Below are 1,153,433 nucleotides of genomic sequence, written 5' to 3' on the forward strand. Positions count from 1 at the left end.
GGCCAAAATGATTGCTCTCGCTCTAACGTTTGCAGCGATACCTCACATGTGTGGTTTGAACACCGTTTTCATATGTGGGCGGGACTTACGTATGCGTTCGCTTCTGCATGCGAGCACATGGGGACAGGGGCACTTTAAAAAAAAATCTTTTTTTATTGTTCAGTTTACTTTATTTATTTTAGTTTGACTTTTTTTCCCCCCAGAAATTTTTTTTTGATCACTTTTATTCCTATTACAAGGAATGTAAACATCCCTTGTAATAGGAATATGGCATGACAGGTCCTCTTTACAGTGAGATATAGGGTCAATAAGACCCCACATCTCAGCTCTAGGCTGGGAAACCTGAAATAAAAAAATAAAAATAAAAAAAATAAAAAAAATGGCAGGGTATTGGCAGGGTATTGGCAGGGTATGGCAGAGTATTGCAGAGTATTGGCAGGGTATTGGGTATGGCAGAGTATTGGCAGGGTATGGCAGAGTATTGGCAGGGTATGGCAGAGTATTGGCAGGGTATTGCAGAGCATTGGCAGGGTATGGCAGAGTATTGGCAGAGTATTGGCTGGGTATTGGGATTGGGTATTGCAGAGTATTGGCAGGGTATTGGGTATTGCAGAGTATTGGCAATGTATTGCAGAGTATTGGCAGGGTATTGGGTATTGCAGAGTATTGGCAGGGTATTGGCAGAGTATTGGCAGGGAATTGAGGGGTTAAATTTCGGTGAGCAGCGATGTGGGCACTGCAGATGCAGCCCACAGCGCTGCTGACACCGATCTCTTCCCCCTCTGCTGTACCGATCGGTACAGAGAGGGGAGGGAGGAACCGGTGTCATAACATGACTCCGGTTTGTTTACAAGTGATCGCTCCGTCGTTTACCGTGATCCATGATGCCCCGGGTCCTGTGGACCCAGCGGTCAAGGATGCTCTCGAGTGCGCGTCCCAGGGGGTGGGCGAGAGCGGAATTCTGGGAGTTCGTTAATTAACGGCCTCTCAGAGTTAAACAACCGCCCTGTAGCCGTTAATCGGCTATGGGCCAGTTGTTAAGTGGTTAAACATCTCCATCAAGCCAGTTTGATTTGCTACTTTAGTTTATGTCTTCCATGTGCAAGCCATTCTCTACATTCCTTCACTGCACAGTAGTGGGCCATAATCGTGCAGAAAAGTTTGCCATACTTGTAAATTAAAAGTCCCTTCAGATTTTAAAGGTTTAGCTGTTCCTTTGTCCATTCTCCTATTTATCTAGGGGCTCAGTATAGGCAGAACCATACCTTTGGTTTGTATATTCTTTAGCGCTCATCTTGCGCTGGGCATTTTCTGAGGGTCTCTCACCCTTCACTCCCTGATTTAATTTATTGCCCATAATGATGGGCCAGTCTTTTCTCTTCTCTACTTGTGCCTATGCCCTCTTGCCTCTAAATCAAATAGTACATCAAATCTGCATATTTACAAGAATAATCTCCACTTATTTACGTGGATAGAAGGGGTTTATGACAATAGAAAAAACACTAAGAGACCCTCCTCGTCTCTTCTCTGTGGGTTTTAACTGACCCTACCATGTGCCACAAGGAGTCAACGCAGGTAAATGCAGAGGATTCTCCCTATCCATACACAGTCCAACCCATGTAGGGACATATATACGTATGTTACCCAACCATAAAGGTTCGAGAGTGAGCTTAAGGACAGCTTACCTATCCGGCATTCCTTCTTGAGACTCTGCCAAACACCTGGGCTGGCTCTCCAACTATTATGGGAATATTAGCTGAAAGGATGCACTGATGGGTACTTATGGGGGGCTCTGATAGGCGGCACTGCTGGATACTGATAGGCGGCACTGCTGGATACTGATAGGTGGCACTGCTGGGCACTGATAGGCATCACTGGTGGTACTGGCACTGGCAAGCATTTTTAATGGGCACTGATTGGCAGCTGCCTGGGCACTGATTGGCATATCCCTGGTGGTCTAGGGTGGCATACCTGGATTTCCTGTGTGGTGGCCATCACTGGTGTTCCTGGTGGCACCTGCGGGGGGGGGGGCTGCTCTGATAAACAATCAGCACAGACTCCCCTGTCAGGAGAGCCACCGATTGGCTCTCCTCTACTCACGTCTGTCAGACACGAGGGAGGAAAAGACGTCTCTTCCTGTTTACATCGTGATCAGCTGTGATTGACCAACTGACACACAGCACCACCGATCACTGCACTGCTTTCCCCCCACAGGGCGCGCCATCGCGACTTATCCTGCTGGACATCATATGACGCCCAGTCAGGATAACTGAACCACCGCCCGGCCTTCATTTTGCTGTAGGCCGGGCGGGAAGTGGTTAAAGTGTATATTGCCCATAGCAGCCAGATTCTATCAGCTCTTATAGTTATGAGAGAATAATGAAAATGATGCATTGAACTGAACCCCTTTATTCACTTCGCCGGGCAAGCATTCAAATAGTCTTGTGATATTATTGAACTGGTAAAAGTGGTTGCAGCATCAACATTGATCGATAAACTTAACAATAAATACACAACTAATTTGTTGACCTAGTGGTCTAGAGTAGTTTTTACATTTTTTTTAAGGACATGTTTTATTGTGTACACGGTTTTAATAAATGTCTTACTGATGTTTTTATGGATAGACTGAAAAATAGACATGGAAATTTTTTTTTAAAAATATCCACTGTCTGTTTTACACATAACACATTTTATTCAAACTTTTTAACCTTAATTTTAAAATCACTATATCTCTGCAACCAGCAGATGGCACTGTGCCTCTCTCTCCCTTTAATAGCTGTAAAAGCAGCAAATAAACAATCGTGGTAAGAAAAAAAAAATAAGCATTTGTGAGATTACATGGGTAACAACTTGCCAACACATGAGCAGCAATCATGAAATCATGACAATAGATGGCCAAGAAGAAGGTATTGAGGACTACATGGCCAACAAACAGGCTACAAATGGGCTATCCTAGCAAAACGCATGCACTAAAGTGGAGATGCTACTATTTATATAGGTAATAAACAAGCAATCTTGACAATACATGGCCAATAATTGGGTTAAAAATGTGAGATACAGGCAATTGTAATGATACATGGGCAACAATTTAATGTTATGTCTAATAAGCAGATATGACTATCTTCTAATACAATGATCCAGAAGAACCGAAGAGGGGCACAAGACCCCCGAAGTCGGAAGAAGACCCCCGGGCGGCGACGAAGAAGAAAGCCGGGCTCCTCCGCTAGTAAAAGAGCTAGCAGAAGATAGCGGAGGAGTCCAGCGAGAAGACCCCCCCAAGACGGAAGAAGACCCCTGGAGCTGTGCAATAAATTATTTTTAAACCCTTGTGTTGTGTTTGTTTTTTACATTTTTTTCACAGGTGAATGGGTAGGGGTACATTGTACCCCATACTCATTCACATAGGGTGGGGGGCCGGTATCTGGGGGCCCCCTTATTAAACTAACTAACTAATGTCACTAGTTACAATGCCACCTAGTGACAGAAGAGAAAAGTGCAGCAATTCCAGAATTAGGGGGAAATTAGGGGGAAATCAGTGGATCTCCAAACAATTAGACAGGACAATTACTACCTGGCAAACTAAATTGGTTAGCAACCCTACCAGGGTGCTACATCTTCATATATTAATAAAAAAAATTTGAGAAACGCCAGCGTCGCAGTAAGCCAAACTGTGGCTGACAATTAAAAAAAAAGGGGGGGGCAGAAGAGCAACAATAATAATTAAAAAAAAAAAGATGCGGCAACCAACATAAAAAAGTAATAATAATTAAACGTGGTGCCTGGTACACTATAAACTGTATAAACTGTGCATAATTGGACTGTCACTGACTCAAATTCAAAATAAAAAACTAAAAATGTGTGTGTGCAAGACAATTTAAAAAAAGGAGGCAGGGGAACATAAAACAAAAAAGATCGCAGCAAATAAAAATAAAAGTGTGTATACAGCACTAAATATGCTGTTAAAATGGTTGTAAACCCTTACAAACCACTTTGACCTACAGGTAAGCCTAGATTAAGGCTAAGGCCGCGTACACACGCGCGGACTGTTCGCCCAACTTTGTCCGTCCAACAGTTTCGGCAAACAGTCCGCTCAAACTTAGCATGGACGGACATGGCCACACACGACGGACGAACAGTTTGCTGAAACCGTGCGCGATGACGTGAACGGCACGTACGACGGGACGAAAAATACGACGTCCTATACACTGCATTATAGCTTTCGGCGTGAAAATCCTTTCTGAGCATGCGCGCAACTTTGTTTGACGAACAAGCCTACACACGAGCGGACTGTTCGCTGAAACAAGGTTTCAGCGGACAGTTTTACGGAATTTCCGAAAAACCTTGTCCGTCCAACTGTCCGCTGAAACTGTCCGCTGAAAGCCCACACACGAGCGGACTGTCCGCCCAAACACTGTTCAGCGGACAAAGTTGGACGAACAGTCCGCCCGTGTGTACGCGGCCTTACCTGTAGGTCCAAGAAATATCTCCTAAACCTATACGGTTTAGGATATATTTACCTGAAGACAGCCGCCGCACTGGGCAAGCCGCAGATTGTGGCGATATGCCGCGAGTGTCGCTCCCGTGCGCATGCACGGGAGTGATGCCATCGCTGCTCCGGCGAATCACAGCGCCGGAACAGCGAGACCCACCAAGAAGATGGACGCTCAGAACTACAGGGGACAGCGGTGACTTCACTGGCTCCTGTGTCAGGTAAGTGACACATAATGGACTACTATGCGATGCATAGTAGTCCATTATGCTTTACCTGTACAGGGAGACAAAGAGGAAGTAAACCCATCAGGGTTTACTTCCTCTTTAAACACTGCACTACATTCACTACTAGGTATGAGCTTCGAGTTCGAGTCGAACTCATGTTCGACACGAACATTGCCTGTTCGCCTGTTCAGCGAACAGCGAACAATTTGGGCTGTTCGCAGCAAATTTGAAAAGCCGGAACACCCTATACAAGTCTATGGGAGGAATCTAAAATGCTAATTTTAAAGGCTAATATGCAAGTTACTGTCCTAAAAAGTTTTTGGGGACCCGGGTCCTGCCCCAGGGGACATGGATCAATGCAAAAAAAAGTTTAAAAAATTGCCGTTTTTTCAGGAGCAGTGATTTTAATAATGATTAAAGTGAAACAATAAAAGTGTAATATTCCTTTAAATTTCGTACCTGGGGGGTGTCTATAGTATGCCTGTGAAGGGGCGCATGTTTCCCGTCCTTAGAACTGTCCCTGCACAAAGTGTCATTTTGCAAGGAAAAGAAGTCTTTTAAAATCACTTTCCATTGTCGGTTCCTGTAATACAGAGAACACTCAATGAGTGTTCTCTGTATTAGCCGACAATTCATTCATTGATAAAAAAAAAAGCGTGGGGGTTCCCCTAAATTCAATTACCAGGCCCTTCAGGTCTGGTATGAATATTAAGGGGAACCCTGCATCAAATTAAAAAAAAAATATTGATGTGGGGGTCCCCCTAAAAATCCATACCAGACCCTTTATCTGAGCATGCAACCTGGCAGGCCGCAGGAAAAGAGGGGGGGGGACGAGAGAGTGCCCCCCTCCTGAACCGTACCAGGCCACATGCCCTCAACATTGGGAGGATGCTTTGGGGGTCTGTGACCCCCTCAAAGCACCATGTCCCCATGTTGATGTGGGCCTCATCCCCACAACCCTGGCTGGTGGTTGTGGGGGTCTGTGGGCGGGGGGCTTATCAGAATCTGGAAGCCCCCTTTAACAAGGGGATCCCCAGATCCTGGCCCCTCCTGTTTGAAATGGTAAGGGGGTACAAAAGTACCCCTACCATTTCACAAAGAAAGTGTAAAAATGATTAAATAAGACAAACACACTTTTGAAAAATTCCTTTAAATCATTATTAAAATCAGTGCTCCTGAAAAAACTGGCGTTTTTAAAACTTTTTTTTGCATTGATCCATGTCCCCTGGGGCAGGACCCAGGTCCTCAAACACTTTTTAGGACAGTAACTTGCATATTAACTTTTAAAATTAGCACTTTAGATTGTGAACGTTCGAGTCCCATAGACTTTAATAGGGTTCTAAAGTTCACACGAAGTTTAGGTCTGTTCGCAGGTTCTGGTGCGAACCGAACAGGGGGGTGTTCAACTCATCCTTATTCACTACACTGACAGCACACCATACTCACACTACACTGACACTCCACACTCACACTAACTGGCTATTACTAGACATGGGCACCGCTAAAAAATTTGTTTTGTTTCGTTACGTACGAAACAAAAAATCGTAATTCGTGTACAAAATTCAATTTGGAGTCGTATGAAATTCAAATTTGTTAGATTCGTAAACTTTTCATTAAAATAAAGAAATTTTGTTATGATGAATTTATCATTATGAGGGGTTCCCACCATCCCTGTGCTGAGTTCCCAGGTCTCAGTGTACACACGCTGTGCCCATTATGAGGGGTTCCCACCATTCTTGTGCTGTGCTGACTTCCTCTGATTGGTGAACAAAACACCAGTCATGTTTCTGTTAATTTGGATCCAAAATTCTATAATTCGTTAACGAAATTTCGTATTTCGTATGAAATTCTTAAGCATAGAAATTCCCTTAGGGTTCCCACCATCCCTGTGCTGAGTTCCCAGGTCTGTAAATCTGCTATCCCCATTACGAGACTTTCCCACCATCCCTGTTCTGAGTTCCCAGGTTTGTACACCTGTTGCGTTCATTATGAGGGGTTCCCACCATTCCTGTGCTGTGCTGACTTCCTCTGATTGGTGAACAAAACACCAGTCACAATTCTGTTAATTTGGATCTGAAATTCGTTAATGAAATTTCGTATAAAATTCATAAGCATAGATATTCCCCATAGGGTTCCCACCATCCCTGTGCTGACTTCCTGGGGTTTTAACTTTTAGGTTCGTTAACTTTTCGTAACAATTACGAATTTTCGTTATGAATTTGGATCCAAAATGTTTTATTTATTTTTTCAAATCTAAGTTTTATTGAATTTTTCAAGAAAAGAAATACAGAAAAGGTAGATAAAACAGTGGCCACAATAGGCAATCAAACATACATATTAGTCTTCAAGAGAAGGCTCCAATCTTATCTACAACATGGGTGGCATGAAATATGATAGAAGAAGAAGAAGAAAAAACAACTGTGCTGAATAATCTTATCCATCACCCACTGCGTCTACAGCCATTCCTTATCTCATAAGCAACTAGTTATGTTCACTGGGCCACACACAGTCTGATTACCTGTGTCCCGACCACAATGGTGAAACCAGAGAGAAAGGCTGGCATCAAACCAACTAAAGATAGAACCCTCCATTGAGTGAAAAGAGGATAGAGAAAGTAAGAAGAAAGATAGGAAGAAAAAAGAGAGGGGGGAAGGGGAGGGGGAAATTGTTTAACGCGGATGTGATATATGAGGTTGTGGTGATAGCCCTTGTACACACGGTCGGACATTCTGACAACCAAATCCGTTGGATTTTGTCCGAAACTGTTGCATACACACGGTCGGACAAAGTTGTTGGAAAATCCAACTGTACATAACCTGATGACGTTATTTCGTTACGACGGGACTACGTTCAGGCTAGTAGCCAATAGCTTTGGTCTAGGAATTTGATCTGAGCATGCGTGGAACTTTGTCCATCAGAGTAGGCTACACATGATCAGAGTATGTCCGATCGGAGCATTTTGTCGGAAAATTTTACGGACAAGTTGGAAACAGTCCGATGCAGACCACACACAGTCGGATTATCCGACAAAACGGTCCGATAGGACACATTCCGTCGGAATCTCCGACCGTGTGTACAAGGGCTCACCATTCAGTCTGTAAGTTTCGTTGTGACCTTTAAGAGTTTAATAAGGTCTTCATCAGAGAATGACATTTCGTATGGAATTCATATATCACTGGAGCCCTGCTCTATCTCCAACAACACACTGAAAAAGGTTCCTGTGGGGAGGGACCTTTTATAATGTGGGGTGAGCTCTGAGCCATGATTAGACCATCATGACTTTTTCCAATCAGGGCTCTGACGGTGCTCCAGCAGTCAGGTGCATTGCTTTAGCCAATCAGGGCCCTAGAATGCATTGTACAGCCTACAGTACATTGTGGAGCACTCAGTTGGATTTTTGGCGGACATCCGAAAGGGCGCCCTTTGGGGCTAAACCAATGCTCAGTCCAAACAGATCGCCCATCTCTACTGAAATATATCAATCAAATATCATATCAATTATAAGCGAATATTGGCAGTGCAATCAGGAATACCATGTGATATGTGAAAACATCAAAGCTTAACCAGTTCTCGAGCACTCGCCAGCGCTTTAGGGATATAGGGGCACTTGCCACGTCACTGAGGAGCCGATGCGCGTGCCCGGAGGCCGCGATTTTCACCGGGCACACGCGATCGCTCCCGACAGAGCCAGAATGGGGATCTGTGTGTGTAAACAGACAGAGAGGAGACCGATCGTGTGTTTCTAGTATATAGGAACAACAATTGTCAGTTAAAGTGACGCAGTGCCGTATTGCAAAAAATGGCCTGGTCAGGAATGGGGCAAATTCTTCTGGGGCTGATGTGGTTAAAGTGGTTTTAACCATTTAACAAATTGCCCTATAGCAAATTTACTGCTACAGGGCAGCCGTTCTGAGCAGAATCAGCAATATATACATGATTCTGCACTTCCCGGTAGGGGGAGCGCGGGCACTGCTTCTGCTGTGATTTGTGACAGCAGAAGCTGATTAGCCGGTGCCGGCAGACATCCATTGGCCGAGGAAAGAGGCTGGACTAAGCTCTGCATATGTAAACTATGCAGAGCTCCATCCTGACAGGAGGGATGTGAGGGATTTTCTTTCCCTGGAAAGCAGGAAATTAAATCCATAGACATGTGCAGTCGATCCAAATAAAAATTCGGATGAATTTTCGTTATTTCGGAAATTCTAATGTATCCGAATTTCCGAATTAGAATAGTACCAAATTTAAACGAAACCAAAATAATATAGTAATATTCGAATAGTTTCCAAATTCAAATCGTTTTTGACTACTTTTCCAATTTCCAAAGAGAGTAAAAAGAATAGAAAATAAAGGAATAGAATAGAAAACAATATTTTGTTCTTTATTTTCTATTCAATTGTATTCTTTTTGGAAATTGAAAAACAATTTGAATTTGAAAACATTTTCAATTCGAAAACTTTTCAAATTAGAAAACTATTCAAAATTGATTCAAAGACGAATAAACTAAACAAATCCCAAAAAGGAATGAAACAAATTTAACTAAACAAATTTATGTAAATAACAAATCAAAACGAAAACAATTTTTTTTCGTTCTGCGCATGTCTAAAAATCCATTACTTCCCTTAATAAAAGCAGCACACAATGTGCACAAAAACACTGGTTAGGCACACATTTAGCCCTTTGATTGCACTAGATGTTTAACTCCTTCCCAGCCAGTGTCATTAGTACAATGACAGTGCATATGTTTAGCCTTGATCACTGTATTACATAGTTACATAGTTAGTCAGGTTGAAAAAGACACGTCCATCCATTAGTGTCACTGGTTCCCACAAAGTGTCAAAAGTGTCAGTGTCAGAATGTCCACCGCAATATTGCAGTCTCACTATAAGTCAATACTAGTATAACAAATAAATAAAAGTTCCAGTATATATCCCAAAGTTTGTAGACACTATAACTTTTGCGCAAACTAATCAATATATATGCTTATGGGGTATTTTTTTTTTTTTACCACGAATATGTAGCACAATACATATTGGCCTAAATTTACATTGAAATTCGATTTTTTAAATCTACTTATCGGATATGTTTAGCAGAAAGTTAAAAATATTCAAAATTGTCGGTCTTTTTTGTTTATAGTGCAAAAAAAAATATGCAGTGGTGATCAAATACCACCAGAGGAAAGCTCTATTTGTGGGAAAAAAATTATTTACATTTTATATCGATACAACGTTGCATGACCACACAATTGTCAGTTAAAGTAACGTAGTGCTATATTGCAAAAAATGTCCTGGTCATGAAGGGGGGTAAATTTTTCAGAGGTCAAGTGGTTAAAGTGCAATTTTTGCATTCTCTGCATTAAGGTAAAACATGCTCCACTGCTTCTCCTACCCACCCCATCCCTAAACACTTACTTGACTCTTGTCACTGCTCCAGTGTTGTCCTGGCTGCAGAACTGCTACCTTCACTTCCTGGTCTCACAGGACACACTGAGAGCAGCGGGAGCCATAGACCTACCTGATCGCTATACTGACAATTACACTGACCTACCTGATTCCTACACTGACACCTACACTGACCTACCCGACCACTACACAGACCTACCTGACCACTACACAGACCTACCTGATTCCTACACAGACCTACCTGATTACTATACTGACACCTACACTGACCTACCTAACCACTACACTGACCTACCTGATCACTACACTGACCTACCTGGTTCCTACCTGACCACCACACTGACCTCACTGACACCTACACTGACCTACCTGACACCTATACTGACCTACCTGATTCCTACACTGACCTACCTGACCATGTACACTGACACCTACATTGACCACTACACTGACCTCCCCTATTCCTACACTGACCTACCTGACTGTGACAGACCTGGCCTGGACAGAGGCTTTTGGAGAAGACTGGGAGCAAGCCTCTTACACACTGACTATGGGCCCTGGCATTCAAGAGAACACTGCTCTTTGGAAGGTGTATGCCTGGGGGATCCGTGGAGTGGACTTGTTACTTTGGATTCAAGTCCATGTCTCCCCAAGACACAAACTAAGCCCAGGGTCCATGTTAAGGGTCTAGATACCACATTTCCAGCAAGGACTGCTCCACAATATGGGATTCATAGCAGATATTAAAGTCATCAGCAAGCCACCTGTCTGGGGTTGCCTGCTATAATGTGTTTATTGTAAGTAGGTCTAGTGTGCCTCCTAAGGGTCTTTCACTCATTGTTAATTGTGCTAATTAACTCACCTTTTGTCTCTTTGAGAAGCAAACCATGGTGGATTGTGTTTCTACTTGTAATAATTTGTATTGTCCAGTACACTGTATTCAGTATTGTAGAAGTTGGCACATCTGATCTGGAATGAAATCTGAGTCATCCAGGTGGCTAATTAATGTAATGTTTATAGTATATGTCTGTTCTAATTATATTCCTGTGTGCAGTTTGTATTGTCAGGGTAATATGATCAGGAGGGAGATGTCCTCCTATGGTGTATATATTCTGTGTTTCAGTTTTGCAGCCAAATGAGTCCTGCCTTGTTCATGGTTGCAATATGTGTCTATAATATCTGATATCCGTCTTCCGACTGGAGGAAATTGTATATGACTGAAGCACTCAGTTGGACATTCCATTACACTGACCCACCTGGTTCCTACACTGACCTGCCTGTTTCCGACACGGACCTACCTGACACCTACACTGACCACTACACTGACCAATACACTGACCCCTACATTGACCACTATGCTGACCTACACTGACCACTGCACTGACCACTAAACTGACACCTACATTGACCACTACACTGACCTATCTGACACCTACACTGACACCTACACTAACCACTACACTGACACCAGCACTGACCTACCTCTCCCCCCCCTCCCCCATGTCCACTGCCCTGGTGGGCCAGCAACACGTTACTCACCTCTTTGTCTCCCGAGCCCCATCTGGAGCAGAGGAGAGACACAGCATACCAGCGTAGATGTGGCCAGACAGCAAGGCGGGACTCTGGAAGTGGTGCTGCACATAATGCAATCATGCACTGACTGTGATCTTCACCCACCTGCTAGCCATCCCCGCCCCGTGGCCGCACATGACAACTTAATCACAGGCCATGGGCACCCATGTCCGCAGCTCGTCCATCACAGAGTGGCAGGCACAGAGTACAGTCCAAGTGGGGGAAAACAGGCGGGCCACTGGATGGGACAGTAATTTAAAACTGATCATGGCTGCAATGAATTGTCGGGTCTCGGCAATATAGATAAAACTCATTGAAAAAAAGAGCATGGGATCCCCCCCCCCCACTCCATTACCAGGCCCTTTGGGTCTGGTATGAATATTAAGGGGAACCCCAAAGCAATTTTTTTTTAAAATGCGTGGGGGTCCCCCTAAAATCCATACCAGGTCCTTCAGGGCTGATATGGAAATTAAGGGGAACCCTGCACCAAATAAAAAAATAAATGGCGTAGGGGTCCCCCCAAAATCCATACCAGACACTTCAGGTCTAATATGAATTTTAAGGGGAACCCTGCGCCAAAATTAAAAAAAAATGGCATAGGGGCCCCCCTCAAAATCCATACCAAACCCTTATTTGAGCACGCAACCTGGCAGGCCACAAGAAAAGAGGGGGGATGAGAGAGCACTCCCCCTCCTGAAGGGTCTAGTATGGATTTTGGGGGGACCCCATGCCATTTTTCTATTCAATTTGGTGCAGGGTTCCCCTTAATATTCATACCAGACTCAAAGGGCCTGGTAATGGACTGGGGTGACCCCATGCTCTTTTTTTCAATGAGTTTTATCTATATTGCTGAGACCTGACAATTCATTGCAGCCGTGATCAGTTTTAAATGACAATTTTTACTTCAGAAATGTCATTTTGCTGTGGTACTGTTCCAAACATGGGGAAAATGTGCCAATTTACAGGGATACTATAGACACCCCCCAGGCACAATATTTAAAGGAATATTTCATTTTTATTGTTTCACTTTAAGCTTTAAAAAAAATTACTGCTCCTGAAAAAAACGACCATTTAAAAAAATAAAAAAAAATCATTGATACATGTCCCCTTGGGCAGGACCCGGGTATCCAAACACTTTTTATGACAATAACTTGCATATAAGCCTTTAAAATGAACACTTTCGATTTTTCATGTTAATGTCCCATAGACTTTAATGGTGTTCTGGCGGCTTTTGAATTTGCCCCGAACACTGCATATTGTTCGGTGTTCGCAGAACATCCGAACCACCAAAGTTCGGCCCAAACTTATGCTCGGGCCGAACCGTTCGCCCGTCCCTAGTAGTGAGTGTACAGCTTCTATAACAGTGTAAATTTGCTGTCCCCTCAAAAAAACTCAACACACAGCTATTAGCGTCTAAACTGCTGGCAACAAAAGTGAGTACACCCCTAAGTGAAAATGTTCAAATTGGGCCCAATTAGCCATTTTCCCTCCTCTGTGTCATGTGGCTCATTAGTGTTAAAAGGTCTTAGCCCCCGTACACACGGTCGGACATTCCGGCAACCAAATCCGTCGGATTAATTCCGACTGATTTAGTCCGGAAGAGGTCCGGAAGTGATGTTGCATACACACGGTCGGACCAAGTTGTTGGAATTTCCAGTTGCCAAGAACGCGGTGACTAGAAAAGGGAAGTTCAGCACCATGTCCGGCACCCTTTGGGCTCCTTCTGCTGATCTCGTGTTTATCGCGTGTTAGTAGAAGTTTGGTGAGAGACGATTCGCGCTTTTCAGATTTGTGCTTCAGTTCGGTACTGCTCTTCAGTTTCTGCTTGTCTTTGCATATCTGATTATCAGTGCGTGTAGTCAGTAAGCATTTGTTTCTCATTGTGGACTATATATTGGTATAGTACGCTTTGATTTGCATTGCTTATTGTCTGCTTGCTTCTGCTTTTTAGGTCGTTCTTTCAGGCATTGCTGTTTATGGGTGCTTTCTGTTGTCCGCTCTGACCAGTCGACCGTTTTCAAAACATGTTTCATGTACGTACTCGTCGTAGAGTTTGTGCTGTGCAGGGGCTTGGTGTTGGGCTTTTAGCTTTCACACAAGCCCGGTCCATGAACAGGGAAGGGAGGCGTTTGTGGACCAAGAATTGGTTGCGCCAGTGTGACCAGTTCTCGCACATGCCTTTGCTCCGTGAGATCCATGAGAATAATCCTGATGATTTCAGGAATTATCTCCGGATGACGGACCCCGTTTTTCACCATCTTCTGGCTTTGCTGTCCCCTTATATCACCAGGCAGGATACCTGCATGCGGCAAGCCATCACTCTGGAGCAGAGGCTCATCGCCATGTTGCGCTACTTGGTGACAGGGAGAAGCCTTCAGGACCTCAACTTCTCCACAGGCATCTCCCCCCAGGCTCCGGGGATCATTATTCCAAAGACCTGTTCTGCCATCATTCAGGTCCTGCAGAAGGACTATATGAAGGTAAGTTTTCTCCTTTAACATCACATTCTATGTATTTAATGATTGCTAATGTCTTGGATTTCTTTCCTCATTCCCTAATTACCATGATTGCAATATGCTCTAATTCATATGCTCTGCCCCTCTGTCCTCATGCATGCTGGAAGCTTTTCATGTTCCTTTTTTGTCCTTCATGCATATTTTCCTTCACTAACTTCCCCACCATGCTCTTCTGGGCCCATACAACTATAGTCTAGTCACTTAGCAATGTCTTTTGTCAGCTCCATAGTATTGCTTTCCCCTAAAATGTCTACAAATGTTATGTGTGTGCTTCAATTCATGCAGAGTGACATTTTTTGTTTTGGGTTGGGCCAATGTTATACTGATCTTGGCCAAAAATGTTGGTGTTTAATCTGCTTGCAATGTTGATGTGCAAAATTACTAATTTTTTTTCTTTTTTCACTCCACAGTTTCCTTCAACGCCACAGGAATGGCAGACTGTGGCCTCCCACTTTGCTAGCCGTTGGGACTTTCCCAATTGTGGAGGTGCAATTGATGGGAAACATGTCTGCATCGTCCCACCCCCCAACTTGGGGTCGTACTATTATAATTACAAGGGGTTTAATAGTATTGTGATGTTGGCGGTGGTGTCAGCGACCTATGCCTTCCTTTATGTGGACGTGAGGCAAAATGGCCGGATGTCAGATGGTGGAGTGTTCTCACGGATGGAATTCTACTGGCGTCTCCAGAGTGGTAGTCTGGGCTTGCCACCCCCAGAGGAGAATCAGGAAGGACTCCCGTTTGTATTCATCACGGATGAGGCATTTGCCCTGGCAAACCATCGGATGCGGCCATTCCCGATGAAGACCCTCATCCCGGATCAGAGGATCTTTAATTTCCGGCTGGCCAGAGCCAGAAGAGTCGTGGAGAATACTTTTGGAATACTGGCCAGCCGGTTCCGCCTTTTTTTAGCGCCAATCCACATGGCGAAATATAAACTCAATCACATAGTGCTTGCCTGCTGTGTTCTGCACAATTTCTTGAAAAGACATTCAGCCAACTATGCAGTCTCATTTGGCCCAGATGCAGACTTGCCAGAAAATGAGAATCTCACGGCCATTGAAGCTGCTCGTCCTGGCTTGCCCCCCCAAAGCACCTGCGAGGTCCGAACCCAATACATGGAGTACTTTGTGGGTAGGGGGGCCATTGATATGCCAGACAATGTCTGAGAGGCATTTTTGTAATAAATTTTTCTTTGAAACTACAATAATCTTTGTTTTCATTTACTGCTTGGCTTTGTTTTAGGTGTCTCATAGGTATTTTTTTTTTTTTTGGGCCTTTTTCTACAACAGTGCAAACCCAAGTTCTGAGCGAGATGAGGGGACAGTTTCTTCTTCAGATAATCTTATTATGTTGTGGGTCTGCTACACACACACCTTGTTTTTTTTACTAATGTATGTAGTGCATTACTCACAAAAATCTTGCTCATTTTCTGCACCATGGCAGAAATATGTGGGGTCAGGAAAATGGCGTGATTGTGAAAATTTACACATCACTGTGGGTGTTATTTACTAAAGGCACATCCACTATGCACTACAAGTGCACTGCAAAAGTGCACCTGAAACTGCACTTGGAGTGCAAAGTGGAGTTGCCTTTAGTAAATAACACCCATTGTCACCAAAAACAACAATTTTACTCCAAATACTGCTTTTGCGCATTGAAAAAGGAAGCCACACATTGTTGATAATTTAACTTTTTAATCAAAGCACATTCACATGTGCGTTTAGAAAAGGGTTTTACAACAAACCAACATATTGGGTGTATCAAAAACATTCTTTTAGGTAACTTTATTGTAACTTGGCATTTTTGTGTCAACAGGCATGTATCAAAGCGTAACATACAGAACACAGGAACTTACAAAGTTTAACTTTGAAAAGTGAAGACAATATCAGACATGAGTATGTACAAACTGGGCTGATATTGCCTTCATCAGATGGGGTGTCACCCCTGGAAAAGCCCAAATTGGAAGATGCACACAGTGTGTCAACATGTGCTATCTCCCATCATGGGGGATCAAGGTACATGTTTTGGGGGTGCAACCCCTTCATCTCTGCCACTTTCCACAAAACACGTACATTGATCCCCCATGATGGGAGATAGGGCATGTTGACACACTGTGTGCATCTTCCAATTTTGGCTTTTTGAAAAATACAAAAGTTGTTTAGTAAAAACACAAAACTAACACCCTAGCTAGTTTGGGCTGATTCAGACTCTCCCCAAAACATCAATGATGTTCTTCATTTTATTTTGAACATCATTGATGTTTTTCTGTATATTTTCTAAATCGCGATCGCACCCCATTATCTCCCCAATCAGGATCTGGGCACTTTCACTGGTAAAATGTGATTCTTCTTCCACATCACCTAAAAAAAAGCACAAAAAAAACACCATGTATTATAAATATGACGACATACATTGATTAGCTTACTGGAAGCTGTGGTCTCCGACACTCACCTGTTGTACTGACAATTTGTCCAAGTTCAACGATCTCTCCTTCCTCCTCCTCCTCCTCTGTTTCTGGTGTTGGAATTTCGCCTTCTTTGGGAGGTGTCGGGTCCCTGGTGTCCTCAGACTTCCCGAGTCTTCTCTCTCCTATGAGAATGTAAAAAAGGAAGGAATACTTAGCACACAGAGGGCAAAAATAGGAATATGAAACATCGCTTGGAAGTGTGGTGCAATTGTGTTTTTTGGCCTGAGTTCAAAGGTGAGAACATTATTTTGGAAACTTTCTAAAGCTGGAATACTTACCTGCAGTGTGAAGAAATGTAGTGAAGTGTAATTTGGGAAAACATTGTGTTGGGAGTGGGCTAACGAACAATGTTTCTTACGAATGATTGAAACCATGAACTTGAAAGTGGCCATTTTAAACTGTACAACATTAAATCAAAGCACATGGAGCAGTATGCAAGCAAGAGTAATAATATGAACACATGACAACTACTTACTTTTTTGAAGAACACGCGTGATCCTTCTGTACTGATCGTGCTCCCTCAGTTTCAGGTCTGACCAGCGTTTTCTCAGTTGATCTTTGGATCATCGTACCCCAAAATTCTTCTGAAGACTCTTCACAACTTTAGTCATGATCTTGGGCTTTCTGATATTTGGGTTTGGGTAAGGTCCATACTTCCCATCATAGTCGGTCCTCTTCAATATGTCCACCATCTCCAAAAGACATATTTGGGGCCTTAAATCTTCTCCTCCAGGATTGTGACGTTTCAGGCTCCGGGCTTTCCTTGCCCTCCTCCTCGTTAGTGGAACTCTGATTGCGCACCTGTGTTCTCTCCGCCATGTGCTTTCCCCACTGCGCCGAAAGAGAAGGGGCGGGGAATAGTCTAGAAAGAACATCAGGGGCGTGCAGAGTTTTACGCATGCACACTGTATATAAAACGCAACACGCGTGTGTTGTACGTACGATCTGGGAACAGAGTGAGGAGCTGACGTGCCGATCATGCAAACGAAGGTACAATTTTTAACTTGGTACATCACTAGCCTAGACTGCTTCTATATAGGCCTATGTTGGGACAAGATTAGGAGGGTTTAGCATGGCATTATTAGTATTTTAGGGTTTGTCTTATGTTGTGTCTTGCAGACAAGATGGATCCCTTCCAAAACGCCAATTTTATGGGGCTATTCCTTGAACTGTTCAGGGAGGTGCCCTGCCTCTGGCAGATCAACAACTCATTTTATAATGGCCGAAGAAAGAGGAAGGCAGCGCTGGAGAAGCTTCTTGCTTTTGTGCGGATCATGGTCCCCACGGCAGACATGACCTATGTGAAGGGCAAAATTGGGGCCATGAAGAGTGCATATCTCAGGGAGAGAAAGAAGCACCTGGAGTCCTTGTGATCAGGAGTAGTGATGGACGAACTTCCGATGGGACGTTTCGCGAACGCGGACCGCGAACGCGGCCGATAGTTTGCGAATCGGAACGTTCGCGGCGGGCCCCATTGACTTCAATGGGAGGCAAACTTCGCAAACCTACAGGTCAAATTTGCAGCCAAAAAATAATTAATAGTTGTGCAAACATAGACCCACCACATGGCCAATGACATAACACATGTATGAGGTGAATCTGGGATCGACAACTACAAGCATTCTTTTTTTATATGGGAAATTGTTGTGACAATTCAGGACTGTGGAGCGCATGAAGGCAATGGAGGAGAGGGAAGGTCATGGACCAGGGTAGGCAAAGAAGAGGTCACAATCCCCCCCTGCTGCGCTGAACGTCCTTTCGGACAGGACACTGGATGAGGGGCAAGCCAACAGTTCAATTGCAAATTGGGCAAGCTCTGGCCAGAGGTCAAGCCTGCCCACCCAGTAGTCCAGGGGTTCATCACTCCTCAGAGCGTCCACATCGGCCGTTAACCCGATGTAGTCGGACACCTGACGGTCTAGGCGTTCCCTGATGCTGGATCCGGATGACACCTGTCGATGGGCCGGCTGAAAGAATGACCTCATATCCGAAGTCACCAACATATCTTCAAACCGGCCTCTTCTTGCAGGCGCTGTTGGATTGGTACCCGCAACTCCTTCTCTGGGAGTGGGAATTGCTCCTCTGCCAGCGCACGCAAAGGCAGAATGCAGCATTTCTCGAAGCAAGGCCTGGAAGTGCTCCATTCTGCCCGCCCTCTGTGACGGCGGTAACATTTCTGCCATTTTGTGTTTGTACCGGGGGTCTAAGTACGTTGCCACCCAGTACTGGTCCTTGACCCTTATGCTTCTTATACGGGGGTCCCTATTAAAACACTGGAGCATGAAGGCCCCCATTTTCACTAAAGTGGAAGCGGTGTGGTGGTCTGGCTCCTGCTCATCATCCAGGATAATGTCGTCCTCTTCATTCTCCTCTCCCCATCCACGCACAACAGGGATCCCAGAAAGGTTTAAAGCATGCTCTTCTTGCTCCTCCTCATCCGCCCCGGCACCATCCTCCTCTGACTCCTCTTCAGACTCCTGTTGTTTACTTGTCACTTCCTCATCTTCCCGCTCCTGCTCCTCCACAGCTTGATCAATGACAGGATGCAATGCACGCTCCATAAAGAAGGCATAAGGTACCATGTCACTGATGGCGCCATGGCTGCGACTGACCAGTTTGGTGATCTCAAATGGCAGCAGAAGTCTGCATGCGTCGTGCATGAGCAGCCACTGGCGCGGTGAAAAAAAACCCAGCTCCCTAGAACCTGTTCTGCCACAGAGTTCATACAGGTAGACGTTAACTGCACGTGTCGCCGCTGAATGTCAGCAAGGCAAGCCATGGCCGTATAAGATCTTCTGAAATGGGCCGAGATTTTCCTTGCCTGCCGCAAGATGTCCTGGACCCCAGGGTATTTGACAAGGAATCACTGCACGACCAAGTTTAAGACGTGTGCCATGCATGGTACGTGCGTGATTTTGCCCTGTTTCAATGCGCTAAGCAGATTGGCACCGTTGCCTGTGAACGCAAAGCTGAAAGGAGTGCCGGGCCAGTGTGGCTCTTGGCTTCCAGGCACAACAGACGCAGCACGGCATGGCAACGTCTCACCTGGCATGTCGAATAGGTTCTGGGGAACTTGGGCGGCGCAACGGAAGAGACGCTAGCAGCGGAAAAGGAGGTGTCAGCCGAGGAGGAGAGGGAGGAGGATGGAGTAGGAAGAGGAGGAGAAGAAGAGTCAGGCCTGCATGCAATCCGTGGCGGTAAAACCAAATCTACACGGGTGCCACGGGTTACATGCTTGACGGCCGTCAGAAGGTTCACCCAGTGGGCAGTAAAAGTGATATACCTTCCCTGCCCGTGTTTGCTAGACCACGTGTCTGTGGTCAGATGTATCTTGGCACCGACACTGTGTGCCAGAGATACATTCACTTGCCGCTGAACATGGCCATATAGCTCTGGGATGCCCTTCTCTGAGAAATACTTCCTTCCTGGGACCTTCCATTGTGGTGTTCCAATGGCCACAAATTTGCGAAAGGCCTCCGAGTCCACCAGTTTATATGGCAGTAGTTGGCGGGCTATCAGTTCTGACAAGCCAGCCATCAACCGTTGGGCAAGAGGGTTATCCGGCGTCATCATTTTTTACGCTCGAACATTAGGCCCACGGAACCTGCCCTTTTTGCAGAAAAACGTGAGCTTGGCGTGATGGAAGGTGGAGTGGAGGACAATTGTGAGGAGAGAGGAGAAGGAGAAGTAGAAGACGAGGCTGGACAGTGAGAGCCTGGAGTGTGGCTTTGTGTGTTCCGTTGCTCCCACTGGGCTCGGTGATGGCTGCTCATGTGCCTTCTTAAAGCGGTCGTCCCTAGGTGAGTGTTGGGCTTACCGCGACTAATGCGTTGACTGCAAAGATTGCAGATGGCAACGCTATTGTCAGCAGCGGACACGTTAAAAAAAGCCCACACTGCGGAGCCATGTGCCGGTGTCCTGGGAGCGCAAGATGTGACTGTACATGGTCGATGACTCGCTCCTGATACATTTGCAGTCTGCTTTGTCCCTCCTGTGCAATGTAAGTTATTCCTGCTTCTCCTCCCTATCTGCTGGTCCATATCTCCCTCTGAACTCCCCTCCTCTTCCTCTCTTGTGGGCACCCACGTGACATCACTAGACACGTCATCATCGACGTCACCTTCCCCACCGCTATAAGTAGAGATCTCGGAGTAGGCAGCAACACCGGGGACCAACCTCCTCCTTGGGCTGATCTGGATACTGTCGTCAGACTGCTGAGTAGCGGTTGTTGCTACCTCCTCTTCCTGATCCAATACCAAGAGTGGCTGCGCATCAGAAATGTCTTGATATGGATCGGAAAATAATTCCTGTAACGGAAGGTATGTGGTGGTGGTGTTGTTGGTGGTAGTGTCTTTGGGGTGCACATAGCAGAGAGTGAAGAAGAGGGTGCAGATCGAGAGGATGAGGAGGGTGCAGAGGAGTAAGGCTGAGTGAGCCACTCAACCAAGTCTGGTGCGTCCTTTAAAGTAATTGAACGCACCTTCTGCAACTTCCCACTTTGGCTCAAGCCTGTTGCTCCTGCCCTACCCCTACCACCCCTGCGGAAGGGCCTGCCTCTTCCTCTGCCTGTCATTTTTTAAATGACCCTGTGACAAAACTCTCAGTCCCTATACCGATGAAGAACTGCTGCAGTATAGGGCAGCAGTCAGCAGTAGTGCACCTTAACCCTATGTATTGTGGACCTATACCAGTCCTTATAGAATGGCAGACTGTACCTCATTCAACCCTATGTACTGTAGTACCCTATACCTTACCAGTCCTTATAAGGACCTTTGTGGAACAAGTAGGTTGTGAATGATTAGCAGACTTTACCTCAGTCCCTATACTGATAAAGGACTACTGCAGCAGTAGGGCAGCAGTCAGCAGTAGTGCACCTCAACCCTATGTATTGTGGACCTATACCAGTCCTTAAGGAATAGCAGACTGTACCTCACTCAACCCTATGTACTGTAGTACCCTAGACCTTACCAGTCCTTATAAGGACCTTTGTGGAACAAGTAGGTTGTGAATGATTAGCAGACTGTACCTCAGTCCCTATACTGATAAAGGAATGCTGTAGTATAGGGCAGCGGTCAGCAGTAGTGCACCTCAACCCTATGTATTGTGGACCTATACCAGTCCTTATAGAATAGCAGACTGTACCTCACTCAACCCTATGTACTGTAGTACCCTATACCTTACCAGTCCTTATAAGGACCTTTGTGGAACAAGTAGGTTGTGTGTGACTGATTAGCAGACTGTACGTCAGTCCCTATACCGATGAAGGACTGCTGCAGTATAGGGCAGCGGTCAGCAGTAGTGCACCTCAACCCTATGTATTGTGGACCTATACCAGTCCTTATAGAATGGCAGACTGTACCTCACTCAACCCTATGTACTATAGCACCCTACAACAGGTTATTACCAGTCCTTATAATGACCTTTGTGGAACAAGTAGGTTGTGAATGATTAGCAGACTGCAGCAGAAGGGCAGCAGTCAAGTATAATATTCTTTCTATATTTGGAAGAAAGAATATTATACGTGTACAAGCCTATTACCATACCACTGATACCAGTCCTGAAAAGAACCTGCCTCACACACTGCTTCCTGCCTGTCCCTATATAAACTGACAAAACAGAGGCTACTGGAACAATAACTGGAATAGCACTTTTGTGGACCTGATAGTAACAGCTAATGACTAAACTGACTGTCCCTACAGCAGGCACACCGTCCTGTCCCTTTCTCTAAACTGACAAAAGACACTCAGGCTGCTGCAACAATCAGTAGCACAGCAAACCTATATACACCTAACACCTATACCAGTCCTGAAAAGAACTTTTGTGTACCAAATAGCTAGCGATTTGGGTCACTACAATCTCTCCCTGCTCCACACAGCAACCTCTCCCTATAGTGACAGAAGAAAGAATGTAAAATGGCCACCGGATCGGGTGTATTTATAAGTTAGGGGGAATGTCCAAGTGTCCATGTGCTGTAATGTCTCAATTGGCTGTCCTGTACCCCATGATGGATGTGTCATCATAGGTCAAAGTTCTTTTACACAGAAAACACGGAAGTCCACCGGGCGAACGGCGCCAATAGTCCGCCGAACGGGCGGACCGCGAACAGCCGAAATTCGCTGCGAAACGACCGCCGGGTGAACCGTTGGGCCATCACTAATCATGAGATCCAGATGCCATTCATTACCCCAGGATGTTGTACTTCGAGAGGCTGCATTTTCTGTTAGACCAGGGGGAACCCAGGCCACCACTCTACAGTCTTCCTTCAGGGCTTCCTTCACCCCCAGCTGAGGCTTCCAACGTCCAACCTGGGCCTTCCAGGCAACAACATGTGGAGGGGCCCACCTTGAGACAGGTATAGCATTGTTGAACATATTTCTTGTCGTACATTTAATGATGTTAACTAAATGTTATTATTGATCAGTGAGTTGTGATTTAACAAAGTGGTTTACATCTCAATAGACAGTAGTGGCCAAAAATGATTGGGACAAGAATGAAAAATGCTGGGCTCAGAATGATAGTCTGTTCTATTTGGTAACATTCAATTTGCAACAGTCATGCACACAAAATGGTCTGATTGATGAGCAAAAAACTAAAACTATGTCCCATTTTCACACACAGGAAGACCTCAGCCGGGGGGAGGCTGTGGCAAGTGGCAGCCACGAGGTCGACCATCGCCATCCTTCTCCTCCTCCTGCCACAACTACAGGAGCCGAGCCACAGCCTGGAAGGAAGCCTGGAGGGAAGTGCCCAAGGAAGACGAGAGAGTGATGGCCTGGGTTCAGTCTGGTCTGACAGAAGATGCAGCCTCTTGAAGAACCACATCCTGGGGACATAGATGGCATCTGCTCTTCATGATCTCTAGGACTTCTGGACCAGACTTCTCTCCCTGAGATGTGTACTCCTCAGGCCACCAATTTGGAATTTGCGAATTAGTTCATATCTGCCCTGGGGGCCAAAGGCTGCGCCAAATTGACAAGTTTCTCCAGCGCTGCCTCCTTCTTCAGTTGTTTGACACCTAAATAAAGTTTTTTTTTGTTTGAAGAAATACTTGCGTATGTGTTTGACTTCAAAAAGGACAGTTTATTTGTGAGTAGGCAGGTACATTTAAAAAAAAACTAAGTGAAATGAATAACAAGGGGCACCAACACCAAACAACCTCCTGTAGATTAAAAAAGAAAAAGAAAAACAAAATACAAAAAAGATAATAATGGTGTTGTGGTAAGTTGACACACAAAACACACCCAAAAAAATGCAAAGATGAGCAAACTGTCAAAAAAGGAGATGTTGATTAAAAAACAAACAACCACAAAATTATAAAAAAAATAAAAAATAAAAAAAAAGATTGTGTAGATTTAAAATATTGTATTGCTGAAATGAGTAAAAAGACTAAAGAAATACGTTCAGGAGAAGTGTGTGTGACTATGAGCATCAAAACAAGTTCATTCTTGCAGCATTGTAAAGAACAAGAGAATGCGCTGCATGAAAGATTTTTTGCAGCGTGACGAATGTGCTATATCGATTACGAGCAGTAGTTTTACCTGAGCGAGCGCTTCCGTGTCCAAATTTGATTGTGAGCATGCGTGGCACCTTGTCCGTCGGAGTTGGCTACACATGATCGGACTATGTCCGATCGGAGCATGTTGTCCGAAAATTTATAGACAAGTTGGAAAACTTGGTCCGTCGGATACTCCAACGGAAACAGTCCGATGGAGACCACACACAGTCGGATTATCCGACAACACGGTCCGATCGGACATTGTCCATCGGAATGTCCGACCGTGTGTACAAGGGCTTAGGTGTGAATGGGGAGCAGGTGTATTCAATTTGGTGTTATCGCTACATAAAGGTGGCCTAGGCTATAAGAAGATTGTCAAGACCTTGAAACTGAGCTGCAGCACTGTGGCCAAGACCATACAGCAGTTTAAACAGGACAGGTTCCACTCAGAACAGGCCTCACCATGGTCAACCAAAGAAGTTGAGTGCACGTGCTCAGCATCATATCCAGAGATTGTCTTTGGGAAATAGACGTATGAGTGCTGCCAGCATTGCTGCAGAGGTTGAAGGGGTGGGGGTCAGCCTTTCAGTGATCAGACAATATGCCGCACGCGGGATCAAATTTGTCTGCATGGCTGTTGTCCCATAAGGAAGCCTCTTCTAAAGATGATGCACAAGAAAGCCCACAAACAGTTTGCTGAAGACAAGCAGACCAAGATAAACTCATTTGGTCCAGATGGTGTCAAGCATGTGTGGCGGCAACCAGGTGAGGAGTACAAAGACGTGTGTCTTGCCTACAGTCAAGCATGGTGGTGGAAGTGTCCTGGTCTAGGGCTGCATAAGTGCTGCTGGCACTGGGGAGCTACAGATCATTGAGGAAACCATGAAGGCCAACATGTACTGTGACATACTGAAGCAGAGCATGATCCCCTCCCCTCGGAGACTGGATGGCAGGGCAGTATTCCAACATGATAACGACCCCAAACACACCTCCAATATGACCACTGCCTTGCTAAAGAAGCCAAGGATAAAGGTGATGGACTGACCAAGCATGTCTCCAGATCTAAACCCTATTGAGCATCTGTGGGGCTTCCTCAAAATGGAAGGTGGAGGAGCGCAAGGTCTCTAACATCCACCAGCTTCGTGATGTCATCACATCATGGAGGAGTGGAAGAGGACTTCAGTGGAAATGTGTGAAGCTCTGGTGAACTTCATGCCCAAGAGGGTTAAGGCAGTGCTGGAAAATAATAGTGGCAACACAAAATATTGACACGGTGGGCCCAATTTGGGCATTTTCACTTAGGGTTGAGTTATTTTGAGGGGAAAGCAAATTTACACTGTTATACAAGCTGTACACTCACTACTTTATATTGTAGCAAAGTGTCATTTCTTTAGTGTTGTCACAAGAAAAGATATACTAAAATATTTACAAAAATGTGAGGGGTGTACTCACTTTTGTGAGATACTGTATATACTGTAATGTTTGGGGGTTCTGAGTAATTTTCTAGCAAATAAATTATGATTTTTACATATAGGAGAGGAGTGTCAGAATAGGCCCGGTATGGAAGTGGTTAAGGTGGGGTGGGTAAAATGTAGATAACATCTTTCTCACTTCTGAACATGTCTGAACATTTGTTGCTAAATTAAACTGCAAAGGGGGGTGAATGTTTAGAGAATTCAGAAGCACACTCACTATTTACATTGTAGCAAAGTGTAGTTTCTTCAGTGTTGTCACACATTTTATATATATCTATATATATATATATATATATATTTTTTTTTTTTTTTTTGTCATACTATATTACATTAGTGGAAGGCCAGGCAATAACCTTACCCAGAGAGCTATTTGAGCATGCCATAACAGAATATAGATTGATCCCACTGGGAAAAAGCAGCGCTAAACAAAATTATTGTCATTTAAAAATCATTTTATAACCTCTCAAAAGTTATTGCAGAAAAACAGACTGCAGTAGAAGCTCTTTTATTCTATTAAATTCAAAGCCATCTATCAAACAAAGAATTATTAGTCAGCTTTCTCAGTGAATTGTCCCTTACTGGAAATCCATGCAACCACTTCCGCAATAGGTATAAAACAAGTGCAAGTTGTATGTACAATGAAACAATATAAAAAAGACCCCACCATTTATACTAAATAACAGCACCAAAAAAAAAAAAAAAAAAATGGTTCGCCTTCCCATTAAAAGGTATTGCAGAGCAAAACAAAAAAACATATACAGTATACTGCAGTATATTGTATCTCTGCAGTACATGCACATCTCTCTACGTTTTATCCCTTTAACCACTTCCCGACCAGCGCACGCCGATGTACATCGGCAGAATGGCACGGGCAGGCATATTGGTGTACAGGTACGTCCAATCTTAAATGCCGCCCTGGTCGGGACCCCCGTGAGTCCGGTCGCGGGTCCCGCGGACTCGATCGCCGCGGGCATACCCGCGATCCTCTCACGGGGCGGCTGAACTGGGAGATGCCATGTAAACAGCATCTCCCCGTTCTGCCTAGCAACAAGTGACGCTGATCTCTGCTCCATGTGATTGGAGCAGAGATCAGTGTTCACTAAAAGAAAGCCCAGCCCCCTTCAGTTAGTAACACACCCCTAGGAACACTTAACCCCTACACTGCCACCCACTGGTTAACCCCTTTACTGCCAGTGTCATTTACACAGGAATCACTGCATTTGTGTAGAAGTGATTGCTGTATAAATGACAATTGTCCCAAAAATGTGTAAAAATGTCTGATGTGTCCACCATAATGTCACAGTCATAATAAAAATCGCTGATTGCCGCCATTATTAGTAAAAAAAAATTATTAATAAAAATGCCATAAAACTATCCCCTATTTTGTAAATGCTATAACTTTTGCGCAAACCAATCAATAATCTCTTATTGCGATTTTTTTTACCAAAAATATGTAGAAGAATACATATCGGCCTAAACTGAGGGGAAAATTTTTTTTATATATATATTTTTGGGGGATATTATAACAAAAAGTAAAAAATAATGCGTTTTTTTCAAAATTGTCGCTCTATTTTTGTTTATAGCGCAAAATATAAAAACAGCAGGGGTGATCAAATACCACCAAAAAAAAAGCTCTATTTGTGGGAAAAAAAGGACGTCAATTTTGTTTGGGAGCCACGTCGCATGACCGCGAAATTGTCAGTTAAAGCGACGCAGTGCCGAATCGCAAAAAGTGGTCTGGTCTTTGGCCAGCAAAATGGTCTGGGGCTGAAGTGGTTAAAGATGAACTCTGGCAAAAAACTCACATTTGGACATATGGCAAGATTGGCACACCTCTGAAAAGTGATGCAGACTTGGATTGCTTTTCAGAGGTTTTTGACAGATGGTGAGGAGGCAATGCATCACCTCTTTACTGCCCGTTTTAGCCCTATAAATGAGACACCACTGCACCATCTGTCAAACACTTCCATGTAAGTGAATGGAACCACACCACACCGTGAGCCAATGCAAAATTGCTGTTTGGCAAAAAAAAAGGCACCAGGAGTTGGCAGCATCACATCTTTAAAGTAGCACTATAGGCAAAATTTTTCCTGGTGCCTCCATGGCAGCATATGTATGATAGTAACCCCACCTACTTCTGCCCACAGGACCAGTGCATAGCTATAAAAAGTTAACACCCACACATCAGCCCATTCCCTTTTTTGTCCTCATAGTACTCACAGCCAGTATAAAGAGAAGAAACCCTTACCTGTCACCTTTGGTATTTTTTTACGCACAGGTTCAGACTCTCCTGTAAGCGCAGTACCTGACCTTGGGAGGGTAAATGCTCTAATAAGGCAGGGAGCCCCTTCTGTTGATCTTTTGGGGTGATAAATCGGGTGCCAACTAGCCCCACATATAGCAGTGCAGACAGGGCTTTGTTCCACAAAAGAGCTGTCCGTGTCTGGAGCCTGCCTCCCAGAAGTGAGTGGGTCCATTACACTGTGACATCGCATTTTCATGATAAGTATGTTTTCTAATTTTTTGGAATTTATCTGTGAATGGCCTCATAAGTTGTGCATTTATGGCAATATGTGGCTCCTGCCCTATTAAGGAAAGTTCGATAAATCACGTCTCAAATGTGCTGCATACACCGCATGAGTCAAACAAATCTCATCGATAAATGGACAGAGTAAATAAAGTGGTGTTGCGCTCTCAGCGTGAGAAATACTCAAATAAAAAATAAATAAAAATTCATGTGATAAAAATCCAAAACATAAAAGGGAAAATTGATGAACAGGTGATAGCTACAATAAATATCACAGTGAAAAAATAAATAAAAATATATATGTGAAAAAGTAATCACAAGGTGATTAGACAAATTATGAAATTAAGATGATAAAACAAACTTCAAAGTATATAAATATGTGTGTATCCCAATACACAGTGAATAGTGTCACTCAAGTGAGATTTCATACACAAAGTGGATTAAAAAACCTTCAGACAATATTAAAATAATATTAAGATTGCAAAAATCAATATCAGCACGTACAAGTGTCAATAAAGTGTCCAGTGCATTCATCCACAATAGAGAAATTCCAAAGTCCTCCAAATAAATAAAAACCATCAACACACATAGGTGTCAGCAAAGTGTCCAGTGCATATCCCGGTGTCCGCTGACCAGTGAGTGTACTATACAATTACCTTACAGCTGTAAGGTTAACAGCATAAAACATAGACTCCTGGAAGGAAGGCAGGGGAGGAGGGGGAGATCCAACACCGCGCTATCCCTCTTATCCTGGCACTTGGTGTAGGAGGCAACTTTGGAGGAGTATTCAGAAAACAAAAGCGGAGCCAACCATGGTGTAGTATATTGTGTAAACAAAGTAATTTTATTAAAAATACCAAACTACTCACATGGTTTCAACAAGATAATTGCATATACAAAACAATCACGAGCGGTCCACTGGTATGCGTACGTCACTTCCGGTGTCCGTCTGCTATCCTACGCGTTACGTCACTGTCACATGACTTTGTGTGTTACATCTCCTCTTGGATGGGCTGCAGTTGCACTGTGTTCCAGTATGCATTCTAGTGGCAGTTGTGGAAGAGAAAGCCAAGTGTCTATATTCAGGATAAAAATGCATTATGCTGAACAGGTGAAGCGGACAGAGCTCACATGAGGGGCCCATCTTTGGTTTGTGCAAAAACTCCTCCAGTGGCCTCTAGGTAAGGAACTTGCTACAGTATTTCCTCAGTCGGAAGAAGTAGTCTGCATGGCCTTCCAGGGACAGGTTCTCTTTGTGACAGTCCAGGTCAACAGCATTAGAGATGTGGCTGAAGTTGAACACTTGTCATTACTAGCGGAAGAAGGCTAGCGTACAGATTGCAAGGCCCTTTTCTCCTTCTAATTGTTAATAAGAGTCTTTTCTCCATTTGTGGTCTCTGTATATCCTCTGATGGTTTTTCAAGGTGTTTCTGCCCCAATTGTAGTTGGAAACAGTTTACTATCCAAAAGCCCATGATGGGGCGGCACAGTGGTGTAGTGGGTAGCACTCTTGCCTAGCGGTAATAAGGGTTGCTGATTCGCATCCCAACCATGACCCTACCTGCCTGGAGTTTGCACGTTATCCCTGTGCCTGTGTGGGTTTCCTCTGGGTACTCCAGCTTCCTCCCACACCCCAAAGACATGCTGGTAGGTTTATTGGCTTCTGTTCAAAATTGGCCCTTGTATATGAATGTGAGTTGGGGACCTTGGATTGTGGGCTCCTTGAGAGTAGGGAGAAATGTATGTTTGGAGTACTGTGTAAATTGACAGCGCTGTATGGGTACCTTAAATAATGATATAATAGATGAGCATCTTAATGAGACACAATGTATGGGGATAGGGACAAGTGTAGACACTCACTCAGGTTGAACTGGATGGACTGGTGTCTTTATTCCACCTTACCAACTATGTTTGGCAATATCTGGTATGCATCTTAAAGCTTTATGCTCTATTTCCACTAGTGCGACTTGCCGTACGACTTTGGACACAAGTCCCAGCCCATTCATTTAAATGGCAACCGTTCCAATCTATGCGATTTAGGGTTGCAGCGACCTTGAAAAGGTTCCTGCGCTGCTTTGATGCTAACTTGGATCCAGAGACTGTAAAGTTGGATCGGGCCGCACTCAAGGTCACCCTCTGAATCGCGCGACAATGGGGTCGCAATAGTGGAAACGTAGCCTAAAGGGGTTGGGTTCAGATGCAAGTTTTCCATAGAAAAATACATACTTTGCATTGCTTCCCTTTGCGTAGGACACTTTCTGGCTTGGCAGGCATCAAAAATAATTAATGTTCCAATCCCTTAAGCAATTTCTATGCCTTGCTTTTGGACATATGCATAACCATTCTGGGATCCTACTCCTTGTCTATTGGTCAGCATCTCATGTATTAGAATGCTGGACCTAGTACTAGCCTCAATGCCTTCTTGAAATACTTCCATAGAGTGATCCTTAGAGCCTGTAGCAATAATTCTCCATCTATCAAGCAACCTGACATGGTCCTCCCAGATATTCCTGTAATTTGGATACGTTCAGAGATCATCGCTGGTACCGACTCACCTTGGAAATGTCTGAATGGCCCTACTCACAGTTCAGGACAGAGTGCTTTTTCTCATTGATAACTTTCCACACTCTAGTCTCAGATTCAAACTGTCTGTACCAAGAGTGATCTTGACCACTTTTGTAGGAAAAGCCTAGAACTGAGAGTAGCCTCATGTGAGGCAATTCCTTTGGCCTGGTCTCACCCCAGGATTTTACAGGCCTCTGTTCTTCAAGGGACAAGTTGACTCAGTCTTTGGTCAGGTCATTTCCCTATTGCTGAGACTCAGGGGTCTGGCTCTAGAGCAAGAAAGTCTTCTCTTCCTGTTTTAAGGCATTACAATGGAAAGACACCTTAGACAGTTGACCATTCTGGGGAAGAGACCTAGACACCCTTGATATCAAAGGGGTTGGTTGTCTTTGGCATCTTGTTTTCCAAGGTAATATCCATAAGTTCTGGGCTGTTTTATATAATCTGGATCCAAGAAGGTAATGCTATAAAGGTGGCATACAATTTTCAGGTGGATTCAGAGTTTTGCAGTAGCAAGGCTAGATTGGTATGCTTGGCAAAAAGTCAGGCACCAGCCTTATCAGGCATGGGTATACATCTTGGCAGGCAGACTGCATCTGACAGCAGTGCCTAAACCTGTGAGATGGATTTCTACCCCTGGAGTTATTCCTGGACCTGTGTCCCAGGTAGGCAACTTCAGAGGTGGACTACGGGACCCCTGAGGTCAAACTATAGGCTAGTCAGTTTTGGCTCAGGTGCAGTGGTCCTCTGGTAGGATGCTCCTGTGACTTTCAGTACTTCCTTCCCTTGTCTCAGATGATGTTCAGAATGGAAAGTGTTCCAGGCAGATGTGGTACTCCAACCAAAAAGGTGTGCTGGATAGTTGCTCTGAGGGCTCTACTGGATCAGGATCATCTGTTCCCAATGAATGTGTTTTTCCTTACAGCTTCAAACTGCCTTTGACAGCTTGACAATTGAAGCTCAAATTCTGAGATTCTAGGAATTCCTTAATGCTAAGCGGGGGGGGGGGGGGGGGGGGGATGTGTCTACTACGTCATGTTAAATATATTGCTAGACGTGGTGATTGCTTATCTTGGTGTAAGCCTCAGGACTTTCTCCCAAAAAGTTTATTTTCTGGACAAGTCCTCTCCTGCAGCTGTACCTAGGTTAACATTTGGTTCTTAATATTGCTGCCCATGTGACTTTGTGGGATCTTAAGTAGTTTATTTATAGCCTTCACTTGGGGAGGTGACTGTTTAAGGCTGGTGACCTTGTCTGGCATGGAACCTTTCACAGGTTTAACATAAGACAAGGTTATTAGAAACCAGTTCTCCATTTTGCTCCATTTAGTTTCTATCTGTCTCCTCAAGTAGGACATCCTTATTCAGTTCCTTGATCTGCATCCAGTTCACCGAAAACAAGTTTACGTTTCTTGGTTGTATGTGGTCAGGATGGAAAGTTTATCTCTCAACCTTTACTTTCCTCTTTTGTATTTCAAGATGGATACGGTACTGATGATTTGATTTCTAGCTCCATCATGACCAACTCCGACTGAGGAAATACTGTAGCAAGTTTCTTACCTAGAGGCCACTGGGGGAGTTTTTGCACAACCAACCCAAAGATGGGCCCCCATGTGCGCTCTATGCGCTTCACCTGTTCAGCATAATGCATTTTTCTCTTGAATGTAGACACTTGGCTTTCTCTTCCACAACTGCCACTAGAATGCATACTAGGGTTCAGGTTCCATCCTGTACTGACAAGATACACTCTAATCTAGCTACGGTTTAACAGACTGGCAAGGCTGCCACCTAGGCTTCTATCCTCTCTTTCCCTGTGTTCTGCCAGGGGCTTGGGGTGATTGTAGCCGGGTAATGCACTTGTTACCGGAGCATTTGGGTGCTGTCTGTTGTCCTATTTCGGTCTGCGTCGTAATTTTTGGGGCAGGCTTTGGGGGCATGTCCCCTTGAGAAGGGGATGCGCTTGGGGGACTGTCCTGGGGACTTGAATATTGGTGCAGATGGTGCTCTATTTGTTTTCTACCAGGCAGACCTTCACCCTTATCTGTAACAAGCTTCTCATATAAGAATTAATGAAGAAGCTCTTCAAGCTGCAGGAAGTTCATAGCCTTGCTGTTGTCATGGCATCAAGAGCCTGTGGGCATTTGTTTTCCTATTCCTTAGTGAGATAGCAGGCAGGGGAGCCAATTCGATTCTATTATGGTGCATTCTTTCAGCACTACTGATGGGCTTAGTAGTCCTCGCTACACCTGTCTTTGGCAGGAAGCCAGTAGCTTACTCACTTTCTTATGTTCTAATTTGCTGAAGCTTCCCACCCTGATAGCTAGTTATTGATCTATCATACATATGCTGCCATGGGGCTCTAGGAAAACAGAAAATTGTATCCTACTTACTGTAATTTTCTTTTCCTGGTGCCTATTCATGGCAGCATACTGAACTCACCTAGTTCATTTCTAGCAATGGGCTGTTGTGTGGGTGTTAACATTTTATAGCTATGCACTGGTCCTGTGGGCAGATATGGGGGGGGGGGGGGCTACTATTACACGTATGCTGCCATGGATAGGCACCAGATAAAGAAAATTACAATAAGTAGGATACAATTTTCTGTTTTTTATTTCACTTTGGATAGAGTAAGGGGGCGTTGTAACCCCTGTTGGTTCATTTTTTGTCATCTGTGTCCCATTGGGGAGTTCTCTTTTTACTTCTTGTCTCATACTCAAAACAGGAAGTGAGAGGAAATCCCTGCTAATTAAGGTAATCCCTTGGGGACCCTCAGGCCACCAGACCTAGTGTCACCATTGGAATACTCCCATCTATTACTTTTTTTGGGGACAACCTAAAATTTGGGATTTTCTATTACTTTCAATTATAATGGTAGACAGGACAAATAGAGAGGGTGATTCTCCCTAATGGGGGCACAGACAGCAATAAAAACTGGCAGGTGTTCATCCATCTCCAAAAGTAAAGAAAAAAGTTTTGCCACTTTAAAATCTTTATACTATCTGTGCTGTCTCCTAATCCTCTCCCCGTCTGACAGATGCAGCTGGTGGGGCTGAGATTCCCCTGCTGACATCAGTTGGGAGGGGAGGGGGAGGAGGAGGAGAGGAGGAGAGAGCCGGCTGGTCACGGCCATTGCCTCAAAATTAGATATATACTGAATTTTTTTTAAATAAATCACACACACACACACACACACACACACACACACAGGAGGACTCAGGATTAGGAGACAGAGTGGGGAGTATAAAGATGTAGATGTTGTTCGAGCAGCGGGGGGGGGGGGGGCGGTGACAGAGGAGGACAGGATAGCTGCAGATGATGGAGGCACGTAAACTGACCATGATGTCAGGCTCAGCAGCCATGATATACCGTGGTCAGTTTACAGATGGGAAGGCATAGCCGGGCAGGATCAACCATGTATCTCAGGTGATAGGAAGGGGCAAATTACACAGCACGAGCATAGTGCTGAATAACATACTTTCAAGGGAGAGGATCGTTTTTCTTTTTAGGTTAACAAATGCTTTAACTCCTTCAAACCTCCTTTCAGTCCTCTGAAATCCAATCCACTGTGGATTGCTTGTAAGGGGAGGTGGTAAGCACTGCACTAGTGTGAAAGAAGCTTTATTAGTTAGGCTGCATTCACATGTAGGCCTCAAGTTTTTTTGGGTGACACACAAAGGGCAGCCTATTCATTTGAATAGGTTGCCCTACGTGCACTAAATAAAGCTCCTGCAGCATTTTAGAGTGTAGAGCTTCAATACGCTTTTGTTACCATGCCTTTTTTTTCCATATGCTAAACCATGCATTTTCTGCTCATGTTTGGGCTGCCACTGATAATGGATAACACTGCAAGCCCAATGCACATTCACAGAACATACAGATGTGAACCGAGCCTAACTGTATCACTGGGCAAATCATGGCAATAGCTAAGTTGTTAATAGGGATGAGCCAAACACTCCCCAGTTCGGTTCGCACCAGAACTTTCGAACGGACCCCAAATTCGTACGGACTTTAGAACCCCATTGAAGTCTATGGGACTTGAACGTTCGAAATTAAAAGTGATAATTTTAACGGCTAATATGCAAGATACTGTCCTAAAAAGGGTTTGGGGACCTGGCTCCTGCCCCAGGGGACATGGGTCAATGGCTAAAATTTTTTTTTAAATGGCCGTTTTGGCGGGAGCACTGATTTTAATGACGATTAAAGTGGAAAAAAAAAGTGAAATATTCCTTTAAATATGGTGCCTGGGGGGTGTCTGTAGTATGCCTGTGAAGTGCCACATGTTTCCCATGTTTAGAACAGTCCCTGCACAAAATGACATTTAACGGAAATAACGTCATTTAAAGCTGGTTGCGGTTTTAATGTTATATCTGGTTCCTGCAATATGGTTGAAAATCATTGAGAAAATGGCATGGGTAGCCCTCCCTGCCCATTTCCAGCCCCTTTGGGTCTTGTACGCATATTAAGGGGAACCCCGTACCCATATTAAAAAAAGGAAATGCGTGTGGCCCCCAGGCCCTATATACTCAGAACAGCAGTATACAGGCGGTGCAAACAAGACAGGGACTGTGTAGGTTTGTTGTGTTAAGTTGAATCTGTTTGTAATTTTCAACTGGTACATTTTTAAAGTGTAGCTCCAGTCAAAAAAAATATTTTTAAGCTTTTTGGAGAACATAGGGAAGGGTTATCACCCCTGTATAATTTGTTTTGTCGTCCATCTCTTTTCATCTCACTTGCTGTTGTCTCCTTCTGTTTGCAAGTCGGAGACGTTTGTAAGTTGGATGTTTGAAAGTAGGGGCCTGCCCTATATGCTCTTCAGAAATAGCGGAACAAGGTGTTGGTTTTGCCACAACATTGTAAGCCCTCAAAGTGACTCTTGCTGGGCGTTGGAGCGCCCTGCTGTGAACGATTATATCAAGAATTGTAATTACATGCCATTGTTGAACAGTGGTAGAAAAATTGACCTTTGGTGGTTGTGGTGCTGGTGCCACAACACTATAAGTCCTCACAGTTACTCTGGGTGGGCACAGGAAGGGGCCCTCCTGTGAAATATTATATCAAGAATTGTAATTACATGTCCCTGTTAAACAGGGGCAGAAAAATTGGGCCTTAGGCACTGGTGCTGCTGCCACCACACTGCAACCTCTCCCGTATACTCTTGTTTTATTGCAGGAATTAGCCCTGCTGCAAAGCATTGCATCAAAAATTGTACTTAAATGCCCCTGTTAAACAGGGGCAGAAAAATTGGGCCTTAGGCACTGGTGCTGGTGCCACGACACTGCAACCTCTCCCATATACTCTTGTTTTATTGCAGGAATTAGCCCTGCTGCAAAGCATTGCATCAAAAATTGTACTTAAACGCCCCTGTTAAACAGGGGCAGAAAAATTGGGCCTTAGGCACTGGTGCTGGTGCCACCACACTGCAACCTCTCCCATATACTCTTGTTTTATTGCAGGAATTAGCCCTGCTGTAAAGCATTGCATCAAAAATTGTAATTAAACGCCCCTGTTAAACAGGGGCAGAAAAATTGGGCCTTAGGCACTGGTGCTGGTGCCACGACACTGCAACCTCTCCCATATACTCTAGTTTTATTGCAGGAATTAGACCTGCTGCAAAGCATTGCATCAAAAATTGTACTTAAACGCCCCTGTTGAACAGGGGCAGAAAAATTGGGCTGATGGCACTGGTGCTGGTGCCACGACACTGCAACCTCTCCCATATACTCTTGTTTTATTGCAGGAATTAGCCCTGCTGCAAAGCATTGCATTTAAAAATTGTACTTAAACGCCCCTGTTAAACAGGGGCATAAAAATTGGGCCTTAGGCACTGGTGCCACCACACTGCAACCTCTCCCATATACTCTTGTTTTATTGCAGGAATTAGCCCTGCTGCAAAGCATTGCATCAAAAATTGTAATTAAACGCCCCTGTTAAACAGGGGCAGAAAAATTGGGCTGATGGCATCACCCAGAACCAGAAATGTTCTTCCAACATATCAGCGGAGGAGGAAGAGGATAGACAATCAACATAACAGGACAGTCACTCAGCATCAGCATAGGCAGTCTTGAAGGGATGTGATATTTCCCCAAAAATTATTCGGTTGCATCAGCTTCAGGTGTTTGGTAGCTGTGGGTGATCCAAGACTGATTCATCTTGATGAAGGTCAGTCGATCAACTGATTCGGTGGACAGGCGCACTCTGTGATCGGTAACAAAGCCACCAGCAGCACTGAAGGTGCGTTCCGAAAGAACGCTGGATGCAGGACAGGCCAGTAGCTCAATTGCATACTGTGCAAGCTCTGGCCAGTGATCCATCCTCAAGACCCAGTAAGCCAGAGGTTTTTCGGTGGGAAAGGTGTCCAAGTCTGACCTTGCCCCTAGGTATTCCTGCACCATGTAAATCAGACGCTGGCGATGGTTGCTGGAACCGATCATACCTTGGGGCTGCGGACTAAAAAATTGTCTTAAAGCATCAGTCAGACGGCCACCTTCTCCACCGCTCCTTCTGACCGATGCCTCAGCAACACGTTGTCCAGGAGCAGGAGTTTGTAACCTCCCAGTCTCTGGGAACTCGTTGCACAGACCTTTCTGCAAGGCCTCCCGGAGATGTCTCATCCTCTGCTCCCTCTGCGATGGCAAGATAAGGTCGGCATCCTTACCCTTGTACCGTGGATCAAGGAGAGTGGCCAGCTAGTAATGGTCCCTCTCCTTGATCCAAAGAATACGAGGATCCTTCCGCAGGCTTTGCAGGATCAGGGAGGCCATGCAGCGTAGGATAGCTGAGGCATTCGGTCCGGAGTCCTCTGGGTCACTAAGGACAACGTGATCCGCAGCTACCTCCTCCCAGCCACGTACAAGTCCACGTGTTTCTTGGGACTGTAAATCATCCCTACAAGACTGCTGCTGCTGCTGATGCTGAGTGCCAGCCTCCACCTCCATGCTGACACAATGATCCTCCTCCTCCTCTTCCTCCTCCTCTTCCTGTGTGATGGGTGGCACAGCAGGAACACTGTCTGGATAAAGGGGGCCTTGAGAGGCAAGGAAGTCCTCCTCTTCCTGCCTCTGTTCTGCCTCAAGTGCCCTGTCCATTATTCCACGCAGCGTATGCTCCAAGAGGTGGACAAGAGGTACAGTGTCACTGATGCATGCACTGTCACTGCTCACCATCCTTGTGGCCTCCTCAAACAGTGACAGGACAGTGCATGCATCCCTGATCATGCCCCACTGGCGTGGTGAGAAAAAACCGAGCTCCCCTGACCCTGTCCTGGTGCCGTAGTCGCACAGGTACTCATTGATGGCCCTCTGCTGCATGTGCAGCCGCTGCAGCATGGCCAACGTTGAGTTCCACCTGGTGGGCATGTCACATATAAGGCGGTTCTTGGGCAGGTTCAACTCCTTTTGGAGCTCAGCCAGCCGAGCACAGGCATTAAATGATCGGCGGAAATGCACACAGACTTTCCTGGCCTGCTTCAGGACATCCTGTAAGCCCGGGTACCTGCCCAAGAACCGCTGCACCATCAGGTTAAGGACGTGAGCTACACAGGGCACATGGGTCAGTTGTCCCTGTCGGAGGGCGGAGAGGAGGTTGGTGCCATTGTCGCAAACCACCATTCCAGGCTTAAGCTGGCGTGGCGTCAACCACCTCTCGGCCTGCCCCTGCAGAGCTGACAAAACATCCGTCCCAGTGTGGCTCCTGTCCCCCAAACAAACCAGCGCAAGCACGGCATGGCATCGTTTTGCCTGCGTACTTGCGTAGCCCCTGGAACGCCTACGGAGCACCGCTGGTTCTGAGGACAGAGCACTGGAAGAGGCCATGGAGGAAGAAGAAGAGGAGGGGGTGGAGGAGAGAGGTGTGTCACAACCAATAGTAGCATTTTGGAGGCGTGGTGGCGGAACAACCTCCAACACTACTGCACCTTGTCCTGCATCCTTCCCAGCTGCCAGAAGAGCACTGTCCAGCGAGGCAAGGACATTGCCTTCCACATGCCGGTAGAGAGCCGGAATCGCCTTCCGTGAGAAAAAGTGGCGTTTGGGGACCTGCCACTGAGGAACCGCACATTGTACAAACTCACGGAAGGGGGCCGAGTCTACCAACTGAAAAAGCAGCCGTTGAAGTGCTAGCAATTTAGCCAAGCTAGCATTCAACCGCTGGACATGTGGATGGCTGGGAGTGAACTTCTTTTGCCGGTCCAGCAGCTGCGGCAGGGACATTTGCCTGCTATAATCGGACGTGGGTGTACTGCTAGCAGAGTGCCCGGAAGCACTTGGCTGTGACACTCAGCTGGCCCCCGGAGGGCATCCTGCCTCGTTGGACATGTGCCTCCTCCTCCTCCTCCTCCTCCTCTCTCCTACCAGGCACCCACGTGGAGTCAGTGCCCTCATCATCCCCTCCCTCTTCATCGCTGTAGCAAACCTGGCAGAATGCTGCAGCTTGTGGAACATGACTGCCAGATTGCTGTCCTTCTTGAGCATCCCCTCTCTCTGCATTCACGCTACTGCCTTCCTCTAGCTGAGTGTCATCATCGGAGCCTACAAAACACTGGGCATCCTCCTGGAGCATGTACCCAACACTGTGCTCAAAGAGTTCAGGAGACTCCTCAGGAGGACCTGGTGGGTCTAGGGAAGGAGTCACTGATGATGACATTGAGAGGAGGGAAGACGATGCGTTGGCAGCTGCTTTGCTAGTACCCTGAGACTGGGTGAGAGAGGATGAGGAGGATGAAGAGGGCTTGGTCATCCACTCTACCAAGTCGTTGGCATGTTGCGGCTCAACATGTCCAGCTGCCGAAAAGAAGGACAAGTGTGTTCCATGGCCACGTGCTAATGACAATGCACCGCGTCCACGACCAGCACTGTTGTCTCTAGACACAGAGCCTGCTTGACCTCTTTTATCGGCTCGCGCCTGTCTGCCTCTCCTTGCTGGCCTTCCAGACATGGTAATGGCCTGAAGGGAGTTGGGTAAAACAGCAGTTGGGTAGTGTATATTGTGCTGGAGGCACACAACACCCACTAACTCCTGCAGATGCCTTTATTATAGAACACCAGAGATAAAGGGGTATATACTGATGTATACTGTGCTGTGCTGGAGGCACACACAACTCCCAATAACTCCTGCAGATGGCTCAAATAGAGAAGAGCTATGTAGGTGGATATAGCGATGTGTACTGGGTACAGAGCACGCAGACAGCACGCACAAGCTCCTAACACTACTGACTGACTGCAAGCTCTATTATAAAAGATAGATCATTAGCTATATAGGTGAGGTGAATATAGCGGTGTATACTGCGGTCAGGGCACGCAGACAACAACCACTACAGAAGAGCAAGATCGAAAATCGGCCGATAACGATCGGTGTATACTGTGTTGAAGGTACACAGAACACCCACTAACTGCTTCAGACGCCAACACACTACACAAGGCCGCCGCGCTGGCGGCCTTATATAGTGTGGGGCGTGCACTACACAGCCTGAGCTATGATTGGCCACAGGCATCCTGCCTGTGGCCAATCATGGCTCTCCTCGCTGCTGGCGCTGTGATTGGCCAAGCATGCGGGGTCACAGTGCATGCTTGGCCAATCATGAGCCAGCAATGCACTGCGCCATCGCAGTGCATTGTGGGCCGTGAGCGCCACACGAATGCCTGCGCTCATCCCTAGTTGTTAACTGTTTTATCCCCCCTCCTCTCCTAAGCTACCAATCTCCAATAGTTTCTCTTTATTTGACCAATAAATTAGCCTTCACCACCCTTATCCTGTACATTAACCCCTTCATCTACATCCTATACATTAACTCCTTTACTGTGTCCTCATTCTGTGCATGACTTGTATGTGCTGTAGCTAGTACACCATCACACACATGTTTTAAACCCCCTCAATACCAGCATGTTTCTTTATCTCCAAAAAAGTAAAAAAAAGAAAAAAAAATCAAAACAAATGAGATCACCTTGGAGTGTCTGTTTTTAAAAAAAGGAGTAATTTCAGGGGTGTTTGCACTGTCCTGGTCTTTTTTATTTTTACAGAGGAGGGAACAGTTTTCTATAAAAAAAAACACATCCCCCTGAACCCCCCACCCCCCCCCCCCCCCAGGCATTAATGCCCACTTAAAGGACCCTGAGAGGTGGTGTTAAAGGGCAATAGGCTGCCAACACACTCCAGCATTGTGAAAAATGCACTTAACTCTTTTTCACTTCAGATCTCGATATTCACAGATTTTTTTCATTTTTGGTGATGGGTTCTGCTGTTTTATCCTTTACCATTCTGTGCTATAAAAGATGTACTATAACAAAAATTAAACAAGCTAATTTTTTTTTGAAAGCACACAACATAAAAGTGTAATTAAACACTGCAATGTGCTCAGAGCACTTCTTATTGAGCTCTGCAGTGTGTCACATCAGCTCATCCCCTTTTTTGTGACAGCACAGACAAGCTTTATAAATTCTTGACTTTGAATGGATGTAAAGAGAAGACTGCACATAAACAGATACAACTTATGTCTGGATGTTGGTCATTCGGGCACTGCTAGAGGGATAGTGAGTGTTTTAGGGCAGCTGTAGGCGAGATAACCAAAAGCAAAGCTGGGAGGGCCCAAAAAAAATCAGTGAATCCTTAAGGGCCGTCGCTACATGTGGGGGCTCATCCAGAATTCTCCCAGTCACACAACATTTAGTGTTTTTTGAGATGTGAACTGTGCTTTAACCACTTCAGCCCCGGACCAATAAACACCCTAAGGACCAGAGGTCTTTTTCCAATTTCGCACTGCGCTGCTTTAACTGGTAATTGCGCGGTCAGGCAATATTGCACCCAAACGAAATTTGCGTCCTTTTCTTCCCACAAATAGAGCTTTCTTTTGATGGTATTTGATTGCCTCTGCGATTTATTTTTTTTGCGATATAAATGGAAAAAGAGCGAAAATTTTGAAAAAAAAAGATATTTTCTTCTTTTTGTTATAAGAAAAATCGAATAAACTAAATTTTAGTCATACATTGAGGGCAAAATTTATTCAGCCACATGTCTTTAGTAAAAAAAATGTCAATAAGCGTATATTTTTTGGTTTGCGCAAAAGTTATAGCGTCTACAAACTAGAGTACATTTTCTGGAATTTACACAGCTTTTAATTTATGACTGCCTATTTAATTTCTTGAGGTGCTAAAATGGCAGGGCAGTACAAACCCTCCCCAAATGACCCCATTTTGGAAAGTAGACACCCCAAGGAAATTGCTGATGGGTATGTTGAGCCCATTGAATATTTATTTTTTTTGTCCTAGGGGATTGAATAATGACAAAAAAAAAAATGTTTACAAAAAGTTGTCACTAAATGATATATTGCTCACACATGCCATGGTTATATGTGGAATTGCACCCCAAAATATATTCCGCTACTTCTCCCGAGTATGGGGATACCACATGTGTGGGACTTTTTGGGAGTCTAGTCGCGCACGGCACCCCGAAAACCAATCACCACCTTCAGGATTTCTAAGGGTGCAAATTTTTGATTTAACTCCTCACTACCTATCACAGTTTCGAAGGCCATAAAATGCCAAAATAGCACAAAACCCCCCAAAATGACCCCATTTTGGAAAGAAGACACCCCAAGCTAATTACTGAGAGGCATGTTGAGTCCATGGAATATTTTATATTTTGCCACAAGTTGCGGGAATATTACAAACTTTATTTTTTTTGCACAAAGTTGTCACTAAATGATATATTGCTCACACATGCTATGGGCAGAAGTGAAATGACACCCCAAAATACATTCTGCTGCTTCTCCTGAGTACGGGGATACCACATGTGTGGGACTTTTTGGGAGTCTAGCCACGTACGGGACCCCGAAATCCAAGCACCGCCTTCAGGATTTCTAAGGGCATACATTTTTTATTTTACTCCTCACTACCTATCACTACCTATCACAGTTTTGAAGGCCATAAAATGCCAAGATGGCACAAAACCCCCCTCAAATGACCCCATTTTGGAAAGTAGACACCCCAAGCTATTTGCTGAGGGCCATGTTGAGACCATTGAATATTATTTTTTTTGTCCCAAGGGATTGAATAATGACAAAAAATTAAAAAAAATTTTTTTTTTACAAAAAGTTGTCACTAAATGATATATTGCTCACACATGCCATGGTTATATGTGGAATTGCACCCCAAAATATATTCCACTACTTCTCCCGAGTATGGGGATACCACATGTGTGGGACTTTTTGGGAGTCTAGTCGCGCACGGCACCCCGAAAACCAATCACCACCTTCAGGATTTCTAAGGGTGCAAATTTTTGATTTAACTCCTCACTACCTATCACAGTTTCGAAGGCCATAAAATGCCAAAATAGCACAAAACCCCCCAAAATGACCCCATTTTGGAAAGTAGACACCCCAAGCTATTTACTGAGAGGCATGTTGAGTCCATGGAATATTTTATATTTTGCCAAAAGTTGCGGGAATATTACAAACTTTTTTTTTTTTGCACAAAGTTGTCACTAAATGATATATTGCTCACACATGCTATGGGCAGAAGTCAAATTACACCCCAAAATAAATTCTGCTGCTTCTCCCGAGTATGGGGATACCACATGTGGGGGACTTTTTGGGAGCCTAGCCACGTACGGGACCCCGAAAACCAAGCACTGCCTTCCGGATTTAAATATAAAAGGCTACCAAAAAAACTGTTAGCGATCGCAGGGATCAGGCCTGACTCTGCGATCGCTGCAGTTATTAGTTTAGTGTTTTGTAAGTGACAGTGATCGATCGATACTGCACTTGGGTGGGCTGGGCAGAGGGGCAAAACGCAGGTGCTAGCAGGTATCTGGGCTGATCCCGCTAACAATGCGTTTTTTTGGAACCCTGAACTGCTGGGGACGCTAGTATAGATCTGATCAGATCAGATATTGATCTGTTCAGATTCTATACCACTACGGGAGGTGTATGCTTTGCGCGTGTGTGTTAGCGGTACTGGCACTAACCTAGCGCTGCCTGGGGCGATGCAGACCCTGACCCTAAAACCTAATTGATATCACCCGCCGGGTGATCAGGGGGTTAAACCTTTATTGGGTAATAAATGGTGGGTGCCCTGATGCTATAAAAAGCAAACTAACCAGAGTCACCCGTAACACTTATACGGTGATCAGTGGTGAAAGGGTTAACTAGGGGCAATCAGGGAGTTCAAATTTTTATTAGGTAGTATATGGGGGTCCCTGGCGCTATATAAAAACCTGACGGGGAACCTAAATAACTAACTGGCTAACCAGCGTCACCAGTGACACTTATACTGTGATCGCTGGTGAAAGGGTTAACTAGGGGCAATCAGGGGGTTAAAACCATTATTGGGTAGTATATCGGGGTACCTAGCACTATAAAAACCTGGCGGTGAACCTAAAAAAATAACTAGCTACCTAGCGACAGTAGCGACACTGATGCAGCGATCAGAAAAATGATCGCTTAGTGACACTGGCAAAAGGGGGTGAAAGGGTTAACTAGGGGCAATCAGGATGTTAAAACCATTATTGGGTAGTATATCGGGGTACCTAGCGCTATAAAAACCTGGCGGTGAACCTAAAAAAATAACTAGCTATCTAGCGACAGTAGCGACACTGATGCAGCGATCAGAAAAATGATCGCTTAGTGACACTGGCAAAAAGGGGTGAAAGGGTTAACTAGGGGCAATCAGGATGTTAAAACCATTATTGGGTAGTATATCGGGGTACCTAGCGCTATAAAAACCTGGCGGTGAACCTAAAAAAATAACTAGCTACCTAGCGACAGTAGCGACACTAATGCAGCGATCAGAAAAATGATCGCTTAGTGACACTGGCAAAAGGGGGTGAAAGGGTTAACTAGGGGCAATCAGGATGTTAAAACCATTATTGGGTAGTATATCGGGGTACCTAGCGATATAAAAACCTGGCGGTGAACCTAAAAAAATAACTAGCTACCTAGCGACAGTAGCGACACTAATGCAGCGATCAGAAAAATGATCGCTTAGTGACAGTGGCAAAAGGGGGTGAAAGGGTTAACTAGGGGCAATCAGGATGTTAAAACCATTATTGGTAGTATATCGGGGTACCTAGCGCTATAAAAACCTGGCGGTGAACCTAAAAAAATTAACTAGCTACCTAGCGACAGTAGCGACACTGATGCAGCGATCAGAAAAATGATCGCTTAGTGACAGTGGCAAAAGGGGGTGAAAGGGTTAACTAGGGGCAATCAGGATGTTAAAACCATTATTGGGTAGTATATCGGGGTACCTAGCGATATAAAAACCTGGCGGTGAACCTAAAAAAATAACTAGCTACCTAGCGACACTAGCGACACTGATGCAGCGATCAGAAAAATTATCGCTTAGTGACACTGGCAAAAGGGGGTGAAAGGGTTAACTCTAGGGGCAATCAGGGGGTTAAATCTTTATTGGGGGGTGATAGGGGGCTACCCTGGACCTAACACTAACTGCCCTGACAGTTTTTACTTTTACAACTGACACTGAATGCATTGATCAGTAAAGAAATGATCAATGCAATCAGTGACACTGTGACTGGGGGGGGGGGGGGCGGTGGGGATCGGGGGGGGGGGGGTTTGTGTGCCTGTGTGTGCCTACATGTCAGTGTAGTGTTGGTGCACACTTACTTTTAGTCTTCTCCTCGTAGTCCGGTCAAAAAGACCGCCCCGAGGAGAATGACATCACTTCCTCCTTCCTGTGTAAACAATACACAGTGGGAGGAAGTTCGTCATTGGCCAGGAGCGATCGAGAGGGGGTGGCCAGAAACCAACGGCCTTGCCCTCATCACGGATCGCTCCCGGAGGGAAACGGACCGCCGTATCCAGCGGGAGGGGGTCCGATCGGACCCCCCACCCGCTGGAAGGCAGGCACGTACATGTACGTGCTTGTGCCTGCCTGTGCCATTGTGATGACGTACAATGGCAATACGGCGGTCCTTAAGTGGTTAAAGCGGTAGTAAACCCGCAAATTTTTTTTTTCTTTTTTTAACACCTGCAAAGCAAAAGGCATAATGAGTTAGTATGCACCGCATACTAGCTCATTATGAAATACTTACCTTAGAACGAGGCCCCGACATCTGGCCCGATCCAGGGAGCTGACATGCTTCCCTCTGCGTTTCTTCCGGGTATGCGCACGGGAGGCCGAGAATCCCCTTGTGCGCATGCGCCGCTGCAGTCAGCGGCGCATACCGAGGGGAATATCTCCTAAACCGTACAGGTTTAGGAGATATTTTTTTTACCTACAGGTAAGCCTTATTATAGGCTTTCCTGTTGGTAAAAGTTAAAAAATTGAGTATACAACCACTTTAACTGTTGCTCAAAGCCAAGGGAATGTCAAGAGTGCTTGTCAGGGAAGAAACAGGAACCAGCTTCACCAGTATTGTCGTGTTCCTGCGTGCATGCGCACATGCACTGATGCCTTCTGATTACCCGTTGTGACCCAGATTGACCCTGACTTGCTCTGATCATCTCCTGTGCTTGACCCTCAGCTTGGCTTACGGACTTTCTACCAGTCTCCTGTGTTTGACCCTTGGCCTGCTCACGGACTTTGCTACCAGTCTCCTGTGCTTGACCCTCGGCCTGCTTACGGACTTTGCTACCAGTCTCCTGTGCGAGACTCCTCAGCCTCTTTAAAGACTTGCTACCTGTCACCTGTGTTTGACCCTCGGCCTGCTGTTGGACTCTGCTATTCATCTACCCCATTGGGTTCCAGTGTCTTCCGGTCCCTGCACAACTGCCAGCTTCCCGGTGACCTTCAGGCAAGATCCGCCCAGGCTGCTGGTGACTCGTGTCTCTTTGTGCCCTTCACCCTCTTTACCACCATCAGGGGTGGAGTGCGTTTAGTCACAAGAACGAACCGTTCTCAGCATCTCGGCCTCGGAGAGTACCTTTTCTGACAGTATAAACCAGCCATGTCAGAGGCCGACAGAGCAGGTTCTCCTCTTGAGGTCCTGTGCCAGCAGGTTGCGGCTCTCACGCAGGCAGTTCAGAAGTTACAGGAGGGTTACGTCCAAATTGACGGTTGTCTCCAGCATCTGTCTGGGTCGCCTGCTCCAGCTGCCGGAGCTCCAGCATCCTCCTCTGGGGCCACCTCTTTCCAGGTGCAGACCAGCTCTATTGTGGTAATGGCCCTTCCTGAACCTAGGGTCCCCACACCAGAACGATTTTCTGGCGACCAAAAGAAATTTACAACATTCAAGACACCTGTTCTCTGTACCTGGCCCTCCAACCCAGAACTTTCTCCTCAGAAATTGTGAAGGTTGGATTCATAATTTTTTTTATTGTCCGAAGAACCGCAACCTGGGCCCATAGTCTTATGGATCAGAGGAGCCCTATATTAAATTCAGTGGATACCTTCTTTGAATCTATGGCCCAACTATACGATGACCCTGGTGGCACTGCCACAGCCGAAGCCATCTTACATGTCCTTTCCTAAGGGAAAAGACCGGTGGAAGACACGGTCGAGTTCTGTAAATGTTTGGCTGATACAGGATGGAATGAAGACGCCCTCAAGTACCAGTACCGTCAGTGTCTTTCTGAGGCTCTTAAGGATGAGCTGGCTGGGGTCAAGGCTCCAACCACTTTGGAAGACTTAATCCAACTGGCCATTAAGCTGGACAGGTACATGCGCAAATGGCACTCTGAGCGCTTTCAGTCCTCCCGACCCACCTGGGTGCTACCTAAGCCTTCCCCAGTTCACCCTCCATTCCCGGCTCCTTCTGTTGTCTCTGCTCCAGAGAGTGAACCTATGCAATTAGGACCCTTTGGGCGTTTATTCCGTTATCTAAGACCGAGTTGGAAGCCCTCCGGGTATACATTGACAAGAATTTGGAGAAGGGCTTCATCCGTCCATCATTTTCACCAGCTGGAGCCAGTATCTTCTTTGTCGAAAAGTAGGACAGTTCCCTTATGCCACGTACACACGATCGGAAATTTCGGCCAGCAAAAGACCGATGAGAGCTTTTAATCAGAAAATGTGACCGTGTGTATGCTCCATCGGAATTTAGCTGGCAGAATTCCCACCAGCAAAAATTTGAGAGCATGTTCTCAATTTTCCCGATGGAAAAACTTTCTATCAGAAATTCCGATTGCGTGTATGCAATTCCGACACGCAAAAACTCACGCATGCTCAGATTCAACTACGAGATGGAAGCTATTGGCTACTGGATATTGAACTTCCTTTTTCTAGTCCCGTCGTACGTGTTGTACGTCATTGTGTTCTTGATGGTTGGAATTTGGTGTGACCATGTGTATGCAAGACAGCTTGAGCAAAATCCCGTCGGAAAAACCATCAGAGCTTTTTCCGACCAAAATTCATATCACAGAGAGCTCAATAAAATAACCATTAAAAACCGGTACCCGATCCTGCTTATTCCAGAACTATTCCAGTGTTTCTGAACCACCCAAATCTTTTCCAAATTGGAACTACAAGGCGCTTACAACCTCATCCGGATTTGTGCTGGTGACAAGTGGAACACCGCCTTCAGGTCCAGCTTCGGACACATCGAATACTTGGTAATCCTGTTTGGGCTGTGCAACGCCCAGCCACTTTTCAACATCTGGTAAATTACACTTTCCAAAAATACCTTGATAACTTTGTAATCACCTACCTGGACAATATCCTCATCTTTTCCGCTACCATTGAACTGCACTGAGCTCATGTAAAGAAAGTTCTCAGAGTCCTCAGAAAACATGGACTTTACCTTAAGGCAGAAAAATGTGAGTTTGAATAGACTGTTGTCCAGTTTCTAGGGTCCATCCTTTCTACTGAAGGGGTCGCAATGGACCCACAAAAAGTCAGAGCAATTCAGGAAAGGAGTTTGGCGGTTCATAGGCTTCGCCAACTTCTATCGAAGATATATTAAAGGATTCTTGTCTATTATCTCACCCATCATCCAGCTGACCCGCCAACAGAGCCGTTTTCAGTGGTCCCAGGAAGCCCAAAAAGCCTTTAACGAATTAAAGGCTCTGTTTATCTCTGCACCAATTCTGCAGCATACGGACCCGGCTCTGCCTTTCGTATTAGAAGTTGATGCCTCAGAGACAGCTACAGGAGCTATTCTGTCCCAAAGACGGGTCCCAAAGCCCTCCTTCATCCAGTAGCCTTTGCATCTCGGAAACCAAGTCCCCCTGAAAAAAACTATAATGTAGGTGACCGTGAGTTGTTAGCCATCAAATTTGCCTTGGAGGAATGGAGATATCTGCTGGAGGATGTGTCCCATTCTATCATGATTTTCACGGATCACAAGAACCTGGAGTACCTCAGGACGGCCAAATGCCTAAATCCTCGACAAGCCCGGTGGGCAAATTTTTTCTCCAGGTTCAACTTTCACATCTCATATAGACCTGGTTCCAAAAATGGGAAAGCAGACACCCTCTCCTGAATGTTCCCGGGAGTCTCCTCAGATAACGGAACCTAGCACCATCCCACAAAATTTTTGTCTCCTTACCCAGTCTGCTTCCAGCTATTGTACTGAGCCAGAGGTATATTTTTTGAAGAAGCGGGACGACTTGCTTTGGACCAGAATAAAGTTTTTGTCCCGCTGGAAGTAAGACCTTTAATCTTAGAAACTTTCCATAACCATAAACTGGCAGGTCACTTCGGAGTACAAAAAACCTTTGAATTAATATCTCGTTATTTTTGGTGGCCTGGTTGGAGACGGGACTGTAAAGACTATGTTTCTTCTTGTATCTCCTGCCAGCACAACAAGGGGTCGAATGCTAAATCTTGGGGTCTGTTGAGACCTCTGCCCTTCTCGGGAAAAACCATGGAAAGAAGTCTCTATGGACTTTATCGTTGACTTGCCGCCCTCTGAAGCGTTCACCATCATTTTAATCATTGTCAATCGCCTCTCAAAATTTTTTTACCCATGGTGGGCACTCCATCTGCCCTGGATACAGCCAATACATTTATTAAAGAAGTAATGAGGCTTCATGGGGTAGCCGATTGTATTGTCTCCGATAGAGGCATTCAATTCACCTCCAAGTTTTGGAAGGAGCTCTGCAAATCACTGGAAATCAAAGTTTGTCTTTTTTCGGCATACCATCCCCAAAGTAACAGCCAAATTGATAGGACAAATCAAACTTTAGAACAATATTTTCTCTGTTTCTGTTCCTGCTCCCAGGATGATTGGTCTTCTCTTCTGCCCTATGCGGAATTTGCCTATAACAATTACATACACACAGCTACCAAACAAACACCTTTCTGGTCTAATTTTGGGTTTCACCCCTTTTCTCCTTAATTCCATGCCTGAAATCTTAGTCCCTGCTGTACAAGACCGGATAACCTGCATCCAGTCAAACTTTCAAAGTATCCAGGAAACCATGCAGAAGGCTCAGAACAGCTATAAAAAGCATTATGACAGGGGACGAAAGGGAAACCCGTCCTTCAAGGTAGGAGGTGAGGTTTGGCTATCCGCCACCAATCTCAGACTACCGTGCCCCTCATGGAAATTGGGCCTGAGATTCATGGGCCATTTCAAGATTAAAAGAATTGCGATTCCAGTGGCTTTGGAATTAGCCTTACCCAGTTCCTACAGGATACATCCTGCGTTTCATGCATCCCTACTGAAACCAGTGGTGCCCAGGCCTTTTTCAGGAAGATAAGAGCCACCTGCTCCTCCAGTCTAAATTGATGGCAAAAACGAGTTTGAGGTGGAGGCTATAATATACTGTAGGAAGAATGGTAGACAGCTCCAGTACCTGATAAAATGGAAAGGCTACCCCCTGAAGATAATTCTTGGGAACCTTCCAGCAACCTGCACACCCCACGATTGATTCAAGCCTTTCACAAGAAACACCCAGAATTACTGTCCAGATTGGACATCCAGGGGCCACCCTAGGGGGGGGCACTGTCAGGGAAGAAACAGGAACCAGCTTTGCCAGTATCACTGCCTTCATGCGCGCATCTGAGGCAGAGCGGTGCACTGGCACGTGCATAACGCGAGTTCCTTTGCCGGCCTATAAAAGGCTGCTCAGTTCCATGTTTAGATTGTTGGTTTATATCTCAGCTTCCGGTGTTCCCTGCCTTTGTATTCTGCCTTCTGATTACCTGTTGTGACCCGTATTGACCCTGACCTGCTATGATTGTCTCCTGTGCTTGACCCTTGGCTTGGCTTACGGACTTGCTACCAGTCTCCTATGTTTGACCCCCGGCCTGCTTACGGACTTTGCTACCAGTCTCCTGTGTGAGACTCCTCAGCCTGTTTAAAGACTTGCTACCTGTCACCTGTGTTTGACCATCAGCCTGCTGTTGGACTCTGCTATTCATCTATCTCATTGGGTTCCAGTATCTACCAGTCCCTGCATGGCTGCCAGCTTCCTGGTGACCTTCATGCAAGATCCGCCCAGCCTGCTGATGACTAGCGCCTCTTTGTGCAATTCACCCTCTGTACCACCACCAGGGGTGGAGTGCGCATAGTCGCAAGAGAGAACCGCTCTCAGCATCTTGGCCTCGGTGAATACCTTTTCTGACAGTGCTATTCATTGATAGAGATTTTGGGGACTTCCTGAAAAGAAATGCCATTCTCTGTATCTTTAACTAGTGATTTTTTTTTCTGGGTCTGGGAGACTGCCATGTGACCCTTGTGGTCAGAGTGTGGCACAAGGAAGCTACATGCACTCTACAATTGGAACAGTATTGTGCACTGCTTGTGTGGAGAGCTGTGCGAAAAGCTGCTGGTTACCAATATTGATATCGAGATGGTGAGCTTTAAGACACCTGATGCTGCAATCTCACTGTAAAATAGAAAAAAGAATTGCTCAGGCCTTTCCTTTTCAGTCAGTAAACATGTAGATAGCTGTAACTTCATTACCATTACTGTGATGCTAAATGCATACTTGCCAAGTATCCCAGATTCTTTGCTATAGTCCTAAGATTTTGGACACAGTCCTACAGATTGTCCTGCAGGATCTAGGGCAATGTGCAGAGTAGTAGTGGGGTGAACTGGAACAGGGTTGCCAACGTCATGCAGCATTTTTTACTGACAAAAAATTGAAAATTTACTGGCGTAGCAAATTTTTTACTGACAACCTGAGAAATTACAGAACTTCTAGTGAAAAATAAAACATTGAATAATTGAACAGTATAAACATGATATTGAAACACTGACAATACCTATAACAAAGTAATTTGCGTGATTTACACTTAAAAAGTCAACACAGCATGAAATGATCAGCCCTTGATCTTTACTGGCAGTTGTAAAAAGAATCACAGATTTTTACAAACTGACAGTAAATTTACTGGCGGTTGGCAGCCCTGAACTGGAGGATCACCCTGCTGGCACTGGAGGATCCCAAACCAGATTTTACCAACTTAGGGGGAAAATGAAAAGTCAGTTTCCTCTAAAAGACACAAGTTCACTGGAACCCCTCACCTTGGATGAGAATCCTGGGCCATTTACTATTTTTACAATGTGGCAAGGCACAGCTCTGCCACACTTCAGATTGTTGTCAGTTCCTTATAGTAGTAAAAGATGCATCACATGCATGTAAAGGATTGACACAAAACACAGCAACCCTTCCATTAATTAAATGCTATCTATCTGAACAGATGCTTGTGATGTACACAGGTGGACAGAACATCCTTACATTAAATAGTATTATTTAAAGACACACATCCCAGGAAGAAACACTGGGAAAAAAAAGTCCTACCTACTAGTCCTAGCTTCTGATAAGAAAAAATATCTCCATTCTCACCAGGCTATCTGCAACAATTCAGCTTGTTTGCATTGCTATAAAAACGTAATATATGCTGTTTGAAAGGCATGTTACCCCTGAGTAAATATGTTCTTATGAAGGTACATAATTGGGATCCTGTTATTCTTTACTTCACTTATAATATCCATAATGTAATAGTTTATTGGGTTTATGAATATTTGGTTGTCAAGCTCTATCAAGCAGTTATCTTTTTCCACTAATGCACTTTAGAATCAACTAACTTCCAGTCAGCACCCCTGATACTGATAGCGTGCCCATGGTTATAGTTTTCATTGTTACAGAATGAATAAGGCCCCTTTCAGACTGGGGCGGGAGCGGCGTCGGCGGTAAAGTGCCGCTATTTTTAGCGGTGCTTTAACGTCGTTCTAGCGGCGGTCTGCGGCCGCTAGCGGGGTGGTTTTAACCCCTGCTAGCGGACGAAAAAGGGTTAAAACCCCCCGCAAAGCGCCGCTGCAGAGGTGCTTTGCCGGCGGTACAGCCACGCTGTCCCATTGAATACACCACTCCAAAGATGCGGCTAGCAGGACTTTTTTCACCGTCCTGCTAGAGCACCGCTCCAGTGTGAAAGCCCCTCTGGCTTTCACACTGGAGTGAAAGGGGGCGTTTTTTTTAGGCGCTACACAGGCGCTAGTTGCGCTGTAGGGCCTGAAAACCACCCCAGTGTGAAAGGGGCCTTACTGTTAATAACTGAATTAGGAACATTCTGTGTTTACTTGCTTTAAATGATTTATTGCCACCTGGAATTATCATTCCGATGAATACAAATGACAAAAGCAATAGAAAAGCAGTAGAAGTAGTCCTGTAATGTTACATAGTTATATAGTAGGTGAGGTTGAAAAAAGACACAAGTCCAACCTATGTGTGTGATTATATGTCAGTATTACAGTGCATATCCCTGTATGTTGCGGTCGTTCAGATGCTTATCTATAGGCATGAGCCGAACACCCCCGCGGTTCGGTTCGCAGCAGAACATGTGAACAGGCAAAAATTACTTGCTAATTTCCTTACATGCAAGTTAATGCCATAAAAAGTGTTTGGGGACCTGGGTCCTGCCCCAGGGGACATGTATCAATGAAAAAAAAAAGTTTAAAAATGACCGGTTTTTCGGGAGCAGTGATTTTAATAATGCTTAAAGTGAAACAATAAAAATGAAATATTCCTTTAAATATTGTGCCTGGGGGTGTCTATAGTATGCCTGCAAAGTGGCGCAGTTTTCCCATGTTTAGAACAATACCACAGCAAAACAATATTTCTAAAGGAAAAAAAGTCATTTAAAACTGCTTACGACTGTAATGTATTGTCGGGTCCTGGTAATATAGATGAAACTCATAAAAAAAAACGATTCAAGGGGAAAACAATCCCTTGAAGACTGCTGCTGAGTGTTATCCTCCATGTTCATGCTAACACAATCCTCCTCCTTCTCCTCTTCCTCTGCTTCCTGTATGTTTGACAGGCCCGCAGGAATGCTATCTAGATAAAGGGGGCTTTGGGAGGTAAGGAAGTCCTCCTCTTCCTCCCGCTGTTCTGCCTCAAGTGCCATGTCCATGATTCCACAAAGCGTGTGTGCCAACAGGAAGACTAGAGGGACAGTGTCACTGATGCATGCATTGTTGCTTCTCCCCATCCTTGTGGCATCCTCAAATGGTGACAGGACAGTGCATGCATCCTTGATCAGTAGCCACTGGCGTGGCGAAAAGAAGCCAATCTCCCCTGACCCTGTCCTGGTGCCATACTCGCACAGGTACTTAGTGATGGCCCTCTGCTGCATGTGCAGCTGCTGCAGCATTGCCAACGTTGAGTTCCACCTGGTGGGCATGTCACAAATGAGGAGGGCAGGTTGTATTCCCTTTGAATGTCAGCCAGTCGAGCACTGGCATTGTATGACCGGCGGAAATGACCACAGACTTTTCTGGCCTGCTTCAGAAGATCCTGTAAGCCTGGGCACCTGCTCAAGAACCACTCCACTGCCAAATTCAAGACGTGTGGCAAACATGGAACATGGGTCAAGTGTCCCTGTCGGAGGGCGGATAGAAGGTTGGTGCCATTGTCACATACAACCATTCCTGGCTGAAGATGGCATAGCATCAAACACCTCTGAGCCTGCCCCTGCAGAGCTGACAGAATCTCTGCCCCAGTGTGGCTCCTGTCCTCTAAGCAGACCAACTCAAGCACCGCTAGGCATCTTTTTGCCCGAGTGGTTGCGTAGCCTCTTGAACGCTTTCGGAGCCTCGTTGGTTCAGAAGACAAATGTGCAGAAGAGGCCATAAAGGAAGAAGAGGAGGAGGGGGTAGAGGAGAGATCTGTGTCAGAATCACCACTAGAATTTTGGAGGCGTGGTGGCAGAACAAGCTCCAACAATACTGAACCCTGGTCCTGCATCCTTCTCAGCTGCCAGCAGAGCTAACCAGTGTGCTGTGAAGGAAAGGTAACCTCCCTGCCCATGCCTGTTGGACCATGAGTCAGTGGTCATATACACCTTACTGCTGACTGCCCTGTCCAATGAGGCCAAAACATTACTTTCCACATGCCGGTAGAGAGCCAGAATGGCCTTCCGTGAAAAGAAATGGTGTTTTGGAACCTGCCACTGAGGTACAGCACATTCCACAAATTCACGAAAGGGGGCAGAGTCTACCAGCTGAAAAGGCAGAAGTTGCAGTGCTAGCAATTTGGCCAAGCTAGCATTTGGACGCTGAGCATGTGGATGGCTGGGACCAAATTTATTTTTATGGTTCAGCAACTGGCATAAGGAAATTTTCCTTCCAAAAAACTCGATGGTGTACTGCTAGCAGATTGGCTGCAAGTACTTGGGACACCTATTGTTATACCTTCATTCCTCTCAGTGCAGGTTTTTGAGAGGACTGGAGGTATAGTAGGGTTGGAGATCCCAGATGAGGAGCAAGGAGAGGTTTCTTTGATGTGGGTCTTTCAAGTGATGTTGCCAATGGACTGCATGGCAGGTCTTCATATGTCTGGTCAAGCATGTGGTGCCCAAGCGGATGCTGTTCTTGCCACGCTTGAACATGACTGCCAGTTTCTTGTCCTTCTTGGGTACCCCCTCTCTCTAGGCTCACATTACACCCTCCCTCAACCTGGGAACCAACATCAGAGCCTTCAAATCTCTGCACATACTCCAGCAGCATGTACCCGACACTGGTCGAATATTTCTGGGGACTCCTCCGTGCGTGATGGTGGGGCTACGGAAGGAGTGACTGGACAAAGAGCTGGTGGAATAGGCTGCTTTGGCAGCTGCATTGGAGGGCAAACTACTCTGAGCCTGGGTGAGACAGAATGAGGAGGATGAGGACAGCTTTGTTATCCACTCCTCCAACTCTTCTGCATGTTCTGCCTCAATGACACGGCCAGGAGAAGAAAAAAAGGACACGCGTGCTCCACAGCCACCTGCAGAGGATGCATTATGTCCACGATCAGCACTGTTGACTGTAGACACAGAGGCTGCTTGCCCTGTTTTAGTGGCCTGTGAGCGTCTGCCTCTCCTTGGTGGCCTTCTGGACATGATGTATATTTTGTTTTACAACACCACACTACACTGTATTAGATACTGTGTACACCACCAGAAGTGTGTAAACCGCCTGCACTGTATTAGAAACTGTACTACGGCTGCACTGTATTTTATACTGTGTACACCACCAGAAGTGTAGTAGAAACTGTACAAATTGTATTAGATACTGTGTACACCATCAGAAAAGTAGTAGAAACTGTACTACAGCTGCAATGTACCATGGCCTGGGGAAGCCGCTGCCTAAGTCCACAGAGCATCTGACAGTTATTTAAACTTGCCACTGATGTCACTATGCTCCGCAGCGAGCATTGCGCTGGGACCGACGCTGCTTCGGCAGTGCTCGCGCACATATGCGACCGCCGCCATCAAGCCAGGACTGCGCATGTGCAAACCAAGCCTCGATCGCGGCTTGCAGTTGCGCGGACAGCCCTAGCCAGAAACTGGAGCCAGAGCAGTAAGGAGACAAACAATACAAATACATACACTGCTGCCATGTGTAATCATATATATATATATATATATATATATATATACACACGTTACCACCACAGCACAACCTTGATCCGGCCTGGGACTTGGAGCTGTGTTGCGCTCACTGCACGACCGGGGCATTCAAGAAGGGCCTCCTGCTAATAGCTGGGACGTTTGGCGTCTGCCAATGGCCAAGCTAGTAAGCTCTTCATGGCATCGCATTTATCACCCGTGTCCACCCTGCTAATAGCTGGGATTGCTGGACTCCAGAAAAACATTGCCTGATCCATCATTTGACGTGCAAACTGCCAGGACTGCATCGCAGAAATCTTCACAAGGTAAGACTTCACCTTGGTCCTAGGAGGAGGACAAAAAAGGAACATGGCCTCTGGCTAGAAGCAAAAGATAAGATTTATGGGAGAAGGGTCCTATGAGGTATGACAGGTGGGATTAACCCATACGTAGGATGCCATGGAGTCAGGAAAACTAAAACTAAAAAAAACATATACTACCTAAACAGGGTCAGTAGAGGACAGAATTTGATTGTACTTTTTACCATCTCGTGCAGAAGCTATCATAGGTAAACTGGGGCTAATAGCAGGAGCAATAAAATAGGTTAAATAGATTTGGTAATTGACTTTGGTTCAATTGATAAATAACGCTGAATAAGAAATTTCAGACTGTTTACATGTAACTGCAAAATATCAGTTGCAGATAGGCTATAATTAAAGCGGTATTAAACCCTAAAGCAAACATTTAATATATTGCCAATTCTTAGATGTTGTCGCTTCATTATTTTTCTTTTTAGGCTTTCTTTTTTCACCTGGCAATCCAGCCAGTAAGTCTGTTTTTCAACAGAACAAGCTGCCCTGCAGATGTAGCAGTTAGAGTTTGGAGACAAACCATTTATCATGACAGGGGTGCTTTTAATAATCAGCTTTTATTTAAAAACCTTAATCCCAAAAGAAAAATAAAAACTTGCTGTAACTGCTTGCAGTGTGAACTGGAGTTTTACTACAATTTGTTAGTGTATCTAAATCTTCTAGTCCATCTAACACGCCTCTCCCCCCAGATTAACAATACTGCTGTCAGCTGTGCCCTTATGTTCCTTCATCCAGATTAGAGGCAATCAAATACAGGAGGCGTGTTATTTTCTGAATCATCAGGTGAAAACAGAAAGAAAAAGACTAAAAAAAAAAAAAAAAAAAAGGAAAACGAATGCAGCCACCACATCGTAGTATAATTGGTAAGCTGCAATATATTCAACTTTTAGTTCTGGGGTTAATACCACTGTAAGTATTGATTCTTTTTTATTTTTATAGGTAGGCATTTTTTTTTTAAGTTTTTATCCTCGCAATAGAGTAAATATGTAGTACAAGGACAGATACAGATTATATATATATATATATATATATATATATATATATATATATATATATATATATATATATATATACACACACATACATACACACACATACAACCAGGCCCGGACTGGGACAAAAAATAGGCCGGGGCATTTTAGACTGTTCGGTAGACATTAGCGGGGGTGGCTGGTGTTGGTCCTCCACACTGTAATGTGCAGGGACGCTGTGATATAAAGGGAACTGCAATTATTACAGTACTCTTTTACAGGGCAGTCCCCTTTATATTATAGTGGCTCTCTGGTGGTGCGGGTACAGCGTGGCTCTCTCTGGTGGTGCGGTGCAGCGTGGCTCTCTCTGGTTATGCGGGTACAGCGTGGCTCTCTCTGGGTGGTGCGGGTACAGCGTGGCTCTCTCTGGGTGGTGCGGGTACAGCGTGGCTCTCTCTGGGTGGTGCGGGTACAGCGTGGCTCTCTCTGGGGGTGCGGGTACAGCGTGGCTCTCTCTGGGGGTGCGGGTACAGCGTGGCTCTCTCTGGGGGTGCGGGTACAGCGTGGCTCTCTCTGGGGGTGCTGTGCAGCGTGGCTCTCTCTGGGGGTGCGGTGCAGCGTGGCTCTCTCTGGAGGTGCGGTGCAGCGTGGCTCTCTCTGGGGGTGCGGTGCAGCGTGGTTCTCTCTGGTGGTGCGGTGCAGCGTGGCTCTCTCTGGTGGTGCGGTGCAGTGTCGCTCTCTCTGGGGGTGCGGTGCAGCGTGGCTCTCTGGTGGTGCAGGTACAGCGTAGCTCTCTCTCTCTGGTGGTGCTGGGGCTATTAGTTCCCCAGCACAGTCCTCTCTTTCGTTTTCCATGTCTCCTGTAGTAGCTGCTATAAGCACTCCTCAGCTTGTTTCTGGGTTTTCTCTTTCACCCCAGCAGAGTGCATGCTGGGGACTGTAGTCTGCTCCCTGCTGAGACCAATGGTGCCATGTATCTCTGGGACTACATTTCCCATGATGCCCCTCTAGTTTCTTCTGATTAGCCCTCTGTTTTGGCCAATGGGGAGGGAAAACGACCATACAGGAATGCCTTCTCTTCCCCTGCTGCCGACGTGAGAAGGGGAGGGGAAGCGAGGGGGGAATAGTGACAGCAGCAGCTTTCCCCACTGTGCAGACACCCATGGCTGGAGGAGGAGAGCGGAACTGTCAGCGCGGCTCTGAGGCTGAGCTGTGTGTGAGAGAGACACACAGCTCAGCCCATGCAGCCGCCAGTTCTGACACAGGCACGGCCGCATGGAGGTAGGCGAGCGGGGGCTGTGGACTGTGTTACCCATGATCAGGCCGCGGCCGCCGCTTACCTCCTGCTGTGCGGCCTGATCATCAACAGGCCACGGGCGGCCCCGCCCACCAGGCAAATGCCCGGTCTGCCCTATGGCCAGTCCGGGCCTGCATACAACCTAGTTACAGATGGCTGACATGGTGACAGGAATCTTTTTTTCCTGGTGCCTCCATGGCAGCATACCTGTGACAAGCTTGGCTCCTCCCTCAGGGCGAGCGAATATTATAAAAGAAAAGGATTAGTGCACTCCCAGCATTCTCCTTTTTTCCTCATAGTCAGTGAATGGTGGTGGAACGTCCCTTACCTCTGCAGTCGGCAGCTTCCAGCTGGGTTTAAGCCCAGGTGCAGTCCCTATTCTTGGGTAGCTAAATGCACTGATAAGATAGGGAGTCCCTTCTGTGGGTCTTTTGGGACAGCAGTTGTCTCTTAACTAAAAGCTCCTATCTGCATTTATATACTGGCATTTGCTCAAGCCTAGAGCAGAGAAAGCAGCTATATCTATTTTTCACTTAGCTTTATCCTTCCATTCCTCCCTCCTCTCTCAGTTTCCTTTCTTTGCATTCCTCTCTCTCTCTATCTCTTTCTTCCTCCCCCACTACCTTCCCTTCCTTTGCACCTCGCACCCTCTTTTCTGAGTCCCTTAGCGTCTCCCTGCCCGCTCTGCACACGTGCGGACGTCAGGAGCTGGCTCAGTGGGCTGGGCTGAGTTGGGCGGGCTGCATAGGTCCTAGTGTCACCGGCCACGAATGTGTGGTCTGGCCTGAGGTCGTGGTGGCCATCTTGAATAGGGGACATTTTACATTTTTTGCTCTTGTTTGTTAAAATTATTTTTTAGAGGGTTGTATTTTACATAGATGTTCCTCCCCTCTCCATTGGTTTACTGGAGGCTTTCAGCATGGCAACCTGTTATCTGAGGAGGTTGCCTATGCGGGGAGACCCTGGAGAGGACCCTGTTTTTTGCCAATGGTAAATGTGATTTCTTTTTTTCCTTACTCAGGAATACCACTTCCTTGCTCCAGCTGAAATATCATTCGCTAACTCCTTTATCTTTCTCTAGCTGTTTTTTTCTGTCTGTTGCTAAAATAATCAGTACACTACTTAAACAAGACCCTCTCCAACATTTAAGGTATGAACCATTGTCCACCAGGTGAGTATAAAAAAAAAAAAAAAAAAAAAAAGAGCGCTTATGCTGGTACATTTATGTATTTCAGCCTTGTAGGCCAGAAGAAGTCCTAGCGGACATCAAGGCGACATAAACAAACATATGAATGCCCCAATCAGATGAGGATACCATGCAAGCGGCCATTGTTCATCTGTGAAAAGACATAGTTCTTCACATTCACCATCTCTCAAATCCCTAAATGCTGAGCATGCAGGGTCATCCCATTACCATCCAATTGGTCTGCAAAAGCCGTTTTAGAGTCTATGCAGCAGACAGAATCAGAGGGTTAACAGGTAAGCTGTCCTACTCACAAGATGGGCAGGGGATACATAGCGTAACGAGCAACAGCAGTTCCCTTGCCATCCTTGAGAGAATTCTCTCACCACGCAGCAAGTATCCCTCCTAGACATATGGATGATGGGGGGCCATCTGAGGATACCTCAGAAGAGCTCAGCCCTCTGACTTCAACTTTTTCCTAGTTCAGCCCTATGTCCAGGCTGTAAAGTCAGCTATTGGCTGTGAGGAAGCCAACACTACATCTGAGTAGTCAAAAGATGTATTGCCCATTTCTAATGAAGCTTCTTCTTTCGACTTGGTTTCCACTAGTGTGACTTGTCATGCAACTTGGGACTGCAAAGTCCCATGACAAGTCGTACCCCATGATTTCCAATGAGTACCATTTATCTGTGCGATTTTCAAGTTGCAGTGACTTCAGAGTAGTCCCTGCACTACTTCAGTCCAAATTTGATGCAACTTGAGATCCATAGACCTCAATAATACACAGGCATTGTTTCAAGTCGCATCAAAATCGTGGCAAAATTGTTGCGACTTTCAGGCCGCAATAGTGGAAATATAGGCTTACTCTAATGGATGATATTAGAGACATTGTTGAAGAGGAAAAAAATAAGAATGTTTTTTCCCTCTCAATTGCCTAGGAAAACTTTATCCACAGTCGGAACAAGATTCTGCAATGCCAGGCGGTCCTCCGGAGGTATCAAAGCAGAAACCAAAGAGAGACTGTCAGGAACTTACCAGCAATAGACAGGTACAGCTGCGTGCACACAGGCGTCGGCGTGTGTCTTCTGCGCGTTCGCGTACGCGTTCGTTTGCGCGTTAGTGTGCACGTTCGCGAGTGGCGATTCGTACGCGCGCTCGTTCACGTGGTCGTGCGTGGCGTGCGTGCGCTCCTTCCCGCCACTGAGCGTTTAAAGGACCCTCAAGTGCGCCGGTGCGGCGCTGTTTCGTCTCAGCTTCCGTGTGTCTGAATATCTGATCCTGAACCCGGTTACCTTTGAATACCTGATCCTGAACCTGATTACCTGCTACCGTTATCGACCCGGCTTGCTTGACTTCTCTGCCTTCTCCAATCCCGACCCGGCCTGCCTGACCTCGAAACCTCTTCTGCTTGTGATTCCGTTGCCGACCTCTGCCTGCTTACCGACACCTCTTCTGCCTTCCGTTACCACCAGTCTGCTTACCTTCTGACCCGGACCGTCTGACTCTTCTCCAGCCTGCTGCCAGTTCCAATCTTCGGCTTCTGAAGCTACTGCCTGCTTCCAGCAACCCGCAGTCCACTCAGCCTTCAGAGGGATCTCCGCTCTTCTACCAGCTCCAGCGGCCCTATCCAGCAGGCCCTCCTACCCACTGTGCCCTCGAGACCGCTGTTCCCATTCCAGCGGCTCCTGAACCAGCGCTGTAAGAGAGGTCTCCTCCTACAAGTCGGGCTCCACATCTGGACTCTAACAGTACGAAACAGCCATGACTGAGCCCGCAGGAGAGACCTCTCCCATGAAGGAGATCTGCACGCACCTGTCGGCCCTTACCCAAGCGGTAAAATCGCTTCAAGATAGCTACGCCAGGCTTGAAGGACAGGTCCAGGACCTTACAGATACTGGTCACGTGGCCCCTGCTCCGTCCTCCCTATCAGCACAGCCCGTCGCCTCACCATCCGTTGTCATGCTTCCACCTGAACCAAGGGTACCCATTCCGGAAAGGTTTTCTGGGGATCGAACCAAATTTCGGGCTTTTCGGAACGCTTGTCAACTCTATTTTGCCCTACAACCACGGACTTTCTCCCTGGAAGCCACGAAGGTAGGATTTGTAATCTCCCTCCTACAAGGAGAACCGCAGACCTGGGCCCACCGCTTACTTGAAGGAGATTCAGTCGCAACCTTCTCTCTGCAATCCTTCTTTGAGGCCATGGCTCAGTTATACGAGGACCCCCAAAAGACTGCCACGGCTGAATCTGCTCTGTTTGCGCTCCAGCAGGGCCGCAGACCGGCTGAGGATTATGTCTCGGACTTTCGACGCTGGAGCGCAGACACGGAATGGAATGATGCGGCTTTAAGGCATCAATTTCGCATGGGGTTATCCGAAGGACTTAAGGACGAACTGGCTCGAGTCGGTATACCAGAAACCCTGGAGGCCCTGATCTCCTTGACAATCCAGATTGATCGCCGTCTCAGGGAGCGAAGATCAGAGCGCTCCGCTCAGCAAGCCCGTCCAGTCTGGATGACAGCGAGAGCCCCAATGCCTGCTTCTCGCTATGTACCTTCGTCCAGCCCTACTCCGCCCTGTACGGCTCCTGACACCTCCGAGCCCATGCAATTAGGACTACTGCGCCCCGCTTTGCTTCCAGAAGAGCGTGCACGTCGCCGGCAGCAGAATCTCTGCCTCTACTGCGGTGGTTCGGGTCACTATGTCTTTAATTGCCCTGTCAAGACAAGTAAGTGTCTACCTTCTGCTTCTACCAGTCTCTCTGCATTGACTGCCAATTCAACCCACCTTGCTGTTCCTCTCTCACTACAGCTCCAAGGAAGGACGGTGACAGTCAACGCTATCATTGACTCCGGGGCATGCCGCTGCTTCATAGACTCCACCTTTGCGGGCCGACAGGGCATCCCGTTACGAGGCAAGGCTCATGAACTCTCAGTTTTTCTGGCCGATGGGTCTAGCATCAGTTCTGGAAAGGTAATTCAAGAGACTCTCCCTCTACCTGTCACTATCTCCTCTCAACACAAGGAATTTCTGACGTTGGATGTCATCTCCTCTCCAATGTTCCCGATCATTCTGGGCATACCCTGGCTCCAAGCCCACAACCCCTACATCAATTGGGTTACCAGAGAAGTCACATTTCCATCGTCCTATTGCTTGAAACACTGCCTAACAGATTCCACCAAGCCTTCCGCCACCCTTTTATGTGTAGACTCTGATCAAGACCTACTGCAGACTGTGCCCAAGCACTACCATGACTTTATTGATGTGTTCAGTAAAAAGGGAGCAGACACTCTGCCTCCCCATCGTCCCTATGATTGTCCGATCGAATTACTCCCTGGGGCCGAGATTCCTTTCGGACGCATATTCCCTTTATCAGAAAAGGAGCAGGGGGCACTGAAGACCTACTTGGACGAAAACCTAGAGAAGGGGTTCATCCATCCTTCAACTTCCCCAGCAGGAGCTGGAATCTTTTTTGTCACTAAAAAAGATCAGTCCCTCCGTCCATGTGTGGACTATAGAGACTTAAACAAGATAACGGTTAAGAACCGCTACCCCTTACCCTTGATACCCGAACTCTTCCAGAGACTGAGATCCGCTAAAATATTCACCAAGTTGGATCTAAGGGGAGCGTATAACCTAGTTCGCATCCAGGCCGGGCATGAATGGAAAACAGCCTTCCGGACCCGATTCGGTCATTATGAATATTTAGTGATGCCCTTTGGGCTCTGCAACGCCCCGGCCACATTTCAACACCTAATCAATGACGTGTTTAAGGATTTCCTCGACGTGTTCGTGATTGTCTACCTGGACGACATTTTAATATTTTCCAACTCTCTTGATCAGCATCGAGAACACGTCCGTAAAGTCCTAGACCGCCTTCGCCAGCACCGACTCTACGCAAAGGCTGAAAAATGCGAATTTGAGTTACAGAGCATCCGATTCCTGGGACTAGTGATCTCCCCAACGGGCATCAGGATGGATCCCCAAAAGGTGTCTGCTGTACTAGATTGGCCAGCGCCTTTGGATAAGAAGGGTGTACAACGCTTCATCGGTTTTGCGAACTTTTATAGAAAGTTCATAAGAGACTTTTCAGCTATAATTGCGCCCATCACGCAACTGACCAGACAAAACTTCCGCTTCTGCTGGACTCAGGAGGCCCAGAGTGCTTTCGAAAGACTTAAAAAACTCTTCACGTCCGCCCCAATTCTCAGCCATCCGGACCCGTCTCTACCCTTCATCCTCGAGGTAGACGCCTCTGAAGTGGCCGTAGGAGCGGTCATCTCCCAACGTCAAGGCAACAAGGACCTAATGCATCCCGTGGGGTTCTTCTCCAGGAAACTCTCTTCCGCGGAGAAGAATTACGACGTAGGCGACCGAGAGTTGCTCGCCATTAAGGCCGCCTTGGAGGAGTGGAGATACCTATTGGAGGGCGCTGCTCACCCGGTACTAATATACACAGACCACAAGAACTTAGAATATCTACGATCTGCCAAGCGACTGAGACCCCGACAAGCCCGCTGGGCCCTGTTCTTTTCACGTTTCTCCTTTCACATCACGTACCGGCTCGGATCGAAGAACGTGAAACCGGATGCGCTGTCACGGATGTATGACAATCCCAAGGACTCATTTGTTCCTGACACCATCTTACCTGCCGGGAATTTTCTACTTTTACAGCCTGACCTCCTCTCTCTGATCAGAGAAGCATCCTCTGACTCCTCTAGACCCCCCGGAATCACCTTAATGTCCAGAGATGGCTTGTTCTGGAGGGGAAGTCAAATTTTTGTCCCCAAGAATGTCCGAGTTAAGGTACTGTCCCTTCTTCATGACCACCCACTGGCAGGCCACTTTGGGGTCCGCAAGACCCTTGATCTGGTACAACGCACGTTCTGGTGGCCCAATTTGAAGGACTTTTGTGAAAAGTACATCAGCTCTTGCCCCGTCTGTATCCAGAACAAGACATCCAGGAACCGGGCTTGGGGACTGCTGAAACCCCTACCTGTACCCGACAGACCCTGGAGAATGATTAGTATGGACTTTATTGTCGAGCTTCCATGTTCTGAGGGATGTTCAACTATTTTTGTGGTTGTAGACCGGCTATCCAAGATGGCCCACTTCTCACCCTTAAAAGGCACCCCATCTGCTGTGGAGACTGCCCACGTGTTCATTAAGGAGATTGTGAGGCTACACGGGATTCCAGCGAATATAGTCTCCGACAGAGGAGTGCAGTTCACCTCACGCTTCTGGAGGGCCCTGTGCGAGATCCTGAAAATTGAGCTGGCACTGTCCTCGGCCTATCATCCCCAAACTAATGGGCAGACAGAAAGGACCAACCAGACTCTTGAGCAGTACATTAGGTGCTTCACATCATTCGTACAGAATGATTGGGTGTCCCTGCTGCCTTTGGCAGAATTTGCCTACAATAATGCTTGTCATTCGGCCACCGGTCAGTCCCCTTTTTTCGCCAATTATGGCTTTCATTTAACCTTTTTGCCTGATTTTCTTCCAGAAACCTCAGTTCCAGCGGTCCAGAAGACAGTGGATTTCCTCAGCCACAATAACCGGGTGTTGCAGGAAGCAGTGGCCAAGGCCCAGGCAGACAGTAAGAGAGCCTTTGACCGGAGAAGAAGAGGGGAACTGATCCTACAACCTGGCGACCAGGTATGGCTTTCTACCAATAACATTAAAATGGCTTGTCCCTCCAGGAAACTTGCACCTAAATTTATGGGACCATTTCCGGTTAAGAGGGAAATTAATGAAGTTTCCTACGAGCTAACCCTGCCTGAGTCGCTTAGGATTCATCCTGTGTTCCATGTGTCACTGCTGAGACCTGCCACCCCTGATCCCTTTCCTGATAGAGGAACTAGACCTCCAGAACCCATCTTAGTGGATGGAAATGAGGAGTACGAGGTGGAGGCCATCCTCGATTGCAGAAAAAGACAGGGACGCATCCAATTTCTGATCAAATGGAAGGGATTTGGGCCAGAGAACAATTCCTGGGAACCGAACAGCAATATCCATGCCAGGCGGTTAATTCACGCATACTTGTCTGCCCATCCAGAAAAGAGGAACCTGTTGGGCATCCGGAGGCTGCCCCTTGGGAGGGGGCAATGTCAGGAACTTACCAGCAATAGACAGGTACAGCTGCGTGCACACAGGCGTCGGCGTGTGTCTTCTGCGCGTTCGCGTACGCGTTCGCGTACGCGTTCGTTTACGCGTTAGTGTGCACGTTCGCGAGTGGCGATTCGTACGCGCGCTCGTTCACGTGGTCGTGCGTGGCGTGCGTGCGCTCCTTCCCGCCACTGAGCGTTTAAAGGACCCTCAAGTGCGCCGGTGCGGCGCTGTTTCGTCTCAGCTTCCGTGTGTCTGAATATCTGATCCTGAACCCGGTTACCTTTGAATACCTGATCCTGAACCTGATTACCTGCTACCGTTATCGACCCGGCTTGCTTGACTTCTCTGCCTTCTCCAATCCCGACCCGGCCTGCCTGACCTCGAAACCTCTTCTGCTTGTGATTCCGTTGCCGACCTCTGCCTGCTTACCGACACCTCTTCTGCCTTCCGTTACCACCAGTCTGCTTACCTTCTGACCCGGACCGTCTGACTCTTCTCCAGCCTGCTGCCAGTTCCAATCTTCGGCTTCTGAAGCTACTGCCTGCTTCCAGCAACCCGCAGTCCACTCAGCCTTCAGAGGGATCTCCGCTCTTCTACCAGCTCCAGCGGCCCTATCCAGCAGGCCCTCCTACCCACTGTGCTCTCGAGACCGCTGTTCCCATTCCAGCGGCTCCTGAACCAGCGCTGTAAGAGAGGTCTCCTCCTACAAGTCGGGCTCCACATCTGGACTCTAACAGACACACCGCTCCAGGCAATATTCAGTTGCAAAATGGATATCCGGTGCAAACCTTGGCTCACCACCATTCAACATTAATAAGACAAAAAATGGTCGCACTCTGAGATTCCAAGGTTTGCTTGATGTTACCTTTATTGTCAGAAGTGTATCAGACAAACAGAGGACAAGTAGTTGATGCGTTTCACAAGTGATAACTTGCTTGTTCATGCGTTGTGAAACATGCCAACTGCTTGTCCTGTGTTTGTCTGATACACTTGTGACAATAAAGGGAACATCAAGCAAGTCTTGGAATCTCAGACTGCGACCATTTTTTTTTTTTTTATGTCTAGTCTGCCGGAAGTAGATGTGACAGTGGTTTGTTATACAAATAATTTAATCCCACCAATCAATAATTTAGCCTCAAATGAGGATTCTTTAGACAGATGAATAGACCCCAACTTAAAGGAGCCTACAAAATGGCAGGTAAACGCCTGGAAGTCAGCAATTGCCTTGTTTGTATCCAAAGCCCTGTGGGCATGGACCAAAAACATGGAAACAGTGATTCAGCAAAATGTTCCTAGGGAAAATATAGTCAATATAGTGATGCATACAATTCGTTATTTTGCAAGATCAATGTCACTACGTGTGATAGCCATATGGGTATTGTGGTCAGAGCTACGGGCAGCTGACGCTGCGTCAAAATAAAATCAGTATAAATACCCTTTTTTTGATGGTAAATCACTCCTTGCAGAAAGGTTACAGAAAGCCATTTCCCGCCTCACAGGAGGAAAGTCAGACTTGATTCCCCGGAACTGCAGAATTAGATGCACTCGGGGATTCAGGGATGCTTACTTGCACGCACCCATACTACAACTGTTACAGAAGTATCTGAGATTTTCAGTCAACCAGGCCCATCTACAATTCCAGTCTCCCCTCCGGACCCTGCACTTCCCTCAGAGCCCGCACGAGGTCTCGGATCACTATCCAAGCTTCTTTTTGAGAACTGGGTTTCAGTTCTTATCACTAACCAGACGATATCATTCTTTTATCAAAAGATCCAGCCCAGCTAGTGGAACACAGGTGGATGCTGTGGCCTACACTATCAAGATACAGTTGGATGGTAAATCATCAAACGAGTCATCTTTTCTCCAGTTTAGGCACCTTAATCAACCCCGCAAAAGGGACGGTGTTCCTGACATATCAGAAAGTGTGGGCAATCATTCAGAAAGTAAGGAGAGTGAGGATATGGTCCTACATAACAGCCTCAAGCTAACTCCACTTAATAGGGATTTTTGTCTTTTTGTATCCAGATGGTCCCATGGACACCTGAATACCTTAGGCATATTTTAGCTAGAATTCCTGAAGCAATGGAGCAAACCGTCTATACCAGTCCATATATCAAACAAGTTTGATGCACAGGAGTCTGCATCAGTGGATAAAGAGGGAGATGCCTGTAAAACCACGTTGATTAAGGCATGTCTTCTGGACCACAGTTACCACAGACATCAATGCAATGGGCTAGGAGGCACATTGCAACCAGATGCTGGTTCAAGAGAGATGGGTGTGACATCATGACAAATATCCTAGAAATTCAGATGGCTTATCTTCCAGCGACAGCATTTGCTCTCTCAGATCAAGGGCAAATCTGTTCTGATTTGGATAGACAATAGAGCTGCAATGTCATACATATATTACCAAGGCGGAAGCAACAACAGGTTCTTACTAAGGGAAATGGAACCTATCCTCATTTGGGCAGAGGGGAATTTGAAGGACCTAAGGGTAGTCTATCTTCCAGCCCACTTAAACACAGACACCGATAACCTATCCAAAGGATTCCTGGATCCCAACAAATGGCCCCTACAACCAAAGTTATTCAGTTGGATTGTGGACCTTTCCTGAACTGCATCCTTTTGCTACAGCAAGCAATATCAAGCTGCAGAGGTTTATTTCACATCTACCTCACCCTTGGGCAGAAGCAATAGATGCCCTATCAAGTCATTGGGCATGCAATATAATTTACGGCTTCTACCTCAAATTCTCCCGAGGCTTGCAATATCAACAATAAACAGTGATAACAGTCCTGCCATTTTTGCAGGGAGACCCATGATTTCCTAGGGCAATATTTCTTAGTGTCCAGCCTCTGGTAAATATTCTTCTGATACCCTTTCTTCTGGCTCAAGGCATCACACCCATCAGAATCTTCACAGATTGAACCTCCATTAGAATGTTAAAACAGAGGCTTTAATCATTAGCATATTCCTCCAGATTTGTTTCAACTCTGCTCAAAGCACAGGAGCCCTCAATGAACAATACGTTTGACAAGGTTTGGAATAAGTTTAGATCTTTCGCAAATGGCAAAATTTCAATCCTGATGTACCCTCTTCCTCCCAACTCCTTGATTTAGTAGACCTTGATTTAGGATTAAGCAACTTAAAAGGTACAGTTGGTGGCAATCTCTTCTGTGACAACAAGAAGATCCTTTTAACATTAAAAATGTTCAAGACAGTCAAGAAGATAAGCCTACCCATAAAAACAAATCTTTCCCACTTGTGATCTATCACTCTGGAGCCCTTATCCAAACAGCCTTTTGCCCCATCTGATTCAGCATCCTTGTGGAATCTCACTTGGAAACTATTTTTCTTTGTGGCGATTGCATCGGGCTGGAGAGTATCAGAACTTCAGACTCTGGGTTCAGAAGACAATAATATTTTTTTTACTCGGATAGAGTGGAACTTGGAATGGTACATGGATTCATTACTAAGTTCTCCTCTTCCTCTACTATCTCTGAGCCTTGAGCCCTGCCAAACTTTTCAGATCTAATTTTGACCTTCTTCATGAAGACGATATTACTTCCGCACTAAGACACTATCTTCAAGCCACAACTCCCTTCAGACTTTCATCTAACCTATCTGTAATACTCCAAAAAAATATATATATAATAATAATAATAATAAGCATCATCTTATGATGATATGCCCTTCATCTTCTTATGATGATATGCTCTTATGACATCTTATGATGATATGCCCTTCGGCCATTCCAGAACTGCAGTATCCATCATGCCTAGTCATATCTGTGAATATCGGAGCTTTACAATACCTTATGAGACATGTGGTTCTGCGGAAGCCATGGTTTGCAGATCCCTGCTCTAGTACAATAGTTTCATGGATAATCAAGTTGGTTAAGAAGGTGTACAGGGATAGGGGACTGGAACCCCCTCTTCAGTTTGGCTGTATGCCACCCAGTTGTTTCTTGCTTCTTGGATGGCCAGAGCAGATGTATCCATCAAAACGATCTAAAGGGTAGAATCATGGTCATCCCAACATGTGTTTACGTGATGTTACAGAGTAGACCCAGCAGCTTTCTCATCTGTAGAAACTGCCAGACAGGCAATCAGGCCAACATTTGTCTATTTTAATTTTTTTTTCAAATAAATCTTTTACTATGCATCATCCCACCCATTTCAGCTAGTTATTTGTCATAGGTATTCTGCCATGGAGGCACCAGGAAAACAGAAAATTATTTTATACTTACCGTAATTTTCTTTTCCTGGTGCCTATCCATACAATCCCACCCTCTGTATGCTATATTACGTAGAATGCTGGGCATGCACTAATCCTTTTCTTTTATAATAATCACTGGTCCTGAGGGAGGAGCCAAGGTGGAACTTGTCACAAGTATGCTGCCATGGATAGGCACCAGGAAAAGAAAATATCAAACAAAAGTATGAAACAATTTTCATTTTTTTTTACAATCCAGTTACAGATGGCTGACATTTTATAAAATCATACAAAGCAACTTTTTTTATCCCTTTAGAATTAATTAACCACTTGACGTCCGCGCTATAGCCGAAAATCTGCTACAGCGCAGACCTCAAATCCCGGGAGGGAGTCCATGTACGTCCTCCCTTTCTTGCTCCGCCCGTATGCCCACTTCAGACGGCTGATCACAGAGCAGAGTAAAGGGCCAATCACAGCGGGCCCTTTACCACATGATCAGCTGTCAGCCAATGGCAGCTGATCACGAAAGTAAACAGAAGGCGGTCATCTGCTTTTTTTTTTCTTCACACTGTCAGCGTGAAGAAAAGAATAAAGCCGGTAACCAGATTTTGTTAGAGGTGCATCGGTCCCCTAAGTAACAACCAGTGCTGCTAATCCGTACCCTCCAGTGCTGAAAATCCGTGCCCATCAGTGCCTACAAGTACTGCTACTCAGTGCTAGGGGTGGCCTTGTGGTTTGCGGCGAATTTTGCGTGTTCGCGATTCGCCAAACCGGCGGACTTCTGACGCTGTTCGTGCGGCAGACATATGCATTTACAACGTGAAAGAACTTTGACCCATGATGACACATCCATCATGGGGTACAGGACAGCCAATTGAGACATTTCAGCACATGGAAAATTGGACATACCCCCTACCTTATAAATAGACCTGATCTGGTGGCCATTTTACATTCTGTCTTTCGTCAGTGTAGGGAGAGGTTGCTGTGTGGAGCAGGGACAGACTGTAGAGACACAAATTACTAGCTATTAGGTCCACAAAAGTCCTTTTAAGGACTGGTATAGGTGTACAGTATATAGGGTTCTGGTGCACTGCTGCTGACTGCTGTGCTGCTGATTGATGAGTGCACAGCTGACCGATTCTGCAGCTGTCTTTTGTCAGTGTAGGGACAGGACACTGTGTGGAGCAAAGACAGTCAGTTTAATCACTGGCTATTACTATTAGGTCCTCAAAAGTCCTTTTAAGGAATGGTATAGGTGTACAGTATATAGGGTTCTAGTGCACTGCTGCTGACTGCTGTGCTGCTGATTGCTGAGTGCACTGCTGACCGATTCTGCAGCTGTTTTTTGTCAGTGTAGGGACAGGACACTGTGTGGAGCAGGGACAGTCAGTTTAATCACTAGCTATTACTCTTGGGTCCACAAAGGTCCTTTTAAGGACTGGTATAGGTGTACAGTATATAGGTTTGTACACGTATAATATACTTTCTTTCAAATATAGAAAGACTATTATACTTGACTGCTGACCGATTCTGCAGCTGTCTTTTATCAGTGTAGGGACTGAGGGTGTCAGTGCTCTCTATCACGGTGCTGGTGTCAGTGCTCTCTATCATGGTGCTGGTGTCAGTGCTCTCTATCACGGTGCTGGTGTCAGTGCTCTCTATCACGGTGCTGGTGTCAGTGCTCTCTATCACGGTGCTGGTGTGGTGTCAGTGCTCTCTATCTCAATGCTGGTGTCAGTGCTCTCCTTCACAGTGCTGGTGTCAGTGCTCAGTCTCTATCGCGGTGCTGGTTTCAGACAGTGAGGGAGATAGCAGCGGAGAAGCCAATCAGCAGGCAGTGCCAGCACCATGGCTGAGGATCAGCACTGGACTGGCACCTCCGGACCACTGCAATGGAGCCCTGCATAGGTGGGGGTAAGGGCTGGGCAGAGGGAGGGGCTCAAGCACAGGTTGGCACACTGGGACACTGCCACAGGACGGCGCTGCCCTGACTGTGGCACTGACCATCTCCTGCATCCCCTTCATAGCCTGCCCTGACCTTGCCTCTCCTCCATGGCCTTCATGCGCTCCTAAATTGTCAAAATTTCACAGATAAAAAAAGAATGCTTGTCGCTGTCGATCCCAGATTCACTTCATACTTTTGTTTTGTCAGTGTCCATGTGGTGGGACTATGTGTGCACAGCTAGTAAGTATTTTGTGGCTGAAAATATGACCTGTAGGTTTTTAAGGTTCGCTTGCCATTAAAGTCAATGGGGTCCGCCGCAAACTTTGCGGTTCGCAAACTTTTGGCCGCGTCCCGTCAGAAGTTCGTCCATCACTACTCAGTGCCACATATCAGTGCCCATCAGTGCTGCCAACCAGTGCCTCCTGATCAGTGCTGCCTATCAGTGCCACATGTTTGTGTCACTGATCAGTGCAGCCTTATCAGTGCCTCCTGATCAGTGCCCATCAGTGAAGGAGGAAAAATGTCCTGTTTGCAAAATTTTTATAACAGAATATGAAAAAATGTTTTTTTTGTTTTTGTTTCAAAATTTTCAATGTTTTTTCAATTTATTAGCAAACAATAAAAAACCCAGTGGGGAATAAATACATCTAAAAGAAAACTGTGAATTTCTTTTATAAAAATGTAATTTGGGTACCGTGTTGCATGACTGCGCAATTGTCCTTTTAAAGTGTGAGAGCACTTGAAAATTGACCTGGGCAGGAAGGGGGTGAAAGTGCTCTGTAAGCAAGTGGTTAAAAAAAAAACCACAACAAAAATTCCCCCGACTATATTTGAATGAATTAAGTTAAATGTTCCATTTCTTTAGACCATAAATATTTTATATACTTTAAACATGTTTCTGATTCAACCTTTACATACCTACAGAAACAATAATGAAGTATAAAAATATACAGTATATGTTGACAACAGTTACCCAGGACCTTGAAACCACTTTTCAGCAAATCAGCTTTTTGTTTGAGGTAGGTTTGTTTTAGATTGAGAATAAGGGTGAGCTAAGGGTTATGATATGGGGTTGGTGGCTTAGTGATGGTTTAGGGTGAGTGTCCTGGCAGAAGGTAGGGGTGGGCTTAGTTTTATGGTTATGGCAGATATATAGTGGCAGAATTAGTGTTAGGATTATGCAAGGCTGGTGCAAGCAATTTTGTCTACTTAGGCTAAGATGCATTTTGCTGATATAAACATTCACCCGCTTCCCCCTCCCCTCCACAACGGCAGTGTGTAATGAGGGAGGGGGGCTATGCATTCCCCGCTTCCCCCTCACTGTCTACAGCCAGCTGGCAGATGAGGCAAACTAAAACTTCCACATTGCACCTGGTAGGAGAGAGTGAGCAGGGAATGCAAGACAGGCTTTTTAACCACTTGAGTCCTGCCACCATTTGTGGAAATGATCGCCATTCACTCCCACACTGAAAGACAACAGTCGGCTTTACAAAAGTACACACACTAGCAGGTGCTAAAGCGGCTGGGAGTGTGTTAGCTCCAGAAGATTTATCCTCCTTCCTGACCAGGCCATTTTTTGTGATGCGGCACTGCGCTACTTTAACTGACAATTGCTCATCTCTTCAGGGAAGCGTCATGTCTCCAACTAATCTCCTACCACTTCCATCAACTCATTCCCCACAGTTTAAATCTTTTGTACCACCTGCCCCACCCTATTAGATTGTAAGCTCTTCTGAGCAGGGCCCTCTTAATCCTCTTGTATTTTATTGTATTGTAACTGTATTGTCTCCCTTTTATATTGTAAAGCACTGATATAAATCCTGAATAATAATAATAATTGCGCGCTCGTGCAAACATTTACCCAAATAAAATTGATGTCCTTTTTTTTTACCCACAAATAGAGCTTTTGGTGGTATTTGATCATCTCTGTGGTTTTAAATTTTTTGTGCTATAAACAAAAAAAAAAGGAACAGTTTGGAGAAAACAAAAAACAAACAAAAATGTTTATTTATATATATATATATATATATATATATATATATATATATATATATATATATATATATATATATAAATATTTTTTTTAATTTTTTTTTACTTTCCGCTATAAAACATATCCAATTTTTATTTTTATTTTTTAAATCAACTTTCTTCATCAATTTAGGCCAATCTTTATTCTACTACATATTTTTTATTTTATTTTATTTCTACTAGTAATGGCGGCAATCAGCGACTTATAGCGGGACTGTAATATTGTGGCCAGACAAATTGGACACTAACTGACACTTTTGACACTTCTTTGGGGACCAGTGACACTAATACAGTGATCAGTGCTAAAAATATGCACTGTCACTATACTAATGGCCCTGACTGGGAAGGGGTTAACATCACGGGCAATTAAAGGGTTAACTGTGTACCTAGCCAGTGTTTTACGACTGTGGGGGGGGGGGGGTGCTTTGAGTAGAGAAAGGCATAGATTTGTGTCCCTGGAGGAACACAGGATCAATGCCTTCCTTACTGACAGAATGGCAATCTGCCTTGTTTACATAGGCAGATCACCATTCTGCCTGTGTACAGACTGATTAACGCGTGCCAGCTGTCTTTGGGTCTGCTGGATCCGCTGATCAGCTCCCGCTGTGTAGAATCGCAGTGGGAGCGAGCCATCAGCTGCAGGCACTGGCGCCCCGGTACCCTGAAGTGCAGGTTCACATATATAGAGGTGATCCTGCACCGTACCCCTCAGCACACCTCCATACTCCACAGAACACCTCCATACCCCTCAGCACACCTCTGTGCCTTCATAATATTTCCATACTCCACAGAACACCTCTGTACCCCTCAGCATACCTTCATACTCCACAGAACACCTCTTTACCCCTCAGCACACCTCCATACCTCCCAGCACACCTCCATACCCCTCAGCACACCTCCATACCTCCCAGCACACCTCCATACCCCTCAGCACACCTCCATACCTCCCAGCACACCTCCATACCTCCCAGCACACCTCCATACCCCTCAGCACACCTCCATACCTCCCAGCACACCCCCATACCCCTCAGCACACCTCCATACCCCTCAGCACACCTCTGTACCTTCAGAACATTTCCATACTCCACAAAACACCTCCGTACCCCTCAGCACACCTCCATACCTCACAGAACACCTCCATACTCCACAGAACACCTCTGCACCTTCAGAACATTTGCATATTCTACAGTACAATTCTGTACCCCCACAATACCTCCATACTCTGCAGAACACCACTATACCCCTTAGCATTCCTCTGTACCCCAGGAAAACCTCTATACCCCCAGAACATCTCTGTACCCAAAGAACACCCCCATAACCCTCAGCACACCTCTATACCCCAAGAACACCTCCGCCCCATACACACTGATTTTCTGCACATATTTTCCTCCAGATTCACCAAAATCATGTAGTGCAAGGGCCTGCCTGACTGCATGCAACGTGAAACTCCTAAGGTTTGACCTCATATTATATGGTTTTGGTAAATCTGAAGAAAAATAGTGGGAATGGGGCAGTACCCCCACAACATCTACATACTCCACAGCACATCTCTGTACCCCCAGAACAACTTCATACTCCACTAAACACCAGCACACATCTATACCTATCTCACACCTCTATATCCCTCGGCATACTCTGTACCCCCAGAACAACGCTGCACCCCCACACTTCTGTATTTCCCAGCACTTAGCCATACCCCCAGCACCTGCCAGTCCATACCTCCAGCAAGCCTTTGTACCCCCCAAGACATCTCTCCACACTGCCCCCCACCCCCACATCTGAACTTCCAGGCTACCCACCAGTGCATGGTTCCACTCGTGTCTCATGCTTTCAGTGGTTCTCTGATGCCAGCAGCCTGATGGGAGTGAACACTGTAGGTGGAGCGCTAACAGAACTTCATGTAGCTGCCTGTACAGCCACCCAGCTTGTGTATTGCCTGCACAGGACAGATGTCCCTCCCCACTCCATAACTTTAGCTGATGCCTCTGCCAAGGTGCAGGTGCAGATCGCTGATGAGCTCAGGCGTGTTTGGATGGTGTGTACAGATCCTCCTCACTGCAGATCGGATGTGACCAGCAACACTAGTGAGCAGTGACATAACTAGAACCTTTAGGGCCCTGATGCAAGAAACCATGAAGGGCCCCCCTGAACCCCAGCCAGGGCCCTTCCCTCAGAGTCTGGCCGTGGAACTCCAGGGCGTGGTCACAGGTATGACCTTTGTGAGCCCTGTAGTTCCACCACTGGTATCAGTAGTTTATTTTTTTTTTTTTTAGGTGCCCCATTGGGAGACTGTCCCTATGCAGGATGAGGACCTGTCCCCAGAAGAGATGAGGTCCTTTTCTCCAGGGCAGATGAAGTTACTGCCCCCAGGTGAGAAGGGTTCCCTGTCCCCAGGGGAGGTGGGGGTCCCTGTCCCCATGTGAGAAGGGGTCCCTGTCCCCAGGGGGAGATGGAGGGGGTATGTAATGGTGTGTGGGGGATGGGGTCCTCTCACTCACCATGACCAAGCTGTAGGCCGTGCCCTCATCCATGTTGGCCTGGGCTCCATCCAGTGTGCTGGACAGGCGATCAGCATATCTCCCAGACAGACTTTTCATCATCTGTGTATGACGGGGGAGGAGGGGGGCTGGCAGACAAGCCTGCAGTGTCCTCCGGGGAGCCGGCTCTCATAGGGCTGCACTGCATCTGTGTGCTTAAACTTTGTTTACTCGGGAGAAGTATGCAGTGCAGTGTGGGTCGGACTCGGGGGGGGGGGGGGGGGGCGGGACTCTGGCTGGGTTGAACAGACATTGGACTGAGCGGCAATGCATGGAGCAGGAGAGGGGTACTCTGAGGAGCCGGCCGAGGACACAGGTCATGGGAGGAATGCACAACTAAAGAGCAGCCAGTGCGATAATCGAGCATGGAGCTCTGCTAGTCACCCTCCACCTCCAGCCACCCGTGTGCATGGTGCACTGGTACCCCTAGCTGCCTATGCTGCTGCCAGCCATATGTAGAGGGGGCTGCATGGGCCCCCTGCATCACAGGGCCCAGTTGCGGTCGCGACTGCTGCACCCCCTATAGTTACGCCCCTGCTAGTGAGGCACAAACTCCAATCTGGGGACAAAGCACAGGAAGCAGCCACCACGACAATTGATTCAACAATCTGGCAAGTATGCAAAGTTGAAGTGTTACTGCCCTTTCTATCCCGGCACCCTAAGGCAGCTGCCTAAACTGCCTTATGCTGGTGCTGGCCCTGGGATTATGGCATAGAGTTAAGCCTCATACACACGGTACGATTGTTGGCCAACCGAGCATTAGATTTTAGTCTTAAGGGCGCGTGCCAGGCTCTTGTCTTGCATACTAACAGTACACAATTGTCATGCAACAAACACGAATGTAGTGGCGTACTACAAGGAATTTCAGCTCTTGAGTGCCACCCTTTGGGCCCCTTCTGCTAATTTCGTGTTTGGTGAGCATTGATTCTGAGCATGCGTGTTTGTACTTTTGACTTTTGTGTGACAAATTTGTGTACTGACCATACGAAAATCTGACGTCAAACCATTGTCCGCCAAAAATGTACTAGTAATGTAAATTGTTGGCCAACAATTGTGTGGCCATGTGTATGCAAGAGAAGTTTGGGTCAACACCCTTCGGAGAAAATTCCATGGTTTTGTTGGCCAACAATCCAATCGAGTGTACGAGGCTTTAGGCTCCTGAAGACAAGCCCCACACAGCTTTCAGCTTGTATATCTCTGTATGGGCTGTCAGTTCAAATGCTGCAGAGATTTTGAATGAATTCATGAGTGCCCTCACAGTTCATTGAGAGCTACAAGTAATCTGCTGCGGTGGAAGGTGGGACTTGTAGTTTTCTCATGCACAGATTTTTGTGAATGAATGATAAAGGCTGTGTAGGCAGACCCTTACACAGCAGCACTGTTTTCAAAATATGATAGCAGGTACAGGGAGAGGAACCCCATATCTGTTGCAAGGGGAGGTGAGAAGGACATGTGCTGAAGCATGTTACACGCATAGCCAGGAGCTGGCTAATATTGCCTGCCTTTCCAGGAGACCCTTTGCAGCACTTACTGTAGTGAGACTGTTCCTCTATCGTGCTCAGCTTAGACTCTATGTTATCACATCCTGCCCTCAAGGTGAATAATAGCAGAGAGTGAAACAAAGCATCTTGGGACCTGTAGTCCAAGGAACCAGGGTTTGCACTCAAAGGGTCACTAAAGGAATTATTATTATTTTTTTAAATAACAAACATGCTATACTTACCTCCACTGTGCAGCTCGTTTTGCACAGAGTGGCCCCAAACCTGCTCTTCTGGGGTCCCTCGGTGGCTGTCTCAGCTCCCTCCCGCAAGGACTCCACAACTTCATGCAAGCTCCCTCGCATGATGTGGAGTGCTTGCGGGCGTGCTCCCGTGATACAGCTGGCAGCCGTAGCCGCTCACTGTATCACTCGGCCCCGCCCCCAGGCACGCCACGTCATTGGATATGATTGATAGCAGCGTAAGCCAGTGGCTGCGCTGCTTTCAATCCATCCACTCTAGCCAATCAATGGTCAGGGGGAGCAATGAAGAGGACGTCGGGGGCGGGACTTTCGAGGGGTCAGGTGAGTAAAACGAGAGGGATGGGGGGGCCGGCACTGTCGGATGTTTTTTCACCTTAATTAAGGTGAAAAAACTTTTACCTTTACAACCCCTTCAAGTCAGACTTTAATCGACTACAAGTACCAGCCGGCTGAGGAGGGAGAGGAGAATGCTGGGAGAGGAAATAAAAAGCATGGGCAAGGCCAGGATCACTCTCTTGGGACCACAGCCTGGATCTGCAAGCAAGTGACTCAATGTTAGACTGTGCTGGGGCTGAGTCACAGTGGGGAGAGAGTCATCACACGTGTGTACAGGAGCATCCACTGCCAGCCTTATCTGGTCGTCCAGCAGCAGCCTGGAAGCTGCTCCCATCACATCTACACCAGATATCTGCTGGGCAGCAACGCAGCACGACGCACCAATTGCTCTATCCTGTCAACAAACTGATTATGAGTGCAGGGATATGTTGTTCATAGCACAGCCGAAGCTCCTAGTGGAGGCGCATAGGCATGCACAGACACTCTCCTGCAGGTGCCCATCTTGCTGGGCATAGGCTAATGCATATGTGCATGCATGAAAATAAAGTCACGAACATGCGCATGTGTGAAAATACGATTACACACAGGCGAACGCATACGTGCATGAGCACGCATGTTAGCCTTTGATGCTGGTGCCAAATGGCCTATATAAGAGCAGCAACTGCACTAGTGTATTGCTGTCTGCAGCTTTACCTGTATACCCGTTCCTGTGATCTCTGCTTAATTCCTGTGTTTGACCTGGCTTACCTTTATCCTGACCACGTTTACTCTCCACCTATCCTGACCTTGGCTTGCCTTTAAGACTTTGTTATATCTTTCATCTGCCTGATATCCTGTTGCCAACCTCTGTCTGCACTTGAACCATTCTCTGCCTGCTGTATCTGATCATCCATTGCTGACCAGGCTTGTCTGACCCTGCACCCAGTGACCCATCTGTCCTGCTCTGCACGGTACCTGGTGACACCAGTCCACCATCCATGGTGTGTCTGCATCTAAGGTTCCTGCTGCCATCCGCTGCTTCAGCCAACCAGCCCAGCTCTGGTGAGGCACCTGCCACACACTTCTGCGACCAACGGAAGATCTTCCAGGCACTCTTACCCCCTTGGAAGGTAGTGGTCTGACACGAGTGGGTCATTCCCCTGCCCTCCACCTGCCTGGACCCACAGAGCTCAATTCAAGCAGATTCTGTTGATCTTGTGAAAGTACTCATTACACATATATTGTAATCGGTTAGGCTGCTTTCACACTGGGGCGGTATTCAGGCGTTACAGCGCTAAAAATAGCGCCTGTGTAACGCCTGAAAAAAACCGGCCCCTTTAACTCCAGTGTGAAAGCCGGATGGCTTTCACACTGGAGCGATGTGCTGGCAGGACGGTGAAAAAAGTCCTGCTAGCCGCATCTTTGCAGCGGTGAAGGAGCGGTGTATTCACCGCTCCTAAACCGCTCCTACCCATTGAAATCAATGGGACACCGCAGCAATACCGCCGGCAAAGCGCCGCTGCAGCGGCGCTTTGCGGGCGGGTTTAACCCCTTTTCGGCCGCTAGCGGGGGTTAAAACCACCCCGCTAGCGCCCGCACACCGCCGCTAAAACGACGGTAAAGCGCCGCTAAAAATAGCGCCACTTTACCGCCGACGCCGCTCCCGCTGCAGTGTGAAAGCAGCCTTATTGTTTCTTTTGATTTTTCTTGACTAGGGGATGTGCTTATTTGTGAGGCTCTTCTATAACCACTTATACTCTGAATTACTTCTCTAACAAATGACCAGACACAACATTATAAACCAAATACAGTTAGGGCCATAAATATTTGGACAGTGACACAATTTTCGCAAGTTGGGCTCTGCATGCCACCGCATTGGATTTGAAATGAAACCTCTACAACAGAATTCAAGTGCAGATTGTAACGTTTAATTTGAAGGGTTGAACAAAAATACCTGATAGAAAATGTAGGAATTGTACACATTTCTTTACAAACACTCCACATTTTAGGAGCTCAAAAGTAATTGGACAAATAAACATAACCCAAACAAAATATTTATTTATTCAATATTTTGTTGCAAATCCTTTGGAGGCAATCACTGCCTTAAGTCTGGAACCCATGGACATCACCAAACGCTGGGTTTCCTCCTTCTTAATGCTTTGCCAGGCCTTTCCAGCCGCAGCCTTCAGGTCTTGCTTGTTTGTGGGTCTTTCCGTCTTAAGTCTGGATTTGAGCAAGTAAAATGCATGGTCAATTGGGTTAAGATCTGGTGATTGACTTGGCCATTGCAGAATGTTCCACTTTTTTGCACTCATGAACTCCTGGGTAGCTTTGGCTGTATGCTTGGGGTCATTGTCCATCTGTACTATGAAGCGCCGTCCGATCAACTTTGCACCATTTGGCTGAATCTGGGCTGAAAGTATATCCCGGTACACTTCAGAATTCATCCGGCTACTCTTGTCTGCTGTTATGTCATCAATAAACACAAGTGACCCAGTGGCATTGAAAGCCATGCATGCCCATGCCATCACGTTGCCTCCACCATGTTTTATAGAGGATGTGGTGTGCCTTGGATCATGTGCCGTTCCCTTTCTTCTCCAAACTTTTTTCTTCCCATCATTCTGGTACAGGTTGATCTTTGTCTCATCTGTCCATAGAATACTTTTCCAGAACTGAGCTGGCTTCTTGAGGTGTTTTTGGGCAAATTTAACTCTGGCCTGTCTATTTTTGGAATTGATGAATGGTTTGCATCTACATGTGAACCCTTTGTATTTACTTTCATGGAGTCTTCTCTTTACTGTTGACTTAGAGACAGATACACCTACTTCCCTGAGAGTGTTCTGGACTTCAGTTGATGTTGTGAACGGGTTCTTCTTCACCAAAGAAAGTATGCGGCGATCATCCACCACTGTTGTCTTCCGTGGACGCCCAGCCCTTTTTGAGTTCCCAAGCTCACCAGTCAATTCCTTTTTTCTCAGAATGTACCCGACTGTTGATTTTGCTACTCCAAGCATGTCTGCTATCTCTCTGATGGATTTTTTCTTTTTTTTCAGCCTCAGGATGTTCTGCTTCACCTCAATTGAGAGTTCCTTTGACCGCATGTTGTCTGGTCACAGCAACAGCTTCCAAATGCAAAACCACACACCTGGAATCAACCCCAGACCTTTTAACTACTTCATTGATTACAGGTTAACGAGGGAGACGCCTTCAGAGTTAATTGCAGCCCTTAGAGTCCATTGTCCAATTACTTTTGGTCCCTTGAAAAAGAGGAGGCTATGCATTACAGAGCTATGATTCCTAAACCCTTTCTCCGATTTGGATGTGGAAACTCTCATATTGCAGCTGGGAGTGTGCACTTTCAGCCCATATTATATATATAATTGTATTTCTGAACATGTTTTTGTAAACAGCTAAAATAACAAAACTTGTGTCACTGTCCAAATATTTATGGCCCTAACTGTATATATACATCCAGCATTAACCCATTTTTTGATCTAGAGGTCTTTGAAGGTAAATTAGAATTTTAACCCACCAGTTGTATCGGTAAACCATAAACAGGCCCCCCGCCGTGTAATTACGCAAGCCCAGGAACAAACCAGCAACTTCCTTCCAGATACAACCTCCTCCATTCCATTATTAACCTTTTAAGGGAGAAAAAAGGACACCCATACCTCCATCTGTGCCCAACCCCCTTAAACCTCCATTACTTTTTCCAGCACCACCTTCAAAGACCCCATAGACCACAGCAAGCGCATGTGACACCTTACATGCGTGACGCCCACCACATCCTAACTGCCCGTTGCACACCGTCCTGCACCCCCAGCTGCCAAAGGTCAAGTCCGATGGCATTCAAATGCACGCCATCAGAGCGCAAAAAACGCCAAGTTTCTTCCTCTAAATCCCGATGACGCACCGCCAGCCCTCCATTCCGGACAAAAAACTTGGCCACCGCCTTGTTTACCTTCACCCTGGCCCTATTCAAGCCCGCAACAGAGCGCGCCAAACGCCAAGCCGTCCTGGCCACAATATCGGACCAAATAAAAATTGTATCAGGGAAGGAGGCTTGTAACCATAGCAGATCAAATTTTATATCCCTGATTAATTCCCGGGCACACCGCAAACCCAGATCATTACCACCCACATGTAACAAAACTACATTAGGGGGACGATCCAAGCGAGCGTACCTGTGTATTTCTGGCAACACCCTAGACCACAGCATCCCCGGGATACCCAACCAGCGAACCATGCCTTCCTCCCTAGACAAACCCAACAACCTCCCATCCCGCTGGACCTCAGCCCTCCTGGCACCCCAATAAACATATGAGTGTCTGAGGATCCACACCAGACAGGCCTCCGATTCTGAAAGAAAAGAAAAAAAACACAAAGGAATAGAGTGGCAAGGTGGGATGAGAGGAGAGCAAGGTTGCACAACGCTTTCTTGAAGAAAAGAACGTACCATCCCGGCCCGCCCCTGAAAGAAAACTTCACCCCCCAATCCGACCTAGCCCTATCATCACCCCGTACCTACAATAAATGAGGGCGGACGTACAACCTAAATCGCGCCGATTCCCAACGCCCAATGCTCTGAACCGCTTTGTCATTCAATCCCCACCAGACCGCCTCAGTGGCAGCCCCAATGCGGAAAGAGTGAGATGAATAGTTTTTAACCGACAACCCCGCGGCCACCAAACACTTTTTAAATACCGCCTGAAATTGAAATCTAGACAAGGCCGTGCCATCCTCATGTCGGAAGAAAACACCCTCCCCCTGGGGCCTGATACAGTAAAATTCCCCCACAGGAATTTTAGTGGTCACTGCAGCCTCACCAACCGCTGCCGGCGCAGCAACCACCGCTGTCGAAGCCGCAGGAACAACCCCCGAAACAGCCGGCCCAGGAGCAGCTGCCAGCGGGCCGATCGCCGGCCCATTCACAGCGGCCACCACTACCGGGGGAACCCCCGATGGCAAACCCCAGTCTGCGCACCCAATGCCCACGCAGCAACTGGAGATGCCTCAGCCGCTGGCCGCGACCTCCCGCAAACCCGCCAACAAGGTGTGAACTACCCCCACATCTTGAGAACCCGCCACCCCCAAGGACAGGGAACCCGGCCCCAGATTCACCCCCCCAGGGCTGATCCCTAAGACACCAGACGCCCCAGCGCCCCCCACCCCTCCCGAAGGATCCCCCTCAGGAAGGACAGAAGAAGATGAAGAAGACAGAGTAGAAGGTCTTTTACCTGGCTTCCACTGCCCAAGGGGACATCCAGCCGTAGGTCCCGTGCCCCGTGCCGTCCTCGGTACCTCATCCTCCTCCGGCTCGACCAGCTCCCCCTCCGACAAGCTGTCTTGGGAACTCCCAGCCTCCGATCGCTCCGCCACACCAGGCCGTGGGTCAGGATTCCTCGCTGGCGTAGAGCGCCCTGCAGCGCCGTCCGCACTGCTCGCCGTGGAGATCCGCACCCCCCGCTCAGAGTTTTCACCACGACGAGCCCTGGGCCGGGGCGGGGAAGCCCGCCTAGCCACAGATCCAGATTGCAATTCGGACCGGTCCCCCCGATGGAGCCGAGCCACCCTCGCCGCAGGCAAGAGGCCCGCCAAGGCAGCCGCCATCTGACCCCCCTCCCGCGCTTGAGCTAGAGCAACTCGGCCCCCTGGATCGCCACCCCCCCGCGCATGCCGCGAACTGGCACTCCCCCCAACCGCCACGGCCTACGCTTAGCCGGCGGGGTAGCGGTGTCCCTATCTGGGTTCCCCCCAGCCCTGTCAGTGGCCAGCTCAGGGCTGTACCGCTCTGGAGGCCAGGATCTGCGGGCCCTGAGGCGGCTGGGAGGATGAGGGGGGGAGAGAGGGGGAGGGGGGCCGCCGAGTACCACGCACGAGGCCTGGCCGAGGCCCTGCAGCAAGCCTGCCACAGAGGCCTCCAATCAGCCAGCACCCTGGGCCACCGCCTCCTCCCGCAGCCGCAACAGTACCAAACGCAGGGGAGAGCTGAAAAAAACTCTCCTCCTGCTTCCCATTTCTCGACGTGCACTGAACTCTGCATGTCGACTCCGCCCCCTTTCCTCCTCATCCCCCCCGCTCAAGGGCCCGCCTCCTATACACTTTCATTTCAGCCCAGCCGAGCCTCACAGCCCCCACCCTCGTCATGTCGGCCCTCCCCCTAATGTTAGTGTCCGGGCCATTTCTTTCTGCCCTCAGGGTTATTTGTCACAGTAAACCTTCTGCATGTGACAAGTTTGTTACTGAATTCTAAATGCGTTTGAAACCTCAGTAAACAAGACTCAACTGTTTCATTTAAGTGTGTGTGTTCTCTTTAAGTGTATTTTTGTTGGCCACAACAAGATGTTTGAAACCAGGGTGTCAGAGGTATAGGAGGACTTGCAAGGTCAGGGCAACCAGTGGGGTGCAAATCCTTTAAGTGACCCTCCTGGGGGGAGCACTACATTTGTCACATTCTAAATATGGGTGTAATATGTAACATGCTCCAAAGCCAGGTTGAAACAAAGATACGTGTCTATTGAGTTCAATCAAAAGACAAAAAGGAAAAGAGAATAAATCAGGTCATGAGTAGCCAAAGGGAAGCCTCTGATGTCCTCTTTATTTTAAGGTGACCAGATTTTTTAATTTTTTATTGGCAAATGGCACAGAACTGCATAATACACAGAGCGCTGGGCACAGGACTGCATAATACACCGAGCGCTGGGCACAGGACTGCATAATACACTGAGCGCTGGGGACAGGACTGCATAATACACAGAGCGCTGGGCACAGGACTGCATAATACAAAGAGCGCTGGGCACAGGACTATATGATACACAGAGCTCTGGGTACAGGACTGCATAATACACAGAGCGCTGGGCACAGGCCTACATAATACACAGAGCCCTGGGCACAGGCCTACATAATACACAGAGTGCTGGGCACAGGACTGCATAATACACAGAGCTCTGGGCACAGGACTACACAGTACACAGAGCTCTGGGTACAGGACTGCATAATACACAGAGCTCTGGGTACAGGACTACACAATACACAGTGTGCTGGGCACAGGACTAAACAATACACAGTGTGCTGGGCACAGGACTACATAATACACAGAGCACTGGGCACAGGACTACATAATACACAGAGCTAGGGTTGCCATCTGTCCAGGATTCACCCGGACAGTTCGGGTTTGGAATCATGCGTCCGGGTTGCAGACTGAAACCCGGACACATTATTTAGGCTGGACTATGGCTTCCCAGCAGGGTGGCTGGCTGCAGTCTAAGCTGAGGGTGTCTTTTACACTTTCACACTGCCCAAAGCCAGCACTAACAATCCCCTCCCCTCCCAAACACACACACAGACAGGAAAGGAGAGAGGGCGCGATATGCGCCTCTTCCCCCCCTCCCTTAACCCTCTGTGTCTGCCCACACTCCAATCCCTGGTGCTGTGCCTCAGAATAGGAAAGTAAGCTGGGGCCAGAAATTTTGAAGTCCAGCAGCCTCAGATACATCTGGATGAGAGGTGATGACTGCCAAGGGGTGAGTGAGCTCACCATCCATCCCTGTCTGTAACTGAAGTCCCCCCCCCCCCCCCTCTCTCTCCTACCTCTGAGAGAGTACACTAAGGCAAATCAGGGTGCTCAGAGCACCCCTTACATCACAATTTCCCTTTACACCAGAGGCCACAGTGTTCCCCCTTACATTAGAGTCTTCTCCGTACATCAGAGGTCTCAGTGTTCCCCCTTAGATCAGGGTTCCCAAAGCATCCCTTATGATAGAGTCCCCAGAGTTCTCCCTTACATCAGAGTCTGCAGAGTCCCCCCTTACCGTGAAGGGGAACCCTGTGAGTTCAGCTGTAAAAGAGGAGCTATGTAGATTCAGATATAAAAGGGGAACTCTGTTGACTCTGATGTAAACGGGACTCTTGTTCTTAACTTCATATGATTAGAAATGTTATTTAATAGCAAAATATATGTATAGTTTATACTATAAAAAAAAATGTGCCGTGTGCTGCTAAAGTGTCCGGGTTTGACTTGAAGAAAAGGTGGCAATCCTACACAGAGCACTGGGCACAGGACTACATAATACACAGAGCACTGGGCACAGGACTACATAATACGCAGAGCGCTTGGCACAGGACTACATAATACGCACAGTGCTGGGCACAGGACTACACAATACACAGAGTGCTGGGCACAGGACTACATAATACACAGAGCGCTGGGCACAGGACTACATAATACACAGAGCGCTGGGCACAGGACTACATAATACACAGAGCACTGGGCACAGGACTACATAATACACAGGAGGGTGTTAGGCATAGAGTGCAGGGTTCAGAGGTTTGCTATGCACAAAGGACACTTCTGCACCCACATTCATAGCTCACCTCTGCACCCTTCTCTCATAGATGATCTCTGCAGCCAACTCCTAGCCCTTTGCCCACAACAGCTAAACTCTCCATCTCTCCATGCAGCTGCATCAGCTCTGACCCGTGTACAAATAAACCCCCCCATCTGTTCACCTCCTGGTCTCAGCCCTCCGCAAAATACATTTTTGCCTCTGCCTCTCCTCCACTGAGCAGCAGCAGGAATGGCAGTGAGATTGTCCAGAAGGGGGCATCGGCAATCCGAAAAACCAGGCTGTTTCTCAGCCAGCATGGGATGCCCTGTCTACGTACGTTAAAGAGGAAGTAAACCCTGATTAGTTTACTTCCTCTTTCATTCCCTGCAAAGGCAAAGCATAATGGACTACTATGCATCGCATAGTAGCCCATTACGTGTCACTTACCTGACACAGGAGCCAGCGAAGTCACCGCTGTCCCCAGTAGTCCGGCGCATCCATCTTCTCGGTGGGGTCTCGCAGCTCCGCCGCTGTCATTCGGCGAAGCCGCGATGACGTCACTCCCGCGCATGCGCACGGGAGCAGAGATGTGCGGCATCTTCGTCATCGACGATGCCACGCTCAGTGCGCCTGCGCGCCGCTGTCTACGGCGCATGCGCCGTAGACAGTGGTGCCCCTCTTCGGACAAATATCTCCTAAACCGTATAGGTTTGGGAGATATTTCTTGGACCTACAGGTAAGCCTTAATCTAGGCTTACCTGTAGGTCAAAGTGGTTTGTAAGGGTTTACAACCACTTTAATCCGGACCTGAAACAGGGGACAAAACCGAGGATAGACTTGGTCCGGGGACAGTGTCCTCAGTCCAGGGACATCTGATCACCCTACCTTAATTCCTTATCTGGGGGAAGATGTATTTATGTCAACAGGTATATATATATATATATATATATATATATATATATATATATATATATGATCCTTCTGATTTGTTTGACTTTCTGGATATGGTTTCCTTCCCCCAGCTTATACAAGTCAGGAGAGAGATGCTTAAGATGTTCCTGGCTCATTAACCAAACTTGCTTAGGCTTTGAAATGTCTACCTGTTAATAAGGCCCCAGGGGTTGATGGATTACCAGCTGAATTATAGAAAAAATATGAACTTCCATTGTTGGAAGCATTTAACATGACTTCTGCTTTAGGTCAGCTTTTGGCTTCTATGTATTAGGCTAATATCACTTTTATTCGTTGTCAGAGCCACTTTTGCATTTTTTGCACACGTTTAAAAAATTATTTTAGGCCTGAAGATTATAGTAAAACCCCTTAACATTATATATTTTCTAAAAAACAGACACCCTAGAGAATAAAATGATGATAGTTCCAATTTTTTTATGCCACTTGATATTACTGCAAAGGTCTAGGAAATGCAAAATTTCAGTAAAAAACCCACTAAAGTGAATTCTAGGGCAAACAAATGCAATAAACTACCCACATTTTTTGGTAATGTAGCGGCCATAACCTGTTGCAGGGCGGTCTTGACTTAATGGGTTTACCGGTTACCTTCTCTCGGCCTGTTCTTCCACTTCTAGGGGTTCCCAGGATTGATACTCAATGACTTGTACACTGACACAGATGAAGTCCTTTCCAAAAGGTTTTATTCTGCAGTAAAACTTTCAAATAACACAGTCTCTTGAGGAACAGAGGGCATGGGTGAAGAATTTAGGCACCTTGAACTGTAGGTCTAGCAAAGTCTCTATTTCCACCCAGAGAGTAGCCACTCACAGCTGGGTACTTCCAAGCTGAACAGATCTCTAGCAAGAGATCATGGCAGTCAGCACTTTGACTCAAACTTGAACAAATAACTAAGGGTGAACAGGAACCTTTTTCCTCCGTACCTGAAACGTTTCCTGTCTCCTTTATGGTACTGGAAAATTGTGAATTTGTCAATGTCCTTCTCAACTCAGTAACCAGGCACTTCCCAGGATGCCACTTGCCGGTCCTCCCCCGGTCACTTCCACGAGCTGCGGTGTCCCTCCAAGCCGAGAGCACACCCGGACACCTTGAATCCTCCCTGAGTTACTGCTCCTCGGACCAGCAAGTTCCGAGACTCGGGAACGGATGGATCCCTAACCCAGACCAAGCAGGTCTATCAGGGGCCACTGACAGGAACATGTTGCGGGGTGTCGAACACCCCGTGACCGGGACCCCTTGCGGGGCTACCCCGGTCCTGGAACCAGACCAGACCACACGGGTCTCTCGAACGACTCCGGAACTTCGAACACGTGACCCACACTCCTTTAAGTACCCCTTCCCAGACTCCTCAGCAGGCCCCGGCACTCCCACTGATTGGCTCCGAGAAGGCTGATACTCAAACATCCAACCAGACTTGGTTCTGGCCTGTCATGTGCACCTCACCGTCCACATGACCACGCAAAACTTCCAAACACGGCCTGGCCAGACTGATGTTGAGGCCTACCTACACAATTAACCCTCAGAACCTTTACTGTTTTGAGGCCAAAAACTAAATTTACAGGCGTGTGACATTTGATCTCAAATGTCATCCGCTACAGTAAGATATAATTATATTTTCAATAGGCAATGCTTCAAAAGCCCCCTATGGGTCATCAGTTTAGTGATATGTAGGAAGTCTCCTGCTGAATTATTGCTCTCTCCGGCATGCGCAGTGATATGTGACGTGTATCACAGTCAATGTTTTCAGGCGATGCTGCAGACCCTGATTTAAGTCAGAACTCTGATGTAAAGGGGAATGCCGTGGACTCCAATTTAACCACTTCCCAACCGGCGCATGTTGATGTACGTAGGCAGAATGGCACAGACAGGCAAATGTACCTATACGTCCCTTTAAATTTGCCACCATGTCATCGTGTGCACTCCGGACGGGACCTCCGTGAGTTGGGTTGCAGGTTCCGCGGACTCGATCGCCGTGAGGATACCCATGATCACCTCACAGAGAGAAAGAACAGGAAGATGCTAATGTAAACAATCCCCGTTCTGCCTAGTGACAGTGTCACTGATCTCTGCTCCCGGTGTGTCACATGTAGTCATGCCCCCCCACAGTTAGAAACACTCCCCAGGGCAACTCTTATACTGCCCCCTAGAGGTTAACCCCTTGAATGCCAGTGTCCTTTACACAGGAATCAGTGCATTTGTATAGCACTGATTGCTATATAAATGACAATGGTCCCAAAAATGTGTCAAAAAGGTCCGATGTTTCCGCCATAATGTCACTAATAGCCACCATTACTAGTAAAAAAAAAAATGAATAAAAATGCCATAAAACTATTCCCTATTTTATAAATGCTATAACTTTTGCGCAAACCAATCAATAATCACTTATTGCGATTTTTTTTTTTCCAAAAACATGTCGAATAATATGTATCAGCCTAAACTGAGGAACATTTTTTTTTTATATATATATATATTTTTGGGGGATATTTATTATAGCAAAATGTAAAAAATAATGCTTTTTTTTTCAAAATTGTCACTTTTTTTTGTTTATAGCGCAAAAAATAACTGCAGGGGTGATCAAATACCACCAAAAGAAAACTCTATTTGTGGGAAAAAAAGGATGTCAATTTTGTTTGGGAGCCACGTCGCACGCAATTGTCAGTTAAAAAGACTCAGTGCCTAATCGCAAAAAGTGCTCTGGCCTTTGGGCAGCAAAATGGTCTGGGACTTAAGTGGTTGGGGGGGGGGGGGGGGGGGGGGCTCTGCTCACCTAACATCAAAGTTCCCCTTTACATCAGTCAGCAGCATTCCCCTTTAAATCAGAGTTCCCCTTTAAAGAGGAAGTAAACCCTGATGGGTTTACTTCCTCTTTTTTTCCCTGCAAAGGTAAAGCATAATGGACTACTATGCATCGCATAGTAGCTCATTATGTGTCACTTACCTGACACAGGAGCCAGCGAAGTCGCCGCTGTCCCCTGTAGTCCGCCGCATCCATCTTGATGGTGGCGTCTTGCAGCTCCGACGAATCACAGCGGCGCAGCCGCGATGACGTCACTCCCGCGCATGCGCACGGGAGTCGCGTCTCGCAGCTCCGCCGCTTCCATTCGGCGAAGCCGCGATGACGTCACTCCCGCGCATGCGCACGGGAGTCGACAAATTAGGCAAATCCATTCTTGGACTTGCCGCATTTAGTGCGCCTGCGCGCCGCTGTCTACGGCGCATGCGCCGTAGACAGCGGTGCCCATTTTCGGGCAAATATCTCCTAAACCATATAGGTTTAGGAGATATTACTTGGACCTACAGGTAAGCCTTAATCTAGGCTTACCTGTAGGTCCAAGTTGTTTGGAAGGGTTTACTTCCTCTTTAAATCAGGGTCTGCAGTATTCACCCTTGCACTGTAAGGGGGAATCCTGCAGATTCTGATAAAAGAGGGAAAGATTCTTGTGTAGTGGGGAAGGGGGGGGAGGGTGACCAGAGACCCCCTTACATGAGAGTTCCCCTTTACATCACAGTCTGTGGGGTTCCTGTCAGGACTGGGCATAGCCCTTCCTTTTCAGAGCTCTGTGCTCAGCTATTGGTTAATTGCCAGCAGAGGCAGCTCCAGGCTTTGTGAGGCCTTAGGCATAACTTAGACATGAGGCCCCACTCACGTTCATAAGGGAAAAAATAATTCAAGCAATAAAATTGAATTGCATATTAAGAGTACTGGCGTCTGTGTCCTCTATTTCAAAGCTGGTGTCAGTGCTGACACGCTCTCAATACTGGTGTCAGGGCACTCCACCTCAGTGCAGTGTGCTCTCTCTCAGTGCTGGTGTCAGTGCTCCGTCTCTCTCAGTGCTGGTGTCAGTGCTCTGTCTCTCTCAGTGCTGGTGTCAGTGCTCCGTCTCTCTCAGTGCTGGTGTCAGTGCTCCGTCTCTCTCAGTGCTGGTGTCAGTGCTCCGGCTCTGTCTCTCTCAGTGCTCCGTCTCTCTCAGTGCTGGTGTCAGTGCTCTATCTCTCTCAGTGCTGGTGTCAGTGCTCTGTCTCTTTCATCATCCCTGTTGGGCAGCAGTAGGTCCCCTCGGACTCCTCATAGTGGAAAAACTCCTGGTGGGAGATAGCCACAGAGAAGCCGATCATGAGCAGTGCCAGCGCAGAATGAAGAGCGCCTTGCCCACCTTGGCTGAGGATCACACTGGACTGAGCTGGGACCTCCCGACCTGGATGGCTGGGGATGAGGGTGGGGTGGACTCAGGTCAGGAGGACACGGGTTGTCAATCACAGGCAGGCACATTGGGACACTGGCAGAGGACTAAGCAGACCTGACTGTAAACCCCAGTCACATGTATCCCCCCAAGTCACATTCGCACCTCCCGTTGCATGCTCCCCCCCCTTCGCATATACCCCCCCAGTCACATTCACACACCCCCAATCACATGTTCTTCTCCCTCTAGTGATATGCACACACCTCCCCCCCCCGTCACATGCACACACCTCCCCCCCGTCACATGCGCACACCTCCCCCCCGTCACATGCGCACACCTCCCCCCCGTCACATGCGCACACCTCCCCCGTCACATGCACACCTCCCCCGTCACATGCACACACCCCCAATCACATGTTCTCCCCCCTCTAGTGATATGCACACACCTCCCCCCGTCACATGCACACACCTCCCCCCCGTCACATGCACACACCTCCCCCCGTTACATGCACACACCCCCAGTCACATGTTCACCCCCTAGTGACATGCACACACCTCCCCCAGTCACATACACACACCCCCATCACATGTGCCCCCAGTCACATGTTCACCCCCCCTAGTGACATGCACACACCCCCCCAGTCACATGTTAACACCCCCCCCAGTCACCTGCATGTACCCTCCAATCACATGTTCACCCCCCTAGTGACATTCACACACACCCCCAGTCACATGTTCACCCCCCTAGTGACATGCACACACCCCCCATTCACATGCACACACCTCCCCCAGTCACATGCATGTACCCTCCAATCACATGTTCACCCCCCCCTAGTGACATGCACACACCCCCCATTCACATGCACACACCTCCCCCAGTCACACGCATGTACCCTACAATCACATGTTCACCCCCCCTAGTGACATGCACACACCCCCCATTCACATGCACACACCTCCCCCAGTCACATGCATGTACCCTCCAATCACATGTTCACCCCCCCAGTGACATGCACACACCCCCCATTAACATGCACACACCTCCCCCAGTCACATGCATGTACCCTCCAATCACATATTCACCCCACTAGTGACATGCACACCCCCCCCATTCACATGCACACACCTCCCCCAGTCACATGCATGTACCCTACAATCACATGTTCACCCCCCCTAGTGACATGCACACACCCCCCATTCACATGCACACACCTCCCCCAGTCACATGCTCACACCCCCCCAGTCACATTCATGTACCCTCCAATCACATGTTCACCCCCCCCTAGTGACATGCACACACCCCCCATTCACATGCACACACCTCCCCAGTCACATGCATGTACCCTCCTATCACATATTCACCCCACTAGTGACATGCACACACCCCCCATTCACATGCACACACCTCCCCCAGTCACATGCATGCACCCTCCAATCACATATTCACCCCCCCTAGTGACATGCACACACCCCCCATTCACATGTACCTCACACATAAAGGCTCTGTCCCCTCACAGCTCGGTCAGCACATCCTCAGCTCACTGAGCTCAGTAGTCAGTCGGCTGCACACAGACAGGCTACAGCGAGAGAACTGGAATTGGCTCCGCCTCCACCACAGAAGCCCCGCCCTGGAAGGAGGGTGGACTCGCAATCCTGCTGAGGTGCTAGCTGTACCCAGCCTTTGCACAAGATATCGGCTCAAGGGACGGACATCATTTGCTGGCGGGGCTGTGAGGGGCGGGGCAGTTGCTAGTCTCTGTCGGCTGTTCCAATGGAGACTGGGCAGTCATCTCATGGGGCGTGGTGTAACAGAGCAGAAAGGAGGAGGAGGACTGTTTGTAAACTGAAGGAGGCGGGCACAAAGCTCCCCTGCGCTGACTGTACTAGAATTGATGCAGGAGGATAGTAGAGGCAGCTCTTTAGGCAAACTAGGCAGTGACGAGGCTCCTGAGAGGGCAAGGCCCTTGAGAGGGCGAGGCCTTAGGCCATCGCCTAATTTGCCTAATTAGAGAGCCGCCTCTGATTTCCAGTGCTCTTCACTGACACATTTGGTCTTTATTTCCTGCTCGTCAGCTAGGCCTGCTGGCTATTCAAACTGCCTGGATCAGATCACCTTTCAGCCTTCGCCTGTTCAGCATATCCGGACATTGTCGGCTGTGTTTTCTTGTTAAAGACTTTTGCCTGGCTGACTTCCCTTCTGGTTCCTGATCCTATTTACTACCTCTACTACGCTGATCTCTGGATTCCTGTTTTACTGGCTTGTTCCGACTACCTGCTCTGGTTACCAAACCCTGGCTATGTTTTGACGACGTTTGCTCTGTTTGTACCGTGTGATTTTACTGCACTTCAGAAAAGCCCGTAGCTGAGCAGGAACGTAGTCAGCGGAGGGGGGGACATGACAGGGTGTTAAGGCAAGGCAGCAATTAAAGGGTTAATGGAGTGGCATAAAATAAATATTCATGGTGTAGTATTATTGGTCAAAAGTAGGTGCATGGGGGGAACTTGAGAGGTGATAAAAGCAGATAAGAGGGTGGGGCTGTGAATAGTGTTAGGAGAACTGTGAAGGACATCCCTCCCTCCCGCCTTTACTGTTATTATGACTTGGTTTGGGTTATAAAAGTGTGTGGTACATTTTGGGGTCCTTGGCAGTGGTAGAATTTGGTGCATTTGGTAAGCGGTGTGTAACCATCTCAGATATGGTATCCTCGAGTGGGAACGGTTCACTGGATAGTGACTGGGTAGCTTAAGGACCCTGGGTGGCTGAGGTCAGCTGGGTTTAGGCCCCCGAGCCTATATAAGTAGAAGCTGGGGTGGCAGCTCAGCTAGATGGTGCCTCTGACACAATAAAAGGGGGTATTGGATGGATTGGTACCGCCAGGGCTGGTGCTACCACTAGGCGGATTAGGCTGCTACCTAGTGGTCGCTGCTGACCCTTGCCTCCCCCCTTGCCTCCCCTCTTCCTCCCCCATGTCGTTCCCCAGGCTCCCGGCAGGGCCGTTGATAGAGGGGCCCCGGACAGCAAGGTGCTCAGTGTGGCAGGTGGGTGTAAATAATTGCAGAGCGGTGTGCAGCTTCCCCCTCTCCCTCCACGGCTTTCACATGCTGGAGGGAGAGGGACAGACCAGTGTGTCAGGCAACCAATAGCGCTGCTCTTCAGAGTGGGAGGGAATGACTGCTAAGTTGCTCCGCCTCCCACCACCCCCTTAGCCAATCAGATTGCCCAGCCTGCAACATTTGTTCAGAAGATGCTAGTGACCAGAGCAGGACGGGATGCAGAGGATCCGACATACCTGAGAATGACAGGAAAAGGGAGAGGGCAGTTTCTTGCCCCCCCTTTTCCTCATGGATCAGCAGTTTCAAGTTCCCCCGCAGAGCCTGTGGCCAGCGGGGAAACAGCTGTTAGTCACATGTTTTGAGAAGGGGTACAGGTGACCTCTCTTCATGACATGTGAAAAGCCCGGGAAGAACTGGTTTAAACCAGTTTTCTTGGGGTTATAAAAAGGGGGTTCCACTGAGGGGGCTCATTCGCCTCAGAAGAAAAGCTGTGGTGTTCTCTCTGGGAATATTCCCTGAACAAACAGCCTCTTCTGTGGCCAGAAGATGAGCCTTCTTCGGCGACTGATAGAGCGGGCGGGAGAGGACGGCGGAGAAGCCTGGATTCGCCAGTGCTTAGAATTACCCCGCGCAACGTGTCAAGAGGCTCCGGTGGGAGCTACACCGCCTGTCAGCTATCCGGGTCCGGAGGAGAGAGGAAGAGAGCGGCCAGTGGTGGAAGCCAGGGAGATGTCGCTGCGGGGTGAAGAGGATGCCGAAGGTGTGGAGGAGGAGACGTCGCGTCAACAAGGAAGCGCCGCCCCAGGTCGGTCGAATGGGGCGGCAAAACGAAAGCGCAACCCCCGCCGGAGCTATTCTCCTACCCCGACGCGCCCTGCTGTACATAAAAGAGCTGGTCCTTCTCAGGACCATAGCAGAGGGCAGGCGGGCGGGGGAAGGCTTGGAGCGGGTAGGCGGAGCGGCCAGCTGAGTGGAAGAGCTCCATTGACTGAAGTGGTGGGCAGGGTCGAAGGGGGTACGGGAGGCGGAGCAATCTCTCTGAGGGAGTGGTCTCCCTCTCCTCAGCGTCAAGCATCTCCTAGGCGAGGGGGCGTGTCCGGATGTGAAACAGGGAGGACGTGCCGCTGCAGAGCTCCGATCATCCTCATACAGAATCCTCTGCCATCCTCCCTGTTCCGCGACCCGAGGAGCCTGGAGAGTTCCTCTGCCTTTCTCAGGGCATCAGTGGTACCGGAGGAGCCGGTTATTGCTGGGCTGAGCGCCTCCGTGCGGAACCTTCGGTTGCGGCCTACTCAGCCTGGTGCGGCCGGCCGCCATCTTGAGGCCTGTGCGGACCTGTGAAGCCTCCGGAAGACCGCTCTAAAGTGCGGCGATCGCGGCGCGGAGGGGCGCGGAGTGCGGGCGTGATCGAGGCAGCCTCTGTGGGGGAGCGGTTGTGAGGAGGAACGGTCGGTTAGCTGGATGCCGGCAGCATACCGCCGCAAATCGGTGCCATATTGAGGCCTGTGGAACCATCCTACCTTGCCAGGAGGGGAGGTGAGTGCTAACTCTGGGGCCAGGATCCAGCTCTGCCGGGCAGTGCCTTTGCATAGGGGACAAGGTGCCCTGTTGTGAAACAGTCCCTGTGTATCTCCTTCTGAGCTGTGCTTCTCTGCTGTGAACTCTTAAAGGGGAACACCCTGTTGTTTTAAATTTCACCCTGCACATTGTTGGTCTGCTTGCTCATGCCATCAAGAAGTAAATCTGCAACTAAGAAGGCCTCAACTCAGCATGCGCCTTGCCCCAGTGACATTCTGAATCAATTTAAAGCACTGTTAGTGGACATGGAGCAGGCGGCGCCGGCATCGGCTGAGCCTCCAGTCCCGGCGACTCCACCAGCGAATGATACCACTGTTATTTTGGCGGCAATTGAACAGAGCAGAACCTCGTTGTTGGTCCGCATTGATCATCTAGCGGAGGAATGCAATCTCATCAGAGCAGACCTAGACAAATTTAGGGGTAGACTTTCTGAAACTGAGTCGCGAATATCTGTCACGGAGGACATTACTGCCCGCCATGATGACGCCATTCATTCCCTGCAGCGCACTGTGCAAACGCTAGTGGCCAAATCTGATGATGCAGAGAATCGCATGCGAAGGAATAATGTCAGGGTCCTGGGTCTCCCGGAGGGGGCGGAAGGGGATCACCCAGCCGAATTTGCGGAGGCCTTCTTTAAAAATCTTCTCAAGTTGACTGAGGTATCTCCTACATACGTGGTGGAAAGGGCACATAGGGTACCAACGGGTCGGGGTACCCCAGGGGCCCCACCGAGGCCCTTCCTTGTGCGATTCCTCAATTACAGGGACCGGGACCGCATCCTCCGGGAGGCTCGGAAGCATCCAACTCTGCCCTTTGAGAACGCGGTGGTACATCTTTATCCTGACTTCTCGGCGGATCTCCAGAGACGACGCAAAACCTTCACAGATATCAGAAGACGGCTGAGGGAACGGGATCTGAAATACTCCATGCTCTATCCTAGTCGCCTACGGGTCCAGCATGAAGGCTCAGTGAAGTTTTTTGATTCTCCTGCGGAGGCAGATTCCTGGTTGCTGTCCCTGAGATAATTGATTGGGCCCACCTGTCCAGTTGCAGCCTCGGCGGCTGCTGGTTTTTTTTTCTGGTTTCCCTTCATCAGGTTTGTTCCTCATGTTCCAGTTTGAGTACCCCCGAGACCTCACCTAGGTATTTCAAGTTGAGAATCTTTTGGCTTATCCTGTCCGGGGTGGGGGGGGGGGGGAGAAGTGGGACATGGTTATGCTTCTCCTTCATACTCAGGTTTCGGGGTGCCTTCGGTCCGCACCTCAGGGGGACTCCTGTTGTGTCATATGCTTCTCCATCACACTGGGACACCTACAAAGCCTAGGACTGAGGAGGGACGCACCTTTGTGCTGCCCATTTGGGTGAGTTACGGGTCGCCGACAGGCATCGGGGAGCTCTATGGACGCGGACACTGTGTTTATGCAAGTTAGATTTTTTGCACTTTTTGTTTCTGTGTTTTTCTCTTTTTGGGAACGCTGGTTCATCTGACCTGTAGTATGGTCATGCCCTTCAGGAACTTTTTTGGACAAGTTTTGGGAAAAAGCTGCGTGTACCTGTTTTGGTTTGCTACACAGCGGCAGGGAGTTTACAGGAGTAAGGGGTTAGGTTACTTAGTATGTGCAGCCTTCCATGTCAATTTTTTTGTTATTTCACAGATCTGTTATATGACTGAAAATCATAACCAACTGTATTTCATTCTATCCTTACAGGGGTGCCGTTTAATGTTTATTGAGTTAACAGGTAACAATGGCAGGGTCCATGGTTAATGTGGTATCTTGGAATATCCGAGGCCTGAACGACAAGTTTCGTAGAGCCTTAATGTTCCAATATTTGAAAACGATCGAAGCATGTGGTGTTTCTGCAGGAGACACATCTGGATGGGAGCAGAGTGCTGGCTTTACGCAGGGCTTGGGTACAGAGGGCGCTACATGCGACATACTCCACTTATTCTAGGGGTGTCTCGATTCTTATTAGTAGAGCGGTACCCTGCACCATTCATCATGTCATCTCAGACCCGGGAGGCAGGTTCTTGATTGTTGTTGCTGATCTCAGTAATTGTAAGATGGTTTTGGTTAACGTTTACATACCTCCCCCTTTTCAAGTACAGATATTGTATGATCTATTAGGTAAATTGGCACCATACATACATCTTCCACTTCTTATAGCAGGGGATTTTAATGCCATACTCTCTGCTACGTTGGATTCCTCTAATACATCTAGGGTGGCATCAGTTGACCTTTCTGCGTGGGCGGCTACGGCCTCCCTCACAGAATTATGGCGGTGGAAGAACCCCTCCACTAGATGCTATTCTCATTTGTCCAAAACGCATAGATCCTCCTCTAGAATCGATTTGGCTTTTGCTAATGCATCCATGTTGCAGTTGGTGGGTGGAGCCAAATATTTGGCAGGGGGCATCTCAGATCACACGCCACTTTCAGTACACATTCTTCCTCCTTCGGTTTTTAGAGGAGGGGCATGGAGATTGAATCCGGGCTGGTTGGAGGTGGAGGAGGTATCATCCCAGGTGGCCCCACATTATGATAACTATTGGAATGATAATATAGGGTCTGCTGCTCCCACAGTGGTATGGGATGCATTTAAGGCATGTATGCGAGGCCATTATATTTCGGCCATTAAGCAGGCACGCAGGTCCCATAATCAGAAAGAGCAGGAGCTGCAGGATAGGGAAAGGGTTTGTGCACGGGCTCACGCCAACGACCAGTCTGATGTCACGTATGAGGCCTTGTTGGAGGCCAGGCGCACACTTGCACTTCATTTCGCTGACTTGACACATACCTCTAGAACAAAATCTGCAGAATCCCTTTTTGAGCAAGGGGATAAAAATGGTAAACTACTGGCAATGTTGGTGGCAGAACAGAGAATACAAACCAATATACCCTGTATTGGGAACGCTAGGGGGGATGTACTCACTAACCCTACTGATATTATGGACACGTTTGTGGAATATTACAAGACACTGTATGCTCCTATTCCGGTCTATGATTCCCAAGAATTGGATGCACTATTGACGTCCCTTGAAATCCCTGTGCTGTCTGCGGGGGATAGGGAGGCGTTGGAGGCTGACATAAACGAAAAAGAAATTGAGGCAGCTATAAGGGCTTTCCCCCCTCACAAATCTCCTGGGCCTGATGGTTTCAGTATTGAATGGTATAGGCTGCATATGGAGGACCTAGTTCCTAGGCTTAAACCCCTGTTCTCTTACTGTCTCAAGCACCGATGCCTCCCTGGCTCCTTAGCTGAAGCGCAGGTGATTCTTCTTCCGAAGCCGGGCAAGGATGTTTTGTCCTGTTCATCCTATAGACCCATAGCGCTGTTGAACCAGGACCTTAAAATCTTGACAAAGGTTCTGGCTACCAGACTCTCCCAGGTCATTACCACCTTGGTTGACATAGATCAGACGGGTTTCATACCGCAAAAATCTACTGACACAAATCTTCGCAGACTGTTTGCTCATTTGCAGATGGAACACGATAGGATGGGTACTAGGGTGGTGGTGTCTCTGGACATGGCCAAGGCCTTTGATTCTGTGGACTGGCAATATATGTTTGCAGTTCTACGACACATGGGCTTTGGGGACGTCTTCGTGACCTGGATCTCCTTACTATACAGTAAACCTCTAGCGGCCATAAAGATAGGCACCTCAGTTTCCTCTCAGTTTCCTGTGGGTAGGGGCACGCGCCAAGGGTGCCCGCTGTCCCCATTTTTATTTACACTCGCGATAGAGCCCTTGGCCATAGCATTGAGGAGGTCATCCAAAGTGGGGGCGTTGGAGGTAGGGGGCATCCGGGAATGTATTGCACTTTACGCGGACGACATTCTTCTTTTTTTGCGTGATGCAGGGGCGTCATTGGAGGCGGTGTTCGGGGTGCTTGACAAATTTGCCACGTTCTCCGGACTCCGAGTTAACTGGGAGAAGTCCACGGTGATGGCTATAGACTTGGGTGCCAGGGCTCTGGCATCCAGCAGGGTCCCCATAGCTTGGGTGGAGGAGTTTAAGTATTTGGGGATACATATATCACCCCGAGTGGGGGACTTTATGTCTCTTAATCTTCTACCATTATTGACCAGGGTCAAAGTGCAACTGGAGGCATGGAAACATCTGCCGCTGTCTCTGATTGGTAGGGTTAACCTACTTAAAATGAAAATCCTGCCGGTTTTTCTCTACCTTTTGCGGAACACTCCGATTTGGATTCCCTGTTCTTTTTTCGACGGGTTAATAGTCTTTTTAACTCCTTTTTATGGGCCGCTGGGCATCCCAGGATAAGTTTGCGTACTTTACAGGAACCCTGGGGTCAGGGCGGATTGGCGCTACCTGATCTTTTCAAATATTTCATAGCGGGACAGATGGTGATTGTTAGGCGCTGGTTGACGAAGGACGCTGGGGACTCAGCGACGGTATTGGAGGCAGCCCGTCTAGGTTCTTATGAGAGTTTATCTTATTTAGTCTATAGGGGCCCACAGACTGCCTCACCCTTGACCGCCTCAATGCGAACGACAGTACGCGCGTGGGATAAGGCACAGGCTTTGATGAAAACAGAGGCAGGGAGCTGGTCACAGGACACCCCTCTCTGGTTTAATCCCAGACTGTCTCATTTTGGTGCAATTCCGGATCCAGTAATTTGGGCCAGAGTCGGCATCAAACAATTGAAGCATATAGTGGGGGGGACAAGGCTATACACGTTTGATCAACTGAGAGAAAAATATACCCTCCCTAATTGGTATTTCTTTCGTTACCTCCAGTTGAGGCACGCCTTCCTTACTCAGTTTGGCTCTGATGCTTTGGAGCTGGGTGTGTCTCCCCTGGAGAGCATGTTGAGGAAAGAGGACCTGATAAAACCCCTCTCTGCAGTTTATAAAGAGCTATTTGTGGAAAGGCCAAAAATGCTTAAAAAGTGTAGAGACACATGGAGTGCATTGGTAACAGATTTCGGGGGGGAGGATTGGGATGATATGTGGGATTACCCATTTAAGACGCTAGTATCGGCCAGAGATAGGCTCATTCAATTTAAGCTTTTACACAGGGTGTACTATACCCCAGGAAGGATAGCTGGGATATATGGCACAGATACGGCAGTGTGCTGGCGCTGCCCGGACAATCATGCTGACTTCGACCATGTGTTCTGGCAGTGCCGGCAGATACAGGTATTCTGGAAGGGGGTGACACACACTATACAGACGGTGCTTTCTGTGCCGATTCCTGTTACGGTAGTGACATGTTTACTCGGGCTGGTGGAGGAGTTGGCGCCCAGAAGGGCACAAAGAATTATGATTTCTCTTTCTTTGTTCTATGCCCGTAAGGCTATTCTGTTGTGTTGGAAGAGTCCAGAGCCACCCACGGTGTCATTCTGGAAAAGTATAATTAACAAATCACTACCAATGTATAAAGCTACTTACTTGAGCAGGGGATGCCCCAAAAAATTTGAGAAAGTGTGGCAATGTTGGCTAGATGCTAATGGTACTGTGAATTAATCCATTGTGTTGGGGCTGGGTTTTTGATTTCAGTCTTGCTATACTGGGTGGGGGAGTGATATGAGTATGGTATTTTTCTGTATGCGGGTCAGACGGTACTGTCATGGATGTCTTAGACATGTAATATTTGTTATAGTTGGAAATATGGAATGAGATTTAGTATTGGTCGGAAGGCTGCACAGGGGATTAAGGGGGGGGGGGGGGGGGTTGGTATATGTGTGTTGTACTGTATGTGTTGATAAAACTGTTAATAAATAAAAAATTTAAAAAAAAAAGCATCTCCTAGGCAACCGTCAGTGCTGAATATCAGTGAAGCAGGGCCTGATAGTGAGCCTGCTTTACAACAAGGTAATACAGGTATGACTGATCCTTCTGTTAATGTTTTATTGAATAGTGTTGTGGATTTATTAACAAAGGTGTCTAAGGAATTATCCAGTCAAAAGTCGATTTGTCAGCCAGCTATTAATAATGCTTTAGCTTCTGATGTTTCAGCTATGGGAGTTTGGTCGCCACCTAGTGGCGTTAATGCTAATGGCGCCCAGGATTTACCAAATTATTTAGAACAATTTAGTAATATTTCTTATAGCAATGCTAGGTCACAGAACTTGCCAGAAATTTGTTTAAAGGAATCCATGCCCTGTGACATTTCTCCGTTAGGTTATCATTTATCTCCAGTTGTTAAGGAAAAAATTTGGCGAGGGGAATTTTTGGATATATTGTCTCTTCTCCCTTCCGCTAAAGATTTCATTAATAAGTCAGAGAAGAAAGAGGATGATGATAGACGCAGACCTATAGCAAAAAACCTCAATAATTGGTTGCAAGCATTTTGTATTTTTTGCAAGTGTGCTTTGTGAAAAATCACCTGAGAAAAGTACGGGTTTATTTCAGCATTTAGATATTATAATTGAGGCATACAAAAATTTTGGTGGAGTGGCGTGGTTTAATTATGATGAAGCATTTCGTCAGAAATTATCAGTTCATCCCAGATTGCACTGGGGAGCTAAGGATGTGGGCCTTTGGCTGAATCTTTTTCTGCCACAGAGGCCAACAGTGGCTAGGCCGGTTTCAGCACCAACAGTTCAACACATTTGTTTCAACTTCAATGATAGTCAGTGTAAATGGCCCAATTCATGTAAATACAAGCATGAATGCACCTTTTGTGCTGGAGCGCACTCAGTTTCAAAATGTTTCAAAAAAATGTCAGCAGCAAATTTGCAAGCTGGAAATTTTTCAAAAAGCACACACACCAGTGAGTATAGCAAAAATGCTCCTGTGGCTTCAGGTGTATCCAGACAAGTTGAAGGCACATCTTCTCATTGAAGGTTTTAGGGATGGTTTTTTATTGCCTTCCTTTCAGGGTCAAGGTTGTACTTTAGTTAAGAATTTGAAATCGGTATCTAAATTTCCCCAGGTAGTATTAGATAAGGTTATTTTTGAAATCTCAGAAGGAAGGGTGGCGGGCCCCTTTTCTTTCCCTCCGTTTAAAAATTTCAGGATTTCCCCTTTGGGTGTAGTGCCCAAAAAGGAAAAGAATTCTTTTAGACTAATTCATCACTTATCTTTTCCTAAAGGAGATTCCCTTAATGACCAAATTGATGAGAGCATGTCATCTGTTTCATATGCTTCTTTTGAAGATGCTTTAGTTAAATTGAGAATATTGGGGAAGGGAGCTATTTTAGCCAAGGCGGATGTCAAGTCAGCTTTTCGCTTACTTCCCATTAATCCTTCATCTTTTAATTCCCTTGGTTTTTTCTTTAATGGTAACTTTTATTTTGATAAATGTTTACCTATGGGTTGTTCCTTGTCTTGTTTTTATTTTGAGTCTTTCTCTTCATTTTTAGAGTGGGTAGTTTCTGCCGTTTCCGGGTCTCAATTTTTAATTCATTATCTAGACGATTTTTTATTTTTAGGCCCTCAGGATTCTTTTATTTGTGCTAACTTATTACAGACATTTTTTGAGGTTTGCAACCATTTTGGTATCCCATTGGCTCATGAGAAGACTATATGGCCTTCCACTTGTCTGGAATTTCTAGGTATTATTATTGATACTGAATTAATGGAGTTTAGGTTATCTGAAGAAAAAATTGAAAAAATTTGCTCTTTATTGTTAAAACTGGTAAGGAAGAAAAAAGCCTGCTTGAAAGAGATACAGTCTCTTTTGGGCCTTCTGGCGTTTGCTTCAAGGGTCATGCCAGTGGGTAGGGTATTTTCCAGGAGATTTTACATCGCTATTTCTGGTTTAAAGTCTCCCTTTTCTCATGTGCGTTTATCCAGTGATATGAAAGAGGACTTGCTAGTTTGGTGGCAGTTTCTTTCTCATTTCAATGGCAGGGCTTTGTGGCAGAAGGATTTCATTCTTGATTCTGATTTCCTTCTCTTTACTGATGCCGCAGGGTCACATGGCTTTGCCGCAATTTGGCAGAAGCATTGGTGCGCTGAACGCTGGCATGTCTCTTGGGTAATGAAGGGTTACACTAGAAATATAGTCGTTTTGGAACTATTTCCTATCATTGTTGCACTTGAAATTTGGGGTGCTTTCTTCCAAAATAAAAGAATTTTGATACGAACAGATAATAAAGGAGTGATGTACGCTATTAATTGTTTAACATCTAAGTCTCCGCCAGTCATTGTCTTTTTGAGATACCTGATATTTAAATGCTTAAGTTTGAATATATGGTTGAAGGCTGTACATGTACCAGGTAAGGACAATGATTTGGCGGATGCGTTGTCTCGTTCACAGATGGAGCGTCTTTTCAAGCTATTTCCGGAGGCGGATCAAGTGGGACACTCCTGTCCAATCAATTTATGGGACCTGATCTAAGGCCCATTTCTGTCTCTATTATCAATTTTTTGGCACCTTCTACTTGGGCAGGATATCAATCTGCTTGGTTTATGTATCAAGAATTTTTAAACAAGTTAGGTGAACCGTTGGGTCCGGTGTCTGAAATACTGTTATTAAAGTTTCTTGGTTCTTGGGTATCTGAGCTGGTTCACATACACATGTCTGAAGTTGTTATTTTTGAAAGTTCATTAAAAATTTTAATTAGCAGATCCAAAACGGATCAGGTAGGTAAAGGTAATTGGTTAACTTTAGATATGTGTATGAGTACTAGCATTTGCCCGGTGGCTCTAATACGTCAATATTATTCAATTAGGCCTTTGGGGTTTTCCAAGTTTTTTATTCATGAATCAGGGTTACCCCTTACTAAATATCAGTTCTTATGCGTTTTTAGGAGCTGTTTACAGGCCTTAAATTTAGATCAAGAACATTTGATGTCGCATTCTTTTCGGATTGGAGCAGCAACAGAGGCCACTAGACTGGGTTTTGATGTTAGATCTATTAAGCGAATTGGTAGATGGAAGTCAGATAGGTACTTGCTTTATATTCGTCCTAACGCAATGCTATGATTTATTTCAGGTAACACTCGCATTGTGTGGATGATTGGACACTCCTTCATTTATTGGGCGAATTTGAGAGCTTAGCAGCGAGTTTATACTTGCAATTTAGGATTGAATGCTTCTAAATTTAAGATTTTTTTGGTGTGGAAAGAAGGGAATGTTATGGTCAGACCTAAATTCTTTTATTTCTCAGCTTCTTCTTCATTTTCCCTCTCCGGATATCTTAATTATTCATCTAGGTGGTAATGATATTGGTTACTTTAAAACTTTAGACCTTATTTTTCAGATTAGGGATGATTTACAGAGGATACAGTTGTCATTTCCCAATTCAGTAGTGTTTTTTTTTCAGAAATTGTGCAGAGGATAAGTTGGCTTTCTCATCCTTCTGTACGTCCTTTTGAAAAAATCAGGAAGAGAGTGAATAGGGCAGTATCCAAGTTGCTATCAAGATTGGGAATGCTATCATTTAGGCACACTGAGCTGGAAGGGGGTATCTCTGGCCTTTTCAGGCAGGATGGCATCCATCTGTCTGATATTGGCTTGGATATTTTCAATGTAAATTTAAGTTACTGTGTTGAGATGGCCGCGGGTTGGGGTTCTGTGGGCAGTTGGCCTTAGGTCCTCCTGCCCTTTTGGGGATTTTGTGTTGCTGCCTGAGCCGTAGTGACTGGGCTAGCTTTAAGTTTATTGGATGAGTTTTGATGAGTTATGTACAACATTTTGAAACCAATAATAAACAACCGCAGCCATTATTATCCAAACACTTGTCTTCTTGTCTTATTTCAAAAGTTATTGAAAAAAAATTCCGGCCTGCTGTCCCATGACAGGAAAAGGGAGAGGGCAGTTTCTTGCCCCCCCTTTTCCTCATGGGAGAGCGGCTGGATCAGCAGTTTCAAGTTCCCCCGCAGAGCCTGTGGCCAGCGGGGAAACAGCTGTTAGTCACATGTTTTGAGAAGGGGTACAGGTGACCTCTCATCATGACATGTGAAAAGCCCGGGAAGAACTGGTTTAAACCAGTTTTCTTGGGGTTATAAAAAGGGGGTTCCGCTGAGGGGGCTCATTCGCCTCAGAAGAAAAGCTGTGGTGTTCTCTCCCCTCCCTCCCTCCCTATAAAATAAATTTGTATTTAATTGTATTTTAATTCTGTATGGTTATGTTCATTTATTCTGTCGCGGTTGTTGTTATGTGGTAAGTCACCTTTGCAAAAAATAAAAATAAAAAAATAATAATAATAAAATAAAAAATATTTAATAATAATAATACTGAATTATAACAGCAAAGGGGGACAAGTTATTAAGACTTTTAATTATAGTGTTCAAATATGTGCTACCTGAGCCGTAGTGACTAGGTTAGCTTTAAGTTTATTGGATGAGTTTTGTTGTGATATGTACTACATGCCCCTTTTGGGGATTTTGTGTTTTGATGAGTTATGTACAACATTTTGAAACCAATAATAAACAACCGCGGCCATTATTATCCAAACACTTGTCTTCTTGTCTTATTTCAAAAGTTATTGAAAAAAAATTCCGGCCTGCTGTCCCATGAAGAAGGTGTGATCATGTCACATACTCACTGGTCATGCAGGAGTCTAATAATCGGTGTGTTCTCCTGTCCTGTGTGTAGATTAGACAATGATCAAGGGATGACTTCACAGTGACTGATGATGAGACTTCTGCAAGACGCTTCAAACTTCAGCTGTTTCTATAGCTATTTATGCCCCAGTTGGTGTCCGCCATCCCTGATTTATCGACCTTTCCTTGCTATTTTTGAAGGAATTAGCTGGTCAGGCCAGGAGCTTCACAGACCTGTTAACCAATCACTGCCCCCCTTTACTTGAGAAATGACTGTTAGAATATAATTTTTTTTTTGGCACTTATAGTTATATCTGGTAAACTCCTGTTTGCAGTGATCAATGTTTTTCTACACTGGTCATTGCTTGGACACACTTGTACTATGTCTGCAGTCTCTGACCCTCTCCTGTACCATATCTGCAGTCTCTGACCCTCTCCTGTACCATGTCTGCAGTCTCTGACCCTCTTCTGTACCATGTCTGCAGTCTCTGACCCTCTCCTGTACCATGTCTGCAGTCTCTGACCCTCTCCTGTACCATGTCTGCAGGCTCTGACCTTCTTCTATACTATGTCTGCCGTCTGTGACCCTCTCCTGTACTATGTCTGCAGTCTGTGACCATCTCCTGTAGTATTTCTGCAATAAAGGGGGCTACAGGCACAGTAGGTGGTGAGGGAAGGTCTACCTAGGCATAGTGGATAGTGAGGGATGGGGGGGCTAGGCATGTTGGGTGGAGAGGGAAGAGGGTTGTAGGTGCAGTGGGTGGTAAGGCAAGGGAGGCTACAGGCATAGTAGATGATGAGGAAACTGGTCCCAAGTGCAGTTGGTGGTGATGGAAAGAATGCCTAGGCACAAGTGGTGGTTAACAAAGGTGCAGCTGTAGAGAAAATTGTAATGTAGCATACAGGGCAAGGGGCTTCATAATCCAGGGCCCACCAAAATCCTCAGCACCAGGCCTATGATGCTTCTAATCCAGGCCGAATGACCAGGCCGCAAAGGTCGCACTTGCAATCGGGCCCTGGTGTTCCGCCACTAATATATTTTTTTATAATGGCACACAGTGAATTACCATATTTTTCACTCCATAAGAACCATAACAACTTTGGACGCTGACAGCCTCGTATGGGAACAGAGGGCAAGGGTGAAAGAACTCCAGCACCTTGAACTGCAAATATCTCAAAGTCTCTAGTACCACCCAGAGAGTAGCCACTCATAGCTGGGCGCTTCAAGGCTGAACAAATCTCTAGCCAGAGATTATGGCAGTCAGCACTTTGATTCAGAACTTGTAAAATCTCTGACCTTGAACAGGTTGTAACTGAAAGTAACGGGAACCTTTTTCCTCAGTACCGGGAACGTTCTCTGTCTCCTTGACAGCACTGGAAAAAGCGTGAATTTGTCAGTGTCCTTCACAACTCAGTAACCAGGCACTTCTCCCAGCTTGTTGGTCCTCCTCTGAAGAGTCCTCCCCCAGTCACTTGCAGGAGCTGCGGCACACCTTTTGAATGCCTTGAATCCTCCCTCAGTTACTGCACCTCGGACCAGTCGGTTTCCGAGACTCAGGAACAGATGGATCCTTACCCCAGACCAGGCGGGTCTATCAGGGTTAACCAACTGAAACATGTTGCGGAGCGACGAAAGCTCCCGTGACTGGGAACCCCTCGCGGGGTTACCCCGGTCAAGAATCAGGAACAGACCGCTAGGGCCTCACAAACGAACAACCCGAAACACGTGACCTCAACATCTTAAGTACCCTTCCCCAGACTCCTCAGCGGGGCCCGGCACACCCACTGATTGGCTCCGGGGAAGCTGATACCCAAAACGTCCAACCAGGCCTGGTTCTGGCCTGTCATGTGCACCTCACTGTACACATGACCAGACAGAACTCTAACATAGCCCAGCCAAACTGATGTAAAAGTTAACCTACACAATTAACCCTCAGAGCCCCTCTATTGCTCTGAGGCAAAAACTAAATTTGTACATGAATGACACTTTGTTCAAAGTGTCACCGCTACATTTGCTTTCTGAGAGAGCATTGGCCTGGGCAAATCCTCTATGGGAGACACAAAACCCTATTGTCTTGAGTTACCCAAAGTTTGTGGCTTCCTTTAAAAGGGTATTGGATGTTCCCGCACGCTCCACTTCTGCTGCCAAGAGCCTCATGTCCATCAAACAGAGTACATGAACTGTTGCTGATTACACCATTGAATTCCGTACTCTGGCAGCAGAGGTTGCTTGGAACAATGAGGCCCTCTTGGCTGCTTTTTCTCATGGTCTCTCAAATACCAGGAAAGATGAGATACTGGCCCGAGACATACACACTGAGCTGGAGAAGTTGATCAAGTTTTTTCTCATTGACTCCAGGCTCCAAAAGAGACCTTCCTTTTAAGGAGCTCTTGCGGAAGCCTCCTGTACATTTGGCTCAGAGCTTTGCAGTCCCACGCTTACCTCCCTCACCTCCCATGACTCCTGGTACCAAATCTGCCAGTAAAGTAGAACCATGCAGTTGGGCCTCACACATCTCTCTACGGATGAGAGAGCCTTTAGGAGGAGGGAGAGATTTTGCCTTTATTGTGGCCAGGCAGGTCACTTTCTGAAGTCTTGTCCTACTTGTCCGGGAAAATGCTTGCACCTGAGGTCCTGCAGGGGACAGGCCTTAGGTGGCGTTATTATGTCCCCAGTTATCCACAAGGATAAGCACTTGGTTCTGGTTACCCTTTCTTGGTCTGAATCGTTCATCGAGACACAGGCTCTAATCGACTCTGGGGCTGCAGGCCTGTTCATAGATGGTGCCTTTGTGTCTAAGCACTCGATTCTGCTGCAACGTCGTGTCACTCTTCTCAGTAGTGTAACTAGAACCTTCAGGGCCACGATGCAAGAAACCATGAAGGGACCCCCAAACCCCCGGACAGGCCTTTTCCTCCGAGCCTGGTGGTAGAACAACAGGGCCCGGTCGAAAGTGGGTGGCTGCATATGGAACCAATTTCTCAATTTCCCTCTGCTTCTCCTGCTCCCTCCCGCGGGCATTCAGCAGCTGCAGGAGGAAAATGGAGAGATCGGTTCCTCTATGTCGATGTTTCTTAATCTTTTTGCAGTCAGGGCACCCTTGAAGTATACCCCTAGGTGAATGGGGCTGCACTGCAGCCACTCTGCAACTGTGTGCATTTCATGCAGTTACAGCATAGTGATGATGCATTTAAGGGGTTAAACAGGCTTTCAAGAGACAACATATTGCAGATTTACCGTTCTGTCAAATGCCTCTGAAAAGCAAACATGGATCGCTTTTCAGAAGAACAGCATTTTTGTTGGTACTATGAACAAGCAAGAAAAAAAAATCAGTTCTGATTGTACACATATAGGGGGTCAGGATTAAAGTCGCATACATAAAATGTGCATACATACATGTAAACAAACACACACACACACAAACTATATATACACACACACACATATATTTATATGCACACACATGCACATGCACGCGCACACACACACACATACACAGAGATAGCCTTTTAAAAATCAGGAGTGCTTTACCGTACCTCTTCCTGTCGTGTACTGCACTGTAGGGGGAGATAAAGAGCACAGCACACACTGCTTTCACTTTAGGTCAAATCAATGTTATGAGCTCCCTGCACAGTGCCGATTACAGTTCGGCTGAGGATCGGGGAGCTCAGTCTCAGCTGTCCTTGCTGAAGAGTGGCAAACTGAGACCTTGTATTGATTATAGTGGTCTCAATCACTTCACAATTAAGAATGCTTATCTGATTCCGTTGATTACGGAGTTATTTTTCCGCCTCAAGGGAGCAATGGGTTTCACAAAGCTTAATTTGAGAGGGGCATGCAATCTCATCAAGGAGGGCAAGGAGTGCCACAATTGGAAAACTGTGTTTAATACCAAAACAGGCCATTAAGAATACCTTGTAATGCCACTTGGTCTTTGCAACGCCCTGGCAGTTTCACAGGAATTTATCAACAATGTCCTCCAAGATTTGTTGCAGCTTTGTGTGGTGCTTCAGAGGCCGATAGATAATAACCTCTATTGTAAATTGGAGAAGTGCAAGTTCCATTGTGAACAGGTTAAATTTCTGGGTTATGTCATTTCCACTGCTGGTTTTTCGATGGACCCAGAGAAACTATCGGCAGTACTACAATGGCCCCAGCCCGTGGGTTTACGTCCATTGCAACATTTTTTTGGCTTTGCCAATAATTATCGGAAGTTTATTTGTAACTTCTCGTCTCTGGTCAAACCCCTGACTGATATTTGTTTCTGCTCCTGTGTTGGTACATCCTGACCCTATGGTACCTTTCATACTTGAGGTTGATGCATCTAAGCCCTTGTACACACGGTCAGAGAATCCGTCGGAATGTGTCCTATCGGACCGTGTCGTCGGATAATCCGACTGTGTGTGGTATGCATCGGACTGATTCGGTCTGACCCAATTTTCCAACGTGTTGGAAATATTTCCCGACCAACTGGGCCGGCCGAACATACTCCGATCATGTGTAGTGAATTTTGATTGGACCAAGGGCCACGCATGCTCAGATCAAATTCCTACATTAAAGCTATTGGCTACTAGCCTGAATGTAGTCCCATCGTAACGAAATTACGTCATCACGTTCTGAAAGATCGGATTTTTCGACAACTTAGTCTGACCGTGTGTATGCAACAGTTTCGAACAAGATCCGACGGACAAAATCAGACTGAGAAAATCCGACGGATTTGGTTGTCGAAATCTCCAACCGTGTGTACAGGGGCTAAGACTGGAGTTGGTGTCCCATCCCTGAAAGCGCTATGCATGCTTTTGGCTACTTTTCCAAGAAATTGTCTCCTGTGGAATGCAATTATGAGATTGGGGACAGAGAGTTGTTAGCGATCATTTTAGCACTTAAAGAATGGAGGCATCTCCTTTGACTGACCATAAGAATATAACATTCTTGTCTGAGGCTAAACACTTCTGTCCCAGAAGAGAACGATGGGCTTTTTCTTGTCAAGCTTCAATTGCATAGTCTCATTCTTATCCGGTGCTAAAAAATGTAAGGGCTGATGCTTTGTCGCAACAGTTTTCCTCTACTTCCAAGATGGAGTCAGTTCTTATTCCTGTGATATCTCCCAATCATATTCTGGCTATGGTTCGTACCAGTCTCACCTCACCTTTGGGTGACAGAATTCTTACCACTCAGATCCATTCTCCTCCTGAGAAACCATGTGACGGCTGCTTTGTTCCTGAGAGTCTCTGCATTGCCGTGCTGCAGACTGATCATTCTCCCAAGCCTGCTGGCCACCCAGTGTAGCAAACTCATTTGGGCTATTTCCCAACAATTCTGGTGGCCTAGTTTACGTGTAGATGTAGCTGCCTGTTCTGTGTAAACTGTATGTGTCACATTAATTAAAAATTGTCACTGTCAGTAAATTTCACTTTGGGAGGTTGGCAACCCTGCTTTATCCCATATAAAACTCTTTGAGCCTGGTGACTTTTTTCAGATTTAGAGAAGCACGGATTAAGAATGCTATGATATAAGGAGTGCTGGACATGACAGTGTGGATGAGGGACACAGAGGGTTAAGCTTTATGGGTGGAGCTGAGGAAAAAGGTTTGCAGGAAACAAGTTCAGTGTAGGGGAGGGGTCATATAAAAGGGAGGGGTGTGGCTTTAGGGGATCATTCGGATCCCAGCGTGACACAGAGGAGGCAGTTTTTCGTTGCTCCTCTGTCATGGCCGACCTGGACGGAATCTTCGCGCGACTGCGACGGGCGGTGGAGGTGCACGGCGCGGACTGGCTGCGGGACCGTGTGGGGGACCTGGCGGGCGGCGCGGAGGACGTCGGAGGGACAGGTGAGGTGCAGCTGCGCGCGCGGAGGTCTCGGCCTCCGGCGCGTTTTTCTCCTGGGCCTACACCTCGGCCGCCTCGTGATTCCCGGAGCCCGGGGGAGGACCGTTCGGTCCCCCCGGCGAAACGACCGGTACTCGGCTCTCCCCGGTCCGGGCGGTCGTTACGCCGCCGACCGGAGGGGGGCGGGGCTTCGCGGCAGCATGGCGTTGGCTCCGGGCCTGGACGGGGCCCGGTGGAAGGGGGAGGGCGTGCGGGGGGCTCGGGGTCTTGCCTTCAGGGGGGGTGAGCACCTGGCGGGTGATCCGCAGCCTGGGGTCTCAGGGGCTGGAGTCCGCGCGGTGGGGGGACGGGGGGGTGACTCAGGGGGGCCGCATCCGTGAGGGGGGGTCAGGCGGGTCGCAGGGGGCCGCCAGGGTGCCTGGCAGGGCCGGTTTCAGACGCCGGCATGCTGGGGGCGGTGGGGGACGACTGGCATTGCCGGCTGTTCCGGATCGCATGGACCAGGAGGACCGCTCGGAGCACAGGGGGATGACGGCGTCCCCGGTGCGCGCTGGGGAGGTCGGGTCCGAGAGTGAGCTGTCCCAGGAGGATGACGTGTCCTTTGCTGCGCCTGGACCGGTGCAGGTCGGCAGGGCCCCAGAGGGGCCAGGTAAGTTGCATGATTCTTCTTTGCTGACAGAAGCCCTGCGTGGTTTGATGGGGGTGGCACAGGGGGGTTCTGGGGCCCCGGGGTCCCGGGACGGCTTGGGGGGGTTTCGGTTAGTCCGTCGGGGGGGGCGGGGCAGGTTGCCTCGGGCGGACCCTCGGGTCCGCTGCAGGAGCTGTTGGAGGGGTTGCAGGCCCTGGTGGGCAGGTTTGCAGGGGGCTCGGGGACGCCACAAGTGGGCCCCTGGCTGAGTCAAGGGGTGGGGGCCGGGGGGTATGGGGCTGCGCCGGTGGTGGACGCCCCGACCGCGGTGGCGTCGGGGGATGTGGACGCGGAGGCTGGGGGCTCGGGGGTTCCCCCGGTGGTCGCGGACCCAGGGGCGCGGTCCGATGTGGTTAGGCTCGCGGATGCAGCCCGGTGTGAAGTCTATGTGTGCTTTGAGGGCCCGTTGGGGGCACATTTGAAGCAGGAGGTTCGGGACACGATCGGCAAGGGTGAGTATGTGGAGATTTTCTCTTTGCTCCCCCTCGAGAAGTTTAACTTGGATAGGATCAAGCCGGACAGTTCCAAGAAGGACGACGAGGAGAAGCGTAGGTATCGGCTGATCCTGCGCACATTTGCGAATTGGCTTCAGGCGTTCGCTATCTTGGCTAGCGTGATAGGGGAAAAGAACCCCGAGCATTGCTCGGCGTTGTTTTGTTATATGGACGCGATTGGTGAGGCTTATCGGGTGTATGGGGGGTTGGGCGTGGCTGCGCTATGACGAGCAGTTCCGGCAGCGTAAGGCGGTGCGGGGGGAACTGCGCTGGGACCACAAGGACATAAGCCTCTGGATGAGGCTTATGTCTGCGGCGCGGACGCCTACTCCGTTTCTTCAGGGGGGGCCGGGAGTGCGTCGTCCTCGGGGCTGCCGGCCGGAAAGAAGTGGGAGGTGTGCTGGCCCTTTAATGAAGGGGCTTGTAAATTCGGGGGCGCTTGCCGATTCAAACATGAGTGCTCCGGCTGCGGGGGCAACCACGCCCTGTCCCGCTGTTTCAAAAAGGGTAAGCGCGCCGGCAACGCCGGTCACAAAAGGGATGACGCCGGTGAACCTCACTTCTGAATTGAATAGAGTGTCTGTTGAACGTGAACTACTGACACTAGAGGGCGCCATTAACCACTTTGCCATTGGGCACTTAAACCTCCTTCCTAACCAGACCAATTTTCAGCTTTCGGTGCTCTCACATTTTGAATGACAATTACTCAGTCATGCAACACTGTACCTATATGACATTTTTGTCCTTTTTTCACACAAATAGAGCTTTCTTTTGGTGGTATTTAATCACCGCTGTTTTTTTTTTTTTTTTGCGCTATAAAAGAAAAAAAGACAGAAAATTCTGTAAAAAAAATGAATTTTTCTTTGTTTCTGTCATAAAATTTAGCAAATTTGTAATTTTTCTGCATAAATTGTGGCCAAAATTTATACTACTACATATCTTTGGTAAAAATAAGTACAAATCAGTGTATATTATTTGGTCTTTGTGAAAGTTATAGAGTCCACAAGCTATGGTGCCAATATCTGAAAATTGATCACACCTGAAGTACTGATGGCCCATCTCATTTCTTGAGACCCTAACATGGCAGAAAAATTACAAAAAACCCCCAAATGACCCTTTATTGGAGAAACCCATACCAGAAGCCGCAGTTGCAGCACCAATGCAAAATGAGTGAGTTGAGAAATCGCATGAAGGGAGGCCCATGATCTCAAGGCAATGACGGAAACTCATAAAAATTGGAACCTGCTCTGGGAGGAAGAGTCAGCATGAACGAAAAAAGTGGGAGACGGGGGGCACGCAGAAAGGAAAAGATAGGCTAGCGCCACGGGGCAAAAGGGGCCACCACAAGGGTACAGAAAAACCCTTCTGCCCTTGCCAAACCCATCGGTCTTTGAGGTCTGCAACAACATAAACAAGCAGCGCTCAGAGAAGCAAACATCCTTCATCAGAATGTGGATTTTGAAACCAATTCGCTGATGCGAAAAGCACAGAAAAAAGCCCAAGAGAAGGCCACTCGAAAAAGAAGGGAAGGGAAACCAGACGCGGCGAATCGGGGGAATGGGTAGCACGTTTCCAACCCTGCAGTACCCAACGGATAGGAAATGCTTTTGTGATGTCTTCCCACCCCAGGAGCTGAAACCAAAAAGACAATGCAGACAAGGTAGAGGAAACAGTGGAACCCGAAACACCTCTCTGCAGCAAATAAACGAAATAAGCAAACAAAGCCATACGTCTGTCATTTGAAGAAGAGAGTGAAAACTCACCGCCCGACACTTGGACCCATTCGTCCTGCACACGACAGTATGACGCCCACCACAGGGAAAGAGATGCCCGAAGAAGGTCTAGTAGGCATTGGAAACGAGGTTCCACAAGTGGGCCGGACAGGGGAGGCCCTCCGGGTAAGCCGACGGGACCAGGGAGTGGAAGAAATCGAGCTGTAGAAGGGAGAGAACATCAGCTATATATCGTTAGCAGTCCCGAGAACGTGCCTGGCCCTAATACATATGAACCAAAAAACGCAGTAATGATACAACCGGAGGGGAACTGGCTGATTGTTTCTTAACCACCTGCATCACGCTCATGTTGTCAGACCAGAAGTCTACTTGATGGTTTTGCAACCGTTCGCCCCAAAGCTCAATGGCGACAATGATTGGGAAGAGCTCTAGCAGGGTGAGGTTGCGCAACAAATCCATGCAGGCCCATGAGGCTAGCCAACACTCGGCAAACCACTCCCTCTGGAAGAAAGCACCAAAACCACAGGAGCCTGCCGCATCAGTGTATAGTCATCACGCGTTGGCCTGGTGATCCGGACATAGTGGTGAGGGGCAACCACCCCTTTCATGGCCCACGCCAGGCATCTACAGAAGACCCTCCCCATGTGGATGACTCTGCAGGCAAAGACCAAGTGACCCACCAAAAACTGAAGTTGCTTTAATTGTAGTTTTTGGCCCTCCTTGCCAAGCAGACCAGGGAAAGGAGCCTGTCCAGCTTGTCGCTGGGCAGCCGAAAAAGCATCGCCACCATGTCTATTTCTATGCCCAGAAGGGCTAAAACCATCACTGGACCCTCGGTCATGTCAGCAGACAGTGGAACAGTGAACCGTCGGCATGTGTCCTGAAAAACAAAGAGGAGATGCTGGCACCGACCACTGTCCGCTGGGCCTATGAAGAGGAAGTCGTCCAAGTAATGCAGTATGGACTGACAACCAACCTCCTGGGCGACTACCCATTCAAGGAAGGTACTGAAGAGCTCAAAGAAATAACACGAGATGGCACAGCCCATGGGGAGGCACATGTCACAAAAGTAGCTTCCCTGAAAGTAGCAGCCCAGGAGGTGGAAGCACTCCGGGTGGACCGGGAGGAGGCAGAAGGCAGACTCAATGTCCGCCTTAGCCAGCAAAACCGACTGACTGGCAGCCCTAACCAAATTAAGAGCCTTGTCAAAAGAGGCGTAGTGGACCCTGGATTCCTCCTTATTGATGCCATCATTGACTGAGGAGCCAGAAGGGTAGCATAAGTGGTGAATGAGGCAAAATTTTCCTTCAGCCTTTTTTGGGACCACATCGAGGGGGGACACCCTCAGGTTGTGGAAAGGGGGGGGGGGGGAATCAAATGGGCCAGCCATATGCCCCAAATCCAGCTCCTTCCGAAGGTTCTCGGCCAAGACGGACACAAATTCAACTGCAGATTTTAAATTAGGCACCATGGTAGGCACATCTGAAGGAGAGAAGGGAATCCAGAAACCAAGGTCCAGGCCGTCAATCAAGATCAAGGCCTTTTTATGAAGGGGGTACTGGTCTAGCCAAGGAAGCATCTCTAAGCCCCTGTACACACTGTCGGAGATTTTGCCAACCAAATCCGTCGGATTTTGCCCGTCGGATTTAGTCCGACGGATTGTGTCCGAAACTGTTGCATACACAGGGTTGGGCCAAGTTGGCGAAAAATCCGATCTTTCAGAACGCGATGACGTAATTTCGTTACGATGGGACTACATTCAGGCTAGTAGCCAATAGCTTTGATGTAGGAATTTGATCTGAGCATGCGTGGCACTTGGTCCGATCAAAATGCTCTACACATGATCGGATTAGGTCCGTCCGGCCCAGTTGGTCGGGAAATATTTCCAACATGTTGGAAAATTGGGTCGGACGGAGATTCGGACGGAATCAGTCCGATGCATACCACACACAGTCGGATTATCTGACGACACGGTCCGATAAGACTCATTCCGACAGATTCTCCGACCGTGTGTACAAGGGCTAAGACGTTCACTGGCGTCCTCTGGTTTAGAAAGCTCAGGCTTGGCTCCCGGCCTGGGAAGCCACTGTTTCCCCTTTCTGGAAGCATCGGCTGGCGGGGTGAGCACCCCCACAACTCGAGCACTCATGCTTAAAGCGGCACGCGGTGTACCATTTGCAGTGGCTCTCACTAAACAGCCAGCAAATTCCCTTTTTTGGGGTGGCCGACGCTCCATAGGGAGAGCTGGCTGGGGGCTGAAAGGACAAAGGCCTGTGGGCGCACATAAGCAATAACCACAGGCTACCATCTTGGCAATCAAAACGAAACTCCTTACATGCTGTCATTTTTTGGTGAAACTGTGTGTCGTAGTGAAACCAACACTGACCCCCATAAACCTTATAGGCACCACAAATAAGATCCAAGTAGCAAGAGAGAGATGCAGCCAACTCTGGGAACCACTCACAAAGCACTCCCACGTAAGCGCAGATCCCTTGCAGCCAGTTCCCGAACGGAAGCTGTTTTGATTTGTCGCCCTGCGCCGCTACATCCACACGACGAGATTTGTCAATTGTCTCCCTGTCAGGTGGGACAAGAGCGAGGAGGTCGATAAATTCTCAATGCCATATCTTGCCCTTCACCTCCTCTGTCAAGTGTGAAAGCGGGAAGGGGGCTAGCCGCCGAACCTGATACCCCCATACTGGACATAACTGATTTGATGACCGCGGCTATGCGTTCATCTGGCGGGCCCGATACGGAGGCGGCAGCAGACCTACCCCAAATTAAATTACAGTCATACTCACTTATGCGTGGAGGTGGAGCTGACGAAGGGATACCAGCAACAGGTCCAGGTGGAATATTCGGTGCAGGATCGAACACAGTAGACAGGGGCCCGAGATGACCATCTCCTGGGGGAACGGTGGCACCTAGTGAGACAGGAGGGTGATGATGGATGGAGAGGTTCAGAGGCGGGGGTCCGACCACCACCGCTGAGCAGTCCGGATAACCAGGGACAGCATCAGAGCAGTGACAAGAGCTCCCGTTGACTCCAGGCGGATGACCTGGGGCGGGTCCAGTCGACATCCCGGGACTGGAGAAAGAGTCTCCTGCCGGGCGCAGGGAGACATGACTGGGTTACGGTAGCGGGCAGCCCGTGGGGACCTCCCGCCCAGCCGGGCGCAGGGAGGTGCGGGTATACCGGAGTCTGATTTGAGGGGAGAGATGTCGGAGCACAATGATCATTTCCCGCCCTGCCGGGAGCAGGGAGGTGCGGGTATACCGGAGTCTGATTTGAGGGGAGAGATGTCGGAGCACAATGATCATTTCCCGCCCTGCCGGGAGCAGGGAGTTGCTGCTGGGCACTAGTTAATTGCAGCGGGTGGGAGGCAGGCGTAGAGCGTCTGTCTCCCGCCCAGATGGGTGCAGGGAGAACCTTGGCCATCAATCGATAAATGCACAGGGTGGGTAACTTGAGGAACAAACTGATCCCCCGCCTAGCCGGGTGCAGGGGGATTCCGGACTGACATTCCTGGCGGAACGGAGGACATTTGCTCATTTAAATCTCCCACCCTGCTGGGCGCAGGGAGATTTTGAACTGCCACTTGATGTTGATCAGAGTCCACTGACCTGTTCAAGTTTCCTGCCCACCCGGGCGCAGTGATAGAATGAGCCACCAGGGGCAGCAGCGCTGAGGCAGATGAAGCTGCGGAACCGCCAGCAGGGAGATGAGAGCAGCCAGCCGGAGAGGACACCGCAGAGACTCCCTGGCGGTGTTCAGACCGATGTCTGGATTTAGCGGAGGACACATGGGTAGAGCAGCGTGGATCCCCGCCGCTCCGCCGGCCGCCGCCCTCCACATGCCGGGAGAGCGGGGGCGGGATCAGGTATGGCACATGCAGTCACCCGCACTTGCGGGACGGGGAGGGGAAGCCCTGTAGCTCCCACCCGGCCGGGCGCAAGGAAGCAGGCAGAGGAAGAGGATTCAGGAGTATCTGGGGTGGCACGGATCGCGGATCTAGGAGTATGGGAAGAGTATGGGAAGACCGCCGAGCGGTACTCTGGCACTAATGGGCGGAGGTCCTGGGCTTCTTAGTATGCGCTATGCTTGCATCAGAGACCGAAGTGTCTTCAGGGGAGCAGGGTGGTCCTGAAGGCCTGTAAGAGGCACTGGAAGGACTGGGGCTTAAACGGGAAGGAGGGCGGGCCCGCCTCTGGGCCCTAGGAGCCTGGGGCCCCGCAGCAGCATCTGCAGGTGGAGGGGGTGCAGAGGGAGCTGTCTCAGGGGAGAGGAGAGCGAAGAGCCAGTCAGCCTGACCTTGCAGAGCCAGTTTGCGGACCATGGCCAGAAGGAGCTTGGTGTCAATGGCTGGGGAACAGGGTCGACTCCAGCTCTTCCAACTACATTTCCGAAAGACCCAGAATCTCCTGGGGCACAACTTTTTACAGAGCTCAGGCCCAGCCCATCCCCCCTGACAACCAATCCTTGGTGACCCCTCAGCCACTTTATCCCGCCCTGGCCATGCCCCCATCAGTCAAGGCTCTCTTTCCTTAAGGTGCTCAAGAGGCCTTCATTCTAAAAGGTCTTCTAGAAGTCATAGTTCAAAATACACAATACTCTGTGAGCGACTTATTAATGCCTGTGCTGAAGTGGAAGACAGCAAGGTGCAGGTCGCATTTGCAGAAAAAAAGAGTTGGAAGCTCACACAGCACATCAAAAGGCAACAATAGAAATCTTAAACGAGCAGTGTAAACATGATGCAGCTATGGCAAAGTTAAGGGTCCTAGAGCAAGCTATCAGTGCAGACGAAGGTGCAAGTGAGAGACAGCATCAACCTAAACATAGCAGATATGGAAGATCCCCTCAAACGCACTAAAGACTATGTCCTACACCACTGCAGTGTACACTCCATTGTCTCCAATGCTCCTGACAACATAGAGACTCCAAGTTAAAGAGATTCCAGCAACTTCCTGCACGCAAAATCACTCCAATGCATTTTCTGCCTACCTTCCTAACCTTCCTTCTTACATCACAGACCATCAGAGCAAGCTGCAAGCAAGTCATCCCTTTTCTGTGATCGGTACAGCATGGAATCAACGTACCATTGGAACAACTGACTTCAAGCAAGCTACTCACCTGAACTCATCTGCTGCACCATATTCCCCTGTGTCATTTTACAATGATATCAATCAGCACCATTCAGCCAACAATATCTTACATAAAGGCAGAGACAACTGAGACAGCAGAGTTTGTGAGGTACATACTTTGCAGAGAGCTCATGAAGACTGGTCTTACAAGTTTCGTTGACCAACCTGAGAACTACAGAAGCTGGAAACGTGCTTTCAGAACTGCAATCAGCGATCTTGGCATTACAGCTGCTGACGAATTGGATCTGCTGATCAGATGGCTTGGTCCTCTATCTGCTGCATCTGTTAAGCCATTAAGATCAGTTTTCATGGACAATAATACAGCAGGCCTCACAGGCAGGGGCGGGTTGGGCCGGGGGGCAGAGTCGTAGTCCCCCCCCCCCCTCTGATTTCCTGTGAAAGGGACGCTGTGGGGCCAACTCAGAACTGGGCATGTGCATTTTCCGGACCTGCCAAGTGCTACGTGCTTGGGCAGCTCTGGCGGGGGGGGGGGGGGGGGGGTTTAACAGTGCTAGATCCTGAATTAGTGGCCAAATTGCAGTGAAAGAACACAATACAGTGATTCCTCCATCCCGTACTGCAGTTGCGATGTGTCCTGTGGCAGGGATGTTAGCTACACCTGTCACAGCCTGGGCTGAGAGTGTGTGTTCCGTGTTGCAGAGTACATAGTACAACCCTCCTCTAGTCTACACTAATGGGAGAACGATCAGCTTTGCCTCTTCCTGCCCCACCCTCCCTGTGCCCGCCCATACTCGATGCAGCCCATGTGCTGAGTGAAGGGGATATGTGGGCGGGAAACTTTAAAGTCAGCAGCCACAACGTCCCATCCTAAACATGACAACACTGACTGAGGGGTATTCATACCCCTTGAAATGTTCCACATTCTGTCATGTTACAATCAAAAACGTAAATGTATTTTATTGATGATTTTATGTGAAAGACCAACACAAAGTGGCACATAATTGTGCTGTGGAAAGAAAATAACAAATGATTTAAAAAAAATTTTTTTTTTTAAATAAATATGTGAAAAGTTGTGGCGTTTATTTGTAACCACTTAAGCCCTGGACCATTTTGCTGGCCAAAGACCAGAGCACATTTTGAGATTCGGCACAGCGTTGTGCAGCGTGGCTCCCAAACAAAATTAACGTCCTTTTTTTCTCACAAATAGAGCTTTCTTTTGGTGGTATTTGATCACCTCTGCGTTTTTTATTTTTTGCGCTATAAATAGAAATAATAGGGGGTTTACAGTGCAGGGTAATACAACAGAAAATATGTAAACATAGCGCACATGGCACAGCAAATAATTGTCCTTCTAATGGTTCCCACATATTAGGAGCTCAACAATTTGTATATATATAAAAAGAAATGTATAGGGAGGGGGCTTCATTATATAGTCTCCGGGGCTTGTAACCACTTATCCCAAATGTTACCATATTTGGAAGGACAACCTCTATGTAGATAAATTCGTTTTTTGTATTTTAAACCATTGTTTACTTCCATTAGCCACATTTTAAACTCAGGAGGGGTAGGCCTCATCCACTGTTTTGCTATGTTTTTTCTAGCAGAGAATAACGTTTCATTCAGGAATATCTTGATGAATTTATTGATGTCTGGTTCTGGGTATATGCCTAGTAGGCATGATTTGGGGTTTAATGTGATGGGGGATCCCATAGCGTCATGCAGGAATTGGACTACTTGTGCCCAAAAGCACTGCATCATAGGACAATCCCAGATCAGGTGGTAGAAAGAAAAGCCTGTAGCTGGAGGAGTGCAACAAGGTAGGTGCAGGGCTGGCATGACATTGGAGATAGGGGAACTGGGATTGGTATTTGGGAAGGGTGGCAGGATTGGACTAGAGCGGAGGGGGAGGGGTCAGTATGTATATAGGGGGTGGACCCCTCCTCCCGCTCAACAGAAAGTATTGGAAGTTTCCCGCCTGCCCTCCCTAGCTTTTAGTAAGGTGGTAGGAAGGAAATGTTGGTGTGTGTGTTTTTTCTTTTGTTGCAGGTTTCGGATGGTGGGATGTCGTGGCAGTGGCTGGTGTTGGTCTTTGCGGGTGAAGGAAGAGATTTGTGGAAGGAGGGGTTCAGGACCTGTTGGTGGGATGGGTCTTGAGGATGGTATCCCAGGTAACGGAGGTTATCCGAAGATTGGTTATGGGGCACTGCGGCAAGTGGGTGTCTCTGAGTCAGCTTGTCGGCTTGAGGCCATATAACTCACCTGAGAGGTTCCGCAGTGTCATATTGTAATACATATGGTGGATGATGGACCTGCTAAGACCAACGCTAGGGGGGATTAATGGTTTCAATAACAGATGTCTTTTGGTTAATTGTTCATGTTAATGGTTATATATATATATATATATATATATATATATATATATATATATATATATATATATATATTTGTTTAATAAATTAAGGCTGCTACGGGCTGTTTACTCCAGAAGTTGTTTGGCTCTCATTTATAAGATGGTGGGCGGAGGTTGGAGTATTAGGGTTGGTAGCATCTAACATCTGTTATACAATAGTCATGTGCCCGAAGCCTGGGTGCGCATAGGAGAGTTGGCTGTTTGGTCCTGTCTGTACCTCGACACTCTAGTTGGGGTAAGTTAGATGGGTGATGTATATCTGTGTGAGGCGATCTGACGTAAACGGCCCCTTTTACTCTAAAACCCCTAACTAAAATCTAGTGGAACCAATTTTCTTCAGAAGTCACCTAATTAGTGTAGCACTGACCCCCGCAGGAGTGACTGGTTTTCTTGGGCTTACCGTTTACCTTCTCCACCTCGTAGCTCGTTGTTCTTGTCTAGGGGTTCCCAAGGTTGATAGCCCAATAACTGCAGAGACCAACACTTAAAGCGGTAGTAAACCCGCTATTTTTTTTTTTTTTTAACACCTGCAAAGCAAAAGGCATAATGAGCTAGTATGCACCGCATACTAGCTCATTATGAAATACTTACCTTAGAACGAGGCCCCGACATCTGGCACGATCCACGCCGAGGGAGCTGACATGCTCCCTCGGCGTTTCTTCCGGGTATCGCGGCTCCGGCGCTGTGAGTGGCCGGAGCCGCGATATCGTCACTCCCGCGCATGCGCGCGGGAGATTTCTTTCCCGGCCGCCGGCCACTGCCGGATTTTCAGGCCGAGAATCCCCTCGTGCGCATGCGCCGCTGCAGTCAGCGGCGCATACCGAGGGGAATATCTCCTAAACCGTACAGGTTTAGGAGATATTTTTTTTACCTACAGGTAAGCCTTATTATAGGCTTTCCTGTAGGTAAAAGTTACAAAAAAGGGTATACAACCACTTTAAAGTCCTTTAGGAATTTTTATTTGCATAGAACGTTGAACAGAAACACAGTCTCTCAGCTGGGAAAAGAGGGTATTAGGTATGGAAGCTCAAGCACTTTGGAAACTGCTGACACTTAATAAATGTCTCTTCTTAGGTAATCCAGGGAATAGCCACTCACAACTGGATATTTCAACTGTCGGATAAATCCTGGTTTATGGATTTAGCAGCTGACAAATGATTCAAACATAGCAAAGTCTCTGCAGACTTGGTTGTAAAACACAGAATGTCTCTCACAGGAACTTAGTTGTAACCGAAGGATGAAATTAGGAACTTTCTTACAGTACCAGTATCTTGCAGCCGGTCCGGCGATACCGTAAGAAATGCGGATTCAATTAGTGTCCATACAGCTCAGCTTCCAGGCTCTTACCGAGCAGCCAGCCTCGTGCGTGGCCCTCTTCTGAAGAATCCTCCCCTAGTTGCATGTTGAGTTGCTGGGCCTCTCCAAAACCCGAGACGGCACCAGACAACTTTAGAATCCTCCTTCCAGTTAGTGTGCCTCGGACTAGCCAGTTCAGAGACTCGGAAATGGATGGATCTGCACCCCAGGCCATGAGGGCCTCTGGGGGCTGGCCAGGAGGACCAGGACCACGGAGTCAGAACATACTTCTGGACCGGAACCCAGAACCACGTGTCTTCAGCACCTTAAGTACCCTCTCCCAGAATACACAGCGAGACAACGCACCCACTGATTGGCTCCGTGAGAGAGAGATTGGTACCCAATGCGTCCAACCAGACTGCGTTCCAATGTCTGTCAAAGGTGCTACCTACACCTATGACCAGGCAGAACATAGTACAGCCCAGCCAAACTGATGCCAAAACCACAATGTAGTGCATTTAACCCCAAGACTCAACTATAGTCTTAGGAAAAAAACGAAATTTACAAACATAGCGCGTACTCTTCAGGAGTACCGGCGCTACATTCGTAAAAAGAGTCCCCCTGTGTGTAATGTAATCTCAGTATAAATACAGCTGTTCTGTGAAGCCCTCAGAGGTTTGTTAGAGAACCTAAGTGAACAAACAGCAACATGAAGGCAACACAGCAGACAGGTCAGGGATAACGTTGTGGAGAAGTTTAAAGCAGGGTTAGGTTATAAAAAAAATTATCCCAAGCTTTGAACATCTCACGGAGCACTGTTCAATCCATTATCTGAAAATGGAAGGAGTATGGCACAACTGAAAACCTACCAAGACATGACCATCCACCTAAACTGACAGGCCGGGCAAGGAGAGCATTAATCAGAGAAGCAGCCAAGAGGTCCATGGTAACGCTGGAGGAGCTGCAGAGATCCACAGCTCTTTACCAAGATCGGGGTCATGCTGTCATTGCTGTGTCATATTTGGCTTCATAACATCAATACATGTTAAAAAAAAACCTGGTGGGCATGGATGGTGGGCTGATTCAGTGGTACAATGGGTCATTCGACTGGACTTGCCCCACAGGCTTAAGGCTGCCAGCCCTCCCCTGCAGTAGAACCACATTTTCCTGAAAGCCTTCCTCTGTTTGATTGGTTGAGGCCATCAGTTCCTCCTGGAGTTTATTTTCTGAAATCTTGGCAAACCACACTTTCACTGCCATGACCTCCAGTACAGGAGGGGGTGGGGGTTAACACTTTCACTTGCATGATCACCAGTGCGAAGGGGGGGGTTAACTATTACAGTGATTATCACCAATACGTGTGTGTGTGTGTGTGTGTGTGTGTGTGTGTTAACAATTTCACTGCCATGACCACCAATATAGGGGTTAACTTTCACTGCCATAACAACCTATGCAGGGTAGCTTGACATGACCCCCAATGTGGGGTAGGAGAAGAATAGCAAGGTTAAAGAGGAAGTAAATCCCGATGGGTGTTACTTGCTCTTTGTTTCCCTGCAAAGGAAAAGCATAATGGTCTACTATGCATTGCATAGTAGCCCATTATGTGACACTTATGTGCAGGAGAAGCCCGCGATGTCCCCGTCTTCCTCACTAGTAGCGAGCGTCCATTTTTCATCCCTCTTCCTTCCGGGGCCGCAAACTCTGGCTCTTTGACTGGCTAGAGTCATGTGACGTCACTCCTGCGTACACCCGCGGGAGCCGCCTTTAACGGCATGACCCGAGCTAGAAAGGGCACAGCGTGCCCTAACTTCCGGTGCATGCGCAGAAGAAATCACCGTACGGCGATTTGTAAATATCTCCTAGACCGTGCAGGTCTGGGAGATATTTCTTGGACCTACAGGTAAACCGTAATCTAGGCTTACCTGTAGGTTAAAGTCGTTGTAAAGGGTTTACAACCACTTTAACTTTCACTGACATGACCACTAATGTCGGGGCGGGGTTAATGTTAATAGTACTGACACTAATGTTGGGAGTTATTATTGCGTCGACTGACCGGATCATTATTGCATCTATTGACACCAATATTGGGGGTTATTATCGTGTTCACTGACACCAATGTTGTGGGTTATTATTGTGTACAATGACACCAATATTGGGGGCTATTATTGTGTACAATGACACCAATGTTGAGGGCTATTATAGTGTACAATGACACCAATGTTGGGGGCTATTATTGTGTACAATGACACCAATGTTGGGGGCTATTATTGTGTACAATGACACCAATGTTGGGGGCTATTATTGTGTACAATGACACCAATGTTGGGGGCTATTATTGTGTACAATGACACCACTGTTGGGGGTTATTATTGTGTACAATGACACCACTGTTGGGGGTTATTATTGTGTACAATGACACCACTGTTGGGGGTTATTTTGTACAATTACACCACTGTTGGGTATTATTATTGTGTACAATGACACCACTGTTGGGGGTTAATATCGTGTTCACTGACACCAATGTTGGGGGTTAATATCGTGTTCACTGACACCAATGTTGGGGGTTATTATTGTGTACAATGACACCAATGTTGGGGGTTATTATTGTGTACAATGACACCAATGTTGGGGGTTATTATTGTGTTCACTGACACCAATGTTGGGGGATATTATTGTGTACAATGACACCAATGTTGGGGGTTATTATTGTGTACAATGACACCAATGTTGGGGGTTATTATTGTGTTCACTGACACCAATGTTGGGGGATATTATTGTGTACAATGACACCAATGTTGGGCGTTATTATTGTATTCACTGACTCCAATGTTGGGGGTTATTGTGTACAATGACACCAATGTTGGGGGGGTATTATTGTGTACAATGACACCAATGTTGGGGGTTATTATTGTATTCACTGACACCAATGTTGGGGGGTATTATTGTGTACAATGACACCAATGTTGGGGGTTATTATTGTATTCACTGACACCAATGTTGGGGGGTATTATTGTGTACAATGACACCAATGTTGGGGGGTATTATTGTGTACAATGACACCAATGTTGGGGGATATTATTGCAGCCCCTAACACCAATGCTGGGGGCCAGTGTACTCCAACTTCTTCAGCGTGTATTGCGATCTGTTACAAACAACAATTCAGGTGCAAAAAAGAGCTGCCATTGTGCAGCCTTTTGGAAGTGTCAGGGGCCACACTTGAGTCTCAATATAATTTTTCGAGTTGACCACCACTGTCCTAGACTGTCCCTTCTCTGGAGAAACCTGTCCTCAAGCTCTGTCCATCTCTCCCTCACAGACAAGTGTCTGTCCCTACAAACATTCCCCACATGACCACCCAAATCTCGAGACCACATGGTGTCTAGCCAGACACAGGCTCCACCCCAAGACGGCATCCAGAGCCCATGGCAAATGGCACAATGGTGCCATGCTTAATTTCCCCCTATTATACAGAACAAAAAGAAAGTATTTTGCTTAAAGCGCTATTAAACCACAAACCAAAAATGTGCTATAGTGCAGCTTACCAATCAGATGTGGTGGCTGCATTTGTTTTCTTTTTTTAGTTTCTCTCACTGTTTTCACCTGGTTATCTGGTCAGTAACAAACCTCCTGTATTAAAGTGCCCTACTCTGGATGAAGAAGGACAGGGAAACCTTTGGACACTAGCATTGACAGTCTAGGGGTAGGGGAGTGTTAGATGTTCTAGAAGATTTAGATATACTAACAAATTAAAGCCAAACTCCAACTCACACTGAATAATCAGTTACATTTTGTTGGTTTTGGGATAAAGGTAATACATAAATAAAAGGTGATTATTGTAAGCTGCCCTGCCAGTGTTAAATGGTTTGCTTCATCCATGTAAACTGATATATCTGAAAAAGAGCTTGTTCTTTTGATAACAACAGACTAACTGGCTGGATGACCAGGTGAAAATAGAAGAAAGCCTAAAAAAGAAGAGTGCAGTCATCACATTTAAGAATTGGCAAGCTGCAATAATATAATAAAATATTTGCTTTTAGGTTTAATACCACTTTAACCAGGATTTAATTTAAGGAACTAAGGATACTTGAGGACATCTAGTGGTAGAATATGAAAAATACACCAGAAGGCTCACTAGGAGGAAACATTGAGAGCCTATCACCCCATTAGGTGACATTCTTTTCTTAGTCACCCATCAGATGGGCGGGTAGCATAGCCAAGATATCAAGCAGGGAAGGGGGTGTTAAACAGGGCTCATGATACCATATAAATGATATCCTAGAATGCTTTTATTGCCTGGAGTTCTGCTTTAAATTAAAACATTTTTTAACTGAAAAACATTCTTTTTTTTTTCTAATTAGAAGTCTTCAGAGAAAAAAATCTGTGTTTGTGTGTTATCTTTTTCCAGCTGAAACCAAATATCTACATAAGCCCAGGTGACTTCCAGTGGGGATTTATTTATCATAGTTGGTATCATAGAAATAATGTCAGATGTAATAAACTCTGAGGATATTTCCTAGAAGCTCTGCAGCATGGGGAAGGCAATATGAGTGAAGGGAAAGGTGGATTTAGTCTTTAACCTTTAATGTCTTCAGTTCAACATTAACAGAAAGTAGCTGTTCAGAGCTGTACACCTAGCTTGTACTGAACACATGTAATATTCTTCTCCGCTGCACAACCACGTTTGGCCAGAATACCCAGAATACCCGCTGGCGTGTATAATATGTGACATAAGCTGGTGAGCAGGCCAGGATGTCATTTATTTAGCGGTGGTAATGATTTACTTTCAGGTGTGGAAGTGGCCAGAGGTTTGGGTAGATAAACAGGCCTATAAGTGTCCCCTAACTCACATTAATGGCAGTACTATGTACAGCAGAAGGCAATTCCTTACACATTTACTATCAGGAGCCGTATGTGATGTATGCCGTGTGTATGCTGTGCCCAGACACAAGTATGTGCAGGGCACTGCCTAGGAGAAAGAGAGCGCCTAGCAATGGAGACCTCCCAGCAAAGAGACCGCCAGAACAGAGACCGTCCAGTAAAGAGACTGCCCAACAAAGAAACTGCCCAGCCCAGCAAATAGACTGCCAGCAGAGACCGCCCAGCACAGCAAAGAGACTACCAGGAAAGAGACCGTCCAGTAAAGAGACTGCCCAACAAAGAAAGAGACCGCTCCCAGCCCAGCAAAGAAACCGCCCAGCCCAGCAAGGAGACTGCCCACCAAAGAGACCACCCACCAAAGAGACCGCTCAGCAAAGAGACCGCCCAGTCAGTGGCGCAACTAGAACCTTCAGGGCCCCGATGCAGGAAACCTTGGAGGCCCCCCCCCCCCCCCCGACCTCTGGACAGGGCTCTTTTCTCCAAGCCCGATGGTGGAACACCAGGTCCCAGTCCCAAGTGGGTGGCCGCATATAAAGGAACCGATTTAAAAAACATCAATTACAGCCACTGTGCCCATCAAACGCCACCACTGTACCATCAAACGCCAACACTGTACCATCAAATGTCACCACTGTGCCCATCAAATGCCACCACTGTACCATCAAATGTCACCACTGTGCCCATCAAACGCCACCACTGTACCATCAAATGTCACCGCTGTGCCCATCAAACTCTGCCGCTGTGCTCATCAAACTCTGCTGCCACTGTGCACATCAAATGCTGTTGGTGTGCCCATCAAATGCTGCCACTGTAAATCCCCACCACACGCTCGCCGTCTGCCCGCCACTTACCCTGTCTTCATGGGGCAGCGGGTAACAGCCATGAGCGGGGTCCTCCATGCATCTCCTGCCATCCTCATCTCCCGTCCTCTCCTCCTGATAGGCGTCCAATAGCTGCGCCTATCGTTTCAACCAATCAGGTGATGGGTAACAGACCCGCACACCTGATTGGTGGAGAGGCGGTTCAGTGTTAGGAAAGTGAATATTAATTCACTTTTCTAACACACCTGGGTAGACTGTGAGCGTCAAGCATGGTGCTCGCAATTCACCTATTTTGAAGCCTGTTAGAGCCCATGGCTCTAATCAGGTGCTGCAAAAACACCCCCACCACTGTAATTCAGGTGCCCGGCACCCCAAAAGGGACCAGACACCTAAATATGGGGGTGGCAGCTGTGACCATGGATAGATTCATTCTATGCTATGTTCACACACATACATACAAGCATGCTCACACACACACATACATGCTCATATACACACACGCACATACAAGCATGCTCACACATGCACACATACAAGCGTGCTCACACACATACATACAAGCATGCTCACACACACACACACACATACATACATACAAGCATGCTCACACACACACACACACACACACACACACACACACACACACACACACATACAAGCATGCTCACACACACACACACACATACATACATACAAGCATGCTCACACACACACACACACATACATACATACAAGCATGCTCACACACACACACACACACATACATACAAGCATGCTCACACACACACACACACACATACATACAAGCATGCTCACACACACACACACACACACACACACACACACACACACACACACACACACACACACACACACACACATACAAACATGCTCACACATACATACAAGCAAGAGACCACCCAACAAAAAGACTGCCCAACAATAAAGACGGCTCAGCCTAGCAAATAGATTGCCAGCAAAGAGAAAACCCAGCCCAGCAAGGAGACCGCCCAGCACAGCAAAGAGACCGACAGCAAAGAGACCGCCCCGTCCAGCAAGGAGACACCCAGCAAAGAGACCGCCAGCAAAGAGAACCCCAGCAAATAGATTGCCAGCAAAGAGACAACCCAGCCCAGCAAGGAGACCGGCCAGCAAAGAGACCGCTCAGGAAAGCGACCGCTCAGCAAAGAAACCACCCAGCACAGCAAAGAGACCGCCCAGCAAAGAGACCGCCCAGCCCAGCAAAGAGACCACCAGGAAAGAGACCGTCCAGGAAAGAGACCGTCCAGCAAAGAGACTGCTTAAACAAAGAAACCGCCGAGCACAGCAAAGAGACCGCCCAACAAAAAGACCGCCCAACAAAGAGACCGCCCAGCCCAGCAAGGAGACGGCCCAGCAAGGAGACAGCCCAGCAAAGAGACCGCCCAATAAAGAGACCGCCCAGCCCAGCAAAGAGACCACCCAACAAAGAGACCGCCCAGCACAGCAAATAGATCGCCAGCAAAGAAAGAGACCACCAGCAAAGAGACCGCTCAGCAAAGAGACCGCCCAGCAAAGAGACCGCCCAGCAAAGAGACCGCCCAGCAAAGAGACCGCCCAGCAAAGAGACCACCCAACACAGCAAAGAGATCGCCAGCAAAGAGACCGCCCAGCCCAGCAAAGAGACCACCAGGAAAGAGACCATCTAGCAAAGAGACTGCCCAACAAACTGAGCGCCCAACAAAAAGACCGCTCAGCCCAGCAAATAGATTGCCAGCAAAGAGACAACCCAGCCCAGCTCAGCAAGGAGACCCCCCAGCACAGCAAAGAGACCACCCAGCCCAGCAAGGAGATGCCCAGCAAAGAGACCGCCAGCAAAGAGACCCCCAGCAAATAGATTGCCAGCAAAGAGACAACCCAGCCCAGCAAAGAGACCGCCCAGCACAGCAAAGATTCCGCCAGGAAAGAGACTGGCCAGCAAAGAGACCACCCAGCACAGCAAAGAGACCGGCCAGCAAAGAGACCGCCCAGCCCAGCAAAGAGACCACCAGGAAAGAGACCGCCAGCAAAGAGACCCCCAGCAAAGAGACCGCTCAGCACAGAGACTGCCCAACAAAAAGACCGCATAGCCCAGCAAATAGATTGCCAGCAAAGAGACCACCCAGCCCAGCAAGGAGACCGCTCAGCAAAGAGACCGCCTAGCACAGCAAAGAGACCACCTAGCACAGCAAAGAGACTGCCAGCCCAGCAAAGAGACCGCCAGCCCAGCAAAGAGACCACCAGGAAAGAGTCCGCCAGCAAAGAGACCCCCAGCAAAGAGACTGCTCAGCAAAGAGACTGCCCAGTAAACAGACCACCCAGCAAAGAGACCACCAGGAAAGAGACCACCAGGAAAGAGACCACCAGGAAAGAGACCGCTCAGCAAAGAGACCGCTCAGCAAAGAGACCGCTCAGCAAAGAGACTGCCCAGCACAGCAAAGAGACTGCCAGGAAAGAGACCGGCCAGCAAAGAGAACGCCTAGCCCAGCAAAGAGACCACCAGGAAAGAGACCACCCAGCCCAGCAAAGAGACCACCAGCAAAGAGACCCCCAGCAAAGAGACCCCCAGCAAAGAGACCCCCAGCAAAGAGACCGCTCAGCATAGAGACCGCCCAGCATAGAGACCGCCTAGCACAGCAAAGAGACCGCAAGCCCAGCAAAGACACCACCGCCCGGCAAAGAGACCCCCAACAAAGAGACCGCTCAGCAAAGAGACCGCCCAAAAAAAAGGCCGCATAGCCCAGCAAATAGATTGCCAACAAAAAGACCACCCAGCCCAGCAAGGAGACCACCCAGCAAAGAGACCGGTCAGCAAAAAGACCGCCTAGCACAGCAAAGAGACCACCAGCCCAGCAAAGAGACCACCAGGAAAGAGTCCGCCAGCAAAGAGACCGCTCAGCAAAGAGACCGCCCAGCAAAGAGACCGCCCAGCAAAGAGACCGCCCAGCCCAGCAAAGAGACTGCCCAGCCCAGTAAAGAGACCACCAGGAAAGAGACCGTCCAGCAAAGAGACTGCCCAACAAACTGACCGGCCAACAAAGAAACTGCCCAGAACAGCAAAGAGACTGCAAGCAAAGAGACCGCCCAGCCCAGCAAGGAGACTGCCCAGCAAAGAGACCGCCAGCAAAGAGACCGCCAGCAAAGAGACCGCCAGCAAAGAGACCGCTCAGCAAAGAGATTGCCCAGCACAGCAAAGAGACTGCCAGCAAAGAGACCACCAGGAAAGAGACCGTCCAGCAAAGAGCCCACCCAACAAAAAGACCGCATAGCCCAGCAAATAGATTGCCAGCAAAGAGACCACCCAGCCCAGCAAGGAGACTGCCCAGCAAAGAGACCGCCAGCAAAGACACCGCTCAGCAAAGAGATTGTCCAGCACAGCAAAGAGACTGCCAGCAAAGAGACCACAAGGAAAGAGACCATCCAGCAAAGAGACTGCCCAACAATCTGACCGCCCAACAAAGAAATCGCCCAGCACAGCAAAGAGACCACCAGGAAAGAGGCTGTCCAGCAAAGAGACCGCCCAACAAAAAGACTGCTCAGCCCAGCAAATAGATTGCCAGCAAAGAGACCACCCAGCCCAGCAAGGAGACCGCCAGCAAAGAGACCGGCCAACAAAGAAACCACCAGCACAGCAAAGAGACCGTTCAGCAAAGAGACCGCCCAGCAAAGAGACCGCCCAGCAAAGAGACCACCAGCAAAGAGACCGCCCAACAAAGAGACCGCCCAACAAAGAGACCGCCCAACAAAGAGACCGCCCAGCACAGCAAATAGATCGCCAGCAAAGAAAGAGACTGCTCAGCAAAGAGACTGCTCAGCAAAGAGATCACCCAGCAAAGAGACCGCCTAGCACAGCAAAGAGATCGCCAGCAAAGAAACCACCCAGCCCAGGAAGGAGACAGCCCCGCAAAGAGAACGCTCAGCAAAGAGACCGTCCAACAAAGAGACCACCCAACAAAGACTGCCCAGCCCAGCAAATAGATTGCCAGCAAAGAAACCGCCCAGCCCAGCAAGGAGACCGCCCACCAAAGAGACCACCAGCAAAGAGACCGCTCAGCAAAGAGACCGCCCAACAAAGAGACCGCCCAGAAAAGAGATCGCCCAGAAAAGAGATCGCCCAGCACAGCAAAGAGACCACCAGCAAAGAGACCCCCAGCAAAGAGACCGCTCAGCAAAGAGACCGCTCAGCAAAGAGACCGCCCAGCACAACATCGAGACCACCAGGAAAGAGACTGTTCAGCAAAGAGACTGCCCAACAAACTGACCGCCCAACAAAGAAACCGCCCAGCACAGCAAAGAGACCGCCAGCAAAGAGACTGCTCAGCCCAGCAAAGAGACTGCCCAGCACAGCAAAGAGACCACCAGGAAAGAGACCGTCAAGCAAAGAGACTGCCCAACAAACTGACCGCCCAACAAGGAAACCGCCCAGCCCAGCAAATAGATCACCAGCAAAGAAAGAAACCAAACCGCCCAGCCCAGCAAATAGATCGCACCAGCAAAGAGACCGCTCAGCAAGGAGACCGCCCAGCAAAGAGACCGCCCAGCACAGCAAAGAGAACGCCAGCAAAGAAACCACCCAGCCCAGGAAGCAGACAGCCCCACAAAGAGACCGCCAGCAAAGAGATCGCTCAGCAAAGAGACCCCCAGCAAAGAAACCCCCAGCAAAGAAACCCCCAGCAAAGAGACCCCCAGCAAAGAGACCCCCAGCAAAGAGACCCCCAGCAAAGAGACCCCCATCAAAGAGACCCCCATCAAAGAAACCACCCAACAAAGAGACCGCCCAGTCCAGCAAATAGATTGCCAGCAAAGAAACTGCCCAGCAAGGAGACCGCCCACCAAAGAGACCACCAGCAAAGAGACCGCTCAGCAAAGAGACCGCCCAACAAAGAGACCGCCCAACAAAGAGACCGCCCAGCAGAGCAAAGAGACCACCAGGAAAGAGACCCCCAGCAAAGAGACCGTCAGCAAAGAGACCCCCAGCAAAGAGATTGCTCAGCAAAGAGACTGCCCAGCACAGCAAAGAGACCGCCAGCAAAGAGACCACCCAGCCCAGCAACGAGACCACCAGAAAAGAGACCGTTCAGCAAAGAGACTGCCCAACAAACTGACCGCCCAACAAAGAAACCGCCCAGCACAGCAAAGGGACTGCCAGCAAAGAGACCGCCCAGCCCACCAAAGAGACCGTCAAGCAAAGAGACTGCCCAACAAACTGACCGCCCAACAAAGAAACCACCCATCCCAGCAAAGAGACCACCAGGAAAGAGACCGTCCAGCAAAGAGACTGCCCAACAAACTAGCCCCCCAACAAAGAGACTGCCCAGCCCAGCAAGGAGACCGCCAGCAAAGAGACCACCAGCAAAGAGACCACTCAGCACAGCAAAGAGACCACCAGGAAAGAGACCGGCCAGCAAAGAGACCACCCAGCCCAGCAAAGAGACCACCAGGAAAGAGACCGCCCATAGCTCAGCAAATAGATTGCCAGTAAAGAGACCACTCAGCCCAGCAAGGAGACCGCTCAGCAAAGAGACCGCCTAGCACAGCAAAGAGACCGCCTAGCACAGCAAAGAGACCAATCAGCAAAGAGACCGCCAGCAAGGAGACTGCCCAGCACAGCAAAGAGACCGCCCAACCAGGCAAAGAGACTGCACAGCAAAGAGACCACCAGGAAAGAGATCGTCCAGCAAAGAGACCGCCCAACAAAGAGACCGCCCAGCAAATAGGTCACCAGCAAAAAGACCGCCCAGCCCAGCAAGGAGACTGCCAGCAAAGAGACCGATCAGCAAAGAGACCACCAGCAAAGAGACTGCCAGCAAAGAGACTGCCCAGCACAGCAAAGAGACCACCAGCAAAGAGACTGCCCAGCGCAGCAAAGAGACCGCCAGCAAAGAGACTGCCCAACACAGCAAAGATACCACCAGGAAAGAGACCACCCAGCAAAGAGACCGCCCAGCCCAGCAAACAGACCCCCCCAGCATAGAGACCGCCCAGCCCAGCAAATAGATGGCCAGCAAGGAGACCGCCAGCAAAGAGACTGCTCAGTAAAGAGACCGCACGGCAAATAGACCGCCTAGGCCAGCACAGAGACCACCCAGCACTGTTTGCAGACCACCCAGCCCAGTCAGGAGACCACCCCAGACCACCCAGCCCAGTCTGGAGCAAAACCCCATTCAGCAGCATTTTGCTCACAGCAGTAACAGACTAGTTCAGTTTACATGAGGCTAGTGAAGAGTAGAAGGAACGCCTGGCTACCTACCATTATCCACGCTCGCTCAATCAGATACCATGACACATGGCACCAAACCAATCTCCCGGACAGCACTGAGAGGCAGGGCAGAGCCGCCGAGTATAGATCACTCTGCCCTCCACTCTCACAAGCTGCAGCCATTGGATCCCTCAGGGCTGTGGCAGCAGGCTACATTGGAAGAGGTGGAGCTGGGATAGGGGGAGTGCTCATCCGAAGATGCCCCTGTGTTTGATCCCTGCACGGGCAGGGCACAGGCTATATTATTAGGAGGAGAGGAAGGAATGCTCTGGCAAAGGTGGCGGAACGGGGTTCCGGTGCGTTCCGCCAGAAAAAAAGCCCTGATTATAGCATACCATATATTGACGGCCTATTCCTATTAAACCTATGTGGTTTTAAGTTGAAGCACTTTTATATTCCTTTTTCTTTCAGTGTCTCTGCTTTATAAAAGCCACCTCACTGCCCTGAATCTTGTAAGGCAGTGCAAAGGCAGCGTGGAAGTCTCCGCTGAAACTTTTTTCCTTTCCGTGGGGTGAAGAAGAACTAAAAGAACAGTCTAGTCTGCATCGTGCTGCTTTCTCACAGCTGGCACACAAGAAGCCAGCAGCATTGCACTTAGCATTATTTGAGCTGCTAGGAGTAAAGGACATTTGGTAGACACTCAGCCTTCTCAGTGCTTAATGAAGCTCCCAGGGAGGCAAGTTGGCTTTTACAAAGCAGACGGAATAAAACAAAGTAAAAAAAGATGTGAGGGAGCAGGAGCTCCTGAGTCCCTGGCATCAAAGTTCTTCAAGTAATAGCTGATATCTGGAAATATGGACTTGCCATATTCTGGCTTGGCCCCCTGCCTCGTAGGTCCTGGAGACTACAATTGTGACATGATGGAGGAGTCAAATAAAAAAAAAATTGGTAGATACCTAGGTACGAGCGATGGTGTATTATATATTTTCCCAAAGATGGGTTTTAACAATGGGATTGCTGGAACTAAGAATAGTCTGCAAAATTAGGTTATTATTACTAGAGGGGAAGGGAATACCACAGGGTGCCATAAATCAAGGCCAGCATTCATCAAACTCACATAGAAATCGATTTGAAACACAAAAATGACATTTGTGATGCATCTGTTTAAAAAAAGAAAAGAGAAACAGTTTATACTAATTTCAGTACTCCTATTTACCGTATTTAAGTTGTGAGCACGCAGTATATTAAAGCCAGGTTCTAGTCAGTCATTTATTAATACAGTAAGTTTGATCAGCCACGGACATACTGTACAGGTGTCAGGTGCGTGTATGGTGATTGAGATGATAAGAGGACTCCCTTTGCGGCTAGGTGCAGCGCGCTCCTGAAGTTGGGGACAGGAAGCGCGGTGCCTGAAGAAGCATGGGTGGCCGGGTGCTTGCTTGTAGTTCAATGAGCTCGGCCGCTGCGGGATGGATGGAGCAGGCGGAGCTGTACTTGCTGTGTTCAGATGAAAAGAGAAACCAGGAGCCAGGCCAGAAGTCATGCACAGATAGATCAGTCCAAAGAATACACAGGGGCGAGCCAAGGTCAAACACAGGCAGGGTCCAGATACAAGCCGAAGGTCAAGACGGGAGATCAGGAAGCAGAAGCAGAGTCCAGGAACAGGCCAAGGGACAGACTAGGAGATCAGGAAGCAGAAGCAGAGTCCAGGAACAGGCCAAGGGTCAGACTAGGCGATCAGGAAGCAGAAACAGAGTCCAGGAACAGGCCAAGGGTCAGACTAGGAGATCAGGAAGCAAGGTTGAAGGCAAGCCAGGTCACAACGGGTATCTCAGATCAGGAAGCAAGGTCAAGGTACACAAGGCAGCTGAGGAGATAATCCAGCAAGGTCTGTAGGTGCAGGCTGGCTTAAATAGGGCCACTGGCACCAGCGTTAGTCACGCCAGATGCGCGCCGTCATGCACGTGCATGACAACGCCAATGCGCACCAGTATGTGCGCATGCTCGTGCAAGTCTTGGGACTCTCTGTGGCCGTCCATGAGTGTTCAGGGCGGTATTGCCAGTACCGTGACCGCCATGTCCCTGACAACAAGGAATGGACTGACCATATGGGAGACACCCTCCCCTTACAAAAGGTTATCTTTTAACAAAGAGGCTGAGTGGGAAAGTTGGAAAAGCTTTGGGAGGACTGGTTGGCTATTCCGAGCTTATTACCTATAGACCTTGTCATTGACAGAATTTTGGGATAGCTTGTATAGCTTTTATGTTCCCTGTTTCTATGCCCGGTGTATGGTGTTGCTGGTGACATTTGTATTAGCTTGAAATAGTTCTGTATCTAATCTGATGATCTTCTATGTGTACTACATTGTGGATAATATTTATATGTCACCATCACATGTGTAACCTTTGCATGGCATGTTACTATTCTGGAACACTGCTGTTCTTGTTGACAATGTCTGTTTGCGTTGTTTTCTTCTTTGTTCAATAAACTTTTTTCCTGATTTAAAAAAAAGGTATTTTTTGGGGGGGAATATAGGGAAGGGTTAGAACCTCTACTAAGTTTTCAAACTTGAAGGAATCGTTGTCCTCGATTCCTTTCTGTGTCTCAAAAGGGAGATAACAGGGGTCCGTTTAGACCACTGATATTTCACCAAAGCTCCTCCCACCAACAAATTTGAAAAAAATATATAAACATATATGAACACGGCCTCAGGTCCTAATTTGACAGGTGTGCAGGAATGGGTCAGAGGCCCTGAATACACACGGTCTAGAGAGCCCGGAGCACAATAAAGAGAAGCAATAAGCGCAGGGCGGCATGACAGAGGGAATAGGGGGTTAATTAAATAAGGCTCTGGTCATGCGGGGAGGGGGCGGAGGAGCAGGCATCCAGAGGGGGGAGTGGCTTCACACACAGGATCAGTCTGGCCACGAGGAGAGAACTTGCAGCATGGCTGGAGTGGAGGCTCTGTTCGCCCGGCTGAAAGCGGAGGCGGCATCCAGGGGACCTGGATGGCTGGAGGAGCTTTGTCGGCGGTGCTGGGAGGAGGTACTCCGGCGGCTGAATCGGTGGGTGCTAGAGCGGTGCGAGCGCGGCGTTCCAGGCCGCCGGCTCGCTTCTCCCCTGACCCCCCCTCTTCCCCTATTGACTGTGCTGATGTTCGGCGGGGTAGGGCCTGCTCCGGGCCGCCAGCGAAGCGCGCGGCGGTGCCCGCGGGCGGGGGGGGCGCACACCCACGGAGGACTGTTGGGAGGCTTGGGAGGGACGGCGCTGGCCTGTCTGCGGCAGTGGCTGGGCCCAGCAGGGGGACTGGAAGGAGGAGAGAGGCCCTGGCTTTTGGCCTGGAGCCGGCGGGGGCGGGGCCTGGACGTGGTGGCCGGGGAGGAATGGATACTGCGGCTGCTGGGACTGGGGCTGGAGGGTGGGGGCCCAGGGATGACTGGATGGGGTCGGATGGACGGCGCCCTGGCTTGGAGAGACGGCAGGCGGCGGACGGAGCGCTCCAGGACTTTGATGGGGGGCGGGCTGCGGATGTGATGGACAGGGGTGCACTGCAGGCGGCGGCTGGCGGTGGCCGTGGGCGGCGCAACGAGCAGGCATGGGCTGGGCCAAAGAAGGCTTTGCGGAAGTCCAAAAGCGGATCTGGCGCGCTGCAGAGGAAGGTGGCGAACCGCGGATCCCCGGCAGCCAGTGACGTATCTGCTGGTGGGCCTTCGGCTGGTGAAGACGAGATGGTTGCCGAACGCTCGGAAGGGGAGCTGTCGCAGTCGGACGAGGAAGTGCTGCAGGGACGGACGGCGGCTGTCGGGCCGGGACCTTCGGCTGGTGGGACCCCCTCCAGGCATCACGGTAAGACTGCTTTGCTTTTTTCGCGGGATTGTTTGTCGGGGTGGGGGACGGGGGGGGTGGAGGGTGTGGGACATGGGGCAGCGGGGAGGTCGGCGGCGACCGTGCCTTCTCCTCCTGTGTCGCTTACGAGCGACGCAGCCGGGGCGGATTCCAGGTTCCAGGGGTTTCTCGCCAGTTTGAAAGAATTGGTGGGCAGATTTGAGCCCGGTGGGGGGGGGGGCGTTGCGGCTCCGGCAGCTGCATGGGTGGCCCCAGGGGGGGCAGGGGGGAGGGGGCAGGGGCACCGGAGGCTGTGCGTGCGATGGAGCCAGTGGCGGCGCCCGTGGCGGGGCCGGCGGTACCCGTCAAGGAGGTGGTGGGGGGGTCAGACAAGGCGGAGGCGACTAAGTCTTCGGGGGAGACCGCTGCGGAAGTGGCGAAGAAGCAGGATTTGGTTAGGTTGGCGGATGCGGCGAAGTGCGAGGTATACGTGTGCTTCGAGGGGCCCCTCGGAGCTCATTTAAAGCCTGAGGTGCGCGAGAAGATCTGGAAAGGGGACTACGTGGAGATCTTCGCGCTCCTGCCGTTGGAAAAGTTTAACTTGGACAGGGTTAGGCCGGAGGACAGCAAGAAGGAGGATGAGGAGAAGAGGCGTTATAGGCTCATTCCCAGGACGTTTGCGAACTGGTTGCAGGCTTTCGCGATCATGGCAAGTGTGATTGGGGAGAAGAACCCGGAACACTGCTCGGCAATATTTCGCTACCTGGACGCCGTGGGAGAGGCATATCGAGTCTACGGGGGAACGGCATGGCTGCGGTATGATGAACAATTCCGACAGCGTAGGGCGATCCGCCCGTCCTTGCGGTGGGACCACAAGGACATCAGTCTTTGGATGCGGCTGATGACTTCGGCGAGACCGGCGAGTCAGTTTTTTCCAGGGGGGCCGGTGGGTCCGCCAGCCCCGGACTATCGGCCGCGAGAAAAAAGGGGTTGTGTTGGCAGTTTAACGAGGGAGCCTGCAAGTTTGGGGGGTCGTGCAAGTACAAGCACGAATGTTCTGGCTGCGGCGGCGGACACCCCCTGTCCCGCTGTTTTAAGCAAGGAAAAGGTCGGCCGGGAGATGCGGTTGGAAAGGGGGAGAACGCCGGTGAGAGTGGAAAAGATGCGGCCTTTCCTAGATAGGTATCCCGATAGGGAGGCGGCCCAGTTGCTGGCCCGGGGGTTTTCAGAGGGTTTTCGTATTCCATCCAGACTGGTCACCGCCCCCCCAGTCGCTCGCAATTTGCGATCGGCTCTGCACCATGCGGACGTGGTTACGGAAAAACTGCGCAAGGAGGTGGCGTTGGGTCGCATGGGAGGTCCCTTCTCGGCGGCGCCAATTCCGGACTTGGTAATATCGCCCTTGGGTGTGGTGCCAAAGAAGGAACCCAACAAGTTTCGGTTAATACATCATTTGTCGTTTCCCAAGGGGGGTTCGGTGAATGATGCGATTGACCCGGAAGTTTGTGCAGTCTCCTACACGTCTTTTGATGCTGCTGTGTTTTGGGTACGCAAGTACGGACAGGGAGCACGGATGGCTAAGGCGGATGTGGAGTCGGCGTTCCGTTTGCTCCCGGTTCATCCGGACAGCTTTCGCCTGTTAGGTTGTCTCTGGCAGGAGGAGTACTACGTGGATCGATGCTTGCCCATGGGTTGCTCTGTGTCCTGCACGCTGTTCGAGCAGTTTAGTTTGTTTCTTGAATGGGTGGTGCGCGACGTCGCGGGAGTGAATTCGATCATACACTACTTGGACGACTTTCTCTGCGTGGGCCCGCCTGCATCGAAGGTGTGTGCGGTCCTTTTGGCCACGTTAGAGCACGTGGCAGAGAAGTTTGGCGTCCCGTTGGCACCGGAAAAGACCGAGGGGCCGGCGACAGTGTTGAGTTTTTTGGACATAGTGCTAGATTCGGACAGGATGGAGTGTCGACTGCCGGAGGACAAGTTGATGGCACTGAAGGCGGAAGTTTGCGGGATCATTGGTTTGCGGAAAGTTCAACTCAGGCCTTTACAATCGCTGCTGGGCAAGTTGAATTTTGCGTGTCGCATTTTGCCGATGGGAAGGGTGTTTTGCCGACGGCTGTCGGCTAGTACCGCGGGGGTGAAGTCGCCTAAGCACTACGTGCGCTTGGGGAAGGTTCACAGGGAGGACTTGGAGTGCTGGCACGCATTCCTGGCTAATTTCAACGGCAGGGCGCTGTGGATGTCGGGTCCGGTAAGCAATTTTGATCTTGAATTGTACACGGACGCGGCGGGGGCGGCAGGTTTTGGGGCCTTCTTTCAGGGTAAGTGGAGCGCTGGACCGTGGCCGGACTCTTGGAAGGAGGCAGGGTTTGTGAAGAACCTGGTATTGCTGGAACTGTTTCAGGTGGTGCTGGCGGTGGAGTTGTGGGGGGATGCGTTTCGAAACCTGAAGGTTCGTTTTCATGGTGACAATTTGGGGGTGGTCCAGGTGATTAACAAGGTGACGGCGACGTCGCCCCCTGTGGTCCGGTTACTCAGGCACCTCATCTTGCGGTGCCTGCAGTTGAACGTGTTCATTTATGCTGTTCATCTCCCGGGAGTAGAGAATGTCATTGCTGATGCGTTGTCTCGCTTTCAGTGGGACCGATTCCGGGAGTTGGCACCGGGGGCGGAGCTGTGCGGGGTCCCTTGTCCCGAGTGGCTATGGAAGATTGCCTTGGACGACTCTCCGGTTGGATCAGAAGGTCGGTGAGCGAAGCTACGTGGTCAGCATACCTTAGGGTGTGGGGAGAATGGTTGGCTGTGGTTCGGGAGGTGGAAGAGGGGCAGGAGGCGCGAGATCAGCGGCTGCTGGTTTTGTATTTTGTTTCGAGGCAGATGGAAGGGGGGGTGTCAGTGTCAGGGCTGGACAAGAAGTTGGCTGGTCTGGCGTTTTGGTTTAAGTTTCAGGGCTGGCCGGATCTGACCAAGGATTTCTGGGTTAGGCAGGCGGTGAGGGGTTACAGGCGCACTAAGCCGAGCAGGGACACGAGACAGCCGGTGTCTTTTGCGCTGCTGGGCAGGTTGTTGACGCAGGTGGGGGCCACCTGTTCATCGGTCTATGAGGTGGTTTTGTTCCGCGCAGCATTCGCCTTAGCATTTTTTGGGGCGTTCAGGATTAGTGAGTTGGTGAGCCCTTCTAAGCGACAACATGGGGGGTTGGGGGTGGTAGATTTGGTTTGCGGGGCGGACAGGCTGTCAATATGGTTGTGGCGGTCGAAAACCGATCAGCGGGGCAGGGGCAGAAAGGAGCTGGTGAGGGGGTTTTTGGCGTTGCGGCCAGAGGTGGGGGGGTCGTTGCTGGTGCATCAGGATGGGTCATCACTCTCTAGGTTTCAGTTCGGGGCGGTGTTTAAGAAGTGTTTGGCGGCATTGGGGCTGGGTGATCAGCAATTTTCTTCCCATTCGTTTCGTATAGGGGCTGCGGCGGAAGCGGTTAGGTGGGGGTTGGATGAGGCGGCTGTCAAACGGATTGGGAGGTGGAAGTCGAGGAGGTTCCGATCGTATGTTTGCCCCCAATTGCTGGGTGTTTAACTGATGTTGGTTGGGGGGGGGGCATTAGGGTTCGGTGAGTGTCATGGTTATGGGTGGTACAGACTGTTATGGGGTTGTTTTGTTCTTTTCTTACAGGTGGAGCTCAGGGCCTGGTCTGGATTGTAGGCCATTCCTATGTGTACTGGGGGGCTAGGAGAGGAGATGTTCGACCCGAGGGGAGGCAGCTCAGCTTTTCCAGACAAGATGCCTGTATCAGGTGGTTTGGGGTGCCGGGTATGCTGTGGGGGAGGACGGTTGCGGAAGTGCATAAGTTTGCACGTCTGAGTAGGCCTCCTGACGTGTTGGTCTTACACGTTGGGGGCAATGACTTAGGCCTTAAGTCTATGTTGGACCTGGTGCGGGATATCAAATTTGATTTTTGGCAGCTTCGGTTGGCCTACCCGCATATGGTCATCGTGTGGTCAGACATGGTGGCTAGGACCTCATGGAGGTTTGCCAGGTCTGTCGACAAGCTCAATAGGGCAAGAAAAAAGGTGAACAAGGAGGTCAGTGGCTTCGTGGTTAGGAATGGGGGGTTGGCTGTTCGCCACTTGGAACTGGAAGTGGACACGTGGCGGTACCTGAGGTGGGATGGTGTGCACCTGAATGATGTTGGGATTGACTTGTGGGCCCTGGGGTTGCAGGATGGGATTCAGAGAGCCTTGAGGGTTTGGCGGGGCACACAAGGGTAAGGTTTTCCCCTGGTGTGCTGTGGCGTGGTGTTGGTCTTTGCGGGTGGAGGTTAAACCCCAGTTATGGAAGAGGGCGGGACTCATTGGTGATATGGGGCCCGTGGGTGGTGGTCCAGCTAACGGTGGTTTTAGCTGGAAGGTGGTTACCGGGTGCACTGCGGTCAGTGGTTTGTGTCTCCGAGCCAGCAGGTCAGCTGGAGGCCTATTTTAGTTTTAAGGTGCCGCAGTGCCGGATTGGAGATGGTGTTTAGAGTGGTGGGTTTTTCCTGCAAAGACCAACGGGTGGAGTTAACGGATACTACAGTTTTATTACAGTTTTTATACAGTTATGTTTATTGATGTTAATTTATTTGAATATTTAATAAACAAAGTTAATTGGCTGCTACGGCCAATTATTTACTCCAGTTTGGTGTGGTCTACTTTTCTGGGGGGAGTATGGGGACGTAGCAGTGGTTAAGATATATGTTTACAATATGGGGGATAGTAGCCCATCTATTATACGAGGGTCAAGAGAGCCCGGAGCACAATAAAGAGAAGCAATAAGCGCAGGGCGGCATGACAGAGGGAATAGGGGGTTAATTAAATAAGGCTCTGGTCATGCGGGGAGGGGGCGGAGGAGCAGGCATCCAGAGGGGGGAGTGGCTTCACACACATGATCAGTCTGGCCACGAGGAGAGAACTTCCCACCCTCCCTCCCTAATCTTTGGGGGGGTTTGTTGTGGTTATTAATGTTTATACTTTGCATTTCAGATATCAGGATGTCGTGGCAGCGGCGTGGTGTTGGTCTTTGCGGGTGGAGGTTAAACCCCAGTTATGGAAGAGGGCGGGACTCATTGGTGATATGGGGCCCGTGGGTGGTGGTCCAGCTAATGGTGGTTTTAGCTGGAAGGTGGTTACCGGGTGCACTGCGGTCAGTGGTTTGTGTCTCCGAGCCAGCAGGTCAGCTGGAGGCCTATTTTAGTTTTAAGGTGCCGCAGTGCCGGATTGGAGATGGTGTTTAGAGTGGTGGGTTTTTCCTGCAAAGACCAACGGGTGGAGTTAACGGATACTACAGTTTTATTACAGTTTTTATACAGTTATGTTTACTGATGTTAATTTATTTGAATATTTAATAAACAAAGTTAATTGGCTGCTACGGCCAATTATTTACTCCAGTTTGGTGTGGTCTACTTTTCTGGGGGGAGTATGGGGACGTAGCAGTGGTTAAGATATATGTTTACAATATGGGGGATAGTAGCCCATCTATTATACGAGGGTCAAGAGAGCCCGGAGCACAATAAAGAGAAGCAATAAGCGCAGGGCGGCATGACAGAGGGAATAGGGGGTTAATTAAATAAGGCTCTGGTCATGCGGGGAGGGGGCGGAGGAGCAGGCATCCAGAGGGGGGAGTGGCTTCACACACATGATCAGTCTGGCCACGAGGAGAGAACTTCCCACCCTCCCTCCCTAATCTTTGGGGGGTTTTGTTGTGGTTATTAATGTTTATACTTTGCATTTCAGATATCAGGATGTCGTGGCAGCGGCGTGGTGTTGGTCTTTGCGGGTGGAGGTTAAACCCCAGTTATGGAAGAGGGCGGGACTCATTGGTGATATGGGGCCCGTGGGTGGTGGTCCAGCTAACGGTGGTTTTAGCTGGAAGGTGGTTACCGGGTGCACTGCGGTCAGTGGTTTGTGTCTCCGAGCCAGCAGGTCAGCTGGAGGCCTATTTTAGTTTTAAGGTGCCGCAGTGCCGGATTGGAGATGTTGTTTAGAGTGGTGGGTTTTTCCTGCAAAGACCAACGGGTGGAGTTAACGGATACTACAGTTTTATTACAGTTTTTATACAGTTATGTTTATTGATGTTAATTTATTTGAATATTTAATATTTAATAAAAGTTAATTGGCTGCTACGGCCAATTATTTACTCCAGTTTGGTGTGGTCTCCTTTTCTGGGGGGAGTATGGGGACGTAGCAGTGGTTATGATATATGTTTACAATATGGGGGATAGTAGCCCATCTATTATACGAGGGTCAAGGTTTGGGAACATACATCCGCACCTACACACCTGTAAAATTAGGACCTGCAGCTATATTCATACAGTTGCTGCATCTCCATAGCATACCATAGGTTGCCTGCTCACAGCTCTAACCACATAAAAAAAAAGCAGCTGGTTTGCACTGTACAGGCTACAGTACCCATGTAAATGAGCCCGAGATTTCATTTACACACACAGCTTTATTCATCAATTCAATAAAGTTTCATCTTTTAGATTTAGCAGGAATTTTGGTATGTTGTGTTTGTGTCCACTAATGATGATGATTTAATGATGATTTTAGTGTATTTTTTAGCAAAAATATTGTTTTTATATTTTTTTGTGTGGGTAGGGGAGGGGCCTGTCAGGTAGGCTGTATGATTTCTAATAGCAATAAAAGGCAGCAATAAAAAAAAAGGCAGAGGTTCTCACCCTTCCTCATCTAATGACAAAAGTGCTTTGATTGCTTGCTTTCTCCATTAGACCACACATGGCGCAATCTCTCCAATGTGAACACAGACAGTCATAAAAATCTGACTGAGATTCAATGGACACACAGCGTGGCTCGGGAGCCAGCCTGCATGAGTGCCCCCCTAGCAAGCTGCTTGCTAGGGGTGCACTCAACAGGGGGGAGGTGCCAGGAGTGCCATCGGGGGACCCAAGAAGAGGAGGATCTGGGCTGCTCTGTGCAAAACCATTACACAGAGCAGGTAAGTATAACATGTATATAAATACATATATATATATATATATATATATATATATATATATACACATACATGTGTATATATTTATATTACGTTTTACCTTTTACAGTCACTTTAATCTAACTCCAGCTAACACTAAGCAGTTATGTTAGAGGCTAGTTTGCACTTTCTTCAAAACATGGCTTCGGACAGACTTTGTTAAAACTCTCTGAATGCCAGTCAAAGCTCCTGTCACTAAATAAAATGGTTAGCTTATAGTTGTGTAAGCTAAGAGACCTTACTTTTGCTTGGTGCTTCGATGAGGCTTTGATGAGGCTTCGGTGGGGCTTCGATGAAGCTTTGGTGGAGCTTCGATGAGGCTTTGATTAAGCTTTGGTGGAACTTCAATGGGGCTTTGGTGAGGCTTCGTGGGGCTTCGGTGAGGCTTTTGTAGGGTTTTGATGAGGCTTCAGTTGGGCTTCAGTGGGGTGAGCTTTGCCATAGATTTCTATGAAGGCTTCAAAGACACTTTGAAGCACAACTAAAGCGACATGGGATATCATTTTTGAAGCAAAGCCAAAGTAAAGCAAAAGCAAGGTGTAAACAGGACTGTAAGTCAACCATTTTATTTGGTGACAGGACCTCTGACTGGCATTCAGAGAGCTTTAACAAAGCCTGTCTGAAGCCTTGTTTTGAAGCAAGTGTAAACTAGCCGTTAACCGGTTCCCGACCAGCGCACGCCGATGTACGTCGGCAGAATGGCATGGGCAGGCAAATGGGCGTACCTGTACATCCCTTTAAATTTGCCACCCTACCCACGATCGTCTCACGGGGCGGCTGAACGAGGAAATGCTGTTGTAAACAGCATTTCCCCGTTCTGCCTAGCAACTAGTGACGCTGATCTCTGCTCCATGTGATTGGAGCAGAGGTCAGTGTTCACTAAATTAAAGCCCAGCCCCCAACAGTTAGTAACACACCCCAGGAACACTTAACCCCTACACTGCCACCCACTGGTTAACCCCTTCACTGCCAGTGTCATTTACACAGGAATCACTGCATTTATATAGCAGTGATTGCTGTATAAATGACAATGGTCCCAAAAATGTGTAAAAAATGTCCGATGTGTCCGCCGCAATGTCGCAGTCACAATAAAAATCGCTGATCGCCGCCATTAATAGTAAAATAAAATTATTAATAAAAATGCCATAAAACTATCCCTATTTTGTAAACGCTATAACTTTTACTCAAACCAATCAATAATCGCTTATTGCGATTTTTTTTTTACCAAAAATATGTAGAAGAATACGTATCGGCGTAAACTGAGGGAAAAAAACGTTTTTTTATATATTTTGGGGGATATTTATTATAACAAAAAGTAAAAAATAATGCGTTTTTTCAAAATTGTCGCTCTATTTTTGTTTATAGTGCAAAAAATAAAAACTGCAGGGGTGATCAAATACCACCAAAAGAAAGCTCTATTTGTGGGTAAAAAAGGACATCAATTTTGTTTGGGAGCCACGTCGCATGACCGCGCAATTGTCAGTTAAAGAGACGCAGTGCCGAATCGCAAAAAGTGGTCTGGTCTTTGACCAGCAAAATGGTCCGGGGCTGAAGTGGTTAATGTGTGTTGAAGCCGAAGCAAGTGTAAATGAGCCCAAAAAGGTTTTTTCTTGGAATAAAGATTTTAACCAAATGAATAAAAGTTGACCATTTTCAACTGTTAAATTCTTTTTTCTGAACCATCTGTCACTTTAGCTGGACAGTTTGATCTGTTAAATTTATGTGATAGTGATATCATCACAGCCGGGCCAACCAAGTTGGAACCCAGAAGGAAGACTGGGAGAAGATGGCAGCACCAGTGGCCAATGGAAGTGCTAACTGCGGAGCGCTGGAGTGATCTACTAGCCAGGTCAGTCTGCCATAATGTGCTAACATACTGTGCATACTAGCAACATGGCTAAAAGCTCCAGGGACCGAGTTTTTTTTTTTTTTTTTTTATTGATGAAGGTTTTAGGCCCCTTTCACACTAACGTCCCGTTCAGGCCCGCCTGTCAGTTTTTCAGGCGGACCTGAACGGGTGCTCCATAGAGCTCTATGGAGCGTCGGATGTCAGCGGTGACATGTCCGCTGACATCCGACCCGCTCCGATCCGAAAAAGTGTGACGGAGGAAAAAGCTATTTTTCCATCCGTCTGCGGATCGGATCGGGTGACGACGGGCACTGCGGTCCGTCGTCATCCGATCTCCCATAGGGGAGAGCGGCGCTGTGACAGGTCCGTCCCTGCACAGTGTGCGGAGACAGACCTGTCATCTCCCTGCTCAGCGGGGATCGGCGGAGTGATCCCCGCTGAGCAAACGGACATCCACGGGGCGGATCAGAACTGATCCGCCCCGTGTGAAAGGACCCAACTCTGATTTAAAGGAAGTTGTACCCGGCACTGCAAGAGTTAATTACACATTTACACATTGTGATTCAGTTGGAGCTGAATACATAGATGAGAGGCTGATCTGTGAGAGTGAGCATCCACCATCCATCCATCAAGGTCTGGGATTTCTCCCATAAGAGCTGTTAGACCTCTGAGCTTTTGAGGTCCGGCTCTCTGGTAACAGCAGCAATGTTGCGTTGATTTGGCGGTTGGTGCACAGTGGTCGTGTACTGAAGATATTTTTGCTACATGCTTTTCAGTTTCCATCTTTTTCCCTTTACATCTGGTGGACTGTATGAAATAACACTAGTCACTGGACTTTCTTTTTGATTATTGTTTGTAAAAGATTCTATGTGGAGCAAGGATTTTTATGACATTTTTTGTCACTCTTATGTATATATGTATACTCTAATGTGTATATATGCACTTCCAGTTATTGGGATCATTTATCAATTTTGGATTTATGAATTTGAATTAAATATTATTCATACCTATTGATTGCCATTTATTTATTCACATACTTTGTGTAAGACAGTGCTTCACTTTTTAGTTGTTAACAATAAAAGAGGATTTTACTTTCCCGATCTCCTGCTCCTCCCTGCAGCTAGACTCGTCTCTACAGCTTCCTCTTCCAGGTGTCTAGGGCAGGGGTCTCCAAACTGCAGCCCGGGGGGGCCAATATTCCACCCAGGGCCAGTGCTACCACTAGGCAAACAAGGAAGCTGCCTAGGGTGCCCTGCTGCCTAGGGGCGCCTGGCTACTTCTCTCTACAAAAAGCAACTAAGTCTCAGATTCAGCAGGCAGCCGCCACTCCGTTCGCACATAGTGTCAGAGGCAGCACAGTGGTGGAGGACTGTGTCTGTGTCCCGACTCCTGAATGAATGGAAGCAAGCAAACATTTATTGATGGGCACTAGTAGGCTACATTGTTGGGCGCTGATGAGGGTGCATTTGATGGTCATTTAATTAAAAAGGTGGGGTATCCATGGGCAGGACAAAGGGGGTGGGGTCAGGGGTGGAGCCAAGGGGGTGCGGCAAAATTAGGTTTCGCCTAGGGTGTCAAAAATCCTTGCACCAGCCCCGATTCCACCCACTGACACCAACAATAGGTGGGGCATATTTCCAGCCTCTGACAACAATAGGGTTCTATTTTTCCCACTGACACCAATAATTGGGCACTATTACTCACCCAAAGATGGGGCACTGTTTACTCCCACCAATGGCAGAAATGATTATATTCCCGCTGGGCACAGTACACCCCTCCCCCACTAAAGACTGAAGTTCAATAAACTGGTCCTTTTTTTAAAGAAAGTTTGGGGACCCCTGGTCTACGGTCTTGTTGTGATCAAAACCAAAGCAGGGTCCATAACCCTGCATTGAATGTGATAATGCCAAGGGGCATGGGGGAGTGCCATCTGCAGGGGCAGGCGAGGATCAGGTAATTAAATCGCGCCTAGACAAGCGAGCAATTAACCTCTGCAGCGTGAGCACAGCCCCACCGCAAGGGTTCAGTTTATGTTTTCCCGGAGATGGGCTTTAATTAAATAAGCTATTTGTTTTATATTTGGAAACACCATATATATGTAGGTGGCATTTAAATATTTTGAGTGGCATTTCATTGTATTTTTCTTAAATGTTGAGAGAAATTTGAACGGCGCGCATGCTTTGGGATTGTGTATTCTGTTCCTTAAACCAGCTTTATTGTACCAGTAGGACCAATTCTTTTTTTGAACGTTTCTTTTTGAGTCTTATTGCATTGTAAACAATATGTTGTATAAAGAGATCATACAATACTATTATCCAAGCATGCAGGAACCAGTTTGATTACGGTTATTCACATCAAACTTGGGCTATTATTGATTTACATAAAGAGACAGCTTGAAATAAAAAAAGCCATGTAAAAAGCTGAATAGACGCGCAGAGAGAGTGGGCTCCAGAGACAGAGGTGTGCTGCTGAACGGGAGGAGGGAGGCAATGGCAAGTGGCGGAGAGTCAGGGGACCATGTGAGTTAGAAGGCAGGTATATGATGGGGACAGCTCAATATGGGAGGGGGAAGGAGAGCGACCGAGAGAATACAGATGGGAGGAGAGAGGGATAGAAAGAGACACATACAGGAGGAGAGCGAGAGAACAAGGCAGCAGGCACATTCAAAGAAAAACAATGACTATCGTTATCTCTGTGATTGCTGGCGAAATGAATTAGCGAGACTGTCTAGAAGCAGAAGAAGAAGGACGTAATGCCTTGGAAGCATCCTTTGCTTTGAATGGGGTGTTAGAGACAGAGGACGAGGGAGTCTTGGCTACTTTGTGACATCCTCTCAATGCTGATGCAGCAACTCGGAAGGATTCTGGACGAGGAGAGAGTATCAAGGTGGTGGCAACATGCCTGTGATGAAAGGTCTGCTCGCTCCGCAGAATACTTTCCTGGATACCATTGCTACGAGATTTGATGGGACCCGTACGTACCTACCATTTATTTCTGCTTATAAAACACTACCCATAGCCTTACTGCCTATAGAACGAGTTACCTTCTCTCCCGTATCTGCACCTAGAGCAAACGACTGGTGATGTTGTGCCAGTTTATCCTACACTAGACAGTGCCGCAATGTACACAAGGCTCTTGTGCAGTAGAATTATTAATAATTGAGCTGTCATATATTCTTGTGGGTTGTAGTGCATTGAAACTTCTAAGAGGTCGAAGTGTGTCGCTCAGGGTCTTTGGCTAGGACTTCCTTTTGGATGGTGTTTATGGCTCAAGTGTTGTAACTATGGAACTATTATGTTTTTTTGGGTAGATTTTTTTTTATTTATTTTTTATTGTTTTGTAAAATAATTAGAAAATTAAATACATAGAGTAGATTGTTTTTATTCAGGTTGAAACAGCAGCAATGATGTATAAGGTACACCATTCCTCATACAGTAATCCATATCTTTCACATTTCATTGGATTAGAGCAGTGGTCTCCAAACTTTCTAAACATAGGGCCAGTTTAAGATCCTTCAGACTTTAGAGGGGTCAGACTGTGGCCAGAGGGAATAGAAAATGTCCTGGTGGGAGTCAACAGTGTCCCCTCTTTGGTATTAGGGGGAGAAACAGTGTTCCATCATTGGTATTAAGGGGAGGAATAGTGCCTCAGCATTGGTGTCAGTGGGGGGGGGGGGGGGGGGGTAGCGCCCCATCGTTGGTGTCACTAGGAGGAATAGTGCCCCATTGTTGTGTCAGTGGAAGGAATAGTGCCTCATTATTGGTAGGAAGCAGGAGGAATAGTGCCCCATTGTTCTGTCATTGGAAGGAATAGTGTCTCATCATTGGTAGGAAGCAGGAGGAATAGTGCCCCATTGTTGTGTCATTGGAAGGAATAGGGTCTCATCATTGGTAGGAAGCAGGAGGAATAGTGCCCCATTGTTGTGTCAGTGGGAGCAATAGTGCCCCATCATTGGTATCAGTGGGAGGAATATTGCCCTGTTGTAGGTGTCAGTGGCAGGAACTCTGCCCCACTGTTGCTGACAGTGGAGGGAATAATACCCCAAGGGATGGATAAAAGCAAGCAAAGGACTGATTCTGGCCCTCGGGCCACAGTTTGGAGACCACTAGATTAGAGCAATGAACATCAATTCATCGTGGCTATGAGTTATTTCACTTTTTACGTAGCTGTTTGCTATCTAAAATATAAACTAGTGTGTCTCTGTGCCTAAGGAAAAAGTTATAAAATAATACACTTGTGACATTTGGAACATTTGGGACTTTGTATCTAATATATTTATCCGCAATGCCCTAAGTTTAGTTTGCAAAGGGCAAAAATTAAAAATTCAACACACCAGACTAGGTGCCAACTTAAGTGCCCCTCACACTTTTATTCACACCATTCAGTTATACTGGGAAAAACCCACTTTCACCTGCTTGTCCCAAGCCATTGGACGCCCAGGTGACTTCTTTTTGGAAAGTGTTGACTTGACGCAGATAACAACGCATTTGCAGAAAAAGAGTATGCAATTATTGCCTAGCACCACAGCTGCATACTCCCACAGTATCAGTGCTAATGAGACATAAATGGGTCACATATAAGCCATGTGGTATTTATAATACCCAACCCATGTCTTTAGATGAGTAATGGAAATATCTTCTCTATTAGCAGAGTGCCGAGCACACCGCTATTCAGGTACTCAGCTTCAACGAGATCTGATATTTTGGGATGGAAACGGGTCTGGCTGAAAGATGTAAATGAGGTCAATAGCCCAAGGTCAGTCTTTGCTGGCATTGTCCATTTGGCTATGGTAAGCCAGCATGAAAGACAATGCCTTAACCTCCGCAGTGCCTGAAGCATTCCACTACCTTGTTTGTATACCCACTGCTGTAGCTACCATCATGTCTTTAGGAAAGACATGATGGTAGGAAAGAGAGGTGGGTTGGTTATTGAGGTTAGGGGAGTGTTGGCCCCACTGGAAGTATAGGAATTAATAGTAAGGATTGATGATAGGTGTAAGCTGAAAAGATGAATCTTTTGTTTAGTGCAGCGGGAGGCTGTGTAGCAGATGGTACGCTCATTGCTTATAACACACACTGCTTGCAGTCTACAGATCTGCATTACAGCAGCTGATACCCAGTGGCAGAGTTGTACAACGATCCCATTTAAACCTGCAGTGACTAATTGTTTCTAATAGAGGGGATCTTGTGAAAGTCCTCAGGTGCAAAGTATTTCCTAGAGGGTGGTCCTGTGAACATACAGAGAATGACATATAGACATTTTCACTATAGAAGGGTATCGCTCCAATGGGACAATTTTCTAGCACCAGGGGATCAATTAAGCTAAAGCAGAGCACCGATGCACAGTAATCTAACAACCAATCACTTTGCACCTTGCATCAGGTCTAGACATTCAGAAAAATGATTGCTGACAGGTTACTATGTGTTACTGCATTTTGTCTTACAAAAGCGCCCAATTTATCGTCATAACTAATTTATCAGTAACTGGCACATTTTTATTGTATAATATTATAAGCATATTAAAAGCTTTTTTTTCAACTAAGTGGGCAATTTTTTAAATATTGTATGATAGAAAATTGACAGTGTTGTCTAATGCCACGTACACACGATCGGAATTCTCATTGGAAAAAGCTCTGATGGTTTTCCCGACGGAATTCGGCTCAAGCTGTCTTGCCTACACACGGTCACACCAAATTCTGATCATTTATAACGCGGTGACGAACAACACGTACGACGGGACTAGAAAAAGGAAGTTCAATAGCCAGTAGCCAATAGCTTCTGTCTCGTAGTTGAATCTGAGTATGCATGATTTTTGGCATGTCGGAATTGCATACACACGATCGGAATTTCCGATAGAAAGTTTTTCTGTCGGGAAAATTAAGAACACGCTATCAATTTTTGTCTGGCGGAAATTCGGAACAGCTAAATTCCAATGGAGCATACACATGGTCTCATTTTCCGATGAAAAGCTCTCATCGGTCTTTTTCTGGCCGAAATTCCGATCGTGTGTACGTGGCATAAGGCTTGGTTCACACCTATGCAGGTTTGACCAGTGCGCCTGCGACCATTTTGTGTATTTAGGGCAGCCCATTTATTTCCATAGTCTTCTTATTTAATATAATTGCGCAAAAGCAGGGGCGCCTTCTTTTTTGTTTAAATAAATCACATTACACTACAATGTATGGCAATAAGTTACTACGCATCGTGGTGTAATTTAGTACATGTGTGTTAGCTGCTGCATTTGGGGTGCTATTAGGAATAAATGGCACTGCAGCATGCCTGCCAGAACATTTTGCGCATGCAGGAACATGCAAAACGTTACACATGTTCCAGTCCCGCATGAGTGTGAACAGGGTCTTTAATTATAAAAATGAAAAACATTGGTGAATTTGCTTATTAGATAGGTTGCTACTTACTATGGGCAGCAGAAACATGTGACATGCACAGATGGTTAATGCACGCTAGTATGTTGGTGTATATTAAAGATCAACTATCCTGAATGTAGGAATGGTGTGGAAAATCTAATGCACAGGCTGGAGCATCTGGAAGCGCATAATGATTGCTCTGTGAACCAGAAGGACTGGGGTTTGGGGAGGTTAAAGTTGGTGGACCTGTGCCTAGTTAAAGCGGAACTCCAGCCCAAAATAAAAATAAAAATGAATAGTCCATTAAAAGGAAGCAGCACAACCTAATTTTGTTTCAACCTCTTTCTTCTCCAGTACTTATTTGTTTCTGCCACTAAATATCACCAGGTCTGATGGCCAGCATAATTCAACCCACTCCCTCTGACCCCCAGCCTGTGACTGGACAGTAAAAGGAGAAGCAGCACAATGATGAGCTCATCTCTCTGCTTTCTCCTCCTATCAGCATGCTTTTTTATCAGCACATCGATTGGCTACTTTTGCTGCTTCTTGCTCTAAAGCCTTGTACACACTATCAGATTTTCGGACAACCGTTCATTCATTTTTTGTTTCACGCTAGGCTCATGTCGAAATCGAAGAGGCTACTCACTATCCGAAAATTTTCGTACGATAGAATAGAACTTCAGAAGTGATGTAATGTGTTGAATAGTTTTGTATGTATTATTTCATTTTGGAGCATGCGTAGTCTTGCTCTTACGATTTTTTTCTTACGAAGACCGTACTAATTAAAAGAGTTCACATCCAACACAAATTTTATAGTCTGCACATTCAGCTTTTGTCTGATGAAAAATCGGAATTGTCTGTCAAAAGCACCATACTAACGATCCGAAAATTGGCAGACTTGGGGCCTGCATCAGATGCCCTCTGAGGAAAATGTGATTATGAAACGCGTTAGGGCGTGTTTACGCAGCTCCCCTGTCTGCCAGTCTCAGTCTGTGTCATCCCGGGTCTCATCGCACTCAGCAACACCAGGAAGTGGCAAGAATGATGTGTGCTGTGCAGTACAGACTCAACATTGGCTGTTTTTATCTGATGTTCTTGTAAGCATAATTTTATTGGTTGTGGTTATGTCCCCAAATAAAACAGTGTTAAGCTATGTGAATTATCTTTCTTTGCATGCAACATTTGGTGAGCTACCTTAAGAAATAACTGTGATATATACAAGAGCAGGATCCTTTTCCACACCATAAGGAGAGACCAGGTTTAATCTATATCATCATTGCTGTCTTTATGAAGGACTTGATCCCAGAATAGCAGTTTCCTCAGTTGTTCCTGGAGATAACAAGGCTGATTTTTAGCCTGTTTGTGGTAAGTGCATTACCAACGGGGGCCACTTTGAGCACAAGCTTTCTTTACAGTTATGGTATATAGTCTTTGAGGCTTCCCTACGATTCTGAGGGGTCACAGAGGACTACATCTACCCTACGGACTTCTGTAGGGACTCACATATGAATTATTGTTTGTGTGTGCTTTTCATCCAATTGCACCTAATACTCGTAGTTATTTTATCTAGCGCTGTTAATGCCGGGATCATTTTGTTCATATTTTATCTTTGCATCTTTATCAATGGTTTTATTTTAATAATAGCTGCTATAGTGCGTCAATTTTTTTTATCTGCTTGAGTGCTGAGACCATCAATACGCAGTGTTTCTGATATTTTTGTACATTTTGTACATTTAATAGTGTATTTGTGATTACAGAGCATTCATTTTTGTCTTTTATATCTAACTAGAATTTCAGGCTTAACTATGTTGGTTACTAGGTCTTGCTAGAAAGTGTTTTTTTTTTCTTTCATATAATCAGATTAGGTATAAGACCCAATTCACTAAGGTATAAATAAAAGAAGAATTGCTACAGCAAATGCCGCATTACAATGAACTGACCCTACATTAACAAATTATATTATGATGGCGTACCATGGTCAGACCACGTTGATAGTGCTGGGTCTATGGCATTGAATTCTGTGCATTAGCACTTTGTGGTGTCATTCATTATAAATGGCACACCAACACACTAAGGCACTGCAGCTCAAACGCATGTATGTTGCAGTTCCCCACATTACATGGTAAAACACCACCATGCGTTGTAGTGTGCTGTGTCAGAGTAGTCTGTTTTTGTAGATTTTGAATACACTGGTAAATGCATAGCACAACAAGTATTTTAATGTGTGACCTAATGTGCGTGCGTTAACACACAGGACCAAAGAAATCTGCCAGGGCATTAAAGGTTAACTTCAGTTTTGTTGAAAAAAATCCCCTCTAGATGAACTATATACATTGCAAGGATTTTAGGAAATTTTGCAGACTGATACCTTTCTCGGTTATAATGAACCTGCTGTTTGTTTGCCGTGTCTTCCCAGACTGATTTCTTAATGGGAGAGTCATGCTTTATTATAACCAACTGAGCCAATCCAATGTTGCCAAGAGAAAAGGAGCAATGTTTGTATTCCTTTAGAAGAGGACTGGCGGTAGGGAGTGTCTCACTACCAATGAAGCTCTATATGACACGTACATCAGTGTAGAGAAAATGAGTCCGTCATTCTAGGAGGAAGCTGGATACTGTATCTGAATGGCAAAAAATTGGTATATACATTTTTCATCAAAAGCCAAGATTTCCTTTTGGAGGTGACATCTCGTGGTAGTAACACCAAAACTGCCATTGCATCCATCATCTTCTGAAAATGCTTATAGCCTGGCTGCCATACTGGAAGTTTTTTCTCCAATACATTGGATAACTGATCCAAAGCAAGTATGCACACTAGGGCATCTACCTTTCCTAATCTGCATACATAATAGGCAGGCAACCAGCATTTTTGGGAAGGTGGTCATCAGTAGCAATCTCGTATTTGTTTCATGACAGGTTTACAAAGGTATTTTTTGTTAATTTTACATTTTTAAATATAGGTATATCTGTTAAAAATACTTAAATACTAACATCTCCTGCTGCCTGCACTACAAAATGCTGTCCTGATCAAGAACAATAACAAAAAGTATTTTCCAGAACTGGCACTTCCCAAAGTATTGTTCTTTCATGTCCCCTGCAGCACTCATTGGCTCCACCCATTGACCACCAAGTCACTACATGTCATAGCAGTGACACATGGGTTGGTGGGGGAAGTCTGTTGCAGAACTGGCATTTGCTGAAGTGTCATTCCTTTGTTTCCACTGTAGAGCTCAGTGGTTCTTCCCTTCAACCAGCAAGTCACTACAGAGAAAAGTAGTGGCCCAGGAGTTGGCAGGGGGAACCACTGAGTGCTGTAGATATAACACAGAACAAAGTACGGCCCAAAGCAAAAAAAATGTAAAAAATAATCGTAGGGCTGGGGGCAAAGGGCAGAGAGAGACAGAGTTAAATTTTGTAGTTAAGTGTTTACGTCATAATTAATTGGCACTGCTAGCAGGTGGGTGAGGCTACAGGGGTAGTCTTTTGAGGAAGTTAGGTAGTGCCTGGCCTCAGGTGAAGACACATGGGGGACGAACGTTCCCCCCGCCCTGCATTGGATTGGTTGGTCTTATGTGTGTTTCATGCCCTTGCAGTTGGAGTCTTTTGAGTCATTTTCAAACAACCCGCTGTGCTTATCATATTAGGGACCCATCTAACATATGGAGTCGCCAGTGGAATGCCAGTTATGGTGGGTTAACTGGTAATTAAAATTGTGGTATCTGCAAAATGTGGTTTGTCCCTGAGCCGGTGTGGTGCGGTTGGGGACCGTGTAAGTAGTTGCACAGATAGGAAGTGGATATTTGATACTTGGTGCCTCCAAGGATCGGAAACCTTATTTTCTGGTTATTGTAGTGTTATTTTGGTTTCCAGTTTTAAGGAATGTTTGTTATATTTTTGTTATTGTTTTAATAAAGGGCTGAGATGGCCAATTTTACTCCAAAAATTGTGTCTTTTTTTATTAGAATTTTAATTGGGGTAAAAGGTTGGTAGATGTTTAGCAGTTAGTGGTGCAAGGTCTTATGATTACATCTGAGGTACCTTAGTCATGACACATCAGGAAGTGTCAGTTTTGGAACAGACTTCAGTTGGCAGATCCTTTGGTCAGAGTGGCGTTCAGCAGCAAAAAAGTAAGCATTCACACTCTCTTTTTATAGGTACACCTTTATTTTAAATTCTCTGATTATTGGCACTTTGTTTAATAATGTACAGTGCTTTCTTCACAGACTATGAATAGTAAGCTATTATTATAATTATTTTTATCTCAGGCTCCTACTAGATGTGTACTCATGGAAATTAGCATTAAAAGCTATTGAAAATCGCAAGCATAAGCTGCTTCAAGAACTGAAGATCCTTTCAATTACCCTTTTCCGGCTATCCCTAACAGGCTATTTCATAATATCTTAACTTCTCCATAGTAACTACAGCTCTGCCTTGGTGATCAAGTTTACTATGCTGTCTGGTTTCGACATTATTATTATTATTATACAGGATTTATATAGTGCCAAAGTTTAAGAAGCACTTTACAACATGAGGGCAAATCAATACAGGAGGAACCAGAAGGCCTGGTCATTAGAGCTTACAATCTAAAGGGGAGGATCAAGTGATACAGTATTACAGTATTACTATGGGGATGAGATGATGGAGAAAAAAATATTTTTTTTTAGGTGGAGGCAGGATAGGCTTCTCTGAAGAGATGGGATCATCTGAAAGAAGGCAGAGTAGGAGATAGTCGGACATATTGGGGTAGGAAGTTCCAGAGGATGGGAGAGGCTTGGGAAAAGTCCTGGAAGAGTGTGGGAGTAGGTGACAAGGGAGCTAAAGAGCAGGAGGTCTTAGGAGGAACAAAGAATTATTTGGTTGGTATTTTGAGACAAGGTTAGTGATGTAGTTGGGGGCAGAGTTGTATATGGCTTTTTTTAAGTTGGTATTATTTTGAAATTTATTTGCTGGGCAATCAGAAGCCAGTAGAGGGCTTGGCAGAGAGGGGTAGCAAACACTGAACATTTGGTAAGGTGGACTTAATGTACCACTATTCAAGGGCACAGGCAGACAAATGTAAAAAAACACTGCGTAAAGATCTGTAAATTGTAAAAATAGTTTGTTTCTGAATGCAGCTATTTTGTATTGTGTGGGTCCAGGCATTTAGCTGCACTAATGTTAAAATGACTCTGTGTAAAATCAAATCAGAAAAATCTGTGTCCATTGCTATTAATTTAAGTGCATATGCATCTACACGTGTGTAACTTTGTGTACATGTGTATTTACGCTAGTGAATGGAAGGCGAGTTTTATAGATCTGTACGTTTATGCATCTAAACACGTGGTTAAACAGAAGCACTTATCAACCGTTAGATTTGACAGGTTCTTAAGTCTCACACACACGGGCCAAATATCGTCCGACATTAGCCAGGACAGTAGAACCCGGCCAAATTTCGGCCCATGTGTACAGCTGTATATCCGACAGAAGCCGATTTCACGGCCGGTTTCTGTTGTACAGGCATGCTGGAAAATCAGTATCCGATTGGCATTCGATCAGCTGAGCGATGTGTTCTGGCGGGGGAGAGCACTGGACTAACATTACATATAATATAATATAATAATTTAATATAGCAACCGCTTAAATTTTTTTTTGGTTTGTTCAGCCCGCTGTATTGAACGAATAAGAACACTTAACATGTATACCAGGCATTACTGCCAGATCATGCATAGATATTAATAAAATACGCCAATGTGCATTAGCCCTTTTGTAAGGATGAGCTTGGGCATGTTCGGATCCTAGTCTGAACCTACCTGCGCAAACCCTCCAAGAAGCAGTCACTGTATTGGGCCACTCATAATGGGACAAGGCATTCCCCGCCCGAACCTGAACGTATACATGTAGATGGGGGGTGATGTTAAGAATAGGACCCAAACACGCCCAATCTCACCCTACCCTTACACCACTTAGTGAGTTTATTTTGCTATATTTTTATGTTGTATTATCTAATTCATGAGCACAACTTACTGCAATAATCTGTTGCCCTTGCCACTCTTTTTTCATTCTACAAAGATACTGGTAAAATGGCGTGAGCGAGGAAGAAACCATGTGATAGGCTGAGGCAGCGGTGGCAGGTGCACAAAGTAAATGGAATAGCGAAGATGTAGTCAAAATGCTCCTTGCTTGTGTTCCAAAGCTGATTTTCTTTTCTATCACCCTATCACTTCTCCGTGATTTCTTATCATCTGCTTGTTACCTCCTGCTATTTGTGAATACTGAATCCAAGGTATTCCTCCAAAGATCGCATCATATGCTTATGGCAGAAGGTGGCAAGAAGAGATACAGTTCTACCTTCCGCATTATAGACGTCACATTATGTGTCATTGTGAATGAATCAGAGATAGTAAGAACATATGTAGTTATGTAAATAAAGATAAGCTGACATCTATGGGTACATTCAAACCAATGTATTGTGTTGGTTCCTGCTGTAGATAAAAATAAAAGAACAATGTATAGCAGTGCAATGCACGTCAACGTAAATCAAATCAAATGTATTTAACATGGATGAATGTACGATAAACGTAAGTGGTGTGAGCCCAGCCTGACTAAACCGCACACTGTTGAATGTCTTAAGGAGAATCAACAACCCTGTGGGTGGGCATTGGCACGAGTCTCATTTGGGTATTCCATGTGCACTTTATTGTGCATTGAGGTGTACCCCATAAACACAACCCATTTTAAATTGGCACAAAAGCAGCAACACACATCATGGATTGTGATGCAGTCAATAAACGCATTGTGGTGCCATTACAGTGTGCTTGGTGTATTAGCATGCGTTTCGTTAATCAAGGTGTGATGGTGTGAGCAGGCTTTTTACCAGCTTTGATCACCAGGGTTTAATTGTCCATTGTATGAAAAATTGGAGATGACTAGCATCAGCAGATCAATAAATCAGATAATTGGCTATAGGCACATGCTAACTATTTGGCCACTTTTTGCTTTTTATACTTTTCCTTCTGCCATTTAACACCAATGAGGCTCGGTTCACACTGGTGCGATGAGGCCTAGCCTGCGATTCAGTGCCGGTTCCCGCATCGCACCTGAATCACACAGTGGTTCACACTGAGATCTGCACACCGCTGCGGGTGTCAATAGAAAGTTAATGACACCCCCAGATCGGTTCGCAGATCTCAGTGTGAACTGTGAAATGGTGCAGGAACCGGATCGCATAGGTGTGAACACCCATTCCGATTCCAGTGTGGAAGGGTCCTGCACTATTTTACAGTGCGAATGCGATGCAATTGCAACCATACAATTTGTATGGCTAAAATTGCATCGCACAGACATCGCATGTGATCTGCACAGCAATGCAGTGCGAATAACATGCGATGTCTGGCATCGCACTAGTGTGAACCAGCACTGAAAGAGGACCTGAATTGTGGAAGATGTGTCCAAAACAAAGTCACGGAGATGGGAAAAGAGTACTGTGATTCAGGGGTGGGGTGCCTAAGGCATCTTTTGTGCTTTTTGCATTTTTCAGATTTGCACTACAGAACGTGTTCCATAGGAAACCATGATAAATGGACTGTAGTGCAAATCTGCAAAAAGCACTAAAAATGCATAGGTGTGAATCCAGCCTAAATGAGTCTAGTATTGCACTCACATAGGCATCATATAGAACTCATATAGAACTAACCCTTGGTTCACACCTATGCATCTTTTTGTGCGTTTTGCAGAAACACTACAGTCCATTTAACATGGTTTCCTATGGATCTAGTTCACATCTGTGCATTTTGAGCGAGTAAATCTTTTGGAAATGGTCAGGGATTTTCTTTCGCCGCAACAGATTTCATTTTGCGTGTTATAAGGCTGGATTCACACCTATGCATTTTTAGTGCGTTTTGCATTTTGCAAATTTGCACTACAGTTCATTTAACATGATTTCCTATGGGACACGTTCTGTAGTGCAAATCTGCAAAATGCAAAAAGCACAAAAAATGCCTAGGTGTGAATCCAGCCTTAGACTTCAATATACCCGCACCAAAAATGCCGGTGTTGTATTTTTGGTGCATTTTGATTTTTTTTTTTGGCTAATAGGAAAGTACATCATTTTTGCCTGCACATGATTGGATGATAGAAATCAGCAGATCTACAGCGACTGCACTTCCAAGAGGATTTGCCTTTAGTAAATCAACCCCTTCGTCTCAACACAGAGCAGTGCTGTAAATGTACACTGAGCTGCGCATGCATGGCTCAATGTACGCAAACACTGACAGGCAGAGAGAAGCAGCTATGACAGAAGAGACCAATAGGGTCTCTTGTATCATACAAATCCTACCTGTCTAAATATCTTGATCTATAACTATTTGTTGTGAATTTCTGTGTAATTTTACAAATGCTACAAAAGATAAATAAAGGTTGTGAATAAAATCCTACCTGTCAGTATTTTTTTTTTTTATGTTTAATTTCAGGGCAGAATAAAGCAGTCTCCCGCCTTCAAACACATCATTTGTTTACTGGTCTCCGTGGAGCCTGCTGCTGGCAGTGCCTTGTTGTTGTGTTAGCGCGATGTCCTGGGGGAACAAGAACACTCCCAATAAGGAAGGATCTGGGGAATTTTACATTGCTTACCATCTACTTTACAGCAGAAAGTGGATGAGGTGTAGTTTATTGTCTTTATCTATTACAGGCTGGACAGTCAGCTGTGAGATTTGTCCAAAGAAAACAAGCAGCACACATCTGTAGTAGCTCTTTCGCTGTCCTAGGGCCTCAATTTGCATTGTGCACTGTATAAGACCACCAGTGATCATACAGAATTCAAAAATTGCATTACAAATATGTGTAAATGCTACGTTCACCTTTACAAAAAATATAATATAGGCACATATTTTTGCAGCAACAAAATGTGTATTTAATACTTTTGCAAATTGGCCTTCGAAGCACTGGAAGTGCAAACAGTAGATGGTGGGTCCAAATCCACATTCATTTGACGTGCGCACTCACAATTTGACTTAACACAGTTTTACCACTCAAGTGCTATGAGCTATGCCAGTGAACATCTGGCAAGATCTCCATTGTTGCCAACGGGGCTTTTTTTCAGCAGGAACGTGGGGGAACGCAGTTCCGTCACCTTCACCACTGACAGCAAGTGGTGTTGGGGTGTTCTGCAGAGTCTATTGATATTCACTGCTAGGGGATCTATTCTAGCTGGAGGGTATCTATATTTGCATGGGGGTCTATTGTTTCTGAGGAAGTCTATTGTTGCTGGTAGAAGACCTACTGTTGATGGGGGTGGGTCTTATATAACTGGGGAGTCAGTTGTTGCTGGGAGAGATCTACTGTTGCGGGAGGGGTCTATTGATGCTGGCTGTGAAGAGATCTGCTGCTGCTGCTGGGAGCCTATTGTTGCTGGGGGGGATTTTTTGTGATGGGGTGGTCTATTGTTGCTGACGGGGGCTCTATTGTTACTGACTGCAGGGGTTCTATTTTACTGCTTTTCTTGTTATAATTACCAAATTCCTTTACGGATTACTTAGCACCACAAATTGATACTTGGTTCTGTATTGTCTAAAAGGGCAGTACTTGGAGGTGGGTAGGGGATGGAACCAAGAAGCGGTGCTCAGAGGTGGGTAGGGGATGGAACCAAGGAGAAGTGCTCGGAGGTGGGTAGGGGTGGAGAAAAGGGGTGGTTCAGAAAGGGGGAGTTCCTGCACCTATTCTCTGAGAAAAAAAGCACTGGTTGCCAATAAGATGGAGGTGTACGCAAGAGATGAGGAATTGTTACACACACAGAAATAAATGATGGTAGCTAGAACTAGCTACATAGATAAACTAAAGATTTGGCCTAAAGACAGAGGTCATAATATTGGTTTATATTTTCTTTTACTATATCGCTTATTTAAGTGCTACCATACTCATTGCACACGACTAGGGATGAGCCGAACACCTCCCCGGTTCGGTTTGCAGCATGGCAGAGGGGGTAGGGTCACTCAGTTACCCTCATACCCTCTGAAGCTACGGGGAAGCCATATGGATGTCTCGCCCTCACTTATAAAAGAACTGTCACCTGAGAGGCCAGTCATTACGGCGGGTGCCTCCCAAGGAGGCAGATCAGTGGTGGTATGCAGCTTTTTTTTTTCTTCGGTCCGTCGGAACGAGAGAAGAAGAAGATGAATGGACTTTGTGGGATATTTTTATTTTTTTTATTTTTAATAAAGGACTTGTCCAAAGCTTTGTCTTGTGTTTTTTAACCATTTTCACACTTTTCTTGTGAAATGGTAGGGGTACATTTGTACCCTGTTACCATTTCACACGGGGGGAAGCCAGGATGTGGGGGTCCCCTTGTTAAAGGGGGCTTCCAGATTCCGATAAGCCACCCATTCGCAGACTCCCACAACCTCCGGGCAAAGGTTGTGGGGATGAGGCCCTTGTCCCCATCAACATGCGGACAAGGTGCTTTGGGGGGCCGCTACCCCAATGCCACCCCCCCATGTTGAGGGCATGTGGTCTGGTATGGTTCAGGAGGGGGGGCGCTCTCTCACCCCCCTCTTGTCCTGCGGCCTGCCAGGTTGCCTGCTCATATAAGGGTCTGGTATGGAGTTTTGGAGGGACCGCCATTTTATTTTTATTTTTTTTGGTGCAGTGTTCCCTTTAAAATCCATACCAGACCTGAAGGGTCTGGTATGGATTTTGAGGGGGACCCCACGCAATTTTTTTTTTTTTTTTGGTTAGAGGTTCCCCTTAATATTCATACCAGACCCAAAGGGCCTGGTAATGGACTGTGGGGGGATCCTATGCTGTTTTGTTCAATGACTTTTATGTGTATTGCCGGGACCGACAATTCATTATAGCCACAAGTACTTTTAAATGATTTTTTTTCCTTTAGAATTGTCATTTTGCTCTCGGACTGTTCTAAACACGGGAAACATGCGCCACTTTACAGGCATACTATAGACACCCCCAGGTACGAAATTTAAAGGAATATTTCACTTTTATTGGTTCACTTTAAGCATTATTAAAATCGCTGCTCCCGAAAAATTTGCCATTTTTGAAACCTTTTTTTGCATTGATACATGTCCACTGGGGCAGGGCCTGGGTCCCCAAACACTTTTTATGACAATAACTTGCATATAAGATTTTAAAATTAGCACTTTTGATTTCTCCCATAGACTTTTAAAGGGTGTTCCGCAGCTTTCGCTGCGAACACCCCAAATTGTTTGCTATTCCGCGAACAGGCGAACACCCGATGTTCGAGTCCAACTTACAATCGCCTCAAACATCGGGCTCATCCCTACATAAGACAAGAGACCATGTCTTATATAGGGCCGGAACCTTCACCAATGTAACCAATTGGCCATCATCTGTCATTGTTCTAACCTTGCCAATCTGGCTGCTACGAGTTACTGCTCTTTGCACATTCACATTCTTCATGCTGCCTTATTAAATAACCATGACAACATATTTGGCCTTATTGAGTTAATGGTGTAAAAAGCAGAGAGCAAAGTGAAGTACACTGTACAGTCAGAATTCATGTCACTAAAGTTAGATCAGTATTAGATAGACTTGCATACATTTAAAACTGCCTGCCAGTAGATCAGACTGTGTAGTATTGCACATCAGGAAGCAGACCTTGAAAATAATCAGAACAATGGCTGCCCCATGCAGATTATATACTTTCAAACTATACACAGAAACAAAGTTCTTACATAGTTAGTCAGGTTGAAAAAAGTCCATCTAGTTCAACCATAAATAAATAAAATAAAAACTATCAATCCTATATACCCAATCCTATACCCACAGTTGATCCAGAGGAAGGTGAAAAAAAACCCCAGAAAAGCATGATCCAATTTGCTACAGCAGGGGAAAGAAATTCCTTCCTGATCCCAGAGAGGCAACTTTACCTATAAATGTTAGTACCCAGTTATATTGGCACTGACAGGTGGCTTTGATGGACAAAAATAGATGGTACTGATGTTGATAGGTGGTTAGGAGTAGGGATGGCCGAACTGTTCGCCCGGCGGTCGGTTCGCGGCAAATTTTGCGTGTTCCCGATTCGCCAAAGCGGCGGACTATTGCCGCTGTTCGCCCGGCAGACATATGTGTTCAACTAACTTAGGAGGCATTATGTTGCTCCCCTAAAAACCTTCACCACAAATCATGTGCATTGCAAGCAGTTGCAGCGTGGCCCCATTTTGTTCAATGGTTCACATACAGCTGGTGGGGATTGTTTTCTGCCGTTATTCCTTGGGCATCCTAAAACTTCTGGTCTTCTCTTATTTTTGGTTTAAATGAATAGGGACGTTAGTTTTGTTTTGATTTGTTATTTACATAAATTTGTTTATTCCATTTACTTCGTTTTCGGAATTCGTTTTGTTTATTCATATTCGAATTGTTTTGAATTTTCATCATTTCAAATTCGAATCGATTCAAATAGTTTTCTAATCAATTTTGAAAACTATTCAAATTCAAAATCGGCTTTAAATTAAAAAAAACTTTTCAACTTCAAAATCACAATAGTTTTCAAATTCAGAGTTTTCCAATTTCCAAAGAGAATAAAATAGAATAAAAAATAAAGGTATTGAATAGAAAACAATAGAATAGAACAGAAAAGCATATAACAGAAAATAAAATAATAGAGTAAAACAGAACAATATAAAATAGAAAATAAAAGAACAGAATAGAATGGAATAGAATAGAATGGAATAGAATATAGCCATCTTCTGAAATTCGAATAGAAAATAATATAATTCAAAAACCAATAGGATAGAATAGAAATAATATTACCATTTCCCAAATTCAAATTGTATAGAATAAAACAATAGAATTGAGTAAAAATAGAATCGAAAAGAAAGAATTTAATAATCTTCCTATTTTTTTTCTATTCTATTCAAATTCAAATTGATTCTATTTGAATTTGGGGAAATGGTTATATTCTTTCTACTCTATTGTTTTTTTAGTTACATTTTTATTTTTGTATGTGTATATTCTATTATATTCTTTTCTATATTATTTTATTTTCTATTCTATTCTGTCCTAGTCTAGTCTATTCTTTTCGATTCAAATTTATTCTATTTGAAATTAGAATTTTGGAAGATGGATATATTCTTTCTATTCTATTCTGTTGTTTTCTATACTATTCTGTTATTTTCTATTCTGTTTTTTCCTATTCTATTCAAATTCAAATTGATTCTATTTGAATTTTGGGAATATGTTATATTCTGTCTATTCTTTTTTGAATTCTATTCTTTTCTATTTTATTATAGTCTATTCATTTCAATTTTTTTTTATTCTATTCTTTTCTTTTGTATTCAAATTTGAATTTATTCTTTTTGAAATTCGAATTTCAGATGTTCTTTTTATTTTATTATATACTTTTTTTTATTCTATTCTATTTGTTTCTGTTCTATTCTGTTCTTTTATTTTCTATTTTGTTCTGTTTTACTCTATTATATATATTTTTTTATTTTTCTGTTATATTAATTTTTTATTCTATTCCTTTACTTTCTATTCTATTTTATTTAATTCTAATTCTATTTTAATTTGAATTTTTTTTAAATTTGAATACTTTTCGAATTCGATTCGAAATTGATTTACAAACTATTCGAATTTCATCTGAATTTTTTTCCCGTTATTTCAGATTTGTTTAAATTGGGTACTATTGTAATTCGGAAATTCGAATACACACAGATTTCTGAAGAAGGAAAATTGCTCTGAATTTCAATTAAGAATGAAACAAACTGCAGATGTCTACAAATCCCCAGCCCCAACAACAAGTGCAACCGAAGCCTAGGGCTAAGTTTAGACTTGCGTCCAAAAACTGCAGTGTCTCTGAAAGTCGATCTATGTTCAGATTGCTTTTCAGAGGCATTTGACAGGCAGTGAGGAGGCAATGTGATGCCAGTTTTAGCCTGTAATTGCTGCACCAATGGGGCACATTGTGGCACATCCCCATTTTTTGAATAGGTCATTGCTGCCTGTTGAACGTGATTTTTGTCATAGGTGTAAGGCAACAGGACTGCAGGATGGAAAGAAGTTTTTTTTATTTTGGATTGATGGGGGGGGGGGGGGGGGGGGGGAGTTGGAAACCTCTGACATGGAAAATGAACAAAGCGTATCCTTCCATAGCATGTACTTGTCTGTATCCAAGCACTGAGTGTCAGATCTCTCTGCTGTCTCTTACATCTACTATCTGCCTGAGACTAGGGATGAGCCGAACACCCCCCGGTTCGGTTCGCACCAGAACTTTCGAACGGACCCCAAATTCGTACGAACTTTAGAACCCCATTGAAGTCTATAGGACTCGAACGTTCGAAATTAAAAGTGCTAATTTTAACGGCTAATATGCAAGATGCTGTCCTAAAAAGGGTTTGGGGACCTGGCTCCTGCCCCGGGGGACATGGGTCAATGCCTAAAATGTTTTTAAAAATGACCGTTTTGGCGGGAGCACTGATTTTAATGACGATTAAAGTGAAAAAAAAAGTGAAATATTCCTTTAAATATCGTGGCCTGGGGGGGTACTGTAATTTTCAACTGGTACATTTTTAAAGTGTAGCTCCAGTCAAAAAAACGATTTTTAAGCTTTTTGGAAAACATAGGGAAGGGTTATCACCCCTGTATAATTTGTTTTGTCGTCCGTCTTTTTTCATCTCACTTGCTGTTGTCTCCTTCCGTTTGCAAGTAGGAGATGTTTGTAAGTTGGATGTTTGAAAGTAGGGGCCTGCCCTATATGCTCTGCAGAAATGGCGGAACAAGGTGTTGGTTTTGCCACAACATTGTAAGCCCTCAAAGTGACTCTTGGTGGGCGCTGGAGCGCCCTGCTGTGAACGATTATATCAAGAATTGTAATTACATGCCATTGTTGAACAGTGGTAGAAAAATTGACCTTTGGTGGTTGTGGTGCTGGTGCCACAACACTATAAGTCCTCACAGTTACTCTGGGTGGGCACAGGAAGGGGCCCTCCTGTGAAATATTATATCAAGAATTGTAATTACATGTCCCTGTTAAACAGGGGCAGAAAAATGGACCTTAGGCACTGGTGCAGGTGCCACGACACTGCAACCTCTCCCATATACTCTATTTTTATTGCAGGAATTAGCCCTGCTGCAAAGCATTGCATCAAAAATTGTAATTAAACGCCCCTGTTAAACAGGGGCAGAAAAATTGGGCTGATGGCATCACCCAGAACCAGAAATGTTCATCCAACATATCAGAGGAGGAGGAAGAGGATAGACAATCAACATAACAGGACAGTCACTCAGCATCAGCATAGGCAGTCTTGAAGGGATGTGATATTTTTAAAAAAATTATTCGGTTACATCAGCTTCAGGTGCTTGGTAGCTGTGGGTGATCCAAGACTGATTCATCTTGATGAAGGTCAGTCGATCAACTGATTCGGTGGACAGGCGCACCCTGTGATCGGTAACAAAGCCACCAGCAGCACTGAAGGTGCGTTCCGAAAGAATGCTGGATGCAGGACAGGCCAGTAGCTCAATTGCATACTATGCAAGCTCTGGCCAGTGATCCATCCTCAAGACCCAGTAAGCCAGAGGATTTTCGGTGGGAAAAGTGTCCAAGTCTGACCTTGCCCCTAGGTATTCCTGCACCATGTAAATCAGACGCTGGCGATGGTTGCTGGAACCGATCATACCTTGGGGCTGCGGACTAAAAAATTGTCAGAAAGCATCAGTCAGACGGCCACCTTCTCCACCGCTCCTTCTGACCAATGCCTCAGCAACACGTTGTCCAGGACCAGGAGTTTGTAACCTCCCAGTCTCTGGGAACGCGTTGCACAGACCTTTCTGCAAGGCCTCCCAGAGATGTCTCATCCTCTGCTCCCTCTGCGATGGCAAGATAAGGTCGGCAACCTTACCCTTGTACCGTGGATCAAGGAGAGTGGCCAGCCAGTAATGGTCCCTCTCCTTGATCCGAAGAATACGGGGATCCTTCCGCAGGCTTTGCAGGATCAGGGAGGCCATGCAGCGTAGGTTAGCTGAGGCATTCGGTCCGGAGTCCACGGGTTTCTTGGGACTGTAAATCATCCCTACAAGACTGCTGCTGCTGCTGATGCTGAGTGCCAGCCTCCACCTCCATGCTGACACAATCATCCTCCTCCTCCTCCTCATCCTCTTCCTGTGTGATGGGTGGCACAGCAGGAACACTGTCTGGATAAAGGGGGCCTTGAGAGGCAAGGAAGTCCTCCTCTTCCTGCCTCTGTTCTGCCTCAAGTGCCCTGTCCATTATTCCACGCAGCGTATGCTCCAAGAGGTGGACAAGAGGTACAGTGTCACTGATGCATGCACTGTCACTGCTCACCATCCTTGTGGCCTCCGCAAACGGTGACAGGACAGTGCATGCATCCCTGATCATGCCCCACTGGCGTGGTGAGAAAAAACCGAGCTCCCCTGACCCTGTCCTGGTGCCGTAGTCGCACAGGTACTCATTGATGGCCCTCTGCTGCGTGTGCAGCCGCTGCAGCATGGCCAACGTTGAGTTCCACCTGGTGGGCATGTCACATATAAGGCGGTTCTTGGGCAGGTTCAACTCCTTTTGGAGCTCAGCCAGCCGAGCACAGGCATTAAATGATCGGCGGAAATGCACACAGACTTTCCTGGCCTGCTTCAGGACATCCTGTAAGCCCGGTTACCTGCCCAAGAACCGCTGCACCACCAGGTTAAGGACGTGAGCTACACAGGGTACATGGGTCAGTTGTCCCTGTCGGAGGGCGGAGAGGAGGTTGGTGCCATTGTCGCAAACCACCATTCCTGGCTTAAGCTGGCGTGGCCTGGCGTGGCGTCCGCCCCAGTGTGGCTCCTGTCCCCCAAACAAACCAGCGCAAGCACGGCATGGCATCGTTTTGCCTGCTTACTTGCGTAGCCCCTGGAACGCCTACGGAGCACCGCTGGTTCTGAGGACAGAGCACTGGAAGAGGCCATGGAGGAAGAAGAAGAGGAGGGGGTGGAGGAGAGAGGTGTGTCACAACCAATAGTAGCATTTTGGAGGCGTGGTGGCGGAACAACCTCCAACACTACTGCACCTTGTCCTGCATCCTTCCCAGCTGCCAGAAGAGTGACCCAATGGGCCGTGAAAGACAGGTAACGTCCCTGTCCATGCCTGCTGGACCATGAGTCAGCGGTAATATGCACCTTACCGCTGACCGCCCTGTCAAGCGAGGCAAGGACATTGCCTTCCACATGCCAGTAGAGAGCCGGAATCGCCTTCCGTGAGAAAAAGTGGCGTTTGGGGACCTGCCACTGAGGAACCGCACATTGTACAAACTCACGGAAGGGGGCCCGAGTCTACCTACTGAAAAGGCAGCAGTTGAAGTGCTAGCAATTTAGCCAAGCTAGCATTCAACCGCTGGGCATGTGGATGGCTGGGAGTGAACTTCTTTCGCCGGTCCAGCAGCTGGGGCAGGGACATTTGCCTGCTATAATCGGACGTGGGTGTACTGCTAGCAGAAAACACTGGGCATCCTCCTGGAGCATGTACCCAACACTGTGCTCAAAGAATTCAGGAGACTCCTCAGGAGGACATGGTGGGTCTAGGGAAGGAGTCACTGATGATGACATTGAGAGGAGGGAAGATGATGCGTTGGCAGCTGCTTTGCTAGTACCCTGAGACTGGGTGAGAGAGGATGAGGAGGATGAAGAGGGCTTGGTCATCCACTCTACCAAGTCGTTGGCATGTTGCGGCTCAACATGTCCAGCTGCCGAAAAGAAGGACAAGCGTGTCCCATGGCCACGAGCTGATGATGACAATGCACCGCGTCCACGACCAGCACTGTTGTCTCTAGACACAGAGCCTGCTTGCCCTCTTTTATCGGCTCGCGCCTGTCTGCCTCTCCTTGCTGGCTTTCCAGACATGGTAATGGCCTGAAGGGAGTCGGGTAAAACAGCAATTGGGTAGTGTATATTGTGCTGGAGGCACACAACACTCACTAACTCCTGCAGATGCCTTTATTATAGAACACCAGCAATAAAGGGTAGATAAAGGGGTATACTGTACTGGAGGCACACAACACCCACTAAGCCCTGCAGATGGCTCTATTAGAGAACAGCAATAAAGGGTAGATACAGGTGTATATTGTGCTGGAGGCACACAACACCCACTAACTCCTGCAGATGCCATTATTATAGAACACCAGCAATAAAGGGTAGATAAAGGGGTATACTGTACTGGAGGCACACAACACCCACTAAGCCCTGCAGATGGCTCTATTAGAGAACAGCAATAAAGGGTAGATACAGGTGTATATTGTGCTGGAGGCACACAACACCCACTAACTCCTGCAGATGCCTTTATTATAGAACACCAGCAATAAAGGGTAAATACAGATGTATACTGTGCTGTGCTGGAGGCACACACAACTTTCAATAACTCCTGCAGATGGCAGATGGCTCAAATAGAGAAGAGCTATGTAGGTGGATATATCGGCGTATACTGGGTTCAGAGCACGCAGACAGCACGCACAAGCTCCTAACACTGACTGCAAGCTCTATTATAAAAGATAGATATATCGCTAGCTATATAGGTGAATATAGCGGTGTATACTGCGGTCAAGGCATGCAGACAACAACCACTACAGAAGAGCAAGATCGAAAAATCGTCCAATAACGATCGGTGTATACTGTGTTGAAGGTACACAGAACACCCACTAACTGCTTCAGACGCCAACACACTACACAAGGCCGCCGCGCTGGCGGCCTTATATAGTGTGGGGCGTGTACTACACAGCCTGAGCTATGATTGGCCACAGGCATCCTGCCTGTGGCCAATCACGGCTCTCCTCGCTACCGGCGCTGTGATTGGCCAAGTATGCGGGGTCACAGTGCATGCCTGGCCAATCATGAGCCAGCAATGCACTGCACCATCGCAGTGCATTGTGGGCCGTGAGCGCCACACGAATTTGGCACGAACGGCCCATAACGTTCGGAATTCGCCGAACGGGCGAACAGCCGATGTTCGAGTCGAACGTATGTTCGACTCGAACACGAAGCTCATCCCTACCTGAGACAAATCAAATAAGTTAAATAGAATCCTGGGTAATACTTTCTTTAGCTCTGTGTATACAAAGGAGCATGGGGGAGCTCATGTCCATAATGGGGGTGGTAGGGACGCAGCCCCAAATCCACAATGGCTCAAAAGTGATATGGTCCAGAAATAGTTGGACAGAATAAAGGTGGATAAAGCACCTGGACCTGATGGCATCCACCCACGGATCCTAAAAGAATTGAGCTCTGTAATTTCAAAACCGTTGTATCTAATTTTTAGGGACTCGTTAACCACTTGCCGGCCGCTGTCGGCATATATATGTCGCAAAATGGCACGGCTGGGCAAAGTAACGTACCCACACATTACTTTGAATTTCCGGCCATGCACGCACGCGTGCCTGCCGCGAGTTCCGTGACTGTGCCTGCGGAACCCGATCGCCGCGGGGATACCCGCAATCGTGTCACGGAGCTGTAGAACGGGGAGATGCCGATGTAAACAGCATCTCCCCTTTCTGCCTAATGACAGGACACTGATCGTCTGCTCCCTGTCATCAGGAGCAGCATTCAGTGTCGTGCCACTGCTAGCCCATCCCCCAGACAGTTAGAATCTCTCCCCAAGACACACTTAACCCCTCCCTACCCCTAGTGGTTAACCCCTTCACTGCCAGTGACATTTTTACAGTAATCAATGCAATTTTATAGCATTGATCGCTGTATTAATGCCAATGGTCCCAAAAATGTGTCAAAAATGTCCGATGTGTCCGCCATAATGTCGCAGTCATGATAAAAATCACTGATCACCGCCATTACTAGCAAAAAAAAAAAATTCTAAAAATGCCATAAAACTATCCCCTATTTTGTAGACGCTATAACTTTTGCGCAAACCAATTAATAATCACTAATTGCGTTTTTTTTTAACAAAAATATGTAGAAGAATACGTATTGGCCTAAACTGAGGAAAAAAAATTTTTTTTTATATTTTTGGGGGATATTTATTATAGCAAAAAGTAAAAAAGAATGCGTTTTTTTTCAAAATTGTTGCTATTTTTTTGTTTATAGCGCAAAAAATAAAAACCGCAGGGGTGATCAAATACCACCAAAAGAAAGCTCTATTTGTGGGAAAAAAAGGATGTCAATTTTGTTTGGGAGCCACGTCGCATGACCGCGCAATTGTCAGTTAAAGTGACGCAGTGCCGAATCGCAAAAAGTGCTCTGGTCAGGAAGGGGGTAAATCCTTCCACGGCTGAAGTGGTTAATGACTGGAATGGTACCACTGGATTGGTGTATGGCCAATGTGGTTTAAAAAGTCTTTACTAGTAACTATAGACCTGTTAGTTTACCTTCTATAGTTGGGAAGATACTGGAGAGATTAATAAAAGACCAGATAGACGGGTTCTTGTTGGAAAAAAAATAATATTTTAAGCAACAGACCAGTGGTTGCCGGTGCTCAAATTTTTTGGAGGGGGTGCAAAAAAAAAAAAAAAAAAAACAACATCAATTGCAGCCTCACTTTGCCCATCAAACGCAGCCATTTTGCCTATGTGCTGTCACTGTGCCCCAAGTGAGGTTCAAAGCCCTTTCACACTGTGCCACCTAGGGCGTCAGAAGTAAAGTGGCGCTATATTTAGCGCCACTTTGCTGTCGTTTTAGCGGCGCTATTAACCCCCGCTAGCGGCCGGAAAGGGGTTATATCCACCCACAAAAAGCTTCCGGAGCGGCGTTTTGCCGGCGGTATCGCAGCGTGATTTCAATGGGGAGGAGCGGTGGAGGATCGGTGAGTTCACCACTCCTTCACCTCTCTAAAGAAGCTGCTGGCAGGACTTTTTGTGACGCCCTGCCAGCGCACCGCTCCAGTGTGGGAGCCCTCGGACTTTCAAATGGAAGTGAATGGAGCAGCTTTTTTCAGGTGCTATGCGGGCACAATTTTAGCGCTGTAGTGCCTGAAAAACGCTTCAAGTGTGAGAGGGGTCTTAATGTTGATAAATGTAAAGTTATGCACTTGGGGGCTAAGAATATGCATGCATCATACATGCTAGGGGGGAGTACAACTGGGGGAATCCATAGTGGAGAAGGATCTGGGGGTTTTGGTAGATCATAAGTTCAATAATAGCATGCAATACCAAGATGCAGTTTCCACTAGCAAAGTCCTTCTTTATATTAACCCCCCTGGCGGTATTCCCGAGTCTGGCTCGGGGTGAAAATTCAGTACCATTAGTGGTAACCCCTGGATCCAGCGATGTCCCCCCGCTGTACGAGCGAGCCGTCCTCCGCTCGATCTATCACAGTGCTGAGCTCCGTTCCTTGCAAACGTTGCGACGCATGGGGACGGAGAACGGAGCCAAATTCAAAAAGTAAAACACACACATTACATACAGTATAATGTAATCGTACAGATTACATTGCTGTATGTAATTATTTCACATCCCCTTTGTCCCTAGTGGTCTGCCCAGTGTCCTGCATGCAGTTTTATATTATAAAAACTGTTCTTTCTGCCTGGAAACTGGAGATTGTCCATAGCAACCAAAACTGTCGCTTTACATCAAAAATGATTTTAGACCAGCTAGAAAACAGCGATAATAAATTGGAATCACTCGCAGAATTGAGCGATAGCGATTTGTGGGGAGATCCGTCATCAAATATTGAAAAGTAATGACAGTGACAATTCTGCAACTGAGCAAATTTCAGTGTTTTTGATTTGATTACATTATGGAATATTTTTTATTATTATTATATTATTATTTGATATAATTATTTATAGTTATTTATTATATTATAATTTATGATTTCATTTTTCAAACTTTATCATACCCGGGATGTCTGCTAGACTCTGGTTTGGACAGATTTAAGTGAATTATTTCTAAGAATTGCAGGCCTACAATATAAAACACCAAATTTTCATGCAAAATAATTGTACCGCTTTCAGCACCTAAAATCCGAAATAATTATACCGCCAGGGAGGTTAAGAGAGGTATGGACTCCAGAGAGATATATAATTTTGCCCCTGTTCAAATCATTAGTAAGACCTCTTCTGCAGTGGTGGCTGGTGCTCAAAATTTTGCCACTGTGCCCCTTCTGTGCTGCCACTGTGCCCCATGTTTGTTGCCACTGTGCCCCTTGTGTGCTGCCACTGTGCCTGGCACTTACCTTGTCTCTACTGTGCAGCGGATGATGGCAGCAGACGGGGAGCAGTGTCCGGTGTCCTCCAAATCCGACCCGATGTCTTCTCCCGTGCTCCTCCTCTCGTCTTCTGCAATGATTGGATGCCTGGTAGGCGTCCAATCACAGCGCCTGTGATTTCAGCCAATTAGGTGACAGGTAACACAGATCCGGCAACCTGATTGGCTGAGAGGCGGGTCAGTGTAAACAGCAGTGCGCCCGCTGTCTACCCTTTTGGAAGCCTATTAGAGCCCACGGCTCTAATCAGGATGCCTATCAGAGCTGACACCTCTAATCAGGCACTTTCAAAGAAACCCTGCCACTGTAATTCAGATGCCTGACGCCCGACAAGGGGCCGGACACCTGAATATGGGGCGGCAGCGGCGACAATAAATAGATTCATGCAATGCATGAATCTATCTATTGGTGATAGAGCGGTGCAGGAGAGGGGGGGGGGGCGGCACTCCTGCGCCCTCTATGTACGCACTGCCACTGCTCATCTAGAATATGCAGTTCAGTTTTGGGCACCAGTTCACAAAAAGGATATCAGGGAACTGGAGAAAGTGCAGAGAAGGGGAACCAAACTGATAAGAGGCATGGAGGAGCTCAGCTATGAGAAAAGATTAGAGAAACTGAATTTAATCTCTCTTGATAAAAGGAGAATAAGGGGGGATATGATCAACATGTACAATTATATAAGGGGTTCATATAGTGACCTTGGTGTTGAGTTATTCATTTTAAGGTCATCACAGAGGACAAGGGGGGCACACTTTACATCTAAAGGAAAAGAGATTTCATCTCCAAATACGGAAAGGTTTCTTCACAGTAAGAGCTGTGAAAATGTGGAATAGACTCCCTGCAGAGGTGGTTCTGGCCAGCTCAGTAGATTGTGTTAAGAAAGGCCTGGATACTTTCCTAAATGTACAGAATATAACTGGGTACTAACATTTATAGGTAAAGGAATATCCGATTGCCTCTTGGGGGATCAGGAAGACATTTTTGTCCCTGCTGGAGTAAATGACTTTTACTTTACTCTGATTTGACTCTGGCTATAGGGTTGTGTATAAAATATTGTATGATTTTTTCCCCCTTTTATTGGTTTAACTAATGCCGTGTACACACGTAGCGGGCTATCTGACGGACTTAGTCTGGTGGACTTCCCGCCAGACTGTCCATCCAACTTTCCAAACAGGCTACTTGCCCACACACGGCACTTTTTCAGCGGACTAATACGGCGTATTAAGTCCGCCGTACTATCCGCCCTACTTTTGAAATGAACGGACTTGCCCACACACGCGGAGGAAAGTCCGCTCATTTCGAGCGGGTCTCCAGGTAGGCGGGGTCCGCAAAGGAGACCCATTCACCTGTGAAAAAAAGTACAAAAAAAAACACAACACAGGGTAAAAATAGTTTATTGCACAGCTCCGGGGGTCTTCCGTCTTCGGGGGTCTTCTCACCGGACTCCTCCGCTATCTTCTGCTAGCTCTTTTTCTAGTGGAGGAGCCCGGCTTTCTTCCGCGCCGCCGGCCTCTTCTTCCGACTTTGGGGGTCTTGTCCCCCTCTTCGGGGGTCTTGTCCCCCTCTTCGGTTCTTCTGCCGGGCCACCCGGTCTTCTTTCGTCGCTGTCGTTGTCGCCGCCGCCTTCTGTTCTTCTCTTCTTCTCTTCAGATGTTGACTCGTCGCTCCCTCCGCTCACAATGACGGGGACCGGGCGTGCGGTGACTTATATAGGGACATCACCGGATGATGTCCCCGCCTATTATGATGTCACAGTCCCAGCATCCTCTGGGACTGTGACACCATAATGGGTGGGGACATCACCCGGTGATGTCCCTATATAAGTCGCCACGCATCGCGTCGGAGCCATTGTGAGCGGAGGATGCGACAAGTCAACATCTGAAGAGAAGAACAGAAGGCGGCGGCGATGACGGCAGCGGCGACAGAAGACCGGGTGGCCCGGCAGAAGAACCGAAGAGGGGGACAAGACCCCCGAAGTCAGAAGAAGAGGCCGACAGCGAGGAAGAAAGCCAGGCTCCTCCGCTAGCAAAAGAGCTAGCAGAAGATGGCGGAGGAGTCCGGCGAGAAGACCCCCGAAGACGGAAGACCCCCGGAGCTGTGCAATAAACTATTTTTACCCTGTGTTGTGTTTTTTTTGTACTTTTTTTCACAGGTGAATGGGTAGGGGTACATTGTACCCCATACTCATTCACATAGGGTGGGGGGCCAGTATCCGGGGGCCCCCTTATTAAAGGGGGCTCCCGGATTCCGATAAGCCCCCCGCCCGCAGACCCCGACAACCAACGGCCAGGGTTGTCGGGAAGAGGCCCTTGTCCTCATCAACATGGGGACAAGGTGCTTTGGGGTGGGGGGGCTGCGTGACCCCCCTCTTCCCCCAGGCACAGGAGGGGGGGGCGCTCGCTCGTCCCCTCCTTTCCTGGCCGGCCGGGTAGCGTGCTCGGTCAAGGGTCTGATGTGGACCTGGGGGGAACCCCCACGCCGATTTTTTTCAGCGTTGGGGTTCCCCTTTAAGTCCATACCAGGTGGCGGGGCCAGCAACGTCTCCTTCGCGGGCCCCGCCTATCTGGAGACCCGCTCGAAATTAGCAAACTTTTCTCCGGGCGGGAAAAGTCAGTTCATTTCAAAAGTACGGGGACTGGCATACGCACGGCCGGATTGTCCATCGAAATGCGAGTCCGGAGGGAAGATTGGAGTGCAAAACTACTTTCTAAGTCCGCCGTACTTTCGGGTCAAAAAAGTCTGCCGGAGGCTACACACGGGGGGATTGTCCGGCGGACTTGAGTTTGCCGGACTTTTCCACCCGATTGTTTGATCGTGTGTACGCGGCATTAGTGTCTTTTTTCAACCAGACTAACTGTGTAAAAGTATGTAAAGCTTCAGCTGTGTATGCTTTTCCATGAACCTGTATACAAATGGGAGGGGGTGGGGGTGTCTCTCCTTCCACGCGGCTCTCAGAAGCTCTGTGCTCTAACTGTGCAATGTGTGGTATTAGATCCTTGCCTCCTGATTTTTACTGCTGAGAAAAATCCTGTGACCTGTGTACTTTGAACTGATGTAATGGAGAGATGGCTGCAGATAAACAGGTACAACTTACCTAGGAGGATTTTTATCACCTGAGACCAGTTACTTCACTGCATGTTTGTATGTGCTACACAAACATATTTCATCAGGGCATGAAGCCATAGACAGGAATACAATCTTTGTTTGTTTTTTTTTTCTTTTGTCTGTGTCCCCATGGGAAAGGTTTCTCATTATGTCTTGACAGGAAGCGAGGTAAAATCTTCCCAATAGGGACATCGTCAGGAATACAGACTGACGGGTGCTCGAAACCTTCTCTACTCAAGCCAAAACACATTTTGTATTGGATAAAGTTGGGTTTTAGAGGAGAATCTCTGGTGTCCCTTGGTGTTCCCAATATCTGATTTCATGTTCCCTCTGTCTTCTTGCTCTTTTTAACTCCTAATTTTGACCTTCTGCTTTTTCTTTCTTGTTCCCCTGTCACTCGCTTTACCCTTTTTACCTCTATCTACCCCTTATTCTCTTTCCTCTATTACTCCATTCTCTGAACTTAGAGGGTTCTCTTCCTGAGGACACAGTGCATGATATGGTACATACCCTTCCAGCTGTTCCGTGCATCCTTGCACAAGGACAGCATAGAGGCAGTAAAAACAGGCAGTTGATCTTTTTTTACTACACCCCTGACCAAAGCTACATGCCAAGTTTGTAGGCAGCACCACCTGTAAGTGAATGAAGCTATACTGCAACTGTTTGATTTATTGCTGTTCGGTAATCTAAAAAAATCAGGTATCAGGAGTTGGAAACATCACCTGTAATTCTCTTTTTACCATCCTCTGAAAAACAATCCACTGCAGATCACTTTTCAGGGGGCAGTAGACACTGCTGCAGGAATGAAAGAAGCCTTGGTCATTTCATAGCCTGTTGCTTGCACTTGCCGACCGCCTAACGTACATGTACTGTGGAAGGTTGGCTCTATTGTGTGAAATCACATACCTGTATGTCATTTCATGAAATAGCCACGAGGGGGCGCGTGTGCATCACCGGAGGCACGATTGCATGCTGATTAAACAGAGGGGGAGCTAATCAAGGGTTCTGCAGACCCAGTGTCCACCGGCCACCCATGATCATTGCCAAGAGAGGCAGAACAGCAGTCTGTCTATGTAAACAAGGCAGATCCCTGTTCTGACAGGGTATAATATAGACATTTTGTGTTCCTGCTAGCAGGAACACTTGTTTCTGTCTTCCCCCAGTCAGAGCAACAACCACACAGTTAGCAAGCACCCCCTAGGGGCACATTTAACCCTTTGATCGCCCCTGATGTTAACCCCTTCCCTGCCAGTGTCATTAGTACAATAACAGTGCATATTTTTAGCACTGATCACTGTAATAATGTCACTGGTCCCCAAAAAAAGTGTCAAAAGTGTCAGTTAAGTGTCCAATTTGTCTGCTGAAATGTCACCCTATTACTAGTAAAAGAAAAAAAAATGCTATAACTACTACTGACTGGAGTGGTACCAGCTGATTGGAGAAAAGTCAATGTAGCATCAATATTTTAAAAAGGGCCCAAAATACATCCCTGGGAATTACAGACCAGTTAGCCTAACATCAGTAGTATGTAAACTCTTGGAGGGGATGATAAGGGACTATATACATATAGATTTTAGTAATGAGAACGGTATCATTAGCAGTAATCAGCATGGATTCATGAAGAATTGTTCTTGCCAAACCAATCTATTGATCTTCTATGAGGAGGCGAGCTGCCAGCTAGATAAAGGAAGGCCCATAGATGTGGTGTATCTGGATTTTGCAAAAGCATTTGACAGAGTTCCCCATGAACAATTACTGTACAAAATAAGGTCCATTGACATGGACCATAGGGTGAGGTCATGGATTGAAAACTGGCTACAAGGGCGATTTCAGAGGGTGGGGATAAATGGGGAGTATTCGGAATGGCCAGGGGTCGGTAGTGGGGTCCCCCAGGCTTCTGTGCTGGGACCAATCCTGTTTAATTTGTTCATAAACGACCTGGGGTAAACAGTTCAATCTCTGTATTTGCAGGCTGTACTAAGATAAGCAGGGCAATAACTTCTCTGCAGGATGTGGAAACCTTGCAAAAATATCTGAACTAATTAATGAGGTGTGGGGTGGTCAACTACATGGCAAATGAGGTTGTAGAAAAATTAAAAATATGCATTTGGTTGGCAAAATTCTGAATGCAATCTATACACTGGGGGGAGAACCTCTGGGGGAATCTAGGATGGAAAAGGACCTGGGGGTCCTAGTAGATGATAGGCTCAGCAATGACATGCAATGTCAAGCTGCTGCTAACAAAGCAAACAGAATATTGGCACGCATAAAAAAGGGGATCAACTCAAGAGATAAAACGATAATTCTCCTGCTCTATAAGAATCTGGTCCGGCCACACCTGGAGTATGCTGTTCAGTTCTGGGCACCGGTCCTCAGGAAGGATGTACTGGAAATGGAGCGAGTGCAAAGAAGGGCAACAAAGCTGATAAAGGGTTTGGAGGATATTAGTTATGAGGAAAGGTTGTGCACACTGAACTTATTCTCTCTGGAGAAGAGACGCTTGAGAGGGGATATCATTTCAATATACAAATACCATACTGGTGACCCCACAATAGGGATAAAGCTTTTTTGTGGAAGGTTTAACAAGACTCGTGGCCACTCATTAAAATGAAAAGAAAAGAGGTTTAACCTTAAACTATGTAGAGGGTTCTTTACTGTAAGAGTGGCAAGGATGTGGAATTCCCTTCCACAGGCGGTGGTCTCAGCGGGGGACATTGATCGTTTCAAGAAACTATTAGATAAGCACCTGAACAACCGCAATATACAGGGATATACAATGTAATACTGACATCTAATCACACACACAGGTTGGACTTGATGGATTTGTGTCTTTTTTTCAACCTCACCTACTATGTAACTACGTAACATAAAAATATCCCATAGTTTGTAGGCGCAATAGGTTTTGTGCAAACCAATCAATATATGCTTATTGGGATTTTTTGCCAAAAATATGTAGCAGAATACATATTGGCCTAAACTTAAGAAATTCGATTTTTTTATTTTTTCTGTTGGATATGTTTTATAGCAGAAAGTAAAAACAATTGTTCTTTTTTTTCAAAATGTATGCTCTTTTTTTTGTTTATAGTTCAAAAGTGAAAAAACGCAGAGGTGATCAAATGCCACCAAAAGAAAGCTCTATTTGTAGGAAAAAAATACATACATTTTATTTGGGTACAGAGTCGCACGACCGTGCAATTGTCAGTCAAAATAATGTAGTGCTGTATGGCAAAAAATGGCCTGGTCATTAAGGGGGTAAATCCTTCAGGGCCTGAAGTGTTAAAATACCTTTTAGCGTTGGTAGGGTTCGTCACCCACTACAGTTGAACTACATTTGGCCTCTTTAAATCTCAGCTAAATCTCCTAGCACATTTTCCATAAACTTGGAAAGCCGCCATAACAATGTCTTTCCTGAAATCACATCTAAATCCAGAATAAGCTGATCTGTGTGACCCGTTCAAGCTTGATTCCTGGGTCAAATGACGGTAAATATATCTTTCAGCGAGGACAGATAAAAGACATGGAAATGGGAAACCAGGCTTTCAACCTTTCATGAACAACACTTTTCAAATCTAGATTTTCCTAAAGAGCATTTATCTTTGATGTACACATGTTCTATTTTGTCGTGTATGGTGTGCTTTTCTAAAATGATTTGCTTTGTATATCATAGGAGATTAAAGCCCATTATTAGAATAATTTAGCAAATATTCCTTAAAGAGGAACTAATAGTTAACATGAACTATTTTTAATCCTTATGCCGTTAGCATCAGTAAATAGATAGGAAGGTATATTATATTTACTTGTTTTAAACTTCTTTTTACATTTCTTCATTGACTTCTTGTTTTTTGGCCTAGGCCAAAATGATGTCATAGGTCACAAGAGTCTTCAGGAGGGGAGGAGGGGTTTTCTCAGCTAAGCACACCCTCCTTGCATGCCTGAGCTAAGGACAAATAGATTCCATGAAGTAAATGCTACACAAGTCATCTGCAGTTAGTCACGACGACCACAGCCAGAAATGCTAGACGTGTGTTTTTTTAAAGAGGCTTATCAGCAAAATAAAGTAGGGAGACATGGATAGATGGATGGATGAGTTTACTTTGAATATTAACAACCTGCTGCTAAATCATGCACATGTACGTGATTGACCTTAAGTGGTTATAGCAGGGTTATGGCTGCAGCTGTCAACTATAACCCCAGTATTGTTTTCTTCAGGCAGCGATGCTCTACAAAGTAAAAGCAATCCTAGCAACAAATTAGCCACTGGATTGCATCAGAAGGGCCCCCTCCCGACGCCACCATTGCCTCTCCGGGCTCTCCCATCCTGGGCCCTGATCTGGCGGTTGCTTACAATAGAGGTGTTCGGAGACCAAATCATCTCTGATCATCTCTATGGTCTAGGAATTTGGAAGGTTATCCATTTCAGCTACTGCTATTTAGAATCAACCTTGTGGGCTATGGTATGGATATATATTTTCTGTTGCCCACCATCTTTTTTTTTTTGTTTTTGTTTGAATTGTTCTTTGAACGCTCAGTTCAAGGGTTTCTTTTTCTTTTCGATACTTGTTTAGTTATTGTGATTGTATATAGTCATCTTTAAATATTTGTTTTTTGGGTGGTTTTTGCATCATACGTTGCAATTTTGTATTCTCCTGCAATTTCTTAAAATGTCTCAATAAAATATTATGGGAATTTTTTAATGAAATGATGTTTTCAGTTTGTGGTGCTTAGCTACAGTTGAGTTGCTCTTTAAATTGATAGATTTCTTCCACAGATTTAGTTCCCTGATGTTCATATCTCCCTAAGTGTATATTAGACACCTGTGTATTTGTGAACGTCTGGCAATATACTGTATAGGCTGAAATCAAGCAGTTTCAGATATTTGGGACATTGGCCTTTCATGCTTCATGCTCAGCAAAAGCCACTAATTGTTTGGGTGACTCACACTGCTACCAGACTGCAGGTACAGGGATAGCGGAATGCCCTGTACACACAATAGGATTTTCCGACAACAAATGTTGGATGTGAGCTTGTTGTCGGGAAGTCTGACCGTGTGTATGCTCCATAGAACATTTATTGTCAGAATTTCCGCCAACAAATGTTTGAGAGCAGGTTCGCAAATTTTCCGACAACAAAACTTGTTGTCGGAAATTCTGAGCGTGTGTACACAATTGCAACACACAAAAGTCCACGCATGCTCGAAATCAAGTAGAAGAGCCGCACTGGCTATTGAACTTAATTTTTTTCAGCTCGCCGTACGTGTTGCAGGTCATCCCATTCTTGACGTTCGGAATTTCTGACAACATTTGTGTGACTGTGTGTATGCAAGACAAGAGCCAACATCCTTTAGAAAAAAAAATCCACAGTTTTGTTGTCGGAAAATACGATTGTGTGTACAGGGAAGAAGAGTATTAGACATTCTTTATCTTTTAATTAGAAGCCCCAGCTTGCAGGCAATGCATGAGAAGATATTTCAGAGCATGTGTAAACTCACAGTGACTATTAACATTTTTTTTATTTTTTGGCTTGAGTTTGCACATGACTGGTGGGACACCTTACTCAACCAAAGGCAGGATGTAATCTGCCTACTTATAGATTGCAGTTTTTAGATCACAATTGCTTGAGATCACTGGGCCCGCATTTCTTATACCTTTCCCCTCTCTCTACCAGTTCAGTCCCTAAACTATCTTTTTATCAGGGCCAGATTAAGAACATCATGGGCCTGGTGCTGAGGATTTTGGTGGGGCCTTTTATAAACAATAAATAAATAAAAATGCAAAATATTTTTTGTTATAACAAATTAAATTAAAGAGAGAGAGGGAGGATGAGAGAGAGAGAGAAAGAGAAAGAGAGAGAGAGAAAGAAAGGGGAAGAAATAAAGGGGGGATGGGAGAGAGAGGATGCACATGAGCATGTGTGGGAATGACATCAACGCAGCCTGGCCAAGGCAAGTAATCAAAGGCACAGAACCCAGAAGGAAGACCGGGTGAAGATGGAAGTGCCCGGGGCCACGCTGGATTGATCACAGCACAGCACTGGAGGGCTCAGTCTGACAATTTAAGTGTGCCCTAATGTGCTAATATGCTGGGCATACTTGTACATTATGGCATAACCTACCCCAGGGCCTCTAAAATGTATTAAAGTTAGAAAAGTTTACTACCGCTTTAATATCACAGGAGCCTCTCATGGGGCCCCCTACTGACCCTGTGGCCCTTGGGCAGTGCCTAAGTGCATAGTTGTCAACATTTCAAAAATATTTTCAGGGACGCTTTTTTTACAAGTGCTATATTTAGAGTAGCTGACACCCCCCGTGTTCCTCTATACATCACAATGGTGATTACAAAATTAAATAAGTACTAATAATGGGGCAGAACAAATATGAGGACTGTGAGATTTCCTTTAGTTGAACTGACAAAAGTGCCCATTCTAGAGCTGGTAACATTGAGGATATTCAGTATAATTTTAAAGAACAGTTTTTGTGGGTAAGAGGCATATGGGAGGAGTATGGATGGTATAAAAGTGGGAATTATGTGCAAGTGAGGGAGAGGAATGTGGAGGGTCTAACAGTGGGCACTATGTACATGAGAGGAGTGCAGAGGGCATGGCAGAAGGCACTATGTACAGGAGAGGAGTGTGAAGGGTATGACAGTGGGCAGTATGCACAGCAGAGAAGTGTAGAGGGTATGACATTGGGCACTATGTATAAGAGAAGAGTGTGGAGGGTATGACAGTGAGCAATATGTACAGGAGTGTGGAGGGTATGACAGTGGGCACTATGTACAGGAGAGAAGTGTGGAGAGTAGCACAGTAAGCAGTAATTACAGGAGAGGAGTGTGGAGGGAGGGTATGACGGTGAGCACTATGTATAGGAGAGGAGTATTGAGGGTATGACAGTGAGTAGTATGTACAGGAGAGGAGTGTGGAGGGTATTACAGCGGGCACTATGTATAGGAGAGAAGTGTGGAGGGTATGACAGTGGGCACTATGTATAGGAGAGGAGTATGGAGGGTATGACAGTGAGTAGTATGTACAGGAGAGGAGTGTGGAGGGTATGAAAGTGGGCACTATGCATAGGAGAGAAGTGTTGGAGGTATGACAGTGGGCACTATGTATAGGAGAGAAGTGTGGAGAGTATGACAGTGGGCACTATGTATAGGAGAGGAGGATGAAGTAATCTGGGAAGGAAAAATGTAAAGGTTTGTGGAAGGATGTTTAGGGACTGCGTAGTGGTTAAGCGGGCCATACATGGATTGAAATTACACCAATTAAGCAGAGACCAGCTATAGTCGATCTATGTATGGGCTAGCTGGTTTTATACAAGTCAACCTATTAACTGACTTGAGTACAACCAGCCTGTCAGGTTTTCTCCAAAACAATCAGTGCTGCCAGCTATAGTTGGCAACACTAATCATTGTATTCACTGGCAGAACACAATAACACTGCGGGAGTGATCGCTAGTGATGGACGAACTTCCGACGGGACGTTTCGCGAACGCGAAACGCGAACGGACACAAACGTTCGCGAAAACGACCGTTCGCCGCGGGCTCCATTGACTTCAATGGGAGGCGAATTTCGCAAACCTTTAGGTCGAATTTGCGGCCACGGGGTAATTATTAGGGGGTAGCACGTAGTCCCACCACCTGGACAATAGCATAATACATGTATGAGGTGAATTTGGGATCGATAACTACAAGCATTTTTTTTTTATTTGGGAAATTGTTCTGACAATTCAGGACTATGGAGCTAATGAAGGCAATGGAGGAGAGGGAAGGTCAGGGACCAGGGTAGGCAAACAAGAGGGTGCAGGAGATACAGAGCACTGACAGCAGCACCGTAATACAGAGCACTGACATCAGCACCGTGACATACAGCGCTGACAGCAGCTCCGTGACATACAGCGCTGACAGCAGCTCCGTGACATACAGCGCTGACAGCAGCTCCGTGACATACAGCGCTGACAGCAGCTCCGTGACATACAGCGCTGACAGCAGCTCCGTGACATACAGCGCTGACAGCAGCACCGTGACATACAGCGCTGACAGCAGCTCCGTGACATACAGCGCTGACAGCAGCTCCGTGACATACAGCGCTGACAGCAGCTCCGTGACATACAGCGCTGACAGCAGCTCCGTGACATACAGCGCTGACAGCAGCTCCGTGACATACAGCGCTGACAGCAGCACCGTGACATACAGCGCTGACAGCAGCTCCGTGACATACAGCGCTGACAGCAGCTCCGTGACATACAGCGCTGACAGCAGCTCCGTGACATACAGCGCTGACAGCAGCTCCGTGACATACAGCGCTGACAGCAGCTCCGTGACATACAGCGCTGACAGCAGCTCCGTGACATACAGCGCTGACAGCAGCTCCGTGACATACAGCGCTGACAGCAGCTCCGTGACATACAGCGCTGACAGCAGCTCCGTGACATACAGCGCTGACAGCAGCTCCGTGACATACAGCGCTGACAGCAGCTCCGTGACATACAGCGCTGACAGCAGCTCCGTGACATACAGCGCTGACAGCAGCTCCGTGACATACAGCGCTGACAGCAGCTCCGTGACATACAGCGCTGACAGCAGCACCGTAAGCAGCCCCAGGAGGAAGTCAGCACAGCACAGGGATGGTGTGATCCCCTCATAATAAGAACCCCCAGGAGGAAGTCAGCACAGCACAGGGATGGTGGGAGCCCCTCATAATAAGAACACCCAGGAGGAAGTCAGCACAGCACAGGGATGGTGGGAACCCCTCATAATAAGCAGCCCCAGTAGAAATATGACACCGCTCAACCTCTTCAAAGAGGAGGGTAGGGGCATATAGTACGGTGTGCTTTTTTGGGTCAGGGAAGTGAGCCAAATGAATTAAGAAGGTCTGTGTGCTTGATTCCAAAAATTGTTTATAGACATATACATGGTCTACTGATCACATGTGTTGAATTCCTCCGAGATCCATGCCTCATTCATTTTTAGAAATGTGAGGTAGTTAACACTGTGGTGAGCTAGGCGAGTACGCTTATCGGTCACAATCCCCCCTGCTGCGCTGAACGTCCTTTCGGACAGGACACTGGATGAGGGGCAAGCCAACAGTTCGATTGCAAATTGGGCAAGCTCTGGCCAGAGGTCAAGCCTGCCCACCCAGTAGTCTAGGGGTTCATCACTCCTCAGAGCGTCCACATCGGCCGTTAACCCAATGTAGTCGGACACCTGACGGTCTAGGCGTTCCCTGATGCTGGATCCGGATGACACCTGTCGATGGGTCGGCTGAAAGAATGACCTCATATCCGAAGTCACCAACACATCTTCAAACCGGCCTCTTCTTGCAGGCGCTGTTGGATTGGTACCCGCAAATCCTTCTCTGGGAGTGGGAATTGCTCCTCTGCCAGCGCACGCAAAAGCAGAATGCAGCATTTCTCGAAGCAAGGCCTGGAAGTGCTGCATTCTGACAGCCCTCTGCGACGGCGGTAACATTTCCGCCATTTTGTGTTTGTACCGGGGGTCTAAGTACGTTGCCACCCAGTACTGGTCCTTGACCCTCATGCTTTTTATACGGGGGTCCCTATTAAAACACTGGAGCATGAAGGCCCCCATTTGCACTAAAGTGGAAGCGGTGTGGTGGCCTGGCTCCTGCTCATCATCCAGGATAATGTCGTCCTCTTCATTCTCCTCTCCCCATCCTCGCACAACAGGGATCCCAGAAAGGTTTAAAGCATGCTCTTCTTGCTCCTGCTCATCCGCCCCGGCACCATCCTCCTCTGACTCCTCATCAGACTCCTGTTGTTGACTTGTCTCAGATAGAGTAGCCCCCCCTGGGAATTCATCCAGCATTGCGACTTCCTCATCTTCCCGCTCCTGCTCCTCCACAGCCTGATCAATGACACGACGCAATGCACGCTCCAGAAAGAAGGCATAAGGTACCATGTCACTGATGGCGCCATGGCTGCGACTGACCAGTTTGGTGATCTCCTCAAATGGCCGCAGAAGTCTGCATGTGTCGCGCATGAGCAGCCACTGGCGCGGTGAAAAAAAACCCAGCTCCCCAGAACCGTTTCTTTCGCAGAGTTCATACAGGTAGACGTTAACTGCACGTTTCTGCTGGAGCAGCCTATCAAGCATATAGAAGGTTGAGTTCCATCGCGTCGGGCAATCGCAAATAAGACGTCTGACCGGCAGATGGTGTCGCCGCTGAATGTCAGCAAGGCGAGCCATGGCCGTGTAAGATCTTCTGAAATGGGCCGAGATTTTCCTTGCCTGCCGCAAGATGTCCTGGACCCCAGGGTATTTGACAAGGAATCGCTGCACGACCAAGTTTAAGACGTGTGCCATGCACGGCACGTGCGTGATTTTGCCCTGTTTCAATGCGCTAAGCAGATTGGCACCGTTGTCACACACCACTTTACCAACTGTCAAATTGAGCGGTGTTAGCCACTCATCTGCCTGTGAACGCAAAGCTGAAAGGAGTGCCGGGCCAGTGTGGCTCTTTGCTTCCAGGCACAACAGACGCAGCACGGCATGGCAACGTCTCACCTGGCATGTGGAATAGGTTCTGGGGAGCTTGGGCGGTGCAGTGGAAGAGACGCTAGCAGCGGAAAAGGAGGAGGCAGCTGAGGAGGAGAGGGAGGAGGATGGAGTAGGAGGAGGAGAAGAAGAGTCAGGCCTGCATGCAATCCGTGGCGGTAAAACCAAATCTACACGGGTGCCACGGGTTACATGCTTGACGGCCGTCAGAAGGTTCACCCAGTGGGCAGTAAAACTGATATACCTTCCCTGCCCGTGTTTGCTAGACCACGTGTCTGTGGTCAGATGTATCTTGGCACCGACACTGTGTGCCAGAGATACATTCACTTGCCGCTGAACATGGCCATATAGCTCTGGGATGCCCTTCTCTGAGAAATACTTCCTTCCTGGGACCTTCCATTGTGGTGTTCCAATGGCCACAAATTTGCGAAAGGCCTCCGAGTCCACCAGTTTATATGGCAGTAGTTGGCGGGCTATGAGTTCTGACAAGCCAGCCGCCAACCGTTGGGCAAGAGGGTTATCCGGCGTCATCATTTTTTTACGCTCAAACATTAGGCCCACGGAAGCCTGCCTTTTTGCAGAAAAATGTGAGCTTGGCGTGATGGAAGGTGGAGTGGAGGACAATTGTGAGGAGAGAGGAGAAGGAGAAGTAGAAGACGAGGCTGGACGGTGAGAGCCTGCAGTGTGGCTTTGTGTGTTCCGTTGCTCCCACTGGGCTCGGTGATGGCTGCTCATGTGCCTTCTTAAGGCGGTCGTCCCTAGGTGAGTATTGGGCTTACCGCGACTAACGCGTTGACTGCAAAGATTGCAGATGGCAACGCTATTGTCAGCAGCGGACACGTTAAAAAAAGCCCACACTGCGGAGCCATGTGCCGGTGTCCTGGGAGCGCCAGATGTGACCGTACATGGTCGATGACTCGCTCCTGATACATTTGCAGTCTGCTTTGTCCCTGCTGTGCAATGTAAGTCATTGCTGCTTCTCCTCCCTATCTGCTGGTCCATATCTCCCTCTGAACTCCCCTCCTCTTCCTCTCTTGTGGGCACCCACGTGACATCACTAGACACGTCATCATCAACGTCACCTTCCCCACCGCTATAAGTAGAGTAGGCAGCAACACCGGGGACCAACCTCCTCCTTGGGCTGATCTGGGTACTGGCGTCAGACTGCTGAGTAGCGCTTGTTGCTACCTCCTCTTCCTGATCCAATACCAAGAGTGGCTGCGCATCAGAAATGTCCTCTTGATATGGATCGGAAAATAATTCCAGTGACTCAAGCGGAAGGTATGTGGTGGTGGTGGTGGTGGTCGTGTTGTTGGTGGTAGTGTCTTTGGGGGTGCACATAGCAGAGAGTGAAGAAGAGGGTGCAGATCGAGAGGATGAGGAGGGTGCAGAAGAGTAAGGCTGAGCGAGCCACTCAACCAAGTCTGGTGCATCCTTTAAAGTAATTGAACGCACCTTCTGCAACTTCCCACTTTGGCTCAAGCCTGTTGCTCCTGCCCTACCCCTACCACCCCTGCGGAAGGGCCTGCCTCTTCCTCTGCATGTCATTTTTTAAATGACCCTGTGACAAAACTCTTAGTCCCTATACCGCTGAAGGACTGCTGCAGTATAGGTGAGCGGTCAGCAGTGGTGCACGTCAACCCTATCTATTGTGGACCTATAGCGGTCCTTACAGAACAGCAGACTGTACCGCACTCAAGCCTATGTACCGTAGCACCCTATACCAAGTTACCAGTCCTTATAAGAACTTTTGTGGACCAAGCAGGTTGTGTATTAGTGTTTAGCAGACTGTACGTCAGTCCCTATACCGCTGAAGGACTGCTGCAGTATAGGGCAGCGGTCAGCAGTGGTGCACGTCAACCCTATCTATTGTGGACCGATAGCGGTCCTTACAGAACAGCAGACTGTACCGCACTCAAGCCTATGTACCGTAGCACCCTATACCAAGTTACCAGTCCTTATAAGAACTTTTGTGGACCAAGCAGGTTGTGTATTAGTGTTTAGCAGACTGTACGTCAGTCCCTATACCGCTGAAGGACTGCTGCAGTATAGGGCAGCGGTCAGCAGTGGTGCACGTCAACCCTATCTATTGTGGACCGATAGCGGTCCTTACAGAACAGCAGACTGTACCGCACTCAAGCCTATGTACCGTAGCACCCTATACCAAGTTACCAGTCCTTATAAGAACTTTTGTGGACCAAGCAGGTTGTGTATTAGTGTTTAGCAGACTGTACGTCAGTCCCTATACCGCTGAAGGACTGCTGCAGTATAGGGCAGCGGTCAGCAGTGGTGCACGTCAACCCTATCTATTGTGGACCGATAGCGGTCCTTACAGAACAGCAGACTGTACCGCACTCAAGCCTATGTACCGTAGCACCCTATACCAAGTTACCAGTCCTTATAAGAACTTTTGTGGAACAAGCAGGTTGTGTGTTAGTGATTAGCAGACTGTACGTCAGTCCCTATACCGCTGAAGGACTGCTGCAGTATAGGGCAGCGGTCAGCAGTAGTGCACGTCAACCCTATGTATTGTGGACCGATAGCGGTCCTTACAGAACAGCAGACTGTAACGCACTCAGGCCTATGTACCGTAGCACCCTATACCAAGTTACCAGTCCTTATAAGAACTTTTGTGGACCAAGCAGGTTGTGTATTAGTGTTTAGCAGACTGTACGTCAGTCCCTATACCGCTGAAGGACTGCTGCAGTATAGGGCAGCGGTCAGCAGTGGTGCACGTCAACCCTATCTATTGTGGACCGATAGCGGTCCTTACAGAACAGCAGACTGTACCGCACTCAAGCCTATGTACCGTAGCACCCTATACCAAGTTACCAGTCCTTATAAGAACTTTTGTGGACCAAGCAGGTTGTGTATTAGTGTTTAGCAGACTGTACGTCAGTCCCTATACCGCTGAAGGACTGCTGCAGTATAGGGCAGCGGTCAGCAGTGGTGCACGTCAACCCTATCTATTGTGGACCGATAGCGGTCCTTACAGAACAGCAGACTGTACCGCACTCAAGCCTATGTACCGTAGCACCCTATACCAAGTTACCAGTCCTTATAAGAACTTTTGTGGACCAAGCAGGTTGTGTATTAGTGTTTAGCAGACTGTACGTCAGTCCCTATACCGCTGAAGGACTGCTGCAGTATAGGGCAGCGGTCAGCAGTGGTGCACGTCAACCCTATCTATTGTGGACCGATAGCGGTCCTTACAGAACAGCAGACTGTACCGCACTCAAGCCTATGTACCGTAGCACCCTATACCAAGTTACCAGTCCTTATAAGAACTTTTGTGGAACAAGCAGGTTGTGTGTTAGTGATTAGCAGACTGTACGTCAGTCCCTATACCGCTGAAGGACTGCTGCAGTATAGGGCAGCGGTCAGCAGTAGTGCACGTCAACCCTATGTATTGTGGACCGATAGCGGTCCTTACAGAACAGCAGACTGTAACGCACTCAGGCCTATGTACCGTAGCACCCTATACCAAGTTACCAGTCCTTATAAGAACTTTTGTGGACCAAGCAGGTTGTGTATTAGTGTTTAGCAGACTGTACGTCAGTCCCTATACCGCTGAAGGACTGCTGCAGTATAGGGCAGCGGTCAGCAGTGGTGCACGTCAACCCTATCTATTGTGGACCGATAGCGGTCCTTACAGAACAGCAGACTGTACCGCACTCAAGCCTATGTACCGTAGCACCCTATACCAAGTTACCAGTCCTTATAAGAACTTTTGTGGAACAAGCAGGTTGTGTGTTAGTGATTAGCAGACTGTACGTCAGTCCCTATACCGCTGAAGGACTGCTGCAGTATAGGGCAGCGGTCAGCAGTAGTGCACGTCAACCCTATGTATTGTGGACCGATAGCGGTCCTTACAGAACAGCAGACTGTAACGCACTCAGGCCTATGTACCGTAGCACCCTATACCAAGTTACCAGTCCTTATAAGAACTTTTGTGGACCAAGCAGGTTGTGTATTAGTGTTTAGCAGACTGTGCGTCAGTCCCTATACCGCTGAAGGACTGCTGCAGTATAGGGCAGCGGTCAGCAGTAGTGCACGTCAACCCTATGTATTGTGGACCGATAGCGGTCCTTACAGAACAGCAGACTGTAACGCACTCAGGCCTATGTACCGTAGCACCCTATACCAAGTTACCAGTCCTTATAAAAACTTTTGTGGACCAAGCAGGTTGTGTGTTAGTGTTTAGCAGACTGTGCGTCAGTCCCTATACCGCTGAAGGACTGCTGCAGTATAGGGCAGCGGTCAGCAGTAGTGCACGTCAACCCTATGTATTGTGGACCGATAGCGGTCCTTACAGAACAGCAGACTGTAACGCACTCAGGCCTATGTACCGTAGCACCCTATACCAAGTTACCAGTCCTTATAAGAACTTTTGTGGACCAAGCAGGTTGTGTATTAGTGTTTAGCAGACTGTGTGTCAGTCCCTATACCGCTGAAGGACTGCTGCAGTATAGGGCAGCGGTCAGCAGTAGTGCACGTCAACCCTATGTATTGTGGACCGATAGCGGTCCTTACAGAACAGCAGACTGTAACGCACTCAGGCCTATGTACCGTAGCACCCTATACCAAGTTACCAGTCCTTATAAGAACTTTTGTGGACCAAGCAGGTTGTGTATTAGTGTTTAGCAGACTGTGCGTCAGTCCCTATACCGCTGAAGGACTGCTGCAGTATAGGGCAGCGGTCAGCAGTAGTGCACGTCAACCCTATGTATTGTGGACCGATAGCGGTCCTTACAGAACAGCAGACTGTAACGCACTCAGGCCTATGTACCGTAGCACCCTATACCAAGTTACCAGTCCTTATAAGAACTTTTGTGGACCAAGCAGGTTGTGTATTAGTGTTTAGCAGACTGTGCGTCAGTCCCTATACCGCTGAAGGACTGCTGCAGTATAGGGCAGCGGTCAGCAGTAGTGCACGTCAACCCTATGTATTGTGGACCGATAGCGGTCCTTACAGAACAGCAGACTGTACCGCACCCAAGCCTATGTACCGTAGCACCCTAGACAGACCAAGTTACCAGTCCTGATAAAGAGCTTTGTGGAACAAGTGAGTTGTGAATGATTAGCAGACTGCAGCAGAAGGGCAGCAGTCAAGTATAATATTCTTTCTATATTTGGAAGAAAGAATATTATACGTGTACAAGCCTATTACCGTACCACTGATACCAGTCCTGAAAAGAACCTTTGTGGAACTAATAGTAACAGCAAGTCTTTAAAATTATCCTCACTGCCTGACACACTGCTTCCTGCCTGTCCCTATACAAATTGGCAAAAAAGAGTAGGCTGGAACGATTAGCTGGAATAGCTCTTTTGTGGACCTGATAGTAACAGCTAATGATGATGATGATGATGATGATGAAGAAAGACTAATCTGGCTGAGCTGTCCCTAAAATAGCAGCATACAGCGCTCTGTCCCTTTATCTAAACTGACAAAAGAAACTCAGGCTGCTGACCTAACACCTATACCAGTCCTGAAAAGAACTTTTGTGTACCAAATAGCTAGCGTTTTCTCTGTCCCTACTCCACACAGGATCCTTTCCCTACAGTGACAGAAGAAAGAATGTAAAATGGCCACCGGATCGGGTGTATTTATAGGTTAGGGGGAATGTCCAAGTGTCCATGAGCTGTCATGTCTCAATTGGTTGTCCTGTAACACATGATAAACGTGTCACGAAAGGTTAAAGTTCTTGTATACATTAAACACGTAAGTCCGCCGGGGCGAACGACGGAAAAAGGCGTTCGAACCCGCGGACGGCGAAAGTCGGAAATTCGCCGCGAAACGACCGCCGGGCGAACCGTTCGGCCATCACTAGTGATCGCCCCATTCACAGGTCAGCAGGTGAGAGGGTGTGTGGGGACAGGCTGGGGAGAGATACTAGTTAGTCCCTGGGTAGGCACTGGTTAGTATCAGAGCCAGATACACACAGGTTACATACGCCACGATTGTTAGAGCGAGAGCAATAATTCTAGCACCAGACCTCCTCTGTAACTCTAAACATGTAACCTGTAAAAAAAATGTAAAGCATCGCTTAGTACACAACAAAAATTCGTGCTAACTTTAGTGTTTTTTTTTAATGAATGAAACAGTTTCTTTCCAAAAAAAGAAACGTTTTAAAAATTACTGCGCAAATATCATGTAACATAAAAAGTTGCAAAGACCACCATTTTATTCCATAGGGTGTCTGCTAAAACAATATATAATGCTTGGGGGTTCTGAGCAATTTTCTAGCATAAAAAAAAAAGATTTTTACATGTAGGAGAGAAGTCTCAGAATGGGCCTGGGTGGCAAGGGGTTAATTATCATAAGTAATATACAAATAATTATTATAAGCTCTGTGAGTTCATCCTCTCAGTCTGCTGCAGAGTGTTCCAGCTTGTATTTAAACTGGCCGCTCTGTATGTAGCTTCTGACAGGCTGCGCAAGGAGCCCCGTATCTCCGGAACCATAGATGATAGCAGCCCCATATTATAACCAGTGCTGGAGTGGGTCTTTAGCTACATACCCCCCAAATACGGGGTCTCTGTGACTCCTGATCACCGAGCTACAATCCTCGAAGTCGATCTTTTTTTTTTTTTTTTTTGGGCAAATGGGCCTATCTTGAGAAAGGGGCCTGGAGCTGCAGCTCCAATAGCCCCTATGTTAATCCGGCCCTGCTTTTTATGACCAGAGAAAGTTGATGCACACACACACACACACACACACACACACACTGAATCTATCAGGGCACAAATTTGATTTATTAATGTTCCATCAATCATCAACTGCAGGATCAACTGTCTGTACTAGCTGTCAACTCAATGAGTTTGTCTGCACTTTTCATGGAAACCAGATCATACAAACATGGCTAAGGACAGAGATCTAGATCTCTCATGGTGCTCACCAGGCTCCAACTGAGGCCAAATTAATACTTTTCTAGGAGAGAGGTCTTGAGCAGCATCTGAAAACAGTTCACAACTCCTCTCCTAGCCCTTTGCATAACCAAGAAAGTATACCTTATTGGGGTTATCTTTAAAATGTCCCTTTTTTGACAAATCATTTCAAGGTGTAAGGCAGCACTATTATTGGATGGCATTGATTGGCAATTAATAGTCAATTAAAGATAATATAGCACAAGCTTTTGTGTCAGTATTTACCTTCAATTCATACTTCTGCCACTGAACGCCCTCAGTTCTGATGGCCAGAATCATGTAATCTACATTCTGTTCCTTGACCTGCCACTGCCTATGGCTGGACAGTGAAAAGAGAAGCAGCAGAGCGATGAGCTAATCTTCTGCTTTCTCTTCCTATCGGCATGCTTGTCAGCGCATGAACTGATTGGTTCTTTTTGCTGCTTCTTCCCCTCACTCCAGCTTTGCTGTACATGGACTGTGGGAAGCTGATACCAGGTCAAATCCCGGTACTCCCGCTGCTTGCATTAAAAAAATGAAATGCAATTATTTATTAATGATTATAGAGATGCATTCATTTGTCTATTTTATACCTGTCAAGAGTTTTGTGTTAAAGGAGAACTCCTGGAAGTGTTTCTAGAAAGGACTGTGTGGATTAAGTGAAATACATTTAGTGTACCTTCATGTTGTTCCTTCAGCCCTCTGGAGCAAAGCAATACAGTTAGCTCACTACTTCCAGTCCCTGTGAATTCTGTTTCTGGTCCATATTACTATTTGAAAGAAATTAGTTACCGCAAGTCTATGTGACCTCCATTGTTGTTACAATTCCATTGAGTTAGTGGTGGGACCAACAGGAGAAAGATAATGGTACAGTTGCTTTCAAATTAGAGCAGTGGTCTTCAAACTGTGGCCCGGGCCAGATTCAGTCCTTTGCTTTCCTTTATCTAACCACTTTTCCTCCAGCTGATCACAAATGATGGTGCATTAATCCCCCCCACTCATACCAACAATGAGACATTATTCTTTCCACTAAAACCAATGATGGAGCATTGTTTACGCCCATTGACACAGGGGCATTTTCTACACCCGCCGGTCACAGTCTGGCTCCGCAGAAGCCTGAAGGACAGTAAACTGGATCTTTGTTTGGAAAGTTTGGAGACCCCTGCATTAGCGTTAGAGTTTTTGGAGAGCTGTATCCTGGAATGGGCAGCACAGAGGTAGGTTTAATATACAAAATACACTAACCTTCCACAAGTTCTGTGAACACAGTGTACATTGGTAGGTACATTACATCAGCCACAATTTTCTGGAGAATTCATAATTTCAGCTATTTTAACAGGCTTCCTTTAAGATCCATAGCACAGAATTCTGTAGTGACCACAATGGTGGTTTTCCACACTGCACATGATTCAGCGATCTATCAAACAGACAAATAATATTTTACTGGATGGTCTTAAAAACTGGTTTGCACTTGCTGAGAGCAGATGTCCCCGTAATAGCTCATTTACTTGCATTTACCCACAGTGCCTATCTGCAAAGCTCCTGCATAATATTAAAATGGAGGGAGCATCCCTAAGTGAGAATGTTATATGCAGATTAAGACGCTTTTCAATCATTGACCACTGGCATTTTTAACTGCTTTATTAAATCTAAGTCTATAAGCTGGCTGACGTATTAAGACAAATTGATAAAATACCTTATTGCTCAGAGAATTATTATTTATGCCAGTGAGCAGAATAATAAACGAGTGTGTTGTGCCTGCTATATCGGAGTACTAGCCTTATCCAGCTCCCTGCTATTTAAATGTGAGCAGATCTATAGGTTAATAAATATCAGGCATGAGGCCTACAAATCCTTCACCCCTCCAGAAGCTTCTGCAATTTTACATCCTAGTTCCAAAGAAAACCATTGTTATTGTCCCTATTGAGCAGTCTGTAGCAAGATCTAAAGCCTGGTCATCTGAGCTCCTGGGTTTAGTACGGGACCTGATGGGTCAGTCACTAACCGTTGTTAATGCTGCTAAGGACAAAAAGCCACTGTCCCAGGTTCATTTTAAAAGCACCTAGGAATTAAGTGATTAACTGTGCCCACAGACTAAAGATCTCTAATATATTATGTCTAAAAGAGGAGGAAATGGGTGTCCCTTCTCTCATTTTACTGATGCATTTGGCAGTATGTGTGTATGGAACCGGAGACCTGAGATCCTACTATTAGATTGCGTTCACAGCACAGCAGTAAACCAACTATCCGTGAGCCCAGACTATCAGACTTGCAATCTTTAGCTGCTAACTTTAAAAGAGTAACTACAAAATGGTTAAATGCAATATTTAATATTATCCAAGTAACTATTATCCAACTAAACTATTATATATTTTTTTGCTCTGGAACATAATAGAAATAAAGAGAACTTATAGGAAAACAGACAATGCTACTCACTGTCAAGTTCTAAATAAAAATATACAGCTTCTGTTATTGCTCTCTGATCTCATCTTTACATATTGATATAGAGAGAGGAGGTTGGAAAAACCCCAGAAACTGAGTGTAGGCGCATGAGAACCTTTTCCAAAGCCAAGAAGAAAAAAATGTATATAATGCTCAGGAATCTAGAACATATATTCTAGGAATTGCTAAGACAACAAAAGGGCATCTGAGGATTATGATAAAGCAAAATTATAAAGAAACATTATACATGAGGGGATGTTACATATGCTCCCCAGGAATTATTCATTGATCATAACTACAGCTATTCTCAGCCGAAAAAAAATATTTATTTATTTATTGTATACAAAATGATAAAATGCCACAAAACACATAAAAGTAAAAAAGATCTCTGTCCTGACTCCAAAAAAATATGCATTGGAAAGCCACACATAGCCTAATACATCTGTCTCAGACTATGTGTTTCGTGGTGGTCCTGCTTCTTCGGGACTGAGATTGCAATTTCATGTAAGTTCTGATAATAAATCAAGATCTACAACTTGGCACCACTTACAGATAGACAGTCGTCCAATAGTTGTTCCCAGGGCTGGTCATACCCTGACATGTGGGGGAGCTCAGGGAACCAAAGAGGAGTACTAGTGAACCTAGTTTAGAAACTAAGGTCCCAGAAATATGCAAATCAAACCATAACAATAGGATACAGGTTCAGTAAGTGAACCACAACACAGGGGCGTTTCCACATCGAACAAGACAAGACTCCTATACATGCCAAAAGCATCCTATTTATATAACCAGCTACCATATACAGTATATTACTATGCAGCCATGCATGAAAGAAAAAAATGTAGGAAAGCAAAACTGTATCTGCATGGTGTGTACAGAGTGCTTGCCATAATGTGCAAGTATGCACACTCGCACATTATGGCAGACATGTTTGCTAGTGTACCATCCTCCAACGATGCAAGGTCCCCAATTTCCCGCATTGCTCTCACTGCAACCTGCTTCCAGTGTTCTTTATGGTTCAGAGTCTTCTGTCTTCAGCCTTTGGCTGGCTTTTAATGATGTAACTCAAGGTTCGCACTGGGAACCTGGGGCCCACCAGAGAAGTATAGGCATGACTTACTATATGGGACATGGTAAATAGGCACAGTTTATTAGCTGCAGTTCATTCTAAGTCTGTATAGAAAGGCAAGACCAGTCTAAACAATCTTTAATCATAAAAGTTTTAATTCAGATATTAAGTTGCAGGATAGCCAACACTACCTACAGTCCACTACTACAGTAGTCTGTTTCACATGTGCATATGTTACAAAAGAAACAATACTATTACTAATTATTTTCTGTACACAGTATAGACAGCTAACATTTTTGAGCCTATCTTATAGAAGTTTATTACACCATTTGGGGAATACTTGGCAACCAGAATCTGCTGAGACAAGAAGCACTTTGATCAGAGCTAGGTAACATACAACACAGAACAGAGACACGCAGTGATGTCAGCGGCAGGTGAGGCACTAGCTAGTATCAGAGCCAGATACACACAGGTTACATACGCCGCAAATGTTTTGCCTTGTACACGCGGTCGGACCTTCCGACCACAAAATCCGTTGGATTTTTTCCAACGGATTTTGTCCGAAACTGGTGTTGCATACACACGGTTGGACAAAGTTGTCCGTAAATCCGAACGTTCGGAACATGGTGACGTTCATTACGTACAACGGAGCTACATAGAGGCTAGTATCCAATAGCTTTGGTCTTGTAATTTGATCTGAGCATGCGTGGCACTTTGTCCGTCGGAATTCTCTACAAATGATCTGAAAAAGTCAGATGGGTTTTTTTGTCGGAAAAAGTCCGATAGAGCCCACACACGATTGGATTTTAAAATCCGATCGGACCTTTTCCATCGGAAATTTCTGACCATGTGTACAGGGCATTTGAGCAAGAGCAATCATTCTAGCTCTAGACCTTCTTGGTTTCTTTCCAAAAAAATGCATTTGAAAAATTGCACAAATACCGTGTGACATAAAAAGTTGCAATGACCACCATTTTATTCCCTAGGGTGTCTGCTAAAACAATATATATCATGTTTTGGGGTTCTGGGTAATTTTCTAGCAAAAAAACTGATGATTTTTACATGTAGGAGAAAAGTGTCAAAATTGGCCTGGGTGACAAGGGGTTAATTACCATAAGTAACATACAAATAATTATTGTATATTGTTTTTAAGGTAATTTACTATATTTTCTAAATCTGTACTCAAGTAGATGGCTTAACGGACAAATTACTGAAGTTTAAACTTATAACTTTCAACCAGTAATTTCACAGTAAATAGATAAACAATAAATTATTATGTTATAACAAATAGCATAATAATATATGATTTAACCACTTGCCAACCATCCGCCGCAGTTGTACTGCAGCAGAATGGCACGGCTGGGCAAAACAACGTTATGTAAAGTCACTTCGCCCTGTAGGCCACTAGGGGGCGTGTGTGCACCAATGGAAGCACGTGCCCCTTGCCCGCCTACGGAGCTGATGCCAGTGCCCAGAGGTCGCGATCACCGCCGGGCTCTTGCGATCACTCGGGGCACACGGAGAACCAGGATCTGTGTGTGTAAACACACAGTTTCCAGTTCTCTGACGGGAGAAGTGACAGATTGATCGTCTGTTCATACAGAGTATGAACAGTGATCTCTTTCCCTACACAGTCCCCACCCCCCTTCAGTTAGAACAAACACTAGGGAATCCAATTAACCCCTTGATCGCCAACTAGTGGTTAACCTAAACTGAGGAAAAAAAAAAGTATTTATCGCCCCCGTTACTAGTAAAAAAAAAAAATTATTAATAAAAATGCCATAAAACTATCCCTATTTTGTAAACGCTATAACTTTTGTGCAAACCAATCAATAATCGCTTATTGCGATTTTTTTTCCTGGTGGACAAATCCTAGGACTTCATGGCTTGGTTTGTGCTCTGACATGCACTGTTAACTTTGGGACCTTATATAGACAGGTGTGTGCCTTTCCAAATCATGTCCAATCAACTGAATTTACCACAGGTGGACTCCATTTAATTTCTAGAACCATCTGAAGGTTGATCAGTGGAAACTGAATGCACCTGAGCTCAATTTTGAGTGTCATGAAAAAGGCTGTAAATATTTACTGTATGTACATTTTTTTATTTTTTACATTTAAAAAAAAAAAGATAATATTTCAAAGAAACTTCTTTGACGTTGCCATTATGGTGCATTGTTTGCAGAATTTTAGGGAAAAGAATGCATTTAATCCATTTTGGAATAAGGCTGTAACAGAACAAAATGTGGAAAAAGTGAAGCGCTGTGAATACTTTCCGGATCCACTGTATACAATACAATGGCTGTCAGAGAGGGTTTTACTAATTGGTGCTCACAAATTGGTAAATAAATCAGTAAAAAGTCATTATTTTTTTGGTGTAAACTGGGATGTGATAATCAGCCCTAATTGCTAATTGACTTTTATTTGTACATGTTTGTGTTGTTAGTAAATAGCATCCTTTGCTAGCTTTCTTTGTAAGAGAATATTGATTTATATTGACATTTTATATTCTTTTTCTTATATTGTTATCTATGATTTCATTATTTGCTTGAAAATGTCATTTGAAATAGGAATCACACCAACTGATTTAACAGGTATTATAAGGCAATGGGGGAGATTTACTAAAACTGGTGCATACAGAATCTGGTGCAACTTGCATAATTCAAAAAGCTTTAACAGTAAAATCTAGAAGCTGATTTGGTACGGTACTATAAGTAAGTAAACATATTGTACTAGTAAGTGCTACTAGTAGGAAATCAAAGGTGGGCTCTGGTATAGAGTACATTCACTCTGTGCTTTTGATAATGAGTATTAAAACGTGTTTTGAAATGCTTTAAATCCCATTTTTGGGATTACATAGACATATGTATTACATACATAGTACATAGTTACATAGTAGGTGAGGTTTAAAAAAGACACAAGTCCATCTAGTCCAACCTATGTGTGTGATTATATGTCAGTATTACATTGTATATCCCTGTATGTTGCGGTCGTTCAGGTGCTTATCTAATAGTTTCTTGAAACTATCAATGCCCCCCTCCTGTGGAAGGGAATTCCACATCCTTGCCGCTCTTACCGTAAAGAACTCTCTATGTAGTTTAAGGTTAAACCTCTTTTCTTCTAATTTTAATGAGTGTCCACGTGTCTTGTGGAGTCACCAGTATGGTATGTGTATGGTAAAATCATAACCCTCAAGCGTCTCTTCTCCAGAGAGGATAAGGTCAATGCTCGCAACCTTTTCTCATAACTAATATCCTCCTAATATTAGTTAACATCACTTTGTTAGCTTTGTTGCCCTTCTTTGTACTCGCTCCATTTCCAGTACATCCTTCCTGAGGACTGGTGCCCAGAACTGGACAGCATACTCTAGGTGTGGCCGGACCAGAGTCTTGTAGAGCGGGAGATTTATCGTTTTATCTCTGGAGTTGATACTATTTTTAATGCATGCCAATATTCTGTTTGCTTTGCTAGCAGCAGCTTGGCATTGCATGCCATTGCTGAGCCTATCATCTACTAGGACCCCCAGGTCCTTTTCCATCCTAAATTCCCCCAGAGGTTCTCCCCCAGTGTATAGATTGCATTCAGATTTTTGCCACTCAAATGCATTATTTTACATTGAACTTCATTTGCCATGTAGTTGCTCACCCCATTCATTTGTTCAGATCTTTTTGCAAGGTTTCCACATCCTACGGTGAAGTTATTGCCCTGCTTAGCTTGATATCATCCACAAATACAGAGATTGAACTGTTTGCCCCATCCTCCAGGTCATTTATGAACAAATTAAATAGGATTGGTCCCAGCACAGAACCCTGGGGGATCCCACTACCCACCCCTGACTATTTCGAGTATTCCCCATTTATCACCACCCTTTGAACTCGCCCTTGTAGCCAGTTTTCAATCCATGTACTTAACCTATGGTCCATGCCAACTGACCTTAGTTTGTACAGTAAACATTTATGGGGAACTGTGTCAAATGCTTTTGTAAAATCCAGATAATCCACGTCTACGGTTTCCATGGACATAGTGACAGCATAGTAAATTTGCAGGAATTTGGGATACCTTAAAAGTATGAATACACAAAGTATTTCAAAAGTAGGAACAGCATCTTGGGGAGCACAGCTGACATACCATCCAATAATGCTGCTAAAGCAGATTGCAGTCAACTTCCCATCAACCTCATACAAAAACTCGAAATAACTTTTAACCCAACAAGAAACTTTACTTTACTATGCGTAAATCCAAAAACAATTATATACATGTAGCGATGACACTTAGGACAAAGTGTCTGTCATGTCCAAATTTCGTTTTTGCCTCAGAACAGTAAAGAGGTTCTGAGGGTTAATTGTGTATGTTTAACTTTGACATCAGTTTGGCTGGGCTGTGTTAGAGTTCTGCCTGGTCAGGTGTACAGTGAGGTGCACATGACAGGCTCAGAACCAGGCCTGGTTGGACGTTTTGGGTATCAGCTTCCCTGGAGCCAATCAGTGGGTGTGCCAGGCCCCGCTGAGGAGTCTGGGGAAGGGTACTTAAGATGTTGAAGTCAGGTGTTCTAGGTTCGTTCGTGAGGCCTTAGCGGTCTGTTCCTGATTCTGGAGTCTCGGAACCGGCTGGTCCGAGGCGCAGTAACTGAGGTGTCAAGGTGTCCGGGTGCGCTTTAGGCTTGGAGGGGCACTGCAGCTCGTGTAAGCGACCGGGGGAGGACTCTTCGGAAGAGGGCCAACAAGCTGGCATCCTGAGAAGTGCCTGGTTGCTGAATTGTGAAGCACACTGACAAATTCACGCTTTTTCCAGTACTGTCAAGGAGCAGAGAACGTTCCAATTATTGAGGAAAACGGTTCCCATTCACTTCTGTTACCAACTACTCAAGGTCAAAGATTTCACAAGTTCTGGATCAAAGTGCTGACTGCCATAATCTCTGGCTAGAGATTTGTTTAGCCTTGAAGCGCCCAGCTGCGAGTGGCTACTCTCTGGGTGGTATTAGAGACTTTCTGATAGTAGAAGTTCAAGGCGCCTGAGTTTCTTCACCCTTGCCCTCTGTTCCCATATGAGACTGTGTTGTTGGAGGTTACCCCTGCAAATAAAAACCTTTTCTAAAGGACTTTTTTTGGTGTCAGTGTTAGTTGGGTACTAACTCTGGGAACCCCTAGACGTGAAAGAACCAGCCAAGCGGAGGTAACCGGTAAGCCCAAAAGTTAAGGCCGCCCTGCCAAGGGTTATGGCCACTACATACAGTATATTCATTTTTTTTAGTTTTGGATACAGACTGATGCAAATACTTGTGTTTCAATATACGGTACTTTATAATGGCTTCTTATAAAAAAAAGTTATCCTGTGTTAGCACCATGGACAGCTTACTGTCACTGCTGCTTCTGAAATATAGACCTATTTCTGTCAATGTCATTCACTGGTACTGCCAATTGCACAGGTTTTTAGGAATTTTCTAATCATGTGCAGGACATATGTCATTGAAATGGCATTTATCACAGCTGTTCCTGCCAAGCGAAATCCTCAAAATATAAGCACCTGAGCTGAAGCCTAGGGTGATTTCTTCCACCAAAAACAGCTGTCACCCTGGATGGGTCTGCATGATAATGGCTGTCTTTAGAAAGTGACTAAACCACAATAATAATGTGGATGTGAATCTTTTTTAGTTTTCTAGCTCATGCAAACAAATTTAGCCATAAAGCTGCACAGGAATACCATGCAAATGTAAACAATCTTCATTTGCAAAATATAAGGATAAACAATAGTACGGTGTGCAACCTTACATGGCACACAGATCAGCTTGTCACATCCTCCGATGAAGAGCTTCAGGCAGCACCCTTGCTCTTCTATCTCCTGAGCACCAGGACTTACCAAATTGCTTTTCCTGACTTCTGTTGTCAAATTATTTTTGTAGCGTGGGTTGTCAGCACCCAAGGCAAGACAAGTAGTTTGCACCCCTAACCCTCGAACATTTAGCACTCCCTTCCACTCCTACGGTATTAAAACCCCTTATGGTACATTTTAGGATGTACCATTCTTTCTCTTTGTTCTCCTTTCTTTCCCTTTTATCTCTCACTGTCCTAATTTCTTGTTTTTTTGCCCCATCCCTCTCTCTAGTTGTCTTCTTTCTCATATTCTCTCTCTCCAATTTTCTTTGTTCCTCCCCCTGCTTTCCTCTCCCTTCCATGTATTCTCTATTTTTATTATTTCTCTTACTCCTTGGTGGGGGGTGAATGGGATGAGTGGCTGTGCTGGTGGGGAGTTGGGATGAGTGGCAGCGCTGGGGGGGGGGGGGGGGGGAAATCAGTGGCAGTGCTGGGGGAACTGTAGTGGGAATGGCAATTAGACTCACAGGTAGTGTTACTCACTGTGTCTCCGACTTCACTGTGTCTCAGACTTTGTGGTGTCTCATAGCAGTGACACCTATGCCAAAATCAGGAGATAGTGTCTCCTCCAGCTCCTCCCACTTCACACTCCTCAGCAGTCAGCTGACTTCTAGTCTCTGCCCCCCCCCCAGCCATTCCGTGAACTGAATAAGTGGCTGTGAAGAGGCTGAGTGGGTGGACGTGGGGTCCAGGGACAGCCCTGCTGGGTTGCTGTAAAAAGGCTGGGAGAGCGATGAGGGCTTCAGGAACAGCCCAGGATTCGGTGACCCCTGGCAGGCAAATCATCATTCAATCCCCAGGTTGAGAACCACTGATCTAGAGGATGTCTTTTTGCAGATCTATTGCACAAACTTGAACATCAGTGGGATAGGGTTGCAACATACTCTGCAACATTAGAAGAAATAACAGTCTTTGCTGGGAGGTAAGAGGAAATGGCAAGCTAATCAGGGACTCTATGTGAGCAGTCCAAGTCCTTACAGCAACATCTGGCACTTGCTTCACCAAACACATGCACACAGAGACTTTAGCAGGGGGGGTGGACATTCTACTCACAATGTCCAAGGACAGCTGGCACCTATTCAATGCTACATACCTCCGTGATGCCAGGATCCCTCCCTAGGTCAGCCCCCTTAGGCAATGCCCTCCAGCACACATAATTGAATCCAGATTTCCTCAGGCCCTCAGCCAAGCACTGGCCGAGGCTCAATACCAGATACACAGGCTGCATCACAAGGGCAGCAGCCACAGGACAAGAACACTCTGAGCAGGACTCCTGAAAAATGTAGCTTCTCCCTCAGCCATCTTATGGGAGCCCTATCCAGGGATTGGCTGAGAATAGATAAATATTCATAACTTTAGTGGTTGACCCTCCTACTCTATTCTCTAGAAGCTTCTTCCAAAGACAGGCATAAATAATCAACCAACAAGCTTAGGTAGTCTGACCAGTCCTAGAAACAGATCAATATTCCCCTGAGCGCAGCAGAGCTCAAAAACAAACAAAAACATTTAGCTTAACTAAGACAGGGAGCTACACAGAGAGCACAGCATCTTGTAAAGTCTCTAGTTGTCATGGTTATGCAATAGAGTTTGTCTGCTTACCTGTTTCCATGTGTTCATCTCTAGAGACCAGCCGACCCTCACCTGACTGCTTTTGTAATCCATCCTCTGGCATGGCTCCACCCTAGCTCCTATCAAAGAACTCAATATTAACCTGTGCACTGCAGGCCAACCCTGCAGATCAACCTTTGTTTGTTTGGCTTCCTGTTACCTGCCGTGTGCTCTTCTGTTGTTCTGTTACAGACTTTGGCGTGTCCTTGACTATCCCTGTTTGCCTGTGATCCTGACCTTTTGGCGTGTCCCCGACTATTCCTGTCTGCTTGTGGCCCCGACCTTGGCTTTATCCCTATCCTCCTGTTGCCTACTGTGGGTGCAAGCTGGGGGACCCTGGGGGTCGTGACCTGGAGCCAGTTGCAGCCCAGTCCATCCTCACCACTAGAGGCTCTGGTGAACACCTGCTGGCTCCGAGCCCCAGGGAAGCTTACTCTCTAACCCCGGTGGGATCCGTCTTGGTGTTCTGGCAGCCCTGCCTTCCTTATCACCTTGACTCCTGTTGGAAGCAGTCAACCGTAGGGTCCACAACCTTGCGGTGCACTCCTGATCCATACGGTGTGCATCTGTCACCTGGCCTCAAGGTAACCTGACACTAGTATAATGAATACTGGCCATACACTAGACAATTTTTTGTCAGTTTTGGAACTTTTAGTCAACTTTCAACTGCAATCATGTCCTAGTTGTCAGTGACATAATGATCAGAAATCAGGTGGAACTCATTAGAAACCATCTCAATGTCATCTAAAAAAGACAGACAAGTCTCAACGCAGTTTCGTTTTTTTGGTTTCATTGCACCGGGACCAAGTTGTACCAAGTTGATTGGAAGCAACAGAATTGCAAAAGTGTGTGGCCAGCATAATGCCTGCAAAAATTCTCAATATAATCATATATTTAACTTCAACAAAACTCAACCCTTGCCTGAGCATGGAAGGCCATACAAATGTCTGTCAATTTGAAACTACTGGGCTATATATGACAGCCAAAGACTCCCATGAGATCCAGCCATTCTCCAGAGCAAACAGTGAATGACACGCAGCTGAGATGGAGTAAAACAATTGATAAGTTGTCTGAAATTATATGGGTTCCATGGGTATAACAGTGGTGGAAATGCATAAAATAACAAACATTCGATCAATTCGCATCACAAATTGGACATACGTTAATAATCTTGGCTTGATTTGTGTTGCATGTTATGGCGGATGACATATGCAGTAGCCTGAATATATTCAGTGATTGTTATGTATTGGCCTCAGGTTCTTAGGTTTTACAAAAGTTGCTTGATCATCTTTAGACAACTATTGAGAGCTTTTCCATGGGAGCCAAGAGCTGAAAAGATCAGGAATTGGCCTGTGCTGGAACGTTAGTGACTTGTGTTCTCTTCATGAATATAACATTCAATGTCCTTTGCAAAGACATATGTGAGAGGCAGGGAGCTATGAGTAAGCACTGATTGCGGTTTGAAACACGTCAGTTTTCCTGTACCCTGTTATTCTTTTGCTGTGGATTTTTTGATTGTATTTAGATGTGACCCACGTTGTTTCAATTAAAGCTGGGATTTCAAGTCTTTCTCCGGTGTGCGGCTATCCAGAGTTTTGTCCTGCTTGTTTGCTCATGAGAGGCAGGGAGGGCAGATATTTATAATGGGGAAAACAATAAAATGGAGATGAAAAATATGTTTTATCAGAGCATATGATTACCATATCTGCAGGAGCACAAAACTACCTTGCCGTTCTTGCTGTGGAATATGAAACAAGAACATAGCCTTGACGCTACAATTGCATTGCACTGTTGTATACATGTATGTGTTCCAGAACATAAATGGAAAATATCATATACTTTCAGTGACCATAGCTTTTCAGCTGTTTTTGTAACATGTATTTAAATAGAAATACAACCACATAAGCACACACATTTTTCACATTGCTTTCTTTCAGTGCCTCATAATCTTATATAGTACAGCATGCATAGATGTAATCATATTTGCCCCCACCCTCTGCTGGGTCCTCTTGTAGATAAAATGGAAGGAATGGCTTCTTTGAGATTGAGTAGTGATATTTAAGGAGTGTTATTTGGGATTAGTAAGCAAAGTAAGATCCTTGATGCTACCATATGATGATGCCACTTAAGACTAGATTTTCCTCTACCTCTAAGGAACGGCAACTATTTTCTCATATACCTTCCACTTGTATAGTCTTATAAAAGTTGAAGGATAAACTGGTTGAATTGGTTGGTCCAGATTTGTATTTGCATAGAAACTGCTTAGAACTCAGCCTTCAAGGGGATTTTCATTCCTAATATTATTAGATGCTATAATTCTATTGGTTTCCCAAAAAAGCCACCTACTAATAGGTTGCACCTGGTACAGCGGCTGATGGATCCACCCAGGGGACATCCATATAAGTCTTAATTGACACCACACAGGAGATATACAGTATATATCTGTGAAACTCAATTTGCAGAATCAGACAAATGCAAAATGATCAGATATGTACTGATAAAAGCACAAAAAACATATTGCTTAGGCAGACAAATCAACTTGGGGTTGTGCACAGCAATAAGGCCTTGCTCCAGTCAGCACTAGGAGTAGCCAATAAGATGCCCATTTTAATTTAGCTGCAAAGGACACATGGGATTGTAGGGGGTTGTTCCTTACTCCTTGTAAGATAACAGCTTTACTGTGGAAGCTTTATACTTCCTTATTTAGAAATATCCATTGTGGGGAGCAGACCTGCTTAGAACTGTGGGAATCTAATGGAATGAGTAAGAGGTCTGATAAGAAAAACACCTTTGCTAGCGAATTTGTAGGCTGGGTGTATTATGAATATGTTAACAGTGAAAAAAATGTTGGTGTCTGCCGTTTTGAATTATCACCAGAGTGACATTTAGGTTTTACATTTACCTATACAGGTTTCAATTCAAGGAGGTTGCAACTCTATTGTATGATGTTCCAAAACGGACATAATGCTCATACTGTAAACACAAGACCAAACAGTACACTGGATTACGATTTTCTAAGGGTCACTTAAATGGTCGTTGGACACATTGGTCTCATTTGGCATCACTCCAAAAAATGGGAACCACCCCCAGGAACACGGAAAGGACCCAGAGTTGAGAATCCACATACATATAATCCAATGAGCGTCAAACATCCAAGAGTCCAAAGTAATTTAATGGTAAAACTGATTCATAGTAGAATAAATCCAATGCTTTTCGGGATGCCAAACATACTCCCCCTTGATCAGGGCTACAAAACAAGTACACATTTTTATATTTATGACATTTTACTTTTAGATTCATGAACTTTGCAATAAAATGTATTGCCTTTATTCTGCTATCAATTTTATTGTTAAAATACCTTGGACTTTTTTTTATTTTTTGAGCTCTCATTAAATGTAATATTCTCATACTCTCCTGGAAAACAAGGCCAGAAAATTTTGAGAGGAGATCTCAATTCTGCCCCATGTCTTTGTGACCGGTATGGTAGGATATATCTAAACTATGCATGTATAATACAGTATATAAATGTATACTGTACATTACATTATACATGTATATATAATCTATGTCCTTTTTCATGTACAAAGTTCACTTTCAAGAAAGTATTTATGCAAACTGGGGGCAAGTAAATTAGATGAGTAAATATTAGGTTACAGGCTTATGGCATTTAAATGGACTGTAGATGACACGTGTTTTCAGAACCTGTGTAGATTTACACCCAGCTGCATGTTTGAATGTAAAGTAAATCAAATGCTCATGTCTTGGGCCCCAGTGGTACTGGTGACAGTGCATTGGGGTTTATTTACTGGAGGCAAGACTGTTCACTTTGCAAAGAAATTTAACCCAGAGCTTACTGAATGAGGTGAAGCTGCACTGACACCCGTCATCCAATCGTGCATGCAAATGCATATTTTTATTGCATGTGATCGAGTATTCTTTGCAAATTTCCCTACATTCACTAAGCTCTTGAGCAAATTATCCTTCCAAAGTAAACAGCCTATCAACCTTTAATAAATCAACCGTATTATGTCTCACTAATCCCTGCAAAATTGAATGTACATAAATTGTATATTCCAAAATATGAAGCGCATATGGGTTAATACTGTATGTATCCATCTAGCATATGTGGTCCTGAATGTTGTGTTAAGAGTTCTTCTATAAAGATGAGAAGTAACGGAAACATTCTTTCGTTTGGTTTTAGACATTGAATTGCGAATACATTATTTAGAAGCTCAGTTTGATTTGTGACGCTTGCGATGGTAGGAGACTTATGCTGTTGCCTGAATATTTTCTGTGATTATAATGTATTGGCCTCAGATATTTATGTGAGGCTATTTGAGGCTTGTTTGATATATGGCCTAACGATCTAGACAACTAATTCATTTAAAAATGAGAGCCAAGAACGATCAGGAATGGGTCTGTGCTGGAAAGTCAATGACTTGTGTTCAATTCTTGAAAATAACATTCACTGTCCTTTATAAATGGGAACGTGAAAGAAGATAGAGAGAGTTCAGGGAAGATGGGGAAACAATGACCTGGAAATAGAAAATGTGTTTTACGGGAAACCGCATATGTGTTATGGAACACAGACCTACACAACAACGTTTAAACCCTCACCAATGTTATTATAGAGCAAAAAGGATACTAACAGGAAAACAACACGTTTCTGTCAAGACTAACTAGTCCCTGGCAACCAATTGTGCATAGAATACATTTCTTCCTTTAAAGAGACCCCTTCTCCAGACCATTCTTTTCTGAAACAATCCTCCCATAAGATTATATGCACATATAACCAGGGATTTTTTTTCTCAGAGAATAGGTGCATTGTTAAATACCAGTAGCACATTAGTTCAGAAGTGTGCTACTTACAGAATGCAAAGATCATTATTATGCTACGTACAGAGAGCAAGGTTCAGAAGTACACAGCATAAAGAGTGCAGGGTTCAGGAGTACGCTGCATACAGAGTGCTGGGTTCAGGAGTATGCTGCATACAGAGTGCAGGGTTCAGGAGTGTGCTATGGAGAGGGAGCAGAGTTCAGGTGTGAATTACTTACAGTGCAGAGTTCAGGAGTGCACTATGTACAGAGTGCAGGGCTCAGGAATGCATATATCGCAGGCCAGTTTACACTCCCCTCCATTCCAGTATAGAGTCCACCAACCCCCAAATCCTCTCTCTTAGCACTAAATTTGCTGCCAAAATGAACACTAGGTGGGAGACATTGGTCCCATCCAAAGTGACAGCCAACTGAACACAAATCCACATTTCATGCATTTAACCCCCCTAGCGGTAATCCCGAGTCTGGCTCAGGTTAGGATTTTACTGATAGGAGCGGTAACCCCGAGCCAGACTCTGGATCGCATCGCTGAATGCAGGGGAGGACACAGTGAGAGTTACTTACCTTGTCCCCTGGATCCAGCGATGTCCTCCGCGCTGTGTGATCGAGCTGTCCTCCGATTCACAGTGCCGAATGCCGCAGAGCTCCGTTCCCTGCGACGTTATGGCGCACGGGAGCGGAGATCGGCGCCAAATTCAAAAAAGTAAAAACACACACAGTACTATAATCTTACAGGTTACAGTACTGTATAAAAAAAATTACACCCCCCCCCCCCCCTTTGTCCCTAGTGGTCTGTGCAGTGCCCTGTATGCACTTTTATATTATAAATACAGTTTTTTCTGCCTGGAATTTGGAGATTGTCCATAGCAACCAAAAACTGTCCCTTTATATCCAAAGTGATTTTAGACCAACTAGAAAACAGTGATAATAAATTATAATCACTTGCAGAATTGAGTAATAGCGATTTGTTGGGAAATTCATCGTCAAACACTAAATCTAATGACAGCGACAATTCTGCAAATGAGCAAATTTCAGTGTTTTTGGATTTGATTACATTATTGAATAATTTTTATTATTATTTATTATATTATAAACTTTATCATACCTGGGATGTCTGCTAGACTCTGGTTTGAACAGATTTAAGAGAGTTATTCCTAAGAATTACAGGACTACAATATAAAACGCCAAATTTGCATGCAAAATAATTGTACCGCTTTCAGCACCTAAAACCAGAACTAATCATACTGCCAACGAGGTTAAGAGAGATAGTTGGCACCTGTTTGAGGAGCTGTCTTGCTGTATTGCTGTCCAGGGCCGGATTGGGAATAAAATCCAGCCCTGGAAAAAATTTCATACCAGCCCCACAGCATTATTATACCAGCACAACAGCATAACGTCTTTATTTTATGTTCATAAAAGGGAAAACCACACATTTTAAAGCACATTTGAAGAGTGTATTATATATAGATAAGACAAATTCCAGTTAAAAGTGGTCAATCATCAAGGGGGACCCCAGGAACTCAGAACATGGGGGGGGAGACCACCTTCTGCAGAAAGAATACACTAAGGTAAGGGGGGGTGGGTTACTGATATAAGGGGGAAACCCTTTATATCAGTGGCATTATCGTATTCACTCCCCCCTTACATCAGTGACCCCCCTTCAGACTGGCCTGGTGGTGCTGTCACTAACAACCTCTCAGGTGCACCATGCAGGGCTCAGTCAGTCAGCTCCAGCTTGGTTGGCTCTGGTTTTATCCTATAGTCTCCTCTTCACAGTCCACACAAGTCTGACTTCTCCCATGATCCCCATTCTGACTCCTCTCCAGACTCCCTCAGAGACTACAGACATGATACAGGAGATGGTCAGAGACTGCAGACATAATACCGGAGATGGTCAGACTGCAGACATGATACAAGAGCTCAATGCAGCCTCACCAGTGGCCATCAAATTCAGTCTCACTGTGCTCATCAAATGCAGCCTCACTGTGCCCACCATTGCAGCCTCACTGTGCCCACCATTGCAACCTCACTGTGCCCATCAAAAGCAGCCTCACTGTGCCCAAATGCAGCTTCACTGTGCCCAAATGCAGCCTCACTGTGCCCATCAATGCAACCTCACTGTGCTCATCAAATTCAGTCTCACTGTGCCCATGAATGCGGCCTCACTGTACCCATCAAATACAGCCTCACTGTGCCCATCAAATTCAGCCTCACTGTGCCCATCAAATTCAGCCTCACTGTGCCCATCAAATTCAGCCTCACTGTGCCCACCATTGCAGCCTCACTGTGCCCACCATTGCAGCCTCACTGTGCCCACCATTGCAGCCTCACTGTGCCATGAACGCAGTCTCGCTATGCCCATCATGTCAGCCTCTCCTGTGCCGCATGTCCCAGTCTGCAGTCCCTGTCTGTGGGAAGGTGTGCTGTTGATGCTCGGTACAGTACCTTGCATGTCAGCAGGATATCCATGACAGCCAGCAGCAGGCAGAACCCGTTCTCGTTTTGGATGGGGACGGTGCTCCTTCCAGAGGATCTGTTTGCTGTGAGATCTAGTGGTCCTTGGCCACCTGCACCTTCAGCCATCCTTATTTTTTGGCCCCAGTCAGCCTGTCCTCTGGTCCTGGGGAAGTGGAGAGCACTGGGTGGGAGCTGGAGAGAAGGGGGATCACTGTGGGGGGGGGAGGTGGAGAGCACTGTGGGGGGGGGGAGGTGGAGAGCACTGTGGGGGGGGGGGGGTAGGTGGAGAGCACTGTGGGGGGGGGGGGTAGGTGGAGAGCACTGTGGGGGGGGGTAGGTGGAGAGCACTGTGGGGGGGGGGGGTAGGTGGAGAGCACTGTGGAGGGGGGGTAGGTGGAGAGCACTGTGGGGGGGGGGTGGAGAGCACTGTGGGGGGGCTGGAGAGCACTGTGGGGGGGCTGGAGAGCACTGTGGGGGCGGGCTGGAGAGCACTGTGGGGGCGGGCTGGAGAGCACTGTGGGGGCGGGCTGGAGAGCACTGTGGGGGCGGGCTGGAGAGCACTGTGGGGGCGGGCTGGAGAGCACTGTGGGGGCGGGCTGGAGAGCACTGTGGGAGGGGTGGACAGCACTGTGGGGGGGTGGACAGCACTGTGGGGGGGTGGACAGCACTGTGGGGGGGTGGAAAGCACTGTGGGGGGGTGGACAGCACTGTGGGGGGTGGAGAGTACTGTGGGGGGGGTGGAGAGCACTGTGGGGGGGGGCTGGAGAGCACTGTGGGGGGTGGAGAGCACTGTGGGGGGTGGAGAGCACTGTGGGGGGGGGGGTGGCTGGAGAGTGTGGTGAGGGAGGAGAGCGGGGGGGTCAGGGAGCACAAGGATAACTGGAGGGGGCAGTAAAAGAAGTTGGATTGGATAGGAGGAGAAGCAGTGGCTGCATGGAGGAATATAGAGAGCTCATCTCCTCTATATGTCCTGCTTCTCCTCCGATCCAGGCACACAGGGCGGCATCTCTTACTGTGTATCATAGAGCTGGCTGGCTGGCTGGCTGTGTTCGGCGGCCGTGCTATAACACGGCCCCGCCCCCCTAGACCTGCTTGTGTGATAGTAGATAGAATCAATATTCCGCCTATCACACAAGCAGGTCTAGGGGAGCGGGGCCGTGTTATAGCACGGCCACCGAACACAGCCAGCCAGCTCTGTAATACACAGGAGAAGGAGAGAGGAGCAGTGCAGCCGAAAGCGGCCCCAGAGCAGGCGGCCTACCGGAAAATATCCCGGTATCCCGGTAGGCCAGTCCGGCCCTGTTGCTGTCTTGCTGGAGGCTGCAAAATATCTCTGTAAGGACTCTGAAAACTTTGGGGTGAAGACCCGACTACAGAACTGTAGGTGCTTTCTTTTCTTATTACCGTATATACTCGAGTATAAGCCGAGATTTTCAGCCTCTTTTTTGAGGCTGAAAGTGCCCCCTCGGCTTATACTCGAGTCACCGCTGTCTGACTGCTCGATCAGCGTATCGAGCAGACAGACGGCGGACATTAAAATTCAAAAGCCGCGCCTCCTTCTCCGCCTCCGCCTGTGATAGGCGGAACACTGAATTTCCCAGCAGTCAGTGTTCCGCCTATCACGGACATCCGTTCATTCTCATACTACGGACGAGTATGAGAGGATGTCCGTGATAGGCGGAACACAGGCTGCTGGGAAATTGAGTGTTCCGCCTATCACAGGCGGAGGCGGAGGCGCGGCTTTTGAATTGTAGAATGGCCGCCGAGAAGAGCGGCGATCCTGGAGCGGCGATCCATCGGCACGACACGGGACGGAGGAGGCACGGGACGGAGGAGGCTCGGGACGACGGCGGCTCGGGACGGAGGCTTGGGACACAGGTAGGCTGGACACACACACAAGGCTGCACGGACACACACACACACACACACACACACACACACAGGGATGGATGGATGGATGGATGGATACACACACACACACACACACACAGGGATGGATGGATGGATGAATACACACACACACACACACACACAGGGATGGATGGATGGATGGATACACACACAGGGATGGATGGACGGACACACACACAGGGATGGATGGATGGATGGATGGATGGACACACACACAGGGATGGATGGACGGACACACACACAGGGATGGACGGACACACAGGGATGGACAGCCATGTCTCACCCTCGGCTTATACACGAGTCAATAAGTTTTCCAGTTTTTTGGGGGTAAATTGGGGGCCTCGGCTTATATTCGGGCCGGCCTATACTCGAGTATATACGGTATTTGTGCTGAAGATAAGCGGACTTTCATTTACGTTTTGTATGCTGAAGAAAGGCCTTATTTTTGATTTAATTATAAATAAAAGTATTTTGGTTTCACCTTTTACCGGTTTATGCACTTGGTCCCACGGAGCTAGTATCCCCAAACTTTACAATATATATAAATCTTCATAGCCTGGGATAATTTGTGCTTAAATCACCAAAGATATTCTGAAAAAGACTATAAAAAAAAAAAAAAAAAGAAGACTATGCCTGATTTAAGGTGTTACTAAACCCAAGACCCTCTATTCACTATATCTGGTCTCCCACAGTACACAGACCATAGAAATGTAATTATTTTAGTAAATATAAACGGCTAAATACCGTTTCTCATCAGCAGTATATAGCAGTGAAAAGCAAACAAGCCTGTGGGCTGCATGAAAAAAAGAGATTGATCGGCGGGTACGCCCACCATTAGAATATTGATAGCAAACGCTGTTGCTGTCAAGATAAATAAATCAGTTCTGCAGCTGAATGGCGTACCTGAAAAGCAAACAATTGTAATGATAAAACATTAACTCAATAAAATAACTCTATTTTTTAACGCAATCTGTGCCTAAAAAAAAAAAAAAAATGCCGAAGCATGGGATCAGCCCGCCTCTAATGTTAGAAGCAAATTGGTCCTCCTCCCCTGCCCCCATGCTTCAGCCTATATGCCCTTTTTTTTTAACTGTGGTGGTTAAATTACCTCCTACAGCGCTGGATTCATGGCTTTACGTATCCTGTGAGATAACGCTGTTGCTGTCAGGATAAATTAACCCGTGCTGCAGCTGAATGGCATACCTGCTAAGCAAATGATGGTTAACAATAAAACAAAGTAACATTACAATATAACAGTAAGCCCTTGTACACATGGTCGGACATTCTTACGGAAAATGTCCGATCGGACCGTGTTGTCGGATAATCCGACCGTGTGTGGGCTTCATCTGACTTTTTCCGTCAGAATGTCCAACCAACAAAGTTTGAGAGCTGGATATAAAAATTTTCCGACAACATGATTCAATCAGACTTTGCCCGATCGTTTGTAGAGAATTCCGATCGGACAAAGCGTCACGCATGCTCAGATCAAATTGCTAGACCAAAGCTATTGGCTACTAGCCTGAACGTAGTCCTGTCGTAATGAAATAAAGTCATCACGTTACGAACGATCGGATTTTCCAACAACTTTGTCCGACCGTGTGTATGCAACACCAGTTTCGGACAAAATCCATCAGACAAAATCAGACGGATTTTGTTGTCGGAATGTCCGACCGTGTGTACAAGGGCTTAGACATACCATACCTGCAAAGCAAATACAATAAAACATAGTAAAAAATAAACAATTACCATTGTAAAATACAATAACAATAGAGAGGGAACAATAGAGCGAATATAAAAGAGAGAGAACAATAGAGAGAGCAGGAAAATAAAACAACTATTTCTGGCTTTTTTACTTTTTATTTTATTTTTATTTTTTGTGTTTTTATATAAACTGTAAACTTTAACTGTAAATGTTCCAGATTAGGGTCTCTCAAAATGTGTCATCTCATCTTTTGAGACCCTGTGTAAGTGTGCCCTAGGGCCATACAATTCTGTACCCTATGCTAATACTCCACTAGTGTGTGGTAGCGTTTGAAACAGTCACCGATGCAGAGACAGGTTGGTCAGGACAGGAAGGACAATAAAAGTGGGTGTCATGCCTAAATCTGCGTTTTCTGCAGACACGACATCTTCCTTGGGCATTTCTTTGGGTAGGGGCACTAGGAAGGACATGCTGAAAATGTCTCTCGTGCAGCCGACTTGCTGCATTTGCATTGGGAAGGTGGGTCACAGTACCGTCTGGAAACAGAAGGGCTGTGATGATCTCTTCCTGGAATTTGAGGAAGGATCCAGTTCGTCCTGAAGTTTTGCATTGCACATAAGCATTCAGGGGAGCCAATTGGAATACATATACAGACACTTTTATGTACCAGCATCTGACCATACGGGCAATTACGGCGCCAACAACTGGTCGTTGAGGTCCACCCCTCCCATGTTAAGGTTGTATTCGTGGACAGAGGGGTTTCTCCACAACACTAGTTGCCATAGGAATTTGGACTGTCATACCTGCGTGAAGGGAGGACAGAATGAAAACATTTTGTGTATCCCTCTACTTCACTGCTAACAAATTATTCAATTTGAAGCAGGCTCTCTCCCCTGTCTAAGTCGGGATTCTAAAAGCTGTTGGAGGAAGCCACGACGATTTGTTTGCAAGGTGCCACATGCGCCAATTCTACAATCAAAACGGTCACTAAAAAGTGGCACGCTTGTGTAATAATTGTCCATGTACAAGTGGTACCCGTTTCCGAATAAGGGTGACACCAAGTCCCACACAATCTTACCAGCGCTCCCTATGTAGTCTGGGCAGTTCTCAGGCTCCGCGTGACTATCTCTTTCCTCGTAAACCATGAAACTATATGTATAGCCTGTTGCCCTGACACAGAGCTTATACAACTTGACCCCATATCTGGCTGCTGGGAAGATACGGTTTGATATAAAAGCATCCAGAAAACGTAATCAGGGACTCATCAATACAGACAACTTGACTGGGAGTAAACAAGGCTGCAAACTGTTGGTTGAAGTGGTTTACAAGGGGCCAAATTTTGTGGAGCTGGTCGCATCCAGGGTCACCCCGAGGACGTCCGAGTTCATTGTCATTGAAATGCATGAACCGTAAGATCTGCTTGTATCGTTCCCTGGTCATGGAGGCAGAGAACATGGGCATATGGTGAATTGGGTCAGTGGACCAATATGACCGCAACTCACTTTTTTTTTTAACTATGCCAATGAGAAGTGATAGGCACAGGTAAGTCTTCAATTTTGAGACCGTAATATGTCTCCAATCTCTGGCAAGTGCCAACTGGCGATAAGCGGTGATAAATTGACCAGCATACACAGACACACAGGAGGTACACCTCCAGCTCTCATTGTCCCATTTATGACTCATCCACCCTCTCTCGTTGGCAAACTGTCAGAGAGTGAGAGAGAGAGCTGTGTATGATGTCATAAGCCTAGGCCAATGACCAGACAAGAAACAGGAAGTGGGCTGTATAAGGTATTTACTGGTAGAAAAAAAAAAATGTTTTACTATCCAAAGTCAAAACAACAAGGGCTGAAGATTTAATAGATGGAAAGTTGAAAAAATTACTGAAGGTCTGCTTTCAGTTCAGTGGTAAAGATCAGCTACAGTTAACAAGATCAGTGCTGCTTTCTAGCTTGTAATCTCAGAAGGTGTTACCTGCATTGAACTAGACCAGGGATCTCCAAACTATGGCTCTCCAGCTGTTGTGGAACTACACGTCCCATGAGGCATTGAAAAACTCTGACATTCACAGACATGACTAGGCATAATGGGAATTGTAGTTCCTGAACAACTGGAGGGCCATAGTTTGGAGACCCCCGAACTAGACAATGATGAATGCATTGGGATAAAAGATCAATGTTCCTGTCCATTTTCATGACCTTGTTACATTAACATTTTTAAGGCTTTTAAGACTTTAACTAGAGCAGTAGCTCTGGGCTACAATGGCTTAATCTTTACTCCAATTCCCATCTGATTTTAGTGTTATTTGTACTGAATTGTAAATCGTATCCATACATAATATTATTGTGTAAACTAACATTATTTAGGTAAGGTAAATATTTTCTATCTTTTTCTACACCCTTGTATACAAAATATGTATATAAAATGACTCCACAGCTGGTACCAACAAGGTATATTTTTTTCAGGGATATACTTAGAAGATATCTCATAAGCAGTGACAAATGACAAGCTGGTCTATGCTGTAATGTACAAATATTCTGCTTTGCTTATCCAAAGAAATGCTAATGCATTTTGTGCAGAAAGTTCCTTCTTTAACCTTCTATTCCTGCTTGTCAGCTCCTCCCCTGCTAGAAGCCCAAGTTGTGGGTATTTCTATTGTTGAGCTCATGCAGAGCTCAGATTCCACACCCTCTGTACCTGATGAGCTTGTGCCCCCATCTGCTGTGAGCAGTTGTAGAGCTCAGGCAAAGCTTGTATGTTCCTGCCACTATCCGTTTTGTCTCCACCTGTGGATGTTTTACAGGCTCTGACACACACCTCTTGTCAGAGAACTCACAGTGCTAATGCCCGTCTCCGTGCAGCAGTGGCTAATTCCCGTTCCGCTAATGCCAATGGACATTGTCAGAGAACTCACAGTGCTAATGCCCGACTCCGTGCACCAGTGGCTAATTCCCATTCCGCTAATGCCAATGGCCATGCGCAGTGTCCCCGATAGAGGCGAATGAGTTCCGGGAACGAACGAGTGCACGCGCGCACCAATACGAACATGTGTGCGCACTCGCACATCAAAGCAAACGTGTGTGCACTCGCACACCTGCGGCCCCCCCACCCCAAAGCACCTTGTCCCCATGTTGATGAGGACAAGGGCCTCTTCCCAACAACCCTGGCCGTTGGTTGTCAGGGTCTGTGGGCGGGGGGCTTATCGGAAACTGGAAGCCCCCTTTAATAAGGGGGCCCCCAGATCCTGGCCCACCACCCTATGTGAATGAGTATGAGGTATATGGTACCCCCACCCATTCACCGAAGGGAAAAAATGTTAATAAAAAAAAACACAACACAGGTTTTTAAAGTCGTTTATTAGACAGCTCTGGGGGTCTTCTTCCAACTTCGGGGGTCTTCTGGCCAGGCTCCTCCACTATCTTCTGCTCTTTTACCGCTCTTTTACTAGCGGAGGAGCCCAGCTTTCTCCATCGGCGTCGCCGCCGCCCGAGGGTCTTCTTCCGACTTTGGGGGCCTTCTTCTGACTTTGGGGGTCTTCTTCTGCTCTTCGGTTCTTCTGCCGGGCCTCCGCTATCTTCTTCCAGCTCTTTTACTAGCGTTGGCCCGGTCTTCTGTTGCCGCCTTCTTCTTCTTCCCTTCTTCCGATGTTGACACAACGCTCCCTCCGGCCGCAATGCCAGAGATCGTCGTGTCAACATCGGAAGAAGGGTCAATGAGAGCTGGAGGTGTACCTCTGTGTATCTGTGTAAATCCAGGAAGTGAACAGGCAGCAGCTTTAGCTGCCCACAGTTAAAATGTCTGCAGCCAGACTTAGATGTAGGAGATTTCTGCAGCATATTTGGCAAGTATAGAATCACAGTATATATAAAATAATATTCAAAGTGGTTGGAGTTAAGCTTCAGAATGGCAAAGATGTTATGTGAGCAGACTGCAGTTCCTCTTGAAGTCCTCAGAATCAGCACCATGGACAGTGTTTGCCCTGCAGTGTCAGCTGGCATCATTGTAATGCTAATTTTCCACATGTAATGAACATATTTTAGAATATCTTTTGATACCTCTTGCTAATTACTATGATGAGGATGTGTCATAATTGCTGGTCTTCGTGACCTTGCCTTTCCCTATCCCACCTGCCAAGACTCCATGGTTCTGAAATGTGATGGGTAGCCTAATTGGCCAACCATGAGATTCCATATGTAAGTGAAGCAGGGCCAAGCTTGACATTTTACAGTGAAGAATTTGCACATCATTTCAATTGCCCATGGGAAGCTGTAGATGTGCATTAGTGAACATGGTGTTTTGGCAGGGTTGTGAGAATCATGGTGCAACTTAAGAGTTGCAAATATCTTGGCAACTTTATGTAGTTCAGTTGTGCATGGCTACAGTTCAATTCTTTTTTTTTTTGCTGTGTATCGTGCCTTAACCTGCACTGAACAGAAAAAATAGTTTCATAATGAACACCTACCGTATTTGCCGGCTTATAAGACGACTGGGCGTATAAGACGACCCCCTATTTTTCAAGTGAAAACATAGGTTTTGGGCAATACTCGTGGTATAAGACTACCCCCCTTCTGAGGCAACACCATTTTAAAAAAACATTAGAACGATTAAAAAATACAAAGCAAGAATGCCAACTACTCATCCGCCATGCTGTGATATGTCATAAAGTAAATCAAACAATAATAACACAAACAGAGATCTATTGAATGCCACAACTCTGGAAAGTAGAATTTTTCACTAACCAAACCTATACTACTTTTGGGTTACATTCTATGGGAATTGTCCACCAAAATGCATTTAATAACCCCCCTGTCATATGTCCCAGATTTACCTGTCCCTCTTGGGTGCCTGAGACCTCAAAGGCAAATAGCAGGATGTATAGTAGTAGGAGATAAGTGAATGGATTTACCCAGGGAAGTATGGTGAGTGGTGTATTATTTTAATGAATACCACGCCTGCTTGGGTTGGCAGAGGCTGTAGCATCATCAGCCCTTGCCTCTCTCTCTCTCTCAAAGCCAATCCGAGTAGGCTACTCTATGTAGCCTGCTCGGATTGGCAGAGGTTGTTACTCCAATCCAAGCAGGCTCTGTATTCATGAATAGAATACATTGCTCGCCAGGATTGGCTCAACGGCGTATACTGTTTGTTGCTGAAGCCACATACAGTATTAGCAGACATTTGGGGGCTGACATCCATCGGGCAGCATTGTATACCTGTATACCCGGTGTATAAGACGACCCCCAATTTTTGGGCATTTTTTTTAAGTGTAAAAGGTAGTCTTATACGCCAGCAAATACAGTATGTGATCTTATGCAGAAAGACTCAGTTGACTCAAACCCGATAGAGAAGCAAGACTGCTTAGATAGTATATCAAATTTCAGCTGTCAATTTGTTTAATTTGAGATTAAGATTTGATTTAAAATTGCTATACAAAAGAAACAACTTTTCACTTTTCAGTAAGTAGGGGTACTAGATATCTGACAAAATAAATGTAGTGCCCTCTCCTAGTTGGGCTGCTAGGTAAATTTAGCTTTTAGCTCCATTGTAGTAAATTGAGCAGTGGTTGGTTGTTTTGTTTTGGTCTGCTTAGGGTTTCCTGGGCTGAGAGTTTGATTACCCCCCACTAAAGACGTTTTGAAAGCATGGAGCTGAGAGATTCAAATAATCAGCTGAATATTTATCATGCCCTGGATTGGAAGAAGGCATTCAGAAGGCAGTTGTAGAGATAATTGTGCAGGAGGCTTCAGCAGATTTTTTTTCCCCCTGTTCTCCTGGGAGGACTGTTACCCTTTGGAAATAGCCAGAGAGACAAAAAGCTGCAGTCTAGGCCTCAGCAGGGCCGGAGGAAGCTTGCTTGATGATTACATTTGATGGGGGACACTGTACTGAAGTTCTGGTTCTGGAGAAGGATCTGGTTATCTTCTTCACTGAGGATCTACCTGTGGATGCTGGGTGGCAGGCAGCTCCTGGGACACTGTGAATAAAGCCCTTGTTGGGGAATGGTGCTACAAGGGAATTAAGTGCCAGAAGTCGTTTTGTGGACTGCCACTCTAGGATCCTATATATACTAACCATTCCCTGCTACCTCCAGAAAAGTTGCTTTTGAATTGTTCAGAGAGTCATGTTGGAGTATTATGTGTCCCTATACCCCTCTCCTGGTAAAGTTCTTCAGCGATAAATACAAAAAAGACATCACCTACACTGAGCCTGAATTTTTGGTGTGCGTGGGACAGCTTTTGTGACTAGCAGCCTCTGTACTGTTTGAAAGAAGCCAAACATATTCTTAGTGGCTCCTTTTGGGGGTAAGCGCTACTAAAAGGTATCACCATTCCACACAATAGTTAGTAACAGACACTTGAACCTACTGTCATACTATTTAAATCATATGAATAAATATTTTTTACATTTAAAAATTATAGAGTGGGGCTGATTTACTAAGGGTAAACAGACTGTTCACATTGCAAAGGAAGTTGCACTTTGCGCAGGAATTTTTACCAGAGTGTTATGAATGGTGTGAAGCTCTGCCAATGTCCCTCATCCAATCAGGAGCCTTTAATTTTACCTACTTGTGGTTCAGTTTTATTTGAAAAGTCAAATTTCACCATATTCACTAAGCACTTGGGAAAATGCCCTTACTATGCTTCAGTTTGTGAATGAACACAGTGAGAGATCAGTACCAATCACTCTGTGTTCCAAAAGAAAGGGGCTAATAAATTACATATTTACCGGCCCCTTCCCCCGCTCTCCTTCCTTAACCCCCCCATGGGCCCTCAGCAGCTGCTGAGCGAGGGAATCTGGCAGCGCTGCAGGGAAAAGGGGGGGGGGGGAAGCACACAGCAGAGGGAATCAGATATGGGCAGGACGTGGAGGTGGTCAGTACAATGGGTAGGGGAAGGGGGCAATTGCCCTGTGTGTCTCTCCCTGCTGCAGCTTAAACATGATAGGTGGGAGAGGGGGAGGCATTCAGCTGCTGCAGGGTGAGACACACAGGGCCTTGTTCCTGTAATTGCCCCCCCCCCCCGGGAAGGATTCCCCTCCCTGTTCTGCCCACATGTGATTCTCCCTTTTGCCTGGGCCCCCCTGTGAGCTATGGCCTGTAATGGAGGTGGTATCCCCTTATCAGCGGCCCTGGGGAAAAGTCTAAAACAAAGCTGCAGCACAGCGAGAATGAGAAGAGGAATTTTTACAGGCTGCTCATGTTCCCAGTGTAACAAAGTAGGTGGAGAAGGGGAAGAAAGAAGAATCGTCAGCTACATGCAACACACGGCAGACAGCTACACCAGTATACAGGAAGAGAGAGAGTGAAGGGGGAGGACAGGGATAAGAGTTGGAGGGTAAGTGGGAGGGAAGAAGGGGCATAGTTGAGGTGGAAGTGTAAGTGAGTCACATTGGAACAGCACACAGCAACATTGGAAAGTATAGTCCAAGCTAGTTATTCCCATATTAAAGTAGATTTAAAAGACCATAGCGATAATCCAATATAAATACTGCATATATAATAAAAGGCCATTGATACATGCAAGGTATAATCAAACATTCAATATTTTGCTGTGCCCATGGTGGCCTAGGTTGCCTATTTTCGGTATATCAATGTGTAAAGACAAATGTCAAACAGCGATAACCTAATTTATGTTTGAAGGCTTACTCGGCATAAGCTCTAGAACTTTTAAACTCCAAGCATCCTGTCTACTCCTTCAGTATTTTAAATGTTGTTTTTTGTGCAGTTTATGATGTAAGTAATCAAAGTCCAATTTACATGTATTTAACACAGGAGGAGTTCCATGTGTTCAGCATTTTGCAGAACAACATCCACTTCCTAAAGCCCCGTACACACGATCCGAAAATCGTACAGGAAATACCGCTTTCGAAGCGATCGTACGATAATCGGATCGTTAGTACAGAGCTTTCGAGAGCCAATTAGGACAGATCATCCGATATTATTCTATCGGACATGCACGGAAATTTTTTTCGTACGATGCCAGATCGTACGATTTTCGTTCGAAAATGCAATACAAATGCATTACAACACATGACATCACTTCCGATTTTTTCTTCTGTCGTGCGGGAATTTTCGTGACTTTAGTAAACTCATCAGATTCTATCTGAGATTAGCATGCAATAAAAAACGGACGATCATTCGTCTGATAATCTCATCGTGTGTATGGGGCATTAGAAACAGTGACCCAAGCACATCAATTACCCTACGCTGTTTCTAAAGATCATCACATTTAACCACTTGCCGCCCGCCCTATAAAAGAAACACGGCGGCAAAGTGGTTTCAAAATCCTGACCGGATGTCATATGATGTGATCAGGATTTTGAGCCGCTGCGCACCCCCGGGGGCGTGCATCGCGGCGATCGTTGTTGCGGGGTGTCAGTCTGACACTCGGCAACTACGATCTCAGTAAAGAGTCTCCGACGGAGAATCTTTACCACATCATCAGCCGTGTCCAATCATGACTGATCACAGTGTAAATAGGAAGAGCCGGTGATCAGCTTTTCCTCACTCGCGTCTGTCAGACGCGAGTAGAGGAGAGCCGATCGGATGCTCCTCTGACGGGGGGGGGGGGGTCTGTGCTGATCGATTGTCAGCGCAGCCCCCCCGAGGATGCCCACACTGGACCACCAGGGACGCCACCAGACCACCAGGGATGCCCAGCACAAGGTATGCCACCCTAGACCACCAGGGATTCCAGTCAGTGCCCACAATGGATGCCAATCAGTGCCCACAATGGGCATCACTGATTGGCATGCATTATTGTTTGGCACTGATTGGCATCCATCAGTACAGTATAATACAATGCCGCCTATCAATGCCCATCCGTGCCACCTATCCGTGCCCATCTGTGCCGCCTATCCATGCCCATCCATGCTGCCTATACATTCCAATCTGCGCCAGATACCAGTGCCAATTTGTGCCACCTATCAGTGCCCATCCGTGTTGCCTATCAGTGCCGCCTATCAGTGCCGCCTATCAGTGCCACCTATCAGTGCCACCTATCAGTGTCCAAAGCCACCTCATCAGTGCCACTTCATTGGTGCCACCTCATCAGTGCCCATCAGTGCCACCTTATCAGTGCCCATCAGTGAAGGAGAACTTACTTATTTACAAAGTTTTGAAACTGAAAGTTTAGCAAAAAATAAACACCATAGAGGTGATTAAATACCACCAAAAGAAAGCTCTATTTGTGGAAAAAAAATGATAAAAATTTCTTTTGGGTACAGTGTAGCATGACCGCGCAATTGCCATTCAAAGTGCGACAGCGCTGAAAGCTCAAAATTGGTCTGGGCAGGAAGGTGTTTAAGTGCCGGTATTGAAGTGGTTAAAGCGGAGTTTCACCCATTCCACTTATTTGAGTCCTCTCCCCCTCCAATGCCACAATTAGCACTTTTCGGGGTGGGGGGGGGGGGGGGGGGACATGATACCTGTCTTTGGCAGGTATCCTGTTCCCACTTCCGGGAGTCCAGGCCAGGGCCCATGACATCACCGCCTGGCTCATTCCTCCTCTCCCTGTCACCGGGCTAGTAGGAGAGAGGAGAGGCGCCTCGCACATGTGCAGTTGGGTTCCCGGTGTGAAGTCGTAAGGCTACACTGCCGGGTACCTTTACCCGCAATGGCGACGGCATGCACCCGACAGCTGATGGAAACATCAGCTGCGGTGCCGACATTGCTGGACTCCAGGAGAGGAAAGTGTCCTGTTGTTAAAAACCAGCAACGGCAGTATGTGTAGCTGCTGGCTTTTCATTTATTTTTTTGGGCGGAACACCGCTTTAATAACATTTTCCAATTATACACACATTGCTCTTAAATCCATGTATGAATACCCAGATACATATGTGTTTATAATTACATATACATATGCTTACATTTTATGTTAAGGTGACCAGATTTTTAAAATGAAATGACATTTTTTTTTATTGGCAAAAGATAAACTATTTTAGAAGTATTTTCCTCCAAATTATATATGCCAGGGACATGCAGTCAGGGGAGGCAGAAACATAACACCCCCCACCCCCCCCAATTTTTTTTTAATTATAGACCTTCAAGGGTCACAGAGATTTGGGGGAATGGGTAGCTGGAGTCCCATCCCACCACTGGCCAACATTTGGGGCTCCTGTCACCTATGGTTCCAGAGATACTGGGCTTCTTGTGCAGCCTGTCAGAAGCTACATACAGAGCAGTCAGTTTAAATACAAGAAGCAGATGAAGAGTATGAACTCACAGTGCCTCTCCTCACTTCTTGTCAGAGGCACTGAGCTCAATGGGTAGCTTGGAGCCTTGGACCAATGGTAAAGCACCATGATAAATGGTAAAGTTCCAATAAAAATGTTGCAGTGGAGGCATGCATCTCACTGCAGTGTCATAGAAGGGGACATGTGTCTAAAAGACACATTCTCCCTTCCAGCCTAGCCCTTTTAACTAGAAGGAAGAAGCATGTGTTTTTCCCATGTCCTTCTCACACTGTTAAGAGGGAAAATGAGAATCTGCTGCCTGCTGAAAAGGTACTGTTTTAATTAGGCTAAATGTATTATTTATCTATTTATTGTGAAATTACTGGTTTGAAGTTATAACTTCAAACTTCAGTAATTTGTCCGTTAAGACATGTGATTGAGTACAATTTTTGAAAATATAGTAAATTACCTTAACCACTTACAGACCACCTGCTGCAGTTTTTTACGTAGGCTGTTTGAAGGGGGATATTGTTGTTATGGCAGCAGCTAGTTGCCAAAACCCTGGTATCCCCTTCTTCAGCGGGCGGTCCGCTACAAGATAAAAGTGTTCTCTGCGGCAGATTCGCCACAAGATCACTTTTATCGGCAGCAGGTCCCCCCCGCCATCGCGATCTGGTGCCCTCTACCACTTACCGGAGTCGTCAGCAGCGGTGGAGGCGATCGTATCCTGTCGCTAGTTGAGTATGGAGACGAGTGAGGGGAAGATGGCCCCCACCTGTCTTCATACAATTGCTGGGTGGAGGTGACGTCAAAACATCACTTCCACCCACAGCTCTTAATTATTTTTTTTATAATTTTTTTAAATGACAATTTTTTTTTTATTGCATTGTAGTCTAAATATGAGATCAGAGTTCTTTTTGACCTCAGATCTCACATTTAAGAAGTCCTGCCATGCTTTTTCCTATTGCAATTGATGTTTACATTCCTTGTAATAGGAATAAAAGTGACCTTTAACCACTTCGGTACCGCGCTATTGCCAAATGACGGCATTAGCGCGGACCTACATTTCCGGGACTACGTCTATTGACGTCGTCCCGGTTACGAGCGGCCGCGCGCGCCCCCTGAGGGGCGCGCGCGGCGCGCTCTGTGATCGGCGAGTCCATGAGACTCGCCTGATCACCGATACGTGCAAGGGGTCGATCCCGACCCCTTATCACGTGATCAGCTGTCAGCCAATGACAGCTGATCATGTGATAGAACGGAGCCGGTAATCGGCTATTATTCCTCCTCGCGCTGACAGCGCGAGGAGAAAAAAAAAAAGCCGATCACCGGCGGCCGTGATCGGGACATCAGTCCCGATCACGGCCATCAATACAAGGGACCACCTGCCACCTGCCAGTGCCCACCTGCCTCCCGCAGTGCCATCCTGAAGTAAAATAAAAAGCAAAAGTAAGTGCCCCCCGTCAGTGCCCCCCGTCAGTGCCCATAGTGCCCACAGTGCCACCCACAGTGCCACCCCACAGTGCCACCCACAGTGCCACCCCACAGTGCCACCCACAGTGCCACCCCACAGTGCCACCCAATCTGCCTCAAAGGTGCTGCACCCCAGTGCCGCCCATCAGTGCCCAGCAGTGCCGCCCATCAGTGCCCAGCAGTGCCGCCCATCAGTGCCCAGCAGTGCCACCTATCAGAGCCACCTATCAGTGCCACCTATCAGTGCCCATCAGTCCCATATGTGGTACCTATCAGTGCCCATCCGTGCCACCCATCCGTGCCACTTATCCGTGCCACCCATCCGTGCCATCTTATCTGTGCCCATCTTTGCCCATCAGTGCCGCCTTACCTGTGCCTATTAGTGCCGCCTTAACTATGCCTATCAGTGCCCACCAGTGCAGCCTATCAGTGCCCACCAATGCAGCCTATCAGTGCCCACCAATGCAGCCCATCAGTGCCCACCAATGCAGCCCATCAGTGCCCACCAATGCAGCCCATCAGTGCCCACCAATGCAGCCTATCAGTGCCGCCTAATCAGCGCACTTCAATGAAGGAGAAAAATGACCCGTTTGCAAAATTTTATAACAAACTATTAAAACATGATTTTATTTTTATAGGTACAATATATAAAAAAAATACAAATTTAAATGCGCCCTGTCCCGACGAGCTCACGTGCAGAAGCGAACGCATACATGAGTAGCGCCCGCATATGAAAACAGTGTTCAAACCACACATGTGAGGTATTGCCAAAATCAGTAGAGCGAGAACAATAATTCTAGCCCTAGACCTACTCTGTAACTTAAAGCATGCAACCTGTAGGATTTCTTAAATGTAGCCTATGGAGATTTTTAAGGGTAAAAGTTTGTCGTCATTTCAACTTTGAAGCATGACATGTTGGGTATCAATTTACTTGGCATAACATTATCTTTCACAATATAAAAAAATTGGGCTAACTTTACGATGTGACAGAAAGTATTCTAACGACCGCCATTTTATTCACTAGGGTGTTAGAAATTTTTTTTTTATAATGTATAATGTTTGGGGGGTTCCAAGTAATTTTCTAGTGAAAGAAACTCTGTTTCCTTAAGTGGTTAAAAACAATATATAATAGTTATTTGTATGTTACTTACTTATGGTAATTAACCTCTTGCCACCCAGGCCAATTCTGACACTTCTCTCCTACATGTTAAAAAAATATTTTTTGCTAGAAAATTACTCAGAACCCCCAAATATTATATATATATTTTTAGTAGACACAATGGTGGTTGTTGCAACTTTTTATGTTACACAGTATTTGCGCAGCAATTTTTCAAACACTTTTCTTTTTGGGAAAAAACATTTTCATGAATATAAAAAAACCCCCACTAAAGTTAGCCTTTTTTTTGGATATTGTGAAAGAGGATGTTACACCAAGTAAATAGATACTTAATATGTCATGCTTTAAAATTGCGCTCACTCGTGGAATAGTACCAAACTTTGGTACTTAAAAATATAAAATATATCATAGGCATCGCTTTAACATTTTTTTACAGGTTACATGTTTAGAGTTACAGAGGAGGTCTAGTGCTAGAATTATTGCTCTCACTCTAATAATCACGGTGTATGTAAGCTGTGTGTATCTGGCTCTGATACTAGCCAGTGCCTCACCAGCCGCTAACCTCACGGCAGGTTCCTGATATATGCAGTGTATGTGGTATGTGTTTATTGAATGATTGGGCGATATATACATTATTTCTCCCATTTTGTCCATAAATAAAGATTTTTTTAAAAAAGATACTTCTTAGAATTTTTTGAAATATGACTTCCAAATGTTATGAAGATAAGATAAGAAAAAGCAGAGTGCAAAGTTCAGGAGTACACTACATAAAAAATTCAGGGCTAAGGAGCGTGCGACAAAGAATGCAGGGCTCAGGAGTGCGCTACATAAAGAATGCTGGGCTCAGGAGTGCGCTACATAAAGAATGCTGGGCTCAGGAGTGCGCTACATAAAGAATGCAAGGCTCAGGAGTGCAACCCCACTTGTGCCCAGCAAAGCAGCCTCACCAGTGCTCAGGAATGCAGCCTCACCAGTGCCCAATGATAAAAGATAAAAACTGGTTGGTATGGATTATAGAACTGGATACATAGGGGTTGATTTACTAAAACTGGAGCGTGCACAATCTGGTGCAGCTGTGCATGGTAGCCAATCAGCTTCCATGTTTTTTTTTCTTTTGGTCAAAGCTTAATTGAACAAGCTGATTAGCTACCATGCACAGCTGCACCAGATTTTTGTTGCACTCTCCAGTTATATTAAATCAACCCCATAATCTTTGTAATTCACCTGAATGTTCACTCAAAGCTAATAGTCAAGTTTTTGTCAGCAAGTTGAATTACCCACCAGGTATGTCTGTTTCTTCCCACTAATGCGCTTGCACTCTTGCACCAAGTGGAGACATCATGCAGGTATTACACACTTCAGACTTTGTTCTCATCATGGGGAACGCAGCACTGTTGGGTTGACATACCTATTTTGTTTGGCCATGATTGTGAAGGCTAGAGCACACAACTACACGTAATCCTATTGCTTGAGACTTAGAGAAGTTATAGGACTCAATTCACTGATTGCACCTAAAATATTTTTTTATTTATCACAGGCACTTATATAGCACTGCCAATATATACAGCTCTTTACATATATATTGTACATTCACATTAGTTCCTGTCCTCAAATAGCTTACAATCTAAGGTAACGCCAGTTTAGACAAAAGCCAATTAACCTAGCAGCATGTCTTTGTAGTGTGAGATGAAACTGGAATACACCCACACAGGCACAGGGAGAACATGCAAACTCCAGGCAGATAGTGCCATGGTTGGGATTTGAACCAATGACCCTAATGTTGCTAGGTGGAAATGCTAACCACTTGTGTGTGAGGAAACCCAAGCTTTAAAGGAAATATATACTAAGACAAATACAAATACAAAATGGAAGTTACCATTGCTAACATCCTTCTGAAAATGCTAGCTTGCACAGAAAAATTGGAATGTTGGTGCCTGGCCTTTGTTGCCTTCCTAAGCCCGGGGAAGCCCCAAAACACAAAACACTGAAGGAAAAATAAGGTACCTTCTTTTTTGCTGTGTCCTTGTTTGATGCCTGAGAAACCATTGGAGCCACTGGATCAGCGTGACTGCCTGCCAATGAGTATATTCAGAAGGGGAAGTAAGCAATGGCGGCCACCATATTCTATCCCAAAATATTTACTTTAAGGGCAATGGGTCCTGAACCGCTAAAGGAAGCAGCTGTTCTGGGACCCCTGAGCCACATACTAGTTCCAAGATAGAGACATATTTCAGTGAAACTTAAAAGGTTTATCTTCCCTGCCTAGAATTAAATAAGCAGTAAGGTAGTAATGTCTGCTTCCATTGAAGGCTTCTGAGTTAGGTATTTTTCTTTGTGCAAAGTTCCCCAAAGGGTTAATGCAGGTTTATCAAATTAATTTTATAATCAAATATTCTAATGATCACTTGTATACGGCCGACTGCATACTGAGATGTGCGCTCCCTCTAGCAAATTACATTATCATGAGGGAACAGGATGACACGAATTGTGGAATAGCGGGGTCACAAAAGAGTCAGACCCTCACCCTGCCATCGCAGTTCTAATTGGAAGTAGGTCAAAAATGCAGTCTTGGTGGTGCAGGAGACAGTTCCTGAAAATCTAGTAATGAGTGCTTATAAGACCAGGATTATTAAGGGAGATGGGGCAGCAGAGGTGGGCGATGAGTGAGAAACCTGTTACCGTATGTAGAGGAATCAGAATAAATGAGAACTCCTAATGAGATGCTGTAGATGATAGGTGGTGGGGAACAGAGCAACACACAGCTGTAGGGTGAACGGGAGAGTCATATAGTCATTTGTCACTTGATAGGAGACATAAAAGAAAATGAATGAGGGTATAAAAGAGGACTGCTGGAGATGAAGAGGGTGAGTTGTAGTGGCTTAGCAACAATGGATTATACAAGGAAACTGGAAGAGAAAGAGACTTGTTAGATCCCCCACTCACAGTAATTTAAGGGCTTTGAGAACAGTTATCGGATGTTTTACAAAATTACAGCTATACCAGACAATTTAAGAGTCAGATAAGGACAGTGACAGTATAATAGAGATCTTGGTGCAGCTTACCCTATGTCTGCAATTTTCCTTAGAACCCAAGAACAAAAACTGTACTAAATTGTAACTCCCTGCTTCTTGATGCGTTGTCTACATTCGTTTCCGTTTTTCTTTTGGTTTTAGTTGATGATCCTGACAGTAACAGTTCCTGTCCTAAGGTGACAATGTTCACTTCACTTACTTTATTGCATTTATGGAGAAGCAGCCTTGTCAACCTGGGACAGAAAATGTAAGTCTACAAAGCACCTCCACCCTTTCATCATCTATAAGTTGAAGGCGTGATGTAGTCCACAGGGTTGATGATGTTTTGGTGCAGCATTGTCAGTTCCCTACAGGAAATTATTAACTCTCTCGAATTCTGGCTCTTCAACAGGTATGAGTTTGTACTTATTGAACAGATATAACAAAACATGCCCAATTGGTGATTTTTATGGTTTACATTAGTGGCGTACCTAGCACATCTGCCACCCAAGGCTGGGAAATGTTTTTGCAACCCCAACCCCCCCCCCCACGAAAAAAAATAGGATGGGGTAATATAGTAGCACACACTGCATGAAGGCCTCTTGAGCCCTTTAGAGAGAGAGAGCCCTGACTGTTGGGGGCATGACCAGGTCAAGGTGGCTAGGGGTCATTACTGGATTGGTCGAGAAGCGGGACGGGCTGGGCCTGAGCTCGATAAAAGAGGTGCTCCAAGAGGATTCTGGGTCCTTTTTTGGAAGCACGGTTGGAAGAGCTGCCCACCCTCCCGCCCTAACTTTAATGGTATGTCACAGCTTGCTGCGGTTTTTTGACCTTGCCAGCATAAAATGGCTGTTATAGTGATACGCTCTGGACGGTAATGGGAAGCAGACGGCCTGTCTAGCACTTATGGTAAGGACAGGCCCCTTCTTATCTCCTTCCCCATTTGGATTAAGTGCTCACAGTATAACTGTGACAGGCACTGTTTGGAACATATCAGTTGTTATGTTGTGGTTTTAAATAAAGCTGTGGCCTTGCCCTTTCCAACTTAATAGTTGTAAGCGTATTATTTAATGGTGAAAGGAGCAAGGGTTTTAAAAGTTGGTTTACAGGTACGTTACAACTGATATTACCTGGGCTCATTGCCCCTCAGCAGTCATCCTATGCCAAATTGTGGATTTGGGCAAGTTGCATAACAAGATGCATCCCCTGTGAAGCATTCTAGGTTTTGAGTCACAATATATTTAGTATCTATTTAAGCAATGCAATATCCATGCAATATCCTCTTTCACATTTCACCAGAAAATTGGGTATTATATTATGTACACTAAAATTTTATTTAATTTTTTTCTGAAAATTTGCATTTGATAAACAGCTGCACAGATATTGTGTAACATAAAAAATTGCAATTTATCCCCCAGAGCCTCTGCCTTCAGAAAATATATATTGTTAGGGATTCTAAGTATTTTTCAGGAAAAAATGCTGATTTTAACATGTGTGAAAAATGTAAAAATTGCCTCAGACAGCACATGGTTAAAGCAATGTGACCTTGTTCTGAAAATGCTGATCCCCAGGACTGTATAGACCACAGCTACTCGGTCGGACATTATGCAGTGTTACTATATACTACATATTTTCCTATATTCTGTGAGTGTTTGACCTCCTATTAAACTTGGTACTATTTTTATACTACACATAGATCGATGCTGTTCTTCTTTCCCCTAGGTTTGCCTACAGAGCTGTCTTCTACTCTGACAGCTGGCCACCAACTACTGAAAGTGTCTTTAGGATCCAATAACCCCAGGATCATCCCTGTACCATTGGACGCTTTACATATAGTGCTATACATTTTATGACTACTAACTTACTCACCACTAACCTGTTGTAAGATATCTATTTGTTGTACGATATCTATACAATTAATACTATATTGGTTACCATTTAGTTACAAGTTTTTGTTATTCCCCCTCGTTATCCAGCTCCCAGACAGTTTTCCTGCAACACTCTTTAGTGAAAAGGGTTTCCTCCCCAGCTAGGGTTGCCACCTTTTCTTCAAGCCAAACCCGAACATTTTTGCGGTGCACAGCAATTTTTTTGTAGTACACACTATAGCAGTGGTCCCCAACCTTTTTGGCACTGGGGACCGGCTGCGTGGAAGAATATTGTGCCAAGGCCCAGCGAGGGACTGGGGGTGATGTACGCACACGCGTGGGGGGGGGTAAGCGAATTTTGCTGGCAATTTATCGGACAATAGCTGGTGTTCGGCTGTTGGTACTTCCATCATCATGGCACCATGGTTGGTATGGTGTCAGAATGACTGAAGCGCATTATTTCTTATATTACATTGTAATATGAATGAAATAGTTCAACTCACCATAATGCAGAATCAGTGGGAGCCCTGAGTGTGTCACTTTCCATGTCGCCTGCTACCGGATGAGAAATGCCACTTGTCAGGCTGCCTGTCACCAGTTGAGGAATGCCACTTGCCACATCACCCGCCAGTGCCACCAGATGAGGATTGTCACTGCATTGGTGACACTGGTTCAGTGGTCTTTCTTAAATGAGGGCAGGAGAGCAGAGATGCGGGGTGGACAGTGAGAGATGATGTCATCTCTCTGCTCCCCGCCGCACCTCTGACATTCTGTATGCTGTGAGGGCGGAAGAGCAGGGATGCTAGGTGGGCGGAGAGAGATGTCATCTCTGCTCACCAGCCCGCTTCTCTTATTCGCCCGCCCGCTTTCCTCTCTGATCCACCGGTGCCTTACAGCCTGCCGCAGTCCGGCTACATAGACGCTACGGCCCGGTAGTGGGCCGCGAACCAGGGGTTGATGACCCCTGCACTATAGGATTGTAAAATATCTTGCGTTACCCAAAAGGAGTAGTAAGAAGGTATGCTATGGTGAACAGTGGCTGTAGCCAAATTGCATTAACAGTGGGGGAGAAGACTTAAAGGGGCATGGTAAAAAACAAAAGCATTAGCGTATACATAAAATATGATTTGATTAATAAAAGAACTGTCAGTGAAAATAGCCTACCTTAAAAGTGGACACTGTCGGCTAGTAGAGCAGTGGACGGTGTCAGTAGGGCAGTGGACGGTGTCAGTAGGGCAGTGGACGGTGTCAGTAGGGCAGTGGACGGTGTCAGTAGGGCAGTGGACGGTGTCAGCAGGGCAGTGGACGGTGTCAGCAGGGCAGATGATGGTGTCAGCAGGGCAGATGATGGTGTCAGCAGGGCAGATGATGGTGTCAGCAGGGCAGATGACGGTGTCAGTAGGGCAGCGGACGGTGTCAGTAGAGAAGAAGTGGACGGTGTCAGTAGAGCAGCAAACGTTAGTAGGGCAGTGGATGGTGTCAGTAGGGCAGTAAATTGAGTCAGTGGAGCAGTGAACAGAGTCAATAGAGCAGTGGATGGTGTCAGTAGGGCAGTATATGGTGTCAGTAGAGAAGTGGACGGTGTCAGTAGGGCAGGGGACAGTGTCAGTAGGGCAGGGGACAGTGTCAGTAGGGCAAGGGAGAGTGTCAGTAGGGCAGGGGACAGTGTCAGCAGGGCAGTGGACGGTGTCAGCAGGGCAGTGGACGGTGTCAGCAGGGCAGTGGATGGTGTCAGCAGGGCAGTGGACGGTGTCAGCAGGGCAGATGATGGTGTCAGCAGGGCAGATGATGGTGTCAGCAGGGCAGATGATGGTGTCAGCAGGGCAGATGACGGTGTCAGTAGGGCAGCGGACGGTGTCAGTAGAGAAGAAGTGGACGGTGTCAGTAGAGCAGCAAACTTTAGTAGGGCAGTGGATGGTGTCAGTAGGGCAGTAAATGGAGTCAGTGGAGCAGTGAACAGAGTCAATAGAGCAGTGGATGGTGTCAGTAGGGCAGTATATGGTGTCAGTAGAGAAGTGGATGGTGTCAGTAGGGCAGGGGACAGTGTCAGTAGGGCAGGGGACAGTGTCGGTAGGGCAGGGGACGGTGTCGGTAGGGCAGGGGACGGTGTCGGTAGGGCAGTGGACGGTGTCGGTAGGGCAGTGGACGGTGTCGGTAAGGCAGTGGACGGTGTCAGTAGGGCAGTGGACGGTGTCGGTAGAGCAGTGGATGGTGTCAGTGGAGCAGTAAACGGTTCAGTAGAGAAGTGGACGGTGTCGGTAGAGAAGTGGACGGTGTCGGTAGAGAAGTGGACGGTGTCGGTAGAGAAGTGGACGGTGTCGGTAGAGAAGTGGACGGTGTCGGTAGAGAAGTGGACGGTGTCGGTAGAGCAGTGGACGGTGTCGGTAGAGCAGTGGACGGTGTCGGTAGAGCAGTGGACGGTGTCGGTAGAGCAGTGGACGGTGTCGGTAGGGCAGTGGACGGTGTCGGTAGGGCAGTGGACGGTGTCGGTAGGGCAGTGGACGGTGTCGGTAGGGCAGTGGACGGTGTCGGTAGGGCAGTGGACGGTGTCGGTAGGGCAGTGGACGGTGTCAGTGGAGCAGTAAACGGTTCAGTAGAGCAGTGGACGGTGTCAGTAGAGAAGTGGACGGTGTCAGTAGAGAAGTGGACGGTGTCAGTAGAGAAGTGGACGGTGTCAGTAGAGAAGTGGACGGTGTCAGTAGAGAAGTGGACGGTGTCAGTAGAGCAGAGGACGGTGTCGGTAGGGCAGTGGATGGTGTCGGTAGGGCAGTGGACAGTGTCACCCGGTGAGAACTGTACATATGGATGGTGTATGGGGAAGGGGGGTGTATAGTGTATGGTGGGGGGAGGGGGGATGTATAGTGTATGGTGGGGGGAGGGGGTGTATATATAGTGTATGGGGGTGTATGGTGGGGGAGGGGGGTGTATAGTGTATGGTGGGGGGAGGGTGGAGTATGGTGGGGGGGGGGGTGTTAGGTGTATGGTGGGGGAGGGGGGTGTATGGTGGGTGTATGGTGGGGGAGGGGGGTGTATATATAGTGTATGAGGGTGTATGTATAGTGTATGGTGGGGGGAGGGGTGTATATATAGTGTATGGGGGTGTATGTATAGTTTATGGTGGGGGGAGGGGGTGTATATATAGTGTATGGGGGTGTATGGTGGGGAGGGGGGTGTATAGTGTATGGTGGGGGGTGTATATATAGTGTATGGGGGTGTATGTATAGTGTATGGTGGTGGAGGGGGTGTATATATAGTGTATGGGGGTGTATGGTGGTGGAGGGGGTGTATATATAGTGTATGGAGGGTGTATAGTGTATGGTGGGGGAGGGGGGTGTATAGTGGGGGGAGGGGGGTGTATATATAGTGTATGGGGGTGTATGGTGGGGGGATGGGGGGTGTATAGTGTATGGTGGGGGGGGGAGGTGTATGGTGGGGGAGGGGGGGTGTACAGTGTATGGTGGGGGAGGGGGTGTATGGTGGGGGAGGGGGGGTGTATAGTGGGGGGAGGGGGGTGTATGGTGGGGGAGGGGGGTGTATGGTGTAAGGAGGGGGGTGTATATATAGTGTATGGAGGGTGTATAGTGTATGGTGGGGGGAGGGGGTGTATATATAGTGTATGGTGGGAGGAGGGGGTGTATATATAGTGTATGGGGGTGTATGGTGGGGGAGGGGGTGTATAGTGTATGGTGGGGGGGAGGGGGTGTATGGTGGGGGGATGGGGGGTGTATAGTGGGGGGAGGGGGTGTATATATAGTGTATGGGGGTGTATGGTGGGGGGTGTATAGTGTATGGTGGGGGGGAGGAAGGTGTATGGTGGGGGAGGGGGGTGTATGGTGGGGGGAGGGGGGTGTATATATAGTGTATGGGGGTTTATGGTGGGGGGATGGGGGTGTATAGTGTATGGTGGGGGGAGGAAGGTGTATGGTGGGGGAGGGGGGGTGTACAGTGTATGGTGGGGGAGGGGGGTGTATGGTGGGGGAGGGGGGTGTATAGTGGGGGGAGGGGGGTGTATAGTGTATGGTGGGGGGGAGGAAGGTGTATGGTGGGGGAGGGGGGTGTACAGTGTATGGTGGGGGAGGGGGGTGTATGGTGGAAGGAGGGGGGTGTATGGTGGGGGGATGGGGGTGTATAGTGTATGGTGGGGGGAGGGGGGTGTATATATAGTGTATGGTGGGAGGAGGGGGTGTATATATAGTGTATGGGGGTGTATGGTGGGGGAGGGGGTGTATAGTGTATGGTGGGAGGATGGGGGGTGTATAGTGTATGGTGGGGGGGGAGGGGGTGTATGGTGGGGGAGGGGGGTGTATAGTGGGGGGAGGGGGGTGTATATATAGTGTATGGGGGTGTATGGTGGGGGGATGGGGGGTGTATAGTGTATGGTGGGGGAGGGGGGGTGTATAGTGGGGGGAGGGGGGTGTATATATAGTGTATGGGGGTTTATGGTGGGGGGATGGGGGGTGTATAGTGTATGGTGGGGGGGAGGAAGGTGTATGGTGGGGGAGGGGGGGTGTACAGTGTATGGTGGGGGAGGGGGGTGTCTGGTGGGGGAGGGGGGGTGTATAGTGGGGGGAGGGGGGGTGTATAGTGTATGGTGGGGGGGAGGAAGGTGTATGGTGGGGGAGGGGGGGTGTACCGAGAGTGTATGGTGGGGGAGGGGGGTGTATGGTGGAAGGAGGGGGGTGTATAGTGTATGGTTGGGGGAGGGGGGTGTATATATAGTGTATGGTGGGAGGAGGGGGTGTATATATAGTGTATGGGGGTGTATGGTGGGGGAGGGGGTGTATAGTGTATGGTGGGAGGATGGGGGGTGTATAGTGTATGGTGGGGGGGGGAGGGGGTGTATGGTGGGGGAGGGGGGTGTATAGTGGGGGGAGGGGGGTGTATATATAGTGTATGGGGGGTGTATAGTGTATGGTGGGGGGGGGAAGGTGTATGGTGGGGGAGGGAGGGTGTACAGTGTATGGTGGGGGAGGGGGGTGTATAGTGGGGGAGGGGGGGTGTATAGTGGGGGGAGGGGGGTGTATATATAGTGTATGGGGGTGTATGGTGGGGGGATGGGGGGTGTATAGTGTATGGTGGGGGGGAGGAAGGTGTATGGTGGGGGAGGGGGGTGTACAGTGTATGGTGGGGGAGGGGGGTGTATATATAGTGTATGGGGGTGTATGGTGGGGGGATGGGGGGTGTATAGTGTATGGTGGGGGGGAGGAAGGTGTATGGTGGGGGAGGGGGGGTGTACAGTGTATGGTGGGGGAGGGGGGTGTATATATAGTGTATGGGGGTGTATGGTGGGGGGATGGGGGGTGTATAGTGTATGGTGGGGGGGAGGAAGGTGTATGGTGGGGGAGGGGGGGTGTACAGTGTATGGTGGAAGGAGGGGGGGGTTAGATTACTTTGTAATTCTGACATGGAAAAAACTTACCTTACAAGCTTGTCTGCAGTCCCAGCGTGATCTCTTCACACATTTCAGAGCAGCAGGGAATAGGGAGGCTCCGCCCACCTCCTTGTCCCTTCTGCAGCCAGCCAGGGGATTGGAGGAGAGCACCATGGAGGCTCCGCCTCTGCATCCCCGACTCCTGTCCCGCACTCAGACAGCTGAGCACTAGCAGAAGTCAAGCAGTGCTGCACCCGAGCGGACCCGAAATCGAGGAGACACGGCCGCCACTGCACTAATGACACTGGCGGGTCTGAAGTGAATAATGTGCCCGGGTCTCAGGTGGTCAGAGACCCGGGCACAAGTTTCAAAAACCGTACTGTCCGGGTGAATCCCGGACAGGTGGCAACCCTATCTCCAGCCCAGCTTCTACAGGTATTGTCCACCAGCCAGTTCCCTTGCATCCAGCTTAATTTAGGCCCTCAGCCATAGCACATGCTGAGGTCTAGAAGCAGTAACTCTTCTACATCACACACATGCTGCCTCCCAAGGGAGGATACCCCAGGAAAGAGACCTCTGACCAGGCCCTTCCAAGCATTTATATTTTCCCCAGCCACACCTTCTGGGTCAGCCTCCCTCCCAGGGATTGGCTAAGGTCTGATAAATATTAATAATCCAGTGACCTTCCTACACTATTTCTGGAACATTCTTTCAGAGGCAAGCAGAAGCAGTTGGCCACCAGCTTAACGGTTGAACTTGATCAGACCTACAGCAAAGCTTAACACTAAATTCTGCCAGCCCAGGGCAAAGCACTACATAAAGTAATTCTTAGCATGGGTTCCTTGACACCAAAAAGTTATGTCCAGTGGAGGTTGTTGAAAATACATTTCGGTGGGGGGGGGGGGGGGGCGGCAAACAGTATGAGCCCAATAGACCGGCCTGGCGGTGTACCACAAAGTGCATGTGGGTATGCCTAATGATCTATTACACTTGCTGCAGTGGCATTATTACACTCTCATTGACTGCAGTGCTGCCTGTCGCTGGTTCCGTATGCGGCTGCAGAGCAGGGACACCATGCATTTAATTTTGGCCCGGGGCGGCGGGGGGGGTTGACTCTCCTGAAGTTGTTATATTTTCTAGCAAGGCACATTGTAAGTAAATAAAAAATAATTTATGGAAAGGAAATTAGCAAAAGCAGCTCATGTATTTTCATTTTATTTAAGAAAATAGAAGTATGGTTCATTTTTCAAACAATAATATAATTTTGAGCCCTCCACAGCCTCAACCACACAGAAAATAGAAGAAAGCTTGCACAGCGTGAAATCATTTAACAAGAGGTAGTCGGTTTGCTTAAACGCTTTCCGATCGTCACACGCCAATGTACGTCGGCAGAAAGGCACGGGTGCACAAAAGGACGTACCTATACGTCCCTTTGTAAATCTGTGCTAGTGTCAAAAGTGTCCCTTCTGTCCGCCGCAATGTCACAGTCCCGATAAAAAGATTGCAGATCACTGCCTTAACTAATTTAAAAAAAAAAAAAAGTATAATAAAAATGCCATAAATCTATCTCCTATTTTGTAAACGCTATAACTTTTGCACAAACCAATCAATATATACTTATTGCAATTTTTTTTACCAAAAATATGTTGAAGAATATGTATCAGCCTAAAATGAGAAAGAAATTCCTTTTTTTTTATATATTTTTGGGGGATATTTTTTATAGAAAAAAGTAAAAAATATAAAACTTAAAAAAATTGTCAGTCGTTTTTTGTTTATAGCGCAAAAAATAAAATCAGCAGAGGTGACCAAATACTACCAAAAGAAAATGGAAAATTCCTATCAAAATACTTACCGTAATTTTCCTTTCCTGATGGACTCCATGGCAGCAACGTGTGGGTTAAGTCCCGCCTCCACTACCCATAGGACACTACTCCCATAAATCTTTGCTCCCTGCCCCTGGCCGTGTTCGGTAACTAGCCTACTCCAGCCATTTTGGGAGGGAACTCCTGCTGCCATGGAGTCCATCAGGAAAGGAAAATTACGGTAAGTATTTTGATAGGAATTTTCCATTTTCCTGACAGACTCCATGGCAGCAACGTGTGGGAAATAACTCGCCAAACACACCCGGGTGGGCAAAAAATGCTGAACAAAAGATTTATTTGACACTGTCGGCCGACAGGACTTTCAAACCAAAATCAACAGAGGATAAAGAAGCTGGCTCAACACAATAGTGAGACATGAAAGTATGAATAGAAGACCAGGAGGCCGCTCTGCAGATTACATCAGGTGCAACGTGGCGTGAAGCCGCCCATGAGGTTGAGAGACTTCTGGTAGAGTGAGCTGTAACCGCCTCAGGAGGAGCCAAGCCCTTCTCTCTATAAGCCCATTGAATTGCTTGAACCACCCAAGCAGCGATGGATCTAACGGAGGCCTTGGCGCCTCTACTTTTCCCGTTAAATAGCACGAAGAGGAAGTCAGATTGACGAAAAGAAGCTGTAATATCCAGATATTGTTTTAGAGTAACTCCCAAATCGAGTGGATGTGGATCTTGACTTCCAGCAGAATTGAAGGTAGGAAGAGTGATTTCCTGGTTTTCATGGAAAACAGAGGTCACCTTGGGATTTGTCCCCAACATCGGAATTAGGACCACCCTATCTGGAAAGAAGGTGAGAAAAGGTTCCTTTGCACCTAGAGACTGAATTTCGGAGATTCTCTTCGCCGAGGTTATGGCTACCAGAAAAGAGGTTTTAAGGGTTAATTCTCTGATTGAGAGCGTTCTGTCAAGTTGAGAGAAGAAATCTAGAACCAATGGAAGATCCCATTTGGGGAATCTAGGCTTCCTTTGTGGCCTAAGCCTGACTGCTCCTTTGAAGAATTGTTGGACCAAGGGATGATTGGCCCATGCGACTCCGGAAAAGGCTGAAATTGCTGAAACCTGGACCCGGAGAGAACTAACCGAAAGGGAGATATCCAATCCCGATTGCAAGAAGCTTAAGACGTCCCGGACTGTCAGGGTATTACAGGAACTGGATCTTGAAGACAAGTGATCTGCAAACTTCGCCCAAATTCTCTCATATACCCGGTTAGTACTGCTTCTTCGAGCACTAAGAAGAGTGGGAATGACTTCTTCAGGACAGCCTAAAGCCTTCAACCGTCCCCTTTCAAAAACCAAGCCTTTAGGCGCAGGTGATCCGGGCAAGGATGTAATCTCGACCCTTGAGACAGAAGGTCTGGCCTGGATGGTAAAGGAATTGGATCCCTGACACTGAGGAGCATCAGAAGCGGAAACCAGGGTCTGTTGGGCCAATAAGGGATTATGGCTATCACTTCTGCTGTCTCTGACCTGAGTCTCCTCAGGAACTGATGAATAATAGGAGTTGGGGGAAAGGCATAGGCCTTGTGGAACCACCGTTTCTCCGTCAAGGCATCCACCCCGTAGGCTTGAGGATCCCTGTACCTTGAATAATACTTCTCTAGTTTTTTGTTGCAAGGGGAGGCAAACAGGTCGACTTCTGGGGAGAACCCCATTGTCAGGATCCAGCTGAACACTTCCTCGTGGAGAGACCACTCGTTGTTGTCCAGAAGTATCCGGGAAAGAAAGTCTGCCTGAACGTTCTGAATCCCTGGGACATAAGATGCTGTCAGATCCTTCAAGTTCCTCTGAGCCCAGGTCATGATCGGTTCCACCTCTTGGAGAAGGGATAGACTTCGGGTACCCCCTTGCCTTCTTATGTACGCCACTGCTGTGGTATTGTCTAGCCTGAGAGAGACCGAGGCTCCTGAAATCAGATGCCGAAAGGCTAGCAGAGCTTGAAAGGCTGCCCTTAACTCCAGGATGTTCGACACCGTCCCTCTGGAGGGGAGAACCCAGGTGCCCTGAGCCATTTCCGCCAGACAGTGGGCGCCCCAACCCCTGTTGCTGGCATCTGTTGTTATGGTGACCCATGAGATGGGGAGAATGGAATGGCAGTTGCAGAGATTTTCCCGTTGGAGCCACCACAGAAGGGAATTCCTCATGGATAAGGTGATCCGAATCAGCTGGGTTTTGCTGCCTGACCATTGAAGAAGGAAACCCCTCTGAAAGGGCCTCATCCTCCACTGTGACCACCTCACCATCGGAATTGTCGCTACCATAGTGCCTATAATTTTCAGGCACTGGAGAGCCTGGAGATGAGAGGCAGAGAGGGCTGGACGGATTCTGTCCCTGACCACTGACAACTTCTCTTCTGGCAATGAGATGGTGCCTCTGACAGTGTTGAATAGGGCCCCTAAGAACACCAGCCGCTGAGATGGGACCAGCTGGCTCTTCTCCAAGTTCAAGATCCACCCGAATTCCTGTAGGGTGGAGATGACCTGCTTCCTGTGTACCAGAAGTTGATCCTTGTCTTGAGCCAACAACAGAAGGTCGTCTAGGTAGTGATGTAGACGAATCCCTTTGGTTCTCAGGAGAGCTACCACTGCCAACAATACTTTTGAAAATACACGAGGAGAAGTTGATAGCCCGAAGGGAAGGCAAGTAAACTGAAAATGGCTTTCGCCCACGGAGAAGCGGAGATACTGCTGGTAATTTTCTGCAACTGGGACATGAAAATAGGCGTCCTTGAGGTCTATGGAGACCATCCAGTCCCCTGCTTGGACCGATTGTTGAATTGTGGATAAAGACTCCATCTTGAATTTTTCTTTTTTGATAAAACTGTTCAAGTGGGTTAGATCTATGACCGGCCTCCAGGCCCCGCTCTTTTTCCGGACCATAAACAAAGGAGAGTAGATTCCCATGCCTCGCTGAATGACTGGAACATGGATAATGGCGCCTTGAGCCAACAAAGATTCCACGTAGGCTAGAAGAATTAGCCTTTTTTCGTCTGAGGCTGGGAGAGAGGTGGGGACCCATCTGAGTCTGGGAGATTCCTTGAAGGTCCAAACATGACCTGAGGAGACTGTCTTGATGGTCCAGAAGTCTTGGATCGAGGCCGCCCAGACATGGCGAAAGTGGAAAAGACGAGCCCCCACCTGCCCTGTCTGAGCGGGCCCAACCTCAAAAGGATTTAGTTGGTTCCCTCTCTCCCTTCAAATCACTTTTTGTAGATTTTTTTAAAAGAGGATTGTCTTGATTTCCAGGACCTGGAAAATTCACGGCCTGGTCTGTAACTGCGAGCTTCCCTGGCTCGTTCCTGGTACTGTCTCTTTGGAAAAGACCTTCTTTGGGCTTGCAAACGCCGGTCCTGGGGGAGGAACCCCGACTTTCCACCAGTGGCTCGGGTAATAGCCTCATCCAACTTATTGCCGAAAAGGGAGGACCCTTCAAAGGGGATGCGGCACCATACTTGTTTTGAGGCTGGGTCTGCCAGCCAGGGGCGGAGCCAAAGAGCCCGTTTAGCCGTAACAGAAGAAAGCATCACCCGAGCCACCAGGCGTATAATGTCGATAGAGGCCTCCCCAAGAAAGGCGGAGGCCAGCCTAAGCTCTTGGATAGGCGAGCTCTTAGCTGTATCTTCAGAGATATTTCTAAGTGTCTCATCTACACTATCTGTCCATATCTCCATTGCTTTGGACATAGCGGCCAGAGCCAACGCTGGCTTACAGGCCATTCCTGCTGTGAGATACACTCTCTTCAAATCAGCATCAATTCGTCTGTCCAGAATGTCCTTAAAAGACACGGTATCCTCTAAGGGAAGTGTGACATGTTTCACCAGCCGCATGACTGCTGCGTCTACCAACGGTGCTGACTCCAAATGCTTCACCTCTTCTTCATTGAAAGGATAGAGTTTCGAAACCTTTGATAGCATGGAATTTTTCTTCTCCACCTTGCCCCATTCATCTGTGATAATCTCACCTAGCTCAGAAATAAAAGGAAAATTAATCCGTTCCTTCTTTAATTGCTTAAAGAATTTTCTTTGTTTGGAAGGAGCAGCCACAGAATCTTCCCAGTTCAGTGTCTCTTTAACAGCTCTGACCAGAGGAGGCAGTAGAGCGAAATCAAAGCCCACACAGGGATCACTTTTATCAGAGTCACTGTCAGATATGGCAGCTGAGGGGTGGCTATGCGCAGAGGATTCCCAAGTATCCTGCAGCTGAGTCTCCCTTCCTGGAGAAAGTGGCAGCTCTGCCGGGGGAACATAGGACTGGCCCTCAATATTTCTGAGGGACTCCTTAACAACTTTCTCCACCAGGGTTTTAAGTTGTTGATCCGCGTCACCCCTTTCATTAAAAGCCTTGGCATAGCAAGGATCGCATAAAGATTTTCCTGCCGGTACAAGAGCTCTGCACCCCCAACAAGCACTAGCTGAGTGACTAGATTGAGTCCTCGAGGAGTGCGATCTTTCTTCACTACGGTGTCCTGATTTTGAGGAGGAACCATAATGTTTAGATTTGGAAGAGGAGTGCCGGTGATGCGACTTGGAGGAGTCGCTCCCTCTATGAGAGTTGCGATGCTGTTCTGACCTGGAAGGGCTGAAAAAGACACAAGACAAGAAACCACAAGAGACAAGACATCAGGACAGAGCTAACAGATACATACCCCTCCCCCACCAGACCTTCAGGTGATCATTAGAAATACCTTTTATGAGAGGGCTGGCCACAAGCAGGCGGTAAGGAATCCATGTCCTCAGCGATATCCATACGCGCTGAAAAGATGACAAGGGATCAGTGCAAGGGACAGGGAAGGGATAGCCTCCCTATCCCAGAATGCCACTTACCAGTGGATGCAACACAGAGGCAGGGGGAAGTCACCGCAACAGCCCGCAAGCATTCCCAAAGCTTGCAGACAAATTCCACATTTAAATAGCCCGCCCCTGTGATGTCACCGCCGTGCCTGTGCGCATGCGCGAAACAGCGGCATTTTGCCGCTATCGCGCATGCGCGAAACCAAGCCTCGATCTCAACCGCGTTCGCGCATGCGCAGTACGGCCGAAAACGCAAACCCGGAAGTAGAACGGCGGCTGGAACGCGGAAGAACCAGCCGCCATGCCTGCACATACAAACAAACAGAAACAAACGAAGACAAATAATAAGATACAAAAACTGCTGCCATAAAGAACTTTTAGAACCTCTCACCACTCCCACCACGATCGATCACTCGGCCGAAGATAAGGTAAGATGACACCGGACTTTCCAGGGGGCAAAACAGGTCACCTGCTAATAGCTGGCTATCCGACCAATGCGCAGCCTGCCTGCCAGTGGCCAGGACATGTGGCTTCTTCACAGCGCCTCTTCCACTGCCCACTCCATACCCTGCTAATAGCTAGGGCTTAGCGGAGTAATGCGACTTTCCAGACCCAGAGTCGCAGACCGGCCGACCTCGATCGTGGGGATGATAAATCTTCAGGTAGGAAGACCACTTCTGGGTCCTTCGGAGGAGGACAAAAAAAGAACACGGCCAGGGGCAGGGAGCAAAGATTTATGGGAGTAGTGTCCTATGGGTAGTGGAGGCGGGACTTAACCCACACGTTGCTGCCATGGAGTCTGTCAGGAAAGCTCTATTTGTGGGAAAAAAAAGGACATCAATTTTGTTTGAGTACAACGCCGCACAAAGGCACAATTGTCAGTGACGCAGTGCAGAATAGCAAAAAACGCTCTGGTCATTAGGGGGTGAAATGTTCCGGGGCTGAAAGAGGAAGTAAAGTCTTACTAAAAATAAAAATAGACCTTGCAAGGCAAAGGCATAATGAGCTAGCTAGCATACTAGCTCATTGTGAATAACTTATCTGAGATGGAAGCCCCCGAAGTGACGCTCGGCGTCCTCCTCCGACGCCGCCATGATACCCGGAGTGACTTCTGGGTATCACGGCTCTGGCGCTGTGACTGGCCGCATGCGCGTGGGAGCCGCCTCTAACGGCATTATTGCCGTTAGCAGTGGCATGCTTACTGCGCCTGCGTGCCGCTGTCTACGGCGTATGCGCTGTAGACAGCGGTGCCTGTCATTTGCAAATATCTCCTAAACCGTGTAGGTTTGGGAGATATTTCTTGGACCTACAGGTAAGCCTTAATCTAGGCTTACGTGTAGGTCAAAGTGGTCTGTAAGGATTTACAACCACTTGAAGTGGTTAAAGTGAAACTTTAGGCAGAAAATTAAGTCCTGCTAAATCACTTCAGACTGGCCCCTTTTGCAGATATAGCTATGTAGAACATTAAAAATAAGTATGTATACTGCTTAATATCCAGTAATACAATGTCGCATCCTGCTCTGCACATGCTCAGTTGCTCTCTATTTTTAGGCACTGACGAGTTTGTAGAGGCTGATTTTCTGACAGCCTTAAACCGGGAATTAAACCTTCATATGCATTACAGACAAGGAAGCTGCTTCTGTTTGTTCTGCAACTACTTTTGGTAGACAGCTCTGAACTTCTTACAAGATAAACATTTTTTAAAAACTTTCCATCCATAGGACACACTGATGTAGCACCCTGAGGTTTAGGCAGGGTTGCTCCTAAATTTACCTACCAGGTATAGTTGCCTTGGCCAATTGTTAGGGATCAATACATTTTACCCTAAGTCTGGAATTGCTGCACTTCTCTCTTCTGTCGCTGGGTGGCCGGGTACCTGGCTATGCAAGGACATATTAGGAGTATGTGGGGTGTCTTAGCAGAACATCCATGGGCAGAAGCTGTATGCCGCAGGACATAGCCTGAAATGTTGGCAGCATGACCTCAATGTTCATGCGGATGTGCTTATTTGTTGTGCAACACATCGATTACACATCAATGTCCCGGGCTGGCCTTTAGTCCACACATATACCTCAGGCAGGCTATGCTCTCGGTGTCATAACATGGTCCACTGCACACAGCGTCATCACAATTTCTTACATGCCACAGACAGACTGCCACCTGCACATTGATCCCTACAGCCTAAGTAGGAAAGGGTGGTATTATCAGGGCACTGCAAATAAAGCAAATTTCCCATCTGAAAGGTTTGGCTGTCTGCACAAAATGAACATGTCCATTAAAGCTTTTGTCATAGGTGGCCATTATATTTTTTTTTTTTTTTTTTTTTATCTGTTTATTAAATTTAATAACAGTCAACAGAAAAAACAACATACATACATACATACACAGGTCATGACAGAGTAGACTTGCCAGGGTACCTACAGAGGTGCATTATAAGGCAGACACTTATACGAATTAAATCAGGGATCACAAAACTTCACAATGGTCGCAGCCGGTTTACCTTCATGGGTAGTAGGACACCGTGGGGCTAAAGCATGTGTTCCAGGAGCAAATAGTGCTTGCACATTTGCATATTCCTATTTATTAACCGGGAATACAGGTTAAGAAGGAGTTGAGTCTGAGGCTGTGGAGGAATCTGCCAGCCATTTGGACCAAACCTTATCATATTTCTGAAGGCAACCCCTATTGGCATAACAATCCTTATATAGAGGCAGACTATGGTTGACCAGGTGTTTCCAGAGAGAGATAGGAGGAGGAGTGGGCTTACGCCAACTAAGGGCTATGGCTTTTCGGGCGTAAAAAAGAAGTAGCCCAACCAGACTGTGGCTTGCCACAGTGGGGATTATCTGCTCTGTCAGGCCCAGCATACATATTGCCATGGAGGGTTGGATTGAAATGGTGGTGACCTGCTTGATGACCTGTAATATCTCTTTCCAGTATTCAGCAATGGCCGGGCAGGTCCAGAAAATATGAGTGAAATCCCCAGTACTGTTCCACAGCGCCAGCAGCCAGGGGGGGAGGCGGGGTTCATCTTGTGCAGTCTGTGTGGAGTAAAATATGCACGATGGACCATCTTGAATTGTATTAGTCAGTCTCTCAAGGGGACCAGAGATCTGAAGGAGAAGTCCCACAAGTTGTCCCAATCGTCATTGTCAAAGTCGGGGATGTCAAGCAGCCATTTATTTCTAAGCTTGTCTAGAGAGGGAAGGGAGGTCATTAGCAAATGACCGTAGAGTTGCGAGGTGGGCTTATTTGCACACTTGGATCTAAGGAGGTCCTCTAGTGTGGATTGGGTGATCTGGAGGGGAGAACTGGAAAATTGGTGGCCGAAGGCATGGGAAAGTTGCAGATATCTAAAAAGATAGGTTTGCGGGACATTGAAATCAGAAACCAATTTGGGGAACGAAACCAGAGATTGATTGGAGACTATTTGGACCACTGTTTTAATGTTGAATTTAGTCCATGCATGGGGTTCAGGCAATTTGTAAATATGTTCAAGGGTGGGGTTCAACCATGGGGGGGTAGCAGGTGAGAGTGCACTTTTAGGGTATTTTTCAAGTTTAAGGCCCGCCCCCCAAGCCCAAAGTGTGGTGCGCATGGAGGGGGTCAGCGGGTACGGGGCCTCGGGGCCCCGAAAAAGTAAGAATTTCAGCGCCTCCAACGAGTTCACCACTGCCGCCTCAACCATGATAGCGGAGTTTGAGACATCTGGGGAGAGCCACCAGGCCGCTGTGACTAGCTGGGCGGCTAGGAAATACTTGTACAGGTCAGGGCACGCCAGTCCCCTCTGGGAGGTCGGACGTACCAGTGTCGACCATCCATATCTAGGGGACTGAGTCCCCCAGATAAAGGAAGCAAATAGACTATGTAGCCGGGTAAAAAAGGATTTGGGAATCCACTGCGGAGAGTGACGCAGAAGGTAGGTAAATTTGGGCAGGATTTTAATTTTTATCAGATTTATCTGGCCTAGTATCGATAAGGGCAGTGACTCCCATGCCTTCAGTCTCCGCCTTGTCTCCTGCACCACTGGAGATAAATTCAGGGGTAAGAAGTCCGACGCCTGTCTCGACACCACCACCCCACGGTATCTAAAACTATCAACCCATTGTAAAGGTATATCGGGGAGGGGGCGGAGGTACGCGCTGCAGGATCTATAGGAAACAAAAGGGATGTTTCCCAGTTAACTCTAAGGCCAGTGAAAGCGGAGAATGAGTTCATAATCTGCAGTGCACCCGTGAGCGAGGAGTCTGCATCATTAAGGAAAAGAAGGAGGTCATCCGCGTACAAGTCGACCCTCTCCTCCAGCCAACCAACGCGTAGGCCCCTGATATGTGGGGAGGTGTGTAGGGCCTCCGCCAGTGGTTCCATGGCGATGGAAAAAGGGCTGGAGAGAGAGGGCAACCCTGCCGCGTGCCTCTGGACAGAGGGAAGGGCCACGACAGGCCCTCCCCCCAGCTTAATAGCCGATGTGGGACTACTGTATAGTGTCTGCAACCACCCAATAAACATCAAAGGTAACCCCATTCTGCGGAGGACCTCCCACAGAAAAGGCCACTCCACCATGTCGAAGGCCTTCTCTATGTCCAGGGAGGCCACCACCCGGGAACCCTCATTGAGGTGTTGTGCATGTATGTTGGTAAACAAGCGTCGTAGATTGACATCTGTGGCTCTGTTAGCCATAAAACCTGTTTGGTCCATCTCTATAACAGATGGCAGTAGGGGCTGTAGTCTCATGGCGAGCAATTTGGTAAGAATTTTGAAGTCGGTGTTAAGTAGGGCAATAGGCCTATAAGAGGCACAGGATGCAGGGTCCTTAGAGGCTTTGTGGATTAGTATTATGTGTGCATGACTCATGGAGTCGGGAAGGGCACCCTCAGTCAGACAATGGAAATAAAGTTGGGCCAGCTTGGGGGCAAGGAGAGCTCCGTGAGTTCTGTAGAACTCTACAGGGAGACCGTCCGGGCCAGGGGATTTTCCAGCAGGAAAGGACCCGATGACCCCCAAAACCTCCTCCGAGGTAACGGGTCTCACCAAGGCCTCCCTTTCAGCATCCGAGAGCCAGCCGAGTGCCAGGGGGTCCAGCCAAGGTGCCAAGTCCTGTGGTCTGAAGTCAGAGGGCAATATGGAGGTGTAGAGGGAGCTATAATAATGTTGAAATACGTCTAGTATGTCCTGGAGAGAAGAGACTGACTCGCCCGAGAGAGAAATTATGTTGGGTATTACCTTCAGGGGAAGGTCATGTTGCGCTAACATTGTGAGGAGGCGACCGTTATGATCCCCCTGTTCAAAGTATCTTTGCTTGTTACGATAGAGATCTAGTCTGGTAAGTTCCGCGAGATGTAGGTGCAGTTCCTGTTTTGCGACATTAACGACGTCAAAGCTAGAGTCTGTGAGGTCAGCCGTGTAGGCTTCCGTCTGGGTATCTACCTTGTTCTGTAACTCAGTCGTGGTGGTAGCTGTCTGTTCTTTACGGATCCCGGCTATTGAGGAAATATACTGCCCCCTCGTAAAAGCCTTAAAGGCATCCTAGGTGATCTCTGGGGAGGAGGATCCCATATTAAGCTCCCAGTATTCAAGTAAGCGAGGTGGAATAGTCTCAGAAAGGTCGGCGCGAGAGAGCCAGTGGGTCCCCAAGCGCCAGAGAGCGGACGTGCGGGAAGCGAGGGAGCGGATGACGAGAAGGAGGGGCAGTGGTCTGACAGCCCACTAGGTAGGTATGTAGCGTCCCGCACGTCTGACATCATGACTGGATTGGCAAATGCTAAGTCAATACGTGAGGATGTTTTGTAGGTGGCAGAGAAGCAGGAGTAGGCCCTGGTCGAGGGGTGCTTCCACCTCCAGACCTCGTCCACCCCCATCGCCTGTGCCCAAGTGGATAAGTCTGAGGAGAAATGTTTGGGGGGGGGCTGGCCGGTCCAAGTCCGGAGCTAGAGTGGCATTAAAATCACCCATAAGTAACAACCTGGCTGGGCAATATGGGGTAACCCGCTGTAGAATAGTGCATAATGTGGATGTCGAGAAGGGAGGAGGAATGTATATATTTACCACAATATATCTCGTGCCCCAAACTGTAAAAACCACAATCACATATTTGCCCTGAGGGTCGGTGTGAATCTGTTCCACTACACATGGAAAAGATTTACTGATCAGCACCGAGACCCCCCTGGCATAGGTGGAGTATGGGGCATGAAAGGCTCTCTGGATTCACGGCTTCTTCAGAGCTAGTAACTTGCTGCCCATAAGGTGCGTCTCCTGGAGCAAAATCACGTGGGGGGAGTGTAATTTAAGATACTTGAAGAGTACTGATCTTTTAAATTTGGAGTTAAGTCTCCGGACATTCCAGGATAGGATATTAAAAGTGGACATGTCACGAGTAGCCATCAGATGCTTCCATTATGATAACAAGGAGACGTGTAGTGACATTAAACGCGTGCCACAAGAGCCGTGTGGATCCAGATAATCTCAGATAGGAAGAGTCATGACCAAGCATTAACCATACAAACAAAAAAACACATTTATAAACAAAAAACAAACATACCCTTGGTGACAGCCAAGTGTCAACCCTGCCCAGATCTGATGGCATCCCTAAAAACTGAGGAGCAAACAGATTTTGCCTATACCCAGAAAACAACAATTTAACCCTTTAAACTTGTCTGTATAACAGTTCAACGCTGCGTGTGGGAATTTGTAGAAGTTCTCCGGTAGGGGCAAGCTGGCACAAGGTAGTAACAACACTCCAAGCTATGCCTAGTTCATTGGAATTGCTCCCAGCTCGCGTTGTCCTAAACAGTAGGGAGAGAAAAAAAAAGGGAAAGAACAGGGGGGGCCTGTATCCCCACCCAGCAAAAAGGGGCCAGGTGCTTACTCTTCGCTATGTATGGAGAGCACCAAGTCCCTCGTTCCACGTGAACCAGCTGGACCGTGAGGGTTCAAAGTGGATCACTCTACAAGGTACTATTGAGGTAGCTTCGGTACTCACAGGAAGGGTTCAGTAGGATACAAGAGGCAAGGATGAGGGAGATTCGTGCATCTAATATAAAGTAATGAAATGGATCTTCATCGCAGGGTGGTCAGCCATTCATCGGCATCAGTTGGGTTGTCAAAAAATCGGGTTGTTCCATCATGTTGGACTCGCAGGCAGCTAGGTTGGGGCATGCCATATTTTATATTCTTATCCCGGGGTTTTTTACGGACTTCGTTGAAGGTCTTCCTCTTTCATTGCAAATCGGCCGAAAAGTCGGGAAAAAGGAGAACGGAGGTGTTACCATAATGAAGAGTGGAGTGTTTGCGGGCTTCGGAGAGAATCCTGTCCCTGTCACGATAATTGAGGAAGCGGACCAGGAAAGGCCTGGGGGGTCTTCCCGGGACAGCGCTGCCAATGGGCACCCGATGAGCCCGTTCAACCACATAAGTAGGAGGGACATTTGTAAGACCCAGGAGATTTTTAAAGAACTCCTCCACGAATTCCGCCAGGTGATCCCCTTCCTCTCCCTCGGGCAGACCCAGGACTCTGACATTGTTACACTGGAGGCGGTTCTCTGCATCATCTGACTTTGCGACAAGGGACTGTACCGTGCGTTGTAGCTCAGCAATGGAGGAGGCATGGGAGGTAGTAAGATCTTCAGTAGCGGATATTCTGCTCTCAGTTTCAGTCATTCTCCCTCTTATCTTGTCAAGGTCATTCCTGATAAGATTACACTCCTCGGCAAGGTGATCGATGCGCACGAGTAGCGAGGTCTTGCTCTGCTCGATTGCCGCGAGGATCATGGCTGTGCTGTCCTGTGACTGCCCCCTCCACCACCGAAGCCTCTCCAGGACCCATCTCCATCTCTGCGAGTAGGGCTGGAGTCGACCAATCAGTGCAGGGTCTGGCTGCATCGGGGAGAGCTGTGGCTGCAGGGGCGATAAGTCTCTCCCGGTGGATTTGGTGTCCTTCTTCCCTTTTCTGGATGAGGGGGACATTTGGTGGGGGTCTAATGGGGGGCCCCAGACGAGGAGCAGCACGTTCCCAGAGCCGCTGCTAGGAGACCGCAGGGTGGCCTAAATGCTCATTGTGCTATGGGCCCAGGTAAGAGCAGTCTATGCAGGCTGGAGGGCTGCAAGGGTTGTCAGACTGACAGGGAGTGTGGTCTGGAAGCTCCAAAAGAAGGGGGACCCTGGCAGGGAGGAGGGGGACCCAGGCAGCTTCTAAACAACCCACCCCCTGGGAAGCAGCTGCCTGATAAAGCAGGTGGGGGCAGAAGGATGAGCGGCCACAGTTGTAGGCCCGGCCAAGTCTCAACTCCGCAGGGCAATGTCTTAGGAAAGACCGGTGTCCGGCAGGCTCTACTAGGCCGCACCAGGCCGCAGCCGTCCCGAGCGCCCCCGGCGGCCCCTCAGTCCGCCGGATCAAACCGGGAAGGCGGAGAGGCTGTCCGGAAGGCGGGGGACTGTCTTTTGGCCGGATGGGGCATCTTCCACAGGGCGGCTGCCAAGGAAACAGCGGCGTCCGGCAGGCCCCACTAGGCCGCGACCGCCGCAAGCTCTCCCAGAGGCCCAGCAGGACCCCCGGTTAAGGCAGGTAAGCGGAGGGGCAGGAGGGAGAGTCTGGACAGTTCCTGGAAGAGAGGATGGGCTCTTACCGCACGGTCAGGCGGGAGGTCAGCACGGCCCGGTTCGGCAGGGAGTAGCAAGATGGCGGCGGCTGGGAGTACAGCGATAACTGTGGTACTGATCCACCGCTGCGAGATGCCGAACTGGGACCTGCTCAGAGCTCAGCAGGGGACAGAAGAGAGGTAGTAGGCAAGGTGGCTAGACTGTGTGGGCACTTAGATGCACGGATGGCACAGGATAGAGTCCAGGATACCCGGAGCTCCTCTCAAACACGTCCGCTTCTTCTCACATCCGGACACGCCCCCATAGGTGGCCATTATTAGTAAAAGTCTCTTGCGGCAGTGTGGGGAATGAGCATTCCATGCACCCAGATAATAAGAAAACAGCTAGCTAGAAGATTGGGTTGAAGGTTACAATGAAGACCCACCAACTCGTTTTGGTGCCACTGGTAGGCCTTCCTTGGCTGGTGGTTTAGCAAAAATGCCTCTTTTCCCCTATGGTTAAAGTAGCCCTGGGTGCTGGAAACTGAATACCTCTATACAGTTTTATTCTAATGAGTATGTAGGGAACATGTGCGGGAATTAATTACTGTATTTGTGTGAAAATTTTACATTAAGCTCCATTTTGCTTACTGTGAAACATTCACAATGCACTTTCTAGGAAATTTCTAAATTACTTACACAATAATTTAATTTTGAAGTCATCTGTGTTTGACAGACCCAGCTAGTATTACTGCACATCCTGAAAAGCTGTGTATTATTTTTAGTATTTGCATTGCATGTGATTTGTATTGGTTTGACACTTCATTACAGCTGTAGGGGTGTTTTCATGGGAGCCCAGCTGTATAGCCGCTGGCCAAGGAAGCCCCATTGCAGAACAAGATCTGGGCACTGAGCCTATTATTGTTCAGTCCTCCATGGTGGTTTGGTCTCTTGTGCTGAATGCGGAAAACTAGGGCGAGGTCTCCTGGAGAGAGACATATTGAGCAGTGTTGAGGATGAGATTGAGTGCAAAAAAGAAATTCTGTTCACAAGATATATAACTGTTCTCTAAAGTATAATTGCATTTTTTCTCCAGCAGCAAGGCGAATCACCCTATGTGCAATCAAGTGGGGTATATAACGCGCTAATGGGGAAAAGAAAATATTTGAAATAGTAGTGAAAAAAAGAAGCAGCGACACAAAAACATGCGATAAAAAGTGAAAACACAATATATATATATATATATATATATATATATATATAGAGAAATAGTCGCGCTACTGAATGAATAAGTGCTTGAAAACCTTTAAATAATCATAATAATGTTGATTCACAAACACACATAAATTAAATATAAAAATTATTGAAATTATCTAATATAATATATGTAGCAAAAATGAGAAATATGTGCATAAAAAGTCCTCGTGATATGATTCAAATAAGGATCACAGAAATATATGTGCAGAGTCCACATACCGTAGAAATAATCAGTCCAATCCGAACGTGAAGTAAGAATTTGCATGAAAAAATTGAAGAATGTTCAAAGATTTTCCACCACCACCGAGAAGAATTTGGGAGGTCACACTATGTACCCAGACTACATAGATAATAATATAAAGGGTGGCCGTGTCACAGGAATTAAATAAAAAAATTTGAAAAAAAAAAAAACAGGGGTGTAACTGCGCTGGTAAAGGGAAAAAAGTGGAGAGAAACCACAAGAAAGCAGCAGCAATATAGTGCGACAACACAAAAATACAAATAAAATCAAAATTTGCTGCGCTATAAAATTATTAGAAAATAGTCCATAAACCCACAAATGTGCCAAGAAATTGTAGCCAAGGAATTGGTCACGGGTAATATGAAGAATGGCACTTCAACTCTCCAGCCACCTCCAACACTGTCCAAAAATCCGTGCACTGTCATGAATGGTACTTCAACTCTCCAGCCGCCTCCATCACTGTGATGGAGGCGGCTGGAGAGTTGAAGTGCCATTCATGACAGTGCACGGATTTTTGGACGGACACAGTATATAGGTGTATCTGGCCCCGATCTGTGTTGTGGACATCCGCAAGCTTAGAGGCCCTAGGCTGGGTTTAGCCAATCGCCTTTAAATGCTTGCTATCTGGTAAGCATAATCTGCATCTACGGTGATCGGACACTTGTTGAAGTTTATGCATGTGCACTGTGGTGTTCATTAACCAGAGACTTCTATATATTCTTCATATTACCCGTGACCAATTTCTTGGCTACAATTTCTTGGCAAATTAAAATTTTTGCTTTTACATAGGTCCATGGATTACTGGTGTCGTCTTTCTCCATTTTTAATAGTCGCAGAGCTACTACATGGATTGACTACTGGGTGCTGAAAATTCTGTATGAGAGATTGCACTGGCCCTTTCCCCAAAACATACTGTACATGTGTGCCTCCCAGGAAGTGTTTCATCTGGAATATGCATGCATTCCAGTCCCAAAGACTTTTTTGGCCATCAAAGGGGCTGAGCTTGGCAGTAAAATCAGATGCTAACAACACCTGAACAGGTAATCACACTGGAATACCATACAATGTCCAATAACATCCAATCCATATAGTGAGGCAAGATGGAAAAGTTTCTTACCTAGAAATCCTGCCAGTAACAGCACTTCCTGTTTCAGACTGATAATGCTAAGCCACTGACTTACAACTAGTAGCCGCATTGTCAGCTTACTGCGCAAGCTCCTTCAGTTGACTGTTGGGCTGCCCATCCAATGAGCAAGAGACATCCACAGATCATAACTGGCTTGTGGTAATTGTAAATGAGGAAAGTGGAAAGATAGTGCTGGACCTGTAAGTAGGGTTATCTTACTGGTATTGTTAACTTAGGGTATTGATGTTAGTGTAAATGATCTGGTACCTGGGCAGGTGGCTTCTACACCCTAGAGAATCTCAACAGTCTCCTTGGCTTTTAGTATAATGTAATGAGAATTGAAATTGAAGCACCACACCACTGCTAAGAGGTCCAAATACAACTTTATTCCATTAAACATCAGGGGTACAATCCAAAAAAGTAGACAGACAATGCATTTTGGGGTCCAAATGCCTCCTGCATCGGGGGTTGACTAACAACAAGGTAAAACTGGACTTAGGCCGCGTACACACGGGCGGATTGTCTGGCTAACTTAGTCCGCTGAAACGTGTTTCAGCGGACAATTCGCTCGTCTGTGGGCTTCAGCGGACTTTTTCAGCAGACAGTCTGGCGGACTAAGTCTTTCGGAATTTCCGTAATACAGTCCGTCCAAACTTGGTTTCAGCGGACAGTCCGCTCGTGAGTAGGCAAGTTGGACGGACTAAGTATGGCGCATGTTCAGAAAGGATTTACACGGCCGAATGTTGCATTGCAGTGTATTGGACGTCGAATTTCTAGTCCCGTCGTACGTGCCGTACACGTCATCGCGCAAGCTTTCAGCGGACTGTCTGTTCGTCGTGTGTGGTCAAGTCCGTTCATTCAAAAGTAGGACGGACTGTCTGTCGGATTGTCTGACGAACTTAGTTGGCCAGACAATCCGCCCGTGTGTACGCGGCCTTACAATTATATTTTGTGAATTACACGCAGAGGCCTTAGCAGATCATTTGGGAAAAATACAATTGTGGGTCCAGTTCACTACTGGTTTGCTCACATTGTTGCCAGTCAAGCCCTGATAAAGGTGGCAGTTGGACTCCCAAAACACATTGGCTATTTTTTTGGATTGTACCCTGATGTTTCATGGGATAAAGTTGTATCTGAACGTTTTAGCTGTGGTGTGTTAATTGCAAGGCAGCAGTTTAGTGGGTTCACACCTGCAATTGCTAGAACTGTTATGGGCTGATTTCATACTGTGTTTTCTGCCTCCTTGTAGCATCCTCTGAACTCCTGAACCTCTCCTCCATCCCCCTGTTATTTCCGTGTGTTTGGAAAGAGCAATGCACTTTATTTGTGGTCATGCACACTGCTCTATGCACATCCCCCATGAGGCTAAGTTCACTTTTTTTTTCTAAAATCCAGCTCCCCTATGTACTAATATACCATTAATGTTCTTATTGTAAATATAGCATTAATGTACCTCCATTGCAGAAAAATACAATCTTTCTTTGATTTTGAGAACAAGGCCTTACCTTAGCCCTTGCTGTATTTCTTAGAAAGCTTCATCACATCCTGACATTAGATGTAGGATGGAGAAACCAGTAAGACACAGGAAGGAATTTACCAGCTGACCTCATTAGCACACCTTCACCCATCAACTACGTTTTCACGGCATCTCTCCACACGTGTATTTGCCTGGCTTCCTCAGCATTCCTTCAGATGGGCTCAGGCTGCATGTTAAACAACTTGGGGCCACATGCAGCCTATGAGATACCCCTGATGTAGTGCAAAGGCCTGCCTGATTGGATACAGAGTGATTGGATAGATAGTGTGTCCTCCTAATATATAGTATTAGATTGCTAAATCTAAAGGAAATACAGAGATTGTACAATCTGATTGTATAGTATATGGCCACATGTACATAACCCCCCCCCCCCCCCCAACTTTTTGAGATGGGAATGAGGGACACCTATCAGCAAAATTATACAGGCATAGGACACACCCCTTGCCACGCCCCCTTAAATGAGAATTAAAAAAAAAAAAGAGATTGGTTCAATCCACAAATGCTTTTTTTACTACTACTATTCCTTTACATTGGCATTTGCAATTTACAGATGCAGCCATTTAGAAATTGGATGAAGTGTTTCCCAGGGCTAAACCTTTTTTGATAGATAAAAAGTGCATTTTATATATAACTATATAGATCAGACCAAAATGAGGGACAAATTAGGAGGAATGAGGGACATTGCTCCAAATCAGAGACAGTACCTCGAAATCAGGGACAGTTGGCAGCTATGCATGTATACATCTAAAATGAGGCTGCGCTTTCAGTGTCGTTAATTGTTACCAGCATTCCAAGCACAGAAGCAAACACATTTTGCCACATGAAAAGATGGGTGACAAATGCAGCAGTAAAAAACATGCAGCACCACCACGCCAAAATGTCCCACCAGCTACTTTCCCACATGGAGCACAGTCCATTTAAATCTACAGGCTTAACTGTGTGTGTCACTTGAAAAATGGGTCAAAAAACATGCGCTCACATTACACATTCATACATTAGGTGTGAATAGGGCCTAAAAGTGAAATTGGTGCATTTACACAAGAACAACGAGGCTCCATTGTGTCCATCCAACTGTGTGTTTCTAAACGCATGGCAAACCACACCGAAAATGCGTGCTTTGCCATGCATTTCAGAAACACGCTGCAAATGTGCATCATGCTTGTGTTGTCACTATTACATGATTACATGTCATTAAAAAAAATGGTAATGCACCATGCTTTGCTCCCCAAAAAAACAAAAATTCTGGAGCTTCTCTGGGGTGATTGTCACATGTAGGACATCCCATTTAATGCAGAGTTCCACCCTATTCCACCGTATTTTACCACATTTGCTCAGATTACAGCAAATGTATTCACTTAAAAACTGAACTTTTTTTTTCTACTGTACCTGTGTTTTTCCTGGTGTTCCTCTCTGTTTCCTGTCTGTGTATTCTGAGGATATGGGGGGGGTATTTTGTGGCTATTCCGTCATTTCCTTTCAGCCGCACTGGCTCATGGGAGTTTGTGTCATTGTTCCCAGGAGTCATTGCAGAGGCCTGCTGCGAGTTATCGTGGGATTTTGAAATCTAAAGTGACGCGATTACGACAGTGCCTTTCTTGTGTACACTTGTTTTTGCCATGACAAGGGGGCGGGAACTTCCTGTGACGCCTCCTGTTGTGATGGCAACCATGAACTTTATGGCGCTCCACGTAGTTACTATTGAGCATGCGTGGGAACAAGAAATGCTGGTAGCTCAGCATCGATGGAAGAGGAAAATAAATGCTTGTGGGCTTCAAATACCCACAAGCAAGATGAAAACGGGCGTCCTGATTTTATATAAATTCACCTTTACAATGAAACTGGCAAGCTAATTCTCCAAAACAGTGAGCTTGCAAGTGTCAATGTGTGATTGTGTTACTGTTTGCAAAAAAAAAAAAACAGACAGTGAACCTCTGCTTTAAGTGAATATGCTGCCCTATGTGTGATAAGTGAAAATGCTCCAAACCAGGGGTATTGCTAGGTCTACAAAAGATGTGGGGCTAGAGCCCATAGAAGCGTAGTAAAGAAAGTCATATGCTTGGGCAGGCATACACATGTATATACAATAATATACAGTGCCTTGCGAAAGTATTCGCCCCCCTTGAACTTTTCAACCTTTTGCCACATTTCAGGCTTTAAACATAAAGATATAACATTTTAATTTTTTGTGAAGAATCACCAACAAGTGGGACACAATTGTGAAGTGGAACGAAATCTATTGGATAATTTAAACTTTTTTAGCAAATAAAAAACTGAAAAGTGGTGCGTGCAAAATTATTTGGCCCCTTTACTTTCAGTGCAGCAAACTCACTCCAGAAGTTCAGCGAGGATCTCTGAATGATCCAATGTTGTCCTAAATGACTGATGGTGATAAATAGAATCCACCTGTGTGTAATCAAGTCTCTGTATAAATGCACCTGCTCTGTGATAGTCTCAGGGTTCTGTTGAAAGCGCAGAGAGCATCATGAAGACCAAGGAACACACCAGGCAGGTCCGTAATACTGTTGTGGAAAAGTTTAAAGCTGGATTTGGATACAAAAAGATTTCCCAAGCTTTAAACATCCCAAGGAGCACTGTGCAAGCAATCATTTTGAAATGGAAGGAGTATCAGACCACTGCAAATCTACCAAGACCTGGCCGTTCCTCTAAACTTTCAGCTCAAACAAGGAGAAGACTGATCAGAAATCAGTCGTACACTGCACAAATCTGGCTTTTATGGAAGAGTGGCAAGAAGAAAGCCATTTCTCAAAGATATCCATAAAAAGTCTTGTCTAAAGTTTGCCACAAGCCACCTGGGAGACACACCAAACATGTGGAAGAAGGTGCTCTGGTCAGATGAAACCAAAATCCAACTTTTTACCCACAATGCAAAACGATATGTTTGGCGTAAAAGCAACACAGCTCATCACCCTCAACACACCATCCCCACTGTCAAACATGGTGGTGGCAGCATCATGGTTTGGGCCTGCTTTTCTTCAGCAGGGACAGGGAAGATGGTTAAAATTGAGGGGAAGATGGATGCAGCCAAATACACGACCATTCTGGATGAAAACCTGTTGGAGTCTGCAAAAGACCTGAAACTGGGACGGAGATTTATCTTCCAACAAGACAATGATCCCAAACATACAGCAAAATCTACAAAGGAATGGTTCACAAATAAACGTATCCAGGTGTTAGAATGGCCAAGTCAAAGTCCAGACCTGAATCCAATCGAGAATCTGTGGAAAGAGCTGAAAACTGCTGTCCACAAACGCTCTCCATCCAACCCCACTGAGCTCGAGCTGTTTTGCAAAGAAGAATGGGCAAGAATTTCAGTCTCTCGATGTGCAAAACTGATAGAGACATACCCCAAGCAACTTGCAGCTGTAATCGCAGCAAAAGGTGGCTCTACAAAGTATTAATGCAAGGGGGCCGAATAATTTTGCACGCCCCACTTTTCATTTTTTTGTTAGTTAAAAAAGTTTCAAGAATCCATTAGATTTCGTTCCACTTCACAATTGTGTCCCACTTGTTGGTGATTCTTCACAAAAAATAAAATTTTTATATCTTTATGTTTGAAGCCTGAAATGTGGCAAAAGGTTGAAAAGTTCAAGGGGGCCGAATACTTTCGCAAGGCACTGTACGTGTGTGTGTGTGTGTGTATATATCCCCAGAGAGCCCCCCACTTACATGAGAGTCCCCAGAGAGCCCCCCTTAAATCAGGGTGCCCAGAGAGCCCCCCCTTATATCAAAGTCCCCAGAGAGCCCCCCCTTGCATCAGGGTCCCCAGAGAGCCCCCCTTACATTAGGGTCCCCAGAGAGCCTCCCCCTTGCCCCCCCCACTTACATCAGGGTTCCTAGAGAGCATTCCCTGCCCTTGGGGACCCAAGCATAGACTTGGTTCTATGGGCGCCAGATTCGGGGCTATAGCTCCAAAAGCCACCCCCTAGCAATGCCACTGCTCCAAACCACCCAAAACCAATGCAGGAATGTGAGATTTTGTGAGATGTGAACGAGGCCTGACAACTGAGTGTCTCTGCCCACTCCCTCCTATGTATGTGTATAAAGATGGCCAATAACTCTGCAATCTGATTGTACAATCCCTTTCCTACAGTCCGTTGCATGGACTCGATCGCCACAGGGCTACCCACGATCGCCTCATGGGGAGGAAGAATGGGGAGATGCTAATGTAAACAAGCTTCTTCCCGTTCTGCCTAGTGACAGTGTCACTGGTCTCTGCTCCCTGTGGTCAGGAGCAGAGATCAGTGACATGTCACATGTAGCCACACACAGTTAGAATCACTCCCCAGGGCACACTTAACCCCTACACTGCCCCCTAGTGGTTAACCCCTTCACTGCCAGTGTCATTTACACAGGAATCAGTGCATTTGCATAGCACTGATTGCTGTATAAATGACAATGGTCCCAAAAATGTCCGATGTGTCCACCATAATGTCGCAGTCATGATAAAAATCGGTGATCGCCGCCATTACTAATAAAAAAAATTAAATTAATAAAAATGCCATAAAACGATCCCCTATTTTGTAGATGCTATAATTTTTGCGCAAACCAATCAATAAACGCTTATTGTGTTTTTTTTACCAAAAATATGTAGAAGGATACGTATCGGCCTAAACTGAGGTATAAAAAAATGTTTTTTATATATATTTTTGGGGGATATTTATTATAGCAAAAAGTAAAAAATATTGAGTTTTTTTTCAAAATTCTCTTTTTGTTTATAGCGCAAAAAATAAAAACCGCAGAGGTGATCAAATACCACCAAAAGAAAGCTCTATTTGTGGGGAAAAAGGGACATCAATTTTGTTTGGGAACCACGTCGCACAACCGCGCAATTGTCAGTTAAGGTGACGCAGTGCCGAATCACAAAAAGTGCTCTGGTCAGGGAGGGGGTGAATTCTTCCGGGGCTGAAGTGGTTAAATGAAAAAATACTATTATGTTTATGTTGCTATATTGCACCCATAACATTAACCTTTCAATGTGGACTTCAAGGTAAAAAGACCCTGCAAGTTGCTTATGTCTACTTATGGAGTAGAATGGGAACTGACACAGGACGGACTTTTGTCTGGTTATGCCTCAGAAAACCAGCCCAAGTTGATTGCTCTGTTTATAGTACGATAGGGAAACGGTTCTGCTACAAGAACCGCTGGGCACAGAATTTGTGTTTGCTGGATTTGCGTTCTAGATAGCTCTGGATTACAGTGATTGAGATGTCCCAGTTCTGTATGTGAATATGGGACATGTTCTCCAGGGAGGTGGTGATAAATGTTCTTGTGGCATCTCTTCCTCTAGCACTATTTATTTAGGTCTATAACTTGTCAGATCACAGAAACAGAAACCATCCTGGCTCATGTCAGTTTAATGGGACTTCTGTGTTGGATGTCGCCATCTCGCATTATTCTTCAGTGCTAAAAATCAAACAAAAACACAATCCATTTCAATCCTATTGGAATTTTCACATCACTGCACTGCGGTGCATTTAAAAGTCTTACATGCTGCATCTTTGCTCCGATTTTCAAAACCTAATTTGCCACATAGTTGCCCAAACAGAGCATTGAGGTCGGCTTGTAAATTGGAGACATCCTGTAAGGACGTTATTCCACGTTATTCCACTGCATAGCTATTTTTTATATTGTAATGTTTTTATTGAATTTTTTTTTTAGAAATAACAAAGTTAGCAGATACATTTAGATCAGTCTCCAGATTTTTGCTATGATAGAATTAGAAGTATCTAAGATATAATTAATGAAAGTATTGCATAGTCTATTAGTATGAAAGAACAAACAGTAGTCATGGGAGGATATTTTCTGATAAATCTGCTAGGCAAAAAAATCCTGGTCTGTAACATCAAACAGTTTTAGGTAACTAACTAACTAACTCCCCCCCCCCTATAATTTTAACCAGCGTTCAGTCAGTATCATAACCGTATAAAGTGACGTCCCAAACTTAAGCATGGTATAATTAGGCAAATGAAGGGGAAGGAAAGGTCGGGGGGGGGGGGGGGGGTAATAGATAAAACATAGTATGGGACTTTGGTATCATTTCTTTATAATATCAATATCAGAAACTTGGTGGAGTTCTAATGCCGCGTCCACACGATCAAATTGTCCGCAGTACGCCGGACTACAGTACGCCGGACAATTCGATCGCGTGTGGGCTCCAGCTGACTTTTTCATCGTAAAGTCCGGCGGACTTAGAAAGTCGTTTTGACTCAAAATTTGTCCACCAGACTTGGCTTTCAGTGGACAATCCGTTCGTCAGTGTGCTAGTCCGGCAGACTAAGAACGACGCATACTCTGAAGCAAGTACGAGAAGGAAGCTTTTGGCTACTGGCTATTGAACTTCCTTTTTCTAGTCCCATCGTACGTGCTGTACGTCACCGCCGGATTGTTTGCTGGACCAATTCCTCTAGACAATTCCATCGCGTGTACGCGGCAAAAGACAACCCAATAAGTATTGGGTTTAAACTACAAATGGACAAAAGTGGAGAGAAGAAGGAAAGCATAGATAGGGAAAAAAAGGAGGCATTCAGGTGGGTCAATCCAGAGCTCGTTAGGGAACCGAAATGTAGCGGATCCACGTGTCCCAAATTTTATCACATTTTTTGGAGTTATTATGGAGTCAGGGGCGTAACTATAGGGGGTGCAGCAGTCGCGACCGCAACTGGGCCCTGTGATGCAGGGGGCCCATGCAGCCCCCTCTACATATGGCCGGCAGCAGCATAGGCAGCTAGCACACACTATTACATACCCCCTCCATATCCCCCTGGGGACAGAGACCCCTTCTCACGTGAGGACAGGGACCCCCACCTCCCCTGGGGACAGGGACCCCTTCTCACCTGGGGGCAGTAACTTCATCTGCTCTGGAGAAAAGGACCTCATCTCTTCTGGGGACGGGGGACCAATTCTGCCTAGGGACAGTCCCCCAATGGGGAACCTAAAAATGTAAAAAATAAATAAATAAAAACTACTGATACCAGTGGTGGAACTACAGGGCTCACAAAGGTCATACCTGTGGCCACGCCCTGGAGTTCCACCACCGGACTCGGAGAGAAGGGCCCTGGCTGGGGTTCAGGGGGGCCCTTCATGGTTTCTTGCATCGGGGCCCTGAAGGTTCTAGTTACGCCACTGTATGGAGTGTGTGAGTACGTTTGTCATTCACTGTTTACTATTACTGGCTCACCACCACCTCTGCTAGAAGTTTATTCCAAGCATCAGCTACCCTTTCAGTAAAATAATACTTTCTGAGATTAGCTCTGAAATTTCCTCCAGCTAGTTTGAGGTCATGTCCCCGTGTTCTTGTTTTTAGTTTCATATTGAAAAAACTGTCCTCCCGAACCTGATTCACCCTGATTCACCCCCTTAATGTATTTAAAAATTTCAATCATGTCTCCCATTTCCCTTTTTTCCTCCAGGCTGTACATTTTGAAATAGAAGTTCACTCAAAACCCAACCAACTCCAAATCCACTTGCAGACCCCAAAATCCTGATTTATAAATAGGTAAAAAAGTAATTGTAAGTGTATTGAATTAAGTCAGGGAGGTCCAGTATGTAGACTTTTCTTTCAGCAGATGTTCCAATCTCATTATTCTGCAACTCAGATCCTTCACACCACAGTCCCACCCCCTTCACATCACAGTTCCCCTTTACATCAGTGGCATTAGTTCTCCCCTTTACATCACAGCACCCCTTTACACCAGACTCTACCCTTTTATATTACAACCCCCCCCCCATTTAGTGCCCTCTTTTACATTATGCCCCCCCTTTACACTACAGTGCACCCTTTTACATTGCAGTCTCCTTTATACCACAGTGCGCCATTTTACATCATGGCCCCCCTTTACACCAAAGTGCCCCCTTTTACATTGCATCCCCCCCCCCCTTTTACACCAAAGCACCATTTTTTACATAGCAGTAACCCTCTTTATACCAAAGCATCCCTTTTACATTGCAGTTCCCCCCGTACACCACAGCACAGCCTTTTACAAAACTGTACACCCCTTTATACTACAGTGCCCCCTTTTACATTGTAGTCTCCTCCTTTACACCACAGTACCCTCTTTTACATTGCAGTCCTCCCCTTTACACAACACCCCCTTCTTTTACATCACAGTCCCTCCCTTTACACCAAAGCACCCACTTTTACACCACAGTGCCCCCTTTTACATCACAGCCCCCTTTTCCACCAAAGCATCCCCTTTTACATCACAGCACCCCTTTTAGATTGCAGAATTCCCCTCTTTGCTTCACAGCCCCCCTTATGTGTCTTCAGCCCCTCCCTTCACATTTCAGCTCCCATTTTACACGAAAGACAACTCTTTACAGCAGTGTCTTTGGTCCCTCCTTCACATCACTGTTCCCTTCTTTACACCCCAGTTCCCTTCACGTGAAAGCCCTCACTTTGCATCACAGCCCCCCCCCTTCTTCCTTTTTATCCTAGTCCACTTTACATGAAGGCCCTCTTCCTAACATTTTCCTCTTCCTATCACAGCCCTGCCCCAACCTTAAGAATACTATTCACAGCAAGCAGAAGACAGGAGGTACAGCATGATTAGATGGGGCTAGGGCGAGAGCTGCATAACTTTTCATGTTAACGGGTAGGTGATTTGTTGCTAGGACTGCCCTGTGTTAACTTGAAAAGTAGAAACTAAAAATTAGAAACAATAGCTTTGAAATAACAGAGCTCAGCTCTTTGAGGACACATGGATGTAAGACATCTGGTCCAGAAGTTTTATTCACCTTTAATTTGAAATGTTTCTCTTTAAAGTTTTTAGAATTGGAGCATTTTCAATATTATCCCCAATATGGTCTTAAGCCCTCCCATTTTCTTTGTATACACAAAGCTGAAGAAGGTTTACACTTGCCTTCTCTTTGTCCCCAGTCACCAACTCCAAATTGTCTTGTGAAGAGTCTACTTGCTCATGATGAGTTCCTTTTGACATATTTTGTTATATTTTTTGTAACTTTCCTTCATCTTTACATTTTGTCAATGTCCTTTTCTTATTTTTTTTATACCTTTTTGTAACTTTAAATGTGAGCCACATAGATTTTGGTAATATTTATTTTAGCCTTTTACATTTATTGCCCATTGGGAATTTATTTTGCAGTGTGTCTGCATACAGTTAATGTAAAACTTTCCAATTTCTGTTCTGTGTTCTCCGATAACAATATTTTCTCCCAGTCTAAAACTAAAGCTGGATACACTACAAATTTTGTTGTTCGATTTGCTTTAGATTTACATTCAACTATTTAGTGCAAGGGCCAGTTTTATTGCATACAAATTGAAAGTATTTAGGTTTGACCTCCTATTATATGGTCTTGGTAAATCTAAAGGAAAAAAATCTAAAGAAAATTGTATAGTGTGTATTCAGCCTTAGAGAACATCCCACACCCATGGGAAACTTTTTACATTTCCAGTACATACTTGTTGTTTACAACCTACTTTAAATTGTATCATATTTTGATCACTGCTACTCAGATGTCCCTTTATATAGTAATAAGTTATGCATGGTTTGAGCTTATTAGGTTCAGAGAAGCATTGTTTCTAGTTGGGGTTTCTATTGTCTTGTAATAGATTTATAAATATCTGCCCTTAAGTGTTGTTACCCAAATAAATTTCAGGGTGATTAAAATATTCCATTATTACCATTGTTCGCCTCTCATTAACACTAGGGGGCTGTAACAAACTCCAGTAATTAACATTGAAATATGCACACCCATATTCAGCTAAACCCATAACGTTTCAGCACCATTACACTTTCCATTCATCAACATAAACAAGGTCCTCTTTCACACTCGCTTTGAGATCACTTCTCACATACAGTAGAGACAGACACCGCCTTTTTGTTTTACCCTTTCTCTTCAAAACATAACATAGCCAGGAATATTAATAGGCCAATCATGTGAAGAATGAAGACAAGATTCAGCAACACCAATTAAACCATAGTTCTCGTCATGCACCAACGCTTCCAACTCTTCTATTTTGCTTGGCAAACTTTTGGCATTGGTCCGGTATTCTGGCCACCCCCCAATCCATGCAGGGCACCGTACACATGGGTTTCAATGTTTTTTAATTGGTTTAAAAAAAGGGTGAGCTCGGGGCGCAGAGCACTACGCCCGGATCCCACTCAGCTGTGTGACATTAGCAAATTACTACAGAAAAGACAGACAGAAAACCATTGGGTTGAGGCGACCCAGGTGTCAAATTATTCTATCAGTTCTTCTGATTATAGAATCCCCAATTACCAGCAAACTGTCTAGGTCTTCCTGAATTACCCTCACTACCCCATAGTAAATAGGCTGCTCTCCCAGCTGTTGGGGGTAGCAGTGACATCCAGGGCTGGCATCTGAGTTTGCCACCTGCACATCCCAAGCTGGCAAATTTCTTTGGGTGCTCAAACACAATACTCATCTTCCTTTTCTGTTAACTCCTACCACTCCCTCCTACCAGGGGTGGATCCAGGGGGGGGGCAACGGGTCAATTGCCCCCTCCGAGAATACCGGCAAAGCCGGTTCCGCGGGTCCAATCGCGGCCGGTTCCGCGGGTACCCGCGGGCCGGTTCCGCGGGTCCAATCGCGGCCGGTTCCGCGGGTACCAGCGGGCCGGTTCCGCGGGTCCAATCGCGGCCGGTTCCGCGGGTACCAGCGGGCCGGTTCCGCGGGTCCAATCGCGGCCGGTTCCGCGGGTACCCGCGCTGAGTGGATGGGTGAGGGGGGGGCAGCTGGGCAGCTTAGGAGGGCTGCTGGCCAATCAGGCAGCCAGCAGGCAGGGGAGCAGGGAGATGACATCATCTCTCACTGCCCTGCATCCCTCCAGTCCTGCCCTCACTGTGTAGGAAGCTGTGTGCAGCAGAGAGATTGCATCATTTCTCTACTGCCTATCTTCACTCTGGGACCCAACAAAAGACCACCTTAGCAGAAAAGTGACACAGTAGGTGACAATCCGCAATGTGTGGCAGGCTACGTGGCAAGTGGCAATCCGCAATGTGTGGCAGGCTTCGTGGCAAGTGGCAATCCGCAATGTGTGGCAGACTACGTGGCAAGTGGCAATCCACAATGTGTGGCAGACTACGTGGCAAGTGGCAATCCACAATGTGTGGCAGACTACGTGGCAAGTGGCAATCCACAATGTGTGGCAGACTACGTGGCAAGTGGCAATTCGCAATGTGTGGCAGGTGACGTGGCAAGTGGCAATCCGCAATGTGTGGCAGGCAACGTGGCAAGTGACAATCCGCAATGTGTGGCAGGTGACGTGGCAAGTGGCAATCCGCAATGTGTGGCAGGCAACGTGGCAAGTGACAATCCGCAATGTGTGGCAGGTGACGTGGCAAGTGACAATCCCCAATGTGTGGCAGGTGACGTGGCAAGTGGCAATCCACAATGTGTGTCAGGCAACGTGGCAAGTGACAATCCGCAATGTGTGGCAGGTGACGTGGCAATCCGCAATGTGTGGCAGGCTACGTGGCAATCCGCATCTGGTGGCAGGTGACAATCCGCAATGTGTGGCAGGTGACGTGGCAAGTGACAATCCGCAATGTGTGGCAGGCTACGTTGCAAGTGGCAATCCGCAATGTGTGGCAGGCTACGTGGCAAGTGACAATCCGCAATGTGTGGCAGGTGACGTGGCAAGTGACAATCCACATTTGGTGGCAGGCGACATGGCAAGTGAGATCCTCAGGGCTCCCACTGATTCTGCATTATGGTGAGATGAACCATTTAATTTTATATTACAATGTATTAATAGAAATAATGCGCTTCAATCATCCTGACACCATAACAACCATGGTGCCGTAATGATTGAAGCGCAAATACCAGCCATTTCCCATATAAATTGCCCCCAAAAAAACATATTTTATAGCAGTGCCCCTCCCGAGACTAGACTCTGGATCCGCCCCTGCCTCCTACTACAGTACCCATCATCCTACCTGATCATCCTCACTTACTTCTCCACTCTCCACATCAACCCCACTACCCACCTGCTCAGTGATTTTATCGGTGCAAAATAAATGATCAAATATAATATATAAAAAATGATTTTATTTTGAGAAGCAAATAATAATTAATTCATTAAAAAACAGGGGGAAAGGGGAGGAGACACAATGGCTAGTACAATAGATTACAATTTCAGCAACGCAGCAGTATATGATGACAGGGGATGCTGTCTGTTTGCAATGTACAATGCCTTCTATATCTCCTAGAAAGGGACCAAAAACTGCCGGGATGGCTAGATGTTTAACTGCATCAGAAAAACCCAGTACAGAAGGTGGCCATAGATGGCAGACAAAGACCAAACTGATTGGGTTCTGCAGCTGGCTTATTACCAAGGGCCATGCGCCTCCATATACTATGGTTTGCTCTAAGGATGAATCAAGTATGATGGGGTGCTTGTTTCCCTTGGTTCAGGCAGCTGCGCTGCCCCTGAGGAAGTCTGACATATGGGCGAATTTCATCATATACTGCTGCGTTGCTGAAATTGTAATCTATTGTACTAGCCATTGTGTATCTCCTCTCCTTTTCCCCTGTTTTTTATTGAATTAATTTTTATTTTGCTTCTGAAAATAATTTTTTTATATATTATATTTGATAATTTGATTATTTTATTTTGCACCAAAAAAAAAATCCTAATTTTCTTGCTTTTCCATTATTAAATTCTGGGATGTGGTGTTAAGAATTAATGGATGTGCTCGTGTTCATAAAAACCATGTCTTTTCAAGGTTGTCTGTTCTACCCAGTGTTGCAGTTTTCTCCTCTAGATCTCTGACGTGAGCTTCCAGATGGGCAACATACTTAGCCCTTGTACACACGGTCAGGCATTCCGACAACAAAATCCGTCGGATTTTGTCCGACAGATTTTGTCCAAAACTGGTGTAGCATACACACGGTCGGACCAAGTTGTCGGAAAATCCGATCGTTCGTAACGTGATGACGTTATTTTGTTACGACGGCACTACGTTCAGGCTGGTAGCCAATAGCTTTGGTCTAGGAATAGGATCTGAGCATGCGTGGCACTTTGTCCGATCGGAATTCTCTACAAACGATCGGACAAAGTCCGATCGGATCATGTTGTTGGAAAATTTTATAGCCCAGTTCTCAAACTTTGTTGGCCGGAAATTCTGACGGAAACCGTCCGATGCAGCCCACACACGGTCGGATTATCAGAATGTCCGACCGTGTGTACAAGGGCTTACATCTGTCAAAGCAGTATTCGTCCTCGAGCTGTTGCTGAATTATTATATACATGTGGCACGTTGTGCACTGAGAAAAGCCTTCAACCTTGTTAGCGCTCATTATCCCAGTTACAATATTAGTATTACTTAGAGGAAGTTTAAAATGATTCTTACAGGTTAGAAGACTACTTTTGTCTTAACTAATTTTAACTCTCCACTTGGTCAAATCCCTCTTCTCAAATGTGAACCATATCAGTCATATAGCAGTTGTAAAATGGTTATAAAGAGGTTAGTATTGCAACTTTGAAGTGCATGTTTAATCTTTTCCTTGAATGGGTAAATGGCTTCCCATTAAAATGTATAGAATGCTCACTTTAAGTGAACTGCTACTTCATATTTTGTATTATAGATGCTCTGTCCCTGCAGAGAAAATTCTATTTTCTCTCTGCTGTCTATCTTCAATCTATAACAAAGAAAAATTATTATTTGTCTCAGATGTTTATTTTGGTGGATGGTAGTGTGAAAATTCAAGGTGTGTTCATTTTTCACCCAGCAAGATTTAATTAACCCGTGTTATGAGTCAAGTTTGTTTGAGCACAGAATGGAGCAATGACAGTTTATTGGCTAGAAAATAAAGCTTTGTTTTCCCTAAATTAGCTGTAAGGGGATATGAAAAGCTTTAGCAGCACTTACCATATGTACTGTTAAACAACACATAAAATATTTGATGTACCTAATATTAAAAATGAAGTGTGGGGTTTGGGATTTTTGTAGATTTATACTTACCTAGGCCGGCTCTAACACTGAGAATGGAGGAATTAAAAACACAGCAGATCGTTCAGTTCTCACAGCTCACCGGGGAGAGAACTGATGACTGTCAGTCACAGCTCTCTGCTCTGCCCCCTCCTTGCTCATTGGAGTGCTGGGATGTGGAGGGGGTGGGAGAGACCGGCTCAGGCTCTCAGCGGTAAAAAAATCCCAATAAGCATATAATGATTGGTTTATGCAAACGTTATGGCGTCTACAAACTATGGGATATATTTATGGATTTTTTTTTATACTAGTAATGGCAGTGATCAACGACTTATAGAGGGACTGCGATATTGCGATGGACAATTGGACAATTGGACGCTAACTGACACTTTGCAGGAACCAGTGACACTAATACAGTGATCAGTGCTAAAAATATGCACTGTCTCTGTACTAATGACACTGGCTTTTGTACCCCCTTACCATTTCACATGGGGGGGCTTCCAGATTCCGATAAGCCCCCCGCTACCCCCAAAGCACCCTCCCAATGTTGAGGGCATGTGGCCTGGTACGGTTCAGGGGGGGGCTCTGTCGTCGTCCCCCTTTTCTGCCTGCCAGGTTGCATGCTCGGATAAGGGTCTGGTATGGATTTTGAGGGGGGCTGAAAGACATTATGTGCTCTACAAACTATTACTACCTTGTCTCTTCTCATAGTTATCTAATTTATTAAACCCTACTAAGCACACTGATATAAAGTTACTTATGAAAACACACACATTGCTGCTAGTAAAACACTATCTTATTTATTTCCCATTAATTTAGGAAAGCTAACATAAAGTAATAAAAGGACATTACAATATCACGCAGCTTACATTCAGAACATACAATACAATAATATGAAAGATACTTATCACACGGTCCTCTGCGAGGCTTTGCTGCATCAGCTAGGCTCAGACCAGGACAGGGCCTTCACCATGAGGTTTAGGCCGGAGCCATCTCCCAAAGTAGGCCGAGATCACCACATGGCAGGGTCTCACAGCAAACAGGAAACATTGTCTGTGTGTGAGCCTTTTTCATACAAACGTACACACCCACTCGTAGCCACCCCCATTTGCCTTCCATCCAATAGATTTCGCCAAGAGGCATTCCTTCACATGTATGTCCCTTCCTCAGGAAGCATGCTGTATTGTCTCTTACTCCCTTTTAAGCCTGCAACCACACACACATCACAGCAGGGGGGGGTCCGAGTCCAGCTATTGTTCTTCTGATTACAAAGCTTTCATGTGGTTCATTCATTTGAGGCTAAGTGGTTACCTCAACAATAAACAGATAACATAAGTATCATGTGAATTTAATCCAACATATGCCGCTTTGCGCCTGAAAGGCGCATACAACCCCTCTTCAGACACGGTTCCTATTAAACAGTCCATAACTGTCCTAACGTGTGAACCAGTACCTATAGAACAGTCCTTAGCTGTGTAATGTGTTGTGGTTTTCAACATGTGCTTCAGAAACCGCTCCCGTGGAACAGTCCATAATGGTCTTACCATATTGTGTTTTTCAACATGTGCAGAAACAGGTTCTATGGAGCAGTCCATAATTGTGTTACCGTGTGGTGCTTCCCAACACGTGCCGCTTTGCCACTGAGTGATACACCATCATCATTCTTCAGCGACAGCTTCCATGCCACCATTCTGGATCTTCGGTATTTTCAGGACGGCAATACGGGCAGGGGGTGTCCATTCACTCACCAGCACACATTCAGAGTAACAGATCAACCAGCTTTCAAATACCGAGTCTTGAGGAGGGCCTTTCTTGCCCATATTACTAGCCTACAATACCCATAGGTCACACTCTACCACAAACATAAATCAACTTATTACCATAATATATATACCTATATATGTATTACGCACCCTGCTCCCAACCTCCTATAACCTTTTACTGTAAATACGGGTCGGGATTAGGCAGGCTTGCTCGCAGCGGCATTGCAGGGCTCTGACTTGGCAGCAACGTCTCCAATTTGTACACAGAGAGCTCACCGTCAAATCGTCCCTCAACTTGCATAGACAACTGGGAGACCCTTCTAGATAAATATCGCTTAACTACACATATAAGTTTACAACAATTACCAAACCCACACAATTCCACCCCTGTGCCTGGATTTCAGAGATCATGCCCATTGTACCATGCACCTCTACCTACGGTTAGGTTCAAGGAACCCTCTAGTCCCTTGACTAACACTACACCGGTATTCTTTAGGACAAAGAAACAAAAACTCGCCTATGTCCTAAATAATACCTGGGTGCCTTCCCAGCAATGACCTCTCCATCCAGAATACAGAGAGAAATAACTTCCCAACATTATTCGTTCCTCCCCATGTATTGACCTGGCCTACAAAGGACATCATGGTCATGCTTCCGACAAAGGGAAATATCAACCTGCCTCCAGCGTTCATCTTCTCCGATCACATGTGTGATATAGCCTCAAATGCAACAAGATAGAGTCCCCAGTCAGTAAGCCCATTGATGCCACCAAATATACAGACCAAGTCTGCACTTCCGTATATGAGAACATACAGCATAACACCTTTCACAATCCAACCTAGTACCACCCATACAGGCATTCGACCACTATTTTGGATTAGTGTAAGCAACGTGTTTTGGCAAAATCTTACTGAGCGGTGACGCTAACTCATCAGGCCACTGCCCCTCATACAGAGACAGTACAATCAGCTTGATGTTGGCTGATATTTCCACCTGCCACAGAGTGCGCGCCAGAGCCAATGACAGGTTTCTGTCCTCCCTACCAACCTCTCAACATGGTTGACAAAATCCGGAGCCACTCTGACCTGAGTGTTTCTGTGACTTCATTGAATGTTATCGAGGATGCCACCAATCTCCCAGGGTAACAAAGTCACGCTCCTTCTCTGAAGCTATGGCTGTGAGTTTGTTCCTCAGGAGGCCGATGTCCCCTCCATTAATAACACCCATCCCAGCTATTGTTCCCCCCCAATATAGTGCTGAATACATCCCTCCTCTTTCGGGTTACTCCTCAGAAATAAGCATCCTGCATGGACTTCATTCTCATCTCTGGGAGTAAGTCACTGGTACAATAACCGCACCTGATTCAGTGTATACTCAGCACATATAGGGTGATAGGTTTTTGTCAACCACCATGAGATGTTGCAGCACCATGTGGTGAAGTCCTACTGTACCCTGGTAGCCAGCGTTTGTTCCCTTTATTTTAACGGAGCATGCTCCTGTGTGTATTTACTGGCATTATCTGTGCAGGGTTTCAACCTCTCAGGTGAGACACCAACCTGGCGTATCTTCCTCATGTCTAGTTCTGGTGTCCCGCATGTCCTGTAACCGAAAGCTTCTCTCTAGGACCGCTAGGATTGAGACACCACCCCTACGAGGAAGTTTTCCCCCATTGATGTGTCACCTGGCACCCTTTAGTCTGACCAACAGCCACCTTATTATGCATAAGCGCCAGTATGCCTCCTGGGTACCTGCACCATATTAACCCCGTTACATCAATGCATGTCATACATTAAAACCTTTCTTCTTTCAATTCCTCCTTCCAACAAAAAACCACATATTTTACATTTTCATGTTTTGACGGATTGGATGTGTCATAACTCTTCCCCAACCTCCAACCCATTGCACATGTATAAATAACATGTTTGCATTCATCAGGAGAGACTTCAGCAAAAATATTTCACAAGTTCTCTTGCTAGGCACAGTCTTTCAGATTCAGCATTAGCACCCAATTGTCCATACGAAAAAAAACAGGTATTAATCTGAATCTTTCAGTTTTCCTTCTCTCCTGATGTTTATCGGAACTAATTTGTGGTATGGTGTGGCACAGACACACTGCCAACCAGATGATCATCTGTCATCCATGTTCCAGAAGCCTCTCCAATTCTCGCTCCACTTGGATTCTGGAAATGAAAAACAAGAGCAGTATCAAATTCTTATCCACAATATCTGATCGCTTACCATGTTTACTTATAGTTCCCTCCTTGGAGCTCAGGACCTCAGTATTCCTGGCTTCTGCAACTCTGACCAAACTATCCAAACAACCATGACCTCTTTAGGCTACACCCACTGTAAAATGGATCCCCATGGTATGATCAAAAAATGTTTAAAACTGAACGTCAGTGTTGCTTCTCAAAAACTTCAAATTTTACAAACTAAAAAAAACAATGCATCTATCTGTATCTTTACGATGTATGCACTACCCCTTTTCAGGTGACTGGTTCTACCTGAGGGCATTGTCAATTCCCCCCCTTTCAGGTGGATTAGACCTACTACTTTTCCACCTGAATAAAAATATAACTAACCTAGAGGACTAAACCAATATCAACAAAAAAATTTTTTAGAAGAAAAAAAAATAAAAATAAAAATAAATAAAAAAAAATGTAAAAAACTTAAAAAATCTGGCCATGATCACACAAACAACATGACAAGACAACCATCATACGACAAGACAACCATCATACAACAATGACAAACACTCAATTTTTAGTTGACAACATCCATGGACTTTTCTCCTGCAAAGAGTGCTTATTCCAATCTGAAATACAATTAGTTAATGGGGAAAACGAAAACCAAAACAAAGCATATGTATCATCACAACATTTTAGCTTCATTTGTAACTCTTTTTAGTACTATTTATTTTTCATTGTTTGCAAACAATTACTAACTAATGAGCTCATGGTACCATGTGATAATCGATTATGCATTTACAATAACCTAACCCATGTTCATATATTTTACCACTGTTGTTCTCACTTTGACAGACCTGCAAACAAATGCAAATGTTAGTATCTAAAGCCATTTAACTTCTTTCATGGTCTGTGGAAAAAAACACAAAGACAGTGATTACACACAATTATCATGACAATTGACTTTTTAAGTCCCCAAAGCCTTTCCCATTAATGCAATATAGTTGCCATACCTTTCTATACTACGCAGTGGTATTGGGAATCTTTGCCATATTACCCAAGAAAAATGTCAATGCCATTTGTGTCCAATTACATACAAGCCAAAATGGTAGATTAGCCCAGGGCGCAAATATTGGAATGTTCATCCAGTCTTGTTGCTGGCTGTGCTTAGGGTGTGAACTGTCATTCCTTATCTTTCCTTCAGAACTGTGTAATCTGTCCTGGCTGCTATCTTTCATATCAGGCCTTTGAGTTACCCTGTCCCTGCCCTGGGTGGGGGTTTTCATTGTAGGTACTTGTATTTCTGGGGTTTCCTGTTCAATGCTAGCAATTTTAAGGACTTTATGAAATCTATGTCTATTCCATTTACTATGTCTGAACTTTCTCTGCCTTCCTGTACCTCTGCTTATTACGGACACATCTGCCTTTGACCCATACTCCCTTTCCCTGGACTCCTGACAGAAGTCTCTGAGAATATTGACAAAATTTTGGTAGGATCTAGCATTCCTCAGAGCCATTCTAGTGGGATAGCTTACATAACACTTATTGGCCATTGAGTATATGAAACTTGCATCGTCCTCCAATAAGTCAGGACAGTTGAACACTTTCATATACAATGCAAGATACTCACTGCAGAACAAAATTGGGTCATCTCCTCTCCTAAATTTCATTCGTTGCAAATCACTCATACCATTATCACGACTGTCCACAATACGCTGCAACTCTTTCCTCCGCACCTCTGCAACTGCTACGTTATCATTGACTTGTGCCGATAACTGACCTACCAAAGGTCCTGGTAGCCATGCTTTCAGAAGAGAGCATGCATCCTCATTACTCAAATGGAATTTAACCACTAGAGCTTCAAATTTATTGGACAGACTCATTGGTGATTCCAGGGCATTAAATTCACCCAACATCTGGCACAAAGTAAGTCTCTCTTGGATTGTAATCAAACTCTCATTCTGCCTTGAAGCTATAGGTGCCATAGCAGACTGTGTTTCATCACGGCCCTTCTCCTCATTGATCGTGCAGATATCGGCCAATTGGCATGTTCCTTTGTGCTCATTGAGCGATACCATAACTTTCTCTGTAGTAAGAAGCTGGGAGCGTACATTTGCTAATTCTCTTTCTAAAGACATAACCAACTCTTCCATCTCTGACAGCTTCATTCGCAATGACTCTACAACTTTGCTCTTCATATTACAGTCCATCCTGTAACTGTGGATCTGTTCTTGTAGTTCACCGTTTCTCTCTGACAAATCTCTTGCTTTTGCCTGCAATTCATCCATCTCATCACTGGAGGCTGTTGCAATCTTTAGAAGGTTTTCCCTGACTTCCGCTATGTCCTCACTCAGATGCCTCCTCTCTACTTCCCACTTCCCCCCCATTTGCTCAGATATAACTTTAATTCTGAGCAAAACTGCAATTTCATTAGCCAACTTTTCTTTCTTAACTTTTTTTAGCTGTTTGCCCGATACTTTGCTATTATGTTGCTGACACTGAGATAATAGAGTCTTATACTGGCTTTCAAGAGTTTCATCTGCACATGAATGGTAACTGGCAGAGGCATACTTTTTAACATATGTATACACAAGTTCCATTTCACAACCATACAATCCACACAATACACACTTCTATTTGTACTAACGTACCAACACTGCATTGAGTACTAAATCAAACTCAATTATCGTTAGCTCTTACAACTCACACAAAACAAAAACAAACCGCTCTTCTAGCATTCACTATTCTTAATTCGTTACCACTTTTACCTGATATCATTCAAAACAATTCAATTTTGCCTATCCATAGTACAGATTTACCACACTTAATGTGGCATTATCAGTTGCCTTGTATCCGAGCACTTCTGTCCTGTAAGTTCTATGCAGATTTTAGGATTGCCACATGTTATCTGGGGAGCCAAATGAAAGACATTATGTGCTCTACAAACTATTACTACCTTGTCTCTTCCCATAGTTATCTAATTTATTAAACCCTACTAAGCACACTGATATAAAGTTACTTATGAAAACACACACATTGCTGCTAGTAAAACACTATCTTATTTATTTCCCATTAATTTAGGAAAGCTAACATAAAGTAATAAAAGGACATTACAATATCACGCAGCTTACATTCAGAACATACAATACAATAATATGAAAGATACTTATCACACGGTCCTCTGCGAGGCTTTGCTGCATCAGCTAGGCTCAGACCAGGACAGGGCCTTCACCATGAGGTTTAGGCCGGAGCCATCTCCCAAAGTAGGCCGAGATCACCACATGGCAGGGTCTCACAGCAAACAGGAAACATTGTCTGTGTGTGAGCCTTTTTCATACAAACGTACACACCCACTCGTAGCCACCCCCATTTGCCTTCCATCCAATAGATTTCGCCAAGAGGCATTCCTTCACATGTATGTCCATTCCTCAGGAAGCATGCTGTATTGTCTCTTACTCCCTTTTAAGCCTGCAACCACACACACATCACAGCAGGGGGGGTCCGAGTCCAGCTATTGTTCTTCTGATTACAAAGCTTTCATGTGGTTCATTCATTTGAGGCTAAGTGGTTACCTCAACAATAAACAGATAACATAAGTATCATGTGAATTTAATCCAACAGGGGCCCCCCACGCCATTTTTTTTTTAATTTTGGTGCGGGGTTTCCCTTAAAATCCATACCAGACCAGAAGAGCCTGGTATGGATTTTGAGTGGGACCCCCACGCCATTTTTTTTTTCAATTTTGGCACGGGGTTCCCCTTAATATCCATACCAGACCTAAGGGCCTGGTATGCTCTTGGAGGAGAACCCATGCCGGTTTTTTTATTTAAAATTAAAGTCGCCTGTCCTGGGGGTGACTTAAAGTCGCATTGAAGTTGCCCCAAGTCGTGCTGCGATTCATACTCTAGTCGTGTCCAAGTTGCCTCCCAAAGTCGCTGGAAGTCGTGTTGCCCCTGTGTGAATGGACTTTTAATGATACGGCGTGCGCTATTATCAATGGCATATTATTATTGCTGTCGGGCATATGAGTACCCCGGTTCACACGCTCAATTAATGATTTATCTGGGCGCACCAATTAAGGTATGAACCGGCGCAGCGCATTTATCTTAGTAAATTACCCCCTATGTGTGCCGTTTTTACTAGGCATATCTCAGCTCTCTGTGTATTGCCGCCAATCGATGGGTGCTGGAGGACATCAAGTAACCGGAACCCACATCTCGGCTTTTGCTGTCAATTATCACCGCAGAAAAAGACTGCCGGCGGCACACGCCCCCTGCAGGTAGATGTGCAGAATCATGTATGTATGTATGTATATACACACATGATTGTGCACAGGAGAGCCTCCCTGTTGCAGTAAAACTGCTATGGTGCGGACGATAAGTGGTTAACCAGCATTAAAATACAAAAAGACGTGCACTGCCTGCTTCTTGAGTTGTGAGACTATGGAGCTGCTGTGTGCCTGGCTGCCATATACCTAATAAGGAACAGAAGCTGAGACAAAACTGCCAGCCCATTCTGCGGTCTGTGCTACACTTGCAATCATTTATGCATCTCTGTGTGCTGGAATCGGAAACAAACTGTTTCTGAATGGATGTCCTGCCATTAATTGCAGTTTTGTAAAGCTCAGAACATTTAGTCTGAGTTGAGTTACAGAAGTGCTGATTTAGCTCGGCTGTAATTTTGGAGGCTGAACTTTTGTGTCAACAAGCCTGTTAAGTGGCACTCTATTGCTGCCGAGGAGTATGATTTGTGAGCACTTGTCCTCTTAGCTCATGTAGTTTGCCATTGTTGAATACCCTACTATTATTTTTCAGTCTAGTCTTCATTGATATTAAATGGATTTGCAATTTGTTTGGACTAATACAGCTGTAATTCAAACACAATTAGCTTCTTTGCCATGCTATTAATTGCTTTGTTTTGCATTTAAAATATTTTATAGATGATGTGCTGCGGACTAGCATAATATGGTTTACCTTGGTGGCTTTGTTTGCGATGAAGAAAAAGCAACTTTAGGCTAGGTTCACACTATTGCGATGCGGGAACGCCGCGAATCCGCAGCGTTTTCCCGCATCGCTCACCTCCCGCCGGCAGTTCACACTGCCCTATGCGGACGGCTGGGAGTGTCAATGATATGTTAATGACACCCCCAGATCCGTCGGCATATCGCAGTGCGATCTGCCGACTCGCACAGGAATCGGATCGCATGGTGTGAACCCCCATGCGATCCGATTCCGTTGCGGACCCAAAAAAGGGTCCTGTGCGAGTTTGCTGCGGGACAGCTGCGAGTTCAGCCATACTATCTGTATGGCTGAACTCGCATCGCTACGGAGATCGGATGTGATTTGCGGTGCGAATCACATCCGGATCTCCCCCCGCAGCAGTGTGAACCCAGCCTTAATGTCTATATTCCATTTTATGTGGGTGTTTTCATTATTGCCACTACACCTTGGATATGATAGACCCTTCTCGTGTTTCAGAGGAAATGTGCTGGCTAATGTCTATTTCCACTTTTGCAACCAAATTAGGAAAACGCGTATTTTATATTTGTTACAAGTCTCCATTCATATAACATAACTTAAAAAGATAACAAAAATATTTTAAAGGCTAAGTTTACCTTTTTTTTTCTAATGTACTGCTTTTGCAGAAATAAAAAAGCTTTCTATTTATCTTACACAGCCCTTACCTAAGTGTCCAGCTGGCTGTATAAAACAACTTCTCCATTACTTCCTGGTTAGACCTCAGGATGTGACACAGGAAGGAGTTTACCAGCTGACCTCATTAGCACACACCTTGCATTTGCCCTCCCACCTCCCAGCAGATCACTACCATCCCTAATCAGGTGCACATTTTTCCTACGCACCGTTTCACTAAATACACTGCCATGGATCACTTATTTGGTAGAGTGTGCAGGAGCTGAGTGATCAGATAACAGCCTGTGGATAGAGCTGTAATATTGAAAGCAGGAGAAATATGTCCTGGGTTCTGAGAAGCTCACCATACACTATACAATCTGATTGTACAATTTCCTTTAGATCTACCATCAACTATGTAGTGCAAGGGCCTACAGAGATTCTACAATCAAATTATAGTGTATGACATTTATACACCTAAAATTAAGTAGTTGCGCTTTTAGTGTCAATAATTGTTAACTGCACACCAAACACAGAAGCAAACATTTTGAAAAAAAAAAAACGTGTAACCCGCAACACACCAAAATGTTCCATGGGCTACGCTAGCTGCCCATACACTATACAATCTGATTGTACAATCTCTGCATAATTTCCTTTAAATTTACCAGAACTATGGAATAAGGGGACCCACCTATCACTTTACTCTATATGCAATCAGGCAGGCCCTTGTATTACATAGTGGATGTTAGAGCTAAAGAAAATTGTATAGTGTATAGCCATCTTTATACAACTGCATAGGAGGGAGTGGATAGAGACACTCAGTTGTCAAGCCCCGTTCACATCTCTGCATAGCGGGAACTCACATTCCCACATATGTTTTTTCTTGGACATTTGCATTTCGATTGTCACACATAGGGCAGCCAATTCACTTGATTGGGATGCCCTTCATGCATCAATCGTTCCAAATAAGCTCCAGAACCTTTTTTTAAGTTTGGATTGTGGTGCGTTTTTTTACTGTGCTTTTTAGTGCATTTTTAGCGCTTGTACACTGTAAGCAGTAACGAGATGTTACCGCAATCTCCTCCTCACACACGATCGGTGTGTGAGGAGGAGAACCCGGTAACATCTCGTTACCGCAGTTTGTTTACATTTAGTGATTGGCTGTGAAAAGATCACAGCCAATCACGTGGGTAAACAGCCAGCCAATGGCTGTTTACAAGCGTCGGTGACGAGCAGTGTTCCCGGGAACACGCCGCCACTGTCGTGCACGCGCACCGTGATCGCGCTCATGCACCGTGCACAGTGGTGGTGTGACCATCTGTGATCGGCTGTGACTTCATCACGGCCGATCACGTGGTAAACAGCCATGCGCAATGGCTGTTCACCCCCCTCGATGGCGAGTGGTGTCTCTGTGACACGCCGCCACCGAAGGAACAGGGATGCGCGCGCACGATCACGCGCATTCCCTGTTTAAACGGGAGGATGTCATATGACGCCCTCCTGCCACAATAGGTGCGCCGCCTGGCCGTCATTTGACGGCCGGCGGTCAGCATCTAGTTAAAATTGCTGTTAACCTTTCTATTAGCTTAAACATTTTACCTAGTATTACCCTTAGGTAATGTAATGTTGAATAGGGTTCTGTGGAGTTACGTTTACTATAATTAATTCTATCTTTACTGTGATGGCAGATCTCACTATCAGTTATAAACTAGTTGTACATACTGTCTGTCCTGACAAATGGTTAAAGATCTGAAGACTTGGGTGGTACATTGTATGTTAATGAAATTTTACAAAACTGTCCCTCGTAGCTCGTACACACGATCCGAAAATCGGACGACTAGTTACATATCGAAAAGGGAGTGGTTACTAAAGTTATGAAAATTCTCGTACGACGGAATAAAAAATCTGTATTTTTCTTCCGCTTTTCGGATCATGTGTACGGGCCATCAGTCTGTTTGCTTTAGACCCCTTTCACACTGGGGGTCTAAAGAAGCTGCTTGCAGGACTTTCTTTGACGCCCTGCCAGTGCAACGCCTCCGTGTGAAAGCACTTGTGCTTTCACTTTGGGATTGCAGATGAGGCTTCTTTCAGGCACTTTACATGTGCTTTTTTTTACTTTAAAGCGTCTGAAAAATGCCCCAGTGTGAAAGAGGTCTTAATTACACAGTGCAAACTGTTCTGAAAAAGTTGCTTATGGAGTCAGGAGCATTTTCTGAATGCAGTGGGCATGTGTGCAAGATCATAGGTTGCGCCCCAATTGCCAAGAAAAAAAAATGTGGCCTGCAGAGGACACCGATGCAAAAAGTAAGCGTGGGATGCATTGCACTTAATATTGGGCGTGGCTTAAAGCAGACATCCCAATCTGCAAAAACGAATTTCAGGGAGGTGGTGCTCCATGCCCCCCCCCCCCCCACACACACACACACACCAATTTAAAAGGGTTGTAAACTCTTGTTTTTGTTTTCTTTTTTAAATAACAAACATGTCATACTTACCTCCACTGTGCAATTTGTTTTGAACAGAGTGGCCCCGGTCCTCCTCTTCTGGGGTCCCTCAGTGGCGCTGGTAGCTCCTTCCCACATCGAGTGCCCACATTGGAGAAGGCTCTCCTAAGGTGGACACCCATGCGGGCATGCTCCTGAGTCCTGCTTTTGTGTCCATTCACACAGAATGCAGGACTCGGCCCCCGCCCCCTGGCTCCCACGTCATTTGATTTAATTGACAGCAGTGAGAGCCAGTGGCTGCGTTGCTATCAATCTATCCAATCAAGAGCCGAGACAAGGGGAAGAGAGGTAGAGCACGTCTCCGCCATTGGGAACGAACGGGCTCAGGTGAGTAAAACGGGGGGCTGGGGGGCTGGTCAGTGTCAGAAGTTTTTCACCTTAATGTATAGGATGCCGGTAAAAAAAATGAGGATTTACAACACCTTTAAAACAACTAGAGGATGATCAAATCCTCTAGTGGAATCAGTATACAGAGATTTATTTCTTCTGAGTGATATTAAAGGAACACTCTAACCACCCTGATCACTTCAGTGATTTTGAAGTGGTCATGGTGGTAGGAGTCAGTATGTGAAATGCAACCTGATCAGTGCCCATGAAATGCAGCCTTACCAGTGCCAGTCACTTTAACTGAGAATTGCACGGTCGGGCGACGTGGCTCCCAAACAAAATTGCCGTCCTTTTTTTCCCACAAATATATCTTTCTTTTGGTGGTATTTGATCACCTCTGCAGTTTTTATTTTTTGCGCTATAAACAAACATAGAGCGACAATTTTAGAGAAAAATTCAATATTTTTTACTTTTTGCTATAATAAATATCCCCCAAAAATATATATAAAAAAAGTTTTTTCCTCAGTTTAGGTCGATACGTATTCTTCTACGTATTTTTGGTAAAAAAAAATCGCAATAAGCATTTATTTATTGGTTTGCACAAAAATTATAGCGTCTACAAAATAGGGGATAGTTTTATGGCATTTTTATTAATAATTTTTTTTTTTACTAGTAATGGCGGTGATCAGCGATTTTTATTGTAACTGCGACATTATGGCGGACACGTTGGATAATTTTGACACATTTTTGGGACCATTGGCATTAATACAGCGATCAGTGAGATTAAAAATGCACTGATTACTGCAAAAATGTCACTGGCAGTGAAGGGGTTAACACTAGGGGGCAGTGTAGGGGTTAAGTGTGACCTAATATGTGTTTTTTTAACTGTAGGGGGCATGGCTTGGCGTGGGAGGTCACTGATCGTCTTTCCTTATGACAGGGAACAGATGATCAGTGACAGGCTCACTAAGAAGCACGGGGAGGGGTTTATTTGCACTTACCTCTCTCTGTTCTTCAGCTCTGTGACCCGATTGCAGGACACCGGCGGTGATCGGGTCTGTGGGTCCCACGGTCATGGAGCTCAGGACCGGTTCGCGAGTGCGCTGCTGGTGGGCTGGGCTCTTAAAGGGCAACGTACCTGTACGTGCTTGTGCCCAGCCATGAGGCGGTCCTTAAGTGGTTAAGATGGTAAATAGAATCTAATGCCCTGTACACATGGTCGGATTTTCTGACGGTATAGGTCTGATAGGATTATGTTGTCGGAAAATCCGATTGTGTGTGGGCTCTATCAGACTTTTTCCGTCGGAAATCCCGACAAAAAAGGTTTGAGAGCTGGATCTTAAATTTTCCGACAACAAAACCCGATCTGACTTTTTCCAATTGTTTGTAGAGAATTCCGACGGACAAAGTGCCAGGCATGCTCAGATAAAATTACGAGACCAAAGCTATTGGCTACTAGCCTCTGTGTCCCATCGTACGCAACGAACGTCACCTTGTTCCGAACTATCGGATTTTCTGACAACTTTGTCCGACCATGCGTATGCAAAACAAGTTTGGCACAAAATCCGTCGGAAAAAATCTGATGGATTTTTCTGTCGGAATGTCCGACCATGTGTACAAGGCATCAGATGACTTGCGTAGTATAGAATGAGACAATGTGAAATAGGGAATATACACCACAGTGTACACAATTAGAGGCTGTGAAATCAGGAATATAGAATGTACAACACAGTGTACAGAATTATGTGGATTGGAAAAGGGAATGTACAGCACAGTCTTCAGAATGAGGAGGTGTGGAATAGTGAAGAATAAGGTATGTTAGGCACAGTGTACAGAATGACATGGTTTGGAATAGGGAATGTGCAGCATAGTGTATACAATTAGGGGGTGTAGAATACAGTATGTTAGGCACAGTGTACAGAATGAGAAGGTGTGGAACAGGGAATGTATAGTATAGTGTATTGAATCAGGAGGTGTGGAATAGCAAATGTGCAGAATAGTGTACACAATTAGGGGTGTAGAATAGGATATGTTTGGCACAGTGTATAAAATGAGGCATTGTGGAATACAGAATGTACATCACAGTGTTCAGAATGAGGCGGTGAGGAACCAAGAGTGTATAGCACAGTGTATTGAATGAGTAGGTGTGGAATATAAAACGCACAGTGCAGAGTGGTATGAAAAATAATGTTAAAAAAGAAGTATGGATTTGGGGGTTATTGTAGGTTTATTCTTACCTAGGTGCCCCAACATCTCTGCACTGAGAACCGAGCCATCGAAACACCACTGATGGCTCGGTTTTCACAGCTCCTCAAGTAGAGGGCTGCTGTCTATCAATCAGCAGCTTTCTTCTCTGCTCCTCCACACTCACTAGAGCACTGAGCTGTGAGGGGGTGAGGAGCGGCCGTCTCAGCCTCTCAGCGACTCGCTTAGCTGCAAAAGCCCAACCAAACGAGCTCAGGATGGACTTTTCCTTGAAAGTACTTTTTTTGCACCACATGGATTCTTCATGAATATAGGCATGTTTATATATCACAATAACCTCATTGCAGATAATACTGCATTTGCATAACGGCAGCACTGCCTTTAAAACAATGTTAACTTTTGGAACAAGCCAGATCTGCATCCATCCCTAGCCAACAACATCAATAAAATTCCATCAACCCCTAACACAGACCAGCACAGCTGCACCCATTGTCTCTGGTGGCCTCTATGTGCTCCACACTTAATAACTTACATTCCCGACCACTGTACTTGCAGTAGTGGCAGCAAGGTGAGTTGCATTTAGCTGCTCCTTAACTCCTCATTAACTAGATGTGCCTTTGTCAGGGTATGGTCAACACCTGTCCTCTGCAGAACCATCTTTAAGTGAACCTATGCTTTGTCCAAGAAGGGCAAAACAAAAGGGCGACTTAAACTTGGCCCACTCCATCATTATATACTTAAAGAGGAACTTTAGTCCCCCAAAACGTTTTGACACCACCATTTTTGATAATCTGGTGTGTACACAGATGTGCTGAAGGTCTCTGCCTGTCCTTCGGGTCCCACCAGAGCCCTACAACACAACTGCACATGTGCAGACACACTGAGATCTGGAACTTCCATAACTTTTCCTTCTTCGTGCATGCCAGTGCATGTCATAAACTTCTGCGCATCAGTGAAGTTGTCTCCAGGGATGTGGACATCCCAGGAGGCAGTATTGGGCAAACATTATTCTTGCCTAGGCAAGAAAGAAGGAAATACTGCAATGTGGTACAAAAAGGTTAGAAATCTTTAACAAAAATTCTAATTGTTGTAGAAGAAGAGGGGAAGAGGCAGGAGAAAATAAATTGTTTTATATCATGAAGGTCTGCTTTAACCTTCTTTTACTCTTCTGCTAATTTGTTAATCCACTGACAGAAAATTAGGTCCTCTGTAAACTATAATCCACTAGAATTGCAGCCTACAACGGGCTATAGACTCCATGTGTCACAGTGCTATCACATGGATGGATCATAATATCCTATTTATCTGTAAAATATGACTGATTCTTTTGGTTCCCGATGCCAGATAAAGAAGTGCTAAATAGAGTTAGTATAATATGGAAATGGGGGGGGGGATAAAAGCAAACCTGAATAGGTAAATGGCAGGTTTTATTTAATGTCTTAGCATTGTGGAGGATATTAAAGCGGGAGTCCGCCGTTTTTTTTTTTTTTTAAAGCCAGCAGTTACAAATACAGTAGCTGCTGACTTTTAAAATGATGACACTTACCCGCCCAGCGCGCCTGCGATGTCGGCACCCGAAGCCGATCTCTCGATCATCTCCCGGGTGCTGCCGCCGCCATCTTGGGTATGGGAATCAGGTAGTGGAGCCTTTCGGCTTCATTTCCCGGTTCCCTACTGCGCATGCGCGAATCGCGCTGCGCAATAAGGATGGACCCGCTGCCTCTGGGATCTGTGTGTTTCCCAGCAGGCAGCGGGGGACTTTCGGAAAGGGGCGTAGATCTACGCCCCTTTCCGCAGAGAGCTATCCCGGAAGTGGGTGCAGTTACCTGGATTATCCAGGTAACTGCACCCCCCTCCCCCCTGAAAGGTGCCAATTGTGGCGCCGGAGGGGGGGAGGGTTCCAATGAGCGGAAGGTCCACTTTAGGGTGGACCTCCGCTTTAAAGGCCCAAAAGTGACAGCAGTCTATATGACTGTGCAACACCTAAACTGGTTCTAATGGCTTTTTAACTTCATGCATTCTATATATAAACCTTCTCTGTGCATCAGCCCCCCAACTGCCTTCTAATACTTACCTGAGCCTGGTCTTTCCCCAGGGCTGTGCATGGGAGCCTCGGCTCTGCTGGGTCTTTCCCTTCTCATTGGCTGAGAATGGCTCCCGCTGCTTTCAATCACAGCCAGTGAGTCAATAAGGAGGAAGAGGGGCAGGAAGAGTCTTGGCTCTGTGTGTGAATGGATAAGAAGAGCAGTGGCTCGGGACCATGCCTCCTTGGGTGCCCCTATTGCAAGCTTCTTGCTCTAGGGGCACTTGACAGGAAGGAGGAGCCAGGAATGCTGGCGGGGGACCTGAGAAGAGGATGGGGGCTTCTCTGTGCAAAACTGCACAGAACAGGTAAGTATAACATGTTTTTTTTTTATTATTGCCTTTAATATCACTATAACTTACAACAGCAGTGGCTTACAATGACCAGGAGTGCTTTCTTCTTTTAGCTGTGGTTTAAAGTGGAACTAAACCCATCAATTTAACTGTTACCTAAAACAGTAACATTCAAAGCATGCTGCAAATAACTGGCATAGGTACTTGTGCTCTCAACCCAACTGTCAAGCCATCAAATGCTGGGGCTGATAATTGATCACATCTCCACCACCAAGGCCACTGCAGGTCAAATAGAGACTAAGATGGCAACTTTCTTGGATGTAAGGTGTGAAATGTAAAAGACAATAAATGACAATAAACACAAATAGAATATACTACAGCTTGGTGCTGCCCCAGGCACAGGCTAAATGTGGCCCTGTCAATGGTGATATTACACAAACTCTTGTGCTGCCCCCAACATTATTAAAAATGGTGCACAGAAGTTGTAAGAAATATAGCTGATAATGTATGACAATGTAATCCACTGGGGTATTACCAGTGGAGTTGGCTGGCAGGTTATTAATAGTTGGAAAATATACTTCATACAATATCTTTGTACAGTGTTACAGAAATGCTATTATCTGCATTGCAATAGACGGCTCCTCAGCCCTGTCTCATAAGCTGGAAACATTCACATTCAAATAATGTTTCAGAACTATGGAGCGTTTGATAAAATGCTGTGACTGTCATTCTTGGAATTCAAAGTGCCTGTCTGATTTTATACTAACAATGCATGTTTTCCAGCTCTCTTCATAGAATTACTAAAATAAAAATGTAGCTTTTTTGCAGTCTGGAAAAACAACCATGTCCTTAAGTAACAGCAGCTAATTTCTCAATGTGTAGACAAAAAATGTCAATAACACTCCACAGTATTCAGATTAAAGTGTACCTGCGCTAAAGTCCAATATTGTAAATCATTAGTAGAATGTTCATGCTGAAACTCAGATGTGTGATGGAATGGGTAGCTTTACAGGCCAGGAGTCCATATTGATATACTGTAGATATGTGTGGACACCTTTGGGTGCCTGTAGTACCATCCTGTTGACACTTAAAAATGTTAGACTTCACTACAGGTACCCTTTCACATCAAATTTTTATAGCTGGTATCTCCACTGCAAGTCTGAATCTGATTGACTGCCATTGAGATATTTCAAATGTGAGTCACAATGAAAAATAACACCCAGGGGAAACACTCAAATAGAGGTCAGAGATGTCTCAATTAAATCTTTACCCTTTAAAAGCAATTTTTGCTCTCTGGAAGATCATTTTTAAAAAAATCAATGAGTAAGAAAAAAAACCCTCTTCTGTAATATTTCCTATTTTATTGCACATGTACATGTTATAATTTTTCAGCATTTCTTAACCTTTTTACCCCTAAGGAACCCTTAAAAACATTTTCTAGCCTCAGGAACTCCTGCTAAATATCATTATATCTGTAGATCATAGTATAGTAACATAATTATTAGGTTGTAGATATAATAACAAATAAAAAAAATCAATGTGGTAAACCTAGAGTATCTGACACCCCAGGCAGATCAATTTTCAACACCCCTTGTTCTATATAATAAAATAATTTCCAGTAGTAATCATGATTTGAAACAAATATTATTAATGGCTACATGTCCCATCACATATTGGTGGTCATTGAGAGGAAAAATGTCCCTTACATTGGTGGTCGGTGTTATGCACTGTTGCACTGGTGATCATTGGTACTACACATGTCACTTTCACTGTTGGACAGTGTAGTGCACTGTTACGCTGGTGATTAGTGGTACGAAATGTGTCCCTTACATTGATGGTCAATGTTGTGCCCTGTTACGCTGGTGGACAGTGTAATGCCTTGTTACAATGGTGGTTAGTGCAGTTGTTCAGGGATGCTATCTCTTTTGCTGTGTACAACATTTGAAAATCGAAGGAAAGCCTTGAAGGGACTAAAAAGAAAAATGAGTCACTCATAGCACCGCCACATGGGAGCGTGGCCAATAAAATGGGTGTTGCTTCATTTGGTGTATGGTGTGATATCTTTCCCACTGTGCTATGTTTTAGACAAAATAAGGCCTAGGGGTACACTGAAAATAAAGTGGGGGCAAAATAAGCTACATCATTGGTGTCAGTAGCAGTACTAGTAAATCCCCCAGCTCTGGTGGTCACTGGTAGGCTATAATATTAAACTCCCAACATTGGTGTTCCATTACAGGTTATCCTTCAAAAATGAGAATATTCTAAGAATGGATTAGAAAAATAATAGTGTATACACTTCAGGTTTCTGTGATGTAAAAAAATGAAACAAAGATATATCATTTCAGAACTTTTCCACCTTTAATTTGACCTAACTGTACTCATTTGAACAACAGACTGAAATCTTTTAGGTGGAGGGAAGTAAAATTAAAAAAATGTAATAATAGGGTTGCATAAGTGTGCACACCCTTAAACTAATACTTTGTTGAAGCACCTTTTGATTTTATTAGAGCACTCAGTCTTTTTTGGGTTTGAGTCTTTCAGCATGGCACATCTTGACTTGGCAATATTTGCCCACTCTTCTTTGCAAAAACACTCCAAATCTGTTATATTGTGAGGGCATCTCTTGTGCACAGCCCTCTTAAGAACACCCCACAGATTTTCATTCGGATTCAGGTCTGGGCTCTGGCTGGGCCATTCCAAAACTTTATTCTTCTTCTGGTGAAGCCATTCCTTTGTTTGTTTGGATGTATGCTTTGGGTTGTTATCATGCTGAAAGATTAAGTTCCTCTTCATGTTCAGCTTTCTAGCAGAAACCTGAAGGTTTTGTGCCAATATTGACTGGTATTTGGAACTGTTCATAATTCCTTGAACCTTGAATAAGGCCCCTGTTTCAGGTGATGAAAAACAGTCCCAAAGCATGATGCTGCCACCCCCATGCTTCACAGTGGGTATGGTGTTCTTTTGGTGATGTGCAGTGTTGTTTTTGTGCCAAACATATCTTTTGGAATTTTGGCTAAAAAGTTCAACCTTATGCCGCGTACACACGAGCGGATTGTATGGCGTACTTAGTCCGTCGAAACACATTTCAGCGGGCAATCCGCTCGTGTGTGGGCTTCAGCGGACTTTTTCAGCGTGCAGTCCGGAGTACTAAGAATTTAGGTTTTTCCGAAATTCTGTCCGTCGTACTTTGGTTTCAGCGGACAATACGGTCATCAGTATACTAGTCGGACGGACTAAGAATGACGCATGCCCAGAAAGGATTTACAGGGCTTTGCTGTGTCTTGGACTTCCTATTTCTAGTCCCGTCGTACGTGCTGTACGTCATCGCGCAAGCTTTCGTCGGACTGTTTGGGTATCCGTGTGTGGTCAAGTCCGTTCAGTGGAAAGTATGACGGACTGTCCGTCGGATTGTATGATGGACTAAGTACGCCATACAATCCGCTCTTGTGTACGCGGCATTAGTTTCATCAGACTATAACACATTTCCCCAAATGCATTTGGGAGACCTCAGATGTGTTTTTGCAAAATTTAGCTGGGCTTGAATGTTTTTATTTGTAAGAAAAGGCTTCCGTCTTGCCACTATACCCCATAGCCAATTCATGTGAAGAATACGGGAGATTGCTGTCAGATGTACCACACAGCCAGTACTTGCCAGATATTCCTGCAGCTTCTTTAATGTTGCTGTAGGCATCTTGGCAGCTTCCCTGACCAGTTTACTTCTCGTTTTTTCATCAATTTTGTAGGGAAGTCAAGTTCATGGTAATGGAAAAGGGAGGGATGGGAGCGTGAGGACAGTTGCTGAGACTGACCAAACATACACTCTGACCCACAAGGTTTTAGGGTGGACTATCTCTGTACTGATACACAGAAATACATTTTGGGTAAAAAATTAAATCATTTATTAGACATGCATAGATCTCAATAAAAGGTAAAAAAAAACTCAAAGGTTTCCCCAAGTGGTGTCTGATGATAGGGTTTTCTCATAGATTAACCAATCCTCTACTAGTTTCACGGTACATAGACCGTTTCGTCGGGAGGAATAGTCTATAAAACAAATGATCAAATAACACATAATCAAAAAATTGCAAAGGCATATTATATACATAAGGCTCAGCGGTAACATTGAGAAGTTGCTTATCCAACAGGTCAATCGCCAGGTACAAAGCCCAGCTACTCAATAGTCCACCCCCCCCCCCCCCGGACAAGGGGATTATGCAGAAAATAAATCTAGATGGGGGTAAGAATAGATATATACAGAATGGTTGGTAAAGTAATTCATATAGGGGAATTGTATAGTGCACTGGGAGGGGAAAGGGAAGAGAGTTAAAGAAGAGAGGGGTTGTTGTAGAAAAGGGGAGAGGGAGAAGAAAAAGGGGGAAGGAAGGGAAAGGAAGAGGGGGAGAAGGAATAAAAACATGTAGTTAATGTGGAAAGGGAGTAAAAATGACCAGAACCAAGAAAAGAGTAATTTTTTGGAATGTTGGGGGGGAGAAAGAGAGGAGGGGGGGGAGAGGAGGAAAAAGGGTAAATAAGGAAAGAGAGGAGGGGGGGGTGGGTGGTAAGGAGGGGGTTGTACAAGTATACATAATGGTTAGAAGGATTATAACATACCTAATTAGATAGCTTTAAAAATAAATTCAAAGAATGTGTACATAACTCCAGGGGGGAGAGAGAAGCACTACAGGCAAAAGGAGGGGAGGCAAGCAAAGAGACCATAGATAAAGTATCTGAAGTGGTGGTGGTTGGAATGTGTCGTAATTCTACAACACCAATGAATAGTTGCAAGCTGAGAGTTCAGTTCACATGGAGTAATAGCCTGGTAAGAGAGTTCCTCTATATGTAGCCAAGCGCAAGCCTTTTGAATTCAGTCAGTCTGTAAGGATAGAACAAATAGAGTGTTCATGCGGGAAGAGGCAGGAAGTCAACCCACCAAGATTTAGTTGTTAAAGTCTTAATCTTACCTTACTCTTAGTTGCCAGTCATGACCCCCCTGAAGATAGAACCACGGTGCTCATTAGTGGGCCGAGGCCCATTAAATTAGCTCCCCAACCCTGAGACCGTATGAACGCTGCCTCATGGAGGCGCGTGGCCTCATCGAGTCTGGCTCCCCGCACTGTGCAGGTGCGTGGTACCACGCTACTGCTCAAGTGCGCTCTGTCTATGTCGAACCATAATCATAACCATACTGTATACCTGAACTCCCCCCTTCTAACCCCCAAACCCCCCTCCTCTCTTTCCTTATACCCCCTTTTTCCTTCCCTTTCTCCCTCCTCGTTTCCCCTTTCCCCTCTTCCCCCCTCCTCTCTTTCTCTTCCCCCTCCCCCTCAACCTTCCAAAACCTCCCTTCTCCCCCTTCTTCCCCACCTCCCCTCCCTTTCCTCTCTCCCTTCCCTCCTCTATTCCCCCCTCCCCCAACCTTCCAAAATCTCCCTTCTCCCCCTCCTCCCCCCCTCTTCTTTTCCTGGTTCTGGTCATTTTTACTCCCTTTCCACATCAATTACCTGTTTTTATTCCTTCTTCCCCTCTTCCTTTCCCTTTCTTCCCCCTTTTTCTTCTCCCTCTCCCCTTTTCTACAACAACCCCTCTCCTGTTTTCCCCTTTTCCCTTCCCCCTCCCGGTGCATTATACAAGCCCCCTATGGGTATTACTTTACCAACCATTCTGTATATATCTATTCTTACCCCAATCTAGATTTATTTTCCGCATAATACCCCTTGTCCGCCGAAGGGGGGGGGACCTATTAAGCAGCTGGGTTGTACCTGGTGACTGACCTGTTGGGTAAGCAACTTCTCAATGTTACCGCTGAGCCTTATGGCCTTATGTATATAATATGTCTTTGTAAATTTTTGATTATGTGTTCTTGTGTCTTATTTGATCATTTGTGTTGTAGATTATTCCTCCTGACGAAGCAGTCTATGTACCGTGAAACTAGTAGAGCACTGGTTAATCTAAGAGAAAACCCTATAATCAGATAGCTCTTGGAGAAACCTTTGAGTATTTTGTATTTGTATGAGTATTTGTCCTCATGCTCCAATCCCTCCCCTTTTCCCTTATAAATTTTTTAGATGATGGTACTTTCTTATGCCTAGTTTTAGGCCTTGATATTTGAAGCTATGCTCATAAATTTTCTCAGTTCTTGGTAATGTCACTGTTGTGCCATATTTTCTCCATTTGATGAGGACTGTCTTCACTGTGTTCCATGGTATATCCAATGCCTTGGAAATACTTATGTACCCTTCTCCTGACTGATACCTTTTCAGTTTGTTTCTCAATTGAGTTGTAGCATTTATAGGTCACATTAAAGGCGGAAAAAGTTCTGAATTGATTCATCTTTGTCTCATTTTTTTTACATCACAGAAACTTGACATTTTAACAGGGGCATGTAGACTTTTTATATCCACTGTATGTTAAACCAAAGGCTTCAGTATTTTCCGAGCCATGTTCATGCGGGCTATTTATATGAAACTCTGGACAAGAACAGCAAAGTACGTGGCTTCCAAAACATTGGAATTATCAGCATCATTGCTGTAGAGAGGTAAGGATAAATGACTAGGTTCTAGAATAAATTGCATGTGTTGCTTCCTGTGTTATAGGCTTGGAGAAAAATAGCAGTGTCTATTAATAGAGCTGTGTTCTTAATATGTTATTTTAATGAATGGAATTCATCTTAGTTGGGTAGCTTTATAAGTAAGAGCATCGGTTTCTGATGATAGAAATCCCCAACTCCGAAGAAAATATCAGTCTTTCCCATGCTCCTAGATAATGCTTTCAAAGTTGCATTAGAATTTAAACAAAAATCACCTGTCAGTATAACAGCCCAGCCCTGATTTTTCATTCGTAAACAAGTGTTATGTGTAAAAAATTTAAAAAAAATCTTTGTTTTCAAAGGTTTACCCTCCTATTATCCATTAACTCCCAATTAAAATCCTCTTCTTTTGCTTGCTTCTTTTTTTTTTTTTTTTTTTTTTTTTTTTTTAATTCCCAAACTTTTAAAATGGTATCATTACTTTTTTTTTTAAATGCAATGCAGTGCCTTTATAAAAAAGGGAAAAAAATCACAGAATAAAATTTTCACTTTGATTGAGTTTCAAGTTACCTTCTCATCTGGATGAACAATTTGTGGTTCCCATAAATTTAACAGAATTCTGGCAAAATGAACCAATTTGCAACAGCCTCCTTTTCATCCAGTTTTACATGGACCAAAGATTTGTAAACCTTAGGCCAGCTATTATTTATGCACCATGTGTTGGCCTACCCACTGTTTGTGAAGATGTGAATTGTGAAAGCACCTATGCCATCTTCACCTTGGGCTCCAAAGGACCTTGCTCCAGTTCTGCTTGTACTGTATATAATGCACAACCATCTTGCAGAGCTCCTAAAATGTCAGCAAAAGATTGACTTATTAGTAAAGGTCCTCAAAACTTTACAGAATAGGTGGCAGTGATAATTTTGGTGGTGGGCACAGCAAGCTTAGGTTCTAGTCTTGCTTTGAATGACTGCCTGCATAATGGAGAATAATTACCTAGTAGTTTGTTTGACCGTTTCACTTTTTTTACTGCTCTCTTTTAGATAAGGTGTAATTTATTCTTCATTTTCAATCCTTTTCTAGAGTTTTCAAATGCTGTTAAAGTGTATCTAAGACCATTTTTTTACAATTATAGATAAAAATAAAACAGAATGGTTTAAACCCCATCAGTTGCCCTTGCAGGGGGCACAAAAAAAACACTGCTACAGATTTCAACATCGTCCATACTGCCTAGAGCAAATAGATGCCACTTTGTGCTGTTCACTGATGTGGAGAAAACATCTGATAGGGTGATGATTCCTATATATAGAAAGGAAAAACACAATAAGGGAGCCCCCAAAGCTGCATAACCCAAAAGTATACAAAAAACAGGAAGTTTCCCCAGGGGTTTTTTAGGAGCAGAGAATTTGTATAAAAATGGTTCATGTGAAAAAAATAATTTATTTAACATACAATATTATTTTCAAATGAACAATGATGAATCATCCATATAGGTAGTGCGACACAAAAACAAACATGGAACATCACTCATAGCAAAAAACACTCTATGTACAAGCATGGTTTGCCAATTGTATTTGTAACATATGTATCCACATGAAAAACCCTGATGCATTTCGACCCTTGCAATTTCCGGTCTCTTCAGGGGGATTTATATTCTAGGAAAATGTCAAAATATCTAATTAAAGACTTTGGACAAAATAAAAACTGTATAGGTAAAGCATTTTAAATTGAGCAAAATGATATCTCCATACACATAGAGGTACCAATGGGTGGATAAAGACATGAGGATGATTCCTATACCTCATCCTTCAACATTTTGGCCTGGGGACAATAGGATGCCATGGATCTCTACCTTGTACTCCCATCTGGTGACAGCAGTTAGTTAGTGTAACCAGATCTGACTACTTTGCCATTACCAATGAAACTTGACAAATTTATTGTCAACTCTTACATTTTATTCTTGAAACCATTTCTCTGTTCAGTTAGATCTAACTCTAATACTAATAGTAATACTAAGAAATCCCGACATTACAAAGTTGTGGCATATGTCGATGACATGATTTTATTCTTCTTCTCTCCTCTCTCACCTTACCTCTCCCCCATGACTCCGATTCTGGGGGACGCCAACTTCCCTCTTGGAGCTGACACTGTGAACTTTGACTATCATACCAAAAAGTTCTTTGCCTTCCTTTAGAATTCAGGGTGTTTCTCCCAGGATGAGATCCGGCAATTAGCCAAAGCTAAGCTCCATCACTTTTTGCCTTCTGTCCCACCCCTACTTGACCTGACTATTAAAAAACCTTTTAGGAACAGTAATATAACATTCTCTCTCAGTGGTAAAGAATCTCTATTGTACACAAATTTACACCACTGGACCACACTCCAGTGGTCTGTTGCTACAGAAAAGCCCTGAAACAATGCTTCACATTTTTTGGAATTCTGAACTACTGTTTAATCCCTCAAAGCTTCAGCTATATCATTTCTCCACCTTAATGACCTCCCAGACTTCTTCCATTGCAATCCATTTGCAACAAGAGCCTATATATCATCTCTGTAGTAACATACCTCTCCACCTCCTTTTTCTATGGCTGGAGGTGCAAAAGAATATTACAATAGAAGACTACACCTTCTCTTAAAAACCCCAAGGAGTAACTTGGATCCACATGTTCCATCTGGTTACTTTGAACTAACTCAGCCTATAACTAAGATCTTATAACTCCTCCTTCACGTACTACTGTATCAGAAGTGTCCATTATTCTTTGTGTGGCTGTGAACCACCTTTTTAAGGCATGCTTGGCTGTCCTTCTTATCCTAACCTGGGCGTGGCCCCACTTTCCCCTATTTTCCTAGCTTTCCTACTTTCCCTACTACTGCCTCTTTATTTTTTCTTCTTCCCAACACCTCCTCCCTTGTTTCCCTCAATAGTCATGTTTGGTTCCACAAAGACTTTCTTGAAATGAGAAAGTTACAAAGGAAAAGACCCAGAGGGCCATAGCCAACATCGCAGCAAGTGAGAAGAAAAGAGAAGTGAAGGGAAGTTTTCCCAAAAATACAATAAATTACTTTTTGTCATTAATAGAAACAATGCTTACTAGTTGCATATTTAGAATGTCCCAGGCCTTCTTCAGTCCAAAGAGAACGTCCAGGGCCAGAAATAGCTGACATCCTTCTGTATGTGGTGGGTTGCAAGGCATAGTGGGTGTAATGCAAGGCAATTCATTGGGTGCCAGACACTTCTTGAATGCAGAGATTTCTATTGTCTCTTAAACAGAACTTTGGGAGAGAAGGTTAGGGCCAGGACACCCTTAGGTAGTTGAAATGTTAATTGGCAGGCTCTGAGACTTCAACAGGAGGACAGCCATGTAGGGAAAGGCATCCAGCAAGATGCCACATCTGCATGAGTAGGAATGCTGTCTTCTATGGCAACAGTTTTTAACAGTTTCTAACATGAGTTGTAACAGTTAACAATCACTTCTTGTAGTTCTTCAACCCACTGAGCTCCCAGTCTCTCTCACTAGACTAGATGATTCACTGCCACTGAATCCCTTGAGCTCCTCCAATCTTCACTGTAGTATCTTCCTTAAGCGTCACCTCCGCTTCTCTGCTAGGTCCCTAGATTGGCAATCTAGATACTTCTCAAGCTTCACCCCACTGGCCTGCTCAGTCCCTGGCTTAACACACAAGGCTGCTCAAGTGTAACCTCCGCTGGCTGGGTCCCTGGCTTGATACCTGCTAAAATTTTCAGATTCTTCGCAGTCCCCAGTTGGTGAGAATACTGCTCCGTTACTAGCTTCAGCTATACACTGTGGTCCCTGGTAATAAGGTGGATGGTCCCTTAGTGGCGACAGCTTTCCCTTCTAACTCCGACCACGACAGGTTCTCTGGCCGGCAGAACCGTCACTTCTGGTTGAACTGCAAGCCCCAATTCCAACCCTTCGCTGCTCTCTTGCTTCTGGATAGGCCCTCAGACAGCATAGCAGACAGATGTGCCAGGGATAGGCCCAAACTTCGGCCTAGCAGCTTGGGCAATATAACACACGTCCATTCAGACAGCCGTCCAGGTGGCACAGAACACTGATCACCTGACTCCACACAAATATATATGTTCTCCCAGCAGGCCAGGGGATTTAGCAAAGCTACAATCTGACCTTGCATTGCCCTTCTCATATCTAATGCCACCAAGTTCCCGGTCACCTAGTGGCAACAGGGAGAAGTGCATACTTAGAGTGAAATCAATTGATCCTCAGCAATTAGCCAAGGTAGGTAAATTTAGGAGCAACCCTACCTAAACACCAGGGTGCTACACATACATAAGGTGAATTGGTATACACCAGTTAAGAACCATGAGTATGTAATCAGGGCCCTCATATATAGTAAAGATTTTCCACATATGGGATATTATGCAATGGGCCAGGGTCCAGATGCAGTGGGGGCCGGAAAATCTAAAGGTCAAAGTAAATCCTCTGGTGGATGGCTGAATCCTCTGTTGGTGCTTTATAAATACATTTAGCAAACATAGTAGCGAAAGGGATCGGGGACTTTTTATGAAAAACACTGCTTTCAAAGTGATCGTATATCTGTTCATTTTTACACAGCTTTCGAGAGTTGATTACGACAATTCATGCAAAATTATCCGATGGGACAAGTGCGAAAATGTTTCTCCTACAATAACAGATTGTACAATCTTTGTTTAATCAGTACAGTTGCCATTTGAAAATACAATGCAAATAAAATACGACACATTTCATCACGTCCAAATTTTTATTCTGTTGTACGAGAATTTTCGTAACTTTAATAACCTTTTCATCTTTGATATAAACAAAAACGGACGATTATTCATCTGATGATCTCATCATATGCACCAGGCATTAGAGGGGAGTGGAGGGAAGCTGTAGGTGAGAGTTGTGAAGTGTTTTTCTAACCTGGTGGTGCCCTGCCACCCCCTTCCACCCCAAGCCCTCACATTTTGAGGAAGATGTAGTTACTACCTGAATACACACAGTGGTGGCAAATGAGCAAGGGACTTTTCATGTTTAATGTAAAATACAAGATGCTGTATGCTACCTTCATTCCTGTTATGCTTTGAATTTGCCATTGTCCGGCATATTTATAGCTCCCTTTTTGGACTTCTAAATTAAGAAAAATTCTATAAGTTAAAAAATGTATTAATTAATTGAATAACAAAAATGTACAGTGCCTTGCAAAAGTATTCACCCCCTTGGCATTTTTTCGTGTTTTGTTGCCTCATAACCTGGAATTAACATGAATTGTTTGAGGATTTGCATCATTTGTAAGAACATGCCCACAACTTTGAAGATGTTTTTTTTTTTTATTGTGAAGCAAACAACAAATAGGACAAAATAACAGAAAAAGTCAATGTGCCTTAGGCCCCTTTCACACATGCGGACATTATGTCCGTATTTCATCGCTCTGTTTGCAGATGAAATACGGACATACATACATTCCTATGGGATAGCGGGTGTCTGCGGATAAACATCCGCAGACATCCGCTATCGTCCGCCTCCGCTATTGTCCGATTCTGCAGCTGGAGGAAAATCCTATTTTTCTATCCGTCTGCAGAGCATATCGGATGAACACGGACAGACAGTCCGTGTTCATCCGATCCCCCATAGAGGAGAGCGGAGAGCTGACAGGGCGGTGCCTGCACAGTGTGCCGGGACCGCCCTGTTATCTGCCGGCTCAGCGGGGACAACGGAGCGATCCTCGCTGAGCAAGCCGATCACCACGGGGCGGATCATTACTGATCTGTCCCGTGTAAAAGGACCCTAATTACTCACCCCCCTAAAGTCAATACTTTGTAGAGCCACCTTTTGCAGTTATCACAGCTCCAAGTCCCTTTGGATAAGTCTCTATGAGCTTTCCACATCTTACCACTGGGATTTTTGCCCATTCCTCCTTGCAAAACTGCTCCAGGCCATACCAACACATTTACATGTTTCCCCTTAAACCACCACTGTGTTTCACTGTGGGGATGGTGTTATTTGGGTGATGTGATGTGCTGGGTTTGCCCCAGACATAGCTTTTTCTTTGATGGCCAAAAAGTTTAATTTTAGTCTCATCAGACCAGAGCACCATCCTCCATACATTTTGGAAGTCTCCCACATGCCTTTTTCCGCAAACTCAGAATGTGCCATTTTGTTTTTGCTGAATGTAATGGCTTTCTTCTGGCCAGTCTGCCATAAAGCCCAACTCTATGGAGGGTATGGCTTATTGTCATCCTATGTACAGATACTCCAGTCTCTGCTGTGGGGTTACCTTCAGGGTTACCTTAGGTCTCTGCTCTGCCTCTCTATTTAATGCTGTCTTTGTCCGCTCCGTGAGTTTTGGTGGGTGGTAGGTAGGCTGTTGTGCCATGTTCTTTCCATTTGGTTATGATAGGTATGATGGTGCTCCTAGGGATCATCAAAGATTTGGATATTTTTTCTATAACCTAACCCTGACTTGTACTTCTCAACAACATTGTCCCTTACTTGTTTGGAGAGTTCCTTGGTCTTCATGGCAGTGTTTGGTTAGTGGTGCCTCTTGCTTAGGCGTTGCAGCCTCTGAGGCCTTTCAAAAAGGTGTGTATATGTAATGACAGATCATGTGACACTTAGATTGCACACAGGTGGACATCATTTCACTAATTATGTGACTTCTGAAGGTAACAGAGCTTGTTATGGGCTTCATAACATAGGGAGTGAATACATACGCACGTGCCAATTATCTGTTTTTTTTCTGAAATTTTTTTTATATAAATATTTTACTTCAACTTAGATTATTGTGTTCTGATCCACAACATATAATTCAGATTAAAAAAAACATTGAACTAAAGGCTGTAATGTAACAAAATAGGTAAAAAACGGAGCCATGTTGGAAATATTTCCCGACCAACTGGGCCAATCGGACATTTTGATCGGACCAAGTGCCACGCATGCTCAGATCAAATTCCTACATCAAAGCTATTGGCTACTAGCCTGAATGTAGTCCCATCGTAACGAAATTACGTCATTACGTTCTGAAAGATCGGATTTTTTCCCCAACTTTGTCCGACCATGTGTATGCAACAGTTTCGGACAAGATCCGACGGACAAAATCCGACGGGCAAAATCCGACGGATTTGGTTGTGGAAATCTCCGACCGTGTGTACAGGGGCTTAGACAGCTGTCATCAAAACAGATGTCCCCATTAGAAGACTTCCACTCAACTCTAGTTCCAGTGACAATGATAATTTTTTCCTAGGGACAATGGTCTCCAGGATAAGTGGGTGGATCACCCCAGTTGGGACAGAGAAATATAACTCGGACAGGGGTTTTCATTTTAGATGCGTTGAAAATGGTATTTTAAAAGCATATTCCAAAAAGTCATGGGAAATACTACCTCTTCTTACTAAGAGACACTGGGGGAATCAACATACAGCGCTGCAAAATATGCTGGCACTTTATAAATAAAAGATAATAAAAAAAAAAATCCATCATCACTGTCCTGCTGTGGCTTCTGCTGCATCAAGGGAGATAAACACATTATCAGCAAAAGACAGCAGTGCCTTTCTTTTTTCATACTCTCATCTGTGGGTACTGCTTGTGACAATAATGAGGTCTGAGGGTCTCAAACTTAGTGGAACATAAGGTGTTGTACTCAAAAATTCATAATTCTGCAACCAAATCATAAATTAAATAACTGAATTCAAAGCTAAAATATTTTTTGTACATTTGTACAGTAAAAACATTACTTTTAAGGAAGTGTGATTTAGCTGCTGCGGCATTTGTAAAAACTTTTTCTTTTAGCCTGCAGCCTCCTGTTGGCACAGAACATTCCATGTGGTTAGCATTAACAATAGTTTTTGTTTTTCTGAGCCCCTCATGTAATTCTATTACATGTTGAACCTGCCAACAGAACTATTGTTTTTTCCACTTTCCACCAGTGATAATGCTGTTTGTTCTGCAGTAAAATTGTACAGCAGCAATGTCACTGCGGGGTGGATTTACTAAAGGCAAGTAGACTTTGTATTTTGCAATTAAAATTGTAAAGCTCTACTGATTTCCATCATCCAATCATGTGCAAGCAAGGGATGCTTTTTTTTAAAATTTCCCTTGCACCTGAGGGTATTTTTTACAAAGTGAAGCTTTAACACATTTACTAAGCTCTGGGGGCAAATGAGTGTATTTGCAAAGTGCACAGTCTATTGTGTGCAGTATGTGACCCCTAACTGCCCTATGGGTAACAGCACCACCTAAAACAATATTTCATAAACAAACATATACTGTATATGACTTATAATGCCATGTTAGTACAGTAAACAGGGCCATCTTTAAGGCAGGGAAAAAGGGGCAGCTGCCCTGGGCCCTGTCATTGTTGTGGGGCCCAAAGCAGCTGCCTCATACTTGCCAACTATCACAGTTTAAATTTCCTTGTCCCTTGAAGTTTTAGTCCTGTGCTGTGTCCCAATATCTCAGTGTGAAGTGCTGGTACTAATGCTTCCCAGCTCTGCCCTATTGTTGTGTATGGATAACTCGCCTGCAGACCCTGTGTTTACATTTAATAACCGGCATTACTAAGCAAATAGCTGTGGCCAGCGCCTTTGATATGTAAATAAAGGCGACATTCACATGTATATCATGCTTCCCTGCAGTGAGAAGATGATGTGCTGTAACCTCTAGCAATCAGTGAGCAGTATTACTGTACAGTAATCTCTAGCAACTAATAACAAGCAGAAATCATTTGCTGTAACCTCTAGCAACTAATCAGTGAGCCGTAATGTGTGCTGTAACTTCTAGCAACCAATCAGTAAGCAGTAATGATATGCTGTAACCGCTGGCAACCAATCACAATTGCTGCCTGATCTGATACAGTAAACTGATTTTAAGTCCAGCGTCTATTTTATGTCTCAGAGCAGGTGGAGAGTGAGATTGCATGGGGGGGGGGGGGGGGCAAGAAAATTTTTGCCCGGGGTCCAATCAATATTAAAGACGGCCCTGACAGTAAATAATGCACTAGTGGGTGGTAGTGGGTGGTAAAAGGTGCAAAACTCAAATCAGTGTCTATAGTAAAATGACTGTCCCACTCATCCAACACAGTGCTTCGAAAAGACAAAGGAAGTGTTCCACAGTGTATCTTCTCCAAAGGACCCAGATCACATAGATTTCACACCAAACTCACCAGAAAAATGTTGATTTAGTTTTGTAAGAAAGTAAAAAAACAGCATATGTCTTTACATTCAGGATGTCACATCCTCTGTGTTTTCAACGCCTCTTCCTGCTGTCCCCCTGGTTCTAATTCTGTCTCCCAGGTTTAACCTAGGAATGGTGTTCCATATCCAGGCAATAGGGAAGAAGGAGAAGGATCTCACATTGTGAAAAGTACTATTTTTATTAAAACGTAAAAAGACAAAGCTTTAGGCTGTCTATTCTGGAACCTCAGGATTATGTTTTTGTAGCTCTCAGGTTACTTTAAACATATTTTTGGGACTGTGAGCAACCTTCTGTGGTGTGTGGAAAAATGTTTGATATAGCCTCAGCAATATCGGTCACTCCTTTATACCTAACAATGCCGCTGTACCTTATCGGTGCTCCAATACCAGGCATTTTACATAAAGAGGAAAGGTTAATTCACATTATTTGTGTGTTGACCGTATGGGCCATTGCCCTATATTTAAATTCCCCAATGATTCCCTTAGCTACAATTCTTCATTGCGTTGATGGTACCATGTTATTGGAAAGGATTCTGTAGTATATACTTTACAGTATAAGATGCTACTGTTTTCTCATAAATGGGATGCGTGGACGACCCACCATCACTTGCATTGACAGGCTTTATGCCAAGTGGCACAGGAAGCTCTTTTTAATTCCTATTTGGCTATAAGTGTAGTTCTTGTGATCCAGGTGTTCTGGTGTTCTAAATTGTTGTTTTCTTTGTGGTACAAATCTGTACTTGTGACATGCCTTATCTTATGTATATTGTCATGATACTATGTACTACATATACCTCAATAAATAGTTTGTAAACAAAACAAAAGTTAGAAAGAAATAAACTTAATGGATAAAACAGTGTTTGCCTTAGAAAACCAGTAAATACCCATCATCAAAGATAGCCGCCATGTATTTCTGGTGCCGGAAGTGATGCCAAACTAGAAGTCATCGTCAAACGCGTTTTGCCATTGGAAATGGCTCCTAATGACGTAATGTTCTATGCTGAATGTATATAAATAAATAGAGTTTTAAAAAAAACATTTTGCTTGTTTTGATTTGAGTTTTTCTTAACCCCCCCTTTTGGTATTCCCGAGTCTGGCTCGGGGTGGAAGTTTTATACCAAAAGCGGTAACCCCGAGCCAGACTCGGGACCGCATCGTTGGATCCAGGAGGACGTTTACTTACCTTCTCCCTTGGATCCAGCAATGTCCCCCCGCTGTACGAGCGGCTCGTCCTCCGCTCGATTCATCACGGAGCCAATCTCCGTTCCCTGCGAGCGTTGCGACGCACGGGGACGGAGATCGGCGCCAAATTCAAAAAGTAAAACACACATATTACATACAGATTACATTGCTGTATGTAATTATTTCACATCCCCTTTGTCCCTAGTGGTCTACCCAGTGTCCTGCATGCAGTTTTATATTATAAAAACTGTTCTTTATGAACTGGAGATTGTCCATAGCAACCAAAACTGTCCCTTTACATCAAAAATTATTTTAGACCAGCTAGAAAACAGCGATAATAAATTAGAATCACTCGCAGAATTGAGCGATAGCGATTTGTGGGGAGATCCGTCATCAAATACTGAAAAGTAATGACAGTGACAATTCTGCAACTGAGCAAATTTCTGTGTTTTTGATTTGATTACATTATTAAATCATTTTTATTATTGTTATATTATTATTTGGTATAATTATTTATAGTTATTTATTATATTATAATTTATGATTTCATTTTTCAAACTTTATCATACCCGGGATGTCTGCTAGACTCTGGCTTGGACAAATTTAAGTGAGTTATTGCTAAGAATTACAGGACTACAATATAAAACGCCAAATTTTCATGCAAAATAAATGTACCGCTTTTAGCACCTAAAATCCGAAATAATCGTACCACCAGGGAGGTTAAGCCTCCCGTCCTTCCCCATGACTTAAAGTCATAGTTCTGACCATAAATTATGCCGACTCCGGCCAGCTTGGTGTGCGGTCAGACCATTTCATACCATTGATGGTATGGGAATGTCACTATAATGTGGACACCAACCAGTGGATTATTTACTGTAGTAACATGGCATTAAAATTCATATTTATGTTTGTTAATGCAATATTGTTTTAGGTAGCACTATTACCCATAGGGCAGTTGGGGGTCACAAATTGATTTTTTACAGATGTATATCACACAGCAAAACAGCTGCAACCTGGTTTATTCACTTTATGTTATACTTATACTTATGTTTTTATTATTGGTTCCTTCATGGGTAAATTTCATCCATAGCACGGGTATTCCTTTCGATGTTCGTATTAAAATTGTGAGAAACAGTGACAAACTTTGGTACCCTAAATTTTCTGCAGGTGACACGTTAAAAGTCCCTACAGGTCACCAGTTTAGGTTTTCCCATAAATAATGGCCTAGAATTATTGCTCTCACTCCAGTGTGCGCGGTGATATGTAGCATGTGCAACACAATTTACATTTTCATATGTAGGTGCCCCAGACACATGTTTTTAAATTTGTATGTGGTGGTGGTGGCTCAATTTTTATTTATTTTTTTTTGGGGGGGGGGGGGGGGGGGAGGGGATAAGTGCTTAGGTGTAACTTGATTTTTAACATTTTATTCACTATTTATCACCAGCCTACAGCCAGCGTATCTAATTTACACACAGCCAAGATTGCGTTTAAAATCTTCTGCTGCTGCCATATATGCTATATGTCAGTGGCAGTGAAAAAGTTCAACCACGTAAATAAAAACTGACCATTACCTATCCCTGCTGTATTGTTTTCTCAACCTTGTAACTGCCACTTTTGCTTTAGGTCTACATGTAAAGGTGGAGAAATATATAAATAAAGGCATGTAAAATAAAAAAAATTCATAAACTGAACCGCTATTATTACAGGTTAACCACGTACCAGAATACCAGTTTTCACTATGGTCCCTTCATAACAGAGTATGTATTGCACAATGGTGATTTTGACATTTTTTGCTTTGTTTTAAATGCAACATGGTATAAAGTGGAGTTCCACTTTAAAGGAAACTCTTGGTCATGCAGAAGGGTGTATTTGCTTTCAGTGGCTTCTCAATTTTAAAAGCAATATATTTCTGATTTATGTTAAAATTTGCTTTGTGATTAAAAGATTTCAGGGAGAAAGAATTCTTGCTGGGGGCCACGTAGGGACATGGCCGTTTATGCAGAAGCAAGATACCAATGACACAGTAGAGGACAAGACATGCATAATGTCCTACATCATTTTCAAGCAATGCGGCAGTAATATTGACTCCTTCCTCACCATTAACCCCTTAAATTAATTCAGCTGCCATGCCCTGGTTAAGAGTCATAACATCATTTCTGGACATTAGTTAGGCTCTAAACATTTACAGGGATGTTCTGTGACCAGCTGCACTCCATGATGTACTCCCCCTTTCTTTGCTCTTTATGTAGGTCACTACCTGGATTTTCTTCTTGGGAAACCCTTAGCTGAAGATTCCTCTGGGCTTTCTCATTCTGGTTCCAGTCACATTCCCAGTTGGACCTTTTTTATTTTTAGCTCATTCACATTTAGAAGGAGGGAGGAGGGTGTTTTAGCGGAAGAATCGACACCTAGGCTCCCTCCTGCTTGTTCAGTTCCTCTGCTTGAAGAGGAAATAAGCTATGCAAAGAATACGACAGCTGAATCTACAGATTTGAAAAGCATAGCATGAATAACTCAAATATTACAGTGACTAGTGAATTTTGACAGTAGAGGGAGAAACACACACGATTTGTGAATGGGTAGACACACATCTGATGAATAAAAAGCAGTTATATAAGGAATTGTTTTTAGGATAATTCAGTCCTTCCTTGCTAGGGTTATACTGCCACAAAATACACATGGACCAGTGTCTAGGGCAACACCAAGGCTCAATATATACCATTTTCCAAGCACATTACCAGTCCTCGGCATGGCTCTAGCTGCTCACAGCTATCCAGGACACCTCCACTGGCAGAGATTGTTTCCGCTGGCACTCCAACTTCAGGTGCCCCACCTGGAATGGAGCTTCCTCCATTCCAGGTGGGGCACCTCCAGACCTTAACCCAGGTCTGATGTTTAATCACATGTAGGCAACAGGCCCTGGAGGTTAGCAGTACAGACACCATTTCTCCTCAGGCCTAAGCCTAGGAGGAAAGGCGCTCTCTTTAAGGTTTACCCTTCTCCAGCATGCATCAAGGCAACAAAAGTCCTAGTGTTTCGTAGGCAGGTGCAGTCTATTTTCTCCACTGCTGGTGGCACTCAACTGCAGTGGCATTGCAGGGGGAGAGGAAGTCAAAAGGAACATGGTTCCTCTATGGTTTCCTGGGTCATTGGGGAAGCTATCCAATTGGATGCTGCTGCCCCATGTGACTCAAGCAGCCATCTTGAGTCAGGCAGAGTTTAGTTAAAGCCCTGGTCCCCAGGCTTGGCACACATTTCATTTGTGGGTAGTGTATTGACAGGTCACCCATCTGACAGGGACAGTGATTAGTGGCAGGGAGAGATTACAGCAAAATAGGGAAAGGATAGGGACACGCCATCCTTCTAGAAAACTTCCCTATTTGTGCTCAGACTGGCAAGGCCGCATTCCGTCCCTCAATATAGATGCTTTCGGCACATTCAAGACCTGCTCTGCTACACACTAGTGTTATATGCCATATGTGTTCCTGGCCAGGTGCCTTCCTGCCGGGTTTGCTGTGAATTACTGGATTCTACATTAATACAAGTTCTGTTCTCTGCAATCGGACTCTGTGTGTTTACTGCCTCCTTGCTGCATCTTCCCACAGGTTTGCCAGAAAATTAAATAAATATTCATAATCCAGCCCTTTTGCCTCTCTCTTCTTTATTACCAGAGACGGTCTATGGTAGCAGGAAAGAGTAAGCAATCAGGCTGGAATAAGGGAAACTAAAGGAATGTAGCACTATTTATTAATTTCGCACTGGCTGCATACATCCAGGCAGTAAAACATTTTTATTAGAATCTCCTGCTTAATCACTTCATGCCCAAGGCTGTCATATGACGTCCTGGACTTTAAGTGGGGGTAGCTGAATGATGCCTGCAGCTGTAGGCGTCATTTAGATATCATCTTTTTCAGCTGGCGATTCCATGAGAACAACCATAGCTGCAGTTCACCCGCTTGATTATTCTTACAGGCAGCGGGAGGGGGTTCTTCACCAGCTTACCCGTGCAATCAGTGAGCCGGAGAAGAAATCAGTCAGTGCTGGAAGTTAAGCATAAGGAATACCGGTGGCCAGATGGTCACCGACAGTCTATATGATCTTCGGAGGCCGGGCGCAACGTTATGATGTCACGCTTGGCCTGGCAGTTGTAAATACTGCCGTGTACTCGGCTGGAAAGGCAGAGATCTTTTTTTTTTTTAACTCCGCCTTTCCAGCCTGTAGGAGAGATGTGGAGACTTATAGATCTCTCCATACAGAGGACCTGTCATGCCCTATTCCTATTACTTGTAGTAGGAATAAAAGTGATCAAAAGCATTTTTTTTTTAAAGGGAAACTATAAAAATAAATAAATAGAATAAACAACAACATTTTTTGAGTGAGAGCAATAATTCTAGCCCAAGAACTCCTCTCTATGGACATTTTTAAGTACCAAAGTTTGACGCCATTCCACCAGTGTGCGCAATTTTAAAGCATGACATGATAGGTACATCATCTTTCACATTATACAAAAAAATTGGGCTAACTTTACTGTTTTGTTTTATTTTTTATTCATGAAACTATGTTTTCCAAAAAAACACATTTGAAAAATTGCTGTGCAAATACCATGTGACATAAAAAGTTACAATGACTGCCATTTGATTTCCTAGGTTCTTTGCTAAAAAAACATACAGTATCTCAGGAAAGTGAGTAGTACACCCCTTCACATTTTTGTAAATATTTCATTATATCTTTTCATGTGACAACACTGAATAAATGACACTTTGCCACAATGTAAAGTAGTGAGGGTACAGCTTGTATAACATGGTAAATTTGTTGTCCCCTCAAAATACACACAGCCATTAATGTCTAAACCTCTGGCAACAAGAGTGAGTGCACCCCATATGAAAATGTCCAAATTGGGCCCAATTAGAGATTTTCCCTTCTTGGTGTCATGTGATTCGTTACAAGGTCTCAGGTGTGAATGGGGAGCAGGTGTGTTAAATTTGGATTTAATCACTCTCACTCTGGTCACTGGAAGTTCAATGTGGCACCTCATGGCAAAGAAATCTCTGAGGATCTGAAAAAAAGAATTGTTGCTCTACATAAAGATGGCCTAGGCTATAGGAAGATTGCCAAGACCCTGAAACTGTGCTGCAGCACGGTGGCCAAGACCATACAGCGGTTTAACTGGACAGGTTCCACTCAAAACAGGCCTCGCCATGGTCACCAAAGAAGTTGAGTGCATGTGCTCAGCATCATATCCAGAGGTTGTCTTTGGGAAATAGACATATGAGTACTGCCACCATTGCTGCAGAGGTTGAAGTGGTGGGGGGTCAACCTATTAGTGCTCAGACCATACGCCGCACACTGGTCTGCATGGCTGTCGTCCCAGAAGGAAGTCTCTTCTAAAGATGATGCACAAAAAAGCCCACAAACAGTTTGCTGAAGACAAGCAGACTAAGGACATGGATTACTGGAACCATGTTCTGTGGTCTGATGAGACCAGATGGTGTCAAGCATGTGTGGTGGCAACAAGGTGAGGAGCACACAAAGACAAGTGTGTCTTGTCTACAGTCAAGCATGGTGGTGGGAGTTTCATGGTCTGGGGCTGCATAAATGCTGCCGGCACTAGGGAGCTACATTTCATTGAGGGAGCCATGAATTCCAACATGTACTGTGACATACAGATGCAGAGCATGATCCCCTCTCTTTGGAGAATAGGCTGCAGGACAGTATTCCAACATAACGACCCCAAACACACCTCCAGGACAACCACTGTCTTGCTAAAGAAGCTGAGGGTAAAGGTCATGGACTCACCAAGCATGTCTCCAGCCCAAAATCCTATTGAGCATCTGTGGGGCATCCTCAAATGTTAGGTGGAGGAGCGCAAGGTCTCTAACATCCACCAGCTCTGTGATGTCATCATGGAGGAGTGGAAGAGGACTCTAGTAGTAACCTGTAAAGCTCTGGTGAACTCCATACCCAAGAGGGTTAAGGCAGTGCTGCAAAATAATGGTGGCCACACAAAATATTGACACTTTGGTCCCAATTTGTAAATTTTCACTTAGGGGTGTACTCACTTTTGTTGCCAGCGGTTTAGACATTAATGGCTGTATGTTGAGTTATTTTGAGGGGACAGCAGATTTACACTGCTATACAAGCTGTACACTCACTACTTTTATATTGTAACAAAGTGTCATTTCTTCAGTGTTGCCACATGACAAGATATTATAAAATATTTACAAAAATGTGAGGGGTGTTCCCGCTTTTGTCAGATACTGTATATAATGTTTGTGGGTTCTGAGTCATTTTCTAGCAAATAAATTATGACTTTTACATATAGGAGAGGAGTGCCAGAATAGGCCTGGTATGGGAGTGGTTAAGGTGGGGTAGTTACATTTCAGCCCCATAAACACTATCAGATTTTCTTCTGATTCTTGTCTTCAGATTTACCAAAAACATATAATATGAGGTCAAACCTTAGGAGTTTCAATGTGTATACAATCAGGCCGGCCCTTGCACTACATGGTTTTGGTAAATCTGAAGACAAAAATCAGCAGAAAATCAGATAGTGTGTATGGGGCTTTTGATAACATCTTTCTCACTTCTGACCATGTCTGGACATTTGTTGCTAAAATAACTGCAAGGGGGAAGTGAATGTTTAGAGGATTCAGAAGGTTTTTTATCATATTTTTTTTTTGTTTAGAGGTAATAATTATATTTCAGAATAAAAAGAAGACTACAATATGGTTTAAAAAACATTCTAGCATGCTTGGTACTATAACAATCCCACAACAGGAATGGAGTGTATAAAAAAGAATGTTATCATTCAGATCTGCAGAGGGCAGTAGGGTGTCTAACTGCAGCCCTCATTTAAAAGAAAAGTATGGGATTTCAAAAAAATAAAGCTTCATACTCAGCTCGGTGGATGCAGCATTGGTCTGATGCGGCATCTTTCACCCACCGGTTTGAGGCTGAGAACCAAGTGATCACATAACCACTGATGGCTCAGTTCTTGTTCTTCAGTTAGCAGAGAGCGATGACTATTAGTCACTGGCTCTCTGCTCTGCCCCTCCAGTGCTCATTGGAGCCCTGGGCTATGGAGGGTGTGGGATTGGCTGGCCTAGTCTCCCAGTGGCATGAGCCTGAGTCAGCTGCCAGTCAGGTATCTAGGTAGATCTGGACATTAACGGTTCCACGGTTCCTGAACTGGCTTTGTGACTTTTGTTGACATGGCCCACAGGAGAAGTAGGGCCAGAAGAGGACCTACTTCTTAAAGTTTTGAATTACAGAGAAAGGTGACCAGGTGAACACCCCTATGTAAGCTTTATTTTGGAAGCCTCAGGCACCAACCAACAGATTAACATCCCCATCACAGGACTTTTAATAACCTAGCTCAATGTCTCGGCATCTCCTTTTGCTGTGATAGTGTGCTACTAGTGTTAGTATAGGTAAATTTATTTTGATATGACTCATGGTAATTGTGTGAGTCTGTAATTAGGTCAGGCTGGATGACTCTACAGTGCAGGTCTCTGCTACCTCCCCATGGATCTAGCAGTTTGAAGAAGCTTCTAAAAGTTATTGGGTGGAGGCCAGGAGGTCCTGATCTGAAGGAATCTGGACAATCCTCAGGCAGAGGGCCTGGCGGGGTGGCTGGGTCAGCCATTAAATATGGTAGAGCCTGGCCAACAGGGGAGTTTGGTGGAAGATGGAGTGCTGAGAAGGCTGTTGTTGCCTAGGAGGGGACCCCCAGGTCTAGGGGTGACTCTTTCTCCAGGCTGGGACTCAGGATGGCTTGGAAGAATTTGTTCAATGTCCGGGTTGAAAAGCAATCTTGCTTAAGGGCAGCAGGGGGCAGGGAGGACAGAGTGAATACATCAGCACACCCAGGGATTTGCGAAGGGAGAGACTGCCACGTGTCGCAAGCTTCAAAGGACAGCGCTGTGTTTAAGCCTTTTTTCCCTTGTTCTGGGGGATCTTCGAAGTAGGGTGGGCTGGTGGACAAGCAGCTAGGAGGGCTGGTAGTACCTGCAGGCAGTGGAGCTAGGAGAAGTTCTACGAGAGGAGAGCAGATACTTCTGCATGCAGTTTTGCAACATTTTGTGCTATATTTCAAAGGAGGCCAAGAGCTCTTGGTCCGTAAGGGACTTTGCCACTGGTCCAAGAGACTGGGTGTTTCTAGCAAGATGAGCAGTCCAGGATCTTTTCTCTGTACATAGGAAGGAAGTTGTCTTCATCTGTTGTTTCTTCAGGCCCGGTTGCGGATCCCATAATCCCTATACCTTATTCAAGTTGTTTTCCACAATAAAACAACAAAAACAAGCCCAAAGACTGATTTCTTGTGTCTGGATGCAAGTAGGAAATACATGTTGCCTGGCTGTGTAGGAACAAGGGGAACCAGTAAGCAGCAGCTCCTGCGGGGGTAGCACTACACTTAGAGACATCAGTAGCAGGAATGGATGACAGCTGCAGATAAATGGGGTATATCTATGGGCTATTTGAAAAGTATGTAAGTTAAACTAAAACAAAGTGGATCATGGGAAATAACTATTTATTTTCTATGACTGTCATTTCCATCCGGTGGCCATAATGTGGCATTTTCCTGACTCACGCTATTCGTCTAAGTGAAAAAAACATGCGACCTGGAGAGAAAATTGCCTAGCAACAATCAATTTTCCAGGCATTTGCACAGAACAAACATACAGTTCCTTGCAAAAGTATTTACCGCCCTTGGCTTTTTACCTATTTTGTTACATTACAGCCTTTAGTTCAAATTTGTTTTAATCTGAATTGGATCAGAACACAATAGTCTAAGTTGGTGAAGTAAAATTAGAAAGATATTATATAAAACAATTTTTCTGGAAAAAAAAAATTATAATTGGCATGTGCGTATGTATTCACCCCCTATGTTATGAAGCCCTAACAAGCTTTGGTGCAACCAATTACCTTCAGAAGTCACATAATTAGTGAAATGATGTCCACCTGTGTGCAATCTAAGTGTCACAAGAGCTGTCATTAGATATACACACCTTTTTGAAAGGCCCCAGAGGCTGCAACGCCTAAGCAAGAGGCACCACTAACCAAGCACTGCCATGAAGACCAAGGAACTCTCACAACAAGTAAGGGACAATGTTGAGAAGTACAAGTCACACCCCTTTCACACCACACTGCCCATAGCGTGAGTGGTAAAACGCCGCTATTTTTAGCGGCGTTTTACCGCCATATTTGCGCCGCATTTCGGCCGGTAGCTGGGCGCTTTTATCCCTTTTATATAGTGGCCGAGAAAGGGTTAAAGCCGCCGGCAATACGCCGCAATAGCGGCGTTTTGCCGGCGGTATTACAGCGCCGCCCCATTGATTTCAATGGGGAGCAGCGGTGGAGGAGCGGTAAACACACCGCTCCTTCGCCACTGCAAAGAAGCTGCTGGCAGGACTTTTCCCCGACATCCTGCCAGCGCACCGCTGTAGTGTGAAAGCCCTCGGGGCTTTCACACTACAGACAATGGTCTGTAGTGCTGCAATGATACAGCTTTTTTAGGGTGGATTGCAGGCTCTATTTCTAACGCTATAGCACCTGCAAAACGCCCTGGTGTGAAAGGGGTCTCAGGGTTAGGTTATAAAAGAAATCCAAATCTTTGATGATCCCTAGGAGCATCATCAAATCTATCATAACCAAATGGAAAGAGCATGGCACAACAGCAAACCTGCCAAGAGACGGCTGCACACCAAAACTCATGGGCAAGGAGGGCATTAATAAGAGAGGCAGTACAGAGACCTAAGGTAACCCTGGAGGAGCTGCAGAGTTCCACAGCAGAGACTGGAGTATCGGTACATAGGACAGCAAAAAGCCGTACGCTCCATAGAGTTATGGCCGAGTGGCCAGAAGAAAGCCATTACTTTCAGCAAAAATTAAAATGGCACGTTTTGAGTTTGCTAAAAGGCATGTGGGAGACTCCCAAAATGTATAAAGGAAGGTGCTCTGGTCTGATGAGACTAAAATTTAACTTTTTGGCTATCAAAGAAAATACTCTGTCTGAGGCAAATCCGACACATCACATCACCCAAAGAACACCATCCCCACAGTGAAACATGGTGGTGGCAGGATCATGCTGTGGGGATGCTTTTCAGCAGTGGGGACTGGGAAACTGGTCAGAGTTCAGGGAAAGATGGATGGTGCTAAATAAAGGGATATTCTTGAGCAAAACCTGTACCACTCTTTTGGTATTTTGAGGCTAGAACGGAGGTTCACCTTCCAGCAGGACAATGACCCCAAACACACTGCTAAAGCAACACTTGAGAGGTTTAAGGGGAAACATGTAAATGTGTTGGAATGGCCTAGTCAAAGCCCAGAATTCAATCCAATAGAAAATCTGTGGTCAGACTTAAAGATTGCTGTTCACAAGTGCAAACCATCCAACTTGAAGGAGCTGGAGCAGTTTTGCAATGAGGAATGGGCAAAAATCCCAGTGGTAAGATGTGGCAAGCTCATAGAGACTTATCCAAAGTGACTTGGAGCTGTGATAGCTTCAAAAGGTGGCTCTACGAAGTATTGACTTTAGAGGGGTGAATAGTTATGCACATTGACTTTTTCTGTTATTTTGTCCTATTTGTTGTTTGCTTCACAATTAAAAAAATAAAACATCTTCAAAGTTGTGGGCATGTTCTGTAAATTAAATGATGCAAATCCTCAAACAATTCATGTTAATTCCAGGTTGTGAGGCAACAAAACCCGAAAAAAGCCAAGGGGGGGGGGGGGGGGGGGAGGGGGTATGGATACTTTTGCAAGGCACTGTACATACAGTTTTGCATTCATGAAAAACTTTTAAAAATACACCCCTTATTTTCTAAGAACATGAAACAAGGAATCAGATTTGTGACAATGGGCCCAATGTTTCTTTCCATTTTTATTTTTTGGAAATAACATATATATTGTCCTTTTGAGGTGGTGAAGTCACTATGCCCAGCCACTTTTAAGACCTCGTGCACACATGACGTTTAAAAAATTGCCAACGCTGCTGCCAGGAAAAAGCAGCGCTAAAAACGCGCTGTTAGCCACGGTTTTTAATAACATTTATGACGTTAGCGCTTTTTTTGTCTTTTTTTCAATAAAAACAGTCCCTATAATGTAAAAACGCCTGAAAACACCAAATGCAGCTTTTTACAGTATTTATCAGCATTTAGAGGCGTTTTTGGGTGTTTTTAATTTTTACTGCTCCTAGAAGCACAGGCTGTCATGTTTTACTACTGCCCCTCAACACTTATGCCTCCAAACGCCTCTGACAGTTTATGTGTGCATAGACACATAGGCTAACATGGAGGGGCATTTAGAGGCAGTTAAAAAAAACATAAAATGCCCCTAACAGCAGTTATAAAAACATCCTGTGTGCATGAGCCCTAAGACCCCTTTCACACTGGGACCGCGGTTGCGGTTGCGGTTGCGGTAAAGCACCGCTCATTTTAGAGAGAGGCACGGAGCAGCAGCCGTAGGCTGCTAAGCGGAGGGACAGCATGACATTTCGTTTGCATGCACTGTCGCCGCTTTTAACATATTACAAGGGGCCGCTTTAAGAAGTCGGGAGGCGGGGCAGCAGGGGGCGGAGCCTAGGCGTACAGCCGAGCGGAAGCTAGGCCACTCGTGGAGCGGAGGAGGAAGCGATTGGACGTACCCTCGCCGCTCCTCAGCTAATCCAAGATGGCGTCCGCGGAGTTGATGGCCCAGCTCAGGGCTGCTATAGCGCAGGAGGGCGCCGCATGGCTACAGGGGCAAGTGGCGGCCTTGGCGGCAGAGCGGGAGTCGGCGACGGACGGGGGGACGCCAGTGACACCCCGGGCGCGGCGTTCCAGGCCGCCCGAGCGGTACAGTCCCGGAGCGGGCCGCGTGGGGCCCCCGCGGGGGGTGCCCACGTCTGCAGCGAACGAGGATGGCGGCGAGCGGGATCCACAGCGGAGGACTGGGCCGGCGACCTCCACCCCATCGGGGGAAGGGAGCAGCAGGTACTCGGCCAGGAGCAGGGCCAGGAGGAGGGGTCTGGGGAGCGTGGCTGGGAGGCAAGGGGGATCGCCCCTGGATTCAGCGCCCCCTGCTCGACGTAGATGCATGGGCCAGGCCGGGGGGGAGAGAGAGGTCGGTCCCCAGCGTTCGGCTGGACAGCGGGTGGGGGTACGGCCCGGCGTGGCGGCCCCCAGTCCCAGGGGAGAAGGAGGGCTTTCCGGTGGCAGCCTGGAAGATGGACGCAGCCTGGCCGTGGGGCAGGGGACGAGGAGCCGGCGAGCTGTGCGTTGCAGGAGCCCTTCAGCTAGCGCCGTGGGTGGAGCGGGCGGTCGGGCGGGCCGGGCCCCTAGAGAAGTGCATCGCAGAACCCCGGATGGCGGAGCGGGCCCATCGGGGTATCCTTCTTACAGACCGGAGACGGCAGTGGCCAGCGACCGATCGGAAGGGGAACTGTCGGAGTCCGATGGCGGTGAGGTCCGTGACGCGGAGTCGGCGATGGGTCCCGGAGCGGCGGCTGCAGGGCCCAGTCCTGGGCAGCCCGGTGAGTGTGACTCTTCTTTTTCCATATCTACACTGTTGCTTGACTTGTTGGGGCAGGGGGGTGGACGGGGTGCGCCGGCGGCCGGTAGTGGGTCTGCGAGAGTGGCAGGTGCGTCAAAACCCGGGGAGCCGGCAGCGGGACGGCAGCAGGAGGGCCTAGGGGGGTTGTTGGCGGGCCTGAAGGCACTGGTTCAGAAATTTGAGGGGGGATTGGAGGGAGGGCCGGCCCAGGCGTGGGCACCGGCGGCCGCCTCGGCGACCGCCGGGGCGGTCTCTTCTGACGCGGAGTCCGCGCCGGCGGTGGCTCTGGGGGTCCCAGCAGCGGGGGGGGCAGCACAGGCGGCCCCCGCCGCTGAAGGGGTTTCGCCGAAGGCTGGGGATCAGAGCGCGGACCGGGTCAGGTTGGCGGACGCGGCTAAGAGCGAGGTGTACGTCTGCTTCGAGGGACCCTTGGGGGCGCACTTGAAGCAGGAGGTGAAGGAGAAGATCTGGAAGGGTGAGTACATCGAGATCTTTACCCTGCTTCCTCTGGAAAAGTTCAACCTTGACCGGTTGAAGCCGGAGGAGCGGAAGAAGGAGGACGAGGAGAAGCGGAGGTATCGGTTGATTCCGCGGACATTTTCTAATTGGCTACAGGCGTTTGCCATTCTGGCGAGCGTCGTGGGAGAGAAGGCACCGGAGCATTGCTCTGCGTTGTTCGTGTATCTGGAGGCTATCAGTGAGGTGCATAGGACGTACGGTGGGGTAGCATGGCTCAGGTATGACGAACAGTTCCGACAACGGATGGCGGTCAGACCCTCGCTTCGCTGGGACCACAAGGACATCAGCCTGTGGATGAAGTTGATGACGGCGGCGAGGGCTCCCAACCCGTTTTTTCAACACGGGGTCGGAGGTTCAGCTACCCCCGGACAGCCGACCGAGAAGCGCTGGGGTTACTGCTGGCAGTTCAACGAGGGCACCTGCAAATTTGGACCCACCTGCCGCTTCAAGCATTCGTGCTCGGGTTGCGGTGGGTCCCACCCCCTCACCAGATGTTTTAAAAAAGGGAAGGGACGCGCGGGAGATGCTGTCCCGAAGAGGGACGACCCCGGTGCGGGTGGAAAAGATGCGGCCTTTCCTCAATAGATATCCAGATCGGGGGGGGGCACGGGTGCTAGAGGAGGGTTTTACGGTCGGTTTTAGGATCCCCAGTTCGTTGGCTGCCCCTCCTCCAGTGGCCAATAATTTGAAGTCCGCGCTGGAGCACCCGGAGGTGGTGACGGACAAGTTGAACAAAGAGGTGGCATTGGGCCGCATGGCCGGCCCGTTTACGGATTTGCCCCTCCCCCGGTTGGTGGTATCACCGCTGGGGGTAGTCCCCAAGAAAGAGCCCAACAAGTTCCGGTTGATTCATCACCTGTCCTTTCCGAAAGGAGGCTCAGTTAACGACGCCATCTCGCCGGAGGACTGTGCAGTGACGTACACGTCCTTCGACGCGGCGGTGTCCTGGGTGCGGAGGTACGGACGGGGGGCCTTAATGGCTAAGGCGGATGTCGAATCGGCCTTCCGGCTCTTGCCAGTGCATCCGGATAGCTTTTGGCTTCTCGGGTGCTGTTGGAAGGGGGGGTTCTACGTCGACCGTTGCCTGCCCATGGGTTGCTCCATTTCCTGCGCATTGTTTGAACAGTTCAGTTCTTTCTTGGAGTGGTCCGTGCGGGACGTGTCGGGGATCAACTCAGTCATTCATTATTTGGATGATTTCTTGTGTATAGGCCCGGCCGGATCAAACGTTTGCGCCGTCCTCTTGGGGACGCTACAACACTTGGCGGGCCGCTTTGGGGTCCCTCTAGCGCCGGGGAAGACGGAAGGGCCCACGGCCTGCATTACGTTTTTAGGGATCGTGATCGACTCTGACAGGATGGAATGCAGGTTGCCGCGGGACAAACTGGAGGCTTTGCAGGAGGAAGTGCGGGCGACAATTGGGGTTCGCAAGCTGCAATTACGGCAGTTGCAATCTTTATTGGGCAAGCTCAACTTCGCGTGTCGGATTGTTCCGATGGGGCGGGTTTTCAGCCGCCGGTTGGCCTCGGCCACGGCGGGGGTCCGGTCACCGACTCATTTCGTGACTCTAAAACAGGAGCACAAGGACGATCTTGGGGTGTGGCAGGCCTTCTTGGCCTCCTTCAACGGGCGTGCAATGTGGATGTCGGGTCCCATCAGCAATTGGGATCTGGAGTTGTTCACTGACGCGGCGGGGTCGTCGGGTTTCGGCGCTTACTTTAAGGGCCAGTGGTGTGCAGCACCGTGGCCTGCGGAGTGGGCGGATGCCGGGCTCCTGAAGAACCTGGTGTTGCTTGAACTGTTTCCCATTGTGGTGGCCTTGGAGATTTGGGGGGAGTCTTTTCGGAATTTGAAGGTACGCTTCAATTGCGACAACTTGGGGGTGGTGCATGTGGTTAATCGGCTGACGGCGGCCTCTGGGCCGGTGGTCAGGCTAGTACGCCACTTGGTTTTGCGTTGTTTGCAGGTTAATGCGTTCATCTATGCTGTGCATCTGCCGGGAGTGGAGAACAATTTGGCTGACGCTCTGTCTCGTTTTCAGTGGGACAGGTTTCGGGGGCTGGCACCGGAGGCAGAGCGTCACGGGGTCGCATGCCCGGCTTGGATGTGGAACATAGCAGTGGAATTGCAGCGCGGTTGATTGAGAGGTCGGTGTGTAAGGCAACATGGAGGGCATATTCAAAGGTTTGGCAGGAGTGGTTGGAATGTCTTGCGGCGATCGGCATGGCCCCGGGTGAGGCGGGCATGGCTCAAGCTGTATTTTACTTTCTTTGCAGGGATATGGACAGGGGGGTTTCGGCGGCATCCATAGACAGGAAGCTGGCTGGGTTGGCCTTCTTGTTTAAATGGGAAGGGAGTCCGGATTTTACTAAGGAGTTTTGGCTGCGACAGGCGGTAAAGGGGTATCGAAGGGAGCATAGACGGAGGGACGGGCGGTGCCCGGTTTCCTTTCAGATGCTTCGGGGTCTGTGCAAGGTGGTGGAGGCGGTGTGCGGGTCCTATTACGAACAGTGCCTCTTTAGGGTGGCTTTTTCTTTGATGTTTTTTGGGGCTTTCAGGATAGGGGAGCTGTTCTGCCCGGCCAAGTATCGGGTCGGGGGGTTGGAGGCGTGCGATGTGGAATGGGGTCAGGAGGGGGTCAGAATTTGGTTGCGCAAGTCAAAGACGGATCAGGAGGGGAGTGGGGTACTGGTGGAAGTGGCCCCCATTGCGGAGAGGGACATATGTCCGGTGGGGACGGTGGCGGCTTTCCTGGGCGTCCGGCCACGGGTGGCGGGCCCCTTTTTTATACATGCGGATGGTACCTTTTTGTCCAAGTTTCAGTTTAATGCCATATTGCAGAAGTGCGTCACGGCAGCGGGGTTTGACCGGGGCCGTTTTTCGTCGCACTCTTTTCGAATAGGGGCGGCTACGGAGGCGGCCAGGGCCGGGCTCAGTGCGGAGGCGGTGAAGAGAATAGGACGGTGGGAATCTGGGAGGTTTAGGCTGTATGTTCGGCCACAGCTGTTGGTTTAGGCCGGATCAGGCGGGGGGGGGGGGGGTGGAACAGGGGGGGACATACTCGACATAGCACATCTGTTGTTGGTTGTCATGTATTTACTGGGTTTTATTTACAGGATCGGAGGTGGCTTTGGTCTGGATTCTGGGACATTCATATGTGTTCTGGGGAGCGAAGAGAGCTGATGTTCGTCCTAACGGGAGACAGCTTGGGATTCCCAGACAAGAAGCCCAGGTTCGATGGATTGGGGTCCCTGGTATGCGATGGAACAGGGTGCTGGGGGAAGTCCACAGGTTTGCCCGCTTGGACCGGCCGCCTGACGTGTTGATCCTCCATGTGGGGGGCAATGACATGGGGGTCAGGTCCATGAGGGACCTCATACGGGATATCAAGTGCGACAGCCTTCGGTTGAAGGCTGCCTACCCAGGCATGGTCTTGATATGGTCGGACATGGTGGGCAGGATGTCATGGAGGTGGGCGCAGTCAGACAAGAAGGTGGATAGGGCCCGGGTCAAGGTCAACAAAGAGGTCAGCAGGTTTTTCGGCAGGACCGGGGGGTTGGCCATCAGGCATCGGGAGTTGGAGTGTGAGACCTGGCGATACTTGAGAAGTGACGGGGTTCATTTAAATGAGGTGGGGACGGACTTGTGGGCGTTGGGCCTGCAGGAGGGGATTCAGAGGGGACTGTGTGTGTGGCGGTGCTCGAAAGGGTAAGGCTTTACCACCTTTCGAGCTGTGGCTGGTTGTTTGGGGGGTCAGTTTAGTGGTAATTAGGTTGTACCCATCCAGGGGGATGGGGATGGTGGTTGATGTACTTCCTGGTTACAAGGGGGTAACCGGAGGAGAAAAGGGGTGGGTCACTGCTTGGTTTGGGTTTAGCCTCCGAGACAGGGGATACCGTCTGGAGGTCAAGAGGTAAAATAGATGGTGCAGTGACCAGTAGGGTCCTTGATATGCTAAGGACCCATGTTCCAGTGTTAAAGGGAAAGTTTACAAGGTGTTATTATTAAAAGTTATTTATAAAAGTTTATATATTTGTTATTTATACATTTTGGTTAATAAATCAAGGCCGTTGGCCATTTACTCCAAACTCAGTCTGGTCTGGTTAATGGGGGGGAAGGGTTTGGAGATATGGAAGGGTAGAAGTGTCAGACAATACAAATGTCAAGAGAGGCACGGAGCAGCAGCCGTAGGCTGCTAAGCGGAGGGACAGCATGACATTTCGTTTGCATGCACTGTCGCCGCTTTTAACATATTACAAGGGGCCGCTTTAAGAAGTCGGGAGGCGGGGCAGCAGGGGGCGGAGCCTAGGCGTACAGCGGGAAGCCGAGCGGAAGCTAGGCCACTCGTGGAGCGGAGGAGGAAGCGATTCCCACCCACCCTCCCCTGGGGTTTGGTAGGAGGTTGGTGTAGGGGTGTGCTGGTTGTTTGGGGGGTCAGTTTAGTGGTAATTAGGTTGTACCCATCCAGGGGGATGGGGATGGTGGTTGATGTACTTCCTGGTTACAAGGGGGTAACCGGAGGAGAAAAGGGGTGGGTCACTGCTTGGTTTGGGTTTAGCCTCCGAGACAGGGGATACCGTCTGGAGGTCAAGAGGTAAAATAGATGGTGCAGTGACCAGTAGGGTCCTTGATATGCTAAGGACCCATGTTCCAGTGTTAAAGGGAAAGTTTACAAGGTGTTATTATTAAAAGTTATTTATAAAAGTTTATATATTTGTTATTTATACATTTTGGTTAATAAATCAAGGCCGTTGGCCATTTACTCCAAACTCAGTCTGGTCTGGTTAATGGGGGGGAAGGGTTTGGAGATATGGAAGGGTAGAAGTGTCAGACAATACAAATGTCATGATGCTTTACCACTGTTTAAGCTGTGCTTTTCGCCTGCTAGCTGGGCGCTTTTAACTCCAAAGAAGGGGTAAAACCCACCCCAAAGATACTGCTTGCAGGACTTTTCAGGAAGGTCCCACAAAGCGCACTGTCCCAATGTGAAAAGTTATACTTCAATGTATGGGAAATGGTTTTCAGATGCTTAGCAGAGGCTATGTCTAGCGCTAAAGCACCTGAAAACCGCCCCAAAGTGAAAGGGGTCTAAGGCTTTTGCAATCCCTAATGCCTCAGTGACAACAAAGTCAAGCCTTTCATCTTGCCTCCTGATCGCTCAGTTTACTAATCCTTTACTAAGTATGTGATCTTTTTAGTTGCGGGTTAAAGACTGCATGTACAATCCAGTACGGCAAAGGGCTCATGGCAAACTGAGATCTGTCATGCACTCTTGTTACACTGAATTGCTTTGTTCTTACCGCACAGCAAGAACACACTTCAGCTGTCAGATAGTGTTGCTTTGAACAAGTGAGGACTGCAAGGAGGTCATGTATCCACTGGTATATATCCAGCAAAATGCTCAAGCGGCGACCCTCTGAGCCCCTTTAGGGTAGGGAAAGTAGAGGCGTCTGGGATGCTAAGTATGGTCTGTCATTTCCTGCCCAAGGTTGTCAGAAGCAATGAAAAATGTTGTGATAGTGGTGGCAGAGCGAGAAGCCCTGCATAACCTTAAAGAGAAACCCAGATGATAACAATTAGTTTACTTTAGTTTATTTTCGAACAGCAATCTGAAAATTCCAGATGGCACAAACTTCACAATGACATAAACTGTTTATGACGATCATATTTTGAAGTGATTGTATAGTCCTTTTTTTAAATTAAAATGACAAACAGGTTTATACTTATGATATTGCACAGAATGGTCCAGAAGTTCCTCTTCCAAGGTTCCCCACCAGTGCTCTTGGCTCCTCCTCTTCCCAGTGTGCCACCATAGGAAGCCGCATCCTATGGTGGCACACCTGCGGGCTTGCTCCTAAGTTGGGCTGGGTGCATCTATAGACACACACAGCTCCACTCGGCTCTGTCCCCTGCTGCCTCTTCACAGGATTTGCCAATGGCTCCCTCTACTGGCTCTGTCTAGTGAATGCAGGGAGAGAGGAGAGACGATAGGGACGGGCACGTGAGGACTCAGGTAGTATTTGAAGGGGGGGGGGGGGGGGGCATAACATTTTGAGGGACTAACAAATGCTAGCCATTTTTTACCTAAATGCAAGGAATGCATTTAGGTAAAAAAAAAAGTGTAGCCTTTACAACCATTTTAATGTTTGACCAATCTTCCAGAAGTGCATTTGTGAGGTCAGGCACTGATGTGGACGAGAAGACCTGGCTCGCAGTCTTCACTCTAATTCATACCAAAGGTGTTCTATCGGGTTGAGGCCAGGACTCTGTGAAGACCAGTCAAGTTCCTCTACCCCAAACTTGCTCATCCATGTCTTTATGGTCCTTGCTTTGTGCACTGGTGCACAGTCATGTTGGAACAGTAAGGAGCCATCCCCAAACTGTTTCTAAAACGTTGGAATCATGAAATTGTCCAAAATGTCATGGTATGCTGACACTTTTACACACAGACAGACTTTTCGACAGCAAAGGTCTGACGGAACGAATCCATTGGATAATTTGATCGTGTATGGGCTTCATCTGACCTTTGCTGTCGTAAAATCAGATGGACTTTAGATTTAGAACATGACTCGAGTCTCGAGTCTAACGGACTCGAGTCTGTTAGAAAAATCAGTTTATCTGTATACTAGTCAAACGGACGAAAACCGACGCTAGGGCAGCTATTGGCTACTGGCTATAAACTTCCTTATTCTAGTGTGGTCGTACGTCATCACGGTCAAATCCATCGGACTTTGGTGTGATTATGTGGTCAAGTCCGTTTGTTCGAAAATGATTTGGTGGGGTGGCCCAATACTTTTGGTAATACAATGTGGATAAGCAAGTTTGACCTCAACTCAATAGAACACATTTGGGATGAATTAGAGTGGAGACTGTGAGCCAGGCCTTTTCATCCAACATCAGTACCTGTCCTCACAAATGTCCTTTTGGAAGAATGATCAAACATTCCCATAGACACACTCCTGACCCTTGTGGACGGCCTTCCCAGAAGAGTTGAAGCAGTTATAGCTGCAAAGGGTGGGCCAACTCAATATTAAACCCTACGGACTAAGACTGGGATGCCATTAAAGTTCATGTGTGTGTAAAGGCAGGTGTCCCAATACTTATGGTAATATATATATATATATATATATATCCATTACATAACATAACATAACATATGTCTGACACACTTTAGTCAGCCCTTGGTTTAGCTGGCGCACCTTATACCTCCCTACAGTGTTTCTTTTCACTTTTGTGCTTTGTACATTCTTTCCAGGAATTTTCTTTGCTATCATGCTGTGACTACTAGGTGTACCCCACTATGGTGGAGTATGGTGAAATAACTGCTGGGTATTCTCTGTTTCCAGTGCCAAAGACTGCTTCTATTCTAACTGTGTTTTCTTAAAGTGTAACTGCATTTTTGTTGAGAAAAAAATCCCCTCTGGGTGATAATATACTGTACATTGCACGGACTTTAACAAATTTTGCTGCAGATTCCTACCTGTTTCTGCTCTGATGAAATGGCTGTTTGTTTGACCATTTCCTTTGCATGCTGATTCTGAATTACAGGGACTCTGATAAGATCTGATAAGAAAAGTTGCAGCGTCTGCATCCCTTTAGGATTAATTAATTTTTGAGGATTTTCTCACCAAAAATGAAATTTCTTTCGCAGAGGATACTTAAATCTGACTTGAATCTTAGTGCAGACTTCTGGGAAAATGATTGAGCCAATCACACAAGCAGGAATTTACATTTTCAGAGACGTTCTGTGTAGCCATATTGCTTTGCATTTTAGAAAAAATTACAGCACAGCAGATTGAAAATGTAATTTCTCATAACAGGATCACAAAAAAAGAAAAATGGGGCAAATTTAAAATAGAGCTTGGTCTTGCTTTGCTGTCACCCTTCTGTATATGTTTCTATGTATTAAATTACAATATGGCTTGTGCAGCGATTGTATATGCTATTTCATATTCTTTTATTTGCAATATATATTTTTTTCTGAAAGTGGAGTTACTCTTTAACTCCTCATGAAATCTTTAGGAGCTACGTTAGTGTCTGCACTTACACTATATATACTTACCTGATCAGATGTTCCCCTGAGCGCAACACCGGTCCCTGCTGCTCCTACCCCACCTCCCCCCCACACGCTAGCGGGCTTGTGGCCTTGTGCATGGACGGCTCCTATTATCACGCCCGTAGACCGGCTCTAGACATAAGGACGGCAGGAACAGTCCATGGCTGGATGTGGGGGAGCATTGTTTTCTGAAGGACTGAAGGATCTGGTGAGTATTGCCTTTCTGTGTGCCCCTGAACAAAACGATCAGTTAACCCATGCAGTGCGGGCACAGCCCCACTGCATGTGAAGAAAAAATTCCTGGAATTCTTGGTTAAACAAAAAGTATTAACAGAATTTGAAAATGCCAGTGCCAGTTAGATCCCCAAGAGGAGCCAGTACACAAAGCACTTGGTCCCGTTCAAATCTGTGCAAAGCTTGCGGAGCACCCTAAGTCATATCTGACCTACCTGTTCTTTCATAGCCCATGCTAAGTTTCAGGATTGTGCAAATGACATTGGCAGCTGTCAGCCATCAGTACGCAGCGTTATCAAGGCATCAAGGCGGTGGGAAACACTACACTGCAGGTGGTTGAATTAAAATTTAAATTGATATTTGTAGCCACAGAAATCCCATAACGCTGATGATAACCCAGTTTCAGTGGAACTAATGTCCTCTTAAAGAAATGAAATGGCTTTTCTAACCCTCTGTTTTCTGGTCCTGGAAGGATGGTCATGTGAGCTCTTCTGCAGCTTCCTATAAATCACTATGTCCCTCAACACCTTAGCGTTTCAGCTGACTCATCATTTTTCACATGGCGTACCTGCCCTAGATATTTAGAATAAGCTGGCTGCCAACCTCCCCCTTCCTCTTCCTCTTCTCCACTGCAGTGTAAAGACCTCTGATTATAATCTCAGATAACCAGCAGCTTTGTAGCAAATATAGGATATGTTTTGTCCTAAAAGAGTAGCAATACTTCCGTAATACATTATTATATAGAAAGAATACAAAAAAGCCTTAGTAACACAGCAGAGAATCTGCAGAGATATACTGAGCACTGGGTACCTGTGAAGTGTATTTTCTGTGTACCCGCATTTTAGTGTCAGTGCTATTTGTGTGTTTTAACTTCTTTATCCTGAAGTATAAGACTGCAATTTCTGAACATGCAATACTTCTCCATGCATCAGAGTCCTGTTTCTTGACCTATGTCCAAATTATGTAGGGGTGATTTACTAAAGGCAAATGTTCAATTTGCAAGAAAATTGTCCCCAGAACTTAGTGGAGGTGGTGAAAATTCACTTGTGAAAGAATACCCAATCACATGCAAGGTTAAAGGTAAACAGAAAAATGGATAGTGAATTACTGCGCTAATATAAATAAAGGTAGCTGCTGACACTACAATGTGACAAGATTGTGTAAAAGATAAAGGTGAAAAGCGCAGCGCTAGTGTGCATATATAACCAAAAACGTTGTATATTAAACTCAATAAAAGCGTATGTGACTGGTATTGAATAAGTATATACCAATATTAAAGTGCATACATGCTAAAAACATGCATACTAAACTTATCATACGTGCAACAAACAATTGCTGGTGATTCCACTGGGTAAGGCAGTGAGCAGAAACAGTAATTAACAAGGCTCTACTGTGAATAAAAAGTTCACCGACATCCACATGTGAAAGTTTCCAAAAAGAAATATAAAAAAATGAAGATCTGGGAAAAAGTCTGTTTAATGAAGAAAGTGATGGATAGTTATCTGTTACAGGATCACTGGGGATTGTGCGTCCACCACCCAGGGGTAGGGGTAGGTACTCTTACCAGAAATTGTGTACTGACATGCCAGTGGCAGTGAGTCAGCCAAGCATAAGGATAGAGACAGGAACTCTGACGAACCGTCACCTGGAAATCTAGGTGCAATGTGCCAATGTCTCCTCCAGCAGATGATCATGGATTAGATCATAAAAAAGGGCCTCTGCATAGACTAAAAAAAGGATGTGTTTATTAAAGAACATAAGTACAAACATAACCGATGCGTTTCATCCTACAGGACTTCAACTGGGGTATGAGCCGGTTTCCCCACATTGCGCAAATATATAGAACATGTAACAATCAATATTCCAATTAGCGTTAAACACAGCGCCAATCCGGTGTTCCACGCCTCATACTCAGTGCCAGTGAGCAGAAAGACAATGATCACATGATGTCCCACGTGATGCTCAAGCCTCGCTTTGACCAAGCATGTAAGCATCATCAACGTCACAATGCGTGTGCTCGCCAGGCCTCAATATGGATGAATTTAGACAGCCATGATCTCGCGATAACACTGCTGGAAGCAAAAAACATTATATTACTAACCAGGCCCCTTAAGAGGAAGTAAACCCTGATGAGTTTACTTCCTCTTTCATTCCCTGCAAAGGCAAAGCATAATGGACTACTATGCATCGCATAGTAGTCCATTATGTGTCACTTACCTGACACAGGAGCCAGCGAAGTCGCCGCTGTCCCCTGTAGTCCGCCGCATCCATCTTCTTGGTGGGGTCTCGCAGCTCCGCCGCTGTCATTCGGCGAAGCCGCGATGATGTCACTCCCGCGCATGCACACGGGAGCCGACACGCGCGGCAGCTCTGTCGTTGAGAATGTCGCGCCCAGTGCGCCTGCGTGCCGCTGTCTACGGCGCATGCGCCGTAGACAGCAGTGCCTGTTTTCGGGCAAATATCTCCTAAACCATATAGGTTTAGGAGATATTTCTTGGACCTACAGGTAAGCCTTAATCTAGGCTTACCTGTAGGTCAAAGTGGTTTGTAAGGGTTTACAACCACTTTACGACCACTTTGAATAAAACACTAATAATCCATAACATGTATGTTTAGGACAACACCCATTAATGTAATTTTGGGACATTAAAATGGATAAAACAGAAAAATGAACAGCAACCATAACATACTCAAAGAAAAAAAGATGAAAAGGAATAAAAAGAAATGAAAAGAAATAAAAGAAAAGGGGGCACTATGTTCAATTAATAAAGGCATTAATGTCCCAATTGACATTCATGCCAAAAGATGAATAAGACTTCAGTTCATAGATCCAGAATGTTTCTAGAAGAGAAACTCCTCTAAGACTAGAATCACCTCTCCAGTGAGGAATACATTTATCAATGATCTGGAACTGGGTACCTGACGGGTCTTTATTGTGGTAACGAAGGTAGTGTCTGGGGACACTATGATTGGTATAAACTTTATACTTGTTTATACTTGTTCATTAACCCTCACTGAAAATAATCTCATAGTGCATCCCATATATTGTTTCTGGCACAGGTAAGTCAACAGATAAACGATATATCGAGTAGCAGAAGTAGTTAAAATGTTTCATCTGATACCTGCGTTGAATGATGGTAGACTCAAAAAACTCAGATTTCCTCCTGCCACAGGTGTTGTGTGAACACACATGAAAAAATTAGAGGGTCAATAACATTAGGGGCAATTTGTCGTCCTAAAGATGGTGCACCCCTATAGATGACTCCCACATGATTTGGAAGAACAGGGCCCAAAAACCTGTAATTGTTAAGAACTTTCCAATATCTGTTAAAAATATCTCTAATGTGTTTGTATTGAGTGGAAAATTACGTGAAAAATTACCATTTGGACTTATTGTCTTGTGTTTGTCTAGGGAGATCCGTCAATAGTGTGTCCCTATCTATCAAAGGCACCTTATTTTTTTCAGTATCAATGTCCCCAGCTCTATATCCTTTCTCAATAAACTTATGTTTCAAGATTTGAGACTGGCACATAAAGTCAGATAGATTCGTGCAGTTACCTCAAAGTCGTAGAAACTGAATGCGAGGAACTGCCTTTAACCATGAGCTATGATGGCAACTATTCACCACAATGTAACTATTCTGGTCAGTGGGTTTGAAATAGGTCTTATTTTTGAGATGTGATTAATGACCTTAATTTCAAGGTTCAAAAAGTGGATTGTTGTGTAACTTGCCCCGTAACTTAATACCTCTATTGTTATTATCAAGTTATATCATAAACTTCTGTAGAGAATCCAAGTTACTTTTCCATAGGAGGAGGATGTTTTCTCTATATCTAGCCTACAGGACCAATTCTGGCCTCTTAAGGGAATAGACGACATCCTCCTCCCATTGGGCCAAAAATAGGTTGGCCAAACTGGGGGAAAACTTGGCCCCCATGTCGACTCCCCTTTGTTGCAAATAAAACTTATTGTTAAACCAGAAATAATTATGTTTGGGTGCAAATTCCAAGAGTTCCATAATGCAGTCCTGTTGGACCAAGGGAAGGATATTGCTTTTGACAAATAATCGCTAATGGCTGCAAACCCTAGATGATGGGGAATACAAGTGTATAAGGCCACAACATCTGCTGTTACAAGCAAATAATCATCACAATAATCGACCTACTCTAAAAGTCTGGTGTCCTTAGTATCCTTCAGATACAAAGGGATCAGTTTAACAAGTGGTTATAGATGGAAGTCTATGTCCCCTATAGGGGATGTGACCGAATCGATGCCGCTCACTATGGGAAGTCTGGGGGGATGTACAGGGTCTTTGTGTACTTTGGGGAGATAGTACATAGAGGGGATAGCTCCACCGCCTTCTTGTAACCAAAGGTGGCAATAACCCTCCCTTATTCTATCCAAAATGAAAAATGTTGCCTATAGTTCTACTTTAAGCACAAATTTCTAATAATTTTATTGAGAGGACTAAGAAGCTATAACCATGTCAATGGTGCAGCAGAAAATATATAGCATAGTGAGGAAGGTTTGTGGTCCAGGATGATAGGACAGTAAAAATTATAAGCGGTGCCGCCCCCCCCCCACACACACACAGTTGTGGAATTCCGGCCGCCCGCATACTGGAAGTATGGAAGCAAACTAACAGTGTAGCGCAAGCCGGCGGGGACTCTTTCCGCGCTGCCCCCCTGCAAAGTGCTGCCTTAGGCCTGGGCCTGAATGTTCCAAATGTATTTAATTTATTAGGGGGGACAAATTTTAATCCTTTATCTAAAATTGACCTTTCAGCTTCTATTAATTGCTGCCCCCCACTGGAGCCTTATTTGGTTCTGGGCCTCATTTGTGGCCTTGTGTTTCCCTGGAAAAACATGCAAGATTAGCACCTTTTGGTTTCCTTAATTTTAACCCCTTGGCACCGGCCGTAAACAAATATGCGGCCTCTTGGCGCATGGTTCTTAGCGGCGAGAAGCTGCATATTTGCATGGATTACTGCCTATACACCTGTGCCGAGAGCACGCGTGCTGTGCACTCCCGTTATCATCTAGTTACCGTCACCTAACCGAAAGTTTTCAGATCACATGATGGCTGTGACAGCCAATCACAGCTGTCATGTAATCTTGATCTTAAGCCACACCCCACCTCCCGTTGCCATAAACCTTCTAGAGGGCAGCGAGGTGCCGTTGATAAGAATTTAAATGGAATGCCCCCCAAATCACTAGGGCAATGCAGCTCCGTCACAAATATGTTGCAGGGCACCATGTTGCAGAGCATTGCACCAATGTGCATTGTGGTGTGCTGTGTCAAAAAAAAAAAAAAGCTAAGGTTCACCTATAAGGCTAGTTTCATATCTTCGTGGGTTGCGGTTAATGCTGTTTTCCGTTGCTTTTTGTGGTGCATTTTGCGTTTTGAACTCGCGTCTTTGATGTCTTTTTTTATGTTTCATGTGTTTTGTGTTTTTTTTTCTCCTAAACAAACTGTTACATAGTTACATAGTAGGTGAGGTTGAAAAAAGACACGAGTCCATCAAGTCCAACCTATGCGTGTGATTATATGTCAGTATTACCTTGTATATCCCTGTATGTTGTGGTCATTCAGGTGCTTATCCCTTTCATGACTAAGCCTATTTTTGGAATTTGGTGTTTACAAGTTAAAATCCATATTTTTTGCTAGAAAATTACTTGGAACCCCCAAACATTGTATATATATTTTTAGCAGAGACTCTAGAGAATAAATCGCCGATTGTTGCAATATTTTATGTCACACGGTATTTGCGCAGCTGTCTTTTAAACGCAACTTTTTGGGAAAAGGGACACTTTCATTAATTAAAAAAAAAAAAAAAACAGTAAAATTAGCCCAATTTTTTTGCCCAATTTTTTTGCATAATAAGATAATGTGAAAGATAATGTTACGCCGAGTAAATAGATAGCAAACATGTCACACTTTATAATTGCACGCACTCGTGGAATGACGACAAAGTACAGTACCTAAAAATCTCAATAGGCGACGCTTTAAATTTTTTTTACGGTTACCAGGTTAGTGTTACAGAGGAGATCTAGTGCTAGAATTATTGTTTACATATGCGGGCGTGACTTCCGTATTGCGTCTTCTTTGCTTCGCGAGCTCGCGGGGACAGCGGGCGCTTTAAAAAAATGTTTTTTATTTATTTTAAAATGAATACATTTTTTTATTTTTTTTTTTAATAAAATTTTTTATCATTTTTATTGCTGTCACAAGGAATGTAAACATCCCTTGTGACAGTAATAGGTAGTGACAGGTACTCTTTATGGAGGGATCGGGGGTCTAAAAGACCCCCCACCCCTCCTTTACACTTCAAAGTATTCAGATCGCCGAAAACAGCGATTCTGAATACTGTATATTTTTTTAAAACCGGCGCCATTGGCAGCCGAGTAAACGGGAAGTGACGTCATGACGTCGCTTCCGTGTTTACTATTAGGAGACTGGAATGACACCGATTACGGAGTCATTCCAGTTCCTCCCCAGCAGCCAGAGGCATCAGATTGTGAATCGGTGCTCCCGATTGAGCGGGAGCACCAGTAACAGCGGCGGGAGGCGGCGGGGGGGACGTCCCCTCCCGCTCCTCCGGCATAACAGCCGAGCGGCTTTTAGCTGCTTCGGTTGTTATGCCTGGATAGCCAATCGCCCGCTGTAAAAAACGGTACCGGGATGATGCCTGCAGGTTCGGGCATCATCCCGGTATACCCCCCGGAAGCCGAGAACGCACATCTGCGTACGCTCGGCGGGAAGGGGTTAACTAATAGTTTTTTGAAACTATCGATGCCCCCCGCTGAGACCACCGCCTGTGGAAGGGAATTCCACATCCTTGCCGCTCTTAGCGTAAAGAACCCTCTACGTAGTTTATGGTTAAACCTCTTTTCTTCTATTTTTAATCAGTCTTGTTAAACTCCCTTCCACGGAAAAGGTTTTATCAAGTTCAGTGCTTGCAACCTTTCTTCGTAATTAATATCCTCCAGACCCTTTATTAGCTTTGTTGCCCTTCTTTGTAGTCGCTCCATTTCCAGTACATCCTTCCTGAGGACTGGTGCCCAGAACTGGATATGAGTCATCGGTTCCCCGCTGACAGATGAATGAAAAAAAATTATTTGCCAGCAAAGACAAAATAAGGAAAAAACCCTTTGGGTCTGGTATAGACTTTGAGAGAAACCCCACACCAAAAGTAAAAAAAAAAAAAATGGCATGGGGTCCCCCAAAATACCATACCAAACCCTTATCGGAGCATGCAGCCTGGCAGGCCAAGTAAGGGGTGGATGAGCAAGCGCCTCCCCCCATGAACCATACCAGGCCACAAGACCTTAACATGGGGGTGAGTGCTTTGGGGATGGGGACAAGGGTAGGGTTGCCAACCGTCAGTAGATTTACTGGCAATTTGTAAAAATCTGTGATTTTTTTACAACTGTCAGTAAATATTAGGGCCTGATAATTTGGCATGCTTTGTTGACTTTTTAAGTGTAAATCAGGCAAATTACTTGTTATGGGTATTGTCGTTGTTTACATATCATGTTTATACTGTTTAAATATTGATTTTGTTGGTTTTCAATAGTTCTGTCATTTTTCAGGTTGTCAGCAAAAAAATGTGCTCCGTCAGGAAATTTGACATGCTTTGTCAGTAAAAAATGCAGCAGGAGGTTGGCAACCCTGGACAAGGGCCTCTTCCCTACAACCCTAGCTGGTGTTTGTGGGGGTCGGCGGGTGGGGGGGGCTGTGACGGATGTGACGTTCCATTTAACAAGGGGGCTCCCAGATACCTACACTCACATGTGAATGTGTACTATGTACCCCTACTCATTCACCAAAAAAAAGGTTTATTGCAAAAAATGACAATAGACAGTTTTTGAAAAGTCGTTTATTTAAAAAACAATAAATGTGTAGCTCCATCATAAATCACAATGCTCTCCACCACCACTGACCTGATGGTGTCACAAGGGGGCGGGGTCACCCAGTGACCTCACCAGTGACATACCCCGGGGGCCTGCCCCTTCGTTATTTAAGAACTGTCAGACAGCTGGAGCCTTTGGCGGGAGTGGACTTTTTTCAGGTTGGCGGTGGTGGAGGGTGTTGATGAATGATGAATCTACACCAGGAGACATTGTTTATTTATTTTTGCTTTTTAAATAAGCAACTTGCCAAAAACTGCCTACTGTCATTGTTTTACACTACACCACTTTTTTAGTGAATGAGTAGGGATACTATGTTCCCATACTCATTCACATATCAATATAATGTGTGCAGGCTGGTGATCCATAGTTACATAGTTACCTAGTTACATAGTTAGTCAGGTTGAAAAAAGACACAAGTCCATCCACTTCAACCACAAAAAAAAAAAATATATATAATATCATACAATCCCATATACCCAATTCTATACCCACAGTGGATCCAGAGGAAGGCAAAAAAAACCAGCAGAGCGTGATCCAATTTGCTAAAGCAGGGGAAAAAATTCCTTCCTGATCCCCCGAGAGGCAATCGGATTTTCCCCGGATCAACTTTACCTATAAATGTTAGTACCCAGTTATATTATGTACACTTAGGAAATAATCCAGGCCTTCTTAAAGCAATCTACTGAGCTGGCCAGAACCACCTCTGCAGGGACTCTATACCACATTTTCACAGCTCTTACTGTGAAGAAACCTTTCCGTATTTGGAGATGAAATCTCTTTTCCTCTAGACGTAAAGAGTGCCCCCGTGTCCTCTTTGTTGACTGTAAAGTGAATAACTTGACACCAAGTTTACTATATGGACCCCTTATATATTTGTACATGTTGATCATATCCCCCCTTAATCTCCTCTTATCAAGAGTGAATACATTTAGTTCCTCTAATCTTTCCTCATAGCTGAGTTCCTCCATGCCTCTTATCAGTTTGGTTACCCTTCTCTGCACTTTCTCCAGTTCCCCGATATCCTTTTTGAGAACTGGTGCCCAAAACTGAACTGCATATTCCAGATGAGGTCTTACTAATAATTTGAACAGGGACAAAATGATATCTCTCTCTCTGGAGTCCATACCTCTCTTAATACAAGAAAGGACTTTGCTCACTTTGGAAACCGCAGCTTGGCATTGCATGCTATTATTGAACTTCTGATCTACCAAAACCCCCAGATCCTTCTCCACTATGGATTACCCCAGTTGTGCTCCCCCTAGTATGTATGATGCATGCATATTCTTAGCCCCCAAGTGCATAACTTTACATTTATCAACATTAAACCTCATCTGCCACATAGTCGCCCAATTAATCCACATAAGGCTGGTATAGCAATCGCAAAAGAAACAATACAAAAAAAGTGGCCTTATGCGATTTGGTACCCCAAGGGATATTTGAGATATACCGAGCCGTAAAACAGTGTAATATCAATAAATTTATTAATCAAAAAAGTGTATTTGATACATAACAAGAAACATATACTGGAAATACATAAACAAGTTGCTAAACCAATTAGAGATGGTGTCAATAGTAAACTTGCGACTTAAGTAGCTTTGGAGAAAAATGCCGACATGTTTCGGACCAACCGTCCTTTTTCATAGGCATATGATTTGTCTCGTATGTACAGAGTCTAAAAGTACAAATGTGATTGAAATTAGTACAGCAAAATGTAAATTTAAATGTACAGAAAGCTTGCAAAAAAGTTGTACGTAGTAAAATGTTTGATACATACCAGCCAAGCATTAACACCAATAGATACCAGCAGGGGGTGCGAGTATAGTACTGTTGATGATTGCCACAGTAATTAAGGCAGTGCCTGATGTCAAATAAGCGCTTTAAAGGAATGGTATTAGAATCAAGCCAAAAGTGTCAGAAGCTGCAATGGTAACAAGCTCTCTCAGCTAGGAAGGTATGGGAAAACCTAACCCAGCGTACCTAGCGCATTTGGCACCCGGGGCGGATCCTATATCTGGCACCCCCCCCACCATAAAATGTAAAAACACCCACTGTGTCCCCTGCATACCTCTGCATCCTTCAATATCTTTTTGTCACTACTGTGTACCCCCCTCTCCACAACTGCACCTCTGGACCTCTTTACATTACACAGCACCCTGCACCTCTGTACCCCTTTACATTACACAGGACCTTGCGCCTAAGGACCTCTTTACATTACACAGCACCCTGCACCTCTGGACCCCTTTACATTACACAGGACCTTGCGCCTAAAGACCTCTTTACATTACACAGCACCCTGCACCTCTGGATCCCTTTATATTACACAGGACCTTGCGCCTAAGGACCTCTTTACATTACACAGCACTCTGCACCTCTGGACCCCTTTACATTACACAGGACCTTGCACCTAAGGACCTCTTTACATTACACAGCAGCCTGCACCTCTGGACCCCTTTACATTACACAGCAGCCTGCACCTCTGGGCCCCTTTACATTACACAGCTCTTGTACCTCTGGACCCCTTTACATAACACAGCACCCTGAACCTCCTGACCCCTTTACATTACACAGCCCTTGTACCTCTGGACCCCTTTACATTACACAGCACCCTGAACCTCTGGACCCCTTTACATTACACAGCCCTTGTACCTCTGGACCCCTTTACATTACACAGCACCCTGCACCTCTGCACCCCTTTACATTACACAGCCCCTCACAGCTCTGGACCTCCTGCATGTTACACAGACCCCCTACAGTGCAGACCCCCCTCCCTACCATACAGACCCCCATCTACAGTGTAGACCCCCCTACAGTACAGAATCCTCCAATACAGTGCAGACCCTCCTACAGTACAGGCCCCTCCACCCTACAGCGCAGACCCCCCTACAGTACAGACTCCCCTACAGTACAGACTCCCCTACAGTGCAGAATCCTCACCTACAATACAGACCCCCCCTACAGTGCCGAATCTTCCCCTACAGTACAGACCCCTCCCCCTACAATGCAGATCCCCCTACAGTGCAGGACCCCTTCTACAGTGCAGGACCCCCCTACAGTGCAGGACCCCTTCTACAGTGCAGGACCCCCTACAGTGCAGACCCCCCCCACAGTGCACAGACCCCCCACAGTAAAGAACCCCCCTACAGTGCACAGACTCCCCTAAGGACCCATAATGTACCTCGATCCCAAGGCACTGATCGGTGGAGGAGGAACTTTTTTTTTTATATACATAAAATTTTGCAGTTCAGGTTGCCCGGGCCCCCCTGCTGGTCAGGCCCGGTACAGCAGGGCCAGTTGTACTGGCCTATCAGCGGCCCTGTGTGCGGCAGTTGACATAGTGACGGGGATTAAACAATTGTTGATTGGGTAACATAATGTTGTGAACGGTATTGATGTATTTGCAATACCTGCAGTTACCACAGGGATAAGTACCACGTAGTTTAGTAGTAATGGAAGAAGTATGTGAGTATTCACTAAGGACCAACTTGTCGCAGATAGAGCGGGCTCTTCTAAATGTGAATAGTGGCTGGGCTGGAACAAAAGGTGCAAGATTGTGGTCCGAGGTTAGAATGTGCCAATATCTTAATACTATATTTTTGATCTGCTGATACTGCTGACAATATGAAATAATGATCGGGGGGGGGGGGGGGAGGGGACGTGTATTGGTGCGTTTTTGAAAAAGAAGGTTGTGGCAATTTAAGTAAGGTGGCTACCCGCGCGCTGGTGAAATCATGACGCGGGATGTGACCTCGCCCACTATGTGGCGGGGCCATGCCCCGCGCTCTCCTGTCAGAGCTCTCTATGCGGTCGCTGAGTTATGTGCCAACAGGCACTCCCACCGGCCCCACCAGCATCAGCTGTGATTGTGGTGTAGCTTCTCCCACTCACAGCTGATTCATGTCACCTTACTGGGTGATATAAGGCATGCACAGGCTGCAGTCAGTATGCTCCTGCTGCATGCCGCTTTGGATCTATACACGGTGTAACATTTGCTGAGTGATTGCACCCTACTTATACCTATGCCTATTGAGGACAACCTGTTCCCATATACTTATTTTATTTATATTTTCTTTTATCCAGACTACCCACCAATGCTGCTTTATGCTGGTGTTTGCGCTGGGTTAGGTTTTCCCATACCTTCCTAGCTGAGAGAGCTTGTTACCATTGCAGCTTCTGACACTTTTGGCTTGATTCTAATACCATTCCTTTAAAGCGCTTATTTGACATCAGGCACTGCCTTAATTATTGTGGCAATCATCAACAGTACTATACTCGCACCCCCTGCTGGTATCTATTGGTGTTAATGTTTGGCTGGTATGTATCAAACATTTTACTACGTACAACTTTTTTGCAAGCTTTCTGTACATTTAAATTTACATTTTGCTGTACTAATTTGAATCACATTTGTACTTTTATGCCGCGTACACACGGGCGGACTGTATGGCCTACTTAGTCCGCCGAAACACATTTCAGCGGACAGTCCGCTCGTGTGTGGGCTTCAGCGGACTTTTTCAGCGTGCAGTACGGCGGACTAAGTATTTCGGAATGTTCGAAATACTGTCCATCGTACTCGCATTTCGGCGGACAATCCGCCCGTGTGTATGCCAGTCCGCCGTACTTTTGAAATGAGCAGACTTTTCCCGCCCGGAGAAAAGTCCGCTAATTTCGAGCGGGTATCCAGGTAGGTGGGGCCCGCGAAGGAGACGTCGATGGCCCCGCCGCCTGGTATGGACTTAAAGGGGAACCCCAACGCCGAAAAAAAATCGGCGTGGGGGTCCCCCCCAAGTCCACAACAGACCCTTGTCCGAGCACGCTACCCGGCCGGCCAGGAAAGGGGGGCAAGCGAGCGCCCCCCCTCCTGAGCCATACCAGGCCGCGTGCCCTCAACATGGGGGGGTGCCTTGGGGAAGGGGGGGCCGCGCGGCCCCCCCCCACCCCAAAGCACCTTGTCCCCATGTTAATGAGGACAAGGGCCTCTTCCCGACAACCCTGGCCGTTGGTTGTCGGGGTCTGCGGGCGGGGGCTTATCGGAATCCAGGAGCCCCCTTTAATAAGGGGGCCCCCGGATACCGGCCCCCAACCCTATGTGAATGAGTATGGGGTACAATGTACCCCTACCCATTCACCTGTAAAATAAAAGTACCAAAAAAAACACAACACACGAGATAAATACTTTATTGCACAGCTCCGGGGGTCTTCCGTCTTCGGGGGTCTTCTCGCCGGACTCCTCCGCTATCTTCTTGTAGCTCTTTTGCTAGCGGAGGAGTCCGGCTTTCTTCCTCGCCGCCGGTGTCTTCTCCCGACTTCGGGGGTCTTGTCCCCCTCTTCGGTTCTTCTGCCGGGCCACCGCGCCTTCTTATAGCTCTTTTACAGGCGGTGGCCCGGTCTTCTGTCGAAGCCTTCCGTTCTTCTTCTTCTTCTTCTCCAGGAGATATTGCCTCGACGATCTCTCCGGCCGGAATGCCAGGGACGCACTGCGCGGCCACCTATATAGGGACAAGGGGCGGTGTCACATGGCTTTATGTCACATGGGTTGGTCACATGGGTTGATGTCACATGGGGACTATGACATCGTAAGGGGGCGGGGTCACCATGTGACACCAACCCATGTGACATAAAGCCATGTGACACCGCCCCTTGTCCCTATATAAGTGGCCGCGCAGTGCGTCCCTGGCATTCCGGCCGGAGAGATCGTCGAGGCAACATCTCCTGGAGAAGAAGAAGAAGAAGAAGAACGGAAGCCGGCGGCGGCGGCGACAGAAGACCGGGCCACCGCCTGTAAAAGAGCTATAAGAAGGCACGGTGGCCCGGCAGAAGAACCGAAGAGGGGGACAAGACCCCCGAAGTCGGGAGAAGAGGCCGGCGGCGAGGAAGAAAGCCGGACTCCTCTGCTAGCAAAAGAGCTACAAGAAGATAGCGGAGGAGTCCGGCGAGAAGACCCCCGAAGACGGAAGACCCCCGGAGCTGTGCAATAAACTATTTTATCTCGTGTGTTGTGTTTTTTTTGGTACTTTTATTTTACAGGTGAATGGGTAGGGGTACATTGTACCCCATACTCATTCACATAGGGTGGGGGGCCGGTATCCGGGGGCCCCCTTATTAAAGGGGGCTCCCGGATTCCGATAAGCCCCCCGCCCGCAGACCCCGACAACCAACGGCCAGGGTTGTCGGGAAGAGGCCCTTGTCCTCATCAACATGGGGACAAGGTGCTTTGGGGTGGGGGGGCCGCGCGCCCCCCCCTTCCCCAAGGCACCCCCCCATGTTGAGGGCACGCGGCCTGGTACGGCTCAGGAGGGGGGCGCTCGCTCGCCCCCCTTTCCTGGCCGGCCGGGTAGCGTGCTCGGACAAGGGTCTGTTGTGGACTTGGGGGGGACCCCCACGCCGATTTTTTTCGGCGTTGGGGTTCCCCTTTAAGTCCATACCAGGCGACGGGGTCGGCGACGGGGTCAGCGACGTCTCCTTCGCGGGCCCCGCCTACCTGGAGACGCGCTCGAAATGAGCGGACTTTCCTCCGCGTGTGTGGGCGAGTCCGTTCATTTCAAAAGTAGGGCGGATAGTATGGCGGACTTAGTACGCCGTATTAGTCCGCTCAAAAAGTGGTGTGTGTGGTCAAGTCCGTTCATTCGAAAGTATGACGGACTGTCCGTCGGATTGTCTGACGGACTAAGTTGGCCAGACAGTCCGCCCGTGTGTACGCGGCTTTAGACTCTGTACATACGAGACAAATCATATGCCTATGAAAAAGGACGGTTGGTCCGAAACATGTCGGCATTTTTCTCCAAAGCTACTTAAGTCGCAAGTTTACTATTGACACCATCTCTAATTGGTTTAGCAACTTGTTTATGTATTGCCAGTATATGTTTATTGTTATGTATCAAATACACTTTTTTGATTAATAAATTTATTGATATTACACTGTTTTACGGCTTGGTATATCTCAAATATCCCTTGGGGTACCGGCTATGCGAATCGCATAAGGCCACTTTTTTTGTATTGTTTCTTTTGCGATTGCTATACCAGCCTTATGTGGATTAATTGGGCGACTATGTGGCAGATGAGGTTTAATGTTGATAAATGTAAAGTTATGCACTTGGGGGCTAAGAATATGCATGCATCATATATGCTAGGGGGAGTACAACTGGGGGAATCCATAGTGGAGAAGGATCTGGGGGTTTTGGTAGATCATAAGCTCAATAATAACATGCAATGCCAAGCTGCTGTTTCCAAAGTGAGCAAAGTCCTTTCTTGTATTAAGAGAGGTATGGACTCCAGAGAGAGAGATATCATTTTGCCCCTCTCAATTACACTTTTTTGATTAATACATTTATTGATATTACACTGTTTTATGGCTTGGTATATCTCAAATATCCCTTGGGGTACCGGCTTTGCGAATCTCATAAGGCCACTTTTTTTGTATACTCATTCACAAAGGGGGACGGGATCTCAAGGCAGGTTCAGCTGTCATCAGGGAACCCTGCTGACAGCCGACGACTCATCGATTGTTAAGGATGCAGCGGCCCCCTACTCCTTAACAACCTTCTATTTATAGTTTGTTAAGGTGAAAAAAAAATGCAAAACGCATGTGAAAAAATGCAACACTTGTATTTTTGGTGCTGGTCCGGTGAAATCTGTTACATGCAAAATGCAATTTGCTGCGGTTAAAAAAAAGTAAAAAAAAAGTCCCTCGCCCTTTCCAAAAATACAGTGTCAGAAAAACACATTTATATATCTCTGTTTTTAATATCTATGTATACATACAGTTTCTTTGCTTTTATACAAACGTCTACCCTTTATGTTTGTGCCTACATAGTCTCATAAAAGGAGTGTATTTTTCCTTGTCCAAATATCATCTCATCTTTTAAGCCAAAGCAAACACACAACCAGAGGACTGCCTGCAGACATTTTTCTCCAACAGAAGATCTATGAACACCAGAAGAGGCTTATTTTTTGTATTCCAGTGATGCTAAGAGTATTAGACAACCTGTGTTTCAAATGTGTAGAATCCCTCTCCTCTGTTTATTCCAAATGATTTCATCCATTCTCTTTTCATTTATCCCTGGAAAAGAGTCCAGTAAATGGTCCCTGACATCATTGCTGAGGAACAAGCTACAATCTCGATTATAGAAGGACTTCATGTAAATAGACATTGGGCTTCATAAAACTAGGCAATGGGCCTTTTGTCATCTCTGTGGGTTGGATAGCCATGCAATTTACAGGTGTACTGCAGTAAAACTGCACTGACGCACTTCAATATACTGCAGTAAAACTGCACTGATGCACTACAATATACTGCAATAAAACTGCACTGACACACTACAATATACTGCAGTAAAACTGCACTGACGCACTTCAATATACTGCAGTAAAACTGCACTGACGCACTTCAATATACTGCAGTAAAACTGCACTAACGCACTACAATGTACTGCGGTAAAACTGCACAGACGCACTATACTGACACGCTTCAATATACTGCAGTAAAACTGCATGGACACACTACACTGAGGCTGCACTATCACTATATTCATACTACACTGACACTCTACACTCACAATAGAATCACAATAGCACACTATAATAGCAAACTAACTCACTAGCAGCAATGTTCTATCTATCTCCACTCCAATATTACACACAAATGGCTCCTCTGGGAAGGAACAATTTATCATTTTGGGTGAGTCTTTGAGCAATAAGCCATGGCTCTGACAGTGTTCTGTGCTCTAACTGGGCAAAGGCTTCATTGCTTCAGCCAATCAGGGGTTAGAATTCACTGTGCGGTGCACAGTGCTTTGTGGGGCATTCAGCATGCTGGACAGTCAAATGCCCTACCAGTTCGGGCCAAACTTATACTCTGCCCGAACCGTTCGCCTAACACTATTTATTATACAAACTCCTTTTTATTTTACATCCATTTATAAATTACCCTGCATTTGTACACAGACTCAGGCTATGCAACAGAATTGACAGTGACAGCGATTGAGATAAAATATAATCACTGCCTCAGGTGCTTAGAAAGCACTTTCTATTCACATGGTATAGTTTTTTTAAACAGTTGTTGCAGCTAGTCGAGCACCTCTGGCAGTGTTATCATTTAATAAAACCCCTGTCATTACTGATCTGCTAGTAAATTTGAAGAACAATATAAAAATAATTATAGGTAGAATTCAGTACTTCATTTACAGCACAGTATGAAGTTTGTGTAAAGGATAGCCTGCTCCCAGTGTCGTCATGTCACCATACACATACTGTAGATGAAGGAACAAGGATGAACATCAAATGGGAGACCAAATCTTTTTCACATTTTGCAAGGATGATGCCTTTGTGGTAAATGCCACATAAGGTACATAAGTGAAAGACAATGCTGGAAGAACTTAAAGGGCAATTCCACTGTTGTTAAAAAATATGAAAAATTGCTAGATGAGCCATTTTGTAATTGTGTGCTATTAAAAATGACGTTTCCATTTTAATCTGAAGATGCTGTAACTTTCTAAAACTGTCAACATATTCAATGTAGGCCAAAATGGCGTTCAATATTCCACCAGTACAGGATTCTCCTAGACATGGCATTTCCTGCTTGGCTGATTGGTTCACTGAGTTTACCAGATGTCTACACCAAGGTACAATAATTTTAGACATCCTCTGCAATAGGAATTTAAATTTTGTTGTGATACCCACAAATAATTAATAATACTTCTAAAGGCATCAAATATATTATATGGGTAGGCATGGCAGTGCTGAAACTCTCTACTGAAAGCAGATTCTCCCATTCAAGGATCAGTCTTGAAAGGATATGGTGGAACAAACAGTATTTTCTTCAGAACAGAAAAAAAAAAACATGATCTGTTATAAGGTTTGTTAAAACTTGAAATGTTCATCACGCAGAGGGGATTGTTTTCTTTCTTGAAAAAAGTGGAGTTACTCTAACATTTCACTGAAAGAGTTTGAAGGTTTATTTAGCATTTCAATTTGACTCATATGTGAATGAGCTGTGTTAGCTATAATGATGAATCACAGTTGTAAAAAAAAAAAAGGAAAAAAAAAAACGTGGGTGGAAATTGATTACCTTAATTTTTTTCTTTGATAACTTCAAATAAAATGTAGACCTTGAGGAGCAGAGGATTCTTATTGTATTAAATAATATTTCCAGTAATTTTGTTATCTCTGGGATGATGCCATATTTTCAGGGAGAACAGCGTGACAGTACTGACCATGTACTCACTATTTTCATTGGTTTCTACAAGCACTATTGAATTGTTATTAGAATTTATCACATTTTTGATTGGTTTCTACAAGCAGGTGAGGAAGAAATAATTGGGGATATTGGCTACACACAGTAATAACTTTAACCAGGGCTTTTTTTCAGCTGGAACTTGGTGGAACTCAGTTCCACCACCTCTGGCTCAAGCACTCTGCTTCCTGTTCACCTCTGTCGCTTGTAAACATAGAAGTCTGGCTTCTGTGTTTACAAGTGTCAGTTTGCCTCCCAATGGCTCCCGCTAAGTGCAAGATGGGGCAAGCGAGATGCGGGTGCCCAGGGTAAAATGCAGGTGCCAACACCCATACTGGATGAGCGCCCTGCATCCTGCCCCTTTAAGACCCTCTCACTGTTAGTGAAATTGGACCACACCCACAATTTGATTCGGTTTGGAGGGTGTGTGTGGGGGGGGGGGGGGGTGAGAGGGGGTTTTGGGGGGTTGTAGTTCAGTTCCTGTACCTATTTTCTGTGAAAAAAGCCCTGACACCTCATTCACATGGTGCGTAGTAATTCATAGACCTGGGCCATTTGATTGATTTGAACAGGCTGCATGCATGCCTCTGTGCATCCCAGGCAGCTAAAGAATGCCCTTCTCATGGGTGTATGGATCGGCATACCCTTTGGAACAAAGCTATAAAGATGACAAAGATGAAAGGATTCCTGTACTACAGCCATACAAGAATATATACGAGGAGCTTTCAAGTCAAACAGGGCCTTTTAATTTTACAAGTATAAAAAGGCATGCTAGCGTGGGGGGGGGTATTAAACAAGGTAGTAAGTGATAAGTGTGCCCTACTACTGATAGGCAGCACACATGTCGCGAACCAGTCTGGAGACTGTTCCAGTTGGCAGACAACAATGTTAGTGCGTGCATGGAACAGCGTGTAGTGATGAAATTTCTTGTGAACGAAGGAGTAAAAAACCTACAGATATCTATAGAAGTCCCAGTTGAAGTCCATACGTGACGTAACGCGTAGGAAACTGGAAGTGACGTCTACATCCGAGCAAGTCGTTCACTGACCTGTTAGCTGTGTGCCTGTTTATCCGTTCCCTCTTGTGAGTAGCTTAAATCATTTTAAATAAAATACTCGATTTTAAATACTACACTAGGGAGGATGTTTTTTTACCTGTTGTTTTGAGCATGTTCGCTGGTAACAACTACAAGGAAAGCGGCACCGTCAGAAGTCCTCTCTGCAGCCCCCCTGACTCTCCCAAGTACCCCCTGCAAACTAGCTGTTTTGCTGCATACCTCGCAGCCGTGAGGTAATTATTTAATATAACCAGCACTGGCACGGAACACCATTGGAAGGGAGTTGGCCTGGCACATTGCACTTTACTTGTGTTTTTGATATTGCATCCAAAGTTGCACGATTGGACTGTGTATGGGACACTCTATTGAGATTTATTAATTTGCTGCTATTGAGTTTTATTTTCCGTTAAGGAATTTAATTGGTGCATTTTTAGTTTTTTTGCATTGTTTCTTTGTCTAGATCACCATTTTTTCTGCGTCTATAGAATATTTTTTTCTGTCTGCGTTTATATCACATATATTTATTTCCATATATTATTGCAATTTTAACTTATTATATTCACCTTTTGGTTTTAAGCACACTTTTGCGTATTTTCAGACACCTGAGTGATGCACAGGAACACCTTATATCAGCTGTTTATGTAATGCACAGATGCACTTTTTTTTTTATAAGCTCTAAGTGTTGTTGTCGTTTTTAAAGCACTATTGCACTTTTTGACACTTATTTATTCATTTATTATTTATATTTTATTGATTGTATTAGTTTTGTTGGTACTTGGGAAGCGCAACACAACCCCCCCCCCCCCCTTTTTTTTGTTATCTATAGAAGACATCAAGCATAGTACGGTGATGAGATGCTCAGCCGCAGTAAGACGTTTAAATGGTGTAAACATTTCAAAGATGGTGGCATGTCCATCTGTGATAATCCCGGCAGCGGTGGTTTCCAGCCTACAGCAGTCAATCCTGCGAACATTCAGTGCGCGGAACACCTGATGCTGGATAATTGACACATAACCTGCAGTGAACTTGCACAGGAGACAAATCTTTCCGTGGGAACGGTGAACACAATAGTTAACAAATTTTAGCATTTTCAAAAAGTTAGCACACGCTGGGTACAAGACAGCTTTCTACAAAGAAGAGTTGAAGTCTGCACTGCGCTGAAGGAGCGGTTTGACAGGGAAGGCCAGAATTTTCTGGATCGCATTATTACATAAGACAAAGCTTGAGCACATCATTTTCCATCCCCCTTACAGCCTGAACCTCGCTCCACCTGTTTGGACACCTAAAAGACTTCCTCTGAGGTCAACATTTCAGCACTGATTGTTGCGACATGAAGCAGGCTGTCCTAGGATGGTTCAGGCATACTTACAAATCTTTCTATGCCGAAGCTTTCCACGCAAAAGTTAAACGCTGGGATAAGTGTATGAATGTAGCAGTGGAGTATGTTGAAAAATAAATGCAGTTTCCACTCCTTGAAATTTGTTCTTTTTATTATATAAACTCAAAAGTCCCAGTTTGTCTTGAAATCCCCTCATACATAAACGAATAAAAGAAAAGACAGAAGGGAGACTTTTTTTTTGTATGCGAAAAAATAGAACACCAGGAGAATACTCATACAAGTACTGGGAGAACATACAGACTCAATAGAGGTATCAAGGGATTTGATAAAAATAAATGAATAATATAATATATACATATATATATATATATATATATATATATATATATATATATATATATATATATATATATATATATATGATAAATAAATAAATCCTGCCTTCTCTTTCATTAAAGACCATGTTTAAATATATGAAAAGAACCAAGACCAAGAAAAGAAAAAAAAAAGAAAGAAAATAACATGGGCCTGTCGATAAGATGTCCAATAATATATAAAGGAGTACGGGTTTTAAGGTCAGGTGGGGGAATTCTAGGATAGTAGGTTTGCAAAGTCAGGATTTTTCATAAAAGATATTGAGGAGAGCCATACATCTTGGAAATGAGAATAGTTCTTCCATTCTCATGAGCTTATTTAATTCAGTTATCCATTCTATTATTATATTGAAGGAGTGTGCTGGGATTTCCAATATCTCGGAATTATCACCCTGGCAGCCACTAAAAAGAAAAGAAAAATCCCCTTCTTAACTTGTGAGGCAGATTCTTGGAACATAGATAATAGTGCTATTTGGGGAGTTTGGGGCACTGTCTCTGAGGCAAAAACGCTGTATATTTTAAAGATATTGTCCCAAAATTGAGAAACAAAAAGGTACTCAAAGAGTAACCTTAAATCAGACTTTAAAGGCATGGAAACAATGGAGAAGTAAAGAAAATAGGTATAATTTATTAAAGTGAAAAAATTACATAATATATACACAGTGTTCACAAGCATTAAAAATCATATAAAATTATACAGTTTGAACAATGAGCCCTTGTGCGTCTACACGTTTCACCGTAATGCTTCTTCAGGACACGGTCAAGGTTCAAAAAGATGACACAAAGAGAGAGAACGAGTCTCACTGTCTTGTTAATCAATTGAGCCTCATGTACAAAAATTCGGAACGTTTTCAATAATATCCAGTATATGGACTATTTCCAAAAAGTTGCGGAAAAATCCCTGGAATGCCACTAGTTCTATTAGTAGCAAAAATAAATGTTCAAACAGGGGCATAAGACGTCTTGCAAAGAGAAATGTAATGTGCAGAGGTCTGAAATCCTAATAAAGGAGAAGCGCAGATGGAACTCCTAACTACTTAGGAGATATTGCACATCCCATCTGCACATAGACCCACAAAAAGATTAGTAGATTCATTCACATGACGAGATATAGCCCCTGGGAGACAGCTTGTGACTGTGCCTTGCAAACATATTCACCACCCTTGGCTTTTTAACTATTTTGTTACATTACATTACATAATGTAACAAGGAAAGGAGCCATGTTCTGATGTCACCCGCTGTCATCCTGGACCTGCATACTTAAGGTGTCTGCTCCTATTTGCGCTGTTTCTTTGAAGCCCATGTGAGTAGCCATTTATTTGTAAAATAAAGCTATATTAAAAGGAAATCATCAGGGTGCACTTAGATTCTGCTCCTCTCTTAATATTATACCCCTGGGATAATGAATGGTGGATCCTGTTTGGAGATTATACCCATATGGGACATGCATTGTTGACCATCTGTTAGCTCAGTGGTTCACTCCTAGAGGTGAGTGGAGCGAGTGTGCTGAAGGTAGAGGGAAAGTCACTCTTGCATTGAAATTTCTCTCTGGGACTCTTTGCTTGCTGGGACTGTTAGTTCACCTTCTGCTTTCATTTTTATTTGGACTTATATGGATGCTTTATTATATATGAAATGTTTTAATGAGCCCTAATTTTGTGCTGCACTCCTTTGTTTAAAAACTAACCAAACACTGCCATAAAGACGAAGGAACTCTCTAAACAAGTAAGGGACAATATTGTTGAGAAGTACCAGTCAGGGTAAGGCCCCTTTCACACGGGACGGATCAGTAATGATCCGCCCCGTGATGATCCACTCGCTCAGCAGGGATCACTCCGTTGTCCCCGCTGAGCTGGCTGAGGACAGGGCGGTCTCCGCACACTGTGCAGGGACCGCCCTGTCAGCTCTCCACTCTCCTCTATGGGGATCGGATGCGCACGGACCGTCTGTCCGTGTTAATCCGCTCTGCAGACGGATAGAAAAATAGGATTTTCCTCCGTCTGCAGAATCGGACAGTAGCGGAGGCGGACGAAATCCCATAGGGATGAATGTATGCCCGTATTTCATCCGCAAACGGATGGATGAAATACGGACATATCGTCCGCATGTGTGAAAGGGGCCTTAGGTTATAAGAAAATATCCAAATCTTTGAGGGTCCCTAGGAGCACCATCAAATCTATCATAACCAAATGGAAAGAATATGGCACAACAGCAAAGCTGCCAAGAGTCAGTCGCACACCAAAACTCACGGATCAAGCAAAGAGGGCATTAATCAGAGATGTAGCACAGAGACCTAAAGTAACCATGGAGGATTTGCAGAGTTTCACAGCAGAGACTGGAGTATCTGTACATAGGACGACAATAAGCCGTATACTCCATAGAGTTGGGCTTTATGGCAGAGTGGCCAGAAGAAAGCCATTACTTTCAGTAAAAAACAAAATGTCATGTTTTGAGTTTGCGAAAAGGCATATGGGAGACTCCCAAAATGTATGGTGGAGGAAGGTGCTTCAGTCTGATAAGATTAAAATGTTACTTTTTGACCATCAAAGAAAACGCTATGTCTGGCGCAAACCCAACACATTACATCACCCTGTCAAGAAGGTCAGCCCAGTCATCCGACTGCCCCCGAAGGTTCAGGCCGCAAAGCCCCTGTTGAGAGTGTCTGTCGGCGCACGCGGGTGCACGCTAACGCAGGTGGGCGCACGCGGGTGCGCGCTAACGTAGGTGGGCGCATGCGGGTGCGCGGATGTCCTGACGGGCGCACGCGGTTTGCGTGCTAACGCAGAAGGGTGCACGCGGGTGCGCGTTAACGCAGATGGGCGCACGCAGGTGCACGCTGGTGTTGTTGAGCGCACGCGGGTGCGTGGAGAGATTGGTGTGCGCACGCGGGTGCGCGGGCGCGCACTTGCGTGCGCATGCATGCGGGAGTGTGCGGGTGCGTGCTGTAACGGCTCTTGGCACCAAGAGGGTTACTTAAAGGGACCTGTTGCCTTCCCTCCTTGCTGTCCGGTCTACAGCGTTCCTGTCGTGATCCCTTTGCACCTGCTTGATACCTGTTATTCCTGTGACCCGGCTTACCCTGACGACCACTTGTTTGCTGCCTGCCCACGACCCCGGCTTGTCTGACGATTCTTCTGCCTGCTGATTCGGTACCTATCTGCCTGCCTGTTCCTGACCCGGCTTGTCCACGACTTCGTCCAGTCTGCTGTCCCTCTACGGTGCCAGCCTTTCAGTATCCTGCCCTACCTGCTTGTGGGTCTGCTGTGAGAAACCGTACTACAGGACACCTTCCCCGCTGCTTCAGCGTGTGCATCTTCCACTGCTCTCACCTCCTGCTGGTCGCTGTTCCTGCTACATCTGCTCCTCTCCAGTACCCGGAGCCGGATCAGTCCTGACACCTGTGTCCTGCTTGGCACTTGTGCCCCTTCCACGCTCTGTATGTATGGAGCTAATATAGCAACATTTTATGACGCTGAATTTAAGTACACATGATGGTATTATGTTCTTATTTCGAGCCTCAGAGTTATACTGCAGGCCCAATGCTGAGATGAGTTCTGAGTTTTACTTTGAGAATTAGTTGGAGAGCGAGATCTGGTATTAGACTCTTAATTGTTCTGTGTTTGTTTGTCATTTTGTATGTTATATGAAAATGACAATAAAAAATAATTTTTCACAGAAATGTAAATACAAACTTCAAATATATTTACATATGTACATAGTTTGTGCTAAGGTGATGGTGCAAGAAGAAAAAAAAGAAAGGAGGGAAAAAAATAAAATAAATGATTAGGTAGGTAATTGAGTCATATTCAGTGATAATACTAGTGTAAACTCCATAATTGAACCAAATTTGCTATACAAGTAAAGGAGACATTTTTAATTTGCGCATTTGAAAAAGAAAAGAGAGAAAAAAAAAGGAGGCATCCCCGTTTTCCTCTTTCCCTTTCTCCTGTGATATTGAGGACAGCTCTTCCTTGGGTATCTCCTTATATATGTAACCAAGACAAGGAGAGGGAAAGGAGCAATTGAGGGGGGGGGGGGGGGGGGGGGTAAGGAAAACTAATTGATTAAATGGTAAATGTAATAATGCTCAGTGATAGTACCAGTGAAAACTCTATAATAAAAATAAGTTAGCTATATTAATATAGGTGCTATTTTTAGTTTGTGCAGTTCATGAAAAAAATATATATACAGTATTTTTTCTTCTTCTTTTCTTTCCCCTCTTTCATCTTTAAATAAGGATCACATATTTGTATTAATTGTATTAGCTGCTTGGCTATAATCCTGATTCTCTGACTTCAACACAATCTGAGCCACTACCCTGGAACAAGCATGTATTAAATAAAGTCAAAACTTCTGATCTACATATAACATGTGATCAACATAACAACCAAGCAATTAGCGGTTTCAGAGGAGGAAGACTTGCAGCCTTCCAGACTCTCTCAACACGTTTCTTTTAAGCACAGAACGTGCGCATATCTGTGACCTCATTGAAGTGGGTCTTCTTCTGTTGGGCCGCTAATGTTCTCACCTGTCTTTGTACAGAGAGCACACTCCCAGCATGATGACCAAACTGTTGCTGACAACTCTGTGTCTGTATCTGGTACCAACAATCAGGGGCCGGGGGGTGCGCTGGCTCTCAATCACATGATCACGGGGGATTGACTGTCATAAGGATCAGTCACTATACAGCCTGCCCCTGTGTTCTTTCTACTCTTCAGTGGAGGAAAAGATCCACTGTATCTTTTTTTCTTTGCTAGGGGAGAAGAAAAACTTTGTGCAAAAAAACAAAAACAATAAATAATGAAATAAAAAAAAATAACATAAAATACCTAGATCAGGGTTTGACCTAGGTCAGTGTCAAGGTCAGGGTTAGGCTCAAAGGTCATGCTTATGGTCACCTCACGCAGATATACTGTGGCAGAAGGGCACATATAATCAGATTAACGTACCTGTACGTTGCCCTTTAAGAGGCTGCTGGGAGCTCTGTGACCGCGATCGCGGGTCCCGTGGACCCAATGTTTTTTTTACAAAAAATATGTAGAAGAATACCTATTGGCCTAAACTGAGGGAAAAAAAAATTTTAAAATATTTTTTGGGGATATTTATTATAGCAAAAAGTAAAAAAAAATGAGGTTTCAAAATTTTTGTTATTTTTTTGTTTATAGTGCAAAAAATAAAAACCGCAGAGGTGATCAAATGCCATCAAAAGAAAGCTCTATTTGTGGGAAAAAAAGGACGTCGATTTTGTTTGGGAGCCACATCGCACGACTGCGTAATTGTCAGTTAAAGCGACGCAGTGCCGAATTGCAAAAAGTGTTCTGGTCAGGAAGGAGGTAAATCCTTCTGGGGCTGAAGTGGCTAGGAAGAATAAAAAAGGTGTTTTTAAATTTAGCATCAGTGTTACCATGTTTTAGAGTTAAAAAAAATTAAACTATTATTTCTGGGGCCTACTATGGGTACAAACAACAAATAATATACATATGCAGTATTGCTGCAATTGTCAGGCACAGGAGAATTTGTTCTGGGTTGTTCTTTGATAATGGCAAGAAATATACAGCTACATTTCAAAAACATTTCATTTTTTTACCAGTTTGGACCTGTTTGAACTTGTTTTACCTTTGATAGTAAAACAAACCCTAATGCTGCGTACACACAATCAAATTGTCCGGCGAACCGCATTACGCCGGGCGATTCGATCGTGTGTGGGCTCCGGCGGACTTAGAATCCTGTCTCCCCTACCCCTCGAAAGGTGCCAATTGTAGCACTGGAGGGGGAGAGGAGACAAATCAGCGGAAGTTCCACTTTTGGGTGACACTACGCTTTAAGTTGTTGCGATCATATGTACAATATTAGTAACACATGCCAAAGTTGCAAAATTGGATTAAGACTTTAATATTTGTTTTACCTTCTGTCATGAAGAGGTTATTCAGAGAGGAAGAAAAATAGTAGGAGAAGAGTATTCTGCACCTTATCTGGAGTGGGTCATGTTGGAAGACCTCCTAATGATAGGTGATAATAATTACTGTGCCGTAGAGCTGGTGTACATGTCAAAATTAAGCCCAGCACACAGTCTGTTCATGAGTTGTTCCATTTTCATTCTCATTGAATGCAAATATTTTTCAGAATGATGCTCTTTATTGTTTTCAATGGAGCCCCTACCCTACTTATGCTCACACTGCATGCAAACATCACTCATCATGAACACCACTTGACTACAGCTGCGTTTATTGTAGCTCAGTAGCACTACTACATTTTACAAGGTTGATCTTTTTCTTTTTGTCACTATGCTTTTAATATGAGCTGTTAAAAACAATTTCAGTAGCTCTACTGGGTGAATTATCTCCAATTAATGCAGAATGCTATTTAATCACATAGTAGGAATTATTCTCCTCTCTTTAGACTCAAATGAGGGTAGGTTAATTACTCATTTCACCTAGCGCTACATGGGCAATTTTTTATTCTTTACCTTGCTACTAAAAATGATAGTGACCAATCACTAAACAAAGCAATTGATCGCTAAGCATATGAGTAAAATGGCTCCTTGCTGAGTTAACAGCATGAGTAAGAGGTAGTAGCAATTATTCTTGTATGATCACACAATTGCCATTTGTGCATGAACAATCACTTCTACACAGTAGTTGCTTAGCAATCACTACTCTTATGTTGCGTACACACAATTGGAATTGCCGTCGAAAAAAGCTCTGATGGTTTTCCCGACGGAATTCCACTCAAGCTGTCTTGCCTACACACGGCCACACCAAATTCCGATCATTTAGAACGTGGTGACGTACAACACGTACGATGGGACTAGAAAAAGGAAGTTCAATAGCCACTAGCCAATAGCTCTGTCTCATAGTTGAATCTGAGCATGCGTGATTTTTGGCCTGTCGGAATTGCATACACATGATCGGAATTTCCGATAGTAAGTTTTTCGGTTGGGAAAATTGAGAACATGCTATCAATTTTTGGCTGGCGGAAATTCGGACAGCTAAATTCCGATGGAGCATACACACGGTCGCATTTTCCGATGAAAAGCTCTCATCTGTCTTTTTCTGGCCAGAATTGCGATTGTGTGTGGGCGGCATTAGGAACCATCCACACAACACATAGCAACACACTATTAAAACGATTTGGAGGCAGCGCTACCATTCAGTATAAGTATAAGTAAATAAATAAGTGTAAAAAAAAACACGCGTAAATCTAGTAAGCTACCAACATTCTAATAGACATATAGTATAAATACAGATAAACAAAAATAATGTGGCGCTCAAAATAGTGACCATCGAGGTTGAGGATAATAAACTTGTTACTAGCACTTTTTTCAAACCAACCAACAGGAATTCTTATATTTCTGTTGGTAGTTGTCATCATATTAACTAGTTGCACTCTGTCCCTCGGTATCAGTTTCTAAGACTCAGATGGAACTGTACTAATCTGTGGGATTTTGAAGCACTGGCAATTATAATTAAAAATACATTTTTAGAAAAGGGATACTGTCAACATGACTTAGATCAAGAAATTCATAGGGTGCGTGAATTAGACAGAAACAAATAACCCAAATAAAAATAGCAGTTTTAGGGACCCAAGATGGTCCCTCTTTACATGCTTTTCGATTCAACATTGTCAAATCAAACATATTTTAATAAGCACTGAGACGTTTTAAAAATGACCGCATTATAGGACCCCTATTACCTGACAAAGCTAATGTTATGTACAGGGAGCTCCATCACTTCAGTTAAAAATTGCCCCCAATGTTATAAACCCTCCTTCTAGACTCACGTTTTTTTCACAATATGACTGTTTATTATCCCTGTAAAAGTGTGATGTTTGCCTTAATAAAACTCAGGGCAGGAAGAAAGAATTTTTTAGATCAAACATTACTAATCGCTCTTATTCTATCAAGCTGTTTATTATGCAAGCTACTACCAATGTGGTAAATTTAATTACCTGCCCTTGTGTTAAACATTATGTGGGTAGAACTATTCTGAGTTTTTCTATTAGGGTTATTGAGCATATCTCAAATATAAAAAATGGTAAAAAGAAACAGTGTTGTCCAGCATTGTGCCGGATTCCACAATAGGGATATAACTGACACCAAATTTCTAGCAATTGACAGATACGTTCTGCTCTGGTATGGGGGTTCTGCCAAAAGGGGCGTGTCATAGCTTGAGACATACTGGATTTATGAGCTTAATTCATATTTTCCATATGGTATGAACATGGAGTGGGACATTAATGCATTTATTAATAAGGCTTGATGTGCCCACTCCATGTTGGCTGAATGCATTCCATGGGACATCCAGTCAGAGTGATTTTTATAATATTCTGCCCGCTTTCAATTTGGATTTTATGTTGCGTTTCTTGCATACAAATTATTCTGACATTTTTCTGACCTATATTAATTTTATTATACTATGAAGTAATTTTTTTGGGTTAGATCTGCGTTACAAAATATACAGAATTCTGCCATCCAGATATGGTCATAGATAATGTATGGCAGATTTCCTATTAGTATTAGTGGGACATTGCAAATATGAGGTGTAATATGTTTGGTTAAGCTAATTGCTATATTCTTCGAGCTTAAATATGCAGTTTGTGTTTGTTTTGCAGAGTGAGGGTACGGCCTTTGATACCGTTGACCACCCGCTCCTTCTCTATATAAAAAATTCCCTTGGCCTCAAGATTCTGCTCTATCCTGGCTCTCTGCCTATCGTCTATCACAGCACTCCTTCAATGTTACCTACAACTCTGTCTGCTCCTCTCCATTGCTCCTTTCTGTGGGGGTCCCACAAGGGTCTGTTCTTGGGCCCCTTCTCTTCTCTATCTACACCTCATCCCTTGGTCACTTGATAACCACCCACAGCTTCCAATACCACTTATACGCCAATGACACCCAAATCTATCTGTCTTAATCCTCACCTCACTCCTTCATTTTCCTCATTACTAACTTACTAACTGACATATCAGCATGGATAAACAAAATCTCTCTAAAACTGAGCTAATAATATTCCCCCCACCCGTGCCCCCCTCCCTGATGTTTCCATCAAAATCAACAATGCAACCATCAGTCCCTCCCAGGATACTAGGTGTAATCCTAGACTCTGACTTGTCATTTCAGCCTCAAGTCCAATCGTTGTCAAAAGATTGTAGAATTCACCTCCATAACATCTATAAAAATTTGACCCTTTTTAACAAATGAAATCACCAAGCTCCTCATTCATTCCCTTGTTATCTCTCGCCTTGACTATTGCAACTCCTCATTGGCCTGCCTATCCATAGGCTATCCCCTCTTCAGTCTATCATGAATGCTGCTGCCAGACTTATCCACCTTACCAATCGCTCAGTGTCTGCCAACCCTCTGCTCCAATCCCTACACTGGCTCCCAATCACCCAGCGAATTACTTTCAAAATACTAACTACAACATACATATGGAGGAGTGGTGTCACCCCTGTCTGAAACTAAATGTGTCAGTGAACCCACATCCCTAATATCATAGAAAAAATGTATTTAACTCAAAAAGAGTGTATATCCTCTAATGGTAATTTAAATAGGGCTACTGCAAATAAATAATAGTGTAGAAGTAGAAAAAAATGGTTTATATTAAAATTGATATTTCTTTAGAAAAATATAAAATCAGTGACTATGACATAAACCAACATCTCATGATTTCTCCAGAGCCTCTCCCATCCTCTGGAACCCACTACCTGAACCTGTCCGACTATCTCTTGCTACCTTACCTGAAAACTCATCTCGTCAAGGAAGCTTATCACATCTCCAACTAATCTTTTACCACTTCCATCAACTCATTCCCCACAGCTACAACCTTTTGTACCACCTGCCCCACCCTATTAAATTTAAGCTCTTCTGAGCAGGGCCCTCTTAATCCTCTTGTCTTTTAGTGTATTATAACTGTATTGTCTTCCTTTTATATTGTATTGCGCTGCATAAACCTTTGGCGCTATATAAATCCTGTATAAAAATTATAATCCATGGGAAGCCATTTTAACCATTTTTTACTACCACTGTTATCCCTTTTTATATGTAGAGATTTGTAGCGCATAGCTGTCAAATTGTTCTTTTAATTAAAGTTACAATCAAGATTTTTATATTCTTCATGTGTGAGGATGAGAGCGCGCTTTGTCACTGCTGATCAGGATGAGGCTTGGGCCACGCTGTGTCATGTTTGTGACAAAACACTTTGGATGATGGTCCTGAAACTACTGCACATTGCATTTTTACAACCATATGTTACTAGCCTTTTTCTCATTCAAAATTTTTATTTGTAATAATAACAATTACAATATATCTGAAAATATTTTTGGAATATTATTCTATAATACAGAAATATTATGCTATAATACAGAGAATACAGGTTAATGTAAGGGCCGGTTCACACAGCGAGGCGATACGAGGCGACACGGCTCGCCTCGCCTCGCTCCCGCAAGTCGCCCCCGTTCTGTACAATGGAACCGTTCTGAGAGGAGCGACTCGAGTCGCTCCGACTCAGAAAAAAGGTTCCTGTACTACTTCTGGGCGACTTCGGGGGCGACTTGCATTGACTTCTATACAGAAGTCCTCTGCAAGTCGCCGCTGAGGTCCCCGCAGGTCACGGCGAGGCAAGTCGGAGACGCCTCGCCGCGCCTCGCTGTGTGAACCGGCCCTTACTCTGGATTTATGACTGTTAAAAAAAGGATTAATTTTGGGGAAGTCTATTATGATCAGGCTATTGTAATAATATTATGTTTGGTTGAAAATATGAAAAGCTCAATAATGTAATATTTACATAGATATATTTAATGCTATATTTTGCGACTATTGATATTAATGATAACTTCCATTAAGTAAAATTACCTGTTGGTAACAAATAATATATATAAAGGATTAAATAAAAAAACAAAAAAAAGTTACTAGCCTTTTATGGAACTTTAATTCCCTACTCAGTGCTTTTACAAGAAACCCACTATACAGTGTTACACTATGGAGGTTATTTACTGAAGGAAAATCCACTTTGCACTGAAAGTGCACTTCAAAGTAAAATCCCTGTGGATCCGAGGGGGACATGCAAGGAAAATAAAAAACAGCATTTTAGCTTGCACATGATTGGATGATAAAGTCAGCAGAGCTTCCACTCATTTCAGATCTACCCCAATGCCGCGTATACACAATCTAACTTTCCGGCAGATTTGGTCCGGCGGACTGGAATCCTTTTTTTTCCCCCAAAAGTCCAAAGGACCTAGAAATAAAACATGTTTCAAATCTATCCGACGGACTCAAATCCAACGGACTAAAAATCGGGAAAACCGTTCATCTGTGTGCTAGTCCAACGGACCAAATACAACTCAAGAGCAGCTATTGGGTACTGGCTATTGAACTTCCTTGTTTAGTCACGTTTACGTTATCACGTTCAAAACGAACGGACTTTCGAACAGACTTAGTCCGGTTGTGTGTGGCCAAGTCTGTTCCGTTCAGAAAGTCAGTCGGACCTCCGCCGAAAGTCCGTTGGGAAGACCGTCGGACCTAGTCCATTGAAAAGTCCAGTCATGTGTAGTGGCATTAGATTTATAGGGACTGCACTTCCAAGTGCACTTTCAGTGTCTTTTGTAAATAACCCCCAATGTGTGGTTTTTATGTTTTTACACCCGTTTCCATAGATCACCAAGTTCGCCTTTGATGTGGATCACTGCACCTTATGGAGCTCATCTTTTGACGCTGGATCCTCTCTGATGATACCGGAAGTGGCCCATTCGCAGGTCATCAACTTCGCATGCTGAATCCTGTTGCGCTTATTCCGGTTATTCGGTTATATGTTTATTCCTCATGAATCATGTATCTGACTCCTATGCTATACAGTATACAAGTCCACCAAGTCTGTTAAGCATGCCACCTGATGAAACAAAAAAAACGCCCAGAAAACGCTGCATGGAAATGCGCAAAATGCCCAAAAACGCTATGCTCAGGTGTGAATGGGGCCTTAGTTTGATTTCACCAGGAGGAGTGTGAGAGATTTTTCCCTACTGTTTTCAGTATAAATAAATAAATGTCTAATAAATCTTTATATAATTGGAAATAAAATAAAAACTATGTTAAAATAAAACAAAATTAGATTATTAAAACCAATTACAGTGTTGTGAAATGTTATTGTGTGCAAATCTGGATTCATTTAATTATATTTCAAATTTACAGAAGGCTGGAGATTTATTTATTTATGAATTTACATATAACATATACAGTGTTCTATTTTCTTTGTATAATACATTTTCCGCACTCCCCCTGATTTACTTTCGTCAGCAAAATGGCAGCCTCTAGCAAGAAGAAACAGGCGCAATTCTGGAGGCAATTTACAGCACACGCTAATTTTGGTAGCATAATTATTAATGTGGAGTCCAGCGCCACCACCCCTGCCCCCAACCATGCATGATAAATGATTTTACTTTTTTTTTTACAAATAAATATGTGAAAAGTGTGGCGTGCATTTGTATTCAGCCCCCTTTACTCTGATACCGCTAACTCAAATCTAGTGGAGCCAATTGCCTACAGAAGTCACCTAATTAGTAAATAGAGTCCACCTGTGTGTAATTTAATCTCAGTATAAATACAGCTGTTATGTGAAGCCCTCAGAGGTTTGTTAGACAACCTTAGTGAACAAACAGCATCAGGAAGACCAAGGAACACACCAGACAGGCCAAGAATAAAGTTGAACATCTCACTGAACACTGTTCAATCCATCATCTGAGAATAGAAAGAGTATGGCACAACTGCAAACCTACCAAGACATGACCATCCACCTAAACTGACAGGCTGGGCAAGGAGACTATTAATCAGACAAGCAGCCAGGAGGCCTATGGTAATTCTGGAGGAGCTGCAGAGATATACAGCTCAGGTAGGAGAATCTCTTCACAGGACAGTCGTGCAAATCTGGCATTTATGGAAGAGTGGCAAGAAGGAAGCCAATGTTGAAAGAAAGCCATAAGAAGTCCTGTTTGTAGTTTGTGAGAAGGTGAGGGACTCAGCAAACATGTGAAATTAGGTGTTCTGGTCAGATGAGACTAATATTGAACTTTTTGGCCTAAAAGGAAAACGCTATATGTGAAAACCAACACTGCCCATGACCCTGAACACACCATCCAAACCGTGAAACATGGTGTGCATGGTGGTGGCAGCATCATGTTGCAGGAATGCTTTTCTTCAGCAGAGACAGGGAAGGTGGTCAAAGTTGATGAGAAGATGGATGGATCCAAATACAGGGCAATCTTAGAAGAAAACCTGTTATGCCCCGTACACACGACCAGACTTTTCAACATCAAAAGTCTGACGGAATGATTCCGGCAGACTATTCGAACGTGTGTGGGCTGCAGCGGACTTTTGATTTGCAAAAGTCTGACAGACTTTAGAAATGGAACATGTTTCAAATTTTTCCGACAGAACTCTGCCGGAACCAGAAATCCGCTCGTGTGTGTGCTAGTCTGACGGACTAAAACCGACGCTAGGGCAGCTATTGGCTACTGGCTATGAACTTCCTTATTCTAGTCCAGTCATACGTCATCACGTTCGAATCCGTCGGACTTTGGTGTGATTGTGTGTGGCCAAGTCCGTTCATTCGGAAAGTCTGTCAGAACCCTGTCAGAACTCCGTCGAAAGTCTGTCAGACTTAGGCCGCGTACACACGGGCGGATTGTCTGTCCAACTTAGTCCGCTGAATCGTGTTTCAGCGGACAATCCGCTCGTGTGTGGGCTTCAGCGGACTTTTTCAGCGGACTGTCTGACGAACAAAGTCTTACGGAATTTCCGTAATTTTGTCCGTTCAAACTTGGTTTTGTCCGTCCAAACTTGGTTTCAGCGGACAGTCCGCTCGTGTGTTGGCAAGTTGGACGGACTAAGTATGGCGCATGCTCAGAAAGGATTTACACGGCCGAAGGTTGCATTGCAGTGTATAGGACGTCGTTTTTCTAGTCCCGTCGTACGTGCTGTACACGTCATCACGCACGCTTTCAGCGGACTGTCTGCTCATCGTGTGTGGTCAAGTCCGTTCATTCAAATTTTGAACGGACTGTCTGTCGGATTGTCTGACGAACTTAGTTGGGCAGACAATCCGCCCGTGTGTACGCGGCCTTAGTCCCTCGAAAAGTCTGGTCATGTGTACGCGGCATTAGAGTCTACAAAAGACTTGAGACTGGGGCGGAGGTTCACCTTCCAGCAAGATAACAACCCTAAACATAAAGCCAGAGCTACAATAGAAAGGTTTAGATTAAAGCATATGCATGTGTTAGAATGGCCCAGTCAAAGTCCAGACCTAAATCCAATTTAGAATCTGTGGCAAGACTCGCAAATTGTTGTTCACAGATTCTCTCCATCCAATCTGACAAAGCTTGAGATAATTTGCAAAGAATGGGCAAAAGTGTCACTCTCTGGATGTGCAAAACTGGAAGAGACATCTTCAAAAAGACTTGCAGCTGTAATTGCAGTGAAAGGTGGTTGTACAAAGTATTGACTCAGGGGGTCTGAATACAAATGCACGCCACACTTTTCACATATTTATTTGTAAAAAATGTTGAAAATCATGTATCGCTTTCCACCCACTTCACAATGTGCCACTTTGTGTTGGTCTATCACATAAAATCGAAATAAAATACATTTATGTTTTTGGTTGTAACATTACAAATGTGGAAAATTTCAAGGGGTATGAATATTTTTTCAAGGCACTGCATGTTCCTTGCTAAAGAAAATTATTTTTTTATTAAGTATTGCTATGTGTAAAGTTCCACTTTTTGTCTTTATTCTTGTATTTCACTTTATTTTGTTGTTGATTTGAGGTCAATGGCCACTTTCCATAATTCCATCCACAGCAAACTTATTTTGCTGGCATCTCTTAAAAAAAATAGGCTTTAGCTTCAAGGGATTTGGGGTTTTCATTTATTTGGGGGGTATAATGGTCTTTATTTTATGTTGTTATGGCCGTGATATTAGATAAACTGTTTTTTTGTTTTTTTTGCTGCAAGGCTTACCTTTGAAAAAGATGGACTTTTGTTTTAGGGGTGGAGTTTTTATTTTATTTTATACTGAAAAAAAAAATGAAAAAAGTTTACCTAAAGCAATATTACACTATGTCAGTCACATTCATTTCAACACCCCCCTCCCCCCCCCATTTCCAATAGATAAATAATATTTTGAAAATATTTTGGCATACACCAGTTATTCATATTATCCCTGATTAAAGTCCTGCTGCTGGCCAATTTTATCCTGCTGTATCCTCTGTAGTATTTTAATTCTTGAAGTAGAACCCCAGTCTGTGTTCTTTGTCTCTATTAAATTTGGGTTTAGCCTTGCACAAGACAATTGTCCTGCTTCTGGCTAATTTACTCTGCTGTCTCATCTATGGTCTCCTAATTCTTGTAGTAAAAAACTTGTATACTTAGTCCCTAGTACAATTTGGCCTTATGTACTAGAAAAAAACTGTCCTCTTAATGGTCAATTTTACACTGCTGTGTCATTTACAGCCTCTCCTCTGCCAAGCCTCACCTTGAAACAACAATAATGTGACCATTGTTGCAGAGGTTACATTATCAAAGCAAATTCCAACAGCTACTGATCTTTAGTCTGTTTTGAAAGTCTCCGGCAGCTTGGCCTTTTTCTTAGTACATAAACATCAGTGACACATATGTGCGATGTGTGGGCATTAAAGCCTACCCTTTTGCTGCTGCACATATGTGTTGGCCAGTTGTAAATGGGTTCATTTTTGTAGTAAAACACCTGTATGTACTTTTTTTGTTTTTTCTCTAGTGTGTTTTGGCCAATTCTCCCTCTTTAAAAATGTCCTGCTGCTGGCCAATTTTACACTGCTGTATGATCTGCTGTCTCTTAATTCTTAATGAGAGCTTGATAGAAATTGTCAGGACAGTTTTGCATCAGCGAGAGCAGGGACAGTCACAGGGAAGTAATGGCTAATCTCTTTATTTCCATAAAAACTGATCTATTACTGTTAGATGAAAAAGCATGCATTACTGCTAAAGATCCCTGAAAAAAAAAGGGTTTTAAACTGAAATGAATCAGAATGGTTTGCTGCTGCTATATGTAAGCTACGTTAATTGTAAAAGGAAAAAAAAAATCACATTTATGGCATTCCCAGGCATGTTATTTAAAGTGGTTGTAAACCTGTCAGGGCCTGGATCTGAACTGACAAAATCTGTTGTGCCTGGAGATGTATCCTCTTGCTGAACTACCTGGGAGGCTGGACAGCTCTCAGGACAATTCCTTTAATGATCCTGCCTTGAACCTGGTTTGCCTGGAGCCTTTAAACCTTTGCTCCTCCCAAAAATTTTCTATTTAAGCCATGACTTGGACTTCCTGTTTGCCAGATTATTATGCTCTCTCCAGCCTATGTCTCGCTCTTGTCACTCTTGCTGCCATCTGTCTCTTCACTACCACTCATACCACTTGATTTCAACCTGCAACCACTTGTTTCTGACCTTTGACTTGTCTACTGACTATGCTTTCTGCTTATCCCTTCCTGCTATATCTTCTACTGGACCTCAACTTGCTCACCTTCCAGTTGGGCGATCCCGAGGACCGCGGCCTGGTACTAACACACAGCAAAACCCATCTCCACTATCAGGAGCTCTGTTGAATACCGGTTAGTACTTAGACTCTGCACCTCAGGGGAGTCTGTCATCTCTAGAGTGAACTACTCCTGTACTTATTCAGCCGGTCGGTAGGTGCCTCACTACTGCTATAGCTACTGCCACTGCTATAGCCGCTGGTCTCTGAGCCTGACCCCAGATCGTGACAAAACCCTTACATACAGTATCTCACATTTTTGTAAATATTTTATTATATCTTTTCATATAACAACACTGAAGAAATTACACTTTGTTACAATGTAAAGTAGTAAGTGTACAGCTTGTATAACAGAGTGAATTTGCTGTCCCCTCAAAATAACTCAACACACAGCTATTAATATCTAAACCCCTGGCAACAAAAGTGAGTATATCCCTAAGTGAAAATGTTCAAATTGGGCACAATTAGCCATTTTTCCTCCCCGGTGTCATGTAACCCTTTAGTGTTACAAGGTCTTAGGTGTGAATGGGGAGCAGGTGTGTTAAATTTGGTGTTATCACTCTCTCCTACTGGTCACTGTAAGTTCAACATGGCACCTCATGGCAAAGATCCCTCAGAGGATCTGAAAAAAAGAATTTGTTGCTCTAAATAAAGATGGCCTAGGCTATAAGAAGATTGCCAAGACCTTGAGACTGAGCTGCAGCACGGTGACCAACACCATACAACCGCCTCTCCATGGTCGACCAAAGAAGTTGAGTGCACGTGCTCAGCGTCATATCCAGAAGTTTCCTTTGGAAAATAGACGTATGATTGCTGCAGTGATTGAAGGGGTGGGGGGGTCAGCATGTCAGTGCTCAGACCATATGTCTCACACTGACTCAAATTGGTCTGCATGGCTGTCATCCCAGAAGGAAACCTCTTCTAAAGATGATGCACAAGAAAGCCCGCAAACAATTTGCTGAAGACAAGCAGACTAAGGACATGGATTACTGGAATCATTTCCTGTGGTCTGATGAGACCAAGATAAACTTATTTGGTTCAGATGGTGTCAAGCGTGTGTGGGGGCAACCAGGTGAGGAGGACAAAGACAAGTGTGTCTTGCCTACAGTCAAGCATGGTGGTGGGAGTGTCATGGTCTGGGGCTGCAGAAATGCTACCAACACTGGGAAGCTACAGTTCATTGTGGGAACCATGAATGCCAACATATACTGTGACATACTGAAGTAAAGCATGATCCCCTCCCTTCAGAGACTGGGCAGCAGGGGAGTATTCCAACATGATAACAAGCCCAAACACACCTCCAAGGTGACCACTGCCTTGCTAAAGAAGCTGAGGATAAAGGTGATGGACTGGTCAAGCATGTCTCCAGACATAAACCCTATTGAGCATCTGTGGGGCATCCTCAAATGGAAGGTAGAGGAGCACAAAGTCTCTAACATCCACCAGCTCCATGATGTTGTCATGGAGGAGTGGAAGAGGACTCCAGTGGCAACCTGTGAAGCTCTGGTGAACTCCATACCCAAGAGGGTTAAGCCAGTGATGGAAAATAATGGTGGCCACACAAAATATTCACACTTTGGGCCCAATTTGGACATTTTCATTTAGGGGTGTACTCACTTTTGTTGCCAGAGGTTTAGACATTAATGGCTGTGTGTTGAGTTATTTTGAGGGGACAGCAAATTTTCACAAGCTGTACACTTAATACTTCACATTGTAGCAAAGTGTAATTTCTTCAGTGTTATCACATGAAAAGATATAATAAAATATTTACAAAAATGTCAGGGGTGTACTCAATTTTGTGAGCTAATGTACCTGGTACCTAAGGAGCAGAAGCCATCTCATCCTTAACAACCGATGAGTCATCAGCTGTCAGCTGGAGTTCCCCGCTGACAAGTGAATGTAAAAAAAAGAATTGTCGGCAAAAAAAATAAAAAATAAAAGGGGGAAAAAAAACTGTACTCCGAGTCTGGTATGGATTTGGAGGGGAAGCCCATGCCAATTTATTATTTTTTTAAATGATGTGAGGTTCCCCCCCCCCAAAATCCATACCATGTGGTGCGAGTCCATTGAAGTCTATTACATGCAAAATGTAATCTGCTGCGGGAAAAAAAGTCCCCGACCATTTTCAATGAACAGAGCAAAATGCCATAAAACACATAAATGTGAACTACATCCATAAGAAGCTATATTAAGTGAACTGTAGTGGCGGTTTCTGCAAAATGCACCAAAAAATGCATATGTGTGAACATAGGGTAATGATCTTAATTGAAAAAAGTACACACTACAGAGGGATATTTTTTTTTTATATATATTTCATATCATAGGTTTACAACTATTTTAAAGGTATTTTCTGCGTGCCCTTGAAGCCACATAAAAAGACACTTTCGATGTTTGGTCTTTTTAAAAACTTTTTGGGAATAATACATGTCTCGAACCCAGGCAAATTTGCCCATCCTTATAACGCCCCTGCTCTAGAGCTGCATGATAAGAATCGCAATCTCGAAAGAAGTAAGTCATTTGTATTTTATTTGAAGTTTCAGCAATAAAAAGAGGCCAACGACTAAAGACTCCCCCTAAGGCCGCATACACACGGGCGGACTGTTCGCCCAACTTTGTTCGTCAAACAATCCGACAAACAGTCCGCTCAAAATTTGCATGAACGGACTTGACCACACACGATGAACGAACAGTCCGCTGAAAGCGTGCGCGATGACGTGAACGGCACGTACGACGGGACGAGAAAAACGACGTCTAATACACTGCAATGCAACCTTCGCCGTGTAAATCCTTTCTGAGCATGCGCGAAACTTAGTTTGTCGAACAAGCCTACACACGAGGGGACTGTCCGCTGAAACCAAGTTTCAGCGGACTGTCTTACGGAAATTCCGAAAAACTTTGTTCGTCAGACTGTCCGCTGAAACTGTCCGCTGAAGCCCACACACGAGCGGACTGTCTGCTGAAACACTGTTCAGCAGACAAAGTTGGGCGAACAGTCCGCCCGTGTGTACGCGGCCTTACATATACATACAAAAATATTTAACCATTATACTGAGGATGTACATTTCATGTACATTATAGAAATAGTTGTCAATAGTACTGTCTTAATTAATGAATAAAACAGGTAACGCTTTACAGTACATATATCTGCACATATATTTTTTTTTTGTAAAAAACTTATAATGTATTTAAAATAAAAAGACATCATATATATGAGAAAGGAATTGGAATAAAATAAAATTGAAAAAGTGCATGTTGCAATAGCGCTATACAATTGCTCTCTCTTGTTCTATATATTTTCAGATTTATGTCCGCCACTCAGTGGACTTGTGGGAGAGCTGCAACACCCTGAGCGGATCCACTACACCTAGACTGTTTACTGTTGTAATAGGAATAGTGGGGACAGCGCTAGACTTTTTTTTGTTTGTGTATCATGTTTATGAATGCATTGGCATATGGGGGGCAACATTAGAACCCATCGCAGCTCCGATGAGCTGTAAATAGTATTTTTATTTAAAAAGAAAAAAGTTTTCTTCCAAAACGATCGATAATAATTATATCAGGCTTGATAGTGATATCAGGCTGCGCAGACAAGGAGGGGAGAATATCAAGTTCTTCCCGACTTAGATTGCTAGGTATATGGTTCAGTTTAGTACCATCACGTAAAAAGGAGCCCATTTCCTCTTCAACTTCAACAAAGTAGGAGGGGTAAACTGACTCTTGTTTCTTAATCCCCTAGTGTGAACGGATAAAGGCAACATATTAGAATTATATTTGGCAGGTTTAGAGGAATAGTATGCCTTTAAACGGATTTGTCTAAAAAGCGATATAAATCTTGCTTTAACATATACGTATCCATTTTAGCTTTAGGACAAAAGTTTAAACCTTTATTCAACACTAACAATTCCATATCAGATAACATAACTGAAAATTTTTGTGTACCACATTAGAAGTTAAGTCCTCTGACGATTCCTGGTCCTGGTTGCAATTCCCCTGTGACTTGTTTTTCTGCTCTTCTCACCTCCTCTTCTTCTTGGACAGGATGAGTAGAGGGATGTTCTAAAAAAGTTCCACACTGTGCATTGGTAGAGGAGCCTGTGGATGCCATGGAAGATGTAAAAGTAGATGCTTGTTGGTTGCGTCTGATATTTCTGAAAGGTCTGTTACAAAAACGATTGGATTCTGTCCAGTTGTAGACTCTATTATTGGCATAATCATCATAGTCTCTCTCAAGTTTGGACCGTTTACATGCTTCAATATTCTTTTTGTATGTCACAAGTTTCTCATGACAGGAATTCTTCATTTTCAATGTTTCTTCTTAACCTATTGATTCATTCAATTGTGTCTCCAACTCCACTATCTGTTGTGACAGGAGATTCGTTCGGTTTGGAGAAATTGAACTGTCATTAAATCGAATGAACATTTATTAATAATGCGAGTAAACTTAGCTTTGAAGTACTCATTCTGTGCAAACAAGGTCGGCAGGTCGGCACAATCCGTACTCGTAATCCGCAAGGGAATAGTTGTTGTTTGTAGTACTCGGCCAGTGTGACCTTGTGCAGTTCCATAGAGACACGTTTCTGTGTCTTCCTGCCTGTTTTTTTTTTTTTTTTCTTCTGTATGTGTAGCTGCTGACTTCAGTTCCCACCTGCTGCCTGTCAGACCTGTATCACATATTCAAGAAGTTCAGAGCACTGCTCTCAGCTCTGTGCTACAGGTCTGATAGACAGCTATATCTATCATACAGTATAAGTATATGTACTGTATATACAGTATATATATATATATATATATATATATATATATACCGTATTTATTGGCGTATAACACACACTTTTTCCCCCTTAAAATCAGGGGAAAATCGCGGGTGAGTGTTATACGCTGATCCTCCACTATTTTGGAGCCTCTGGGCGTGTTTCAGCCGCCTTCGACCCTTCTCGGCGGCTTTCGCCCACCTTCGGCCCCCCACCTTCGACCCTTCTCAGCGGCTTTCGCCCGCCTTCGGCCCTTCCCGGCGGCTTTTGCCCGCCTTCGGCCCTTCTCGGCGGCTTTTGCCCGCCTTCGGCCCTTCTCGGTGGCCGAAAACCGCCGAGAATGGCCGAGAGCGGCCGAAAGCCGACAAAAAGGGCCGAAGGTGGCCGAAAGGCGACAAGAAGGGCCGAAGGTGGCCGAAAGCCGAGGAGAAGGGCCGAAGGTGGCCAAAAGCCAATGAGAATGGCCAAAGGCAGCCGAGAACTACCGGGCGCCGCCGAGATACACAGGGCATCTCGGCGGTGCCATTTTTAAAAATAAAAGCTGAAAGTAAAACTGACAAGGCTGAAAATGACACTGACAGGGGGACAATGATGGACAAGGCTGCATGACAAGGCTGCAATGATGGACAAGGCTGAATGACAAGGCTGCAATGATGGACAGGCTGCATGACAAGGCTACAATGATAGACAGGCTGCATGACAAGGCTGCAATGATAGACAGGCTGCATGACCAGGCTGCAATGATGGACAAGGCTGCATATGACACTGACAAGGCTTCAGATGGACACTGATAAGGCTGCATTGATGGGCATTTAAATGTAAGGTTTTTTTTCCTTAATCTTCCCTCGTAAAAAAATGTTTCCTTAAAATTCCCTCCTAAACTTGGGGTGCGTATTATACGCCGGCGCATGTTATACGCTGATAAATACGGTACATTGTTTATGTAGCACTACCCCCAAAGGAGCCTCTTGATTACATTTGGTGCTCTGCCTCTCAACCCAAAGAACTCAGCCTCTCTGGCACACCTGGCAGTAACGTTGCAACATTGCAAGTGCAACAGTAAATAGACACATTATAGTGAACATTTTCTCTAGCAATGAAACAAACAGTAACAATATAATCAAATAATAGATAAATATATCCTGAATAGATCAACTGTGTGATATTGACTGAAGATTAAGAGCAATGAAATTCAATGATATTGAATTTTACTTTTGGGGGACTCTTTAAGGCGAATAACCCCGAAAGAAGAAACGACCACAAAAATAAATCAGTATAATATGAATACTTCACAGGATAACCAGCAACTCTACTTGAATTGAGCTCTGTGGGTACAGGCAGGAGAAGGACAGTGGAATGACCACTCCTTTCTATCCCCTGACACCACTTTCCCAATGAACCATAAGAGCACAATATATTTATATTAATGCAAACACTACAACTCTTGAATATTTAAACCCGCTCACTTCATGGATCCTGAGTAGGGATGAGCCGAACACCCCCCCGGTTTGGTTCGCACCACAACATGCAAACAAGCAAAAAATGTGTGCGAACATGCAAACCCTATTAAAGTCTATGGGACACGAAGATGAAAAATCAAAAAAGTGCTAATTTTAAAGGCTTATATGCATGTTATTGCCATAAAAGTATATGGTGACCCAAGTACTGCCCCAGGGGACATGTATTGATGCAAAAAATGTTTTTAAAAGGACCGTTTTTTCAGGAGCAGTGATTTTATTAATACTAAAAGTGAAACAATAAAAATGAAATATTCATTTAAATATCATGCCTGGGGGATCCCCTTAGTCTGCCTGTAAAGTGGGGCATCTATGTGATGTGCTTTACAGTGCCACAGCAAAATGACATTTCTAAAGGAATAAATCTCATTTAAAATTACTCGCGGCTGTAATGTATTGCTGGCTCCCAGAAATATAGATAAAAATCAAGGAGAAAATTTTAAGGGGAACTCCACATCCCCCCAATCATACCAGGCCACTTGCCCTCAATATGGGGACAAGCACCATGATGAGATTGCGTGGTCGCAAAGGTCTTAGACAAGTGTGAGGTTGCTGAGACGATATTGCATTTTGCAAGGGTCTCAAATGAGTGTGAGGCTACTAAGACAATTTTGTATGGCTGCAAGGGTCTAAATGGGTGTCAGGTTGCTGAGACGAGATTGCGTGGTCGCAGAGGTCTTAGACGAGTGTGAAGTTGCTGAGACGATATTGCGTTTTGCAAGGGTCTCAAATGAGTGTCAGGCTGCTGAGACAATATTGCATGTCTGCAAGGGTCTCAATGGGTGTCGGGTTGGCAGAGACAATATTGCGTTTGCAAAGTCACGATGAGTGTGAGTGTCAGGCTGCTAAGATGATTTGTCTGGCTGCAAGGGTCTCAATGAATGTAAGGTTTCTTGGGCGAGACTGCATAATCATAAAGGTCTTGATGAGTGGGAGGTTGCTTGAGACGGTATTGTGTGGTTGCAAGGGTCTCGATGAGTGTCAGACTACTGAGACGGTATCGCGTTTGCAAAGGTCTCAACAAGGGTGTCAGGCTGCTGAGACAATTTTACGTGGTTGCAAGGGTCTCAACAGGTGTCAGGTTGCTGGGCCGAGATTGCGTGGTGACAAAGGGAGTTTTACTTATTTATTTTTTATATGTATTTATTTTATTTTTTTGACAAGTGAGAGATTGCTGAGACGATGTTGTGTTTTGCAAGGGTCTTAACAAGGGTGTCAGGCTGCTGAGATGATTTGCATGGTTGCAAGGGTCTCAACAGGTGTCAGGTTGCTGGGCCGATATTGCGCGGTGGCAATTTTTTTTTTTGACCACTATGGACCGCCTGCCGTTGTTTTACGTTGCTACTTTGAAGAGGAATATAGTTGTTATGGCAGCAGCTAGCTGCCATAACCCTGGTATCCTCTTCTTCAGCGGGATTTCAGATAAAACTGGTCTGGTCTCTGCGGTGGATTTGCCACAAGATCACTCTTATCGGCGGTGGGAGAGGGCCTCCCGCTGCACTCCGGTGCCCTCTGCCACTTACCGGAGCCATTGGTAGCGGTGGAGGCGATCCTTCTTGTTAGGCATGGAGACAAGTGAGGGGAAGATGGCCCCCAGCGGTCTCCATACCACTGCAGGGCAGAAGCGACTTCAAAACGTCACTTCCGCCTATAGCTCTTAAAGGGATATCTTCATTTATTTTTTCAAATGACATTTAATTTTATTTTATTTTTTATTGCATTTTAGTGTAAATATGAGATCTGAGATCTCTTTGACCCCAGATCTCATATTTAAGAGGTCCTGCCATGCCTTTTTTCTATTACAAGGGATGTTTACATTCCTTGTAATAGGAATAAAAGTGACATAATTAATTTTTTTAAAAGAACAGTGTAAAAATCAAAAACTGCTCACGCGCAGAAGCGAACACATACGTGAGTAGCGCCCACATATGCAAACAGTGTTCAAACCACACATGTGAGGTATCGCCGCTTGTTAAAGCGAGAGCAATAATACTAGCCCTCTGTATCTCAAATATGCAACCTGTAGAATGTTTTAAACGTCGTTGTATGGCGATTTATAAGGGTAAAAGTTTGTCGCCGTTCCACGAGCGGGCGCAATTTTTAAGCATGACATGTTGGGTATAAATTTACTCAGCGTAACTTTATCTTTCACAATATAAAAAAAAAAAATTGAGCCAACAATACTGTCTTATTTTTTAATTTAAAAAAGTATATTTTTCTCAAAAAAAGTGCACTTGCGCAAATACGGTGAGACATAAAGTATTACAATGATCGCCATTTTATTCTCTAGGGTGTTAGAACCTCCAAACATTATATTTTTTTCGAAGTCATTTTTTAGCAAAAAAAAAAAGGTTTTTAACTTGTAAACAGCAAATCTCAGAAAGAGGCTCGTTCCTTAAGTGGTTAATGAGTGGCAGGTTGCGGAGACGATATTGCATTTTGCAAGGGTCTCAACAAGAGTGTTAGGCTGCTGAGACAATTTTGCATGGTTACAAGGGTTTCAACAGGGCCGTGGTGGTTAAGGTTTATTATATATTATTATTTTTATTTATTTTTTTTATTTTTTATTTAGTTATTTATTTTTATGAGTGAGGGGTAGCTGAGACAACATTGCGTTTTGCAAGGGTCTCAGAAAGAGTGACAGGCTGCTGAGACAGTTTTGCTTGGCCGCAAGGGTCTCAACGAATGAGAATTGGGTTACTGAGAAAAAATAGAAACACCTGGTTTGTTTGGCGGCTTACCCTACCCTTAAGCGAGCAGTATAAGGGATAAGGACAATGTCCATTTGATTCATAGGTTCCATAGGGGGAACCAACGAAGTAATAGTATGTATGAATGTGAGTTAGGGACCTTAGATTGTAAGGTCCTTGAGGGTAGGGACTTTACAATGTATATGTAAAACGCTGCGTAAATAGACGGCGCTATATAAGTATCTGAAATAATAATAAATGGGAGACAACGAATGGTAACGAATTGATAGGACAGAATGTGGTAACAAATCTTACTTGTGACAGTGGGCTATGCAAGTGGTTCACGGTGGACCATGGCTGGAGTGCAACATATCGGGAAGGTGTGGGGTGATGCCGTGCATGAAGCAAAACAACAAGGTTTGGTGAAGAAAATAGAATGTGGGAAGTGCATACAAACGATTCATACGTTCCACTGTGGGAACCGAACACATGGTACGGTGGCCACGAATTTTGACATGACAAACACGGTAAGGAATCCTACCTGCGACAGCGATTGTGCAACTGGGTTTGCATTGGACTGGAGCAGGTGTGCAACACACCCAATGAGTGTGATGTGGCTCCGTGCATGACACACAGAATAAAACTTTGGTTAGGTAAATAATGAGAGAGGAACCATGTACAAACGATTCATAAGTTCAGCTGTGGGAACTAAAACACATGGAATGGGGGAATCGACTGGCAATGGTAAAAGGTATGCAATGTATCTGATACAAATTGGTTGTAAAGAGAAATGACTCTGATACGAATCAGTTGTAAAATGTATGAAATTAATCCGATACAAATCTGTAGTAAGGAGTATTAAATGAATCTGCTATAAATTGGTTGTAGAATGTATGCCACCCCTTGCTCTGAAACTGAACACCTACCAACCACCCAGCCCCGAAGGCTAATCAAGTGCAGACAAGGCACCAGGTGGGTCTAATTACCACCTCAATCAGCCACAGAACCCAAATACAAACAATACATGGTCATCTTCAAATGGATGAAATGGCAACCCCGTGGACAGTAAATCTTATAACCAGTGAAGCTTATGGTGAGTGATATCGGACAATGACTGACAGCAGCTCAGAGCCTTGGATTTACAAATGAATCGTATGTTGGCAGAAGGAACTTACGAATGTACTATGCCTGTGCCGAATGATGTTGGGACATGAGCGTCAACAACCCGGAGGCAGGTTTTTTTACGAAAGGCATGCAGGATAGGAAGCATAACAAATCGAAGAATGCACATGATACAAAAAGGTTTGAATACTACCTGCGACAGTGAGCGGGAACCATCGAAGACCACGAACGGGGAAGCCAAAATGCACTTGCGATTGAATGCACAGACTCATGAACACGAGATGAGCTGGGAAGAGTCGGCCCAGTAACATGTAGTATCGCGCACTGAGCCGACAAAGAACATGGGTGAGTGGGCTACTTAAATAAATACCCTCTGGGCTCCTCCCATAATTTCAGGCCACCATACTGGCCTACTTATATATCTGTATGTAGCAGAGGCTCCTGGAGTGCACACGCTATGTGTTTTTCAAAGTTTAAGTTATGCCTGAACTGTAGTTTGGTTTGGGTACAATTGTCTAAATTTGACTTCAGCATCAGTCTGACTGGACTGTGAGATGTTCAGCCTGGCCACAGGGGGCACTGTCTCTTCTGGCAGGCATGGAACTATGGTCTGGTTGGGTGCTTAAGTTACTCCCTTTCGGAGTCCACCCAGGGGGAGTGGAGCACTCACTCTGCTTTCTGGGAGAGGGTATTTAAGATGCGGATGTCACGTGGTTCGGGGATCTGGTCCAGAATGTTGTACTGACTTCATGGTCCTGGTCCTCCTGACCAGCCCCCAGGAAGGCTATGGCCTGGGGTGCGGATCGACCCGATTTTGATGTCTTGGGGCTGGCCAGCCCAAGGCAAGGAAACTAAAGAAGGATTCTGAAGTGGTTGGGTGCTGTCTCCGGTTTGGGAGAGACCCAGTGACTTCAAGCATTCCAGGGGAGGACTCTTCAGAAGAAGACCACGTACGGTTGGTTTCTTAGTAACAGCCTGGAAGGGCTGAAGTACCCAAAGAGAAGCCGGTTTTCAAGCTTAAGTTTCTCTATGTGTTCTACAACAACGTCTGTGGCAGAGACATTATCTTGTACGTTCTACAACAATGTCTGTGGCAGAGACTTGTGACTGAGTAAGCACCTTGTTGGCTGCTAGGCCTTGTGAGAGAGGGACTGTCCAACTTGAGTGATCGTCCAGTTCCGAATGGCTATTCTCTGGATGCAGTCAAAGTAAGCAAGTTCTTTATCATTTTGACTTTGACACTAAGAGTACCTGAATTTCCTTCCAACCCTCTGGTCCCAATTTAAGAGACTGTTCATTATCTAAGTTTTGCAAATAAAATCTATTCAAGTGGATCTGTTGTCGGTCTCTCAAGTTACTGGGCCATTTACCACAGGAAACCCCTAGGGCCAGATTAAGAACATCATGGGCCTGGTGCTGAGGATTTTGGTGGGGCCTTTTATAAACAATAAATAAATAAAAATGCAAACTATTTTTTGTTATAACAAATTAAATTAAAGAGAGAGAGGGAGGATGAGAGAGAGAGAGAGAGAAAGGGGATGAAAGCGGTGTGAGGGGTAAGGGAGGGAGGATGAGAGAGAAAGGGGGGATGCGAGAAAGAGGATGCACATGAGCATGTGTGAGAATGACATCAACGCAGCCTGGCCAAGGCAAGTGACCAAAGGCACAGAACCCAGAAGAAAGACCGGGTGAAGATGGAAGTGCCCGGGCCCCACCGGATTGATCACAGCACAGCACTGGAGGGCTCAGTCTGACAATTTAAGTGTACCCTAATGTGCTAATATGCTGGGCATACTTGTACATTATGGCATAACCTACCCCAGGGACTCTAAAAAGTAGTAATGTTAGAAAAGTTTACTACCGCTTTAATATCACAGGAGCCTCTCATGGGGCCCCCTACTGACCCTGTGGCCCTTGGGCATAGTTGTCAACATTTCAAAAATATTTTCAGGGACGCTTTTTTTTTAAAGTGCTATATTTAGAGTAGCTGACATCCCCTATGTTCCACTATACATCACAATAGTAATTACAAAATTAAATAAGTACTAATAATGGGGCAGAACAAATATGAGGACTGTGAGATTTCCTTTAGTTGAACTAACAAAAGTGTGCCCATTCTAGAGCTGGTAACATTGAGGATATTCAGTATAATTTTAAAGAACAGTTTTTGTGGCTAAGAGGCATAGGGGAGGAGTATGGATGGTATAAAAGTGGGAAGTATGTGCAGGTGAGGGGGAAGAATGTGGAGGGTCTAACATTGTGCACTATGTACAGGAGAGGAGTGTGTAGGGTATGGCAGAAGGCACTATGTACAGGAGAGGAGTGTGAAGGGTATGACAGTGGGCAGTATGCACAGCAGAGGAGTGTAGAGGGTATGACATTGGGCACTATGTATAAGAAAAGAGTGTGGAGGGTATGACAGTGGGCACTATGTATAGGAGAGAAGTGTTGGAGGTATGACAGTGGGCACTATGTATAGGAGAGGAGTGTGGAGGGTATGACAGTGAGTAGTATGTACAGGAGAGGAGTGTGGAGGGTATGACGGTGGGCACTATGTACAGGAGAGAAGTGTATGACAGCAGGCACTATGTACAGGAGAGGAGTGTGTAGGATATGACAGTGGGCATTATGTATAGGAGAGAAGTGTGGAGGGTATGACAGTGAGCAGTATGTACAGGAGAGAAGTGTGGGGAGTATGACAGTGGGCACTATGTATAGGAGAGAAGTGTGGAGAGTATGACAGTGAGCACTATGTATAGGAGAGAAGTGTGGAGAGTATTACAGTGGGCACTATTTATAGGAGAGGAGGATGAAGTAATCTGGGAAGGAAAATGTAAAGGTTTGTGGAAGGATGTTTAGGGACTGCGTGGTGGTTAAGCGGGTGTCTGCTAAAACAATATATAATGCTTGTTGAGTAATTTTCTAGCATAAAAAAAATTATGACTTTTACATGTAGGAGAGAAGTCTCAGAATGGGCCTGGGTTGCAAGGGGTTAATTATCATATATAGTCATATACAAATAATTATTATAAGCACTGTGATCTCATCCTCTCAGTCTGCTGCAGAGTGTTCCAGCTTGTATTTAAACTGGTCGCTCTGTATGTAGCTTCTGACAGGCTGCGCAGCCCTGTATCTCCGGAACCATAGATGATAGCAGCCCCATATTTTAACCAGTGCTGGAGTGGGTCTTTAGCTACCTACCCCCCCCCCCCCCCCCAAATGTGAGGTCTCTGTGACTCCTGATCGCCAAGCTACAATCCTAGAAGTGAATCTGTATACTGTAAATAGTATACTGTATATCACTGTTGATTATCTCCCATCATCCCATGGAGTATTATGCAACAATTAGCAACAATTAGCAAAGCACATCACCCTAGAATCAAATCTCGATTATGATAGGTGTGCTAGGAAAACATATAGATTGCCTTTAGCTGCTTGGGCTGAAGCAATGCATTATTAATGAGACCAATGGTTCACCCAGTAACTATGCATTCCAAAGATTGAGCTATTACATAGTTACATAGTAGGTGAGGTTGAAAAAAGACACAAGTCCATCAAGTCCAACCTATGTGTGTGATTATATGTCAGTATTACATTGTGTATCCTTGTATGTTGTGGTCGTTCAGGTGCTTATCTAATCATTTTTTGAAACTATTGATGCTCCCCGCTGAGACCACCGCCAGTGGAAGGGAATTCCACATCCTCGCCGCTCTAAGAGTAAAGAAATCCCTATGCAGTCTAAGGTTAAACCTCTTTTCTTCTTATCTTAATGAGTGTCCACGGGTCACAATAGCCAGATAAAGAGTTTGGAAATGATCTAGTCACACCTTTAAGGTAAACTACTGCAGAGGACCATCAAACAATGGAGAGGGGCTGATAAATTTGAGGACCCAAAGGTGATCAGTGAGCCTACTTTTTCCTTTGTTTTTCAAAGTTATATTGTTTGGCTGTTATGCTATGGAAAGTCAACACAGCAAACAAGTCAGGATGCAAAAATTTATTTCAGGGGCTTTCACTAGTCTCCTCTCCTGGACTTCACAAACCATTACTGAACAGAGAACACCCTTCTTTAGAAAACAATGCATTGGAATGATCTCTGCTGGGATGAACTGGGAAAGCCAAATGCCTGCCATGCTTTTTTTCTACACACCAAAGCATGCTTATTCTGCTAAATTTCTCCTCCAAATCACTGCCAGCTTCCATCCCCATATGTCTGCTGCTTGCCAGACCTGTAGAACAGAGCTAAGGAATAGTTTGAAGAGCATTTCCCTCAGCTCTGTACTACAGATCTGACAGGCAGCGGATGCGGACAGAAGCCAGCAATTGTATTACTCCCATAGCTGAAAAAAACCTGGGAACATCCACTGGGGGCATCACCAGGGACAGTTTTTTTGCCAGGGACAGAACCCTCAAAACAGGGACTATCCCCAGCAAATGGGGATGAATAAATGTACTGTATGTGTTAATAAATGCTAAGGGTGTGAATGGGCCATTAGGGAGAAATCACTTTTAATAGCATTATTTAACCCTTTTGAATGGTCCTTTTATTGCTAGATCTAGGGATCTATTGAATGCTATTTTTCCATTCAACTGTGAGATTCATTTCTTGATGATTTGTCCTAACAATGTCTTTCAATAGCACCAATGAGCGATTTTTGCACTGGGAGCTTTTTTAGTCTCTGAGATAGAAGTTGCTGTATCCCTAGCCTTACATAACCATTTAAAAGAAGGGTAAGGTGATTTTCTGCTCTGTCAGTTCAGTAGTCAATAGTAGTCTTATTTACGCTATCTATAAAATGAGACCACCCGCTGAATATTGCATGGTTAATGACCTGTGAATAATGCTAATATTGCCTGTGTGATTTAAAGACTTGTTCTTTAGTGGATGTACTTCAGACTACTTGTAAGTAGACAGTATGGGTAGATGATTGGATATCATCACAATTATCTTTATACGCGTGTATGTTGCGCTGTTGTATTGATTAGCTTTTCTAAATTATGTTGCTGCCTTAAATCCCAGAATACCTCTATTCAATGTATCTATAACTAAGTATCTTTTCAAAGTTAACTGACTTATTCATTTTTATACATCCAATACTATCAGCTATTGGATATTATGCTGTAGTTGAGACCCTTGGGAGGGGATATTGTATTGATATAGATGTTCTTATGTTTTTTCTATCCCTGGTAAAGGTTTTTTTTTTTTTGGACCCCCGAAATGCATTGTCTGATCTTTGGATTGTCCCACTGACTTTTATTGGAATAAAGTTGTATCTGTACCATTTAGCAGTGGTGTGACACTTTATTTACATTTTTGTTAGATTTTACTTCAAGCCAAGTAGAGGATCCCCTCTGGTGTAGAAGTCCAGGAACCAGATTACTTACATCAACATTAATACTTAGAGATAGAGATAATACTTAGAGATAGAGATAGGATAGAGATAGGATAGAGATAGGATTTTTCCACTTTCCTCAATTATAAGTAATGGAATGATTGAACTCTGGTTAATTATGAATTGTTCTTTAACCACTTAAGGACCGCCTCATGCCGATGTACATCAGCAGAATGGCACAGCTGGGCACAATCACGTAGATGTACGTGATTCTTTAATTTTTTTAATATATTTTTTGGGTATATTTATTAAAGCAAAAAGTAAAAAATAATGCATTTTTTTCAAAATTGCTGCTCTATTTTTGTTTATAGCGAAAAAAAATAAAAACCGCAGCGGTGATCAAATACCACCAAAAGAAAGCTCTATTTGTGGGAAAAAAAGGACGCCAATTTTGTTTGGGAGCCACGTCGCACAACCGCGCAATTGTCAGTTAAAGTGACACAGTGCCGAATCGCAAAAAGGGGCCTGGTCCTTTGGCTGCAAATTGGTCCAGGGCTTAAGTGGTTAAGTAATGTAATGTAACCCCTAACAATAGGTTTCTATTATTTTCTTCCTTTTGGTCTGTTTAACCACTTCAATACCGGGCACTTATACACATTCCTGCCCAGACCAAATTTTCAGATTTCAGCGCTGATGCACTTTGAATGACAATTGCGCAGTCATGCTACACTTTACCCAAACTAAATTTTTATAATTTTGTTCCCCCACATAGAGCTTTCTTTTGGTGGTATTTGATCACCTCTGGTACTTTTTTTAATGCTAAACAAATAAAAAACAGACTAAAAATTTTGAAAAAAAAACGTTTTCGCCTTTACTGATGGGCACTGATGAGGTGGCACCAATGAGGTGGCACAGATGATGGGCACTAATATGTGCCACTGATGGAGCACTGATAGGCGGCACTGATGGGCACTGATAGGTGGCACTTATATGCAGCATTGATGGGTACACATAGGTGGCACTGATGGGCACTGATAGGCGGCATGGATGGGCACTGATAGTCAACATGGATGGGCACTGATAGGTGGCATGGATGTACACTAATTGATCATAGAGATGGATACCAATCAGTGCCAAATAATAATGCCTTCCAATCAGTGATGCCCATTGTGGGCACTGATTGGCATCCATTGTGGGCACTGATTGGCATCCCTGGTGGTCCAGTATGGCTATCCTCAGGGGGGCTGCGCTGATAATCAATCAGCACAGACCCCCCCTGTCAAAGGAGCAGCCAATCGGCTCTCCTCTACTCATGTCTGACAGACGCGAGTGAGGAAAAGCATGGCTCTTCCTGTTTACACTGTTATCAGCCGTGAATGTATACGGCTATCTCATGGTAAAGAGTCACCGTCAGAGACTCTTTACCTAGATCGATGTTGCGGTGTGTCAGACTGACACACCGCAACAACGATCGCCATGATGCGTGCCCCCGTGGGCATCGGCTTGATATCTGGCAACGTCATATGACGTCCGGTGAGGATATTGAAACCACTTTGCCGCTGTTATTTTGCTATATGGCGGGCGGAAAGTTGTTAATATATTGTTGAAAGCATTTTGTTATATCTGTTTCAAGTGATTGTAAATGATCACCTTGTAAAACAATGCATTTAGCTTAAAATTAAAATGAAAGGCAAAACATTTGTGTATAGTGTGACATTATGAAAGGCAAAGTGATTGATGGACGTTATGTATCACCTCGCATGCGTTCAGATCTAAGATGGAATCCGGTCCGGGTTTTACCAACCACCTTGGCAGGGTTGGTTAAGGACCAGATTTTGAGGTCCACTTGTGTCCACCAACAGGTGGTAGAAAGTAAGCAGGACTGGAGCAAAGATTGCTCTTCGCCTGGGAAGCCAAAACCTGAGGGAGCTACTGGTGTGATGTCTGCTTTGTGAGAGAAAAGATTTACATTATCTTTGTTTTGTGGGTGACTGGGATACGCCCATCACCTGTGAATTACCTGCAATATTCAGTTAGTGCCTGGATGGCAATGATTTATTTTCTGTTTTTGTTTGTGTTATTTTCATGCAATTTATTAAATAAAACTGGCTACACGTAAAAATTTTTTTAAAAACTGCCGTTTTCGACCTTTTTCCCAGGGAAGGTGATCCCCTTTGAACTAACCCCTGACAATAGATAGAAAAAAAAAAGACATGATAAATACCTTTTTTTTTATAAGTGGTCACATACCCTCTGTTTTCAGCTGCATAATTGCTGGGGGAGGATAAGTAACAGCACACTGATCTTCCCAGTGGAAGGCTGGCCAGGGGGGGGTGTCAGGACAAGAGGACGAGAGCAGGCTAAGTTCCTAGCTGCATAGCTAGAGAACTGTCGATGCTATGTTCTCCTGCTTTTGATTAGGAAAGCAAAGGAAGTACATTGTACAACAGGCACGTATAGAAATATGAAATGTTGGTGTTACATACTTTTTAAGGGCTCCGATGTGTTCTTTCAGTGTTTTTACCTGGCTTAGAAAGCAAGAAAAACACAAAATAAATGTTTCCCCTAATACCCTATGGGACTCTTCATACCACTGCGCTGTGGGTGTGGCACATTTCATAAAGTCCTGCTTGCTGTATCTCTGGTGTGCTTATCAAAAAACGCATCAAAAATTAAGCTTTCAATTGAAAGGAACAGAAAATGTGTCAAAAACGCTCATCAGTTGCATTTTTTGGTGTGTTTTTTAGTCACATGCTCCTGTTTCACAAGGACATGCTGGGAGTCAGGCAACTAGAAAACATATATTCAATTTTAATTTATTTTTTCAAAGGAGCAGTGTGAAAGCACCCTAATGCCATGTACACACTACCGGACTTTTCAACGCACTAGGTCCGACGGTCTTTCCGACGGACTTACGGCGTAGTTCCGACGGATTTCCGAACAAACGGACTTGGCCACACACAATCACACCAAAGTCTGACGGATTCGAACATGATGACGTACAGACTAGAATAAGGAAGTTCATAGCCAGTAGCCAATAGCTGCCCTAGCGTTGGTTTTCATCCGTCGGACTAGCATACAGACAAACTGATTTTTCAACCGGACTCGAGTCCATCGGAAAGATTTGAAACATGTTCTAAATCTAAAGTCCTTCTGATTTTTAGACAGCAAAGGTCCAATGAAGCCCACACACGGTCGAATTGTCTGACGGATTTGTTCCGTCTGACCTTTGCTGTCAAAGTCCGGTCGTGTGTACACAGCATAAAAAGTAATAAAATGCCTGCTGATCCTGCTAGAAATTCAGAACTGTCCTATATCCTGATCAGTTTGCCGGTGTTATTTCAAGAAATCTAATCAGTTCTTCCCTTGGATTAAAAAATATCTCCCCCTTTGTCCTGGAGCTAAGGAGAGGGGGACGTATTTTCTAATTCAGAAATAGACAAAACAACTGCATTTTGTCAGCCCACAAGTGAAAATTATGCCGTGTTTGTATACACGATCAAACTATCCGGCAGAAAAGTCCGGCGGACCAGAGTCTAAGGGACCCGTGTAAGGGGTCCGGCGGACTTTTTTTTACCCAAAAGTCCGGCGGACTTAGAAAGTAGTTTTGGCTCAAAAAAACAAAAAACTGAGAGTCTGGCGGACAATACGGCCATGTGTTTGCTAGTCCGCTGTACTTTTGAAATGAACGGACTTTCCCGCACAGAGAAAAGTCCGTTTACTTTGAGCGTGGCTCCAGGTAGACGGGACTAGCGAAGGAAGTCAATGTCGCCGCCTTCGGCGGCAAGATTGACGTGTCGCTGGCCCCGTCACCTGGCATGGACTTAAAGGGGAAGCCCTGCGCTGAAAAAAATGCATGGGGGTCCCCCCAGGTCCATATCAGACCCTTATTCGAGCACGCTACCCGGCCAGTCAGGAAAGGGGGTGGGGATGAGCGAGTGCCCCCCCCTCCTGAGCCGTACCAGGCCGCGTGCCCTCAACATGCGGGGGTGCTTGTCCCCCATGTCCCCATGTTGATGAGGACAAGGGCCTCTTCCCGACAACCCTGGCAGTTGGTTGTCAGGGTCTGCGGGAGGGGGGCTTATCGGAATCTGGGAGCCCTACCCTATGTAAATGAGTATTGGGGTACCATGTACCCCTACCCATTCACCTGTGAAAAAAATGTAAATAAAACACAACACACAAGGGTTAAAAATAATTTATTGCACAGCTCCGGGGGTCTTGTTCCGTCTTGGGGGGTCTTCTCACCGGACTCCTCCGCTATCTTCTGCTCTTTTACTAGCTCTTTTACTAGCGGAGGAGCCTGGCTTTCTTATTAGTTGTCGCCGCCCGGGGGTCTTCTTCCGACTTCGGGGGTCTTGTCCCCCTCTTCGGTTCTTCTTGCCGGGCCTCTGTGCCTTCTTCCAGCTCTTTTACAAGCGGTGGCCCGGTCTTCTATTGTCGCCGCCTTCTCTTCTTCTTGTTCTTCTTGTTCTTCTTCCTTGAGATGTTGACTCGACACACTCTCTGGCCGCAATGACAGGGACGCGGTGTGCGGCGACTTATATAGGGACATCGCTGGGTGATGCCCCCACCCATTATGATGTCACAGTCCCAGAGGATCCTTGGACTGTGACATCATAATGGGCGGGGACATCACCCGGTGACCTTGCCCGTTGTCCCTGTATAAGTCGCCACGCAAAACATCACTGTCATTACAGCCAGAGACAGCGACGAGTCAACATCTCAAGGAAGAAGAGAAGAAGAGAAGAACAGAAGGCGGCGAAGACAGCAGCGACAGAAGACCGGGCCACCGCCAGTAAAAGAGCTGGAAGAAGGAGCGGAGACCCGGCAAGAAGAACCGAAGAGGGGGACAAGACCCCCGAAGTCAGAAGAAGACCCCTGGGTGGCGGCGAAGAAGAAAGCCAGGCTCCTCCGCTAGTAAAAGAGCTAGCAGAAGATAGCGGAGGAGTCTGGCGAGAAGACCCCCAAGAAGGAAGAAGACCCCCGGAGCTGTGCAATAAATTATTTTTAACCCTTGTGTGTTGTGTTTTATTTACATTTTTTTCACAGGTGAATGGGTAGGGGTACATTGTACCCCATACTCATTCACATATTGTGGGGGGCAGTATCCGGGGGCCCCCCCGGGGGAATCCCGGATTCCGATAAGCCCCCCGTCCGCAGACCCCGACAACCAACAGCCAGGGTTGTTGGGAAGAGACCCTTGTCTTCATCAACATGGGGACAAGGTGCTTTGGGGTGGGGGGGCCGCACGGCAGTATTCCAACATAACGACCCCAAACACACCTCTAAGATGACCACTGCCTTGCTAAAGAAGCTGAGGCTAAAGGTGATGGACTGGCCAAGCATGTGTCCAGACCTATACCCTATTGAGCATCTGTGGGGCATTCTCAAACGTAAAGTGGAGGAGCGCAAGGTCAACATCTACCAGCTTCGTGATGTCATCATGGAGGAGTGGAAGAGGACTCCAGTGGCAACCTGTGAAGTTTTGGTGAACTCCATGCCCAAGAGGGTTAAGGCAGTGCTGGAAAATAATGGTGGCCACACAAAATATTGACACTTTGGCCCCAATTTGGACATTTTCACTTAGGGGTGTACTCGCTTTTGTTGCCAGCGGTTTAAACATTAATAGCTGTGTGTTGAGTTACACCGTTATACAAGCTGTACACTCACTACTTTACATTGTAGCAAAGTGTCATTTCTTCAGTGTTGTCACATAAAAAGATATAATAAAATATTTACAAAAATGTGAGGGGTGTACTCACTTTTTGTGAGATACTGTATATAGCTGTTCAACAAGTGCAAAAAAAGTAGCTGTTCATTCAGCCAGATATCTTGAGCTGATAATTTCCTGTACTGTAATCAATTATCATTGTTCCCTGTTATATCCATGGACTACAAAACACCCATCTGTTATAAAGAGAGGGAGATGTTATTTAGTCCTAACACACTCCCTGTTCTAGAGTGACAAGACTGCTTAGTATGATTGTCCACGTAGGACAGGAAGAAGTGTGTTAATGGCAGTATTACCAGGTTGTTGTTTTTCAGCCATAGGTTACTACTGGGAACGCCATTAGCTTTGACTACATGGCACTTTGTCGGTAGGGTGATGTCTCTGCTTTTTATAATGTTGTCTAGGTTTGCCATTGCTTTCCTCCCAAGAAGCAAGCTTCTCTTAATTCCATGGCTACAGTCACTGTCTGCCATGATCTTGGAGCCTAGGAAGAAAAAATCTGTCACTGTTTCCATTTCTTCTCCTTCTATTTGCCATGATCTTAGTTTTCTTAATGGTCAGTTCCAGGCCAGCTTTTGCACTCTCCTCTTTCACCTTCATTAAGAGACTCTTTAGTTCTTCTTCCCTTGCTGCCATTAGTGTGGAATTGTCTGCTTCGCTCAGGTTATTGATATTTTTCCCTGCAATCTTAATTGCGGCTTGTGATTCGTCAATCCTGGCATTTCGCATGATGTACTCTGCATATAAGTTAAATAAATAGGGTGACAATATACATCCTCGCCACACCGCTTTTTCAATTTTGAACCAGTCAATTGTTTAATTTCCTGTTCTAACTGTTGCTTCTTGACTTGCATACAGCTTTTTCAGAAGACAGGTGAGGTGGTTTGGTATTTCCATTTCTTTCAGTATTTTCCACATCTTGTTGGGATCCACACAATCGAAGGCTTTACTATAGTCAATATAGAAGAAGTAGACATTCTTCTGGAACTCCCTTGCTTTCTCCATGAACCAGTGAATGCTGGCAATTTGATCTCTAGTTCCTTTGCCTCTTCGAAATCCAGTTTGTACTTGTGGTAGCTCTTGGTTCACATGCTGCTGAAGTCTAGCTTGTAGAATTTTCAGCATAACCTTGCTAGTGTGTGAGATGAGTGCGATCGTACGGCAGCTTGAACATTCTTTGGCGCTGCCCTTCTTTGGTATCGGAATATAAATGGACCGGATGGTGACCGGAGGCTCCCGAGCACATTACACGGGAGTGATGTTACGCAGCTCCAGCCAGTCACACACCCGAAGTCCACGGACCCAGGAGGAAGACGAGTAAAGATGGATGCGGCCTCCAGCGGTGACAAAGGATTGGTAGAGGGCTTCGTTTGCAGGTAAGTCTCAAATAATGTGCTACTTACCTGGCCTTTTGGGTCTTCTTGCTATCCTCTGGAAGTCTGCATTCTGTTGGGTATATTTTCCCCTTTATCCATTGCCTTTTGCCTTCCTTCTTTGTTCAGCTATTTGTATATCGTTATCAGATAGTCACTTTGCTTTCTTGCATTTCTTCTTCTTTGGGATGGTTTTCATTGCTGCGTCCTGTACGATGTCACACACTTCCTTTCATAGTTCCCCAGGCACTCTGTCTATCAGATCTAATCCCTTAAAGCGTAACTCCACTTTTGTTGAGAAAAAAACATTCCTCCCTGGGTGATCTCTGTACATTGCAGGGATTATAAAAAACTTTGTTGGAGATTCCTACCTTTTGTTATTCTGAAGAAATCCCTCTGTGTTTCTCTGTGCCTCTGTTCTGAGTGGATGTTATAGGAGTGGGGGAAATATGCTGGGCCTGCATACCTCTAGATGTGTTCCTATTGAAAATATCGCTCAAAAAAAGACATTTTAGTTGCAGGGGATGCCTGAAATCTGACTTGTATTTTAGGCAGTCTTCTGGGAAAATCGGTGACCCAATCACACAAGCAGGAAATGATGTTTCTGGTACAGAACAACTCCAGGTAGCCATATTGCAAAACATTCTCAGAAAATTACAGCAGCTGCAGACTGAAAATGAAAAGGTAACTTTTAATAACATTCAATTACAATATGATTAGTGTTGCAATTATATGTGGTATATTATTTTTTCTTTATTTGCAATTTTTTCCCAACGAAAGTGGTTACCCTTTAAATCTGTTTGTCACCTCCACTGAGTGTTCACAAGGGATCTGATTTAAATCATATCTGAAATGTCTAGTGGTCTTTCAAACTTTCTTCAATTAAAGCCTGAATTTTGCCATAAGAAACTCATGGTCTGAGCCACAGTCAGCTCCAGGTCTTGTTCTGACTGACTGTACAGAGCAAGGCTGGCCCGCCACCTTCTGCTCTGGGATGGTGGGTTGGCAAGTCCAGATCACAGGTTCCTGACCCGCCATCCCTGAGCATCAGAAGAATGTACAGGATGGAGCCAGCTCTAGAGGAAGCAGAGTCGATGCTTCCTGTATGGTGCCGGGTCCTGTCACAGGCAGAGTGATAACAAATGTACTCTGCCTGTGACAGGAGCGATACAGGAATCATTGGCTCTGCTCTCTACTGCAGCTGCATGTTTCCTCCAGCACCGGCTCCTGTCACACTGATGAACAGAGATGGTCAGCAGTACCCATCAGCAGTACCCACCAGCAGTACCAGCCAGCAATCCAGCCAGCAGCACCCGCCAGTAGTATCAGCCAGCAGTACCCAGCAACAATACCCAGCAACAGTGCCCACCAGTAGTACCCAGCAACAGTACCCAACAGCAGTACCCACCAGCAGTACCAGACAGCAGTACCCAGCAACAGTACCAGTCAGCAGTACCCTGCACAAGTACCCACCAGCAGTACCAGACAGCAGTACCCAGCAACAGTACCCACCAGCAGTACCAGCCCGCCTATCTCCAATCTGATCCACTTAAAAAAACAGAAGGGGATCTGTCTCCTTCCATTTGGGCAGATCGATATATAGTGCCCATAGAAGAATAGAGCGGGCTGTGTCAGTGTGTCTGCTCTGCATATGCAAAGTGGACGCGGACCTGTCATCTGCCTGCTCCACTCATTGTGGCCCAAGACTGGTTACCAGGTTGCCAAAGTGGCCCTCGGTCCTCAAAAGGTTGGGCACCTTTGATATAGAGCTTCACCATCTTTGGCTGCAGAGAATATAATCGATCTGATTTCTGTATTGACCATCCACTGATGTCCATGTGTAGAGTTTCTTCTTTGGTTGTTGAGAAAGAGTGTTTGTTTTTTTACTAGTGTGTTCTCTTGACAAAACTCTATTAGCCTTTGTCCTGCTTCATTTTGTACTCCAAAACCATATTTACCTGTTATTCAGGATATGCTTTAACTTGCTACTTTAGCAGGAAATTACCAGGTTAGAATAAAGGAAAAAATGTGAAAGAATTAAAATGAATGCAACCACCACATCTAAAGACCAATAGGCTGCAATACTCTCAATTGTTGTTCTTGGATTATAACATGCACTTTAAGGTGGAAATTCAGTCCCAGTCTGTTCCCTGTCTTTGCGCTGCCATTATAACATGTGTGCAGATATGCCAAAAGACTATGTCTGGCCTTTGTGTCCTGGCAGACCTCTTCAGCAGATCTGCATATTTGCAGGTGATTTCCTACACATGTGCAAAGACTTCCCAGATAGGCATGTGCAGAAAACCCTGTGAGTGTGCAGATAGTTGGGGAAAACCAAGCCACCACTCTCCACTCTCTCTTGCTTTCTCCTGAGATGGAATATGGGATGTGTAGTGTGCATAGGTCAGTGCATATGATCACAACCAATGTGCACAGTTCTTTCCAAAAAAACGGGAATGAAAAGGAAGAGAAGAGGTTTGGGAGCTCACAGAGAATGTTACAAGGAGACAGTAATGCCGCGTACACGAGACCGGACTTTTTGACAGCAAAGGTCCCACGGAACGAGACCGTCAGACAATTCGATCATGTGTGGGCTCCATCGGACCTTTGCTTGCCAAAAATCCGGCGGACTTTAGAAATAGAACATGTTTTAAATTTTTCCACCGGAACTCCGTCGGACCAAGAAATCCGTTCGTTTTGTCCGACAGACAAAAACCGATGCTAGGGCAGCTATTGCCTACCTGCTATGAACTTCCTTATTCTAGTCCAGTCGTACGTCATTACGTTAGAATCCGTCGGACTTTGGTGTGATTGTGTGTGGCCAAGTCCGTTCATTCGGAAAGTCTATCAGAACTCTGCCGAAAGTCCGTCGGAAAGACTGTCGGACCTAGTCCCTCAAAGTCCGGTCGTGTGTACACGGCATAAGAAACAATCTAATGACGAATGGATTCCAGGGCCATGATGTAGGGGGTGTATATAGATTATCTTTGGACAATAAGGATATCATTTAGTGTCAACTCAAGGAACAGTGTCAACTGGCTTTTTTTCAATTCAAGTGGATTTTCTTTCTTTAATACAAGTCTAAGCAAAGCAAATGCAGGTCAGAAGGAGGTGAACTGCAGGTTAAATGCATCTGATGTCAAACTGAAGCCATCAGCACTAACCCAAAGCCTATGGATCCAGGCCCTTCCAGTCTGATAACACTTCACAAGTGCTGACATCTTTGATTTCATGCCATTTCCACTTGCAGTTTTCATATTTTACACTGTAATAATAATGTATTATATATATATATATATATATATATATATATATATATATATATATATATATATATATATATATATATATATATATATTTATATGAAGCACACAGTAGCAAATGAAAAGGTATAATGACAAAGAAGTTATATTTATTTATATTGTATAGTGTCTTATGTAACACTTTTTTTAGCATAGATCCTTTATAACAGAAACATTTTATATCACATTCAAAATAAATTACATAATGATTCACAATCTAATAAAATTCATATTTGGTAAAAACACATGTAGCAGTTGATACATATATACATAAAGGTGATGCAATTAGTGCCTATGTAACCTGTTGACCTTACTAAGTTCCTATCAAAGTAAATGGGAAAAATTGGATATGATAACAAAAATTCCATAGTAAAATATTGTACACATAGATTAAATCATAAAAAATCATGTCGACCCATGATTGATATTGCATATGAAAGTTCATAGCTTGACACGTTTCGTAGCCTTATAGCCGTTTATCAGTTGCAAAAAACGTGGGATGCATCTATAAATAAAAAGCATAAATGTCTAGATAATCTAACAAAATCAGAAAAAGGCTGGTCCTTTTTGATATTGATTTTCTACTTTTGCTTTTCTAATCTGATTACTCTCAACACATCCCATATATATACCTTTTTTTCACATAGGTCCCGTTTGGGGTCACAATCTCAACCATACCTCACACTCACCCGCTTCAAATGCTGTCTGTGTTGGTTGTCATCACCCTGGTACGCCGCCACAGGTCTTCAGTTGGTTTACGATCCTCAATATCACGCCATCAGTACGCAGATCCAGCTGTAAGTTAGACGTAATAAGGGGGCCCCCTACCCTATAATATACTATTCAATTCTTATAATCCTTTAGAATTTTTTCTATATATTTTCCCATAATTTTATTTTCATTTTTTATTATTTTTTTTCTGATTTTGTTAGATTATCTAGACATATATGCTTTTTATTTATAGATGCATCCCACGGTTTCTGCTCTTGATGAGCGGCTATTAGGCTTGTGCAATTCATTTTGTAACAAATTGAAATTCGGACGAATTTTGCATCTTTTGGACATTCGGATGCATCCGAATGTCCGAATAAAAAAATAACGAATTACAACGAATACGAAAGAAATATAACAAATGAATTCGAATGAATTCGACATGATTCGGTAATTCTTTAAAGATCTAATGAAACAAAAGGTCAGCTCAAAGTAAATCTTATAGTCCAATCAGCTAATTCATTTTTTGCTGGAGGTTGGATTACTGGCAAAGTGCATTCCTGAGAACTGAGTTAGAAGGGTGTTGTATTGTATTTGAGCTGAAGTACTAAATGATTTCAACATGATTCGAAATTATTTCAACCGCATTCGAAATTATTTCAACATGATTCGACATTATTTCAACCGCATTCGAAAATATTTTGTGACCCGACTTTAGGGCCATGTATCTCGGGGTCACTTGGTGCTAGAAACTCCAAATTTGGATGTGTTGTAGTGCTATTGTGTTTACATACCAAATTTAGAGTTTCTAGCACTAAGTGATTCCAAGATACGTGGCCCCAAATTCGGGTCACAAAATGTCAAGCACTTTTCTGCAGCAGAGAATGACATTTTGCCACCCGATTTTGGGGCCACATATCTCGGGGTCACTTATAGCTAGAAACCCCAAATTTGGTGTGCAAACACAATAGTACTAGCACTACAACATATCCATTATTTGGAGTTTCTAGCACCAAGGGACCCAGAGAAACATGGCCCTAAAGTCGGGTCACAAAATATTTTCAAATGCGGTTGAAATAATGTCGAATCATGTTGAAATAATTTCGAATGCGGTTGAAATAATTTCGAATCATGTTGAAATCATTTCGAATGCGGTTGAAATAATTTTGAATCATGTTGAAATCATTTTGAATCTGGTAGAAATATTTTCGAATTTGGTTGAAATATTTTCAAATGTGGCCCATTTTTCGAATTCGGTAGAAAACGAAACGAAATCCGAAAACGAATTTAAGGAAGTTAACGAATATAACTAAACGAAATTAATGAATTAACGAATTAAAACGAGACAAAACTAATTTTTTCCTTTTGCACATGTCTAGCGGCTATAGGGCCGCAAAATGCGTCAAGCTATCAACTTTCATATTCAATATCAATCATGGGTGGACAAGATGTTTTATGATTTAATCTATGTCTACAATATTTTACTATGAAAATTTTTTTATCCAAAAAAATGTGTTTAAACACATCTATTCATAAATAAATGACCATGAAGAAAATGTGAAAGTATCTTGCAATTTCGCATAAAACATAAACGGAAGTCCTCTCAAAAAGTGCAAAAGATGTGCAAAAATTATAATTTTTGCACATCTTTTGCATATATCAAGAGCACCGTCGTTTATGATTTATGTGGAATTGCAAGATATTTTCAAATTTTCTTCATGGTCATTTATTTATGAATAGATGTTTAAACACATTTTTGATAACCTACGTTTGAGCTATTAACATATTTTTTATGAGCGCTACTGTGAAATAGTAATTAAATTTTTTCACCTGTTGATTAATGTATGTGACTCGTTTCCACATACATGAGGCATCTTAAAGCTGTCATTACCAACAAAGAATTTTGTACTAAGTATTAATTACATTTCAGTTAGCGTGTTCAACACTTTTTCCCTGTGTCATTCCATTTTGTCACATATAACTTAACCACTTAAGGACCGCCGCATGTAAATATACGTCGGCAGAATGGCATGTACGGGGAACAAGCCCGTACCCGTACTTGCTTGCCTTCCAGCGGGTGGGGGGTCCGATCGGACTCCCTCCCGCTGGCTGCGGCGGTCCGTTTCACTTCAGGAGCGATCCGGGATGAAACCAACAGCCATCCCCTCTCGATCGCTCCTGACGAATGAGAAGCTTCCCCTGACTGTGTAGTGTAAACACAGGCAGGGAGGAAGTGATGTCACTCTCCTCAGGGCGGTGTTTTTGACCGGACTGCAAGGAGAGGACATAGTAAGTGCACCAATCACTACACTGACACGTAGGTACACGTAGGCACACAAATCACCCCCTCCGCCCAGCCCACCCAACTGCAGTATCGATCGATCACTGTCACTTACAAAACACTAAACACATAACTGAGTCAGGCCTGATCCCTCAATCGCTAACAGTTTTTTTTGGTAGCGTTTTATATTTAAATCCTGAAGGCAGTGCTTGGTTTTCGGGGGCCTGTACGCGGCTAGGCTCCCAAAAAGTCCCCCACATGTGGTATCCCCGTACTCAGGAGAAGCAGCAGAATTTATTTTGGGGTGTAATTTCACATATGCCCATAGCATGTGTGAGCAATATATCATTTAGTGACAACTTTGTGCAAAAAAAAAAAGTTTGTAATATTCCCGCAACTTGTGCTATTTTGGCATTTTATGGCCTTTGAAACTGTGATAGGTAGTGAGGAGTAAAATCAAAAATTTTCACCCTTAGAAATCCTGAAGGCAGTGATTGGTTTTCGGAGTGCCGTACGTGGCTAGACTCCCAAAAAGTCCCACATATGTGGTATCCCCGTACTCAGGAGAAGCAGCAGAATATATTTTGGGGTGCAATTCCACATATAACTATGGCATGTGTGAGCAATATATCATTTAGTGACAACTTTTTGTAAACTTTTTTTTTTTTGTGTCATTATTCAATCACTTGGGACAAAAAAAAAAAATATTCAAGGGGCTCAACATGCCCCTCAGCAATTTCCTTGGGGTGTCTACTTTCCAAAATGGGGTCATTTGGGGAGGGGGGGTTGTACTGCCCTGCCATTTTAGCACCTCAAGAAATGAGATAGGCAGTCACAAATTAAAAGCTGTGTAAATTCCAGAAAATGTACCACAGTTTGTAGACGCTATAACTTTTGCGCAAACCAATAAATATACGCTTATTGACAATTTTTTTACTAAAGACATGTGGCTGAATACATTTTGGCCTAATTATATGACTAAAATTTAGTTTATTCGATTTTTCTTAGAACAAAAAGTAGAAAATATCTTTTTTTTTCAAAATTTTCAGTCTTTTTCCTTTTATATCGTAAAAAATAAAAATCGCAGAGGCAATCAAATACCATCAAAAGAAAGCTCTATTTGTGGGAAAAAGAGGACGCAAAGTTTGTTTGGGTACAACATTGCATGACTGCGCAATTACCAGTTAAAGTAGTGCAGTGCGAAATTGTAAAAAGACCTCTGGTCTTTAGGCTGACAATTGGTCCAGGCTTAAGTAGTTAAAGTGGCGGTCCCCTTCGAAAACTCCGCTCGTGTGTATGCTACTCCGACGGACTAAAACCGACGCTAGGGCAGCTATTGGCTACTGGCTATGAACTTCCTTATTCGAGTCCAGTCGTACGTCATCATGTTCGAATCCGTCGGAGTTTAGTGTGATTGTGTGTGGCCAAGTCCGTTCGGCCGAAAAGTCTGTCAGAACTCCGTCGGAATTCCAGCAGAACTCCGACGGAACTCCTTTGGAAGTCTGTCGGACTTAAGTCCGCTCGTGTGTACGGGGCATTACAAAACCAAGGAGGAGAGGAGTTTAGGGGCCTTTCTCCGCTCTAAGTCATGGTTCATCTTAAAGAGGAGCTTCAGTCTGCTCACATAATTTGTAATAAAAACATCTTTGCCATTCTGAAGCTTCCCTCCAACCCCTTTACATATTATTTTATATATGCTGGGATTCTGTACTTGCCGAATATGCTGCAGAAATCTCCCTCCACTAAGTCTGGCTGCAACCATTTTAACTGTTGGCAGTTGTAGCTGCTGACTGTTCACTTCCTGGATTTCCACAGACACACAGAGGCACACCTCCAGCTCTGCAGCTCTCATTGGCACTCTTATGACTCAACCCCCCTCCCTCCCTTCTTGGCAAACTCTCACGAGAGTATGATGTTATAAGCCTAGGCTTTTTACCAGACAAGAAACATGGGCTGTATAAGGTATGTACGGGCAGAAAAAAAAATGTTTTACCATCCAAAGTTAAAGCAACAAGGGCAGACAATTTAATAGATTGAAAGATGAAAAAAATGACTGAAGGTTCACTTTAAGTCTAAATTTTGCAGGTGACATGATCTGCAGCATTACAGGGACATTTGTGTGCTGTTAAATTGCAAGCGTACCCAACTCAGGAGGCTCTCAGGTCACGTTCTCCCGGTGTTCCTCTGGTGGGGCCCCTTATCCTCCCCTCATATCTACACCCTAGCATGTCAGCAGGTTCTTTATGCACAGGCTTATAGTCTCATCAAAACGGCTTTTCCCTGCATACAAGTCAATGGAAATACAAAAGTAGCTTGATGCAAATCTGAACCTCAGACCTCAGAAGCGTTCCAAACTGGTCTCAAATGCTGCATGTGTAAGCCCTTACCTAGTCCAAGACTATTGCCTGGTACACATGATGAGATTATCGGACGAATGATTGACTTTTTTTTTTTTGCATGCTAATCTCAGATCAAATCTGAAGAGTTTATTAAAGTCACAAAAAAATCTCGTACGACAGAATAAAAATTTGAAAGTGATGTTATGTGATGTAATGCATTTGTATTGAATTTTTGGAACGACAGCTGTACTGATTAAACTAAAATCTGGCATTGTACAAAGAAAATAAGTGTATGCCTGATTGGATAATATTGGATAAACTGTCACGATCGGCTCTCAAAGGCTCTGTACTATTATCGTACAATCGATTCAAAATCTGTATTTTTCGTATGATTTTCTGATCGTGTGTATGGGGCTTAAGGCAACCCCTTCTTGCTGCAGAAGTCAGCTGCTAATAATGACAGCCAGCTCTGCTTTAGGGCCCGGAGTCATCTTTCATACTTCTGCAGGTGATCATAATCAGGCCAGTCATAGTCAGACTGGTGCTAAACATCACTGCTACCTGTAGTAAATCAAGACTTGATGACTGTACTTAATACTGGCCTATTGGTGGCAGGAATTATCATTCACAAAGTGATTATCTGCACCTGGAGAGGTATTTTACTTATTATGAGAGGTATTGAGTGATTTGATACCTTTCACAGGAAGCCCAGACCAGGTGCTGTTTATTACTTTGGATGTTAATTGTTAAATCCTTGTTCCAATCTGCCAGCTTAATACCCTACTGAAATATTTACAAAAGAGCTCTTCCAAGTAAGAATCCAAACAAAGGGGAATTCTAGCTTATACCAACATTTTAGCAAACAATTTAAAGGTATCTAAACTAAAGAACACATTGTTAAAGCCATATAGAGGTATACATGTAAAGCTGAATTTCAAGTAGCTAGAAAAAAGCATTAAGTTAATTTATACATCCTTAAAGCGTTTGTTGCTCCAACACTTCTTATTCCTGATATGTGCCTGCTGTACCATGTACTTGTATGAAAAACTATCCTATTCTCTTTGTATTGCTTCCTTTATGTGAAATCCCTGGTGTTTCTGACAGTCCCTCTGCTTTCCTAATAAAACTGACCACACTAAGCAGAAGAGCACACGATGGTCAGTTCTCTGGCTATGCTGGAAACTCAGCCTGTTCTCCTCCAATGATCAGACTTGTCTTGACGCTCCCCCGTTGCACAGCCATTCGCTGGCAAGCTCAGTGTGCTGCTGCCTCTCCCCCCCCCCCAGCTCTTATGCAGCTGAGGACAGAGGGAATGTGATAATTTTTTTAAAAAGTGAAAGAAGGTATTTGTAATTTTTTTTTTATATCTATTCAAAAATGTTTTGAACTTATTTCTATTTTAAGCTGAATGGGTTGTTTTACAAGGTAACTACCTGGATTTGTCTTGGTATCTGCCTCCTGCAGTTCCCTGGCAGGAGCATGCTAATAGGAAGAGAATAACAGACTTGTCAACTTGGGGGAAAAGTCTATAGGATAATTGCGTGCCACAGTGAAAAGAGGTAATGGCTAAATTATTCAGAGGTGTAAGGCTGGCCATAGATGGATATCGCTAGATCGAATCCTCTCAAGCAGGAATATCCATAGATGGATCGAAGGTCCTTGCTGAACCGGACAATTTTTGATCCATTTATAGCCAGCTTTAAGGAGTAGGAGTCCTGCCTGTCCAAATACTATAGCCAGCTGTCTGACCAAAAAAACCCCCAATACATCTATGGCCAGGTGAGTAAAATGCACTTCCTCCACTAGGCAGAGAGGTACTCTGAAACTTCCCTAACCAGTGCTGTTATAACACAGATCCAAAGTCTCTGGAGGTCCCAACCATGCTTTTCACCTCCTTCTTTACACTTACGCATGCATACGCACCCAGTCTCTTGGGGTATATGGGGTGGTTCCTTTCCCACATTTCCCTCATTCTCAGGGCTGTCCTCATGTTTGAGAATCAAGTCCAGTTCTCTGGAGTAGATGGTGTCTCTTTCTTTGGATGGATCGGTTGTGGGTAGGTACCTTGACCTGGACTCTGTTGGATATCACTTTGGTGCTCTATGACCTTCACCTATGAGAAGGTTTGAGAATTCTTCCTGTGACAGGATTAGTGACCTGGTCCCTACCCTGGAAAATGTTGAAGATGTTACACTCAACCACATGGAAGGTACAATTATTTTCTTCTGGGGATGAAACCATTGCTGGAGGATTTGGGGTTTCCTTAGATTGGTAGCAGATAGCTCATATTGCAACTGTACTGCAGACACTCCCTGTGGGAGATACCATGCCTTTGGTGATTAACATGGGTTTGGATGAGTCACAGTCAGGCCCTCTAAATATTTTCACTGCTCCTATGCTTAATTAGATGATCAGTCTTTGCTATCTGGCTCCACCTTCCTCCCCCACTCTGATCAAGTTGCTGGATCAGGGTGAATAAGAATGTCCTGGCTAGCCCCACATGGTCTTTTTCCTTATCAGGTTCTAGCAACACTGTTGGGTATCCTTGTGGACAGGTTTGCTTTTTTCTACTGTTTTTTGTGTTGCTGCACCAGTGTGGTTGTCTTCTAATGCATTTCTGTTTTTTTTTCAGTCTTTTTGATTTAAGGTGGTTTCATTGAGGCTTTCTCCATCTCCTTAGGTCCTTGACCATCCGCTTGGGGTATTATGCTAGATAGATCTCTATCTTGATTATCAAATTTTTGATTGGACATCTGGCACAGATATTCTTGCTCATGCTTGGAGCCTAGGGTTGAAAGTTTAAGATTAGGCACCTGTCATGGTTATGCAATAGAGTTTGTCTGCTTACCTGTTTCCATGTGTTCATCTCTAGAGACCAGCCGACCCTCACCTGACTGCTTTTGTAATCCATCCTCTGGCATGACTCCACCCTAGCTCCTATCAGAGAACTCTATATTAACCTGTGCACTGCAGGCCAACCCTGCTGATCAACCATTGTGTATTCCTTTGTGTGTTTAGCTTCCTGTTACCTGCCGTGTGCTCTTCTGTTGTTCCGTTACCGACTTTGGCGTGTTCTTGACTATCCCTGTTTGCCTGTGATCCTGACCTATTGGCGTGTCCCTGACTATTCCTGTCTGCTTGTGGCCCGGACCTTGGCTTTATCCCTCACTATCCCTATCCTTCTGTTGCCTACTGTGGGTGCGAGCTGGGGGACCCTGGGGGTCGCGACCTGGAGCCAGTTGCAGCCAAGTCCATCCTTACCACTAGAGGCTCTGGTGAACACCTGCTGGCTCTTAGACTCCGCGCCCCAGGGAATCTTATGCTTTAACCTCGGTGGGATCTGTCTCCCGTCCGCAGCAGTCAGCCTTAGGGTCCACAACCTTGCGGTGCACTCCTGATCCCTATGTTGTGCATCTGTCACCTCGCCTCAAGGTGACCTGACAGCCCCTTTTGTCATATTTGGAACAGCTGGTCTTACCCTGTGAACCTGTTGCCTATTTTTTACTTGAGGATAATTCTTTAGGCTGAAAAACCTTTGTTGTCTTTGTTGATCGCTCTTCTTGTTGGTTTGTTCTCTCTATTCGGGTAGTTATATTTCTGCAGCTGTTGGTGGTTGCTTTGGTACACAGCTTCTGTTGGTACAATCTCAAGCGTCTTTGGAGAGAATCGTTCCCTTTGGTGACGATTCTTGTTCTGGTCTGAGCATCAGATTGATCCTCTGTTATCTCCTCTGGCACATTAACAGTTCTCCTGTTCTACTGGGAATTTCAGCTATTCTGCTTCAGATGTGGGCAATGGTCTTTCTGGTTGTTGCAGACGGCTCCTAGTTTTGTTGTCGAATTGTCAGCAGCCATTACCCACCCCTCAGCTGGAATGCTTTTGGACATCCCTACTATTGTAGAATTCCTGTATGGATGATAATTTGGACAATGGCAAACAAAAACAAAAAACTGTGACCAGCCTGGTAAAACTCCTCCTACTCCCAGCATTACTTTTTCTAGTGTTGTAGGAGGACGGACGCCTTTTCTCTACCAAGAAAAGTTTACTCATTTTTTGCTAGCTATTTTCTTGTAAAATGCATCCAGAAAGTAATCACATTGATTCACTTTCTCCACATTTTGTTATGTTACAGCTGTATTTCAAAATGGATTAAATTAATTATTTTCCTTAAAATTCGGAAAACAATACCCCATAATGACAAAGTGAAGAAGTTTGTTTGAAATCTTTGCAAATTTATAAAAAATGTAAAAAAATCACATGTACATTATTACAAGTATTCACAGCCTTTGCTCAATCATTTATTGAAGCACCTTTGGCACCAATTACAGCCTCAAGTCTTTTTTGAGTATGATGCTACTAGTTAGGCACACCTATTTTTGGGCAGTTTCTCCCATTCTTCTTTGCAGGACCTCTCAAACTCCATCAGGTTAGAGTGGGAGCTTTGGTGCACAGCAATTTTCAGATATCTCCAGAGATGTTCAATCAGGTTCAAGCCTGGGCTCTGGCTGGGACACTGAAGGACATTCACAGAGTTGTCCCTTAGCCACTCCTTTGTTATCTTGACTGTGTGCCAGATCGTTGTCCTGTTGAAAGATGAACCTTCGCCCCAGTCTGAGGTCCAGAGCACTCTGGAGCAGGTTTTAATCAAGGATGTCTCTGTACATTGCTGAGTTCAACTTTCCCCTTGATCCTAAATAGTCTTCCAGTTCCTGCCACTGAAAAACATCCCCACAGGATGATGCTGCCACCACCATGCTTCACTGTAGGGATGGTATTGGCCAGGTGATGAGCGGGGCCTGGTTTCCTCCAGACATGAAGCTTGATATTCAGGTCAAAGAGTTCAATCTTTGTTTCATCAGACCAGAGAATTTTGTTTCTCGTGGTCTGAAAATCCTTCAGGTGCCTTGAGGCTAATTCCAGATGGGCTGTCTTTTACTGAGGAGTGGCTTCTGCCTGGCCACTTTACCATACAGGCCTGATTGGTGGAGTGCTGCAGAGATGATTTTTCTTCTGGAAGGTTCTCTTCTCTCCACAGAGAAACACTAGAACTATGCGAGTGACTATCAGTTCCTTGGAACCTTCCCCGACTAAGGCCCTTCTCCCCCAATCTCTGTTTGGCCGGACGGCCAACTCTAGAAGAGTCCTGGTGGTTCCAAACATCTTCCATTTACGGATGATGGAGGACATTGTGCTCATTGGGACCAATGCTGCAGACATTTTTTTGTACCCTTCCCCAGATTTGTGCCTTGATACAATCATGTCTCATAAGTCTACAAACAATTCATTGGACTTCATGGCTTTGTTTGTGCTCTGGCACACACTGTTAACTGTAGCACCTTTTATAGACAGGTGTGTGCATTTCCAAATCATGTCCAATCAACTGAATTTACCACAGGTGGACTCCAATCAAGTTCTAGAAACATCTCAAGGATGATCAGTGGAAACAGCATGCACCTGAACTCAATTTTGAGTTTCATGGCAAAGGCTGTGAATACTTATATACATAAGATTTATTTTAATTTACATTTTATATACATTCGCAAAGAGTTCAAACAAACTTCTTTTACACTGTCATTATGGGGTATTGTTTGTATAATTTTGATAAAAAAAAAAAATGTAATCCATTTTGAAATAAGGCTTTAACATAACAAAATGTGGAAAACTTGAAGCGCTGTGAATACTTTCTGTATGCACTGTATAGAAGATTTCAAATTTTTCTTGAATTAAAATGATCATGCTTTTTGAGCTGGTCAGTATATCCTCAGAAGTTTGGAGCCCATAGCCAGACCCTGCTGGACTGGACAAATGTAGGGCTAGTATTCAAAATGTGAGGTAAGCTCCATGGCTTCTCTCGCTGCAGCTCCACCGCAGTTCCCATGCCTTTGTGTTCCTTGCTGGGCAACAGGCTGTGCTGTGTACTAATAATGCCCCAGTCTCAGCAAATAACCTGACTGTTTCAGCATTTCTGTGTCTCTCATTTTCCCTCAAGATTTTACAGTAATTTCAATAATTTTATTATCTTTCTCATCTATTAAGGGAGACATGATTTAGAGACAACTAGATTATACTGCCACCTACAGGAGGATTTGGATCCTGGGAAACAAAGACAAACAAGACACCAATTAGCCTGTTCATCCTCATTGCTAGACAGCAGGTCAGCTCTGACTGTCTATCCTCTCCTCTGACTGTCTTTTGCAGCTTATTTGGTCATCAAAAGCCCAGGGCTCTGGGCTTGTGATAATGTTTGCTACCTAACTCATGTACCATGTGCCTTTCCCTGACTATGGATAGCTTCTGTCACTGACCATTGCCTGACTACAGATTATTCTTCTGAATGCAGTCTTAACCCCTTGCCTAGATAAGGATAAACTTCTGATTGTGGTCTGCCACAGGCCCTTTGACTGGATAAAGGATTATGCTGCTATCTGCTCTCAGCTCTAACCACTGCCAGCTTGGCAACACACCAGTCAATGGTCCTGGTTGCATCCAACTTGAACTTACCATTGTGAAACCATCTGTTACAGTACATGAACTCTCCCTCTGTCTCTGGGTTGCTGGGGAGTGCGAATAAAGCACTGTGCCTCCTGGTGGCCAGTGAGCCACCCTTTGGGCTCCTTCTACTAATCTCATGTTAGTAGAAGTTTGGCGAGAGACGATTCGTGCTTTTCAGCCTCGTGCTTTTCCAATCACTACTGCTCTTCAGTTTGTGCTTGTGGACTCGTATCTGGTTTTCAGTGCATGTAGTCAGTTCGCATCTGGTTTTCAGTGCGTGCTATTTCTAGTATGCATCTGATTTTCAGTGCGTTCTTGTCCGCTCGTTTCTGATTTTCAGCTCGTTCTAAGGTTCTTTCTGATTTTCAGTGTGTTCTGTCAGTTTGTTCTGACCAGCTGACTGTTTTGAAGCCATGTTATGGTTACGTACTCGTCAGAGTTTGCGCTATTCAGGGGCTTGGTGTTGGGGTTCTTACTTTGACCCAAGCCCAGTCCATGAACAGGGCGAGGAGGAGTTCATGGACGAAGAATTGGTTGATCCTGATGATTTCAGGAATTATCTCCAGATGATGGACCCCGTTTTTCACCATCTGTTGGCCTCGCTGTCCCCTTATATTACCAAGCAGTACACCTGCATGCGGCAAGCCACCACTCGCAAACAATGGCTAGTCGCCAGCTTGCGGTACTTGGCGACAGGAAGAAGTCTGCAGAACATCACGTTCTCAACAGGCATCTCCCCCCAGGCTCTTGGAATTATTATTCCAGGGACCTATTCTGCCATCATTTAGGTCCTGCAGAAGGACTATATTAAGGTAAGTTTTCTACTTTAGCATCATATTCTATGTATTTAATGTTTGCTAATGTATTGTATTTGTTCCATCATTCCATAATTACCATGATTGTAATATGCTGTGAATGTCCTCTTTGTCCTCATGCATGCTGTAAGCTTCTAATGCTCCTTTTTTGTCCTTCATGCATATTTGTCTTCACTAACCTCCCCAGCATGCTATCCTGGGCTCATACACACCTAGCCTAGTCACTTAACATATAATGTATTTTGTCAGCTCCATAGTAGTGTATTACCCTAAACACCCCCTAAAATGTGTACACATATTCTTGTTGTCCTTAAATTCAGGCAGAGTGCAAGAGGCTTTTTTTTGGGGGGGGGGCAAACTCATTTGGAACCCTCCATCCCCCCAACCTCTAAGTCAGCCGATACCAATACTCTGCTGACTTTGCCAAACCCATACAAACTATACCTACCTCTTTTGCGTTCATATTTATGGATGAATTCACCAAAGCATCTAGTGAAAGGTCCTGCCTGAATACTTTCAAATGGTACTGTTTCGAGTTTTGTTCTCCTATTATCTTGACAGGTAATTGCAGAATGTAAAAATGTGGTTCAATTTGGACAGTGTGTATTCATATTTTTGTATTATGACACTTCTTACCTGTCCAGTGGGCTTCCAATAGTGTAAGTAAGGAGGGGCTGGCCAAAGTAACACACATTATGTATGCATTCAGCTCTCAATGAAGTGGAGAGGGTTACCTGTCCAAAACATCTAAAATTTTGAAATTGGCCATCAGAGGGGGCAAGGAATCTGATAAGTGGACCTTATATATTTGTCTTTAAATACTCCTTAATATAAATGTTTTTTTGACTTATGTTGACCAAGAATGTTTGTCTAATCTGCTTGCAATGTTTATGTGCAAAAGTACTCATTTTTTTCTTGTTTCGTTCCAAAGTTTCCTTCAACGCCACAGGACTGGCAGACTGTGGCTTCCCAATTTGCCCAGCAGTGGGACTTTCCCAACAGTGGAGGGGCAATTGATGGGAAACACATCCACATCGTGCTACCCCCCAATGCGGGGTCATACTATTATAATTACAAGGGGTTTAATAGTATTGTGATGTTGGCAGTGGTGTTGGCGACATATGAGTTTCTATATGTGGACGTGGGGAAGAATGTCCGGATGTCGGATGGTGGATTAATCGCCCAGACCGAGTTCTACAGATGGCTGCAGAATGGTGGCTTGGACTTGCCACCTGCAGAAGACAACGTGGCTGGTCTTCCGTTCGTCTTTGTCGCTGTTGAAGCGTTTGGGCTGGGTGATCACCTGATGCGGCCATTCTCGATGAGGACCCTCACCCCGGACCAGAGGGTTTTTAACCACTTCAATACCAGGCACTTACGCACCTTCCTGCCCAAGCCAACTTTCAGCTTTCAGCGCTGTCGCAATTTGATTGACAATTGCGCGGTCATGCAGCACTGTACCCAAACATTTATCATTTTGTTCCCACAAATAGAGCTTGCTTTTGGTGGTATTTAAAAAAAGACCAAAAATTTTGAAAAAATTATTTTTTTCTTTGTTTCTGTAAAAATTTTTGGTAAATAAGTACGTTTTCTTCTTCAATGATTGGCACTGATATGGTTGCACTGATGGACACTGATAAAGCGGCACCGATGGGCACCGATGAAGTGGTACTGATTAGGTGGTACTAATGAGCTGATTAATCCACTACTGATGATGGGCACTGATAGGCGGCACTGATGGGCACTCATTGGCAGCCCTGATGGGCACTCATAGGTGGCACTGATGGGCACTCATATGTGGCACTGATGGGTAATTATGGGTGGCATTGATAGGTGGCACAGTTGGGCACTGATGGTCACTGATAGGTGGGCACTGATGAGCATGGATGGGCACTGAGAGGTGGCACTGATGACACTGATGGGTGGCACTGATGACACTGATGGGTGTCATTGGTGGCCATTACTTTTTTTTAGTTGGACCATGATGTTGCCAGTCAGTGCCCATTTGTGGGCACTGATTGGCATGTATTGTGCAATTTTTGTCATATGTGGATGGCCATGGTGTACATACCTGGCCATCCACATGTTGCCCCCTTCCCTGGTGGTCCTGGGCAGCTTGATGGTGGACCTGGGTGGGCATCCGATCGGCTCTCCTCTACTCGCGTCTGTCAGACGCGAGTGAGGAAAAGCCGATCACTGGCTCTTCCTGTTTACACTGTGAACAGCCGTGATTGGACACGGCTAATTACAGGTTAAAGAGCCTACGTTGGAGGCGCTTTACTAAGATTGGTGTAGCGGTGTGTCAGACTGACACACCACACCACGATTGCCATGATGGGCACCTCCATGGGTGCGAGGTGGCTGTCATCCTGAAGGACGTCATATGACACCCAGTCAGGGTAACTGACCACCGCCCAGCCGTCATTCTGCTATAGGCCAGGCGGGAAGTGGTTAACTGCCGGCTGGCCAGAGCCAGAAGAGTGGTGGAGAATGCTTTTGGGATAATGGCCAGCAGGTTCCGCCTGTCCCTGATGCCATTCAACATGGTGGAATATAAACGATATAACCATATAATACTTGCATGCTGCATTATGCACAACTTTCTCAGGAGAAATGCTACAAACTATGTGGCCTCAGTTGAGCCTGAGGCTGGATTTCCAGAACAAACAACAACCCTGACGGCGCTTGAAGCTGGCCGTCCTGGCTTGCCCCCCCCCCCCAAAGTGCCTATGAGGTCCGTCAAAAATATATGGAATACTTTGCAGGTGGGGGGGGGGGGTGCATTAATATGGCAGCAAATGTTTGATAAACCTTTTTAAAATAAAATTTTTGGTTAAAATTAAAGAATATTTCATTTGATTTACTGCTTGTGTTTATTTGAGCTATCTCCTAGGTTCTCCAATGGGGTTTTCTTTTTAGCCATTTTCTTCAATAGTGCAAATGCACTTGAAAGTGCACTGAAACAGCACTGAAAGTGCACTTGTAGTGCAAAGTGGATTTGATTTTAGTAAAAAAAAAAAAACATTGTCACTGCAAATTACAAAAATTGGTGGTATTGAGTATTGAAAGAAGAAGTCACACTTTGTTGAGTAGGCCGCGTACACACAGGCGGATTGTCTGCCCAACTAAGTTCGTCAGACAATCCGACAGACAGTCCGTTCAAAATTTGAATGAACGGACTTGACCACACACGATGAGCAGACAGTCCGCTGAAAGCGTGCGAGATGACGTGTACAGCACGTACGACGGGACTAGAAAAACGACGTCCTATACACTGCAATGCAACCTTCGGCCGTGTAAATCCTTTCTGAGCATGCGCCATACTTAGTCCGTCCAACTTGCCTACACACGAGCGGACTGTCCGCTGAAAACAAGTTTGGACGGACAAAACCAAGTTTGAACGGACAAAATTACGGAAATTCCGTAAGACTTTGTTCGTCAGACAGTCCGCTGAAAAAGTCCGCTGAAGCCCACACACGAGCGGATCTATGCATTAAGGTGAAAAAACATCTGACAGTGCCTGCGCCCCCAGCCCCTCCGTTTTACTTACCTCACCCCTCGAAAGTCCCACGCTCGTCCCCCGACGTCCTTTCCACCGTTCAGCCTGGCCGCTGATTAGCTGGAGTGGATGGATGGAAAGCAGCGCAGCCATTGGCTCACGCTGCTGTCAATCACATCCACTGACGCGGAGCACCGGGGGGCGGGGCCGTGTGATACAGCGAGCGGCTATAGCCGCCGGCTGTATCACGGGAGCATGCCCGCAGATGCTTCTCACCATCCGAGGGAGCTCACATGAACGTGAGAAGCACCTGCGGGAGGAAGCCAAGACAGCCGCCGAGGGACCCCAGAAGAGCAGGTTCGGGGCCACTCTGTGCAAAACTAGCTGCACAGTGGAGGTAAGTATAACATGTTTGTTATTTATTTATTTTTTTATTCACTTTACAATCCCTTTAAGCCAGCAAAATGGTCCAGGGCTTAAGTGGTTAAAAACCACATGCTATCCCTCATAGTTGGCCCTCTTCAAGATGTCCACCATCTCCAACGTCTCTACAAAGGACATATTAGAGGCCTTAAATCTCCTGCATCAGGACGTTTGTGGCTCCGGGCTTTCCTCGTCCTCTTCATTGCTGCTCTCTGCATTCACTTGCACTTTCTTTGCCATGTGCTCTCCCACTGTGCCAAAAGAGAAGGGGCAGGAAAAGACTAGAAAGAAGGTCAGTGGTGGGCGGAGTTTCATGCATGTGCAGTATATATAAAGCTTAACACGCATGTGTCGTAAGTACGATCTGTGAGCGGAGGACGGAGTAGTGTAAGCACCGATCGTGATAATGAAGGTACAATTAGAACTTGGGGCATCGGTGGTCTTTACTGCTTCTAGATTAAGGCCTATATTGGGACAAGATTAGGAGAATTTAGCCTGCCATTAGGGTTTGTCTTGTGTTGTGTCTTGCAGAGCAAATGGATCGATTCAATGATCACGACTTCCTCCCCCACTTCATTGATATGTACAGAGAGCTGCCCTGTCTGTGGCAGGTGAAACGCCCCTTTTATACTAATAAAAGAAAGAGGCAGGCAGTGCTGGATCAATTGCTGTCAAATTAACAAGGGACACCAACACCAACTAATATCTTTGAGGTTAAAAAATGCAAGATAATAATGGTGTTGTGGTAACTTGACACACAAAACTAGAAAAATATTATGGAGATCACTATAAAAAAAAAGATCACTATAAAAATAAATAAAACATTATTCTGGAGATCTGGCAAAAAAAAATACTGTTCATGAGATCACGAAAAATAATAAAGAAATCAATTTGTCAGAACTCTGTGTGAATATCAGCAGCAAAACAACTTTGTTTTTTAGCATTCTAAAGAAGAAGAGAATGTGCTGCATTAAAAGAGTAAAAACTGCAGCATTACGAATGTGCTATCTCCATTACAAACGCTAGTTTTACCAGACCGATCGCTTCCATCTCGTACTTGATTCAGAGCATGCGTGGAATTTTGTGCGTTGGAATTGTGTACACACGCTCGGAATTTACAACAACAGATTTTCTTGTCAGAAAAATTGAGAACCAGCTCTCAAATTCTGTCGGTCGGAAATTCCGACAAAAAATGTCAGATGAAGCCTACACACGTTTGGAATTAACAACAAGCTCACATCGAACATTTGTTGTCGGAAACATATGCTGCATAAGTAATGAATATGACAGTAAGTACAAAGTCCTATGTCATTTTTCTGTCCCAAAATCTTGGTCTATATGCAGATTTGTAGACTGGAGCTCTGCAGTCTAAGGGCTCATTTAAACTTGCTTCAGCTTCAACACACATTAACGGCTAGTTTACACGTGCTTCAAAACAAGGTTTTGGACAGGCTTTGTTAACTCTCTGAACGCCAGTCAAAGCTCCTGTCACTAATAAAATGGTTAGCTTACAGTCCTGTTTACACTAGCTTTTGCATTGCTTCAGCTTTGCTTAAAAAATTATACCCCATGTAGCTTTAGTTGTGCATCAAAGCATCTTCAAAGCCTCCATAGAAGTCTATGGCGAAGCCTCATCGAAGCACCAAGCAAAAGCAAGGTCTAAACAGGACTGTAATCTAACCATTTTATTTAGTGACAGGAGCTTTGACTGGCTTTCGGAAAGCTTTAACAAAGCCTGTCTGAAGCTATATTTTGAAGCAAGTTAAAACTAGCCCTTAATTTATTGGGCTGGGATTTGACTGTATGTAAAGTTTTCTATTAGGGTTCATTTACACTTGCTGCGGCTTCAACACACATTAAAGCGCCTACCGTTTCAACATTCTTTTATGATATGTTTTTGATGCTTCGGTGGTGTTTCGATTAAGCTTTGGTGATGCTTCAAAAAAGTTTTGGTGAAGCTTTAGTGATGCTTTGGTGATGATCTTTTGAATCTTTGTTGAAGCTTGGCAGATGTTCCGTGTGTGTGTGGATATCTCATACTTGCAATTTCTCCAAAACAATGCAAAGCTAAAGCTGAATTAATGCCTCTCAAAAGCTCCAGGTGCTTCAAGTGAACTTTGCCATAGACTTCTATGGAGGCTTTGAAGACGCTTTGAAGCACAACTAAAGTGACATGGTATATAATTTTTGAAGCGAAGCTGAAGCAAAGCAAAAGCAAGGTGTAAACAGGACTGAAAGCTATCCATTTTATTTAGTGACAGGTGCTTTAACAAGCATTTAACAAAGCATGTCCAAAGCCTTGTTTTGAAGCAAGTGTAAACTACACCTTAAAGTGGTTGTAAACCCTTACAACACATTTAACCTACAGGTAAGCCTAGATTAAGGCTTACCTGTAGGTGCTGCAAATATCTCCTAAACATACATGGTTTAGGAGATATTTGCAATTCCCCGTACGAGGATATCTTCTGTGCATGCACCGATGTACTCAGCGCATGCGCACTTTAGAAGGGTCACGGCGTGCCGTTTTCATTAAACTACATGTCGTGACTGGCGGGTCACGCGACTCTGGCCAGTCACAGAGCCGGAGTCCATGACCCCGGTAGGAAGATGGACGCTTCCAGCCGGCGAGGAAATCGGGGACATCGCTGGCTCCTGTGTCAGGTAAGTGACACATAATGGGCTACTATGCGATGCATAGTAGCCCATTATGCTTTGCCTTTGCAGAGAAACAAAGAGGAAGTAAACCCATCATGGCTTAAGGCAGTGGTCATCAACCCTGTCCTCAGGCCCCACTAACAGGCCAGGTTTGCAAGATAGCTGAAATACATCACAGGTGATCTCATTTGTTGCTCAGTGATTGCAGTATTCTAGTCCGCATCTCCCCAACGTAATACATAAAACCTGGCCTGTTAGTGTGCCCTGAGGACAGGGTTGATGACCACTGCCTTAAGCCATAGATTAAAAAGAGCATATCAAAGCATTGTTAATTACCTGGGAAAAACTGGATAACTTATCAAGAATGCCTCAGAGAAGGGTGTTAGTGAACAGAAGTTGTACATGCATTTGCTCTGTTCTCAATAGTTACAGCTGCCTGCCTTGATAAATTACTCCTTGGATTTATCGAGGTTCAGCTTTCTCTTTACATTTTCATGTTACAGTCATCCCTATGAGGTCTACCACTGTAGTAAAAATGAACCTAATTAATAGCATTGACATGTTGTGTAATAAAACAAGACTAGAATTTATTATATTGGGTAGGTCGTTATTACTGTGGTATTGCTGCTACATGATACAGAAGGGATCTATAAACACGTTGTAATAGATCTGGCTGTCGGCTGGTTCATGGCCTATCTGGGTACTGGCTGGGGATATCCTCCAGAGACACCATATGTTCTTGTATTGGCTCCTCTGAACCAATTCTACTCTTGTTCTACAGAATTAAATATGACCTTACTGTTTATCTCACAGACCCATCACACTGCTGGCAGATAAAGTGGATTTATTAAATACATCCTGATCTGGGGAGGGCTGGCAAGAGAAGAGAGTTGGCATATTGCAATGACGACGACCAACGTGTATATCGGATGGCACTCTTCAGAAAAGAGGTTTTGTAGTGATTGAAGATAGCCAGTGCTGGAGCAGCAAAGGGTATAGATGCAGAAGACACAGTTCTGTTGTGGGCACTCAAAAGGATCAGTTAATTAGGCTGTATAGGTTATTTTACCCACATTTATTGTCTTATCCCACAAAAAAATTGTTGTAGAATTAAGCATATGTCTTTATAGCCTTTACTTATCTCAATTAAAAGAACGAAGTGTAGTTCCTTTCTGCTGCTTTGTTCTGACTCTTTTCTGAGAAGTTTTCCTGACATCAAGAGAAAAATAATGACGGGGGGAGCTCCAGCTGATTGACAGCCTCATCTCTGTTCCTGTGTGCTGTGTGGAGGGGGTGTGCCCCTTCCTTCCAATCAGCTCTCCAACCTCTCCCCACTGAGCTCTGCAGAGTGTAACTTCAGCTCTCCGCCCCCTCAAGCTTCATAATTTTAGCATCTTGAAAGGATGTAGAGAAGATAAGACTGCAGATAAATAGGTACAACTTATTTGTTTCATCTCTGTATTTTGTCTGAGGCCAGCCACGTCACCAAGGGTTTACAACCACTTTAATATTTTTTTCACACAAAGCATGTCACTGTTAAAATCTATTTCTATTGAATTCAAATTTTAGATGAAACTTTTCCTGCCCTTCTCAGACACCTCACAAATAATGCCAGGCTAAAGCTAATAATATTTTAAAATAAGAGATAATATTGTGATAATCTTTGTGAGCGTACATTTATATACATTTCTTGGAAATGAGTATTCAAATTCCACATGCACTATTTGCATTGATAGCCCAAGGTTATTAGACAATACAATATGACAACAAATTGATGAAAGTAATACACTGAAAAGCACACACCACAATTCTTACAGTTACTAAACCCACAACAGTTAAATCAGTCTATATATATGCAGCAAAGCATGATTGTTATACTCGCTGTGGAACCTAAGGGGTTAATCGTCCGCACTGTAAAAAGGCTGTTTCGTCCTGCCTTCTCTGATCCTCCCCTACTTCCACAATCCCCAATCCATCTCCTGATAGAACAGAGCCTTGGGGGGAGTTAGATTTGCACATGCTCAGTTTGGTGTGTATTTCTAGAGAGATTTTTTTTCTTGGTAGTATGCATATAGAGGTCCTGCAGTCTCATAGGACAGTCAGAGTAGAATGAAAAATCCTCCTATAAGCTTTAACCAGACACTCATAGAATTCACAAGGCTCCGTGTTTTTTCATGATACAACCAAAAACTTAAATGTATTTTATTGGGATTTTATGTGATAGATCAACACAAAGCAGCGCACAATTGATTGTGAAGTGGAAGGAAAATGATAAATAGATTTCAACATTGTTTTACAAATAAATATGTGAAAAGTGTGGTATACATTTGTATTCAGCCCCCCTGAGTCAATACTTTGTAGAACCCCCTTTCAGCTGCAAGTCTTTTTGGGGATGTCTCTACCAGCTTTGCACATCTAGAGAGTGACATTTTTGCCCATTAACTTTGCACTATAGCTCAAGCTCTGTCAGATTGGATAGAGAGCTTCTGTGAACTGCAATTTTAAAGTCTTGCCACAGATTCTCAGTTGGATTTAGGTCTGGACTTTGAGTGGGCCATTCTAACACATAAATATGCTTTGATCGAAAGCATTGCATTGTAACTCTGGCTGTATGTTTAGGGTTGTTGTCCTGCTGGACAGTCAATCTCTGCTCTATTCTCAATCTTTTGCAGACTCTAACAGGTTTTCATCTAAGATCGTCCTGTATTTGGCTTCATCCATCTTTCCCATCAACTCTAAGCAGCTTCCCTGTCCCTGTTGAAGAAAAGCATCCCCACAACATGATGCTGCCACCACCATATTTCACGGTGGGGATGGTGTGTCCAGGGTGATATTGTTTTGCTTTGTATGTTTAGGGTTGTTGTCCTGCTGGAAGCTGAACCTTTTGGCTGCTTCTCTTAATGGCCTGTCAGTTTAGGTGGATGGCCAGGTCTTGGTAGGTTTGCAGTTGTGCCATACTCTTTCCATTTTTGGGTGATGTATAATGAGGCCCGGAGTGAGAGTTAAAAAAAGAAGAACTAGTGAAGGGTCGGCATTACAGTGTGAGGAGGGGGAGACAACATGGGGTTAAAATACACTAAGGTAGAAGTGGGGGGAATACAGGATTGGTGGAGAGCAGCAGGGGAGGGAGGGGTTTAATTTCTGTAAAGAGTGGTGGGGCGCCCTGGGCATCAGTGGAAGGCAGCTATGTCTTTCATAGATATCCTGTTAATGCTTCCAGGAGCCTCAGCCGCAGGTATTTGCTTCATCACTGGGGCTTCCTCCTCCTCCCTCCTCCTTCCCTGACTGCCAGGCCAGTAGGAGAGAGGAGTGGAACCTTGCGCATGCGCAGTAGGGTTCCCATCATGAAGCCTTAAGGCTACACTGCCGTGTTCCCTTACTTGCAATGGATGCCGCATGCACCCGCCAGCTGATGGAAACGTGGACGGTGAGCGAACCTCTGCTTTAATATTTTGTTAATAAAAGGCTGCTATGGCCATTTGTACTCCATTCCACTTGTGGTCTCTTTAATTTTAGGTAACGTTAAGGGGTGGGGCAGAGCACAAGTATGGACGGGCAGGCACCAGAAGGTTGGGGACATCTGGTCTACACTGGTCATGAACAGTGCTCTGTGAGATGTTCAAAGCTTGGGATATTGTTTTATAACCTAACCCTGCTTTAAACTTCTCCACAACTTTATCCCTGACCTGTCTGGTGTGTTTCTTGGCCTTCATGATGCTGTTTGTTCACTAAGGTTCTGTAATAAACCTCTGAGGGCTTCACAGAACAGCTGTATTTATACTGAGATTAAATTGCACAAAGATGAACTCCATTTACTAAGTGACTTCTGAAGGCAATTGGCTCCCCTAGATTAGGTTAGGGGTATCAGAGTAAAGGGGGCTGAATACAAATGCACCCCACACTTTTCACATATTTATTTGTAAAAAAAAAAAATTAAAACCATTTATTATTTTCCTTCCACTTCACAATTATGTGCCACTTTGTGTTGGTCTATCACATAAAATACATTTACGTTTTTGGTTCTAAAATGCCAAAATGTGGAAACTTTCAAGGAGTGTGAATACTTTTTATTTGCTAAAATAATTACATTTCCATGTCCTGTGTACTGTGGGAGACCAGATATAGTGAATGCAGGCTCCTGGGTTTAGTAACACTTTAACCACTTCCCGCCCACCATATAGCAAAATGACGGCTGCAAAGTGGTTTTGTTATCCTGACTGGGCATCATATGACATCCAGTAGGATAAGCCATGATCGCTCGGCGGCAGGGGCGCACAGCATGACGATCGGTGGTGAGATGTGTCAGTCTGACATGCTGCATCTCTCATCTATGACATAGGCTCTTTACCACGTGATCAGCTAATCGCAGTGTAAACAGGAAAAGCCATGTATCAGTTTTTCTGTCCTCGCACTGCCAATCAGTGCCCATTAGGGATGGCACTTTAACCACTTCCCGCCCACCATATAGCAAAATGACGGCCGAAGTCCAGTGCCCATTAGGGATGGCACTTTAACCACTTCCCGCCCACCATATAGCAAAATGACGGCCGAAGTCCAGTGCCCATTAGGGATGGCACTTTAACCACTTCCCGCCCACCATATAGCAAAATGATGGACGAAGTCCAGTGCCCATTAGGGATGGCACTATGTGTCCATCAGTGATGCCTGCCAGTGCCTCCTGATCAATGCTGCCTATCAGAGCAATTTGTCAGTGCCGTCCATCAGTGCCAACCAGTGCCCCTCAGTGCTGCTTATAAGTGCCCTCCAGTGCCACCTATGAGTGCCCATCAGTGTTGCCTATGAGTGTCCATCAGTGCCACCTATCAGTGCCAATCAGTGCTGCATGATAAGTGCCTCATCATCAGTGCTAATCAGTACTGCCTCATCAGTGACCATCGGTGAAGGAGAAAATGTACTTATTTACAAAGTTTTGTAATAGAAACAATGGTAACCTTTTTTTTGTCAAAAATTTTCAGTCTTTTTTTATTTGTAGCGCAAAAAATTCAAACCCCAGAGGTGATCAAACACCACCAAAAGAAAGCTCTATCTGTGGGAAGAAAATGATAAAAATGTCATTTGGGTTTTGTGTTTTGGATGACCACGCAATTGTCATTCAAAGTGTGACAGCACTGAATGCTTAAAATTGTCCTGGGCAGAAGGGAAGGGGAGTGCCCTGTACTGAATTGGTTAAAATGTGAACGTTTGAAGATAAATTCCCCACATCTAGTTCTAAAAAGATCTTCTAAAAAACTACAAAGGTAAATTTTAGGTATTAGCTTAGGCTAAAAGCATAAATTAGTCCCATAATCATTCTTTCTGATACAAAATGAGAGTGCGATGTGAAAAAATACACTATACAGATATGCTTGTTTTTGCTGCACAAATGCAAACTTATGGTATATTTGTTTCTGAAATGTAATACCATGTGGTGCAAAGTGGGAGAGGTTTCATCCACTATAATGTGCAATATCTCTAAACCAAACCAGCCCATATGTTTGTTTTTGCAGCACAAATCAGCACAGATGAAGTGCAAATGCTATCTTTGTTTTTACATTTTAATAACATTGGGCGCAAAGTGGATGGGGCTTGATGTTACATAATCTGAGTTTGAATTCCAATATCTAACCGAACTGGCTAAAACATAAATTTTTGTGGCACAAAACAGTTTTTAAGCGTAACCACTTAACAACCGGCCCATAGCCGAATGACGGCTACAGGGCGGTTGTTTAACTCTGGGAGGCCGTCATATGACGTCCTCCCAGAATTCCGCTCTTGCGCGCCCCCTGGGGCGCGCACTTGAGAGCATCACGGATCACAGTAAACGATGGAGTGATCAAATGACGGAGTGATCACTTGTAAACAAACCGGCGTCATGTTATGACGCCGGTTCCTCCCTCCCCTCTTTGTACCGATTGGTACAGCGGAGGGGGAAGAGATCGGTGTCAGCAGCGCTGTGGGCTGCATCTGCAGTGCCCACATCGCTGCTCACTGAAATTTAACCCCTCAATTCCCTGACAATACTCTGCAATACCAGCCAATACTCTGCAATGCCAGCTAATACTCTGCAATACCAGCTAATACTCTGCAATACCAGCTAATACTCTGCAGTACCCTCCAATACTCTGCAGTACCCGCCAATACTCTGCAGTACCCGCCAATACTCTGCAATACCCTGCCAATACTCTGCAATACCCTGCCATAAATTGCTATACCCGGAGATACCCAGCCATACTCGGAGATACCCAGCCATACCCAGCCATACTCGGTGATACCCTGCAATACCCAGCAATAGACATCCCCCCTCCCGCCACCCTCCGGTGCTTCTATTGACTCGCCAATATGATCAAAGCCAGAATCTTTTTTTTTTATTTCAGGCTTCCCAGCTTAGAGGTGAGATGGGGGGTCTTATTGACCCCATATCTCACTGTAAAGAGGACCTGTCATGCCATAATCCTATTACAAGGGATGTTTACATTCCTTGTAATAGGAATAAAAGTGATAAAAAAAAATATTTTTGGGGAAAAAAATGTCAAACTAAAATAAATAAAGTAAAATGAACAATAAGATTTTTTTTTTTTTTTTTTTTAAAGCGCCCCTGTCCCCATTTGCTCGCATGCAGAAGCGAACGCATACGTAAGTCCTGCCCACATATGAAAACGGTGTTCAAACCACACATGTGAGATATCGCTGCGAACGTTAGAGTAAGAGCAATAATTCTAGCCCTAGACCTCCTCTGTAACTCAAAACATGTAACCAGTAAAAAAAATGTAATGCGCCGCCTATGGGGATTTTTAAGTAGCGAAGTTTGGCGCCATTCCACGAGCGTGTGCAATTTTGAAGAGTGACATGTTAGGTATCTATTTACTCGGCATAACTTCATCTTTCACATTATGCAAAAATTGGGCTAACTTTACTGTGTTTTTTTTTTTTTTTAAGCACAATTTTTTTTTTTTTTTTTAAAAGCATTCGAAAAATTGCTGCGCAAATACTGTGCAAGATAAAAAGTTGCAACACCATTGTATTCTCCAGGGTGTTTGTTAAAAAAACATATATAATGTTTTGGGGTTCTATGTGATTTTCGAGCAAATAAATTATGATTTTTACATGTAGGAGAGAAATGTCAGAATTGTCCTGGGTGCTCCAGAACGCCTGATGGCGCTCCCTGCATGTTGGGCCTCTGTATGTGGCCACGCTGTGTAAAAATCTCACACATGTGGTATCGCCGTACTCGGGAGGAATAGCAGAATGTGTTTTGGGGTGTAATTTGTGGTATGCATATGCTGTGTGTGAGAAATAAACTGATAATATGACAATTTTGTGGAAAAAAAAAAAAGTAAAAAAAATCTTGATATTGCAAAGAATTGTGGGAAAAAATGACAACTTCAAAAAACTCATCATGCCTCTTACTAAATACCTTGGAATGTCTTCTTTCCAAAAAGGGGTCATTTGGGGGATATTTGTACTTTTCTGGCATGTTAGGGTCTCAAGAATTGAAATAGGTCGTCAGTACTTCAGGTGTGATAAATTTTCAGATATTGGCACCATAGCTTGTGGACTCTATAACTTTCACAAAGACCAAATAATATCCACCAATTTGTACTTATTTTTACCAAAGATATGTAGTAGTATAAATTTTGGCCAAAATTTATGAAGAAAAATTACTAATCTGCTAAAACAGATTTGCGGTCTTTTTTCTTTTATAGCACACAAAAATAAAAAACCGAGCGGTGATTAAATACCACCAAAAGAAAGCTCTATTTGTGTGAAAAAAAGGACAACAATTTCATATAGGTCCAGTGTTGCATGACTGAGTAATTGTCATTCAAAATGTGAGAGCACCGAAAGCTGAAAATTGGTCTGGTTATTAAGGGTGTTTAAGTGCCCAGTGGTCAAGTGGTTAACAGCTGATGAGCCCTCATTCTGCATCTTGGTTGCGTTCTGCCGCATGCAGTAAGCACAAACTTTGCATGCGCACAAGTGAGTTGTCTCAATAGGTGTATACAATGGATGTATGTCCATTTATTATAAATATATTAATCAGCACATAAAATAAACATTTTGAATGGTATGTTAAGCAACATTTAAAGCATGTGAACGATAATTTGTTCAATGTCCATTCTTACCGTTCTTTCCTTTAATTGGAAAAAGCCAACTTTATTTAGATAAGATTCATTTTACCAAGCAATCACTTGGATAAAATAATAAATAAAACATTTACACCAAACACTTTGTGTGAGTTTCATTGTACAAACATTATAAGGCACAAGTTTGCGAAGGTATATACATCAATTGCATAAGAGACTTCCTGTGGTTCTGTTAACAATATATTCCCGAATGAGAATTTCCATGCTTAATACTTACATAGGACATACTTTTACAATTTTTATCTAGGCAAGCCTGTCTGTGGGGTTTGGGGAATCTTCAGGTACAAGTTTCCCCATCTTCCAGCCACCTGTCCCACACTTTTGGGTGCTTCTGAGCACAACCTCTATGTGCATAGACTAGTTTTTGTATGGTATTGCATCATTAACGTCCTTCTTCCATTGATGTATAGAGGGGGGCGAAGCCTGCATCCATACCTTGGCTATTACCTTACGTGCAGAATTTCATTTAAAAATGTAGTTTGATATTTGTCAATTTCTACATCTGGTAGAAGTCCCAGAAGGCATAGTTTGGTGTCTGATACTACTGAGGATCCCATATTGTCATGTAAGAATCGGACGATCTACGTCCAATATGTCTGAATAATTGGGCAACTCCATATGAGATGGAAGAACGTGCCTGGTGCTGCGTGGCATAAATGGCATGTCTGGTCGTAAGTACGAAGGAATTTAGCTTTTTTCAAAGGTGTTAGATAAGCTTTGTGTAGAATGTATAGCTGTGTAAGTCTGTCAGATAACTTGGGGGATGTCAGCCTAATACCTTCCATTATTTCATCCCTGTCTTGTCCTGTTCCCATTCCACTTTGCCTTTTGCGCAATGGCTATTGATGTACGATTTCTGATCATTAAATACAGGTTCGAGATGAGTTTAGAGGGTTCTTCTCCCATGATTATACCTAAAGCTGAAGGGGGGTCTGACAATACCTCCAAATTTGGTATTTGTGTTTTTATGGTATGGCGGAGTTGTAAATACTTAAAGGCCATATGTGTGGGGAGTGTATATTCTTCCTTGAGTGCTTAAAACTACTTGATTCTGGAAATAGATAACAGTTGGTGGAGATATATTATGCCATGGGTAGCCCATATTGTCGAGTCTGGAATGGATTCTAGCTCAGGTAGGTGTTTGTTAAACCATAGTGGGGTATGGGTATGAATTTTCCCAGTGTTTTGCTTTTTCAGCGTGATTTCCCATACTCTCTGATGATGAAGTAGCATTCCCATATTATATCTTGGGTTTTTTTTTGTTATTTGTTTCCCTCTGAGAATAGCTTGGAGTGGGGTGAATGCTGGGTGACTTGGTTTATTACATACTAAGGCTCTATACCTATGCATTTCCACTTTGTTGAATATGTGGTATATATGGGAGAGTTGCGCTGCCAAGTAGTAATCCTGCAGATCAGGAAGGGACACTTCCCCCATATCAGATGGGTTCTTCAGAACATGGCAGGCCAAATTGTGCCTACCATTCCCCCATACAAATGAGTTTAGAATGGCTTCCATTTGTTTAAAGACTCTCAGTGGGATATAGAGAGGAGAATGCCATACCATATAAAGTATTTTGGGTAACAAAATCATTTTTATTATGTTAACACGTCCCATCACTCCCAGTGGTAGCCTGGACCCTATCTGGGTTTTGGATCTCAAATAAAGGTGTGATATTCAGAGAGGTGTAGTCTGCCAAAGTCCTAGTGACCTCCACCCCCAGGTATTTAATTTTGTATACTGTAGATAATGGTAAAGTTGGGTTTGTTTTGGGAGGAGGAAATATGTCCAACGGGAGGATTTGGGATTTGTCCCGATTGATACGCAATGGCATGTGTATGCTCTGGTTGTGGGGTTGTTATACCTCCACACCTCCACTAGGGCAAACTCTGTCACGGTACGAGATAATCTGGTCTGTATGGGTTCGCCCTGTTGGTTCACTGTTTGTGTCGGTCTAGAGATGGAGACACAGTCATCCAAATGACTGGTATTGTCGGGTGCTGAGCTATAAATGCTAGGCCCTCAGTAAATACATCTGATCTGTATGAAAGGGGGGGGACAGGCCTGTACTGGCCATCGGGACTACCGGGAGTTTCCCGGTGGGCCGATTGGCTCAGTGGGCCGGTTGTCAGTGTGTCACTGACTCACTAAACTTCTCTCTCCGTGTCTGCATTGTGTTATAATAACTCTGGCTGGCTCCGCCCCTGCACCCGGCGGCGGCGGCACACAGACACCATCATCGTGATGCTGCCACTCAATTGTAACTCCCCCTAACATTACGGCCTCCTTGTCCTGGCGCCGTGACGTCACTCACGGCCGGGGAGGGGGAGGCTGGCCGGAGATACAGGAGGAGCGTAGCGAGCGGCTGCCCAAGCTCAGCTGCCTGCAAGACTGCAACCAAGGAGCCAGCGCCGCTGAGGAGGAGGAACCTGATAATTCCTTGCAGTGCAGCAAGTCCAGACAGCATCAGATGCTATACGGGATGCAGGCTGCATGATAAGCTGAGTCTATTACTGTCATTATCTGATTTCTGTAATATGCAGCATGGGGGGGGGGGTGGGTAGGGGTAAATGTACTGCCACTGGTCATGGTAACTGATAAATAATTTAATGCCACTGGTCATGGTAACTGATTATTAAGCAGTTACTGTGACCAGTGGTATTAAATTATTCATCAGTTACCATGACCAGTGGCATTAAATTAATAATTGACCAGCGGCATTCAATTATTAATCAGTTAGCGTAACCAGTGGCATTAATATAAATTTAATGCCACTGGTCACGGTAACTGATGAATGATTTAATGCCACTGGCCACGGTAACTAGTGAATGATTGAATGCCACTGGCCATGGTAACTGATGAATAATTGAATGCCACTGGTCATGGTAACTGATGAATAATTGAATGCCACTGGCCACGGTAACTGATGAATAATTGAATGCCACTGGTCATGGTAACTGATGAATAATTGAATGCCACTGGCCACGGTAACTGATGAATAATTGAATGCCACTGGTCATGGTAACTGATGAATAATTGAATGCCACTGGCCACGGTAACTGATTAATAATTTAATGCCACTGGTCACGGTAACTGATTAATAATTGAATGCCACTGGCCACGGTAACTGATTAATAATTTAATGCCACTGGCCACGGTAACTGATTAATAATTTAATGCCACTGGTCACGGTAACTGATTAATAATTTAATGCCACTGGTCACGGTAACTGATGAATAATTGAATGCCACTGGCCACGGTAACTGATGAATGATTTAATGCCACTGGCCACGGTAACTGGTGAATAATTGAATGCCACTGGTCACGGTAACTGATGAATGATTTAATGCCACTGGCCATGGTAACTGTTGAATGATTTAATGCCACTGGCCATGGTAACTGATGAATAATTTAATGCCACTGGCCACGGTAACTGATGAATGATTTAATGCCACTGGCCACAGTAACTGATGAATAATTGAATGCCACTGGTCACGGTAACTGATGAATAATTGAATGCCACTGGCCACGGTAACTGATGAATGATTTAATGCCACTGGCCATGGTAACTGGTGAATAATTGAATGCCACTGGTCACGGTAACTGATGAATGATTTAATGCCACTGGCCACGGTAACTGTTGAATGATTTAATGCCACTGGCCACGGTAACTTATGAATGATTTAATGCCACTGGTCACGGTAATTGATGAATGATTTAATGCCACTGGTCACGGTAATTGATGAATAATTTAATGCCACTGGCCACGGTAACTGATTAATAATTTAATGCCACTGGCCACCATAACTGATTAATAATTTAATGCCACTGGTCACGGTAACTGATCAATAATTTAATGCCACTGGTCACAGTCACTGATGAATGAATTTATGGCCACTGGTCATGGTCACTGATGAATGAATGTACTGCCACTGGTAGCCATGGTCACTGATGAATTAATGTACTGTCTCTGCTGGTCATGATCACTGATGATGAATGAATGTACTGCCACTGGTCACTGATGCATTAATGACCACTGGTATAACTGTTTTCCTTATTTATGACACCTGCCATTGAACGGAGTGTAACTTACACATTTAATGCTAAAGGCGTCTGTTATGTTGGAATGCATATTTTTCTCTAAATAATAAAAAAAAAAGCTGTTTATACTTACAGTGAAATAATTTAACTTTTTTTTTTTTTTTTTCCACCATTGCGTATAGTTTATATACTGTTTTTGCGTGTGTTTGCAAAATGTGGGCCGGTCTGGATGAATTCCAGGGCCAAATTTTTGTCCCAGTCCAGCCCTGGGGGGGGATGTAACTGGCTATAATTAGCAGGGGGGCTCCCCCAACCAATGCATGTATAAAGATGTACCTACCCTGACGGTCAGTATGTACCTACCCTGCCGGTCAGTTTGCACAGCTATCAATTCAAATGGGGCGGATTTAGCCACAAGTATTGTGACACCCCTGGATAGGTTTGTTTGGGTTCATTCTTACCTTTCAATGCCATTGCATGACTTTGTAGTTATTTTGAAAAAAAAATTTCACTGCATGGTGGTGCTCTTTTGTCCTTGTGGGCCTCAAATGTATGGGAACTGCCTCGTGCAGGCTTTCAGAGTTCCAAAAGATGTCAAACTCTTTAAAATATACAGCATCAAAACTCTTGCGGTTGCACGTTTGACAAACATATGCTTCCCTCAATATCAGTCAAATGAAAAGATAATTTTTTTAAGTAACTGTAACTCCATTAGACTATGGAAATGCACATACCTTAAAAGTTTTGTCTAGATCACTTATTATTATACATTATTTTTGTAAATGGAAAAGGTGTGTTTTAAGAACTAATGAAAATTAAGTAAGGTACTTAAAATATCAAAGTAAATTAATTAACATTTATTTATTTGTTGAAATTGATAAAAATGTTATGTTAAAATTACAAGCCAACAGAATAATTTTTATCACTGTGGTTGGAAGTGCTAAATGTTGCCAAATCTAAAAAGTACTCGGCTAAGCAAAAGTCTTTTATTATTGAAGAACAAGGCCGTTAAATGTAGTCAACTACTAATAGCATTCTCTGCCTTTACCCTTTCCTGTGTGTTCCTGTTGAAAACCAGCTCTGACCAGGGGACTCCTTGGAAAAAACACACTACCATACATAGAGTAAAACGTTTAGTATCAAAGGTTGGTCTAGACTGTTTTGTTGCTCAGGGGCTTCTGCAATCATTGTCTGCTATTGGATTTGTATCGCATGAGGAGTTCACAAGATGATTACATTACTGAGCCCTAACGTGCAAAACTAAATGAAATTAAAGCAGATCATCCTAGGAAGTTCAAGCTGTCATTTGCCTAAACCAAAAAAAGCTAAAACCATGCTGGATTAGATACTTTAAGTAATATTTCAGCTTTTTTTAAGGGGGGGGGGGGGCATAAAAAAAGCATGTATACAGTGATCTTTACTTTAGAATTAAAGAATGGGAAATAGGAAGGGGATTTATTCAATTCATCTTTCCTCTTTAAACAAGAGTGGAGGGAGGTGGCTTTTGCTTTGAGATGGACATTCTGGGGTCAAAATGCACAGGCTTTAACGAGGTGTTAAATCCAAAAGAAAACGTTTATTACACTGATAAAAATAATTTTGTTAGCTTGTAATTATAACATAAAAATTTTATAATTTTCAACATAAAAATAAATGTTAATTAATTTACTTTGATATTTTAAGTACCTTACTTAATTTTCATTAGTTCTTAAAACACACCTTTTTTACATTTACAAAAAATGATGTATAATATTGAGTAGTCTAGACAAAACTTTTAAGGTATGCGCATGTTCATATTCTAATTGAGTTACATTTACTTAAAAAAAGAATCTTTTCATTTGACTGAAATGACTGGACGTATATGTTTGTCAAATGTGCAACGGCAAGAGTTTTGATGTATATTTTAACATATTTTAACAAGTCTTTTGGAACTTTGAAAGCCTGTACAAGGCAGTTCCCATATGTTTGAGGCCCATCAGGACAAAAGAGCGCCACCAGTGACAAGAATTTTTCCATACCACTACAAAACCATGCAATGCCATTGAAAGGTAAGAATGAACATTGAACAAATTATCATTCACATGCTTTAAATGTTGCTTAACATACCATCCAAAATGTTTATTTTATTTGCAGATAAATATATTTATAATAAATGGACATATGTCTGTTGTATACACCTATTGGGACAACTCACTTGTGTGCACGCAAAGTTTACGCCTACTGCATGCGGCAGAACGCAACCAATATGCAGGGTGAGGGACCACCAGCTGTTAAGCTTAAAAACTATTTTGTACCACAAAAATACATTTTTTAGCCGGTTCCGTTTTTGAGATATTGGAATTCAAATTCAGATTATGTAAAATCAAGCCTCACCCACTCTACACCCTAATTTTTATTAAAATGTAAAAACAAAGTTAGTTTGTACTGCATCTGTGCTGATTTGTGCTGGAAAAACGAATGTATGTGCTGGTTTGGTTTCAGAGATATTATAGTTGATGAAACCTCTCCCACTTTGCACCACATGTTATTATATTTTAACCCTTTCATGCCTAAGCCTATTTCTGACATTTGTTTGTATTTGTTTGTATTTTATGCTAGAAAATTACTTAGAACCCCCAAACATTATATATATAAATGTTTTCAGCAGAGAATCTAGAGAATAAAATGGCGATCATTGCAATATTTTATGTAACTCTGTATTTATGCAGCAGTCTTTCAAATGCAATTTTTGAGGAAAGAATACACTTTCATGAATAAAAAAAAACCCAGTAAAGTTAGCACAATTTTTGTTGTATAATGTGAAAGGTGATATTACGCTGAGTAAATAGATACCTAACATGTCATGCTTTGAAATTGCACACACTTCTGGAATGCGACAAACTACGGTACCTAGAAATCTCATGGGTGGCGCTTTAAAAAAGGTAGTGGTTACCAGGTTAGAGTTACAGAGGAGGTCCAGTGCTAGAATAATTGCTCTCGCTCTGACGATCGCAGCAATACCTCACATGTGTGATTTGAACATCGTTTACATAGGAGGGTGCAACTTACGTGTGCGTTTTCTTTGCTGCGCAACTCGCGGGGACATTGTCTCTTTAAAAAAAATAAAATTCATAACTTTTATTGCTGTCACAAGGAATGTAAACATCCCTTGTGTCAGATCGACCAAAAACAGCATTTCTGAAAACTGTCTTTACAGCAGAGTAAACCAGAAGTGATGTTGTGACGTTGCTTCCGTAATTACACATAGGAGACTGGAAGGAAGCCATTACCGGCTTTGATTCAATTTCTCTCTAGCCGGCGGAAGTGACGGATCACGTCTCCCGGTGGGACATGAGGCCTGCCGGGAGACGCGAGTCCCCTCTCGCTCCTTTGGGATAACAGCTGTGCAGCTTTTAGTACAAATTATGTAATTTGTAGTATCATGGTAGTTGGATTATGTAATTTGAACAGGGTAATTACAGACTCTCTCACCTTCTATAATGTTCTTGGGCAAACAATATCTACCTTGACACATTCCATGGACTAAGGTGACTGAGTTACTGTTCCTTACACTCTTTAGAGCACTGGTTCTCAAACTTTCTAATTCAGTGACCCCTTGATAAAATTTCCCAAGTTGTGGGGACCCCTAACAGTAAAATTATTTTCGTAGCGTGGGTTGTCTGCACCCAAGGCAAGACAAGTAATTTGTGTCCCTAACCCTCATACATTTAGCGCTCTATGAGTCCCTTTCACTCATAAAGTATTAAAACCTCTCATGGTACATTTTAGGATGTACCACTCTCTCTTTGTTCTCCTTTTATCTGTCTCTATCCCAATTTCTTGTTTTTTTTCCCCATCCCTCTCTCTAGCCTTCTTTTTTGTTCTTTCTCTTATTCTTTCTCTCCCTCTTTTCCTCTCCTTTCCATGTATTCTCTATTTTTATTCATTCTCTTACTCCTTGGTGGGGGGAAATGGGCTGAGTGACAGTGCTGGTGAGGGGGGGGGGGGGGGGGGGGGGTGAGTGGCAGTGCTGGTGGGGGGGTGGGATGAATGGCAGTGCTGGGTGGATTTCTGATCAGCCCACTTAGGTCATCTGTTGATCTGAAAACTTGTGGGGAATTTTAATGGCAGCTATAATCACAGGTTACTCACTGTGTCTCTGGCTTCACTGTGTCTCCGACGTTGTGGTGTCTCGTAGCAGTGACACCTAATGCCAAAATCAGGGAATTGTGTCTCCTCCAGCCCCTCCCACTTCACATTCCTCACCAGTCAGTTGACCTCTAGTCTCTGGCCCCCAGCCATGCCGTGAACTGAATGGGCGGTTGCGGAGAGGCTGAGCGGGTGGCCGTTGGCTCCAGGAACAGCGTAGCTGGGCAGCCACAGGCTACAGGGACAGCCCTTTTGGGCAGCCATGAAAAGGCTGGGAGAGCAGCGCGGGCTTTAGGAACAGGCCAGGATTCACTGACCCCTGGCAAATCATCATTTGATCCACGGGTTGAGAACCACTGCTTTAGAACTATATAAGATGCTCACATAAGTAGCAAAATGTTGTTCAACATCACAGAACATGTCTAGATGAATATGACTATGGCATCTTTATAATTACTGGTGTTACCTGTGAATCTATGCACACTGCTGGACTCAATCTAATGCCTCTTTGAAAAATGTTGGTGTCTAGACCTGCTACGGAAGGTCCAAGTTGGTGTACAATAGAAGTAAGGATCCTAAATATTTTCCTATATGTGTCTTTCTATCTGATCTCCCCTGATACTCACCCATGTCCTTTTAGCCCCCTGTACAGTAGTGTTTGATATGAATGCGATACGTCTTTCAATGTGCAAGCCATACATGTATGTTATGCGGTCTACTGAAGTGTAAAAAGCAAAGCTAACACTAGCAGTGTATGTGTGTGTGTGTGTTTGTGTTTTTGTGTGTGTGTATGTGTGTGTTTGTGTGTGTGTGTGTGTTTGTTTGTGTGTGTGTTTGTGTATGTTTGTTTGTGTATGTTTGTTTGTGTGTGTGTGTGTTTGTGAGTGTGTGTGTGTTTGTGTGTGTGTGTTTGTGTGTGTGTGTTTGTGTGTGTTTGTTTGTGTGTGTGTGTGTGTGCCCCATCAGAAAAAGTTCTATCTACATGTTCAAATGATGAGGGGGAATCTAACACTGCCTACACTGTGCCAGCTTCTTGTATAAATTAGGAGAAGGAGACGTTTCTGATTCAGCAGCCTCCCCTCTTAACCTTGCAGCTTTCATGATTAAAGTTACCATAACAACATGTTTACTGTGCTGCTATTTGATGCATTTTTAGAAACATGGCAATAGGCGTTGGTTGAACCAGATACTAATTTAACCTTTTGATGTATCTGAAGTCAAACTCATTGTCTGAAAAGTACAAGGGATTTTAACTCTTTATGGGATGGATGTTAGATGTTTATTTGAAAATATAACATTAAAGGGGTTGTAAACCCTTGTGTTTTTTCACCTTAATGTATCCTATGCATTGAGGTGAAAAAACTGCTGTCACTCAGTAGCTCCCCCCCATTTTACTCACCTGAGCCCATTCGTTCCCACGCTGGAGTCATCCCCGTACCTAGGACTGCCAGCTCTGCCAATCGACTCCACCCCCGATTCCAGCTCTGGCTCAATAAGGGCACTCCGCTGTAAATGCTGGGCCTCTGCCTCTCTCCTCATCTTGGTGTCACTGGTTGCTAGACAGCAGGCAGGCCGTGTCTAGAAACCAGTGTGGACAGTGAGCTAGGGGCCAGAGAATAACATAAAAGGGGTCTCTGCCAGCCAGGGGCTCACCACAGTGAGTGACAGCAGCAATGCAAGGGCTATTTATTTTACAAATGATCCCCTTGAAAGTCCCCATAGGCTTCTTTACCTTACTTCAGAACATTATTGCCCACTTTATTTGGAGAGACAGCCACCCTAGAGTTTCCAGGACTGTCCTTCACTCCAAATCCTAGCCTCCCTAATTCTAAAGCTTATTATCATGCTATTGTATTATCACGTATTGCAGACTGGAAATATGCCATTACATCCAAATTCTGCATACAGTTGGAATACTCCCTATGCGCTACTGACCTATCCACAGCTCCCTGGATCCCCCGTTCTTCTAGGAATCTTTCCCACAACTCCTCACCCCTCACTATATCATCCCTGGATGTGTGGGACAGACTGCATAAGAAGAACAACTGGGCTTGCAAATCCCTCTGATGCCTTGCCTTCACCATAAACACTTCATGCCCGGCCTCTTGGACCCAGGTTTTAAATCTTGGTCACCAAAGGATCCCCTGCTGCTGAACCATGTTCTTCGCTCAAATACCGTTAAACCATTACCCGAAATTTTGAAATCCAAACCATCTACGTTCATGGACAAGTGGAGACACAACCAACTGCATAGTTTCCTCCTTTACTTCCCTCAGTCTCTTCCAAGTATCCAGGACCTTAATGGAATTGAATCTGTTTTCACCCATGGGGACCCTATAATATACTGTTCTACATACACAGTTCTACAGCTCCCTTACTGCTCTCCAAAACCCACAATACCCTACGTACCTGACCAAGTGGGAAGGGGACCTCGGATCCACGCTTTCAGACAAGAAAAAAGATAAAATCCTTCAATTTACACACATCTCTTCAATTTCCTCGAGTATGGCAGAGTCCAATTACAAGCTTCTCACCAGATAGCACCACACGCCAGCCAAACTTCATAGAATGTTCCAGGCCAATTCTCCATTATGTTGGAGGAACTGTGGAGAGATTGCCACCCATGCACACATTTGGTGGTCTTGTCCCATCATACGCCCATTCTGGTCTGGAGTAGTGGCTCTGATCCACCAGATTACTGATGTTCTTCTCCCACTAGACCCTTGGATCATACTCTTCCATGCCACATCAAAGCTCATTGGAAGATAAAAACTCTTGCTTATCCCCAACTTGCTTAATACGGCTAAGGCCCTCATTCCTACCCTTTGGAGCCAAGGTATAATACCTTCCTTGAAAACCTGGTTGCAAAAGTAAGCCTCATGGAAGAACTCACCCATATAGCAAGAGGAACCACCAAACGTCATACCCTAACCTGGGCACCTTGATCTTCTTTCATCACCTCCTCTTGTTACACACATCAGACAGACATCAACTCCTCGACACCCCAGAGCTCTTAACCCACATACTTGGGTCAGTCCAACCTAAGGTTTACCTCCTTGAATTCGCAATTGCTTCATTGTACTGGTTTCTGAACTGATTTTATTATATGTATGCTAGCATGTTTGCCAGCCCCCTATCCCCCCCCTCCCCCACACTCTTTCTCTCCTTCTCCTCCTTTGGGTTCTTTCACATGGGCTGGATCCGTGCTGATTCGCCCCGTGGACATCCGCTTGCTCAGCGGGGATCGCTCTGACGATCCCCGCTAAGCAGGAAGATGACAGGTCCGTCTCTGTACACTGCGCATGGACGGACCTGTCAGAGTGCCGCTCTCCCCTATGGGAGATCGGATGATGACGGACCGCAGAGTCCATGGTCACCCAATCTGATCCGATGATGGATGGAAAAGTAGGTTTTTCCTCCGTCACATTTTTTTGGATAGGGGCAGGTCGGATATCAGCGGATATGTCACCGCTGACATCCGAGGCTCCATAAACCTCTATGGAGCATCCGTTCAGGCGCGTGAAAGAGGCCTTTATCTCTTTCCCCTTTCTTCTTTTACTCTTCCCTTCTATAGATCAGTATCATGACTATTATCTCATTGTAAGTGCTTCCAAGATATTCATCCTTCAGATATATGCAGACTAATGGGCCCACCTACTCCCATACCAACTTAAGGGCCACATTTTGTCAACCCAGTTCCTAAAGACCTCATACCACTGTTGGCCTAGTTTGTACACATTCCATTGTTTACCCTATGGGCACATAGGAGCCATGATATACATTCATTATTATCGTTGGAATAATGACTTATTGCGTTAATGTACCTGTTGCTCTATCTATATGCCGTTTGTTCAATAAAAAGATATTAAACAAAGAAAATCTACCACAGAGAGTCCTAATGCAGGTGGTTAGCAGGGCATAGTGATGTGTTCATGCAAAGTATACATTATCACATAAAGCAACATATCATTGACCTATAGTGTAAGTGGCATTCTCACCTCTTTTCTGTATAACATGCATTACAAATAGTGCTTGCTGCAGTTTCCAGCAAATTACACTTTCTACAGATATGAATGGTCCTTTACTGCAACTGCTACACATGAAAAAAACAGGTATGAATTTACCCTACAACTTACCGAGAACATGCTCTTTAGTCTTCAACTGTTCATGCTGAGTGGATGTACCATCATTGGTACATTTTATCATGTGATTAGGATGAGATAAGGGTTAAAACTGAACTGTACCCATAACAACTTGATATAAAATAATATTCTTTAGCTAGGAACATAGATTCCACATTAATAATTATTCCACCAAAATGTAGTGTGTATTTTAAATTGCCTCCAGCATTGCTCCCGTTTCTTCTTGCTGGAGGCTACCATTTTGCAGAAGCCCAGAGCCCTGAACAGCAGTAAATCATAAAGCAGAACTAAACCCATCAATTTAACAGTGTCAAAAACAGTTACTGTACATTCCTGGAATGCTGAGATTGATAACTGTCACATTTGCTTGTGTCCTGAACCAAACTGTCAAGCCATCATATGACTGGTGTTATTACATATCACATGTGCAGCACCATGGCAGTTGCAGATAAAACAGAAGCAGCTTCCTTGGTTGTAAATGATAGGAGGGTTTAATTCTGCTTTAAGGCTGTCAGAAGATCAGCCTCTACAAATTCAGCAGTGCATAAAAGTGCCTAAAATGGAGAGCAACTAAGTTGATCATGTGCAGAGCAGAGTGAGCCAGTGTATTACTGGATTTTAACCACTTCCCGACCGCCTGCCATACATATACTGCGGCAAGGCAGCTCTATTATGCAACACCACATACCTATATGTGATTTTGTTAATAGACACTGGGGGGGGGGCACGCACGTGCCACCGGAGCTGCGATCACGTGCTTATTGGCCACGGGGGGCACCCGTGATCGTTCCACACAGAAACAGAACGACGGTCTGCCGATGTAAACAAGCAGATCGCCATGCTGTCAGGCATGGACACTCTGATCTAGTATTCCTGCTAATCAGGAACACGAATCAGAGTGTCCATACAGTGAGCCCACCCCCCACACAGTTACAAACACACTGAGAGAACACAGTTAAAGTGGTTGTATAGTACATTTTTGGACTTTTACCTACAGGAAAGCCTATAATAAGGCTTACCTGTAGGTAAAAAAAATATCTCCTAAACCTGTACGGTTTAGGAGATATTCCCCTCGCAATGAGCCGCTGACTGCAGCAGTGCATGCGCACAGGGGATTCTCGGCTGAAAGTCCAGCAGACGCCAGACCCTGCCAGAAAGAAATCTCTCGCGTGCATGCGCGGGAGTGACGATATCGCGGCTCCAGCCACTCACAGTGCCGGAGCCATGATACCTGGAAGAAACACAGAGGGAACATGTCAGCTCCCTTGGCATGGATCGGGCCAGATGTCGGGGCCTCGTTCTAAGGTAAGTATTTCATAATGAGCTAGTATGCGGTGCATACTAGCTCATTATGCTTTTTCCTTTGCCGGTCTGGAAGAAAAAAAAAATTCAGCTGGTATTCAACCGCTTTAACCCTTTGATTGGCCCCGATGTTAACCCCTTCCCCACCAGTGTCATTTATACATTGTCAATGCATATTGTTAGCACTGATCACTTTAATAATTTCACTGGTTCCCAAAAAATTTTAAAAGTGTCAGCTAGGTGTCCGATCTGTCCGCCTCAATGTTGCAGTGCCACTAGAAATCACTGATCACCACCATTACAAAAAAATGCCTGAAATATATACCCTATTTTGTAGACGCTATAACTTTTACGCAAACCAATCAATAAGCGCTAATTGGGATTTTTTTTACCAAAAATATGTAGCAGAGTACATATTGACCTAAACTGAGAAAGAAATTTGACTTCTTACATATGTTTTATAGCATAAAGTAAAAATTATTTACACAAAATAAAAACCGCAGAGGTGATCAAATACCACCAAGCTCTATTTGTGGGAAAAGGGACATAAATTTTGTTTGTGTACAGCGCTGCACAACCGCACAATTGTCAGTGCCATATCGCAAAAAATGGCCTGGTCATTAAGGGGGTAAACCTTCCGGGGTCTGAAGTGGTTAAACAGTATGGGCACCTATTTGTAATGTTTTACATACAGTAGCTATAGCTGCAAAAAAGGGCCAACATGCAGTGATCTAACAGAACCTTATTTTCTGACTAAAGTTCAACTTTAGAGCCCTTTCACACTGGGGCGTTGCGGGGGCCAGCGGTAAAACTGCGCTATTTTTAGCGCTGCATTACCATAGTTTTAGCAGCGGTATTCGACTGCTAGCGAGGGGAAGGTTTACTACTGGTGGCCGAGAAAGGGTTAAAACCGCCGCAAAGCACTGTCGCAGCAGCGTTATGCCAGCAATATAACCACGCTGCCCCATTCATTCAGCTGCTCCTTCACCACTCCAAAGATGCTGCTAGCAGGACTTTTTTTTACCGTCTTGGCAGCACACCACTCCAGTGTGAAAGCCCTCAGTGCTTTCACACTGGAGACACAGCAGCGGCTCTTTCAGGGCGCTTTGCATGCGCTATTTTTAGCGCTGTAGCGCCTGCAAAGTGCCCCAGTGTGAAAGGGGTCTTAGGGTGAACCATGAGTTTGCTCTGAACCCGAGCTGTTCAAAGTTCAGCGAATAGGCAAGCTAAACAGCCAGCCAAAAGTCATTATTAGGAAGGGCCCCCAGATATCCTGCCCCCCATTTAAATGAGTAGGGAGTAGTACCCCTTGTTACTCATTCCCAGGAAATGTAAATAGCAAATAAAACACACACACTGTTATGCCCCGTACACATGAGCAGATTTTTCGTCGGAAAAATCTTGGATGCTTTTTCCGACGGAATTCAAGTTTGGAATTCAACTCAAGCTTGGCTTGCATACACACGGTCACACACAAGTTTGCTGAACTTTGGAGCGTCAAGAACGCGGTGACGTACAACACTACGACAAGCCGAGAAAATTAAGTTCAATGCTTCCGAGCATGCGTCAAATTGTTTCAGAGCATGCGTAGGAATTTTCTGCGTTGGAATTACTACAGACGATCGGAATTTACGATCAAAACTTTTTCTGACCGAAAAATTGAAAACCTGCTCTAAATCAAAAGTCCGATGGAGCATACACACAGTCGCATTTTCCGACCAAAAGCTCTCAACGGTCTTTTGCTGGCCGAATTTTCCGATCGTGTGTACACGGCATTAGAGTATTTAATTTCTGAAGTACATCTTACAAGTGTCCCACCTCATGTGGTGGTTTAAGGCACCCTGTAATTATGGTTTTAGACGGTATTGTGTATTTTTAATATGCCCTTAATGCCTTATTTAAAGACCTACCCAAACTAAAAGTTTGTAAATTGGCCTTAAAAAAAGCCAGAAAGATTTATAAGATTTGCCTTCCAAGACTTTAGTGGGGTTTGGACAGTATATTTGGGGTTTGCACATTTTTTAGGGTGTTCGGTAAATGTCAATTGTGCTGACCTTTGTTTGTTTAGTTTGTCTGTACTTTGTACACATCACTATTGGTGTGTTTTTTTTAGTGCCCAAGCTAGTAGATCAGTGTAAAAAGAATTTTTCAGTACTGGCCAGTTCCTGTTAATTATAGTATAACTGTGCTGGCAGATATCCTGATGACAGCCTAACAGCAGCAAACATGTGTTATCCCAGAATCAAAAGTCTCCCTTGTGATTAACAATTAATGAAGCTCATTTACCAAAACACTTATAGTTAGATTAGTAAAACATAACTCAATAAATTCAGAAAATGATACCATTAGACTGTAATTGTATAAACAGAGCCCAGCAGCTGATCAGCTTGGTATATCGAGATGGTAAATATGGAGTACTCCTTTTAAATTGGATACCACTGCTCTCCTGAATGAATGCAAATGTCTGGATGCAGTGCTTAGGAACAAAGATCACAGAGGTCACAATTGGAACCAGACCCATGTTTCTGGGTTATCCCTACAGATCAAATACTCTACAGTAAATTATAAATATAAACTATATAAAATAAATTTAATAGAAAATACCAATAGAAAAATGTGCTTCCATGAATGCGATATATACATGTGTAACGGCCATAACCCTTGGCAGGAGAGGCCTTAACTTTTGGGCTTACCGGTTACCTCCGTTTGGCTGGTTCTTCCACGTCTAGGGGTTCCCAGAATTAGTACCCAACAAATTTGGACACTGACACTATAAAAAGTCCTTTAGAAAAGGTTTTTATTTGCAGTGGTAACATCCAACAACACATGTCTCGTATGGGAACAGAGGGCAAGGTTGAAGAAACTAAGGCACTTTGAACTGCTAATATCAGAAAGTCTCTAATACCACCCAGAGAGTAGCCACTCGCAGCTGGGCGCTTCAAGGCTGAACAAATCTCTAGCCAGAGATTTCGGCAGTCAGCACTTTGACCCAGAACCTGTGAAATCTTTGACCTTGAGTAACGTGTAACAGAAGTGAACAGGAACCTCAGTACCTGGAACATTCTCTGTCTCCTTGGCAGTACTGGAAAAAGCGTGAATTCGTCAGTGTCCATCACAACTCAGCAACCAGGCACTTCTCAGGATGCCAGCTTGTTGGCCCTCCTCCAAAGAGTTCTCCCCGATCACTTACACGAGCTGTGGTGCCCCTCCAGGCCGAGAGCACACCCGGACGCCTTGAATCCTCCCTCAGTTACTGCACCTCGGACCAGCCGGTTCCGAGATTCAGGAACGGATCCTTACCCCAGACCAGACAAACGCTCCCGTGACCGGGACCCCTCGCGGGGCTGCCCAGTCCAGAATCAGCAACAGACCGCTAGCCCTCACGAACGAACAACCCAGAACACGTGACTTCAACATCTTAAGTACCCTTCCCCAGACTCCTCAGCGAGGCCTGGCGCACCCACTGATTGGCTCCAGGGAAGCTGATACCCAAAACGTCCAACCAGGCCTGGTTCTGAGCCTGTCATGTGCACCTAACTGTACACATGACCAGGCAGAACTCTAAGCCCTTGTACATACGGTCGGAGAATCCGTCGGAATGTGTCCTATCGGACCATGTCGTCGGATAATCCGACTGTGTGTGGTATGCATCGGACTGATTCTGTCGGAATATCCGTCGGACCCAATTTTCCAACATGTTGGAAATATTTCCCGACCAACTGGGCCGATCGGACATACTCCGATCATGTGTAGAGAATTTTGATCGGACCAAGTGCCACGCATGCTCAGATCACATTCCTACATCAAAGCTATTGGCTACTAGCCTGAACGTAGTCCCATTGTAACGAAATTACGTGATCACGTTCTGAGTGATCGGATTTTTCGACAACTTAGTCCGACCGTGTGTATGCAACAGTTTCGGACAAGATCCGACGGACAAAATCCGACGGATTTGGTTGTCAAAATCTCCGACCGTGTGTACAGGGGCTTACACAGCCCAGTCAAACTAATGTCAAAGTTAAACCTACACAATTACCCCTCAGAACCCCTTTACTGTTCTGAGGCAAAAACTAAATTTGTACATGACAGACATTTTGTCCAAAGTGTCATCGCTACACATGACACAAAGCCCCCACCCCAAAGCACCTTGTCCCCATGTTGATGAGGACAAGGGCCTCTTCTCGACAACCCTGGCCGTTGGTTGTCGGGGTCTGCGGGCGGGGGGGCTTATCGGAATCAGGGAGCCCCCTTTAATAAGGGGGCCCCCAGATACCGGCCCCCCACCCTATGTGAATGAGTATGGGGTACGATGTACCCCTACCCATTCACCTGGTGAAAAAAGTGTAAATAAAAAAACACAAGTTTTTAAAATAATTTATTAGACATCTCCGGTTTGTCTTCTTCCGTCTTGGGGGGGTCTTCTCGCCGAACTCCTCTGCTAACTTCTGCTCTTTTGCTAGCTCTTTTACTAGAGGAGGAGCCCTGCTTTCTTCTTTGTCGTTGCCACCGCCGCCTGGGGGTCTTCTGCCGACTTCGGGGGTCTTGTCCCGCTCTTCGGTTCTTCTTGCCAGGCCTCTGCTATCTTCTTATACCTCTTTTACTAGCGTTGGCCCGGTCTACTGCCACCACCGCCGCCTTCTTCTCTTCTTCTCTTCTCTTATTCTTCCTTCTGATGTTGATACGACGCTCTCTCTGGCCACAATGGCAGGAAAGCGTTGTGCGGAGACTTATATAGGGACAGGGGGCGGGGTCACCAGGTGATGTCACATGGTGACCCCGCCCCTTATGATGTCACAGTCCCCAAGGATGCTGGGACCGTGACATCATAAGGGGTGGGGTCACCATGTGACATCACCCAGTGGCACCACCCCTCATCCCTATATAAGTCACCGCACAACACGTCCCTGCCATTGCGGCCAGAGAGAGCATTGTGGCAACATCGAAAGGAAGAAGAAGAGAAGAAGGCAGCGGCGGTAGCGGCAGAAGATCAGGCCAACCCTAGTAAAAGAGCTATAAGAAGATAGTGGAGACCCAGCAAGAAGAACTGAAGAACGAGACAAGACCCCGGAAGTCAGAAGAATACCTCTGGATGGCGGCGGCGACAATAAAGAAGAAAGCCGGGCTCCTCCACTAGTAAAATAGCTAGCAAAAGAGCAGAAGATAGGGGAGGAGTCCGGCGAGAAGACCCCCCAAGACGGAAGAAGACCCCCGGAGCTGTCTAATAAATTATTTTAAAAACTTGTGCTGTGTTTTTTTATTTACACTTTTTTCATTAAAGGGGGCTCCCGGATTCTGATAAGCCCCCCGCTTGCAGACCCCGACAACCAACGGCCAGGGTTGTCGGGAAGAGGCCCTTGTCCTCATCAACATGGGGACAAGGTGCCTTGGGGTGGGGGGGCCGCAGGGCCCCCCCCTTCCCCAAAGCACCCCCTATGTTGAGGGCACACGGCCTGGTACGGCTCGGTGGGGGGGGGGCGCTCACTCGTTCCCATCCCCTTTCCTGACCAGCCAGGCTGCGTGCTCGGATAAGGGTCTGCTATGGACTTTGGGGGGACCCCCACACTGTTTTTTCAGCGTAGGGGTTCCCCTTTAAATCCATACCAGGTGACGGGGCCAGTGAGGTGTCAATATCGCCGATGGAGGCGGCGACATTGACTTCCTTCGCTAGTCCCGTCTACCTGGAGTCACGTTCAAAATGAACGGACTTTACTCCATGTGTGGGCAAGTCCGTTCATTTCAAAAGTCTGGCGGACTAGCACACAGACGGGCAGATTGAGTAAATTTTGAGTCAAAACTTTTTGTAAGTCCACCGGACTTTTGGAAAGAAAAAGACTGGCAGAGCCCACACAAGGACAGATTTTCCGGCGGACCAGAGTCTGAAGAGACTGAAAATAGTCTGATCGGGTGTATGCAGCATTAGTTGCTTAAAGGCGAAGTACAGCCAAAGCTGTGTTCTTTACTCCTATGACCTATTTTCTGCAGACAGTGGAGCTGGTCCAGCCTGGGGAAAGATCACAACTCCATGGTCGGGATCCACCTGGGAACCTAAACCAAAACCTGCTAACCGTTCCCTTCCCCTGCATAGCACAGCACTCCAGTGAGCATGGGAGGGGTGGTGGGATCAGAGCAGAGAGCCGGTGACTGACAGTAACCAGCTCTCTGCTCATGGAGAACTGAGCAATCAGCAGCATTTGATCGCTCAGTTCTCGGGTCTTAGAGCCGACCGATGCTGCATCCACCTAAGTACTGTATGTATTATTAGAAAAAAAAATCTTTTTTTAATCTGAAGCTGCCCTGTGCTGTTACATGGCAGTTGGATACCCAACTGGCATAGTGTCATAAATGTACCCTTATGCCTTACAGAACAGCAAATTCCCTTCATCTTTTAACTTTGTGTATATTTTTTTAATTTTAGATATGGTGGGGAAGGGTAGATCCTCTGTCAAGTTATTTTTATGCATGTGTCCCTGCTGGGAGAATTCACTACTCTATTCGTACAGAAGACCATTGTCACCAACAAGGGAGCAGAGGGAAGTCCAAAATGTTAGGGTTGTCTCCAATCAGGGAACTTGTTTTGGGCACAACTGTTTATAAAGGGAAATGTCCTTTACTTTCCATCTTTAGGACAGGAAGCAAAGGGACATTTTGGTACATAGACACCAAAAAACATACTAGCACATTTTTTTCCCCTCCCTAATATCCTTCTCTAAAAAGGTTTGGGCTATGCATACACTGTAAGGGAAATCAATAACGACAGAACATAGGGGCTGCCATGACAAACTCCTCTGAAAATGCTTTTGTTCAGATCCTCTGAAAATGTTTTTGCTTGGATGTTATGTTGCTCCATTGGTTTCAAAATTGTGAGGCATTTGCATATTACAAGTATATAGGTGAATACTAATAAACATGACTTTAAGTCGCCCCAGGCCAGGCGACTTTTGCCGTGGTCAATCAGAGAATGAGCTCTCAAGGGGGAACTCTACACCAAATAAAATAAAAAACGGCATGGGTTCCCCCTCCGAGAGCATACCATACCCTTAGGTCTGGTATGGATTTTAAGGGGAACCCCCTATGCTGAAAAAATGGCATGGGGGTTCCCCCCAGATCCATTCCAGACCTTATCCGAGCACGCTACCTGGCCGCCAGGAAAGGGGGTGGGGACGAGCGAGCGCCCCCCACCTCCCGAGCTATACCAGGCCACGTGTCCTCAAGATGGGGGGTGCCTTGTGGAAGGCGGGGCCACGCCCCCCCCCCCCACCCCAAAGCACCTTGTCCCCATTTTGATGAGCATGGAGTTCCCCCTTGAGAGCTCATTCTCTGATTGGCCACGGCAAAAGTCGCCTGGCCTGGGGAGACTTAAAGTTGCGTCGTAAGTCGCCCCAAGACGTGTCCAAGTTGCCTCTAAAAGTCGTGTTGAAAGTCATGTTGCCCCTGTGTGAATGGACCCTGAGTCCGTAGGGTTCAATATTGAGTTGGCCCACCTTTTGTAGCTATAACAGCTTCAACTCCTCTGGGAAGGCCATCCACAAGGTTTAGGAGTGTGTCTATGGGAATGTTTGACCATTCTTCCAGAAGAGCATTTGTGAGGTCAGGCGCTGATGTTGGACAAGAAGGCCTGGCTCGCAGTCTCTACACGAATTCATCCCAAAGGTGTTCTATCCAGTTGATGACTCTGTGCATGTCAGGCAAGTTCCTCCAACCCAAACTCGCTCATCCATGTCTTTATAGACCTTGCTTTGTGCACTGGTCCAAATCATTTGGTGGAGGAAGGATTATGGTGTGGGGTTGTTTTTTGGGGGTTGGGCTTGGCCCCTTAGTTCCAGTGAAGGGTGACTCTTAAGGCATCAGCATACCAAGACATTTTGGCCAATTTTATGCTCCCAACATTGTGGAAACAGTTAGGGGATGGCCCCTTCCTGTGCCTTCCTGTGCCAACATGACTGTGCACCAATGCACAAAGCAAGGTCCATAAAGAAATAATTTACATTATAACCGTAACTAAAACATATACAAGTGTAACACTCTAAAAAATAAAAATTCCAAAGTGCTATAATGTTTTGAACCTCCCAATTAAAAAGTTGTTGCACCTGAAGGTAATTTGTATTGCAATTATCTGTAGAGGGATTTCTGCCATTCCTGCTAAGACAGCACTGATGGGCACTGATAGGCAGCACTGATGGGCACTAATAGGCTGAACTGATTGGCAGGACTGATTGGCAGCATTGATGGGCACTAATTGGTAGCACTGATGTACACTAATAGGTGGCACTGATAGGTAGCACGGATTGGCACTGATAGGTGGCATTGATGGGCAGCACTGATGGGCACTGATTGTCAGCACTGATTGGCACTGATAGGCGGCACTGATGGGCTCTGATTGGTAGTACTTATGGGCACTGATGGGCTCTGATTCGCAGCACTGATGGGCACTGATAGACAGCAATGATTGGAAGCACTGATGGGCACTGATGGGCACTGATAGGCTGCACTGATGGGCACTAACTGGCAGCATTGATTGGCACTGATAGGCAGCACTGATGGGCACTAATTGTCAGCACTGATTGGCACTGATAGGCAGCACTGATGGCCACTGATATGCAGCACTGATGGGCAATTATATATGCAGCAATGATTGGCACTGATTGGCAGCACTGATGGGCAACACTTATGGGCACTGATATGCAGCACTGATAGGCAGCATTGGTTGGCACTGATTGACAACATTGGTTGGCACTGATAGGCAGCACTGACTGGCACTGGTTGGCACTGATAGGCAGCATTGGTTGGCACTGATAAGCAGCACTGGCACTAATAATCATCACTGGTTGGCACTGATAGGCAGCACTGGTTTGCACTGATAGGCAGCACTGGTTAGCACTGGTTGGCACTGATAGGCAGAATTGGTTGGCACTGATAAGCAGCACTGGCACAGATAGGCAGTACTGAGATCAGGAGAATTGCCAGAGCTGTTCAGTGTATGAAACTGTCAGATAATGACACCGCATGCAGGGAGAGAGACCAGCTGTTAAACGTCAGCGGTGATGTCGGTGGTGGGCAGGACTGCACATTTACCAAACACCAGCCAATAGGATGGGTCTGGGTGGGCCGCTACATTTCTCTGGCTCCACCCCCTCTCCTAATCATTGGCTGGTGTTGGTGCTTGGTCCCTCCCACCCCTGACACCGCAGCTGAGTTGTGATGACCAAGCACTATAAACACCAGCCAATGTTTGAGCTGCTTCAGAGAGGGGGCGGGCCACATAAATGTAGAATTCCACCTAGACCCCATCCCATTGGCTAGTGTTTGATAGCCGTTCAGTCCCGCCCACCCCGACATCACCACTGACTTTGACAGCTGGTCTCTCTCCCTGCATGCAGTATCATTATCTGACAGTTTCATACACTGAACAGCTCTGGCAATTCTCACGATCTGCTGCCTGTGAAAACTGGGCCAGACACTCTCTTATGTTGCGTACACACGATCAAACAATCGGATGGAAAAGTCCGGCAAAATCAAGTCCGCCGGACATTCCCCCCGTGTTTAGCCTCCGGCGGACTTTTTTTACCCGAAAGTACGCCGGACCTAGAAAGTAGTTTTGCACTCCAATCTTCCTGCTGGACTCGCATTTCGGCGGACAATCCGGCCGTGCGTATGCCAGTCTGCCGTACTTTTGAAATGAATGGACTTTTCCCGCCCGGAGAAAAGTCCGCTCATTTTGAGCACGTCTCCAGGTAGGCGGGGCCCACGAAAGATGTGTCGCTGGCCCCGCCACCTGGTATGGACTTAAAGAGGAACCCCCAACGCTGAAAAAATTGGCGTGGGGGCCCCCCCCAGGTCCACATCAGACCCTTTCTCCGAGCACGCTACCCGGCTGGCCAGGAAAGGGGGGGGGACGAGCGAGCCCCCCCCTCCTGAGCCGTACCAGGCCGTGTGCCCTCAACTTGGGGGGGCGCCTTGGGGAAGGGGGGCCGCGCGGCCCCCCCACCCCAAAGCACCTTGTCCCCATGTTGATGAGGACAAGGGCCTCTTCCCGACAACCCTGGCCGTTGGTTGTCGGGGTCTGCAGGCGGGGGGCTTATCGGAATCCGGGAGCCCCCTTTAATAAGGGGGCCCCCGGATCCCGGCCCCCCACCCTATGTGAATGAGTATGGTGAATGAGTATGGGGTACAATGTACCCCTACCCTTTCACCTGTAAATAAAAGTTAAAAAAAACACAACACACAAGGGTTAAAATAGTTTATTGCACAGCTCCGGGGGTCTTCTGTCTTCAGGGGTCTTCTCGCCGGACTTCTCCGCTATCTTCTGCTAGCTCTTTTACTAGCGGAGGAGCCCGGCATTCTTCTTCACCGCTGCCCTCTTCTTCCGACTTCGGGGGTCTTGTCCTCCTCTTCGGTTCTTCTTGCCGGGCCACCGCGCCTTCTTCTAGCTCTTTTACAGGCGGTGGCCTGGTCTTCTGTCACCGCCGTCGCCGCCGTCGTTGTCGCCGTCTTCTGTTCTTCTCTTCTTCTCTTCAGATGTTGCCTCGTCGCTCTCTCCGCTCACAATGACGGGGACCGGGCGCGCAGCGACTTATATAGGGACATCACCGGATGATGTCCCCGCCCAGTATGATGTCACAGTCCCAGAGGATAATATCTATGGACAAGAAAAACATATGCTACCTATGCTACAAAAACCTCCCAACCCTCTGGGTTAATCCCAAGCCTGTGCAACAATGCTAACCATTCCCGCTATACCTCATAATAGGAAGACCATGTAGCCGTACTCACTGAGTGTTGAATCCACCTTGCTGTAAAACCAAAGCAATGCTCCACAGCCAGTCAGACAGGAAACCCAGCGTTGCTCCACGTCCGGTGCTAAACTCTCGGAACCTGTCCCACTGAAATTGAGACAACGCATCAGCCAAGGTGTTTTCGACCCCAGGAAGATGTACAGCATAAATGGAAGCATTCAATTGCAAACAGCGCAGAACCAGATGATGGAGCAGCCAAACCACTGGCTGAGACACGTTAACAACCTGGACAACATCAAGGTTATCACAGTTGAAGCACACCTTAGATTGCGCAAGGAGTCGCCCCAAAGTTCCATCGCCAACACGATCGGAAAACGTTCAAAGGGTAACAGATTCTTTAAGAACTCAGCCTCCCCCCATGAGGCCAAGGCGCAGCACTCCATTTACTATGAAAGAAAGCCCCATAACCCTTAGAACCCGTTGCGTCTGTAAACAGCTCCAAATCGAAATTGAACTATTCAAGGAAGCCAGGCCACACCAGTAAGTCATCTCTGTGTTCCCTGGTCAAACGCACAAAATGAGTGGGCACTTTAACACTGGCCGTCGACGCTGACAGCCGGCGACAAAAAACCCTGCCCATAGGCATTATGCAGCAAGCGAAATTTAACTTATCCAACAATGACTGCAACTGGCGTAGCTGAATCTTGTGCTTACCAATGATTACGCGAACCTTAGACTTAAGGGCTTCGAGCTTATCCGCAGGCAAGCAGCATTCCATAATCTGCGAATCCACAATGCCCAGAAAAGTAATGGATGATGTGCGGTCCTCCATTTTTTCAGCAGCCAACAGGAACCCAAAGCGAGTGGCAATATAGTGCAACATTCCCAACAGAACGGAACAAATGTTGGAAGCCGATGGACCCACACACAAGAAGTCATCCAAGTAATGAATGACAGAGTTGAGCTCGGAGACATCCCGTACCACCCATTCTAAAAAAGAGCTGAAGGTTTCAAAGCACAGGAGATCAAGCAGCCCATAGGAAGGCAACAATCAACTTAGTACGCCCCATTCCAAGTACAGCCCAGGAAGTGAAAGCTGTCTGGATGGACCAGCAGCAGACGGAAAGCAGATTCAATATAATGGCACACCCAGGGTACCGCCGCATCGAAAGAGGTGTAGCTCACAGGACACTCCTCAGGTGCGATAGCATCATTGACCGAACCCCCTTTTGGAAAGGAAAGGTGGTAAATCAACCGAAACTGGTGCGGCTCTTTCTTGGGAACTACTCCCAGAAGAGAGACCACAAAGTCCTGCAGTGGAACCGTAGTAAAAGGGCCACCCATCCGGCCCACGGTAACCTCCTTCAGTGGTTTTTCAGTAACCCCTGATGGCTGCAAGTTCCTCGCTATGGGCAGGAGGAGGAAGGGGAACACAGTATTCGAAAACCGAAAGAAAACCCTTCCTCCAACAAAGCCGAAGTGTGCTAGTCGGGATACCTACTGAGGAAAGTAAGCATCCTTTCCACTCTCACCGGTGTAATCCCTCTTACCTGCAAACTCTCAAGCATGTCCCTAACCTCTTTTGAAGCACTTTGACAGCACGGAACATACGTTCTTGAAACGATAGGCTGAACCGAACTTACAGACCCCTTCATTGTATTGCCAGGAGAAGCCCCATCGTTTCTCGGTCTGTTGTCCTAAGGCAGAGGTACCTGGTTGGGTTTCATCCATGATGTTCTTATGGTCCCAGCGCAGTGATGATCTGATGGCCATCCATTGTCAAACTGCTCATCATAGTGTAGCCAAGCAGCTTCGTCATAAATCCTGTGGGCCTCGCTGATGGCTTCTAGGTAAACGAACAGCGCAGAACAATGCGCCAGGGTCTTTTCTCCAATGACACTTGCCAGAATTACAAAAGCCTGCAGTTAGCAAAAGTACATGGAATCAGCCGATAGCCGCATTTTTCCTCATCCTCCTTCTTGCTCTCCTCCAGCTTCAGTCTATCCAGATTGAATTTTTCCAGTGGCAGTAACGTGAAGATCTCCACATACTCACCCTTGCAAATAGATGACAAGTCTCTAAGAGAAACCCATGCCCCCCGGTATCTGAAACAGCATCCGCTGACTGCTTAGTGGGAGTCCCATTGCCATCTGCCTCCACCAACCAACCCGTCACAGGGCCCCCCACCCCGCTACCTTGACCTAGCAAATCCTGCAACAAAGAACAAATAGATAAAGAAGAGACACACTCACGGGCTGCCCAGGACTGGGCCCAACAGCCACCATGCCGGAATCCCTCGGTGCCGGATGTCCCTGGTCCCCGTCCACCTCCAACCCGGACAGTTCTCCTTCTGACCTGGCTTCACTCACCGCTGGCCACACGATCACCGATTGCCTGGTTCCCAAGGGTCTCTGTTGCTGGTCCCTCCTGCTTCTCCTGCCTGGAACATCAGACCCTCTCACCTACCTCCTGGATGGACTACTGCCATGCCCCTGGCATGGGGGTCTGCTGTATGGCCTCCACCGCCATTCCTCTCAGCTCAGGGCTCCTCAAATTCTGCCCCTCAGGCACTGCAGGACAGCTGGCCGCTTCCTAAAGCTGGCTGGCATCCATATTCTGCACTGTCCCTCGCCGAGCCGCCTGCTTGCCCTGGTTTGCAGCTGTAGCAGCGGCTGTGTGCTACAGACACCAGCGATGTGCCAGAGGGGAGAAGCCATGTGAGGCACTCATCTCCCTTCACGCTGAGCTCCATCCACAGGGCAGATTCCTCCCAGCCTCTCTCCCTGCCAAAGCTATAGCACTCTGGTCTGAGGGAGCCGGATGGTCACTGTCAAGTCTCCAGAAGTGACGCTGAGCTCCAAGGGAGGGGTCAGGACTGAAGCAATCCAGCAGCCGCGACTGCTGAGCATGTGGGAGCCCCTGCCCCCCACGACTGCTGCTGTGTCTTGCTCCACCACCAATGTAGCCACCTGAGCTTGCAGCCAGTCTGTGCCCCAGGAGGATGCCACAGCTGCGAGATAAATCGTTCTAAGTCTGCCATCTATCATGCAGGGGAAAAACATGGAGCAGGACAGGTCCCAAGCTGCTTCTTCTCCTTTTGCTCCCGACTGGCCCTCTCACTGATCACCCCTCCCCCTAAACTTCCCAGGCCACCTCCCAGCCCCTAGCCTTAAAGAGCTACTAGTCCTATTATTTTCTTGACTGTCCTACTGTCCACCCCTGTCATGCTGTCCCTCCACTCATTCTTCTTTCTTTTACTTTTTGCTCCAGGACTCCCTTACTTTTCGTATGCCTTTACTAAGAATTTGAAAAGAACATCAATATAGTGCATGTGTCTCCAAACTTTCTAAGCAAAGAATTTTTTTACTGTCCTTAAGGCTTTAGGTTGGCTGGACTATGGCCAGTGTAGGTAGGAAATGCCCCAGTATCGGTGCCCCATCATTGGTTTCAATGGGAAAAATAGTGCCCCATAATTGATATCAATGAGAATAGTACGCCATTGACATTGTCAGTCGGGGGAATTGTGCTCCATCATTGGTGTCAGTTGGTGGAATAGTGTTCCAAGGGCCAGATGAAGGCAAACAAAGGGCCACATTCAGGCAACTGGGCTGCAGTTTAGAGACCACTGTATAGTGGATACAGTTAACAAATGTTCCCTCTTTAACCACTTTCAGACCGGACCATTTTGCTGGTCAATGACCAGAGGTCTTTTTACAATTTGGCACTGCGCTGCTTTAACTGGTAATTGCGCGGTCATGCAATGTTGTACCCAAACAAAATTTGCGTCCTTTTCTTCCCACAAATAGAGCTTTCTTTTGATGGTATTTGATTGCCTCTGCGATTTTTATTTTTTGCGATATAAACGTAAAAAGACCGCAAATTTTGAAAAAAAATGATATTTTCTACTTTTTGTTATTAGAAAAATCCAATAAACTCAATTTTAGTCATACATTTAGGCCAAAATGTATTCAGCCACATGTCTTTGGTAAAAAAAAAGTCAATAACTGTATATTTATTGGTTTGCGCAAAAGTTGTCACATCTACAAACTAAGGTACGTTTTCTGGAATTTACGCAGCTTTTAGTTTACGACTGCCTATCTCATTTCTTGAGGTGCTAAAATGGCAGGGCAGTACAAACCCCCCCCAAATGACCCCATTTTGGAAAGTAGACCCCCTAAGGAAATTGATAAGTGGCATGTTGAGCCCATTGAATATTTTATTTTTTTGCCTCAAGCGATTGAATAATGACAAAAAAAAATGTATTTTTATTTTTTTACACAAAGTTGTCACTAAATGATATATTGCTCACACATGCTATGGGCATATGTGAAATGACACCCCAAAATAAATTCTGCTGCTTCTCCTGAGTACGGGCATACCACATATGTGGTACTTTTTGGGAGCCTAGCCGCGTACGGGGCCCCGAAAACCAAGCACCGCCTTCAGGCTTTCTAAGGGCGTAAATTTTTGATTTCACTTCTCACTACCTATTACAGTTTTGAAGGCCATAAAATGCCAAGATGGCACAAAACCCCCACAAATGACCCCATTTTAGAAAGTAGACACCCCAAGCTATTTGCTGAGAGGCATGTTGAGTCCATGGAATATTTTATATTTTGCCACAAGTTGCGGGAAAATTACAAACTTTTTTTTTTTTTTTTTTTACACAAAGTTGTCACTAAATGATATATTGCTCACACATGCTATGGGCATATGTGAAATGACACCCCAAAATAAATTCTGCTGCTTCTCCTGAGTACGGGGATACCACATATGTGGGACTTTTTGGGAGCCTAGCCGCGTACGGGGCCCCGAAAACCAAGCACCGGCATCAGGCTTTCTAAGGGCGTAAATTTTTGATTTCACTTCTCACTACCTATTACAGTTTTGAAGGCCATAAAATGCCAAGATGGCACAAAACCCCCACAAATGACCCCATTTTAGAAAGTAGACACCCCAAGCTATTTGCTGAGAGGCATGTTGAGTCCATGGAATATTTTATATTTTGCCACAAGTTGCGGGAAAATTACAAACTTTTTTATTTTATTTTATTTTTTCACAAAGTTGTCACTAAATGATATATTGCTCACGCATGCCATGGGCATATGTGAAATGACACCCCAAAATAAATTCTGCTGCTTCTCCTGAGTACGGGGATACCACATATGTGGGACTTTTTGGGAGCCTAGCCACGTACGGGGCCCCGAAAACCAAGCACCGCCTTCAGGCTTTCTAAGGGCGTTACAGTTTTGAAGGCCATAAAATGCCAAGATGGCACAACCCCCCCCAAATGACCCCATTTTGGAAAGTAGACACCCCTAAATTTAGGGGTACACTAGTGAGACTAGGTAATAAATGGCGGGTGCCCTGAAACTATAAAAAAATAACTAACCAACCAGCGTGACCTGTAACAGTTATATGGTGATCACTGGTGAAAGGGTTAACTAGGGGGCAATCAGGGGGCTTTATGCGGTAGTATATGGGGGTCCCTGGCGCTATAAAAAGCTGCGGCGAACCTAAATACCTACCTGCCTAACTAGCGTCACCTGTGACACTAATACAGCGATCAGAAAAACGATCGCTTATTAGGCTGGGTTCACACTGGAGCGATGCAGGAACGCCACGAATCTGCGGTGGGTTCCCGCATCGCATGCCTCCCGGCGGCAGTTCACACTGCCCTATGTGAACTGCTGGGAGTGTCAGTGAATTGTTAATGACACCCCCAGATCAGTTCGCATATCGCAGTGCGATCTGCAAACTCGGATCGCATGGTGTGAACACCCATGTGATCCGATTCTGCTGCGGACCAAAAAAAGGGTCCCGTGCGAATTTGCGGCGGGTGCGGCGGGTGCGACGCAAATTCAGCCATACTATCTGTATGGCTGAACTCGAATCACACAGAGATCGGATGTGATTTGCACTGCAGTGCGGTGCGAATCACATCCGTTCTCATAAACCGCTGCAATGTGAACCCAGCCTTAGTGACACTGGCGACGGGGGGTGATCACGGGGTTAAACCTTTATTGGGGGGGTTAGGGGGGTACCTTAGAACTAAAGGGGGCTAACCCTAACTGCCCTAACAGTTATTACAGTCACAAATGACACCCGCCGGGTGATCAGGGGGTTAAACCTTTATTAGGTAATAAATGGCGGGTGCCCTGAAACTATAAAAAAATAACTAACCAACCAGCGTCACCTGTAACACTTATATGGTGATCACTGGTGAAAGGGTTAACTAGGGGGCAATCAGGGGGCTTTATGCGGTAGTATATGGGGGTCCCTGGCGCTATAAAAAGCTGCGGCGAACCTAAATACCTACCTGCCTAACTAGCGTCACCTGTGACACTAATACAGCGATCAGAAAAATGATCGCTTATTAGGCTGGGTTCACACTGGAGCGATGCAGGAACGCCACGAATCCGCGGCGGGTTCCCGCATCGCATGCCTCCCGGCGGCAGTTCACACTGCCCTATGCGAACTGCTGGGAGTGTCAGTGAAATGTTAATGACACCCCCAGATCAGTTCGCATATCGCAGTGCGATCTGCAAACTCGGATCGCATGGTGTGAACACCCATGCGATCCGATTCTGCTGCGGACCAAAAAAAGGGTCCCGTGCGAATTTGCGGCGGGTGCGGCGGGTGCGGCAAATGGCTGAACTCGAATCGCACAGAGATCGGATGTGATTTGCACTGCAGTGCGGTGCGAATCACATCCGTTCTCATAAACCGCCGCAATGTGAACCCAGCCTTAGTGACACTGGCGACGGGGTGTGATCACGGGGTTAAACCTTTATTGGGGGGGTTAGGGGGGTACATTAGAACTAAAGGGGGCTAACCCTAACTGCCCTAACAGTTATTACAGTCACAAATGACACCAATGCAAAAAAAAAAAAAAATGCAATTGGTGTCACTGTGACTGGGGGGGCAGGGGTAATTGGGGGGTGATCGGGGGGTAAAGGGGGGGGGGTGTGAGTGTGCCTGGCATGTTCTACTGTGAAGTGTCGTGTTGGTGCAACTCACCGATCCTCTCTCCTCGGTGCCAGAACGAAAAATACCGACACGGAGGAGAGATTACATCACTTCCTCTCCTGTGTTTACATTACAGGAGAGGAAGTGATGCAATGCTTCACTCCCATCCGTCAGGAGCGATCGCGAGGGGGTGGCCATGAATGAATGGCCGCCCCCTCATCCCGGATCGCTCCTGCACGGATACCGACCGCCGCTGGCACCGGGGGGGGGCCCGATCGGGCCCCCCACCCGCGGGAAGGCAGGGACGTACAGGTAAGCCCATATGCCTGCCCGTGCCATTCTGTCGACGTACATCGTCGTGCGGCGGTCGGCAAGTGGTTAAAGCGGGAGTCCCGCAAATTATTATTTTTTTTTTAAGTCAGCAGCTACAAATACTGCAGCTGCTGACTTTTAAAATAAGGACACTCACCTGTGCCAGGGTCCAGCGATGCCGTCCCTCGGTCCTCGGATGCTGCTGCCGCCATCTTCGGTCAGTAATCGGGAAATGAAGCCTTGCGGCTTCACTTTCCGGTTCCCTACTGTGCATCGCAATTCAAATCGTCCCTTCTGTCTCGGGGACCTGTGTGTGTCCCAGCAGACAGTGCAGCAGGCCAGGAAGAGGCATAAACTCCCATGGGAGTCTATGCCTGGAAGTGGGTACAAATAACTACTGTCTTGGACATGTATCTGCACCCCCCTCCCCCCTGAAAGGTGCCAAATTTGACACAGAGGGGGGGAGGGTTCCAAAAAGCGGAGGTTCAATTTTTGTGTGAACCTCCGCTTTAATATTACCCTCCTGCAACTTGCTTACAGCTACTGATGAATGTCGCTAAATAGAAATAAGGTCAAATAGCATATGAAAGTTAATAGAAATCTAAGCTGAACCCAATGCCAATCAGCTGCTACGAATGCAAATAAAATATTGAGATGTATAGAAATGGAGGCAAAAACAGGAACAGGCAAAAAGCTAATTCTCCTGTGTATAAACTTTTGCTTATTGACCTACAACAGTTAAACAATACAGTGTCTCAAAGTACCCCAAATAATTCTTATATAAATGAGAATATCTGTTTTCTGTCAAGCACTGGCACATTAATTGCCCTTATTATAACCACAGCTACTCATTCTCAGCTGTCCTTTTGCAGCAGTACTAGAGGTTTCCTACACATATCAGCTTTATGCCCTCCTGGCTCCCTCTCTGCTCTCATCCACAGTATAGCACTCCCCTCACATATTCTTCTTAGCAATGTTCTCTGCTCCCCCAGTGCAGACATAGAGATAATACACACGTGTAGACCGCATTCAAGCAGACAACATGCTCATTCGGTCACAGCCCGCAGCAAGTAAGGACCAGGAAAATGTGATGGTTGGTTGGTGCACAAGTGCAGTTAAACCTACTGGTGCTTTTTTCACCATTATGTTTCCCTTTAAAGGCACTTAAAATTGATGGCAGTAATTTAAAGTTTGAATGAGAAGTTTAGTACAATTAAAAAAACAATTTGGTAAGTAAAAATAACATTTATTTATACAGCTGCGTATAATAAACCTTAAAGAGGAATGGTTAAGGAGGGGCAGGCCATCCAAGATGAGCAATGTATTCTCCCCTAGGTCTTGTTGTGTTTTCAGGGCTTGCATGATTGCCCAGGGGACAGTGACCTGTGCACCTGACTCATGTGGGGCATCTCTGTGAACTGTAGTTCCAACGGTAGCTCTGTGTATAGTGTGCTCACCTCCACTCAGGCAAAACTGGGTTGCTAAAACAGTCCTAGGTGTCACCTATAGCTTAGAGCTGCCACAGGTGAGACCTCTCAGCTGTTAACACATAAAGTTTATATATAGAATTTACACTTGACATGAGATTTTATTATGCTGTATCCTAACACCCGCTCAGTGTTGTTGGATAGGATTTCTTCTTGTCTTGGAATTCAAATAGAATTATAATGACTTATGGTCATAGAGGTCATCAAAAGCCTCTTCTACCTTAATAATGTAAAATAATTAGGATTTGCATTCTTACTACATAAACAATGTCATATTCTAAGTAGTATGAAAAAGCTAGCTATTGTTTACAATGACCTATGTTTTAGCATTGAGTTGATTTTGAAGAGCATTCCACTATAAACCATATATTTCATTCATATCATATTCAAATATTGTATATTTTATCATATGAGGCCACGATTCCTCTTAGAAATGTATACATCTGACAGCGAATCTCACAATATATTGTTTCTGTGCACATGCTCCGTTACAGTTTAAAAAAATAGTACATAATAATAGTAATAGTATAAATAGTAATTATTTCAGTAAAATAATTTTACTAAAGAGGATGGTAGTGCCCTTGTTTAAATGCTTACTGAGTGACAAAGTCCCACATTTTAAGATAGATCTTAAAGGGAATTATGATACTTTTGGTTCTCAGCCACCTATGGTCATTATACTACCACTGCTTAAATATATTTCAGTATCTCTGTAAGTAGAGTTTGTCTCTCATATCACTATTTCTCATTTTCCACAGACAGTAACTTTCTGCTGGCCAATGCCCAAGTCCAACATGGCTACCCTATTGTCTACTGCTCAGATGGCTTCTGTGATCTCACAGGTTTTGGCCGCACCGAGGTCATGCAGAAGAATTGCAAGTGCCGTTTCCTGTATGGGGTGGAGACCAGTGAGACCGTCTTGCAAGGCATTGAGAGAGCACTGGAGGAGAAGCAGGAATACCAGGCTGAGGTGTGCTTCTACAAGAAAGATGGTGAGTCCATACACATAACCCTTACTTCTAGGTGCCATATGGACATCTTTTTATTTCCCTGATTTCAATGCTTGTTAAATCTCAAATACCAGCTTATTAAAACTGACAAAGATTTGTATAGCTCATGTCTCTCTTTTTCCATGACAGGAGATCTCTTCTGGTGCCTGTTGGACATTGTGCCCATCAAAAATGAGAAAGGGGAGGTAGTGCTGTTTCTTTTCTCGTTTAAAGACACCACTGAGTACAGGATGAGAGCCCATCATACTGATAAGAAAGATGGTGAGTACAGAAGCTGCTAGACCATGAACTTGTATAATGAGGAAACTGAAAGGCAACGTGCGAAAACATGCTAGTTTATCCATAACATCCAGATCACCATGCCATTGTTAAAGTTTTTTTGTTAAAGTGTTATTAAACTTTCCTTGTTAAAAAAAAAACATATATTGCAAAAGACCTCAGAACGTACCATGGTTTCTGTGTGCCTTTCTTTTGAAACTTGTCATTGCTTGGCATTCTGTCTTTTTTTTTTTTTTTAAACGCTCTCTCTTCTCGCCATCCTTTAATGCACACTCTTGGCAGGGAATACAGATGATACAGGCAGTTATGTGACCAATGTGAGATGTACACAGTACACACAAGGGAATAGAGGCTGACCAGGGCAACTCAGAGCCAAAAGTGATGTCCCTATTTCTGGGGTAAGTATTAGATGGTCCATATTGAGTAATTAATGTCGTAAGGAACGTAGTATGTCATCCACATTTAGCAATTTTATTGTGAAGGATGGCCACAAGTTTCTCATTAACAAGGTACCATGCCATTTTTTGCTTAACCTGTGAAACTTTAGGAGTATTTCACTACCAGGCTTTTGCCAGTGTTTGCCTAGCAGCAGTAAAATGTAGGTCAGGAGCTTAAATTGATCATTAGTGGAATCAGAGGGTTGGAGGTGCAGAAGGACCTCCTATAGATTTATAAGGGAGCTTTTTCATTGAACAGTATAAGCTAGTTGATTACCCCTAGTCCAACATCTTTTGAATCTGGGGCAATCCCACCCAACATGTGAGAGTGGTCCACAACTCCCAAAGTATAGGTTTGAGGCACCCTTGACAGATTTAGCCAGTCTATGAGACACCATGTGTCATCAGAGTAATATCTTGTTGGCTTTGTTAAACAATAATTTCAGAGAGCCATGCAAAGTTGTGCATAATATTTGTGAGATATGAGGGTGCGGGGTATATGAAGTAACATTTGAGAAAGGAACCATAGATCAAAAAGATTCTGCCTTTGGCTAAGAGTCATTGAAACCAATATTTCAAAGGGATGAGGATCTTGGGGGGATTCTGTATGTTTTAGAATTTGTATGTGATGATAGCATTTCTGAAGTGGAAGCATTGTTCATAATATATTGTACCTAGGAAAAACTAAAAAGGTCTTGCATAGTAATTAAGTTTTACACCCTTAGGAGACAAGCTATAATCTAACAAATAAACCTACAGGGTTCCTCATACAGCAGTAGAAAACAGGACTTATGACTTGTCGCAAGGTGCATGTGTTAGATATTCAAACCATACAGCAAAATACATATCAACACCAGTCCGTAGTATAATATTGTAATTTAATATTTAATTCAGTGTGTAATTCTCCTTTAAACATCAGTCCAAAGTAATATTAAACTTGTCTGTCATCACAGTGCTCCAAATTGTAAAGAACCATGCTCCACCGTTGTGTCCCACCACCTGTCTCTTACCTCAAAAATATGATCTACACTTAGGTAAGGTCACCATGTGTATTCCCAGTGAAACTGGGGTCAGTGTGTTGCAGCAATCCACCTGAAGGCTCAAGAGCTTGGTCACCATCCACCCAGGACCCAGCCTGCTCAGCAGAAAAGAAGCAATGCAAAATTCCTAATGGTGTAATATTCCCGCATTGTAAAACGTTATTAATAAAATAATAAAACATCCACTCACAAAGAAGGTGCACTGAAACCCAGTGCACTAGATAAAGTGTCCTTTTAAAAGTGTCCAAACATTGCCACCTTAAGGATAAACATCAAGGGGAGAGACACCTGTAAAATGGCCAACCTCTGACTTCTGGTGACGTGTTTCTTCACATGGTGCAGTGACTTCCCAAGGAGTGGATATTCTTTTATTTATAAAGTTTTATAATGTACGAATACTACACCATGAGGAGTACTTAATTTATTCTTTTCTACTGAGTGGGCTGGATGCTCGGTGGATAGTGACCAAGCTCTTGAGCCTTCACGTGGTTTGCTGCAACACACTGACCCCAGTTTTAACTGGGAATGTGCGTGGTGACCTTACCTGTGTGTTGGTTATATTTTTGAGGTAAGAGGCAGCAAAGACAGGTGGTGGGACCCAGTGGTCGAGAGCGTTTCTTTACCATTTGGAGCATTGTGATGGACAGATACGTTTAATATTACTTTATCAAGGATTGGTGTTGATATATATTTTGATGTATGGTTTGCTACACTATAGATTGAATATATTTCTATGGTATTCATTATGATATTTCAGTTTTTTTCATTTTGTATTGATTCATCAGAATTGTTATGAGTTTGTGTAGTTCAGGAGTAGGGATGAGCTCAAGGTTCACTCTAAACTTTTGCCGTTTGCGTGTTTGTCCAAATGCCAGACTTTTTGCTTGTTAGGCGCTACTATATATGCTGGATTCCTTCATGTTAGTGGTTACTACGGAAGCGGCGGGTGTCAACACCTGTTGCATCCTTAGCAACCAGTGATGTCGCCTGGCACTGGCTAGAAATCCCTAGCCATGCAAGCATAAGGAATAGTGCTGACATCACTGACCAAATATGGCCATGGCCAGGGCTGAAACTAGGGGGGCAGGGGGGCACATGCCCTGGGTGACGCATCTAGGAGGGTGACGCCAGGGGTTTCATTCACTGGGAAGCACTGCTCTAAGGGTGTAATTGCTGTCTGATCTAGTGTAATGGACAGGCAGCACCCTCTGGATAGTTTGCCAAATAGCAGAGAAATAAATAGGAGGGAGACTGCACAGGTGCACTAGCGCTGAATTGCAAAAACTTGAAGGCATTTATTAGGACCTGGACTAAGAAGTTGGGGTTGTTATGGCAAATGATTGGGGGTCGGGGGTGCAGATAAGGCCTTGGACTGGGGGGTGCAGTGGAGACCCTAGACTGAGGTGGGGTTCAGAGGAGGCCCTAGGCTGGGAGGGGGGTCCAGAGGAGGCCTTGGACTGGGGTGGTGCAGTGGAGGCCCTGAGCTGAGGGGAGGTGCGGATGAGGCCCTGGACTGGGGGGTGCAGTGGAGGCCCTGAGCTGAGGGGAGGTGCGGAGGAGGCCCTGGCCTGAAGGGTGAAGTGGGGGACTTGGGCTGATGGGGGGTGTGGAGGAGACACTAGCCTGTGGGGTGCAGAGGAGGCCCTGGACTGAGGGGGGAACAGCGGAGGCCCTGGACTAGCGAGGTGCAGAGGAGGCGCTGAAGTGGGTGGGAGGGAGAATGCAGAAGAGACATTAAAGTGGGTGGGAGGAGGGTGCAGACAAGGCCCTAGACTAGAAAATATTAGGTGTATCAATGACCCTGAATTAGGAGAGGAGGCCCTGGACTAGAAAGGGAGTACACAGGAGGCCCTGGAAGGGGAGGTGCAGATGTGGCCCTGGACTAGCAGGGGAGTGCAGAGGAGGCTATGAACTAAGGGATGTAGAGGAGGTCCTGGACTAGGAGGGGAGTACACAGGAGGTCCTGGACTGGGGGGCTACATTGGAGGCCCTGGACTGGGTGATTCAGAGGAGGCCCTGGACTGGGGGGGGGTGCAGCAGAGGCCCTGGACTAGGAGGGGAGTACACCAGAGGCCCTTGACTGAGCTGTAGACAGGGCTTTTTTCTCAGAGAATAGGTGCAGGAACTCCCCCTTTCTCCGCCCCTACCCACCTCCAAGCACTTCTCCTTGGTCCCATCCCCTACCCACCTCCCAGTACTGCACTTTTAGACAATACAGAACCAAGTATCAATTTGTGGTGCTAAGTAATCTGTAAGGAATTTGGTAATTATAACAAGAAAAAGCAGTAAAATAGAACCCCTGCAGCCAGTAACAATAGAGCCTCTGCCAGTAACAATAGACCACCCTACCACAAAAAATCCCCCCCCCAGCAACAATAGACTCCCAACAGCAACAGCAGATCTCCCCACAGCCAGCATCAATAGATTCTCCGGGTTCCAGCAACAATAGACTGCTCCCTCAACAATAGATCTCTCTCAGCACTAACTGACTCCCCAGTAATATAAGACCCACCCCCAGCAACAGTAGGTCTTCCACCAGCAACAATAGACTTCCTCAGAAACAATAGACCCCCATGCAAACATAGATACCCTCCAGCTAGAATAGATCCCCTAGCAGTGAATATCAATAGACCCTGCAGCACACCCCAGCACCACTTGCTGTAAGTGGTGAAGGTGCCGGAACTATGTTCCTCTGCGTTCCCGCTGAAAAAAAGCCCTGGCTCTAGAGGAGGTCTTAGAGTAGGAGGGGAGTGCAGAGGAAGCCCTAGACTGTGGGGAGGGAGGTACAGAAGAGGCCCTTGACTAAGAAATGGTGATAGGTGTGGCAAAGGCACAACATAAATAGGGACATTTATCAATCGTTGCAAGTAATGTCAAACAGGAGCAGAGAGACAGATCCTCTCATAGATTAATTGCTTGTTTGGCTATACTTCTCCTGTGGATCATAGCAGTACAGGTTGTTTTGCACTCCTGTGACCCCCTCTGACCCGCTTTCAGCTGACAGCAGGCTGTCGGCTGACGTCACAGAGCCGGCTCAGATGATCTTTCCCCAGCCTGGCCTGGCTGTTTAAAAAAAAAAAAAAAAAAACAAGACTTTAATATTACTTTAAGGTTAGCTGTGTGTAGTAAAAGATATGCAATAGAACAGTTGTATTTTATTAAAATGAATGTACTGAGGTTTGTACTGTCTGTCATATACTCGCTTGTGGCATAGTCATTAAAGCATATGGCCATTTAAGCCCCTCCCACTGTTGAATCAATCTGACCACACCCACAGTTTTGGTGTGGCACCGCAATATTGCCACATACCGTTTTTTTCTGGGGGGTGTCGAATTATTTACCAGCCCTGGGTACCAGATGTACTAGCTAAGACACTGGCCATGGTCATTTGAGGTCAGTGGCATCACCAAGGAGACTTTGCCCCGTTTGTCTACATTTCCATAACACAGAGGGCTGGGAAAGTCAAATAGGCAGCCTGAACAATTGTACTTCAGCCAATCCCTGGGGCAGCCCAGTAGGTGGCTGGAGGGGAACATAAATAATCAGGGGCCTGGAGCAGCTCTGGTCTTGTCCTGCTGGAGACGTTTCCAGCCTCAGGGACTGCTGCCCCTTTGAGGCAGTCCTGCTGGAGTTGGCTGATGTTCACAGAGGTTCCAGCTGTGGCAGAGCTGGGGGGGGGGGGTTATTCCTAATTTCTTCTGGAGCTAAAGATTTTATCACTCATTGAGAAGTGCCTGGTGGAGGCTGGGAGGTGTGCAGGTGCCCTGGGATATTGTGAGTACTCACTTGAGCTCAAGATTTATTTATTGCGTGCTCTCCTACTGCTGGGGTGCCAGCTGTAGCTTATTTTGAGATTGCTTCTACAGGGTTTCATATCTGGTATTCCCCTTTGTTTCTGGCTTAAAGACTGTTTAAAGAAGTTTCACCTAGTGAAGTGTGTCCTCCTGTTCCAAGTCAGCATTTGTTTGGAGAATCCCATACCACCCCAAGCCCTCTCCTCTCCTGTTCTACAAATAATTAATCTTAAGAAGACACCCCCTTTATTGGAGCTGGAGTGAATTTACCAACCTATGTGGTTTGCAGCCTCTGTACTGTTTGGGGAAGAAACAGATAAAATCATCGGCTCCTACAGGGGTTGTGCTGCAATCATATTTTTGGACTTTTTTATTTTCTTTCATTTCATTTTTTGCTATCACAAATGGGATAACAATTAGACTTAGACTCAGAGAATGACAGCTCTGAAAACTGGAAGTGACCAAATCCTCATCACTTATGGGTCCATTAGTCACTGTTGGAGTCCTATATTGCAGACACCACTTGACTTCAGAGCCCCATAAAAGTGATCAGGCTGCTCTAGAATCACTTTTTCCTAAAAGCCCATCGCTGGCTTAAAAATGCAAAACCAAGCTCACAGCTGCAGCAGTCTGAACATGGGTTGAAAGGGATAGAGCAGAGATGAGATCAGGCATGTTCAGATATTTGGAGCCAAATGATGAAAAGCACCACTCCAGGTGAGTAACAAATGAACCCTGTCATGGCTCCTACTAGTAGTGCCTGCCTGGCTCGCCGTCGCGGTCACAGGAAAAACAAAAAGACAGCTGCACACTACAGTGGGATGCTATTTGATGCAAACCATTTAGTCCACAGATGACAGCATGTATGCAGCCCATGCAGCCCATTGTACAGATACAGTTTCACACAACATGGTGCTTATTCGTAACCAAATGCTGATAACAAATGTTACGATTAAGCACCATGTTGTATGAAACGCGTCAACATCTTCTGTATCTTGTGCTGCATATATGCTGTCAGCGTTGGAATAAATGGTTTGCATTGAATAGCATGCTGTGTTGTGCTGCCTTCTTTTTATTTCTCCCATGTTCAGATGCTAGTCTGAACCCACCTGAATGCTACCGTCAGAGAGCTGTCATTGAGACTGAGATGGGAAATCCCTGCCTTGCTCCTCTTTTAATAGGTAAGAGAGAGAATCTAAATTACAAATATTGAATGTTAGCCCATGTCAAAAAATGAGGACCATATCCACATTTGGCCAGAAGAGGAAATAAGTAAAGTAAGTAAAGAAAACATAAGTAGCAGCTGTACCAGATTCTGTGTGCATTCATTTTAATAAATCTACCCGTGTGTCCATTCCACACTCCACCAGCCATCTTAAGGAAACACAATATGCTTTCACCTTTATTTAATGATTCATATTCAATAAAGACCCCTTTTCTGGGGTTGTAAATAAAACAAAAATAACATTTCCTGTAAAAATTGTTTGTGACATCCTGTGTGCATGAGGCCTAAAAGTACTTTCACATTATGTGATATCATGTGTTGGTAAGTTGAATTATGACAACCCATTGATTTTGATTGGCTGGGTACCATGTATCTTAACACACTAAATATTCCACAGGCATCTTTTTTTAGACAGCACATGTGCGCACAGCATGGCACAATGGTGCACTGCAGTGAGGGTGAACCGCCTTGTACTGTGTGTTGGGGCGGTATGTAAAATGAATGGCACTGCATTGCATTTCAGTACATGCCTTGTTGTTAGTAAACTGCACATTTTTAACACACACTACATTAATGCACCAATGTGAAGGAAGCTTCGTTTATTTACCCTACACTACTTGAAACTTGACATCTCCATTCTCCCTTTGGACATTCTGTTTCTTATAAGTTTATGCAGAGTATTTAAATTAAAGGTGCACCCGATAATGGAAAATTTCAGATCTGGCATCAGCACAGTTACTGAAAAAAGACCTGTTTTTTTATCCCTGGCGTTTCACTGCAATCCACCTAAATGTAAGTGCAATCTTCTATAATAAATCATGGAGGTTTACAATATTACACTCTGTTGAGCCTTTACATTCATATCCCATGATCCATTGTGAGCCTGTTGGATTCATCTGGCTGTTTGACGTATCCCCAGGGTCGTCTTTAATATTGATTGGGAACTGGGCAAATATTTTCTTGCCCCCCCTCCCCCCCCCATTCTGAGACATACAAAAAATAGCATGTAGACTCAAAATCAGTGTACTGCAGCAGATCACTTAGCGATTGCAATTGGTTGCCGGAAGTTACAGCCTATCCTTACTGCTCACTGGCTGGTTGCTAGAGGTTACAACACATAATTTCTGCTTGCCGATTGGTTGCTAGAGGTTACTGCACATTATTAATGCTCACTGATTGGTTGCTACAGGTTAATCCACGTCATTACCACTAACTGAGCAGTGGAGCAATACCAAATAATTGAGCAAGTAAAGAGGCACATTAATACACATACTACAGGAGAGGATCAGAGAGTGCAGACATACTACAGGAGAGTAAAGATGAGCCGAACACCCCCCCCCCCCCCGTTTGGGTTCGCACCAGAACTTTCGAACGGACCCTAAATTCGTACGGACTTTAGAACCCCATTGAAGTCTATGGGACTCGAACGTTCGAAATTAAAAGTGCTAATTTTAACGGCTAATATGCAAGATGCTGTCCTAAAAAGGGTTTGGGGACCTGGCTCCTGCCCCAGGGGACATGGGTCAATGCCTAAAATGTTTTTTAAAATAGCCGTTTTGGCGGGAGCACTGATTTTAATGACGATTAAAGTGAAAAAAAGTGAAATATTCCTTTAAATATCGTGCCTGGGGGGTGTCTGTAGTATGACTGTGAAGTGCCACGTGTTACCCGTGTTTAGAACAGTACCTGCACAAAATGACATTTAACAGAAATAACGTCATTTAAAACTGCTTGCGGTTTTAATGTTATATCTGGTTTCTGCAATATGGTTGAAAATCATTGAGAAAAATGGCATGGGTAGCCCTCCCTGCCCATTACCAGCCCCTTTGGGTCTTGTACGCATATTAAGGGAAACACCGTACCCATATTAAAAAAAGGAAATATGTGTGGCCCCCAGGCCCTATATACTCAGAACAGCAGTATACAGGCGGTGCAAACAAGACAGGGACTGTGTAGGTTTGTTGTGTTAAGTTGAATCTGTTTGTAATTTTCAACTGGTACATTTTTAAAGTGTAGCTCCAGTCAAAAAAACTATTTTTTAAGTTTTTTGTAAAACATAGGGAAGGGTTATCACCCCTGTATAATTTGTTTTGCTGTCCGTCTTTTTTCATCGCACTTGCTGTTGTCTCCTTCCGTTTGCAAGTAGGAGATGTTTGTAAGTTGGATGTTTGAAAGTAGGGGCCTGCCCTATATGCTCTGCAGAAATGGCGGAACAAGGTGTTGGTTTTGCCACAACATTGTAAGCCCTCAAAGTGACTCTTGGTGGACGCTGGAGCACCCTGCTGTGAACGATTATATCAAGAATTGTAATTACATGCCATTGTTGAACAGTGGTAGAAAAATTTACCTTTGGTGGTTGTGGTGCTGGTGCCACAACACTATAAGTCCTCACAGTTACTCTGGGTGGGCACAGGAACGGGTTCTCCTGTGAAATATTATATCAAGAATTGTAATTAAACGCCCCTGTTAAACAGGGGCAGAAAAATTGGGCCTTAGGCACTGGTGCTGGTGCCACGACACTGCAACCTCTCCCATATGCTCTAGTTTTAGTGCAGGAATTAGCCCTGCTGCAAAGCATTGCATCAAAAATTGTAATTAAACGCCCCTGTTAAACAGGGGCAGAAAAATTGGGCTGATGGCATCACCCAGAACCAGAAATGTTCTTCCAACATATCAGCGGAGGAGGATGAGGATAGAAAATCAACATAACAGGACAGTCACTCAGCATCAGCATAGGCAGTCTTGAAGGGATGTGATATTTCAAAAAAAATTATTCCGTTACATCAGCTTCAGGTGCTTGGTAGCTGTGGGTGATCCAAGACTGATTCATCTTGATGAAGGTCAGTCGATCAACTGATTCGGTGGACAGGCGCACCCTGAGATCGGTAACAAAGCCACCAGCAGCACTGAAGGTGCGTTCCGAAAGAACGCTGGATGCAGGACAGGCCAGTAGCTCAATTGCATACTGTGCAAGCTCTGGCCAGTGATCCATCCTCAAGACCCAGTAAGCCAGAGGATTTTCGGTGGGAAAGGTGTCCAAGTCTGACCTTGCCCCTAGGTATTCCTGCACCATGTATTCCTGCACCCTGCCAGACTCCTAGTCATCCACAATATTTTTGTATGAGGGCCTTAGAGAGCTCTTTTGATCTTGGTATGATAACACCACACACATTAATAGTAAAGAAAACACCATACCCTAGATCTTTGAGTTTTAAAAAGACAAGTTTCACATGCATACTCCCTAAGGAGGTTTTAATCTTTGGAGTATCTTATTTAATGGATTTGAAGTGATGGTAGATGTAACGGTAGGCTTACCTTTTTCATGTGACAAATTTTCTTTCATTTAGATAATGATATGCTTTGTTCAAGTATATTATCTATACACGTAGGTACTGTTTGAATGAAGATCTAAAGTTTACTTATTCAAATATGTTGATAAAACGGTTCCATAGGGTGTACTTACTTTCTCACATGACAGTAAGTGCCCCTCAAAATCTTCTTCTCTTAACAGATAAACAGAAGAACCGTCGTTCTGGGGCTTCTCATTTTAGCTCAACAAGAAGACAAAGCCGGACCATGTTGTGCCACCTTACTGGCCAAGTCTCTGGGCGAAACAAGAGTGACATTAAACTTAACAATGTAAGTGCTGATATAACATTCATAGAAACCTGGTTATAATATTTAAAGTTTGATTGACAGGCCTTTGATTATAATTATTTAAACAGGAGCTAAATATGTAAAGTGTAGCGCTAAAAAATAATTAAAATGATGGCCCGGCTAAACAAATGCTAGGCCACCATACATGCAAAAGTGAAAAAAAAGATAGTGACTAATGCTAAGATAATGTCAAATCTGAAAAGCACAATAAAAAAAATGACCAGTGCAATCATATCATCATCACACATACATAAACATGAAATAAACTTGTGATGAACTTGTGCAGAAACAAGTTTTTGCAATAAAAATAATATACTGAACAAATTGTGCAAAGATCTTTAAGTGAAAAAGTCCATCGTGCAAAAATCCCTAGTGATTGATCAGACATTTGGGCGTTCTTCAAACAACCAAAAATATGTATTGACTCACAATCACCAGAGTGACAACACCACCAAGATGTAAGCTTACCAGATAGCTCAGACCCAAAAGAACTTACGTTCTATGAGTCAATAGAGCTTAAAGTGTCAGCTGACAGTGTGGAATTTCAACCGGTAGATAAGCGCTTGAATAAAAAAAATGGCGGCAGTGGAGTCCTCCCTCCTTTTTTATACAAGCGCTTGAAAAAACACTTTTAAAATGTAAGTGTGTTACTTTTTAATAAATTCTAGTTGTCATAAGGAATTACACTATATGGTCTTCTCTATCCTTTCTTATCCACCGGTTGAAATTTGACATTGCATACACTTGTGCGGAGAAGGAGCTATTTCCAAAAGTTTTGGGACACATTTCCAGAGATCGTATTCCACACTGTCAGCTAACACTTTAAGCTCTATTGGCTCATAGAACGTAGGTTCTTTTGGGTCTGAGCTATCTGGTAAGCTCACATCTTTATAGGTGGTGGTGTTGTCACACTGGTGATTGCGAGTCAATACTTATTTTTGGTTGTTTGAAGAACGCCCAAATGTCTGATCAATCACTCGAGATTTTTGCACAATGGACTTTTTCACTTAAAGATCTTTGCACAATTTGTTCAGTATATTATTTTTATTGCAAAAACTTGTTTCTGCACAAGTTCACTACATGTTCACTACAATACTTCATGTTTATGTATGTGTGATGATGATATGATTGCACTGGTCATTTTTTTATTGTGCTTTTCAGATTTGACATTATCTTAGCATATGATTAGCATTAGTCACTATCTATTCTTTCACTTTTCCATGTATGGTGGCCTAGCATTTGTTTAGCCAGGCCATCGTTTCAAATATTTTTTAGCGCTACCCTTTACATATTTATCTACTTTTGAAACAAATGTATCTAGTTGTTGTGTTAGCTGCTATTTTTTATTCATTCTAATTTTTAGGCAGTGCAGTGTTTCCCGGACTGCATTTTATTTAGGAGCTGACAACATTGTGCATACAATCTTTGGTATGGATGCATTGTGATATATTTCTATTTACACAAACAGCAGCAGATGTCATTAGTCCATGTCTCATGTACTGTATCTATAAGTCATTACAGATACTGTAACCTTTCCCTGTAACTGAATTTTATTCCTTAGGAAGTATTCTATTAGCCATACCAAGGACTTAAGCTGGGTACGTGGGATGAAGAAGACCTAAATAGTGATATAAACATAACAGCTCCATACAATAGCAAGGAGATTTTGTTAAAGTGGACCATATCAGAGCTTACATATGTTAATTTATAGGCTGTGCATCACACACTGTAATAAAAGCTGCAACACCAACTGGCTATACATCACTAAATACAAAACTGATTGGAATTTGTGCTGAGATACCAGAATCACATAAAGTAAAAAACGATTTAATTCAAGTGACACATTTTGATGTGGAGGTATTCCCAATCTCTGAATAAAGTATAGTGTAGATGGGTATAGTGATTAACTGCGAATTGGTATCACAGTGCTCTGAGGTAGGGGATGTATATAGTTAAAAGTGTTAATCTTTGTATATTCCATGAATGCCTTCTAAAGCAAGAGTGAAGTTGGCACATTGTGCCAAGGAGATATAGAATTTTCAGCTAACAGCTGTTGTATTACTGGCGCTTTGCTAAATAACCTTCGGCAGATCCTATCAGTCTCTCCATTAACCTCTGTGCTATAATCTGGTCCTGCCAGTCTGCTTTGATAAGGCTGCTCTGAGCTAGTACAGCAGAGACATTTGGTGCCTTTGTAACAGTAAGATGTATCTACTGCTAGAAAAAAAATGAGACCTGGCCTAATCAGATTAGAGCAGAAAGTGTAACAGATAAACAGGATTATGTTACTCAATGGGCCAGATCGAAGGAGCAATCTGATTGGCCCCAAGAGGAATTCAGATCATGCTGCGGAGACAGCAAAGTGACAGACAGATGGCAAAGTGTAAAAGCCAGAACATGTACTTGTGGTAGAACAGAATCAACTAGAAGCACTCTGACCCATGTCAACTAAATGGTGTTTTCCCAGGAGACCATGAAACTAGCAAACCAATTACCCAATAAAAAGCAATGACTTTCACAGGATTTTCACAGTTCGCAATTTTGAATATAACAGTGACTTGCAGCTTAATTGGTGTTGGTTATATTTATTCCTTATTAAAAACCATTAAAGTGAAAATATGCCTTTACGTGTCGGATGATTTTATTAATATTCCTGCATGTACCTGGCTTGTTTCTGATATATTTACATTTGGTGGAAAGCTTAGCATAGCCTATTTTCCAATGTTTTGATGCTTTTAGGCTGAAAGATTCAGTCTACAGGATTACTTAACACTAGGGATGACCTTCAGTTCAACCAAAAAAAAATAAAAAAAATCATACAATCCCATATACACAATCCTTCACCCACAGTTGATCTATTCGAAGGCAAAAACGTCCAGCAAAGCATGCTTTAATTTGCTACAGCAGGGGAAAAAATTCCTTCCTGATCTCCTGAGAGGCAATCGTATTTTCCCTGAATCAACTTTACCTATAAATGTTAGTACCCAGTTATATTCTGTACATTTAGGAAAGAATCCAAAGCAATCTACTGAGCTTGTCAGAACCACGTATGGAGGGAATCTATTTCACGTTTCCACAGCTCTTACTGTGAAGAAACCTTTCCGCGTTAGGAGATTAAATCTTTTTTTCCTCTTGTCCTCTGCGATGACCTTAAAGTGAATAACTCAACACCAAATTTACTAAATGGACCACTTATATATTTGTACATGTTGATCATATCCCTCCTTAATCTCCTCTTTTCCAGAGAGAATAAATTCAGTTCCTCTAATATTTCCTCATAGCTGAGCTCCTCCATGCCTCTTATCAAGTTGGTTGCCTTCTCTGCACTTTTTCCAGTTCCCCGATATCCTTTTTGAGAACTGATGCCCAAAACTGAACTGCATATTCCAGATGAGGTCTTACTAATGATTTGTACAGGGGGGCAAAATGATATCTCTCTTTCTGGAGTCCATACCTCTCTTAACACAAGAAAGGACTTTGCTCGATTTGGAACCCACAGCTTGGCATTGCATTCCATTATTGAGCTTATGATCTACCAAAACCCCCAGATCCTTCTCCACTATGAATTACCCCAGTTGTACTCCCCCTAGTACAGTGATGGCGAACCTTGGCACTCCAGATGTTTTGGAACTACATTTCCCATGATGCTCAACTGCACTGCAGAGTGCTTGAGCATCATGGGAAATGTAGTTCCAAAACATCAGGGGTGCCAAGGTTCACCATCACTGCCCTAGTATGTATGATACAAGCATATTCTTAGCCCCCAAGTGCATAACTTTACATTTATCAACATTAAACCCCATTTGCCACTTAGTTGCCCGTTATTCCACTGAATAGCTTGACGTCATCTGCAAAGACAGAAATGGTTCATTTAATCCCAGACCCTATATCATGTATAAAGATATTACAAAGTAAGGGTCCCAACACTGAACCTTGAGGTACACCACTGATAACCTTAGACCATTCAGAGTAAGAATCATTAACCACTACTCTCTAAATTTGGTCTTTTAGCCAGTTTTCTATCCATTTACAAACTGATCTTTCCAAACCTGTAGACTTTACCTTATACATTAGCAGTGTGTGGGGAACCGTGTCAAATGCTTTGTAAAAATCCAAGTATGCCATGTCCACAGCCACCCCTCTGTCCAAGGTTTTACTTACCTCCTCATAAAAAGAAATCAGGTTTGCTTGGCAAATTCTGTTTTTCATGAATCCATGCTGTCTGTTGCTTAAAATATTTTTTTTTTTCCAGCAAGAACTCATCTACTGTATGTGGTCTTTTATTAAACTCTCCAGTATCTTCTCGACTATAGAAGGTAAACTAACAGGTCTATGGTTACTTGGTAAAGACTTTGATCCCTTTTTAAATATGGGTACGACATTGGCCCTACGCTAATCCAGTGGTACCGTTCCAGTCATTAATGAATCCCTAATATGCCAACCCCCTCCTTATCAAAGTCAGGGTTTCCAGCAGCCACTTTTTAGTATGTGTTGGAGACCTTGGAGTAGATATCGAGAGCTGCCAGAGTGTTTGCAGGGAGAGATAGTTGCTGCTGTACTATGCAGTTCTAAACAGTGCTATATGCAGTATGATACACATTGCTATACACAGGCCGTATTACAGGGAAATGCAGTGTGGTGGGCTACATACAGTAGTTTGGAAGGCCCTGAATTTACTGTGCTGTCATAGTTGCTGAAGTAACTGATCAATTCAATCTAGTATCTATATTATCAGTTATGTATTCCTTTGCTAGTCCCTATAGTTTAGCTAATCTATCTATCTATTACGCCAAGCACATGTTATTGTTAATACCACAATGCTACCACCCTTGGCTATGAAATCAATACACGTCTAAGGTCAATTAAATCTCATTTATTTCCCAAGGAAATAATACAGCGTGCATAAGGTATCAATAGAAGTTACAATAATACATAGCATACAATCACAGTATAATACAAGCCATACTTATCCGACCTTCGCAGCCACTCCTCATGATGGAATAAAGAGACAGAGGAAGACCTCATGGTTGCAAACCTTTTTGTTAAACATACCTCAGCCATACCACACCCTACTGCCAGTCCCATTTGGTTTGGACCAATCAGTGTTCACATGACAGCCCTCCTAATATTACTGACTGTCCTGCCATACTTGGCTTTTGTGTGGCCAGTATGCATCTGATGTGCCCTGGGCCGTCTTTGTCATCAATCTCTTTGAAGCTTGTGTGCACCAGTTGGGCTGAAGGTAACTCCTTTGATATGCAGATTCTGCCACATTCCTCTACACATTCTAAACATGTGTCATGCAAACATCAACATGGCTGAGTTCGGCTGTACCAACAAATGTGTAGAACTTTAGATATATAACGTTACTTCTTATTCACTTCCAACATACGCCGCTTTGCGCCTAAAAGGCGCATACCACCCTTCTTTAGACACGGCTCCTTCTGAACAATCCATAACTGTGTCAACGTGTGTGGTTCCCCAACATGTGCTTCCGAACCAGTACCTGTAGCACAGTCCTTAGCTCGTGTAACGCATGGTTGTTTTCAACGAGCGCTCCAGAGACATCTCTCATGGAACAGTACACAATTGTCTTACCACGCTGTGTTTTCAACGTGTGCCGAAGCAGGTCCTATGGAGCAGTCCATAATTGTTTTACCATGTGATGTCTCCCAACACGTGCCGCTTTGCCACTGAGTGACACACCTCCACCACTCTTCAGCGACAGCTTCCATGTCACCATTCTGCATCTTGGGTATCTTCAGGACGGCAGTACAGGCAAGGGGTGCCCATTCATTCACCATTCACCAGTACCGATTGAGAGCAACATATCACCCAGCTTTCAGACCCAGATTTTTGAGGAGGGCCTTTACTAGCCTACAATACCCATAGGTCACATTCTACCGCAAACATAAATCAACTTATTACCATAATATGTATACATATATATGTATTACGCACCCCGCTCCCAACCTCCTATAACCTTTTACTGTAACTACGGGTCGGGATTAGGCAGGCTTGCTCGCAGCGGCGTTGCAGGGCTCTGACTTGGCAGCAATGTCTCCAATTTGTACACAGAGAGCTCACCGTCAAATCGTCCCTCAACTTGCATAGACAAATGGGAGACCCTTCTAGATAAATATCGCTTAACTACACATATAAGTTTACAACAATTACCAAACCCACACAATTCCACCCCTGTGCCTGGATTTCAGAGATCATGCCCATTGTGTACCATGCACCTCTACCTACGGTTAGGTTCAAGGAACCCTCGAGTCCCATGACTAACACTACACCGGTATTCTTTAGGACAAAGAAACAAAACTCGCCTATGTCCTAAATACTACCTGGGTGCCTTCTTCCCAGCAATGACCTCTCCATCCAGAATACAGAGAGAAATAACTTCCCAACATTATTCGTTCATCCCCATGTATTGACCTGGCCTACAAAGGACATCATGGTCATGCTTCCGACAAAGGGAAATATCAACCTGCCTCCAGCGTTCATCTTCTCTGATCACATGTGTGATATAGCCTCAAATGCAACAAGATAGAGTCCCCAGTCAGTAAGCCCATTGATGCCACCAAATATACAGACCAAGTCTGCACTTCTGTATATGAGAACATACAGCATAACACCTTTCACAATCCAACTTAGTACCACCCATACAGGCATTCGACCACTATTTTGGATTAGTGTAAGCAACGTGTTTTGGCAAAATCTTACTGAGCGGTGACGCTAACTCATCAGGCCACTGCCCCTCATACAGAGACAGTACAATCAGCTTGATGTTGGCTGATATTTCCACCTGCCACAGAGTGCGCGCCAGAGCCAATGACAGGTTTCTGTCCTCCCTACCAACCTCTCAACATGGTTGACAAAATCCGGAGCCACTCTGACCTGAGTGTTTCTGTGACTTCATTGAATGTTATCAAGGATGCCACCAATCTCCCAGGGTAACAAAGTCACGCTCCTTCTCTGAAGCTATGGCTGTGAGTTTGTTCCTCAGGAGGCCGATGTCCCCTCCATTAATAACACCCATCCCAGCTATTGTTCCCCCCCAATATAGTGCTGAATACATCCCTCCTCTTTCGGGTTACTCCTCAGAAATAAGCATCCTGCATGGACTTCATTCTCATCTCTGGGAGTAAGTCACTGGTACAATAACCGCACCTGATTCAGTGTATACTCAGCACATATAGGGTGATAGGTTTTTATCAACCACCATGAGATGTTGCAGCACCATGTGGTGAAGTCCTACTGTACCCTGGTAGCCAGCGTTTGTTCCCTTTATTTTAACGGAGCATGCTCCTGTGTGTATTTACTGGCATTATCTGTGCAGGGTTTCAACCTCTCAGGTGAGACACCAACCGGGCGTATCTTCCTCATGTCTAGTTCTGGTGTCCCGCATGTCCTGTAACCGAAAGCTTCTCTCTAGGACCGCTAGGATTGAGACACCACCCCTACGAGGAAGTTTTCCCCCATTGATGTGTCACCTGGCACCCTTTAGTCTGATCCACAGCTACCTTATTATGCATAAGCGCCAGTATGCCTCCCGGGTACCTGCACCATATTAACTCAGTTACACCAATACATGTAATACATTAAAACCTTTCTTCTTTCAATTCCTCCTTCCAACAAAAAACCACATATTTTACATTTTCATGTTTTGACGGATTGGATGTGATAACTCAGCCCAACCTCCAACCCATTGCACATGTATAAATAACATGTTTGCATTCATCAGGAGAGACTTCAGCAAAAATATTTCACAAGTTCTCTTGCTAGGCACAGTCTTTCAGATTCAGCATTAGCACCCAATTGTCCATACGAAAAAAAACAGGTATTAATCTGAATCTTTCAGTTTTCCTTCTCTCCTGATGTTTATCGGAACTAATTTGTGGTATGGTGTGGCACAGACAAACTGCCAACCAGATGATCATCTGTCATCCATGTTCCAGAAGCCTCTCCAATTCTCGCTCCACTTGGATTCTGGAAATGAAAAACAAGAGCAGTATCAAATTCTTATCCACAATATCTGATCGCTTACCATGTTTACTTATAGTTCCCTCCTTGGAGCTCAGGACCTCAGTATTCCTGTCTTCTGCAACTCTGACCAAACTATCCAAACAACCATGACCTCTTTAGGCTACACCCACTGTAAAATGGATCCCCATGGTATGATCAAAACTTTTAAAACTGAACGTCAGTGTTGCTTCTCACAAACTTCAAATTTTACAAACTAAAAAACAATGCATCTATCTGTATCTTTACGATGTATGCACTACCCCTTTTCAGGTGACTGGTTCTAACTGAGGGCATTGTCAATTCCCCCCCTTTCAGGTGGATTAGACCTACTACTTTTCCACCTGAATAAAAATATAACTAACATAGAGGACTAAACCAATATCAACAAAAAAAATTTTTTTGAAGAAAGAAAAATAAATAAATAAATAAATAAATAAAATAAAAAAAAAATCAAATAAAAAAAAATGTAAAAAACTTAAAAATCTGGCCATGATCACACAAACAACATGACAAGACAACCATCATACGACAAGACAACCATCATACAACAATGACAAACACTCAACTTTTAGTTAACAACATCCATGGACTTTTCTCCTGCAAAGAGTGCTTATTCCAATCTGAAATACAATTAGTTAATGGGGAAAACGAAAAACAAAACAAAGCATATGTATCATCACAACATTTTAGCTTCATTTGTAACTCTTTTTAGTACTATTATTTTTCATTGTTTGCAAACAATTACTAACTAATGAGCTCATGGTACCATGTGATAATCGATTATGCATTTACAATAACCTAACCCCTGTTCTGTTATATTTTATCACTGTTGTTACTTTGAGAGACCTGCAAACAAATGCAAATGTCTGTATACGAATCAGTTTAACTTCTTCCTGGTCTCTGGAAAAAGGAACACACAAGTGATTACACACAATTCTTATGTTAATCAGCAGTATTGGATACTCAGGAAAAGTTTACAAAGACTGACAATAAGAGAAGAGTAAAGAAACACAAGATTAAAAAAAACTCATAACAGAAACATCTTTTAACCACACAAAAGAAAAACCACAATACCAATTCAGGGGTTTATCCCTAAAAGTACAAAACAAAAAAAAATGTATATCTATATCCAGGTGCTCTATCATATTCTGAACTTGAAACTTACATCAAACCTTTTTCATAGCCGGGAAACATTGACCAGAATATTCTTACCATGCTTGCAGCTCACTAAGTTCTGCTAACATTGTTTCCCCCAGTGCTATATTTGAGTAACCATGCGTCTATCTCCATTTTGACTCTAAGCAACTGTCCTACATATTGCTTTTTAGTTCCTAGACCCCGCATTTGCGTTTTACACGGGAAATGGGTTTGATTACTATTGGTTCCGTGCTGTGGATGGCTACCCCACCTGGCTGAATAACACACATGATGCCTTGGGGTCGTTTTCGGGTATAATTTCCTTTCGATATCATTATTCGCTGCCCGACAATATTTTGAAATGTGACCCCCCCTTTTACACAAAAAACATTTTAGTTCTGGTTTCCCTGCATAGGCCATTTTTTTAGCATATGGCGCTGGAAACCCACATTGCTGGATAATATTACTGCGATTGGAATGCACAGACTTTACACTTTCGTTGTCTGAGGAGTCATCCGAAGTGTCAACTCCTGAGTCAATGTCAAGTGCAGTTATCCCACCTTTATTTGCTTCTTCCACATCGATTCCCCTCACATTACTATCATTTGCAGTGATACTAGCATACGAGTTTTCTTCATATTTCACTTCTAGCTTTTCTATACACTGAGCATGTGTGGAGGGTACCTCCACTATTGCACACTTGGAGGATAATTCCATTATGGCTGCTTGTGCCTTAAGCCTTGTGATAACCTGCAAATTCTCAGCCTCCCTTTGATTCAAAGAGGCAATGCAACTTTCTCTCAATTTACACGTTTGTTCTAATTCATCTAATCTCTGTTGCAATACACATTTCTCAGCCACTAATTGTTTAATCCGACTACAAGCATCCGCATCAGCCTTTTCAATCCTGATTGATATATCCCTTACCTGTTCCATCACTTTTTCTCTATCAGCAAACCATTCTAATTCTTTTTGTTCCGCAATTTCTTTCATTCTCATTAACATGCATAAGGCATTGGCCATTCTCTGTTTCCTGCCTTTTTTTGATTTATTAAATATGCGACTGTTATGTGTATCACATTGTTTTAAAAGTTCATTAAACTGATATGTTAATTTACCTTTGTGAGTAATTTGAAATCTAATCCCACCATGCTTGCTAACGAAACCTTCAATGGCTTCCATTGATATGCTAATTAGCCTATCCACACCAAGTTGCTCCACCAGTTGCTTATACACTAGACAAACAACCATATAACCCCCACAAAGACAGATTCCTACCAACAAACGAACAAAAAAAATAAAAAAATAGATACGAACCGTTTAAATTTCCAGTGACTTGTGGTTCTACAGCATACAAGACACAAGGCACACTCTTAATCAATGCCTTGGTCTTCTATTGGACCAGAGCTATTTCACTCTCACGTGTGTAGAAATAAAAACCTATATTTCCCCCACTTTTTCCTCAAAGATGTATGGTAATTCCTGCCACTCTCTAACCAACACTGTGCATTAGCAATACACTAAACAATCAGATACCAAACACACAAAGACACAGAGGAAGCTGTTTAGAAGCTAGCTTTGACCTGTAGTCCCACTGCACATACAGACAAAAAAAAAACAAAAAAAACAAATACAAATCCGTTTACCCACGAATTTCTTTAGGAGAACACACTCTTATTCAATGTCGTCCTATACGATAGCAGGTCATAGGGAATTTCTATTGGGACAGAAAGTTTTTTTCACAATCACGTGGATATTTCCACTTTTCCCTCAAAATTGTATGATTTATCCTTTCAATCTGCGGTTATATCACATAACCAGGGATGATCAGTCCCTTATCTCGCCAGTGCGGCAATTTGCCCTCTGGTTACAGTTTCTGCAGCAAACACAACAATAATGTACATATATATATATATCAGTCACAGTTCTCACCAGGTTTTACGCGTGCGTTTATACCAGTGAAATATCTCACAGAATTTTCCTGCTCATCCAAGCGTGGTTTCAGAATTCGCGAGCCAGCGCTAATCTTGTCCACACTAAAGATGACTTCCAGTTCTGGGTGGCTTTGAGCATCTGTGCTTACAGGGACTCAAACAAAAATACCTTAGATTTTTGTGGATTCTGTGTAAAAATATGTTTTACACGCCTTCTGGGGTGCCAAATGAAGTAACTGATCAATTCACTCTATTCTTATTATCAGTTATGTATTCCTTTGCTAGTCCCTATAGTTTAGCTAATCTATCTATCTATTACGCCAAGCACATGTTATTGTTAATACCACAATGCTACCACCCTTGGCTATGAAATCAATACACGTCTAAGGTCAATTAAATCTCATTTATTTCCCAAGGAAATAATACAGCGTGCATAAGGTATCAATAGAAGTTACAATAATACATAGCATACAATCACAGTATAATACAAGCCATACTTATCCGACCTTCGCAGCCACTCCTCATGATGGAATAAAGAGACAGAGGAAGACCTCATGGTTGCAAACCTTTTTGTTAAACATACCTCAGCCATACCACACCCTACTGCCAGTCCCATTTGGTTTGGACCAATCAGTGTTCACATGACAGCCCTCCTAATATTACTGACTGTCCTGCCATACTTGGCTTTTGTGTGGCCAGTATGCATCTGATGTGCCCTGGGCCGTCTTTGTCATCAATCTCTTTGAAGCTTGTGTGCACCAGTTGGGCTGAAGGTAACTCCTTTGATATGCAGATTCTGCCACATTCCTCTACACATTCTAAACATGTGACATGCAAACATCAACATGGCTGAGTTCGGCTGTACCAACAAATGTGTAGAACTTTAGATATATAACGTTACTTCTTATTCACTTGCAACAGTTGCCAACATTGTACAAAAAAAAATCGGGACACTTTTTTGACGGTAGGCGGGGTCTTCTTATAATTTAGGGGTGGGGCATGCGCTTGTAGGCGTGTCGCAGATTAAAAAGTTAAATGCGCTGCGGCGAAAAACGGGCATGGTTTACATAAACTAGTGGCCGTGGTTCAAATGGGGTGTGGTTAGAGTCTGAGATGAATGAGAGATGGAGAAAGAAAGGGGAAAAGAGGGAGGGAGGGAGAGAGGGAGGGAGGAAGGGAGAGAGAAAGAAGGAAAGAAGGAGGAAAGGAGAGAGAAGGAAGGAAAGAGGGATGAAGGGACAGCAGGCCCCGGGGCAGTTTTTTCAGGGGGGGGGGCGGTGGACCTTCGGCCCCAGGACAACCAGCCGGAAATAAAAAGGGGGTGTGTTGGCAGTACAAATCAGGAACCTGTAAGTTTGGCAGTGGTTGCAGGTTAAAGCACGAGTGTTCGGGCTGCGCCGGAGCTTATCCCGCCTCCAGATGTTTTAAGCAAGGGAAGGGCCGACCAGGGGATGTTAGCAACAAGAGGGAGGACTCCGGTGATGGTGGCAAGGATGCGGCCGTTTCTCTGTAGGTATCCGGACAGGAGTGCAGCAAAGCTTCTGGAGGCTGGATTCACGGATGGATTTAGGATTCCTTGCGCGTTGACGGTGATTCCCCCGTTGGCACCCAATTTGAAGTCGGCACTACAACATCCGGAAGTGGTTTCGGAGAAACTGCGGAAGGAGGTTGCATTGGGTAGGATGTGTGGCCCTTTCCCTGTGCCTCCTTGGGACGACTTGGTGGTTGAGTGTGGTGCCCAAAAAGGAGCCCCACAAGTTCACACTTATTCACCACCTTTCCTTTCCAAAGGGTGAGTCGTGAATGATGGGATCGATCAGGAGGTCTGCTCCGTGTCATACACGTTGTTTGACGCGGCGGTGAATTGGGTGCGCAGGTATGGAAAAGGGGCATTACTAGCCAAAGCGGACGTGGAATCGGCCTTTCGGTTGTTGCCGGTGCATCCAGATAGTTTTCGTTTGTTGGGGTGGTTTCTATGAAGACCAGTGCTTACCGATGGGCTGTTCAATTTCCTGTGCGGTGTTTGAACAATTTAGCTTGTTCTTTGAATGGGTGGTGAGGGATGTGTCGGGGGTGAATTCGATCATTCCCTATCTTGATGATTTCCTGTGCATTGGGCCGCCGGCTTCCAAGGTTTGCGCGATATTGCTGGCGACGCTGCAGCATATTGCGGACAAATTTGGCATACCTTTGGCACCGGACAAAACTGAGGGACCTCGCACGGTCATCATGTTTCTGAGAATTGTCTTGGATTCCGAGGCCATGGAATGCCGGTTGCCTGAAGACAATTTGGCGGACTTGCGGCGGGAGATAGCAGAGTTGTTGGGGGTTCGGAAGGTTCAGCTGAGGAGATTGCAATCGGTCCTGGGAAAACTAAATTTTGCCTGTTGGATTTTACTGATGGGGCAGGTTTTCAACCGCAGGTTGGCAGCCAGCACGGTGGGTATCAGGTCCCCTACGCATTTTGTGAAATCGCATAAGGCAGACTTGAAGGTTTGGCAGACTTTTTTGGAGTCGTTCAATGGGCGGGTGATGTGGATGTCAGGGCCGGTCAGCAACTTTGACCTGGAACTGTTCACCGATGCGGCTGGGGCATTTGGATTTGGGGCATTTTTGTCAGGGTCAATGGAGCGCGGGTCCTTGGCCGCAATCATGGGTGGCAGCGGGGTACACGTCGAATCTGGTGCTGCTGGAGTTGTTTCCAGTGGTTCTGACAGTGGAACTGTGGGGCGCCTCATTCAGGGACCTGAAGGTGCGTTTCCATGGGGATACGGCCTCTTCCCCCCTGTCATCTGGTTGCTGTGTCACCTGGTGTTGCGGTGCCTGCAGTTGAATGTGTTCATTCATGCGGTGCATCTTCCGGGCGTGGAGAATGTGGTGGCGGATGCGCTGTCCAGGCTCAAGTGGGAAAGGTTCCGGGAGTTGGTACCAGGGGCGGAAAGGTTCGGGACTCCCTGCCCTATGTGGTTGTGGGATTTGGCCTTTGAGACGTCTGCGAAACAGGATGCTGTTTGAGGGGGAGGGGCAGTGTGGTACCCTGGAGGGACTCGTAGTTCTGTGGTCAGCTGGTTTATATGGGTTGGGATGGATCTACTGGGGCTTGCATCCCACCTGGGGAGGAACAGGCGGATGGTTTGTGTGCAAGAGGGGCGGTGGGGCACATCATGGTGATCAGTGCTCAGTTTGGTTTGCTATGGTCTATCATAAAAAAAAAGGGGGGGGGGAGGTTATCCTGGGATGGATATATGGATTAGGGGTTTGCGGTAGGTTGACAGGGGAAGGGGTTGGTTTGAATGTGTTGGTTTCATGTTATGATATTACTGTACGGTGGTGATCATGGCTGTTTTTTCCTGTTTTTCTTCTGTTTCAGGTACGGCAAAAGGATTGGTCTGGATAATGGGCCATTCCTATGTGTGCTGGGGGGCACGACGGGGTGATGCTAGGAGGGGAGGCAGACGTTTAGGTTTTGCTAAAAGTGAGGTCTGTATCAAGTGGTTTGGTTTTCCAGGAATGTCATGGGGCAGATTGGTGGGGGAGGTTCATCGTTTTGCGCAGAGAGACATGCCCCCAGACGTACTAGTGATCCATGCGGGAGGTAATGACTTGGGCAGTAGGACTATGATTGACCTTACGCGTGATATTCAGTTTGACGTGTGGCGTCTCAGCATGGATTTTCCAAACATGATCATAGTTTGGTCAGACATGGTGGCTCGCACCACGTGGCGGATGGCCAGGTCAGTTGAGCGGGTGAATAGAGCCAGGAGGAAGGTGAATAGGGCGGTTAAGAACTTCATGGTCCGGAATGGGGGGTTGGCCATCAGGCACTTAGAACTCGAGTTTGAGACTTGGAGATACCTGAGAAAGGATGGAGTTCACTTGAATGACGTGGGCATTGACCTGTGGACTCTTGGGATCCAGGATGGTATTGAACGTGCGCTTCGGGTGTGGAGGGGCATGCGGCAGTAAGTGGGTTTACTTCCTCATGCGGTGGCGGGTTTTTGGTCTGCGCAGGCGAAGGAGATATGGCAAAAATGGTTCAGGAACTATCGCTGGATGGGATCCTGATGGTGGTTTCCGGATAACTGAGGTTAGACGGAAAGTGTTATGGGGCACTGCGGACAGCGTTTGTCTTTGAGCCTGCTTGTCGGCTTGAGGCCCATTATTACGCTTGGAGAGGGACCGCAGTGTCAAGTTGGTCATGGTTTCAGATGTTTTGCTGTGATAATTGCCTGCACAGACCAATGCCATGCAGTGGTTGCTATTCAGAAGTTATATTGGGATATTGTTTGTTATTGTTTATAATTTTATATTCTTGAGAGTACATATTTTCATACAGAGTTGTTCCTATTGGAATTTATTTGGTTATTTTGTTTAAAATAATAAAGTAGGCTGCTACGGCCTTTTCTTCCTCCAACCAGTGTGGTCTCAAGTTAATGGGGTATGAGGTAAGGTTGGGGTTCTGGAAGCATCATATCTGGTATACCACAGTCATGTAATGAACTCCTTGTTGCCATTATCATTTCTGCAAGGCCAGTGTCTGAGCTGGCAGTTATATCATACAAGGAACCTTGTTTTAAAAAAAGAAGTGTGTTTTTTTTTTATTCATACTTACCTAGGTGGATGCAGCATCAGACCTTGCTGCATTTGTCCCCCACCGTCTCTGCACTGGGAAGTCAGCGTCTCTCCTCTCTGCTTCTCCACGCTCACTGGAGCACTGAGCTATGGAGGGGTGGGGAGCATCCATCCCTGTGTCTCAGTGGCTCACTGAGACTGCCATCAATCAAGGCAGCTGGTGGATCCAGACTTGGGAAGTCGGGATGACGCGCTGCCTCAACTGATGGCAGTGACGTCAGTGGAAAGCAGACTTGAGACCGCTCTCTGCTGAAAACGGGTCCTTTAGGAGAAGCCCAGCCCAGGGCCATCTCTGGACAAATAGCACTAGCATTGGGGCAAGGGAGCCAGACTGAGCGGGCACAGGCAGTCCAGCGTGCAGCGGCATCTTTGGTTCTGCCTTCCAGTTGGGCTGTCACCACCCTGCCGGCAGGCAAATAAAGGAGCGCCGATGGTGAGCGGGTCTGAGAAGAAGAAACTGTGCTGCCCCCCCCCCCAAAATGCCACTGTCAGAAGAGGACTCTATTTCCTGCCTATCCTCCCTCCTCTTGTCAGCAGTGGGGAGAGCGGCTGTGTCTCTGTCTGGAGAGAGCAGCTGTGAGCTTTTCTTCCCTCCCTCCCTCTCCTCCTCATGCTGCTGTACTCGGGAGCAGAGCCGTCTCCTTCCTATTGGCCAGATAAAAAAATAAAAATAAAAAAGGAGCACAAAGGAGGATCATGGGACATGTAGTCCCGAGGACTGGCAAGCCCCAGCAATCCTAAGAGGGAAACTGCAGCCCCCAGCATGCCCAGCTGAAGGGGAGGGAGAGAGAGCCATCTATGGGTGGCAAATGACATGCTGAATCTGGTGGCAGGGGACCGCCGGTGGCAAGTGACATGCTGAATCTGGTGGCAGGGACCAGTGGCAAGTTAAATGCTGAATCTGGTGACAAGGGACCAGTGGCAAGTGACACACTGAATCTGGTGGCAAGTGACACGCTGAATCTGGTGATGAGGGACCGGTTGCAAGTGACAGGCTGAATCTAGTGGCAGGGGACCGGTGGCAAGTGACACACTAAATCTGGTGGCAGGGGAACGGTGGAAAGTGACACGCTGAATCTGGTGGCAGGGGACCACTGGCAAGTGACACGCTGAATCTGGTGGCAGAGGATGGGTGGCAAGTGACACGCTTAATCTTGTGGCAGGGGATGGGTGGCAAGGGACATGCTGAATCTGCTGACAAGGGACCGATGGCAAGTGACACGCTGAATCTGGTGGCAGGGGATGGGTGGCAAGCAGGTCTGGACTGGGACAAAAAATAGGCCCGGGCATTTTAGACTGAGCAGCCAACTTTTCCAGGGACCGGGGTTGGGTTGTCGGTAGACATTCGTGGAGGTGGCTGGTGTCGGTCCTCCACACTTTAATGTGCAGGGACACTGTGATATAAAGAGGACTGCACTGTAAAGGGGCACGGTAATTGCAGTCCCCTTTATAGTACAGCATCCGGGCCCTATTGTGGCCATACAATGCTAGTACTGTCTGTCTCTTATTGTGCCCACACTGCCCAGTGACACTGACCTGCTCTCTCTGGTGGCCCTGGACAACATGGCGTTCTCTTTTTGGTGGTGTGGTTCAGCGTGGCTCTCTCTGGTGGTGTGGTACACCGTGGCTCTCTCTGGTGGTATGGTACAGCATGGCTCGTGTGGCTCTCTGGTGGTGCGGGTACAGCGTGGCTCTCTCTGGTGGTGCGGTACAGCGTGGCTCCCTCTGGTGGTATGGTACAGCATGGCTCTTGTGGCTCTCTGGTGGTGTGGGTACAGCGTGGCTCTATCTCTGCTGGTGTGGGTAAAGTGTGGCTCTCTTTCTCTGGTGGTGCGGTACAGCATGGCTCTCACTCTGGTGGTGCTGTACAGAGTGTCTCTCTCTGGTGGTGCGGGTACAGCATGGCTCTCTGGTGGTGCGGGTACAGCATGACACTCTGGTGGTGTGGGTACAGCGTGGCTCTCATTGCTCTTTCTGGTGGTGAGGGTACAGCATGGCATTCTGGTGGTGCGGGTACAGCATGGCTCTCTCTGGTGGTGCGGGTACAGCGTGGATCTCTCTGGTGGTGTGGGTACAGCGTGGCACTCTGGTGGTGCGGGTACAGCTCAGCTGTCATGGCTCTCTCTGTTGTGGGTACAGCGTGGCGCTCTGGTGGTGCAGGTACAGTATGGCTCTCACTGGTAGTGCAGGTATAGCGTGGCTCTCTGGTGGTGCAGGTACAGTGTAGCGCTCTAGTGGTATGGGTATAGCGTGGCTCTCATGGCTGTCTTTAGTGGTGTGGGTACAGCATGGCACTCTGGTGGTGCGGGTACAGCGTGGCTCTCACTGGTAGTGCGGGTACAGCATGGCGCTCTGGTGGTGTGGGTACAGCATGGCTCTCACTGGTGGTGCGGGTACAGCGTGGCTCTCTCTGGTGGTTTGGGAACAGCATGGCTCTCTGGTGGTGCAGGTACAGCGTGGCGCTCTGATGGTGCGGGTACAGCTCAGCTCTCATGGCTCTCTCTGATGGTGCAGGTACAGCGTGGCGTTCTGGTGGTACGGGTACAGCATGGCTCTCACTGGTGGTGTGAGTACAGCGTGGAGCTCTGGTGGTGTGGGTACAGCGTGGCACTCTGGTGGTGCGGGTACAGCGTGGCTCTCTCTGGTGGTTTGGGAACAACCTGGCTCTCTGGTGGTGCTGGTACAGCGTGGCGCTCTGATGGTGCGGGTACAGCTCGGCTCTCATGGCTCTCTCTGATGGTGCAGGTACAGCGCGGCGTTCTGGTGGTATGGGTACAGCATGGCTCTCACTGGTGGTGCGGGTACAACGTGGAGCTCTGGTAGTGTGGGTACAGCGTGGCACTCTGGTGGTGTGGGTACAGCATGGCTCTGACTGGCGATGCATGTACAGCATGGCTCTCTCTGGTGGTTGGGGAACAGCATGGCTCTCTGGTGGTGCGGGTACAGCGTGGTGATCTGGTGGTGTGTGTACAGTGTGGCTCTCATGGCTCTCTCTGGTGGTGTGGGTACAGCGTGGCGCTCTGGTGGTGCAGGAACAGAGTGTCTCTCATGGCTCTCTCTGGTGGTGCGGGTACAGCGTGGTGCTCTAGTTGTGTGGGTACAGGGTGGCTCTCTCTCTCTGGTGGTGTGGGTACAGCGTGGCTCTCTCTATCTCTCTCTGGTGGTGTGGGTACAGCGTGGCTCTCTCTCTCTCTGGTGGTGTAGGTACAGCGTGGTTCTCTCTCTCTCTGGTGATGTAGGTACAGTGTGGCTCTGGCGCTATTAGTTCCTCTTTCTTTTTCCATGTCTCCTGTAGTACCTGCTACAGTGTATCACTACTCAACTTGTTTCCAGGTTTCCTCTTTTCCCCCAGCACAGTGCATGCTGGGGACTGTAGGCAGTAGCCGTTTCCCTGCTGAGATCAATTGATCTCCTATCTCTGGGACTACCCATTTCCCATGATGCCCCACCATTTTTTTCTGATTGGCCCTCCGCTGTGGCCAATTGGGAAGGAAGATGAACAAGCAGGAAGCTTTCTTCTCTCCCATGCTGCAGACATGAGAAAGGGGGAGAGGGGGAGACTTCCTGACAGTGGCCTGCAGCTCTCCCCCCCTTACCCCACTGTGCGGACACCTATGGCTGGAGGAGGAGGAGCAGTCCATGGGGGCCTAGAGCGGAACTGTCAGCTCTGAGGCTGAGCTGTGTGTGAGAGGCACACACCTCAGCCCATGCAGCCGCTAGTTCCACCAAAGACACAGGCATGGCCGCATATCGGTAGACGAGCGGCGGCTGTGGCCTGTGTTAACCCTGTCCAGGTAGTGGTCGCTGCTTACCTCTCGCTGTGCGGCCTGAATCTGGTGACAGGGGACGGGAGGCAGGTGACACTCTGAATCTGGAAGCAGGTGACGGTGGCAAGTGATACGCTGAATCTGGTGATAGGGGACAGTAGCAAGTGACACACTGTAAATTCAAAATATTGTACTTTAATTCTTGAGAGTTGGTTGCGTAAATTGAGGCAAGCTTGTAGGGGCCCCATAGCATTACTTTGCCCAGGGGACCAGGATGCAATTAGGATGGCCCTGACCCAGCCTAAAATGTTCAGGTTGGACTTCTCCTTTAACTTATGGACAAGGTGGTGTTTAGGCCCAGGACCTTTTTTTATTTTTTTTACTTTTTTTTTTAGGTAAAAAAAAAAAAGAAAAAAGAGTTTTATAGTTTGTTAGAAAATTTTAACAGGTCATTTTTCTTCTTCATTGATGTGCGCTGATGAGGCAGCAGCGATGGGCTCTGTTGGACATTGATAGGCTGCACTGTTGGGCACTGATAGGCTGCACAGATAGGCACTAATAAGGTGGCACCAATGAGGTAGCACTGGTCAGCACTGATAGGTGGCACTGATGGGTGGCACTGATGATGAAGCACTGATGGGCACTAATAGGTGGCACTGTTGGGCACTGGTAGGTGGCACTGGAGGGCACTGCATAGCAGTAGTGTTTCTCCCTGTTCGGGACCGATGGCTGACAGCTGATCACGTGGTAAGGGCCCAGGTCTCTTTAATGATCAAAGAGCGTGCCATGCGGGCCCTGAAGGGGGTGCACAGACAGCTGACATACGGGAAGACATCATATGAAGGCCTCCCAGCAATTAAGGCCTGCGCTGTAGCTGTCATTCAGCTATAGTGCGGGTGAGAGGTGGTTAAGTAAAAATGTAGTTCTTTTACCATACTTTTACCATACCTGTTTCCAGAATTTTATCCAACCCCTGTACATTGTATCTAAATACAAAATACTGTTTTAAAACATAAACAGAAAAACTATGACCTTGGTGTGTGAGAAACCTCTGCCTCTTACATTAAGCCTTGCTGAACTTTAATAAAAAAGGTTGTTTTGGGGACGTGGCCTGGCATCGGAGCGAGATTGCGGCTTAGAGGAAGAGCTCCATCCTCCATACTTCCAGAAAAGCCCTTGCATAAGCGGGTAGTCCCCCGCAGACACAGTAAAGATGACTGGGAGAAGCCACTCTGCCTCACGGTGACAGCAGGAACCAGCCACACAGCTCGGCATGAACATACCGGCGATGTTCCGCTCCCAGCACGCCGAATCACAGGCCGCAGCACGAGCCGTGGGTCAGAGTGGGAGCCTCCCGGCGGACACAGAGCGCACGGACCTCCACCAATCAGGTAGGGGCGCTCCACATAACTCACCCCTTTTGTGCCTGGCTGATCTCCAACAAGTGGCTGCCGGCATCAAATGCTCATTAAGTGCAGCTGTCTCTGACCTAAAATCAGAGATAAGGGAGGTTGCTGGCAGACTGGAGCATGTAGAGGCATCCACCATAACACATGGGGCAGCCATCCAGCAACTACAGAAGGCATCCACTGTACAGACGCAGCACCTCATTGATATGCATAGACATATGGAGGGCCTTGATAATAGGGGCCGCAGGCGCAACCTCTGCATTAGAGGGATCCCAGAGACGGTGGAAGGCCCCTAACTACAAGCAGCAGTATGGGTGATTTTTAATACGCTCTTAGGCAGACCACCGGACGCCCCCGTAGAGATGGAGAGATGTCACAGGGCGCTTAGACCAAGAGGCAGAGACACTGACCCGCCTAGAGACGCAGTCTGCTGCTTGGTGAACTTTGCACAGAAAGAAGAAATTCTGCGACTTGCACGTACCCACGCTAATCTGGAACATGGGGGAGCGTGTATCCAGATATCTCAAGACCTGTCCACCATTACCCTCCAGCATAGGAGGGACCTCCGGCCTCTTCTCCAAGTTCTTAGAGAACATCGCATTCCCTACCGCTGGAAGTTTCCATTTTGCTTGCAAGCTACAGTTGGGAATCGTATGGCAATGCTGAGGACACCAGGGGACCTGCGACAATTCTGCGACATTCTTAACATCCCATGTGTAGAGGTGCCGGATTGTTATGGTGCTTTTTTGCAGCCGGAGCCTTGGATCTGTTCCCGGCAAGAAGATACACACCGGACCCAAAGGAGCAGACAACGACGGAGAAGATCCTCTTCAATTACCCCGCCAAGAAGACGCGGGGACATGGAGACAGAGGAGAGCCCACGAGCCTCACCGTCGTCAGTACGCCGCAGAACTGATCGGCATTAACACCCAGTCTGGTATGGTAAGCAGACCCCCTGACTGATTTGGCTGGGCCCTTGTTCAACACCAACCCTCTGCCCCCTGCAACCCTTGGGGTTCCGGGGGTACAGCTAGCCCTTCAATCCTGACAAAAAAAGATACCTAGCAATCAGAGCATGACTTAATTCTACCTGATCCTTATGGGGGCACCCCGGGACTACACTACACTGTTGGGCCCACAATCCAGTATGTTTGGGGGGGAGAACAAACTGATGGACTACCGGGTGCAACAGAGGATAGCCAGCTGCAAAAGGGGGGACTTCGTAGCCTGGCGCTGCATCGCTAAGGACATGGAGTGAGCGTGCACTTCGCATGCTCCCAGGTGCTTACAACACAATCATGCCTTAGGAGCGGACATGCATTGGATTGACTGATACGGGGCCGTCACTGAAGAGTGGGAGGAGTGCATTCCTCCCTAAGGAGTGAACCCAGCTGACCCCCATGCTCTGTCATAAAGTTGCACGAACTACCTGAAGTGGGGTTGACCCCCCCTCCCCTCCTAGATCGCTGGGCCTGGATCTTATAGTAGTATAGCCCGGCCTATATAGACACCTCCTTTTGTGTCAAGGGACTGAATGGTATCGGACATCTGCTGTGTGTGTTGTTTTTTATCTCCCCACTATCCCCGCTTTCTGAGGGTACTGGGGACCATAAAAACCCAAAGGGGCGCTGGCTATGGGGGGTGTATACCCCTCAGACATTTGGCCGAGGCACCAGGGAATGGGGGCCCATGTTAACAAAGTGAGGGGTGGATAAGGAAGTATTCTGACATGTAAAGGGACAAGGTAGTTGTAGAATTCTCTCTAGTGCGATAGTTATAAGTATTAGTACCGCCTTACATAATATCCTAAACTACATGATGGATTGGGTAGATGCCTGGCGATGTACGGGAGAGGTACTTTATTTTATGTCCAGAACAGGTCCTAGGTTCCCCAGATGTGGGGATTGTAGCATCAGCCCTATGTAATAGACAGTTCCCAGGTTTAGGATTAGGGTGCCGATGAAGCAAAGGTTGGAGATAAAGATCCTCACTGAGGAGCTCCGAGGTTCTGGGTACACAGGTTGCATAAGTTAATTGGTTATCTGTTTCGGTTTACTGATATCTCATGTATTGCATATGATATGACAATATTTTTGCCTGTATTCTATATGTATAATTTTGATAGCCACCCGCAATGCGTGGATTGGAATTGTGGCATTCCGGTCTCCAAAAGCCCCCCACATGCGGGGCGTCGGGACACCGGAATTTTGGTGCACTGGCCACAGAGGGGTCCTCCCCGGGGCTCGTGGTGGGCAGGCATGAGCCTCTTGCTCTTGGTCTTCCATCACCTGTCCTGGGGCCCCGTGGGGGTGCGCTCTTGGGGCCCACATTCCTAGCCGGGGGTGGGCCGCTCCGGCGCGCTCCCCGTGCCATCCGAGGGCCGTTGTGGACGATTTCCCCTCGCAGGTTCAACTTTGTTATCTGGAGGGAATGGAGGGAGGACGGTTGTGACAGTTCTGGTGTTAAGCTTCTTCCCCACGCCAGAGTAGGCTGGTTCCCCCTCTGGAAAGACCCGGTTGGGACTTACAACACCATAGTCCCGCAGGACTTCCCTGCTTAGATAGCCTAGCAGGCTGTGGCTATCTCCGGTTATCACCTCTCTAACCTGAGTAGGTGTACTTTTGGGGCATAAGGAATATCCCGTATCTCAATCTTTAGGGGTACTTGGTTATTCAGGAATCTGGGCTGATGTCCGTGGCCCCTTACCCGAATCTACGCACAAGCCTGCTTACCCTTCCCCACCCACTTACCCCCCCTCCCTCACCACTTCCTACCTTTTCCCCTCTTTCCCCCTTCCCCGCCCTCCCCCCTTACTACCGCAGACTCTCCCCGCCTACTACTACTTGGCGCAACTCTTACTGTGTGGTGGGACACCGAAACGCCCTATAAGATGCAGGACTCGGCTCCTCTATCCCTCAAGGTATACTCCCTAAAAACAAAAGGACTTAATGTCCCAGAAAAACGTAGCAGCTTGCTAACTGAAGTCCAGAGACAGAAAGCCCAAATTGTATTTATTCAAGAAACACACTTTAAAGCGGGTTTTATACCCCGGCTTTCCAATCACCGTTTCCCAACGGTGTACCATGCAACTTGTGCTGATTCAAAGACAAAAGGGGTAGCAATACTACTGGCAAAGACGTTTACATTCAAACTCACTGACCAAATGGTAGATCCAGAGGGCAGATTTATTTTTCTGAAAGGTACCTGGAAAGATAAACCGGTGTCTCTGGCGAACATTTATTACCCGAACTCGAAACAGGTAAACTTTCTGAAGGAGACCCTACTGAAACTGACCTCGTTCATGACAGGTTTAGTGATCATGGGAGGCGACCTCAACATGGCCTTAAACCCACTTCTAGACACGTCCACGGGCACATCGTCCATACCATTCTCGGCCCTGCGACAAGCAAAGCTACAACTAGCTTCGCTCACACTCAATGACTCGTGGCATACCCTGAATCCAATGGGGAAAGACTTCACATTTCATTCGGTCCCCCACAATCGATACTCGCGGCTAGATTACCTGTTCGTGGCCCAGAGAGACTTGAGTTACCTGTACAAAGCGACGATAGAAACCATGGTGATCTCGGATCACCATCCGATCACTATGACCCTCCGGTTTCCTCAGAGGGAAACATTCTCGAAAATCTGGAGGCTGGACTCATCACTCCTTACGGATGTAGGGGACCTGGCCACTATCAAACAGGCCATTAGCGACTATTTTCAGCATAATTATACACCAGATGTTCCCCCCATGGTACAATGGGAGGCACACAAGTGTGTGGTACACGAGCACTTGTTGGCCCTCGCTGCAAAAAAGAAACGAGAACATCAATCCCTGATTTTGGAATTGACTGAAAAAATTTCGAAACTGGAAGCGCAACACAAATGTTCGAGGGTAGCTAGAGTGGCGGCCGAGTTGGCTGACACTCAGGTACTCCTGCGAGAGAAACTGTACAAAAGGGCGCGGAAACAGCTGTTGAAAATAGTAATAAACTGGGAAGGCTACTAGCCAGATGCACACAAAAACGCGTCCTCACCCACACTGTTCACCATATAGTAGACAAGGTAGGGGGGATGCACACGAAAAATGAAGAGATAGCGCGTCAATTCCATGAGTATTACAATGGTCTCTATGACATACGGAAGACTGAACCTAACCTATAACTAGCAATGGAGAGGACAAGCCTGATTGGAGAGTTTCTCCATCAGCATAGCCCTACTGCTTTATCAGCTGAAGATCAGCAAGCCTTTGAAGCCCCTCTGTCCTCAGAGGAATGGTTAGAAGCTCTAAAATCCACAAAACCGGGTAAGAGCCCGGGGCCGGATAGTTACTCTTCTCAGTATTACAAATGCTTTCCGGACCTCCTAGGACCACACTTCCTAAAGGCCTTTAACTCTTTAACAAGCACTCTGAGCCCTCCCCAAAGTCTATTAGAAGCACACATTGCAGTGATTCAGCGAATAGACTTTCCTATCACGTACCGACGTGGGTAGGCTTGGATCAAGTGGGCTTTGTCCCTCGCAGGGAGGCCAGGGACAATACCATCAAAGCTCTAAACCTACACCACTGGCTGACTTCCACATGCAGTACAGGATTCTTCCTGTCTATGGATGCGGCTTCTTAATTTGCTACGTTGGTCAGGTCCTTATCTTCCTTTGACCGGGTGGCTTGGGACTATATGGAAGCGGTCCTAGAGAGACTGGGCTTGGGTTCTTGCATGCGAGCGTATAGTAAAGCCCTGTACACGAATCCAAGCGACAGGGTCCGCGTCAACGGTCACCTGTCAGAGGTCTGCTCCATCCAGAATGGTACCAGACAGGGCTGCCCCCTATCCCCCTTATTTTACATACTTACACTGGAACCCCTTTTGAGATGCATTCGTGCCAACCCTAGCATAAAAGGAATTGAAGTACATGGCCGGGAATTTAAAGTTGCGGCATTCGCGGATGATGTCCTTCTCTTCCTCTCTTCTCCCCTAACGACTCTACCTAACCTGATGCAAATACTGACACAATTTTGACTTATCTCTAATCTGAAAATCAACTTTTCTAAATCTTTCGCCCTAAACATTACCCTGCCCCCACACGTAGTGCAACACTGTCAGAGGAATTTCCCCTTTACATGGAAAACGGACGCTATCAGGTATCTAGGCATTCAACTACCAAGTAAGCTTGCAGACCTGTACAGCATAAACTTTCTGACAGAGTTGAAAAAGTTGAGCCAAGACTTGAATAGGTGGGATGTACCCTGCGTTTCCTGGTTTGGACTTGCAGCGATCTTAAAGATGACAGTTCTCCCGCGTATCCTGTATAAGATGCAGACTATGCCACCTTCCTTTTTTGCAGCATATAAAAAACTCTGTAGGACCTTCATATGGGGGCCTAGGGGGGCAAGAATTAAGTGGGCGAAACTGGTGTTACCAAAATCCGAGGGTGGAATCGGGCTGCGGATTTGCAGAGATATCATTGGGCTACTCAGCTAGCTCGAATTGTGGACTGGAAAGTACACATTCGATGCAAGGGCTGGGTGCTCTTGGAACAGTTAATGGCCGAATCTGACCTCGGTGCGATTCCATGGCTGGCCAAAAAACACAGAGCATTATGCGCATATACTCACCCACTCGTTAACGCAACCCTAGAGGCGTTTGATAGAGTGTGCAAAGTACATGCAGTCTCAGACAAGGATTGTGCCCTCACCCCTATCAGAGGAAACCTGGAATTTACTCCAGGGCTAGCCAAGGGCTTTCTGTCTCGGGAATGGCCACATGAAGAGATGCAAGCCAGACACTTCTTCTCAAGGGGCAGAGAGAACTGGCAGCCCAGTCGCCAACTAAGTCTTTCCCCCTCTGGACCTATATGCAACTTAAACACTATCTAACCAACTCAGGGGTCAAGGGAAAATTCACAAAAAACCCAATGGCATTCGAGTCACTATGTTCAGGGCCGCCTCCCCAGAGACAAGTGATTTCAGTACTTTATGCCTCCATGTTCCAAGATGCGCACAATATCCTACAAGCAGAACATGACTTTTGGGGGAGGCAATTAAGCACGGAAATTTCACACACAAGCTGGAACCGAATCCATTTATATATTCACAAAGGCTCGCTGAATGTCCACACTCAAGAAAATGGGTACAAAATCAAGACAAGGTGGTACAAAACGCCAGAGGTACTTCACAAATTCATACCCTCAGTTTCTGACCGATGTTGGAGATGTGGCCAAGAGCAAGGCACTTTTCTACACATCTGGTGGAGCTGTCCTCAGATCCAACCATACTGGCAAAAAGTTCATGAAGTAACGTCTTCAGTCTCTTCGCTCCCCTTAGAATTTACACCAGCGCAATATCTCCTTCACCATTCAAAAATAGCCAAGAAGAAGTATTTCAAATCAATTGCAATGCATATGATAAATGCAGCCAGGCTTTGCCTGCCAGTGCACTGGAGGTCCACGACGACCCCAACCTTGACAGAATGGACTTCGCGCATTGACCACATTTCAGGGATAGAGGAGCTGATATTCTCCTCTCAGGACAAGATCGCTAACTACACGGCAATCTGGGAAAATTGGCATAAATTCCGTAAATCTCAAGAGTTCCAGAATTTGCTGGCCCATAACAGGAGGTCAATGATGACACTATAGCTTACTATATTTACTAATAGCGTACCGAAATGTCATTGAGAAAGCTACAGGAGATCAGTGCAAGGTAGACGGGGAGGGGGGTGGCGGGTCACCCCAACCCTTCCCCAAACGTTCCTGATTGTGCCTCCCCCCCCTTTCCAGTTCCCCCTCTCCCAATTTTCCCTACCGAGCTCTCCCCCCCCCCCACATAGGCCCCTAAGTATGGGAGGGGTGTGGATGGCGGGGCCAAATGTTGGTTGGGCCTGCGGTCGGCATCCCTCTGAATATTGAATGAACAGATGAGGGGGATGAGTTTCTCTAGCGGCCCACACTTACTATACCATAACTAGCAACCTTATCTTGAGTAATATAGGTTTTCTGTTTATAGGTCATTGGCACACATATGGGGCCAAGCTCAGATTCGTGAAAAGCATGTAGACACTCAGTTCTTAGTAAGATTTACGATGATTTACCATATGTCTTATTGTAATGAGTGTACTATCTGCTTGTATATTATATTACTCTCTTTTATTATTTCTGTCATGTTTGCCATTATCTTTAATAAAAGAAATTCTTTATGGAAAAAAAAAAAAAGGTTGTTTTTTCAATAAAGGGGATTTACTAAATCTAATGGCAGCTATGTCAGAAAGAAGGTGAATGGGGTGCTATGCGGTGACATGTTGCACGCAAAGATTAGCAACAAGTATCAAACATATGCACTTAAGTTTTCCCCCTGCAGCTAACCGTCCAGTGGTGATCAATGGGAGCCAAATCTTGTGCTTATTGTCATTTTATTTTATTTTTTCAACAGAAAAGGTTTATTAGAATTTGTCAGGTCCATAAATAAGGTACATAGCTTTCGTATATGCAAACAAAGAAGATATGCAGAATCACATATTCAATAACAATAGAACATAAGCCCTCCAGGGACAAACAAAATTTAGGACCCTACACATGGCTGCCACAAATAGAAATGTGTGTGTGGGGGTATTAAGGGGAAGGAAAGGTGAAAAGTGGAGAAAACAGCAGGAGAGTAGGGAAGAAACAAAGTGTGGGGGGTTGGGGGAGCAACAGGCACAGCACTCACACCAGGAAGTGACATCAGGGGGCTGAGCAGACTTCCAGCATAGAAGTATCTCTCTACGGGTATAGAAGGAGGTATAGCAAATGAAGAGTTTTTGACGTACCTACTCATATAGGGATCATCAAAAATATTTAAACGCTAGGTCCAAGCTTTGGGTCCAATCCAAGAGTCAATCCACACACAGAGTTGATGTTTATTGCCATTTTCTAGGCTAATAGGAAAGAAATTGTGACACAAAGTAGAAGTAGATGGGAGTGCCTGTGGGACGTGCACCAAATAAAAAATAGGAGCCAAACATTATAAAATTCCTTTAACCACTGGCCGACCTGCCGCCATCATTATACTGCGACCGGTTGGCTGTCCGGGGCAAATCGCTGTAACTGTACGTCGGCCCAGCATGTAATGTAGGAGCTGATGTACGTGCCCGGCGGCCAAGGTGTCCGTCGGGCACCCCGCGATCACTCCTGGGAGAGAGAGAACGGGGGATCTGTCAATGAAATTAGACAGATCCCCTATTCTGTCAGGGAGAGGAGAGAGATCTGTTGTTTTTACATCCACTCTCTACACTGCCCCCACAGTTAGAAACACCTCCCCACACTTAACCCCTTGATGGCCCTCTAGTGTTAACAGCTTTTCTTGCCAGTGACATTTATACAGTAATCAGTGGCTATTTTTAACTCTGATTGCTGTATAAATGTCACTGGTCCCAAAAAAGTGTCAAAAGTGTCTGATCTGTCCGCCGCAATGTCGTAGTCCCGCTAAAAATCGCAGACCGCCGCCATTACGAGTAAGAAAAAAAATGCCATTAATCTATCCCCTACGGAAAATCATTTTTCTTACATTTTATTTCTGTATAAAGTACTTTGTTCTCTGGGTGACTGCCAGCTATATGTATCCATTCAGACTGTAACTTCATGAAAATGCTTTCATGAAACTTACCACTCTAAGCCCTTGTACACACGGTCGGAGAATCCGTCGTAATGTGCCCTATCGGACCGCGTCGTCGGATAATCCGACTGTGTGTGGTATGCATCGGACTGTTTCCGTCGGAATATCCGTCGGACCCAATTTTCCAACATGTTGGAAATATTTCCCGACCAACTGGGCCGATCGGACATACTCCGAACATGTGTAGAGAATTTTGATCGGACCAAGTGCCACGCATGCTCAGATCAAATTCCTACATCAGGGCTATTGGCTACTAGCCTGAATGTAGTCCCATCGTAACGAAATTACGTCATCACGTTCTGAAAGATCAGATTTTTCGCCAACTTTGTCCGACCGTGTGTATGCAACAGTTTCGGACAAGATCTGAAGGACAAAATCCGACGGGCAAAATCCGACGGATTTGGTTGTGGAAATCTCCGACCGTGTGTACAGGGGCTTAGGCTTACTAAAGTACAGTATAGTTGTCACTTCTAGTAAAAAAAAGCTCTAAAGAAGGAATGTAAACAAACTTCCTAGTGTTATTTCATTATTGGCAGAAAAAGGGTTAACTTTCTTGAATTTATTCTCTTTTGGGAAGAGGCATTTAAGGGGATATGGTGGTCCATATAGCATAGCTCCCAACTATCCCTGATTTTGAGGGACTGTCCCTGATTTGGAACAAAGTCCCCCTTTCCTCCTAATTTGTCCCTCATTTTGGTCTGATCTATAGTATTTCACAAAAGTGAGTACAAAATTGAGTACACCCCTCCAAATTTTGTAAATATTTTATTATATCTTTTTATGTGACAACACTGAAGAAATTACACTTTACTACAAAGTAAAGTAGTGAGTGTACAGCTTGTATAACAGTGTCAATTTTTTGTCCCCCCCAAAATAACTCAACACACAGCCATTAATGTCTAAACCACTGGCAACAAAAGTGAGTACACCCCTAAGTGAAAATATCCAAATTGGGCCCAATTAGCTATTTTCCCTCCCCTCGTTAGTGTTATAAGTTCTCAGGTGTGAATGGGGAGCAGGTGTGTTAAATTTGGTGTTATCAATCTCACTCTCTCATACTGGTCATTGGAAGTTCAACAGAACTCTCAGAGGATCTGAAAAAAATGAATTGTTGCTCTACATAAAGATTGCCAAGATCCTGAAAATGAGCTGCAGCACGGTGGTCAAGACTATACAGCGGTTTAACAGGAGAGGTTCCACTCAAAACAGACCTCGCCATGGTCGACCAAAGAAGTTGAGTGCACTTGCTCAGCATGATAGCCAGAGGTTGTCTTTGGGAAATAGACATATGAGTGCTGCAGAGGTTGAAGTGGTGGGGGGTCAGCCTGTCAGTGCTCAGACCATACGCCGCACACTGCATCAAATTGATCTGCATGGCTGTCATCCCAGAAGGAAGCCTCATCTAAAAATGATGCACAAGAAAGCCCGCAAATAGTTTGCTGAAGACAAGCAGACTAAAAGCTGTAAGGAAAAAATTAAAATCTTCAGTAATTTGGATATTTACATTTTTACGTACGTTCGATTTTCACCATTTTGCAAAAAGGCGCAATGTAAAAATTACAAAAAAGTGTGTAAACATCCCTTGTAATAGAAAAAAAGCATGACAGGACCTCTTAAAGCGGGGTTCCACCCTAAAGTGGAACTTCCGCTGATCGGAACCCTCCCCCCCTCAGGTGTCACAATTGGCACCTTACAGGGGGGAGGGGGGTGGAGATACCTGTCAAAGACAGGTATTTACACCCACTTCTGGGCATAGACTCCCATGGGAGTCTATGTCATTTCCTGTCCTGCCGCGTTGTCTGCTGGGACACACACGGGTCCCAGTAACAGCGCGGACAATTCCTATTGCGCTGCGCGACTCGCGCATGCGCAGTAGGGAACCGGGAAGTGAAGCCGATTCGCTTCACTTCCTGATTACCTCACCTAGAATGGTGGCAGCAGCAGCCGAGAGCCGAGCGATCGATCGGCCTCAGCTGCCGGCATCGCTAGAACCCGGGACAGGTGACAGGTGTAGTATTTATAGCTGCTGGCTTTTAATATTTTTTTTTTAGGTGGAATCCCTCTTTAAATATGAAATCTGGGGTCAAAAAGACCTCAGATCTCATATTTACAATAAAATGCAATAAAAAAAAAAGTAATGTCATTTAAAAAAAAAGTCTCTTTAAGAGCTATGTTCAGAAGTGGTTAGTGCCAGGAGGGCACCAGAGCATGGTGGGAGACCATTTTTATCTTGTAGCAGACTGCCCGCTGAAGAAGAGGATCCTGGGGTTATGGCAGCTAGCTGCTGCCATAACAACGATATTCCTCTTCAAAGTACCGATGGCTGGTGGTCCGTAAGTGGTTAACTCAATACAGGTTAAGCTTTAATGTTTAGTAGGAATTTTGTAAAATTTGCTGTGTATTTACCTGCTAATCATGATTTTAGTGGATTTTTAGTAAAAATATATATATATTTTTTTTCCAATTCTATTTTTATTTTCAATATTGTTTTGTTTTTAAACATTTGCGCAAATGTGGTGGAACCATCTTTAGAAATCAGTAGCATCTTCTTTTTATTCTACAGATCATGTGCTTTCAGAAAATATATGGTTTGGGGGGTCTTTTACAAACTTTGAAAGCTATAAGTGTGTAGCACTGACTCCCGAAGGAGCGGCTGAGTTGATTTGGGCCTGCACTCTAGTAACAACACCCCACTAACTTGGCTCAATCCCCTTGACACAGCTGTGGTGCAACACAATACAGTACAATATAATACAATGCAAGGTACCTGTATTGTAACCTCAGGATCCATTGGCTCCACCTGCTGAGAGAAAACAGTACGCCACACAACTGGATACTTAAACAACAGTGTATTTTACTGTGAAAATATTCAAAGAGGTGATTACAGTAATTGCGCTGTCATCCCAACATAGGACGACAGCACAATGGATTTCAACATAAACTATTTCAAACAGTATATATATATATATATATATATATATATATATATATATATATATATAAACCGGGAGCCCTACTTTTTAAGCTATGCGTGAGATCTCACTTAAAGTACTTGGTCTTTGGTCTTCTTGTCTTCGCTAGCTAAAGTAATTCCTTGTGATTTGTAATCCACAGGTTAAAGTAAGTTAAGTTGAGGTAAAGGTGCTCCTGATATAACTTCAGTACTTATACTACAAGGCTTGGAATATCAGAGTAGGTAGGCCTCAAGCCTGCTTAGTGTCAGTTGCTCTGCTCCTCCTCCATGGAACTATAAATCCCAGTGAGACCTGCGTGTGAAAGTTAACAAACTGTGGGCCGTAACCTGCACACCAACTGGATCGGAGCTCCGTGTAGTAACTTTGCTCCAGTGACTGCAGCTTGCTTCTCCGTCAGCTGGCCCTTTCGCTCCCTTCCACTCCGCTGGGTGAGCCCAGTCCTCCGAAGCTCAAATGAGTGTCTCTGGATCTCTAAAATCCGGTCCCTTGTCTCTCTGGCTGCATCAGATCACTCGCACAAACAAGCAAGGTTTGCGCTCTGTAAGGGCTGCTGTCCCCGGGAGAGCCTCCCCACAGATCCTCACAGGCAGGCCATGCCATCCCAAGAGACCTAAATTGTCCGCTCAGGTCCCTTTTATGTCCTACCCAGCATGCACTGCTATAGAAAGTGTTCATGGGTAGGTCATCAAGCCTCGTGGGTAAAAGGGTCAACCTTCTGATCAAAAAACAGTCACTTCCTGTATATGTTTTGTGCTGTGTTAAAAGCAATAAACATTCAAGTTCAGTACCAGTAGATGGCGCCAAATACTAAACCAAAGAAATGCCCATAGACTTGTGATTATAGCATGAAAACACACATTAATAAGCGAGGATGTCAGTGCTACAAGTGAAAATAAAAAAGCAAGGGAATAATTGCAAAAATGGTCTGGTCAACTGAGGGTAAAAATGGAGCACAGGGCCTAGCAGTGAAAGGGTTACGGGGGTGTGGCAGGGGCTGTGTCTTATGCCTACATAATTTTACTAATAGGTGTCCCTCATTCCAATCTGAAAAGTTGGGAGGTATGCATATAGTGAACTTGGTGCAAAATTGTACACGTGAAAGTGCATGTAAACCCCAATGTCGCGTACACACAAAGTTTTTTTTTTCCGTAGGATTTTCCGACAAGTTCCGACAGAGTTCTGCTGAAACTGTTGTGTGTACACACGATCAAACCAAAGTCCGATCGTTAGGAATGCGGGGACGTACAGCGCGTACGACGGGACTAGAAAAAGGAAGTTCAATACTCAGTGCGCCACCGTTGGGCTCCTTCTGCTGATCTCGTGTTAGTAGAGGTTTGGTTAGAGACGATTTACACTTTTTCAAACTTGTGCTTATTCCGATCGTTTTGCTGCTGTTCAGTTTCTACTTGTGTGTTTGTATCTGATTTTCAGTGCGTGTAGTCAGTTCGTATCTGTTTTCGGTGCGTTCTGGTCCGCTCATTACTGATTTTCAGCTCGCTCTTCACAGGCCCTGCTGTTCTTTAGTGCGTTCTGTTAAGTTCATTCTGACCAGCCGACCATTTTGAAACCATGGTGCGGGTATGTACTCGTTGTAGAATTTGTGCTGTGTGGGGGCTTGGTGTTGGGGTTCATATTGTGACCCGAGGCTAGTCAATGAACAGGGCAAGGAGGAGTACATGGACCAAGAATTGGTTACTCTAGCGTGACCAATTCTCGCCCATGCCTTTGCTTCGTGAAATCCAGGAGAATAATCCTAATGATTTCAGGAATTATCTCAGGATGACGGACCCCATTTTTCACTGTCTGTTGGCTTATTGCGGCACTTGGCGACTGGAAGAAGCCTGCAAGGCCTCAAGTTCTCAACAAGCATCTCCCCCCAGGCTCTGGGGATCATTATTCCAGAGACCTGTTCTGCCATCATTCAGGTCCTGCAGAAGGGACTATATTAGGGTAAGTTTTATCCCTTAACATCACATTATATGTATTTAATGTTTGCTAATGTATTGTATTTATTTCATTATTCCCTAATTACCATGATTGGTATATGCTGTGAATGTCCCGTTTATCCTCATGCATGCTGGAAGCTTTTTTAATGCTCCTTTTTTTGCCTACATGGATATTTGCCTTCACTAACCTCCACAGCATGCTATCCTGGTCCTATACACACCCATTGTCCCTTAACAATGTATATTGTCAGCTCCATTGTACTGCTTTCCCCGAAACACCCCCTAAAATGTGTCCAAATGTTATATGTGTCCTTAAATTCAGGCTGGAGGCTTTTTCTGGCTCCCAAAGTCACCGCAAACTCCCCCCCTCCATACAATTTATCAATGGGACCATCAGAGGGGGTGAGGAATCTGATAAGCAGGTCTTATATTTTTATCTTTTTAAATACTCCTTAAAATAAATGTTATACTGATGTTGTGCAAGAATGTTTTTGTGTAATTTGCTTGCAATGTAATGTGTAAAAGTACTTATATTTTTTTTCTTGTTTGCCTCCACAGTTTCCTTCAACGCCATAGGAATGGCAGACTCTGGCTCCCATTTTGCTGACCGTTGGGACTTTCCCAACTGTGGAGGGGCTATAGATGGGAAGCATGTCCACATTGTGTCACCACCCCATTCGGAGTCTTACTATTATAACTATAAGGGGTTTAATAGTGTAGTGTTAATGGCGGTGGTGTCGGCAGACTATGAGTTCCTCTTTGTGGACATGGGGAAGAATGGCCGGATGTCCAATGGAGGAGTCTTTGCCCAGACAGAGTTTTACCAGCGTCTCCAGACTGGTGGCCCATTGCCACCTGATGTGGATAACGTGGAAGGACTCCCCTTCGTCTTTATTGCAGATGAAGCCTTCGGTCTCGGCAAGCACCTGATGAGGACATTCCCCCAAAATACCCTCACCCCGGAGAGGAGGGTTTTTAACTACAAGTTGGCCAGAGTGAGAAGAGTCGTTGAGAATACCTTTGGGATAATGGCCAGCCAGTTCTGCCTGTTTCTGACAGCAATCCATATGGCGGATTACAAAATCAACCATATCATCGTATGCTGCTGCATCCTGAATTATCTAGCCTCAGTTGGGCCTGAGGCTGGAGTTATTACAGACAGTTGGGCCTGGATACTGGCCGTACTGGCTTGGTACCCCAACGTGCCTGTGAAGTTCGGGAGAAATATGTTAATTATGTTATGGGTAGGAGGGCCATTGCAATGCCAGACAATGTCTAAAACTTTTTGTAATAAAAAAATATTCAGATAAAATCTAGAATTTTCTTTATTGCTTGCTTTTCTTTTTGGCTGTCTCCTAGGTTCTCCTAGTGCACTTGAAGTGCCAAGTGGATTTCCCTTTAGTAAATAAGCCCCATTGTCACTGTAAACACAAAATTACTTACAAAACTGGTATTGAGCATTGAAAAAAGAAGCCACACATTGTTGTATTTCAAAATGTTTACTCTGTGCACATTCACACATGTGCGTTTAGAAAATTTGTTAAAATTATTTCATTTTTTTCTCTTTTTTTATATTTTTTCCTCAATATCTTTTTTTTTTTTTTACAAATATGCATGTTTTAAAATATAACATACACAACTCTGGAACTTAAAAAGTTCAATTTATAAAAACTGAAGGCAATATCAGACATTATAGTGTCAAAAATGTCTTGATATTGCCGTAAATCTGAAGGGGTGATTTCACCCCTGTAAAAGCCAAAATTTGAAGATGTACACAAATTGGGAGTCCAAAATGGGTAATGTCAACATGTGCTATCTCCCATCATGGGGGATCAATGGACGTGTTTTCGGGGTGCAACCTCTTCCTCTCACCTACCACAAAACGCTTACACTGAGATCCCCTGATGGCAGATAGCACATGTTGACACACCGTGTGTATCTTAAAAATTTGGCTTTTAAAATGTACAATTAAAATTTCCCCATTCCAGGTCATAATTTACTGGATGAGTGTTTGGGCGCTGGTCCTAGTGAAAGGTTCCATTGCTTCCTGTTCCACAACCAGCACATCATCTAAAAATTTGTTTAAAAAACATATATTTAGAAATATGCAGGCATACATAGATTACGTGAAGCTGGGGTATCAGACACTGGCCCACTTCCTCCACCTCTCCTTCCTCAAGGTCCTCGGGGGTCCCTAATATCCTCTGACTGCTGTCTGAGTCTTTTCTGAGAATGAAACAAAAGGTATACTTAAATATTTTTGATTCTAACCTCCATCATCACCAAGAAAGAAGGCACCTCATCCCAATTAGAATATTTTAAATAATGGGAAAACCCAAAGAGGAAGAAGGGGATTTTTACGGTGCTTAATTATTCTAAACAAAATAGCAAAAGGGAAAGCAAAACATGAAAATTGTAAAAACAATTATTTTATTATCATATATTAAAAACTAGCACATGGCATGTGTTAAGTTAATATCTACTTATACAAAATGACACATAACAACTGGTCCATATGGTAGACAGGTAGAAGAATGCTTGTGCTTGATTATCCCAACATGTTTCGCATTATACTTTTTCCTTTTTCACTGTCCAGACTGGTCCCTGTCTGTGCCCTCTTGAGCCACTTTATCCAGCCGCTGAGCGTGTGACTGCGCACACTTTTTTCATCTTAAGCTTGGGGCATCTGCGTGGGACGGTGGAGATGAGGGGAGGGTAAGCACCAATTTGAGGTTCTGGGTGTGGAAGTTGTAATTATATGATGCATATATTATTTTTGTACATATTATAAATCGTATCATGCTTTGTAATTAATATCTGTTCATTGTTATTACTAGCTCGTGCATCCCCTGAAGAAGCTTATTGCGAAACATGTTGGGATAATCAAGCACAAGCATTCTTCTACCTGTCTACCATATGGACCAGTTGTTATGTGTCATTTTGTATAAGTAGATATTAACTTAACACATGCCATGTGCTAGTTTTTAATATATGATAATAAAATAATTGTTTTTACAATTTTCATGTTTTGCTTTCCCTTTTGCTATTTTGTTTAGAATAATTAAGCACCGTAAAAATCCCCTTCTTCCTCTTCGGGTTTTCCCATTATTTAAAAGGTATACTTAGTACACAGATATTTGAGTCCAGAAATAGGAATATGAAACATTGCTTTCTAGTGGTGTACAATTGTCTGTTTGGGCAGAGATCCAAGTTGAAGACATGATTAAAATTCCTTTTTAACCAAGCTGGAATACTTACCTTTTTTGTCCAAGTTTCACAGATGGAGACACTCCAAGTATCCATTAGAGCACCTGTGTGGGTTATCCTCAAAAATGTGCTCTGATGTCCCACACTAGTACTCCTGAGTCCAGATGTGTAAACAGCTGCTGAGTGTCCTCTCCTTACATTTCACTAAATCAAGTTTGCAATTCATTCAAATTTCAAAGACATCTAGACAACAATGTCCTAAACTTCTTTTAATAAGACAAATTAGCATGACCAAAATCTAGTTATAACCCTGTATCAGCTAAATACATTGTATTTATTGGCAAACTAACAATGTTTCCTACGAACGATTACTGTGCCCACAAACATGTAAGAAGCCATTTAAAACTGTACAACAGTAAAGAAAAGCACATGGAGCAGCATGCAAGTTAATAATCATAATAGGAACACACGACAAGTACTTACTTTTTTGAAGCACTCGCAGTTTTATGTCGGACCAGCGCTTCCTTAATTGGTCTTTGGACCATAGTACCCCAAACTTACGCTCCAGAGTGTTTACAACTGATGTCATGAATTGGTAGTTTCGCAAATTGAGATGGGTGTACGGACCATGTTTCCCATCATAATCCTCCCTGCACAAGATCTCCACCATCTCCGCCATTGCATCAAAGGCCATGTTGGTGGCCTTAAATCTCCTACTCCTGGAACCGGACGTTTGGGGCCCTGGGCTTTTCTCCTCACTAGATGAGAAAATGGCAACTATCTGTGTCTCCGCCATGTTGCTCCTACTGCGCACTGAAGAGAGAAGGGGTAGGGAATATTAGTGAAAAAGAACGTCAGGGGCGGGTGAAGCGGGCGGAGTTTGACACATGCGCAGTGTATATAAATTTAACACGCATCTGTCGTAAGTACGATCTGTGTGTGGAAGATGAACGAACGGAAGTGGCGAGCATGCTAAACAAAGGTAAAATTTGAACTTGGCCCATCACAGTGGCCTACACTGCTTCAAGATTGAGGCCTATATTGGGATAAGATAATGAGAGTTTAGGCTGATATTAGTGTTTTTGTCTTGTGTATTGTCTTAAAGCAATGTTGAATCAGTTTAAGGAGCCAGAGTTCATGGACAGTTTCATAGACAGATACAGGGAGATGAGGAATTTGTGGGAGGTGAAACACAGCTTATATTATAACAAACAAGCTAGGAGGTCATTGCTGGAGAAACTTCTGAAATTTGTGAAGACTCAGGTCCCCGAAGCAAACATGACGTTTTTGGAAAATAAAATTGGGATCTTGAGGAACATGTATAAGAATGAGCATAATAAGATCCAGATATCACTCCAATCAGGAGCATCAGCAGAGAATGTTTATGTGCCCAGGCTGTGGTACATCAACAAACTGAGGTTTCTGGATGACTAGACTGAAGCCAGGGAATCTCTTTCGACCCTTCCCTGCAGCCTTCCCTCCACCCCAGCAGAGGCTGATGAGGAACAACCAGGGCCTTCCATCCTGGAAGAAGTGGATGCGCCCAACTGGAGCCAGGTATATTATTTTTTTACATATTTATTTTCATATTAATGATGTTAACTAGATGTTATAAATGATTATAAAATAAATGGTTTTATCCAAAAAATTAGGTATACATATCACTAGACAGTAGTGGCCAAAAATGTTTGGGACCAGCTTGAAAAATGCTGGGGTTAGAAAGATAGTATTTTTTCTATTTATTAAAATTAAATTTGCAATTCATGAGCTGAAAATTGTGTGTGATCGATGAAGCAAAAACTACATCTATGTCCCTTTTTTATACACAGGATGAGCTCAGCCAGGATGAGGGTCTGGAAAGCCTCAGCCAGGAGGAGGCCGTGCCAAGCGTTAGCCAGGATGAGGCCATGCCCAGTGGCAGACAGGAGGACGTGCCCAGTGTTAGCCAGGAGGTGGCTGGGCCCAGTAGGAACCTCACCCAATCCCAGGTGCCTCCCCTCTGCCTTACCACCAAAAGGCCCAGGAAGGTGACATTTTCCTCAGGAGCCCCCCCCCCCCCCCCCAACGCTGAAGAGGCCTATGGCTGCTATCTATGCTATCTAGCCACCAGGTTGCTGGAATTGGAGAAGTGCCAATGCCTCCTCTGTGAAGGATTATTTTCTGATGCCCTTCAGAAGGGGCCAGCTGACTGAGAACAGCCACATATGTGAGCTCGTCCATCCTCCTCCTCCAGCCACAAGTCCACCAACAGAGCCACAGCCTTCAGGGAAGGCTGCAGGGAAGAGAAGAAAATGATGGCCTGGGTTCAGTCTGATCTGACAGAAGACGCAGGCTGTTGTAGTACAATAAACTAGGGACAGATATGTCATCTGCTGCTGGTCCAGATCTCTGGGATTCCTTTACCAGATTGCGCTTCCTATTATATGGACTCCTCAAGCTTACAATTTTCTTTTCCACAGACTTGTTGATGTGTGCCATGGGGGCCAAATGGCTTTTCAAATTACAAAAGTTTGTCCAGCGTTGACTTCTTTATTTTGTTACCCAGAATAAATGTATATTTTTTTATTTTCACAAAATACTTTCCTATGTGTTTTTATTCAAAAAGGACAGTTTGTTTGTGAGTAGGCAGGTACATTTCAAAAAGACAATGTCAAATTAACAAGGGACAACAACCTCCTTGAGGTTAATAAAAAATATAAGATAATAATGTTATTGTGGTAACTTGACACTCCAAAAAAACTAATTATATGCAGATCACTATAAAATTATTTTTAAGTAATCGTAAAATAAATTTTGATGAAATAAAAAGTTATAAAAGATGAGTATAAAAAATAATTGTAAACATTATTATGAAGATTGGACTTTTAAAAAATAGAATATTAGTCATGAGATGAGGATAAATAATGAAGAAATCAGTTTATGAGCAGCAAAACAACTTCATTCTTCCAGCATTCTAAAGAAGAAAAGAATGCGCTGCATTAAAAGATCACAGAATTAGCAGCAGGAGGAATGTGCTACCTCCAATACGAACGCTAGTTTTACCACACCGATCGATTCCGTCTCATACTTGCTTCAGAGCATGCGTCATTTTTGGTCCGTCGGAACATCATACAGAAGGACTTGGTTCAGCTTTAAAACAAGATTTAAAACATGTTCTATTTCTAGGTCCATCAGAATTTTTGTAAAAAAAAAGTTTGATGAGGCATACACACAATCAGAATATACGAAAAGATTCCGTCTGGCTATTTCTGTTGGACATTCCACTCGTGTGTACACGGTATAACACTGAATTGTCTTCCTTTTGGTCTGCTAAATATACCATTAAAACTTTTTTTTTTTTTTTTTATATCTGTCTAGATCTGTTTAATACGTGCAAAAAATACCTGTTAATTTTGCCAGATATCATGTGAGCTGGTAACTTGTGTCTGTGCACAAGGTAGGATTATGGAGATGTGGAATGGGAGGATATGATTAGAGCTGAGTTCTTTGTAATCCATGAGAAATGAAGTAAATGGGACTGACATCACGTATTAGGAAGTCAGAGCTGTGTTGTCATGTCAAAAAGAAAAGTATAAGCACACTTATTTCTGGCTCCCTTATTGTTCTGTATTTGCAGCATGTTTAACCACTTCCTGCCTGCCCGCAATGTACTGCGGATGAGCTGCACCTGCTGTGATTGTACACAGCGGGTGCTTATCATCAAGTCCCAGCCAATGATTCTATACAGAGGGAACAATCTCTCCGTTTCTCATCCTTGCCAAGCAGAGATGAGAAACATATAGCTCTATTAGTAAAAGCAGCACACTACACATACATTAAACATAGTCACACATTTAACCCCTTGATCGACCTAGATGTTAACCCTTTTCCAGCCAGTGTCACTAGTATAGTGACAGTTTATGATATTATCATTGATCACTGTATTTGTGTCACTGGTGATGTCAGTGGGAGTTAGTCAGTTCCTCCTAGCATCAGTTCGTGTAAGGTTGCTCACCGCAATATTGCAGTCCCATTATAAGCCATTGATCTCCACCTTTAGTAGTCTAAAAAAAATATCGCTTTTACTTCAAAGTTTTCGGTCTTTTTTTTGTTTCGTTTTTCAAGTCACTGTACACAGCACTTTACATATACGGTTACTCGCCACCAGGTGCCCCACCCAATCCCTACCCTGCACCGCCCCTAAACATAGCCTCATAAGTTATCTCATAGTAAAATGATTAGTAAGGTTGAATAAAGACACCAGTCCATCCAGTTCAACCTGAGTGAGTGTGGATGCATGTCTACAATTGTCCCTGTACATTGTGTCTCCTTAAGATGCTCCTCTATTATATATTATTTATTTAAGGTACCCATATAGTGCTTTCAATTTACGCCAATTAACCTACCAGCATGTCTTTGGAGTGTGGGAGGAAACCAGAGTACCCAGAGAAAACCCGCACAGGCACAGGGAGAACATGCAAACTCCAGGCAGGCAGTGTCATGGTTGGGATTCGAACCAGTGATGTATAGCCATGTATACCTCTTATCCAGGTATAAATGGAATGCTGCACGGGCCCTCTAAAGTATGGGGCATGGGTCACAATTTCAACCCCTTTGACCCCTGTACTTACTGCCCTGCTTACATCACAGCAACTGCACTGATTTTAGTAATTTCAGGAGTACAAGTATCTTCAATACACTTTATTCTCCTCAAAAGGACTTACCATTTCAGTTGTTGCTTTATTCCACTTTTGACCAAATGGTCATGTATCATGAGGATACTGGGGGAAACACCGCCTATAATTACTACACAAAGCATAAGAAGCAGAAGGGTTTCTAGTTAAACCAGAAAACCAGTTAAAGCATAGAGAAGCCCCCTAAGTCAGTTATGAATAGGTGTCCTCAGGCCAGGGTAAGGACACTCAACCTCTTTCTTTTGGATGTTTATTTTATATTATGGCAAATGCAGCAGGACATATGAGGGAAGATGGGTAGAGCAAAGAATTCTGTCCAAGAGGTTCATTGACAAAGTCCTAAGAGACGGGTTGTAAGAGACTCCTGGGAGATATCTTAGCCTATTGTCCTATCCAGTTAAACACTGCCTTAGCTAATTTTGTTCCTTCACTTGTACTGATTGTATTATAAACTTCCAGACATTTCATCTCAGTATGAAGCGCAGACAGATCTGACCACTGTTGTAACCTGAATTTTAACTACAACACATTTATTCAATCACTTTCTCTTTATTCTGTCCACAGAACCTTTTAGATAACAAGCCTTCGCTTCCTGAATACAAAGTAGCTTCTGTCCAGAAACCTCGCTTCATCCTTCTTCATTACAGCATCTTCAAAGCCCTCTGGGACTGGCTTATCCTCTTAGCCACCTTTTATGTGGCTGTCACTGTCCCTTACAATGTCTGCTTCACGGGCCACGATGACAGTGTGTCTGCAGCACGGAGCACTATTGTCAGTGACATTGCCGTGGAAATGCTATTTATTTTAGGTAAGCCAACTGGACCACACAGCCTTCCCACCATATACAAAAAGATAATAGTTTAGACTTTAGAAAACAGAAATGGACTAATATTACCACGCTAGCAGCTACTACAATAAAATTCAATTCAGCAGCAGAAGAAAGGATGGAAATGACAGTAAATTGTGAAAATGAATGTATCTTAGAGTGAATCTTGTGACAAAGTGAAAACTGCGTTTGGTAAATGTCCAGGCCTAGACCAGCAATATGGCAATCTAGCATTTGCCAGAAGTATTTGTCTGTTTAAAGCCTACATTTTGAGAAAAAAAAAATCATTACAAGGGACGGTACTTACATTCAAGGAGAACTGCCCCTTGTGCTTGTGGCTGCTATTGTGTGGGTCAGTATAGCACTGGACTCATATGTACTCATTAACAGTGCCAACTATGCTCACCCTCTCCTTTATTCATAGAAGCTGAACTATAGCTTCCAGCAATGAAAAGCCCTCTATGATTTGAGGAGGCAGACCTTTAATTGGTTTGCCCATCCTCTATTGATAGAGTGCTTTTCAATGATGTAAGCTATAATACAGCTTGTGAATGGAGGAGAGGTTTGGAAAGGATGAGCATAGTTGGCAGCTTTGATGTCACTATTCACCTGAGCATGGTATCATCCCTATATAGGATTAAGAACAGACTTCTGCCACCTTTGTAACCTCCAACATCAGACCTAGCAATTGGCATCCACGAAAAAGATACTTTTATATTGCAGATCATCCTGGGTTTGTTTTATTAAATACACTTCCGAAAACAGTAACTCCGCTACCAAAGCTTTGCCGGTTTTGGTCAAAGTTTTGGAAATCTTTCTCTCTGGATATCAGTAGAAACTTGACAGGGGTACTAAGTCTTTACTGATGCTATTCAAAACTAAAGAAACAAAAATAATGTTTTGCTGGACTTTAAATGAATTCTTTGTTCTACAAAACCCCAAAAAGAAAACGTTTTTCTCCGCAGCTGCTGTTTTTTTTTTCCTATAATTGGCCAATTATTATTTTAAATATAGTATTGTAGTGATTTATGGGTTGTATTTTTGTAGTATTGGTATATAAATAAATATAGGACTTTTATATATTGTACAGAGCGGTCTCCTGGGTCTCATTGATAGATCATAAGGGTTTTGGGCAAGGTATATTGTAATAGAGATTGAGCCTTAGCCAAGGTTTTTTATTCAGTTTTTATGGGATTATTTCTACATAACCTTGTATGTAAGGTTTGTATGCAAAGTGTACCTTCTGAGACAGTAAAACCCCATTTCTCAAATTTTACAGATATAATTTTAAATTTCCGGACTACATATGTTAGCCATTCTGGACAAGTGGTGTATGATCCACGCTCTATCTGTATCCACTACCTCGCCACATGGTTCTTTGTGGACCTTATTGCTGCTTTGCCCTTTGATCTTCTCTATGCATTCAACGTCACAGTGGTAAGAGAAAAAACAACCCAGCACATCTTTACTACCTTAGGATCAGGTTTTTTTCATTCACATAACTAGAACTGTTAAGTATTTACAGATCATAATAATGTAATATGATTAAAGAATACCAGGTTGTTCAAAGCACAGACCACTCTTATCTAATGACCAATGCTTTTCTCTTTTTCCAAAAAATCATGAAAGACGTCTCTGGTACATTTACTGAAGACAGTTCGATTATTGAGGCTACTGAGGTTATTGCAGAAGCTGGATCGATATTCTCAGTACAGTGCCATGGTGCTAACTCTTCTGATGTCCATGTTTGCTCTGCTGGCCCACTGGATGGCCTGTGTCTGGTTTGTTATCGGCCGCAAAGAGATGGAGAGTAATGACCCTGTCACCTGGGACATAGGTAAGCATTGCTTGACACTTTCATCTGGTCTGTGTATGGGCAGGTTCATGCAAAAGCTTTGTCAAGGAAAAATATGATTTTAAAGATGATAATCTCCTATTGCCCGGGGGCCCCATGAGTTGTCAGTCCGCCCCTGGTCACACTAAAACAATAATGAATGAAATAATCATGTAACAACAGTTGAGCTTTATCCACATGAGTCATATAACTCTAAAATGATCAAACCATGTAGGTTGTAACAAATAACTGAGTATTAGAAATGAGCAAATTTCTAACAACAATATCTTCAGCCAGCCAACAAGCACTAGTAGATTCATGTCGGATATGTTAACCACCTCAACATCAGCATTTTATACTGTACTCCTTCCTTTCCAAGCCATTTTTAAATTTTCAGTGCAGTGATAGCATGACTGACAATTACTCAACTGTTTTTTTTTTTTTTTAACTATACAAAACTAAACATTTTGAAAAAAAAGCAGTTTCTCCTTTTCCACTATAAACACAATATTTTGTTCTATTTGCTGTAATAAATATCCCCATTTCTTTTTTAAAAAGCTAATTTTTTCTCAGTTTAGGCTGATATGTATTTCTCTACATATTTTTGGAAATAAAAATCGCAATAAGCATATATTGATTGGTTTGCGCAAAAGTTATATCGTCTACAAAATAGAGGATAGATTTATAGCATTCTTAATGGTGGATATCAGCAATTTTTATCATGACTGTGACATTATAACCATTGGCATTTATACATTGATCAGTGCTATAAAAATGCATTGATTACTGTAAAAATGTTACTGGCAGTGAAGGGGTTAACACTAGGGTCTAATCAAGGGGTTAACTGTGTTCACTGCTACATGTTCTAACTGAAGGGGGGATGGAACTTTCTAGGAGAAGAGATAGATCAGTGTTCATACTTTGTATGATCTGTCTCTTCTACTCTTAGAAAACCGGGATACACACAGAGATCCTGGTTCTCGCCATGTCACGAGTGATCACGGGAGCCCGGCACTCGCATCAGCTCTGGGGGTGAGCAGCGGGTGCACGTAGGGGAGAGATAAAAAAAATGTCACTGGCCGTGAAAGGTGGCACGCCCCCGGAGGCCACTAAAAGAAGCGACGTAACATGGCGGCGATTCACGCAGCTGAGCCATGTTGCCACAGTACAACTGCGGCGGCTGGTTGGCAAGCAGTTAACTACTGGTGACCCCCTGACATGCCACATTTGGCATGTAATATTTTTGGGGGAGGAGCGGTTATCCTGTTTTTACAGGCACCCAGCTCCCACTTCCTATTCTGGTGCCGCGGCACCGGAAGGAAGATCACCTCTCCACCTACCTCTCTGCAATCTTATAGGATACATCACAGGTCCCAGGGGTTCCTGGACCTCCATCACTAGCAGGGGATGCCAGATGTAAACTTCCTGACCTCCAGATTTAGCAGGGCATATAGATATGACAGTGAGTGTTTCAATGATTCCCCCTTTAAACATATCTGTTCAAAAGTCAAGAGGTCACGCATTAAAGTAGGGATTCTTAACCACTTAAGCCCCGGACCAATTTGCAGCCAAAGGACCAAGCACCTTTTTGAGATGCGGCACTGCGTCGCTTTAACTGACAATTGCGCGGTCATGCGACGTGGCTCCCAAACAAAATTGGCGTCCTTTTTTCCCCAGAAATAGAGCTTTCTTTTGGTGGTATTTGATCACCTCTGCTTTTTTTGCACTATAAACAAAAATAGAGCGACAATTTTGAAAAAAATGTAATATTTTTTACTTTTTGCTTTAATAAATATCCCCAAAAAATATATAAAAAAACTTTTTTCCCCTCAGTTTAGGCCGATACGTATTCTTCTACATATTTTTGTTAAAAAAAATCACAATTAGAGATTATTGATTGGTTTGCGCAAAAGTTATAGCGTTTACAAAATAGGGGATAGTTTTGCAGCATTTTTTTTTTTTTTTTACTAGTAATGGCAGCGATCAGTGATTTTTATTGTGACTGCGACATTATGGCGAACACATCGGACATTTTTGACACATTTTTGGGACCATTGTCATTTATATAGCAATCAGTGCTATTTAAGTGCACTGATTCCTGTGTAAATGACACTGGCAGTGAAGGAGTTAACCACTAGGGTGCGAGGAGGGGTTATGTGAGACGTTATGTGTTTTTTTTATTGTAGGGGGCGTGGCCTGGCATGTAACATCACTGATCGTCTTTCCCTATAACAGGTAACAGATGATCGGTGACAGCCACAGTAGGAAGCACGGGGAGAGGTTTGTTTACACAGACCTTTCCTCGTTCTTCAGCTCTGTGACCCGATCACGGGACACCAGCGGCGATCGGGTCCCGCGGCCATGGTAATGGAGCTCGGCTCGCGACCCACGTCTGGGCACTTAAAGAGTCACATACAGGTACGTGATTGTGCCCAGCTGTGCCATTCTGCCAACATATATGTGCAGGAGGCGGTCTTTAAGTGGTTAACAGAGATCGAATATACATATTTATTACATATATATATTAGGTCTCATTTGATGCCAGCGTTGAGTTCTTTGGGAGGTCTTTTGAGCTGCAGGCAGTCCCAGTTTTTTGTTGTTGTCTTTTTTTTCTGGGTCTGTTAGCCTTTTTTTCTCTCTTGCCCACCCTTCTGTTGGACAACTTTTGAATGACTCAACAGTCTAATGCAGCATACACATGATCTGAATTTCTGACAACAAATGTTCGATGTGAGCTTGTTGTCGGAAATTCCGACCGTTTGTAGGCTCCATTGGACATTTTCAGTCGGATTTTCTGACAATAAAAATTTGAGAGCTGAATCTCAAATTTTCCGACAACAAAATCTATTGTCGTAAATTTCGAGCGTGTGTAGTCAATTCCTACGCACAAAATTCCACGCATGCTCTGAATCAATTATGAGACGGAAACACTTGATCTGGTAAAACTAGCGTTCAAAATGGAGATAGCACATTCGTCACGCTGCAAAGTTTTTAATCTTTTAATGCAGTACACTCTCTTCTTCTTTATAATACTAGAATAATGAAGTTGTTTTGCTGCTGATATTCACACTGAGTTCTGACAAACTGATTTCTTTATTTCTCGTGATCTCCTGAATAATCTTTTTTTTTTTTTTGTTGCCAGATCTACATAATGTTTTTGTTTTTATTTTTTCATTGTGATCTACTTTTTTTTTTGGTCAAGATCTCCTGATTTTTTTTTTATAGTGATCGCCATAATATTTTTTCTCGTTTTGATCATACATGCGTGTTACGCTTTATATACACTTTGCATGCGTGAAACTTCTGCCCGCCCTGACCTTCTTTCTAGTATATTCCCCGCCCCCTCTCTTTCGGCACAGTGGGAGAGCACATGGCAAAGAAAGAGCAAGTACATGCAGAGGAGAGCAGCAATGAGGGGGACGACGAAAAGCCCGGAGCCACAAACATCCTGATCCAGGAGATTTAAGGCCTCAATTATGTCCTTTTAGAGATGGTGGAGATGGTGGACATCTTGAAGAGGGTCGACTATGATGGAAAATATGGACCGTACAGAAACCCACGTGTGAGAAATGCCAAGATCATGGCTAAAGTTGTGAAAAGTCTGCAAAATAATTTTGGGGTATGGCAATTCAAGGATCAACTGAGAAAACGATGGTCAGACCTCAAATTGAGGGAGTCAGATCAGTACAGAAGAATCTAGAGAGTGCTGCAAAAAAGTATTTTGTTGTGTGTTTGTATTATTATTCTTACGTTCGTGCTGTTCCATGTGCTTTTCTTTACTAATACAATGTTTTTGGCAGATGCAGGTTAACTACATTTGTTTATGCCTATTTGTCTTAAAAGAAGTTTGTTGTCTAGATGGCTTTGTAACTAGAATGAAATGCAAACTTGATTCAGTGTAAGGAGAGGACGCTCAAAAGCTGTTTACACATCTGGATGCAGGAGCACTAGTGTGGGACACCAGAACACCCTTTTTAGGGTGTACCACACAGGTGCTCCAGTGAATATTAGGGGTGTCTCCATGTGTGAAACTTGCACAAAACAGGTAAGTATTCTAGCTTTAGAAAGGAATAAAAATAATGTCTTCAGCTTGAAACTCTGCCAAAACAGACAATTGTATGTCACTTCCAAGCAATGTTTCATATTCCTAATTCTGTCCTCAAATATCTGTGTGCTAAGTATACCTATTTTTTAATTCACATAGGGGAGAAAAGACTCGGGACATCAGAGGACACCAGGGACCCCCAACCTCAAAGAGAAGGGGAAATCACCACACCACAACCTCAGGATGTGGAGGAAGGAGAGGTTTATGAAGTGGGTGAAATAGTGACCACAACAGGTGAGTGTCTGAGACCACAGCTTCAGGTAATAGATGTATGCCCTCATATTTATAATACATGGTGTGTTTTTTTTTTTTTTAGGTGATGTGGATGTTGTGGAGAAAGAATCTAATTTCACCAGTGCAAGTGCTCATGTCGGGGAGATCATGATGTGCAATCGTGATTTAGAACTGATAAAGGAAAACATCAATGATGTTCAAAGAACAATGAAGAACATCAATGATGTTTTAGGCAGAATCTAAAACACACAAAAATTGTACCGTTTTGTTGTGTAAATGTTTCTTTTAAATCAAGTTTTAAAGTATTTTAAAAGCCAAATTTTGAATATTCACACAATGGGGATTATTTACTAAAGGAAAATTCACTTTGCACTGCAAGTGTACTTGGAAGTAAAGTCCCTGTAGATCCGGGGGGGACATGCAAGGAAAATAAAAAACAGCATTTTAGCTTGCACATAATTGGATGGTAAAATCAGCAAAGCTTCCACTCATTTCAAATTTACCCCTTAGATTTACCGTGACTGCACTTCCAAGTGTACTTTAAGTGCACTTTCAAGTGCACTTGCAGTGCAAAGTGAATTCGCCTTTTGTAAATAACCCCTAATGTGTCAACATGTGTTATCTGCCATCACAGGATATCAATGTACGCGTATCCATTGATCCCCCATGATGGGAGCTAGCACATGTTGACATTAGGCATGGGATCAGGAGGGAAATCCACATTTTGCCCCCCCCAATTTGTGTGCATCTTCAAAATTTTACTTTTACAGGGGTGACATCACCCCATCTGATGACGGCAATATCAACACAGTTTGGACATACTAATGTCTGATATTGCCTTCACTTTATCAAAGTTGAACTTCCTGAGTTGTGCATGTTTTATGGTTTTAAACATGCCTGTTTAACCCAAAAAAGGCTATTTGTACTGTCAAACCTAAAAATGTTATACAACAAATATGTTGGTTTGTTCAAAACCCCTTTTCTAATGCACATGTGAATGTGCTTTGAGTAAAATGTTATATACTCAACAATGTGTGCCGTCTTCTTTCAATGCTCAATACCAGTTTTTGGAGTAAGTTCGTGTTTACGGTGACAATGGGGGTTATTTACTAAAGGCAACTCCACTTTACACTACAAGTGCACTTTCAGTGCCGTTTCAAGTGCACTTGCAGTGCACTTGTAGTGCACTTGTAGTGCAAAGTAGATTTGCCTTTAGTAAATAACTCCCACAGTGCTCTAAAATTTGCCACAATCAGGCCATTTTCGGGACTCAAAACAATTAATAATTCATGGTGCTGAAAAGAATGTGTTTTTTTTTAGCATTAATGCATTACATACATTAAAATAAAAACAAGGTGTGTGTGTGTAGCAGACCCACAACATAATAGTTAGCTGAAGAAGAGATTATCACCTCATGTATCAAATAAATTATGTTTGCACTATTGAAGAAAATGGCCAAAAAGAAAAGCCCATTGGAGAACCTAGGAGACAGCTAAAAGAAACACAAGCAGTAAATCAAATGAAATATTATTTTAGTTTAAGCAAAAAATTTATTTTAAAAATGTTTCTCACATATTTGCTGAGATATCAATGGCCCGCCTACCCGCAAAGTATTCCAGATATTTTTGAGTGACTTCGCAGTCGCTTTGAGGGGGCAAGGCAGGATGGCCAGCTTCAAGCACCATCAGGGTTAACTGATCTGGCAATCCTGTCTCAGGTCCAACTGAGGCCACATAGTTCGAAGCATTTCTCCTTAGAAAGTTGTGCATAATGCAGCATGCAAATACGATATGGTTTATTTTGTATTCCGCCATGTGAATTGGCGTCAGGAATAGGCAGAATCGGCTGGCCATTATGCCGAAAGCATTCTCCACCACACTTCTGGCTCTAGCCAGCCGGTAGTTAAAAACCCTCTGGTCCGGGGTGAAGGTCCTCATGGGGAATGGCCGCATCAGGTGTTCACCAAGCCCAAATGCTTCATCAGCAACAAAGACAAACGGATGACCAGCCACGTTGTCTTCTGCAGGTGGCAATCCCAAGCCACCACTCTGGAGCCATCTGTAGAACTCGGTCTGACTCCACCATCCGACATCCGGCCATTCTTCCCCATGTCCACATAGAGAAACTCGTATGTCGCCGACACCACCGCCAACATCACAATGCTATTAAACCTCTTATAGCTGTAATAGTATGACCCAGAGTTGGGGGCTGGCATGATGTGGACGTCTTTCCCATAAATTACCCCTCTGCAGTTGGAAAAGTCCCACCGCTGGGCAAAGTGGGATGCCACAGTCTGCCATTCCTGTGGCATTGAAGGAAACTGTGGAGTGAAACAAGAAGAAAAATTAGTACTTTTATTAGACACAAACATTCTTGGCCAAAATCAGTATAACATTTATTTTAAGGAGCATTTAAAGACAAAAGTAAAAGGTCCACTTTTCAGATTCCTCACCCCCTCTATGGCCCATTTAAAAAATTTAGGGGGGGTAGATGTTTTGGACAGGTAACCCTCTCCACTTCATTGAGAGCTGAATGCATACATAATGTGTGTTACTTTGGCCAGCCCCTTCTTACTTACACTATTGGCAGCCCAAGGGACAGGTAGGAAGTGTCATAATACAAAAATATGAATACACACTGTACAAATTGAAGCACAATTTTACATTCTGCAATAACCTATCAAGTTAATAGGAGACCTAAACTTGAAACAGTACCATTTGAAAGTATTCAGGCGGGCCCTTGCACTACATGCTTTGGTGAATTCATCCATAAATATGAACACAAAAGAGGTAGGTGTAGTGTGTATGGGTTTGGCAAAGTCAGCAGATAGAGGTTTGGTATCGTTTGACTTAGCAGTTGGGGGGGGAGGGAGGGTTCCAAATGAGTTTGGGACCCCCAAAAAAAGCCTCTTGCCTGAATTTAAGGACAAAAATTATATTTGTACACATTTTAGGGGGTGTTTAGGGTAAAGGAGCTGACAAAATACTTTGTTAAGTGACTAGGATAGGTGTGTATGGGCCCAGGATAGCATGCTGGGGAGGTTAGTGAAGGCAAATATGCATGAAGGACAAAAAAGGAACTTTAAAAACTTCCAGCATGCATGAGGACAAAGGGGACATTCACAGCATATTACAGTCATGGTAATTATGGAATAATGAAAAAAATACAATACATTAGCAAACATTAAATAAATAGAATGTGATGTTAAAGGAGAAAACTTACCCTAATATAGTCCTTCTGCAGGACCTGAATGATGGCAGAACAGGTCTCTGGAATAATGATTCCCAGAGCCTGGGGGGAGATGCCTGTTGAGAACTTGATGTCCTGCAGACTTCTTCCCATCGCCAAGTATCGCAAGGTGGCGACCAGCCTCTGCTCATGAAAGATGGCTTGCTACATGCATCTTTCCTGCTTCGTAATATAGGGGGACAGCAAAGCCAACAAATGGTGAAAAACAGGGTCCGTCATCCAGAGATAATTCCTGAAATCATCAGGATTATTCTCACGGATCTCCCGCAACAAAGGCAGGTGTGAGAATTGGTCATGCTGGAGTAACCAATTCTTCGTCCATGAACTCCTCCCCGCCCTGTTCATGGACTGGGCTTGGGTCAAAATAAGAACCCCAACACCAATCCCCCGCATAGCACGAACTCTACGATGAGTACGTACCTGCAACATGGCTAGAAAACGGTTTGATGGTCAGAACGAACTAACAGAATGCAGAAGAGCGACCTGAAAATCAGAAACAAGTGGACAAGAACGCACTGAAAAACAGATACGAACTATAAAAGAATACACTTAAAAACAGATACAAAGCCACAAACACAAACTGAAGAGCAGTAATGATCTGAAAAGCACGAGGCTGAAAACCACGAATCATCTCTCAGCAAACTTCTACTAACACGAGATAAACAGGAGATTAGCAGAAGGGGCCCAAAGGGTTGCGCACTGGCTATTGAACTTCCTTTTACTAGTCTCGTCGTACGTGTTGTATGTCAGCACGTTCTTGCCGATCAGAATTTCCAAAAACATTTATGCGACCGTGTGTATGTAAGACAAGTTTCAGCCAACATATGTCGGAAATAAATCCACAGTTTGATTGTCGGAAATTCCAACCTTTTGTACGCAGTATAAGAATTCCTGTGTCCTTCAATTAATGAGAAAGAAAATAGAATTTTTGAACACACTTTAAATTCCTCTATCTCCTATTGGGGGACACAGGCCCCCCCCTATTTTAGATTTGCCCTCCGTACTACTTTGCTACCAAACTGAGGCAAAAAGATTGTGGCAAGTTTACTGTGCTAGACAACTGTTTTTTTTTTTTTTTTTTTGCCAGTGTCCATTTTTTGTTGTTGATAGTGTAAGAATTTTTGTTTCACTCAATTTAAACAAATCCTATTTTTGCTTTATTTAAACAGTGTTCTGAAATTAGAATACACTACATTTAAAGGTAATCCAGCGATAGAAAGGAGCTTTCCTGAGATATTTTTTTGTAGAAATTCTAGTATCTAACATGGTTTCAATTTATTGTTAGATTATACCATTCTGTAAATCATCATGGTTTCTAAGACTGTAGGAAAATACTTTTATGTCACTCCAAAGTTTTTCTATCCATTTTATAATCTGAGGGACAATGGCTTCTGGGTTTGTCCTGATAGTTTCAACTACACAATAAAATAAAGTATAAAGTGTATCACAGTGCTTGTATTATGATGTGTGCAGCGCATAAAAAGCCCATGAATGTGTATGCTGGACACAGGTAATATAAAAACACATACGTTGCAACTCACATAAAGCATCAACCTTGTTGCAGTTCAGCACAAAAATACATGGAGAAAATGCCTGAAGAGGAGAAGGCATATCCCAAAGAGCCTTTGTACATGCAGACAGTCACTGTGTGCATTTGTCTAGAATGGTGTTATTTTTGTACATTTGCATACAGATAATGCAAAACTTTATAGGGCATACATTTCATTGAACATGGGGGATCATTGAGGTGAGTTGCCACTGGCAACTTTTATTTCTCTGTTCAACTAATCTTTTTTGGAATAGTTGTTCTTTAAACTCTGTTGAACATATTGCACATATGGCATATAACTGATATTTTACAACGTGCACATTAAATTTAAACGCTTGATCATTCTATCCACACAGGCTGGCTTCATGAACTTGGAAAGCGACTTGAAGTACCCTACATCAATAATTCTGTTGGTGGACCCTCTATTCGTAGTGCTTATATAGCATCCCTCTACTTTACCCTCAGCAGCTTGACCAGCGTGGGTTTTGGTAATGTCTGTGCAAATACAGATGCTGAGAAGATCTTTTCCATCTGCACTATGTTAATAGGAGGTAAGACTTGCCCAGGCTGTAGTCTCAATATTTTCAAAATTAACACTGCTTAGGTATTGTGTGCCCCAGCTACTTAATTCTGGGGTGCCAATCAACACCCCTGCTAGCCAACTAATGCATAGCTCCTAAAGCTTAACTCTGATGTAAACCTTTATTTATTGGTTAGAGTGGAGAAGGGTTAGATCTTTTGTCATGCTTTAGTTGCTATCCAAGGCTTTATTGGAGAAATTTGCCCTATACAGAAAGTAAGGGAAAATCTGAATCTAGGACAGCAATAAAAAGCTGATAAGGGTTCTAGCCTCCACCTACTCTACTAAAAAATGTCTAAAAAGTGCTGTCCTTGTTGAATTTTGTATATTACTTCCTGTTTTAGTGACAACATTGTAACCATAACTTGAAGTGAGAGGAACATTATCTCTACTCTATACAGAACTAGTTTTGACTGGAGATACATCATAAGGGCATGGTATCTGCTCTGATCAACAGGAGATCTGAAAGCATATCTCTTGTTGAACCAGAGCCAAAAGAGACACATCAGTTTTTGACACCTGTGTTCATTTAGTTTGTGTCCGGCAGACGTGGGCAGGCCTGTGAAAAGGATTTAGTCCTTTTCTACTTTTTTTTCCGGACTTGGATGGACTCGGAAGTAGGCCACTGTAAACAGACACAAGTCCATTTACATTTGCCTGCCCATAGAGTTGCATGGAGCTTCTGATCAGGCCTGCCTGAAAAACTGACAGACGGCCCTGTTTGGAATGCCCATGTGACAAGGCCCTAACAATTACAGTATAGGTTACCATTAAATCAGTTTTCTACTTCATCTTTAGTATTGTCCAACTCTATCCTAAACCTCTTGATAATTTTTTAAGAAAACCGTTGTCCCATCTTGTGGAATACAGATTTAAATTCTTTATATGCTCTTCAAACAAGTTGACCAGTTCATGTTTTTACAGCTTGCTGGTATGTGGGAAGCTTAATGTATTATGTGTTTATTTCCCAAGTATTTATTAGTAAAACCGCTGAATTGATTTTGGTGTTATCTAAAAAACAGTGATATATTTTCTCTCATTCATTGGTGACTTTCATAGATTGAAAACGGCTTGTACTAAAGAATAAAGGCAGAAAGATTCACAGCTGCAGATAACTATAGGAAGCCATTCTTTGTTGTGCTTTTCACCTTACATCTCTTTACATCTTCATTTGGTTAACTTTAATTGCTTTACAAATTGGTCGATTTATCACTTTTGCTTTGTCCAAACACAACATGGTATAAACAGGGATACTAATACCTTTTATGTTTTGTTTTTTTTCCATACTGTTGCAGCTCTGATGCATGCTGTAGTTTTTGGTAATGTAACAGCCATAATTCAACGTATGTACTCCCGACGTTCCCTGTATCACACCCGCATGAAGGACCTCAAGGATTTTATCCGTGTTCATCGCCTTCCTCAACAGCTCAAACAGCGTACGTTGGAGTATTTTCAGACCACATGGTCTGTCAACAATGGTATTGATGCCAATGAGGTAAGAGGTCTTTAGGGATGAAACCATGATAAATTACATACAGTAATTATGGACAATTAAACAAAAAATTTTGCTATAGGTTATTTTTGTTTTAAACTAAAGCCCCATAAACACTATCTGCTTTTCTGCTGATTTTTGTCTTCAGATTTACAAAAAACGTGTAGTGCAAGGGCCTGCCTGATTGCATACAAATTGAAACTCCTGAGGTTTCACCTCATATTATATGGTTTTGGTAAATCTGAAGGAAAAAATCAGCAGAAAACCTGATAGTGTGTATGGAGCTTAAGATTCAGCCTTGTTGATATATAAAAGAGTATGTACACTGGTTTTGAACATGTTTCATTTATTACAGTCAGATGAAATGTTTTCTTTTTCTTAGCCATGTGATTATGAAGTTTACAGTTTGTTGTTGTCATTATTGTCTATGGACATGGATGAAAGTTATTCATCACAACAGTGTTCCAGGGCTTATATTTCAGCCATAACGTGGTGGAACAGAGTTCCACCACCTCTGGCGCCAGCCCCTTGATTGCCGCTCACTGTTACCTGGGGGCCTGATTCCTGTATCTACAAGTGACAACGCTACTCTCCTGGTGTGCACATAACCCTCCCTGTCCTGTGTATCCTCATAAAAGCAGAGGAGGGGGCAGGTAATGAGGTAGATGAGGTGTGATAATCAATCCAGGAGGTGGCGGTATGGCCAGAATTTCCTTTGACCACCTAGTGCTGTCTGCAAATTATGGGCTTTGGTGGACAGAAGAGGGTGGAGTGATCTGACATCACCCTCCTCCTGCTCAAGTTTGTATTGTGGCATCAGAATTAAAAGGCTAGCTTTTCACGCAGTAGAAGAGCTGGGAGCAAGCCCTATGCACAATAAGACTTTGCAGTATGTGACCTAGTGTACATCATTCAGCTGTTTCTTATAGAAAAAAATAACTAGCTAGGTGAAAATTTTTATTTTACAGGAGGCTGGGAGGGAATGGTTTCTACAGAGGGGGAGAACTGGGAGATTGACACTGGGCAATTACACAGTATCTGTGCCTTGTGAAGGGCAGTGTTTTACCAGCACATGAATGTTCACGTGTTCCGTGCATCCCTGTACTGGAAGTCCAATTGTTATCTATTCAGACAGAGGGGCTACATGGACACAACTGCTGCTCCCAGTGTGACATCAGTGCTGGTGTACAACCTCAGAACACATGTGCATCCCTATGTGGGCAAACATGGTCCTGCACAGGGCACAATTTGTCCCAAGGGAACAAGGCCTCGGGACTATGGGGTTTGATCTTTACAGGAGGTGAAGGGGGAATTGGGGCTGCTGAGTAGGATCTGAGCTGCGGAGGCTTGGGAAGAGGGGTTTGTACTGGATGGATGGGGCAACTATTGGCTGCATTCTGTACAGTGGTCTGAGCATCACTTACTCCGGACCCCTGGACTCTGCATCACTTACTCCTGACCCCTGCATTCTGTGAATTCTGCACTTTTGACCCCTGCATTCTCTGCGTTGTCCACTACGAATCCCTTTACACTGTGCCTTACTTTAAGAACCTCCCACTTATCCATTTGGGCACACCCACCTTTTGATGTGACATGCTTTGTCCTCATGGGGGTTGGAGTTGTGGTTGAGTTTAAAAGTTTGAGGCCATGTGGTGTTCCAACCTCTAATGCTAGCCATTCACCAGTCAAAAAAACGTTTTAGAAAAACGAACACACTGTCCTGAGAGCAAACAATATTGCCATCATGTAATGTATGAATTTCTAATGATAAATCGTTCAATGGACTTAAATTAATATTTTTTTCGTTTGTTTTTTGCTTTTCGGTCACATATGTGCAGTACCAACAGTTCCATTTTTAATGGGTGAGAAACACATTAACTTTTCAATTTATTGCCTGGTCTGCAGAATTTTTCCAAACTTTTCCCTCGATTTTTTGAGTCAAAAACGTCACAACCGATTTTCAATTTGTGCCCATTAACTGGTTGAAAAACAAACTGTCCAATTCACAGGTTTTCAAAAGATTTTTCGTCTAGTGTATGGACACCATCATTTAAATGGGGGTTAAAAAATAGGGAATTTCAATTTGTCACAACACAAATATATTAAAAAAAGATACAGCTTAATTTTTACATAAAAATATTTATAAAATCCACAACAATAGGTCACCAATTCTACAGTATTACAGAGGCAATGCACAACATGGTGAATAAAGAGAAGGCATGTGATTTCTTTGTGCAATAACATTGCACAGAGCAGATAAGTATAAAATCCTATTCATTTTTAGAAAAATATAGCCTTTAGAATCACTTTAAATTTGAACGAACCGACATCTGTCTTATCTTAAGAATTTTTTGTTCTGTCCATGCAATCATATCTACATGGCTCAGTCACATAGCATAGCCATGTCTGTCAGGACAGAAAACTTTACTTTTTTCTGCGGCAATTACAGGTCATGTTCCTCCATCAGCCTGTGACTGGTCAGTGAAAGAACAGTACGCCGACTAATCTGAGCTCTCATGTACAGGAATTGCAATTTAAATTCTTGCACTGCTTGCAACAACAATGTAATAAGGTATTTATGTATACATTACTGTGAGGTAGATTTACTAAAACTGGTGCACACAGAATCTGGTGCAGCTGTGCATAGTAACCAAATAATTTCTAGGTTTTAGGGTGGGTTCACAATGCTCTGACATGGAAGTCGGACGACTTCCGATCCGACTTTGCCCTATGACTTCATGTCCGACTTCCATGCGACTTCAATGAATGGGATCCAACTTTGCTCCAACCATACCAGGCCCTTTGATTCTAGCATGAATCTTGAGGGGGGAACCGCACGTCAAAATAAAAAATATAAAAAAAACAGCATCGGGTCCCCCCCAATACCATACCAGACCCTTTGGTCTGGTATGGATCTTAAGGAAAACCCCCACGCCAAAATAAAAAAAATTACATAGGGCCCCCCCATTCCATATCAGACCCTTATCCAAGCGTGCAGCCTGGCAGGTCAGGAAAGGGAGGTGGGGCAAGCAAGTGACCCTGCTCCCTCCTGAACCATACCAGGCCACATGCCTTCAACGTGGTGGGGGGTGCTTTGTCATACCTTATATAGCCATGGGGCGTGGCCATCTGGTCTTGTCATCTGGAGACCCAGCCCCCTTGTGGCGTTACTGCATGGGGCATGATGAAGCGGTGATATCACAAGGGGACGGGGATTCTCCAGATGAGATCACATGATGGCCACGCCCCATGGCTATAAAAAAATGGCACACACCAGAGCTAACACAACAGCAGGAGCTAGCATCTGGAGAAGACATCAGTAGAGGGAAAAGAACTGTCAGAAGAACCAGAGGAAGATGACAGGAAAGGGAGAGGAACTGGCAGAAGAACCAGAGAAAGAAGGCAGCGGAGGGAGAAGAACCGGTGTCCTGGAATTAGCTGTTGCAGAAAACCACACGCAATGCGCATGCATACTACATCATCTGTGTATGTGCAGTGCGTCATCGCTGACGTCAGGACACTGCATGTCAAATTCGTCAACCAGCGGCCATGTTGCTACTCCCCGCACTCGGTCATACTAAGCCTGCAGTCAGAAGGTGGCAGAGGACATCTTTTTACACCCATCCAAGTCTTGCATTTCACACTTATCTTTAGCACTAAACTGAGCTTAAATAGTGAAATACTGTATTTTCAAATCCGTCACACTCTTTTCATGTTGAATTTCAAAAGCATTAGTACTTAATGTGATTGTAGCCGTATTAGTGCAATTGTGACAGAGAAAATTGAGTACTGTCCGTGATACTTTTTTTATTTGCACTAACATACAATTTTTCAGGACAAGCTTTTAAGCAGAATGTAAAAAAAATAAAAATACCTTATACAAATCAATGGCAATAAAGATAACAGAAGAGTTAGCGAGATAAGACAGAGGGAGAGCTATGGAATGGAGGGGGGGGGGGTTGCTAGTCACAGAGGGGGTTGTAAAACTTTAGTATAATGAGTAAGGAAACCTATATCTAAAAGAATTAGCAAATCTGTCAGATCTGCAGGATCTCCGCTGCTTTTAAAATTCAACATGAAAATATTGTTGTGCACTATATAAGCTGAGTTTACTGCTAAAAACTGTTGGAATGCAAGACTTGGGTGGGTATAAAAAGATGTCTGCTGCTGCCTTCTGACTGCAGACTCAGAATGGCCGAGTGCAGAGTTCAATATTCTGCCCTGACAAAAGAATCATGCCGTGTACACACGACCGGACTTTCAGTTGGAATGAACTCTGACAGACTTTTCCACGGAGTTCCCCTGAAACAGATTTGCCTACACACGATCACACCAAGTCCGATCGTTTAATGTGATGATGTACGACAGGACTAGAAAAAGGAAGTTCAATAGCCAGTAGCCAATAGCTGCCCTTGCGTCGTTGTTGGTCAGTCGGACCTGCATACAGACGAGCGGTTTTCTCGATAGGAACTGGCTCCGGCGAAGTTCCGGTGGAAAGATTTAAAACATTTCTATTTCTAAAGTCCATCAGATTTTTCGACAGAAAAGGTCTGATGAAGCCCACACACAATCGAATTGTCCGGCTGATTTGTTCCGTCTGAACTTTGCTGTCGAAAAAGTCTGGTCGTGTGTACACGGCATCAGAGGTCGAAGACAGCAGAGGGAGAAGAACCGGAGCAAGAACCAGAGGAAGAAGGCATCAGTGAAGGGAGAAGAACTGGAGGAAGAAGATATCAACGGAGGGAGAAGAACCGGAGGGAGAACACATCACAGAAGAAAGAAGATGGGTTTGAGCTATGACGGGGGACATTCTTCATTTCTAATAAAGGACTTTGTCAAAAACCTGTATACTGTTTTTATTCATTTGTGATACTTTTTTTTGGATGAATGAGTAGGGGTACAATGTACCCTCTACTCATTCACATGAGGAGGCCAGGATCTGGGGCCCCCCTTATTGAAGGGGGCTTCCAGATTCCAATAAGCCCCTTGCCCACAGACCACCTCCCAGGGTTGTCAGAAAGAGGTTTTTGTCCCCAAAAACATGGGTACAAGGCACTTTGGGATGGGGGCATAGAGCCCCCCTGCCCCAAAGCACCCACTCCCCCATGTTGAGGCCATGTGGCCTAGCATGGTTTGGGAGGGGGGCACACTCACTCATTCCCTCCCTTTCCTGACCTGCCAAGCTGCGTGCTCGGATAAGGGTCTGATATGGATTTTAGGTGGGACTGCCGACTCGACTTACATTCAAATCAATGGGCTGAAATCATTACCATGTCGGATTAAAGTAGTGCAGGAACCACTGATTTATACACGTCATGCGAAATGTGCTCCCAAAGTCAGAGTGTATGTGGCACCAGTGTGAACCAGGCCTTATTGTCAAAGCTTAATTAAAAGAGAAGTATGTTGTTTCTTTTTAAGATTCACTTACCTAGGTGGATGCAGCATTGGCTTCTATACTGAGAACCGAGCGATCAAACATTGCCAATCACTTGGCTCTCACAGATCCTGGAGCAGAGAGCTGCAGACTGTCAGTCACAGCTCTCTGCTCTGCCCCCTCCTCGTTCACTGGAGCACTGGGCTGTGGAGGGGGCAAGGGGTGCCTGGCTCAGCCTCTCAGCAGCTTGCTGAGAGGCTGAGCCGGGTGTAGGTCTAGGGATCTGGCAGATCCCCACTCCGTGGTTGTGATGACGTGAAGATTGGACCGACTTCTGTGACGTCAGCAAAGAGTGGACTTCAGCCCCCACTCTTCTTAAAACAGGTCACAGGCACACAGGTCACACACAGAATGAACTGCACTCCTGTGATCTATAGGAGAAGTACAGCCAAAGGAGCTGCGCAAACCAATCAATATACACTTATTGGGATTTTAGTTACCAAAAATATGTAGAAGAATACATACTGGCCTAAATTGACGAAGAAATTTTTTTTTTTTTTTTTTTTTGGATAGTATTATAGCAGAAAGTAAAAAATATTGTTGTTTTTTTTTTTCAAAGTTGCTTTTTTTGTTTATAGCGCAAAAAATAAAAAACGCAGAGGTGATCAAATACCACCAAAAGAAAAAGCTATTTGTGGGAAAAAAAAGGCATTGATTTTATTTTGATTCAAACTGGTTAGCAAAACTTTTGCTTTACTAGATCATTATGGTAAAGTAGTGTAGTTATTTATAATGTACCAGTCATAGAAGACAGCATAGAAATCTGGCTGGTGTTCCTTACATAAGGCACTCTTAAGTCCCATTTTTTTAGCCTATAACTGAAGATTGATCAGACAAGGGTGTGGGTAGTATCCTAAGTACTAATTTAGGAATTAGACTCTAGAAATCTGGGCTAGAGGTGGTGAACTACAGATTGATGCCATGCCTTGTCAGCCAACAGCCTTATCTTTCCTCAGGTCTCAGATTGCCCATACCTTCAGAGCATGAGTTGTATGGCAAATAATAATTTCATATATCAATGACCTAATTTTTCTCTTGCAGCTACTGAAGGATTTTCCAGATGAGTTACGTGCGGATATAGCAATGCACCTCAATAAGGACATCCTGCAACTCCCTGTGTTTGAGCCAGCCAGTCGTGGGTGCCTGCGGGCACTCTCCTTGCATATCAAGACTTCCTTCTGTGCTCCTGGAGAATACCTCCTGCGCCAAGGGGATGCTTTGCAAGCAAATTATTATGTGTGTTCTGGCTCCATGGAAGTTTTGAAGGACAATATGGTGTTGGCGATTCTGGGTAAGAACACATTCATAGCTTAAAGAAAAAACCTGTCATTATATAGCCAACATAATGATCCTAGGCTATAGCTGGTAGAAATAAACCTGTTGAAGAATAAACTCATTTAAAATTTTTGAGTCTTTCATGTAAAATTCAGGCAAATAATTAGGATTATACAGGAGGTATTGTAAACTGCTCGCCTAATTGGTTACTCTCATTGCCGCGTACACACGACCGGACTTTCCAGCAAAAAAAGGTCCGACAGTCTCCCCGACGGACTTTAGACGGAGTTACGACGGACTTCCGAACGAACGGACTAAGTCTGTTTGTTTTGAACGTGATGACGTACGACGGGACTAGAAAAGGAATTTCAATAGCCAGTAGCCAATAGCTTTCCTTGCATCGTATTTGGTCCGTCAGATCAGCATACAGACGAATGGTTTTCCCGATAGGAATTGAATCCGTCAGACAGATTTGAAACATGTTCTATTTCTAGGTCCATCTGATTTTTTTTATTGAAAACGATCAGATTAGCCCACACACGATCAGAATGTCCGATGGACTGATTCCATTGGACCTAGTCTGCCGAAAAGTCTGGTCGTGTTTACGCGGCATGATAAGCACTAGCAAACCCTACTAGAGATGTGCATGACAGAAAAATTTGTCTTTTTTCGGTTTCAGTTGTTAACCACTTCAGCTCCGGAAGATTTACTCTCTTTCATGACCAGGCCATTTTTTTGCGATACGGCACTGCGTTACTTTAACTGACAATTGTGCGGTTGTGCAAAGCTGTACACAAATAAAGTGTATGTCCTTTTTCCCCCACAAACAGCTTTCTTTTGGTGGTATTTGATCACCTCTTTTTTTTATATTTATATGATTTTTTTCGCGCTATGAACAATAAAAGACCGACAATTTTGAAAAAAATTAAAATATTTTTTACTTTCTGCTATAAAGCATATCCAATAAAAAAATTGAAAAAATCAGATCTGATTCCTTCATAAATTTAGGCCAATATGTATTCTGCTACATATTTTTGGTAAAAAAAAATCCCAATAAGTGTATATTGATTGGTTTGTGCAAAAGTTATAGCGTCTATAAATTATGTTGTATTCATTTTTATTTTTTACTAGCAATGGCGGTGATCAGCAACTTATAGCATGACTGTAATATTGCTGTGGACATTTAGACACTAACTGACACTTTTGTCACTTTTTGGGGACAAGCGGCACTAATACAGTGATCAGTGCTAATATATATGCACTGTCACTGTATCAATGACACTGGAGAGGGTTAAGGAAAGGGTTAACATCGGGCCAATAAAAGGGCTAATTTTGTGACTAGTCAGTATTTTACTAAATTGTGGGAGGCGCTTTTACTAGGGGAAGACATGGATCCATGTCCCTGCTTTGCAGAGACACAGGATCAATGCCTCCCCTTCTGTCAAAATAACGATCTGCCTTGTTTGCATAGGCAGACTGCCTTTCTGTGTGTCTGCAAAATGATCAGCGGGTGATAATGCGCAGCACGGAAGGCACTCCAGCTGATTTGCCGATCAGTGGAAGTGACGTCACCATAGCGCATGCGCACATCGTAGAAGGGTTTTTTCAAGGGGAGATACCATTTCAAGGGTACAATTTAAAGCTATGAAAAGAGCAGAGGGACACCGTAGATGTCAGATTGTGCCTTGCTGTAAACTTGCAGCACAACAGAGAGGCACGATATGACAAATAGGGTGTCCCGCCACTGTTTACAACTGTTAAATTGCGCCCGAGAAATTGTATCTCCCGTTGAAAAAAGGCTCCTACGATGTGTGCATGTGCTATGGTGACGTCGCTCCAGCTGATCAGGAAAGCAGCTGGAGTGCCGTTCCGTTCTGCACATGTGTGGGCATTTTTCGGTGGAGGGCACATATCAACAGAACCCTGGATCAGACACACACATTATATATATATATATATATATATATATATATATATATACACACACACACACACATACACACACACACACACACACACAGCCATTAATGTCTAAACTGCTGACAACAAAAGTGAGTACACTCGTAAGGGAAAATGTCCAAATTGGGCCCAATTAGCCATTTTCCCTCCCCGGTGTCATGTGACTCGCTAGTGTTACAAGGTCTCGGGTGTGAATGGGGAACAGGTGCGTTAAATTTGGTGTTATTGCTCTCACTCTCATACTGGTCACTGGAAGTTCAACATGGCACCTCAAAGAACTCTCTGAGGATTTGAAAAAAATAATTGTTGCTCTACATAAAGATGGCTTAGGCTGTAAGAAGATTGCCAAGACTCTGAAACCGGGCTTCAGCATGCTGGCCAAGACCATACAGTGGTTTAATAGGACAGGTTCCACTCAGAATAGGCCTCGCCATGGTCAACCAAAGAAGTTGAGTGCACATGCTCAGCGTCATATCCAGAGGTTGTCTTTGGGAAATAGACATATGAGTGCTACCAGCATTGCTGCAAAGGTTGAAGGGGTGGGGGGTCAGCCTGTCAGTGCTCAGACCATATGCTGCACAATGCATCAAATTGGTCTGCATGGCTGTCTTCCCAGAAGGAAGCTTCTTCTAAAGATGATGCACAAGAAAGACCGCAAACAGTTTGCTGAAGACAAGTAGATTAAGGACATGGATAACTGGCACCATGTGCTGTGGTCTGATGAGACCAAGATAAACTTATTTGGTTCAGATGGTGTAAAGCGTGTGTGGCAGCAACCAGGTAACGAGTACAAACACAAGTGTCTACATTTTATTGTCTACATTCAAGCCTTGGCGGTGTCAGTATCATGGTCTGGGGCTGCATGAACTGGGGAGCTACAGTTCATTGAGGGAACCACGAATGTCAACATGTACTGTGACATACGGAAGCAGAGCATTGTCCCCTCCTTTCAGAGACTGGGCCTCAGGGCAGTATTCCAACATGATAGCAACACCAAGCACACCTCCAAGATGACCACTGCCTTGCTAAAGAAGCTGAAGGTAAAGTTGAAAAGTATGTCTCCACACCTAAACCCTATTGAGCATCTGTGGAACATCCTTAAATGGAAGGTGGAGGAGCGCAAGGTCTCTAACATCCACCTGCTCCGTGATGTCATCATGGAGGAGTGGAACAGGACTCCAGTGGCAACCTGTGAAGCTCAGATGAACTCCATGCCCAAGAGGGTTAAGGCAGTGCTGGAAAATAATGGTGGTCACACAAAATATTGACATTTTGTGCCCAACTTGGACATTTTCACTTAGGGGTGTACTCACTTTTGTTGCCAGCGGTATAGACATTAATAGCTGTGTGTTAAGTTATTTTTTGGGGGCAGCAAATGTACACCGTTATACAAGCTGTACACTCACTACTTTAGATTGTAGCAAAGTGTCATTTCTTCAGTGTTGTCACATGAAAAGATATAATAACATTTTTATAAAAATGTGAGGGGTGTACTCACAATAGGGCAGACAAATGGCTAAGATATTCATTTTGTTTGGTCATATTCATTATATTATTATGATTCATTTTCATAATTCTCTTTATATATACGGATTTGTTTTGTATATACGTTGTTCCGAATTGATTCGTATGTTCAGAAGATTGGCTATATTCATTTTAATGTGTTATTTCGGGAAATTACTTATGCACTCTGGGTTGGATAGAGGTGGATCCAACACAATCTCCGAATTATAACATAACGAATGGAAAAAATGAATTTCAGATTCATCTGTTATGTTATGATTTGATCATTCTGATGGATCCACCTCCATCCAAACCAAACACAGTAAGTAGGAATCATCATCTTATTTCACTTTTATACCTTACTGTATTCAATATAGTAAAGTGGTTGTAAAGGCACAATGTTTTTTTCCTTTGTGCATTCTATGCATGAAGGTAAAAAACCTTCTGTGTGCAGCAGCCACCCCAGCCAGTAATATTTACCTAAGCCTCATCTCAATATGTTGGCCAATTTATGTAGGATATTATTTTATTATATGTGTACACATACAGTACAATACAGTACAGTACTTAGGTATGTGAGGTATGGCCTGGTAATCTAATTACGCAATTCAAAGGGGACTTGTTGATCAAAGGAGATACTGACCAAACAATATTTACTCCACATATCAAAGGGGACAGATAGTGACTCTGTGCTATGTTAATGCTAATATGCAAGAATGCAAATTAGGGCAGTTTATGACTGCAGCTGTTTATGGCTGGGTGTCATTATCTGTCACTCTGAAAGACAGAAGCAGATCAAAGGCCTAATGGAAACAGCCAATTGAATTGCTCAGCCCTTCGGTGTATAAGGTGTATAAGCTAGCAATCTGTTTTTTCATTAATTCTCCATGAAGGTGACAGAAGGAACTGGGTTCTCTGATGGTGCCTGTCACCAATTTTATATATACTCTGTTGGATTTTTGTCATCTGTTGAAAGTATCTTATGGACTTTGTTCTGTCTGAAGTTTCAATAAATGCATCTCTCTGGAAGAATCGGGTTGCTGTGGGAAATTACTCACATTATAATAATAACCAAATAATAATCATCTTCCCACACTACTACATCACTACATCCAGGAGAGCCTTGCCTCTCTGGGGAGCTCACATCTCCTGGTTGGCTTTGGCTCCTGCTGTCAATCACAGTCAGCGAGCCAATCATGAGACAGAGGGGTTGGGGTCGAGCCGTGGCTCTGGGTGTGAATGAACACACAGAGAACATAGCTCAAGTGCCCCCATAGCGAGCTGTTTGCTGCGGGGGGACCGGCAGGAGGGAAGGGCCAGGAGTGCCAACGTAGGACCTGAGAAGAGGAGGATCTAGGCTGCTCTTTGCAAACCATTACACAGAGCAGGTAAGTATAACATATTTGTCATTTTTTGAAAAAAAAAAACTAGACTTTAATATCGCTTTAAGTTTATATATATAGTTATAGTTGCAATATTTTTCCATTTTTATAGTAATGAACATAAAACAAACATAAAAACAAAATGGATCTGAATCAATTTCAATCATTCATTATGTCCTTACTTTATTTTGCATGTTTCAGACATTAAAGGGGTTGTAAACCTTTGTGTTTTTTCACCTTAATGCATTTAGGTGAAAAAACACCTGGCAGTGACTGGCCCCACAGCCCCCCTGTTTACAACAGAATACAACTTCAGAAGTGATGTAATGTGTTGTATTGTATTTGTATTGCACTCTTTCATCCTCCTGGAACAAGAGTGCTGCACTGTAGTCATCTTTGCGCTATGGCCCGGTAATAAAGTGGTTATTGTCTCCCGTAGTGTGGTCTAGTTGTGAAAATGTCCCACATGTGTGCCAAAATCATCTTCCTTATGTGTCATCTTTGTTTGTAACTCCTGTACTGTTTTGCCAACATAAGATCTATTACTACATTTTTTCATTGGATTAGGTACACAACATTACTGTTGATGATCCTGTGATATTGAAAGTCCCTTTTAAGTGTGTGTGACACTTTTTGAATAGAATATTTTGGTTGCAGTTTTTTATTATTGCAAGGTTTGGTTCCTTTATCTGTGACTTCATAATCAGGATGAAGTTTCCTTTTGATTAGTAGACTTGTGTACAACAGAAAATTGTATTTAATTACATTTTCTTTTCATTCGTAAAATACATAGTTGCGTTCTGTTATATTCATTATGTTACATTAATTTGTTTTTGGATAATTCGTTATTTCTGTAGAGTGTATATTCGTTATACAGAATCGATTTGTTTTGTATGTATAGCAATTTGATTTGATATTTTTGTATGTATATATATATATATATATATATATATATATATATATATATATATTTGTGATAACGATTCGTAGTTTTGGAAAGTCGTTTGTTTATTGAATCCATTAGCACACACAATGACAATATCTCTCCAACCTCAAATCCAACCTCCAGCACAAAATGAATCAGCTGATTTACTCTGAGTTGACCTTTGGTTTCATTAGACCTTTAACGAATGAACGAATCATGTCAAATTCACTCGTTATTGTTGCTTTTCTTTCTTATTAGTTGAAATTCATTATTTTTTTCTTAGGACATTTGGATGCATCCAAATGTCCGAAAGCTGTAAAATTCGGCCGAATTTGGATTGTGAATCTTTGATTATCTTTCTTATCTATCTAGTGCATGGTTGTATCATTTCATTTCGTTCCAAATCAAAATTTGGACAAATTTTCTGTTATTCCGAGATTCGGAAGTATCCCCATTTCCAAATTACAATAGTAATGAAACAAGATTGAATCAAATTGAATTTGAAAAGCAAGAATAGAATAAAATAAAATAAAATGGAAAATAAAGGAATAGAATACAACAGAATTGGAGTAAAACAGAATTGAATAGAAAATAAAGGAATAATATTAAATATAATAGAAAATAATGGAATATAATAGAAAATAGAACATAGGAGTAAAACAGAACAGAATAGAATAGAAACATATAGATTAAAATAGAATAGAAAATAAAAGAATATAAAAAAGAGAGTAAAACACAATAGAATACAAAACTGAAAGAATAGAATCAATTAGAATAGTATAGAAAATAATAAAATAGAATAGAACAGAAAATAAAAGAATATAAAAGAATACAATAGAAAAATTCACATTTTGAAGAGAATACATTTGAATTCAAATGCCAATTCGAGATTGATTAGAATTTTTCAAATTCAGTTGAATTTCAATTTGACCAAATTTGGAAAATTGGAGTTTATTCTAATAAAAATTCAAATTTCGGAAGATGGTTATATTCGTTCTAGTTTATTCTATTCTACTCTCTTATTTTTTCTGCTATATTCTTTTCTAATTTATTATTTTCTATTATTTTCTATTCTAATCAAATCTATTCAAATTCATTCTATTTGAAATGTAAGTTTTGTAGAACGGTTATAATCTTTGTAATTTATTTTATTTTATTCTATTCAATTTTTTTTTCTATTCCATTGTTTTCTATTCTCTTATTTGCTATTCTTTCATTTTCTATTCTATTCTTTTCTAATCTATTCAAATTTGTTTGAATTCATCAAATTTCAATTAGACTGAATTAGAAAAATTTTCATCAAAGTCGAAAACAAATAAACTAAACAAAACCAAAAAACATATTAAACTAAAAAAAATTATTTAATCACTTACCGACCAGCCGCCATCATACTGCGGGAGGTCGGCACTATCCCGCGAACCGTTGTAGCTGTACATCGGTCCCTTTAAGAGGAATAGTAGGCTTGCATGCGCCCGCTGCACTGTGGGGGAGCCAATGAACGCGGACCACGCACAATTTCGGGCACGAGAGCCAGAACAGGGACGTGTGTGTGTAAACACACAGATTCCTGTTCTGTGCGGTGAGACAGATCATGATTTCCTACTAGCTAGGAACAACGATCTGTCATTTCCTCCAGTCACTCCCATCCTCCCATCCCCCTACAGTTAGGACACACACTAGGGAACACAGTTAACCCCTTGATTGCCCCCCAGTGTTAACCCCTTCCCTGCAGGTGACATTTACACAGTAATCCGTGCATTTATATAGCACTGATCACTGTATAATTGTCAATGGTCCCAAAAATGTGCCAAAAGTGTCTGATCTGTCCACCATAATGTCGCAGTCCTGATAAAAATCACTGATCACAGCCATTACTAGTAAAAAAAATAATAATAATAAAAATGCCATAAATCTTTCCCCTATTTTGTAGACACTATAACTTTTTCGCAAACCAATCAATAGAATACATATTGGCCTAAACTAAGGAAAAAATTTGCTTTTTTTAAAAAAAAATGGGGATATTTATTATAGCAAAAGTACAAAATATTGTGTTTTTTTTTTCAAAATTGTTTCTCTTTTTTTTGTTTCTAGCGCAAAAAAATTAAAACTGCAGAGATGCTCAAATACCACCAAAAGAAAGCTCTATTTGTGGGGAAAAAAGGACATCAATTTTGTTTGGGTACAGCGTCGCAAGACCGCACAATTGTCAGTTAAAGCAGTGCCAAAAATGGCTTGGTCATTGAGCAGCCAAATCTTCCGGGGGCTGAAGTGGTTAACCACCTCGCGCCCGCCCTATAGCCGAATGACGGCTGTAGAGCAGGCGCGTTCGTCCGCTAGGCCGTCCCTGGACGTCCTATTGTTTACTTCCGCAATGCGTGCCACCGCGGGCGCACATCACGGAAGTTCTGTGTTCGTCGTGTCCCCCGGGGACAGGCAAACACAGATCGCTGTAAACGGCCAATCACAGCGGCCGTTTACAGCGTGATCGGCGTGTCCAATGGGAGATGATCTCATATGTAAACATATGAGATCATCTCTCAGCGCCGCTCTCCCTCCTCACACAGAGTGTGAGAGGGGAGAGATGAACGGCTGCAGCGGCAGCCGTTCTGCTTCGCTTTGAAAAAAAAAAAAAAAGTGCCATCCTCCCCCAGCAGTGCCATCCATCCTCCCCCAGCAGTGCCATCCATCCTCCCCCAGCAGTGCCATCCTGCCCCAGTGCCATCCGCCCCAGTGCCATCCGCCCCAGTGCCATCCACCCCAGTGCCATCCACCCCAGTGCTACCTGCCCCCAGTGCCATCCACCCCAGTGCTACCTGCCCCCAGTGCCATCCACTCCAGTGCTACCTGCCCCCAGTGCCACCTGCCCCCAGTGCCACCTGTTGTCAGTGCCATTTGTCACCAGTGCCATCTGTCATCAGTGCCACGTATAAGTGCCATCTGTCATCAGTGCCACGTGTCATCAGTGCCACGTGTCATCAGTGTCACATAGTGCCATCTGTCATCAGTGCCACGTATTAGTGCCATCTGTCATCAGTGCCACGTATCAGTGCCATTTGTCATCAGTGCCACCTGTCAGTGTCACGTGCCATCTGTTGTCAGTGTCACGTGTCATCAATGCCACTTATCAGTGCCATCTGTCATTAGTGTCACGCGTCATCGGTGCCATGTATTAGTGCCATCTGTCATCGGTGGCACGTATTAGTGCCACGTATTAGTGCCATCTGTCATCAGTGCCACGTATTAGTGCCGCGTGTCTTCAGTGCCACGTATTAGTGCCACGTGTCATTAGTGCCACGTATAAGTGCCACGTGTCATCAGTGCCACATATTAGTGCCATCTGTCATCAGTGCCACATATTAGTGCCATCTGTCATCAGTGCCACGTGTCATCAGTGCCATGTATAAGTGTCATCATTGCCACGTATCAGTGCCATCTGTCATCAGTGTCACGTGTCATTGTCCTGGTGCTTCAAAAGTGTAATAAATAGTCAACAAGTTCGATGTGTAATTTATGTTCCTAGAACACATGATGGCGCTACCTGCATGTTGGGCCTCTCTATGTGACCAGGCTGTGAAAAAGTCCCACACATGTGGTATTGTAATACTCAGGAGGAGTGGCAGAATTTTTTGGGGGGTGTCATTTGTGGTATACACATGCCATGTGAGAGAAATAACCTATTACAATGACAATTTTGTGGAGAAAAAAAAAATGAAAAATCTTAATTTTGCAAAGAATTGTGGGAAAAATATGACAACATCAAAAAGCTCACTATGCCTCTTACTAAATACCTTGGAATGTCTACTTTCCAAAAAGGGGTCATTTGGGGGGTATTTGTACTTTCCTGACTTGTTCGGGTCACAAGAAGTGAGATAGGCCACCAGTACATCAGATGTGATCAATTTTGTGCGATTCGCACCACAGCTTGTAGACTCTCTAACTTTCACAAAGACCAAATAATATCCACTAATTTGGGTTATTTTTACCAAAGATATGTAGCAGTGTAAATTGTGGCCAAAATTTATGAAGAAAAATTAATAATTTGCATAATTCTGTCACAGAAACAAAGAAATATGCGTTTTTTTTCAAAATTTTCGGTCTTTTTTCATTTATAGCGCAAAAAATAAAATTTGTGGGAAAAAAAGGACAAAAAATGAATTTGGGTACAGTGTTGCATGACTGAGTAATTGTCATTCAAAGTGTAAGAGCACCGAAAGCTGAAAATTGGTCTGGGCAGAAGGGTGTTTAAGTGCCCAGTAAGCAACGAATTGAAACAAAACACATTTTTTGGTTCTGCACATGTCTAGTTACTATAGGTACATGATTATTTTTATTTTTTTTATGCGTAGAGTCCCTTTCAATCACACTTTGGCCCATAACTTCCCACCACTCATGACTATAAGTGCAGCTGCTCCATAATATTCATTGGTAACAATTTATTCCTTTATGTGCTTTACTTTGTTTTCATTTTGCTTCATTCTTTTACTTGCAGTCACATGCCCCCTGTATGCTTGTTCTTTCCTTTTATTTTATTTAAGCCCTTGTACACACGGTCGGACATTCCGACAACAAAATCCATCGGATTTTGTCCGACGGATTTTGTCCAAAAATTGTGTTGCATACACACGGTCGGACAAAGTTGTTGGAAAATCCGATCGTTCGTAACGTGATGACGTTATTTCGTTATGACGGGACTACGTTCTGGCTAGTAGCCAATAGCTTTGGTCTAGGAATTTGATCTGAGCATGCGTGGCACTTTGTCCGATTGGAATTCTCTACAAACGATCGGAAAAAGTCCGATCGGACCATGTTGTCGGAAAATTTTATAGCCCTGCTCTAAAACTTTGTCGGTTGGATATTCCGACGGAAACAGTCCGATGGAGCCCACACACGGTTGGATTATCCGACAACATGGTCCGATCACACATTTTCCGTCGGAATGTCTGACCGTGTGTACAAGGGCTAAGCCTTTCCTATTTCTTTTCTGTGCATCACATGTTTACCTTTTCTTTCTCCCCAGCTACATTTCCTAAATTACATTGTACATTGTATTTATAATACCTCTTGTGGGAACCACCTTTAAACAGGATTAAGGACACAGTCACCCACTTAAATCTTCTCTTGTCCACTTGTACATCTTCTCTTTTCCACTTGCACATTTGCAGCACTGCTACTCAAGCCTTAATCCTTTATGCATGCACCTAGCATCTCCCTGCTGCCCTGGCTCCAGTGGCGGATGGTGCTCAACATTTTTGGGGGGGGGGGCGCAAACAAACTGAAAAATACTGAACCCCCCATAAATTGCAGCCTCACTGTGTCTATCAAATGCAGCCATTGTGGGGGGCGTGGCTTGTGGCTGATGGAGTAAGCAGCATGGTGTGAGAGCTCCGCGCCAAAAATCCAGGCAATTATCCTGATCCAGACACCCCGTTGTACCCAATCCGCTCCTAAAACGTACCGGATCCAGCGGTGCTATTTTCGCTGGGATCCGGCACACAGAAATGTCCCACAAAGGAGGTAAAGACTCTCTGCTGGCAGCAGAGCATGGAGGGCAAGATGGCGCCTGATTGCAGCGCTCTGCTAAAGAAGCAGCCATGAGGAGGTTTGGCGGCCCTCTGAGGAAAGGTACCCCTTCCAGACCACCTTCCCCTTCTTTGAGGCCTGTGGAGCAAGACACCAACCCTGAAGCACAGGAACGTGCCTGGCCGGAGGACACTGCAAACACCTCCACATGGGACACAGTGAGTACACTAGGACCTGATAATAGTGCTAAAGCTATGCCAGACCAGGAGTCCCCTGCTCCTAAACCAACTCCGAGGGATATCTTTTCAGCAGTTAACTCCTGCAACATGTCTATTACTACCCTAACTACTGAAATTAAAGGGGTTAAACTGGAGCTGAATCTAGCCAGACAGGACATGCAGAAGTTGCGGCACCACTGCCCTGGAAGATAGAGTAAACAATGTGGAGTATGATGTTATACCACTGCAGAGAGTAGTACGCCATATGCAATCACTCATTACAGGTCATTCAGCCCGTTTAGAGGACAGAGAGAAAGAACCCTGTGGCATTTATAGAGAACTGGCTGATCTGTCAAGGACGCCTTCTCCCCCATGTTTGTGGTGGAGAGGGCTCACAGAGTCCCACCCAGGCCACCTAAACCTGGGGAAACACCCAGGCCGTTCTTTTCTAAGATGCTGAACTACAAGGACCGGATGCCACCTTGTCTCAGGCCAGAACCATGAAAATTGATAATACCCGCATATCATTCTTCCCAGATTTCTCTGCGGAGCTAAAATGCAGGAGGGCTAAGTTTACCGAAGTAAAAAAGCTCCTCCGAAACTATGATGTCGCATATGCTATGCTATACCCAGCCAAGCATAGAATCGCAGCAAACGGTGAAACACAATTCATTGATAATCCTGCAAACGCATCTCACTGGCTGGATAGAACAGAAAACATACCCTTAAGAAGGCTACAGCATCTATGGACTGGTTGTTTTCTACCTATTATTATTGTTCCTTCTGGCCGCGCTCCTCCTGGGTGCAGAACCAAGGAAACCTTTACATTCCCTATTTCTTCCTGTAAGGCGGAGAGATAGATGTACCTTTGTTTGCACTATACTTCACTGATGACTTGGACTCACAAGTCCCTTTGAATCAGTTGAACTGAGATGTTGCCTCCTCCATAACAGTCCTGCATGGACATGCGCACTATAGTTGAGCTCATTAACTGTCACCAGAATGCTAAATCTTTTTTCTTTTTTTTTTTTCTTTTTTTTTTTTACTACCCTGGTCCTTTTTTTGGTTACTTCATGTTGCGGTTATACTCTCTAACCTGACCCCTGCCGGTTGCAGGGGATATGATTTTTTTTCTCTCTTGTCTGCTGGTAACTCCAATGGAGAAATATGGCTTAGGCGAACCCCACCCTATGCCTCCCTGAGTCTGAACTGGAAAAACAGATTACATGGTCACACTATATGGGGATGTGAAGAATCTCTTGACATGCCCATATACCTGTATAAGCTCCTGGCAGCCACATACCAACTTGTTAATAGATGTCTACTGAATGTGCTTTGGTGTCCTGGAACGTGGATGATGGATTGAAAAGGGTAGCCTTTTTTTCAATGGTAAAAGCTCAGAAGCCCTCTGTGGTGTGTAAATAAGAAACTCACCTACAGGCTACAGACACACTTAAGAGTCGTAGCTATCCCACTCAGTTTCACTCCACCCACACAGCCTACTCCAGGGGAGTCAGCACACTTATCTCACGAAATGTCTCTTTTCAGTTGCTGCATTCCCTAAATGATGACCAGGGAAGGTACATCTTCTTGTTATGTATATTAGCAGGTCTGACATGTATTATAGAGAGTCCCGGAGCAGAAAGAGAGAAAAGAATTAGCGCAGGGACGGCATGACAGGCGTGGACAGCACAGTCATGCTATTGGGAAAGAAAAATGTGTCCCCTTTAGGAAAAGGGGAGGCACTTGGGTTAGGAAGCTAGGAGGAAGGAGGGGGAGTGGCATCAGCAGTGAGCAACGGTGGAGAAGATTCCCACCCACCCTCCCGAGTATGGTTCATTATAGTAGGGGCGGTAAGGAAAGCCTGTGGCAGTGGTTGGGTCTTTGGAGGAGGAGAATATGGATGTTATATGCATATATAACATGGTTGGTACCCATCTGTGGTATGGGGTTAACATGGTTGGTACCCATCTGTGGTATGGGGTTAACATGGTTGGTACCCATCTGTGGTATGGGGTTAACATGGTTGGTACCCATCTGTGGATGGGGTTAACATGGTTGGTACCCATATGTGGTATGGGATTAACATGGTTGGTACCCATCTTGTAGTATGGGGTTAACATGGTTGGTACCCATCTGTGGTATGGGGTTAACATGGTTGGTACCCATTTTTGGTATGGGATTAACATGGTGGTACCCATCTGTGGATTGGGTTATCAGGTACCTTCCGGTTAATGAGGGGTTAACCTGGAAGGGGTAAAAGGTAGGTCACTGCGAAAGTTGAGTACCGTCTCCGGGTCAGGGGGGCTTGCGACTGGAGGCCTAAAGTTAAAAGAAGTTTGTCGCAGTGACCAGTGATGTGTGTTACCCTCGAATACCCCAAGAGGACATAAGTTGGGTTAAGATTTATTTAAAAATTTTATTTGTTTAAGTTTAAAGTAATTGTTAATAAAAGGCCGTCAAGGCCATTTACTCCAAAAATCTTGTCATGTCATTTGTGAGGGGGTTTGGAGGGTTTGGATATTATGTGTAACGGGTGGCTTAACCGACTGTGGATTAGGTCCTTCACATGTCATGCTAATGTATACGTCCCTCCACCCTTCTCCTTTTGATAGCCTGAAATGTTTGGCACAATTTATAGCACTCCACCCTAAAAGCCCTGTTTGAGTGTTGGGTGACTACAACAACATATTGGATAAAGAAATGGACAAATTTAAATCTGGAGCTAGCGGCAGTCCCACACCAGGGGGCCCTACCCCCTTTACTAGATCCTTGTAGAAATTGGCCTACGGAATGTGTGGAGGGACCTGAATCCCACGGTTTAATGTTATTCCTGCTACTCGGTATCGTATAAATGCTTATCACAAATTGATCTTTGGCTGGGAAATGGCCTGGCACACTCACTCACTACTTCTGTGGTGTATGCGCCACTTAACATTTCAGATCACTCTCCCCTATGTGTTAAGGTCATTACTGCCCCCAGTCCCAGGTGCAGGCTTTGGAAGGTAAATCCTTTTTGATTCACAATTTTCCCAGAATCTTACCCATCTCCCAAAGCCTTGAATGAGTTTCTGGGTTTTAACCAAGGCTCGGCAGGGTCTGCAGTGATTTGGGACGCTATGAAGTCCCACTTAAGGGGTTTAATTATTACACAGATTACCTCCATCAAAACTAAAACGAAACAATGGGAGAACCCAGTGATGAGTGAGGCTACCAAGGCTGAGGAAAGTTATATCTCTGCCCCTAGTTCTGATTCAGAACGTTAATGGCAGGAGGCACAGGCCCTGTACCAGCAGGTTTCCATTACTGCTGCGGAAAATAAACGTTTCTTTCTTCAGCAAAAATACTTTAACGAAGTGGAAAATACAGGTCATTTACTTGCCATCATAGCTAGGGCCCAACAGGATACTACACACATTGATTCTATCCAGAACGCAGCAGGTGAGACGGTTACTGATCAGACTCTTATCGCTGATGTATTCTCTGATTTTTTAAAGATTTGTACACATCTAAGGTGCACCCCACAAAAGAGGAGCTGGACCAATTTTTTGACCAGTGCTCTATCCCCCAGTTATCACAACAGGGCCTTGCTGCCCTCAAATAACCATTAACTTTAGAGGAAATTACTTTGGCGATGGCATAAATGGCGAACAATAAATCTGTCCACAGAAACATATGGTAAATATGGTGATATCCTTTTACCCATCCTACTAACAACCCTGAACGATGCCCTCCAAGTAGGCGGTCTCCCCGCCTCCATGAATGAGGCTATCATAGTAGTCATCCCAAAGCCTGGTAATCTGTTATAACCTGACTCATATAGACCTATTTCACTTCTTAATACAGATGTGAAATTACTAGCTAGGGTACTGGCCATTAGACTGTTGGGAGTTGTGGCAGACTTGGTCTATGCTGACCAGTCTGGTTTTATCCCCACCCGGTCTATGGCACTGAATATCCATAGATTATTTCTTAATATTTCTTAATTCTGGTTGACAACTCCAATAATAGAGCCGCCTTGTCCCTTGACGCTGCCAAAGCTTTTGACAGCGTGGAGTGGAATTATTTGTTGGTGGTGTTGTGTCAATTCAGACTAGGGGTCAAATTTATTTCCTGGGTGCAGTTGTTGTATGCTGCCCCCCACAGCAAGGGTGAGGATTAACAACACTCTTTCTGAGACATTTCCTTTGTTCCGAGACACACAGCAGGGGTACCCATTGTTGCCCCTGCTGTTTGCCCTTGCATTGGAGCCTCTTGCGGCTATAGTAAGAGCCTCCCCTAACATCATGGGCTTCTGGCGCGGACAAAATGAGGAAAAAATCTCATTGTACACAGATGATACACTGCTGTACTTGGGAGATACTGGGGAGTCTTTGAGGGCAGTTATGTCCCTCATCGATCAATTCGGGCAGCTCTCTGGCTTTGCCATTTACTGGCATAAATCAGTTCTCTTACCATATACAAGTTGTTACCTCCTTCAAATATTTGGGTATTGTGGTGTTTAAAGACCCGGGAGACTACATTACACTGAACCTAAAACCGATCTTGCTGAAATTTCAACAAAAACAAGCTAGTTGGAGTAGGCTACCACTATCAGTTACTGGACATGTAAATCTTATCAAGATGATCTGGGCACCACAACTATTGTACATTTTACTTAAGCACCAATCTGGATACCACAATATTGGTTCAGACAGATTGACTCGCAATTCAGGGCCCTTATTTGGAGAGGTGGAGTGGCACATATTAAGCTTGCCACTCTACAGATCCCAAAAGATCAAGGTGGCGTGGCTGTCCCGCATCCACAAATGTATTACTTTGCGGCCCAGTTACAGCACTTTATGGGGTGGGACCTGGCGACAGTCAGGGACCCCTCCAGGAGTCTTCTTGTTGGCATGAATGTAGCTTACACAGCCCTGTCTCACATGGAAATGGGATTCCCTAACACCCCCTTTAATTGTCCCGCAACCCAACTACTAATGAAAATATGGAAGGGAGTTGGGAGTACACTTGGAGTGACAGGATATATGTGTCAAACCCCCATCTGGTGCAATCGCCTCTACACAGACCCTGCTAAGGTTCCCAAACACCCAATTTTGGAGAGAGCAGGGATTAGATTTCTTTATCAAATTCTGAATGGCTCAATACTAAAGCCATACTCTCAATTGCTAGAGGAATTCCCTGTGCTCAGAGGCCACCACTTTCATGTTCAGCTACACTATGCTGTCAGATGCTGAGGTAGACACTCTAATTTGAAACTAGATGACTCAGCGTTCCTGGATTCTATATTCTCTGAACCTGAGAAGAAAGGGGTTATCTCAAGAATCTATACCCATTTATTATCACATATACAAGCCCCCGACCTTCTACCATGCAGGGAGCAGTGAGAGAGAGACGTCGGCCCTATTGATGGAGAACGACGGGAGCAGATTTTGGAGGAGGGACTGTTGGTATCAGTGTCCACAGCACAGAGACTATCCCGTACATTTAGCAGGCGCAGACCGCAATACGTATATATATGTTGCAGCTTTCAAGTGGTTTACCAGGGTTATGGCTGAAGCTATCAGCCATAACTCCCGTATTTTTTTTTTTTTTAGCAGGCAATTCTTTTTTTCATAAAAGTGATTCTAGTGGCTGATTAGCCTCTAGATCACTTTTAGAATCAGTAGGAGGAGTCATACTCGACCATATTGTCTCTGATAACCTCTATGATCACTTCCGGTCTAGGGTTGAAGTAAAAAAATTTTTTTTCTAAAGCAAAAGATTAAATTTTTTTTACATTCCTTGTAATAGGTTTAAAGGTAATCCAAAAAATTAAAGGGCAGTGTAAAATAAAAATAAATAAATAGGAAAAAAAAATGAATGCGCCCCTCCATCCCTCTGTTTTTGCGCACAGAAGCAAATGCATATGTAAACGGTATTCGCACCACACATGTGAGGTATTGCAGCAAACTTTACAGTGAGAGCAATAATTCTAGCACTAGACCACCTCTGTAACTCTAAACAGGTAACCTGTAAAATATTTTAAAGCATTTCTGGCGAGTTTTAGGTATCTTAGTTTGTTGCTATTCCACGAGCATGTGCAATTTTAGAGCATGACATGTTAGGTATCTATTTACTTGACGTAATATCATCTTTTATATTTTAACAAAAATCTGTTTATATATTGAGGTTTTTTTGCATTACAATTCATTAACGTATATTTTTTCTCAAAAAAATAACATTTGAAAAACCACTACTCAAATACTTTGTGGCTACAAAATTGCAATGATAACCATTTTATTCTCTAAGGCCTTTGCTAAAAAAAATGTTTGGGGGGTTCAAAATAATTTTCTAGCAAAAAATACAGATTTGTACTTGTAAACAAAGTGCCAGAAAAGGCCTGGATCTGAAGTGGTTATATAAGGCACCTTGTAGGCCCCATTTTCCAACCTACAGCTAAGAAGAAAACCCTGCAACTAAAACATATATACATTCCAACATAGCCACTTATGGATGATGTGCACATATATGTCTAGTAAATACCAAACAGACAGCTTACAAACCATCTGGTCTCTGGTGTCAGTCTGCACAAGGTTTACCAGTATTTTATAGAAAAAAATGTATGTGAATTATTTTTAACACCTACCTAATATTTAATATTTTGATACTAATTGTCTTACTTTCTAATGGTGCTGCTGAAAATTAGCTGCAATGCTTAGTTTAAAGTGTATATAAAGGCAAAACTTTTTTTAAACAGTTTTGGATAGATTGTGGGTCAGTACCCTTGTTGGGTTTATATTGCTGCCTATGGGGGTTATTTACTAAAGGCAAATCCACTTTGCACTGCAAGTGCACTTGGAAGTAACGTCACTGTAGATCCGAGGGGGACATGCAAGGGAAATAAAAAAACAGCATTTTAGCTTGCACATGATTGGATGATAAAATCAGCAGAGCTTCCACTCATTTCAGATCTACCCCTTAGATTTAGAGTGACTGCACGTTCAAGTGCACTTGCAGTGCAAAGTCGATTTGCCTTTTGTAAATAATCCCCTATGTCTCTGCAGGGAAGAATCACCCTTGCTATTGGTCCTGGTGACCATTGTTCCTGGTACAGGAAGTAATGAGAAATACAATATTTATAAGTTGTCACAGGAATAGAGGGGAAATATTCCAACGGCGAAACCAGTCCTGTTCACAAATGTATAAAAGGCAATAGCCCTTTGCATTGGAGAGATTTTCACTTACTTTCTGCTGTATTTCTGGGACAGGAAGTGGAGGAAAATTTCTGCCATGGGAAAAAAAAAACAATGGTCTTCTTAATCATTCCCTACTCTATCCTCAACTAAAAGAAAATTTTTGGTTTTGCATACATAAAATATATGTTTTATAATATCACAAGTCCCAGCCCAATGTATTGATCAGATTATATTTAAACACTGTTATCTCTGTGGATGGGGTTAACATGGTTGGTACCCATATGTGGTATGGGATTAACATGGTTGGTACCCATCTTGTAGTATGGGGTTAACATGGTTGGTACCCATCTGTGGTATGGGGTTAACATGGTTGGTACCCATTTTTGGTATGGGATTAACATGGTGGTACCCATCTGTGGATTGGGTTATCAGGTACCTTCCGGTTAATGAGGGGTTAACCTGGAAGGGGTAAAAGGTAGGTCACTGCGAAAGTTGAGTACCGTCTCCGGGTCAGGGGGGCTTGCGACTGGAGGCCTAAAGTTAAAAGAAGTTTGTCGCAGTGACCAGTGATGTGTGTTACCCTCGAATACCCCAAGAGGACATAAGTTGGGTTAAGATTTATTTAAAAATTTTATTTGTTTAAGTTTAAAGTAATTGTTAATAAAAGGCCGTCAAGGCCATTTACTCCAAAAATCTTGTCATGTCATTTGTGAGGGGGTTTGGAGGGTTTGGATATTATGTGTAACGGGTGGCTTAACCGACTGTGGATTAGGTCCTTCACATGTCATGCTAATGTATACGTCCCTCCACCCTTCTCCTTTTGATAGCCTGAAATGTTTGGCACAATTTATAGCACTCCACCCTAAAAGCCCTGTTTGAGTGTTGGGTGACTACAACAACATATTGGATAAAGAAATGGACAAATTTAAATCTGGAGCTAGCGGCAGTCCCACACCAGGGGGCCCTACCCCCTTTACTAGATCCTTGTAGAAATTGGCCTACGGAATGTGTGGAGGGACCTGAATCCCACGGTTTAATGTTATTCCTGCTACTCGGTATCGTATAAATGCTTATCACAAATTGATCTTTGGCTGGGAAATGGCCTGGCACACTCACTCACTACTTCTGTGGTGTATGCGCCACTTAACATTTCAGATCACTCTCCCCTATGTGTTAAGGTCATTACTGCCCCCAGTCCCAGGTGCAGGCTTTGGAAGGTAAATCCTTTTTGATTCACAATTTTCCCAGAATCTTACCCATCTCCCAAAGCCTTGAATGAGTTTCTGGGTTTTAACCAAGGCTCGGCAGGGTCTGCAGTGATTTGGGACGCTATGAAGTCCCACTTAAGGGGTTTAATTATTACACAGATTACCTCCATCAAAACTAAAACGAAACAATGGGAGAACCCAGTGATGAGTGAGGCTACCAAGGCTGAGGAAAGTTATATCTCTGCCCCTAGTTCTGATTCAGAACGTTAATGGCAGGAGGCACAGGCCCTGTACCAGCAGGTTTCCATTACTGCTGCGGAAAATAAACGTTTCTTTCTTCAGCAAAAATACTTTAACGAAGTGGAAAATACAGGTCATTTACTTGCCATCATAGCTAGGGCCCAACAGGATACTACACACATTGATTCTATCCAGAACGCAGCAGGTGAGACGGTTACTGATCAGACTCTTATCGCTGATGTATTCTCTGATTTTTTAAAGATTTGTACACATCTAAGGTGCACCCCACAAAAGAGGAGCTGGACCAATTTTTTGACCAGTGCTCTATCCCCCAGTTATCACAACAGGGCCTTGCTGCCCTCAAATAACCATTAACTTTAGAGGAAATTACTTTGGCGATGGCATAAATGGCGAACAATAAATCTGTCCACAGAAACATATGGTAAATATGGTGATATCCTTTTACCCATCCTACTAACAACCCTGAACGATGCCCTCCAAGTAGGCGGTCTCCCCGCCTCCATGAATGAGGCTATCATAGTAGTCATCCCAAAGCCTGGTAATCTGTTATAACCTGACTCATATAGACCTATTTCACTTCTTAATACAGATGTGAAATTACTAGCTAGGGTACTGGCCATTAGACTGTTGGGAGTTGTGGCAGACTTGGTCTATGCTGACCAGTCTGGTTTTATCCCCACCCGGTCTATGGCACTGAATATCCATAGATTATTTCTTAATATTTCTTAATTCTGGTTGACAACTCCAATAATAGAGCCGCCTTGTCCCTTGACGCTGCCAAAGCTTTTGACAGCGTGGAGTGGAATTATTTGTTGGTGGTGTTGTGTCAATTCAGACTAGGGGTCAAATTTATTTCCTGGGTGCAGTTGTTGTATGCTGCCCCCCACAGCAAGGGTGAGGATTAACAACACTCTTTCTGAGACATTTCCTTTGTTCCGAGACACACAGCAGGGGTACCCATTGTTGCCCCTGCTGTTTGCCCTTGCATTGGAGCCTCTTGCGGCTATAGTAAGAGCCTCCCCTAACATCATGGGCTTCTGGCGCGGACAAAATGAGGAAAAAATCTCATTGTACACAGATGATACACTGCTGTACTTGGGAGATACTGGGGAGTCTTTGAGGGCAGTTATGTCCCTCATCGATCAATTCGGGCAGCTCTCTGGCTTTGCCATTTACTGGCATAAATCAGTTCTCTTACCATATACAAGTTGTTACCTCCTTCAAATATTTGGGTATTGTGGTGTTTAAAGACCCGGGAGACTACATTACACTGAACCTAAAACCGATCTTGCTGAAATTTCAACAAAAACAAGCTAGTTGGAGTAGGCTACCACTATCAGTTACTGGACATGTAAATCTTATCAAGATGATCTGGGCACCACAACTATTGTACATTTTACTTAAGCACCAATCTGGATACCACAATATTGGTTCAGACAGATTGACTCGCAATTCAGGGCCCTTATTTGGAGAGGTGGAGTGGCACATATTAAGCTTGCCACTCTACAGATCCCAAAAGATCAAGGTGGCGTGGCTGTCCCGCATCCACAAATGTATTACTTTGCGGCCCAGTTACAGCACTTTATGGGGTGGGACCTGGCGACAGTCAGGGACCCCTCCAGGAGTCTTCTTGTTGGCATGAATGTAGCTTACACAGCCCTGTCTCACATGGAAATGGGATTCCCTAACACCCCCTTTAATTGTCCCGCAACCCAACTACTAATGAAAATATGGAAGGGAGTTGGGAGTACACTTGGAGTGACAGGATATATGTGTCAAACCCCCATCTGGTGCAATCGCCTCTACACAGACCCTGCTAAGGTTCCCAAACACCCAATTTTGGAGAGAGCAGGGATTAGATTTCTTTATCAAATTCTGAATGGCTCAATACTAAAGCCATACTCTCAATTGCTAGAGGAATTCCCTGTGCTCAGAGGCCACCACTTTCATGTTCAGCTACACTATGCTGTCAGATGCTGAGGTAGACACTCTAATTTGAAACTAGATGACTCAGCGTTCCTGGATTCTATATTCTCTGAACCTGAGAAGAAAGGGGTTATCTCAAGAATCTATACCCATTTATTATCACATATACAAGCCCCCGACCTTCTACCATGCAGGGAGCAGTGAGAGAGAGACGTCGGCCCTATTGATGGAGAACGACGGGAGCAGATTTTGGAGGAGGGACTGTTGGTATCAGTGTCCACAGCACAGAGACTATCCCGTACATTTAGCAGGCGCAGACCGCAATACGTATATATATGTTGCAGCTTTCAAGTGGTTTACCAGGGTTATGGCTGAAGCTATCAGCCATAACTCCCGTATTTTTTTTTTTTTTAGCAGGCAATTCTTTTTTTCATAAAAGTGATTCTAGTGGCTGATTAGCCTCTAGATCACTTTTAGAATCAGTAGGAGGAGTCATACTCGACCATATTGTCTCTGATAACCTCTATGATCACTTCCGGTCTAGGGTTGAAGTAAAAAAATTTTTTTTCTAAAGCAAAAGATTAAATTTTTTTTACATTCCTTGTAATAGGTTTAAAGGTAATCCAAAAAATTAAAGGGCAGTGTAAAATAAAAATAAATAAATAGGAAAAAAAAATGAATGCGCCCCTCCATCCCTCTGTTTTTGCGCACAGAAGCAAATGCATATGTAAACGGTATTCGCACCACACATGTGAGGTATTGCAGCAAACTTTACAGTGAGAGCAATAATTCTAGCACTAGACCACCTCTGTAACTCTAAACAGGTAACCTGTAAAATATTTTAAAGCATTTCTGGCGAGTTTTAGGTATCTTAGTTTGTTGCTATTCCACGAGCATGTGCAATTTTAGAGCATGACATGTTAGGTATCTATTTACTTGACGTAATATCATCTTTTATATTTTAACAAAAATCTGTTTATATATTGAGGTTTTTTTGCATTACAATTCATTAACGTATATTTTTTCTCAAAAAAATAACATTTGAAAAACCACTACTCAAATACTTTGTGGCTACAAAATTGCAATGATAACCATTTTATTCTCTAAGGCCTTTGCTAAAAAAAATGTTTGGGGGGTTCAAAATAATTTTCTAGCAAAAAATACAGATTTGTACTTGTAAACAAAGTGCCAGAAAAGGCCTGGATCTGAAGTGGTTATATAAGGCACCTTGTAGGCCCCATTTTCCAACCTACAGCTAAGAAGAAAACCCTGCAACTAAAACATATATACATTCCAACATAGCCACTTATGGATGATGTGCACATATATGTCTAGTAAATACCAAACAGACAGCTTACAAACCATCTGGTCTCTGGTGTCAGTCTGCACAAGGTTTACCAGTATTTTATAGAAAAAAATGTATGTGAATTATTTTTAACACCTACCTAATATTTAATATTTTGATACTAATTGTCTTACTTTCTAATGGTGCTGCTGAAAATTAGCTGCAATGCTTAGTTTAAAGTGTATATAAAGGCAAAACTTTTTTTAAACAGTTTTGGATAGATTGTGGGTCAGTACCCTTGTTGGGTTTATATTGCTGCCTATGGGGGTTATTTACTAAAGGCAAATCCACTTTGCACTGCAAGTGCACTTGGAAGTAACGTCACTGTAGATCCGAGGGGGACATGCAAGGGAAATAAAAAAACAGCATTTTAGCTTGCACATGATTGGATGATAAAATCAGCAGAGCTTCCACTCATTTCAGATCTACCCCTTAGATTTAGAGTGACTGCACGTTCAAGTGCACTTGCAGTGCAAAGTCGATTTGCCTTTTGTAAATAATCCCCTATGTCTCTGCAGGGAAGAATCACCCTTGCTATTGGTCCTGGTGACCATTGTTCCTGGTACAGGAAGTAATGAGAAATACAATATTTATAAGTTGTCACAGGAATAGAGGGGAAATATTCCAACGGCGAAACCAGTCCTGTTCACAAATGTATAAAAGGCAATAGCCCTTTGCATTGGAGAGATTTTCACTTACTTTCTGCTGTATTTCTGGGACAGGAAGTGGAGGAAAATTTCTGCCATGGGAAAAAAAAAACAATGGTCTTCTTAATCATTCCCTACTCTATCCTCAACTAAAAGAAAATTTTTGGTTTTGCATACATAAAATATATGTTTTATAATATCACAAGTCCCAGCCCAATGTATTGATCAGATTATATTTAAACACTGTTATGTATGTTTTTTTGAATGTTCTTTGGCGGCTCCAGGTAAAGGTGATCTTATTGGTGCTGACCTCACCAGCAAAGACCAGGTGATTAAAACAAATGCTGACGTGAAAGCGCTAACATATTGTGACCTGCAGTACCTTACTCTACGAGGGCTTCTGGAAGTACTGGAACTGTACCCTGAGTATTCCAACAAATTTATGGCAGACATCCACCATGACTTGACGTTTAATCTACGGGAAGGCAGTGAGACAGATGTAAGAGATTTGTGAAATGAGTGCTATTCCTGCTGTGTTGTATACTGTATATTAATCACATTTTACCTTCTATCACCAATTATAGGGCTGCTACAGGTTTTGTCGTTCACCGCGACTATCACAGGTAATACTCTTTATATAATTTAGCATTGCTTTTCTTGTGCAGCTTAGACTTATATTGTTCATGTTTGGTTTTAGTATGACACAATCTGTTTTGAATGCATGTGTACCATTCTTTGACCTTTTTTTGATTACAGCAATGTTAGTCATCAACATGGATGTATCTTGTAATTAGTGCAAAATAAGTGAATCACCCAAGGTTCAGTTGTTTGTTCAGGCATTAGTCATGGTTATGGATTATATTTCTAGACTTAAATAAAGTAATTTTTTAGTGCTCAGAAAAGCTATAAAAAATGGTAGATTATTGGTGGTTTGAAAAGTATCCAGCAGCGACGGCTGGTGCTCTAGCCAGGGTGGGGGCAGCAAGCAGTTCAAGGGTGCAGTAGAGTTCAAGGGTGCACTGTGCACAGAGTGCAGAATTCAGGGATTCACAGAGTGCAGAATTCAGGGATTCACAGAGTGCAGAATTCAGGGATTCACAGAGTGCAGCGTTCAGGGGTGCACTGTGCACAGAGTTCAGGGGTGCACAGAGTGCAGAGTTCAGGGGGAACACTATGCAGAGATTGTAGACTTCAGGGGGAACACTATGCAGAGATTGTAGACTTCAGGGGGAACACTATGCAGAGATTGTAGACTTCAGGGGTACACTATGCAGAGATTGTAGACTTCAGGGGTACACTATGCAGAGATTTCAGAGTTCGGGGGTGCAGTACACACAGATGGCAGGGTTTAGCTCTCTTTCACAACTCCTTACCTCCTCAGCCCCCCCTTCACTACACTCATCTTCTCCCCCGCTCAAAATCTCCACTATCTTCCTATGTGTCCTACCTTTGTAGCTGAACCACAAGCCGGCTCTAGTACCTCCATGCACACTGCAGGTGGTGCCGCTTCTCTGCTGTGCGATCATCCAGTGGGGTGTCAGTATCCTGGCAACAGATGGTGCATGCAGCCTACCAGAGAACTCTCCTCTCCAGCTCATAACTGCACTGTACCCGGGTCACTTGCATCTCCCTTGTTCCCACTCTACAACCTTTGGCATTCATTCAGGAGATGAGATCTGTGGGAGCTACTTGGGAGGCAAGCTGTAGTTTGTAAACTCAAAAAAGATTACAGGAGCAGTGATTTTAATGATGCATCAATACAGGGCACTTTTAACTACTTCCTGCCCAGGCCAATTTTCAGTTTCCAGCTGTCACAATTTGAATGACAATTGCATGGTCATACAACACTGGTACCCATATGACATTTTTATCATGTTGTTCACACAAATATAGCTGTCTTTTGGTGGTATTTGATGACCACTGGGTTTTTTTTATTTTTTGCACTACAAATTAAACATTTTGAAAAAGAAAAAAGATTTTCTTTGTTTCTGTTATAAAATGTTGTATATAAGTAAGTTTTCTCTTTCACTGACGGGCACTAATGAGGCTGTACTGATTGACACCGATGAGGTGGCACTGATGAGATAGCGCCCATGGACACTGATGAGGAGGCACTAAAATGCAGCACTGATGGGCACTGAAAGGCAGCACTGTTGTGGAAAACCCACTATACTCTTACGCTATTAAGCGCTCTTTCAGCCTTTTGTTATAATGCATCTTTAAACTACCCGTATCTCCCACATTTCTCCCAGTAAACAGACCTAGTCACCATCTTAGCTCCATCGCTCCTCTGCCTTGCCCTGATGGGCACAGGCACCTTTTATTCACCAGTAACAACAGGAAGTGACAAACAGGAAGTCATGGCCCCAACAGCCAATAGCTTCCTCCATACAAAATGTCATCATAGGAAATGACTACACAGGAAATGACCACACTAAAGGGGAGGGCATCCACAGGAGTGGTGGGGTGGGAGTGCACATGTTTCATCCACTTGAGGCATGTACACTGCCCTCCGTCCAGCCACATGCATGCACATCCACCATCTTAGTCAGCATGGAGCCCACTCAATACTTCTCAGAGTAACCAGTATCTAGTAAGATCATTCTACTTGTTCTTACAGGCTTGAGAAGATCTGCGGGGACATTGCTACTGCCGTTGTCAATATACAGTACGAGTATATTAACAGGGCAGATATCAATGTGGTCTTATAAAAGCAGAGATGTATCCAAAAGGGATAGCATAGCCACAACAGGGATATAATAATATGTTTCTCTCATTATGCGGACTTTGCTTCTCTAATGTGTATAGACATTTGAAGGCAAGAAGCCCAACGCATTACGTTTGCTACAAACCGTCAAATGCACACTCACACAGAGAACAAATCTCCAAGCCCATGAGAAGGTTTTCATACTGATGGTTTTACCGCTGGTCCCGATTCAACCCAAGTGCGCTCTGCTAGAGTGCTCTTTGGTTAAAGCAGACACAGGGAGACAGATGACAACAATCTATAAAACACACATAATAACATTTCCACAACAATTGGCACTGATAGGTGGTATTAATAGGCACTGAGAGGTGGCATTGATGGGCACTGATAGGCAGCACTGATGGGCACTGATGGGTGGTACTAATGGGTGGCACTGATAGGCACTGATGGATGGAACTGATAGGTATTATTGATGGGAACTGATTTGCATCCCTTATGGGCACTGATTGGCATCCCTGATGGGCACTGATTGGCATACCTGGTGGGCACTGATTGGCATCATGGGTGGGGTACTGCTGGGCATCACTGGGGCTTCCCTGAATGGCCTGCACTGATAATCAATGCGCTGATTATCACTGCAGACCCCCCCCCCCCCCGTCAGAAGAGCCAATTATCGGCTCTCCTCTACTCGCACCCTGTCAAGCACTTATAGAGGAAAGCCGATAACCGGCACTTCCTGGTTACAATGTGATCAGCTGTGGTTGGACACAGCTGATAACATGATAAAGAGCTTATGTCATAGGCTCTTTACCATGAAGGGTGACGCAGCGTGTCAGAGTGACACACCTCACCAACTATCGCTGCTCTGTGAGCCCCCAGGGTCTTATTCTGCTGGACATCATATGATGCCCAGTCAGGATAATGAAAGAGTTAAAGTGAAACAATAAAAATGAAAAATGTCTTTAAACATAGTGCCTGTGGGGTCCCCTTAGTCTGTCTGTAAAGTGAGGCATCTGTACCATGTATAGAACCTGCTGCAGCAAAACTGACATTTATAAATGAAATAAAAAATTGCCTTTAAAGTGTTACTAAGCTCAAAATGTTTTTTACCTTAATTCATTGCTTGCATTGAGGTAAAAAGACATTTCCTGTGTGAAGGTGAAGGGAGGGGAGAAGAGATCAGCACTGTGCAGGGCTGCATCTTTTCTCCCCTTACTTCCTCTTTACACTGCATTCAAGCAGCAGCCATTGGTTCTTGCTGATGTCAATCAGAGGAAGTGGGGGCAGGCCTAAGTCCAGCTGTGTAAGTCTATGGAGCGTGGCACATAGCGCAGGTGCACAGGGACTACCTCTCCCCATAGCAAGCAGCTGGCTATGGTAGTCCCGCAGAAGAAGAGGAAGAGCCAAGTTCACTGCCGGGGACCCAAGAAGAGGAGGATCGGGCTGCTTTGAGCAATACCACTACACAGAGCAGGTAAGTATAACATGTTTGTTATTTTAATTAAAAAAAAATGAAGTTTAGTATCACTTTAATTTGCCAAAAATACAATACTATTGCCGGAAACAGAAAAATGTGGGGAAAAAAACAGTGTTGGAATCCCCCAATTCATACCAGGCCCTTTGCATCTGCTATGGATTTTAAGAGGAACCCCATGCCAAAATGTAAAAAAAAACACAGCGAGGGGTCACCCCCAAAATCCATACCAGATTCCTATCCGAGCATGCAGCCCAGCAGGTCAGTAAATGAGCGCCACCCCTCCTGATCCATAGCATGCCACATGCTCTCAACATCTGGGAAGTGCTTTGGGGCAGGGGAAGCCCTACCATCTTAAAGCACCTTGTCCCCATGTTGATGGGAACAATGGCCTCTTCCTGACAACCCTGGGCTGTGGTTGTGGGGGTCTGTGGGCAGGGGGCTTTTTGGAACCTAGAAGCCCCCTTTAACAAGGCGGCCCCCAGATCCTGCCCCTCCATGTGAATAAGTATGGGGTACATAATACCTCACCTATTCACCAAAAAAAGTGTAAAAAATAACTAAATAAACACACACAGTTTTTGACAATTCCATTATTAAAAATAAAAAAAGGTCCCCCGACCCAAAAAAAGAAGAAAAAACAAAAATGATCCACCCACGATGGTTAATCATGTGCTTGCTCCGCCATCTGACAGTTCTTAAATAAGTAAGGGGCGGAGCCACCTGGCAATGACACCTGGTGGCACCGCCCCCCTGTGATGAAAGTTTTGCCCAATCAGGACTTAGAATGCACTGTGCAGCACTTGGCAGGCAAACATCCTGCCAAGCGCTCCGTAAATTTTGGGCAAACAGGCGATGTTTAGGTCAAACTTTTGCTCGGCCTCAACCGTTCACCCAACTCTATTTACAAAACATCATTCTGTATTTGGATCTTCTGATTGCCATGTCATGTCTATATAAAGACAAGAGTTTTAGGATTCATGCACTCAGATGGGCAAAAACAAATGCTCATATCTACCCTAGATCTTTCTGCCAGGAGCTGAAAGAAAAATCAAGCGTTAAAATTCCCCTTTTTACGTGTAATTACCTGAGTTTATGTGGCTTTACAGGCATACAGCATTTAGAAAGCATATGATCATAAACTCATTCTACTGCCCAGAATATCAATTTATTCTAGCCACTGGAATAAATGTATGTGCATAAATTATGCCAGTAAGCTCCTCTCCAAAATGCAAGTTTGCTGCATTTTGTTATGCTTCTGAACGCTGCTAGAAAGTATTAATCTGAACGCCACATTGTGTATGGACACACTGGCTGGAATGCAGTTGTTTTCAGAAGCATAAAAATATAAAAAATATGAAAAGCGGTGTTTGAGGAATTGCAGGAAGCTAAATTCAGCTGCCTAGATCTCCGGACCAACTAATCATTTCAGAATTCAGTATTCACTGAAAACTCTACTTATGCATTTTTCATTATATATTAATTACATTGCTGGGGCTAGTGGCAGGTTTACTTTAAAATTTTGAAAAAGGAAAGGAATTATCCGGTTTAAGAAATTCCGGGTAAAGGGGTTACTTTTAGCAACAAAAATTGATCAAAAGTAGAATATATCAAAAATATAAAATTTTATTAAATTAATTAATTAGATCAAAAAACGAATCAAACACACTGATGTAGTTCATAAAAACAATTGATTCCAATATAGTAGTAGAAAAGTAACCATATTAAATACCAACAGACAAGACAACACACACATAATACAGGACAACACTAAACACAGTCCGGACGCTTCCCTTTGTGAGATCACTATGGATCACTGGGGCCGCTAATTTTGGTGATGACTGGCACCCGATCAGCACAATAATGAAAAAAGCAGGGTATGAGAGAGAGCGGATAGAGGAGGACTAGTGGGGTGAGGGTCACTAAGCTGGCTTAATTAGGGTACCCCCATATACCATACTACTAGGAATGCTGTGTTGATGTTGTATTAGGGACAGAAAAAATGTTTCATTCATATCTAATTAAAGTCAGGCGCTCCATATAGTGCACTCGGTGTTGATCTGGTCAGGTCCTCTCCGATGGTAAATTAACATCTAAATTAAGGATTTTCTCTTCATTATTTTTCTAGAGTGGCGAGTGCCTCATAGATCATAATCAACTCTAACATTTTAATCGAATATGATTAATTAAAGTCACTCAGCAAAGTCGAGTACTAGAAGAATAGCCCTTAATGTAAAAGGTACTATTACTGCAGTGCTGACAGGCGGGGCTAAAGACCCTATAAATCAGGATGCAAGCATATAGCAAAGTTCATCAAATGTGTATCATACGAAATAGTCCATACATTATCACCCCATTTGTGGAAGGGTTTGTCCCAAGGTCCTTATCGGCATAGCTGGCGGGATGGTTAGGATACCTTTTTTTGAGCAGTGGAATTTCACTTTTGACTTTGGCAGCCACGTTGCTTTTCCATAACCAATGTATCAAGTTCGTAACTGTATCATTTCACCACTGGCCTTGCCGATATCGTGTACAATTACCGCAGTTTGGATTGCTTAACAATTATTTTCAGTTCTCAACAACCTACTATCAGCAGATACAAGGTACCTCTATGGGGGCAGCGTGGGCTCTGGCCTAAGCTTGCCTCCATTTAGGCCTCTGGGAAGAGGAGGATGTTTACTCGTCGCCGATGTACCGTGACCATGTACATACCTGGTTACGGTACATCGACAATGTTTTGGTGATCCGGAAGGGCACCCTCAATGACCTGCATGAACTGAATATAAACCAACATAATATATGGTTACGTATACTTTTGATCGGGTGAATTTGCCCTTCCTCGACTTGCAGATCACCCTGGAGAACGGCCAACTTCATGTTCTGAAATGAAACGGCGGGGAAAACCCTCCTAAGTGCAACTAGTCGCCACCCCCACTGGCTAAAAAATGGTATATCAGTGGGGCAATTTTACGCATCAAAAGAAACTGCACAAAAGCTAGTGACTACAGACGGGAATCCCTTGAACTCTATATGAGGTTCCGCAAACACGGTTACTCACATAGATGGATTAAGAGAGCTAAAAGAATAGCTGCCAGCAGAGATCGCGAAAGTCTAATTTCTTTAGACTCACCTAGTTGCACCAACCACCATTCCCAGAAAACAACTGATGACTGGGATCATAACGGTATTTGGATCCCAGTGGGATGCAGTTCGTTCCATTCTGGAGAAACATTGGGGGCTTTTAACTAATTCCCTGAGGTTAGCCAACATAGTTGGCACCTCACTTAGAATGGTGGCACGACGTGCCAGAAACCTGGGTGATATGCTAATTTAGTCAGAATTAACAAGAGAGCCAGACTCTACCTGAAGGAAAGATCCCTGAAAAAACGTTAGGAAAACACTTTGCAGTACATCACGGTGAAAGCTCTGTAGGAATGCAGGTGAAAGGCATTTATGCATTGAAGTTACCCACCAGGCAAAGTGACTTCGATCGTGTACTCTTGCAGAAAGAGAAGCGGTGGGTGTACCGGTTGAAGTCCCTCGTACCATTTGGCTTGAACACAGAACTGAATCTATAGGTCTTCCTGGAGACCTAGGAAAGGAATGTAACTTTTTCTTACTCATGGTTGTTCATTTTCCTCATTGTCCCTTCTTTTTCCTTCTTCCATGTGTGACCTTGTTCTACTTTCCAGTTTCCTTCCCCCTGTTCTTTGTATTTGTACCATTCCTTATTGATTGCTATAACCTATACACATCAAGTTCCACAACTGCACGTCTAATGTTAATGAAACAACCAGGAATTGATTTATTGTCAGTTAATTAAATTTCCTTCTTGGTTACCTAAGAAGTGCACTAACTAAACGCTTGAATTACGTAAAGTAACTTTTATTCAGAATGAGACATTGTTCCCTGTAAATTTATACTTTTTGATTAGTCGTGACCATATGAGAACACCGTATTAAAAAGGGAGTGTGGCCCTGTACCAATCAAGTCTGAGATGAAGCCGGAGCGAAACGCGTTGACGTCATCAACAGCGCTGCCACGTCCTACGACGTTACAGGAGCTAGATGTCTGAGAGAGACTGGATGTTTGCTATAGCAAGTATAAACTGCGGTAATTGTTCAAGATATCGGCAAGGCCAGCAGTGAAATTATATAGTTACAGGCTTGATACATTGGTTATTGAAAAGCAACGTGGTTGCCAATGTCAGAAGAGAAATCCCACAGCTCAAAAAAGGTATCCTAACCATCCCGCCGGCTATACCAATAAGGACCTTCGGACAGACCCTTCCACAAATGGGGTGTTAATGTATGGACTATTTCGTATGATACACATTTGATGAACTTTTCTATATGCTTGCACCCTGATTTATAGGGTCTTTAATCCCGCCTGTCAGCACCACAATGATAGTACCTTTTATATTAAGGGCTATTCTTCGAGTACTCGACTTTGCTGGGTGACTTTCATTAATCATATGCCATTTGACTATTAGAGTTGATTATGATCTATGAGGTACTCACCACTCTGGAAAAATAATGAAGAGAACATCCTTAATTTAGATGTTAATTTACCATCAGAGAGGACCTAACCAGATCAATGCCGAGTGCACTATATGGAGCGCCTGACTTTAATTAGATATGAATGAATTTTTCTGTCCCTAATTCAACATCAACACAGCATTCCTAGTAGTATGGTGTATGGGGGTACTCTAATTAAGCCAGCTTAGTGACCCTCACCCCACTAGTCCTCCTCTATCCGCTCTCTCTCATACCGTGCTCTTTTCATTATTGTGCTGATCGGCTGCCAGTCATCACCAAAATTAGTGGCCCCAGTGATCCATAGTGATCCCACAAAGGGAAGCACTCCCATGAAATAAATTGAATTGATGCTGGGCCGCTGATCACCACAATGTGTCCGGATTGTGTTTAGTGTTGTCCTGTATTATGTGTGTGTTTTCTTGTCTGTTGGTATTTAATATGATTACTTTTCTACTACCATATTGGAATCAATTGTTTTTATGAAATACATCAGTGTGTTTGATTCGTTTTTTGATCTAATTAATTAATTAAATAATATTTTATATTTTTGATATATTCTACTTTTTAACAATTTTTGTTGCTAAAAATAACCCCTTTACCCGGAATTTCTTAAACCGGATAATTCCTTTAAATTCTTAAAGTGGGTAATTTCTTTCCTTTTTCAGCATGTTTAATGGTTATAGCAATAACACCATAAAAGGTGAATGATCTGTGATTGGTCATCTAATACATTTGACCATCCACTAGTGACTTGCTTGCAAAAAAAAAAAATGTTTCCCATTTTACTCTTCTTATCTTTCTACATTACTTTAACATTTTGCATGTTGTTTCAACTGGCTGCATTTAAAACTTATTTTAGTTCCTGCAATAAAGGATGGATTTTTGGCTGTATACCAATTTCAATGCATTTATATGTCCATTATTCTACTGGATGATGGGCATTATCTGCCAGAACGGTCGATTTAGTTGCATGGGCGATTTATGGATCATGTACTGATAAAATCAATTTGTCAAACTCACAAAAAAACAATTTGTGAATGTATTTTTCAGCCACGCCCAGAATCTGGTACTACCCCTGATAAAAAGTTAGCATCAATCCTTGAAGATAAAGATGAGACTGATGACTTTTTCCGGCACTCTCCAGCCACTATGACACGTAGAAAACTATTGCTACCAAATCTTAACAGCCCTGTGCGCCGTGGCTCTCTCAGCAGCCTCCTGGGAGATGATTTGAGACAGTTCTCTGCTTTCCGGCTTAATTGCCGGTCTCCAGCCCGGAACAGTCGAGGAAGAAGCCCTTCACCCCAGTGTCGCAGGGAAGAAAGAGTGTCTGAGCCAGAAAATGGAAGCTCCCGAAAGCCAGCCAAACTCCTTATTCCATCACTCAACACATATGGTCCACCAGATCTCAGTCCTCGGTAAGTCAGGTGCTTTCATCCTATCAACAGAAGCGTCTGTTTTTATAAATTAATTATAAATGAATAATGGACCTTTATTTACAGAAAATTAACTATACAGAACACCAAAATGTTTTTACCATGACTTGTAGTAAAATCCACGTTTTTTTAAACTTTAGTAGCCCCTTATTTGTTAGTTTTAACATATTTTTACCTTGGAAGAGAATAGGATTATTTGTTGTGTATATCTTAGATTGAGCAGGGAATTCTGTCCAACCCTTTCCATCAAAGGTGGTAATGTGATATGCATCCATATATATAACAGAATTCATTCACATATGTTTTTCCAGGTAGAATGAGATAAAACTCTGGGTGAACTGATAGGCAAATCTGGGTTTATGACATTTCTTTTTTGTTTCTTTAACCTCAGAATCTGGTATACCATTGGTTCTATTTCTAAATATAATAATCAATCTCTCCTTACAGAGTGGTGGATGGAATTGAGGATAATGGAGATATCTCTGAAAGCCAAACTTTTCAGTTCAACATGGACAACTCAAGGGCAAGGTCTCCGGTCAGGCAATCTCCTGTAGCAGGTATAATTTTAGATAGATTATTAGCAATAAATATTATTGTCCATTGATAACCGTTATCCAGGACTTATTTTCATAGCATTTACTAATTGGAGCAGACAGCGAACTGACTTTCCTGTCATAAGTGCCAGAAATTCCAGATCCTATTACTTGTTCCACTTACATGTTTTGGACAGCATTCTGCCGACACTTTGACCAGGGCCTGATTTATACCATCTTTCTTGGCTGCCCCATTCAACCTTAGTCAATGGGCTAGCTTTAGTATCACACTAACAAAATCAGATGTCAGATATCATACAAGATGAGCTAGAGATGGGGGTGAAAAAATTGCAACAAGACAGTTTACCCACTGTTTCTCAGTGCAACTATAACTGTGTACTGGAAGATTATTCTACTAGCAGTGTGGTTCTAAGCAAACTTTAACTACACAGAAAACAATTTCATCAACAAAGATGCACAAATTGTGCAAGGAAATAGTAGTAAAAACCCTTTCACATGGCTGTTCTATGGCAGATCTGAACAAAAACTTAATGCAAGTAGGTGTCAGGAAATATGAATCAGACTGAGACAGAAGATGCATTAAAACTCACACCTTTAATGTAATGGTAAAAATGATATAGATCAGTAAACTTAGTCAAAACATAAGCCAGGGATGGGAAGCCAAAACGGGTAATCAGACGAGCCAGTAATCAGGAAACCAGAAAACTGCATAGTCAGAGCCAGAAGAACAGGATCAGGGACCAGAAGGGATGTCAGCCAGGCAAAATCTTTCACAGGAACACAGCAGAGTCACTCCAGATATGTTGACCAGGTAAAGGCACGAAAGGAATGAACAAGGCAGTTTAAATAGCGAGAAGTGGCTGGCTGTAGGTGGGACTGACGAGCAGTTAATGATAACCAGGTGAGCCACTGTGGAAACAATGAGTGCTGACAATTATCCAACAGCTGAGCAGCCTGAGCATTGGAGAAGAGAGCTGCTAAAAGCCCAGACCTTACAGTAGGAAGGTTAATGTAAGCTGATGTGTGTCATTTACATCCAGCTGCCTCTGAGTTTGTATAGGTCAAAAAAAAAAACATGAAAAGGTTTGCATCTGTAGCGCTAATCCCGAAGAAGCCACTGGTAATTTGCCAAGATCTTCCCCACTTTTGCCCCGCAGCCACACACAAGGTAGAAGCACACACACTTCCAATCATTTTCTTCAATGATTAGTCTAGGGTTTTTTTTGTTTTTTTTTGGAGAACTTGGATAGGAAAGAGGATTTAGTAGGACACTCCCAGAACTAGAACTATTCACACTTGAGGACATCTAACTGATCTCTTGGTTAAGCTTGAGTGAAGTCCTTGCTGACCAAAAGCAGATAGCAGACTTCTCCTTCAAAGTAGCACAACGTAGTTTCAGGAGTGAGCAAAGTCCCTCAGTAGTAGTAGCAGTAGCAGGGTAAAGCTTCTCAGGTACAAGCCAGTTATGGCAGACTGCTTGGCGATCCAAAGGGTAGTAGAACTGAGCAAAGTCCTATGCAGTAACCAACAGTTGGACAAGGTCTTTAGAACACTAATCAGTGTTCCCTTTGTTTAGACCCTCAGCTGACTATATAGCATACCAGAAATGGTTAAAAGCACAAGTCTATAGACCAGGGGTCTCCAACTTTCCAAAGGGCCAGTTTACTATCCTTCAGAGTTTAGGGGGTCGGACTGTGGCTAGTGGAAGTAGAAAATGCCCCAGTGTCAATGGAAGTAATAATATTATAATAATATATATATAATAATATTGCCCCATTGTTGGTATCAGTGTAAGGAATAGTGCCCCCATTTTTGGTATCAGTGGAAGCAATAGTGCCCCATTTTTGGTATCAGTGGAAGGAATAGTGTTCTATTGTTGGTATCTGTGGAAGGAATAGTGCCCCATTGTTGGTATCAGTGGAAGGAATAGTGCCCCATTGTTGGTATCAGTGGAAAGAATAGTGCCCTATTGTTGGCATCAGTGGAAGGAATAGTGCCCTACTGTTGATATCAATGGGCAGACTAGCACCCCATCATTGGTATTTGTGGGAGGAATAGCGCTCCACCACTGGTGTCAATGGGAGGAATGGTGCCCCATCATTAGTGCCAGTTGTGGATGGAATAGTGCTCCAAGGGCAGGACTGAGGTAAGCAAAGGGCCACAGTTTGAAGACCACTAGTCTTTAGGTTGTCTGTTCTCACAAAATGTCCAGGGACAGCTGTTAGCCCTTGTACACACGGTCGGACATTACGACGGAAAATGTCAGATCGGACCGTGTTATCGGATAATCCGACCATGTGTGGGCTCCATCGGACTGTTTCCGTCAGAATATCCGACCAACTAAGTTTTAGAGCAGGGATATAAAATTTTCCGACAACATGATCCGATCGGACTTTCTCTGATCGTTTGTAGAGAATTCCGATCGGACAAAGTGCCACGCATGCTCAGATCAAATTCCTAGACCAAAGCTATTTGCTACTAGCCTGAACGTAGTCCCGTCGTAATGAAATAACGTCACCACATTCTGAACGATCAGATTTTCCAACAACTTTGTCCGACCGTGTGTATGCAACAGTTTCGGACAAAATCCGTCGGACAAAATCCAACGGATTTGGTTGTCAGAATGTCCAACCGTGTGTACAAGGGCTTAGCCTCCTTCCAACTTCAAGGCGACACTCTATACCAGACCAGATCTTGAATAGACAGCCCCTTCAGCCAGCTCTCTGCAGACCCAGGGACACTCTCACTAACTTCAGGTCCTCAGCACTCCCACCTGATGCCACATGGCACCACACTCTCTCTCAATCCAGGCCCTCGGGTCGCCCACATAACATGGCAGCAAGTGCCAGGGGAGGCAGCGCCTCTCTCCCAGCTGGTGCAATCCTCTGCTAGGAAAGACCCAAAGCCCATGTACTCCCAGAATGGAAATACAGGCATCCAGCATGCTAAAGGGCACTTCCCCTTGTAATTGGCCAGGGCTGTATGAATATTCATTCTCCCATCTGCAAGGTTTCTTTCTTATTATATAGAACTTTCCTTAGTTCTTGGACACAGGGAAGCACAAGACAGCATGAGCAGCACCAGAGCACACTTAGCAGGCTACGCCAGCCAATCACAGCTCTCTGTTAAGCAGATAGCAATTAAATTTACTTAGCTATTCCTCTGTTAAGCAGAGCAACCAACAACTATGATACACTAACCTACCTAGGAGGGAGCTACACATCCTTTTCCACTTTTTTTGGACTTAAATCGTCAAAAGTAAAGGGATGTAAAATGATTGTTAATTATACATGGGAATGTCAGAAACTAATTGTATGAGTGAATGTGTGCTGTTCCTAGGCCACGGCCTGCATTACATAATTACATAATTGGTAAGTTTGAATAAAGACACTTGTTGATCCAGTTCAGATAGTGTGTGTGTGTGTGTGTGTGTGTGTGTGTGTGTGTGTGTGTTTTTTTTCCATATCCTTGTACATTGTGTTCACTAGGAAACAAATCTTACCTTATTTACATGTCCCGGCCCGCTGACACCAACAACTGTGCGAGGGAGTTTCACATCCTTACCACCCTAACAGTAAAGTACCCCCTACGTAGTTTTTTTTTATTGAACTGCTTCTCATCCCACTTCATTCTGTGGCCACATGTCTTCTTTAAAGACCTGAGATTAAAAAGTTTCCTCTCAATGCTAGTGTCACCATTTAAGGATTTATATATCAATATCATATCCCCTCTTAAGTACCATCTCTTTTCCAGTGAGAATAAGTTTAGTGTTTGTAGTTGTTCCTCATAATTGAGGTCCTCTAGGTCCCTTATTAGATTTGTTGCCCTTCTCTGGAAGATGTTGCTCTTGCAGAAATCTGATCCTTACAGTAACTTGCTGGAAAGAGGGGGCAAGAACAAAAAGTAAAAGGTGAATTTTGTATATTTAAAATGAATTTGAAGCATAGACATGGACAGGTATTCACATGACTTAATCACACATAGGAATACAGGAACCATAGATGCTAAAGAAATACATACCTCTACCAGAAATATACACAAGTGAACAATACTTCCTACTGGATGGAGAGCAGTATAACACAAGAATAAATAACAATCCTTGCCCTTAGACCTCAAAATCTTTGAGATAACTGGGAGGGTGAATATTTCTCCTTGGATGCCTAAGGACCACTGTTTGAGATAGTTTCCTGGGACCCTCAGTTGGGTGCAATACTTCTTCTTGTGCTGTGTCAGAGGGACTGAGAGAAACTGGCTCTGCAACAACATTTCCTGAAGGAATAGCACCTGTATCAACCAATGATTCACCATGATCTGAAATTACTGGAATCCCAGTACCACTAGAACCAGCAGCAGGTACAATTTCACCACTTCTTACTCATATCTGATCAAGGTGCCTTTGTAATATTCTACCATCAGTAATTTGTACTTTGTATGACAAAGGTCCTGTAGCCACAATCACCTTTGTCAGTATCCAACAAGGCCCAGCAGCATAGTTTCTGACATAGACAGCACTGTCAGGGTCAAACGCTCTCACAGAAACATTAGCATCCTTTTTAAAATGCAGTTCTTGCTTTTCTTGTATCATCCGATGTCAGATCAGGGTGTAAATGATCCAAACATGTTTTTTTTCGTTTTAAATTATTTTATTTTCAAAAGGTATACAGTATAATTTATTGCAATACATTACATATTGTTAATAACAAATCCTGAAGGATGACAGCTTGAGGTACTGCATAAGCAGTTATCATATAAACAGATGATGATAATATAAAACATCTTGAAATATGGCCTTAGTATTTTAAATAACCAGAATAACGCATGTAAGCTTGGCTACCTCTGAGAAATCCCACCTAATTGGCCATCTGGGAGATGAAGACACTCCTTACCCCCCAGGTACCCCTAAAGGGTTCAGACTGTACCGGGGTAGAGGAATTCCCACCCCACCTGTAGCCCAATCTCAGGACTCCTAAAGCCATCCGCATAGAGGGGACTGGCTATTTAGATAGGATTTAGGGCTAACTTGTCTATTTTTTCTAATTAGGAAAATGTTAGAAGGAAATTAAAATTCCTTAAAGTCATCTCCAAGTACCCCTATAGCAGGGGATGAAAGAAAAAGAGGGAGGGAAAGAGATGAAAGTAAAGAAGGACAGGGGGAAGGAATAGGGGTACTGTACGTGCCTACCCAGGGGTTATGTAGGGGTGAAGAACCTATGCAACCCCATGAATAAGAGAAATCCCTACAAATCTAGCCCATGGTTCCCAGATTGTTTGGAACTTCAGAATTGTATTTGGTCAGGATACTGGCCAATTTTTCTTGGGTCATTATCCAGGATATTTTTTTTTGGCTTCCGAGAGAAAGGGTTTAGGTTTCCTCCACACCTTAGCTATTGTGAGTTTGGCTCCTGTAAGGATAAAGTAAATACATTTTTGTGTAGCCTTTGGTATTTGAGGTATATGGGCATTTAGAAGGGCTACAGGCATAGACCTGGGAACCTGGCAATTAGTCACCTTGTAAATCATATTGAAAACTTTCTTCCAGAAGGGGCGAATCCTAGGGCACCCCCACCAGATATGGGCCATCGACCCTAAGAGTTGGCAGCCTCTGAAGCAAGTCAGATCCACTGCAGGATATATGGCTGCAAGTTTAGTAGGGGTTAAATACCACCTAGATAAGACCTTAAAATTAGCTTCCATCAGGGAAATATTGAGAATTCCCTTGAAGGACTTTGAGCAAACAGAATGCCAGGTGTCCAGGTCCCAACTACACTGAAGATCGGTTTTCCAAGCTTCCATATAAGAAGATTTTGCTGTAGAGTAAGTAAGGCTTCGAGTATATCACGGAAATGCCTCCCTTTGCTCCATAGCTTGGCCACACCATATCTCATATTTCGTGAATTAGGGAGGAAATAGTTTGTCCTTCCAGATTTGGTATAAAAATCGTGAGATTTGACTGAAATTAAATCTTTCGGAGTCTGGGAGTTCTAATTTTTTGATGCAATAACTAAGGGTAATAGGGCCTCCAAAGTTAAAGAAATGTCTTATACGGTATAGTCCCACTCACCAATTAAATGCTTCTACGTTTAAGCCAGGGGGGGAAATCCAGGTTATGGAACAAGTGTGCAAGGGGTCACCCTGTGGAAACAAGGGCAGGATGATTTCTGAGGCTATCCCAGAGTGCACAGGATTGAGATAGCGATGGGGCTGGTATTGAAGGTCTTTTTTTGGTGGACACCACAAAAGGTGATCCAGAGTAAAGTGTGGAACTGCCTGTCTTTCGATGTTGATCCAATCTGGTTTTTCGATTTTGGAGTAGATCATGGAGATCTGTCTAGCTGCTATATAATATTTGTGTAAATTGGGGAGACCTAGTCCTCCCTTACTTCTATGAAGGAATAATGTGTGTTGAGGTATTCGATATCCAGGGGTTCCCCAAGTGTATTTAAGGATCTTGCTCTGAAGTTTTTTTTAAGGGCAACGGGGAAGTCACAAATAGAACAATATCGTCCACGAAAAGACCGCATTTATGGGTTTGGTCTCCACAGGTCATCCCTTTAACGTTTGGATTTTGTCAAAGGGCTATTGCCAAAGTTTCTATAGCAATGGCAAATATGAGTGGGGAGAGTGGGCACCCCTGCCTAGTGGGTTTAGAGTAATTGGTTTAGAGTAATGTCCTTGTAGTCATATTAGTGCCTTAGGATGAGAGTAGAGGGCGTGTAGAAGACCCGTGAAGTGCTTTCCAAATCCCCAACGTTCTATGAGGGAGAATATGTATGGCCAAGACACAGTGACAAAGGCCTTCTGTAGATCCAATGACAGAAGAAGCCCCTGCTGTTTCGCTCCTCCCTCCCAGTTAGATTGCAATATTGAGACAATATTTATTGCTCGTCTTATTTGATCTGGGCCTTGTCTGCCCAGGACGAAGCCCACTTGGTCTTTATGTATGTAGGTATTGATAAAGGATGCTAAACGATTGGCCATTATTTTTGTCATTATCTTTATATCATTATTTATGAGGGAAATAGGGAGTTAATTGCTGACTTCTTCAGGACTTTTGTCTGGTTTGGGGATGATTGTGATATATGCAGTGTTAAGATGAGTGTCTAGGGTTTCTCCCTGTGTTTTAGCATTGAAAAATGTGGTTAAATGTGGCGCTAAGGGCGAGCAGGTTGGAGCTGCTGCAGCAGCGTCATGACGTAGGACGCGGGTTCCGGGGGAGGAAGCAGTGAGAAGCCGGCCGGAGCGAGAGGACGGCGTGCTGTGCGAGGGACAGCTGGAGGAGTGAGAGGCTCCAGCTGGAGGAAACATCCATCCCGGTGTCATCTTAGACGCCACCGCTCCGGAGACCGGCCCCCCCTCCCTCGCTGGAAGCCACACGGGAAACAGGCTAAATGAAGATGCAAACCAGGCTCCCTGTGTCCCAGCTGTCTTTTTTCTCTCCCCCCCTCGCCGCTCGGGACGCCGCTAGCATATAGCGGTGAGAAGGGCTCTTAACCACCGTAACCCTAAAACGAAGGAGAGGACTGAAAACAGATGGCAACGTGGATCAGATAAGCAATGATGATTTTGGGATTGTGTAGTTTTGATCTTGCAGTTGCGCTGAAGGTTTTTTTAAAAAAAAAAAAAAAGTGCTTGAACGGTCATTGCTAGAGTTGCTGGGTCAGGGGAGTGAATGAGCATTCCAAAAATAGCGGTGCGATTATGCAAAACCTAAATGCTGATCTGTGGAAAGTTGCAATGGTAATGACATCTCACTTGAGGCTTTAACTGAAAACCTAGCCTGGTTGGGCAACACAGTGGGGGACTATACTAAATATTTGGTGTGCAAACTCTTCTCAGACCCCAAAAGAATAAGGCACGGCGGCTGTGGGGGATATCTAATTTAATGTTTTTTTTGGTCTGTTTGTTTTTTTTCTCTCTCTCTCTTTTTCCTCAATATCTGATGATCTGATACGAGGTGGACATAAGGTGGTAAAAACGGGCTTGGGGACTCCGCTGGTGTGTGTCTCCCTCTGTGCTCTCTTCTGGTCCTATCGGCCCGGACTAAAAAGCAAACTATCCTGTATGTTTATTTAAATAAGTGCGGCAGAGTTCTATATCCTAATTGGGCAGTCTTGAAAGTCCCCCCCTTAAAACCTAGGAGTGCAGGGGAGGGTGGAAGGCTCTATTTAAGGAGGACACAACGTGGTGGGGGTCCCGTCTCACGTATTGTGTGATAATTTAAAAATTTGTAATCCTAGTGCAATAAAATGAATAAATCCTCCAAACAGAATGGACGAAGAGGGGGCCTTAAAACCCCAAAAAGCACAACGGACAGCACAATTAAGCAATATTTGACCCCAGGGGGAAGCCCAAAAGGGGAGGGGGCGGAAGAAATACCCCCGAACACAGGAAAAAAGAAGGGTCAAGATAAAAAACAGGAGAAAAGTAGGGAACACTCAAGGGATGATCTCACAACTGAAAATGAAATGGAGTCGAGTAGAGATGGTGAGCACCAGGGAGTAGACCTGCCTCTAACTCAACAAGTTCTGAGAGAAATGCTATCTAATCTTGAAGTCGCAATTAAATCAGAAATTGCTTTATTGCGAGGAGATTTGGGCCACCTATTAAACAGAGTGGAAGAAGTGGAGTCTAATATGGATAAGCAAGCCCTAGAAATAGAAAGAGTAAAAGATCATATTAAATTAATTAACCAGAATCAGAGGAAAATCTTGTATCAATTAGAGGATCAAGAAAATAGAAATCGCAGACAAAATTTAAGGATACGTGCAGTTCCTGAAAGCAAGCAAGAAGACCTGAGAGAGATTGTTAAAAACGTATTTAATCCACTCCTGGGCAGAGGAGAGGATGGATTCCCCAAAATTGAAAGGGTCCATCGTGTAGGTAGATTAAGGAACGGAGGATCAAACAAGCCTCGGGACATTATCGTAAAATTCAGATTCTGTGAAGATAAAGATGAGATATGGTCAAAATTAAAGGGGAGAGAGATTTTAAACTATGCAGGAGCAGATCTACAAGTTTTCCCTGACTTAGCCGCAGAGACTTTGACTAGAAAGCGGCTGTTGAAACCGTTGTTAGAGCTGATGAAAATGCAGAACATTCGTTATAGTTGGGGGTTCCCGGCCTGTCTTATAGGATTCAAGGATGGCAAGACAGCTAGGCTGCGTTTTCCCGATGAGTTGCTAGATTTCTGTGAGAGTTTGGGTATCCAGGCACCGGCTTTGCCAGGCTGGATAGAAGGGGACCCGGGGGTGTCGGGGGGAAGAGGGGGGTGGCTGGGAGGAGGGGAGAGAAGTACGTGAAAGTATGTCTAAGTATCTGTGTGGAGGGGGGGGCCGGTCTGACCACCCCACCCCACCCCCTTGGAAATTCCTTGGGGGGGGGAAGAGGGGGTGGGAAGGCCGAAAACTGTTCTGTACCCTAGAATCTATAGGACTTATCGAGGGTCGGGATTACCGGATCACTCGGTGGGCCAAGGGCCAGATCTAGGCCGGGGGATGGGGGGTGGGGGGATGGAGTGGGAGGAGGTGGGGGGAGGGGTGGGTGGAGGGGAGAGGTGGGGGGGGAGGGAGGGGGGGGGTTAGGGGGTAGGGAAAGGGAGAAACAGGGGGGGGGGAGGGAAGGAAAACCTATGGTAGAGGAGGTAAGAAAGATATTTTTATTAGGTAATCTAGAGTTTTAATAACGCAAGCCATAAACTTTATGTCATATAATGTCAAAGGGTTAAATTCGCCTAGTAAGAGGCATAAGATATTGAAGGAATTGAGGTTTTATAAAGCAGAGGTAATTTTTTTACAGGAAACCCATTTTTCTCATAAGGCTAATATTAAGTTATATTCAAGGGAGTTTCCCGTGTGGTACTACGGCGATGCGATAACAAGTAGAGGAAGGGGAGTAGCTATTGGTTTCTCAAAGAAGATACAGTTTAACTTAGAAGATAGAATGGTGGACCCGGAGGGAAGGTATCTAATTCTGAGAGGGAAATTAAGAGATACGGAATGCACACTGATTAATATTTATGCCCCTAACAGGGATCCTACAAAATACTTAGAGGGCCTCTTGGGGAAACTAAGAGATTTTGGGAAAGGACCAGTAATCTTGATGGGGGACCTGAATTTTTGTGTCGATCCGGGATTGGATAGTACGTCCAGGGCACAGGGGACTAGTAAGGTGCAATTAAAAAGAATAAAACAAAAACTTCATAATTCTCAATTAGTAGACGTTTGGAGAATACAGCATCCAAATGAGAAAGATTTCACGTTCTACTCCCCTGTGCACAGGACGTATTCCCGGATTGACTATATCCTTGTAGACCATAGAATTCTGGAAATGGTGGTAGAGACCTCAATTGGGGTGGTCTCACTCTCCGACCATGCCCCCGTTAAGATGAAGTTGCAACTAAGGGGAGGAGAGCGTAAGCCCTTCACTTGGAGGCTAAATGAAGGTTTGATTCAGGATGCAGAAGGAGAGGAGAAGATTAGCAAAGAATTGGAACAATATTTTTTGATTAATAATACTGGACATATTTCAAGTCAGAATTTATGGGAGGCCCACAAAGCCTACATTAGGGGGATCCTGATATCAATGGGGGCTAGAAGGAAAAAGGAGAGATCGGAAAAAATTAAAACATTGATAGAAGAAATATTTAGAATAGAGCAGCAACATAAAAAATACCCGAACCAGGATAAGGAAATTTTTCAAAAATTAGTAACCAAACGGGAGGAATTAAGAACTTTGATGGAACAGGAAACTCAAAAAACGTTTAATCAATTAGCTAGGGATAGGTACTATGGGGATAACAAACCCACTAAATATTTAGCAAAAAGATTACAGAGGGCTAAATCCAGGAACTATATAGGAAAAATTCAGTCAAGTAAAGGGGTTATGGTCTATGGAACAAGCGAGATCGCGGAAATATTTAGGGGGTACTATGAAAAGTTATATGCAGTTGACCAGCCTATAGGACTCAAGGTTGAAGAAAAGGAACTAAAAATAGAGGAATATTTGGAAAGAGCCCGATTGACAAAAATTTCAGGAATAGAAATGGAAATCTTAGAAAAACCCATCTCAGAGGAGGAATTAAATAAGGCTCTGATGGACTCAGCATCTGGTAAAAGTCCAGGACCAGACGGGTTCCCTGTATTCTATTTTAAGAAATTCAGGGGGTTGCTAATCCCCCACTTATGTAACTACCTGAATAATCTAGGGACCGAGTATGAGCTGAGTGAAGAGGCGAGGACTGCTTTTATAACGGTTCTACGGAAGGAAGGGAAAGAAGAGACTGTGTGCTCTAATTTCAGGCCTATTTCGTTATTGAATGCCGATACAAAGCTGTTTGCAAAAATTTTGGCCAGTAGAATGAAGATTTTAATGAAGTCATTAGTCCATCCAGACCAAGTGGGTTTTGTATCCGGAAGGGAGGGGAGGGATAACGGAGTGAGAACATTGCTCCTTATGTCCAGGAGTGAGGGGGGAGGGGCCCCGAGTCTACTCCTGTCGATAGATGCCCAGAAGGCCTTCGACAGGGTAGACTGGGGGTTCATGTTTAGCACCCTGGAGAGGATGGGCGTGGGACCTAAAATGATCCAAAGGATTAAGACCCTTTATTATCACCCAATTTCCAGGATTAAGATCAACGGTACGCTTTCTTTACCTTTTGAGATGAAAAATGGCACAAGGCAGGGGTGTCCTCTCTCACCCCTGCTGTTTGTGCTATCCCTAGAACCTCTTCTTGCCTCGATTCGCAATGATCTACAGATCAAAGGAATCTTAATAGGACAAGAAGAGCATAAATTGGCTGCGTTTGCTGACGATGTGCTATTCTACATTAGGGAGCCAAGTAGTACGATGCCTAAACTAATGGAAGCTCTAGCATATTATGGCCAACTTTCGAATTTTAAAATTAATATTGCCAAATCAGAGGTACTTAATATCAATACGGGCGAACTCGAAAAAAGGGGGCTTCAAAAAAGATTCTGTTTTCCCTGGCGAAAGGCGATAAATTACTTGGGAATAAAACTTACAATCCCATTAGAGAATTTATTTAAATTAAATTTTGTTCCATTACTAGATGAAATTAAAAAAGAATGTAATAGGTTGGTTAATAGACCCCTGACTTGGTTAGGACGTATTACTAGTCTAAAGATGTTTATTGTCCCTAAGATTCTTTATAAAATCCAAATGATCCCCATAGAGATACCGAAGTTTTTTTTTTCGAAGATCAAAACCCTGTTAGGGGGATTCATTTGGAACAAAAAAAAGCCTAGAGTCTCCTTCAATATCCTGAAGCGAAGTAAACTTAAAGGGGGACTTGCGGTACCAGATATACAACAGTATTATAATGCTATCGTACTGTCGAGATTAATAGAGTGGGTAAAAGGTAATAATGAAGAAAAAAGATGGGTTAACATAGAGAATGAGTTGAGTAAAACACAGTTAAATAAAATAGTTTGGAATCCGCCTAAATACAGGACATTGGATATTGGCACTAGTATACTGACACAAAACACACTTAGGGTTTGGGATAGGGTCTATAAGCATTTAAATAAACAATACAATTCGCCACTTTTAGAATTAAAAGAAAATGAATATTTCCCGCCAGGGTTAAAAATAAATAGCGGGAATTGGTTGAAAGAAAAGGCACAGGTGCGGGATATTATAAAAGGGGGAAAGATTTTGACACTACACGAGATGAAACACAAAGGGGACCTAGGTAAAATAGACGAGTGGAGATATCTCCAGCTGGCTCACTTTATAAGGAGCCTACCACAGCCATTAAAAACAGAGGAGGAGTGGTCACCCCTGGAGAAGCTTTGCTTGGCAGAAGACTCCAGGGGAACGATCTCTAAGCTGTATGGGCTCCTGGCTGAGGAAGGGGAGCTGGAGAGTCTACCCTATATGCAGAAATGGGAAATGGATATGGGAACACTGTGTGATAATAACACTAAGAGGAAAATTTTTAAACTTTTACATAAATCTGCAGTTGATAGCAGAACAGTAGAAATGAACTATAAACTTATTTCTAGATGGTACGCTACCCCAGATAAAATACATAAAATAGATCCAAGTAAATCAGGGGACTGTTGGAGAGGATGTGGGGAAGTAGGAACAATGGCCCATCTGTGGTGGAAATGCCCCAAAATAAAGGAATATTGGAAAAGAATATTACATCATATAAGAGAAATTACAAATATCTCAATCCCCGAGGATCCATGGGTGGTCTTATTTCATGGTACGAGGGAGGAAACGAAAAAATATCAGAATTCTTTGGTACCACATCTTTTAAATGCAGCCAAGAGACTGATACCAAAGAATTGGCAAAATGAGGAAAGCCCAGCAACATGGGAATGGATCGATACTGTGGAAGAGACTTACCGGATGACCAGGCGAAGGGAAAGCCAGGAGGATAGGGGACAGACAGGAGTAGAGCTATGGCATGAGTGGAAAAAATTCAAAAAATCATGGAGCTACGCGGAACATGTTAGATTCTGAGAAGGTTGGAACTTCTACGCATAGGTGGTGGGAGAGGGTGGGTGGGGGGAGAGGGGGGGGTGGGATGTAAGGGAGTGAAGAAGGGGAGAAACGGTAGGGTTGAATTATATAATGTTTTCCCCTTGTTTGCTTTGTTCTGTTGGTATACCTTTCCCTCCAGATAACAGTAGATTTCCCCTTTTTTTTATGTATGTGAGGGAGGGAGGGGGGGAAAAAAAAAAAAAAAAAAAAAAAAAAAAAAAAAAAAAAAGTGGAAATCTATGTTTGGGATTTCAATTAGAAAATAAAGGCTACAATGATGTGGAAATGAGGATAACGTATATGAACGTTAATCTGATTGGACCTCATGAATAATTCGCTGAAGTAGCCAAAAAAAAAAAAAAAAAAAAAAAAAAAAAAAAAAAAAAATGTGGCGCTAAGGTACTTACAAAAGCCTTATAATAGGGGATGGATAAATCATCAGGACCCAGTGCCAATCCTTTTTTGAGATCTTTAATGATCTCCGGAACCTCCTCCACCATGAAGACAACTTCAAGTAAATTTTTGTGTGTAGTGTTTAAGGTTGGGATAGGAAGATCATCTAAATACCTTGAGATTAAGTCTTTGTCAGGTTTAGAGTGGGAGTTATATATGTCAGAGAAAAAAGTCTTGGAATGCATCTAGGATTTTTGCAGGATTGGCTGTAGGGGTTTGGCCTGCTATTCTAATTTTAGGCATGTTATGAATCCTGACTCGGGAAGAAAGTTTCGCTGCAAGTAATGACCCCATTTTGTTCGCTTGTGTGTAGAATTTATCACTGTTCCATCGGATTGCTGTCTCCACCTGCGTAGTGAGGACTAGGTTAAGATTTAGTCTGGCTCTATCTATTAGGTCAATGGGGACCTTGGAGGGGTCTTGTTTATGACAAGCTTGTAAGGCTGAGTACTTAGTTTCTAGACACTCTGTCAGCTTTTACGTTCCTGTTTGATTTGGGTGGAGATCTGAATGATTTTTCCCCCGAATGAAGGCCTTGTGTGTAGCCCAGATCATTTTGAGGAGGTCCCCTGTGTCATTAATAGAAAAGTATTCCTGAAGAGCCTTATTGATTATCTCGACTTTAGCCGGATTAGAGAGAATTGACACGTTGAGTTTCCATTGACCCTGTGTCCTACCTAGGATACCTGAGCTGATAGATATTATTACTACCAAGTGATCGGAAAGTGCCATATCTTTAATGTGAGCGCTAAGTATAAATGGGAATTGGGATATAGGGGTCAGAATAAGGTCTATTCTAGCATATGTGTTGTGAGGGTAAGAATAATGTGTGAATTATCGCTTAGAGGGATTTAGTTCCCTCCAGGCGTCAGCAAGATTATGGGCTGAAATTATTCTGGCAATTTTGTGGCTTTCTTTGGTTGAGCGAGTCATTTGGGTTTAGGTGGTTTGGATTTATCTTGAATCAGATCAAATGCTGTATTCGAGTCTCCCCCAAATATGACTGTGCTGTCTAGCATAGTACTCAGGGTGGTCATCATGGTTCTAAAAAAAGCAGCTTGGCCCCTATTGGGGGCATAATAGGATATTAGGGAGTAAAGGTGTCCTTCTATTGTGCCTTGTATCAGACCTTCAGGGTCAGTATAGTCAAAAGACTTCTCAAATTTGCGAGACTTTGAGAAAATAATGGCTACCCCCCCCCCGGTTTTATTTTCTGCACTGGCTAGGTGAAATTGAGAGAAATGCGGGTGTATATATTTGGGACTACCGTATAGGAAAGTGCGTCTCTTGGAGTAAAAGGACATCTATTTTGAGGGATTTGTAGTAGTCAAGAATTTTCCTCCATTTAATTGGGGAGTTTAAGCCTTGGACATTGTGGGAGGCTATTTTAATGTGGGTCTGTGTATTATTAACCATGGAGACTATGGGAGGCATACCTGCTGTCGATGTCCCCACTCACCCTTAGTAGTCTTCTGTCTGGAAACCTTTCAGCGGTTTCCCCCAACAGGTAAGTAAGGTGTAAGATATTCATCGTATATCTGTGGATTCAAAGTTCTGCAATAGATGAGAAGGTTAGGCATTTAGATAAGGAAAAGGAGCAAAACGGGGTATAGAGAAGAAAGGAAAAAGAAGGGTTAGAAGAAAGTCTCCTAACATATAGAACCAGGATTTGGGAGGGGAGACGCCCCCCAAAGCCTTACAACAATAACAATAGGTGTCTGACCTGTGGAGATCAGACAACCTAACCCTCAGACACCCTCGGGTATCCAAGAGGTAGGTGGAGGCACATTTGTTTTAGCATGGCAAATGTGTGTGAATTGTCATGACCCCCAGTGAAAGAAGTCAAACCTATTCCTCCCTGCCCCTTAAAATGAAAAAAAATAAAAAAGGTGTCAGACAGAGGTGTAACTAGAAACCTCAGGGCCTTGGTGCAAGAAATCAGGAAGGCCCCCCCACCCCCCCGAAAAGCATGATTTTGATACTATATTTCTTTCCACTGTACAACAAAGTAAAACATTTCTGTTTCTGATTACAACTTACCATAACTTTCAAGAGGAAGGTTCTATTAACAAAAACTTTACCTGTGCCCAAAAATGCAGCCTGCCCGTGTCCACCAGTGCAGCCTATGTCCCCAGTGCAGCCTGTGTCCCCAGTGAATCCTGTGTCCCCAGTGCAGCCTGTGTCCCCAGTGAAGCCTGTGTCCCCAGTGCAGCCTGTGTCCCCAGTGCAGCCTGTGTCCCCAGTGCAGTCTGTGTCCCCAGTGAAACCTGTGGCCCCAGTGCAGCCTGTGTCCCCAGTGAAACCTGTGTCCCCAGTGAAGCCTGTGTCACCAGTGCAGCCTGTGTCGCCATTGCAGCCTGTGTCCCCAGTGCAGCCTGTATCCCCAGTGCAGCCTGTGTCCCCAGTGCAGCCTGTGTCCCCAGTACACCCTGTGTCACCAGTGCAGCCTGTGTCACCAATGCAGTGGTGGTACTGGAGGGGGGGAGGTGGTACTGGAGGGGGATGGTGGTCCTGGAGGGGGGTGGCGGTGGTGCTGGTGGGGGATGGTGGTTCTGGAGAGGGGTGTGGCGGTGGTACTGGAGGTGGGTGGCAGTGGTACAGGAGGTGGGTGGTGGTACTGGAGGGGGGTGGCGGTGGTACTGGAGGTGGGTGGCGGTGGTGGTACTGGAGGGGGGTGGTACTGGAGGGGGTGGTGGTGGTACTGGACATCAGGGTTCCCAGTGGGCCCCCTTGCTTCAGGTTCCCCAGAGAGCCCCCCCTTATTTCATGTTCTATTAACAACAACTTTGCCTGTGCCCAAAAATGCAGCCTGCCCGTGTCCACCAGTGCAGCCTGTGTCCCCAGTGAAACCTGTGTCCCCAGTGAAACCTGTGTCCCCAGTGAAACCTGCGTCCCCAGTGCAGCCTGTGTCCCCAGTGCAGCCTGTGTCCCCAGTGAAACCTGTGTCCCCAGTGAAACCTGTGGCCCCAGTGCAGCCTGTGTCCCGAGTGAAACCTGTGTCCTCAGTGAAACCTGTGTCCCCAGTGCAGCCTGTGTCCCGAGTGAAACCTGTGTCCCCAGTGAAGCCTGTGTCACCAGTGCAGCCTATGTCACCAGTGCAGCCTGTGTTACCAGTGAAGCCTGTATCACCAGTGCAGCCCGTGTCCCCAGTGCAGCCTGTGTCCCCAGTGAAACCTGTGTCCCCAGTGCAGCCTGTGTCCCGAGTGAAAAGTGTGTCCCCAGTGAAGCCTGTGTCACCAGTGCAGCCTGTGTCACCAGTGAAGCCTGTGTCACCAGTGCAGCCTGTGTCACCAGTGAAGCCCGTATCACCAGTGCAGCCCGTGTCCCCAGTGCAGCCCGTGTCCCCAGTGCAGCCCGTGTCCCCAGTGCAGCCTGTGTCCCCAGTGAAACCTGTGTCCCCAGTGCAGCCTGTGTCCCCAGTGCAGCCTGTGTCCCCAGTGCAGCCTGTGTCCCCAGTGAAACCTGTGTCCCCAGTGCAGCCTGTGTCCCCAGTGAAACCTGTGGCCCCAGTGCAGCCTGTGTCCCCAGTGAAACCTGTGTCCTCAGTGAAACCTGTGTCCCCAGTGCAGCCTGTGTCCCGAGTGAAACCTGTGTCACCAGTGCAGCCTGTGTCACCAGTGCAGCCTGTGTCACCAGTGAAGCCTGTGTCACCAGTGCAGCCTGTGTCACCAGTGCAGCCTGTGTCACCAGTGAAGCCTGTATCACCAGTGCAGCCTGTATCCCCAGTGCAGCCTGTGTCTCCAGTGAAACCTTTGTCCCCAGTGCAGCCTGTGTCACCAGTGAAGCCTGTGTCACCAGTGCAGCCTGTGTCAACAGTGCAGCCTGTGTCACCAATGCAGTGGTGGTACTGGAGGGGGGGCGGTGGTACTTGAGGGGGATGGTGGTCCTGAAGGGGGGAGGCAGTGGTGCTGGAGGGGGATGGTGGTCCTTGAGAGGGGTGTGATGGTGGTACTGGAGGTGGGTGGCGGTGGTACTGGAGGTGGGTGGCGGTGGTGGTACTGGAGGGGGGTGGTGGTACTGGAGGGGGGTGGTGGTGGTACTGGAGGGGGGTGGCGGTGGTACTGGAGGGGGGTGGTGGTGGTACTGGACATCAGGGTTCCCAGAGGGCCTCCTTGCATCAGGGTCCCCAGAGAGCCCCCCTTATTTCAGGGTCCCCAGATACCCCCCTTACATCAGGGTCCCCAGAGAGCCCCCTTACATCAGGGTCCCCAGATACCCCCCTTACATCAGGGTCCCCAGAGAGCCCCCCTTACTTTAGGGTCCCCAGAGAGTCCCCTTTACATCAGGGTCCCCATAGAGCCCCCTTACTTTAGGGTCCCTAGACAGTCACCCCCCCTTCCAGAGGTTTCCCTGTACCTTGCTGGACTCCGCTGTGCACCTTTGCTCCCAGCACATCTCTGTACCCCCCCACCTGGGGGGAGACAGCGATCAGCAGCTCTATGATGTTCATGGGCGGCGAGATCTTCCTGTGGCTTGTAGTTCTCTTCCTGAGTCTATACACACACTGGAGAGTGGTCAGCACGGCTGTGAGTGGAGAGCGTGTCTCTCATGTAACAGCAGCACAGAGACAACGGGATTGACGTTTTATTTCCCCCTCGTCCGTCCTCTCTCGCATGGGACACAAGACACACAGCTGATCTGCTCCCCCTTTGGCCCCCCACAGGAGAGGCGGGGCCGAAGGGGCAGCAGATCAGCTGTGTGTCTTGTGTCCCGTGCAAGAGAGGACGGACGAGGGGGAAATAAAACGTCAATCCCGGTGTCTCTGTGCTGCTGTTACATGAGAGACACTCTCTCCACTCACAGCCCTGTGGATAGCAACCCTGCTGGGGCCCCCCACAGTGATGGAATTCCAGGGCCCAGTCGCAACTGCGACTGTTGCGACCCTGTTAATTCCGCCACTGGGGTCAGTAGAATTTAGGTGACTAAATCCTCATCCTCCTCGGTTATATGTACATTTTTTTGCTGTTACTGTCCTTCCATTGTGTCCTCTCAGTGAACGTCGGAAAAGTGTATATTTGTTGTATTTGAAAGTTAGTCCACTAGGATGGACGGGAAGGTTGAGAGGAGTACCGTGTATGGCCTGGGGGTCTGGTTGTTTCGACAGTTCAGATGAACATAGTTGAAACACAGAAGATTAAACAATAAGTCTATAGAATTGTGAATAACTGAAGAACCAGCATGGGAAGAATAAGGAACTTGGGAGTGGAAGATCCCCTAACAATGTTCACAGACGGGTCTGTGGTTGGACTCTAGGTTCAAGATAGAAACAAGGTGTAGGAGTGGGGGAAGTTCCGTAGTTATCCTTAACTTTCTTTGTCTTTCCTTTGTTCCATAGGGGAGATTGTGGGCTTGTCAGGTTGGGTCTTTTAGCCGAACCAGTACTGGTTGGGGAGGTATCCATGTCAGCTTCTTGGGAGATAAGTTTAAGTTGTAGCAATATTCGTTCTCCCTCCTGGAGGTTGGAGAAGGAGTATGATTTCCCTTTATCAGAAAACTTGACCGCAAAAGGGAAGGCCCATCTATACTTTATTTCTTTCTGTGTCAAGACCAGCAATAATGGTTTAAGTGCCCTGCTGCGTTGAATCGTGAAAGGAGAGAGATCTGTGAAAAGCTGGATTGGATGACCTTGGCATATCAGTTTGGGAGCATATCTGGCCTGTTTCATGATCTCCTCCTTCACAGAAAAGAAATGGGGTTTAGCAATAATGTCTCTGGGTTTTCCATCTTTCCTAGGGGGTCCCAGGGCTCTGTGGGCCCTATCTAGTTCCAGGCGGTGATGGGGGACATTAGGCAACAAGGTTTTGATCAGTTCCTGAACTGCCAATGGAACATCCAAAACGGTTTCAGGTAACCCCCTGATCCTGATGTTGTACCTGCGAGACCTGTTCTCTAGGTCGTCAATTCTGTAAATAGCACGGTCCAGTTGTTCTTGAACTGTATATAAATGTTTTGCATTCTGGTTTGATGCAGCCACTGTTTCTTCTAATTTATGCTCTATTGTGTCTATTCTTAATCCCAAGATTTGAAAGTCTGCTTTCAGGTCCCCTGTAATTTTGGCCACTGTTTGTGCCAGACTCCTGTCTAGGAGTTCTCAGAAATTTTGAAATAGATCTGCCATCTGATCACTGGGATTAGTTTCTGAGGTAAAAGAACTGTTCTGGGTTACAGAATTATGCCCTGAGGAGGAAAAGGCATATTCAGAGACTGTGTGGCCAATAATGAGCTCAGTGGAGGCTGGAGGAGGGTTAAGTGCCTGTGGGAGTCCTGCCTGAGGTCCTGAGGTGAAATTTAGGGCCACTGTGGATATTACCTGCCTTTACTCTGTGCGGCAGAGCACGCTGGATGCTGTGCTGCTGCGGCTATTGTGGATTTTTCATCCGTGACCTCGGACTTAAATTGTGGCCGTAAATCCCTCTTAACTGAGAGTTTAAACATATAGGGGTGTCCCTGGTCTGTTGGGGAGTCCGAAGCGTAATTTTGGTGGTTGTACATTAGCCGTTCCTTTGAGCACCGTTGTACAGGGCTGGAGTGGAGCTCTCAGCTCAAGCGGCCATCCTCAGAGCTCCGCACATGCGCACCCCCTCCAAACATGTTTTTAGACGACAGTTCATTAGGAGCTCTGCTGAGCTACAACCAGTGCTTGAGCATAGTGTCACATGTTGTTGCAGAAGGAAATTTTCAAGTCTCTGATTCCAATCTCCTTGAGCAATTCTCTTCAATGAGTCTTTGGTGGTCTGAACCATATTTTCAGCTTGACCATTTGATGACAGGTGAAATGTTGCAATCGTAACATGTCGAATAAGATTGCTTGCCATAAAGGCTTTGAATTCTGAGAAGATAAATTGCGCTCCATTATCAGACACAATTGTATCTCGTAACCCTTGTGTAACAAACAGCCTCTTTAAATATCTTATGACAGTGACTGAGGTAGGTGATGTAACTGATACAACTTCCAGACATTTTGAGAAGGAATCGACAACTAAAAAAAATCTGTCCTTGAAAAGGCCCCACAAAATCTATATGCAATAGTGACTAAGGTGACCTAGTCACTTCCCAGGGATGTATTGAGGCTTTAGGTGGAGCATGACTTCTCATTAACTTCATCCATTTTAGGCCATCAAACATAACTTCTGGCTAACGATTTCATGCGGACTATTCTAGGATGTCCTTCGTGGAGAGCATGCAGTACTTGAGCTTGTCCTGCCTTTTGGAATCACCACTCTGTTTCCCCATAATAAGCAACATTTAAAGGCAGCTAGTTCATGTTGGTGCACTAAAAATGGTTTGAACTTCTCTTCAACTTTTGATTTGGGCCATCCTCTCCCCACTCAGTTGAGCACACGGGCCAGCACGGGATCATTAGCAGTTATACCAGCAATGTCTATAGCATGTAACAGAGGGTTTGGAATGGATTCCAACATGAGAACCACAGGCACAAGAGGGACAAGGAAATAAGGAGAAAACAAAGGTAATCGGCTCATCCAATCAGCATGAGTGATATTCTTGCCAGGACGATATTTAAAATCACAGTCGTAGGCATTCAGCATGAGTGACCATCTGAGCATTCCTGTGGAAAAAATTTGAGGAGTGGGAGTACTTCTGGTGAACAGACCCAGCAAAGGCTTATGGTCTGTTACAATAGTAAACCTCCACCCATACAAATAGCCATGAAACTTTTTTTTACGTTGGACACAATAGCTAAAGCCTCTTTGTCAATTTGAGCATAATTCCTCTCTGTAGTAGACAAAGTCATTGAATAAAATGTAGGTGCTTTAACACCAGTTTCCAAAACATGACTCAAAACAGCTCCAATGCAATAAGGAGAAGCATCGTAGGTGAGTGTTTTTTGTAAATCATATTGTACAAGTACACTGTCAGAAGATAAGAGGTTTTTTTGCAGCATTGAAAGCTGTAGAATGAACATCTGTCCACTTCCATGGATCATCTTTATCTAGTAAACGATGTAGGGGTTCAGCAAGAGGCAGAAAGTAATGGTAAAAATTAAGTAACCCTAGGAAAGCTTGCAGCTTTTGCTTGTTTGTTGGGACTGGAGCTTTATGGATAGCTTCAACCTTAGAATCAGTTGGATGAATTCCATGTTCATCATTTCTGTATCCAAGGAAATCCACGCTGTTTACCCTAAAAACACACTTTTCTTTTTTACATTTGAGACCAGCATCAAGAAAACAATTCAAAACAAGTTGTAGTTGTGAAGCCAAATACTGAATGCAATCCACTCCAATAAGAACATAATCAAAATAAGGTACCTGCAAGTCAAGCTAAGAGGTCTTCTATTAATTTCTGGAATATGCCGGGATCCGTTGAACCTCCAAACTGTTTTGCTTGGAAAGCTCCTTTGTGTGTTATTTGTGTTTGTGCATCCGCAGCATCGTCATCAACAGGTATTTGTTAGTAAGCTAGTGCCTTATCCAGTTTGACAAATACCTTTCCTTTTGCTAATGTAGTCAGAATTTCATGGACAGCTGGAATTTGATAGGGGTGTTTCTACAGTGCTTTATTGATTGTACATTTATAGTCAGCACAAATTATAATGTCACCATTTGGCTTCAATACTGGATCTATTGAGGTATATCACTTAGGAGGTGTTACAGAATCAAGTATACCTTGCTCCACAAAACATTTAATCTCAGCATACATTTTTGGTCAGAGAGCTAATGCAACATTGCACGGTTTCATGGGAATTGGGGTTACTGTAGGATCTAATTTGAAAGAAACAGGAGGGCTTTATACAAGCCAACGCCTTCTTTAAAAACTGCACTAAAGTCCTCCATCACATTCTGTAGAGTAACTGGAGATACATTATGAACTCCCAATAATGAAATTCCAAGGGGTTCAAACCACTCTCTACCGAGTAAACTTGCTCTTTGTCCCGTAATAATTATTAAGCGTAAGCTTCCTCTGAAATTTCCATATTTCACTGGGACAAAACAAGCACCCTCAACTTCCACAACTTCTTTGTTGTAGTCTATCAACTGGATATCACAGGGTGCTATTAAAGGAGCATTGTGAAGAGATAATGTGGTAAACGTTTCTTCTGAAATCAAGGAATATGCACACCCTGAATCATTTTGCATGGAACATCTTGTAACGCAATCTCGTTGTAAATCTTCCATTCTGATGAAGAGTTTTCCACTTTATACACAGTCATTTGTATAAACAACTGTAGAGGTTTCATCATTCGGAAAAACAATTGGTGCATTAATGGAGTGTGCTTCCATTGGTATTTTATTCACAAATGTAGACTGATCTGTAGTCTGACAGACTGTTGGTATATGACCTCTACATTTGTGACAAACTGCTTTTTAAGCATAGACATGGACAGGCATTCACAGGACTTCTTTACTTAATCACACACAGGAAAACATGAGCAATAGATGCTAAAAAAATACATAGCTCTAATAGAAATATACACAAGTAAACATATTTACAATGCTTCCCCCTACTGGATGGAACACATTATAACACACTAATATATAATAGTGAAGCTTCCCAGTAGTGTTCCAAGAACACATTTTGAAACACTACTTGTCATTTTAACTGTGCCATGGAGGGCCAAGGAGGGCAGCTCCACAACATTATGATATGGCTGTCATGGAGGATCAATGCAGATGAGCACATGAGCTTTTAACATTATCTAACTTTTTGTAATATCTGTCCAGACTCTAAGACTCTTATATATGTGCCCTTTTGTTTTCATTGTCTGCATTTAATTTGATTCTAAGGAATGAGTAATTTGTTCCTGAACATGTATCTTTAGTTGTCCATTCATGTGAAATCAGAAAAAGCACAGATATTATGTTTTTCATGCTGCAACCCAGAAACGGATCTCTTTTTCTATTATACTAGTAAACCTATTAATATTTATGCGACTCGTATTTCAATGTCAAGACTTAGTGGTGGCATACACTGTTCTGTCAAAACTCCTTCTTTGATCTTTGTTTACAGCTTAAATGACAGGAAACTCTCACAGAATTGGTCGGCTTTGGGCATATTGCCCTAGAGGAAAAAGGGTGTTATCACTAAATAATCCAACAGGGAGAATGGGAAACCCCAAAATAACTACTACATATACAGCATGCAGTCTCAGTAACTCAAGCACAAAGTCTGTGAAGTCGTAGAAAAATTAGCTCTCCAAAATGTATCAAAAAAAAGTTTTGGGGGGACTGATACTTTAAGATATTAGGTAAAACTTTTATGAAGAGCCTGCTCTGGACACAGTCATGAAGGAAATTACTCAAAAAGCTTGCTAACAGCATGGTAGGACAAATTCCCTTGCTAGACTATTGTACTCTTATGCCGCGTACACACGACCGGACTTTTCGACGGACTAGGTTCGACAGTCTTCCCGATGGACTTTTGGCAGAGTATCAGCGGACTTTCTGAATGAACGGACTTGGCCACACACAATCACACCAAAGCCTGATGGATTTGAACGTGATGACGTACGACTGGACTAGAATAAGGAAGTTCATAGTTTTTGCACAGATAGAAAGGGCTGCAAAGGCTGGGACAGTGATAATAATGGGGGATTTTAACTACCCAGAAATTGACTGGAGTAATGGCACTGCTGAGACAGTTAAAGGGCAAAAATGTATAAACCTATTACAGGACAATTTTATGGTCCAGTTTATTGAGGCCCCAACTAGGAATGATGCTCTGTTGGACCTGGTAATCTCAAACCATGCAGAACGTATTACTAATAATCAGATAAAGGAACACCTGGGTAGCAGTGACCATAACATGATTTCATTTGATGTTAGCTGTAGGCAAAAATCACATACGGGAAAGATAAAAACACTTAATTTCAAGAGAACAAATTTTCCAAGGATGAGGGCTGCTCTCCAGGACCTAGACTGGGAGAGAATATTGGCATCAATGGGCACAGAACAGAAATGTGAATTCTTCAAAAAGACTGTTTGTGATCTTACTGCAAAGTATATTCCCATGGGTAATACGTTTAAAAGGCTAAAAATAAAACCGATGCGGCTCACGGCCAAAGTTAAAAAAGCTATAAACTATTAAAAAAAAGCTTTTAAAAAATATAAAAATGAAGGAACGCTAGTGTCATTTAAATGTTACAAAGAATATAACAGAATATGTAAAAAGGAAATCAAGGATGCAAAAATTCAAAATGAAAGACAGATTGCAAAAGATAGTAGGACAAACCCCAAAAAAATCTTCAACTATATTAATAGTAAAAAGGTCAAGTCTGAGCATGTAGGCCCTTTACAAAATAATCTGGAGTGGGTGACTGGGGACAAAGAGAAGGCTAACTTATTAAACACTTTCTTCAGCTCTGTGTATACAAAGGAGCATGGGGGAGCTCATGTCCATAATGGGGGTGGTAGTGACACAGCCCCAAATCCACAGTGGCTCAAAAGTGATATGGTCCAGAAATATTTGAACAGAATAAAGGTGGATAAAGCACCTGGACCTGATAGCATCCACCCACAGATCCTAAAAGAATTGAGCTCTGTAATTTCAAAGCCATTGTATCTAATTTTTAGGGACTCATTAATGACAGGAATAGTACTACTGGATTGGCACAGGGCCAATGTGGTGCCTATATTTAAAAAGGGAAAAAAGTCTTTACCAAGTAACTATAGACCTGTTAGTTTAACTTCTATAGTTGGGAAGATACTGGAGGGATTACAAAAAGACCACATAGACGAGTTCTTGCAGGAAAAAAATATTTTAAGCAACACACAGCATGGATTCATGAAAGACAGAAGTTGTCAGACGAACCTGATTTCTTTTTATGAGGTGGGAAGTAAAACCTGGGACAGAGGGGTGGCGGTGGACGTGGTATACTTGGATTTTGCAAAAGCTTTCGATACAGTTCTGCACACACGGCTCATGTGTAAGGTAAAGTCTACAGGTTTGGAAATATCAGTTTGTAAATGGATAGAAAACTGGCTAAAGGACAGAATTCAGAGAGTAGCGGTTAATGATTCTTACTCTGAATGGTCTAAGGTTATCAGTGGTGTACCCCAAGGTTCAGTGTTGGGACCCTTACTTTTTAATATCTTTATAAATGATATTGGCTCTGGGATCAAAAGTAACATTTCCGTCTTTGCAAATGACACAAAGCTATGCAGTGGAATAACATCCTTACAGGATGTCTCCAATTTACAAGCCGACCTCAATGCTCTGTCTAATTGGGCGACTATGTGGCAGATGAGGTTTAATGTTGAGAAATGTAAAGTTATGCACTTGGGGGCTAAGAATGCATGCATCAGTCATTTTAGGGGGAGTACAACTGGGGGGATCCATAGTGGAGAAGGATCTGGGGGTTTTGGTAGATTATAAGCTCAATAATAGCATGCATTAGTAAGACCTCATCTGGAATATGCAGTTCAGTTTTGGGCACCAGTTCTCAAAAAGGATATCGGGGAACTGGAGAAAGTGCAGAGAAGGGCAACCAAACTGATAAGAGGCATGGAGGAGCTCAGCTATGAGGAAAGATTAGAGGAACTAAATGTATTCACTCTTGAGAAGAGGAGATTAAGGGGGGATATGATCAACATGTACAAATATATAAGGGGTCCATATAGTGAACTTGGTGTCGAGTTATTCACTTTACAGTCAACAAAGAGGACAAGGGGGCATGCTTTACGTCTAGAGGAAAATAAATTTCATCTCCAAATACGGAAAAGTTTCTTCACAGTAAGAGCTGTGAAAATGTGGAATAGACTCCCTGCAGAGGTGGTTCTGGCCTGCTCAGTGGATTGCTTTAAGAAGGGCCTGGATTATTTCCTAAGTGTACATAATATAACTGGGTACTAACATTTATAGGTAAAGTTGATCCGGGGAAAATCCGATTGCCTCTCGGGGGATCAGGAAGCAATTTTTTCCCCTGCTTTAGCAAATTGGATCATGCTCTGCTGGGGTTTTTTGCCTTCCTCTGGATTAACTGTGGGTATAGAATTTGGTATATGGGCTGGTATGATATTATTATTATTATTTTTTTTGTCGTTGAACTGGATGGACTTGTGTCTTTTTTCAACTTGACTAACTATGTAACTATGTATAGTCAGTAGCCAATAGCTGCCCTAGTGCCGGTTTTCGTCTGTCGGACTAGCATACACACGAACGGATTTCTCGATAGGAACTGGGTCCGACAGAGTTCCGGGCGAAAAATTTTAAACATGTTCTATTTCTAAAGTCCATCAGATTTTTGGACAGCAAAGGTCAGATGGAGCCCACACACGATCGAATTGTCCGACAGATTCGTTCCATCGGAACTTTGCTGTCGAAAAGTCCGGTCGTGTGTACGCAGCATTAAAGCCACCAGGGGCAGCTGTCAGAATACCTGAACAGTGGTTGCCTCTGATTGGATGCTGTGGCTGTTTTTTTTTTTTATTAATCAAATGAAGCATGAAAGGCAGGACCACCCACTGAGTAAATTTTGGTTGGTTCATTAGTAACTAGACAAAATCCCCTCAGTCTGTCGTGGATATCATTGTTCATATTGCCACTGTGCTCAAAGGTGAATACACCACAAATATGTATCGACTGAGGTGCTTTGACCTCTGAGCATTGTGTCAAGAAGCATATTTTAAACTGTCATTCTTTTGAAATACTGCAGGATACAAATCTGTGCATTAACTTTGTTGACATTTATTATTATAGCTTGCCAGATTCTGAAGTGTAATTTGCCTTTATATTCTGCATTTTATATCTAAGCATGTCATAATGTGCTGTCACTAGCTGGATGCAACACAGAAAAAGAGCAGTTAATTGGATCTTTGCTCTGTTTAGAAGTCAATAGTATCAAGCAAGCTGATGTATTTAATGGTAATGGCTTGACATTAAATCTGAATCTCGTTAATACTTATGAGTTCATATACATGCAAATATAAATCTATGTTATTGAGCATGCAGAACACTTTGCAAAAATATACATTAAAATACATTGTGCTAAATGAATGTATGTATAGTAGTATATAGACCTATACAATCACATTACTGGTTTTAGGACCACAGATTACTATGCACTGCAGTAAGTAATTGTAAACTGCTCCTAATACAAAGAAAAATTAGGTGGGCTGCGTGCGTGGGCTTACTACAATGATTTTTCTTGTTTGTGTTGCCATATTCAGTTTTTGTTTTTTTCCAAAAAAGCTACATAAGAAGGTGACAGTCACTGTAATTAGAGTCCTAGGGGTGAGAAAAGAGGGACACTACTAAAATGTGAGGAGCATTGTGTAATATCTTAGAAACATTTAATAAACAATATCCCTAGCATCTTAATAAAGTTAAAAATTGCCTCTATGTCTGATACTTCTAGGAGTATTATACTATTTTAACCACTTCAGCCCCGGAAGATTGTACCCCCTTCCTGACCAGAGCACTTTTTGTGATTCGGCACTGCATCGCTTTAACTGACAATTGCACGGTGTGTGACGTTGTACACAAACAAAATTTACATCCTTTCTTTCCCCACAAATAGAGCTTTCTTTTGGTGGTATTTGATCACCTCCACGTTTTTTTTTTTTTGCGCTATAAACAAAAAAAGAGCGGCAATTTTGAAAAAAAAAAATGCATATCCCCCAAAAATATATAAAAAAAAACTATATATTTTTTCTCAGTTTAGGCCGATATGTATTCTTCTACATATTTTTGGTTAAAAAAAAATTGCAATAAGCATATATTGATTGGTTTGCTCAAAAGTCTTAGCGTCTACAAAATAGGGGATAGATTTATAGCATTTTTATTATTACATAGTTACATAGTTACATCGTTAGTCAGGTTGAAAAAAGACACAAGTCCATCCAGTTCAACCTTAAAAACAAACAAATAAAATAAAAAAATAATTGTACAATCCAAATACCCAATTTTATGCCCACAATTGATCCAGAGGAAGGCGATTATTATTATTTTTTTACTAGTAATGGTGGCAATCTGCGATTTTTATCGTGACTACAACATTATGGCGGACACATCGGACAATTTTAACACATTTTTGGAACCATTGGTATTAATACAGCGACCAGTGCGATTAAAAATATATTGATTACTGTAAAAATGTCACTGGCACTGAAGGGGTTAACACTAGGGGCGGTGAATGGGTTAACTGTGTTTCCTGGGAGGTGATTCTAACTGAAGGGGGGGGGGACTAACTACAGGAAGTGAGAGATGGTGGTTCCTAGCTAATAGGAACATACGATCTGTCACTCCTGTCAGGGCAGAACGGAGAAGTGTGTGTGTTTACACACACTCATCCCAGTTCTGTGTCTCCTGCTCATGGTGGCTCGTGGCCAGCCATCATCGCGACCGTCAGCCGCGAGCATTGACACCCCTGCACGCAGCTGACCATGCAGGGATTTTGTGCAGGGGAGCCAACCTGCCGCAGTAAAACTGCGGCAAATGGTCCGGAAGCGGTTGATCAAACATTGGGTATATACTGTATATGAAGTAAAGGAATGGGGCATCTATGTATGGTCAGTATAGGGAAGCTGTATAGCTATTATGTAGCTGCCATTCTCTCCATTGATTTTTGAAAGGACTCCCATTTGCCATTTTTAATGATAAAGATATGCTCAAACTGCGTTTATGTCTTTAGATTGTTTTAGAATATTGCATTGTCAGGATGATCTTTTTGTTTCCAGGCCGCAGCTATGGTTTCCCTGGCAGTAATTAGACATTGGGTAATAAACCTTACTGCAGAAAAGAAAATCGCTTGATTCGCCCATCAACACAGGCAGTGTTGATGGGAGAATTCCTCACGCGGAGCTATTGTGTTCTCTGGGCAGGGGAAACAGTCCCTTCCGGGAGAACACACACTGATTATTGCTAGCAGCTATAGTCGCTAAGGCTTCCTCAGTGTTGAGGAATACGAAGGTTCCTGAAACGCGTTCTGTGACCCTGGACTCCAGGTGGACATAACCATCCATCGGACATTGACACCGGGAACGAGGAACCTGCGGCACTATACATGCTTGCTGGGCTGTAATGCCGTGTACACACGACCAGACTTTTCAATGGACTAGGTCCGGCAGTCTTCCCGATGGGACTTTCGGCGGAGTTCCGACGGACTTTCTGAACGAACGGACTTGGCGACACACGACCGGACTAAGTCCGTTCGTTTTGAACGTGATGACGTAAATGGGACTAAACAAGGAACTTCAATAGCCAGTAGCCAATAGCTACCCTTGCGTCGTATTTGGTCTGTCGGACTAGCACACAGACGAACGGTGTTCCCGATTTTTAGTCCGGCGGATAGATTTAAAACATGTTTTATTTCTAGGTCCGTCTGACTTTTGGGGAACAAAAAGTCAGCTGGAGCCTACACACAATCGAATTGTCCGACGGATTCCAGTCCGCCGGACCAAGTCTGCTGGAAAATCTGATCCTGTGTACGTAGCATAAGGGCCATTTCCCTATTAACAGTCAGTGGCACAGAGATCCAGATTTTGTGCCTGCAGTAGCTCATCATCCATCCATCCAGCTGCACTCTTTTAGGACTGTACCTTCACCACAGTCTTACCCAATCCCCTGAACTTCCATTGATATATGTGTGGTTTTTATACTTTTGTGAGTATTAATTTTTATTAATATGTGGAGAATATATTAATATGTGGAGCATTACATCAATAGCATAAGCGTTGACTCAACACCAGAAATGTTGAAGCAACAGTGAAAGTATAATACTTATATAAATATAAACATATATATGAATATGTAAAGTATAAATGGCCTTGTTCAGACCATGTGCAGAGGCGTGAATTTTTCTGCACTCGTTCTGAAAGGGCATAAAGAAAACAATCGTTCTCTATGTGCTCTGTTCACAATACAAAGCTAGTATCATGCACAGATTTTTTCTGCATGGGAATCTGCAACGTATATGCAGTTTTCTGCATGGAAAAAAAACTGACGGGATATCAACACTGTGGTGTGAACAGGGCAGAAGAGAAAGTGATGATGCAGGGTGTGATGTCTATCTGTGCATAAAAACTCATTGAAACACACATGAAAAATGATGTAAACAAGTGAGATTTGTGTGTTTTTTCCATCTGCTTTTCTGCATGTATGGTGTGAACGAGGCCTTAAACAATTGGGCACAGCAACAGCGTCTGATTTCTAATTGAAATTTTCGCTGATTGCGTAGATTTACATACTAAGTTGTGTATGTTAGAAGTAAACACACAAGCCCATCACCAATGGAAACCAAGAAATCTATTTTGTACTGTAATGCAAAATCTAACTGCACTTATGTATAATTCTTGCACTTTGTAGTGCCTTGTTAAATAAGCCAAATTGCATTCCTGTATATGGGCAGCTTCCCCCCTGGAGTAGTCAATCAGACCAGACCCAAAATAAATATGTTCCACCATTTATACAGTACATATCTAAAATAAAGAATGTATCTCTTGTCCTTTGGGCAACATGGTGGATTGTTATATCAGGCATTTCTATCAATCAGGATTACGTAAGAATGTTAAATTGAGGACATTTATGTCAAAATATCTGTCTTCAGCTACTGCCTGGAGTTTGTTGAAGCCGGCCATAAATGGTGCTGAACCGGCCGAGATTCGAACAATCTATTGGCAGTCTGATTGTACCCAAGTACATTTATCGATCGACTTGGGTACAAGCAGCATATTGGATTTTTACAGTGGTTATAGCTGCTAGCAATAATTAATTACTGTGTTCTCCCAGCAGCGATGGCTCCCCATGTTCCCCCAACAGGAAAATACAAAAGCTCCATGGAAGGGATTTCCCCATCAACACAGTCAGTCGAGCGATTTTTTTCCCTGCAACCTGTTTGCAGGAAAGTAAATTGTATCATCTATGGCCTGCCTTAATCTAATAGTGTCTACATAAGCATTCTGGTAGAAGATATATGTACTGGCCTTTGATTACATCATGATGGTTGTGTACCATAATGATAATATATACAGTAATTATGTTAATAGGCCAACAGCCACATTCACTAGACCTACATATAATAAAAGCTCTTGTTTATGTAGCACCCACCCATTTTGGTGGGTGCTAAATAGGTTTTCTGTATATAGTGATAAGTAAATTTAGCCAGGGCCTTGCACTTTTAAAGGCCTGATTGTTTATTTTGGAGGCGGGAGTACTAGAATAGAGGGAGGTATGGCCAACTCTGGCTCAAAGAGGTCCTTTCAGCCTTTCAGTAAAATTTTCTGGAAGGGAGGTAGGACTTGGGACTGGAGGAGTGGCAGGCAGCTTATGTGGAGAGCTCTGGACCAATCATTAATTTGTGTTGGCAGGGGCAGGACTTGCAGATAAGTGGGGGGGTCACATGTTTCCTGGGAGGAGGAGGAGGAGGAGGAGAAGCAGTAGAGATGTAGAGAGCATGGAGCAGGCTTGAAGGCCTGGGGGTTCAGAAACCCCAGTACAGGATAGCAGGAGAGAGTTTGAAGGCCTGAGGGTTCAGAGACCTCAGTGCTGGATAACCCACACAGTCTCTATGTAATCTGGAGGAGAAAACTGGGCATCACAGCCTGGGATGCATTGGACCATACGAAGGAGGAAGTAGGTAAAAAACTGGGATCGTCCTTCTGTGGCAATTATGGACTGTCGATGGGAGAGGGCAAAGGGAGTGCAACCCAGTGGTGCTTTTCCGTCCACTCACTTGTGTCCAAAGACCAAGTGAGGGACACTTTCCCGCACTGACACTGGGCGGACTGCCGGAGTCAAGGTAGGCGGTGAGGCCTGGGACTTTTAACATCCATAACCCACAGCGTCATTCAGAGTGATGCTGGTCGGTTCATCAAAGGAAAGTACAGAGTATCAGAGTCAGGAACCAGATCATTAGGAGCAACTCATATCCTCTACTTTAATGTAACGTCCATTCAGGCTCAAGAAATAAAGCCTTTTATAAAGTTTCAAGGTCTGTCTGCTGTTTGTGGAACTTATGCATGGGGAGGAAGAACGGAACAAGTTAACAGAAAGCTAATGAACACACTTTGCAGCTCCCAAGGGAGTAGCGTGCTACATTCATATCAGATAATGGGAATGACTTGTTCATTCAATAAAGCAGACTAGCTTCAGTATGCCTAATAAAATGCCCTTGACAGGGTTCTTGAGATTAGCACAGGAGTGTAAGAAAAACAGTGGGAGAACCCCAGAAGATAGTTGCCTATATGACCTTTTTTATTCTTATTATGATATTTACTGTATTACTATGTCTTTTTTTACCTATTTTGTTATGAATTGTAGTCCCGAATAAAGGGTACCACTGTAATGTGAAATAATTAACATACGGTATATTTGGACTCTATGATTTACGGTATGGCACTCCTATTGCTTCCCTTACACCAGGGGTGTCAAATTTTGGGCCGTATCAGCATTATGTCTACCCTCAAAGGCCGGTTGTATCTGTAAGGCTATGTGTGACAGAACCTATTCCCCACACTCCGCTTGAGTGCTTCCGTCAGTATACCACTTCCTAAGTCCTGGAACACGAGTCCAATGGATCTAGCTATAGGAACCCCCAAGAACTAGACAACATCAGTCTTGGAGTACATCAGAAATAGCCTTTTATTTGAGATCTCACACAAATATATACAGCAGGATGACTAAAACCTAACCAGACTAGATGACTGAGAGATAAGACTTTTCAGGTTAAGACTTTACGTCTCCTAGCTCACTGACTGACTATTCAATACACATTACCATAAACATCAACACAGAGTTAATTAGCACAAACAACAATGTGTAGAATACTCTTACAAGCCAGATTAGACTCATTGGGTGGCACAGTGGTGTAGTGGTTAGCACTCTCACCTAGCAGTAAGAAGCGTCGCTGGTTCAAATCCCAACCATGACACTACCTGCCTGGAGTTTGCATGTTCTCCCTGTGCCTGTGTGGGTTTCCTCTGGGCACTCTGGTTTCCTCCCACAATCCAAAGACATGCAGGTAGGTTAATTGACTTCTGTGCAAAATTGGCCGTAGTATATGAATGGGGACCTTGAATTGTGGCTCCTTGAGGATAGGGACCAATGAGAGTGTGCAACGTACAGGGATAGGGACAATTGTAGACACTCACTCAGGATGGACTGGTGTCTTTATTCAACCATACTAACTATGAAACTATGAAAATATTTACACAACAGACAGGTAAGTGGAGTTCATGACATTAGCATCTAACAGTTTGTGTCCCAACAGTGTGATTCAATCTATTGCTAATATGGCATCCAGAGTCTGTGTGTCTTGGGGGGGGGGGGGGGACATGGACCTGAATCCAAGTAACACCACCTCAGGGGTCCCCGGGCATACAGCTCACAAAGAGCACCGTTCCCCCAAATGCCAGGGCCCATAATTGCAAGGCAAGAGGCTTGCATTCAGTCCCTCGAAAAGCCTCTGCCACACTATGTATCTACTCAGACACATAGGGGTACTCAGGAGTGTGTTACATACAGAGTGCAGAGTTCAGGAGTATGTGGCGTACAGAGTGGAGAGGTGCACTACATACAGAGTGCAAGGTTTAGGGGTGTGCTATGCACAAAGTACAGGGTTCAGCTCTCTTTCACAGGATGTCCACATCTTACTTCCACCCCTCAACAATGACCTCTGCACCACAGTTCCCCACCTGTGCACACATCTCCTTCCACAGCCCTCATCTGTCCCTCCTCCCTCCAAAAGCTTCCTCGCATCTCATCTACCTGGCCCTGGTTTAGTACCTCCTAGCAGCATAGGTGGCTTCACTCACTTGCAGTGAGATCATTAGTCGTCATATGTCTCCGCCATGCTCCACTGTGAGTGCTGTCCTTGTAAATACAGGAGGCTTCTGTAACAGTGGCCAGTAGAAGATGAGAGCAGGAGGTGGCAAAATGGAATTCCACCATGTTCGGACTGAAAAAAATCCCTGGGTGCAAGGGCCACATGAAATGGACTGGTGGACCGGATTCGGCCTTGCATTTGACACATGTGCCTTACAGTCTTGCAAATCTATGTTAGAATTAAAAGGAAACCTATGGTGAGGCAGTATGGAGGCTGCCATTGTAGAGCTTTTCCTGATTAACTGGATCCCATGACTTGAATAATTTCACTAATTTGGAACAATTATGTATATTTGTAGTTCTGATTTTAAACTGTTCCAGGCAACTAGCAGTCTTCAAATGTCAGCCATGGCAGCCTCTGTATTTCTTTGTGCACAGGAGATCGGTGCATAGCTTTTGCTTAAAATGATTGTAAACCATCTCCTTTTAGGCTTCATGCACACGAGACGCAGATGCTAACGCTGCTGGACACATGTTGAAACCGGCGTTTAGAAACGCGCGTTTTGCCGCGATTTTTACCGCGATTTAGCGGCGTTTTACCGCGTTTGCGTCTAGAAGCGTTTAGTTAAGCTAACATCATAGACCCTCCCCAGCTCAAAAAAACAGTATTATTAACTATTTCAGCAATTTTGTGAGACCAGAGTGAGTAGCAGCAGCTGTGAGAGCTGCAGTGTACTTGTATTTAGCGTGTCACTTGCCACGGCACCTGCCACAAGTTGTGGATTGTCCACTTGCCACGTCACTTGCCACGTCACTTGCCACGTCATCTGCCACAAGTTGTGGATTGTCCAACTGCCACGTCACCTGCCACAAGTTGTGGATTGTCCACTTGCCACGTGACTTGCCACATCACCTGCCACGTCACTTGCCACGTCACCTGCCACAAGTTTTGGATTGTCCACTTGCCACGTCACTTGCCACAAGTTGGGGATTGTCCACTTGCCACATCACCTGCCACGTCACCTGCCACAAGTTGTGGATTGTCCACTTGCCACATCACCTGCCACGTCACTTGCCACGAGATGTGGATTGTCCACTTTCCACGTCATCTGCCATGCCACCTGCCACAAGCTGTGGATTGTCCACTTGCCACGTCACCAGCCACATCACCTGCCACAAGTTGTGGATTGTCCACTTGCCACGTCACTTGCCACATCACCTGCCACGTCACTTGCCACATCACCTGCCACAAGTTGTGGATTGTCTACTTGCCACGTCACTTGCCACATCACCTGCCACGTCACTTGCCACGTCACCTGCCACAAGTTGTGGATTGTCCACTTGCCACGTCACCTGCCACGTCACCTGCCACAAGTTGTGGATTGTCCACTTGCCACGTCACTTGCCACGTCACCTGCCACAAGTTGGGGATTGTCCACATCACCTGCCACGTCACTTGCCACATCACCTGCCACAAGTTGTGGATTGTCCACTTGCCACGTCACTTGCCACATCACCTGCCACGTCACTTGCCACAAGATGTGGATTGTCCACTTTCCATGTCACCTGCCATGCCACCTGCCACAAGTTGTGGATTGTCCACTTGCCACGTCACCAGCCACATCACCTGCCACAAGTTTTGGATTTCCACTTGCCACGTGACTTGCCACATCACCTGCCACATCACTTGCCACGTCACCTGTCACAAGTTGTGGATTGTCCACTTGTAACATCACTTGCCACCTGCCATGTCACTTGCCACAAGCTGTGGATTGTCCACTTGCCACATCACTTGCCACGTCACCTGCCACGTCACTTGCCACGTCACCTGCCACAAGTTTTGGATTGTCCACTTGCCACATCACTTGCCACGTCAGCTGCCACGTCACTTGCCACAAGATGTGGATTGTCCACTTGTCACATCACCAGCCACATCAATGCCACATCACTTGCCACGTCACCTGCCACGTCACTTGCCACGTCACCTGCCACAAGTTTTGGATTGTCCACTTGCCACGTCACTTGCCACATCACCTGCCACGTCACTTGCCACGAGATGTGGATTGTCCACTTTCCACGTCATCTGCCATGCCACCTGCCACAAGCTGTGAATTGTCCACTTGCCACGTCACCAGCCACATCACCTGCCACAAGTTGTAGATTGTCCACTTGCCACGTCACTTGCCACATCACCTGCCACGTCACTTGCCACATCACCTGCCACAAGTTATGGATTGTCTACTTGCCACATCACTTGCCACATCACCTGCCACGTCACTTGCCACAAGATGTGGATTGTCCACTTTCCACGTCACCTGCCATGCCACCTGCCACAAGTTGTGGATTGTCCACTTGCCACGTCACCAGCCACATCACCTGCCACAAGTTGTGGATTGTCCACTTGCCACATCACTTTCCACGTCACCTGCCACAAGATGTGGATTGTCCACTTTCCACGTCACCTGCCATGCCACCTGCCACAAGTTGTGGATTGTCCACTTGCCACGTCACCAGCCACATCACCTGCCACAAGTTGTGGATTGTCCACTTGCCACGTCACTTGCCACATCACCTGCCACGTCACTTGCCACATCACCTGCCACAAGTTATGGATTGTCTACTTGCCACGTCACTTGCCACATCACCTGCCACGTCACTTGCCACAAGATGTGGATTGTCCATTTTCCACGTCACCTGCCATGCCACCTGCCACAAGTTGTGGATTGTCCACTTGCCACGTCACCAGCCACATCACCTGCCACAAGTTGTGGATTGTCCACTTGCCACACCACTTTCCACGTAACCTGCCATGTCACCTGCCACAAGATGTGGATTGTCCACTTGCCACGTCACCAGCCACATCACCTGCCACAAGTTGTGGATTGTCCACTTGCCACATCACTTTCCACGTCACCTGCCACGTCACCTGCCACAAGTTGTGGATTGTCCACTTGCCACGTCCCTTGCCACGTCCCCTGCCACGTCACCTGCCACGTCACCTGCCACAAGTGGATTGTCCACTTGCCACATCACTTGCCACATCACCTGCCACAAGCTGTGGATTGTCCACTTGCCCCGTCACCAGCCACATCACCTGCCACAAGTTGTGGATTGTCCACTTGCCACGTGACTTGCCACATCACCTGCCACGTCACTTACCACATCACCTGCCACAAGTTGTGGATTGTCTACTTGCCACGTCACTTGCCACATCACCTGCCACGTCACTTGCCACAAGATGTGGATTGTCCACTTTCCACGTCACCTGCCATGCCACCTGCCACAAGTTGTGGATTGTCCACTTGCCACGTCACCAGCCACATCACCTGCCACAAGTTGTGGATTGTCCACTTGCCACACCACTTTCCACGTCACCTGCCACGTCACCTGCCACAAGATGTGGATTGTCCACTTGCCACGTCACCAGCCACATCACCTGCCACAAGTTGGGGATTGTCCCCTTGCCACGTCCCTTGCCACGTCCCCTGCCACGTCACCTGCCACAAGTGGATTGTCCACTTGCCACATCACTTGCCACATCACCTGCCACAAGTTGTGGATTGTCCACTTGCCACATCACCTGACACAAGTTGTGGATTGTCCACTCGCCACGTCACTTGCCACGTCACCTGCCACAAGTTATGGATTGTCCACTTGCCACGTCACATGCCAGTCACCTGCCACAAGTTGTTGATTTTCCACTTGCCACGTCACCTGCCAGGTCACTTGCCGCGTCACCTGCCAGGTCACTTGCCACGTCACCTGCCACAAGTTGTGGATTGTCCCCTTTCCACGTCACTTGCCACTTCACCTGCCACGTCACTTGCCACAAGTTGTGGATTGTCCACTTGCCACATCACTTGCCACCTGCCATGTCACTTGCCACAAGTTGTGGATTGTCCACTTGCCACGTCACTTGCTACCTGCCATGTCACTTGCCACAAGTTGTGGATTGTCCACTTGCAATTGCAATTGTTTAAAATATTTTTCTAATGGTTTTTCATCATTTGCAATCATTTTTGAGATTTTTAATGTAAAAAAAAAGGTCACCTTTAAAAACGCATATAAACGCAAACGCGACTAAACGCGGTAGCGGTGTTTTGCCGCGTTTTACCGCGTTTTGCGTCTGAAACGTGGAAATTTTTGCTTCTGAACGCATTTTTTTGCTTCTGGAAAAACGAGATTAAACGCAACTGCATAAAAACGGAAAAAAACGAGACTGTGTGCATGGACACATAGGATAACATTGAATGAGTTTAGGGGCAGTTGAAAAAACTGTCCAACTGCATCTGAACGCGCGTTTAACTGCGTCTCGTGTGCATGAGGCCTTAAAACAACCCATTCAGTTTAAAAAATAAACAAAGGGTAAAACATTTTTGTATATATATATAAAAAAAAACATTATAAATTATATCACATTATAAAGGAGGAGCAGCAGCACACCGAGCTTCCCACTACAGGCTGTGCAGTGTCGGGGGGGGGGGGGGGGTCAAGGCTTGTCTGATCATTGGAAGAGAGCAGGCTGAGTTCCCAGCATAGCTAGAGAACTGACCAGGTTGTGCTTTTCTGCTTATTGTGGTCAGTTTTTAATAGAAAAGCAAGGGGACTGGCAGGATTGCCAGGGTTGTCACGCAAATGAAGAAATACAAAGAGAACAGGCTACGTTCTCATACAAGTACATGGTACAGCAGGCACCTATCAGGAATAAAAAATATTGGGATAACAAACGCTTTAACCAGAATTGCCTGTGATTGAAACAGAAGATTGCATCAAATTGACCATGTAAACCTCCTTGCTATTATTGTATACTGATACCACCAATGACTACAGCTTGTTGTAATCATCCTAAGAGGCCATTCTGTGATTGCCCATGATTTATTTACAGCTGTAATTATTTGTAGGTTCTGATAGTGGCAGGGAAATTAAAGCAGTCATGGCAACCTATTTCAAACAGAAGTAGCTATTCAATCATGCGGTGAGGACTTTACAAAATAGATTGCAGCAGACTTTTATAAATTTTAGATAGTTTTCATCTGCACAGCTCCCACAACCTAAAACCTTGCTATATAAGCACCCTTGTGGTTTTTCCTTTATGCATTGAGAATTCTACCATATTACTAGGCCATTAGGAAAATAGTTACAGCTCTTTTCTCATTTAGAAAGCTGGATTAATATGGATTATTTCCTAATTAGGACAATAGTAGAGGGAGTTAAAAAGGTTTAAGTACAATATGTCCTGATTATTCCACAGGCAAGTCCAAAATAAGTAAAATGAACTGGGCCAATGAAAGTAAGATGAGAATGTAAGGATGTACTCTGCACTGTTCTTTAAGGGTGGCTCAAGAAGCATGGGGTGTTATTTACTAAAGGAAAATCCTGAAAGTGCACTTGGAAGTAAAGTCGTTGTAGATCCGAAGGGGGACATGCAAGGAAAATAAAAAACAGCATTTTAGCTTGCACACGATTGGATGATAAAATCAGCAGAGCTTCCACTCATTTCAGATCTACCCCTTAGATTTAGGGCGACTGCACTTGAAAGTGCACTTTCAGTGCAAAGTAGATTTGCCCTTCGTAAATAACCCCCATGGTCTCTCTAGGTATATGTGTTCTCTAACAGACATCCCAAGACATCCCAAGTCTCCTGTGAGGTGCAGGAGTCTCCTGCATTTTGGCTGCTGTTCCCTGACACCCGTAAGTGCCGCACGATATTCCAGCTGCAGAGCCAGCGCTGACACTTCCCCCTCCCCCTGCTACTTGCACAGCCAAACAGGAGAGGAGAGAGAGCTGCTTTTACTCCTCCTCCTCCTCCCACTCTCTACTCCAGTGTCTGCCCTGCATACACTCCCTGACAGTGTATTCTACCAGAAGGGGATGAGTGGGTGAGAAGTATGAAGTCCAGCAAGCCCTGCAGCCTGATGATCCATCCATCTATGTAGTCACTCCTGCCTCCCAGTGAGTACTCTGATGTAAGGGGCATCCTTCTTTCCTTCTGCCCTCCTGCTCCCCCTTGTACTGTGCACACTTATCCTCTCCCTGTGCTGTGCCCTCCTGCTCCCTGTATTGTGCCCACTTACCCACGCCTGTGCTGTGACCACTTACCCTCCCCTTGTGCTGTGCCCTCCTGCTCTCTGTACTGTGCCCACTTACCCTCCCCCTGTGCTGTGCCCACTTACCCTCCCCGTGTGCTGTGCCCTTCTTCTCTCTGTACTGTGCCCACTTACCCTCTCCCTGTGTTGTAACCTCCTGCCCCCTTTACTGTGCCCACTTACCCTCCTCCTGTGATGTGCCCTCCTGCATCATACACTGACACAGACCTACCTGCGGATACAGACTGGGATGGGGGTGGGGAGAGCAGGGACTGCAGATAGGAACAGGACTAGGGGTCTCTTTCCCATCTCCCCCTCTCTCTGTCAGCACCCCCTCTCTAATCTCCCCCTTCTTTCTGTCTGCCCCCTCTCTCTCTCATCTCCCCCCTCTCCCTGTCATCTCCCCCCTCTCTCTGTCAGCCCCCTCTCTCTGTCATGCCCCCTCTCTCTTTCTCAGCCCCCCTTCTCTGTCAGTCCCCCCCCCCTCAGCCCCTCTCTCTGTCCCTCTCTCTCAGACACCCTCTCTGTCAGCCCCCCTCTCTCTCAACCACCCTCTCTATGTCAGCCCCCATCTCTATGTCAGTCACTCCCCTCTCTCTCAGCCCCCCCTCTCTCAGCCCCTTCCTCTCTCTCAGCCCCACTTCTCTCTCTCTCTGCCCCCCTACCTGTTTCAAGCAGAAACACTGCACATGCTGACTCCTACCACCATGACTACTTCAAATCACTGAAGTGGTCATTTTGGTTAGAGTGTTCCTTTTATATCTCTAAAGAGTAAACCTCTGTATACTGATTCCATTACATTTGATGATCCTCTAGTTGTGTTAAATTGGTGGTGGGAGGGAGTTTGCACGAATCGCCACCTCCCTGAAATGAATTTGAAAACTCCCTGAAATTAGTTTTTGCAGGTTGGGATATCTGCTCTAATAATTTACAATATAAATTAAAATTATACTTACACTTGTATGGAAAAACTGGAAGGAGTGAATCAATGCTAGCCGATTTAAGTTAAAGTATACTCCAAGCTAGTAAATGCAACAATGTGCTTGGTTGCTGTGGATTGCTTGTATGTAATCACTGGTTCACTGGTAGCCCAAGCAACATGAAGACTTAACAACAAAAATTCAAAGTCAGCAGCTACAAATACTGCAGAAGCTAACTTTTAAAAAATAGAACACTTACCAGTCCAAGGATCCAGCTCTGCCTACACCCTAGCCTTCACACCATGCAGTGTGAGCCAAACAGTGATTTGTGAATGTCCCGAAGCCTCCTGGGACCTGTGACATGTCCCAAAAGGTTGCAGGCGGGGGAGAACTTCCACTCCAATTGACAAGGCAGTCAGTGTGGGAGTGGGAGTGTGTACCTTCTAAAACTCAATACCTGCTCCCCTCCAAAAAATAAAAACTTAAGAAGGGGGAAGTTTCACTTTAACTCAAGCCCACTTTCTTCCCATTTTAGAAATGATTAATGCACACATTGAGGACAACTATAAACACAAAGGCCTCATGCACACAAGGCGTTAGAAAAAGCAAGCTGCAAAGCCACTACCAACACCAGGAGCATCTGTAAAAATGGGTTTTCAGTAGCTTTTTGCATTGGCGGTAATGCATGTTTAGCCACGTTAGCTTTTAGCAGCATTTCTCGGCCTCTATTCAAAATTAATGGTTTCCTTTTTAGAACAATAAGCGCAATAAGCGTATATTGATTGGTTTGTGCAAAAGTTATAGCGGGAAAGATTTATGGCATTTTTTTTTTAATTATTACTAGTAATGGCGGTGATCAGCGATTTGTATCGGGACTTCAACCTTATGGCGGACAGATCAGACACTTTTGACACATTTTTGGGACCATTGACAATTATACAGTGATCAGTGTTATAAAAATGCTCTGATTATTGTGTAAATGTCACTGGCAGGTAGGGATGAGCCGAACACCCCCCCTGTTCGGTTTGCATCCAGAACAAGCGAACAGGCAAAAAATTAGTTTGAACGCCCAAAACCCATAATCCCATAACCGTTAAAGTCTATGGGACACAAACATGAATAAACAAAAGTGCTAATTTTAAAGGCTTATATGCATGGTATTATCATAAAAAGTGTTTGGGGATTGTCATAAAAAGTGTTTGGGGACCCGGGCCCTGCCCCAGTGGACATGTATCAATGCAAAAAAAGGTTTTTAAAGGGACGGTTTTTTGGGAACAGTGATTTTAATAATGCTTAAAGTGAAACAATAAAAGTGTAATATTCCTTTAAATTTCGTACGTTGGCGATGTCTATAGTATGCCTGTAAAGGGGTGCATGTTACCCGTGTTTAGAACAGTCTGACAGCAAAATTTCTAAAAGAAAAAACATAATTTAAAACTACTCTCGGCTATAATTAATTGTCCGACAATACACATAACAGCTCATTGATAAAAACGTCATGGAATTTCCCCACAGGGGAACCTCGAACCAAAATTTAAAAAGAAAATGCATGGGGGTCCACCTAAATTCCATACCAGGCCCTTCATGTCTGGTATGGATATTAAGGGGAACCCCACGCCAAAATTTATTAAAAAAATGGCGTCGGGTCCCCCCCAAAAATCCATACCAGACCCTTATCTGAGCACACAACCTGGCAGGCCGCAGGAAAAGAGGGGGGACGAAAGAGCGCCCCCCCCGAACCGTACCAGGCCACATGCCCTCAACATTGGAAGGGTGCTTTGGGGTAGTGGCTCACCTCAAAGCACCTTGTCCCCATGTTGATGGAGATAAGGACCTCATCCCCACAACCCTTGCCCTGTGGTTGTGGGGTCTGTGGGTGGGGGGCTTATCGGAATCTGGAAGCCCCCTTTAACAAGGGGATCCACAGATCCTGCCCCCCCCGTGTGAATTGGTAATGGGGTACAAATGTTCCCCTACCACTTCACAAAAAAGTGTCAAAAGGGTTAAAAAACACAAGAGACGGTTTTTGACAAGTCCTTTATTAACCACTTTCAGACCGGACCATTTTGCTGGTAAATGACCAGAGGTCTTTTTACACTTTGGCACTGCGCTGTTTTAACTGGTAATTGCGCGGTCATGCAATGTTGTACCCAAACAAAATTTGCGTCCTTTTCTTCCCACAAATAGAGCTTTCTTTTGATGGTATTTGATTGCCTCTGCAATTTTTATTTTTTGCGATATAAACGTAAAAAGACCGCAAATTTTGAAAAAAAATGATATTTTCTACTTTTTGTTATTAGAAAAATCCAATAAACTCAATTTTAGTCATACATTTAGGCCAAAATGTATTCAGCCACATGTCTTTGGTAAAAAAAAAGTCAATAATTGTATATTTATTGGTTTGCGCAAAAGTTGTCACATCTACAAACTAAGGTACGTTTTCTGGAATTTACGCAGCTTTTAGTTTACGACTGCCTATCTCATTTCTTGAGGTGCTAAAATGGCAGGGCAGTACAAAACCCCCCCAAATGACCCCATTTTGGAAAGTAGACCCCCTAAGGAAATTGATAAGAGGCATGTTGAGCCCATTGAATATTTTATTTTTTTGCCTCAAGCGATTGAATAATGACAAAAAAAAAATTTTTTTTTTTTTTTTACACAAAGTTGTCACTAAATGATATATTGCTCACACATGCTATGGGCGTATGTGAAATGACACCCCAAAATAAATTCTGCTGCTTCTCCTGAGTATGGGGATACCACATATGTGGGACTTTTTGGGAGCCTAGCCGCGTACGGGGCCCCGAAAACCAAGCACCGCCTTCAGGCTTTCTAAGGGCGTAAATTTTTGAGTTCACTTCTCACTACCTATTACAGTTTTGAAGGCCATAAAATGCCAAGATGGCACAAAACCCCCACAAATGACCCCATTTTAGAAAGTAGACACCCCAAGCTATTTGCTGAGAGGCATGTTGAGTTCATGGAATATTTTATATTTTGCCACAAGTTGCGGGAAAATTACAAACTTTTTTTTTTTTTTTTTAACAAAGTTGTCACTAAATGATATATTGCTCATGCATGCCATGGGCATATGTGAAATGACACCCCAAAATAAATTCTGCTGCTTCTCCTGAGTACGGGGATACCACATATGTGGGACTTTTTGGGAGCCTAGCCGCGTACGGGGCCCCGAAAACCAAGCACCGCCTTCAGGCTTTCTAAGGGCGTAAATTTTTGAGTTCACTTCTCACTACCTATTACAGTTTTGAAGGCCATAAAATGCCAAGATGGCACAAAACCCCCACAAATGACCCCATTTTAGAAAGTAGACACCCCAAGCTATTTGCTGAGAGGCATGTTGAGTCCATGGAATATTTTATATTTTGCCACAAGTTGCGGGAAAATTACAAACTTTTTTTTTTTTTTTTTTTTTCACAAAGTTGTCACTAAATGATATATTGCTCACGCATGCCATGGGCATATGTGAAATGACACCCCAAAATAAATTCTGCTGCTTCTCCTGAGTATGGGGATACCACATATGTGGGACTTTTTGGGAGCCTAGCCGCGTACGGGGCCCCGAAAACCAAGCACCGCCTTCAGGCTTTCTAAGGGCGTTACAGTTTTGAAGGCCATAAAATGCCAAGATGGCACAAACCCCCCCCAAATGACCCCATTTTGGAAAGTAGACACCCCTAAATTTAGGGGTACACTAGTGAGACTAGGTAATAAATGGCGGGTGCCCTGAAACTATAAAAAAATAACTAACCAACCAGCGTCACCTGTAACAGTTATATGGTGATCACTGGTGAAAGGGTTAACTAGGGGGCAATTAGGGGGCTTTATGCGGTAGTATATGGGGGTCCCTGGCGCTATAAAAAGCTGCAGCGAACCTAAATACCTACCTGCCTAACTAGCGTCACCTGTGACACTAATACAGCGATCAGAAAAACGATCGCTTATTAGGCTGGGTTCACACTGGAGCGATGCGGGAACGCCACGAATGCGCGGCGGGTTCCCGCATCGCATGCCTCCCGGCGGCAGTTCACACTGCCCTATGCGAACTGCTGGGAGTGTCAGTGAAATGTTACTGACACCCCCAGATCAGTTCGCATATCGCAGTGCGATCTGCAAACTCGGATCGCATGGTGTGAACACCCATGCGATCCGATTCTGCTGCGGGCCAAAAAAAGGGTCCCGTGCGAATTTGCGGCGGGTGCGGCGGGTGCGGCGAATGGCTGAACTCGAATCGCACAGAGATCGGATGTGATTTGCACTGCAGTGCGGTGCGAATCACATCCGTTCTCATAAACCGCTGCAATGTGAACCCAGCCTTAGTGACACTGGTGACGGGGGGTGATCACGGGGTTAAACCTTTATTGGAGGGGTTAGGGGGGTACCTTAGAACTAAAGGGGGCTAACCCTAACTGCCCTAACAGTTATTAGTCACAAATGACACCCGCCGGGTGATCAGGGGGTTAAACCTTTATTAGGTAATAAATGGCGGGTGCCCTGAAACTATAAAAAAATAACTAACCAACCAGCGTCACCTGTAACAGTTATATGGTGATCACTGGTGAAAGGGTTAACTAGGGGGCAATCAGGGGGCTTTATGCGGTAGTATATGGGGGTCCCTGGCGCTATAAAAAGCTGCGGCGAACCTAAATACCTACCTGCCTAACTAGCGTCACCTGTGACACTAATACGGTGATCAGAAAAATGATCGCTTATTAGGCTGGGTTCACACTGGAGCGATGCGGAAACGCCGCGAATCCGCGGCGGGTTCCCGCATCGCATGCCTCCCGGCGGCAGTTCACACTGCCCTATGCGAACTGCTGGGAGTGTCAGTGAAATGTTACTGACACCCCCAGATCAGTTCGCATATCGCAGTGCGATCTGCAAACTCGGATCGCATGGTGTGAACACCCATGCGATCCGATTCTGCTGCGGGCCAAAAAAAGGGTCCCGTGCGAATTTGCGGCGGGTGCGGCAGGTGTGGCGGGTGCGGCGAATGGCTGAACTCGAATCGCACAGAGATCGGATGTGATTTGCACTGCAGTGCGGTGCGAATCACATTCGTTCTCATAAACCGCTGCAATGTGAACCCAGCCTTAGTGACACTGGCGACGGGGGGTGATCATGGGGTTAAACCTTTATTGGGGGGGTTAGGGGGGTACATTAGAACTAAAGGGGGCTAACTCTAACTGCCCTAACAGTTATTACAGTCACAAATGACACCAATGCAAAAAAAAAAAAAAAATGACATTGGTGTCACTGTGACTGGGGGGCAGGGGTAATTGGGGGGGTGATCGGGGGGTAAAGGGGGGGTGTGAGTGTGCCTGGCATGTTCTACTGTGTGTGTAGAGTGTTGGTGCAACTTACTGATCCGCTCTCCTCCGTGTCGGAACGAAAAATACCGACACGGAGGAGAGAATACATCACTTCCTCTCCTGTGTTTACATTACAGGAGAGGAAGTGATGTCACCGGGGATTTCTATTCGTCGGGAGCGATCGCGAGGGGGTGGCCATGAATGAATGGCCGTCCCCTCGTCCGGGATCGCTCCCGAACGAATACCGACCGCCGCAGGCACCGGGCGGGGGCCCGATCGGGCCCCCGACCCGCGGGAGGCAAGGGACGTACATGTATGTCCTTATGCCTGCCCGTGCCATTGTACCGACGTACATCGGCGTGCGGCGGTCGGCAACTGGTTAATCTTCTTTCTTCTGGTCTTCCTTCAGTGTTCTTCTTCTTCCTCCATCTTCTTCTTCTCCATCTTCTTCTTCATTTTCTTCTTCCTCCGCTCTTCTCGTCCTGCATCTTGCTCCGGCTTCTTCTCCACTCCATCCGCACGATCCGCTTCAGTGGGAGTCTTCCTCTGTGTGGCGCTTCGGTTCTTCTGACACTTCTTATATAACGTTTACATATATATTTACGTAAACAGGTGACCCCGCCCCCCTCTGACAAGACGGGGAAAGCCATAGGGAAGTCCCATGCGTCAGAGGGGGGCGGAGTCAGCGTGTGGCCCCACCCTCCGTTATTTAAGACGTGTCAGAAGAATCAAAGCATCACACGTGGAAGACTCCCACTGAAGCAAATCATGCAAACGGAGCAGAGAAGAAGCCGGAACAAGAGGCAGGACGAGAAGAGCAGAGGAAGAAGATGGAGAAGAAGAAGATGAAGGAAGAAGAAGAACACCGAAGAAAGACCAGAAAAAAGAAGATGGAAGAATAAGCGGAAAGAAGAAGAAATTGTCTCTTGTGGTTTTTAACCCTTTTGATACTTTTTTTGTGAAATGGTAGGGGTACATTTGAACCCCATTACCAATTCACATGGGGGGCGGGATCTGGGGGTCCCCTTGTTAAAGGGGGCTTCCAGATTCCGATAAGCTCCCCGCCCGCAGACCCCCACAACCACCGGGCAAGGGTTGTGGGGATGAGGCCCTTCTCCCCATCAACATGAGGACAAGGTGCTTTGGGCATGTGGCCTAGTACGGTTCAGGGTGGGAGTGCTCTCTCGTCCCCCTCTCTTTTTTGGTTCGGGGTTCCCCTGTGGGGAAATTCCATGCCGTTTTTATCAATGAACTTTTATGCGTATTGCCGCATCAACAATTCATTAAAGCCGCGAGTAGTTTTAAATGACTTTTTTTCCTTTAGAAATGTCATTTTGCTGTCAGACTGTTCTAAACATGGGAAAAATGCGCCCCTTTACAGGCATACTATAGACACCCCCAGGTACGTAATTTAAATGAATATTATACTTTTATTGTTTCACTTTAAGCATTATTAAAATCACTGCTCTGGAAAAAACATCAGTTTTTAAAACTTTTTTTTACATTGATACATGTCCCCTAGGGCAGGACTCAGGTCCCCAAACACTTTTTATGACAATACCATGCAAATAAGCCTTTAAAATTAGCACTTTAGATTTCTCACAGAAAAAAGGGAAAAAGAAAAAGGCAGGACTTTATATGAAGCACGCAGTCAATAGTGAGGGGTCAAGAAATTATATATTTATTATAAAACATGATGAAAAATTCCATACAAATCGGTACATGGGTCACAAAAATTCATCTATATTACATATGTTTATATTATATCGGGATTACACATTGCATATACAAAAGCTCATAGTTCATCTATATTACATATATCAGTAGTGTATCAGTATTACACATTACACGTACAGAGGCTCTACGCATTTCATGGAGTATTTATATCCACTCTTCAGGAGCAACAGTGTGTGTTATCTGAAATGAAGCATAATAAGTTTCAGTGTCAATGCTTTTAAAAATATATATATATATTAAAAATATATAACTTGGGAATTAACCCTGGTTATAAAAATGCTCACAGATACCGTGCAGTGAGAGTGCAATAGTGATCGCTGGAGGCTCCCCAAGGGGCATCTTTTCCACGAGCTGTGCTGGCGTCCGGCGCACGCAAAACCCCCACATGATAACACCCGGGGCGGACAGAACTCCAAAGGGTGGTGGTCCCTAGGAATGGTGATTGAAGATGTCTAAAGGGTTTCTAGAAAAAATGTGAGGGTGAATAAAGTGACATGTGAAAAAAAAAATGTTTTAATAGTATAAAAGTGTACACAATATAACAGTAGGGTATTGTACCTTTGTCAGTGATGGTATCAGTGAAAAACAAAACCATTTAATCAAATGTGGTGTGTAATAACCAAATCCAAAATAAAAAAATATAAAATAAAATGCAAAAAATGTGACTGAGTGCATTATCTTGGATACCTTACCTAGTGCTGAGAGATGTGAAGCAATGAAGTGAAGTGCTGGGTGCTAGCAATGTAAGGAGGGAAGACCAACCTGTGGGAAATGCCGACCCCGAATGGGACACATAAGGGCGCGCGCGCCAATCACCCACAAATGCCACGCTAGCGTGCAAGGAGGTGGGGGGAGATGCCTGTGGCCGAGAGACCAAGTCTTTTGATTTCTCCCATAGACTTTTAAAATTGTGTTCTGCGGCTTTCGAATTTTACGCGAACACCCAAAATTGTTCGCTATTCGGCGAACTGGCTAACAGCCAATGTTACAGAACATAAAGCCCATCCCTACTGGCAGGGAAGGGATTAACACTAGGGGGCGATCAAGGGGTTAACTGTGTTCCCTCGTGTGTGTTCTAACTGTGGGGGGAGGGGACTGACTAGAGCAGATGACAGATCTAGCTAGTAGGAACACACAATCTGTCTTTACTCTCCTCACAGAACAGGGATTTGTGTGTTTACACACATGTCCCTGTTCTGCCTCTTGTGCCCGCGTCCCTGCTTAAAGGGCAGTCATACAGCTATGACGGTTCGCTGGAACGTGCCGACCTGCTGCAGTATAATGACGGACGCTGGTCGGCAAGAGGTTAATAAAGTAGCTCCAACGTGTCTTCTCCCTCTGGTCTTCTCACCTCTCAGTGATGTCTTCCTCCTCTGGTTCTTTTCCCTTCTCTTCTGTCTTGGTGAGGAGTGTGTACCTATCTTTATTCTTGGCTTTTGTGACACCCCTATTGATGTGCCAATCCTGGTAACCCCTAGCTTTAAACCTCGAGGTGATGTAATTATGTTATTACATTCCTGCAAGAACCTAGCTGTGCTGGAACAATTCCATCGTGCTTTAATAAATCCCCCCCACAGGAATAGAAGGTATGGTGTGGGAAGGGTGACAACTCTGGCACATACGTTGCGGAATGTATGGGTGTATGGGTGTAATACAGTCCTTGTGACGCTTCCATTCACACTGGGATGTTGAGGGCATTGTCAGTAAGGCACCGCTATTTTTACCATTGTTTTTGCGGAGGTTTTCAGCCGCTAGCAGGGCACTTTTAACCCCTGCTAGCGGCCGAAAAGTGTTAAAACCGCCCGCAAAGAGCTGCATTTCTGTCAGCGCTGCCCATTGATTTCAATGGGCAGGGGCGCTTTAGGAGCGGTGTATACACCACTCTTACAGTGCTGCAAAGATGCAGCTTGCAGGACTTTTTTTTACCATCCTGCCAGTGCCAGCGCACCGCTCCAGTGTGGAAGCACTCAGGTTTTCACATTGGAGTGAGAGGAGAGGCACTTTACAGGCGCTTTGCAGGTGTTATTTTTTGCTTTATAGCGCCTGTAAAGAGTCTCAGTGTGAAAGCAGCCTAAAGAACATGTGGTGCTTCGCCGCACATTCTGTGCTTGTTTTATTAGTCAATATCTATTTCAAATCACTAAAGGCTGTAGAGCACGGATCAACTAAATTTACCACATACATATTGTTTTATTGATTTTGTTATATATTAGTGTAAAAGTCAATTCAAAAAGTTTACCTCAAGAGGTATAATGGAATGCATAATGTCTATTGCAATAATTAATGTTATATGAAGTGATATGCATAAGCCCTTGTACACACGGTCGGAGATTCCGACGGAATGTGTCCGATCAGACCGCTTTGTTGGATATTCCGACTATGTGTGGTCTACATCGGACTGTTTCCATCGGAGTATCCGACGGACCAAGTTTTCCAACTTGTTGGTAAAATTTTCCGACAAAATGCTCCGATCAGACATACTCCGATCATGTGTAGAGAATTCCGATCAAAGTGCCACGCATGCTCAGATCAAATTCCTACACCAAAGCTATTGGCTACTAGCGTGAACATAGTCCCGTCGTAACGAAATAACGCCATCACGTCGGATTTTCCGACAACTTTGTCCAACCGTGTGTATGCAACAGTTTCGGACAAAATCTATCGGACAAAATCCGACGGACAAAATGCGACGGATTTGGTTGTCGGAATCTCCGACCGTGTGTACAAGGGCTAAGAGTACTTTATTCATTATGAGATGGCACACTCATGAATTGTTGCAAAATAGCACTTCATTGTTGAATGAATACATTTTTGCTCAATAAGCACTTTTTGGTTTTATTGATTGAATTGATACATTTTGTTAGCTAATTTATAAGATGTATGGTGACATCAATCATAGGCTTCAAAGGCCCATCCATTGTTGGCGCTAGGGATGGCCGAACGGTTCGTCCGGCGGTCGTTTTGCGGCAAATTTCGGCTGTTCGCGGTCCGCCCGATCGGCGGACTATTGCCGCCGTTCGCCCGGCGGATTTCGTGTTTACTGTGTAAAAGAACTTTGACCTATGATGACACATCCATCATGGGGTACAGGACAGCCAATTGAGACATTACAGCACATGGACACTTGGACATTCCCCCTAACTTATAAATAGACCCGATCCGGCGGCCATTTTACATTCTTTCGTATGTCGCTATAGGGAGAGGTTGCTGTGTGGAGCAGGGAGAGACTGCAGTGACCCAAATCGCTAGCTATTAGGTCCACAAAAGTTCTTTTAAGGACTGGTATCATGGTATAGGTGTTAGGTGTAGTTCAGGATATAGGTTTGAGGCACTGCTGTGCTAGTGATTGTTGCAGCAGCCTGTCTTTTGTCAGTGTAGAGAGAGGGACAGGACGCTGTGTACAGCAGGGACAGTCAGTTTAATCATTAGCTGTTACTATTAGGTCCACAAAAGTCCTTTTCAGGACTGGTATGGTAAAGTAGTACAGGATATAGTTTTGAGTGCTATTCAAGTTATTGTTGCAGCAGCCTGTGTTTTGTCAGTTTAAATAGGGACAGGCAGGAAGCTGTGTGTGGCAGTTAGGGACAGTCCGTTTAAACAGTAGCTGTTACTATTAGGTCCACAAAGGTTCTTTTCAGGACTGGTATGGTAATAGGCTTGTACACGTATAATATTCTTTCTTCCAAATATAGAAAGAATATTATACTTGACTGCTGCCCTTCTGCTGCAGTAGTCCTTTATGAGTATAGGGACTGAGGTACAGTCTGGCAATCACAACCTACTAGTTCCACAAAGGTCCTTCTAAGGACTGGTAAGGTATAGGGTACTAGAGTATATAGGGTTGAGTGAGGTACAGTCTGCTAATCCTTAAGGACTGGTATAGGTCCACAATATATAGGGTTAAGGTGCACTACTGCTGACTGCTGCCCTATTCTGCAGCAGTCCTTTATCAGTTTAGGGACTAAGGTACAGTCTGCTAATCACAACCTACTAGTTCCACAAAGGTCCTTCTAAGGACTGGTAAGGTATAGTGTACTACAGTACATAGGGTTGAGTGAGGTACAGTCTGCTAATCCTTAAGGACTGGTATATGTCCACAATATATAGGGTTGAGGTGCACTGTTGCTGACTGCTGCCCAATTCTGCAGCAGTCCTTTATCAGTATAGGGACAGAGGTACAGTCTGCTAATCACAACCTACTAGTTCCACAAAGGTCCTTCTAAGGACTGGTAAGGTATAGCGTACTAGAGTATATAGGGTTGAGTGAGGTACAGTCTGCTAATCCTTAAGGACTGGTATAGGTCCACAATATATAGGGTTGAGGTGCACTACTGCTGACTGCTGCCCTATTCTGCAGCAGTCCTTTATCAGTATAGGGACTGAGAGTTTTGTCACAGGGTCATTTAAAAAATTACAGGCAGAGGAAGAGGCAGGCCATTCCGCAGGGGTGGTAGGGGTAGGGCAGGAGCAACAGGCTTGAGCCAAAGTGGGAAATTGCAGAAGGTGCGTGCGATTACGTCAAAGGAAGCACCAGAATTGGTTGACTGGCTCACTCAGCCTTACTCTTCTGCACCCTCCTCATCCTCTCGATCTGCACCCTCTTCTTCACTCTCTGCTATGTGCACCCCCAAAGACACTACCACCAACAACACCACCACCACCACCACCACATACCTTCCGCTTGAGTCACAGGAATTATTTTCCGATCCATATCAAGACATTTCTGATGCGCAGCCACTCTTGGCATTGGATCAGGAAGAGGAGGTAGCAACAACCGCCACTCAGCAGTCTGACGACAGTACCCAGATCAGCCCAAGGAGGAGGTTGGTCACCGGTGTTTCTGCCTACTCCGAGATCTCTACTTATAGCGGTGGGGAAGGTGACGTCGATGATGATGTGTCTAGTGATGTCACGTGGGTGCCCACAAGAGAGGAAGAGGAGGGGAGTTCAGAGGGAGATATGGACCAGCAGATAGGGAGGAGAAGCAGGAATAACTTACATTGCACAGGAGGGACAAAGCACACTGCTAATGTATCAGGAGCGAGTCATCGACCATGTACGGTCACATCTGGTGCTCCCAGGATGCCGGCACATGGCTCCACAGTGTGGGCTTTTTTTAACATGTCCGCTGCTGACAATAGTGTTGCCATCTGCAATCTTTGCAGTCAACGCATTAGTCGCTGTAAGCCCAAAACTCACCTAGGGACGACTGCCTTAAGAAGGCGCATGAGCTGCCATCACCGAGCCCAGTGGGAGCAACGGAACACACAAAGCTACACTCCAGGCTCTCACCGTCCAGCCTCGTCTTCTACTTCTTCTCCTCTCTCCTCACAATTGTCCTCCACTCCACCTTCCATCACGCCAAGCTCACGTTTTTCTGCAAAAAGGCAGGCTTCCGTGGGCCTAATGTTCGAGCGTAAAAAAATTATGACGCCGGATAATCCTCTTGCCCAACGGTTGATGGCTAGCTTGTCAGAACTAATAGCCCGCCAACTACTGCCATATAAACTGGTGGACTCGGAGGCCTTTCGAAAAATTTGTGGCCATTGGAACACCACAATGGAAGGTCCCAGGAAGGAAGTATTTCTCAGAGAAGGGCATCCCAGAGTTATATGGCCATGTTCAGTGGCAAGTGAATGTATCTCTGGCACACAGTGTCGGTGCCAAGATACATCTGACCACAGACACGTGGTCTAGCAAACACGGGCAGGGAAGGTATATCACATTTACTGCCCACTGGGTGAACCTTCTGACGGCCGTCAAGCATGTAACCCGTGGCACCCGTGTAGATTTGGTTTTACCGCCACAGATTGCATGCAGGCCTGGCTCTTCTTCTCCTCCTCCTACTCCATCCTCCTCCCTCTCCTCCTCGGCTGACTCCTCCTTTTCCGCTGTTAGCGTCTCTTCCGCTGCGCCGCCCAATCTCCCCAGAACCTATTCGACATGCCAGGTGAGACGTTGCCATGCCGTGCTGCGTCTGTTGTGCCTGGAAGCCAAGAGCCACACTGGCCCGGCACTCCTTTCAGCTTTGTGTTCACAGACAGATCAGTGGCTAACACCGCTCAATTTGACAGTTGGTAAAGTGGTGTGTGACAACGGTGCCAATCTGCTTAGCGCATTGGAACAGGGCAAAATCACTCACGTGCCCTGCATGGCACAAGTCTTAAACTTGGTCGTGCAGCGATTCGTTGTCAAATACCCTGGGGTCCATGACATCTTGCGGCAGGCAAGGAAAATCTCGGCCCATTTCAGAAGATATTACACGGCCATGGCTCGCCTTGCTGACATTCAGCGGCGACACAATCTGCCGGTCAGACATCTTATTTGCGATTGCCCGACGCGATGGAACTCAACCTTCTATATGCTTGATAGGCTGTTCCAGCAGAAACGTGCAGGTAACGTCTACCTGTATGAACTCTGCGGCAGAACAGGTTCTGGGGAGCTGGGTTTTTTTTCACTGCGCCAGTGGCTGCTCATGCGCGATGCATGCAGACTTCTGCGGCCATTTGAGGAGATCACCAAACTGGTTAGTCGCAGCCATGGCGCCATCAGTGACATGGTACCTTATGCCTTCTTTATGGAGCGTGCATTGCGTCGTGTCATTGATCAAGCTGTGGACAAGCAGGAGCGGGAAGATGAGGAAGTCGCAATGCTGGATGAATTCCCAGGGGGGCTACTCTATCTGAGACAAGTCAACAACAGGAGTCTGAAGAGGAGTCAGAGGAGGATGGTGCCGGGGCGGATGAGGAGGAGCAAGAAGAGCATGCTTTAAACCTTTCTGGGATCCCTGTTGTTGTGCGTGGATGGGGAGAGGAAAATGAAGAGGACGACATTATCCTGGATGATGAGCAGGAGCCAGGCCACCACACCGCTTCCAGTTTAGTGCAAATGGGGGCCTTCATGCTCCAGTGTTTTAATAGGGACCCCCATATAAAAAGCATAAGGGTCAAGGACCAGTACTGGGTGGCAACGTACTTAGACCCCCGGTACAAACACAAAATGGCGGAAATGTTACCGCCGTCACAGAGGGCTGGCAGAATGGAGCACTTCCAGGCCTTGCTTCGAGAAATGCTGCATTCTGACTTTGCGTGCGCTGGCAGAGGAGCAATTCCCACTCCCAGAGAAGGAGTTGCAGGTACCAATCCAACAGCGCCTGCAAGAAGAGGCCGGTTTGAAGATGTGTTGGTGACTTCTGATATGAGGTCATTCTTTCAGCCGACCCATCGACAGGTGTCATCCGGATCCAGCATCAGGGAACGCCTAGACCGTCAGGTGTCTGACTACATCGGGTTAACGGCCGATGTGGACGCTCTGAGGAGTGATGAACCCCTGGACTACTGGGTGGGCAGGCTTGACCTCTGGCCAGAGCTTGCCCAATTTGCAATCGAACTGTTGGCTTGCCCCTCATCCAGTGTCCTGTCCGAAAGGACGTTCAGCGCAGCAGGGGGGATCGTGACCGATAAGCATACTCGCCTAGCTCACGACAGTGTTAACTACCTCACATTTCTAAAAATGAATGAGGCATGGATCTCGGAGGAATTCAACACATGTGACCAGTAGACCATGTATATGTCTATAAACGATTTTTTTATTCGAGCACACGGACCTTCTTTCTTCATTTGGCTCACTTCCTTGTCCAAAAAAAGCACACCGTACTATATGCCCGTACCCTCCTATTTGAAGAGGTTGAGCGGTGTCATATTTCTACTGGGGCTGCTTATTATGAGGGGCTCCCACCATCCCTGTGCTGTGCTGACTTCCTCCTGGGGCTGCTTATTATGAGGGGCTCCCACCATCCCTGTGCTGTGCTGACTTCCTCCTGGGGCTGTACCTCTGCTGTGCATATTATGAGGGGCTCCCACCATCCCTGTGCTATGCTCAATATGAGGGGCTCCCACCATCCCTGTGCTATGCTCATTATGAGGGGCTCCCACCATCCCTGTGCTGTGCTGACTTCCTCCTGGGGCTGCTTATTATGAGGGGCTCCCACCATCCCTGTGCTATGCTGACATCCTCCTGGGGCTGCTTATTATGAGGGGCTCCCACCATCCCTGTGCTGTGCTGACTTCCTCCTGGGGCTGTACCTCTGCTGTGCATATTATGAGGGGCTCCCACCATCCCTGTGCTATGCTCATTATGAGGGGCTCCCACCATCCCTGTGCTATGCTGACTTCTTCCTGTGGCTGCTTACGGTGCAGGTGTCAGTGCTGTATATCACGGTGCTGGTGTCAGTGCTTTATGTCACGCTGCTTATGTCAGTGCTCTCTATCACGGTGCAGGTGTCATTGCTGTATGTCACGCTGCTGATGTCAGTACTGTATATCACGGTGCTGGTGTCAGTGCTGTATATCACGGTACTGGTGTCAGTGCTTTATGTCACGCTGCTGATGTCAGTGCTCTCTATCACGGTGCTGGTGTCAGTGCTGTATATCACGGTGCTGGTGTCAGTGCTTTATGTCACGCTGCTGATGTCAGTGCTCTCTATCACGGTGCTGGTGTCAGATCAATCTATCACGGTGCAGGTGTCATTGCTGTATGTCACACTGCTGATGTCAGTGCTCTCCATCACGGTGTTGCTGTCAGTGCTGTATATCACGGTGCTGGTGTCAGTGCTGTATATCACGATGTTGGTGTCAGTGCTTTATGTCACGCTGCTGATGTCAGTGCTCTCTATCACCTGTGCTGGTGTCAGTGCTGTATATCACGGTGCTGGTGTCAGTGCTTTATCACGGTGCTGGTGTCAGATCACTCTATCACGGTGCAGGTGTCATTGCTGTATGTCACTCTGCTGATGTCAGTGCTCTCTATCACGGTGCTGGTGTCAGTGCTGTATATAACGGTGCTGGTGTCAGTGCTTTATGTCACGCTGGTGTCAGTGCTCTCTATCACGGTGCAGGTGTCATTGCTGTATGTCACGCTGCTGAGGTCAGTGCTTAGTGCTTTATGTCACGCTGCTGATGTCAGTGCTCTCTATCACCTGTGCTGGTGTCAGTGCTGTATATCACGGTGCTGGTGTCAGTGCTTTATCACGGTGCTGGTGTCAGATCACTCTATCACGGTGCAGGTGTCATTGCTGTATGTCACGCTGCTGATGTCAGTGCTCTCTATCACGGTGCAGGTGTCATTGCTGTATGTCACGCTGCTAATGTCAGTGCTCTCTATCACGGTGCTGGTGTCAGTGCTGTATATAACGGTGCTGGTGTCAGTGCTTTATGTCACGCTGCTGATGTCAGTGCTCTCTATCACGGAGTTGGTGTCAGATCACTCTATCATGGTGCAGGTGTCATTGCTGTATGTCACGCTGCTGATGTCAGTGCTCTCTATCACGGTGCTGGTCTCAGATGACTCTATCACGGTGCAGGTGTCATTGCTGTATGTCACGCTGCTGGTGATCATCTCCTGCACCCTCCTCTTTGCCTACCCTGACCTTCCCTCTCCTCCATTGCCTTCATGCGCTCCACAGTCCTGAATTGTCACAATTTCACATATAAAAAAAGAATGCTTGTAATTGCTTATTATGAGGGGCTCCCACCATCCCTGTGCTGTGCTGACTTCCTCCTGGGGCTGTACCTCTGCTGTGCATATTATGAGGGGCTCCCACCATCCCTGTGCTATGCTCATTATGAGGGGCTCCCACCATCCCTGTGCTATGCTGACTTCCTCCTGGGGCTGCTCATTATGAGGGGCTCCCACCATCCCTGTGCTGTGCTGACTTCCTCCTGATGCTGCTTATTATGAGGGGCTCCCACCATCCCTGTGCTATGCTGACTTCCTCCTGGGGCTGTACATCTGCTGGGCATATTATGAGGGGCTCCCACAATCCCTGTGCTATGCTCATTATGAGGGGCTCCCACCATCCCTGTGCTATGCACATTATGAGGGGCTCCCACCATCCCTGTGCTATGCTGACTTCCTCCTGGGGCTGCTCATTATGAGGGGCTCCCACCATCCCTGTGCTGTGCTGACTTCCTCCTGGGGCTGCTTATTATGAAGGGCTCCCACCATCCCTGTGCTATGCTGACTTCCTCCTGGGGCTGTACCTCTGCTGTGCATATTATGAGGGGCTCCCACCATCCCTGTGCTATGCTCATTATGAGGGGCTCCCATCATCCCTGTGCTGTGCTGACTTCCTCCTGGGGCTGCTTATTATGAGGGGCTCCCACCATCCCTGTGCTATGCTGACTTACTCCTGGGGCTGTACCTCTGCTGTGCATATTATGAGGGGCTTCCACCATCCCTGTGCTATGCTCATTATGAGGGGCTCCCACCATCCCTGTGCTATGCTCATTATGAGGGGCTCCCACCATCCCTGTGCTATGCTGACTTACTCCTGGGGCTGCTTACGGTGCAGGTGTCAGTGCTGTATATCACGGTGCTGGTGTCAGTGCTGTATATCACGGTGCTGGTGTCGGTGCTGTATATCACGGTGCTGGTGTCAGTGCTTTATGTCACGCTGCTGATGTCAGTGCTCTCTATCACGGTGCAGGTGTCATTGCTGTATGTCACGCTGCTGAGGTCAGTGCTCTCTATCACGGTGCAGGTGTCATTGCTGTATGTCACGCTGCTGATGTCAGTGCTCTCTATCACGGTGCTGGTGTCAGATCACTCTATCACGGTACAGGTGTCATTGCTTTATGTCACGCTGCTGATGTCAGTGCTCTCTATCACGGTGCTGGTGTCAGATGACTCTATCACGGTACAGGTGTCATTGCTGTATGTCACGCTGCTGGTGATCATCTCCTGCACCCTCTTCTTTGCCTACCCTGACCTTCCCTCTCCTCCATTGCCTTCATGCGCTCCACAGTCCTGAATTGTCACAATTTCACATATAAAAAAAGAATGCTTGTAGTTGTCGATCCCAGATTCACCTCATACATGTGTTATGTCATTGGCCATGTGGTGGGACTATGTTTGCACAGCTAGTAATTATTTTGTGGCTGCAAATTTGACCTGTAGGTTTGCAAAGTTCGCCTCCCATTGACTCCCACAGTCAATGGGGCCCGCCGCGAACGTTACGGTTCACGAACTATCGACCGCGTTCACGAAATGTCCCGTCGGAAGTTCGTCCATCACTAGTTGGCGCTCCCTCCACCATCCATGACCTATTTATCACTAACTCCTTGATGCTACTTGCAATTACTGAGACCTGGATTCAAGAATCTGACCTTCCTTCTCCTGCTTCTCTCTCCTATGGTGGCCTCCTTTGGACTCACTCTCCCAGGCCTAGTGGATGGAAAGGAGATGGTGTTGGAATCCTCCTATCCCCTCAAAGCACTTTTCAGGTTCTTCATCCACCCCCCTCTTTGTCCCTCTCTTCATTTGAAGCTCACTGTATTTGTCTATTTTCTCCAGTTTCATTGAGAATTGCTGTGATCTGGACCCCTGGACTGGTATCAAACTTCCTTGAGGACTTCTCTGCCTGGCTACCCTACTTTCACTCCTCTGAAATTCCAGCAATCATTCTTGGAGACTTCAACATCCCTGTTAATCTTAACACTCCTGCTACTTCTAAGCTGCTGAGCCTAACCTCCTCTTTTGACCTAAAACAATGGACAAGCGCTTCTACTCACTCTGTTGGCAACTGCCTTGACCTCATATTCTCCTACCTATGCACTCTGCACACCCTCTTCAATATTCCTTTTCCTCTATCTGATCACCACCTCATTAGTTTTTCTCTCTCCTTGTCTGCCTCCTCCTTGGATTCCAAATACCAAGCTATTACCCGTAGAAACCTTCGCCATCGTAACCCTTTGCTTCGTTTTTCTGCTACAGATTGTCTCTATGACAAAATCTCATCCTTCTCCTGCCCCAACTTGGCTACTTCTGTCTACAACAGTTCACTGTCAGCCACCCTGGATACCTTTGCCCCCCTCGCTACGCACAGAATCAGGCCCCTATCGCTACAACCCTGGCAGGCAGACAATACCAGAAGCCTCAAAAAAAAAGTAGTCGCAGCAAGATTTCAGCCAATATAAATCTGCCCTCCAAAAATACCATTCCTGCCTCCACATTGACCTACTTTATCACTCTCATTAACACCCTCTCACGCAGTTCCCGTCAACTCTTTTCTACCTTTACCACTCTACTTCGTCTTCCATTACCCCCACCCACTAACTTACTCACTGCCCAGGAGATTGCTAATCACTTCAAAAAATAGACTGAGACAATTCGTCTTGAGATCTCCGCTCTACAGACATCTCCCTCACTTTACACTACTTGTCCTCCTGCACAATCAATACTTCCCTCTTTTAACCCAGCTACTATAGAGGAAGTCACTAAACTTTTTTATAATGCCCACCTCACCTCCTGCCCCCTGAACCCTGTTCCTTCTCAAATTCTATGGTCATCATCTGACTCAATCCTACACTCCTTCACTCATATCTTCAACCTCTCACTCTCTACTGGCATCTTCCCCAACCCTCTAAAACATGCGCTAGTCACTCCCATACCAAACAAGGTCTCAGACCCCACCAATCTTTAACAACTTAAGACCCATCTCTTTTTCCCTTTTACCTCCAAACTCCTTGAACATTTAGTCTACACAGGGCCGTTTGAAGGAATTTGGGGGCCCCAAGCAAAATGGACATGGAGGTCCCCCCAACCCCCCCCCCCCCCCCACAAACGCACGCACGCAAAGCCTACAGGCTGTAGAGTCTTTTCTTTGCTGCTTTGTAAATTTTTGCAAAAAGCTTTAATAAATATTAACTGATTAAAAAAAAGAAGAAATAAGATGGAAAAGGGATGGTAAAGAAAAAAAATGGAAAGAAAGCTATGGTAATTGTTTTTATTATGGTCAGCAAGCTACCATATCTTTATTACTAAATGGGTCTTGATGACTGCCTCCCCCCTTACTACTCCCACCGTGTTCTTTTTAACCCCCCTCCCTACTGCGCACCGCGCGGCAGGAGATTCAGTTTTCTGTTCCCGGCCAGCCGGACTGAAAGGAAGTGAGCACTTAGTGTGTGCACTTCCTGTCAGTCCGGCCGGGAACAGGAAACTGAATCTCTGGTACCACGCGGACTGCAGGAGGAAGGAAGGGGAGCTTGGCCATGCTACAAATCGGCGGCTGGCGGCATGGCTGGGGCCCCAGGCCAGCTCGGGGCCCCAAGCAATTGCTTGTTTTGCCTGTCCTGTCACGACGGGCCTGTCTACAACAGACTGAGCGACCACCTCATTGAGAATAACCTTCTTGATCCCCTTCAGTCTGGATTTCGTCCACAACACTCCACAGAAACTGCCCTCCTAAAACTCACAATCACAAACGACTTACTAACAGCCAAAACCAACGGTCATTATTCCATACACTTACTCTTGGACCTTTCTGCTGCCTTTGATACGGTCGACCACCCCCTCCTCCTCAAAAAACTCAATTTGCTTGGTCTCTAAGGTTGCACTCTCCGTTGGTTCGAATCTTACCTATATCATCATACCTTCAGTGTCACCTACAACTCCACTTCCTCTTCTCCAATTCCCCTTTCCGTTGGGGTCCCCCAAGGTTCTGTCCTTGGACCTCTACTATTCTCAATCTACACGTTCTCCCTGGGTCAGCTGACTACCATTCACTACCATTTATATGCTGATGACACCCAAATCTATCTCTCTGCCTCTCAGCTCACCCCATCAGTCTCCTTACACATCACTGATTTACTAACAGATGTATCAGCCTGGATGTCACACCACTTCCTCAAACTTAATCTAAAACTGAGCTCTTAATATTTCCTCCCCCACGTGCCCCTTCCCCTGACTTCTCTGTCAAGATTAATGGCACATCTATCAGTCTGTTCCCACATGCCAGGGTGCTAGAGGTAACCCTAGACTCTGAACTGTCCTTTCATGCCCACATACAATCCCTGTCCAAATCATGCCGCCTTAGCCTCCGCAACATTTCCAGAATATGCCCCTTTTTAACTAATGACACCACCAAACTTCTAATTCACTCCCTGGTCATCTGTCACCTCAACTACTGCAACTCTCTCCTCATTGGATTAGCTTTACATAGGCCCCTCCCCCCTTCAGTCCATAATGAATGCCGCTGCCAGACTCATCCACCTTACCAGCCATTCAGTGTCCTCCACCGCTCTCTGCCAATCCCTCCACTGGCTTCCACTCACCCAACAAATACAATTCAAAGTACTAATAATAATTTACAAAGCCATCCACAATTCTGCCCCAGCTACATCACTAGCCTAGTCCCGAAATACCAACCAAGCCGCTCTCTTTGGTCATCCCAAGACCTCCTGCTCTCAAGCTCCCTTGTCCCCTCCTCCCATGCTCGCCTCCAGGATTTCTCCAGAGCTTCTCCCATGCTTTGGAACTCCCTACCCCAATCTGTCCGACTGTCCCCTAATCTATTCATCTTTAGACGATTACTGAAAACCCTTCTCTTCAATGAAGCCTATCTTGCTTCTAACACTGTTTTGCTTCCTCCATCAGCTCATCTCCCCACAGCTATTACCTTTTGTATCAATTGACCCTTCCTTTTTAGATTGTATGCTCTAACGAGCAGGGCCCTCTGATTCCTCTTGTACCAAATTGTAATGTAACTGTAATGTCTGACCTCATGTTGTAAAGCGCTACTCAAACTGTTGGCACTATATAAAACCTGTATAATAAAAATAATAATCCCCTGGAGCCATGCTGGCTGACACAGGGGAGCCAGATTTTGTGACCAGACCAGAGTGGGTTGAAAATATGTAAGTATATACATCATTCTTACACAGGTTTGTCAGTGTAGTAGTACTAAAGTTATAGACTAAGAGCTAATGCAATGAAAGAACAAAATGTTATAATTGCAGGGCCTGACATTGCAAAAGCACTCAGGGGTTGATTTCCTAAAGAAAAATAGGCTGTTCATTTTGCAAGGGAAGCTTCCCCAGAGCTTAGTGGATTTGGTGTTATTTCATTTTGCAAACAATACCCAAGAATATGCATGGAAAATAAAAAAGAATGTATTTTTGTTTGAATGTGGTTGGATAATGGAAATCAGCAGAGCTTCCCCTCATTCACTTAGCTCTGGGGAAAATTCCCTTGTAAAGTGCAACTTCCCTTGAACAGTAAATTTGTCTTTAGTAAAGTAACCCCTTAAAATTCATAAATACTGTATGTATAGGAGTCTGTATTTCACTATTTTTTCTTATCCTTTCACAGCTCTTAAAGATTAAATATTAGCAATAAAATAACTAACTATATAAACTCTAAAAAGGGTTAGAAATTACATTGTCATCAATAGGGTACTAGAAGGCACATTTGTACCATTTGTACATGCGAATGTAAAGAAAGAAAGCTTTAAGAATATGAATTGTAAATGTATCTAGATTACATAAGATACTACTTCTTTTAGGATCAATATTTGAACATACTGAAGGACAATTAACGTAGAATTCCTGGCTAACGCTACCTAAGCTGACTACCTGTGTAAGAAAAAAGTGTATACTTGCCTATTTTTAGCCTAGTTCAGTCATGTAATCCGGCTCCCCTGTGTCATTCAGTGGTGGATGCAGGGGAGAGGAGGAGCGCTGACACCGCTTCTCTCACTTCCTGGTCTCACAGGAAATACCATGGGCTCCTGCTGCTCTCAATTAAACTTTTATTTGGAGGGAGTAGAGGCGTGGCTTGCCGGCGCTGTGTGTGTGTCTGTGAACGCACATAACTCTGCTCAGCAGCGCACATGCATAGTTGCCAACAGTCCCGATTTTCCCAGGGCAATCCAGATTTTGGGATCCTTGTCCCGATCGGAAGGCCACCCCGATTCGGGATTTTGCCTTTTTTGTCCAGGGAAATCAGGAATGCAGCTGGCTCTGCAGCAGCTGGCTCCAACAAAATGGATGCCGGCGCCACCACTAGATCGTTCCCCTTGTGTTCAGTGGAGAGGGGAGGGGGCTCGATCCGTGCAGCCAATGAATCGGCTTCTCTCTTCACAATTCTGAAGCCGGGGTTAGCTGCACGGATCGGCCCCTTCCCTCTCCACTAAACACACTGCGCTGCTCATGGAGTTTGCTCTGCTCTGGTCTCTCTCGGTGTAAAGCCCAGGCAGCGATGTAACTGTAATGTACAGGGGGGAGGGTAGTAACTATGTACAGGGGGGTTACTATGTACAGGGGGTAACTATGTACAGGGGGGTTACTATGCACAGGGTTGTAACTATGCATGGGAGGTTACTATGTACGGGGGGTAACTAGGGGGAGAGGGGTAACTATGTACATGGGGTAACTATGGCTCTGCCTGGGACACTGATGTAAGGACTGAGCTGGGGACAATGGTTTAAGGACTGACTCTGCTGGGGGCAACTGATTTAAGGAGAGACTCTGCCGAGGAGCTCCTGATGCAAGGAGGGACTCTGCTGGGGGCAACTGAGGCAAGGACGGACTCTGCTGGGGACACCTGATGCAAGGACGGACTCTGCTGGGGCACCTGATGCAAGAACGGACTCTGCTGTGGATACCTGATGCAAGGACAGACTGCTGGGAGCACCTGATGTAAGAACAGACTCTGCTGGGGGCACCTGATGCAAGGACTGATTCTGCTGGGGGCACCTGATGCAAGGATGGACTCTGCTGGGGGCATCTGATGCAAGGACGGACTCTGCTGGGGACACCTGACGCAAGGACAGACTCTGCTGGGGACACCTGATGCAAGGACGGACTCTGGTGGGGACACCTGATGCAAGGACGGATTCTGTTGGTGGCAGGCGACATGGCAGGTGACATGCTCAGGGGTCCCACTGATTTTGCATCATGGTGAGTTGAATGATTTAATTTTATATTACAGTGTAATAATAGAAAAAAATGCACTTCAATCATCCTGACACCATAACAACCATATTTCTATTGTGGTGTAGGATCTGGGGCTGCTGTCCCTCCAGCCCTCACCCCCCCCCTTCTCTCTTTCCCCTTTCCCCCTTTCCCTCTCCATCACTCATTCATCTCAGAGTCTAACCACACGGATTCGAGCCACGCCCACTTAAGCCACACCCACTATTTTGCGTAACCCACACCTATTTTTGTCACACTGCACTTTACCAATATGCCATGCCTACAAGCGCATGCCCCGTCCCCAAATTATAATGTGATTCTGCCTACAGCCCAAAAAGTGTCCCTACATTTTTTTTTACAATGTTGGCAACTATGCACGTGCCTTGGTGCCCCCTTAACACACGGCTTGCTAAGGAGGCACCCAGAGCAGGGAGAAGCAGGCAGCACTGGTGGGGGACTGCCAAAGAGGAGGTAATGGACCTCTCTGTGCAATAAGCATGACATCTGTTTTATTTTAAGACAAAAATATCAATAACTCTGCTTTACTCGGTTTACTCAACTTACCTTTACCTGAGTATTTACCAGCTGTGAAATTCCCCGTAGGATAGGAAACAACTCTATAGTTTGTCAGGAGGGCAGTAGGGCTGTGTACGTAATATATGATATAATACAATAAATTTATATTTCGGATGATGTAAGACACATGGAATTTCATTTTGCTCTATTTCTATTTAATTTTAGAACAGGTTAATCAGCAGCTTAATTACTATTCATATTCTCCATGCCCTATGGTCCAGCACTGGTTCTCTTCTTGGTTGAATTATGTATAGCACCATCCCGCCCACTCCCTGTGAGTCAATGGCTTCCAGGATACACCATTTAGGAGTATGTCATCTTGCCACCTTGGGTTTATAGGAGCCTGCTCCAGAGAACAGTGGCATGTCATAGTATGATACCATTCTCGACAGCATTCAGGATTAGGCTTGTGCAATTCGTTTCGTAACGAATCGAAATTCGGCCGAATTTTGCATCTTTCGGACATTCAGATGCATCCGAATGTCCGAATAAAAAAATAACGAATTACAACGAATACGAAAGAAATATAACGAATCAATTCGAATGAATTCGACATGATTCGGTAATTCTTTAAAGATCTAATGAAACAAAAGGTCAGCTCAAAGTAAATCTTATAATCCAATCAGCTAATAAATTTTTTGCTGGAGGATGGATTACTGGCAAAGTGCATTCCTGAGTAGTGATGGACGAACTTCCGACGGGACGTTTCGCGAACGCGGACGATAGTTCGCGAACCGTAACGTTCGCGGCGGGCTCCATTGACTTCAATGGGAGGCGAACTTCGCAAACCTACAGGTCAAATTTGCAGCCACAAAATAATTAATAGCTGTGCAAACATAGTCCCACCACATGGCCAATGACATAACACATGTATGAGGTGAATCTGGGATCCAAAACTACAAGCATTCTTTTTTTATATGGGAAATTGTTGTGACAATTCAGGACTGTGGAGCGAATGAAGGCAATGGAGGAGAGGGAAGGTCTGGGACCAGAGTAGGCAAAGAAGAGGGTGCAGGAGATGATCACTAGCAGCGTGACATACAGCAATGACAACAGCACCGTGATAGAGAGCACTGACATCAGCAGCGTGACATACAGCAATGACACCTGCACTGTGATAGAGTGATCTGACAACAGCACTGTGATAGAGAGCACTGACATCAGCAGCGTGACATAAAGCACTCACACCAGCACCGTGATATACAGCACTGAGAGCAGCACCATGATAGAGAGCACTGACATCAGCAGCGTGACATAAAGCACTCACACCAGCACCGTGATATACAGCACTGACAGCAGCACCATGATAGAGAGCACTGACATCAGCAGCGTGACATAAAGCACTCACACCAGCACCGTGATATACAGCACTGACAGCAGCACCGTGACAGAGAGCACTGACATCAGCACCGTAATATACAGCACTGACACCTGCACCGTAAGCAGCCCCAGGAGGAAGTCAGCATAGCACAGGGATGGTGGGAGCCCCTCATAATGAGCATAGCACAGGGATGGTGGGAGCCCCTCATAATAAGCAGCCCCAGGAGGATGTCAGCATAGCACAGGGATAGTGGGAGCCCCTCATAATATGCACAGCAGAGGTACAGCCCCAGGAGGAAGTCAGCACAGCACAGGGATGGTGGGAGCCCCTCATAATAAGCAGCCCCAGGAGGATGTCAGCATAGCACAGGGATGGTGGGAGACCCTCATAATAAGCAGCCCCAGGAGGATGTCAGCATAGCACAGGGATGGTGGGAGCCCCTCATAATAAGCAGCCCCAGGAGGATGTCAGCATAGCACAGGGATGCTGGGAGCCCCTCATAATAAGCAGCCCCAGGAGGATGTCAGCATAGCACAGGGATGGTGGGAGCCCTTCATAATATGCACAGCAGAGGTACAGCCCCAGGAGGAAGTCAGCACAGCACAGGGATGGTGGGAGCCCCTCATAATAAGCAGCCCCAGGAGGATGTCAGCATAGCACAGGGATGGCGGGAGACCCTCATAATAAGCAGCCCCAGGAGGATGTCAGCATAGCACAGGGATGGTGGGAGCCCCTCATAATAAGCAGCCCCAGGAGGATGTGAGCATAGCACAGGGATAGTGGGAGCCCCTCATAATATGCACAGCAGAGGTACAGCCCCAGGAGGAAGTCAGCACAGCACAGGGATGGTGGGAGCCCCTCATAATAAGCAGCCCCAGGAGGATGTCAGCATAGCACAGGGATGGTGGGAGACCCTCATAATAAGCAGCCCCAGGAGGATGTCAGCATAGCACAGGGATGGTGGGAGCCCCTCATAATAAGCAGCCCCAGGAGGATGTCAGCATAGCAAAGAGCTGGTGGGAGCCCCTCATAATAAGCAGCCCCAGGAGGATGTCAGCATAGCACAGAGATGGTGGGAGCCCCTCATAATATGCACAGCAGGGGTACAGCCCCAGGAGGAAGTCAGCACAGCACAGGGATGGTGGGAGACCCTCATAATAAGCAGCCCCAGGAGGATGTCAGCATAGCACAGGGATGGTGGGAGCCCCTCATAATAAGCAGCCCCAGGAGGATGTCAGCATAGCACAGGGATGGTGGGAGCCCCTCATAATAAGCAGCCCCAGGAGGTAAGTCAGCACAGCACAGGGATGGTGGGAGCCCCTCATAATGAGCATAGCACAGGGATGGTGGGAGCACCTCAAAATATGCACAGCAGAGGTACAGCCCCAGGAGGAAGTCAGCACAGCACAGGGATGGTGGGAGCCCCTCATAATAAGCAGCCCCAGGAGGAAGTCAGCACAGCACAGGGATGGTGGGAGCCCCTCATAATAAGCAGCCCCAGTAGAAATATGACACCGCTCAACCTCTTCAAAGAGGAGGGTACGGGCATATAGTACGGTGTGCTTTTTTTGGACAAGGAAGTGAGCCAAATGAAGAAAGAAGGTCTTTGTGCTCGTTTAAAAAAATTGTTTATAGACATACACATGGTCTACTGGTCACATGTGTTGAATTCCTCCGAGATCCATGCCTCATTCATTTTTAGAAATGTGAGGTAGTTAACACTGTCGTGAGCTAGGCGAGTACGCTTATCGGTCACGATCCCCCCTGCTGCGCTGAACGTCCTTTCGGACAGGACACTGGATGAGGGGCAAGCCAACAGTTCGATTGCAAATTGGGAAAGCTCTGGCCAGAGGTCAAGCCTGCCCACCCAGTAGTCCAGGGGTTCATCACTCCTCAGAACGTCCAAATCGGCCGTTAACCCGATGTAGTCGGACACCTGACGGTCTAGGCGTTCCCTGATGCTGGATCCGGATGACACCTGTCGATGGGTCGGCTGAAAGAATGACCTCATATCAGAAGTCACCAACACATCTTCAAACCGGCCTCTTCTTGCAGGCGCTGTTGGATTGGTACCTGCAACTCCTTCTCTGGGAGTGGGAATTGCTCCTCTGCCAGCGCATGCAAAGTCAGAATGCAGCATTTCTCGAAGCAAGGCCTGGAAGTACTCCATTCTGCCAGCCCTCTGTGACGGCGGTAACATTTCTGCCATTTTGTGTTTGTACCGGGGGTCTAAGTACGTTGCCACCCAGTACTGGTCCTTGACCCTTATGCTTTTTATACGGGGGTCCCTATTAATATACTGGAGCATGAAGGCCCCCATTTGCACTAAAGTGGAAGCGGTGTGGTGGCCTGGCTCCTGCTCATCATCCAGGATAATGTCGTCCTCTTCATTCTCCTCTCCCCATCCATGCACAACAACAGGGGTCCCAGAAAGGTTTAAAGCATGCTCTTCTTGCTCCTCCTCATCCGCCCCGGCACCATCCTCCTCTGACTCCTCTTCAGACTCCTGTTGTTGACTTGTCTCAGATAGAGTAGCCCCCCCTGGGAATTCATCCAGCATTGCGACTTCCTCATCTTCCCGCTCCTGCTCCTCCACAGCTTGATCAATGACACGACGCAATGCACGCTCCATAAAGAAGGCATAAGGTACCATGTCACTGATGGCGCCATGGCTGCGACTGACCAGTTTAGTGATCTCCTCAAATGGGCGCAGAAGTCTGCATGCGTCGTGCATGAGCAGTCACTGGCGCGGTGAAAAAAAAACCAGCTCCCCAGAACCGGTTCTGCCACAGAGTTCATACAGGTAGGCGTTAACTGCACGTTTCTGCTGGAGCAGCCTATCAAGCATATAGAAGGTTGAGTTCCATCGCGTCGGGCAATCGCAAATAAGACGTCTGACCAGCAGATTGTGTCGCCACTGAATGTCTGCAAGGCAAGCCATGGCCGTGTAAGATCTTCTGAAATGGGCCGAGATTTTCCTTGCCTGCCGCAAGATGTCCTGGACCCCAGGGTATTTGACAAGGAATCGCTGCACGACCAAGTTTAAGACGTGTGCCATGCATGGCACGTGCGTGATTTTGCCCTGTTTCAATGCGCTAAGCAGATTGGCACCGTTGTCACACACCACTTTACCAACTGTCAAATTGAGCGGTGTTAGCCACTGATCTGCCTGTGAACGCAAAGCTGAAAGGAGTGCCGGGCCAGTGTGGCTCTTGGCTTCCAGGCACAACAGACGCAGCACGGCATGGCAACGTCTCACCTGGCATGTCGAATAGGTTCTGGGGAGCTTGGGCGGCGCAGCGGAAGGGACGCTAGCAGCGGAAAAGGAGGAGTCAGCTGAGGAGGAGAGGGAGGAGGATGGAGTAGGAGGAGGAGGAGAAGAAGAGTCTGCCCTGCATGCAATCCGTGGCGGTAAAACCAAATCTACACGGGTGCCACGGGTTACATGCTTGACGGCCGTCAGAAGGTTCACCCAGTGGGCAGTAAAAGTGATATACCTTCCCTGCCCGTGTTTGCTAGACCACGTGTCTGTGGTCAGATGTATCTTGGCACCGACACTGTGTACCAGAGATACATTCACTTGCCGCTGAACATGGCCATATAGCTCTGGCATGCCCTTCTCTGAGAAATACTTCCTTCCTGGGACCTTCCATTGTGGTGTTCCAATGGGCACAAATTTGCGAAAGGCCTCGGAGTCCACCAGTTTATATGGCAGTAGTTGGCAGGCTATGAGTTCTGACAAGCCAGCCGTCAACCGTTGGGCAAGAGGGTTATCCGGCGTCATAATTTTTTTACGCTCAAACATTAGGCCCACGGAAGCCTGCCTTTTTGCAGAAAAACGTGAGCTTGGCATGATGGAAGGTGGAGTGGAGGACAATTGTGAGGAGAGAGGAGAAGGAGAAGTAGAAGACGAGGCTGGACGGTGAGAGCCTGCAGTGTGGCTTTGTGTGTTCCGTTGCTCCCACTCGGCTCGGTGATGGCTGCTCATGTGCCTTCTTAAGGCAGTCCTCCCTAGGTGAGTGTTGGGCTTACCGCGACGAATGCGTTGACTGCAAAGATTGCAGATGGCAACGCTATTGTCAGCAGTGGACACGTTAAAAAAAGCCCACACTGCGGAGCCATGTGCCGGTGTCCTGGGAGCGCCAGATGTGACCGTACATGGTCGATGACTCGCTCCTGATACATTTGCAGTCTGCTTTGTCCCTCCTGTGCAATGTAAGTTATTCCTGCTTCTCCTCCCTATCTGCTGGTCCATATCTCCCTCTGAACTCCCCTCCTCTTCCTCTCTTGTGGGCAGGGCTGGACTGGGACAGAAATTTGGCCCTGGACTTCATCCAGACCGGCCCACTTACATTTTGAGTGTCCCATTAGCACTCCCTTACATCAGAATGTCCCATCACCAGTCCCCTTACATCAGAGTGTCCCATTACCAGCCCCCTTACATCAGAGTGTCCCATCAGCACCCCTTTACATCAGAGAGTCCCATCAGCAGCCCCTTTACATCAGAGTGTCCCATCAGCAGCCCCCTTACATCAGAGTGTCCCATCAGCAGCCCCCTTACATCAGAGAGTCCCATAACCAGCCCCCTTTCATCAGAGCGGCCCACTGAGCCATCGGCCCACCGGGAAACTCCCGGTTGTCCCAATGGCCAGTACATGCCTGCTTGTGGGCACCCATGTGACATCACTAGACACGTCATCATCAACGTCACTTTCCCCACCGCTATAAGTAGAGATCTCGGAGTAGGCAGCAACACCGGGGACCAACCTCCTCCTTGGGCTGATCTGGGTACTGTCGTCAGACTGGTGAGTAGCGGTTGTTGCTACCTCCTCTTCCTGATCCAATACCAAGAGTGGCTGCGCATCAGAAATGTCCTCTTAAAATGGATCGGAAAATAATTCCTGTGACTCAAGCGGAAGGTATGTGGTGGTGGTGTTGTTGGTGGTAGTGTCTTTGGGGGTGCACATAGCAGAGAGTGAAGAAGAGGGTGCAGATCGAGAGGATGAGGAGGGTGCAGAAGAGTAAGGCCGAGCGAGCCACTCAACCAAGTCTGGTGCGTCCTTTAAAGTAATTGAACGCACCTTCTGCAACTTCCCACTTTGGCTCAAGCCTGTTGCTCCTGCCCTACCCCTACCACCCCTGCGGAAGGGCCTGGCTCTTCCTCTGCCTGTCATTTTTTAAATGACCCTGTGACAAAACTCTCAGTGCCTATACCTATGAAGGACTGCTGCAGTATAGGGCAGCGGTCAGCAGTAGTGCACCTCAACCCTATGTATTGTGGACCGATACCAGTCCTTATAGAATGGCAGACTTTACCTCCCTCAACCCTATGTACTGTAGCACCCTAGACAGACCAAGTTACCAGTCCTTATAAGGACTTTTGTGGACCAAGTAGGTTGTGTGTGAGTGATTAGCAGACTGTAAGTCAGTCCCTATACCAATGAAGGACTGCTGCAGTATAGGGCAGCGGTCAGCAGTAGTGCACCTCAACCCTATGTATTGTGGACCTATACCAGTCCTTATAGAGTAGCAGACTGTACCTCACTCAACCCTATGTACTGTAGCACCCTATACCTTACCAGTCCTTATAAGGACTTTTGTGGACAAAGTAGGTTGTGTGTGAGTGATTAGCAGACTGTACGTCAGTCCCTATACCGATGAAGGACTGCTGCAGTATAGGGCAGCGGTCAGCAGTAGTGCACCTCAACCCTATGTATTGTGGACCGATACCAGTCCTTATAGAATGGCAGACTGTACCTCACTCAACCCTATGTATTGTAGCACCCTAGACAGACCAAGTTAACAGTCCTTATAAGGAGGTTTGTGGAACAAGTGGGTTGTGAATGATTAGCAGACTGCAGCAGAAGGGCAGCAGTCAAGTATAATATTCTTTCTATATTTGGAAGAAAGAATATTATACGTGTACAAGCCTATTACCATACCAGTCCTGAAAAGAACCTTTGTGGAACTAATAGTAACAGCTACTGATTAAACTGACCCTCACTGCCTGACACACTGCTTCCTGCCTGTCCCTATATAAACTGACAAAACAGAGGCTACTGGAACAATAACTGGAATAGCACTTTTGTTGACCTGATAGTAACAGCTAATGATGATGACTAAACTGACTCTCCCTGCAGCACACACCGTCCTGTCCCTTTCTCTAAACTGACAAAAGACACTCAGGCTGCTGCAACAATCAGTAGCACAGCAAATCTATATACACCTAACACCTATGCCAGTCCTGAAAAGAACTTTTGTGCACCAAATAGCTAGCGATTTGGGTCACTGTAATCTCTCCCTGCTCCACACAGCAACCTCTCCCTATAGTGACAGAAGAAAGAATGTAAAATGGCCGCCGGATCGGGTGTATTTATAGGTTAGGGGGAATGTCCAAGTGTCCATGTGCTGTAATGTCTCAATTGGCTGTCCTGTACCCCATGATGGATGTGTCATCATAGGTCAAAGTTCTTTTACACAGTAAACACGGAAGTCCGCCGGGCGAACAGCGCCAATAGTCCGCCGAACTTGCGGACCGCGAACAGCCGAAATTCGCCACGAAACGACCGCTGGGCGAACTGTTCGGCCATCACTATTCCTGAGAACTGAGTTAGAAGGGTGTTGTATTGTATTTGAGCCAAAGTACTAAATGATTTCAACATGATTCAAAGTTATTTCAACCGCATTCGAAATGATTTCAACATGATTCGACATTATTTCAACCGCATTCGAAAATATTTTGTGACCCGACTTTAGGGCCATGTATCTCGGGGTCACTTGGTGCTATAAACTTCAAATTTGGATATGTTGTAGTGCTAGTACTATTGTGTTTGCATACCAAATTTAGTTTCTAGCACCAAGTGATCCCGAGATACGTGTCCCCAAATTCGGGTCACAAAATGTCAAGCACTTTTCTGCAGCAGAGAATGACATTTTGCGACCCGATTTTGGGGCCACATATCTTGGGGTCACTTATAGCTAGAAACCCCAAATTTGGCATGCAAACACAATATTACTAGCACTACAACATCTCCAAATTTGGAGTTTCTAGCACCAAGTGACCCTGAGATACATGGCCCTAAATTCGGGGTCACAAAATATTTTCGAATGCGGTTGAAATAATGTCGAATCATGTTGAAATAATTTCGAATGCGGTTGAAATCATTTCGAATCATGTTTAAATCATTTTGAATCCGGTAGAAATATTTTCGAATTTGGTTGAAATATTTTCGAATGTGGCCAATTTTTCAAATTCGGTAGAAAACTAAACGAAATTCGAAAACAAATTTAAGGAAGTTAACGAATATAACTACGAAATGAATGAATGAATGAATTAACGAATTAAAACGAAACAAAACTATACAAATGTTTTCCTTTTGCACATGTCTATTCAGGATCTGCCCACCTGGCAGGTGGGGGATCTGTGACACCACTCAAAAAGACATTGAAAGATCCCAGGAAGAAAGGGACATTTTTAGAAAATACATGCACACCAAGTAATGGGACAGTGTATGAATGTATGTATGTATATATATATATATATATATATATATATATATATATATATATATATATATATATATATATATATATAAAGATCTATTAAAATACAGTTTATCTTCAAGTAACCTTTCAGTTAATTTTATTACTTTTTAAAAATTATTTCCATATGGTCCATGATATCTTTTATATCTCCGTTCTAAAACAATGTGCATTTACCTTCTTTCTCACATTTTTTTCTCATTTTCCTACCTGTTGCCTATTATAAATACTAACTTTAGAAATTCTTCACTATAACAGCTTTGTGAATTATTTCTTTGAGCAAATCAAAAGATTATCTGTTAAAAAAGTGATCTTTTCCTAGGTACTGTATATAATTGGTAGGCTCACTGGCAGCTCAATCGTTTTTTATGACCACTAGCCACTGCAATAAGTGCCCATTTATAAAAGAATAATTTCAAGGCAAAAGCTTTGGTAGTGTAGACCAGTCTTTCTCAACTTTTTTTTTTACCTTAAAGGAACCCTTGAAATATGTTTTCTGTATCTGTGAACCCCCGCTAAAAATCAGGTCATGGGGGGACAGTGTTTGTCCCTTATATTGGTAGTCATAATGTTACAGACAGCTAAAAATATCATTGGTGTCATGCTGCTGGCTCTGCCAAGTGGCTTTGAACATGGGACTATCCAGGCACCATCAGATGGGAAGTCAATCAGCCACAGCTTAAAGCTGAGCTTCACCCAAACTGCTTGTCTGTCCCCCCCACACACATTGGCCACCTTTTGGGGGAGAGGGAACAGGTACCTGTTTTTGACAGGTACTCATCCTCACCTCCGGAGACGTTGCAGCGCTAGGTCCCTTGGAAATTCAGCCCCCTTCTCCTTCCCCCACTGCCATTCACAAAGTGCAGCACACATCACTCATGAGCAGTAGGAAACCAGCTGTGAAACCAGCTGTGAAACCTCAATGGCTTCACTGCCAGTATCCCTTACAACTGTAGCAAGTTCACGGGTGACATCCTTCTGTGTAGAGTGGGTTACAAGATAGAGTGGGTGTAATGCAAGGTATATTCATGGGTGCCAGACACTTCTTGAATGCAAATAGATTTATTTTCCCTTGAACAGAACTGTGGGAGAGAGAGTTTAGGGCCAGGACACACTTTAGTATTTGCAATGTGAATTAGCAGACTCCAAGACTTATATAGGTAGACAGCCATGCAGAAAAAGGCATCCAACAAGACAACACATCTGCATGTGTAGGATCGCTGTCTCCTATGGTACAGTATTATAACAGTTTCTAACACAAGTTGTAACAAACTTCTGTACTTCCTCTACAATCACTTCTTGTAGATCTTAACTACACTGAGCTCCCAGCCTCTCTCAATATATTTGCTGATCCACTGCCACTGGATCTTCTGAGCTCTTCCAACCTTCTCACTGAGTATCTTCCTCAAGCGTCACCCCACTGGCCTGCTCGGTCCCTAGCTTGGCACACAAAGCTGTTCTGCACGTGTCACCTCCTCTGGCTGGGTCCCAAGCTTGGCACTCGCAGATACACTTCAAGCTTCACCCCATTGGCCTGCTAAGTTCCTGGCTTGGCACACAATGCTGCTCTGCAAGCGTCACCTCTGCTGGCTCGGTCCCTGGCTTGACACCTGCTGAAGTTTCCCAGTTTTTCACCATCCCTGGTTGGTGAAAATACTGCTTCAGTACTTGCTTCAGCCACTCACAGTGGTTCCGGGTAATAAAGTGGATGGTCCCTTAGTGGCGACAGCTTCCCTTCTATGGCTTGCACCCAAGGGTACTTAGTGAACTCCTACTGACTGGAATAGTACCAGCTGATTGGATAAAAGCCAATGTAGCACCAATATTTAATTTGTTCATAAATGACCTGGAGGATGGGGTAAACAGTTAAATCCCTGTATTTGCGGACGATGCTAAGCCAAGCAGGGCAATAACTTCTCCACAGGATGTGGAAACCTTGCAAAAAGATATGAACAAATTAATGGGGTGGGCAACTACATGGCAACTACATGGCAAATGAAGTTCAATGTAGAAAAATTTTAAAAAATGCATTTGGGTGGCAAAAATATGAATGTAATCTATACACTGGGGGGAGAACCTCTGGGGAAATCTAGGATGGAAAAGGACCTCAAGCTGCTGCTAACAAAGCGAACAGAATATTAGCATGCATTAAAAAGGGGATCAACTCAAGAGATAAAACTATAATTCTCCCGCTCTAAAAGGTTCTGGCCCGGCCGCACCTAGAGTATGCTGTCCAGTTCTGGGCACCAGTCCTCAGGAAGGATGTACTGGAAATGGAGCGAGTACAAAGAAGGGCAACAAAGCTGATAAAGGGTCTGGAGCATATTAGTTATGAGGAAAGGTTGCGAGCACTGAACTTATTCTCTCTGGAGAAGAGACGCTTGAGAGGGGATATGATTTCAATATACAAATACCGTACTGGTGACCCCACAATAGGGATAAAACATTTTCACAGAAGGGAGTTTAACAAGACTCGTGGCCACTCATTAAAATTGGAAGAAAAGAGGTTTAACCTTAAACTATGTAGAGGGTTCTTTAATGTAAGAGTGGCAAGGATGTGGAATTCCCTTCCACAGGCAGCGGTCTCAGCGGGGGGAATCGATAGTTTAAAGAAACTATTAGATAAGCATCTGAATGACTGCAACATACAGGAATATACAATGTAATACTGGCATATAATCACACACATGGGTTGGACTTGATGGACTTGTGTCTTTTTTCAACCTTCCCTACTATGCTGAAAATGGCTGGTGTAGATCTTTGTTGCTCTAGAATTCCTCTACACAAAACAACAATCACCATGCAATACATACGCACACAGATTACAAGCAATGCTTGTTGTTTACAGGAGGGCAGAATGTATAGGTTAAACTGTTTTTCGGGCAGTCGCCCATGAGCACATAATGCCCTAAATGTTAAAACCACTTTTTACACCATCCAGTCTCTCCATTTTTCAGCTTCTTTTAGACTTTAATCCGATTTTGTCCGAAACTGTTGCATACACACGGTCGGACAAATCCGATTGTACATAACGTGATGACGTTATTTCATTACGACGGGACTACCTTCAGGCTAGTAGCCAATAGCTTTGGTCTAGGAATTTGATCTGAGCATGCGTGGCACTTTGTCCGTCGGAGTAGGCTACACATGATCGGAGTATGTCCGATCTGAGTATTTTGTGGGAAAATTTTACAGACAAGTTGGAAAACTTGGTCAGTCAGATACTCCGACGGAAACAGTCCGATGGAGACCACACACAGTCGGATTATCCGACAAAACGGTCCGATAGGACACATTCTGTCGGAATCTCCGACCGTGTGTACAAGGGCTTACAGGCTGCTGGCAGCAGGGCTGGATGGTGCACCTGTGCCTTCCGCTTGCCCGCTTAGTGTGCATGAGGCCTAAAAGTGGAGAGTGGCAGTCTCAAAAACTACTTAACACAATTGAGCAGGTCTGGCACTATTATGGAGGTATCCAGTGCCCCCTCGATCCTGCAGTGGACTTGGCATTTGCCAACATGTATAGACAGTATGTGGGGGTCTGCGGGCGGGGGGATTATCGGAATCGGGAAGCCCCCTTTAACAAGGGGACCCCCAGATCCCGCCCCCCGTGTGAATTGCTAATGGGATACAAATGTACCCCTACCATTTCATAAAAAAAGTGACAAAAAGGTTAAAAAAGGCAAAAGAGTTTTTTGACAAGTCCTTTGCGCTTCTTCTTTCATCATCTTTCTTCTGGTCTTCTTTCGGTGTTGTTCTTCTTCTTCATCTTCTTCTTCATCTAATTCTTCATCTTCCTCTTTCTCTGCTCTTCTCATCCCGTATCTTGCTCTGGCTTCTTCTCCGTGCCGTCTGCACGATCCACCTCTGTGGGAGTCTTCAGCAGTGTGACGCTCCGCTTCTTCTGACACTTCTTAAATAACGCAGGGCGGGGCCACCCAGTGACCCTGCCCTCCTCTGGCTCACGGGGACTTCCCTATGGCTTTCCCTGTGATGACAGAGGGGGCGGGGTCACCCATTTACGTAAACCACTATGACCCCGTCCCCTCTGACAACATGGGGAAAGCCATAGGGAAGTCCCCGTGAATCATAGGAGGGCGGAGTCACCAGGTGGACCCGCCCTCCATTATTTAAGAAGTGTCAGAAGAAGCGGAGTGTCACACTGCTGAAGACTCCCACAGAGGGCGGTGCGGAGAAGAAGCCGGAGCAAGATGCGGGACGAGAAGAGCGGAGGAAGAAGAAGATGAAGAAGATGGAGAAGAAGAACAACACCGAAGGAAGACCAGAAGAAAGAAGATGAAAGAAGAAGCGCAAAGAAGAAGAATTTAATAAAGGACTTGTCAAAGACTGTCTTTTGTCTTTTTTTACTTTTTTTTGTGAAATGGTAGGGGTACATGTGTACCCCATTACCAATTCACACAAGGGGGATGGGATCTGGGGGTCCCCTTGTTAAAGGGGGCTTCCAGATTCTGATACCCTCACAACCACTGGGCAAGGGTTGTGGGGATGAGGCCCTTCTCCCCATCAACATGGGGACAAGGTGCTTTGAGGGGCTACCTCAAAGCACCCTCCCAATGTTGAGGGCATGTGGCCTGGTACGGGTCAGGAGGGGGACCTATACTGCTGCCTGCAGTTCACTGCGCCCAAAGTAGCATCCTCCTGATGCCTTACATCCATCTGGTAAAATGTAGTAAATGTATGTACTGACAACCAAGTCGCGGCCTTGCAAACCTGAGCCATAGAGGCCTAGTGACGCACTGTCCATGAAGCACTTACTCCCCTGATAAAGTGCACTCTAATTTGAAAAGGTGGAACCCTTCTTTTCATTCCATAAGCCTGAATTATAACCTGACGAATCCAATGGGAAATTGTCAATTTTGATGCTGCCTGCCCTTTTCTGGGCCCATCTGGCAGCAAACACAAAGCATCAGTCTTCCTTATCTGAGCTGTCACACTTAGATAGATCCTGACAGCTCTCACCACATCAAGAGAATGCAACAATTTTTCTTCCGCAGGGTGAGGTTCTGGGAAAAATGAAGGCAGGGAGACATCTTGGTTCAAGTGAAAACTGGACACTACCTTGGGCAAAAAGATTGGGTGAGGAGGCAACACCACCTTGTCCTTATGAATAATTAAGTATGGTTCTTTACAGGAAAAAGCTGCCAATTCTGACACTCTCCTTGCCGAAGTTACTGCAACCAACCATCGTAGGGTTTGCTGGAAAACACACAGCCAGGCCCAATCTTCACCCATAACGGTGAGCTTTGTCATAAAAGACCCTAAGAGACTGGGTCCCCCTTAATGTGGGGTCGACTTCCCTGGACCTGTATAGCACCCTGCAGGAAAGCACCTTGGTCAAAATACTGCACATGGTTCCATTACGCAGTGCCCAGCGCCATAAGGCTACATTACAGGCAAAACCTCAAGGAATATTCTGTCCTTCCCATGAGGCTCGGGTACCATCCAATTTTGGCTTCTTTGAATGGATCTGATTAAAGTCCATGATTCCTAATAGAACTGTCCAGGCTTCAAAGTATGCTCCAAGAGCACATGTAATCTATGACCATCACCTTGAAGACACTGGCAAAAAAACTGAGGTACTTCCTGTATGGGAGGGGCTATATAGAGAGGGACTTCCTGTCTTTGGGTGTGCCAGAGTCCATTCACCTATAGGTGGCATATAACCCACATAGTAATTACTATGGCTGCTCCGTGTCCCGTGATGCATGATAAAGAAATGATGTTGACGATGCACGTTTCAAATAGAAATCACCATAATGAAAGAATAATGAGGGGAATGTATCAAAACATGAGCAGGTGTGCCTTGCAACCAATCAGCTTCTATCTTTAATTTTCAAAGCTTAACTGAACAAGCGGAAGATAGAAGGTAATTGGTTGCCATGCACAGATGCTCCAGATTCTGTCTGCTCCAGTTTTGATAAAATCCCCATAATGCCTTTCATTAAAGAGGAACTTTACCTGGAACAACTTGATAAAAAATAATGTTCTTTAGCATAGCCTACAGCATTGCTCCTGTTTCGTCTTGCCAGAAGCTGCCTGTTTGCTGAAGCCCAGAACCCCTGAGCAGCATTACATTTTTAAACTATCAGCAGTTCGGCCTCTAGTGGCTCTGATACCAAACACCAACAAGGGAGAGCAACTGAGCATGTGCAGAGCAGGGTGAGACAGTGTATTATTTGATTTTAAACAGTATAGATACTTATTTTTAATGTTTTACATAGCTATACCTGCACAAGGGGCCAGACTAAAATGATCTATCAGGACTACATTTTCTGACTAAAGTTCCACTTAAAAGTGGCTATAAAGGCTGAAGGTTTTTTACCTTCGTGCATTCTATGCACTAGGGAGAAAAAACTTTCTGTGTGTGGTAGGTTCTGCTGATCCATATAACAGAATTCAAACAATCAATCTTTTCCTTCATTAAACAAAAAAGTTTAATTGAAGTAATCAAATCTATGGTCAATAGAGTATCTTTACATGTATTGTTCAGCATTACTTAGTATGCTAATATGTTATCAGCATACACTTCATCCTATATGGAAGAATAAGAGAATTCAAAAGATTATGTGTTGAGTTTGCTTTAAATTCTTGTTTTCCATCTGCACAGTTGTTCTCACACAGCCTCATCTCATAAGTTTGCAGACACTCTGACCTCACTGCGTACAATGCATGACCTGCGTAGCCCCAATGTCCCCTTTCCTGTTATTAAAAACCCCATGACACCTCTGCCCCTTATCAACCTTTTAATAATAATGAGACCACACCTTTTCTTTGGAGTAAAACTGGCCACAACAGCCTTTTATTAACACACCGAAATTTTTACCTCACTCCAAAGATCTGTATATAAATATATAAATATATAAATATATAAATATATATATATAAACCATAAACAACATTTAAACCCAAGTCCAGTCTGGTGATCTCTGACGGTGACCCACTTTTATAACCAAAACCAACCTCACTGCGGTACCATTAACATAAACCAGGCCTCCAGCTGTGACCGCCCGGAGACAACCAATTCCTGCAGTGCAAAACACCCAGTATTCCGTCCAACGTTCGGGAATACCCCGGAGGGGCCCCCTATTACTGATGAGCCCCCCACCCCTTTTAGATCACCTCCATTTTACCGCCACCGTAAAAGACCACCAGAAAGATAACGCTGCAGCCCCCAATAGGGCCGTTTTCACTGCTGTGACGACCAATCCTCTGTTCCTGAAAGAAAGAAAGAAACAACAACCAGCCAGCTACCAATAACCTGAATGCTCAAATAACCCCACATTAGGGAGGGAGGGTGGGAAAGCTGCCTCCTCCTGTGATGTCTCCTCGTGCACTGGTCCCGTCTAAGCTCCGCCCCCTATTTATATGGCTCCGCCCCCCCTCGCTTCTCTCAGTTCCCTCAGCCTCCTTTTCTTCCATTGGCTCCTGGGCACCAGGTCATGCCCGCCCCTCATTACCCCTCCCCTTGAGGTCGGATCATTCCGTGGCTCCCTTGACCTGCGTAGCCCCAATGTCCCCTTTCCTGTTATTAAAAACCCAATGACACCTCTGCCCCTTATCAACCTTTTAATAATAATGAGACCACACCTTTTCTTTGGAGTAAAACTGGCCACAACAGCCTTTTATTAACACACCGAAATTTTTACCTCACTCCAAAGATCTGTATATAAATATATAAATATATAAATATATATATATAAACCATAAACAACATTTAAACCCAAGTCCAGTCTGGTGATCTCTGACGGTGACCCACTTTTATAACCAAAACCAACCTCACTGCGGTACCATTAACATAAACCAGGCCTCCAGCTGTGACCGCCCGGAGACAACCAATTCCTGCAGTGCAAAACACCCAGTATTCCGTCCAACGTTCGGGAATACCCCGGAGGGGCCCCCTATTACTGATGAGCCCCCCACCCCTTTTAGATCACCTCCATTTTACCGCCACCGTAAAAGACCACCAGAAAGATAACGCCACAGCCTGAAAGGGTGACCCCCCTTACCCTTGAGGGCAACCCCACACCCTTAAAGCAATTTGAATGCCCCCTTGCAAACCCAGGGACCATAAGTCGATGCCGACATCCGTGAGATGTACGCCATCCCGTCTTAAATACAAACCCACATTAGACTCCAGTTCCCTGTGTCTAATCACCAACCCTCCATTCTTGACCACGAACCTTCCCACCACCTTATTCACCCTGATCCGTGTTTTCTGGATACTGGCCACCGATCTGGCCCATCTCCACCTTGTCCGGGCCACGATGTCGGACCAGAGCAAAATCGTGTTCGGGAACCTCTCTCGGAGCCGCAGAAAATCCGCCTTTATGTCCACGAGCAGGTCCCGGACCTTACGCAACCCCAGGTCGTTCCCCCCAGCATGGAGCACCAACACATCCGGGGGCCCATCTAGAAGCACATACCTGTCCACCACACCCATCACCCCGTCCCACTGCATGCCCGGGATTCCCAACCAATGCAACTCCGCTGCTCTCCTGGAAATCCCCAGCTGCCTACCATCCGGTCTTATGTCACCTCTCCTGGCCCCCCAACATACATAAGAATGGCCCACGATCCAAACGAGGCGTGGTGCACCTCCATCTGAAACGAAAAACCACACACACGTACACTGAAACGGAGAGAAAAACAAAACAAAGCAAAAACACATCAACCACCCAACCGTACCATCCCACCAGACACCAAGCCCTCTGGAACCAAGTTGTCGAGTTACCCCCACTTCCTGTATGGGGGACACCCACTCCAAACCAACCACCCCACCGCTAGCACCCTACCACCAACTGCGGCCTGACGTAGGACCTGAACCTACGCGACTCCCATCGACCTATCTTGCGCACCGATGCTTCGTCCAACCCGCACCTGGCCGCTTCCGTGGCCGCCCCGATGCGGAAGGAGTGTGAAGCATACTCCGCCGCTACTAAACCTTGATTCCGCAAACACCGCCGAAAAACCGACACAAACTGGAACCGTGACAAGAAAGACCCATCCTCGTGCATAAGGAACGGGCCCTCCCAGCCCGGCCTGACCCCCCAATACCCCTGAACAGCTGCAACCGGGCAAACCGGGGACCCAGGTAACTGAAACAACGCAACCTCCACCCCCCGACCCCGCTGGTCAGTTTTTGATCTTCGGAGAAGCAAACACACCTTATCCCGCGTCACCTGCACGTCCTGATCCAACAGCCCTCCCGGCATTTTTTTGGACGGGCTGACCAACTCACCCACCCTAAACGCCCCATAAAACGCTAACGAAAAAGCCGTAGTAAACAGTCGCACCTCAAAACTAGACTTACAAACCGACCCCAATTCCGCGCATATGGCCACCAAAAGGTTGAACGTCACCGGACGCCGTCCGTCCCCCCGCTTAATCTGTTTACGGAAACCCCGCAGCATCTGCCGCACCCAAAAGTCTTTTGTCCAATCCTCCGAACCCAACAGTTTAAAAAGAAATGACAAACCTGCCATTTTCTTGTCAATCGCGGCCGCTGAGCGCCCGCCCTCCATATTCCGGACCACAAAATACAGCACCAATAAACGCCAGTCACCCGCATCCCCGTCCGAGGACACCTCCTCCACCAACCCTTGCCATTCCCGCCATACCCTTTCGTATGCTGACCAGGTAGACCCACTCACAGACCGCCGTATCCATCCCGCGGCGATTCCAAGGGCAGCGCCCACATCCACTCTGGGCAAGGGAGTCCGTCCACCGCCGCTCCAGGCGCCAGTTCCCTGAACTTGTCCCACTGGAAACGAGACAGTGAGTCAGCCAAGGAATTCTCCACCCCTGGGATGTGCACGGCATAAATGAACACGTTTAAACGCAGGCACCGAAAGACCAAATGACGCAAAACTCGAATAACCGGGGGGGAAGATGCCGACATGCGATTCACCACCTGCACCACCCCCATGTTATCACAGTTAATGCGCAATTTCAAATCCCTGCACCTCTCCCCCCACAGCTCCAGTGCGAGCACTATCGGGAAGAGTTCCAATAGCACCAAATTGCCCAGGAAACCTGCCTCCTTCCAGGAGCTCGGCCACGGTGCCGCACTCCATTCCCCCCCGAAAAAACGCCCCATAACCCGTTGACCCGGCCGCGTCGGTGACCAACTCCAGATCGAAATTGCTCACCGGCCCGGCCATCCAGACTGCCCGACCATTGTAAGAGGACAGGAAGTCATGCCACGCGCTCAAATCGTCCCTGTGTTCCTTCGTTAATCGAATGAAGTGCGTCGGTGCTTTTGCCCCGGCCGTCGCAGCCGACAGCCGTCGGCAAAACACCCTCCCCATAGGGATAATCCGGCACGCAAAATTCAGTTTGCCGAGCAATGACTGTAAGCTCTTCAACTGCACTTTCCGGCGACCCTGAACCTCCCGGATCTCCCTCTGCAGGCCCTCCAGTTTGTCCAACAGCAGCCTGCATTCCATGGCCTCTGAATCGATCACTATGCCCAAAAAACTCAACACCTGCACAGGACCCTCCGTTTTTTCAGCCGCCAAAGGCACCCCGAAAATGCTCGCGATGTGCTGCAACGTGGAAAGAAGAATCGCACACACAGACGAAGCCCGGGGGCCAATGCAGAGAAAATCGTCCAAATAATGAATGATCGATTCGAGGCCAGAGACATCCCTCACCACCCATTCCAAGAACGAGCTAAACTGTTCGAACACCGCACACGAAACGGAGCAGCCCATGGGCAAACACTTGTCCACGTAAAACTGCTCCCTCCAATGACAACCCAACAGTGGAAAACTGTCCGGGTGCACCGGAAGCAACCGGAACGCCGACTCGACGTCCGCCTTTGCCATAAGCGCCCCCCGGCCGTACTTCCGCACCCACCGGACCGCCGCGTCAAATGACGTATAAGATACCGTGCAGAACTCCGGATCAATGAAGTCGTTGACCGAACCCCCCTTCGGGAAGGACAAGTGGTGAATGAGCCGAAACTTGTTCGGCTCCTTCTTGGGGACAACCCCCAGTGGAGACACCACAAGACACCCCAAAGGTTTTTCCTCAAAAGGACCCCCCATGCGACCCAGCGCAACCTCTTTGCCCAACTTGTCATCCACTACCGACGGATGCAGTAGGGCCGACTTGAGGTTCCGCGCCAACGGCGGCACCACCTGCAGGTCGCAAGGAATCCGGAAACCCACGCGGAACCCCTCCGCCAGCAGACGCGCCGCCTCCCCGTCCGGGTACTTATTTAGGAAAGGGAGCATCCTTTCCACCTTCACCGGCGTCCTCCCTCTTGTTAGAAGCGTCGCCGGCACGTTTCCCTTTCTTAAAGCACCGAGACAGCGCGTGGGCCCCCCCGCAACCCGAACATTCGTGCTTGAATCTGCAGGCACCCCCGAACTTGCACGCACCCTCGTTGAACTGCCAGCAAACTCCCCACTTCTTTCCGGCCGACAGTCCTGAGGAGGTTGTACCCCCGGCCCCCCCCTGAAAAAACGAAGGCTGGGCCCGGGCCGAGGACATCAGTCGCATCCAGAGGCTGATGTCCTTGTGATCCCACCGCAGTTCCTGACGCACCGCCTTTCGCTGCCGGAACTGTTCATCATACCGCAGCCACGCAACACCCCCGTACACCCTGTGGGCCTCCCCGATGGCGTCCATGTAACAAAACAACGCCGAGCAGTGCTCGGGGTTCTTTTCCCCAATGACGCTCGCCAATATCGCGAATGCCTGCAACCAATTTGCAAACGTTCGCGGTATCAGCCGGTAACGCCTCTTTTCCTCATCGTCCTTCTTGGTGTCATTAGGTTTGACCCGATCCAAATTGAACTTTTCTAATGGGAGCAGCGAGAATATCTCCACGTACTCACCTTTTGTAATCTTCTCCCGGACCTCCGGCTTCAAGTGCGCTCCCAGCGGGCCCTCGAAGCAGACGTACACCTCGCACCGTGCCGCGTCCCCAATTCTGACCACGTCCGACCGACCTGCCGCCACCTCCGCGACCTTGTCGCCACCGGCCCCCCCACTCGATGCCGGCCCCTCAACCCCGGATGCCGCGGGTTCCACTACCGCCGCCGGCACGGCCGCAGCTGCCGAACTCGCACCCGACCCCCACGGTGCTGCCAGGGCAGGAGTGCCCGGCGCCCCCCCAAACCTCTCCACCAATGCCCGCAGGCCGTCCAGAAGCCCCTGCAGCTGCGGTGCAGGCGCCGGCATAGTCGAGCCGGGCCCCGCCCCCTGCTGCTCCCCCCCCACCGGCACCACCGGTGCCGGAGACCCCGTCGGCACCCCTTGAACCACCCCCAGCAACCCCTGCAAAGCATCAGTCAAAACATTATGCATGGACTTACCGGGCCGACCAGGCACCGCTCCCACAGCCGCACTGCCGCTCTCCACTGCCGGATCTGCCACCTCGTCTTCTGTGGACAGCTCTCCCTCCGACCGCTCCGCCACGTCCGCTTCTGCTTGCGAAGGGAGCCCCCTGGGCGATCCCCCCCCAGAGGCCGCAACGCTCCGGCGGCTGGAAAGGTGTGTCTCCCCAGGGTGCGCACTCCCAGACCGGCGATGTGGACCGGACCTGTGGTGCCCCCCCGTACCGCCCTGCTCCTCCACTTGTCCCCCGCGGTTCCCGCTTGTCCATCTGCCGGTCTGCGTCCCTTCCTCCCTGTCTCCAGCTTCCTTGCTATGCTCCTGCCGTCTTCCGCCCCTGGCACCTCTTCCACCCGAACTCCGCTCGTGCTGGGGCCCCCCCCGAGCACCCCCACGCGACTGGTTGCCGGGCTGTGAGACGGGGAACCAGCGCAGGTACTGCCTGTGGCCCCGCTCCCCGGGGCGGGCCGGCGGCGTGTCGACCGCCCTGAACCCCGACATTCCTGCTGCCTCTTCTTCGCCGGGGGGACCGATCCGTCCCTCCCCGGGCTCCGCCGGTCACGAGGTGGCCGAGGGGCGGGGCCTGGCGAAAATCGCGCCGGCGGCCGAGACCGCCGGGCCCGTGGTACAGTCCCCCCGCCGCCCCTCGCCTCATCACTGTCCCCCAGCAGCTCCTGCACTTGCCTGGTCAGCCATTCCGGTCCCTTCACCGCCGCCTGTGCCCGCAATCGCGCCAGCGCCGCCTCGATCGCCGCCATCTTGGATGTAGAGGAGCAGTGAACAAAGCTGCCTCCTCCTGTGATGTCTCCTCGTGCACTGGTCCCGTCTAAGCTCCGCCCCCTATTTATATGGCTCCGCCCCCCCTCGCTTCTCTCAGTTCCCTCAGCCTCCTTTTCTTCCATTGGCTCCTGGGCACCAGGTCATGCCCGCCCCTCATTACCCCTCCCCTTGAGGTCGGATCATTCCGTGGCTCCCTGGAGAAACTGTCCTGCATTGTGGGTGAGAATGCTAAGGGCCTGTCCACAACCTGGGGCCTCAGAGAGAAAAGGAGAGTGTTACAGCATAGCTCCTAACTGTCCCTGATTTCGAGGGACTGTCCCTGATTTGGAGCAATGACAGCCAAAACTATATTGCTTATACAGCGATCATCACTGCAAATCCCTGATCACTCCCTAGAGTAGTACAGTTTTACTATGGTGATGATGATGACAGGAGGTACAAAAATAAAAATTAAAAAAAAGAAACAAGTTAAAAAATAAAAAAATGTTACATAGTCACATAGTAGGTGAGGTTGAAAAAAGACACAAGTCCAATGAAGTCCAACCTATGTGTGTGATTATATGTCAGTATTACATTGTATATCCCTGTATGTTGCGGTCGTTCAGGTGCTTATCTAATAGTTTCTTTAAAGAGGAAGTAAACCCTGATGGGTTTACTTCCTCTTTTTTTCCCTGCAAAGGTAAAGCATAATGGACTACTATGCATCGCATAGTAGCTCATTATGTGTCACTTACCTGGCACAGGAGCCAGCGAAGTCGCCGCTGTCCCCTGTAGTCCGCCGCATCCATCTTGCTGGTGGCGTCTCGCAGCTCCGCCGAATGACAGCGGCGAAGCCGCGATGACGTCACTCCCGCGCATGCGCGCGGGAGTCGCGTCTCGCAGCTCCGCCGCTGTCATTCGGCGAAGCCGCGATGACGTCACTCCCGCGCATGCGCACGGGAGTTGACAAATTAGGCATCTCTATTCTCGGACTTGCCGCGTTTAGTGCGCCTGCGCGCCGCTGTCTACGGCGCATGCGCCGTAGACAGCGGTGCCCATTTTCGGGCAAATATCTCCTAAACCATATAGGTTTAGGAGATATTGCTTGGACCTACAGGTAAGCCTTAATCTAGGCTTACCTGTAGGTCAAAGTGGTTTGTAAGGGTTTACAACCACTTTAAACTATTGATGCTCCCCACTGAGACCACCGCCTGTGGAAGGGAATTGCACATCCTTGCGGCACTTACAGTAAAGAACCCTCTATGTAGTTTAAGGTAAAACCATTTTTCTTCCTATTTTAATGAGTGGCCACGAGTTTTATTAAACTCCCTTCTGCAAAAACGTTTTATCCCTATTGTGGGGTACGGTATTTGTATATTGAAATCATATCCCCTCTGAAGCGTCTCTTCTCCAGAGAGAATAAGTTTAGTGCTCACAACCTTTCCTCATAACTAATATCCTCCAGACCCTTTATTAGCTTTGTTGCCCTTCTCTGTATTCGCTCCATTTCCAGTACATCCTTCCCAGGGACTGGTGCCCAGAACTGGACAGCATACTCTAGGTGCGGCCAGACCAGAGTCTTGTAGAGCAGGAAAATGATTGTTTTATCTCTGGAGTTAATCCCCTTTTTAATGCATGCCAATATTCTGTTTGCTTTGTTAGCAGCAGCTTGGCATTGCATTCTATTGCTGAGCCTATCATCTACTAGGACCCCCAGGTCCTTTTCCATCCTAGATTCCCCCAGAGGATCTCCCCCCAGTGTATAGATTGCATTCATATTTTTGCCACCCAAATGCATTATTTTACATTTTTCTATATTGAACCTCATTTGCCATGTAGTTGCTCACCCCATTCATTTGTTCAGATCTACTTGCAAGGTTTCCACATCCTGCAGAGAAGTTATTGCCCTGCTTAGCTTAGTATCGTCCACAAATACAGAGATTGAACGGTTTACCCTGTCCTCCAGGTCGTTTATGAACAAATTAAATAGGATTGGTCCCAGGACAGAACCCTGGGGGACCCCACTACCCACCCCTGACCATTCCAAGTACTGCCCATTTATCACCACCCTCTGAACTCGCCCTTGTAGCCAGTTTTTAATCCATGTACTCACCCTATGGTCCATGCCAACGGACCTTAGTTTGAACAATAAACGTTTATGGGGAACTGTGTCAAATGCTTTTGCAAAATCCAGATACACCACATCTACGGGCCTTCCTTTATCTAGATGACAACTCACCTCCTCATAGAAGGTTAATAGATTGGTTTGGCAAGAACAAATCTTCATGAATCCATGCTGATTACTGCTAATGATATCTACTAAAATCTTGTATATAGTCCCTTATCATCCCCTCCAAGAGCTTGCATACTATTGATGTTAGGCTAACTGGTCTGAAATTCCCAGGGATGAATTTTGGGCCCTTTTTAAAAAACTGAATGAAGAACTGAATAACTTTTTTACATACTGTCACCAGTCAGTATCCCTGATCACTGTCAGATCAGTCATATGATGATGCTGTATTGCACTGGTGATAGTATGTTAAAAAAAAAAAAGGAGAAAATATTTAAAGCGGGGTTCCACTCTAAAGTGAAACCTCCGCTGATCAGAACCCTCCCCCCCTCCGGTGTCACAATTGGCACCTTTCAGGGGGGAGGGGGGTGGAGATACCTGTCAAAGACAGGTATTTACACCCACTTCCGGGCATAGACTCCCGTGGGAGTCTACGCCCATTTCCTGTCCTGCCGCGTTGTCTGCTGGGACACACACGGGTCTCAGAGACAGCGCGGAGAATTCCTATTGCGCTGCGCGACTCGCGCATGAGCAGTAGGGAGCCGGGAAGTGAAGCCGATTCGCTTCACTTCCTGATTCCCTCACCTAGAATGGTGGTGGCAGCAGCCGAGAGCTGAGCGATCGATCGGCCTTGGCTGCCGGGATCGCTGGAACCCGGGACAGGTGAGTGTCCATTTATTAAAAGTCAGCAGTTGTAGTATTTATAGCTGCTGGCTTTTAATATTTTTTTTGTAGGTGGAATCCCTCTTTAACTTCTTAATTTTCCCAAAAAGTTTTACAAAAAATTACAACTTCAAAAAACTCACCATGCCTCTTACTAAATACCTTAGACTGTATACTTTCCTAAAAGAGGTCATTTGGGGGATATTTTCTGGCAATTTAATGGCTTTAAAGAAGTTTTAAACCCTCAAGGATTTTCACTTTAATGCATTGTATGCATTCAGGTGAAAAACCTTTTGTAGTGCAACAGTCTCGGGTCCTCATTGGATAGATTAATAGCAGTGCAGCTATTGGCTCCTGCTGCTGTCAATCAAATCCAGTGACACAGGAGCTGGGCCGATTCCTGCTGTCTGTGTCAATGGATGCATCCCTGTTCCTTCGGAGACACCACGTGATCGGCCCTGATGAAGTCACGGACGATCACAGATGGTTCCACCCCCACTGTGCACGGCACATGCGCTATTGCGAGCACGGTGCACGTGCAAGTCAGTGGCGGCGTGTTCCCGGGAACACTGCTCGTCACCGACACTGGTAAACAGGCATTGGCCGGCTGTTTACCCACGTGATCGGCTGTGAAAGGATCACTAAATGTAAACAAACCGTGGTAATGAGATGTTACCGGGTTCTCCTTCTCACACACCGATCGCGCGTGAGAAGGAGATTGTGGCAAAATCTCGTTACCGCTTACTGTACACACCAATCACACTTACTGCCCCCCCCCCCCCCCAATAAATAGGACCTGTCACCACCCATCATAGTACCTGTTACTCACAGTCCATCAGAGTACCTGTTACAATCCATCAGAGTACCTGTCACAGTCCATCAGAGTACCTGAGTACCTGTCAAAGTCCATCAGAGTACCTGTCAAAGTCCATCAGAGTACCCGAGTACCTGTCACGGTCCATCAGAGTACCCGAGTACCAGTCACAGTCCATCAGAGTACCCGAGCACCTGTCACAGTCCATCAGAGTACCCAAGTACCTGTCACAGTCCATCTGAGTACCCGAGTACCTGTCCTAGTCCATCTGAGTACCTGAGTACCTGTTCCAGTCCATCTGAGTACCTGTCACAGTTCATCTGAGTACCTGAGTACTTGTCAGTCCATCTGAGTACCTGTCAGTCCATCTGAGTACCTGAGTACCTGTCACAATCCATATGAGTACCTGAGTACCTGTCACAGTTCATCTGAGTACCCGAGTACCTATCACAGTCCATATGAGTACCTGAGTACCTATCACCGCCCTTCAGAGTACCCGAATACCAGTCATCAGGCCATCAGTGTACCTATCACCAGGCCATCAGAGTACCTGAGTAGCTGTCACCAGGCTATCAGAGTACCCGAGTACCTGTCACAGTCCATTAGAGTACCCGAGTACCTGTCAACAGCCCATCAGAGTACCCGAGTACCTATCTGCAGCCTATCAGAGTACCCGAGTACCTATCTGCAGCCCATGCCTCATTGAATATACGTTGGGATGTTTGCTTTCCAAAATTGGGTAATTTTGTGGGTAATTCCACTGTCCTGGTGCTCAAGAACCTTCAAAAGTGTGATAGGTAGGAATGAAATGAGATGTGTAATTTATGCTTGTAGAACGCCTGAAGTTACAACTTCAATGTTGGGCCTCTGTATGTGGTCAGGCTGTGTAAAAGTATCACACATGTGGTATCATCATACTCAGGAAGAGTAGCAAAATGTGTTTGGGATGTCATTTTTGCTATATACATGCTATGAGTTAGAAATATCTTATAAATGGACAACTCTGTGTAAAAAAATATGCGTTTTCTGGAAAAAAAATTAACCATTCAAAAGACTCATTCTGCCTCATAGATTATACATTGGGGTGTTTGCTTTCCAAAATGGGGTAATTTTGTGGGCAATTTCATTGTCCTGGTGCTCCAGGGCCTTCAAAAGTGTAAGCTCTTGTACACACAGTCAGACATTCTGACAGAAAAGGTCCGATCGGACCGTGTTGTCAGATAATCCGACCGTGTGTGGGCTCCATCAGACTTTTTCCATTGGAATGTCGGACCAACAAAGTTTGAGAGCTGGATATAAAATTTGCCGACAACATGATCCGATTGGACTTTGTCCGATCGTTTGTAGAGAATTCTGATTGGACAAAGTGCCACGCATGCTCAGATCAAATTACGAGACCAAAGCTATTGGCTACTAGCCGCAACATAGTCCCATCGCAACGACCAAACGTCATCACGTTCTGAACGATCGGATTTTCCGACAACTTTGTCCAACCGTGTGTATGCAACACCACTTTCGGACAAAATCCATCGGGAAAAATCAGACGGATTTTGTTGTCGGAATGTCCGACCATGTGTACAAGGGCTAATAGGTGGTTGCGAAATGAGATGTGTAATTTTTGCTACGCCTGCTACTTCAATGTTGGTGCTCTGTATGTGGCCAGGCTGTATAAAAGTCTCACACATGTGAGCCATACTCAGGAAGAGTAGCAGAATGTATTTTGGGGTGTAATTTGTTGTATGCATATGCTGTGTGTGAGAAATAACCTGATAATATGTAAATAATTGACAATATGACAATAATTGACAATATGTAAAATATGTAAAAAAAAAAAAAAATCTTAAATTTGCAAAGAATTGTGGGTAAAAATGACAACTTAAAAAAACTCACCATGCTACTTACTTAATACCTTGGAATGTCTACTTTCTAAAAAGGGGTCATTTGGGGGGTATTTGTACTTTTGCTGACTTGTTAGTGTCTCAAGAAATAGTTTGTAGACTCTATAACTTTATAACTCTCTATAAGACCAAATAATATACACTAATGTGGGTTATTTTTACCAAAGATATGTAGCAGTATAAATTTTGGCCAAAATTTAAGAAGAAAAATGACTAATTAGCAAAGTTTTATGACAGAAACAAAGAAAAAGGCATTTTTTTCAAAAAATTTACGTTTTTTTTTATTTATAGCACAAAAAATAAAAAAACACTAGTGATTAAATACCACTAAAAGAAAGCTGTGTGGAAAAAAGGACGCAAGTTTCATATAGGTTTAGTGTTGCATGACTGAGTAATTGTCATTCAAACTGTAGAGAGCACTGAAAGCTGAAAATTGGTCTGGACAGGAAGGGGGTGTAAGTGCACTGTATTGAGGTGGTTAATTGCAGCTGCTTTGGTGTTAATGAAATTACCAACAGGTGCACTAAATGGGCAACAATGAGATGATCTCCAAAACAAGAATGGTCTCCCAGCACAGCCTCAAGAGCATGGAGGAGATTCCAGGAGACAGGCAGTTACTCTTGGAGAGCTGAACAGGGCCCTAAGAGGCCCGTAGCCCATCTTCTCCTTAGTGCAAGGAGGAACAGGATGAGCAATGCCAGAGCCCTACAAAATTACCTCCAGCAGGTCACTGGTGTGAATGTTTCCGACCAAACAATCATGAGGGTGGCTTGAGAGTCCGGCGTCCTCTAGTTGGCCATGTGCTCACTGACTGGCATCGTGGAACTTTGATGGCCATTTTCCATTGAACACTATAATTAGCAGGTCCACCTCTGGTGCCCTGTGCTTTTCACAGATGAGAGCAGGTTCACCCTGAGCACATGTGACAGACATGAAAGGGTCTAAAAAAGCCGTGGAGAACGTTATGCTGTCTGTAACATCATTCAGCATGACTGGTGGTGGGTCAGTGATTGTCTGGGGAGGCATATCAATGGAGGGACGCACAGACCTCTACAGGCTAGACAATGGCACGAGGTAGCTCTGGGCACCATTGCACAGAGCAGACAAGTATAGAATGTTTACTATTTTAAAAAAAATGTGTGCCTTCATAACTACTTTAAAGGCTGATCATTGTCATACACTGGGCATTCATACCAGTTGCCATAGTCCAGACCCCACATGAGGAATGTGAGCGCGTGCACTCTATAAACCCAAATATCACAGAATATATAGTATACACACAGTAAATCCTAAGGTCATCAACGATTGGCTTTTGTTAGTTGTAGATTTTTAAATGTTATTAAATTGCTTGAAATTTAAAAAAAACTCTTCCAGAAAATAGCTCCATAAAGAATTTAAAGAGTTTAGTTATGTGATTCAGAGCTAATCCCGCAGGATCCGGTAGCGTAATTTGGTTTCTCTATTCTGCGCCACGACTCCAAGAACACTCTCAGGCCCTCTGAAGCACTTGGCTGAATGAAGATTTCTGCAAACACTTATAGGAGCAGGAACCTTTAACTTGAATTAGCACCAGGAAATAGACACAAGACCATTTAGTAGTAAATGAACTCATAAAATTCGTTTAAGTTAGAATTAATTGTGGTTTGAGCATTAATTAACACACAGAAGGCAGTATAATCACTATGCCAAGGTAACTTATAATAGCGTTCTGTACCACTAGCATAGGCATGAACACCCTATTCACTCCGTGCAGTGCCGATTCCCCCTGCTTCCTGGCACCCCCTGTCTCCCCCCTGCAGTGCTGCCAGCTCCCCGCCTCTCCTCTCCCACTGGGATGTTTCAAGATGGAGAGTGGGAGAAGGGGATGGTAAATATTTAATTTACTGGCCCCTTCCTTTTCTGAATGTGAGTACCAATTGCTCCTGTGTTCATTCTTAAACTTAGTAAACATAGTTCACTATGCTTCAGTTTGTGAATGAAGAGGAAGCTGCTCAGCAGTTAAAGATAAAAAACTACTACCACTGTCCACTGCCCTACTGACAAAAATCTCTGCTCTACTGATGCTGTTCACTGCTCTGCTAATATACACGCATGTGTGTTTGTACTCTGGGGTGCACACCCTAATGCAATAGGCTGCGCACACCAATGACCACTAGAGTGGGATAACCTCATAAATCAGCAAAGTTAGCAATAAAAGTACATATAAGCATTAACTGCAATGTGAATAATAATACTATTCTATTACTACTATATCTGTGTAGCAGCTGTAAAGGGACAGCCTTTAGTCCTAACTCCTCTGCCCGCTATTGTTGGGGCCCAGTTGTACAAATAATGCACATGTGAATAATCTCAGTCAAGCCTAGAGGCAGCAAATGGGCTACTAGATGGCTGTATGGTCAGTTCCTAATGGACTCAGTCTCTAGCTGCAGTAAGTCCCCACAGCAGCAGCTCACTAGTCCCAGTTATATCGCAGGGCACCATCCAGTCAGACACAGTGATTAGTCCACTCTCTGCTCAGTTGACCTGGACTTAGCACACTGGATCCTACTCAGGCTGTTATGCAGCAGTGAAAGCCACACTGGCCAGACATGTGCATCATCTGCCTCCATTGTGGCAAGAGGAAGCTGTGTCCTCTACAGCCTTAGAAAATGCAGCTTTTTCCCCTCCTTCTGGCAATATCTCTCAGGGAAATGCATTTGAAAAGCTTTTGATTACAGTAGAGTCTCTATCCTCTTTATTTTTCTAATTATTAGTGGGTCAAATCGACATTCGTTTTTGACTGCAGTGATGAGAAACTTTGAAGGAGCAGGATGGAAAATGAATTTGGTTTTCGTTTGGTAAAGTCCATTCATTCCAAAATCAACTGTTAAAAGCAAATTACATCTTTCGAACAACATTCAAATGTTCCAAGCATGTTCGTACAATTTTTTTAAGAATTTTCCTAAGAAATTTTGTTTGAAATTCTATCCATCTATGGCCAGATTAAGTCTTAAGTATACATCTTTCTAATGGAGCCCTGGGTTTACAGAGTGTCATGCTTAAACCAATGCAGGTGGTCAGGCACTATAGTTCGTTTTTGTGCCCTTCACCTATAGCAGCCCCCTTTTCCATAAGGTAAGCAGTTGCCCCCCAGGACTTGTACACAGTGCTCTAGTGCCTGGCTACCACACTGGGGCAGGCGCGAACAGAGCACAACAAACAGGTACATGCGGTTGGCAGACAGGCAGACTGGTTCAATAAATATTAGTACCAAATTAACAGCGCTTAGGGCATCGGGGTGATAATGCATCCATTAGAGTGTCATAATAAGTCAATTATATGATGCTACAAAAAACACTAATAGTAATGAATACTAGTCATTTATTGAGCCACGTTGAGCATAAAAAAGTATTAAAAAACTTATCACAAGTAAACTGATCCAATGAACAGTTCCACTGGCAATGGTGGAAAATTAGCAGCTTCATGCTCAAAAGTGTCCAAGAGCCATGCATAGCAAAAAACAAGCCGGCCGGCATTGAAAACGTCACGTATGGGAGGGCACGCTGTGACGTCACCACGTGTTACGAGAGGAGGACGGGCTCTCGTTTTTTGCCGGCCGGCTTGTTTTTACATGCGGAAATCGTTCGTTTTTATGTAAGTGCATTTCTATTAACTAAAAGAGCATTGAAATTTTTTACACTATGGGAGGCTTCTTTTCTTTTTACATTATGAACGTGAAACGGGGTTACTAATGAAAATGCGGAACGGCTTCAGTGTATGGAACGTTCGTTCCTGAGGGACAAAGTGTTTGGTGAAGGTGAGGAGCTGTCGGTGGCTTGGTACTCTAAACGCTCCTTGTGCTTTTACCATCTGGTAAGCGCACTTTTTTGTCGGTGGTGGGACACTATAGTGATAAGGAAGTGTGGAATCACTGTGGTGCGATCGTCTTCCTTCTTTGGACAACATAAAGTTTCCATGGACTTTTCTTTATAGTTGTATGGTTTATTGATTCAAATTATTTGGCGCAGCTCTTTTTCTTTATTTTTTATGCTAAGATGAAAGCCTGTGTTGGTACGGCATGCATGCAAACAGCGATTGTCTCACACGTGAGGTATCACCATGAACCTCAGATCGTGGGCAGTAATTCTAGCACCAGACCTCCTCTGTAAATCTAAAGTTGTAACTTGTAAAGGCTTTTAAAGCCTGCCTATGGATAAGAAAATCTACGTAATTTGGGGGGGGGGGGGGGTGCCTGAATTTGGTCTTGCAAGATCAGCTTGCTTGTGATTTTTACATGGCTTAATAAATGACTATACTTTGCTGTTAGTGGTTGTTGTAGCTCTAAGCGCTGTTAATTTGTACTTTTGGTTTGATGTATCCACTGCTTCAAGTGACCTTTACAGTAGGTGTTTTTCCCCCTTCTCTTATACATATCTGTGAAATCAGGAGGCTCAGCGTTTGGTTTTTTGGATTTGTGTTAAAGCGGGAGTCCACCGGGACTCCGCGTTTTTTTTTTTTTAAAAGCCAGCAGCTACAAATACTGCAGCTGCTGACTTTTAAAATAGTGACACTTACCTGTCCAGCGCGCCCGCGATGTCGGCACCCGAAGCCGATCTCTAGGTCGCCTGTCGGGTCCTGCCGCCGCCATCTTGGGTATGGGAATCAGGAAATGGAGCCTTTCGGCTTCATTTCCCGGTTCCCTACTGCGCATGCGCGAATCGCGCTGCGCAATAAGGACGCTCCCCGCTGCCTCTGGGATCTGTGTGTTTCCCAGCAGGCAGCGGGGCACTTGCGGGAAGGGGCAGGCACTTGCGGAAAGGGGCGTAAGTTACGCCCCTTTCCGCAGAGAGCTATCCCGGAAGTGGGTGCAGTTACCTGGATTATCCAGGTAACTGCACCCCCCTCCCCCCTGAAAGGTGCCGATTGTGGCACCGGAGGGGGGGAGGGTTCCGATGAGCGGAAGGTCCACTTTAGGGTGGACCTCCGCTTTAAGAGTATAATGACAGTCCAGATACAATGCAGGCAAGGTTCAGAATGGTCATTGTCAAATCCGTAGTCAAAAGCCAGGCAGAGTACAGAGAGTAGTTAATGTCCGATCCAAGCTCGTCAATGAGGGAATCCAAACAGCAGAGCAGGACAGACAAACAGAGAGCTTTAGCATGTGTAACCAGCGCTATCACAAGCAGGAGACTGTAGGTTTGGCTGGCTTAAATCAGGTTTATTCTTCACCCAGAGACTGGCCACATTAATCACCTTGCATAGCTACATAGTTACATAGTTAGTCAGGTTGAAAAAAGTCCATCAACCAAAAAATAAATAATACAATCCCATATACACAAATCTTCACCCATAGTTGATCCAGAGGAAGGTAAAAAAAACCCAGCAAAGTATGATCCATTTTGCTACAGTAGGGGAAAAAATTCCTTCCTGATCCCCTGAGAGGCAATTGGATTTTCCCCGTATCAACTTTACCTATAAATGTTAGTACCCAGTTATATTGTGCACGTTTAGGAAAGAATCCAGGCCTTCTTTAAAGCAATTGACTGAGCTTGCTAGAACCACCTCTGGAGGGCGTCTATTCCACATTTTCACAGCTCTTACCGTGAAGAAACCTTTCTCTATTTGGAGATTAAATCTTTTTTCCTCTAGATGTAAAGAGTGCCCCCTTGTCCTCTGTGATGACCTTAAAGTGAATAACTCAATACCAAGTTCACTACATGGACCCCTTATATATTTGTACATGTTGATCATATCCCCCCCTTAATCTCCTCTTCTCAAGAGTGATTAAATTCAGTTCCTCTAATCTTTCCTCATAGCTGAGTTCCTCCATGCCTCTTATCAGTTTGGTTGCCCTTCTCTGCACTTTCTCCAGTTCCCCCGATATCCTTTTTGAGAACTGGTGCCCAAAACTGAACTGTATATTCCAGATGAGGTCTTACTAATGATTTGAACAGGGGCAACATTATATCTTTCTCTCTGGAGTCCATACCTCTCTTAATACAAGAAAGGACTTTGCTCGCTTTGGAAACTGCAGCTTGGCATTGCATTCCATTATTGAGCTTATGATCTACCAAAACCCCCAGATTCTTTTCCACTATGGATTCCCCCAGTTGTACTCCCCCTAGTATGTATGATACAAGCATATTCTTAGCCCCCAAGTGCATAACTTTACATTTATCAACATTAAACCTCATCTGCCACTTAGTTGCCCAATTAGACAGAGCATTGAGGTCGGCTTGTAAATTGGAGACATCCTGTAAGGACATTATTCCACTGCATATCTTGGTGTCATCTGCAAAGACAAATAGTACTTTTAATCCCAGATCCAATATCATTTATAAAGATATTAAAAAGTAAGGGTCCCAACACTGAACCTTGGGGTACACCATTGATAACCTTAGACCATTCAGAGTAAGAATCATTAATCACTACTCTCTGAATTCTGTCTTTTAGCCAGTTTTCTATCCATTTACAAACTGATCTTTCCAAGCATGTAGACTTTACCTTACACATGAGCCATGTGTGCGGAACTGTATCGAACGCTTTTGCAAAATCCAGGTATACCACGTCCACAGCCACACCTCTGTGGCAGGTGGACAGGGAGAATGTATCACAATCCAAATCCAGGAGACCAGGAGCTGTGATGAAGCAAGGAGTGTTACACGCTCCTGACACGGCGGTTCTATTCCTTTTCCACTCTATCCAAAATAAGAACATCTTTGGTTGGACATTGGCACTTTAAATTCTTAATTATATTGTCAATAGACATGTGCAGAACGAAAAAAAATTGTTTTATTTAGTTTCCATGTGTTATTTACATAAATGATTCCAATCAATTCTAATTTTCCGAATTCAAATTGATTCAAATTATATTCTAATTCCATTTAACCACTTCAGCCCTGAAAGGATTTACCCCCTTCCTGACAAGAGCACTTTTTGCGATATGGCACTGCGTCGCTTTAACCACTTCAGCCTCGGACCAATAAACACCTTAAGGACCAGAGGTCTTTTTACAATTTTGCACTGCGCTGCTTTAACTGGTAATTGCGCAGTCATGCAATATTGCACCCAAACGAAATTTGCGTCCTTTTCTTCCCACAAATAGAGCTTTCTTTTGATGGTATTTGATTGCCTCTGCGATTTTTATTTTTTGCGATATAAATGGAAAAAGAGCGAAAAAATTTTAAAAAAATTATATTTTCTCCTTTTTGTTATAAGAAAAATCGAATAAACTAAATTTTAGTCATACATTGAGGGCAAAATTTATTCAGCCACATGTCTTTAGTAAAAAAAATGTCAATAAGCGTATATTTTTTGGTTTGCGCAAAAGTTATAGCGTCTACAAACTACAGTACATTTTCTATAATTTACACAGCTTTTAATTTATGACTGCCTATCTCATTTCTTGAGGTGCTAAAATGGCAGGGCAGTACAAACCCCCCCCAAATGACCCCATTTTGGAAAGTAGACACCCCAAGGAAACTGCTGATGGGTATGTTGAGCCCATTAAATATTTATTTTTTTTGTCCTAAGGGATTGAATAATGACAAAAAAAAAAAAAATTTACAAAAAGTTGTCACTAAATGATATATTGCTCACACATGCCATAGTTATATGTGGAATTGAACCCCAAAATATATTTCGCTACTTCTCCCGAGTACGGGGATACCACATGTGTGGGACTTTTTGGGAGTCTAGTCGCGCAAGGCACCCCGAAACCAATCACCACCTTCAGAATTTCTAAGGGTGCAAATTTTTGATTTCACCCCTCACTACCTATCACAGTTTCGAAGGCCATAAAATGCCAAAATAGCACAAAACCCCCCAAAATGACCCCATTTTGGAAAGTAGACACCCCAAGCTATTTATTGAGAGGCATGTTGAGTCCATGGAATATTTTATATTTTGCCACAAGTTGCGGGAATATTACAAACTTTTTTTTTTTGCACAAAGTTGTCACTAAATGATATATTGCTCACACATGCTATGGGCATATGTGAAATGACACCCCAAAATACATTCTGCTGCTTCTCCTGAGTACAGGGATACCACATGTGTGGGACTTTTTGGGAGCCTAGCCGCGTCCGGGACCCCGAAATCCAAGCACTGCCTTCAGGATTTCTAAGGGCATAATTTTTTTATTTTACTCCTCACTACCTATCACTACCTATCACAGTTTTGACGGCCATAAAATGCCAAGATGGCACAAAACCCCCCCAAATGACCCCATTTTGGAAAGTAGACACCCCAAGCTATTTGCCGAGGGCCATCTTGAGACTATTGAATATTTTTTTTTTTGTCCCAAGGGATTGAATAATGACAAAAAATAAAAAATAAAAATGTTTTTACAAAAAGTTGTCACTAAATGATATATTGCTCACACATGCCATGGTTATATGTGGAATTGCAGCTACTTCTCCCGAGTATGGGGATACCACATGTGTGGGACTTTTTGGGAGTCTAGTCGCGTACGGCACCCCGAAAACCAATCACCACCTTCAGGATTTCTAAGGGTGCAAATTTTTGATTTCACCCCTCACTACCTATCACAGTTTCGAAGGCCATAAAAAGCCAAAATAGCACAAAACCCCCCAAAATGACCCCATTTTGGAAAGTAGACACCCCAAGCTATTTACTGAGAGGCATGTTGAGTCCATGGAATATTTTATATTTTGCCACAAGTTGCGGGAATATTACAAACTTTTTTTTTTTTTGCACAAAGTTGTCACTAAATGATATATTGCTCACACATGCTATGGGCATATGTGAAATGACACCCCAAAATACATTCTGCTGCTTTTCCTGAGTACAGGGATACCACATATGTGGGACTTTTTTGGAGCCTAGCCGCGTCCGGGACCCCGAAATCCAAGCACCGCCTTCAGGATTTCTAAGGGCATAATTTTTTTATTTTACTTCTCACTACCTATCACTACCTATCACAGTTTTGACGGCCATAAAATGCCAAGATGGCACAAAACCCCCCCAAATGACCCCATTTTGGAAAGTAGACACACCAAGCTATTTGCCGAGGGCCATCTTGAGACTATTGAATATTTTTTTTTTTGTCCCAAGGGATTGAATAATGACAAAAAATAAAAAATAAAAATGTTTTTACAAAAAGTTGTCACTAAATGATATATTGCTCACACATGCCATGGTTATATGTGGAATTGCACCCCTAAATATATTCAGCTACTTCTCCCGAGTATGGGAATACCACATGTGTGGGACTTTTTGGGAGTCTAGTCGCGTACGGCACCCCGAAAACCAATCACCACCTTCAGGATTTCTAAGGGTGCAAATTTTTGATTTCACCCCTCACTACCTATCACAGTTTCGAAGGCCATAAAAAGCCAAAATAGCACAAAACCCCCCAAAATGACCCCATTTTGGAAAGTAGACACCCCAAGCTATTTACTGAGAGGCATGTTGAGCCCATGGAATATTTTATATTTTGCCACAAGTTGCGGGAATATTACAAACTTTTTTTTTTTTGCACAAAGTTGTCACTAAATGATATATTGCTCACACATGCTATGGGCATATGTGAAATGACACCCCAAAATACATTCTGCTGCTTCTCCTGAGTACAGGGATACCACATGTGTGGGACTTTTTGGGAGCCTAGCCGCGTCCGGGACCCCGAAATCCAAGCACTGCCTTCAGGATTTCTAAGGGCATAATTTTTTTATTTTACTCCTCACTACCTATCACTACCTATCACAGTTTTGACGACCATAAAATGCCAAGATGGCACAAAACCCCCCAAAATGACCCCATTTTGGAAAGTAGACACCCCAAGCTATTTGCCCAGGGCCATCTTGAGACTATTGAATATTTTTTTTTTTTGTCCCAAGGGATTGAATAATGACAAAAAAAATATAATTTTTTTACAAAAAGTTGTCACTAAATGATATATTGCTCACACATGCCATGGTTATATGTGGAATTGCACCCCAAAATATATTCAGCTACTTCTCCCGAGTATGGGGATACCACATGTGTGGGACTTTTTGGGAGTCTATTCGCGTACGGCAGCCCGAAAACCAATCACCACCTTCAGGATTTCTAAGGGTGCAAATTTTTGATTTCACCCCTCACTACCTATCACAGTTTCGAAGGCCATAAAATGCCAAAATAGCACAAAACCCCCCCAAATTACCCCATTTTGGAAAGTAGACACCCCAAGCTATTTACTGAGAGTCATGTTGTCTGAACGAAAAAAAAGAGATTGATCGGTGGGTATGCCCACCATTAGATACCTCCCTTCATCCACCCACTTCTAATGATGGACATACATGCACCATTTATATATGCCGAAGCATGGGGGCATCCTCCCGCAAAAAAGTTATGCCGCGTACATACGTTCAAACTTTTCCATGGGCAAGCCCTCCGTCGGAATTTTGACCGGATGTACGCGGCATTAGGAGCAAAATCGCTCCTCCACTCCTTATGCCCCCATGCTTCGGCATATATGCTCTTTTTTAACTGTGGTGGTGAAATCACCTCCTACCGCACTGGAGTCGCGGCTTTATGTATCGTGTGAGCAAACGCTGTTGCTGTCAAGATAAATAAATCCACGCTGCAGCTGAATGGCTTACCTAAAAACATGAAAAATGGTTAACAATAACACAGTAAACAGTAAAGTATAAAAAATTAGAGAGAAGAGAGAGAGAGAGAACAATAAAACGACAACTATTTTTGGTTTTTATATTTTATATTTTTTTTGGTTTTTTTATTTTACTTTTTTTTTTTTTATACACTTTTTTTTTAACTGTAAACTGTAACGGTTCGGTCTCTCAAAATGCGATGGCATCTTGGGAGACTCTGTGTTAGTGTGCCTAGCCTGTGAAATGCTGTACCCTACGCTAATACTTCACTAGTGTGTGGTAGCGTTCAAAACACTCACCCTGACAAAGACCAGGATTGCCAGGACAGCGTGGACAATAAGAACGGTGTCACGCCTAAATCCGCGCTTGCTACAGACACGACATCTTTTTTGGGGGGTTCGTTGGGTAGGGGTACTCGAGAGGACATAAGAATAATGCCTCTCATGCAGCCGGCTTACTGCATTTGGTTGGGAATGGTGAGGTGCAGAACCCTCTGGATACAGAAGCTCTGTGACAACCTCTCTTTGGAAGAAAAGAAAGGTTAATGTCCCGCCTGAAGTTTTGTATAGCACAAAAGCATTCAGCAAAGCCAATTGAAATAAGTAAGCAGACACTTTTTTGTACCAGCGTCTGGCCTTACGGGAAGCTAGATACGGCGCCAACAACTGGTCATTGAGGTCCACCCCTCCCATATTTTTCTTATATTCGTGGACACAGAGGGGTTTCTCCACAATACCAGTCGCCGTAGAAATTTGGACCGTCGTGTCTGCATGAAGGGAGGTAAGAACGAAAACATTCTTATTATCCCTCCACTTCATAGCGAGCAAATTATTACAACGATAGCAGGCTCTCTCCCCCAGCCTAAGATGGGAATCTACAAGCCGCTGGGGAAAGCCCCGGCGATTAGGTCGCACGGTGCCACATGCTCCAATCTGATGATCAAATAAATGACTAAACAGTGGCACGCTGGTGTAATAGTTGTCCACGTACAAGTGGTACCCCTTTCCGAATAAGGGTGACACCAATTTCCACACTATCTTGCCAGTGCTTCCTATGTAATCAGGGCAGTTCTCCGGCTCTACGTAACTATCTTTACCCTCAGAAACCATAAAGCTCCATGCATAGCCTGTGGCCCTGTCACAGCACTTATAGAGCTTGACCCCGTATCTGGTACGCTTGTCGGGAATGTACTGTTTGAATGACAAGCGACCAGTAAACTTAACCAGGGACTCATCAACGCAGACAACTTTTTGGGGAGTAAACAAGTCTGCAAAACGTTGGTTGAAGTGGTTTATGAGGGGCCGAATTTTGTAGAGCCGATCGTATTCAGGGTCTCCACGTGGACGACAAAGTTCATTGTCACTGAAGTGCAAGAACCGCAAGATCTGCTCGTATCGTTTCCTGGACATGGAGTTAGAGAACACGGGCATGTGGTCAGCCGGATGCGTGGACCAATAAGCCCGCATCCGCATGAATTTATGTGTGCCCATGTTGAGGGAAAGGCCCAGAAACGTCTTAAATTCGGAAACCGTAACTGGTTTCCAATCTCTGGCAAGAGACGGCAACTGGGGATTAGCGGCGATGTGTTGACCAGCATATAAATTGGTTTGGTCCACAATAGATCTATAGAGATCTTCCGTGAAATACAGAGAATAAAAATCCAGTGGCGTAAAATCATCTGTATCCACCTGAATACCGGGTTGAGCAGTGAATGGGGGAAGTACTGGTGCTGCAGAAGTGGTGGGCACCCAATCAGGATTGGCGAATTCTGCAGGAAGGGCACTATGGGAACGACGGGCCTGTCTTCGTCTTCTTGGTGGCAGCGGGACACTACTTGTGCTTGCCACCTCGCCAGCTTGAACTGCACTTATGGGACTTGCCACGTCACCACGTGATACTGCAGTGCTGGATGTACGTCCAGGGTGTACTAGGCCGCTGGTGCTTGCCAGTTCACCAAAAGGATGAGCGGCGCTAGTACTGGCTCTATACTCCATACGAGGGACTTGCGGTTCCTGCACCTCAACAACATCAGAAAATCGGGGTTGGGTACGCCTGACGTTAGCAGGGACCTCTTCTTCGTCGTCAGAGCTATCTGACATGGAGGCGCTGTCCTCTACAGGTTCGTATTCTGAGCCTGAATCTGACAGATCAGTGTCTTCCTCTTCACTATCTGTCATGCTCAGAAACGTGTAGGCCTCTTCACTAGTGTACCTTCGCTTTGCCATTTTGGGCTCTAAATTTAGGGGTACAGTAGTGAGACTCACAGGTAAAAAAGCACCTAGCCTGTCAGCGACTGTATAAAACGCTACAAAAAAAACTGTTAGCGATCGCAGGGATCAGGCCTGACTCTGCGAACGCTGCAGTTATGTGTGTTGTGTTTTGTAAGTGTCAGTGATCGATCGATACTGCACTTGGGTGGGCTGGGCTGGGCTGGGCAGAGGGGCAAAACGCAGGTGCTAGCAGGTATCTGGATTGATCCTGCTAACAATGCGTTTTTTTAGAACCCTAAATTGCTGGGCACGCTAGTATAGATCTGATCAGATCAGATATTGATCTGTTCGGATACTATACCACTAAGGGAGGTGTATGCTTTGCGCGTGGGTGTTAGCGGTACTGGCACTAACCTAGCACTGCCTGGGGCGACCCAGACCCTTTCTGACCCTAAAACCAAATTTATATCACCCGCCCGGTGATCAGGGGGTTAAACCTTTATTAGGTAATAAATGGCGGGTGCCCTGATGCTATAAAAAGCGAACTACCTAACCAGCGTCACCCGTAACACTTATACGGTGATCACTGGTGAAAGGGTTAACTAAGGGCAATCAGGGGTTAAAACCTTTATTGGGTATTTATATGGGGGTACCTGAAGCTTTATAAAAACCTGACGGGGAACCTAAATAACTAAATAACTAACTGGCTAACCAGCGTCACCAGTGACACTTATGCAGCGATCGCTGGTGAAAGCGTTAACTCTAGGGGCAATCAAAGGGTTAAAACCTTTATTAGGTTATATATCGGGGTACCTAACGCTATAAAAACCTGGCGTTGAACCTAAAAAAAAAACTAGCTTCCTAGCGGGACCAGTGACACTATTGCAGCGATCAGAAAAATGATCGCTTAGTGACACTGATAAAAGGGGGTGAAAGGGTTAACTGGGAGGGCAATAAAGGGGTTAAACCTTTATTAAGGGGGGGTAGGGGGCTACCCTGGACCTAAAGGGGCCTAACACTAGCTGCCCTGACACTTTTTACAGTCACAACTGACACTAAATGTAGTGATCAATAAATAAATGAACACTGCATTAGTGACACTGTGACTGGGGGGGGCGGGGGGCCGATCGGGGGGGTGATCGGGGGGTGACTGGGGTGAAATGTGTGCCTATGTGTACCTATGTGTCAGTGGACTGTTGGTGCACTTACTTGAATGTCTTCACTCCTCGCTGTCCGGTTCAAAAAGACCGCCACGAGGAGTGTGACATCACTTCCTCCTCCTGTGTTTACATTTTCACAGGGGAGGAAGTTCGTCACTGGCCAGGAGCGATCGAGAGGGGATGGCCAGAAACCAACGGCCATCCCCTCATCGCGGATCGCTCCGGCACCGAAAGGGACAGCCGTATCTAGCGGGAGGGGGTCCGATCGGACCCCCCACCCGCTGGAAGGCAGGCACGTACACCTACGTGATTGTGCCTGCCTGTGCCATTCTGATGACGTATAATGGCAATACGGCGGTCCTTAAGTGGTTAACTGACAATTGCGCGGTCGTGCAAAACTACACCCAAACAAAATGTATTAAAAATTATTATTTATTATTAATTTTACCCACAAATAGCTCTTTCTTTTGGTGGTATTTGATCACCTCTGCGGTTTTTATTTTTTTGTGCTATACATATATCCCCCAAAATTATATAAAAAAACTAATTTCTTTCTTAGGCCGCGTACACACGCGCGGACTGTTTGCCCAACCTTGTTCGTCAAACAGTTTCGGCAAACAGTCCGCTCAAAATTTGCATGAGCGGACTTGCCCACACACGAGCGGACTGTTTGACGAACAAGGTTGGGCAAACAGTTCGCTCAACTTTTGAAATGAACGGACTCGCCCACGTAAGGAGGAGGCAAATCCGCCCATTTCGAGCGCGTGTACAGGTAGGCGGGGCCCGCGAAGGAGACGTCGCGGGCTCCACCGCCTGGAATGGGCTTAAAGGGGAACCCCAACGCCGAAAAAAATCGGCGTGGGGGTTCCCCCAAAGTCCACACCAGACCCTTGTCCGAGCACGCTACCCGGCCGGCCAGGAAAGGGGGGCGAGCGAGCGCGCCCCCCCTCCTGAGCCGTACCAGGCCGCGTGCCCTCAACATGGGGGGTGCCTTGGGGAAGGGGGGGCCGCGCGGCCCCCCCACCCCAAAGCACCTTGTCCCCATGTTGATGAGGACAAGGGCCTCTTCCCGACAACCCTGGCCGTTGGTTGTCGGGGTCTGCGGGCGGGGGGCTTATCGGAATCCGGGAGCCCCCTTTAAGAAGGGGGCCCCCGGATACCGGCCCCCCACCCTATGTGAATGAGTATGGGGTACAATGTACCCCTACCCATTCACCTGTGAAATAAAGTACAAAAAAAAACACAACACAGGGAAAAAATATTTTATTGCACAGCTCCGGGGGTCTTCCGTCTTCGGGGGTCTTCTCGCCGGACTCCTCCGCTATCTGTGTGTAGCTCTTTTACTAGCGGAGGAGTCCGGCTTTCTTCCTCCCCGCCGCCGGCCTCTTCTCCCGACTTCGGGGGTCTTGTCCCCCTCTTCGGTTCTTCTGCCGGGCCACCGCGCCTTCTTGTAGCTCTTTTACAGGCGGTGGCCCGGTCTTCTGTCGCCGCTGTCGTCGCCGCCGCCGCCGCCTTCCGTTCTTGTTCTTCTTCTTGTTCTTCTTCTTCTTCTCCTGGAGATGTTGACTCGACGAGCTCTCCGGCCGGAATGCCAGAGCCGCGCTGTGCGGTCACTTATATAGTGACAATGGGGCGGTGTCACATGGTATATGTCACATGGGTTGGTCACATGGGTTGATGTCACATGGGGACTATGACATCGTAAGGGGGCGGGGTCACCATGTGACCAACCCATGTGACATATACCATGTGACACTGCCCCATTGTCACTATATAAGTGACCGCACAGCGCGGCTCTGGCATTCAGGCCGGAGAGCTCGTCGAGTCAACATCTCCAGGAGAAGAAGAAGAAGAACAAGAAGAAGAACAAGAACGGAAGGCGGCGGCGGCGGCGGCGGCGGCGGCGACGGCGACGACAGCGGCGACAGAAGACCGGGCCACCGCCTGTAAAAGAGCTACAAGAAGGCGCGGTGGCCCGGCAGAAGAACCGAAGAGGGGGACAAGACCCCCGAAGTCGGGAGAAGAGGCCGGCGGCGGGGAGGAAGAAAGCCGGACTCCTCCGCTAGTAAAAGAGCTACACACAGATAGCGGAGGAGTCCGGCGAGAAGACCCCCGAAGACGGAAGACCCCCGGAGCTGTGCAATAAAATATTTTTTCCCTGTGTTGTGTTTTTTTTTGTACTTTATTTCACAGGTGAATGGGTAGGGGTACATTGTACCCCATACTCATTCACATAGGGTGGGGGGCCGGTATCCGGGGGCCCCCTTCTTAAAGGGGGCTCCCGGATTCCGATAAGCCCCCCGCCCGCAGACCCCGACAACCAACGGCCAGGGTTGTCGGGAAGAGGCCCTTGTCCTCATCAACATGGGGACAAGGTGCTTTGGGGTGGGGGGGCCGCGCGGCCCCCCCTTCCCCAAGGCACCCCCCATGTTGAGGGCACGCGGCCTGGTACGGCTCAGGAGGGGGGGCGCGCTCGCTCGCCCCCCTTTCCTGGCCGGCCGGGTAGCGTGCTCGGACAAGGGTCTGGTGTGGACTTTGGGGGAACCCCCACACCGATTTTTTTTGGCGTTGGGGTTCCCCTTTAAGCCCATTCCAGGCGGCGGAGCCCGCGACGTCTCTTTCGCGGGCCCCGCCTACCTGTACACGCGCTCGAAATGGGCGGACTTTCCGAGCGGGAACAGTCCGCTCATTTCGAAAGTACAGCGGACAGGCCCACATACGGGCGGACTGTTCGCTCAAACACAGTTTCAGCGGACAGTTTTTCGGAATTTCCGTAAGACTTTGTCCGTCCAACTGTCCGCTGAAACTGTCCGCTGAAAGCCCACACACGAGCGGACTGTCCGCCCAAACACTGTTCAGCGGACAAGGTTGGGCGAACAGTCCGCCCGTGTGTACGCGGCCTCAGTTTATGCCAATATGTACTCTTCTAAATATTTTTGGTAAAAAAATTGCAATAATCTTATATTGATTGGCTTGCGCAAAAGTTATAGCATCTACAAAATAGGGGATAGATTTATGGCATTTTTATTAATTTTTTTTATTAGTAATGGCGGCGATCTGCGGTTTTTATCGTGACTGCAACATTATAGCGGACACATCGGACAATTTTGGGACCATTGTCATTTATACAGCGATCAGTGCTATAAAAATGATGTAAATTTACTGTGTAAATGACACTGGCAGGGAAGGGGTTAAACACTAGGGGGCGATCAAGGGGTTAAGTGTGTCCTAGGGAGTGATTCTAACGGTGGGGGGGATTGTCTCACTAGAACATGACAGATCACTTCTCCTGATGACAGGGGGCAGTAGATCTCTGTAATGTTGCAAGGCAGAACCGGGAAATGCCTTGTTTACATAGGTATCGCCCCGTTCTGCCGATCCGTGAAACAATCAGTCCATGGGACCCGTGGACATGGACATGGATGTACCTGTACAGCCATTTGCCCAGCCGTGCCATTGTGCCAACATACATTGTCGTGTGCTGGTCAGCATGTGGGTAAAGTCCGCTGTAGAAGATCAGGTTTTCGTTTAATCCAACTCAGCTGTTTTTTAAACGAGCAGCCAGCCATGTTCTCACTGTACTTGGCAAAGATCAGTCCATTCTTTCTCCATCTCCACTGGGTTTTTTATTTTTTGCGCTATTAATCAAAAAAGACTGAAAATTCTTTAAAAAAAATAGATAAAAATTATTTGTTTCTTTACAAATTTATTGCAGAGTATTGGCAGAGTATTGGCAGAGTATTGGCAGAGTATTGGCAAGTATTGGCAGAGTATTGGCAGATTATTGCAGAGTATTGCAGTGTAGCAGAGTATTGACAGAGTATTGCAGAGTATTGCACTGTGTTTCAGAGTATTGGCAGATTATTGCACAGTATGGGCAGAGTACTGCAGACTATGTGTACTGAGCAGTGCTGTGGGCACTACAGATCTAGCCCACAGCGCTGCTGCCATCTCTCCCTCTCCCCTCTCACTGTACCGATCAGTACAGAGAGGGGACGGAGGAACCAGTGTCATGACGTAACGCCGGTTTGTTTACAAGTGATCACTCCGTCATTTGACGGAGCGATCACGTGGTAAACGGCTGCTATCAGTGGCGCTTACCATATGTTCCCATGTGTGCGCCCCAGGGGGCACGCGGGAGCAAGATTCTGGGAGGACATCCATGGACGCCCTCCCAGAATAAGCCGACCGCGCTGTAGCCATCTTTCGGCTATGGCCCGGTCGGCATGTGGTTAAGCTATGTCCTTACTGCAGGGACTGTGGAGCAAAGTGTAGAGCCTGGAGCTATGGTGACTCTAGGGTGAATTCACCGATCTCATGCTGACAGCCACAATCATGGCTTTGTTTATTTCTGGGTACCCAGGCGTGACTCCATAACGTCGTACCTGGGCCTCCGACGGTCATAGAGATGACTGGTGACCATCTGGTCACCGGAAATCTCTATCATTCTCATCCGGCGCCAGTCGATTCTTTCTCCGGGCCCCCAATGGCATGGGAGAGTCCAGAGATGGCAGCCTATAAGAACGATCAAGCCACAGAACTGCCGCTATGATTGTTTTTATCGTGCACAGAATCGGCGGCTGAAAATAATGATATCTGAATGATGCCTCTAGCTGCAGGCATCATCACCGAAAGTCAAGGACGTCATTTTACCATAGCGGTAGAGAAGTGGTTAAATTTGAATCAAATTTCATTTGAATTTCATTCAAATCTAATACCATTCAAAATCCAATTTTTTTTTTTTTCGAAATTCCAATTTTGGGTGATGGTTATATTCTTTTTATTCCATTGTATTCTATTGTTTTTTATATTCTATTCTTTAATTTTCTTTTGTATTCTTTTCTTTTATATTATATTCTATTCAAACTCAAATTAATTCTATTCAAATTTTGGAAGATGCTTATATTGTCTTTATTCCAATCTAGTCTATTCTGTTTTTTTTTTCTATTCTATACTGTTATTTGTTATTCTGAAAATGGTTATATTGTTATACACTTTCTATTCTTTTCTGTTTCTTTACTCTATTCTATGCTATTCTTTTCTATTCTATTTTTTATTTTCTATTCTATTCTATTTAATTATTTTCTATTCAAAGTAAAATTTATTCTATTCGAAATTTGAATTTCGGAAGATGGTTATATATATTTTTTTCTATTCTATTATTTTCTATTCTATTCTAATCTATTATTTTCCATTTTATTTGAATTGAATATATTTGAATTTAGGGAAACAGCTATTTCCTTTCTTTTCTATTCTATTTTATCTTGTATTTCATTATATTCTATTCTATTCACTTCAAATGTATTCTATTTGAAATCCGAATTCCAGAATATGGTTATATTCTTTCTTTTTTATTCTAATCTATTCTATTCTTTTCTATAGTATTCAAATTTATTCTATTTGGAATTAAAATTTCAAAGGATAGTTATATTCCAATTTATTCTATTATTTTTTCATTTCATTCTATTCTTTTCTATTGTTTGTTTTTTTCTATTATATTATTTCCCCTTCTATTCTATTTCTATTAAATTTTAGAAGATGGTTATGTTCTTTCTATTTTATTCATTAATTTATTCATTTTCATTCTATTTTTTATTCTATCCCCTTCCATTATTTTCTATTATATTTTATTCCGTTCTTTTGTTTTATATTCTATTTTGTTTTGTTTTATATTCTATTTTACTCTGTTATATTCTATTCTTTTATTTTCTATTATATTCTTTTCTATTCATTATATTTAGTTATATTCTATTCCTTTATTTTCTTTTCAGAAATTGGAAAACAAATCAAACTATTTGTAATTGAAAACTATTCGGATTTGAAAACGATTCAAAATCAATTTGAAAATTATATGAATCGATTTGAATTAGAATTTTGTCAGATTTTTTTTTTCCTGTTATTTCGGGCTCATTTAAATTTGCTACTATTGTAATTCAGACAAATTTTTTTTTCAAAATTTTAATTCAGAATGAAACGAACGGCACATGTTTAATTGTAAAGTGCTGCACAAACTGTTGGCACTATATAAATCCCGAATAATAATACCAATTGTGTCTTGGATTTTCTCTAACCTTTTCTAATTCTCTAGTGTTTGTATATCTATTTTTATTAATTTGGAAATATCTAATCTATTGAGGATTTCACGCATTTAAATTCATTTTTATGTGTGCGCAGTAGAAGTGAACTTTAGCTAAGACCTAATCAGAACACAAGTCAAATTCCCATCTGAGCAACAACAAATTGTAGTAGTTCTCAAGTAGAATGTTACATTTAATGATCTGTTTGCATATAAACTTCAGCAGTCCTCTGCCTCATATTTCGTATTAGAAGTATGTTTGGATGTTTCTGAATTTTAGTGATCGTGTCACAAGACTTTTGAACTACCATTGCTTTGGAATTTTAGCCCAACTGCTACTAAGATGTAAAAGCTCAAAATCAACATAAAGTAATATAACTCACCACCAGTGGCGGCTGGTGTTTTTTTTTTGGGGGGGGGGGGGGTGCCCCTGCTCTGTGTGTGTGTGTGCTCTCCTCCCCAACACATAGCTCTCATCTCTGCATCCATCTACCCCTTAACATTCTTTGTAGAAGCATGGCGAGTAATGCCTGGACACACGGCCGGACTTTCCGACGACAAAATCCGTCTGATTTTTTCCAACAGATTTTGGCCCAAACTTGTCTAGCATACACTCGGTCATACAAAGTTGTCGGAAAATCTGATCTTTCTGAATGCAGTGATGTAGAACACATACAACGGGACTATAAATGGGTCAGTAGCCAAAAGCTTTTTTCTCGTATTTTATTTGTCCATCGGAATTGTCTACACGCGATCGGAATTTAAACGATCGGATTTTGTTGTCGGAAATCTTTAGATCCAGCTCTCAAACTTTGTGTGTCGGAAATTCAGATGGAAAAAGTCAGATGGAGCCCACACACGTTCGGATTGTCCAACAACAAAATCCAATCGCACATTTTCCGTTGGAAAGTCCAACCATGTGTACAGGGCTTTACAGGCTCTGAGGCCAAATATCGAAATGATTTAAGTAACCATATTATGAGCTAGGGAAGAGAAGACATACAACTTCATCTGCTCCCCATGTGCCCAATGCCCCATATACAAGATCCCCAAAAATGTAAGTAGCCACAAAGGGTGGAATGTGACCTATGGAGAGATTTACTTTTGTTAAAATAAATCAGTCCTGGTGGAGTGACCATTTTCAGCTGCCTCTAATTGACACCATGAGACCCACCATCACCAGTGACTGAAACCTACCCACTGCCACTATGCATGCTTGCCACAGGCTCCTCATGTATATAATAGATTTCCATTTATTTCAAGCAGCCTTGTGTCCTTATCTCTGTTGCTGCATGTACGTCAGTTCATATTCCTCTATGCACTTCAGGTTCTCAAAAAATGTTTGTTCATATATTTAAGCCTGCCTACCTTTTATCCTAATGTTACTGGTCCAATGTGAAAAATACAAACTTTGCTTTTTTTTTTTTTTTTACTTTAACCACATGAGATCCGCGCTATAGCCAAATGACAGCTACAGCGCGGACCTGCATTGCGGGACTACGTCTATTGATGTCGTTCCGTGCACGAGCGGACTGTGCGTGGCACGCTCTGTGATCAGGGAGTCTATGAGACTCGCTGGATCACAGATCAGAGTAACGGATCGATCCCGACCCCTTACCACGTGATCGGCTGTCAGCCAATGACAGCTGATCATGTGATGTTAACACATCCGATCACAGGCGGCAGTGAGAGGGACATAAGTCCCGATCACTGCGAGCTGCCACCAGCTCCTCAGTGCCCAGCTGTGCCCCCTACAAGTGCCACCTAGCAGTAGGCAACAGTGCCGCCTACCAGTGCCCACCAGCACCACCTATCAGTGCCCACAGTGCCACCTGTTAGTGCTCACAGTGCCATCTGTCAGTGCCCACAGTGCCACCTATCAGTGCCCACAATCAGTGCCTGAAGAACAGTGTTGCACATCAGTGCCACCTATCAGTGCCCATCAGTGTCACCTACCAGTGTCCATCAGTGCCGCCCATCAGTGCTCATCAGTGCCCATCAGTGCCCTCTATCAGTGTCACCCATCCGTGCCACCCATAAGGGCCCATCAGTGCCATCTTATCAGTGGCCATCAGTGCTGCCTTATCTGTGCCCATCAGTACTGACTTATCTGTCCCCATCAGTGCCACCTTATCTGTGCCTATCAGTGCCGCCTTAACTGTGCCTAATAGTGCCCATCAGTGCAGCCTATCAGTGCCCACCAGTGCCGCCTCATCAGCGCATATCAATGAAGCAGAAAAATTACCTGTTTGCAAAATTTTATAAGAAATTCTGAAACATGATTTATTTATTTTTCTAAATTTTCCAACTTTTTTTGTTAGTTTAGCAAAAAATATAAACCCCAGCTGTGAATAAAAACCACCAAAAGAAAGCTCTATTTGTGGGGACAAAAAATGATAAAAATTTCATTTGGGTACAGTGTTGTATGACCGCACAATTGTATTCAAAGTGCGTCAGCACTGAAAGCTGAAAATTGGTCTGTGCAAGAGGGGGGTTTAAGTGCCCAGTAAGCAAGTGGTTAATATCAGCTCCTCATATGTCCTTAATACAGCACAGCAAAAGGACATGTAGAAAAATATTCACACTGAATAAAAAAAAATTCTGAAGTTGTGAACTTAAAATCTAGAATTTCTGAATATTAGAAGGTTTGCTCATCCCTAACTGCCACCTTTTGCCAAAATGACTTTCAGAATAGTCACAAAGAGGTCAAATTATCATTGTTTCACCCAAGATTCATGCAGCGTTTACTCAACATTCACACATTTTCCCAATTCAATCCAATATGAAAAATGTGTGAACCTTCAGGGAAAACATAAATTGATTCCTACAGCGTCAGTAGGTCTGTTATATTATGTAACTTTTCCTGTAAGGCCTTATGCACACTGGACGTTAAGTTCCTAAAGCCCAGCGTTTCCAGGTGCCAAGGGAGCACAGTTGTAGTGTCCAGCCCCACACCCAGCAGCCTGTTAAAATCTATAATGGACTGAAATATGCTGTGGCTGGACACTGGACTGAATGTCATTGCTATAAAAAAAAGGCATGCAGGGTCATGGCTGAAAGCAGACACACATTAGAAATCAAAGCGACAAACTACAAAAAGCGCGGGATCAAAATGAATGTCATGAAAGGATAAAATGCTGTTACACTTGAGGGTAAAAATAAATCCCCCACTTGCCATCATATCTTCTATGACTCAGCAGTGCCTGCTAATAGTCTCTTTATATCTGTCCTGCTTTTCCCCCTTTAGAGATATCCAGTGTGGCAAATTAACTATCTCATGTGTCTCTGCTAATTAAGCAAAGTAAATGGATGTTCTCAATTTATAAGTATGACAGAAGCCACTACAGGGAAATGCCCTCACATCTTCCAAAAAAAAAGAAAGAAAGCAGCTGCTCTTACTGTATGTAAAATGACTTAGCTTACGAGCACATCCAACTGAGCCACCTTATGCTTTACATAGCTAACGAGCTGGTAAAACTGGATTTCTGATATTAAATAGCACCTATCATTTTCTAGCAAACAAAATATGTGTGAAGCTCCACTTTAGTTAAGAACAAAAAACATTCTATTTAAATTATATATACAGTGACGTAGCCGGTGAGGTCGCCCTGGGTGCAACATTTAGAGGGGCGCAGTCAGGTAGAAGATTGCTTCGTGACCGCCAGGTGTCGCTGTTGTGTGCTGACCCTCACCCAATCTTCAGTGCCCAGAGATTGGCCGTCCGATGTTATTCTATTGGAGGAGTTGGGCAGTGGGCATGTCCCAACGTTAGTAGGAAGCAGTTGCCAAGTTTGTCTCTGATCCGACAATGGCTGATGAGTACACCATCTTTTGGGAGGAGGCTCTCCACCCTGGCCCTTGAACACATGGGTAATCACACACACACCAAACTGGTCACTCTGCAGCCTGGTCACATATTTGGGGTATCTGCTGAGAAAAGGGGGGTGAAGGCTCCCAGAGTGGTTGGAGACAGCCCCAGGGCAGTTGGTAGAGAAGGAGGGGGGCCCAGGATGGCTATTGGAGGAAGAGAGGACCCCTGGGAGGCTGGGGGAGGAAGGAGAGGGCCCCTGGGTGGTTTGCAGAGGGGGAGCGGGCCACCAGGATGATTGGTGGAGAAGGCGAGGGCCCAGGATTGGTCAGCAGTGGAAGAGTGAGTGCTTGGGTGGTTGAAGGAAGAGGTAGTCCTGGGTTAGGAAGAGGACCTTGAGGTGGTTGATAGAATAGAAGGGTCCCCAGGGTGGTTGTTGGTGGAGGAGAGGGTCCACCAGGTGGGTTGTTTCTGGAGGAGGCAGGGGTGAACTGGGTGTGGGGCAATTGTCCCCTCGACCACTCAGATGCCCTATAAAAGAGGCCGAACCTTTGTGCCCCTATACATATCATTTTGCCCCTGTACAAATCATTAGTAAGACCTCATCTGGAGTATGCAATTCAGTTTTGGGCACCAGTTCTCAAAAAGGATATCGGGGAACTGGAGAAAGTGCAGGGAAGGGCAACCAAACTGGTAAGAGGCATGTAGGAGCTCAGCTATGAGAAAAGATTAGAGGAACTGAGTTATTCACTTTACGGTCAATACTAAGGACACGGGGGGCACTCTTTATGTTTAGAGGAAAAGAGATTCATCTTCAAATATGCAAAGGTTTCTTCACAGTAAGAGCTCTGAAAATGTGGAATAGACTCCCTGCAGAGGTGGTTCTGGCCAGTAAATTGCTTTAAGAAAGGCCTGGATTATTTCCTAAATGTACATAACATAACTTGGTACTAACCTTTATAGGTATAATTGATCCAGGGAAAATCCGATTGCCTCTCTGGGATCAGGAAGGAATTTTTTCCCCTGCTGTAGCAAACTGGATCCTGCTTTTCTGGTGGGTTTTTCTCCTTCCTCTGGATCAACTGTGGGAATAGGATTGGGTATATGGGATTGTATAATATTTTTTATTTTATTTATTTATTTTGTATGGTTGAACTAGATGGGCTTGTGTCTTTTTTCAACCTGACTAACTATGTAACTATATTGTACCCACTCAGCCTCCGCTTGCTAGAGACCTAGCCCTGCCCCTCTAGTGATGCCAGGGCCAGTTGCCAGGGAAAAGGGTGGAGCGGAGCCAGTCCCGCATATCTGACATCAGAGATAGACATAGGAGAGCTGGAGCCCTTTGCCCTACAAAATGACAGCACCAAGTTGCCTTTTAGCTGCTGCAGGGGGGAATGGAGGGGATTGTTTCCTCTACATGCTGCCCCTTCTATCTACATCCTGCTGTCCTGAGCTCCTGTGTACTTCCCCCCCCCCCCCATCTCATCCGCTGGGAATCTGTCAGGATGGAGAGTGGGGAAGAAGCCACTAAATGTGTAATTTACCAGCCCCTTCATTGTCTTAATGAACAGAGTCAGTGATCTGTACCAATCACTCTGACTCTGTTCATTCATAACTAAGGCATAGTAAACTGTGTGAATGAACTGGAATCTCTGTACAGAACTATTCCTGTCCATTCATGCTGTACAGCTGAGTCTTCAGAGATGGAGATTGAGGGCTATGTCCCCAATCTCCTTTCTCAAAGGTGAAACATCAGAGGTCTGTTTAGACCCCTGATATTTCACCAAAGCCCCCCAACGAGGCACCTAAAAAAACTGTGAACAATAATGAAGAAAAAGTAGTAAAATAAATAAAATAAAATGGTAAAAAAAAAAAAAATACTTACAAAGGTGGTGGAACTACTAGGGTAACAAAGAATGCACTTGCCCCTACAAAGTATCAGAAAACATGGGCTTGCTGGACACACTTTAAAACAGCCACTTACCACAATTCCTTAGGCTAACTAAATGCATCTCTACCCGGGGTACTCCATGAATCCCTATATACTCATTCTTTATAAACACTGAAAACACATTCTCCACCTACCCCTACTTCTCCTCCCTACCGTACATACCTACTAAAGACTGCTGTCGACGGTAGACTTACACTATCTGATATCCCCACACTGTGCCCTCCTTAAACACCATTAACACCCCCCCAGTCTTGCCCCCATGGAACCCTCCACCCATTACTTATCCTATAGACCAGGGATCCTCAAACTACGGCCCTCCAGCTGTTGCGAAACTACACATCCCATGAGGCATTGTAAAACTCTGACATTCACAGACATGACTAAGCATGATGGGAATTGTAGTTCCTGAACAACTGGAGGGCCGTAGTTTGAAGACCCATGCTATAGGCTCTCCTCGCTCAGACACAGTTAGAGCCCGATAGGGGTGTCTGGGTATCAGGGCAGCACACACAGTGATATGCCTGCCTTTAAAGAGGAGCTGCACAAAAAAAAAAAATATTAAAAGCCAGCAGCTACTAATATTGCAGCTGCTGACTTTTAATAATATCACACTTACCTGTCCCAGGTTCCAGCGATGTCGGCGGCAGATGACGAGCTATCGCTCGTCTCGCTGCAGCCACCGCCGCCATCCTCTGTCAGGGAATCGGGAAGTGAAGCAAGAGGGCTTCACTGCCCGGTTCCCTACTGCGCATGCGCGAGTCGCGCTGCGCTGGTTCCCCGCTGTGTCTCTGGGAACTGTGTGTTTCCCAGAACACAACGGGGGGCGGAGCCATGCGGCGGTGGGCGGAGCCATGCGGCGGTCTGGCCGGAAGTGGGTGCAGTTACCTGGATTATCCAGGTAACTGCACCCCCCTCCCCCCCGAAAGGTGCCGATTGTGGCACCGGAGGGGGGGAGGGATAATACTAGTGGAACTTCCCCTTTAGGGTGAAGAACCGCTTTAAACTTCATCAACCCGCTCTTGGGTAACTACACCCTCAGGTCTTATAGGAACTCCCTGCCCCAGTCTGTCCTATCAGCCCCTACCCTATCCACCTTTAGGAGATCCCTGAAAACTCATTTATTCAGGGAAGCCTATCCCACACCCACCTAACTGTCCCTGTGCCACCCCCATCAAATCATTCTCTGCAGCTATTACCTTTTGTACCACCACCCCCTCCCTTTAGAATGTAAGCTCTATGAGCAGGGCCCTCCTGTACCTTTTGTATTGTACTGTAATTGTGTTGTCCCCCCCCCCCCCTGTACATTGTAAAGCGCTGCGTAAACTGTTGGCGCTATATAAATCGTGTACTATAATAATAATAAATAGTAACTAGAAAAGACCTCTCTCCATTACTCTCAAGGAATGTATCTAAGCAAATGTATAGGCATATATTTTATGATAGTTTTTATGTTTGCTACTTAGATCTAGGGTTACAGACCGTCTAATGATGTCACGTTCTCAAACTTATATGTTTTATCCATGATTCCAATGTAACATTTCAAGGTTATATTGTATTGTAATCTCTTTGTTATATGACTATTCTCATTAAAAAAACTGAAACAAAGAATGCATTGACCCTGGCGTTCCACCACCGTGGGGGGGGGGGGGGGGGTTGGGTGGCCTTTAGGGTTCCTTGCACCAGGGCCCTAAAGGTTCTAGTTATGACTAGGACTTTACTATTTAGGTGCATTCAAAGTATATATAAGAGCAAATATGTTCTGTGTTGCAACTTACTAGATCTTACATGTAAGAAACATTAGTTTACCTTTCTCATGTTAGGTTCATTTTGGTAATATTACTCATTGATAGAAGTCCTTTGTAACTTCCAGAGCACTGAATAATAATCTCAAACAATGTTATCAGCTTTTCAAATTATCTTCTGTTCTCTTCCAAACCCCTACTCTTTATGTATTGGAGAAGAGAGGGAAGTATCTTTAGTCCAAATTAAGAGAGCAAACTAGGGTGCTGATCTACCATAGATATGTGAGCGTTGTCACCCTGTGACAGTGTGTTACTGGCAGGATCACCAAGTAAAAACAACAGGAAAAAAACACCTTAGAGATTAACCCCATTTTTGTTGAGAACGTGAATAATCTCCTCTGGGTGATCAATGTACATTGCAAGGATTTTAGCAAACTTTAAAGCAGAGTCCTACCTGCTTCTGTTCTTAAAGAGGAGTGCCACCTTAAAAAAAATTATTAGAAGTCAGCAGCTACAAATACTGCAGCTGCTGACTTTTAATTAATGGACACTTACCTGTCCATGGTGCCCGCAATGTCGGTAGCAGATGATGAGCAATCGCTTGTCTCTCAGCTGCCCCAGCGGCCATCCTCTGTCAGGAAATCAGGTAGTGAAGCATTGCGGCTTTACTGTCCGCTTCCCTACTGCGCATACACGAGAGTGCTGCGCGTCTTCACTGGTCCCCGTTGTATTCTGGGAACTGTGTGTTTCCCAGAACACAATGGGGGGGGGTTTGGTCGTCATCTGCGGCTAGCTTTTCCCGGAAGTGGGCGCAGATACCTGGATTATGCAGGTATCTGCAGCCCCCTCCCCCCTGAAAGGTGTCAATTGTGGCACCGGAGGGGGGGGAGGAATTCGATGAGCGGAAGTTCCACTTTAGAGTGGAACTCCGCTTTAAGGAAAAGCTGTATGTTCAATTATGTCCTTCTAGATTGTAAGCTCTAACGAGCAGGGCCCTCTGATCTCTCCTGTATTGATTTGTATTGTAAGTGTACTGTCTGCCCTCATATTGTAAAGTACTGTGCAAACTGTTGGCGCTATATAAATCCTGTATAATAATAATAATAATGTCCTTGGAAATCTGGTTCCTGATGTCTGTCTGTGTTCATTCTAATCAGCTGATGCAGTTGCAGTGTTCTAGTGAGGCTAGAAAATTGCAGTGTCTGCATCCCTTTAGAAGTAATTGATGCTTGAGTAGTATCTCACAAAAACTAAAATTCCTATTGCAAAGGATGCTTAAAATTTGACTTATATCTTAGCGCAGACTTCTGGGAAAAGCAGCGAGTCCATTACATGAGCTGGAAATTACATTTCTGAGGGCTTTCCATACACCAGCAATGTACAGAGAACCTCCAGGTTGTCATGTTGCTTAGAATTTTATAGAAAATTACAGCAGATTGCAGATTGAAAAAGAAGGCAATTTCCTACCAATCATCCACCCGTCTTCTATTCATAGATCGCTCTTGATTGTGTGTATATAAGAAATAATTTCCCAGCATTCAACTTTGCATCCAAGATTTTCTGATGGGTAGATGTTTTACAGTAAAATAATATAACACTTGATCATTCTAACTGGTATTGCTCAGCATGTTCTGGTGTTATTTCATCCAACACATGTAAATGCATGTAAAAAACATTTTCTAATATATTTTCTTCTCCCTTTCATTCAGGTATAAGCCTGGTTAACCCAATCTTAGCAGCTGAAGCTGAGGAGATCAAGCAGAATATATGCAGGCTAAATCAGGAGGTAAGAAGTGAACAACGCTGTGTTTTCCAATACCCAATGTATTACTGCTAGTCACAACAACTAAGCGTGCCTAACCAGTTGCAGCAGCTACAAGATTTAAAGCTAAATCCCGGACACAAAAATAAATAGACACACAAGACACAAATTCACTTTCTGAGCACCAAATGCCTTTGCAAACCCAGGTATTACCTTGCTAACATAGCGGTGACATTATCTCTCTACTGCACATAGCCTGTGCAGAGGGCAGAGCTGTGGGAGGGACCCATCAGGTCCACCCACTACAGGCTGTCTGCAGCAAATTAGAGAAGGGGGGCGGAGACAAGACCAGTCACCCTGCACAAGGAGAGAAGGCAGCAGTGACTGGTCTTTATTACAGGAAGTGTTTTACACTGGATTACTGCACAGCTCTGGAAGAATTACATCAAGCACACCAATATTCAAGAGAGAATACACATGACTTATGTATTTTCACAATGTTTGCTTATCCTGGAGTTCAGCTTTAAGACCCCTGTTATGCCCTGTACACACGGTCGGACATTCCGACCACAAAATCCGTCAGATTTTTTCCGACGGATTTTGTCCGAAACTGTTGTGGTATACACACGGTTGGACAAAGTTGTTGGAAAATCCAATCGGAACGTGATGACGTTTGTTGCGTATGACGGGACTACATAGAGGCTAGTAGTTAATAGCTTTGGTCTCGTAATTTAATCTGAGCATGCGTGGCACTTTGTCCGTCTGAATTGTCTACAAACGATAGGAAAAAGTCAGATCGGATTTTTTTGTTGGAAAATTTTAGATCCTGCGCTCAAATTTTTGCCGTCAAAATTTCCGATGGAAAAAGTCAGATAGAGCCCACACGCGATCGGATTTTCCAACAATATAATCCGATCGGACCTTTTCCGTCGGAATTTCCGGCATTACTGTCATTTGGATTTGAAATAAAAAAAATAAGGGAATGTGAAATACAAAGATTTTATATACTATATACTCTTATTACATATAGTCAGGGATAAAGCATGGAAGGCTTTATTTAATTCCATTTAAAAGCCATCAAATCCATGGTATAGAATCCATTCTATAATACCCAGTCTGGTGTAGTGGTTATGCGGGAACTGATCTGATGCACAGACTTTTGAGATACAAGCAGAAAATGTATAGAGGAGGCTCAGGGATTGGAGTTAATCTAAGTGCTGACCTTGATGCAGTAAGCCAAGAGAAGTATGATGTTCTTTTTCTGCATTTTACCCTCTCCCCAATCTCTGAGCAAATTAAAAGAACATTAAAAAATAAATGGAGAATTTTTCAGGATAGGCTGTTGAAGGAGAAGTGATGCGTAGTTAGATATCCTGATAAAAGCAAGTATAATGCAGAATGGGCAAGAGGAACGTTAGATGTGGTTACTGTAATTCTCATAGGTCTCTTAGAACTTAGGTACTGATCATTGATCAATTTGAAAGCGTATGGCTAGGTAATCATTTCATCACTTGTAGTTGGTCTACATGCTGACCCACCACGAACTGCTGCTTTAGAAACAAAGCAGAAGAATTGTGCATAGTGATGCTGTGCCCCCCCCCCCCCCCCCCCCGGGTTTCAAGGTATTATTTGCGTTTCTCAGATCACTAAGATTTGGAATTGTTTTATTATTTGAATTGTATGTACTGCTTTGTGACCATTGATTAGACATATCACTTCTTAAAGCAGTATTACACCCAAAACCACAAATGTAATATATCGCAGCTTGCCAGTCATTAGATGTGCATTCGTTTTATTTTTTCCCCCTCTGTTTTCAACTGGTAATTTGCCCAGTAGCACACCTCCTGTATTAGAGAGCCTCCACTGAAGGAGCAACACATACACCCTTGGCCAGCAGCATTGTCAGTTTGGTGGGAGGAGAGTGTTTATATGTACTAGCAGATTTAAATACACTAACAAATTGAAGCCAAACTACAGCTAACACTTTACAATAAGTTACATCTAACAAGGGCTGCTGATAGGAGGGTACCACCGATCCTCTTGTAGGGGGCCCGAGCACACAAGGGGGCCCAAAAAAGGAGGGGGATTAGTGAGGTGTGACAATTGTGTCTCTCTTCCTCCAGTAGCTCATCTCTCCCCCTCTCCCTGCTGCCAGCTTTTATCTGCTGGAGAAAGAGAGAGACACATTTGTTGTCCCTCACAAATCCCCCTCCCTGTTCCTGTGTGCCCCCCCCCCCCCCCCCCACGAGGTAGCTCTAATGTTAGCTCTGCTATGTGAGTTTGCTTCCCTGTCTCTCTGATCTCGGAGTTCCAACTTCCCAGGCTGTATATTTTTTTTTCGACTCTCTCCCCCATTTCTCTGTCTGCCTGACACAGTCAAAGCTGATCACCAGTTCCATACAGTGGTGTGAAAAAGTGTTTGCCCCTTCCTCATTTCCTGTTCCTTTGCATGTTTGTCACACTTAAGTGTTTCGGAACATCAAACCAATTTAAACAATAGTCAAGGACAACACAAGTAAACACAAAATGCAATTTGTAAATGAAGGTGTTTATTATTAAAGGTGGAAAAAAATCCAAACCATCATGGCCCTGTGTGAAAAAGTGATTGCCCCCTAAACCTAATAACTGGTTGGGCCACCCTTAGCAGCAACAACTGCAACCAAGCGTTTGCGATAACGTGCAATGAGGCTTTTACAGCGTCCTGGAGGAATTTTGGCCCACTCATCTTTGCAGAATTGTCCTAATTCAGTTACATTAGAGGGTTTTCGAGCATGAACGGCCTTTTTAAGGTCATACCACAACATCTCAATAGGATTCAGGTCAGGACTTTGGCTAGGCCACTCCAAAGTCTTCATTTTGTTTTTCTTCAGCCATTCGGTGGTGGACTTGCTGGTGTGTTTAGGATCATTGTCCTGCTGTAGAACCCAAGTTCGTTTCAGCTTGAGTACACGAACAGATGGTCGGACATTCTCCTTCAGGATCTCTTGGTAGACAGCAGAATTCATAGTTCCTTTTATCACGGCAAGTCTTCCAGGTCCTGAAGCAGCAAAACAGCCCCAGACCATCACACTACCACCACCATATTTTACTGTTGGTATAATGTTCTTTTTATGAAATGCAGTGTTCCTTCTACGCCAGATATACTTGGACACACACCTTCCAAAGAGTTCCACTTTTGTCTCATCGGTCCACAGAATGTTGTCCCAAAAGTCTTGGGGATCATCAAGATGTGTTGTGGAGAAATTGAGACGAGCTTTGATGTTCTTTTTGCTCAGCAGTGGTTTTCTCCTTGGAACTCTGCCATGCAGGCCATTTTTGCCCAGTCTTTTCCTGATGGTGGAGGCATGAACGCTGACCTTAACTGAGGCAAGTGAGGCCTGCAGTTCCTTGGACGTTGTTGTGGGGTCTTTTGTGACCTCTTGGATGAGTCGTCGCTGCGCTCTTGGGGTAATTTTGGGCGGCCGGCCACTCCTGGGAAGGTTCACCACTGTTCCATGTCTTCGCCATTTGTGGATAATGGCTCTCACTGTGGTTCTCTGGATTCCCAAAGCTTTGGAAATGGCTTTATAACCCTTTCCAGACTGATAGATCTCAATTACTTTCTTTCTCAATTGTTCCTGAATTTCTTTGGGTCTCGGCATGATGTGTAGCTTTTAAGGATCTTCTGGTGGACCTTACTGTGTTAAGCAGCTCCTATTTAAGTGATGCCTTGATTGTGAACAGGTGTGGCAATAATCAGGCCTGGGTGTGGCTAGAGAAATTGAACTCAGGTGTGGACAACCACAGTTATAGTATGTTTTAACAAGGGGGGCAATCACTTTTTCACACAGGGCCATGATGGTTTGGATTTTTTTTCACCTTTAATAATAAACACCTTCATTTACAAATTGCATTTTGTGTTTACTTGTGTTGTCCTTGACTATTGTTTAAATTGGTTTGATGTTCCGAAACACTTAAGTGTGACAAACATGCAAAGGAACAGGAAATAAGGAAGGGGGCAAACACTTTTTCACACCACTGTAGCTGCATTTTATCTTGTTCCAGGGCTTAGTGTGCTTTATGTAGCTGGGCTTCCTACTCCTCTCCCCCAGACTGCTTCCTGACTTATGCAACATTGCTTCTTCTCCCCTACACTATCAGTTCCCTCTGCAAATCCATTCTTCAACTCCTTTAACCATTTACTAACTGATCTGTCAGTAGTAAACTCAAATTTTTATCTTGTATCTACAGGCAAGCCTATAATAGGGCTTACCTGCAGTGGCGTCGCTAGGGGGTGACTACTGGAGCTGTAGCCCTGAATCTGGGGCCCATATCCCTGAGTCTCTTACCTAGGGTTGGCTCTGGGGAGGAGCATGACTAGTTAATGTTATCAGACACGTGTTCTTATCTATATTCAGCAGTTCCGACAATTTACTCATTGCCCAATGTCCACTTCTATACAAATCTGCCGGGCAATGTAATTGTTGGGAACCGCAGCACAAAGATTACTCCACCAGGACTATTTGATGATTTTGGGCTCAGCGGGAGTTATCCTTGTGCTGTGGTTCCTGATAATTACAGCCCAGCAGATTGGTATAGAAGTGGACTTCGGGACTCTGATTACATTGTTGGAACTGCTGAATATAGATAAAAACTTGCCTGATAACATTAACTAGTCATGTTACTACCCCGGGCACCAGCTGAGCAAATGGAGCCCAGAGTCCAGTCTGGTCTGGACCACCACAATCAGTATGCACTTGAGCTGAGGGGTTAAACAGTCCTGTTGCTTCCCCTGGCCCCCAGCTGAGCAGATGTTTTTTTATAATTGCTGCAGACAAGGGGACTCTCTGGGGACCCTGGTGTAAGAGGGGGGGCTCTCTGGGGACCCTGATGTAAGGGGGGATCTCTGGGGACCCTGATGTAAGGGGGGCCCTCTGGGGACCCTGATGTAAGGGGGACTTTCTGTGGAATCTGATGTAAGGGGAGGCTTTCTGGGGACCTTGATGTTAGGGGAGACCCTCTGGGGATCCTGATGTAAAGAAGGGACTCTCTGGGGACCCTGATGTAAGGGGGGCTCTCTAGGGACCCCGATGTATAGGGAGGCACTCTGGGGGCCCTGATGTAAGGGGAAGGCTCTCTGGGAACCCTGATGTAAGGGGGATCCGCACTCAGATATGTAACAATATTATATATATCTATATATATATATATATATATATATATATATATATATATATATATATATATATATCTCTTTCTCGATATATATCTGTAGCGCCCTGTTCCTAATGAGCAGACGCTATTGTTTTTACAAATTTAAGTTGTCTGAAGCTGCAGTTTGACTCAGGCTAATTACTTTAAAGTTCTGGTTTCTGTACCAGTTCAGCTGGGTTGTGCTAATTTCCACTTGGCCGTAGGTGTCGCTGTCACCACCGGTAAGTGTTGGAAGTGCAACAGGCTGAATGCATTGAATACCCCTTTTACTCCGAAATAGCCCAGTGGGAGTGGTTCACCCGCTGTGCATTCTGGGTGGGGGTACTTAAGATACTGATGCCATTTTTGAGGAGGTTTATTTTTTGGGGTTCGTTATTCCGACCTCATGGGCCTCCTGGCCTGGGGTGTGTGCTGCCTGTTCCTGTGCCTTGGGGCCGGCCGGCCCGAGGCTTTGTAACTGAAAGGGTAGGCCCAGAAGTCTTGGGGCCTACCGATCCAGGGGTGGTCCTGTGCTGTCTTGCCTGCGGGGAGAAGCCAAGTGACTGGAGGATCCAGGGGAGGACTTTTTCAGGAGAGAACCGAGCAGCAAGGCTGGTATCTCTGGAAGAGCCTGGAGACTTAGTTGGAGGACGCATGCCGGGGTTACCTACCACACAGTATCGCCGGATCAGCTGAAGGAAACTGGTACTGTGTGACAATTCTTTAATTTCTTATCAAGTTGCTGGTTGCGCTTTCTTGTGGCAGAGGATTGTACAACGATTTCATTTAATTTGACAAGTCTGTGGCAGAGACTTTGTTTGAGCATCCCAACGGCTGCTAGGTTAGTGAGAGAAGCCTAAACGGTGATTGCTGGATCCAGTCTGTGGAAGCTGTTTGTCCTCTGGATCAAGGAAATACCTCTAACCCACAATTACCAGGTACCTGAACTCCCCTTAACCCTCTATTGCAAAACTTCATGTTTATCTAAAATAAATCTTTGGAAAAAGGACTAAGTGTCGGAGCTAACGTTGCTTAATCCACTCTACAATGGGACCCCTAAGATGGACACAGTGAGCAGGTGAGGTAACGGTAAGCCCAATAAAAATTCACCAGCTCCTTCGGGGGTTAGTAATATATATATATATATATATATATATATATATATATATATATATATATGTATATATATGTATATATATATACACACACAAAATATTTTATTATAATCTTTTCATGTGACAACACTGTAGAAATGACACTTTGCTACAATGTAAAGTAGTGAGTGTACAGCTTGTATATCAGTGTAAATTTGTTGTCCAACTGCTGGCAACAAAAGTGAGTACACCGCCAAGTGAAAATGTCCAAATTGGGCCCAATTAGCCATTTTCCCTCCCCGATGTCATGTGAACCCTGTTAAAGTCTATGGGATACTAACATGAAGAACCAAAAGTGCTCATTTTAAAGACTTATATGCAAGTTATTGTCATTAAAAAGTTTTTGGGGACCTGGGTCCTGCCCCAGGGGACAAAAAAAAAGTTTGGAAAACAGACGTTTTTTCGGGAGCAGTGATTTTAATAATGCTTAAAGTGAAACAATAAAACTGAAATATCCCTTTAAATATTGTATCTGGGGGGTGTCTATAGTATCCCTGTAAAGTGATGCATGTTTCCCGTGTTTAGAACAGTTCCACTGCAAAATTACATTTCTAACGGAAAAAAAGTAATTTAAAACTGATCGCGGCTGTAATGAATTGTCGCGTCTTGGCAATATAGATAAAATTCATTGAAAAAAACAGAATGGATCCCCCCCCCCCAATCCATTATGAATATTAAGGGAAACCCCAACCCCCCAAAAAAAAAATTGGAAGGTGGAGGAGTGCAACGTCTATAACATCCACCAGCTCCGTGATGTCGTTATGGAGTGGAAGAGGACAACACAAAATATTGCCACTTTATGCCCAGTTTGGACATTTTTACTCTTGTAAACACCCCTGCTTACATGTATGTACAGTGAATATCTCCTGAACGTAGCAGCTGGGAATAGCAGCAGCACATGTGGATTGTACTCTCAATGGACGGTATACCATTGAGAGAGCTGTGATTTGACTGTGACTTCCAAGCACGTGTGGGAGTTACATCATCGCAGTTTGGCCAAACACCTGGAGCCCAAGAACCCAGAGAGAAGACCAGACGAAGATGTCAGTAGTGACAGCACACCACTGGAGAGATCCATTTTTTAGGTAAGTATGTCATAATGATATTTCACCTTCCCAACAGGGTATTAAAAAAAAATGTTAGAAAATATAGCTAAGGGCTTATTCACACAGGTACTCTGGCTGTATGAAGGAGGACTTTGGGTTGGAGCTGCCTGTCATTCTATGGGGATGGATCGCCTGTACAAACACAGCCACAGACCCTAATTTGGCAGGTGTGCAGGTGAGTGGCCCCCGAATGCACACTGTGTGTGTTCAGGCTGTATTCCTGCATCCACACACCTCTCAAACTAGGACTTGCAGCTGTGTTTTTACAGCTCCAGGTGGCTCAAGCCACATAAATAACCACTGATTCACATTATACAGACCACAGCACCCACGTGAATCTTACCTTATCCACAAAGAGCTTTATTTATTAACGCAGTTTTATCTTTTATGTTGTGTCTGTTTATGATGATTTTATTGTATTTTTAGCAAAATATATCTTTACTAATTTCTTGGTGGGGGGGCTCTGTCAGGTAGTCTGTACAGGGCCCCACAATTTGTATCAGCAGCACTGCAGTAATTTGTTTGTTTTTTTCCATTTAGGATAAAGGTTTTATATACATAAAATCTGATCATTGTAAGCACCTCTGTCGGTATTAATTGGTTTGTCTCAAACCACTAACTGCTACAGGACAGCTCGTTCTGTAGAAAAATAACAGACATACTGACAGGATGACTAGATGAAATTAAAAGAAAGAAAGCTTAACTACTTAAGGTCCGCTCGCCCGCAATGTATTGTGGATGGGCGGTCCATGCAGGCAAAGCAACATACTGGTACTGTACACCACTGCCTGCTTCTGGGTTTAGGGGGCAGCAAGGAATAAGAAACAAAGCAAAAGCAGCAAACATTACACATTGTTAGGCACACATTTAACCCCTTGATCACCCCTAGATGTTAACCCCTTCCCAGCCAGTGTTATTAGCATAGTGACAGTGTATATTATCTAATAATGATGTCCCGTTCATGAACGAATCGTTCTTTTGAATCAATTATTTTCAGTGAACTGGATGAATCGATTCATCTGACTGAACTGATTCGTTTAAAACAGTTCACTATGCACTCAATAGAATAGCAGAGCAGGCCTGGTAATATGATCCTAGAGTGAGAGCTCCGCCCCTCCCTGCAGCCAATCAGCCCAATCACAGTGCACTGATACTCAGAACTGTTGTATCCAGTTCTTGAGTCAGGGATGAGCTTTGAGTTTGAGTCGAACATTGCCTGTTCAGCGAACAGTGAACAATTTGGGCTGTTGGCGGCAAATTCGAAAAGCCAGAACACCCTGTACAAGTCTATGGGAGAAATCTAAAGTGCTAATTTTAAAGGCTAATATGCAAGTTACTGTCCGAAAAAGTGCAAAGTGGGTACTCCTGCGCTAAAATGGATTTGTAAATATATTTAAATAACAAGTGCTGCATACACCGTATGGACCAAACTCGTGTCCAAATTTGTGTGAAGTGTGGAGGGGGGGCGGTGGTGTTGCGCTCCTATTTAATGTGTTTTTGTGATATGTTAGCACAATATTAATGAAATAGTACAGTTATCTACCTAATATATAACGCAATAGTAGGTAAAGTGCAAAAATAAGCAAAAAAAATTCATAAATGAATATGTGAAAAGGATATAGTGATTATGACACTTGTGCAAATAGCAAAATAAGTAAACCAATTACTAGGTGATATAGATATTATCCACATTAAAAGTGTAACTATAGGTGATTATATCACTGTGCAAAATATATGACGCATGCGTGAATGGTTCATATAGTGACTGGTATGGCAATAGATAAAACAGATTGACAATAAAATTAAAATTATAAAGACCGACAGAAAAAAATATATAATTTAAATCGTCTAGCTAAACCAATGTTCAGTGCGGTATTGGACTTTAAAATCCTTAGTCCAATGTGCAATATAAGTGCAAACGTGCAAAGTGTTTCGCTGGAACACTGTGTATCGCTGTCTTTGGCTTTTAAGGTGACACTGTGCCTTTAAGTGCAAACACAAGAATAGATCTTCAGCGTCACTGACACCCGTGGTAAAAGTAAATGGGTACCTTACTGCTGTAAGGTAAACAGCATATAGCAGAAAAAGGAGGAGGGGGAAGCTCCCTTCAACTTGATCTTTTCCTGGATGTCCGTTTTCACTTTTAAGTGCAGACGGGGGAGGTGGGGGGAGGGAGGTAGGGGTGATCCTTATCTTCCTCTCTTTCCACTGGGTGCTTCAGATGGTATGGTTCTCAATATACATTAAAAAGATAAAGGAGGTCCACCATAGTGTAGTATTTTATAATGGGGATAAAAACTTTTATTCACATCTATTAAAAACACTCACATTTTAAAGGGATTACAGCAGCGTTGTAAAAACGAGCGCGGAGCTCGTGTCACAGTCTGAGCGTCTGTTCCGGTATCTGAATAGCCTCGGGTCCTACGCATTACGTCACACACGTGACTTCAACTGGGATCCCAGTTGATCCCAGTTGAAGTCACGTGTGTGACGTAACACGTAGGACCCAAGGCTATTCAGATACCGGAACAGACGCTCAGACTGTGACACGAGCTCCGCGCTCGTTTTTACAACGCTGCTGTAATCCCTTTAAAATGTGAGTGTTTTTAATAGATGTGAATAAAAGTTTTTATCCCCATTATAAAATACTACACTATGGTGGACCTCCTTTATCTTTTTAATGTATATTGAGAACCATACCATCTGAAGCACCCAGTGGAAAGAGAGGAAGATAAGGATCACCCCTACCTCCCTCCCCCCACCTCCCCCGTCTGCACTTAAAAGTGAAAATGGACATCCAGGAAAAGATCAAGTTGAAGGGAGCTTCCCCCTCCTCCTTTTTCTGCTATATGCTGTTTACCTTACAGCAGTAAGGTACCCATTTACTTTTACCACGGGTGTCAGTGACGCTGAAGATCTATTCTTGTGTTTGCACTTAAAGGCACAGTGTCACCTTAAAATCCAAAGACAGCGATACACAGTGTTCCAGCGAAACACTTTGCACGTTTGCACTTATATTGCACATTGGACTAAGGATTTTAAAGTCCAATACCGCACTGAACATTGGTTTAGCTAGACGATTTAAATTATATATTTTTTTCTGTTGGTCTTTACAATTTTAATTTTATTGTCAATCTGTTTTATCTATTGCCATACCAGTCACTATATGAACCATTCACGCATGCGTCATATATTTTGCACAGTGATATAATCACCTATAGTTACACTTTTAATGTGGATAATATCTATATCACCTAGTAATTGGTTTACTTATTTTGCTATTTGCACAAGTTTCATAATCACTATATCCTTTTCACATATTTATTTATGAATTTTTTTTGCTTATTTTTGCACTTTACCTACTATTGCGTTATATATTAGGTAGATAACTGTCCTAAAAAGTGTTTGGGGACCTGGGTCCTGCCTCAGGAGACATGGATCAATGCAAAAAAAGTTTTAAAAATGGCCGTTTTTTCAGGAGCAGTGATTTTAATAATGGTTAAAGTGAAACAATAAAAGTGTAATATTCCTTTAAATTTCGTACCTGGGGGGTGTCTATAGTATGCCTGTGAAGGGGCGCATGTTTCCCGTGCTTAGAACTGTCCCTGCACAAAGTGTCATTTCGCAAGGAAAAAAGTCTTTTAAAATCACTTTCCATTGTCGGCTCCCGTAATACAGAGAACACTCAATGAGTGTTCTCTGTATTAGCCGACAATTCATTCATTGATAAAAAAAATAAAAAGCGTGGGGGTTCTCCTAAATTCAAATACCAGGCCCTTCAGGTCTGGTATGGATATTAAGGGGAACCCCGTGTCAAATTGAAAAAAAAATTGACGTGGGGGTCCCCCTAAATATCCATACCAGACCCTTTATCCGAGCACGCAACCTGGCAGGCCGCAAGAAAAGAGGGGGGACGAGAGAGCGCCCCCCCTCCTGAACCGTACCAGGCCACATGCCCTCAACATTGGGAGGATGCTTTGGGGGTCTGTGACCCCTCAAAGCACCATGTCCCCATGTTGATGTGGAGAAGGGCCTCATCCCCACAACCCTGGCCGGTGGTTGTGGGGGTCTAGGTGCTTTGGGTTTGGGGGGGGGCCTGGTATGCTCCTGGAGGGGGAACCCACGTGTTTTTTTTTATTATTTGGCATAGAGTTCCCCCTTGAGAGCTCATTCTCTGATTGGCCATGGCAAAAGTCGCCTAGCCTGGGGCGACTTAAAGTCATGTTGTAAGTCGCCCCAAGTCATGTTGAAGTCATGTCCAAGTTGCCTCCAAAAGTCGTGTTGAAAGTCGTGTTGCCCCTGTGTGAACCGCCTCTTAGGCCCTTTCACACTCGTGCTACTTGTCCTACCCCATGATTTCCAACAAGTTCAGTTCATATCTGTGCGACTTCAAAGTAGTTTTTGTACTACTTTTGTCCGACTTTGATGCGACTTGTGGCAGAGACCTCAAGATTACACAGACATTGCTTCAAGTCGTGGCAAAAATCATGGCAAAAGCACTTGACTTTCAAGTAGCACAAGTGTGAAAATAGCCTTAACGATTGGATTTTACTACCGGGGGTACTTCGCCCATGGTAGTAAAATCTGATCATCATTCCTGTGCAGGCTCTGTAAAGACTACGGGCAAATCTGATGGCTAACAATGTTAACTGTGAAGTTGGCCCATCAGAATGCAGTTCACATGCACAAAAACCCACTTTTCATTTAGGCTTCGTTTCCACTTGTGCAACTTTGGACTGCAAAGTTGCATGACAAGTCATATTCTATGATTTCCAATGAGTATTATTCATATCTGTGCGACTTCAAAGTAATCCCTGCACTACTTTGGTCCCACTTTGATGCAACTTGAGATCCATAGACCTCCGGAATACACAGGCATTACTTTAAAGTCGCATCAAAATTGCGGCAGAATTGTGCAACTTTCAGGCCGCGTCAGCCTGAAAAGCCTGAAAGTTGCACGATTCTGCCGCGACTTGAAGCAATGCCTGTGTATTCTGGAGGTTTATGGACCTCAAGTCACATTAAAATGGGACCAAAGTAGTGCAGGGACTACTTTGAAGTTGCTGTGACTTGAAGTCGCACAGATATGAATGGTACTCATTGGAAATCGGGTACTTCTTGTCATTGCACAAGTGGAAACAGAGCCTAAATGAAAAGCGGGGTTTGTGTGCATGTGAACTGCATTCTGGACCAACTTCACAGTTAACATTGCTATCCATCAAATTTGCGGAAACCTAGGCTCAGGGCCAGTTCACACTGCTGCGTGGTGCAAAATCGCATGCGATTTGCACCGCAATGCAGTGCAAATCAAAGGCGATGTCCATGCAATGCGATTTCAGCCATACAGATAGTATGGCTGAAATCGTATCGCATTCGGACTAAACTCGCACAGGACCCTTTTTTTGGGCCGCACCAGAATCGGATCGCATGGCACCCATGTGATCTGATTCATGTCCAAACTGACACTTCGCAGTGCAACATGCGAGCTGAAATGGGGGTGTCGTTAACATTATATGACACTCCCCAGCAGTTCGCATATGTCATTGTGAACTGTCGTGCGAGTCTGGTGCGATGCAGGAACCCGTAGTGGAATCGCAGGGTTCCTGCAGCACACAAGAGTGAACCCAGCCTAACACAGCTGTTTGTGTATCACCGAAATTCATGACACTGAGCTAATCTTTACAGGCCCTATCAGGCACTGTTTTTAGTGCTGTAGCGCATGTAAAGCGCCTCAGAGTGAAAGTAGCTTAAGGGTCCTTTCACACGGGGCGGATCAGTTCTGATCCGCCCCGTGGATATCCGTTTGCTCAGCGGGGATCACTCCGTTGATCCCCGCTGAGCAGGGAGATGACCGGTCCGTCTCTGCACACTGCGCAGGGACGGATCTGTCACAGCGCCGCTCTCCCCTATGGGAGATCGGATGACGACGGACCGCAGTGCCCGTCGTCACCCGATCCGATCCGCAGACGGATGGAAAAATAGCTTTTTCCTCCGTTACACTTTTTCGGATCGGAGCGGGTCGGATGTCAGCGGGCATGTCACCGCTGACATCCGACGCTCCATAGACCTCTATGGAGCACCCGTTCAGGTCCGCCTGAAAAACTGACTGGCGGGCCTGAACGGGACGTCGGTGTGAAAGAGGCCTAAGGCTACTTTCAGAATGGGGTGGGCAGTGGGCAGCGGTAAAGTAGCGCTATTTTTAGCTCCACTTTCCCGTCATTCTAGCAGCATTATTCGCCCGCTATTGGGGGTGGTTCTACCTGCAAAGTGCTGCTGCAGCAGCACTATGCCTGCGGTTTGGCAGTGCTGCCCCATTGTTTTCAATGGCCAGGGGGGCTTCCACACTGGAGAGACAGGAGAGGCTCTTTACAGGCGCTATGCAACGCCTCAGTGTGAAAGTACCGTAACTCTTTTGTTACTAGAGCCCTTTTTGCACATTAAAATGAACATTTTATGCCTGAAGATTAGTTAAAACCCCAAACATTATGGGGTCTATTTGTAAAAAAAATTCCTTTGCAAATAACTCAACGTTCATGCAAGTGTAAGGCCCCTTTCATGAGATCGGCTTGATCAGATCCTCCTGTCCATTTTTCAGCATTGACTTTTATGGGGAGGAGGATGTCAGTGGATATGTGTCGGCTGACACCCGCCTGCTATCCATTCCGATAGGATCCGCTGAAAACAGACATATGGCGATATGTTCGCTATCCGTCCAGCGGGTTGGGTCAGATTGAATCAAATGAAAACGGACAGGTTGTCCATTTTCATCCGATCTCCCCATAGAGGAGAGCAGGGCTCTGATAGGTCAGCACAGTGAGTGGAGACAGACCTGTCATCCACCTGCTCAGCGGGGATCAACGGAGCTTTCCCCACTGAGCAAGCAGAGTCCATCAAAATGGATCCGCTCTGTGTGCAAGGGGGCTTAAGAATAATAACTATAATGTTTGTTATATGTATGTAATAGTTTATTTTGTTGCCTTTAGTTAGGTGACTGCAACAATCCCTAACTATCAATCCTAAGAGAAAAATAGCCATAAGACCATAAGAGTTCAAATTTGACCAACAGGGGAAATAATATGAAGGAGACCTCTTCGCTGTGTGGCGTCTATGGAGAATCCTATGCTAATCAAGATAATTATAAGTAGGTGACTGGGGACAAAGAGAAGGCAACTTCAGCTCTGTGTATACAAAGGGAAAAGGGGGAGCTCAAATCCTTAATGGGGATAGTATTGACACAGCCCTAAATAATCCACAGTGGCTCAAGATTAGCATGGTCCAGAAATATTTAGACAAAATAAAGGTGAAAAAAAGCACCTGAACCAGATGACTTACACCCAAGGATCTTGAAAGAGTTGAGCTCTGTTAATTCTAAGCCATTATTTCTCATTTTTAGATTCTCTTTAATAACTGACATACAGTGCCTTGCGAAAGTATTCGGCCCCTTGAACTTTTCAACCTTTTGCCACATTTCAGGCTTCAAACATAAAGATATAACATTTTTATTTTTTGTGAAGAATCACCAACAAGTGGGACACAATTGTGAAGTGGAACGAAATCTATTGAATATTTTAAACTTTTTTAGCAAATAAAAACCTGAAAAGTGGTGCGTGCAAAATTATTCGGGCCCTTTACTTTCAGTGCAGCAAACTCACACCAGAAGTTCAGCGAGGATCTCTGAATGATCCAATGTTGTCCTAAATGACTGATGGTGATAAATAGAATCCATCTGTGTGTAATAAAGTCTCTGTATAAATGCACCTGCTCTGTGATAGTCTCAGGGTTCTGTTGAAAGCGCAGAGAGCATCATGAAGACCAAGGAACACACCAGGCAGGTCTGTAATACTGTTGTGGAGAAGTTTAAAGCCGGATTTGGATACAAAAAGATTTCCCAAGCTTTAAACATCACAAGGAGCACTGTGCAAGCGATCATTTTGAAATGCAAATCTACCAAGACCTGGCCGTCCCTCTAAACTTTCAGCTCAGACAAGGAGAAGACTGATCAGAGATGCAGCTAAGAGGCCCATGATCACTCTGGATGAATTGCAGAGAACTACAGCTGAGGTGGGAGAGTCTGTCCATAGGACAATAATCAGTCGTACACTGCACAAATCTGGCCTTTATGGAAGAGTGGCAAGAAGAAAGTCATTTCTCAAAGATATCCATAAAAAGTCTCGTCTAAAGTTTGCCATAAGCCACCTGGGAGACACACCACACATGTGGAAGAAGGTGCTCTGGTCAGATGAAACCAAAATCAAACTTTTTGCCCAAAATTCCAAACGATATGTTTGGCGTTAAATCAACACAGCTCATTACCCTCAACACACCATCCCCACTGTCAAACATGGTGGTGGCAGCATCAAGGTTTGGGCCTGCTTTTCTTCAGCAGGGACAGGGAAGATGGTTAAAATTGAGGGGAAGATGGATGCAGTCAAATACAGGACCATTCTGGATGAAAACCTGTTGGAGTCTGCAAAAGACCTGAAACTGGGACGGAGATTTATCTTCCAACAAGACAATGATCCCAAACATACAGCAAAATCTACAAAGGAATGGTTCACAAATAAACGTATCCAGGTGTTACAATGGCCAAGTCAAAGTTCAGACCTGAATCCAATCGAGAATCTGTGAAAGAGCTGAAAACTGCTGTTCACAAACGCTCTCCATCCAAGCTCACTGAGCTCGAGCTGTTTTGCAAGGAAGAATGGGCAAGAATTTCAGTCTCTCGATGTGCAAAACTGATAGAGACATACCCCAAGCGACTTGCAGCTGTAATCGCAGCAAAAGGTGGCTCTACAAAGTATTATCGCAAGGGGGCCGAATAATTTTGCACGCCCCACTTTTCATTTTTTTATTAGTTAAAAAAGTTTCAAAAATCCAATAGATTTCGTTCCACTTCACAATTGTGTCCCACTTGTTGGTGATTCTTCACAAAAAATAAAAATGTTATATCTTTATGTTTGAAGCCTGAAATGTGGCAAAAGGTTGAAAAGTTCAAGGGGGCCGAATACTTTCGCAAGGCTCTGTAGTACCACTGGCTAGGTGTAAGGCCAATGCGATGCCTATATTTAGAAACATATATCAAAGTGCAAGTAACTACAAGCTACTTTTATCATTGTGTAGTGTTTTTGCTAGAAAATAATATTTTAAGCAATATTAGTCAGCATAGATTCACAAAAGGTCAAAGTTGTCAAACAAATCTGTTTCCTTTTTTTATGAGGAGGTAAGCAAAAACTTGGACAAAGGACTGTTTGTGGACATAGTATACTAGGATTTTGCAAAAGCATTTAATACAGTTCTACACACACGGCTAATATGTAAGGTAAAGTCTACAGGCTTGAAAAAAATCAGTTTGTAATTGGATAGAAAACTGGCTAAAAGACTGTATTCAGAGAGTAGTGGCTAATGATTTACACTCTGAGTGGTCTAAGGCTATCAGTGGTGTACTCCAAGGTTCAGTGTTGGGACCCTTACTTTTTAATATATTTATAAATGATATAGGGTCTGGGATTAAAAGGACAGTTTCAGTGTTAGCAGATGACACCAAGCTATGCAGCGTTGATCCAGGGAATATCCAATTGCCTCCTGGGGGACTAGGAAGGAAATTTTTCCAACCTCGAGGTGCAAATTGGATCGCACTTTTTTCCTTCCTCTGGATCAACCATGGGTATAAAATTGTGTATATGGAAGTTTTCTGCTAGTTTTTTTTCTTAATTGGTTGAACCAGATGGACCTCATCAATACTTAGCCATCCCATCCACACTCAGCCATACCCACCCAGCCATACTCAGCCATACCCAGCCATCCCATCCATACTCAGCCATCCACATTCATTGCTCAACCATGCTTAGCCATCCCTATCCACAGCTTATCCATACCACATCAGTTCGCATCCATGCCACTACAGTGCCTCAAAGTGAAATAGGTAGTCAAATTAGATTTGAAATGTATGTCCCTAGAACACCTGATGGTGCTCCCTGCATGTTGGGCCTCTGTATGTGACCAGGCTGTGTAAAAGTTTCACACATGTAGTATTGCTGTACTCAGGAGGAGGAGGAGAATCTATTTTGGGGTGTCAATTTTGGTATGTACATGCTATGTGTTAGAAATATTGTGTAAATGAACAACTTTGTGTAAAAAAAAAATGCATTTTCATTTTCTTTCCACATTTTCTAAAAACTTGTAGAAAAAAATAACATGTTCAAAAGACTCGATATGCCTCATAGATTATACATTGGGTTGTTTTCTTTCCAAAATTGGTTCATTTTTGGGCTTTTTCCATTGTCCTGGTGCTCCAGGGCCTTCAAACGTATAGGAGGTAGTCAAGAAATTACATGTGTAATTTATGCTCCAAGAACACCTGATGGTGCTCCCTGCATGTTGGCCCTCTGTATGTGGCCATGGTGTGTAGAAGTCTCACACATGTGATATCGCCATAGGAGTAATAGAATGTGTTTTGATGTGTAATTTTTTTGTGCTATGCATATGCTGTGTGTGAGAAATACCCTGATAATATGACACTTTTGTGGAAAAAAAAAATCTTGATTTGGCAAAGAATTGTGGGAAGAAATTACAACGTCAAAAAACTCACCATGCCTCTTTCTAAATACCTTGAAATGTCTGCTTTCCAAAAAGGGGTAATTTGGGGGGTATTTATACTGTATTGGCTTGTTGGGGTGTCAAGAAATGAGCTAGGCCGTCAGTACATCAGGTGTGATCAATTTTCAATAGATCAATAGAGTCCACCATAGCTTGTGGACTCTATAACGTTTACACAGACCAAATAATATACACTGATTTGGATTATTTTTACCAAAGATATGTAGCAGTATAAAATTTGGCCAAAATTTATGAAGAAAAATTCTTAATTTGCAAAATTTTATAACAGAAAAAGAAAAATGTATTTATTTTTTTACAGAATTTTCAGTCTCTTTTCATTTATAGCGCAAAAAAAAAAAAAAAAAAAAAAAAAAAAAAAAAGCTCTATTTGTGTGAAAAAAAGACAAAAAATTCATATGGGTACAGTGTTGCATGACTGAGTAATTGTCATTCAAAGTGTGAGAGCACTGAAAACTGAAAATTGTTCTGGTTAGGAAGGGGGTTTAAGTGCCCAGTTGTCAAGTGGTTAAACCTGAAAGTATTAGCGCATTATCTGAAATTTACCTGAAAATGAAGCCTTCCAACAGCGCGGTGTCACCACTGAAGTCACTTTTATCTTCACTCGGTCTTCCCTCCGTGTTCACGGACACCACCTGTGTGAGTGGCCTGAGCTGTAATGACGTCACCATTTATGGAACAGGATGCTGTTCCTTAAGATCGCATGCACTGGTGACATCACCGGCTACATGTACAGTAAATATCTCCTTAAGGTTGCATGTTTAGGAGATATTTACAGTACCTATAGGTGAGCCTTATTATAGGCTTTCATCTAGGTAAAATTCATGTATGGTAGTTTACTCTCACTTTAAAGGAGGGACCCCATGCAAAAAACAAGAGAATGTGTGCTCCCCCCTCGAGCTATACTAGGCCACATATTCTCAACATGGGTGGGGGTATCCTGGCAAAGTAACTTGTTCCCATGAGAACAAGGACTACTTCTGCACAACCCCAGTGCAGTGGTTCGAGGGGTCTCTGGGTGGGGGGCTTATTGAAATCTGTAAACTTCCTTTAAAAATAAGGGTTCTCGATGGGCACTACAGTGGTTGGCACTTCGGCCTAGCACTGTTCAGAAGGCATTGAATCAGCCTGGTCGTTGGTGAGAGGGCAATTGCTCACCTTTACAAACCTTCCTTTGTTGCTTCACTGGGACACTGTGAACAGACAGCTTTACCCTGAGGAAACACTTTACTGCATCTCTATTTGAACATTGTATATATGCACACCTGTCACATTAACCTTACCAAGAAATATCATTGCCTGCACCTTATTGGATATAGTTAACAAGCTCCAACTGCTAGCGAAGACCATCAGGCCTGCAACTTGGACATTACTGTCTTTACTACTTAAAGGGCCCTCATACTGTTCTTGTTCAATTGATCTCTCATTAGGATTAAAGTTGAATAGGCTGGCCTGGGTTTCCCCTTTAGAAGTCTTGCCAGAATTAATGTCTTAACTCTTGCTTATCCTTTCAGGTCATGTTCAAGTGGTACTCCATTGTACATACGTGTATATAAGACACTGTTATCTCCAGATTGTTTTAAATTGTATTATTGTGCAGGAATTCTTCTTCTGAACTAGGACTGTTATCCAAAGTTCAGTTGATCTATTACCTCCTTGTGCAACCAAATTCTCCTTAAGTTATTCAGTAAACGTTAATAGAATTTGAGCTCATTGAGTGGATTGACTTATTACTTTAAGGTGGTGCAAAGATGTCTGAACCCAGAGTGTCAGGTGGGTTGGAATGTTTCCAGGGTCATGAAGGTGCAGATGAGCCGGTAAATCCAAGCAGTCCCCAGGGGGGCAGTGCTACATTTGGGGGCTCGTCCGGGATGCCATCTGCAGCTGACCCTAGTCAACCTAGACAAGAGCCACAATCCATGTGGGAAGCAGCTTCGGTGGCCGAGGTGGCCTGGCGCAAGAGTCAGGGAGCTCAAATGGAAAAGAGCACTGTGGGGGGGAGCATGCTGAGAGACAGCCATTGTCCAGAGCTCGGGAGAAGGGCTCTGTATCTGTGGGAGCTGATTCTCAAGGGGCCAATGCCCCCCCTCTCGTTCTACACGAATATGAGCTGGCTAGTTGATAGCTTATTGAAGAATGAGTCCGGAAATGCAAACCAGAGCGGGAAGATTGAATTTGAAACCTAGATGAGCCAGGCTCTTCAAGCCATGGAAGAGTGGAGTGTTTCAGAGGCTGTGAAGTGGCAACGGCTCAGTCAGAGCCTTCGAGGCCAGTGGCTGGTGTGATCCATAACATGAGGATGGGAAAGAAAACTTGTGTTGCCATGGACTACATAGATGCTCTGTATGCTGTATTCAGGAGGGTTGAAACCACCGCCAACCTGATGTACACATTTAACCACACTCACCAGCAAAAGGGGAGAATCTGTCTGAATACATATCTCGAGTAGACAGAATGCTGCACCAAATTATCCTCAAGAGGGGTATTGATCCCAAGGATGTTGATCAAGCTTGTCTAGACTGGGTTTTGCAAAGGGCCCGGCCAAACCATACCATCGTATTCAATTTGTTACTGAAGAGAATCAAGGTGGTGCCTACATATCCTGAATTGATAAGATAAGTATGAGAAGAGGAGGCCCTATTAGAAGCCAAAGGTCGAGAGAATCAAGGTCTATCGCTGGAACTAGAGAGAAAGTGGTGGCTCAAGCTGTTCATGAGGAGAGTCTGAACCGGCGAGACTGGCCATTCCTAACACTAATAAGCCAGTAAGTGAAATTGGCCCAGGTAGCTCAGGCCAAAACCCAGATGTATCATTCTTTAATGTGAGCGATGGAGACCCAAGTGGAGGTTCAAATACAAGGGACTCATCAAGGGGAGTGAAAACCTTACCAAGGGCAAGAAAAGAGGTGTTATGGGTGTGGAGCAGGTGGAAACTTCAGGGGACCTCAGTGAAGGAGCTAGTTGAGAGTCCCGAGGGAAAACTGCACTCCAAAGTCAAGAGAAAATCTAAAAAGAAAAGTGGGCAAAAGCCACCTGTTACCCTTTCCCCTCAGTTTTTGAGAAAACCAAAAGAAACAAAACCCTCAGGGAGGAAAAGACGGGGCAAGAAATCAATGCACACCTTACTGAGCAAATAGTTACACCAACTCCACAGCCTTCAAGGAGGCTGATTAGAGCACAAGCTATAGAGTCACCCCCTGGGAACCTTCCAAAGAACTTAGTGGGGCCCTCCCCTATAGTCTCAATACAAGTAGAGGGTATCAACACTCAAGCTCTACTGGATACTATAGCCCAGGTGACATTGCTGTACCGAGACTTTTACCACAAATACTTGAGACACATCCCTTTGTGTCTCAAGATTTAAGGCATAGGGACCCAGAAGTGCCCATATGACAGATACATACCCATGAAGATAACATTTGACACCGTCTTGGCTTGAAAACCAGAGACTTTTGATACATTGGCAGTTGTCTGCCCCTGACCTCCTGGGGCAGGCTGAAATTCCTTGTTGATAGGCACCAACGCTAATCTGGTGTGAAGACTACCCACTCCACTGGACTTGAAGGGTGCCGCAGTCAGAAAGATCCATCCACAGCTGCGGCTTTCCAAAGGGTGTTGCAAGAGAAGAATGCCCCTGAGGAAGGAGTGTGAAGAGGGTGGCGATTGGATGCCCATGAAAGGGTGTTGCAGTCGGGCAAGAGAGCCTGCTTGAAAGCCACAGTTAAGCTGTCCTGGGACCAGCCGCGTCCCTATGTGGTGGAAGTTTATTCAACAGAGGAGGAAGTTGGAGGTGGTCCCAGAGATCATACCCACTAGGGCCTCACTGAGAAGCAGGGGCAAATTCCTGTCAGTGTAAGGAACGTCACCAGTCATCCAATTAGCCTAAAGGCCAGGATGGAGATTGGGAAAGTGAGTGCTGCCACTCCCGTGATGAGAGATGAACTAGTTGAAAAGGGAGATGGAAGAGAGACTACAGTCCACTGCCCAAATCTACCATCCAGATGGGAGAAGAAGATCAAAGCTCAAATACCCCAATGGGAGAAAATGTTCTCCAGGAATGACTTTGATGTGGCTGTGCCTGGAGTGCTCAACATCAAATTTGACTAACTGAAGGTAAGCCTTTTTCGTGAAAGAGTTAGGCGAATCCCTTTATGTGATCTGAAGGACCTTTGAGAGCAGTTGGCTGAACTTAAGCTTACTTATGCTTCCCCAATTGTGGTAGTGAGAAAGAATGGGTCTCTCCGGATGTGTATTGACTACCGAACCTTGAATTGGAGGACCATTCCAGATCAATACACAACCATCCACATAGAAGAGGCCCTCTAATGCTTATATGGGGCCAAATGGTTCAGTGTGCTGAATCTGAAGAGTGGATACTACCAAATACCCATGCATCCGGATGACCGAGAAAAGACAGCCTTCATCAGCCCTCTAGGTTTTTTTTAATTCGACCAAATGGCACAAGGATTAACAGGGGCTCCTGCTGCTTTCAAGAGACTGATGGAAAACACTGTGGGTGATATAAACTTGGTAGAAGTGCTAGTGTACCTTGATGATATCATCATGTTCTGCAGAACATTGGAGGAGCATGAGGCTCGGCTGGAGAAAGTTTTCCAATGATTACACACAGAGGGGTTGAAGCTGTTGCTATAAAAGTGTCAGTTCTATCAGATTTCAGTCACGTATCTGGGGCATGTGGTATCAGCCGAGGGAATAGCAACTGACCCTCAGAAATTGGAGACTGTTACTTCCTGGCCACGCCCAAGCACCATCAGAGTTGACAATAGGGATAAAACATTTTTGAGGAAGGGAGTTAGAACAAGACATGTGGCCACTCATTAAAATTAAAAGAAAAGAGGTTTAATCTTAAACTACGTAGAGGAGTCTTTACTGTAAGAGCGACAAGGATGTGACATTCCCTTCCACGGGCAGTGGTCACAGTGGGGAGCATCAATAGTTTCAAAAAACTATTAGATAAGCACCTGAAAGATCACAACATACAGGGATATACAGGGATATACAATGTAATACTGAGATATACTTGCACACATAGGTTGGACTTGATGGACTTTTTTTCAACCTCACCTACTATGTAAGTATGTCTTTTTGGGTTTTTGCTTCTACTATAGATATGTGAAGAACTTTTCACAGATTGTCTGGCCATTGAACAAACTCTTACAGAAACAGAGGGGGACCAGCAGAAAAACCAAAAGGGAGATCCCAGGAAGCCTCAGGAATCTATCCAAGAGCAATGGGCGATGAAGTATGAAAGGGCGTTTGAACGACTCAAGGGGAGCCTTGTTGAAGCACCGGAGCTGGCTTTTGCTGATCCATCGAAACCTTATGAATTCCATATGGATGCCATGGCCTCGGGGAGTGTTGTATCAAGAGTCGGAGGGGAGACTTTGCCCGGTGGCCTATGTGAGACGCAGTCTCCCCCCTGAGAAGTACTATCCTTTACAAAATTGGAGTTCTTGGCCCTCAAGTGGGCTGTGGTAGATAAACTACGTGATTATCTATGTGGGGCTACCTTTGTGTTGAAGACTGATAACAACCCCTTCTCTTACCTACCAATCAGGAGTGGGAAATCGAGAGGCTGATGCTCTTTCCCAAAAGCCCCACTTCACCAACGTTGCCCAGAAGAGTTGGGTTAATTTACCCTTGGAAGGTGTACGGGCTGTATGTCAAAGAGTAGAGCATAAACACCAAGGGGTCATAGGGGCCGAAGCTGTGGGAGTCACCCCTGTGAGAGGACATGAGACAGGACCAACGTGAAGATCCCTTGTGATGAAATCGTTAACCGCCCAGAACCCTCAAATGCTGTTGAGTAATCCTGTTGAGGGAGCCAAAGTCACCCATAGAGAATGGGAACAAATGTGGTTGGAAGATGGGGTCATATACCGGAGAGGTCCATCTGAGGAACTAGAGGGTGTCTGTCAACTGGGAAATACCGACTTGTAGTGTTGACTGCTCTCCATGATGATCATGGCCACTTAGGTACAGATAGAACCTTCATGTTTGTCAGAGACCGATTTTATTGGCCATCCATGAGAACTGAGGTGGAAAGCTACTGTCGCTCTGGCAGAAGATGCATTCAGAGAAAGACATTACCAGGAAGGTCAGCCCCAATGGGCCATCTTAAAAGCCAGGGACCATTGGTGTTGGTGTGCATTGAGTTCTTGTGCTTGGAACCTGACCTGAGTGGACAGAGTAATGTCCTGGTTGTGACAGATCATTTTACCAGTTATGCTCAAGATTTCTTCACTAGGGACCAGCAAGCCAGTAGAGTAGCAAAAACTCTAGTGGAAAAGTTCTTCATTTGCTATGGGGCGATCTCAGCGCCTACATTCGAATCAAGGTCAGGGTTTTGAGAGCAAGCTGTTAAAAAGATTGTATGAGCTGTTAAATAGAAAGAAATCCAGGACTGCTCCTTACCACCCTCAAGGGAACCCACAACCGGAGCATTTCAACTAAACCCTGCTGAACATATTGGGAACCATTCCCTTGGAGAAGAAGAGAAGAAACAGCACTGGGGAGACCATATAGCTGCAGTGGCTCATGCTTATAATAGCACCTTGAATGATTCTACTGGATACTACCCCTATAGATTAATGTTTGTAAGAGAGGCTCGATTACCAGTGGATCTGGCCTTTGAAACATTGTTAGATCACACTTCACAGGCTTCCTATTGGGGGTATGTTGACAGAATTTGGAAGGATCTAAAAGTGGCCTATGAGAAATCCAAGGAAGCCTCTACTATCAGAGAACAGAGGAACAAGAAAAGTTTTCATCTCAGAGTAAGGGTTCAGGATTTACAACCTGGAAACCGAGTGTTGTGCAATCTAGGGGTGCCTGGGAAACATAAGCTGGCTGATAGATGGCACTCTCAACCCTACATTGTCTGTAAACAATTACCTGGGCTCCAGTGTATCAGATTTGGCCTGAAGGGAAGACTGGCCCTCTGAAGACTTGGCATAAAAACCATTTGCTGCCTATATCCGAGGCTGTCCGAGTACCCCCATCCTCTTGCTCAGAGACTTATTAGCCACCTACACTGAGGCCTGGGGGCAGTAAAGCCTGTCTACCCATACCAATGAGGAGGAGAGCAATGTAGAGGAATTAGCTCTTGATTGGTTGTGAGTTTCCACTCTTGAAGACAATCCCCTCATTCCTGGGACCCGTGAGGAAGATAATCAGGGGACACCCTTTCTACAGAGGACATGTCCCCTACTGCAGGAAGTTGAAGTACCAGATCTTCACATACTAAGGGGAGATGAGGAAGTCAAGGTGGAATCCGATGAAGTATCTGATGTGATGGGAACTCACACTTCCTCTACTAATGAAGCAGAGCAAGAGACTGTTCCTGAATCAGAGCCTGAACCAGGACCTGAACTCGAGCCTGAACCAGGGCCTGAACCAGAGCCTGACTCAGAGCCTGAACCTGAATCCAGATGTAGTTTCTGGGGAACAGATTGAGTACCGGAGCCGTTGGAAAATATCTACTGCAGACTGAGACAGAAAATATGCCCTCCAAAAAGACTGACTTATGATACCTTTGGGGAGAATTCTGATGAACTTATTTCTACCGCTCAATGTTCTAGTCAAGCACTCGCCTCCTTTATTGAGCCTTTAGTGAAGGATGACCTTGATTCACTGCCTGACACTGCTGGGTGGGCCAGTGTCTTGTTACTGGCCTGTCACAAGATTAATATGACTTTACCTGACAATGTATAAACTTTACTGTCAGGCCGCGTACACACGGGCGGACTGTTCGCCCAACCTTGTCCGCTGAACAGTGTTTGGGCGGACAGTCCGCTCGTGTGTGGGCTTTCAGCGGACAGTTTCAGCGGACAGTTTGACGGACAAAGTCTTTCGGAAATTCCGAAAAACTGTCCGCTGAAACTGTGTTTGAGCGGACAGTCCGCCCGTGTGTAGGCTACTTTCGAAATGAGCAAACTGTTCCCGCTCGGAGGAAAGTCTGCTCATTTCGAGGTAGGCGGGGCCCGCGACGGAGACGTCGCGGGCTCCGCCGCCTGGAATGGGCTTAAAGGGGAACCCCAACGCCGAAAAAAAATCGGCGTGGGGGTTCCCCCAAAGTACACAACAGACCCTTGTCCGAGCACGCTACCCGGCCGGCCAGGAAAGGGGGGCGAGCGAGCGCGCCCCCCCTCCTGAGCCGTACCAGGCCGCGTGCCCTCAACATGGGGGGGTGCCTTGGAGAAGGGGGGGCCGCGCGGCCCCCCCACCCCAAAGCACCTTGTCCCCATGTTGATGAGGACAAGGGCCTCTTCCCGACAACCCTGGCCGTTGGTTGTCGGGGTCTGCGGGCGGGGGGCTTATCGGAATCCGGGAGCCCCCTTTAAGAAGGGGGCCCCCGGATACCGGCCCCCCACCCTATGTGAATGAGTATGGGGTACAATGTACCCCTACCCATTCACCTGTGAAATAAAGTACAAAAAAAAACACAACACAGAGAAAAAATATTTTATTGCACAGCTCCGGGGGTCTTCCGTCTTCGGGGGTCTTCTCGCCGGACTCCTCCGCTATCTTCGTGTAGCTCTTTTACTAGCGGAGGAGCCCGGCTTTCTTCCTCCCCGCCGCCGGCCTCTTCTCCCGACTTCGGGGGTCTTGTCCCCCTCTTCGGTTCTTCTGCCGGGCCACCGCGCCTTCTTGTAGCTCTTTTGCAGGCGGTGGCCCGGTCTTCTGTCGCCGCTGCCTTCCGTTCTTCTGTCGCCGCCTTCGGTTCTTCTGCCGGGCCACCGCGCCTTCTTGTAGCTCTTTTACAGGCGGTGGCCCGGTCTTCTGTCGCCGCTGTCGCTGTCGCCGTCGCCGCCTTCCGTTCTTCTTCTTCTTCTTCTTGTTCTTCTTCTTCTTCCCCAGGAGATGTTGACACGTCGCTCTCTCCGGCCGGAATGCCAGAGCCGCGCTGTGCGGTCACTTATATAGTGACAATGGGGCGGTGTCACATGGTATATGTCACATGGGTTGGTCACATGGTGACCCCGCCCCCTTACGATGTCATAGTCCCCATGTGACATCAACCCATGTGACCAACCCATGTGACATATACCATGTGACACCGCCCCATTGTCACTATATAAGTGACCGCACAGCGCGGCTCTGGCATTCCGGCCGGAGAGAGCGACGTGTCAACATCTCCTGGGGAAGAAGAAGAAGAACAAGAAGAAGAAGAAGAAGAACGGAAGGCGGCGACGGCGACAGCGACAGCGGCGACAGAAGACCGGGCCACCGCCTGTAAAAGAGCTACAAGAAGGCGCGGTGGCCCGGCAGAAGAACCGAAGGCGGCGACAGAAGAACGGAAGGCAGTGGCGACAGAAGACCGGGCCACCGCCTGCAAAAGAGCTACAAGAAGGCGCGGTGGCCCGGCAGAAGAACCGAAGAGGGGGACAAGACCCCCGAAGTCGGGAGAAGAGGCCGGCGGCGGGGAGGAAGAAAGCCGGGCTCCTCCGCTAGTAAAAGAGCTACACGAAGATAGCGGAGGAGTCCGGCGAGAAGACCCCCGAAGACGGAAGACCCCCGGAGCTGTGCAATAAAATATTTTTTCTCTGTGTTGTGTTTTTTTTTGTACTTTATTTCACAGGTGAATGGGTAGGGGTACATTGTACCCCATACTCATTCACATAGGGTGGGGGGCCGGTATCCGGGGGCCCCCTTCTTAAAGGGGGCTCCCGGATTCCGATAAGCCCCCCGCCCGCAGACCCCGACAACCAACGGCCAGGGTTGTCGGGAAGAGGCCCTTGTCCTCATCAACATGGGGACAAGGTGCTTTGGGGTGGGGGGGCCGCGCGGCCCCCCCTTCCCCAAGGCACCCCCCCATGTTGAGGGCACGCGGCCTGGTACGGCTCAGGAGGGGGGGCGCGCTCGCTCGCCCCCCTTTCCTGGCCGGCCGGGTAGCGTGCTCGGACAAGGGTCTGTTGTGGACTTTGGGGGAACCCCCACGCCGATTTTTTTCGGCGTTGGGGTTCCCCTTTAAGTCCATTCCAGGCGGCGGAGCCCGCGACGTCTCCTTCGCGGGCCCCGCCTACCTGTACACGCGCTCGAAATGGGCGGATTTGCCTCCGCCTTACGTGGGCGAGTCCGTTCATTTCAAAAGTTGAGCGAACTGTTTGGCAAACAGTTCGCTGAAACAGTCCGCTCAAAAAAGTGCCGTGTGTGGCCATGTCCGTCCATGCTAATTTTGAGTGGACTGTTTGCCGAAACTGTTTGACAAGCAAAGTTGGGCGAACAGTCCGCCCGTGTGTACGCGGCCTTAGAAGATTTTTCTTTGGGTCAGTTGCTATCAGTTACAACTTTTGGTTTGTCATGCAATTAACCATTAATTTCTTCTGATATGGTAGAGATGATCCCACACATTGTGTTCTTGTCAGGAACCATGAACCAGACCGAGACAGAAGTACAATTAAATCACACTTGTTTATTAATAAAAAATAAAAAGGTAAATAGAGTAAGCAGAGTAAAAGCATATTCCAGAGTCCAGTAACCGGGTCGAGTAGTCAGCCAGACCAGAGTTCAGTAATAAAATCAGGTAATCAGCCAGGCCAGAAGTCAGGGATCCAAGTAAAGGAACAGCAAGCAGGTTAAGGAGCCAGAAGGGATGTCAGCAAGCCAGTCTTTAAACAGGAATGCAGGAGATGGTTTCTTGTGATGTGACCAAGGCGAAGGCAGAGATGAAGTGAGCTGGACAGCTAAGTAGGCAGGTCAGACAAGCAAGATCAGGAACAGCTGGGTAACTGTGGAGACAGGTGAGAGATGGAAATTAGCCGACAGCTGAGCAGCCAGCCCAGCTAAGCCAGCCCTGACAGTACCCCTGCCTCAATGACTCCTCTTCCTCGGAGGACCACCGGGCTTGAGGGGAAAACATCTATCGAAATCGCAGAGGAGGGCAGGAGCATGTATGTCCGAGGATGAAACCCAGGAGCGTTCCTCCGGACCGTACCCCTTCCAATGCACCAGGTACTGTATGTGCCCACGGAACCTACAGGAGTCAACAATGGATTTCACCTCATACTCCTCATGGTTCTCAACCTGTATAGGGTGAGGACGTGGCACCGAGGTGGTAAATCGGTTGAAGACTGTCGGTTTCAATAAGGAGACATGAAACACATTTGAGATGTGCATACTAGGAGGAAGGTCCAACGCGTAAGCCACTGGGTTAATCCTGCGAAGAATATGGAAAGGCCCAATAAACCAAGGTGCAAACTTCAGTGAGGGAACATGAAGTCGGAGGTTGCAAGATGACAGCCAGACCCTGTCCCCAACCTGGTAGGAAGGCGCAGGCAGGCGTCTGCGGTCAGCATGGAGTCTGTACCTATCATTGGCATGACGCAAAACCTCCTGGACTTGTACCCAAGTAGAACAAAGACCACAGAGATGCTCCTCTAACGCAGGAATACTCTGCAGAACAAACAAGTCAGGCAACATGGAAGGTTGGAAACCAAAATTGAGACAATCGGGAGGCAGAATTCAAGGTACTGTTGTGAGCAAACTCGGCCCATGGTAATGGGTCTGACCAGTTGTTATGGTGGTCAGAAATATAGCAACGTAGGAATTGCTCCAAGGACTGATTGGCTCGCTCTGCGGCTCCATTAGACTGCGGGGGATACACAGAAGAGAAAGCAAGCTGAATTCTCAACTGTGCACAAAAGGCTCACCAGAACCAGGAGACGAACTGACTGCCCTTGTCCGAGACAATCACCTTGGGTAGCCCATGTAAGCGAAAGATCTCCCGAGCAAAAATGGAAGCCAGTTCCTTAGAAGTAGGCAACTTCTTAAGTGGAATATGACACATCTTTGAGAACCGGTCAACCACCATAAGTTGCCTTGGGAGTTGGGCAACTCCACAATGAAATCCATAGACAGGTGGGTCCAGGGCCTCTCTCCATTGGGTATGGGTTGTAGGAGGCCCACTGGAAGGTGTTGTGGAGTTTTACTCTGAGCACACACTGAACAGGGAGCTACGAAGGCAGTTACATCAGCCCGTAGGCTAAGCCACCAAAATTGTTGAGAAATGGCACAACTGAGTTGATTCTTCCCAGGATGGCCAGTTGCCTTGGGAGAATGGTAAGTCTGGAGCACAGCAGTACGGAGACTCTCTGGGACAAAGCAGCAGTCACAAGGTTTCTCAGGAGGAGCGTGGACCTGAGCAGCAAGAATTTTGTCACCCAAAGGAGAAGTAAGACTGGTGCGAACCACAGCCAGGATATGATCAGGAGGAATCACCGGAAACAATTCTGATTTGGAAGTGAAGGAAAATTGTCGTGACAAGGCATCAGCCCTTACATTCTTAGTACTGGGTAAGAATGAGACAATGTAATTAAAACTCGACAAGAAAAGAGCCCATGGCACCCTTCTGGGAGAGAGGTGCTTAGCCTCAGACAAGAATGTGAGATTCTTATGGTCAGTAAGAATGAGAACCGGCACAGTGGTACCTTCAAGGAGATGTCTCCATTCTTTCAGGGCTAAAATGATCGCCAACAGCTCTGTCACCAATCTCGTAATTGCACTCAGCAGGTGACAATTTCTTGGAAAAGTAGCCACGTGGATGCAGAGTTAGGACATTGAGACAGAAGGGTGCCAACTCCAGTCTCAGAAGCATCAACTTCTAGGATAAAAGGCAACATAGGATTAGGATGTGCCAACACAGGGGCAAAAACAGTCTCAAAGGCCTTAATGGACTCCGGAGACCAACTCTGTGGGTTACTGTCCTTTCTGATCATATCAGTTAGGGGCTTGATCAGAGATGAGAAGTTACGAATAAACTTCAGATAATAGTTGGCAAAGCCCAGGAAATGCTGCAGAGGATGTAAACCCACAGGTCGAGGCCACTGTATGACTGCCGAAACTTTCTCTGGGTCCATCGAAAAACCAGCAGTGGAAATTACATAGCCCAGGAATATAACCTATTCACGATGGAACTCGCACTTCTCCAGTTTACAATAGAGATTGTTCTCTCTTAGTTTCTGAAGCACACGACAGACATCTGTGTGGTAGCTCTCCAGGGACTTGGAAAATATGAGGATATCATCAAGATAAACCACCACGCATAACAGCAACAAATCTCAGAGGACATCGTTAATAAATTCCTGGAAAACTGCCGGGGCATTACAAAGGCCAAAAGGCATTACCAGGTACTCATAATGGCCTGTTCTGGTATTAAACGCAGTTTTCCACTCGTCGCCCTCCTTTTTTTTTTCTTTTTTTTTTTTTACCACTCAGTAAAATGCTTGTATATTGGTAGATTCTAATCAGTTTAATTATCAGAATCCTTATAATCTCTTTTAACATCATTGTGGCAAGATGTCTTAATCTTTTTCACTATCTCTTTTTTATTTTTTTTATTTTTTTAAACTTCTCAATTATTGCTTATATCTATTTATTATTTATCCATTACAAAAGAAAAACCGTTCCAGTTAAGAAGAGATAAAAGACAAAGAAAAAACAGCAAAGACAACCGTTCAACTAACATCTACTTACCGTATATACTCGAGTATAAGCCGAGATTTTCAGCCTCTTTTTTGAGGCTGAAAGTGCCCCCTCGGCTTATACTCGAGTCACCGCTGTCTGACTGCTCGATCAGCGTATCGAGCAGACAGACGGCGGACATTAAAATTCAAAAGCCGCGCCTCCTTCTCCGCCTCCGCCTGTGATAGGCGGAACACTGAATTTCCCAGCAGTCAGTGTTCCGCCTATCACGGACATCCGTTCATTCTCATACTACGGACGAGTATGAGAGGATGTCCGTGATAGGCGGAACACAGGCTGCTGGGAAATTGAGTGTTCCGCCTATCACAGGCGGAGGCGGAGAAGGAGGCGCGGCTTTTGAATTGTAGAATGGCCGCCGAGAAGAGCGGCGATCCTGGAGCGGCGATCCATCGGCACGACACGGGACGGAGGAGGCACGGGACGGAGGAGGCACGGGACGGAGGAGGCACGGGACAGAGGAGGCACGGGACAGAGGAGGCACGGGACAGAGGAGGCACGGGACAGAGGAGGCTCGGGACGACGGCGGCTCGGGACGGAGGCTTGGGACACAGGTAGGCTGGACACACACACAAGGCTGCACGGACACACACACACACACACACACACACACACACACACACACACACACACACACACACACACACACACACACACACACACAGGGATGGATGGATGGATGGATGGATACACACACACACACACACACACACACAGGGATGGATGGATGGATGAATACACACACACACACACACACACACACACACACACACACAGGGATGGATGGATGGATGGATACACACACAGGGATGGATGGACGGACACACACACAGGGATGGATGGATGGATGGACACACACACAGGGATGGATGGATGGATGGATACACACACAGGGATGGATGGACGGACACACACACAGGGATGGATGGATGGATGGATGGATGGACACACACACAGGGATGGATGGACGGACACACAGGGATGGACAGCCATGTCTCACCCTCGGCTTATACACGAGTCAATAAGTTTTCCAGTTTTTTGGGGGTAAATTGGGGGCCTCGGCTTATATTCGGGTCGGCCTATACTCGAGTATATACGGTAGTTATCCTTACCATCCTATTTGTGCTACCAATATCTTAGTTATTTGACTTGATTACATTTAACCATTCCCACCATTCCCTCTTCTCCCCTATCTGTTGACCTTCCTCGACTCCACTACTCTTTATTCCATTAATGCTTGTGTATAATGCTGCGTCTTTTTGAATAATCTCCATTTTTCCCATATACTGCGATATTTTTTCATTTTATTTTCTTCCATTTTTCTTAGATGTTCCATGTTATTGATGTATTCTATTCTTTGAATCCATTCGCGAATCGAGGGTTTTTTCACCTGTAACCAATTTTTTGGGATTATGGCTTTTGCAGCATTGAGTAAAATAGGTACTAGTGAGTTTTTTGTTTTTCTGTTAGGATGCTTACTCGTTTTTTCATCTACTCCTAGAAACAAACACTCCCCTGGCGTTAAAGGTATTTTTTGCCCTGTTATTTTCTCTATATACTCTGTTATTTTACTCCAGTATTGATTTATTACTGGGCATTCCCACCAGAAATGGAATATTGTTCCTAATGTACCACATTCTCTCCAACATAACTTAGAGTTGGAGGCATCCATTTTATGTAATTTATCAGGGGTAAAATGCCATCTCGTTAAACATTTATAATTTACTTCTATTGATCTTATATCGAATACAGAGTCATATACCGAGTTAATCATTTGGGTCTCATCCACTTTATAGCCCAAGTCTTTTTCCCATTTAGCTATAAATGGGATATTTCCTTGGCCTTCCATTTCGGACAAACAGTCATATAGCTGTGAAACACCATGTTTAAGTGCTGTTTTCCTTATACATAATTTTTCCAATGGCGTTAACCTATTTTCTTTTCTTATTGGTTTTGGGATAGAATTAACAAAGTGCTGTATCTGTAGGTATTCCCAATCTTTCAATTTTTGCCATTTATACTTCGTCATTAAGTCTACTTTTGACATTAGCTTCCCCTCCCTTATAATATCTTTTAATTGTAGATCCTTCATTTGTTTCCCTAGTGGTGTATCATATCCTGGTGAAAAAAAACTCGTGCCCCCGAGAGGGATTAGTGGTGAATTGTATTGCCATTTATTTTTACGGTGTATTGTATCCCATTTTTTCAGTGCTGTTAAGGTGATTTCATGTGTAGTGTTACTAATAAATCTGAATTTTGGTGGAATCCAGATGTTTTTTTGTATTTGTGACCCCATCAATATCTCCTCCATTTTTACCCATTTCTTTTTGCTGTTTAAATTAGTGCTTTCAACCACTCTCGTTAAAATAATTGCTAAATAATATCTGTGTATATCTGGTAGTGCCACCCCTCCCCTATTTTTTTTTCTAGTTAATAAATTGTGTTTTATCCTAGGTTTTTTGTTTTGCCATATAAATTTTAGAAATAAAGATCTTAATGTATTGAAAAATCCAATTGGAATATTTATCAGAAGCATTTGCATTTTATATATAATTTTTGGTAATACCATCATCTTCAGCACATTAATTCTTCCCATCCATGATATCATTCCTTTATTCATCTTCATAAGTAACGCCTTTACTTCATTTATTAGTGGGATGTAGTTAGCCTGATATAGCCCCCGAATTGTCTTTGTTAATTTGATCCCTAGGTATGTTATTTCTTTTTTTTCCCATGTAAAGGGGAATTTATGCCGTATCTTTTCCTCTTCCTGCAAATCTAATCCAATGTTCAGGATAACTGTTTTAGTTGGATTTATTTTAAAATTAGAGAGGGCCCCATAATCTCAGATCTCCCTTATCAGGCCTGGCATCGATGTTTGGGGGTTGATCATATATAGGAGTATGTCATCCGCATATGCCGCCACTTTATGCTCTTCCCCCCCCCCCCTTCTTATTCCTTCTATGACTGAGTTATTTTGTATTTTTGCTAATAGGGGCTCTAAAGCGATCACGTATAGTAAAGGCGAAAGGGGACACCCCTGTCTTGTACCGCTTCGCATGTCAAATGCGGACGACATACTCCCGTTTACCCCCACTCTGGCTGATGGATATGTATATAAATTATTTACCCATTTCAATATTTTTGGGCCAAAACCCAAAGTCTGTAAAGTTTCCATTATAAAGCACCAATCCACTCGTTCAAAAGCTTTTTCCGCATCAATCGACACCAAGATCATTGGAGGATTGGTTTCCTTATCTTTCCCCATTAACAACAACGTTCGGAGACTGTTGTCTCGGCCCTCCCTTCCTGGTACAAATCCTACTTGGTCTCCGTTGATCAATTTTGGGAGTAGATTTTTTATCCTTGTTGCTAATACTTTTGCATATAGTTTAATATCTGTGTTGAGCAGTGCAATTGGGCGGTAATTAGAGCAAATCGAACCATCTTTGCTAGGTTTTGGAATGAGTGTAATGTTTGCTAGGAGTGATTCTTTCCTCAGGAGTTCATCCTCTGCCAGTTTGTTCCAAAGATTACATACTGTAACTGTGGGATCAACTGCTGTTTAAATTTTTTATAATACCTGATGGTGAAACCATCTGGTCCTGGGCTTTTCCCGTTGGGCATGTCCTTTATTGCGTTATCAATTTCCTCAGGCGTAATCGGGTCCTCTAAACTTTTAGACATCTCGGGGGTTATCCTTGGCAGATCTATCTCCCTCAGGTATTCTTGTATTTTAATTTTTCTGGTCTCCTTCTGACTTTCGGTCTCCGTGGTCCTAATTGAGTATAGGGCGCTGTAATATGTTTTAAACGCGTTTGCTATTTCTGATGTTCTATATTGTATTTCACCTTTTGCGTTTTTGATCTTTTCTATGTAATTAATAGCTTTTTTATCTCTTACTAATCTAGCCAGGTGTTTCCCCGTCTTATTCCCCCACATGTATCTTTCTTTAGCCACATTTTTATAGGTTTTCCTTGCTTCTTGTTCCAATCTATTATTTAATTAAGTACGTTTATATATTATTTCTTTATATATATTTTTGTCCGGTTGACCCTTATGCTTTTGTTCTAATATATAAAGTTCTTTTTTTAAATCATTCTGCTTCTTTTCACTTTTTTTTTTTTCCAAGATCCTATGGAGATTAATTTCCCCCTAATTAGGGCTTTGTGGGCCTCCCAGAGTGTGGCCCTTGGGATCTCCTCTGAGTCATTTACTAAAAAGTATTGTTCAATTTCATTTTTAATAATATTTTCAAATTCCGCGTTTTCCAAAAGAGTCTCATTTAGTCTCCATGACCCTTTCTATATTCTTTTCCTGGATCTTTTAATTTTATTATTACCGGCGCATGATCCGAGAGGGTTATGGATCCAATTTTGACCTCTAGTATATTTTCGAACAATTCGTGGTCCACTAGTATATAATCCAATCTGACATACATATCGTGTACTACAGAGTAATACGTGTAGTCTTTTTTTTTCTGGGTTAAATATTCGCCAAGTGTCCATTAATTGTTGCTGCAACATCCTCTTTTTTAGAATTCTATGTTGTTTGTTTTCATGTGCTAAACCCTGTGAGGTGCTATCTATGTGTGGGTCTATAGCAAAATTTAGGTCGCCCCCCAAAATTATATGGCCCTAACTCGTTGCCCTCCTTAAGCCACACAAGATTGTATGCCCCTCTCAAATCTAGCTTTGTGAAAACTGTTGCTCCCTTGAGGAGGTCAAATAACTCTGTAATCAACGGAATCGGGTAAGCATTCTTAATTGTCATGATTGAGACCCCTATTATCAATACAAGGTCTTAGTTCACCATTCTTCTTCTTCACAAAGAAGAAACCAACACCAGCAGGAGATGAGGATTTGTGGAAGAAACCTCGAGCAAGTGCGTCTGCAACATACTCCTCCATGGCCTTATCCTCCAAGACCAACAAAGGGTAAACCCGGCCATGAGGGGCTATGGCACCAGGCTGAAGGTCAATTGCACAATCATAAGACCGGTGTGGAGGCAAACTACCAGCTTGACCTTTGTCAAAGACATCACTAAAATCGCGGTACTCCTCCGGCAGGGATGAGAGTGAAGAGGTGCAAAGGACCTTGGATACCTTCAGGAAGCATGTCTCACTGCATTGTGGTGACCAGGAGAGAACCTCAGCATGGAGCCAATCAAAAGAGGGGTTGTGCCTCTGTAACCAAGGATAATCAATAACCAGCAGAAACCTGGGTGAGGAAATAACTTGGAATTGGATTATCTCATGGTGAAGAGCCCCTACGGCCATGGACAACTGAACCGTCTTATGAGTCATATGGGCAGGCTGCAGAGGTCTCCCGTCAAGAGCCTCAATGGCAAGTGGAGTGTCACGCAGCTGCAGCAGAATCGAGTGCTGCGATACAAAGGCAACGTCAATGAAGAGTCGATTAGAGCTTGTATCTCGATGGATGACAAGAAAGGGTGACCGAAAACAGGGGCTTATCCTTCTGGATAACTGGGGACAAAACAACGCCAAAGGTCTGCCCATGACAGGGCCTCAAGGTTCGGGCATTCTCTGGACAGGTAGGACAAGACTTCAAAAAGTGACCTGCCTGGCCACAATAAGGGAACAATCTCTCCCTCCTCTTAAAGGCTCTCTCATCCACAGAGAGACGCGTGAAGCTCAAGTGCATGGGTTCATCTTCACTGACCGACTCGGTACCAGGAGGCATGGGAGGTGAGGGAGGCACGGGTGGGACTGCAAACCTCAGAGGCAAACATACAGGAGGCTTCCGCAATTGCTCTTTCAAAGAAAGTCTTTCTCTGAGTCTGGAGTCAATGAGGATAGCAAACGAGATCAAGCTCTCCAGCTCAGTGGGTATATTTAGGGCTGCTATCTCATCCTTGATGGAATCTGAGAGACCGTGAGAAAAAGCAGCCACGGGGGCCTCATTGTTCCAAGCAACCTCTGCTGCCAGAGTATGGAATTCAATGGCGTAGTCGGCAACAGTTCTCGTACTCTGTTTGATGGACATGAGGCACTTGGCAGCAGAAGCGGCGAGTGCGGGAACGTCAAATACCCTTTTAAAGGAGGCCACAAAGTCAGGGTAACTCAAGACAACAGGTTTTTGTGTCTCCCACAGAGGGTTTGCCCAAGCCAAGGCTCTCTCAGAAAGCAAAGATATCACGAAAACCTACTTTGCTTCTGTCCGTGGGAAACGCCTGGGGCAGCATCTCAAAGTAAATCTCAACCTGGTTGAGAAACCCTCTGCATCGAACTGGATCGCCCCCAGATCGCTGGGGAAGCGGAGCAGAACCAGACATAACTCTTATAGAGGTAATACTCGAGCCGGGTGCCTGCACAGAGATTGGTGCTGCAACTCAGGTTGTACCAGAGCAGCCACAGTGGGGGATTCCAGGTGAGCCATGTGACTCAGGAGCATTTGTAACACTATAGCAAACTGATCTATGCGGTGATCTTGCTCATCCAATCTGGAAAAAATATTACCGACAAGTGGATTGACTGTATCTTCTGAATTCATGGCCTTCGCCTACTGTCAGAAACCATGAGACAGAAGTACAATTAAATCACACTTGTTTATTAATAAAAAATAAAAAGGTAAATAGAGTAAGCGTAGTCAAAGCATATTTAGAGTCCAGTAACCGGATTGAGTGGTCAGCCAGGCCAGAGTTCAGTAACCAAATCGGGTAATCAGCCAGGCCAGAAGTCAGGGATTCAAGTAAAGGAACAGCAAGCAGGATACGGATCCAGAAGAGATGTCAGCAAGCCAGTCTTTAAAGAGGAATGCAGGAGATGGTTTCTTGTGATGTGACCAAGGCGAAGGCAGAGAAGAAGTGAGCTGGACAGCTTTAAGTAGGCAGGTCAGACAAGCAGTATCATGAACAGCTGGGTAACTGTGGAGAGAGATGAGAGCTGGCAATTAGCCGACAGTTGAGCAGCCAGCCCAGAGAAGGAAGGGCTAAGCCAGCCCTGACAGTTCTGTCTTCAGGGACCAAATAATTTCAAGTGGGGGGAGAATGTAGCAATGTGGACTACAATTGCCATGCATGCCAATTCCCCGTCATTTTCATGTACTGTAGTGCCCAGCATCACTAACTGACATATATCTGTAAGCCGACCTAAAGGAATTGTGGGATTAGTAGTTCCTCAGAATGGCAATTACTCTGTATGACTATGCACCCAGACTTAATTTTCCAGGGATGCTATCATCAGGGAAAATGCTGGGAAGAGCTTAAAAGAGACCAGAGACACGCATTACTCTCTCTTCCTCCTGGGCCTGGTGTGTGACAGACCCCAGTGTTCAGAAAGGGTGAGGTCACGGCCTATCACTAGGTGTACAAGATTCCAACCCGGCCGAGAATGGCCCATTCCTGCTTGCTGATCATCAGGCATCTATCCAGCATCATCTTGATGGTCCAACAACCCGCGCTTTGTGCTGTTCATCGGATGATCATTGCAAGTGGAACCGCTGCAAGGACACCTCTTCAGAAATCGCTGTTCAGAAGGCATTGAATCAGCCTGGTCGTTGGTGAGAAGGAAATTGCCCAAGTTTACAAACCTTCCTTTGTTGCTTCACTGGGACACTGTACACAGACAGCTTTACCCTGGGGAAACACTTTACTGCATCTGAACATTGTATATATGTAAACCTGTCGCATCAGCCTTACCAATAAATACCATTGCCTTGTTACTGCACCTTATTGGATATAGTTCACAAACTCCAACTGCTAGCAAAGACCATCAGGCCTGCAACTGGGACATTTACTGTCTTTAAGAATTAAAGGGTCCACATACTGTTCTTGTTCAATTGATCTCTCATTAGGATTAAAGTTGAATAGGCTGGCCTTGGTTTCCCTTTAGAAGTCTTGCCATAAATAATGTCTTAACTCTTGCTTATCCTTTCAGGTCATGTTCAAGTTGTACTCCGTTGTTTTTTTAAAAGCCAGCAGCTACAAATACTGCAGCTGCTGACTTTTAAAATAATGACACTTACCCGCACAGCGCGCCTGCGATGTCGGCACCGGAACCCGATCTCTCGATCGTCTCTCGGGTGCTGCCGCCGCCATCTTGGGTATGGGAATCAGGAAGTGGAGCCTTGCGGCTTCATTTACCGGTTCCCTACTGCGCATTCGCGAGTCGCGCTGCGCAATAAGGATGGTCCCCACTGTCTCTGGGATCCGTGTGTTTCCCAGCAGACAGCGGGGGACCTTCGGAAAGGGGCGTAGATTCTGCGGAAAGGAGCGTAGATTCCGCAGATATCTATGCCGGAAGTGAGTGCAGATACCTGTACTGTACAGGTACCTGCACCCCCCCCCCTGAAAGGTGCCAATTGTGGCGCCGGAGGGGGGGAGGGTTCCAATGAGCGGAAGCTCCACTTTAGGGTGGAGCTCCGCTTTAATTTGTATTTTTGTGGAAGAATTCTTCTGAACTAGGACTGTTATCCAAAGTTCAGTTGCTCTATTACCTCCTTGTGCAACCAAATTTTCCTTGAGTTATTCAGTAGAATATAAACTCCTTGAGTGGCTTGACTTATTACTTTAAGGTGGTGCAAAGATGTCTGAACCCAGATTGTCAAGTGGGTTGGAATGTTTCCAGGGTCATGGAGGTGCAAATGAGCCAGTAAATAAAAACCGTCCCCAAGGTAAGCAGTGCTACAAATGAAATATATATTTGCAGCTCTCAGGGAAATACCAGGAGCTGTTGAATGCTCTAGGTAGTACATTGATGCTTCCTATCAGTGTGTAACTGCCTGCCCATACGAAGTACAAGTAGACAGCTTACACTGACAGTCTGCAAGAGCCCTGCATTGCACCCACAATCTGCTGATCACAGGTGCAATGCTTTGCAGGCTCCTAGTAAAAAAAAAAAAAAAAAAAAATTATAAATGCACATTTTTTACTTGCATTTGTTTTTTTTTGTTTTTTATAAAAGTGAGCTTATCTTTTAAAGCGGAGGTCCACCCTAAAGTGGACCTTCCGCTCATTGGAATCCTCCCTGCAGGTACCTGTACAGCACAGGTATCTGCACCCACTTCCGGCGTAGATTCTGCAGAAGGTACACCCCTTTCCGCAGAATCTACGCCCCTTTCCGAAAGTCCCCCCGCTGCCTGCTGGGAAACACACGGATCCCAGAGACAGCGGGGACCATCCTCATTGCGCAGCGCGACTCGCGCATGCGCAGTAGGGAACCGGGAAATGAAGCCGAAAGGCTCCACTTCCTGATTCCCATACCCAAGATGGTGGCGGCAGCACCCAAGAGACGATCCAGAGATCGGCTTCGGGTGCCGACATCGCGGGCGCGCTGGGCGGGTAAGTGTCACTATTTTAAAAGTAAGCAGCTGCAGTATTTGCTGGCTTTAAAAAAAAAAAAAAACGGCGGAACTCCCAGCGGACTCCCGCTTTAATGCTGTCTCTGTTGGCTCACAACCTTTTTGCAGGGCTTTGCCCTCCTCACTGTATCATATAAAAAGGGGGAAGGCTCTGCCCAGACAAATCCTGCCACATGGGAAGCAGCAATAGGCACACAGAGGAAGATGTAGCCCTTTACAGTAAGCAATTACCTGCCTGGAGGGAGAGAGGAGCCTGCATGGGAAGCTGCTGTGCCTTGTAGTTCCACAAGAGACTGGAACAGTTCTAAGTATGGACTTCCACCAGTTAATGGACTTTCCCCTTTCTAAGTTATGCCTGGGCAGCCACTAAACAGACAGTTAGTTGGGGGTTAGGATGTCCTGGACTATGTTTGCATATTGTTATGTTACTTTGCAAGACTTTCAGTCAAGCTTATTTACAGTGGTGTGCCTGGTCTGAAGTTATTAACCACTTAAGGACCACCGCATGTAATTATACGTCGGCAGAATGGCATGTACGGGCACAAGCACGTACCCATACGTGCCTGCCTTCCAGCGGGTGGGGGGTCCGATCACTTCAGGAGCGATCCGGGATGAGGGGATGGCCGTTGGTTTCTGGCCATCCCCTCTCGATCGCTCCTGGCGAATGAGAAGCTTGTAGTGTAAACACAAGCAGGAGGAAGTGATGCCACTCTCCTCGGGGTGGTCTTTTTGACTGGACTGCAAGGAGAGAAGACATAGTAAGTGTGCACCAACACTACACTGGCATGTAGGTACACATAGGCACACTGTCACCCCCTGATCCCCCCCCCCCCACGTCACAGTGTCACTGATTGCAGTGATCATTTATTTACTGATCACTGCATTTAGTGTCAGTTGTAACTGTAAAAACTGTCAGGGCAGTTAGTGTTAGGTCCAGGGTAGCCCCCTACCCCCCCAATAAAGGTTTTAACCCCCTGATTTCCCCTAGAGTTAACCCTTTCACCCCCTTTTGCCAGTGTCACTAAGCGATCGTTTTTCTGATCGCTGCATTATTGTCACTGGTGCCGCTAGGTAGCTAGTTATTTTTTAGGTTCACCGCAAGGTTTTTATAGAGTTAGGTACCCCCATATATAACTTAATAAAGGTTTTAACCCCCTGATTGCCCCTAGAGTTAACCCTTTCACCAGTGATCACCTTATAAGTGTCACTGGTGACGCTGGTTAGTTATTTAGTTATTTGGGTTCCCCGTCAGGTTTTTATATAGCGTCAGGGACCCCCATATACTACCTAATAAAGGTTTTAACCCCCTGATTGCTCTCAGGTAACCCTTTCACCCCCTTTTGGCAGTGTCACTAAGCGATCGTTTTTCTCATTGCTGCATTAGTGTCACTGGTGCCGCTAGGTAGATAGTTATTTTTTAGGTTCACCGCCAGGTTTTTATAGCGTTAGGTACCCCCATATACTACCTAATAAAGATTTTAACACCCTGATTGTCCCTAGAGTTAACCCTTTCACCAGCGATCACCGTATAAGTGTCACTGGTGATGCTGGTTAGCCAATTAGTTATTTAGGTTCCCCGTCAGGTTTTTATATAGCGTCAGGGACCCCCATATACTACCTAATAAAGGTTTCAACCCCCTGATTGCCCCTAGTTAAACCTTTCACCAGTGATCACCGTATAAGTGTTACGGGTGACTCTGGTTAGTTAGTTTGCTTTTTATAGCATCAGGGCACCCACCATTTATTACCCAATAAAGGTTTAACCCCCCGATCACCCGGCGGGTGATATCAATTAGGTTTTAGGGTCAGATAGGTTCTGCGTCGCCCCAGGCAGTGCTAGGTTAGTGCCAGTACCGCTAACACCCACGCGCAAAGCATACACCTCCCTTATTGGTATAGAATCTGAACAGATCAATATCTGATCTGATCAGATCTATACTAGCTTCCCCAGCAGTTTAGGGTTCCAAAAAAACGCAGTTAGCGGGATCAGCCCAGATACCTGCTAGCACCTGCATTTTGCCCCTCCGCCCAGCCCACCCAAGTGCAGTATCGATCGATCACTGTCACTAGCAAAACACTAAACACATAACTGCAGTGTTCACAGAGTCAGGCCTGATCCCCGCGATCGCTAACAGTTTTTTTTTGTAGCGTTTTATATTTAAATCCCGAAGGCGGTGCTTGGTTTTCGGGGTCCCGTACGTGTGGTATCCCTGTACTCAGGAGAAGCAGCAGAATGTATTTTGGGGTATAATTTCACATATGCCCATAGCATGTGTGAGCAATATATCATTTAGTGACAACTTTGTGCAAGAAAAAAAAAAAAAGTTTGTAATATTCCCGCAACTTGTGGCAAAATATAAAATATTTCATGGACTCAACATGCCTCCCAGTAAATAGCTTGGGGTGTCTACTTTCAAAAATGGGGTCATTTGGGGGGGTTTTGTGCTATTTTGGAATTTTATGGCCTTCGAAACTGTGATAGGTAGTGAGGAGTGAAATCAAAAATTAGAAATCCTGAAGGCAGTGATTGGTTTTCGGGTGTCGTACGCGGCTAGACTCCCAAAAAGTCCCCCACATGTGGTATCCCCGTACTCAGGAGAAGTAGCAGAATTTATTTTAGGGTGTAATTTTACTTATGCGTGTGAGCAATATATCATTAAGGCTGCTTTCACACTGGGGCGGGAGCAGCGTCGGCGGTAAAGCGCCGCTATTTTTAGCGGCGCTTTACCGTCGTTTTAGCGGCGGTGTGCGGGCGCTAGCGGGGTGGTTTTAACCCCCGCTAGCGGCCGAAAAGGGGTTAAACCCGCCCGCAAAGCGCCGCTGCAGCGGCGCTTTGCCGGCGGTATTGCCGTGGTGTCCCATTGATTTCAATGGGTAGGAGCGGTATAGGAGCGGTGAATACACCGCTCCTTCACCGCTGCAAAGATGCGGCTAGCAGGACTTTTTTCACCGTCCTGCCAGCGCATCGCTCCAGTGTGAAAGCCCTCCGGCTTTCACACTGGAGTTAAAGGGGCCGGTTTTTTTCAGGCGTTACACAGGCGCTATTTTTAGCGCTGTAATGCCTGAATACCGCCCCAGTGTGAAAGCAGCCTTAGTGACAACTTTTTGTAAACTTTTTTTTTTTTTTGTCATTATTCAATCACTTGGGACAAAAAAAAATATTCAACGGGCTCAACATGCCCCTCAGCAATTTCCTTGGGGTGTCTACTTTCCAAAATGGGGTCATTTGGGGGGGTTTTGTACTGCCCTGCCATTTTAGCACCTCAAGAAATGAGATAGGCAGTCATAAATTAAAAGCTGTGTAAATTCCAGAAAATGTACTCTAGTTTGTAGACGCTATAACTTTTGCGCAAACCAATAAATATACGCTTATTGACATTTTTTTTACTAAAGACATGTGGCTGAATACATTTTGGCCTAAATGTATGACTAAAATTGAGTTTATTAGATTTTTCTTATAACAAAAAGTAGAAAATATCATTTTTTTTCAAAATTTTCAGTATTTTTCCTTTTATATCGTAAAAAATAAAAATCGCAGAGGCAATCAAATACCATCAAAAGAAAGCTCTATTTGTGGGAAGATAAGGGCGCAAATTTTGTTTGGATACAAGATTGCATGACCGCGCAATTACCAGTTAAAGCAGTGCAGTGCGAAATTGTAAAAAGACCTCTGGTCCTTAGGCTGACAATTGGTCCGGGGCTGAAGTGGTTAAAGGGGTGCATAAGTGTCATATGGCAGATATGCTAAAAATGAATGTACCAAGCAAGAGCACTAAGTATACTTGAATTTTTCAAAAGCGTTTGACACGGTTCCCCACACACGGCTATTGTGTAAGGTTAAGTCTACATGCTTAGAAAGACACATTTGTAAATGGATAAAAAACTGGCTAAAATAGATAGCTATCAGTGGTGTAACCCAAGGTTCAGTGTTGGGACCCTTACTTTTTAATACCTTTATAAATGCTATAGCGTCTGGTATTAAAAGTGCCATTTGAATGTTTGTGGATGACGCCTAGCTATTTTTCACTAATGTCTTAATTTTAGTGACAAACTTCTGGCAATACTAATTTAGCTACAACACGAGGGTGCGTAGCCTACCACACCTAAGGCAACTGGTCTTAAAACCCAACATTTGTTGACTCACAAACAAAATATTGAAAAAGGATGTGAAAGAATGTGTTGTGTTTTTACTTAAAGGGGTCACCTCAAAAAAATGAAAGATGAGAGATTACGACGGTGGTCACAATCTAATCTGGGGTCTTTAATACTAAAAATATCTTCCCTGCTCCTAGTCTGAACAGGATCTTTCTGGCTGTATAGTAGATCTTATCTGATCTGCTGGCTTTGTGGCAAACTGTCTATCTGCAGGAGACTACTTTAATACCCTATCTGTCAATACAATAGATAACCTGACAGATCCCTATAAACTGTTTGTAGTCTGATAAATTGATATCTTTCAACAGTTCTACAGCTTAGCTCAGATAATTATATCATTAGTTCTATCTGCTGCAATAAAAGGAAAGGGACAGGGTTTCCAGGTGATATGATCACATATGGACGTGACCATATTTGGTACCCCTTAGGGGATTGACCAAAAGGATCTGGTATGGGTTTTAGGAGGGAACCTATCTTTTTTTTTTTTTTTTTTTTGTGTAGGGCTACCCCTTAAAACCCATACCAGATTCAGAGGGTGTAATGCTTTTATTTATTTTTTATTTTTTTTACACAATCCCCGATGTTTGTTATTGTTGTTATTATTAGACTCCAGTGAGTGCCAGCTCCCTAACAATCAGGAGGAAGCTGTCGCAGTGGTGATAATGTTTTGCTTAACACTGCAGCTGGAGGTTCGCTCTGCTGAACACCCATTACTTAAGGATTTTCCAAAGTGCAGAAGTTTTTCTCATATTATTTCCCCTGCTGGTCGAATGTTCTTAGTCTATAGCATTAGATAACATTTACCAATAGGACTAAGAACATTCAACCAGGAGAATTAACATTTATCAATAGGGAAAATATCCTGCCCCACACAAACACTCCAGAATCTTGTGGAAATCATTCCCAGAAGAGAGAAGACAGGTAACCCTTTTGCTGCCTCTGAGGTAAGGATTACATTGTTTGCAGTGGGCACGTATACTCACACTCCTGCTGGCAAACTGTTTGTACTATACATGCCAACTGTTGGCTTTCTCATGGCTGCAGCTGCCGAACACTTCCAAAGGCACCTGTACCCCCACATCACTATAAATATGCTACTGGTCCCTTTATGTGATGGCAAAAAAGTTATGTAAAAAAAGTTTTAAAAACTAAAGCAACAAAAAAAAGTTAATTCCCCATATCCCCTAATGCATGCACATACAGTACATACATAAATACATGCATACATACATGCATGCTGCTATGTATGGAAAGAATAATGAGGGAAAGCATCAATGCAGGTCATGGCAGTTCCTGCACACCATTCTTGTCAAACCATGTCTTTACAGACCTAGTTTTGCGTACAGCAAAACAGTCATGCTGGAAGAGTAAACAGTCTTCCCCAAAGTTTTGCAACAAGGTTGGAAGCACACAATTGTCTAAAATGTTTTGTACTGTATGTTATATCTTTAACAGTAACCAATTGTGTACTGTACGCTGTAGCATATACAGTAATCTTTACTGAAAACACCAGATCACAATAATTCGGAGGGTTCCCGCATACTTCTGACCATAGAGTGTATATATCTTTTGTTTCGTAACCTATTTCGTATACCTACATATAACATCAACTAGCTGATTTTTCTGACATATGGGAAAGTAACACAATGGGCATGTGCTAAATTTCAGCTCGTAAAAGCAACAGTACTTATTTTAGGTTTTCAAAAAATTATTTATTTATGCATACATAGCTCACCATACCTCAACAAATACCTGATGATGAGGGAAAAGAAAATAATAGTGATAAAAAAAACAAATATTACATGGGCTTGAAGGGGTTATAAACCATTGTGTTTTTTTCACCTTAATTCATCCTATGCATTAAGGTGAAAAAACTTCTGACACTGACCGGCCCCCGAGCCCCCCCCCCCCCCCGTTTTACTCACCTGACCCGCGTTCGTTCCGTCGGGAGAAACGCGCTCTTCCTCTGTGCCTGGAGTTCTCGGCTCTTGATTGGATAGATTGATAGCAGCGCAGCCATTGCCTCCCGCTGCTGTCAATCAAATCCAATGATGCCGGGGGTGTGGCCGAGTGCGGCATTCTGTGTCTATGACTCGGGAGAGCCCCCGCATGGTAACCCCCAGGTAGAGCTCTTCTCCTAGGGGGTTTACTGATACAAGGAGGACCGGCCGGGGGGACCCCAGAAGACAAGGGTCGGGGCTACACTGTGCAAAATGAGCTGCCCAGTGGAGGTAAGTATGAAATGTTTGTTATTTAAAAGAAAATTAAAACAAAGGTTTACAATCCTTTTAACTGATTTTATTCCATTTATGAATACAATAAGCTAATATAAAAAAATAATCTTTCTATTTTACAGATCAACAGTCTTAACCAGGAAGTTTCCCAACTCAGCAAGGAGCTGCAGCACATGATGCGCTTATTACAAGCCTTACTAGCTTCCCAACAGTACAACCCACCACTAGCTTGTCCCTACACAGTCCAAGTCGTTTCCACCCCCCCTGCAAGCCATATGAGCTGTAATGAACAACAGCCAAGGCCCAGCTATCCTATGCCACACTCATTTCATCTGGTGCAGGAATCCTCAATGCCCAGGAATCTTGGACATGGATCAATGGCTTCAGATATTCCTTACAACCAAGTCAATTTTACAAGGGTTTTACCAGATGCCTGCTCACGTCCTGCAGACTCCGAGTCCTTTCATCCAGTGAGGGACTGCTGCTACATTCCCTCTAACACAATGTGTTCTCCTGGGACACCATTATCACATGGGGAAATGGAAAAGATGAGGATACAACAACAGACTGAAGAGGCTAATGCAAGCCCTACGAGTACCTATGGTTCACCAGTCTCTGGACCTCCAGGCACAGGGCGACCAGCTTACACTATGACTTCTCTAAGTTCTGTCCATTCTTTTACTACTATTCAGAATAATCCAAGTCAATCAACATCTAGCAGGGACCCGAAAACACAAACTTGAGTGCACCATTAAAATACAGATGATTAAAGACTTTTCTTATCCTAACCTTGCTGCTCTATAGCACCAATGGAAACCAGAGAAACACGTGTCCAAAATATACTTTAAGCAAGCACAAGAAGCCAAACACTATTTAAAGAACATATTCTTATTAGCTAGATGCATGTTTATCCTTATAGTTAGCAAGTTACCTGAACCACAGAGAATGCTTGATGGAAGGTTTACATGCTCTAGTGGAAGATGAGATGCCTTTTTATAACCAATGTGGAAGGTCATTGGTTTAGTATAGTTTATACAGGCTTAAATCAGCTGTATAAATGCCCTTCAGATACTCTGCTTCCGGATACCCATATTCTTTTTGAATATTGCCCAGCGCTCCAATGTGTTTACCTTGTTTAGGACAGATGAGTACAGCTCAAGGTCCCAATTATTTATAGCACACAGAGTTCTCTAGTCTACTATTTGCATCTAGCATGATTTAAAAGGATTTTGTTAACCATGCTTTAGATTTTGCTGACTTCTAGCTAAACTGCTTATTGAAAGAGGCATGTGTCAAATTTTAAGCACCCTTTTCCATGAATTGCTGGCAAATAATTAAGAAATCAAATAAAATGCTGGCTTTTCATACTGCCAGGTATCCAGTTGTCAGGATCACTCCCCCCACCTGCGAGAGAGTGATACATTTGTTGTGTTCTTGTGGGGGAAACTAGAGGCACATATTACTTCAGATCTTACTATTTGATTTTCTAGGAAACATTGCAGCGATTATAGGCACTATGGCTCTCAAAAACTGAACTGTTAGCCCTTGTACACATGGTCGGAGATTCCGACAACCAAATCCGACGGATTTTGTCCGAAACTGTTGCATACACACGGTCGGACAAAGTTGTCGGAAAATCCGACGTGATGACGTTATTTCGTTACGACAGGGACTACGTTCACTCTAGTAGCCAATAGCTTTGGTGTAGGAATTTGATCTGAGCATGCGTGGCACTTTGTCTGATCGGAATTCTCTACACATGATCGGAGTATGTCCGATCGGAGCATTTTGTCGGAAAATTTTGCCAACAAGTTGGAGTATCCGACGGAAACAGTCCGATGTAGACCACACACAGTCGGAATATCCGACTAAACGGTCCGATCGGACACATTCCGTCGGAATCTCCGACCGTGTGTGTAAGGGCTTAGTGTTCAGTGGAGATAGCCTTTTAATCAAGCGAGACATGGGAAAGGCTGCAAGCAACACATCATACCTGTTCACCTGTTAGTGTCTATATGAAATACAAATATGGATTACAGGAAAACTGTAATCTAAATTATTAATACATTTATAATTGGCTACTGCATATTTCAGTACACTACTGTTAGTTTAACTTCAATAATAATGAAAAATTCAACAAACAGCAGTCCCGTAAGCTGGATCTTAAAATGCCATTTGCCATGTCCATTGGTATTTTTCATGGATCTGGAAACTCTCAAAAATGAGAGTTTACATTAAAATTAAGATAGCATCCTTTTATTTAAATGACACTTCCTTTTCTTTTATTTTGATTTACCAAAGGATTGTTAAGATTTCAGTTTAAGAAAGTTTGAAGTTTTAGACTCACTCAAAGGGTATTCATAAATAAAAAGGGTTTTTGTAATTCTCAAACATTCAAACTGGGGATTTCCTGTAGAGGTTCTTGGACCAACTCCCTGTTGTTGCCATAACAATAATGAGCTAGCTTTTGTCCACAGGAGCTCAACTCCAGTTCTTGAGGGACACAGTCATGTTATTCAGTTCACTCTTTACAAATTCATAGGTAAGGAAATCACTGTTGTTCTCTTATAGAAGTTGAAAACTGTAAAAAGAACAAAAAAAGTCTAAATTTGATAGATAAAAGAAGATTCAGAATTTTCAGGTCTGCCGCAGCCAATGTGTCCACTTTTACTGTTAGTTTTTTTCATTTAGTATTATGGATAATGCAGTAGAAGTGGGAATGCTCACAGCTCCAAAGTGAATAGGAACAGAACCCATAACCCTGGAATGAGGGGCTGGGTTACTGAGAAACTGGGCGACTGAGCCTTTCAGGCTCAACCTGTAGTTGAAATATTGCTTTTGGTTGGACCACTCCTTTAATGCAAATTTGTCCCTGCATGAACATAGGGAAAACATGTACAATTGACAAGCCTTGAGAACCAGAGCTCCGTACTTCTGGTGCAGATTTTTCTCCAGCAGATAATTGAGTTTTCCAGCATCTGCCCAGGACTAATGTAGATGGTTTAGATGGTGTTGCTCTTTAAAGCGGTTGTATACCCACACAAAAAAAACAACCTGTAAAGCAAAGGCATAATGAGCTAGCATAATAGCTCATTATGAAATACTTACCTTAAAACGATGCATCGGCATCTGATCCCGATCACCACGAGGGAGCTGATATGTTACCCTCCGCGTGTCTTCCGGGTTCACGGCTCCAGCGCTGTGAGTGGCCAGAGCCGCGATGACATGCACGCGGGAGTCTACTTTCCGACAAGGTCCAGCAACGTCTGCCGGACCTTCAGCCAGACCTTCACTTTGCATGCGCCGCTGACATCAGTGGCTGCATGCAAAGTGAATATTTCCTAAACCGTACAGGTTTAGGAGATATTCATTTTACCTACAGGTAAGCCTTATAGGGTATACAACCACTTCAAATTAATGGATAATTTCATAGTTTTGGGGCTGGTTTGTCTGCAGTGCTCAGAGCTGACCTATGTTTTACCACTGTGTTGATGATCTGGTCCTCTAATGCCCTGTACACACGGTAGGTTCAGATTTTTTCCGCCAAATTTTGGCCCAGACATGTCTAGTATACACAATGTCGCACAAAGTTGTCGGAAAATCCGATCGTTCTGAACGCAGTGACGTAACACGTACGACGGGACTATAAACAGGCCAGTAGCCAATAGCTTTCATTTCAGAGTTTATTCTGAGCATGCGTGGCACTTTGTCAGTCGCAATTGTCTACACACGATCGGAATTTAAACAATCAGATTTAGTTGTCGGAAAATTTTAGATCCAGCTCTGAAACTTTGTGTGTTGGAAATTCAGACAGAAAAAGTCAGATGGAGCACACACACAATCGGATTTTCCAACAACACGATCCGATCGCTCATTTTCCAACAGAAAGTCCGACCGTGTGTACAGGGCATTAGGATGCTTTTTATTAGAACTACAGTAACAGAAGATGCACAAACTACATTTCAAATTATTGTAGCACACCGTAGCTCAATGTAGAGGTGATCTTTACCCCTCTGACATGTCGTCTGTTCCATGTGGACAATTTAGGTGGATTAGTCCAAGCAGTTTATCGGGTAACTAACAAACTTATTCGCTTTTCCCAACCTTTCATCATTAACAAATGATTGACCAGAAAAATAACCTAGACTCGAGTGAGTATAATTCACAGAAAGGTGAATGAATAGCTTGCTTTTCACCTTCAACTGTATTATAGATAAACTACTTGTATTCATTTATGTAGGTCATAAGAGGATTTACATGGCCATCTGAGAATAATTGGGCTTGAGCCAATTCTTCTGTAAAGGGTAGCAGATGATATTAACCCAAAAAACATGGTAGAGGTATTTTTTTTAAAGAATTATGCACAAGGAGAGTTGGCATTATGTCTGGTTCTGGGAAGCACAGTATTTGTATGAGCGGGATTTATGCACTGCCTTGCTGCATGTTTGATGCTAAAGTAAAAACGATATGCTATATGACCACGTAATAAATTGCATGAACTAAAAATTGTAACTCACATCTCTCAGGACATCTTGTCATGAAGTGTCCTAGACCCTACACATTGATATCCTAATTTTTATTAATTTAGTATCATTTTTATATTGCTTCACCAAGTCACCATTATGCATTCCTAAACATTCCACGGTAATATTTAAAGTACCCAAATAATAGAGGGTATATACATCATTGATAGTTGCGTTGCTATAAAATGTTCTGTTGCAATACCGATTTTAAAAAAAAGTTTTACTGAGGGTAGGAGTGTTGTCTGGGGTACTAAAAGCTAATGAGAAAGTTCCTGCAACATAAACATCTTCAGAGTATACTGACCATTCCCAACACATTCTATTCATTCCTAGTGTGCCAGAAGTGTTAAAATGGCTCATTAAACAATTACAATAAACTGAATGCAGGAAGTTCAAATTAACACTGCAGCCCTTGTTCTCCTACATGGATGCTTGGGTGCATCCTACCTCACACTTAGGTAAGTGCTAAAATGTGGCTACCTTTCAGAACTGTTTTGGGTTTGCACAACCACCTAGCACTCGTTTGTCCTTTACCTTCAAAGCACCTAAATTCCAGCCCTGGTCAGCCTACAATAAATAATCACTTGTCCAAATTGTTAAGGTTGTATTATAGAAAAGCCTAAAATACATTTAAAACGCTGATTTTATACTGTACATCATACTTTCGGACCTTTATGTCTCTGATATGTTTGAGAGATGTGAGCTCTTTTTCTCACTTTTGTTGGCACCAATTCCCTAAATGACAAAATAAACCACACTGCCATGTCTGCTAAACCAAAAGTTCTTGGTCTATGATACTGAAGATAGTCAGGGTAGAAGATTTGGGTATTTTCTAAAACTCTGGTCTACTTAGACCATGGGACCAAAGCATTTTTTTTTACTGCAACCCTCACTATCTCAGTATTTAAAGTACATTTTAAAGGGAAATTATATTGTGGAATACAAAGGAGCTAAGGTAAATACATGAAAATACGTACTCAAACGATCCTTTAAAATCGTGTATTAGACCTCTAGTAACCAAGCTGTTCAAATAATGTTTATCAATATCTTTCCTTAGATATCAGTATATATTATTAACTAAATTTTTATATATTTTCTCATTTTTGTTTATGCAAGGTCAAAACAAATTTTCTAGATTTTTGTGCAACAGATATTTTACTTGTATCAATATATTTAATTTATTAATATTCACTAGAAAAATAAGGTAACACAGGGTATCTGGTTAAAGTAGATGTAACAGTTACATTCTGATTTATGTGTTTATGAAGTTCATGATATTTATTTATAGAACTCTGTACTTACAAGGACGGGCTGTTCAACAATTTATAACCTTTATCTTATTTTATGGTAAATCCAAGGGCTGTTTGAAGTCTGAGCTCTTCACTTAAATCAACCGGGCCAAAACAGTGTAATATAGAGATGTGCTGCTATAGATACAGGTATCTATGGCAGTGCCTTCAGTCCATCTCAGCGCAACTGATTCCAGTTAAAATTAAATCAGCTGACTGTAAATCGCTGAGTTCCCAAACCTGGGTAAACGAAAAGTGGTCATCTACTCCAGATAACCTCTTTAAGAAAGCATTGCAGTGATGATTTAGAAAACATTTAATTTATGCTCTTTTTAGAATGAAACACCATAACTTGACTTCATGTTTAAGAAACCACCAATTACAGCAACAACTGAGTGACTTATTGCTTAGGATTCAACATGTTGTTGTTGCTTGTGTTGTGCATCTTGCTACAATCTGGAGGTTTCAGCTACATAAAGGCCAATATACCAACACATTTGTTGCCTGGTCCAGTTTTCTCTACCAGCTAAGCTGTTTCTTTAAACCACTGGTGGAACTACTGCAAGTTCAAATGGTGCCGCTGTTCTGTCCTGTTTGTTAACTTTTTTATACAAATTATAACAAAAGTAAATGGAGAATTATAAGTCAGAAAAGCAACATCAGAGTACATTATGGAACACATTGAAATACTGTTATTATTCTGTATCTCTTGACTGCTTAGTAACACCTGGACCCAGTAGCTTCTGTTGTTTGAAACAATAGATTTTCAAAAGAGTTTCTCCTTATTTGCTATCTATTAGTGTCTTTTTTTTTGCCTGACAACTGAGAAAGACAAAACCATAAGAAGAATCGATTATAATAAAAACTCTCTAGAGACAGCTTGCACCTTTTTCAAGAAACAGCTTACTTTAACAGAAAAAAAAAAAGGAGACATTCAGTCAGAAGAGAAACTTATATACATTTATTTATATATTTATTTCAGGTACTTATTTAGCACCATCAATGTATGCAGCACTTTACATATATTATGAACATTCATATCAGTCCATGCCCTCAAGGAGCTTACAATTTTCCTTATGCTGTCCATACACGCTTAGAATTTCGACAGAATTTTCTTTTGAAAATCGCATCTAAGAATTTTCATACGCATTTCGCACAGTTAGTGGTCTGCAGCAACAGCTGGTTTTTGTGTGGAAATCAAATTTGAGGAATCGGACATGTTGTAAATTTTTAGAAAAACAAACGATTTTCTAATCAATGATGGGAGAATTGTGCAAGAAATGTGATAAGAAAAGAAAATTTACGGAGAGAAAAGAAGATTCCCGGCCACGAAAATTCTTTTCTGTAGCAATTGAAATTGAAGGCTTGGTTGGCCGAATTTCAAAAGTCAATGGTGGTATCATCGGATCACAAAAAAAAAAAAAAAACTTTCTGACTTTGAAAAGGAAAATTTGTTTGAAATTCGACCATGTATGGCCTGCAATACTCTCATTCATACATACACATAGAGCCAATTTAGACAGGAGCCAATTAACCCACCAGCATGTCTTTGGAGTGTGGGAAGAAACCAGAGTACCTGGAGGAATCCCACACAGGTACAGAGAGAACATGCCAACTCTATGCAGGTAGTGCCATGGTTGTATTTTGAATATATGGTTTGCAGGAGCTTTTAGTAACCGATTAAATACCAGCTATCAGTTGATTTCTGTTTTTCCTCTACAGGTTCTTATATGATTGGTTACAAATGATTCGAAAACCTACATTATGTAATTTACTCCAATAGCATATAAACTAAACCAATTTATTTGTTTTAGTATCATAATATATATCATATATCCACAGAGCTCAAATAATTCTTATTAATAAAATTAATTTAATTTCCCTTTAAAACAACTTGAGGCTTGCAGACTACAATAAGGAAAACTGACGGCAATAAAGACCACACAGGGTTTTCTTAAGTATTTCTACAATGTGGGGATTGTTTACAGATGAAATGTTAACTCCAACATTCTGCCCAGCTAAGGCAGGGAAACAGTTAATGCTGCTTCAGTGTCAGCAGGGAGAGCAGCATCTCAGAATGTAACATTAATTACGTGCCTCTTATTCATCCGCATGTGCTTTTATATAAACAGCCTGACGCTGTATATCTCAAGTGAAATAAAAAGTCTATTTTTACACTAAAGAAAAGAAGTGTAGAGACTTTATCTGTCGAACAAATGGATGATGTTAAACTGTGTGGAGTTAGTCATTGAGCTTTAATGTTGTGTATGCAGGAGGATGAAATGTCAGTGCGTCTGACTCATGGAGACCGCCGCAGAGGGAAAACCTAGGACTGCGGTTTTCATCTACTAATGGTACCCAAATACAAGGTCCACAGAAGGTGCACTTGTGTTCTTATATGTACATTTACAGAAGAGTGTATGGTCAGTTATCTTTGCACAAACAAAAAAAAATCCCTGGGCCCCATTTGGTCAGCAAGGGGGCTGAAAGGGAACTAGTTAATGATTTTCAAGTGCAGGCGGAGTAATCTGCTGCACCGTGGTTCCCAACAATTTAATTACAATTAGAGCCTATTCTCACAGGGGCTCAGGATCCGACTTCAGGTCGCCCCTAGTCGCCTCAAGTCGCGCTACATGTAAAAATCAATGTAAGTGAATGAGAGCCGTCTTAATGCACACTACCGAGGTCACTCCGACTTCAGAAAAGGTTCTTGTACTACTTCTATCCCACTTCTAGGCGACTGGTACCCATTGATTTCAATGAAAGTCGCCTCCAAGTCGGATCTCCATATTGAGGCGACTCTCACAGAATAATCAGCTCTCTAGAGGAAACTCCACGCCAAATTTATTTAAAAAATCCGGCGTGGGTTCCCCCTTCGGGAGCATACCAAGCCCTTAGGTCTGGTATGGATTTTAAGGGGAACCCCCTACGCCATAAAAACGTTGTGGGGGTCCCCCCAAGGTCCATACCAGACCCTTATCCGAGTACGAAGCCTGGCCGGTCAGGAAGGGGGTGGGGACAAACGAGCGACCCCCCTGGACCGTACCAGGGCACGTGCCCTCAACATGGGGGGGTGCCTTGGGGCCCCCCCAAACCCAAAGCACCTTGTCCCCGTGTTGATGAGGACAGTGCCTCTTCCCGACAACCCCGTTGGTTGTCGGGGTCTGCGGGCGGGGGGTTTATCGGAATCTGGGAGCCCCCTTTAATAAGGGGGCCCCAGATCCCGGCCCCCCCACCCTATGTGAATAAGTAAGGGGTACATTGTACCCCTACCGATTCACCTGGGGAAAAAGTGTCAATAAAAAACACAACACAAGTTTTAAAGGTAATTTATTAATCAGCTCTGGGGGTCTTCTTCCGACGCCGGGGGTCTTCTTCTGACTTTTCCGCTCTGTTCCGCCTCTTCTCCCGGTGTCCGGCCACTTCTTCCTCTCTGCGGCGTCTTCTCCTGGGCTCCTCCGCTGTCTTCTTGGAGCTCTTTTACTAGCAGAGGAGCCCGGTCTCCTCCGTCCTCTGTCCTTCTTCCCTCTTCTTCCGATGTCGGCGCTGTCTTCCGCTGTACTGGCTTGTGCGACGTGCGCGGCGACTTATATAGGTATAGGGTGTGGTCACCGGGTGATGCCCCAGGATGTGACGTCATAAAGGGGTGGGGTCACCATGTGACATCACCCGGTGACCATGCCCTATATCTATATAAGTCGCCGTGCACGTCGCACAAGCCAGTACAGCGGAAGACAGCGCAGTGTCAACATCGGAAGAAGAGAGAAGAGGTAAGAAGGACAGAAGACGGAGGAGACCGGGCTCCTTCGCTAGTAAAAGAGCTCCAAGAAGATCGCGGAGGAGCCCGGGAGAAGAGGCCGAACAGAGCAGAGAAGTCGGAAGAAGACCCCGACGTCGGAAGAAGACCCCCGGAGCTGATTAATAAATTACTTTTAAAATTTGTTTTCTATTGACACTTTTTCCCCAGGTGAATGGGTAGGGCTACGATGTACCCCTTACTCATTCACATAAGGGTGGGGGGTTGGGATCTGGGGGCCCGCTTATTAAAGGGGGCTCCCGGATTCCGATAAGCCCCCGCCATCAGACCCCGACAACCAACGGCCAGGGTTGTCAGGAAGAGGCCCTTGTCCTCATCAACATGGGGACAAGGTGCTTTGGGGTGGCAGGGCGCCCCCCTTCCCCAAAGCACCAACCCCCCCATGTTGAGGGCACGTGGCCTGGTACGGTCCAGGGGGGGGGCTCGCTCGTCCCCACCCCCTTCCTGACCGGCCAGGCTTCGTGCTCGGATAAGGGTCTGGTATGGACCCTGGGGGGACCCCCACACCGTTTTTATGGCGTAGGGGGGTTCCCCTTAAAATCCATACCAGACCTAAGGGCCCAGTATGCCCCGGAGTTCCCCCTTGAGAGCTCATTCTCTGATTGGCCATGGCCAAAGTCGCCTGGCCTGGCGCGACTTAAAGTTGTGTTGTAAGTCGCCCCAAGTCGTGTTGACAAGTCGTGTCCAAGTTGCCTGCAAAAGTCGCGTTGGAAGTCATGTTGCCCCTGTGTGAACCGGCTCTTACAGCCTCTTCTCTATATCAATCCGCCAGGGCAGGCCAAACTTTAATTTAAGTATCAGAACCACGGCACAAAGGAATACTTTGCCTGCATCTGAAGGTCAATAAATAGTGCTCTTTCTGCCACCAGCCCTTGCTGAACAAAGGGGGCCAAGGAATATTTGTTTTTAATTGCTGCAGACTTTGGGATTGCTGCATTGGTGGCGAGAAGTATGGGGTCCCATCTCTGCCTAACACTAAGTGTGATGTGTCACAGCCTGGAGGTGAGTGAAAGGATCAGTATGCTGCCCATTCTGCCAGGGGGATGGCTGCTTCCCTGTAAATAGACCTACAGGGGGCACTATTGCTATGGATTAGTGTACACTTGTGTCACCCTCTGAGAAGTGATCTGCGGTGGATTGCTTTGTAGAGGTCATTTGACAGGCAGTGGGGAAGTGTTTTATTGACTCTTCGCTGCCTGTTTTAACCCCAAAAAACCCACATGACCAATCAAGTGAACTTCACATTGGAAGGTGTCCTACATGTTTACAACTTACAAGCCGACCTCAATGCACTGTTTACTTGGGCCATTATGTGGCAAATTAGGTTTAATGTAGATAAATGTAAAGTTATGCACTTGGGGGCTAAGAATATGCATGCATCATACATACTAGGGGGAGTACAACTGGGGGAAATAATGGTGGAGAAGGATCTGGTTGTTCTGTTAGATCATAAGCTATAGCAAGCAAAATCCTTTCCTGTATTGAGAGAGAGAGATATAATTTTAGTCACATAGTTAGTCAGGTTGAAAAAAGACACAAGTCCATCCAGTTCATCCAGTTTTGCCCCTGTACAAATCATTCGTAAGACCTCATCTAGAATATGCAGTTCAGTTTTGGGCGCCAGTTCACAAAAAGGATATCGGGGAACTGGAGAAAGTCAGAGAAGGGCAACCAAACTGATAAGAGGCATGGAGGAGCTCAGCTATGAGGAAAGATTAGAGGAACTGAATTTGTTCTCTCTTGAGAAGAAGAGATTAAAAGGGTATATGATAAATGTGTTTAAATACATAAGTGGTCCATATAGTGAACTTGGTGTTGAGTTATTCACTTTAAGGTCATCACAGAGGACACTTCTAGAGGAAAAGAGGTTCTCAAAATATGGAAAGGTTTCTCCACAGAGCTGTGAAAATGTGAAATAGATTCCCTCAAGAACTGTTTCTATCCAGCTCAGTAGATTGTTTTAAAAAAGGCCTGTATTCTTTCCGAAATGCACATAATATAACTGGATAGTAACATTTATAAGTAGTTGATTCATGGAATATCCGATTGCCTCTTAGCCCTTGTACACACGGTCGGAGATTCCGACAACCAAATCCATCAGAGTAAATCCAACGGATTCATTCCGGAAGAGGTCGGGAAGTGATGTTGCATACACACGGTCGGACTAAGTTGTTGGGAAATCCGATTGTACATAACGTGAGGACTACTTTCAGGCTAGTAGCCAATAGCTTTGGTCTAGGAATTTGATCTGAGCATGCGTGGCACTTTGTCCGTCGGAGTAGGCTACACATGATCGGAGTATGTCCGATCGGAGCATTTTGTCTGAAAATTTTACCGGCAAGTTGGAAAAATTGGTCCGTCGGAATATCCGATGCAGACCACACACAGTCCGAATATCCGACAAGACAGGATAGGAAACATTCCGTCGGAATCTCCGACCGTGTGTACAAGGGCTTAGGGGATCAAGAAGGATTTTTATTCCCCTGCTTGTTTTTTTTTTTGCCCTCCTGTGGATCAACTGTGGCTTTAGCCTTGAATATAGGGGACTGAATAATCTTTTTTTCCCTTTTATTGGTTGAACTGGATGGACTTGTGACTAACTATGTAACTGTTTTGGAGCCCTTTTTTCTCATTTTGTGTTTATCTGAATATCTGCACTGATACTTATCAACAGCTACTGTTTAGGAGGGTAATACATTCAGTCTGTTTAACCACTTCCCATCCCAGCCATTGTAATATGACGGCCACAGGAACATTCTGTCCCTCCGAGCGGCCTTCATATAATGTCCTCAGCTTCCCGGTTTTATTGTGGGCGCGCCCGCACCGTCACTCAGAAGCCGATGCGATGTCTGCCGGGTACCCGCGAATGCTAGTCACAGAGCAGGAATGTGGATCTGTGTGTGTAAACACACAGATCAACGTTCTGTCAGGGGAGAGGAGACAGATCATGTGTTCCTGGTATGTCTCCTCCCCTCGTTAGTTAGAATCACTTCCTAGGTAACACATTTAACCCCTTGATCGCCCCCCCTAGTGTTAACCCCTTCCTTGCCAGTGGCATTTACACAATAATAAGTGCAAATTTCTAGCACTGATCGCTGTATAATTGTCAATGGTCCCAAAATAGTGTCAAAAGTGTCCGATGTGTCCGCCGCAATGTCGCACTCCTGATAAAAATTACAGACCGCCATTACTAGTAAAAAAAAAATAATAAAAATGCCATAAATCCATAACCTATTTTGTAGGCACTATAACTTTTGCACAGTTCAATCAATGTACGCTTATTGCGGTTTATTTATTTTTTACCAAAAGTATGTAGAAGAATACATATTGGCCTAAACTGTTGTTTTTTTTTTGTTATTGGGATATTTATTATAGCAAAAAGTAGACAATATTGTGTTTTTTTTTTTTTGTTTTTTGTTTTTTAAATTGAGGGTCTTTTTTGTTTATAGCGCAAAAAAATAAAAACAAAAAAAGAAAGCTCTATTTGTGGGGGGGAAAAATTATCAAAATGTAATTTGGGTACAACGTCGCACGACTGCGCAATTGTCATTCAAAACATTACAGCGATGAAAGCTGAAAATTGGCCTGGGCAGGAAGGGGGTGAAAATGCCCGGTATTGAAGTGGTTAAGCACAGAATTTTTGGAGTATAGTGCAAAGTGTCAACACCTGCCAAACTGCAGGTATTATTTTTGCCTTGCAGCAGTGTGAGACAACGTGAATGTTGCTGTGTATACAATTCTATCCACTAGGCAGTGGGGAAGAGGCCTAATTACTCTAGAGCAGTGGTTCTCAACCTCAGTCCTCAAGTAACCCCATCAGGCCATGTTTTGTGAATTTCTCTTAGATAAAATAGCTGCCCAAAATACCAAGCCATTGAGTCTGATTTAAAGCACCTGTGCAAGATAAAAGAAAACCTGCAAACAAGGCCTGTTGGGGGTACTTGAGGACTGAGATTGAGAAACACTGCTCTAGTATTACTGCTAGTGCATGACCAGTGTAGCCTAAATGTTCCCTTTGTAACCCCATAACCTAATTAGTCCCCAACCTTTTTACCTTTCCCTTACCTTTAAACCCATTAACAGATGAGACCACACCTTATCTTTGGAGTAAAATGGCCACAACAGCCTTTATTAACAACTTATCAACACTCCAGCAAAATAGATTATATATATATATATATAAATAAATAAATCATCAATAAATATATATATACAACATTAACACAACAACCATAACCTGCCCATCCTGGTGATCTCTGACAGTGACCCATAATTCCACTAAACACCAAAAGTCACTGCGGTACCCATTTAACTTTACCAGGCCTCCACCTGTAGCCGGTCGGAGGCAACCTCCCGCAGTGACACATACCAGTATTCCATCCACCGTTCTGGAATACACCGGAGGGGCCGATACTATTGATGAGCCCCTCACCCCATCAGATCACCTCTGATTTACCGTCAACCGTCAAAGACCACCAGGAACACCGCCACTTCGAAGACCTCAGTTTGCTGTCATGACGACCTTCAAACGACACCTGAAAGAAACAAACAGAGCGAAAATACCATACCAAAGACCAAGAAACCTTAAATATATATATATATATATATATATATATATATATATATATATATATATATATAGAGATAATATATATATATAAGGAGGGAGGGTGGGAAAAACTGCCTCCTCTTCCAGATTCTCTCACAGACTGATTTTCCACTCCACCCACTCCCTTTATAAGGCTCCTCCCCTTCCTCCACAAAGTTAACCTGATAGCCAGCCACCTGACTTCCTCTCTTCCTTTCCAGGAATTATTAACCCTCGGTGTCCCTTAGTCACCACTGTCATGCCCGGCCCTCCATTATCACTTGCAGTGTCATTCCGTGCCTTTCTTGACCAGTGTAGCCTAAATGTTCCCTTTGTAACCCCATAACCTAATTAGTCCCCAACCTTTTTACCTTCCCCTTACCTTTAAACCCATTAACAGATGAGACCACACCTTTTCTTTGGAGTAAAATGGCCACAACAGCCTTTATTAACAACTTATCAACACTCCAGCAAAATAGATAGATTATATATATATATATATATATATATATATATATATATATATATATATATATATATATATATATATATATATATATATATATATATATATATATAAATAATCAATAAATATATATATATATATACGACATTAGCACAACAACCATAACCTGCCCATCCTGGTGATCTCTGACGGTGACCCATAATTCCACCAAACACCAAAAGTCACTGTGGTACCCATTTAACTTTACCAGGCCTCCACCTGTAGCCGGTCGGAGACAACCTCCCGCAGTGACACATACCAGTATTCCATCCACCGTTCTGGAATACACCGGAGGGGCCGATACTATTGATGAGCCCCTCACCCCATCAGATCACCTCTGATTTACCGTCAACCGTCAAAGACCACCAGGAACACCGCCACAGCCCAGAAGGGGGACCACCTCACCCTTGAGGGCAACCCCACACCTGCAAGGCCTTCCTAATCCCTTCTTGCAAACCGAGGGACCAAAGGTCAATGCATACATCTGAAAGGTGAACACCGTCCTTCCGTAAATAGAGCCCAACATTAACCTCCAACTCCCGGTGTCGGATCACAATCCCCCCATTTTTTGCCACAAACCTCCCAATCACCTTATTGATCCTAATGCGGGTTTTTTCAATGCTCACCTCCGACCGGGCCCACCGCCACACTGTTCTGGCCACAATATCAGACCATACCAGAATGGTACCCGGAAACTTCGCCCGTAGGCGCATAAAGTCCGCCTTTATGTCCGCCATTATGTCCCTTACTTTGCGAATCCCCAAATCATTGCCCCCAGCGTGGATCACCAACACATCGGGGGGGTCTGTCCCTCCCCGCAAACCTTTCCACTTCCCTCATCACTCGTTCCCACAGCATCCCTGGAAAACCAAGCCACTTCACACATGCCTCCCTCCTGGAAATACCCAGTTGCCGTCCATCCGGTCGTGCGTCACCTCTCCTGGCCCCCCAACAAACATAGGAATGCCCCAAAAGCCAGACGAGGCGTTCAGGACCTCCATCTGGAACAAAACCAAAACAAAACAACGATCGTGACACACGTAACAAAACTGCACACAACCATCAACCAATATCCCCCACCTCCCAACTGAACCCAGGAAGTGGGAAAAATTCAATCCACTGCCAACTGCGGCTGTACATATGTCCGGAACCTCCGTGACTCCCACCTCCCAATCCTTCGAACTCCAGCTTCGTCCAACCCGTACCTGGCAGCCTCAGTGGCCGTCCCGATGCGGAAGGAGTGCGACGCATAAGCTTTGCCATCCAACCCCACTTCCGATAAACACCTCCGGAAGACCGAAACAAATTGGAACTTGGACAGAAATGAACCGTCCGCATGAAGCAAAAAGGGGCCATCCCCACCTGTCCTAACTTTGCAAAACTCCCGTACTGCCGCAACAGGGCAGACACCAGAACCCGGCATCGCATACAGCGACACCACTGTCCCCTTCCCCAGCTGGTCAGTCTTTGGCCTGCGCAACCGAAGCGCAACCCGATCCTCGTCCACCCACACATCCTTTTCCAACAAACCCCCCGCAGCCCTCTTGGAAGGGCTGACCAGTTCCCCAATCCTGAACGCCCCGTAAAACGCAACACCTCATATCGTGAACCACAAACAGACCGCAACCGCTCACATATAGCCACCAAATTAGCAAACGTGACCGGCTGCCTCGCGTCCTTCGTCCTATGCTGTTTCCGATAACCCTTCATCGCCTGCCGTACCCAAAAATCTTTTGTGCAATCCACCCCCCCAAGCAATTTGAAGAAGAAGGCCAAACCCGCCAGTTTCTGGTCAATGACCGTGACCGACGCCCCTTTTTCCATGTTCCTGACCACCAGGTACAGCACCAGCAGTCGCCGATCGGCCCCCCGATCACTCGCCCCAACCTCCTGCACCAGCTCAACCCACTCGGACCAAACCTTCGAGTAAGCCGCCCAAGTAGATAAACTCACAGACCGCCGGATCCATCCTGCGGCGGTTCCAAAGGTAGCTCCCACATCCAAGCCGGGCAAGGAACCCCCGTCTCCTCCGCGCCCGGCACCAAACTCCGGAACTTGTCCCACTGAAAACGAGACAAGGAATCCGCCAATGAGTTCTCCACCCCCGGAATGTGCACAGCATAAACAAAAATGTTCAACCGCAAACACCTGAAAACCAATTGTCTCAACAGTCTAATAACCGGAGGCGAGGAAGCCGACATCCGATTAATGACCTGTACCACCCCCATATTGTCGCAGTTTATGCGCAATTTCAAATCCTTAAATTCCTCCCCCCACAGCTCCAACGTCAGTACCACTGGGAAGAGTTCCAGCAACACCAGGTTTCCAAGAAACCCAGCCTCGCTCCAAGAGCGTGGCCAGGGCTCCGCACTCCACCGTCCCCGAAAGTACGCCCCATAACCCGATGAGCCGGCTGCATCCGTCACCAGGTCCACATCAAAATTACTCACGGGGCTGGCCATCCACATGGCCCTGCCATTGTATGCCGCCAAGAAGGCATGCCACACCCACAAGTCTTCCCTGTGTGCCTGTCGCAAGCGAACAAAATGAGTTGGGACCGTCACCCCCACCGTAGCTGCCGACAGCCGTCGGCAAAAAACCCTCCCCATGGGGATGATTCTGCAAGCGAAGTTGAACTTACCCAACAACGACTGCAACGTCCTCAACTATACCTTGCGCCGTCCTTGAATCGCGCTGATCTCCTCCTGCAAATCCTCCAGCTTAGCCTGCGGCAACCTACACTCCATGGCCACCGAGTCTATCACTATCCCCAAAAAACTCAATTCTGAGGTCGGGCCTTCCGTTTTTTCCTCTGCCAGGGGCACTCCGAACCTGTCCGCGATGTGCTGCAACGTGGAAAGGAGAATCGCACACACAGCGGAGGCAGGTGGCCCAATGCACAAAAAGTCATCCAGATAGTGGATGACCGAATCCAGCCCTGACACATCCCGCACCACCCATTCCAAAAAGGTGCTAAAGGACTCAAAAAACGCACACGAAATGGAGCAGCCCATCGGCAGGCACTTATCCACATAGAATTGGTCCCGCCAACGGCACCCCAACAACCGAAAGCTGTCCGGATGTACTGGAAGCAGACGAAAAGCCGAATCAACGTCAGCCTTTGCCATAAGCGCTCCCCGCCCATACCGGCGTACCCAGCGGACTGCCGCGTCAAAGGACGTGAAAGAAACCGTGCACGCATCTGGGTCAATAAAGTCATTGACCGAACCCCCTTTTGGAAAGGACAAGTGGTGGATCAGCCGGAACTTAGAAGCTTCCTTCTTGGGAACAACTCCCAATGGGGAAACCACCAAGTCCTCCCAAGGCTTAGAAACAAAGGGGCCCCCCATACGGCCCAACGCCCCCTCTTTCCCCAATTTTTTGTCCACCACCCCCGGGTGCTCCATGGCCGACTTCAAATTCCCCGCCACTGGCGGAACCACCTCCAAAGAACAAGGAATCCTGAACCCGTCCCGAAAACCCGAAGCCAACAGACTCGCCGCCGCCCTATCCGGATACTTACTGAGAAAAGGAAGCATCCTTTCCACCTTCACCGGTGTCATCCCTCTTTTGCGCAGCGTCTCCAGACCGCTTCCCTCTCTTGAAACACTTGGACAGCATGTGGGCTCCCCCACACCCGGAGCACTCGTGTTTAAACTTGCACCCACCCCCAAACTTGCAGGCACCCTCATTGTACTGCCAGCAGACCCCCCATTTCCTTCCGGCCGGCAGCCCTGAGGACGACGCACTCCCGGCCCCCCCCTGAAGAAACTGAGGCGGGGCCCGCGCAGAAGACATAAGCCTCATCCAGAGGCTGATGTCCTTGTGGTCCCAACGCAATTCCACCCGGACCGCCTTCCGCTGACGGAATTGCTCGTCATACCGCAGCCATGCAACTCCCCCATAAACCCTATGCGCTTCCCCAATGGCATCCATATAGCAGAAGAGGGCCGAGCACTGCTCGGGGTGAGTCTCGCCAATAACGCTAGTCAAGATGGCGAATGCCTGGAGCCAGTTCGGAAAAGTCTGCGGAATCAACCGATACCGCCGCTTCTCCTCATCCTCCTTCTTAGAACTATCCGGCTTAACCCTGTCCAGGTTAAACTTCTCCAAGGGGAGCAGCCAGAAGATTTCTAAATACTCACCTTTCGCTATCATCGTGCGAACCTCCAGTTTCAAGTGCGCTCCAAGTGGCCCCTCAAAGCACACATAAACCTCGCACCGGGCTGCATCCGCGATCCTGACCATGTCGGTCCGCACTGTCGCCTCCTTGGTGCTTGTCTCCCCCACCTGCTGTACGAGCGGGTCCACCCCCGCCTGAACCACGACAGGGGCCAGGGAGGGGGCCCCCCCAACCTGCCGAGTATCCTTCTCGGGGGTCCCCACCCCCGGCGCCGACCATGGTGCTGCTGGCCCCGCAGGGCCCCGTCCCTTATCAAATTTAGCCACTAACACCCGTAGACCCTCCAAAAGATCGTTAACCCCGTCCCCGGCAGGGGCAGTCCGCGCCGGTGACCCGACCGCAGCCACCGTCCCCTCCCCCGCGGCAGGAACCACCGACACCCCTGTGCCTACCCGCACCACCCCCAGCAAATCCTGCAAAGCATTAGAGACAGTCAAAGGATTAATGGACTCACCAGGCTGACCAGGGCCACGCCCTACTGCCGGTCTGCTGCTCTCCCGTGCTGGCGCCGTCTGCTCCTCCTCCTCCGAAAGTTCGCCCTCAGACCGATCGGAACGATCCTCAGCCAATGGTGCAGGAAGCCCCCCGAGCGATGGGACTCCCGAGGCCGTCTCCTCCGCCCCCGATGAGGCCTGCCCCCACGAGACCGAACTCCGCGACTCAGACCGGTGTGACCGACCAGACCTGAGGGCTTCTCTCGAGCAGTCCTGTGACTTTCCCGCCCTCGATGTTGTAGCCGGCCTTCCATCCGGTAAGCTCCGCCCCCACGCCGGGCGAGCGGAACTCGTGGCCTTGCTGCCGGTCCCCCGGGATCCATAGCCCCTTCCCGCCAGTCCGCCGGACGACCCCCCTGCGGTGCTGGGGCCCGCCATATCTTCTCCCCTGCCCCCAGTCCTGACCCCCCCTGCGGGGAAGCGGCGCCATGTTGGTCCGTGGGCTCGCCCCCCGTGATAGGCTGGCGGCGTCCAGACCGCCTGGAGCCTACCGCATCACACAGCACCCGTTTTGCAGGGGGAACAGCTCCATCCTCCCCAGGGCTCTGGACCCCACGATGCGGCCGAGAGGCAGGCCCGGGCGAATAACGCGCCGGATGCCGAGACCTCCGCCCACGGTGTGTCCGCTCACCCTGCCGCCGATTAGTCCCAGAATCCACCGCTAGCGATGCCACTTGGTCCCGCAGCCACTCCGGACCCATCACCGCCGCAGCCCGCTTCAGTCCCGCCAGGATTTCCACCACATCCGCCATTATGAGAGGAGCAGTGGTAAAAAACTGCCTCCTCTTCCAGATTCTCTCCACAGACTGATTCTCCACTCCGCCCACTCCCTTTATAAGGCTCCTCCCCTTCCTCCACAAAGTTAACCTGATAGCCAGCCACCTGACTTCCTCTCTTCCTTTCCAGGAATTATTAACCCTCGGTGTGCCTTAGTCACCACTGTCATGCCCGGCCCTCCATTATCACTTGCAGTGTCATTCCGTGCCTTTCTCTACCCTTTCCTTCACAAAGGAGGAACTTCAGGCACAGAGAAGAACAAATCATAAAACAGGTAAGGCCTATTTCTCACAGGCTTCGGTTGTATAAGAGCAGTGTGAACAGCAAGTATTTACAATGCCATTTACAGTGCCATTTTTACATTGCCATTTAACTCGTTTGTAAATGTTGAACACAGCAGTGTTGCTAACTGCCCATAGATTTACACGCAGCCTGTAAAAACAGGGCACTTTTCTCCTGCCCATAAAAGCCCATAGCAGGAGAAAAGTGCCAGTAAAGATAGCGGTGATCGGCGCAGGTCAGAACTGCGCATGCACACTTCTGGAAATCCCTAAGAAGATCCGATCCTAAGCCGCCTGAGTCAGTACCACGAGCAAGTCTGACCTCCTGCTGCCTTTGCCCAGCCCACCGCACCACACGCAATGATGACTGGCACTTTGGAACTCACTCTGGACTGAAAACGCACAGCGCGGACTTGGACTTCACCGGACTGGACGGTGGCGGTAAAAGTGCAATGGACTGACCTCTAGCTGGTTGAGCTGCAGCCCGCCCTGGTGATTGTGCTACTGTCTGCAGTTCCTCCAACTTCCAAAGTTGCCAATCCAAAAAGGACAGGAGTCTCGCTCTCAGAGTTGGGACAGTGACACTAGTTTGCGCTCTCTCTTTCTCAGAGACAGACAGGCCGCCCACAACCCACAGGAGTCTCCTCTCACTCTAGTCGGGACTTGGAGGGACTCAGTCAGTGCCCACTGCCCACTCCAGTGGGCAGGGGCGGGGCTGTACTGTACTGCAGAGATTATGTATATTATAGTGACTCCAGGCACATCCAGAGGCAGAGCTCAGGGCAGGCCCAGACAAAGCCCCCCTCTCTGATGGCCCTGACTAGGGATGAGCCGAACACCCCCCTGTTCGGTTTGCACCAGAATTTTCCAACGGACCGAAAATTCATATGAATTTTAGAACCCCATCTATGGGACTCGAACGTTCGAAATAAAAAGTGCTCATGTTAATGGCTGATACACAAGATATTGTCCTAAAAAGGGTTTGGGGACCTGGCTCCTGCCAAAGGGGACATGCGTCAATGGCAATTTTTTTTAAAAAAACAGCTGTTTTTTAGGGAGCACTGATTTTAATGACGATTAAAGTGAAAAAAAATAAAATATTCCTTTAAATATCGTGCCTGGGGGGTGTCTATAGTATGCCTGTGAAGTGGCACGTGTATCCCATGTTTAGAACAATCCCTGCACAAAGTGACATTTAACTGAAAAAAAGATATTTAAAACTGCTTGCGGTTTTAATGTAATATCTGGTTCCGGCAATACGAATGAAAATCATTCAGAAAAAAATGGTATGGGTAGCCCCCCCTGCCCATTACCAGCCACTTTGGGTCTGTATGGATATTATGGGGAACCCCGTACCCAAATTAAAAAAAGGAAAGGCGTGGGGCCCCCAGGCCCTATATACTCAGATCAGTATACAAGCGGCACCTGTATAATTTTTTGGGCCATCCGTCTTTTTTCATCTCACTTCCTGTTGTCTCCTTCCGTTTGCAAGTAGGAGACGTTTGTAAGTTTGAAAGTAGGGACCTGCCCTATATGCTCTGCAGAAATGTGGGCCTAAGGTGTTGCCACAACACTGTAAGCCCTCAAAGTGACTCTTGGTGGACACTGGAGCGCCCTGCTGTGAAATATTATATCAAGAATTGTAATTACATGTCCCTGTTAAACAGGGGCTGAAAAATTGGGCCTTAGGCACTGGTGCTAGTGCCACGACACTGCAACCTCTCCCATATACTCTAGTTAGAGTGCAGGAATGAGCCTTGCTGCAAAGCATTGCATCAAAAACTGTAATTACACTCCCCTGTTAAACAGGGGCTGAAAAATTGGGCCTTAGCCACTGGTGGCGTCACCGAGAACCAAAAATGTTTTTCCAAGATATCAGCAGGATCATTGAGGAGGAAGAGGATAGTCAGTCAACATAACAGGACAGTCACTCAGCATCAGCATAGGCAGTCTTGAAGGGATGTGACATTTAAAAAAAAATTATTTGGTTACATCAGCTTCAGGTGCTTGGTAGCTGGTGGTGATCCAAGACTGATTCATCTTTATGATGGTCAGTCGATCAACCGAGTTGGTGGAGAGGCACACTCTGTGATTGGTTACAAAGCCTCCAGCAGCACTGAAGGTGCGTTCCGAAAGAACGCTGGATGCAGGACAGGCCAGTAGCTCAATTGAATACTGTGCAAGCTCTGGCCATTCTCAAGACCCAGTAAGCCAGAGGATTTTCGGTGGGAAAGGTGTCCAAGTCTGACCTTGCCCCTAGGTATTCCTGCACCATGTAAATCAGACGCTGGCGATGGTTGTTGGAACCGATCATACCTTGGGGCTGCGGACTAAAAAATTGTCTGAACACATCGGTCAGGCGGCCACCTTCTCCACCGCTCCTTCTGTGACTGACCGAAATCTCAGCAACACGTTGTCCAAGACCAGGAGTTTGTAACCTCCCAGTCTCTGGCAAACTATTGCACAGACCTTTCTGCAAGGCCTCCCAGAGATGTCTCATCCTCTGCTTCCTCTGCAATTGCAAGATAAGGTCCACAACCTTACCCTTGTACCATGGATCAAAGAGAGTGGCCAGCCAGTAATGGTCCCTCTCCTTGATCCGAAGAATACAAGGATCCTTCCGCAGGCTTTGCAGGATCAGGGAGGCCATGCAGCATAGGTTAGCTGAGGCATTTTGTCCGGAGTCCTCTGGGTCAACAAGGACAACATGATCCGCAGCCACCTCCTCCCAGCCACGTACAAGTCCACGGGTTTCTTGGGACTGTAAATCATCCCTAAAAGACTGCTGCTGCTGAGTAGTGATGGCCGAACGGTTCGCCCGGCGGTCGTTTCGCGGCGAATTTCCGACATTCGCGGTCCGCACGTTCGAACGCCTTTTTCCGTCGTTCGCCGCGGCGGACTTACGTGTTTAATGTATACAAGAACTTTAACCTTTGGTGACACGTTTATCATGTGATACAGGACAGCCAATTGAGACATGACAGCACATGGACACTTGTACATTCCCCCTAACCTATAAATACACCCGATCCGGTGGCCATTTTACATTCTTTCTTCTGTTAAGATAGGGACAGGTTCCTGTGTGGAGTAGGGAGAGATAAACCACTAGCTATTTGGTACACAAAAGTTCTTTTCAGGACTGGTATAGGTGTTAGGTGTTGATAGGTTTGCTGTGCTGCTGATTCTTGCAGCAGCCTGAGTGTCTTTTGTTAGTTTAGAGAAAGGGAAAGGACGGTGTATGCTACAGGGACAGCCAGATTAGTCTTTCATCATCATCATCATCATCATCATCATTAGCTGTTACTATCAAGGTCCACAAAAGAGCTGTTCCAGTAACCACTAATCGTTCTCTTTTTTTGCCAATTTGTATAGGGACAGGAAGGAAGCAGTGTTGTCAGGCAGTGAGGGTAATTTTAAAGACTTGCTGTTATTATTAGTTCCACAAAGGTTCTTTTCAGGACTGGTATCAGTGGTACAGTAATAGGCTTGTACATGTATAATATTCTTTCTTCCAAATATAGAAAGGATATTATACTTGACTGCTGCCCTTCTGCTGCAGTCTGCTAAACATTCACAACTCACTTGTTCCACAAAAGTTCTTATAAGGACTGGTAACTTGGTATAGGGTGCTACGGTACATAGGCTTGAGTGCGGTACAGTCTGCTGTTCTGTAAGGACCGCTATCGGTCCACAATAGATAGGGTTGACGTGCACCACTGCTGACCGCTGCCCTATACTGCAGCAGTCCTTCAGCGGTATAGGGACTGACGTACAGTCTGCTAATCACTAACACACAACCTGCTTGTTCCACAAAAGTTCTTATAAGGACTGGTAACTTGGTATAGGGTGCTACGGTACATAGGCTTGAGTGCGGTACAGTCTGCTGTTCTGTAAGGACCGCTATCGGTCCACAATAGATAGGGTTGACGTGCACCACTGCTGACCGCTGCCCTATACTGCAGCAGTCCTTCAGCGGTATAGGGACTGACGTACAGTCTGCTAAACACTAATACACAACCTGCTTGGTCCACAAAAGTTCTTATAAGGACTGGTAACTTGGTATAGGGTGCTACGGTACATAGGCTTGAGTGCGGTACAGTCTGCTGTTCTGTAAGGACCGCTATCGGTCCACAATAGATAGGGTTGACGTGCACCACTGCTGACCGCTGCCCTATACTGCAGCAGTCCTTCAGCGGTATAGGGACTGACGTACAGTCTGCTAAACACTAATACACAACCTGCTTGGTCCACAAAAGTTCTTATAAGGACTGGTAACTTGGTATAGGGTGCTACGGTACATAGGCTTGAGTGCGGTACAGTCTGCTGTTCTGTAAGGACCGCTATCGGTCCACAATAGATAGGGTTGACGTGCACCACTGCTGACCGCTCACCTATACTGCAGCAGTCCTTCAGCGGTATAGGGACTGACGTACAGTCTGCTAATCACTAACACACAACCTGCTTGTTCCACAAAAGTTCTTATAAGGACTGGTAACTTGGTATAGGGTGCTACGGTACATAGGCTTGAGTGCGGTACAGTCTGCTGTTCTGTAAGGACCGCTATCGGTCCACAATAGATAGGGTTGACGTGCACCACTGCTGACCGCTGCCCTATACTGCAGCAGTCCTTCAGCGGTATAGGGACTGACGTACAGTCTGCTAATCACTAACACACAACCTGCTTGTTCCACAAAAGTTCTTATAAGGACTGGTAACTTGGTATAGGGTGCTACGGTACATAGGCTTGAGTGCGGTACAGTCTGCTGTTCTGTAAGGACCGCTATCGGTCCACAATAGATAGGGTTGACGTGCACCACTGCTGACCGCTGCCCTATACTGCAGCAGTCCTTCAGCGGTATAGGGACTGACGTACAGTCTGCTAAACACTAATACACAACCTGCTTGGTCCACAAAAGTTCTTATAAGGACTGGTAACTTGGTATAGGGTGCTACGGTACATAGGCTTGAGTGCGGTACAGTCTGCTGTTCTGTAAGGACCGCTATCGGTCCACAATAGATAGGGTTGACGTGCACCACTGCTGACCGCTCACCTATACTGCAGCAGTCCTTCAGCGGTATAGGGACTGACGTACAGTCTGCTAATCACTAACACACAACCTGCTTGTTCCACAAAAGTTCTTATAAGGACTGGTAACTTGGTATAGGGTGCTACGGTACATAGGCTTGAGTGCGGTACAGTCTGCTGTTCTGTAAGGACCGCTATCGGTCCACAATAGATAGGGTTGACGTGCACCACTGCTGACCGCTGCCCTATACTGCAGCAGTCCTTCAGCGGTATAGGGACTGACGTACAGTCTGCTAATCACTAACACACAACCTGCTTGTTCCACAAAAGTTCTTATAAGGACTGGTAACTTGGTATAGGGTGCTACGGTACATAGGCTTGAGTGCGGTACAGTCTGCTGTTCTGTAAGGACCGCTATCGGTCCACAATAGATAGGGTTGACGTGCACCACTGCTGACCGCTGCCCTATACTGCAGCAGTCCTTCAGCGGTATAGGGACTGACGTACAGTCTGCTAAACACTAATACACAACCTGCTTGGTCCACAAAAGTTCTTATAAGGACTGGTAACTTGGTATAGGGTGCTACGGTACATAGGCTTGAGTGCGGTACAGTCTGCTGTTCTGTAAGGACCGCTATCGGTCCACAATAGATAGGGTTGACGTGCACCACTGCTGACCGCTCACCTATACTGCAGCAGTCCTTCAGCGGTATAGGGACTGACGTACAGTCTGCTAATCACTAACACACAACCTGCTTGTTCCACAAAAGTTCTTATAAGGACTGGTAACTTGGTATAGGGTGCTACGGTACATAGGCTTGAGTGCGGTACAGTCTGCTGTTCTGTAAGGACCGCTATCGGTCCACAATAGATAGGGTTGACGTGCACCACTGCTGACCGCTCACCTATACTGCAGCAGTCCTTCAGCGGTATAGGGACTGACGTACAGTCTGCTAATCACTAACACACAACCTGCTTGTTCCACAAAAGTTCTTATAAGGACTGGTAACTTGGTATAGGGTGCTACGGTACATAGGCTTGAGTGCGGTACAGTCTGCTGTTCTGTAAGGACCGCTATCGGTCCACAATAGATAGGGTTGACGTGCACCACTGCTGACCGCTGCCCTATACTGCAGCAGTCCTTCAGCGGTATAGGGACTGACGTACAGTCTGCTAAACACTAATACACAACCTGCTTGGTCCACAAAAGTTCTTATAAGGACTGGTAACTTGGTATAGGGTGCTACGGTACATAGGCTTGAGTGCGGTACAGTCTGCTGTTCTGTAAGGACCGCTATCGGTCCACAATAGATAGGGTTGACGTGCACCACTGCTGACCGCTGCCCTATACTGCAGCAGTCCTTCAGCGGTATAGGGACTGACGTACAGTCTGCTAAACACTAATACACAACCTGCTTGGTCCACAAAAGTTCTTATAAGGACTGGTAACTTGGTATAGGGTGCTACGGTACATAGGCTTGAGTGCGGTACAGTCTGCTGTTCTGTAAGGACCGCTATAGGTCCACAATAGATAGGGTTGACGTGCACCACTGCTGACCGCTCACCTATACTGCAGCAGTCCTTCAGCGGTATAGGGACTAAGAGTTTTGTCACAGGGTCATTTAAAAAATGACATGCAGAGGAAGAGGCAGGCCCTTCCGCAGGGGTGGTAGGGGTAGGGCAGGAGCAACAGGCTTGAGCCAAAGTGGGAAGTTGCAGAAGGTGCGTTCAATTACTTTAAAGGATGCACCAGACTTGGTTGAGTGGCTCGCTCAGCCTTACTCTTCTGCACCCTCCTCATCCTCTCGATCTGCACCCTCTTCTTCACTCTCTGCTATGTGCACCCCCAAAGACACTACCACCAACAACACGACCACCACCACCACCACCACATACCTTCCGCTTGAGTCACTGGAATTATTTTCCGATCCATATCAAGAGGACATTTCTGATGCGCAGCCACTCTTGGTATTGGATCAGGAAGAGGAGGTAGCAACAAGCGCTACTCAGCAGTCTGACGCCAGTACCCAGATCAGCCCAAGGAGGAGGTTGGTCCCCGGTGTTGCTGCCTACTCTACTTATAGCGGTGGGGAAGGTGACGTTGATGATGACGTGTCTAGTGATGTCACGTGGGTGCCCACAAGAGAGGAAGAGGAGGGGAGTTCAGAGGGAGATATGGACCAGCAGATAGGGAGGAGAAGCAGCAATGACTTACATTGCACAGCAGGGACAAAGCAGACTGCAAATGTATCAGGAGCGAGTCATCGACCATGTACGGTCACATCTGGCGCTCCCAGGACACCGGCACATGGCTCCGCAGTGTGGGCTTTTTTTAACGTGTCCGCTGCTGACAATAGCGTTGCCATCTGCAATCTTTGCAGTCAACGCGTTAGTCGCGGTAAGCCCAATACTCACCTAGGGACGACCGCCTTAAGAAGGCACATGAGCAGCCATCACCGAGCCCAGTGGGAGCAACGGAACACACAAAGCCACACTGCAGGCTCTCACCGTCCAGCCTCGTCTTCTACTTCTCCTTCTCCTCTCTCCTCACAATTGTCCTCCACTCCACCTTCCATCACGCCAAGCTCACATTTTTCTGCAAAAAGGCAGGCTTCCGTGGGCCTAATGTTTGAGCGTAAAAAAATGATGACGCCGGATAACCCTCTTGCCCAACGGTTGGCGGCTGGCTTGTCAGAACTCATAGCCCGCCAACTACTGCCATATAAACTGGTGGACTCGGAGGCCTTTCGCAAATTTGTGGCCATTGGAACACCACAATGGAAGGTCCCAGGAAGGAAGTATTTCTCAGAGAAGGGCATCCCAGAGCTATATGGCCATGTTCAGCGGCAAGTGAATGTATCTCTGGCACACAGTGTCGGTGCCAAGATACATCTGACCACAGACACGTGGTCTAGCAAACACGGGCAGGGAAGGTATATCAGTTTTACTGCCCACTGGGTGAACCTTCTGACGGCCGTCAAGCATGTAACCCGTGGCACCCGTGTAGATTTGGTTTTACCGCCACGGATTGCATGCAGGCCTGACTCTTCTTCTCCTCCTCCTACTCCATCCTCCTCCCTCTCCTCCTCAGCTGCCTCCTCCTTTTCCGCTGCTAGCGTCTCTTCCACTGCACCGCCCAAGCTCCCCAGAACCTATTCCACATGCCAGGTGAGACGTTGCCATGCCGTGCTGCGTCTGTTGTGCCTGGAAGCAAAGAGCCACACTGGCCCGGCACTCCTTTCAGCTTTGCGTTCACAGGCAGATGAGTGGCTAACACCGCTCAATTTGACAGTTGGTAAAGTGGTGTGTGACAACGGTGCCAATCTGCTTAGCGCATTGAAACAGGGCAAAATCACGCACGTGCCGTGCATGGCACACGTCTTAAACTTGGTCGTGCAGCGATTCCTTGTCAAATACCCTGGGGTCCAGGACATCTTGCGGCAGGCAAGGAAAATCTCGGCCCATTTCAGAAGATCTTACACGGCCATGGCTCGCCTTGCTGACATTCAGCGGCGACACCATCTGCCGGTCAGACGTCTTATTTGCGATTGCCCGACGCGATGGAACTCAACCTTCTATATGCTTGATAGGCTGCTCCAGCAGAAACGTGCAGTTAACGTCTACCTGTATGAACTCTGCGAAAGAAACGGTTCTGGGGAGCTGGGTTTTTTTTCACCGCGCCAGTGGCTGCTCATGCGCGACACATGCAGACTTCTGCGGCCATTTGAGGAGATCACCAAACTGGTCAGTCGCAGCCATGGCGCCATCAGTGACATGGTACCTTATGCCTTCTTTCTGGAGCGTGCATTGCGTCGTGTCATTGATCAGGCTGTGGAGGAGCAGGAGCGGGAAGATGAGGAAGTCGCAATGCTGGATGAATTCCCAGGGGGGGCTACTCTATCTGAGACAAGTCAACAACAGGAGTCTGATGAGGAGTCAGAGGAGGATGGTGCCGGGGCGGATGAGCAGGAGCAAGAAGAGCATGCTTTAAACCTTTCTGGGATCCCTGTTGTGCGAGGATGGGGAGAGGAGAATGAAGAGGACGACATTATCCTGGATGATGAGCAGGAGCCAGGCCACCACACCGCTTCCACTTTAGTGCAAATGGGGGCCTTCATGCTCCAGTGTTTTAATAGGGACCCCCGTATAAAAAGCATGAGGGTCAAGGACCAGTACTGGGTGGCAACGTACTTAGACCCCCGGTACAAACACAAAATGGCGGAAATGTTACCGCCGTCGCAGAGGGCTGTCAGAATGCAGCACTTCCAGGCCTTGCTTCGAGAAATGCTGCATTCTGCTTTTGCGTGCGCTGGCAGAGGAGCAATTCCCACTCCCAGAGAAGGATTTGCGGGTACCAATCCAACAGCGCCTGCAAGAAGAGGCCGGTTTGAAGATGTGTTGGTGACTTCGGATATGAGGTCATTCTTTCAGCCGACCCATCGACAGGTGTCATCCGGATCCAGCATCAGGGAACGCCTAGACCGTCAGGTGTCCGACTACATTGGGTTAACGGCCGATGTGGACGCTCTGAGGAGTGATGAACCCCTAGACTACTGGGTGGGCAGGCTTGACCTCTGGCCAGAGCTTGCCCAATTTGCAATCGAACTGTTGGCTTGCCCCTCATCCAGTGTCCTGTCCGAAAGGACGTTCAGCGCAGCAGGGGGGATTGTGACCGATAAGCGTACTCGCCTAGCTCACCACAGTGTTAACTACCTCACATTTCTAAAAATGAATGAGGCATGGATCTCGGAGGAATTCAACACATGTGATCAGTAGACCATGTATATGTCTATAAACAATTTTTGGAATCAAGCACACAGACCTTCTTAATTCATTTGGCTCACTTCCCTGACCCAAAAAAGCACACCGTACTATATGCCCCTACCCTCCTCTTTGAAGAGGTTGAGCGGTGTCATATTTCTACTGGGGCTGCTTATTATGAGGGGTTCCCACCATCCCTGTGCTGTGCTGACTTCCTCCTGGGTGTTCTTATTATGAGGGGCTCCCACCATCCCTGTGCTGTGCTGACTTCCTCCTGGGGGTTCTTATTATGAGGGGATCACACCATCCCTGTGCTGTGCTGACTTCCTCCTGGGGCTGCTTACGGTGCTGCTGTCAGCGCTGTATGTCACGGAGCTGCTGTCAGCGCTGTATGTCACGGAGCTGCTGTCAGCGCTGTATGTCACGGAGCTGCTGTCAGCGCTGTATGTCACGGAGCTGCTGTCAGCGCTGTATGTCACGGAGCTGCTGTCAGCGCTGTATGTCACGGAGCTGCTGTCAGCGCTGTATGTCACGGAGCTGCTGTCAGCGCTGTATGTCACGGAGCTGCTGTCAGCGCTGTATGTCACGGAGCTGCTGTCAGCGCTGTATGTCACGGAGCTGCTGTCAGCGCTGTATGTCACGGAGCTGCTGTCAGCGCTGTATGTCACGGTGCTGCTGTCAGCGCTGTATGTCACGGAGCTGCTGTCAGCGCTGTATGTCACGGAGCTGCTGTCAGTGCTGTATGTCACGGAGCTGCTGTCAGCGCTGTATGTCACGGAGCTGCTGTCAGCGCTGTATGTCACGGAGCTGCTGTCAGCGCTGTATGTCACGGTGCTGCTGTCAGCGCTGTATGTCACGGAGCTGCTGTCAGCGCTGTATGTCACGGAGCTGCTGTCAGCGCTGTATGTCACGGAGCTGCTGTCAGCGCTGTATGTCACGGAGCTGCTGTCAGCGCTGTATGTCACGGAGCTGCTGTCAGCGCTGTATGTCACGGTGCTGATGTCAGTGCTCTGTATTACGGTGCTGCTGTCAGTGCTCTGTATCTCCTGCACCCTCTTGTTTGCCTACCCTGGTCCCTGACCTTCCCTCTCCTCCATTGCCTTCATTAGCTCCATAGTCCTGAATTGTCAGAACAATTTCCCAAATAAAAAAAAAATGCTTGTAGTTATCGATCCCAAATTCACCTCATACATGTATTATGCTATTGTCCAGGTGGTGGGACTACGTGCTACCCCCTAATAATTACCCCGTGGCCGCAAATTCGACCTAAAGGTTTGCGAAATTCGCCTCCCATTGAAGTCAATGGAGCCCGCGGCGAACGGTCGTTTTCGCGAACGTTTGTGTCCGTTCGCGTTTCGCGTTCGCGAAACGTCCCGTCGGAAGTTCGTCCATCACTACTGCTGAGTACCAGGCTCGACCTCCATGCTGACACAAGCCGCCTCCTCCTCCTCGTCCTTTTCCTGTGCGATGGGTGGGACAGCAGAAACCCTGTCTGGACAAAGGGGGCCTTGAGAGGCAAGGAGGTCCTCCTCTTTCTGCCTTTGTTCTGCCTCAAGTGCCCTGTCCATTATTCCTGATTCCATTATAACAGGTGGACAAGAGGTACAGTGTCACTGATGCATGCACTGTCACTGCTCACCATCCTCGTGGCCTCCTCAAATGGTGACAGGACAATGCATGCATCCCTGATCATGCCCCACTGGCGTGGTGAAAAAAAAATGAGCTCCCCTGACCCTGTCCTGGTGCCATAGTCGCACAGGTACTCATTGATGGCCCTCTGCTGCGTGTGCAGCCGCTGCAGCATGGCCAACGTTGAGTTCCACCTGGTGGGCATGTCACATATAAGGCGGTTCTTGGGCAGGTTCAACTCTGTACAGGATGTCCTGAGGCAGGCCAGGAAAGTCTGTGTGCATTTCCACTGATTATGTAATGCTGAGCACTGGCATTACATAATCAGTGGAAATGCACACAGACTTTCCTGGCCTGCCTCAGGACATCCTGTAAGCCTGGGTACCTGCCCAAGAACCGCTGCACCACCAGGTTAAGGACGTGAGCCACACAGGGCACATGGGTCAGTTGTCCCTGTCGGAGGGCGGAGAGGAGGTTGGTGCCATTGTTATAAACCACCGTTCCTGGCTTAAGCTGGCATGGTGTCAACCACCTCTCGGTCTGCCCCTGCAGAGCTGACAAAATATCTGTCCCAGTGTGGCTCCTGTCCCCCAAACAAACCAGCGCAAGCACGGCATGGCATCTTTTTGCCTGCATACTTACGTAGTCCCTTGGACGCCTACAGAGCACTGCTGGGTCCAAGGACAAAGCACTGGAAAAGGCCATGGAGGGGGTGGAGGAGAGAGGTGTGTCACAAACAGTAGTAGCATTTTGGAGGCATGGCGGTGAAACAACCTCCAACGCTACTGCACCTTATCCTGCATCCTTCCCAGCTGCCAGAAGAGTGACCCAATGGGCCGTGAAAGATAGGTAACGTCCCTGTCCATGCCTGCTGGGCCATGAGTCAGCGGTAATATGCACCTTACTGCTGACCGCCCTGTCCAGCGAGGCATGGACATTGCCTTCCACATGCCGGTAGAGAGCCGGAATCTCCTTCCTTGAGAAAAAGCTGTTTGGGGACCTGCTGCTGAGGAACCGCACATTGCACAAACTCACGGAAGGGGGCAGAGTCTACCAACTGAAAAGGCAGCAGCTGAAGTGCTATAAATTTAGCCAAGCTAGTATTTAACCGCTGGGGATGTGGATGGCTGGGAGTGAACTTCTTTCGATGGTCCAGCAGCTGGGGCAGGGAAATTTGCCTGGTACAATCGGACGTCGGTGTACTGCTAGCAGACTGCCCGCAAGTACTGGGCTGTGACACACCTAATTGTACACCTTCATTCCTCTCAGTGCAGGTTTCACAGAGGACAGAAGGTCTAGTAGAGATCCCAGCTGATGAGGAGCAAGGAGAGGTCCGCTTTGTTCTTTGGTGTGGGTCTTTAAGGTACGCTTGCCAATGAGCTGCATGGCTGCATGGCAGGTCAACATATGCCTGGTCAAGCATGTGGTGCCTAAGCAGCTGATGTTTTGGCCACGTGAGATACGCTTGAGACATATGTTGCAGATAGCAGTGGTGCGATCTGATGCACTCGTCTAAAAAAAGGCTCACACCAAAGAACTTTTGGAATAACGCGCAGAGGCAGTGCCCTGCACAGGCGGAGCTCTGCGGTGTGATTCAGTCGGCGTGCTGCCCCTAAGCTGGCCCCCGGAGGGCATCCTGCCTCGTTGTAGATGTGCCTCCTCCTCCTCTCTCCTATCAGGCACGTGGAGTCAGTGACCTCATCATCCCCTCCCTCTTCAGGCATCCTGCCTGTGGCCAATTATGGCTCTCCTCGCTGCCAGCGATGTGATTGGCCAAGCATGCGGGGTCACAGTGCATGCTTGGCCAATCATAAGCCAGTAATGCACTGCAATGACGCAGTGCATTGTGGGCCGTGACCGCCACATGAATATGGCATGAATGGCCCACAGAGTTCTGGCTTTACCGAACAGGCGAACAGCCGAGCTCATCCCTAGCCCTGACCTATGAGTGTGAATGCTCGCCCTCCAGTCCACACTCAGTAGAAGATGCATGCTTGAGGACAGTCGGTGACTGTGACACTGTGTGTGTGTCTAGGGGGGTAAAAAAAAAAGGCAGAGGAGGACATTACTATGTGAGCCATGGAATTTCATATTGTAATGTACTATACCTACAGGTTGACACCAGACTGCACCATACTGTATATCCAGGCATGCGCTGCACTGTGCTATATGTATATTATATATATATATATATATATATATACGGTGCAGGTTCAAACTGCACTGGATTCTGCATTACATAGATAAGCTCACATTGCACTGCTCATTACTGTACATACAATCTCACACTGACTGTACAGTGTTACAAACGCAGGTCTAAACCACCCTTACTGGCAGTGAGGGTCCACCTCATGTATCATATCCACACCTCCTGTCTATTTCCTGTATCATGTCTGCAGCCTCTGTCCACCTTCTGTATCATGTCCGCAGCCTCTGTCCACCTTCTGTATCATGTCCGCAGCCTCTGTCTACTTCCTGTATCATGTCCGCAGCTTCTGTCCACCTCCTGTATCATGTCCGCAGCCTCTGTGCACCTCCTGTATCATGTCCGCAGCCTCTGTGCACCTCCTGTATCATGTCCGCAGCCTCTGTCCACCTCCTGTATCATGTCCGCAGCCTCTGTCCACCTCCTGTATCATGTCCGCAGCCTCTGTCCACCTCCTGTATCATGTCCGCAGCCTCTGTCCACCTCCTGTATCATGTCCGCAGCCTCTGTCCACCTCCTGTTTCATGTCCGCAGCCTCTGTCCACCTCCTGTATCATGTCCGCAGCCTCTGTCCACCTCCTGTATCATGTCCACAGTCTCTGTCCACTTCCTGTATCATGTCCGCAGTCTCTGACCATCTCTTGTCTTTTATCATGTCTGCATTCTCTGAGGGGGAGTCTGGAGAGGAGTCAAGAGTGGGAGTACTTCCAGGATGGGGTTAATGGGAGAAGTCAGACATGTGTGGACTGTTGAAAGAAGACTTTAGGATAAAACCAGAGCCGCCAAGCTGGAGCCATCCGACTGAGCCCTGCAAGGTGCACCTGAGAGGAGGTCAGTGACAGCGCTGCCAGGCCAGTCTGAGGGGGGGTTGCTGATGTAAGGGGGGGAGTTAATACAATAATTTAAGGGGGCACTGATTAAAAGTCCACCCCCATATTAGTAACTGCCCCCCTTACCTTAGTGTATTCACTCTGCAGAAGGTGGTCTCTAGTCACCAGAGTGCCCCCCACATCAGAGTTACTGGCATTCCCCTTTACATCAGAATCTGCAGGATTCCTCCTTACAGTGTAAGGACAATGCTGCAGATACTGATGTAAGTGGGTACTCTGATGTAAAGGGAATGCAGTGGACTCTGATATAAGGTGGTCTCTGGTCACCAGAGCCTCCCCTTACATCTGAGTTTCCTCTTAGAGCATGATCTGCAGCATTTCCCTTTACATAAGAGTCCCCTTTTACTGTAAGGGGGAATCCTGCAGACTGATGTAAGGAGGAACTTTGTGCTGGCTGGCTTAGATGATTACCCTGACCTTCGTGTGAATGGAGAAATATGTTTTTTGACATTTGTTTAACTTAACCACTTCCCACCAGGCCTATAGCAGATTGACAGCCGGAAAGTGGTTCTGTTATCCTGACTGGGCGTCATATGATCTCCAGCAGGATAGAATGCTGGGGGTACGCAGCACAGCGATTACGAGTTTGGTGTATCAGTCTGACATGCCACATCTCCGATTGTGGTAAGAAGCCTACACGTGATCAGCTGTGACCAATCACAGCTGATCATCGCGTGAACCAGGAAGTGCCAGTAAACGGTAATTTCCAAATAGGAGTTGAAGGGTGCTTTAAAGTGGTTGTAAAGACCGTAGACATGTGCGATTCGTTTCGTACGAATCTCAAATTCGTACGAATTTCATTCGGGAGGATCCGAAATACGAATTGCCGTGCGTCTGAATTCTGTACGGAATACAAACTTTTGTTTATGAATTCTGGATTTCGGATCAGCGTTTTTTGCGGCGTTTTTTACCATGATTCGCGGCGTTTTTTACCGCGTTTTTCAGTCATTATGCTTATTATGACTTGCAGAAGACTTCTGTGATAGAAGTCAATGTAAGTTGCCTGAAGACATCAGTGAAGGACTTTCATCCTCTCTGGGCAGGCTGCCAAGAAAAGAACAAAATGATACAATGTTTCTTTTTCAATGGGCTGAACTCCGTGTGTAGAAGTTCTCAGTTTAACCAAAGACTAAATCTTTTTTGACACTTGTTGCTTACAAGTAAAAATCCAGTATTTTCTGCTAGAAAATCACTCAGAAGCCCCAAAAATTATATATATATTTTTTAGCAGAGACCCTAGGGAATAAAATAGCGGTTGCAGGTGTCATTGCTGTATGTCACGCTGCTAATGTCAGTGCTTTCTAGAGGTCGACCGAAAAAAAAAAGGGCTAACTTGCGTTTAAAAGACCTCTGCGCAAATACCGCGTCACATAAAATATTGCAACAACTGCTATTTTATTCCCTAGGGTCTCTGCTAAAAAATATATATATAATTTTTGGGGCTTCTGAGTGATTTTCTAGCAGAAAATACTGGAATTTTACTTGTAAGCAACAAGTGTCAAAAAAGATTTAGTCTTTAAATGGTTAAACTGAGAACTTCTACACGGAGTTCAGCCCATTGAAGAAGAAACATTGTATAATTTTGTTCTTTTCTTGGCAGACTGCCCAGAGAGGATGAAAGTGCTTCACTGATGTCTTCAGGCAACTTACATTGACTTCTATCACAGAAGTCTTCTGCAAGTCATAATAAGCATAATGAGCAATGTTTTTGCCTTTAAATTCATGGTAAAGAACGTTCGTACGAAAATTCGTATTTCATACGAAACAGAACGGAATTTCGGACACGAAATACGAATTACGAATTAATTTTATTACGAATCGAAACGGAACAGAACGAAACAAATTTTTTGATGGCGCCCATGTCTAAAAGACCGTAGGTTTTTTACTTTAATGCTATGCATTAAGAGAAAAAACATTCTGCATTCCTGAGCTTGATCTTGATCCATTGATGTGCCAGTGGGGGACCACAGAAAAGCCATTGCACAGAGAAGGGAATTTGTTATTTAAAAAAATAAAATTTGATCATTTACAATCACTTTAAAGACTTTGGAAAAATTATTGAAGCTTACTGAAAGCTTATACAAGGTGAAGCCCATGTGAAACAAGCCTTGGCAGGTGTCAGTCCTTAATTTCTTGTCATCTGGTTCATGAAGTTGACAATAGGTGTCATTGATGCCACCACTACATCACTACTGCTGAGCTGTTTGGTTCCTCCCAAACTGCTCTGATAGTATGTACGAGTGTTAGCTCCTTTGAGTGACTGCAAATCGATTTATGTAGTCTATAAAGGTCTACTTATTGTGCTGGCTCTATATTAAAGGGGTTGTAAACCCTCGTGTTTTTTTCATATTAATGCATTTCATATTATGCATTAAGGTGAAAAAACACCTGGCATTCACTGCCCCCCCCCCCCCTGTTTTACTTACCTGAGTCCCTTTCATCTGTTCGGTGGGGGGGGGGGCACTGTCCCTCTCTCCACGGGGTCCCGGCTCTTGATTGGATAGATTGATAGCAGCGCAGCCATTGGCTCCCACTGCTGTCAATCAAATCCAATGACACGGGCCGAGTCCTTTACAGTCTTTTGCCACAAATGCTGGACTCGGGAGCGCGCCCACAAGGTAACCCTCTCGGGAGAGCTCTTCTGCTAGGGGGTTATCTGATGTGGGGAGGATCCGCTCGAGAGCCACTGGTGGGGACCCTGTAAGAGGATGTTCAGGGCCACTCTGTGCGAACGAGCTGCACAGTGGAGGTAAGTATGACATGTTTGTTACTTTAAAAACGATCCTTTACAATCACTTTAATGCTGTAAATTAATAAGTAAAAAATATCATCAAGAAAGCATTGCATAAGCTATTAACAGGTGTACAAATGTAGGGACATTTTGGTTGTCAGGAACAAATTCCATACATAAAGCCTTGTTTCTTGATTTCAACTTCAGCGGCAATGATTACTGTGTGTAGGGTTCACCATCTTCCATGGGGGAGGGGCTATAATGCTAACATTTTTCATGGGGTTACTAAATCCCAAAGGATGGCAAGATATATACACACATATACAAATGCACAGACACACACAGAGCTCAATATATCCAGGTGTCAGCGCTCTACGTGATTTTTGCTTTTATGACGTTCATTAGCCTTCTGGAACAGATTGTACGAGATCTGTGTATTAGCGGAATAGCACTTGGATGGGAAAGATATGAATAAAGTTGCACACTGTGATAAACTGAGAAGATTCCTGCCCCATACTAGGCAAACAATAGTCACCGAAAATAGACTGGCTTCTACTGCTTTGTTTTGTGGAATATCACAACACACAGATATCTTTGTTAACTGTGTTAGACTTGTTTGCTTTTAGAGCCTAATTGCAGTGTTAGATTTATTACAGCCTGGCAGGTTGCTGTAGGCATATCCCAATGGGTTCTAGAACAACTGAAGCACAACCACATTGATCCTCCTCTTCTGCCAACTAAACATATTTAACACAGCAGGCCCTGGAACAGAACATGCTTTAAACAGTATTTTGCTCTGAAGCATTGATTGGGAATTCTGGCAACATAAATAACAAATAATATTGGCAATGTTTGTTGAATCTTCTTTGGGATATTTCCTCTTTGATAATGATACTCTTATATATATTATTTAACTTTGACTTTTTACATAATAGCTGCTATAAAACCTAAAATGCTAAAATAGTTCAACAGAGCCTTATTCAAAGCATTTGCTACCTGGCAGACAAAATTGCTCAGGGGTGAAGGGAGGGAGAAGTAAAACTGTAAAAGATGGAGAAAGAACTGGGGTACTTGTATATGAGAGATTTACTTTAAACCGGATGTAATGTCAGTCTGAAGAAGTCTAAGGCCGCGTACACACGGGCGGATTGTCTGTCCAACTTAGTCCGCTGAATCGTGTTTCAGCGGACAATCCGCTCGTGTGTGGGCTTCAGCGGACTTTTTCAGCGGACAATCTGATGAACAAAGTCTTACGGAATTTCCGTAAGACAGTCCGTTCAAACTTGGTTTTGTCCATCCAAACTTGGTTTCAGCGGACAGTCCGCTCGTGTGTAGGCAAGTTGGACGGACTAAGTGTGGTGCATGCTCAGAAAGGATTTACACGGCCGAAGGTTGCATTGCAGTGTATAGGACGTCGTTTTTCTAGTCCCGTCGTACGTGCTGTAGACGTCATCGCGCACACTTTCAGCGGACTGTCTGCTCATCATGTGTGGTCAAGTCCGTTCATGCAAATTTTGAACGGACTGTCTGTCGGATTGTCTGACGAACTTAGTTGGCCAGACAATCCGCCCGTGTGTACGCGGCCTAAGTTTACCCAGAGACTTGAGATGCCAGCTGTCCTAAATAAGGCTATGATCTCATGACTATAGTCCAAACTGGCTAGCTGCCCGGTGGCAGAAGGCAACAGTCAACCAACGGATTAGAAAAGCTGCTCCAATTACTTTTGGCCATGTGCTAATAACCCAGGAAGTTATTTGAAATCTTGGCTAAACCAAGCTTACAAGTACAGTATATAGACAACTTGGCAGAGTGAGTGAATTTAGGGGACCCAGAGAGTAGACATACACCTGGCATACATAATTATTATGACCTGATCTTGAAGAGTATGAGAATGGACCAGACTTTGCTACAAGAGATAATACTTGGAGCTCCATTGAATAACCTTATAAAGCCAAACTAGTAAAACCATGACATTGCATAATTAGCTCATTTCCATTAAATTAAGGCTTGCATGATAACATTATAATAAAAATAATTTTACCTTTGTCTTGTGATCTTGTAGGACCTGTGCATGCACTTAGAAATCCCCCCAGCATCCACGGGTCTTCTCCATAGCTGACAGGATGGGCTATGCAGCTGCTTATTGGTCGTCGCTGCCCATGTGAAGGCACTGACCAATTAGAATGCTCCAAAACGTCCATCCAGACGAGGCACATTTTGGACATTAAGCTTAGGAGATTACTAAACCTCGGACTCCTGGCGAGGATATACCGGGGCTTAGAACGGGAGATTGCCATGGTCCAGATCAGCGGGGACTGGGGGGGGGGGGTTCGAGGCGAGGAGGGGGTCAGGGGGTCATGTGTAAGTTCACCTTACAGATTTTGCTGTAAAGGTAAACTTACCATTTATGTGGTTAACGTGTTCACAAGATTAATCTCATCTCCAAGAGATGTTCAGACAGACAGAAACAATAGATTTCCAAATAACAATTAACAATGGGAGAGACATACTTAGCAGGATAACATATGTAGCGCTGGTATTTTTAATACCGGGGCTATTATTTTTTTGTGAATTTAAATTTGTCTGAAGCTGCAGTTTGGCTCAGACTAATTATGCTAAAATTCTGGCTTCTGTACCAGTTTGGCTAGGTTGTGCTAATTTCCACTTGACCGTGGGTGTCGCTGTCACCACCAGTAAGTGTTGGAGATGCAACAAGCTAAATGTATTGGGTACCCCTTTTCTCAGAAACAGCCCGGTGGGAGTGGTCTACCCGCTGTGCATTCTGGGTAAGGGTACTTAATGTACCGACGCCATTTTCTGGGGTTTGTTTTTCCCGACCTCGTGGCCCTGGTGGCCTGGGGTGTGTGCTGCTTTGATTAATGCCTCGGGCCAGCTGACCTTCGCAACTGAAGAGTAGGCCCAGAGGTTCTGGGGCCTACTGATCCAGGGATGATCCTGTGCTGTCTTGCCTGTGGGGAGAAGCCAAGCAACTGGAGGATCCGGGGGAGGACTTTTCTGAGGAGGACCGAGCAATAAGGCTGGAGCCTCATGGAGAAGCCTGGAGACTCAGTTGAAGGATGCATCCTGGGTTACCTACCACACAGTATTGCCGGGTTGGCTGAAAGAATCAGGTACTGTGGGGAAACTCTTTAATTTTGCAACCAGAAGCTTATTGTGCCTTCCTGCGGCAGAGGATTGCATAACAAGATCGCTTAACTTATCAAGTCTGTGGCAGAGACTTTGTTCAAACATCTCACTGGCTACTAGGTCAGTGAGAGAGACATATCCAGTGATTGCTAGATCCAGCTTGTGGAAATCGTTTTGTCCTCTGGATCAAGGAAATACCCTTAACCCGCAAAACTACAAAGGTCCCTGAATTCCCCTTATCCTCTACCCCTCTATTGCAAAGTGTGTGTTTTTGTTAAATAAACATCCAGAAAAAGGACTAACTGTCAGTGCTAATATTCTTTAATTCACTCTACAATGGGACCCCTAAGACGGACACAGTGAGAAGGTGAGGTAACGGTAAGCCCAACAAAAAAACAGCAGCTCCTTCGGGGGTCAGTGCTACACATATAACACCTTAATAAACAGACTATAGAAGGAGACCACCAGCACCAGGTGGCTTGCTAAATATATTAACATCTGTTCTGAGTCTCACAGTGTGAAGCAGTCTAATGGGGCATTTAGCTCTAAATATGGATCCCGGGCATAGATTCCCAGAGTCTCTATGTTTTGGAGAGACGTGATCTTGAATCAGAAACAAGACCCCTCCAAGCATATACCTCCCAAAGAGCAGTGTTCCCTTAAAATGCCAGGGGGCATAGTCAGTGGGTAAGAGGCTACCCTGCAGTCCCCTCCAAAAGTCCCATGTTCTGTTTGGGTCTGTCACAACCAGGCACTGATATAAGTCACAAGACTGCTATATACTCCTGATGAGAAAAGGTATTTAGCAGTTTATATTTAACAAAATAATTGTATTACCATGTTCTGTGTTCTATGGAAGACCATATATATTGAATGTAGGATCCTGGGTTGATAACTCCCTTAGGAAGCAGTGAATGCGCTTCCTAGTTGTAGTACCTCATGAGACCTCTTAGACCAGGGATATTGAATTAGAATTCACTGAGGTCCGGTCAGTAATACTTTCTTCCAGCCGAAGTCCTATTATCATTTTAGGTACCCATGGCACATTTTCTCATGTGCCAAACCGCATGTTGCTGCAGTACCATGCAGCTTGGTGTGGCAAGATTTTGGGAAAAAAAAGGTCAAGGTCTTCTTTCTCCGTGTTTCTTGTGAGTAATGCAGCCCGTTAAAATGGGCTGATCTACTCACAACATGTGCACCTAATGCACATGCACAGAACTGAACCCATTCTTACATCCGTGTCCTCAGTCCCCACTGCAGATCACAGTCCCCTCCCTCTTCCCATCAAGATCCCCTCTTAATGAGTGTCCTCAGCTCCCCCTTTACATCACACCCCCTCCACCCTTTTCACAGTAATGTTCTCGGACTTCCTTGACATCAACCCCTGACAGTACTGTCTTTTGCCCCTATTTACATCATCCCCCACTGAAAGGGAAACCCCATTAGATGTATTTAATATAAAAGCCTATATTTTTAGCTATAAGCAGGGGAGCAAGCATAAATATAGTACATGTTTATTTAAAAAAGAATTGCTCTGCAATGTCTGAGAACCCTGTGATACAATTTATACATTCTGAAGGGGATGACACCTTGGCACCTGGACTCTTTTAACCACTACAAAACAGGGCCGTTTCGCCCCCTTCTTTCCCAATTTTCAGCTTTCAGCGCTCTCGCACTTTCAATGACAATTGTGCAGTACCCAAATCTAATTTTTATCATTTTGTTTGCACAAATAGAGCTTTCTTTTGGTGGTATTTATTTGTGACTCCGCTTTTTTATTTTTTGCAATATAAGCGAAAAAATAGCGGAAATTTGGAAAAAATATATATTTTCTTCTTTCTATTTTAAAAGAAATCCAAGACAATCGAATTTTGTCATAAATTTAAGCCAAAATGTATTCTGCTACATGTTTTTGGTCAAAACATTTCCGTTAAGTGTATAATAATTGGTTCGTCTTTGGAGACATTCATATATATGTAGATGGTCATTTCAGAGATCTCCGGGAAAAGCCAAAGATAGACGTCTTCACAGCTGGAGGTGTAAATGGCACAATGGAACACAACCAAGACAGCTGTTACATCATATGACTTCTAACATATTTGCTATTTTATATCTGCTTAATCAGAAACACATGTTTTGATAGTCATATAGGGTTGCCACCTTTTCTTCAAGCTAAACTCGAACACTTTCACGACACACAGCAATTTTTTTGTAGTACGTGCTATAGGATTGTAAAATACCTGGGACACCTTTTGGGTTAAAAGTACCTTCACCCACCACTTCACCCTCTACAGCGTCCAGTTGCTAGGCAACCACAGGGGAGGAGCCACAACCAGACACAGACGCTGGGATGGTAGATTTGGCGGGCTGAGGACAGGGTTTTTCTGAGCAGGGAGGGAAGCTGGTGTTCCTATGATGAAGCAGGTGATATTTAGCCTGCCCCTGGGTGGGTGTGCCCACACTAGTGCCCCTGCTAACACAGAGAGCAGGAGGGAGGGCCCCTCCCGCAATGGGTGGCAGCTGGGGTGGACCATGCCCCCTTTTCGGTATCGACTGTTTTTGTCATTCGGCCGAAAGATAAAAACACAGTTTTCGGCAGCCGAAATTTCCGGTGCACCACTAATAGATTATATAGTGTGTGTGATCTGGTGGCTGTAAAACATTTTCATTGACTGTCAAACTGAGACACTCCCCTGTGACTTATGGAGGGAGGCTGGGGAATGGTGGCATAATATGCACTTACAAACCAAACATAGCAATGGGTGGCATGGGTTAACCAAAGAGAGTAGTAATTAGGTGTCCTATGGTGAACAGTGGCTGTGGTCATTGCACTAAGAGTGGGGGAGTGGGACTTAAAGGGGCATGGTTAAATAAAACAAAAGCATTTGTGTACCCATAAAATATGATTTCATTAATAAAAGAAGTGTCAGTTAAAATATGAAACTAGCTTACCTTAAAAGTGGGCACTGTCGGCCAGTAGAGCAGTGGACGGTGTCAGTAGAGCAGTGCACAGTTTCAGTAGAGCAGTGGACAGTGTCAGTAGAGCAGTGGACAGTGTCAGTAGGGCAGAGGACAGTGTCAGTAGAGCAGTGGACAGTTTCAGTAGAGCATTGGACGGTGTCAGAAGATCAGTGGATGGCGTCAGTAGAGCAGTGGACAGTGTCAGTAGAGCAGTGGATGGTGTCAGAAGATCAGTGGAAGGCATCAGTAGAGCAGTGGATGGTGTCAGTAGGGCAGTGGATGGTGTCAGTAGGGCAGGGTACGGTGTCATTAGAGCAGTGGACGGTGTCAGTAGGGCAGTGTACCTCCATCCAAAAACCTGAATCAGCTCTACTGAACCCAACCCCATACATCCTGTTCACAAAGTTACACTGCATTCTACAACCCTTTCAAGCACCTTTTAATTACAAAAAAAGCCAATAAAATCCACAGGCACCCCACAAACAGAGAAGAAAATAACAGATTAAATATCAAACAGTGCTCCCCCAACAGATACTTCCATTACAGCGAAACAAAAAAAACCTTACCGTTCAGGAGCCGCTGCAAAGATGTGTGTGTGTGAACCTGTTAGGGGGCAGAGTCTGTAATACCATGCTTTCTCCTGCAAAAGTGTCCCTAGTTGTTAGAACACCAGTCCAGTGGCCCTCCATTCACTGTCTCTGGCAGCATCAGCACGGTTGGGTGGGAGAGAGTGCACAGACAGACAATGCAGTGTGACCCGGCTGCAGGACACTAGCCCAAATGGAGCGGGGAAATAAGGGGGCAGGTGCGTGCTGTTTGGGGGTAGCTGACAGAGGGGGGTAGCTGACAGAGGAGGGGGATAGACGGAGAGGAGAGGATCCCACAGAAAGGAGGGGGTCTGACAGAGAGGAGGGGGGTGGCTGACAGAGCGGAGGGAGGTGGCTGACAGAGCGGAGGGAGGTGGCTGACAGAGCGGAGGGGGGTGGCTGACAGAAACGAGGGGGGCTGACATGGAGGAGGGGGCTGACAGAGGAGAGGGGTGGCTGACAGAGGAGGGGGGCTGACAGAGAGGAGGGGGGCTGACAGAGGAGGGGGCTGGCAAAGGAGGGGGGTGGCTGACAGGAGGGGGGCCAACAGAGGAGGTGGGTGGCTGACAGAGGAGGGGAGGCTGACAGAGAGGGGCTAACAGAGAGGAGGGGGACTGGCAGACAGAAGGGAGGCTGACAGAGAGGAGGGGGGCTGACAGAGGGGGGTGAATGACAGAAAGGGGGCTGACAGAGTGGATGAGAGCGACCTCAGGAGACACACAGTGTGGGGCATGATTATCCACAGTCCAGCCCCGCCTTCACTTGTGACCAGCTCTGCTGGGCCAATCACAGACCCTCATGCCTGCTGCCCCACACATGACCCGTTCCATTCGGCCAATCACAGAGCACCCGCTGGGCTCAGAGCGCAACGATGTTCTGGCACTGTGATAGCGGACACTGGATGCACTGCACCTCTATAGCAGTTACGGCAGGGGCCTGAAATCCACTGCCACTGGCCACAGGACGGTGGTATGTGTGCCCGGGTTTCCGGTGGGTAGAAACCCGAGCACATGTGTCAAAACCTGGACTGTGCGGGTGAAAACCGGACAAGTGACAACGCTATACTCATAACTAAATGTTTGATGAATAAAATGGCTATTCCATTTATCCTATCAATCCCATCTATTGGCAAAATTAAAAATTGGCCACACAACTAACAAAACATAACAGTGCCATAACAAACAATTCACACACTGGTTGTGAACAGTTGGGTTCTTGACTATTCAATGTAGAGATTCCTTTGGTGACAGTTAAAGCTGTGTAGGGCTTAATTAGATGTGAATATTAGTGCTGGTAGGATGAGCCGAACACCCCCTGGTTCGGTTCACACCGGAACACCCAAACAGGCAAAAAATTCAGACGAACAAATGAACACCGTTAAAGTCTATGGGACACGAACATGCAAAAAGTGCTAATTGTCATAAAAAGTGTTTGGGGACCCGGGTCCTGCCCCAGGACATGCAACAATGCAAAACATTTTTAAAAACTGATGTTTTTTCGGGAGCAGTGATTTTAATAATGCTTAAAGTCAAACAATAAAAATGAAATATTCCTTTAAATATCGTACCTGGGGGGGTGTCTATAGTATGCCTGTAAAGTGGCACAGTTTTCCCATGTTTAGAACAGTACCACAGCAAAATGACATTTAAAAAAATAAAAAGTCATCTAAAACTGATCGCAGCTGTAATGAATTGTCGGGTCTCTGCAATATAGATAAAACCCATTGAAAACAACGGCATGCCCCCCCCCCCCCCCCCGGTCCATTACCAGGCCCTTTGGGTCTGGTATGAATATTAAGGAGAACCCAGAACCAAAAATGTAAGAAAAACAAAAAAATTGTGTGGGGGTCCCCCAGAAACCCATACCAAACCCTTATCCGAGCACACGACCTGGCAGGCCACAGGAAAAGAGGGGGTGACAAGAGAGCGCCCCCTCCTGAACTGTACCAGGCCACATGCCCTCAACATGGGGAGGGTGCTTGGGAGTAGCCCCCCAAAGCACCTTGTCCCCATGTTGATGGGGACAAAGGCATCATCCCCACAACTCTTGCCCGGTGGTTGTGGGGGTATGGGTGCTTATCAGAATTTGTAAGCCCTCTTTAACAAGGGGACCCCCAGATCCCAACCCCTCCCCTATGTGAATTGGTAGCGAATATATTGTACCTCTACCATTTCACAAAAAAAGTGACAAACATAATAAAAAAGACAGGAGTCACTTAGGAACAAGTCCTTTATTAAAAGATAAAAAATTAAATGTCCCACGATGTCCCATGACATCAGAGGAAGGCGGGGTTTAGGTCACCGAGTGGCCCCCGCCCTCAGCTATATAACAGCTGTCACCAAGAAGAAGCGTCACTCGGCAGGAGCTTCCCATGGAGGCGGAGCTGTTGCACTTCTTTTTGTTTATTTTTTCCGGTTTGTCGGGTGGCGTGATAGAAGATGAATGGACATCGCGGGGCATTTTTTTTTTTTGAGGCTTACATTGGGCCTAAGGTGTTGGTGGTGCCAGAACACTGTTCTGTAACCCCTCAGAGTTACTCTTGTTGGGGGCCGGAATGGTCCCTGCTATTAAATATTATTTCAGAGGCTCCTTGCCCTCTTTTAGTAGCCTGTGAGCGTCTGCCTCTCCTTTAGGACATGATGGATATTTTTCTTTTTTTTTTTTTTTTTATAATTGGTATTTTATTGTTATTTTCAAAATTTAACAAAAAGAAGGAGAAACAACACAAAAAAATCAACATACATTGGGAAAATAAGGGGAAGAGAAAAAAAAAGAAAAAAAAAAAAGGGGGGGGTTCCATGGGGGTGTGGGGATACATACAACCTAGTCAAGTTACATGTAAGCATACATGGTGGCAGAGAGTTACTTCCATGCAACAAACCCAGGGCATCACCCTTACCACTCCAAACATTCGATCCACATGAGCAGGTCCCTCTCCCATACTAGAAGAGGGTGGGGTGCCCCCTTAACACTGTTAAAGCTTTACAAGTGACTCCTGCCGCATAGTAAAAAGGGAAGAACATATTAAGTCAACCAAAACCAAACATTTTCCATTAGAGTATGTATAGAGGCAAAGGGGAGACAGAAAGAGAAGAGAGTTGGGATGGGGGTGGGAGAGGAAGTGTGAACCTCATGCCTCACCGGATTATGTGTTCAACTCACCAGCAGAGGATATTTTTCTTTTAACACCACACTACACTGTATATATATATATATACCGTATTTATCGGTGTATAACATGCGCTGGCGTATAACACACACCCCAAGTTTAGGAGGGAATTTTAAATTTCCCTTACAAGCTCATTAATAAACGTGGCAAAAAGTCTGATTCCGAAAAAATGGAAAGAAATAGAAGCACCCAAAGTAAAGGAATGGTTAGGAAAAGTTGAGGAAATGTACAGCATTGAAGGGCTGGGAATGGAGGAAGAAAGAGAAAGAAAGAGATTCCATGTGAAATGGAAATACTGGAAAATCTTTAGACAATCTATGATCTTTAACGAGGCAATGGGTCGGTAGGGGTGGGGAGAGGGGTGGGAGGGAGATATTTTAGAAGAACTCGAGAAGTAAAGAAAGAAAACCAGGATAATGTGAAAAATTGAAAGACATGAATGTATATTGGTCCTATGGGTTTTTTTTTTAATACTTGATTATGTTTTGTACGCAACTTAAATGAAAAATTTAAATAAAGAATAAAAAAAAAAAAAAAAAAAAAAAAAGGAGGGAATTTTAAAATTTACATTTAAATGCCCATCAATGCAGCCTTATCAGTGTCCATCTGCAGCCTTGTACATCATTGCAACCTTGCCCAGTGTCCATCTACAGCCTTGCCCACTGCCTTTGCAGCCATTGTTCATTCAATAAGTTATTGTGATATTGGGATTACTGGTGTCATCAGGGTTCACCCAAAAAACAAAAACATTTTTTTCTGGTATTTCGTAACTTTTTTCTAATAAGAGGTAGCGCCAGATACCCCAGTCTTTAGGTTTTTATTATTGTGAAAACCCCGTGTGGGGATTTCGTTGTTGGGGGGGGCTGCAACCTATTTTTATATTTGGCTCTACCTACTCTATCCTCTGCCTGTAATATAGTAGCGCATTTTCTCTAACATTCATAATGCCTTTGCAGCCTTGCCCAGCGCCTTTACAGCCTTGCCCAGTGCCTTTGCAGCATTGACCAGTGTCTTTGCAGCACTGCTAGTCTCTTTGCAACATTGCCCTGATTTAAAATTGGCGCCGATCTCCACTGACTGAGGTACACAGAGCAGAGTGTACTTCGGCTAGATTCGGCTCTGCTCACAGTCCCGCCCATCTCCACTGATTGCGAGAGGAGAGGAGCGAGCACCGCTAACATAAAGAAAGCCAAGTGTACTTCGGCTAGACTCGGCTCTGCCCATATTCAGGGGCGGGACTGTGAGAGGAGCCAAATCTAGCTGAAGTACACTCAGCTTTCTGTATGTCGGCAGCCCTCGCTACTCTTGCAATCAGTGGAGGTGGGCGGGACTGCGAGAGGAGCCGAGTCTAGCTGAAGTACACTCCACTTTGTGTATCTCGGCTCCGCTCGCTCCTTTCCTCACAATCAGCGGGAGATAGGTGGGGATTGGCGTATAACACGCACCCACGATTTCCCCCCGATTTTAAGGGGAAAAAAGTGCGTGTTATACGCTGATAAATATGGTATATATATATATATATATATATATATATACATACACTAGTCTGACTGTATATATATGTATATCAAATACACTGCCACTAGCTAACTAACCTGCCTGCCTAATCTAGCTCAATCTCGCTATCTCCGTCCACTATAACACACTACATGGGCACGGTGTAAGCAGCCTTATATAGTGTGGGGTGTGGACTTAGTCCACCTGAGCCATGATTGGCCAAAGACACCCTGCCTTTTGGCCAATTATGGCTCTCACTGAGGTGCGTGCTGTGATTGGCCAAAGCATGCAGGTCAGGTGTATGGCCGGTCACATGGCACTCATGTTAAGCCACGTGGCACTCGTGGCTGGTTACATGGCACTCGTGTCAGGTCACGTGGCACTCGTGTCAGGCCACACTGCACTCGTGTCAGGCCGCGCGGCACTCGTGGCAGGTCGCGCGGCACTCGTGGCAGGTCGCGCGGCACTCCTGGCAGGTCGCGCGGCACTCCTGGCAGGTGTCGTGGCAAGTGGACAATACACAACTTGTGGCAGGTGACGTGGCAAGTGGACAATACACAACTTGTGGCAGGTGACGTGGCAAGTGGGCAAATACAATACACATGGAAAAAAGAAAGAACTGCGCTAACCACGAATACCCAAATGTGAGTAGGGTATGTATATGTGCCAGACCCACGATATGGGTCTTAGTGTCTTAATATCTCCAAGACCACCTCCAAAGTATAATGAAAACCATATACAAATAAGTGCAATTTAAATGCAAAAACAAACCATAAATACGTGTCAAGAGTGTGAGTTCCCCAAACACAATATGAGTAAATCAAACTCAGTGCATATACCTCTAAAAATAAAGAATTAAAAAATAGAATATAGAAAATAGAATAGAATATGAAAAAAATATTTGCAATTTTTTTACATAAATGAAATATCAAGAAAAAAGATTATATTTAGAGACACCCTATATAATGTCCATATAGTCATATGTCAAAAAAAATAATAAAATGTCCATATAGTAAACAAACACCAGTGAAGTAAAGCTTCAAGTGGAGTGCAGCAGTGAAGGACAAACTTCAAACAGCTGAGTTATAAGTACACAAAATGAAATCTTCTCCAAAGATGTACTGTGCTTTTCCCAACACCGAATGAGTGAATTGGCTTCTTACCAGATCCAAGCGACCCCCCGTTACAGAGGGTCACCACAGGCGACAATAGTTAAAAGGTATCCGGATAGCGATTCCTCCTCAAGCGATCCTGAATCTTTCACGCGGTAGGGTTATGGCTGTTATTCCACATATCACTCCCAACTCAACGTGGTATCACATAGGGAAAAACATAGGCTCCAGATAGTGTAAAACCAAAAGACTTTAATTTGCAAAAACGAACGTATACACTTACATAAAAGACTTTAAAAGCAGGTTCAAAACAGAAGCGTGCACCGGCCGGATGCACGCCAACGCAGAGACCGACCCGTCCTTCCTGGTCCAAAAAGCACGAACACGACTGGGGTGACGTCGACACGTTCGCACCGCCCTACGCGTTTCGTAATAATTTACGTTGTCCAGGGGCACGGGCGGCGTGCGACGTCACCCCTTTTATAACCATCAACTTAACCAAGCCTCGCTTTGGGTCAGCGGCCATCTTAGATATCACTTAAGCATTAGGAATCAATGACCATGGGCCAAGCCTCACTATCAATCACGAACGTCAGATGTGCGTGTCTGCAACGAACGTCCTATGATTGTAGACCATACCTCGTTTCCATACGAACGTCATATGGTCATAAACCAAGCCTCACTTCCAGGTAATGACCCTATTGGACGAGAGACGTGGCAAATGCCCTCATTTTAAAATACCCTTCCTATGTCCAGAAATAGGGCATAGTGTAGATCAAAAAGGAGGGTAAACTAGAGCAAAAAATCAATAAAATGAGAAATAGTGATAGATAATAATAGAATAAAACCAAAAAATAAAATAAAGTAAAATACCGCAAATTGGTATGGAAATACACCAAAAAAATTTTGCGTTTCTTGATGTATTTGTATGTCCATCAAGTTCAGTTAAAAAACTAAGGCTACTGTAAACATATATTTCAAAAACCTTACTGACTCGCGTTTTCCCCAGAGATTAGCCTAGGGCATCCCAAACAGATATCAAGGAATGCAATTAGCCGTGAGTCCCCACATCTAGAGGGCCGCCAAACCCAAAGCCAGGCCTGCCATCTAAAAGGGGCCAAAAAGGAGAAAAACAGGGATATGTTCTACAATAATACATACCAAAATAAAACAGCAAGAAAAAGTACAGTAAAATGGTATTTCACAGAAACTGATACAAGAGCCATGGTAGAGAAGCATTCTATCAAACAGGTCGCCTCAAGAGTTATTAATAAAGGCATTTACATCGGTGTCCACATTAAGGCCAAACGGAACATATGTTTTTAATTTATGAATCCAGGCCATTTCGAGCTTGGATATTTCCCTAACCAGGGACCCTCCCCTCCAGTGGGGCCTATATTTGTCTAAACCGACAAATAGGGTGCCTGATGGGTCTTTCTTATGTGTCTGGTCATAGTGTCTGGACACAGGGTGTTTATCAAACCCACGTCTGATGTTGCCTATGTGTTCGTTCGGAGTGCCCTCTTGGTCCGCCCTATATACTGGAGGCCACAAGGGCACTGTAAAAGGTAAACCACAGCCTCCGAAGAGCAAGTAATGAAAGACTCTATTTCATATGTTCTAGAGGTGCTTGAAGATGCAATGCTAGAAATCTTAGTGCCCCTATGTAGATTCAGGGTACAGACCTGACAGTTCTTACATTTATAGTAACCAATTAGATTTTGAAAGAAACACCTATTGGCCCTAGGCGGGTCTTGTACACTGGGGGCAATCTTGTTTCCCAGTGAAGAGGCCCCTTTGAAAATTATTTGGGGTTTAACAGGTAGAATTGGGTTCAAAACATGGTCACTAGTGAGTAAGTGCCAATGTTTTTGAATCAAATTTCTTACACCCCGATGTTGGACTGAGAAAGTCGTAACAAACGGTACACCACCCTGTATGTAGGCCCTAGCACTTTGTCTATCTGCCAGTAGTGAAGATCTATCTCTAGTCCGGGCAGTCTTCATGGTTGCATCAAGGGAAACGGGATCATATCCCTTTTCCAGAAATCTACCTGCCAAAATCGCTGCCTGTTCATCATATTTTGCAATGTCCGAACAGTTCCGTCTGAGGCGTAAAAATTGCCCCAGGGCAACAGCTTTTAGCCAAGGTTGAAAGTGGCAACTATCGGTAGGGATATACGAGTTCCTATCGGTGGATTTAAAATATGTGGATGTGATGAACTCATTTCCAACCCTCCTGATATTGAGATCAAGGAAATTGACCTCATCCTGGCTGGCCTCAAAACTAAATTTGATCCCTCTGTTGTTTTCATTTAAACTATCCATGAACGACCGCAAATCTGGCTCTGTTCCTTCCCAAAGGAGGAGGACATCATCGATATACCTCGCCCACAGGACTATCTCAGACCTTCTAGGGGCATCAATGATGTCCTCCTCCCATTTGGCCATGAAAAGGTTGGCCAAGCTGGGGGCATATTTTGCCCCCATGGCCACACCCCTGTCCTGGCGATAAAATTGCTGGTCAAACCAGAAATAGTTGTGTCCGGCCGCATATTCCAGAAGTTCTATTAGGAAATCAATCTGAGGTGAAGGAAGACCCGACCCCCTCTCTAGGAATAGTCTCACTGCAATACAGTACAATACACAACTTTTGGCAAGTGGACAATGACATACAGCATATGCACTTGCCTTGCGATCGACATCTGTGACTTCTTCAATCAGGCATGCTGACAACTTCATTGATACCATAAATATAAATTAAATAAGATGTGTGTGTTTTTTTTGCACTGTACACTGCAAGTATGAAAAGTTGATGTGACAGATATATATAAGTAAGTATAAGTAACCAACCATCTTCCAAAATTTCTAATTCAAATCGAAAAGATTAGAACAGAATAGAAAAAAAATAATTTAATAGAATAAAATAGAAAGAATATACAACCATCTTCTGAAATTCAAATTTGAATAGAATAAATTTGAATTTCGAATAGTATGAATTCAAATTTTTAAATGAATTAATTTTAAATTTGGATAGAAAAGATTATAATAAAATAGACTAGAAAAACGATAGAACAGAACAGAATAGAATATATTATATTTTATTCTGTTCTGTTCTATTGTTTTTCTAGTCTATTCTTTTATATTCTATTAAAATCTTTTCTATTAAAATCGAAATCATTATATACTAAATTCGAATTTCGGAAGATGGTTTTATATATATATATATATATATATATATATATATATATATATATATATATATATATATCCGACATTTGAATTTCGTATAGAATGAATTCGAATTTGAATAGAAAAGATTAGAATAGAAATAGAGAATAGACTAGAACAATAGAACAGAATAGAATATAGATACTATCTATTTCATTTTAAAATTTTTTGCAGATTACCATTTGTTTTAATAAGATCTCCTGCAGACTAATAGCATCTATTTCATTTTTTTGCAGATCTCCTGCAGACTAATAGCATCTATTTCATATTTTTTTTGCAGATCTCCTACAGACTATTAGCATCTATTTTTTAGCAGATCTCATGTAGACTATTAACAGCCATTTCACTTCTTTTTTTGCAGATCTCCTGCAGACTGTTAGAATCAATTAAATTTTTCTTTTTTTTGCAGATTACTATTTATTTCCATCAGATCTCCTGCAGTATATTAACATCTATTTCATTTTTTGCAGATCTCCTGCAGACTATTAGCATCTATTTCATTTTTATTTATTTTTTTGCATTAGAACAGCCATTTCCTTTAGATGTAGATGCTAATAGTCTGCAGGAGATCTGCAAACAATGAAATATATGTTATTATACTGCAGGAAATCTGATGGAAATAAATAGTAATCTCCAAAAAAAATGAAATTGATTCTAACAGTCTGCAGGAGATCTGCAAAAAAAAAAAAGAAAGAAGTGAAATGGCTCTTAATAGTCTACAGGAGATCTACTAAAAAAATAGATGCTAATGGTCTGCAGGAGATCTGGTTAGAAAACAAAATAGATACTAATAGTCTGCAGGAGATCTTAACATTTTTTTAATAGATGCTAATAGTCTGCAGGAGATCTTATGGAAACAAATAGTAATCTGCAAAAGAAATTAAAAATCAAATAGATGGTATCTATATTCTATTCTGTTCTATTGTTTTTCTAGTCTTTTCTATTCAAATTCGAATTCATTCTATACAAAATTCGAATGTCAGAAAGAAATATATATATATTATAAAACCACCATCTTCCGAAAATTCGAATTTAGTATATAATGATTTCGATTTTAATAGAAAAGATTTTAATAGACTATAAAAGAATAGACTAGAAAAACAATAGAACAGAACAGAATAAAATATAATATATTCTATTCTGTTCTGTTCTAGTCTATTTTCTATTTTATTATAATCTTTTCTATCCAAATTTAAAATTAATTAATTCAAAATTTTGAATTCATACTATTTGAAATTCTAATTTATTCTATTTGAAATTTGAATTTCAGAAGATGGTTGTATATTCTTTCTATTTTATTCTATTAAATTATATTTTTTTCTAATCTTTTCTATTTGAATTAGAAATTTTGGAAGATGGTTAGTTACTTACTTATACATATCTGTCACATCAACTTCTCATACTTGCAGTGTACCAGTGCAAAAAAACACACACATCTTATTTCATTTATATTACTTTTCTGCAGAAGATCAAGAGAATGACATTTTGCGACCCGACTTTGGTGCCACGTATCTGGGGGTCATTTATAGCTAGCAACCCCAATTTGGTGTGCAAACACAGTAGAACTAGCACTACAACATATCCATATTTGGGGTTTCTAGCTCCAAGTGATTCCGAGTTATGGGGCCCCAAAGTCGGGTCGCAAAATGTCAAGCACTTTTCTGCAGCAGAGAATGACATTTGCGACCCGACTTTGGGGCTCAGTAACTCAGGGACACTTGGTGCTAGAAACCCCAAATTTGGATATGTTGTAGTGCTAGTTCTACTGTGTTTGTATACCAAGCACAGTTGGGGTTCCTAGCTATAAGTGGCCCAGAGATACATGGCCCCAAAGTCGGGTCGCAAAATGTCATTTTTCGAATTTTATTCGAATTTCGTTTGAATTCGTTGGCATTGCAATTCAGTAATTCGGATGCATCCGAATGTCCGAATAATGAAAATTCGTCCAAATTTCGATTCGGAACGAAACGAAATGCACATGTCTAAACATTTATCATGACCAATAGGCTGTCTCAAAGGGGAGATTATGACGTATGGCTTGGATCAGTGATCCTACAGTTAACCAGGAACATGTAAGAGCTGAGACAAGAGACTTGGATAGCACAGAATAAAGGGTTTACAAGAATGGCAGGAGTATAGTGCAGCACTGGGGTTCTGGTCTTACAGACAGGCAGGGAACAAAATGCTAATAAGAACCACTTGCAGCACTGGGGTTCAGGGTTCATAGGAAGTCAGGTACACAAGATACAGTTGATGCGTATAAGGATTCTAAGGAAGGATACCTAATGGTACTATCTGGAGAGAGTGTAACATGTCTGCACATGCAACAATGATGGAGGCCCTTGAAAAGTCTAAAGAACTGCCTTGTCTTCTCCAGAGCTCCTGATGGTGGAGATGGGTTGTGCTGCAGACAGTTTCAGGTTGCGGCCTTTTTACTCACCCAAGCAGGCAGATACCTAGAAGGGCCAATACACAAATGAGATTTCCTTGCAGCGTTGTGGTGCTGGGATCACTAAAGAGTAGGGAGTAAAATTCAAACTTACAGGTGTGTGCCTGGACACACACAGACACTGGGGACAGATACACAAAGACACACAAGACAGCTAGAAGTGAGTAGCCATGCAAACAGTGACACAGGAATCTGTAAGAGCAGATAGAGTTTCATGGTGACACTGAACAGGAAACTTGAAATACAAGTGAAATACACTTGGAGACACAAAGGCAGACTTGCTAGGAACATTAATATGCAAAGCCTAGGCAATGGCTGAGCATGTAGCCAATTAACTTAACAACAGGAGGTTTAACTAGTCTTAAACACAAGTCTTGTGGGACAAGGTATAACCACAGACCTTATAAGTTAAAGCAATGGAACTACATGCCAATACCAGCCAATACCAATACAGCCCTTCCTTCTCTGTGCTGGCCGCTCAGCTGTCGGCTAATTGCCAGCTCCCATCTCTGCTCGTCAGTCCTGCCTACTTAACCACTTCTGGACCGCCGCACGCTGATGTACGCCCCTCTTTGGGGAAGAATATCGTTGTTATGGCAGCAGCTAGCTGCTATAACCCCAGTATCCCCGTGTTCGGCCGGCTGTCTGGTACAAGATAAAAATGGTTCACCACGAGATCCCTTTTATCTATGACGGGAGAGGGCCCCTCCCCCCACAGTGATCTGGTGCCCTCCGCCGCTTACCGGAGCCATCAGCAGGGCTTTCACACTGGAGTGGTGCACTGGCAGGATGCAAAAAAAAGTCCTGCTAGCAGCATCTTTGGAGCGGTGAAGGAGCAGTCAGTGGGGCAGCACGGCTATACCGCCAGCATAGCGCTGCTGTAGTAGCACTTTGCAACGGTTTTAACCCTTTCTCGGCCGCAAGCAGGGGGTAAAAGCGCCCGCTAGCGGCCAAATAGCGCTGCAAAATTGGCGGTAAAGCGCCGCTAAAAATAGCCACGCTTTACCGCTGATGCACCCACCGCCCCAGTGTGGAAAGGGCCTGTAGCTGATCACACACACAAGCCATGCAATTTAACCCGTGTCAAAAAAAAAAGGTCCTAAAACTTTTTCATTAATCCTTTAACATTTCACTTTACTTATTTTTATCAATTTTAAGTGAATAGTTACCCAAATTATATAGATCAAATTGTTCACGATTTTAAGTCAGAAATACAATTTTTAGTCTTTTTAAGGTCACGCTTTACACACAAAATATTTTTATGGCTTCTAAAAGTTGCAATGACCAACATGCCACTGACTTGTAATTGTACTTGTGGCATTGTCACATCACTTTAAAATGTAAATAACAAACACAAAACAAATCATCATGCACCCAATATTCAATCAGTGTTATTAACTGATTTGTTGATAAAGCACTTTAGGCATATTAATACAACTAACACGACATAACAATCCATGGATCTCATACACACATATATACAACAAATATAACTCTCATACTTAGCCAACTACACCCTGTACACAAAAATATTAGCATATTTCTCACATTTTTCTGGTCTACACATTTACAATGGGCTGTAATCCACGTGTCTACTTAGGTCATTATAAGTACGCTGGGTGGTAGGGTATAATGTACTTGCAGTTATTTTAGCAAAGGTATCATTAGGTTCATATTCATATATAGGACTAGGGATGAGCCGAACAACCCCCTGTTCGGTTCGCACCAGAACCTGCGAACAGACCTAAACTTCATGTGAACTTTAGAACCCTATTAAAGTCTATGGGACTCGAATGTTCACAATCTAAAGTGCTCATTTTAAAGGGTAATATGCAAGTTACTGTCCTAAAAAGTGTTTGGGGACCTGGGTCCTGCCCCAGGGGACATGGATCAATGCAAAAAAAAGTTTTAAAAACGGCAGTTTTTTTCAGGAGCAGTGATTTTAATAATGATTAAAGTGAAACAATAAAAGTGTAATATTCCTTTAAATTTCGTAGCTGGGGGGTGTCTATAGTATGCCTGTGAAGGGGCGCATGTTTCTGGTGCTTAGAACTGTCCCTGCACAAAGTGTCATTTGTGCAGGAAAAAAAGTCTTTTAAAATCACTTGCGGCTATATTGTCGGCTCCCTGTAATACAGAGAACACTCAATGAGTGTTCTCTGTATTTGCCGACAATTCATTCATTCATTGAAAAAAAAAAAAGCGTGGGGGTTCCCCTAAATTCAATTACCAGGCCCTTCTGGTCTGACATGGATATTAAGGGGAACCCCGTGTCAAATTTTTTAAAAAAATTGACGTGGGGGTCCCCCTAAATATCCATACCAGACCCTTTAGGTCTGATATGGATATTAAGGGGAACCCCGCATCAAATAAAAAAAAATTGATGTGGGGGTCCCCCTAAAAATCCATATCAGACCCTTTATCCGAGCACGTAACCTGGCAGGCTGCAGGAAAAGAGGGGGGGACGAGAGAGCGGCCCCCCTCCCTCCTGAACCATACCAGGCCACATACCCTCAACATTGGGAGGATGCTTTGGGGGTCTGTGACCCCTCAAAGCACCTTGTCCCCATGTTGATGAGGACAAGGGCCTCATCCTCACAACCCTGGCCGGTGGTTGTGAGGGTCTGCGGGTGGGGGGCTTATCAGAATCTGGAAGCCTCCTTTAACAAGGGGACCCCAGATCCCGCCCCCCCCTGTTTGAAATGGTAAGGGGGTACAAAAGTACCCCTACCATTTCACAAAGAAAGTGTAAAAATGGTTAAATAAGACAAACACACTTTTGAAAAATTCCTTTATTAAAAAAAAAAAAAAAAAAAAAAAAAAAGATTCCAGCGGTGCTAATTCACTCTTGCTATCCAGCGACGAATCTCCGGGGTCCAGCGATGGATGATCATATCCAGCGACGGGGGATCTCTCAGTCCAGCGCTGTCCATACATCCGTCTTCTGTCTCCACTGCGGAGACACTGCAGAGATCCCACGGCTGACGTTTCTTATATTAGGAGGGCGGGACCACCCGTCTCCTGACCCCGCCCCTCTGACGCTGGAGAGGGAAGCCAGGGGTTCCCCAGTGACGTGTGGGTGACCCTGCCCCCTCTGATGTAACGCAGGTTTCCGTTACATCAGAGGGGGCGGGGTCACCCATTCGTCACTGGGGAACCCCTGGCTCCCTTCACCAGCGTCAGAGGGGGCGGGGTCAGGTGACGGGTGGCCCCGCCCTCCTAATATAAGAAACGTTAGCGCTGGGATCTCCGCAGTGTCTCCGCAGTGGAGACAGAAGACGGATGTATGGACAGCGCTGGACTGAGAGATCCCCCGTCGCTGGATATGATCATCCATCGCTGGACCCCGGAGATTCATCGCTGGATAGCAAGAGTGGATTAGCACCGCTGGAATTTTTTTTTTTTTTTTTTTAATAAAGGAATTTTTCAAAAGCGTGTTTGTCTTATTTAACCATTTTTACACTTTCTTTGTGAAATGGTAGGGGTACTTTTGTACCCCCTTACCATTTCAAACAGGGGGGGCGGGATCTGGGGGTCCCCTTGTTAAAGGGGGCTTCCAGATTCTGATAAGCCCCCCGCCCGCAGACCCTCACAACCACTGGCCAGGGTTGTGAGGATGAGGCCCTTGTCCTCATCAACATGGGGACAAGGTGCTTTAAGGGGTCACAGACCCCCAAAGCATCCTCCCAATAAAAATAAAATAATAAAATAATGATTAAAGTGAAACAATAAAAGTGTAATATTCCTTTAAATTTCGTAGCTGGGGGGTGTCTATAGTATGCCTGTGAAGGGGCGCATGTTTCTGGTGCTTAGAACTGTCCCTGCACAAAGTGTCATTTGTGCAGGAAAAAAAGTCTTTTAAAATCACTTGCGGCTATATTGTCGGCTCCCTGTAATACAGAGAACACTCAATGAGTGTTCTCTGTATTTGCCGACAATTCATTCATTCATTGAAAAAAAAAAAAGCGTGGGGGTTCCCCTAAATTCAATTACCAGGCCCTTCTGGTCTGACATGGATATTAAGGGGAACCCCGTGTCAAATTTTTTAAAAAAATTGACGTGGGGGTCCCCCTAAATATCCATACCAGACCCTTTAGGTCTGATATGGATATTAAGGGGAACCCCGCATCAAATAAAAAAAAATTGATGTGGGGGTCCCCCTAAAAATCCATATCAGACCCTTTATCCGAGCACGTAACCTGGCAGGCTGCAGGAAAAGAGGGGGGGACGAGAGAGCGGCCCCCCTCCCTCCTGAACCATACCAGGCCACATACCCTCAACATTGGGAGGATGCTTTGGGGGTCTGTGACCCCTCAAAGCACCTTGTCCCCATGTTGATGAGGACAAGGGCCTCATCCTCACAACCCTGGCCGGTGGTTGTGAGGGTCTGCGGGTGGGGGGCTTATCAGAATCTGGAAGCCTCCTTTAACAAGGGGACCCCAGATCCCGCCCCCCCCTGTTTGAAATGGTAAGGGGGTACAAAAGTACCCCTACCATTTCACAAAGAAAGTGTAAAAATGGTTAAATAAGACAAACACACTTTTGAAAAATTCCTTTATTAAAAAAAAAAAAAAAAAAAAAAGATTCCAGCGGTGCTAATTCACTCTTGCTATCCAGCGACGAATCTCCGGGGTCCAGCGATGGATGATCATATCCAGCGACGGGGGATCTCTCAGTCCAGCGCTGTCCATACATCCGTCTTCTGTCTCCACTGCGGAGACACTGCAGAGATCCCACGGCTGACGTTTCTTATATTAGGAGGGCGGGACCACCCGTCTCCTGACCCCGCCCCTCTGACGCTGGAGAGGGAAGCCAGGGGTTCCCCAGTGACGTGTGGGTGACCCTGCCCCCTCTGATGTAACGCAGGTTTCCGTTACATCAGAGGGGGCGGGGTCACCCATTCGTCACTGGGGAACCCCTGGCTCCCTTCACCAGCGTCAGAGGGGGCGGGGTCAGGTGACGGGTGGCCCCGCCCTCCTAATATAAGAAACGTTAGCGCTGGGATCTCCGCAGTGTCTCCGCAGTGGAGACAGAAGACGGATGTATGGACAGCGCTGGACTGAGAGATCCCCCGTCGCTGGATATGATCATCCATCGCTGGACCCCGGAGATTCATCGCTGGATAGCAAGAGTGGATTAGCACCGCTGGAATTTTTTTTTTTTTAATAAAGGAATTTTTCAAAAGCGTGTTTGTCTTATTTAACCATTTTTACACTTTCTTTGTGAAATGGTAGGGGTACTTTTGTACCCCCTTACCATTTCAAACAGGGGGGGCGGGATCTGGGGGTCCCCTTGTTAAAGGGGGCTTCCAGATTCTGATAAGCCCCCCGCCCGCAGACCCTCACAACCACTGGCCAGGGTTGTGAGGATGAGGCCCTTGTCCTCATCAACATGGGGACAAGGTGCTTTAAGGGGTCACAGACCCCCAAAGCATCCTCCCAATAAAAATAAAATAATAAAATAATGATTAAAGTGAAACAATAAAAGTGTAATATTCCTTTAAATTTCGTAGCTGGGGGGTGTCTATAGTATGCCTGTGAAGGGGCGCATGTTTCTGGTGCTTAGAACTGTCCCTGCACAAAGTGTCATTTGTGCAGGAAAAAAAGTCTTTTAAAATCACTTGCGGCTATATTGTCGGCTCCCTGTAATACAGAGAACACTCAATGAGTGTTCTCTGTATTTGCCGACAATTCATTCATTCATTGAAAAAAAAAAAAGCGTGGGGGTTCCCCTAAATTCAATTACCAGGCCCTTCTGGTCTGACATGGATATTAAGGGGAACCCCGTGTCAAATTTTTTAAAAAAATTGACGTGGGGGTCCCCCTAAATATCCATACCAGACCCTTTAGGTCTGATATGGATATTAAGGGGAACCCCGCATCAAATAAAAAAAAATTGATGTGGGGGTCCCCCTAAAAATCCATATCAGACCCTTTATCCGAGCACGTAACCTGGCAGGCTGCAGGAAAAGAGGGGGGGACGAGAGAGCGGCCCCCCTCCCTCCTGAACCATACCAGGCCACATACCCTCAACATTGGGAGGATGCTTTGGGGGTCTGTGACCCCTCAAAGCACCTTGTCCCCATGTTGATGAGGACAAGGGCCTCATCCTCACAACCCTGGCCGGTGGTTGTGAGGGTCTGCGGGTGGGGGGCTTATCAGAATCTGGAAGCCTCCTTTAACAAGGGGACCCCAGATCCCGCCCCCCCCTGTTTGAAATGGTAAGGGGGTACAAAAGTACCCCTACCATTTCACAAAGAAAGTGTAAAAATGGTTAAATAAGACAAACACACTTTTGAAAAATTCCTTTATTAAAAAAAAAAAAAAAAAAAAAAGATTCCAGCGGTGCTAATTCACTCTTGCTATCCAGCGACGAATCTCCGGGGTCCAGCGATGGATGATCATATCCAGCGACGGGGGATCTCTCAGTCCAGCGCTGTCCATACATCCGTCTTCTGTCTCCACTGCGGAGACACTGCAGAGATCCCACGGCTGACGTTTCTTATATTAGGAGGGCGGGACCACCCGTCTCCTGACCCCGCCCCTCTGACGCTGGAGAGGGAAGCCAGGGGTTCCCCAGTGACGTGTGGGTGACCCTGCCCCCTCTGATGTAACGCAGGTTTCCGTTACATCAGAGGGGGCGGGGTCACCCATTCGTCACTGGGGAACCCCTGGCTCCCTTCACCAGCGTCAGAGGGGGCGGGGTCAGGTGACGGGTGGCCCCGCCCTCCTAATATAAGAAACGTTAGCGCTGGGATCTCCGCAGTGTCTCCGCAGTGGAGACAGAAGACGGATGTATGGACAGCGCTGGACTGAGAGATCCCCCGTCGCTGGATATGATCATCCATCGCTGGACCCCGGAGATTCATCGCTGGATAGCAAGAGTGGATTAGCACCGCTGGAATTTTTTTTTTTTTTTTTTTAATAAAGGAATTTTTCAAAAGCGTGTTTGTCTTATTTAACCATTTTTACACTTTCTTTGTGAAATGGTAGGGGTACTTTTGTACCCCCTTACCATTTCAAACAGGGGGGCGGGATCTGGGGGTCCCCTTGTTAAAGGGGGCTTCCAGATTCTGATAAGCCCCCCGCCCGCAGACCCTCACAACCACTGGCCAGGGTTGTGAGGATGAGGCCCTTGTCCTCATCAACATGGGGACAAGGTGCTTTAAGGGGTCACAGACCCCCAAAGCATCCTCCCAATAAAAATAAAATAATAAAATAATGATTAAAGTGAAACAATAAAAGTGTAATATTCCTTTAAATTTCGTAGCTGGGGGGTGTCTATAGTATGCCTGTGAAGGGGCGCATGTTTCTGGTGCTTAGAACTGTCCCTGCACAAAGTGTCATTTGTGCAGGAAAAAAAGTCTTTTAAAATCACTTGCGGCTATATTGTCGGCTCCCTGTAATACAGAGAACACTCAATGAGTGTTCTCTGTATTTGCCGACAATTCATTCATTCATTGAAAAAAAAAAAAGCGTGGGGGTTCCCCTAAATTCAATTACCAGGCCCTTCTGGTCTGACATGGATATTAAGGGGAACCCCGTGTCAAATTTTTTAAAAAAATTGACGTGGGGGTCCCCCTAAATATCCATACCAGACCCTTTAGGTCTGATATGGATATTAAGGGGAACCCCGCATCAAATAAAAAAAAATTGATGTGGGGGTCCCCCTAAAAATCCATATCAGACCCTTTATCCGAGCACGTAACCTGGCAGGCTGCAGGAAAAGAGGGGGGGACGAGAGAGCGGCCCCCCTCCCTCCTGAACCATACCAGGCCACATACCCTCAACATTGGGAGGATGCTTTGGGGGTCTGTGACCCCTCAAAGCACCTTGTCCCCATGTTGATGAGGACAAGGGCCTCATCCTCACAACCCTGGCCGGTGGTTGTGAGGGTCTGCGGGTGGGGGGCTTATCAGAATCTGGAAGCCTCCTTTAACAAGGGGACCCCAGATCCCGCCCCCCCCTGTTTGAAATGGTAAGGGGGTACAAAAGTACCCCTACCATTTCACAAAGAAAGTGTAAAAATGGTTAAATAAGACAAACACACTTTTGAAAAATTCCTTTATTAAAAAAAAAAAAAAAAAAAAAGATTCCAGCGGTGCTAATTCACTCTTGCTATCCAGCGACGAATCTCCGGGGTCCAGCGATGGATGATCATATCCAGCGACGGGGGATCTCTCAGTCCAGCGCTGTCCATACATCCGTCTTCTGTCTCCACTGCGGAGACACTGCAGAGATCCCACGGCTGACGTTTCTTATATTAGGAGGGCGGGACCACCCGTCTCCTGACCCCGCCCCTCTGACGCTGGAGAGGGAAGCCAGGGGTTCCCCAGTGACGTGTGGGTGACCCTGCCCCCTCTGATGTAACGCAGGTTTCCGTTACATCAGAGGGGGCGGGGTCACCCATTCGTCACTGGGGAACCCCTGGCTCCCTTCACCAGCGTCAGAGGGGGCGGGGTCAGGTGACGGGTGGCCCCGCCCTCCTAATATAAGAAACGTTAGCGCTGGGATCTCCGCAGTGTCTCCGCAGTGGAGACAGAAGACGGATGTATGGACAGCGCTGGACTGAGAGATCCCCCGTCGCTGGATATGATCATCCATCGCTGGACCCCGGAGATTCATCGCTGGATAGCAAGAGTGGATTAGCACCGCTGGAATTTTTTTTTTTTTTTTTTTAATAAAGGAATTTTTCAAAAGCGTGTTTGTCTTATTTAACCATTTTTACACTTTCTTTGTGAAATGGTAGGGGTACTTTTGTACCCCCTTACCATTTCAAACAGGGGGGCGGGATCTGGGGGTCCCCTTGTTAAAGGGGGCTTCCAGATTCTGATAAGCCCCCCGCCCGCAGACCCTCACAACCACTGGCCAGGGTTGTGAGGATGAGGCCCTTGTCCTCATCAACATGGGGACAAGGTGCTTTAAGGGGTCACAGACCCCCAAAGCATCCTCCCAATGTTGAGGGTATGTGGCCTGGTACGGTTCAGGAGGGAGGGGGGGATGCTCTCTCGTCCCCCCTCTTTTCGTGCGGCCTGCCATGTTGCGTGCTCGGATAAAGGGTCTGATGTGGATTTTTAGGGGGACTGCCCACGTCAATTTTTTTTTTTATTTGATGCGGGGTTCCCCTTAATATCCATATCAGACCTGAAGGGTCTGGTATGGATATTTAGGGGGACCCCCATGTCAATTTTTTTTTTATTTGACACGGGGTTCCCCTTAATATCCATGTCAGACCTAAAGGGCTTGGTAATTGAATTTAGGGGAACCCCCACGCTTTTTTTTTTTTTATCAATGAATGAATGAATTGTCGGCTAATACAGAGAACACTCATTGGGTGTTTCTTTGTATTACGGGACCCGACAATATAGCCGCAAGTGATTTTAAAAGACTTTTTTTCCTGCACAAATGACACTTTGTGCAGGGACAGTTTTAAGCACCAGAAACATGCGCCCCTTCACAGGCATACTATAGATACCCCCCAGCTACGAAATTTAAAGGAATATTACACTTTTATTGTTTCACTTTAATCATTATTAAAATCACTGCTCCTGAACAACATCAGTTTTTAAAACTTTTTTTTGCATTGATCCATGTCCCCTGGGGCAGGACCCGGGTCCCCAAACACTTTTTAGGACAGTAACCTGCATATTACCCTTTAAAATTAGCACTTTAGATTTCTCCCATAGACTTGTATAGGGTGTTCCGGCTTTTCGAATTTGCTGCGAACAGCCCAAATTGTTCACTGTTCGCTGAACAGGCGAACAGGCAATGTTCGAGTCGAACATGAGTTCGACTCGAACTTGAAGCTCATCCCTATACAGGACAATAAGTCTGTTTCATTTCCGTTTTTCAAAATGTTTGCATTTGTATTAGCCTTCTAGGGGTACAAAACCCCTATGTGGGTTCCAGTCCTTGAGGGGCTCGGCCACTCCTGTTCCCAAAGTTAAATATCATAAAATCTTTGGCAATCCAAGAGGAGCTCCCAGGGGGATCACACGGATCCCCATCTGGGTTGTACCCAGTGGTACAATTCCCCATCTCACACGGTGGTGAGACTTCCTCAAGAATTCATCTAGTATTAAGCCCCCATGGTCACACAGACACCATTTACTTAGTCACACAGACCAAGGGAGGTGGGGTTCAGTCACATCTCAGCTGCTTAAAAGGAAAGTCTGGATCTAAAATGTAAAAACACACTCCTTTCTAAATAGATAAAAGTCCACTGATATGCAATATACATGGCAGCACATATGACAGGCACACAACTGAATAGGGGTTCAGTTACACAAACTGAATGCATACCTCCCAACTTTTAGAGATGGGAATGAGGGACACCCATCAGCAAAAGTATGCAGTCGTAGGACACACCCCATTGCCACACCCCCTTAAAGGAGAATTGTACAAAAAATAAAAGATTGGTTCAACCCAAAAGTGCTTTTTTACCACTACTATTCCTTTATATTGGCTTTTGGAATTTGAAAATGCAGCAATTTAGAAATCGGATGAAAGGTTTATCACTGTAATATACTTTTGCATAGATAAAAAGTGCATTTTTTATACATCTATATAGATCAGGCCAAAATGATGGACAAATGAGGAAGAATGAGAGACAGAGGGACATTGCTCCAAATCAGGGACAGTCCCTCGAATTCAGGGACAGTTGGGAGCTATGCGAATGAGAATAAAACAGTTCAAGAATGTAAAAAGTCACTCACACACAGCATCACATATTCCAACAAATCGTGCAGTACAGTAACCAAAAATCTCAATAGGACAAAGTTCTAGAGTATAGAATCTGACAATCATCCATGGACAGTCATCCACATCAGTTTATAGACACTGTTTGCAGAATAGGAAAGAGTTCTACTTATTGTGTAATTTTACAGAGAATTACGCAGAAGAAAAGGAAAACAGAAACGGTTTCAAGCAGTGCTGTTTTTTAAACAGCCTTTCACCCTTGGCAATGAACCAGGGCCCCGCCACACATAGTACCTTATCAGCCACAGCCTATGAATGATACCTGGAGTCCGAAAACCCGATTTCTGACCTGGTCAGTCATCCCAGACACAGGAACTGCAGAAATCCTAGCAAAGCACACACTGAGCCTGAAATAGGGCAAGCCATTCAGCAGAACACAAAGAATACACTCATGCAAAGGACAGTAATAAGTACAGATAGTTTGGAAAGTAAAAAGAAACGTAAGAATAAAAATAACAAAATTCAGCAGTCGAGGTTCTTGGAAAAGAGTTCTTCTACATGACACCAACTTACAGAAATAAGCACAGCATGAGGGGGAAGTCAGAGTAAGCAAAAAGTTAGCTTACCTTAACCAGCAGAAGTGAATTCCCTGGTTGTGTTGTCTCATTCTGTGTCTTAGCAATGTCTGTAGAGTGTATCTTTCCGGGGTGCTGAAGGGCCAATTGAAGGGGAAACCCCAGAACTCAAGGGGTTCAATAACATGTTGACTGCTGAATCCACATTCGATGTATTAATATACAACCCTATAGTTTTAGCTATAAGCAGGGGAGCAAGCACAAATACAGTACATGTTCATTTCAAAAAGAATTGCTCTATGGCTGAGAACCCCGTCATACAATTTATACATTCTGAAGGGGGTGGCACCTTGGACCTGGACTCTTTGGTGACATTCATTTATATGTAGACGGTCATTTCACATATACTGTACAGGTCACTTCCAGTTTTCTCTGGGAAAAGTCAAAAGTCTTCACAGCTGGAGGTGTAAATGGCACTTTAACACAACCAATTTGCACCAAGTATATCCACTTAATCAGAAACAAATGTATTTGATAAATAAAATGGCTATTCCATTTACCCTATTCACATTACATGTTTCCAGATCCCCCCACTTTATTTCCCTTAGCCCCCCCCCCACATTAGTCCTCAGGTCCCCCCACTTTAATGTCCTTAGCCCCCCACATCACAGTCCTTAGCCCCCCACTTTAATGTCCTCAGCTCCCACACTTTCCAGTCCTCAGCCCCCCCCCTTTCATGTCCTCAGCTCCCCCCCCCCCCACTTTATTGTCCTTAGTACCCAAATTAGTCTTCAGGTCCCCCCATGTAACAATCCTTAGCCCCCCACATCACAGTCCTCAGTCCCCCCGTATCAGTCCTCAGCCCCCTCCACTTTGATGTCCTCATCTTCCCACATCACAGTCCTCAGCCCACCACATCACATCCTCAGCCCCCCACCACATCACAGTCCTCAGCCCCCCACCACATCGCAGTCCTCAGCCCCCCACCACATCGCAGTCCTCAGCCCCCCACCACATCGCAGTCCTCAGCCCCCCACATTGCAGTCCTCAGCCCCCCACATTGCAGTCCTCAGCCCCCCACATCGCAGTCCTCAGCCCCCCACATCACATTCTCAGCCCCCACATCACGTTCTCAGCCCCCACATCACGTTCTTAGCCCCCCACATCACGTTCTTAGCCCCCCACATCACGTTCTTAGCCCCCCACATCATGTTCTCAGCCCCCACATCACAGTCCTCAGCCCCCACATCACAATCCTAGCCGACCACATTACATTCTCAGCCCCCCACATTGCAGTCCTCAGACTTCTCACATCCTGTTCTCAGCTCCCCACATCACAGTCCTCAGCCCACCACATTAAAGTCCTCATTCATCCACATTACAGTCCTCATTCCTCCACATTACTGTCCTCAGCCCCCACAATACATTTTCAGCCCACCACATCACAGTCCTTAGCCCACCAAATTACAGTCTCAGCCCCCCACACTGCAGTCATCAGCCCCCCACATCCTGTTCTCAGCCCCCCACATCCTGTTCTCAGCCCTCACATCCTGTTCTCAGCCCCCCACATCACAGTCCTCAGCCCACCACATTACATTCTCAGCCCACCACATTACAGTAATCAGCCCACCATATTACATTCTCAGCCCCCCACATCACAATCCTAGCCTACCACATTACATTCCTCAGCCCCCTCACATCCCGTTCTCAGCTCCCCACTTCACAGTCCTCAGCCCACCACATTACAGTCCTCATTCCTCCACATCACTGTCCTCAGCCCCCACAATACATTTTCAGCCCACCACATCACAGTCCTTAGCCCACCAAATTACATTCTCAGCCCCCCACACTGCAGTCATCAGCCCCTCACATCCTGTTCTCAGCCCCCCACATCAAAGTCCTCAGCCCACCACATTACATTCTCAGCCCACCACATTACAGTAATCAGCCCACTATATTACATTCTCAGCCCCCCACATCACAGTCCTCAGCCCACCACTTTAGAGTCCTTTGTCGTCCCCCCCCCCACATCACATTCTCAGCCTTCCACATCACAGTCCTCACACCCCACATTACATTCTCAGCCCACCATATAGCAGTGCTCAGCCCCCCCCCCACATCACATAATCAGCCCCCCACATCACAGTTCTCAGCCCCCCACATTAAATTCTCAGTCCACCACATTGCAATCCTCAGCCCCCCCTATTACAGTCCTCAGCCCACCACATCACATTCTCAGCCCACCACATCACAGTCCTCAGCCCACCACATCACATTCCTCAAGCTCCTCCAACTTTAATGTCATCAGCCCTAAATATCATGGCCCTAAGCACACACATTCCTCAGCTCTTTTTAATCTTTTCATATTAGTGTCCTCCCCCTTGTAATTTTGCCCCTTCCTTCACTGTCTTGCCTTACAGATGGGAAATTGGCACAGCATGTCTGGTTGGAGGGCGGGTGTTGCAAGATAGTGATTCATTTCTAGGGCTGTCCTTCATCCTAGCAGCCAATCACCTGCTTGCTAACCTCGGGCAGCTCTGCCCTCCATCCGGAACTGCCCTGCCTCCTGCTGTTGACTCTTTTAAGATTAAAGAGCGATGACGGGGAAAGGAAAGACTGCTAAATGGCAGAACTGCGGCGGTCTGAATGTGAATGCGATGCGGTCCGCATTTGGCCCACAGGCCGCCATTTAGTGATGCATGTCTTAGACCATAAGTGATTAACATTAACCTTAGTCCTTCTTTATTAGATTCAGAACTCTGTTGAACCTTGCAAGTTGGCTTAACCACATAAATACAGGGCACTTATACCCAGTGATGTAAGTAGCTCAGTTAAAATAAACGGAGTTACTTAATGCAGTTATGGTGAGCCATGGGAGGTGTGACCATGGGGTGGCGCATCACGACTTAGGTGCGCTCGAGGCATCCCTTAGAAGCCCTGTCTCTCCCAGGAACCGGCGCTCTGCCCCCGCTAGCACGCTAAGCAAGCGCCTGACGTAAGGCGAGGGGGGAGAATGAGTGCCTGATCAGAGGATGCGGAATACTCTGGGGAAGCCAACAGTGACCGGGGGACTCCCCTACTATTTACCTCCCCATGCTGCTCCACCGCAGTACAGGAGAACAGCACAGGAGAAACCAGGAGAGCCTCTCGCAATGGACCGCCGCTGCCACCCCCGCATACCGGAGGAGATATTGAGAGACATCGAGAGGTGGGGGTGCAGGTGTGGTGGAAGGAGTCTGCCGGGCTGAAGGGGATCTTGTGTGTATGGGACGGGACCCAGAGGCGTAAGGAAGAAGTACCTGACTGAAACTGGTATCGGGAGAATATCTGATAAGACGCTGTAGATATGCGGTATGGGTGAGTGGCCTGTGGCCGGAAAACTGTATAGTATGCTAGGATCTTTACAAGCTGCTATGCGTTAATATCTCGGCAATAGGGATGAGCTTCGTGTTCGAGTCGAACGTACGTTCGACTCGAACATCAGCTGTTCGCCCGTTCGGCGAATTCCGAACGTTATGGGCCGTTCGCGCCAAATTCGTGTTTATCGCTCACGGCCCACAATGCACTGCATCATCGCAGTGCATTGCTGGCTCATGATTGGCCAAGCATGCACTATGACCAATCATAGCTCAGGCTGTGTAGTACACGCCCCACACTATATAAGGCCGCCAGCGCGGCAGCCTTGTGTAGTGTGTTGGTGTCTGAAGCAGTTAGTGGGTGTTCTGTGTACCTTCAACACAGTACACACCGATCGTTATCGGCCGATTTTCGATCTTGCTCTTCTGTAGTGGTTGTTGTCTGCTTGCCCTGACCGCAGTATACACTGCTATATTCATCTCACCTATATAGCTAGTGATCTATCTTTTATAAAAGAGCTTGCAGTCAGTAGTGTTAGGAGCTTGTGCGTGCTGTCTGCGTGCCCTGTACCGAGTACACACCGCTATATCCACCTACATAGCTCTTCTCTATTTGAGCCCACTTGCCATCTGCAGGAGTTATTGGAAGTTGTGTGTGCCTCCAGCACAGCACAGTATACATCTGTATATACCCCTTTATCTCTGGTGTTCTATAATAAAGGCATCTGCAGGAGTTAGTGGGTTTTTTGTGCCTCCAGCACAATATACACCTGTATCTACCCTTTATTGCTGTTCTGTAATAGAGCCATCTGCAGGGCTTAGTGGGTGTTGTGTGACTCAATTACAGTATACCCCTTTATCTCTGGTGTTCTATAATAAAGGCATCTGCAGGAGTTAGTGGGTGTTGTGTGACTCCAGCACAATATACACCTGTATCTACCGTTTATTGCTGTTCTCTAATAGAGCCATCTGCAGGGCTTAGTGGGTGTTGTGTGACTCCATTACAGTATACCCCTTTATCTCTGGTGTTCTATAATAAAGGCATCTGCAGGAGTTAGTGGGTGTTGTGTGCCTCCAGCACAATATACACTACCCAACTGCTGTTTTACCCAACTCCTTTCAGGCCATTACCATGGCTGGAAGGCCAGCAAGGAGAGGCAGACAGGCGCGAGCCGATAAAAGAGGGCAAGCAGGCTCTGTGTCTAGAGACAACAGTGCTGGTCGTGGACACGGTGCATTGTCATCAGCACGTGGCCATGGGACACGCTTGTCCTTCTTTTCTGCAGCTGGACATGTTGAACCGCAACATGCCAACGACTTGGTAGAGTGGATGACCAAGCCCTCTTCATCCTCCTCATCCTCTCTCACCCAGTCTCAGGGTACTAGCAAAGCAGCTGCCAACGCATCGTCTTCCCTCCTCTCAATGTCATCATCAGTGACTCCTTCCCTAGACCCACCACGTCCTCCTGAGGAGTCTCCTGAACTCTTTGGGCACAGTGTTGGGTACATGCTTCAGGAGGATGCTCAGTGTTTTGTAGGCTCAGATGATGACACTCAGCTAGAGAAAGACAGTAGCGTGAGCGCAGAGAGAGGGGATGCTCAAGAAGGACAGCAATCTGGCAGTCATGTTCCACAAGCTGCAGCATACTGCCAGGTTTGCTACAGCGATGAAGAGGGAATGGGATGATGAGGGCACTGACTCCACGTGGGTGCCTGGTAGGAGAGAGGAGGAGGAGGAGGAGGCACATGTCCAACGAGGCAGGATGCCCTCCGGGGGCCAGCTTAGGGGCAGCACACCGACTGAATCACACCGCAGAGCTCCGCCTGTGCAGGGCGCTGCCTCTGCGCGTTATTCTAAAAGTTCTTTGGTGTGAGCCTTTTTTGAGACGAGTGCATCAGATCGCACCGCTGCTATTTGCAACATATGTCTCAAGCGTATCTCGCGTGGCCAAAACATCAGCCGCTTGGGCACCACATGCTTGACCAGACATATGTTGACCTGCCATGCAGCTCGTTGGCAAGCGTACCTCAAAAACCCACAAAAAAGAACAAAGCGGACCTCTCCTTACTCCTCATCAGCTGGCATCTCCAACCCCACTAGACCTTCAGTCCTCTCTGAAACCTGCTCTGAGAGGAATGAAGGTGTAGGCACTCTGCTAGCAGTACACCCACATCCGATTATAGCAGGCAAATGTCCCTGCCCCAGCTGCTGGACCGGCGAAAGAAGTTCACTCCCAGCCATCCACATGCCCAGCGGTTGAATGCTAGCTTGGCTAAATTGCTAGCACTTCAACTGCTGCCTTTTCAGTTGGTAGACTCAGCCCCCTTCCGTGAGTTTGTACAATGTGCGATTCCTCAGTGGCAGGTCCCCAAACGCCACTTTTTCTCACGGAAGGCGATTCCGGCTCTCTACCGGCATGTGGAAGGCAATGTCCTTGCCTCGCTGGACAGGGCGGTCAGCGGTAAGGTGCATATTACCGCTGACTCATGGTCCAGCAGGCATGGACAGGGACTTTACTTGTCTTTCATGGCCCATTGGGTCACTCTTCTGGCAGCTGGGAAGGATGCAGGACAAGGTGCAGTAGTGTTGGAGGTTGTTCCGCCACCACGCCTCCAAAATGCTACTATTGGTTGTGACACACCTCTCTCCTCCACCCCCTCCTCTTCTTCTTCCTCCATGGCCTCTTCCAGTGCTCTGTCCTCAGAACCAGCGGTGCTCCGTAGGCGTTCCAGGGGCTACGCAAGTACGCAGGCAAAACGATGCCATGCTGTGCTTGCGCTGGTCTGTTTGGGGGACAGGAGCCACACTGGGGTGGATGTTTTGTCAGCTCTGCAGGGGCAGGCCGAGAGGTGGGTGACGCCACGCCAGCTTAAGCCAGGAATGGTGGTTTGTGACAATGGCACCAACCTCCTCTCCGCCCTCCGACAGGGACAACTGACCCATGTGCCCTGTGTAGCTCACGTCCTTAACCTGGTGGTGCAGCGGTTCTTGGGCAGGTACCCCGGCTTACAGGATGTCCTGAAGCAGGCCAGGAAAGTCTGTGTGCATTTCCGCCGATCATTTAATGCCTGTGCTCGGCTGGCTGAGCTCCAAAAGGAGTTGAACCTGCCCAAGAACCGCCTTATATGTGACATGCCCACCAGGTGGAACTCAACGTTGGCCATGCTGCAGCGGCTGCACACGCAGCAGAGGGCCATCAATGAGTACCTGTGCGACTACGGCACCAGGACAGGGTCAGGGGAGCTCAGTTTTTTCTCACCACGCAAGTGGGGCATGATCAGGGATGCATGCACTGTCCTGTCACTGTTTGAGGAGGCCACAAGGATGGTGAGCAGTGACAGTGCATGCATCAGTGACACTGTACCTCTTGTCCACCTCTTGGAGCATACGCTGCGTGGAATAATGGACAGGGCACTTGAGGCAGAACAGAGGCAGGAAGAGGAGGACTTCCTTGCCTCTCAAGGCCCCCTTTATCCAGACAGTGTTCCTGCTGTGCCACCCATCACACAGGAAGAGGATGAGGAGGAAGAGGAGGAGGAGGATGATTGTGTCAGCATGGAGGTGGAGGCTAGCACTCAGCATCAGCAGCAGCAGTCTTGTAGAGATGATTTACAGTCCCAAGAAACACGTGGACTTGTACGTGGCTGGGAGGAGGTAGCTGCGGATCATGTTGCCCTTAGTGACCCAGAGGACTCTGGACCGAATGCCTCAGCTAACCTACGCTGCATGGCCTCCCTGATCCTGCAAAGCCTGCGGAAGGATCCTCGTATTCTTCGGATCAAGGAGAGGGACCATTACTGGCTGGCCACTCTCCTTGATCCACGGTACAAGGGTAAGGTTGCCGACCTCATCTTGCCATCGCAGAGGGAGCAGAGGATGAGACATCTCCGGGAGGCCTTGAAGAAAGGTCTGTGCAACGCGTTCCCAGAGACTGGGAGGTTACAAACTTCTGGTCCTGGACAACGTGTTGCTAAGGCATCGGTCAGAAGGAGTGGTGGAGAAGGTGGCCGTCTGACTGATGCTTTCAGACAATTTTTTAGTCCACAGCCCCAAGGTATGATCGGTTCCAGCAACCATCGCCAGCAAGGTCAGACTTGGACACCTTTCCCACCGAAAATCCTCTGGCTTACTGGGTCTTGAGGATGGATCACTGGCCAGAGCTTGCACAGTATGCAATTGAGCTACTGGCCTGTCCTGCATCCAGCGTTCTTTCGGAACGCACCTTCAGTGCTGCTGGTGGCTTTGTTACCGAATCACAGGGTGCGCCTGTCCACCGAATCAGTTGATCGACTGACCTTCATCAAGATGAATCAGTCTTGGATCACCCACAGCTACCAAGCACCTGAAGCTGATGTAACCGAATAATTTTTTTTGAAATATCACATCCCTTCAAGACTGCCTATGCTGATGCTGAGTGACTGTCCTGTTATGTTGATTGTCTATCCTCTTCCTCCTCCTCTGATATGTTGGAAGAACATTTCTGGTTCTGGGTGATGCCATCAGCCCAATTTTTCTGCCCCTGTTTAACAGGGGCGTTTAATTACAATTTTTGATGCAATGCTTTGCAGCAGGGCTAATTCCTGCAATAAAACTAGAGTATATGGGAGAGGTTGCAGTGTGGTGGCACCAGCACCAGTGCCTAAGGCCCAATTTTTCTGCCCCTGTTTGACAGGGGCGTTTAAGTACAATTTTTGATGCAATGCTTTGCAGCAGGGCTAATTCCTGCAATAAAACTAGAGTATATGGGAGAGGTTGCAGTGTCGTGGCACCAGTGCCTAAGGCCCAATTTTTCTGCCCCTGTTTAACAGGGGCGTTTAAGTACAATTTTTGATGCAATGCTTTGCAGCAGGGCTAATTCCTGCAATAAAACTAGAGTATATGGGAGAGGTTGCAGTGTCGTGGCACCAGCACCAGTGCCCAAGGCCAAATTTTTCTGCCCCTGTTTAACAGGGACATTTAATTACAATTCTTGATATAATATTTCACAGGAGGGCCCGTTCCTGTGCCCACCCAGAGTAACTGTGAGGACTTATAGTGTTGTGGCACCAGCACCACAACCACCAAAGGTCAATTTTTCTACCACTGTTCAACAATGGCATGTAATTACAATTCTTGATATAATCGTTCACAGCAGGGCGCTCCAGCGCCCACCAAGAGTCACTTTGAGGGCTTACAATGTTGTGGCAAAACCAACACCTTGTTCCGCCATTTCTGCAGAGCATATAGGGCAGGCCCCTACTTTCAAACATACAACTTACAAACATCTCCTACTTGCAAACGGAAGGAGACAACAGTAAGTGAGATGAAAAAAGATGTACGACAAAACAAATTATACAGGGGTGATAACCCTTCCCTATGTTTTCCAAAAAGCTTAAAAATAGTTTTTTTGACTGGAGCTACACTATAAAAATGTACCAGTTGAAAATTACAAACAGATTCAACTTAACACAACAAACCTACACAGTCCCTGTCTTGTTTGCACCGCCTGTATACTGCTGTTCTGAGTATATAGGGCCTGGGGGCCACACGCATTTCCTTTTTTTAATATGGGTACAGGGTTTCCCTTAATATGCGTACAAGACCCAAAGGGGCTGGTAATGGGCAGGGAGGGCTACCCATGCCATTTTTCTCAATGATTTTCAACCATATTGCAGGAACCAGATATAACATTAAAACCGCAAGCAGTTTTCAATGATGTTATTTCTGTTTAATGTAATTTTGTGCAGGGACTGTTCTAAACACAGGAAACACGTGGCACTTCACAGGCATACTACAGACACCCCCCAGGCACCATATTTAAAGGAATATTTCACATTTTTTTTCACTTTAATCATCATTAAAATCAGTGCTCCCGCCAAAACGGCCATTTTTAAAAACATTTTAGGCATTGACCCATGTCCCCTGGGGCAGGAGCCAGGTCCCCAAACCCATTTTAGAACAGTATCTTGCATATTAGCCGTTAAAATTAGCACTTTTAATTTTGAACGTTCGAGTCCCATAGACTTCAATGGGGTTCTAAAGTTCGTTCGAATTTGGGGTCCGTTCGAAAGTTCTGGTGCGAACCGAACCGGGGGGGTGTTCGGCTCATCCCTACTCGGCAATAGTTAAACAAGCTGGGAAATTGGGAGTGAAGAGGCTGACCTCCAGTGGTACAAGCTATACCCGTGTTATATGCCCTGAGAGAGGAAGTCAGTAGAAGCTGCAGAGCAAGATAGCCCTTATTTCTCTCAGTACCAATAAGTGCTAACATATGACAGCTGGGGGCAGGGATCAAGATAACAGCTGGTTACAAAAAAATAGCAGATGTAAAGTCCCCGATTTTCCATACCTGGTCTATTGGTCGATTGGTTAGGTTTTACCTACCATAGTGGTGCACGGTGGACAGGGAGAGACGAGACTGCAGGGATATGAAATGTTGAATTGCGGACTGTATTGAGGACTGGCGGGTTTCCATCTCCCTCCAGGGGGGTAATCTAGAGGCGTAACGGAGTTTATTGGAACTTACAAAGTGTTTGGAGGCTCAAAAGAATTGAATAGAACTAGAACTCAACTCAAGAAATAAGAAGAGGAGATTCCGGACTTGAATTGTTTTGGTGGTTAGACGGAAAGAACGTGGCTTGTCCTTGGGACATTCTGAATCCTCTCTTTTTTTTTTTTTTTGGGGCCTAGCGGCTCTATTTAGATCCATCTTGGTAGAGCATATTTTGTGGGTATATAGGCAGAGTATAGTGACAGAACTGAGCCATTGTCATTAGTAGGAGATACGCAAGGAATGTGTCTGGATTTGCTTTTTTTTGTTTTGTTTTTTTGTTTTTGTGGATATGCCTTTTTTTTTTCTCTCTCCTAGCCCCCTCTTGTGTTAGAGAGGAGATATCTTTGGTTCTGGGGCAATCAGTCAGAACCAGGAGCTAAGAGGCGAGACAGGCAATAACTTGGGGATATTGGGGGGGAGAGTTGAATTTAGGAAAGGGAAGGAAGGAAGGAGGAGAGGGGAGAGAAAAAAAGAAGAAAACTCTTTTTTTTCTACTAGAGAGGCTTTAGTAGTGCCACAAGAAGGAAATCCAGTATGAGGGGGGAAACGGGCAAGACAAATAAGAGTATTACACCGGTCTCAAGCCCTGCTAGCATCCAGAGATATATGGCCGCAAATTCTAGTATAGTGGAAGAAGGGCAAGGGAGCCCTAGAGTAGGATGCCCCCTACGGTCAGGGTTGAATAGACAGAAGGCAGACGAGAGTAGAGGAGGGAGAATGAATGGTACAAAGGTAGCAGGGCTTAAAAAGGAGGAGTATAACCTACAAGGGAACACTAAAAAACAAACGGGACCCCAAGAGGAGAGGGAGGAGCCAGGCATAGAGGGAGGTCTTTTGGAAGGAAATATGCAGGCCCCACCAGCAGAACAAGTGCCACAAATAAGGGAGTTGCTCTTGGAGATGTTTGGGAAAATGGAAACATCTTTGAAAGCAGATATCGCAGCAGTAAGGGGGGACATTAGGCGAGTCCTAGAGAGGGTTGAGGAGTTGGAAGATAGATTAGAGCAGATCACGTCCCTTCAGAGAGGGAATAGGTCACTCATGTACAAATTAGAGGATCAGGAGAATCGGAGTCGGAGGAAGAACCTCCGAATAAAAGGACTCCCTGAGACTCATAGGAATTCAGAGTTGAGAAATATAGCCCAGCAAATATTCAACCCGCTCTTAGATAAGGAAGCTAGCGAGCCCCTAAAAATAGATAGAATACAAAGGATGGCACGACTCCCGGGATTAAGATCAGAAACCCCACGAGATGTAATTGCGCGGTTTCACTATGTAGAAGAGAAAACCCAGATAATGGGGGAGAATCAGCTCTCTCCTGGGGGTGACCTACTGAGGAGCATAACTGCAGATCTACTCGGACCTAGCATGGGAGACATTAAGGAGAAGGAGGCACTTAAAATCGCTAACGGAGCTGTTGGTAGCAGCGGAGATTCCCTATCAATGGGGATTCCTAGCTTGCCTAATAGGAAAAAAGGGGGGACGATCTGCGCTTCTACGTTTTCTGGAAGATCTAAAGGACTTCTGCGAAAGACTAGACATAACTCCCCCCCCCCCCATTAAAAGGATGGAGCGAGGAGGAGGGTATTTTGGCTCCCGGGGACAAAATAAAAGGCAATATCGAGGGATGAGAAAGAAGGAATGGTGGGGGAGGGAAGGCCAAGAATACCCAGTACCAAACTTAAACAAACAGGAAAGTAGTGAAATATAATCTGTCTTTAAAGCTAGTGGATAGATGGGGCTGGAGGCGGGGAAGGAGAGTGGGGAGGGGGGTGCCTCAGACGGATCTTGGGTGGGAACCCCAGGGGATCTATGAACCGCAGGCGACAAGTAAAGGTCGACCTGGAACATAGAATAAACGGAAAGGGGGAGTTCTGCTCAGCCTTTTGAGTCGTTCTGTTACAGAACAGGGGGGAAGGGGGGAGAGGGGGGAGTGTGAGGGAGGTTTTGGGGGGAGGGGAGGTTTCTCGGGGGGGGTTTCTTTTTTTTTTCTTTTTCTCGCTCGGTCCTTCTACACATTGCAAATATGGAGCTATCTCTAGGTCTCACTAGACGCTCTCAAAGAAAATGCTATTAGAAACAACATATGACATTGATTAATGTAATTTCATATAATATAAGGGGGTTGAATACTAAAAGGAAAAGATATGTGATAAATAAGGAGCTTCAATTATTGGAAGCAAATATAGTGTGCCTACAAGAGACGCATATAACGCACACCTCAGGGATAAAATTAAATTTGTTTCATTTCCCGGTATGGTATTACGGGGATACACCTTCCTCATATTCAAGAGGGATAGCAATTGGATTTAGCAGGATTACCAGGTTTGACCTGGAGGAGCGTCTTGTGGACCCAGAAGGTAGCTATCTGTGTATAAAAGGTAAACTGCCTAATATGAAATGTACGATTGTAAATATATATGCACCAAACAAGAACCCAGATAAATTTTTTAAGAAATTGTTAAATAAATTAGAAGGATTTAAGGAGGGGAAATTAATTATAGCAGGGGACTTGAATTGGAGTATAGAACCCAAGATAGATACCACGGGAGGGGGGAATCACCCCTCAGAGCGTAGACAGATAACTTAAAAGCTCTAGCAAATTGGCAACTTCAAGACGCATGGAGGATCACCCATCTTAATCAGAAAGAGAGGAAATAAGAGAGTATCTGAGGAAACTGGACCTTCCAAGAGGCGAGAAAGAAGGAATGGTGGCACTAGAAGCCCCCATATCAAGGCAGGAAGTGGAAAGAGCAATCTTAAATACCGCCTCAGGGGGCTGTCCAGGCCCCAATGTATACCCTATCTTATACCATAAGAAGTTTTGTAAACAATTAGCGCCAAGATAATGCGATTACTTTAATGCGGTGGGGAAAGGAGAAAAATTTAGAGACTCTTCTGGCACATATAACGTTGATCTTCAAAGAAGGAAAAGATCCTATGGCTGTGGAAAGCTATAGACCAATTTCATTATTGAATTCAGATATTAAATTGTTCGCAAAAATAATTGCAGAGAGATTGAAGCTCTATTTGCCAGAATGGATCCAGAAGGATCAGGTGGGGTTTGTCCAGGGGAGAGAGGGGAGAGACAACTCGCTAAAAACTATAATGCTGATAATGCTGATACAGGAAGCGATTAGGCAAGGGGCCCCCACTGTTCTTATGTCAATTGACACTGAAAAGGCCTTTGATAGGGTCAGTTGGGGGTTCCTGTTTAAAACTCTGAGACATCAGGGGTTGGGAGAGAGGATGATGGGGTGGATCGAAGCCCTTTATTTGGGTCCAAAGGCCAGAGTGAGAGTTAATGGGACCCTGTCCTGCCCCTTTGACCTTTTTAACGGGACAAGACAGGGATGCCCACTCTCTCCCCTCCTGTTTATAATGACGCTGGAACCCCTTCTCGCTGCAATTAGGAAAAATCAGGATATTCAAGGAATATGGGTGGGAGGGAAGGAGTATAAGACGGCCGCTTTTGCGGATGGTGTTTTGCTCTATGTATCAAACCCTAGAATCTCTATCCCTGTAGTCCTGAATGAGTTAGCACAATTCGGGAAACTATCAAACTTTAAAATAAACATGACCAAATCTGAGATATTAAATTTGACCCTACCGGCCGAAGAGCAGAGAGTAATTCAAGCTAAATTACCTTTTAAGTGGTGTACGAAGGAATTGAGCTATCTGGGAATAAAGCTGACAGCAAAACTAGATAACCTATTTGTAGCTAATTATATTCCCCTCTTGAATAAAATTAAAGAGCATTTAAGTAAGATGCAATACAAACCACTTTCATGTGTTGGGAAAATTAATGCAGTCAAGATGTTTATATTACCGATATTTATATACACCTGCCAAATGGTCCCAATTCCCCTCCCACAGAGGTATTTCAGTAAATTAAAATCTATGATGACAGAATTTATCTGGGGTCGTAAACGTGCGCGGATTGCATACAACATATTATCCAGAGAAAAGGACAGAGGGGACCTAGCAGCACCTGACTTTAAAAAATACTATGAGGCAATCGTGATATCTAGAATAATAGACTGGACTCATAACAAAAAGGATAAGAGTTGGGTGGAATTAGAAATTAATTTAACTAAGACAAAATTAGGGGAACGGATATGGATACCGGCACAATATTGGGAAGTAGGATTGAGCACAAGTATATTGACAAAAACTCACTAAAGATTTGGGATAGAATAAATAAGAGGCATAAATGGGAACACAACTCACCATTATTACCGCTGTTAGACACAATTTTTTTTCGACCAGGGAAAGAGGAGTATATGTATTTTAATAGGTTGGCTAAAAAAGAAAATATTAGATTACAAGATGTGATGGAAGGAGATAGATTTTGCACTTATAAGGAAATTACGGGAGAATGGAGACAGAAACCACTGGATAAGTGGAGATACACACAATTACACCACTTTGTACAGTCGTTGACACAACCACTGCGAGGTATTCAGAAACGTAGACCTTTTGAGAAGCTACTGGAGTCCTCTTAAAGTCTAGAGAAACGGATAACAAAAATATACAAAATATTGCTGCGGGAGGCTAACCACGAATATCCTTCATACTTAGAAAAGTGGGAAAGAGAGCTTGGCCCCCTAAACAACGATGAACATAGGAACAGGATAACAAGGCGAACGTATTCTGTGGCGAAGGATATATAAACAGTAGAAATGTCATACAAGCTGTTAGCGAGGTGGTATGTAACCCCACAAAGATTGAATAACTTTAGAGGAGATAACCCCTCAAACTGTTGGAGAGGCTGTACCGTCTTGGGAACTTTCTCACATTTGTGGTGGGATTGCCCCAAAAAGCAAACCTACTGGGATAAAATATTTTTAATATAACAGAGGTGATGTTGGAGAAACGACCATGGGTCTGCTTGTTCTATGATGTTGAGATGGGGAAAAGCAATATGGGAGCTCCCTATTCCCCTACCTATTGAATGCAGCGAAGGCTTTAATACCTCGAAGGTGGAGGACCCAGAATACTCCGTCAATGAAGGAATGGATGGAGAGGGTAGAATGGATAAGAAAAATTTAAGAGTCCATACATAAGATAGAGGATAGTGAGGAGAAACATCAAAAAAGATGGCAGCAATGGGCACTGTTTATTAAAACTGAAGTTTTCCTGGGGTTACTGGAAAGAGGGGTCGTCCAGGAAGATCAATGAAGGAGCGAGCGAGTGGGGGAGGGAGGGCTGTAGAAGCCTTCCCCTTTTTTTTGTTTTGTTTTGGGGGTGTTAGGGAAAAATAAACAATATTTGTACAGGGAATATTGAATGTATACGTTTTATATTTGTTATATGTGGAAAAAAATTATTTTTTGAAAAAATAAAGAATATATACTTAACGCAGTTACTTTAGAGGGTAACGAGTAATCTAACTGATTACTCTTCCCCTCGTGGTAACTCAGTTACCATTACTTGGGCGGTGTTACCGCAATTACATCTACCACCCAGGAGGCCCGCCGTGGCCGCACTGCCTGGCCATTTGTTCCCCACGGGAAGGGGGCTTTCACCCGCTGAGCTGAGAAGAGGCTGAGACTCAAAGAGACTGTCTGGACCGCCCCATCCTGCCCCGCCTATCCAGAGAGAGAGAGAATGTAGGGAGTTGGGGCGGACACTGAAAAATGAAGTCAGCTGCCCAGCTGACACCAATCGAGTGAAGGGGGGTCTCTCTCTCCCCATGAGGAAAGGCATCCCTGGAGGCATTCAAGTGACTGTTTGAGGATTCGAATTGCAGTGCAATCGATCCATCCCAAGTCCTCCACCACCTCTGCTTCTTACTGATCCCATCCCTACCCACCCACCATCACTTCTACAACAGAGGTGATGGGGGGGATATGGTAGGGATGAGATCAGTGGTGGTGGGGGATGGGATCAGTAAGAGGCAGAGGTGGTGGTGGGAGAGGATGGCACCACCACCGCTGCCACACCCCCCCAAGTATCACTGCTGAAAGAAAACACCCCAATGTATATTCTATGAGGCATAAAGAGTCTTTTGTTTCAAATTTCTCTTTATTTTATATTTTAAAACTTACATTCAACAATTATCCCAAAACAAAAAAAAAAAGAAAAAAACACAACATACATCAAATCCATCCCGTTCATCCCCCCTTCGCTTCTTATTACAAAAATTCTTACAAATTCCCAGAGGTACCCAATTCCTCCCATCTTTTCCAATACTTTGAATTTTTTTTCTCTACATAGCCCTCTTGCCTTATTTGCTTTTCCAAAAAAAGCACTTCGCTCATCTCACATTTCCACTCTGTTAGTGTTGGGGCCTCTTCTTTTTTCCAATTACGTGCTATTACAGCTTTAGCTACTGAAGTCATCTGATGCAAAAATTCTATCTCTTTCTGTTTTAATTTATTTGATGTATGAGAGAATAATACTGATTTTATATCCGTTTCTATTCTCATACCCGTCACCTTCTGATATAGTTCTATTATCTTAACCCAAAATACTCTTATCTTCCAACAGCTATACCAAATATGTTCTAAAGTACCCTTTTCTATCTTACACCTCCAGCAGGTTTCACAGTTTCCTTTATTTATTCTATTCATAACCACTGGACTTCTATACCATCTTAAAATCATTTTATAGTTTTTTTCCTGGTATTTAGTAGCTAAAGGTATTTTATATAATCTTGCAAATATCCCTTCCCATTCTTTCTCTGTCATCTCATTCCCTATTTCTTCCTCCCATTTTCTTACTCCTACTATTTTTTTAATATCACCAACAGGAGGTAATAGGTTATATATTTTAGATAATTTTTTATTTGCTTTATCCTTATTTATTGCCATTTGTTCAAATATAGTTAATTGTCTATTAATCATTGTCACAATTGGATCTATATACGCTTTTAGTTGAAAGTACTGAAACCATTTATTTTTATATTCTTGCCCCAATTCTTGAAGTGTTGGCATTTTCCCCTCCTCCAAGATTTGTATTATCCGCTCATGTTCCTCCATATTCTTTTAGGGCTGGCATAAATTCAGGATTGGTAAATAGTGGAGTCATAGGGCCTATTAATGATGACAATTTACCTTTTTTTTATCATATCATCCCATGTTTTTAAAGTTGTTCTTACAAAAATAAGAGTTTCCTTCTCCTCTGGTCCTAACTAAGGATTCACCCATGGTTGATGTTTTATTTTAACCCCTAGTATATTTTCTTCTAGTTTTATCCATTGCTTGTCTTTTGTATTATGTTGCCAATCTATTATTCTCATTAGAGAAGCAGCTTGGAGATATTTAAGGAAGTCAGGCATTGCCAAACCTCCATTATTTTTCGTTCTAATTAATACTTCTCTGCATACTCTGGGAGTCTTATGCGACCATACAAAACTTTCTACCATTTTTCTTAATTCTTCCATAATCTTTTTTGATGGTATAATGGGTACAGTTTGAAAAATATATAGCATAATTGGTAAGATCTCCATCTTTACAATATTTATTCTCCGAAACCATGAATAAGTTATTTTATCATATTTTCTTAAAAGTTTTTTTACCTTATGAATTGCCAAACTATAATTCATGTCTTGCAGCAGTTTTAAATCTCTTGGAATATACATTCCCAAATATTTTATTGCATCTAATTTCCATTTAAAAGGGAAATCCTTTCGTAAGAGATTTTGCATTTTTTCTTCTAGTGTAATATTCATTAATTCAGATTTATCATAATTTACTTTAAAGTTACTAATTTCCCCAAATCTATCAAACTCTTTTATTAAATTTGGTATTGTAATTATAGGGTTAGTTACAGTATATACACTAAAAGATCATCCGCATATGCGGCCATCTTATATTCTTTATCTTTTATCTTTATCCCTTTAATATCTTTATTTATCCTTATGGCTTCCATAAGATGTTCCATTATCATAATATATAAGAGTGGTGATAAAGGACACCCTTGTCGGGTTCCATTTGAGATCTTTATATTTTCAGATAATATCCCATTTGTTCTCACTTTAGCCCTTGAGTTTTTATATAATGCCATAATTCTTCCTAGCATCTTAGGTCCCATTGCTGTTTATCTATAGTTAATAAGCAGGTAGGGATGGCAGCTCTCTGGGCGTATTCAACCAATGTACATGTCTTAATAATATTATCCCTTGTTTCACTCCCTTTCATAAATCCCGTTTGTTCCAGGTTTATATATTCTGATATTATTGCCGATATTCGTTTAGATTAAATCTTTGAGAATATTCTTATATCTATGTTCGTTAAGGATATAGGTCTATAATTTTTACATAGTGATTGATCCTTTTCTGGTTTTAATATTAATATAATATGGGCTTCTGTACTTTGTAACGCAAATGGCTGTTCTAAAGATATAGAATTATATGTTTTCTTAAGAATGGGTGTTATTAAATCCTTAAATGTCTTATAAAATCTGGCGGTATATCCATCTGGACCTGGACTTTTCCCCAAAACAAGCTCTTTAATAGCCTGTTGGATCTCTTCTGTTGTAATTTCCTCCTCTAACCCCTCCATGTTTTCTTTTGAGCAATTAAATATAGCCATTTCTTTTACATATTTTCGTATTTCCTCTCTTTTATCTTCATTTCCCTTGTATTCCTGTCCATCTTTTATATTATATAGTTTAGAATAATATGTATAGAAAGTTTAAGATACTTCCTCTGGGTCATACATCATTTCCCCATTTGTTTTTACAATTTTTTGTATGTAACTTGGGGGTTGTTGTTTTTTTAATGCTCGGGCTAATAATTTCCCAGGTTTATTTCCAAATTTATACCATTGTGCTATATTTTTATCCCTTATCTGAAGGAATTCTTCATCAAGCATTGATTGCCAATTCCAATTGTTTTTCCTTTAGTTTAGTTCTATCATCTGATTTCATATGCTTCTTGTGTATTACTTCTAATTCTCTAATCTCTATTTCCAACTGAGATTTGTTTTGTATTTTTTTCTTTTTTTTTTTCTTGCTCCATGCTTGATGAATATTCCCCTCAGCACGCATTTTAATGTTTCCCATTGTATTGGAGGTGAAGTTCCATCTCTTTCATGGATTATCAAGAATTCTTTTATGACATTTTGAATTTCCATCTCACATTTTTTATCTTTAATTAAATTATCATTTAAGCTCCATATCCCATTCTTTTTTTTTGTATCGATCACTGTAAATTCCATATATATTGGGGCATGGTCCGACCATAAAAATCCCCCTATTTCTGTTATTGGCTTCATCATTAGGCCCTCTTTATTTAAAAAGAAATAGTCTAATCTGTGATATGAGTTATGAATGTTTGAGTAATATGTATAATTATTTTCAGTTTGATGCTGAGCCCTCCATATATCTATTAATTGGTATTTTGTCAATATATCCTTAAATTCTTTTATTCTAATATTATTGTTTTTCTTTTGCATTTGAATATTTGTGGTGTCCCTCTTTACATCCATTAGAAAATTTAAATCACCACCCACTATTACTGTTCCCTCCGCTTTCTCCATTGTGTCCAATAGGGCTTTTACACCAATCTCTACTTGTCCATAGTTAGGGAGATATAAATTAATTATTGTACATTTTTTCCCATATAACATTAGCTTTATTATTAGAGATCTCCCATCATTACCTTCATATTTTCGTAGTATTTGGATTGGCAAGTCTCTATGGAACACAATCGATACCCCTTTTGATTTAGAATACAAAAATGTATCATGCAGCCATGTATTATAATTTTTATTGTTTATTAAAAATTTATTATACGAAAGAGTAAAGAGTCTTTTGAACATGTCATTTCTTTCCACAAGTTTTTGGAAAATGTGGAAAGAAAATTAAAACCTATTTTTTCTCACAAATTTGTCAATTTAGAAGATCTTTCTAACACATAGTATGTACATAGCCAAAATGACACCCCAAAATACATTCTGCTACTCGTCCTGAGTATGACAATACCCCATGTGTGAGACTTTTCCACTACTTGGCCACATACATAGGCCCAACATGCAAGTAGCACCTTTAGGCTTCTAAAACATAACATGTGCACACCAAGAATTACACCCGAAAATACATTCTGCTGAGCAAAGGATAAAAAAAAGTCTCACGTGTGGTTTTAGCAGGCAGGAATACCATTCCAGAGCAGTCAAAGCATTTGTCCAGACAGCCAAAGGAAATGTCCAGGTATTGTCCAGGCAGCAAACAGATATGGAAAAGTATGAACATGGTTCAGTACAGTCCAAGGTTTAGCAGACAGTTAAGGTGGCAGGCAGAGGCATGGCCAGTTCAGGTGGCAGGCAGAGGCATGGCCGGTTCAGGTGGCAGGCAGAGGCATGGCCGGTTCAGGTGGCAGGCAGAGGCATGGCCGGTTCAGGTGGCAGGCAGAGGCATGGCCAGTTCAGGTGGCAGGCAGAGGCATGGTCAGTTCAGGAGGCAGACAAAAAGCATGGTCATTTAACAGGCCAAGGTCAATTCACGTTGAAGGCAGAAAGATGTTTGGCAGAGGCATAGTCGTTAACAGTCCGGGTCATTCACAGAAATAGCAGATAGTGGAAGCTGTAAAAAAAATCATCTTCACTACTGATAGTGTAGTGAAGTGTGATAGTTCCGATAGCACTCTCCAATACAGAGGCCTGGCAAGAAGGGACATTGGGGACAGTAGTATCGGGTGTCAAAGCGAATTCCTCTACTTGAACACACAACATTTTTTTGGGGGGTTTGCAACCTGTTTGGATAAGAGGGAGGATTTCAGGAAAGTGCCTTTCATGGAGTCTGGCTAATGCATCAGAGCGAATTAGATGAGGGGCTTGGCCATGGGGCTAAAGAAGGGATGTGATAACATCTTATTGGAATTTCAGATAGGTTAGGGAACTTTGGGTGCACTTAGAAAAAATAATACACTAATTGAACAGGGCTAGTTGCATCAAATAATGGCAACTTTCTTGTATCAAAACAGTGATTTCCTGGTGGCCAAGTAGGGTTGCATCATCTGGTCGTTCATATCCACACCCCCCCCCCCATGTATAGGTTATATATATTATATTATATTATTATTATATATATTATGTTATATTAAACATCTGCTTGAAGCTGGTGCAAAAAAAAAATTTGATTAGGGGCCGAATTTTGAATAACTGGGATGATTTTGAGGGGGCATTGTTGTTGAAATGTAAAAATCTCATAATCATCTTGTAATGGGTTCTGGGCATCATTGACGAATAGACCGGCATGTGGTGGATAGGTTGGGTAGACCAGTAGGCATGGAGTTCATTTATTTTGGCAGTCCCATGTTGAGGGTTAGGCCAAGGAAAGTTTTAAATTCTTCCACGGTGAGGGGTTTCCAAACAAAGGGAAGGGCATGTGAGGAATTTGGTTTGTTGGCTATATGTGGCCTGGAGTATAGATTACATTGCTCCACAATGTAATTTAGGAGATCATCGGTAAAAAATAAATGAAAATAATAAATTGGGGTTGCGTTTTCTGACTGTATCTGAGGGCCTGGCTGGGCTGTAAAAAGGGGAATTGCAGGTTCTGACGTATCGGCAGCAATGTTGGACAGTAGAACATCTGGGAGGCTAGTAAGGGCCCTCATTGATGACATGCTCCGTTGCTAGCATCTGGCCTATTCTCTAGGAAGGTTGCAGAACTTCTGGTGGATGCCTGCCTATCCTGGAGTGCTGCACTGCTGGTGGATGCCCTGGAGTGGTGCATTGCTGGCAGAGCCGGTGCTACCACTAGGTGAACTAGGCAACCGCCTAGGGCGCACTGCTGCCTAGGGCGCCTGGCCGCTGGTTTCTCCCTGTCTCCCACTGGTCTCCGTTTTATGTAAGTGTTTGGTGCAGGGGATGCCGCCCGGCGCCCCTGCAGTATGTTACATGTACTCAGGCAGACGCTCCGTCCAACTGTACTATCATTAGAGGCGAAGGGCAGTACTGGGGGACATGTCCTGAGTCTCCCGACAGAACGGAAACAAACACATCCCCTGCTGCTGCGCGCCACTATGATTACACCAGTGACCTGTCTGTGTCTCTGATCTCTTCTAGTACTGCCAGCCCTGCCCATACATGATTTAGTGATTGAGATTTGTATCCCGTGTCTAGCCATGTGACCCCTGACCCCGCCCCCTGTGTCACTGTCATTTGCAGAGGCCAGCTCTAACTCCCGGTGTTCTATCACCTGTCCTGTACAGCGGCTTGATCGGAGTAGTCAGTGCCTGGTGATTGGTGACAGCTGGAGGCATCGAGGCAGGGTTTGTGCTGGACAGTCTTTGGATGCAGTCTGCAGAGCAGAACCCCAGTGAGTGAACTTGAACTACACTGTATTACTATTAGTAATGTACCGATTGTCTGCACGTATTTTACATCGAGTGGTGGCTCCTGGTGTGCGGTTGCTATTTTCCGTTTAAGATCACACATGCTTGGGTTGAAATACATGATTATGACTTTTTGTGTATTATTGTAATTACATAACTGATGTTACATTGTACACTAATTTTATATTATGTTTATTGTTAGTTGCACATTCCCCTGAAGAAGCTTGTTGCGAAACATGTTGGGAACGAGTGCTATTGGCTCATCAACTTGCTTTGCCGGGATCCCTTCAGTCGAGTAACAAATGCGTATTTTGTTCTTTGTATTTGCTGGCACCACACACAATAATATGGTGCTTTTTATGTAGATAAATAAATTAATTTTTATTATACTTTATTGCATCAGCATTCATATTTGCACCGTCCAAAAATCTCCTCTTGCTTTCCCCTTCTTTCCCCTTCCCTGCTTTGAAATTCTTATATGAATTCGGAGATGAGGTGCCTATACCTGTAAGGCAGGGGTCTCAAACTGGCGGCCCTCCAGCTGTTGCAAAACTACAAGTCCCATGATGCCTCTGCCTGTGGGAGTCATGCTTGCAACTGTCAGCTTTGCAATGCCTCATGGGACTTGTAGTTTTGCAACAGCTGGAGGGCCACCAGTTTGAGACCCCTGCTGTAAGGTGTCACAGGATAGATTGGACCACACGGTTTCTACTTCTTCTACTTCTCTCACACTGTATTACTGTATAGACTGATCTGTCCTCAGACTCCTCACATGTGTGATGTCATGATCGTCCTGAGCACATGGCCTGGATGTAAGGGTCCCTCTCCTCTCCCTCACACTCCTCCTCCCTCACTTCTCCCCCACACTCCTCATCCCTCTCCTCCTCCCCCCTCTCATCCTCATCCTCTCCTCCTCCCCCCTCATACTCTCCTCCCTCCCTCATCCTCTCTTAACACTCCTCCTCCCCCACTCTCCTCCTCCTCCCTCCCTCATCCTCTCTTAACACTCCTCCTCCCCCCTCCTCCTCATCCCTCTCCTCCTCCCCCCCCACATTCCTCCTCCTCCTCCCCCACACTCCTCCTCCCCCTCATCCGTTTCCCCCTCTCCCCCTCCTCCTCTCCTAACACCTCTCCCCCCCCTCCTCCCCCACACTCCTCATCCTTTCCCCCCTCTCCCCCTCCTAACACCCCTCCTCTCCCACACTCCTCATTCCTCTCCTCCTCCCTCCCTCCCACTCGTCCCTCACCTCTCCCCCACACTCCTCATCCCTCTCCTCCTCTAATCCTCTCCTCCTCCTCCCCCCTCATCATCTCCTAACACCCCTCCTCCTCCCCCCTCATCATCTCCTAACACCCCTCCTCTTCTCCTCCTCCCCCCACACTCCTCCTCCTCCCCCTCTCCTAACACCGCTCTGCCTCCTCTCCCACACTCCTCATCTCTCTCCTCCTCCTCCCTCTCCCCCACACTCCTCATCCCTCTCCTCCTCCTCCTAACACCCCTCCCCCTCCTCTCCCCCACACTCCCCATTCCTCTCACACGTCTCCCCCACACTCCTCATCCCTCTCCTCCTCATCCCTCTCCTCCTCATCCTCTCCTCCTCCTCCCCCCTTCATCCTCTCCTCATCCTCCCTCCCATCCTCTCCTAACACCCCTCCTCCCCACACTCCTCCTCCCCCTCTCCTCATCCTCCTCTTCCCCCTCCTCCTCCTTCCATACACTCCTCATCCCTCTTCTCCTCCCTCCTCCTTCCCCACACTCCTCATCCCTCTCCTCCTCCCTCCCAATTCTCTCCCCTTCCTCCCCTCCTTCTTCTCCCCCTCTCCTCCTCCTCCCCTCCTCCTCCCCCTCCTTCCCCACACTCCTCATCCCTCTCCTCCTCCCTCCCAATCCTCTCCCCTTCCTCCCCTCCTTCTCCCCCTCTCCTCCCCCATACTCCCCATCCCTCTCCCCTTCCTCCCCTCCTTCTTCTCCCCCTCTCCCTCTGTCTCCCCCACTCCACTTCCCCCCCTCTTCCTCCCCTCCCCCACACTCCTCCCCCCACTCCTCCTCCCTCTTCTCCTGCTCCCCCCACTCCTCCTTCTCCCCCTCTCCCCTTCCTCCTCCTCCCCCCTCTCCTGGGACAGCAACCACCAGGGATACCCACCAGTCATACCAGCCAGAAGTACCTACCCACAGAACAGCCATTTGCAGCCACCAACCATAGCCGCTGCAGGGCAAAGGAGTGGGGTTGGGAGTTGAGCCAGGGGGTGGCAAAATGAGGTTTCGCCTAGGGTGTCAAAAATCCTTGCACCAGCCCTGGCTTCTGGTGGATGTCTGCGCCTCCTCATATCTCCCGATTCTCCTTGTTAGAATCCTATTTTCACTGCTTTTCACTGGCTCGTAGTCGCTATCCAAGTCTGACGGAGAGAGTTCCCCGCTACTCTCGTCCGACATACTCTGGAGTATCTGGAGAGCCTGTTCTGCACTGTAGGATCTTTTTGTCATGTTGGCGGGCAGATGTGCCAGATGGCAGATGTGCCAGATGTTGGCGGGTGGCTGATGTGCCTGAAGATGGTGGGGGGCTGATGTGCCTGAAGATGGCGGGCGGCTGATGTGCCTGAAGATGGCGGGCGGCTGATGTGCCAGCTGTTGACAGGCAGACGTTCACAGTATGACAGGTGTTTTCACTGTTTTTGAAAGACTTTGTTTTGGGGATACTAGCTGGATGATCATGGGTTAACAGCAGACAAACAGCTAAAAACTCACTGATCTCCCAGCTGCAGCACAGATCTCTCTTCATCTCCTCACTGACAGGCTCTGTGTGAGGAGAGGAAGAAATTAGAGCAGTTACACCGCTCTCTATTTACATTACATGACGACTGTGATTGCACACAGTCATCATGTGATCAGGAGGGCCCTCCTGTCTTGTACAACTCGCCTAGGCAGATCGGGATTGCGGCGCTGCGCAGGCACGCAGCGGCACGATCCCCTATCAAATAGAACCCCTCCCCCTATGTTTACAATACGATGGCTGTGAGTAGACACAGCCATCGTGCGGATCAGGAGGGCAAATGACAGTGCCCTCCTGCCATTTCGAGATGCGGCGTGTCCGGGGGAAACATGCGCATCGGGATCACGCAGGTATGCGCCCGCACGAACACGCTCCTTCTGAAGGATGTTCAGGAACGTCTACTCAGAAGGAGAGAGCTCCCTCCCGGCCCTTTATGTGCAGTGGCCGGGTGGGAAATAGTTCAAATATAGGGATGAGCCGAACACCCCCCGGTTCGGTTCGCACCAGAACTTGCGAACGACCCCCGCGTTCGGTACGAACGTTAGAACCCCATTGAAGTCTATGGGACTCGAACGTTCGAATTGGAAAGTGCTCATTTTAACGGCTAATATGCAAGATAGTGTCCTAAAAAGGGTTTGGCGACCTGCCTCCTGCCTCAGGGGACATGGGTCACTGCAAAAAAAAGTTTTAAAAACTACCGTTTTGGCGGGAGCACTGATTTTAATGACGATTAAAGTGAAAAAAAAAAGTGAAATATTCCTTTAAATATGGTGCCTGCGGGGTGTCTGTAGTATGCCTGTGAAGTGCCACGTGTTTCCCGTGTTTAGAACAGTCCCTGCACAAAATGACATTAAATGGAAATAACACCATTTAAAACTGCTTGCGGTTTTAATGTTATATCTGGTTCCTGCAATATGGTTGAAAATCATTGAGAAACATGGCATGGGTAGCCCTCCCTGCCCATTACCAGCCTATTTGGGTCTTGTACGCATATTAAGGGGAACCCCGTACCCATATTAAAAAAAGGAAATGCGTGTGGCCCCCAGGCCCTATATACTCAGAACAGCAGTATACAGGCGGTGCAAACAAGACAGGGACTGTGTAGGTTTGTTGTGTTAAGTTGAATCTGTTTGTCATTTTCAACCGGTACATTTTTAAAGTGTAGCTCCAGTCAAAAAAACTATCTTTAAGCTTTTTGGAAAACATAGGGAAGGGTTATCACCCCTGTATAATTTGTTTTGTCGTCCATCTTTTTTCATCTCACTTGCTGCTGTCTCCTTGCGTTTGCAAGTAGGAGATGTTTGTAAGTTGGATGTTTGAAAGTAGGGGCCTGCCCTATATTATAGCGGTATGTACTGGGTACAGAGCACGCAGACAGCACGCACTATCTCCTAACACTACTGACTGCAAGCTCTATTATTAACCACTTGTTAGCCCAATGTTTGCATAAAGTGAAAGATGAAGTTATGCTGAGTAAATAGATATCAAACATGTCACTCTTCAAAATTGCACATGCCCGTGGAATGGCGCCAAACGTCGCTACTTAAAAAATCCCCATAGGCGACGCTTTAAATATTTTTTTACTGGTTACATGTTTTGAGTTGCAGAGGAGGTCTAGGACTAGAATTATTGCTCTCGCTCTAACATTCTCGGCAATACCTCACATGTGTGGCACATGCGAGCACATGGGGACATGGGCGCTTTAATTTTTATTTTATTTTTTTATTGTTCATTTTACTTTATTTATTTTAGTTTGACATTTTTTTTCCCAAAAATATATTTTTGATCACTTTTATTCCTATTACAAGAAATGTAAACATCCCTTGTAATAGGAATATGGGGTGACAGGTCCTCTTTACAGTGAAATCTGGGGGGTCAATATGACCCCACATCTCACCTCTAGGCTGGGAAGCCTGAAATAAAAAATAAAAAAAAGATTCTGGCTTTGATCGTACTGGCGAGTTGGTAGAAGCACCGGAGGGCGGTGAGGGGTGGGGGGCGTCTATGGCTGGGTATTTCAGGGTATCACCGAGTATGGCTGGGTATCTCTGAGTATGGCTGGGTATGGCAATTTATGGCAGGGTATTACAGAGTATTGGCGGGGTATTGGCGGGGTACTACAGAGTAATAGCAGGGTACTGCACTGCAGAGTAATGGCAGGGTACTGCACTGCAGAGTAATGGCGGGGTACTGCACTGCAGAGTAATGGCGGGGTACTGCACTGCAGAGTAATGGCGGGGTACTGCACTGCAGAGTAATGGCGGGGTACTGCAGAGTAATGGCGGGGTACTGCACTGCAGAGTAATGGCGGGGTACTGCACTGCAGAGTAATGGCAGGGTACTGCAGAGTAATGGCGGGGTACTGCACTGCAGAGTAATGGCAGGGTACTGCACTGCAGAGTAATGGCGGGGTACTGCACTGCAGAGTAATGGCGGGGTACTACAGAGTAATGACAGGGTACTGCACTGCAGAGTAATGGCAGGGTACTGCACTGCAGAGTAATGGCGGGGTACTGCACTGCAGAGTAATGGCGGGGTACTACAGAGTAATGGCAGGGTACTGCACTGCAGAGTAATGGCAGGGTACTGCACTGCAGAGTAATGGCGGGGTACTGCACTGCAGAGTAATGGCGGGGTACTGCAGAGTAATGGCGGGGTACTGCACTGCAGAGTAATGGCAGGGTACTGCACTGCAGAGTAATGGCGGGGTACTGCACTGCAGAGTAATGGCGGGGTACTACAGAGTAATGGCAGGGTACTGCACTGCAGAGTAATGGCAGGGTACTGCACTGCAGAGTAATGGCAGGGTACTGCACTGCAGAGTAATGGCGGGGTACTGCACTGCAGAGTAATGGCGGGGTACTGCAGAGTAATGGCGGGGTACTGCACTGCAGAGTAATGGCAGGGTATTGCACTGCAGAGTAATGGCGGGGTACTGCACTGCAGAGTAATGGCGGGGTACTACAGAGTAATGGCGGGGTACTGCACTGCAGAGTAATGGCAGGGTACTGCACTGCAGAGTAATGGCGGGGTACTGCACTGCAGAGTAATGGCGGGGTACTGCAGAGTAATGGCGGGGTACTGCAGAGTAATGGCAGGGTACTGCAGAGTATGCACTGGTATTGCAGAGTATTGGCAGGGAATTGAGGGTTTAAATTCGGTGAGCAGCGATGTGGGCACTGCAGATGCAGCCCACATCGCTGCTGACACCGATCTCTTTCCCCTCCGCTGTACCGATCGGTACAGAAAGGGGAGGTAGGAACAGGCGTCATAACATGACGCCGGTTTGTTTCCAAGTGATCACTCCGTCATTTGACGGAGCAATCACGTGGTAAACGGCCGCTATGAGCGGCCGTTTACCGTGATGCGCCGGGTCCTATGGACCCGGCGGTCACGGATGCTCTCGAGTGCGCACACCTCGGGGCACGCGAGAGCAGAATTCTGGGAGGCCGTTAATTAACGGCCTCTCTGAGTTAAACAACCGCCCTGAAGCCGTTAATCGGCAATGGGCAGTTGTTAAGTGGTTAAAGCTAGATCACTAGCTATATAGGTGAGGTGAATATAGTGGTGTATACTGCAGTCAGGGCACAGACAACAACCACTACACAGCAGCAAGATAGGAAATCAGCCAAAAACGATTGGTGTGTACTGTGTTGAAGGTACACAGAACACCCACTGCTTCAGATGCAAAGTAACACACTACAGGAGGCCGCCTTAAAGGCGGCCTTATATAGTGTGGGGCGTGCACTACACAGCCTGAGCTATGATTGGCCACAGGCAGGATGCCTGTGGCCAATCATGGCTCTCCTCGCTGCCAGCGCTGCGATTGGCCAAGCATGCGGGGTCACAGTGCATGCTTGGCCAATCATCGGGCAGCAATGCACTGCGCCAACGCAGTGCATTGTGGTCCGCGCGCGCGTCACTCGAATTTTGACGCGAACGGCCAAAACGTTCGGAATTCGCCGAACGGCCGAACGGCCAATGTTCGAGTCGAACGTACGTTCGACTCGAACACGAAGCTTATCCCTATTCAAATATTAAGCTTTTTAACACTTTTCATAGTTACTCAAGCCACTCCACCCAGTTACTCCGCCCACTCCAGCAGGTGGAGGCAAGAACACTTCACACAAATTCCCCAGAAATTGTAGCTTTTCTAGTTAGTGGGAATGCTTCAGCAGTCCCACTATTGTTATTTGTTTTTTTATTTATTAATCTTTTTATTCCATATGTTTTTTGGCTCTGCGTAACTTCTGCAAACTTTCAGCTATTAAAGCCATTCAACTTTTAAAATGTTCAGCTCTTGTGATGGGACTTCCTCTTCTGATGATGGGACTTCTTCAACTTTATTTCTACTAATTATATTTTTTAAAATATTAAGCTTTTAACACTTTAACACTAAAATCCTTTTCTCTGTAATTCACCGACCGACCGACAGAGCTCCTCTCTGTAACAAAATGGGTTGTCAGCCCTATCACTGGAGATTACTAGGCAAGTTGTAATACAACACTTCAGAACGTTTAGTTCCGCCCAGGGGGCGGTCCCTAGGCTACAACCCCACAGCCTGCTCTAGCAGAACTCAGTACGTCAACATGCAGTATAACGTAAAGAGAAAAATGAGGGGCGGGTGCTGTGTCGGTCAGTGAATTACAGAGAAAAGGATTTTACGGTGAGTACAAAAATCCTATTTTCTCTTATATTCACCAACCGACACAGCTCCTTTCTGTAACAAAATGGGACATCCCCAAGCAGTGCCAAACGAGGGATGGGAAAAACAGCATAAAAACTTCATCCACCATGGCAAGTGGGAACTAGTGAAACTAAACCCACAAAAAAACAGTAGTGTGTGGAAAAAACACCACCACATAACAGGGTATCCTCAACATGAGTGATCCCCAATACCACAACCATTTGCGGAAGTAATGCAACAGTGCATTAACATAACAGTACTGCGTTTTTATCGAAAAACCAGGAAAAATAAGCAAGTGCATGTAGAATTGCAACTACACGGCCGCCTGCAAAACTTTGCAGCCAAAACGGGTATCAGTTGATGCACTGACGTCTACCTTGTAGAACTTGGTAAACGTATGGACAGACGACCAGGTCACCGCCTTACACACCTGAGCGACTGACGCTTGGTGTCGGAAGGCCCAAGAAATTCCGATTGCCCTTGTAGAGTGGGCCGTGACCGGAAAGGGGGGCACCTGCCCCTTCAAGGCATAGGCTTGTACTACAATCTGTCTGATACACCTGGAAATGGTGGCCGACGAGACCGCCATACCCTTCTTTGGACCAGCCACCGAAACAAACAGTGAGTCTGACTTCCGAAAGGGAGCCGTGGCAGACAAATATACCTTCAGAGCCCTAACCACGTTGAGAGCGTGAAGGGCCACCTCTTTGGGGTGCTTCGGCTTAGGACACAACAATGGTAATACAATGTCCTCATTGATATGAAAAGCCGAGACCACCTTAGGTAGAAAAGATGGTTGCGGATGCAACACCACCTTATCCCTGTGGATGACCAGATAAGGCGACTTGCAAGAGAAGGCCGCCAATTCCGAAACCCTCCTGGCCAAGGTAATGGCCACTAGAAAGACCACTTCAACAGGGGAATCTCTGTGATATTCTCAAACGGCGGTTTTTGATGCGCCGACAACACCAGGTTCAAATCACATGGGGGTAACGGTGGGCGCACCGGAGGGACAACGCGTCGTACCCCCTGAACGAAGGTACTCACTAAGGAGTGCGATGCCAGGGGTCATTGAAAAAAAGAAAGCCAAAGTTGAAATTTGCCCCTTGATGGTGCTTAATGCCAATCTCTGGTCTACTCCTTGCTGGGGAAACAGCAGGATCCAGGATATGGCAAGGGAGCCATACTTTCTCCTCACACATGAAGATGTAGGCCTTCCAGATACGATGGTATATCTTCCGAGAAGAAGATTTCCATGCCCTCAACATAGTTGGAATCACCGAGTCCGGCAGACCCCGGTTCATCAACACCTGGCTCTCAATAGCTATGCTGTTAAAGCCAGCGATGGTAAAGCAGGATGAAAGATTGGACCTTGAGATAGGAGGTCCTCTCGCAACAGCAGTCGCCAGGGAGCATCTGCCACCAGACGCACTAGATCTGCATACCAGGGCCGCTGAGGCCAATCTGGGGAAACCAGGATTACTGGAATCCCTGCGGCTTCCACTCTGCGAAGCAGACGTGGCAAAAGTTTCATTGGAGCAAAGGCGCAGATCAGCTGGTACTGATCCCACGGAGCCACCTGCGCGTCTGCCCACTGATCTCTTGTCCTGGACACGAATCTTGGCACCTTCCGATTGAGACGGGAGGCCAATAGATCCGCATTTGGTGTGCCCCACTTCAGGCACAGCAGCCTGAATATCTCCGGATGCAATGCTTATTTCTCCTGGGTCCAGCATCTGTCGGCTCAGATAGTGTTGTGGAAATTTGATTGTATGACATTTATGTGAACCTTTTATTCTAGGATGTGTGTTTTATAGATTGTCACCTGTCTCCCTGTGTCTGGTTTAATCGAGGAGCGCTCTAGCAGAACGCACTTGGGTCAAATCGAGACCAGTGGTAAAAACGGTCAGTATGAAAACCTTCTCATGGGATTTGAGACGTGTTCTCTGTGTCTGTGAATGTTTGTTGGTTTGTAGGTACCAAGCGCAATGCGCTGGGCTTCTTGCCTTCAAATGACTACGGGCATTAGAGAAGCAAAGTCCACATAACGTGATAAACATATTATTTTATCTCTGTGTGTCTACGTTATCCCTTTTTGATACATATCTGCTTTAATAAGAGGACATTGGTATCTGCCTTGTTAATATACTAGTACTGTATATTGCCAACACCAGTAGCAATGTCCCCACAGATTGTCTCAAGCCTGTAAGAACCATTAGAATGAGCTCACTCCATATTGTTTACTTTGAAACAGTATCTGCTGTGCTGCATGCTGACTAAAAGGGGGTGTGTGCACTTCCTCTTCTGAATGCCCTCCCCTTTAATGTATGTGTCATTTCCTATGATGTCATTTTCTGTACTGAGGAAGTGCTTGCCTGTTGTGGGCAATCCCTTCCTGTTTGTCATGCTTTTGGAGATAATAAAAGGCGATACTGGGCCCCGGGGAGGGGGGGGGGCAGAATGATGGAACTGAGTACGTAAGAAGGATGGTCATGTCTGTTCATTGGGATGAATGGGTTGAAAGGTAAGCTAAAGTATTATATCATTAAGATGGAAATGGGTGCTTATATGAGCACAGTAGATGTGGCTGTGTGCATAGCATACAGCCAGATTGTTACGTCAATAGCCCGCCTGCAAATTTTCCACCCCCGGTATGTAAAAGGCTGTCAGGGCCGGTACGTGTCGCTCTGCCCACCGAAGTATGTGAGCGACCTCCCGAGCAGCGGCTGAGCTCCTTGTTCCCCCATGGTGATTTATGTACGTCACAGCCGTGGCGTTGTCCAACTGTATCCTGATCGGACGTCCTTGAAGACTCATCGACCATGTGTGGAGGCACAGCCTGATCGCTCTCAATTCCAGCAGATTGATCGGCAACTCAGATTCTTCCGTCGACCAGAGGCCCTGAGCCGACTGAATCCCCATCACTCCACCCCAGCCGGATAGACTGGAGTCCGTAGTGATCACCGCCTATTTCAGAGGAAGGAACGATTTTCCAGACTGAATCACCAGGGACCCCAACCACCAGATCAGAGAGTCCCTGACTGGCTGGCTCACCTGGATCTGTCGATCCAGAGACAACTGAGATTTGTCCCATTTCAACAAGATCTCCTTCTGCAGTACTCTGGTGTGGAACTGGGCGAAGGGTACTGCCTCGAAGGAGGCTACCATGAGTCCCAGTACTCGCATGCAAAACCGGAATGACGCAGCTTCACCGCGGACCTGAGAGTCTGCAATTTTTCTGAAGGGAGAAAAACTCTTGCTTCCCTGGAGTCCAACAGTAAACCTAGGTACTCCAGGCGCTGGGTCGGCACAATCACTGACTTCTTTAGGTTCAACAGCCACCCAAATTCTTGCAGGGACTGCATGGTGATCGCCACATCCTCCTCTAATTCTGAGGCGGAAGATGCTCTCAGGAGGAGATCATCCAGGTAGCCCACGACCGTGATCCCACGTTGTCTCAGCAACGCCAATACTGGAGCCAGTACTTTGGTAAAGACTCTGGGGGCTAATGCCAGGCCAAAAGGAAGAGCCACAAATTGGTAATGGGCTTCCCCGACAGCAAAACGCAGAAACTTTTGATGCCGAAAGCATATGGGAATGTGCAGGTACGCATCCTGGATGTCTAAAGACGCCAGGGAGTCCCCTTGATGGAGTGCAGCGACTACTGAGCGAACTGATTCCATTCTGAACTTCTGCACTTTTACAAAGCAATTGAGGGCTTTTAAGTCCAAGATCGGACGTACCCCTTCCTTCTTGGGAACCACAAACAGATTTGAGTAGTATCCCTGGAAGCGTTCCGATTCCGGAACTGGTACAATCACCGCTTGAATCAGCAAGCCCCTTACCGCTACCAACAGTGCCTCCCGGCGAACCGGGGATACGGGTATGCTGGAGGGGAAGAATCCGTGCGGCGGCCAAGAGAGACACTCTATCTTGTAGCCTGTGAAAATCAGATCACAGACCCATTGGTCGGATAACCGGGAAGACCACCGGGCTGAAAACTCCCGAAGGTGACCCCCCCACCTGAGACATGGTTGGGGGCAAACCTTCATGTGGTAGCACTTTTGTTTGCAGGCTTGCGGTTCCAGGGATGTTTTTGACCATCCGTGGGCGTCTTGTCGGGCTGGGGACGTTTTGTCGAAGCACCGGGCAGATGAAAAAAGCTAGTACTAGTATCACTGGAATGTACACACAAAATATTGAAAGTGACAACCAATGATCCCAGCGCCCTATGCAGTAAGTCAAAACTCACCCTAACAAGCTGCTATCATACAGAAGGACAAATCACAAAAATATATAGTATACCGTATCCGTACCCTAATTACCCCGCATATACTATATTGACAGCGCTAAAACAAAAAAAGGGAAATAATCAAAAAATAAAATATAATAAATATATAGAGGATAAAATATAATAAATATATGAAGGATAATAACTCAGTGTCTAGAAAAAGTCACTAGCAAGTGTCCATAATATCTCCAAACATATATGACTCAATATTCAATTGAGCTATCACACTTTGGAAAAAAGTTCAGAAAAGAAGATCCATCTCCGAAGAAGAAAACACCAGTGTGCGAAGGGTCTGACGGCCGGTGACACCCCTTATGGTAATTCACTCACCAGAACCCAAAGGGTTAACAGGCACTTCACTACGACTGTAGAAGTAGTCCCACTAGTGTCCCTCCGGAAAATCGTCTTATCATAACACCATAGGTTCCTCTCTCTCGGGCTCCCTGCTCTCTCACCGATAAGAGTTCACTTAATTCTCATTCACAGCCCCAGATCCACATATAGAAAACAATAAAATATAGATTCCATAGTGCAACACAGCGTCGTCACGCCCACGGACGAAGACGTGATGACGAAACGCGTATGGGCGTGACCAGGCAGCTATACGTCACCAGAGCAGGCTATTCGGAGTGGTTACCCGGGACCCGCCGTGGAAGCTGAGGCAGTATTCGACCAAAACGCGCTCAGGACTGCGGTGAGACCACCTCGTTATCGCTGCAAGTGACATTTTAAATGTGACATTTTGCTGTGCACATTGTGTACGTATGATTTTAAGCGCATGAGTGTTTTTAATGAATAAAGCTGTGTTGCACTATGGAATCTATATTTTATTGTTTTCTATATGTGGATCTGGGGCTGTGAATGAGAATTAAGTGAACTCTTATCGGTGAGAGAGCAGGGGGCCCGAGAGAGAGGAACCTATGGTGTTATGATAAGACGATTTTCCGGAGGGACACTAGTGGGACTACTTCTACAGTCGTAGTGAAGTGCCTGTTAACCCTTTGGGTTCTGGTGAGTGAATTACCATAAGGGGTGTCACCGGCCGTCAGACCCTTCGCACACTGGTGTTTTCTTCTTCGGAGATGGATCTTCTTTTCTGAACTTTTTTCCAAAGTGTGATAGCTCAATTGAATATTGAGTCATATATGTTTGGAGATATTATGGACACTTGCTAGTGACTTTTTCTAGACACTGAGTTATTATCCTTCATATATTTATTATATTTTATCCTCTATATATTTATTATATTTTATTTTTTGATTATTTCCCTTTTTTTGTTTTAGCGCTGTCAATATAGTATATGCGGGGTAATTAGGGTACGGATACGGTATACTATATATTTTTGAGATGAAAAAAGCTGCTTGTGAGTGGAAAAAGAGGGCCCTTGCCTGCGGCGTGGCTCCTTAGCCTTTCTGGCCTGTGGGAGTAGAGTACTCTTACCACCGGTGGCATTTTTATTAATGTCATCTAACGAGGCTCCAAAGAGCCGATCACCAAGGAAGGGAAGATCCGTCAGGGCTTTCTTGGATGCCTGGTCAGCAGACCAGCATTTCAACCAAATCAGGTGCCTCAGCACCACAGCATAACAGAGGTAGAGTATCCAGGGCCCTGTCACAGACGTACTTAAGGCCTTGCACCAGTTGGTCTGCTATTCCACGCAGACAGGGGAGGCCTGTTGCTCTCCCAATTCGCGGTGCAACATTTTTGCCAGTCAGTCAGTGTCTGCGACACCAGTGCGGATGCCAGTACAGGTCACACGGTGGACTGCACAACCATAAACAAGGAACGAGGAATGAGCCACCGCCTCGGCCTTCCTATCCGTGGCATCCTTGAATGCAGGAGTCCCCTCAACCGGGATCGTGGTTACTTTGTTTAACCTGGATACTGGGGGGGTCCACGACCGGAGGAGCTGACCATTTCTTGAGAAGGCTTTCCTCAAAGGGATAACGCACCGCCTTGTATTTGGGGACCTTTGCGGGCAACTCCATTCCTTGTAAATGAACGTGTCAAAATAAGTCCGATACGGGAACACCTTAGGTGAACATGCTGGCTTGCGGGATCCAAAAGGGACCGGTACATCAGCAGATGGATCAGCTGGCTCCTGAATCTTCAGGGTATCACGCACAGCTGTGATAAGTGCTCCAACTAGTGCTTTATCGCGCACGGACCCGGACAGGGACTCATCCTCACTGTCCGAACGGTCCTGGTCAGCATCATCTGACAAGACAGAACAGGGGTCACCGGCCTCAGCAGGACCCGAGTCTGTGTCAGAGCTCTCCCCAGAGGACGGGGGGGCAGGGGCCGCTTTTTAGCACCTTTCTTCTCACGTACCGCCTCTATCTTGGCAACGAACGAATTGAGGACCGCCGTAAGGGTGTCCATAGGGACCGTGCAGTCCGCAGCTGACCCGGTTTCAATTGCCTGGATTTCGGAGGAAGAAACACCAGTTTCTGAAGCTGACCCTACCCTGTCTGCCACCCGAAGGGGACTTAGGACAGTGACAGTCCCACCCTCCTTCTGCCGCTGGTTGAGGGGCTCTAACCCGTTGGACTCACCACCCTGGGCCTTTCTGCGCTGTATTACCACAATGCCTGATGATCCCCAGCACTCCCAGATAGCAGAGATAGCAAAAAACTGTGTCGGTGGCCGGCCGGTCACACGATCAGTGAACGATCTGTGTGCGATCAAACACACATATTCAGAACACAGGATAACCTTCCCAGCGCCCTGTGATGACCAAACAGGAAGCAGAGGGCACAGGAGCAGCTGCTAGAGCACAAAAACGTGGTCCGGCTACAAGAAAATGGCCGCCGATGTTCTCCATAGGGAATCACCAGGAAAATGGCTGCCTGAAGCCAGAAGCCAGTCTAACCCTTGCCCATACTTAAAATGGCCGCCGAACAGCACTATGAGGGACTAGAGAGAACATGTAGCAGGCACAGCGCTACACCAACACAGGGACATGACTACACAGGCATCCAGCGGCACTAAGCTGCAGGACCCAGCACAGCTAAAACCCCCAGGTGAGAGCCCAGGCACACACAAACCGCTCAGCACATGTATAGCCCCCCCACCCCCGTAAGGGGGGAAGGAGAGAGTTAGGGACAGGGGAGAGAAGAGAGGGGGGTGAGGGGGGCCCCGAATCAACCTCCCAGGGAATGCCCAGCTGCTCCACCCTGTCAGGCAGGGAGAGCTGTACTTACCAGTCCTGAAGCTGGAAGACATTCCACGGTAGTCAGCTCCTGATCAGTACAGGGAAGACTACTGGCCTCGGCATACTGTGACGCAGACATCAGTAGCCCGGTCATATGTAGGCCCCAAAGCATAAAGCTCACGACCACCTCTGGAGCCGAGGTATGTCGTGGCTTGCCGAGTAGGGATGAGCCGAACACCCCCCAGTTCGGTTCGCACCAGAACTTGCGAACGACCCCCGCGTTCGGTACGAACGTTAGAACCCCATTGAAGTCTATGGGACTCGAACGTTCGAATTGGAAAGTGCTAATTTTAACGGCTAATATGCAAGATAGTGTGCTAAAAAGGGTTTGGCGACCTGCCTCCTGCCTCAGGGGACATGGGTCACTGCAAAAAAAAGTTTTAAAAACTACCGTTTTGGCGGGAGCACTGATTTTAATGATGATTAAAGTGAAAAAAAAAAGTGAAATATTCCTTTAAATATGGTGCCTGGGGGGTGTCTATAGTATGCCTGTGAAGTGCCACGTGTTTCCCGTGTTTAGAACAGTCCCTGCACAAAATGACATTAAACGGAAATAACACCATTTAAAACTGCTTGCGGTTTTAATGTTATATCTGGTTCCTGCAATATGGTTGAAAATCATTGAGAAACATGGCATGGGTAGCCCTCCCTGCCCATTACCAGCCTATTTGGGTCTTGTACACATATTAAGGGGAACCCCGTACCCATATTAAAAAAAGGAAATGCGTGTGGCCCCCAGGCCCTATATACTCAGAACAGCAGTATACAGGCGGTGCAAAGAAGACAGGGACTGTGTAGGTTTGTTGTGTTAAGTTGAATCTGTTTGTCATTTTCAACCGGTACATTTTTAAAGTGTAGCTCCAGTCAAAAAAACTATCTTTAAGCTTTTTGGAAAACATAGGGAAGGGTTATCACCCCTGTATAATTTGTTTTGTCGTCCATCTTTTTTCATCTCACTTGCTGCTGTCTCCTTGCGTTTGCAAGTAGGAGATGTTTGTAAGTTGGATGTTTGAAAGTAGGGGCCTGCCCTATATTATAGCGTTATGTACTGGGTACAGAGCACGCAGACAGCACGCACTATCTCCTAACACTACTGACTGCAAGTAGAGTCACTACTGACTCTATTATTAACCACTTGTTAGCCCAATGTTTGCATAAAGTGAAAGATGAAGTTATGCTGAGTAAATAGATATCAAACATGTCACTCTTCAAAATTGCACATGCCCGTGGAATGGCGCCAAACGTCGCTACTTAAAAAATCCCCATAGGCGACGCTTTAAATATTTTTTTACTGGTTACATGTTTTGAGTTGCAGAGGAGGTCTAGGACTAGAATTATTGCTCTCGCTCTAACATTCTCGGCGATACCTCACATGTGTGGCACATGCGAGCACATGGGGACATGGGCGCTTTAATTTTTATTTTATTTTTTTATTGTTCATTTTACTTTATTTATTTTAGTTTGACATTTTTTTTCCCAAAAATATATTTTTGATCACTTTTATTCCTATTACAAGAAATGTAAACATCCCTTGTAATAGGAATATGGGGTGACAGGTCCTCTTTACAGTGAAATCTGGGGGGTCAATATGACCCCACATCTCACCTCTAGGCTGGGAAGCCTGAAATAAAAAATTAAAAAAAAGATTCTGGCTTTGATCGTACTGGCGAGTTGGTAGAAGCACCGGAGGGCGGTGAGGGGTGGGGGGCGTCTATGGCTGGGTACTTCAGGGTATCACCGAGTATGGCTGGGTATCTCTGAGTATGGCTGGGTATGGCAATTTATGGCAGGGTATTACAGAGTATTGGCGGGGTATTGGCGGGGTACTACAGAGTAATAGCAGGGTACTGCAGAGTATTGGGGGTACTGCAGAGTAATGGCGGGTACTGCAGAGTAATGGGGGTTACTGCAGAGTAATGGGGGTTACTGCAGAGTAATGGGGGGTACTGCAGAGTAATGGCAGGGTACTGCAGAGTATTGGGGGGTACTGCAGAGTAATGGGGGTTACTGCAGAGTAATGGCGGGGTACTGCAGAGTAATGGCAGGGTACTGCAGAGTAATGGCAGGGTACTGCACTGCAGAGTAATGGCAGGGTACTGCACTGCAGAGTAATGGCGGGGTACTGCACTGCAGAGTAATGGCGGGGTACTGCAGAGTAATGGCGGGGTACTGCAGAGTAATGGCAGGGTACTGCAGAGTAATGGCAGGGTACTGCAGAGTAATGGCAGGGTACTGCACTGCAGAGTAATGGCAGGGTACTGCACTGCAGAGTAATGGCGGGGTACTGCACTGCAGAGTAATGGCGGGGTACTGCACTGCAGAGTAATGGCGGGGTACTGCACTGCAGAGTAATGGCTGGGTACTGCAGAGTAATGGCGGGGTACTGCAGAGTAATGGCAGGGTACTGCACTGCAGAGTAATGGCGGGGTACTGCACTGCAGAGTAATGGCGGGGTACTGCAGAGTAATGGCGGGGTACTGCAGAGTAATGGCAGGGTACTGCAGAGTATTGGCAGGGAATTGAGGGGTTAAATTCGGTGAGCAGCGATGTGGGCACTGCAGATGCAGCCCACATCGCTGCTGACACCGATCTCTTTCCCCTCCGCTGTACCGATCGGTACAGAAAGGGGAGGGAGGAACAGGCGTCATAACATGACGCCGGTTTGTTTCCAAGTGATCACTCCGTCATTTGACGGAGCAATCACGTGGTAAACGACCGCTATGAGCGGCCGTTTACCGTGATGCGCCGGGTCCTATGGACCCGGCGGTCACGGATGCTCTCGAGTGCGCACACCTCGGGGCACGCGAGAGCAGAATTCTGGGAGGCCGTTAATTAACGGCCTCTCTGAGTTAAACAACCGCCCTGAAGCCGTTAATCGGCAATGGGCAGTTGTTAAGTGGTTAAAGCTAGATCACTAGCTATATAGGTGAGGTGAATATAGTGGTGTATACTGCAGTCAGGGCACAGACAACAACCACTACACAGCAGCAAGATAGGAAATCAGCCAAAAACGATTGGTGTGTACTGTGTTGAAGGTACACAGAACACCCACTGCTTCAGATGCAAAGTAACACACTACAGGAGGCCGCCTTAAAGGCGGCCTTATATAGTGTGGGGCGTGCACTACACAGTCTGAGCTATGATTGGCCACAGGCAGGATGCCTGTGGGCAATCATGGCTCTCCTCGCTGCCGGCGCTGCGATTGGCCAAGCATGCGGGGTCACAGTGCATGCTTGGCCAATCATCGGACAGCAATGCACTGCGCCAACGCAGTGCATTGTGGTCCGCGCGCGCGTCACTCGAATTTTGACGCGAACGGCCAAAACGTTCGGAATTCGCCGAACGCACGAACAGCCAATGTTCGAGTCGAACGTACGTTCGACTCGAACACGAAGCTCATCCCTATTGCCGAGCCTTAGCTGCGACCTGCACACGCTCGAAGGCTGGACTGGGGAAACTATAAGGTTAAGTGAACCAGCCTGTCACCCAGCCGGCTGTTGATAGACGATCACAGGATCATTCATCTTGCGCAAAAAGCCAAGCTTCTGCACCAAAAAAACACAGACCTATGGGCTCACAGGGTTCCTAGGTCTTATCTCCTCACTAGGCAAGAAAAAACTGGGTTCTGCTAGAGCAGGCTGTGGGGTTGTAGCCTAGGGACCGCCCCCTGGGTGGAACTAAAAGTTCTGAAGTGTTGTATTACAACTTTCCTAGTAATCTCAAGTGATAGGGCTGACAACCCATTTTGTTACAGAGAGGGGCTGTGTCGGTCGGTGAATATAAGAGAAAAGCTGTTTAACCACCTCAATACAGTGCACTTACACCCCCTTCCTGACCAGACCAATTTTCAGCTTTCAGCGCTCTCACAGTTTGAATGACAATTACTCAGTCATCCAACACTGTATCCATATGAAACTTGCGTCCTTTTTTTCCACACAAATAGAGCTTTCTTTTAGTGGTATTTAATCACTAGTGGGTTTTTTATTTTTTGTGCTATAAATAAAAAAAACGTACATTTTGTGAAAAAAATGCCTTTTTCTTTGTTTCTGTCATAAATTTTTGCTAATTAGTAATTTTTCTTCATAAATTTTGGCCAAAATTTATACTGCTACATATCTTTGGTAAAAATAACCCACATTAGTGTATATTATTTGGTCTTTGTGAAAGTTATAGAGTCTACAAACTATGGTGCCAATCACTGAAAATTGATCACATCTGATCAGGCCTTCAGTACATCAGGTGTACCTCATTTCTTGAGACACTAACAAGACAGGAAAGTACAAATACCCCCCAAATGACCCCTTTTTACAAAGTAGACATTCCAAGGTATTAAGTAGCATGGTGAGTTTTTTTAAGTTGTAATTTTTTCCCACAATTCTTTGCAAAATGAAGATTTTTTTTTTATTATTTTTTTTTTTTTTTACAAAATTGTCATATTATCAGGTTATTTCTCACACACAGCATATGCATATAACAAATTACAACCCAAAATACATTCTGCTACTCTTCCCGAGTATGGCGATACCACATGTGTGAGACTTTTACATAGCCTGGCCACATACAGAGCACCAACATTGATGTAGTACCTTCAGACGTTCTACGAGCAAAAATGACGCATCTCATTTCTCAACCACCTATTACACTTTTGAAGGCCCTGGAGTACCAGGACAATGGAATTTCCCATAAAATGACCCCATTTTGGCAAGAAAACACCCCAACGTATAATCTGTGAGGCATAATGAGTCTTTTGAATGGTTAATTTTTTTCCAGAAGTTTTTGGAATATGTGGAAAAAAATTAAAACGCATTTTTTTTTTACACAAAATTGTCAATTTATAAGATATTTCTAACACATAGCATGTATATAGCAAAAATTATACCCCAAAATACATTCTGCTACTCTTCCCGAGTATGGCGATACGACATGTGTAGGACTTTTACACAGCCTGGCCACATAGAGAGGCCGAACATTTAAGTAGTACGTTCAGGCATTCTAGGAGCATAAATGACACATCTCATTTCATTCCTACCTATCACACTTTTGAAGGTCCTGGACCACCAGGACAGTGAAATTACCCACAAAATGACCCCATTTTGGAAAGCAAACACCCCAACGTATATTCTATGAGGCATGGGCTGCAAATAGGTACTCGGGTACTCTGATGGGCTGGAGATAGGTACTCTGATGGCCTGGTGACAGGTACTCGGGTACTCTGATGGTCTGGTGACAGGTACTCGGGTACTCTGATGGCCTGGTGACAGGTACTCGGGTACTCTGATGGCCCGGTGACTGGTATTTGGGAACTCTGAAGGGCGGTGACAGGTACTCATATGGACTGTGACAGGTACTCAGATGAACTGTGACAGGTACTCAGATGGACTGGGACAGGTACTCGGGTACTCAGATGGACTGGGACAGGTACTCAGGTACTCAGATGGACTGGGACAGTACTCGGGTACCCTGATGGGCCGTGACAGGTACTCGGGTACCCTGATGGGCCGTGACAGATACTCGGGTACTCTGATGGGCTGTGACAGGTACTCGGGTACCCTGATGGGCCGTGACAGGTACTCGGGTACCCTGATGGGCCGTGACAGGTACTCGGGTACTCTGATGGGCCGTGACAGATACTCGGGTACTCTGATGGGCCGTGACAGGAACTCGGGTACTCTGATGGGCCGTGACAGCTACTTGGGTACTCTCATGGGCTGGGACAGGTACTCGGGTACTCTGATGGGCTGGGACAGGTACTCGGGTACTCAGATGAACTGTGACAGGTACTCGGGTACTCAGATGGGCTGGGACAGGTACTCGGGTACTCAGATGAACTGTGACAGGTACTCGGGTACTCAGATGGGCTGGGACAGGTACTCGGGTACTCAGATGGGGTGGTGACAGGTCCTCTTTATGGGGGGGCAATCAGTGTGCTTGATGTGTACTGTAAGCGGTAAAGAGATGTTACCGCAATCTCCTCCTCACACACGATCGGTGTGTGAGGCGGAGAACCCCGGTAACATCTCGTTACCGCAGTTTGTTTACATTTTAGTGATCGGCTGTGAAAGGATCACAGCCGATCACGTGGGTAAACAGCCGGCCAATGGCTGTTTACCAGCGTCGGTGACGAGCAGTTTTCCCCCGGGGAACATGCCGCCACCGACATGCACGTGCAGCGCGCTCACGATCGCGCGCATGCACCGTGCACAGTCGGGGTGTGACCATCTGTGATCGGCCGTGACTTCATCACGTGGTAAACAGCCATAACCAATGGCTGTTCACCCCCTTCGGTGGCGAGCGATGTCTCCGTGACACGCCGCCACCGAAGAAACAGGGATGCGCGTGCTTAAACGGGAGGCCGTCATATGACGGCCTCCCGCCACAATAGCTGCACCGCCTGGCCGTCATTTGACAGCCGGCGGTTAGCAACTAGTTAAGTTTAGTGATCATTTCAGAAAATTTCATTAAATTTCAGGCATCCAGTCTGTTTTGTTTCCATGGCTACTAAAGTTTCTTATACACAGTGATGGGCAGTGGGGGAGAGCACAGACACACCATGTACTGATTTATAATAGAAGAATATGATGGCAGCCAAATAATTTTTGACCACCCCATGAAAAAAAAATTATAATAATTAAAGAAAAAACATTTTTGAAAAGAAAAAAAAATCTTTTTTTAAAAATGATTTTTTTACAGTTTTTGTGAAAAAGCTGTTTAACCACTTTCCTACTGGGCACTTAAACACCCTTCCTGCCGAGACCAATTTTCAGCTTTCGGTGCTCTCACGCTTTGAATGACAATTACTCAGTCATGCAACACTGTACCCAAATTATTTGTTTGTCCTTTTTTTCCCCACAAATACAGCTTTCTTTTGGTGGTATTTGATCGAAAATTTTGAAAAAAAAACGCAATTTCTTTGTTTCTGTGACAAAATTATGCAAATTTTTAATTTTTCTTCATACATTTTGGCCACAATTTATACTGCTACATATCTTTGGTAAAAATAACCCAAATTAGTGGATATTATTTGGTCTTTGAGAAAGTTAGAGAGTCTACAAGCTGTGGTGCGAATCATACAAAATTGATCCCATCTGATGTACTGGTGGACTATCTCACTTCTTGCGACCCGAACAAGTCAGGAAAGTACAAATACCCTCCAAATGACCCCTTTTTGGAAAGTAGACATTCCAAGGTAATTAGTAAGAGGAATGGTGAGCTTTTTGATGTTGTCATTTTTTCCCACAATTCTTTGCAAAATTAAGATTTTTTTTTCCCACAAAATTGTTATTGTAATAGGTTATTTCTCTCACATGGCATGTGTATACCACAAATGACACCCCAAAAAAATTCTGCTACTCCTCCTGAGTATTACAATACCACGTGTGTGACTTTTTCACAGCCTGGCCACATAGAGAGGCCCAACATGCAGGGAGCGCCATCACATGTTCTAGGAGCATCTAACTTGTTGACTACCTACACTTTTGAAGGCCCTGGAGCACCAGGACAATGACACGTGGCACTGATGACACTTATACATGGCACTGATGACAGATGGCACTAATATCTGGCACTGATGACAGATGGCACTTATACGTGGCACTGATGACACGTGGCACTAATACATGGCACTGATGACAGATGGCACTAATACGTGGCACTAAAACGTGGCACCGATGACAGATGCCACTAATACGTGGCACCGATGACGCATGACACTGATGACAGATGGCACTGATAAGTGGCATTGATGACACGTGACACTGACAGATGGCACTGATGACAAATGGCACTGATACGTGGCACTGATGACAGATGGCACTAATATGTGGCACTGATGACACATGGCACTGATGACAGATGGCACTTATACATGGCACTGATGACAGATGGCACTGACAACAGGTGGCACTGGGGACAGATAGCACTAACAGGTGGCACTGGGGGCAGGTGGCTCTGGGGAGGATGGCACTGGGGGAGGATGGCACTGGGCGAGGATGGCACGGCAGTTAGCGTCCGCTCTGTAGCTGCCTTTTTTTTTTTTATATTACGTTTTTTTTTTTATTTGAAAGAATTTTATTTTCAAAAAAGCAGTACTCATACAGAGAACATACATGTTACTTGTTGAATCGTTATCAAGTACAAAAAGGCTTTCAGAATCTTAAAGTGGAGGTCCACCCTAAAGTGGACCTTCCGCTCATCGGAACCCTCCCCCCCTCCGGCGCCACAATTGGCACCTTTCAGGGGGGAGGGGGGTGCAGATACCTGTACAGTACAGGTATCTGCACCCACTTCCGGGATAGCTCTCTGCGGAAAGGGGCGTATATTACGCCCCTTTCCGCAAGTGCCCCGCTGCCTGCTGGGAAAACACACAGATCCCAGAGGCAGCGGGGACCGTCCTTATTGCGCAGCGCGGCTCGCGCATGCGTATTAGGGAATCCGGGAAATGAAGCCGAAAGGCTCCATTTCCTGATTCCCATACCCAAGATGGCGGCGGCAGCACCCGAGAGACGATCTACAGATCGGCTTCGGGTGCCGACATCGCGGGCGCGCTGGACAGGTAAGTGTCACTATTTTAAAAGTCAGCAGCTGCAGTATTTGTAGCTGCTGGCTTTAAAAAAAAAAAAAAAAAAAATGCGGAGTCCCGGCCGACTCCCGCTTTAAAGAAATATGTAGGTAGAGCCACAATGGCCAGTATATCCGAAATTTAGCGTAAGAGTGACATTCAGAAATTCTCCTGAGAGTTTGGGACAGGGGTAGTATGAGATCCGCACCTCCCAGCACCCCAAATGGGAGCAAGCTGTGCTGGGCGGAAGGGCCACACCCCTCTCCAAAAACCCAATCCCCCCCCCAGGGAAAATCTTACCATTATACCTGAACAACAGACCTGAAGCAACTTGAGTGGCTTAAAACCAAACGTAAAACATACCAAAAACGGCTTTACCTAAGACTATAGCCATAAACCTTTAGGCTAAAGGAGGTTAGGTGGCAGAAGGGATGAGGAAGAGGGAAAGAGAAGGAAGGAGGGCTCAGAGTGAGCAGAAAGAGGAGAGTAAGAAGAGCATTGCCTAATACTCCATAAATAGATTAACTCGGCCGTGAGAGAGGCTCTGAGGAAACTCCCATCTGTTGGGCCCAGGGTTCCCAGGTCTTTTCGAATTTATCAGTTGTATTTAGCAGTATGCTTGAGAGTTTTTCCTGCACCATTATCCATGATATTTTCCTTTTGGCTGCAGAGAAGGACACTGTCTGTTGTTTCCAAGCTCTGGCTACAGTGAGCTTGGCTCCTAGAAGAATGAAGTGAATTAATCTCCTGAGGGGTTTGGTCACTAATGGGATTTGGTCATTCAAGAGGGCAATCATTGGAGTTCTGGGAATCTGGCCCTCCACCAGCTTATCAATTAAATTGAAAATATGTTTCCAGAAGGAACAGACTCTCGGACATTCCCACCAAATGTGGACCATCGTTCCTACGTGTTTACACCCTCTGAAACAGAGGGGGTCAGCCTTTGGGTAGATTACGGCCAGTCTAGCGGGTGTAGTACCACCTTGAGATTACCTTCAGGCTGGCTTCAGTTAAGGTAGTGTTCAGTATGCCTCTAAATGATTTGAAGGAGGCGGTCTGCCATTTATCAAGGTCCCACTGGAATTGGAGGTCAGATTCCCAGGCACACATATGTGCCTCTTTTGAGTTTGCGGAGGCAAGAGACGAGTAGATCACAGAGATACCCCCCCACTGGACCATGGCTTGTCCACACCATAACTCATATTCTGTAAATTTCGGGGGGAGGGTTGTATCCCTCCAGAGGGATTTAAGGAAGTGTGTAATTTGTTGAAACTGGAATTACTCCGAGTTGGGCATGTCCAATTTTTTGATACAGTACTTAAGAGTGAGTGGACCTGCTATACTCGGTACAGTCCCTTCTCTAACCACAATTTGAAAGCTGAAATCTCCATCCCAGGGTAAAATTTACTAAAGAGGTGGGATAGGGGTCTGCAGTCTGAGACCAATACCGGTGAGGAGCGTAATTTATCCCAGTGGGCGAAGGAGTGGGAAGAGTAGGTGCTAAGATCGGGGGCCGCTCTTTAGGAGGGGTCCATAATAGGAAATCGAGTGTGTATCTTGGGGTGGCTAATTTCTCTATGTGTACCCAATCAGGTTTTTCATACTTGGAATAAATAACTGATAATTGTGCCAACCTGGCTGCCTGGTAGTATTTGTAGAGGTGGGGTAGACCAAGGCCTCCTCGTCTTCTATGAAGGTATAGCATTCGTTGTGGTATTCTGTAGCCTGCTTTACCCCAGGTAAATTTTAGCACCCTGCTTTGGAAAGATTTTAAATGGTCTGGCCTTATGGAAATGGGTAAAGCTCGGAAGAGGTATAACAACCTAGGGAGAAGGGTCATTTTTATTGAGTTAACCCTCCCCAACCAAGACAAATTACTCCTAGACCAGGAGGACATGTCTACATCTAGCTTCCTGTACGGGGGGGGGGGGGGGGTAATTAGTTGCGTAGAGAGATTCGATTCTAGGCATCAGATTGATGCCCAAATACCTAATAGATGTCTCATTCCAGGCAAATTTGAAGGTTTGTTTCAGGAGGGTGACTGTGTCAGTAGGAAGTGAAACGTTAAGTGCTTGAGATTTGGCGTAATTTACTTTTAGTCCCCATATCTGAGCAAAGTCTTCCAGGGTCTTGCATATGTTCGGTAGGGAGGTAATGGGGGAGGTGACGAAGAGGAGAATATCATCCGCGAAGAGGCCACATTTGTGTGTGTGGGGACCACAAGAGACCCCTTGTATGTTTGGGTTGTGGCGAAACGAGATAGCCAAGGTTTCAATCGCTATTGCAAAGATGAGTGGGGATAGAGGGCATCCTTGCCTGGTGCCTCTCTGTATGGGGATGGAATTGGAGTAACACCCCTGAAGTCTGATATGCGCTGTAGGGTTAGAGTATAGGGCTTGCATCAGACCCATAAAGCGAGTGCCGACCCCCCAACATTCTAAAATTGCAAAAAGATAATGCCATGACACTGAATCAAGGGCTTTGTGTAGATCCAGAGACAGGAGCATCCCCTGTTGTCTGGATCCCCCAAGCCAATTAGTTTGAAGAACGGAGACAATATCTATGGCCCGCCTTATCTGATCAGGACCTTGTCTGCCCAGGATAAAACCCACCTGGTCCTTATGTATGTAAGCGCTAATGAAGGCTGACAGTCTATTCGCTAGAATTTTAGTGAGAATTTTCAAATCGCTGTTTATTAGCGAGATGGGGCGATGGTTGCCTACCTCTTTTGGGTTTTTGTCTGGCTTGGGGATTACGGTAATATAAGCTTTATTAAGTTGGGGGTCGAGAGGGCTTCCCTGAGTTTTGAAGTTTAAGAACTTTGTAAGAGGTAGTGAGAGGGTATCAGAAAACGCCTTATAGTATGGGTTTGAGAGCCCATCAGGACCTGGAGCTGAACCAGTTTTTAGATCCTTGATTACTCCCAACACTTCCTCCTCAGTGAAAGGGGCTTCCAGTTCTGCTCTGTGGTCCGGGGGAAAGAACCGGGATGGGGAGATCATCTAAAAAAATTTGGAGAGAGGCCTCCTTCCCAGACGTATGAGAGCTGTAAAGTTTTGTGTAGAACGACTGAAAGGCGTCCATGATCTTGGATGGAGTAGAAGTAGCACCCCCTGTCCCAGAATGTTAATTTTGGGCATCACATAGGACCGGGAGCGGGGCGTGAGTTTAGAGGCCAGCATAGAACCAAGCCTGTCACTGTGAGTGTAAAATTTATTCTTACTCCATCTAATTTGTTTATCTGCTTTGGCTGTTAGGGCTAAATTAAGTTCAAGCCTAGCGTTATCCAATAGTGCTACTGTGTTGGGGGAGGGATTCAATTTGTCTACGGCCTTCAGTCGTGCAAACTGTCTATCGCCCGTTCTCTTTTTATCTGAGCCTAAATTCAAATTATCTCTCCTCTGATAAAGGGCTTGTGGGCTGCCCAAAGGGTTTCTGCTGATATCCCCTCTACATTATTGAAAAGGATGTATTCTTTTAGGGCTTGATTTAGCTGAGAGACTCTGGTCGGGTCAGAGAGGATAGACTCGTTGAGTCTCCAATGTCTCTGGCCTGGCCTGGGCCCCGAAATCTGAACGGACATGAGCACCATGGAATGATCTGACAAGACCATATCCCTAATAAATGAACGCACCATCAGATGGATGGACCGGCTCGGCACCAAAAGGTGATCGATACGTTAATAGGCATTATGGGGGTAGGAGAAGTGAGTATAGTCGCGTTTCGTCTGGTTCATTTTTCTCCACACGTCGGACATATCCTGAGCATGGATAAGTTTCGCTATTTTCAAGCTCTCCTTAGTTGGCCGTGTAAGTTGTGCCGACGGGGGTTTAGTTCTATCTAGACCTTGATCAAATGCTGTACTAGAGTCCCCCCCGAAGATAACCGTGCCCTCTAGCTTAGGAGTCAGGATCTGGAAAAGCTGTTTAAAAAAGGATGCTTGTCCTTTATTGGGGGTGTAGTAAGAAACTAACGAATGTAGATGGCCATCAATCGTACCCTTGACTAGAATGAACCTGCCATCTGGGTCTTTTACTTCAGCTAAACAGGAGAATTTACAGGATCTAGCGAACAGAATAGCCACCCCTTTGGATTTGTTAGCTGCACTGGCTAGATTAAAAATTGGGGAAATGTAAGTGGAGAAACTTGGGACTGTACCAACTCGGGAAGTGGGTCTCCTGCAGTAATACTATGTCCAGTTTGGAAGATTTATACGCATTAAACAGTTTTCTACGTTTAAGGGGAGAATTGAGACCCTGCACGTTATGTGTGGCGACCGTTATGGTCTTCTGGATGTGATCAGCCATGGTTCCAGCGGAGGTGCATATTGCAAACATTACCGTCCCTTACCTTCAATGTCTTCTGTTGACCCTTGATTACGGAATAGAAGTCGACACTGTACCTTCTGTTTCTTAAGGGATAGACATACCCCCTCAGGAGAATCTCTTCAAGAGATGACATGATTAGGCGATGCTCAGGACAGGAAAGCAAAGAAAGAAAGAAGGAGAGAAAGAAGAGAGAAAATGGAGGACCTCCCCGCCAGAGGGAAAACGAACCCCATGGCAGAGAGAGGATCCTCGAGAACATCTCACGAACAGTCATGAGATTATACCCACATTTTAAAGGCTCCAGAAGAAATACCCTGGAGTTCCTAACCCACGAAGACCAGCCGGTGTTCATGGGGTAGGAGAAGGTGCATGGGGACCCCCCTAGACCAGGGCGCCTTGTTAGTGCAAACGTATAAGCTCGTTGAGCAACCTGAACAATAAGTGACCGTGACAACGTTGAATACCCCCCAATCCCCCACCCGAAACCCGGGGGGACCCGTCAAGAAAAAACAAATTACATGTGGACCCCTGCTGTATCGACCACGGTAGAAGGGAAGGTTATCCCCCTCGACTACCAAATGTTCAAAGTGATCGATTGACCCTATGGGGTCCTAGTAATAAAGAGTCTAACGAGATAGGAACAGTCACCGAGAATCAAACTCTAACAACGGGAACTACTGTCTTTTGTTTTTTAAGAGTTTCACGGGAGTCCTTGACCGAGGCATAAACTGCCGAAAAAAGGAAAAAAGGAATGTCATATTGAAAAAAAAACAATTGAGAGGGAGAAATTGATGCAGGAGCATCGTGCACTACGAGGGCCCTAACAAGCTCTCAGCATGATCTCACGGAGGGCCTTTGTGCGATGATCTTCGAGACTTGGGCTTGTTCCAGAGAGTCTTGCGGGCTGTTAGGAGGGGGTCGCTTGTGTTGACCAGTTGATGCAGTTGAAGTGTCCATGTCCACTTTCTGAGAAATAATCTTCAAGTGGAGGAGAAGCTTTTCACCTGCTGTAAAGCTGGAGAATGCCTGGTTTTGTCCTTTGTAGGGGAATTTTACTGCAAAGGGAAAGGCCCATTTGTATTTAGTCTCCTTCTGGGTCAGAGCGAGCAATAACGGTTTCAGAGACCTCCTCCGTTGTATAGTAGAAGGAGATCGATCCGCAAATATCTGTATAGGGGTGGCCTTGGCAGAGGACTTGTGGCATTGAGCGGGCTTGCTTCATGACTGCTTCCTTGACTGCATAGATGTGGGGCTTTACAATGATGTCCCTAGGAGATCCGTCTTTCCTGGGCTGACCTAGTGCCCTATGCGCTCTGCCCAGTTCTAGGCGGGATGCTGGTATGTTGGGGATCAGAGATTTCATAAGTTCCTGAGTTGCTGGCTCCACTTCTTGGATCGATTCAGGAAGGCCTCTGATCCTGAAGTTATACCTGCGGGACCTATTTTCAAGGTCATCTATGCGGGAGAGAGCCACATCTAGTTGGTCATGAAGGGTATGAATGAGGCCAGTGTTTTAATGCAACACCGCTGTTGTCTGATCTAGCTGACTCTCAATGGCGTCCATCCTGGAGCCTATGTTCTGGAGATCAGCTTTGATTTCTCCAGTGATTTTGGCTGCTGTGGAAGCCAGACCTGTTTCCAGGAGAGTTGACAGCTTGAGGTACAAGTCTGCTGCATTAAAGGAATGGTCCGGGCCTAAAGCGCCCTGAGGAGAGGAGCCAGTGTGGAGACATTCATGAGGGCCAGACTGTGAGTAGGCCTGATCTCTCATAGTGTGGCTGAGGAGGGATTCCGTAGAGGCTGGAGAGGGAGTGTATGGCTGCTGGGTAAACCCCTGTATGCCAGGGGTGAATGTCAAATGTGCAGGGGCCAGGACATGCCTGTGTTCCGGCGTTGTTTCTGAGGCCGGGGCCTGAGGCTGAGGAGATGCTGCATCCGCGGCGGCCATCTTGGTACACCCAGCCCGGGTGGAGATGGCGAATTCGGGCCCTAAATTGCTTCTGGCACCCGATCGGTGCATGCAGGGGGGATCCTCTGTGTTTCAGGGAGGTAGTGACTGGTCCGTGACTGAACGGTGGCGGCTGGATCAGGCGCTGCAGACGCCGTGGGTCTGGGGTGGCGCGAAGCACCGAGGCTAAGCGTCCATCTCGGTTCCTCCGCGCACTCCAAATATTACGTTTTTTTAACACTTTTTTTTTAACATTGAAGTCAATGAGAGCATGCTTAAAATCCTTAAAATCTTCTTCCGCTACCAAAAATTTCAGCTCATTCATACTTTCACCTACAGACACCAAACAAACTTTAACCACTTCAGCCTCGGACCAATAAACACCTTAAGGACCAGGGGTCTTTTTACAATTTTGCACTGCGCTGCTTTAACTGGTAATTGCGCGGTCATGCAATATTGCACCCAAACGAAATTTGCGTCCTTTTCTTCCCACAAATAGAGCTTTCTTTTGATGGTATTTGATTGCCTCTGCGATTTTTATTTTTTGCGATATAAATGGAAAAAGAGCGAAAATTTTGAAAAAAAATGATATTTTCTTCTTTTTGTTATAAGAAAAATCGAATAAACTAAATTTTAGTCATACATTGAGGGCAAAATTTATTCAGCCACATGTCTTTAGTAAAAAAAATGTCAATAAGCGTATATTTTTTGGTTTGCGCAAAAGTTATAGCGTCTACAAACTAGAGTACATTTTCTGGAATTTACACAGCTTTTAATTTATGACTGCCTATCTCATTTCTTGAGGTGCTAAAATGGCAGGGCAGTACAAACCCCCCCCCAAATGACCCCATTTTGGAAAGTAGACACCCCAAGGAAACTGCTGATGGGTATGTTGAGCCCATTGAATATTTTTTTTTTTTGTCCTAAGGGATTGAATAATGACAAAAAAAAAAAAAAATTTTTACAAAAAGTTGTCACTAAATGATATATTGCTCACACATGCCATAGTTATATGTGGAATTGAACCCCAAAATATATTCCGCTACTTCTCCCGAGTACGGGGATACCACATGTGTGGGACTTTTTGGGAGTCCAGTCGCGCACGGCACCCCGAAAACCAATCACCACCTTCAGGATTTCTAAGGGTGCAAATTTTTGATTTCACCCCTCACTACCTATCACAGTTTCGAAGGCCATAAAATGCCAAAATAGCACAAAACCCCCCAAAATGACCCCATTTTGGAAAGTAGACACCCCAAGCTATTTACTGAGAGGCATGTTGAGTCCATGGAATATTTTATATTTTGCCACAAGTTGCGGGAATTTTACAAACTTTTTTTTTTTTGCACAAAGTTGTCACTAAATGATATATTGCTCACACATGCTATGGGCATATGTGAAATGACACCCCAAAATACATTCTGCTGCTTCTCCTGAGTACAGGGATACCACATATGTGGGACTTTTTTGGAGCCTAGCCGCGTACGGGACCCCGAAATCCAAGCACCGCCTTCAGGATTTCTAAGGGCATAATTTTTTTATTTTACTCCTCACTACCTATCACTACCTATCACAGTTTTGACGGCCATAAAATGCCAAGATGGCACAAAACCCCCCCAAATGACCCCATTTTGGAAAGTAGACACCCCAAGCTATTTGCCGAGGGCCATCTTGAGACTATTGAATATTTTTTTTTTGTCCCAAGGGATTGAATAATGACAAAAAAAAAAAGTTGTCACTAAATGATATATTGCTCACACATGCCATGGTTATATGTGGAATTGCACCCCAAAATATATTCAGCTACTTCTCCCGAGTATGGGGATACCACGTGTGGGACTTTTTGGGAGTCTAGTCGTGTACGGCACCCCGAAAACCAATCACCACCTTCAGGATTTCTAAGGGTGCAAATTTTTGATTTCACCCCTCACTACCTATCACAGTTTCAAAGGCCATAAAAAGCCAAAAAGCACAAAACCCCCCAAAATGACCCCATTTTGGAAAGTAGACACCCCAAGCTATTTACTGAGAGTCATGTTGTCTGAACGAAAAAAAAGAGATTGATCGGTGGGTATGCCCACCCAGGGGCGGACTGACAACTCATGGGGCCCCCGGGCAATAGAAGATCATGGGGCCCCCTTTGTCTCCGCCCACACTCAAGCCGCACCTACACAAAGCCCCACCTACAATAATCATGGGGCACACAGTAAGGCACATCACATGGCACACAGCAGAGCACGGGCACACAGCAGGGTTTATTATGTACAAAACAGGGCACATTATTGAGCACAGCATGGTGCATCACAGGGGGTACAGGGCACATCAGTGGGTACACAACGGGGCACATCACAGGGCACATCAGGAGATACACAGCAGGGCATGCCGCACATCACTGGGCATTTGGCACATAGTAGGGCACACAGCAGAGCACAGGGCACACAGTAGGGCACTTTCCAGGGCACATCCTTGGGAACAGGACACATTAGGCGGTACACATCAGGGCACACCACAGGGCATGAGGCACACATCCCAGGGGCATAGGGCACACAGTAGAGCACATCACAGGGCACACAGTAGAGCACAACAGGTGGTACACAGCAGGGCATGGGGCACATAGGGCACATCACAAGGCACAGGACACATCACAGGGCAAGGGGCACACAGCAGAGCACATCAGGGGGTAAAACAGGGGCACACAACAGGGCACATCAAAGGCCATGGGGCATGCAGTAGGGCAAATAGCAGGGCACAAACCAAAACACAGGGCACACAGTAGAGCACTGGGATCCTCCAGACTCAGCACAGCGTCTCCCAGGGTAGCCATCAGGGGGAAAGGTTGGTGGAGGACACAGGGGGACACTGTTTGGGGTGGAGGGCACAGGGGGACACTGTGGGTGGGTGTTACAGGGAGACACTGTGGGGGGGGGGTGGAGGGCACAGGGGGACACTGTGTGGAGGTGGCACAAGGGGACACTGTGGGTGGATGTTACAGGGGGTCGCTGTGGGGGGTGGAGGACACAGGGGGACTGTGGGTGGAGGGCACCCTGTGGGGGGGTATTACAGGGGGACACTGTGGGTGGGTGTTACAGGGAGTCACTGTGGGGAGGTGGAGGGCACAGGGGGACACTGTGGGGGGGTGTTAAAGGGGGTCACTGTGGGGGGTGTTACAGGGGGACACTGTGGGGAGGTAATGGGCACAGGGGGACACTGTGGAGGGTGGAGGGTACAGGGGGACACTGTGGGGGGGTGTGGAGGGCACAGGGGGACACTGTGTGGAGGTGGCACAAGGGGACGCTGTGGGTGGGTGTTACAGGGGGTCACTGTGGGGGGTGGAGGACACAGGGGGACACTGTGGGGGGGGGGTGGAGGGCACCCTGTGGGGAGGTGTTACAGGGGGACACTGTGGGTGGGTATTACAGGGGGTCACTGTGGGGGGGTGGAGGGTACAAGGGGACACTGTGGGGAGGTGGCACAGGGGGTTACTGTTGGGGGAGTGTTACAGGGGGTCACTGTGGGGGGGGGTGGAGGGCACAAGGGACACTGTGGGGGGGTGGAGGGCACAGGGGGACACTGTGGGGGGTGTTAAAGGGGGTCAATGTGGGGGGTGTTACAGGGGGACACTGTGGGGAGTGTTACAGAGGGACACAGCGGGGGGGGGGGGTGGAGGGCACAGGCGGACACTGTGGGGGGTGTTACAGGGGGACACTGTGGGGGTGGGAAGTTGTGCAGCAACTTTCTAATAGCCGCATGTGGTACACACTTAAGCACAGGACAGCATACAAGCTGCTGCTGCACTTTCCTTCCTACATGCAGAGTAGTGCGGGAAGCGGCTGTACACAGACCTCTCGTGATGCACTCCTCCCCGCCGGTCCCTCCTCTCTTCTCGTCCGTCCGAGGTGATGACAAATACAAGCACCTGGGGTGAACGGAAGGGAAGGAGGGGCCGGCGGGGAGGAGCGCATCACAAGAGGTCTGTTTACACTGCAGCTGTCTCTTAGGGAGCAGTGCTTGGGGATCGATCTACCCGTCAGCTATCTGTGATAGACGGGATGATCGATGTGGAAGCTGTCATGGGGCCCCCTACTGGTGAACGGGCCCTCGGGCGGCGCCCGAACTGCCCGATGGTCAGTCCGCCCCTGTGCCCACCATTAGATACCTCCCTTCATCCACCCACTTCTAATGATGGACATACATGCACCATTTATATATGCCGAAGCATGGAGGCATCCTCCCGCAAAAAAATTATGCCGCGTACATACGTTCAAACTTTTCCATGGGCAAGCCCTCCGTTGGAATTTTGACCGTATGTACGCGGCATTAGGAGCAAAATCGCTCCTCCACCCCTTATGCCCCCATGCTTCGGCATATATGCTCTTTTTTAACTGTGGTGGTGAAATCACCTCCTACAGCGTTGGAGTCGCGGCTTTATGTATCGTGGGAGCAAACGCTGTTGCTGTCAAGATAAAGAAATCCGCGCTGCAGCTGAATGGCGTACCTGCTAAGCAAATTATGGTTAACGTTAAAACAAAGTAACATCACAGGAAAACCTTACCATACCATACCTGCAAAGCAAATGCCAAAATAAAACAGTAAAAAATAAAACATTTTTTAACACAACCTGTGCCTAAAATATATATATGCCGAAGCATGGGGGCATCCTCCCGCAAAAAAGTTATGCCGCGTACATACGTTCAAACTTTTTCACGGGCAAGCCCTCCGTCGGAATTTTGACCGTATGTACGCGGCATTAGGAGCAAAATCGCTCCTCCACCCCTTATGCCCCCATGCTTCGGCATATATGCTCTTTTTTAACTGTGGTGGTGAAATCACCTCCTACAGCACTGGAGTCACGGCTTTATGTATCGTGGGAGCAAACGCTGTTGCTGTCAAGATAAATAAATCCACGCTGCAGCTGAATGGCGTACCTGAAAACATGAAAAATGGTTAACAATAACACAGTAAACAATAAAGTATAAAAAATTACAGAGAAGAGAGAGAGAGAGAGAGAGAGAGAGAGAGAGAGAGAACAATAAAACGACAACTATTTTTGGTTTTTATATTTTATATTTTTTTTGGTTTTTTATTTTACTTTTTTTTTTTTTATACACTTTTTTTTTAACTGTAAACTGTAACGGTTCGGGTCTCTCAAAATGCGATGGCATCTTGGGAGACCCTGTGTAAGTGTGTCCTAGCCTGTGAAATGCTGTACCCTACGCTAATACTTCACTAGTGTGTGGTAGCGTTCAAAACACTCACCCTGACAAAGACCAGGATTGCCAGGACAGCGTGGACAATAAGAACGGGTGTCACGCCTAAATCCGCGCTTTCTACAGACACGACATCTTTTTTGGGGGGTTCGTTGGGTAGGGGTACTCGGGAGGACATAAGAAAAATGCCTCTCATGCAGCCGGCTTACTGCATTTGGTTGGGAATGGTGAGGTGCAGAACCCTCTGGATACAGAAGCTCTGTGACAACCTCTCTTTGGAAGAAAAGAAAGGTTAATGTCCCGCCTGAAGCTTTGTATAGCACAAAAGCATTCAGCAAAGCCAATTGAAATAAGTAAGCAGACACTTTTTTGTACCAGCGTCTGGCCTTATGGGAAGCTAGATACGGCGCCAACATCTGGTCATTGAGGTCCACCCCTCCCATATTTTTGTTATATTCGTGGACACAGAGGGGTTTCTCCACAATACCAGTCGCCGTAGAAATTTGGACCGTCGTGTCTGCATGAAGGGAGGTAAGAACGAAAACATTCTTATTATCCCTCCACTTCATAGCGAGCAAATTATTACACCGATAGCAGGCTCTCTCCCCCAGCCTAAGACGGGAATCTACAAGCCGCTGGGGAAAGCCCCGGCGATTAGGTCGCACGGTGCCACATGCTCCAATCTGATGATCAAATAAATGACTAAACAGTGGCACGCTGGTGTAATAGTTGTCCACGTACAAGTGGTACCCCTTTCCGAATAAGGGTGACACCAATTTCCACACTATCTTGCCAGCGCTTTTCCTATGTAATCAGGGCAGTTCTCCGGCTCTACGTAACTATCTTTACCCTCTGTGGCAGCACGCAGGTAAAATCACCTGGTTGTATTCAGGATGGGAAATATGTGTGTCCTAGATTCAGGCTTTATGCAGACTTTTACAATTAGAGGGGAAGAGTTAATGAGCCCAGCTGTAGTAAGTGGGCTCATTAAGACCTCTACAAAAAACCCCAGCATGCATAGGGAGATGCTCCATCCTGGAACCAGTTTTGTGTGTGTAGACTGGGGAGTCTGAGATCTGTTCTGTGCGGTGAGTTAACGCCTGTGTGGCAAACCCCTACAATAGAGACAGGGACTGGGGCAGCACAAGGCTGCACCCAGTTGTTAGACAGGGAGTCTACGTGTGTAGTTAGAGGTCAAGCTGACCAGGATTTATTTTCTTGTTTTATTTTGTTTGGCTGTTATATGTATCACTGCATGTAGCCTAAATAAACCGGATCTTTTATTTTTTGCACCTACACCGCTGTCTGCTGTGCCTGACTTTGTGTTGTGAACCCATCCAGGGGGTCACACACACCCGCTACCGAGCGAACCCCCTCACAGTTGGTGGAGAATGCGGGCAGTTTTTTTTTTTGTTGTTGTTGTTAAGGCCAGCATGGAGGAGATACTGAGACAGCTGGCTCTAGCAAATGCAAACCAGCAGCAAACAAATGCAGCTTTACAAAAGAGCCTTGCAGCTCAACAACAAGCCCAGCAGCAGGCAAATGCAAATCAGCAGCAGACAAATGCAACTTTGCAGCAGAGTTTGGAAGCCCAGCAGCAGGCAAATGCAAATCAGCAGCAGACAAATGCAACTTTGCAGCAGAGTTTGGAAGCTCAGCAACAAGCCAGCAGCGATCTGAAGCCCGCTTCATAGACCTGTTGCAGAAGCAAGAGCAGAATTTTCAACAGCAAATAGAGACATTGATACAGCAACGTCCACAGACCAATGAAGCAAGTGGGTACAATAATACCGCAACCTTTGGTGTGAGCCGTTTACTGACAAAAATGACTGGAGAGGATGATCCGGAGGTGTTCTTGACCACATTTGAAAGGACTGCTGAAAGGGAAAAGTGGCCTAAGGAGCAATGGGCTGGACTGGTGGCCCCTCTGTTAACTGGGGAATCGCAGAAAGCTTATTATGACCTAGAGCCTGACCAAGCAAAAGACTATGTGGTGCTAAAAGCAGAAATATTGGCACGGCTGGGTGTCACCCTGGCAGTCCGGGCTCAGCGTGTGCATAACTGGACTTTTCAGGTTGGAAAACCTCCCAGGTCTCAAATGTATGATCTCATTCCCCTGAGCAGGAAGTGGCTGCAGCCAGAGATTTTGACCGCACCAAACATTGTGGAACGTGTGGTTATGGATCGTTTCCTGAGAGCTCTTCCTACTGCCATCCAAAAATGGGTAAGCCATGGAGACCCAGAAAATGCAGATAAACTTGTGGATCTGGTTGAGAGGTACTTGGCTACAGAGAACTTGACCACCTCTTCCAGGGACTCACGGACTTTCCCCCCTAAGACCAGATCATCCCCAGTGGCGGGTAAGATGACTCCAAGGGGTGAGGGTGGAGAGAGTGAGAGGGTGGGAGTTCTACCTAAGGTCTGGCGGGAGCAGCCCAGGAAGCCCATGCTGCAAGAGGCAGCGAAAAAAATTATTTGCTACCGCTGCCGGCAAGAGGGACATATTGCAGCCAATTGCCCAGTTGTGGATGAGCCTATGCAATGTGACTTTATAAGGGAGAGACGTCAGTCGCTGTTTGCGACAGTTGCATGCACTGCCATTCGGGGACCTGAGAAACATTTATGTAAAATGTGTATTAATGGTAGACATGTTGATGTGTTGCTAGATTCAGGTAGCCTGGTAACATTGATAAAAGCTGAATTAGTTACTACAGAGGTCTCTGGGAAGAACAGGGTGGCTGTTATTTGTGTGCATGGGGACACCCGAGAGTATCCTGTAACTTCAGTGTTTTTTGAGACCCCCAAAGGTAACCTCTCTCATCAGGTGGGGTTAGTGTCTCAGTTACCACATGATGCTATTGTGGGAAGGGATTTTCCAAAATTCTGGGAACTCTGGGATTGTCCTGAGGCCCCCATTGGTGCCCCTATAAACCAGGAAGATGACCAGAATTCCTCTGGGAGTGGTGAGGACTCTCCTGAATTTCCCTTGTCGGTATTGGCGGGGGAAACTCGAGAAACTGGGGAGGAGCCAACATCCTCAGATAAAAACATGCCGTCTGTGGAGTTTTCGGATCTTGAGGTTCACAGGGAAAATTTTGCCACAGAACAGTTAAAAGACCCCACCCTAATAAAGGCACGGGAAAATGTGGTGAAAATAGATGGCGAGTTAGTAAACCCAGATAAGACTTGCCCTTATCCTTACTTCACTATGGAAAGGGACCTGCTATATCGAGTGGCTCAAAGGGCAGAAGAAACCATTGAGCAACTTGTAGTGCCCAAACCTTACAGGAAGTTGGTGTTAGAATTGGCTCATGGACACATTCTGGGAGGTCATCTGGGGACAGAGAAAACCAGAGAGAGGGTATTGCAGAGATTCTATTGGCCTGGGGTCATGAAGGAAATAGAAAAGTATTGTTCCTCCTGCCCTGTTTGTCAGAAGTCGGCACCTATGCCACATTTCCGTAACCCACTGGTACCTCTTCCTATCATTGAGGTCCCCTTTGAGAGGATCGCAATGGATTTGGTAGGTCCGATAATGAAGTCTGCTAGGGGGCATCAGTACATTTTGGTTATATTGGACTATGCCACCCGTTATCCGGAAGCAATTCCTCTCCGAAATACCTCGGCCAAAACCATAGCCAAAGAGCTATCCCTTGTTTTTAGCCGCGTGGGTATTTGTAAGGAACTGCTTACGGACCAAGGTACACCCTTTATGTCCCGGGTTATGAAAGAATTATGCAAGTTGTACAAAGTGAAGCAATTGCGTACATCTGTGTATCACCCCCAAACAGATGGGTTGGTTGAAAGATTCAACAAAACCCTAAAACAAATGTTAAAGAAGGTGGTGGATAGAGATGGAAAGAATTGGGATTGTCTAATACCCTATCTGATGTTTGCCATTAGGGAGGTACCCCAATCCTCTACGGGTTTCTCACCCTTCGAGTTGCTCTATGGGAGACACCCAAGAGGGCTGCTGGATATCGCCAAGGAAACTTGGGAAAATGAGAGTTCTCCTCACAGGAGTGTGATTGAGCATGTCGCCCTGATGCAAGATAGAATTTGCACAGGTAATGCCAATTGTAAAGGAACATTTAACCCAAGCGCAGTTAGCACAGCAGAGAGTGTACAACCGTGGGGCCAAGACACGTACTTTTTCCCCGGGGGATAGGGTCTTGGTGCTAGTCCCTACGGTTGAAAGCAAATTTCTGGCCAAATGGCAAGGTCCATATGAAGTAATTGAAAAAATTAGTGAGGTGAACTACAGGGTTAGACAGCCAGGAAGGCGAAAGCCGGAGCAGATCTATCACGTCAATCTGCTGAAAGCCTGGAGGGATAGGGAATCCCTAGTCGCAGAGACTTTGTCACAAGTACAGCCTGATTGCTTAGTTCCTGAGGTTGGAATAGCAGACACCTTATCGAAACCCCAACAACAGGAGGTTAAAGAGTTTGTACTTCGTAACAAAGAGATTTTCTCTGAGCTTCCGGGACAAACATCTGGCGTAGAGCATGACATTATCACCCCGCCAGGAGAAAGGGTAAAACTAAAACCTTATAGAATACCAGAGGCCCGACGGGAGGCAATACGTGGGGAGGTTCAAAGGATGCTGGAATTGGGTGTGATAAAGGAGTCCCAGAGTGACTGGTCCAGTCCTATTGTACTAGTGCCCAAACCTGATGGGAGCTGGCGGTTTTGTAACGATTTTAGACAATTAAATAAAGTTACAAAATTTGACACCTACCCCATGCCACGTATAGATGAGTTGGTTGACCGGCTGGGAACAGCCCGATATATGACAACTCTTGATCTCACCAAAGGGTATTGGCAAATTCCCCTGGCCGAGTCGGCCAAGGAGAAAACTGCGTTTGTAACCCCAGATGGGGCATTCCAATATAAGAGAATGCCGTTTGGGTTACAGAATGCACCGGCAACATTCCAGCGGAAAATGGATAAGATTCTGAGGCCCCATCATAAATATGCTGCAGCTTACCTGGATGATGTGATTATCCATAGCACAGACTGGGTCTCACATTTGCCAAAAGTACAAGCAGTCCTAGACTCTATCCGGGAAGCTGGGTTTACGGCCAATCCAAAGAAGTGTACCATTGGACAGGAGGAGGCCAAATATCTTGGGTACACTATTGGGAGGGGGGTGATAAAACCCCAAGTCAATAAAGTCGAGGCCATACAGAGTTGGCCACGTCCCAACAGCAAGAAACAGGTACGAGCCTTTCTGGGAATCGCTGGCTATTATCGACGATTCATTCCCCATTTTGCTTCTCAGGCTGTGCCCCTCACCAACCTGACAAAAGGGAAAGAGTCGGTTATGGTTAAATGGTCCCCAGAGGCTGAGGAAGCATTTCAGTCCTTAAAAACAGCCTTATGTAGCCAGCCAGTGTTGTACTCACCAGACTTCTCTAAGGACTTTGTTGTACAAACTGATGCATCAGACGTTGGGTTAGGAGCAGTGTTATCCCAGGTCTGGAACGGGGAAGAGCACCCAGTCATTTACCTCAGCAGGAAGTTAAAGTCCCATGAGGTAAATTACTCCACGATTGAGAAGGAATGTTTAGCAGTGAAGTGGGCTCTAGATTCCCTTCGGTACTATCTGCTAGGTAGGCACTTTGACCTGGTGACTGATCACGCTCCTTTAAAGTGGATGGCTCAAAACAAGGAGACCAATAGAAGGGTAAATAGGTGGTTCCTGGCCCTACAGGAATTTAACTTTACAGTTAAGCATCGCCCTGGTGTTAAAATGGGGAATGTGGATGCTTTGTCTCGGATACATGCGTGTCTGGCTGCTTGTGTTACAACCCCAAGGTTGAAACAAGAGGGGGGGGGGTATGTGGCAGCACGCAGGTAAAATCACCTGGTTGTATTCAGGATGGGAAATATGTGTGTCCTAGATTCAGGCTTTATGCAGACTTTTACAATTAGAGGGGAAGAGTTAATGAGCCCAGCTGTAGTAAGTGGGCTCATTAAGACCTCTACAAAAAACCCCAGCATGCATAGGGAGATGCTCCATCCTGGAACCAGTTTTGTGTGTGTAGACTGGGGAGTCTGAGATCTGTTCTGTGCGGTGAGTTAACGCCTGTGTGGCAAACCCCTACAATAGAGACAGGGACTGGGGCAGCACAAGGCTGCACCCAGTTGTTAGACAGGGAGTCTACGTGTGTAGTTAGAGGTCAAGCTGACCAGGATTTATTTTCTTGTTTTATTTTGTTTGGCTGTTATATGTATCACTGCATGTAGCCTAAATAAACCGGATCTTTTATTTTTTGCACCTACACCGCTGTCTGCTGTGCCTGACTTTGTGTTGTGAACCCATCCAGGGGGTCACACACACCCGCTACCGAGCGAACCCCCTCACACCTCATAAACCATAAAGCTCCATGCATAGCCTGTGGCCCTGTCACAGCACTTATAGAGCTTGACCCCGTATCTGGTACGCTTGTTGGGAATGTACTGTTTGAATGACAAGCGACCAGTAAACTTAACCAGGGACTCATCAACGCAGACAACTTGATGGGGAGTAAACAAATCTGCAAAACGTTGGTTGAAGTGGTTTATGAGGGGCCGAATTTTGTAGAGCCGATCGTATTCAGGGTCTCCACGTGGACGACAAAGTTCATTGTCACTGAAGTGCATGAACCGCAAGATCTGCTCGTATCGTTTCCTGGACATGGAGTTAGAGAACACGGGCATGTGGTCAGCCGGATGCGTGGACCAATAAGCCCGCATCCGCATGAATTTGTGTGTGCCCATGTTGAGGGAAAGGCCCAGAAACGTCTTAAATTCGGAAACCGTAACTGGTTTCCAATCTCTGGCAAGAGACGGCAACTGGGGATTAGCGGCGATGTGTTGACCAGCATATAAATTGGTTTGGTCCACAATAGATCTATAGAGATCTTCCGTGAAATACAGAGAATAAAAATCGAGTGGCGTAAAATCATCTGTATCCACCTGAATACCGGGTTGGGCAGTGAATGGGGGAAGTACTGGTGCTGCAGAAGTGGTGGGCACCCAATCAGGATTGGCGAATTCTGCAGGAAGGGCACTATGGGAACGACGGGCCTGTCTTCGTCTTCTTGGTGGCAGCGGGACACTACTTGTGCTTGCCACCTCGCCAGCTTGAACTGCACTTATGGGACTCGCCACATCACCACGTGATACTGCAGTGCTGGATGTACGTCCAGGGTGTACTAGGCCGCTGGTGCTTGCCAGTTCACCAAAAGGATGAGCGGCGCTAGTACTGGCTCTATACTCCATACGAGGGACTTGTGGTTCCTGCACCTCAACAACATCAGAAAATCGGGGTCGGCTACGCCTGACGTTAGCAGGGACCTCTTCTTCGTCGTCAGAGCTATCTGACATGGAGGCGCTGTCCTCTACAGGTTCGTATTCTGAGCCTGATTCTGACAGATCAGTGTCTTCCTCTTCACTATCTGTCATGCTCAGAAACGTGTATGCCTCTTCACTAGTGTACCTTCGCTTTGCCATTTTGGGCTCTAAATTTAGGGGTACAGTAGTGAGACTCACAGGTAAAAAAGCACCTAGCCTGTCAGCGACTGTATAAAACGCTACAAAAAAAACTGTTAGCGATCGCAGGGATCAGGCCTGACTCTGCGAACGCTGCAGTTATGTGTGTTGTGTTTTGTAAGTGACAGTGATCGATCGATACTGCACTTGGGTGGGCTGGGCTGGGCTGGGCAGAGGGGCAAAACGCAGGTGCTAGCAGGTATCTGGATTGATCCTGCTAACAATGCGTTTTTTTAGAACCCTAAATTGCTGGGCACGCTAGTATAGATCTGATTAGATCAGATATTGATCTGTTCGGCTACTATACCACTAAGGGAGGTGTATGCTTTGCGTGTGTGTCTTAGCGGTACTGGCACTAACCTAGCACTGCCTGGGGCGACGCAGACCCTTTCTGACCCTAAAACCAAATTTATATCACCCTCCGGGTGATCAGGGGGTTAAACCTTTATTAGGTAATAAATGGCGGGTGCCCTGACGCTATAAAAAGCGAGCTACCTAACCAGCGTCACCCGTAACACTTATACGGTGATCACTGGTGAAAGGGTTAACTAAGGGCAATCAGGGGTTAAAACCTTTATTGGGTATTTATATGGGGGTACCTGAAGCTTTATAAAAACCTGACGGGGAACCTAAATAACTAAATAACTAACTGGCTAACCAGCGTCACCAGTGACACTTATGCAGCGATCGCTGGTGAAAGGGTTAACTCTAGGGGCAATCAAAGGGTTAAAACCTTTATTAGGTTATATATCAGGGTACCTAACGCTATAAAAACCTGGCGTTTCCGTAAAAGATATCCGTCATGGTAATGTTGCTGGTGATAGTAAGAACGAACCACCATTGGAAGCTGGTCAATTCACTGCACAGGTCATTATCCTGAAACACCCAGGTCAGATCAGTGCTGGCTATGCACCTGTGCTGGATTGCCATACTGCTCACAAGTCCCTGAAATCTGGTGATGCTGCCATCGTTGATATGGTCCCTGGCAAGCCCATGTGTGGGGAGAGCTTCTCTAACTATGCTCCCCTTGGTCACTTTGCTGTGCAGGACATGAGGCAGACTGTTGCTGTTGGTGTCATCAAGGCTGGCGAAAAGAAGGCAGCAGGTACTGGCAAGGTCACAAAGTCTGCTCAGAAAGCCCAAAAAATGAAATGAATATTTCAAAAATCCAGCACCACCTCAGTCTTAACAAGCGGTGGAAGATCAGTCTCAGAACTGTTTGTCTCAATTGGCCATTTAAGTTTAAAAGTAAAAGACTGGCTAATGATAACAGTGCATCGTAAAAGCTTCAGAAGGAAAGGAACATTTTGTAGACCTTTGTGGCAGTTTTAAGTTATTAGTGTTTTTAAATCAGTAATTTTTAAGTGGGAACAACTTGACCAAAAACCTGTCACCAATTTTTTTGAGACCATTAAACAAAGTTAATGAGAAAAAAAAATATTTTTTGAAACAAAATGGTCAGTTCTTTCAGCTAATGATGGGACTTCAACTTTTTTTTTACTACTATTTATACTTTTTAAAATATTAAGCTTTTTAACACTTCATAGTTACTCCAGCCACTCCAAACACACAACAGTTACTCAAGCCACTCCACCCAGTTACTCCGCCCTCTCCAGTAGGTGGAGGCAAGAACACTTCACACAATTTCTCCAGAAATTGTAGCTTTGCTAGTTATTATTATAGCCAAATTTACCACCCTAACTCCTCCCACAGCTTTTACACTACATAGAAACGTGCCGATTGTTCCTGATTGGTGGGCTATTACTTTGTGGATCGTTTCCCGAATGGCTCACGAAATATCGTTTTTGCGGCAAAATTGGTCTCATAGGAATGAATGGCGAAATGTTCAAAACTAGAGTAGGAGGTGACAAAAGCTGACAACCCCATAATCAGCCAAAACTTTATGACCACCCCATGAAAAAAATAATAAAAAAATAATAATTTTTGAAAAAAATAAAAAATAAAAAAACTTTTGAAAAAAATAAATAATTTTTGAAAAAAAAAACATTCAGCTCTTTCAGCTAATGATGGGGCTTCTTCAACTTTTTTTACGACTATTTACACTTTTTAAAATATTAAGCTTTTTAACACTTTTCACAGTTACTCCAGCCCACTCAAGTTGTAGACTACTGTAGGTGGAGGGAAGAACACTTCATACAATTTCCGCAGAAATTGTAGATTTTCTAGTTTTAAATGTGTATTACGATTGTTTTTCATTCGTGTGCATATTAAGTGGGTTCGTTTATTATTGCACCAGTAGAAGAATGTAAGTTGTGTGTGTTTGTAATTTAAGCAATGCGCATTTAAGTATATTAGTACCTGTATTTTTTTTTTTTGTGTGGGTGAATAGCAATATATGCAAATTAGATGCATTTTTAACCGCATCCAATTCGCATAAAATGTTAATCGGACCGTCTTTTAATTGAGCCGGCTCATACATGTGCGAACGGCAGCGGTGCAGTTTTAAAAAGGGTCCTGTGCATTTTTGGGTCTGGTTCAGGTGCGATTTTAGGTAAAAACTGAATGAGGATTTGGAAGAGTTTAAGCCCCAGATCTTGCAGGTGGACTGATAAACAAGCTTTGGGGTACAAAAAGACAATAACAAATAAAAAGAGAGATGACTGTGCAGTCTGTTCCACACGTACCCGTCTGTCCGACGTACTTAGTCTGGCGGACTTCCCACCAGACTGTCCGTCGGACTTTCCCAACGGGCTACTTGCCCACACACGGCCCTTTTTCAGCGGACTAATACGGCGTACTACTCGCCCACACACGCGGAGGAAAGTCCACTCATTTCGAGCGCGTCTCCAGGTAGGCGGGGCCCGCGGAGACGTCGCTGGCCCCGCCGCCTGGTATGGACTTAAAGGGAACCCCAACGCCGAAAAAAATCGTCGTGGGGTCCCCCCAGGTCCACATCAGACCCGGCTACCCGGCCGGCCAGGAAAGGGGGGGGACGAGCGAGCGCCCCCCCCCCCCTCCTGAGCCGCACCAGGCCGCGTGCCCTCAACATGGGGAGTGCCTTGGGGAAGGGGGGGGCGCGCGGCCCCCCCCACCCCAAAGCACCTTGTCCCCATGTTGATGAGGACAAGGGCCTCTTCCCGACAACCCTGGCCGTTGGTTGTCGGGGTCTGCGGGCGGGGGGCTTATCGGAATCCGGGAGCCCCCTTTAATAAGGGGGCCCCGGATACCAGCCCCCCACCCTATGTGAATGAGTATGGGGTACAATGTACCCCTACCCATTCACCTGTAAAATAAAGTACAAAAAAAACACAACACACAAGATAAAATAGTTTATTGCACAGCTCCGGGGGTCTTCTCGCCAGACTCCTCCGCTATCTTCTTCTAGCTCTTTTACTAGCGGAGGAGCCCGGCTTTCTTCCTCACCGCCGCCCTCTTCTTCCGACTTGGGGGGTCTTGTGCCCCTCTTCGGTTCTTCTGCCAGGCCACCGCGCCTTCTTCTAGCTCTTTTACAGGCAGTGGCCCGGTCTTCTGTCGCCGCCGCCTTCCGTTCTTCTCTTCTTCTTCAGATGTTGCCTCGCCGAGTCCTCCGCTCACAATGACGGGGACCGGGCACGCGGCGACTTATATAGGGACAAGGGGCGGGGTCTTCGGTTGATGTCACATGGCGACAGTCCCAGCATCCTCCGGGACTGTGACATCATACGGGGGGCGGGGTCACCATGTGACATCCACCGAAGACCCCGCCCCTTGTCCCTATATAAGTCGCCGCGTGCCCGGTCCCCGTCATTGTGAAAGGACGAAAAGGAGAAGAAGGGAAGGCGGCGGTGACAGCGACAGAACACCGCCTGTAAAAGAGCTAGAAGGCGCGGTGGCCCGGCAGAAGAACTGAAGAGGGGGGACAAGACCCCCGAAGTCGGAAGAAGAGGGTGGCGGCGAGGAAGAAAGCTGGGCTCCTCCGCTAGCAAAAGAGCTAGAAGAAGATAGCGGAGGAGTCTGGCGAGAAGACCCCCGAAGACGGAAGACCACCGGAGCTGTGCAATAAACTATTTTATCTTGTGTGTTGTGTTTTTTTTGTACTTTATTTTACAGGTGAATGGGTATTATTAAAGGGGGCTCCCGGATTCCGATAAGCCCCCCGCCCGCAGACCCCGACAACCAACGGCCAGGGTTGTCGGGAAGAGGCCCTTGCCCTCATCAACATGGGGACAAGGTGCTTTGGGGTGGGGGGGGGCCACGCAGCCCCCCCTTCCCCAAGGCACCCCCCATGTTGAGGGCACGCGGCCTGATGCGGCTCAGGAGGGGGGGCCGCTCGCTCGTCCCCCCCTTTCCTGGCCAGCCAGGTAGCGTGCTCGGACAAGGGTCTGATGTGGACCTGGGGGGACCCCCACGCCGATTTTTTTTGGCGTTGGGGCTCCCCTTTAAGTCCATACCAGGCGACCCGCTCAAAATGAGCGGACTTTTCTCCGGGCGGGAAAAGTCCGCTCACTTCAAAAGTACGGCGGACTGGCATACACACGGCTGGATTGTCCGCTGAAATGCGAGTACGGCGGGAAGATTGGAGTGTAAAACTACTTTCTAAGTACGCCGTACTTTCGGGTCAAAAAAGTATGCCGGAGGCTACACACGGGGGGATTGTTTGGCGGACTTCAGTTTGACGGACTTTTCCATCCGCTTGTTTGATCGTGTGTACGCGGCATAAGAAGACTTCTGCCAAGGTGCTTTTGACACCATCCACATTCTGGACAATGGTATCAAGTAGTAGATTAGAGCTGATCCAGCAACATTTTCTTGAGACAACCATAGGGATCAGGCCCTTGTTATAGAAGTGTTCCGTAGCTGAGCATTAACCAAAGTGTCCTGCACACGTATACTGACAGGAGCTGCATATGAGAGAAGTCAAGAACTCTCCAACAGACCTTTCTTTAAGGTGTCTTAGGGTTGAAAAGCAGGTCTCGCCAGCACGAACAGTTCTAGAGTGAGCTTCCTTCTTTTTTTGCTGGGTCCTTAAAGGGATAGTTCACCTTCACCACAAAACTGCCTATGCAGATAAAGGGCATGTGTATATAAAAACAAACTGTGCAGCTTTGACTGAAGATGACCAAAGCCCTCACTATAGGTGTAGGCTATTTACATATCTTATGAAGCCTGACTAAAATACTCCCAGGATGTTGCCAAGTACTCCCAGGGCATTGCTAAGTGAGGCCTAGTCATCACTGCTCACCTTCACCATCAATGAGCTCTCAAATGCTGAGCTCAGAGCTACTGCATCAGGGGAGAGAAAGAGCATGTGAGGGGACTTGGATCGGAGAAAGAGCTTGCTCCTTTTTATGGTGGAGGTGAGCAGGGATGACTAGGCCTCACTTAGCAATGTCCTAGGAGTATTCCAGTCAGGCTTCATAAGGTATGTAAATGGCCTACACCTATCGTAAGAGTATTAGGCATCTTTAGTCAGAGCTACACAGTTCGTTTTAATCTACAAAGATCCCTTACCTGCATAGGCAGGTTTTTTTGTGAACTATCCTTTTAAAGACAGGTGTATGCTTCACTTTGCTGATATACATTGCTGAGCCTACAGTTAACGTAGACAACTTTTGTACAAATTCCTCTCTAAATGGGTACAAGACTAAAGAGCGCTTTGCGAGAGGTAGCAGCATATTGGGGCGTTTCAAATCTTCATCGAGAGGGTTGGAGCAGCAATTGCAATGGGAAAGGTTTTGTGACCTTAGTGGTTCTAAAGGACACAAGACTGGAAACAGCAATGATAGAAGAAACAGGCTGATCCTCTAGTTTTAGACTGGTGCACCCCACATTAATATGAGAAACATCCCCATCTGCTACCATTGATTAACCCAAGTCCATCCAAAGGGTGCTGGGTTTCAATACCTTCCCCGAATGGCCCCCCACAGCCTCTGGGTTCTCAAATCAACCCAGGAAGGGACCCATGCAGCAGCGCTGACCAGTAGACTCCTAGGCCAGGGGGCCATGTGTCTGGCGGTACAGGTAATGGCCCCCAGTGAGGGGAAACAGCACCCAAGCACATAAAACCTAGAGTCTCATCAGCTTCCCCCTCTGACACTTGGAGACTGAGGAGACTTGGGCAATAGAGTAGTCAACCCCAGAAGATGGATAGATCTATTTATTAGGGGGGAGAGGGGTAGTAGAAGACACAGACCCAGAGGGGAGGAGGAGAACCCCAGGGGGCAATAGTAAGGGAGGGTCAGAGCCACACAGCAAGGAATCATAATAGTGTCTTGATTATACACATTTGGCAATATTGATATGTTCTGTTTATGTGCATAATAGAACACTGTTGGTGCTCTTTTAATGTAAGTGGAATATCTTAGGAGGTTTTAAATAAAGTATATTTTAGTGGTATGCACCATTGACCCCATTTCTATTTGCATATGGCTGGATATATGGTTGTCAAGTTGAGGCGGAAAGAAGGTGGATCAAACCTGTGTGACCTTGAGATAGATCCATATAAGGAGGTGAGCAGCTAAGACTCACCCAACCATTATAGTGACAAGAGATACTTTGAACTGCTTATGTGTAATAATAAAATGTGAGCTTAAGAAATTTGGTCATCCATCATCTCCTTATATACAGCGAGCACTAGATATTGGTTTATTTTTGCACGTGCCCACAATGGATAGAGAGGAACAGGAGGACGTGAAGATACATCAAATGTGGTGGAGGTTCCTGTGAAGTCTTAGTAGCACATGTGTTCATGGCCTTGATGAAAATTGAGGCCCACTAAAAAGGTAGGTGAGCACATAAACTATATTACCAAAAGTATTGGGATGCCTGCCTTTACACACGTGAACTTTAATGGCGTTTTAGTCTGTAGGGTTCAATATTGAGTTTGCCCACCCTTTGCAGCTATAACAGCTTCAACTCTTCTGGGAAGGCTGTCCACAAGGTTTAGGAGTGTGTCTATGGGAATGCTTGACTATTCCAGAAGCTAATGTGTGAGGTCAGGCACTGATGTTGGATGAGAAGGCCTGGCTCGCCGTCTCCACTTTAGTTAATCCCAAAGGTGTTCTATTAGGTTGAGGTCAGGACTCTGTGCAGGCCAGTCAAGTTCCTCCACCCCAATCTGACTCCTTCCTGTTCCAACATGACTATGCACCAGTACAAAAAGCAAAGTCCAAACAACATGTCTGAGTGAGTTCAAAGGTAGAGGCACTTGACTGGTTTACACACGATATAACACCTTTGGGATGAATTGGAGTGGAGACTGAACCAGGCCTTCTCGTCCACATCAATGCCTGACCTCACAAATGCGCTTCTGGAAGAATGATCAAACATTCCCATAGACACACTCCTAAACCTTGTGGACGGCCTTCCCAGAAGAGTTGGAGCTGTTATAGCTGCAAAGAGTAGGCCAACTAAATATTGAACCCTACAGACTAAGACTGGGATGCCATTAAAGTTCATGTCTTTGTGTAAAGGCAGGCGCCCCAATACTTTTGGGAATATAGTGTATATTGTCTAGAATATAAGAAGCACTAGAAGATTTTAAAAGATTGTACACAATTTTGATATCGAGGAAGGATTTTGACATTGGGACAATTTTTGTTTTGTTCATGTTTTTTGTGCTACATTGTTTTTGAGTTTATAGGCGCACACACACAGTGTGGTGAAAAACACTATGGATGTCTAGCAGCAATTGTTTCTAGAGAGTTTTGTTTTAGGCCTCTTTCACACAGCCTTGTCTGTTTTGATGGACTCCGCTTTGCTCATCGTGGGTTCGATCCGTTAATCTCCGCTGAGCAGGTGGTTGCCAGTTCTGTCTTCTGCACGCTGCAGAAGATGGACCTATCAGAGCCCCGCTGTCCTCTACGGGCGATGGGATGAAAACGGATCTGCCTGTCAATTTTCATCAGATTCCATTTACCAAAATAAAATGAAAAATAGGGTCTCCGTCTATCTGGATTTAGCGGACTGGATGTCAGTGGCAATTAAAAAAAAAAAAAAAAAAAAAAAAACACACACACACACACACACACACACACACACACACACACACACACACTTTACATCTTTGGATAAAAGGCAGAAAAGGTATACAGAAGAAAGACAAACTTCAAATATTAAAAAAAGCAAGTTTATAATACAAATAAATTCTGTCCTGTAGGAAAATGATCACACAACACCTCCACAGTATTAACATATAAAAGAACCAAGTTAAACATTAACGTCAATTAATATTGAACTCCTAGGAAGCATTCATATTAAATCATGATGTATTTTTTATTTTTTTTCCCCAAGTTTTCTAGCCTAAAATGGAGTATAAATTTCCTGCTGCAAGCATCTTCCATCGTCTCTACCCTGATCTTTAAGCCCCGTTCACACCTATGCGAATTAGAAGTGGCTTACACCGCATCCAATTCGCAGGACATGTTAAAAAACATTCATTTGAATGCATCTGGTTCACATATGTGCGTTGCATTCGCACTGCGCATTGCACAAAAAAACATGTGCATTTTCTGGGTATTGTGGTGCGAATTACAACCCATTATCTTGTATGGGAACGCATCTGACTTGCAGATGCATTCCGTCCTGAACACAAATTCTCTCCTTCTACTCACTACACCTCCCCCCTCTCCCTGCTCACTGATCCGCAGCTAAAACGCAGAGGAACCTCTGAACAACTGATTTTTATCTTCGCAGTGAAACCGGAGCTTCAATTCGCAAGGCACATGTGTGAACTCGGGCTAAAAGCTGCAGATCTTGACAGCATTTCTGATAGGAAAATGATACAGAACCCCACTGTATTTTGTCATGCCTTTGTTTTTGATGAACCATAAACAGACATGAAACAAGGCAAGTAGCTGTGGTAGCCAATTAAAAAATGGAAGAAGACCCTGTCCCAGTAATACAAAAAATTCCAATAGGATGGAGCACAGGCGATTCATATAATAAATTCTATTCAGATATTGCAAAAGGTGGGATAGAAAATCCAGCTGTACATTGGCAGTATCTGCCATTTGCCCTTCCGGTACCCCCACAAAAATGCAAATGTTCAGCGACTCAGTCCACTTGTTCCAATAGTAATCTGAAATTATAGATGACAAACATTCATCATGGCTATCCTTTGCATCCCATTATTGTGTCCCAATATTGTTTTATGTTGTACTCCCCAATGTTGGAGATGAAGTAATCATATTCTTTTAAAAACATGCTTGCAGTCAAACCTCAAGGTTAGGCAGTAACTTTTATAACAGGAATAATCAGATTTAAAGTGTAGAAAGCAAGGGCACACGCTGTTTTTGTAAACCAGTGTTTCTCAACCCATTTTAATTCAAGGAACCCTTTAGAATTGTACACAATCTCAGGGCACACCACTCTGAGGGTTCACTCACACCAGGGGGGTGCACCTTTTTACGCATTCCCCTGCACTGCATTTCTTTTTTATTTTTTTGTTTAACGGGGCACTCCATGTGTGTGAAACAGAAAAATTGTGCCAACGTGATTTTTAAAATTGTGCCGCACCAAAACACATGTTAGTACTGTACAATACTACCATAAATTAAGCAGAGACAAACACACGTGCATTTGCTAGATGTGTGGGGGTACTAGTAGGAATTAATGGCACCCACACATGATTGAAAAAGGAAGCACATGTTTGTGTGGAGTGGAAAAACGCACAACTTTACACGCATTACCACACTTCGCCTGGTGTGAGCCTGCCAGCACAAATCCCCACTTCCCCAAATCCCTCAACTTTCAGCACAAATATTCTCTCCCCCCCTTCCCCAACACAAAACCTCTTATCCAAAGCACAACTGTTACCCTTCCCTTATTGTGTCCCCAAATACAACCACCCAAACCCACCCCCCCGCCCAAAAGAAAAAACAAAACAAAAAAAACACACAACTTACAGGTGGCTTACATAAGTAGTAACAGCAGCGGAGAGAGCCGGGAGGAAGTGTGAGCTGTGCTCTCCTCTCCTACCCCCTCCTTCCTCCAGCTACTCTCCCGCCTCACTGTATACAGAAAATGAGACAGAACGATCATAGATTGGGACTGTCCAGGGTTGGATTACCACCCCCAACTCAAAATTTCTGCTACTAGGACAGGATCAGTCTGAGGAGGAGATGGGGCAGTAATCTAATTCTGTACAGTCCCATCTGAGAGCAATCCTGAGAGAAGGGAAACAGCAAACCCCCCCCCCCGGCTCTCCTCCTCTCTGCCACTGTCAGTACTCCTGTGGGCTACCCAGAAAACTGTGCAGGTGCCCAACGTGTCCTTAGCAAATTATATCATTGGCTGGTAGAAAACGTCACCTGACTAGGGTTTAAGGCCCCTTTCACACGGGGCTGTCTGTATTTAGCATCCGCTTGCTCAGTGCAGATCGCTCCGTTGATCCCCGCTGAGCCAGCAGATGACAAGTCCGTCTCTGCACTCTGTGCAGGGACGGTCCAGTCAGAGAGTCCGCTCTCCCCTCTGGGGGGGGGATTGGATCATTACGGACCACCTGTCCGTTTTCATCCGATACGATAGACAGATGGAAAATAGGGTTTTCATTAGTCTGGAATTTGAGAATCAGATCAGATGTCAGCCGACATGTCACCGCTGACATCCATCGCTTAATAGAGCTGTACGGAGCAATCGTTCAGATCCGCCTAAAAATGACAGGTGGCTCTGAACGGTCCACACATGAGAAAGGGGCCTAAGTCTAGGAAGAGATGGAGCTGAATTGAACACATTCTTACTACTGTGGTTTACATAAACGGTGTATGGCCCCACTTTCTACACCGAGTAGGGAAATCAACTCAGACAAGGTCTTATGGCGGACCTGCACCTGGTTACATTTATTGGAGCTGGCCGGGGAAACATACAGGAGGCATGTGAGCATAGTTGTCTTGAATAAGGAATAAGAGTTTGAATGAGACAAGATCTGCTTTGAAGAAAAGTCTACGATGTACACCTGCAATTGTCCAGAAATGGTCTCTGCCTGAAAACACATCACCGACGTCTAAAGGCGCGGGAAATTCTCCAGGCATTGGGCTCCTCATAGCGATTGTACAGGGGCTCCAGACGCTGCTGTTTCTTCTGTTTGCTGAGCTTGGTCGGGTCAGAGACTTTGAAGAAAGCTGGAGCAAACTCCACTAGCCATCGGGGGTCTATAGTGGTCACTTCCCGCATGTATTCCTTGGTGGTTAAGACAAGCTCATGGTATACAACCCTATTAAAAAAAACAAAAAAAAAAAACACAACAATGAATCAAGAACCTTTACGCATCTATGTAAGGCAGAAAAACGTTGTAGATATTGTTATTCAATTAATGATTCCATTACAACTCGTTATGCCCATATTAGTTCAATCGATTTAGAATTTTTTTTAATAAAAAGTAACTGTACAGTCTCCTTCCCCTGAGAAAGAATTCAAATACGCATTGGGAGTGTCCCTCATGCACACTATGTTCAGAGGTATGATCAAATGCACTCCCTTTTTAAAATTGGCGCTCATTTAAAATGTATGCTCATTGCTTCTAATTTCCTATAACAGAGGCGGACAGAGCAGTTTCTGGTCTTTGTCTGCCTCTCAGACACCGAACTAGAACCTTCAAGGCCCCCAGGTCCTTTCCATTGGTCCCGGGGCCCAAGCCACTAGGTCCAAGGCTCTTTATTATGGTCCCGCACCTGGCCCTTTTCCTTTAGTCTTGGGGCCCTCCCGTGGTGGCAGAACGCCATGGCCTGATCGCAAGTGTGACCTTTGTGACCCTGGTAGTTCCACCATTTGGTTAATCGTGTCTAGTCACCAAGGATCTTCTAGCAATGAAAGCTTAATTGTTAGAAGATCCCTGGTGACTAGACATGATTGGATAAAGAATGGATGGCTACACACCACAGTAGCGATGAATCTCTATTGTAAAATCCGTAACATGAACAACACCACAGGACAGGCAAACAGGTAGACGCATTTCACACAGCTTCGCTAGACACAATTAACCCTTTCATTGCTGGCAAATGAGATCGCAGTTGGATGTGCATGATTAACCATTTCAGATCTGTGTTGGAAGCATATTAACCACTTGCTGTCTGCCCACCGTCAAATGACAACAGGGTGGTGCGGCTCTCCTTCTGGGCTAGAACAAGACAAGTGACACTCCGTGACACACACTCAGCGGTTCAACATCCTGCCGCCCATCTTGGTACCCCCTGCACTCGGCCGCAGTAAGCGAGCAGCAGACATCTTGTTACACCCAGCACATATAGTTCAGGCTGGGTGTAACAAGATGTCTGCTGCTGCTACCCATAAGTGCCACCAGTCAGTGCCCGCCCATCAGTCAGTGCTGCATATCAGTGCCACCTAATGTGTATTGTGCTTTGAAAACTGTCACGCGACATATATAAAAAAAAAAAAAAAAGTATAGGTATCGGCGAGTAGTTGGAATAAAAAAAATATTGGTACTTATACTCGGTCTTAAAAAAAAGTGTCATCGGGACAACCCTAGTTTCTACCTTGCAAGGAAAAGCAGGAAAAAGGTTTCCCTTTAAAACCTATGGGACTATTTACACCACTGCACTGTGGGTGCGGTAGGTTTTGAAAAGTCCTGCATGCTGCATCTTTGGTGTGGTTTTGAAAACGTAGCTTCCCATTGAAATTGATGGAAATTGCAGCAAAATCGTGGTTAAAAACACACACCCATGATTTGGGCTTTTGAGTCAAATGTTCATGCGGCCCAAAAACACACCAGAAACACAGGGAAACGCATCTGACACAGCAAATGAGATCGCAGTTGGATGTGCATGATTAACCATTTCAGATCTGTGTTGGAAGCATATTAACCACTTGCTGTCTGCCCACCGTCAAATGACAACAGGGTGGTGCGGCTCTCCTTCTGGGCTAGAACAAGACAAGTGACACTCCGTGACACACACTCAGCGGTTCAACATCCTGCCGCCCATCTTGGTACCCCCTGCACTCGGCCGCAGTAAGCGAGCAGCAGACATCTTGTTACACCCAGCACATATAGTTCAGGCTGGGTGTAACAAGATGTCTGCTGCTGCTACCCATAAGTGCCACCAGTCAGTGCCCGCCCATCAGTCAGTGCTGCATATCAGTGCCACCTAATGTGTATTGTGCTTTGAAAACTGTCACGCGACATATATAAAAAAAAAAAAAAAAAGTATAGGTATCGGCGAGTAGTTGGAATAAAAAAAATATTGGTACTTATACTCGGTCTTAAAAAAAAGTGTCATCGGGACAACCCTAGTTTCTACCTTGCAAGGAAAAGCAGGAAAAAGGTTTCCCTTTAAAACCTATGGGACTATTTACACCACTGCACTGTGGGTGCGGTAGGTTTTGAAAAGTCCTGCATGCTGCATCTTTGGTGTGGTTTTGAAAACGTAGCTTCCCATTGAAATTGATGGAAATTGCAGCAAAATCGTGGTTAAAAACACACACCCACGATTTGGGCTTTTGAGTCAAATGTTCATGCGGCCCAAAAACACACCAGAAACACAGGGAAACGTATCTGACACAGCAAAATCGTGCTTTTGCTACAGAGCAGTGTGAAAGGGGCCTCGTTGTTTGTAATAACTGAACTCTAAAACAATTTACAGAATACCATTTATAAAATTGTAATTATGAAATTAGCATATATTTATTATCGATTATGATTTACAATTAAAGTTACACCTTGACATCTATTGGAGTATAAAGAAAACTGTACTGATCCAATTACCAAAGAAAACCAAAAATCTACCCTTGAAGCTTTCTTACCACTCTGGCTGTCTGTTGAATAGAGCACTGGATGGGTGAATATAGACCACTTGCTGGTCTATGAGAGTCCTATAGCCTTCTTGAGGGTCCTTCTTGGCTGCATTTCGGAAGAAACCACTGCATATAGCTTTCTGTACTCTTACGGTCGCTTTACCACAGGACACGACATCCAGTTTATGTCTGTAAAATGATATCAACAGAAAATCAATGCAAATATATCCGCAGCTGAATTCTACAGAGAAATCACACCAGATGATGGAGGTTTATATTGCACTATGCATTATGGTTAAGAGCAACAATTTTCAAGGATCAGAATATCATTACATTTTAACTGAAACAGATTGAACATCTTGAAATAAGAAACATATAAAAAGAGACGGCAGTGAAAGTTTTGAAAAAAAAAATTGTTCACACTATAAAAATTTACATTCCAGGCAAAGTATACAACTACAGAACACTGGTACTAAGAAGTATACGTGGGAGCCATTGCTGTCCTCCTCCTGAATATAATGGAAAGGCTGCTACATAACCAACTGGTCTCCATATTTCCCAAGTCACTAAACTGGAATAAGAATGCAGATTGTTGTCAAAAGTCCTTATCTGCATACTTGTTCTAAATCTTGTGGGTGACTCTGAAAGTATTGAAGTCAGTGGGGTAATAAGTGGGGTAACAAGCCAAGTAACCTTTTCAAAAGACGAGCTCAGCAATGGAAGCTTGCAATATTTTACTAGAAGGTTTCCTCTAAAACTTAAACTGCATGCATGAAGAACAGATTTGCTAACCAGGGCTTTTTTTTTTGTTAACCCAGGCATAACTAAAGCTTACCAAGCGGTTTTGTCTTTTTACCAGTTATCTGGTGTCTTGTTAGCACCATTACCTGGTGTCTTGTTAGCTCCAGTGTAAGGTCACCTTACAGATTTTCTGTAAAGATGAACTTACACTTTCAAGTTGTATTATTTTTTTATCACCATCTACAGTGGATATAAAAATTGTGCACACCCCTGTTAAAATGTCAGGTTTCTGTGATGTAAGAAAAAAAAAAAAAAAAACACGAGACAGAGACAAAGATAAAAATAAAAAAATAAAATAAATGTGGTTGCGCAAGTGTGTACACCCTCTTATAACTGGGGATGTAGCCGTGTTCAGAATTAAGCAATCACATTCCATCTCATGTTAAATAGTAGTCAGTACACACCTGCCATCATTTAAAGTGCCTCTGATTAACCCCAAATAAAGTTCAGCTGTTCTAGTAGGTCTTTCCAAACATTTTCTCTTAGTCACATCCTAGAGCAAAAGCCATGATCCGCAGAGAGCTTCCAAAGCATCAGAGGGTTCACATTGTTAAAAGGTATCAGTCAGGAGAAGGGTACAGAGGCGATTCAGTTCGCATTGTGCGCTATACAAGTATTTCATTCATTCATTCATTCACAAAAGGAATTTCCAAGGCATTAGATATACCATGGAAGGCAGTGAAGACAGTCATCATTAAGTGGAGAAAATATGGCACAACAGTCACATTACCAAGAACTGGACAAAATCGATGAAAAGAAGAGAAGAAAACTGGTCAGGGAGACTGCCAAGAGGCCTACACCAACCTTAAATATCTGGCATGTACTGGCTGTGTGACAACAATCTCCTGTATTTTTCATATGTCTGGGCTATGGGGTAGAGTGGCAAGACGGAAGCCTTTTCTTATGAAGAAAAACATCCAAGCCCAGCTAAATTTTGCAAAAAACACATCTGAAATCCCCCAAAAGCATGTGGGAAAATGTTATAGTCTGATGAAACAAAGATTGAACTTTTGGCCAAAATTCCAAAAGATATGGTTGGTGCAAAAACTACACTGCACATCACCAAAAGAACACCATACCTACTTTGAAGCATGGTGGTGGCAGCATCATGCTTTGGAGTCGTTTTTCTTCAGCTGGAACAGGGGCCTTAGTCAAGGTAGAGGGAATTATGAACAATTCCAAATACCAGTCAATATTGACACAAAACCTTCAGGCTTCTGCTAGAAAACCGAACATGAAAAGGAATGCCATCTTTCAGCAGGACAACGATCCAGCGCATACATCTAAATCAAAAAAGGAACAGCATCTCCAGAAGAAGATTAAAACCTTTTGGAATGGCCCAGCCAGAGTCCAGACCTGAATCCCACTGAAAATCTGTGGGATGATCTGAAGAGGGCTGTGCACAGGAGATGCCCTTTGCAATCTGACAGATTTGGAATGTTTTTACAAAGAAGAGTGGGCAAATATTGCCAGGTCAAGATGTGCCAGGCTGATAGACTCATACCAAAATGACTGCGTGCTGTAATAAAATCAAAAGGTGCTTCAACAAAGTATTAGTTGAAGGTATGCACACTTTTTGCACTGAGTTATATTGTTTATAGGTCACATTAAAGATGGAAAAAGTTCTGAAATTATTTATCTTTGCCTCATTTTTTACATCACAGAAACCTGACATTGTAACAGGAGGTTTCCAAACCTGAACAGGCCTTCCATCCCCCAACAGCATGGTTTGGATGATATTAAACCTTCAACACCAATGGCTACCAGTGTGGTATCCTTTACTTCTTATTCATTTAAATCTCTACCACTTCAATACAGGGCACTTAACCCCCTTCCTGCCCAATTTTCAGCACTGTTGCACTTTGAACAATTGCGTGATCATGCAACATTGCACTTAAACAAAAGGTTTATCACTTTTTCCCCACATATAGCTTTTTTTGGTAGCATTTCATCACCACTGAGGTTTTTTTTTTCCACTACAAATAAAATAAAAAAAAAGACAGAAACAAAGAAAATTATTTTCTTTTCATTTTCTGTTATAAAACTTTGTAAATAAGTTTTCTCCTTCACTGATGAGGTAGCACTGATGGGCACTCAGGCGACACTGGTGGACCCTGATTGGCATTTTTAATGGGCACTGATTGGCATCCCTGGTGGGCTCTAGTGGGCAACCTCAATGGGTCTGCATTGATAATCAATGCGCGGAATATCAGAGCACACCCCCCGACAGGAGACCAAACAATCTGCTCTACTCATATCTTGACAGTGCGAATAGAGGAAAAGCCGATAAACAGCACTTCCTGGTTACCATGTGATGAGCTGTGATTGGACACAACTGATCACATGGTAAAGAGTCATAGGCTTCCTACAAAGGTTGGAGATGCGGTGTGTCAAACTGACGCCATCGATCGACACGGGTGTGCGCTAGCGGCCTATCCTGCTGGACATCATATGACAGGAAATGCAACCACTTTCCGGCTGTCATTCTGCTATATTGCAGGCAGGACGAGGTTGAGGACAATAAACAGTATTGTGTTATTCATTGTTTAACCACTTAACAGCCGGCCCATAGCCGAATGACGGCTACAGGGCGGTTGCTTAACTCTGGGAGGACGTACTATGACGTCCTCCCAGAATTCTGCCCTGGGGCACACACCTGAGAGCATCCGTGACTGCCGGGTCCACAGGACCCGGCGCATCACGGATCACGGTAAATCGCTAATTGCGGCCGTTTACCACGTGATCACTCCATAAACTGATGGAGCGATCACTTGTAAACAAACCGGCATCATGTCATGATGCCGGTTCCTCCCTCCCCTCTCTGTACCAATCGGTATAGTGGAGGTGAGAGATCTGTGACAGCAGAGCTGTGGGCTGGATCTGTAGTGCCCACAGCGCTGCTCTCTGAAATTAACCCTGCAATACAAAGCCACATTCGGTGATACCCTGCAATACCCAGCCATGCTCGGTGATACCCTGCAATACCCAGCCATGCTCGGTGATAACCTGCAATACCCAGCCATGCTCGGTGATACCCTGCAATACCCAGCCATGCTCGGTGATACCCTGCAATACCCAGCCATGCTCGGCTGTACCCTGCAATACCCAGCCATGCTCGGCTGTACTAATAAAATAAAAAATTGCTGCGTGCCTGACGTTTGCCAAAAAGCACTTTGGCAAATCACAATGCTACTGGAAAAATGTTTTGTGGACTGATTAAGCAAAAGTTAAATTGTTCAGGAAGAACATCAAAACATTATCCCAAGTGTGAAGTATAGTGTATTTGGGCTTGCTTCACTGCCTCAGGACCTGGAGCACTTGCTATCAAAATCGAGGGGAAAATGAATTCGCAGGTTTTGGGTGATGTAGCAGGACAATGCCCTTATGCATCACAGTAAATCCACCATAGACTATCTTCAGAAAAAGAGAATGCACCTTTTGAAATGGTCTAGTCAGAGCCCAGATCTTAACCACTTGCTTACTGGGCACTTAAGCACCCTTCCTGCCCAGACCAATTTTCAGCTTTCGGCGCTCTCACACTTTGAATAACAGTTACTCAGTCATGCAACACTGTACCCAAATGAATTTTTTGTCCTTTTTTTCCCACAAATAGAGCTTTACATACAAAATTGTCATTGTAATAGGTTATTTCTCTCACATGGCATGTGTATACCACAAATGACACCCCCCAAAAAATTCTGCCACTCCTCCTGAGTATTACAATACCACATGTGTGGGACTTTTTCACAGCCTGGCCACATAGAGAGGCCCAACATGCAGGTAGCGCCAGCATGTGTTCTAGGAACATAAATTACACATCTAACTTGTTGACTATTTATTACACTTTTGAAGCACCAGGACAATGACACGTGACACGTGGCACTGACAACAGGTGGCACTGGGGGCAGGTAGCACTGGGGGCAGGTAGCACTGGGGAGGATGGATGGCACTGCTGGGGGAGGATGGATGGCACTTTTTTTTTTTTTACTTTTACAAAGGAAAGCAGAACGGCTGCCGCTGCAGCCGTTCATCTCTCCCCTCAGACGCTGTCTGTGTGAGGAGGGAGAGCGGCGCTGAGAGATGATCTCATATGTTTACATATGAGATCATCTCCCATTGGACACGCCGATCGCGCTGTAGACGGCAGCTGTGATTGGCCATTTACAGCGATCTGTGTTTGCCTGTCCCCGGGGGACACAGCGAACACAGAACTTCCGCGATGTGCGCCCGCGGCGGCGCGCATTGCGGAAGTAAACATTAGGACGTCCAGGGACGGCCTCCCGGACGAACGCGCCTGCCCTACGGCCGTCATTCGGCTATAGGGCGGGCGCAAGGTGGTTAAGACCTGCTGCACTGAGCGTCATTGCTGAGAAGCATAGTAAGCAAACACCATGTATGTTTAGGCTTTCACACCCTCTAGTGGTAAAAGATAGGCAAGACAACAACATCTAACCATAGGAAGAAATCCATAATTGAACCATATATGTTCCTAGGATTATCTTCACTTAAATTTCCAGCCACAGGATACTGCTGGAGACAAGACAGACCCAATCTTCACTCATCACGGCGGGCCAAGACAGACCTTCAGGAACTCGGTCCCCTTTTATGGGGTCCTCTTTCCTGGACCTGTATAGTACCCTGCCAGAAAACTTTTGGTATTCAGTTGAAAGACCAAAGTGCTGGAATCCCAGGGTCCAGCTCTTCAAGAGAAGCATCACAGGCATAACCTAGTTGTTCTTCCCGGGTACTATCCACCTTGGCCTTTTCTTGGCACCTTGAATGGATCCGGGTTGCATAACTCCTTGACTCAGTAATGGAACGGTAGCAGAGCTTTCTTTAGCACTTCTTTACCTGTGACCAATACATTAGACACTGGCGGAAAAAAAAAAAGGAGGTACTCCCTGTATGGGAGGGGTTCTATAAAGGGAGACTTCCTGTCTTGGGTGTGCCAGTGTCCATCACCTGAAGGTGGCCTATAACCCACAAAGTAATTACTATGGCTGCTCTGTGTCCCGTGATGCATGATAAAGAAAAAGAATGTACAAGTACCTTTTGAGATGGTCCAGTCAGAGCCCAGACCTTAACCCTACTACTCTAACATTTTCAGAATAAAAAAGTGACTTTACATCCAATTTAAAGGCAGCAACGGGTGTTATAATATCATATTCTTACACCTGAATCTGGAAAGTATTCACAGCGCTTCACTTTTTCCACATTTTGTTATATTACAGCCTTATTCCAAAATGGAATAAATTCATTATTTTGCTCAAAATTCTACAAGCAATATCCCATAATAACAATGTGAAAGAAATGTGCTTGAAACCTTTGCAAATGTATATAAAAAAAAACCCTAAGGCCCCTTTCACACTGACGTCCCATTCAGGCCCGCCTGTCAGTTTTTCAGGCGGACCTGAACGGGTGCTCCATAGAGCTCTATGGAGTGTCGGATGTCAGCGGTGACATGTCCGCTGACATCCGACCCGCTCCGAAAAAGTGTAACGGAGGAAAAAGCTATTTTTCCATCTGTCTGCGGATCGGATCGGGTGACGACGGGCACTGCGGTCCGTCGTCATCCGATCTCCCATAGGGGAGAGCGGCGCTGTGACAGGTCCGTCCCTGCGCAGTATGCAGAGATGGACCTGTCATCTCCCTGCTCAGCGGGGATTGGCGGAGTGATCCCCGCTGAGCAAACGGATATCCACGGGGCGGATAAGAACTGATCCGCCCCGTGTGAAAGGACCCTAAGTATTCACAACCTTTGACATGATACTCAAAATTGAGCTCAGGTGCATGTTTCCACTGATCATCCTTGAGATGTCTCTAAAACTTAGAGTCCACCTGTGGTAAATTCAGTTGATTGGACATGATTTGGAAAGGCACACACCTGTCTATATAAGGTCCCACTGTTAACAGTGCATGTCAGAGCAAAAACCAAGCCAAGAAGTCCAAGGTATTGTCTGTAGACCTCAGACAGGATTGTATCCAGGCACAGATTTGGGGAAGGGAACAGACACATTTCTGCTGCATTGAAGGTCCCAATGAGCACAGTATCCTTCATAATCCATAAATGGAAGAGGTTTGGAACCACCCCCAGGCCTCTACCTAGAGCACCACCCGGCCAAACTGAGCGATCGGGGGAGAAGGGTCTTAGTCAGGGAGGCAACCAAGAACCCAATGGTCACTCCGACAGAGCTCCAGCGTTTCTCTGTGTAGAGAGGAGAACCTTCCAGAAAAACAACCATCCTTGAAGGACTCTGACCATGAGAAGCAAAAAAATTCTCTGGTTTGATGCAAAAAAAGATTGAACTCTTTGGCCTAGAAAACCAGGAAACCGCTCATCACCTGGCCAATTCCATCCCTACAGTGAAGCATGGCGGTGGCAGCATCATGCTGTGAGGATGTTTTTCAGCAGCAGGAACTGAGAGACTAGTCAGGATTGAGGGAAAGATGAATGCAGCAATGTACAGTGACATCCTTGAAGAAAACCTGCTCTGGGCCTCAGACTCGGGCAAAGGTCCATCTTCCAAGAGAACAACCCTAAACACACAGCCAGGATAACAAAGGAGTGGCTACAGGACACCTCTGTGAGTGACCATGAGTGGCCAAGCCAGAGCCCAGACTTGAAACCGATTGAACATCTCTGGAAAAAATGTCTGTGCACTGACACGCCCCATCCAACCTGATGGCACTTCAGTGAGGTCCTGCAAAGAAAGGGAGAAACGGACAAAAAAAATAGGTGTACCAAGCTTGTAGCATTGTAATCAAAGAGGCTGTAATTGGTGCAAAAGGTGCTTCAACAAGTAGTATTGAGAAAAGGCTGTAAATACTTATGTACATGAGATTTTTTGTTTTTTATTAAAATTGCAAATATTTCAAACAAACTTCTTTTCATATTGTTATTATGGGGTATGGTTTGTAAAATTTTGAGGAAAATAATGAATTTAATCCATTTTGGAATAAGGCTGTAACATAAAATGTGGAAAAAGTGAAGCGCTGTGAATACTTTCCAGATGCATTGTATGTACAATAATGCTATGTAATAGGATATGATGTAAAATAATGTTATGGTATATCATTTTATTATGTATAATAATTCCTACACTTGAAAAAATGATTCTCGTCACACGTCAGACTTTTTAATTGCCTCTACTTAACAAAAACATTGGTGTCACTCATTCATGTTTGAATTCAGTTAACATACCTGTCCATTATGCCCAACATTTGTTTGCGAATATCTTGAGAACGCCTCAGTGAACGAGCTTGAATAAAGTTCTCGTAGCACCATGGGTTGGAAAACTTGTTGTTCTTCCAAGAGTTGTACACAGCCAGCAATGTCAGGTGGTCGCCTTCTGTCTGGTGAAACTTTGCCTTCTTCTGGTCTGCAAGTGCTTGTTTGTCCTAGAAGTTAGAGGCCAACCATGAATCTGTTCTTGCAACTGGTACATATTTTAAACACATTGGAGCCTCTTTACATAAAAACTCACTTTTGCCAGCACAACTTGTCAGTAAAGCATGGCATTATTAGGTTTCAGTTGTGGAGCTATACGTGGATATTAATTCTGAAATATTTCTGTTCATCAAATGATTGTAATCAGCAGTAGGATTACTGTTCACAAAAGGACGGAGTATGAGGAAGAGGGCTAAGGTGGCGGCTGAACACCCCTTTAAGCCTTATGTTATACTAGTAAAAACACAATTGTATTAAAGCAGCTCATAACTTTCATATTCAGCATGGCTGAATCCAGCACTGTTGTGCAATAGCAGACCGAATGATCATTTGATCAATTTAGAAATCGTTTTAAAACAATAAAATGAACCTGTGGGCTACAGACCTTTAATGTGCGTCTAAACCCAACTTTTAATACATTGCTGCTTAACTGCTCTTAGATGTTGTGGCTGCTGTCGTTTTCTTTTTCTCTACCTGGTGATCTTGTAAATAACACTAGCCCTGGTTGGCTACACCATTGTACTAATCAACACTCTACAGAGAGCCATGATTGTCACCCAGGTTGCTCTCCTAATTCAGACTACAAAGAGGTTTTCTTCTCTTCATCACATGGGGAGGAGAACTGGTAGCTTACAGGAGACAGCTTGCAAGGCAGATAAGATTTGTGTTATCAGTTCAACTCACATGCAGTGACAAGGGCATTTCTGGCAAGACCAACTGCTCTTTGCAGTACTTTCTATAAAATGTCCTTAGTCCAAAAAAACAAAACAAAAAAAACAAAAAAAAAACCACAATTTCAGCAACCACATCTAAGAACTGGTAAGCTGCAAAACAATACTTATGTTTTATATATGCTTTATTTCAATACTTAAAGAGGAAGTAAACCCTAATGGGTTTACTTCCTCTTTCATTCCCTGCAAAGGTAAAGCATAACGGGCTACTATGCATCACATAGCAGTAGTCCATTATGTGTCACTTACCTGACACAGGAGCCAGCGATGTCACCGCTGTCCCCTGTAGTCCGGCGCATCCATCTTCTCGGTGGGTCTTGCCGCTCCGCCGCTGTCATTCGGTGATGACGCCACTCCCACACATGCGCACGGGAGCCGCTGACGGCGGCGCGCTCAATGCGCCTGCACGCCGTCTACGGCGCATGCGCCGTAGACAGCGGTGCCTGTCTTTCGGTAAATATCTCCTAAACCGTGTAGGTTTAGGAGATATTTCTTGGACTTACAGGTAAGCCTTAATCTAGGTTTACCTGTAGGTCAAAGTGTGTTGTAAGGGTTTACAACCACTTTAAACAAGGTTTAAAAATATGCCCCTACTGACCCCGTCAATCAAGCAATCAATCCTCAAAAGTTCCCAACACAGAAGTAATAAACCCAGCTATTTCTGCTGATTTGTGTTTACATTAGAAATAAGAAGGTGCCGAGTCACTGCTGGGAGGGTGAGCTAAGCAGCTGACTATTGCAGCCGTTATAAAGCTTGAGGATCAATTACACCATGGTGTATGTAGCTACAGAGGCCACTAAAGGCTTGTTTTTAAAGTGGTTGTAAACCCTTACAAACCACTTTGACCTACAGGTAAGCCTAGATTAAGGCTTACCTGCATGTCCAAGAAATATCTCCTAAACCTATACAGTTTAGGAGATATTTACCCGAAGACAGCCACCGCTGTCTACGGCGCATGCACCATAGACAGCGACGCGCAGGCGCACTGGGCAGGCCGCAGGTCGAGGCGAGTGTCGGCTCCGGTGCGCATGCGCGGGAGTGACGTCATCGCGGCTCCGGCGAATCACAGCGCCGGAGCAGCGAGACCCGGAAGTCGCTCCGGGATCCATGGCAGCGCCGAAGAGGAAGACGGAGGACCGCTTCGGGGGCTTCGTTCTCAGGCAAGTTATTCATAATGAGCTAGCATGCTATGCATACTAGCTCATTATGCCTTTGCCTTGCAGGGTGTGTTTTTTTATTTTTTTCCCCCTTTACTTCCTCTTTAAGCACATCTACTTATTAAAGCGGTTCTGCACTCATAATAATACATTTGCCCATTCTGTTGCCTCTAGACCGTACATTTGATAATGCCACGTTTTTTTTTTTTTTATTAATCTACCTTTTGTAATTCGTAGTTTTTTATTTTCCTCCCCTGCGGCGATGGGCGGTCTCTTGCGGGGATCAGCATCATTTCCTGCTGAAGCCCGCACCGTCTCCTGGGATCTCGTCCAAGTAATCCCAGGAGACATTGCGGCTAATACACCCGAAATCTCGCGTGATTTCGGCTATTACAGCCAAAATCTCTCGAGATTTCGGCTGCAATAGGCGAAATCACGCAAGATTTCGGGTGCATTAGCCGAAATCTCGCGAGATTCCGGGTGCATTAGCCGCAATGTCTCCTGGGATTACTTGGACGAGATCCCAGGAGACAGTGCGGGCTTCAGCAGGAAATGATGCTGATCCCCGCAAGAGACCGCCCATCGCCGCAGGGGAGGAAAATAAAAAACTACGAATTACAAAAGGTAGATTAATAAAAAAAAAAAAAAAAACATGTGGCATTATCAAATGTACGGTCTAGAGGCAACAGAATGGGCAAATGTATTATTATGAGTGCAGAACCGCTTTAAGAAGACTGTCCATAGGCTGGCCACTAAGTCTGGAAATATGTTATCAATCTGAAGTCCTTTGTTTCTGTTTGCATCAACTTAAAGCAGAACTTGACCCTTTATTGTGCAGTTTCAACCTCTCCACGCCTCCCCAAAATAAAAAAAAATTTCCCTTAAAAGTCCTAATACCGGTCATTTGCCTAGCCACTTCAGCCCCGGAAGAATTTACCCCCTTCCTGACCAGAGCACTTTTTGCATTTTGGCACTGCGTTGCTTTAACTGACAATTGCGCGGTCGTGCGACGTGGCTCCCAAACAAAATTAACATTCTTTTTCCCCCCACAAATAGAGCTTTCTTTTGGTGATATTTGATCACCCCTGCGGTTTTTATTTTTTACGCTATAAACAAAAAAAGAGCGACAATTTTGAAAAAAAAATATATATATTTTTTTTACATTTTGCTATAATAAATATCCCCCAAAAATATATAAGAAAACTTTTTTTCCTCAGTTTAGGCCGATACGTATTCTTCATATTTTTGGTAAAAAACGCAATGAGCGTTTGATTGGTTTGTGCAAAAGTTATATAATTTGCAAAATAGGGGATATGACATTTTTATTCATTTTATAAATTTTTTTCTACTAGTAATGGCGGCGATCAGCGATTTTTATCGTGACCGCGACATCATGGTGGACATGTCAGACATTTCTGACACATTTTTGGGACCATTGTCATTTATACAGCAATCAGTTCTATACAAATGCACGGATTCCTGTGGAAATAACACTGGCAGTGAAGGGGTTAACCACTAGGTGGCAGTGTATGGGTTAAGTGTGCCCTGGGGAGTGTTTCTAACTGTGGAGGGCGGGCATGACTACTTGTGACACGTCACTGATCTCTGCTCCCGATCACAGGGAGCAGAGATCAGGGACACTGTCACTAGGCAGAACGGGGAAATGCTCGTTTACATTAGCATCTTCCTCCCCATGGAGGTGATCGTGGGGTTCCCTGCGTACATAGAGTCCGCAGGGAAACTCTCAGAGCTTGAGACGCCGCCTTTTAAAAGGGCAACCTACAGGTACATTAGTTTGCCTGTACGAGCCCTTCTGTCGACGTATATCGGCGTGATTCGGTCGGCAAGCGGCTAGGCGAATGACAGGCATTATGCCTGCTATGGCTCCTGGGATATGCATGTCATATATCCTAGGAGGTATAGTACTTCATAGAGAAAAGGAGGAGGGGGAAGGGCTTAGCAGAGCATCAAGGTTTATCGGCTAAACCCGGAAGAGTTGGTGGGTCTCAGGATGACGTCACACAAAAGATGGCTGTGCGGGACCCAGCGGGGGCAGAATTCTGACAGGATTCTGCAAACACAAAGCTAGATCCATGGGTGGTTAAGTATCTGAAAGAAACATTCAGTACCCACCACAAGTTAAGCAAAAAAAAAAAAAATGGGGAGGGGCGGGGAGGTTGGAGAACTGCTTTAATAGTGTAACATTAATTATTAAATACTGGAGTGCGCTTTGTACCTTAGGTCTGTAGAACACATTCTGAACAGAGAGCATAGAAACAATGGTCAGCATCTCTTCACTGCAGCCAAGATGTACAGACATGATGAGCATCTTACACAGCATGGGCTCCAGGGGAAACTCTGCCATCTGAAAAGGACACAAATACAACAATTAAAACATAAAAGCAGAAGATGAACCAGTTGAGACCTTGGGTGGTAGGTAACAGGTGTATGAATGAGTATTTTCAAAACAGCACAAAAAATAAGTTCACCTTTCTACAAAAAATAATAAATGCACATCTTTTTGCAGAAAAAAAAAAAAAAAAAAAAGGATTTTTGTACTCACCGTAAAATCATTTTCTCTGAAGTTCATTCAGACACAGCTCCATTAAATCTTGACCATAGGGTTATCACGCCACCTTCAGGAGAGGACTAGGCAGAACATGTAATACATGTGAAAACAACAGAACTGTCTACAACCCCTCAGCCTTCTTCTTGCAGCTCAGTACGTCAACAAGCAATACAACGTAAAATAATAGGAGGGGTGGGGGCTGTGTCCGTCAATGGACTTCAGAGAAAAGGATTTTACGGTGATTACAAAAATCCTATTTTCTCTTTCATTCACTGACGGAAACAGCTCCATTAAATCTTGACCGTAGGGACGTCCCCAAGCAGTGTCAGAACGAGGGGTGGAAACGGCAAACATAACTTCACCCACAGCCGCTCAACGGAGGAGTTGCCACCTGAAAGGAGCGCATCAGAACTTGCGGTCAACGTATGCATCAGAATGCGTTTACAACCAAAATGTAACAAGAGTGTAAATTGCAGCGATTACACGGCCGCCTACAAAACCTTGTGGCCAAAGCAAGCATCCGAGGATGTGCTCACGTCAACTTTGCAGAACTTTGTGAAAGTATGAACGGATGACCAAGTCGCCGCCTTACACACCTGGGAGACAGACGACTGATGTCAGAAAGCCCAAAGGAGGCCCCAATTGCCCTGGTGGAATGGGCCGTGACAGGAAAGGGGGGCAACCTGCCCCTTCAAGGCGTAAGGCTGGACCACGATCTGTCTGATCCACCGTGAAATGGTGGTCGAGACCGCCAGCCCTTTTTTCGGACCAGCCACCGAAAAGAACAGAGGGTCTAACTTCCGGAAGGGAGACGTGGCAGACAGATATACACTTAGGGCCCACACCACATCCAGGAAATAGAGGGCCACCTCCTTAGGATGCGTCTGCTTAGGATCCAGGGATGGTAACACAATGTCCTCATTTAGATGAAAAGCCAAAACCACCTTTGGAAGAAAGAAAGGTTGAGGACGCAACACCACCTTATCCTTGTGGAAAACCAGATAGGGCGACTTGCAAGACAAGGTCGCCAACTCAGAAACCCTCCTGGCAGATGTAATAGACACTAGAAAGACCACTTTCTGAGAAAGTCAACAAGGGAATTTCCCTGATGTTCTCAAACGGCGGTTTCTGAAGCGCCGATAGCACCAGGTTCAGATCCCGCAGAGGTAGGGGTGGTCAAACCGGGAGGGACTACGTGCCGAACCCCCTGCACAAAGGTGCTTACCAATGAGTGAAACGCCAGGGGTCGTTGGAAAAAAAAAAAAAGACAGCCTAGGCTGATATCTGTCCCTTGATGGTGCTTAAAGCCAGTTTCTGGTCCACTCCTCGCTGGAAGAACAGCAGGATCCTGGAAACTGAATAGGGGCCTGGATGCCACCCCATCTCCTCACACATGGAGATATAAGCCTTCCACGAACGATGGTATATCTTCCGAGAAGAAGATTTTCGTGCCCTCAGCACAGTGGAGATTACCGTGTCCGACAGACCTTGGTTCCTTAGCACCTGGCTTTCAACAGCCATGTCGTTAAAGCCAGCGATGGTAAAGCAGGATGGAGTATCGGGCCTTGCGATAGGTCTTCTCGCATCGGCAACCGTCAAGGAGCACCAGCCACCAGGAGTACTAGGTCAGCGTATCAGGGACGCCAAAGCCAATCTGGGGCAATCAGTAACACTGGAATCCCCGTCGGCCACCACTCTGAAGCAGACGAGGCAACAGTTTGAGGGGAGGGAGGGAGTAAATCAGCCAGTACTGCTCCCATGAAGCCACCAACGCATCTGACGCGTCCACCCAAGGATCTCATCCTGGACACAAACCTCTGCACCTTCCGATTGAGCCGAGAGGCCAGAAGATCCACATCTGGTGTGCCCCACCACAGGCAAAGAAGCCTGAACACTTCCGGATGCAAACAACCATTCTCCTGGGTCCAGCATCTGACGACTTAAGTAGTCTGCCTGCCAGTTTTCTACTCCCAGGATGTATATGGCTGACAGGGCCGGTACATGCCGCTCTGCTTACTGGAGGATGTGAGCGACCTCTCGTGCTGCAGCCGAGCTCCTTGTTCCTCCTTGATGGTTTACATATGCCACTGCCGTGGCGTTGTCTGACTGGATCCCGATTGGACGCCCTCGTAGCCTCATTGACCATGTGGAGACACGTAACTGGGACCCCTCCCACGACCAGAGGCCCTGGGTCGACTGTACCCACAGCACTCCACCCCAGCCGGTTAGGCTGGAATCCATTGTGATCACCGTCCAATGAAGAGGTAGGAACGATTTACTGGGCTGGAGACCTCAGCCACCAGAGAAGAGAGTCCTGGATCACCCGAATCTGCTGATCCAGGGATAACGGAGATTTGTCCCATTTGGACACTATTTCCTTCTGCAAGACTCTGGTGTGAAATTGGGCATACGGTACCGCCTCGAAGGAGGCTACCATGAGGCCCATAACTCATACAGAAATGCAGCGACGACCACTTGTAGTTCTTTAAAAACTTCACTGTTGCTCAGAGTCTGCAGTTTGTCTGAAGGGAGAAACACTCTCACTTCCACGGAGTCCAGCAGTAAGCCCAGGTACTCCAGGCGCTGAGCACTAGTACCGACTTCTTGAGGTTCAACACCCACCCAAACGCTTGTAGAGTTTGCATGGTGATCGCCACATCCTCCCTTAATTCTGAGAAGGAAGCTGCTCTCAGAAGGAGGTTGTCTAGGTAACCCATGATTGTGATCCCACATTGCCTCAACAGCGCCAGAATCGGAGCTAACACCTTAGTAAAGACTCGGGGTGCTGATGCCAGGCCAAAGGGGAGAGCCACAAACTAGTAGTGCTCTTCCCCCACTGCAAACTGCAGAAACCTCTGATGCCCGAGGCATATGGGTATATGCAAGTACACGCCCTGGATATCCAGAGATGCCAGGGAGTCCCCCTGATGGAGTGCAGCGACTATGGAGCAGACTGATTCCATTCTGAACCTTTGTACTTTGACAAAGCATTTGAGGATCTTTTAGGTCCAGAATTGGATGTGCACCGTCCTTTTTGGGGACTACAGATTGGAGTAGAATCCCTGAAACCTTTCCAGCTTTGGAACAGGTACTATCACCCCGCATCTAAGCAGGTCCCTTACTGCCCCAAACAGGGCCTCCTGGCGAGCCAGGAGTAAGGGTATGCTGGAGGGAAAAAATTAGTTTGGTGGCCAAGAGAGGAACGCTATCTTGTAGCCCAATGAAATCAGTTCTCGGACCCATTGGTCAGACAGCCGAGAGGCCCACCGAGCTGCAAACTCCCAAAGGCGACCCCCCACCCGTGTGTCGGGCGAGGGCAAACCTTCATGTGGTAGTACTTTTGCTTGCAGGCTTGCAAGACCAGGGACGCTTTTGTCCCTCAATAGTCGCCCTGTTGGACTGGGAACACTTGCCTGCTGTCCCGAGGACGAAAAAGCCTTTTTTGAGCAGAAAAGGAAGGCCCTTGCATAGCTCCTTACCCTTCTTGGACTGTGGGAGCAACTTGCTCTTCCCACCTGTGACATTCTTAATGTCATCCAGCGAAGCTCCAAAATAGCCGCTCACCAAGGAAGGGCAAATCCGTCAGAGCTTTTTTGGATGCCTGGTCCGCTGACCAGCATTTCAGCCAGATCAGGCACCGTAGCACCACTGCTGATACGGATGCTCTTGAAAGCAGGGGAAGTGTATCCAGGGTCGCATCACAGACATACTTAAGACCATGCACCAGCTGGTCTGCTAGTTCAATGTAGACTGGAGGTGACTGTTCCTTCTCCAATTCACGGTGCAATAGTTTTGCCTACTCAGTAAGGGTCTGCGACACCAATGCCGTGGCCAGTACTGGTCGTATCGCTGACCCACTAGCGTAAACATGGACCGGGCCACTGCCTCGGCCCTCCTGTCGGTAGGGTCCTTAAATGCAGGAGCTCTTTCTACCGGAATCATGGTTACTTTGTTTAACCTGGATACTGGGGGGGGGGGGGGGGGGGTGTCAACAACCATTCTTTTAAGGAGGCTCTCTTCAAAGGGGTAAAGCACCGGTGCCCTTCTGGGAACTGAAAAGGTCCTTTGCAGGTTTCCCCATTCCTCGTATACGAGCTTATCAAAATAAGGCAGATGATACGGAAACACCTTTGGTGTGTGGGACGGCTTGCGCAGACACGGAATCAACCTCACTCTCCGAATGGTCCTGGTCAGCATCTGACACATCAGAGCAGGGGCCGCCTGTCACCGCTGGGCCCGAGTCTGAATCAGAGCTCTGCCCGGAGGACGGGGGGGCAGGGGATGTTTTTTACCCCCCCTTGGGCCCGCACGCCGCCTCCACCCTGGCAACAAACATTTCCAGGACCCCCGACAAAGTGTCCAAAGGCACTGCACTATTTGCAGGCGATCTGGTTGCAATTGCAGGGAGATCTGGGGAAGAAACGCCAACTTCTGACGCCATGCTGACCCACCCTGTCTGCCACCCTTGGGGGACTTAGTGCAAGGTGCTCATTGCCACCGCACCACAGCCCAGCCCAGCCATGCAGCATCCCCCCCCCAGAGGGGAGGTGGAGGGAACACAGGGAAAGGGAGAGAGGAAAGGGAGAAGAGGGACCCCCCTAAACGACCTCCCAGGGAATGCCCAGCTGCTCTGTCCTGCCGAGACAGGGAGAGCTGTACTTACCGTCTGGATGAGCTGGAGGCATCGCCATCACTGCGCTGCTGTGAAAGCCTTAGGCTCCTTATCCACGATCGTCCCGACCCAATTGGAGCCTCCATTGATCTCTATGGAGCGCCAGATGTAAATGGACTTGTATCCATTTACATCTGCCTAACTCTAATCCGATGCGCAAACCTCCCCCCCCCCCCCCCCCCCAAAAAAAAAAAATACACCAGAAGGGGATCCCTTTCTTTCTTTCTGGGATTTTGGATAGAAGGGCCTGTAGAGTAGAGTAGGCTGTGTCCACGTCCACACTGTATATGCAGCGTGGACACCGACCCCGTCATCCACCCACTCCGCTCATTTTGGCCCACTATTACCAAGTTGCAACTGGCCCCCGCTCTTCAAAAGGTTGGGCACCGCTGCTTTAAATGCTCTAAAAACAGAATTCCTGCTTACATACAGTTGGAAGGAAAAGTTTGCAAACCTTGTAATATCCGTTTAAAACCTAATTCCAGCTTTCACTTTCTGTCCTTGTGAAAGCAGAAAGAAAATGTGGGGTGGGGGCGTGCTATAGGGCAATAGTGTCCTCGCCAGATTATTATTATTTTTTTATCACAGCCTGCCCTAAGCGAGCAGAAATCTCCCCAAAAGGACAGAATAAAATTGATAGAGGCTAAACCTTTCCCACCCCAATTGAAATAAAATAAGTTTTCATTTTCCTTGGGGTTGGGAAAGAAAGCATCCCGGGAAAAAACAAAACAAATGCAGTGCATTAGATTCATTGTGTGGCCAATGTACAGTTAGAAGATAAATTGCTAGAAGGCAGGGGAAGAGCTTTTAAGGCAGAAAAGACTAAGGGCTCACTTATACATTTCGCACTCTGAAGAGAACATTGTGAAGGATTGCTTTTCAGAGGGCATTTGACATGTGCCGAGGAGGAGTAAGATCCACTCCTCACCGTTTTAAACCCTACAAACCAGGACCTGTTGAATGGGTCGCATTCTAAATCATTGCAAAAATATGTACAGTTTTACGAACAAAGTTGCAAAACTGGTTTCAGGCACATTTGCTTTATCTTCCTCCTCAAGAGCTTAAACAATCAATTAATGGATAAAGTATGTGAGGCCTTCCCCTATACTGACAAGTAAAACCTGCTACGTTGGCAGTATTATCAACCAATAACTTTCTACAGCTGCCATTTGGATATGTGCAGAAATTTGTACGTATTGTGGCTAAGTCGTATTATACACATTTAGAAATATTTTTTTGTGTCTGAAGAACATCCTGCTTTAGACCATCCAATAGCAGTTGAAAGACTGATTGTCAGGAAAAAAAAATTGTAAAATTACCACTTACTCTCCGCCCTAGACGTGTAAGCAGGCCTTCATCATCTAGTGCTCCAAGTGTATATAACTGTTCCATAGCTGTGATGAGAGTTTCCATAGGTGGAGCATCCATGAAGTCGAAAGACAGCAAATCATTGATCCCCATAGCCTTAAAATAAAGACAGACTAGTATTAATTTATACTTGCAAGAGACAAGCTAAGAAATATTTTTAAAAATTACATCTCAATGAATTACCCAGAAACTAGAAATTATAGTCACAAGGAAGGTATGGAATGCATCTACTAATCTACCAGTAACTTGGAAGTCCTAAAATGATCCCGTCTATGCAAGGAAGCCAAAAAAACTATAACTTTAAAATACATATCCACTTTTTGGGGACAAATTGGGATAACATCTACTTTATATTTGTTACCCGTTCCCATCCACGTTGCACAAATTAAAGCCCAACTCCAGCCAAAATAAAATTTAAATGGAGTATTGTGCATCAATTACCTTACATTTCCTTCATTCAAAATACATCTTCCTAAGCCATCAAACAGTGTCATAAGTCAAAGTCACAGTTCCTTCATTGAGTCTTGAGACCAGACAGTCTTGTCCTGCATTACTCTCTTGTATTTTCCTATTACCATGAGAATTTCTTGCTTGGCTGGACAGTAGTATGCTTTTTCCAAGTTGACAAAATGTTGTGTCAGAGAGGTCTCTGCTGAAATTGGGTGAATGGCACAGCCTCAACAGGAGGCTATCATGGGGCCTAGAACTCTTATGTAGCATTGAATTGTTGGAGGTCTTTTACCTCAAATTCTCAAGAAAAAGCTAGACATTTTCTACTCGGAAGGAAAACCTTTGCTTGTAATGTGCCCAAAACCAGACCTAAGCATTCCAGGTGAAGGCTGGAGAGCAGATTTTTGAAATTGGATCACCCTACCAAAAGGCTGGATTTACCTAAACTAAAACTATGGATGTTTTCCCGACAGCTGAAAGGGAGGGAAGTCCTTAACCACTTGGCGCCCAAGCTACATCATATGACGTCGTGGGCTTTGTGGTGGTATATCTGAATGATGCCCGAGGCCACACACATTCAGATATCGGCATTTTCAGCCGGCGATTCCCTGTACCATAAGAACGATCATATCGGCTGTTCCACCGCTTGATCGTTCTTACGGGCGGCGGGAGGGGACGCCCCCCTCCCGTGTTTCTACCAACTCACCGCTACCATCGGTGAGTCGGTCACAGGATCCGCCGCCCCCGGATGATACCATAGAGATTTCCGGCAGACCAGATGGTCCCCGGAGTCTCTATGATCATTCGGAGGCCAGGCGCGATGTTATGGCGTCACGACCGGCCTCTGCATTCAAATTAATGGTGCCGTTTTGGCTGGGAAGCCAGGATCGTTTTTTTTTATTTTAGGCTTCCCAGCCTAGAGGTGAGATGTGGGGTCTTATTGACACCATATCTCACCGTAAATAGGTCCGATCATGCCATATTCCCATTACAAGGGATATTTACATTCCTTGTAATAGGAATAAAAGTAATCAAAATCTTTTTTTTTTTAAAGTGTCAAACTAAAAAAATAAAATTACCAAAAAAAATAAAAAATGTAAAGTGCCCCTGTCCCCGTGAGCTCGTATGCAGAAGCGAACGCATACGCAAGTCCCGCCCACATATGAAAACTGTTCAAACCACACATGAGGTATCGCCGCGAACGTTAGAGTGAGAGCAATAATTCTAGCCCTAGACCTCCTCTGTAACCAGTAAAAAAAATTTAAAGCGTCCCCTATGGGGATTTTTAAATACAAACGTTTGGCGCCATTCCATGAGCGCATGCAATTTTGAAGCGTGACATGTTGGGTATCTATTTACTCGGCGTATCTTCCTCTTTCACATTATTTTAAAAAAATTGAGCTAACTTTACCGGTTTTTTTTTTAAAGCACAAAACTGTTTTTTTTTCTGAAAAAAACGTGTTTGAAAAATTGCTGCGCAAATACCGTGCGAGATAAAAAGTTGCAACAACCGCCACTGTATTCTCTAGGGTCTTTGCTAAAAAAACATATATACTGTTTGGGGGTTCTATGTCATTTTCTAGCAAAAAAAATATGAATTTTACATGTAGGAGAGAAATGTCAGAATTGGCCTGGATGGGAAGTGGTTAAGGAAAAGGGCATCCAGATAACCTGCGACCTTGATGCCCTGGGTTCCAAGAAGGGCAAGAAGAGATGCTAGGACCTTTGTGAATACTGTGGGAGCAGTGAATAGGCCAAAAGGCAGCGTGACAACCTGAAAATTACCATCTGCTGTTGCTAAGAGCAGAAAATACTGCTGAGGTAACTAAATGGAATATGCAGATGGGTATCATGGATGTCTACGGATGCCAGGAATCCCCCTCATCTCATATGCAAATAACTGACGCTGAGGAGTCCGTGAAAAACTTTAGCATGGAAAGGGCATCTGAGGTATTTTAGGGCCATGATAGGGTGCACACCCCCACTGGGCTCACAGGAGTGAGGAAGGCTTTTCATTGGGAAGAAGAATTTGGAGGAAGACCTGCTGGTCTTTATCTTATGCCGAAAGGAAGGGCTGAGAAAGGGTTAAAACCGCCCCCAATAGCAGTGTTTTGGTGGCAGTATAGCTGCGCTGCCCCATTGATTTCAATGGTGAGCAGCGGTGGAAGAGCGGTAAACACACTACTCCTTTACTGCTCCAAAGAAGCTGCTGGCAGGACCAATCCCGATGGCCTGCCAGCGCAACGCTCCAGTGTGAAAGCCCAAATGGAGCAGCTGTTTGAGGGTGGATTGCAGGCGCTATTTTTAACGCTATAGCGCCTGCAAAACGCCCTCAGTGTGAAAGGGGTCTAAAACCTTCCCTCCTATGACATCTTTGGTAAATTTGTCAAGTGCCTCCCCAAAAAATACATCTTCCTTCAAAAGGGCATATGTGTGTGAGGTTTCTTATACAGGCAGGTTTAGCTGTCCAGGCTTTGAGCCACAACATTCTGTGCATGTGAATGGAGATTAGAGCCATTCTAGAAATGTGTTTCATTACTTGTTGTAGGGTATCTACACAAAAGAGCAGAGGGGAATCGCTGCAATTGCTCAGTTAGGGCATGATCCTGGAATACAGGCTTATATTGTTGGCTGTTCATTGCCCTAAACCAGTTAGCTCCAGTTTCATAGAAATAAATCGTAGCAATAGCAAGCTGAAGAGCCAGACCTGCAGGTGTAAAGAGAGCTTTCAAGAGTGTCTCCAACCTCCTATCTGCAGAAACTTTGAATGAAGGAAAATCTTTGAGGCCGCATTCACACCTAAGTGATTTTTACCACGATATTGTACTGGTCACCAGTGTAAAAAGCAGAAAAATGCCTGTAATCTGCCCCAAAGAAGCTCAAAAAAGAACATGAGCTTCTTTGGGGCAGATGTGAACAGGTGCCATTAAAATGAATTTGCTTGTTTCTCAGGCATTTTTTCTGGCATATTACAAGCTAAAAACGCTCAGGTGTGAATGCAGCATAATAGGTACAGTGAGAGCTTTGTTCAAGACTGAGACAACAAGATCAGCTACCAGAACAGACCACTTTTCTGGATTGCACAAAAGGCAAAGATTGTGCACTCTGAACGGGGACATGTCATTTTACATTTTGTGTGTGTTTTTGTACCCAAAGGGGTATGGTGAAAAGGTGCAGCTGTAGCCGCCTCTAAAACACTGCCTTTGGGTCTCCTCTCCATTTCCTTTTATGTCCACTTCTGGGCTGGACACATCAGGATCCAAGTGAGGTAGTGAAGGAAGAGGTGGAGAAGGGGCTTGGCAATTTGGAGTCCTGGAGAGATATGTCTGTATTAAATCCATTAGTTATCTGAAAAATTGTGGCATAGTAGCAGAAAAATCTGCCTTTGTCAGGTAGGTCACTTAGAACAAGAGTCAGATACAAAGACTGGCATTAATATCAGGTCCTGTTCTGGTGCAAGGGGAAGCATTGCCACTTGCGGTCCAGGACTGCCTCCGCCACGCCCTATGCGTTACATCACCATCACATGACTTCATCAGGGACACCTGATGCTATCCTTTTATAAAACTTTCTTTCCCACATGCATAAGTCTACATGAGCATTCGAGACCTTAAAGCGGAGGTCCACCCTAAAATGGACCTTCCGCTCATCGGAATCCTCCCCCCCTCCGGCGCCACAATTGGCACCTTTCAGGGGGAAGGGGGGTGCAGTTACCTGGATAATCCAGGTAAATGCACCCACTTCCGGGATAGCTCTAGATTACGCCCCTTTCCGCAAGTGCCCGCCCCTTTCCGCAAGTGCCCCGCTGCCTGCTGGGAAAACACACAGATCCCAGAGGCAGCGGGGACCGTCCTTATTGCGCAGCGCGGCTCGCGCATGCGCAGTAGGGAACCGGGAAATGAAGCCGAAAGGCTCCATTTCCTGATTCCCATACCCAAGATGGCGGCGGCAGCACCCGAGAAACGATCTACAGATCGGCTTCGGGTGCCGACATCGCGGGCGCGCTGGACAGGTAAGTGTCACTATTTTAAAAGTCAGCAGCTGCAGTATTTGTAGCTGCTGGCTTTAAAAAAAATAAAAAATAAACGCGGAGTCCCGGCGGACTCCCGCTTTAATGGGACATGAACCAAGATTGAGATCATAAGTGGTGGTTGGAGGGTCCTTGGTGGACAGGAGGTCTACAATATCTATTACAGCCTCAAGCAGATGGATGATTGTTATTCTGCACATACTATATGCAGGAAGGCAAGTCTAGACAGCAAAAATACATCTGGATTGACAGCGCCCAGGAGCCCAAGCTGAGGTGTATTTATGTCCATGTAAATATAGCCTTTAATTTATTTTTAATTACCATATTTTTTGGACCATAAGACGCACTTTTTTCCCCCCCCCACAAAAAAATGGGGGAAAAAAGTCTCTGCGTCTTATGGTCCAAATGTACATCAGGTAACAACCCCCCCGCCGACGCCACGTTAGTACCGGAAGAGAGGCAGGAGAACAGAGGAAAGATATACCAAGCTCCTGCGAGCACCGGGCGATCTCCTGGCTTGTCGAGATAGACAGGGCAGCCCGAGCAATGGCACTGATAAGGCTGCAATATTGGCACAGGTTGGGCTGCATTTCATGAGCACTGGTAAATATTTTGGTACACCATTCGGTTTAGAATATTTTTTTCTTGTTTTCCTCCTCTAAAACCTAGGTGCGTCTTATGGTCAGGTGTGTCTTATGGAGCGAAAAATACGGTATTTATTTTTAGGTAAACTGTGTGCACAAAACATGAGGTGTTTTCTCAAACTTAACTGCAAAAGTGGAAGCACACTTTAAAAGGACCTTAGATGATGTCGGCGGAGATGATAGGCAGAGGCTTATCCGTGAGTACCTGGCCCGAGCTGCCCTTCCTCAGCTTTCCTCTGAGGCCCTGGCCGCTCTGGAAGGGGAATTTACCGCGACGGAATTTTTGAGAGCTCTACGAGGTATGGCGAAGGGCAAAGCACCTGGCCCTGATGGTCTCCCAGTGGCCTATTATCGCTCCTATGCGGATAAGTTACTCCCCCACCTGTCTAATTAAGCTAATGGGACCTTGACCGGCGGTGCTCTCCGCCCGGAGACTACTCATGCCCATGTTACGGTTATACCCAAGGACGGGAAGGACCCGGCCGATTGTGCAAGCTATCGCCCTATCTCGTTGCTTAACATTGACGCCAAAATCTACGCTAAAGCACTTGCGAATAGATTATTACCTCTGGTCCCGCAATGGATAACACGGGACCAAACAGGCTTTATACCGGGGAGAGAGGCTCGTGACAATTCCTTACGCACCTTCACCCTGATGTCGTTTGTACGGCGTCTCTCCTAGCCCACCCTGTTGCTTTCCACAGATGCTGAAAAAGCCTTTGACAGGGTGGACTGGGAGTTTCTTATGGCGACGTTGTCCCACCTCGGGATCGGCCCTGCCCTTAGGTCACAAATTTTAGCTCTTTATCGTCATCCCACGGCCCAATTGAGGGTTAACGGCACTCTTAGTGACCCCTTTACCCTACATAATGGCACGCGCCAGGGCTGCCCGCTTTCACCCATACTATTCGCAATATCGTTGGAGCCCTTCCTGTCCATTGTCCGACGTAACCCGAACATACATGGTATTACAGTGGGCAAAATGGAACATAAATACGCTGCCTATGCAGATGATATTTTGTTTTACGTGCAACAGCCCCTGATTTCTCTCCCTAACCTCATATCCGAATTTTCAGCTTATGGCAAGGTGTCTAATTTTAAAATAAACATGTCCAAATCCGAAATTTTAAACGTAACAGTCCCCCCACTCGACGCAACACACATTAAACAGTCTTTCCCCTTTACCTGGCAGACACGGCGCATGAAATATTTAGGTATCTATTTAACGCCCAACCCACTTGCTCTTTTCCGTGCCAATTTTCTACCGCTCCTCAACACGCTTAGATCGGACCTTCAGAAATGGTCCCAGTTAGGTCATTCCTGGCTGGGAAGAATTGGGGTGGTAAAGATGAACCTGCTGCCCAGAGTGCTCTTTATGCTGCAAATGATCCCATTCGGGGTGCCAGTGGGGTTCTTTACTATATTAACCTCAATGGTATATAGGTATATATGGAATAGGAGGAGACCCAGACTCCCACGGTCCCTGCTCCAGCGACCACGGAGCGCTGGGGGCCTGGCAGTACCGGATTTCCGACTCTACTTCCACGCCATTGTGCTGGCCAGGCTATCAAATTGGAAATATTGTGCAAATACTAAGCTGTGGGTCGAACTAGAAACAATGCTGGGTGAGACTGATCTTTCCAACCTTATGTGGCTTCCAAGGAAATATAGGGCTTTGTCTACCAATTCTTCACCACTAACGACCTCCTCTCTTGCAGTGTGGGACTCCCTGTGCACAAAACGGTCCTGGTCCTACAATTCACCTTTGATGGCTTTGTCGGGCAATAACTATTTTCCGCCTGGGAATATGGGCCCTCGCTCCCGCTTTCCTTGGAGTCTCGGGGATAAGACTCTCCTCCATCAGTTTACTGGCCCCTCCGGGATTCTCCCACTCTCGGCTATCATGGGGGAGTTATCCATTTCATTCATGGACCGCTGGAAATACTGTCAACTGACGGCCTTTGTTCGCTCCCTTCCTAAACCTCTACGCTCCATAAATGATCTTACACCTCTAGAATCTGCTTTCTCAGGTGCCTTACCTGTGGAGAAACTCTCTCTTATTTTTATCACACGTTGTTATCCCTGGAGTCTCACAAGACCCCTACTTTTATCCGAAACTGGGAGCTGGATCTGGATAAGGAACTCACCCCTACCCAAGTGTCTAACATTCTTACCATGGCGCATGCTGCTTCAGGCTCCTCCAAAACATCTGAGATGACCTACAAGCTGTTGACCAGGTGGCATTACACGCCTGTGACACTGCATCGGTTTTTCCCCCAAACCTCCCCGCTCTGCTGGAGAGAGTGTGGTGAGCGAGCCTCTCACGCTCACATCTGGTGGTTTTGTCCACGAATACGCCCGTTCTGGCTCGCAGTCCTATATTGGATTCAGCAAATTCAGGGTCGGGAGGTTCCTAATGATCCATGGTATGTTTTGTTTCATTGTTCGGGTCAGCCAGCAGGCTCATATAAACGTTCTATTACACCCCATCTCCTCAATGCTGCGAAGACTCTTATACCGAGGTATTGGAAGCAGAGGAGGATCCCTACGCTCCGCTGCTGGCTGCTCAAGGTCGATCATCTATATTACATGGAAGACCTGACACTCTCTCTAAGAGGCAAATCTGATCTTGCCAAAAAAATATGGGCCTGCTGGGTCGCCTTTAAGTACACCTCTGTATATGCGGATATGGTGTCCCAACCTGTGTGATGTGATATAACCGTGTCTTGGTATGAGAAACCTGTTTTATTTTCTACTTTTCAATCTGATGGCTGGGACAGTAATTAGACTCTGCTGAGGCGAATGGACAACTCCCCCCCCCCCCCCCCACCCGCTTTCTTTATACTTTCTAGACTTTCCTTCTCTCTTTTTCTGAGCTTGTTCTCCTCTCAGAGCTCACTGACCTCTTATAGATAAAACTGGAGGGAGTTATATACACTTTTTGAAATATTAATATTGGAGTCTAAGTACATTTAGGGTGGTTACTGCTTGTTGTTTACACTACTCCTCTGATAATCTGTCTGTGATGAGTTGTATGTGCTCCTTTTCTTTAATAAAAACTAATTTTAAAAAAAAAGGACCTTAGGGACTTTGGTTAGCATACAAAACTGTTTCTCTTTGCAAATAAGTCAATGGGAACACAAAAATAGCCTGAAGCATGTTGATACAGCTTAGGAGGAGGACAAATGCAGGTAAAATGCACATGTCAATGAATTATTTTTTTTTATAATAGTGTGCAACTCCTGTGGTGCCAATAGAACTGTATTAAAAAGGAGGAATTTTTCTATATAATAGTACCATAGGAGATATCATCCCCAACTAGCCATCTAACAAAGAAACTTACAAAAGGTGCAACTTCTGTGGGACGCCCGACTGCAAGCTCACCTGATACAGAGGCTGATGTGAACAGCCCAGTCCTGTACAGAACTATGGAATACACCACAAATGCACAATAGTGTGCGACCGTGGTGGGGACACCAGAGTACAAGTCCCTGTGCTGCCGATACTGATGACAGTATCCCAGTGCCCTTTACACAGCACTGCAGGACATGTCAAAGCCACAAAAAATGCATATAACCTTTCATTTCAATTAACTCGGATTTCAGAAGCATCCCAAAAGTAAAAAAGTGCAGACTGTATGTACCAAAAAGAACATTATTTGCTAATTGACACAAGCCCTAAAAATATTTCACTATTTGGACTTTGAGTCTATTTCAAAAACATTTTTTCACACTACTTTCAGACAGGATTCACACATTTTTCCAGTTGAACTCATACAGAAAAATGTGCAAAAGTCTTTGTGGAACTTGTATTGGATTTTTGTGATTATTCATAATGTCATGGCCATTTCTAGACAGGCACATGCAGCGGAGCAATATAGGACATAAACAGGTCACATCATCCGGGCTCTTCCCCTATCACACTGCATTTTCTGTGGCCTAATTTGGAAAACACTGCTGCAGTCTCCACAGCGTCTCTGCATTTTATGAATGAAACCTAAAAGGATGGCATAACGTGGAATTTATAATTTACTACAATGTCCTCTGGATAGTGGTTTCCGCTCTTAATTATAAATAGAACCCCAAGTGGACATGTGGCAATAGTAAATTTAGGACTACATATGCATGCTCACACAGAATTATGTGTACAGATTACAAATTCTTACCTTAAGTGATAGCACAGTGCTAGCCAAATTTGTTCTCTGGATCTCAGGTACATTGGTAGTAAGCATTTCATCACGATAGGCTCGCTCAGTGTAAAGTCTGTAGCACTTCCCAGGGCCTGTTCTTCCTGCCCTGCCGGCACGTTGTTTGGCCTGTGCCTGGAAGACAATTGAGGGCCTTTAAACATTCACATTTCTGATCAGCTATCAAAAACACCTAATGTAACTAAAACATCACAGTATTTTTTTTTTTTTTAACAAAGTGGAGTTAAAATTTTAAGACCATTTGGACATGGTTTTATTGCGTTCTAACTCAAGCGGTGTTTTCTAATGGTCTTTACCTTCGGAGATGACATCATTGTGAATGACAAAAATCTGTCACCAATTTGATCGGTTTGATTGGGCAGATCATAAAAAAAAATAAAAAAAAAAAAAAACACACACAATCTCATTCACATGGCAAAATGCTCTAGGCGTGACAAGAATTCAGTGGATTCCTGCGACATCCTCTGATGAAGTCACGTGACGCCACACGTAGGGACGGAAAGGCACCTGTATTGACGCTGGCAGACGAACTCGCCGCTCGTGGAGTTCTGTGCATTATCCTATGATTGTATGCGAGTACCCTCATGGTTATCAATAAAAGCTACATTTATTCAAAATACTACACAATCCGGACCCCTCCTCTTTTCTAATATCTCCCTTGCATCCAATGAGACAGACATTTCTAGATCTACAGTGGCCCAGCACTATGGTAGAAGGAAGAAGTGAATCTTACAGATTTGTATACACATGTGGTTACCTCATTACCGCAAGGTAAGAGGCCATTGTTAGTGTGTGTTTTGTACGAAGAGGCATTTACTATTCCTTAGCACCTTGGCGTCCTTTGCACACAGAAGAAAGGACTGTATTGCTGTTTTGCACTAACTTATTTGCACTCTGCACTGAGAGACCATTTGCTGGTTTTTGCACAGTTCATTTTGCACTCATTGAAATTACAGAAGAAATATTCTAGTGTTCCAACAACATTTGGCACTTTGAAATCACTTTACAACCCACTGTGGATATTGTTTACATTATTGATCTATTTTTGTTTATTTATTCATTTGCATGTGCACTGCTAAGTTTTTTCGCTACAGAAGAATTATTGTTGTGTTTTCACATTATTTTGCACTTTGTTACCAGTCACTTTACCACACACTGTGGTTATTATTTATACTGTTGATTTGTACTGCTACCTTTATCAGTATTCTCTTTCTCTGATTACTTGGTTCTCTTTTAATCAGCACAGCACCAACCCCCATTTGTTTTATGATTCCTGTAATTGGTGGTACAGTTGGAAGTGGACAGTTGTGGTGTAGTCAAAAAGTGAGAGTCTCTAACCACAGGTAATTGGCTGGGTGGGAAGTGGTTAAAAAGTTCAGATTTGTTTTTGTTTTTTTAAACAAAACATGTTATACTTACCTGCTCTGTGCAGCAATTTTTCAGACCAGTCCCGATCCGCCTCTTCCAGCACTGGTGCTCTTGGCCCCTCCCTCCTACCCCCATAGCAAGCAGCTTGCTATGGGGGCACCCAAGCTGCTGCTCCGTGTGCCTGTTCTCACACAGAGTGCAGCTCACATCCGCTCTCTTCTCACTGGCTGTGACTGACATTAGCAGGAGCCAATGGCCAATAGTCTCTGCCAATGAGCAGGGAGAGACTCTGGACAGCCAAGGCTCTCCTACACATTGCTGGATTAAGATGGGGCTAAGGTATCAGGGGAGGGGCTGCTGCATACAAAATGTTTTTTACCTTCGCGCATAGACATCACAACCACTTTAAGGACAATTAAAAAAAAAAAAAAAAAAAAAAAAAAAAATGAAGAATTAAGTAGAAAATGTTGACAATGGGAAATACAGTGTACAAAAACTCCCAAATAAAATGATTGCTAGTTATTGTAGAAAAAAAAGTCTATATTGCAAAAATTCCTTCTGGTTAACTTACCTGTGAGATAGGTGTAACGACAAGCTGATCAATGCCAGTTTTGGAGTTGTAAACTTTCTGCTTTACAAAGCCAGGGTCCACCACATAATAGATCCCATCAATGGTTAGTGATGTCTCAGCAATATTGGTTGCAATAACAACCTACCAAAATAAAATGATAAAAAAATAATGATTTATAGCATTCAGTGTTATTGAACCAAAGAAAATTATTTTTTTAAAAGGCAGGCTCCACCCAAACACCCACATTAGACAATTCTGGTTTGGGTGGAGCGTGACAGAAATGAGCGTGACTACACCAGGTCTTTACAGCGATCTGTACAAAAATCTGACTGCATGACTGACAGTTATGCCTTGGCTTTTGAATGTAGCTGCAAACAGCACAAGCCAAAAGTGAATACTGAATTTCCCATTGAGAGAGTCTACTGGATGGTACACAATACAAAATTTCTGTATCCACAGTCCTACAGTGGACTCTACAGAACTTGTATCACAAGATAATACTGGAAACAGGTCTTCAAAACCAAACTCAGTCTGTTACAGCTGCACAAGTGACAGGCCCCACTCTACCACAGGTATTAAACTTCATTTTGGAGGAGCTAAACAGGCCAAAAATGCACGGATACAAAAAGTAGGTTTTGCAAAAGCTCAAGAAAAGAGAGCAAGTGGCAGTTCAGTTTGAGCAATAAAAAAATAAAAAAAATAAAAAATAAAAAACACCCAACATTAAGAGGTGTGGGGCAGCAGGCAAACAGAGCCTTTATGTTCCATTCACATTTGATGTTTTGGGATCATGGGCAGAATTGCTGCGATTCTGCCCACAATCTCAAATCGTACTACAATCGAAAACACATGTTCGAGTGCCAATCATTTTCAATGGCACCTAAAACACTGCGGTTTTGCCACGATTATCGCACGATAAATCGTGTGGCAATTACATCAAGCCACACCGCGTGAAGCTTGTCGCCCAAAAAGGAGCAGGAGCTTCATTTGGGCAGCGGACTTTGCACGTTGCGGTTTGCTGCAATAATCGTAGTAAAACCTCATCACGTTTGAGGTGCCATTGAAAATAAAAATGGCATCCAAATATGTTTTGCGATTAGAGATCCCAAAACGCCAAATATGAATGGAGCCTCAAATCTAAATCCATCAATAGGCTCCAAAGCCTGCCTTCGGGAAGGGAAAAAGAGGTGTATACAATGTACCTTTCTGCTTCCTGGGGGTGCTGGATCGAAGATTCTTGTCTGCATCTCACTGGGCAAAGCAGAATACACAGGAAGAATGATCAGTTCAGGCACATCAGGACCAAGGGACTTCATTCTTTCATACAGGATTTCACAAGCCGTGTCAATTTCTTCTTGACCAGTCAGAAAAACCAAGATGTCACCTATGCAGAGGGGGATACATTTTTTTTTATTAACTAGATACTTCTTTAAAAGAAGGCTAGCTGAGAAATATGATACAATATAAAATATATTTTGCAACTTATGAGTCTGTATCCCGAGGCTGAAGATGCTAGGGAGTCAGTCACATAAAAGTGGCTCTAATGTGCAGGTATGGTCCGTGCACTGGGCCATTGGTATAGGATGTAAACTATCACTAGAGGCCATGGCCATCAGATCCCGGAAGTATGTATTTAGTAAGGGAGAGGTTGAGCATATTTAGGTCAAGGAAAAAGCAAAAAAGTACAAGTGCATTTTTTTAATAAAGTGCAATTTTCCTATAGAGTCCAAACCTAGCACATTTCTTTTTTTTTATTTTTTTTTTTTTTTTACTTTGGATCATGTGGGAATTGGTTGAATCTCTGTTATTGCTGTCTTGGTCCCAAGACAGCAATAACCAACATTTCTCCTAACTTCCTCTTGCCTTGTACAGAAAAGGAGTTGGATAAATTTCTCCAAAAGCACCCATAATAAAAACATTTTCTTTTGGGAGTGGGTTAGAGTCCCCATAATTTTCTATCCTGTTTTGCATGTCATGCGTTAAGGGAAAACAGGTATCAAAAGGAAAAGTGGGGAAATTAGTACAGGGATAGCAGGAAAACCTTCCAGGTTTTAATCTTTGCTTACTCAGTCTGCAACTGGGGTATTTAACTACAATTCCTAAACTTTTTTCCAAACAACAAACCATGCACCAAACACCCTCATGCTACAATCATACAAACCTGGTGGCTCTGTAAGATGTATCTGCATAACTGTGATAAGGCTGGCATCCAGGTAGTCTGTCTCAGGTTCCTTAGTGTAAAGAATCTCTACAGGGTATGTTCGACCAGGGATGGTGAAAATAGGAGCTTCGTAGAAATACTGGGAGAACTTCACGGCATCTAGCGTTGCCGACGTAACAATAAGTTTCATATCTGGACGTTTTTGCACCGTCTTCAAAAGAAAACAAAAAGGTTTATTAATATTTTCAAAAAAAAAAAAAAAACCACCACTAATTACAAATGCCAAAACTACCTCCTTAAAATAATAGGATTTTTATTACAACTTACCTGTAAAAATCCTTTTCTTGGAGTACATCATGGGACACAGAGCCTTAAGTAATTACTTGATGGGTTATGGGCCCAATTCAGGTGTTGACACTGGTAAACCCAATCAAGGAAGTTTACTCCCTATATAACCCCTCCTTCCAGGAGCACACCAGTTTTTGTAGCAAAGCAATATACGTAATCCCAAGAGAGGGGCGGGACCTTTTTGTGTCTCATGATGTACTCCAAGAAAAGGATTTTACAGGTAAGCTGTAATAAAAACCATATTTTCTTTATCGTACATCATGGGACACAGAGCCTTAAACAATTACTTAATGGGAGGTCCCACAGCAATGCTACTTGAGGGGAGGGAGAGACAACCCGCAGGGTATCCACAGACTTTAGGATTTATACTGCTGCCTGCAGCACACTGCGCCCGAAGGCAATATCCTCATACCTCCTTACATCCACCTGATAACATTTTGTGAGTTATGCACTGAAGACCAAGCTGCAGCCTTACAGATCTGAGCCATGGAGGCTTGGTGACGCACTGCCCAAGAAGCACTAACCAACCTGGTAGAGTGTGCCTTAACTTGAAACAGGGGAATTTTACCCCTTAAATCATAAGTTTGAATTATCACTTGTCGAATCGACTTGGCAACAGTGGATTTTGACGTGGCCTGTCCTTTCTTAGGACCCTCTGGCAGAATAAATAAGACAGTCTTACAAATTTGAGCAGTTGAGTACAAAAATCCAATTTTTAATTTTAGACACCGTAAAATCCTTTTCTCTGAAGCTCATTGACAGACACAGCTCCTTTAAAACTTTACTTTAGGGTTATCACACCACCTTCAGGAGAGGACTAGGCAGAACATGTAAAACCAGCAAGATTGCACAGAACCGCCCACCCTGCTTCCCGCAGCATAGTTTGTCAAAAAGCAGTACAAACATAAATAGGAGGGGTGGGTGCTGTGTCCGTCAATGAACTTCAGAGAAAAGGATTTTACGGCGAGGACAAAAATCCCCTTTTCTCTTTCGTTCATTGATGGACAGAGCTCCTTTAAATCTTGACCCTAGGGACGTCCCCAAGCAGTGTCAAAAGAACGAGGGGTGGAAACAGCAAGAAATAACTTCACCCACAACAAGAGGAACTCCTCAAACAGAGACGTTGCCATCTTAAACGGCCGCCATCAAAAACCTGCAGCCAACTTATTCATCTAAAGATGCGTTCACAACAAACTTGTAACTTAATGAAAGTGTCAATTGCAACCTTACACCGCCGCCTGCAAAACCTTGCGGCCAAAGCAAGCATCCGAAGCTGCGCTTACATCAACTTTGTAGAATTTAGTGAAAGTGTGAACAGATGACCAAGTCGCTGCCTTACACATCTGGGAAACAGACGCTTGATGTCGGAAAGCCCAGGAGATTCCAATTGCCCTGGTGGAATGAGCCGTGACAGGAAAAGGGGGCACCTGCCCCTTTAAGGCATAGGCCTGAACCATGATTTGTCTGATCCACGGAGAGATGGTGGTCGACGAGACCGCTAGACCTTTTTTCGGACCAGCCACGAGACAGAGTCTGACCTCTGGAAAGGAGCTGTAGCAGACAGATACACTCAGAGCCTGGACCACACCCAGGGAATGTAAAGTAACTTCTTTTGGATGTGTCGGCTTAGGAGATGGGGATGGTAACACAATGTCCTCATTTAGATGAAAGGCCGAAACCATGTTGGAAGAAAAGAGGGCCTGCGGACGTAGCACCGTCTTATCCTTGTAGAGGACCAAGTAGGGAGACTTGCATGAGAAGGCCGCCAACTTAGAAACCCTTCTGGCCAATGTAATAGCCACTACTAGAAAGACTACTTTCTGAGAAAGAGTCAACAAGGGAATCTCCCTAATATTTTCAAACGACGGTTTCTAAAGAACCAGACTCAGATCCCACAGAGGTAGCGGTGGTCGAACCCCTTGCACAAAGGTACTCACTAATGAGTGAGTCGCCAAGGGACGTTGGAAAGAGACAGCCAAGGCTGATATCTGCCCCTTGATGGTGCTTAAGGCAAGTTTCTGATCCACTCCTCACTGTAAAAACAGCAGGATCCTGGACAATGTACCGTATATACTCGAGTATAGGCCGACCCGAATATAAGCCGAGGCCCCCAATTTACCCCCAAAAAAACTGGCAAACTTATTGACTCGTGTATAAGCCGAGGGTGAGACATGCCTGTCCATCCCTGTGTGTCCGTCCATCCCTGTGTGTCCGTCCATCCCTGTGTGTCCGTCCATCCCTGTGTGTCCGTCCATCCCTGTGTGTCCGTCCATCCATCCCTGTGTGTGTGTGTGTCCATCCATCCATCCATCCCTGTGTGTGTGTGTCTCCATCCATCCATCCATCCATCCATCCCTGTGTGTGTGTGTCTCCATCCATCCATCCATCCATCCCTGTGTGTGTGTGTCTCCATCCATCCATCCCTGTGTGTGTCTCCATCCATGTGTGTGTGTGTGTGTGTGTGTGTGTGTGTGTGTGTGTGTGTGTGTGTGTGTGTGTGTGTGTGTGTGTGTGTGTGTGTGTGTGTGTGTGTGTGTGTGTGTCCAGCCTACCTTTGTCCCGAGCCTCCGTCCCGTGCCTTGCCTCCTTGCCTCCGTCCCGTGCCGTGCCTTGCCTCCTTGCATCCGTCCCGTGTCGTGCCTTGCCTTGCCCCCGTCCCGTCCCGTGCCGTGCCGTCCCGTGCCCTCTTCGTCGGCGGCCATTGTAAAGTTCAAAAGCTGCGCCGCCGCCTTCGCCTGTGATAGGCGGAACACTGAATTTCCCAGCAGCCTGTGTTCCGCCTATCACAGACGTCGTATCATCCTCGTCCGTAGTACGAGGATGATACGATGTCCGTGATAGGCGGAACACAGGCTGCTGGGAAATTCAGTGTTCCGCCTATCACAGGCGAAGGCGGAGCCGGAGGCGCGGCTTTTGAATAGAATGGCCGCTGTCTGTCTGCTCGACACGCTGATCGAGCGGGCAGACAGCGATGACTCGAGTATAAGCCGAGGGGGGCACTTTCAGCCTCAAAAAAGAGGCTGAAAATCTCGGCTTATACTCGAGTATATACGGTATGTGCGCGGACGCCACCCCGTCTCCTCACACGTAGAGATGTAAGCCTTCCACGTACAATGGTAAATCTTCAGAGAAGATGACTTCCGAGCCCTAAGCATAGTGGAAATCACCGAGTCTGACAGACCTTGATCCCTTAGTACCTGGCTTTCAACAGCCATGCTGTTAAAACCATCAACGGTAAAGCATGATGAAGTATCGGACCTCGCACATCGGCAACCACCAAGGAACATCCGCCACCAGTCGTACTAGGTCGGTGTACCAAGGACGCCGAGGCCAATCTGGGGCAATCAGAATTACTGGAATCTCTTCGGCCTCCACTCTGCGTAGCAGGAGCTTTAGTGTGGGAGAGGCATAAATCAGCCGATAATGCCTCCATGGAGCCACCAACACGCCTGACGCATCCGCCCAGGGGTCTCTTGTCCTAGACACAAACCTCTGCACCTTCCAATTGAGCCGAGAGGCCAAGAGATCCACATCTGGTGTGTCCCACTTTAGGCAAATGTGCTGGAATACATCCGGCTGCAACAACCATTCCCCTTGGTCCAGCATCCGACAACTTAGGTAGTCCGCCTGCCAGTTTTCTACACCCGGAATGTATATGGCCAACAGGGCAGGCACCTGCCGCTCTGCCCACTATAAGATGTGAGTGACCTCCCGTGCTGCAGCCAAGCTCCTTGTTTCTCCTTGATGGTTGACGTACGCCACCGCCATGGCGTTGTCCGACTGGATCCTGACCGGACGCCTCTGCAGCCTCCGTGACCATGTGGAGAGGGACCGCCTGAAGCTCGAGCACATTGTTCAGCAGTTGGGATTCTTAGCGTGTCCAAAGGCCCTGGGCCGACTGTATGCCCAAAACTCCCCCCAACAGGTCAGGCTGGCGTCCGTGATCACTGTCCAATGGAGAGGAAGGAAGGCACAATCTCCCGGACTGAAGGGCCGGAGACCTCAGCCACCAGAGAAGGGAATCCCCGACTAGCTGGCTCACCAGAATTTGATAATCCAGGGATAACAGAGATTTGTGTCCTTTTGACAAAATCATCTTTTGCAAGACTCGAATGTAAAATTGAGTGTACTGTACCGCTTCGAAAGTGGCTACCATGAGGCCCAGGACTCGCATGCAAAAGCGCAACAAAGACCACCTTTGGTTCACCAAAAACTTCACCGCAGCCTGAAGAGTCTGCAACTTGTCTGAAGGGAGAAAAACTCTCGCTTCTGGAGGAGTCCAGCAGTAAGCCCAGGTACTCCAGGCGTTGAGTCGGCACTAACACCGACTTTTTTGGGTTCAGTACCCAACCACTTAATTACATACATACACTGCACCTCATGCCCAGTCACACAGCGGCCCCAGTAGGGGGAGGAGGGAATGAGGGATAGGGAGAGAGGACAGGGAGCGTGAGACCCCCTAGTCGACCTTCCAGGGGATGCCCAGCTGCTCCATTCTGCCGAGGCAGGGGGAGCTGTACTTGTCACTCCTGTCAGGAATGCTGGACGCATTCCGCCACAGACCCATCATCCGAGCAGTACAGGGAGGCTGTTGGCCATGGTGCACTGTGACACGGACAGCAGTAGCCCGGTCATATGCGTGTCCCCCGGGGCATATAGCCCATCGACCGCCACTGGACCAGAAGGGGCATGTCGTGGCCGACCTAGCGCAAAGAATCTGGCTCACGCTCGATGCCCAGGCTGGGGAGACTACAAGGAACTATATTTTCCAGCCTGTCACTCAGCCGGCTGTTGATTTTTGATCCTGTGATCTACATTGCAGAAAAAATGAAAAAAATTCCCATGACCAATGGTCCCCACCGGGAGCTAGGTCCTTCTACACTAGGCAGAAAAAAACTGAGCTGCAGGAAGCAGGGTGAGGGGTTATAGCCAGTTGGACCACCCCCTGGGCGGTGCTGTGCAGTCTTACTGTTTTAAAATTTTTACATGTTCTGCCTAGTCCTCTCCTGAAGGTGGTGCGATAACCCCAAGGTCAAGATTTAAAAAGGAGCTGTGTCTGTCAATGAACAAAAGAGAAAATAGGATTTTTGTACTCACCGTAAAATCCTTTTCTCTGAAGTTCACTGACGGACACAGCACCCACCCCTCCTATTAAAGAGTCAACAAGGGAATTTCCCTGATGTTCTCAAACGGCGGTTTTCTCCTTCACTAGGCAGAAAAAAAACTGAGCTGCAGGAAGCAGGTTGAGGGGTTTATAGCCAGAGGGACTGTTAAGGAATCTAATGTACATAATGATAATCAGAAAATGTCTATTTGCTTATGTGTATACATGTTCCTAGTTTCTTCACAGTTTCTTAATTTCTCTTGTATTGTAACCAACGAGATGTACCAATTAGACTGACATAGCAATGACGTATCTTTCTGTATAAAATATCAACACCGCCCACGAATAAATCAGAATTTAGAAGTAGCCGAGCTGAACGTGTCTCAGAGTGTTTACTTCTAACGTGCATGCACATTTATACTTTTTAATTAGAAATAGCAGCAGATAACCAAGAACTAATTTGTAGTTCTTTTCCATTTCAACTGGCGCCCGAGCGTGGGAGCTTTCAGGCTTCAATCGAAGGGAGACCGCATTCCAGGACTGAACGGCTGGCCAGATCAGAGAAGGGGGTTAAGCGTGCAGCCCTAACAGTACGGTAAGCATATTTATCCTTACCATTGTACGACTTCTCTGGTTGGGCCGGTTGATTTTGTCTTGTTGGCACCTTTCGATTGTTCAAAGAGGCAGGTAACTTATTTCTCGCCTGGAGCTGTTTTAACAAACCTGCTAATAGTTTTCTGCTGACTATTATCTGTTCAGTGTCTGTCATTCTGAAGGACTGCAAATTTAGCAGACTGAAAGTGCAGCTGCAGGCGTGTGTCAATCCTCACCCCTAGATTCTACCTCTAGTGGTGGGGTGGAATTCTGCAGGCGTTTATAGACGGGGTTACTCGAGGTTGGCTGTGTAGGACCTCTGAGGGTTAATCTCAAACTGCGAATTAGGGCAGTTTGAAAGAAGGCTTGCGGAAGTGGCAGTCTTGCAAACCTCTATAAACATTCTTCTCGGGTGAGCTTTTCTTGAGGGTTAATCTCAGCTGCAGATTGGGCAGACTGAACGAAGGCTAGCTGGAATTTGGCAGTCTTGTAACTCAGGTGAGCTTCTCCCGAGAGCTATCTTTGCAGTTCAAAGAGTGTCAGGTGTAATGTCCTGTCTTGAGTGTATTTGTGGATTACTGTTTGCCATACGCGAGGAGGGTTGGGGAGAAGGTGGCTACCTGAAGGATCAGTTGGGCCATAAGCCACTGCTCCACACCACCTCTGACGTGCTAGTTTTGACCCTCGAAGAGCCAGGAGTCAGCGAGGAGACAGGATGGCTCGCAGGGATGCGAGCCCCCACCCTAGGAATTCTTTGATAAGACAGCAGAGGAGTATTAACCCATTAGTTGCCTGTATTCTCCTCTTAAGCCGTCGAGAGAGAGAGATCGAGAGATCGAGAGATCGAGAGTGCTAGCATGTGATATTGTGAAGAGGAGAGAAGATGTTGCAAGAAGCAGAGGAATGGCGTGTGCTGATAAGAGAACAAAGGGGCGCTCTGTGTGATAACGGATTATTGGATGTGGCAGAAGCATGGTACAGGACGGCAAGGGCATTGCAAAGAGGGTTGGATAGAAGAGGAAATCAAGAAAGATGCCAATTGTACTATGTATGTGTATCACAAAGTTGATAATGTGGCTGTACCACCCCCATATACTAAAACTGGAACAAAGGAGTAGAGGGACAACCCTGCCATCTGCCTTACACCCACTCCCTTCTCAAAACTCCAGCCCAAACACAACCCACTGTGACAACTTCACCCGGCAGCCATCTTAGTGCACCCATACCTTCACTTTCTGCCCAGCGCACTTCCTGCCGGCGGCCATCTTGGTACACCCAGTAGGCCCAGCCATGGCCTATACCAAGTTCTTCCAGTTTTAAACCAGGATGGTTCCTACCACACACCCGTCTTCCCTAATATGGAAGCACTACCTTCACAGGCCGGATATGTTAATGATGAAGAAGTGTCCGAGTGGGAAGACCAACAACAGGCAGCAAGGCCACCTGCTGATTTAACCCCCAATCCGGCTCCGGACTCACAGTTCCGAGAGGATCTCAAACATATGCTGACAACCATGAGAAACAGTGCCTATTCTCAGCCCCCGCCCCAACACCAGTCTCGGTTACCAGAAGGGGCACCGGTGATGTATATCGCTTTTACCCCATCACAAGCAGCAACCTTAGTGACAAGTCTGCCTGACCCAGAGAAACAGCCAATGCCCTTCTACCGCAGGATAGTGCAGATACAAGAAACTTACTCAGCTGCCTGGAGAGACTTGATCAGCCTATGCCAAATTAAAGCAGGACATGTCTTTTGGCCGGTCATGCAGACAGCCTTCAATGATGCCTGCCTGGCAAGTGCCACTTCTTACACCTTAGGCTTGGAGTTCTGTGCACAACTCCGCGACTGGGTAAAGGAGAAATTGTCAGATCAGACCACCACAATCCAAAGATATTGCCCAAGATAAAGGGGAGTCTGTGGAGAAGTATCATGCTAGACTCATACAGGCCTTTGATGATCAGGGCTTCTCCCTCTATGAAAAGACACACACACACACACACACACACGTTATCTGCTTTTCTCTCAGGACTCAGAGAGGATATCAGAAAAAGCCTGATGGTGGCCCGCCCTGAATATCGCTCAATGAAAATGTCCGATTTACTGTTGGTGGCCAGAGGGATAGAAAACCAAAAACCAAAAGGGGAGAAAACCAACACCCCTCATGGTAACACAAGACGAAGATCCCGCCTACACTCATCCTCCACCACTGCCCAATACCTGGGAAAAGATCATCTGTTACAACTGTGGGAAGCGGGGTCACACCAGAAGAGCATGCAGAGCCCCAAGACATCCGAGACAAGACAGGGATCCCCGTGAAGGGCAACGTGGACATGAACCTCCACCACCACGCCCCAACTCACACTAGGAAATGAGAAAACCCGTGTCACCCCTTATGACAGTGTCCTCAAATGAGACTAGGGGACCCCTAGCAAAGGTCACGTTACCTATACAAGGAAAACCTACCACTTTTCTCATTGACATGAGTGCAGCCAGGAGTGTGTTGAGGGCTGAGGACCTGCCTGATAATTCTTTCCTTTCCACTATTGATGTTTCTTGCGTGGGAGTGGATGGGGTGCCCCGCTCCAGTCCACTCACTGAGCCTCTCCAAGTGGGGACATTTCCTGATTTGCTTGCCAGATTTGTGGTGTCCTCTACATGTCCCTTGAATCTACTAGGAGCTGATGTGCTGTCCAGACTACAGGCATCAATCATTTTCACACCTGAAGGGGGGGGGGGGGGGTGTGAAGTTACATACTCCCCTATCCTTACATGACTCATCTGCTTTGTATTCTCTGCCTCTCCTGATGACACTTCATGAAGCAAGAACTCCAAGTTCAATACTGCAGGAAGTACTTGACAGAATCCCTGTGTGCCTATGATCCCCAGGACCGGAAGACAACTGTCACTTAAAAGGTGTCACCAGTTTCAATCAAGTTTAAAGAGGGTGCATCATTGCCCTGGAAACTACAATACCTCCCCCTAAAGTTAGCTCAATCTGCAGCTATTTTGAAGCATGTCAAGGCCCTCGTGTCAGATGGAGCCCTGATACCCTGCGCATCTCCATGCAACACACCTCTGTTCTCTAGGAAGAAGAGAACCCCTAAAAGAGAACCAGCTACTTGCGGGTGTCCATGACTGCAAAGTACCTCACAGTGGTGGACCATGCAAACGCTCTCTTCAGTGTCCACCCTCACCCCTCCTGCTGGTACCTTTTGCATTCACCCACGAAAAGACAGCAACGTACCTAGACAGTTATGCCAAAAGGGGCACAGAACTCTCCAAGCTAGTTTGCAAACGCTATGGCTATCATCCTTGACACATAACAAGAGGATCACCTGGAAGTGATTCTCCTCCAATATGTTGATGACCTTCTCCACTGTGCAGCTGACTTACCCACTGTTGAAGTCACCTCAGAAAGCCAGTTGCACTATCTTGCCAAACAGGGCTGCAAAGCCCAAATTGCAGTGGTGCTCAACATCTGTAATTGTTCTTGGACACTGTCTTGTCCCATGGGACAAGACACCTCACTGAAGACAGGGTGAAAGCAATCTCTGACATCCCACTGCCACAAGGCCAGAAGCCCCTTCATTCCTTCCTTGGACTAATTTCCTATTGCAGAGCATGGATTCCAGAAGGCTCCCTACTGATGCAAGCTTTGTATGATACCCTGAAAGCAGACCCCTTCCAGATGTCTCCTGAAGCAATATCCAACTTCGAGGCCTTCAAGCACACCATCTCTGGTGCTAGGGCTCCCAGACTACGACAAAACGTTCAAGCGCTTTGTATCCGAACATCTGGGACATGCTACAGGTGTACTCGCCCAATCACACGGCATCTGCCTACGTCCTATAGGATATATTATTCCTGTTGGCTGGATGCGATAGCAAGAGGAGGCCCATCATGTCTGTGAGCTGTCTTTGCTGCACAAGCCTGGTTTGACAAAACTTCGGGCTTGGTCTTCGGACTCTGCCTCGTTCTGCTTGCTCCCATGACATTGCTCCCATACTCAACCAAGGTCCAGCCGAAACATCCGTCCACTGCCAGACACTTGAGATTCCTGAGTTTCTACCTTCTAGACAGCATTACTCTATTACGTTGTCAAACACTGAAACCTACCACCCTTCTTCCACTTCTCGAGGGGGGAAAGGAGGAGGAGTCAAGTCTTGACTTGTCACTCCATGACTGCATAAAACTAATGTGGCTGGAAACCACGCATCTCCCCACCGTGAGTGAAATACTCCTGCAGGATCCAGGTCACCACTGAAAACTCGGTTCTCCAAACTGAAACCTTACCACCGGTGATGTCTGCACAGGTGGCAGAGCTGCAAGCACTTACTACAGCATGTAAATTGGCAGAGGGAAAAAGAGCCAATATTCATACGGACTCAAGATATGCTTTCAGCGTTGCCCATGATTTTGGTGTTATCTGGAAGGACAGAGGGTTCCTGACGGCTGAAGGAACACCTGTGAAACAAAGCTCAGCCATCAAGGACTTGATGGACGCCCTGCTTCTCCCAACCCAAGTGACTATTCTAAAAGTAAAGCACACGACAAACTCAACTCAAAGGAAGCTCGAGGCAATCTAGCCGATTCAGCTGCCAAACAGACAGCCAGTGGTTCATGGGAAGTGGAAAGCAGGGTGGTAGAAGAAGACCACTCCGTGCTTACCCTTCAGACTCTCCCAGTGGACAGAGTTTATCTGAAAGAATTACAGGAAGCAGCAAGTCCGGATGAGAAGGAAAGCTAGAAAACGGAGAGGAGCAACTCTCAGAGATGGACTATTCAAGTGCAACAAGAAGCCTTGTCTACCCAGGAGTATGTACCCAGCCATGGTGCAATGGGCAAATGGAGCTGCCCACTTGACAAAGACTCTTATGAACTTAGGAGTTACTCCATTGACCAACAACTTCTGCAGATCATGCACTATCTGCAACAAATGTACCCCAGAATGTACAGAAAAGGCACAGAAGAAGCACCTGGCAAAAGCTCTATACCCCTTTCCAGAGGATACAAATTGATCACTCCCAAATGCCAAAGGAGTGACAGATTCTAATACGCCCTAGTGGAGGTGGACATGACTGCCAGGACCACAGCTAAGAAACTACTGAGTGAGATAGTATGTAGATTTGAGGTCCCAGAGGTGATAGAGAGCGATCAGGCCCGGTCTTCACAGCAACCCTTACAAAAGATTAGGGCAGCACTGGGGGTTCAGTTGGCTCTACACACCCCTTACCAACCTCAAAGTAGCGGGAAGGTAGAAAGGATGAAAGGGACACTAGAAAACCAGGATGTTAAAGATGGCCCAAAAGACTAACATGAGTCGGCCAGACAGTTTGCCCATTGCCCTGTTCAGTGTCAGACACACACCCCGGGGGAAACATGCCCTATCCCCTTATAAAATTTAGTTTGGTTCTCCCCCCAGACTTGGCTGTCACTTTCCCCAACAGTTACAGTTACAATCTGATGTGTTGACTAATTATGTAACCGCATTATCACGAGAATTAACCCAAATGCATGTCCAGGTGTTTTCTTCCATTCCAGATCCTGAATTAGATACAGGAACACACCAACTACTGCCTGGAGATTGGGGGCTGGTAAAGAAATTTGTGAGAAAACATTCTCTTGAACCCAGATATGACGGTCCATTCCAAGTTTTGCTGACCACAGCCACCTCAGTCGAATTGGCCGGGAAGAACACCTGAATACATGCCTCCCACTGCAAGAAAGCTCCAACCCCTAAGGACAAGATCCCGCCCACTTCATGACGACCATGCTGCATATCATTTTTCTGTTTGGTCTAGGGGGGAGGTCCAGGAGGTGGCCATCACAAAAAATTATAACAATTACATTTTGGTATAACTCTTCAGGTACACATGTGACCATCTTTCGGAGTTAAAGATGGCGTCTATACCCTACATCCCCCGCGTTAGAAGAATGCATTTGAGATAAGGGAACCAGCTTCAACCAAACTTCAAGCATCACGTTTCTTCATTTCTCTTGTATTGTAACCAATGAGATGTACCAATTAGACTGACATAGCAATGACGTATCTTTCTGTATAAAATAGCAACACCGCCCACGAATAAATCAGAATTTAGAAGTAGCCGAGCTGAACGTGTCTCAGAGAGCGTTTACTTCTAATGCGCAGGCACATTTATATTTTTTAATTAGAAATAGCAGCAGATAACCAAGAGCTAATTTGTACTTCTTATCCATTTCAGGACCGCCCCCCTGGGTGGAACTGTACAGTTCTGTTTTCACATGTATTACATGTTCTGCCTTGTCCTCTCCTGAAGGTGGCGTGATAACCCTATGGTTAAGATTTAATGGAGCTGCGTGCGTCAATGAACAAAAAGAGAAAATAGATTTTCACTGCTCTCACCACATTAAGACACTGTAGTAACTCTTCTTCCCTTGAACATGGTTTTGGAAAAAACGATGGCAGGACAACATCTTGGTTCTGGTGAAATCTGAAACCACGTTTCCTGAGGACGTGAAAACGAAACGTACGTCGAGGCGGTACCTAGTCACGTTCGTATACGCACAGTTCCGGACGTTTTGGTTGTCGGCTGTTTTCGGTGGAACGCACGCCGTACACAACGAACTACGCATCTACCACGAAACGATTGGTTTAAGCGAGCAGCCCCAGTGCCAGGTCGGGCACCGGGAAATGTAAGCAACCATTTGGCTTTATGTTTTTAAATTTTTTTAATTAAACAGTGTTACACTATGGATTTTGTTTGCTCTCCTTTTTTTATGACCTGTCTGAGTCTATAAGGAGGAAGGTTTTTTCCATAAGAGATCCATCTCATTCCATGTGAGCAGGGAATCACCTGCATAAGCTCATTTGACTATCTTTTTAAGTAAAGTAGTAAACACCATCTGATAAGAAGACAACTATATCTTCACGGTTGGGGTGTTGTCTGTGTCCAAAATTTGGTGAAGGGACGTTTCACAATCTTTTAGAAGATTTCAGTCGTTTTTTGGCAAATGGATATAGACGGAGTTTATCACTAAATGAATCACTGTATGGACTGTGGATATATGTTGTTCTCTAGCATCTAATTGGGACTTTATTATATATATTTTTTTGCAATTGTCTTACGTTTATTAATGTATGGTGATAGGTTGCCTACCACTCTAGTTGTTTATGATTAATAAGTTTCACACTTGTTTGTAATTGATGTTTACATTTTAGCGCCCCTATTATTACCATATTTTCAGCCCGACAAGTTTTTTTCTCTTGTTTCTAGGGAGCAGCTATTAGTGTTTCACTTAGCTTAGTATTGAATCACTGATTATTTATATATATTTTTTTCACATAGCATTTTATTAAGTGGCGCAGAGTTTATTGGCTGCTGTTTTTCAGTCGTATTTACACAACTTCATATCTACCCCTAATTGTAGAAAGGCAAGAATTCTGCCTATGATATATCTCCGAGGGTGCCAACCCTTGGATTCACACCAGGAAACATAAGCCCTCCAGACTCTATAGTTCTGGAAGCTGGCTTCCTTGCACAAATGAGGGTAGAGATAACTGACCCGGAAAGCCTACGTTTCTTCAGAATGTGGTTTTAATAGCCAAGCCATTCAATTTAGAGACCGTAAGGTAGGATGGAATATCGGTCCCTGTGAAAGCAGATATGGCCATAGTGGGAGGTACCATGGGCCCTCCACTGCCATCTTTACGATTTCTGCATACCATGACCTTCTGGGCCATGCTGGTACCACCAGAATTACCGCACATCAGGAGAATATGTCTCCAGGGCAGCTGAGGAGTGCACTGCACAGAAACGCTGTGCATCTTTGCCTCCATTTCAGGGCTGAATTCAGGCAAAGATTCTGCCCTGATTCGTCCCTGAAATGGAGAACAGGGACAGACAGCATTGCTGTGCGATCCGCAGCCGGTTTAGGTGTGAACCAAGCCTAAAAGAAAGCTGAACTATGTGCAGGTAATTGGAAATAATTCTCTCCAACACAGCTTCCCCGCTATATATTGTAAAATGCCAATGCCGTCAATCACACTTTGTAATTTTTCTGCTATATCTACGATGTTAATAGATAACGAATCTAATTATGCTGAAGCAAGAGGGCATGTCACAAAAAGTGAGAGGCCAGAGCTAAGTGTTAAACAAGAATACTTGTATGCTCAAAGCCAAGCCAAAAACAAAAAGGCTACTGTGCAGGTACCTGGGTTTACATAACTGCAAGTATGTGTCCCCCCACCATGCATTTTGGTTCCATGCCCTAACACCTATGTCACCACAGGACACAGCATTGAATGGTATTCCTTACCCACTTCAATACTGGGGACTTTGTGTGAGGAAAGAAGAGCCAATAACCAAAGTCTATTTACATCTATGACAGGAGACAGCTGATCACATGGCAAATGCCCACTGTGATTAGACCTCTACCTTGATCTGAGATCAGCTGTCTTCCAATGCACACAGAGATTAGACACTTTCCTATGCACCCTCCCAGAACTGGAGAGCCACAAAGTAGCCATCTTTCGGCTATAGCACGGACGGTAAGAACTTAAGCAATTTTTAAACCATGGGTTCACATAAAAAAATTAAAAAAACGTAAGCACATGGAACGGGTCAACAAAAAAACATTTTCAAATTTAAATATCATGTAATTATCATGTGTACCTTTTTTAAAAGCCCAAACAGAACATCTGTGTGGATGGTCCTTTCGTGTGCTTCGTCAAGCATGATAATGGCGTACTGGGTCAAATCTGGGTCAATAAGACATTCTCTTAGCAACATACCATCTGTCATGTATTTGATGACAGTCTCTGGGCTTGTGCAATCTTCAAATCGAATGGTATAACCCACCTAGAAAACAAATAAAAAAGGCACATTTTTGAAAGGTTTGTTTTTATGGATGGAATATCTGCAGGTTGGTTACTTTACAATTAAGGGCAATTCAATATAGTGGACAGCCTCCCTAACTAATAATAAGCTGCAATAGATTACTGCCAAACAACTTTTACAGGAGAAAAAAAAAAACTATTTCTTGCAGCTTCAGCTCCCTCTCTGGATCAGACTATTCTGACATGGCAACACCTGTTCATGCTCTTATGAGATAGAGAATATACATATACACACACACATTTGCACAGAACCACCCATAAATCTTTTCTATATTAGGAACGTCACCAATTCTTAGTAAGAGCTGGATTACTAATCACTTGATCCTGGACCCTCTAGAAATAATCTGTGTTCTCCCAGTCAAGACTGAATATTGCATTCATCAATACCAGACTGACTAAGGCACACGTCCACACATTCAAATATAAACAAACCCTTAAAGGGTTAGCTCCCCTTTCCACAAAAAAATAAAATAAAAATGAAAAGGTGTACTACCTCGCTACAACCTCCCCATCCCTCCTGTCCTAGCTGCATGTACCTTATGCGATTCCCATTATTCAATGCTCTCTCCAGCGTGTATAATGGACCACCACCTTTGTACATAAGCACACAGCGCCAGAGGCTGCGTGAAAGTATAATACAAGCATTGACAGGTGCTCTTTGGGTCAGCTCTGGATTTGTGACTGCACTGGCCAATGAGAAACCTTTTGAGGCTCCTTTCTTCCCTGACAGCACCATGGAACAAAGAAGAAGTAATCTGCATTGGTCAGCACGGTCACATGGCCAGCACTGACCATCTGAGCACTCACCATTGTGCACAATAGCTGCTATACAGTTTCTTGCACTGTTTAGGGAAGTTTTAAAGTGACAAACTGTTATACCAGCTAGAGAGGGTGTTGGAAGATGGGGGTGACAAAGTAAATGGCACAGAGGACTGGAGAAGTGTGTGTGAGAATGTGGAATTGACATAGCTAGTCAGTAGAGCAGCAGTTCTGTGTCTGCAGAAGCCCCTGATGTCTGATCCAATATGCAGGCAAGAAGCAGAGGATGGGATATGCCATCAAAGAAAGATAAAAAATATGAGCATACCTCCTGCCCCAAACAGCAGCCATATTCCTCAGACACTCTTTTGGCAACAGACATGGCAGCCACTCTTCTAGGCTGGGTACAACCGATCTTACCCCTCGTCGTGTAGCCAGCTTCTGCTAGATACTGAGTGATCTGAGTGGTTTTCCCAGAGCCAGTTTCTCCAATTACTATTAGTATTTGGTTGTCATGAACAGCCTGGGAAGAGATAAAATGTACATTAGAGCAGGTATAAAATGTTTGCACAAATAAACTCTCCCTCCCCGCCCCCCACATAAAAAAGGGGAACATGCTCTCTATTGGGGACAACCCTACCACTAAAGCAAGAACTGAATTCATAAAGGAGGGTAAAGCCTAACATGGGAGAAAAAACACATTAAGCACTTAAATACCAGGCACTTATACACCTTCCTGCCCAGACCAATTTTCAGCTTTCTGTGCTGTCGCACTTTGAATTGCGCAGTCATGCTACACTGTACCCAAACTACATTTTTATAATTTTGTTCACACAAATAGGAGATTTCCTATGGTGGTATTTGATCACCTCTGGGATTTTTATTTTCTGCTAAAGAAATACAAAAAAAGACCAAAAATGTTTGTTTCCGTTCCAAAATTTGTAAATAAGTTTTCTCCTTCACTGAAGGGCACTGATAAGGCAGCACATATGGGCGGCACAGATTGGCACTGATGTACACTAATGGACGCTACTGATTGATGCCAATCAGTGCCAAACAATAATGCCTGTCAATAAGTGATGCTCATTGTGGGCACTGATTGGCATCCATTGTGGTCTAGGGTGGCATACCTGGTGGTGACTAGTGGTGGGTCCTGGTGGCATCTCTGGTGGTCCAGTGTGGGCATCCCTGGGGGAATGCGCTGATAATCAGCACATAAACACCCCCCCCCGCCCCCCCCCCCCCGGTGGAGCAGCCGATCGGCTATCCCCTACTCGCGTCTGACAGAGTCTAAACAAACTCTATACCTAGGTTGGAGTTGCGGTGTGTCAGCGGCTTGATATCCTGGCGACGTCATATGACGACCGGTCAGGATATATCGCAACAACTTTTCCGACGTCATATTGCTATATGGTGGGCAGCAAGTGGTTACGTACATATGTATGCATTTTTAGGCGTGCAATTATAATCTGCAATATAAAGCGAATCGCCATTGAGGGGGAAGAGTCTGGTCATATGACATGAAACTCATGTGAGTAATGTCTACGTCAAATCACAGAGTTTATTGCAGCGTTAAACAAAGAACTCCATAGGATACGTGAAGCTCCACACAGTCCGCATTGTTAAAGTACAAAAAGTATTTTCGTAAGCCTTTTCTTGGAGTCCATTATAGGACACAGTCTTTCACTGTCATATAAAAAACAACTGTAGGCCAGCCCAGGATAACCCAGGATAACCCAGCCTACTACTACCAGCATGCCTCAGTTTTGTAGAAAAGTACTGAGAGCATGACCACAAGCAGTCCAGCTAGGGGGTTTAACTAACAGTAAATAAACGCTAACAGGCCAAAGAAACTACAGAGAACCAGGGACTGCCTTCAGCTCAAAGAGACACATGAAGGACCTTATGTCTAAAGCTGGCATCAGATGGGGCAGCAACGTCCACCAGGTAGATAAGTGGATGGGTGGACAGAAGACCAGTTGACAGCTTTGCAAATCTGTTAAAATAGTTGCTTGAGGCTAGAAAGGCCAATAAGCACTCAAGGATCTAGCAGTATGCCTTTACAGGAAAAGATGGAACCCAATCCTATAGACCAGGGATCTCCAAAATCTGGCCCTCCAGCTATTGCGGAACTAAAAATCCCATGAGGCATTAAAACTCAAATTCACATGACATGACATGACTAGGCATGATGGGAATTGTAGTTCCTGAACAACTAATGGGACCATAGTTTGAAGACCTCTGCTATAGACCATAAGCCTGGATAATGGTCTGCCTAAGCCAACTAGAGATGGTGCAATTTGAAGCTAGTGCAACCTTACAGGGTACATTGCGGATTACATAAAAGGTATAAGTCTTCCAGAAAGAAGCAGTAGCTGAAAGATCCAGGTAATGGAATAAAATATCCTATTGGTGAATTAAAGCCAAACAAACGGAAGGAAGAACGATATCCTGACTGAGGTGAAAGGCAGAAACAAACTGACAAGAAGGAAGTCCTAGGCTTCAACACCACCTTGTTCCTATGCAGAACCAGAAAGGGTTTCTTGCAGAATTAGACCACCAGCTCAAACAATACCCTTGCAGAGGTGATGGCAACAAGAAACACTATCTTGTAGACAAGCATAGAGAGAGGAATGTCTCTAATGGGTTTAAAGGCTAAGTTCACCTTTCCAAAAACGTTACACCCGTATTTAGGGTGTAACATGTAACGTGTTCAGCATGCAACCCCCCATTGCAGCTGATGGTTTATAGTTCTCACTGAACTATGAGGACACTTCCTGCTCTCCAATTCAGGTAACTGCCTGCCTGAATTGGAGGCATGGCAAAGAGCTATCCTGAGAGTCTGCAGGAGCCTGACATTTCACTTGCAATCTGCTGATGATTGCAGGTGCAATGCTCTGCATGCCCCTTAGGGAAAAAAATATAAATGCACATTTTTTCACCTGCAAAAAATGTGCATTTACTATTTTTCTTCAAAAGGTGAATTTATCTTTTAAACAGTTTATGATTGATTATAAACGTGCAGGAGTTTATGGAGTGCGGAGAGAACCAGATTTAGATCCCACAGAGTCAGAGGTGAATGGAACGACAAGCTAGAAGGGAGACAGGCGAGAAGGTTTCTGGGGATGAAAGGCTTTGATCAGGGTGTTTGGACTACACTGAGCCAGAAAGCCATCCACGGCTTTCGCTAGAGGACTCCTGTACATGGAAAAAGAAACCAAAAACTACTCTAAAAACAATTGTGTTTCATTTAGTCTTTAGTCATTTTTAAAAACGTAAAGTGTATGTCAAGGCAAAAAAAAAAAAAAAAAAAAAAAAAAAAAAAAAAAAAAGAAAAGAAAGTGCAGGAGAGAGAAATGCCCATTTATCTGTCTTTTTTTCCAGATATAACAAAACATTTCCAATGGTATATTTAACAGGGAAGATGAAATAAAATAAGAATATTCATTGTTTGGGTTTAAATACATTTTAACGTAGCACCATAGGAGGGAAACTCAAGCAATTAGATCTAGACTACCCTCTAAGAGGGTACTAATACTGTAGCACCAGGGAACTAAAAACTGAAAACATGGGGAAGAGTCTTAACAGACAAAGGGCTTGTCTAGTGCCCTGTACCCCAAGATCATCATTTATCCAAAACAGACTCCTGAAAGAAACAAACATTATAGCCTGTTATGACTTTACCTGCACCAGCTGGTCTTTCAGCTTGTAAATGGGGAGACTCTCCCTCTGTTCGATAATTGACATCTGAGTTTTCTTTCCATAGGAGGCCTTGTTGCCACCAAATGCATGCTTTTTCCATTCTGGAATATCATTCGGCATCATTCCAATACCCCTCATGTTAGCAGCAATCTGTCGGCCATCAACTGTGAAATGAAACACAAAAATTGTATGAAACTCAGGTATTAAAAACATAACTAAAAAACACAATCCAAACTTTTCAAGTGAAAGTACAGCAGCAGGCGGGAAACTAAAGCAAAGTATGGCTCCAGCTACCATTTTCCAAATAAACAGCTCCTCTCTTCAGTTGTAATGAAACAGTCAGATTTCACTGTCATTGCTGTCAAGTAAAAACTAAATTATATAAGGAGAACCATTGCTCAAATAATCAATTTTCAGAAAATGTAACCACTTCAGCCCCGGAAGGATTTTCCCCTTTAACCACTTGGGTACCGCGCTATTGCCGAATGACGGCATTAGCGCGGACCTAGATTTCCAGGACTACGTCTATTGACGTCGTCCTGGTTACGAGCGGCCTGCGCGCCCCCTGAGGGGCGCGCGCGGCGCGCTCTGTGATCGGCGAGTCCGTGAGACTCGCCTGATCACCGATCCGTGTAAGGGGTCGATCCCGACCCCTTATCACGTGATCAGCTGTCAGCCAATGACAGCTGATCATGTGATAGAACGGAGCCGGTAATCGGCTATTATTCCTCCTCGCGCTGACAGCGCGAGGAGAAAAAAAAAAAGCCGATCACCGGCGGCCGTGATCGGGACATCAGTCCCGATCACGGCCAGCAATGAAAGGCACCACATGCCACCTGCCAGTGCCCACCTGCCTCCCGCAGTGCCATCCTGAAATATAACAAAGTAAAAGTAAGTGCCCCCCGTCTGTGCCCATAATGCCCACAGTGCCACCCACAGTGCCAACCACAGTGCCACCCAATCTGCCTCAAAGGTGCTGCACCCCAGTGCCGCCCATCAGTGCCCAGCAGTGCCGCCCATCAGTGCCCAGCAGTGCCGCCCATCAGTGCCCAGCAGTGCCACCTATCAGAGCCACCTATCAGTGCCACCTATCAGTGCCACCTATCAGTGCCCATCAGTCCCATCTATCTGTGGTACCTATCAGTGCCCATCCGTGCCACCCATCCGTGCCACTTATCCGTGCCACCCATCCGTGCCACTTATCCGTGCCCATCGGTGCCACCTTATCTGTGCCTATTAGTGCCGCCTTAACTATGCCTATCAGTGCCCACAAGTGCAGCCTATCAGTGCCCACCAATGCAGCCCATCAGTGCCCACCAATGCAGCCTATCAGTGCCGCCTTATCAGCGCACTTCAATGAAGGAGAAAAATGACCCGTTTGCAAAATTTTATAACAAACTATTAAAACATGATTTTTTTTTTTTTTTTTTTGCATCTTTTTTTGTTTGTTTAGCAAAAAATAAAACTCCGAGCTGTAACTAAATACCACCAAAAGAAAGCTCTATTTGTGGGAAAAAAATGATAGAAATTTCATTTGGGTACAGTGTTGTATGCCCGCGCAATTGTCATTCAAAGTGCATCAGCGCTGAAAGCTGAAAATTGGTCTGGGACTGAGGGGGGTTTAAGTGCCCAGTAAGCAAGTGGTTAAAGACCAGGCCATATTTTGCAATATGGCACTGCGTTGCTTTAACTGACAATTGCAATGACGTGCACTGTACCCAAACAAAATTGATATCCTTTTTTCCCCACAAATTGAGCTCTCTTTTGGTGGTATTTGATCACCTCTGCGGTTTTTATTTTTTGCACTATAAACCAAAAAAAATAAAAGTGACAAATTTAAATTTAAAAAATTTAAAATTTAAATTTAAAATTTAAAAAAAAAAAAAAAAAAAAAAAAAAAAAATCAGTTTAGGCCAATATGTATTCTGTTACATATTTTTGGTAGAGAAAATCCCAATAAGTGTATATTGATTGGTTTGCGCAAAAGGTTATAGCGTCTACAAAATAGGGGATAGATTTCTGGCATTTTTATTTTTTTACCAATAATGGCGGCGAGCCGTGATTTTTTTTTATTTTTTTATATAAAATTTTATTGAAAAAGGCATGAAACAAAATATACAAAAGAAATAGAGACTCAAATTTTTCTCATTGAAACAGAAAAGAAAACGGATGGAAACAAACAGGCAGGTTAGGGTTTGGTAGCAACTAAGCATATCGTACATAGCTTAAAGGAAGACTCCCCATTCCCCCCAAAAAAAGAGGGAGAAGGAGGGGCCTCCCCTGGATGGATCTGGTGGTTAGAAGATAACCTGGTATGCAATATAGAATCAATCTACAGGGCTACATAAAGTATAGGTGCTGATCAATACCTAGGGGGGGGGGGGGGGGGAGCTGCACAGTTGCCGGTCGTCCATGGAAGGTGAAGAAAGACATGAGACCCCGTGTGAGGGGGAGGAGAGTGTGGAGCATAGAGACCCGCATGTTATGGGTTCAGGTTGCAGCAGCTGTCGCTGTTAGTGCGTGTCCCTTATAGATGAAGGAATGGTCCTCAAGGTGGGCTCGTTCCTGAGGGGTGAATTTAGATTCCACATATAAGTCCCATCTGTTGTGAAAACGAAGTTTGGCTTTGGCGTGCAGGAAATTAGTGTTTAGTTTGTCCCGATAGAGGAGGCGCAGAAGTTCTCTGTCTACTTGTGGTATAGATGGTTTATTCGTGGAAGTCCAGTTAGCCAGGATGTTTCTCCTGGCAAGTAACAAGCAGAGCAAGGCCCATTCCTTGCCCAGAAGTGTGGAAGTAGCCGACCAAGGGAGCAGTTTGGGGTCCCAATGACCAAAGATAAGGAGTAACGGGTCCTTGGGGAGTTTCAGGAGTGTTATCTCGAAGATAAATGCTAAAACTTCATCCCAGAATGAGGAGATAGCCGTGCAAGACCAGTAGCGGTGGGTGAGGGAAGGTCTCGGCTGCTGACATAGAGGGCACAGAGAGGCCGCAGGTTGACCGGAAGGTGGGGAGTGCAGAAATGGTATGTGTGCTCGATGTACAATTTTTAGTTGGGTTTCCCTCCAGGTTTCATTTGGGACCAGATTGTAGACTGATTTTAGTCCCTGTAGAACCCTATCCACAGTATCGACACTCGGGAAGTCCTTAGCCCAGTTAGAAACCGAAGAAAATTCCAAAGAGGAAGAAGTGTTCAGTAGTAGAGGTTTGTAGATATCAGAGATACCGTAAGAGTCCTTGCGAAGAAGTACATTAATGAACGAGGATTGGAATCTTGCATGTTCTGCTCTGCATGTTTTCTGCATGAAACTAAGGCATTGGCCATGGTGAAAGGCGGATGAGTCCGGCAAAGAGAACTTGATGGCTAGCCTACGGAAGGGAAGCGGCCGACCAGAGTCCGGGTCACACAACGAGAAGAAAGAGTCAAGACCCTGTTGACGCCATGTTTCATAGGGTTGGCGGTCCAGCCCAGGGGTAAAAGTCGGGTTGCCTTGTATCGGGAGATGTCTAGATATGAAGGGAGACAGCTTAAGACTCTTCCGTGTTTCTCTCCAGGCGATGGCCGTGTCTCTCAGTAAGAGGTTGTGTTGCAATGGCGGATCTAATTGTTTCCACTTGCAATGGAGAAGTGCAGCTAAGGAGTAAGGATGGGTCATTGCAGCTTCCAGTGGGTAGTTGGAGCAGCGGGATTTTTGGGATATCCAGTCCAGACCTACCCTCAAAAGACATGCTAAGTTATACATTCTGACATTGGGAAGATTAATACCCCCTTCGCTCCTGGGAAGGTGAAGTTTAGAGAAGGCAATGCGGGGTCTCTTACCTCGCCACAGGAATTTAGAAATTGATGCATTTAAAAGTTTTACATCCTTGTGTCTAAGGAGTAAAGGTATCGTCTGAAGAGGATACAGAAGGCGTGCAAAGCTAACCATTTTTACCAGGTGGCACCTTCCCAAGAGCGAAAGAGGCAGATCCATCCAGTTATCCAATTCTTGTATAAGTTTAGTAAAGAGGGGGGGGGTAATTCAAGTGATAAAGAGATGAGGGGAGCTTCCCTATCTTAATGCCCAAATATGTGATATGGGTGCTAGCTATCTTGAAAATGGAGTGGTTTGCCCATTGTGGAAGGGATCCCAAAGGGAGTATTTCGCTGTTGGAGTAATTAATACGCAGGCCTGAGCACTGTCTAAAGCGGTCAAATAAGGATTTGATCGTGGGCATGTCTGCGGAAGGGTTGGCAGAAAATATCAAGACGTCGTCCACGAAGAGGGAGGTTCTTAGATCGTGCGACCCGATTTTGATCCCGTGGAGCGGGGCGTTATATGTCAAGTATCTGGATAGCGGCTCTAAGGCTAGATTGAAGAGAAGTGGGGATAAGGGGCAGCCTTGTCGGGTCCCCTTATGTAGCCGGAACTCATCTGAAAGGAGGCCAGCGGCCACCAGTCTGGCTGCAGGGGAAGTGTACATAGAGCTGATCAAGTGTAGAAAAGGACCGGTGAAGCCCATATCCCCCAGTACCATGGAAAGCCATTCAAAGTTGACATTGTCAAATGCCTTTTCGGCATCTAGGGTAATAATGGCTAGATCGCTGGTTGGATGGCATCTAGCATATTCTAATGCCATCATCACCTTCCTGATATTGATAGTTGCCGTTCTGCCCTTGACAAAGCCGGACTGAGCGGAGTGAATCAGGGAGGGGATGATGTCAGCCAGCCTATTGGCTACTATTTTGGAAAGAATTTTGACGTCAAGATTAAGGAGCGAGATGGGTCTGTATGACCCAGGCTCTTGCGGGTCTTTACCCTTTTTTTCTAACAACTTAACAATCGCTTGGTTACCAGACGGGAGATAGGGGCCACCGGACCATATATGTTGGTAGACATCAGCCAGGGTCGGAGTTAGAAGTGTGTTTAGGGATTTATAAAACTCGCCTGAGAAGCCATCTGGGCCTGGGGCTTTGGAGGAGGCTAGCTTACGAATCGTGTCGGATCTCTCCAATGGGGAAATAGGGGCGTTTAACGAGTCGAGTTGAGAGGGAGATACTTGAGTCAATTGCGTTTCGTCGAGAAAATCGCGAGCAGTGGGTCGGTCAATGGGGTCCGCCGCATATAGGGATTTATAAAAGCGGAGCATCGCCGTATTGATGCCCTTCGGAGTGGACATGATTGTGCCGTCGGGGTCGCGGAGCGCCGATATGACCGTGGGACGGTAGGTTCCCTTGCATAATCTGGCAAGAAGCTTGCCAGCTTTGTTGCCAAATTATGTAGCGTGGCGTCAAAGTGAGCTCGTTTAGTGGTTTCCAAGGTTTCAGCCCAAGTGTCAAATGACTGCTTGGCTGTATGCCAAGCTTCGCGATTTTCGGGGGAGTTTAAAATAGAGAGTGCTCGCTGGGCCAGATGTAATCTGGAACTGGAAGCTTTGTACTGAGATTGGGCGTGCTTCTTGAAAGAGGAGGCATACGAGATAATGCGTCCCCTAAGGAACGCCTTACCTGCATCCCAAAACAAGTGCGGGTTGTCAGCATGTATTGCGTTTGTTTGAGAATATGAAGCCCATTCTTTCGTCATGTAAGCTTGAAAGTCTGCATTGTGCTGCAAGTAGGAAGGGAAGCGCCATATTTTGGGACTGGGATGTATGTCGGGGGTCTCTAGGGTCACCGATATCGGAGCATGATCCGATATGGCTATGTCATGAATTTCCGCCGTCGGAAGGAAAGGGATTAGATCATCAGAACCAAAAAAATAGTCAATCCTAGAAAAAACATTGTGGGGATAAGAATAAAAGGAAAATTCCCGGTCGGTCGGGTGGTGTAGTCGCCAAACGTCATGTAAGTGGAGGGATTCCATAGTCAATGCCAGGCTCGTGGGAGTGGTAACAGTTGAACAGAGTATGGGACGTAGGGATGAAGATTTGTCGTCTGCCGGGTGGGCAACAGAATTGAAGTCGCCCCCTACCAGATGTGGGAGGTGTGGGAAGCGCAAGAGCCAACTAGTCAGTGTGCCAAAAAAGGGTTTCGTGGGACTATTAGGGGCATAAACATTTGTAATAGCAATTTCCTTGGTCCCTAGGAGGGCCCTGATTGTGAGGAGTCTGCCCTGTTGGTCTGTGTCTGTAGATAGGATCTTACAAGGGAGATTCTTATTGACAAGAATAAGAACCCCTGCCTTCCGACCCACAGCCTCGGAACCTGCCACCTCCCCTACCCAGAGCTTCCTCATCCGAACAAAGTCCGATGAGGAGAGATGGGTTTCCTGAAGTAGCGCTATGTCTGTCTTGAGTCTCTTGAGGTGTCGTAGTACCTTCATTCGTTTGTTGGGGGAACGAAGCCCTTTAACGTTCCACGAGACTACTTGTAGCATGGTGGATCGTTAAGTGCAGTGATAGTGGGAATTAACAATATCATGTGTTTGGGAGGACCCGGGGCATGTAACAGCAGGAGCTTTGCTCCAGAAAAGGTTAGGACGGACCTCGGTATGATGACATCAAAGGAGAATACGTTGGGTAGGAGTGCAGCAATATGACAGGGTAGAAGGAAGGGAAGGGAAAGGGAGTGGCAAACGTGCCAAACAAAACAACTCTCTGCGAACTTCACTTTTTTCCGCATGGGGGTCACTGTGTAGACCAGCTCCCAGAACCAGGCCATCAAACTGATGTATATGAGGCTGCCCTAGAAAAGGGAGCATGACATGCCGTCAACCCAGGCAGGGATCAAAACGAAATGAGACGGTCTGCACAGAAGACTCCGCAGGGGGGAACAAGTGGGTGCGACCTACAAAAGGAGGATGAAATCAAGGAGATACATACATTTGAGAAAGGGGGAATAAAACAAACAGTTATAATAGGATAATAACAGAGCATCCATAAGCCGAGGGCGAATGGGGCATGGAAAAGACATAGATGTAGACAACGTAGCGCACAGTGCCAATCACGGCCCTGGGCAAATAATACCTTGTGAGCGCGCACATTGCGCTGGTGGTCCAGGAGGGGAGTCAGTCAAAACAGAAGCCACTTCCACCATGTGAAAACGAGTGGTGGGGAAAGCTTCGTCCCTACAAAGCAGGGAAGATAGAAAAGGTAACACGGTCCAGGTGATTATCAACGTGGGTTGAGAGCGTGGGGAGCAGGACCTGAGGCCCTGAAGCGCTTGGGAGAGTCCTTCCGTGGGCTCCTCTGGTCAAGAGCTCTATTGACTGGGGCTGCCTTGGGAGCTGGGCTCAGTGGAGGGCCCGAGCGTAACGATTTCAAAAAACGCGATGCATCATCTGGGTCTTGAAAGGAGAGTTGTTCTCCGTTGGGTGCTTTGATCCGCAGGATCGCCGGGAATGCAAGAGTAAATTTCAACTGCCGTTGGAATAGTTCCGTGCATATATGTTGAAAGGCCTTCCGTTTCTTAGAAACATCTACTGAGTAGTCAGCAAAAATCAAGATTTTGACCCCGTCGATTTGAAGCGATCTGGACTGACGATATTGCTGCAAAATGGAGGCTTTGTCTGCGTAGTTCAGATATTTAGCAATTATCGGGCGCGGGGACTTGCGATCTGAGTTGGGTGCCCCCACACGATGTGCTCGTTCCACGACGAAGGGTCCCCCCAGGCCCAGAGCCTCCGGGATGCGGTTCGCGCACAGGTCTGATAAGGCAGAATGGTGAAGCGACTCGGGGATACCTACAAAACGCAGGTTACTCCTCCTGGACCTATTCTCGAGGTCATCGAGTTTCTCTAAAATAAATTTGTTGGTTCTGTCTTGGGCCTGTTCCAGGGATTGCGTTTGGTATAGTTCTTCCTCTAATGTGGAGATGCGACTTTCAGCCTCATTTAGTCTGGATGCGTGTTCCCCAAGTTGGGCTTGAACTTTATGCATGCCCTGGGTGACAGCTTTTTCAACAGAGGCAGCTATCATAGGGGAGAGGAGAGCAGCAACAGCTTGTGCCAAAAGTTCTGTCTGTGGGTCCTGCAGCGGTGGGGATGGCAGGGCATGCTGCATGATCACAGGTGCTACAGGCCCAGGCACATGTGTGGAGGTAGGTGATGGCATGGAAGGGGGTGCCTTAGAAATCATCTGGCCTTGTGTTGGGTCTCCTACCTCCATCGCTGGTGCCTGCTCCTCCGGATAGGCCGCGCAGGCCGGAGCGGTGGCCGGAGCGGTGTAGGCCGAAGCCGGGGCCTCAATTTGCGGCGCGGCCTGCCGCGCGGTGGCGGCCGCGTACGATCGCGGCCCGGTTTTTTCTACGAACCGGTCCATCGTGGATCTGGTGTCGTGAGGAAGGTAGCTGGCCGGTGAAACGGGCGAAAACGCCGGATTTGGAGCCGATTTGGAGGCCGGTTTGCAGGAGCTGTGTGGTAGGACAGCTACTCCATGCGGCGCCGGAACCGGAAGTCTGAGCCGTGATTTTTAGCGAGGCTGCAATATTGCAGAGGACAGATCGGACATCTGACATTTTTTACCCTTTTTTGGGAACTGGTAACATTACTACAGTAATCGGTGCTAAAAATATGCGCTGACATTTTACTAATGATACTGGCAGGGAAGGGGTTAACATCAGGGGCAATCAAGGGTTTAACAGTGTTCCTTCACTGTGTGTTCTAACTGTATGGGGGAAGGGGTTCACTGGGACAACACACAGATCCATCTTCCTGCATAGCAGAAATACAGGATGTGTGATCTTCCCTGTCAGAACAGAGGCCTGCCTTGTATATACAGGCAGACCCCAGTCACTGCGGGCTCCCCGGCTGGCCAATGGTAGCACGCGTGCGTGCCCACAAAAGCTAGTGCATGAGCTGCTATACATGTACAGCGATTTGTGCAGCCAAGCCACCTTGCCGCAGTATAACTGCGGTGGGTGGCCAGCAAGTGGTTAAAGTTATAATTTCACATGCAGAACAGAAAACCCACCATCAGGCAAGGGGTCCACCCAGTGTTTGTTCAGTCCCATGGGGATAGAATCCATTTCAGCTTCCCTTTGTGCTTGTTTTACTTCTCTTCTTTCTTTAGCTAAAGCACTCTGCATCATAGCTGCTTGAGAAAGAGAACCATCGGGGTTCTGCAAAAAAAGATCAGAAAAACATCAAAATGGTTTTATTAGTGTATTGTGAATAATCCTGTGAATTTGGCAACATACTTCTCCAAAGTCTCCAATGCATCTTTACCTTCACTATTTTGATAGGGCTCATGTCCATGCTCTGTTTTGTATGTCCTCTTAGGAAAGGAGGCTCCTCTTCAACCAATTCAATTTCCAGATCCTCATCTGATCAACAAAAACAGGTGCAAACACTTAAAATATGGGTAGAAATTTTGTAAGAGATATGTATTTTACGAAAATCTATGAATCATGTATAATATTCCCATCACATAGGTTCCTGGAAATAGCCAAAAGTAAGCAGGTGCTGTGGCAACAGGTAACATTGTAGACCAAAGTTTATATCGCCAGCAAAACAACAAATCTTTGAGAAATTGTCTAAACATTTATTTAGATGGTCACATTATTAAGCTAAAACACTTGGCCAATACAGGGCCCCTTACCCCTTTTGTCAGGGATGTGATAACATTCTGAAACTTTACATCTTCCTTGTGTGATGTGAACATCGAAAAACGTTCAGACAATTGCTCTAAGATCTGTTGGTGCGCGGGGCAATATATACTATGGTTAACAACTTTTCTGAAATGGTACTTAGATTTAACATAATTGGATTATTATTTTTTTTGGGCAGTTTGAAAGTTAAAATCCTGTGTGTTCGTGCTGGGAAGGGTCACTTGTCTAAGTTATGGTTGTCACCATGAGGCAGGTTAAATCTTCCAGTCGGGGCACCTGTTCTAGTGATAGCAAAGGATTTCTCCTCCCCTCATGTGACACGGTCAGCTTAAAAATAATAATAATATATATATATATATATATATATATATATATATATATATATATATATATATATATATATATATATATATATATATACACATATATATATACATATACACATACATACAATAAGGTGGTTAAGTATTTACTACTCTATGCAAATCTAAAACAGTTTTGGTATTAGATATATTTAAAGTCCCATAACTGTGAAGGCTGAGCTTCACCAGCCAAAAAAAATAGCCTTATAAAGACATGAAAAGAGCAACCAAGATTCCAACACAAGAGCCCAGCAGTAAATGCTTATTGGACCACTTGGTCATAGTGGGCAAGAGGTTCAACCCTTGCCCTAGAACAGTGCACCTTAAAGTGGAATGCCAGGCACCACCTAACTGATCTTAAAAATGCTCCAACCCCCTCTTCTGACTAACCTGTGTAAGAGTTCTCTATGCTTACCTATTTTAAAGACTGGCCAGTCACGTGATCCAGCTTCCCTGTTTAGCTTCCTTGTGTCAGCCAGCACGGCTTCAGGGGAGAGTGAGAGTGCCGGCAACGATGAGCAATAGTAAGCCTATGGGTGATGTCCCCACTCTAAACTTTATTGGCAGTTGTCAAAATGACCTCTACTCTCCCCTGCAACCATGCTGGCTGACACGGGAGATGGGAGATCACATGACCATAGCAACCTGAAAATAGGTAAGTGTACAGGTCTTTCTTATACAGGTTAATCAGAACACGCATTTGGATTTTTTTGTTTGTTAATCAGAACACGGGGATTTTAAGATTAGTTAGATGGTGCTTTGAATTTCACTTTAAGGCCCCTTTAACACGGGACGGATTCGTAATGATCCGCCCCATGATGATTCACTTGCTCAGTGTGGATCGCTCCGTTTATCCCGGCTGAGCCGGCGGATGACAGCGCGGTCCCTGCACACTATTCATCCGATCCGCTCTGCAGACGGATAGAAAAATAGGATTTTCCTCCATCTGCAGAATCTGACCATAGCGGAGACGGACAATATCGAGTGTCAGCGGATGTTCATCCGCAGACACCTGCTATCCCATAGGGATGCATGTATGTTCGTATTTCATCCGCAAACGGATGGATGAAATACGGACACTGTCCACATGTGTGAAAGGGGTCCAAGGCAAGTTTTTACCAATAATGACTTACCTTCTTCATCATCCACCTTGGGCAAGATACCAGTCTCCTCATCAAAATCAGGAAACTCCTCTTTGGAAAGGACATTGGCTGCAATCATCTGAAGAAAAAAAGAAATGAAGTGATCACTAAAAATAAATAAATGGAAGCTACAGACTAGATCGTTCTAACACTTGCACATGTTAAAAAGTTGCTGATGCAGCATGCTTTGCATAACATGTTTAAGGTGCAGCAGTTTGTAGAAAGAAGGCAAAGATGAGCAAAAAGCAACAGAATATGTTCAAGAAGCACTAGATGCATTTGACTACCCAATAGCCGCAAACAAATAGTCACCTGAGTACAGAACTGATTGGGAGTTGTATACCTTATGATTTGTATTTGTCAGTGTTCTATGTGGGCAAGACAAGATGCCGCTTCTGGGAATATGACCATCTTTACCTTATTCATAAAGGGAAGACTATTACCTATCAAACAACACGTTGACTTATACTATTGATTCAATACCGATTACATTCCCTGTTATATTTTGGAGCATGTACTCTTAACATTAGGGTGGAGATGTGGACAAGCAGCTTCTCTATTTGGAGACCCACTGGATCCAGACACTTAAAGCCACACAAAAAGCAGGACTGAATGAAGTGTTGAGTTTCAAACCTTTTCTAAGCTGTACACAGAATTGTGACAAAACTTGGGAGACTCTTTCGGGTTTGTTTCCTTCCCCCTATTTCCCTTTCATTTTTCTCATAGTTTCCTTTTTCTCTTTCCTACCATTCTCCTGTTCTCTCCTTTCCTCGTCCCTGTCAATGGCGTATCATGCATGTGTGCAGAGGGTGCATTGCACCCCTGAAGAAAGGGGGCCCACTGTGCCCTGGTCATGGAACCCCCCCCCCCCCCCCATTATCAGGTGGCAGTGTAGAGAGATAGAAAGATTATAGTTCTGGCAGCCGTCGCCCACAGCCACTTGCAGAATGATAGGTCAGTCAGCGTCTCTCCTCTCTGCTTCTCCACACTCACTGGAGTGCTGAGCTGTGGAGGGGTGGGTAGCGGCTGTCTTAGCGGCTCGCTGAGACTGCCATCAAAGCAGCTGGCGGATCCAGGCTTGGGAAGTCGGGATGACGCGCTGCCTCGACGGATGGCAGTGACGTCAGCAGAGAGCGGACTTTATACCGCTCTGCGCTGAAAACAGGTCACAGAAGTGCAAAATGAATTGCACTCCTGTGACCCAGGGAAGCCCAGCCTAAAAAGCTCAGGCTGGACTTCTCCTTTAAAAAAATTCTAGAGTTTTATAGGCCAGGGGATGTGATGAATACAGTACCCCTGGCCAAAAAAAATAATCTTTCTTCCATAGTTCTGTCATGTTGAATACTAATAGATCATGCATAACCTGTAATAAATCCTGTCTTTCAATCGCGATATGTGATATTAATAATGTACGTTTACTTTCCAAGCTGCGTTACTATATTATTCTGTATACGCACTATATTCATTGCAATAAAGTTTCTTCCGCAAGGTGGGGAAAAATAGGAGAATGTCATTTTGAAAAGTGCATACCTGTTTAATTTCCCACTTTTCTGGGTCAGAAATCTTGGTGAGACGTTTTCTTTCCAAGGTATCATCTTCTACTTCAGGAGCATTTACTAAAGAAATGTGACTGGGTCTGTCTGGATTCCTCAGTAAAGCCTCTTCATTGTTCTCACCTACAAAGTTTCTCCGTCGGTTGGGATTTAAGTCTTCCCCTGTATCCTGATCCACATCCTGTGTTACAAGTGAAAGTAGAATATAGATGATGCATATGCAACAAACAAAAAAGGCCTGCAAAAAGCACTCTCCCATTTCTCAAGCCTCATACACACGATAGGACTTTGTACAAACTTTCCCTTGGATTTTTGTACAAAGGGCGTCGGCCCTGAACTTGTATTTCATACACACAGCAGGACTTTTTCAGCCAACTTTCACCAAATCATGTGGTTTTTCTGCTCTTTACTGCCACCTTTGGTCAACTTCTGTATTGTTGTCTGATCTTTTGCATTGGCTCTGAGCATGGCGTGTTTATACTTTGTACAAAAGTCCTATGGTTTTCTGTACAAACGATCAGACTTTACTCCATCAGACTTTTGTTGCCAGAAAGTATGTCCGTTCGCACAGCCAACAAAAGTCAGATGAAAACCAAAAAAGTTTGTCCGATGGAGTGTACACACGGTCGGATGTTGCTCCAAAACAGCTAATTTGCATGTTTGTTGTCAAAAAGTCTGATCATGTGTATGGGACCTTTCGCTGATCACTGCCATCATTAGTAAAATAATAATAAAAATGCCATAAATATATCCCCTAATTTGTAGATGCTAGAACTTTTGCGCAAGCCAATCAATATACACTTATTGCAAGTTTTTTAACCAAAAATATTTAGAAGAATACATAATCGGCCTAAACTGATAATGTTTTTTTTTTTTTTGAGCAGCCCCAACTCTCCTCTTCTCAGGCTCCTCCTGCCCTTCCCTCCTGCCCAATGCCCCCAGAGCAAACATCTTACAAATGAGGGCACCCAAGCAAACTTGGTCCTGAGCCATGCCTCTGCGTGTCCATTCATACACAGCCACGGCTTGGCCCCACCCCTCCTCTCTCCTCATTGGCTCACTGGTTGCGACTGACAGCAGAAACTTAGGAGGGAGAGCCCCAGAGAGCTGAGCCTCTCCTACACATCGCTGGATCACGATGGGGCTGTTGCACAGAGGTTTTTTACTTTCATGCATTGAATATGCATGGAGCTAAAAAAAAATCTACAGCTACTTTAAACTCCTGCCCAAGCCCGATCTTGACCCAGTGCTGTGCCCATATGCAGTAGCTCTTAAATCTTCTCACAGGAGAATCGGCAGCAGCGGGAGCCATTGGCAAGGGTGAGCCCCACAAAGCCTGGCTCAGAAACAAAACTATGGGAGCACTCTGAGAAGAGGAAGAGCCAAGAGCGCTGGCACAAGAGGAGGTTTTTTTATCATTTTCATTGCAAGTCAAAAGCTGAGCCCATTTAGTGCCCTATATAATAACACAGCACAGGGAAAGGAATTTATTCTACAGTATTCACAGATTAAGAAAAACAGTCCATTGGCACCATAAACACTTATGCGGTAAAAAATGATTATACACACACACACACACAGTTGTGCTCATAAGTTTTCATACCCTGGCAGAATTTAGGATTTCTTGGCCATTTTTCAGAGAATATGAAATGATAACACTAAACTTTTCTTTCACTCATGGTTAGTGTTTGGCTGAAGCCATTTATCATCAATCAACTGTGTTTACTCTTTTTAAACCACAATGACAACAGAATCTACCCAAAATGACTGACCAAAAGTTTACATACCCTAGTGATTTTGGTCTGAGGTCAGCTGGTCAACGCCTTCCTGTGTCATAATCTATATAGTCTGACCAGGAAGTAATGCAAACCAATTTATGACTTTTTTGAAATGGATATTTTTGTTAGTCTTTAGTCTTACTGTTAAAATAAATCTACCATTAAAATGATAGACTGATCATTTCTTTGTCAGTGGGCAAATGTACAAAATCAGCAGGGGATCAAATACTTTTTTTTCCCTCCAGTACACACATACACACACTGTTGATATTATAAGAATAATCTTTATTACGTAATATCGTAGTAATAAGTAGGAAATGAGTATTCATCAAGGCCAATATCCATATAACAGTTCAAGTGTACTACAATGTTTGGGTTATAAATACAATAAAACACAATGTGGTTTATTTTTAGCCATACCTTCATACTGAGGCTAGTTTTGCATCCAGTGAAGGAAAGTACCTTGACTTTCACCCTCTGACCTTTGCTTACTACATCAGCAACATTAGCCACACGACCTTCCCTCCTGAGCTCGGATATGTGTACCAGCCCTTCCCAACGTTTTCTGTGGACAAAACAGTAAAATTATAACCACGAGGTAAAAGTACTTTAGAAGAGCTGCCAAAAACAAAAAACAGGTGCTACAGGCCTATCTCAGATAATGAAGTCAGATAATCGGTTACCTTAGGCCTTCCAGTTGAACAAAACAACCAAACTGCATAATGCTGGTGACTTTGCCATTGTAGATATCGCCAATGGCTGGCTCCTCAGGGGGCGGTCTGTCTACAGGTTTCTCCCTCCAACGATCATTAAACCTTTCAGAGTGTTGCTCCTTGCTTTTGGTGGGGCTTCGACTCCTTGACCTGTGTGGACTTTTCACTCTTTTTCTGTCTCTGGATCTGGAAAGGGATCTATCCTTTCTTTTCTGACCTCTGTCTCGGCTGCAACTGCGGTTCTTCCTTCCTCTGTCTCTACTGTGACTGCGGCTTTTCCGTCTTCTGTCTCTGCTACGACTCCTCCGACCTCTGTCTCGGCTGCGGCTGCGACTCTTCCGACCTCTGTCTCGGCTGCGACTTCTTTTTTTCTTATTTCTAATAATGACACAACACTAAAGTTTCTGCCAACCGTTACATTAAAACAAAAAGGTAAAAAACGAAAGTCACAGCCTACATATTGAGAAGTACAAAGTCATATTTATGGGGAGGCACAGCGGTGTAGTGGGTAGCACTCTCGCCTAGCAGTAAAAAGGGTCGCTGGTTTGAATCCCAACCACGACACTACCTGCCTGGAGTTTGCATCTTCTGCCTGTGCAGGTTTCCTCCCACACTCCAAATGCTGATGCTGATAGGTTAATTGACTCTGTCCAAAATTGGCCCTACTATAAAATGTGAGTTGGGGACCTTGGATTGTGGGATCCTTGAGGGTAGGGACCGATGTGAGTGAGCGATGTATGTGTGGAGTGCTGAGTAAAATTGATGGCGATATATGGGCACCTTAAATAAATAATAATATAATAGATGAGCATCTTAATGAGACACAATGTACAGGGATAGGGATAATTGTAGACACTCATTAGGTTAAACTGGATGGACTGGTGTCTTTATTCAACCTTACTATGTAACTATATTAGCAGTATTATAGATCAATTAAAAAAATAAAAAACACAAAAAAATTACTCATATATTGTAAATGCAATTATATTTAAAGTAGTGATACATACTTGTGCTTACTACTTTTTTCCTTGTCTTGACGGTTTGCACTAGGCATTAGAGCTTCAAGTTCTTTCAAGGTATCTGCTGCCACCTTCAGATCCTCTGGATCAAGCATGGTCTAAAAAGACAATAAAAAGGACAACTCCAGTAAATAATCAGTTAAATGCACAGATGAAACACATATCAAATGGTTCTCATCTTCCAAAAGATTTGTAAGTGTTACACTAATGCTTAAAACACACAATGAGAAAATGGGACTAAGAGCAATCGTCTGATAATCTGATTGTAAGTACACAGCTTTCGAGACACGATCATGACCGGTCATGCGAAAATACCAGAACGGACAAACACGAAAAGTTCTCTCGCACCATACCAGAATAAAATGATTTTTGTACCATTAGTATGGTATGGTATTAGAATGGTATTTGTACAAAAAAGAAAAAATCGTGAGACCAAGACCACGCATGCTCGCAAATGAAAGAATACTAGGGCTGAAACAACTAATCTACATAATCTATTATGAAAATAGTGCTCAACTATTTTCATAATTCATTAGTTGGTCTGCATGCAGAATGCATTATTTGTTACATATCAGAAAATACAGTGCAGCACACATACAGCTCAGTACACAGTCCATACATGTCAGTATACACAATACAGCACACATACAGCTCAGTACACCACCCATACGTGTCAGTATACCCAGTACAGCACACATACAGCTCAGTACACCACCCATACGTGTCAGTATACCCAGTACAGCACACATACAGCTCAGTACACCGCCCATACGCGTCAGTATACCCAGTGCAGCAGGCATACAGCTCCGTACACCGCCCATACTACTAAGTGCGTGAGATCATGTGGATATTTGAGGAGCAATGCCTCATGTGACATGTAGTCCTGGGTTATGATTGTGAGGGATTCTAAAAGTTTTTTTTTACTGTGCTATAGGAGCACTCTATACTATACTTTGTGGCTTGCTATAGGGGGCTCTCTAAAGAAAGGAGGAGCCAGAAGCACTGATGAGGGACCCCTGAATTGGAGAATTATTGCTGCTGTGTGCAAAACTACATACAAACACACACACACACTGTTTGCACAAGTAAAAATGAATCCCTTATAGTAGTGATTAGGGATTACTGTAGTTGCAGGTTTTGTATTTTAAAGGCCTCCCAGGAGTCTATGCCCATAAGTGGGTGCAAATACCTGTATTATACCGGTATCTGCACCCACCTCCCCCCTGAAAGGTGCCAAATGTGACACCAGGAGGGGGGGGGTTCAGAAAAGCGGAGGTTCCATTTTTGTGTGAACCTCCACTTTAATGCATCCTATGCATTAAGGTGAAAAACTTCTGCCAGTGACCAGCCGCCAAGATTTACTTACACGAGCCCCTTCATCCCCTCGGTGGAGACGCACTCTCCCTCTCTGCACAGGGTCACGGCTCTTGATTGTATAGATTGATAGCAGCGCAGCCATTGGCTCTCACTGCTGTCAATCTAATCTAATGACACGGGGGCGGGGCTGAGTAAGCAAATACTGGACTTGGGAGCACGCCCGCAAGGTAACCCCCAGGGACAGTGCTTCACCTAAGGGGTTATCTGATGCAAGGAGGAGCCGCAAAAGCCGGCGAGAGACCCCAGAAGAGGATGATCGAGGCCACTATGTGCAAAACAAGCTGCACAGTGGAGGCAAGTATGATTTTTTTATTTATTTTTTAAATAACAAAACCCATGAAGCTTTACAAATCACTTTAGGCGTGAGGAGGAAGGGCAAGCAGTAAAAATAAAGTGAAACCTTCCAAGCAGCTTATCAACCTTGTGATCTTTCTGCACATAGCGTGGAGTGCTTTATTCCTCCCTTGAGGAGCAAAATGTCAGTAGGTCGTAAAAGAGACCCAGGTGGGGAATATTTTAATGAAGGTCTGCTACCTAGGGAAAAGCAGGTATGTGTGCAAAATGTAAGCAATGCAACAAAGAGATGCAAGGCCTGGTGGCCCAAATGAAACATGAGAAGGCGTGCTGTGATGAAAGGATCATGTTTGAAGTATTTATGTGGACTCAGTTTATTCAGTTTAAGTTCTTTTGTTTTTTTCAAACATATTTTGTTTCCTCACTTCAGTTACTGATCATTGATGTTTAAGTAAATACAAGAATATGTAATATAATGTTATTGTTTTAATTAAATTAAAGAATTTGAGTAGTTCTCCCACTGTGTGCGATTAACCTATTAACCTTAAAATCAGTTCCGATATCGGTGTTTTACTAGCCTGACAGCTTATTCTAAATAGGAAACCTTAAATTTTGTTTGCAAATATTAAAGATGAAAGATGAAAGATTCTAACTACAAGCAAGAATGAGTCCTTACATTTAAAGAGCACCTGTTATTTCAGCTCCATCATGGCAGCGCCAGTTAGCGCGCATCCAGTCACCTGCTGCCACCACTTCCCTCACCTTATTGTGTCACTGCCACATCACCAGCCATCCCATTAACATGAATGGGACTGTTGGTGAGTCAACAGCGGGTCAGAGGAGGAGCCGCTGCAGGACAGAGATGAGAGTTGCTCTTTAAAAATTATGTTTTCAATCAAGGATCAAGCCTCTTTACTAGTGATTTAAATCGTGGGTGGGGGGCATGCTGACATCATCGCTGTCTAGGACGGATGTCTGCAAGCCGGCCGGCATTTCTTTACGAGCTTTCATTATTTCTACAAATGTAAGTGTAATATTTTTGTTTATAAAATAAACTGTGTTTTATGGACTTACACTATGGTGAGTTTCCTTTTGCATTGGGATCATGATTGCTGCTCATTGGTCTGCCCTTTGAGTTTGGATCGTTTGGCTTGTCCTCAATTTAATCACAGCTGATTCCTGCCATTTCCAATGGAGGTCTGGAGGTTGATTTGACGCTACAAATTTAATACTACAGGCCCTGCATCGTTTACCCTCTGGTAAGCGCGTATGTTGTGTGGTGGAGGCTCATAGGCACTGGTGTTTGTTTGCATAGAAGAATTTGATTAAGTCACCATTTTCACTCTATTCACTGGACTTTGGTATAAAAAAAAAAAATATTTTAAGACTTGTTTTTTATCACGTATTACACATTTATTTAATAACATGTTCATTCAGGATTATGGTTTTATATTTATTATGGCGATTTATTGGGGTCACTACTATATATTATTGAGGCTTAATTTTATGAGCAGCTATTTTTTATGCTCTACATTTAAAGAGCACCTGTCATTTCAGCTCCATCATGGCAACGCCGGTTAGCGGGCATCCACTCACCTGCTGCCGCCACGTCCCTCACCTTATTGTGTCACTGCTGCATCACCAGCCGTCCCATTAACATGAATGGGACTGTTGGTGAGTCAACAGTGGGTCAGAGGAGGAGCCGCTGCAGGACAGAGATCAGAGTTGCTCTTTAAAAGTTAGGATTTCAATCAAGTGGATTTAAAGGAAGCCTCTTTACTAGGGATTTAAAATTGTGATTTAAAATCGACTTGATTTAAATCAAATCCGCCCTGTCTCTCCAGCAAGCTGTGGCACTGTTCTCTCCCTGAAGTTCCAGCCATTGTGGAAACTCCCATGATGATCATAGCGATGTGTTTAGGTGACTACTTCTCCTGAAGGAGGAGGTTCAATTTGATTTCCAGTGTCAAATTATTACTAGTCTGGCTGCTAACAAGATATGGGGGGCAATATTTATTAAGTGGTGAGGAATAACATCAACACCAATGTTTAGGATGGTTAGTTCCAGAGTGAATAATAGAGGCACATTCGTAACAGCATAAATAATCTGGGAGACATTCACCCAGAAGCTAGATAGTTTAGTACATTCCCAAAGTATGTGGAATAGATCGCCTCCAGCAGAGGTGGAAGAATGCAACTCTGTTCTTTAAGAAATTTTCAATAAAAATCTATTGAAATAAAAAAAAAATATATATAATAATCAAAAAAATTATTATATATATATATATATATATATATATATATATATATATATATATATATATATATTAATAAATATATTTATTTTTAGAACTACATTTTAACTGTTAACTAGTTTTAGAGTACAAAAGTCATTACTTACTCGAACATTTGGATTGTCTGGTCTGCAAAGTGCTGGAAATAATTCTTTTATCTTCTCTTTCTCGTTTTTTACCTTAACAGTGTCTGTATGTAAAAAAAAACAAAAACATTTTAACTACAATAGAAGATATTCCAGGTTTTTAGAGATTTTAATATACAAAATTAACATAATGCAAAACCATCCACAACTTTGCCTTGGGCTACATCACCAACCTTGCCTCAAAAATAATCAAACCAAACAATCTGCTTCTCCCAAGACGACCTCCTTACCAGACTTATCTCCTTTCATGTTCACCTCTAGGACTCCTCTATAGACTCCCACATTTCAATGAACTTCCTACCCCAAACTATCCAGCTATATCCTACTCTGCCCACCTTTACCTGATCCCTGAAAACTCATCTCTCCCAGAAAGCCCATCCCCCACTTCTTCCTAGAAATTTAACTTTTACTTACCGTACTCCATCACTCATCCTCTCAGTTATTACTTCCCCATTTATTTTAGACTAAGTTTTCATGAGCTGTCGTGAATTGTATTCTAAACGTACTGTGTCTCTATATTCTTAAAACACTGCACAAACTGTTAGAGCTATATAAATCGTGTCTAATAATAATCAAAAGTATATCATAATATAAATAAATCCATGTTAAAATGTCTGTGAACACACTGCATTAAAAAGGCCATCCCAATTTAGCAAACAGAAATACATGGCTCATTTAGTTTAACTGTGACCACACGGCTTACGTCACACACAGCTGGCCTGCAGTGAGTGGAACTACTGTATGTCACACACAAGTCTGGCAGGTAGGATTACCAGCACAGCAGGCAGGAGGCCTAACACCACAAACTGCAGGGAAGAAACTTCCCATCTGTGCGCCGACTTCCAAAACCAGCATTGGAACTCCACTGTCAAAGTTGAAGCTAGTTCTGGAAAATAGCACACACAGGGAAGTTACCGGTGTGCAAAAAATAAGCCTGCCTGCCCCATGTGTCAATAATCCCAACCGCCAGTCTGCTATGACATAATTCTGCACACTATCCACCCACTGTGTGATGTAAGCCACAGATGGGGAAACATCCTCACTGTGTGTGTAAAATAAGCCCATCCTCTTACTGCCCCAGGAAGAGCTGGGAATGGGGCATGGCCACACAACTACCAACAGGAGATATAGGTATGCTGTGTGTGTAGGCACAGAGTCCTGTAACTCACAGAAGTCTTCCCACGGATAACACTTGGCCAAGGTCAAAACACAGATCTGCTTCTGTGTTTGTCTTGGTCTGTCTGAAACAGGAACCCAGGAGAACAGGCAGCATCAACAGGTCTACAAAGGCTAGATTGAAAAAATAAATAAAATAAAAAAAAAAGGGGGGGGGGGGTACAAACACATTTTATCAAATTTTGTGGGGTAACCTGCACCTTATTATTATTATTATTATTTTTAATATTATTAAAATATTTTAATAATAATAATATCCACAATACCCTCTGAAAAGGTGCCATTTTATTTGTCCTGGTCACAACACGTCATGACATAGCTCAGACTTGTGCCATGATGAAGCCTTACATGAAAGCCTGGATCACAAGCCCTAGCAATTGCATACATAAGGAAAAGTTTTATTATGCGGGCATATCAGGAAAGACAGGGAAAGGAGTCCTACTGTAAAAAAAAAAAAAAAAAAAAACTGTTTTATGATGTTTAGGGATTTCCATATGGAAATCTTTTTTCTGGGGAATTGTCACCACCTCATACAGCCCCTTAAACCACGATTTCCATCTAAGTTCAAATTTAGAGACCAGAATTTATGGCCATCATTTGACAAGAGATACATCAGTAGGTTTTGCTACAGAAGAAAGTGACATGTGGGGTGATGAGAATAAGAGCGTGTCGTGAAAAGTCCACATTCTAAATCTTTGCATTACAAGTCACACACAGTGTGAAAACTACACACACCTTTACTTGTAGATGGCTTTGATGAACACCTCATTGTCTGGATCAACCTCAGTAAATTACCAATAAGAGAATCCTGCCAAAAGAAAGACATTGGTGAACAATCAAATCAGTGATATAAAATTTACTAAGAACTGTAAAATAGAATTTTTGGACTTGGCATAAAATCTTTTATTGAAGTCCATTGAGTGGGTCTTTGCTGTGATTGTAAACCCTCACCTTGTAAAATAACCCATTCAGGTGAAAATAGAAATGAAAGGCAAAACATTGGTGTATACATATACAAATAACAATAACAAACATATACAAAGCCTAATAAATAACCCCCCCCCCCTTTTTTTTTTAAGAAGTGATCACATATTCTCTGTTCTCAGCTGCATAAGAGCTAGGGGAGGAGAAACTGCAGCACACTAATCTTCCCACTGAAAGGCTGTGAAGGGGGGGGGGGTGCTCAAGACAAGTCTGATCATTGGAGGTGACCACGAATTCCCACCATAGCGAGAGAACCGACCATGGTGTGCTCTACCGATTAGTGTGGTCAGTTTTTAATAAGAAAGCAGAGGGTCTGGCAGGAACAGCAGGGATTTCACACAAAGGAAACAATACAAAGAGAACAGGATATGTTTTCATACAAGTACATGGTACAGCAGGCACATATCTGGAATATGAAATGTTGGGTTGTGTGTTGCCACGGCTATTTGTAGTGATTTTATAGCACTAATATGGAGTTAGATTTTATGACCAGGTGTTAAAAGCAAAGGCTCTCCCCATGGATATGTAAATGAAGAAGTCCAACTAGTTGAAGGTTACAGGAAGTATGACGGAGGAGCCTAGCACTGAACAGGCATGGGAGGGACAAAGAACACAGATGGTTTTGAAGACAAAGAACGAGGACATGTGATGGAGACGTTGGAGGAAACCGGTTTTGAGAAGGACATTACATCGAGTCCATCGCTAAGCCGAGTTATAACGCTTTAGTTTACTTATTGCATATATATTGTACATGCTTAACCACTTTCAGACCGGACCAATTTGCTGGTCAAAGACCAGACCACTTTTTGCGATTCGGCACTGCGTCGCTTTAACTGACAATTGCGCGGTCGTGCGACGTGGCTCCCAAACAAAATTGACGTCCTTTTTTCCCCACAAATAGAGCTTTCTTTTGGTGGTATTTGATCACCCCTGCGGTTTTTATTTTTTGCGCTATAAACAAAAATAGAGCGACAATTTTGAAAAAACACGCATTATTTTTTACTTTTTGTTATAATAAATATCCCCCAAAAATATATAAAAAAAACATTTTTTTCCCTCAATTTAGGCGAATACGTATTCTTCTACATATTTTTGGTAAAAAAATCGCAATAAGCGATTATTGATTGGTTTGCGCAAAAGTTATAGCGTTTACAAAATAGGGATAGTTTTATAGCATTTTTATTAATAAATTTTTTATTATTTTTTTTTTTTACTAGTAATGGCGGCGATCTGCGATTTTTATTGTGACTGCGACATTGTCGGGGACCCATCGGACATTTTTGACACATTTTTGGGACCATTGTCATTTATACAGTAATCACTGCTATATAAATGCAGTGATTCCTGTGTAAATGACACTGGCAGTGAAAGGGTTAACCAGTGGGTGGCAGTGTAGGGGTTAAGTGATCAGGAGCAGTGATCAATGTCATGGCAGTGGTAGCCAACCCCCCCACAGTTATAACACCTCCCTAGGACACACTTAACCCCTTGATTGTCCCCTAGTGTTTAACCCCTTAACTGCCAGTGTCTTTTACACAGTAATCAGTGCATTTTTACAGCATTGATCGCCATATAAATGACAATGGTCACAAAATGGTGTCAAGTGTCCGATGTGTCCGCCATGTCGCAGTCACGATAAAAATAAAATAAAAAAATGAAAAAATAAAAATAAAATAAATAGCAGATCGCCGCCATTACTAATAAAAAAAAAATGCTATAAATCTATCCCTTATTTTGTAGACGCTATAACTTTTGCGCAAACCAATCAATATACGCTTATTGTGTTTTTTTTAAACAAAAATATAGAATACATATCGGCCTAAACTGAGAAAGAAATTAGTTTTTTGTTAAATATTTTTGGGGGATATTTATTATAGCAAAAAGTAAAAAATTTTCGCTTTTTTTTTTATAGCGCACAAAGAAAAAAAAACGCAGAGATGATCAAATACCACCAAAAGAAAGCTCCATTTGGGGAAAAAACAAAAAAAGGATGTCAATTTTGTTTGAGTACAACGTCGCATGACTGTGCAATTGTCAGTTAAAGTGACGCAGTGCCGTATCGCAAAAAGTGCTCTGGTCAGAAAGGGGGTAAATCCTTCCGGGGCTGAAGTGGTTAAAAGACAAACGCAAAACAGGTTTACAATACGCTTTAAAGCCAAACTCCAGGAAAAAAACAACTGGATTTTTGTTACTCATCACAGCTCTTCCGATTCTTCGCCATAAGGTTTTATAGCACCCCCTACAGGAGGAGGACACTAGACAAAAAAAACAGCGCCGCCTATGGGCAGTCCCCTCTGCTATAGGCAATCCAGATGGTAAGGCAGTGTCAGAAGTAAAAACTTGAATAAAGGGGTAGGCGCTTTGTCCGTCAGCTAACACAGCAAAAGGGATTCCTCATTAAAGTGTAAAATTCAGCACTGCTTTTGGAAGAAAACAGATAGAGAACCACTTTATCCCTGTGAAGAATCAAACAGGAAGACTTACAAGGTAAAGCCACCAGCTCAGACACTCATCTCGCAGCAGTAATGGTGACTAAAGCTGACTACACATTATACTTTTTTTTTTTTGTTCAATTTCCTTTAGAGTTACCTTCAACTATGTAGTGCACGGGCCTGCCTGACTGCATACAATTTAAAAGTGTTCAGGTTTGACCTCATAGTATATGGTTTTGGTAACTCTAAAGGAAAATTTGTACAAGAAAATTGTATTATGTGCAACCAGCTTAAGGCAACTTTCTGAAAGGGTAGGCGGGGAAATCCCAAACACTCTCAAAGGGAGGCTTCCGGAGAAGTGAAAGAACCAAATTCAAGTCACACGATGGCAACGGACAATGCAGGGAGGTGCCACATGATGAACCCCTTCGATGAACGTGCAAAGTCAAGAGATGCAAAAAATAAACTAAAAAAATAAATAAATAAATAAATAAACCTGACCCTTAACCCATACCCGCACATTTTTTTTTTTTTTATGTAAACCTGTAAGGCAAAAGCATAATGAGCTAGTATGCATCGCATACTAGCTCATTATTAAATACTTACCTTAAAACGAGGCCTCAGCATCTGATCCCGGTCACAGCGTAGGGAGCTGACATTTCTCCCTCAGCGTGTCTTCCGTGTTCGTGGCCCCAGCGATGCGAGTGGCCGGAGCCACGATAACGTCACTCCTGCGCATGCAACTTCTTTCCAGCAAGGTCTGTCAGCGTCCACCAGACCTTCACAGCGCATGCGCCGCCGGCGTCAGCGGGTGAACGCAAAGTGAATATCTCCTAAATGGTACAGGTTTAGGAGATCTTCATTTTACCTATAAGGCTTACCTGTAGGTAAAAATGAAAAAAGAAAGGTATGCAACCACTTTTAATGGTACTCAAAACCAAGCAGGTAACATAAGCCTTTCTAGGTGCGATGATAGATCTCATGAGAGGTAGACTTGAGAGCTTTCAACATGGTGGTGAAAACTGATTCGGACAACCCCCTGCCCCTCAAAACCTGGCTTTAAAAAAGCAATGCCATCAAAGCCAGAGACTGTAAAGCGGAGTGGTAGAGACCAGACCCAAGATAGGAGGTCCTCATGAAGCCACCAGAATCCCTTTGGCTCCCATCAGCAGGCAAGGGAGTAACTCGAGAGGAGGAAACCCATACATGAGGAGATACTGATCCAATGGTGCCACCAGGAGGTCATAAGCTCTCACCACAAACTGTGGCACATTTCTATTGAGATGAGATGCCATAAGGTCCACGTTGGAAGTACCCCCAGCCCAGGCAGATCTGATGAAACACAGCCACTCCCCCAGATCCAGCATCTGATGACTGGGGTAATCTGCCTGTCAATTTGACACCAAGGAGGAGTACAGTGGAGAGAACCAGAACATGCTGCTCCACTCACCGCAGACTATAGGATGCCTTCAGTGCAACTGTGGCACTTCTCGTGCCACCCTGATGGTGGTGGCGTTGTCCGATTGGATCCTGACCAGGAGCCCCCCAAAGGTCTGCCCAGTGCTCCAGAGACAACCTAACTGCTTGCAGCACCTGAACATTTATGGGTAGATGAGTTTCCTCCATCTTGCGGGGGGGGGGGGCGCATCATGACATTGCCCTGTCAGCACAGCCTGGAAGTCTGCCTGCGGGAGCAGGTCATCCAGATAACCCGTCACGGCAATCCCTGGTTGTCTCAGAAATGCCAGGACTGCAGCCAGCACCTCCAGGGAGCAGAGACCAGCCTGAAGGAAAGCACCACAAATTGATCATGTGCATCCACCACTGCAAAGTGTACAAACTACTCATGTCCCTCATAGATGGGAACATGCAGGTATGCACCTTTGAGGTCTATGGATGCCAAAAAGTTCCCCTGATGAAGAGAGGCAACCACCAAACTGATGGATTCCATTCTAAAACTCTGAACCCACACAAAGCAATTTAAGGCTTTTAAGTCTAGAATCAGGCAAACCCCGTCCTTTCTCAGAACCGTGAACAGGTTTCAGTAAAAACCCCAGAACCATTCTGACTCGGGCACAGGGACCAACACACTTTGGCCTAAGCAGATCCTGCACCGCCCCATACAGAGCCAGAGTGGGCAATGATGGAAGGCGATGAGGGAAAGAATTTCTCCAGTGGTTAAGAATTAAATTCTATTTTGTAGTCGGACACAACTAGTTTGCGAACTCCCTTGTCTAGAATAAGGGAGGTCCACGGGCCCCCAGAATCAGTGAAGAGGACCCCCACACTTCATTCTGAGGAGGACTTGATGGCAGATTTGTGGGTCCCGGAGCACTTGTGCTATGAAATTCAGTCAGACCACTCAGCCTTGTGGACGGTGAACAAATGGAAGTGTACGACACAAACACACACACACACACACACACACACGAGAACTGGCCCAGAGTCACTCTGACACAGATAAGAAAGCACATATTGCATGACTGGTCAACAGTGTTAGATGCTAGCAGCTCATCACCATATCTAATTTGGAAAAGATTGCCAAGTATGGTTGCCACACTATAGACAAAGAAACAAGGTATAGGATAGCCTTTGACATGTTACCAGATGGTCATGTCATCCAGGTTTCTCGTTTTAGCTATCCACAAGTTTTGGAAAGTTCATCATCTCAGGGATATGTTATATTTAATTTTATAGTCAGATTTATTTCTTTTACACTTGGCACCACCTGCGGGGGCCTTGAAGCCATTGTCAGAGGAGCCAGGGGATCAGCAGACCAGCATTTGAGCCAAAGCACCCGCCAAGATTGAGAGCTTGGAAAGGAGTGGGGCAGCATACAGGGATGCATCAGACATGCTTCAGGCCCTAGACCAACTGGTCCACTTGTCTGGTGGTCAGACTTTGCCACAGAACTTTGGTCCATTCAGTAAACATTTGAAACAACAGAGCTGGGGCCAATACAGGCCGCAATGCCAACCCCGCTATGGTAAACATACTGTGAGAGACCGATTCTGCCCTGAGGTCCGCAGGATCTTTAACCACTTTAGCCCTGGAAGGTTTTACCCCCCATGACCAGGCCATTTTTTGCAATATTGCACTGCGTTATTTTAAACTGACAATTGTGCAATCATGCAACACTGTACCCAAATAAAACGTATGTCCTTTTCCCACAAATAGAGCTTTCTTTTGGTGGTATTTTGTCACCTCTGCGTTTTTTTTTTTTTGCGCTATAAAACAAAAAAAGAGACAGCATTTTTTTTTTTTTTTTTTACTTTCTGCTATAAAACATATCAAAATAAATATCGAAATTTCTTCACCAATATGTATTCTGCTACATATTTTGGGTAAAAAAAAATAAATAAAATAACTATATTGATCGGTTTGTGCAAAAGTTATAGCATCCACAGTGACTAAGTGACACTTTTTGGGGACCAGCGACACCAACACAGTGATCAGTGCTAAAAAAAAAATGCACGGTCACTGTACTAATGACAATGGCAGGGAAGGGGTTAACATCAGGGGCGATTAAGGGGTTGTAAACCCTCATGGTTTTTCACCTTAATGCATTCGGGGAGTGGTACTTTAGAACATTTTCCTTTATCGCGCATAGGGCAGCCCATTCACTTGAATGGGCTGCCCCATGTGTGACAACCGCCCCAAATCATTTCAAGAATTTTTTTTGGAGCTGAGCGTGGTGAGTTTTTACCACTTTTTGGTGCATGTGCTGTGCGTTTGTCGCATGGAAAATGCATGCGCAGGAGCCTGCATTCACTATATTCATGCTCCTCTGCCTGTCCTATGAGGCTGCATGACCCCTGGCCCTCTGTGTGGGCAGTGCTGATTGGCACAGGGCCAATCACATGAAAAAAAATAAACTCTCTATCAAAACATACCAAACTGAGCATGTGCAGGGTACCCCCAGGGCTCTGTTCTATAAGGAGATGGTTTAGGCACAGTAGAAGGGGAAGATCAGTGAAGACAGGATCAAACAGCCTTTTTACACAATGCAGAGGATTAACCCCTGAGGTTTCACAGTAAATATAACAAGCATGCTTTACTGCATATATAAACTGATTTTAATGTTGCGTGTTTAGTAACACTTTAAAGGCCCCTTTCACACTGGGGCGGGGTCAGCGGTAAAGCGTTACCGTCATATTTGTGGAGGAGGTATTCGGCCACTAGCGGCACTCTTTTAACCCCCGCTAGTGGCCGAAAAAGGGTTAAAAACCACACGCAAAGCACTGCTGCAGCAACGCTTTGCCGGCGGTATAGCTGTGCTGCCCATTGATTTCAATGAGCAGGGATGGTAGAGGAGCGGTATACACACACCGCTCCTAAGATGCTGCTAGCAGGACTTTTTTTTTTTTACCCACAGCAGTGGCTCTTTCAGGGCGCTTTGCAGGTGCTATTTTTAGCGCTATAGCGCCTGCAAAGTGCCGCAGTGTGAAAGGGGTCTTACATGTGTTGACAACACAAGCACGATAAGAATTTGCAGTGCGTTTTTGTGCAGCTTGCCACGTGTTCTGAAATGCACACTCAATCGGTTAGTTGGCCGATTATTTTGATTGATAACCTTAAAGTGTAGTGTATAATTTAATCCGAAAAAAGTTAATTTATTCTTAACCACTTCCCGCCCGGCCTATAACAGATTGACGGCCGGGAAGTGGTTCTGTTATCCTGACTGGGTGTCATATGACGTCCAGCAGGATAAAATGCCGGCACGTACACATCTCCGATTGTGATAAGAAGCCCCTGACAGAGGCTTATTACCACGTGATCAGCTGTGACCAATCCCAGCTGATCATCATGAGAACCAGGAAGCGTCGGTAAACAGCATTTCTTGGTTTGCGTTGGCAGGGAGAGCCGATCAGCGTCTCTTCCTGTCAGGGGGGGGTCTATGCTGAAAAATAAGCACATTGGTTATCAGCACAGCCCCCATCAAATGTAACCATCAGCTGCCAATCGGTGCCCTGTCAGTGCCACCTGTCAGTGCCCCCTATCAGTGCCCCTCAATTCTACATAGCAGTGCCCATCACTGCCGCATCATCAGTGCCGGGGAAAAACAAATTTTATAAAACAGACGAAGAAAAACTTTTTTTTTTCAAAAATGTCGGACATTTTTAGTAAGAAATAAAAATTGCAAGGGTGATCAAATACCACCAAAAGAAAGCTGTATTTGTGGGAAGAAAACAATAAAAATTTAGTTTAGGTACAGTGTTGTATGACCGCGCAATTGTCATTCAAAGTGCGACAGCACTGAAAGCTCAAAATTGTCCTGGGCAGAAGGGGCGAAAGTGCCTGGCATTGAAGTGGTTAAATATCCCTATGCAATGGTAAATACAAATAACCAACTATATCGCTGGGGAGAAAATTTTCGAATCTACTCCGAGAACAACAGACAGAAGAAATCTACTATTACAGGTTGAATCTGGTAAATATCATCAGACTCAGATCTAATTTTTTATTTAAAGAAAAAAAAAAAGTTAGAGGAGACTGTTTTGCCGATTTTCAGACAGCACTGTAATATATTATATGCTGGCCATACAAAAACAATGTCTTCCTTCTTAAAATTATTTATTTTTATTTATTTTTTTTAACGTTCATTTGATTTTCTAATTGTTAGTGGGGTCAAAATCAACGTTCTTTTCGAAGGAGCAGAATAGAAAAAACTTCTTGGTCAAAAGGAATTCTCAGACAGTGTATGTGCTTTTCGCTCAGAAATTACATTTTAAATGTTAAAAGCAAGTGAAATTCTTTCATTCAGCGAACGTACAAAGATTTTTCCTATGAATATTCTCGTCCACAAATCAACGTGTGTATGGCCAGCATAAGGCTCGGTTCACACCTATGCAGTTTGCTTTTGATCCGTTTCTACAGTGCTTTTTGCATGCACGATTTTGCTGTGATTTGCATTTTTTTATGTTTTTTTTGGCCAATTTGTTGTTGGGAGAATAAAATTTTAAAAAAACGCAAATTGCTGCAAAAACGCACTACATGCTTTTCTGCAGCTTCTCCGTTGAAGTCTACTGAACCAAAAAAAGCACATATTTTGCATTGAAAAAAATCTGACCCTTTCCAAATATGCAGCGGCTGAAAAAAGCATAGGATGTGAACATGTCCCATAGGAAACCATGTTATATGAACTTAAAGAGGAGGGCCGTTTAAAAAAAAAAAAAAAAAAAAAATTAAAGTCAGCAGCTGAAAACACTGCAGCTGCTGACTTAATAAGAACACTTACCTGTCCAGGGCGCCCGTGATGTCGGCCGCCCGAGGCCGACCCGTCCCTTTGGCTCTCGGGTCCCACCATTCCTTCTAAGGGAAACAGACAGTGGAGCCTTATGGCTTCACTGCCCATTTCCTACTGCGCATGCGCGAGTCGTGCAGCGCTTTGTGAATGGGACGCGCTGTGTTCTGGAACACACAGTTCCCAGAACACAGCACGACCCATTACCCAGAAGACAACGCGACGAGGAGAGAATTAAAGAACATCTCCGCGGAGGAGGAAGAGGAAGATTAGGATTATGTGCCTAGCAACAGGCATTTCTGGTAAGTAAAAAAAATAATTATTTTTTATATTTTTTTTTTTTTCAGGGTGGCCCTCCACTTTAAGTGTGTTTCTGCAAAAAGCACCAAAAAAACGCATTAGGTGTGAACAAGGTCTAAGATGTTTAGTAGCAGCAGCATGCTTTTTTTTGTACCACCTGTCATAACACTCCAGAAGTACGATATGTGGGCATTTTAACTAGGAGTCAGACATGAAGCTATATGAAGGGGTGGGGGGGGAATGGAGAGAAATATTTTATAATACAGTAGTACTAGACGCTGAGACTTTTTTTCATGGATATGGAATACTGGTAAACTTTTACTTTGAATGCAATTGTAATGCCTTCTAATAGCTCCAAGTCTATCAGCCTCCACCTTCTATGGGTGCAGATGCTGATCTTCCCTGCACACAGTCTTTAAATAGATTTTGTTTTTTAAAACAAACATGTTATACTTACCTGCTCTGTTTAATGGTTTTGCACAGAGCAGCCCCGAATCTCCTCTTCTGGGGTCCCCCACTGAGGCTTCCGGGGTCCTGCTCCTGCCTTCAGAGTGCCCCAATAGCATGCTGTAAAGTATAGTATAGGGTGCCTCTAAAACCACTCACTTACTGCCCAGGACTACATGTCCCATGAGGCATTGCTTCTCACACATTCACAAGTTCTCAGGTACTTACTGATATGTATGGACTGTGTACTGAGCTGTATGTGTGCTGCACTGTATTTCCGGATAGGTAAACAAATAATGCATTCTGTATGCTGGCTGATTAATCGATTATGAAAATAGTTGACAACTACCTAGTAAACACACCAATTTCAGGCCCCATTCACACCTTGCGTAGTGGGAGTGCGCATAGACTTCAGTTCAGGGGACATTTTGGCATCTTACAGTATGCAAACCAGTGCATTTTGCTGCATTGGTCACTCATTTTTTCATGTTCCAAAATGTGCTTCTGCGTTTTGGGGTGCCATTAACAATTAGGTGTATAAAGGTGGCCATACACTATACAATCTTTTAGATTTTCCAAAACTATATAAATTGGAGGACACGCCTATCTATCCAATCACTCTGTATCTAATCAGGTAGGCCCATGCACTACATAGTTGATGGTAGATCTAAGGCGGTGTATTCAGTGAGAATGTTGCACCTTAACATTGATTGTATGTGTGCACAGAGGTGGGTGGGTGCAATCTCCCGGAAGAAAAAGAGGGAAGTTGCAGGGTGTGTGCTAATGAAGTCAGCTGGTCGACTCCTTCCTTTCACACGGAGGCGCTATAATGCTAAAAATAGCACCAGCAAAGTGCCTGGAAAGAGCCTCTCCTCTCACTCCAGTGTGAAAGTCCGAGGGTTTTCACATATGAGCAGCGAGCTGGCAGGACGGTAAAAAAAAAAAAAAAAAAAAAAGTCCTGCCAGCCGCATATTTGGAGCGCGGTATACACTGCTCATAAAGTGCCCCTGCCCATTGAAATCAATGGGGAGTGCTGACGAATCGCAGGCATAGCGCCACTGCAGCAGCACTTTGTGGACAGTTTTAAACTTTTTTCACCCGCTAGCGGCTGAAAAGCTCTGCAAAAATGATGGTAAAGCGCCGCTAAAAATGGCGGCACTTTACTGCCGACACCCCCAATGCAAGTCAAAGTAACCCGCGTCTTACCAATTTTCACGCCCTAAGATCAGTTCAGGAAGTAATGGAGAAGTTTATCATACAACAATCTGGATGCTAAAGTAAGGGCTGTTGTAGAATATTATAGAAAGCCTTTTCTTGTATTCCAAAAAAAGGTACATTAAAGATATATATTGGTACATTGGGAAGCTGAAATAAAAAAAAATAAAAAAAAATAAAGATAAAGATAAACTTAGCCTTTAAGTATTTGGCTGGGGGGGGTCTTGGGGAGCTAAAACATGGAAGGTTTATGACCTTAAAGCAAAGAATGCATTAGAGAAGTGCAGCTAAAGCTCATTTGGCTGTACTTCTGTGACTCACGGGTGTGCAGAACATTTTGCACTTCTGTGACCAGTTTTCAGCAGACAGCTGACATCACAGAGCTAGAAAAGATTGCGGCTATATGGTCGGGATCCACCCACATGTCTGGACCGGCAAGCTGCTGAGAGCCTGAGCCAGCTGCTCCCGCCCCTTGCACAGCCCAGAACTCCAGTGAGCACAGGGGGCAGAGCAGAGAGCCAATGACTGGCAGATGCTATACTCTTGCATAATATGTAAGCAAAAGCAGAACCTACAATGATTTTAGGGTATTTCTGAATCCAAGAACAAACATTTTTTATACTGCAGATTAAGCGACTGCAGTAGTTTCTTTCTACTCCACCTGGTTATCCTGCTAGTAACACAATTCCTTTCCTGGGATGACAACGCTCACTCGTAGCTATGGAGGAGCAGCATTGTTACTCTAACATGGCTACAAAACTCCTCCCCCTATGGTTTGGAGAAAAGGAGAGGGAGAGGTATTCTGTAGCATAGAGATAACGCTGCGAACAATGTAACTGATGTAACAATAGAGCACATTCAGAGAGCACAGGAAATTATCACAAGATTTTTAGCAGGATCAAAAGATATTTCCACACGTTTCAAACTAAATTTAACAACGTTTTCAAACATATACTGTATTAAGGCTATGTTCATACTGCTGCGATACGATTTTGATCAGTGCAATTATGTAGTGCTACTTGGATAAACACCTTGAGAAGGGTTGCATATTATTTGGTGCCAAAAATCACACTGGAAATCGCACCAGTAGTAAAGAAACCACTTCCAAAATCGCTCTGTGCCGAGTCACACTGTTTTCAATGGTGTCTGTTCACATCAATGCGCTTCACCTTGTCATGCGATTCTGAGCAGCTCAAGTCACATCTGAAATCGCATTAGTGTGAACCAGGCCTTAAGAGACCAAAATGTAGCAAATAAGACATTCTTTGCTAGGTCTTCCATACATTTTACAGTTTAACAAAAAAAAAAAAGAAAAGGGAAAATTCTTTTTTTTTTGGAATAGGCGATTAAAGAGGAAGTAAACCCTGATGAGTTTACTTCGTCTTTGTTTCCCTGCAAAAGGTAAAGCATAATGGACTACTATGCATCGCATAGTAGTCCATTATGTGTCACTTACCTGACACAGGAGCCAGCGAAGTCACCGCTGTCCCCTGTAGTCCGGAGCGTCCATCTTCTCAGTGGGTCTCGCTGCTCCGCCGCTGTCATTCTGCGAAGCCGTCACTCCTGTGCATGCGCACGGGAGCCGCCGCTCACGGCATTTTGCTTGCACGCCGCTGTCTACAGCCTGTCTTTTGGCAAATATCTCCTAAACGTGTAGGTTTAGGAGATATTTTTTGGACCTACAGGTAAGCCTTAATCTAGGCTTACCTGTAGGTCAAAGTTGGTTGTAAGGGTTTACAACCACTTTAAGAGGGTGAATCTCTCTTATTTATCCCGTTTACCATTATCATTGAAAGTAACAGAAAAAAAAAAAAAAAATTATAATAAATACACATTTTGGGTTGTACCCAGAACAGTTATAAAGGGGAAATCTTCCTATAAGGCAGTGTTTCTCAAATAGTGGGGCGCGCCTCCCAGGGCGCGAGGCTCCGTAAAGGGGGGGGCTCGTTTGACCTCGGCAAATACTGTCATATTGGATGTCTAGATCGGATCATCCGACTCACTCGCAAACGGCGTCCCACACGGCGTTGGTTGCCTAGCAACTCTACGGCTGGAGAGAGGGGCCAGCGCGGCGCGAACACTGGAGATTGTCCCAGCACAGCCCCAGTAGCAGCCCGACGCGGAGGACCACGTGACCGCCAACGCACGTGACACATGCAGAGGACCCGATTGGATAGACATGATGCTCTATCCTGATTGGCCAAACCCGCCTGTGTGACTTTTAGACCCGGAAATCGGTCCTCTGTACAGAAAAACGCCTAAAAGAAAGGAGTTGAAGACACATAAAAGGGGACACCGCCGATTCAGCCAAAAAAGGTCAGTGTTCTGATCAAAAGGCTTTTATTGTGCTCTGTTAAATCCTGTGCTCCTTTAAATCTTTTCTGCTACAGTTAATAAAGCAATTTTTTCTTGTAAATTGATCCACATTTCTTTCTTTTTTTATTCTCATATACGTTAATAAGGATACAGTGTTATGTAGAGATGTACTTATAACAATTTTATAGACAAATGATACTATTTACAGTCACGCGGGGGGCGCGAAATGTTTTCTTCTTCCTAGGGGGGGGGGGGCATGACAGAAAATAATTGAGAAGCACTGCTATAAGGACACTAATTCTGGTGACCTGGAGGCCAAAAGGGATTTCTCCTCACTTCCTGTTTTGGCTATGAAACAGGAAGCGAAGTTAAATCTCAACAATGGGACACAGATGGCATAAAAACCGACAGGGATTATAACCCCCCCCCAATCCATCCAAAAAAAATTAAAAAAAAACACACAACATTTTGCCTTTAGTTCTACATTAGGTAGTTTGATACAGAGACAAAGTAATCAAAGCACTTACTGCAAATTCTGCGCCATTCTTTTCCAGAGCAGATTTAAAAGTGTCATGTGAAGGAAACTTCTCTGCAAGGTCAATGATGAATTCAGCTGCAAGCAAAAACAAATATAGCTAAGAATCTTGAACTTGACAAATAAAAAAAAGTACAAGTTTCTGCTGACCAGAGCAATTCTAGGGATGTATTGTAAAGTGTAACTGAATAAAATTGAAATCTGAGCTGTACTGGATTCAAATGAGGCCATGCATGAATTTCAATAAACTTAACCAGCATACTGTACAAAATAAAAGTGTGTGATGCAGATATGCCTGCTAGGAATCTTCAAGGACAGCTACCACAGTGATGACCCCAGCCTCCTAAAAAAGGAGAACAGTATAAAATCCCTACTTTTCATGTCTCGGTCCCAAGTAGTGAGAGATGGAAGCTACAAAACCAAACAAATGGTATACAGTATATGAGCTGTACTGAAGAATATCTTGGAAAAAGTACCAGTTATCAACCAATTTCTGAGGAACAGCTAGAGAGCAAGACAATATGGCCCCTTTCACACTGGGGTGCTTTGCAGGCGCTACAGTGCTAAAAATAGCGCCTGCAAAGACCCCTGAAACAGACACTGCTGTCTCTCCTATGTGAAAGCCCCAAGGGCTTTCACACTGGAGCGGTGCGCTAGCAGGACGCCAACAAAAAGTGGAAATGGACTTGCCCATTAATTTTCTTTCGACTGTCATTCAATCCAAATCGGATGTGGTAGGGATGTCAGTGGACATCTGCCGCTCCATGGAGAGCTATGGATGGTCCAATTTTCAGGCGGACCCGATCGGTCCACCAGTGGGACAGGGGCTGTAAGCCCAAACGTGACTGAAGAGAACATCAGTATAACAGTTCTTGATGAAATCTGGATCCAGGTACAACTCCGCTTGATAGTGGCACCTGCTCATTACACCAAAAGAATAAAAGACTCTTTGATCACACCAATCCTGTACGGTTTAAAAGACATTTCCCCTCTCAATGAGCCGCTGACTGCAGCGGTGCATGCGCACAGGGGATTCTCGGTTAAAAGCCCGGCAGACACCAGACCCTGCCGGGAAGAAAACTTTACTACCGCTTTAAGTTGAAGTTGCACTGTAAAAACCTCCTGGGATTCACATGAGCTTTATAAATTTATTCACTGGAATTTATGGACTTCATATATTGTTATTTTATATTCGATATGAGTTTTTATGATTTATTTGGTGATGTATTAATATAGTATATGGTAGCGTTCTTATCTTGTTCATATTTTTAAAGGCACATGCACTTTGAGAGCAGCAACCTTGAATGTTAGTAATCATTTATATTTAATTTTATTCTTCTCACCAATTCTTTTTATAATCACTTGTTTAGCGCAGAAATTCACTGTGTTATACACCATTTACCTAAATGTACATTAAGTATTCACATTTCAAGGTACAGAAAAATTTCAACAGCATTGAATGTCCCAATGAGCACAGTGGCCTCCATCATCCGTAAATGGAAGAAGTATTTAACCAACAGGACTCTTCATAGAGCAGGCCTCCCATCCAAACTGAGCAATCGGGGGAGAAAGGTCTTAATCAAGGAGGTGACCAAGAACACGGTGGTCATTCGGACAGAGCTCCAGCATTACTCTGTGGAAAGAGGAGAACCACCATCTCTACTGTACTTTCCGTCTGGCCACTATACCAAAGTGAAGTTTTGAGAGTATTTACGGATGCACTGTAAGTAATTTGATTGCTAGCTGCTGTACTTCTGATCTGTGTGATCCTTAGCAACACAAGTCCAGCATCAGTGCTCTGTCACAGACATATACCCTAGCCCTCCAGACTACATGGATCATCCTGCTTGGGTGGTACTAGCAGGGGAGAAGACAGAGGCGCCCACCCTAGTCTTCTGGTAAACACAGCATTGCCCCTTTACAAAGCCATAAACGAGACCCAGATCTGTCCTCTAAAGTCTGGAAAAGTACTTGTTGAATGTGCTCATCTTCTCTTTTCTGGGAGGGTGGCAGGGGGTTCGAGGCAGGTGCCCAGCTACTCCCTTATCACAACAGTATGCTAATGTTATAGGATTTCCTCCGACTCACGAATTGCAGTATTTTTGTGCCCGTGGTAGACTTTTTGCTATTGTGGTATACTAAGTGAAACTGGTCATTCCCCAATAGCACTGAATTATAATTGTTCTATGTCTCCGTTATGTTTCTATAGAAACCACATTGATGGATCTGGGATGGGAAGAGGAGGAGGGAGCAGAAGTTGAGCTGAGCTGTAGCTTATTTTGGATTACTGTATTGTAATTTTTCATTGATGTACCACTTGGAATGTTTAGCAGCTGTGCACGTTTATGATTAGGTTATCTTACTTAAACATCACAATATTTTTTACTTTGGCGCCGATTGTTCCATCTTATAATCTGATTTCCTGTTAGGAGGAGATTGTTTGCTCTCCATGGTCCCAACGTATGTAGGAAAGTAGCCACCATGTCTTGCTCACTCATGAGATGTACTATGGGATGTGTAGAGGGAAGAGGGGGTGGGGAAAAATGTCAAAGAGAAATAAGTAAACCATATTACAGGGCCTATTAAAGAGGAAGTAAACCCTGATGAGTTTACTTCTTCTTTGTCTCCCTGCAAAGGTAAAGCATAATGGACTACTAGGCATCGGATAGTAGCCCATTATGTGTCACTTACCTGACACAGGAGCCAGCGATGTCACCGCTGTCCCCTGTAGTCCGGAGCATCCATCTTCCGGGTATTGCTGCTCCGGCCACTCACAGCACCAGAGCAGCGATGAAATCACTCCTGTGCATGCACACGTGAGCCGCCACTAACGACACTTTGCTAACGGTCGAAAGTGCATGCGCCGTAGATAGCGGTGACTGTCTTTTAGTAAATATCTCCTAAACTGTGTAGGTTTAGGAGATATATTTCTTGGACCTACAGGTAAGCCTTCATCTAGGCTTACCTGTAGGTCAAAGTGGTTTGTAGGGGTTTACAACCACTTTAAGTAGTGGATGTGTATGGGTTATTTTTAAATAGGATATTTTTTTTTTTTACCTTTAAATGTCAGCATTACAAAAGCATGAATAGACCACATTAGAATACATCATACTACTTTTAAACGTCTCTACAATCTGGCAAATATTTGACATTGCTTACCTAAATCCTTGTCATTAATGCTTAAATGGTTATCCAGCTCCGTGCAAACCTTCGAGACCAAAGAAAGGTACTCAAGTTTTCGCAGTTCCTCCAGTGCCACATCTGCCATGTTTATTACTCAGACAGGACAGTCCTACAATAGTAATAATATCAACAATATAATATAGTAGAATAGTTACAATAGTAAACAAGAAATAAAGATATTGTTAATCAGCGCACCAGCACCCACATAAGGATGAGAACATTGAGAACTACAAGCCGTCAGCCACAATGGTTGACAACAGTTGTAGTTGTCTCCTTCACAGAACTCTGTAAGGCCGGGTTCACACTAGTACAACACAACTGTTATACAACTGTCATCCTACATCGGTCCTACTTTCATCAGACTTGAATGAACAAGATAAGATTTTGCTCAGACTTTGAGATCGTCCGACTTGTCCTTTGACCAATCAAAACAATCCCAGTGTGACATAAAATGCTTTTGCTACTGCTGTAATCATCATGTCTGATGTCACAAGTCAGATGGTTAGAACAAGGATCTGACTTCAATGATATTCAAGGGGCTAAAGTGCAGGAACCTTTTTCAAAGTCCGACCGACTTGTGTCGGATCAGTTAAAGCGGAGTGCCACTGGTTTTTAAGTTTATTAAAAGTCAGCAGCTACAAGAAGTGTAATAAGCAGACACTCACCCGTCCCACAGTACAGCAATGCGCCCCCCCCCCCGAAGCCTCCTTTCTCTCCCCCTCCTCTTTGCAGCGCCGACATTGTGAGTGTGTTTTTTTTTTTTATGTAACAGCAGCAAGAAGATTCTTTATCCGCTGTCACAACAGGGGGCTCGGGGGGCGTTGGAGCTGCCATTTATTAAAATGTTACACCCTGAATACAGGTGTACCAAGTTATAAAAGGTAAAACTGTTCCTTTAAACCCACTTTTTTTTTATATATATATATATATATATATATATAGCAGTTTACCAATCAGTAGATGAGGTGGCTGCATTTGTTTTCTTTGCCTCCCCCTCCCCCTCTGTTTTCACCCGGTGATCTAGCAAAGTAAAAAACCAGCTGCATTAGTGAGACAAATCTGGAGGAATGAGAATAGGAGGCACAGCAGACCGTAGCATTGTCAGATGCATTAGCAGATTTAATTACACTAACAAATTGAAGACAAACTCCAGCTAGTACTTTATAGTCAGTTACGGCAAACAGCTTTTTTTTTCCCCCTTTGGGATAAAGGTTTTGCATGAATAAATAAAGTTGATCATTCTAATCTCCCCTGCAAGTGTTAAAGGGTTATTTTTATCCAGGGTGGCTACAAATCCATGATTTTTTTTTTTTTTTTTTTTTATAAAAAACTAAAAAATATAAATTTATCAAATGTATTTTAATAAAATGCTTTTGGAGTAAAAAGACAGTTTTCTATTTAAGATACATTAATAATTTTGTTTCTTCAGTATGAAATGAAGCTTGGTTATGTAGAATGAGGCTGTATATTCTGCAATATTTACATTTTTAGTAAACTCATTCAAAATAACAAACATGTTATACTTACATCCTCTGTGCAAGGGTTTTGCACAAAGTGGCCCCGTTCGTCGTCCTCTGGCCTCCCCCAATGGCGCTCCTGGCTCCTCCTCTCATTGAGTGCCCCCACTGAGAGTCTCTTTCCATGGGGGGCATTCATCCCCTCTCGCCTGCCCTACATCAGCCCCCAGATCCCGTCCCCCCTCTCGCCTGCCCTACATCAGCCCCCAGATCCCGTCCCCCCTCTCGCCTGCCCTACATCAGCCCCCAGATCCCGTCCCCCCTCTCGCCTGCCCTACATCAGCCCCCAGATCCCGTCCCCCCTCTCGCCTGCCCTACATCAGCCCCCAGATCCCGTCCCCCCTCTCGCCTGCCCTACATCAGCCCCCAGATCCCGTCCCCCCTCTCGCCTGCCCTACATCAGCCCCCAGATCCCGTCCCCCCTCTCGCCTGCCCTACATCAGCCCCCAGATCCCGTCCCCCCTCTCGCCTGCCCTACATCAGCCCCCAGATCCCGTCCCCCCTCTCGCCTGCCCTACATCAGCCCCCAGATCCCGTCCCCCCTCTCGCCTGCCCTACATCAGCCCCCAGATCCCGTCCCCCCTCTCGCCTGCCCTACATCAGCCCCCAGATCCCGTCCCCCCTCTCGCCTGCCCTACATCAGCCCCCAGATCCCGTCCCCCCTCTCGCCTGCCCTACATCAGCCCCCAGATCCCGTCCCCCCTCTCGCCTGCCCTACATCAGCCCCCAGATCCCGTCCCCCCTCTCGCCTGCCCTACATCAGCCCCCAGATCCCGTCCCCCCTCTCGCCTCTCCTACATCAGCCCCCAGATCCCGTCCCCCCTCTCGCCTCTCCTACATCAGCCCCCAGATCCCGTCCCCCTCTCGCCTCTCCTACATCAGCCCCCAGATCCCGTCCCCCTCTCGCCTCTCCTACATCAGCCCCCAGATCCCGTCCCCCTCTCGCCTCTCCTACATCAGCCCCCAGATCCCGTCCCCCTCTCGCCTCTCCTACATCAGCCCCCAGATCCCGTCCCCCTCTCGCCTCTCCTACATCAGCCCCCAGATCCCGTCCCCCTCTCGCCTCTCCTACATCAGCCCCCAGATCCCGTCCCCCTCTCGCCTCTCCTACAATCACCCCCCATATCCCGTCCTCCTCTCGCCTCTCCTACAATCACCCCCCATATCCCGTCCTCCTCTCGCCTGCCCTACATCAGCCCCCATATCCCGTCCTCCTCTCACCTCTCCTACATCAGCCCCCATATCCCGCCCCCTCTCATCTCATCTCTCCTACATCAGCCCCCATATCCCGTCCTCCTCTCACCTCTCCCACATCACCCCCCCATATCCCGTCCTCCGCTCACCTCTCCCACATCACCCCCCCATATCCCGTCCTCCGCTCACCTCTCCCACATCACCCCCCCATATCCCGTCCTTCTCTCATATATCACACCTAATATGCCTCTTCTGTATATGAAACACCCTCATACTCTGTATCCTTCCTTCCTGATCTATATACCAGCCGTATAAAAGAGTATATACCATACCTTGAAACGAAATCCAGGTAAATCCCACCTTCCCGGAACCACCCGATGTAAAAGGGCCCGTATATTAACAGCAGACAGCCGTTCTCCATCCGGCGGAAGTGATGATGCGTCTCACTGAAAGGAAGTGCCGTAGGGGCCATAGGTGTTGCGTTCCAAGCCACGGAGGGGGGGGGGGGAGTGGGCGTAATGAGGGGAGGGGCAGAAAGATCGTGGGTGTGGTTGGAGTTAGAGTACTTGTCATATAGGGAATGTGGACGGGAGAGAATAAAACATGAGACATAGAAGTGGGATGTATGGGGTAACAATGACCCAACTAGTGGAGAGAGGTATACCATGTATAGAATACAGAACAGGCGGGGGTGTGTGAACATGTGACTTCATTGTCATCTGTATTTTGTGCACTAAAGTGGGCTAAGCTTGTAGTTCAGAGGAGTACCTAGAACCTTCACCATCACTATCCTCATCATCATTCCTCCCTTTCTCATCCAATGTCATCACCATCTTCAACATCATTATTATGATCCTCATTTTTATCCTTTACTGTCATCATCATCCTCACCATCATCACCGTTACCATCCTTATTGTATCCCGTATACTGTCATCATCATCCTCGCCATCATCATTGTTACCATCCTTATTGTATCCTGTATACTGTCATCATCATCCTCGCCATCATCATTGTTACCATCCTTATTGTATCCTGTATACTGTCATCATCATCCTCGCCATCATTGTTATCATCCTTATTGTATCCCATATACTGTCATCATCATCCTCGCCATTATCATTGTTATCATCCTTATTGTATCTCTTGCCATCATCACCGTTACCATCCTTATTGTATCCCATATACTGTCATCATCATCCTCGCCATCATCATCGTTACCATCCTTATTGTATCCCGTATACTGTCATCATCATCCTCGCCATCATTGTTATCATCCTTATTGTATCCCATATACTGTCATCATCATCCTCGCCATCATCACCGTTATCATCCATATTGTATCCCGTATACTGTCATCGTCATCATCGTTATCATCCTTATTGTATCCCGTATACTGTCATCATCATCCTCACCATCATCATCGTTATCATCATCATTGTATCCCATATACTGTCATCATCATCCTCACCATCATCATTGTTATCATCGCTATTGTATCCTGTATACTGTCATCATCATCCTCGCCATCATCATCGTTATCATCCTTATTGTAGCCTGTATACTGTCATCAGCATCCTCGCCATCATCATCGTTATCATCCTTATTGTATCCCGTATACGGTCATCATCATCCTCGCCATCATCATCGTTACCATCCTTATTGTATCCTGTATACTGTCATCATCATCCTCGCCATCATTGTTATCATCCTTATTGTATCCTGTATACTGTCATCATCATCCTCACCATCATCATCGTTATCATCCTTGTTGTATCCCGTATACTGTCATCATCATCGTTACCATCCTTATTGTATCCCGTATACTGTCATCATCATCCTCGCCATCATTGTTATCATCCTTATTGTATCTCATATACTGTCATCATCATCCTCGCCATCATCATCGTTATCATCCTTATTGTATCCCGTATACTGTCATCATCATCCTCGCCATCATCGTTATCATCCTTATTGTATCCCATATACTGTCATCATCATCCTCGCCATCATCATCATCGTTATCATCCTTATTGTATAACGTATACTGTCATCATCATCCTCGCCATCATCATCGTTATCATCCTTATTGTATCCTGTATACTGTCATCATCATCCTCGCCATCATCATCGTTATCATCCTTATTGTATCCCGTATACTGTCATCATCATCCTCGCCATCATCATCGTTACCATCCTTATTGTATCCTGTATACTGTCATCATCATCCTCGCCATCATTGTTATCATCCTTATTGTATCCCGTATACTGTCATCATCATCCTCACCATCACCATTGTTATCATCATCATTGTATCCCGTATACTGTCATCATCATCCTCGTCATGATTGTTATCATCCTTATTGTATCCCGTATACTGTCATCATCATCCTCCCCATCATCACCGTTACCATCCTTATTGTATCCCGTATGCTGTCATCATCATCCTCGCCATCATCATTGTTACCATCCTTATTGTATCCCGTATACTGTCATCATCATCCTCGCCATCATCATCGTTACCATCCTTATTGTATCCCGTATACTGTCATCATCATCCTCGCCATCATTGTTATCATCCTTATTGTATCCCATATACTGTCATCATCATCCTCGCCATCATCACCGTTATCATCCATATTGTATCCCGTATACTGTCAACGTCATCCTCGCCATCATCATCGTTATCATCCTTATTGTATCCCATATACTGTCATCATCATCCTCACCATCATCATCGTTATCATCATCATTGTATCCCATATACTGTCATCATCCTCACCATCATCATTGTTATCATCGCTATTGTATCCTGTATACTGTCATCATCATCCTCGCCATCATCATCGTTATCATCCTTATTGTAGCCCGTATACTGTCATTGTCATCCTCGCCATCATCATCGTTACCATCCTTATTGTATCCCGTATACTGTCATCGCCATCATCATCGTTACCATCCTTATTGTATCCTGTATACTGTCATCATCATCCTCGCCATCATCATCGTTATCATCCTTATTGTATCCCATATACTGTCATCATCATCCTCACCATCATCATCATCGTTATCATCCTTATTGTATAACGTATACTGTCATCATCATCCTCGCCATCATCATCGTTATCATCCTTATTGTATCCTGTATACTGTCATCATCATCCTCGCCATCATCATCGTTATCATCCTTATTGTATCCCGTATACTGTCATCATCATCCTCGCCATCATCATCGTTACCATCCTTATTGTATCCTGTATACTGTCATCATCATCCTCGCCATCATTGTTATCATCCTTATTGTATCCCGTATACTGTCATCATCATCCTCGCCATCATCATTGTTATCATCTTTATTGTATCCCGTATACTGTCATCGTCATCCTCGCCATCATCATCGTTATCATCCTTATTGTCTCCCATATACTGTCATCATCATCCTCACCATCATCATCATCGTTATCATCCTTATTGTATAACGTATACTGTCATCATCATCCTCGCCATCATCATCGTTATCATCCTTATTGTAGCCTGTATACTGTCATCAGCATCCTCGCCATCATCATCGTTATCATCCTTATTGTATCCCGTATACGGTCATCATCATCCTCGCCATCATCATCGTTACCATCCTTATTGTATCCTGTATACTGTCATCATCATCCTCGCCATCATTGTTATCATCCTTATTGTATCCTGTATACTGTCATCATCATCCTCACCATCATCATCGTTATCATCCTTGTTGTATCCCGTATACTGTCATCATCATCGTTACCATCCTTATTGTATCCCGTATACTGTCATCATCATCCTCGCCATCATTGTTATCATCCTTATTGTATCTCATATACTGTCATCATCATCCTCGCCATCATCATCGTTATCATCCTTATTGTATCCCGTATACTGTCATCATCATCCTCGCCATCATCGTTATCATCCTTATTGTATCCCATATACTGTCATCATCATCCTCGCCATCATCATCATCGTTATCATCCTTATTGTATAACGTATACTGTCATCATCATCCTCGCCATCATCATCGTTATCATCCTTATTGTATCCTGTATACTGTCATCATCATCCTCGCCATCATCATCGTTATCATCCTTATTGTATCCCGTATACTGTCATCATCATCCTCGCCATCATCATCGTTACCATCCTTATTGTATCCTGTATACTGTCATCATCATCCTCGCCATCATTGTTATCATCCTTATTGTATCCCGTATACTGTCATCATCATCCTCACCATCACCATTGTTATCATCATCATTGTATCCCGTATACTGTCATCATCATCCTCGTCATGATTGTTATCATCCTTATTGTATCCCGTATACTGTCATCATCATCCTCCCCATCATCACCGTTACCATCCTTATTGTATCCCGTATGCTGTCATCATCATCCTCGCCATCATCATTGTTACCATCCTTATTGTATCCCGTATACTGTCATCATCATCCTCGCCATCATCATCGTTACCATCCTTATTGTATCCCGTATACTGTCATCATCATCCTCGCCATCATTGTTATCATCCTTATTGTATCCCATATACTGTCATCATCATCCTCGCCATCATCACCGTTATCATCCATATTGTATCCCGTATACTGTCAACGTCATCCTCGCCATCATCATCGTTATCATCCTTATTGTATCCCATATACTGTCATCATCATCCTCACCATCATCATCGTTATCATCATCATTGTATCCCATATACTGTCATCATCCTCACCATCATCATTGTTATCATCGCTATTGTATCCTGTATACTGTCATCATCATCCTCGCCATCATCATCGTTATCATCCTTATTGTAGCCCGTATACTGTCATTGTCATCCTCGCCATCATCATCGTTACCATCCTTATTGTATCCCGTATACTGTCATCGCCATCATCATCGTTACCATCCTTATTGTATCCTGTATACTGTCATCATCATCCTCGCCATCATCATCGTTATCATCCTTATTGTATCCCATATACTGTCATCATCATCCTCACCATCATCATCATCGTTATCATCCTTATTGTATAACGTATACTGTCATCATCATCCTCGCCATCATCATCGTTATCATCCTTATTGTATCCTGTATACTGTCATCATCATCCTCGCCATCATCATCGTTATCATCCTTATTGTATCCCGTATACTGTCATCATCATCCTCGCCATCATCATCGTTACCATCCTTATTGTATCCTGTATACTGTCATCATCATCCTCGCCATCATTGTTATCATCCTTATTGTATCCCGTATACTGTCATCATCATCCTCGCCATCATCATTGTTATCATCTTTATTGTATCCCGTATACTGTCATCGTCATCCTCGCCATCATCATCGTTATCATCCTTATTGTCTCCCATATACTGTCATCATCATCCTCACCATCATCATCATCGTTATCATCCTTATTGTATAACGTATACTGTCATCATCATCCTCGCCATCATCATCGTTATCATCCTTATTGTATCCTGTATACTGTCATCATCATCCTCGCCATCATCATCGTTATCATCCTTATTGTATCCCGTATACTGTCATCATCATCCTCGCCATCATCATCGTTACCATCCTTATTGTATCCTGTATACTGTCATCATCATCCTCGCCATCATTGTTATCATCCTTATTGTATCCCGTATACTGTCATCATCATCCTCGCCATCATCATTGTTATCATCTTTATTGTATCCCGTATACTGTCATCGTCATCCTCGCCATCATCATCGTTATCATCCTTATTGTCTCCCATATACTGTCATCATCATCCTCACCATCATCATCATCGTTATCATCCTTATTGTATAACGTATACTGTCATCATCATCCTCGCCATCATCATCGTTATCATCCTTATTGTATCCTGTATACTGTCATCATCATCCTCGCCATCATCATCGTTATCATCCTTATTGTATCCCGTATACTGTCATCATCATCCTCGCCATCATCATCGTTACCATCCTTATTGTATCCTGTATACTGTCATCATCATCCTCGCCATCATTGTTATCATCCTTATTGTATCCCGTATACTGTCATCATCATCCTCGCCATCATCATTGTTATCATCTTTATTGTATCCCGTATACTGTCATCGTCATCCTCGCCATCATCATCGTTTTTTTTTTTTTTTTTTTTGCCACATCAGTGTTTCTATACCAGAGACTAGGTTCAGCTTGTCGCTCACTCGTGTCTCATTCTCAATTCCACATCATCGTGGCGTATTTAGTTGTACAAATATTTGACTTAGTGTAATCACATAAAGATTTTGTGTCATTTAATTTAAATACAGAGGTAATAAAAGATCCCCTAGTGTTTGTAGACTACCCACCATGACGATATCTATTGTCCTGGTACCTCATATCTAATACCAATTTCCCTCTCCCTACTCCCCTCCTCCACCCCTCCCCCCCCCCCCCCCCCCATCCCCAGCTCATAAGAAGACACACTAAGCAATAAAATACATAATAAGAATAGGTGGTAGAGATGTACAAGCTAAAGAGCACTTGTTCTATCACAGTTACTTATAGGGGGATCCCTAGTTTTCCCAATCCAGAGCCCCATATCTTTTTGAACTCCTTACCATTACCCTGCTTAAAAAAGAAAACCCTTTCATTACCAATATTTTTTCTTATATTGGCCAACCATATTTCTGGTAATGGGCTAGAGTGTGCTTGCCAGTTCTGGGCAATTAACTTCCTTGCCTGGAAAAGGCATCTAGTAACTGGTGCAAATATATTTTTAGAGATATTATATCCCTCCGGTATAGCCAACAAGCAAGTCCATGTCATCGTCATCCTCGCCATCATCATCGTTACCATCCTTATTGTATCCCGTATACTGTCATCAGATCCTGTGATCTTCTATCAACAACCGGCTGGGTGACAGGCTGGTTTACTTATCCTTGTAGTCTCCCCAGTCCGGCCATCAAGCGTGTGCAGGTCGCAGCTACGGCTCGGCAGGCCATGACATACCTCGGCTCCAGAGGTGGTTGGTGAGCTTTTATGCTCCGGGGCGTACATATGACCGGGCTACTGATGTCTGCGTCACAGTATGCCGAGGCCAGTAGCCTTCCCTGTACTGATCAGGAGTAGGTCTAATGTGGAATGTTTCCCAGCTCTTCAGGACTGGTAAGTAGTCCCTGTGCTCTCCCTGTTCTGATGGGGCTGAGCAGCTGGGCATTCCCTGGGAGGTCGATTCGGGGGCCCTCCTCACCTCCCTATCTTCTCTCCCCTGTCCCTATCTTCCCTCCCTCCCCCCTTCGGGGGGGAATGCTGCATGTGGCTGCTGAACAGTGTGTGTGTGTCTATATAAGGGCTCTCTGTGGGCTCTCACCTGACATGGGGGGCTGGCTGAATGGCGGTGGTCCTGGGGCCTGTATGGTATGCCCCTGAAAGGTGCCTGTGAGAGTCTGCTGGGAATAGTGCAGCGCTGTGGCTTTGCAGGCTTTTTTTTTTATTTCTACCTCATGGCGATGTTTGGCGGCCATTTTAGGTGTGGGCAGAGCAAGCTGGCTGTCTGGGCTTCAGCGGGCATTTTCTATGTGATTCCTATTCAAGGTACTGGCGGCCGTTTTCTGGAAGACTGAACATATTTTCAGTGTTCCCTGACAGCAGCATGGCTCGTGTGCTCTCACAGTATTTTTCCCCGTGTTTCCTGTCTGTGTACGGGATGCTGAGGGCCATTTTATTGAAGCCTGAGCATTTTTTCTGATCATTTTAGCGATCATTCCAGCGGTTATCACCAACTCAGTTTTTGGTTTCCTCTGCACCTGGGCGTACTCAGGGACTACAGGCACCACTTGTGGACAGCGCAGAACTCCCCAGGGTGGTGAGTCCGGCAGGAATGAACCCCTCAATCAGTAGCAGCAGGGAAGGTGGGGCTGTTACTGTCCTAAGTCCCCCTCGGGTGGCAGACAAGATAGGGTGAGCATGGCTCAGAAACTAGTGTTTCTTCCCCCAAAGTCCAGGCAATGGCAACCGGGTCGCCTGTAGACTGCGCAGTGCCCATGGACACCCTGGTGGCGGTCTCAACTCGTTCATTGCTAGATGGAGTGGGTGCGTGGGAAGACGGGTGCAATAAGGCGGCCCCTGCCCCCTGTCCTCTGGGGAGAGCTCTGGCACAGACTTGGGTCCTGATGAGGCTGGTGACCCCTGCTCTGTATTGTCAGATGACGCTGACCAGGACCCTTCGGACAGTAAGGATGAGTCCCCGTCCGGGTCCGAGCGCAAAAAAGCACTTGTTGGAGCACTTATCACAGCTGTGCGTGATACCCTGAAGATTCAGGAGCCAGCAGGTCCCCCTGCTGATGTACCGGTCCCTTTTGGGTCCCACAAGCCAACACCTATCACCTATGGTGTTCCCGTATCTGACTTATTTGACAAGTTCACTTACAGGGAATGGGGTCGCACGCAACGGACCTTTTTGGTCCCTAGACACAGGGCGGTGCGTTACCTCTTTGAGGAAAGCCTTCTCGCGAAGTGGTTGTCTCCTCCGGTCATGGACCCTCCAGTATCCAGGTTAAATAAGTAACCAAGATCCCGGTAGTGGGCACTCCTGCAATTAAGGATCCCGTGGACAGGAAGGCCGAGGCAGTGGCTCGTTTCTTGTTTACGGTTGTGGGGTCCGCTGTGCGACCAGTACTGGCATCCACACTGGTGTCGCAGACACTGACTGAGTGGACAAAACTTTTGCCCCGAGAGTCAGGCTTTTCCTGTCTGTGGGAAACTGGCAGACCCACTAGTGCAAGGCCTTAAGTACGTTTGTGGCGTGGCCCTGGATACCTCCCTCTGTATCTAGGACTTCAGTGTCAGCTGTGGTGCTGAGACGCCTGATTTGGCTGAAATGCTGGTCTGTTGACCAGGCATCTAAAAAAGCCCTGACGGATCTTCCCTTCCTTGGTGACCGGCTCTTTGGAGCCTCTTTAGATGGCATTAGTAAGAATGCCACCGGTGGTAACAGTGTATTACTCCCACAGGCCAGGAAGGCTAAGGAGCCACGGTGTAGGCAAGGGCTCTCCTTTTTCCGTTCACTAACGGCTTTTCCGTCCGCCTGGAGCTTCGGTATAATGCCCCCAGCCCGACAGACCGACCACGGACTGACAAAAACGTCCCCGGGACCACAAGCCTAACAAGACTGCGAGTATAAGTGCTACTGCATGAAGGTTTGTCCCCACCCATGTCTCGGGTGGGGGGTCGCCTTTGGGAGTTTGCAGCCTGGTGGTCCCCTCAGTTTTCGACCAATGGACCTGCGACCTGATTTCCTCAGGCTACAAGATAGAGATGCTCTCTTGGTCGCCAAACAGATTCTCCTCTACCAGCATACCCGTATCCCCTCTTGGGGGCAGTAAGGGATCTGCTGAGTTGCAGGGTGGTTGTACCGCTTCCGGAATCGGAACGTTTCCAAGGATTCTACTCTAATATGTTTGTAGTTTCCAAGAAGGAAGGGGTATGTCCAATCTTGGACCCAAAAGCCCTCTATCACTTGTTAAGGTTTAGAGGTTCAGAATGGAATCAGTTGCCCAGTAGTTGCTGCACTCCATCAAGGATACTCCCTGGTGCCCTTGGACATCCAGGATGCGTACCTGATCATACCCATATGCCGGTGGCAGCAGAAGTTTCTGCGATTTGCAGTCTGGGAAGCCCACTACCAGTTGTGGCTCTCCTTTTTGGTCTGACATCAGCCCCCGAGTCTTTACCAAGGTTTTGGCTCCGGTTTTGACGTTGCTAAGGCAAAGTGGGATAGCGATCGTGGGATATCTAGACAATCTCCCCCGGAGAGCATCTTCCGCCTCAGAGTTAGAGGAGGATGTGGCGATCACCATGCAGACTCTGCGAGAATTTGAGTGGCTGTTGAACCTAAAGAACTCAGTGATTGTACCGACTCAGCATTTGGAGTACCTAGGCTTGCTGCTAGACTCCATGGAAGCGATAGTTTTTCTCCCTTCAGACAAGCCACAGACTCTCAGATCCGCGGTAAGACTGCTGAGGAACTGCAGGTAGTCGTCGCTTCGCTTTTGCATGCGAGTCCTGGGGCTCATGGTGGCCACCTTTGAGGCTGTACCGTTTGCCCAGTTCCACACCAGAGTACTGCAGAAAGAGATCTTGTCTAAATGGAACAAATCTCAGTTGTCCCTGGATCGTCAGATTCAGGTGAGCCAATCGGTCAGAGAATCACTGATCTGGTGGTTGAGGTCCCTGGTGATTCAGGCCAGAAAGTCGTTCCTATCTCTAAAGTGGACAGTGATAACAATGGACACCAGCCTTTTCAGCTGGGGTGGAGTAATGGGGGTTCAGTTGACTCAGGGCCTCTGGTCGACGAAAGAATCCGAGTTGCCGATCAATCTGCTCGAACTGAGAGCGATCAGGCTGTGCCTCTCCACATGGTCAATGAGACTGCAAGGACGGCCGATCAGGGTCCAGTCAGACAACGCCACTGCAGTGGCATACGTCAATCACCAAGGGGGGACAAGAAGCTCAGCTGCGGCACGGGAGGTCGCTCTCATACTTCGGTGGGCAGAGCGTCATGTACCGGTTTTGTCGGCCATTTACATTCCCGGAGTGGAGAACTGGCAGGCGGACTATCTGAGTCACCAGATGCTGGACCCAGGAGAATGGGCGTTGCATCCGGAGGTATTCAGGTTGCTGTGCCTGAGGTGGGGCACACCAGACAAGGATCTTCTGGCCTCCCGTCTCAATCAGAGGGTGCCAATATTTGTGTCCAGGACAAGAGATTCGTGGGTGGCTCATGAAAAAAGGGGAGCATAAAGCTCTGCAATAGGAAAAGACTCTGGGGGAAAAAATTCCTAAAACCAATGGGAGCACTGGGGACTATTGTGGTATCTAATTATAGTAAGTAAGAAGGTTTTAAAAATGGATTACATTTTATTGAAAATAGCAAGAGAGAAGAACAAGTACCGTATATACTCGAGTATAGGCCGACCCGAATATAAGCCGAGGCCCCCAATTTACCCCCAAAAAAACTGGCAAACTTATTGACTCGTGTATAAGCCGAGGGTGAGACATGCCTGTCCATCCCTGTGTGTGTGTCCGTCCATCCCTGTGTGTCCGTCCATCCCTGTGTGTCCGTCCATCCCTGTGTGTCCGTCCATCCATCCCTGTGTGTGTGTGTGTCCATCCATCCATCCATCCCTGTGTGTGTGTGTCTCCATCCATCCATCCATCCATCCCTGTGTGTGTGTGTCTCCATCCATCCATCCATCCATCCATCCCTGTGTGTGTGTGTCTCCATCCATCCATCCATCCATCCCTGTGTGTGTCTCCATCCATGTGTGTGTGTGTGTGTGTGTGTGTGTGTGTGTGTGTGTGTGTGTGTGTGTGTGTGTGTGTGTGTGTCCAGCCTACCTTTGTCCCGAGCCTCCGTCCCGTGCCTTGCCTCCTTGCCTCCGTCCCGTGCCGTGCCTTGCCTCCTTGCATCCGTCCCGTGTCGTGCCTTGCCTTGCCCCCGTCCCGTCCCGTCCCGTGCCGTGCCGTCCCGTGCCCTCTTCGTCGGCGGCCATTGTAAAGTTCAAAAGCTGCGCCGCCGCCTTCGCCTGTGATAGGCGGAACACTGAATTTCCCAGCAGCCTGTGTTCCGCCTATCACAGACGTCGTATCATCCTCGTCCGTAGTACGAGGATGATACGACGTCCGTGATAGGCGGAACACAGGCTGCTGGGAAATTCAGTGTTCCGCCTATCACAGGCGAAGGCGGAGCCGGAGGCGCGGCTTTTGAATAGAATGGCCGCTGTCTGTCTGCTCGACACGCTGATCGAGCGGGCAGACAGCGATGACTCGAGTATAAGCCGAGGGGGGCACTTTCAGCCTCAAAAAAGAGGCTGAAAATCTCGGCTTATACTCGAGTATATACGGTATATGTACATACAGACAATAATCAAACAAACGTAATAGTAATAGTCAATCCATAAAATCGACAATATCATACAAAAATAGTTAGAAACCCCATACAAAAAGGGGTTTTTACATTGGTGTAGAGTGGACGTATAGCTCGACCGGTTTCGCAGCAAAAAAGCTGCTTCCTCAGGAGACGTCACCTACAATATCTAACATACACAGAAAGATAATAATTTAGTAATTACAAAAGAATAACACCTTTAAAAAGTTCATTACAAATAAGAAATTAGATAATTAGAACCAGAGATAGTAAACATAAGAAAGTCATGACTCACCCAAGGACTTTGTTACCCCTCAGCATAGAGACGACAAATTGTGAGACAATTTTTTTAGGGTGCCCCCCCTGGGAGCGGGCACGGGGGGGGGGGGGGTGATACGTAAGAGGGCACACTTTGCAATACAGGTAAAAAAATTTAAAATACAATGAGACACCCCATTTTTATAACTCACATAAACTTGTAACCCATGGACGAAATTGTACAGCATATAGGCTAGGACGTTGAGAAATAGCTATAGCTTGGAAGTAAGAAACGATTATGCCACATCAAACTGAACACCCAGTGGTCCATGGGTCATACACATAAATAGTGATTGATAATACAGATAAGATAAGCTGATGGTCAGGACCTAACCCAGAATTGCCAAGGTTAATGAGGGATTAAACATTAAACGTCTCACTTCACTGATCTTTCAGGCCTTCTAGACAACAAAAGATGTCTTCAACGAAAGGCCCCCAAGGAGTCCAAAAAAAGAGTACTCTAAGGAAGGGGATGATATACAGATAAAACAATGTAAAGTGAATATAATCACTAACTAATTGGCTAGAGGTAGGTATGATGAAAAAAAGAGACCCCCCTCTCCTTCACTCATCAGCTGTCTTACCTTTAGGAAAAGAGAGGTGCATGTGTGTCCCTCATTGGCGCCGCTCTGAGAGTGACATTCAAGAGCGGCGCCTTATACACCCCCAACCCGGAAGTAATCGGAGCGTCATTAGAGGCTCCCCGACGTCGTTTCCAGTTAGTGCGCATGCGCGAGAGTGGCGCGTGCGCAATTACAGTGTCCCACCCAGAAGATGGTATCGGGGGAGGACTCGGGAGGCACGGCAGGACGAGCGCGTGATTATAAGTCAGCACGCGTCCACCGTAACTCCACCCAGCAACGACGCATCTCAAGGTCAGGTGACCAAAACTCGAGCGCGGCACGTAATGTTGTGCGCACGCATCCTCCCTGTCAGGCAAAAGTGTCTGCAGTGGAGTGAAGGGGACAGAAGTGGCTATCACAGAGCCAAATCCGTCCTCCTGTGGTCACCACATGTCCGCTCCTGAGGGGGAGAACAAACTCCTCAAGCCGCTCAAATGAGGGACCAGCCCGGGGGGGCCATGACAATACAACAAAAATACAAAGCAAAATGACAAAAATCAATCGACGGCCGGCTCGGGCGACAGGGAATGGGACATGGTAAATACCCACCCAAGTAGCCAGAGCCTGCGATCGATACTAAACATTAATCATAATATCATAATACATGAAACCTGCCCACCAAGTCAGCGCCTATAAGTTAATCAATAATGTCCTCCAAAATCAAAATAGAATATGGGAGGAGTATAAAATGAATTTCAAACTTAAGTGCTAAGCATTCACCCAGGACAGAGTCCCAGTGAGGGGGGGAAAGGGGAAAAAGAAAAGAGGAGAAATTTCCATATACACATATGTGCACCCCTATAAGCATCGCCATATACAGAAAAACAACAGCTGCCTTTAAAGGAAACACTTATAGGAATGTGCTGGTGGCTCAGTGGGATCAGTACCAGCTGATCTATGCCTTTCTTCCACTGAAGCTGTTACCACGTCTGATTCGCAGAGTGGAAGCGGAGGGGATCCCAGTAATACTGGTGGCCCCAGATTGGCCTTAGCGTCCATGGTATGCAGACCTGGTGCATATGGTGGCAGATGCTCCCTGACGACTGCCATTACGAGAGTACCCTTCTGTGTCAAGGTCCGATTCTCCATCCTGCTATACCATCGCGGGCCTTAACAGCATTGCTATTGACAGCGCCTAGAGGCGATTCAGTTCGCATTGTGCGCTATATAAGTATTTCATTCATTCATTCAAAGCCAGGTGTTGAGGAATCCGGGGTCTGTCGGACTCGGTGATCCCAACTATGAGAGCACGGAAATCTTCTTCTAGGAAGATATATCATTGTACCTGGATGGCCTGCATCTCTATATGTGAGGAGAAAGGTTGATATCCGCGCTCTTTTTCCATATCCAGGATCCTGCTGTTTCTTCAGCAAGGAGTAGACCAGAAATTGGCGTTAAGCACTATTAAAGGGAAAGTTTTAGCTTTGACTGTCTTGTTTCAGCGACCCCTGGCGTCTCACTCATAGTGAGTACCTTTGTTCGGGGGGTCTGTCATGTAGTCCCTCTGGTGCGTCCACCGTTACCCCCATGGGATTTGAACCTGGTGTTATCGGCGCTTTAAAAACCGCCGCTTAAAAATATCAGGGTGTTTCCCCTGTTGATTCTTTTTCAGAAAGTGGACTTTCTAGTGGCCATCACATCGGCCAGGAGGGTCTCGGAACTGGCGGCCTTGTCTTGCAAGTCGCCCTATCTTGTTATCCATAGGATAAGGTGATGTTCGCAGCCGTCCTTTCTACCGAAGGTGGTCGCGGCTTTTCACATTAATGAGGACATGGTGTTACCATCTCTCTGTCCTAGGCCAAAACACCCTAAGGCCCTTCACACTCTGGGCTTGGTTCGGGCTCTGAAAGTATATTTGTCTACCACTGCTTCCTTTCGGAAGTTGGAGTCGCCGTTTGTCTCGCTAGCTGGTCCCAAGAAAGGCATGGCGGTCTCATCAGCCACCATTTCGAGGTGGATCAGACAGGTTGTAGTACAAGCCTACGCCTTAAAAGGGGCAGGTGCCCCTCTTTCCGGTTACGGCCCACTCCACAAGGGCAATCGTAACGTCTTGGGCCTTCCAACACCAAGCGTCTTTCGCTCAGGTGTGTAGGGCAGCGAACTGGTGGTCTGTCCACACGTTTACCAAGTTCTACAAGGTAGACGTCAGTCACTTGTTCCCACTTGCCACGGTGGATGAAGTGTTTATGCTGTTTTCCCACCCCTCGTTTGGCACTGCTTGAGGACGTCCCAATGGCTAAGAGAGGAGCTGTGTCGGTCGGTGAATATAAGAGAAAATAGGATTTTTTGTACTCACAGTAAAATCCTTTTCTCTGTAATTCACCGACCGCCACAGTACCTGCCCCTCCTTTTTATTTACGTTATACTGCTTATTGATGTGCTGAGGTCTGCTAGCATTCAGGAGGGTTGATACATAAGGGACCGCCCCCATGGGCGGAACTGAAAGTTCAGAGTGTTGTATTACAATTTTGCCTAGTATTTCTCCTAGAGGTAAGGTATACAACCCAATGGCTAAAAGAGGAGCTGTGTCGGTCGGTTAATTACAGAGAAAAGGATTTTAAGGTGAGTACAAAAAATCCTATTTTTATCCCATATACTGTCATCATCATCCTCACCATCATCATCGTTGCCATCCTTATTGTATCCTGTATACTGTCATCATCATCCTTGCCATCATCATCGTTACCATCCTTATTGTATCCCGTGTACTGTCATCATCATCTTCGCCATCATCATCGTTACCATTCTTATTGTATCCCGTATACTGTCATCATCATCCTCACCATCATCATCGTTATCATCCTTATTGTATCCTGTATACTGTCATCATCATCATCCTCGCCATCATCATCGTTATCATCCTTATTGTATCCTGTATACTGTCATCATCATCATCCTCGCCATCATCATCATTACCATCCTTAGTGTATCCTGTATACTGTCATCATCATCATCGCCATCATTGTTATCATCTTTATTGTATCCCGTATACTGTCATCATCATCCTCGCCATCATCACCGTTATCATCCTTATTGTATCCCGTATACTGTCATCATCATCCTCGCCATCATCACCGTTACCATCCTTATTGTATCCCGTATACTGTCATCATCATCCTCGCCATCATCACCGTTATCATCCTTATTGTATCCCGTATACTGTCATCATCATCCTTGCCATAATCATCGTTACCATCCTTATTGTATCCCGTATACTGTCATCATCATCCTCGCCATCATCACTGTCATTACCATCCTTATTGTATTATGTATACTGTCATCAGCATCCTCTCCATCATTATACTTATCCCTAGCATTATTTTCTGTGCCATCTTCCTCACCAATACTTTCTCCATTACATTATCCCTGTCATCCCTTTCCTCATCATCCTCATCATTATCCTCTCTACTCTTATCATCATCCTCACATTTTTTGCTCTTCTTCCATAATCATCACCCTCACCTTCATTTTTCCCATGTCTCCCAATACTATACATGATGCCTGTCATCTCTGTCCTCACAATCTATTGCTATCGTCCCCATCACTGTCATCCCCATCCTTATCATCATCCTCACCATCACTTTCTTATTCTCCTTCTATCATCTCCATTATCCTCCTTACTGTCATCCTTCTCTCCCTCTCTCTTCTTAGCCCTTGTACACACGTTTGGACATTCCGGCAACCAAATTCGTTGGATTAATTCCGACGGATTTAGTCCGGAAGAGGTCCGGAAGTGGTGCTGCATACACACGGTCGGACTAAGTTGTTGGAAGTTCCGGTTGCCAAGAACGCGGTGACGTAAGCCGCGTACGACGGGACTAAAAAAAGGGAGTTCAGCACCACGTCTGGCACCCTTCGAGCTCCTTCTGCTGATCTTGTGTTTATCGCGTGTTAGTAGAAGTTTGGTGAGAGACGATTTGCGCTTTTCAGATTTGTGCTTCAGTTCGGTACTGCTCTTTAGTTTGTGCTTGTCTGTATCTGATTATCAGTGCGTGTAGTCAGTAAGCATTTGTTTCTCATTGTGGACTATATCTTGGTATAGTACGCTTTGATTTTCATTGCTTATTGTCTGCTTGCTTCTGCTTTTCAGGTCGTTCTTTCAGGCATTGCTGTTTATCTGTGTTTTCAGTTGTCCGTTCTGACCAGCCGACTGTTTTAAACCATGTTTCGTGTACGTACTCATCGTAGAATTTGTGCTGTGCAGGGGCTTGGTGTTGGGCTTTTAGCTTTCACACAAGCCCGGTCTATGAATAGGGCGAGGAGGCGTTTGTGGACCAAGAATTGGTTGCGCCAGCGTGACCAGTTCTCGCACATGCCTTTGCTCTGTGAGATCCGGGAGAATAATCCTGATGATTTCAGGAATTATCTCCGGATGACGGACCCCGTTTTTCACCGTCTGCTGGCTTTGCTGTCCCCTTATATCACCAGGCAGGATACCTGCATGCGGCAAGCCATCACTCCGGAGCAGAGGCTCATCGCCACATTACGCTACTTGTCGACAGGGAGAAGCCTTCAGGACCTCAAGTTCTCCACAGGCATCTCCCCCCAGGCTCTGGGGATCGTTATTCCAGAGACCTGTTCTGCCATCATTCAGGTCCTGCAGAAGGACAATATGAAGGCAAGTTTTATCCTTTAACATCACATTCTATGTATTTAATGATTGCTAATGTCTCGGATTTCTTTCCTCATTCCCTAATTACCATGATCGCAATATTCTCTAATTGATATGCTCTGCCCCTTTGTCCTCATGCATGCTGGAAGCTTTTCAAGTTCCTTTTTTGTCCTTCATGCATATTTGCCTTCACTAACTTCCCCCACCACGCTCTTCTGGGCCCATAAACCTATAGTCTAGTCACTTACCAATGTCTTTTGTCAGCTCCATAGTATTGCTTACCCCTAAACACCCCCTAAAATGTCTACAAATGTTATGTGTGTGCTTAAATTCATGCAGAGTGCCCTTTTTTATTTTTTTGGTTGGCCCAAACTCATTAGGAACCACCCAACTGCTAGATCAGCTGAAAGCAATCCTCTATCTGCTGACTTTGCCAAACACAATACACACTCTACCTACCTTTTTTCTGGTCACATTTATGGACGAATTCACCAAAGCATGTAGTGCACGGGCATGCCTCAATACTTTCAAATGCTACAGTTTCTATTTTTTTTCTCCTATTATTATCTTGATAGGTAATAGCAGAATGTCAAAATGTGCTTCCATTTTGTTTGGTTTTGGTATTATGACACTTCTTACCTGTCCGGTGGGCTGCCAATAGTGTAAGTAAGGAGGGGCTTCCCAAAGTATCGCACATTATTTATGCATTCAGCTCTCAATCAAGTGGAGAGGGTTACCTGTCCAAAACATCCCCCCCCTCATTTTTTGCAAGGGCCCATCAGATGGGGGTGGGGGAGGGATGGGGGGGGGTGATGAATCTGATAAGGGGACCTTATACTTTAGGCTTTAACCACTTCAATACAGGGCACTTAAACACCTTCCTGCCCAGACCAATTTTGAGCTTTCAGCGCTGTCGCACTTTGAATGACAATTGCGCGGTCATGCTACACTGTACCCAAATGAAATTTTTATCATTTTTTTCCCACAAATAGAGCTTTCTTTTGATGGTATTTGATCACCTCTGCGGTTTTTATTTTTTGTGCTACAAATAAAAAAATACTGAAAATTAAAAAAAAAATATGTTTTTTTTGTTTCAGTTTCAACACTTTGTAAATAAGTACGTTTTCTCCTTCACGGATGGGCACTGATGGGGCTACACTGATGGGCACTGATAAGGCGGCACTGATGGGCACCAATGAAGTGGCACTGATGAGGTGGCATTGATGGACACTGATAGGCGGCACTGATAGGCGACACTGATAGGCGACACTGATAGGCGACACGGATGGGCGACACGGATGGACACTGATAGGTGGCACAAATTGGCACTGATAGCTGGCACGTATTGGCATGGATGGGCGGCACAGATGGGCATGGGTAGGCGGCACAGATGGGCATGGGTAGGCGGCACAGATGGGCATTGGTAGGCGGCACAGATGGGCATTGGTAGGCGGCACAGATGGGCATGGGTGGGCACTGATAGGCGGCACAGGTGGGCACTGATAGGCGGCACAGGTGGGCACTCATTAGCGGCACAGGTGGGCACTCATTAGCGGCACAGGTGGGCACTCATTAGCAACACAGGTGTTATACTGTACTAATGGATGCCAATCAGTGCCAAACAATAATGCATGCCAATCAGTGATGCCCATTGTGGGCACTGATTGCCATCCATTATGGGCACTGATTGGCATCCATTGTGCCTGACTGGCATCCCTGGTGGTCTAGGGAGGATTACCTCTGTTGGGCATCCCTGGTGGTCTGGTGGCATCCCTGGTGGTCCAGTGTGGGCATCCTCGGGGGGGCTGTGCTGATAATCGATCAGCACAGACCCCCCCTGTCAGAGGAGCAGCCGATCGGCTCTCCTCTACTCGCGTCTGACAGACGCGAGTGAGGAAAAGCCGATCACCGGCTCTTCCCATTTACACTGTGATCAGCCGTGATTGGACACGGCTGATCACGTGGTAAAGAGTCTCCGTCGGAGACTCTTTACCAAGATCGTAGTTGCCGGGTGTCAGACTGACACCCCGCAACATTGATCGCCGCGATGCGCGCCCCCGGGGGCGCGCAGCGGCTCATAATCCTGATCACGTCATATGACGTCCGGTTAGGATTATGAAACCACTTTGCCGCCGTCTATTTGTAATAGGGCGGGCGGCAAGTGGTTAAATACTTATTTCCCAAAATGTTATACTGATCTTGGCCAAAAATTTTGGTGTCTAATCTGCTTGCAATGTTGATGTGCCAAATGACTTATTTTTTTTCTTGTTTCACTCCACAGGAATGGCAGACTGTGGCCTCCCACTTTGCCAGCCGTTGGGACTTTCCCAATTGTGCAGGTGCAATTGATGGGAAACACGTCAGCATCATCCTAACCCCCAAACTCGGGGTCCTACTATTATAATTACAAGGGGTTTAATAGTATCATGATGTTGGCGGTGGTGTCAGCAACCTATGACTTCCTTTATGTGGACGTGGGGCAAAATGGATGGATGTCGGATGGTGGAGTGTTCTTACGGATGGAATTCTACTGGCGTCTCCAGAGTGGCAGTCTGGGCTTGCCACCCCCAAGGGAGAATCAGGAAGGTCTCCCGTTTGTATTAATCGTGGATGAGGCATTTGCCCTGGCAAACCATCTGATGCGGCCTTTCCCGATGAGGACCCCCACGCCGGATCAGAGGATCTTTCATTTCCTGCTGGCCAGAGCCAGAAGAGTCGTGGAGAACACTTTTGTAATACTGGCCAGCCGGTTCCGCCTATTTTTGACGCCAATCCACATGGCGGAATATAAACTCAATCACATAGTGCTTGCCTTCTGTGTTCTGCACAATTTCTTGAAAAGACATTCAGCTAAATATGTGATCTCAGTTGGCCCAGATGCAGACTTGCCTGAAAATGAGAATCTCACATCCCTTGAAGCTGCTCGTCCTGGCTGCCCCCTCAAAGCGCCTGCGAGGTACGAACCCAATACATGGAGTACTTTTTGGGTAGGGGGGCCATTGATATGCCAGACAATGTCTGAGAGGCATTTTTTTTATACATTTTTCTTTGAAACTACAATAATCTTTGTTTTCATTTCCTGCTTGGCTTGGTTTTAGGTGTCTCCTAGGTATTTTGGCTTTTTTTTGTTGGGCCTTTTTCTACAACAGTGCAAACCCAAGTTCTGAGCGAGATGAGGTGAGTCTCTTCTTCAGATAATCTTATTATGTTGCAGGGGCGGATCCAGAGTCTAGTCTCGGGAGGGGCACTGCCAGAAAATACGTTTTTTTTTTGCGGGCAATTTATCGGGGACATGGCTGGTGCTAGCGTTTCAATCATGACGGCACCATGGTTAATATGGTGTCAGGATGTTGGAAGCGCATTATTTTTATTATTACATTGTTATATAGAATGTTATATAAAATGAAATGGTTCAACTCACCATAATGCAGAATCAGTGAGAGCCCAGAGTGTGTCACCTGCCACCAGTTGCAGATCGTCACTTGCCATGCCACACGTTGCGGACTGTCACTTGCCACGCCACCTGCCACCAGATGCGGATTGTCACTTGCCACGTCACCTGCCACACGTTGCAGATTGTCACTTGCCACCAGATACGGATTTCCATGTCATCTGCCACACATTGCGGACTGTCACTTGCCACGTTACCTGTCACACGTTGCAGATTGTCACTTGGCACGTCACCTGCCACATGTTGCAGATTGTCACTTGCCACACCATCTGCCACCAGATACAGATTTCCACGTCACCTGCCACATGTTGCGGACTGTCACTTGCCACGTCACCTGCCACATGTTGCAGATTGTCACTTGCCATGTCACCTGCCACACTTTGCAGATTGTCACTTGCCACGTCATCTGCCACCAGATACGGATTGCCACTTGCCATGTCACCTGCCACACATTGCAGACTGCCACATCATCTGCCACATGTTGCAGATTGTCACTTTCCACGTCATCTGCCACCAGATACGGATTTCCACATCACCTGCCACACATTGCGGACTGTCACTTGCCACGTTACCTGCCACATGTTGCAGATTGCCACGTCACCTGCTACACGTTGCGGATTGTCACTTGCCACGTCACCTGCCACCAGATACAGATTGCCACTTGCCATGTCACCTGTCATTTGTTGCCAATTGTCACTTGCCACGTCACTTCCCTGCTGTCGGGGCGGAGGGAGTGATTGTGATGAGTATGGACAAGATGGAGGGATGAGGTGATGCAGGTAGGAGGGGCCAGCACACTCAACAAACTCAGGGGCGGACGCATAAAGGGAAGATTGCTGGCGCTCTGCCTCTGTCACACAGTGCCCCTATAGTGTCATATTTTGCTCCCCATCACAGAATGCTCCGGAAGTGATGTTGCAGCCAGAAATTTAGCACTGCGCATGCACGATGCGTTCCAAACACTTGCGCCATGCGTTTCAAATGATTTGCAACAATGCAGACCAGTGAAACAGTCAGATAATGTCAGAGAAGTGAGGGGAGGTAATCCCCTCCCTGAGCCACAGTTACCTGCTCTCTCTTCGCCGCTCTGTCTAAAGTTAATGTCACGATTACCTCCCCTCACTTCCGTGACATTATCTGACGGTTTCACTGACCTACATTGTCGGAAACCCTCTGAAACGCATGTGCAAGCATTTGGAACGCATCGCGCATGCGCAGTGCTAAATTTCTGGCCGCAACGTCACTTCGGGAGCATTCTATGATGGGGAGCAAAATATGACACTACACCGCTCCTCCAGGCAGCTCCTGTCACGTGACGTCGGCTCTGAGTCTGAGACTCCGAGTCTGACGTGAGTCACGTGACTGTCTCAATGACATCACTCGTTGCTAGACGCCAGGCGGGCAGGCGCTAGCAACGAGTGCAGGGTTGCCAAGCCAACGGCTCAGCTCCACCCACCTCCTAGCTCCTCCTGGTCCAGTCCCGCTGTGTAATACACCAGAGTCTCTCTCTCTCTCTGCGCCGCTGATCGCTGATGAGACAGAGAGAGAGACTTGGGCATAGCAGCGCTGCAGCCTGCAAGTCAGTCGGTGACAGTGTGATATTTTCGGGGGGGGCAATTGTCCTGTTGCCCCCCCCCTGGATCCGCCCCTGTTATGTTGTGGGTCTGCTACACACACACCTTGTTTTTGTTGCTAATGTATGTAGTGCATTACTGACAAAAATATTGCTAATTTTCAGCACCATGGCAGAAATATGTGGGGGTCAGGAAAATGGCGTGATTGGGGAAATTTACACATCACTGTGGGTGTTATTTACTAAAGACACATCCACTTTGCACTACAAGTGCACTGCAAAAGTGCACCTGAAACTGCACTTGGAGTGCAAAGTGGATTTGCCTTTAGTAGATAACACCCATTGTCACAGAAACCAACAATTTTACTCCAAATACTGTTTTTGCGCATCGAAAAAGGAAGCCACACATTGTTGATAATTTAACTTTTTAATCAAAGCACATTCACATGTGCCTTTAGAAAAGGGTTTTACAACAAACCAACATATTGGGTGTATCAAAAACATTATTTTTGTACATTTTTTTGTAACTTGGCGTTTTTGTGTAAACAGGCATGTATCAAAGCATAACATACAGAGCACAGGAACTTACAAAGTTCAACTTTGAAAAGTGAAGACAATATCAGACATGAGTATGTACAAACTGGGCTGATATTGCCTTTATCAGATGGGGTGTCACCCCTGGAAAAGCCAAATTTGGAAGATGCACACAGTGTGTAAACATGTGGTATCTCCCATCATGGGGAATCAATGTACATGTTTTGGGGGTGCAATCCCTTCATCTGAGCCACTTTCCACAAAACACGTACATTGATCCCCCATGATGGGAGATAGGGCATGTTGACACACTGTGTGCATCCTCCAATTTTGGCTTTTTGTAAAATACAAAAGTTGTTTGTTAAAAAAAATAAAATAAAACCCTAGCTAGTTTGGGGTGTTTCAGACTCTCCCCAAAACATCAATGATGTTCTTCATTTTATGTTGAACATCATTGATGTTTTTCTGTATAATTTCTAAATCACGATTGCACCCCATTATCTCCCCAATCAGGATCTGGGCACTTTCACTGGTAAAATGTGTTTCTTCTTCCACATCACCCAAGAAAACAAAAAGAAACACACCATGTATTATAAATATGACGACATACATTGATTAGCTTACCGTAAGCTGTGATCGCCGACACTCACCTGTTGTGGTGACAATTTGTCCAACTTCAACTATCTCTCCTTCCTGCTCCTGCTCCTCTGCTTCTGGTGTTGTAATTTCGCCTTCTTTGGGAGGTGTGGGGTCCCTGGTGTCCTCAGACTTCCAGAGTCTTCTCTCCCCTATGAGAATGTAAAAAAGGAATACTTAGCACACAGAGGGCAGAAATAGGAATATGAAACATTGCTTGGAAGTGTGGTACAATTGTGTTTTTTGGCCGAGTTCAAAGGTGAGAACATTATTTTGGACACTTTCTAAAGCTGGAATACTGCAGTGTGAAGAAATGTAGTGAAGTGTATTTTGGGAAAAGATCGTTTTGGGAGTGGGCTAACGAACGATGTTTATTACGAACGATTGAACCCATGAACTTGAAAGTGGCCATTTTAAACTGTACAACATTAAATCAAAGCACATGAAGCAGTATGCAAGCAAGAATAATCATATGAACACACGACAACTACTTACTTTTTTGAAGAACACACTTGATCCTTCTGTACTGATCGTGCTCCCTCAGTTTCAGGTCTGACCAGCATTTTCTCAGTTGATCCTTGTACGTCGTACCCAAAAATTCTTCTGAAGACTCTTCACAACTTTAGTCATGATCTTGGCCTTTCTGATATTTGGGTTTGGGTAAGGTCCATACTTCCCATCATAGTCGGTCCTCTTCAATATGTCCATCATGTCCATCAACTCTCCAAAAGACATATTTGAGGCCTTAAATCTTCTCCTCCAGGATCGGGACGTTTCAGGCTCCGGGCTTTCCTCGCCCTCCTCCTTGTTAGTGGAACTCTGATTGCGCACCTGCGTTGTCTCCGCCATGTGCTCTCCCCACTGCACCGAAAGAGAAGGGGCGGGGAATAGTCTAAAAAGAACGTCAGGGGCGGGCGGTGTTTCACGCATGCACACTGTATATAAAACGCAACACGCGTGTGTCGTACGTACGATCTGTGAACAGAGTGAGGAACTGACGCGCCGATTGTGCAAACGAAGGTACAATTTTTAACTTGGTACATCACTAGCCTATACTGCTTCTATATAGGCCTATTTTGGGACAAGATTAGGAGGGTTTCCCATGGTATTATTATTATTAGGGTTTGTCTTGTGTTGTGTCTTGCAGACAAGATGGATCCCTTCAAGAATTCCAATTTTATAGGGCTATTCATTGATCTGCTCAGGGAGCTGCCCTGCCTATGGCAGAAGAACAACCCCTTTTATAATGACCAAAGAAAGAGTAAGGCAGCGCTGGAGAAACTTCTTGCTTTGGTGAAGATCATGGTCCCCACGGCAGACATGACCTATGTGAAAGGCAAAGTTGGTGCCCTGAGGTGTATATAACTCAGGGAGCGAAAGATGCACCAGAATTCCCTGAGATCAGGAGATCCAGATGCCATTTATTACCCCAGGAGAGGCTGCATTTTATGGCAGACCAGGGGAAACCCAGGCCACCACTCGACCGTCTTCCTTCAAGGCTTCCTCCACCCCCAGCTGAGGCTTCCAACGTCCAACCTGGGCCTTCCAGGCAGCAACATGTGGAGGGGCCCAGCTTGAGACAGGTATAGCATTGTTGAACATATAATTAAATGTACGACTAGAAATGTTAACTAGATGTTATTATTGATCAGTAAAAGTTGTGATTTAACAAAGTGGTTTACATCTCAATAGACAGTAGTGACCAAAAATGATTGGTACAAGAATGAAAAATGCTGGACTCAGAATGATAGTCTGTTCTATTTGGTAACATTAAATTTTAACAGTCATGAGCACAAAATTGTGTGATTGATGAGCAAAAAACTAAAACTATGTCCCATTTTCATACACAGGAAGACCTCAGCCGGGAGAAGGCTGTGGCAAGTGGCAGCCGGGAGGTCGACCATCGCCCTCCTTCTCCTCCTTCTGCCACAACTACAGGAGCCGAGCCACAGCCTGGAAGGAAGCCTGGAGGGAAGTACCCAAGGAAGACCAGAGAGTGATGGCCTGGGTTCAGTCTGGTTTGACAGAAGATGCAGCCTCTTGTAGAACCACATCCTGGGGACATAGATGGCATCTGTTCTTCTTGATCTCTATGACTTCTGGACCAGACTTCTCTCCCTAAGATATGTACTCCTCAGGCCACCAATTTTGCATTTTCTAATTAGTTCATGTCTGCCCTGGGGGCCAAAGGCTTCGCCAAATTGACAAGTTTCACCAGCACTGCCTCCCTCTTTAGTTGATTGACACCTAAATAAAGGTTTTTTTTGTTTGAAGAAATACTTGCGTATGTGTTTTACTTCAATAAGGACAGTTTATTTGTGAGCAGGCAGGTACATTTCAAAAATACAAAGTGAAATGAATAACAAGGGGCACCAACACCAAACAACCTCCTGTAGATTAAAAAAGAAAAACAAAATTAAAAAAAGATAATAATGGTGTTGTGGTAAGTTGACACACAAAACACACCCAAAAAAATGCAAAGATGAGCAAACTGTCAAAAAAGGAGATGTTGATTAAAAAAAAACAACCACAAAATAAAAAAAGTAAAAAAACAACAAAAAAAGATTGTGTAGATGTGACGATTCAAAATATTGTATTGCTGAAATTAGTAAAAAGAATAAAGAAATACTTCGGGAGAAGTGTGTGTGAATATGAGCATCAAAACAAGTTCATTCTTGCAGCATTGTAAAGAACAAGAGAATGCGCTGCTATATCGATTACGAGCGGTAGTTTTACCTGAGCGAGCGCTTCCGTGTTCGAATTTGATTGTGAGCATAAGTGGCACCTTGTCCATCGGAGTAGGCTACACATGATCGGACTATATCCGATCAGAGCATGTTGTCGGAAAATTTTATAGCCATGTTGGAAAACTTGGTCCGTCGGAGTATCAGTCTGATGGAGACCATACACGGTCGGATTATCCGACAACACGGTCCTATCGGACATTGTCCATCGGAATATCCGACCATGTATACAAGGGCTAACACTTCTCTCCTTCTCTTTATCCCTTTAGATTGTCATCCCGATCTTCACCCTTCCAATCCCTTCCCCTAGCTCTGGACACACATGGAGTGATGTGATGCAGTAAGGCTCACCTGGTGGGGCCCAGGAAAGGCAGGAGGGGCCCCTGGAAATGTGTCCAGACAGCAACTCAGGAAGAAGAGGATGAGGGTGGTGCCCCATATCACTGAACACCCAGCCAGGTCACTCTGCAGGCGGGGTCAGGGACTGTGATGTCACCCTGGGGGGTGTCAGCTTTCATGCATCCCCAGGGATTCCAGCCCGTGGCTCTCTCAGGTTACCAAAGGGGTAGTGAGGATCAGGATGGAGCAGAGGAGAAGGGGCCCTCATCGGTTCACAAACAGTCCTGAAAGAGGACCCCCCCTTCCTCCTCCTGTTCACCTAACACTCACATCTCAGTTTTGGTTGGAGGGATTCCGATTTTTTTTGCCCCTGACTGTCTTGGCTGCCTGAGCAAGATTATGCTGGTACCGGCCCTGGTGACAGGGCATGGGCCCCCTGGATCATGGGGATCAGTGGCAGCTGGTGAAGTTTTAGGATGGGGGGGCTCAAGACCCCTCCCCTCCATGTATGACCCCTCCCACTTATAAGCCACACCCCTTATAGAATCCACCTCATATACCAGGCTGCACATTATACACAGGGCTCTGCACATCATATACCAGGCTGCACTTTATACACAGGGCTCTGTACATCTTATACCAGGCTGCACATTATACACAGGGCTCTGCACATCATATAGCAGGCTGCACATTATACACAGGGCTCTGCACATCATATACCAGGCTGCACATTATACAGGGCTCTGCACATCATATACCAGGCTGCACTTTATACACAGGGCTCTGCACATCATATAGCAGGCTGCACATTATACACAGGGCTCTGCACATCATATAGCAGGCTGCACATTATACACAGGGCTCTGCACATCATATAGCAGGCTGCACATTATACACAGGGCTCTGTACATCATATACCAGGCTGCACATTATACACAGGGCTCCGCACATTATATACAGGGCTCTGCACATCTTATACCAGGCTGCACATTATATACAGGGCTCTGCACATCATATACCAGGCTGCACATTATACACAGGGCTCTGCACACCTTATACCAGGCTGCACATTATACACAGGGCTCTGCACATCTTATACCAGGCTGCACATTATACACAGGGCTCTGCACATCATATACCAGGCTGCACATTATACACAGGGCTCTACTAAAGAAACCTGTAAATCGCACATATCTGCATTCTGAAACCTGTAAATCACACATATCTGCATTCTGCAACCTGTAAATCACACATATCTGCATTCTGCAACCTGTAAATCACACATATCTGCATTCTGTAAATCGCACATAACTGCATTCTGCAACTTGTAAATCGCACATAACTGCATTTTGCAACCTGTAAATTGCACATATCTGCATTCTGCAATTTGTAAAGCACACATATCTGCATTCTGGGGGGGGGGGGGGGGGGGTTTGTACTGCCGCCGACCACCAAAAGCATAACGAAGGGGGGGGGGAGGGGGTGGGTGCGGGTGTACTGCCGCCGACCACCAAAAAGTAAATTTAGTTGATTGGGGAGCAATCAAAAAACTCCCAGAGCGAGTTTTTGTGGGGCAAATGAAGCGCCTCGTCTGCAATCTCGTGCCGTCTGCAATCTCGTCTCGCATAGACGTGGCGCTTCCCATATTGCACTGTTGACTGCCTGGGGGGGGGGCGGCCCCCCCGTGGAAGGGCAGCCACTGATGGGGATGGCGACGTCCCTCTAACTGCCTCTCCCTAGTTTCAGCCCTCCATCCTGGCCCCCCCCCCCCAGGTGGAACACCTGAGCCCGGTCACAAATGTGACCTTAGTGACCCTGGTAGTTCCACCACTGCACTAACCTGAAAAGCAGGCCTTTCATCAATATTTTTGAAACTCCACCATCACCTGTCAAAATATCAGCACCCAGTATTGTTCACATGAATGGCCTGATATGTGTAGTTTACCAGGTTTTACAACACCCCAAGTGCTTCCATAGATGTCCATGTAAACGCAAACGCACCAAAAATGCCCCTATGGTGTTTTCAAACGCATCTGAAATTCATCCTAATTCATTAACCACTTCAGTGTCTTTTTTTTTCCACAAATAGAGCATTCTTTTGGTGGTATCTCTGCGGTTTTTATTTATTGCGCTATAAACAAAAAAAAGAGAATAAAAAAATATTTTTTACTTTCTGCTATAATACATATATAAACAAAATACAAAATATACAAAAATATATTTAAAAAACTAATTTATTCATCAGTTTAGGACAATATATATTCTGCTACATATTTTTGGTTAAAAAAAAAGTTAGCAATAAGAGTATATTGATTGGTTTGCGTAAAAGTTATAGAGCCTACAAAATAGGGAAAAGATTTAGGGATTTTTATTTTATTTTATTGTTTTTACTGGTAATAGCGGCGATTTGCGATTTTTTTTTGCGGGACTGCGACATTGTGGCGGACGAATCTGACCCTAAGTGACACTTTTTGGGGACCACTATAGAGGGTGTGGCCTTTGGACAGGCTTCAACGGCGGGTGCGCGCCTGCAAAAGGAAGTGCACGAACCAACGTACATGTATCGTGCACTTGCCGCAGTATAACTGCAACGGCTGGTTGGCAACTAGTTAATTGTTCCTCTGCCTGCATCTAGAACTGATTTCCAGAGCAATAGACCCGACCTTCAGCCTAGATTTTCATACTGGTGCGTGGAAAACACTGCATGTGATTCAAACAGGAATTTTTGTGCATTTCTGTGCACATCACATGCGATGTCTGTGCGGTGTGATTTCAGCCATATATTTTGTATGGCTGAAATCGCATCACATTCGCACCAAAATGGTGCAGGACCCTTTTTTCCCCCCACACCTGAATCACATTGATTGGGTGTTCACACCCATGCAATGCGCTTAGGGTTGTCACCTCATCCCTTTAAATCTGAACACATATGAGGTTAATTTATTGCTGATAAGGCACTAAGTGAGTTTAATTACCACCTTAATCAGCCACAGAACCTGTGTAATTATTATGTGTTCGGGTTTAAAGGGATGAGGTGGCAACCCTAGATGCAATTCTGGCATTCTGTTTCAGGGTGTGGTTAAGACAACATTGACACCCACAGCAGATCACATGGCCAATTGCTTTGGAGTGAGATGCGATGCGGGAAAACACAGCAAATATTTTTTGTTTTCCACATCACATTAGTGTGAACCAGGGCTCACAGAAGTGATACAGCACTTTAACCACCTCCCGCCCAGCCGTCATTTAACAATAGGCTGAGCAGGAAGTGGTTAAAGTGCCTATGACCTCATATGACATCCTCCTGGAGCGCGCCTCTTGCATGCCCCATGGGCCGCTCTCCATCGTGACCTGTTACCGGCTGTGTCCACCTGACACAGCCGATGACTGATCAGTGTACCAGGCCGCTGCCTATACCATGTGATCATGGTGACCAATCATAACAGATTACATGACAATTGTAAACAATGCATGGCTTCCTTTCATGCCATTCATTGTGTACAATTGCATTGCTAACTGTGATTGGTTACAGTGACCACATAGTACAGACAGGTCCAATCACAGCCCATCTGTACCATGTGATTAGCTGTGGCCAATCACAGCTAATCACAACAAAACACACTGAATGAATCCATTTAATCAAGTAAAAATGGTTGCTCATACCAGTGAAATTCACTGGTATAAGCAATCATAATGTGTAAAAACAAACCAAAAAAACTCACTATGGTAACACTGTATTGCTCTGGTCACAGTGTGTAAAAAAAAAAAGAAGAAAAATCATCATTAAAAAATAATGCATGAGAAAGTCCAAAAGTGTAAACTTCAAATTATAATGCGGAAAGGAGTCCACAAAAATTGAATGATAAATGAATGGAAATCCTTCCTGTTTGAAGTGACACCAATCAATAAAGGGAAACTAGTTGCCTGTAGACACTCTAAGATAATCTTCAGAGATAAGTAGATGGATACGTGTGTCCAACTGAGATGGACACACGCGTCATACGACAGTGGGTCAGTAGAGCTTGGAATCCCAAATGATCTGGAACCGATGCTGTATACAAGAGGTGATTAGGTAGGTATGGAATCCACAATCCTTCACTGGCAAACACCACAAGTATAGTTGAATCTGAGTAGATGTACCCAAAGGCAGCTCCTCGCAGACTCCAATGGAAAAAGCATATGAAAAAACTCCAAATAGTACAGATCAACCATGTAGGTTTATTCAATTATGTCATACATCAAATGACATTAAAAAGTGATCATAAGCAAAAAAATGTATATAAAAAGCAATGTGGGATACAGATATTCTGCTAGGCTGACGCGTTTTGACACAAGGGGTCTTACACTGGGGCATATTTCTGTACCCCTCACATTGCTACTGACTATATAACCTCAGGAATGACCAAGCTCCACCTACAAAGGGTGGAACCAGAAGTGACCAAGAGAATGCCTCCCAAGCCTCAGTATCAATCTTGGCTATAGGAGGTATACACACAGGAAATCAGTCCTATATTCATAAAATACCAAAAATATCAACTTAAATAGAAACTGATATTTGAACTAATAGAATGAGTCATGTAGGGAACACAGCACAAGGCGCCATCATGTATACTACAAACCTCACATTAAAGACATACTTTTCACCACATATTGGCCAATACATGTCACCACACGTTCTGCCTTGACCTGACCTAATCACACCAACTGCCAGCCGACATAAAACCCGATATGTTACCGAAAAAAAACATGGGGAAAATACATGCCGGCGAGGCACTAAAAAGGACATGACAAGTAGGATGATGTACTATAACATGTATATATATTTCTGAATAGCTGCAGGCATATAAAGAAGAAAGAAGGAAATTGAATACTAATAAAATCCACATATAAATGTAAAATAACTGAGTACCAATGACAAAAAATGAAGAACACACAGAAAAGGACAAATGCCGCTCATGCCCAGTTGATAAAGCAATTTATGTTCCAATCGACATTCATACCATGGGATGAGTAGCATTTGAGCTTGTGGACCCAATGTGTCTCCAGTCTTGACACGCCCAATAAGCTTGAGTCCCCCCTCTAATGGGGAACAAATCGATCTATAATCTGAAATTGTGTGCCAGTAGGATCGCTCCCATGGTGTTCCAGATAATGACGGGGTACAGTGTGTTTAGTACATCCCTTTTTGATTTTGGCCAAATGCTCATTGACCCTAATAGAGAAATTCCTTATAGTACGGCCCACATATTGTTTTTTACATGGTGAAGTAACTGATCAATTCAGTCTATTATTATTATTATCAGTTATGTATTCCTTTGTCTAGTCCCTATAGTTCAGCTAATCTATCAATACGCCAAGCACATGCTATCGTTAATATCACAATGCTATCACCATTGGCTATGAAATCAATACACGGTCTAAGATCAATTAAATCTCATTTATTTCCCAAGGAAATAAGAAAACGTGCATAAGGTATCAATAGAAGTTACAATAATACATAGCATACAATCAAAGTACAATATAAGCCTTATACTTATCGACCCTTGTGACTCGACCTCCTGATGGAATAGGGAGAGAGACCAAACTCATTGTTGCAACCCTTTTTGTTAAACATACCTCAGCCATACCACACCCCATAGTCCACCCTGCTTTTCCCGTGGACCAATCAGCGTCTCTGGGGCGTTTCCTCCCCCAGGCTAATCACCTCGGACAGTCCTGCCATACTTGGCCTCTGGGGGGCAGTGTCTGCCCATGAATTGCAACTGCTCCGACTGGGTTCCCATCTTGTGGCTCGATCTCGGACGCCCCCTCCCGCTCACGAACTATCTTCTTTGTTCTTGCAGACAGGCCGGCACCATATTTTCTTTGAAGTTCAGTACATTCCAGGTGGGCTGAATAGAACTCATTCTGCTATTAAAATTGGTGTCACATTCCTTGCTTTTAAACATGTGAGACTGCATGGTATCAATATGGCTGAGTTCGGCTGTACAAACAGCTGTGTAGATGTATAATACTAATTCCTGTCTGATTCCAACATATGCCGATTTGCGCCTAAAAGGCGCATACCACCCTTCTTCAGACACGGCTCCCTTTGAACAGTCCATAACTGTCTTAACGTGTGTGGTTCCCCAACATGTGCTTCCGAACCAGTACCTGTGGCACAGTCCTTAGCTTGTGTAACGCGTGGTTGTTTCCAACGAGCGCTCCAGAGACATCTCTTATGGAACAGTACACAATTGTCTTACCACGCTGTGTTTTCAACGTGTGCAGAAACAGGTCCTATGGAGCAGTCCATAATTGTTTTACCATGTGATGTTTCCCAACACGTGCCGCTTTGCCACTGAGTGACACATCTCCACCATTCTTCAGCGACAGCTTCCATGTCACCATTCTGTACCTTGGGTATATTCAGGACGGCAGTACAGGCAAGGGGTGTCCATTCATTCACCATTCACCCGCACCCATTCAGAGCAACATATCACCCAGCTTTCAGACCCAGAGTCTTGAGGAGGGCCTTTCTTGCCCATATTACTAGCCTACAATACCCATAGGTCACACTCTACCACAAACATAAATCAACTTATTACCATAATATATACATATATATGTATTACGCACCCCGCTCCCAACCTCCTATAACCTTTTACTGTAAATACGGGTCGGGATTAGGCAGGCTTGCTCGCAGCGGCGTTGCAGGGCTCTGACTTGGCAGCAACGTCTCCAATTTGTACACAGAGAGCTCACCGTCAAATTGTCCCTCAACTTGCATAGACAAATGGGAGACCCTTTTAGATAAATATCGCTTAACTACACATATAAGTTTACAACAATTACCAAACCCACACAATTCCACCCCTGTGCCTGGATTTCAGAGATCATGCCCATTGTATACCATGCACCTCTACCTACGGTTAGGTTCAAGGAACCCTCTAGTTCCATGACTAACACTACACCGGTATTCTTTAGGACAAAGAAACAAACTCGCCTATGTCCTAAATAATACCTGGGTGCCTTCTTCCCAGCAATGATCTCTCCATCCAGAACACAGAGAGAAATAACTTCCCAACATTACTCGTTCATCCCCACGTATTGACCTGGCATACAAAGGACATCATGGTCATGCTTCCGACAAAGGGAACATGCTTCCGACAAAGGGAAATATCCACCTGCCTCCAGCATTCATCTTCTCTGATCACATGTGTGATATAGTCTCAAATGCAACAAGATAGAATCCCCAGTCAGTAAGCCCATTGATGCCACCCAAATATACAGACCGAGTCTGCACTTCTGTATATGAGAACATACAGCATAACACCTTTCACAATCCAACTTAGTACAGCCCATACAGGCATTCGACCACTACTTTGGATTAGTGTAAGCAATGTGTTTTGGCAAAATCTTACTGAGCGGTGATGTTAACTCATCAGGCCACTGCCCCTCATACAGAGACAGTACAATCAGCTTGATGTTAGCTGATATTTCCACCTGCCACAGAGTGCACGCCAGAGCCAATGACAGGTTTCTGTCCTCTCAACCAACCTCTCAACATGGTTGACAAAATCCGGAGCCATTCTAACCTGAGTGTTTCTGTGACTTCATTGAATGTTATCAAGGATGCCACCAATCTCCCGGGGTAACAAAGTCACGCTCCTTCTCTGAAGCTATGGCTGTGAGTTTGTTCCTCAGGAGGCTGATGTCCCCTCCATTAACAACACCCATCCCAGCTATTGTTCCCCCCCCCCCAATATAGTGCTGAATACATCCCTCCTCTTTCGAGTTACTCCTCAGAAATAAGCATCCTGCATGGACTTGATCGCATCTCTGGGAGTAAGTCACTGGTACAATGACCGCACTTGATTCAGTGTATACTCAGCACATATAGGGTGATAGGTTCTTGTCAACCACCGTGAGATGTTGCAACACCATATGGTGAAGTCCTACGGTACCCTGGTAGCCAGCGTTTGTTCCCTTTATTTTAACGGAGCATGCTCCTGTGTGTATTCACTGGCATTATCTGTGCAGGGTTTCAACCTCTCAGGTGAGACATCAACCAGGCGTATCTTCCCCATGTCTAGTTCTGGTGTCCCGCATGTCCAGTAACCGAAAGCTTCTCTCTAGGACCGCTAGGATTGAGACACCACCCCTACGAGGAAGTTTTCACCCCATTGATGTGTCACCTGGCACCCTTTAGTCTGGCCAACAGCTACCTTATTATGCATACGTGCCAGCCTGTCTCCTGGGTACCTGCACCATATTAACTCCGTTACATCAATACATGTAATACATTAAAAGCTTTCTTCTTTCAATTCCTCCTTCCAACAAAAAAACACATATTTTACATTTTCATGTTTTGACGGATTGGATGTGTCATAATTCTTCCCCAACCTCCAACCCATTGCACATGTATAAATAACATGTTTGCATTCATCAGGAGAGACTTCAGCAAAAATATTTCACAAGTTCTCTTGCTAGGCACAGTCTTTCAGATTCAGCATTAGCACCAAATTGTCCATACGCAAAAAACAGGTATTAATCTGAATCTTTCAGTTTTTCTCTTCTCTCCTGATGTTTATCTGAACAAATTTGTGGTATGGTGTGGCACAGACAAACTGCCAACCAGATGATCATCTGTCATCCATGTTCCAGAAGCCTCTCCAATTCTCGCCCCACTTGGATTCTGGAAGTGAAAAACAAGAGCAGTATCAAATTCTTATCCACAATATCTGCTCGCTTACCATGTTTACTTATAGTTCCCTCCTTGGAGCCCAGGACCTCAGTATTCCTGGCTTCTGCAACTCTGACCAAACTATCCAAACAACCATGACCTCTTTAGGCTGAACCCACTGTAAATGGATCCCCGTGGTATGATCAAAAAATGTTTAAAACTGAACCATCAGTGTTGCTTCTCAAAAACTTCAAATTTTACAAGCTACAAAGACACTGCATCTATCTGTATCTTTACGATGTATGCACTACCCCCTTTCAGGTGACTGGTTATAACTGAGGGCATTGTCAATTCCCCCCCTTTCAGGTGGATTAGACCTACTACTTTTCCACCTGAATAAAAATATAACTAAAATAGAGGACTAAACCAATATCAAAATTTTTTTTACAAGAAAAAAAAAAAAAAAAAAAAATGTAAAAAAAATTCAAAATCTGGCCATGATCACACAAACAACATGACAAGACAACCACCATAAAACAATGACAAACACTCAACTTTTAGTTAACATCCATGGACTTTTCTCCTGCAAAAAGTGCTCATCCCAATCTGAAATACAATTAGTTAATGGGGAAAACAAAAAAACAAAACAAAGCATATGTATCTCATCACAACATTGTAGCTTCATTTATATCCTTTTTAGTACTATTTATTTTTCATTGTTTGCAAACAATTACTAAATAATGAGCTCATGGTACCATGTGATAATCGATTATGCATTTACAATAACCTAACCCATGTTCTGCTATATTTTACCCACTGTTCTCACTTTGAGAGACCTGCAAACAAATGCAAATGTCCGTATACGAACCAGTTTAACTTCTTCCCTGGTCTCTGGAAAACACAATTCTTTTTTTTTTTTTTCACAATAAAGTTTATTAGAAATAAAGTAATAGATACAAAGAATAATAAGTATCAAATTATAGTAAAACAGTATGAATGAAATGGACATTGAGTATGGTCTCGTAGTCATAGTAATGGTATCTTGAGTATGAAGTAACATATCACTAGAATCATAATATCTATGGTAGCTGGAGGATGTATTCAAATAGTTGTATTATAATGTTAGAAGAAGGAAGTGGTTGAGGCACTCAGTTTAAAGTACATAGGTAAATGTAACAAATGGAGACATGTACTATTAGTCTAAAATAAACATTAGTAGAGGTAAACCGGTAAGGGAAAATGAAGTAGCAGGGTCTGTCTATTATGTAGTGAGGGTTCGGTATATCTCTGTTTTGGAGAAAATTCGCCAGGGTTCCCAAATTTGCAGGAATTGGGAAATAGAACCTCGTTTTATAGCAATAATTTCTTCCATATCGTAGATATGGTGAACTTTACGGAGACAATCTCCTATTGAGGGTATTGAGTGGGAGTTCCAATGTAGTGGTATCACACTTTTAGCTGCATTAAGAAAATGCCTGATTAAAGATTTTTTATAAGATCTATATGACAGGTTGTTAATATGTAATAAGCACCAAGCAGCGTCTAGAGTTGCGTTTGAACCTGTAATATGGTTGGTCCAATGTCGGACCTGGTTCCAGAATGGTTTCAGTTGTGGGCAGCTCCACCATATGTGCAGAAAGGAGCCTATTTCCGATTCACATCTCCAACAGACCCTTGAAAACTGTTGCGACCAATTGTGTTTGGTGAGCGGTGTTATGTACCATTGTGTGCGGACTTTATATGAGGTTTCCTGCATTCGTGTACTGAGTGCACATTTGTGTGTGAATACATTTGCTTTCTCCCATTGTTTTGTGGAGATATAAGTATTTAGATCTTTTTCCCATTTGCGTTTAAATGTATCCGTTTCATGTTTACCTTGAGACAGAAGCCATTTGTATAGGATAGATGTTGTTTTTCTGGTTGGGGTTTTCTTTAGACATATGAGTTCAAATGTGTTCATGGGTCTGAAAATTAAATCTTTGTGCTTGTTATTGGCTATAAAATCATGAATTTGCATATATGACCATTCTGAGAGGGAAAGGGTTGGGAAAGCTTTATTTAGTTCCTGTCTAGATTTCAGTTTATTATTTTGTATGCAATGTGTTATTAGTAGTGGATCAGAAGGAAAGGTAGTGTACATCTTGGGATTGTTGAGTCTGGGTATAAAATCTGGATTGTTAGCCAGTGTCGAGAGGGGACCTGGGTTTGTGGATAGTCCTAGGGGGACTGCTACTCTCTTGAATATTTTGAGTGTGTTATTAATAGTAGGGTGTTGCTTAATTGCGAGAGGTAGGTTTGTGTAGTTTGACCAGGGGAGATGGGGGATGTCTAAAGTGGAGTGTGCTTTTTCTAAGTTAACCCAGTCCTTGTGGTTGATGTGGCAATGCCAGTCTATTATTCTGGATAGTTGTGCGGCCTGGTAATATTTCCTGAAATCAGGTAACCCAATCCCACCCTCTTGTTTTAATTTGTGTAGGTATGTAAGTTTGATGTGTGGTTTTTTATTTGCCCAGAGAAAGTTCCTTTGAATTCGTGAGAGTCTTATAAAAAAGGACTCGGGAAGTTCTATTGGGAGGGTATGGAATAAATAAAGTAGTCTCGGTAGAACTGCCATTTTTAGAATCGCCGCTCTACCAAACCAAAAGAACCTCCCCTTCATCCACTTTTTTAGGTCGGCTTCTATTTTTGTCAGGAGAGGATGGAAGTTAAGCGAGTATAGAGACTGTAGGTCTTGGGAAAGGTGGATCCCTAGGTATGTCAGAGATTTTTGTTCCCATTTAAATGGGCAGTTAGATTTAGTCATTTTTTCGGTTTTTGTATCTAGATTCAGACCTAGGGCCTCACACTTTTTTTGATTTATTTTGAAATTGGAAAGGTGATTAAAGTCTTGGAATGTTTTCAATAAATTGGGTATTGATATGTGTGGTTGTGTGATGTAAAAGAGCAGGTCGTCTGCGTATGCTGCGATTTTGAACTCCCTATCTTGAATTTTAACTCCGTGGATCGCTTCTTGTTTGTTTATTGTTCTAATTAAAGGTTCAATTGACAGGATGAAGAGTAAGGGTGAGAGTGGACAACCTTGTCTCGTGCCATTTTTGATAAAGACCTTATTGGAAAGAGAGCCATTCACTTTGATGTTGGCACTAGGATTCGCATAGATAGCATGGATCAATTTCATTAGGTTCTGTCCAAAACCTACATGCTCACAAACCTTAAACATGAAGTCCCAGGCGACTCGGTCGAAGGCCTTCTCCTCAGTTGACAGGAGAAGGCCTCCGACTCCGTCCCGCCCCATCCTGTGAATCAAATTGATGGACTTGGTAGTGTTATCTTTTGCCTCTCGGTTTGGCATAAAGCCTACTTGTTCGGGTCCTATTAAATTGCCTAGCAATGGTCTCAGCCTGTTGGCAATAATTTTAGTTAGTAATTTAAGGTCAAGGTTGAGGAGTGAAATGGGTCTATAGTTTGTGCACTCTGAAGGGTCCTTGTTGGGTTTGGGTATGATGGTTATGTGTGCTGCTAAAAATTTGTTGGACGGTTTGCTACCTGATATAATGGAATTAAATGCTGTGGCGAGGTGCTCTGATAATGTGTGATCAAATATTTTATAATATTGGGCTGTCAGGCCATCCGGGCCTGGACTTTTTCTGTTTGTTAGGTCATGGATAGTTTTTGGAGACTTCCGCTGGGGTGATCGGTGATTCTAAGGCGTCAGCGTCTGTTACAGAAAGAGAGGGCATTGCACAGTTAATTAAGTATGAGGAGATAGCTTGCTCCCTAGTAGAGAAGCCAGGCTGTTTCCTTGTTTGTGTCGGGATGTTATAGAGTGCCGAATAGTAATTTTGGAATGTATCAGCTATTCGGTTTGTGTCATGAGTCATAGAGCCATTTCTGGTACGTATTCTGTAGATGTTGTTTGAGGTCAAGGAGTCTTTAAGTGTTCTAGCTAACATTTTCCCTCCCTTGTCCCCATGTTCGTAGTATAAAGATTTTTGAAAGAATAAGTTTTGTTTTGTTTTGTTGTCTAGTAAGTCTTGAAGTTCTTTCCTGACTGATGTAAGTTCTGCTAGATTTGAAAGGGCTAGGGATCTTTTATGTGTGGATTCAATTCTGTAAATTTTTTGTACTAAGTCAAGGATATGTTTTTCTTTTTCCTTCTTTTTTCTGGCCCCCCATCTGATCAGTTCTCCTCTAATAACACTTTTGTGTGCCTCCCACACCATCATTGGAGAGGTCTCAGGAGTAGCGTTCTCAGCAAAGTAATCTTTTAGTGCTTTGAGTATCTGCGCCTGAACATTTGGGTCCGCCAGAAGTGAAGGATTCAGTCTCCAGTTAAAGGAGGAGGGGTAATTGTTGTAGAGATTAAGTTTAATTGTAACAGGAGCATGGTCTGAAAGGCCAATCGAACCAATTTCAGCGTCAATTAATTTTTTAATATCTCTTTGTGTGATGAACAGGTGATCGATTCTGGAATATCTGTTGTGGACCGAGGAAAAAAACGTAAAGTCCTTTCCTGAGGGGTGTAGTGATCTCCAGGAGTCTATAAGGGTGAGGGATTTAAGAAGGTCTTTAATTTTTTTTAATGTGGAGTAAGCTATACTAGATTTGCCTGAGGAAGTATCTAGGTGCGGTTCTAAGGGGATGTTGAAATCCCCCCCTAAAAGAATGCAACCATCTGCAAAGCCTTTGAGTTCGTCTACTATTAGTCTGCAGAAAGTGACGTGTGAGGAATTAGGGAAATAAACGTTTGCTAGGGTAATTGGCTTGCCACTTAATGTCCCTTTCAAAAATAAGTACCTGCCTTCTGGATCAATTAGTTGGTGTTGGATATCTAATTTAGAGTTCTTATTTATGAGTATGGAGACTCCCTTTGTTTTGGCCTGAGGGTTTGTCGCATGAAATGCTTGAGTAAAGAGGTTATTAGTTAATTTGGGAACTTGTGTACTTTTAAAATGCGTTTCTTACAAGAATTCAATCTGTGGGTTGCTCTTTTTGAGTTCATGTAACAGTTTATGTCTTTTCGTAGGGATATTTAAACCATTTACATTATGTGATATTATGGTAGGCGATTTGCCTAATCCTAAGTATGTCATGGTTGATGACTAGAGAGTAAGAAAGTAGAGGGGAGAAAAGGAAGAAAAGAAAAGTAGGAGAACAGGGGTTAGAGGAGAGAGGGGGAAGAAATTGAGTGAGAAAAGGGAGAAGAGAAAGAAAATTAAAACTGGAAAAGAAGGGTGTTAACGTAGGTGACGTAAACGCTGTATTAGTCGTCTATACGTCAGTCTACTTGTGAGGAAAAAGTTATGATATGAATTAATCTGTAAGCAAATAGAGAAAGAATAAAGGGTTCCCCAGTGGGAACGTAGCGTGGTCGCACTAAAAGCAATTACTTATAATCAAGCAATAAGTAAATAAGTACAGTAATTGAAAAAAAAAAAATAATAAACGTCATGAAAAACCGGAAGAGCAACGGCTCTCACAGAGGTAACAGAAAATTAACATGTTATAAAGTCCAATTGGACGAAATACTCAGAATATTGGGCAGATCCACTGGTCCTGGAGGCCGGGGATCAACCTACAAAAAAGCATAGGTGTGTACAAAAATACCAAAGCAACAAGCTTAGTTGAAATAACTTTCCCACAATCAAGAAGTAATGATGTGCCCTTCTGACGTTATATAAGTAGTAGATTGTGGGTCTCAAGAATTCCTGAGAGCGTAGGATGTGTTGATCTCAGCTTATCAATGTCCTTCAGATAATATCGAACGGTGAAAGCTGAACTAATAAGAGTAAGTCCATGACTATGTGAAGTAAGTACTTAGCCCATCAGTATCTCTGATGAAGATAATGAGGTTAGTTGGAGTGACTAGAGTTTCAGGTGGTGAAGTTCTGTAGAAGAGGATCCTAGGTGGTTTTGTCCTGTAGTTTAGTTATATGTAAATTAGTGATCCCTATCAGGGTATTTGGTTGCGTCCCGGTGTACAGGAAAAGGTAGTAATGAGTGTTTTTACCTTGTGAACTAGCTATAGAACAACGCCAGTTTGATGTTGAGTCTCTGTGGTTCCGCGGTAGGTCAGGTGGGTTTTCTGAGGAAGAAGTAGGAGTTTCATCTGTTCGGATAACTGTGTTCCTGTCGGTTTGATGAAGATCTGTGGTATGGGACAGGAAGTCCCCGATGTAGTACTTGAACATAGCTTGAAAAAATATAGAAAGTGTTAATACATCTATTCATGAAAGACATTGTGGGAGAAAAGCTTGATTTTAGGAGATCTTTGGTTGTGGAATGTTGCCATCTAGTGGTTAAAACACGAAAAGTCATGTTGAATGAAAATATTAAAAAGCTGTTATCTGCGTTACTTTGGGTTCTGATGATCGTATAAATACAAGATCTTGTAAAGAAGGTAAGAAGTCCAGACCTCAGGTCCAGGGAATTGTAAAATGACTTCAGCGATTATCTCTTAGTTTACTGGATTTATGCGGAGGGGTAGAGAGATTATAGTTGTCATAGAGCTTCTGTTTCTTTCCACCTAAACCCTTGACGTATGGTGATTTACTTGGTGAGATACGTGGCGGTGAGGCTGGGGCAGCGACCAAGGGAGGTAGTTTAAATTCTTGGTACCATTCAGGTAATTCAATTTGCTCAATTTGTAAGAAGTTGCAAAATGCGGGTAGTTCATCTGGTGTGCGTAACAGGTGGACTTTCCCATTGTAGGAGACCTGTATGGCGAAGGGGAATTTCCATCTATACTGGATTCCTTTCTCTCTGAGTGCGTCTAGAAGTGGTTTGAGAGCTTTTCTATTTCTGAGAGTGATGGGGGAGAGGTCCTGAAATAGTTGTATTGCTGTATCGTTGAAAATTATTTGTTCGTTTTGTCTCGCTTTCAGAAGGATTTCTTCTTTCAGTGTGAAGCTTGTGAGACAACAAATAATATCACGTGGTGGAGCAGGTTCAGGTGCTCTGGGTCTAAGTGCTCTGTGTGCTCTATCGAATTCAATGGGGGATTCTTGTGGCCTCTCAAGCAGCTTATTGAATACAGAGCAGAGTACTGGTCTGATTTGATCTGGAGTGATAGACTCAGGTATTCCTCTGACCCTAATGTTGGATCTGCGTCCCCTGTTGTCCAGGTCCTCTAAATGTCTGTTAATATTTATCAGGTGGAGGGGATGTCCATCATCGCTGCGTGTGTAAGAGGGAGGTCGGATGGTGCAGAGTGTCTTACCAGCTCCTCGGAATTCGCCAGGGACTCCGTGTCAAATTCCTCCTCCTCCTCCTCCCTCGTGCTTGCCTGCGCCATATTGACTTCCACGGGGCCTCTCTTTCCCTGTCCTTGGGACAGGAAAATATCAGGGATCGCCTTAGATTTGGACGGTCCCGGTGTCCGGGGGTGGTTGTGCTGGTTTCCCCCCTTGGAAAGTCTGCCCATGCTGCTTCGTTTCGTCCTCGGGAGCTGTGAGAACCGTTACTCTGTTCCGGAGCTCCTTCTTAGGCTTCCATCGCTCTTGCGCGCCAGGCCACGCCCCAATTCTTATGTTAATCAGCAGTATTGGATCTTACTCAGGAAAAGTTTACAAAGACTGACAATAAGAGAAGATTAAAGAAACACAAGAAAAAACAATACTCATAACTGAAATATCTTTTAACCACACAAAAAAAAAACATAATACCAATTCAGAGGTTTATCCCTGAAAGTACAAAACAAAAAAACAAAAACAAAAACAAAAAAAAATGTATATCTATATCAAGGTCCTCTATCATATTCTGAACCTGAAACTTACATCAAACCTTTTTCATAGCCGGGAAACATTGACCAGAATATTCTTACCATGCTTGCAGCTCACTAAGTTCTGCTAACATTGTTTCCCCCAGTGCTATATTTGAGTAACCATGCGTCTATCTTCATTTTGACTCTACGCAACTGTCCTACATATTGCTTTTTAGTTTGTAGACCCCGCATTTGCGTTTTACACGGGAAATGGGTTTGATTACTATGGGTTCCATGCTTTGGATGGCTACCCCATCTTGCTGAATAACACACCTGAAGCCTTGGGGTCGTTTTCGGGTATAATTTCCTTTCGATATCATTATTCGCCGCCCGACAATATTTTGAAATGTGACCCCCCCTTTTACACAAAAAACATTTTAGTTCTGGTTTCCCTGCATAGGCCATGTTTTTAGCATATGGCGCTGGAAACCCACATTGCTGAATAATATTACTGCGATTGGAATGAACAGACTTTACACTTTCGTTGTCTGAGGAGTCATCAGAAGTTTCAACTCCTGAGTCAATTTCAAGTGCAGTTATCCCACCTTTATTTGCTTCTTCCACATCGATTCCCATCACAGTACTATCATTTGCAGTGATAATAGCATACGGGTTTTCTTCATGTTTCACTTCTAGCTTCTCTATACACTGAGCATGTGCGGAGGGTACCTCCAACATTGCACACGTGGAGGATAATTCCATTATGGCTGCTTGTGCCCTAAGCATTGTGATAACCTGCAAATTCTCAGCCTCCCTTTGATTCAAAGAGGCAATACAACTTTCTCTTAATTTGCACGTTTGTTCTAATTCATCTAATCTCTGTTGCAATACACATTTCTCAGTCACTAATTGTTTAATCCGGCTACGAGCATCTGCATCAGCCTTTTCAATCCCCATTGCTATATCACTTACCTGTTCCATCACTTTTTCTCTATCAGCAAACCATTCTAATTCTTTTCGTTCCGCAATTTCTTTCATTCTCATTAACATGCATAAGGCATTGGCCATTCTCTGTTTCCTGCCTTTTTTCAATTTATTACTTATGAGACTGTTATGTGTATTACATTGTCTCAAAAGTACATTGAATTGATACATTAACCTAGTCTCGTGAGTAAATTGAAATCTAATCCCACCATGCTTGCTAATGAAACCTTCAATGGCTTACATTGATATGCTAATTAGCCTATCCACACTAAAGTTGTTCCACCAGTTGCTTAGACAATAGAAAACAAACAAATGGACAACCCCCTCTAGTCCTACCAACAAACAAAAAAAAAAAAAAAAACAGATACGAACGTTTAAATCTACAGTGACTTGTGGTTCTACAGCATACAAGACACAAGGCACACTCTTAATCAATGCCTTGGTCTTCTATTGGACCAGAGCTATTTCACTCTCACGTGGGTAGAAATAAAAACCTATATTTCCCCCACTTTTTTTTTTCCCTCAAAGATGTATGGTCATTCCTGTCAATCTCTAACCAACACTTTGCATTAGCAATACACTAGACAAACAGATACCAAGCACACACAGAGACACAGATGAAGCTGTTTAGAAGCTAGCTTTGACCTGTTGTCCCACTCCAAATACAAAAAAAAAATGCAAAAAAACGCAAAAAACAAAAAACAAATACAAATCCGTTTACCCACGAATTTCGTTAGGAGAACACACTCTTATTCAATGCCCTCCTATCCGATAGCAGGCCATAGGGAATTTCTATTGGGATCGAGCTTTGCCACACTCACGTGGATATTTCCACTTTTCCCTCATGTGTCCGATCGGACCGTTTTGTCGGATGTTCCGACTGTGTGTGGTCTACATCGGACTGTTTCAGTTGGAGTATCCGACGGACCATGTTTTCCAACTTGTTGGTAAAATTTTCCGACAAAATGCTCCGATCGGACATGCTCCGATCATGTGTAGAGAATTCCGATCGGACAAAGTGCCACGCATGCTCAGATCAAATTCCTACACCAAAGCTATTGGCTACTAGCGTGAACGTAGTCCCGTTGTAACAAAATAACGTCATCACGTCGGATTTTTCGACAACTTTGTCTGACTGTGTGTATGCAACAGTTTCGGACAAAATCCGTCGGACAAAATCGGATTTTGTCCGTCGGATATGGTTGTCGGAATCTCCGACCGTGTGTACAAGGGCTAAGAGTTGATATGGGAAAAACGTGTCTCATCTCCACTGATGCTTTATCACCAATCCTTGTTTCACTAAAAAGCCAACATTTTCAAAAAACATTTGTCATTGGGACAGAAAGTGAGGTGAAATAACCCTTCCCTATGTTTTCCAAAAAACTTAAAAATAGATTTTTGGACTGGAGCTACACTTTATAAATGTACCAGTTCAAAATTACAAACAGATTCTACTTAACAACAAACCTACAGCCCCTGTCTAGTTTGCACTGCCTGTATACTGCTGTTCAGAGTATATAGGGGCTGGGGGCCCCACGCCTTTCCTTTTTTTAATTTGGGTGTGGGATTCCCCTTAATATCCATACAAGACCCAAAGGGCCTGATAATGGACTGGGGGGTACCCATGCCATTTGTCTCACTGATTTTCATCCATATTGCCGGGACCAGACATTACATTAAAGCCGCAAGCAGTTTCAAAGGATTTATTCCTGTAAAAAATGTCATTTTGTGCAGGGACTGTTCTAAACACTCGTCACTTTACAGGCATACTATAGACACTCCCAGGTACGATATTTAAAGGAATATTTCACTTTTTTTTTCACTTTAAGCATCAATAAAATCACTGCTCCCAAAAAAGGCAGTTTTTAAAACTTTTTTTTACAACGATACATGTCCCCTGGAGCAGGACCCGGGTCCCCAAACCCTTTTTAGGACAATAACTTGCATATTAACCTTTAAAATGAGCACTTTTGATTTTGAACATTCGAGTCCCATAGACTTTAACCACTTAAGGACCGCCGCATGTAAATATACGTCGGCAGAATGGCATGTACGGGCGAAAGCACGTACCCGTACGGGCGAAAGCACGTACCCGTACGTGCTAGCCTTTCAGCGGGTGGGGGGTCCGATTGGACCCCCTCCCGCTGGCTGCGGCAGTCCGTTTCACTTCAGGAGTGATCTCGGATGAGGGGATGGCCGTTGGTTTCTGGCCATCCCCTCTCGATCGCTCCTGGCGAATGAGAAGCTTCCCCGCCTGTGTAGTGTAAACACAGGCAGGAGGAAGTGATGTCACCCTCCTCAGAGCAGTCTTTTTGACAGGACTGCGAGGAGAGAAGAGATAGTAAGTGCACCAATCACTACACTGACATGTAGGTACACATATGCACACAAATCACCCCCCCCCCCCCAGTCACAGTGTCACTGACTGCAGTGATCATTTATTTACTGATCACTGCATTTAGTGTCAGTTATGACAGTAAAAAGTGTCAGGGCAGTTAGTGTTAGGTCCAGGGTAGCCCCCTACCCCCCCAATAAAAGTTTAACCCCCTGATTGCCCCTAGAGTTAACCCTTTCACCCCCTTTTTGCCAGTGTCACTAAGCGATAGTTTTTCTGATCGCTGCATTAGTGTCACTGGTGCCGCTAGGTAGCTAGTTATTTTTTAGGTTCATCGCCAGGTTTTTATAGTGTTAGGTACCCCCATATACTACCCAATAAAGGTTTTAACCCCCTGATTGCCCCTAGAGTTAACCCTTTCACCAGCGATCACCGTATAAGTGTCACTGGTGACGCTGGTTAGCCAGTTAGTTATTTAGGTTCCCTGTCAGGTTTTTATATAGCGTCAGGCACCCCCATATACTACCTAATAAAGGTTTTAACCCCCTGATTGCCCCTAGAGTTAACCCTTTCACCCCCTTTTGCCAGTGTCACTAAGCGATCGTTTTTCTGATCGCTGCATTAGTGTCACTGGTGCTGCTAGGTAGCTAGTTATTTTTTTAGGTTCACCGCCAGGTTTTTATAGCATAAGGTACCCCCATATACTATCCAATAAAGGTTTTAACCCCCTGATTGCTCCTACTTAACCCTTTCACCAGTGATCACCGTATAAGTGTTACGGGTGACTCTGATTAGTTAGTTTGCTTTTTATAGCATCAGGGCACCCACCATTTATTACCCAATAAAGGTTTAATCCCCTGATCACCCGGCGGGTGATATCAATTAGGTTTTAGGGTCAGATAGGGTCTGCGTCGCCCCAGGCAGCGCTAGGTTAGTGCCAGTCCCGCTAACACCCACATGCAAAGCATACACCTCCCATAGTGGTATAGTATCTGAACAGATCAATATCTGATCTGATCAGATCTATACTAGCGTCCCCAGCAGTTTAGGGTTCCAAAAAAACGCATTGTTAGTGGGATCAGCCCAGATAACTTCTAGCACCTGCATTTTGCCCCTCCGCCCAGCCCACTAAAGTGTAGTATCGATCGATCAAGGTCACTTACAAAACACTAAACACATAACTGCAGCGTTTGCAGAGTCAGGCCTGATTCCTGCGATCGCTAACAGTTTTTTTTGGAAGCATTTTATATTTAAATCCTGAAGGCGGTGCTTGGTTTTCGGGGTCCCGTACACAGCTAGGCTCCCAAAAAGTCCCACACATGTGGTATCCCCATACTCAGGAGAAGCAGCAGAATTAATTTTGGGGTGCAATTTCATTTATGCCCATAGCATGTGTGAGCAATATATAATTTGGTGACAACTTTGTGCAAAAAAAAATAAAAGTTTGTAATATTCCCGCAACTTGTGGAAAAATATAAAATATTCCATGGACTCAACATGCCTCTCAGTAAATAGCTTGGGGTGTCTACTTTCCAAAATGGGGTTATTTGGGGAAGTTTTGTGTTATTTTGGCATTTTATGGCCTTCGAAACTGTGATAGGTAGTGAGGAGTGAAATCAAAAGTTTTCACCCTTAGAAATCCTGAAGGCAGTGATTGGTTTTCGGAGTGCCGTACGCAGCTAGACTCCCAAAAAGTCCCACACATGTGGTATCCCCGTACTCAGGAGAAGCAGCAGAATATATTTTGGGGTGCAATTCCACACTATAACTATGGTATGTGTGAGCAATATATAATTTAGTGACAACTTTTTGTAAACTTTTTTTTTTTTGTCATCATTCAATCACTTGGGACAAAAAAAAAAATATTCAATGGGCTCAACATGCCCCTCCGCAATTTCCTTGGGGTGTCTACTTTACAAAATGGGGTCATTTGGGGGGGGGGGGTTGTACTGCCCTGCCATTTTAGCACCTCAAGAAATGAGATAGGCAGTCATAAATGAAAAGCTGTGTGAATTCCAGAAAATGTACTCTAGTTTGTAGACGCTATAACTTTTGCGCAAACCAATAAATATACACTTATTGACATTTTTTTTACTAAAGACATGTGGCTGAATACATTTTTGCCTAAATGTATGACTAAAATTGAGTTTATTCGATTTTTCTTATAACAAAAAGTAGAAAATATCATTTTTAAAAAAAAAATGTGGTCGTTTTCCATTTATATCATAAAAAATAAAAAACGCAGAGGCAATCAAATACCATCAAAAGAAAGCTCTATTTGTGGGAAGAAAAGGATGAAAATTTTGTTTGGTTACAACATTGCATGACCGCGCAATTACCAGTTAAATCAGTGCAGTGTGAAATTGTAAAAAGACATCTGGTCCTTAGGCTGACAATTGGTCCGGGGCTTAAGTGGTTAATGGGGTTATAAAGTTTGCGCAAATTTTCGGTCCGTTCGCAAGTTCTGGTGCGAACCGAACTGGGGGGTGTTCAGCTCATCCCTAGTGGCAATTGAGGTATGTCAATCCTTGAGAGGCCATTTGAAACAGGTGCTCAAGGTTTTCCCTGAACAGCAGGCCCAGGAGTTAGCTAAGCTGCCAGCAGCTTTGAGTTTTGCAATTGATGCAATCAGATTCTTCAAACCTCTTGCCTTACGCATGGGTTTATGCATATACGTAGCATCTTATGGTTGAAAAGTTGGTCAACTGAAGCGGCATGCAAAAAGTTCTTGGCTGGTTTTCCTTTTCATGGTGAAAAGCTGCAAAATAAAGTGCTAAAGCCTCTTTATGAAGGGGCGCCCCCCCTTCCCGTTCGTTCGAGTGGGGGGGGGGAGATTCCTGCAGTTCTCAAGGGTCTGGCAGGAAGAGTTTCGAGACAGATGGGTGGTCTCCACAATAACTCTAGGTTACAAACTAGAGTTTGGAGAATTCCCGTCTCCTGGTTTCCTAAGGTCAAATGTCCCCAATGATCCAGAGAAAAAGAAGTCTCCCTTTCTAGCGTTAGACCGACTTTTGTCACAAAAAGTGATCATGATGGTCCTCACGGAAGAGCAGGGGTTGAGGTTTTGTTCAAATCTTTTTCATGGTGCCAAAACCAAATGGATATGTCAGGCCCATTCTAGATCTGAAAGATCCAAAACAGTTCCTGAAAATTTGCTCTTTTCAGATGGAATCAATCCGATCAGTAGTCTCCGTCTTACAAGGAGGAGAACCTCTGGCATCAATCAACATCAAGGATGTATACCTGCATGTACCTATTTCCATGCTCACCAGAAATGTCTGTGTTTTGAAGTAGAAAAACCTAAAAAAACCTTTCGGTCTAGCTACTGCACCTTGGGTGTTTACAAACTTCTGGCCCTTCTTCTTGCCACTTAGATTAAGGATTAAGGACTCAAGGTATGATACTAGCATACCTAGATGACCTGCTCTTTATAGACTGGCCGGTAGCCTGCCTGGACCAAAGCATGGTCCCCACAGTCAACTACCTGGAATACCTAGGTGGGGTCCTCAACCTAGAGAAATCTTTTTTAAAACCAGTAATAAGATTAGGAGTACTTGGATCTGATTATAGATACAGCCCAGAAGAGGGTGTTTTTACCCCAGGCAAAAATCAGAGCCATAAAGGAGCTGGTTCAGGTGGTCAGGGCAGAGAAGGGTCCTTCTATCCGCCTTTGTATGAGGTTGTTGGGGAAGATTGTGGCTTCATTCGAAGCAGTTCCCTATGCTCAGTTTCATTCGAGACTGCTGCAAAACAGTATCCTGTCGGCTTGGAACAAGAAGATCCAAGCACTAGATTTTCCGATGCATTTGTTGCCAAAAGTGTGTCAGAGCTTCAGTTGGTGGAGGATACCAAGGATCTGCAGAAGGGGAAATCCTTCTTATCAGTTTGCTGGAAGGTGGTAACAGATGCCAGCCTTTCAGGTTGGGGAGCCATCGGTCCAAGAGAAATGGTGCAGAACCGAAGGACTTTGCCCATCAATTACTTATGCTGCGTACACACAATCGGAGTATCCAGCGGACTTGGTCTGGCGGACCAGAGTCTGCCGGAAAATCTGCCCTTGTGTGGACTTAGAAAGAAGTTTTGACTAAAAATTGTCCGCCGGACATTCACCTGTCTGTGTGCTAGTCCGCCGGACATTTGAAATGAACGGACTTGCCCACACGGAGAAAAGGGCGTTCATTTTGAACGTGACTCCAAGTAGACGGAACTAGCGAAGGAAGTCAATGTCGCCGCTTCTATCGGCGAGATTGACACCTCGCTAGCCCTGCCACCTGGTATGGATTTAAAAAGGAAGCCCTACGCCAAAAAAACAGCGTGGATGTCCCCCCAAAGTCTATAGCAGACCTTTATCCGAGCATGCAGCCCAGCTGGCCAGGAAAGGGGGTGGGGACGAGTGAGCGGCCCCCCCACCCCAAAGCACCTTGTACCCATGTTGATGAGGACAAGGGCCTCTTCCTGACAACCCTGGCCCTTGGTTGTCGGGGTCTGCAGGTGGGGGCTTATTGGAATCCGGGAGCCCCCTTTAATAACGGGGCACCCAGATACCGGCCCCCCACCCTATGTGAATGAGTATGGGGTACGATGTACCCCTACCCATTCACCTGGTGAAAAAAGTGTAAATAAAAAAACAACACAAGTTTTTTAAATAATTTATTAGACAGCTCCGGTGGTCTTCTCTTCTTCCGTCTTGGGGGTTCTACTCGCCGGACTCCTCCTCGGAGCCTGGCTTTCTTCTTCATCGTTGCTGCTGCCGTCCGGGGGTCTTCTTCTGACTTGGGGGTCTTGTCCTGCTCTTCGGTTCTTCTACCAGGCCTCCGCTATCTTCTTATAGCTCTTTTACTAGCGTTGGCCCGGTCTTCTGTCGCCGCCACCTTCTTCTCTTCTCTTCTTCTTTCTTGCGATGTTAACACGACCCTCTCTCTGGCCACAATGACAGGGACATGTTTTGCGGCGACTTATATAGGGACAAGGGGCGGGGTCACCGGGTGATGTCACATGGTGACCCTGCCCCTTATGATGTCACAGCCCGGAGGATGCTGGGACTGTGACATCATAAGGAGACGGGTCACCATGTGACATCACCCGGTGACCCCACCCCTTGTCCCTATATAAGTCGCCGCACAACGCATCCCTGCCATTGCGGCCAGAGAGAGCATTGTGTCAACATCACAAGGAAGAATAAGTAGAGAAGAGAAGAAGGCAGCGGTGACAGAAGACCGGACCAACGCTAGTAAAAGAGCTATAAGAAGATAGCGGAGGCCCGGCAGAAGAACTGAGGAGCAGGATAAGACCCCAGAAGAGCGCGACAAGACCCCGAAGTCGGAAGAAGACCCCAGACGGCGGCGGTGACGATGAAGAAGAAAGCCGCTAGTAAAAGAGCTAGCAGAAGATAGCAGAGGAGTCCGACGAGGAGACACCCCAAGACAGAAGAAAAGAAGACCATGGTGCTGTCTAATAAACTATTTAAAAAACTTGTGTTGTTTATTTACACTTTTTTTCGCAGGGACCCCCCTTCCCCAAAGCACCCCCCCATGTTGAGGGCACGCGACCAGGTACGGCTCAAGGGGGGCGCTCGCTCGTCCCCACCCCCTTTCCTGACTGACCGGGCTGCGTGCTCAGATAAGGGTCTGCTATGGACTTTGGGGTACCCCCATGCCGTTTTTTCAGCGTAGGGCTTCCCCTTTAAATCCATACCAGGCGACGGGGCTAGCGAGGTGTCAATCTCGCCGATGGAGGAGGCGACATTCACTTCCTTCGCTAGTCCCGGCTACCTGGAGCCACATTCAAAATGAATAGACTTTTCTCTGTGTGTGGGCAAGCCCGTTCATTTCAAAAGTCCGGCGGACTCCTGCCATAGTCCGCTGGGTTGTGTGTACGCGGCATTAGAGATTCAGGCCCTAAGGGCCTGGACATTCAGGTTGTGGAATTCTTTATAGTGTGTGCCAGTGTTCATCACCGGAAGGTGCCATATAACCCATACAGTAATTACTGTGGCTCTGTGTCCCTTGATGTAATCCAAGAAAAGGATTTTACAGGTAAGCTGTTATAAAAATCCTATTATTTGCAACTGTGTTAGCCCTTGGCTATGTGCATCACATCTCCAACTACTGGCTAAATATCAAAGTCCATTTGCATGCACATAAACAAAGCAACAGTTTTCTAAGAATATATACCTGTGCAGTGTAAACCCTACAATTTTAAATGTCCAGGCCCCTGGGCATGATTAGCCACTTCCGGACCAGCTCACATCGATATGCACTTTGAAGAGGGATATCATTGTTATGGCAGCAGCTAGCTACCATAACCCTGGTATCCTCTTCTTGAGTGAGCGGTCCAGTTTCAGATAAAAGTGGTCTCTGTGGCAGATTTGCAGTGAGATCACTTTTATAGACGACGGGAGAGGGCCCCCCGCATATCACATTTTTTGGGCTAAAAATATGATTATTTGGAAATAATAAAAAAACACAAAAAATTGTGACTCATTTTAAATTTGCATCAGAAATAGTATTGTTTGGTTTTTAACGACACCTGTGTGTCAGAAATCATGAATCAGACCAAGACAGAAGTATAGATAAATCACATTTGCTTAATAATAAAAGTAAATAGAACAAACATAGCCAAAGTACAGTAACCGGAACAGATAGTCAGCCAAGCCAGAAAGTCAGGGATCAGTGTAGTGGAACAGCAAGCAGGATCTGGCGCCAGAAGGGATGTCAGCCAAGGAAGTCTTTAAAGCAGAGTTTCACCCAAAAATGGAACTTCCTCTTTAAGCACTCCTCGCCCACTTAAATGCCACATTTGGCATGTAATTTTTTTGGGGGGGAGTGGGGGCTTCATTAGGAGGGGGACTTCCTGTCCCACTTCCTGCTTCCACCCAGGGACCGCCTAGGCGACTTCTCCTTTTGCCCCTCCCTCTAGGCGATCTCCAGGGACACGTGACAGGTCCCGGGGGATTGCCTGTCTACTACGGAGTGCAGCGCGACTCGCGCATGCACCGTGCGTGCCCAGCCGTGAAGCCGAAAGCTGTCACAGCCAGGTGCCCAAAGTGGCAATTGAGGCGTCGGCGGAGAGAAGGGGGAGAGGAGCGACACCCCGTTCAGCCACATCGCTGGACCGTGGAACAGGTAAGTGTCTGTTTATTAAAAGTCAGCAACTACACTTATTGTAGCTGCTGACTTTTAATAAACATAAAAGGCCTGGAACTCCCCTTTAACAGGAACGCAGGAGGTCTCTGTGATGTAGTCTCTTAAAGAGGAAGTAAACCCTGATGGGTTTACTTCCTCTTTCATTCCCTGCAAAGGCAAAGCATAATGGACTACTATGCATCGCATAGTAGTCCATTATGTGTCACTTACCTGACACAGGAGCCAGCGATGTCACCGCTGTCCCCTGTAGTCCGGCGCATCCATCTTCTCGGTGGGGTCTCGCAGCTCCGCCGCTGTCATTCGGCAAAGCCGCGATGACGTCACTCCCGCGCATGCACGCGGGAGCCGACACGCGCATGCACGCGGGAGCCGACACGCGCATGCACGCGGGAGCCGACACGCGCGGCATCTTCGTTGTTGACGATGCCGCGCTCAGTGCGCCTGCGCGCCGCTGTCTACGGGCAAATATCTCCTAAACCGTATAGGTTTAGGAGATATTTCTTGGACCTACAGGTAAGCCTTAATCTAGGCTTACCTGTAGGTCAAAGTGTGTTGTAAGGGTTTACAACCACTTTAAGTAGGCAGGACTGAAAAGCAGGATATCATCAACAGGTGAGTAACTGTGGAGAGATGGGAGCTGGCAATTAGCCGACAGCTGAGCAGCCAGCTCAGAGAAGGAAGGAAGGGCTGAGCCCAGCCCTGAGGCCCCTTTCACACTGGGGCGCTTTGCAGGTGCTACAGCGCTAAAAATAGCGCCTGCAAAGCGCCCTAAAAATATCGCTTGCAAAGCGCCCTAGAACATTCTCTGCTGTCTCTCCAGTGTGAAAGCCTGAGGGCTTTCACACTGGAGCGGTGCACTTGCAGGACAGTCAAAAAAAGTCCTGTAAGCCGCATCATTGGAGCACTGTAGGGGGGTTGAAACCACCCCTCCAGCGGCTGCATAGCGCCGCTACAACGACGGTAAAGCGCCACTAAATATAGCAAAGAATGTTGCAAAGAATTTATTTTAAGAAAAGTATTTATTTGGGGAAGTTAAAATTGTACCATTAGAATCCATGGCTGAAACTTTCATTTGGCTACAAAACTAATTTTCACTCCCAAAAAAATGCTCTTTAGCCCAGCGGTCATTTTAATATTTACCATAGCACCCTGTAAAAAAGCCATGGGAGCTAAAATGAGAGCTGTTTGCAGGTCTGAGCATGCTCAGTTGTGTTGGCACCTAGTTTTACAGAGATGGGGAATTTATCTTTTCTCATACTTTTAAAGATATTTCAGTGTAGAAATCATTTTTTCACAGAGTTTAAAAGCAGATTATCATTAAATAATATACCTTATATTTCAGTACCATATAGGCAATTATATCATGCTCTAAACATTATTTCCATGTGCAATTCTCCAGGTTTTAGCAGAGTAATGCCCTGTTCACACGATCGGACATTCCAACAACAAAATCCTTGGATTTTTTCAGATGGATTTTGGCTCAAACTTGTCTTACATACACATGGTCACACAAATCTTCTTGGAAATTCTGATCATCAAGAATGCGGTGATGTACAAAGGCACTAAAAAAGGGAAGTTCAATACTAAGTGTGCCACCCTTTGGGCTCCTTCTGCTAATCTTGTGTTAGTAGAAGTTTGGTGTGAGACAATTCACACTTTTCAGCCTCCTGCTTTTCCGATCATTGCTGCTCTTCAGTTTGTGCCTCTGGGTTAATTTCTGTTTTTCAGTGCGTGTAGTCAGTTTGCGTTTTTTTCAGTGCATATTTTATTGTACGTATTTGATTTTGCGTTCATTCTTGCCCACTTGTTTCTGAATTTCAGCTTGCTCTTCTCAGGCCTTTCTGTTTTTCAGTGCTTTATGTTAGTTCGTTCTGACCAGCCGACCATTTTGAAGCCATGAGGACCCTCACCCCGGACCAGAGGGTTTTTAACTACCGCTTTTGGGATAATGGCCAGCCGGTTCTGCCTATTCCTTACATCAATCAGCATGGCGGAATATAAACTTAATCATATAATCCTTGCATGCTGCATTCTCCATAACTGTTTAAAGGAGAAATTCAATTAACTATGTTGCCTCAGTTGGGCCTGAGGCCAGACTTCAAGAAGAAACCCTGACGGCGCTTGAAGCTGGCCTTCCTGGCTTGCCCCCCAAAAGCGCCCGCAAAGTAAGACAGAAGTATGTTGAGTACTTTGCGGGTAGGGGGGCCATTAATATGCCAGACAATGTTTAAGAAACCTTTTTTAGTTAAACTGAAATAAGATTTACTTATATTTACTGCTTGTGTTTCTTTTAGCTGTCTCCTAGGTTCTCCAATGGTCTTTTCTTTTTGGCCATTTTCTTCAATAGTGCAAATGTAATGTTATTTGATATATGAGGTGACAATTTTTTCTTCAGCAAACTATTATTTTGTTGTGGGTCTGCTACACACACACACTTTGTTTTTGTTATTAATGTATGTAATGCATTACTGATAAAAATATACATCATTTTCAGCACCATGAATGAATTTTGTTGAGTCATGAAAATGGCATGATTGTGGTAAATTATAAAGCGCTGTGGGAGTTATTTACTAAAGGAAAACTATGAAATATCGAAGAGACAATATACAAATCGGATTATTCAGAGGAGAGGTATCGGAATAAGTGGCGGCTTTGGTTACAATTTGGAAAAACTGAAAGTTATTTGAAGATGCTGGAATGTTAGTAAGAAATACTCGGGGAAGGATCGAGTGAAGGGGGGGGGAGGAGGGGGGCGGAGGAGGAGGGGGGGAGAGGCGGGGGGGGAAAAGGAAGTTTTTCTCATAGAAACTATATTGTATTAAATTATGGTGTATTGTTTATATTTTTTGTAAACGAGTGAAAAACCTGAAAAATTTGGAAAATAAAGAATAAATAAATAATAAAAAAAAAGAAACTGCACTTAAAACTGCACTGAAAGTGCACTTGTAGTGGATTTGCCTTTAGTAAATAACCCCCATTTTAGTGTAAACACCAACTCAGTCCAAAAAAACTTATATTGAGCCTTGAAAGAAGAAGCCACACATTGTTAAGTATACAAACTTTTTGAAAAAAATGTTTTTGAGTCTTTTTTTCAACATCATTGATGTCTTCCTTGATCTTCTGTAAATCCCGATTGCACACCATGATCTCCCCGATGAGGACTTGTGCACTTGTGAAATGTGTTTCTTCTTCAACAACATCCACATCACCTAAAAACAATAAAACACCAGTGCTACATGTGGGGGCTCGTCCGGGATTTGCCGGTACGCCTTGTAATGAAAGAACTGTACACATGGCTATTATAGGGTAGAAGGTTAAATATTTGGACTAAGCCATTTTGTGAACAAAATGATTGACATTCACTGTTGGCAGACAAACTCTGGGCGGAGTTGGAAAAATCCTGCGATTTGCGTGACTGGAGGAACCAGTGGGAGGAGTCTTGCCTTTCTCTTTGCCCTGCACGAGGCACCGCGTGAGAGTGTTGTGGGAGAGATAGGAGGAAGCCTGTGCATTGTATCGGAAGCAAAGCTAAAGAAAATGTTTGGAGTTCACCTGCCATGAGGCCCAGAATGCCAGCTATGGTTATCTCTGCGAGTGTGAGACTTCCAGGGACTGTGATAACTGATACGGGGATTTGCCTGGCACCTCAAGAGCGTTTCCTGTTATACACCTCGGGAGACATCGAGGCCCTCGGGATGCTGTGCGGAAGGTGTGCAGGACTGGCCACAAGTCCCCGGCCATTTGCCTGCTGTACGGGATGTGGAGAGTACTTTTTCCGAGTGGAGCACCCTGTTGTGCCGCCAAGGGCATACTGCGTGGACTGGGCCAAGGGCGTGGTCACTGAGGAGTCTGCTGCTTATACTCCCTTGGTGAGGCCTACCACAGCCGTGATGCCTGTCACTGTCAGTACTCCGGACGGAGATGTGACCACCACTACTGTGACTACTACTACTGCTGCCATCGTCGGAGGAGCTACTCCGGAGTTCCTGGACACCGCATCGTGTACCATGACTGCCACAACCATGCCTGCCTTGGAGAAGGTGGGGTGATCCAGGTCCTCCTGCAGCCACAGTCGAGGACACTCCAGGAGCTTACCTCAACCTGACCGGAGAAAGGAGGTCGCATCGGAGAGGTCCGCCAACACTGATGGTGAGAGATCTGGGGCCAGTGTGTTGAGTGGGACTGTGAGAAATTATCTCTAAGCGGAGGAGCTGAGAGATTTGGAGTTGGACTCTCTCTGACACTGGAGATGACGATCTCTTTGATACTATCTCACAAGAGATGCTTTGGGCTAACGCAGATGATGTTGCCGCAACCTGCAGCGTCTCCGGGTGGCTGGCCCTGAATTCGGGGAGTGAAACGCCACGCACGGAAACTCCGACTACAATAAACCTAACTTTCCCCAAACCTGTAAACTTGCCCACGCCTAAAACAAGCTCTGACACCCTGGTGCGCAAGGCCCCTAACTCTTGTGTGCCTCCTGGAGATGGGAATGCCAGGGCTTTGCCAAAACTTGCAAGGTCCCAGAGACTACTTAATAAGCGGGTAGCATCTGAATACGGGTTTGAGTTTCCTTTATGTGCCCAAGGAGATAATGGATGTTATTAAACAGCACCGCGAGGAATGCTATGCGGAGGACGTCTGGAACTACTTAAAGGTTCTAAAGCCGTTTAGGTAGAAGATATTTTCTTTGGACATGTACAAACGGTTTACTGGGTGCCTCCAGCAGTGGTGTTATGGAAGGCACGTATATGCAGACAAGGTGGTGATATGTAGACCGGGGTGGGACAATGTGGTTTATTTCGTAACAACAGTGGACACTCAAGGAAAGTTATTGACCCTACCAGACCCCAGATTCTACTGGTGAGATCAATTGCCAGAACTGTTTTCTTTGAAAAAAAAAAATACATTGCTCCCCCTACTTTTGCTTGGACTTAAGGACTTTGGGTAGACAGTTAGATGGTAGGCTCTTGAATAGACTAGGCGTCAAGTTCTACATATCAGTATTTGTAAAAGAAAGGACTAGCACTTAAAGCTCCTGCCACTAGGTGGTGCGAGTTTGCAAGAAAAAAAAAGAGAAAGAACATTTGGAAGCTCTTGATTAGTAGTAACAGTTTCAGTTGGAAGAGAAGGACTCATCACTCTATAATGGGGACTTGCCTTCTGAATATAATGGTTTGTTGTTTTATATGTGTTTCCTTTGCAGGAGAACTTCTATCAAACTACCGGAGAGTGGGTGCTATAGGTAGACAGGTCTTGGGCTGCATTATGTGTGAAATAATCCTGTGTTGCTGATAAGTGTGTTTTTTATAAATGTTCAAGGTTTTATTGTTTTTTCCTTCCCTTTTCCCCATTCCAACCCTAAAGTTCAGGTACTCAATTTTGTTAGGATTATTGTTTTTTTTTTTTATTCAGGTTTTTCCTTTCTTTCCAAGACGATGAGAACATTGTCTAAATTGGAAGGGGGAGTATGTAGCGCCGGCTACTGAAGGGCATGCGCTATGTGTTTTTTGGCATTTAATCTTCCTGGAACCGCAGTTTGCTTTTGGGTTTAATTACTCTATATTTTGGCCTCAGTACCAGTCTGGCTGGATTGCACTGTGTTCTGCTTGACCATAGGTGGCACTGTCATCCCTGGCAGGTGCTATAACGCAGTCTAGTTTGGTGCATTAAGTGTCAGTTCTCTCTTGGAACCAGTCCAGTGGGAGTGTCATTCTTGTTGTGCATTCTGGGAGAGGGTACTTAAGGTGCTAATGTCACGTACTTTGGGGTTCCGGTCCAGAAGTGCTTTCTGATTGTTTGGCCCTGGTCCTCCTGACCAACCCCCAGGGCTCTCATGGCCTGGGGTGCGGATCTACCCGACTCCAAGTCTCTGGGCTGGCTGGCCCGGGCAAAGTAACTGAAAGAAGGATTCAAAGGTGGTTCGGTGCCGTCTTAGTTTGTGGAGAGGCCCAGCAACTGTAGAAGCATCCAGGGGAGGACTCTTCAGGAGAAGGCCATGCAAAGTTTGGCTTCTCAGCAGGAGCCTGGAGGTTAAGTTGAAAGACCCCAAGCGAATATGGTCTCGTATGGTATCGCCAGACCGGCTGCAAGATACTGGTACCGTACGAGGGTTCTCTGAGTTGTCTACATCTTTCAGTTTTATTCAAGTGTTCTACAAACAAGTCTGTGGCAGAGACTTTGTTTGATTTAAGCTCCCCGTTTGGCTGCTAGGCCTGGTGAGAGAAGGACTATGCGATAAGGGTGAGGATCCAGCTGTGAATGGCTATTCTCTGGATTTCCTAATGTGAGAGACTCCTTTGTCCGTTTGATTTAGTTCAAGAGTACCTGGACTTTCCTACCTAAACCCTCTAACCCTACTTCGAAAGATTGTGTTTGTTTATTCTTTTAAAATAAAAATCCCTTAAGCGGATCTGGCGTCATTCTCTGCAGTCCTTGGGCCATCAACGGTAAGCCCAATTAAATCAGCCACTCCTTCGGGGATCAGTGGTACAATTATAAATATGCAGGCATAAATCTATTACCTGAAGCTGTGGTCTCAGACACTCACCTGTTGTGGTCACTAATTCGCCCACTTCACATCAAATATCTGTATACCTTTATTTTATTCACATAGAGGATAAAAGACTCGGGACGTCTGAGGTCACCAGGGACCCCCAACCTCCTAAAGAAGGGGAAATCCAAAAACAACAACCAGAGGATGCGGAGGAAGGAGATTCCTCTGCATCCTCTGGTTGTTGTTTTTGGATTTCCCCTTCTTTAGGAGTTTGGGGGCCCTGGTGACCCCAGACGTCCCGTCTTTTATCCCCTATGTGAATAAAATAAAGGCATACTTAGCACACAGATATTTGAGGCCAGAAATAGGAATATGAAACATTGCTTGGAAGTGTTGTACAATTGTCTGTTTTGGCAGAGTTAAAGCTGAAGACATGAAAAAAGGATTTTTTTCCCTTTTACAATGCTGGAATACTTACCTTTTTTTGTTAAAGTATCACACATGTAGAGACCCTTAGTATCCACTGGAGCACCTGTGTGGGACACCCTAAAATGTTTGTTCTGGTGCAGGGACAGACTGATAACTCATGGGGCCCCCCAGGCAATAGGAGATTATGGGGCCCCCAGCCTTTAGAGATGGCCGCCATGCACGTGTGCCACCCTGCAGCAGAGCCCCCCAGTGTGCCACCCTGCGGCAGAGCCCCCAATGTCACCTTCCATCAGTGTCCCCTTACACATACCTTTGCACCTTGGTACTTGTTGTGCTAAGCAGCTGGCTGGAAAAGGCTTTTAAAAAATATCCACTTGTTGCAGCCTCTGAACTGCACAAGTGAGTCGTAAAGCCAGCGGAATAGTGAACTTCTGTGGTTGGCCTCAGATCGGGCAGTGGGGCTTGTGAACAAAAGCCATGCTTGATGTGTGCCACAATGTCACTGCACAGGTGTGCACCCAGACCTTCTCTGCTGCCTGATCCAAGGCCAAGCTCAGCAGTTCACCATTCAGATGGCCCCGAATAGCAACAAGTGCATTTTTCATGGGCATGGGATTGTTATAGCGACTTCTGTTGAGCAGCAGTGGGCACAATTTGATCATACAGTACACACACACACACAGTATACACCAGTGGCGGCTGGTGCTCACAATTTTTGGGGGGTGCAAACCAAATTGGAAAAATACTGGAAAAAAAAAATCAATTGCAGCCTCACTGTGCCTCATCAATTGCAGCCTCACTGTGCCCCATCAATTGCAGCCTCACTGTGCCCCATCAAATGCAGCCACTGTGACCCCCCGGCAGCATTTAACCAGCACCCCTGCCCGTTGTCTGACCGGCACTTAGCCCATCTTGGTGGCGGGTCAGGCAGCATGCGATGGTGCGAAGATGTGGGACGGGCAGCGGCGAGCTATGTCCTCCATGCTTACGCCCTGCATCTCTCCTCCTGCTAGGTGTCCAATTGGAGCGCCTGTCCTTTCAGCCAATCATGTGATGGTTATATCAGACCCACACTTTCTGATTGGCAGAGAGGTGGTTCAGTGTTAGAAAAGCAAATATTAATTTGCTTTTCTAACACACCTGGATGGGCTCTGAGTGCTCTGCGCTCCAAGTCCACCCTATTTTTAAGCCTATTAGAGCTTATGGCTCTAATCAGGTGCTTCGAAATAAAGACCCCTGCCCATGTAATTCAGGTGCCTGGCGACCTAAAAGGGGCCAGATGCCCGAATAGGGGGTGGCCGCAGTGGCCATGGATAGATTTATGCTATGCATGAATCTATACATTCTAGATAAAGGGGGGGTCATGATAGAGGGGGCGTTGCCATTAATGGATGGACCACCCCTGGTATACACACATGCACAGTATACATACATAGTATATATTAAGGAAAATTGTTGCCCATACTTACCGTAATTTTCCTTTCCTGGATCCTCCCCATGTCAGCCTACTATGGGTCAGCTCCGCCCCCTCTGACCCCTCCAGGACCACCTTTTTTCTAGCCCATAAAGGACGGCTGTCTGCCCACACCAGTGTTCAAAAAAATGCCCGCCTTGCAACGGATAAACTGGGTGGGAATCCTCTGGCTGACATGGGGAGGATCCAGGAAAGGAAAATTACGGTAAGTATGGGCAAAAATGTTCCTTATTCCTGGACATCCCCATGTCAGCCTACTATAGGATGTAGCAAGCTTTCTAAAAAGGGAGGGAAGACAAAAAATAAGCCAAACCCTTAATGCTAATCCAATTTTTAATGGGCGACAGCCGCCATAATAACCATAGAGCCAAATGTCTCCTCAGGCGGGCAAGCCAATTAAGCCTGTAATGCCTAACAAAAGGTGTTGGGCACGCCCCAGTTTGCTGCTCTGCAAACTACTTCAGGGCCGACCTTTGCATATGCTGCCCAGGATGCTGCCATACCCTTCATCGAATGTGCTTTGATCTCTGAAGGAGGAGGAAGGCACAGACTTTTCTATGCAATATGCATGGTCTTTGACAAATCTGGAAGAAAAAACTCTGGATGTTGCCTGCATACCCTTTTAGGCCCCATTGGGAAAAAAAACTACAGCTGATCTGCTTTTAGACCATTTCAGGTAGGCTGAAACCGCAGAGTCCAGGTCTAACCTACTCCACTCATCAGCTGTATCCGCTGGAAAGGCTGGGAGAATGACCTCCCAGTTCATATGAAATCATATGGCAACCTTAGGTAGTAAGCTTGGAATCGGCCCTGGGAGCACCAAACAATATGGTTCTTTAGATGAGAAGGCACACAACTCAGAGACCCCTCTGGCCGAGGCAACAGCTAGTAAAAAACAAAAAAAACTGTTAAAAGAAATGATGAACAAGAGAAAGCTAGATCAAATAGACGAACCAGTGATGTTCCCCAGACTAGTGTTAAGTCCTCTTTTTGAAAAAACGATTTCAATGGAGGTCTGATTTCTATGGCTGCCCCTAAAAATCAGATCACCAACAGATGTAGAGAATATCTTGCACACGACATAACCAGCAAAGTGGGGAATTGACCCTTCAGGGAATTATAAGCTAACCCTAAAGCCCCGTACACACGAGCGGACTTTTCAACATCCAAAGTGCGACGGACTGATTCCGTCAGACTATTCGATCGTGTGTGGGCTGCAACGGACTTTTGACTCGCCAAAGTCTGAAGGACTTTAGAATATGGAACATGCTTCAAATTTTTCCGAAGGAACTCCGCCGGACCCGGTCCCTTCGAAAAATTCGCTCGTGTGTATGCTATTCCGACGGACTAAAACCGACGCTAGGGCAGCTATTGGCTACTGGCTATGAACTTCCTTATTCGAATCCAGTCATACGTCATCACGTTCGAATCCGTCTGAGTTTAGTGTGATTGTGTGTGGCCAAGTCCGCTCAGCCGAAAAGTCCGTCAGAACTCTGTCGGAACTCCGGCAGAACTCCGACAGAACTCCTTCGGAAGTCTGTCGGACATAAGTCCTCTCGTGTGTACGGGGCTTTAGAGATCACTCTGCAAAAACTCCAAAATGTTAGACACTGAAGGAGATCCAAGGTCCCAACCCCTTTCTGTAGTATTCCAGATCTGGTGATAGGTTACATTTGTGGACCTCTTACGAGCCTGTAAGAATGACTCCACTACACCACCTGAGAAACCCAAGCCAGTTAAAGCCTCTCTCTCACTTTCAAGTTATTAACTTCATCCTCCTTGCAGTTCGGTTGTCAGGCCCCACTCCGCAGAAGGAGATTTTGACAAGGAGGCAGTGGGATTGACGAGCCCAACTTTATCCTTCAAGCCAGAGGAAACCACGGCTCCCTGAGCCAGTAAGGCAAGACTACTATTGCTGTGATCCTTCTCGCTGAATCTTCAGCAGGATTTTGAGAGCCAATGGAAGCAGCAGGAACACATAAACCAAAGGGAAGTTCCAAGACCTGGACAGAGCACCCTGACCCAATGCCTGTGGAAGCCAGGTCCAGGAGAAGAAGCAAGGCAGTTGACAATTCTCCTCCAATGCCATAAGATCTATCAATTAAGGCCCCATTCGTTGTGATCCTCAAAGCCTTGATTCAAGTGATCTGTTAAAACCATTCCCAGGCCCTGGGAGATAAGATGCTGTAAGAGCCGATATTCTTCTCTGCGCATAGGAAGATTGACATGTCACCTGAAGGAGAGGACGACTTCTTGTGCCCCCTTGAGACACATAAGCCACCGTAATTGTTGCCCAAGATTCTAGACAGCTTCACCTTGCAACATAGGTTGGAACGCTAAGAGAGTGCGTCTGACAGCATCTAATCCTAGGAAATTCACAAAAGTTCCATTGGCCTTAAACCTGCTGTCCCAGGCAGTGTGCCCTGCAGACTGCCAGACTGGCATTGGTCGTCACCACTATTGGTTCTGTGGCCTTCAACGGAACTCCGCGGGAAAGATTGCAAGCTACTGACCACCAAACCAGGGACCAGATTATCTGAATTGGCAGATAGAATTTCTGGTAGAAGGAGTGACGATCCCACTGAAGAAGAAAGTTGCATTGAAAATTCCTTCTGCGCCACCTGACCCATGGGACTACTGGAACTGTGGCTGATAGAACCCCCAGATACTGCATGCATTCCTTCACCATCATCGAAGACCTTGCTATCACTGCTTTTGACTAAGACTGGATCTCCTGGACCTTCCTCTGAGGAAGAGAAACACCACCCTGATCTGTGTTGAATTGTACTCCTAAATATTTCAACATTTGGGTCGGATGCATCTGGCTCTTCCGATAGTTGAACAACCAAGTGAAACGAGCTAGTGTTTGCAGGTGAAAGTCACATGAAGTAGAAGGAGCTCATTTGATGGACCCAGAAGTAGCATGTCGACTAGATAATGGAATATTTGCACTCCCTTGACCCTGAAAGTCACAACGACAGCAGACAGTAGCTTTGAGAACATTCTCAGAGCCGTGCAGAGACTGAATGGGAGACATTAAAAGTGAAAATGAGAGCCTTCCACAGAAAACCTGAGAAAGCGATGCTGAGATGCGTCTATGGAGACAAGAAGATACGCATCCGCCTAATCGATGCAAACCATCCAGTCTCCTAAGTCCACAACGGAAATGATCGTTTCCCCTGACTCCATTTTGAATGGTGGAACCTTCATGAAAGAATCCAGGACTTTGAGGCCAAAAAACTGGTCCGAAACCCCCTGAAGCCTTTGGGACCAAAAACAGAGGGGAACATACTCATTGACCGAATTCGTGCCTTGGAACCGGAAGGATGGCTCTTGCTGCCAACAGCTCCCCTATATATTTTTTCAAACATCTGTAGGAAGCCCAGTTTCTACGAACAAGGTTTGAGTCACTGGGAATGGGAAGGAAGGTAAAGATTTCTTTAAATACGGGTAGTATCTCTGCTGTTTCTTTGAGGCCTCCACCAAGGGGGAATTCAGTGCAAAAATTAAACGTATACGATTCCGAGACCATCTCAGCCTCAGATGGATCTGAATCGCTATCGACGTCAAAGTTAAAACGCACTGAAAACACATGATCTGATTCTGCAAATGCTGAAGATACAGCAGGATGAGCAGGATTCCTTGAAACACTGCTCAACCCTTCCTTGACTGTGTGCTTAATATAGGATTTAACCTGGTGTGCATTCGCAGCACTGTCCTGAGCCGCCTCCTTGAAGCAAGATGCACCCCCGCTTTCCTCCGATGACCTTAACTGAGCATGCCCAACAGGATCCTTCTGCCTGGGCCGGTGATGAAGACCTATCTGAAGAAGAGGATCTTCTCTGTCTGCGCCCAGATTTCCTCTTTCTAGAGGCTTTCTGATGTCTTGACCTCTCCTGGCTCAGGTCTGAGCGACTAAAGTGAGGTAAGGGAGAGGGAGATCTGGAATGCTGTGACAACAGGCGTCTATCCAGCTGCATGCGACTCTGCGACTTGTCATGTCTAGCCTCTCCTTTGAGGCTGGAATGCTGATTAGGAACCTCTTTGCGGACGTTTAGCTCACACTGGGCCCTTCTCTTTGTAAAACAGAGGATCCGCTCTCTTTTAAATAAACAAATAAAATAAATAAAACTTCTCCGTCTGAATCTTCAGCGCTAATGGCGTACACACGGTCGAACTGTTTGACGTACTTAGTCCATTGAAACACATTTCAGCGGACAATCCGCTCGTGTGTGGGCTTCAGCGGACTTTTTCAGCGTGCAGTCCGGAGTACTAAGATTTTCGGATTTTCCAAAAATCTGTCCGTCGTACTTTGGTTTCAGCGGACAATACGGTCGTCAGTATGCTAGTTCGACGGACTAAGAATGGCGCATGCCCAGAAAGGATTTACACGGCGGAAGGGTGCTTTGCTGTGTCTTGGACTTCCTATTTCTAGTCCCGTCGTACGTGCTGTACACGTCATCGCGCAAGCTTTCGACGGACTGTTTGTGCATCCGTGTGTGGTCAAGTCCGTTCAGTAGAAAGTACGACGGATTGTCCGTCGGATTGTATGACGGACTAAGTACGTCAAACAGTTCGACCGTGTGTACGCGGCATAAGGCAGCTAGGCAGGCAGGCAAAACTCCCCAGTCCTATAAAGGCACAGGATAATAAAAACACTCTGACAGACAAGTAACACAGCAGTAAGAAATGAGAGTCCTGGAAACCAGGCTTACCAGAGCAGAGTAGCAGATTGATCAACTGGACTGAGATTAGCCTAGAGGACAGAGCCTGCTGCAAATCAGCAGTGAGCATTCTGGTGTTTGCTAGGTAATCCAAGAGGAAACTACCTCTGACCTCACCTGCTCAACTCTGAGCTTCCTGAAAGGAATACATGTGGAGGTGGTGAACTACAAGCCCCAGCGAGCCAAATCACTGCCTGAACACACAAAACATGGAAGAAGAGAGTGCCAGCACCAGCCTAAGGAAGGTATATACAGTCATTTATACTGCCAGTGACCTTTGCCAGTAATACACAGTCATTTATACTGCACCTTTTTATCCCAGCTCCAAGGGAACCCACACTCCTCAGGAGATTTACTGCCTCTATGGGGGGTCTTCTGATACGGGAGAGGCTGAACCCAAACAGGATGGATGGTGGATGAATAAATAAATAAACTTTAAAAGGCATCCAGAGCGAGGATGAAAAAAGAACACGGGTGTGGGCAGACAGCTGCCCTTTATGGGCTAGAAAAAAGGGGATCCTGGAGGGGTCAGAGGGGGCGGAGATGACCCATAGTAGTCTGACATGGGGAGGTCCAGGAAATTATATATATATATATATATATATATATATATATATAGTAACCTGGGGGACAGGTAGCAGGTATAAAGCTCCCTGGGATGAGCAGTTTCTCAGGCACAGATACCAAATCCAGAGATGAAGTGACCAACAGTGCTGTGTTTATTTGTGGTATATACAAGTCCATATACAGGTGCTGTACGGTGCTCCAGAAAACAAAATAAAGGGCAAAGTAGCAAAACACGAAAACCCTAGCCGTGTCATGGCTCTAGCTATACAATCTGCAGGCCCTCACTACCAGGCTGAATAAGCCTAATGCTTGTCAGTATCTACAAAGAGCTGCTTAACAGGTTTTACCAACCTTACTCTCTTCACAGACCAACTTTGCGTGAATGTCCCAGGCAGAGAGCAAAGGCTGTCTGCTCAGGTGAGCTTAACCACCTTCAGACCGGACCATTTTGCTGGTAAATGACCAGAGGTCTTTTTACAATTTGGCACTGCGCTGCTTTAACTGTTAATTGCGCGGTCATGCAATGTTGTACCCAAACAAAATTTGCGTCCTTTTCTTCCCACAAATAGAGCTTTCTTTTGATGGTATTTGATTGCCTCTGCGATTTTTATTTTTTGCGATATAAACGTAAAAAGACCGCAAATTTTGAAAAAAAAATGATATTTTCTACTTTTTGTTATTAGAAAAATCCAATAAACTCAATTTTAGTCATACATTTAGGCCAAAATGTATTCAGCCACATGTCTTTGGTAAAAAAAAAGTCAATAATTGTATATTTATTGGTTTGCGCAAAAGTTGTCACATCTACAAACTAAGGTACGTTTTCTGGAATTTACGCAGCTTTTAGTTTACGACTGCCTATCTCATTTCTTGAGGTGCTAAAATGGCAGGGCAGTACAAAACCCCCCCAAATGACCCCATTTTGGAAAGTAGACACCCTAAGGAAATTGATAAGTGGCATGTTGAGCCCATTGAATATTTTATTTTTTTGCCTCAAGCGATTGAATAATGACAAAAAAAATTTTTTTTTTTTTTTTTACACAAAGTTGTCACTAAATGATATATTGCTCACACATGCTATGGGCATATGTGAAATGACACCCCAAAATAAATTCTGCTGCTTCTCCTGAGTACGGGGATACCACATATGTGGGACTTTTTGGGAGCCTAGCCGCGTACGGGGCCCCGAAAACCAAGCACCGCCTTCAGGCTTTCTAAGGGCGTAAATTTTTGATTTCACTTCTCACTACCTATTACAGTTTTGAAGGCCATAAAATGCCAAGATGGCACAAAACCCCCACAAATGACCCCATTTTAGAAAGTAGACACCCCAAGCTATTTGCTGAGAGGCATTTTGAGTCCATGGAATATTTTATATTTTGCCACAAGTTGCGGGAAAATTACAAACTTTAATTTTTTTTTATTTTTTTTCACAAAGTTGTCACTAAATGATATATTGCTCACACATGCTATGGGCATATGTGAAATGACACCCCAAAATAAATTCTGCTGCTTCTCCTGAGTATGGGGATACCACATATGTGGGACTTTTTGGGAGCCTAGCCGCGTACGGGGCCCCGAAAGCCAAGAACCGCCTTCAGGTTTTCTAAGGGCGTAAATATTTGACTTCACTCCTCACTACCTATTACAGTTTTGAAGGCCATAAAATGCCAAGATGGCACAAAACCCCCACAAATGACCCCATTTTAGAAAGTAGACACCCCAAGCTATTTGCTGAGAGGCATGTTGAGTCCATGGAATATTTTATATTTTGCCACAAGTTGCGGGAAAATTACAAACTTTTTTTTTTTTTTTTTTTCACAAAGTTGTCACTAAATGATATATTGCTCACGCATGCCATGGGCATATGTGAAATGACACCCCAAAATAAATTCTGCTGCTTCTCCTGAGTACGGGGATACCACATATGTGGGACTTTTTGGGAGCCTAGCCGCGTACGGGGCCCCGAAAACCAAGCACCGCCTTCAGGCTTTCTAAGGGCGTAAATATTTGACTTCACTCCTCACTACCTATTACAGTTTTGAAGGCCATAAAATGCCAAGATGGCACAAAACCCCCACAAATGACCCCATTTTAGAAAGTAGACACCCCAAGCTATTTGCTGAGAGGCATTTTGAGTCCATGGAATATTTTATATTTTGCCACAAGTTGCGGGAAAATTACAAACTTTTTTTTTTTTTTTTTTCACAAAGTTGTCACTAAATGATATATTGCTCACACATGCTATGGGCATATGTGAAATGACACCCCAAAATAAATTCTGCTGCTTCTCCTGAGTATGGGGATACCACATATGTGGGACTTTTTGGGAGCCTAGCCGCGTACGGGGCCCCGAAAGCCAAGAACCGCCTTCAGGTTTTCTAAGGGCGTAAATATTTGACTTCACTCCTCACTACCTATTACAGTTTTGAAGGCCATAAAATGCCAAGATGGCACAAAACCCCCACAAATGACCCCATTTTAGAAAGTAGACACCCCAAGCTATTTGCTGAGAGGCATGTTGAGTCCATGGAATATTTTATATTTTGCCACAAGTTGCGGGAAAATTACAAACTTTTTTTTTTTTTTTTTTCACAAAGTTGTCACTAAATGATATATTGCTCACGCATGCCATGGGCATATGTGAAATGACACCCCAAAATAAATTCTGCTGCTTCTCCTGAGTACGGGGATACCACATATGTGGGACTTTTTGGGAGCCTAGCCGCGTACGGGGCCCCGAAAACCAAGCACCGCCTTCAGGCTTTCTAAGGGCGTTACAGTTTTGAAGGCCATAAATGATGGCAAAGATGGCACAAACCCCCCCCCAAATGACCCCATTTTGGAAAGTAGACACCCCTAAATTTAGGGGTACACTAGTGAGACTAGGTAATAAATGGCGGGTGCCCTGAAACTATAAAAAAAATAACTAACCAACCAGCGTCACCTGTAACAGTTATATGGTGATCACTGGTGAAAGGGTTAACTAGGGGGCAATCAGGGGGCTTTATGTGGTAGTATATGGGGGTCCCTGGCACTATAAAAAGCTGCGGCGAACCTAAATACCTACCTGCCTAACTAGCGTCACCTGTGACACTAATACAGTGATCAGAAAAACGATCGCTTATTAGGCTGGGTTCACACTGGAGCGATGCGGGAACGCCACGAATCCGCGGCGGGTTCCCGCATCACATGCCTCCCGGCGGCAGTTCACACTGCCCTATGCGAACTGCTGGGAGTGTCAGTGAAATGTTAATGACACCCCCAGATCAGTTCGCATATCGCAGTGCGATCTGCAAACTCGGATCGCATGGTGTGAACACCCATGCGATCCGATTCTGCTGCGGACCAAAAAAGGGTCCCGTGCGAGTTTGCGGCGGGTGCGGCGGGTGCGACACGAATTCAGCCATACTATCTGTATGGCTGAACTCGAATCGCACAGAGATCGGATGTGATTTGCACTGCAGTGCGGTGCGAATCACATTCGTTCTCATAAACCGCTGCAATGTGAACCCAGCCTTAGTGACACTGGCGACGAGGGGTGATCACGGGGTTAAACCTTTATTGGGGGGGTTAGGGGGGCACATTAGAACTAAAGGGGGCTAACCCTAACTGCCCTAACAGTTATTACAGTCACAAATGACACCAATGCAAAAAAAAAGCAATTGGTGTCACTGTGACTGGGGGGGCAGGGGTAATTGGGGGGTGATCGGGGGGTAAAGGGGGGGTGTGAGTGTGCCTGGCATGTTCTACTGTATGTGGGGTGTGTTGGTGCAACTCACCGAACCTCTCTCCTCGGTGCCGGAACGAAAAATACCGACACGGAGGAGAGAATACATCACTTCCTCTCCTGTGTTTACATTACAGGAGAGGAAATGATGTCACCGGACATTTTCATTCGCCGGGAGCGATCGCGAGGGGGTGGCCATGAATGAATGGCCGTCCCCTCGTCCGGGATCGCTCCCGAACGAATACCGACCGCCGCAGGCACCGGGCGGGGGCCCGATCGGGCCCCCGACCGGCGGGCAGGCAAGGACGTACATGTAAGCCCTTATGCCTGCCCGTGCCATTCTGCCGACGTACATCGGCGTGCGGCGGTCGGCAAGTGGTTAAATTAGCCTGGGGAAGAGGACCAAGACCCGAACTGGATCATGGATCACAGATTCCTGAATTGTATGAGAGCAGCCTGTGAGAGGTATAAACCCCGAACAGGACTTTTCTTGGCTCTCTCTGGGACGCTCTGCTACAATATATATATATATATATATATATATATATATACACACACACTCACAGTATACATATATACACACACACGCATAATATATATATATATATATATATATATATACACACACACACACATGCACAGTATACATACATAGTGTATATATATTGTGACAGTACAGTTCCCTGTCCTAGTAATTGTCGCCCAGGGTTCTCAAATAGGCAGGTTGAGGGGCTCCAGGGGTATTTAATGTGGAGGAATCTGTGTTATCAGTTTCCTCCAAAGTTTGTAAAATCCACTTGGGGACCTGGAGCCCGGAGATTACATAGCGTTATGGGTGGGATGGAATCTCCAATCCTGGGACCGGGTTTTTGGAACAGCCAGGAGTCTGGCTGGTTGATTGAGCAGGTGGGTCCTGGGCTAATAGCAAAGTTAGGATTAGGGTTCTGGGCTCCACACAGAGAGACAGGAGGTCTCCAGGAGTCCAGAGAGTGTGCAGGTGTGCAGGTGTGCAGGTGTGCAGGTGTGCAGGTGTGCAGGTGTGCAGGTGTGCAGGTGTGCAGGTGTGCAGGTGTGCAGGTGTGCAGGTGTGCACTAGAGAAAGCCAGAGACCCAAGTCTGAGGATCAGAGCAGTGAGGGGCCGCTGTCTAGATAGACACTGTGTGTGTTAAAGCTGTGAGCATCTGAGACAAATGAGAGCCTGAAGTGGAAGGCCTGAGCAGCAAGGAAGCTGAAAAGAGGTACAGTAGTTGTGCGGGAACCCTGTTATAAGGCCAAGAGGGCTGAATTGTAAAGCCTAGGTGGCAGTGCTACTGAAGAGAGCCAGGTGGCTTGGCATTTTTCATGTATTGTTTTTTTTGGCAGAAGAACCCCTGTGTGGGCAACCAAGTGCATGTATGAACCTTATGTTGTTCCTTTTTAATAAAAGTGGGCTACCATGCCCTTAAACAAAAGTTCCCGTTCGCTGTGAACTTATAATATAACATATAATATACACATGCACAGTATACATACATAGTATACATATATACACACACCAGCACTTTTCACCCAAAAATCATCCTGATAGAACACACTGTTGCTGTCCCCATCTCCTGGCATGCTGGGACTTGTGGTGCCCCAGCAGCTCAGACATTGGATGTGGTAATACAGGAGAAGAGGAGGAGGAGGATGATATGCTTGTGTACTGGTGGGCAGGTGATGAGTAGGGAGATGCAGCAGAGATTGGGGAAGTTCAGAACATCCTACCCCTAGAAGCATGGCAGTTCTCCCACACACACATCGATCTAACAGCAGTGTAAGCCCTTGTACACACCTTCGGAGATTCCATCGGAATGTTTCCTATCGGAGCGTTTTGTCGGCTATTCCGACTGTGTGTGGTCTGCATGGGACTGTTTCCGTCGGAATATCTGACGGACCAACTTTTCCAACTTGCCGGAAATATTTTCCGTCAAAACGCTCCAATCAGACATACTCCGACGGACAAGGTGCCACGCATGCTCACAATCCAATTCGGACGCGGAAGCGCTCGCTCAGGTAAAACTACTGCTCGTAATCGATATAGCACATTCGTCACGCTGCAATGTTAAAAATTCTTTCATGAAGCGCATTCTCTTGTTCTTTACAATGCTGCAAGAAGGAACTTCTTTTGATGCTCATAGTCACACACACTTCTCCCAAAGGTATTTCCTGACTCTTTTTTACTCATTTCAACAATACAATTTTTTAAATCTTCACATCTACACAATTTTATTTATTTATTTATTTTTGGGTGAATTTTGTGTTTGTTTTTCATAAACATCTCCTTTTTTGACAGTTTGCTCATCTTTCCATTTTTTGGGGTGTGTTTTATGTGTAAACTTACCACAACAACATTATTATCTTTTTTATATTTTCTTTTTCTTTTTTAATCTACAGGAGGTTGTTTAGTGTTGGTGCCCCTTGTTATTCATTTCACTTTGTATTTTTGAAATGTACCTGCCTGCTAACAAATAAACTGTCCTTTTTGAAGTAAAACACATACGCAAGTATTTCTTCAAACAAAAAAAACCTTTATTTAGGTGTCAGTAACAAATAAAGAGGGAGGCAGCGATGGAGAAACTGGGGAGATTAGCGAAGCCTTTGGCCCTCAGGGCACATATCAACTATTTAAACGCAAAACTTGGTGGCCTGAGGAGTACATATCTGAGGGAGAGAAGTCTGGTCCTGAAGTCTAAGATACCAGGAACAGCAGCAGATGACATCTATGTTCCCAGGCTGTGGTACTACAACAGGCTGCATCTTCTGTCAGACCAGACTGAACCCAGGTCATCACACTCTGGTCTTCCTTCCACGCTTCCTTCCAGGCTGTGGTGCTGGAGGTGTGGCAGAAGGAGGAGGAGGGGCATGGGCCAAATCACACAAGTGTGTTGTGTCATTTGGCCCAACAGACCCTTGTTGAGGGTGTGTATAATGTTGCCCCTCCTCCATTTTCTCAAGCTTGCATGCAGCCAAAGCAGCAAAGGCCTCTTGATAGGTGGGTTTGGCTTGGAGGGCCGCTGATGCCTCCCCAATCAGCCTCAGGGCCGACTCCTCCACATTCCCCCCCCCCTTTATCGCTCTTTTGCGTGGAAGGCGGAGGGGAGGGACCTGGCATTCTGTGAGGCTCCTTTGCCCACCCACCGCCTGGCTGCCGCTTACCCCCGCCTCCTCCTGGCTGCCACTTTCCACAGCCACCTCCTGGCTGCTGCATTCCACACCCTCCTCTTCCTGGCTGAGGTCTTCCTGTGTATGAAAAAGGGACATAGTTTTAGTTTTTGGTTCATCAAACACACACTTTTCACATCAAGACTGTTGCAAACTGTTAACCAATAGAAAAGACTATCATTCTGAGCCCAGCATTTTTCTTTTTGTCCCCAAGGTTTTGGCCACTACTGTCTATTGATATGTGAAACCCTTTCTAAAATCAGCAATTAGTGAGCAAAAATCAAGTTAACATCATTCATTTATACTCCCAAAATATGTACAACAATACTATACCTGGCTCAAGCTGGGCTCCCCCAGTTCTTCCTGAGTGGAAGGCCCAGGTTGGGCGTCGGAAGACTCAGTGGGTGTGGAATGTAGCATAGGACGCGTGGAAGGAAGAGTAGAGAGTGATTCTCTGGCCTCAGCCTAATCTGACAGAAACTGCATCCTGTTATAACACCACAGCCTGGGGACATAAACGTCATCTGCTGAAGCACCAGATTGCATGGAATCCAGCACCTTCTTCCTCTCCTTCAGATATGTACTCCTCAGACCACCGATTTTCTTTTTTAAATAGTTGCCGTCTGCCTTGGGGACCACCGGCTTCACAAACTGAACCAGTTTCTCCATTGCTGCCTGCCTCTTTAGTTTGTTACTATACTTAGGGTGTGTCGCTTGCCACAGGCAGGGCAGCTCCCTGTATTTATTGATGAACAGAGGGGGCAAGCTATGATCAATGAACCCGTCCATAATGTCTGCAAGACACAACACAAGACAAACCCTAATGTCAGGCTAAACTCCACTAATGCAGGCCTCAATCTAGAAGCAGTATAGCCTAGTGATGTACCAAGTTAAAAATGTTACCTTTGTTTGCACGTTTGTTGCCTCAGCTTCTCCCTCTGTTCTCAGATCGTATGGACGACACACGCGTGTTGCGTTTTATATACAGTGCTCGTGCGTGAAACTCTGCCCGCCCCTGACGTTCTTTCTAGACTATTCCCTGCCTCTTCGCTTTCGGCGCAGTGGGGAGAGCACATGGCGGAGAGAGCGCAGGTGCGCAATGAGAGTTACACTAACGAGGAGGAGGGTGAGGAAAGCCCAGAGCCTGAAACGTCCCGATCCAGGAAGAGAAGATTTAAGGCCTCAAGTATGTCTTTTGGAGAGATGTTGGAGATGGTGGACATATTGAACAGGACCGACTATGATGGGAAGTATGGACCTTACCCAAACCCAAATATCAGAAAGGCCAAGATCATGAATAAAGTTGTGAAGAGTCTTCAGAAGAATTTTGGGGTACGCCGATCCATGGATCAACTGAGAAAACGCTGGTCAGACCTGAAACTGAGGGAGCACAAGCAGTACATAAGGATCAAGCGTGTTCTTCAAAAAAGTAAGTAGTTGTCGTGTGTTCATATGATTATTCTTGCTTGCATACATGCTCCATGTGCTTTGATTTCATGTTGTGCATTTTAAAATGGCCACTTTCAAGTTCATGGTTTCATTCGTTCGTAAGAAACATCGTTCTGCAGGTAAGTATTTCAGCTTAACAAAGTGTCCACAATAATGTTGTCACCTTGGAACTCGGCCAAAAAACACAATTGTACAACACTTCCAAGCAATGTTTCATATTCCTATTTCTGCCCTCTGTGTGCTAATTATTCTTTTTTTACATTCTCATAGGGGAGAGAAGACTCGGCAAGTATGAGGACACCAGGGACCCCACCCCTTCCAAAGAAGGCAAAATTCCAAAACCAGAAGCAGAGGAGCAGGAGGAGGAGGAGGAGGAGGAAGGAGAGATCGTTGAAGTTGGACAAATTGTCACCACAACAGGTGAGTGTCGGAGAACACAGCTTCCGGTAAGCTCATCAATGTATGTCACCATATTTATAATACATGGTGTGTTTTTTTGCTTTGTTTTGTAGGTGATGTGGAAGAAGAATCCCATTTTACCAGTGAAAGTGCCCAGATCCTGATTGGGGAGATAATGGGATGCAATCGGGATTTAGAAAATATACAGCAAAACATCAATGATGTTAAAAATAAAATGAAGAACATCATTGATGTTTTGGGGAGAGTGTGAAACTGCCCAAACTAGCTAGGGTTTTATTTTTTGGCTTTTAAACCACAACTTTTGTATTTTTTTAGAAAATCCAAATTTAGAAGATGCACAGTGTGTGTCAACATGCGCTATCTCCCATCATGGGGGATCAATGTACGTGTTTTGTGGAAAGTGGCTGAGATGAAGGGGTTGCAGCCCCAAAACATGTACATTGATCCAGCATGATGGGAGATGGCACATGTTGACACACTCTGTGCATCTTCCAAATTTGGATTTTCCAGGGGTGACACCCCATGTGATGAAGGCAATATCAGCCCAGTTTGTACATACTCATGTCTGATATTGTCTTCACTTTTCAAAGTTGAACTTTGTAAGTTCCTGTGTTCTGTATGTTACGCTTTGATACATGCCTGTTTACACAAAAACACAAAGTGAAAAAAAAATTACCTGAAAGACTGTTTTTGATACACCCAATTTATTGGTTTGTTGTAAAACCCTTTTCTAAACGCACATGTGAATGTGCTTGGATTAAAAAGTTAAATTATCAACAATGCGTGGCTTCCTTTTTCATTGCGCAAAAGATGTATTTGGAGTAAAATTGTTGTTTTCGGTGAGAATGGATGTTATTTACTAAAGGTAACTCAACTTTGCACTCCAAGTGCAGTTTCAGGTGCACTTTTGCAGTGCACTTGTAGTGCATAGTGGAAGTGCCTTTAGTAAAAAAACACCCACAGTGATGTGTTAATTTTGACAATCATGCCATTTTCCTGCCATGGTGCTGAAAATGAGCACGATTTTGGTCAGTAATGTACTACATACATTAGTTACCAAAAACAAACAAGGTGTGTGTGTAGCAGAGACTGTCCTCTCATCTCGCTCAGAACTTAGGTTTGCACTGTTGGTGAAAAAGGCACAACAAAAAAAAAACAAATTTACCTAGGAGACGTCTAAAACCAAGCCAAGCAGTAAATGAAAACAAATCTTGGAGTTTCAAAGAAAAATTTATTCATAAAATGCCACTCAGACATTGTCTGGCATATCAATGGCCCCCCTACCCACAATGTAGTCCATGTATTGGGTTCTAACCTCACGGGCGCTTTGGGGGGGGGCAAGTCAGGACGAGCAGCTTCAAGGCCCGTGAGGTTCTCAGTTTCCAGCAAGTCTGCTTCTTGGCCAACTGAGACCGCATAGTTTGCAGAATGTCTTTTTAGGAAATTGTGCAGAACACAGCACGCCAGCACAATGTGATTTAGTTTGTATTCCACCATGTGGATAGGCATTAAAAAAAGGCGGAACCGGCTGGCCAGTATTCCAAAGGTGTTCTCCACCACTCTTCGGGCTCTGGACAGGCGGAAATTAAAAATTCTCTGGTCCGGGGTGAGGGTCCTCATCGGGAAAGGCCGCATCAGATGGTTTGCCAGAGCAAACGCCTCATCCGCGACGAAGACGAACGGGAGTCCTTCCTGATTCTCCTCTGGGGGTGGCAAGCCCAGACTGCCACTCTGGAGACGCCAGTAGAACTCCGTCCGTGAGAACACTCCACCATCCGACATCCATCCATTTTGCCCCACGTCCAAATACAAGAAGTCATAGGTCGCAGACACCACCGCCAACATCACGATACTATTAAACCCCTTGTAGTTAAAATGGTACGACCCCGAGTTGGGTGGTGGGATGATGCAGATGTGCTTCCCATGAATTGCACCTCCACAATTGGGAAAGTCCCAACGACTGGCAAAGTGGGAGGCCACAGTCTGCCATTCCTGTGGCGTTGAAGGACACTGTGGAGTGAAACAAGACCAAACATTTGTAACTTTGCAAATCAACATTGCAAGCAGATTAGACACCAACATTTTTTTGCCAAGATCAGTATAACATTTAGGGAACTGAGTATTTAAAGCATAAAGTATAAGGTCCCCTTATCAGAGTCATCACCCCCCCCCCCCCCCCCCCCCCATCCCTGTTTTGGACAGGTAACCCTCTCCACTTGATTGAGAGCTGAATGCCTAAATAATGTGTGATACTTTGGGAAGCCCCTCCTTACTTACACTATTGGCAGCCCACCGGACAGGTAAGAAGTGTCATAATACCAAAAAGAAAACAAAATGGAAGCACATTTTGATATTCTGCTATTACATATCAAGATAATAATAGGGGAAAAAAACATTAAAAAATAATAGCATTTGAAAGTATTGAGGCAGGCCCTTGCACTACATGCTTTGGTGAATTCATCTATAAATGTGACCATCAAAAGGGTAGGTATAGTGTGTATTGGGTTTGGTAAAGTCAGCAGATAGAGGATTGCTAGCAGCCGACCTAGCAGTTGGGGAGAGGGGGGTTCCTAATGAGTTTGGCACAACCAAAAAATAAAATAAAAATGTCACTCTTCATGAATTTAAGCACACACATAACACTTGTAGACATTTTAGGGGATGTTTAGGGGAAAGCAATACTATGGAGCTGACAAAAGACATTGGTAAGTGACTAGACTATAGTTTTATGGGCCAAGAAGAGCATGGTGGGGAAGTTAGTGAGGCAAATATGCATGAGGACAAAGGGGCAGAGCATATGAATTAGAGCATATTCCAATGATGGTAATTAGGGAACGAGGAAAGAAATCCAAGACATTAGCAATCATGAAATACATAGAATGTGATGTTAAAGGATAAAACTTACCTTCATATAGTCCTTCTGCAGGACTTGAATGATGGCAGAACAGGTCTCTGGAATAATGATCCCCAGAGCCTGGGGGGAGATGCCTGTAGAGAACTTGAGGTCCTGAAGGCTTCTCCCAGTCGCCAAGTAGCGCAACGTGGCGATGAGCCTCTGCTCCGGAGTGATGGCTTGCCACATGCAGGTATCCTGCCTGGTTATATAAGGGGTCAGCAAAGCCAGCAGACAGTGAAAAACGGGGTCCGTCATCCGGAGATAATTCCTGAAATCATCAGGATTATTCTCCTGGATCTCACAGAGCAAAGGCATGTGCGAGAACTGGTCACGCTGGCGCAACCAATTCTTGGTCCACAAACGCCTCCCCTCCCTGTTCATGGACCGGGCTTGTGTCAAAGTAAGAAAACCAACACGAAGCCCCTGCACAGCACAAACTCTACGACGAGTACGTAGACGAAACATGGTTTGAAAACAGTCGGCTGGTCAGAACGGACAACAGAAAGCACCGATAAACAGCAATGCCTGAAAGAACGAACTGAATAGCAGAAGCAAGCAGACAATAAGCAATGCAAATCAAAGCGTACTATACCAAGATATTGTCCACAATGAGAAACAAATACTTACTGACTACACGCACTGATTATCAGATACGCAAAGACAAGCAGAAACTGAAGAGCAGTACTGAACTGAATCACTAATCTGAAAAGTGCGAATCGTCTCTCACCAAACTTCTACTAAGACGCGATGCACACGAGATCAGCAGAAGGAGCCCAAAGGGTGCCGGACGGGGTGCTGAACTTCGCTTTTCTAGTCCCGCCGTACGCGGCTTACGTCACCGCGTTCTTGGCAATCGAAAATTCCGACAACTTGGTCCGACCGTGTGTATGCAACATCACTTCCGGACCTCGCCCGGAACTAATCCGTCGGAATAACTCCGACGGATTTGGTTGTCGGAATTTCCGACCATGTGTACAAGGGCTAAGAGACAGGAGGAGCTCTGCTAGATGCAACAAATCCTCTCCCCCCCTCCCCCTCCTCACCAGGGTAAGCCACTGATAATAATACATTTATTTCAGCTCAGCCAGCTTACCTTCTATCAGGCAGCAGTCAGTACCCACACTGCAGGCTGTCCCCTCCTCCCTCTCCTCTCCTCCAGCTGTCGGCATCTCCTGCTCCTGTGTCAAAAAAGCTGCGCCGGAGAAGGGGATGTGTACATTGTGCTCCCATTGGCTGAGAAGGCAGTGGAGAGGCGGAGCAGATAAAATCTCAAGATTTGTACAGCAAAATGATGTCGGTAGTGGCCATTTGAGGGGCAGATGTAAAAATATGCAGATTTTTACAAAGGTCCCTGCTTTTACAGAGGTTGGCAACCCTGATGTGGGGCCCTCGGTCAGTGCCCGAGTGCAGAATGGTCAGTCCGCCCCTGTTCTGGTGTCCCACACTAGTGCTCCTGCGTCTGGATGTGTAAACAGCTGCTGAGTGTCCTCTTCTTACACTGAATTAGGTTTGAATTTCATTCTATTTACAAACCCATCTAGACAACAATGTACTAAACTTATTTTAAGACAAATAGGCATGGCCAAATGTATTTAACCTGCATCTGCAAAAAACATTGTATTAGTGGGCGAACGAACGATGTTTACTACGAACGATTACTGTGCCCATGAACCTGAAACTTGCCATTTCAAACTGTACAACGGTAAAAAAAAAGCACATGGAGCAGCACGAATGTAAGAAGAAGAATAGGAACACACGATAAAATACTTTTTTTTGCAGCACTCTCTTGATTCTTCTGTACTGATCCTGCTCCCTCAATTTCAGTTCTGACCAGCGTTTCCTCAGTTGCTCCTTGGATCGCCTTACCCCAAAAATCTTCGGCAGACTTTTCACAACTTTATTCATGATCTTGGCTTTCTCACATTTGGGTTTGGGTACGGTCAAGGCTTCTCGTCATAGTCGGCCCTCTTGAATAGAGATGGACGAACTTCCGATGGGACGTTTCGTGAACGCGGCCGAAAGTTCGCAAACCACAAAGTTTGCAGCGGGCCCCATTGACTTCAATGGCAGACGAACTTTAAAAACCTACTGGTCATATTTTCAGCATAAAATAATTACTACACTGACATAACACATGTATGAAGTGAATCTGGGATCGACAACTACAAGCAATCTTTTTTTATATGTGAAATTTTGACCATTCAGGACTCAGGAGCGCATGAAGGCAATGGAGGAGAGGAAAGGTCAGGGTAGGCTATGAAGACGGTGCAGGAGATGATCACCAGCACCGTGATATAGAGCACTGACACCAGCACCGTGATAGAGTGCACTGACACCAGCACCGTGATAGAGAGCACTGACACCAGCACCGAGATAGAGAGCACTGACAGCAGCACTGATACCAGCAACTAGCTGCTGGGCCCCAAAAATGTGACACCGCTCAACCTCTTCAAACAGGAGGGTATGGGCATATAGTACGGTGTGCTTTTTTTGTACAAGGAAGTGAGCCAAAGGTAGAAAAAAGGTCTGTGTGTTCGATTAAATTAATCGTTTATAGAGATATACATGGTCTACTGGTCACATGTGTTGAATTTGAGATCCATGCCTCATTCATTTTTAGAAATGTGAGGTAGTCAACACTGTCGTGAGCTAGGTGAGTGCGCTTATCGGTCACGATCCCCCTGCTGCACTGAACGTCCTTTCGGACAGGACACTGGGCGAGGGGCAAGCCAACAGTTCAATTGCAAATTGGGCAAGCTCTGGCCAGAGGTCAAGCCTGCCCACCCAGTAGTCCAGGGGTTCATCACTCCTCAGAGCATCCACATCGGCCGTTAACCCAATGTAGTCGGACACCTGTCGGTCTAGGCTTTCCCTGATGCTGGATTCGGATGAGACCTGTCGATGGGTTGGCTGAAAGAATGACCTCATATCAGAAGTCACCAACACATCTTCAAACCGCCCTCTTCTTTCAGGCGCTGTTGGATTGGTACCCGCAACTCTTTCTCTGGGAGTGGAAATTCCTCCTCTGCCAGTGCACGCAAAAGCGGAATGCAGCATTTCTCGAAGCAAGGCCTGGAAGTGCTCCATTCTGACAGCCCTCTGTGACGGTGGTAAAATTTCCGCCATTTTGTGTTTGTACCGGGGGTCTAAGTACGTTGCCACCCAGTACTGGTCCTTGACCCCTATGCTTTTTATACAGGGTCCCTGTTAAAACACTGGAGCATGAAGGCCCCCATTTGCACTAAACTGGAAGTGGTGTGGTGGTCTGGCTCCTGCTCATCATCCAGGATAATGTCGTCCTCCTCGTTCTCCTCTCCCCATCCACGTACAAGAACAGGGATCCCAGAAAGGTTTAAAGCATGCTCTTCTTGCTCCTCCTCATCCGCCCCGGCACCATCCTCCTCTGACTCTTCTTCAGACTCCTGTTGTTGACTTGTCTCAGATAGAGTAGCCCCCCTCCCCCCGGGAATTCATCCAGCATTGCGACTTCCTCGTCTTCCCACTCCTGCTCCTCCACAGCTTGATCAATGACACGATGCAATGCACGCTCCATAAAGAAGGCATAAAGTACTGATGGCGCCATGGCTGTGACTGACCAGTTTGGTGATCTCATCAAATGGATGCAGTAGTCTGCATGCGTCGCGCATGAGCAGCCACTGGCGCGGTGAAAAAAAACCAAGCTCCCCAGAACCTGTTCTGCCGCAGAGTTCGTACAGGTAGTCGTTAACTGCACGTTTCTGCTGGAGCAGCCTATCAAGTATATAGAAGGTTGAGTTCCATCGCGTCGGGCAATTGCAAATAAGACATCTGACCGGCAGATTGTGTCGCCGCTGAATGTCAGCAAGGCGAGCCATGGCCGTGTAAGATCTTCTGAAATGGGCCGAGATTTTCCTTGCCTGGACCCCAGGGTATTTGACAACGAATCGCCTCACGACCAAGTTTAAGATGTGTGCCATGCATGGCACGTGCGTAATTTTGCCCTGTTTCAATGCGCTAAGCAGATTGGCACCGTCACACACCACTTTACCAACTGTCAAATTGAGCGGTGTTAGCCACTGATATGCCTGTGAATGCAAAGCTGAAAGGAGTGCAGGGCCAGTGTGGCTCTTGGCTTCCAGGCACAACAGACGCAGCACAGCATGGCAACGTCCCACCTGGCATGTCGAATAGGTTCTGTGGAGCTTGGCCAGCGCAGCGGAAAAGACACTAGCAGCGGAAAAGGAGGAGTCAGCTGAGGAGGAGAGGGAGGAGGATGGAGTAGGAGGAGAAGAAGAGCTAGGCCTGCATGCAATCCGTGGCGGTAAAACCAAATCTACACGGGTAGATAACTGGGGGGTGGGTTGCGCTATGGAACCTTAAGAGTGAATATAGAAAAGAAAAGAAAAGTTGAAAGGTAAGAGCAGCCTCTATTGATTTCCACCCAAGGGTGGAAAGATGCAAAAACAAAGGGAGATAATAGATGTGGCGCTTATACCTATATGTGGGGACTAGTAGTGTGTTAATATATAAAATGTGAATAAAAGTGTGCTATGTTGTGTTGGTCAATTTTCACATGTGTGAGAATATATAATTCTTAAAGTGCTAATTGATTTTGGGCCAAAATATGTATAATATATATTTTCCAGCGTGCTGGTTCAAAAACCCAAAATTAAAAATTAAATAAAAATTAAATAAAAATACAATAAACTCAAAGTGCACAACAATAGCAACAGATCACGATATGGCAAAACCTATAACTTTCATGCTATATTTATCTCTATGGCAATATGCAATTATTAAGGTGCACGTGCAAATAAATTCCTGTAAAACTTTAAGTGGAGACTAAAAGTGATACCTGGTAAACTAACCGTGAGAAAAATATATTAAAGTATACTACGTATATTAAGGTGTCAAAATATAATAAATAAATATATATAAAATGTCACAGTGGTAGCATGAACTGGTCTGCTAGTGATGCTATACAAAAATTGATATAAAATTAATATAAAACCTAAGTACCATATACATGAAGCAAAAACGTGGTAAAATGATATAATGCAAAAAGAGTAAAATAAATAAAGATAAGAATATGCAAAAAACATGCAAAATTTGTGCAAGAAAATGTGCAAAAAATGCAGGCAAGTTCTAAACATTAGACGTGATGGAGCAAGTCTCTATTAAGTGGCGGAAAAAAACGCAGGTGCAAAAAAGGAGGGGAGTGCTGTTTTCCAACTGTGTTCTTCACATTCGGTGGCTTAAAAGGGTGTTAAATTATTATGCTCTCACCAGAAGGAGGACCCCATCCGGGGTGGATCAACTTTCACAATATTAGCTATTGTGTGGCTCTCTGGCTTCCTTCCGCTTTAAAGGTTAGGGATCCCTCGTTCCTCCGTGAGTGCAATAAGCCCCGTTTATATAGAGTAGAGAAGAGGCACATCCATAGTGTGATACCGTTTTAAAGAATTTTTATTGCAGTAAATAGATAAAAAATTACTCACAAACAAGTAGTTTAAAAGTGCGGTTGTATGTACAGCTTTTAAAATTCCCGCTCTGCAATCTCCGTCTGAGCTCGAGGTGTACGCTGCTTGGCCACGCCCTACGCGTTTCGTCACACGGACGTCATCTGGCTCGAGGTGTACGCTGCTTGGCCACGCCCTACGCGTTTCGTCACACGGGCGTCATCTGACCAGATGACGTCCGTGTGACGAAACGCGTAGGGCGTGGCCAAGCAGCGTACACCTCGAGCTCAGACGGAGATTGCAGAGCGGGAATTTTAAAAGCTGTACATACAACCGCACTTTTAAACTACTTGTTTGTGAGTAATTTTTTATCTATTTACTGCAATAAAAATTCTTTAAAACGGTATCACACTATGGATGTGCCTCTTCTCTACTCTATATAAACGGGGCTTATTGCACTCACGGAGGAACGAGGGATCCCTAACCTTTAAAGCGGAAGGAAGCCAGAGAGCCACACAATAGCTAATATTGTGAAAGTTGATCCACCCCGGATGGGGTCCTCCTTCTGGTGAGAGCATAATAATTTAACACCCTTTTAAGCCACCGAATGTGAAGAACACAGTTGGAAAACAGCACTCCCCTCCTTTTTTGCACCTGCGGTTTTTTCCGCCACTTAATAGAGACTTGCTCCATCACGTCTAATGTTTAGAACTTGCCTGCATTTTTTGCACATTTTCTTGCACAAATTTTGCATGTTTTTTGCATATTCTTATCTTTATTTATTTTAATCTTTTTGCATTATATCATTTTACCACGTTTTTGCTTCATGTATATGGTACTTAGGTTTTATATTAATTTTATATCAATTTTTGTATAGCATCACTAGCAGACCAGTTCATGCTACCACTGTGACATTTTATATATATTTATTTATTATATTTTGACACCTTAATATACGTAGTATACTTTAATATATTTTTCTCACGGTTAGTTTACCAGGTATCACTTTTAGTCTCCACTTAAAGTTTTACAGGAATTTATTTGCACGTGCACCTTAATAATTGCATATTGCCATAGAGATAAATATAGCATGAAAGTTATAGGTTTTGCCATATCGTGATCTGTTGCTATTGTTGTGCACTTTGAGTTTATTGTATTTTTATTTAATTTTTATTTAATTTTTAATTTTGGGTTTTTGAACCAGCACGCTGGAAAATATATATTATACATATTTTGGCCCAAAATCAATTAGCACTTTAAGAATTATATATTCTCACACATGTGAAAATTGACCAACACAACATAGCACACTTTTATTCACATTTTATATATTAAATCTACACGGGTGCCACGGATTACATGCTTGACGGCCGTCAGAAGGTTCACCCAGTGGGCAGTAAAGTGATATACCTTCCCTGCCCTTGTTTGCTAGACCACGTGTCTGTGGTCAGATGTATCTTGGCACCGACACTGTGTGCCAGAGATACATTCACTTGCCGCTGAACATGGCCATATAGCTCTGGGATGCCCTTCTGTGAGAAATACTTCCTTCCTGGGACCTTCCATTGTGGTGTTCCAATGGCCACAAATTTTCGAAAGGCCTCCGAGTCCACCAATTTATATGGCAGTAGTTGGCGGGCTATCAGTTCTGACAAGCCAGCCGTCAACCGTTAGGCAAGAGGGTTATCCGGCATCATGATTTTTTTTACGCTCAAACATTTGGCCCACGGAAGCCTGCCTTTTTCCAGAAAAACGTGACGATGGCGTGATTGGAAGGTGGAGTGGAGGACAATTGTGAGCAGAGAGGAGAAGTAGAAGTAGAAGAAGAGGCTGGACGATGAGAGCTTGGAGTGTGGCTTTGTGTGTTCTGTTGCTCCCACTGGGCTCGGTGATGGCAGCTCATGTGCCTTCTTAAGGCGGTCGTCCCTAGATGAGTGTTGGGCTTACTGCGACTTATGCGTTGACTGCAAAGATTGCAGATGGCAACACTATTGTCAGCAGCGGACACGTTAAAAAAAGCCCACACTGCGGAGCCATGTGCCGGCGTCCTGGGAGCACCAGATGTGACCGTACATGGTTGATGCCTCGCTCCTGATACATTAGCAGTCTGCTTTGTCCCTCCTGTGCAATCTAAGTTCTTCCTGCTTCTCCTCCCTATCTGCTGGTCCATATCTGCCTTTGAACTCCCCTCCTCTTCCTCTCTTGTGGGCACCCACGTGGCATCACTAGACACGTCATCATCTACGTCACCTTCCCCACCGCTATAATTAGAGATCTTGGAGTAGGCAGCAACATCGGGGACCAACCTCCTCCTTGGACTGATCTGGGTACTGTCGTCAGACTGCTGAGTGGTGGTTATTGCTACCTCCTCTACCTGATCTAATGCCAAGAGTGGCTGCACATCGGAAATGTCTTGATATGTATCGGAAAATAATTCCTGTGACTCAAGCGGAAGGTATATGGTGGTGGTGATGTTGGTGGTAGTGTCTTTAGGGGTGCACATAGCAGAGAATGAACAAGAGGGTGCAGATCGAGAGGATGAGGAAGGTGCAGAAGAGTAAGGTTGAGTGAGCCACTCAACCAAGTCTGGTGCGTCCTTTGACGTAATTGCACGCACCTTCTGCAATTTGCCACTTTGGCTCAAGCCTGTTGCTCCTGCCCTACCCCTACCACCCCTGCGGAAGGGCCTGCCTCTTCCTCTGCCTGTCATTTTTTAAATTACCCTGTGACAAAAGTTTCTAGAGAAGTGCAGTATGTATGTGGAAGAAGGTATATAACACCCCGCTTCAATCTGTCGTTTTTGGGGGCCACTGGTCTATCACACCAGTTATAATACTTTTTTTGATTGCGTTTGTCACTCTTTGTAGTATCGCTGCAGAACCGCTCAGCAGTCACAATGCTGTACAGTGGAAATGCACTATACTATGCTTTCTATATGTGCAAGTATTTTATACGTGTATTACACCCCTATATACTGCACACCAAATAGTACACCTATAGCAGTCCTTAAAAGGACCTTTCTGGACCTAGTAGCTAGTGATTTGCAGACTGTCCCTCAGTCCCTACACTGATAAAGGACTGCTGCAGAATAGGGCAGCAGTCAGCAGCAGTGCACCACAACCCTATATATTGTACACCTATACCAGTCCTTACAAGGACCTTTGTGGACCTAGTAGCTAGTGATTTTCAGACTGTCCCTCAGTCCCTACAATGATAAAGGACTGCTGCAGAATAGGGCAGTAATCTGCAGCACACCCCTGCACCAGCACCCTATATATTGTACACCTATACCAGTCCTTACAAGGACCTTTGTGGACCTAGTAGCTAGTGATTTGCAGACTGTCCCTCAGTCCCTACACTGATAAAAAAACAGCTGCAGAATCGGGCAGCAGTCAAGTATAATATTCTTTCAATATTTGGAAGAAAGTATATTATACGTGTACAACCCTATATACTGTACACCTATACCAGTCCTTAAAAGGACCTTTGTGGACCTAATAGTAATAGCTAGCTAGTGATTAAACTGACTGTCCCTGCTGCACACAGCATCCTGTCCCTCCCTACACTGACAAAAGACAGGCTGCTGCAATCACCAGCACAGCAGTGCACTGAACCCTATATACTGTACTACACCTATACCAGTCCTTAAAAGGACTTTTGTGGACCTAATAGGTAGCGATTTGTCACCACAGTCTCTCCCTGCTGCACACAGCGCCCTGTCCCTACACTGACATAAGACAGAATGTAAAATGGCCGCCAGATCAGGTCTATTTATAAGGTAGGGGGAATGTCCAATTGTCCATGTGCTGAAATGTCTCAATTGGCTGTCCTGTACCCCATGATGGAGGTGTCATCATGGGTCAAAGTTCTTTCACACTGTAAACACATATGTCCGCCGGGCGAACAGTGGCAATAGTCCGCCAATCGGGTGAATCGCAAACACGCAAAATTCGCCACAAAAAGGACCGCTGGGCGAACAGTTTGACCATCCCTACTCTTGAAGATGTCCACCATCTCTATAAAGGCCATCTTTGAGTCCTTAAATATCCTCCAGGATCGGGACATTTGTGGCTTTGTCATTGCTGCTGCTGCTGTCTGCATGCACTTGTTGTCTCTCCGCCATGTGCTCTCTCACTGCGCTGAAAGGCATGTATATATTAGAAAGAAGGTCAGGGGCAGGTGGAGTTTTACGCATGCACAGTGTATATAAAGCGTAACATGCGTTTGTCGTACGTACAATCTGTGAACGGAGGAAGGAGTAGCGGAAGCGCTGATCGTTCTAACGAAGGTACAATTTTAACTTGGTGCATCAGTGGCCTATACTGCTTCTAGATTGAGGCCTTTATTGGGACAAGATTAGGAGATTTTAGCCTGACATTAGGGGTTGTCTTGTGTCGTGTCTTGCAGAGAAAATGGATCTATTCAATGACGAGGACTTTTTCCCCATATTCATTGATATGTACAGGGAGCTGCCCTGTCTGAAGGCCCTAATTTGTGTCATGAGGAGCACTTATAATAGGGAGCGCAAGAAGGTCCAGGATTCCCAGAGATCAGGAGCTGTAGCTGATGACATTTATGTACCCAGGCTGTGGTACTATGACAGACTGCATTTTCTGGCAGGCCAGACTGAACCCAGGCCAGCACTCTCCAATCTTCCTTCAAGGCTTCCTTCCACCTCAGCTGAGGCTTCCAACATCCAAACTGGGCCTTCCAGCCAGGAAGAAGTGGAGGAGCCCAGCTTGAGTCAGGCATAGATCATTGTTCAACATATTTCTAGTCAAATAATTAATGATGTTAACTAGATGTTGTTATTATTGATCAGTAATTTCTAATTTTACAAGGTGGTTTACATATCAATAGACAGTAGTAGCCACAAATGATTGGGACAAGAATGAAAAATGCTGGGGTCAGAATGGTAGTCTTTTCTATTTATTAACATTCATTTGTCATGAGCTGAAAATTGTGTGTGATTGATGAACCAAAAACTAAAACTATGTCCATTTTTCATACACAGGAAAGTCTCAGCCAAGAGGAGGCTGTGGAAAGTGGCAGCCACCAGGTGGCGGGGGGTAAGTGGCAGCCAGGAGGTGTTGGGGGTAAGCGGCAGCCAGGAGGTGGCTGGGCCTATTAGCCTGCCCGAATCCCAGGTCCCTCCCCTCTTCCACAAAAAAGTCCCAGGAAGAGGAGTAACCTGGAGGAGGCAGCGTTTGGCCTATTTCGGAAGGCTACTGCAGCCCTCAGACCCCCCCCCCAATAATCAAAAGGACTATGTCTACATGGCAGCCTGCAAAATGGAAAATGGAGAAAGGCCAACACCTCTTATGTGAGGAAGTTATGTTACAAGCCCTGAATAAGGGGTTGAGGGGCGAACTCGCAAGCCAAACCCACGTTTGTGAGTTCAACCATGGTCCTCCTCCTTCACCTCCTGTCACAACTACAACACCAGAGCCACAGCTATGTGTGTATATATATGTGTGCAGGTATGTGTGCAGGTATGTGTGTGTGTATGTGTATGTATATGCGTATATATATATATATATATATATATATATATATATATATATATATATATATATGTGTGTGTATATATTGTGGCAGCACGCAGGTAAAATCACCTGGTTGTATTCAGGATGGGAAATATGTGTGTCCTAAATTCAGGCTTTATGCAGACTTTTACAATTAGAGGGGAAGAGTTAATGAGCCCAGCTGTAGTAAGTGGGCTCATTAAGACCTCTACAAAAAACCCCAGCATGCATAGGGAGATGCTCCACCCTGGAACCAGTTTTGTGTGTATAGACTGGGGAGTCTGAGATCTGTTCTGTGCGGTGAGTTAACGCCTGTGTGGCAAACCCCTACAATAGGGACAGGGACTGGGGCAGCACAAGGCTGCACCCAGTTGTTAGACAGGGAGTCTACGTGTGTAGTTAGAGGTCAAGCTGACCAGGATTTATTTTCTTGTTTTATTTTGTTTGGCTGTTATATGTATCACTGCATGTAGCCTAAATAAACCGGATCTTTTATTTTTTGCACCTACACCGCTGTCTGCTGTGCCTGACTGTGTTGTGAACCCATCCAGGGGGTCACACACACCCGCTACCGAGCGAACCCCCTCACAATATATATATATATGTATATATATATATATTCATATGTAGCCATGCTTTGTTGAGTTTGGTACATAAGTCATTCAGCTAAACAATGCACTGTTTCTGAGTAAGTGGCTCCCTCTAGTGGTTGGCTTATCCAATGTGTATAGGATTTGTTTATTTTCACATGAAAGGTATGCTGCAAAGCTTAAGCAGGGAGTGACTTAAGCGTCTATAAAAAGACTCTTATCCACAGTGTTCACTTAAATACCCATGAGGCTAAGTGACAGAACTGTATGCTGGGTAGGAAATAAAAAGGCCTAGCGCAGCCATCTTCACTTTCTTCTGCCCGGGACATGAGACTTGCCTGCAGGGATCTGTGGGTGTGTGTTTCTGAAAAATCCATGGAATCCGAGTCACCGGAGAGTGTTTTATAGTATTTATTAGTGTTCTGGAGCAGCAGCATGACCGGATTGGAGGATCCAGGACACTTGACTGAGCCAACCGAAGGTCACGGTCATCTTGCAGAGCGGTACAGTGTGACGGTACTGGCTGATGGCAGGACCGAGAGCACCGGAGTGACGTTTCAGTCAACCTGACATAGGAGAGGAGAGTTACATAACCAAGTTTGCAGTTACTCATCATTTTTATTCTAATTTGCCCTCTGCTTATGCATCGGATTACAAATACTGCAGTTAACTGAGCTAGCTGAAGATAGAAGATAAGAGACCTATTATCCAGTATAAGGCCTTTCTTCCCACGGTGTGCATAGAGGGAGGTGTTGCAGTTTAAAGGGAGCCTTTAAGTTATAAGTACTATAACACACTTGCATTTAGTGTTTATAACAGAGCATAGGTGGTGTGTGTGTGTGTGTGCTCACGTGGCTGTACTGAAAGTGGGAAAGTGCTCTGTGTCAGGGTTTTGCCATACTGAGCATAAGTCCCACTTTTGATGCGCGCCAATGTGTGCTATTTCTTTAATTGGTTTATCTTGAATACTTATTAATATCTGTATTGCCATTGTTAACCCTTCATGTAAGAAACATTGTGTGCTTTCTACTTGTCCATAATTCTTTCAGTAAACTGTGTTATTCAAATTGCAATGTTTTGTGTGACTCTTGTTGACAGCAATAAATAGTAACATGGAACCCGAGGTGTCAGAGGTAAGAGATGGCCTGAGAAGTCGGGATAGCCAGTGGGGAATAGACCTAGTCAGCGGCCCTCACGGGGTTCCGCTACACATATATTGTATATGTGACAGGAGTCACTTTGGATGGGGGGGTTTGTGGAACTCAGCTTACCATGGAGAGCTCTGGAGACTCCGTGTCCAGCTCCCCTGGACCCTCTTATGTATAAATCACCCTGCGTCCATGAGGGGCACAGAGTTACTGAGTACCCCACTATGATCTGGGCTATTAATGGCGCATACACATGATCAAACTATCCAGCAGAAAAGTCCAGCGGACTCGAGTCCGCCGGACAATCCGCCCGTGTGGGCTTTTTTTACCCAAAAGTCCGGCGGACTTAGAAAATAGTTTTGACTCATAATTTGTCCACTGTACTTTTGAAATGAACAGACTTTTCCCGCACGGAGAAAAGTCCATTCATTTTGAGCGCTGGGACTAGCGAAGGAAGTCAGTGTCGCTGCCTTCGGCGCCGAGATTGACACATTGCTGGCCCCGTCACCTGGTATGGACTTAAAGGGGAAGCCCTAGGCCGAAAAAACGGGACGAGCGCCCCCCCTCCTGAGCCATACCAGGCCGCGTGCCCTCAACATGGGGGAGTGTTTTGGGGAAGGGGGGCCGCGCGGCCCCCCACCACAATGCACCTTGTCCCCATGTTGATGAGGACAAGGGCCTCTTCCCAACAACCCTGGCCTTTGGTTGTTGGGGTCTGCGGGCAGGGGGCTTATCGGAATCCTGGAGCCCCCTTTAATAAGGGGGCCCCTGGATACCGCCCCCCACCCTGTGTGAATGAATATGGGATACAATGTACCCCTACCCATTCACCTGTGAAAAAAATGTAAATAAAACACAACACACAAGGGCCCCCAGATACACAAGTTTTTAACATAATTTATTAGACAGATCCCCTGTCCCCAAAGCACCCCCCATGTTGAGGGCACGCGGCCTGGTATGGCTCAGGAGGGGGGGGGGCGCTCACTCGTCCCCACCCCCTTTCCTGACTGGCCGGGCTGCGTGCTCGGATAAGGGTCTGTTATGGACTTTGGGGGGACCCCCACGCCATTTTTTCGGCGTAGGGCTTCCCTTTTAAATATATACCAGGTGATGGGGCTAGCGAGGTGTCAATCTCGCTGATGGAGGTGGCGACATTAACTTCCTTTGCTAGTCCCGGCTACCTGGAGCCACATTCAAAATGAACGGACTTTACTTTTTCTGTTGAGAACAGGGGTTTGTCACAATATATATTAGAATATTGATCAATCTTGATGTACTGACAGCTGATCCCATATCTTAAAGCCCTTAATATGTCAGGGCAGTACCAATAACTCCCTTTTGCAAAGTAGACAGTCTGCAGCATTTAGTACGAGGCATGGCAATATTTTTTTTTTCTTTTTAAGTTAGAATTTTTTTGTCATAATGTTTTGGAAAATGAAGAAATGAAATAAGCTTTCAACCAGTGTGGTGGTGATTGGGGACACTGACTGGTGACAGTATGTAAAAAAAAAAAAAATTATATATATATATATATATATATATATATATATATATATATATATATATATATATATATATATATATATATATATTTTTTTTTTTTTTTTTTATTAGGGCTGTTACTGATTCAAATTTTCATGTTCGATTAATCGATTTTTTAAAATCAATTAATCGACTAATTTCCATTAAATATAACGTACATACAGATCCAACTACTTTTAGCTGATCTCCTTGCATTGCAACTCTGCATTAGTCAGTGGCAGGGGCAGACTGACAACTCATGGGGCCCCAGGGCAATAGAAGATCATGGGGCCCCCTTGGTCTCCACACTCAAGCCAAACCTGCAGGGAGACACTGGAGAGAGAACATACACACAGGGGGACACTAGAGGGAGAACACACACACACACAGGGGGGACACTGGAGGGAGAACACACACACACACACACACACACACACACACACACACACACACACACACACACACACACACACACACACACACACACACACACACACACACACACACACACACACACACACACACACACACACACACACACACACACACACACTTGGACACTGGAGGGAGAATGCACACACAGGAGAACATGCACACAGGGGGATGCACACAGGGGGGACACGCACACAGGGGGGACATGCACACAGGAGAACACATGCACACAGGGGGACACTCACACAGCACAGGGGGGACATTGCACACAGGGGGACATGCACACAGGAGGACATTCACACAGGAGGGACACACACACAGGGGGACATGCACACAGGGGGACATGCACACAGGAGGACATGCACACAGGACACTTACACAGCACCGGGGGACATGCACACAGGAGGACATGCACACAGGGGGACATGCACACAGGGGGACATGCACACAGGGGGACATGCACATAGGAGGACATGCACACAGGACACTTACACAGCACAGAGGGACATGCACACAGGGGGACATGCACACAGGATACTTACACAGCACAGGGGGACATGCACACAGGGGGACATGCACACAGCACAGAAGGACATGCACACAGGAGGACATGCACACAGGACACTTACACAGCACAGGGGGACATGCACACAGGGGGACATGCACACAGGAGGACATGCACACAGGGAGACATGCACACAGGGGGACATGCACACAGGGGGACATGCACACAGGACACTTACACAGCACAGGGGAACATGCACACAGCCAGGAGGACACTGTGGGATGGGGGGACCCAGGGCCCATGCATCTGTCTGTACACCCCCCATCACGTGTGTCGGCCTTGGTGTCTTGGCTTCACTCACCGAGTCACCGGCTGCTGAGCCTGAGACACTTCTAATGGTGCGCTGCCCCCCGCCGGCCCCTCCACTCTTCTCGTCCGTTCCAGGTGATGTCACGACTCATAAAGTACAAGCACCTGGGATGGACGGGGGGAAGGAGGTGCAAACAATCCAAATAATTGTGAAAATACTGAAAAAAAAATCAAATGCAGCCACTGTGCCACATAACATGCCACCACTGTGCCACATAAAATGCAGCCACTTATGCCCCGTCATATGCAGCCACTTGTGCCCCATCATATGCAGCCACTTGTGCCCCATCAAATGCAGCCACTGTGCCGCATCAAATGCAGCCACTGTGCCACATAAAATGCAGCCACTTGTGCCCCATCATATGCAGCCACTTGTGCCCCGTCATATGCAGCCACTTGTGCCCATCAGATGCAGCTACTGAGCTCGCCCGCTTGCTCACTGACTGCCCATCTTGGTGGGGGATTAGGCAGCGGGTCTGGAGGCAAGCTGTGAGATGATGGGTTGAGCAGCGGGTCAGACGGTGGCTCCTGTGTCCTCCATTTGTCTCACTCTCTTCTTCTGTTCTGTTCAGGGTCCAATCAGAGTGCCTGTGCCTTCAGCCAATCAGGTGACGGATATTATACCCACGCCTCCTGATTGGTTGAGAGGCGGTTCAGTGTTAGAACAGCGAATATTCATTTGCTTTTCTATTGGGTTGGGTGGCAATGCTGGGTGGCAATTGGCAATTGGGTGGCAATGCTCTGTGCTCTCAGTCCTCCTTTTTTGATGGCTCTAATCGGGTGCTTCAAAAAACACTGCCACCTCTGGGATTCAGGTGCCCGGTGTTCAAAAAGGGTCTGGATGCCTGAATAGAGGATGGCTACAGTGGCCATGGATAGATTCCTACTATGCATGAATCTATCCATTCTACACTAGACATGTGCATTCGTTTTCGTCCGAATGCATTTTCGTCCGAATTTCAGCTATTTTCGTTTTCGTTTTGACAAACGATAACGAAAGCACAAAATCCGAAAAACGAAAGATCCGACATAAATAAATGCTTTATTTTCGTTTTCATTGTTACAACAGTTCGATATAGAATAGGAGATTCGACATGACTTTGACAACAATCTGTGTCTATAGAACCTGTGTTCGAATGTGCCTAACCTTACCTCTATTAGTCCAAGATTATATAGAGAAAATATTCGACAGAGAAAAAAGATTTGACAGAGAGAAAAGATTCTGCAAGATACTGTCCTAAAAAGTGTTTGGGGACCCGGGTCCTGCCCCAGGGGACATGGATCAATGCAAAAAAAAGTTTTAAAAACGGCCGTTTTTTCGGGAGCAGTGATTTTAATAATGATTAAAGTGAAACAATAAAAGTGTAATATTCCTTTAAATTTCGTAGGGGGGGGGGGGGGGGTTGTCTATAGTATGCCTGTGAAGGGGCGCATGTTTCCCGTGCTTAGAATTGTCCCTGCACAAAGTGTCATTTATGCAGGAAAAAAAGTCCTTTAAAATCACTCGCAGCTATTATGAATTGTCGGCTCCCGTAATACAGAGAACACTCATTGAAAGTCATTGATAAAAAAATAAAAAAATAAATAAAAAAAAAAAAGCGTGGGGGTCCCCCAAATTCAATTACCAGGCCCTTCAGGTCTGGTATGGATATTAAGGGGAACCCTGCCTCAAATTTAAGAAAAAATTGACGTGGGGTTCCCCCTAAAAATCCATACCAGACCCTTTATCCGAGCACGCAACCTGGCAGGCCGCAGGAAAAGAGGGGGGGGCGAGAGAGCGGCCCCCCCTCCCTCCTGAACCGTACCAGGCCACATGCCCTCAACATTGGGAGGATGCTTTGGGGGTCTGTGACCCCTCAAAGCACCTTGTCCCCATGTTGATGAAGACAAGGGCCTCATCCCCACAACCCTGGCCGGTGGTTGTGGAGGTCTGCGGGCGGGGGGCTTATCAGAATCTGGAAGCCCCCTTTAACAAGGGGACCCCCAGATCCCGGCCCCCCCCCCCTGTTTGAAATGGTAAGGGGGTACAAAAGTACCCCTACCATTTCACAAAGAAAGTGTAAAAAATGGTTAAATAAAACAAACACACTTTTGAAAAATTCCTTTATTAAAAATAAAAAAATAAAAAAAAGATTCCAGCGGCGGTAATCCACTCTTGCTATCCAGCGACGGACGGTCATCTCTCCAGCGATGTCTCATCTCATCCAGCGCAGCGAATCCTCCGTCCTTCTTCTGTCTCCGTGGAGGAGACACTGCAAGGATTCCGGCGGCTGACGTTTCTTATATACGGAGGGCGGGGCCACCCGTCACCTGACCCCGCCCCCCTCTGACGAAAGGGGAAACCCGGGGTTCCCTGTGACGTAGGGGTGACCCGCACCCCTCTGATGTAACACAGGCAGGTTTCCGTTACATCAGAGGGGGGCGGGGTCACCTATACGTCACGGGGAACCCCGGGTTTCCCCTTGCGTCAGAGGGGGGCGGGGTCAGGTGACGGGTGGCCCCGCCCTCCGTATATAAGAAACGTCAGCCGCCGGAATCCTTGCAGTGTCTCCTCCACGGAGACAGAAGAAGGACGGAGGTTTCGCTGCGCTGGATGAGATGAGACATCGCTGGAGAGATGACCGTCCGTCGCTGGATAGCAAGAGTGGATTACCGCCGCTGGAATCTTTTTTTTATTTTTTTATTTTTAATAAAGGAATTTTTCAAAAGTGTGTTTGTTTTATTTAACCATTTGTTACACTTTCTTTGTGAAATGGTAGGGGTACTTTTGTACCCCCTTACCATATCAAACAGGGGGGGGGGCCGGGATCTGGGGGTCCTCTTGTTAAAGGGGGCTTCCAGATTCTGATAAGCCCCCCGCCCGCAGACCTCCACAACCACCGGCCAGGGTTGTGGGGATGAGGCCCTTGTCTTCATCAACATGGGGACAAGGTGCTTTGAGGGGTCACAGACCCCCAAAGCATCCTCCCAATGTTGAGGGCATGTGGCCTGGTACGGTTCAGGAGGGAGGGGGGGCCGCTCTCTCGTCCCCCCCTCTTTTCCTGCGGCCTGCCAGGTTGCGTGCTCGGATAAAGGGTCTGGTATGGATTTTTAGGGGGAACCCCACGTCAATTTTTTTTTAAATTTGACGCGGGGTTCCCCTTAATATCCATACCAGACCTGAAGGGTCTGGTATGGATATTTAGGGGGAACCCCACGTCAAATTTTTTCTTAAATTTGAGGCAGGGTTCCCCTTAATATCCATACCAGACCTGAAGGGCCTGGTAATTGAATTTGGGGGACCCCCACGCTTTTTTTATTTATTTTTTTTTTTATTTTTTTATCAATGACTTTCAATGAGTGTTCTCTGTATTACGGGAGCCGACAATTCATAATAGCTGCGAGTGATTTTAAAGGACTTTTTTTCCTGCATAAATGACACTTTGTGCAGGGACAATTCTAAGCACGGGAAACATGCGCCCCTTCACAGGCATACTATAGACAACCCCCCCCCCTACGAAATTTAAAGGAATATTACACTTTTATTGTTTCACTTTAATCATTATTAAAATCACTGCTCCCGAAAAAACTTTTTTTTGCATTGATCCATGTCCCCTGGGGCAGGACCCAGGTCCCCAAACACTTTTTAGGACAGTAACTTGCAAATTAGCCTTTAAAATGAGTACTTTAGGTTTTGAACGTTGGAGTCCCATAGACTTTAATAGGGTTCTAAAGTATGCTATATACTAGCTCCGTCGAATCTTCTTTATACATTCGACAGACACCATAAGCCTTCAAAGACAGATTCGACCGTGATTCATGTGGATTTGCGGACGAATGCAATTTTTGAACGAAAAACGAAATAAATAAAAACGAATTTCGGGAGTAACTAAATAAATTAAGTTTTCAGACGAAAACGAAATTCCGAAACGAAATATTTTACTCTGCACATGTCTATTCTACACAGAGGGGGTGGCATGACAGAGGGGGCGGTGCTCAGGCCCCCTAATGGACGCACTGCCACTGATGCAAAGAATAAAAAGCCTGCAATTATAAGTATTACTAAACATTTCTAAAGCTGCCTTTGTTATAAAAAATATAGCAAAGGCAGCTTTAGGTTTTTTTTTTTTTTTTGATAAAAGGGAAGGTCCCTCTTTAGGCTTTATGCATAGCGGGCATTTGCTTAGCTCTTCTGAATGCTCTTCTCTTAGCAGGAGGAAAACAACCTAAAAAACGCACCTAAACCCGTGTTAAGCTGGCCATATACCTATAGATTATCTGCAGATTTTCTATGGTTAGATGGAAAAAGTGCAACAGATTTCTCCATGTATGCTAAACTGTGTGGATGGAGGCATCTCCCACTGGGCCAAGCTTCAGTATCTTGCTAGTCGGCCCCACTGGCTCTAAACAGTGCCTGCACCCAATCAGAATGTTCAGGTATTGTGAGAGCCATCGGGGCCGACTAGCAAGATATTGACGCTTGGGCCAATGGGAGATTCTTCCATCCACACAGTTCAGCGTAGATGGAGGAATCGTTTCCACTTTTTTTATCTGACTGTAGAAAATCTGCAGATAATCTATAGGTGTATGGCCAGTCTTAGGGGTATAGGGCATTTAGAGGAATAAAAAAGTCAAACGCCTCTTTAACCACTTTAGCTCTGAAAGATTTTTCCCCCCTTCATGACCAGGCCATTTTTTGCGATACTTTAACTGACAATTGTGCAGTCATGCGACGCTGTACCCAAATAAAACGTATGTTATTTTTTTTCCCATAAATAGAGCTTTCTTTTGGTGGTATTTGATCACCTCTTTTTTACGTTTATAATTTTGAAAAAAAAATGTTTTTTGCTTTCTGCTATAAAACACATCCAATAAATAAAAAAATAAAAAATAAATCGAATTTCTTCATCAATTTAGGCCAATATGTATTCTGCTACATAATTTTGGTAAAAAAAATCCCAATAAGCGTATATTGATTAGTTTGCGCTAAAAGTTATAGAGTCTACAATCTATGGGATATATTTATGGAATGAGTTTCACAGCAGGAGTGGGTCGCCAGCAGGCGCAAGTGTGAGTGCCCCAGCCTTGCAAGTGCAGAATCACGTACAGGTACGTGATTCTGCGCAAAGGAGCCGCCACCCCGCAGTAAATGTATGTGGCACAGTACACAAAAGGTTACATTTACATGAAAATGCACGAGCTCACATTTACTAATGTTTATTGATTTAGACATATCGTTCCAATCTTCTACAAACATGTGGAAAGCCCAGTTTGGTCTGACAGATCCTGGAAAGGATTCAATTAGGAACTGTTAGGGAATTGTTCTATAGTTTGACAGTCCCACTATGGAAAAATAAAAAGTTGTCAGGAATGTCATCAATACAATTGATTTTCCTAATTAAAGCAGAGTTTCACCCATTTAAAAGTGAGCGGCTACAAAAAATTTAGCTGCTGACTTTTAATAATCAGACACTCACCTGTCCCACGGTCCAAAAATACAGGTGTACGAAGCCCCACTACTCCTCCTCCTCCTCTTAGCGGGGCCGGCATTCTAACTGTGGGCGCCCGGCTGTGGCTTCACAGCCAGGTGCTCACTGCGCATGCGTGAGCCACTCTGTGAATGGCTGGGCAATCTTCTGGGACCTGTGACATGTCCCAGAAGATTGCAGAGAGGGAGGGGAGAGGTGATCTTCCTTCCAACGCCAGGGGAGGAAGTGGGAGCTGGATGTCTCTAAAAACGGGGTACCCGCTCCTCCAGCAAAAAAGTGACAATGTGGCATGCCAGGCGGTCACCGGCAGTTAAAGCGGAAGTTCCATTTTTGGGTGGAACTCTTCTTTAAGAATATTGTGCAGCACTGTGGTTTAGTGGTTAGCACTTCTATTTTGCAGCACTGGGGTCCTGTTTGAATCCTGTCCAGGACACTGTCTGCACTGAGTTTCATGTGCTTGTTCAGGTTTCCTTTCACACTCCAAAGATATGCTAGTGTGTGTATGTATGCTTGTGAGAGAGGGACCGTAGAGTGTATGTAAAGGGTTGCATAAACTGTATTTATACAGCAGCTAATGTAATAAAAACAATATTGATAATATACCACTAGAGGGAGATAGTGTACCATACATTTAAGCCATAATCTTTTTTTTGTCCCATAAAGGCCCATGATTTTCAACAGTAACAACCCAGTAATTGCAAGAAAAGTCCCATTGCGGAAAATAACAATCCTTATTGCACAGAACACATACATTTTAGTTAAGTAAATTGAGAATGTTATTTTGTAGGCTCTGGGTATGTTTTTACAAATTTTAATTAAATGAAGCTACTGGAGTGAATATAAAGCACCAACCTTATTATATCAGATATTTTACAGGTGTAGGAAATTTATCATGGCTTTAATACATAAGGCATGAGGTATTTAAAGTATTGTATTATGTGAGACTGTTGTAGTTGCATATGCTGATTACCTTTTAAAAATGCAAGCTGTCTGATTGTAAACCCTAATGCCCTGTACACACAGTCGGATATTCCGATGACAAAATCCATCCGATTTTTCCAGACGGATTTTGGCCCAAACTTGTCTTGCATACACACGGTCAGAAAAGGGCCTCTTCCCGACAACCCTGGCCGTTGGTTGTCGGGGTCTGCGGGCGAGGGGTTTATTGGAATCCGGGAGCCCCCTTTAATAAGGGGGCCCCCAGATTCCGTCCCCCCACCCCATGTGAATGAGTGTGGGGTACATGGTACCCCTACCCATTCACCTGAGGGGAAAAGTGTTAATAAAAAAACACACAACACAGGTTTTTAAAGTAGTTTATTAGACAGCTCCTTCTCCGTCTTCTTCTGACTTTGGGGGTTCCAGGCTCCTCCGCTATCTTCTGCTCTTTAGCCGCTCTTTTGCTAGAGGAGGAGCCCGGCTTTCTTCTTCATCGCCGCCGCCGTCCGGGGGTCTTCTGGCTCTTCGGTTCTTCTGCTGGGCCTCCGCTATCTTCTTACAGCTCTTTTACTAGCGTTGGCCCGGTCTTTTTGATGTTGTCGCCTTCTTCCTCTTCTTCCCTTCTTCTCCTTCTTCTCTTCTTCCGATATTGACAAGACACTCTCTCCGTCTGCAATGCCAGGGATGCATTGCGCGGCGACTTATATAGGCATAAGGGGCGGGGGTCACTGAGTGATGTCACATGTTGACCCCGCCGCTTATGATGTCACAGTCCCAGCATCCACGAGTCCGGTGGACAATTTTGAGCCAAGGCTTCTTTCTAAGTCCGCCGGACTTTTGGGAAGAAAAAGTCAGTCGGAGCCCACACACGGGCGGATTGTCCGGTGGAGAGTCCGCCGGATAGTCCGATCGTGTGTACTTGGCATAAGTGGTCTTGCTTTACAAGAACACTTAATTAGTCATGCTATCTGCCAATAGAACTTAACCAAAAAGTGCATTCTATGCATCCAAAAATATAGAAAATATACCAAATCAAATCATTATTCAACCAAAAAAATAATGTCAAAGCAATAACTCCAAGGCCAATAATAAATAACACGTTATCTCCTCCAACATGTCTGGTTGACGAACAGCCATTCAGAAATGAAATAAAAAGCACAAACTGAAAAGTGTGAAATGAAAAGCATGAAATTAAATGTGTGAAATGAAAAACACAAAATGAAAAGCGCGAATCAACATTCACCAAACGTCTACTAACACAAAATTAGCAGAAGGAGCCAAAAGGGTGGCGCTAAAGAGCTGCAAAACAAAGTAGTACCTCACTACATTCGTATTTGTTGGCCGACAATTCCTTGCCGTGTGTATGCAAGACAAATTTGGGCCAACGCCCTTTGGAGAAAAGTTCCCAGTTTTGTTGGCCAACAATCTGATCGTGTGTACGAGGCTTTACTTGTTACACAGGCAGCAGAAGGAATTTGTAAGACAAGGTAAGGGACATTGCACAGAGCAAGTATAAAAAACATTAAATAAAAAAATATATATTTAAACAAAAATGTACTTTGAAATCACTTTAAGTTGGTCCTTTGGCTTGAAGTGGTTGTAAACCTCAGACATAAAATAGGAACAAAACATATCCCTCTATAGCAGTGGTTTTCAACTCCTGTCCACTAGCAGGTCAGATTTAAAACATAACTGAAATAAATCACAGGTGATTAGGGATGAGCTTCGTGTTCGAGTGGAACATACGTTCGACTCGAACATCGGCCGTTCGCTGTTCGCCCGTTCAGCGAATTCCGAACGTTATGGGCCGTTCGCGCCAAATTCGTGTGGCGCTCACAGCCCACAATGCACTGCATTGCTGGCTCATGATTGGCCAAGCATGCACTGTGACCCCGCATGCTTGGCCAATCACAGTGCCGGCAGCGAGGAGAGCCATGATTGGCCACAGGCAGGAGGCTGTGTAGTACACGCCCCACACTATATAAGGCGCCAGCGCGGCGGCCTTGTGTAGTGTGTTGGCGTCTGTAGGAGTTAGTGGGTGTTCTGTGTACCTTCAACACAGTATACACCGATTGTTATCGGCCGATTTTGCGTTCTTGCTCTTCTGTAGTGGTTGTTGTCTGCGTGCCCTGACCGCAGTATACACCGCTATATCCACCTATATAGCTAGCTATATTTCTCTTTTTTAATAGAGCTTGCAGTCAGTTGTAGGAGATTGTGCGTGCTGTCTGCGTGCCCTGAACCCAGTATACACTGTTATATCCACCTACATAGCTCTTCTCTAATTGAGCCACCTGCCATCTGCAGTAGTTAGTGGATGTTGTGTGCGCCTCCAGCACAATATACACTACCCAATTGCTGGTTTTCCCAACTCCCTTCAGGCCATTACCATGTCTGGAAGGCCAGCAAGGAGAGGCAGACAGGCGCGAGCCGATAAAAGAGGGCAAGCAGACTCTGTGTCTAGAGACAACAGTGCTGGTCGTGGATGCGGTGCATCGTCATCATCAGCACGTGGCCATGGGACACGCTTGTCCTTCTTTTCGGCACTGGACATGTTGAGCCACAACATGCCAACGACTTGGTAGAGTGGATGACCAACCCTCTTCATCCTCCTCATCCTCTCTCACCCAGGCTCTGGGTACTAGCAAAGCAGCTGCCAAAGCATTGTCTTCCCTCCTCTCAATGTCATCATCAGTGACTCCTTTCCTAGACTCACCACGTCCTCCTGAGGAGTCTCCTGAACTCTTTGAGCACAGTGTTGGGTACATGCTCCAGGAGGATGCCCAGTGTTTTGTAGGCTCTGATGATGATACTCAGCTAGAGGAAGGCAGTAGCGTGAATGCAGAGAGAGGGGATGCTCAAGAAGGACAGCAATCTGGCAGTCATGTTCCACAAGCTGCAGCATAATGCCAGGTTTACTCCAGCGATGAAGAGGGAGGGGATGATGAGGGCACTGACTCCACGTGGGTGCCTGGTAGGAGAGAGGAGGAGGAGGAGGAGGAGGCACATGTCCAATGAGGCAGGGCCAGCTTAGGGGCAGCACACCGACTGAATCACACTGCAGAGCTCCGCCTGTGCAGGGCGCTGCCTCTGCGCGTTATTCTAAAAGTTCTTTGGTGTGGGCCTTTTTTGAGACGAGTGCATCAGATCGCACCGCTGCTATTTGCAACATATGTCTCAAGCGTATTTCGCATGGCCAAAACATCAGCCGCTTGGGCACCACATGCTTGACCAGACATATGTTGACCTGCCATGCAGCTCGTTGGCAAGCGTACCTCAAAGACCCACACCAAAGAACAAAGCGGACCTCTCCTTGCTCCTCATCAGCTGGGATCTCCAACCCCACTAGACCTTCAGTCCTCTCTGAAACCTGCTCTGAGAGGAATGAAGGTGTAGAATTAGGTGTGTCACAGCCAAGTGCTTCTGGGCACTCTGCTAGCAGTACACCCATGTCCGATTATAGCAGGCAAATGTCCCTGCCCCAGCTGCTGGACTGGCGAAAGTTCACTCCCAGCCATCCACATGCCCAGCGGTTGAATGCTAGCTTGGCTAAATTGCTAGCACTTCAACTGCTGCCTTTTCAGTTGGTAGACTCGGCCCCCTTCCGTGAGTTTGTACAATGTGCGGTTCCTCAGTGGCAGGTCCCCAAACGCCACTTTTTCTCACGGAAGGCAATTCCGGCTCTCTACAGGCATGTGGAAGGCAATGTCCTTGCCTCGCTGGACTGGGCGGTCAGCGGTAAGGTGCATATTACCGCTGACTCATGGTCCAGCAGGCATGGACAGGGACGTTACCTGTCTTTCATGGCCCATTGGGTCACTCTTCTGGCAACTGGGAAGGATGCAGGACAAGGTGCAGTAGTGTTGGAGGTTGTTCCGCCACCACGCCTCCAAAATGCTACTATTGGTTGTGACACAGCTCTCTCCTCTACCCCCCTCCTCTTCTTCTTCCTCCATGGCCTCTTCCAGTGCTCTGTCCTCAGAACCAGCGGTGCTCAGTAGGCGTTCCAGGGGCTACGCAAGTACGCAGGCAAAACTATGCCATGCCGTGCTTGCGCTGGTTTGTTTGTGGGACAGGAGCCACACTGGGGTGGATGTTTTGTCAGCTCTGCAGGGGCAGGCCGAGAGGTGGTTGACGCCACGCCAGCTTAAGCCAGGAATGGTGGTTTGCGACAATGGCACCAACCTCCTCTCTGCCCTCCGACAGGGACAACTGACCCATGTGCCCTGTGTGGCTCGCGTCCTTAACCTGGTGGTGCAGCGGTTCTTGGGCAGGTACCTGGGCTTACAGGATGTCCTGAAGCAGGCCAGGAAAGTCTGTGTGCATTTCCGCCGATCATTTAATGCCTGTGCTCGGCTGGCTCCAAAAGGAGTTGAACCTGCCCAAGAACCGCCTTATATGCGACATGCCCACCAGGTGGAACTCAACGTTGGCCATGCTGCAGCGGCTGCACACGCAGCAGAGGGCCATCAATGAGTACCTGTGCGACTACGGCACCAGGACAGGGTTTAGGGGAGCTCGGTTTTTTCTCACCACGCCAGTGGGGCATGATCAGGGATGCATGTACTATCCTGTCACCGTTTGAGGAGGCCACAAGGATGGTGAGCAGTGACAGTGCATGCATCAGTGACACTGTACCTCTTGTCCACCTCTTGGAGCATACGCTGCGTGGAATAATGGACAGGGCACTTGAGGCAGAACAGAGGCAGGAAGAGGAGGACTTCCTTGCCTCTCAAGGCCCCCTTTATCCAGACAGTGTTCCTGCTGTGCCACCCATTACACAGGAAGAGGATGAGGAGGAGGAGGAGGAGGATGATTGTGTCAGCATGGAGGTGGAGGCTGGCAGCAGCAGTCTTGTAGGGATGATTTACAGTCCCAAGAAACCCGTGGACTTGTACGTGGCTGGGAGGAGGTAGCTGCGGATCATGTTGTCCTTAGTGACCCAGAGGACTCCGGACCGAATGCCTCAGCTAACCTACGCTGCATGGCCTCCCTGATCCTGCAAAGCCTGCAGAAGGATCCTCGTATTCTTCGGATCAAGGAGAGGGACCATTACTGGCTGGCCACTCTCCTTGATCCACGGTAAAAGGGTAAGGTTGCCGACCTTATCTTGCCGTTGCAGAGGGAGCAGAGGATGAGACATCTCCGGGAGGCCTTGCAGAAAGGTCTGTGCAACGCGTTCCCAGAGACTGGGAGGTTACAAACTCCTGGTCCTGGACAACGTGTTGCTGAGGCAACGGTCAGAAGGAGCGATGCTTTCAGACAATTTTTTAGTCCGCAGCCCCAAGGTATGATCGGTTCCAGCAACCATCGCCAGCGTTTGGTTTACATGGTGCAGGAATACCTAGGGGCAAGGTCAGACTTGGACACCTTTCCCACCGAAAATCCTATGGCTTACTGGGTCTTGAGGATGGACCACTGGCCAGAGCTTGCACAGTATGCAATTGAGCTACTGGCCTGTCCTGCATCCAGCGTTCTTTCGGAACGCACCTTCAGTGCTGCTGGTGGCTTTGTTACCGATCACAGGGTGCACCTGTCCACCGACTCAGTTGATCGACTGACCTTCATCAAGATGAATCAGTCTTGGATCACCCACAGCTACCAAGCACCTGAAGCTGATGTAACCGAAATTTTTTTTTAGAAATATCACATCCCTTCAAGACTGCCTATGCTGATGCTGAGTGACTGTCCTGTTATGTTGATTGTCTATCCTCTTCCTCCTCCGCTGATATGTTGGAAGAACATTTTTGGACCTGGGTGATGCCATCAGCCCAATGGGCGTTTAATTACAATTTTTGATGCAATGATTTGCAGCAGCGCTCATTCCTGCACTACAACTAGAGTATATGGGAGAGGTTGCAGTGTCATGGCACCAGCACCAGTGCCTAAGGCCAAATTTTTCTGCCCCTGTTTAACAGGGGCGTTTAATTACAATTTTTGATGCAATGCTTTGCAGCAGGGCTCATTCCTGCACTACAACTAGAGTATATGGGAGAGGTTGCAGTGTCGTGGCACCAGCACCAGTGCCAGCAGCCCAATTTTTCAGCCCCTGTTTAACAGGGGCATGTAATTACAATTCTTGATATAATATTTCACAGGAGGGCCCGTTCCTGTGCCCACCCAGAGTAACTGTGAGGACTTATAGTGTTGTGGCACCAGCACCACAACCACCAAAGGTCAATTTTTCTACCACTGTTCAACAATGGCATGTAATTACAATTCTTGATATAATCGTTCACAGCAGGGCGCTCCAGCGCCCACCAAGAGTCACTTTGAGGGCTTGCAATGTTGTGGCAAAACCAACACCTTGTTCCGCCATTTCTGCAGAGCATATAGGGCAGGCCCCTATTTTCAAACATCCAACTTACAAACATCTCCTTCTTGCAAACGGAAGGAGACAACAGCAAGTGAGATGAAAAAAGACGGACGGCAAAACAAATTATAAAGGGGTGATAACCCTTCCCTATGCTTTCCAAAAAGCTTAAAAATAGATTTTTTGACTGGAGCTACACTTGTACCAGTTGAAAATTACAAACAGATTCAACTTAACACAACAAATCTACACAGTCCCTGTCTTGTTTGCACCGCCTGTATACTGCTGTTCTGAGTATATAGGGCCTGGGGGCCACACGTATTTCCTTTTTTTAATATGGGTACGGGGTTCCCCTTAATATCCGTACAAGACCCAAAGGGGCTGGTAATGGGCAGGGAGGGCTACCCATGCCATTTTTCTCAATGATTTTCAACCATATTGCAGGAACCAGATATAACATTAAAACCGCAAGCAGTTTTAAATGACGTTATTTCTGTTAAATGTCAATTTGTGCAGGGACTGTTCTAAACACAGGAAACACATGGCACTTCACAGGCATACTATAGACACCCCCCAGGCATGATATTTAAAGGAATATTTATTTCACTTTTTTTTTCACTTTACTTGTCATTAAAATCAGTGCTCCAGCCAAAACTGACATTTTAAAAAACATTTTAGGCATTGACCCATGTCCCCTGGGGCAGGAGCCAGGTCCCCAAACCCTTTTTAGGACAGTATCTTGCATATTAGCAGTTAAAATCAGTACTTTTAATTTCGAATGTTCTAGTCCCATAGACTTCAATGGGGTTCTAACGTTCGTACGAATTTGGGGTCCGTTCGAAAGTTCTGGTGCGAACCGAACCGGGGGGTGTTCGGCTCATCCCTACAGGTGATATAATTTGCTGCCCAGTGATTGCAGTATTCTAGTCTGCATCTCCCCAAGGTTATACTTAAAGTCTGGCCTGTTAGTGGGTCCTGAGGACAGAAGTTGAGAACCACTGGTCTATAGTGTGTACTCTGTTAAGAGCACTAAGGCTTGATTCACACTAACGTGTTTTTTTGATGCATTTTGCAGAAATGCAGGGAAATTTTTTAACATGGGTTCTCATAAAAGCAATTTTGTGCGTTTTTGGAAAGGGTCGGGAACTTTTTTTCATGCAAAATGCTGTGTTTTGCATATAATAGAAGTCAATGGACCCACATCAAAAATGCAAGTACCGCGTTCTTGCCACGTTTTTGCCACGATTTTGCAGAGATTTGCGTTTTTTTTCACTGTATTTTTTTCACTAAGCAACCACAGTGTAAAAATATCGCTGTAAAAGCGTGTGTCCAAAAACGTGACAAGCACCGCAAAAGGCAATGCAAAAATGCTCAAAAGCAACATGCATAGATGTGAATTGACCCTTAGTGTCATTTCTGTCTTCTGCTATCAGCATGAGTCACTTATGACAAGTTTTCCTGACACCAAGAAAAAAAAGGTGACAGGAGAAGGGCATCCAGCAGAATGACAACCTCAGGTTTGTTCCTGTGTGCTGTGTAAGGCTGGATTCACACCTATGAATTTTTTGTGCTTTTGGCATTTTTCAGATTTGCACTACAGTCCATTTATCATGGTTTTCTATGGAACACGTTCTGTAGTGCAAATCTGAAAAATGCGAAAAGCACTAAAAATGCTTAGGTGTGAATCTAGCTTAAAGGGGTGTGTGTCCCTTCCCTCTAATCAGCTCTCACAGCTTTCCTGGCTGAGCGCTCTTCAGAGTGTAACTACAGCTCTCAACCAGTGGCGTACTAACTAGGGGGCAGGGGTGCGGACCGCCCCAGGTGCCACACATTAGGGGGGGTGTCAGGCGGCTCCCTGTATGAAACAGTCAGAGTGGGACAGGCTTGGTAGTGCAGCCGATGTGACATGCTGAGCATGGAGACCTCAGGCAGACTGACCCATTGTCACAATGCTCTCACTCTCTGTTAAATTCTAACAGCCCAGTGAGTGAGTACAACCCCCCCACCCCCTCCCTCCACAGAGATGGAAGAGTCTGAATTGGCTCTGCCCCCTCTCTCCCCTGCGTGTCCCATCCATGCTCTGTGCAGTGCAGCCCGTGTGCTGAGCTGTGCTGCGTCTGAAAGGAATGTGGGGGACAGGGGCAGACTGACCATTGGGCCACTCGGGCACTGCCTGAGGGCCCCAGGCCACTAGGGGGCCCCATCAGGGTTGCCAGCCTCAGTAAAACCAGGGACAGTATGTAGAAATCTGTGTTTCTTTTTACATCTGTCTCTGAAATGTCCCTTACCAAGATTCTTTTGGTCTAAAAATAGAAACAATAGAAACATGTCTGTGTATACTGTGTGATTGTATACTGTGTGTGTGTGTTTGTGTATACTGTGTGGCCCCATAATGTCTGATTGCCTGGGGGCCCCATAATCCCTATTGCCCGGGGGCCCCATGAGTTGTCAGTCCGCCCCTGGTGGGGGAGGGAACATTTAAACAGTGTGAGCCACCTGGGAACATCCAAGTAAGTTATCAGCACTGTCCCTGTGTCCAGACTGCCCTCTCTCTCCCAAATCTCATTCACTCCCCCTCTTTCCTCTGTTGTCCTCCAGAGTCTTTCTATCATATTCCCATCATGTTCCCATCATGTTCCTTTACCAGGGTTTACACTAGTGTGTTCATAGACATTACATGTGATTCGCACCGAATTGCTATGCAAATCACATGTAATGTCTGTGCGATGCAAATTCAGTCATACATACTGTATGGCTGAAATCGCATTTGCACCAAAAATGGTGAGACCGTTTTTTTGGTCTGCACTGGAATTGGATTGGATGGGTGTTTACACCTATGCAATCCGATTCCTGCACCATTTCACTGTTCTCACTGCGATTTGCAAACCGATCGGGGGATGTCATTAATTTTACATTGACACCCGTAGCAGCTTGCAAAGGGCAGCGTGAACAGCCAACAAGCAACACGCAACATGCAATGCAGGAATCTGCACTGGAATCTCACCGATTCCTGCATCACATATATGTGAACCAGGACTCAAGTGGGTTCACACTGATGCGCTGTGGTTCAGTTGCCTCAATTTTCACTACAGTCCCACAGACTTCTATTAGGTTACACATTTTTGCACCATTTTCTGAAAGCGCACCAAATGTCCTCTATACTGAATCTTTCAGAAAACACAGTAAAATTACCCCAGCTAATAGACGTCTGTGGGACTGCAGCTAAAAATTAGGATTATATGCAGAAAAACTGCATATACCCCAGCACTGCGACAAACTCCAGGACACCAGTGTAAACCCAAAGGCTTCAGGGTGCTGTGGAATGTAAAGGGGTCCTGAGGTGCAGGGGGTTGGGCAATGTAAATGTGTCCAGAGGTGCAGAGGGTTGTGTAATGTAAAGGGGTCCTGAGGTGCAGGGGGTTGTGTAATGTAAAGGGGTCCTGAGGTGCAGGGGGTTGTGTAATGTAAAGGGGTCCTGAGGTGCAGGGGGTTGTGTAATGTAAAGGGGTCCTGAGGTGCAGGGGGTTGTGTAATGTAAAGGGGTCCACAGGTGCAGGGGGTTGTGTAATGTAAAGGGGTCCACAGGTGCAGGGTGCTGTGTAATGTAAAGGGGTCCAGGAGGTGCAGAGGGTTTTGTAATGTAAAGGTGTCCTGAGGTGCAGGGTGTTGTGTAATGTAAAGGGGTCTAGAGGTGCAGGGTGCTGTGTAATGTAAAGGGGCCCTGAGGTTCAGGGGGTTGTGTAATGTAAATGGGTCTAGAGATGCAGAGTGCTGTGTAATGTAAAGGGGTCCAAAGGTGCAGAGGGTTTTGTAATGTAAAGGTGTCCTGAGGTGCACAGTGCTGTGTAATGTAAAGGGGCCCACAGGTGCAGGGAGCTGTGTAATGTAAGGGGGCCCACAGGTGCAGGGAGCTGTGTAATGTAAGGGGGCCCACAGGTGCAGGGTGCTGTGTAATGTAAAGGGGTCCAGGAGGTGCAGAGGGTTTTGTAATGTAAAGGTGTCTAGAGGTGCAGGATGCTGTGTAATGTAAAGGGGCCCTGAGGTTCAGGGGGTTGTGTACTGTAAAGGGGTCTAGAGGAGCAGGGGGTTGTGTAATGTAAATGTGTCCAGAGGTGCAGAGGGTTCTGTAATGTAAAGGGGTCCTGAGGTTCACCGGTTCTGTAATGTAAAGGGGTCCAGAGGTGTGTAATGTAAAGGGATCCAGAGCTGCGGGGGGCTGTGCAATGTAAAGGGGCCCAGTTGTGGAGAGGGGGTACAAAGTAGTGACAAAGAGATATTGGGGGATGCAGAGGTATGCAGGGGACACAGTGCAGTGTTTTTACCTTTTAAAGTGAGGGGGGGTGCCAGATATAGGAGTCGCCCCGGGTGCCGAATGCTCTAGGTACGCCCCTGCTCTCAACCCCTTTGTTTTGAACTCTCAGACAAGCTTTATAAAATTCTGCACTTTAAACAGTTGCAGAGAAGAAAAGACTGCAGATAAACTAATACGACTTATGTAGGAGGATTTGTTTCATTTCTGTGTATCAGCTGAGGCCAGTTTCTTCACTGGGTATAAAGGGTTTATAACCACTTTTAAGATAAAGTCGCCAATACAGAACAAATATACAGATCGCAAAAGTCATTATTAAAAGTCCTTATCTGCATGCTTATTTTAGGTCAAGGAATCATTCGCATACTAGCACATTATGAAAGACTTAAAACAAAGCCCTCCAGTGGCCTGTTGTTACCACTCATAGCGCTTCTATAGTTACCTGGTCTTCCTGCTGGGTTCATGGGCTCTGGCCTTTTTAAATGGCTGAGCCATGATGAGGTCACTTCTGTACATGCGCAAAGGGAGTCAAGGCCATGGCATAGAGCTTTGAAAGGAGGGCATGGAGGTTTCTGTATCTTCAGAGTAAATGCGCTGGGGATATCACCAGTTGCAGAAACAGCAATTATCTCCTAAATGGTGCACGTTTAGTAAATATTCCTTGTACATACAAGTAAGCTTTATTATAAGCTTACCTGTAGGTACAAGTGTCCAAGCGGTGTTTACTACTGCTTTAAGTGACACATTTTTGAAAACTTCTCCACCACCACACAGATAATGGTGGAGCCTACTGAGGGATGTAGTTCAGAGATAAAGTTTATGGATATGCAACACCGAGGATCATGTTGAATAGGTAGAGGTAAAAGGAGACATGCTGGAGTAGATGTGCAAGACTTATGCCCTGTACACACGATCGGACATTCCGACAACAAAATCCATGGATTTTTTTCCGAAGGATGTTGGCTCAAACCTGTCTTGCATACACACGGTCACACAAATGTTGTTGGAAATTCCGAACGTCAAGAACGCGGTGATGTACAACATGTAAGAAAAATGAAGTTCAATAGCCAGTGCGGCTCTTCTGCTTGATTCCGAGCATGTGTTGAATTTTGTGCGTTGCAATTGTATACACACAATCAGAATTTCCAACAATGGATTTTGCTGTCGGAAAATTTGAGATCCAGCTCTCAAATTTTTGTTGTCGGAAATTCCGACAGCATATGTCCAATGGAGACTACACACGGTTCCGACAATTAGCTCACATGGAACATTTGTTGTCGGAAATTCTGACTGTGTGTAAGCGTCATTAGACTGCTCAGACATGGACATACTCTTTACGATCTGTCAGAAGGGAGGGCCATCAGTAATAATGCTGCAGGAAAGCACAGGTACATTTTACACAGTGGCGGTGCGTCCATAACGGCGCTCTATCACCAATAGATAGATTCATGCATAGCATGAATCTATCCATGGCCGGCGCTGCCACCCCTCATTCAGGCACTCGGCCCCTTTTTGGGTGTCTGGCATCTGAATTACAGAAGTGGGTTTTTGTTTTGTTTTTTTGAAGCACCTGATTAGAGCCATAGGCTTTAAGTCAACCTAAATCCGTGTCACCTACCAGTTGCCTTACCATCCAGCCAGTTTCCAATGTCCGTCAAGATGTCCCTGCAGTCTACCATGACTTCCTGGATATCTTAGATAAAAATAAAGTCGGCCCATTGCTGCCACATCATCCCCAGGATTGTCCAATCAAGTTGTTGCCTGGTGCGGAGCTTCCTTTTGGACGAATATACTTGCTTTCAGAGACTGAGCTTGAGGTTTATATCTACAGCAAGAATTTCAATTTACATGAAAGACAGAATTAAAATATTTGGGAATATCCTGGATTATGGCCCAAGAAAAAATGGTCAGTATCCTCTTGGACACAGTAGACAGACATGATGCAGTGTGGGCTCCCTGGTCTAGATACCTTTTGGGGTCTACACAAGCTGCCGCGCCACCAGTCTGATAGCGAATGAGAGAGAACCATTTCATCAGCAGCTTTGCTGCGGCTCCCTTCTTTTGCTTCTTCTTTCTATATCTTTTCTTCTCCCTATTTTCTGTTGTTTCCTTATTCTAGGTCTCTTTTACTCAACATTGCTTACCTCAGGTTCACTATGTTACCATACTGGTTTTTAAGAGGTCTAGTTTATCAAAAATATTTCACTAACAATAAGTTCTTGACTCTCCCTCTCCTCTACATGGTTTACCACATAGTAACATTAGCCACTTCTGCAGCTCTGAACACTAACACCTTCTCCAGATGAGGATGATTTATGGTGCTCTATGAGGGTTTCTGAAGTAGGGGGGGGGGGGGGGTTCTTGGGTTCCCGGCACAGTTAGCTCCCATTAGGGGTGTCGGGACTTGGGAACTTGCCTCCTAGCTGGTTTCAGATCGATTTGGGGCGGATTAGTTCAGATGCTTAGTGCTACTAGTCGCAGTTTTACTGTTTGTTAGATGCCGAGACCCAGCTGCCCACAATTGAGAGAGGGGGGGATATCATTACTTGTTAGTTTTTTCTCTTGGTCCTCTGTTTTCCCTGCCTACTACTTTTGGTCTCTGGGACAGCAAATGTTTGTGGATAACATTGTACCACTGTCTGTTAATCTTGGCAATGTTCTTGGTATTCTGTTTGCTTCTATGTATACTCAATAAAAATTTATTGAAAGTAAAATATTTGGGAATAAGATTAACATTAACACAATATCCAACTTTTAAATGAAATAAAATTGGAAATAAGAAAAATATCAACAAGGTCCCTCTCATGGATAGGACGAATAAATAACATGTGGTAATAGTACCAAAAGTTATGTTTACATTTCAAATTCTGCTTTCTCTTTACCCCAGACATACTTTAAAACAATAAAAAATATAATAACTAAGTTAATTTGGTGAAATAGGAAACCGAGAATATCATTCTCGGTACTAACGAAAGATAAAAAGCAAGGAGGGCCAAAAGGACCAGACTTTAAAAAATATTATAATGTGGTGTAAAGCCCCATACACACTATCAGATTTTCTGCTGACTTTTTCCTTCAGATTTACCAAAACCATGTAGTAGAAGGGCCTGCCTGATTGCATACAAATTGAAATTCCTAAGGTTTGACCTCATATTATATGGTTTTGGTAAATCTGAAGGAAAAACTGATAGTGTGTATGGGGCTTTAATATCACGAGTAACGGAATGAGTAAGGGAGAAAAACTAAAAAAGATGGGTACAAATTGAGAATGTAAGCGATGCACGGTTGGGTAGAATTATTTTGATTCCACCTCAATTTAGAGCACTGGGAGAGAACACAAATGTAATGACACAAAATGTACTCAGAATTTGGGATCTAATACACAAGCAAGGCAAATGGGAATACAATTCTCTATTATTATCACTGAAGGAAACTAATTATTTCAAGGGAAATTATTTGGTGCATGGATAAAAAACGAAAATGCACAATTAAAGGACAAGGGGAAAATATTCACATTCCAAAAATTAAAACACAAAACAGATTTGATAGTGATTAATGAATGGTGGTACCTTCAGTTGAAGCATTTTGTTACAACTTTGCAACAACCAATAAGATCAGAGGAAGAGTTGAGGCTGCTAGATCGGCTGTGTATAGCATCTAACACCAGAAATGGTATATCACGGATTTATAAAATTTTTATGGCAATGGAGGGGCTGTAGGTCCCGCCATGCATAAAAAAAAAAATGGGGAAAAGAATTAGGAACACGGGGAACAAACAAAAATTAGGAAAAATATTGAGACTGGTACATAGCTCCACAGTAGAGATGAACTACAAATACCTTACAAGGTGGTATATAACCCCAGATAAAATATGCAAATATCCAACAGGGAAATCACTACATTGCTGTCGAAGATGTAAAGTAGTGGGAACGATGGCCCACATATGGTGGGAGTGCCCAAAAATAAAAAGATACTGTCAAATTTTACAGTTAATAAAAGAGATTACTAACAGAGAAATATTAGAAGATCCCTGGACATGCTTATTCCACGGGACAGAAAGTTCAATTAAATAATATAAAGAATCCGTAATACCTCATCTGATGAATGCAGCCAAAAGTCAGATACCAAAACATTGGCAAGAAATAGAAAGCCCCACATTAAAAGACTGAAGTGGACCTTCCGCTTATCGGAACCCTTCCCCCCTCCGGCGCCACAATTGGCACCTTTCAGGGGGGAGGGGGGTGCAGATACCTGTACAGTACAGGTATCTGCACCCACTTCCGGGATAGCTCTCTGCGGAAAGGGGCGTAGATTACGCCCCTTTCCGCAAGTGCCCGCCCCTTTCCGCAAGTGCCCCGCTGCCTGATGGGAAACACACAGATCCCAGAGGCAGCGGGGACCGTCCTTATTGCGCAGCGCAGTAGGGAACCGGTAAATGAAGCCAAAAGGCTCCATTTCCTGATTCCCATACCCAAGATGGCGGCGGCAGCACCCGAGAGACGATCTAGAGATTGGCTTCGGGTGCCGACATCGCGGGCGCGTTGGACAGGTAAGTGTCACTATTTTAAAAGTCAGCAGCTGCAGTATTTGTAGCTGCTGGCTTTAAAAAAAAAAAAAAAAACGCGGAGTCCCGACGGACTCCCGCTTTAAGAATACGATGAGATGTGTGGAGATTGTAGGAGGATAAGACAGGGTGAACCGGGAAAATTTGGAGAAATGGCGAAAACTAGCTAGGGATTAGGTGGGTGGGGACGGGGATAGGATGAGGAGAGGGTAGGATTAATGGGGGGGATTTAAATGTACTTATTAAATATAATCATGTTGGAAAAGGTGTTTGGTGCCGGGATCTTCTTTGCGGAGAAAAAAAGACCATACCCTTAGACCCTGTGTAGACTACAGAGAACTCAATGCCGCCCAAGTCTTTACTAAGCTGGACTTACAGGGTACCTACAATCTTGTACGCATTTCTGAGGGCGATGAATGGAAGCCTTTCAAACTCGCTTTGGGCATTTTGAATACCTTATTATGTAATTTGCACTATGTAACACTCCGGTTAGCCTCATATTCTCTGCCACCTTGGAGCTGCACAGAACCCACGTTTAAAAAGGTACTATCCACACTGAGGGAACACGGAAGGGTAAATTTGAAAAAACGTCCATACAATTCTTGGGCCCAATCATTTCCACGGATGGGATGGCCATGGACCCCCAGAAGGTATCTGCCATCCTGGAGTGGCCAGCCCCCATCAATAAGAAGGGCATCCAAAGGTTCATGGGGTTTGCTAACTTTTATCGAAGATTCATTAACCACTTAAGGACAGAGCCTCATTTTGAGATTTGGTGTTTACAAGTTTAAAACACATTTTTTATGCTAGAAAATTACTTTGAACCCCCAAACACACACATATATATATATATATATTAGTGATGCACCGAAATTTCGGCCGCCGAAACATATCGGCCGAAAATGCCCGGCCAATAATGGAGCCGAAAATGGGGCGTGGCCTGGGTGGGGAGGGGGCTTCACCCCGCCCCTGGTGACGCCCATCATGGGGGTTGTATAGCGCAGGAGAGCCGCCTCCGCCGCCTATTTGATCACAGCGCCGGGAACATCACAGCTTTCATTTCAATAGCTGTGTGTTCCTGGCCGCGCGCCGTCACACGCAGCCCCTCCCCCTTGTCCGGGCACTTAGATAGACAGATCATCTGCAGGATTTGACGGATGATCTGTCTATCAAAGTGCCCGGACAAGGGGGAGGGGCTGCGTGTGACGGCGCACGGCGGGGAACACACAGCTATTGAAATGAAAGCTGTGATGTTCCCGGCGCTGTGATCAAACAGGTGGCGGAGGCGGCTCTCCTCCCTGAACAGGCTGCAATGGGACACACTGGCTGCAAAATGACACACTGGCTGCAATGGGCTGCAATGGGACACGCTGGCTGCAATGGGACACGCTGGCTGCAATGGGACACGCTGGCTGCAATGGGGCACACTGGCTGCAATGGGGCACACTGGCTGCAATGGGGCATACTGGCTGCAATGAGGCACACTGGCTGCAATGAGGCACACTGGCTGCAATGTCTGCAATGGGGGACACTGGCTGCAATGGGGGACACTGGCCTGTAATGGGGGATGCCTCCTGTACCACGTCCTCTGTCTCTGACAATCTTCTGTACCATATCCCCAGTCTCTGACCATCTCCTGTACCACGTCGTCTGTCTCTAACCATCTCCTATACCGTGTCCCCAGTCTCTGACCATCTCCTATACCATGTCGCCAGTCTCTGACCACCTCCTGTACCATGCACGCAGTCTCTGACCACCTCCTGTACCATGTCGCCAGTCTCTGACCACCTCCTGTACCATGTCGCCAGTCTCTGACCACCTCCTGTACCATGTCGCCAGTCTCTGACCACCTCCTGTACCATGTCGCCAGTCTCTGACCACCTCCTGTACCATGTCGCCAGTCTCTGACCACCTCCTGTACCATGTCGCCAGTCTCTGACCACCTCCTGTACCATGTCGCCAGTCTCTGACCACCTCCTGTACCATGTCGCCAGTCTCAGACCACCTCCTGTACCATGTCGCCAGTCTCTGACCACCTCCTGTACCATGTCGCCAGTCTCTGACCATCTCCTGTACCATGTCCCCAGTCTCTGACCATCTCCTGTACCATGTCCCCAGTCTCTGACCATCTCCTGTACCATGTCCCCAGTCTCTGACCTCCTCCTGTACCATGTCCCCAGTCTCTGACCTCCTCCTGTACCATGTCCCCAGTCTTTGACCACCTCCTGTATAAAAATATTTTTTAAAAACAGTCATTTTCGGTATCGGTGCTGTTTCGGTATCGGTTTTCGGCCTAGTGTATTTTTCATTTTCGGTATCGGTTTCGGCACCAAAAAACCCATTCAGTGCATCCCTATATATATATATATATATATATATATATATATATATATATATATATATGTGTGTGTGTGTGTGTTTGGGGGTTCAAAGTAATTTTCTAGCATAAAAAATGTGTTTTAAACTTGTAAACACCAAATCTCAAAATGAGGCTCTGTCCTTAAGTGGTATATATATATTTTATAACACCCTAGAGAATAAAATGGCGATCGTTGCAATACTTTCTAACCATATCGTATTTGCGTAGCGGTCTTGATTTAAAAAATAAGACAACAGTAAAGATAGCCCATTTTTTTTTAAATATTGTGAAAGATAATGTTATGTCGAGTAAATTTATACCCAATATGTCACGCTTCAAAATTGTGCCCACTCGTGAAATGGCGAAAAACTTTTACCCTTAAAAATCTCCATAGGCGATGTTTAAAAAATTCTACAGGTTGCATGTTTTGAGTTATGCCACGTACACATGACCGGACTATGACGGACTTGGTCCGGCGGACAATCCGATGGACTTTGCAGCTGTGGCCTGCCGGACTTTCAAACGAACGGACTTGGCCACACACAATCACTCCAAATTTCTGACAGATTTGAACGTGATGACGTCGAATAAGATTCAAGTTCATAGCCAGTAGACAATAGCGTCGGTTTTAGCCAGACTAGCACACAGACGACCGGATTTTTCGACCGGATTCGAGTTCATCGGAAAGATTTAAAGCAACTTTTATTTCTTTTAAGTCCGCTGGAGCCCACACATGATCGAATTGCCCAATGGATTCCAGTCTGCTGGACCAAGTCCGTCGAAAAGTCCAGCATGAGTGTACGTGGCATGAGAGTAAGTCTAAGGCCGCGTACACACGGGCGGACTGTTCGCCCAACTTTGTTCGTCAAACAATCCGACAAACAGTCCTCTCAAAATTTGCATGAACGGACTTGACCACACACGATGAACGAACAGTCCGCTGAAAGCGTGCGCTATGACGTGAACGGCACGTACGACGGGACGAGAAATTCGACGTCCAATACACTGCAATGCAACCTTCGCCGTGTAAATCCTTTCTAAGCATGCGCGAAACTTAGTTTGTCGAACAAGCCTACACACGAGCGGACTGTCCGCTGAAACCAAGTTTCAGCGGACTGTCTTACGGGAATTCCGAAAAACTTTGTTCGTCAGACTGTCCGCTGAAACTGTCCGCTGAAGCCCACACACGAGCGGACTGTCCGCTGAAACACTGTTCAGCGGACAAAGTTGGGCGAACAGTCCGCCCGTGTGTACGCGGCCTAAGGCTAAAATTATTGCTTTCAGTCTAACGATCGTGGCAATACCTCTCGTGTGGTTTGAAAACCGTTTTTAATATGTGGGCGATACTCAGTATGCTGTCGCTTCTGTACGCGAGCTTGGTGGGACAGGGCACGTAAAAAAACATTTTTCTTCATTATTTATTTTACTTGGGTTTTTTTTTTATATATTGTTGTTTAAAAAAAATGTCACTATTATTCCTATTACAATGAATGTAAACATCTCTTGTAATAGAAAAAAAGCATGACAGGACCTCTTAAATATGAGATCTGGAGTCAAACTAAACACAATAAAAAAATGTAATTAGAATTTTTTTTTTTTAAATGTCCCTTTTAAGAGCTATGGGCGGAAGTAATGTTTTGAAGTCGCTTCCGTCCTGCAATGGTATGGAGCCGGGTGGGGGCCATCTTCCCCCTCATTCAGCTTCATACCACAGGGGAGAGTGGACCCGATCACCTCCGCCGCAGAGGGCACCGGAGCGCAGTGGGAGGGGGGCCCTCTCCCGCCACTGATAAAAGTGATCTAGCAGCAAATCTGCTGCAGAGACCACTTTTATCTGAAAGCCGACCGCCCGCTCTTGAAGAGGATACTGGAGTTATGGTAGCTAGCTGCTGCCATAAACGCAATATTCCTCTTCAAACAGCCGATGTATAACGACAGCGGGTGGTCGGCAAGTGGTTAAAGACCTTTCTAGCATTATTGCCCCGCAGACTCACCAACACACCCATTTCCAGTTGTCCAAGGAAGCCCAAGCAGCTTTTGATAAACTAAAGGCTTTATTCACCCCAGCTCTTGTTCTGCAGCACCCATCTCTGCCCTATGTCCTGGAGGTGGATGCATCAGAAATCACCACAGGGCTTTCCTGTTCCAGCATAAAGGTCCTAAAGCATTACTGCACCCAGTATCTTTTTTTTCTCCCGAAAACCGAGCCAGTCGGAAAAAAAATTATTATGTGGGGGATCGGGAACTGCAAGCCATAAAAGTCGCTGTAGAAGAATGGAGATATCTACTAGAAGGTGCAGCTCACCCAATATTCAGAGATCATAAAAACCTGGAGTATCTCAGATCCGCCAAACATCTAAGGTCATGGGAAGCCAGGTGGTCTTTGTTCTTTTCGAGATTCAACTTTCATCTCACTTATCACCCAGGGTCCAAGAATGGTAAGGCGGATGCTCTTCAATGCATGTTTCCAGAGACTCCTGAGACTGTCGCCCCCAGCACCATCTTGTGCCCTCAGAATTTTCTTCTGATTAAGCCTGATCTAAGGTCAACACTGGAACAGGTCTCTGCACAATGCTCAGAGTTTGAAATCTCTACACTCAGAAAATAGGAAAGACTCCTGTGCCACCAAGACAAGACATTTTGTGCCTGAGGGAGCCAGACTCCAGGTCCTCAAGGATTTTCATTACCACCAGCTTGCCGGTCATTTTGGGGTCCATAACACATCTGAGCTGATTCAACGATCCTACTGGTAGCCCAACAAGAAGCAAGGACTATGTGGGTTCCTGTACAACCTGTACCTGAAATGAAGGAAGTCACATGCAATCTTGGGGTCTGTTAAGACCATTGCCAGTCCCAGACCACCCTTGGAGGATGCTATCAATGGACTTTATAGTGGATTTACCCCCTTTCAAAGGGTGTCTCCACTATACTGGTAGTGGTTGATTGCTTGCCAAAGATGGGCCACTTTCTGCCCCTGGTGGGTACTCCCTCGGCCATGGATATAGCATGCGTATTCATCAAGGAGATTGTAAGATTAAGCGGCCTGCCAAACAGCATTGTCTCTAATACAGGGAGTGCAATTCACCTCCAGGTTCTGGAAGACTCTCTGCAAAGCCTTGAATATCGAAACCTGCATGCCATCAGCCTATCATCCACAGAGTAATGGCCAAACAAATAGAAAAAATCAAACATTGGAGCAATATCTCCGTTGCTTTTCTACATTCTTGCAAGATAACTGGGTAGCTTTGATTTCCTTGTGCTGAGTTTGCTTACAGCTCCATACATACTACCACAAATCAATCCTCATTTTGGGCAAACTACCGATTCAACCCTTCATTCATGCTACAGTTTCAGGCTTCAAACATAAAGATATAAAATTTTAATTTTTTGTGAAGAATCACCAACAAGTGGGACACAATTGTGAAGTGGAACGAAATCTATTGGATTTTTGAAACTTTTTTAACTAATAAAAAAATGAAAAGTGGGGCGTGCAAAATTATTCCGCCCCTTGCGTTAATACTTTGTAGAGCCACCTTTTGCTGCGATTACAGCTGCAAGTCGCTTGGGGTATGTCTCTATCAGTTTTGCACATCGAGAGACTGAAATTCTTGCCCATTCTTCCTTGCAAAACAGCTCGAGCTCAGTGAGGTTGGATGGAGAGCGTTTGTGAACAGCAGTTTTCAGCTCTTTCCACAGATTCTCGATTGGATTCAGGTCTGGACTTTGACTTGGCCATTTTAACACCTGGATACGTTTATTTGTGAACCATTCCTTTGTAGATTTTGCTGTATGTTTGGGATCATTGTCTTGTTGGAAGATAAATCTCCGTCCCAGTTTCAGGTCTTTTGCAGACTCCAACAGGTTTTCATCCAGAATGGTCCTGTATTTGGCTGCATCCATCTTCCCCTCAATTTTAATCATCTTCCCTGTCCCTGCTGAAATAAAGCAGGCCCAAACCATGATGCTGCCACCACCATGTTTGACAGTGGGGATGGTGTGTTGAGGGTGATGGCTGTGTTGCTTTTACGCCAAACATATCGTTTTGCATTGTGGGCAAAAAGTTCAATTTTGGTTTCATCTGACCAGAGCACCTTCTTCCACATGTTTGGTGTGTCTCCCAGGTGGCTTGAGGCAAACTTTAGACGAGACTTTTTATGGATATCTTTGAGAAATGGCTTTCTTCTTGCCACTCTTCCATAAAGGCCAGATTTGTGCAGTGTACGACTGATTGTTGTCCTATGGACAGACTCTCCCACCTCAGCTGTAGTTCTCTGCAGTTCATCCAGAGTGATCATGGGCCTCTTGGCTGCATCTCCGGTCAGTCTTCTCCTTGTCTGAGCTGAAAGTTTAGAGGGACGGCCAGGTCTTGGTAGATTTGCAGTGGTCTGATACTCCTTCCATTTCAAAATGATCGCTTGCACAGTGCTCCTTGGGATGTTTAAAGCTTGGGAAATCTTTTTGTATCCAAATCCGGCTTTAAACTTCTCCACAACAGTATTATGGACCTGCCTGGTGTGTTCCTTGATCTTCATGATGCTCCCTGCACTTTCAACAGAAGCCTGAGACTATCACAGAGCAGGTGCATTTATACAGAGACTTGATTACACACAGCTGGATTCTATTTATCACCATCAGTCATTTAGGACAACATTGGATCATTCAGAGATCCTCGCTGAACTTCTGGAGTGAGTTTGCTGCACTGAAAGTAAAGGGCCCGAATAATTTTGCACGCACCACTTTTCAGTTTTTTATTTGCTAAAAAAGTTTAAATTATCCAATAGATTTCGTTCCACTTCACAATTGTGTCCCACTTGTTGGTGATTCTTCACAAAAAATTTAAATGTTATATCCTTATGTTTGAAGCCTGAAATGTGGCAAAAGTTTGAAAAGTTCAAGGGGGCCGAATACTTTCGCAAGGCACTGTAAATACTGTACCAGAAGCAGCAGTACCTGCAGTACAGAACAGGTTAACTATTATCCAAGAAAATTACCAAGTTCTTCAGGAAACCATGCGAAAGGCGCAGGAAGATTACAAGAGATATTACGATAAGCAGGGCTGGACTGGGAATAAAAACCAGCCCTGGAAAAAATGTCATACCAGCCCCACAGCATTATTATACCAGCCCAACAGCATAACGTCATTATTTTCTTGTTCTTGAAAGGGAAAACCATACATTTTAAAGCACATTTGATGAAGAATGTATTATATATAGATATGAAATCACATAGGGCTTTAGGGCCTGGTAATTTAATTTGGGGGAACCCCACGTTTTTTTTTTTTTTTTTTTTTATCAATGACTTTCAATGAGTGTTCTCAATTGACAATTCATTATAGCCGTGAGTGATTTTAAATGACTTTTTTTTCTGCAGAAATGACACTTTGTGCAGGGACAGTTCTAAGCACCCTTCACAGGCATACTATAGACACCCCCCAGGTACGAAATTTAAAGGAATATTACACTTTTATTTTTTCACTTTAATCATTATTAAAATCGGTGCTCCTGAAAAAACTGAGGTTTTTAAAACTTTTTTTTGCATTGATACATGTCCCCTGGGGCAGGTCCCCAAACACTTTTTAGGACAGTAACTTGCATATTAGCCTTTAAAATTAGCACTTTAGATTTTTAAAGTTCGAGTCCCATATACTTTAATAGGGTTCTAAAGTTCACACGAAGTTTAGGCCTGTTCGCAGGTTCTGGTGCGAACCGAACCGGGGGGGGGGGGGGGGGTGTTCGGCTTATCCTTAGTGGAGAGCACGGGGGGTGGGAAGAACGGGGGGAGAGCACCGGGGGGAGTGGAGAGCATGGGGGGGAGAATGGGGGGAGCACTGGGGGGAGTGAAGAGCACTGGGATGGTGGCTAGAGAAGGATGGGGAGAGCTGGAGAGCAGGGGGGGGCAGAAAGAACAGGGGTGGAGAGAATTGTGGGGGGGGCAGGATAGTGTGCTGGGGGAGGAGAGCAGAGAGGGGGCATGGAGCACAAGGTGAACTGGGGGTGGGCAGTAAAATAGGTTGGATAGAAGGATCAGCTGGGGGGCTGCATATAGAGGAAATGAGCCTTCTATATTCCTCCATGCAGCCGCTAAATGCTCAATTCTCTTCCTCTCACTCCTGCAAGCATTCAGCCGCTGCATGGAGGAATATAGAAGGCTCACTTCCTCTATATGCCGATCCTCCTATCCTGGCACTGTGGCACACAGGGCGGGCTGTACAGGCGGCATCTCCTCCTATGGATAACACAGAGCTGGCTGGCTCTGTGTTCGGCGGCTGCTCTGTAAAACAGTCCCCCCCCCCCCCAGACCGGCTCGTGTGATAGGAGGAAAATGTATTATATCTACTATCACACAAGCCAGTCTGGGGGGGCAGGACTGTGTTACAGAGCTGCCACCGAACACAGAGCCAGCCAGCGCTGTGATTCATAAGATGAGAGAGTAGAGCAATGTAGCCGCTACTTTAATCGCCCCCAGGGCAGGAGGCCTACCGGGAAATCTCCCGGTATCCTGATAGGCCAGTCCGGCCCTGACAATAAGAAGTCCTTAAGGTTGGTGACAAAGTGTGGCTCTCCACAGCAAACCTTAAATTATCCTGCCCTTCGGGAAAGTTAGGGCCAAGATTATTTTTCCCCTTTTGTGATAAAGAAAGAAGTTAACCCTGTGGCCATCGAACTGTCCTTGCCGAGGTTCTTTAAGATTCACCCAGTCTTTCATGCTTCTTTGCTCAAGCCAGCCACTTCTGGTCCTTTTGCAGGAAGAGAGGATCCACCTCCACTTCCCATCACAGTGGGTGAAGAAACGGAGTTCGAGGTAGAAGCCATCCTGGACTGCTGAAAGAAGGGAAGACAGGTCCAATACCTTAAAAAAGTGGAAAGGGTACTCACCTGAGGAAAGTTCTTGGGAGCCCACAAGTAATGTACACCCCCCTAGACTTCTTTAGGAGTTTTTCAACAGGTACCCTGAGAAGCAAGCGCACATGGGCATCCAGAGGCTGCCTCATGGGGGGCACTGTCAGAGAACAACCTGCAGAAGAAATGGCATATCTGCTAATGGTCAGCAGAAATGTAGATTGGCACATAGAAATGCACCTTTGGTGCATAGAAATTAGCCAATGCTAATACACATGCACACATGGGCACGAATGGCCGGTAAGTTACATGTGCCAGTGCGCACACAATGCAGGACAGTTTCTGGTGCCCAGTGGCTTATTTAAAGCCAGCAGCATCAGCCACTAGTTGCTGGATGATCTTCAGCTCCCCCATGTGTTCCTGTGTTGGACAGGATTTCCTGTTACTGACCCGGCTTGCCTTTGACCTGTCTTGTCTCCATTTCCAGAAATTGCTAGATGAAGTTCCTGACTTCCCAAGAGTCCACATATGCATATCCCTTTCCCGCCGAGCGTACGCACATCTGCGTACTCGGCTTCCGGGGGGTATACCGGGATGATGCCCGCACCTGCAGGCATCATCCCGGTACCGTTTTTTACAGCAGGCGATTGGCTATCCAGGCATAACAACCGATGCGGCTAAAAGCCGCTCGGCTGTTATGCCGGAGGAGCGGGAGGGGACGTCCCCCCCTCCCGCCGCCTCTCGCCGCTGTTACCGGTGCTCCCGCTCGATCGGGAGCACCGATTAAAGATCCGTCGGCTCTGGCTGCTGGGGAGGAACTGGAACGAAGCCGTAATCGGCTTCGTTCCAGTCTCCTCATCGTAAACACGGAAGCGACGTCATGACGTCACTTCCCGTTTACTCGGCTGCCAATGGCGCCGGTTTTAAAAAAATATCCGGTATTCAGAATCGCCGTTTTCGGCGATCTGAATACATTGAAGTGTAAAGGAGGGGTGGGGGGTCTTTTAGACCCCCGATCCCTCCATAAAGAGTACCTGTCACCGCCTATTACTGTCACAAGGGATGTTTACATTCCTTGTGACAGCAATAAAAGTGATCAAATTTTATTTTTTTTTTTTAAACAATTTAGTCATTTAAAAATAAATAAAATAAATAAAAAAATAAAAAAAAATTTTCAAAGCGCCCGCCGTCCCCGCGAGCTCGCGAAGCAAAGAAAACGCATGCGGAAGTCGCGCCCGCGTACGTAAACGGTGTTCAAGTCACACATGTGAGGTATCGCCGCGATCGTCAGAGCGAGAGCAATAATTCTAGCAGTAGACCTCCTCTGTAACGCTAACCTGGTAACCGTAAAAAATGTTTAAAGCGTCGCCTATTGAGATTTTTAGGTACCGTACTTTGTCGTCAATCTACAAGTGCGCGCAATTATAAAGTGTGACATGTTTGGTATCTATTTACTCGGCGTAACATTATCTTTCACATTTCGTAAAAAAATTGGGCTAATTTTACTGTTTTGTTTTTTTTTTATTCATGAAAGTGTCCCTTTTCCCAAAAAGTTGCGTTTAAAACACCACTGCGCAAATACCGGGTGACATAAAATATTGCAACAATCGCCGTTTTATTCTCTAGAGCCTCTGCTAAAAAAATATATATAATGTTTGGGGGTTCCAAGTAATTTTCTAGCAAAAAATATGGATTTTAACTTGTAAACACCAAATTCCAAAAATAGGCTTAGTCATGAAAGGGATATACTTGATATGAGTTAAGGGCCCAATGAATGGAGACGGGTATGACAAATCTAGGGAAGGTTGCGGAATTCAAGTTCAGGTCAAGATCATCTTCCTCTGAGTGTCCTAGACCAGAAAATTTTCCTGGGTGATCAGGGCAGGACTTTAATATGTGAACGTTGACCCCGCAGGAAAGGCATAGACCTGAGTCTCAGGCTACAAGATCGCTTTGTGACCTGAGGCATGTTTGCCCTAATTGCATGGGTTCTTTAGATGCCGGGATAGTTGCAGAGGTGGGTTGATCAAGAGCTTTTTGGAACATAGGTATTAAATGACCTACAGGGGGGTGATGTTGACCAGGCCTCTCCAGATCAAGCTCCTGGAAGCAGGCACCGATTTGGATGCTAAGGGCAATTAAATCATTCAAGGTGGAGGGTATGGTTCTGCCATCTAGTTCATCCCTAATATGATTTGCTAAGACCTGCCAAATCATAGCATCATTATTCCACGTGGGGGGTCCTAATAGTGGTATTGTTTTGTTTTTTTGAGGCTCCTGTTAAATGTCATTACCCTGATGATTTTTGTGCCATACCATATCTAGGACTTAATGATATGATATTTTTTCTCTGGGTACCAACAGGCTATGATATTTTAAAGCTATTGAGGGACATACGGAATTCAGATCTGGATCCTCCCATCAACAAAGAGCAGTCTCCATCCTTCTCTTCTTGGATCATGCGCTCATAGAATGCATGAAGGTAAAAAACCTTCAGCCTTTACAACCACTTTAAGTTGAATAACTTGCTCACAAAATTGGAGGTAGGGTTATATGGTTTTTTGGCTTAACATTTTTTTGTTCCTGTAGGTGACTATATAACCCACATGATCTAGAATTACTGCTATCCTGTGCCCCTCAATGATCTTCAAGAGAGATTTTATGGTAAGTACAAAAATCGTATTTTGTGCTGTGTACCAAGGGGACATTCTCCTTCACTTCCCATCCTAGAGTCGTATACTTCCCTCCTGCTCATCCTGTCTTTATTGCAGGTGGGAGCTTCTTATCACTCCTCATGGAGGCTGCTGCCCAAGCAGATCATCCTCAGCCTACTAGGTAAGGGGGGAATTGATAAGTAGTGAAGATTTTGAAAAAGAGAGCCTTGCCACTAATGCTGCCTTATTGGATAGTCCTATCAGGTCCGCAAGATCATCAAACTCCAGATGCAGGGAATGCTGAGGTCACAGAAGGAGCCACTCAAGATCTTCTTCCTGGCATCGTCACTCACGCCACAGGAAATCTTCCTCATGCCATCGTCCATCATCAGCTAGTCATCGCCATAGACCGAATAAAAACGCATGCTGGGTTTGTGGCACCACAGTGCTCCCAGGAAAATTAGCATGCCGTACGTGCTTAGAAGAAGCAACAAGGGAAAAGGAAACGGACGCTAGAGAGGTGAAAGACATCATCAGAGAGTCAGTCCGGGAATCAATCCTACAGGTGTCAACTCCCGAGACAGATAAAGAAGCTCAGAGTACATCATCAGCCGTCCTGTAAGCATTAACAAAATCGGATAACTCATCGGACAGCGAAGAGATAGAAGCCTCCACAGGTTTCAATTTCCCACTGATAGAATCATTCCTGAAATCTGTTGGGAAGAGCCCAAAGACACTCCACGGAAAGCCAAAAAATGTTTTCAAAATTTAAAGAAATATCCCAAATCCTTTCCATTTATAGATGAATTGGAAGACCTGATTAAGGAGGAGTGGCAGAAACCGGATAAAAAAAAAAATTGTCTTAATAACAGACTAGCAAAACTATCCATTGAAAGAACCCAGCGTATACGAATGCGTCTGGTCAGGCACATAACACTACTCATCAAAGATGCTGTAACATTCAGAGATGTATTAGCCTTTGTACACACGGTCGGACATTCTGACGGAAAATGTCCGATCGGACCGTGTTGTCGGGTAATCTGACCGTGTGTGGGCTCCATCAGACTGTTTCCGTCAGAATATCCGACGGACCAAGTTTTCCAGCTTGGCTATAAAATATTCCGACAACATGATCCGATCGGGCCTTGTCCGATCATGTGTAGAGAATTCCGATCGGACAAAGTGCCATGCATGCTCAGATCAAATTCCTACACCAAAGCTATTGGCTACTAGCCTGATGGTAGTCCCATCGTAACGAAATAACGTCACCACGTTCTGAACGATCGGATTTTCCGACAACTTTGTCCGACCGTGTGTATGCAACAGTTTCGGACAAAATCCGTCGGACAAAATCCGTCGGACAAAATCCGACGGATTTGGTTGTCGGAATGTCCGACCGTGTGTACAAGGGCTTAGACTGCAAAATCTATCTTGACTTTAAAAAGAGCATATTCGGCAGCAGGGGCGCCTGCAGACCATCTATTGCCCTAGCAGCTGTAGGAAGAGCCTTTTCTAGCTGGACATCCAACATAGAATAATTGATTCTAGCAGAACAAGAAAAAGTTATAACAGCACTTCAAGAGCTCAGTCTCGCAGGAGACTTTGTGGCGGAGGCTCCTACGCTAGAGCAATGCTGGCTGCTGTGATTGCCAGAGGAGCACTGTGGCTTAAAGTGGTTGTAAACCCTTACAACCAACTTTGACCTACAGGTAAGGGTAGATTAGGGCTTACCTGTAGGTCCAAGAAATATCTCCTAAACCTACACGGTTTAGGAGATATTTGCCGAAAGACAGGCGCCGCTGTCAACGGCGATATGGCGCGAGTGGCGGCTCCCATGCGCATGCACGGGAGTGATGTTATCTTGGCTTCGCCGAATGACAGCGGCGAGACCTACGAGAAGATGGATGCTCCGGACTACAGGGGACAGCGGTGACTTCGCTGGCTCCTGTGTCAGGTAAGTGACACATAATGGACTACTATGCGATGCATAGTAGTCCATTATGCTTTACCTTTGCAGGGAATCAAAGAGGAAGTAAACCCATCAGGGTTTACTTCCTCGTTAAACCATGGGCAGTGGATGCTGCCTCTAAAATCAATGGGTATAAGATTCCCTATGACGGGACAAACCTTTTTTGAGAGAACAAAATTTGACTCAGCAATTTCAAAATCTGAAAATCGGGTCTTTTTTCTTCGGATAGAAGATCAAAACAACAAAGGCCTCCACACTTTAGCATTCTCCCAGATAGGTTCAGGGAGGCAAAATCATACAGACCAGGGAAGGCATACAAGAGAAAGTGGAGGAACCCTCTAACCTCCTTCTTAAAATTCCAAAAAAGGAAGTCTTCCACCAACAAGGATCAAAAAAACTCCTTTTAAAGATAAGCCCATCCAGCCTGCGATTGTGTGAAGCTAGACTGAAGCTTTTCTTACATTTCTTGGCGGAAAACATAAAAGATCCATGGACGGTGTCAACTATTCAAATTGGCCACAGGTGGCAATTAAAGAATGGAGTTTCCAGGGACCAATTTCACTCAGACAACCAGCATCATGGGGAAAAAACAAAAGTTTCTAGTCGAATATGTTCAAGAATCACTTCAAAAATAGGCAAAAATAGAAATGCTGTTTGCCCAGAGAGGAAAAAAGGTTACTTATTCCTGGTCAAAAAGAAGACGGGAGACCTGCACCCAGTATTATGCCCTGTACACACGGTTGGACATTCCGACAACAAAATCCGTCAGATTTTTTCAGACGGATTTTGACCCAAACTTGCATACACACAGTCGCACAAAGTTGTCGGAAAATCCAATCGTTCAGAACGAGGTGACGTACAACGGGACTATAAACGGGCCAGTAGCCAATAGTTTTCGTCTCGTAATTTATTCCGAGCATGCGTGGCACTTTGTGTGTCGGATTTGTCTACACATGATTGGAATTTAAACGATCAGATTTTGTTGTCGGAAAATTTTAGATCCAGGTCTCAAACTTTGTGCGTCGGAAATTCTGACGAAAAAAGTCAGACGGAGCCCACACATGATCGGAATTTCCTACAACACAATCCGATCACACATTTTCCGTCGGAAAAAACGACCGTGTGTACAGGGCATTAGACTTGAAAAGTCTCAACAAGAGAATTCTAGTCCATTCATTCAAGATGAAAAGACTGCAATCAATCCTTCCAGTGATAAACTTAGAAGATTGGATTCAGATTGCATTTGTTAGATGCCTATCTGCACGTCACTATACATCCTACGTTTCAAAAACTCCTTCGGTTCACGGTGAAGCACCAGCATTTCCAATTCCAGAGTCTGTCCTTCGGAATCTCCACTGCCCCCAGAACCTTCACAAATATTCTGTTACCAGTAATAGCCCTCCTGAGGGAGAAAGGCCTAAGAGTCGATCATTATTTGGACAACATCCTCCACTTAGCAGCCAACCAAAAATCACTCATCTGTCACAGGAAGATACTGATTTCTACATTACAACAATTTTGCTGGGTGATAAATTGGAAGAAGAGCAACATTCAAGGCACACAAAAGATGATTTTTCTAGGAGCAGAGTTGAACACTTGACTAAATAGAATAGAACTACCTCAGGAAAAGTTACCCATTTTGATTTCACAAAATGAAGAAGCTATTAACAGCAGTATTGGTGCCTGCCAGAACCTGCCTCAGTGTCCTGGGATCTATATCGGCAACCATTCCAATGGTTCAATGGGCACAGTGGCACATGAGAACATTTCAAACTTCAAGTGGATGTAAACCCACTCTCATCCTTTCTAAACGACTGCAATATTGGTTATCTAGAAGGGTATACATGCCTCCTGCATGTATACTTATCTGTCAAATGTCTCCCCTCTGTCTGCTATGAGACCCGAAAAACTGCAGATTTTGTGGGTGGGTCTGTTTTCCAGGGCTCAGTGGGTAGAGTCATGATGTCAGTAGACTCCCTGCCCACCTCTACACTCCCCTTATCAACATGCATTTTCTCCTGTGTATTTCTTACACTGAACTTCTGCTGTGATCACTAACATCCAGTCAAAACCCAGAAAAGTCCCCCAGGTGTGGAACAGCCAATCCTTGCAGAGCTTCTGAAGAAAGGAGTGGGGGTGGGAATTAAAAAATAATGCATGTCTTAGGCTAGTGCACGAGATATGCAAATCGCCTGTCAATCACAGCAAGGGGGAAGAACGGACAAAGATTTCACAGTTTGTCCGTTTTTATTTCGCTGAAAAAAGATATGACAATTGCTCAAGGCTGGATTAACTCTTTGTGGCAAGACTGGGCACAGCTGATCTGAAATACCATACTCTATATTGTGCCAGACAAAAAAAAAAAATTGGGGGTTTACGTCCACTTTAATTTCTAAGGCAGTGGGATGGAGTATCGATGCTTCAACCAATCCTTATCCACAAGGCAGTGAAACAGTCTATATGGTGGTGGACACATGCTCAAAACCTCAGGAGGTTTAGACATATAGTCCCCTCTCTACAAGAAGTGGTCACATCCAATGCCAGTATCGATGCCTGTATGGAAGGATGGGAAGCCCATTTTCAGGACCAGGAAGACCAGGATCGCTTTGTTTAAGATGAACTGCTAGGATGGTGGATGCTTGGATGGTGGAAACAATTGTGTTCACAACTTTCAAGAACTGTTTTTTGAGCACGTGATCTTCATATCTTATCATCACTCTTTGATGCACATGCACTTTATTATTTGGGACTTAGTTTATTATTTTTTTATGTAAAATCAGATGAATACCTACTTTTGATTCAAGCACTTTTATCACTGTATCACATATCGCATATTATTGTATTTTTTTGTTTTTTTTTAAATTGGGGATAGTTATTTATGCATATTTGTCTTTTTGCTGTTTAGCTTCTTGAATTAGTGCACTTTATCACTGTTTTGTGTTTTTTTTAATTAATTTTCTTGCATCATTTTTATTGTTTTTGAGAATGTTCTTTTTCATATTATAAATGTTCTTTTTATGTTTTGTTAAATGTTCACCCTAATAAAAAAATAACTAAGATTTAATTATGTACTGATTTTATTAAAATATTTAAATAAATGTTTTTTTTATAAAGATCAGTTTTGTCTTAAAGAGGAAGTAAACCCCCGATGAGTTTACTTCCTCTTTCATTCCCTGCAAAGGCAAAGCATAATGGACTACTATGCATCGCATAGTAGCCGATTATGTGTCACTTACCTGACACAGGAGCCAGCGAAGTCACCGCTGTCCCCTGTAGTCCGCCGCATCCATATTCTCGGTGGGTCTCGCAGCCCCGCCGCTGTCATTCGGCGAAGCCGCGATGACGTCACTCCCGCGCATGCCATTGCAAGTCGCCATTGTACCAAAAATAGTTATGGGTAAGACAGTAGTCTAATATCATGCCCAAGAATTGTTTCTGCTCAAAAGGAATATCGTCCCTATTACTGAGTGCCCAATTAAGTGCTAGCAGCGCGTCGTCATGTTGAATTATAGTATATAATGACGACACGTCTGCCGTAACTAGGTGTGTTTCCTTCTCCATTGATAAATGTACTTGTCTAATTTTTTGTATAAAAGCTGTAGTATCTTTCAGATATGCTTTGGTGGCCTTGACGCTTGTTTGTAAGAAAACCATCTAGATATTCTGCTAATCTTGCTGTGACTGATTCAATGCCATTTACAATTGGTTTAGCTGGCAGTCTCAAAGCATCTTTGTGTATCTTGGGCACTGTGTAGATGGTAGGGATCCTATTGAAACTAGGGCATAAATATCGTTTCTCTTTTTTTGTAATCACTCTCATGTAGTATCCATAATCCACTAACTATTGTAGCGTCTCTCGATATTCCTTCGTGGGGTTACCTTTAAGTTTAATATATGTATCCTGGTCTTGTAACATAGACTGTAAATGGGAGTGGTAGTATGATTTATCCAAAATCACCACTCCACCCCCTTTATCCGCTGGTCGTACTACTACATTTTTTCTCTTTTCTAATGCCTTAATGCCATCTGTAATATGTTTAGGATTAACCTGTTTGTGTTCTGGTAAGGCCTCTAGATCTTTTAATGTTAGTTGTTTGAAAACTTCCACCTGATGGTTTGAGGGGTGTGGAGGGTTAAATAGTGATTTATTTTTCAATCCACTGTTTATCCCTATAGTGCCTTTGATCTTATTGGTCCATGTACTTGTATCGTTGGATATGACATATTTCTTAATGTTTCATTTTCTTACATATGTATGTATGTCCATATAAACGTTACATTTATTCATGGGTTTTATTGCCGTACATTTGAGACCTGCATTTAGGATATTTGTTTCTTTTTGTGTAAGGGTGAAGATTGATTCTGTCTTGGGGTATGTGCTTGTGTGTCATAGGGGGATTCCTCACGTAATGTCTCATATCTATTTTGGGTGTCCACATTATAACCATACTCTCTAGTTCTTAAGGATGTGGACCCCCTTCCTCTCCCTCGTTGATTACCTTTTCCTCTTTCTTTTTGTGTTTCATATGTCAGGCGAGATGGGGACATATTAGTTCTATTTTATTGTTCAGTGTAATCTATTTGTTCTCTCTGTTGTGTATTTTTGGGTATTGTCTTTGATGTATCCTGCCTATTTACTCTATACTCATTATTTATCGCGCCACTTCCTGATGGATCCTGCCATAAATACATTTTATTTGTTTTAAAATCTATAATATTTCTCCTAAATTTCTTTGCTTTTTTCCTTTGTACCTCTTTATCTACTTTCTCTAATCTTCTTTTTATGCTTTCATCAAAACTTATTCATTGTGGTGTTCCCTTAATGGGTTCTAATTTCAACTGTAATTCTGCTATCTTAATTTTTAACATATCCATCTTTTTCTTGTTCTTGTCTAGTATAGTTTTACAATTAATATATACATTTATTATTAGTATTAAGTAAGAAACATTCCACCCATGAATGAGGCATAATGGGAATAAATGAAAAGGGGAAAAATAATATAGCATAGAGGTATTAGAATTTGAGGTCTAATGCAAATAGGATAAATAAAAACAAGATGAGAATGAATAATGAATATGGGACATGGGAGGGGAAAAAATTGGGGAAAAAAAATTCTGCTCGAATGAGAAATGGTAAATCACTAATAATTAGTATGATGTGTTTAACTAATGTTTTACAATGTTTTAGAGTTTTTTAACGTAACCGTTATACCCAATAGGAATAAAAAGTTTGTATGACATGTTTAATATAGGTAACAACCATATAAGTTCCTCCACATCCTCCGTGCAGCGCCAATATATGGTATACTGCGGGAGGGATGAGAATGCACTTGCACGGACCGCTGTCTAATTGTCAACATCCGGGGACACCATATCCGTAATTCGGAGGTGAACAAACCGGAAACACATAGGTTGCGGACAGTGGCCCGGGCGGGTGGGAGGAGGAAAGGGAGGGGAGACGGGTGATGCCGTAAAGGATGTGACGTCGCTCTGCCTCCATTGATCCCAGTATAAATAACTACAGCGTACATTGCGTGGCCACGCCCTCTGAAGACGTAATCACGAAACGCGCCAGGGCGTGGCCACGCGAGTAGTGAGGTTGAACAGGAGCAGACGAACACCCGGGACTCTACTGACAGGCAGTGACGTGAGAGGATATCAGCCTGATGGTGAGACGTTCGATCTGAAGAACTGGCAACCTATGCATATGTTTTTAACATATTGTTTTTAAGTAAGCGCAATTTGTAAGGGGGGAGAGGGTTATTTACAATAAAGGGTATAACACGATATTGGACCCCTTGCATCTTTTACACGCTTATTGACAACGAGGATAGCAAAATAGAATGGAGGAGGCAGGAGGAGATAAGAGGTGCCTACACTGCGGGATTAAACAGACAGGCTTCAAAGTAAAAAGCTTCTGGTAAGCGGCCATCTAAGGGGATCCACACTGCGTTGCAAACGGTGAAGGTGTAGGACAAACTCTGTCAAATATTTACTACACGGGAGGATTTCTTCTATCCTGCATGTTCCCTTCATATAGATCGATTGAAATACTTTGAGCTGCCTTATGTTGGATTGATTTATACTAATTTTCCACTGTTTTTGGACACTGACTGTTGGTAATCACTGAGATTAATAGTGGTACAACAAACGGATTTGGACTGCATTTTGAGAACAATGGGGAATCAGTAGTATTTTGAATATGCAGTAAAGCGCTGTTAGTGCTTGATTTGTTAGATCAATCACATTTTGTTACATCTGGTGGAACCACCGCCGCCATTCTCGTGTTCCTTGTTGGGACAGTAGAGCCTGAGAAAACCATGGAAGACAGTGGGGGGGGGGGGGGGGTTCCCTCCCACTGCTTGTAAAAGCAGTCTAGAGGCTAATTAGCCACTGAGATTGCTTTTACATGAAAGCTGATGGCTGGCTGAAAAGAATAACAAGTTGATACCTAAACCGGCAGGCATCATTCTGGTATAACCACTCAAAGTCCAGCAGCATATCAGTACCTTGCTGGTGGGCATACATTGTGATGTCCTTTTTTTCATGCAGCCTGTAGGCTGAACGAAAAAAACTGATTGATTGGTGGGTATGCCCACCCTTAGAATACCGCCCTTCATCCGCTCACTTCTAATGATGGGCATAAATGCACCATTTTTTTTAACTATGGTGGTGAAATCACCTCCTACAGCGATGGAGTCACTGATTTACGTATTGTGGGAGCAAACACTGTTGCTGTCAAGATAAATAAATCAGTGTTGCAACTGAATGGCACACCTGCTAAGCAAATGATGGTTAACAATTAGACCCCTTTCACACTGGGCGCTTTGCAAATGCTACAGCGCTAAAAATAGCACCTGCAAAGCGCCCGGAAAGAGCCGCTCCTTTCTCTTCAGTGTGAAAGCCTGAGGGCTTTCACACTGGAGCGGTGAACTGTCAGGATGGTAAAAAAAAATGTCCTGCTAGCAGCATCTTTGGAGCGGTGAAGGAGCAGTGTGTATGCCGCTCCTCCACCACTCCTGCCCATTGAAATCAATGGGGCAGCACGGCTTTACCCCCGGCAAAGCGCAGCTGCAGCAGTGCTTTGCGGGTGTTTTTAACCCTTTTTTGGCCGATAGCGGGGGTTAAAAGTGCCCTGCTAGTGGCCGAATACCCCCGCAAATACGACGGTAAAGCACCGCTAAAGATAACGGTGCTTTACCGCCGACTCCCCAGTGTGAAAGGGGCCTAAATCAAAGTAACATTACAGTATAACAGTAAGACATACCATACCTGCAAAGCAAATACAATAAACATAGTAAAAATAAAACATTGTAATCTGTGCCTAAAAAAATATATGCCGAAGCATGGGGCAATCCATCCCTAATGTTGGGCGCAAATCGCTCCTCCACCCCTGCCCCCATGCTTCGGCATATATACTCTTTTTTTTTTTAAACTGTGGTGGTGAAATCACCTACAGCACTGAAGTCATGGCTTTACGTATCGTGGGAGCAAATTCTGTTGCTGTCAGAATAACTAAACCCGTGCTGCAGCTGAATGTTATACCTGCTAATCAAATGATGGTTAACAGTAAAACAACTTAACATTGCAGTATAACAGTAATGCCTTGTACACACAGTCGGAAATTCCCCTTAGATGGCCGCTTATATTGTCGGAAAATCCAATCTTGTGTGGGCTCTATCGGACATTTTCCGTCGGAAATTGTGCCAATTCCACAATCAGGAGGTTACTAAAAAGTGGCACGTTCATATAATAATTGTCCTCGTACAAGTGGTACCCCTTTCCGAATAAGGATGACACCAATTCCCACAAATCTTACCAGCGTTCCCTATGTAGTCTGGGCAGTTCACCAGCTCCTACTTGACTATCTTTTCCCTTGTAAACCAGAAAACTACATGTATAGCCTGTTGACCTGTCACAGAGCTTATACATCTTGACCCCATATCTTGCATGCTTGCTGGGAAGATACTGTTTGATGGACAATCGGCCAGAAAACGTAATCAGGGACTCATCAATGCAGACAACTTGATCAGGAGTAATCAAGGCTGCAAACTGTTGGTTGAAGTGGTTTTCTGGGGGCCGAATTTTGTAGAGCCGATCAATTCCAGGGTTACTCCGAGGAGGATAGAGTTCATTGTCACTGAAGTGCATGAACCGCAAGATCTGCTTGTATTGTGTCCTGGTCATGAAGGCAGAGAACATGAGCATATGGGTCAGTGGACTAATTTGACAGCAACTCACTCTTTTTAGTTATGCCCATGAGGAGGGATAGGCCCAGGAAGGTCTTAAATTCCGAGACCGTAATAGGTCTTCACTCTCTGGCAAGGGTCAACTGGGGATTAGCGGCGGTGTATTGACCAGCATACAAATTAATTTGGTCCAAAATAGATATATAGAGATCTTCCGTGAAAAACAGCAAATAAAAACCAAGTGACGTAAAATCAATTGTTTCCACCTGAATTCTGAGTTGGCAAGTGAATGGGGAAAGTACGGGTGCTGCAGAAGTGGTGGGCTCCCAATTAGGATTGGCAAATGCAGCAGGAAGGGCACTATGGGCTCAATGGGCCTGTGTTTGTCTTCTTCTTGGTGGCTGTGGAACACTACTTGTGCTTGACACCTCGCCAGCTTGAACTGCACTTATGGGACTCGCCACGTCACCAAGTGTTACTGCAGTGCTGGATGTACGACCAGGATTTACTAGGCAGTTGGTGCGTGCCAGTTCACCAGAAGGATGAGTGGCACTAGTACTGGCTCTCTGCTCCATACGAGAGCCCCGCGGTCCTTGCCCTTCAACAGCAGAAGAACGGGGTCAGGTACGCCTGACCTTGGCAGGGACCACAACTCCGTCCTCAGAGCTATCTGTCAGGGTGCTGCTGCTGTCTAGCGGTTTTGTATTCTGAGCCTGAATCTAGCAGATGTGTGACTTCCTCTTCACTATCTGTCATGCTCAAAAAAACGTGTAGGCCTTTTCACTAGTGTACCTTCGATTTGACATTTTGGTCTCTAAATTTACTGGTACAGTAGTGAGACTCACAGGAAAAAAAAAGTTCCTGACTGTCAGCGACTGATTCAAACGCTACTAAAAAAACTGTTAGCGTTTACAGGGATCAGGCCTGACTCTGCGAATGCTGCAGTTATGTGTGTTGTGGTTTTGTAAGTGACAGTGATCGATTGATACTGCACTTGGGTGGGCTGGGCTGGGCGGAAGGGCTAAATGCAGGTACTAGGATGTATCTGGGCTGATCCCGCTAACACTGCGTTTTTGGGAACCCTAAACTGCTGGGGACACTAGTATAGATCTGATCAAATATTGATCCGTTCAGACACTATACTACTAAGGGAAGTGTATAGTGCATGCGTGGGTGTTAGCGCTACTGGCACTAATCTGATGCTGCCTGGGGAGACGCAGACCCCCGACAGGTGATCAGGGGGTTAAACCTTTATTTGGGTAATAAAATGGCGGGTGCCCTGACGCTATAACAAAAAAAACCTAGCTAACCAGCATCACCCGTGACACTAATACAGTGATCACTGTTGACAGGGGGTAACCAAGGGGTTAAATCTTTGTTAGGGGGGACCTATCTGGGCCTACCACTAAGTACCCTAACACTGATTTTTGTCACTAATGATCCCAGTACAGTGGTCAAAAAAAAATGAACACTGCACTGGGTGACACAGGGACAAGGGGTGAAGGGGTTAACTGGGGGGTAATTGGGGGTTGACAAGTGTACCTACCTGTACTGGTGTCAGTGTAATGTTGGTGTACTGACTCTGAGATGTCTTCTCTCCTCTCTCTGGAACAGAAAAGAGTTCCACGAGGAGAGATGAAATCACTTCCCCTGCTGTGTTTACACTTACACATGCAGGGGAAGGATTTCATTTGCCAGGACCAGGTCCAGGCCAGAAATCATTGGTCTGGGCCTGGAGACTGATCGGTTCTGAAGCGAATCCGATCCTCGCTGGTGCGTGCCCAATGTATAGCTATGACACTTCGGCTAGTCCGGAACTGGTTAAAGAAAAACCTTACACACAGCAGGGAGCAATGATGATAATTCAGCCACAGTGACCCCTGTGGTGGGATGACTATTGCACAACATAACTAAACCAGAACTTGCAGCAGACTTGCAGAATGTTTGCAAAGAAAGTTGATCTGGAGTCATGCAATGCAGACTTCCTGCAATTGTGCAACAAACTTGTGAAGCTTGGCAAGTCTAGCAAGAGCTTAGCAAGTCATTTTCAAACTTGCTTCAAATGGCTTTTGTTTTTTCCTCACGCTGACAGTCTAATGCCGCATACACACATAGCAGACTATCCGCCGGACTGTCCGCCACACTTTCCGCCACACTTTCCGAACGAGCTACTTGCCCACACACGGCACTTTTTCAGCGGACTAATACGGCATACTAACGCCGTACTTTTGAAATGAACGGACTCGCCCACACACACACACAGAGGAAAGTCTGCTCATTTTGAGTGCGCCTTCAGGTAGCCGGGGCCAGCAAAGGAGGTGTCGCTGGCCCCATCACCTGGTATGGACTTAAAGGGGAACCCCTCTGCCAAAAAATCTGCGTGGGGGTCCCCCCTCAGATCCATATCAGACCCTTATCCGAGCACGCTACCCGGCCGGCCAGGAAAGGGGGTGGGGATGAGTGAGCCCCCCCTCCTGAGCCGTACCAGGCCGCGTGCCCTCAACACGGGGGTGCCTTGGGGAAGGGGGGCCACGCGGCCCCCCCACCCCAAAACATCTTGTCCCCATGTTGATGAGGACAAGGGCCTCTTCCCGACAACCCTGGCCGTTGGTTGTCGGGGTCTGCGGGCGGTGGGCTTATCGGAATCCAGGAGCCCCCTTTAATAAGGGGGCCCCCGGATCCCAGCCCCCCACCCTATGTGAATGAGTATGGGGTACAATGTACCCCTACCCATTCACCTGTGAAAAAAAGGAAAAAAAAAACACAACACACAAGGGTTAAAATAGTTTATTGCACAGCTCCGGGGGTCTTCTTCCGTCTTCGGGGGTCTTCCTCACCGGACTCCTCCGCTATCTTCTGCTCTTTTGCTAGCTCTTCCCCTAGCAGAGGAGCCCGGCTTTCTTCTTTGCCGCCGCCCTCTTCTTCCGACTTGGGGGGTCTTGTCCCCCTCTTCGGGGGTCTTGTCCCCCTCTTCGGTTCTTCTTGCCGTGCCACCGCGCCTTCTTCTAGCTCTTTTACAGGCGGTGGCCCGGTCTTCTGTCGCCGCTGTCTTCTGGCCTTCTGTTCTTCTCTTCTGGAGATGTTGCCTCATCGCTCTCTCCGGACACAATGACAGAGAAGCGGCGTGCGGCGACTTATATAGGGACTTTGCCGGATGATGTCCCCGCCCATTATGATGTCACAGTCCCAGCTGGGACTGTGACATCATAATGGGCGGGGACATCATCCGGCAAAGTCCCTATATAAGTCGCCGCACGCCGCTTCTCTGTCATTGTGTCCGGAGAGAGCGATGAGGCAACATCTCCAGAAGAGAAGAAGAGAAGAACAGAAGGCCAGAAGACAGCGACGACAGAAGACCGGGCCACCGCCTGTAAAAGAGCTAGAAGAAGGCGCGGTGACCCGGCAAGAAGAACCGAAGAGGGGGACAAGACCCCCGAAGTCGGAAGAAGAGGGCGGCGGCGAAGAAGAAAGCCGGGCTCCTCCACTAGTGAAAGAGCTAGCAAAAGAGCAGAAGATAGCGGAGGAGTCCGGCAAGAAGACCCCCGGAGCTGTGCAATAAACTATTTTAACCCTTGTATGTTGTGTTTTTTTTTTTTTTACTTTTTTTCACAGGTGAATGGGTAGGGGTACATTGTACCCCATACTCATTCACATAGGGTGGGGGGCCGGGATCCAGGGGCCCCCTTATTAAAGGGGATTCCTGGATTCTGATAAGCCCCCCGCCCGCAGACCCCGACAACCAATGGCCAGGGTTGTCGGGAAGAGTACCCCACAACCAGTGCCCACCAGTGCCACCCATCACTGTTGCTAATCAGTGCCCATCAGTGGCTCATCATCAGTGCCACCTATCAGTGCTGCCTATCAGTGCCACCTACCAGTATCCATCAGTGCCTATTGGTGCCACCCATCAATGCCACCTCTCAGTGATGCCTATCCATGCCACCTATCCATGCCCATAAGTGCCACCTATAAGTGCAGCCTCATCAGTGCCTCCTGAACAGTGCCCACCAGTTCCCATCGGTCCAGCCTCATCAGTACACATCAATGAAGGCCAAAAATTACCTGTTTGCAAAATTTTATAACAAACTATGAAAACAGTTTTTTTTTTTATTCGGTACTTTTTTGTTTGTTTAGCAAAAAATAAAAAACCCCAAAAAGAAAGTTCTATTTGTGTGAAAAAAATGATAAAAATCTCATATTGGTACAATTTAGCATGGCCGCGCAATTGTCATTGAAAGTGTGACAGCGCTGAAAGCTAAAAATTGGCCTGGGCAAGTGGTTAAATAAATAAGAGAAAAAATGACTGCGCTCCTAATCCAAAAAATTCAAAAACAAAAACCCAGTTACAGCTGCAGCTATCAGGATGTGATACACATCCAAAATACAATGTATATAAAGAATAAAATTAGCTGCGCTACCTACCCCCACTGAGGCTATTACTGTTTCTTAGACATGTGCATTCGTTTTCGTCCGAATGCATTTTCGTCCGAATTTCAGCTATTTTCGTATTCGTTTTGACAAACGATAACGAAAGCACAGAATCCAAAAAACGAAAGATCCGACATAAATAAATGCTTTATTTTCGTTTTAGTTACAACAGTTCGATATAGAATAGGAGATTCGCTGTGACTCTGACAATAACAATCTGTGTCTATAGAACCTGTGGTGGAATGTGCCTAACCTTACCTCTATTAGTCCAAGATTATATAGAGAAAATATTCGACAGAGAAAAAAGATTTGACAGAGAGAAAAGATTCTTCAAGTTACTGTCCTAAAAAGTGTTTGGGGACCTGGGTCCTGCCCCAGGGGACATGTATTAATGCAAAAAAAGTTTTAAAAACGGCCGTTTTTTCGGGAGCAGTGATTTTAATAATGATTAAAGTGAAACAATAAAAGTGTAATATTCCTTTAAATTTCGTAGGGGGGGGTGGGAGTGTCTATAGTATGCCTGTGAATGGGGCACATGTTTCTGGTGGTTAGAACTGTCCCTGCACAAAGTGTCATTTATGCAGGAAAAAAAGTCCTTTAAAATCACTCGCAGCTATTATGAATTGTCGGCTCCGTAATACAGAGAACACTAATTGAAAGTCATTGATAAAATAAATAAATAAATAAAAGCGTGGGAGTCCCCCAAATTCAATTACCAGGCCCTTCAGGTCTGGTATGGATATTAAGGGGAACCCTGCCTCAAAAAAAAAAAATTTGACGTGGGGTTCCCCCTAAATATCAATACCAGACCCTTTATCCGAGCACGCAACCTGGCAGGCCGCAGGAAAAGAGGGGGGGACGAGAGAGCGGCACCCCCTCCCTCCTGAACCATAACACGCCACATGCCCTCAACATTGGGAGGATGCTTTGGGGGTCTGTGACCCCCCTCAAAGCACCTTGTCCCCATGTTGATGTGGAGAAGGGCCTCATCCCCACAACCGTGGCCGGTGGTTGTGGGGGTCTGCGGGCGGGGGGCTTATCAGAATCTGGAAGCCCTCTTTAACAAGGGGACCCCAGATCCCGGCCCCCCCTGTTTGAAATGGTAAGGGGGTATAAAAGTACCCCTACCATTTCACAAAGAAAGTGTAAAAAATAGTTAAATAAGACAAACACATTTTTGAAAAATTCCTTTATAAAGGAGGGTGGGGCCACCCGTCACCTGACCCCGCCCCCTCTGACGCAAGAGGAAACCCGGGTTTCCCCGTGAGGTATGGGTGACCCCGCCCCCTCTGATGTAATGGAAACCTGCCTGTGTTACATCAGAGAGGGGCGGCGTCACCCATACGTCACGGGGAAACCCGGGTTTCCCCTTGCGTCAGAGGGGGGCGGGGTCAGGTGACGGGTGGCCCCTCCCTCCGCATATAACAAACGTCAGGCCGCCGGAATCCCCGCAGTGTCTCCTCCGTGGAGACAGAAGATGGATGGATTCGCTGCGCTGGATCAGATCATCCATCGCTGGACCCCGGAGATCCGTCGCGGGATAGCAAGAGTGGATTACCACCGCTGGAATGTTTTTTTCATTTTTTTTTATTTTTTATAAAGGAATTTTTCAAAAATGTGTTTGTCTTATTTAACCATTTTTTACACTTTCTTTGTGAAATGGTAGGGGTACTTTTGTACCCCCTTACCATTTCAAACGGGGGCCCGGGATCTGAGGGTCCCCTTGTTAAAGGGGGCTTCCAGAATCTGATGAGCCACCCGCCCGCAGACCCCCACAACCACCGGCCACGATTGTGGGGATGAGGCCCTTCTCCACATCAACATGGGGACAAGGTGCTTTGAGGGGTCACAGACCCCCAAAGCATCCTCCCAATGTTGAGGGCATATGGCCTGGTACAGTTCAGGAGGGAGGGGGGCCGCTCTCTCGTTCCCCCCTCTTTTCCTGCGGCCTGCTAGGTTGCGTGCTCGGATAAAGGGTCTGGTATGGATTTTTAGGGGGACCCCCACGTCAATTTTAAATTTGATGCGGGGTTCCCCTTAATATCCATCCCAGACCTGAAGGGATTGGTATGGATATTTAGGGGGAACCCCACGTCAAATTTTTTTTTATTTGACGCAGGGTTCCCCTTAATATCCATACCAGACCTGAAGGGCCTGGTAATTGAATTTGGGGGACCCCCACGCTTTTTTTTATTTATTTATTTATTTATTTTTTATCAATGACTTTCAATGAGTGTTCTCTGTAGCCGAAAATTCATAATAGCTGCGAGTGATTTTAAAGGACTTTTTTTCCTGCATAAATGACACTTTGTGCAGGGACAGTTCTAAGCACCAGAAACATGCGCCCCTTCACAGGCATACTATAGACACCCCCCTGTACGAAATTTAAAGGAATATTACACTTTTATTGTTTCACTTTAATCATTATTAAAATCACTGCTCCCAAAAAAACGGGCGTTTTTAAAACTTTTTTTTGCATTAATACATGTCCCCTGGGGCAGGAGCCGGGTCCCCAAACACTTTTTTAGGACAGTAACTTGCATATTAGCCTTTAAAATTTGTACTTTAGATTTTGAACGTTGGAGTCCCATAGACTTTAATAGGGTTCTAAAGTTCACACGAAGTATGCTATATACTAGCTCAGTCAAATCTTCTTTATACAGTCGACAGACACCATAAGCCTTCAAAGACAGATTCAACCGTAATTCATGTGGATTTTCGGACGAATGCAATTTTTGAACGAAAAACGAAATAAATAAAAACGAATTTCGGGAGTAACTAAATTAATTTTTCGGACGAAAACGAAATTCCAAAACAAAATATTTTACTCTGCACATGTCTACTGTTTGTGCAAAGAAATGAAAATTAATCAGATTATAATAGATTAAGTGAAATCAGCTAGAACAATTTTTAAACAATCAAAATTAAGTGATAAATGCTCAAAATTAAATATGATTAAATTAATATAGTGATTAATAACAATTAATTATATTCAAAAAGTGAATACATAATTATAAATAAATTCATTAATTATTGACTATGAATACATTTAAATTGATTATATTCAATAAATAAATAATTATAAATAAATACAGTGATTATTAATTATAAATAAATTAAATAGGTAAAAACCCAGTGACAAATCAATAAATTTTTTTATCCATAACAAAAAAGTGAACCAGTGACCCACAACCAATGAGAAACAAGTCCGAACAAATTAGTCTTTATAATGAAAAAGAGATATCTCTTCAGGAGGGTGCCAATCAGCCATGCGATCCACCTTCAAGCCAGAAAACCGTAAGTATACTGCAGCGCCACCCCCCACAACCTCAGAGGATGGGGCATCATCCTCTGAGGTTGTGGGAGGTGGCGCTGCAGTATGGAGATTGGAATGTGAGGAGCTTGTGCCCTCGTGTAATAGAGGGTGAGGCAGGCTTTCTTTGTGTTTTTCGAGTTACCATCTAAACCATTGCCTGCTTATGTGAAAATCTTCATGGTCCATTCGAAAGTGTTTCCACAATAGGAGTCAGGATTGGTGCAGTTTGGGTGATAAATTTAATGAGCGTTTACATATCGCTTTCTGGTAAGCGCGCATTCCCCCTGATGACTCACGGTTTTCTGGTTTGGTGAAGGTGGATCGCACGGCTGATTGACACCCTCCTAAATGGATATCTCTTTTTCATTATAAAGACTTCTTTGTTCGGACTTGTTTCTCATTGGTTGTGGGTCACTGGTTCACTTTTTTGTTATGGATACATTTTTTTATTAATTTGTCACTGGGTTTTTACCAATTTAATTTATTTATAATTAATAATCACTGTATTTATAATTATTTATTTATTGAATATCATCAATTTAAATTAATACATTTATAGTCAATAATTAATGAATGTATTTATAATTATTTATTCACTTTTTGAATATAATTAATTGTTATTAATCACTATATTAATTTAATCATATTTAATTTTGAGCATGTATCACTTAATTTTGATTGTTTAAAAATTGTTCTAACTGATTTCACTTAATCTATTGTAATCTGATTAATTTTCATTTCTTTGCACAAACAGTAATAGCATAAGTGGTTAAATAATCCCCCAAAAAAATGCAGAAATATACATTTGCAAGGGTTTTACTTAGGACCATGTCTACCCAACTTATGTATACTTCATCATTCTATAGCATCACATTTAAAACATGTTTATGTTGAAAGCAAAACTGGTATCAGGATCTTTTACATACACTGTAAAATAAATCACAATGCACAGCTTGAATGGGATTGCTAAATATCTAGAACAGGTAAAAGGTTGTTTTATGTCTTCTCCATTAAAACATGAGCTTGTACTACCCTGTTACAGCCTGAAATAGTGTAAGGGGCGTTTGGTGTCCTTGCAAATCAAAACCTTTTAAGCTTATAGTTTCTTTGCCTAATGTCCTTTTAGCTTAAAAAAAAAAAAATCAAACTTTTAATGACACATAAAAATCTTACATTTCATCATAACCTTGAAAAATAATTCAATTTAAATTTCAGGGGCTTTGTACCTTTTCTATTAATTTTACAGTTTTGTATTTTTTCCTCTCTTCCACATAATTTATAGCCTTCACCTTCTATCAAAGACCAGGTATAAAGAGATCAATACTAATTCTATAAAGAAGTGACCAGCAATATAATACATCTCTTTATAAGAGTGATTGAGAAGTGCTGGAGAGAGAGGGGCAGCATGTGTATTGCTGTCATTAGAGCTCATCCGTTCAGCAAAATGCTTCCCCAGAGTAAGCCCCTGATACTCATGCCAGCAGCTTTCTCTGTGGTTTCTTAGGATCATGAAATATTACAATGATCAATAATAGCCTGTAACTGGCAGCCATCTGACTCCTCATATCACATTTCTGTTACTCGAGAGGGTGGGGTACAAAGCACTCTCAAACAATCCATGGCATACCAGTGATTTGTAATAAAGTAAAAAAACACTAATACTGTACGAATAGTAAATCTAGCTAATAGAAATCTTAGGCTTGATATTTGCTGATACTGGGCTCAACTAGCTTGGAGAAACACTAACATGTACTGTATACTTTGCCGCCTGCTTAAAAAAATAACAAAATCTGCTATGTCACTGGGAATTTTGGTTCTGACATCATATATCTTGTCTTCCTATTATAGTAATAAAAGGAGATTGTAACTTTGTGTTTTTCTTCTGGTGGATTATGCTTCTAGTAGTTACATAAAGCATGCTCAACAAGGGAGATCCCACCTCCAGCACACGCATAGTAGTCTCTTATTAGAAGCATACCCACAACACACACGCATCTTATTTCTCACAATTTTCACAAGAATGTACATGCAATAACCCCTTAGTGACAAGTCTACTGAGTGTAGTGCACCCCTCTAGGAGCCGCTGGTGAATACAGTCCTATTTCCTCCTATAGAGCACATACAGCCAGGCACCCAGCATTTTCCTCACTCTTTCAAGGGCCCCAAAGAATAGTCTAGAGCAGTGATGGCAAACCTTGGCACCCCAGATGATTTGGAACTAGATTTCCCATGATTTTCCAACTACACTGCAGAGTGCAGGAGCATCATGGGAAATGTAGTTCCAAAACATCTGGAGTGTCAAGGTTTGCCATCACTGGTCTAGAGGTTTCTTTTTTTTTTTTTTTTACAGGAATTATGAACTTGGATAGGGAGAGGGAGCATGGGATACCTCATAAAACTAGAACTAAACTATAGAATTTAATAACTTGAAGGCTCCTCAACTTTCTGGCTGTACAGTACAAAAATTATTGTCCCACAAGATCTCCATGCTAATGACAACTTGTACTCCTTCCAGAGTTTAGATGCTGCAAACGAGTTGATTTACTAAAACTGGAGAGTGCAAAATCTGCTGCAGCTGTGCATGACAGCCAATCAGCGTCCAACTTCAGCTTGTTCAATGAAGCTTTGACAACAAAACCTAAAAGCTGATTGGTTTCTACAGTATGCAGATTTTCCACTCTCTAGTTTTAGTAAATAAACCCCTTAGTTGCTACTCTTCAGCACTGGGGTTGCTTGCTCACATAGCCACAGGATCATTGGTTGCCTCCTGCTAATATCCACCATGCTCTTCCTAATGAGGGAGATGCAGACTCACACCACCAAAGGACAGCTGGACTCTTTCCCACCAACTTCCTCCTGGCACTCTTCAGAGAGCTTCTCCAGACCCAACTTGATACCTGGACTCCTGCTTGTGTCCTCCTTATGGCTTCTTTTAGAAATCTGCCCCAGGGGCAGAGACCCCCTCGGCCAGGACAGGACTCAGGGACTCTGCACCCTGCTGCCCAGGCCTCAGACTATTTATGGACTCTCTCACCATGAACTGTGCTTGCCTCCCCAGGGATTGGCTGGCATTCCATTAATATTCAGGCCGCCCACTCTGTTCTTCCTCCCGCTATAATTCTAGAATCCCCTGGAATACAAGGAGAAGATGGTGAGACACTGAGCAGGCCTAAACAATCATCCCCTGCTCCACGGATTACAGAAGAATGAGCTCAATTTACCACCATTTAACAGCCTGCACTACTCTAGGGTTGTAAGACATGAGTATCATCATTACCCATCAGTGGCCAATCCCCATATTATGTGCATTAACCTCTCAGTGTCCACTCTTTCCAATGTAATCTCTGTGGCAGCTCACATTTTTTTACATCTAATAACAGCCCACTTTATGATTGGTGGCAAATGGTCTCATGAATATGCACTCATATTCTTACTTGCTTATTACTGGGCTCTTCGGGTAGCCTTTCCTTTATTTTTGGAAAAATGTAATATAACAAATTACAGACAGAACAGATATTAAACAACAACAAAAAAATCTACAATATTTTAATAAACAATCCCCTTTTCTTTCCTTCCTCCTTCCCTTTTTAAGCGAATAAGCATCAACATTATATTTTATTACTTAAATTAGTTTATCATCCACTCCCTCAAAATATATTCGAGAGAGGGAGAAAAGAAAAAATATCCCAGAAAGAGAAAGGGGTGGGGGAAAAAAAAGAAGTGAATTCCCCTCTCTTCCCCTCCCCCATATGATAGCCATTCCATCTCTACAGTTTTCACCAGAGTATGTGCATTTCCCCTAAGTGACCAGTTTACGGAGTATGTGAATTCACCCCTCAGTGACCAGTTTCCAGAGTATGTGCATTTCCCCTAAGTGACCAGTTTACCGAGTATGTGCATTCACCCCTCAGTGACCAGTTTCCATAGTATGTGCATTTCCTCTAAGTGACCAGTTTACGGAGTATGTGCATTCACCCCTCAGTGACCAGTTTCCAGAGTATGTGCATTTCCCCTAAGTGGCCAGTTTACGGAGTATGTGCATTCACCCCTCAGTGAACAGTTTCCAGAGTATGTGCATTCACCCCTCAGTGACCAGTTTCCGGAGCATTAATGTCCAAATGACCAGTGTCTACAATATTTGTGCTATGCCCTCACTAGGGATGAGCCGAACACTCCCTGGTTCGGTTTGCACTATAAAATACGAACAGGCAAAATATGTGTTCGAATACACGAACACCGTTAAAGTCTATGGGACACGAACATGAAAAATCAAAAGTGCTCATTTTAAAGGCTTATATGCAAGATATTGTCATAAAAAGTGTTTGGGGACCTGAGTCCTGCCCCAGGGGACATGGGTCAATGCAAAAAAAAAGTTTTAAAAAAGGCAGTTATTTCAGGAGCAGTGATTTTAATAATGCTTAAAGTGAAACAATAAAAGTGTAATATTCCTTAAAATTTTGTAACTGGGGGTGTCTATAATATACCTGTAAAGTGGCGCATGTTGCCCGTGTTTAGAACAGTCTGACAGCAAAATGACATTTCTAAAGGAAAAAAAGTAATTTAAAACTACTCGCGGCTATAATGAATTGTTGGTCATAGCAATACACATAAAAGTTCATTGATAAAAATGGCATGGGATTTCCACGCAGGGGAACCCCCCCAAATTCCATACCAGGCCCTTCAGGTCTGGGATGGATATTAAGGGGAACCCTGCACCAAAATAAAAAAAAAATGGTGTGGTGGTCCCCCTCAAAATCCATACCAGACCACCCAGGTATGAAATTTAAAGGAATATGTCACTTATTGTTTCACTTTAAGTATTCTTAAAATCACTGCTCCCGAAAAAACGGCCGTTTTTAAAACTTTTCTGAGAAATGCCATGCAACCATTGTTGGAGCAAGTGCAAGTACACTGTAATGCTATGCAGTCATCGCTGGAGTGAATGCATGCAAACTGGCTGGAGGTGTTCAGTAGTGCTGAGATGCAGCAAAGGATGAAAAATGATATCTCATCTCTAATGATATTTTATATATCATGCAGAGTGTTTTTATTTTATCTTGTCCAGGCGACAACACTAAGGCTGCATTCACACCTGAGCATAGCATCTTTGGCGTTTTTCCATGCAAAAAATTCTTATTAATAAAGAATATTACATTAATATTATTAACCATTTATTTAATATTGTTTTTTTGAGGTTGGGGTTATTATTTTTATTTTATTTATTACTACAGATTATTAAATAATTGTATTTATTATTTATTTATGATGATTTTTAGTTATTTGTGAATTTACTTTACATTTATATATTCATAAATTATTACTATATTTTTTTTTTTACATTTGTGCATTTGAGCAGAAAATCTCGCAAAAACATACAACAAAAAGTGTGAAAGCGCACAAAAACATGCAAATTGTGCTTTTTCATTCATTTTTATGGGACTAAAAATCAGACAAAAACATGCAAATCTGCCCAATTTGAGATACAAAAAAAGCTACAGAAGTTTTTTGAGCTTTAGGTGTTTGGCTTCAGGCAACTTGGAGTGGAGATGTGAACCAACTCCATAGAGAATAATTTAGTTTTTTTCTCCTCCAGCGTTTTGGAGCTTCATGCTTCAAGCTACAAAATGCTGAGGTGTGAATGGGGCTTAACCACAATCTCCATCCAGTGTGCGCTCCCACATTAGTATTACAGGCTAGTGCCCGCAGAACTCCATTGTCAGCCTGTAAAATCACAGACAGACACTCATTCTGGCCTGCCAAACCTAATCTGAAGCCTACCATGATGTTATGGTATTGGCAAGATACTGCTGCCTATAGCCCAGGTGCTCCTCAAAAACTATGAAGAAAATGAAGAGAGTATTAAGGTCACTTGAACACATATTAAGACCTTTAAAATTGTATTTATTGAGATTTCTTAAAAATAAGATTAGCAGTTTGAGGATTTTAAATCACTACACTAGAGTGTCTTTAAATAGGTATAGGGGTTGATTTACTAAAGGCAAATAGATTGTGCACTCTGCAAGAGCAGTTGCTCCAGAGCTTAGTAAATTAAGGGAAGCTCTGTTTAATTGAGGTTGGGGATGGCCCCTTCCTGTTCCAACATGACTGCATAGAGTCCTGGAACTTGACTGGCCTGCACGGAGTCCTGACCTCAACCTGATAGAACATCTTTGGGATGAATTAGAGTGGAGACTGCAAGCCAGGCCTTCTCGTTCAACATCAGTACCTGACCTCACAAATGCGCTTCTGGAAGAATGGTCAAACATTCCCATAGAGACACTCCTAAATCTTGTGGACAGCCTTCCCAGAAGAGTTGGATCTGTTATAGCTGCAAAGGGTGGGCCAACACAATATTGAACTCTTCGGACTAAGACTGGGATGCCATTAAAGATCAAGTGCATGTAATGGCAGTGTAATGTAATGGCATGTAATACTTTTGACAATATTATACTAAACATATTAGTCTGCTATACTTTATATCAGTGGTTTTAACCTTTGTAAGACCAGGGCCCAGTAAATTCTTTCAAAACCTTCAATGCCTCAACAGTAAAAAAATAAGTTTATGCTTGCACAATAGAAGTTTGAAAAAGAGTTTGCAATACAGAATGCAAAGCATGTATTAAAATGCTGGAAGTGGGGTGGTGGAGGTGGGTCTCTGCAGCAGGCTGGGAGGCATTGTGGGAAGCTGGGCAGCATGGAGGGAATGGGGGAAATTTGGGCCACTATGGGAGATTGGGGGGCCCCATGAGAGCTAGGGGCATTGTGGGAAGCTGGGCAGCATGGAGGGAATGGGGGAAATTTGGGCCACTAGGGGAGATTGGGGGGCACTATGAGAGCTGGGCAGCACTATGAGAGCTGGGAGGCACTGTGGGAGGTGAAGGAATTTGCAGCTGGCTGGAGGCTTGGAAAACTTGCCCTGGCAGTGGGACATGGCCCAGTAGTTGAGAACCACTGCTCTGTATTCTCTCGGCTCAGGGATATTAATGCACATGGTATGAAGTCGTTCTAAGATAAGGACATTCTTATATGTAATTCTGGAACTTGCCTTCTGGGAATAGTTAATAATAGGTTACCCGGAAAACAAAACAGAATACTTTACTATTTATCCATATGTTTTATGCATGCAATCTTATAGCTGTAAAAGAATAGCCCACACTCAAAGACAAAACACACCAAAAGTTAGAGACACAGCAGCTCGCCTTATATTGTGATATACAATATAGATAAAAATGAAACAAAAAAAGCAGTGCTATGTCAGTCCTATTTGTGAATCAAGAAATAAAAATGTCTATGAGATCCAAAAATCATATATAAACCATCATGAATCATGCGTATATCATGATACATGTACAGACAACTCAATCAGTGCAATAATCAATATTCTTATAAAAAGTGTAAGTGAAAAAATACCACAAATTATTAAATGTGCAAAAAGAATAAATAAATCAAAAAGTGAATAAGTAAAAAAAAAAGTCCCAAATGTGTATTTATTCTAGTGCCAAAAATAAGTCCATTTCCCAATAAAGATTTTAAAGTGGTTGTAAACCCTTACAGACCACTTTGACCTACAGGTAAGCCTAGGTCCAAGAAATATCTCCGAAACCTACACAGTTTAGGAGATATTTGCAAAAAGACACGCACCGCTGTCTACGGCGCATGCGATGTCTTTGATAAAGGTCAAGCCGATAGTTTGCCTCCACACCGGTCTTATGATTGCGCAATTGACCTTCAACCTGGTGCCATACCTCCTCGTGGCCGGGTTTACCCTTTGTCGGTCTTGGAGGATAAGGCCATGGAGGAGTATGTTGCTGACGCACTTTCTCGAGGTTTCATGCGCAAATCCTCGTCTCCTGCTGGTGCTGGTTTCTTCTTTGTGAAAAAGAAGAGCGGTGAACTGAGACCTTGTATAGATTATAGGGGTCTCAATCGTGTCACGATTAAGAATGTCTACCTGATTCCATTGATTACAGCGTTATTTGACCGCTTCAAGGGAGCAACGGTTTTCACGAAGCTTGACTTGAGAGGGGCATACAATCTCGTGCGCATTAAGGAGGGCGACGAGTGGAAAACTGCGTTTAATACCAGAACAGGCCTTTATGAATACCTGGTAATGCCTTTGGGCCTTTGTAACCCCCCCGGCAGTTTTCCAGGAATTTATTAACGATGTTCTCTGAGATTTGTTGCAGTTGTGTGTGGTGGTTTATCTCGATGATATTCTCATATTTTCCAAGTCCCTGGAGAGCCACCACACAGATGTCTGTCGTGTGCTTCAGAAACTAAGAGAGAACAATCTCATTGTCAATGTCATTTCCACTGCTGGTTTTTCGATGAACCCAGAGAAACTTTCGTCAGTCCTACGTTGGCCTCGACCCGTGGGTTTACATCCTCCACAGCATTTCCTGGGCTTTGCCAACTACTATCGAAAGTTTATTCGTAACTTCTCGTCTCTGGTCAAGCCCCTGACTGATATGACCAGAAAGGACGGTAACCCACAGAGTTGGTCTACGGAGTCCATTAAGGCCTTTGAGACTCTCAAGGCTGCCTTTGTTTCTGCTCCTGTGTTGGCACATCCTGATCCTACGTTGCTTTTTATCCTAGAAGTTGATGCTTCTGAGACTAGAGTTGGCGCCCTTCTGTCTCAACGTCCTAACTCTGAGAGCGCTATGCATCCGTGTGGCTACTTTTCCAAGAAATTGTCACCTGCTGAGTGTAATTATGAGATTGGTGACAGAGAGCTGTGGACGATCATTTTAGCCCTGAAAGAATGGAGACATCTCCTTGAAGGTACCACTGTGCCTGTTCTTATTCTTACTGACTATAAGAATCTTACATTCTTGTCTGAGGCTAAGTGTCTCTCTCCCAGAAGGGCACGATGGGCTCTTTTCTTGTCGAGCTTTAATTACATTGTCTCATTCTTCCCCGGTACTAAGAATGTAAGGGCTGATGCCTTGTCACGACAATTTTCCTCCACGTCCAAGTCGGAGTCGGTTCCGGTTCCTATGATTCCTCCTGATCGTATCTTGGCTACGGTTCGCACCAGTCTTACTTCTCCTATGGTGTATCACCATACGTCTGATTTCAGTGTATTTTGTTAGATCAGATGCCAAGCAGGTGTTAGCAAACACATCCCTTCCCATAGAGGACAATAGGTGGCCCGAGCGGGTCTGCCTGAAAATCAGACAGACCGATCATGTGAAAGGAGCCTAAGGAATAAACGGTTCAACATTACTCCTCCTTGGCACTCCCAGTGCTAACTCTCCAGCTTACAATGTCAATAACAGTATGCACTCATAGCACTTTATTGTTTATAATGCATTAAAAACAATCACATTAGGCATGAAGTAAAAAGTGTTTATCTGTTTACAAGCCAGCAAAGCCGACATGCCTGATGACAAACCCCTGTATCCTGCCTCCACCATATGCTTTTGTCAGATTCTGACATCGTTAATGAGTGTTTTTAACCCATTACAAACAATAAAGTATAATTTGCAGATTTACACTATGGTTAGCTTCTCTTCCCATGGGACACTGGTAAGAATCTTTTCATTTGGGCACTGGGACCATGGTTCACTGGGAGACTGTCAGAAACCATGAATCAGACTGAGACAGAAGTACAATTAAATCACACTTGTTTATTAATAAAAATAAAAAGGTAAATAGAAAAAGCGTAGTCAAGCATAGCCAGAGTCCAGTAACCAGATCGGGTAGTCAGCCAGGCTAGAAGTCAGGGATCCAAGTAGAGCAACCGCAAGCAGGATAAGGATCCAGAGAGGATGTCAGCAAGCCAGTCTTTAAACAAACTGCAGGAGATGGTTTCTAGTGATGTGACCAAGGCGAAGGCAGAAGTGAAGTGAGCTGGAAGGCTTTAAGTAGGCAGGTCAGACGAGCATCATCAGGAACAGCTGGTAACTGTGGAGAGAGATGAGAGCTGGCAATTAGCAGACAGCTGAGCAGCCAGCCCAGAGAAGGAAGGGTTAAACCAGCCCTGACAGAGACATCAAGATTTTGAATACCTTCTGGCTTGCTTAAAATCTTTATTGGGAAGTGGACTTATTTTTGACACTACCACAAGTGCAGATTTGTGAATTTTTTTGACTTGTTCACTTTTTCATTTATTTATACTTTTTGCGCATTTATTTATTTGTGGTATTTTTTTACTTACACTGCTTATAAGTATATTGACTATCGCACTAACTGAGTTGCTGTACACACCTCATGATATACGCATGATTCATGCTGGTTTATGTATAATTATACGTAGTACAGTGCTTCCCCAAAAATAAGACCTACCTCGATAATAAGACCTACTGTGATTTTCGGGGAGGGCAGCAATATAAACCCTACCCTGAAAATAAGACCTAGTTTAAAGTGGTTGTAAAATGGTAGAATCCACTCTCCTACAGTAAGTAGTATATAATGTAAAAGGTGTGTGTTTCTGTAATATAATTGTATAAAATACCTTTGGTACAGCGGTGCTCGGTGCTCAGCTTTTCTCTTCTTCTCCCAGCTGTCAGTGGGGGATTTCGCCCCCCTGCAGTGCTTAGAGCAGGGAAGACAGCTCCGGCAGGCCATGGAAGCGCCAAGCGGCACTCAGCTCTTCTCCGCTGCTCTCCTCTTCTTCCAAATATCAGCGAGGAATCTCGGCCCCCCTCTGCAGTGCTTGGAGCGGGGAAGACAGCTCCGGCAGCCCATGGAATCGCCAAGCGGCACTCAGCTGTTCTCCGCTGCTCTCCTCTTCTTCCGAGTATCAGCGAGGAATCTCGGCCCCCCTCTGCAGTGCTTGGAGCGGGGAAGACAGCTCCGGCAGGCCATGGAAGAGCCAAGAGGCGCTCAGCTGTTCTCCGCTGCTTTACTCTTCTCCCGGGTGTCAGCGAAGAATCTCGATGCCCCTCCCTCTGCAGTGCTCGGAGCGGTGGAAGACAGCTCTGGCAGGCCATGGAATAAGAAGGTATTTGCACAATTATATTACAGAAACACACACATTTTACATCATATAATACTGTAATAGGGAGGATTTTAGCATTTTATGAACCACTTTACTATGTTCACACTGGGGATTCCTGACATGCAGGGAGGGAGAGGGGGAGAGAAGATAGAAAATTGTATGGCAAGCCATACCCCGAAAAATAAGCCCTACTGTGTTTTTGGTTGCCAAAATTAATATAAGACTTTGGCTTATTTTTGGGGAAACACGGTACATGTATGATTTTTGGATTTCATATGCATTTTTAATTTTTGATTCACATATAGGACTTACACTGAGATACTTTGCTTGTTTGTTTCAATCCCATAACTGTAAACTTGAAAAAAATCAAGGCGATCCTAATTAACCAGGATCTTCTGTGGTACAAACTGGCATGGTATATGGCTGGAGGGAGTGGAATAAAGTTTGATAAGATTTGGGGCACCTGGAAAAACTCTCCACTTAGAACAGATTGCGTTGAATATTTTTAGTTTTTTTTTTAAACCATGATATGTAGGCACTTTCAAATATTCTCTTCCATCTATATTTTATGGCTTTAAAATTGTAATCATTTTTTTTTTTCAAAAACTATAAATCAAACAAAGATCACATAGAAAAGCAAACTTTCATTAATTTGTATTCTTTTTTTGATGTTACAGTGCAGAAGCACAGATGTATTTAATTGCATACCAGCTAAATATTTCAGTCTTCGTAGTTCATGTTCAAGGACGAGAGATAACAAACAAGAGAATAATATTTTACAGCCCAGCTCCATACACAACCTTTTTCAGTTGTGCATTGAGTAGGGAAATGTTAGAATTGCTACTTTGTGTTCTGCTGATTGAGCTTTCTGCTCAATTTGGTTTGGTTACAGAACAGGAAGTAACAAGAATCTCTGCATTAGAGACATAGAAAGCAGTTATACTTTTTAAGTGGGGAAAGAATAGACTTTCTTCTATTTTTTTTTATTTCCATATGTGTCCTGGTTTGTTTATGTATCCTGGACTAGATGCCCAGAAAGCAGGAAACACCAGAAAGAGGTTCTAACCCATTCTGACCAAAGCATACAAAAAAGCCTGGCATTAGACACTACCAGGGCTGGAATATTTGTTAAAGTAATTGCCACCTGATTGTATTCTTAAAGCAGAGCTCCCCCCGAAAGACCTCTCCCTCTCCGATTCTCTAAATGACACTTTTTTTTGGGGGGGGTGGGGAGCAGGTACCTGGTTTTGACACGTACCCACTCCCACTTCCGCTCTGAATGGGAAGTTCTTCTTCCTCCCTTCCTGCAGTCTTCTGGGACCATTCACAGTGCACAGTGCAGCTCACGCATACGCAATGGGCACCCGGCTGTGAAGCCACAAGATGCCAGGGAGAGAAGAACGAGAGAAGGGCAAGCTCGGGCGAGCACATTGCTGGATGCTGAGGCAGGTGAGTGTGTGTTTATTAGCAGTTACACTTCTTGTAGCTGTTATCTTTTAATAAACACAAAATGACCACAGCTCCTGTTTAACCATTTGACCCCCAGAAGATTTACCCCCTCTTTATGACCAGGCCATTTTTTGCGAGACGGCACTGCGATACTTACCAACTGACAATTAAAAATACAATTTAGGGTCTTTTTTCCCCCACAAATAGAGATTTCTTTTGGTGGTATTTAATCAGCACTGGGTTTTTTGTTTTTTTGCACTATAAACAAAAAATAGAATGACAATTTTGAAAAAAAAAAACAATATTCTACTACATATTTTTGGGGAAAAAAATGCAACAAGTATATATTGATTGGATTACGCAAATGGTATAGCATCTACAGACTAAGGGCTATATTTATATATATTTATAGAGTTTTTATTTTTATTTTTTCTCTTTATACTAGTAACGGCAGTGATCAGCGACTTATAGCGAGACTGCAATATTGTGGCGGACAATCAGACACTAACTGACACATTTGACACTTTGTGGGGAACAGTAACACTAATACAGTAATCATTGCTAAAAATTTGCACTGTCACTGTACTAATGACACTGGCTGGGAAGGGGTTAAACATTTAGGGTGATCAAAGGGTTAACTGTGTGCCTAGCCAGTGTTTTTGTGTACTGTGTTAGGTGCTTTTACTAAGGGAAGAGAGAGAATTTTGTTCCCTGCTTTGCAGGAACAGCAAATCCATTCCTTTCCCCCCTGCCTTGTTTACATATTACAGGAGATGCAGAGACTGCAGACATGGTACAGGACATGCAGAGGCTGCAGACATGGTACAGGAGATGCAGAAACTGCAAACATGTGTAGCGCCGGCTCCTGAAGAACACGTGCTATGTTTTTGAAATTTAGGGTTACACCTGAACTGCAGTTTGGTTTGGATAAAATTGTTTTAAATTTGGACCTCAGCATCAGTCTGACTGGACTATAAGATGTTCAGCCTGGCCACAGGGGGCATGGTCTCTTCTGGCAGGCATGGAACTACAGTCTGGTTGGGTGCTTTAAGGTTACTCTCTCTCGGAGCCCGCCCAGTGGGAGTGTCACTCTTGCTGTGCTTTCTGGGAGAGGGTACTTAAGATGTGCATGTCACGTGGTTCGGGGTTCCAGTCCAGAAGTATGTTCTGACTCCATGGTCCTGGTCCTGACCAGCCCCCAGGAAAGCTATGGCCTGGGGTGGGGATCCACCCGACTTATTGTCTCAGGGCTGGCTAGCCCGAGGCAAGGAAATTAAAGCAGGATTCAGAGGTGGTCCGGTGCCATCTCCAGTAGTTGGAGATGCCCAGTAACTTTGTAGCTATTCAGGGGAGGACTCTTCAGAAGAAGGCCACATACGGGTTGGCTTCTTAGCAAGAGCCTGGTGGGGCTGAAGTACCTAAGTGAATCCAGTCTCGTGGGTATCGCAAAGCTGGCTGAAAGATCCAGGTATCACACGAGTGTTCCACAAGTTTTAGTTTCCTGAATGTTCTACAACAATGTCTGTGGCAGAGACTTATTCCTGTATGTTCTACAACAACGTCTGTGGCAGAGACTTGTTCCTGAGTTAAGAACCTTGTTGGCTGCTAGGCCTTGTAAGAGAGGGACTATCCAACTTGAGTGAACATCCAGTTGTGAATGGCTATTCTCTGGATTTAGTCAAAGTAAGCAAGTCCTTCATTATTAACTTTGACACTAAGAGTACCTGAACTTCCTTCCTAACCCTCTGATCCTATTTTAAGAGACTGTTCGTTGTCTACGTTTTTGCAAATAAAAATCCTTTTATGCGGATCTGTCGTCAGTCTCTCAAGTTACTGGGCCATCTACCACGGGAAATCCCTAGACACAAATCGAGGAGAAGAAGGTAACGGTAAGCCCAATTAAAACAGCAGCTAGCAAAGTAGCCCATTATGTGTCACTTACCTGACACAGGAGCCAGGGATGTCACCGCTGTCCCCTGTAGTATGGAACGTCCATCTTCTCCACTGCATCTACGGCATGCTCCTAGCGGGCGATAGTGCGCTTGTGCACCGCTGTCTACGGCGCATGTGCTGTAGACATCGTTGACTGTCTTTTAGTAAATATATATTTAGGAGATATTTCTTGGACCTACAGGTAAGCCTTAATCTAGGCTTACCTGTAGGTCAAAGTGGTTTGTAAGGGTTTACAACCATTTTAAGGCTTCACCCCGGGAACCCTACTGTGCATGCGCAAGGCTCCGATCCTCTCTCCTACTGGCCAAGCGGCCGGGAAAGGAGGAGGGAGCCGGGCGGTGACGTCAATACCCACGGACAAAAATTTAAGGTAAATCTGCTCAATGGGGATTAAAAAATAAATCTGGCAGGTTATAACCCTGTGTGAAAATATAATCAACGCAATCACCAACTACTACAGTTGTGTGAAAAAGAATTTGCCCCTTCCTGATTTTTTTTTTTTTTTTTTTCATATTTATCACACTTAAATGATTCAGATCATCAAACAAATTTTACATAAAGATAACCTGAATAAATCCAAGATGCAGTTTTAAAATTATTATTCCATTTATTAAGGGAAAAAAGCTGTTCAAATCTACCTGGCCCTTTGTGGAAAAGTAATTGCCCCCTCCCATGCTGAATGATGAATGAACTGTGATTATTTTTGTAAAGCTGAGTTAAAATTCCCTTGCCACACCCAGGCCTGATTACTGCCAGACCTGTTGAATAAAGAAATCACATAAATAGAAGCTGTCTGACAAAGTGAAGAGCGCTAACAGATCACAAAAAGCCACACATCATGGCACAATCTAAAAAAAATCAAGAACAGATTAAAAACCAAAGTAATGTACATGTATCGATCTAGGAACTGTTTCAAATACATTTCTAAGGCTTTGGAACTCTAGTATACCAAGGGGGAGCCATTATCCACAAATGGAAATAACTTGGAACAGTGATGAACCTTCCCAGGAGTGGCCGGACTACAAAAATTACCCCAAGACCATGACGACGTCTCATCCAGGAGGTCATAAAAGAACTCAGAACAACATCTAAAGAATTACAGGCCTCACTTGCTTCAGGTAAGATCAGTGTTCATGATTCAACAATAAGAAAGAGACTGGACAAAAATGGCACCCATGGGAGAGTTCCAAGCCCAAAGCCACTGCTGACCAAAAAGAAGACAAAGGCTCATCTCACATTTACCAAAATAATCTTGATTATCCCCAAGACTTTTAGGCAAATATTCTGTGGACTGATGAGAAAAAAATGTAACTTTTTTGAAAGTGTGCATCTTGTTACATCTGGCATAAAACTAATACAGCATTTTATAACAAGAACATCATACCAACAGTCAGACATGGTGGTGGTAGCGTGATGGTCTGGGGCTGCTTTGCAGCTTCAGGACCTGGACGACTTACCATAATTTATAGAATGAATTGAGCTCTACCAGAAAATCCTAAAGGAGACTCTCCGGCCATCAGTTTTTGACCACAAGCTCAAGTGCACTTGGGTTATGCAGCAGAACAATGATCCGAAACACAACAGCAAATCCACCTCTCCAAATGGTTCAAACAAAGCAAAATGTCGGTTTTGGAGTGGCCTAGCCAAAGTGGGACTTACACAGGCCGTTCTTGCTGGAAAACCCTCCAATGTGGCTGAATTAAAACAATTCTGCAAAGCAGAGTGGGCCAAAATTGTTCCACAGCAATCTGAAAGACTCATTGGGAGTTATCGCAAATGCTTAACTGAAGTTGTTGCCGCCAAGGATGGCATAACCAGTTATTAAGTTTTTTTGGGCAGTTACTTTTCACATAAAACCACGCAGGTTTGGACAGCTTTTTTGCCTTAATAAATAAAATGGCTGCATTTTGTATTTACTTGGTTATCTTTGTGTAATAATAAAATTTGTTTGATGAGTCATTTAAGTGTGACAAATATGCAAAAAAAATAAAAAATAGAAACGGGCAAATACTTTTTCACAAAACTGTATATATGTGCAAATCACATTATTGAATATGTTAACTAAATTCACCTCATAAACATACAGTGCATAGTATAAGTGCAGCGCAATCACATATAAATTGTACAATAATGAAATAACATTATAAGTGAATATGATAAATCAAATTCAGTAAGAAAGTCCCATACACAGAACTCAACCACTGTGTATAAAAGTTGGGACAGTTCATATAATGTCTTCCATTGTGTCCAGTGCCCACCACTTCTAGATAAAGTGCCTGCTCACCTCCAATAGCTGACCCCACTACAGAGTCATATTGGCCTTAATCAACTCCCACTATGGATAGTACAGCAACACTCCTCCTGCTCTCATCACAGAGTAACATTACTTCACCTCTTTCCTTAAAGCGGAGGTCCACCCTAAAGTGGACCTTCCGCTCATCGGAACCCTCCCCCCCTCCGGTGCCACAATCGGCACCTTTCAGGGGGGAGGGGGTGCAGTTACCTGGATAATCCAGGTAACTGCACCCACTTCCGGGACAGCTCTCTGCGGAAAGGGGCGTAACTTACGCCCCTTTCCGCAAGTGCCCGCCCCTTCCCGCAAGTGCTCCGCTGCCTGCTGGGAAACACACAGCTCCCAGAGGCAGCGGGGAGCGTCCTTATTGCGCAGCGCAATTCGCGCATGCGCAGTAGGGAACCGGGAAATGAAGCCGAAAGGCTCCATTTCCTGATTCCCATACCCAAGATGGCGGCGGCAGGACCCGACAGACGACCTAGCGATCAGCTTCGGGTGCCGACATCGCGGGCGCGCTGGACAGGTAAGTGTCACTATTTTAAAAGTCAGCAGCTGCAGTATTTGTAGCTGCTGGCTTTTAAATAATAAAAAAAACGCGGAGTCCCGGTGGACTCCCGCTTTAATTCTCAGTAGGAGCTATAGTGCTCTCTGCTACCAAACATTTATTAAAACCAACACGCATTGAATCAGCTCACCACGCTGACATAAATGGCTGATGTGTTACATCACTGCTTCAGCTCCTCCCACCCAAACATGTTACGCCCTCCCATTGGGCTTCTTCAGTAGGAAGAGCCTACAGACGAAGCCTAATAGGAGGGGGTAATGCATATGGGTGGGAGAAGCCAAAGCCTGTGATGTCACACATGAGCCATTTATGTCAGCATGTTGAGCTGATTCAATGCATGTTTTTCAACCAAAAAATGTAAATGTATTTTATTGCGATTTTATATGATAGACCAACAGAATGGCACATAATTGTGAAGTGGGAAGGAAAATTATGATTTTTCTTTTCAATTTTTTTTTACAAATAAATAACTGAAAGGTGCATTTGTATTCACCCAGTGGGGATGGTGTGTTCAAGTTGATATGCAGTGTTAATTTTCTACCACACATAGCATTTTGCTTTTAGGACAAAAAGTTCCATTTTGGTCTCATCTGACCAGATCACCTTCTTCCATATGTTTGCTGTGCCCACACATGGCTTCTCATAAACTGCAAATGGGACTTCTTATGGCTTTCTTTCAACAATGGTTTTCTGCTTGCCACTCTTCCATAAAGGCCAGATTTGTGGAGTGCACGACAAATAGTTTTCCTGTGGACAGATTCTCCCACCTGAGCTGTGGATCTCTGCAGCTCCTCCAGAGTTACCATGGGCCACTTGGCTGCTTCTCTGATTAATGCTCTCCTTGCCCGGCCTGTCAGTTTAGGTGAACGGCTATGTCCTGGTAGGTTCGCAGTTGTGCCATACTCTTTCCATTTTCGGATGATGGATTGAGCAGCTCTGTTAGATGTTCAAAGTGATATTTTTTTATAACCTAACCATTATTTAAACTTCACAACTTTATTCCTGACCTGTCTGGTGTGTTCCTTGGCCTTCATGATGCTGTTTGTTCACTAGGATTCTCTAACAAACCTCCGAGGGCTTCACAGAACAGCTGTATTTATACTGAGATTAAATTACACACAGGTGGATGCTACATACTGATTAGGCGACTTCTGAAGGCAATTGGTTCCACTAGATATTAGTTAGGGGTATCAGAGTAAACGGGGCTGAATACAAATGCACGCCACACTTTTTAGATATTTATTTGTAAAAAAAATTGAAAACCATTTAACATTTTCCTTCCACTTCACAGCTATGTGCCGCTTTGTGTTGGTCTATCACATAAAATCCCAATAAAATACATTAACGTGTTTGGCTGTAACATGACAAAATGTGGAAAAGTTCAAGGGGGTATGAATACTTTTTTAAGGCACTGTATATCCCAGTGAGTGTTTTTTTATCCCATGTTGGTTTTAATAAATGTTTTGTAGTAGAGAGCACTACGTCCTTCCAAGTTTTTTATATCATATTTCACTGATGCCCGAGGATTAAGGAAAGAGGTGAAGTAATGTTACTCTGTGATGAGAGCAGGAGGAGTGTTGCTGTACTATCCAGAGTGGGAGCTGATTAAGGCCAACATGACTCTGTAGTGGGGTCAGCTATTGGAGATGAGGAGGCACTTTATCTGAATGTAGTGGGCACTAGACACAACGGAAGACATTATATGAACTGTCACTAATTGTATTACTATTTTTCTGGTCACTGTATGTAGCAAAAAAAAGAAAAAACTGTAATAACAAATAAAGAATGTGAACTTTTTTTTACATACTGGCACCAGTCAGTGGTCCGGATCACCGCCACATCATTTATATGATGACTCTGTATTGTACTGGTGACAGTATGTAAAAACATAAAAAAAACATTTTTATTTTCTTACATCAGGGGACACAGAGCCATAGTAATAACTATGTGGGTTATATCGGCGTATCAGGTGCTGGACATTGGCACGCCCCTTAAGACGTGAACTTCCCCCAATATAACCCCTCCCATTACTGGGAGTCCTCAGTTTTTTCGCCAGTGTCTAACGTGTAAGGATGTGTTGTACTGAGCTCCAGGGGCAGTAATCCTTTGATGAGAGCCAGCCATCCTGACTGGATCCGTTCTGATTTCTGGGTCCTGGGATCCAGTATTTTTTGGTAGTGAGGCCAATAAAAGTTTACTGGCAGGGTCTTCTTGCAGGTCCACAATTGCGGGATTACCGGAGGGTACCCTGTTCCTGAAGGTTTCCTTTCAAGGTCTCAGAGCCTACCGTGAAGGGCGAAGATTGAGGTTTTTTTATCCCTGATAAAACCCTGCAGCGAGGAAAGGTAGGGGAAATCTTCTGCAAGGAATCTCTCCTTCCATGTATTGTGTTGTCATGTCATGTCTGTGTGTCACCACTGCAAGTTGTATTGAGCACTCACCATTCTGACGCTGGAAACAGCAGAAGTGCCACTCTCCTCTCGGTTCAAGCCAGCTCAGGCCCTCAAGTATGAAGGGGGGTCTGATCACTTCCTGGGCCCCCAGATTAGCGGTTTTTGACTCCTTGAATGCCAGCCAGCTGCCTCTATTTATTGGAAAAAATAAAGTTTTTTTGGGCAAATTGCGCCCGTTTTACCCCCCCCGCCGCCAGCCGTCATGATGCCGGTGCTCACACATTGAAAGAGGAAGGGGGGGCCATTTTAGCATGGGGAAGCATGGCTAAATGGCATCAGACGCCGGCCACACGTGGAGGAAGTAATTTAGCTATACAGGAAAAGCTGCAGTCTGGCGGTGGAGGGACAGAGCAGAGTGGTTGCTGGTCAGGTTTGGTGACACAGGCATTTCCCTTTTGTTGACAACATTGTACTGTATAGCTAGGGCTAATAGCAGCTTTTGTACTGTACTATAGCCTAGCAAGTGTAACATTCTTTTGCTGGTAGTGCCTCTGCTTTGTACTGTAAACTATGAGTGACAAAGGGACCAAGAACTCTAAGGTTTCTAAGGGGTTATACAACAAACTAAAAGCCCTTCCAAAGGAATGTCTTCCTCACCTGAGAGAAGAAAAAATACGGCCAGTCAGATGAGCCGTCAAGAGTAGAACACTTCTGTCCCTGTGTATTTCATACAAACAGGTTTTTTCTTCTACGATTTATTTTGCTATCTTCTACCAAGATTATTGCTATGATGTCTCTCCATAGTAGGACTAAACATTAGGGTCGAGCGAACCCGAACTGTAAAGTTCAAGTTCGTACCAGACTTTTGGGTTTTTGGGTCTCGGACCCGAACCCGAACAATTTACTGTATGTTTGGGTTCGGGTTCGTTGTTTGAACAAATGTAATGTAATGGGGCTTTTTTAACAACTGCAGGGCAGCCAATTAACATTCATTTAACTCATGTGCCCTTAGAAGCCATCACAGCCATGCCTACTAATGGCATGGCTGTGACTGGCCAGTGCAGCATGTGACCCAGCCTCTATATAAGCTAGAGGCACACAGCACAGCACGCCACTCTGCTTTAGCTAGTGTAGGGAAAGGTTGCTGCTGCTTTGAGGGAGAGAATTAGATAGGAGTCCTGCTTCAGAAATCAAATTACTCAGCGATCTTCCTTGATTTTCTTGTGTGGGTGCAGTGCACAATCTTTTTACACTGCCCTGAGCCCAGTGCCAGAGAAAAGATAGATAGCGTAGGGAAAGGTTGTTGCTGCTGTTTTGAGGGAGAGAATTAGATAGGAGTCCTGCTTCAGAAATCTAATTACTCAACGATCTACCTTGATTTAGTTGTGTGGGTGCAGTGCACATTCTTTTTACACTGCCCTGAGCCCAGTGCCAGAGAAAATATAACTTTTATCCATCTGTTAGTTAGGTTGGTGTCGGCATGCATTTTATGCAAGCTCAGTGCACCAGCACTGCATATGTTACCGTGAGATACACCCTTTAGATACTGTTGCTATATGCTGCTATTTTAAAAACACCCATTTAGGGCAAAATAAATATTTTACAGTGTTTTCTGCATATCTATATGTGTGAGATACACACTTTAGATACTGTTCTTCTATTGTGCTATTAAAAAAAAAAAAAATTAAGGCAGAAATTTTTTTTTGAATAGCATTTTCTGCATATCTGTACGTGTGAGATACACAGTTCAGATACTGTTCTTCAATTCTGCTATTCTAAAAACACCCATTTAGGGCCAAAATAAATATTTTACAGTGTTTCCTGCATATCTGTACATGTGAGATACACACTTTAGATACTGTTCTTATATTGTGCTATTCAAAAAACAATTATTTAAAGCAAAAAAATGTTTGTTTGAATAGCATTTTCTGCATATCTGTACGTGTGAGATACACGGTTTAGATACTGTTTCCTTATTCTGCTATTCTAAAAACACCCATTTAGGGCAAAAAAATATTTTGCAGCATTACCTGCATATCTGTACATGTGAGATACACACTTTATATACTGTTGTTTTATTTTGCTATTCCCAAAAAAATTATTTAGGGCAAAATTTTTTTTTTTTGAATAGCATTTTCTTCATATCTGTACATGTGAAATACACGGTTTAAATAATGTTGCTCTACTCTGCTATTCTAAAAAAAAACATTTAGGGCAAAAAAATATATTTTGCAGCGTTTCCTGAAGTGTGTATCTCACAGGTACAGATATCTGTACCTGTGAGATACACACTTTAGATACTGTTCTTCTATTCTGCTATTCCAAAAAAAATCATTTAGGGCAACAAAAAAAATTTTGTGCGTTTTCTGCATAGCTGTACGTGTGAGATACACCGTTTAGCTACTGTTGCTCTATTCTGCTATTCTAAAAACACCCATTTAGGGCAAAAACAGATATTTTGCAGTGTTTCCTGCATATCTGTATGTGGGAGATGCACACTTTAGATACTGTTTTTCTATTCTGCTGTTCCAAAAAAAATCATGTAGGGCAAAAAAACAATTTTTGTGCGTTTTCTGCATAGCTGTACGTGTGAGATACACCGTTTAGCTACTGTTGCTCTATTCTGCTATTCTAAAAACACCCATTTAGGGCAAAAACAGATATTTTGCGGTGTTTCCTGCATATCTGTATTTGGGAGATACACACTTTAGATACTGTTTTTCTATTCTGCTATTCCAAAAAATAATAATTTAGGGCAAAATAATTTTTTTTGAATAGCATTATCTTCATATAGCTACGTGTGAGATACACCCTTTAGATACTGTTCTTCTATTCTGCTATTCAAAAAACACCCATTTAGGGCAAGATCTTAAATTTGAGAAATATGAGGAGAACGTCAAATAAGGGACGTGGCCCCAGTCGTGGTGCTGCTGGTGGAGCTCCTGTTGCAGGGAGAGGACGTGGTCGATCTGCACCAGCTACACGCACAAGTGAAACACTTTCCTCATGTGCGAGTAGGCGACAGAGCCTGCAGCGGTATTTGGTTGGGCCTAATGCGGCTCTACAAATGTTGAGGCCGGGACAAGTAAAGGCAATAGGGGATTGGGTTGCTGACAGTGCCTCCAGTTCCTTCACATTGTCTCCCACCCAGTCTACTGCTGAAAGATCAGAGTTGGCATCTGCAGCCGATGTCCATCAGTCTTTCACCTCACCCCCTTGCAAATCAGCCAGTCTGAGCCCCAAATCATGCAGCAATCTCTTCTGCTTTTTGATGACTCTGTTAGCAGGGTTTCCCAGAGCCATCCACTTAGCCCTGCCCCAGAAGTGGAAGAGATTGAGTACACTAATGCCCAACCACTTATGTTTGAAGATGAGTACATGGGAGGCCCATCGCAGCACTTCTCGGATGATGACGAAACACAGGTGCCAACTGCTGCTGCTTTCGCAATTGTGCAGACCGACAAGGAGGGCAGGGGTGAAGACTGGGTGGAAGATGATGTGGAAGACGATGAGTTCATCGAACCCCACATGGAATCAATGTCATGCCGGTGACCTGTGTAGTTCGGAGGAAAAGACGGTGGTCGCACAGAGCCACCAGCACAGCAGAAGTGGGAGTAGGGTGCAAAAGCGGAGCGTCCATCCCCTAGACAGTACGCCTGCTACTGCCCAACATAGCAAGGGACCGAGCACACCAAGCCAAGCCCAAGGAGTTCCCTAGTGTGGCAGTTCTTCAGACAATGTCACGAGTGGTTTGCACGCTGTGCAAGCAGAGACTAAAGCGAGGCATAAACGTTCTCAACCTGAGCACAACCTGCATGACCAGGCATCTAAGTGCAAAGCACGAGCTGCAGTGGAGTAGACACCTCAAAACCCAAGAAAGGTCTCAGGCTCCTCCTGCTTCCTCTTCTACTGCATTCTTGGCCTCTTCATCCACCTCTGTAGTGACAGTGGCACCTGCCAACCTGCAAACAGAGGATCTGCCAGCAACACTACCACCTGGGTCACCAACCATCTCCACAATGTCCCACAATGTCAAAATTCCTGGCCTTTGAAATACTGTCATTCTGTCTGGTGGAGACGCAGAGTTTTAAAAGCCTGATGGCATTGGCTGTCCGACAGTACGTCGTGCCCAGCCGCCACTACTTTTCCAGGCGAGCCATCCCTTCCCCACACAACCAAATGGGAGACAAAATCAGGTGTGCCCTGCGCAATGCCATCTGTGGCAAGGTCCACCTAACTATGGATACGTGGACCAGTAAGCATGGTCAGGGATGTTATATCTCCCTAACAGCACACTGGGTAAATGCAATGGCAGCTGGGCCTGAGGCGGATAGCAGTTTGGCGCATGTCCTTCCACCACCGAGGATTTCAGGGCACTTCAGTTTTCTTAATGTTGCTAACTCCTCCTACTCCGCTTCCTCATCATCTACCGCCTCCTCATCTGGTCAGCGTAACACCTTCACCACCAACTTCAGCACAGCCAGGGGTAAACGACAGCAGGCAGTTTTAAAACTTTCCTGTTTGGGGGAAAAACCCCACAACGTGCAAGGGTTGTGGAGGGACATGTAACAACAGACCGATGAGTGGTTGGTGGCAGTGAGCCTGGTGGTGTGCAATAATGGGCAAAATTACCCCAATATGCCAGAGCTGCTGCAGAAAGTGCAGGCCATCTGTGCGCACTTTCAGCGTTCTCACCCTGCTGCTGCTCGCCTGTCAGCTCTGCAGCGTAACTTCGGCCTTCCCGCTCACCACCTCATATGTGAAGTGCCCACAAGGTGGAACTCCACCTTGCACATGCTGGCCAGACTGTACGAGCAGCAGCAGGTGATAGTGGAGTTTCAGCTGCATGCGTGAGTTGCTATGCGGAACAGCATCACTTCACCACCAATAACTGGGCCTCCATGCGAGACCTGTGTGCCTTGTTGCGCTGTTTTGAGTACTCCACCAACATGACCAGTGCCGATGACACCGTTCTCAGAGTTACTATCCCAGTTCTATGCCTCCTTGAAAAAATGCTTCAGGCGATGATGGAAGAGGATGTGGCACAGGAGGAGGAGGGAGAGGGATCATTTCAAAGGCTTTCAGGGAAGTCATTCACAAGTGGCTCCAAGGGTGGGTTCCTGCACCAACAAACGCCAGGAACACAATTGTCCAACAAGGGCACAGTTCTGGAGGATGAGGAGGTGGAGGATGAGGAGATGGAGGAGGAGGAACCATGTTCACAGCAGGGTGGCACCCAGTCCAGCCCATGGCCATCACTGGTGCGTGGCTGGGGGGATACAGAGGACACAGACGATACACCTCCCACAGAGGACAGCTTTTCGTTGCCTCTGGGCAGCCTGGCACACATGAGCGATTACATGCTGCAGTGTCTCCGCAACGACCGCCAAGTTGCCATTATTCTGGTGCTGATTACTGGGTGGCCACGCTGCTGGATCCCCGTTACAAGGACAACATACATTTCACCAACATGGTGGAGCAGTATGTGTGCACATGCCTACACGTACTGAATGACGGGTCTGCCCCCTCCAACTTCTGGGTCTCCAAATTGGGCACATGGCCTGAGCTTGCCCTTTACGCCTTGGAGGGGCTGGCCTGCCCTGCAGCCAGTTTATTATCTGAACGTGTATTTAGCACGGCAGGGGGGCGTCATAGACAAGACACAGACAAGCGCAGCCGCCTGTCCAGAGCCAATGTGGACAAGCTCACGTTCATTAAAATGAACCAGGCAAGGATCCCACAGGACTTGTCCATACCTTGTGCAGAATAGACATGCCTTACCCAGCCATTGTTGTATTTTTGATCTTTCTCACTCTTTTGGGGTGTACACTAATTAAAAAAAAAATGTTTATTAAAAATAAAAACCAGTGTTTGCTACCTCGTCCTTCTCCACTGCTGCTTCCACCTACACCGCCACATCCACCGCCATCGCAACATCCTACTCCACATGGACCTCGTCCTCCTAGGTCAAGATTATTATTTTTAATTTTTTTAATTTCAGTATTCAGTATTTTATTTTGTATCACAACAAGAATGATACATTTGAAAGTGACATTCAGAATATCAATTCAGTCAAAACATAGAAAGGTTACAGGCAGCGCAACAAGATGAATCGAGTATAACAAGTCAGATATAAAATGTAAAATCATTTTAGACAGACATGGTAGTGTTAGAGTGAAGGGTTGGTATTCCTGTTAATGGTCGGAGGTGTACCTCCTCCCCGGACACCCCCAATGGGAGATAGCTGTGCCCGAGAGGAGGAACTTAACCACCAACCCCTGGTGTGAATGTAAGGAGAGGGACGGAAATAACCAAGTATCTTTTTCCCTAAGATAGGAATCCATGACTAGGCATCAGTGTTTGTCATCTGCAAACAGGCCACTTTTGTGAACCTGAGAGCCACATTGAACGCCTTGTATGTTGGGGTCCCGGCAAATGGAGATGGAGAGTGTCTCAATTGCTATTGCAAAGATTAGCAGAGATAAAGGACAGCCTTGTCTGGTGCCTTTGGCTATATGTATTGGTTTGGAGTAGTGGCCTTGAAGCCTAATGTAGGCTTTAGGATTTAAAAAAAGAGCTAAGTTCAGGCCCTTAAACTTGTCGCCCAAGCCCCAACGTTCAAGGATTGTAAAGATGTATGACCAGGAGACTTAATCGAAGACCTTTTGAAGGTCCAGTGATAAAAGCATGCCTGATTGTTTTGGACCTCCTGGCCAGTTTGTCTGGAGGATGGAGACTATGTCTATGGCTCTTCTGATCCGATCAGGGCCCTGCCTGCCTGGGATGAACCCCATTTGATCCTTAATCGGTTAATGAAGGAAGCTAGATGATTTGCAAGGAGTTTGATAAGTATTTTTAAGTCGCTATTGATGAGGGAGATGGGTCTATAATTACTGACTTCTTCCAGGTTTTTATATGGTTTCGGTATTACTGCAATGTAGGCTGTGTTTAGGTGAGGATCAAGTGGGGGTTCCCTGTGTCTTTGCGTTAAAAAATGGTGTCAAATGTGGAGTCCGGGTGGTGGTAAATGTCTTGTAATAGGGGTTAGGGAGACCATCGGGGCCTGGAGCAGAACCTGATTTGAGGTTCTTAATGACTTCCTGTACCTCTTCTTTTGCCTCCAGCATATTACTTTCTATTTTTATGTATTTTATGTTATTTTAAGTTATTTCCCTATCCAGATTTGTTTGCAGAGCACTTACCATGCTCTTAACAACATTTTTCTGCCATTTGTAGCCCTCCATTACTTTTTTAGAGCCATTTTAGTCCTCAAAAGTTCGGGTCCCCATTGACTTCAATGGGGTTCAGGTTCGGGATCAAGTTCGGGTCAAGTTTTTTGCGAAGTTCGGCTGAACCCGTGGAACCCAAACATCCAGGTGTCCGCTCAACCCTACTATATTAACCATAGCACTACGAGTGTTCTGAAAGATTCTGACACCTCCTTTAGCCAGGTTAAGGGCTCAAGGCATAACGGTCCTAGCCTATTAGAAGATCTACTTTTAATAGATCATTCAGTCTCAGGTCTAAAACCAGAGTCTGATCTCAGCTGTAGATAGCTGAAATCTCTAGGTTGGATTTTCAGCCTAGGAAGATTCTCCTTAAAACCATCAAGGAGGTTACTTGGAGGCTGGTTATAGATACCATACAGAAGAAGGTATTCTTACCCCAGTCGTGAATCAGTTCCATTGTAGGACTAATTCAACTCAGGATAAAGGAAAATTCCTTCATTCAGCTGCAGGAGAATTTTAGGGGAAATGGTGGCCTCTTTCAGGGCAGTCCCTTACGCGCAGTTTTATTCAAAGACTGCTTCAAGACACCATCCTGACGGTTTGGAATAAAGAGGATTCAGGCCTTGTTTGTTTCCAATACGCTTGGCTCCTGACATAGGTCAGAGCCTAAATTGGTGGTTGTTATCCAGCAGGAGGGAAAATCTTTATCCTGCAAGGTGTTAACAACAGATGCCAGCCTTCTAGGCTGGGGAGCAGCCCTGGAAGAAGATTCTGTCCAGGGGGGATGGTCCAGGTTAGGGGACCTTGCCTATCAACTTTGTTGGAAGTTTCAGGCAGTACATCTGGCCATAGAATCTTAGCGGTCAGATAACGGGACTGTCCTGACAGGATTCAGTCTCACAGAGTCACGGCGGTGGCTTACATTAATCACCAGGAGAGGCACGAGAAGTGGTGCAGCCCAAAAAAAGAGGTGAATAAAGTTCTAGCTTTGGCAGAACACAACACTCCTTGCCTATCGGCAATTTTAATATTTCAGGCGTACTACCTGAGATGCCAACAATTATTTCCAGGAGAATGATCTCTTCCCCCCGATATCTTCCTAGCAATATGTCAGATGGGGTATACCGGACATGGACCTATTCGTGTCCAGATTCATTAATAAGGTCGACAACTTTATGTCAAACAAGGGGTCCGCTAGCAGGCGGAACAGATGCATTAGTCTTCCGAGGGGATCAGTTTTTACTGATCTATGCCTTTCCTCCAGCTCTGCTAATTCCGCGCCTTCTCCGCAGGATTAAGCAGGAACAGAGGGAGGTGATTCTGGTGGCCCCAGCTGGGTCCCAGAAGATCTTAATTTATCGAGATCATAAAGATGGCAGTAGGAGTCCATTATAGCCAGACCTTCCTGCACAAGGTCCGGTATTTCATCCTACTTTACGGACAAGGAGTTTAACAGGTTTTACTGTTGAATCCCACGCTATAAAAAATTGTGGGTGATCTCCTTCAGTAGTGTCTACTTTGACTAAGCCCAGGAAGCCGGCTTCCAGAATTTTACAGGTAAGCTGTTTTAAAAATCCTGTTTTCTTTTTATTTCTTTATTTTTTCAAACAATTGTGGCAAATAAATACAACTTAAAGCGGAGGCCCACCCTAAAGTGGACCTTCCGCTCATTGGAACCCCCCCCCTCCGGCGCCACAATTGGCACCTTTCAGGGGGGAGGGGGTGCAGGTACCTGTACAGTACAGGTATCTGCACCCACTTCCAGCGTAGATTCTGCAGAAGGTACGCCACTTTCCGCAGAATCTACGCCCCTTTCTGAAGGTCCCCCGCTGCCTGCTGGGAAACACACGGATCCCAGAGACAGCGGGGACCATCCTTATTGCGCAGCGAGACTCATGCATGCGCAGTAGGGAACCGGGAAATGAAGCCGAAAAGGCTCCACTTCCTGATTCCCATACCCAAGATGGCGGCGGCAGCACCCGAGAGACGATCGAGAGATCGGCTTCGGGTGCCGACATCGCGGGCGCGCTGGGCGGGTAAGTGTCATTATTTTAAAAGTCAGCAGCTGCAGTATTTGTAGCTGCTGGCTTTTAAAAAAAAAATAACGGCGGACTCCCGCTTTAAAAAAAACACCATGGGGTTTATTTACTAAAGGAAAATCCACTCTGCACTGCAAGTGCACTTGGAAGTAAAGTCGCTGTAGATCTGAGGGGGACATGCAAGGAAAATAAAAAACAGCATTTTAGCTTGCACATGATTGGATAAAATCAGCAGAGCTTCCCCTCGTTTCAGATCTTCCCCTTAGATTTAGAGCGACTGCACTTCCAAGTGCATTTGCAGCGCAAAGTGGATTTGCCTTTTGTAAATAACACCCCATGCCTCTTACTAAATACCTTGGACTGTCTACTTTCCAAAAAGGGGTCATTTGGGGGATTTATGTACTGTCCTGGCATTTTTGGGCCTTAAGAAATGAGATAGACGGTCAGTACATCAGGATTGATTGATTTTTAGATATACATGATAGTTTATGGACTTTCCTCCAGACTAAATAATATACACGGATTTAGGTTATTTTAACCATAGAAATAGCAGACTACATTTTGGCCTAAATTTATGAAGAAAGATTATTTGTTTGCAAAATTTTATAGCAGAAACTAACTTTTTTCGCTTGTTTTGCAAAACAAAAAAACTGCAGTGATTAAATACCACCAGCAAATAGCTCTATTTGTGTGAAAAAAAATGTACATAAATTTCAGTACAGTGTTGCATGACCACGCAACTGTCATTCAAAGTGCAACAGCGCTGAAAGCTGAAAATTGGCCTGGCCATGAAGGGGTTAAAAGTGCCCGTATTAAAGTGGTTAAAGCCCAAGTACAGCCAAAATCACAAATAATAAAACATGGCCTAGTATGATGTTACCCTTGTGTTAATTTTTTTCTTTTCAGTAGTAGTCCATTCGCTCTTCCACCCAACCACCACCCCCAGGGTTGCCAGCCTCCCGCAGCATTTTTACTGACAAAACATGGAAAATTTACTGCACGTTTTTTACTGGCAACCTGAGAAATTACAGAACTCCTATTAAAAACTAACACAGTGAATATTTGAACAATATAAACATGATATGGAAACACTGACAATACCTATAACAAAGTAATTTTATTGATTTTCACTTAAAAAGTCAACACAGCATGAAATTATCAGCCCCTGATATTTACTGGCAGTTGTAAAAAGAAATCACTGATTTTTACAAACGGTCAGCAAATTTACTGGCGGTTGTAAAAAAAAAAATCACATATTTTTACAAACGGTCAGCAAATTTACTGGCGGTTGGCAAACCTGCCCGCCATAATCTACTCCAGCGAGTGTTAAACTGGCCATACACGGTGCACTGGTTGCAGGAAAGAAATGTGCACAATTCCCCCATAAACACAGACAGTGCTGACAGGGGAATCAGCAATAGTCTTCTCCAGGCCTCCCCACCCCCCTGCCAGGCGAAGACATTACTGACAGTGATTATTGCTAGCTGCTATAGTAGCCGCTAGCTATAATCTCAAGGCTGCTTGTACCCAAATTGATCAATCAATCAACTTGTACCATTGTACCATTGGTCAACTTGTACCATTGGTCAGCCTCCCCATGGTTCCTACTGAATCAGCCAAGATGCGAACACTGTATGGCCAGCCTTAATACTGCTAAAGGGCTGTCAGGGACTCTCATCAAGATAGTTTGACTATGCCTGCCTTTCCTGCCCAATCTGCCATTTGTAGAAGCTGTACTACGGCTTATCTGAATGACACGTGGGGGGGGGGGGGGGGGTGATTTACTAAGAAGAAGGCACTGCACCAGTTCATACATTAATTGGTGTCCCGGAAAAGTCATTAATTAAACTTGCGAACCGGTGCACACTGAACTGCAAATAGCGATAATAAATACCCGCATATGTAAACTGCAACTGTTGCTGGGGTAACAGTTGATAATAGCACATGCCCAATACAAATGGTTAATTTCAACTCATTGGATGTGTCTTGTTAGGCAATTAGTAGGTGTTTTCAGTTAATTAAACCTTTTGATGCTAATCTCATTCCTATCACTTCTAATATATCTTTGAAATATGTTTTTTTTTTCTTTTTTTACCCAAATCTTTCAATGCATTGCAAAGAACAGAGAAGTGTTTCTAAACCCAATAAATTAATATTTTCAGATCCTGATCTTTAAAGGTGACCATACACTGTAATAGTTAGATCTTAAATAAATTAGATTTAGTGCAAAAGCCTCTTTGATTTATATAATTGTTCAAGTACGTCTTCCTATTACCTATTTTTCCGACATATCCAGTTGTACATAGATTGGCCAATCAGATTGCATAGTGCATGACCATCTTAAGTGCCAAATTTGAAATGTAGATGTGCCATGACCCACTTGTATTTTCCTATTGATATTTCTTGGGCATTATACAAGGCACATGAGAACCCACCTTTTTTCAAGACATGCTAGAGTGATCAGGAATCTTCAAACTATGGCTCTCCAGCTGTTGCAGAACTACACATCCCATGAGGCATTGTAAAACTCTGACATTCACAGACATGACTAGGCATGATGGGAATTGTAGTTCCTGAACAACTGGAGGGCCGTAGTTTGAAGACCCCTGTGCTTCTCCCTCTTCCTTTCTCTTTTCTAGGGTTTTTTCACATACCCGGATTATTCATTTTTATTTAATTTTTTATGATTTGTTTTTTACTTTATAGTGTATTTCTTTAAGCATATGTCTATATGTGTATAAATATATGAGATTGTGTACATGTGTGTGTGTACATACATGTGCATATTTTCACTACAGGGTATGTGATAATTAGGGGCATACACATGGATCCCCCTATATGTATTGCAGCTGATTCTCTTTTTTGGATAATTGCCTGCGGTCAATTAAGACAATCAATTTGTGGAGCCTGTGATCTTTAGAGCTACTATTTATTTCAAAGTTTCATGTCTGTAATGTGGTTATGACTAAGGCCTTATAGGATGAAACGCATTAACTGCCTTAATCTGCGTTTGTTCACTGTGGCTATTCAATAAAATGAAGAAATTTTAAGAGCAACAACTGGAGTGCGGATAATTTTTTCTACATTTCTAGACCATTATTATGCCTCCAGAAATGGTGTGGAGTGGGGTATCTACCCAACTTCTCTCTGCTGGTGGACACAAGAATATATATCTATAGATATATCAATATACAAACACACTGAAGCAGGAAGCAATATACATTGGCCCGGAACTGAATCTGTACACAGGAAGTAGGTGTGTGTTTTGAGGCCAAATCATTTAGACATACACATATGACCCAACACAAACACCACTCCATGTAAAAATAAATCAAAATTTATCTTAACCACTTACCCACTGAAATGATAGTGTTTTATTCCTGCGCTACCACTGGTGGTCTATCAAATGTCAAGGGCTGCTGCTACTACTGGAATGGATCACACCGTGTCCACTTAATATGAAACTTAGGATATGTTGGTATTGCGCTGCCCCTATATTGAATAACCCTCCGAGGGTGATAAGTATAATGCCTAGTTACATAAATCAATAGTGTAATATAAAAATATATATATAAATGTCTACTGAATAATATCAAAAAGTGCAAAGTGCTACATTAAATAAAATAAACACACCGCAGAGGTGATAGAATCCAAATAAATGAAAATCAAGTGAACAAAGGTAAGTAACTAAAAACAGTCTCTTAAAAAATTACTATTTTGATAAAGTGCAGAGAAAATGCAAAAAAAAAAAAAAGTAAACGCACTACAGAGTCAATTATAAACCTCCACGGAAACACAACTGCTTCAATTGAATGCAAAGCCAAAAAACTGTGAATTGATCATAAAGTGCCAAGTGCGTCTTATAAATGTGCAAATAAGTAAACACTCTCCAGAGGTGATATAAGTGAACCACCCTAATAATAAACAAATGATATACAAGAAAATAAGAAAGAGTATACCTAGACCAAAAAGAGGGTACCCTCTCCTGATCACATGGAAATAAACTTTAGAATTAAAAAATATATATATATAGTAGTAAAAGCACTACAGAGCCGGCTGTAACATACGTTATATCAGAATGAATCCGGCCTCTATAGATTAAATATACATATTGAAATCCATCAAAAAGAAAAAAATAAAAAGATATAAATATTCAAGTCCATAAATAAACAACAGTCTCCTTTAAGTGCAAGTGCTTTGTGCAAACTTGTGCAAATTCAACTGAGGTGTGGATCTCCCAGTGCTTAATCCCGCTGTGCTCTTAATGTAATTGTTATAAAAGACATTATATATCCATGCCCAATCAAAAAAGGATGT

At 45.2% G+C, this 1,153,433-nt stretch overlaps 2 protein-coding genes across 2 annotated transcripts; one reads left to right on the plus strand and one right to left on the minus strand.

Annotated features, from left to right (window-relative positions):
- Nucleotides 1-152,460: 152,460 nt before the first annotated feature.
- On the plus strand, nucleotides 152,461-743,580 carry KCNH4 (potassium voltage-gated channel subfamily H member 4). Its single transcript, XM_077459579.1, has 16 exons — nucleotides 152,461-152,862; nucleotides 456,897-457,130; nucleotides 457,278-457,409; nucleotides 467,435-467,562; nucleotides 510,506-510,749; nucleotides 512,047-512,204; nucleotides 512,397-512,604; nucleotides 522,095-522,289; nucleotides 523,614-523,813; nucleotides 530,286-530,535; nucleotides 554,876-555,090; nucleotides 555,176-555,214; nucleotides 564,361-564,728; nucleotides 565,194-565,303; nucleotides 688,278-688,354; nucleotides 735,707-743,580. The coding sequence occupies exons 1-16, from the start codon at nucleotides 152,787-152,789 to the stop codon at nucleotides 736,325-736,327; spliced, it is 3,255 nt and encodes a 1,084-aa protein (XP_077315705.1). The 5' UTR covers nucleotides 152,461-152,786; the 3' UTR covers nucleotides 736,328-743,580.
- A 131,892-nt stretch (nucleotides 743,581-875,472) lies between these two features.
- On the minus strand, nucleotides 875,473-974,871 carry DHX8 (DEAH-box helicase 8). The gene is made up of 24 exons (XM_077459581.1): nucleotides 974,745-974,871; nucleotides 971,678-971,810; nucleotides 968,511-968,596; nucleotides 954,780-954,852; nucleotides 952,830-952,912; nucleotides 948,746-948,855; nucleotides 947,709-948,116; nucleotides 947,446-947,590; nucleotides 945,225-945,428; nucleotides 943,686-943,773; nucleotides 941,808-941,905; nucleotides 941,554-941,701; nucleotides 932,649-932,830; nucleotides 929,293-929,487; nucleotides 927,982-928,167; nucleotides 913,284-913,494; nucleotides 912,325-912,506; nucleotides 911,123-911,263; nucleotides 909,142-909,297; nucleotides 899,811-899,948; nucleotides 893,480-893,608; nucleotides 889,109-889,305; nucleotides 881,116-881,295; nucleotides 875,473-878,572 (listed from the first exon to the last, which is right to left on the minus strand). Exons 2-24 carry the CDS (start codon nucleotides 971,784-971,786, stop codon nucleotides 878,353-878,355), a joined length of 3,669 nt encoding a protein of 1,222 aa, XP_077315707.1. The 5' UTR covers nucleotides 971,787-971,810; nucleotides 974,745-974,871; the 3' UTR covers nucleotides 875,473-878,352.
- Nucleotides 974,872-1,153,433: the final 178,562 nt, after the last annotated feature.

The sequence above is a fragment of the Lithobates pipiens genome, unplaced genomic scaffold, assembly GCF_037356315.1.
Source record: "Lithobates pipiens isolate NorthernLeopardFrog02 unplaced genomic scaffold, aLitPip1_a1.2 Scaffold_28, whole genome shotgun sequence".
Lineage (NCBI taxonomy): Eukaryota > Metazoa > Chordata > Amphibia > Anura > Ranidae > Lithobates > Lithobates pipiens.

What these genes read in the sequence shown, in the direction of transcription:
- KCNH4 (XM_077459579.1), top strand. Translation starts at nt 152,787, where the DNA reads ATGCCTGTGATGAAAGGTCTGCTCGCTCCGCAGAATACTTTCCTGGAT. An exon ending in GTGCTTCTACAAGAAAGATG is followed by an intron (nt 457,131 to 457,277) that starts GTGAGTCCATAC and finishes TTTCCATGACAG; the next exon opens with GAGATCTCTTCTGGTGCCTG. An exon ending in CCACCAGATCTCAGTCCTCG is followed by an intron (nt 564,729 to 565,193) that starts GTAAGTCAGGTG and finishes CTCTCCTTACAG; the next exon opens with AGTGGTGGATGGAATTGAGG.
- DHX8 (XM_077459581.1), bottom strand. Translation starts at nt 971,786, where the DNA reads ATGGCAGATGTGGCACTGGAGGAACTGCGAAAACTTGAGTACCTTTCT. An exon ending in AAACTAGCCTCAGTATGAAG is followed by an intron (nt 945,429 to 947,445) that starts GTATGGCTAAAA and finishes CTTGTAACACAG; the next exon opens with GATGTGGATCAGGATACAGG. An exon ending in TGTTTGGGCTTTTAAAAAAG is followed by an intron (nt 913,495 to 927,981) that starts GTACACATGATA and finishes TTTCTTTTGAAG; the next exon opens with ACGGTGCAAAAACGTCCAGA.